We start from the raw sequence: 977787 nt of genomic DNA on the forward strand, positions 1-977787 counted from the left end.
AATCTGAGGAAGGACATTATAGCCATAGAGGGAGTGCAGAGAAGGTTCACCAGACTGATTCCTGGGATGTCAGGACTTTCATATGAAGAAAGACTGGATAGACTTGGCTTATACTCGCTAGAATTTAGGAGATTGAGAGGGGATCTTATAGAAACGTACAAAATTCTTAAGGGGTTGGACAGGCTAGATGCAGGAAGATTGTTCCCGATGTTGGGGAAGTCCAGGACAAGGGGTCACAGCTTAAGGATAAGGGGGAAATCCTTTAGGATCGAGATGAGAAGAAACTTTTTCACACAGAGAGTGGTGAATCTCTGGAACTCTCTGCCACAGAGGGTAGTTGAGGCCAGTTCATTGGCTATATTTAAGAGGGAGTTAGATGTGGCCCTTGTGGCTAAAGGGATCAGGGGGTATGGAGAGAAGGCAGGTACGGGATACTGAGTTGGATGATCAGCCATGATCATATTGAATGGCGGTGCAGGCTCGAAGGGCCGAATGGCCTACTCCTGCACCTATTTTCTATGTATCTATGTAAGTGCTGGAGTAATTCATTGAATCTGTGGAGGACATGGTTAGGTGACGTTAGGGGTCGGACTCCAGACTGAAAGGTGATGTTTTGGGTAAATCATCTATCCTCCAGAAGGACACAAAATGCTAGTGGATAGATGACGTATTGGGTCAAGACCCTTCTTTAGTTTGTGCCCTTTTGTGTATTAACCAGCATCTGCAGTTCTTTGTTTCTACATTTCCTCTGGAAGTTTGCATTTTGCTCAAGATTCCAGCATCTGTGGTGCTTTGTATCTAGGTTGGAGAAATACTTGGAATAGAGAGAGAGAGGTTGGATCGGATCGGATCGGAGGGGGGAAGTCATTGGAGTTGGGATGGGATTGATGCAATGAGATTGGTGGAGAAGGTGGAATTGGCGGAGGGGTCAGATTAGCGCGATGAGATTGGCAGAGGAGTCAGATTAACGCGATGAGATTGGCGGAGAGGTTGGATTAGCACGATGAGATTGGCGGAGAGGTTGGATTGCAGCGATGAGATTGGCGGAGAGGTTGGATTAGCGTGATGAGATTGGCGGAGAGGTTGGATTAGCACGATGAGATTGGCGGAGAGGTTGGATTAGCGCGATGAGATTGGTGGAGAGGTTGGATTAGCGCGATGAAATTGGTGGAGAGGTTGGAATAGCGTGATGAGATTGGCGGAGAGGTTGGATTAGCACGATGAGATTGGCGGAGAGGTTGGATTAGCGCGATGAGATTGGCGGAGAGGTTGGATTAGCACGATGAGATTGGCGGAGAGGTTGGATTAGCGTGATGAGATTGGTGGAGAGGTTGGATTAGCGCGATGAGATTGGTGGAGAGGTTGGATTAGTGCGATGAGATTGGTGGAGAGGTTGGATTAGCGCGATGAGATTGGCGGAGAGGTTGGATTAGCGCGATGAGATTGGCGGAGAGGTTGGATTAGCGCGATGAGATTGGTGGAGAGGTTGGATTGCAGCGATGGGATTGGCGGAGAGGTTGGATTAGCGCGATGAGATTGGCGGAGAGGTTGGATTAGCGCGATGAGATTGGCGGAGAGGTTGGATTAGCGTGATGAGATTGGTGGAGAGGTTGGATTAGCGCGATGAGATTGGCGGAGAGGTTGGATTAGCGTGATGAGATTGGTGGAGAGGTTGGATTAGCGCGATGAGATTGGCGGAGAGGTTGGATTAGCGTGATGAGATTGGTGGAGAGGTTGGATTAGCGCGATGAGATTGGTGGAGAGGTTGCATTAGCGCGATGAGATTGGCGGAGAGGTTGGATTAGCGCGATGAGATTGGCGGAGAGGTTGGATTAGCGCGATGAGATTGGCGGAGAGGTTGGATTAGCGCGATGAGATTGGCGGAGAGGTTGGATTAGCGCGATGAGATTGGCGGAGAGGTTGGATTAGCGCGATGAGATTGGCGGAGAGGTTGGATTAGCGCGATGAGATTGGCGGAGAGGTTGGATTAGCGCGATGAGATTGGCGGAGAGGTTGGATTAGCGCGATGAGATTGGCGGAGAGGTTGGATTAGCGCGATGAGATTGGCGGAGAGGTTGGATTAGCGCGATGAGATTGGCGGAGAGGTTGGATTAGCGCGATGAGATTGGCGGAGAGGTTGGATTAGCGCGATGAGATTGGCGGAGAGGTTGGATTAGCGCGATGAGATTGGCGGAGAGGTTGGATTAGCGCGATGAGATTGGCGGAGAGGTTGGATTAGCGCGATGAGATTGGCGGAGAGGTTGGATTAGCGCGATGAGATTGGCGGAGAGGTTGGATTAGCGCGATGAGATTGGCGGAGAGGTTGGATTAGCGCGATGAGATTGGCGGAGAGGTTGGATTAGCGCGATGAGATTGGCGGAGAGGTTGGATTAGCGCGATGAGATTGGCGGAGAGGTTGGATTAGCGCGATGAGATTGGCGGAGAGGTTGGATTAGCGCGATGAGATTGGCGGAGAGGTTGGATTAGCGCGATGAGATTGGCGGAGAGGTTGGATTAGCGCGATGAGATTGGCGGAGAGGTTGGATTAGCGCGATGAGATTGGCGGAGAGGTTGGATTAGCGCGATGAGATTGGCGGAGAGGTTGGATTAGCGCGATGAGATTGGCGGAGAGGTTGGATTAGCGTGATGAGATTGGCGGAGAGGTTGGATTAGCGCGATGAGATTGGCGGAGAGGTTGGATTAGCGCGATGAGATTGGCGGAGAGGTTGGATTAGCGCGATGAGATTGGCGGAGAGGTTGGATTAGCGCGATGAGATTGGTGGAGAGGTTGGATTAGCGTGATGAGATTGGCGGAGAGGTTGGATTAGCGCGATGAGATTGGCGGAGAGGTTGGATTAGCGCGATGAGATTGGGGGAGAGGTTGGATTAGCGTGATGAGATTGGTGGAGAGGTTGGATTAGCGCGATGAGATTGGCGGAGAGGTTGGATTAGCGCGATGGGATTGGCGGGGAGGTTGGATTAGCGTGATGAGATTGGCGGAGAGGTTGGATTAGCGCGATGAGATTGGTGGAGAGGTTGGATTAGCGCGATGAGATTGGTGGAGAGGTTGGATTAGCGCGATGGGATTGGACATGGGGAATATTTTCGAGCTGGGCCAGTTGAAGGAAGAGAGTGGATTGGCCGAGGGGGTGCGATTGACGTGACGGGGGCGGGGCGAGTGCGCGCACGCTTGCCACGCGGGGACGTGGATGGGCGGGACCGCGCACGCTTGATCCGCGGGGACGTGGAAGGGCGGGAGCGCGTACGCGGGGACCTGGCCTGCGCAGGGAGGGCGGGAGCGCGCACGCTTGCTACGCGGGGACGTGGCCTGCGCAGGGAGGGCGGGAGCGCGCACGCTTGCTACGCGGGGACGTGGCCTGCGGAGGGAGGGCGGGAGCGCGCACGCTTGCTACGCGGGGACGTGGCCTGCGGAGGGAGGGCGGGAGCGCGCACGCTTGCTACGCGGGGACGTGGCCTGCGCAGGGAGGGAGGGCGGGCGCCGGCTGCCGCCGCCGAAGCTGTGGCGTTCGGTGTTCATGTGGATCGCAGGCCGAGCTCGAGCCCGAGGGAGAGAGCGAGCGACAGCCGAGGCCACAACCGCAACTACCACCGTCTCCCCCTCCTCCTCCTCCTCCTCCTCCTCCCTCCTTCACTCCAATAGCAGCTGGGAAAGCTCGGCGGATCCCGGAGCCTGGGGCTCGCCGGTGGATGGGTGGCGCATCGCGGCCGGAGCACGAGTGGCGAAGGTGAGGGGAACGGCGACGGCGACGGGCCGGCGGGGCGAACATGGCGGCTGAACCCAGCCGCTGCAGCCTCGCCACTCGGGTCACTGTTGAGCGGGGCAGGGGGTTGGAATAGAGGAGTGGGGGGTGTGGGAGGGAGAGGCCCTCGTCGCTAAACTAGGCCTCCCCCCCCCCCCCCTCTCTCTCCCCTTTTGTTTTATTTATTTCACTTTAGTAGCTGTGGGGCGGATTATTTTTTTTCTCTCTCTCCTTCTTGCATCATTTCAACTCACAGACTCCCCCCCCCCCCCCCCCCCCTCCTCGTCTCTGCCGGCGAAGAGCCGAAGTTGACGGGCAACGAGTGGTGGGGAGAGGGAGGGCGGTTGTCGCCGTCCGCACTCCGCAGTGAGTGAGTCCTTTTCTGGGGGGGAATGTGGGGTAGTCACGGTGAGCCGGGGCTGGGAGCAGAGAGGGGACATCGGACAAGTGGCCACTGAACCTTGATGATAGAGTTTAAGGGCTGAGATCGATAGCTCCAACCCGGAATTTGTTTCAGTGGGAGTTTTGGGGGAGCTGGGCACCGAGGTTGCGTTTGCAATCTTCTCCACACGAGTTTATGTTACTTTTCATTTACCAGGGGGGGTGTCAATAATTTCGGTTTGCAATCTCGAGCACAAAAAATAAAAGTTAAAAGGTATATTCTGAGTTGTGTGAACATCTGCCTTTTTTTCTGGCGAGTGGGGGTAAATCCTTTTATGTGCGTTTGGAAAAAAAACTTTCACATGTGTTGCATTTACAACTGTATTTAATGCTGTCAGGCATGTATTCAAGGACTAAAATACAACCTGCTGTGTGTAGTGGTCCCATAAATTAAATGGAATATGTCATGCCTGGAGCGTTGAAGCCTTGGCTACTGTTTTACTTGTTGCTAATAGTTATTCCAAAGTGCTTATTTTGGTTTCCTTGTTCCTTGGCTTTTTAGCTTGCTCAGGCCATATCTATCCTTGCATCTATCATTGTCCTTCTCTTTCTAATCTCCACAATGCCCTTTGGCAATAGCTTCTGAAAACATGTATGCATGTACAAGACGCCCAACTCTTGACCCCTTCCTGGCTGTGTGTAATCAGACTGAGTCAGCTATGTCTTGACACATTTCTTCCTCATCTCTACTCAGCTCTGCGATGTCAAGTTGCTAGTCAACCTGGATAAAATCACAATTTTCTTAAAATTGGATAGTTCAGCTGCCACAAACTCTTCCTGTACTGTTGATTCCATCTGCTTTGACCACTTTCTTGTTGAACCAAACTCTGTAACTATGGACCCTGAGTTATGCTCACCAATCTGCAGCGAGTTTCTATTGTGCTGTTTTCTGTGCCAGTCTTGGCTCTTGTCTGTTTGTTGTTTCGCAGCAGTGACGATCTCAGGTGATACCTGCTCTAATGTGTTTTAATCCACACCATTCTACTATTATGTGTTGCTTCGAAATCCACAAGTTTCTCCTCCTTTAGTCGACTCCTTCAATGACTTTAGTTGTTACATTAACTCTACAGTCCTTCAAAAACATAATTCTGCATTTCTATCATATTGTATTTCTCCTGCCCCTTTTACCCTACTATTGACTAGCATCCAGATCTCTTGGGTCTTAATTCTGAAATGTCTGTGTTAACCCTTTCAATCCCTTAGGTTTGTGGCACAATTGATCCTCTAGCCAACTTTTGGGTAATTAACATGTGTCCTTTATTTGGCCTGGCATTAGTATTCATGTAATTACACTGTTGTTTAAATATAGGTGGTTGTTGGTGTTTAGTTTTTGAATTGGCGACAGCTTGTTCTGGGTACAATGTAATCCAGTCCCTCAGGTGGTTGCCATTTTCTGGTAGAATTTCCACTCTTGTATATTGGCAATTTATCAAAACTGTTTTACCCATTGAATTACTCACCCTGGATTGTAAACTGCCATCTGGCATTATTTTTCACAAGAAATTGCCAAGCATCAATGTTGACATGTTTGGATAATCTTTTGCTGTGAGGCAGGTCTGCCGAGAGCCTCAGTACAATAGTTCCCAACCTGGGTTGTGTGACATTTTCAGGTTCATGGAGAATGGTAAAAATTGCTATGTATCTGTGCCTGAATTATGTTGATTCTTGGTATTTCTTTAAAAAAACAAGCACAAAATTTATGGATGGGGGTAGGATTGCGGAGTCTGTTTCAGACTGTGAACTGAGTTTGATTCAAATGGTTGGGCACTTTTGGTATAGTACAATAGGTGGTGTGCAAATCCAGCATGTTTGTCCTACCACTTGTGTAACACATCTGAGCTTGGAATATTTAAGGATAATATTTAGAATTATTAGGTGCAGGTGAGCCTATTTAAAAAATCACACCTATGCCAGATCTTACCATCTATTTATTCAAGGGTTATCGATTCAATCCCCAATATTTTGCTACAACTTCGAAGCATTCTCTGCTTCAAGTATGTAATCCAATTACCTCCTGATTGTTGCTATTGTACTTTATTTTGCCATAAATGTTGAGAACTGCTTGTTTGAGGCCCAGCTAGTTTGCATTTATCACCCTGGTACCAACAATAATTATTGAATAAGCACAGCAATTAATCTATCAATTGGTCCATAACAGGCCCAGGCATGATACAAGTCAATCCTTGAAGAGAATATATGGGAACCATTTCAAAATTGCCTATTTTGACCCCCAAATATGCTATACTTGTGCCAATACTTGTCAAACAATTTGTTTAATTTGTGGAGTTTTATCTCTCTCCATGCCCTATATTTTGTAGTAATATCTAAATTATTTGACTATAATAAAAAAAATATGTCGTAGTTAGGTAGAGCTCTAGGGGCTAACGGAATCTAGGTATATGGGGAGAAGGCAGGCACGGGTTACTGATTGTGGATGATCAGCCATGATCACAATGAATGGTGGTGCAGGCTCGAAGGGCCAAATGGCCTCCTCCTGCACCTGTTTTCTATGTTTCATGAATGGTCTTATTTGCCCAGCAATTGCCTTGCTGGAGAATCATGCTTACCAAGAGCACAAAACACAAATCTTAAGCAAAAGAGTAATCAAATGCTGAATTTCTTTAAGCAAAGCAGTGTCTTTCATTTAACTTCACAAGAAAAGTGTATATCGAAGTAAAATGCGATGGCACAGGATAAAAATGTATGTTTTATTACCTTAATGCATCAGCATTCAAAACTTGTGGTGATATGGTACCCATGGTATATAAGCACCATTGTATTAATTCAATTTTAAATTTTGAAACCTTGGCTTTGACTTTCACGTTAGGCATTGTTTTAAATTTTTGTCAAAATATGGAGTGAGTTTTGTTAATGCAAATTGTAAATATTCCATGCATGCCAGAGTATGAAACATGATTGGGCATTTTGAAGTTGGTGTGGGTTATGCTGTCTAATCTACTAGTGACGTACTATGCTTAGGGTAAATTTTCTGAAAGTAACAGGCTTCTGCTGTAACCCATTTGAGTGCATTTGTAATACTTTTTAATGGAAACTTCTGTATGCTTAAACTGTAAGGCAGATATTTGCTCAAGTTTAAAATAATGGCTATGGTTGGGAGATGGTTGAGTTGGAACTGTACACAGCAGGGACATTGAGTTTATTTTTCAAATGTACCCAGTTGTAAGTAAATACGGCTGTTTTAGTTATGGAGAACTATGTTGTTTATTATGTCCAAATGGGTATGTTGCTGGAAGATGGGCGGCCATGCATTTTGCAATTTCCACCCATAAATCCAATTGTATTAGGCACTGGTGTTTAAACATACTTTTTGTTTGTCTTGTTAACTGCTTCAAAACAGTTATTACAAGCACATTCGCATTATGGAGAAAATAGACATAAGAAATTAAAGAATTGTATATGCGAACTGAGAGCTGATATCTTTCAAAATAACATGAGTCTTTTGAAGGCTATCTAAACTGATCTACCTTGACCTTTCCAATTAAAACCTCATCCCACCCTCTCCATTATTGTCACCTTCCTGTCGTGATTCAAACTCAGTTGGTCATGATCACAGCATTTGTGTGATGTAATTAAACATCCAAAATAAAAGGTCCAAATGCAGATCCTAGAAATTACTTTCTGTATGAATTGAAATGGATGGGAATAATACTTTGTTACTTCATTTTTTTCCTATCTTGTTTGAGTTTATTGTTTTTATGAACCATCCAACAGATACTTCACGAGGCACTGCTTTGTACCTTTCCATCTTTGTGCTAGCTGGACTCCACAGTTGTTCACTTGTACGTGTTTTAGGGTGCTTGGAACTGCTTGGGGACTGAACTACTGGTGGGAGTGTGGGGCGAGAAGTATTGTATTCCTAAGTGGATTAAGAGCATTGAGGTATCTGGCAACTACTGAGGGAGTTTAGTTTATAAAGACTTGTTTAATGTAATAAGAATAAATAATTGGAATGAAAATGGGCTCTGGTGCAACTTGCCCATGTTAACCAAGATGCCCCATCAAGCTGGTACCATTTGCCTCCATTTGTCTGTATCCCTCTAAACCTTTCCAATCCATGTACCTGTCCAAGTTCTTATAAATGTTGTTTTTTGACCTGTCTCAACTTCGTCCCCAAGCAGCTCATTCCATGCACCCACCACCCACTGAGAAAAAGCTGCCCGCGGGTTCCTATTAAATCTTGCCCCACTCACCTTCAACATATGTCCTCTGATACTTGATTCCCCTACCCTGGGTGAAAGACTTTGTGCATTCACCTGATCACTTCCCCTCATGATTTTATACACATTATATTAGCTGCTTAATGTGTATAATGTTCATCAGCTGGCCAAATTAACTATCCTTGCTTTAATTTTTATTTTGATTATCCTTCATGTCAGCGATTTATAATTTTGAAGTGGGCCATTCCTATCTGTTTATAATTACATATCACTCCTGTGTAAACTACATGTGTTGATCTACCATTTTATTTTGTTTTTCTATAAAAAGCATTGCTGCCTTGGTTGTGGTTTAGCAACCTTTGGAGTAGCAGACTATCGTGCTTCCCTAATTTGGGGTACCTGATGCAGACTTCAAGACACTACCTTTGCCCTGAGCTGTCTGGCCTTTTCTGTATTAATTCAGTGGCCTTGGGGGGTGGCTAAGACTAACCTGCTTGGCCCCGATCAAAATGCTAGATTTGTGTTACGATTCTTTTCTGGACTGCATAACCTGCTGACCCAATTCTGTTTACTTGAACCCAGTACTTTGTGAGCTTGCAGTCAGTAAACTCTCTGTTGTTCTGGATGCTGGATATCGTTTGTAACTTGAGATTGAACTTTCAACTAAACTTTATTTTCCTACCTTCATTTTCTGCACATCGCCAACCTCAACCACCATCCTCCCAGACCCATCCAACTTTTGACATTTTTTCTATATTTGTCAGTGTAGAATGGAAAATTGCACTGTTATGGTTGAGGTGATATTCTGATTTTAAACTGTCGTCTTGCTGAAATGTGCTTTCATTTTTTCCCCCTGAATTTGCTTACCAAGTATTTGTCATCATTTACTGTTTTGCACTTTCACGGGTCATCTGTTTTGTTCTCTCTGTCCTTGCACTCATTTAAGCCTGACAGATCTAAGGCAAAACATGCCCTTCCATGTCTGATTTCCAGAGAGGGCGTCTGATAAGCTGCAGCTTTTGCTACTGTGTATAGGAGACTCTTGAAATGTCAGCTGGAAAAAAAGGCCCCCTAATTATGTTAAAATCATTGTTAGCATGTGAAGGTGGGGGAATGCAAATGATTCTAATGGGTATAGCTAAGATGAACTTGTGAGAGGCCATGGAACTAAAGTAAGATTTATTTTATTCAGCAATGAAACTTGGATCACAAGCACATAATTAATGGGAGGCCCTTAATAGGTACTGATTTACAGCACAGCAGGGAGTGGAAAAAAACGCTGGCTCCTAAGGACAACAGTGGTTTACACTAGAGGTTTTATTACCCCGTCTATGTTCACTCTGGAATAAAGTTTCCACTGTAAACAATTGGCAAAGTGCTAAAGTTGTGACGGTATTCAAAACAAAGTGAATTAAGGTAAAATTGAGCATCATAGAAAAATAGGTGCAGGCGTAGGCCATTTGGCCCTTCGAGCCAGCTGATCATGGCTGATTACCTAAAATCAGTACCCCGTTCCTGCTTTTTCCCCATATCCCTTGATTCCTTTAGCCCTAAGAGCATCAGCCCTAATGTTTCAATTAAAAAAAAAAATGAGGATCTTAATCCAATTTTTATTTGGAATTAAATGTTTTCAAGACAAGCCATTTAACTTTTCCCGAGAAGATGAATGGGAGGGGACTGGGGAGAATTGTGAAAAGGTTAAAAAGACTCGGAATGCTGACCATCATCATTTGGGACAAATGAAGACAAAAGTTAGGATGTTACTGTAGTTGTAGTAGACAGAGATTGCATTTAATAGTAATATGATCAGTATTAGGCAGAGATGCTGGGCAGAGTGCAGAAAAGATTTGAAGATGTTGCTCGGACTCAAGAGACTGAGGTATTAGGGAGAGGTTTAGCTGGCTAGGATTTTATCCCTTGGAACATGAGAGATTGAGGGGTGACCTTAGAGGTATGTAAAATCATGAACGGCATAGATGGCGTGAATCCCAGGGTTGGGGAATTGAGGAGTTTAGGGGAAAGATTTAATAGTAATCCGAGCGCAAAAGTTGCCGTGTCTTCGCTTTGACTAAGCGTAGACTCGTTGACTGTTTAGCCAAACACTTGTGCTCGGTCTGCCCAGGCCTACTGGGTCTCGTGGTTGCTAACAATTTTAACTCCTCTTCCCTTTCCCGTACTGACCTTTCTGTCCTGAGCCACCTCCATTGTCAGAGTGAGGCAACATGCAAACATGAGGAACAGCATCTCGTATGTCGCTTGGGTAACTTAACCCAATGGTATGACCATTGAATTCTACAATTTTAGGTAACTTGAACCCCTTCTGTCCCCCTCTCTCCCCCATGCCCCACTTCGACTTGCACCTATTTCTCCTCTTTCCTTTCCCATCACAATTTGCAACTCTTCAATCCTTTTGTCTCACACCTATCTTTTCATCTTTGTCCAACCATCTAACTACCAACCCCCTCCAACCCTCGCCTGTATCCATCTATTATTTGCCAGGTCTTTTATTGCCCCGCTTTGGCAGCTTTCTTCCCCATCCCCTCCCCCACAATCAGTCTGAAGAAGGGTACTGACCCAAAACATTGCCCATGTTATCCAGAGATACTGAGTTACTCCAGCACTTTAAAAAATAAAGATTAAGATAAGAATGTTGCCAATACAATCTAAGTTCCCCTTCAGCAAAACTAAAGTGCCCAGTTAAAATCAATCGTACCTTTGTTGCTTTGAGAAATGTTGAAAGCAAAGTGATGTCTGATTAGAAAATTACAAATTATATCTGATTAGAAAATTACAAATATAACACAAACCTTTTTTTAAATCGGGGTCTTATGGTTGGGCCATGAAACTATATGCCAGTGAGTTGAATGTCTACTTTGAGGTACTACAACGTGCTGTGGAGAGAGATTTACCCAGTAAATGTTTTGAGGCAATAATGCTTTCCCCACACAACCTCCATTTTCCAAATCTGGCCTCTTGTAACCTGATAGCTCTTCACGAGTCCCAACCCAAAACATCTGTCTGTCCATTTCCCAAGACAGATGCTGCCCGACCTGCTGAGCTCCTCCAGCACTTTGCTGTCTGACAAGATTACAACATCTGCATTCTCTCATCTCTAAAGAAACTTCCCAAAGTTTATAAATGTCTACTTCACTTTAAATGTAATTTGACATTTACCCTTGTCCATTGGGACCACATTGTATTTTTTATTTTGTTCGATGTACACATACCACAATTTAGTTATTTGCAAGCTTGTCTTTGCTAAGTGTAGCTATGTTTCCAAAAGACATGCATTTAGTAACAACTAACATGGTGAACCATTCTTCAGTACAGTTAAGTTAATTGGATGTGTCTCATGAAGAAATGAATACTTGGTGTCCAGCTGAAGATAGACACAAACTGCTGGAGTACCTCAGCGGGGCAGGCCAGGCTTTAGACTTGGTAATGCAGGTGTACCCCTATGTGGCCTCTTCTATCTCCCTTAAATTTGGTTTGATAGACTATTTTTCTAGCCTCCATTCAAAGGCTTTCACTTTCTCTTATTGGTAGAAAGAAGACTTTCATTCTGCTGTACGTTTCGTGATCTCTACATGTTTTATAGCCTTTTCTTCGTCAATAAAATACGTTCAAAATGTAGACATAAAGGTGCAGATGCTGGAATCTTGAACAAAAACTGTCAGTTGGAGGTATTCGGAGGATCGGGCAGCAAGTCCTTCAGTCCAAAGAAGGGTCCCAACCAGAAACATCTTCTGTCGGTTTACCTCCACAGATGTTCTCTGGCCCGCTGAGTTCCTCCAGCTGTCTGATTTATTTTATAATTTTGGTTGTTGTGACATTATTTATACTAACAGCAATGGGATAATGACCAGATTAACACTTTAGATATCAGTTGATAAATGGTGATTGAGGCAATGTGCAGATCAGCCATATTCTTTGAAATACAATAGGTGGATTTCATGTCAGCTCGAAAGGAACATGAACAACTCATACAAATGATGACATGATTCATAGTACTCAGGAATAATTAGTGAGTTTTAGCTTGGTTTCATCATCCTAGTGTTACTATCTTGTACATATATCACATCATTTGTGTGTCTGGTCATTGTTGAACTTGAATGACAACCTGAAATAGAAATGTGGGAATGTTTGGATTGGGCAGCATCTGTGGAGTCAAAGACACATTATGTTTTTATTTCCAGTTACCAGCATCTGCAATATTTTACTTTTGAACTAGAACCTCCTAGACACAAATGATACTGCAGAGTTACGACGAGTCTTGTCCAGTATGTGATTATTGGCAGCAGAACTGGAGTGGATACGTTTATTCTGTTTAAATTGAGTGTGCAGAGTAAGGAATTTCCTCTATTGGCCAAGACTCGGGATAAATCTGAATCTGAAATTGTGCCCATACAGCTGAAGCAGTGCTGGAATTTTCCTGCCAATCTCACTGAAGTCCAAAAAAACAGACATAAGTCGTTCAGTAGAGTTGGGAATCGAGGATGGTGTTGAATTGCACCACGTATAAAGATTACAATGTCAACCTTTCTGTGTATATTAGACATGCATGCTGAAGAACCTTATCAAGAAAGTTTTTGGATGTTAATGTAGCAATGTTACAAAATGTTGAGATTTTAAAAATCAAGTCAGCAATTTATCCCATCGGATAAAGCATAAAAAGAAGTTTAATTTGACACAATTCACTTTCATATCTTCAGTATTAAAAAAGTTATGGCCATTTTCATACTCGGAAATTAGCACCTTGTTCCCGTTTGCTTTTCCATTGACCAAATATTAAATTGTCCAGCGAATTAAAAAAAAAAAATACCGCGAACGGATGTCCGATCGATCTTTCATCAGCTAGCAGCCCGAGGGAGTATGCCTCGAACAGGCGGTACAAAACGGCATTTTAATCCTGCCCCCCCACTCAAAGGCGCCAAAGTCGCGCACGCGGCCAGTGGCAGAACTGCAGCGCCGCTGAAGATAAGTATTGTAACATCGCTAGTTAATGTGCTTTGTACTCTTGCCACAAAGTCATTCTTGAAGAAATAATACTGATTTCACCAAGCATAGCTTTTTTTTTAAAGCAATAAAACATCAGAAAAATGACTGCTTCCTGCTGTGCCTGGAAATCTGGTTGTAATTTTAAGAGCTCTGATCAACTAGAATTGCAATGAATTATGTCAGAAGGTGGCTTTATTGATTGTATATTTTGTAGTTGCTAGCGTAATCCATTTTATGACCAAAATATTTAAATAATTGACTTGTGCCAGATTTTCTTTGCCTCTGGGTGCAAACATGAAGGAAATTTTGGGGCCTTGTACTCATTGTAGCGTTAGGATTAAGTTTGATTAAAAATGTAAATATCTGTTTTCATTTATCCGACATATAAAATACAAATGATTATAGGTCATAGTAATATCAAGCTGTTATATTGTGAGATTTTTCATAAATTCTGCTCTATTTTAATATAGCCATTTTCATGCCATACGGTAAATGCTTCAAAGATTTTACACTAGTTTGAATTAAAATAAATAATAGTATGGCCAGAGCAGAACAATGACATTTTTAGTCAAAGCAAAAAAATGCTAGAAATATTCGATGAAGGTCAGCATCTCTTTAAAGGAATCATTGTTTTGAGTTGATGATCTTTTATCATAATTGAGTTGGAAATCAAACGCCATTTGAGCTGCAGCGAAGGAAAAAGGATGGATAGAACATCCCCTTGCTCTCGAACTAAAGAAGGCAGCATTCCCCATTAACGATCCCCACCATCCCAGCCATGTCCTCTTCTCAGTACCATCATCACGCTGGAGGTGCAGAAGCCTGACGTACTACACAACTACTTTCAGCAACAACTACTTTCCTTAACTCTCAGGGTCTTGAACCAACCCACACAATTTTTAATTCGACCTTGGCAGTGGTACAGCACAGCCCATGTCTTGCACTACTGCGGGTCTGTTTTTTAATGTTTTTGCACTAATGTCTTTTTGTACTTTTTTTTAGAAATTCAATGTAATTTATCTTTTTGTCTAAGTCAGCATTTGTGCTTCTGCACTGTACCTGACCATACTTGTGCTTATGGCAATGGACTTGACTCTACCGACCATGCATGTCAGCAACTTAAGTTAGAAATCGAATGTTTTCTTAGTTCTGATGAATCAGTAACCTGGTATATTAACTGAATCCATAGTTGCGGCCTGGCCTGCTGAGCTTTTAAAGCATCGTGTTCTTATTTCAAGTTTCTGTCATCTGCAGTTTCTTGCTTTTCATTAATTTTAGATACCAACCACCATGTGTTTTTCTAAACTATTGTTTAGTTTTGCTGGATAGCTTTTTCTAAACTATTGTTTTAGTGTTGCTGGATAGCTTTTTGCCTGCTTGGGGGGCAAATAATGCAGTTTGTTTTGTTGAAAACTTAACCAGTTAATAAATGTATTTAAAATTAATTAGACTTGAAAGTGAAAACCATGGGTATGCAGCAAAAGACACGTGTGAAGTTTATTATTCAGAAGAGCCATTGAGTAGAAATCATGTTTTAAATTAATATTTTGTGATAATTAAGTTAAAGTTTGAACATGGTGTTAAAGTTTGGGCTTTAATACTTCTGGATTGTGGAAGAAGGCAAGACATTGTCTTTCAGTATCTATCACTTTCAAACAAAACATTGGTTCCTCGTGTTAAGTGTAGGCCATTAAAATCTAACAAGTGCTCTTGGGTGATAAATAATATCCTTTATGTAAAATGTCTGCTAGCATCCACAGCTGGTTATTCCAACTGACAAGAAAAATATAGAATCTGGAAAAACAATTTTCTCCAGAGTTCACAATGTCAGTAAACCAGCAGGAGGCTACAGGACAAGAGCTATAATTGCAAATGACCTTGTGATTGACAGCTTTATTGTTTTTATTTTCCACTGTCTGTAAAAGCTGTACGGTCATTGAGTAGTGGAAATTAACCAAGGCAACAGATGTGAACAAATCTATAGTTAATAATTAAACCTAATGATATGATCACTGTGTTGGCAGCATGGTGATTTGCCAGTGAAGTAACACAAGACTCCACATGGTTTTAAACCTATTTTAAGTCAATAATTTAAATACAATTTAAACTTTCTTGCTATTTTATTTTTGGCTCGAAATGATGTTTTAGTACAGGCGGAATATCTGTTTCAACATAAACTCCAAATGAGAATTTTCATATTTGAGACTTGAGTAACTAAACAGTAGAATACTAAAGAATAATTTAAAAACGTGCTTAAAATGCTAATGGAGCCGATGCCACAGAAAAAAATCGGAAATGGCAGGCAGTGCACACTGAGCTGAAGACAGCTGTAAAGCTGCTTGTGGCAATAAGTCCTGTGAGATGCAGCTCTTTAAGTAGTGTGTCACTGCTGTAACTCGCTGTTGCTGACAAGGTGACCATTATGCCCAAATGTTACCAAGTTTACATCACTTTGGTTTTGACTCTGCTATTGAAACTGCCTTAAGTGAGTTTGGCACTAATACATTTTAACTCTCTGACCTTAATGGCAGGTCGCACAACTGGACACTGGGTGAGATTGCAAAGCATAGTCAACCGTTGATCAAAATATGCTAAACAGAACTGAATTTGAGGCTAACACAACAAGAAGGGGGATTGTTGTATTTTGGCGCATATTATCTGGTAGTTGCGTTGTTGTTGGTGGGAACATGCAATTCCCAATTTAGCTGCTTTCCATGTAATAACAGTATCTATGCTTTAACTTTAAATTAATTGATTGTAAATTGATTTGACACTTGAGGCAACCAAAGACTATTTATAGATCCTGTTCTTGCTTCTTTATAGATAGCACCAATTCAGTATTACCATTGTTGATAGAAGTATTAAGCCCTTATGGTTTCTATGGAAATTTATTTGGAAAAGACATTAAATAATTTTCAATTAAAGGGATTTTCCATTGTGACCTGACATTTCACAGCAATTAAAAGAGCATTGTTGGTTTTATATGGATATCCTAATTCATTGCATTTACAGGTCCACACTGAATAGTGTGTACAGTATAACCACTCCTGTGTCTGGGAATGATGTGAAACTCTTGGTAATTACTGGGAGTGATTGAAATGGGGGGGGGAAAGATGGGAGCTGTCTATTTTCTTGCAAAATCCTTTTCCATACTGCAACTTTAAGGTTCTTGAGTTTGCATAATTTCTGGGAATGAAGGTGCTGTATGAAAAATGGGTGAGTGATTGTAAGTGGTTTGCTGAGAATATCAATCTCTGGACTCGCTGGATCCAAATTGGCATCTTTGCTGTGCATATCTGAGCTTTTATGCACTCTTACGTTCTTTGGTTTTATTTTTGGGAATTGTCCATATTCAAATTTGCAGTTTGGGGGGCTATATTTGAAATGTATTACTTTGATTCTAAAGCAATTTGAAGTAACCTGAAAGATCTGTATCAATGCAGTTATTTAAAAAAAAAAATTTAACCAGTAGATTATTAAAGAATGCCCTTTGTTAACTCTTGATGATCTAAAACAGTGCAATCCAAGCTGGTGGCCTGGTCACAATATTATTGTATTTGTTGCCTACTGTTGGGGCTGAGTTAAGTCATGCCTCAATTTTAAATGTATCTTCCTCTGTTCCAGATCCTTCCATGGGTTTGCTATTCCAAGTCTATTAACATTTGTGCACTGTTTTAATTCTTGCCTCTCCACCATCCCAGATTTTGATCATTATTTTATGGCTGGTCATGAAACAATCAACTGTCAAGATCCTGGAATTTCTTCCCTGATTGAGGATGGTAGATTGTTGAAGGTACTGAGATGATATAGCTTTAAACATTGTGGAATTAAAGATAATGGTAGGCTGGCAGAGGATTGTGGGCCTGAGACAGATCATAGTGAACTGGGTGGCAAGCTTGGGAAGTAGAGACCCATAAGCCTACCTGGTGACAGTATTGTTTTTATTTGGTTCTTGTGTCCAACCTGAAATGTGAACTCTGCCTTTCTTTTGCGCATCTGCTATTGGTTAATTTTCTTGTCTTTGTGTGACTCTATTTCACATTTTGTAGTGTTATTATTTTAGTTTTATCATGTTAAATGTAGTGTTGGTGTTTTTTAATATTGGTTTTAAATGTGTATATGTGGGGGGCGGGGAGGGGGAAACTGTTTCAAATCTCTTCCCTGTCCGGGAGACCCGACCTTTTCCCTGTCGGGTCTCCGTTGTCGTTGGGGCCTAGCACCGTGGAGCGGCCTCCAACCTGAACGACCCGGGGGCTCGGGAGACTGCGGAGCTGCGGACTTACCATCGTGGGCCTGGCCGGCCTCGGAACGTGGGGAGCGGTGGTGACTCGCTGCTGCGACTCGACTCCTGGGGCTCGGAGGCTCCAGCAACGCAGCCGCAGGTCCGGTGGACTGGGACATCGGGAGCTCGCGGGTCCGGGGGGAGAGAGAGACCGCTTCCCGGAGCTCCCGCAACGCGACTTCTCTAGCCCGTGTCGCGGGGTCTTGCATCGCCCGGCACGGCTTCATGGCCGTGGGACATTACAGCGCCCGCCGGGGGCTCCAACTTTGTGACATTTGGACCAGGAGCGGGGCCGTAAATCGCCCGGCACGGCCTAAAATGGCCGTGGGACTTATCATCGCCCGCCTGGGGCTTGGACATCGGGAGAGACATGGAGAACAGGGGAGAGAAAAGACTTTGCCTTCCATCACAGTAGGTTCACTGTGATGGATGTTTGTGTGAACTAAATTGTGTGTACGTCTAGGAATTGTCTTTGTTTGTATGGCTGTGGAAACAGAATTTCGTTTGAGCCTCACTGAGGCTCAAATGACAATAAATTGTATTGTATTGTATTGTTAAAATGTATTTATAATACAATTTATAATGATAGTTTATAACGATAGTTTGTTTGACCTCTGTTCCTTTATTATGCACCCAGTTATGTGGTGTCCCAAAATATTGAATAACCAATTTTACATGTACTTTGCTGATTTAAAAAAAATTGTATGGCGGACAGATGTTGCAAGAAGAAAAGTGCCACATGAAAGCGCAGAGTTGTGAATGTAGCCCAGTCACCACACCGACTAGAAACCACACCTACACTTCATGCTCCCTCGGGAATGCATCCAATGTAATCAAATAACTTTCCTACCCAGTCATTTCGTCTCCCCACTTCCTTCAGATGCAAAAGCTTGAAAGCGTGCACCACCAAACGCAGAAACAGCATTTACCTTCTGATTTGATCTGATCTTCCATAAGCTAGGGCTCAGTCCTGATTTGCATCTCTTTGTGGACATTCACTTTTATCTCTGGAAATGTTGCACAATAATGCTGAGAACTATATTCTGCTTGCTCTTTCCCTTCGCTACCTGTTGTACTTGAGTTTGGCTTGGTTGTATCCAGGTATAGTATCTGATTTGATTGGCTAGTATGCAAAATAAAGTTTTACACTGTGCCTCTGTGCGTGTGATAATACCCCTAAACCTCAAGAGAAAAGGAAAGAGAAAGTGAAAAGACACGTTTGGAGAAGGGTTGTGAAGACAGTAGAACTGCATGGAATGTGAATGGGTCAATATTTGACGGACTAGTTGTACATGTGAAGGGAATTCCTGTGTCCAGCTGGCAAAGATCTTCAGTCAACTTCAATCCTGTCAACACAGTAAAAATACTGACACCCTGCTTTCTAGTTGCATAAATTCTAGGTGAAGCCAGCAATGAGGCAGATATTTATCTGGCTGTTTCATTGCCCTTATTTGAGAATGAAAGTAGTTGCCAATTTTAGCCTTTTATTCATTGTAAATTTAAGGATATTTAATGTATTTTTGTTTTGTTGACCCTGAAATGCAGCATTCCATTTTTTGAGACTACTGCCTCTTTTCAATACTGCAGATAACAGCACAGAACTGATCCTGCAGCAAAAATTGTAATATGCTTTCATTTTTCAACTTTTTGAGATTTAAAAAAAATATTTTGTGGATTTTGGTTACATTCAGCATTGAAACGGATCTTGCTCCTACCCTAGTATGAATATTCTGCAATGTTCAATGCATCCTTCCCACTTAACCTGTTCCTTTGCTGTTCTTGCTTAATTTTGCTGCAGCTTTAAATGTGCTGCTGACAGTCTTTGTTAACAAATTCCACATTCTTAAAAGCTCATCGGTCACAAAATATTTATGTGACATAGTTTGTGTTCATAATTGAGACACCAATTCAGAGCGACTTTAGGCTTTTTGGAAACATCACAGAGGCACACTGCAGATGTTGTAAAGTTGGGCAAAAAATCCAAAGGCAGGAGAGACTATGGGTTAGACAGCAATTGTGGAGAGAATGGGCAGATGATATTTTGGGTCACAACCCTTCTCAGACTTTTTTAAATGATGTGACTTTGCAAGTGGAGAATTAGCAGGGGGTGGAAGGTAGGTGTGTGATGTGCTGGAAAATGATGGAAGGAAAGTGGAGTTGAATCTAAAAGCACAATATTGCTGTGGTGATTGATACAAGTAAGTTTCAGATTTGGCTTTTGCACTGCAAATAAAATGGTATAAAGGAAAATAAATGCCAATATTCATAGTTTAAAAGTGTGGATATAAAATCTATTCTACTGAATTGCTCAGTTAAATGACTAACCATTGAATTTTGTGATGCAGTACAAATGGTGTTTTATCGTACTGAACATTTGACCATTCACTGGCACCCTATGGTATCATTCAATGGGAATGAAGTGGTGGTAGCCATCGTTCTTCAACATCAATATAATTGAAGTTTTCTAGGCAGTGCAGATGACTTCTTAATTTCTGCCACATACCCAGTTGAGATGAAATGAATTTTATTCATTAATTACCATAATCTTAGAAATAAAGCCTTTGACTATATGGACCTAGCATAGATGTGGTTCTAATGCTGAATTCATTAATGTCCTGTATTCTAGCAATATTTGTGTTTAATGCCAAGTATGAATGTCACAATTTTCAGAGTTTGATTATAAATTATAGACCATACTGCTTATACATTTCCATGACGTGTAGTCTTGCAGTGTAGTGTGAATTTTGAGGGGGAGGAGCTAATCGTCATGGTACATGCACTAATAGGAATATGGTTCTACATTGTCATAATGAGACAATGTACTATTATAAGAAGCAAATCTCCAAAGTACTGACTTAAAAAAAAAGTTGAATAAGATTAATGTGTGTTTCAGACTTGTGAATGGCAACCCAAAAGCCGTACCATTTTCCTCAACTTGGCAAGCACCCGGGACACTTGCCGTTCAACTCTGAGCAGGGCCCCCCTCTCTATTTCTCTAGCTGTCACTCTCCGTCTCCGCCCGCCATCCATGTCCGGGCCGCCAGTTCTCTGCTCTCCGCCCGCTCATCATCCGCCTTGCACATGCGCACTGCCACGACCTGCGCATCCTCTCCCTGCACATGCGCACAACCACGGCCAGCGCATCACCGGCCGTGGGTTGTGCGCATGTGCCGCTCTACACGTGCGCACTGCCACGGCAACTGGTCGGCGCCGGGCACTTTCTCCCTCCCTTTGCATTGTGGGAGATCTGGCCGCCATTGTTGTCCGGTCGCCGCCCCGCCACGATCGCTGAAAACCAACGCAGAATCACTTCCTGGAGCTGGAGTAAGTCCCTGGAGTAACTCTTGCTTCTTGGTTTCCTGGTCCTCCAAAAATATTCCAAATGGAATTTAAACTAGAGTGGACCCTCCACCACCAAATTCCAAACTCTGAAAAATAACAGCCTATTGCACTTTATCTGTTTATTTATTGTGTGTGTGTATATATATATATATCTCTTGCTCTTGACTTGGACTTAAGCAAAAAAGGGTTCTTGGGGGAAAAAAGAACTATCTTAAATTTGGTTGGGTAACTATGGTAGGGTGAAGACGATTCCATGCCTTAATTGTGCGGGGGAACTCCATGGAGCATCCAGCATCTCTGGATAGAAGAAATTGGGTGACGTTTAGGATAGAGACCCTTCTTTAGATTTCCTCTTGTTTTAGTGTTTTTAGTTTAATTTAAAGATACAGTGTGGAAACAGGCACTTCGGCCCACCGAGTCCACGCTGACCAGCCATCACCAGTAAACTAGTTCTATCCCACACCTTAGTGACGCGAGTCAAGAGATTTTTGTTCTCTCCCGTCCCAGTTAGAACAATGAAATCGTTACTTGCAGCAGCACAACAGAATATGTAAACATAGTACTCTGTAAACAATGTTATAAACGAGAAAACAAAACAGTATATATATGTGTTTGTATATAATACGCACACACAGGCACGCCTGGGATTAATAAAGTTCTATCGTATAGTATTGTGTGAGTAGGAAGGAACTGCAGATGCTGGTTTAAACCAAAGATAGACACAAAAAGCTGGAGTAACTCAACAGGTCAGACAGAATCTCTGGACAAAAGGAAAATATTACGTTTTGAGTTGGGTCTGAAAAAGGTGCCTGCACACCTTTGCATTATGGAAGGAAACAATAACACCCGGAGAAAACACATGCGATCAAAGGGAATAGGAGCAAACTCCATACAGACAACACCCATATTCAGGATCAATTATGGGTCTCTTGCACTTTTAGGCAGCAACTTTATGGCCAATGTACTGCCCCATAGTCTTGAACTGAATTAAAATGTACAGTAGCTGTAAAGGGGGACATTGCATCACTTAGAGATTTAAGACTGAAAATGGACAGTTTCTTTTTTTTAATAACCAAAGTTATCAATGTATAATTTTTTGTGGGTTGGAAAACAAAATATAGTGGCACAGCTGGTGGACTTGCTGCCTCACACACCAGAGATCTGTGTTCGATGCTGTCTTCGGGCACTGTCTGTGTTGAATTTGAACATTCTCCCTGCGTGTGGGTTTCCTCCCATATCCCATAGACGCATTGGCTTTGTAGGTTAGCTTGTCTCTGTAAAATTGCCCCTAATGTGTAGGGAGTGGGTGAGGAAAGTGGGATAACAGAACTTGTGTGAATGGGTAGACAAATGTTGGAGAAACTCAGCGAGTGAGGCAGCATCTATGGAGCGAAGGAAATGGGCGACGTTTCAGGTCGAGACCCTTCTTCAGACTGATGTGAGAAGGGAAGCAGAAAGGAAGAGGCGGAGACAGTGGGCTGAGAGAGAGCTGGGAAGGGGAGGAGAAAGCAGGGAGAGCTGGGAAGGGGAGGAGAAAGCAGGGACTACCTGAAATTGGAGAATTCAATGTTCATACTGTAGGTATGTTGCAAAGCCTACCTGAAGCGTCGCTGAAAATCTGTTGCTGCGGGTGTGCGCGATTTTGGCGCTGTTTAGAGGGGGGCGGGTTTAAAACGCGATTTTCTCTAGGCTGTTCAAATCGAAGATGTTCAGCCTTGTTAATTATTAACGAAAAATCGCTGGAAGACCCCGTCGCAAAAGCTATTATTAGTTTTAAAAGCCTTGGATAATAGTTATAGTAGTTTAAAAATCAATCTCTAAACCCGCGACCACCGACAGCCGTCAGGGTCCCATAGAGCAAACCACAGAAGGTATGTAGCTTATTTTTACATTAAAAAGGGCTTCTTAAGATGCCTTTATACAAAGTTTAATATTGCGAGTAGCTCATTTTGGGCCCATTATATCCCGCAGTATTTTTCTGGGCATTTGAGGGTACAAATCTACGGCAATGTGAACGTTCTAAACCAGCGCGTTCACAGGATCCCACTAGAAAGCTGATTTAAAATGGACTTTAATTTACAGCAATTGAACACTAAATTCCTTCCATTTGGCCTATAAATTAATGTAAATGAGATTTAAAAATCATGTTTTATTGTGAATTATTTATGAATATTATTTGCACACTTAGGCTATTTAAAAATGTTAATCATTTATTAAGAAATGGATAGATGTTTAGATCTAGTAATTGAAGTTTGAAATTAGCTACACTTGGGTAACTAACTAATTATATGCTTTAATTTCAGGTCATCCAAGTAAGATTATTTTATATTTGTTTCAGAATGGTTCAATCTATGATAACTGAAAATTTCATTCAGTTCTCTTAATTTTTAAGAAAGTTATGGGCTTTTGACTGTCCACGATCACAGCTTTTTTGTTACGTCCATAGAAAATCAATAGGGAACAAGATGCTAATTTCCGAGTATGAAAATGGCCATAACTTTTTAAATACATGAGATATGAAAGTGAATTAGGTGTCAAATTAAACTTCTTTTTATGCTTTATCTGATGGGATAAATTACAGACTTGATTTTTTAAATCTCAAAATTTTGTAACATTGCTACATACTGCTGGGATGTAAACTGCCCAAGCAAAATATGAGGTGCTGCTCCTCCAATTTGCAGTGGCCCTCACTCTGACCCAGGACAAAAAGGTCGGATTCGGAATGGGAGGGGGAGTTGAAGTGCTGAGCCACCGGGAGATCAGGTTGGTTATTGCGAATTGAGTGGAGGTTTTGTGCGAAGTGATCGCCAAGCCTGTGCTTGGTCTCACCGAGGTTGATCATACGCTGAATAATCCAACCACATTTTTGTTTGGAAGTGGAAAGAAATAATAGAAATTGCATTAATTGCAACATGTAAAAAGAGTTGAGATACTGTATATACTGTATTATAATTTTGCTGCATGTCTTTATGGTATATATCATGTCTTGATTGGTGAATATGTTTAGTTTGACTTTATTTGAAGCAGAAATAATATGTGAATGCTTCATTGAGCATAATTCCGACTGGTAACTACGCACTCCGTCCGAGCACATTATCGGACGCGTCATGCAAGCCGTCTTAAATAACCATCTAAACTATCATTTGGCAACCTAAAAAGCTGCCTAGGTTGCCAAATGACAGAAAAGTTAAGTGAGAGCCCTCTATACTTAAACCATACTGGAGTTGGTGTTCTAGCAAAATGCATGATTAGGGCTTGCTAATTGAAGACAGATGAGATCTGCTGGAAGTGTGTTATTCAGGCTGGACGTCTGATCGGTGACATTCTTCAGGGAGACACAAAATGCTGGAGTAACTCAGCGGGTGAGGCAGCATCTCTGGAGAGAAGGAATGGGCGCTGTTTCGGGTCGAGGCCCTTCTTTGACCTTACGCATTCTTCAGGGATCTGTGCTGGGACCACTGACCTATAAATGACAGTGTTTAGATATGCTAAAGAAATGACAGATGGAGTTGTGAACAAGTGAGTTGCTGCATTTCGAGAGGTTAAATGTAAGGGGAAAGTAATGCTATAACGTGTCTTTCCATTAATTGTATAATGTAGAGTGATCTTGGGGTCCAAATCCATATCTCGCTGAAAGTGGCAACACAAAGGGAAGAGTGGTAAATTAAGTGTATGGTATAAGGTACACAAAATTGCTGGGGAAACTCAGCGGGTGCAGCAGCATCTATGGAGCGAAGGAAATAGGCGACGTTTCGGGCCGAAACCCTTCTTCAGACCTTCTTACTTGCCTTCATAGGTCAGGGCATTGAGTACGAGTTGGGAGGTCATGATGCAACTTTATTGGACTTTGGTTAGGTCACATTTTTGAGTATTGTGTACTGTCCTGGTTGTCCCATTAAAGGAAGGATGTTGAGGCTTTGGGGAGGGTGCAGAAGAGATTTACCAGAATGAGGCCTGGATTAGAGGGTATTGTTATAAAGAGAGATTGGACAAATTTGAATTATTTTCTCTGGAGCATCGGAGGCTGAGGGGAGACCTAGGAATGTAGGTAGATACATAGATGGGGTATAGGTCAGAACAGTTTCTCCATAATATCAAAGAGTAGAGGTTATAACTTTAAGGTAAAAAGGGGCCAAGGTTAAAGGAGATGTGTGGGGCAAGTTGATTTGAGGTTGATGGGTGCTTGGGCAGTACAGCTGGGGGTGTGTTGCAGGCAGATATGATAGTGGCATTTAAGAAGCTTTTAGATGGGCACGTGGATGTGCAGGGAATGGAAAGGTATGGATCATGTGCTAGCAGGTGAGATTAGTTGAGCTTGACATTATGTTCAGGACAAATATTGTGGGCTGAAGGGCCTGTTCCTGTTCTGTATTTTTATTTTATGTTCAAGGGAAGCAGATAATTTTAAACTAAGTACAGGCAATGGATTGAAACAGGAAAGATGCAGTAACCTGTGGAGAAAGACTGTGAATACATGAGTATGGGAAATAAACTTGACAGGAACTGATGGGGGACCCAAGTCCAAGAGAAAGGCAGTAGATAAAGGTGGGCGTGATGATGATTAAAGGGGTGGGAAAAAGACCTGACCTTTTCTGAATGCATGTAGCATGATATCTATTAGACTTATTGCAGGATGATCCACATTGGCAGCTGAATATTGAAGGGTACATTTGGAAAGATGAGAAGCGAAGGATTACTTTGAGGAGTGGCTCTGTTCATTAGTGAGGGAGATTAGCTAAATTCAGGAAATGGTGATATAGATGTGGTTTGTGTGGAGTTGAGAAGCCATAAAAGCTGTGATTTGTTTATGGGACTGCTGAGCCCACTGACAATTTCTATACATTGAACTGATTAACAAAAACAGTGAGGAGTGGTGCTCCATTTTAATTTAAACTTTTAGTTGGTGAAAGCAGATGTATGCTCCACGCAATCTCTTGGCTCTGTCCCAAACAAGTTCAGCCGCTGGTTGGATGGAAGTGCATTTCTGGGTTCAAATGACATTCTTGGCTCTGGAGTACAGAAACAAGGCTGTCATTCAGTACAGTGCTCTGTAATACATAAAAAATGCATCTTCTGATGAAATGTTTGTAGAGGCTGCCTCCCATGATGGTAAGGAACATGGTAGTAATTTGAAAGAGCGTAGTTGTGATGGATTCTCTTATGCCTTGAGCACTATCCAAAATGCACGTCACTAGATGGTTATCACTTTGCAATTTGTGGAGCTTGCTGTGCATGAAATTGGCTCCCATGTTCTCATTGCTTTGATTCCACTTAAAGAAAACACTTTGTTGACAATAAAGCATTGTTGGACCATTGAGCTTACGAAAGAGTTCTAAAACCTTATTTAAAGCGGTTGTGGTTGTTCCAAATATACAACACCATCAGTTCAGGCAACACAGGAACTAGCTAGAAAGATGATCTCCATTCAAGCTCATTTTAGTCATCAAATGACAAGCAGATAAAGTATTTAATTGAGAAGTTTCAGTTAACTTAAGAGTGAATCAGTTAAATATTTGTACAGGTAGAATATGAAAAGGCACAGAAGGCTAGAAAATGGATTTATGACTTAAGATAAATTGATTACCTGCTGTACTGCAATTTCAGTAACTAAATATTGTTTTATGTCCATGTTGATCTCAAAGGTCTTTTGATTGTACCGTACGCCTTGTAATTGTTGGAGACACGTCACTCTTGGACTCTTATACCTAACTCGTCCACACTGACGAAGTTGTCTGAGCTAGTCCGAATTGCCTGCACCTTGTGCATGTCCCTCAACCTTTCCTATCCACGTACCTATACAAGTGTTTTTGAGTATTGCAAGTGAAACCACTTTTATCATTTACATAGAAACATAGAAAATATGTGCAGGAGGAGGCTATTCGGCCCTTCGAGCCAGCACCGCCATTCATTGTGATCATGGCTGATTGTCCCCTATCAATAACCCGTGCTTGCCTTCTCCCCGTATCCCTTGACTCCACTAGCCCCTAGAGCTCTATCTAACTCTCTTAAATCCATCCAGTGACTTGGCCTCCACTGCCCTCTGTGGCAGGTAATTCCATAAATTCACAACTCTCTGGGTGAAAAAGTTTTTTCTCACCTCAATCTTAAATGACCTCCCCTTTATTCTTTAAGCAGCTCATTCCATATATCCACCAACCACTGTGTGTGGAAAATTACCCCCCCAGAGTCCCTTTTAAATGTCTCTCGCCTTTAATCTGTTGTCTCTAATACTAGACTCCCTTAGGGGCCTGTCCCACTTGGCCATCATTCGCACGCCATTTACGTGACCTGCTAGCATGTGGGTAGCGCGGGATGGGCGCATGGAGTGGCGTGGAGGAGTGTGAACTTCGTCCTGCACGAAATCTTCGTGCGTCACTGGCCTGTCGCGTAACTGACTGCCAAAGTGGGACAGGCCCAAGACCCTGGCATCATCCATTCCTTCTCTCCAGAGATGCTGCCGGTCCCGCTGAGTTACTCCTATATTTTGTGTCTATCTTCAAACGATGTCACGCGCTCCAGATGGCTGTGCAGACGCATGATGACGCCCGCGACCATCGCGTATCAGTCACTACTGGTCTGTCGCGTTAGTGACGGCCAAGTGGGACAGGCCCTTTACCCACTGGAAGAGGCTGGCTCGAGCCATGTGATTTTGTTATCTTCATGGTCACCGAAAGAATGGATGATGTTTTGGGTCGAGACCCTTCTTCTGAAAGAAGTCTGAAAAAGTGTCTTGATCTGAACAGTCACCCATTCCTTCTCTCCAGAGATCCTGCCTGTCCCGCAGAGCTACTACAGTATTTTGTCCTCTGCTTCTGTTGTAGCTTTAATATCCCAGTTCCATGTACAAGCCCATGGTCTGAGTTCATCTGCCTTGCCTGTCTTGCATTTTGCAGTTGGTGGGGTGGTGTGATAGCTGAAGAAAGGAATTGTTAATGTCTCGGGTCAGGACTCTGCCAACACTGATGTAGAATGTCGACAATTCTCTCTCCTCCCGATGCTGTTCGATCTACTGATTCCCCCCAGCTACTGTGTTCTGCCTGCCTTAATCAACAGCAACAAGGCAAAACAAGGTGCTTTGATTTTTAGCTGTTGGTCAATGTCTCTTAGGTTGAGGAACTTTGAAAGCTTAAATTGGAAGGGAAAATCAAAAGTCCAGGGAAGTATAAATGGAAATATAGGAGAATTGTTAACTGCCCTTGTCTTGCTCAGTCTATAGTGGGACTTTTTGTGGAACAATTCATATAAAATATATATGAAACTCTGAACCCATTAACGTATTGTGCAATCAAAACCACGCCTATGTACCACTCAACAATCGCGCAACATTCCACAGATGTTAATGCTTAATGCCGATTCATTGTCTAACCAAAGAGAACTGATCAATTGCTGTAGATATTCAACCAAATTGTTCTTTGACCGTAACTATGGTTTTTACAAACCATGAACAGCTGAAGAAAACATCTGTAATATCCGTTACACTTTTAAAAGTAGTTTAATGATCCATACTAAAACTTTGCTCTATTAAAACACAGCTCTGTCTGATGTTATCTTTCTTCTGAGTACACATTGACCATATCTTCATAACTGATAGCCATCTCCAGTGGAGGTATGCTGGCAGAGAGCTCAGTTAATCTGAAGATGTGGATCCTTCAGATGGTTGTTTGATCTAGCTGCAGAGTTATGGGCCTGTCCCACTTAGGCGATTCTTTTCGGCGACTGTCATAGTCATAGCAGGTCGTCGAAAAAACGGCGACTGGACCCCCCCATACGACAATATGTACAACAACCTGCCACCCAGTTGACGGCAAGCTACCGACAACCACCGACCCATTAGGACATCCACCTACCACAACCTACGTCCACCCGCGACAAGCTACGACAAGGTAAGACAATTCAGTCGCCAGTTGACGTAGGTAGTCGCCAATGGAATTCACTGAAGTCAGCACCGGCGACAACCTACGTCATGCTGGCAACGACCTACGACAGCACCTACGTCAGGAGAAGTCAAGCTACGCCCATTGGCGTCAAACCCACTCGCCGAAATGATTTGAACATTTCAAAATCCAGCGGCGACTTGAAAAAGCTACGATTCTTTGGGTGAATGAGGAGACTACTCACGACCATACAGGCTACTCCCCGGCGACCATGTGGCGACAGCCTAGTCGCCTTTAATCGACTAAGTGGTACAGGGGCCATAACTATTTGTAGAAAAAGATAAATAGACATTGCTGTTGCTGTTTCATGCCAATTCAGTTATTTAATATGGGAGTGGTGGGGCTCTCATTTCGAGCAGATCTATCCTGTCATCTATCCTGTCTATAATATAAATTCCGCCCAGTGAGTGTTTGGTTATTTTAGATTAACTAGGTATTGTTAATTGCTCCATGATATTTATTTCATGCTCTGATTCACATTTGTCTGGCATGATTTCTCAAATGGTGAGTAAAGGGCCTGTCCCACGAGCATGCGACCTGCATGCGGCAAGCGCGACCAAACCGGAAGCGGGGGCCGCGTGGAGGTCGAGTGACCCCGTACAGGGCCGGTCCCACCAGCATGCGCCTGCATGTGGCGAGCGCGACCAACCCGGAAACGGGGGCAGCGCGGAGGTCGAGTGAGTGACGTGACGTTCGAGCGAAGTTCGCGAGTGACGTACGGCGTCAAGACGCTGCACACGCCCGTCGAGGCGGCTGCGGGCTGGCAGGCTGTTGCCGCGCGGAATTTTTGAACGGTCAGTTTTTCGGAGCCCCGCATGATGTCGGGACCAGCTCCGCACAACTCCATACGGCTCCGACGATCGAAGTGGGACCGGCCCCGCGAGGTCGTACGGCTCAAGCGACCGCGTTGGGTAGCGTTTGCCGCATGGAGTCGCATGCTCGTGGGACAGGCCCTTTAAGCCTTAAAAACTTGTCATTTGTATTTCTTCCTTTGGCTGTTTTGTGGTTAGTTACACGCCAAAGAAGAAAGTTTAGAAGTTTATGTTGGATTGGCAACTTTAAAAGAGTAAAGTAGGAATCAGCGTCTTTGAAATATCCTCCATTGTTTAAAGTGGAATGTCTGAATTTATAAACTTAACAATTCAAAAAACAATGAATTAGGAAAGAAATAAAGACGTACATATCCTGGGAGTGATTGTTCACTTAATCTTTACTCTCTTCTCCAGTGTTGCTTTTTTTGAATATGCCTTTATGGGCATGAACAAACCTGCAACATTCATCAGGTGTACTTAACAAAAAAAAAGTGAAACTAAACGGCTTTAGGAAGCTAATAGGTTTAATCTGATAGTTGGGCTTAACCCCTTGCTTTTTAACAATCTTTGCTGAGCTCTGTTCAGCAGTCCAGTTTACTTAGATTCAGTGCTCCGCTGGCCTTGTGCACCGGAGATCACATGATTGACTCCAGACCCCTTTTCTTCCAACTCCCCCCCACCAGGAGATAGAGTTGAGGGATGATGCCAGTGTACACCTAGAACAAGGGCATAACCAAAAAAAGTCGGGCATCGCTGGGGTCCATGCGAGTGCCCATGGGTACACCTTTACCATGCGAGTGCCCATGTACATCTTTAACTTGAAGTATTTTCTAAATCTTGAGCCATTGGGATTGCGTGTATAATCACAGCATTTGCTGACACCAAAAATAATGTGCTTCAGATCCCATAGCCTGGAGAAAAAAAGCTCGATGAGGAGGAGTATATTGCAGAAAACATGCCACCTCTCATCTCATCACAAAAGCATTGCCAGGCCAGGCTGACACCTACATCGCTGATCTAGTGCTGCCACCAGCACAACAGGGCTTTAAGGCCAGATAAGACTATTTTTGAAATGTAATACTTGTAAGCTATAGGATGGTGCCAGACATGTGGCAACTCCTTGTGTACTGCCTCAGAAGAAATGTACTTGATCATTGCACTTGTTTACCAATCTGTGATTGTGCTTGTGTTTAGTACGATTTTACTGAATTGCTTGCAAAACACAGCATTTCAATGTATTTAGGTACATGTGAAAAAGTTAATAGTCAAATCTAAAATGGAGTTGTTCCTCTACAAAAGCATGATCTAGTAAAACAAAAGAATGGCTCGGTGCCAAGTCTGAATGACTTTGTAAATTATATGGAACACAATATGAGGGACATGTTGGCTTTACAATAAAAAAATTAAGATGGAATCCTGCAGTAATAACATGTGCTTCATTCAAGACCATAAAGAAGCCAAGATTGGAAAAAATAACTGACGCTCCAGAGATAAGTAACAACTTGTTATTGGATGAGCTTGATTTGGACCCAACTTGTATTCTGAAAGGCTACAGAATCTTTCAGTCATGCCATATTCAGACTTGGTAGGAGTGTTTTACTGATAAGGAAAATGTATATTTGTGCAAACTCTTCTTTATTCTGTGAGTGGGAGCCCGAGAAGCACTGAGCAAAGTTTGTGCTCATTGTAATCTCGCCACTCAGGTCTGACAAATCAATTAAAGATTACTACAGTTTATCTTTAACAATTTTTGTTGCTATCTGCTTTTTAAGAAACTAACTTTGTCACATGTAACAATAAAGTAACTTCTATGTGTCCGATCTCTTTCCCTAAGTGGACGTCCAGTGTTCTACCTTCCTTAGAAAGGCCACCAATATATTGATCATGGAAGCTTTCTTGGACACAACAAATTCCAGCTGGTCTGAGCCCTTTACGCCAGTCCATATTGGGGGAAGTTGAAATCTCCCACTAAAATGAACTTATTTTTACAGCTTGCCGCCATCTCCTTTCACATTTGCTCCTCTAACTCATGCTGACTATTAGCAGGCCTGTAATGCAGTCCCATCAAAGTAATCATTCTCTTTATGTTTCTAAATTTAATGCATATAACCTCACTGGACAATTCTTTCCTCTCTTTGCTGTGCACCTGCCTGTCCTGTCTGCTAATCTTGCTCTTTGTCTACTGTAAATGCCACAACTTTTCATCTACCTCCTTTCTATGCACCTGGCCTGTCCTACTCCAACCCCCACCAGCATTTGGTATCATGATTACCCACTGAAGATCCTGCTTACTTTCCTCTTTCCTAAATCCCTACATTCACTTTGCATCACCTCGCTCCTTTTTCCTCCTATGTCATTGGTACCAATGTATGAAGATGATACTTTATTGTACTTGGCACAGTTAAATCTTTGTTTTGCATACAATACAGTAAAATCATACTAAAGATGAGCACAATAGTAGGTAAGTACGAATGTGCAGTGATTGTAGTGCAATAGTATACTTCACCAAGACCACAGATTGTCACGTTTCTAGCGCCAACACAGTTTTAAAGTTCTTTAAAGTGTAGTCTTATCATTGCCTTAAAGGCCAGAGTCCTGGCAGCACTGATCTTCTCTTCTGTTTGCTGCCACCTTGAAAGCGGCCCTTCGTCCAGGAACTACAGCTGTCGCAGTCCTCTCCACTGGTTCCCAGTCTTCTGGGTTGTGCAAGAGACTAGCCTTGGGCGACCTGACTGGTGCTACAGACCTGACTGTTGCTGTTTTCTCGTAGTCATTTGCTCCTCCCCAGCAGTATCCAAAAAGGTATTTTCATTGGGAATGTCCACAGGAGATTCCTGCATGAGGAGATTCCTGCATGTGGGAGATTCCGCATTTAGATGAAGCGATTAAAAGTAACATTAGCAAATTTGCAGATGACACAAAGCTGGGTGGCAGTGTGAATTGTGAGGAGGATGCTATGAGGATGCAGGGTGACTTGGACATGTTGGGTGAGTGGGCAGATGCATGGCAGATGAAGTTTAATGTGATAAATGTGAGGTTACTTGGTGACAAGAACAGGAAGGCATGTTATCTGAATGGTGTCAAGTTAGGAAAAGGGGAAGTACAACGAGATTTGGGTGTCCTTGTTCATCAGTCACTGAAAGTAAGCATGCAGGTACAGCAGGCAGTGAAGAAAGCTAATGGCATGTTGGCCTTCATAACAAGGAGTTGAATATAGGAGCAAAGAGGCCTTTCTGCAATTGTACAAGGCCCTAGTGAAACCACACCTGGAGTATTGTGTAAAGTTTTGATCTCCAAATTTGAGGAAGGACATTCTTGCTATTGAGGGAGTGCAGCGCAGGTTCACAAGGTTAATTCCCAGGATAGCGGGACTGTCATATGTTGAAAGAATGGAACGACTGGGCTTGTATACACTGGAATTTAGGATGAGAAGGGATCTTATTGAAACATATAAGATTATTAAGGAATTGGACATGCTAGAGGCAGGAAACATGTTTCCCTATGTTGGGGGAGTCCAGAACCAGGGGCCACAGTTTAAGAATAAGGGGTAGGCCATTTAGAACTGAGGTGAGGAAAAACTTTTTCACCCAGAGAGTTGTGAATCTGTGGAATTCTCTGCCTCAGAAGGCAGTGGAGGCCAATTCTCTGGATGCTTTCAAGAGAGAGTTAGATAGAGCTCTTAAAGATAGCAGATTCACGGAATATGGGGAGAAGGCAGGAACGGGGTACTGGTTGTGGATGATCAGCCATGATCACAGTGAATGGCGGTGCTGGCTCGAAGGACCGAATGGCCTACTCCTGCACCTATTGTCTACCTGCATACTCCCCTTACAATTGCTGGTGGTCACCCATCTGACTTCTGCCTACACGCCTGGACCTTGCGTGTGACCACTTCACTACTTCTCCTATCTCTGGCCCCCTCGCTCTCCTGGGGTCTTCTAGCTGCAGCACCATTTCCCCCCTGCAGTCAGTTGGGAGCTGCAGCTGGATGCATTTCCCACAGGTATTGTCCTTGGATAATGGAATTTTCTCTACCATCCCACATCCTGGAGGGGGAGCATACCAGTGCCTCAAGTCCAGGACTCATCGGAACTGCCCGACACTCGAGTGGAGCTCAGTGATATTGCCACGGACAAATTTGCTGGGGATCTAGCAGCTTTGCGATCAGGGCACCTGATATCGTGAGCCAGCATTAATTGTTGGTTAGCCAGTAATATATTTTTGCCAATTTGAGTAAGTATGGCATTACAGCCAAGTTCTGCTAATCATATCTGCACCTGATTGACTTGAATACTCTGTAGTGTTCCAGCTGCTGTATTACTTGAGATCAATTGACTCTCAATGGATCAGCACTGGAACATGCAACATGTGAGATTCTTTACCAAATTAGCCAATCTGACCAGCTTTCTACATTTAACATGCTCCTTGTTTCAGAAGTGGATGCCATGTCTAATGGCTGCTAAGCTGCATCTGTTGAAAATTTCTGAATGTTAAAGCAGTGACAACTTGCCTTTCTACTTATTGGCATTTTCAAAATGTACAAGTTCCATATCACTGCATTCTATTTTCATGCTGTAGGTGAGTTTTTGCTTGGATATAACTCAGTTGTTCATTAATAGAATTCTGAACTGCAAGGACATTGTATGACCTTTTTAACCAAGAAATGACCATTCCAGCACCAGTACACTCCATTCTGACGTTTATATATGCAAGTTTCAAACCATGATTACATTGAATGGTGGTGCTGGCTCGAAGGGTCTATTGTCAAGTCATTTTATAAAATAGCAGCTAATCATAGCAATAGCAGTAAAAACAGCTTGTTCATCTCTTCCTGTTGTTGCAGTTAATCCTGACAAATGTAGTGTTTTTCCATCCAGTGGTGTGAACTAACCACAGCATTCGATAGTCTCCTCCAAACCTCTGACTTCCTATTACACTTCATGGTGTCTTTTGCATTTCTGAAAGCTTTCCAAGTGGACAAATGTTTTCATTCCTCCTTGTATTGCTGTTTAGTCAAAGCTGAGCCTCACTTATGCATACTGATCTGCTTACCAAGCTGCTTCCGATGATCTTTCTTTAATGATTGAATTATGAAGATATTGTAGCACGCTGTAGATTGCTTTTAAAACCACGTGTTAGATACAGTACTACACTTTTGAAAGGATATGAATATTTGGCCATTCTTGAATTGTCTCCATGTCTGAATTGAGTATTTGCCATGTATTAAATTTATGCCCTTGGATGTGGTAACTGGTGTGGCCAGGCGGATTGTGAATGCATGATTATAATGCTGTTAAATAATTTGGGTTGAACTGCAGGGCAAGAATCTCTGCAGGGCAAGGACTGAGTTAGTAATTAGTTGGCTTCCAATTATTGTAATTTGATTGATGTGCAGATTAATGAAAGTAAAGCCCATGCTGGAAATCCGGAACAAACAAATTGTTGGAAAATCTTAGGGTATTGGGCAGCATGTGTGGAAAAATAATTGGTTAACACCTCTGATCCTTTGCCTGATAAAAAATAAATTAACTTTAAGGCTTTAACAAAGCTTTTGCTTTCACAATGAATGTAAAACATGTTGAACCACATGGACTGTATGCAAAATTGTATTTGGATCATCTTGTCTTTGAAAGTGAGCATTTACTGCCAGCTACTGGACTTTTATAGATTTTGCTAAAAGGCCTGCTCAAACTGCTGCAATGCTTACAGCGGTAGAATTCCCACAATGGCCTTTTTCTGTAGAGAATTCCAGGGTAATGTATTAACAATTCTGAAAGAATGATGCTTCACTAAACGGTCTGTCCCACTTGGCCATTTTTTTTCAGCGACTGCCGGTATCATATCAGGGTCGCCCAAAGATTTTGAACATTTCAAAATCCAGCGGCGACAAAAATAATGTTGCGACACTTGAAAAAACACCGCGCGTCATACGTCATCACGCCGCGTTACCGCCGCATCATATGTCATCACGCCGCATATTTTTTGGTGACCTGATATGTCGGTCAATGATGCCGGAAAAATCGCCAAGTGGGACTGGGCCCTTAAGGATGGTGTGTAACTAGGACAAGCATTGACTCAAATCTGTAAGGTTATGTCCATGACATTGTTGCTTTTATCCTTTGCTTGGTAAATAATGCATTGGAAGTCACTGCTAAAGAATCCTCGGCAAGTTGCGGAAATGTTTGTTGAAGTTTGTACATACGACGGATTGGTAGTGGAGCAGGTTGATACTGATGTCAGTAATAGGACATAAATTTCACTCTCCAACACTTGGAATTAGGAACTCTACTTACTCTATATTACCCTGAAAAGTAGTTTGACAGCAGATTTTCTAATTTTGTGTTTTGACTGGAACAACTTGCACCAGAATTAAAGCCAAATTTGAACAAATCCCCATGTATCATTGACTTGTTTCATCGTTAAATCTTAATGCAGGGTTTTCTGTATCCAGGCCCATTAACGTGCTGTATCACTGTTGGTTCAATTAGTCTGCATTGACCAAATGTCCATTTTAAACCATACTTCTCCCCATATTCTCGTCTTCCCCCGTTCTAGATTTTACCACTCCCCCCCCCCCCCCGACGCGCGCGCACACGGATGCAAAATTGACACATTGTTGCATACGCAGAGAGGCTTTGGCGACACATGATGTCTGCAGACCTAAAAAGAGTTCTAGACGAAGCAGTGAAAATTATAAATTATATTAAAGGACGTCCGTTAAATGCCCGACTTTTCTCACAACTGTGCGATGAAATGGGTAGTAATCATACCCAACTTTTCCATACCGAGGTTCGTTGGCTTTCTCGTGGAAAAGTGATGACTTGTTTATTTGAACTCCGGAATGAACTACTGATTTTTCATAATGAAAGCTTTGAAATTACAAGACTGGAGATGGCTCTATCAATTAACATATCTGGCAGAAGACATTTATTGTTTTAAATCTTAATTTGTAGTTAAGGCAAGGAAATTTCTATATTTCATGTTCAAGATAAGTTGAGCACCACAGTGGCTAAGTTGAAGTTTTGGCAAAAGCGAGTTGTTAATGGAGAAGTGGACACTTTTCCATCTCTTCATGAATTACAGAAAAGTTCGAGCAAACAAATTGAAGACGGTGTGATGATTATTATAATACAGCATTTATGGAGTTTACAGATGAATCCAGAGAAGTATTTCCCTGAATTGGACATGGATATTGAGTGGATAAAATACCCATTCAACATCAATCATTCAGTGCCAAAAGGTCTGTCACAAACAGAAGAAGAGCAACTTTTGGAACTAGCTTCTGATGGATTCTTAAAAAAACAAATATAAAGAGAACACATTATCTACATTTTGGTTACAAACACAAAATGAATTTCCAGAATTGTCAGATAAAGCCCTAAAGTTCATTTTTCCATTTCCAAGCTCATACCTGTGTGAAGTTGGATTTTTGGCCCTTGTGGACATTAAGACGAAGAAGAGGAACCGCATATTAGATGTCGAACCGCAACGGAGGTTGAAATTAACAACTACAGAGCCAAATTTTGCAATTTTACAATAAATGCGTTTGTTTTTAACGAGGGGTACAAGATGCTTACGAAAATCTACGAAGGGGTACACGGGTATCAAAACTTTGGGAATCACTGGGCTAAAGGAATCAAGGGATATGGGGAAAAAACAGGAACGGGGTACTGATTTTGGATGATCAAAGGGCCGAATGGCCGACTCCTGCACCTATTTTCTATGTTTCCTCTGACATGGGCTTTTAATTTATGCAACAGCTTCCCATGTGGCACCCTCAGTGCCCTTTAGAAATCTAAATACACAAAATCCACAGGTTCCTGTCCAGCAATTCTCCCTGGTAGTTTGAGCGGGTTTCCTAATAAACATATTCGATAGATTTACTTTTATTCGGCTTTCTGAAATGATTAACCATTTCCTCCTTGATTAAGTTTTTTATAGTGGATATGTTGGAGATATATCTGAATTCATTCATATTTTATACAATAAATATCAAAACTGCTAATGAGCAAAGAGCCCACAGATGTGGAATTAAAGTGGATCCAGGGAGGCAATGAAGAGAAACCTTATTGGTGACACGAGATTGCAGGTGCTGAAATTTAGCTATTTTATGTTTAGCAATTTGCTTTCATCCAGAATGCATCATCCAAGAGTGATACCAATTTAGTTACAACCTTAAGTGGATAAAGGTTTGAAGGTAAAAATGTGACTGTCTTGAGATGTAGAATAGGACCAATGGGATGGTTGTACAATAAATGACAGACTCAATGGGTTGAATGGTTGCCGGCCTTTGAAAATCTCAAACCAGTTTTAGAATTGTGCATTGAGCCTGCAAACATCTTGTGCAAAAAGTGATAGCATTACTCATTTCCACCTTCAATGATCGTATTGTACTTATCCTGTTTGTGTTAGTTCAAAGGGATTTTGCGTACACATCAACTTGCTTCATTTCAAAATATAGCCATGCACACAACTTTAATGAGATCCTTAAAAAGCAATTTCATTCTAGCATCGGTTCTGAAAATGTGCAGCATAACTCTAGCATTTTGTTGTTGAACTCTGCAGTACTCTAAATGCACTGCTATTATAATGAGGCTCGGCATATTCCATCCAGAGAATGCACTATTGGTTCACAATGATTACACCAGCACTTTTATGCTCCGGAAGCATCACCAAAAAGGGGCAAAATTAGCAATATCCTGATTACCATAAGCAATCTAGCACTGTTTTCGTATTGGTTTGATATAGTTTCATTCCTCTCACGTATTGTTATTATAAGTACAGCCACCTCTGGTTTATGCGTGTTTGATTTATGCATTTTTGGAATAATGCGCTTGGGTAATTAATACCAAAGCCTAATTTACATGCTCGTATTTTTGAAATAACGCACTCAAATTTGTGGCTGGCAGTGTAGTCGCATGCAATGCCTGGCAAGGGCAGTTCTATTCCCTCGCCAGACTGGTATTGAAAATGTTATGAATTTGTTGATTTGATTATTGGAGTGGTGGAAATGGGGCACTTAAAAAAAATTACATTAGCCAGAAGCAACACTATCTTAAGAAGAAAATCATTGGCAAACCGATTAAGGTTTTTGAAGGAGAAATTAGCAGGGTAAATGACGAGGAAGATTAATTGTATTGGATTTTTCAGGAGACATTTGATAAAGCACTGCAAAAGTGTATGTTGACCAAGATTAGGACCATTGCAGTTGAGTAATATATTAGTGAGTGTTGACTAATGGACAGAAAACAATGGGTATACATTTTTTTTCCCTTCAGATTGGCAGGTAATAACTAATAGATTGCTGTTCAGATCAATACTAAGGCTTCAACTGGTTACACCCAATTATAATAAAAAGGCAACCACGCAGAAGATAACCCAAAAGTGAACTGCTACAGGTGTGAAAAAAACAAAGTAAAAAATAATGTTGGAGATGCAAATCAGGACAGTGAAGAGATATAGTTAATGTTTCAGGTCTTTGACCTTGTATCAAATAGTTTGTATACATGTTTGATATGATAAAGCAAGAAGGGAAGTGTGCTATGAAGAGAGAGTGAAATTATTTAGGCCATTTATTAATAGTATCTTTGTTGTGAATGAACACAGTGCTGTTGTATTCAGCAGATCAGGAAGCATCTTTGGAGGACATGGATAGGCAACATTTTTCCAGCTTTCTCCCCCATAGTACAATACATTTGAAGAAAGGTCCCAATCCGAAACGTCTCTTATCCATGTGCTCCAACTCAGCTGCCTGACCTGTTGAGTTACTCCAGCACTGTGTGTTCTCAGCAAAATTCCTACATCTGCCATTTCTTTTGTTTCGGTCTGTGGTGAATGATGTGGACATGTATAATAATCCATATTGGAGGAGGAATGACAGAACAATTTTTAAATTTGATATTAAGTGAATTGTATTTGAGAATATAGACAAATCTATGTTAGAGTAAAATCAGTGTTCCATCGCACTGAAATGGCCTTTCAGCCCACCAGGTCCATGCCAACCTAATCCCATTTACCCACGTTAAGATCACATCCATCTCTGCCTTGACTTTTTATGTATCTGTGTGATGTCTATTAATTGTAGTACTTGCATCTGATTCCACTACCACCTCTAGCATCGCATGCCTGATATCAACTTCTGTTTGAAAAGAGAATTTGCCCCTCAAATCCCCTTTAAAACTCCTACCCCTCACCTTAAACGTAATATTGGGAAGGCAAGTGTCGAGTGTCAAGTGGGAGGGGAGAGAACACAGTTCACAACTATGTATCCTCGGGCTCATCTCTAGCCTATGGCCAACAATCTGCCTATCTGGGAACCCCCTCGCCTGAGTTCATCTGTTGCCGGCTGTGATTTGTCTGGCCCCATCTTTCTAAATCTGCTTTTTTTTACCGCTCCCCTCAGCAATCAGTCTGAAGAAGGGTCCTGACTCTAAACATCACCTATCCATGTCCTCCATAGATGTACCCGCCCTGCTCCATTGTCTTTTATTAGGAAGGCAAGGGTTTTTGCAATGTAAGGTTGAATACTGGGGATGTCTTGTAATTATGCAGGGCTTTATACCTGGAATTCTGAGTACAGTTTTGTTCAAAATGTATCTGACCCTTCATTTCGTCCAATTTTGCAGTACTGATTTTGTTCTCTTAGTAACCCCAGTTTTAATTCCTCCATCACTGGATTGGGCGGCAGCGTGGCGCAGCGGTAGACTTGCTGCCTTATAGCACCAGAGACCCAGGTTTGATCCTGACTACGGGTGTTGTTGGTATGGTTTGTACGTTCTCCCTGTGACCTTGTGAGTTTCCTCCGGATGCCCTGGTTTCCTCCCACACTTCAAAGACGTACAGTTTGTAAGCCAATTGGCTTCTGTAAATTGTCCTATGTGTATGATGGTGCTAGTGTATGGCGTAATCGCAGGTTGGCATGGACTTGGTGGGCGAAAGGCCTGTTTCCATCCACGCTGTGTCTCTAAAGGCTGGCAGTGTCTTGGCTTCCATGGTTAAAGCTGTAGAATTTCTTTTGTTAATTCCCTTTCTACTGCTTTTATTCTCCTTTCTGGTACACCTCAAAACTTGATCAGGTAGGTTTCCGGGCATCTACTCTAACCTTTCTTTATGTGATGTTGAATATTGCAACATTTAAAAGCTGTGGTATATATTTGTTACATTTCAGACACTTGTTCAGATGGGCTTTCCTGTTGGCCAGAGGCTAAATAGTATGAGGAAAAAAACTTGAATGATAGGGGAAAAATTCCAATTGCAACCAATTATTCAGACACCTTTATGAGCCATGTTGTGACAATATATTATTTTGCTTCAAGGAAGCTGCAATTATAAATCATTAGCTTACAGCAGAGGCCTGTGCAGGAATTTAGATTTACCAGCTTTTTGCAAAGGCTGCATACAAGCCCTTAAATGCTAAGGGGCAACATCTGCATGCACGTCTAAAACTCATTATGATTTTCTTTTCAAAGCTTACCTACCCTTGGTTTCCTAATTGTTACTTTTTTAGAACAAAAATTGTTGACAAAATTTGCATCCAAATTTATTATTTATTAAAAAATACAAGGAAATCCGCTGACCACGGTCATAATCTGAATTTTAGCTTTCTGCAACTGAATAAATGAGCAGGGTTTTAGCTCAATGCCACTACTCTTGACTAACCCTGTTGTTTTTATTCTTTTGATGCAGCTCACTGACTAGATAAGACCATGGCTCGTCTAACAAAACGGAGGCTGTCAGACTCGCAAGTTGTCCAGCGACTCTGGAACGCTATTGAAGTCGTCAGAAATCAGAAACAAATTGCAAATTTGGACAGGATAACAAAGTATGTCTTTAATTAAAACCTTTTTATTTAAATAGTTACTGGAAAGTGTGAGCTGCAAAATGCAGGGACTAAGACTGACTTTTAAATGCTATTTCTACTACCTCCCAATTACTACATTTCCAGCTACTAAATTTGGCGAACTAATGGCACATGCCCATGCCTGCCCATTTTTAGATATTGAATTGAAAATGCTTCAACTCATTTAAAAACCCTTCCACGAATGTTTCCAATTTCTTGCTGCACTCACCACATTGATCTCCATTACCAACATGTTACAAGTCTTGCCTTTTAACTCTCCACCCTTCAGACCACATGTCACTGTTCTCTGGGACTCATTTCCTAAACCCATCAATCCTAATCATGCTCCTTACCTTTATTAACGTGAGATCTTTTACGAGGCGAATGTACATGTGAGCGTAGCTGAGCTTACAGACCAAGTACGGGGATCAGGGATGTGGTGCAATTGGTGGAGTTTTGAGAGGATAGAGTGTAACTGTAAACTGAGCTTTGTAGCTGGGTAGTTCTCGTCAAGTTAGGCAGCTGATTTTGAAAGGTCAGAAAAATAACAAAGTAGCGCACAAAGAATAGAGTAATATTCATGTCTGAAGCTAAGGATCATACGACGCAAATGCAGGAGATATTAGAATTTTCTAGCCTGCAATTTAATGCATACCGAAGCGTGAAATATATTAACTTGAAAACACCAGTCTGAATGCAAATAAAAAGAATGCTTAATCCAACAGAGTTAAAACTTCTTGGGAATTAATGTTGCCAGGACAAATAACATTGCAAGTATCGGTTAGTTCCCTGTGTTTAAATAGTTAGACCCTATGGGTCAGTTTCCAAAAATATATTATGCACTTAAAAAGCTCCATTGTTAATACCTCATTCTTTTACCCAAAGCAAAAGAGCTAAAGAACTTGAAATTTCACGAAAAAATGGAAAAAGGGATATTTCAACTTGCTGCTATTAACATTAAGAATGAGGAAGCACATCAATATTCCATTATTACAATATGTGGTACTCTTCCTGGCCTCGCTTAAATTCTTCCTGTTCTGACCAGGAGTTCAAATTTGTATTAAATAACATGATAACATGATACCTGGATGACGTACCTCAAATAACATCTAACTTTTAACTTCATAATTTTAATGTGTTTTAATTAAAAGCACAAACATTTCCAAGACAGACTGTAAGCCAAAACACTCTCATTTGCATAATTGCTTTAGCACCTCGTCACTTTATAACATTCAAAACGTATCTTTCGCAATCCCAAAAGTATGTCAAGGAATCCATTTTGCTAGATTTATATTGACTAATCACAACAAAGTATTGTCATGCTGCAATGAAGAAGGTGGATATTCAGGGGAGGGGAATAAACTCAAGTTGGCTTTGACACAAAATGCTGGAATAACTCAGCGGGAAGGAATGGGTGATGTTTCAGGGTCGAGATCCTTCTTCACACTGGAGTTTTGCCACACTGACCTTTCTGTCCTAGGCCTCCTCCATTGTCAGAGTGAGGGTAAACGCAAATTGGAGGAACAGCATCTCATATTTCGCTTGAGCAGCTGGTATGAATATTGATTTCTTTAACTTCAAGAAACCCCTTCATTCCCTCTCTCCCCAACCCTCCCCACCCAAGTCGCACCAGCTTCTCTTACTTATCTAGCAAACAGCTAACAATGGCCTGTTTCCTTTATCATCGTTACTTTTTTGCATATCTTTCATTCATTTGTTCTAGATCTCTCTACATCACCGTCTATATCTCTCGTTTCCATTTCCCCTGACTAGTCTGAAGAACCGAAATGTCACCCATTCCTTCTCTCAAGAGATGCTGCCTGTCCCGCTGAGTTACTCCAGCATTTTGTCTGTCTTCGGTTTAAATCGGCATCTGCAGTTCCCTCCTACACTAAGTTGGCTTTGTGTTGCTTTCATGATGCGTGCATAAACCACAATTCAGCCAATTTTAAATGGAGCTCATTATGTAGGAAATAATGAATATTTACATACTGCAAGTCCTCAGAAACGGTAATGTGATCAATACAAAATACTATTTTTAAGCCTTTTGAAGGGATAAATATCAGCCAGGGCATTGGGAACTTTTTTTCAACATAATACCATGGAATTTCTACATCCATGTAATGATCTCAGCTAAAGGTTTCTTTGAAAGAGAATACTTGCTGTGTAGCAGTTTGTCAATGTACCACTGGTGTGTTAAGTACAAGATTCTGTATTGGAATTGGAATCTATAGTCTTCTGACTCCCGAGGTGGAGGCACCACTAAACTAAGAACTGAAAACATCAAATGGATCATTGTACATGTGACAGACACCATTTTCTGCTAATACGATGTCAGTATATTATTTAGTTCCACTTTAAATGTTACAACTGAATTATTTTCTCTCTATCCTTCGGCCAATTCATTCTAGATCAGTTTAAAAAAGCACTCCCTTTCCTTCAACTAATTATCTGAAATTCGTATTCTGTATGCTGCCCTACTTAAACACTTTCACATTATTGACTGTCAAGACCTTTCATGATTTACTGTTAAAACTGAATTTGCCCTTTAAAAGTCTCTGCTCAGAGGATAGCACTAAATTCCCTAGTTTTCTCATGAAACGTAAGCTGCTACATTCCTCGTATAACGAGCAAATCTTCTATACTCTCTTGACTATCTTGATATTTTTCTTTAAATGCAATGCTCAGTAACAATACTGCAGCTGGGGCCCAATACTTTGATTTATAACGGTTCTTGTATGCTTTAAACAGCTGTGACAATCTATATTTCCACCTTAAATTCTGTGTAGGTACAGCTCAGAATTCCCCTCAAATATTGTCACTTTTTATTTGCTATTTGATTCTAGACAAGATCACCATTGAAAACAACTTGCAGAGCAGGCCTTTGTGCTAATCTAATCATGGTACATGTTGCAATTTCCGTTTCTTTATTTCGATTGGAGTAATCGGAGATGAGGATCATCCATAAAATTAAATGTCATCTACAATTAATGGTGACCAACATTTACAACATTCAATTTCACCAGATAGTTTTTAAAATCTTTAACCATTAAGTATTCTTGTAAAATGAAGTTTGAAAAAGGTAAGCCCACATGTGAGAGTTAGAAATAGAAGTGGGCAAAAATGCAAAAGTTGCACTAATTCCTCCAGGTTTTTTTTCTTACTCATTTCAACCCAATTTATTTACTGAACAGGTTCATTTGCCTTTTTGCAAATTCAAAGTGTGAAATGAAAATTCTGCACTCAAGGTTCATCCCGACAGACAAGGTAGAAAGGATTTAGAGAGAGCTGGATTGCACATTACATTGAAATGCTGTTGTGCAGTTTAAGAAAAGTAGCTTTACTCAGAGGTGTGTTTCATAGCAGAGGTAGATCTAATGTAAAATTCAAATCTCATTTTGGGATTAACCTGCAGACCGAAATTCTACAGTGAGTTCACTCTGAGCAATAAGTGAAGATGAGGATTGAAGAAAGAATATGGTCCAAATGTGAAAGAAGAGCTGTATTCGATGGCTTCCGACTTACTAGATGGTGACTTGCAGTCGTGAATTCGGGCTAATGATGGTAAACCTAGATGTCTTGCGAACGCGAGGAGCCAGCGATGGAAAAGACACTATATTAAAACAAGATTTTTGTTATCAAACTGTTAAATTGCAGAATCGTATCAGATCAGGAACACTCAATAAATGGTCGGTACCAGTGGTTCATAGCATTCTTTTGTATTTTCAGATACTAGAAACCCAAATGAATATAAAGTGGGTCCATCAATTAATATGCTAATTAAAATATCTGATGCCATTTTGCTTGAATCTTCAATTTGGAAAAATCGCGTCATCAAGGAACCAGAATCTCAATATTCCAGTTCTGTTTCTGATGTATGTTATCTTCTGACATGGCTAACCAACTGAATGTGCACCGTTTTGGAAATAACCTTTTATTTCCACAACTGCCAGAAATTATTTTAATGTAGCCTTCATTTTCCATTTGTATTTGATACATAGAACCCGTATTTGATGAATTAATTTTGTCTGTTGGAACTATCAGTTATATTTTAGGATGTGTCTCTGTGACTCTTCCAGTAAATATGCTGACTCAAAATAGTTACAATTATTAAATCATGTAGCATTGTCTTCGCTTAAGCACAATTATGTCCTCTTGTGGTTTAGGTTTATTGTTACGTTTACCACAGCACAGTGAAAAGCTTTATTTTACTTGCTATCCAAACAGATCAGATATACTATATGTGAATACATTCAAGTCAAACTCAAGTACAATAGATGGAGCAAAGGGGAAGATAGAGTACAGATATAGTTGTTGGCATTGAAGCGTACCAATACCATAGACAAAGCCCAATGTCCACAATGGGGTAGAGGTGACAGTACCACCAGAGGACCATTCAGAAGTCTGATAACAGAGGGGCAGGAGCTGTCCTTGAGTCTGGTGGTGTGCCTATTCGGCCTTCAATACTATCTGCTAGATGGGAACAGGGAGAACTGGGAATGATCGGGGTGGGACAAATCTTTGACTACGTTGGCTGCTTTTCAGACGCAGTGTGGTATGGTTGAAGGGGATGGTGGGGTCTAGTCTGTGCGATGGACTGGGCTACATCTATAACTCTGCTCAACACCTCTACTTCCTCAGGAGGAAACTTGGCATGTCCCCAGTGACTCTTACAAACCTGTACAGATGCACCATAGAAAGCATACTAGTGGGTTGTATCACAGCTTGGTTTGGAAACAGCTGTATGAGTCATGGATAGAGCTGTTTCCAAACCAAGCTGTGATACAACCCACTAATATGCTTTCTATGGTGCATCTGTACAGGTTTGTAAGAGTCACCGGGGGCATGCCAAATTTCCTCCTGAGGAAGTAGAGGTGTTGAGGTGCCTTGGCTGTTACATCAACGTGCTTGGTCCTCAGCAGATCATTGACAATATTAATGTCAAGGATCTTGAAACTCTCCATCATTTCCACTTTGGCACTATTGCCGCTGGTTGGGGCATTTACTCCACTCTGTTTCTTGAAGTTGATAACTAGCTCCAGAGAAAATCAAATTTATTTGGCACAGAACAAAGAAATGAGATTCAGATTTCTGTGACTTTCCTAGAAAAGCACTCTTTTGCTATTTACCCGTAGTCCTGCAAATTATTCATGGTGCTGCTGACTATTTATTTCCATCGGCCTCGGTTTTACAAAGCAGCCTTTTTGAGTGGGGTGTATCAAACACTACCTAAATATCTTGGTGATACAACATGGAAACAAGCCATTCTGCTCATCAAGCCCAGGCTGGCCATCAAGAATCCATTTATCCTATTCACATTTTATTTTCCTTGCATTCCCAACAATTCATTAAGATTCTGCCACTCGCTTTGCACAAAGGTACAATTTATGGTGGGAAAATTCAATGGTTTAATGGCACTTTATTGTCACCTGTACCTTGGTGCAGTGAAATTATTTTCTTGCATACAGTTCAGTAAATATCTTAATATATATGGCACAATCATACTTAAGTGCAATATGTAAGAATAGTAGATTTCACTGAGGCAGTACGCAATAATTGCCATGTTTCTGGTGCCATCTTGCATCCTTCGTTCAATATTGTTAAAAATGTAGAATCTTAACTTGGTTATAAAGGTCATTCATCCTGGTGGCAGTACTTGGTCAAAGTTTCAGTGGTCGGCCTTTTCCGGTGATGATATCAGAGTCCTCCTGTCACTGGTCTGCCGTTCTTTGCTGCTGAAGGACGTCGCCGGTCCGCATGCTTGGCCTCTTGGAGTGGCACCTGATCCATTCGAGCCCCAGGCTGCTGGAGGTCCTCCAGCAACCCACTCCTCGGTCATGGCGACCTGGACTCGTCAACCTGCAATCGCACCATCCCTTGCCGCACATGGCCACCGCTTAGCCTCTGTCCCCTGGGGCACCTCTTGCAGCCAACCAAACCACATGGGATGTGGGAGGGAAATGAAGCACCTGAACGAAACCTACACAAGTATATCATTACTGTTTCCCAAAAGGAAAGTGATGCAAGCAACTCCATTCAGTGTTTCTGGGTTGTGTCAATGCTAAACGATTAGACATGAAAACAACATTTAACTAAAAGAGCAAGTCAACTTTGAATTGCTATCATATTGCATGACAGCAATGTATCTTAAGCAACAGCACACCCGTGTTTATATAGCATTATTTCAAGATTTCTAATGGGCATTTCTTATAAATAGCCACGCTTGCAGAAATTCTTATTTTCATTAAAATATTGTGCATTCTAAAATCCAGAGATTTAAACGGCAAAGGATTGGAGGGGACTGGGTTAAGAGTGGCAACAATGGTATTGAGGCCCTGATTAGATCAGTTGCGATCTTATCAAATGATGCAGATGACCCGAGGGGCCGATTGGATCAGTCCAGCTCCTCTATCTTATGAACTGATGACTATAATTCAGGTTTACACATTCCATTACCTGCAGATAGCCGATTCAAACTGAATTGTTGGATGTATCCCTTCAATGTTGCCAGATTCTTGCTGGCTTGCCTTCAATATCCCTTTTTTTAGTTTAGAGATACAGTGTGGAAACAGGCCCTTCGGCCCACCGGGTCCGTGCCGACCAACATTAACACTATCCTACACACACTAGGGACAAATTCTACATTTATCAAGCCAATTAACCTACAAGCCTGTACGTATTTGGAGTGTGGGAGAAAACCGAAGATATCGGAGAAAACCCACGCAGGTCACGGGGAGAACCCGTAGCAGGGTCTCTGGCGCTGCATTCGCTGTAAGGCAGCAATTCTATCGATGTGTCACCGTGCCGCCCAAATTTATTGAAATTAAGTATAAAGTGAAAAATTTGTATGGTGCTTTTCTTTTGTCAGATGACATCCCAAAGCACTTCACCCTCTGAATTTTTACTGAAATGTGTTTGGAGTTATGTATTTAAATATGGCGATGTTTTTGATATAACATATTTTAAATATCAAGTGAATGAATGACAGAATTTTTCATAATGATAACACAAAGAGCAATGTTAACCAGAGACCAAATCTCCATTTTTCAATTAAACATCTTTGTATTCTTTGTATTTGCCTCAATGGGAACTGTTTTTTATATTAGTTAACTTCAGTATTTCTGGCAATTGTTCAGAGTACTTGCATATGATCAAAACATAAAGAGAATCAAGGGTTATGGCGATAGTGCCGGATAAATGTGGCTGAAATCGATCAGCCAGGAATGGCAGAATAAGCTCGAAGGGCCAGATGGCCTATCTTCATTCCCAAATTCTTGTTCTTAGCAGCTAATGAAGTAACTCTCGAACATGTTGATGGGATGTAAATTATGACAAAGTAAAATAAAAATAGGTTGCAGAGATTAAATCTAATTCATCAAGTTTATTCTGATGCAGCAAAAGAAAGTTTAAATGTGTTGTACTTTAACTTTGCAACCAATGTATCTTTTGTCTGTTTTTGATTGAGGACTATTCCTTAATGAAGATCATAAGCAAAAAGAGCAGGAAAGGTCATTCAACCATTTGACTTTGCTCAGCCTTTTACTAAGGGCATGGCTGGACTTCTACTGCAACTTCATCTTCCATTATTCTCGTAAAATTTTATGTGGAGAGAGAAGTATGAGGTGATGAATCTCGGTACGAAAAATAAAGGCAATAAACTAAATTGGACCATTTCAAAGAGGGTATGCAACTATGAGGCACACAATTCTTTGAAGTGGCTGTAATTGTCTTTAATAAGCTAGTGGCTTTAATGAAACCAAATGTACTGAGGTGAGTTCAATGCCAGCCTAAATGCTAAAAAATTTGGCACTGATGACTTAAAATGAATGTCTATAATGTTTCCGTTGGTGCCAGGGTCAGTAATCTGAGGAAATGCATAATTGACAAAGAGTTTGAAGTACACAGGGAATACCCTTGTAAACCTAGTGACGACTACAATCTGGAATGTAATGGCTGAGAAGGTGTGGATGTAAATTAACACAGTGACACTCAAAGTGGTAAAATATGAAAGGAAAAAGATTTTTAGGATGATGAGGCGGTGGGTAGTGGTGGGGTGAAGGATGGTAAGCAGTGATTGTAATTCATCGGATTGTTCCTTTTGAGACCAAAGGACTCGCCTGTTTTATTCAGCGAAGCCTATTGCTAAATGTTAGAGAAGCAAGTCGTGAGTTTGGAATCCGAGCAAATGGATCTTATTTTTTTTTAAATTTTGCTCTTGATATTTTATCCCATAAGTGCATAACATTGAACAATATAGCACAGGAAGAGGCCCTTTGCCCACAATGTCCGTGCTGAATATAATGTCAAATTAAACTAATTTCCCCTGCCTGCACATGATCCATATCCCTCCATTTCCTGCACATTCATGTGTCTATCTAAAAACCATTTGAATGCCATAATCGTATCTGCCTCCACTACCACCCCGGCAGTGTTGACGTCAGGGCAGCATTTAATTGAATATGGCATGAAGGCAGGGCTGCCAACATTGGGTGAGAGTTGGGAGTGAGAAATTGTCCCCCCTCACATTGGTATGGAGCTTTTGCATTTTTCAACTTAAAATTATGCAATCTGGTGCATACTGTAGCGAGTCATTTAACTTACACTTGAATGCAATATTTATGCTTTAAATTGGATTAGCTATGAATAATGTTAGGCTAAATTACATTCCTAATTACATTTCACAGTAGAGCCATGCTCTGATCAACAGGTGCAGCACATGAATAATCTTAGTATGGAATCAGATTATAATCAATCACTTGGCCCATGTTGACCAACCTGGGTCTCACTGCACACCTGGTGCTACTCCTGACCCAGTTGCATACCTTTTCTCATTCCTGACCCCGAGTCCAGCCTTACACGTGGCCCCCTATTCTACCCTGATCATAGCTGCTTACCTGCTTAGTTTCCCAGTGCTGAACACTCCCATTGTCCCAGCTTTGACTGCATAGCAAGTACTATTCCAGACCTTGACTCTGGATGCACACTTGGCCTTGCTCCTAACCCCTCTGCAATGACAATACATCTGGCCCACACATAAAGCCCCATATCTGACCCCCTGGACTATTACGTTCAAGTCCACAGGTGCTTATTTAATGCGGTAATCTTTTATGGGGCACTTCACAGACCAAATTTTGTATAACAAAATTTGCTACATCCATAGGCTTCCTTGTTATCTAACATGATAGTTACTTTGTCAAAGAAGTCATCAATTGGTTGAACACAATTTTTCATCCATAAAATTATACTCGCTCAGCTGTATAAGTATTCTGTTACCATTTCCTTCATTTTCATAACAAACTATTCTGAAGTCATTTTCACCCCCAATATTTTTAGTATTTTGCTGTCTTCCTCTCAGCTGGGACTTTTCCCGAAATGCAAAGTCCAATAACTATATATTTACGCAATATTATTCTATTAAATGTGATCTTGAGAGTACATAATATTTTCTGTAGTATTCATAACACAACAATGATAAAAAGATCTTTGTTTTGATTGCACCAACCAACATGCATACATTATTATATTACAGTTAACATGTACCGAGGGCAAATTTTTGTTCCAATGCTCCCCATTCCCAATTACATTTACATTGTAGTTATTGAAATCCAAGTGAAGTTTAAATGGCATCAGAAAAATAAAACCTCCGGAATGGATGATATTCATTATGTGTTTGGTTGGAGTCGGTATCAGCACAATTACTATATTAAACTTTGAATCTTCAGATGTCCTGATTCAAGCTAAAACTAAAGACAAATAATAACCTCCTCACACATTCCCCTGCAAGTATCTCTGTCACTCCTTTAAAATATGCTCCTTCTTTGAACAAGCTCTTAAACATCGCATCTGAATCAGTTTCCATCTGATTACGCTCCTTGAGGATGTTCATCTACGTGTTCAATTAATAAAACAACGAGGAATTTGGGGGGGGGGGGGGGAAGGAGGGTTAGAAATAGTCATTGAGGAAAACAAACATAATAGTTGAGTGGCAAATGACAATAGTGCTACCTTACCAATATTTAACTGAAGGAAATAATGGGTTATCGGGTCTGTATGTTGGGACAGCCTAATATTACACTTATCCCATCCCCCTGGATATTCCGGATGAATAATTTAAGGTTTTGTCAGCTAATTACAAATCAGGCTAATTACAAATCAATAACATTAGCCAACTCCGAAACACGAAGTGCTGAGCATTGGGATCCAGACATCACAGCCAACTGGCCTCAGTTCCACGCTCACATCTGGCAGTGCTCTCTGAACCAGGGGTCACGGAGCTTGTTTGAAAGTGGGGAGGCAGAGTGATCACTGGCCTTGGGGGTACTCGGTGAGGGAGTGGAGCAACTGAGTGGGGGGAGGCTGTGGGAGGGGGGTGTCTCCACTCCCATGGTAGGGACTTTTTGAAATTTGATGTCTTCAAATCATGTTTTAGTGCATTGTAGAAGTATGATTTCAATGTTTTTTGTTTGAAGTATTTTTAAGAGGTAACTTTTTAAGGGGTAAATGTTTCCACACAAAGGATGGTGGGTGTATGGAACAAGCTGCCAGAGGAAGTAGTTGAGGCAGGGACTATCCCAACATTTAAGAAACAGTTAGACTGATATATGGATAAGACAGGTTTGGAGGGATATGGACCAAAAGCAGGTAGAGTAGCTGGGTGATGGTGGGTGTGGACAAGTTGGGCCGAAGGGCCTGTTTTCACACTGTATCACTCTATGACTACATTATACCTCCACCATGCATGAATGCTTCAAAATCAAGTGGTCGAGTTTTATTGCCATATACTCAAGCATCGAAACATAGAAAATAGGTGCAGGAATAGGCCATTCGGCTAGCACTGCCAGCCAATATGATCATGGCTTTTCATCTAAAATCAGTACCACTTTCCTGTTTTTTCCCCATATCTCTTGATTTTGCTAGCCCCAAGAGCTAAATGTAACTCTCTCTTGAAAACATCTGGTGAATTGGCTTCTACTGCCTTCTGTGGCAGAGAATTCCCCATTCACAACTCTCTGGGTGAAGAAAGTTTGTCCTCAGTCCTAACTGGCCTACCCTTTATTCTTAAACTGTGACCCCTGGTTCTGAACTCCCCCAACATCAGGAACATTTTTCCTGCAGTTTTACAGTAAGTGAAAATCTAGGAGGCAAGCAGGATACTTTCTCCAACCACCCCAATTTGAAGGCCAGTATCTTCCACCATTTCTACCCAATGCTGGGTACTTACTTCCAGCAGCCTCTGGTTGTCCTCCAGGACGCACCGAGCCGCAGCCTGATCCATGCCGGTCACCTGGGCGAATTCGGCACAGAGTCTCTCACTGCAGCAGCTCAACGCCTCCGACGCCCCGGGACTCTTGCACTGAGGCTGCTCCATGGCTGGAGCTGCAGCGAGCGACTCGCCAGCCCCGCAAACATTCGCCAGCCCGGCAGACACTCGCCAGCCCCGGCTCCCCATCCGCATCTGTCCCCGCCGCTGCTTCTGCTTCCATCCCTCCCTCAGCCCCGGCTCTGCAACACCCGCGGCCCATGCATTTGATATGAGTTTTGAAATTTTCGTTGATCACAGAATTTCTCACGACAGAGCGTGAGAAATTTGTGATCAGTGTGAGAGAGTGAGAATTTGGCGAAATGCGTGATTCTCATGCTCAATGCGTGAGAGTTGTCAGCCCTGTGAAGGAGCCCTGCCTAATTGGGGTCGGTGGTAATCGGGGATAAACACTGGTTGGAATCGTACCTAGTACAAAGGAAGATGGTTGGTCAAAGGTCTATAGGAGTTCTTCAGGGTAGTATCTGAGGCCCAGTCATCTTCAGCAGCTCCATCAATGACTATCCTTCAGCTGTAACGTCAGAAGTAAGAATGTCTTTTTGGGCTTGCACAATGTCCAGCAGCATTTATGATTCTTCCATTAATGAAGCAGATCACGTCCAAATGCAGCAAGACATGAACCCTGGGCTGATCGGTGCCAAGTAACATTTGCAGCACATAGGTGCCAGGCAATGATAATATCCAACGAGAGAAGATCCAGCTGTCGCCCTCTGACATTCAATGGCTATATCATCCCTGAATCCCCCACTATCAGTATATTGGGGATTACAGTTCATTAGAAACTAAAGTGGAGCAGGCTTGAGCCCAATGTGGCTATAAGAGTAGGTCAGGGGCTAGGAATCCTGCGGGGAGTAACTTGTCTCCTAATTTCCCCAAACCATCTCCAAAGCTGAAGTCAGGAGTGCGATGGAATGCACTTGACTAGATGAGTGCAGATTCAACAACAGTGAGAAAGCTCAACACTACAGGAAATAGCATGCTGCTTGATAGGCACCCGATTGGCAACCATTCTCTCACTCCACCAATGCACAATAGCAGCAGTTTGCACCATCTGCAGGTTGCACTGCAGGAACTTATTCAGATTTCTTAGAGAGCACCTTCCAAATCGATGATCTCTACCAGCTAGAAAGACAAGAGTAGCAAAAACATGGGAAGATCCATATAGAAGTTGTCCTCTAAGCTATACATCGCCTGACTTGGAAATGTTCACTGTTTCTTCACCATCTTTGGGCTGAAATCTCGGCACACCTTCCCTAAAAGCATTGCAGGAATGCCCACACTTCAAGAACTACAGCGATTCATAAAGGCAGCACACCATCGCCTTTTCCAGTCATGGTCAAACAGCACGAAAACAGGCTCCTTGGCCCGACTCATCCATGCTGTGACGAAGATACCTATCTAACCTATTCCTGTTTGGCCCTTGTTCCCTTAAACCTTTCCTATCCATGTATCTGTTTAAATGTCTTAAATATTGTTATTGTACCTGCAAATATTATTATACCTTCTTGAGGCCAATTAGGAATAGGCAATTAAATGTTGGCTCAACCTGTGAAATCCATTTCCCCTGATCGAATACAAAAAACAGTGGGAAAAATTGCATTCTCTCGCCATTTTAGAAAATACTGAGCTCTGTGATTATGTGGATTCTTTGTTCTAACGCATGATTTGCAATAGGGTACTACGCGTGTATTAAAAGTAATTCGGAAAGCTAATAGAAATTATTATTGCTAATCGTGAGAAGAATTGACTACCAAACTTTGAAAGATTTATGCTTCAGTGGCATTACTGAGCCCACATCATTGCCGTGTTGGTCAACTTATTCGCAGTTCAAAGTGTTTATGGAACGGTCTACTGATATGAGCTCATTGTCTACGAAGAAAGTTTGCTTTCACTGAGGTTTTTAAAAAATTAGATGATATTGGGTTGAAACAAGATTGTCGAGATCATCACAGGGTGAAAATGGAGGAGATGATTCCTCTTGGTTTAAAGTGTAGAAGTTGGAGTAACTGTTTGAAAATGAGGGGTTGCCCATTTAAGGTAGATGACATATTGTTTTTGTTCAAAGATTTGAATCTTTATAGTGGTGGGACCAAGGCCTATGTCAGAGGTAGATTCTTGATAAGTTAGACATAAAATGTTGCTGCAGATAGGCAGGAATGTGTATTGGGAGACTGTATTCTTATTAAATAGCTGAAAAGATCTGAGTGGTCTATTCATTTATTTGTTCACTATAAACAGATGCTAGTCTAACATGTTTTTATATTTGGAGACACAAGAAGTTGCAGATGCTGGAATCTTGAGCAAAAAACAAAGTGCTAAAGGAACTCAGTGGGTCAGGTGACATTTGACAACTTACAATCTCCTAATACCTTGATGCACCTTAAAGCAGGTTTCAGACAATTATGTACTTCATGTGGTCATTCCTATAAAGAAAGAAACACAGCAGTTAATTTCCTACAATGCAGTAAGATAAAATTTAATGTCATTGACATTGGTGAAGGCTGGTATCGATCGGGATATATAAGAAGGCAAACTCTCAATGTAACATCTCAGTGGGGAGTGTTTCCAATCTTGCAGCACTCCTCAACACTCCAGAGTCAATTCTGCTTAAGTCCCCGTAGAAAACCTTCAGATTCAGGATGGATAGAAAAAGTAAAATTTAGCAAAATCTCATTATGGTATGTGGAATGAGACATCATAAATATTTAAGTTGTTGTAATCTGCCTGAACTAACAAGTTTGAAATGGGTTTACTTTATTATACTAGTGTTCAATTATTTTTATACTATGTGCTGCACATTTAAATGGAACATTCCAGTTTGTATTGGTTATACAGAAAACATCAAGAATCTAGCATCTGATTCACTCGTTTTGGAATGCAAGCAGGGTGCAGCATGCAAGCAGGATGTGTGGGGTGGGTGTTCTTCCACTACTGGATTTGGTGTTTTCTGACTGAGAGTCAGGGACAAGAGTACGTTTGCAGCTGGGACCTGGGTCCTTTCATACTCGGTGTTTCACTGGAATATTTAATATTACAGTCCAACATCTTTTTTTTAAAAGAAGTGAGTTTGAAACCTAATAGGAATAACTTCCAAACGTGTGGAAAAGCATCTAATTTGGTGCAACTAATATCCCAACATTGCTGAATTATTGAGCTTTACTGTTTTAACTTTTCAACTTTGTATCGTGCCCTGTAACTCAATATTGACAGACAAAACGTATTCTAAATACAAGCAACTGATTCTCTGGGGAAATGCAAACCATTAACTTTATTCTGTTTAAAACATAAAACATAGAATGTTCACATTTGAAAATCAACTGAGGAGTACTAATTAATCGTAAATGGCAGCACCCTTGTGAATGTTATAGGTCCGAGATCAAGGAGTGCAGGTATTTGGTTCTGCGAAAGTGGCTCTGTCTGTCTGTCTCCCTCTCACCCCTCCCTCTCTCTCCCCCCTTTTTCTTTTCCTCCCTCCCTCCCTCTCTGCCTCCCCTCTCTCGCTCCCCATCTCCCTCCTTCCTCTCTCCCTCCCTCTCGGCCCCTTGCGCCCACCCACCTTTCTGTAAAATCAAGGCAATCCCAATGTAACTGCAATCCCACCGCCCACTGGTAACTTTTCACCACTAGGCTTATCCAGAATTCTACCATGGCCTGAACAATAATCAAAGGCTCAACTTCCACTGAGAAAGAGAATCCCAAAGTCTCATTGTTAGAGAATTTTCCCGAACAGTCTGTGACCCATAGTGCTGTGGCCATAGCGCTATGTTTAAAGCCCACAGCACTGCAGCCGATAGCGCTATAATTAGAACCCAATAGCGCTGCAGCCGTCAGCTCATTGTCTAAATTCCCACACATTAAACTGACAGCGCTCTGTTTAACCTTTGAGTGCCAAACCGGCAGTGCTGTGTGTATTACCTTTCCGCCCCTTCACGGGCCGAATGCAGAAATTTCTCAAAATTATTCAATTTCCTTAAAATTACCCGAAGACAACCAGAATTTCCCGAATTTCAGGTAATTTCCTTCAAAGTGGAAACACTGCTAAAGGGTGATTTTTTTTGAAGTGCATGGATAAAGTGAGCATTTGTGTAGAGGATTCTAAAATGAGACCGCATAGGGTTAATGTAAGAGGGGAGAGATTTAAGAGGGACCTCGAGCAAATTTTTCACTCGTGATAGTCTGTATCTAGTACGAGCTGCCAGAGTAAACTATAGAAGTGGATACAATTAGGACTTTCAAAAGGCATAATCATATATGTTTAGGAAATAGTCAGAGGGATATGGGCCAAACACAGACTTCTAGTTCTGAATGAAAACTTTGTCGGCATAGTCAAGTTGGGCCACAGGGCCTGTTGCCATGCGATATAACTCCATGCTTCAATGACCTAAATTTCAATTAGAGCTCTGGAAATTAATTTTATTTTGCAATACAATATGCTGGTGTATATATTTGCGAGGTGGACTCTACAATAATAATGCAAAAGACTGAAAAATTGCATCTAAATAATATAAGCAACTGAAAGTTGAATTAATTCTGACTTTATCATCTTAAATTGGCTTTGCTTTAAGGCAATACTCTATTTTAGTTTAGCAGTGATGATTGATTATAGTGGTGTTTGTGGTTTCTCCCATAGGTTCATGTCTCGCCTTCACAGTATGCATCCAAAGGACGCCAATCGGCAGTTGGGACTTGCGGTAAAAGACGGACTGATTGTTGAAACGTTGACTGTGGGCTGTAAGGGTTCAAAGGCAGGCATCGAACAGGAAGGATATTGGCTACCTGGGGATGAGATTGTAAGCATTTTTTTATCCAGCATTGGCCACTTGTAGTGGCTTATAGAACCTGAAAAGAATTTGCTCCCAAGAAAAAGAACGCAGTTACTTGCAAGGATGTAAAATCATAGTTTTAGAACAGTAAAGCTGCATTATATTACGGCATAATTGTGTGAATTTAAAAATCCTCTTTTGAAGGAGCATGATTTATGAAACCGTGATCTGGTGTAAAAATGGGCAAGTACAATGACACAGAGAAAATGGTTCTGAATGTTTACTTAGATTGTGCCTACTCTCTTTAGGTCATCTGAAGTGCATCATCCTGTGCAGTCGTATGTGATTTTACAACCCAAGTAAGCCTGCAAGATTGGTCACTAGTGCTGTAGGCACATCCTTGAAAATTCACGGTTTTCAGTGTTCAAGACAACTTCTATAATACTGATCACGCAATAAATGATCATTTAGGAAACATGACTGAAATTTATCATTCTATGAAACTTGATAGAATGTTTATATCTTTAATAAATGCATTTTTGGTGTATTTAAAAAGAAACACCTTTTTGCAGAAATATTTCTTGTAGTATACTGCAGCTTTCAATATTGTGTAACTATAGTTACAGTTGTCTCCAAATCAGAAGTTGTTTGACACTGATAGGGCCTACAAATTGCATGTTGCATATCAATGACATTACAAGTCCATTTTGTTGGCTTTCAGCTTTAAAATAAAATAATCTAGAAAAGGCCAATGAATCTATGATATAATGTTTGTTTCAGTAAGTTTTAGGAAGCTGTTTATTTGCTGATGATAACCCAATTTTCCTTAATGAGTAACTGCTGCTGGGCAAGTTGAGAACAGGACTTTAAAGAGGTTGCAGGCCAAGTTGATGCAATTCAGACAAATTGGTAATCATAATTGTTTAATTATTGGAGGCAAGACTGGGTCAAATTCATTGTTTTGCATAAGTTGTTTAAAAAATGCTTTGGATTATATATATAATATTATATATTATATAATTATATTATATATATATATTTATTATAGTGAGAGAGAGAGATAGATAGAGTAATGGCTTCATAACTCATTCCAAATTTATACATGCTACTGTTAACTCAATATAATTTTCACCATTGGCCACAGTTATTTGCTTAGCAAATAGTTTTATATTTTTCCCCTCTTCCAGCAGTATGGCTTTAAAAATGGATCGAAACCAATATGTTTCACAAACATCAAAAGTCAGTCAAGTAACTTAAGTGCAAATTGTATCAAGGCAAAGCATGATTGTGGTGTGGGGGGTGGATTTGACGTTAAAATGTTTGCTACTTGCAGCCTGTAAATCTAAATGTGTTTCCCATCATATAAAAATAAAAATGAATGAATGGATACTCAATTATTCACCATTTTCAATGAAAAAAATATTTTCTTGTCTCTTAAAATCAGTTAAAGTTTGAACAGTTGCACCGCTCAGAAACGGGCACTTTAGCCCAACTTGTCCATGCGAACCAAGGTGCCTATATGAGCTAGTACCATTTGTTTGCATTTGGCCCACATCTCAATAACTTTTTCCATCCATGTACCTGTCCAAATTGTCTTTTAGACATTGTAATTGTACCCATCTTTACTACTTCATTTTGGCAGCTCAGGAATGCCACCCTCTGTGTGGAAAACCTGCTCTTTTGGTTCCCTTCATATATTTCTCCTCCAACTTAAACCTACGCCCTACTCTTCTGGACTTCTCTAACCTAGGAAAAAGACCGTGACCAATCACTTCATGCTCCTCATGCTTTTGTATACCAGCATATGGGTCACCCTTTGGCTCCTTTTGCTCCAGGAAAAACAGCCCCAGTCTCTCATAATTTAAACCCTCCAGTTCCGACATCATCCTTGTGAATCTTTTCTGCTCCCTCTAGCCTCAGATCTTTCCTATAGCATGGCAACCTGTACTACACCCTATACTCCCAAGTGTGGTCTCAACAAGTCCTAACTCTTCTCAGTGCCCTGATGGACGATGGAACCATGCCATATACCATTTTCACCACCCTTTGTCAACTCTACAATATTTCCCACGGCCCTACCATTCACTGTGTACATCCTGCCTTGGTTTAACTTCCCAAAATGCATCACTTGACATTTGTCCAAGTTAAATTCCATCTGCCATTCATCTGCCCACTTTCCCAATTAATCTTGATCCTGGTGTAAACATAAACAACCATCTTCACTGTCCACCACACTACCAGTTGAGGTGTCATCCGCATACTTGTTAACCATGTTAACAACATTGTCATCTACAATAATAATTTGGATGACAAACAAAGGTGAACTCGGCACCAATCCTTGCGCAACAGCACTTGTGGTCCTCCAATCTAAATTACAACCCTGCATTATCACCCTCTGACTCCTTCCACCAATCCAATTCGGCCTTTCGGTCTGTAGAAGGGTTTCGGCCCGAAAAGTTGCTTATTTCCTTCACTCCATAGATGCTGCTGCACCCGCTGAGTTTCTCCAGCATTTTTGTGTACCTTCGGCCTTTCCATTGTCCAGCTCATTATGGATCCCATGTGCCCTTGCAGACCAATCTGCCATGTGGGTCTTTGCCCGCCAAATTTCCTTTTGAAGGGTACTCTCGTATCTTATAGTCGAAGGATCCCAGCTGCCTATATCTGACATATGCCTCTGTTTTCTTGACCAGAGACTCAATTTTCTTCCTCAGCCAGGATTCCTTATTGATGCCAGCTTTGTATTTCATTCTAAAAGAACATATTAGCCTTATCTCACTTTACCTATCTCACTTTTTCAAAGCTTTCCACTTATCCCGGTTGATTAACAGCCTCTCCTAATCAACTTTTGCATGATCTTTTTATGTTTTTGCCAAGTGTCTCCAAAGTTGATCTGAAAGCAAGGAATATGATCCACCTTCAGGAAGTTGTTATATGCTGCTTGGATTTTGCGCTTGGATTCATTGGAACATTTGTGGTATTGATGTTAAAGAGAAGAGTTGTTCAGCTGACATTGTTTGAGGGCAAAGGGAATTTAGCTAGTGTGATCAGAAGTGTCAGCTTCGGGTGAGGCCAGCAGCCCTGCGAAACACAGACAGTTTGTGCTTGTTAAAATTGAACTATTTAGCTCCCTGCTGCATACATTGAGGATTTTTACCACCACTCGGGCATCGAGCTCAAGGCCCCATACCACTTTGCCCTGATCCCTCATAATTTGTACATCTATGTTAAATCCCCCTTTAGCAACCTTTTTGTTTCAAAATAAACAACCACATCATCGCTGTCTCACCTCATAACTATAATTCTCCCTGAAACATTCTTGCCTCTCCCTTGCCCATTCTCTGGTGCTGTACATTCCTGAGTGTGGTGACTAGCTCTAGCATTACTCTAGCTGGGCTGTATGCCATTTCAGAGTAACCTCCTGGTTCTGTGTTCAATGTCTCTGCCAGCATCACCAAGCATCTGAAATGCTTCTTCCATCAGCAATCTATCATGTCCTACTATCTTCAATGATTTGCACCAGTTTCCCTCATTTCCTTTATCCCTTAAGTTTTTTTTCATTTGGAATTTTGTCAAACACTTCCTAAAAACCACACAGGTTAAAATTACGCCCTCGTCAAAACCAGGCTTCTTAAAGCTCCCTTTCTCTGCATTGAACCTTTTGGGAACATTATAAACTTGAAGCTGATGATCGCACACTAGCAGAACCATTCATTTGTAGAAAATGATTAACGGAGGAAAATGGCTGATGTATACTGGTAATATGCGGCTTGTTCAAAAAGCTGCCAATTCTGAAAATCTGAAATAAAAACAGAATTCTCGAAATCCTCACCAGGTTAGACAGTATATTATTTGATATTAGTGGCACAGATGTTTAATAAGGTTTTAAAATGTGTGTCCACAATGGTTTTAGGAAAACCTATTTTTTTGCTGCATGTGATGAAAGAAGTCAGAACTGCTCTTGTTGAATTTTCATGTTAGATTGCCCAGCTTATTTGCAATAAAAGCCCTAGCAAAACTGAAGTATGTTTGATCAAGCGGTAAACTAAGGAATAGAATTTTAATTTTAGAGCTAATATAATTTTAGTGACAGTTAGTGACATTTATACTTGCATAGTGACGTGAATTATATTTGGTGTCCAGGGGCTGTTGCTTAATACAAAATTTAAAGTGACATCAATGCTGTTTTGCAACCAATGTTATAATATTTTAATGCTACATCTGATTTCCATCCTTCTCCCCATATCTGTGTCTGTTCACTTAAAACTACTTTGAATTGGATTAATTCTAGCTTGGTCTAAAGTAAAATGCACTTTCCATTGCAGGACTGGAATGCAGAAAACCATGACTGGTATTGTATGGAGTGTCACATGGCAGGAGAGGTCTTAACTTGTGATTCCTGCTTCCGAGTGTATCATCCAAAATGTCTACCTGATGAATTCCGGCCACAGGATAGCAGTTCACATTGGCAGTGCCAAGTGTGCAGGGTGAGTATCATCTGTTTACAATATTATTTTTTTAAAATAAAGCAAGCGCAGCATTTTTGTAAGTCTGCATATTTTTTCCCCGATTCTCATGACATTTATGAAAATACAAGTTGTATGATTTTGTTTCAATTACATTTAATAGCCTGAAAAGATTATAAATTCTGCATTAGACACAAAAAGACAGGCAGCATCTCCTGAGAGAAGGAATGGGCGACGTTTCAGGTCGAGACCCTTCAGGCTAGTCCGGGGAAAGGGAAACGAGAGATATAGACGATGATGTAGAGAGATCTAGAACAATGAATGAAAGATATACAAATAAGTAACGATGATAAAGGAAACGGCCATTGTTAACTGTTTGCAGCTTATAAAATAAGAACTATGACTCGCCCAGAAATTAGGTTTAGGACAAGTAGCTGAGGTTAATAGGATGGGATGCAAACCCATTTTTAAGTTTCCCATTTTAAGACTACTTCGTACAATGATATAATCAGAGATGCTCATTATCTAGAGAGCCAGAGTGATAATTGTTTGAATTTTGTGAGTGTCTATCGTAATTTTGTAAATGGTGTAATTTATCTTGACAGGAAATTTTATTTCTGTACTTCATACATTTGAAATAGTTGGCATTCTGTTCTCCAATGGTACAAAATTAGATTGTTATCATATATGGGATGATTATTTAATCTGGAAGGAGTATCCCCAAGGAAAGCTTGGTTGAGTATTTTAGGGGAAGTTCATATTAAATTGGCTGAGCGAGGCACAGTAAGGTAATATTGAATAGGGTTCAATAAGATAGAGAAAGGGCTGGCAAATATTTCTCATGTCAGAGCAAGTAATAGGGAGGTTTTAGATAGAACGAAGCAAAGAGCACAAGACAGTCAAAGGACGTTTACAATGTGGATGCATGACTTCACAAAGCAGATTAAATAAAGTTGGTGAACTGCAGGGAGAATTAATCATATGACATTTCAAGGTTGTAGCAATGTCAGAGATCTGGCTTAAAACAAAGGGAGGGAATAGCTGTTAAATATTTTGGGTACCAAGTGCTCCGGAAATAACAATACTGGGAGGAAGTAGATGCAGTAACAGTATAAACTGAAAGGAATATTACAGAGCAGAAGAGGGAATGCATTGAAGTGATCAAGGACAAAATCTCATGGTTTAGTGTTTTGGAACAATAGATTTGTGGTTAAACCTCTGGAAAAAGTATAAATCACCAATTTTTCAATGAAATTGCAGAATTGTTTAAGAATCAAGATTAATGATGACATTAGGCCTTGGCAGTCTAAATATAGATTGGGATTACGTGCATTAGAGGAGCAAATATGTTGGGGAATTGCATTGCCATGTAGGTATATTTCAGCTAGGGTTGTAGTTAGTGATTTTTAACTTCCCTAAGAATTTGTTAAGTGCCTCCAGGAACATGTGACAGTAAGGGAGCACTTTGGACAAGTGATCATGATTCTATTAGTTTTTAAATAGTTGTGGAATTAGATAGGATTGGTCCGCAAGATTACATCCTCAATAGGACATTGGCTAATTTTGATGGCATCAGGCAGGGACTTACAAAGGTTGAGTGGGAGAAGACATTGGCAAGCAAAGGGACATCTGGGAAGTAGGCGGCTTTTAAAAGTGAGATTGGATGAGTTCGGAGCCAGCATGTTTGTGTTAGAGTGAAGAGTAAGGCTGGCAAGATTAGGGAATCCGAGTTGACATGGATCCCCTGGTCAGTAAAACACAGGAGGCGCATGTAAGGCTGAGACAGCTGGGATCAAGTGAACTCTTTTAGTATAAGGAATATAAGAGAAGACTTAAGAAGGATATTATAAAGGCAAACAGGAGACGTGGCAGATAAACGGAGGTGAAACCTAAAACATTCTACGTTTATTGAGACTGAAAGTTAACTAGGGAGATAATAGGGAGGATCAATATGGACATTTATTGTGGAGCTCGGAGAAATGGGCGAGGCCCAAAATGAATGCCTTTCAGATGTATTTACTGAAACATGAAAAGGACATGAAAGCTGGTGAGTTCATGGCCGTAAACATGATCCATATCCCTCCATGCCCTGAATATTCATGTGCCTACCTAAAAGCCTCTTAAACGCCATTATAGTTTGTGCTTCCGGCACCATCCGTGACATCACCTTGCAGGCTCCCTCTATCCTTTGCATTAAAGCAAAAGTTGCCCTACAAGTCTCCTTTAAATATTGCCCCTCTTATATTAAAGCTATGTCCTCTAATATTTAATATTTCCACCCTGGGGAAAAGGTACTGAATGTACCCTCCGTATGCCTCTCATAATTAAAAAAAAAAAAATTCTGTCCCCCCTCAGCATAGAATATCGAGGGAAACAAGGGATAAAATTGCTGGGGCCCTGACAGACATTTTTGTACCTTCAATAGAGACGGGTAAAGTACCAGAAGTTTGGCGGATAGCTAATTTTGTGGCTTTATTTAATAAGGGCTACAATGACAAGCCTGTGAGTCTCATATCAGTTGTGTGAAAGTTATTGGAAGGGATTCTGAGAGACAATACATATTTGCATTCCAAAGACAAGGGTTGATTAGGCGTTATCAGCATGGTTTTGTACGTGGGAAATTGTCTCATTAGTTTCATTCAGTTTTTAGTAGGCAAGTAGGAAGATTGACAAAGGTGGGACTATAAATGTTTTAAGATGTATACATTTTCAGGTAGTTATGAAAAAAGATAAGATCTTGGGAGGGGGGTAAAGTAATAAATGCTGATTAAAGTTCAGGTCTGGCACGTTCCAGTAAGGATGACAAAATAAGGGATATTTGGATGACTAGGGAGGTTGTAAATTTGGTGGAAAAGGAAAAATAAGCCTATGTAAGGTTTAGGAAGATGAAATAAGACGGGGCCTTTTGAGGAATATAAAGCAAGCAGGAAGGAACTCAAGCAGACAATCAGAAGGGCCATAAAGGGCCAGGGATGTTGTCTATATGGACTTCAAGGTATTTGATGATATCATGGTAGGCTGATCCACAAGATTAAGATGCATCGGGGTCACTATGATTCAGAAATGGCTTACTCATAGACGATAGTGGTAGTGTTGGAAGGGTGTTGCTATGGCTGGAGGCTGTGACTAGTGGAGTTCCACTGAGATCTATGGTGAAAATTTCTGTTTGGGATGTATATAAACGACTTGGATGTAAATGTAGATGGGTTGGTTGGTAGGTTTGTGGATGGCACTAAAATTGGTGGAGTTACAGACATTGAGGAAGACTGTGTCAAAGGATACAGCAGGATAGCAGGTCATTTACAGATATGGGCGGAGAAATGGCAGATGGAGATTAATCCGAGCAAGTGTGAGATGTTGAATTTTGGGAGGTCAAAACATATGGGATGATGAGACAGAACGCAGGAGGGAAATGGAGAGCTTAGTAATATGCTTAGTAATGAGAACAATTTCTCCCCCAATTTCAGCAAGAGAAAAGAGCTAGTTAGTGACTTCAGGAAGCGAGGTGGCGTACAAGCCCCAGTCAGCATCAATGATGCCGAAGTGGAAATGGTGTAGATATCATTAACAATTTATCCTGGACCAACCACATTGAAGCTATGGCCAAGAAAGCATTACAACGCCTCTACTTCCTCAGAAGACCAAAGATGTTTAGCATGTCTTCAACTACTCTTACGTCTACAGATGCGTCGTAGAAAGCACCTGATCGGGATGCATCACAACTATCACAATTTGACATCATGACATTGCAGATTGTTGTGGACACCAGCCAGTCGATCACACAAAATAACCTCTTTCCCCCCCACCCCCATTTCACCTCCATCTACTATTCACGCTACCTTGGGGAAAGCAGCCAACATAATCAAGGAGCTTTTTCACTCCAGTCATTCCCTTTTCCCCCCCTCCCCTATTGGGCAGAAGATACAAAACCTTGAAAACGCATACCTCTAAATTAGGAACAGCTTCTTCCCGTACGTTATCAGACCACTGAACGGACCTGCCACTAATTGGGGTGTAGTTCCGATCTTACAACTTGTCTCATTGCAGACTTGCACTCTTTTTTAATCTGCACTTTCTTTGTAACTGTAATGCTACAATGCTGTAACACTATATTCTGACCTCCCAAAATTCAACACTTTACACTTGCTTGGATTAAAATGATGGTATGCTTGCCTTCATCATTTGGGGCATTGAGTAAACGAGAGTCATGGAGTCATGTTTGCAGTTATATATAACTTTAGTGAGCTGCATTTGGAGTATGCAGCCTCGTTTGGAGGAAATTGGAGATTGTTAGAAGGGAACTTCCTCAGTGTTCAAACAAAATGGTTGTTCACTTTCCTGCAAAAATGTTGAATGAGGGGAAAGAATATTGTGTGCAATTCTGGTTGCCCCTCTAATGGAAGGATGTGGATGGTTTGGAGAGGGTGCAGAAGAGCTTTATCAGAATGCTGCCTAGATGCCTAGAGGGTATGAGCTACAAGAGAGGTTGAAAAAACGTGGATTGCTTTCTCTGTAAAATCATTGGTGGTGGAGAGACCTGATAAGTATATCAAATTATGAGAGTCAGAATTTATGCTCAAAGTGGAAATGCCAAAGACTAGATGGCATAGCTTTGAGTTTAAAGGAGATGTGTGGGGCAAGTTTTTACAGAGAGTGGTTGCCTAAAAGGTGCTACCAGTGGTGATGGTGAATGCAGATACGATAGTGTAGTTTAACAAATTTTAAACAGATAAAGGTTAAATGGATTGGTGGGAATGGAGGGATATAGATCACACATAGCCAGAGGAGATTAGTTAATCTGGGCATCTTATTTGGCACATTCTTTGGCTGGAGGGCTGATTCCTATACTGTACTGTTCGATGTTTTATGTTGTCAACGAAGCCTTCGATACAGTTCCTCATAATAGGATGGGATCCAGGGTGCGCTAGCCAATCGGGTACAAAAGTAGTATGGCAGTAGCCAAAGACAGTAGAGGGGAGTTTTTTTCCAATTGGAGGCTTGCGACCAATGGTGAGCTGCAGAAATCTGAGGTGCATCTAGTTTGTCATTTACATTAATTTTTTGGATGAGCATATAGGTGGCATGATGAATAAGTTTGCAGATGACATCAAAATTAACGGTGCAGAGGTCAGTGAAAAAAGGTGTCGTATCATTACGACAGGATATTAATCACCAGGAAAGTGGGCAAAGGAATGGCAGATGGGGCGTAACTCATAACAAGTGCAAAGTGATGCGTTTTGGGGAGTTACATTAGGAGTGGACTAAGTGAATGGCAGGGCCCCGGGGAGCAGACGGACCTTGGGGTACAAGTATTCAGTCCCCAGAAAGTGGTATGACAGGTAGATAGGATGATGAAGAAGAAACCATTATAGCATGCATACCATCATCTTCCATTGTATTGAGTAGAATAGTTGGGATGTCGTATTACAGTTAAACAAAACGTTGCTTAGACTTCACCTGGAGAGCTGTGTGTAGTTCTGATCACAACACTTTTGGAATAATGTTTGTAGAGAGGGTACAGAAGTGATTTACAAAGATGTTGTCTGAACCAGAGTGCTTGATTTACAGGGAGATTGGATAAGCTGGGACTGTTTTCCCTGGAGCGAAAGAGGCTGACAGGTGATCTCTTCGAGGTTTATAACATTGTGGGGGATAGACGGGGTAGGTTATCACAGCCTTTTTCCCTGGTTAAGGTATTCTAAAAGTAGAGAGCGTAGGATTAATTGAATTGAATTGAATTGAATCCTTTATTTGTCATTCAGACCTTTCGGTCTGAACGAAATGTCGTTGCCTGCAGCCATACATGTAATAATAAACAACACACAATAAACACAAATTAACATCCACCACAGTGAGTTCACCAAGCACCTCCTCACTGTGATGGAGGCAAAAGTCTTAGGGTTGCTGTCTCTTCCCTCCTCTTCTCCCTCTGCGCTGAGGCGATACCCCACCGGGCGATGGTAAGTCAGTCCCGCGGTTCAAGCTCCGCAGCCCGGGGGTGGTCGAAGCTGCCGCCCTCCAGTCCAGCGGACGCAGTTGTTGTCACGGGAGCTCCGGAAAACAGGCATCAACCTGTGACCCGCGAGCTCCCGACGATGTTATCCACTGGCCCGCGGCCGAGCCCCGGATTCAGGTCGCCGCCACCAGACGCCGCCTCAGCCACCAGAGCACCGTCTCCGCCCCGCACCGGGCCGCCCACACGGGAGCGTCTCAGCCCCGCACCGGGCCGCCCTCACGGGAGCGCCTTCCAGCCGGGAGCCGGGCCGCCCACACGGGAGCGCCTTCCAGCCCCGCACCGGGCCGCCCACTTGGGAACGCCTTCCAGCCGGGAGCCGGGCCACCCTCACAGGAGTGTCTCAGCCCCGTGCCGTCCACCCTCACCGGAGCGCCGCCGCAGCTCGAAGACGGCCAGCCTCGCGTTGGTGAGTCCTGGCTGGCTCTACCTCCGGATCCTCGAGGTCGGTCGCAGGTTGGAGGCCGCCAGCTCCGCCATTAGGCCTCAGCACAGACGGGGAAGAGAAGGGGGATACGACAAAAAAGTCGCATTCCCCCGAAGGGAGAGACAGAAAGCCCTTTTGCACCCCCCGCCCCCCCCACACATAACACAACCTAATAACCAAAAGTTTAACTGAACAAGACAAAAAAAAACAACACAAAAAAGTAAAAACAGACAGACTGCAGGCGAGCCGCAGCCGTTTCACAGCGCCGCCACTTCCGGATTAAGTTGAGAGGAAGAAATATTTAAATGAGGACGTGATGGAGGCAGATGATATTATCATGCTTCAATAAACATTTGGACATCTACTTTAACAGAAAAGAATGAAAGTGATATGGGACAATTGCTGGCAAGTGTTAGATAGATATCTTGGTCATATGGACGAGTTAAACCAAGGGGCCCATTTGTTTAACTCTGACTCTGCTAACTACCAGGAACAGGCTATTTTAGATTTGGTCATGAGTTAGAAGAAAAGATTAATAACAGATTTTGTGGTTAAAGAACACTTAGTGACCAATTCCAAATGCAGATTGAGGGTGAACAATGCAGACCAAAATTATTGTCATAGGTCGTAAATTCAAACAATACGGGGATTGGGTTCTTTGGCCTAACTCAATCTTACAAACTCAATCTTGTTTGGTCCAAATCCCTCAACTTTTCCTGTCCATGTAACTGTCTAAAATTATTTTAACCGTCTTCATTTTGCCTACCTCTACAGCTTCCTCTGGTAGCTTATTCCATATAAAAGCCACTTTTTGCGTGAAGAAATTGCTCCTTGGGTCTCTTGAATCTTTCCCCTCTCACCAATGCCCTCTAGTTCTGAACTCCACTACTCTTGGAAAGACTGTGACCATTCACCTTATCTGTGCCTCTCACGGTTGTGTGTAAGATCACCCCTCTGCCTCTTCTGCTCAAGGAAAGATGTCCCAACCTATCTAACCTCCTAACTCAAGCTCTCGAGACCTGGTATCATGTTGGTGAAACATTGTTTTATCATTTCCAGTTTAATGACACCCTTCCTATAGCAGGGTGATACTCCATACACAACACTCCAAATCTGGCCTCACTGTAGTCTTGAACATCTGTAATTTGATGTCCCAACTCCTGTACTTATTGCCCTGACCACTCTGTCAACCTGTGTCACCACTTTCAGGGAACTGCGTATCTGTAGGTCATGCTCTCTCAGCTCAACAAGATTCTCCAGGGCCCTACCATTTGCTATGAAAACCCTACCTTGGTTTGACTTACCAATATGCACCACCTCACATTTGACAGTTAAATTCAATTTTCCTTGGCTTAATTCCCTCTTTTAACCATATCCTTTAATAAATTTAGATAAGCTTCCTCACTGTCGACTATACCACCTATTTTGGTGTCATTGAAATGGTTAATATAGATGACAAACAATAATGGACCCAGCATAGATCCCTGTGGCACACTGGTGGTTAGAGGCCTTCAATTGAAAAATAATTATCAGCTACCACTCTCTGACCTTTTTCGCCAAGCTAATTTTGAAGTTGGTGGGGTAGCTCATCCTGGGTACCATGTGATCTAGCCACCCGTCTCCATTGCCATGCAAGAATTTGTCAAAGGCCTTGCTGAAGTCCATATAAATGACGTCCATTGTTTTGCAGATCAGTGCTCTTAGTGAACTCTTCAAAAAGAACTGTATCAAATTTGTGAGGCGTCATTTCCCATGCATTTTAGCTTAAGTAAGGGAGATCATAACGCTATGATAGTTAATTTGTCAAAGTTGAACTGCAGAAATAAGTAACGACCGATTATAGGATAAACAGTGGCAGGTATTCAAACAGATGGTCCAAAACGCTCAAATAATTTATCTAAATTGGAAAGAGGGATTCCATGAGAAAGCCACAATCTATGGCTAACAAAGGAGGTTGAGGATAATATTAAATTAAAAAAGCAGGGTATACAGAGTGGCAAAAGCAAGTGGTAGGCCAGAAGATTGGGAAGTTTTTAGAATTCAAAAGACAAAAAAGCACAAGAAGGGAGAAAATTGATTTTGAGAGAAATTTTGTGTACAATTTCAAATCCCGCATAAAGGGCCTGTCCCACTTGCCGATTTTTTTTCAGCGACTGTCAGCATCATTGACTGACGTATCAGGTCACCGAAAAAGTTGTGGCGTGATAGAGTATTGACTCATGGTGTTTCCTCAAGTGTCGCAACATTTTTCTTGTCGCCGCTGGATTTTAAAATGTATAGTTTGTGACTTTATTCGAAGCAGAATAATATGTGAATGCTTCATTGAGCATAATTCCAACTGGTAACTACACACTTCGTCCGAGCACATTATCGCACACATCATGCAAGCCATCTTAAATGACCACCTAAACTGTCACTTGGCAACCTATAAAGCTGCCTAGGTTGCCTAGATTGCCGGCTGGCAACAGAGAAAAAAAGTTAAGTGAGAGCTTGTGAGTTACTCCAGCATTTTACATAGAAACATAGAAAATAATAATAATAATAAATTTATTTTTATAGGCGCCTTTCAAGAGTCTCAAGGACACCTTACAAAATTTAGCAAGTAGAGGAAAAACATGTAAGCGGAATGAAATAAATAGTAGAGACATGACTAGTACACAAATTAAAGACAGAATTCAATTCAAAACACAATATGAGGCAATTCAAGCACAGATGAAAAGGGACGGGGACGTGGGGCTAAGGATAGGCAGAGGTGAAGAGATGGGTCTTGAGGCGGGACTGGAAGATGGTGGACACGGAATTGCAGATCAGTTGGGGGAGGGAGTTCCAGAGCCTGGGAGCTGCCCTGGAGAAGGCCCTGTCCCCAAAACTGCAGAGGTTGGACTTGTGGATGGAGAGGAGACCGGCTGATGTTGATCTGAGGGACCGTGAGGGTTGGTAGGGGGAGAGGAGGTCAGTGAGATATGGGGGGGCCAGATGGTGGAGGGCTTTGTAGGTGAGGACCAGGATTTTGTAGGTGATCCGGTGGGAGATGGGAAGCCAGTGAAGTTGTTTGAGGACTGGAGTGATGTGATGCCAGGATTTGGTGTGGGTGATGAGTCGGGCGGCTGCGTTCTGGACCAGTTGGAGTCGGTTGATGTAGGTGGAGCTGATGCCAAGGAGAAGTGAGTTGCAGTAGTCCAGTCGGGAGGAGATGAAGGCATGGATGAGTCTTTCAGCAGCGGGAGGTGTGAGGAGGGTCTGATTTTGGCGATGTTGCGGAGGTGAAAGAAGGAGGTTTTAATGACATGGCGGATGTGAGGCTCAAGGGAGAGGGTGGAATCAAAGATCACGCCAAGGTTGCGGGCCTGGGGAGATGGGGAGACTGTTGTGCTGTCGATGGTGAGAGTGGGGTTATTGATTTTGCTGAGTGTGGATTTGGAGCCTATGAGGAGGAATTCTGTTTTATCGCTGTTGAGTTTGAGGAAGTTATGTTGCATCCAGGTTTTTATAGCTGACAAACAGGAGTTGATATGGGAGAGGGGGGTGTTGTGGGGGGATTTGGTGCCGAGGTAGATCTGGGTGTCATCGGCGTAACAGTGGAAGTCCAGGTTGAAGTGGCGGAGTATCTGACCAAGGGGGAGGATGTAGATGATGAAGAGGAGGGGGCCGAGTACGGAGCCTTGGGGAACGCCTTGAGTGACTGTGGCTGTAGCAGAGGTGTGGTTATGGAGAGAGATGAAGTGGGATCTGTTGGAAAGGTAGGAACGGAGCCAGCTGAGTGCAGAACCTTCAATGCCAAGGTCTTTGAGTCTGGTGAACAGGATGTTATGGTTCACTGTATCGAAGGCTGCGCTCAGGTCGAGGAGGATGAGGATGTTGAGGGAACCAGTGTCAGCAGAGGTGAGGAGGTCGTTGAGGACTTTGAGGAGAGCAGTTTCTGTGCTATGGAGGGGGCGAAAGCCAGATTGGAGGGGTTCAAATAGGTTATACGCAAGGAGGTGGGAATTAAGTTGTGACGCAACGATACGCTCCAGGGTTTTTGAAAGAAAGGGGAGGTTTGAGATTGGTGCAGTAGGAGGCCATTCGGCCCTTCGAGCCAGCACCACCATTCATTGTAATCATTGCTGATCATCCCCAATCAATAACCCATACCTGCCTTCTCCCCATATCCCATGATTCCACTAGCCCCTAGAGTATCTAACTCTCTCTTAAATCCATCCAATGATTTGGCCTCCACTGCCCTCTGTGGTAGGGAAGTCCACAAATTCACAACTCTCTGGGTGAAAATTTTTTTTCTCACCTCAGTCTTAAATGGCCTCCCCTTTATTCTAAGACTGTGACCCCTGGTTCTGGACTCGCCCAACATTGGGAACATTTTTCCTGCATCTAGCTTGTCCAGTCCTTTTATAATTTTATATGTTTCTATAAGATACCCCCTCATCCTTCTAAACTCCAGTGAATACAAGCCCAGTCTTTTCAATCTTTCCTCATATGACAGTCCCGCCATCCCAGGGATCAATCTTGTGAACCTACGCTGCACTGCCTCAATCACAAGGATGTCCTTCCTCAAATTAGGAGACCAAAACTGTTCGCAATACTCCAGATGTGGTCTTACCATAGCCCTATACAACTGCAGAAGAACCTCTTCTATACTGAAAGCCTCTTGTTATGAAGGCCAACATTCCATTAGCTTTCTTCACTGCCTGCTGTACCTGTAAGCCAACTTTCAGTGACCGGTGTACAAGGACACCCAAGTCTCGCTGTACCTCCCCCTTACCTAACCTAACCCCATTGAGATAATAATCTGCCCCCTTGTTTTTGCCACCAAAGTGGATAACCTCACATTTATATTATACTGCATCTGCCACGCATCTGCCCACTCACTCAACCTGTCCAGGTCACCCTGCAACCTCATAACATCCTCGTCACAGTTCACACTGCCACCCAGCTTGCTAGTATTTCTCCTAATTTCCTCTTCCAATTCATTAATATATATGGTAAACAGTTGCGGCCCCAAAACCGAGCCTTGCGGCACTCCACTCGCCACTGCCTGCCATTCTGAAAAGGACCCGTTCACTCCTACTCTTTGCTTCCTCTCTGCCAACCAATTTTCACGTCAACACCCTACCTCCATACCATGTGCTCTAATTTTAGTCACCAGTCTACTTTCAATTTTAACCAGCATCTGCAGTTCTTCCTTACACATGTTGCCTGACCTGTTGAGCTACTTCCAACATTTTGTCTTTTTTATGCATGAATTTAAAAGTGACTCATGCAGATAACAAAGAGTTGGTATAATCGGGTTGTTTTCAGCCTAGAGGGATGTAACTAGTGGAGTCTTATAGGCATTTTTCTTGGCACTCAATTCATGTTAATGACCCAGAGGAAGGAATGAAATGTAAGGTTTCCAAGTTGCTGATGGTAGGAAAATTGGTAGCAGGGCATGTTGTGGTGAGGACAGTGTGGTTCTGGAACAGGATACAGATACATTTTGTGATTGGGTGGCAATCTGGCCAATAGATACTAAGGGGAAGTATGGGGTCGTGCACAGGAGTAAAATAAATCAAAAATCCGATCATTATCTAAATGGTCCAATTGCAAAGTTAGCAGACAAGTCCAAAAAGTAGTTCAGAAGGCAAATGATATACAGGTGCACAACCTTTTATCCGAAGATCCAAATAACGAAAACCTCCGAATAGCGGCCATTTTTTTGGTCCTTGAAGAAAGGTCCTTGAAAACGTTCACCGAGGGCGGCCCGCAGAGGTGACAGCGGAACCTCCGGTCGGTCCTCGAAGAAAGGGGAACTAAATCCCCATTCATAAAAGAGAAGGTGAGGATATATTGTGCGGGAAGGTTAATAATTGACAATATGCTGCTGCCTGCCCGCTGAGTTAAAAAGTTCCCACGGTAGCACGATACACAGTGTATCGTGAGTCTTGCGTGGGAACTTTTTAACTCAGCGGGCAGGCAGCAGCAGATTGTCAATTATTAACCTTCCCGCACAATATACCCTCACCTTCTCTTTTATGAATGGGGATTTAGTTCCCCTTTCTTCGAGGGCCGACCGGAGGTTCCGCTGTCACCTCTGCGGGCCGCCCTCGGTGAACGTTTTCAAGCGCAAGCACGGAGATCCCAGAGACCCACAGCCAACAGCAGCCCAGCCCAGCCCCGCTCCAACTACAGAGGAAAACTGCAAACTGGCCGGAGACGTCAGGACCACCAGAAGCCGTTCGCCGAGCTGCGCCCCCTCATCAGGACACCGACCCCCAGGCCCACTGCAAGCACGGAGATCCCAGAGACCCACAGCCAGCAGCAGCCCAGCCCCGTTCCAACCAAAGATCTTTGGTTCCAACTACAGAGGAACCTGGGTTGCGGATGACGGGGCGCAGCTCGGGGCGTCGTAGGGGCCCATCGGGGAGCGGGTTCCTGTTGGTCCTGACGTCTCCGGCCACCTGCCATCCTCCGGGAACTGTACCGCCCTTGCAGGAGAGTGGGGTTGTTTGCAGTTGCAGAGGGAGGGGGCAAGGGCGGTACAGTTCCCAGTCTCAGATCCAGTCCAGGGGGGTGGCCGGAGACGTCAGGACCAACGGGACACCGACCCCCAGGCCCACTGCAAGCACGGAGATCCCAGAGACCCACAGCCAGCAGCAACTCCAGCCCAGCCCCGCTCCAACTCCAGAGGAACACGTAGGGGAAGAAGCTGATGGTGTGCAAGGTACGTCTTGTTCTTGGAGTGGCGGATGAGGGGGCGCAGCTCGGGCTGTGGGCAAACTGCCACTTGTCGCCATAGCGGCCCATCGGGGAGCGGATTCCTCTGGAGTTGGAGGGGGAGGGGGGTATTGTGCTGTTTGATCGCCCCCTGCTATCCCAGGGACAGGGAGACACAGCGGCTTTTTAGACTGGTGGGCAATCACTTCCAAAGTTCTGCCCACACAGTCAGTACACCTCTCCTACACTGCATTTCATACAAACATTTATTCTGCAAGAAAAAACTACATTGAAGACACAAACTCGCGACCGTGTAACTGCCAGGATCGAGGCGCAAACTCGCGACCTAGCTCGGGGATTCAAGAATCCCCGAGCTAGGCCGCCTAAGGGCATGTAGCTCCGCTAGGGTGACATGAGTGCGAGAGGTGATTCAATGCTGCGGGCACATTTACAAATTCAGGAATTCATTCAACACACTGCATTTCATACAGACATTTATTCTGCAAGAAAAAACTACATTGAAGACTCAAACTCGCGACCGAGTAACTGCCGGGATCAAGGCGCAAACTCGCGACCTTGCGGATATGAGCCGAGCACTCTACCACTGAGCCAGCCGTTAAAATCTACGCAAAAAAATTTCCATTCCGAAGACCGACAAATTCTGAATTACGAAAAGTGTCTGGTCCCAAGGCTTTCGGATAAAAGGTTGTGCACCTGTACTAGCAAAGAGGTTTAAGAGGAGGGAGATTTTTGAGACAGTTGTACTGGGTGTTGATGTGGCACATCTGGGATACTGTAAAGTATAAAGTAATCCCATTTTACTATTGTCTCTATCCCAGTTTTCATGATACGTATGAATGCCCCTGAAACATCGCTATCATATCTGCTTCTGCAATTTTCTCTGGCAGAGCCTTCAAGGGACCTACCGCACTGTGTTTAAACCAAAACGCCTCGCACATCTCCTCTTAACATTCCTCTTCTCACGTTAAACCTATGCTCTCTAGAATTTTACATATCCACTTTGGGCAATAGGACTGACTTTATCCCTTATCTATGCAATCTTATATTTCATAAACTTCTACCCGGTCGCCCCTCAGCCTCTGATGCACCGATGAAAACAATCCAAGTTTGTCCAACCTCTGCTTATACCTAATGCACTCCAATCCAGGCAGCATCTTGGTAAGCCTTTTCTGCACCATCTCCAAAGCCTCCATGTCCTTATAATGTGGTGACTCGAACTAACTGCACACAATATTTCAGATGTGGCCTAATCAAAGTTTTATATCGCTGCAACATGATATGCTAATTTTTATACAATGTAGAGGGAGACAGGATAGTGAAGAAGGCGCTTGATACGCTTGCTTTTATTGGTCAGAGTATTGATACAAGAGTTGGGACATCATGTAACATCTATATAGAATGCTGATTAAAGCCACATTTGGAGTACTGTGTACAGTTCTGGTTGTCCTGCTATCCATGTTCACCAGAGATGCTGTCTGACCTGCTGAGTTACTGCCCCACTTTGCCTTTCTTCTGTCCACTGAGCCTTATGCTTTGACTATATTTGCTTCGACACACTCATCAGTTACACTACTAAGTGAGCCTACTTCAGTGTGGACGCAGCAGTGGGAGATATCGAAAGGCAGCCGTTTGATTGGTTTAGTGAGGGGCCAATGCATTTCCTAATTGAGCAGCCAATAAAAGGAGGGAAATGTGTCGGGAAGCGGTCTATTGGCAGCGGCCGTGTTGGGAGAGAAGCTATGTAGAGGTGAAGTGTTGTGTGGAGGGTAATTGAGAGGCCTTGGCTCAAGAGGCTTTGGCGAGGTGGCTGAGAAAAAGGCTGAACAGAGAGTCACAGTGTATTGTGCTTTTTTTCCCCTCATGGTTTTAGTGCAATAGGGATGGCAGGTAATATAGCATGATGTTCCTCCTGCAGGATGTGGGAAGTCGGGGAAATTACTGGTGTCCCCGATGTTTATACCTGTGTGAATTGTGTCCAGGTCCAGCTCCTTAAAGACTATGCTGGAGAATTAGAGCTGTCGCTGGATGACCTCTGTATCCATGAGAATGCGAGCTTCATAGATAGGAGTTACAGCAAGATGGTCATGCCAGAGGTACAGGAAGAGAGTAGATGAGTGACCATGAGGAAAGGGAGTAGGCTGGGAGTGCACTTGAACCCAGTGGCCATTGCCCGACAAAACAGTTATATCCTTTTGGATACTGTTGAGTGGGACAACCTGTTTGGGGTGAGCAGCAGTCACAGAAAGGTCTATGGCACTGAGCCTGGCTTTAAGGCACAGTGGGGAAGGGTAATGTTAGGCAGAGCCATAGTGGTAGGAGACTTGTGTAAGAAAGAAGTACAGATGTTGGTTTAAATCGAAGGTAGACACAAAATGCTGGAGTAACTCAACGGGTGAGGCAGCATCTCTGGAGAGAAGGAATGGGCAACGTTTCGGGTCGAGCCTTCTTCAGACTGTGGTAGGAGACTTGTTAGTTAGGGGGACAGACAGGAGGTTCTGTGGCAGCAATTGAGACTCCAGGATGGTGTGTTGCCTTCCTGGTGCCAGGTCCAAGTTATCTTGGAGCAGATGTATGACATTCTCGTGGAGGCGGGTGAGCTTCCTGATCATTGTGCACATTGGCACAAATCGGTAGGAAAAAGGCCGAGGTCCTGCAAAATAAATATAGGGAGGTAGGCAAAAGGTTAAAAAGCAGGCTCCAGATTACTCCCTGGTCCACTAGCTAATGGGGGTAGGAATAAGAATATGAGACCGATAAATGCGATGGTTGAGGAGTTGGTGCGGAGGGCAGGGATTCAAATTTTTGGATAATTTGAGATCTCTTTTGGGGCAGAGGTGAATATACAAGAGAGATGGCTACACCTGAAGTGGAAGGGAATCCTGGCAAGAAGGTTTGCTAGAGCTACTCTGATGGGTTTAAACTAGATTGGCAGGGGGAAGTGGCACAATGCAGGAGTGAGGCAGGTGAGAAGTCTGTATGGAAGATGATGAAAGAAAGTTCAATGGATAAGATAGGCAGGAGCACAGCAGAGAGCGAGGAAGGACTTTTTGGATTGAATTGCATTTATTTTATTGCAAGAGGCCTGACGAGTAAAGCAGATAAAGTCGGGGCACGGATAGGTTTGTGCAAGTGGGACATTGTAGCCATTACTGAAACCTCACTCTGGAATGGACAGGACTGGGAGCTTAATGTTGCAGGGTACAGATGCTACAGGAGAGATGGAGGTGGGGGTAAAAGAGGCAGCGGTCTGCTTTATTGATTAAGGAGAAGGTCACAGCAGAGGTCTGAGATTACATTACTGATGGTTTGTCCAGTGAGCCTATATGAGTGGAGCTGTGGAATAAAAATGAGATGATCAACTTGTTCGGAGTGTACTATAGGGCCCCCAGATATTAGATGGGAATTAGGTCAAATATGCTAGGAGACCGCAAGATTAATATGGTTGTCATAGTTGGGGATTTTAACTTTCCCAATATAGCCCGGACTGCCATAGTGTCAAAAGGTTGAAACGAGATGGAATTTATCAAATGTGTTCAGGAAAGCTTCCTCAGGCAATACGTAGAGCCCACTACCAGGGAGAGGGCAAACCTTGATCTACTCTTAGGAAATCAGGAAGGGTGAAAGTGTCAATGGACGAGCCTTTTGGGACCAGTGACCTCTGTTCTATTAGCTTTAAAATAGTTATAGATAAAGACAGGGTGGGCCCACCAATTAAAATTCTGAATAGGGACAGGGCCAACTTTGGTGGTGTTAGGTGGGAAACTACTGAAGTTAATTGGAGTAGGTGTTAGCGGGCAAAATAACATCCAGAAAGTGGGATGCTTTTAAAAGTGTGATGATAAGAGTTCAGGGCATGCTGTCCCTGTAGAGCGAAGGTCAAGGCAAGTAAGAGTAAAGGAGCAGGTAGAAGGTGAAGCTTGGATAATGAGAGAAATTGAGGCTCTGGTCAGGAAAAAAGTAGCATAGGACAGGGTTGGGCAAGTGTATCCCTGGAGGAATTTCGGAAACTGAGGAGCATACTTAAGAAACAAATCAATAGGATAAAAGGCAGGATATGGCTCTAGCATAAAAATCTAGAGAATTTATGTACATTGAGGGGAAAAAGGATAAATAGGGAGAAAATAGGGCCCCTCAAACCAAAGTTTTTGTCTCTGTTAGGAGCTGCATGTGATTGGCACGGTCGTCATTGAATATTTCTCTGATTTTCATCTTTCATTTCTATTTATTTATTTATTTATTTATTAGAAGTACAATAAGTTACAGTAATACACACCACATATATCTTATTACATTTGTTGTACCCCTTCATTTTTTGAGCTTTAAGAAAGATAGAAATAAAGGAAGTAAGGAAAGTGAGAAAGAGTCGTGATAGTGCAAGAAAGTGTTGGGGAAAAAAGCCCATTAGAGAGAGAGTTAGAGAAGAAAGTTAAGAAATAGACCCTAGAAAAGGGAGAAAGTAAGAGAAACAATTGCTCTATTATAAAAAAACTCTGCAAAAAGGGATCTACCAACCATATTTTTCATCCCCCGTTACCAGATCCTGGCACCATTTATTTTTTAAATTACTATTGCACCTTATACTTGTAGTAAGTCCATAAATGCAGACCACATCTTTTGGAAGTGGTCTGCTTTGCCTGCAAGGAGGAGTCTCATATCTTCCAGGTGTAATGTTTGGAACATATTTGAAATCCACATTTTTATTGTTGGTATAGGAACGTTTTTCCAGAATTTAAGTATAAGCTTTTTTCCCGTTATTAGCCTGTAATTAAATAAATTCTTTTGGAACACGTTTAGTTCCGGGCTACCTTCCATTATTCCAAAGATAATCCATTCTGCTTTTGGTATCAGTTTTATTTTAAATAATTTTGTGAAGATTTCAAAGATTTCGGTCTGATTTTACCGATGAGAAAACTTGAAGAGTGGGGAATTTGAGACAATTAATGGAGATGTTTTGAGAACAGTCCATATTACGGTCAAGATGGTGCTGGACATCCAACATAATGAAATGAATCTGAATTTGATCAGTCTGAAGAAGGGTCCCAACCCAAAATGTCACCTATTCATGTTCTCCAAGGATGCTGCCTGAGCCGCTGAGTTACTCCAACATTTGTGTATTTCTCTGGTAAACCAGCATCTGTAGTTCCTTGTTTCTACAGGGAAAATTCTGTTGTCTGAGTCCAGAATGTCAAAGGCTTGATAGTATCCCTGAGACCAAGTTGAAAGTTGGGATTATAAATCTATTTGTCTCTTTTAGTTCTTTGGTGTGTTCTTGTATCTCCTCCAAACCATTAACCTTCTATTAACTGTGGGCAATTTAGTTCCTGGACTTCTACCTCTTCCCTTCCTGCCATCCAGGGACCTGAAATAATTATTTCTGTTGAAGCAGCAAATTTACTTCCACTTTTTTCTATTCTAGTGCATTTCTTTCGCCATTCAATGCTCATAATGTGATCCCTACATTGGAGAAACCAAACTGATCACGTGTCAACCTTCTCACTCGTACCTCTCTCCCCACTAATGTGGCTATTCCATTCTTCCTGTTAAATAAGGATTCCTTCACAACTTTGATCTGTAGATCATCATGGATGTTCGCTCATTTTCTTGTCTTTACAGTTCTGATAAAGATCCTTGACATTACATTTAAACTCTGTTTGTCTCCCCAACCACGCTGTTTAACATGTTCAAAGCTCTGCTTCCTGTTTCACAAGTGATGGGTTAACATCGGGATGAATATAAATCTAGCATTGGATTTTCTGTGAAAAAGCTGTGAACAAAATTCTTGCTTTTTAGATACATAGATAGATACATAGACAATACGTGCAGGAGTAGGCCATTCGGCCCTTAGAGCCAGCATCACCATTCAATGTGATCACGGCTGATCATCCACAATCAGTACCCTATTCCTGCCTTCTCCCCATATCCCTTGCTTCTGCTAGCCCTGAGCTCTATCTAACTCTCTTTTGAATGCATCTAGTGAATCGGCCTCCACTGAGGCAGAAAATTCCACAAATTTTCAACTCTCTGTGTGAAAAAGTTTTTCCTCATCGTAGTTCTAAATGGCCTACCCCTTATTCTTAAATTGTGGCCCCTGGTTCTGGACTCCTCCAACATCAGTAACATCTCCTACATCTAGCGTGTCCAGTCCCATAATAATTTTACATGTTTCTGTAAGATGCCCTCTCATCCTTCTAAATTCCAGTGAATACAAGCCCAGTGGCTTCATTCTTTCATCATATGACAGTCCCGCCATCCCAGGAATTAAACTCGTGAACCTACGCTGCACTCCCTCAATAGCAAGAATGTCCTTCCTCAAATTAGGAGACCAAAACTTTACACAATACTCCAGGTGTGGTCTCACCAGGGCCTGTACAACTACAGAAGGACATCTTTGATCCTATACTCAACTACCCTCGTTATGAAGGCCAACATGCCATTAACTTTCTTCACTGCCTGCTGTACCTGTATGCTTACTTTCAGTGACTGATGTACAAGAACACCCAGGTCTCATTGTACTTCCCCTTTTCCTAACCTGACACCATACAGATAATAATCTGCCTTCCCGTTGTTGCCACCAAAGTGGATAACATCGCCATGCATTTGCCCACTCACCCAACCTGTCCAAGTCACCCATCATCCTTATTTTTGATTAGTGTAAATGTTGATCTCAATCTGTGAATGGATTTGATTAGTTCTGACTATGGATATCTTTAAGTTAAACAAAGCAATGTGAGAAAGCAAAGTAGTGTAAATATTTTAATGAATCATTGCAAAAATATAAATTCTAAGGTTGAGAAAATCGTACTGTTATTCTGCGATTGACTTGCTATCAATGTGAATTCCATGTGCTATTCTTTTGGCTGCATTGTTTTTATTTGTGGCCGTGCTCCTCCAATCCTCCTCAAGGTCTCATTAGCTCAACCAACCTACAAGGCAAAGCGTATGCCTCAGGTGCAAGGAGCCTGAGGCTGCACTCTGGACTGTTTGGCTGCACTCTGGACTGTTGCTGTTGAAAGGTTTTGAACTATCTAATTAGAGATATTTCCGAAAATGTTCCAATGATTTTATAAGGCATAAAAATAGAGCATTTGCTTAGTAGAAATTTCTGTACGGTTTTAATATACAAAATTAATTAAAAGGTAAAATGGAGCCAAACAGCCAATTGTTTTCCCTGAACTTTTCATTCATTGTTCAAGTCAAGTCAAGTTTATTCGTCGCATACACATACGAGATGTGCAGTGAAATGAAAAGTGGCAATGCTCGCGGATTGTGCAAAAAAAAACCTTACAAAACAGAATGGAGCAGAAACACATATTCACATATTACATATTTGTGGGAGGAAAAAACGAAAAAAACAGCAATTTTAAAAAGACACCACACAACAGTAAAATGGTACAGTAAAGTTAGTCCCTGGTGACATAGGAGTTTACAGTCCTAATGGCCTCTGGGAAGAAACTCCTTCTCATCCTCTCCGTTTTCAAAGCATGGCAACGGAGGCGTTTGCCTGACCGTAGCAGCTGGAACAGTCCGTTGCTGGGGTGGAAGGGGTCTCCCATGATCTTGTTGGCTCTGGAGTTGCACCTTCTGATGTATAGTTCCTGCAGGGGGGGCGAGTGTAGTTCCCATAGTGCGTTCGGCCGAACGCACTACTCTCTGCAGAGCCTTCTTGTCCTGGGCAGAGCAATTCCCAAACCAAATCGTGATGTTTCCGGACAAGATGCTTTCCATAGCCGCTGAGTAGAAGCACTGGAGGATCCTCAGAGACACTCTGAATTTCCTCAATTGCCTGAGGTGGTAAAGGCGCTACCTTGCCTTACTCACCAGTGCTGCAGCGTGTGATGTCCATGTCAGATCCTCTGAGATGTGGACTCCCAGGTATTTAAAGCAGCTCACCCTATCCACAGTATCCCCATCTATCTTCAATGGTGTGTACGTCCTCGGATGATATGCCCTCCTAAAGTCCACGATCAGCTCCTTGGTTTTTTTTGATATTCAAGAGGAGGCTGTTGTCCTGACACCAGAGTGCCAGATCAGCCACCTCCTCCCGGTAGGCCTTCTCATCGTTGTCTGAGATCAGGCCCACTACCACAGTGTCATCAGCAAACTTGATTATTGAGTTGGAGCTGAACCTAGCCACACTGTCATGTGTGTACAGGGAGTACAATAGGGGGCTGAGGACGCAACCCTGGGGCGATCCTGTGCTCAGGGTGAGGGACTTCGATGTATTTCCTCCCATCTTGACTACCTGAGGCCTGGCGGTGAGAAACTCCAGGACCCAGGCACACAGTAAAGTGTTGAGCCCCAATTCCTGCAGCTTCTCGGCAAGTCTGGTGGGGCCTATCGTGTTGAAGGCTGAACTGAAGTCTATGAACAGCATCCTCACGTAGCTCCCCTTCTGGCTGTCAAGATGAGAGAGAGCGGTGTGCAGAACCTGGGTGACCGCATCGTCCGTGGATCTGTTCGGACGGTATGCGAATTGTAGCGGGTCCATGTTGCGAGGGAGGAAGGTGCAGATGTGTTTCTTGACCAGCCTCTCAAAGCATTTCATGACTACCGAGGTGAGGGCCACAGGATGGTAGTCATTCAGACAAGCTGGGGAGGCATTTTTAGGTACAGGTACAATGACAGATCTTTTGAAGGAGGCAGGGACCACGGACTTGGCCAGGGAGAGGTTGAATATTGTAGTGAGCACCGGAGCTAGTGGCGTAGCACAAGACTTAAGTACTCGCCCCGAGATGCCATCTTGGCCTACAGCTTTCTTCATGTTCACCTGTTGGTGACCATTGGTTGACATGTTGGTGACAATGTTGGTGACCATGGTCAGCATACACTGAAAGACGAGATGCATTTGGAGTTGCAGCTCATGGTGCTTATGCTAAGCTCTTGGACTCATTGCCGAGTCCAAGATCAGAGCTGGCAAGATCTCCTGCTTGTGTCCTCCTTGGCCTTCGGCCTACACTGTTTGTGCTGAACATTCACCGTTGGAATGTCAGAACTATTAGCAAAATAAGAAAACCGAGATCTGCACCCCTGCCACTTTTATTTATTTCAATCTTAAAGTACAATTCTATACCGATACATTGTATTTGTATATTGAATGTGCAAGATACAAAATCAAAATCCACTTTGTGATATAAATATATCAAAACTGAGCCGAAGGACGATATCCGAGACATATGATTAACTTTAGGCAGAGTGTTTTACAGGATTGTGTTAAACATGAGTGGAACTGATGCAGCAGTACTGGTGCATCGGAGATCCACTGACCCGGGATCAGTGCTGACCTTGATTTTTGCTTATATGTATTTTGCACCTCCTTTCTGTCACCATGTTTGTCCCTCGTGTTGTAGTTTCTGCCCACATTCTAATGGGGTTGCTGTAAATGACTCCTAATGTAGTTTGGTAGTAAGAGGAGCTGATGGTCATGTGAAAGAAAAAGGTTTGCAAGGAAATATATGAGACGTTGGAGTTGATGGGATTGCTTTGAGATGCAGCACAAACTCCACAGATCCAGTGGTTTTCTATTACAAGAAAATATATGAGAATAAAATATTAGAATTTGGGAAATGAGAGATGGCGCATCAGAGACTTTGGGAAGGATGATCCAGAGGTTCAGTTCAGAGATAAAGCATGGAAACTGGTCTTTTGGCCCACCGAGTCTGCCCGTTCATGCGAGTTTTTGCACCGATTCCACACTGACCATTGATCACCCATTCATACTAGTTCTTTGTTATCCCACTTTCTCATCTACACTAGTTCTATATTAACCCACTTTCTCATCCAATCCCTAAACATTAGGGGCAATTTTAAAGTGGCCAATTAACCTTCAACCCTGCATTTCTTTGGGATGTGGGCAGAAACCGGTGCACCTTGAGGAAATCCATGTGGTTACAGGGAGAATGTGCAAACTCCACACAGAGAGCACCTGCGGTCAGGATCGAAGCTGGGTTTCTGGCGCTGTGAGGCAGCAACCCTACGTGCTGTGCCACCTTGTAGAGTGCAGATGGTTGATGACAAAACAATGTTCAAGGAGGGTTGAATTGAGGATTGAATTGTTGGACATAGATTATGGAATCCATTCTAGAACAGTGGACAATTTGGTACAGAGAGCATTGGAATCTTGGATAATTTTGTGTCGCCAGCCAAGCTCATTGATTCAAGATATTTGTGGTTCATGTCAAAGCCAGAGGGGGGGCCTTCAAAATAATAAAATCATTGCTTTTGTTAGTAATGCCTTTCTCCATTGAATAAACCAGAAGGATTTTATTTTAATTTCAATCATACAGCTTTGGCACAATTTGGTTTCAGATTCATTAGAATAGATTTTTTGCACTAATTTGTTTCCTGAGCCTTGAATGAAATGTTTTGTGATGTTTGCTGCAAGCAACGTTTGAGAGACAAAAACAATCAGTTTCCAGAAATGGGAAGTTATTCCACTTACTGCTATTAATAGGTTAGTGAGTAATTCTTCAAATTTTTTTTCATATAGAGCATGAAAAAGAAGAACACGACCAAGCAGGCTATGGGCCGATATTTGGGTTACATTGTTTCTCGCATGAAGGAGAGGGTGAGTATCCGTTTCAAGTGAACAAGGTCCTGTGATGTATAAACCATGTTTAATAAGTTCAATATGATTTTGTTCTGAATTTGTGTCTTCCATTGATCTTGGCTACATTATAAGTTGCATCAAAAATCACACAAGATTAGTTAGTAATTTATAGAAACATAGAAATTAGGTGCAGGAGTAGGCCATTCGGCCCTTCGAGCCTGCACCGCCATTCAATATGATCATGGCTGATCATCCAACTCAGTATCCCGTACCTGCCTTCTCTCCATACCCTCTGATCCCCTTAGCCACAAGGGCCACATCTAACTCCCTCTTAAATATAGCCAATGAACTGGCCTCAACTACCCTCTGTGGCAGAGAGTTCCAGAGATTCACCACTCTCTGTGTGAAAAAAGTTTTTCTCATCTCGGTTTTAAAGGATTTCCCCCTTATCCTTAAGCTGTGACCCCTTGTCCTGGACTTCCCCAACATCGGGAACAATCTTCCTGCATCTAGCCTGTCCAACCCCTTAAGAATTTTGTAAGTTTCTATAAGATCCCCTCTCAATGTCCTAAATTCTAGAGAGTATAAACCAAGTCTATCCAGTCTTTCTTCATAAGACAGTCCTGACATCCCAGGAATCAGTCTGGTGAACCTTCTCTGCACTCCCTCTATGGCAATAATGTCCTTCCTCAGATTTGGAGACCAAAACTGTACGCAATACTCCAGGTGTGGTCTCACCAAGACCCTGTACAACTGCAGTAGAACCTCCCTGCTCCTATACTCAAATCCTTTTGCTATGAAAGCTAACATACCATTCGCTTTCTTCACTGCCTGCTGCACCTGCATGCCTACTTTCAATGACGGGTGTACCATGACACCCTAGGTCTCGCTGCATCTCCCCTTTTCCTAATCGGCCACCATTTAGATAATAGTCTGCTTTCCTGTTTTTTGCCACCAAAATGGATAACCTCACATTTATCCACATTATACTGCATCTGCCAAATATTTCCCCACTCACCCAGCCTATCCAAGTCACCTTGCAGTCTCCTAGCATTCTCCTCACAGCTAACACTGCCCCCCAGCTTAGTGTCATCCGCAAACTTGGAGATATTGCCTTCAATTCCCTCATCCAGATCATTCATATATATTGTAAATAGCTGGGGTCCCAGCACTGAGCCTTGCGGTACCCCACTAGTCACTGCCCGCCATTGTGAAAAGGACCCGTTTACTCCTACTCTTTGCTTCCTGTTTGCCAGCCAGTTCTCTATCCACATCAATACTGAACCCCCAATGCCGTGTGCTTTAAGTTTGTATACTAATCTCTTATGTGGGACCTTGTCGAAAGCCTTCTGGAAGTCCAGATACACCACATCCACTGGTTCTCCCCTATCCACGCTACTAGTTACATCCTCGAAAAATTCTATAAGATTCGTCAGACATGATTTACCTTTCGTAAATCCATGCTGACTTTGTCCAATGATTTCACCACTTTCCAAATGTGTTGCTATCCCATCTTTAATAACTGACTCTAGCAGTTTCCCCACTGCCGATGTTAGACTAACTGGTAGCAAAGCCAGTAAGAACAAAAGGCAGTATATCTCAAGGACCTGCTGATCTATATCCCAGTGGTTTGAATGAGGCTGCTGTAGAGTTACCAGATGCACTGGTTATCATCTGCCAAAGTTTGATAGATTAAACAAATGTTCCTGTGAATTGGAAGGTATAAAATGTGATTCCATTATTTAAGAGAGCTGTGGGAAAAAATGGTGATCCACTGGGTGGTAAGCCCCACATGAATAACAGGGAAAATTAGATCTCAGTTAAACTTGAATATCTGAAAATGAATAACACAACTGGAAGAATCAGAATGGATATATGAAAAGGAAATGATGTTTAACTAAAGACTTTTTTGAAGGAAATGAATAGTAGAATAGATGAGGAAAAATATGTGTATAGGGGGGTTGCACGTAAGGTCACTGGGTCATAGGGCTTGACGCATGGAGCCGCTCAATCCATCTGGAGGACATCCGTAACTTCCGGTATATGTTATTAATGCAAGAAACGCGTACTTTCCTACCTGTTAAAAACCGCCAAATTGTTGAATTTTTGCGCTGTAAAATATTGTGGAAGTCGGGGTAAGTTTGAGAGACATGTACCCAACTTTAGAATTCCAAAAGTGAAGCGAAATGAAGGTAAAGAGAAGTGAGAGCTGAAGGGACAACAACAGCTAAAGTGTTTGGCGAACATTGGCCGTGCAGATATCGGAATTGAAAATATTGGGAATTATCGCGTTTGCTCACTGCATTTCATCAACAGTAAGGCATTATTTGTGTTTTTTCTTGATTCCTTTGGTATCTAAAAAGTCTCAGAAGTGATAAATCTGGCTGTAAGTTTTTCTTCAGATGCGTTTTCATTTTGTATGTAAAAACCCACTTGAGAACCATGGGCGATTTTAAAATTTTACAGCCAGATTTATCACTTCTGAAACTTTTTAGATGCCAATGGAATCAAGAAAAAACACAAATAATGCCGTAGTTGATGAAATGCAGTGAGCAAACGGCCAATGTTCGCCAAGCACTCTGGCTGTTGTTGTCCCATCAGCTCTCGCTTCTATCTACCGTCATTTCTCCTCACTTTTGGAATTCTGAAGTAGGCTAAATGTCTCTCACGCTTATCCCGATTTCCATAATTATTTACAGCGCAAAAATTGACAATTCGGCGGGTTTTAACGGGCCCGCTATGCTGGAAACAATGGTAAGTGCCTACCTGCAGTTCATCGCGTGTACTCCACTTGGCGTAACGTAGCAACAGTACGGGTCATGGGTTGTGACCCGACTGCCGTGAAACCTCCCTATACACACTTAGATTTTCAGAAGGCTTTCAGTAAGGTTCCATTCAGGAGCACCATCACAAAGGTTGAATCACTTGGAATATGGGATATTATGTGTGCATGGAGTGAGAACTAACAAACAATAGGGTAATAATAAACACATCTTTCTCAAGCCATGCCTAAGGATTGGTGCTTGAGATCCAGCTGTTTACAATCTATATCATTAATTTGACTGAAGGGACAAAATGTCATAATTTCAAGTTTGCTGATGATATGAAATTATGAGAAGCTTTGGGGATATTGACAAGCTAAGTGGGCGAGGACATAGCAGATAAAATATCAGTTTCAAATGTCTTTCATTGTAACGTGTAACAATTAAGGTACAGTGATATGCGAATTACCATGCAGCCATACTTAAAAATAGCAACAAGACACACAACTACATAAGAATCAACATAAACATCCACCACAGCAGATTCCCCACATTCCTCCCTGTGATGGAAGTCTAATCTTCTTCCCTCATTTTTCTCTCGTGGTCTCACGTCGAGGCGGTCGAAGCCTCCGCGTCGGGGCAATCAAAGCCCTCGCGTCGGGGCTTTCGAAGCTCCTGCAGCTTGGAGTTCCCGAAGTTGATCTCTGACCAGAGATCACAAGCTCCACGATGTTAAAGTCCGCAGGCACCCACGGTTGGAGCTCCGAGGTCGATCCCTGGCAAAGGGATTGCGGGCTCCGCGATGTTAAAGTTCCGTAGGCTCTCCGCGGTGGAGCTCTCGTAGTCGGTCTCCAGCAAAGGCCACCAACTCCTCGGTGTTAGGCCGTAGTGTGGACGAAGATACAATACGGAAAAAAATCACATCTCTGTCGAGGTAAGAGATTGGAAAAAGTTTCCCCCACCCCCCACATAAAACAAGCTAAAGAACACTAAAAACATACATTTAACACATACTTAAAAAAAACAACTAAGAAGAAAGGGACAGACAGATTGTTGGCGAGGCAAACCGTAAAGGGCCTGTCCCACTTGCATGCGATTGCATGCGTTTGGCGCGACCAAACAGAAGCAGAGTTCACACGAAGTTCGCGCTAAGTACGCGCGTGACGTCATTTGCGTCATACTTACCAATCAGCTGGGCAGGAGGCGGGCCGACTGAATTTGGGCGTCGCACGGCGTCGGGCGGTGACGTCATCACGCAACTCCACGGCGGGCGGTGATGTCATCGTGCGATTTGGCGTACGCCGTCAAGACGATGCGTACGACCGCAATGCGCCTGCGTGCCGACAGTCTGTTGGCGCGCAAAGATTTCGGACACTTTCAGATTTTCGGAGCCCCGCGCGATGCCGGGACCAGCCCCGCACAATTCCGCGCTTCTAAGTGGGACCAGCCCCGCACAACTCCGTGCTTCTAAGTGGGACCGGCCCCGCGCGGCCATATGGTGCCCATACGCCTCAAGCGACCACGTTTGGTCGCGCCAAACACATGCAAGTGGGACAGTCCCTTAAGGCATTGGTGTAGAAATGCAGATTATCTCTATATGGTGACAAATTTGGAAATGTATAAAAGTTCCAGGTTGTCCTAGAATACATGGCAAATGGCATGTTGACTTTGTTACAAACTATATAGGTCTTTAATGAAAACAAAACCATGAGTGTTGTTTACAGGTTTAGGCCCCTAATTTAAAAAAGAATATACCCATGACTTGGACGGAGTACAGTGAGGATTCATTAGTGTGGTCCCTGGGTTAATGTATTTTCTAGGTGAGGAGAGAGTTAGTAGAATTGGCCTCCAATTTACAGGATTTAGAAGAATAAATGATGATTATTTTGAAGCAGATAAAATTCTTCCTGGGGCCTACAATGGATGCAGGGAGGATATTTCCCCTGGCTCAGTCTATATCCAGGGGTCAAAGTCTCAGAAATATGGGATAGGCCACTTAGAACTGAAATAATATATTTACTGGGAGGAAGGTGAATTCCTGGGGTTCTGTACTCTGATTATGGTGACTATTATTGAATTCAATCAAAGTCTAAATTGACAGATGTCCGGATATCAAGGGAATCTAGAGATATGGGGATAGTACAGAAAAGTGGAACTGAAGTTCAGCCATGACTGCATAATTAGCAGAGCAGGATTGGATATTGTGTAGGAAGGAACTGCAGATGCTGGTTTAAACTGAAGATAGTGAAGATGGTTGTGAAAGATTGCAGCAGGATCTGGATCGATTGGCCAGGTGGGCTGAGGAATGGTTGATGGAATTAATACGGAGAAGTGTGAGGTGTTGCATTTTGGGACGTCTAACAAGGGCAGGACCTACACAGTGAATGGTTGGCCTCTGGGGAGTGTTGTAGAGCAGAGGGATCTAGGAGTGCAGGTGCATGGTTCCTTGAAGATCGAGTTGCAAGTAGATATGGTGGTCAAAACGGCTTTAGGCACATTGGCCTTCATCAGTCAGAGTATTGAGGATAGAAGTTGGGAGGTCATGTTGCAGTTGTATAAGTCGCTGGTATTGTATTGTATATCTTTATTGTTATTTTCCTGAGTACTCACATACCCAGAGGAAACAAAAAAACGTTACTCAAACCAGTGTCCATTCAGTGTGCAGTAAAAAATAAATAGAAATAAAAATACATATATCATGAACAAGTTTAACACTACTCTCAACCGCATTTAGAGTATTGTGTTCAGTTCTGGGCACCATGTTGTAGGAAAGATATTGTCAAGCTTGAAAGGGTTCAGAGAGGATTTACGAGGATGTTGCCAGGACTAGAGGGTCTGAGTTGGAATACTTTATTGTCTAGACACAGGGAAATTCTTTGCTGCATACCTAATGTATACAAATAGCAGCCACCTACGGTGCTGACAAAGTTACAAAGCATGCCGGTTCCTCCTTTTGTTTTCTTTCCCACTTCCCCCCCCCTCACGCACAGAGGTTCCCCCATGTCGGGTCCCCATTGTCCTTTGTTCTCCCCCCCATCCCCAATTGTCCATTGTCCTCCCACGCCGGGTCCTCCATTGTTCTTCCCCTCCCCCCTCACGGTTGTTCTCACGCTCTCATCGACCTCCACCATAGGTTGACTCGCGAGGCATCGCCGCCGCCGCGAGGCTTCACCACGCCGAGGCCCCATGTCGCAAGGCTTCACTGCTGCTGCCGCTTCACTGCCGCCGAGGTCTCACTGCTATCTTAAGCCTCACTTCACGCCTCCTTGGTGCTGACCCGGGCCCCAGCCGCAGGCTTTGACCCGCGACTCCGACCCGCAAGGCCCTGCTCTTCCGTCCGACCCGCGAGGCCCCAGCCAGGCCCCAGGCCGGGCTTCTACGCGGCGATCCAGAAGGCATGGAGACCTCGATAAAGACCTCTGGCCGTGTCCCCAGCCGCAGCCCGTCGGGAAGCCTTCTGGCTGCGCGGCCGGCCGGGAAGAGTTATAGGGAGAGGTTGAGTCGGCTGGGTCATTATCCCTTGGAGCACAGGAGGATGAAGGGTGATCTTATAGAGGTGTATAAAATCATGAGAGGAATAGATCAGGTGAATGCACAGAATCTCTTGCCCAGAATAGGGGAATCGAGGCCATAGGTTCAATGCGAAGGGGAAAAGATTTAATAGGTATCTGAGGGATAACATTTTCACACAAAGGGTGTTGGGTGTAAGGAACAAGCTGCCAGAGGAGGTGGTTGAGGCTGGGACTATCCCAACACTTAAGAAACGGTTAGACTGGTACATGGATAGGACATGTTTGGAGGGATATGGACTAAGCGCAGGCAGGTGGAACTGGTGTAGCTGGGACATGTTGGCCGGTGTGGGCAAGTTGGGCCGAAGGGCCTTTTTCCACACTGTATCACTCTATGACTCTATGGACACAAAATGCTGGAGTAAGTAGGGACTCGACCCTAAACGTCACCCGTTCCTTCTCTCCAGCGATGCTACCTTTCCCGCTGTTACTCCAGCATTTTGTGTCTATCTTCGGCATAGATATTAGGTGGTTTACTTCTGTTAATAATTATGTTGTGTTAAGAGCACAAAAAGTGACCAGATTAAAGGCCATTTAACTAAAAGAAACATGTTTGCCTTATTGCCAAGCAAGCAACAGTACTTTGAAAGCTGCTAATTCCCTTAATTTTATTAATTCCTCTTAATAAAAATGTTAAAATGATTCGTTTTTTCCCCCAATTGTTTTCATTTTACCTTTCTTATTAATCTTGATTTAAAAAAAAAAATGTGACTATCAATTTGATGTGGACATTTTTTCAGGCCTTATACTTTAAGTTGTTAATTGGCAAATACCCCGTTTCTTTGGGATTCATGTTGCGAAGATTGCAGAATAGGAATTGTATCAATGTTTTTCATCAAGACCCGCCATCTTATTTATTGAGGTGAAAGATGAGTATTGATTATGTTTCATCAATATTTGATACCAGCCAGTGTTTTCTAGTTCATGACAAGGAAACTATGTTACTTGGTGATTATGAGAAAGCTGACCGCATGTTTCGAGATTTAGTATCAAACAGGATGAAAGACATTCAGATTGTGGATTCTTATCGAACATTAAATTAGAAAAGGATATTAATTATATTAAACTATAATATTTGATAAATACAATTTTTTAAATAATTATTTAAAAATTATCTTAGTTTTAAATTGAGGGAATGACTTTGCACATATTTGTAAAATAATTGCTTTCGGAAATTATACTTTAGAACCAAATGACTAAATGAATCTCATTCAACAATGCTGACAATTTTTACCTTTTATAAACAGCAGAGATAGATTTTGCAAACAAAAGTTGGTTCCTGATGAACCAATGGTATTGTATGTATTTGTGGACAAAGTGGATGGCAGTGGTCGCAGTCAGCTTTCCTTCAAGGTGATGGCAAGTGCTAGCAGTTTCTTTGCTACTGCAAGTACCAGGCCGATGTTTCATTAGTGATAGTGAATTTTGAATGAAGTTCAAAACTGCTGGCTCTACTTATCGAAAGTTGCCTATATGGGGTTAGCAGTGATTGTAATTGTAACTTTCTTTTCCAAGCCATACATGCAGAAGGTACAAAGTTATGTCAGCATGGGATATTAACATGGGTTAAAACCTGGTTAAAAAAATGGAGTTCCTGATTTGATTGGGTCCAAAAATTGAACCATGGGCTTTTCAGTACTTGGTTTTTAGGTAATCACCTTAAAATAGCGTTTACAACATGGCAAGTTATTTGAATGTTACACTCTATGTGACCAAGATAATTAAAGCTAATTAGCCAACTTGTAGATGCAGTAAGTGGTTAGGAAGGCAAATATAGTGCATTCAGAAAGTATTCAGACCCCTTCACTTTTTCCATATTTTGTTATGTTACAGCCTTATTCTAAAATGGATTAAATTAATTTTTGTTTATCATCAATCTACACACAACACCTCATAATAAAAAAGTGAAAACAGGTGTTTAGAAATTTTTGCAAAGTAATTAAAAAGAAATAACTGAAATATCACATTTACATAAGTATTCAGACCCTTTGCTATGACACTCAAAATTGAGCTTCGGTACATCCTGTTTCCATTGATTATCCTTGAGATGTTTCTACAACTTGATTGGAGTCCACCAGTGGTAAATTAAAGGCACACACCTGTCCATATAAGGTCCCACAGTTGACAGTGCATGTCAGAGCAAAAACCAAGCCATGAAGATGAAGGAATTGTCTGTAGACCTCAGATACAGGATTTTGTCGAGACATAGATCTGGGGAAGGGTATAAAACAATTTGCAGCATTGCAGGCCCCGAAGAGCACAGTGGCCTCCGTCATTCTTAAATGGAAGAACTTTGAAACCACCAGGACTTTTCATAGAGCTGGCCGCCCGGCTAAACTGAGCAATCGGGGAAGAAGGGCCTTGGTCAGGGAGGTGACCATTCTGTAATTCTGAATGGTCATTCTGATGGTCATTCTGACAGAGCTCCAGTGTTCCTCTGTGGAGTTGGGAGAAACTTCCAGAAGGTCAACTATATCTGCAACACTTCACTAATCAGGCCTTTATGTTTGAGGTCAAGGTCAAAGGTCAAAAACTTGATTTGCCATTTGTGCTTACACATATGAACTCTTGTGTGGTTGTTCAGAGAGTCAAGTCAAGTCGTTAAAAAGACACACAGAAAGACACATAATCTATAAAAACATATACTTCTCTAGAACTAAAAAGAAAGAAAGAAAGTGCCTAAAACCCTATATAAAGGGGAAAGTGAGAGCATTGTAAATTACACAAACCCTATATAAAAGTGTCGATTGCATTGTAAATTGCACAGGCCCAGGAGACAATATAATATGATATGATATGATATGATATGCTATGAGGTAGGTCAGGACATCAGTTCATTTTGTTTTGGCCAAGAGTCTCACTGTGGCAGGGAAGAAGCTCTTAAAAAAGCGTGTTCTGTTTGTGGCGATGCTGTCCGCTCGTCTGTGCCTGAGGTTGTATGTGCAGTTTTTGTGTTTGAGCAGGGAGTGAGCTGGATGTAGTGTGTCTCTGATGATTCTCTCTACTCTTTTTTGACAGCGCTGTGTATAGATTGTGTCCATGGAGGGGAATTCCGTTCTGATAATCCTCTCTGCAGTCTTTATGACTCTTTGCAGAGCCTTCCTCTCTGTCTGTGTGGTGTTTCCATACCACACCGTGATGCCTGTGGTGAGGATGCTCTCTATCAGTCCTTTGTAGACCTGGGTGAGAGGGCGACAGTGCAGACCAGCTTTTCTGAGCAGCCTGATGAAGTACAGTCTCTGCTGGGCTTTTTTCACTGTGGCAGCAGTGTTCAAAGTCCAGCTCAGATCTGATGTTACTTGTAATCCCAGGTATCTGTAACTGTCAGCCCTCTCCACCACAGTCCCCTTGATGATGAGGGGCTGCAGGGGGGTGGATTTTTTCTGAAGTCCATTATTATTTCTCTTGTCTTGTCTGTGTTGAGGCTTAGGTCGTTCACCTCGCCATAGGCAAGAATGTCGTTCACCAGACTCCTGTAGCCCGACTCGTCCCCCCCCCTTGATGAGGCCCAGGATGGTGGTATCATCCGCATACTTAATAATGATGGTATTTTCCTGGGTGGAGACACAGTCGTGTGTGTACAGGGTGAAAAGTTTGGGACTGAGACAGCAGCCTTGTGGTGATCCTGTGCTGACGGTGAGCTCTGCAGACACCCTCCTTCCCATCCTCACCACCTGTGGTCTTTCAGTCAGGAAATCCAAGATCCAGTTGCAGGTGGGAGTCGGGACGCCGAGGTCTTTCAGCTTCTCAGTCAGCCTGCCCGGGCGAATCGTGTTAAAAGCCGAACTGTAATCCAGGAACAGCGTTCTGACGTATGTTCCTCTGCTGTCCAGGTGTTGCAGGATGTGGTGTAGAGCAATGGCCACTGCGTCGTCCACTGAGCGGTTGGGGCGGTAGGCGAACTGGAGGTCGATCGTCCCGGGACCATGTGATTGATATGTGTGAGAACCAGTTTTTCTAGACACTTCATGGCAACTGGCGTGAGTGCCACTGGCCTGAAGTCATTCAGGGTGGATGGGTTTGTTTTTTTTGGAACTGGTACAATGGTGGAAAATTTAAAAATACGGGGGACCACTGCTTGGTTTAAAGACAGATTGAAGATGTCTACATACACTCCAGTGAGTTGTTCTGCACAGGCCTTCAGAACTTTAGGAGGGACGCCATCTGGTCCCACAGCCTTGTGGGGGTTCACCTGCCTCAGAGCTTTCAGGACCTGTGTGGGTGTCACCTGAAAGACAGTGTCCGTGGGGTTGCAGGGGGCTTTTGAGGGGGTGTCTGTGTTCAGTCTGTCAAACCTGGTGTAGAAGGTATTAAGGCTGTCTGGGAGAGTGACATCCTGGGGGTCTGTGGTTGGTACTGTTTTCTGGTAGTTTGTGACTGCTTGGATTCCCTGCCACATACTGCGTGTGTTGTTACTTAGGTAAAAGCTTTCAAGTTTTTGGGAATAAGCCCTCTTTGCAGGTCTGATGGACTTCTGTAGCTCGTACCGGGCTTTCTTGTACTCCCTTTGATCTCCTGACTTAAAAGCTTCCTGCCTTTTCCTGATCTTCTGTTTTATGTTTCCATTGAACCAAGGTTTCTGGTTTGGAAACACACGCACAGTTCTGGGAGGGGCACATATAGATGTGCACCAGCTAATGTAGTCACTCACAGCCTCTGTGTATTCATGAATGTCATCTGTGGCCACCTTAAAGATGTTCCAGTCTGTAGCCTCTAAACATCCCTGCAGGCTAGCCTGTGCACTGTCCGTCCAGGTGTTAAAAGTTCTGACTGTGACTGGCTGTGCCTTAAGCCTCTTGGTGTAGGTGGGCTTAAGCCGAATTGCCAGGTGGTCAGACTTGCCGAAGTGGGGTATTGGTTCAGCTATAAAAGCATTTCTGATATTACTGTAGCAGTGGTCCAGTAGAGTGGTCAGACGGAAGCCACTCCTCAGTAAAAGGCACATGACAGCCCGCTTGGAATTTGCCAAAAGGCACCTAAACAGAATTCTCTGGTCTGATGAAACCAAGATTGAACTCTGGCCTGAATGCCAAGTGTCACGTCTGGAGGAAATCAGGCTCATCACCTGGCCAATACCATATCTACGGTGAAGCGTGGTGGCAGCATCATGCTGTGGGGATGTTTTTCAGCAGCAGGAACTGGGAGACCAGTCAAGATCGAGGGAAAGATGAACGGAGCAAAGTACAGAGAGATCCTTGATGAAAACCTGCTGAACAGCGTTCAGGACCTCAGACTGGGGCAGAGGTTCATCTTCCAACAGGACAACGACCCCAAGCACACAGCCAAGACAACGCAGGAGTGGCTTGGTGACAAGTCTGTGAAATACCTTGAGTGGCCCAGCATGACCAGGATGAAAAGGGTAATTGAAATTAGCTATTTTCTGGAAGCAGCATTTCATGTAGATGCCTTCGATGATGGGATGATACTACCTTCTGCCACCTCCTTTTTTCTTGGGAGTGATGTGAACAGTTTTGATCTTGTCTGGAATGGATATGCTTGTTTTAAGGGAATGCAATGAAGGGTTATTGGGAGTAGTTCCTGGATTAATGGATTTACCATGTGGGGAGAGAGTGAGTAGATTTTCTGGGGTTTAGAAGAGTGGGAGATGATCTCATTGAAACTTTTAAAATTCTTAGAAGAGTCAACTGTGGATGCAGCAAAGTCATTTCACCTGGCTGAGTCTTCAGGGGTTACAGACTCAGAATAAAGAGTAGCTATTTATAGCTGAAATAAAAGAAATGTCATCAAGTAAATGGTGAATCCCTGGGATTCTCTACCATGGAGGGTTGTGGGTGACTATTATCGAATTCATTCCAAACCAAGATTAACAGATGTCTGGTTATCATGGGAATCAAGAGATATGGGGATAGGGCAGGAAAATAGAACAGGTGAAAAAAGTTCAGCAACGGTCTGCTAAATCAAAGAGCAGGCTTAAAGGACTTAGTCTGCCAGGTGGTTTGTTTCTGTTCATAATTATGATCTTGTGTTAATAGCACATAAAATAGTGGCCAGATGAAAGGCCATTTAACTAAAGGAAGTTTGTTTGTCATTTTGCCAAGCACTAAAAGTATTTTGGATGCTGCTAATGCCTTTAATTCCAACGACCTCTATTTGGTTATTTTAAAATTATTTTTTCATGTTTTAATTTTTTTTAAATGTTTATTTTTATAAATCGTGCAACAGTATAATCAGTTAGTTATGGAAAGGTCTTTGGGATATATATTGAATACTTAATTGGCAAATATCAATCAATCAATCAATCAATTGATTGATCTTGTTACTTTGACATTCTGAAGACAAATGTTACAAAAATATAATTGTATCAATAGTTTATTTTTTTCCCAAGACCCAAGGACTGATTTTCTTTTGCCTAACTCCTAACTTACATGACTTTTTTATGCTCTGTGAGAAAACACTTTATTGATGATTTGGGATAAACTGATCAAAATGTTTAGGAAAATAATATTTGTTTGAACCAGTGGTATCGTGTGTATTTGTGATAAAAGTGTGGATTGCAGGGGATTACACTCAGCTTTCCCTCGTGATGACGGCAAGTGTTGACTGATTATATTACTGAAAATATCAGGGCACTGTTTGTGTAATAGTGAATCTCTAAATGAAGTACAAGCAATCTGAGTTACCTAAGAGTTCCATTCCCAAGAACTCCATAAACTAATTTCTTTGCAAGTCAAACTAATTACTTTGCAAGTCTGTTTCTAGTAAAAATCCATATCATATTCTACATATATTTGCTAAAATTCTCTAATTGAATATCCACCCTAACAGTACCCATAATTTAATTTAATGGAATATACGGTATCTAGCCATTAATAGGTATAAAAAACATTATTATTATTATTATGTGAAAAACATACATCTTCTAGATGTGCTGGGACACACATCCTCAGTGATGTGTTCTGGGGTAATCGGGGTCATCGGGTTTCACAACATCAGACACCCTCGCCCAGATGACCCAGCCGGGGTTGATCAGGCCCCGACTTGCGTCCCAGCAGCAACTGCCCACGGATCAGCCATCTTAATAATGACTCTGCAGGGGTTGGGAGATTCTAGTGCGTGGAGGGACTGGGCTCTGTGGGGTGAGTCGTGGTCAGGCTCCTCCTGCGTCTCACCAGGTTCAAGGGCTGTGCGCTGCACCTCTTTCTCCTTCTCTGAGCATTTCATTCTCGCCTGATGGATTTTTCGGCCACGGTGGTTCATTAGGCCTTTCCGTAGCTTTATTGGGTGACTTTCTCACGAAAGACAGACTGGGGTGCTAACCTAGCCTCTCCCGGGTACCGTCTTTCCGTGCCGTCAACTGTCTCCAGGAGATGCATCCTCAGTGATGTGATTTATTATTATCTTGAAAAACGCTTTAAGAATGTTTGCGAGCAGTTACATAAAGTTTGATTTCCGTAAGTCAGATCATCCATAACCTGCGAGGCCAATGTAATTGAATGTTTAGAACTTAGGAATATTCACTTTCTCATCACTTTGCAGATCTCTTTTCAAATCTTGGTCATGATGGCACTCATTGGAAGCTAATTAATAAGTGTCTTCCACTGCATTCTGAATGTACATCCACTGTATTCTGAAGTTACATACGGGGAAAAAAATATCTTTAAATTAGACTAAACATAATGTGACTGCTTCACTAACTAATTCAGTTTCTGGAACAATCTGTCTTGCTTTGAGAAGGATTGTTAGAAATTCTTATCATTTTATTGGCATAAAGTAGCTGGAGCATGGGAAAAATTAGATCAGCAGATGTTTCATCATGTCACCCCATCACAGGAAGGATGTGGAGGCTTTGGAGAGGATGCAGAAGAGGTTTATCAGAATGCTGCCTGCGATAGAGGGTATTAGCTAGTGTTGACTATTGCACTTTGGGATGTTGAAAGTTGTTAATGTCAAGACCCTTAATATCATTGATGCACAGAAGGATCATGGGGTCCAAGTCCATAGTTTACTGAAAGTGGCAACATGAGTGGAGTGGTTAAAAAACGACATATGTTATGCTTGCCTTCATCAGTCAAATCTTTGACTACAAGAGTTAAGTCTCATTGCAGCTTTACAAAACTTTGCTTAGGATGCATTTGGATTATTGTCAACAGTTCTGGTCAGCTCTATTACAGGAAGGGTATGGAAGCTCTGTAGAGGGCGCAGAAGAGATTTAGCAGAATGCTGCCTACATTTGAGGGTATTGGCTATAAGAAGAGGGCGGACAAACTTGGATTGTTTGCTCTGGAGCGTCGGAGGCTGAGAGGATAGAAGTGTATACAATTATGAGAGGCATAGATAGGGTGGAAATATCATTGACTAGATAGTATGGCTTTAAGTTGAGAGGAGAAATGTTTAAAGGAGGTGCGTAGGCATTTTTTTTTTACACAGAGAGTGACGCGTTCCTAGAACCTGTTGCTGGAGTTGGTGATGGAAGCAAATACGATAGTGGCATTTAGAGTCTTTATGATAGGCAGGGAATGGAGTGATATGGAAGACATGCGGTCATAGGAGATTAGTGTAACTTGTCATCGTGTTGGGAATGGACATTGTAAACCGCAGGGCCTGTTCCTGTTCTGCACTGTTCTATGTAGAGCACTAGATTGAAGTAGCGATATGAAATCGTGCTCTGGAGATTCGTATTTTTAATGTGTGGGAAAGAACGGCAGATGCTGGTTGAAATCGAAGATAGACACAAAATACTGGAGTAACTCAGCAGGACAGGCAGCATCTCTGGAGGGAAGGAATGCCACCCGCTCCTTCTCTCCTGAGATGCTGCCTGTCCTGCTGAGTTACTCCAACATTTTGTGTCTATTTTAGTATTTTTAATCTTTGATTATTTGAATGTTGTATTGAAGGGAAATCTCAACGATATGCTTTATTGTGTCTAAGTGGCAATGATCGAATTGCTTGGCGCTCATAGTTAAGAGAGATGCTGGATGTAATATGGTGAGAACTTTGTTTATCAGGGAAAAAATTAGGTTGCCTTTTCGGTGACATGCTATTGTAATGAATATTATGTCATTGATATTAAGATTAATATGTGGCTCAACGAAACTTTGTAAAACAGTTTTTCTCAATTCTAGAGATTGTTGAATCGTTCTTTGAATCCACTGTCCTTGATTTGTTTTGGGAATTACAATGAATCTGTTTGAATAGCTAACAGTTTAAAAATCAGGGAAAAATCAAGATAATCTTCCTGCAGGTGCTATTTAATCTAGACAAGTCTGAGGTAATGCACTTTGGGAGGTTAAATATTTAGTGGGAATAATGAGTGAATGGCAACAACTCCTGATGTGCAGAATGAACTAGGGGTGCAAGTGTATAGCTCCCTGAAGGTGGATAAGGTAGTAAAAATGGTCATTTGTGGTTTTGAATATAATCAGGAAGTCATGCTGCAGTTTAATAAAGCTTTGGTCCGGCAACATTTGCAGTATTGTGTTCAGTTCAGGTTAGCCAATACAGAAAGGATGCAGAGGCTTTAAAGGTGGTGCAGAAGAGCTTTATCATGGTCCTGCCTGGTGTAAGGATATTAGGAATATGTTAGATGTTGGACCAGCTGGGATTGTTTTATCTGGAGTGGTGACAGCTGATGGGAGACCTAATACAAGTTTACAAAATTGAGTGACAGATAAAGTAGACTGTCAGAACCATTTCCCCAGGGTGTTAATGTCATATACGAGACGGTATAGCATTCAGGTCAGAGGGAGAAAGTTTAAAGGAGGTATGTGGGGCAAGTTTTTTTTTTTACATAGTAGTAGATGCCTAGAATATTGCCAGCGGTAGTTGTGGAAGCAGGTACAATGATGGCATCACAAGAGGCTTTTAGGCATTTGAATATTGATATTGGTTTATTATTGTCATGTAGAGAAACATGCATTGAGAAACTTCATTTTGCATGTTATCCAGGCAAATCATATACATGAGTACATCAGGTAGTGCGAAAAAGAGCAACCTAGAAAATGCAGATGGAAAAGTGCAAGGGCCACCACAAGGTAGATTGGAAGTTCCAGAAATTTGTCTCTGGCACATGTGGTCTGTTCAAAAGTCTTACGTGCAGAAGAAGTTGTTTTTGAATCTAGTGGTATGTGCGTTCAAGCTTTTGTATCCGACATTTTTTAATTTTTGAAATTTTCTCAAAATTATTAAAAACAAAACTGGACCCCCATACAGAATTGATTATTTTCAAAATAGCAGGAGCTTGCTCTGAGCTATCAATATTTCAATTACGGCCTGATAATGGCAAAAAAACGTATACTTACATTTTGGAAAAATGCTTCTACCCCAACTCTTAAAATGTGGATTACAAGCATGTCTGAGACGCTACATCTTGAAGATATGAGACTCGTCTTAGCAGGAAAATCAGAGCAATTTTCAAAGATATGGTCTCCTTTCATTGATTTATTACAATATGGTGCAACACAATTTTGGAATTAAACCGATTTACGGACAGGGTGATGGGTGTGGTGAGAAATGAAGCAGGTATATCAACACGTTTTGGTCCTTTTAAAAAAAATCATTTTTCGTTTTTGTCTTCTTATTCTTCTTTAGGTTTTTACTTATTCACTCTTTGACTACACTATTTGGTAGTTTAGGCATTTACACATTCACTATTTCTTTCACTTTCTTTCTTGCTCTTTCTCTCTTTTTCTATTTCTTCTTTGTCAAAATTAAAATGGAAGATGTACAATAAATGTATTTTGTCATATGCCGCGGTTTATACTACTGTACACTGCTTCTAATAAAAAATATCAATTAAATAAATAAATAAATAAGTAGAAAGAACGAGGCGGACACAAAGTTTGTCTGAAATACTGGTTCTTTATTACAACACTAATTCTCCTCGCTCACCAACCTTGTGCGCGCGCGATTAACCCTTAAATACTCCCCAGGGGCACCCGTGACCAAATGGAGACCCCTACCTCTCGTCAACGGGACACATGACTCCCCAAACAACCGAAGGTTATGTACAGTGCGTGGACCATCACCCATTGCCGCCACATTATCCCCCCCCCCCCCCCTGAACCGGAGTCACAAAAAATGATGGGCCGGACCTCATACGTACGTTCCCATGCAAAGGTTTATTTTCTGGTAAGGACGAACTAGGTGGGACCCGAGATGGCGAACGTTGGCGACCTTGGGCACCATGTGCAAAGGGGAGGCCCATGGGCTGTTTGATCGCCGGTCAATTCTCATTGCTTCCATCTTTTGGAACTCTGCCTTCACAAGCGGAGTTTGTCGAGGGCCAGTCTGCGGGCACGGGCGTGAAGCGGTGGGCCCGAAGTCAGAATGTGATGTTGGACCCCATACTTCGAGTTGATCAAGTCGAAATCGGGGGTCAGGATAGCCGGGTACTCTGCCAAAATTCCACCGCTGCCACCGGGTTGCGAATTGGCACAGCAGATGCAGCAGGGCGCAAGGAGATTGCCTCCAGCGTAGAAGCGTGGACAAGGCACTGTCCCCTCACGTCCACCAGCAGAGATTGCGCCCGGAGAAAATCTGCACCCAACAATGGCTGGGTCACGTCTGCCAAGAAAAATGGCAGGTGCCAAATATTACAGGTATGGTGCGGACCCCATACGTCCTTATGGGGCTGCCATTCGCAGCAGTCAACAAGGGCTCCCGCTTACCAGCACACGTGTCCATCCCGGACGGGGGCACCACGCTTACCTCTGCCCCCATATCAACCAAAAATCTTCACCCGAACGCAAAGGCGGTGAACTTTGCCGACCGCTGCGGTGATTACCGGCGGCCGGCCTCGCAGTTTCCCAGAAACGCACAGGGTGGACGGCATTTGCGGGCTGCCGTGCCCCAACGCTGGTGGTAAAAGTACCACTCCCCTTTAAGGACTTCCCCTTTAAGGACTTCCCCTTGAAGTGCAGGCTGCAGATGGTCGTGGAGCCCCTGGTGGGCGTGGCTCTAGGTTGCTGCATCTTCCAGGGCACTGTGGACACTCGATCCAGCTGGCCCACTTCCTACCGTCTGGACAGCCACAGCTCGTCAGCACATTCCGCTAGAGCCCGGGGGTTTTCAAAACTTACCCCTGTGAGGAGCGAGCGGGTGTCGTCTGGAAGCTGCTGCAGGTAGGCATATTCAAAAAGCATGCAGTGGTGTTGGCCATCCATGAGCGAGAGCATCTCGCTCATTAGGACCGATGTTTTATGGTTGTCGAGCCCGGCCATGTTGTAAATGTGGGCACCTCGCTCCATCCGACTGAGGCCGAAGGTATGGAGCAGCAGCGCCTTCAGACCACCATACTTATCGGCCGCTGGTGGATCCTGTAGGGAGGAGATGATTCGCCCGGCCGTTTTTTGGTCGACCACATAATGGTAGCGGGTCTCAACGTTTGTTATCCCGCGGATGAAGAATTGAGATTCGGCCTGTTGGAACCATACCTGCGGCTGGGTGGTCCAGAAGGTCGGCAGCTTCAGGGCGATGGCGCTGAGTTGGGCCTGGTCGTCGTCGGTGGTGAAGGGTTAGGTTTTTGCGGGGCGCATTTTTCTTCCAGAATATATATTCTGGACGTCGACCAAATGTAGCGGATGCAGAGTTGTCCGTTAAAGAATGAGGCAGACACGAAGTTTGTCCGAAATACTGGTTCTTTATTACTACACTAATTCTCCTCACTCACCAACCCTGTGCGCTCGCGATTAACCCTTAAATACTCCCCAGGGGCACCCGTGACCCCTATCTTTCGTCACCGGGACAGGTGACCCCCCCAAAGAGCCGAAGGTTATGTACAGTGCATGGCCCATCACATAGTGCCACCACACCATGTTTGTTCAGCCTCTCCTTATAGCTAACAGCCTCTCATCCGGGCAGCATTTTCTGAATTATCTTCTGCACCCTCTCTGAAGTCTTCACATTCTTCCTGTATTGAGGCCACCAGAACTGCACACAATTTTCCAAATGCAGCCCAACCAAAGTCCTTTAAAGCTGCAGCATGACTTCCTGACTCTTATACTCAATACCCTGAACGATGAAAGCAAGCATACCATTTGCTGCCATTATCACGCAGTCTACAAGTGTCGCTACTATTAGGGAGCTAAGGATTTAGACATTAATATAATTAAAGATCCTGTCATAAACTGTGTTCAGTGCCAGCAAAAGACCTATATTCATCAGTACTATAACTTTGTTATGCCTTTTCCCTCTGAGATGCAATCTGTTCCAGGGTTCTCATTCCCAAGCATCCAGTGTCGACTAAGTGGGTTGACAAGTTCAGGAGAAGTTACAATAGAGGAGAATCACTGTAAAGTTTTGCAGTCAATATTACATATTACATTGTAATAAGGGTTTTTAAAAAAAACACAAGTAAAAAGAAATACTGGAATCTCTCACCAGATCAGGTAGCATCTGTCGGAAAAGGAACAGTTAACATCGCAAGTCAAAGATGTTGTACAACCTGCTTAGTGTTTTCTGCATTTTCTGTTTTTATTTCACAATTCCAGCATCATCAAGATTTTTTTTTGGGGGGGGGGGGGGGGATCTAATCGTCGGTCTTTAATTTTAGCCAGTCTCTTCCTTATCACTCCTATGGTCCCTGTGGTGTGGGGCTTTTGAATTCATAATGAACTATGTGATGTTAGTGCCTGTTTTAGGGAGTTACAGAATCCTTAGCTCTCGTGTTGTCTTTAAGTGAAAGTTTGCACCCAGTATTAAAGTCATTTGGGGCAGCTAATGTATTTATTTATTTTTTGTGGTGGGATGTTGCATACTGTAATAAACTGTTGGCATCCTAACTTTATTATTTCAACATGCTTCTCATTGTGAAGACTAAAACTGGTTTTGATAATGTGTTCACTGTTACTTGGCTTTTATATTCTATACCTCCAGTAGTTGAATAGTGAGTTTTCTGCACTATCAAACTGGCAGGATTGTGTTTTGAGTTTTTATTTTGTTACTGATTATTTTTGCAGGCCTCAGAACTTGGTAAAAAGGGAAAAGAAAGTAAGCATCCAATGTTCAGAAGATTGGTGCATACACCTATAGATGTTGCCACCATACAGGAGGTGAGTAAAGAAAGACTATAGTTGGAAGCATTGTATCTTTGGAAATATCTGTCCAATAGAAATGTGGTTCAAAGGCATTATTAGCTTGGAGAGATTGGAGAAACTATGTTCATGTTCCTTTAAGTGAAGAAGATTGAAGGGAAGGTAGACGCAAAATGCTGGCAAAATAACTCAGTGGGTCAGGCAGCATCTCTGGAGAGAAGGAATGGGTGACGTTTCGGGTCGAGACCCTTCTTCAGATTGAAGGGCAGTTTGGTATGCGATAACATTTGTGACGGTGTGATAAATAAGGAAGTGCTGATTCCAGTGGCAGAGGTCATCAAAGTGGGAAAAGATCTATAGTAATTGTCACAAAAAAAGTTGGCGGTAATATGAGATTTAAAAAAACAATAGGTTATCACAGTGGTACACAAAATTGCTGGAGAAACTCAGCGGGTGCAGCAGCATCTATGGAGCGAAGGAAATAGGCGACGTTTCGGGCCGAAACCCTTCTTCAGAGTCTGAAGAAGGGTTTCGGCCCGAAACGTCGCCTATTTCCTTCGCTCCATAGATGCTGCTGCACCCACTGAGTTTCTCCTGCAATTTTGTGTACCTTCGATATTCCAGCATCTGCAGTTCCTTTTTGAACAGGTTATCACAGTGTATTGTTTAATAGATGAAGGAGACATATGCACTGAAAACTTTCAAAATAACTCAAAACAAATTTGCAGATGCTGGAAATCTAAAATTAAAAACAAACTGGATGACTCAGCAGGGTACGTCACATCTGTGGGAAGAAAACAGTAAAACAAGTTCTTCAATTTGATCAGTCTGATGAAGGGTTTCGGCCCGAAACGTCGCCTATTTCCTTCGCTCCATAGATGCTGCTGCACCCGCTGAGTTTCTCCAGCAATTTTGTGTACCTTCGATATTTCAGCATCTGCAGTTCCTTTTTGAACAGGTTATCACAGTGTATTGTTTAATAGATGAAGGAGACATATGCACTGAAAACTTTCAAAATAACTCAAAACAAATTTGCAGATGCTGGAAATCTAAAATTAAAAACAAACTGGATGACTCAGCAGGGTACGTCACATCTGTGGGAAGAAAACAGTAAAACAAGTTCTTCAATTTGATCAGTCTGAAGAAGGGTTTCGGCCCGAAACGTCGCCTATTTCCTTCGCTCCATGGATGCTGCTGCACCCGCTGAGTTTCTCCAGCAATTTTGTGTACCTTCGATATTCCAGCATCTGCAGTTCCTTTTTGAACAGGTTATCACAGTGTATTGTTTAATAGATGAAGGAGACATATGCACTGAAAACTTTCAAAATAACTCAAAACAAATTTGCAGATGCTGGAAATCTAAAATTAAAAACAAACTGGATGACTCAGCAGGGTACGTCACATCTGTGGGAAGAAAACAGTAAAACAAGTTCTTCAATTTGATCAGTCTGAAGAAGGGTTTCGGCCCGAAACGTCGCCTATTTCCTTCGCTCCATGGATGCTGCTGCACCCGCTGAGTTTCTCCAGCAATTTTGTGTACCTTCGATATTCCAGCATCTGCAGTTCCTTTTTGAACAGGTTATCACAGTGTATTGTTTAATAGATGAAGGAGACATATGCACTGAAAACTTTCAAAATAACTCAAAACAAATTTGCAGATGCTGGAAATCTAAAATTAAAAACAAACTGGATGACTCAGCAGGGTACGTCACATCTGTGGGAAGAAAACAGTAAAACAAGTTCTTCAATTTGATCAGTCTGAAGAAGGGTTTCGGCCCGAAACGTCGCCTATTTCCTTCGCTCCATAGATGCTGCTGCACCCGCTGAGTTTCCCCAGCAATTTTGTGTACCTTCAATTTGATATATTGGCCATTTCTCTTCTCACTGATGTGACCTGACATATTGAATATTTCCAGCGTTTTCTGTTTTCACTTTCTGATGGGGAAAATATTTAAGGTTATACAGAAGTGAAAGTAAATGAATAATTCTCGAAGGGCCACCATAGGAATAATGTGCCAGATTACACACACTTGTATTAAGTCATTTGATCGTGAGCAGCTGTCACCAGAATTCCTCATCTGTATAGTCTACCAATACAGGAAACTAAACTGAATTTTTCAAACTGTAATAGCAGGCAAAGCTCAATGCCTATTACTATAAAGTTTACAATTTAGACTGGAATGTGTGTTCCCAAAACATCAATTAAAATACAAAAATATTGTAATAAATTTTCTTTGTAATAATACAGGATATGAATGACTTAGTAATGCGAAATTAGCAGCTTACTAGCTAGCAGTGTTCAATGATGTCTTTAAAATTGTTCGTTTTTTTTCTTTTCCAGAAATTAAATGAAAACAAATACAAAAGTTTTGATGAGTTTAAAGCTGATGCCCAGTTGCTTCTTCACAATACCATACTTTTCTATGGAGGTAAGATTTTTTTAAATTTCTATAATACTACCAGTTGTTCATTGACTGTGCTGATGTGCCATACCACTGGACAGTTAATACCACTAGAATTGATCAATACTGAAAACCAAGTTAAGTTAGATGAACTGAGAATTTCAGTTCTTCTGAGCTATGACATAAGTGGAGAGAGTTTTCCATGTTTGCTCTCTTATCAGGAAAGGATAGATGCTAGTGAGGGAAGGGGGAAATCAACTTGAGCTAATTATGTTCCCTCCAGCAGCTGTTTCGATTGTGAGAAAGGAACATTTGGGCTGTCATTTGGCTGCTACCCCATGTGGAGGAATCTGAATTAGTTGAACATTTTATTTTGATTTTAGCTATGCTATACTGGAAAATGTTGTATTTGTCCAGTTTTGGGATCATTCTTTTCCTTTGTTATGATTGTTACATTTTAGTAAAGAATAAATGAGTCAATACAATATAGAGCTTTTGGTATTGAAAGCAGAATTGAAACAAATAGCTCCAGGAAACTACTGTTGAGCAAAGAAACAACCTCCGAGAGAAACATTGCAGGACGAGCAGCATTTGTTGAGTCAAAGGCATGGTCGGTGTTTTGGGTTGAGAACTCACATCGGCACATGGCCCAGATGTCGACAATCCCTTTGCCCCCACAGATGTTATTTGATGCACTGAGTACCTCCAGCAGTTTGTTTCTTGCTCCAGATTCCAGCATCTGAAGTCTCTTGTGTCTCCTTTGTGTTGTGATATTTTGTTTATATAGTTAAAATGTGGGATTGTTGGGGATTAAAAATATATCTCTTGATCTGTATCCCTGAAATGTTTCTCTGTCTTGAATTAGATTAATTAATTTTCTTAAACCCTGAAATCCTGTATTTGATAAAATCAAGTAATTTCATCATCCAATAAGTTTTTTCCATAATTGCAGGGAGAACCAAATCTGAATTAATTTATATTTAGCAATCCAGTAAGAGGAAGGTTAGACAGAAATGTAACTCGGTAAGCTTCCAGGACAAGACAGTATTCAGACCTTGGAGGGAAGAATAAAAGTTTCAATCTTTGTTAGCAGAAGCATATCATTTAATTGTTACTTATTAACTCTTCCAGTCATTTTTAAATGTTGGAAGTTTCTATTTTCAGTTTTCTGTGGTCTATCTGGAAATGTATTCCATATTGATCATTCTTTGTGATAACAAGCATTTTGCAATATTCTTCATTAATTGTTTTACTGTTTTGAATCGTAACCTCCTTTAGTATATTTTAAATTTATTTCCTGGTATACACCATTTTCACCGTGCCTCCATAAATTCTATCTCAAAATTGTTTTATAGTTTTTAAAAAGAATCCTGTATTTTCCATTATCAATTTAATCCTTAAATAAGGTGGTTATTGTTATTTTCTACTTTTATTATTTGGCAATTCAAAAGGACCAGAGCTTAAATGTCTTCTGATTAGAGGAATATATTGCATTATTATCACCTCTATTCATTTGGCTTTATTTAATGTTTTATTAATTGGTGCTGTTCGCTTGTCTGGTAAAATTAATATTGTGTACGAAAAGTTCTCGGTCTTTCGGCTTCAGTTGTAAATGTTCACAACTCTGTCAATCAATCTGCTTCCTTTTCATTTTTCTTAGTGCTCAAATTGTACTCAAATTAATGCAAGTGATCGCTTGCTATTTCTGTACTACATCAAACAAAATTCTATTTGGGCTATGACTTTCCTGTAAAAATCTTTAATTAATACCCCATTTTCTCCATAATCTGTTTAATATCGCTGTGTTCTAATGCTAAACAGTCTATATACAATCATTTCTTTGTTGCTTTGATGTCCATTCATTTTCTAGTTTGGAAAGTATTTTCAGTTCCTTGAAATTTTTGTTCCAAATTTCTGTCCTTCTATCTCCTTTAGTATCCATGCATCTTAATTTAGATTCTCTGTTTTTCCAAATGCCCATTAAAGGAAGGAAAAATACTCTAATGTGCTTCACAGGTGATTAGCGCTTTAATGTTTAGTCACTGCAATAATGTGAGGAATCATGATAGTTAATTCATGATGTTTTCAAACGAGAATTGGATTTAGCTCTTAGGGCTAACGGAGTCAAGGGATATGGGGAGAAAGTAGGAACGGGGTACTGATTGTGGATGATCAGCCATGATCATATTGAATGGTGGTGCTGGCTCGAAGGGCCGAATGGCCTACTCCTGCACCTATTTTCTATGTTTCTATTAATTTGCTTATAATTCTTGGTATTGCTCCTTAAGGAGAAATGATAGTCAGGCCACCACGATGTGTCCATTCTAACAAATGGAATATTTCGCCTACTCTGAGAGCAGACATGGGTGACAACTGCATACCACTTCAGGGCAACAATTAATGTCAGTTTACACTTTGTGCTCGAATCTCTGTCTCTTGAGGCAAGAATGCTGTTCTCTTTTTTTCTGACTGATTTCTTTCAATCATTTGACTTACATCTCCGTTGCAATAAGTGTTGTAGCATGTTACTGTAAGCAGTATAATTTTTCAATTACATCCTTTTTTTTGCTTGGCAGCTGATAGTGACCAGGCAGAAGTAGCCAGGGCTCTGTTCAAAGACACTTGCCATGAGGTAAGCTGTAAAATATGAAACCAATACATTAAAATTCTTGGCCAAACTCAGTAGCTCAATTGGTCCAATTTCTGCAATGTTTATGATACACAGCCACAAAACCTAGGATTCATTGGTGCAATGTAAAAACAGTTCGGAACTGATTTTTGCCAAAGCTCCCATTCTGCACTTCATTTCCATCTGCATGCTGTGGGGGCAGGGTTTTGATTCTACAACAAACATTTTAACTTGTATGCAGCACACATTGAATTTGGATGAGTGTCTATTTGCAGCTTCTCTAATGCCCATCTCTGTACATTAACTTGTATGATTTTAAAATCATTACAAGATCACTTGGAGTCACTTGGATTCCAACTGAGCCCTACACAGCCAGTCTGAAGAAGGGTCTCGACCCAAAACGTCGCCCATTACTTCTCTCCAGAGATGCTGCATGTCCCGCCGAGATTCTCCCTACAGAGCTGAAGCTGGAAATTGGAATGGTGCGACTTAATGTTATCATCAAGTGGTATCATTGTGGACTGGGATCACATGCACCTGTAGTCCAAGATGTTGTTTCATATTCTAAGTTTTATCCCATTGAATAATTGGGAGCTTGTGAAGTGAGCATAATAGTAAAGGTTGGATGATATATGCCATCTTATTCTGGAGTTCAAGGCTGAGTAATTAGGATAAACGTTACAAAGATAGTTTGGGGGTAGACACAAAATGCTGGAGTAACTCAGTGGGACCGGCAGCATCTCTAGAAAGAAGGAATGGGTGACGTTTTGGATCAAGACCCTTCTTCAGACTGATATCAGGGGAGTGGGCGGTACAGATATAAAATGTAGTCGGAGACAGTAAGGCTGGTGGGAGAAGTGGGAAGGGGGAGGGGTGGAGAGATAGGGAAAGCAGGGGCTACTTGAAGTTAGAGAAGTCAATGTTCATACCGCCGAGGTGTAAGATAACCAAGCGAAATATGAGGTGCTGTTCCTCCAATTTGTGCTGGGCCTCACTTGACAATGGAGGAGGCCCAGGACAGAAAGGTCAGATTAGGAATGGCAGGAGGGGGAGTTAAAGTGCTGAGTAACCAGGAGATCAGGTAGGTTTAGGCGGACTGAGCGGAGGTGTTCAGCGAAACGATCGCCGAGCCTGCGCTTGGTCTCGCCGCTCTACAGGAGTCAACACCTAGAACAGCGGATACAATAGATGAAGTATCTTTCAGGTTACTTCAAATTGCTTTATATTCAAAGTAGTACATTTCAAATATGGACTCCGAACTCCAAATTTGAATATGGACCATTCCCAAAAATAAAACCAAACAACGTGAGTGCATAAAAGCTCAGATATTCACAGCAAAGATGACAATTTGGATCCCGCGAGTTCCGATAATTATATTCTTAGCAAACCACTTACAATCACTCACCCATTTTTCATATTGTACCTTTATTCCCAGAAATTATGTCAAGTAATCAGTTTATACAAACTCAAGATCCTTAAAAGGTTTTGCATCCCCTTTCCCCTACGACCGCAGGAGATGCAAAACCTTTACCTCTCCCCTCGACTCCGTCTAAGGACCCCGACAGTCTTTGGGCATTAGTTTATAGCACAATATTCTGATGCACTGACTGGTTCATAATGTATTTATACCTGACATGGTTTGTATATTGATCAGACCGAAGCTTATGGAAAATAAAATTTGAAACAATTTCTATTTATGTAGAAAAAATGTCACTTAAGAATTATCATAACTGGGTAGTTTACCTTGTTGATTTAACATATTGATGCGTTTTGCTCTTTGTTTAATAATATTGAATTATCTTGCATGAATACTTTTCCGAATGACTATTAAATTGCATTCAACGTCGATTTTCTGTTTGTTTACCTTGTAATTGCAATTGCAGATATTGTGGTTTGCACAGTCTGCTGTTAGACTTTATAACCAGCCTTTCCATGATTTTCCCAGAGCTTAATTTTATATTTGATTATATTTTTCAATCATCTTACAGTTCCTCTCTTGCTTCCCAAGGTGGGCATAATTACACTTTGGTTAATCTGAGTAGTAGATGGAATAATGAAATGCACAACTTTAATAAAAGTTATCAAGTTTTCATATGTTTTGACAGAATTTTCAAAGTTCATGTGAAAAGTAATAAATTCTTACCTCAGTACTATACATTTTCAGTCTCCCTACCTTAAAACCATTTTGTATTCCTCTGACTAGCTTGTCCTCGATCCCATTTGATCCAACGTTCCAGACCTTCTGTCTGAAGAAGGCTCTCGACCCGAAACATCATCTATTCCTTCGCTCCATAGATGCCGCATCACCCACTGAGTTTCTCCAGCATTTTTGTCTACCTTCGATTTTTCCAGCATCTGCAGTTTTTTCTTAAACATTAGCAAACCTTCGATTCTTCCAGTAACTATCAATGACACAAATATCTCTGCCAAGGGCCTACAATTTCTTCTCAAGCTTCCCACAATGTCTTGGCCTCACTTGATCAGAATTTATCTGCCATTTATTTTGTTTTAGGCCTCCATGCTTCTGTTATATGGTCTTTCCTGGGGAGGTCACTAGTAATTTCCTCTGGTTCCCCTTCATCCATGTCTTTACTTATTAGGCCTATGCCTTCATCAGCCCTCTTTTTCACTTGCCAGAGATGCTACCTAACCTGCTGAGTATTTGAAGCTTTTGTTTTATTTTAAATGTTCAAAATATGATATTTCTGCATTCCAATAATGTTTTTCATTATAACTGATAACATTTAAATAAATAGTCCGTTCAATTTATTAATTTACAAATATGATGAGGAAATGTTATATGAATTGCAAGTCCAAGTTACCTGGTGCTAAAATATTAATTTATTTTTCCAGTTAGCAGAACTGCAACTCTGCAAGAACTGTTTCTACTTATCAAATGCACGACCAGAGAACTGGTTCTGTTATCCTTGTGTGAGTTGATTAATACATTTTTGATTTTATATTATGTTCCTTACACCATGAGCTATGAATATTGGAGAATGAGTAATATTTCTAATTTTGTAATTTTTAACCATGTAGGTACATTGATCACAATTTTGTGTGGTTTATCCTGCCCTGCTGTAAAATCTGATTCCAATCCAAAGATACTAAAAGCTGCTTCAGTAATATGGGATCTTCAATTCTTACAATTGTCAGAGAGTAATCAACCTTGTATTAATTGAATTGTGACAGAATAAATTACAGGAAAATGCCTAATACTCTTGCCGATATCTTGAAGTAAATTTTTACCCAATGAGTTATGTCATACTATCACAGAGAATTTACAGCATGGAAGGACATCAATTGAACCCATGTCTGTCCTGGCCAATAAAGTCTGTGCCCCTAATCACAGTGAGTCACAAGTTTGCGTACAAGCATCTTTTAACTTAGCTCCGGTTTTCTGGCTCGATCTCCTTCTCAGTTAGTTCCAGAATGCTACCACTTTATGTGTGAAAAGGTCTTTCCTCATTTCTTTCTCTCATCACCATCCCCTCTCCACATTAAACCCTCAGTTCTTTGCCAATTAGTTTATCCAATGTTTTATATCTCAATTCTCACCCCTCAGCCACCTCTTCCGAAGAAATTAACCCAGGCTCATACAATCTTCCTTCATGGCTATAATTTCCAATCATGGCAGCATCTTTGAAAAGGGCCTGTCCCACTTACGCAATTTTTTTGGCGACTTGCCAGCACCCGTCATAGTCGCAGCAGGTTGCCGAAAATTTTCAAAATATTGAAAATCCAGCGGCGACCAAAAAAAGTGCGACATTTGGGCGACTACTCACAACCATTCAGGCGTCACCCCGCAACATATCTTGCTACCTTAAAGATCACACTCCAATTTTCCTCTATGCTTTCACCTTACTTGATATCCTGCCATTTATTGTATATTCCTTTGTTGCACTTCTGAACATGTGTGGTAGAATCAAGGGAATGTTGATGAGAAAATGGGAGAATAAAAATGAGGATTAATGTATGATGAGTGCAAATGGGTGTTTGATGATTGGCATGGATTCGGTAGTCCGTGAGGTCTGTTTCATGGTCAAAATGACTCTCCATGACTAAACGCATATCTTGCAGTTCCCTGATTTAAATTCCAATTGCCATTATTCTACCCAGACAACCTCCAGTCATTTGGCACTACGGTAGTGAAACAGATTTTTTTTTAATGTAGGTCCCAATAATTCATTAATTTCCTCCCAACTACCCTCCTTTAACAGCCTCGGATATATTTCATCTAGGTCTGGTAATTTTTCTGATTTTAGAAATGATAAATGTAAATTCTTATAATTGCGTAACAGATTCTCAGATCTTTGCTTTTATTTTTTTCATTCTGATCATTCACTACCTGAACAATGTGTGACATTCACATTCTGCTAAATTTAATGAAATGTGAAACGGTGTTGGGCTGTTGCACACAACACAGGAATTACTTGTTCTCTACAGTTTTATTTTGTTAAACAGTTTCACATTTCCTTATAACGCAGGAGGCCATTCGGCACATTGAGTCGAAACAGGCTCAAAGCAAAGCAATCCCATTTTCCCACTTATTTCCTTGTAACGTATTTCCCCTCAAATGCCCATTCCCATTCTTTAATTCTCTCATTGGGGTAATATTACACTTTTTTTAGTTGTTGAAAGCTAATTAAAAGCTGATTCCCTACTCATGTGAAAATGGGTATTGCAAAGACTTGGCTGGTCTGATCTTTGTATAAGGCAGAAATCTTTTTTCTTGTTTTAATATAGGTTCCCAATCATGAGTTGGTGTGGGCACGGATGAAGGGGTTTGGTTTTTGGCCTGCCAAAGTTATGCAACGTCAAGACAATCAGGTAGACGTGCGCTTCTTTGGACATCATCATCAAAGGTACCATTTTATTTCCTTTATTATAGTTTGCGTTTGTTCTGGAAAAATATAATCAAAGCTAAGTAAATTAATTTTGTTCTGGTTGTTTCACCCAAGGACAAGGCAATTTATTTCTAAAGTATTTTTTAAAAATATTTATTTTGTAATGATCTTTGTATTGAACATTTTCAGGTTTCCACACCTGAGTCTATTCTTGCAGCTGATGCAAGTCCCTACGTTAGAACTCAACCAGTAGCTCGTAGTGAGACTAAATGTTAACCAATACGTCTATATCAACGTGAAAATCGGAAAAGAAAACTGCAGATGCTGGATTAACATGAACATTTAAATAAACTGCAGTTGCCGGAACTGATATAAAACCAGAAAATAGCACAATTACTTAGCAGGCCAGAAGGGTCCTTAACCTGAAATGTAGTTCTCATTCTCTTCCCACAGCTGCTGCCTGCCTGGCTGAGTATTCCAGAATTTTCACTACCATTTTCAGCATGTAGTAATCTTGTGTAGTCCCCTGGATTCAGGGATGACTTGCTTCTGCTCCAGTTCTGAGGTGGCTGATGGATCCTTTGTAGACTCAGTGGATGGGTGGTTAAGCATGTTATATACTCCTTTCTTATTACATATGGTCCCTGGATATTCTCAGAGAGCTCCAGTTTTCTAGATGCTGATTTGTCATTTTGAGTGATCACATTTTGCATGTTCATGTATGTATAAATTTGTTCCCTGATAAGTTTTCTTGGCTCTAAAACATATTAAGAACACTGTCAGATCCTACTCAATTTTATTGAGTTACAGCAAGAATAAGCAATATACTTAAGGGTTCTTGCTTAGTTACCAGATACAGAAAATTACAGTTCATATATTTAAATTTATAATACAACATTGACCACATTTCAATCCTCCGGGATCTTTCTTGGAGCTGAGGGTACAAAGGCCCAAGCAATCTCCTCTCTTGCCTCTCACAATAACCTGGGATAGATTCCATAATGCCCTGGGGACATCCATCTTAATGCTCTTCAAGAGACTTAAAACCACCACCCTTGTGGTATGATGGTATGGTACTTCATTTGTTACATGTATCGAGGTACAGTGAAATTCAATTTTGTATACAGTTCAGTACAAGTATCACTAGACATAAGCACTTAGATAAATATTAGATAAGCATCCCAGAAACAGTTCAAATATATAGCAGTAATACAGTATACAGCGTCACCAATTTGGCACCGTTTTCAAGTCCCATTTGTTGTAAGTGCGGGGATCTTGGCCTGACGGCATCCCTGGGCGCATCCTCAGGGCCTGTGCTGCGCAGCTGACAGACATCTGGACTGACATCTTCAACCTGTCACTTGCCCAAGCAGTTGTCCCCACGTGCCTTAAAACCACCTCCATCGTGCCGGTGCCAAAACACTCCACTGCGGCAAGTCTCAACGACTTCCGCCCAGTTGCACTTACCCCCATCTTCACCAAGTGCTTTGAGAGGCTGGTCCTGGCACACCTCAAAGGCTGCCTACCCCCCACATTGGATCCCTATCAGTTTGCCTACCGTAAGAATAGGAGTACGAAGGATGCCATCTCAACGGCACTTCACTCCGCCCTCTCCCACCTCGACAACAGAGACACTTCCGTAAGAATGCTGTTCATCGATTACAGCTCAGCATTCAACACCATTATATCCTCTAAACTGATCACCAAACTCGGTAACCTGGGCATCTACCCCTCCCTCTGCAACTGGATACTGGACTTTCTAACCAACAGACCCCAGTCTGTTAGGTTAGACACGCACACCTCTTGAACCCTCACCCTGAACACCGGCGTTCCACAGGGCTGTGTGCTGAGCCCCCTCCTCTACTCCCTCTTCACCTACGACTGCACACCTGTACATGGTACTAACACCATCATCAAGTATGCAGATGATACAACGGTGATTGGCCTCATCAGCAACAGCGATGAGTCGGCCTATAGGGAGGAGGTCCAGCTCCTAGCAGCATGGTGCGCTGACAACAACCTGGCCCTTAACTCCAACAAGACCAAGGAGCTCATTGTAGACTTCAGGAAGTCTAGGGGCGGCACGCACACCCCCATCCACATTAATGGGACGGAGGAGGAACGTATTTCGAGCTTCAGGTTCCTGGGGGTCAACATCTCCGATGACCTCTCTTGGACCCACAATACCTCAACTCTGGTCAAGAAGGCTCACCAGCGTCTCTTCTTCCTGAGGAGACTGAAGAAGGTCCATCTGTATCCTCAGATCCTGGTGAACTTCTACTGCCGCACCATCGAGAGCATCCTTACCAATTGTATCACAGTATGGTATGGCAACTGCTCTGTCTCCGACCGGAAAGCACTGCAGAGGGTGGTGAAAATTGCCCAACGCATCACCAGTTCCTCGCTCCCCTCCATTGAGTCTGTCCAAAGCAAGCGTTGTCTGCGTAGGGCACTCAGCATCGCCAAGGACTGCTCTCACCCCAACTATGGACTGTTTACCCTCCTACCATCCGGGAGGTGCTACAGGTCTCTCCGTTGCCGGACCAGCAGGTCCAGGAACAGCTTCTTCCCTGCGGCTGTCACACTACTCAACAATGTACCTCGGTGACTGCCAATTACCCCCCCCCCCCCCCAGACACTCCTCCCACAGGAGAAACACTATGTCTGTATACATGTAAATAGATTTATTTATTGAAATCATATTCTATGTCGCTCTTCCAGGGAGATGCTAACTGCATTTTGTTGTCTCTGTACAGTACACTGACAATGACAATTAAAGTTGAATCTGAATCTGAATCTGACCATGAAGGCCTGTTGTCTTGGCCGTGTTGCAGGGTCGGCCTGGCCAATCATAGCCGTTGGCGCCCTCCGTTGCTGCTCCACCGCTGTAGACTGCGTCTGGTCCACGTGCTTGGACTCTGGGAGCTGCGACCGGTCCAGCCGTGCCCCAGGATGCTGTAGAGCCCCCAGCCATCGAGGCCACGCACTGCCTCCCGCAGCCGGACTGCTTACTGGCCTTCCAGGCGGGTTGCCATGGGCCCTTGATCCTTGGCGGGTGAGTCGGGGCAACCGGGCGGGTTCCGGTCTCCGACGCCGGTCGTGGCTCCACCATCCAGGGTGGGCGGGTCGAGCCCACTGGGCGGGTTCCGGTTCGCGACGCGGGTCTTCGGCGGGTGAGTCGGGCCCACCTTGCGGACGAGTCCTCAGTCTCCAGGGGGCAACCTGGACCTTCCGACGGGTCTCGGGTTTATGGGCTGCGGCTCCCCGGGATACAGATCCCTGAGATCTCAGAATGTCCTTGTCTATTAGTATAACCTATGCTGATCTCACTATCCTCCATGTCTTCTTGGTCGATGCCGAAGCAAAAATACCCTCTCACTAGCTCATTGTATAAAATGCCTTGGGATTCTCTTTAATTCAACTTGCCAAACATTTTATGACTCCTTCAAGCTCTTTTCATTCCCTGTTTGAGTACTTCCTACTTGTTTTAATGTTCCTAAAAGGCCCGTACCTGGAAGAGTAAGATACCGTGCCTTAATAGCTACTGACAGGTGGCACTAACATCTGTGATGAATATGTGGTTTGAGAGATTGGTTATGGCGCATATCAACTCCTTCCTTAGAAAGAACTTGAACCCACTACAATTTGTGTACCATCACAATGGATCAATGGGGATGCCATCTCGCTGGCTCTGCACTGGACCACTTGGGCAATAAGAACTCATACACCAGGCTGTTGTTGATCGACTACAGCTCGGCGTTCAACACCATCATCCCCTCCAAACTGGGTTATCAAGCCTTGGAAATTGGATCTCTATGGATCACTCTGCAACCGGAGCCTTGATTTCCTAGTCAACAGAACACAGTTGGTATGAATTGGCAACAACTCTTCCTCTGTGATAACCATCAGCAAAGGGACAGCTCAAGGCTGTGTGTTCAGTCCCCTGCTCTACCCAGTCTATACACATTACTGTGTAGCGCCACACAGTTGCAACTCCATCTTTAAACTCACCAATGATATCACCATTGTGGGACGTATTACAAGTGGAGATGAGTCGGAGTGTAGGAGGGAGGTCAATTGTCTGAATGATGTCAGAACAACAACCTTGCTCTCAACACCACAGACTGCGAGCCCTTGATGTTCATTCCGCGGTGTGAGCGATCCCAGGCAAGGGATCAGCTCCAATGTTAAGTCCACACCCTGCTGTGGGGCTCACGACAGTCCGAGGAGGCTTTCAGCTCCATCGATGGAAGGCCGCAGAGCCCGAAGAATGTGATCCGAACATTGATCACATCTCCGGGAAGGTAAGAGCTTGAAAAAAAGTATCCCCCGATCCCCTCCCCCTTCCCCCCACATAAAACAAACCGAAGAACATTAAAACAAACTTGTAACGGAAGAGAGGAAGGGAAAGGGGAAAGGGGGAGGGAGAGGGAGGGAGGGAGAGAGGTAGGGAGGGAGGGAGAGGGAGGGAAAGAGAGGAAGGAGGGAGGGAGGGGGAGGCTTCCAAAATGGCTTCTACATCATCATTGGTGCTAAAAGCAGGAAGCATTTGTGCAAACAAAAGTATACAAAGAGATGGCAATGAATGCACTGTCAAGTAAGGTGCGTAGAAGACATGTCAATTGGTAGCAAAGTTATCCATCCTTATAGCCCTGTCCAATTGTACGAGTTCATTCAAGAGTTCTCCCGAGTTTGCCCCGATTTGAACTCAGAGATTTACGGTAATGGCTGCTCGTCGGTACTCGGGGCTCTCGTGGACATTTTTCAACATGTTGAAAAATCTTCACTAGTCTTCCCGAGCTTACCAGCCGTTAGCGTTACGAGCCGCTAAGAGACGTCCCCGAGCTCCGACGTACCCACTATGTTCATTCTACGTGCTTCCATGAGTGTTTTTTTTTAAACTCGGGAGAGCTCTTGAATGAACTTGTACAGTGGGACAGGGCTCTCCCATGGGTATGACCGCACATGAAAAACAACATTTTTGCAGCAAAATGGCACCGCGTAAAAATACTGATTTCCTCAGCAAAATACTGATTTTCAGGTACTAGAATACTGAAGTGCTCTGACAAAACTTGGCAGCTCTGATTTTATCTAATAACTTTGGTTCACCTCTATCGTTGTTTTTAGAATTAAATACTTGCCATCAGTCATTGTGTTTAGAATTAGGTACTGTGCCCTATCTTCAGGTTTGGGAGCAATGCACATACACACCTATGATGCAGGCTAAATATATATTTATTTTCCCAAAAATGCCTGTTATGCCTGTTTCCACTTTGCAGCACTGACTGATAGAAATGTTATGAATATTGACTCAAATCAGCTACTTAAATAATTTAATAAAACCTGCTTTCACAAATGATCTGAAGCTCCAAATTCATTGATTACACTGCTGGCTAGCTAACTAGCTGGCTAACTTCCCCAATTGGCACTGTCTCCTACTTTGACTCATTCCCTCCCTTCTTTTGCAAAAAACTTTTACTGTGTAGTTTGGCCTGCATCTGGAATCTTATAAAGTAAAATTCACATTTACACAGCCGCGTGTGTGTGAATATTTTGTGGCATTGTCCCGATGGCATTTCTAATGACTAAGAATGACATCAAGGCAAAGTATTTCCCAGCTCCCCTCATTATTAATCTCGAGCGATCGGTTTGAGCGCCCATCAATGGCCAGGAGGTGGTATCTGTGGCAAGTGACCTGTGTTCATGGATCTCGACCCGAAACGTCACCCATTCCTTCTCTCCATAGATGCTGCCTGTCCCTCTGAGTTACTCCAGCATTTTGTGTCTATCTTTGTGTTTGTGACAATGCGATGCAATTCTATTGATTCCGAGTTAAGACTTTGGTATGGAGCTGGTAGATTTTCCGGACTGTTAGCTTGTTTTAATACTTTTGACACTTTGAATTATCTTTTTTAGGTGTGGCACACATTGCAGTACTATAATAAATATTCTAGGGAACCTGGCATATGAACCTGGCCATGGGGGGGATTAAGTGCTCTGACGTGTTAACGGAAACGGGCCTCGTGTCCCCGTGCCAAACTACTGACATTTCCCTACAATGGAAAATAAATTATCTTAATATTCCTGTAAGCGCCAGTGTGCATCTTACAGTTTCCCATAGTCAGTGTATTGATGAACACCATCCCAAATCTATATGACTAGGACCTCGGCAACCCCAGGATCTTGTTTTATGTCAAGCCCGAATTGCAAAAACATACTGAAACAACTAATCAATTAATCAATTTATTTTCTCACTTGACATTTTGAAGATTGAATGGCATTTCAAACTGTTCAAAAATATGAAAATGATCAAAATTTAGATTGTGTAATGCTTATCTCGGTCTCTTCTGGCATCTGTTCTCCATTTGAGATAGTTTGTCTAACAGTTTCTGTGCCAAGTCTAACTTGCTGCAGATTCAGCAGGCGGATTGCCCAGTGTTTGTGCTCGAGAATTGTGGTAAATTCACACACTGCCAACAGACTCCATGATGAATCCAACATCTGAATAAAATTGGAGAATCACCAGTGAAGATTAGCCAGTAACATCAAAACTTTTGTTTTATAGGAATCCTGAATTCCTTGGCACTCAGTTGGCTATCATTTATCTGTAGTTGTGCAGATTCAGCTCATTGTTCCAGTGTTTTACTTCAAGGTCAAGAGTGTTTATTTGTCAAATGCACTGAATATGAACCAAAACAATGAAATAAATATACCATAAATTATCAGTTATTCCAAATAAACCAGACCACGAGAGTGCAGAAAGCAAGGTAGATTATGATAATGCAAAGTCCAAATGGTTTGGTGCTGAGGTACAATTGTGACTAGGATAGTGAGGTGGTCAGTACCCCAGATAGACCAGGCAATATTCACCAGAGCAATTATGCCACTCTTTGACTATATATTGAATTTAACTAATGTTTAATGATTTGACTAGGTTCTCCAGTTCAATTTCAGCATTCAAAGCATTAGATACTCATGTAGACATTACATTACCTGCACAAAACAGAGCATTTCCCAAATGTAATTTGTAGCACAAGGTCATTTCAAAGTGGTGAAAGCCTGATAGAATTTGATTACTTTGAAAATATGAATTCAAGTGCATGAACTGATATATTTAATATTATGAAGACTGTAGAACAATGTTGACTGTGGTGATACCATTACTTGCCTTCTGGGTGTACTAAGTTCCTTCCACTTAGTATGTTAATTATGGATTGTTAATTATATTTAAAGTACACAAACAGGCAGGTGGCAACGATAAATGGAAAATAGAGAGGAGAGTCAATTCTGTTTTTTAAAATGCTCAGTCTTGCATGTTGCAACTATTATCATTATTGTTTTATAAATTCCACATTGGCTTTGTGCTGTTTGTTCATGATCCTTATTTAATAGATATGTGTTAAATCCTGTGTTCGACAGTGTTGGACTTTCATCATGAAATTATCATTGAGTTATTTATCTTGCACAAAAGTCTGCGAGCATTGCCACTTTTCATTTCACTGCACTTCATTTCATTTCACTGACGAATAAACTTGACTTGACTTGACTTGACTATCTTAATGTACAAAGTTTTAATGTTACTTATCAGTGAGGTCTGTTAATGCTTGGAGACGTTTTTGCTGCTCTGACTGATGAAGCTATGCTAGCCCACCTCTTAACTTTATTCTGCTGTCTTTTATTATCCTTTCTCAATCACATTTGTTGGGAAATTCATTGAGGTAACTTGAACATTTTGACCCGGCCTCATGGTAAAATAAATATTTTCATTTGCATTTTACCTTTTGCATCTGCTGCATATCTAAAACACTTTACTGTCAAATGGATACTTGTACAATGTAGACACTTATTTTGTGAACATACACATGGGGAGCTCCCACAAATAAAGATATATAGTATCAATAACCCTAGTGTTGTTTATGGAGAGATAAATGCTGCCTAGGACAATGGACATCATTCAGAATAATAACTCTTCAGAATAATAACTTGCAATCTTTTGGGTCCTTTCAGGAGATCATAGTTTAATGCACCCCGACAGTGCAGTACTCTTGCAGTGGAACGATTGCCTAGATTTTTGCATTTGGAGTGTGGCTTGAACCTACAAATTCCCGTGTCATGCAAACTAGTGCTGAATTTTTAGTTTTAGATTCTTGGTATAGATCTGGTATAGATTATTTCTCCTCCATTCTCATTTACTGCCATCTGCTTCCATCTCCAGACATTTGCAATCAGCAAACCTTCATCGTCCTCTTTCAGATGGCATTACCACAGGGCAACCATGTGTGAAATTTTGATCTCTCTTGCTCTCTTTACTCTCACAGACATTAGCAGTAAAACAGAAATTGTTCGAAACATTTAGCAGCATTTGTAGAAGTTAACATTTCAAGTCAATTACCCTTCATGAGCTCTGAAATGTTAACTATTTTTCTCTCCATAGATGCTGTCTGACCTGAGAATTACAGTGAGACTCAGATAATCTGGCACACTTGAAGATTTTTTTACCGCACTTGCAGATTTTCCAAGCTATTGGGCGTTATTTGAAATTAATGCCATACAAACTTTAAATTCATTTTGTTACAAGTTAAACGGTGTTATAATAACATTTCCACTGAACCTGGTCATTTTAAACAAAGCATAGGAAACAGTGTCCTGGTCAGTTTAAACAAAACAGGGACCTTGGTGACTGAAAGGGAGCACAGAAATTGGGCCTCGTGTGAATTGGTGAGCCAAATACCTCACAATGGGGATTTCTGAATAGTTGGATTGCAGATTTTATTCTTTCACTTGAAGTTTTACTCTTGGAGTCAGAGTTGTATAACACAGCAACAGACCTTTCTGCCCAACCTGCCCATGCCAAGCAAGATGCCTTCCTAAGCTAGCCCAATCGGCCTGCATTTGGCACATATCTTTGATAACCTTTTGCATCCATGTACTTGTTCAAATGTCTATTAAACGTTATAATTGTACCTGCGTCTACAATTTCCACTGCCAACCTGCAACCCTATTTATGGAAAAGTTTGCTCCTCAGACGCCTATTAAATCTTTCCCTTCTCGCCATAAACTTATAATCTCAAGTTTAAACTTCATAGATCTGGGGAAAAAGAACTTATTCACCATATCTATGCCCCTCGTGACTTTACAAATCATTAAGGACTGGATCAGAATTTTGTTTCTTTTTTGATTTGCAGCCTTTGCAGTTTTTAATTTTCACAATTTTGTTTTCTGTATCCCTCCTCCACTGCAAATATGAAAATATGTTTGATTTCTAACATTGCCTCATTCTGATGAAAGATTATTTAACGCTGTTTCCATTCTCTGCAGATGCTGACCTGAGTGTTCCAACATTTAAATTTGTTTTGGCTTTTGATTGAAATGAAATTCTGATAGTTTTGAAGTCTAATATGTCAATTCTTTATTTAAGCAGTCATTTTGAAACAAAATTCTACCAATTTTTAGTTTCTTCAATTAATAAATGGGCAATTTACAATCAGGGGCAGCACAATGGTGCAGCGGTAGAGTTGTTGCTTTACAGCTGCCAAATACCTGGAGTTGATCTAGGTCAGGGGTACTGTCTGTATGGAGTTTGTACGTTCACCCTGTGACTGGGTGAATGTACAGGGGAAGTACAACGGGATCCGGGGGTCCTTGTTCATCAGTCTATGAAAGTAAGCATGCAGGTACAGCAGGCAGTGAAGAAAGCGATTAGCATGTTGGCCTTTATAACGAGGAGTCAAGTTTAGGAGCAAAGAGGTCCTTCTGCAGTTGTACAGAGCCCTAGTGAGACCACACCTGGAGTATTGTGTGCAGTTTTGGTCCCCTAATTTCAGGAAGGACATTCTTGCTATTGACGGAGTGCAGCGTAGGTTTACAAGGTTAATTCCCGGGATGGCGGGACTGTCATATGCTGAGAGAATGGAGCGGCTGGGATTGTATACTCTGGAGTTTAGAAGGACGAGAGGAGATCTTATTGAAGCATATAAGATTGTTACGGGTTTGGACACGCTAGAGGCAGGAAACATGTTCCCGATGTTGGGGGAGTCCAGAACCAGGGGCCACAGTTTAAGAATAAGGGGTAAGCCATTTAGAACGGAGACGAGGAAACACCTTTTCTCCCAGAGAGTTGTGAGTCTGTGGAATTCTCTGCCTCAGAGGGCAGTGGAGGCCAGTTCTCTGGATACTTTCAAGAGAGAGCTAGATAGGGCTCTTAAAGATAGTGGGATCAGGGGATATGGGGAGAAGGCAAGAACAGGGTACTGATTGGGGATGATCAGCCATGATAAACATTGAATGGCGGTGCTGGCTTGAAGGGCCGAATGGCCTACTCCTGCACCTATTGTCTATTGACTGCGTGGGTTTTCTGTGGGTGCTCTGGTTTCCTTCCACATTACAAAGACATGCTGGTTTGTAGGTTATTTGGTTTCTGTAAATTGTGCGTAGTGTGCAGGGCATTGATAAGATGGATAGAACCAGCATACGGGTGATCATTGGTTAGTGCGGACTTCGGTGGGCCGATGGGCCTGTTTCCATGTCGTAGCTCTAAACTTAACTAAACGACAATCTAGGTAAAGCTGAATTCATTCATCTTCATCTTTCCAAATTTAAACATTCCTACAGAAAAAATATATATCTAGTCTGTAATCCAAATTTCTGTTGTCTTCAAGCATTTCTAGGGTTGTTGCCCTCTGCTAAGTGCAAAAGCTGTAGAGTTAGAATCACAACTTGAGTTTGGCTATTTGGGGTTGTAAATTTGTCACAATACTTCCAAGTAACATGAGATGAGTAAATAAAGAAAATATTATTTATTTTAAAATTCAAATCAACATTTGGGCTATTTACAATTTTCCCAAGTTCATTCATTCAACTGTTCATTCTAAAATTCCACTGGCAATTGTAATTTAATGGTGCCTTAGCCTACATATTATTTATTATCCATCTACTGAATGAATGTGTCTATCACCTTTTTAATTGTCTCCTCAAAGGCCCATGATGAAGCTGGGTGAATTTTGATTCATTTCCCTGTGAATTAATTAACTATGACCTAAAAGAACTACTTTGTGATCAGATGCTGGCCTCTGGAATAAATATTGCTTTGGCATATGAGCAGTAGCAGAAAGGTTCCTTCACTTAAATAAATGTACGCTTTGTGGCAGCTAAAAACTTAGTTTAATGCTGTACTTGTTAAATTGCTAGCCTTGTAGATTAATTGAGAGATGGACTTTTTGGCTACAGGGCATGGATTCCATCAGAGAATATCCAGGATATTTGTGTTAATGTTCATCAGCTGGCAGTAAAACGAAGTCTTGGTTGGAAGAAAGCCTGCGATGAGCTTGAATTGCACCAGCGCTTTGTCCGCGAAGGGAGGTTCTGGAAGAGTAAAGCGGAAGACAAAATGGATGAAGAAGCAGAGTCTAGCATCTCTTCCACGAGTAATGAACAGGTACGTTTAGCGTGTAAGGGCACATTTGTCCTTTTAATATGGTTGGTTTTATTTACGAGCAATCTGAAGGGTATAAGTTTGTCTTTAAATATACATTGTTTCTTGTTGCCTGAGCAAATAGAAGTTTGGAGACAAACTGAAAAACTAGGTTTGATTCATGAGGATGTTTTCATCTAATAGTTTAGAGCATCATTACTGGCCTGTTTTTTTCTGGATAAAGAAAGGGAAATTTAGAGTAGGTTTTTTTGTACCAAGGTAAGTAGGCATCAGTGTCAGGTGATACTGGGAATGGTTATAATGAATAACTTGCTAGAATTGGTTACACACACTAAATATTGTACCCTCTATCTGCACACTTTGGATGGCTTGCTGTAATCATATGTAGTCTTTTCGTTGACTGGATGGCAAGTAACAGAAGCTTTTCGCTGTACCTCAGTACACGTGGCAAAACTAACAAAACGTTGTACTGTTAGTGGCTGTTGTACTGCACTCCAATTTTGTCAGAAGAGGACAAATAAAGGTTTATAGCCATGGTGGGATTATAGCATTTTACAGGATCTTGAGATTTTAGATTCAAATGTTGCCAGTGCAAGTTTTAAATTAATGTTAAATTGGAAGTAGAGAAACAGCCAAAAGACTTGCCAGACATATCAAAATAACTGGCTCACTAATGCCCTACAGGCATTTGCTAGCTACTTAATCCTATACCAGTTCATCTTAAAATAAGAGCATAGTCACTTCCTTTGTACTGTTTCATTTATATGTGGAGTTTTAACAATAAGTTGAAATAATTTTAAATATTACTCTGCATTGTTCTATAGTCTTCTTAGGCCCCCTTCGGTCATGGTTGACCATAGGGTGCTATTCCCTATATGGAGGACACCTGTGCGTGACGTTGTTTAACGTGGGGAGACTGGTGCACAATTGCACCAAACATCTTACTGATCTTTACATTCTCAAAGAAATAAGAAAGTCTAGCACTAGAATGTTTTTTCCTGTTGGAGATTAGTATTGCCATATCTATTTTCTCCTGCATTGCTTAGTACTGTGGGTTTGCATTAGGGTTCATTATTGCCATCATGACCAGAGTACAGACATCAGGTACTTCACTTCCTGCTCCCACTTCTCTCACATTCTCTCTCAGCTTGGAAAAGACCAATGTTACCTCAAATCCATAACAGCCATAATGCTGTAAATGTATAATAAAATCTTTAATAACAATGCTGTCAATCTTATGTATGCTAATACCACTCACGTCATGTGTTGTTGGTTCTACTTTTAATTTTGTTCAAAGATACAGCATGGAAACAGGCCCTTTGGCCCACTGATTCCACACTAACTGTTTACCATTCACAGTAGTTCTATATTATCCCCATTTTCCATCCACTTCCTAGAAACTAGAAGCAATTTACAGAGGCCAGTTAATCTACAACCCACACATCTTTGGGATGTTTGGGGAAACCGGAGCACTCAGAGGAAACCCACGCGGTCACAAAGAGAATGTGCAAACTCCATACAGACAGCACCTGTGGTCAGGATCAAACCTGGGTCTCTGGCGCTGTGATGCAGCAGCTCTACCAGCTGCGCCACTGTACCACTTGCATGGAAATGGGAAAATCTGTGGTGCAGGCATAAAATGTAAGCTTCCAGCACAAACATACAAATAAATGATAAAGATGGAAAACATTTGTGTATAACCAGCATCAGAGAAATATAGTATATTTGTATTGAAATGACTGACCCCAATGACAGGATGCTGAACCCAAAATCATAACTTGCAATCTCTGGCTTGTCAGAGTAATTTTGAAATGGTAATATGGCATTATTAATAATGCTATGTTTGTAGTCTTTTTAATATGCGTTTATTTGTATGATCATAAGCATGTAGAATTTTACTTCAAAGAATGTGTGATATGCTTTTGCAACAAGAAATTGACTGACTAATTATAAGACTAAATGTTTATTTTAAATGTTGCTTCACTGTGATCAGGGTAGGTTAATAAAAAGGTATTGCAGAATGTTTTCATTACCTTGACAGCTTTTTCACATCTAGTCCAAGGGGACATTGCAGCTGATCTGAGGTCAACATCTATAAGCATCAAATAATATTTGTTGTACTTACAGCAGAAGAGCACACAAGAACCCAAGAGCAAGAAGTCCAGACGGAGTCAGCATTCAGACGCCAAAGATGAAGTAAGCTTAACCAAAACTATGTTGGTCTGGGATGCTGTAATTGCATCTTTTCTTCGTCAGAAATATCTTGGAACTGTTTGTTGGTAAATGCGGTTGTTTGCATTTATGTTCGCAGTTGCAGACATAATACCAAAACTTACAATAAATTGAGAAAATCAATTGCTTAGAATTGCATGAAAATTACAGCCAGACTATTTAGTTAAACTCTCCTGTGTTGGTGGTTGTCTTTAAGGCAAACAATGATTTTAGCTTTATCTACCCATTTCCCACCCCACGCCTTCATACAGTGCACTCTGCCAGCCCCTGCAGTCGTTTACTTCCCAACAGCTCCTTCCATCTTTCTAATTTAATAGCAATGTGATCTTTGCTTCATTCAGTAACTTTAGATAGCATTCCACAAGCTTCTGAATAGTAATTTCCTTTGCTTCCTGTCCTAAATCTCTCACATTTAATTATGTAGGAGTTGTAGCCTTGTTTAGATTCTTTCACTGGAAATGGTCTGTTTCTATCTTCACTCATTCCTAATCTGCTTAGCAAAATGCTCTTAATCTTTTCGTTACTAAAACAACAGTCACAATTTAAAATCTTTTTTTGATGGCAAATTGCACTGTATCTGTTTATTTTCTTCAATATTTGACCCTGAGTACATGACTGGATGGAGTATTCCAGTTGTGGGCTTATAAATGAAGATCTTGTGCACTCTATATATTATGACCATATTTTGTATACTTCTGATTAAAACTCTATTGTTCCATGTGCAAGCTTCTTAAAGTGCAACTCTGAGCTTGTGTTAACTAAAATGTATGGATATCCCCACATCTCTGGATGTTCATACTGGTAAGCTACTTAGCACTAACCCACAAAGTGCTGGTAAATTTGTAGTATTCTTGGCCCAAGGGAGCTAAGTGAATGGGCGAGAACTTTGCTGATGAAATAGAGGAAAAAAATGTTAGGTTATCCATGATGCTAGAAAATGGAGAAGCAGTGTGTTTATAAATGGTGATTGATTACATGGTTGAATGAGTCCCTGGTATCCATGTACAAGAATCAAAATTGATATGTAGTTTCAGCAACTATTTAAGGAATCAAATGGCATGTTAATATTTATTGCAAGAGGGTTTGAATACAAGGGTGAAGGCATCAACTGTAATTATGCAGGTGAAACTGCACCTGGAAGATTGTGCCAGGTCTCTCCTATTTCAGGAAGGATTTACTTGTGATAGAATAAGCACAAAAAAAGCACCATCAAGCTTATTCCTAGGATGCAGATCTCTCCAATAAGAGATGAGCAGACTGGCCCATTCTCTGTCTTGAGAGGAATGAATACAGAAGCAAACAGTGGCGCAGTGGTAGAGTCGCTGCCTTACTGCGCCAGAGACCTGGGTTCGATCCTGATTATGGGTAATGTCTGTATGGAGTTTGTACATTCTTCCTGAGACCGCGTGGGTTTTCTACAGGTGCTCTGGTTTCTTCCCACACTCCGAAGACATGCAGGTTTATAGATGAATTGGCTTTGGTAAAATTGTAATTGTCCCAAGTGTGTAGGAGAGTGCTAGTGTACTGGGATCGCTTGTCGGCACGGACTTGGTGGCCAAAGTCCTGTTTCCGCACTGTATCTCAAGTCTAAAGCGTTTAAATAGGTAGGAGGCCACTTGTCCCTCAAGCTCGCATCACCATTTGATAAGATGATATAAATCTAAACCTATCTAAGAGTTTGAATTATTGAATTATTTCAAGATGGATGAATAGAATTAATTATTCATGAGGTTCGTGCAGGAAATTGGCATTGAGGTTGGGATTTGAACTTAACTCTGTTGATTATCGATCCAGATCTCTGGATTACAGATCCAGTCATTTAACCATTAAACTACAAACATCCCGAACAAAACCTGTTTTGTTTTTTTGTTTTCTCTCTCCTCTCATGGTATATGTGCGCACTAAGAATTTTATCTGCAAAAATAGAACTGGATATGGGAAAGCATAATTGAAATATTTTTAATATGGTTTCTTCCTGTTTTAGGAGCCAGAACCTGAAATTGAGGCTGTTAGTTCCAGCCAGGAAATACCTACAGTGCCACCCCAACCAGAGAAAGTTTCAATCGCAACGCAAACAAAGAAGACAAGTGCCTCCTCACCAAGAATGTTGCATCGGAGCACCCAGACTAATAATGACATCCCCTGTCAAAACATGTGCCACGAAAAGTACACCAAAATATTTAATGATTTTAAAGATCGTATGAAAGCGGAGCACAAAAGGGAGACCGAGCGAGTTGTGAGAGAAGCACTAGAAAAGGTACTGGCAATTTTTGTCTCAAATCTATTTAATTTGAAAATTGAAGAAACATTTAGAAATATTCCTAATGTTTTGTATAGGATGAACTAACCCTCAGACATTTGAGACATTCAGCATCAAAGCAAAAGGATTTGAGTATAGGAGCAGGGAGGTTCTACTGCAGTTGTACAGGGTCTTGGTGAGACCACACCTGGAGTATTGCGTACAGTTTTGGTCTCCAAATCTGAGGAAGGACATTATTGCCATAGAGGGAGTGCAGAGAAGGTTCACCAGACTGATTCCTGGGATGTCAGGACTGTCTTATGAAGAAAGACTGGATAGACTTGGTTTATACTCTCTAGAATTTAGGAGATTGAGAGGGGATCTTATAGAAACTTACAAAATTCTTAAGGGGTTGGACAGGCTAGATGCAGGAAGATTGCTCCCGATGTTGGGGAAGTCCAGGACAAGGGGTCACAGCTTAGGATAAGGGGGAAATCCTTTAAAACCGAGATGAGAAGAACTTTTTTCACACAGAGAGTGGTGAATCTCTGGAACTCCCTGCCACAGAGGGTAGTCGAGGCCAGTTCATTGGCTATATTTAAGAGGGAGTTAGATGTGGCCCTTGTGGCTAAGGGGATCAGAGGGTATGGAGAGAAGGCAGGTGCGGGATACTGAGTTGGATGATCAGCCATGATCATATTGAATGGCGGTGCGGGCTCGAAGGGCCGAATGGCCTACTCCTGCACCTAATTTCTATGTTTCTATGTGCCATTAGTTTGATTAATTATATCCGTAGTGTTTGACGTTTGAACATCATAGGAGAATTGCTCGGGAGAGGGAGGGGGGTGGGAGATAAATGTTTTTACGCACAGCGCACCACACATTTTTCTATTTAGTGAGGCATCAAAAGCTTGAATATTTTTGTCTTTATTTGGAGAGGGGGAGAAGATATCTTTTACCTTTGTACAATTTAAACTATTATAAAATGCAACCATTTCGCTTGTCAGGAACGCAATAAGCTCTTTGGTCCAAATATAGGCGTCCCATTCCAAAATACTGAGTTTCAGTATTTAAGAAATGTTCCTACGTGGAATAGCAAGTCACATTGGAGTCTTACAGCTGGATATTTCAAATGAATGTACCATTTACAGAAATAAGCTCAAGAAATAGTGGGTCTTTGAAGCCTCATTTTCTGTTCTTGTAATGGTCTTAATTTGAAGCAATAGAAAAGCTTGTGGTTAAAAACAGGGAATGCTGGAAATAGACAGTAGCCCTCTGTTTCCGAGAATTTAAAATGATGCATAATCTGTTGACCACACAGAAGTCACTCACTTCAGACAGCTTCAAAGACAATCTGTCAACTCTCAGCCAACAGAGCATGTGTTCACAACTGATTGGCTGCCTTGAATTTTGCCATGTGGTTTCTGTAAAACGTGGCATCTTCACAAAGAGTCGGGTTTCCCTACCGAGAAGGACCAGCATTGATTTGATGAGAGTGATCAGTAAACTGAGCAGCCATTTAACGCAAACCTCTGCTGTTACTGAATGGAAACTCCAATCTTCCACAAGGGAAAATAAACTGCTGTACGGGCACCTGAAGGTAGAAGTCTACCGGAAGACCTGTGGCCTACAGAATAGATGGTGGATGAAAAGAGCACATGGGACTGATGTCAGTCACATGCGCAGATTGTTCAGTGCTGTACATGCTGTCCAGGGCGCTGCCCACTGAGAACCAAGAATGGGGGCAAACATCTGGGTCTGTTACCCAGGGTAAGGGAATTAAAAACCAGCGGGTGTAGGTTTCAGATTAGAGGGGTAAGATTTAATAGGAATCTGAGGGGCAACTTTATCCACAAAGAGGACAGTGGGTATATGGAATGAGCTGCCAGAGGAAGTAGTTGAGGCAGGTACAATAATAAAATTTAAAAGACATTTGCACAGGAACATGGCCAGTAAAGGTTTAACGGGAAAGTAGACACAAAATGCTGGAGTAACTCAGCGGGTCAGGCAGCATCTCTGGAGAGAAGGAATGGGTGACGAATGAATGAGTATCTCCAGCATTTTGTGTCGACCTTCGATTTAAACCAGCATCTGCAGTTCTTTCCCACACCTAAGGTTTAAAGGGATATGGACCAAATACATATGCGGGTGTGACAGGTGTAGATGGGGCAGTTTGGTGGATATGGGCAAGTTGGGCAGAGGGGCCTCTTTCCCTGCCATATGACTATGATTACGTTGGCTGGAAGGAACATTTTGCCGACCTCCTCAACCTCAACTATACCTGCCAAGATGGTGCCAAAAACCCGTCGACCATTTGTATGCTAGCCACAGAAGCAGATCTGCAATCACATATTACAATTGCTCCACACTTTTAAATTTCTATCTGTGAGTGGCTCGATAGTAATCATGTATTGTCTTTCCGCTGACTGGTTCGTATGCAACAACAGCTTTTCACTGTACCTCGCTAACTTGACAATAAACTAAAACTGAAACTATGTAGTAACTATAGAGTGGTCTGCCTACTGTTGTTGTAGGGAATGTCATTGACTGGGTCCTTCTCAACAACTGTCTCTCAGTGGCTGCTAAGGTGCTCCCCAACTCAGTATGCATACAGAGACATGGTAGACATGATCTTCAGCAGGCAAGTGAGTGTCAGAAAGGGAGTGGTATTAGCCATGATTTTGACGTCACTAAAGTCCATAAATCCATTTATGAAGGACTGTGGAACACGCTCATATTTAGCTGCCCTCTTCTCCCTTCTCCCATCAGCCAAGAAGTGTGAAAATGCATACCTCCAGATTCAGAAACAGTTTCTTCCCAGCTGTTACCAGACAACTGAGCCATCCTATCACCAACAAGAGAGCGGTCCTGATCTACTATCTACCTCATTGGAGACCCTTGGACTATCTTTAATTGGTCGTTATTGGACTTCACCCTGCCGTATGCAGGCGGCACTTGTGCTCAGAGGTCGTTGCAATTTTGGCTTGTCTACTGTGCCACATTGTCCTCTGACAATAAAGAGGAACCCGGGAAATATGTCACCTCTGTCAAATATGTCATTTTTGGAGCCATCTATGGCCAAAGACAGACTTTGATATCTTTTTTTCCCCACCACCTTCAATATACCATTATGGTCTTTGGTCAGTTGAGGAGTCAGAATTAACAGAAACTCCTGGTCTACTGGGCAACAGTGATTCCTGCCCTCTTGTACATTTGTCTGACACCTCGATTACATATGTCGGTACTTTAGAAGCACTTATGTGTGCCACGGTGGCGGTATAGTTGCTGCCTTAGTGCCAGAAACCTGGGTTCGATCCTGACCACGGGTGCTGTCTGTATGGAGTTTGTATTTTCTCCCCGTGATCTGTGTGGGTTTTCTCCGGTTTCCTCCCACACTCCAAAGATGTACAGGCTTGTAGGCTAATTGGCTTGGTAAAACTGAATTGTGCCTAGTGTGTAGGGAAGTGCCTGTGTATGGGGATTGCTAGTCAGCGTGGACTTGGTGAGCCAAAGTTTCTGCGCTGTATCTCTAATCTAAACTAAATGAGACCCTGGCAAGATATTACTGTCCAGCAAACTCCTGCAAATGAACTGGAAGCATAAGTGAACTAACATCAATTCCTGATACACTGATTCCAGCTCCAGCACAGGAAGAAATTTCTAAGCAGACAGAAAAAAATTTGACTATTTGTTCAAACTCTGTAAAGAAATGCATCGTCCCGCCTGTGTCCTGGGAATATGTGACCTACAATTGATTGAAGTGAAGGAGGAATGGAGAGGGTGATATTGAGAATCTGTAGTTCAAGCATTGAAAGCACAGTCCCCCTGTGTAAATGGTGGAACCACAACATCACAAATCACCTACTGCCCTCTGCATCGTGTTCCAGCTGTGGAAGTCTGTGGTTCCCACAATGGCCACTTTAAGCACCTCTGAGCTCGCAGAAGTGGAGTGGAAGCAAATCTTCGTTGGCCCCACGATTCTGTCCTCAGCATTCAGGTTAATTGGAAGAGTCCTTTTATCAAATGAATGAACAAAAAGGGCAGCATAGATAAAACTGAATGTTAGGTTAGCTGAATCCTTGACCATCTGCTTCTGTTTTTTTTTGGCCTTACTTGCCCTCCCCCCCCCAAAAGAAAATTCTGCTTTCTCCTTGAATGGATATCACGAGATCGACTCTTTTTTTCAGTTGCTTTTATTTGATTTACAACTTTGACAGGTTTATTTATTCTTTCAATGGGTTTGTTTGAATACAAACGAGCAAGGGGCTTGTTACTTTAGGTACACAAAATGCTGGAGAAACTCAGCGGGTGCAGCAGCATCTATGGAGCGAAGGAAATAGGCAACGTTTCGGGCCGAAACCCTTCTTCAGACTGAATGTTACTTTAACTGTAAATAAAAATAAATAAGAATTAGTGAAAGTTCAGATTGTTGGATTTTTTGGAAACTTGGATTGTTTTCTCTGGAGTGTTGAAGGCTGAACCTTTCTCCCAGGGTGGAAATGTCTAATACTAGAGGGCATAACTAAGATCAGAGGCGCAAAGTTTAAAGGAGATGTGTGGGGCATGTTTTTCACACTGAGAATGGTGGGTGCTTGGAATGCACTGCCAGGGGTGGCGGTGGAGGCAGATATGATAGTGATATTTAAGAGGTTTTATGAAAGGCACATGTATATGCAGGGAATGGGGGGGATATGGAGCATGTGGGGGCAGAAGGAGTTAGTTTAAGTAGGCATCGCATTCGGCACAGACATCGTGGGTCAAATGATCTGTTCCTTTGTTGTACCGTTCTATGTTCGGATCTTGTTTATTCAGTTTAGACGATTGACAATAGAACTGTTTGGAGAATTGAGCAAAAGTGGTCCTAGTTGAAAATAATTATTGGATGAGTTTAAAATAGAATGTGATGCTTAGATAAATAACTGAATGGGTCCAATTTGTATGTGTGTTTTCCCTTCTTTGCATTTTCTTATGGAGATAATTGTAAATGTATGCAAAATATTGCATTAAGTGGTGAGAACTGTTTTTATATCAGAGATGTCATTGAAACAGTGGAGCTTCAAATTAACCATGATTGTTCAACACTGACTTTCAGCAACAATAATTCAGTAATTTTAAGTTTTTATGTTAATTTAACTTTCTAAAATACTGTTACTACCTCCAAAGAATTCTGAAGTAGCTATAATTGTTTTATTTTGCACATCTTCCTACTAAAAAATGTTGAAGATAATATTTCAAACATGATTAGCTCACTACAAAATAAATATTTAAATCCTGATGTACACCAAAGAGCCTTTAGCATTAAAAAAAATCTCATTCTTATCATTCCTATTCTGATTTTTGTTTAAGTTGTTATTTTGTTTTTTTGACTTGGTTGTTTTTCAATGTTCCTAGAAGTCTACTTTTGACGAAACATTTCTTGTCTTTTAACTCTGATCTTTAGTTTGCTGAAAGCCAATTCCAAAGGCTGGCCTCCCAGTCAATTTAGGAATTGAAGATCAAAGTTTGAGATTAAGGTGTGAACTGGCCAGTCTCTGGTGTCTAGTAAGGTGCTTCATGGTGGAACAGTACTTTTAAAAGATTAACACGTGTAAAATAATGCTTCTTAAAATGTCTGCAGCTGCGTGGTGAAATGGAGGAGGAGAAGCGTCAGGCAGTGAACAAAGCTGTTGTCAACATGCAGGCCGAAATGGACAGAAAATGTAAGCAAGTGAAGGAAAAGTGTAAAGAGGAATTCATGGAAGAGATCAAAAAATTGGCTACACAGCATAAGCAGTTCATCTCCCAGACCAAAAAGAAGCAGTGGGTAAGTAAACTGATATATTTGCATCTTTCATGACCTGGGTGCTTTACAGGCAAAGAACTGTAACTGTGACTACTCTTGAATGAAATGATCAGAAATGCAGCAGCCAAATTTGAATATAGCAAGTTCTTACAAGGAGCATTCTGATAATGGTTAACTCGTTTTTTTATTATTTGTTGGATAGTAAATAGTGACCCTGTCAATGGGATAATGGTTCTGCTCCTTTTTGAAATATTGCCATAGAGTATTGTATGTCCACCTGAGAGAGAAATGCAAACTTGTCTTAAACTGCACAGAGGTTAAATCTCTGATAGTGCAGCGGTACATAAGTGTTAATTTTGATTCTTTTTTTCCCCCTCCTAAAATCTGGAGTGATACATGAATACACAAATCTTTGATCCAGATGAATATAGAACAGTACCGCACAGAAAAAAGTTTATACGGCCCTCAATGTCTGGACATGATGCCAAGTTAAACTAATCTCTGCCTGCATGTGATTCATGACCCTGTTTCTTCCACTACCTGTCTCCAAATAAAATAAAAAGCAAACTTACCGTACAACTTTCCCCCTCTGACCTTAAAGGTATGCATTGTAGTCTTTAACATTTCCATTCTGAGGGGGAGAGGGAAGATTCAGGATAAAGATGCTACCAAAATTCTAAAGATGTGATTAAAGAATGGATAATTCAGGCACCTATATTGATGTGCAGATTGTCGCACAAGCATTCTTTTGTTTTCATTGGCAGAACGATCTTTGATGTTACTTGGTCTATGTTTTGCACAAGGGATAGTTATAGATGGTATTTATAAACTAGGTCCCATAATTGAGACATTGCAGAAGCTGGATGCTGAAATATAACCTGCTGAAGGTCACTGGGTGGTTCAGACAGCATCAGTGGAGGGAAGTGGACAGATGATGTTTCAGATCGAGACAACTTCAAGACTTGAGTAGAGGGGTTGAAAGATGTGAGGGAAAAGGGTGGAGAAGGAGATGGCATGTGATGGGTGGATCCAGGTAAGGAGGGTTTATTGGCAGCTATGAAAAGTGGGAGAGAAGGAAGGAGATGGTCACAGAGCCTGGAGGTGATAAGTGGAAGACAAAAGGCTGGAGATGGTATCTGCACTTCTCAACCCAATTGCCTCTTGCAAGTTCCCAACCATGTCATGTAGACCATTTAGACTTGGACATACACCACCCCATTATGGTCATTAGATGAGGTATTCTAAGCTTATTTTAAACAAAATCATCACCACATTTACCACTTCTCAAAGGGCACATAATGGAATACTTTACTTTTAGGCACAATGAAATTCTTTGCTTGTTTCCCCATGTATACAAATAGCAGCCACCTACGGCGCTGACAAAGTTACAAAGCATGCTGGCTCCCCCTTTTGTTCTCAGCCCCCCACAGCGGTTCCCCTACGCCAGGCCCCCATTGTCTTTTGTCCCCAACCCCCCCGCCCCATTGTCCATTGTTCTCCCCCCCACCTCCCTCACGGTGGTCCCCCCACGACGGGTCCTCCATTGTTCTTCCCCTCCCCCCCCTCACGGCGGTCCTCCATGCTCTCATCAACCATGGGTCGAACCGCAAGGCTTCACCACTGGCAAGGCCCCATCATCACGAGGCTTCACTGCTGTCGACGCCCCACTTCACATCTCCGTGGTACCGACCCGGGCCCCAACCGTGGGCTCCGCCGGCCGCTCCGCCGACCCGGACTCCGACCCACGAGGCGGGCTCCTTCTTCCGACCCACGAGGCCCCTGGCCGGGCCCTGACCCGGGCTTCTAGGCATCGATAAAGGCCTCTGGCCGCGTTCCCAGTTCACAACAAAATGCCTGCAATGCAGAGATCTGCAAATTTCAATACTTAAATATGAAGGGTAGATGCATGTCCTTGGTTATCCTGTTAATCATTTCATGGAATGTCAAGTTTTTGTCGATTATGGTCACAGTAAAATGTAATATATTCTGTCCCTCATTTTGTATTTACTGAAAACTGCTAAAGTTAGATTAAAAACTGTCCTGAAAGAAAATGCATCTTTAGCAAACTTTTGATTATACAAATAATACATTAAATGCGTTTAATAATACATTAAACTGCCTGTCAGCAGATCACTTTTTTGGGGGAAACAGAGGGGGTAGACAGGAAGTATGAGATCCAAAATTATTCCTGTCTGACAGCATAATTATAGCTATATATCTGTAGAACTATGGCTGCTCTGAACACAAGTATTTGGCATAAAACATGTGGCAAATTTAATCACAGAACTACATCCATATATTTTGTTAATGTAAGATGCCTATTAAAGCATGCCAAAAATATATGGTGTGAAATCAAGGAAGTTAAGCAGTTACATTTTATAATTCATTGTTTTGGTCTCAGTTGGAGTATTGTAGCCAACTGAATGCTTCATAGATCTTCAATTACAGGGAGAAAATAGAGAAGTGTTATTTCTTAGTAGATAGATAGCTAAGGATAATAGGAATTATTCAATATTATAAAGGATTTGATGAAACAGATTCCAGTTTCCAAAGTGACAATAAACAGCAGATATGGAGTTGAAATTATAGGTAAGAAGACTTAAGATAACATAGCAAGATTCAATCAAGATGCATTATCTGAAAGGATGGTCGCTACAAATTAAATAATAACATTGAAAATTGATTAAGTGCTTGAATGGGAGACATTTAGAGAATTGAGATAAAGGGCAAAGTGGTTAGTTTAAAAGGACCAGCACAGGGCAAGTGTGAAATATTTTTGTGCTGTTATTCTATGATTCATGGGTGTGCAGGTAAACTTGTCTTGAAGTATCCTATGCTCAAATATTTATTTGAGTAAGAATTAAGATGGTATTACATTTCTCAGAAAACAAGATCCCCTTTGCACCATAAGTGCAAGGAATACATTGATGTAGTATGCACCAGGCTCTGTGAGAGCTCCCCAACCACATAAACCAGCCTACTTTAGATTCAGGGCCCATTTTGGCAATCAAACTGTCATCTAGGTTAAATGTTGTTGTTTTGATTTTAGTGAGTGCAACATTTGTGGGATGCCTCCCTTCATATGCTGGGTTAGAATGGATCATGTTGAAGAAGCAGCAAACATAATCAGGCCACCTCGGTCATTCCCTCTTCTCCCCTCCTCCTGTTGGGCAGAAATGGTAGGGCGGTGGATGTCCACATGGATTTGCGTAAGGCAGTTGATAAAATCTCCCTTGGTAGGCTGATCCAAAAGGTTATTTAAAATGTATGGATTAACAGCTGCTTGAAGAATAGCTATATTGGAATTTGAATATTAATAATACTGTATTAGTGAATGAGCTGAAGATAGAGTGTTTTGCTCGTTCAACTAAGTACATTTTGTGGACAACTCTATGCTGAGTCAGGAGACCAGATGGACTATTGAGCAATGTACAAAAGTCAGTTTACTCACATGTATTTAAAGAGTGTGGTAAAATACCACAATCATCTGTAAGAAACCAGATGACTACAGAAAAAGGCAGTAAATGGAGGACAGTTACTTTAAAAGAAAGTGCATGATGTTAACTTCGCTCACCTGCAACACTGGTGACCTGCAACACTGGATTTATAGGTACACAAAATTGCTGGAGAAACTCAGCGGGTGCAGCAGCATCTATGGAGCGAAGGAAATAGGCGACGTTTCGGGCCGAAACCCTTCTTCAGACTGATGGGGGGTGGGGGGGAGAAGGAAGGAAAAAGGGGAGGAGGAGGAGCCCGAGGGCGGGCGGATGGGAGGGTGGGAGGAGACAGCTAGAGGGTTAAGGAAGGGGAGGAGACAGCAAGGGCTAGCAAAATTGGGAGAATTCAATGTTAATGCCATTCGGACGCAAGGTCCCCAGGCGGAATATGAGGTGCTGTTCCTCCAATTTCCGCTGTTGCTCACTCTGGCAATGGAGGAGACCCAGGACAGAGAGGTCGGATTGGGATTGGGAATGGGAGGGGGAGTTGAAGTGCTGAGCCACCGGGAGGTCAGGTTGGTTATTGCGGACTGAGCGGAGGTGTTCGGCGAAACGATCGCCCAACCGCTCAGCACTTCAACTCCCCCTCCCATTCCCAATCCGACCTCTCTGTCCTGGGTCTCCTCCATTGCCAGAGTGAGCAACAGCGGAAATTGGAGGAACAGCACCTCATATTCCGCCTGGGGACCTTGCGTCCGGATGGCATTAACATTGAATTCTCCCAATTTTGCTAGCCCTTGCTGTCTCCTCCCCTTCCTTAACCCTCTAGCTGTCTCCTCCCACCATCCCATCCGCCCCCCCTCGGGCTCCTCCTCCTCCCCTTTTTCTTTCCTTCTCCCCCCCACCCCCCATCAGTCTGAAGAAGGGTTTTGGCCCGAAACGTTGCCTATTTCCTTCGCTCCATAGATGCTGCTGCACCCGCTGAGTTTCTCCAGCAATTTTGTGTACCTTCGATCTTCCAGCATCTGCAGTTCCTTCTTGAACACTGGATTTATAACTTGGCCATCAGTGTACTTTCGTAGACAAAACGTGCTGGAGTAACTCAGCAGGTCAGGCATCATCTCTGGAGAAAAAGGATAGGTGCTATTTCGGGTTGGGGCCCTACTTCAGACTGAACGTGGAGGATGGGGGGTGGGGGTGCTGAGATGAGAAAAGACCAGGACAAATCAGGACTGGCCGCAAATGACCTCAGGCAGGGTGGTGCCCTGGGTGGCCCATTGTTGGCTGAGGAATGTGTGATCTCAAGAGTGAACTGGTAAAACAACGCGGGTGGAGGAAGAGGGCAAGGAGGATATGGGGGGGGGGGGGGAAGGGGTGGTGGAGTGTAGGTAGAAGTTACTTCAAATTAGATAATTCAACGTTCGTGCCATTGGGTTGTAAACTGCAGTGCACTTGCCTTCTGTGGATTTATAACTTGGCCACCAGCGCCCTCTAGAGGCAATATTGTGGCTTGCATCCTGGCATTTTTTGACAGCTCCATTGAAGTATTTATATTTAATCACATAAGGGCAGGCAACCCCAGTCTTATAGCTATTCGAGTTACTGAAATATGCCCTTGCAGAATTCATTAATTACTCGCCAAAAATACAAGATACTAATTAAAATGTTCTCATAGAATTTACTGGGGGCATAAATACCAACGATGAATAAGAAATACAATGCAAAAGAAACAATAAATTTAGTTTCCTTTTTAAACTTAAGCAAAATTTCTTGACACCTGTGCAGAATTTTTTTTTTAGCATGGTAGCTTCATTTTGCTGTCTAGCAGGGTTTACTACATGTGTTGTCCATATTATTTATCTTCAAGATATCTGAAAGAGGCCAACAAGTGTGAGTGAAAGTTGTAAACCTAAACGACCACAAAAATAAATTTCACCGGATACAAGTAGTGGTATTTTGCAAAGGTTTGATGCTGGAGAAAGAATTTGGGCAAGAGCAACAGCTGTGGGGTTTGTGCTTCAATCACAACTGCTGGCCACCTAAGAGTCTGAAGAAGGGTCTCGACCCAAAGCATCGCTTATCCATGTTATCCAGAGATGCTGCTTGATCTGCTGAGCTACTCCAGCACCTTATAAGAGATTGTCTTGTCAGTTTCCAAAGCAAAATTTGTAACTTTCCCCCAGAAGTTATAGGACTGTTGAGGGGAAAACAAACATCCCTTTGGAGTGCATTTTCACATATGACATGGGATTCAGTGGGAAAAGGTTTTTGTGTGAAAAACGTGATGCCTGTGGTTTGCCGGGCATGCAACCCATCCATACCAGGGGGGCAGGGGTCTCATGTACGATACCATCACATTGTTTGCATTGGTTTCATTTTTAAATGTCCATTCTCATCACTACACCATCATAATGCATGGCCTGTCAGAATGGGATATAAATTCCTGTTCTTTAAAATTGATCAAACTACTTGACATCACAGCGTAAAATTATACTTTGCACTTTGTAAAGCAAGGTGAAATATGTTAGAAGAGATTTGGGCCATTTCTTGTAACTATTTTTCATCTGAAAATCTGGTGTTGGGAATACATTGTAAGTGATATTTTATTTTGCTTCCCTCTAGTGCTACAACTGTGAGGAAGAAGCCATGTACCACTGCTGCTGGAACACCTCTTACTGCTCAATCAAATGTCAGCAGGAGCATTGGCATGCCGAGCACAAACGAACCTGTCGTCGGAAAAGATGAAAGTTTTCCTTCCTCAAGAGCCATACTAAGAAACAGTTCCCTTTTCACAGACAGTGCTGGTTTTATTTCAGAACCATGTTTCTGTGAATCTTGCTTTCCATTTGCACCAGCATTTTAATCTACAAGCTTAGTTTCCCCCACCCCACCCACTATAATCAGAGAGCCGAACCAAGATGGCCTGTTTCAATTGTAACCAGATACCTTTTTGTGTGTGTTTTTAAATTCTTTTACATCAGTGGTCATGTGATCAGTACTTCGGGACAGGGTTGACATAGCAGGTAATAAACCTGCTTTAAAAAAAATAACTGTTAATATTTCCCAACTCTGCTTTTTTATATTTTTCTTACGTATGCTACTTTTATTAATAAAAAAATGAATGTTGATCATGTATTAAAGCAGGGAAATGGGATTTCTAATGAGCTGGACCTTAGAGATGGAATGAACATTTAGTTCTGGTTTTGTAATTTGCACATTTCTTTTATTTCCTAACCCAAAAGAGTCCACACGCATGTAAAATTGCCAAATACTACCTTTATGTACCAGTAGGTATGAACAGAAAGATTACAGTAAATTTTGCTTTCTGCACCAGTGTTCACTGAATATCTGTGCGGCCGTCTGTCTTGCAGTTAAATTGTATAAAATAAAATGAAGCACTTAGTTTTCTCAGCAGCTATTAGATTTTTGGATCGTATTTAGCTATTGCTGCCTGTTTGCTTACAGTCCTTGTCACCTTAGACAATTACGTAACTGCATGTCAGTCCATTTATAAAAGGCATTGTGATTGTGGTGGGTCTGTACCTTGCTGAGTGTCTGGTACAAAACATATACAAGTAAATGTTTTGTGGTATTGCAGAAAATGGAAAATAATTTAAATATAGAATCATTCCAAAGGCTGTTTAAACCTTTTACTAGTAGCTGCATGAAAGTACGACACGTGTAACTTTGACTGTTCTGTTTTCATGTCTTGGTGACACCATTGCACCTTCAAGTTATGTAGTATAAACACTCTGTTAAACATGACTGTGGCCTGATTTTGTTTTAAATTATCACTAAATTTACCTGCTCTGGATTGTTTTAGATGCGTTAAAATCAATTCATGGCTAAATATAGTTGTCATTTGTAACTCCATCATGTACGGTTTAGCCACTCTGCACATTTATTCATTTTAGTGTGGCATCACATGGCAGTTCAATTAGGACATGGCAAATTTTGGGCTTTTTTGTAAGTTTTTCTTACTGGCAATATATTAAATCATCTGTGTTTACATTGGGCAATAAATGTATTTCAGAGATGTACTTTGAATGTTTAACTTTTGGTGTTTATTTATATATAAATATATAAAATAAAAATAATTGGCAAGGACTGATGCAATGTCGTCTTCCCATCTGGAGAGGTGGGTCTACTTCAGTTAATAATTATTTAGGTGCATTATAAATATATGATTTAAATCCATACAAGTAGAAATATTGTCCTGTAAATCTTTCAATGCCGGGTGCGAAGATCTAACCATCTAAATTTTTAATTTGTTTCATGAATTTCTGCAAAGCAGATTTTAGTTGCTGTGGCATTTCAAAGCAGCACATTAACAGAGTTAATTAGTTTTATTTGTGCCAACCCAATGCAAAAAAAATCTTCTTTACATTTTTTTTGTAATGTTCCCCCGTCCTCACTCGTCCATTTATACTACACCGTGAATTCTATTTGTAATACTTTTAGGCAAGTTGCATTTTCTTCTGGACCACAACCTGTAATTTCATAGAGACATAGATATTTATGGCTCTGGACACTCGTGACCCTTCTAATGCTTTTCAAACTATTGAATATAGTTGATGCACTTTAAATAAAGTGTTTAAGAAGGAACTGCAGATGCTGGAAAATCGAAGGTACACAAGAAAGCTGGAGAAACTCAGCGGGTGCAGCAGCATCTATGGAGCGAAGGAAATGGGCAACGTTTCGGCCCGAAACTTTGACTATTTCCTTCGCTCCATAGATGCTGCTGCACCCGCTGAGTTTCTCCAGCTTTTTTGTGTAGCTTCCACTTTAAATAAAGATTTGGTTAGAGTGAATCAGAATTATTCAGAACTGAACCAGGTTTTTGATTTGAAATATTAACTTTTTTCTGTCACTACATATCCCAATTTCCTCAGTATTTCCAGCGTTTTTTTATGTTTTCATTGCTTTGAATATTTGGCAAGTCAGAGCCACCAAAATAAATAAATGTGAGGTGTTGCATTTTGGAAAGTCTAACATGGGCAAGACCTACACAGTGATTGGTAGGGCTCTGGGGAGTGTTGTCGAGCAGAGGGATCTAGGAGTGCAGGAACATAGTTCCTTGAAGACGGAGTTGCCAGTAGTCAGGAAGCCAGTAGGCTTTTGGCACATTGACCATCATTCAGAGTATTGAGTATAGAAGTTGAAAGGTCATGTTGCAGTTATATGAGACGTTGGTGAGGCCGCACTTAGAGTATTGTGTTCAGTTCTTGGCAACATGTTATAGGAAAGATCTTGTGAAACTGGAAAGGGTACAGAGAAGATTTACGAGGATGTTGTCAGGACCTGAAGGTCTGAGCTATAGGGATTGCTTGTGGAGGCTAGGACTATTCCTTGGAGCGCAGGAGGATGAGGGGTGATCTTATGGAGGTATATAAAATCATGAGGGGAATAGATCATGTAGATGCACAGAGTTGCCCAGAGCTGGGGAATCAAGGACTAGGGGACATAGGTTTAAGGTGAAGGGGAAAAAAATTAATAGGAATCCAAGTGGTAACTTTTTCACACAAAGGATGGTGGGTGTATGGAACGAGCTGCCAGAGGAGGTTGTTGAGGCAGGGTCTATCGCAACGTTTAAGAAACAGACAAGTACACGGATAGGCCAGGTTTAGAGGGATATGGGCCAAATGCAGGCAGGTGGACTAATGTAGCTTGGGCAGGTTGGGCCGAAGGGCCTCTTTCCACACTGTATCACTCAATGGCTCTAGAAACCTATGACAGTCTAGCAGTAAAGGTTTCCATTGACGTTTATTTTTTAAAGTTCTTAAGCATCGAGAATGGTTGTCAATCAAAGATTCTACCTAAATTTGTTGAATTTAAATTTGTAAATTTTTAGGATATTTTAACACACCTATTTGAAGTTTTGCAGTTTTTCAATTTTTGCAACACATTCTCTTACAGATATAGAATTGTACATGAATGTTAATTGTAAGACCTGTTGCTGGTAACTTATTCTTCAGTGATCCATCCTGAATTCATCATTCCAAAGTCAGATGCAATGTAGTATTTTTGTCTTCACATTCAACCATAGCTGCTTTATCTTTTTCTTTTGAGACTCTCCAATTTTATTTTCTGTATCCGTCCCCATAGCATTCGGGCAGCACAGTAGTGCAGCGGTAGAGCTGCTGCCTTACAGACCTGGGTTTGATCTTGACTACAGGTGCTGTCTGTACAGTGTTTGTACGTTCTCCCTCTTACCGTGTGGGTTTTCTCCGGGTGCTCCAGTTTCCTCCCACACTCCAAAGACATACAGGTTTGTAGGTTAATTGGTTTGGTAAAATTGTAAATTGTCCGTAGTGTGTAGGATAGTGTTAGTTTACGGGGTTATCATTGGTCGGCACGGACTTGGTGGCCTGAAGGGCCTGTTTCCACACTGTACCTCTAAAGTCCAAAGTTCTGTTTTACAGTCTCATTAGATTTGTTAACTGCAACACTTATAGACTGAAGATACTTTCTGCCAGACATATACCTCTTTTATTTTAAACTTTGCTTGTTATTTTATTTCCCTGGGAGGTAGACAAGCAGTTCTTTCTTAAACATTTTATTTCCCTGGGATGTCGTCACTGAACATTCACATGTAAATTAGCGAGCAGCTCCACAGCAGTTGCAGTATTTTAGTTACCAATAATGAAACCCGAGTAAAATACCCATTGTTCTATTTTTATTTACGATTGAAAAGCCTAAAGAGAATGGCAATAAACTCTGGGTTTGGGAGTTCCACACTCCCTAGTATAGAGCAATGGCTGGACAGCACCTAAACCGCATTTACCAATGTAAAGTGCCTAAATTATTGATAACATTTTCACACTTACTTTGGCACCCTGCTGAGATGGAATGTTCTATCCCTGACGTCTGGTAGTTATCATTAACCTAAAATGTTTTTAAGAAATCCGTACCCTAGCTATAGGCCACTTTTATCTATTGTTCATCCCTTCTCCCCCTGGAAAAACTAGGAGCTTCTTTAAGGCAGTTGTTTGGCATTTAAGTGACAATAAGAATCAACTTAGCAGTAATCCTGGTTTGACATAATCCTGACCATCAGCTTGTCAAGAGCAGCAAGTTTACGAATTTATTGTAGATAGAATTTCTTATTGTTTATAAACTCATGAGGGGGCATTAATTGGGCAAATAGCCACAGTCTTATCTTTTGGGTAGGGGAGTCTAAAATGAGAGGCATTGAAGACAAGGCAGGGATGGGATACTGAGTTGGATGATCAGCCATGATCATATTGAATGGCGGTGCAGGCTCGAAGGGCCAAATGGCCTACTCCTGCACCTATTTTCTATGTTTCTATAATGTTTTTCTCTAGAACTGTAAAGCTACAATGCTGTAAAACTATTCTGCACAATGAAACTATTCTGCACTCTATTTTTCCATTTGCACTGCCTGTTATACTTGTGTATGGTATGATTGCACTCATATAGTATAGTCTGATTTAATTGGATACCACACAAACAAAAGCTTTTTACTGTACCTTAGTGCACACAACAATAATATAGCAAGACCAATTTAAGGTGAGAGGGGGAAGATTTAAGAGACCCGAGGGGGAACTTTTTAATCACAGACCATGGTGGCCGCGTTAAACACGCTGCCAGAGAAGTTGGTAGAGATGTGTACAATTACAACTTTCAATTTACTAGACCGGATGTGGATGAGAAGGTTTTGAAGGGATATGGGCCAGGCAAGGGAAGTGGGACATGCTCAGTTAAGCAACTTGGTCGGCATGGATGAGTTGGCCCAGAGGGTTTTTTCCCTGCTGTGTAGGTCTATGATTCTATATGTAGTTTTATTGAATAAATAAAAGCACACGACTTTATGATACTTGCATTTGAAACTATTCTGTACCACCTGTGCTGTCCGTGTATCCCTTAATTACTACTGTAATCAGGAATTATTGTAATATTCAGGAATATATAAATCTCTGAATGAACTCTGATCACTGGGTTGGAGGATTCTGAAGTCTCAAGATCTCTCAGTGCCGAGGTTTTTTCTTCCTTCCGTCTATTTAATTGCAGTAGATCACCTCAAAGCCGCCTTGTATTCAAGACCAACATACGATATGCTTTCCTAACTCCTTGCTCATTACATGGATTACAAGGACACGTGAACATTTGAATATTTCCCAGTTTGTCGCCATTTAAAAAATACAGTACTCCAGTTTTATGTTATTTTAATTGTTTACGGTTGGCTGAATAATATGTATCCTTTTACAGGTTTCTGGTCAACGAACTGAAGGAAGCTATTGCCGTGACAAAACAAAAACCAGAGAGGTGAAAGAAACCAAGTGAACTGAAAGCTGAGAAAAATCAGGTAGTGTGCAGTGATAATAGAATAAGGTGAAACTTATCATTGCAATCAATATTAGACACAACTGAAACCAAGACGAGGCAAAATGTCTTGTCATTCAAAATTGAATCTTTCATTGCTGTCTGGGAAAGACCCACGACTTGACAGTTGAGGGCAGTAGTGATCTAGACAACAACTGTCAGAGTCACATCAGTGCTACAGTTTACTGGAGGTAAATCTCTGTCTCCAGCAGACCCCAGACAGTGGAATAGAATCACCCTTGAAGAAACTCTATTCCAAGCATTATTTCCAAGGGGCACAACAATTTTGAAATATGAGATGAAAAGTAATAAAAATACAGGGAAAATGTCGCCTTATAGCGTTTATATTTTTGCAATTTGAGAATCTTATTGCCCAAGGAGTTTCACTTCCATTACAAGACACTGAACCAGGAAAGCAAAATAAATTTGGATCGGATCCTAAATGGTAGGCAGGGTGATCAAATCTAAGGTCTTCTGACTCTGGAAGTGAGGTGTTCAAGCAGACTTACACATATTTAGAGAGAATTTTGGATAAGCATATGGATATCAGGGAATGGATGGGATATGGATTATATGCAGGCAGGTAATAGTTAGTAATAAAAAGTAACTGCTGATGTTAATTTATACCGAAGATCCGCATTCAATGCCTGAGTAACTCAGCGGGTCAAGCAGCATCTCTGGGGAAAATGGTTGTTTCGGGTTGGGACTCTTCTTCAGACTCGGTTAGAAGTTGGCCTTGGCATCCTGTTCAGCACGGACATTGTAGGCCGAAGGGTCTGTTGTGCTGTACTGCTTTATGTTCCATATATAATGCAACAGAATAAACAATTGTATGATCCAAATAGATATATATACAGTGCCCTCCATAATGTTTGGGACAAAGACCCATCATTTATTTATTTGCCTCTGTACTCCACAATTTGAGATTTGTGATTAAAAATAAATCACATGTGGTTAAAGTGCACATTGTCAGATTTTATTTTCCTCATCTCAGTCCTAAAAGATTTCTCCCTTATCCTTAAACTGTGACCCCTTGTTCTGGACTTCCCCAACATCGGGAACAATCTTCCTGCATCTAGCCTGTCCAATCCCTTAAGAATTTTGTAAGTTTCTATAAGATCCCCCCTCAATCTCCTAAATTCTAGCGAGTACAAACCGAGTCTATCCAGTCTTTCTTCATATGAAAGTCCTGACATCCCAGGAATCAGTCTGGTGAACCTTCTCTGTACTCCCTCTATGGCAAGAATGTCTTTCCTCAGATTTACAGTATGGCTGCTGAGGGTACTGGCTCACTTATCTTCATTTATGACACAACTACTGATGGTAGTAGCTTAATGAATTCTGAAGTGTATAGACACATCCTATCTGCTCAAGTTCAAACAAATGTCTCAAAACTCATTGGCCGGCGGTTCATTCTACAGCAAGACAATGATCCCAAACATACTGCTAAAGCAACAAAAGAGTTTTTCAAAGATAAAAAATGGTCAATTCTTGAATGTCCAATCGCCTAATCTGAACCAAATTGAGCATGCCTTTTATAATGTTAAAGAGAAAATTGAAGGGGACTAGCCCCCAAAACAAGCATAAGCTAAAGATGGCTGCAATACAGGCCTGGCAGAACGTCACCAGAGAAGACATCCCAGCAACTGGTAATGTCTATGAATCTCAGACTTCAAGCATGCACAGAATATGCAACAAAATACTAAGCATGACTTCTTTCATTTACATTACATTGCTGTGTCCAAACATTATGGTGCCCTGAAATCTGGGGACTATGTATAAACGCTGCTGTAATTTCTACATGGTGAAACCAAAATGTATAAAAATGGCCTTTGTTAAAATCTGACAATGTGCACTTTAAACATATGTGATTTTTTCTTTTACAAATGTCAAATTGTGGAGAACAGAGGCAAATAAATAAATGATGGGTCTTTGTCCCAAACATTATGGAGGGTACTGTAGCTGCGATATTGTTGTCACGTAGACATAGTATGACTGTAATGGGCCATTATTCAACACAAGTAGACATTCAGACTCTTGGTAAAACCTCCTGTGAGAATCTTTCGATAGAATCTGTCAAATTGAGTTTTTATCATCTAAACAAAGAAAACAGCAGGTGGTTGAATACAATTTCTATAGTTAGAATTGCAAATTTTACTTCAGTATTTTAAGTGCAGTCAAATAGTTCCACAGGGCTGCTTATTTACAGTGGGAGCATGCCTTAACGAACAAGACCATGAAACATCTTTGTTGGGATAAAGTCCTTATTGATGAGGAAACTGTATTTGAACACATTTTTATCTAATACTGCGTTAAAGACAATGGAATTAGAGTATCATGTAATGGGTTGTAATTGGGCTAATAGAAAGTAATCTAACATACAGCAAAATCCATTTCCTGTCTGTTTAAGGAACAAAAACGGCAAATTTAACACAACAAAGCGAGGGTAACTCCTCTAGAACAAAGTGGTAAGTGCATGCAATTTAACGTCTTATTTTGTTTGTGGACAAATCCAACATTAATTACCCAACCTTAAATGCCCTTGAAAAGCTGGTGAAGAGCCACAGTGATCCCTGTGGTGCCATTCCCTCAGTGTTGCTGAGTTGCACCTTTACAGTGCGAGCACACCTTAGCAAGATCATGAAACACCTATGTGAGGATAAAGTCCTTAATTTGGATGGTCTATAAGAACCGCAGACACTCAAAATTAGCATTGTGAAGGCTGACCCTCCATCTAGTTTTTGCTATAAGTTGATGTCAGTCTTATTGCCTTGATCTCAGTCCCAATGTTGCAAAATATCTTTGTTGAAACTGTTTGATACCTGGTTTGCTGTAAGTCATATACATCGCTCTATTGCCCTCGTGTTTGGTAGATGTATGCGAGAAAGTGTTATGGTCATGTCGGTTTCCAAACCATATCTCTTTAGTGGCCCCTCACTGTGAGCCACAAGTGGCCTGCTCTCTTCAGTGTTGTTTGTTTATGCAGCTATCCTGGTGATTTCAAAACCAACCATTGTGAAGGTTAGTTTGGAGGTTGGATTCTTGGTTCTTGGTTACTTGGTCCTCCAAAACATTCCAACTGGAATCTAAACTGGAGGTGGTGAAGGGAGGGATTAAGCCAGAAAGGGTTATTGGGAAGAAAGTGCTACTTTAAATTTAGTTGCATCTGATTGGGTAACTATAGTTTGGTGGAGATTATTCCATGCTTTAATTGTGCGTGGGAAGAACGAATTGCTGTACACATCTGTCTTTGTAGCTGGGATCACAAATTGGATCGAATGCCCTCGTCTGCTCCTAATTGGTTTGGGGTTGGTGTAGGTCTTGTGATCTATGTCTAGCTGACCATTTCTAGGTTGTATCAGCGGTTGCTGCCTTCAAATGTCGATTAGAATTGTTTTCTCCCTAGCAGCAACCAAAGACAGGAACTGGCCATTTAGGATGTTCAATCTTATGGAAGGATGGGTAAAAAAGAGGAAGGAAGTGGGCTTGGATTGTCAGTACAGAAGCGATCAATGTGATGAGGAAGCCTTGGAAAAATCATGATGTGGAACCGAAAGGGACTGGAATTAGTCAGGAAGTTAGAGGTGCATGCAAGGAAGGTGCACCTGTAACGGGTGTTGTTAATCTCCATCTAGGTTGGCCAGACCAATTTAACAATAATGCCACAAAAGTCAGCATTAGTAAAGTAATTGTGCTAGGGATGTAAAAATGGAAATGCTGGAAGAACTCAGCCAGTCAAGCAGCATTTGTGGGGGGGAAAAGGCCAGTCAACATTTTGATTCATGGATCCTTCCTCCCTCAGAACTGGGGGAAGAGAGGAGGGCTTGCAGCTTAAATTAAAGCCTCTGGAATGGTGTTGATAAACTGGCATGGATTAAGAATTGGTTGACCGTCAGTAAACACAGAGTAAGAGTAAATGTGAGTGTCAGTGGAATGCAGCAAGGATCAGCACTTGAAACCTAGCTATTCTCAATATATATTACTGATTTGTATGAGATACTGATATAACATACCTACATTGTAGATGAGGCAAAGTGGGTGGTATGGGGTGGGGGGGAAGCGGTGAATCCTTGTATAAGTTGAGTATTGGTTATTGTTTCCTGTCCTGGGGAAAGTGAGAGGTGGAAAAGAGATACTTAGTATTTTGGAATGTCCTCAACTAGTACTAAATAGACTTATATTTTTTAACAATGTACAACCTATCAGTCAAATATCATAGGCAGATCATTTTACTAGTCCTCATGGTGTCCTTGTGATGGTCAATCTGAAGAAGGGTCTCGACCCGAAACAATAGACAATAGGTGCAGGAGTAGGCCATCCGGCCCTTCGAGCCAGCACCGCCATTCAATGTGATCATGGCTGATCATCCGCAATCAGTACCCCGTTCCTGCCTTCTACCCATATCCACTGACTCCGCTATCTTTAAGAGCCCTATCTAGCTCTCTCTTGAAAGCATCCAGAGAACCGGCCTCCACCGCCCTCTGAGGCAGACAATTCCACAGACTCACAACTCTCTGTGAGAAAAAGTGTTTCCTCGTCTCCGTTCTAAATGGCTTACCCCTTATTCTTAAACTGTGGCCCCAGGTTCTGGACTCCCCCAACATCGAGAACATGTTTCATTGCCTCTAGTCTGTCCAAACCCTTAATAATCTTATTTTTCAATAGGATCCCCTCTCATCTCCTGAGTATACAAGCCCAGCCACTCCATTCTCTTACCACATGAGAGTCCCGCCATCCCGGGAACTAACCTTATAAACCTACGCTGCACTCCCTCAACTGCACACAATTCTCCAGGTGTGGTCTCACTAGGGCCCTATACAACTGCAGAAGGACCTCTTTGCTCCTATACTCAACTCCTCTTGTTATAAAGGCCAACATGCCATTTGCTTTCTTCACTGCCTGCTGTACCTGCATGCTTACTTTCATTCACTGATGAACAAGGACCCCCAGATCCCGTTGTACTTCCCCTTTTGCCAACTTGACACCGTTTAGATAATAATCTGCCTTCCTGTTTTTGCTACCAAAGTGGATAACCTCACATTTATCCACATTAAACTGCATCTGCCCCATGCATCTGCCCACTCATCCAACCTGTCCAAGTCACCCTGCATTCTCATAGCATCCTCCTCACAGTTCACACTGATACCCAGCTTTGTGTTATCTGCAAATTTGCTAATGTTACTTTGAATCCCTTCATCTAAATCATTGATGTATATTGTAAATAGCTGCGGTCCCAGCACCGAGCTTTGCGGTACCCCACTAGTCACTGCCTGCCATTCTGAAAGGGACCCGTTAATCCCTACTCTTCGTTTCCTGTCTGCCAACCACTTCTCTATCCATGTCAGCACTCTACCCCCAATACCATGTGCACTAATTATGCCCACTAATCGCCTATGTGGGACCTTATCAAATGCTTTCTGAAAGACCAGGTACACTACATCCACTGGCTCTCCCTTGCTATTTTCCTAGTTACATCTATAGATAGTTACATCTTCAAAACATTCCAGAAGATTAGTCAAGCATGATTTCCCCTTCGTAAATCCATGCTGACTCGGACCGTTCCTGTTACTGCTATCCAAATGTTCGGCTATCTCATCTTTTATAATTGACTCCAGCATTTTGCCAACCACCGATGTCAGGCTAACTGGTCTACAATTCCCTGTTTTCTCTCTCCCGCCTTTCTTAAAAAGTGGGATAACATTAGCTATCCTCCAATCCACAGGAACTGATCCTGAGTCTATAGAACATTGGAAAATTAGCACCAATGCATCCATGGTTTCTAGAGCCACTTCCTTAAGTACCCTGGGATGCAGACCATCAGGCCCTGGGGATTTATCAGCCTTCAGTCCCATCAGTCTATCCAACACCATTTACTGCCTAATGTGGATTTCCTTCAGTTCCTCTGTCACCTCAGATCCTCTGGCCACTACTATGTCAGGAAGATTGTTTGTGTCGTCCTTAGTGAAGACAGATCCAAAGTACCTGTCTCCAAACTCCCTCCACCGCCTCCAGTTTAAATTCCAATTGGAATATTTTGGAGAACCAAGAAACCAAGAACCAAGAACCTGTTCAACTCATCTGCCATTTCCTTATTTCCCATAATAAATTCACCTTTTTCAGTCGTCAAGGGTCCAACTTTGGTCTTAACTAATTGTTTTCCTCTTCACATACCTAAAGAAGCTTTTACCATCCTGCTTTATATTCTTGGCTAGCTTACCTTCGTACCTCATCTTTTCTTCCCATATTGTCTTCGTGCCTCATCTTTTCTCCCCGTATTGCCTTTCTGTTGTTCTTTAAACGTTACCCAATTCTCTTGCTTCCCACTCATCTTTGCTACGTTGTACTTCTCTTTTATTTTTATACTGTCCCTGACGTCCCTTGTCAGCCACAGTCACCACTTACTCCCCTTGGAATCTTTCTTCCTCTTTGGAATGAACTGATCCTGCACCTTCTGTATTATTTCCAGAAATACCTGCCATTGTTGTTTCACTGTCATCCCTGCTAGTGTATCTTTCCAGTCAACTTTAGTCAGTTCCTCCATCATGGCTCCATAGTCCCCTTTATTCAACTGTAACACTGACATCTCTGATTTACACTTCCCCCTCTCCAATTGTAGATTAAACTTGATCATATTATGGTCACTACCTCCTAATGGCTCCTTAACCTCAAGTTCCTTTATCAAATCCGGTTCATTACATAACACTAAATCCTTAATTGCCTTCTCCCTGGTAGGCTCCAATACAAGCTGCTCTAAGATTCCATCACAGAGGCACTCCACAAATTCCCTTTCTTGGGGTCCAGTACCAACCTGATTTTCCCAGTCTACCTGCATGTTGAAATCTCCCATAACAACTGTAGCATTACCTTTACTGCATGCCAATTTTAACTCTTGATTCAACTTGCACCCTATATCCAAGCTACTGTTTGGGGGCCTGAAGATAAGTCCCATTAGGGTTTTTTTACCCTTACAATTCCTTAGTTCTATCCATACTAACTCCACATCTCCTGTTTCAATGTCACCCCTTGCAAGGTACTGAATTTCATTCCTCACCAACAGAGCTACCCCACCTCCTCTGCCCACCTGTCTGTATTTTCGATAGGAGGTATACCCTTGAATATTCAGTTCCCAGCCCTGGCCCTCTTGCAGCCATGTCTCTAATTCCCACAACATCTTACTTGCCAATTTCTAACTGAGCCACAAGCTCATCCACTTTATTTCTTATACTTCGCGCATTCATATACAACACTTTGACCTCGATATTCACCTCCCCTCTCGCACCGCTCACAATTGGCCCTGACCTTACTCTCTTATCCCTTCTCGAACTTTCCTTCCCACTAATTCGAGAGTCTTTTGTAACTTTTCCTGTACTCACTTCCCCTTCAACTCCATCTTTTTACTCCAAATTTGTCAATCCCTCCCCCCACTATTTAGTTTAAACCCACACGTGTTGCCCTAGCAAACCTGCCTGCCAGAACGTCGGTCCCCCTCCAGTTAAGGTGTAACCCGTCCCTTTTGTACAGGTCACCCCTACATCACCCATTCCTTCTCTCCAGAGATGCTGCCTGTCCTACTGAGTTACTTAAGCATTTAGTGTCCAACTTCATTTTACTAGTCATTCTTTAACCTAATAATATGATGCAATGGGATTATTTTTTCATTATTAGAACATAGAAGAGTACAGCACAGAAACAGGCCATTGGCCCCCAAAACTGTGCCTAACATGATGCCAATATAAACTAATCTCATCAGTCTGTACTGAATCCATATCCCTCCACTCCTAGCATATCCATATGCCTCTATCGTATCTGCCTCAACCACCACCCATGGCAGCATGTTCCAGGCACCCACTGCCCTCTGTACAAAAAAAAATACTTGCCCTGTATATCGCCTTTATTCTGAACATGTTGAGAATGCTGACACAAAAAGACATGCACAAGTGAAGGACATTCTGTTTAACTGCTTCGAAATTCCAAAGCCACAGGTTAATTGCAACCATTGTCAATCACTTGAAAAAAATCAATCATGCTAATTTATTTTAAAAATACAAAATTAAGTTAAAGGTTTCACAGTTGATGATAATAAACCTCGATTCCATCAGCATTTACCGGCATTGACAGCAGAAAGCCGAGAACAGTTCCTGCAATCTCGAGTTCCTGCCAAATATTCAGCTTGATTGAACAACATCCATTCCGAAAAGAGACACAAGAGACTGCAGCCACTAATCTGGAGCAAAAAAAGCAAACTGCTGGGGGAATGAAGTTCCTCCAGCTGTTTGTTTCATGCATTCTTAATATATCAGGTGCAGCAACAACCAACAGCAGCTATGTGTACAATTGCCTTTGTACTGTGGCACAGCTACAAGCCAAAACATCGCACTTCACATTTACATCCGTAAAAAAAAAAGAGAATACAGATGCAGGCAATTTGCAAAATAGGGATTATAACTAAAAAAAGATACAGGAGCAACTCAGCTGGTCAGGCGACATCTCTAGAGTATATGGATACGTGAGGTTTTAAGGCATGGCCTTCCTTCAGACTGCCGGAAACGTCACCTATCCATGTTCTCCAGGGGTACTGCCTGACCCGGTGAGCTACTCCAGCACTTTGTGTCCTTTTGTGTAAACCAGCATTCGCAGTTCCTTGTTTCTACAGTGATTGTAATAAATTTTCTTCTAACAAATAATAGTTAATGTTTCATTTGATGATCGACGTAGAAACTGTATTTGTTCACAGTTTTGTCTAGTGCTGAATTACATACATTGAAATGAGAGCACCAGGCAACGAGTTGAAATTGGGCTAACAGTAAGCAATCTAATGTACAACAACAATACCAACTTGTTGTTTAAGAAATGGAGATGGAAAATTTAACGCAAAAGGCGGATAATTCCTAAAGAATTAGGCAGCGAGTGCATAAAAATCAATGTTTTGCTCATTCTAATGCCATTTCCTCAGTGCTGTTGAGTAAGATAACAGGATTTAGAGACACCAACAAGGGGCAAGGGACAATGGTGTGTCCAAGTTAGGACTGCATCACGATGGTTGGGGGGAGGACCAAGGAGAGGGGGAACTGGCACGGGAGGAACTTGCAGGTGATCATATTCCTTTGCATCTGCCTCCTTTGTTCTAGGTGGTGGAGGTTGCAGAGTTAGGAACTGCCGTTTGAGTGTTCATTGAGATGCTGGTGGGGATGGTGCATCCATTGTGTGCTGGAGTTGGAACATCATATTGTAGCTGTGCATGTGTTAGTAGGACCACAGCTGAAGTGTTGGGTGCTGTTCTAGTCGCCATGCAGTGGATAGGTTGCAATGGGCTAGAGGTGGCACAGGTGAGATTCATGGGGTGTTGGTGGTATTGGAAAGCATGGGTTGTGGGGAGAGGCTGCATGGGCTCAGGCGGTTTTCCCTGGATTGAAGAGGCTGAGGGGTAACCTTGTGGGTCTGTGTGGAATCATGAGGATTATCGTGGTCTTTTTCCCAGGGTGAGGAGAGTCTAGAGCTAGAGGGTATGGGTTTGGTGTGGGAGCAGAGCGATTTAGTTTAGTTTAGAGATACAGTGCGGAAACAGGCCCTTTGGCTAACTGTGTCCGCGCCCACCAGTGATGCCCTCACACTGATACTATCCTACACACTAGGGACAATTTACAATTTTACTGAAGCCAATTAACCTACACACCTGTGTGGCTTTGGAATGTGGTGGGAAACCGGAGCACCCGGAGAAAACCCACGCAGGTGTCATGGGGAGAACATACAAACTCCGTACAGACAGCACCCATAGTCAGGATCGAGCTCGGGTCATTGGCGCTGTAAGGCAGCAACTCTACCGCTGCACCACCGTGCCGCACATCTGAGTGGGGCCGCAGGGATGGGTTTTATCATACAGAGGGTAGTGTGTGTGTATGGAGGAAGATACTGGAGAAAGGGGTGTAGGCAGGTGCAATTGCAATGTCTGAAGGACATTTGGGCTGAGGGGTTAGCAGGGATGTGAGCTGGCAAATTTAACACGACAAAAGGAGGATAATACCACCACAACAAAATAGGGAGTGCATAAAAATGAAGGTCTTATTCTTTGTGTGGGCAAATCCAACATGTGTGATTAGCTTCGGAAATGCCTTGGTCAGCATGGATTGTATTGTGCCAAAGGGCTGCTTCTCTGCTGTGCTCAGTAGGATGGGGCAAGATAGTTGGGATTGTGTGGGATAAAAGACCAGTAAATTCAATCAAGTTTATAAAAATATGCATGAAGATTTGAGGAGACACAAGAGAAGACTTTTATTGGAGGCAGGAGCCTGTGACTTATATCACAAAGGAGCAGGACAAAGATAGACAACCAGACCATGGGTACTTCTGGAGTTGGCGGTGATTGATGAGAGGCAATGATGCTGGAGCAGATGATGTTTGCAAATGAGCAGGAAGCGTGGAAATGGCACATTAAGTACATCAAGTGCAGCTTGAGAGAAATAGATGGGGTGAATGCACAGAGTCTTTTACCCAGGTTTGGAGAATCAAGAGATAATCGGAAGCTGCAGGGCAACTTTTTCACGCAGAGGGTGGTGGGTATGTGGAACAAGTTGCCAGAGGAAATATTTGAACCATGTACAATGACAACATTTATAACACATTTACACAGGTACATGATTGGAAAGGTTTAAAGGGATATGGGCCAAACGCAGATAAATGGGACTAGCTTAGATGGGGCATCTTAGTTGGCATGGACAAGTTGTGTCGAAGGGTCTGTTTCAGTCCTATATGACTCTAGGTATGAATGACAATGAAAGCCAGCACACTAAGCTTCCAATTATACAGTATGTATTCTTAATGTGTCTTGTAGTTTTGCAACACCTGAGCATGGAAGGCACTGACATGTTTAAGGTAAAGAATGGATTTGTGATCCAGAAGTGAAGTCAGTGAGTGAATGAATGATCAAGTGGATGGGCTAAGAATGGGTTTTGATGAGCAGAGCAATGCTAGTTCTGAATTGGTGCTTGAGGAAACTAATCCATGCTAATGAAGAGTTAATACCAGTGCTAGGAAAGTTGGGCAACGTTTTATAAGATAAAGACGCACAAAACCCAAATATGTTGCAACAACGCTTTTATTTATTGAAAAAAACATTGTTTTTCAAAAATTGTACAATTCCAGTTTTTAAAATCTACATTACAAATGCAGAATAAACTGACTTCACTTCAGTGTTGCTTACACTTAAACAACACTATGGAGTTTACGTTAGTGGACCAGCATCCGGAGCTTGGCTGATTAAATGAATGACAGGTTGTGAAATAGAATTCAACTATTCGTGTGTTTGCTCAAATAATATGAATTGCAAGCTGCTCTTTATAGTCAAAGTCAAACTGGATCATTCCTCTTGAGTGAAGGGGCCCTTCTGCCATTACTCAGTGTAACCTACTCAGGCAAAAAGTCACATTTTGGTGTACGTGTAGATCATAAAAGGTAAATTATTGAAAGAATAACAAATATGCTGAAGTACAACTGTGTTCATGGGATCATCTCTCTCTGCAGTGTGTTGAAGGGATGAAGTATTGAAATATGAATCAGATTTGATGGCCAATGATAGGAAATGAAGCAGCAAATAAAACACTTTACCAGATTAAATTCAGAAAGGGACGTAAGAGGTTTAGTAGCAAGATCCTTTAATGATTAGTAATGAACCATTACAAAATGGTGTCAGGGATAGCCAGCCTAATAACAAACTTTAAAATTTAATGGCTGCAGGGGCAATGCGGGAAACCATAGGACTCTGATTTAGATTCAAAATGAACTGAATTGAAGGATAGTTTATCTGAATGAACCTGTCTGTACGGTAGCTGCCATTTGCAGTGGAAACAAGTTTGCCTACACCCTGGACAAAGTCGTATTTATAGAAGGACATGTTATTAATATTTAACCTGGCTCAAACGAATTAAAGGGATTCCAGAGAGATGGGACAATGGGTGACATGTGCACCGAACAGAAATGATACAAGATCAGAGGAAAGGAATAAAACCAAATGAGCAACATAGAACGGATCTGAGAACTCCTTCCTCAGACCCTTCCCCTGGTTCATTCATTGGCATCCACAATGGAAGGGCTAGGATGCAAACACCAGATGTCTGTGCAAGTCTGGAAGAGGATGTAGGTTTGATTGTACTTTGGAATAATGAGCAATCTTTCTCACTGTCCTCCAGCAAGAATATTTAGCCATTATCATATGTTCTGTAAATGGCAAGGAGATTCATAAATGTCTTAAAATGTGCAAGCCAGGAAAAAATATATTAACTTATGCTCTCTTAAGGTGATAACTCTAAGGAGATATTAGGAGCAAGATTTAAGCTTCTTAAAGGAATAGATAGATGGTGCAACAACCATTTCCATTAATATGACCTTTTGATAGTGTCCCCATAAAACAAAATTTGATGATAATATACACATTACTTTGATAAATGGTCAAATGCCATAAAGTCCTGAATCAGAACAGAAATAGGCTTGCAAGAGGAAATTTTAACTGCATTATATATAAATCAACTGCCAAAAGACAAAATCTGAAGAAAAATAATAGTGGCTTGGATAAATGTTTGGAAGATTGGATAATTTCGTTTTTAGAACCAATTTGAGATTTTCCCTTGTACCAGGCTATTAGTACATTGTGCCAATTCTTATTTTGTGGTACATATTTTCTAAATATAATAATTCTCCTCTTACATTCAGCCAAAAATAAGTAAGAACTCTGCTGGCAAAGGATCGTTTCTAATCTTGAGAAAGCAAATTGAAGGGTACAAGAGTATGCGCTAATTAAGCCCATTATGAGGAAATGTTGTCTGTTGAATGAAGACAGATGAATTGTTTTCAGAGCAACAAAAATAAAAGCTTTTATTTATTCATTTGAATATAAAACAGGCGTTATCACAGATGTACAAAGCGTACTGGTGGTTTAACATACAAGAAAGATTGCTGTCCTTTGCACAGTAAAATCCATTGTGATTGGTTGAGTACACAACATTCTCTACCAGTCACTGGACTATATGACTGAACGCTGCTAACATTCAACTGATAAAAGGGACAGTCTTCCCTTGGGTAAAGTGTCAAGCAGGATAATAATAACAAGCACCGTGAGGAATCTGATCCTGTTTTTGATATTATATGCTCTTCATGTACCTTCCATTTTGTGCATGTGCATCATTTGATTACATGGTTTTCTTTTACTTCAAAGCACTAGATCACAAGACAAACAGTTTTTATACATTCTAATGCATGGTTTAACTATAGTAAGTTTTCCTAATACGGGACAAGCCTTCTTTATTGCTGAGTCTGTGAGGACTCTGGATGGTTGCTTCTTCCATTCTCACAACAAAACAAGAAATCTACTTTACTACAAATAGTAAATGTTAGACTCTCTTTACAAATGGCAGGTAGCACAGGACGCAACAGACCTGGCATAAAAAATATGATAAACCTTGCTAAGGCAATATTACCCAATGTGTTGGATTTGGTTCTCAGGACCTGGGAGCAGTATTACCATCCCTACTATTTATTCTTCTTTATTTCCTCAAAAATGGCAAACACCATTTTGATGCACCAGAGGATATTCAATATCCTTGGGCTTGGTCACTAATTAAGGCAGTATTCTGTGTTTCATATCCAATCAGGCAACTCGGGGAGCCAGCTACTAAACAGGTGTATCTTCTGTCAAGTTTCTGCAGTACTGCTGTCAAAACACAATTGGAATTATTTTTTTAACTGTTGTCAATCTCTCTCTCTGTTTATCTAGCATCTCTTACCAATTAATCATAAACCAGCAATATTTGAAGAGCTCTAAGAAATTTACTGTAGACCAGACCCGGTCTGTCTCGAAGCACATGGGAGAATGTTTAGCTTGACAAACGGCAAATGACTAACAATGGAACATGGGCTTGTCACAAAATGGAGTAAGGGAAAAGTTACCAGCCACCATTTTGTGTGCATATTGCATCTTTTAGAGCAAAAATTAAAACTCACATTGCAAAATATTGTTGTAAAAGATTATAAAAAATTAACACTGTTTCTTGTACATTAGTTTCTTAACCTATAATTAAAAAGGTTTACTGGAAAAATGGCTCTTTTGCAGTTAGTTATTTTTGTAATTTTCTTAGAACCCAAAACAGGTTAAGAAAAAGTCTTACCATAAATACAATTAGCAGCAGTAAGTAAAAAGTTTGAAAGTATAGCTGTCAGTTTGGAGTTTAAAGCACATGGGGATGTTAAAGTATGTGCACATCCTGAAAACCACACAACCTGCTCTGTTTAACCTGCCACATGTGGAGAGTCTAACAACAGTCAGTGTATGTGTGCACATGCGAACACAAAGTTATTAATGAACACCAGCCAATCTGGCACAATACAATTTTTTTATTGATTTTTTAAAATATTTTTAGTGCACTTTAAACTTCAGTTAATTCACAAGCATAAAGATGTCCACAGATCTTTTCACAAACTTTTATCTTCTGATGGAAGGTGCTTGCGTACATCACATCATGTGCTAGGATACTGCACCTCTGAGGTGGACCGAGTGAATAACACAACCTTACGTTCATCTTAAAAAACTGGGACACCATGCAAGTAAGAATTACTGCATTTTCAATATTTCTTCCATTGGTAAAACCAAAGATCTGATGAATTACCTCGAATATAGTGTGCAGATGTGAAGCTATCCACATAAAATGTAACACTTTGCCTTTTAATAGCAAACATTTAAAAGAGTAAAACATTCTCAAATGTCTCTCTCTTAATATACTTCTAAAGAACAAAATAAATTAAAACTGTTTTGTACATAATTACACAATATGAAGTTACTCAGTGTTTTTTCTCCTTTTTTTGTAGTACAATGGTAATCATCACACATGAAAACTTATCTGAACCCTATTACTGGATGGACCTGCAATCTACACCCCCATTGTTAGGTGGCAGACAGCTCCTAATTGTCCTTGCGTGTTTTTCCCCAAGCCCTGCTTTGAGAGGGAACCCATAACTTAGTTGCAACTCTAAAGGTGCAGACATGGTAGATGTTACTCTTGTACCTCTTAATATCAAATACCAGACCTACAAGAAAATAAAAGGAGGAACAAAATATCTTCGGTCAGTCATTTCTAGGTAGAAGGTTTCTTGTTTACAACTTTTGAACGAATTTTGACCAAATCTCAAGAATCGACAACCTAAAATACTTGCTTTTTTTGCCACAGTATGTGAATACATAAACAGCACCCCCTTAGAGGGCAGATTAAAAAACGTTTAGCAACTTCAGCTGACATAACTTAAAAATACAGAGCGCAGATAGTACACTTACTTTAAAAGCAGTTAATCAACCAACAAGCAAGAAATCGATTCCATGATGGGATTTTGACCTTCAAAGGGCTGTGTACTAATCATTGTCTTTGTGGTACAAAGGAATAGTTTCACATCTTTGTGACGAGTCACTAGTGCTTGCAAGTGCAGAAAGTCCCCCTCTGGAGCAACCATTTGTCTTTCGGTTTCTGCACATTTGTGGTGAACACCAAAGAGTAATTTTTACATATGTACATACACATAGTCAATGGAAGCCTTGAACAAGAGGCTACATGTTGTAGGCCACATAGATCGGATCGAGTTGGTCTCCCAAAAATCCATCCCTTAGATGCATGCGTTGCTTTTCTCCACGAGAGTTTATTGGGATCACTCCGACATCTACCACAACTACAACTCCTACAATCAGGTAATGTTCCTCCAGAACCACATTAGTAACCAGGGGAACAAGGTCCAAAGCCTCCTGTTCTGATCCATCCAGTTCCACAACCACCACCAAAAGATTAGTCCAGGTAAACACCGCACTGAAGAAAAAGATAAAGAGAGAAATAAGTAAATGGTAATGCTAGGCTTTATTTAAAAGTTAACACTTTGATTCAGTGAATATTTTCAGTAGTTATTTGATTTGTATTAATTATCGAACTACACCAGGAACTGTCGAAGACACAAAGTGTTGGAGTAACTCAGCGGGTCAGGCACCATGTCCCGAGAACACAGATAGGTGATGTATGTGCAGATGCTAGTTTATACCGAAGACAGGTACAAAATGCTGGAGTAACTCAGCGGGTCAGGCTGCATCTCTGGAGAAAAGGAATAAATTAAGTTTTGGGTCGGAACTCTTCTTGAGGCTGATTGAGGTGGGGGAGGGGGGAGAGAGAAAACTGAAAGAAATGAAACCTGGCCAGTGATAAGTGGATACAGGTGAGATTTTTTTGGCTAGGTGGATGGTTGGATAGAGGCCAGAGATGAAAAGACAAAAGATGTGAGATAAGGATTAGAGATTTGCAAATAATGAAGCTCGTAGAGGGAATGTCGGTGGAAGGAGGAGGGGAGAAATGGGTGCAGGTCCAGGTTGGGCACAGGGAGGAAAGGGCACTCACATGGGCCCCAGCTATTCCTGCTGTTCTGTTGGTTACGTTGAACAGTCCTTGTTTCAAACGTACACCGCCACCATCCCCCAACTTTCGCTGCTACATTGATGGCTGCATCAGGGCTGCCTCCTGCACCCGTGCTGAACTCATTGATTTAATTAACTTTACCACAAACTTCCATCCTGCCCTGACATCTATCTTCTCTTTTTGACTCTCTGTCGCCATCATAGGGGACAGACTATCAACTGGTGTCTACTACAAGGCCACCAACTCCCAGGGTTATCTGGACTACACCTCCTCCCAACCTGCCTGTTGCATAGATGCTTCAATGTTTCTATCTCTGCTGCATCTGCTCCCAAGATGAGGCTTTCTGTTCTAGGATATCCAAGAAGCCCTCGTGAATAAATCTGGTTCCCTCTGCTGTCATATGGAGAGCGCTGTACCTCCTCTGAGTATTTTATTGTTCTCGCTTCCCCACCCCCAAGATAGAATAGAGATCCCCTGGTCCTTTCACCTCACCAGTCTCCACATCCAACACATCATTCTCCGACATTTCCACCACCACCAACGTGATCCCACCACCAGTCACATCTTCACCAACCCCACCCTTTTCAGCCATCTGAAGGGACCGCGCTCTCCATGACTCCCGGATTCTATTGCATCTATTCCTCCCCTTCCATCTACATTCTTTCCTGGATTTCACAACTTGCAACTCTTCAATCTTTATCTCACACCTTTTGTCATCGTCTCTGGCCTTTGTCCAGCCATCTGCCTATCAATAACCCCCTTCACCTGTATCCACCTATCACTTGCCAGGCTTTATCCTGACCCCCCTCCACAACACATATCCATGATCTCCAGTGATGCTTCCTGACCCACTGCGTTACTCAAGCACTTTGTCTCTTTTTGTAAAGCAGCATCTGCAGTTCTCTTCAGGGATTAACATTACCTGAACCTGCATTTCTTCTTTAATTGCACTGTGACCTGCACTATAATAATTCCCTACATTTCACCCACTTCTGATTCTGATCATAACCTGGTTTGCTGAAATCATCCCACCCAATCACATTTCTATACATTTGCCAATTTATAGCCCTGTCCCACGGTGCGAGTTCATTCCAAGAGTTCTCCCGAGTTTGCCCTGATTCGAATTCGGAGATTTACAGTAATGGCCACTAGTCGGTACTCGGGGCTCTCGTGGACATTTTTCAACATGTTGAAAAATCTTCACGAGTCTTCCCGAGTACCTGCCGTTAGCGTTACGAGTTGCTAAGTGACGTCCCCAAGCTCCGACGTACCCGCTACGTTCATTCTCCGTGCTTACCATGAGTCCGATTTTTTTTAAACTCGGGAGAGCTCTTGAATGAACTCGCACCGTGGGACAGGGCTTTAATTTCTGTTGCAAAATTTCATTTAATCTGCTCTTTCCCCATTTGACCAAATTCTTTATTAAGTGACTCAACCAAGTCTCTAGTGGCTAATTGCGTTGCCTAATAACCCTCTGGATATCAGGAAGACTTGGATTTATGTGCATGTGCAAATTCAGGAAATCCGCACTATATAAGTTAGTGTGGGGGAAAAAAGGAAAAATTAACATTTTCATGGCACGGAAACTAATTGCCAGACTGAGAAAGACCTACCATTCAGTGATACTCTTGTGAGAACGAATCACAGATGTTTCAATGTCAATGGGATGATACCTCATTCCTCGCAATTCCATTGCTTCATCCAAAGCACCCACAACATACAACGCATCGTGGCGTTCTAACAAAACACAAATCATGGACTACATTAAACCCATGTTGAAACATAATTATGGCAGCTTTGTTTTGTACACAGAGAATTAAATCTCTACAGTTGCCCAAAATAAAGCTATAGCAAGAATAAAGAACAGTGAAATACGTTTTAAATGCATTTCCTTCACACAGAAGGTGTTACAGTTCCACCACCTATTTTCCAGCAACTGGTGGCCACGCCGTACTTTAATCCGGACAAAATTAGGGGAGCACACTTGAATTACCCCCTGGAAGTCCCCCCGAAAATGTGGCAGCTAAGCTGGGTGAGGCGGCCAATCTCCACCTCATCGGGACTTCCACGCCGATCGGCGGGTCGAATTTGCCCCCGGCGGCCGGGGCTGTGGAACTCTGGCCCGGCCAAAGCTGGCAGATCTGTTATAGCCGTGGCCAACATTGCAGGCTGGTATCTCTGCCCCTCGGTGGCCTAGGCAGACTGTCCCAGTACCGTTGGACCCCTCTCAGAGGCTGTGACCTCTGTTGGTCTGGAAAAATAGATAATCTGGCAACCAATAAACTGCCAGAGGAAGCGGTTGAGGCAGGTACTATAACAATGTTTAAATGTTATCTGAACGGATACATGGATAGGAAAGGTTTGGAAGGATGAGGGTCAAATGCAGGCAAATGGGACTCGCATGGATAGACACTTGGTCGGCATGGGTTGAGTCGGACTGAAGAGCCTGTTTCCAGAATCTCCCCTTGAATCACTAGTCATAAATGTAACTGAACCAGCCACAAACAAATGTGGCTTCATGATTGAATGCAGTCCTGATTGTTACACAAGAGGAAGGGTGTGGTTAGGCTAGAGGGAGTGCAGAGGAGATTCACCAGGATGTTGCCTGGGTTGAAGGACTCTAGTTAGGGGGAGAGATTGGAAGGTGTTACTGATGAGAGATTGGATAGGCTGGGCTATTCCCCAGGGTGAATGAATCTGATGATTGGACCTGGCAGAGGTGCAGAAAATTAAATGAGGCACAGATAGGATATAAGAGGAAAAAGTATGGAGTTTTATAGCAAATTTGAGGGGGATGGTTTCTTTATACACACAAAGTGGTCATTATCTGGATCTCTGGTGAAGTCAGCTGCAATGACTATTTAAGATACATTTATGACAATTGCTTGAATACTTAAGACAGGTGTAGTGCAGGTAGATGGGCATAATGGTTAGCATAGACAAGATGGGCCAAAGGGCCCTTGCTGTGCTATATGACTATAAGATAACAAACAAAAAATGCAGAATTTCTCTTAAAATCAGGTTGTTCTTCCTAGCCCTTACCTCCACTGGCGTCAGTAAGATCCGTCCGTCTAAGAAATCCTAAGTAACCAGTTCGAGCCCATACTGTTTGTGTATCTCCAAAGCTTAGGCGGGAGTTAAAATGATCTGATTGAAGTGATTCATCTCCATAAACGGTGAAATATCCACTCGCATTATGAGCACTGTGAACCCAAATCTGTTCAATGGGGAGAAACAGATGTGAATCATTGTCTTTGTCTCAGTCCAGCAACATATTGCGTTAGCAATCTGTCGCAAAATCTCCCCATAATGCATTCAATATCATAAATAACACGCATACTAATACTTAAAAAAATACAGAATGTGGAAAGAACCATCGGGGAGAAATTAAAACAAATAAAAGGATGAAAAATAAGAAAGCACATTGGAGAAAAATAGAGATTGTTAAAAAGGAAACTTCCTCGGTCTTCAAATAAAATTGTGCAACAAATTCCACCACAAGGAAAATAATATTTTGTGCCGTTCTGGTCTCCCCATCACAGGGAGGATGTGGAGACCTTGGAGAAGGACCAGGAGAGGTTAACTAGGATGCTGCTTGGATTAGAGGGTATTAGCTGTAAAGACTTGGATTGTTTTCTCTGGAGTATCGAAGGCTGAGGGGGCAACCTGACAAGTATACACAATTATGAAAGGTTTAGATAGGGTAAACAGTCGGAATCTTTTTCCAAGGGTCAAATACGAGAGAGCATAGTCTAAAGGCCAGAGAGGGAGAGTTTAAAGGAGATGTCCGGGGCATGTATTTTACATGATGAATGGTGGGTGCCTGCTCCATGTTACCAGGTGGTGGGTGAAGCAGGTACAATTGTGACATTTAAGAATCTTTTAGATAGGCACCAGAATATGGAGGGATATTGATCAGAGGAGATTAGTTTAACTTGGCATCATGTGCTCCACAGGCATTGTGGGCTGAAGGGCCTGTATGAAGTACTATACACTGTTCTATGTACTTTGTTATTATATGTTTGAGGTCAATGCCTTGACACAATCACACAATGTCCATTTGTCCACTGACATTAACCCCCAAACTGAAACAGAAATCCCTATTTACAGAAATGCTAAGAACCAAAAAAGATCCAAGAAATATCAGTTAATCCAACTGAAGGAAGACCAGAAATTAGTGCAAGTATAAAGGGAGTACTTCATTTAGAGACTGAATTAATTTTATTAACACTGCCTTGGGTTCAGGTGTGTGTGGGGGGGGGGGGGGGGAGGAAGGGGCATTCTAGTTCAAATCCTTCTCCAGAGACTTCATCTGAAGCTGACACTACAACGGGACAAGGTGGGAAGATGCACTAATTTGAACGAGATGGTAGGCAGGCCCTCACTGCACACACTTTTGGGTTAAAAAACATCCACAGCCCTCTCCACAAGCACAGCATGATCGCAGGACAATCTCCTGGACAATACAGAAACTTGAAAGCGTGCACCACCAGACTCAGGACACAGTTTCTTCCCCTCTTATCAGGCATCTGAAGAGTCCTGCCATAATCTAGGGTACTGTCCGATTCATTTCCGTACGCCATTGTGGACATTGGACTTTGTCTACATGCACTACAATGCTGAGAGCTATATTCTGCATTCTGTATATTGGACTTGAGTTTGACTGGATTGTATTTATGTGATTATCCGATCTGTTTGGATAGCATGCAAAATAAAGCTTTTCACTGTACCTCAGTACATTTTACAATAATAAACCTAAGCCAAAACAGCAAAAACAGAACATTTTGCTTACATTATAATGAGTGCTCACTTGCTGGGCACAAATCTATTGCCACTTTACAACAGGGATCTATCGGTGTAAACTCCATGGTGGTTCACGAAATGGGGAGAATGGGGAGAAGGCAGGAACGGGGTACTGATTGGGGATGATCAGCCATGACCACATTGAATGGCGGTGCTGGTTCGATAGGCCTACTCCTGCACCTGTTGTCTATTGTCTATTGACAGGTGCTTTGGAAGTGAAGCTTTCCTTTCGTTATTCCAAAGTAATTAAAATAAGCGGAATACTTTTGAGGACCGCAAGCAGAAGTGAAATTAGAAAATCGAACTCAATCTTGAGAATTCAAAAGGCCAGTAAGTGAGGGAACCAATGGAACCGAAAAGTGAAATTAATTGAGCTCGATACAAAAAAAGACTCCAGATAGCATTACAACGTTAAATAAAATGTGCTGCCGAGATGAACAAACTCTAATGAACAAGTGAGCTATTCTTGCTGCTGATATTAGCCTGACCTGAAACACTGATTGCCAAGAGCAGAGAAAAACATGATGTCACACACATGAAATCCACCAAAACACAGCTAATCCCTCACAGCTGCTGAACCTGCTTTCTCAGAAGTTTGCTGAATGTTAACTCATTCAGAGCGGGTGCATGAGGTGATGGCAAACAGCCCAATAATTAAATCATAATATACATTTATCGTATCACAAAGAAAAAACTGTAGGAAGGACAGTGCCAAAGACCCAGGGTTTGATCCTGACTACGTGGGTCAGGGTGCTGTCTGTTCGGAGTTTGTAGGTTCTCCCCGGGAGTTTCGTTCCTCCCACAATCCAAAGCCATACAGGTTTGTAGGTTAATTAGCTTGGTCAAATTGTAAATTATCCCTAGTGTGTGTAGGGTAGTGTTAGTGTGCGGGGATCCCTGGGCGGGGCACACTCGATGGGCCGAAGGGCCCATTTCCGCGCTATATCTCTAAACTAAACTAAAGGAACTGCAGATGCTGGTTTACACTGAATATAGACACAAAATGCTGGAGAGACTTAGCAGGTCAGACAGCATCTCTGGGGAACAGGAATTGGTGACGTTTCAGGTTCGAAACCTTTCTTCAGACTTAGAATTCACAATGAAAAAACTGTTCAATTGAAATAAAATGATGGACAGTTCACCTCGCCAAGGTGAGAATCCCCCAGCGGTCCTTTTGTTTCAGGGTTGGCAATGATTATTCTCACTCCAGGTAGTATCTGTAAGACAGTTTACAAACACAAGACCAGTCAGCACAACACACGATTTTTCTGTCTGAAAGCACATATTCACAGTGGGCAACATTGTACGTCACATGCTTGATTCTGAGCACAGCTTCCTGAACCAAACTTGCACAACTAACCATTACCACCACAGTAAATTCCTAAAACACACTTTTCAAAACCTGACAGCCAGTGATAATTAATGATTGCAACCATAAAGGTCCAGTGCAGGTCTCTCAACCTCGTGATCTCAAATGAAAATAATAAAAATATGAATTCTCGAGAATCTATTCATTACTGCAATCACAACCCATGCCTTGCCTCCCCCAATTCCTGACAATCTACTGTGGACTTTTTTCATTACTTTATATCCTTCTCCTGGTGACAGATGATACTCTATAAACAGAGGAATTGGCTGATCGTTTAGTTCAGGGGAAAAATGCACAGCTTGATTGTACAGAAAATCTCCTCACCGGCACAAATAATTTATTTTACAATGGGGAAGAATAGTAATAGGTATTGAAGATTAAGTACTGATATAGCCTGAGACAAGATGTCATTGGTTGTACTCACACCAATGTTTTAGCTTCAAGGGAAATAGCATATTCTGACCTTTTTATTTATTCTCGGGTGTATTGAGTTCTCCTTGAGAACTCCAACATCTCTCAGTTCCTCTACATCTCACCTTTTGTGTTTTGTTCATTGTCCTTTGTTTGTAGAAACATAGAAAATAGGTGCAGGAGTAGGTCATTCGGCCCTTTGAGCCAGCACCGCCATTCAATATGATCATGGGTGATCACACAAAATCAGTACCCACTTCCTGCTTTTTCCCCATACCCTTTGATTCCGTTAGTCCTAAGAGCTAAATCTAACTCTCTCTTGAAAACATCCAGTGAATTGGCCTCCACCGCCTTCTGTGGCAGGGAATGCCACAGATTCACAACTCTGGGTGAAAAGGTTTTATCTCATCTCAGTCCTAAATGGCCTACCATTTTTCGACTGTGACCCCTGGTACTGGACTCCCCCAACATCGGGAACATTTTTCTTGCATCTAGCCTGTCCAATCCTTTTGAATTTTATATGTTTCCATAAGATTCCCTCTCATCCTTCTAAATTCCAGTGAATACAAGCCCAGTCGAACCATTCTTTCATCATATGTCAGTCCTGCCATCCCGGGAATTAACCTGGTGAATTCCCTCAATGGTAACCCGCTGCACTCCCTCAATGGTAATAATGTCCTTCCTCAAATTAGGAGACCAAAACTGCACACAATACTCCGGGTGCAGTCTCACCAGGGCCCTGTTCAACTGCAGTAGGAGCTCCTTGCTCCTAAACTCAAATCCTCTCGCAATAGAATTGATTTTCTACTGCACTTCATCCAAGGGCCTTTCTTCCTCAGGCACACACATTGCCACCAGGGCTGAACCTTCCCTGACCTGCTTTATCCTTCCACTTCATGGCATCGGCCTTTTTCTTTTGTTTTGGCCATTTTTATTTGGTTATAAGCATCACTATGGTCTGCAGTAGAATAATTTGAAAATAACCAAATAGATGACCAGTTTCCCTTCACCAATAGTGTGGTATATAATCATACACAACACTGTACACAATTTTGTCCACAAGATGCATATTTTGCTGTTCAATTATTTTGTTTATTGAAGATCTTTTTGAGCAACATCGGGCAGTTCTGAAACATGAACTTGGAAGGTATTGTAGTTGAGATATTGTAGTTCAATGTCTAGCAGCTCAAGTTTCAAAATGAGTTAGCATTTGTTGGAATCTTGGCTCCGAGTGTCCTTCCTTACCATATACAGGTGCACAACCTTTTATCCGAAATTCCAAATAACGAAAAGCTCTGAATAGCGGACATTTTTTCGGTCCTTGAAGAAAGGTCCATGAAGACGTTCACCGAGGGCGGCCCGCAGATGTGACAGCGGAACCTCCGGTCGGTCCTCGAAGAAAGGGGAACTAAATCCCCATTCATAAAAGAGAAGGTGAGGGTATATTGCGCGGGAGGGTTAATAATTGACAATCTGCTGCTGCCTGCCCGCTGAGTTAAAAAGTTCCCACGGTAGACTCACGATATACAGTGTATCGTGAGTCTTGCGTGGGAACTTTTTAACTCAGCGGGCAGGCAGCAGCAGATTGTCGCTCCCTTCAGTTTCACCCCACCTACACCCCTCTGCTTCCCGGCCATGTGTGTGACCCCTTCCCTCCCCTCTCCAGCTCCCCGCTCATTGCACCGGCGCGGGGGCTTACACTGTCTTCACGTCGGCGATGCCAGCAGGTCAGTGCCAGTCACCGGAGACGTCAGGACCAACGGGACACCGACCCCCAGGCCCACTGCAAGCACGGAGATCCCAGAGACCCACAGCCAGCAGCAGCCCAGCCCCGTTCCAACTCCAGAGGAACACGCTCTCCATAGGGACAGAAGCTGATGGTGTGCAAGGTACGTCTTGCTCTTGGGGTTGCGGATGAGGGGGCGCAGCTCGGGCTGTGATGTCTCCGGCCACCCCCCTGTACAGGAGCTGAGACTGGGAACTGTACCGCCCTTGCAGGTGAGCAGGAGAGTGGGGTTGTTTGCAGTTGCAGAGGGAGGGGGCAAGGGCGGTACAGTTCCCAGTCTCAGCTCCTGTCCAGGGGGGTGGCCGGAGACGTCAGGACCAACGGGACACCGACTGCAAGCACGGAGATCCCAGAGACTCACAGCCAGCAGCAACTCTAGTCCAGCCCCGTTCCAACTCCAGAGGAACCCGGGTTACGGATGAGGGGGCGCAGCTTGGGCTGTGGGCGAACTGCCACTTGTCGCTGTAGCGGCACAACGGGGAGCGGGTTCCTGTTGGTCCTGACGTCTCCGGCCACCCCCCAGGACAGGAGCTGAGACTGGGAACTGTACCACCCTTGCCCCCTCCCTCTGCAACTGCAAACAACCCCACTCTCCTGCTCACCTGCAAGGTACGTCTTGTTCTTGGGGTGGCGCAGCTCGGGCTGTGGGCAAACTGCCACTTGTCGCCGTAGCGGCCCATCGGGGAGCGGATTCCTCTGGAGTTGGAGGGGGAGGGGGGTATTGTGCTGTTTGATCGCCCCCTGCTATCCCAGGGACAGGGAGACACAACGGCTTTTGAGAATGGTGGGCAATCACTTCCAAAGTTCTGCCCACACAGTCAGTACACCTCTCCTACACTTGTCTCCCGCACTAAGATCATCTCGCAGAGAATGATCCCAGCCTAACCCTCCCTATTCTCTCCTATTCTGCAAGAAAAACTACATTGTAGACTCAAACTCGCGATCGAGTAACTGCCGGGATCGAGGCGCAAACTCGCGACCTTGCGGATATGAGCCGAGCACTCTACCACTGAGCCAGCCGTTAAAATCTACGCTAAAAATCTTCCATTCCGAAAGCCGAAAAATTCCGAATTACGAAAAGTGTCTGATCTCAAGGTTTTCGGATAAAAGGTTGTGCACCTGTACTCAAATTGGAACCAAAATGTAGCAGGGCCTTTTCTCCTTTACTCAGAGCCAGGAGTGCTTTGGCCCACCCTTGGATAACTTCTCTAACTCCTACTTTAAAGTCAAAGGCTTTGTTGCCTTTTTCTTCTTTGAACCAGAAGCAACATTTGAGTCAAACGCAGTCAATTCTGAATCAGAAAAAAATATAGGGAAGATTTACGAGGATGTTGTCAGGACTTGAGGGCCTGAATATAGGGAGAGGCTGGGTAGGGTAGGACTTCAGTCCTTGGAGTGCAGGAAGCTGAGGCGTGATTTTATAGTGACCCTGGGATATGGAGGTGGTCGGGTGAGGAGAGGGATGCCAGTTCAAGGGCAACGGAGGAAGATCCTGCAGCAGCCTGGAGCTCACCTGGATCGGGAGCCACTACAGTACATCGAGCGCATGAACCAGACTTTGGACTTTTTGGAAATGGTGCCAGAATATGGTGACTCGTGCATGTGTGATCTATGCAAAAAGAATGTCTCTGTGCAGTGCACACATGACAATAAAGCACCATAGAACCATCGCAACTACAAGGCCCAAGTCAGGAGATCGATAGTATGCTCTCCGTCTCTCTGGACAAGTGTAACTCCAACAATCCTTAAGAAGCTCAGCACCATCCAGGTCAAAATATAGTGCTTTATTAAGCAGAGTAAAGATAACATTAGTCAGTGCCAACTATCAGACAGGTAATCACCTCCAGCCTGTTCATCACTCTCATCTGTTCAACAATCGAGAGCAGTTGGGGACATTGTATAATTACTAAAAGGCTGTACATAAAGCACGGATTTTATAGGCAAGGGAAGAGAGTGTAATTCCTATCTTTTGGATCCTGTCTCCCAGTGGGCATCAACCAATATGTTGTCTCTGCCACTGCGTACAATGGCTGCACTGCTGCATCCTCCACAAAACTTACCAAGGTAACTCCAATGGTCACACCTCTGCCACCAAGAAGGACAAAAGTTTGAGACGCAGAGGAACGCCACCACTTGCAGGTTCCTCTCCGAGTCGCACCCCTTGCTGACTTGGAAATATATCATCAGTCCCTCGCTGACCTTGAAAGTCCTTACTTAAATGCATCAAGACTTGGGATGCAGTGATTTAAGAAAGTTGCCCACCAGTTGTGTGTGGCACAGTGACACAGCAGAGGAGTAGCTATCTTGCAACACCCGTGGCCCAGGTTCGATCCTGACTACGGGTGCTGTTTGCACGATCGCCCTGTGGCCACGTGGGTTTTCTCCGGGTGCTCCGGTTTCCTCCCGCACTCCAAAGACGTGCTGGCTTGTAGGTTAATTGCCTTCAGTAATTGTAAAATTGTACCTCGTGTGTAGGATAGTGCTAGTGTACGGGGTGATCTCTGGTTGCTGCACACTTGGTGGGCTGAAGGACCAGTTTCTGCACTGTATCTCAAAAACTAAACTAAAACCACTACCACCTGTTATGGATGGTGATAAATGTGACCTCAGCAAAGGATGGCCACATCCCACTAAAATAGTACATTTTAAAAAGCTGTCCAGATCATTTGCCTGAGTCACCAGCCGGGAGTCATGATATCGGGCTCCAGAAATGGCTATCATTGCCTTCTCTGCCCCTTTGTGATGAACACACCATCACAACCCCACCTATGTCCATTTGATTGTGGATGGTGAGCACTTCAATAGAGGACAGCACTGCTCTCAGTGGAGAAATTCCAATGAAGGAAGCTCATCATTGACGTGAATAAATAACCAGCATGTTTTCATGAAACATCGAGGGAAGAAGCTGCCAAAATACACTACTTTCCTCTTTAGCTGACCCAGAACAGGCAATGCCAACTTCACGAGTCTCCCATGACGTCAGTTTTTGCTGCTTTTCATTGAGGTCCTCACGGACAAGAACGAACTTCACGAACTAAACTCAGTTATTAAATCTCTAGAACGGAATTGGCCGGTGCTCCAAATGAGATAGTAATGCAGTAGTGCATGTTTATCTGAAGTTAATGCAGAATTAGTCGCCATCGTTTTAGGTTTCCTTTCTTTTCAATTTAACCCTTTCAGCACACACACACTCCAACTTGCATGAGCATAACATTTAGAATCTGGAAATTACAGCATACACTCAATTTAATATTTTCTTCTTTTTAAATCCTTTGCAAAAGCAGAATCAGTTACTCACTTTTCCGGACTCCATGAGAGGCAGACTGTGAGGAGATCCTCTTTCCACTAAACGGACCCTGTAAACAACAAAGGGCATGTCTTGTGGGCATTGCTAATAGCTTGTCTAGGTTGTACAAGAGACTAAATTCCCACAAATTATCCTAAAGTAGTTTTGAAAAGTTTTTCTCAATATATGCTTATATAATCTGCTGTTTAATATTAAGAGCAACGAAAGCAACTAACGGAAGGAAAATGCAGTAATGGCAGCTTAGAAACATATCATCAGTCACTTTGTGCAGCAGGGTGGCGCAGCTGGTAGAACTGCTGCCTTACAGTGCCAGAGACCTGGTTCGATCCTGACATCTGGTGCTGTCTGTGTGGAGTTTGCATGTGGAGTTCTCCCTGTGACCACGTGTGTTTCCTCCTCGTACACCACATTCATCCCACATCCCAAAGCCGTGCGGGTTTTTAGGCTAATTGTAAATTGCCCTTTGTGTGTCAACGTTGGATAACATAGAACTAATGTGAATGGGTGATCGATGGTTGTCGTGGATTCGGTGGGCTGAATGTCCCGGTTCCATGCTATATCTTTAAACCAAACATAAACCAAGCTGTGCTCAACCCTGGAGTCTCCCTTTAAGACCTTCGGTTTATTCTTATAATATTTTTTATTATAAGATTAACTGACAATTTCCAACAATTTTAGAATCAATAACTCTTTACACAACCTGCCAATAATAATCTATAACCTGACAATTTCCAGATCCCATATTCTGATAATAATGGAAGCTTCATTTATCAACTATGAGGAGTAATTTGTAAGTCCTCACCAGTTACCATTTGATTTCCCATTATTTTTAATGCAGATGTTTGCACTCAATTACAATTCACATTTGTGCTATACATGCCTAAAATTTAAATGCGATTCCCTTTGGATCTGAAGTTATAATTTTCAAAGCATGTTTTTTTTGTTGCTTGTTAAATGTACTATACAATTGTAGGCCCTCAAATAAGCATTAGGCTAATCAATAGACATACCATTTCCACAGATACTCTGTACAGGAATATACATCAATGACGGTGCTTTGTCTTTCAGTGATCTATGCAATGTAACAGCAGAAATCATTTAAAACCTTGCCTCCCAGACTATAGTTAATTGATTTGTTCCTCGAGGACTGACTTTGCCAACAACTTGTCTGTCTGGGCTTTTTTGATGATATTGATCTCTAAAGTAACAAACTATAGTTTGGTTAAAGTTTATCAAAAACAGTACTATAATTAATTCCCTTTCGCCTTTCGAAAGGTGAGTCCTACGACACTCACCCCACCTACAGAACAATATTAAAACAGGCTGTTTCTCTCCAAATCTGTCCATCTTTAGGTGCCGGTTCACTGCATAACATGCACATAAACCATTCTCGAACATTTTCTAAAAGTCCAAGTAAAATCCACTTATCAAGTTCTGACAAGGGTCTTGAAAACTGAAACACAAACTGCCTGACCCAATGAGAGTTCCTACTATTTTGTGTATTTATTTCACATTTCTAGCACCTACAGTTTTTATTGAATTTCCCCTTATCTACTCTTCTGGTTACTTAAAAAAACCCAGAGATTTGTCAAACATTACGCCTCTTTCATAGATATGAGCTGACCCTACACAATCCTCTTATTATTTTCCAAATGCCCTGTTACTGTTCCTTAATAATAATTTTGAACCTATTTCCTGCTATTTCGTTCAGACCAAAAGGTCTGAATGACAATAGAGGATCTATCTATCTATCTATCGATGAAAGGCTAACCCCCCTCTCTTAAACAGGAAGGTCACATTAAAAAGGCATATCCAATGTGCTTTATCTAGAGAATCCAAAACCAACTAGTGGTGCCTATCAACTCACCCCCCCCCCCCCCCCCCCCCCACCCTCAAATAGTCTGAAGAAGAGTCCTGAAACATCACCCACCATGTTCTCCAGAGATGCTGCCTGACCGGCTGAGTTACTCCAACACTTTGTGTCTTCATTGTGTAAATCAGCATCTGCAGTTAAAATGTAGATACGAGGAACTGCAGATGCTGGTTCCATGAAAGGACACAAAGTGCTGGAGTAACTCAACGGATCAGGCAGCCTCTCTGGAGAACATGGATAGGGACCCTGGAGAAGGAAACCTCCAGCACTTTGTGTTCTTTTTGTGTAAACCAGCAGCTGCAGTTCCTCGTTTATACAGTCAACTCGTGGCACCATTTTGAAAAGCAGCACCGGAGCTGTCCGTGTTTAAAGGGCTAATGTTCTTCCTCAAATGCATCATTGAAAGATATTATCCGATCATTATTCTCACAGTTATGGGAGTTTGCCTATTCCAATTGGTAGCTGCTTTTCCAACATTATAACAAGCTAATGTTTCAGACACATCACTACTTTGAAAAATTCCAACCATATGAAGCACACGCTCATTATGCCTCGCATTTTCACTATGGTCCACGAGTGGGTTGATTCACTATACACATTGCTCGAGTCCCTTGTTAAGTCACTTCACCCTCTGCCCGGATCCATCTTCATTCACTGCACCCACTACCAACTCTCTCTGATTCACAGACCAGGTCGTTCATAGCTCACTGCACCCATGCACAGAGACTGCAGAAATGCTTTTATAAATTAAGCAGTAAAAGATGCGAGTAAACCAAAAAATAAATACATTGTTGGGAAAGTTTACTGGAAAGCCAGTTGAATATGTCATGCAAAATGGCACACCAGGGTGGCACAGTATTGCAGCAGTAGAGTTGCTGCCTCACAGCCAGTGGCGGACTGGCCAGGGTGTCAGCTTGCCCGATGGCAAGTGGGCCCCTGATGAAGTGGGCCCCCTTTGTCTCCTGGCAACCAATATTTTGAGACCCAGTCCGCCACTGCTCACAGCGCCAGAGACCCAGATCATTCCTGAATCCGGGTGCTGTCTGTAAGGAGTTTGTACGTTCTCCCTGGGAACGTGTACGTTTTTCCCAGTTGCTCTGGTGTCCTCCCACATTCCAAAGACTTGCAGGTTTGCAGGATGCAAAAGTGGGAGAGTACAGGGTGATCGATGGTCGGCACGGACTCGGTGCGATGAAGAGCGTGTTACTACGCAGTTTCTCTAAACTAAACTGAAACTGATTGACCAATAATGTGGAAAAAAAATTGTTTATGAAAGATGGGCTAGTGTGAAAGGACAAGGAGAAATTATATAAATATAAACCTGGGAATGAACAACTTTTCTTTCCGACCTTTACCCTAATCACTCCTTGCAAACTGCGGTTTCAATGGCTGGTCTAAGGTTGAACAGCAGGCTTGTTCTGTACTAACTCTGAATACCTTTGCTTTGTGTTTTCTCCTTCCCTCTACTGTGACATGCTTTATTATAAATGAGTGCAGCCATTGTCGATGGCAAATGAATGAATTAGCAGGGCGTTAGGTAGATGGCAATATACATCAACCAGTAGGTGTACTAAATGTCTAAATGCATCTCTGGGAACGGAGTTATGCTTAATCTGAACACTCCCCCCTTTAGACCAATGATGTTTATTGAGATTAAAAAATGTCATGTCTGATGCTGATTCTAGTGATATCAAGCACATTATAAAAAGTGCCGACTTGGAAAGGTAATATAAAACGTTTGGCTGCTTGGTTACTGCAGGCTATTAAATGTCAGTCGGTCATAAGGTTTGCAGATAAAAATTGATACACATGAAGGATAATTTCTGTCAACCACTGGCAAGTTGACAGGAACTGCGGTTCACAAAGAGATTTGTTTTATTTTTGGCTTGAACAGTTTCAAATACTTTACATTTACATTTCCTGGAATCCTCATTTGTGTTATAGCAAATGTGGACTACCGCTGAGAGAACTAGCAATTAAAAAACACAAAGTGCTGGAGGAATTCAGTGGGTCAGGCAGCATCCGTGGAGAGAATGGACAGGTGACGTACCGGGTTGGGACCCTCTAGACTGATGCTAGTTGGTGGGGGGAGAAAGCTAAAAAAGTGAGGTGGGTGAGGGACAAAGCCTGGCAAGTGATGTGAATACAGATAAGCTGGGTTCGATTGGAAGATGGGTGGAGCAAGAAACAAAGGAGACAAAAGGGTAGCAGTGGAGAGAAGAGGAGTGAAAGGTAAAGTACGAGGGAGGGATAGAGGTGGAAGGGGACAGGGGGTAGGGGAGGGAGAGGGGGGATAAAAGGGAAATGGTGGAAAACAATTCGCTGCAGTGCCAAGAGAAATAGCACAAGGTATTGAAACAGCCATCACAACAGCATTGTAGGTGCCTGTAGCTGAAGACTGAATATGAAACATTAATACCTCAAATCTTACCAAGTCATTGCTACCAACTAGTAATGAGAATATACATGCAAGAAGAGAGGATGATGTTGGTATTTGCACAATGGTCACCAGGTAAATATATGGTATATGCTCTCCAAAGTGAGTGTAATCTTTCCCAAAATGTGGAGCCCAAACCTGCTTGGAATCGTCTGGATGAGGTCTTTGATTTGCCTGCTCAACCCCTTTGTAATCCTCGATATATAAGGGCCAGCATTCATTTGACATTACCTATTTCATGTCTAGAATATGTCAATGATTTATATAAGCTTACAATCCAATGGTATGAACATTGATTTATCCAATTTTAGGTAACTTCTAAACACGGGTCTCTGGCGCAGTTAAGGGCCTGTCCCACTTTCACGATCTAATTCACGACCTTTTTTACTCGTGGACATTTTTCATCAGGCTAGAAAAACGGCCCAACCTACTTGATGCCACGAGTACCTACGACTAGCATCATGACCTGCTACGACCTCCTACGACCTTGTGACGACCATACTGCGAGTACGAGTCAAGGGCAAACTCGGCAGAGGTCGTGAATTAGGTCGTGAAAGTGGGACAGGCCCTTAAGGCAGTATCTCTACCGCTCTGTCACCGTGCCACTCTAATAGTGTCTCATTACTGCAGGGAAATTACTCATAAACAGGTTTTTTCTCAAGACTTTCTTATCCCAAGACAGCTTTTTCTCAGCTTGTCAATTTCCAAAGTAATTTTTCAGTGGTTCTCCAGTTCCTGATCAAAATCACATTATAACTAACTCAGTCCACATGATATAAATAGTGTTCTCAAAATGCAACACCTCACATTTATTTGAATGAAACTCCATTCACCATTCCACTAACTCACTTGCCCAGCTTATATCCCCTTGTCAATATCCCCTTGTCATTCTTGATAACCATGTTCACTATCTATGACACCACCTACTTTTAGTGTCAAAATACCTCACCTCCGGAAACAATTTATTAATAAGCCAAAATGCAAGAAAAACTTCAAATGCTGGGAATTTGAAATTAAAACGGAAAGTTCAGTTCCGACAAAGGGTCATGGAGCTGAATATTAACATTGTTTATCTTTCTGCCAATGCCCCACCCCATCTAATTCAGGGCAGCACAGTGGTCAGCTGTAGTTGCTGCCTCACAGCGCCAGAGACTCGGGTTTGATGCTGTCGGTGTGGAGTTTGCACATTCTCCCTGTGACCGCCTGCAGTTCCCCCGGCGCTCCAGTTTCTTCCCGTGTCCCAAAGACAGGTGGGTTTGTAGGTAAATTGGTCTCTGTAAATTACCCCTAATGTGGAGGGAGGGGATAACACAGAACTAGTGTGAACGGGTGATCAATGGTCAGCATGGACTCGGTGGGCCAAAGGGCCTGTTTCCATGCTGTAACTGTAAACTAAACTAATGAGTGTTTCCAGCATTTTCATCCTTTATCCAGACTAAGGGAGTAAATAAATTGTTTTCGAAGTTAATACATTATTGAATTTCGCACTGATTCCTCTGCTGTACATATTGAAGACCTCAATTTTAACCAAATTTCAAATGATTGCTTTAGCTCATTTCACCTGTCCTCTCCTAATAGTCTACTTGTCATTGAATCAATGCTAATCTAATCGGTGGACCATATTCTGTACTGTAAGCTATTTCAACCAAACTGTGCTGTTTTTATTAATCTCCCAAATCAATAATGAAATACAAGAACAAAGATGTTGCATTCCAAGCGAGGGCATTGGTTGTGGTTTCTAATGACAGGAGCATCCAACCGTCCCATAATGAATAATATTTTCTGGCAGACCTTTCCTGTCAAAAATGCTTATTACAAATAGGCATCACTAGTGACAGCTTCTTAAGGTGACCCTTTGCAAATAAACAGTGTTGTCAATTCTGGCACAATTGGCTATCCGGCCAAAAATAGTGTTCTAAAGGATATTTTTCTGATTTGTGATTTGTGGGTTCAAATGATTACTCATACTGTTTGTGTAATGAACTGCAAAACCGTCCATGAACCAGTGGCAGCCAAGCAGTCATACACTCATGTGATAGGAGCAGAATGAGGCCATTCGGCCCATCAAGTCTTTTCCACCATTCAACCATGGCTAATCTATCTTTCTCTGCTAACCCCATTCTCCTGCCTTCTCCCCTGAATCCTTGACCCCCGTACTAATCAATAATCCATCTATCTCTGCCTTCAATATATCCTCTGACTTGGCCTCCACAACCTTCTGTGGCCACAAATTCCACAGATTCACCACCCTCTGACTAAAGAAATTCCTCCTCCTCTCCTTCCTAAAGGAACATCTGATTCTGAGGCTATGTGTGTGATGAAACCCTCCTTAATGTATCGAAGAGTGGTAACCTGATAAAGTTTTATAAGTAACACTCTAAAAGCATTTTATGAACAGTATGTAATCCATAACTTGTGACTAATCAGATTTGTAATACAGGTAATTCTGCTGTTAATCCTGGCTAAATTGGACCAGTCAGGACTTCAAAAGACTGTGAAATCGACAGAAGGATGTAGGGCTGGGTGTTTATGCGTGCTATTTTTATGATATTTATTTTAGTTGTTTATCTTTTTTTTTATATTTTACCTTGTATGTATCGTTAGCTTTTTAGAAATGTTTGAATGGTGCACTGACTGGCTGACATTTTACAATTTCGTTGTACATGGTTCATGTTACAATGACAATAAAGAAACTATTCTATATTCTATTCTAAAATGGGGTTAAGTTTCAGAGTTTGCTGGGAGATTTGGTCAAATTGGGATTGCTCTCTACAGAGCTGGGACAGGCTGAGAGAGGTGCCAGGGAGTCTGGAACTTAGTTACAATTCACAAGCAAAGAATGGGAAGCCTTGCAAGCCCTGTCAATCAGGTACTAAATGCATGGAATGGATTGGGTGGCTGCAAACCAGACCAGGGCTTTGTAAATAGCTTGTAAATAATTTTGCAGAGTCTGACTCTGCCTAATGTTTATGGATGGGGTGCTAAGCCTTGTCTGAGAGTTCTGTTAATCAGGGTAAATGTTTCCAAGTTGACTTCATCTCGAAGTCCGTTGTGAATACAATGTATTGAACTGTTGTATTATTGGGTTTGGGGAATGCCTGTTATGTATGGGGTTAATCGATATTTGTAATTGGGTGATTAAGAGACCACACCTGTGTGGTTCAGCCCTCGAGTACGCAGGGCATATAAAAGTCCGTGGTCACGAGGCTCAGGGTCGATCTTCTAGAGGAACGCTCGAGACTGTGAACCCTTCTGGAGTGCCTCTGTCCGTGCGAGGCCTAGGGGGCTTTAACAGATAGACACAGGATCGAACCTGCAGTGGGGATAGGTACAGTGTGTGATCTGTGACTCGCTTTTGGTAAAATAAAGTTTAATTGATTCGTGCTTGATTCAGTGTTTTACTGAAACTAAACTGGGGTGGGAAGCTTAGAAACGAGCAATTATCGCTGCTATAATGTGTCCTCCTATAATTTAAATTGGATATAATGTGATCGATGAATTATGGAACACAATTTACATTACATGGGTCTAAGTGGTTGCAACCAAAATCCTGATTTTCATCGGGAATGAGAAAACTACTTAAGATTACTTTAGAAATGGACTAGCAGAAAAAAAGCTGGATTATAAAAAGACAAAAACAACAGTTTTATAGTGGAAAAATAAACTGTTTCCATGTAACCTTTCAGACAACTTTGTCTCTTTAACTTCACCTCAGTTGGATTTGACAGGCGATTGCTTCTATTGACACTTTGAGTCTTAGAGTTGTATAGTGCGGAAACAGGCCTTTCGGCCCAATATGCCCAAGCCGACCAACCTGCCCTATCTAAACTAGTTCCACCTGTGTGCATTTGGCCCATATCCTTCTAAACCTATCCCATCCATGCACCTGTCCAAATATATTTTAAACATGGTGATAGTACCTGCCTCAGTACCTCCTCTGGCAGCTTGTTCCAAAAAAAAATTCCCCTCGGGTTTCTATTTTCTATTTAATCTTTCCCCACTCACCTTAAATGAATATGTTCTGGTTCTAGATTCCCCTTATTTGGGTAAAAGACTGCATATATCCTCTCTGTATTGAATAAACTGACTGGGTGTCCACAGTTCTTCTGTTTGCAGAACTCCACCGACTGAAGCATTTTATTTCTCATTTCAGTCCTGAGGAACCAACACTTTTTTTTGAGATTGTAACCCCATTATTTAGAACCCGGGCTTGTGGAAACATCAACTCCACATTTACTCTGGCAAATCTCATTAGGTTTCAATGAGTTCCCCTCTCATACTGAGAAAGTTTAAAGATTTAAAAGTTACAAAATGGATTCAGCTGTAGATTTAGAAGCAATAAAATGGATGCTTAACCTTTCTCCTACTACAGTAGTGAGAGTTCTGCACAATAACATAAATGTTTTGCCTTTCTTCTATAACCCAAGCGAGATTTCAGCACAATAACACAATATTCTTGTTCTATGATATAAACAATCAGAAAAATGTTCAAACAACTTTTCTTTCCCTCTACTCTACAGATTGCAATGTACAAACAATAGATCAACAAGGTCAAAAAACAAGAGTGCTTGAATCTGTAAAAAGTAGCTCCTTCAGCATAACCATATGTGGGCTAACCTTTCCTCTATCAGAAGAACCTGTCAATCCTAACAGGCAAGAGGCTGTACAATGCTCTGTAAGATAAAGAATTGTTGAATTGCTGATTATTGGGGTATAAATATATCTGATTGAACATTACCTCTGTGTGTGGGGATAGAGTGACTCTATAGTCTGTATTTTACATACTGTGAGAGTTGACTGCCACACCCACCTGGGCGAAATAAAGATTTTACTGCTGTGTTACTAACTTTTGTGTTGTTATCTGTTTGAAGTAAAAACAAACCTTTATAATACATTCAGACTCAAGAGTGCAGTTCTATCATTTAATAGGACATCAACCTTTCCCAAGGATCAATTTTGTGAACTTTTGCTGCACTCATTCTATCACAAATATATCTTTCCTTAGGTAGGGAGACGACCCAGATACCATATTACAGGTATCTCTCGTAATTGGGGTAAGATGACCACTCAGTTTCCCACGTCACAACAATGAAGGGCAAGCTTCTGTTTAGTTTCCCAACTGCTTGCTGAACCTGCAAGTTAACTTTTAACCAGCATCTGCAGTTCTTTCTTGAAAACTTTTAATGATCGTTTATCAAGGGCACTCAGATCCTTTGAATATTAAAATTAATTTTTCTGCAGTTTCTACCAACGTGAATGCTCATTATATTCCATCTGCCATGTTTTTGCCTGTCCACAGGGATCTCACTAGATCCCTGTGAAGCTTCTCTGCATCCTCTTCACAGCCGTCATGTGCACCCAGCTTTGTATCGTCAGCAAACTTGAAGATATTACGCATGGTTCCCTTATTCAAATCATTGATAAAGATCATGAACACGATCATGATCAAAGATCAATCATGACCAATTGTTACAGTACCCGAACACAAAAACAAATCATATTTATTTCTATAGGGAGGTTTCACGGCAGTCGGGTCACGACCCATGACCCGTACTGTTGTTACGCCACGCCAAGTGGAGTACACGCGATGAACTGCAGGTAGGCACTTACCATTGTTTCCAGCATAGCGGGCCCGTTAAAACCCGCCAAAATTGTCAATTTATGCGCTGTAAATAATTATGGAAATCGGGATAAGCGTGAGAGACATTTAGCCTACTTCAGAATTCCAAAAGTGAGGAGAAATGATGGTAGATAGAAGTGAGAGCTGAAGGGACAACAACAGCCAGAGTGCTTGGTGAACACTGGCCGTTTGCTCACTGCATTTCATCAACTAAGGCATTATTTGTGTTTTTTCTTGATTCCTTTGGCATCTAAAAAGTTTCAGAAGTGATAAATCTGGCTGTAACTTTTTTTAATCGCCCATGGTTCTCAAGTGGGTTTTTACATACAAAATGAAAACGCATCTGAAGAAAAATTTACAGCCAGATTTATCACTTCTGAGACTTTTTAGATACCAAAGGAATCAAGAAAAAACACAAATAATGCCTTACTGTTGGTGAAATGCAGAGCAAACGCGATAATTCCCAATATTTTCAATTCCGATATGTTCGCCAAGCACTTTAGCTGCTGTTCTCCCTTCAGCTCTCGCTTCTCTTTACCTTAATTTCGCTTCACTTTTGGAATTTTAAAGTTGGGTACATGTCTCTCACACCAACCCCGACTTCCACAATTTTTTTCAGCGCAAAAATTCAACATTTTGGCGGTTTTTAACAGGTAGGAAAGTACGCGTTTCTTGCATTAATAACATATACGGATGTCCTCCAGAAGGATTGAGTGGCTCCGTGCGTTAAGCCCTATGACGCAGTGACCTTACGTGCAACCCCCCTATTCCATTTTCTGTTCTTTAAACAATCCATACTCCAAATTATTCCCCATTTTTACATGGTTTTTTTCTCCCTCATTATCTCAGACATGGCCTGACTCTCAGTCTGAAGAAGGGTCTCGACCCGAAATGTCATCTATTCCTTCAATCCAGAGATGCTGCCTGTCCCACTGAGTTACTCCAGCATTTTGTGTCTATCTTCCATGTAAACCAGCATCTGCATTTCCTTCCTGCACTCCTTAACAAAGGCATTCTTAGTCTAAATACAGTACATCTACTGGTTTACTCTATCTAAATCTGAAAAAAGCTAACATTGTAATCTCCCTTTCATAAATTCATATTGATTCTTGCCAAATCCTATTGCAATTTTCAAGTGCCATGCTACCTTATAATAATGGTTGCATTTTTCCTGCCTGCATTGTTCAACTAAATGATCGAGTGCGCCCTGGTAATTTTGATGGAGGTGCCAGACCACCAGCTTCAGGAAAATCGGCTTTGGAATCTCTACCCCACTAAAGTTCCCTTCATCACAATTCCATTTCACCTCTTGCACACTTCAATAAAGAAAAGCACAAATACACAGAGCATTGCAACAGAGCCGACAATATCATAGCATCCGTTACCCAGCCGGAGAAGCAAGCGACTACCCATTCGCCAATGTTTTACAGAAAAAAATGTCATATCTTTAAATTCCCATGCAAGTATGTAGGCGGACATAGATGATAAAATGTCCACCTTAAATTAATTTACTTTGCAGTGTTACACTGTGCTGGTTATGTCATTTTGGAATTGACGTAACACTCAGCTGCCTTAACATGTCTGTACAACTTTCTCCTGGCAGCTGGATATGAGCATACATACTGCAGGCCTGTCCAATGCTATTGCGTACCTGTGGGAAAAAGTTAATGCCCCATGAAAATATGTGGTTACGATTGCTTCAGTTACCTGTCGTGCCTCAGTGCTCTCATATCCACATAAACAGTTGTAGGATCAGGTCCCGAAGTACCCTGTAATCAACAGCATGAAACAGTTAGAAAAAGATGACTGTAAAAGAGCAGAGTATTTCTTCACAATGAAGCCAACTTAGATTAAACCTTCAATGCAACAGTTTTATCAATAAATATTGTTTTTACTTATTCATTAATGCAAGTGTAGAAAAGGCACAATTTGCATAATTTTGTTTTACAGGTTGAAATATAGGTTTGATGTTTTTAAACTATCCTCAATTAACATACTAATTGTCAATTCATGCATAGTTAATGTGAATGCAACGGTTTTAATTTCTCAATTGCCCACAAAACCTGCAAACACAAACTATGCAAACAATGCCAAGATTACACTCTGACAAAAGCAATTAACTAAATTCATGCAGGAAAATGACGTAATAAATATCAAGACAAATGTATGGCACTTGGCGCAAGCGGTAACCTGCACGACGGCCAATTCAGAGAACATGCTTAATGTGCAACGGCAGCAATGAAAAGCACTCTGTGCAAGCTCAATTATTAATTGCATCAAAACAGTGTAAGGATGGGGTAAAGGATAAACTTCCCATACTCCTTAAGCCAACTTAATGTCTTTATTAGAGCAAGAATAAGTTACATCACAACAGGATCTTTGGAAATCCATTTGCTAAAAGTAAATGCATTTTGTTTGCCATTTCAAAACTGTTCTAAAGCCACTCGTAATCAAATGCAAGATAATAAACTGTTTATTGTACAATGTAACAACGCACGGCATCTTATAAAACATTTGGTCCAAGCCAGATGTCATGGACATCTGGTTCATTCATGAAATGAAAAAACAAAGTAGCCAAAATGGTCAAATATTAACTGAGCAGAATAGTCATAGAGTGATACAATGTGGAAACAGGCCCTTTCGGCCAACATGTCCCAGCTACACTTGTCCCACCTGCCCAGAATTGGTCCATATCCCTCCAAACCTGTCCTATCCATGTACCTGTCTAACTGTTTGTTAAATGTTGGGATAGTCCCAGTCTCAACTACCTCCTCTGGCAGCTTGTTCCATATGCCCACCTCTCCTTTTTTTGTGGAAAAGGTTAACCCTCAGATTCCTATTAAATCTTTTCCCCTTTCACCTTAAACCTATGTCCTCTGGTCCTCGATTCACCTACTCTGGGCAAGAGACTCTGTGCATCTACCCGATCTATTCCTCTCATGATTTTATACACCTTAATAAGATCATCCCTCATCCTCCAACGAATAACGTCCATGCCTGCTCAACCTCTCCCTATAGCTCAGACCCTCTAGACGTGGCAACATCCTTGTAAATCTCTGTACCCTCTCCAGCTTGACAACATTGGCAGATACATGATTGATTACATGATGGATACAGATACAAGACTTGACTAATGTCACTTTACCTGTGAGAATGAGGGAACATATGAGAACATACAACTGTCCACATGTGAGAGCTTGAACCAAATTCAAAAACACTTGTCTGGGGGAACTCCATCCACAAGTAATTTTATGACTGTTAATAACATTCTCTGCTTTTGTTTAGGAAACAAAAAATCCAATAAATGGAAGCAAATTTTAATATAGTAGCATTTGCTCATTACTTTATTGGGAACAACTTCATGTTCATAGGTCTAGGAGCAGATACAGGCCATTCAGCAATTGAGACTACTCCACCATTGAAACATGGCTGATCTATCTTTCCCTCTCAACCCAATTCTCCTGCCTTCTCCCCATAACCCTTACCAATTATGTATCTGTTATTCTCCACCTTAAAAATACTCAAAGATAGCCTCCACAGCCATCGGCGGCAATGAATTGCACAGATTCACCGCCCTCTAACTAAAGAAACTTCTCCTCATCTCCTTTCTAATGGTACATCCTTTTATTCTGAGGTTATGCCCTCTGGTACTACACTCTCCCACCAGTAGAAATATTCTCTCCACATCCACTCTATCCAGGCCTTTCACTATTCGGTAAGTTTTAATAAGGTACCCCTTCATCCTTCTAAACTCCAGCGAGTACAGGCTGAGCACCGTTAAACTTAATAAAGGCCACAATGAAATCTGAAACTAACATTCACAGATGGATTGGATGGAATTTAATGCCCAGTTGTGTTGCGGTAGCTGTTTTAATTGCCAGGAGCTTTGCTTGATTTCTTATTCACTTCTCCATGGCATCCGTGGGACTATGATTCAGCTCCTCAGCCTTTCCTATCTCCAATGACCCTTCTGACACGAGGCGACAGCACCTTGAGTAAAGGGCCTGTCCCACTTTCACGACCTAATTCACGACCTCTGCCGAGTTTGCCCTTGACTCATACTCGCAGCATGGTCGTCACGAGGTCGTAGGTAGGTCGTGATGCTAGTCGTAGGTACTCGTGGCATCAAATAGGTCGCAGCATTTTTCTAGACTGATGGAAAATGTCCACGAGTAGAAAAGGTCGTGAATTAGGTTGTGAAAGTGGGACAGGCCCTTAACTTGGGCATCCAAATAATTTTGTTTCATCTTCACAGCATCAGCTTGATCAGATAGAGTGAGGATGTTCCTATTTTACCTAAGATAGACACAAAATGAGTCTGAAACATCATCTATTCCTTCTCTCCAGAGATGCTGCCTGTCCCACTGAGTTACTCCAACATTTTGCGTCCAGTCTGCGATATAAACCAGCATCTGCAGTTCCTTCCTACACATTTCCTATTATACCCGGCTGTGCAGTGAGACTCAAAATGATGAGAACATGTAATAATGGACAGGGTTGTGGTTAAACCACTCGTGAAAGAGTCTGGAGAGCAAGACATTAAATCTGCAGTTATTAGAAAACTAGCTTCAATAATGGGAACCACAAACCTACCAGATCATCTTGAAACCCCATCTAGTTACTGATATTCTCATGAAAGGAAATCAGCCAGTTTTGGGAAGTCTGCCCTACATAGAAACATAGAAATTAGGTGCAGGAGTAGGCCATTCGGCCCTTCGAGCCTGCACCGCCATTCGATATGATCATGGCTGATCATCCAACTCAGTATCCCATCCCTGCCTTCTCTCCATATCCTCTGATCCCTTTAGCCACAAGAGCCACATCTAACTCCCTCTTAAATATAGCCAATGAACTGGCCTCAACTACCTTCTGTGGCAGAGAATTCCACAGATTCACCACTCTCTGTGTAAAAAATGATTTTCTCTTCTCGGTCCTAAAAGACTTCCCTCTTATCCTTAAACTGTGACCCCTAGTTCTGGACTTCCCCAACATCGGGAATAATCTTCCTGCATCTAGCCTGTCCAACCCCTTAAGAATTTTGTAAATTTCTATAAGATCCCCCCTCAATCTTCTAAATTCTAGCGTGTACAAGCCGAGTCTATCCAGTCTTTCTTCATATGAAAGTCCTGCCATCCCAGGAATCAGTCTGGTGAACCTTCTCTGTACTCCCTCTATGGCAAGAATGTCTTTCCTCGGATTAGGAGACCAAAACTGTACGCAATACTCCAGGTGTGGTCTCACCAAGACCCTGTACAACTGCAGTAGAACCTCCCTGCTCCTATACTCAAATCCTTTTGCTATGAATGCTAACATACCATTTGCTTTCTTCACTGCCTGCTGCACCTGCATTCCTACTTTATGGGACTCTAGAACCACTCATAGTTTCAGAGACATGATAGGCTTGCTATAATCCTCAGGTCCAGACAACAAAACTAAAGTGGACAACTTACAAGTGTTCAATATTTAAATAGCATTAAAGTCACAAACATGCTGTTATCACCTTCCCAACATCTTATTTGCTCTTAAATTAAAAACTAAAAGTTACATTCATATCCCAGGTTTAAAATATATACTAATCAGCTTTTTGAAGATGCGACCAAAAAGGTTGATGACGGCAGAGCTATAAACGTATACATGTGGATTTCAGCAAGGCCTTTGACAAGGCTCTGCATGGTAGGCTGCTCTGGAAGGTTAGATGGCATGGGATCCAAGGAGAGCTACATAGAGATAGGGCAGCACAGTGATTCAGTGGTAGAGTTGCTGCCTTACAGTGCCAGAGACCTATGTTCGATTCTGACGACGGTTGCTTATCTGTATGTAGCTTGTACATTCTCCCCATGACCTGCATTGGTTTTCTCCAGGATATCCGGTTTCCTCCCTCACTCTAAAAAGGTCCAGGTTTTATAGGCTAAATAGCTTGGTATAATTGTAAATTGCCCCTAGTGTGTGTAGGATAATGTTAGCGTGCGGGGATCGCTGGTCAGCGCAGATTCGGTGGGCCTAAGGGCTTATTTCTGCACTGATTCTTTAAACAAAATTGAAAAAAAGATAGCTGAATGGATAGAAAATTGGCTTCATGGAAGGAAGCAGAGGGTGATGGTGGAAGGTTGTTTTTTTTGGTCTGGAGGCATGTAACTACTGGTGTGCCTCAGGATTCACTGCTGGGCCCATTGCTGTTTGTCATCTATATCAATGATTTGGATGAGAACGTACAAGGCATGATTAGCAAGTCTGCAGATGTCACAAAAGTGGCTGGCATTGTAGATAGTGAAGATGGATGTCAACATTTCCAGCAGGATCTTGATCGGTTGGTCAGGTGGGCTGAGGAATGGTTGATGGAATTTAATACAGAGAAATGTGAGGTATTGCATTTTGGGAAGTCTAACAAGGGAGGGACATACACGGTGAATGGTAGGCCTCTGGGGGAGTGTTGTAGACCAGAGGAATCTAGGAGTGTAGGTACATCATTCCATGAAAGTGGCATCATAGGTAGAAAGGGTGGTTAAATAGGCTTCTGGCACATTTGCCTTCATCAGTCAGAGTATTGAGTATAGAAGTTGGAGGTCATGTTAGAAACATAGAAAATAGGGGCAGGAGTAGGCCATTCGGCCCTTCGAGTCAGCACCGCCATTCACTATGATCATGGCTTATCATCCAAAATCAGTACCTGTTCTGGCTTTTCCCCCATATCCCTTGATTTCCTTAGCCCTAAGAGCTAAATCTAACTCTCTTGAAAACATCCAGTGAATTGGCCTCCACTGCCTTCTGTGGCAGAGAATTCCACAGATTCACAACTGTTACGGTTGTATAAGACATTGGTGAGGCCACATTGTATTGTGTTCAGTTCTGGGCACCGTGTTATAGAAAACTGGAAAGGGTGCAGAGATGATTTACGAGGATGTTGCCAGGACTCGAGTGCCTGAGCTATGGGGATTGGTTGAGCAGGGTAGGACTTTATTCCTTGGAGCGCAGTTGGGTGAGGGGTAATCTTATGGAAGTGTACAAAATCATGAGAGGAATAGATCAGGTGGACACACAGAGTCTCTTGTCCAGAGTAAGGGTATCGAGAACAAGAGGAACACTTTTTTCAAGAGGTCACTTTTTTTACACAAAAGATGGTGGGTATATGGAACAAACTGCCGGAGGAGGTAGTTAAGGCAGTATCATAACATTTAAGAGACATTTGGACAGGTTCATGGATAGCATAGGTTTAGCGGATTATGTGCTGGTGGGAGTAGCGTAGATGGGACATGTTGGTTGGCGTGGGCAGGTTGGGCTGAAGGGCCTGTTTCCATGCTGTATGACTCTATGACCTGCATATATAATAAAGTTTTAATCTGCTTCTACATCACATATCTACAAGATGAACAATTCAGTCACTCCATGATTTATATGTGTTTTTTTTTTTAAATGGACTTGTTCAAGGAAGCAACTTGTCATAGTGCATATCAAGGTTGCCAGTGTGATTCTTTTGAGGGAAATATGCCATTCAGCTTGAAAAAGTGCAGAGAAGATTTACGAGGACGATGCCAGGACTGAAGGGCCTGAGCTAGAGGGAGAGGTTGGGCAAGCAGGAGGCTGAGGGGTGATCTCATTGAAGTGTATGCACAGGGTCTTGTCCGCTGGGAACCAAGAACGAGAGGGCATATGATTCAAGTGAGAAGACAAAGATTTAATAGGAACCTGAGAGGCAACTTTTTTTTATACACTGTGGTGTGTATTTGGAACGAGTTGCCAGAGAAAGTAGACCCCAGGAAGTACCGATGTTACTTTTCAAATAAAGACACAGAGTGCTGGAGTGACTCAGACAGCATATCTAGAGAACATCTAAAGATAATGTTTCGGGTCGGGACTCTTCTTCAGACAGATCTGCAGCACATTGTGTCTTTTTTTCCCCCAGAGGAAGTAATTGAGGCAGGTCCAATAATGACATTTAAAAGATATTTAGACAGGTACATGGATACTAAAGGTCGAGGGGGATATGGTCCAGGCATGGACAAATGGGACTAGTATTGCTGGGGCACCTTGGTGGGCATGAATGAGTTGGGCCGAATGGCCTGTTTATGTGCTGTATCACTCCACTACTGTGTCTGGTTAGTAAACCTGGACCTCACAAAACATTTCTAAAGGGTCCCGATCTGAAACATCGTCTCTACGTGCTGCCTGACCCACTGACGTATTTTGTCTTGCTCATGTATCCAACATGCGCAGTTCTTCATTTATACGTCTCATTTCTGACCCAGGTTGGCAAAATTACAAACTCGCTGCTTTCTGCATATTTGTGAATAATTTTCAAATGGTTTAAGTTCCCTTGCAATAGGCAGTAAAATGTGCTCCGATTTCAGCACCAATTGACAATTCTATTCAAAATTATGATGGCGAAAAACTGTCGAAAATGGGAACATTCACAAGTAGAAAGAGGAGCCTTCAGAGTTTAGGGCTGAGGTGGTTTGTTCAGGAGGTTTTAGTTCAGAGATACTTTCAACAAACTGTGCAGCGACTCTTCAACTCAAACTTTGCTGGTGAATGCCAACGTAAGCGTTTAAATGCCAACATGCCAACTGTGATTAAATATGCGTCCTGAATTCACTCACATAGATGGCACTGTACCTAGGTATGTTACAATACTTACCTTCAGCGGCGCTGCAATTCTGCCACTGGCCGTGTGCGCGATTTTGACGCGTTTGAGGGGGGGGGGTGGGGGGTGGGGTTAAAACGGGGTTTTTTTCAGACCTGGTCCTGGATTATATTTGTTGGAGTGCAAAATGTTGCTAAAGAATCGTTTCGACGGCCGTTCTGTGTGTTTTTAAAAAATTCGCCCGACAAGTTAATCGCTGGAGTGATTTTAAAATCAGCTTCTGAAGCCGTCAACGCCGATAACGGGGCCGGATTTTATGTAGGGGACAGGTAAAAGAAAGTAGTTTATTTTTATGTATTTCTTTATGTGTTTCTTAAGATGTATTTAATTCCCATTTTAAGTTGCGAAACGGTGATCTTTTTCCCCGAAGAACCGGCAGTGTATTTGCTGCCGATATGGGGGACTAAATTCACCACAACCTCAACGTACCAAATGGTCTCGTTACAGAAAATCCCACTCGCAAGCTGATTTAAATGGCCATTTATTTACAGGTATTAAACATTAAATTCCTTCCATTTGGCCTATAAATCCATGACAATGAGATTTAAAAATTATGTTATATTCTGAATTCTTGTGTGAATGTTATTTGGACACTTAGGCTATTTAAAAATGTTAATCTATTCTTAAGAAATGGATAGATGTTTAGATCTAGTAATTGAATTTTGTAATTAGCTACAATTAGGTAACTAACTAACTATATGCTTTAATTTCAAGTAATCTAAGTAAGATTGTTTCATATTTGTTTCAGAATGCTTCAATCTATAATAACTGAAAATTTCTTTCCGTTCTCTTAATTTTTAAGAAAGTTATGGGCTTTTGACTGTTCTCGATCACAGCTTTTGTGTTGAGTCAATGGAAAAGCAATAGGGAACAATATGCCAATTTCCGAGTATGAAAATGGCCATAACTTTTTTTAATATGAAAGTGAATTATGTGTCAAACTAAACTTATTTTTATGCTTTATCTGATGGGTTAAATTAAAGACTTGATTTTTTAAATCTCATAATTTTGTAACATTGCTACTGTACTTTTCATTCTGCTCAATTGCTGCACTCCCACTGAGTTCAGCGGCACAATTTAATCATGTCCAGGATTTACTCTGAAGAAAGGTCTCGATCCAAAACTTCACCTATTCCTTTTCTCCAGAGATGCTGTCTGACCCGCTGAGTTACTCCAGTTTTTTTTGTCTATCTGTGGTTTAAATTAGCACCTGCAGTTTCTTCCTACACTTTATTCAGGGCATGATGCTCTTAGATTCCTGCCTCGGTAAAGAAGAGGTGCAAGGACTTTGAGCAATTCACTTCATGGGGGGTTTGTTAGGTTGAGGGAAGAACAAGTAAATTGTTCACTTACAGAAAAATAAATTGTGGTTAGTTCAATTGCTTTAATATTTCAAAAGTATGTGTTTAATTTGTTATTGAAAGGGTATGTTTTAAAGATACAGCGGGCAAACAGCCCACTAATTCCACGCCAACCAACGATGATCTCCCATTCACTTCACTATGTCAGTCCAGTTTCACATCACACACAATTTACAGAAGCCAATTAAACTACAAATTTGCCTGTCTTTGAAATGTGGGAGGAAAGCGGGGCACCTGCAGAAAGCAACGCACGGTCCCAGGGAGAATGTGCAAACAGCACCTATAGTCAGTATAGAACCCGGGTCTCTGGCGCTGTGTGGCAGCAATTCTACCGCTGCACCACCCCTTACTGAAAATGTTCAAGCCACCAGTAGTTTTTGGAGAACCAATAGTGAAAGCTGCCCCCAAATGTTCAAGAATTGGTAACAAGGAGGGAAATTAAAAGTTCCTTGGTCACAAAGGGTTTTACGAACATTCACTTCAACTCTGTCTTCAAGTGGACTTTGAGACAGAGATGATGTATCATTTAGTGGGGGTCTGTAATAAAAGTTTTTAAAGCCCCTGGGGTCATGGGGCAAAGGTCCAAGCAGGTTGTGAGGACACGGCTGGGGACCCGCCAGCTTTCTGTGGGTTCACTCCCTGGAAAGCCGATATGATGTCCGTGACAGTGGCTGTGGGTACAGGTGCACCCAAGGCTGTTGGGGCAGGTACGTCATTACACTGGCCATCTATTCAAAGCAAGCATAGAATGCATTGAGCTCATCAGGGAGGGATGCATTGTAGCCAGCAATTCTGCCCGACTTCCCATGGTAACCCATTATCGCATGCAAGCCTTGCCGCACCAGGTGCCTGCCTCGTACAAAGTGAATTTACAGAAAACTCTGCTGAAAGTGTCGAATAGGTCAGGAGGACACATTATTGGCAACAATGCTGAATACAAGATTCAACTGTCAGCTCCTTGTGCCAGTTTACCCACTAAACAAAAATCGGATTCATTTCTGGTTTCTGGAGGGAGAGACAGATTGCATTTTGCAATGACCTTTGGCAAAGATTCGCCTGGAGCATCATCCCTACATTGGGAGAATCAAAGGCTTTGCAAAGGTCACACCTAGATTTCCTGTACAGGTGACCACACGACTTGAACACCACAGAATTGGTCTTCACTTGGGAGTGTATCTCATGGTTCATTCATGTTTTCCAGTTGGGGAACAGTCTTTGACACACAGTCCTCTACACATCTACAAACAAAGTTGCTGCCTTACAGATCCAGAGAGCTAGGTTTGATCCTAACTGCGGGTGCTGCCCGTGCTGCGTTTGCACGCTCTCCCTATGACCGCGTGGGTTTCCACCAGGTGCTCCGGTTTCTTCCCACGCTCCAAAGATGTACAGGCTTGTACGTTAATTGGCTTCGGTAAAATTGTAAATTTGCCTAGTATGTAGGATGGTACTAGAGTAGGGGGTGATTGCTGGTCGCACGGGCTCAGTGGGTCGAAGGGCCTGTTTCCGCGTGGTATCTCTAAAGTGAAAGTAAAGTGTTGTACTGCTGACTTCTTGAATATAGACCAGTCCACTGACTCAACGCAGCTATGTTTCATTGATAACGTTGCAGTTTATCTGTTTCCTCAGAACAACACTGTATGACTTCCTGCACCTCATACCTCTCGCCTACGAGTTGGCACAATGCCAGGTGAGTCTTCCCCTGATGCTGAAGCTCTTCAGGGAGTTTCAGAGGTTGGATTTCTCCACTGCAATGTTCACCGCCCTCGTCTGTCCTGTTTGGGGCCAGCAAGATAGATTCACCTATTTGGGTCAAGCAAGTTCAGGTGATGTGCGATTGTGGCCGGTGAATAGTGGCACAGGAGCCGAACCAGCTACGTACAGGGCTGAGAGTTCCAATCCCTGCAGTGATGCCGTGCTTGTAAAAAGTACCAGACCAGAAGTACAAACCATGTACTGCACTGGATCTGAAATGTTGGTTCAAATCCTGTCCTTGACTGAAATTCACTGCGGGAGGTTTCTCATCGAATACTCCTCAATTCCATTTTCCTCATAGGATACTGAATGTACTCCAACTACACAAGGGACCACCTTAATCCAACAACGTGGAGAAAGGAGAGACAATATTGCCGGGAAAACATTTAAACCCATTTAAAAAAGCGTCACGTTAAGATTCGCTTAACATTTCTGCCTGATAGATTCTTCATAACATTTGTTGTCGTTGTTTGATTTTTTTTGGCGGAACGAAGGAGATAAGATGCAGCCCACTAATAATGGTGATCAAATTGCAACCAGTGTTGAACTTCCCTATTGACACGTTGCAAACATCTTTTGTTACAAATAGTCCAATATTTGATTGCTCCAACACATAAGACAGCAACATGACCAGGACACGTGGGTTAGTCCCAGTCTCACAAAGGTTCAGGTAGAGAGTTCACCACACTATTCTGGATGGAGTTAGTCGGATATTTTTCCCATTTAACATTTGGTGAAATATTCAGCAGCAAACAGACTAGTGCTGAGCAGGGAGATAGATTATCCATCTCGTTTTCCTTCATTGTCATCGACAGAATATGAAAATTAACACATTTGCAAAAGAAAAGTTGGACATGCCCAAAAATAAGTTACAAGGAAACTTACCATGGTTTAACCTGTCGTTTTAAAATTTCAATATTTCTATGCCAAATGGACATTCATCATCAAGTGGTGTCCTTAAAACTCACTGACAAACCCCGGCGGTTGTTGGTAGGTAATGAATTGGAGGGGTAGGAAGACTTTAAACAGCAATCCCCGCATCCGAGATCTCAACACTCAGCCCTAGTCTGACCTACTGCTGGAAGGTGATTGCTGGGTGAATAGGGAACATGGTGACCCCCCTACCTGCTCGCTCAGCTTCCCCAGCCTGTGAGGCTTCAGCAGCAGGGAGTGTAGGATGACGAGAGGTCGGAGACAAACAAAACCAGACCAAAAAATATATATAAAGTGACATGGGTGGGGATGATGGAAACAAATTTATTAAGCAAGGGATTGAAAGGAGGGAAAGAAACACAAGTGTCAACATACACCAACCTCTGCAAAAGTTAACTACAATCTTAACATTACACACTCAACACAAAAAATTGTAAACACCACGCATTAACATATAAGCAAGATAAACCAAAGAACAATTTAAGGAGACAGGTCATGTTAAAACACAGAGCTAAAGACAAAGTTAGTTCAAATTCTGGAAAAATAATGTGACTTTTAGATTTAAATGCCTATAAACAATGTGGCATCACTTGGCATCTATAAAGTGAATGGAAACAGTGAATGCTTTTTGTCTTCACTTTAGGGATTTGCCTGCATTTGCAGGTTTTGTGCATCTGCTCCTGGGCTTTGTTTTGACTGTGAGGAAGACCATAAGTCCACAGCCAATTCCAATCAGAGTATGGTTTGTTCTCAAGTAATTTCACCACTTGTTCAACATTCATATAACAGTTAAAGAGCACCTTATATTAAATTATAGAGAATTCAAATCCAGGCCAGTTCCTCAGAAGTCCAAATTTAGAAGTGAACACATGACGGAGAGATAGTTGATGGTTTCAATCAATGAACAATGAAATGATTTTCTTCCTGCTGGATATTATGATTTGGTGGAAAATTTATGACAATGTTATAGTGATTCCCTGAAGATTTTAATAATAAGAGTCGCCCTGAGGAAAGACTACTCCAAACAAAAGCAACACCCTTTTACCATCAAGAAGGCCAAGGGCAAGAGGGATCTGCCCTCCAAGTCACAGAAATATATCATTTTTCCTATATCTATGTCAAATCAAAATCTTGGAAATTCGTGCCCAGGCACACTGTCAAGACCCCTCATCAAAAGACACCAATGGTCAAGGAGGTGTTTTAACAACCACCTTCTCAAGAGCAGTTAGGGATAGACCATTAATGCTGACCTTGCGAAAAATGTCTACATCTCCCCAAAAGTGAAGAACCTACGCACAACTTCCCTTTCCTGACTGTATACATTTGCCCTATCAATTTGTGTTGTCTACTACATCAAAGCACCTTTGTTATAAGCAGATAAGCTGACATCCCTGATCCATCAGACGGTTGGACATAAGCACAAGACGGCACAATGGCAGCGGTGGAGTTGCTGCCTTACAGCACCAGAGACCCAGGTTCGATCCTGACCACGGATGCTGTCGGTACAGAGTTTGTACGTTCTCCCTGTGACCACGTGGGTTTTCTCCTGTTTCCCCCACATTGCAAAGAAGTGCAAGTTTGCAGGTTAATTGGCATCTGTAAATTGTCCCTAGTGTATAGAATAGAACCAGTGTACGGGTGATCGCTGGTCGGCACGAACTCAGTGGACCAGAAGGGCCTGTCTCCACGCTGTATCTCTAAACTAAACTAAAACCAAAAGCAAAGTGAAAGCAGATTTATAGAGGTGCAAATTTGAAAATGGTAAAATGTGATAATGCTTCTTTGAGATAATTCTCTTTCAGGAGCATTTCTTTAACCAATAGTCCTCCACAAGATGTAAATATGAAGGATTGCTGGAAATTATTTTGCAGTATTGCATCTGGCAGCTTCAGTGCTTTACAAAGGCACTCTCTGATGAAGATTTGTGATCAGGGCTCATAGTCCCATCTATGTATTGCAAGGTGCGGGAACATGAGGAGGAGCAACTGTTGCAGGAAGAGGCAGATTCTGCATCTTGTTTGTTCTTAGTGAGCACGGAAACATATTGCTAAACAACATATCAATTTTTACATACAGAAAAATATGCTAATGTCCTCTTATTAAGTGCTTTTTACAGTATTAACATGACAGAGCAGTACCATGAGAGTCACTGCAAAGAATATGCAGCCTAAGGGAGAACCTATATCATGGTATATTAATCCCATCTGCAGTTGCTTTTCCAGAAATACGGTGATGGGGGGAGATGCAATGGATTGTAATAATAAAGCACAAACAAGGTAACTATGAAGCTGGTAAGCCACAGGGCTGTACAAATACACCGAGCTGCTGCACATTTCAGAAATGACCGCTGCCTTTCATTTACTTGAACTCACACAGTTGCTCCTCAGCGTTGAAAAGCTAAACCTGTAGAGCTGAGTAAAGCACATGATGCCGACAATTCCTTCAGAGGCAACCGCCACAGGACATTGCAAGCGGCTCATGCTGATGTCCAAATGAAATACTCTTGAAAAGAAAAGTTTCAGAAACTTTTTAAATTAGCATCTATGTCTGGAATAAACCTCTCTCTCGTATTTTGGCTGTTGTTTTTGAAGGCACAATCGGTGCCTTTCAGTTGCTTCTGCATGGAAATAAATACCGAGATTGCCCTTGAAGGTTCTACCTTTTTTTTAAAAAAGGTGTTGTATCAATGCAAATTGATGTTTAATTGTCTGTTAGGACATCCTCCCAGGAGAGAGGCAGTCTAGACTCAGATCATTATGTCCTCTTTAGTTACAAGTGAGTTCCCAGACAATTGGAGAGACTGAATAGGTGACTTTTTGGGTCGAGACCATTCGTCAGACTTGAAAATTGAATTACTCCAGCAATTTGCGCCAAAACAGTTACTCCAACATTTCGTGTCAAAAAAGAGTTACTCCAGCATTTTGTGTCTTATCTTCGGCATGGACCAGCATCTGCAGTTCCTCCCTACACACTACAGACAATGCTGTTCCTTTGTTTCAGAGGGACGCCAGGGATAAACCAGGAAAGTATAGGCCAGTGAGTCCTACACCAGTGATAGGGAAATTACCGGAGAAGAATCTTCGGGATATACTCACTTCTAGAAAATCTCAGAGACTTATTCGGGAGTCAGCTTGACTTTGTGTGGGGGCGTCATATCCGACAAACTCAACTCAATTTTTTGAGGAGGTGACAAAGCTAATTGATGAGGGCTGGGTAGTGAATGCTGCCGACATGGACTTTAGTAATGCAAGGTCCATAGAAACTAGATGCAGGAGGAGGCCATTCGGCCGTTCGAGCCAGCACCGCCATTCATTGTGATCATGGCTGATCGTCCCCTATCAATAACCCGTGCCTGCCTTCTCCCCATATCCCTTGACTCTACTAGCCCTTAGAGCTCTATCTAACTCTCTCTTAAATCCATCCAGTGACTTGGCCTCCACTGCCCTCTGTGGCAGGGAATTCCATAAATTCACACCTCTCTGGGTGAAAAAGTTTTTTCTCACCTCAGTCTTAAATGTTCTCCCCTTTATTCTAAGACTGTGGCCCCTGGTTCTGGACTCGCCCAACATTGGGAACATTTTTCCTGCATCTAGCTTGTCCAGTCCTTTTATAATGTTATATGTTTCTATAAGATCCCACCTCATCCTTCTAAACAAGCCCAGTCTTTTCAATCGTTCCTCATATGATAGACCCGCCATCCCAGGGATCAATCTCGTGAACCTACGCTGCACTGCCTCAATCACAAGGATGTCCTTCCTCAAATTAGGTCCCTCATGGTAAGTTGATGTAGAAGATAATGGCACGTGGTCCAAAATTGGCTAGACCATAAAAGACTGAAGGTGCTGGTGGCATGTGTTGTTCAGTGAACAGTGGTGTTCTGCAGTGATAGGTGCTGTGACCTTCATTGTTTGTAACTAGACTTTACTTTAGACAGGCTCTTTGTTCCACGGGTCCACGCCGACCAGCAATCACCGCATACACGAGCATTATCCTACACACTGGCTGATCACTGGCCCAATCCCATTCTCCTACCTTCTCCCTATAACATTTGATGAATAGAAAGGAGTAGAAGGATGAAGCCTAATGTGGGAAAATGAAGAACCACATCAGAATACATTTTTTTAGAGATACAGAGTGGAAACAGACCCTTCGGCACACCGACTCCGCACCAACCAACGATCATTAGTACACTAGTTCAATCCTGCACACATTACAGACAAGTTACAAAAGCCAATTTACTGACAAAACCTGCATGTCTTGAGAGTGTGGGAGTACACGGAAAAAACACACAGAGTCACAGGGAGAACGTATAAACTCTGTAGAGCAGAACCCATAGATCAGGATCGAACCCAGGTCCCCGGCGCTGCAAGGCAACAACTTTACCACAGTGCTGCCCATTTATATATATATAAATGATTTGGATGAAAATGTAGATGGGATCGTTAGTAAGATTGCAGATTATATTAAAATTGGTGGAGTTGGGGATAGGGAGGAGGATTGATGCACAGCAGGATGTAGGAAAAATGGACAGAGTAATAGCAGATGGGGTTTAATCTGCACGTGAGAGGTTCTGCACTTTGGCAGGTCAAAGGTCTATTGTTAATGGCTGGACCTTTCGAAGCATTGATGTACAGAGGAATCTTGGGCTGCATGGCTCATTGAATGTGGCCCATACAAGTAGAGAGAATGGTGAAGAAGGCATCTGTGATGCTGCCTTCATGGCTCCTGCATTCAGTATAAAAGTCAGGAAATCATGTTGCAACTTAATAAAACTTCACTGAGGTGACATTTGCAATATTGTGCAAACTTCTGGGTGTCTTGTTATTGGAAGTATATGGATTATTTTTAAACTTAAGTAATATTTATGAGGCAATTTAGGCAGGGAGTGTTAAGGGTCTGTCCCACTTGCCGATTTTTTCAGCGACTGCCGGCGTCATTGACTGACGTGTCATGTCACCGAAAAATACGTGGCATGATGCAGCGTGATGACATATGACGTGGCGGTAACGCGGCGTGATGACGTATGACGTGGCGGTGACGCGGCGTGATGACGTGTGACGCGGCGTGATGACGTATGACGTGGCGGTGACACGGCGTGATGACATATGATGTGGCGGTGACACGGCGTGATGACGTATGACGTGGCGGTGACGCGGCGTGAAGACGTATGACGCGCGGTGTTTTTTCAAGTGTCGCAACATTTTTTTTGTCGCCGCTGGATTTTGAAATGTTCAAAATCTTTTGGTGACACTGATATGACGCCGGCAAAATCACCAAGTAGGACAGGCCCTTTAGATCCCTGGTACACACTGCCGTGATTGGGGAGAGATGGGAAGGGATGGTTGAAACTGAGACGATAGCAACATTTAAGAGGCATTTTGACAGGCAAATGCATAGGCAGGGAACGGAGGGATACAAACCATGTGCAGGCAGGAGGGTTTGAGTTTAAATTGCCATTATGGTCAGCGCCAATATCTTAGTGCATGGTGGCACAGCGGTAGAGTTGCTGCTTTACAGCGCCAGAGACCCGGGTTCGATCCTGACTACGGGTGCTGTCTGTACGGAGTTTGTATGTTCTCCCCGTAACCGCGTGGACTTTCTGCGGGATCTCTAAACTAAACTAAACTTGTTGGACCTTTTCCTGTGCGGTGCTGCTCTATGTTTAGGACTGGTTCCACAGGAGTCAGCATTTTCAAACAAAAATAAATCCATCCCTTAATACCTCCTGTGGAATGGTACAAAGCTGGTATTTACAACACAGGAACAAATCACCTGCTCAGCTGTGTTAATACTCAGTGGACCTTACTTCAGCCTTGCAACCGATTCTTTCACTCATTTCTCCCCAGTAGCAAGCAATAACACATGATAGAAAGAGAAATGGATTATTCAAATAGTGGCTTCCATTCCTTTTGTACTCGTGTTGCATTTAGATTCAATCTAACCTTGAGCTCTAAAGCTTCATCGCACTGCCACTCACGTTCCCAAATGTGCACCAACATTAAAGTGGACTATCCGCATTATTGATCACTTTACTTAAAATTAGTAGTAAGCTAAACCGTAAACACACCCATTCCAGAAGAATTGATTCCAAGAGATGTTAAAGATATAGATTTGATGCACTTATTTTGTGCTGTAGTTATTTCCAGATAGACTGTATAACAGCCCAAAGGCACAGAAGTAAACACACTCTTTCCCACTATGAATTCAATGCACTGAAGTGCCTTTGTTCTCTGCTTTGGTTACAACGTGGGGGCAAAGGTTTACCTGGTAAAATATCAAGTACAAATATTATTCCCAGAGCCTTAATACTTTCTTACAGCCGCTCAGGGCGATAAGACAAATATATTGTTAAATTAAGGTCAATTGTTTTTCAATAAAATGAATATATTTTTAATTATTTTTCTAAGCAGGAAGAAATTTACTCAATGTTTTCAGTTTGCTGATGCAGAGAAATATTTGAAGGAGTAGGGTTATTACAGAGAATCATACTTCCCCCATGTTTTGCTTTCTTGCTTCTGGGCAAGGGGATAATCTCACTCTCTGTCAGGAAATCATCTTGTTCATTCTTGTCCATCACTGCAGAATATCGTACATCACTCACCCAGGTACTCCCAAAATTTCACTTCACTCCCAAAATAAATCTCTTCTCCAGAGCCCTCCTATTAACTCAGACAAAACCATTCTTTATTTGCTAACAGCGATTTCCTTTGCTTGCTTCATTCGGCAGGAGGAGATTTTGTGGCTGAGCTTAATTTGGGTTGAGTGCACTTTTGGTAATATCTGCGACAGTGCAGTGACACTTTAGAGCCACAGGTCACGGAGAATCAAAAGGCGGGCGGGACGTGTATTGCAAAACTATACAAAACTATGCAAAACTAAACAAAAGGGCACAATCTCTTCATACATTCTTTGTGCCTCAATAGTGTTATACTCAACAGTGTTAACACCAGTCTTTACAAAAACACCCTTGCCACTCATGTGGCCCCCTGGGGAGATATCCCTCTCCTTGTTTGAAGGGTGCACCGCATTGCACTCCCCCGCAATTGGCTGCTGAGCTGGCGTTACGATATCACTGCCCCTTGCTAAACACTTTAACTCCCCGTTTCATTTTCACACGGACCTTTCTGTCCTGGGCCTCCTCCACCGTCAGAGTGAGGCAACACGCAAATTGGAGGAACAGCACCTCATATTTCGCTTGGCAGCTTGCAACCCAGCAGCATGAACATGGATTTCTCTAATTTCAAGTTACCCCTGCATTCCCTCTCTCCGCCCCTCCCCCACCCTAGTCATCCTACTAGTTCCACTGTTTACAGCCCTGTATCCCTTCGTTATCATCTCTTCCCCAGCCAACAATGGGCCATCATGGACTCCACTCTTCCTTGGTCACTGTTTCAGCCCCTAATCTGTTCTGGCCTTTTCATACCTTTGGTTGCCAACCACCCCACTAATTGCAGTCTGAAGAAGGGTTTCGACCCGAAATGTCACCCATCCTTTTTCTCTTGAGATGCTGTCTGGCCCGTCGAGTTACGCCAGCACTTTGTGTCTATCTTTGGCATAAACCAGCATCTGCTGCTCCTTCCTACACATGGCATTACTGCTGCTGGACTCCAAATCTATCATGCTTTGACATCAGGATAGAAGCTCACACCACAGTGCTGGTTGAGTCACCCTGGCCATTCTCTCTTCTCCACTCTCACATTGGGCAAAAGGTATAGAAGTGTGAAAACACACACACCTGCAGATGCAGGGACAGTTTCTTCCCAGCTGTTATCAGGCAACGGAATCATCCTATCACAACCAGAGAGCAGTGCTGACCTACTATCTACCTCTTGGATGACCCTCTGACCATCCTTGATCGGACTTTGCTGCCTTTACCTTGCACTAAACATCATTCTCTTATCATGGTACAACTACACGGTAAATAGTTCGCTTGTAATCGTGTATTGTCTTTCTGCTGACTGGATAGCCCGCAACAAAAGCTTTTCACTGTACCTCGGTACACGTGACAGATGTAAACAAATAACTATCGGGATGGAAGGAAACGCCTGGGACGAGCGTGCGCCACACACAGCGCCATCTGTGGCCACCCAGGGAATTTCAAGTGCGCTCTCGTAATTTTGTCCAGATTAAAGGAGGCCCGGAAAATCAGAGGAAAATCTGTCATACTACTCCTTCAAATATTTCTCTGAATCAGCATATTGAAAATACTGAGTCAATTATTTTCTGCTGAGGAAAATAATTAAAAATATAAGTCGGAAGAAGGGTCCTGACCCAAAACGTCACCCATCCATGTTCTCATAAGATGCTGCCTGACCAGCTGAGTTACTTCAGCACTTTGTGTCCTTTTATTGTAAACCTGCAACTGCACTTCATTCCTCGTTTCCACATACTGAAAATCCACACTGGTGTGAGCAATGTTACTACCAGACCCAGGGACAAATTGTGTAAGAAGAAACTGAAGATGCTGGTGTACACCAATGATCCCTCACCCACCCTAGTCATCCTGCTTCGTTTCACTGTTTGCATCTATTCGCTACCACCTTTTCCACAGCCAACAATGGATCATTGTGGGCTCTACCTTTCCTTGCTCATCATTGCTGGCCTCGATTTGTTCTTTTCTTACCTTTCATTCATGTGTTCTTTGTACCTTTTCATACCTCTAGTTTCCCTCTCCCCTGACACTCAGTCTGAAGAAGGGTCTTGATCCAAAACATCACCCTTTCCTTTTCTCCAGAGATGCTGCCTGACCTGCTGAGTTACTCCAGCATTTTGTGTCCATCTCCAGGGACAAATTAATTGCTGAAAAGCAGAAAATTCCCACCCAAAACTCTGTTATTTCAATGACTTCATTCAGTTATTACCACGTCACAGCCGATCGTCAACTTCAACCATTTTGCTGGCTCAGCTGCCACAGTTAGATCTAAAATACATTGGACATGCGACTAGAAACAGCTAGATATTTCTCTGAAATTCAATGGAAACATTTTTGTGGAACATCCTCAGAATCTAGGCCTGTTACCTGTGATGTGCGGGGGTGTGGTGCTAATTTATCTGCCTCCAATGCATTGGCAACATTGCCAACCTCTTACAAACTGCATAGAAATTGCTACACCTGTACTGAGTGGAAAAACCCCACAGACAGACTCAGCAGTGCCATGAAATTATAAACGCCAAATTCTGCAAACGTCATTCATTTTAAAAGCTGCACTTTTACAGAGAAGCACAAAGCATGCTATTGCTGGATGTGGCAGAGAGAGAGGAAGAGAGAGATGGAGAGAGAGAGAGAGAGGGGGGGAAGAGAGAGACACACACAGAGCAGGAGCAGAGAAACTTAAAGATCTGAAAAGCCAACTAAAATATTAAAATGTCCATCGTTTTATTCACAAGTAACAGTTTTTTATAGTGGGTAATGGATTCACAACTATAGGTGCATAAATCCCTACCTGAAGGCAGATAGCAAGATTCACTCTGCAGCCAAAGGATGTGCTCACAGCTCTTGGGTTAAGGTTCAGGTCTTTAAATAACTTAGAAAAAGACTGGGTGAGTGCTATTCTGGGACGCTCTTCTGCGACGACAACGCACGTCCGAACACGAGATAGATCCAATCCCCTGCTCTAAACACAAAAAAAAATTATAAGCAATCAAAGGATCATAAAATAAAAAAGTAATCTAACCATATTTGAATGAAAGACACAAAGTGCTGGAGTAACTCAGTGGGTCAGGCAGCATCTCTCTCTGGACAACATGTCTAGGTGACACATCTTCAGACTGGTTGAGTCACCTATCCATGTTCTCCAGAGATGCTGACTGACCCACTGAGTCACTCCAGCACCGTGAATCAGCCTCTGCAATTCTTTGATTCTATATCTAACCATATCATGATTTTCAAAATCACAGTGCAAATCCTTGCCAATGATATTCTGGTTGGTTTGGTGCCTCCCAAAATAAGAAGTATTAGCTTTACAGTGGAGGCTGAGGAAAGATATGAATATATTGAGACATATAAACTCATGAGTTGGCGAGGCAGCATAAATTGGATAGACCTATTTCCCCTTGGGTGAAGGCTCAAACGCCAGTGAGTACTGATACTAAGTAGAGGGATCAGAAGATGATGGGAGACTAGAAGGCACTGCCCGAAATGGAGGTAGGAACTTTTAAATGCTACTTGGATCTACACGTTAATAAGTGTACACCCTGTGCTGGAAGTTAGGCTCTCGATGAGCAGGTCCTTTTTGACTAGCGGAGATTCTAACGGCCTCCTTCCGTGTCATAAATTTGCTTGGATCAATCGTTTGGACCTTGAATCCAGACTGGCTCCAACACATTGAATAGGCTGGTGCAAAGGAGGCTGAGGGGTGACCTCTTAGAGGTATATAGAATTTAAAGACTTTGATGGGGTGGTTAGTCGGATTCTTTTCCCAAGATTTAGATGGCTATGGACCAAACACCGGCAAATGGGATTAGCATTGACTGGACATCTTGGTCAGCATGGACGAGTTGGGCCAAAGAGTCTGTTTCCATCCTATATGACTCTGTGACTCTTGGCATGTCTCAGTCTAACCCTAATCTCTGATAATTTTGCTCCACAGAGCAAGGAATTATTCCTTAATCCCAGTTGGAATAACTTTCAGAATATACATTTTACTACAACTGCCCCTTAAAATGTATATATTTAAAATTATTATTTCTGTCAACGTGGCATGTTTTTTTGCCTCGCCATTCTTTCCAGAAATAATTTCAAAAGGCAGATGGAGAAAATGAAAAGCCCAACGTCATAAGAAATTTACAAAATTGCTAAGAGTTCTCCTGCCCCTTTTATAGTTCCTGGTGATGTTTAACACAACAATTTCTAAAAAAAAACACTCCTTGGAATTGTCATTCCTCACATTATTTGAACAGTATTTCCCTTATAATATAAGATTTAATTCTATTTAAAAGAAACTTGATAGCACGCCATCATCTCAGTAAACAGCTGATGACACCAAAGATTCCCAAGTGCATTCAGGCAATGAGATTGAATAATTGGGAATTAAACAGAGGGGCAATGAAACAGGGAGGGGTGGCATAGATAGGGGGTCATTCAGTCTTTTTCTGAGGAAGGAAATGTCAAAGACAAAGAGGAATAGCTTTAATGTCCGAGGGAGAAAACTGAAATCTGTGGGAAATGTTTTTGTCTGTGTGAGTTGTGGATTCCTGGAATACACTGCCAGGGCTGGTGGTGGAAGCAGGTATGATAGCTGTGTTTAAAATAGGAATAACAATAGGAATGGAGGGTTGAGGATCACATGCATACAGAGGACATTTGCTTAACTAAACGTGATGTGCGGCACAGACATTGTAGGCTGAAGGCCAATATTCCTGTGCTGTACTGAGCAATGTTCCATGAAACTGGTGGATTGAGCCAGTATGGATCCACTAGATAGAATGCCGCTTCCCTAGTCTGACATAATGAATAAGTAAGTGTATGACCTCCAGAGGAAACAAGGAATTCTGATTTGGGGAATTTGCACAATGATCCAAAAGGCAGAAGTGGTCATCAGTGGAAGTGTGTACTAGTGCATTTGCTTCCAGTTGTGTCCATTCAGAAGCTTCCATTCACATATTATTGCTCAAGGCAATGGCTTTCGTTCCTCAAAGTCTTCAACCTGAATTTAGCTCTGTTTCTCTTGCAGTGCTGCTCCACTAGAGTCACAATGGTTTCATGAAACCTTGTTATTTCAGGATGTGGCATTACTGGAAGTACCAGCATTTATTGCTTATGGAAAAAATAGCTTTGGTAACTTCCTCAGCTATTTGAAAGCCCTCCCAAACTCAGATGACTTTTGAGTTCATTTTTACACCGTTTCCAGATATAAAGGAATATACCTCCAAAGCAAGCTCAAACATTGAAGATTAGCAGACACAGAAATATAACAAATATTGACCTTGAGTGAGTCGGTTTGCGAGCCTAGCCCCTTGGTGCAGAGTTCCATGACACAATAGGAGCAGAAAGTGTCTCGCACTTTATACTGACTAACGGCAAGAAGCCAGAGTGAGGGGTTTATCTCCAATTCTGAAGGCGGGATGAGAATGGACTGATGCCCTGAGTAGACACTGTAAAAAGAAAAGAAACCTGGACATTAACACGGTCAAAATTAAGTACCACAGCTTACATTATGCTTAAAGATGCTGGTGCTCAAAGCTGTTGTTCTTACATTTCTATGGTTACTGCTTCAAATAACAAGTTTATAGGTGGAAGGCACTTTGGGACACTTGTGGGATAAATGTCTTTGGGACCACTGACAGGATAAATGTCAGCCCTTCTTTTCTGTTCAGTCACGTTTTATGAAATTAAATTAATTTAGCATTTGAGAAAAATCAGAGTGCATGTATGTAGGGAAATGTGTAAGGGTGAGTTCTCAATCCTCATCGTCTGCACGAAACGGAGCCAAGGATAATAATAAATAAATGCTGCACAGCAGCGCAGTTGGCAGAGTTCGAGAGCTCGTGACTTTTGCACACAGCAAATCAGTGGATGGCAAGGACTTTGTAAATTTTAGTTTAGTTTAGAGATACGAAACAGGCCCTTCGTCCCTCCGAGAACAGTGCTGACCAGCGATCCCTGGACATGAACACTATCCTACACACTAGGGACAATTTACAGAAGCCAATTAACCTACAAACTTGTACGTCTTTGGAATGTGGGAGGAAACCGGAGCACCCGGAGAAGACCCACACAGGTCACGGGGAAAACATCCGTAATCAGGATCGAACCCAGTTCTCTGGCGCTGTAAGGCAGCAACACTATAGCTGCGTCACCGTGTTGCCCAACATACCACCTTGCTGCCCACTGCATCACCGTACCACCCTATGCACCATCGTGCTGCCCTATGCGCCACATATATCTCTAACCTAAAACTTTTTCTCATGAATTAAAAAAAATATTTCAGATTTCGGCCCATCAAGTCTACTCCGCCATTCAATCATGGGCTGATCTCTGCCTCCTAATCCCATTTTCCTGCCTTCTCCCCATAACCCTTGACAGCCGTTCTAATCAAGAATTTGTCTATCTCTGCTTTAAAAACAATTTACAGAAGCCAATTAACCTACAAACATGCACTTCTTTGTAGTGTGGGAGGAAACCAGAGCATCTGGAGAAAACCCATGTGGTCCCAGGGAGAATGTACAAACTCCGAACAGACACCACTCATAGTCAGGATCAAACCCGGATCTCTGGTGCTGTAAGGCAGCAACTCTACCGCTGCACTACCATTCCGCCCCTTTCCGAAAACATTCAAGCTTCGAGAAGTTTTGGGAGAGCCAATAGTGAAGGCTGTCCCTAAATGCTGAAGAAGTGGTAACAAGGAGGGAAATTAAAACCGCTCCTTGCTCACAAAGGATTTTAAGAATATTCACTTTTTTTTCCACAAGTTTACGTTGTGACAGAGATGATGTATCATTTAGTAGGGAATTGTACAAAATATTTTTAAAGTCTACGGAGTCATGGGACAAAGGTAAGTTACTACTTTAATTATCAGAGCTTCAGAAATATCAGCAATTCAATATCCTACACCAGAAGTAATATTTCCCTGGCCACTCAGATTTTAATTATCACCGGAGCTTAACCTGAAGTCAAGCTGAATGTTGCAAGTATAGAGGCAGCAGCAATAGTTCTGGGCTCCCTTTTCTAATTCCGTGCAATGTCGTCTTAACAATAGAAACAATAAGTTTTAGAAACTTAACAATCATACTGGTTATATAATGCTTAATTAGGTAATTACAATATTTTTGTACTTGAGCAAGTGTTGGAGTCAGGTACTATCACAATGTTTAATACGTATCTGAATGAGGATTTGAACCACCAAGGCACAGTAGACTGCAGATGAAGTGTTTGTAAATTAAATTAGAATCGATGGGTACTGATGAGGAAAAGCAAAGTGGAATATGAGAACTGGCCAGAGGGAAACATAAACAGACTGCATGAGCTTCAAACGATAGATAAAATCGGAAGAGCTTAGCAAAAGTCAATGCGAGTCCTTAACAGCTTGAGTCAGGAGGAATTATATTGGGGAATGAGGAAATTCATGTCAATTAAACAAATATCTGGGACAGGTCATAGTAAATCTCTCATAAATAGTGAAGAGCCTCAGAATAAGAGTAAACGAGAAGCTCAAAGAAGTCAAATTGTGTTGTGTCTTGGGTCTTTTTCTTGTTTGTCAGCGGCCTCTGCAGTCCGTCTGTCTTTTTGTTATTTTTTGTCCCGTTTTAATGTAGTTTTTATTTATTTTTTTGATGGGGTATGTGTGTGTGTGTGTGTGTGGGGGGGGGGGGGGGGGCGGGGGACTTTTAAAATCTTTCCCCTGCACGGAGAACCCGACCTTTTCCCTGTCGGGTCTCCGTTGTCATTGGGGCTGCAACGTGGAGCGGCCTCCAGCAGGAACGTCCTGGGGCTCCAGTCATGGAGCTGCGGAGCTACTCACCATCATGGAGCTGGCCGAGTCCGGAGCGGGTGGAGCTGTGGTGGCGCTCGGCTGCGACCCGACCCCGGGGATTCGGAGGCTTACCGCAGGTCCGGTGGTTAGTGACACCTGGAGCCCGCGGGTCCCTGCTGGGAGACCGTTTTTCGGGGCTTCCGCAATGGCGACTTCACCCGCCCGAGTTGCGGGGTTGAAGAGTACCTGGAGCGGGGCCTTACATCATCGCCCGGCGCGGCTTCAACGGCTGCGGGACTTTGCTAGAGCCCGCCGGGGGCTCCAACAACAAGACCCGGAGCGCGGCCTTGCATCACCCGGCGCGGCATTAATGGCCGCGGGACAATTGCCATCGCCCGCCGGGGACTTTGACTCTGACATCGGGAGGGGAATGGGGAGTGCAGCGGAGAGATAATTTTTTTTGCCTTCCATCACAGCGAGGAGGAGATGCGCTGTGATGGATGTCTGTGTAAATTGTGTTGTGTCTTGGGTCTTTTTTTCTTGTGTGTATGACTGCAGAAACAACATTTCATTTGAGCCTCTATGAGGTTCAAGTGGCAAATAAATTGTATTGTGTGTTTGTATGACTGCAGAAACAACATTTCATTTGAACCTCAATGAGGTTGTATTGTATTGTATTAGCGAAAAATGAGTGTTGTGGGGAAATGAATGGCATGAATAGCAATGCACCCCCAGGACATGATCTTAGAGTTTTGAAACAAATGGAGACAATTGGTGATAGACATAAAAAGCTGGAGTTAACTCAGCGAGACAGGCAGCATCTCTGGAGAGAAGGAACGGGTGATATTTCAGGTGGAGACCCTTCTTCAGACTGGTCAAGACATGACAATGGATGGACTGGTTGTCAATTTCCAAATTTCCACACAGCATAGAATAGTTCCTACATTTATGAAATGAGGGCGAGAGAAGATAAGTAACCAAGGAGCAATTATACTGACATCAGTGCCAAGAAAAATACCAGAATCTCTATATAAGGAAGAGGTAATATGGCCACTGTGATAATAGGATTGGGCAGCGTCAACATGAACATATGAAACGGATATGCCGTTTAGCTAATCTGATGTCTCACCATGTAAGAACAGGTAAGTGTGGTGCATCTGGTCTTTGAGAGGTGCACAAAGAGAATATTGAATCAAATAAGTTGCACAATAATTGGGTTCATCTAGCATGGACTAAGAATTCATTAACGGACAGAAAGCAGCAATGTTTAGTGCTATAGTCTAGTAAAGTCTGATCAAATATAGTTCGAGGGTCTCCAAGGAGGCGGATAGTAGCTCAGGACTGCTCTCTACTTGTGGGTAGGATGCTCACAGGGAAATCACGCAAATTCCATGCAGACAGCATCCGGGGTCAGGATCCAATCTACCTGTTGCCCCACACTATCACCCACGTAGCCCATGAAACCCAGGAAGTACCAGATCCTAAAGGAATCCAAGCATATGGTACGAGTGCAGCAAAGTTGTGGTGAGGTAAAGGAGCTCCAAAAACCTAACTGAATGGCAGTGCAGGCACAAGGGATCAAATAGCCGGCTGCTGTTTCTATTTCTAATCTTCTATTATACATTCCATAAACACTCATTTTGCTTCGTAGACAAGAAGCATTTTCATCCTAACTCTAAATCACCATACACAATACAGTAAGCCCTCTTTATAATGGACCATGGGGAGGTGTTAATGGAGTTCACTATTGCAGATTGTCCGATATAACAGAATAAGAGATTACCTAGCAACAGAGTATCATTGCACTAAGTGGTAGAAACAAAGAACTGCAGATGGTAGTTAATGCACAGAAGGACACAGAGTGTTGGAGTAACTCAGCTGATCAGGCAGCATCTCCGGAGAACATGAATAGGTAACGTTTTGGGTTGAGACCCTTCTTCAGACTCTTGGTTTGGATTCCAGGTGAGTTGACGCCCCAGTAGTCAGGGGAGAGGCGAGGCATTACCTGCGTGCGGAGTGCAGGTAAAGGCCAGTGGTGATGGTGGCAGGTGCTGCCTGAAGGTGGCCGTGGAAGCTGTGTGGGCCCGCGGTTGCCGCAGTAGGTCCAGCCTGGAAGCAGCCGGGGTGGTGGTGCGGGTCTGCAGCAGCTTCGGTGGTCCCGGCTTCAGAGAGAACGGGGAGGCGGTGAACGTTGGCGCTACGTCTCCTGGCACCACTGTGAGTCTCGGCCTCGTGGCAGTCAGATGTACGGGGAGATCCAGCAGTGGGTCCCAACTGAACCGCCACCTGTCCATGGTCTCCAGAGATGTTGCCTGACCTGTTGAGTTACTCCAACACTTTGACTGAGGCTATGACCTCTAGCTCTGGACTCTCCCACTAATGGAAACATCCTCTCTACATCCACTATATCCATGCCTTTCAGTATTCTGCATGTTTCAATGAGGTCCCCCCTCATTCTTCTAAACTCCAGGCCCATTGCCAACAAAGGCTCATCATAGGTTAACCTTCATAGTTCAGTTTGGCATCACGGTCAGCATGAACAATGTGGGCTGAAGGGCCTGTTCCTGTGCTGTACCATTCTATGTTCTAGATGGAGATCACTTATAAGCAGCTACAGTCGGTGTTGTCCCAATCGACATATCGTTTTAATATGCTGACAAGTTTTCTGTTTACTATGACTATTACCTCTGTTTTTGATTTTAGAAACCCAGTGGGAACAATTTATTTATTACAAACATATACTTGGCAACCTTAACAATGCCAGCGTATAATACGTGTTTGCTTATACATTTAAGGAAATTCAAAAACATCGTCCCCAGATTAACTAGAACTTGATTCCGGAAAACATTAGTCATTAGTTTATTGGCTTTGCATATGTACCAGAATGAGCCAACTCCATATCTGCAAATAAAACTGATGCCATGGGCCAATTGAAGCGGCATTGCTTTAAAAAATAAATCCAATAAGAAAATCGATAAATATTCCATTAATATTGCAAGATGCTGGAGTATCCCAGCAGGTCAGACAGCATCTCTGGAGAACATGGATAGGTGGACCTGAAACCTCACTTATCCATGTTCTCCAGAGATGCTGCCTGACCCGCTGAGTTACTCCAGCACTTTGTGTCTTTTTTTGTAAACCGGCATCTGTTCCTTGTATTTGCATAAATATATATTATACTAGTCAGAATTAAAATATGAAAGCTAGACTCTGCATATATTGTTGTTGTGCATCACGGATAGTCGTTGGCGAGATCAATAATGCATAAGAACTCTCTCAACAGTTTACAGATGACACGTAAGAATTCTCTCAACAGATGGTTCGGACGTGAATGGTTTGCATACAAGTAACTTGTAACAGACTTCCTTAATGTAACTTGGCCATTTGTTACTTTCTAAGCATTTCCACTCTGTCTGGGAAAGTCAGGAAATGTCAGTTTTTGGAGATGAATTAAATATTGCATTCCTTTGGGTCTGTCCTTTTGATCTGCTGGATTTAAAAGTCATCGAAAAGATGATTACAATGGGCAGTTTTTTTCCCAGCTATTTCAATGCTTTCAATTTAATACCTAATTAGGCCAAACGACACGATACAGAATATTACTCATGAGTTTGTGCAAGTTAAAAGGAGCATAACATTTTGCTTGCTGCACTGAAAAACAACGAGCATGGAAAGGAAACATTTTAAAGTTACAAAAGTTGGATCCTTGCTTTTGGGGGAAGGTCTGGAAACGACAGATTACAGTTTAAAAAGTCAGGTAATCAATAACGTACATTTTAAATGGTGCTGATTAAATACTTAATAGCACCAGGGATAAATTGATCAGACCTATTACAGGCAGGAAAACAAGGGACCTGCAAACTGTATGCATCAATGCCGATATGTTCCCACAGGTCATGGAACAAAATATTCAGGGCGGCACAGTGGGAGAGTTACTACTTCACAGCGCCAGGGACCCCGGTTCGATTCTGACTATGGGTGCTTTCTGCGTGGAGTTTGTACGTTCTCCCTGTGACTGCGTGGGCTTTCTCCGGGTGCTCTGGTTTCCTCACACATGCAGGTCTGTAGGTCGACTGGCTTCTGTAAACATTTGCCCTAGTGTGTAGGACATAGAGTAATGCCCCTGTCCCACTTAGGAAACCTGAACGGAAACATATGGAGACTTTGCGCCCCACCCAAGGTTTCCGTGCGGTTCCCGGAAGTTGCAGGTGGTTGCCGGAGGTTGCAGGTAGTGGAAGCAGGTAAGGAGACTGACAAAAACCTCCGGGAACCTCCTTTGGTTTATACCAAAGATAGACACAAAGTGCTGGAGTAACTCAGCGGGTCAGGCAGCATCTCTGGAGAAAAAGAATGGGTGCATTTTGGGTTGGTACACTACTTCAGACTCAATTTGAATTAACTAAATGGAGATAATTGAATTAATTTGAATTCAATTAAGAATTTATAGTTTGCTTTCAATGATTTTGGGTAGGTCAAGTTAATAGAGAATCGGATATAGAATATTGAACAGTGCAGCATTGGAATAGGCCCTTCAGCCCACATTGTCCAGGCTGCAAATGATGCAACGGAGTAAGTGTGGAAGACACAAAAGCAATTAAATTAAATTGAACCCTTGGAAACCATTTGTTACACCAGAAATGGAGTCCTACACCCAATCCTATGTTACTGCATTTGGGAATGATGCAAAGACCATTGAGCATTTGCAGAAAGGATTTATTGGAACAATTGGGCAGCACAGTGGCACAGCAGTAGAGTTGCTGCTTTACAGCACTTGCAGCGCCAGGGGTTCGTTCCCGACTACGGGCGCTTGTCTGTACGGACTTTGTACATTCTCCCCGTAACCTGTGTGGGTTTTCTCCGAGATCTTTGGTTTCCTCCCACACTCCAAAGACATACGGGTTTGTAGATTAATTGATTTGGTATAAATGTAATATTGGCCCTAGCGTGTGTAGGATAGTGTTAATGTGTGGGGATCGCTGGTCGTTGCAGACTCGGTGGGCCGATGGGCCTGTTTCTGCACTGTATCTCTAAACTAAACTAAACTAAAATTGAATGAATGAATGACTTCATTTCTGGAGGAGGATTGGAGAAACTGGTTCTCTTCTCCTTAGAGCAAAGAAAATAAAGAGAGTATTGGATAAAGGTGTACAAAACTTTGACAGCGTTAGAAAGGATAAATAGAAGCAAAGGAAATTAATTATGAATGATCGGTAAAATAAAACCACAGTTACACGGCCCAACACTTTGATATTTACACGACGAGTGGTTATAACCAGCAATTCAATGCCCTTCAAACAGCAACTGGATAAATGATTGAAAGAAAGATAAACTGCAGACTCTAAGGAAGGGGGTAAATTTGATTGCTCTGTGACGGACTGATATTGTTATTGGTTTATTATTGTCATGTGTACTGAGATACAATCATACACTTTTTTTTTGCATGCTCTCCAGGCAAATCATACCATACTTGGGAAGATCAGGTTGTACAAAAGGAAAAATAAACAGAGTGCAGAATATAGTGTTACAGCTTGAGCGAAAGTGCAGATAGAAAAAAGTGCAATGGGGCGGCACTGTGGCGCAGCGGTAAAATTGCTGCTTTACAGCACCATATACCCAGGTTCAATCCTGACAATGGGGGCTGCCTGTATGGAGTTTGCTTGCACCTTCTCTCTGTGACCACGTGGATTTACTCCGGGTACTCCGGTTTCCTCCCACTCTCCAAAGACGTACAGGTTTGCAGGTGAATTGGCTTTGATAAAATTGTATATTATCTCTAAAGTGTAGGATAGTGCTAGTGCTTGCTGGTCGGCACGGACTCGTTGGGCCAAAGTGCCCGTTTCTGGGCTGTATCTGTACAATCTAAAGTCTAAAAGTCAATGGCTGCTTCAAAGTAGATTGGAAATTCATCCCAAACCCATGAGAGGTCAGTATAAGTGTCGGATAACAGCGGGGAAGAAGTTATTCTTGAATCTGCTGGTATGTGCTTGATGGACTAAATGGCTCCTCCTGTTCGCTACTAATTCTGCAATTCAGTGGCTTGCCAATGGAACTACGAGTTAATTGCTCTCAACCAAAACACAGAACAGAAATCAGGAGGATCAACAGTGGCTGACATGGTGCCATCATGAACTGTATATCCTGGGGATTTCTCTGGGATCATTAATTCACTTCCCAAGAGTGTTGTAGAACTTGTCTGAACGTGCCAGCCAGCAAAGACCAAGGTTTATTAATGATCCCGTCTGGTTGCCAGTTGCATATCAGATCAAGTGTGGCTTGCGCTGAGAAATGTGACCGAGATTGGTCGATTACACATCCATGTGGAGACTCGTGGATGTCAAAAAAGGTAGAAAAGTAACAGAGCTTTGATAGCTACACTTTTATTCAGCGTGGTCCTGGTGAAGTGTTTGCTTGGAAGCCTGGCTTTCAACAATTTATGGTGCCAAGGAATAACTGGAGGGTTGTATTGGATGAAAACATTTAACTGTCTCACAAGATGGACTTGACAGCCAGTGAGGCTCTACCCTCGATTCACATTTTCATTCTACCTGGACTTCATCTTACATGACACTTGATTGGTAAGTGTGTCAGGGGTTATGGGAGAAGGCAGGAGAATGGGGTTGAGAGGGAAAGATAGATCGACCATGATAGAATGGCGGAATAGACTCAATGGGTCAAATGGCCTACTTCTGCTCCTATAATTGATGAACATAAGCTTGTGCAGATGACAATAAAGTCGACTTGACTTTCTTTAGAAGAAAAGCTTGTGCAATAGGGAGGAGTTCTCATTTTTTTACCAATCAACTTAAATCTATAATAGACATAAAATGCTGGTAACAGTGGGACAGGCAGTGCGCATGTGCAAGGCGGCCTGCTGTGCTGTGGCGGATGGAGCGAGCACAGCAATTTAAATCTATAGATAGACCCAAAATTCTGGAGTAACTCAGCGGGTCAGGCAGCCTGTCCCACTGAGTTACTCCAGCATTTTGTGTTTATCTTTGGTGCAAACTACCATCTGCAGTTCCTTCCTACACATCTTAAATCTACACATCAGTTGCGATCCCTTCCACTGAGGGAAATACATTTCTCCTCTTCACTCTATATGTAGGCCTCTCGAAATTCTGTACACAAATGGTGACTAACCAGTGAGGTTCATTGTGCCCTTGGTTCAGGGCCGGATTTACCTATAAGCTAAACAAGCTTAAGCTTAGGGCCTCGAGGTCTAGGGGGACCTCGCAGGGCCGGATTTACCACTAGGCTTCATAGGCTGAGGCCTAGGGCCTCGAAATCTAGGGGGCCTCCGGCCAAGGCAGGACACCTGCCGTTCAACTCTGGGTGGGCCCCCCTCTCTATCGCTCTCTCTCCATCTCCCCCCGCTATCCGTGTCCGGGCCGCCGGGCTCCAGCTCGCTCCATCCGCCGGCACGGCAGGCCGCCTTGCACATGCGCACTGCTGCGGCCTGCACGTCCTCCCCCCTGCACATGCGCACAACCACGGCCCGCACATCATCGGCCGTCCTGCGCATGCGCACTGCAACGGCAACTGGTCGGCGCTGGGCACTTTCTCCCTCGCTTTGAATTGCGGGAGATTTGGCCGCCATGGCTGTCCGGTTGCTGCCTCGCCGCCAGCGCTGAAAACCAACGCGGAGGGAGGGGGCCTCACAAGTGGAACAGCTTAGGGCCTCTCTTCATCTAAATCCGGCCCTGCCTTGGATCTGAATTTTACCACTGGGGGTAACTGGGAACATTGACTGAATGGTTGGCTTCTCACCTGCAGAGGCACCAAAGAACAAATCCAAGTCCACAATAAGGGTCCAAGCAGATTGCTACTTCTCGAGACGGATAGAGCTCACACTGCAGCTTAATTGATCGACACAAGGCACTGGTTGCTGCATGGGACATCTGCCAGGCAAAAGAAAGGTCTCATTAGAAGTCCCAACATCTCCATAATAACATTTCCTCTACAACTGGCAACTTCCCTCAACAATGCATTAGTGTAAGATAAATACTATGCTTCCATACAGCATATTTTACTAATTAAAATAAATAATGCACTTAGACATATTTACAATGACTAATATTTTAATGCTCTTACAAAACTGTTTTTCTCCCTCTGGACTGACTGATTTACAAATTACATATTTACTGTTACATAAACGGGTTGAGGCCAGCAGAAACCTGGCGTCATCTATAATTTTTAGAAAAAAATATTATCCTCCAACATAGAGTCATAGAGTGATACAGCGTGGAAATAGGCCCTTCGGCCCAACTTGCCCACACCGGCCAACATGTCCCAGCTATACTAGTCCCACGTGCCTGTTTTTGGTCCATATCCCTCTATCCATGTACCTGTCTGTTTCTTAAATGTTGGGATAGTCCCAGCCTCAACTACCTCTTCTGGCAGCTTGTTCCATACACCCACCACCCTCTGTGTGAAAAAGTTACCCCTTAGATTCCTATTGAATATTTTCCCCTTCATCTTGAACCTATGTCCTCTGGTCCTCGATTCTCCTACTCTGGGCAAGCGACTGTGCATCTACCCGATCTATTCCTCTCATAATTTTATACACCTCTACAAGATCACCCCTCATCCTCCTGCACTCCAAGGAATAGAGACCCAGCCCACTCAACCTGTACCGATAGCTCACACCCTCTAGTCCTGGCAGCATCTGCGCAAATCTTCGTTGTACCCCTTCAAGCTTGACAATATCTTTCCTATAACACGGTGCCCAGAACTGAACATAATATTATAAATGCGGTCTCACCAACGTCTTATACAATGTCGTGACATTTTACTTTTAAGGTTGACCATCATGTGTGTTATGATTAAACATGTACACTAAGTGGCCCAAGGTCTCAGTCAATCCCACCTGCAGAATGCTATCATCCACCAGCTAACCTTGCTGTGTCCACATCCCAATTGGGACAGTGACTCTGTTTGGGCTCACTCTCACATCTTGCACAAGTACTCATGGAACAAAAGCTTACCAGTAATGGGCCTGTCCCACATGCAACTTTTTCGACGACTGTCGGCACCCGTCATAGGTTGTTGCAGGTCGCCGAAAATGTTCAACGTGTTGAAAATCCAGCGGCGACCAGAAAGACGCTACGACTCTTTGGGCGACTGAGGAGACCACTCACGACCATACAGGCGACACCTTGGCAACATGTCGCGGGGTGAAGCCTGCATGGTCATGAGTCATCGCCCAAAGAGTCGTACCTTGTTCTGGTCGCCGCTGGATTTTCAACATGTTGAAATTTTTCGACGACCTGCAACGACATATGACGGGTGCCAGCAGTCGCCGAAAAAGTCTCATAGGTGCGACTGGCCCATAAGGGCTTCTAAAAGCTCTTCTTGTAAATTAAAGCATTCTAGTAAATGTTTAAGTTGACTTCTGATCTCTCTTAAGCATGCAAAGTTGTGCTGTATTTAAATTACAATTTATAGATAGTGCTACAAAGTACTGTAAGTATTTGCAATTTTCATGATAGAAATGTATCATGTGTACAAATACAGGTATGCATTCTGAAAAATAAATAAACCAGCATTAAAAAAAAATGCACATAGAAAGAAAATTTAGCTATAAATGCTACGTAACAATAATACTGAGTAGAATCAAATAACAAAATTATAGGATATATTCAAAAATATTCATATTTAGAAACCTCTGATGTAATGAAATTTTAATTTCAAAATGATTCAACCTGTTAATTGGACAATGTGTTTCAAATATAGATCAGATATTACCAGGTTTGGTAATTATTTTCTGAGTTTTCATTTATCTGGAATCTTTTAATATTTTAAGATCTACCATTAGCTGTGTTACAACCAGAGAAAATGATTAACTACACATATTTAATAAAAAAACAGCTAAACCAGTTTATCAACTAGCTTGAAGAATAACACAATTTTCTATTAGTTTAATGTTAACAATAGAAAATACATTAAATTCACAAAATCCAAATAATATAAAATCATAATCATCCAAAAATAGTTTTTAGGGATTCAAACATTTCTTTGAAGGTTGACTAACAATCATATAGCAGGAGAGATGGTTTTCATGAATAAAAATAGCAATAGTCTATCAAAGGACTCACATTATGAGTGAACTGATTGATGGAAATAGAGGGCAAGGCTTGTGCATATATGCCAGGTGCTCCTGTGTAAGAGTCTTCAACCTCCCAGCAGTAGTTTTTCTACATTTAATTCAAACTAAGAATTCTTAGTAGTCTGCACATAAGAAAGCCATTACATTTTACACAATGGAACTGTTTCAGCTGCAACGCAAAAGGTTAAGAATCTCAAATGGGAAAATTCAATTCTAATACCAGATTTCTTTATCAACATTCATACTTTGGTTTTCCCCTAGGAGAGAAAGAACTGTTAAGTACAGTGAAGTCATTTTTACTTTGATTGAGAGGGGTATATTTCCCACACTGCTGAAGTGCGTCTTCATATCAATGCACGACACTGCAATTGTCTGTGGAGATCTACACAGGCCAAATAATTCCATCCTCTCATTTGAGAACAGGCTGTTTCATTTTGAGATCAAAGGAGTGGAATCATTTCCATTCTCCTCCTCAGTGCAAACACACTGTACAATCTTCTTCCAATTGCTTTGTGATGCAAATTAATTTTTCAGGGACCTTGGACAAACTGTAGAAAAAAAGACTGTTGTCTCAATGCTAACAAATATCGTGGAGATTTTTATGGTCAATTAAGATAAACACGCTTTTAATTATTAGTCATGCAGAGATCCGTGCACAAAATGTAAAATAACAGTGCAAAACGACCTCTCCACTCTGCAAGCCTCAGCATGAATCCAGACCAATGATGAGTAATGAAAGTCACACGAGCACGGTGATGACAAAGTCATCAGAGAATTCAGTCGTAGTCTAATCTAGGGAGTGCAAAATGGAAGTGTATTTGACTGCAGTGGACTTGCTGCTGCAACTGGGCAACTGGCATTGAACAGTGTCCTCAATGTCTGCCACTGGCTACTCTCATGCACCAAGATTAATTTCAAGGGCCGCAATAAAGATTAAAAACCAGAACAGCTCCGGCTGTCGTTCTGCACACAGTTTCTTGGATCATTGGCATACTTAATGCAAAATAACAATCGTTTCAAGAATTTTGTGCATTACCAAATTGAAACAAGTGATACCTACACTTTGGACTGTTAATATGTGCTCTGAACTCACTGAGAATTTAAATAACATTTGCCTAAGATTTAAGCTTGAGCTGGAACGATTCTGCAAGATGAAGATAACAGACTTGTAGAAGCAAATCCAGTTACTTTACTCATTCAAATCTTTATAATGCCTTACCTAAAAGAATGACATTATCTTGCATTGTAACGCTATAACTCAAGTAAATGCCATTGTTCAGCCAGTGAGGAAAAACATCCAAACCTGGGCTCTTTATACGTTACATGAATGTTCAGGATTCCACTTATACAGAAAAGTATGTTTTGCAAATGTTATCAAAACAGCTCACAACTAAATTACACAGCCTTAAATTTGCAAATTCTTTTTTTTGCAAGTCAATATAATAATCTAATTTGCCATTATTTGAATCTCAGCTTTTGTCTAGGGAAATATTGTTGATATGAACAGCCAAGTCAATGGATATTTTTAAGACAGAGATAAGGATTTTTGATTAGTACAGGTGACAGGGGTTATGGGGAGAAGGCATGAGAATGGAGTTAGCAGGGAGAATTTCTTTTCTTCGGTATTCACCAAGGAGAAGGATATTGAATTATGTGAGGTAAGGGAAACAAGTAGTGTAGCTATGGAAACTATGAGATTCAAAGAAGAGGAAGTACTGGCACTTTTGAAAAATATAAAAGTGGATAAGTCTCCAGGTCCGGACAGGATATTCTTAGGACATTGAGGGAAGTTAGTGTAGAAATAGCAGGGGCTATGACAGAAATATTTCAAATGTCATTAGAAACGGGAATAGTGCCGGAGGATTGACGTACTGCGCATGTTGTTCCATTGTTTAAAAAGGGTTCTAAGAGTAAACCTAGCAATTATAGACCTGTTAGTTTGACGTCAGTGGTGGGCAAATTAATGGAAAGGATACTTAAAGATAATATATATAAGCATCTGGATAAACAGGGTCTGATTAGGAACAGTCGACATGGATTTGTACCTGGTAGGTCATGTTTGACTAATCTTCTTGAATTTTTTGAAGAGGTTACTCGGGAAATTGATGAGGGTAAAGCAGTGGATGTTGTATATATGGACTTCAGTAAGGCCTTTGACAAGGTTCCTCATGGAAGGTTGGTTAAGAAGGTTCAATTGTTGGGTATTAATGGTGGAGTAGCAAGATGGATTCAACAGTGGCTGAATGGGAGATGCCAGAGAGTAATGGTGGATGGCTGTTTGTCAGGTTGGAGGCCAGTGACTAGTGGGGTGCCACAGGGATCTGTGTTGGGTCCACTGTTGTTTGTCATGTACATCAATGATCTGGATGATGGTGTGGTAAATTGGATTAGTAAGTATGCAGATGATACTAAGATAGGTGGTGTTGTGGATAATGAAGTAGATTTTCAAAGTCTACAGAAAGATTTAGGACATTTGGAAGAGTGGGCTGATAGATGGCAGATGGAGTTTAATGCTGATAAGTGTGAGGTGCTACATCTAGGCAGGACAAATCAAAATAGGACGTGCATGGTAAATGGTAGTGAATTGAGGAATGCAGTTGAACAGAGGGATCTAGGAATAACTGTGCACAGTTCCCTGAAGGTGGAATCTCATGTAGACAGGGTGGAAAAGAAAGCTTTTGGTGTGCTGGCCTTTATAAATCAGAGCATTGAGTATAGAAGTTGGGATGTAATGTTAAAATTGTACAAAGCATTGGTGAGGCCAATTCTGGAGTATGGTGTACAAGTTTGGTCGCCTAATTATAGGAAGGATGTCAATAAAATAGAGAGAGTACAGAGGAGATTTATTAGAATGTTGCCTGGGTTTCAGCAACTAAGTTACAGAGAAAGGTTGAACAAGTTAGGTCTTTATTCTTTGGAGCGCAGAAGGTTAAGGGGGGACTTGATAGAGGTCTTTAAAATGATGAGAGGGATAGACAGAGTTGACGTGGATAAGCTTTTCCCATTGAGAGTAAGGAAGATTCAAACAAGGGGACATGATTTGAGAATTAAGGGACAGAAGTTTAGGGGTAACATGAGGGGGAACTTCTTTACTCAGAGAGTGGTAGCTGTGTGGAATGAGCTTCCAGTGGAGGTGGTGGAGGCAGGTTCGATTTTATCATTTAAAAATAAATTGGATAGTTATATGGACGGGAAAGGAATGGAGGGTTATGGTCTGAGAGCAGGTATATGGGACTAGGGGAGAATACGTGTTCGGCACGGACTAGAAGGGCCGAGATGGCCTGTTTCCATGCTGTAATTGTTATATGATTATATATGAGAGATAGATCAGCCATGATTGAATGGCGGAGTAGGCTTGATGGGACGAATGGCCTAATTCTGCTCCTATCACTTATGAATTTATTAACAAACAACTATCTGGGGATTATACACGACAAATTGTGCATGAAGGTAATAAAAATGTTTTTTTTCTCATGGGTGCGAATCTTCTGTGCATATCTAAATGGATGACCTTTCTTCACGAGCATCCAGTGACAGCAGGAAATATTTGTATTTGGTTAATATACTCTGTAACCTGCTGAAATGGTATCCCCTGGCCCAAACACTGGGACGTTTAAGCAGCCTTTAATCTGACTGGTCCAGTACCCATTCTAAGACAGAATGCCAATTTAATACCAAATTGTGATGTTGGCTCATGTATGTCAGGCCAGATCTTGCTGTCAGAGGTGGCTTTCAGTTCATCAGTCTGCTCTGGATTGGAGGCAAAACCATAAACATGAAGAAATATTCGCTAATCCACTGAGACATTAGCATACATCAAGCAATTTACATATACACGGTAAAACTAATAAAAGGGACTTCTATATATGAATAACATGTTGCAGATTTCATAATTTTTACTATTTTACTTGTTATTCAAGAAAGCTTGCAAGGTACTGCGTTACACAGACAAAACCCCACCGACATAAGGTTTAAGCATACAGATGAGTAATATTATTTTGCAATAAAACGCTTCAATTTATCCAAACACAAAAATAGCAATAAACATTGATTTATAGCCAGTTAAAGAATACAGTATCTTGTTGCAAGAACAATGTCACGGTCAAACTATTTAGCTGATCTAGACAAACTATAGTGTGTCCGATTCCACATCCTGTGGACATCAAAATTACTCAGATGTGTTTTTTGTTTTCTTTTAAGCTAGTTTGATTAATGGATGCTGTGACATTGTTCCATCTTCATACGATCCTTGCCAAGAAGCTGTTGCAACAGTTTGCTCAAAAATACATCCCCCACAAACCCCATCCACTCCACTGCTCCTTCTCTCTTACCAAAGGAGACAGCTGATGCTGGGCATGCACAAATACATCATAGATATTCTTTAAAATGAACACAGATTGTAAATATTAACAGAATATTGAACTGAGGGGTGCATTCCAACTGATCCGAACCAGGCTTTGACCTGTATCAACCACAAACTTTACAGCAGAAGTCACTGGGCAAGCTATCGGGGCCAGAAACCACAATTACAATTTCACTGTCATCATCTTGAAAACTCGCAGTTACAGCTTTTTACGGATGGAAGCAACTCAGTACAGAACAAGGAGAACAGTGAGACATTCCTGAGCTGCGTGGTTTCAATCCACACCAGGCAATACATTGACCGACCGAACAATTAAAGGAACATTGCGTTTCATGAGATTTTTAAATGTGAATTTATTCCACTTCAAAAATAAATTGGGAAAACATTTAACAGTTGCAGATATGCTTATGAGTACCTTAGCACAAACATTGAAAAATGACAACGAAATGTCAAGGAAATACAGTGTTTACAGTGTTACGTAGACTTTTCAGCGTGACAACTAAATTCTACATTTGCCTATATTGCCTATAGTTTGGGACAAAAGAATAATTGATTGTGGATTTTTAAGCTTAATATTATCACTGGTAAAATTTTAAGATTAAACACTTCATTTAAAATTATTTTGGCAAGTTTACCAAGTTAAATCTTGACTATGATGTTTTAATTTGAATGATTGTAAAAATAATTGATATTTCCGATATGTCTCAGGCAGTATCAACATCTTAAGCAATGTTTAGAGAAATGCACATTGTATGTTTTTTTTTAAAAAGCTCTTGTTTCTCAATGTAATTGCATAGGAAAATAGGAGATGGCTATTAGGCTCTTTAAGCATGTGATGGTATTATCATAAGATCATAAGACATAGGTGGATTCTGCGCCACCATTCGATCTGTTTTTCCCTCTCAACCCTATTTGATTAGTACGGGTGTCAGGGGTTATAGGGAGAAGGCAGGAGAATGGGATTGAGAGGGAAAGATAGATCAGGCACGATTGAATGGCAGAGTAGACTTGATGAGCCGAATGGGCTAATTCTGCTCCCATAACTTATGAACCAATGAACTTATTCTCCTGCCTTCTCCACATAACCTTTGACACCTTTACTAATCAAGAACCTATCAATCTTTAAAAATACACCCTCTGGCTAAAGAAATTCCGCTTCATATCCATTCTAAAGGTACGTTCTTTAATTCTGAGGCTGTGCCCTCTGGTCCTTGACTCTCCCACTAGTGGAAGCATCCTCTCCACATCCACACTATCTCGGCCTTTCATTATTCCGTAGTTTTCAATGTGGTGGTAACTGATTTTCTATCTCTTTGTTTTATTCCTCCTCTCCTTCCACATCCCCTGAGAACCTGCATTGCAGTTGATGTAAAATCCTTTACACAATATAATATTTTATTCTGCATATTATCAAGGTCACTATGCCAATGCTTGACTTGGTAATTGTCTTATTAGCACTTAATGGCTCAAACCACTTAAATTGTAAAATGATTGAGTTATCAGCAAAATGTTAGGATTTCCTTCTGCTCTAGTTGGGAATGAATGGTAATTTGGAGAGCAAAATTAAAAAAATTTTAGAACTGATTTTTTAAAATAGGGATTAATCTTAGCATCTATCTTTAACTTGTATTTCACCAAGTTTAAAATTGTCTACGTAGACAGAGCAATCATCAGAACTGCTGATATAATTAATTTCCTCCCTGATTTCTACACTCTGACTTGTCTGATTTTGGTTTCATAGTGACAACCCCAAAAGCACATTTTACAGAGTCATGGTGATTAAGGCTAAGGAAATAATTCCGATAGAACCCCTTTTTCAATAAATGCTACTTAAAGAAAGCAAACAACCAACAATAACAGGCAGAAAAAATAACATCATCCAATGATAAATGATGACGTCTCAAAATGGCTCATCAAATGAGTAAAAAAGAATCACAATGTGAAGAAAGCAAATCTTGTTCACTTCAAAGAGGTTGATGAATGACACAATATGGTTTGTGTATTTTAATTTAATTCATGTAAACACTAAAACATGCTCAATATATTTCTACTTAGCTACTCAAATCCAAGTCAGGACAGATATCTGGCAATAACAGCAAGGGAGATATTAAACGTAAATATTTTCTGACCTTCCACTTCATTCAGTGTCATTAGTTCCCAAATGAGCCATGGGATAAAGGTCAATTGAATGTCAAGCATGCAGAAGCTTCACTCTATAAAATAATGCCGAGAGTTTGCTTCCATCTCAGTGGGGAATGGCCTGGGTTTGGCAATGTCTCTGTCTGAGACTGCTGAGTCAGGTTGGCAATTTATCAACTAACAGGGTCGAGCCCTGTGGGTTACCACTCCATAGTGCAGAAGGTCACGGCCAAATAAGCCCAGCCACCCAATTCCTGCAGATAAATGCCCTTAAATGGACAGAAGTGTCAAAGTTACCCTATTTCTACATCTACTGTTGCAAACGTAATTCCTAATTTGGGATGGAAACAAGATGTGCAATATAAAAGCAGGGCGAGTTTTCATATAGACATGAGACAGGAGACATGAGACAGGAGACAAAAAACTTTGCTGTTATCTTACCTTCACCCCTGCCAGCATTCCTGTCGTAGATACACTAAAATCAAGGTAGGCCAAAGTGTCGGGGTTTGAGGGTTTGTAAATTTGGGAAGGCCGTCTCTTTGGCAAATCATCTGAAAGGAAATTAATGCACTTAAGGATCTGAATGAACCTTTGTATAAATGTAGATCATGGGTAAGCTTACCAATGAGCATTTGAACATTTGAAGATCCCACAATTTAGTTTCTCACTGTCACTTCAAAATCACCCTCTCTAAATTACAACGCACCTCCTTGTTAATTCTCTCCACAACAACATGTAGATCCTGAGCCACCAAAGCCATCAAGTCAACATCTATCTCTATGGCATTAAGGCTGGGAGTGTTGATAGGAACATAGACATAAAAAGGGATTGATTGGTTGATGGAGAGATACAGCATGAAAACAGGCCCTTCAACCCACCGAATCCATGGCGACCATCGGACACCCGTTCACACTAAATCCATGTTATCCCATACCACTCCCGACACAAAGGGGCCAATTAACCTTCAAACCTGCACATCGTGGCAATGTGGGAGGAAACCGGAGAACCCGAAGGAAATGCACGTGGTCACATGGAGTGCATGAAAACTTCACATAGACAGCAGAAGTCAGGGTCAAACCTGGGTCTCTGGCGCTGTGAGACTGCAGCTCTTCCAGCTGCGCCACTCTGCTGCCCAAGGACTAAGCTCTGCAGTGCAAACATTGCTGATTCTCTCTCTCATCACGTTATCCCTACTATCTCCACTCACCCACTGATGCCTTTTCTGTCTATACACCTATCTATCACCGTCATGAGCGGAGTAGATCGGGTAGATGCACAGAGTCTCTTGCCCAGAGTAGGTGAATCGAGAACCAGAGGACATAGGTTGAGATGAAGGGGAAACGATTTAATAGGAATCTGGGTGGTAACTTTTTCACACAAAGGTGGTGGTGTATGGAACAAGCTGCCAGAGGATGTAGTTGAGGCTGGAGCTATCCCAACGTTTAAGAAACAGTTAGGCAGGTACATGGATAGGACGGGTTTGGAGGGATATGGACCAAATGCGGGCAGGTGGGACTAGTGTAGCTGGGACATGTTGGCCGGTGTGGGCAAGTTGGGCTGAAGTGCCTGTTTCCACATTCTGCTACTCTATGACTATGACTCTATAAGTGACATGGCTTCCAACATCTTATGGGATAAAGAATTCCACAATTCTCCACCTCCTGAATGAAGACATTTTTCCTCCACATTCCTCCAAACTGAACCATCCCATGTCCTGGAGGTTATGACCCCTCTAGCTGGATATTTCCGCCTGAGGAAATATTTTCTTTGCATCTAGGCTGATTAACCCCGTCAGAATTTTGTATTGGTCCATATCTATCTAAACCCTTCCTATCCATGTATCTCTCCAAATACCTTTTAAACACTCATTCAAAATACCCACTACCTTCTCAGTGAAAAATAATTGCTGTTCAGGTCCCATTTAAATCTTTAGCCTCTCACCTTTAACGTTGCCCCAAATGATTTAATAAATTATTGTAAGGTCACCCCTCAGCTTCCTTCACTCCAGGGAAAACAGTCCCAGGATATTCAGACTCTCCTTATACTCAAGTCCCCTAGTCTAGTTAAGTTAAGTTAAGTTTAGTTTAGTTTAGTTTAGACAATAGACAATAGACAATAGGTGCAGGAGTAGGCCATTTGGCCCTTCGAGCCAGCACCGACATTCAATGTGATCATGGCTGTTCATCCCCAATCAGTACCCCGTTCCTGCCTTCTCCCCATATCCCCTGACTCCACTATTTTTAAGAGCCCTATCTAGCTCTCTCTTGAAAGCATCCAGAGAACCTGCCTCCACCGCCCTCTGAGGCAGAGAATTCCACAGACTCACCGCTCTGTGAGAAAAAGTTTCCTCATCTCCGTTCTAAATGGCTTACTCCTTATTCTTAAACTGTGGCTCCTGGTTCTGGACTCCCCCAACATCGGGAACATGTTTCCTGTCTCTAGTGTGTCCAAGCCCTTAACAATCTTATATGTTTAAATGAAATCACCTCTCATCCTTCTAAACTCCAGAGTGTACAAGCCCAGCTGCTCCATTCTCTCAGCATATGACAGAGTCGCCATCCCGGGAATTAACCTTGTAAACCTACGCTGCACTCCCTCAATAGCAAGAATGTCCTTCCTCAAATTAGGGGACCAAAACTGCACACAATACTCCAGGTGTGGTCCCACTAGGACGCTGTACAACTGTACAAGGACCTCTTTGCTCCTATATTCGATTCCTCTTGTTATAAAGGCCAACATGCCATTCACTTTCTTCACTGCCTGCTGTACCTGCATGCTTACTTTTATAGAGTGATGAACAAGGACCCCCCAGATCCCGTTGTACTTCCCCTTTTCCCAACTTGACGCCATTTAGATAGTAATCTGCCTTCCTGTTTTTGCTACTAAAGTGGATAACCTCACATTTATCCGCATTAAACTTAATCTGCCATGCATCTGCCCACTCCCCCAATCTGTCCAAGTCACCCTGCATTCTCATAGTATCCTCCTCACAGTTCACACTGCCACCCAGCTTTGTGTCATCTGCAAATTTGCTAATGTTACTTTGAATTCCTTCATCCAAATCATTGATGTATATTGTAAATAGCTGCGGTCCCATCACCGAGCCTTGCAGTACCCCACTAGTCACTGCCTGCCATTCTGAAAGGGACCCGTTAATCCATACTCTTTGTTTCCTGTCTGCCAACCACTTCTCTATCCATGTCAGCACTCTACCTTCAATACCATGTGCCCTAATTTTGCCCACTAATCTCCTATGTGGGACCTTATCAAATGCTTTCTGAAAGACCAGGTACACTACATCCACTGGCTCTCCCTTGTCCATTTTCCCAGTTACATCTTCAAAAAATTTCATAAGATTAGTCAAGCATGATTTCCCCTTCGTAAATCCATGCTGACTCGGACCGATCCTGTTACTGCTATCTCATCTTTTATAATTGACTCCAGCATCTTCCCCACCACCGATGTCAGGCTAACAGGTCTATAATTCCCCGTTTTCCCTCTCCCGCCTTTCTTAAAAAGTGGGATAACATTAGCTACCCTCCGATCCACAGTCTATAGAACATTGGAAAATTATCACCAATGCATCCACGATTTCTAGAGCCACTTCCTTAAGTACCCTGGGATGCAGACCATCAGGCCCTGGGGATTTATCAGCCTTCAGTCCCATCAGTCTATCCAACACCATTTCCTGCCTAATGTGGATTTCCTTCAGTTCCTCCGTCACCCCAGATCCTCCGGCCACTACTATGTCGGGAAGATTGTTTGTGTCGTCCTTAGTGAAGACAGATCCAAAGTAGCTGTTCAACTCATCTGCCATTTCCTTGTTCCCCATAATAAATTCACCTTTTTCGGTCTTCAATGGTCCAACTTTGGTCTTAACTAATATTTTCTTCTTCACATACCTAACGAAGCTTTTACTATCCTGCTTTATATTCTTGACTAGCTTACCTTCGTACCTCATCTTTTCTCCCCGTATTGTCTTTTTGGTTATCTTCTGTTGTTCTTTAAACATTACCCAATCCTCTTGCTTCCCGCTCATCTTTGCTACGTTGTACTTCTTCGCTTTAATTTTTATACTGTCCCTGACGTCCCTTGTCAGCCACCCTGCTAGTGTATCTTTCCAGTCAACTTTGGCCAGCTCCTCCCTCGTGGCCTCATAGTCCCCTTTACTCAACTGCAACACTGACACCTCCAATCTACTCTTCTCCTTCTCCAATTGTAGATTAAACCTGACCATGTTATGGTCACTGCCTCCTAATGGCTCATTAACCTCAAGTTCCTTTATCAAATCCGGTTCATTACATAGAGATATAGTGTTTAGAGATATAGTGTGGAGACAGGCTCTTCAGCCCACCGACTCCGCACTGACCAACAATCACCCATACACTAGTTCTATACTACATGGATGGTGATGAATAAAATTGACCTTGAGTTTGACTTTGGTAGGGACAATTAACAGAAGTAAATTAACCTACAGACTTGCACGTCTTTGGAATGGGAGAGGAAACCGGAGCACCTGGAGAAAACCCACACGGCCACAGGGACAATGTGCAAACTCCATACAGACAACGCCCAGTCAGCATCACACCCAGGTCTCTGGCGCTGTAAGGCAGCAACTCTACTGCTACACCACATGTGTCACGAATAGTCCTGATAACAAACCTAGTACATCTTTTCTGAACCACTTTACTGTCAATTTTGCATTCAATTGGCTACGTCACCCATTTGATCCAACCATCCAGACTTCCCCACCATACAAAACCTTGCCAAAGTCCTTACTGAATTCCATGTAGAGAATACCTACCACCTTGCCCTCGTCAATCCTCATGGTCATCTCTTTAAAACATGCAATCAAGTTTGTGTGACTTGATTTCTCATGCCCAGAGCCAGTCTGTTCATCTCTAATAAGCCTGGTCAATAAGACAGGGCTGAACACCTTCTCTCAGTCTGCCTGGGCTTACATGATCTCCCGGTTGGCAAACACTTTAACTCCCCCTCCCATTCCCACACTGACCTTTCTGTCCTGGGTGCCCTCCATTGTCAGAGTGAGGTCAAACACAAAGTGGAGGAACAGCACCTCATATTTCGCTTGGGCAACTTACAACCCAGCGGTATGTATATTGATTTCTCTAACTTCAAGTAACCGTTGCTTTTCCTCTCACTCGGTCCATCCACCGCCCAAGTCATCCTACCAGTTTCACTGTCCTCCTGTTGAGTTTCACAGTCTGCATAACTCACTATCACCTACCCCACAGCCAACAATGGACCATTGTGGGCTCCAGATTTCCTTTGATCACCTTTGATCACCTTTGCTTTTTGCATATCTTTCATTCATTTGTTCTATTTACCTTCAATTGCTCTCCTTTCCTTTTCCCCAGACTCTCAGTGTGAAGTAGGGTTTGGACCCGAAACGTCGCCTATTCCTCTATCTCCAGCTTTTTGTGTCTACCTTTAGTGTAAACCAACGTCTGGAGTTCCTTCCTACATATCTAATCAGTCACCTGTCCAATTGCAATTAAATCCTTTCTCTTATAACTCCCTCCTGTAACTTCTCCCCCCCTAATGAAATGGAATTTCAATCATGCACTGAGGGCATTAAGTCTAGAAAGGACATAAAGTGCTGGAGTAACTCAACAGGTTAGGCAGCATCTGTGGAGAACACGGACAGGTGACTTTTCAAGTTGAGACCCTTCTTCAGTAGGGTCTGAAGAAAGGTCTATGACCTGACATGTCAACTATCCATGTTCTCCAGAGATGCCGCCTAACCTGCTGAATTACTCCAGCACTTTGTGTCCTTTTGTGTAATAACCAGCATCTGCAGTTCTTTCTTTCTACAGTAGTTGGTGAGCCTGCGCTTGGAGTATTGTGTTCAGTTTGATCACATTGCTATGGGAAATATATAATTAAGCTGGACAGAGTGCAGAAGAGATTTACGAGGATGGTGCCAAGATTCGAGGGACTGACTTATTGGGAGAGGTTGGGCAGGCTAGGACTTTATTCCTTGGAGAGTAGGAGACTAAGGGGTGGTCTCATAAAGGTATAATGATCATGAATGCACACAATCTTTTTTTTTTCTCTGGGGAATCAAAAACTAGATGGTATACTGTAGGTTAATTGTGAGAGGGGAAAAAATTAATGGAAACCTGACGGGTAACCTATTCACCCAGAGAGTGGTAAGTACATGGAACGCATGGCCAGACAAAGTAGTAGAGGCAGATAAAATAGCAACATTTAAAAGGTACATGAATAGGAAGGGTTCAGAGGTAAATGGGTTAAATGTGTGCAATTGGGACCAGCCTAGATTGGCATCTTGGTCAGCATGGACGAGTGAAGCTGAAGAGCCTGTTTCCATGCTGTATGATTCTGAGCCTCGATTAAAGAAATAACTAATTAAAATAAAATGACTTTGCGTCTCCTAAGGCCTAGGAATGCAACTCCTCCTGACATTCGTCTGAAAGCCTGAAGGGCTTTAGAATTTCTCTTGCATGTAAATAAACCCTCTCCTCTTCCATTTCATTAGCTTAGTGGAAACAAATTAGAAAAATATCAAAATTAAAACTTTCCTGCTGAGTTATGAAAACAGCAAACTGCATAAATCCCAATGATTGCACTATTTTAATCTTGACTTGCCGTTTCAATCCCCTGTCGATATATTAAGAGATAAAATAGATTTACTTGTCCTTATTATTGGAGATGCCAAGATAGAAAGGTTATAAATATAAACACGTTCCAATCCTCTCTGGCTATCCGTCCAATCTCACTATCAAGCCTTTAAACTCTTTACATAATGAACCTTGAAATAACATCTTCAGACAGTTGAAAATTCCCATTATCCTTTTAGAGTCAACAGATAATGGTAGCATTCACTATCAATGAGGATGATGCATTATTAGGCTGCAAGGTAAACTGTATATGCAATTTCATTTAAAGCCAGTCATAACAAAGTAGATAAATAAATTGTCAGGGAACACTGTTCTCTTAAAATGAAATACACACGGCAATGATTTACAAATTTGAAATCTGTGATAATAAGCTGCTGATTTTTCAATTTGTGCAAATAATGGGAAGGTTTCCTTTGTCGATTTGCATTTTGCCAAATGGATCAGGGAAAATGATCTTGGCCTCTACTCTCCGATTGGCACCGTATAAGCTCTGGCGACTCTCCACATCTTTAGTTCAAACTCACTCTATTTACTCTGCATAGGGAAATTACTTACTAGATCAACCAACCTGGCTGGTCTTGTCCAACCCACCATACATTTGAGTCATAGAGTCACACAATGTGGAAACAGACCAATCGGCCCAACTTGCCCATACCGACCAATATGCCCCATCAACATTAGTCCCACCTGCCTGCGTTTGCCCCATATCCCTCTAAACCTATCCTATCCATGTACCTGTCTAAATGTTTTTTAAACCTTGCAATACCTCCTCTGGCAGCTCGTTTCATATACCATTTTACACCATTCTTTGTGTAAAACAAGTTACCCTTCATGTTCCTATTAAATCTTTCCCCCCTTCACCTTAAACCTATGTCCTCTGGTTCTCAATTCTGCTACTGTGGGCAAAAGACTCTGCTTATATCCAATCTATTCCTTGCATGATTTTGTACACTTCTATAAGATCACCCCTCATTTTCCTGCACTCCAAGGAGTAAAACCCTAGCCTGCGCAACCTCTCCCTATAGCTCAATCCCTTGAGTCCTGGCAACCTGGTAAATCTTCTCTGAATCCTTTCAAGCTTGACCACATCTTTCCTATTACATGGAGACCAAAACTGAACACAAAACATGTGGCCTCACCACTGGTCAGAGTATTGAGTTTAGAAATTGGGAAGTAACATGGCCTCCCAACTTCTAAACTAAATACTCTGACCAATAAAGACCAATGTGCCAAAAGATTTTTTGACCTGTGATGCCACTTTCAAGAAACCATGCCCCATACACTCCTAGATCCATCTGCTCTACAACACTCCCCAGAGCCCTACGATCTATTGTGTAGGTCCTGCCCGTGTTAGGCTTCCAAAAATGCAACGCCCCACTTTGTTCTGTATTCAATTCCATCAACCATTCCTCAGCCCACATGCCCTAATTATCAAGATAGATCCTGCTGTAATTTCTGACAACTCTCTACACAATCTGCAATATCACCCACAGTTCGTACCTGCAAGGTGCTTTGCACTGGGGTACCTCTAACTTGTGGAGGCACAAGGACACGTGTATAATAAACATGATGAGCAAACTATGGAATAATTAAAACGTGTCTCAATCCATACTATCCAGGAACCAGCCTGCTCCTTTGAGTTTCTTTCCCAGATTCCCAAATACAATGGACAGAACACTTCTCATCCAAGAGGCAGTCCATGGTTGACTGGGCTCTGAGCCATAGCTCGGGCAGTGTTTGTTCGGGCCTTGCTCCTGGTAATTCCATTGGCTTTTGGCATGACTCGTATGGACATTTACAAAAACACATTGTACTGATTATAAACATCTTAAAACACTAACAATTATGAAAACATGAAGGTTAAGTAACCCAAACCACCTACCATTTCCACAGAACAGGAAACCTATTTAGTTTAGTTTGGTTTAGAGATAAAGAGTGGAAACTCCCTTCGGCCACCGAGTCCGCACCGAACAGCGATCACCCCTCAGCCTAGCACTATCCTACATTCAAGGGACAATTTACAATCTTTACCGAAGCCAAATAACCTACAAACCTGCACGTCTTTGGAGTGTGGAAGGAAATCGGGGGACCTGGAGAAAACCCATGTGGTCACAGAGAGAATGTACAATCTCTGTGTAGAGAGGCCCCCAAGGTCAGGATCGAACCCGGGTCTCTGGCTCTGTAAGTCAGCATCACTAGCGCTGGGCCACCGTGCCACCGTTATTGGAATAAATGGAGCCATGGGACCCCCATCCTTGGTGAAATCTCCCTCCTCAACACAGTGGTGTTCAGTTGTGTGTCCAGCAGCAGAGTGAACGGAGGGAGTGAGAGGGGGCATCTCACTACCCGCCTGCATCAGCCTTGCTCTGCTGCCCATGCCTGCCGCTGGTCTTAGATGTGCTGAAGCCCACGCCGCCAACAGCCGGCTGGTCGTTCCCTTCGGAACATCCTGATGTCAGTCAGCACGATTCATGCCAACATTTAGCCTTTGAGAACAGAACTCTGGCTCCACCACTCAGCGCCGTCTCTGGAAAACAAAGCGCTGGAGTAACTCAATGGGTCAGGCAGCATCTCAATTCCATGGGCGTCACCTATCCCACGTCTTTCAGAGATGCTGCCTGACCCACTGAGTTACTCCAGCACTTTGTGCAATTTTTTGTGTGTAAAACAGCATCTGCGGTTCCTCGCATCTCTATTACTGGTTCTGCGTTCAGCTTAATGTTGGTTTCTTACTTTTCAACCTTGGGGATGGGCTGAAATTATATTTCCTTACCATTTAGGTGAAGGCCATTTGGCCCATTGAATCTATGGCAATCCTAGGAGAATTCCCATCAATCGCATTCCCCAATCTTTGTTATTGTTCCCACAATCCCATCACCGTCACCTGATCTCCTGCCGCCTCTCTATACTGCGGTTGATTCCAAGTGACCAATTGATTGACTAACACATCTTTGGGATATGGGAGAAAACACAGAGAAGCACAGAGAGGCCTGTGCAAACTCCACACAGGTGGCACTGGACTGAATCTGGGTCACTAAAACTGGGAGGCAGCAGTTCTAGTAGCAGCACCACTGAACAAACCTTCTTTACACTGTTCTAAATTGCCATCAGAGATCCGAAGACGTCATAAATACCTTGAACATTGAACACAACTGATGATAAATCTTCATACACTGAATTCATAGCCATATATATTTAATGAAAATTAAATTATATATATTTTAACACAGCCTGTCCCGCTGAGTTACTCCAGCTTTTTGTGTCTATCTCCTACATATTTAATGAAAAGGTCGAAATTTAATCGAAATAAGATGAGGATTCATTAACCAAGTCCCTTCGTTTAATTGCAATTTAAACTCTGCAGCCTCTGCATTTACCTAGAAGTGTTGGCATGCATCACTGAATGCCTATGCAACATTAATTAGAGTTTCCAAGATCAAAGCTGATAAAAACCAGTTGAAAGTGACCTACTAAACATGGAACAGTGCATTTCTCCCCTTTGCACTTAGTTTCTGAAGTCCCATTTCCTACCTGTGTCTAAAACAGGAGGCCACGTTCTTACATCAACAGCAGCCCCAGCTTCTCTCGACCTTAGGAGTTTTACAATGAATTGGGATGTCATAATGCATGCTGACCGACTGACCTGTAAAACAATGACTCTGTTTAGTAAGCAACGTAGAGAGAATATCAAGCACAAGCAATGCGGTTCATTGAGGGTGCTTTGACATGCAAAGAAGATTTGTATCCAAAAATAATACCTTTCATTGTTACAACAAATTAATTTTGCTTGCTTTAGATTAGGGGTACAGTATAGAAACAGGCCCATCGAATCGACACTGACCGTGCCTAATCCGTTCTAACCATTTCCATGTTACCCCACTTTCTCACCCATTCTCCCTACACAATTTTGCAGAGGCCAATTAGCCGACAAGCCCTAAGAGGCCGACAAAGGTACAGAAGAACAAGAGAACATTCGTATCGAATGTACAGGGTTTTGAGGGGAGAAAAGATACTGGGAAGATGTTTTTTCTCTCCACAAGAGAATCTGGAACCTGGGGTCAAAGACACAGAGGAACAAACTCCACACAGATATATCCACACACACTCCACATAGATAGCAGTCGAGGTCTGGATCGAACCCGGGTCTGACACTGTGAGACAGCCGCTCTGTCAGTTGCGACGCCGACCCTCCCTAAATTAACATGATTTAATTTAACTGCACAGGAAAGATTTAGTGTTAAAGGAAGCAAATGCAGCCAACTGGGTCGAACCAAGAGGGGCAACTTGGTTGGCATGGATGAACTGGGCTGACGGGAGTGTTTCCATGTGGCATGACGCTATACTAAATAGCCTACTAGTTATTCTGAGACTGGAACCCCCATAGCTTTGAATAAGATGTTCTTGCACTTAAAACAGGGATGAGGAGAAATTTGTTTAAGAAGGAACTGCAGATGCTGGAAAATCGAAGGTAGACAAAAGTGCTGGAGAAACTACAGCGGGTGCAGCAGCATCTACGGAGCGAAGGAAATAGGCAACGTTTTGGGCCAAAACCCTTCTTCAGACTGATGTAGGGTGGGGGGGTGGGGAGAAGAAAGGAGAAAGGAAGAGGAGGAGCCCGAGGGCTGAGGGAGAGCTGAGAAGGGGAGGAGACAGCAAGGGCTACCGGAAATTGGAGAATTCAATGTTTATGCCGCTGGGGTGCAGACTGCCCAAGCGGAATATGAAGTGCTGCTCCTCCAATTTCCGATGGTGCTCACTCAGGCCATGGAGGAGGCCCAGGACAGAGAGGTCTGACTCGGAATGGGAGGGGGAGTTGAAGTGCTGAGCCACCGGGAGGTCAGGATGGTTAATGCGGACTTCTCTCAAAGAGTTGCAGCCATTGGAATTTTTACCCCAGAGAGCTGTGGACGCAGCAACATGAGCACACTCAAAGTTGAGATAATAATAGATTTTTGGACTATAGAAGAAGTAAGGCTTATAAGAAATAGGAAGGAAAGCGGAGTTTAGGCCAGTATCAGATCAATCAAAATCATACTGAGTAAAAGATGGGGCTTCAGGAGCAGGGTGCCTCTATTTTTAAAGAGTTCAAAGGATTTTAAGAACTCACACCATGCAAATATTTTTCATTTCAATGATTAATCTAAGAATGAGTCATTTCTTCTTTAGCCTGGGTGTAAACAAAAGTGATGAAACAGCTGAAACATAATCCCAAGCAATCTGTCTCCGACAAATTCATTAGACAAGCTTTCACCTCGGACTAATGCATTGTGATGGCAAAACTGCCCACCCAAAGCTGAGGGAGTATTTTGATGTTTATTTAAGTTTTCTCATCAATATACATGAGGGTGGAGGGAAATTTCATTGATGCTTTATATAATCCATCCTGAATCATTACACAGTCAATTCCAAACCCCAATTAATTCAAAGGTTCGGCAGTAACTGCGTTGCATCGTGCGGCATGGTGCAGCAGGTAGTGCTGCTGCAACACAGTTCCGGCCATTCGGATTAGACCCTGACCATCACGCCTCACCGTGCAGTTTGTGACAATTGGGTAGCTCGGAATCCTTGCACATCCAAAAGACATGCTGGTGTGTACAGTGGCCATTGTGAATTAAACCTGAAATTGATGCATGGTGGAAGAATCAGGGTGAAGCTAACAGGCATAAGAGAGAGAGAGTAGGTTACAGGGCATAGGCGTAGAGTAATGGAGTCATACAGCGTGGAAATAGGCCTGACCGCCCAACTTGCTCACACTGGCCAACATGTCCAAGCTACACTTGTCCCACCTGCCTGCATTTGGCCCATACCTAAACATGTCCGTTCCATCTACCTGTCTAAATGTTTTTTAAATTTTACGATAGTACCGTCACAACTACCTCCTCCAGCAGCTCGCTCCATACACCCACCACTCTTTGTGTGAAAAGGATACCCCTCATGTTCCTATTAATTTTTTCCCCCCTCACCTTAAAACTATGTCCTCTGGTTCTCGATTCCCCTACTTTAGTTTTAGAGACACTGCAAGGAAACAGCCCCTTCGCCCCACTGAGTCCGTGCCGACCAGCGATCCCCGCACATTAACACTATCCTGCACACACTAGGGACAATTTACACATGCACCAAGCCAATTAACCTACAATCCTGAACATCTTTGGATTGTGGGAGGTAATCGAAGTTCTCGGGGGAAAACCCACGCGGTCACAGGGAGAACGTACAAACTACGTACAGACAGCACCTGTAGTCAGGATCGAACCCGGGTCTCCGGTGCTGTGGATAAGAGACTCTGTATCCACCCGATCTATTCCTCTCATGATTTTATCTATTGCTCACATGAGAGACAGAAATTGATAACATTGGGTCCTGACCCAAAACGTCACCTGTCCACTCCATTGGAAGACTAGTTAATGGGAGAGATTAGATAGGCTGGGATTGTTATCCATTGAGTGGTGGCTGAGGTGTTACTTGATGGAAGTTCTGAGATCAGGAGAAGAATAGATAGGGTAGATAGTCCTTGTTTTTTCCATGTTAGGGGTATCAAAAACAAGAGGGCATAGGTTTATGGTGAGAGGAAGAACTTTAAAGAAAATCTGAGGCGTATGTTTTTTTAAAAACTCAGAAAGAGGTGGATATTTGGAACGCACTGCCAGAGGAGGAGGTGGAATCAAATACAATCACTAGGCATATAGATAGACACTTGAACAGGTAAAGCATAGAAGGATACTATCCTAATGTGGGCAAATCAGATAAATGTAGATGGGCCATGATATTGGCATGGATATGGTGGGCTGAGGATCTTGTTTCTGTGCTGAAAATCCCTATGACTATTTAGAATCCATTCCTGAACTGATCTTCCAGGTATCCTGGAGTTTTTTTTTTGCGTGCTGTGAAGAACAAGCTTTATATAAAAATGCATACTGCATGACCTAATTATTTAAAGTAGTATAATGCCACACCTAGATTTTGATGCACAATTAATTATCAAATAGATTTTTGAAATAACAAAACATGTAACTAATAATTTAAAATTTCTTTACACATTATTCCTTGCAAATACGACTTCAAGGTCGTACTACTTTATGTAAAAAAAGTTAAAATATTGCTGTCTCATAATCGACAGAGCATATTGTCATCTTAATTGCACAGTACAAAATTTAACAAAGGATTCAGCTTTGCCAGTGTTAAAGTAATGGAAACACTCTGTATTCTGGATCTGCCAGTTAGAAGCTGTATTTTGAGGGGAAAAAAACACACACATCCCACCCCTTCTCGGCTGACTCAGCTCACCTGCTGTGTGAATGAACACCCATGCTGTGAAATTCATCCATTAACATCACAACAGACAAAGCAAGGAAATCGAACCTTGTGCGAACACGATTGTTTCAAAGCCCCCTGATGTGGGGGGGGGGGTCCAGATCCACAATCCAGAAGCTGGGGAATCAGCAACAGAAAACCACCTGCTGCTTTATATTCACGGGCCTGGAACTCAAACTGACTGCAAAACAGCTTTCCCCAACCAAACTGATGAAGTTGACGTCTCAAGATTATGATATTGCTGAATGTGGTGTGGTGCGTTGCATTAAGTGAAAGATTGCTCTGTTAGTAATAGATCATTAAAAGCACCCCGAAGGTTAGGGATTTGAATTCTACTCAACAGACTTGATAATAAAAGCTGGGCTGACACTGTGAGGCAGCCGTTCTATCAGTTGCACCACCGACTGTTATTTTGAAAAATAGCCGGGCAGAATTGGCAGATATTGCATAGGAAGGACTGCAGATGCTGGTTTATACTGAAGATAAACACAAACATGCGAGAGTAACTCAGCGGGTCAGGCAGCGTCTCTGCAAAAAAGGAAAAGGTGACTTTTTGGGTCGGAACCCTTCTTCAGACTGAAAGGTAGAGGTGTGGTGGGGGGGGGGGGGGGGGCTGGAGGTGAGTAAAGGCCAGAACAAATCAGGGCTGGTAACAGATGACCTCAGGAACGGTGGAGTCCATAATGACATATTGTTAACTGGGGAGGATGTGTTAACAAAAGGGATACATGGAGGCAAACAGTGGAACTAGTAGGATGACGGGTGGGGAGGGGGGAGAGGTGGGGAGAGGTGGGGAGGAGGGAGGGAATGCAAGAATTGCTTGAAATGAGAGAAATCAATGTCAATAATGCTGGATTGTAAGCTGCCCAAGTGAAATATGAGGTGCTGTTCCTCCAATTTGTGTGTGGCCTCACCCTGACAGTGGAGGACTATAGTTACCCAACCAGATGCAACTAAATTTAAAGTAGCTCTTTCTTCCCAATAACCCTTTCTGGCTTAAGCCCTCCCTTCACCACCTCCAGTTTAAATTCCATTTGGAATATTTTGGAGGACCAAGAAACCAAGAACCAAGAGGAGGCCCAGGACAAAAAGGTCAGTGTGGAAATGGGAAGGCGAGTTAAAATGTTTGATGGCTATGGTGGGTATTTATTTATCACCAAACATCTCTTTAGTTCAGTTTACACAGTATGGCAAAATGTCTCAAGGGCCTCGACCCGAAACGTCGCCCATTCCTTCTCTCCAGAGATGCTGCCTGGCCCGCTGAGTCACTCCAGCATTTTGTGTCTACCTTGCAAATTGTCTCGGCAAGTCTCTTTGGGAGATGATTGCACTAAGTTTGACAAGTGGCCACATGGAGGAGATGTTAGTGCAACACCATAGGGTATGAAGGGGTGTGAGAAGAAGATGTATAACATGGAGTCAGGTCTAACCTCATTAAAATGGTGGAGAGGACTCATGAGGCTAACTGCACACTCTTGGTCCCACCTGCTGTTCACAAATTGGCCTGCATGCTTCCTGTAGTATGACAGTGACTCCACAGTGTGGGTGCTCTATTGGCTGCAACATCCTTGGGGATATCTCAATGTAATGGGAGGTGCAATATAATTGGAATTATTTGCTTAAATAATGGCAGCAGACAGCACACACGCTGTGGAGCCAGTGCTTAGCTCGAAAACCTTTTGAAGGCAGCTTCCCAGGTTAATTCTCCACTTCAGCAGAACCAGCAGCATGCCCTCCTTTACATTAGAAGGGAGCATGAAAGACATGGCTTTCATTAATAGCATTGCTGTAGAATTAATGAACCATAGAGCGGAGCCTTGAAGCAAAGGAAGGATATTGCACTGTCTAAGGCTCCCTTCAAAAATAAAGCAGAGGGTTTGATGGACAAGAATTAATATAACCTCATAATCTGAAGGTCAGAGATAAATAATGAGATTTTTTTTACAAATTATATATATCGCCATGGTCGATTAAGCAGATTTCCAGTAACAACACTTCCAAACACTGAACAAACCGGGATCATCATTATTCATTCAAATCACTGGATCCATTTCTCAGTAATTAAAATTGTCTTCCGTTGGGTCACCAGTGTGTGCATTTTGAACAGGCAAACAGATCCACGAGCTTCCAGCTACCGACAGAACATTTGCCTCAAGGCTGGAGCTTGTTAATGGTGACTGTAGTTTTGTTTTGTAAATATTTCACCATCAGTATTCACAAACTTACAGACAGTTGGTAGGTAAATGTATGTGAGCATTTGTGGTCACTTGAAGGTTATGGTGCTACATTGGCAAGCCAAAGGCACAAGATCAAATTGCCTTGTTGGAAAAATGAAACTGATTTCAATAAATCTCATCATTTGTGAACTAAGCCCAGAAAATAAACTAATCACGACAGGTACATTGATAACACTTCAGGGTAGAGATTCCGTGTTCTGGGCAACTCTATATTCACATTACATGGTTCATTCCTAACTGACAGTAAATAATGCGTTGCTTCTATTCTGGGGTCAAATAACAAACTGCAGCATCTTGCAACGCATCCCAAAAGAGTGCGGCACAAACAAAAAGACAAATAAAGTGCAGGGAATTATTCGAGAATGTAGGCATAGTGAAAGGCACGCAGGCAAAACAACCAATAAAATTACTAAAAGCAAAAAAATAAAATTGCCGATGATGGAAATAAAAACAAAAAATGCTGGAAATGTTAGGCTGGTTGGAAACATCTGTGGAGAAAGCAACAAAGTTAATAGAAGTTGACCAAGGCATTGCATCTTTACCCTGGTGGACATTAATAAACCTAATGCTGAAACATGGATCCAGTGATTTGGATGAATAATGATGATCAAGTTAGTGATTTGGAAGGTGCTAGTTTCTCTCTTTCTCCAAGCACGCCTCTCAAGCACTTCTCGCAGTGGCAATTTATAAGAGTATCCCAGTTAGTTCTCACAAACAATTCTGCCATCTCTAACTGCACGTACGTTAATAATAGTCGCAGTGTATATCAGAACCATTCAAAACAAGAACATTTACCGCTGAAGCTAATTCGCCAGTCAAGCTTAATTAGCATTAATAAGGACTCCAGAGAAAAATCTTGCATTCAATTTTACTGAATTGAAACTTAATTGTATAAGAAATTATCATAATATTGCACCTTAAATGCGGTTTGATAAAACATTGAACAGTGAATTCTCCAAGTTTAGGTTACACGTCGTACATTTCCCCCTCCCCCCCCCCCCCCCCCCCCCCCCCCACTCTCTTTCCTGACCCCATTGCACACTAATTCTCCCACTATCCTCCCACTCCCCAGCCCCTTCTCCTTCCCTCTGGATTTACATTTCACTCCTCTTCTCTGCTTATCAGCATCCTATTGTTTCTTTTTCTTCTTCAGTTCTCTTTTATCATCCTTTTGTCTCCTTTTCATCTTTGTCCACCCCACCCATCTACCAATCGGGAAAAAAAGTCCCTTACCTGCATCTACCTATCATTTGGCAGTCCTTGTCTTGCTCACCCTCTCCCCATTTTTAAAATCTTACTCTTCCCCCACCACAATCAGTCTGAAGAAGGTGTCCTGACTCGAGATGTTGCCTATCCATGTCCTCCACAGATGCTGCCTGGCCTGCTGAATTACTCTAGCACTTTGTGTTCTACGTAAGATTCCCACATCTGATACATTCCTTGTGACTGCATGATAACGCATGGATTATCTGTAACCCGAGTCAGAGCTAAATTGGCAGGAATAATTATAGGAGGAAGAATTGAGTGAAAATACGTCCCAGAAAGTAAAACCTGCACCTACCTCTACTATCATCTTCACTGTGGGTAACGTGGTAGCAATATTCTGTGGATGTGGAGGTCGAACAGTTATTGGCACACAACCTGCATACAGGCATCCATAAAATGCCGCAATTAAGTCTATTCCTGCATGAGGGACAAAATATTTTTCACCTCAGTATCTGCATTTTAAATTATAAAAAAACGCCATGTTAGCGCAGCATAGACTAGTTGTAAGGTTGTCTCTAAAAGCCACCTAAACCATTTTAAAAAATGTTTAAATTAATGACGCTCAGCTGGTCGAAATATACACTTCCATTAAGTCAGACAGTAGATTTTTACCACATTTACCATATTTACCACAAGGCAGGCTGAAGAGCGGAAGGATGCATTAAAGGCAAAAAATATAGTCTCTCTCTACCTGGTGGATAAACCAAAGCCACGTGATCTCCATCCTGTAGGTGTCCCCTCTCCATCAGCATTACTGCTATTTTCTCTGCTCGTTTATGCAGCTGAAGGCATGTTAAAGAATTGGCTATTGTTCCCTGATTAACAAAATATAAGAGGTGAATTGTGATTACTTCATTCACGATTCAATGATCCTTAATGGAAATTTTGGAAGGTTCAAGAATTAGGAGCCGTATTCGCACCCAGTATCGGGATCCACATTGGGTATTAACTTTTGAAAATGTGTTCATCAATCAGTTTCTACTTCCCTTTTGTATACTCAAGTAAAGATCATGGCTACATTATAGTGTTGTTCCAATCCCTGCCATCAGTGGCGCTATAGACCAGCAAACTGCTGCGCGCGCGACTCGAGAGGCTGTGGGGGTGAGGAAAATGCAGGTTTTTTTATTGGTTGTTAGGGAGGGATTTCCTCGTACGACAAGCTTATGACGTAGAGGAAATCTCGTTCTGTCATCCCGTTCGTGTTCTTTTTTCAACACGACATTGCTGGTCCATTGAATTGCTGGATTTGAAAGTCGGGCTCAACTTCAACGCATTCAAAATCACGGATCGCAAATGCAGGACAAAACAAAAGGTTATGTAGGATGTTTATTGAACATCTTATCTAGTTTTTGGTGTAATTTCATTTTAATATGATGATGCGAAATAAGCTAATTAGGCCCCGATATCAGCAACATGATCATTGTCCGTATTTTGTGCAATTGTCTATCAATAATCAATATTTTCATACTAAATATCTGACTAAAAACTTTCACTGTACATACAGAGCGGATTGTGGCCGCCGCATGTTGAACTGTACGCATCTGTATGTATGTCTGTGTAAAACGGCCCTTGCCTCGAACACAGCTTTTGTGTTAAGTTAATGAAAAAACAATAGGGAACAAGACGCTAATTTCCGAGTATGAAAATTACCATAATTTTTTTAATACTGAAGATATGAAAGTGAATTAGGTGTCAAATTAAAGTTTGTTTTATGCTGGGATAAATTACAGGCTTGATTTTTAACAATTTTGTGACATCCTAATACATTATATGTATAGAAATAGCCAAAGATGTTGGAATTAATATTTTCTGTCAGAAACCTTTTCACCTATTGCTTTCTCCCTCATGTCCACCTCTATCATCCCCATATATACCTGCACTTTTCACTTCAATGCCTTACTAGAGTGAGTTCCACAAGCTCTTGGTCAAGAATTCTCTTCCTGGATTGTTCTTCCATCTTATATTATTATATATTATATATAAACCTCCTTCTTTCATCTCTGCAACATCGCCAAACTCAGACCATCTCTCACACCTCCCGCTGCTGAAAGACTCATCCATGCCTTCATCTCCTCCCGACTGGACTACTGCAACTCACTTCTCCTTGGCATCAGCTCCACCTTGACTCCAACTGGTCCAGAACGCAGCCGCCCGACTCATCACCCACACCAAATCCTGGCATCACATCACTCCAGTCCTCAAACAACTTCACTGGCCTCCCATCTCCCACCGGATCACCTACAAAATCCTGGTCCTCACCTACAAAGCCCTCCACCATCTGGCCCCCCCATATCTCACTGACCTCCTCTCCCCCTACCAACCCTCACGGTCCCTCAGATCCACATCAGCCGGTCTCCTCTCCATCCACAAGTCCAACCTCCGCAGTTTTGGGGACAGAGCCTTCTCCAGGGCAGCTCCCAGGCTCTGGAACTCCCTCCCCCAACTGATCCGCAATTCCGTGTCCCTCACCATCTTCCAGTCCCGCCTCAAGACCCATCTCTTCACCTCTGCCTATCCTTAGCCCCACGTCCCCCTCCCTTTTCATCTGTGCATGAATTGCCTCATATTGTGTTTTGAATTGAATTTTGTCTTTAATTTGTGTACTAGTCATATCTCTACTATTTATTTCATTCCCCTTACATATTTTTCCTCTACCTGCTAAATTTTTGTACGGTGTCCTTGAGACGCTTGAAAGGCGCCCATAAATAAAATGTATTATTATTATTATTATTATTATTATTATTGGCCTCTAGTTCTGGTTTTATCCCATTTTTAAATCTCTTCTCTAAATCACAACCATTCATATCCTGAAAAGCTTGGTCAACCATTAGACTTCAGACTTTTACTTTAGACAAACAGTATGGGAACAGGCCCTTCGGCCCACCGAGTCCGCGCTGAACAGCGATCACTTGCACTATCCTACACACTGGGGACAATCTACAATTTACGGAAGCCAATTAACTTGCAGACCTGCATGTCTTTGGGAAGTGTGGGAAGAAACTGGAGCACCCGGGGAAAACCCATGCACACAGGGAGAACGTACAAACTCTGTACAGACAGCACCCGGTTCGAACCGGAGAGGTTGAGAAGGAGTTTCTTCCCAGAGGCCATTAGGGCTGTAAACTCCTATTTCACCAGGGACTAACTTTTACTGGACCACTCTACTGGTTTTTTTTTTAAATTGCTGTTTTTTTTCCTTTTTTCCTTCTGCCCACAATATTTAATATGTAAACGAATAAGTGATTGTTCCATTCTGTTTGTGGTTTGTTTGGTTTTGTTTGTTTGTCTTTTTGCACAAAGTCCGCGAGCATTGCCACTTTTCATTTCACTGCACATCTCGTTTGTGTATGTGACAAATAGACTTGACTTGACTTGACTTGAACCCAAGTCTCCTGCGCTGCAAGGCAGCAACTCTACCAACTACACCAATCTTTGCAGGCAAAAATTACCTCTCCGCTCCATTTATATTTGTTTTGTAATTTCTCAAGTGAGTTCATGGTCATTTAATAGCACGTGGACCAAGACTGTCCACAATACACCAGGCAGCCTAGCCATGCTTAACGTTTTATCTCTGCTTTTCAATTGTCCACAAAAGAAATAAAGTATTTTTGTTTATTTACTTTGCCATCAGTGGTCTCTTCAAGCTGTGACCAGAGATCATTGGGAGAGAGATAAGTTGCTTTATTCCACTGACAATGCAAAACTTACCCTAGAATTCAGTAGTGTGAAAAGCACATGGTCAGGAGTAGTTTGCGCACGCCATTGAAGAACTTCAGCCAGAAACATAAACTAAAACAAGAACATAGCAATAACAGGTTTTTAAAAAAAAGCAGAAGTTTTAGTTTAATTTAGTTTACAGATACAGCACGGAAACTGGCCCTTCGGTCCACCGCGTCCACACCAAAGACCGATCGCCAGTCCACACTAGTTCCTTGTTATCCGACTTTTACAAGAAATCCCCAATTTACTATGGCCAATTCATCTGCAAACCCGCAGGTCGGTCTTTGGGATGAGGGTGGAGACCAGAGAACCTGGAGGAAACCCACGCGGTTGCAGGGAGAAGGCACAAACCCCCTACAGACAGCACCCGAGGCCAGGACTGAACCTGGGTCTCTGGCGCTCTGAGGCAGCGGGTCTATGAGAGCACTGTGAGGTTATGGATAGCGTGTAACAAGATGCTACGCTTGGTGTTGAAATCCAACTTGATTCATTGATCTAATTTATAAATAACCATGGGGGGGGGGGGGGAAAGGAAGCTGTACAGATAATGTAATATGTTAAAATAATTTTTGTACCAATGTATTGTACTTACTTCTAATAAATAAATTAAAAAAAAAAAAAGAAAAACTTTGGACAGATAGAGGTCACAAGCTCTGATGGTCCATCGCCCCTTTAAATCTAATCTAGCAAATGGGAATGTGCTTTACAATCATCTTGAAGACAAAAAAGTCAACCTCGTAATAGTTGCAACCTCATGAGAAATACTGGTGTGAGACTATTTTAAACAGATGTACCTGAAGATTCAGCACGACAATAGCAAGTGCCAGAGAAGATAAAGTAAGAAACACAATGTATCAGAGCTCCACACAACATTAGTTAGTCTCTGGATTCTGGTCTTGAGTCGACTTTAGACGTGAAATGGCTGGTACAGATCAGCTCTATTACTGCAATCTATGAAGGAACCCAAGCTTAAAAAATAAATACATGACCAGCTAGCAGTCGCACAGACAGCTGTGGGAAATTCACCCATTACAATGGTCAGTTAGCTTTGTTTTGGCCATTCTAATGTACCTCCTTGAAACCCACCAGCAACGGTCCACAAATGGAGATTATAATCTAGTAGAAATTAACCTCTGAGTGGCAGAATTGACAGAAGGCACAAGGAATAGTGTTTAGAAATATCGTTTTGGCCGACTTGAGTGAGAAGAATCAAGAAAAAGAAAAGAAAACTTAAAGAGCAGAGAGTAAAGCTTCGTAATGAAAGTCAAAGACAAGAATTGGACAGGAAACATCTTTTCACCCTGCAATCTAATTAAGCAAATCATTCCCTTCAACCCATTTGTCATACATGTCTCTCCTTTACATCCTATACAATTGTCCACATGCATCATGTTGCTCCCTACCCTCTGGACAAGTAATTCATTATAATTTCAGTATTAACACATTTCAAATTTGAATATGTGTTTATTTTGTCTGTATAATCATAATATTGCAATTCATGTTTGTTTAAATGCTTTTTAAAGAGGAAAAAAACATACGGTAAAAAATTAGTTTGATTTTAAAAACATTCTTGGACATTAAGGCCAAACATGTTAATTATTAGAAATGTCAAATGCAATTTAAAGTATTTTTCTAAACTGACTGGAATTGCTAAAAGTTGGCTGATGAACTTTATTCAGTGAAGTCTAGTGCAACATCCCGAGTGCCAGTACTGGTGATTTCTAAGGTACACAAAAATGCTGGAGAAACTCAGCGGGTGCAGCAGCATCTATGGAGCGAAGGAAATAGGCAACGTTTCGGCCCGAAACGTTGCCTATTTCCTTCGCTCCATAGATGCTGCTGCACCCGCTGAGTTTCTCCAGCATTTTTGTGTACCTTCGATTTTCCAGTACCTGCACCTGCAGTTCCTTCTTAAACACTGGCTATTTCTAAGACTGAATAGCTGTGATCATTATCTCATTTTGCACTATTTTGTGTGTTTTTTTTAAGTTTATTGCACTTGTTGTTGTTTATGATGGTATCTACTGTGTACTGTGTTTACATACCCGTTGTGCTGCTGCAAATAAGAATATCATTGTTCCATTTTGGGACATAAGACAGTAAAACACTCTTGACTCTAATACTGGAAGAGAGTGATGCAGCTTGCCCTATTCCGACCAACATCACTCCTCTAACCAGCTCAGCACAGCACCTACTGCCAACACCCACCAAGCCCTTAACCCTACCATCTACTCATCACCATCCAACCCCACATAAAACCATCATCCCCAATCACCTCACCCCACCGCACATTCCCACAACACTGACCTACGGCAGGCCTGAAAGTTTCATCAATGTTAAAATATGTAATTTTGTCAATTTGCCTGGACTGCATGCAATCTTTCACTGCATCTCAGTACACATGACAATAATAATCCAATATCACTTTCATTTTTGTGTAAATTGAAGTCAAAGGCTGGAGGATACCAGCGGGTCAGTCAGCATCTGTGGAGGGTATGGGCGTACGGCGAAGGGTCCCGACCAGAAACGTTGCCAACCCATTCCTCCCCAGATGCTGACTGCCCCTCCAGAACGTTGTGTTTTGCTCTAAGATTTCCGCATCTGCAGTTCCTTGTGTGACCTTTCCACAGGACATAGATCTGTCAAAATTCAGTCCGACTCACCTTTCTGCCTTGGTCGTTATCTTCAATCTGCCCTAGATCCCTTCCACTGGCCTGGGCGATTCTCTTTCCTGATACCAGATTTCCCACCATTACGGAAGCAGGGCCGATCTCTGCAGTGAACGTAAATATTGCAGGCAAACCATTTCAGCAAAAAGTAACCATCAAAGGATTAGCTGTATCTGCATCCTTAACGCCAATACTTTATAGGTGGCATACTTTGTCAAAATATCTAGCGCACAATCATGGTAAGAATTGCACCTCCTAACAATATTTCATTTATTTTAATTTAAGCATTCCCATTACAATGTATTTTGCGCACTCAAATACAAAACTGTATTAAAAGGAAAGAAAGGATATTCTACCCTATGTTACAGAGGGATCCCTTCAAGTATACTCATTATCCCTTCAAATATTTGTCATAGCATATAATTTTACACTGAGCTTATGAAAGCAAAGAACATTACCTGGTTGTTTCTGCCTTGGTTTGGGCAGATTTATTACGCAAGTGTGTGGACACATTAACACATTGCAAGGATGGAGAGAACCTTCTAAAAAGCACTGTTTGGTTTCAGAGAGGTGTATGCCACCCAGAGGAGTTTTTGGAAGAGTATTAGCTGGTACCAGGGCCAAGCAGTAAACCCCTACTTGATGGATACCATCGATTGCCTTTAAAAAAATAATTGTTAAAATAAGTCCCAATACACATGCACTCTCGTCAATCATTGTCCTTATTGCTGTATCATGCATGTTCAAATATTAAAGTATATTATCAGCATTACCAACATAATTTAAAGAAAATAAGACACAAAATGCTGGAGTAACTTGGAAGGACAGGCAGCATCTCTGGAGAGAAACGTCAGAGACCCGCGTTCGATCCCGCCTACGGGTGCTTGTCTGTACGGAGTTTGTACGTTCTCCCCGCGTGGGTTTTCGCCGAGATCTTTGGTTTCCTCCCACACTCCAAAGACGTACAGGTTTGTAGGTTAATTGGCTTGGTATAAATGTAAAATTGTCCCTAGTGTGTGTAAGGTAGTGTCAATGTGCGGAGATCGCTGGCCGGTGTGGTTCGGTAGGTCGAAGGGCCTGTTTCCACGCTGTATCTCTATCAGAAGAAGGATCTCGCCCCGAAACATCACCTATTCCTTCTCTCCACATATGCTGCCTGTCCCGTTGAGTTACTCCAGCATTCTGTGTCTTTCTTCGGTGTAAACCAGCATCTGCAGTTCCTTCCTACACCTACTTGAATGAAATCTATGCTGATGAAGGGTGACGAGGAGAGCATGTTTGGTTTACTTTCATATAAATTGATTGCTATCGTTGTTGCTATCATGGTCTATTTACACACGAACATTTCTTTCATTAAAGTTTGCAATCTTAAAGTTAGGATTGAAGTATCCCTTTGCAAAGATTGTGCAAACCACACCTCGGTTTCTCAACCAGCCACAAAGAACACTATGGCATTTGGATGACACTATAGTTGTAAATCTCAGGAATGGTGGTCAATATTGGATATGTGATCAATATATTTGAAGAAGTCCTGGTTTCCAAGATAACCACTGGCCAATCCAGGTTAATGAAATAAAAATGACATCCATACAAAAAAAAAGATTAACTTGTTGTAAATTAAACACTTGACAGAACAAGTGCAAGGGGAAAATATCCTTTCGAAGTCAAAGTAAGTTAAGGAAATGCCCGATGAGCAACAATGTCTAAGTCTCGCCAGCATCATTTGAAAGGATACCACTCAACAAGATCCAACAGATGAGCAACATTGGCAAAAAACATAACTGCAACAAAGGAAACATTTATGTGAAAACATTACTTGCATTTATTTCCCCCCTTTATCTCTCCTTATCCGAAAGCCGTGAATCATGCTGGTGTGTAACTCCATGTGCACTTCCTTTGCAGGTGCAGCTTTACTAAAAGCCCAATTGCAAGTCATGCATCTGATTACTGGGTTTCATTGGACAATGTATTGATGGGGCCATCAAAAGCAAGTCCAATCCTGCCCTGATCCAATTTCCCACCATCTCATTCACAGAAATGACCACTGGACACATTTACAAACATAGAAACATAGAAAATAGGTGTAGGAGTAGGCCATTTGGCCCTTCGAGTCAGCACCGCCATTCAATATGATCATGGCTGATCATCCAAAATCAGTAACCCGTTCCTGCTTTCTCCCCATATCCCTTGATTCTGTTAGCCCTAAGAGCTAAATCTAACTCTCTCTCTTGAAAACATCCCATGAATTGGCCTCCACTCTCTTCTGTGGCAGAGAACTCCATCTGTGAATCTCCAACTTCTCCATCACAGAATCTGTGGATGAAGAAGTTTTTTTTCATCTCAGTCCTAAATGGCCTACCCCTTATTCTTAAACTGTGAGTTCAACGAGTATTAAAGGAGTATTTTTGAACAGATGCATGATCTCCAACTCAATGAATGGATTCTCATTTGGCCATTCACGAGGCTTAATGTCCCACCATATACCCTGCCTCAAACATGCCACTTGATGAATCATTTCACATTTATTTACAATTATCGTTCTCCCTTTACCAGAGGCTATTAAATGTCAGCAATGTGTATGCCGAGCTTCAATCAAAAACAATTTTGGCGATGATCTTTACCTGAAGGACTCTACTCATCCATTGAAAGCTATCCTCCTCAGTAGAATCTGGTCTCTGTTCAGCAATGATTATGATCCTCTCGTCATGCAAAACAGTTATAGAAAACACAGCTATTCTGTTAACAGACAAAGATCAGAATCAAATTAAATGACCAGTACTGAAAGATTACAATGTGTAATCCAACAACAGTTATTTAATTAAAAAAATCACTTCTAATTCATTTTGTATTATTAGTCCAATTATTAGTCCAACCTTAAACGGGGACCGTGCCTTTGTTGTGTCGGCACCCAAATTATGGAACGATCTGCCTCTCCACATTAAACAGGCCTCTTCTCTGTCTGTTTTTAAATCACTTCTTAAAACCCATCTCTTCTCCGTGGCCTTTGATACCCAGTAAGATGTCGACTTTATTTACTTGATTTAATTTCTTATTTTGATTGCTTTCATTGCGTGGCTATTATTTTTACTCATGTTTTATGTCTTTTAATTTATTGTTGTATTTCATATGTAATTTTTGCGCCTTATGTGAGCTGTTATGTTATGTTCTGTTATGTTGTCTGTTTATGATGTCTTGTTTATTCTTCTGTACAGCACTTTGGTCAACATTGGTTGTTTTAAAGTGCTTAACAAATAAAGTTGGATTGGATTGGGTTGGATAATTCCTTCATTTCTGGTCATAATTCATCTCTTCATTTAATTGACCATAATTTAACTCGTATGAATCAACGTGCAATTATGGCTTTTCACAAGGCTTAATGTACCACCATAAAGCCTGTTCCAAGCAGTACTGACATCTATTGTAATAAATTACTTCCAAGCTATTTATAATGATAGTTTTTATCATAGGCTAATATGACTGCAATTTCCTTTCTTAGGGAATTTTTATACACGTAACTAAAATGTGACTCGTGTAGATGGGACATGTTGTGGGTGTGGGCAAGCTGGGCCAAAGGACCTGTTTCCATGCTGTAACATATATATTTTTGAACCTTTTCAGTTAATAATAAAAGTTTAATAAATGCCTAAAAGATTTTATATCCATTTCCTGAATAACATGGATATAATGATTAAAAGAACAAATAAACATTAATTTAGAATTATAATATATTCAATTTTATCATACAGTGTTTTTTGTTCTATCAAGATAAAGCCAAAGCTATGTTTTGATCAAATTGATTGAGGTGTTTTGAAGAGGAGACAAAGAGGATTGATCAGGTAGATGTTGTCTACATAGGCTATTGCAAGGTGCCGCATGGTAGGACAATCCTGAAAGTTGGAATACATGGGATCCATGGCAAATCAGAGACACCATTGAGTTAGTGACGGAGAGTAGTGGTGGATTTGTGCTTTTCAGATTGGATGAATTACTGGTCCTTTGTGCTAATTAGTGGCGTAGTGGTGTACCACAGGGATCAGTACTGGGTCCTTTACTATTCTTCACACATTTACAGGTGGGCAGACATGAAGAAGGTATAAGGCTGCGGCTTTGTCTATAGGAGTTGGGACATCATGTGACAGATGTACAAATCATTGGTTAGGCCGCACTTGGAGTATGGTATGTAGTTCTGGTCACCACAATCTTGGAAGGACGAGATGCTCCATATCCCTCCATTTCCAATGGATTGGAAAAGTTCATAGGTATATGGACCAAATATAAGCAGGAGGGACTAATGTATATGGGGCATCTTGGTTAGCATGGACAAGTTGGGCCAAAGGGCCTGTTTTAGCACAGTATGACTGTAAGAACCAAGCCAGCAAACACTCAGTGGAATGCAAGATGACCCTGAGATGGTTGTTATCCCATCTCATTTCAGGAAAGATACCTGCAGTTATATTCTGTTAAAACAAGTTGACAGACACCTTATTGAATTTATAGACATTTGATTTTTCTCAGCCAAGGTTTTTTTTCCCAAATCGATAATTAAACTTACGACATGCAACAGTTAAATCTAACACCAATTTTTCATACTTAGTTCATCACCAAATACCCACAAAATCAAAATGTTTCCAATGCGAAATGTACAATTTGTGCCATCACTCATTATTTGGTCTCAACGCGGAACAACTTGAAGGATCAACTCCTGATACGTTGTGCAAGCCAGGCACAGACACAGACCTTCCTCTATAGACGAACTTCATTGGTTCCACTGCCAGTGCCGTTGCCACGATGTCATCTGCATTGTGCCGCCGCCCACTGACCACCATAAGACCGTCCATCTTCCCCACCACAAAGACCATTCCTCCAGGGCCAACAAAGCCCAAGAGTCCACTTCGGACAAACGGATATTCACTGACTGGAGCACCGGAGCTTAGAATGGGGAACATCTGGAGCAGGAGATAAATGGAGAGGAATCAATGAAACAGGTAGCAGACATTGAGAAACTGCAAATGACAAGAAAATCACACAAAATAAGACATAATGAGAACTAGAATAATTCAGGCACAACTTCAGGTCCAAAAGTGGAATCTGCCCTTTATGAAATTCATTACTTCATGCATCATGTGCACAGCTATCTAAAATACTGTTACAGTATTTTCAAATTGGTTTCAAAAATTGAAACAAGATTAAGATTTGGTTTAATCTCATAATGTTGACGTTTTATATTATTTTTAACCACAGAATAACTGGCGGAATAGTGAGTTAAAGCTAAAGGCACAAGGAATTGCTGATGCTAGTTTACAAAAGAAAACACAAAGAGCTGTGGTCATGCAGCACCTCTGGAGAACCCGGATAGGCAACGTTACGGTGTGGGACCTTTCCTCAGTCTGAACAGTGAGTTAAAGCTGCTGCATTCATGGTGTTTAATGTACCCCTACAGAATTTTACTGACGGACTTGTTTGTTTGTAACAGACCATCACCATTTGCGATCAGTTGTGGAGGACATAATGGGCAGGAAATCCATCTCCAGCCAGTGGCATTAAATACGCCATATAGCTTATTAAAGTGATTTCACTGAAGACAAGGCAATTAAGTTTGCAGGCAGAGTGCAATATGACTACAAACTGCAATTAATACCACCAACTGAGATGAAATTCTGGTGGAATGCATTGAGGACAGAATGACTTGACATCTATCTTCCACTTCACTTCACAATTTATAGAGAAGATTTTAGTTTAGTTTAATTTTATTTTAGTGGGGTACAGTGAAAAGTGTTTTGGTGCATGCTAACCAGTAGCAAAAAGACTATAGATGATTACAATCAAGCCATCCACAGTGTACAGGTGCATGATAAAGGGAATAACATTTCGTGAAAAAACACTCCAAAGTCCAATTAAAGATAGATCAATGTTTTTCAATGAGGTAGATGATAGCTCAGGGCTGCTCTCTAGATGTTGGTTCAGTTGCCTGATAACAGCTGGGAAGAAACTGTCTCAGAGTCTGGAGGTATTCGTTTTCACGCTTCTGTACCTCTTGCCTGAGAGGAGAGAAGAGGGAGTGACCGGGGTGAGACTAGTTCTTGATCATGCCGTTAGCCTTGCTGAGGCAGTGTGAAGTGTAAATGGAGTCAATGGAAGGGACATTGGTTTGTGTGATGGTCTGGACTATGCCCACAATTCTCTGCAATTTCTTGTGGTCTTGGATGGAGCTGTTCAAAAAACATGCTGTGATGCATCCCGATAAAATGCTTTCCACGGCACATGTGTAGAAGTTGGTGAGAGTTGTCGGGGACGTGCCAAACTTCCTAAGCCTTCTAAGTTCACCAGACTGATTCCTGGGATGTCAGGACTGTCTTATGAAGAAAGACTGGATAGACTTGGTTTATACTCTCTAGAATTTAGGAGATTGAGAGGGGATCTTATAAAAACTTATAAAATTCTTAAAGGGTTGGACAGGCTAGATGCAGGAAGATTGCTCCCGATGTTGGGGAAGTCCAGGACAAGGGGTCACAGCTTAAGGATAAGGGGTAAATCCTTTAAAACCGAGATGAGAAGAACTTTTTTCACACAGAGAGTGGTGAATCTCTGGAACTCTCTGCCACAGAGTGTAGTCGAGGCCAGTTCATTGGCTATATTTAAGAGGGAGTTAGATGTGGCCCTTGTGGCTAAGGGGATCAGAGGGTATGGAGAGAAGGCAGGTACGGGATACTGAGTTGGATGATCAGCCATGATCATATTGAATGGCGGTGCAGGCTCGAAGGGCCGAATGGCCTACTCCTGCACCTAATTTCTATGTTTCTATGTTTCTATGTAAGGAAGTAGAGGCATTAGTGTGCTTTCTTGTCAATTGATAAGAAGAACTTCAATCGTTATGTCACCATCTAGAAGAAAGGTGTGGTTGTTATGGTTTATTTTCTCTGCTTGATGACGACACAGAGGAACAGAAGACATCAAAGACCAAGTTGGCCTCAGTCAATGTTTTAAGCAGCAAACTATTTATGGTGTTATGTTTCAATTATTTTTCAGGAAGCAAGACGTGCAGGCAAGATTTTTTTTATGTAGAGAGTGGGGGCAGCCTGAAACACGTTGCCAGGGGAGGTAGTGGAAGCAGATGTAGTATTGGCATTTAAGAGGCTTTTAGAAAGGCATATGGATATGCAGGGAATGGAGGGATATGGATCATAGAAACATGGAAAATAGGTGCAGGATTAGGACAATCGGCCCTTTGAGCCAGCAACGCCATTCAATATGATCATGGCCGATCATGCAAAATCAGTACCCCGTTCCTGCTTTTCCCCAGACATTGAGGATGAAGAGCCTGGTCATGAGCTGTACTGTTTGGGGATGGTGGCATTGGGCGAGTATCATGACCTATCATGAGCAGGCTGAGGGGATCAGTTTAACATGGCATCATGATTTGTTCAGACATTGTGAATCAAATGGCCTGTTCATGTGCTGTACTGTTCATTGTTCTCCAAAGCAAGAGCAAGAGAGGGAGAAAACTGCAAAGCAGCCGCATTTTCAGACTTATTTTCTTCTGATGGTTAATCTTCTGCAACACTAAAATTATTATTCACTCCAAATCTACTTTCCAATCTACTTAGCCGGTGGTCCCTCTCGTCCTCCCAGGCCAATGCCGCCATCCCCAAACAGGACAGCTCGTGAAGAGGCCCTTCAGCCCGGCAATGTCTGTACCTAACATGATGTCAAGTTAAACTGATCTCCTCCGCCTTCACATGATGCACCCCTCAACTGAATGGAACTGGCCCAATCAATGGGCCTCTGACCTGCTGGGCCAGCAACCTTCATGCAAACATAGACCAGCAGACAGGAAAAGGTGGGATGACCCATTGACACTGCCCACGATTGCCAGACCAATGACAAATCTCTTTCCACTGTCCACAACAGTATAATCTTCCAAAGAAGTTTAAAAAAAGGAGACACATTTTTGTACCTCAAAAGTGTTCTTCGTCATCCCTGATAGACCATAGTAGGAAGTACCCGCAGCGATGGAGCAGACACAGAGTTCACCGATTTCATCAGTTCTGCAGAGCAACGGGATTCCTTCCGGTCTTACCACACACATCACGGCTGCAGGAAAACAGATGTAACATTAATTCAACAAAACTTTCAATAGAGGGCCTGTCCCACTTGCCGATTTTTTCAGCGACTGCTGGCGTCATTGACTGACGTATCAGTGTCGCCGAAAGATGTCGAACATTTCAAAATCCAAAATGTTGCGACACTTGAGGAGACACCGCACGTCAATACGTCATCACGATGCATCGCGCCGCGTCACCGCACCGTCATGCCGCATCACGCTGCACCTTGTTCGGTGACCTGACTCGTCAGTCAATGATGCCGACAGTCGCCGAAAAATTTGCCAAGTGGGACAGGCCCTTAACTTACTATTGAGTATGTGGCTCATATCAATTACTTCAAATCCGAAACAAGGAATTGGGAATTGTATTTAATTTGTAAATTCAATCCAGCAGAAGTACTCACACCCCAACCATATGAACATTGAATTTTCCAATTGTAAGTAATACCACTTCGCTCACCCCACCACTCCCTCTCTCGTTCTTGTTTCTCTCCCCACTCTGGTGTGCACCCATTTCTCACACTGTCCTTGTTCAGTAACTCTGCTCCTTTCCCCTCCTTCGTACACTCATCTCCCATCCCCAAGTCCCTTATCCCCCCCCACGTCCCCCCTTTCCACTTCCCCCAATCTTCTTCCATGCACATTCCTCTCTCTGGCTTTACATTTCACTCCTCCTATTGTGTCCTTTTCTGACAGCCTTTTGTTTCCTTTTCATCTCGAGCCTTTGTTACTTACACCATCTATCTGCCAATCAAACGCTCTCCTACCTGTTTCCACCTGCAAGACTTTATCACCCCGCCCTCCCCCGACTGCAATCAGTCTGAAGAAGTGTCCTGACCCAAACCGTCGCTTGTCCATTCCCTCCCCAGATGCTGCCTGACCCGTTAAGTTCCTCCTGCATCTGCAGTTTCTTTTGTCTCCAGAGGTATTCATTTGCCACGTGCAGAGATCACACTCCATTCAGATCTAATACAATCCTTTACTTATTTAAGCTTGATAATATGAACAATATCTAAAGTCGACAAAATAACAATACTCCTTCTGGCCTTACAAGACAGATCATATCTGAACAAAGATCGTTCCTTATTTCGGCAACAGAACTGTCAAAAGTAAGGTATACCTAAAACCACATTATTTCAGATTAATAAATGTACTTAATTGTTCCTTTGATTGTTAATGTATGATATGTTACTGCATATTCAAACCATAAATACAATAGAATCCATACGGTTTCCTTGACTTTATTTTCTTTTAGTAAGTATACAACTGACAGAACATGAGACAACTGCAGAATGAGGTAACACTGCTGCGTATACAAATCAATTTGAGAAAATGTCACCACTACAACAAAGAGTTTTGTAATCATAAACAGAAAAGCTGCAGGTCGGGCAGCATCCATGAATCGAGGGAAACTCTTCTCTTAGTGAATCAGTCAAAGATCAGAGCCAGGCTTTTCATCAGATTTTGAAGTTTGACGGCTTTTTAGTTTGGTTTATTTTAGAGATACAGTGCCGAAACAGGCCCTTCGGACAACGACCAGTGATCACCCCGTACACTAACACTGTCCTACACACTAGGGACAATTTACAATCTTTACCAAAGCCAATTGACCGACAAACCTGTACGTCTTTGGAATGTGGGAGGAAACCGGAGAAATCAGGGAAAGCCCATGGGGAGAACGTACAAACACTGTACGGACAGCACCCATAGTCAGGATGTAACCCAGGTCTCTGGCACTGTAAAGGGCCTGTCCCACTTGGCGATTTTTTCGGCAACTAATGAGGGTCGCCAAAAGATTTTGAACATTTCAAAATCCAGCGGCGACAAAAAAAATGTTGCAACACTTGAAAAAACACCACGCGTCATAAGTCATCACGCTGTAAATCTTTCGGTGACCTGATACGTCAGTCAATGATGCCGGCAGTTGCCGAAAAAATCGGCAAGTGGGACAGGCCCTTTAGGCAGCAACTCTACCACTACTACACCATGCTGCCCTTCTCTTTTTATTCATTCTGGAATTCAAGCACCGCTGTCAATGGCTGCATTTACCGGTAACCCATGCATTACAGCTGTCGTGTTACGGGAATTCACCCTTACAGTCTACACAAGTCACTGTTGAATAGTTAAGATGTGGGGGGAAAAAATTTGGCTCTCCTAGAATTTTTGTGGGAAAATAAACGTAAATAAATAATTTCTCGAGGCCTGCGCAGATGAAGAGGTTTTGTTTTATGGAGAATTCCAATTTGCATGAATACAACACCCTGTAATGCAGGGGACATCTCTTTCATCCTTTGCAATTGTTATTGGGAAGGCAATAATGATTTATCTTTTTGAACTGCTCCAATCCTCCTGTACAGCCCCCTGAGGCTTTATATGGCACTGGTCAGACTACATTTGCAGTATTGTAAGCAGCTTTGGGCCACATATCTGAGGAAGGACGTGTGGCATTGGAGAGGCACCAGAGGAGGTTTACGACAATGATCCCAGGAATAATTGGGTTAACATATGATGAACATTTGACGACACTGGGCCTGTACTCACTGGAGTTTAGAAGGATAAGGAGGGACCCCATTGAAACTTACTGAACAGTGAAAGGCCTGGATAGAGTTGATGTGGAGAGGATGCTTCCACTAGTGGGAGAATCTAGGACCAGAGCCCATAGCCTCAGAATAAAAGGACGTACCTTTAGAAAGGAGATGAGGAGGAACATATTTCGTCAGCGGGTGGTGAATCTGTGGAATTGATTGCCACAGACGGCTGCGGAGGCCAAGTCAATGAATATTTTTAAGGCAGACATTGAGATATTCTTGATTAGTAAAGGGCCTGTCCCATGGGCATGCGACTCCATGCGGCAAGCGCGACCTAAAGGGCCGGTCCCACCAGCATGCGCCTGCATGCGGCAAGCGCGACCTAACGCGGTCGCTTGAGTCGTACGGCCTCGCGGGGCCGTTCCCACTTCGATCGCCGGAGCCGTATGGAGTTGTGCGGAGCTGGTCCCGACATCGCGCGGGGCTCCGAAAAACTGACCGTGTTCAAAAATTCTGCGCTGCAACGGCCTGCCGGCCCGCAGCCGCATCGACGCCGTACGTCACGTGCGAACTTCCCGTGGACTTCGCTCGAACTTCATGTCACTCACTCGACCTCCGCGCGGCCCCCGATTCTGGTTTGGTCGTGCTTGCCGCATGCAGGCACATGCTGGTGGGACTGGCCCTTTAGGTTGCGCTCGCCGCATGGAGTCGCATGCTCGTGGGACAGGCCCTTAAGATTGTCAGGGATTATGGGGAGAAGGCAGGAGAATGGGCTGAAACGGAAAGATAGATCAGTCATGATTGAATTGCAGAGTAGACTTGATGGGTCAATTGGCCTAATCCTGCTCCGATAACATGAACATATTAACTTATTTAGCAGCTAATTGTGCCCTTTCTGTGTGTCTATTTCTGATAATATTGGCCAAATAAATATGTCACAAAATGGAGGATCTCTGCATATGCAAAGCCTGCTTGTCCTCTTTCTGTGAAAAGCTGCAAAGTCATGACCAAGTCATGAGTTTCATGGCTCCAGGGTGTCTGGACCCTGGGATGAAGTCAAGCACAGGGTGATGTCCAGATGTCCCCTCTATTGTTAATATGTATGAGGGTTTTGCAGAAAGAGCTGAGCTGGGTTGCAAATGCATGATTAGGATTGGTTATAGAATGGGGTGTTGTAAAACTATTGTTAATTATGTTGCAGAGTGTTTGCACTGTTATCTTGTGATTGGCCAAAGTATGGGGCCTTGTTCAAATTGTTTATACTACCTGGGGAAATGTTTCTTTACTTTGGTGAACTGTCTTTCAACTAGAACCTTCTGTGGAAACAATGTAATGGGGTACTTTGTGATTGGGTTAGGGAACTGTCAGTAAATGTATTAGATTATCTTTATTTGTGATTGGCTTGTAGGGGTTGCCCCCCCCCCCCCCCCCCCCCCCCCCATGTATATTCGCGCCACGGGTCCGATACAGTATAAAAGAGGGGACACCACATGGATCGAGGTCGATCGTCTGGAGGTGCACTTGGGACTGTGTTGACTGTCTGGAGGTGCCTATTCACATGAGGCTGAAGGGCTTGGATGAGTAGAGACAAGGATCGGACCCACGGTGTTGGTTAAGTATCGTAAAGGAAGTTCGTTTGTGAGTTAGTTGACCAAGTGCTTAACTCAGTGTTTTACTGAACTAGATTAACGGGGTGAGCTTTAGGAGCATAATTACATTTCCACAAAAGCACATTTAAACCAAGTTTAAAACCCAGGGTTGTGTTTAAACCAATATCCCTTTCATTCCCTAGCCCTATTATGTTAGTGGGGCTTAGTACCCCCTGACGGTTATCAATAGTGTCTATATATGGCAAAAGAAATGTACTCTTTACATTGTACGTATGCAAATGTATTACACGGGGAATTTCACCCCTTCGGAATAGTTACACAGTTAATCAGTTGTAACTCTCAGCAATTTGGTTGATGTAATAGCAAGAAGTGCGTAAGGAATATTATATAGGATTGTATCAGGGTGTGAGAAATAGACAATAGGTGCAGGAGTAGGCCATTCGGCCCTTCGAGCCAGCACCGCCATTCAATGTGATCATGGCTGATCATCCACAATGAGTACCCCGTTCCTGCCTTCTCCCCATATCCCCTGACTCCGCTATCTTTAAGAGCCCTATCTAGCTCTCTTTAAATTATCCAGAGAACCTGCCTCCACCGCCCTCTGAGGCAGAGAATTCCACAGACTCACAACTCTCTGTGTGAAAAAGTGTTTCCTCATCTCCGTTCTAAATGGCTTACCCCTTATTCTTAAACTGTGGCCCCTGGTTCTGGACTCCCCCAACATCGGGAACATGTTTCCTGCCTCTAGCGTGTCCAAACCCTTAATAATCTTATATGTTTCAATAAGATCACCTCTCATCCTTCTAAATTCCAGAGTGTACAAGCCCAGCTGCTCCATTCTCTCAACATATGACAGTCCCGCCATCCCGGGAATTAATCTTGTGAACCTACATTACACTCCCTCAATAGCAAGAATGTCCTTCCTCAAATTTGGAGATCAAAACTGCACACAATACTCCAGGTGTGGTCTCACTGGGGCCCTGTACAACTGCAGAATGACCTCTTTGCTCCTATACTCAACTCCTCTTGTTATGAAGGCCACCAACTTTCATTGACTGCTGAACAATGATCCCATTGTACTTCCCCTTTTCCCAACGACACCATTTAGATAATAATCTGCCTTTCTATTTTTGCTACTAAAGTGGATAACCTCACATTTATCCACATTAAACTGCATCTGTCATGCATCTGCCCACTCACCCAACCTGCCCAAGTCACCCTGCATCCTCATAGCATCCTCCTCACAGTTCACACTGCCACCCAGCTTTGTGTCATCTGCAAATTTGCTGATGTTCCTTGTAATCCCTTCATCTAAATCATTAATATATATTGTAAATAGCTGCGGCCCCAGCACCGAGCCTTGCGCTACTTGAATCACTTTCTGAAAGGATTTCAGAAGATTAGGTTTGCATTTTAGCTTGTGGGGTACCCCACTAGCGTTGGTTTGCTAAAATGCAAACCTAATCTTCTGAAATCCTTTCAGAAAGTGATTCAAGTAGCAGATCAAAGCCATCTGATTTTCAGAATGCATTGAGAGGGAATGCCCCCTTGTCATTGCGAAATAGGATTATTACAAAATTAACATCAAAGTAAATATTGATAAATAATTAATAAATACACAAATAAGGAAGAGATTTATCTTAGGAAGGCAGTGACTAACAATCCATCTCATGTCTGAAGTACTAACTAAAGCAGCAAACTGTGTAACTGGGACAGCTAGACTTGAACAAGAGCACACAAATTTAAACAAACGAGCAACTAAGTTGATTTCAGATCCGGACAAGTGTGATCTAGTAAACACTGAAACAGTGGCAACCGAGGAATAGGAAAAAGGAGCTGTAAGTGATTATCACTCTGCCGACATGAAGCTGTTATTAGTGTAAATGGGTTAATTAAAAACTCCTCGACAAATTGAAACCTTTTCAAACTAACTCAAAACGGTTATTTTAACACTACAAATTATGGCTGGATAAACTAATTGAAGCAGTGTATCTTTGAACAGATACTAATAAACGGGAAGACACCCATAGAATTGGATCCACTAAGACTCCGTCACAAATAGGGCCATGTCTGAGCCCATTCAAGAATCTGAGCATTAAATGGAGCAATGTTAGGAGAGAGGCCATATGGTGCAGTTGAATCTGATGCTGCATAAGGAGAATCTATCTACTAACTCTGGAGTAAAAGAGAGTGCTTGTGGGCTATGTCTTTCTTTAGGGTCTGTCCCACTTTCACGATCTTTTTTACTTCATCATGCTAGAAAAACGCCCCGACCTACTTGATGCCACGAATACCTACGACTAGCATCACGGCCTGCTACGACCCCGTGACGACCATGCTGCGAGTATGAGTCAAGGGCAAACTCGGCAGAGGTCGTGAATTAGGTCGTGAAAGTGGGACAGGCCCTTTTGTAGCGGTAATATTTTCACAAATTGGTTTGCAAAATAAGTTGTGTTGCACTACAAGAATTCTATTCTGCACTCTGTATCTTCCCCATTGCTCCATCTGTCGTACCTGAGTTTGAACTCATTGTATCAATGGACGGTATATCTGATCTGATTGGATAGCATGCAAAACAAAGCTTTTCATTGTACCTTGGCACATGCGGCAATAATAAACCTAAACTTAAAACCAAAATCTCTGTTTATTTTGTCAGTATTCAGTACAAAATAAAGAGCAAAACAATAGCCCACAGCTTTGATGGCTATCTGGCATTGATCTCAAGTGAATATTCAATAGTCCCCATAGAATTCATTGTCACTGACGGCTGTGGAGACCAAGATGTCAGATATATTTAATGCGGAGATTGATAGGTCCTTGTTGAGTAAGTTTGTCAAAGGTTACGGGGAGAAGGAAGGAGAATGGGGTTGAGAGGTGTTGTGTTCAGTTCTGGACACCGTTTTAGAGGAAAGATGCTGACAAGCTGGAAAGAATCCAGAGAAGATTTACGAGGATGTTGCCAGAACTAGAGGGTCTGTCTGACCTATAGGGTGATTTCACGAAAGGTCACTGGAGCGTAGATCCGCACCCACGTGACCGAAAATTTAAACTGGGGGACAAGCGTCACTTCCGGTACATGTTAGTGAATGGGAAAACACGCACTTTCACACCCGTTAAAAACATCGAAAACGGCCAGGTTTTGAGCTGCAATTTACTGAGCCAGTCGGGGTGACCGTGAGGAACAGCTACCTAAATTTACAGTTAAAAAAAAGATAGAAACTAAGGTAAATACAAGAGGGAGCTGAAGGGGCAAAATAAGCGGAAGTTGTTAGCGGACATTTGCCGTGGAGATTTAAAGATCCAAAATATCGGGAATTATCGCGTTTGCTCGCTGCATTTCATCAAAAGTAAGGCATTATTGACTTTGTTATCTTTATTCATTTGTTAGATGAAAAGTATTAAAAGTTAGAAATCCTTCAGTAAAATTGCAAAATCGCCCATGGTTCTCGGGTGGGTTTTAACATGCAAAATGAACACGCTTCTGAAGCTCCATTCACCATTTAAATAATCGTAAACTATCAATGCGTCTTGAAATAAATTTTACTCAGATGCAAGCTAAGGAATGGGATAATTGTCAGCTGTTCATTTGACAAAATCAGGACATTTTTTGGCTAATAATAAAATGTCCTGATTTTGTCAAATGAACAGCTGACAATTATACCATTCCTTAGCTTGCATCTGAGTAAAATTTATTTCAAGACGCATTTATGATTCACGGATATTTAAATGGTGAATGGAGCTTCAGAAGCGTTTTCATTTTGCATGTTAAAACCCACCCGAGAATCATGGGCGATTTTGCAATTTTACTGAAGGATTTCTAACTTTTAATACTTTTCATCTAACAAATGAATAAAGATAACAAAGCCAATAATGCCTTACTTTTGATGAAATGCAGCGAGCAAACGCGATAATTCCCGATATTTTGGATCTTTAAACCTCCACGGCAAATGTCCGCTATCAACTTCCGCTTATTTTGCCCCTTCAGCTCCCTCTTGTATTTACCTTAGTTTCTATCTTTTTTTTTTACTGTAAATTTAGGTAGCTGTTCCTCACGGTCACCCCGACTGGCTCAGTAAATTGCAGCTCAAAACCTGGCCGTTTTCAATTTTTTAACGGGTGTGAAAGTGCGTGTTTTCCCATTCACTAACATGTACCGGAAGTGACGCTTGTCCCCCAGTTAAAATTTTCGGTCACGTGGGTGCGGATCTACGCTCCAGTGACCTTTCGTGAAATCACCCTATAGGCAGGAGTTGAGTAGGCTGGGGCTCTATTCCTTAGAGCGCAGGAGGATGATGGGTGATCTTATAGAGGTGTATAAGATCATGACAGAAATAGATCGGGTAGATGCTCAGAGTCTCTTCCCCAGAGTAAGTGAATCAAGGACCAGAGGACATAGGTTTAAGGTGAAGGGAAAATATTTAATAGGATTCTGAGGGGTAACTTTTTCACACAAAGTATGGAACCAGTTGCCAGAGGAGGTACTTGAGGCTGGGATTATCCCAACATTTAAGAATAAGTTAGACAGGTACAAGGATAGGACAAGTTTGGAGGGATGTTGGCCAAGCGCAGGCAGGTATGACTAGTGAGGCTGGGACATGTTGGGCCAAAAGGGCCCGTTTCCACACTGTATCACTCTATGACTCTCAGGAAAAATAGATCAGCCATGATCAAATGGCAGAGCAGAATTGATGGGCCGATAGCTGGAGTGGAGTTGGAATGTGGGTGATGCATTCAATAAGTATAAGAAGGGCATTGAAGATTGTGAAGTTAAGGAGGTAGAGAGAGTGTGCCTTTTGGAGTGACAGGTCTTCCAAGTAAAAGGAATAGCTTGTTGCTGAATATCATGATCTTCTCAGCTGGATGAGCATCCTAAATTGTTCAATTACAGATATTATTGAAATACAATAGCACATTTGACAGTGCACTGCAGCAGGGTTGCACAAGCTAAAAATCTCCTGGACGTGAACTGCTGATTGAGGCAAGGGAATAGAGAGGCCATGAGAGATGGCAAGTTTGCTTCTCATAAAAAATGTACCCATTGTGCAGAAGGTAACATATGAGCAGGTTAAATGGGGAGGGAAAAGGTCACTTCAGTTGACGTGTTTCTCACCAGTAGGCAGTGGTTTGAGGTGAGGGATAGGAGGTTTAGAGAAGATTTGGGGAAGAATTGTTTTCCACCAGAGGGTGATTGATACCAGGAGTGCACTGCCTGTGAGATGCTGAAGAAGATCGTCTCACATAATTGAGACGTATTTAGGTGAATACTTGAAACGCCATGGCATAGCTTTACTTTTAGACATTAGACTTTAGAGATGGTGCGAGGAAACAGGCCCTTCAGCCTGTTAATCCTGGCTAAATTGGAGCAGCCATGGTATTAAAATTGAGTAAGGGCTTGTGTGCTGCTGGCCATTTTGGTCAAGTTAAATGTGCCTTTGCAGAACTGAGACAAGCTGCTGAATGGCGCCAGCTTGCCTGTGGCCCAGATAAGAGCTGCAGAGAAAGAATAGGACATCTGCAGAGGTCTGACAATGAGGTGTAAAATGCATGGAACTGATTGGGTCAATGCAAACCAGGTATACATACTGTAAATAATGTTGTAAAGCTTCACTGTGTTAGTTGTTGATTGGTTGAAATGTTAAGCTTTGTCTGGGTTGTCTGAATCCCAAGGCACATGTTGCATTATTCATCTACATTAGCTTCTGTCTAGAAGCTCCTTTCGAATACAATGTATTAGTTATTATGTTATTAGGTTGGGGAACTGTCTATCATGTACTGTTGTAATCGATATATGTTATTGGACTGTACAGAGACCACCTCCATGTGGTTCGGCCCCTCAAGGTTCTGGGACCTATAAAAGGTAGCCCTCATGAGGTCCGATGTCGATCTTCTGGAAGGACGCTTGGGACTGCATGACCTTTTGGAGTGTCTCTGCTTGCATAAGGCTAGAAGAGGTTGGCCAAGCAGATACAAGGATCGAACCCGCGGTGGTTAGGTATTGTATAGGGAGGTTTCACAGCAGTCGAGTAACGACCCATGACCCGTGCTGTTGCTACGCTACTCCAAGTGGAGTACACGCGATGAACTGCAGGTAGGCACTTACCATTGTTTCCAGCATAGCGGGCCCATTAAAACCCGCTGAAATTGTCAATTTTTGCACTGTAAATAATTATGGAAATCGGAATAAGCATGTGAGACATTTAGCCTACTTCAGAATTCCAAAAGTGAGGAGAAATGACGGTAGATAGAAGCGAGAGCTGAAGGGACAACAGCCAAAGTGCTTAGCGAATATTGGCCGTTTGCTCACTGCATTTCATCAACTAAGGCATTATTTGTGTTTTTTCTTGATTTCTTTGGCATCTAAAAAGTTTCAGAAGAGATAAATCTGGCTGTAAATTTTTTAAATCGCCCATGGTTCTCAAGTGGGTTTTTACATACAAAATGAAAACGCCTGAAAAAAAAATTACAGCCAGATTTATCACTTTCGAGACTTTATAGATACCACAGGAATCAAGAAAAAACACAAATAATGCCTTACTGTTGGTGAAATGCAGTGAGCAAACGCGATAATTCCCAATATTTTCAATTCCGATATCTGCCCAGCCAATGTTCACCAAGCACTTTAGCTGTTGTTGTCCCTTTAGCTCTCGTTTCTCTTTACCTTCATGTTGCTTCACTTTTGGAATTCTAAAGTTGGGTACATGTCTCTCACACTTACCCTGACTTCCACAATTTTTTTCAGCGCAAAATTTCAACATTTTGGCGGTTTTTAACAGGTAGGAAAGTACGCGTTTCTTGCATTAATAACATATACCGGAAGTTACGGATGTCCTCCAGATGGATTGAGCGGCTCCGTGCGTCAAGCCCTATGACCCAGTGACCTTACGTGCAACCCCCCTATAGGGGATTTGTGTTGTGTTATCCAAAATAAAGTTTAGTTGCTCAAGTGCTTGATTCAGTATTTTATTGACTGAAACAAGGCTGGAGGGAGCTTAGAATGAGCTATTTACAAATGCAATGTGTCCGCACCGGCCAGCGATCACCCCGTACACTAGCACGATCCGACACACACTGGGGACTGTTTTAACCAAAGCCAATTAAACTACAAACATGAGTGTTTTTGGAATGTGGGAGGAAACCCATATGGTCACAGGGAGAACATATAAACTCCGTACAGACAGCACCTGTTGTCAGGATTGGATCCAGGTCTCTGATGCTGTTACCACTGCGTCATTGTGCCGCCCCTGCACACAGCTACTGATTTAGCAACCGGCTAAGTGCTGGAAAATGAGATTATGCGCTTGATGACTGCTGCTGGGGTCTGTTTCCGTGCTATGTGAGTCTAATGGGTTTTGTGACTCTAATGTCCCGATTTTTCAGCGGACTGTCAAATTGCCTACAGTGGCCTGAAAAACCAGAAACTGGAATGGTGACTGTCAGAGTGGAACACACACACGCACGCACGCACGCACACACACACTCCTTCACCAGCCCATTATGCAGGCGGGGTCAGGACAAGCGGGGGGAGCGCTGTCTAAAAATTTCACACAGTGCAAAGCCAAGGTGAAACAGACACACACCGTCATGGGCAGGAAGGTTGGCGTGGTAAAAAAACGGCTAAACACAGTGTACGGTAAGTCCTTTAAAAGAGGTGGAGAGGGGGGAGAATGAGTGGAGCCAACTTTTAAGAAGCCAGAGATACACGGCTGTGAAGCTCGGCGGACATTTAACATTTTACCGGTTGGTTCCTTGGTTCTGAAAACTACTGCTTACCTTTTTTCCCCCTATGAGCCAATGAAATTCACCGGTCCATCATGGGATACAACCTCCGAGAACCTTCGACCTCCTGGCAACCCACTAGGACCTCCTGGCGACCCACCTCCGGCTCGAGAATTCTCGCTACTCTCCATGGCGGCTTTATTCTAGTCGCCGCTAATTTTTCAACATGTTGAAAAATTCAGGACGACCATAATGAGGCCGCGACTAGTTCCCAGAATGCGGGACCTGCTCACGACCATGAAGGCGACTCCCTGGCAACCACCTGCGACCATGTGGCGACCATGAGGCGACTGCATAGTCTCCTGCACTCGCCTAAAAAGCCGCCTAAGTGGGGCAGGCCCATTAGACCAGTAACAGGGACTGGCTAGATAAAGTGGCCACTCTCAGTGTTGCCATTTTCACAGACTGCTTTCTGATATCAGGTGTTCACTTAGAAATTTGTAAGATAATTATGCATTAAAAGAAATTAAGTCTGTAAGTAGCAGTCAAGGGCGCACAACGAGAAAATTAACCTCACACCAAACATAATGTAATAATTAATTAAACTATTCATTTAAACATCTCTATTCACCGGCTAACTGTTAAAACACAATTAACATGGAAATGTATTCTACAGGCACCATCTTCCTAAACATTGCTGTTGTATTTGTTGTGTGCACACCAGTTTATTTTAAAATATGCCTTTAATAATTCACTGATATTTTAATAATTTAGTGAAATATTTTTGAAAAACATAGCGCAAGCCACAATCCATTTAAAGCTGATTAGCTTAATCTCCATGTTGAGTTGATAAAGCAATAAAATAAATGTATTCCATCAAGCCATACCTCCGGGCATCACCATTCCAACGTCTTGCACAGTCAGAACAGACAGCTTCTCTTCAGAGTCCACTCTTATCACCCCATAACTCAGGCCATGCATAGAGAGGACGCCTCGACCAGGAGGCTGGTTGGTATCATCTGTCGGCCTAAAATACATTCACACGCTTAAAACTGAATGGAAAATATATTTTCTACAGAGTGATTTACAAAATTGGAGCAGAGCACGCGGATCTGAGGCAGCCTGCAGCGGCACGGAGCGGCGGTGGAGGACGTCAACAGCCTTGTTGTGGCCAGGCTGACCATTGCAACGGTTCGGTATACATTTCAAGACCCTCCTCCATGTCTACAAAGCCCTCAATGGGCTTGCCCCCTCCTACATTAAAAGTCTTCTCATCTAAAATACCCACCAGGTCCCTCAGATCGGCCGACTTGGGGCTGCTGAATATCCCGCGGTCTAGGCATAGGCTTAGGGGCGACCACGCCTTTGCGGTTGCAGCCCCTAGACTGTGGAACAGCATCCCCCTTCCCATCAGAACTGCCCCCTCCATCGACTCCTTTAAGTTAAGACTAAAGACATATCTATACTCCCAAGCCTTTCCTGACGTCCACTGAGCGAGGGCTATATGTATATATGTATGTAGTTTGTTTATACTATTCTTATAACAAATGTAAAGCACTTTGGCCAACGAGAGTTGTTTTTTAAATGTGCTATATAAATAAATGTGACTTGACTTGACTTGACTAACTACAACCGTGGTGTGACCAGGACAACGGACCTTTATGGCCAAGTTAAGACTACATCTCTAACAACTTTGAACTTCAAGGTCACAAGCTGGCGCCAGGAGCGAGGCAACTCTTGTGCACTTGGGTAGTAAACACTGCCCAGTCCATCATCGGCTCTGACCTTCCTTCCATCGAGGGGATTTATCGCAGTCGCTGGCTCAAAAAGGCTGGCAGTATCATCAAAGACCCACACCATCCTGGCCACACACTCATCTCCCTGCTACCTTCAGGTAGAAGGTACAGGAGCCTGAAGACTGCAACAACCAGGTTCAGGAATAGTTACTTCCCCTCAGCCATCAGGCTATTAAACCTGGCTCGGACAAAACTCTGATTATTACCAACCACTTTCTGTTATTTGCACTATCAGTTTATTTATTCATGTGTGTATATATTTATATCATGGTATATGGACACATTTATCTGTTTTGTAGTAAATGCCTACTATTTTCTGTGTGCTTAAGCAAAGCAAGAATTTCATTGTCCTATACAGGGACACATGACAATAAACTCACTTGAACTTGAACTTGAACTTGAACTTGCTTCAGTGTAATCTACTATTCTTGCAGATAGACACAAAAAGCTGGAGTAACTCAGCGGGTCAGGCAGCATCTCAGGAGAACAGGAATAGGTGATGTTTCGGGTCGAGACCCTTCTTCAGACTGAGATTCAGGGGTAAAGGGAAACGAGAAATTTAGATGGTGATATGGAGAGATATAGTTCTAATCAATGAAAGATATGTAAAAGGAAACGATGATCAAGGAACGGTGGAGCCCACAATGGTCCATTGTTGGCGGTGGGCTAGATCACCATCTATATCTCTCGTTTCCCTCTCTCCTGACTCTCAGTCTGAAGAAGGGTATCGGCCCAAAACGTCGCCTTTTCTCCAGAGATGCTGGCTGACCCGCTGAGTTACTCCAGCCTTTTGTGTCTATCTTTGGTTTAAATCAGCTTCTGCAGTTGATTGCTGTTATTCTTCAACTCTTGTACATAAGTGTGGTTGTGTCTATGTACAGTAAGATCTTGACTGAACTGCATGCAAAAAAGAAATGTCACTGTACCTAGGTACTTGTGACAATAAAGGACCATTGAAACATAGAGCATGTTGTGAAGAATGACGTGGGTCAACAATGCAACAATTGTTCAAGTGTGTTTAATTCCTCAATGGTGAGACAGATCTTTTTAGTTCAGTTTAGGCTAGTTTAGTGATACAGTGCGGAAACAGACCCTTCGACCCACTGAGTCTGCACCAACCAGCGATCCCCGCACATTAACACTACCCGATACACACTAGGGACAATTTTACATTTATACCAAGCAAATTAGCCTACAAAAACCTGTACGTCCTTGAAGTGTGGGAGGAAACCAAAGATCTCGGAGAAAACCCATGCAGGTCATGGGGAGAATGTACAAACTGTACACACAAGCACCTGTGGCCAGGATCGAACCTGGGTCTCTGGCATTGTAAGACAGAAATGCTGGAGAAACTCAGTGGGTGAGGCAGCATCTATGGAGCGAAGGAAAATATGACGTTTCGGGTCGAGACTCTTCTTCAGACCTGAAGAAGGGTCTCAACCCGAAACATCACCTTTTACTTTGCTCCATAGATGCTGCCTCACCCACTGAGTTTCTCCAACATTTTTATCTACCTTCAATTTTTCCAGCATCTGCAGTTCCTTCTTAAACACTTGGCATTGTAAGACAGTAGCTTTACCGCTACATCGCCATGCCGCCCGACCTGTTAATTTGGTGGATATACAGAAGTCTGGAATTCAAGACCGAATCCAAACGGATATTTCTATTTTCCCACTGCAAACATCAGCAAGTTAAAACGCTTCTGATTTCTAAGGAAAAGAAGGCAGAGATTTTCACTTTATCCTGCACCACACTGATTTTTCCTCAGTTAATGATGGGAAGCATTTTGTTTGCTTAAGGGCCTGTCCCACTTGGCCATCATTTGCACGACACACAGATGGCACGCGAAGATTTTGTACATCACAAAATCCTGTGATGCCTCACACGGCCGCGAGTCACTGCCTATGTCATCGCGCACCATGCATGCGTAATGTGCACCATGGGCGCATCACGTGCGTGTCACGATGTGCGTCGTGACGCGTAAATGATGTCGCGTAAACTAAGTGCAAAAGACAGCCAAGTGGAACAGGCCCTGTAGTCTTAATAGTGGTTAATAGCGTGAAGCCATTTACTGTGTATACCTGTAGTCAGAAAGACTATGTAGAGCAAGGCAGGATGAGTATTAGTGAATGATGAATAATGTACCACAATTGTTAATATCTGAATTAGTTTGTCAATTGAAAGCTGCACATTTAATAAACAATGGCCAGTCGCCAAAACATTTTGTGAGATGCTAAAACTTACTCCATCTACTTAAAACATTCCATAAATCAATGACATACCTGCGGATAGCTGCAGTAAGCGCTTCAGGTGAACTGGCACAAGGGCAGATTACTTCAGGACGCAATCCTTTGCTTTGGAAAACATTCAGGAATGCATCACAAGAAGAAATGGACCCTAAGGAGCCAAAACAATCACAACATTTTAGAATAACTTTGAACAATTTACGTACCAATCTAGATCGCACATTGCAAGGCACATTGTTTTTTTCCTTATTGCTACGTGAAAATTAAATGCAGGCTTACAACTAACTTACATGTATGATGAGGCCATTTGAATTTGGGAACAAAACTGACTGTTCACTTTCAAAAAAGGAAATAACTCTGACAATGAGTCCTTTTTGGGTTTTTTGACCCAAGTGTCCTTAAACTATTCAACATACAATCACCATGGAAAAAGGCATGAAAATAATGGTGATAAAACAAGCTATGAAAATGGACAAGGAATGCTGGCCTTTATTTCACAAAATCCTGTAATACAAAAGAGATGAGTTATGCTTTATTGAGCAGGGTCTTGTTCAGATCCTCTCTGAAACAGCGTATTTGCTTTTAGGAACAGAAGTTAAAGAAAATTACCTGACCTTGAAACAAATGCAACAACGATCCACCAGAATGTTGAAACAAGGAACTGCAGATGCTGGTTAATATACTAAAAGATACAAAATGCTAGGCAGCAACTCAGCAGGCCAGGTAGTCTTCAGACTAAAGAAGAGTCTCGACCTGAAATGTCACCTATCCAGATGCTGCCTGACCTGTTGAGTTACTCAGCACACACTGTCCTTTTGTCCACCAGAATGTCACCAGAATGGTAAAATCACAAGCAATGGTAAAATTGGGAACAGTTCCATCCTAGACGGCAAGAAATTGCAGATCGTTGCCCAGACCATCACACAAACCTGCCTTCCTTCCATTGAACCTATCTACACTTCATGGTGCCTCAGCAAGGCCGCCAGCATATTCAAGGACTAGTCACATGCAGTCACTCCCTCTTCTCCCCATTCCCATCAGGCAAGATGTACAGAAGTTTGAAAACATTTACATCCAGATTAAGGAACAGTTTATTCCCAGCTGTTATCAGGCAACTCTCATCAGCTAGAGTGTAGTCTTGACCTCCCATCTAACTCATTCACGACCTTTCAACTATCTTTAATCGGACATTATCGGACTTCAATATTACATCTTTGCACTAAAAGTTGTAGCCTTTTATCCTTTTCTCTGTGCAATATGAACGGCTTGCTTGTATTCCTGTATAGTCGTTTCTTTGACTGGATCGCACGCAAACAAAAGCTTGTCACTATACAAGTGACAATAATAAATGAAACCAAAGTAAATTAAATAACCTTAGTTAATACTCAAAACCATAGTCTCACTGAACAATTGCAGACTAGTACTGTAAGGGAGCAAGTTCTGGCCTTTACCCCCAATTGTGATCAAGGAATAATGAAAAGTTGCCAAGTCTGCACAAAAGTTTTCAAGAGAGAGTTAGATTTAGCTCTTAGGGCTAAAGGAATCAAGGGATATGAGGAAAAAGCAGGAACGGGGGTACTGATTTTCGATGATCAGCCATGATCATATTGAATGGCGGTGCTGGCTCGATGAGCTGAATGCCCGACTCCTGCACCTATTTTACTATGTTTCTAACAGGCAATTTGAAGGAAAAATTGGAGGCTGTGGCACTCCTAAATCTCCACTGATTTTTTTCCTTCCCAGTAGAAGCAGTCGAGGGTGCAGAGAAAATTTACGAGGATGTTGTCAGGACTCGAGGGCCACAGGTGTAGGGAGAAGTAGAGGCAGGCTGGGACTTTATTCCCTCGAGTATAGGAAGATGAGGGGTGATCTTATAGAGGTGTACAAAATCATGAGAGAAATAGATCAGGTACACGCACAGTGCCTTTTACCCAGAGTAGAGGAATCAAGAACCAGCAGACATAGGTTTAAGGTGAGGGGGGAAAGATTTAATAAGAACCTGAGGTGCAACATATTTTTTACACAAGGGGTAGTAGGCATATGGAACGAGCTGCTGATGGAGGTAATTGAGGCAGACACTATCGCAAGGTTTAATAAACATTTGAACAGGCACATGGATAGGATAGGTTTAGATGCATGTTGTTCTCCAGATCAACTTAGTGGTAATCATTGTTATTTATTATCAACGTTATAAAATAACACTTAGCATGGTAATCCCACATCAAAAATAATGTCCCTTGCATTATTCTGCAAAGCCACTGATGTCTGCTGTCAATTACAGTACTCTGCTGCCACTTTTTATTTTCTCAGAGGGTGAGAGCATTGAAAACCATGGGGGTTGATTGTTCCAAAATTGCATTTGAAAGCATTTTTCACAGTCTATAAATACTACATTGGGCTTGAACCATTGAAAGCTGCATTTTCAAGCCATGTGAAATGTGATTTGCTTTACACTAGAGGGCATTTTTTGAGAAAGGTGGCTACTTACAAGGATTGGCTCCATCTGCAACTATGAGCATCCGCAGTGAGGTGAGGTTGATGTCTCGCTGATCCCTGTGTGCCACCAAGGCCCAATGCATATCCCTGGACTTCACGCAAGCCACTTTGGCTGGAAAGACAGGGAATGGAATGCATCATTCTCACCAAAATCAGTCTTCTTAACAAAGTGAAACTCAAATCTTACCATTAATCTGCACAGATTTTTACGTTCACAATCAAATCTTGCCATAGAGGAAGCACAGAGAAGGTTCACCAGACTGATTCCTGGGATGTCAGGACTTTCATATGAAGAAAGACTGGATAGACTCGGCTTGTACTCGCTAGAATTTAGAAGATTGAGGGGGGATCTTATAGAAACTTACAAAATTCTTAAGGGGTTGGACAGGCTAGATGCAGGAAGATTGTTCCCGATGTTGGGGAAGTCCAGAACAAGGGGTCACAGTTTAAGGATAAGGGGGAAATCTTTTAGGACCGAGATGAGAAAAAGAAATTCATACAGAGAGTGGTGAATCTCTGGAATTCTCTGCCACAGAATGTAGTTGAGGCCAGTTCATTGGCTATATTTAAGAGGGAGTTAGATGTGGCCCTTGTGGCTAACGGTTCAGGGGGTATGGAGAGAAGGCAGGTACAGGATACTGAGTTGGATGATCAGCCATGATCATATTGAATGGCGGTGCAGGTTCGAAGGGCCGAATGGCCTACTCCTGCACCTATTTTCTATGTTTCCATAGAAGGCTATTTCAATGTGAAATCAAGAATCTGGTATTATCTTTAAATAATTCCTTGAGCACGATTGTGGTTAAACTTACCCTTATATGCATAGACTTTCTGTATCCATGACAGGGGGTTCACCTTCATTAATGAATATGGGATACTGATTACATGCATCATGTTCATAACACTCTGAGGGGCACAGTAAAACATGGTAAGAAAATATTACACTCAGAAATAGTACTTCATGGGTGAGCATCGCAGAATCATTAAACATTCTTTCATTGTCAAACCACCCGCCGATACAAGAAAATGAAGTACTTGAAGCTTCATCAGTGCCGGAATGTTTAAGCAGACCAAACCAGTTGTAGGTTGTAGTGGAAGTGCGTCTATTTTTATTGGATGCCATTTGACACATTTGCCAATTAAATAACCTGCATAAACATTTCATGACAGGCTCCCAAATCACAACCTCAATCCAACTCAAATCCAATATTCTTCCTATTTTCTTACATCGATTAGATTCAAATACCTCAATCTACTTATATTGAAAATTAAAGGAAACCCCCACTAATGTCCATCAAGTGAAGATCTCACACCAACTTGCTTTGAGCAGGGTGAAGCCACGTAATAACTAAGCTCGTCATTTTCCACGATAAAACCAGACATTTCTGGAAATACTTTGCAAGGTCAGGCACTATCTCTGGAAAAGAGACAATCAGTAAATGCTTCAGCTCACTGATCTATCACCAGAACTGGAAAAAGTTAGAAAACAAACCAGTTTCAAGAAGTGGAGAAAGGGGAGGGGGTGGAGGGAACGTCTGTGATTGGTGGAGATCAAGAAAGACAATATGAGTAAAAAGGAACTGCAGATGCTAGTTTACACCGAAGACAGACGCAAAATGCTGGAGTAACTCAGCGGGTCAGGAAACATCTCCGGAGCTAAGGAATGGGTGACGTTTTGGGTCAAGAAACTTCATCAGACTAAGAAACCCTACTACAGACCAGATAACATCAGGCCATTATCTCCCACTCACTGGCCTTACTTCCTCGAGACATAGTCTTTCAATCTGCCCTGTCCACTTCTACCTCCTCGCCAAGGCAGTCCTGATATCGTTTATAACTGCTCTTGCCCCACAGAATTTGCAGTAAAACTCTGTTAATCTGGCATGCTCGGGACATTGGTGGTGCTGGGTTAGCAATCTTTGCAGACTATTATATTTTGATTTATTAATGGTGCAACACACTTCCAATTCACTTATTTGTGAGATGTTACACGGGTACAATTCCATGAATCCAATAGATTTAAAGGCAACAAGGGAACTCAGGGCTGCGGAGATTTTTCAGAGATTATGGGTACTGAGGGCTCAGTCAGTGGACAGCGAGTGTGTGAGAACCAAGGATGGGAAGAGCGTGAATCAGTGCCCCGAGGAGTGGAGCAGTGTGCAGGAGATGGAGCACTGGAGGAGGGAACTGGAGCCCCAGTGACTAGTGGGTGGGGAGCGTGGGGACCCGGACTCCAGTGAGTGACGTGGAACGGGACCCCAGTGATGGGGAGTGTGGGGAACGGGATCCCAGTGTGGGGAGTGTGGGGAACGGGATCCCAGTGTGGGGAGTGTGGGGAACTGGAGCCCAGTGTGGGGACTGTGGAGAACTGGAGCCAAGTGAGTGGATAGGGGAGTGTAGAGTTTGGGACCCCAATGAGTGGATGGGAGCATGGGGACCTGGACCCCAGTGTGTGGGGTGTGGGATTTGGGACTCCAGTGAGTGGATGGGGAGTGTGGGGTCCCGGACCCCAGTGTGTGTGCAGACAGGATGGAAACTGAGGGTCTGATGAGCGGACGGATGAGTGCGGGAAGCAAGGCCCCAGCGAGCAGACGGGCAGTGAAGTAAAGGCCACCTGTTGAGCCAAATGCTGATCCATTGGGATTTCTGAATGGTCCGACAGTGGATTATTGGAGGTAATGCCTCAGAGGGCGGTGGAGGCCGGTTCTCTGGATACATTCACGAGAGAGCTAGATAGGGCTCTTAACGATAGCGGAGTCAGGGGATATGGGGAGAAGGCAGGAACGGGGTACTGATTGTGGATGATCAACCATGATCACATTGAATGGCGGTGCTGGCTCGAAGGGCCGAATGGCCTACTCCTGCACCTATTGTCTATTTACTGCATTTATCCAACTTGTTGCTCTTCGTTCTTCCCTTGTCCAGTTTCCACTGACTTGTACACATGGCACACTGTGCCCTTTGCCACGCTGGCTGCTTCCTGGTTCCAAACACGTTATTTTTACTCTGGATATCGATTCTTGTTGTGCCTCCACCCCACATAGGGACAGTGTGAGGTCTTCTCACTTCTTCCTCCAGGCCCCACCAGTACCCATCAACTCCAACCCTCCTGTGCCTGGCTAAACTCATTCCCTCAAATTACCTTCGAACACTACACTCCCCTGCAAATCAGCGGTCTGCCCATGGAGCAGGCATTCAGGCTCCATGACATCGAGGTCAGTTCACCAAAGAATGACAGCGCTGCCTTTGTCAGGTGCTTTGATGAAAATATTTGTCGTCAGTGGGTCATGTTAACTCTTCTCCCTTCACAGATGTTGCCAGTTGCACCATTTTGTGTTCTCTCTGTATGGTGCAGCAGTGATAGATAGGCTTTCACTATCTCTCTCAGCTGGTATCCTCCCTGAGAAGAGACTTGACCCAAAACATCACCCATTCCTTCTCTCCAGAGCTGCTGCCTGTCCGCTGAGTTCTTCCAGCATTTTGTGTCAATCCTCACCCACACCTCCCCTTTATCTTATTCTGTCTACCTTGGTCTCCATCTGTCATAGATCTGCTATTTGCTCTCTCTATTCTATGAAACAAACATTTAACTTCCAACTATACAAATTCCAATGAATTATGAATCTAAAATGTTTGCTGTTTTTTTATTTTCTCTCCACAGCTGCTGCCTGACTTGCTGAGTAGCTCCAGCAATTTGACTTTTTGTTTGCGATGTCGGGCATCTCCGTTTTTAATTTGTTTTTCCATAATTTTTCCAACCACAGCTCATTCTTACAGAAGTCAATCTACAATTTTCTTCACAAAGTCTGCATTAAATTCTATGCACAATTTGAGAATAAAAAAAGTCTAGTGTGGGGTGGAACTGTAGGCAGTAAAGGACCCGCCAGCGCCTGACAAGCCTTCACTCTGTGCATTACTCTGCAATGGTTCAAATATGGATATAATTATCAAGCACATCACAAGTGGGTTCACTTAACATTTGTCGACTTCGACATTAGCATTTCTGCTCCTAGTTTGAAAAAACCCAAAACAAATCTGCATAATATTTATATGTATAGAGAATTCTTTATCACGTCAAAGTGGTATGAAACCCACATATTGCACGGTGCTTCATCATTATGCGTCATGTCATGAATCTTCTAAATCTTACCCCTGGTTTTCAGACTAATCATGTCCTGAGGCCTCATTGTGGAAACCACCCACTCAGAGCTCTCCTTAGTTATCTTTTCATTCATGTCATTTTTAAATTGCTGCTGCCTACAACTCAACACAAATTCACTACCAGACTGAAGCATAGATTCTTCCCTACTGGAATCAGACACTTGAATGGATCACTGATAAGCTCAGGATGTATTCCCGAACTTCCAATCTACCTCATTGCAGCTATTGGACTTTTTTTTTAATATCCACACAGCAGCAGTAACAGTGCTGCGATTGGTTTATTTTCTCTTTTGCATTACCTCATGTAATCATGTATCTGTATATTGGGGATGGTTCGATTGTAATCGTGTATAATCATTCCGTTTGCTGGATAGCACGCAACAAAAAACAAAAAGCTTTTCACTGTACCTCGGTCGATACATGTCACAATAAACTAAACTGAACTATGGTATGATTGGTCTGGATAGTACTAAAAAACAACCATTTTTAATGTATCTCAGTACGCCTTACAATAATAAACAAATACCAATACCACTAGTTTCTTGATTAAAAGATAAAATCCAATGCATTAATCTTATACTGATGATTTTGATCGTCAGAGCATAGCAGGTGCTGGTTTACAACTGAGCTTGTTTACAATGGATTAAAAATAACTGATAGTGTTTTATACTGTCAAAAATAAAATCCATGATTATTCAAGGCTGTTGGAATATAATCTGCACAGAAAAAAAAGGAACTTTGGTCCACTGAGCCCACCTCGCTATTTTTATTGGTGAAAATTATTTTTTCATATTTCTAAAAGTAAAATCAAAATTTCTGTTCATCTTGTACCCAGGACAAAATCATATGGAAAAAATGTTTTTTTGAGGACCATTGTCAGGCGGACATAAGATGGCAGAAATTAAAATGTATAAAGATGGTTCCAGTGTGAGGAATGTCAGCAGCATCACTCACAAACCCAAGGAAATCAACACTCATTCCAAAACCACACTGAGGTGATTCTGAAGAGGTGAGATGGAAATGGATGGCAACAAAGTCAGCAAAGTTGCATTGGTCCCCTGGTTGGGAGAAACAAAAATCATGCTGGTTGGACTGAAGACCTCCTCCTGCTCTGAAAGACCTATATTGCCACCATGCAAAATGATTCCTATCAGATGGAACCCATAACGTCAACCCAAGGATAACACTGACACATTCTGCTGTATACACGTACATGAATGTAATAAAAAGCTTACCGTAAGAATACCATGCCACAAGCCAACATCTTTCTTAAAATCCAATACATTTACAATGGTTTCCGCTGTTTAAGAAAGATAAGACTATCTCAGCTAAGGTAAAGCTTCTGAAGAGAATAAAATACAGAATATATTGCATTTCAAATTCAAATGTCACTTATTTATTACTTTCTCAAAATTTCAGCTCGTACCCATTGTTTTCTGAAGGGAGATATGCATCCGGACACTATTTAGTTTTTGTTGCGAATGTAATGGATGCTCGGAGTGACATTACTCAATGCTGGTTTCTTTACAACCAGATGTACCTCAGTTCTTGTTCCATTGCTCCATGTGCATCCATTGGCAAATACAAGCAAATGAATACTGAACAAAATATTAGCACAATTGCAATATGTTTTTACCTTGTTTCACTGGAATGAAGGCAGAGGCCATGTCTCAACCTCAGTACAAGGATGAACTGGGTCTGTGCAGCATACACATCAGTGGTGGCACAGTGATGCAGCACCAGAGACCTGGGTTCGACCCTGACTAATGGTGCTAACTGTATGGAGTTTGTACGTTCTCCCTGTGACCACGTGGGTTTTCCCCATGTGCTCCAGTTTCCTCCCACACTCCAGAGACGTGCAGGTTTGTAGGTTAATTGGCTTCTGTAAATTGTCCTGAGGATAGGTGTAGGATAGAACTAGTGTACGGGGATCGCTGGTCGGCGTGGACCTGGTGGGCCGAAGGACCTGTTTCCACGCTACATCTCGAAACTAAACTAAATTAGACACTAAGGAGAACCGTTTCTCTGTGTTTCGTTTCATGATAATCTTGCAATTATATTTTGGAACAGCTTTTATGCAAATGTTTCTCTGAGATTCTATTGTGTTTCACTTCCTGGATGAAGTTTAGTAATGTATTAAAAAGCTTCTGAATACATCCATTGAGCACTCTAAATAGTCTAGTTTTTCCTGTTGTAGCATTCTGTATTTCTGCTTGATTTCTATCATTCATTTTGAATAATTAACAATCATTTTGAAGGGTAATGATTTTAAAGAAAAAAATCAAAACATGTTCAAGGTTAGTGACTATATAACTTCCTTTCTCTATTAGAACACTATTATTTGTACAAAATCTAGACAGGAATTTGTATTAATTATCAATTATTGAGAAATAGCAATTTGGGTTTTGATTGATAAGGTGACTTGAAGGTGATAAAAATGGCTCTTTGGCCATCAATAGAATTCCAGTGGCCATTTACAGAAGCATCGACTACAAAAACAAATTTCAAATGTGACAGTGTTATTGTCAATCAATTATTCAACATTCAATTGGCAAATTGTCATTGAAAATACTGTGGCACCAGACTGCTGTAAATATTGAATCAAGTTTAACAATAGAGGTAGTTGAGGCTGGGACTATCGCAATGTTTAAGAGACAGTTAGACATGGGAAGGACAGGTTTGGAGGGATATGGATCAAATGCTGGCAGGTGGGACTAGTGTAGTTGGGACATGTTGGCCAGGATTGGGCACGTTGGGCTGAAGAGTCTACAGTTTCCACGCTGCAACACTCTATGACTCCATCTATGACTAATAGAGACTTTAAAAGAAGCTGAGCACAATGTTGCAGCAAGTAGTGCTGCTGTTCTGTACCATGTCAACAACCTCCGTTCGAACCTAACTCCAGTGCTGCGTAGAATTTGCACGTTCTCCCTCTGGCAATGTAGATTTCTCCAGTCTACTCTGGTTTCCTCCCATATTTCAAGGACATGCTGGTAGATTTGTTGGCTAGTGTAAATTGGTAAGCTATGTAAATCTATGTAGGTGGCAGAAGAAGATGTGGTTAAGCTGGAAAGGGTGCAGAGAAGATTTATGAGGATGTTGCCAGGACTTGAGGGCCAGAGGTATAGGGAGTGGTTGAGCAGGCTGGGGCTTTATTCCTTAGAGCGCAGGAGTTATAGACGTGCATAAGATCATGAGAGAAATAGATAAGGTTAATGCACAGAGTCTTTTACTCAGAGTAGGGGCATCAAGAACCCGAGGACATAGGTTTGAGGTGAGTGGGGAAAGATTGAATAAGAAACATTTTTTTACACATTGGGTGGCTGGTATATGGAACGGGTTCTGGAGAAGGTAGTTGAGGCAGATACTTTCACAACGTTTAAAAAACAATTGGACAGGTACATGGATAGGATAGGTTTAGAGGTATATGGTCCCAACGCAGTCAGGTGGGACTAGTTCAGATGAGGCTTGTTGGTCTGCGTGGACAAGTTGGGCCAAAGGGCCTGTTTCCATGCTGTTCGAGTCTAGATTATATTAGATTAGATTCCTCTATTTGTCATTCAGACCTTTCGGTCTGAACGAAATTTTGTTGCTTGCAGTCATACATGTAATAATAATAAACAACAAAACACACAATAAACACAAATTAACATCCACCACTAAGGACTAAGAATAAGGGTGTACTGTGGGAGGATAAGTTGGAATGGGACTGGTAATTATTCCGAGAGACAGTATAGGCTAGATGGGCTGAATATCCTACTTGTGTGTCATTGAAAATGAGAAATGCAAACGAGAAACCACACAATTCAGCAACAGTGAATACTTCAACAAGGAACAATATTTTGTCTAAACCAGCAGCAACATTTTCAAAAGGAGTCATACAGCAAATCCTAATACTCTCATGTAAATAGGGTGGGGATAGGGTGGGAAATAAGCTCTGATGAGAAAATATCTGGCTCAGATTTCCTATTAATTATTGACTAAAAATCAACTAGACCAGGTGCCAGTCAACAGCATATTCCCAACTTTCTAAATAGGAAGAAATTATATAATTTCCTCCAGTCCTCACCCATTTCGGGCAGCACGGTGGTGCAGCGGTAGAGTTGCTGCTTTACAGCACCAGTTCAATCCTGACCACAAATGCTGTCGGTATGGAGTTAGTACGTTCTCCCCGATGACGGTTTGGGTTTTCTCTGGGTGCTCCGGTTTCCTTCCACATTCCAAAGATGTGCAGGTCTGTGGGTTAATTGGCTTCTGTAAATCACCCTCAGTGTGCAGGAGGCAAAACTGGGATAGCATAGAACTAGGGTACGGGTGAGCAATGGTTGACATGGCATTGGAGGGCCGAAGGGCCTGTTTCAACGCTGTATCTCTAGACTTAACTAAACTAATATCCCAAAATTATCAACATACATTAAGGAATGGAAATTTTTCAATGAAAATTCACATTGGAAAAAGATAATGTGTGTATTTTAGCAATTTCAAGAGGTTAAATAGATAAGAGAATTATTATGAATATCAATGCATTTGTTAATAGTTTGCAATTTATTCAGTTCATGACATTCTACTCATTCTGGAATCAAGTGTAGGTTTCACTTGGCATTTTATTCCCACCCTTATCATGCATTCTGGTCATCCCTTTCTATATAGGTATCAACTTACACTGCGGTACATTTTAGTGCAAGGTGTGGTGTCTCACCATCTTCAGAACAAAGTGGCACTGCAGTGAATGTCTTACTTGCTTTGAGTAATCGGAAGAGGGAAATAAACGCTTACCTTCTGTGTAAGCACAAGCTTGAGTCAGGGCCTGACAATGGGTCAGGAGTGCAATCCTGGTCACGGTCACACCAAGTACACTGCCATCTTTACACGTCTTGTACTAAGAATAAAAAACAGACCAAAGATGTTGAGGGATTTGGGGATTGAGTGAGAGAGTGAGTGAGTGAGTGAGTGAGTGAGTGAGTGAGTGAGTGAGTGAGTGAGTGAGTGAGTGAGTGAGCGGGTGGGTGGGTGAGCGGGTGAGTGAGCGAGAGAGCGAGCGAGCGAGTGAGAGAGCGAGTGAGCGAGTGAGTGAGTGAGTGAGTGAGTGAGTGAGTGAGTGAGTGAGTGAGTGAGTGAGTGAGTGAGTGAGTGAGTGTGAGTGAGTGTGAGCGGGTGTGCGGGTGAGCGGGTGAGCGGGTGAGTGAGTGAGCGAGTGAGCGAGTGAGTGAGTGAGTGAGTGAGCGAGTGAGCGAGTGAGCGAGTGAGTGAGTAAGGGAGTGAATGGGTGCGTGAATGGGTGAGTAAGTGAGGGAGGGAGGGTGAGTGGGTGGATGGGTGGGTGGGTTGGCCGCTCTGAGTGAGTGTGTCCAAGTGCGCAGCTGATTATTAAATAAAATTTAACAATATAGGCACAATTGGTTTTGGCACAGACATTCCTGGATGAAGAGCCCACTCCTGTGCTGTGCTGTGTAGGAAGGAACTGCAGATGCTGGTTTAAAATGAAAATAGACACAAAATGCTGGAGTAACTCAGCATGTCAGACAGCATCTCTGGAGAAAAGGAATAGGTGACTTATCAGAGTCGGTAGAAGGGTCTCGACCCGAAACATCACCTATTCCTTTTCTCCAGAGATGCTGTCTGACCCGACGAGCTACATCAGCTTTTTGTGCCTACCTGTGCCGTACTGTTCTATATTAAACCCACTTCGCCAATAAGTCCACTGAAACATTTCAATCCACTGCTATACTTAAGCACTTTCTTGCTCCATTTAAATATTTATTGTTAATATCTCGCTTAAAGAGAGAGAGATTTTGACTAAATTTACTTTTGCTGTATAAATCAAACTGATTTTTTTTTTCCAAATGAATCCAAGAACACTTAATAAAATTGCCCGCTACATTACAAGGTGAATTAAACAAAATGACAATTTCTGTGCTCTTACATATTTATAGTGCATTATCAGTCATATCCATACAAAGACAGATAACCAACAAAACACTCCTAATCCATGGCACAATTTCCTCTGCACCTCTATGAAGCTCTGCAGAATGTTTTTACATTTTAAAAATGCTTTATAAGTCAAGGTTGCTGTCACAGAAATATCAAGTGCGAATAGAGCAAAATACAGTAGATTTAAAAGACTCAACACTAGTAATCACCCATATCTTGACTCCAAACCTATGGTATCTATGGTTCCAAAGGTGCAACAATTCGAAAAATAAAGAAGTCTGGCATATATTTGCTACTTCCCTATAAATGAGAATAAAAGTGTACACCACTGCCTGTGAATGCTGACATTTAAATGAGCCCCTGCTGATCACTACATCTATTTTTTTCTCCTAATAACATCTCATGATCTTTCCACTGTGATACAATTTAGAACTGGACTCTTATCTGCCTGATGCAATTTCAATCTCCTGATTACAAAGCTATTTCAGACCTGGAAATCAACCTAACTAATTATTCTACATAAAACTTGCAAGAGCGAAATAATATAGGTAGCAGGATTAAACCATCAAGCACTTCAATCCTGCCCCACCATTTATCCCTCCATTCAGTCTATGTAATATTCTATCTATTATACTAGTCTATCTAATAACCATTTGCATGTACTCCAGCCTCATCTATGGTATTCACTGGTCCAGGCGAGGACTCCCATATATCGGTGAGATCAGAGACTCGGCGACCATTTTGCTGAACACCTCCGCTAAGTCCGCGTAAACCTACATAATCTCCCGGTTGCTAAACACTTTAACTCCTCCTCGCATGCTGACCTTTCTGTCCTGGGCCTCCTCTCTGTCAGAATGAGGCCCAGTGCAAATTGGAGGAACAGCACCTCATATATTCACTTGGGCAGCTTACAACCCTGCAGTATGAATATTGACTTCTCTAACTTCAAGTAACCCATGCTTTCTCTCTCTCCCTCCTTCCCTCCCTATCCTAATTCTATGACCAGTCTGACTGTCCTCCTGATAACATTTCATCTGTGTATGCTTCGTTGCAGCTACCAATGATCTATTGCCCATTTACCCCAGCTACCAATGATCTATTGCCCATTTACCCCAGCTACCAATGATCTATTCTACATTTTCCATGAGCTTCGTCCCCTTTGATATCTCGTTTTCACACCTTACCCTTCCACATCTCTGTGTCTCCCTCTCCCTTGACTGTGTGAATGTTACCCATTCCTTCTATCCAGAGATGCTGTCCGTCCCGCTGAGTTACTCCAGCATTTTGTGTCCATCTTCTATCTAATATTCACCGACCTCCACTTTAAATAATATCTATGATCCAGTTTCCCTCACCCACCAGGGCTGCCTTCGGATCGTACGTGCTTGAATAAGGTCACACCTCATTCTTCAGAACTCCACAGTACACAGGCCCAAATTGTTTAGTCTCTCCTGGTAGGACAACACTCTCATCCCAGGAATTACGCCGGTGAATCTCCTTAGTAGTGGCTCTAATGTTACCATATCAATTTTTAGGTAATGGGAATAAAAATGTATTCAATAGACAATAGACAATAGGTGGAGTAAGCCAGCACCGCCATTCAATGTGATCATGGCTGATCATCCCCAATCAGTACCCCGTTCCTGCCTTCTCCCCATATCCCCTGACTTCACTATCTTTAAGAGCCCTATCTAGCTCTCTCTTGAAAGTATCCAGGGAATCGGTCACCACCGCCCTCTGAGGCAGAGAATTCCACAGACTCACAACTCACACTCAATACTTGAGGTTCGACCTCACCACTAGGCCTCACCTATTTTTAAACTTCAACCTCTTTGTAAAGAAGGCCAAAATGTTGTTTGCCTTCTTGTTGGACCTTCCTGTTACAGTACTTCTTGCGATTCATGCTAAAACTCCTCGATCCTTCTTTATTTCATTACTTGCAATTTCTCTATCCTTTTAGATAATAATCTGCCTTTTGTTTTCTCTTATCAAAGTGCAAGACCTCACACTCCCCATGTTAAACTCCATTTGGCAGTCTTTTGCCAAACCCTATTGTGTCTTGGCTGTTAAATGTTAGTAGAAATTCTAGTTGCACATTTGGATACTCAATGCGCTGCAGAATCACAGTATCCTTATCACAACATGCACTTCCACCTATTTTCAAATCATCAGCAAATTTAGAAACCTAGCATTCTGTTCCTCCACCAGACCCTTCATGTAAATAGTGAACAATAGCAGGCCCAGTACTGATCCCTGCATTATTCCACAAGTTATCTTCTTCCAGTTTGAAAAGGACCCCTTCATTGCTACTCTCTGTTTCATAGAAACATAGATATATAAACATAGGAAATAGTTACAAGAGTAGGCCATTCGGCTCTTCAAGCCAGCACCGCCATTCAATATGATCATGGCTGATCATCCAGAATCAGTACCCCGTTCCTGTTCTCTCCCCAGATCCCTTGATTCCGTTAGCCCTAAGAACTTCATCAGATTCACAACTCTCTAGCTGAAAAAGTTCCCTCTGAGACAGCCAGTTTACAATACATTCTAATACCTCTGATACCATAGGCTTTTAATTATGTACCAACCTACTAAGCGGCACTTTGTCAAATACCTCTTTGGAAATCAAAAAGCACTACCTCGACTGGTTCCCCTCTGTCAACTCTCCCTGTTACGTCCTCAAAGAATTTGAGCAAATTTGTCAAATGAGTTTTACCTTTTATAAAATCATGTCGACCAGGTTTAATTATATTTATCTTTCCTGAATAATTAGCTATTTCCTCTTTAATTATTAACTCTAGCAATTCTTTGATTATTGACGCTAGCATCTTGCCAATAATAGTTGTTAAACTGCCCGACCTGTTGTTAAACTCCCCGACTTCCACCTTTTTCTTAAACAAAGGATCCACATTGATTGTGTAGGAAAGAACTGCAGATGCTGGTTTAAATCAAAGAGACACACAAAATGCTAGAGTAACTCAGCGGGACAGGCAGCATCTCTGGAGAGAAGGTATGGGTGACGTCTCAGAAGAAGAGTCTCAATTTGAAACGTCACCCATTCCTTCTCTCCAGAGATGCAGCCTCTGCCTTTGTGTCTATCTTCAATTCATATTGATTGTTGGCCAATCCTCTGGTTCTGAGTTTAGCAAATCTTGATAAATTTAAACCAATGAGTCCATTATCTCTGCAGCTACTTCCTTTAAGACCCTGGTGTGTAGTACATTGGGTCATGGTGGCTTGTCTGCCTGTAGTCCTCTGAGTGCCTCCAATACATTTTACAACCCAGCTTACAACCCAATGGTATGTATATCGACCTCTCTAACTTCAAGTAACCCTTGTTTTCCCTCTCTCTCCATCCCTCCCCTATCCTAGTTCTCAGACCAGTCTGACTGTCTTCCCATTAAATTTCCTTTGTTGTCATCTTCACCCTAGCTAACAATGATTTATTCTGCATGTTCCTGGAGCTACTTCTCCCTTGATGTCTCATTTTCACACCTTAACATTCCATACCTCTGTGTCTCCCTCTCCCTTCACTCTCAGTCTGAAGAAGGTTCTCGACCCAAAACGTCACCCATTCTTTCCATCCAGAGATGCTGCCTGTCCCGTTGAATTACTTCAGCATTTTGTTTCTCAGTGGAAACCAGCATCTGTAGTTCCTTCCTACACATACTTTATCCCTTATAATAGATTATTTTTGTAAATTCTACCATGTTACTTAAAATTAGCCCCATATGATATCTTAGAGATATTAGCAATGCCTTCCAGAGTGAGGAAAGATACAAAAGTTGTATTCAACATATCTGCTGTTTCATTGCTTGCTGTTATATAAAAACCGTCCTGCTAAATTCTGTTTGAAGGAAACACGGCAGGAATCTACCCTTCCCAAACCAAGTCTCGTCTGAATGGACAAAAGACACAAATTAAATCTCGGCCTGTAAAAATGCAATGCTTATCAATATTCCTGCCTGGCTGCCATAGTTCTATGCAAATTCTCGCACAAAATATTTTCAGAAGTTTTCAAGGTAGGAAGTTGGCCACGGAAATGTAAACATCTTCAGAGGTATGAAATAGCAGCTACTTCATTCAGAAGAAACCAGTCTTCAAACAATTCAGAAATCAAACAAGCACCATTGTCTTTAAGAATACAGGCTGGCAGGTCAGAGCAGGAGGCTACTTCAGAGAATTGCTTTGGAAACTGTCTTGCTGATCTTTTTTATTGAAAAGCACTTTAAAGCACTTTATCAAACAATTTTAACATCCATTGATACTTTAAGGTCATGGAAACGAGCCTTTGGATGTGGGACATATTGATTCTGTACCGCTGTAACTAAACAGGAAAAGATTCATGTTAATCGATCCTTATTGAAATTGCTCGTTTCAGAGTTAAGGGCCTGTCCCACTTGCACGTCATTTGCGTATCACGCAGATGGCGCGCGAAGATTTTGTACATCCCAAAATCCTGGGGCGCCGTGCGCAACCACGCATCACTGCCCACGTCAACACGCACCATGCATGCATAATGCATACCACACGCGTGTCGTGCATCGTGACGCGTAAATGATGTCGCGTAAATGATGCGCAAATGACTCCCAAGTGGGGCAGGCCCTTTAGGGATTGGAATCCTTACGTAACCTGGAGACTGCCTGTGTTGATGTTGCAAACCCACCAAATATCATGCAAAATACAGTGCTGGAGGAAATCAGCAGCCCAGGCGGCATCGCTGGAGCGAATAGATAAACGGTGATTCGGGTCGGCACCTTTCCTCAGACTGATTCAGTCCAACTGATGAAGGCTCCCAACGCGAAACAATCCACCTGAACAAGGGTCCTGACCCAAATCATTGTCTGCACATTTCCTCCACAGATGCTACCCGACCCACTGAGTTCCTGTAGTGCTTCATGTTTTGCACAAGATGCCAACATTACAGTTTTCCTCGGGTCAACAATGTCATGCAAGGAGAATTTTCTCTGTGGCTTTCTCATACTGGCAGGAGTGTCTTATTGGGCTCTGGTAAAGTTATAGAAGCAAAGTAGAAGAAGCCTGTGAAATGTTGCCATGTACCATTCATGCAAAGACTCCCAATTATAATACCATATGATGTAAGAGCAGAATTAGGCCATTCGGCCCATCGAGTCTTCTCCGCCATTCGATCATAGCTGATTAGTTTTTCCCTCTCAACCCCATTCTCCTGCCTTCTCCCCGTAACTTTTGATGTCCTCATTAATCAAGAACCAATCAAGAACCTATCAATCTCCAGTTTGAAAATACCCAATAACTTGGCCTGTGGTGATGAATTCCACAGATTCACCACCTTCTGGCTAAAGAAATTCCTCCTCATCTCCATTCTAAAGGTATGTCCTTTTATTCTGAGGCTGTGCCCTCTGGTCCTAGACTCTCAGTTTTCTATCTGGGACATATGACAATACGTCATATTCCAGACAATGATTCTTGGCTGGAAACATCCTCTCCACATCCACTCCATCGAACCCTCTGATTATGTGGTAGGTCTCAACAAGATTCCCCCTCATACTTTTGCACTCCAGCAAGTGCTGGCCCAGAGCCTACAAACGCTCTTCATACATTACACAAACATCCAATTTGGAGTGCAGCTGCCCTCATGGAATTATATTGAGATATTATCTATTGAACGCCTTGTATTCCAATCAAAAAGAAGAGCTTTATTTCAAGTCTCAAAATCCAGTCTAAAAATCTAAGGAAAACACAATTAAAAAAGGTCAGCAATAATATAAATTTGACTGGTCCTTTTTTCACCCTAGATATATTTTTGTCGAAAGGTAATTGAAATAATTGAATTACAATTCTGAGCGACAACGTTAATTTATATCAGTGGGTAATTTAGACTGTGTGGCTACTACATTCATTCAACCAATCAACTTTGAAGCCTGAGCCTTATAAGTGCATCCTCATCATTAAGCATGGGTTGCAAAATAAAACATAAATTAGACCACCAGCAAATGGAGAAAAAATGCAATTAATCTTTTCATTAATGTGTATTTTTGAACATCTTAAAAGATAACAGTACTTACAAATGGAAATTTATGAATGGGATTCATTAATTTATTGGTCACACACCATTTTGCTCTGAATTTCAGTCGGCCTCACCTCAATGTATGCAGTGTCATTGTTTGCATCCTTGATGTGAGGGAACCAGTCCCGTGGAGGCTTTGACAGGTGCTTCGATTCTGTGACAAACCACAGCAAACGTGGCCAACCTGAAAACAAATGACAAAATGCAGAATCAGTCAATCCTTTTTTGAAATGATCTTTACCAGGTGAAGTGCTTTAGCAATTCTCTGATCAACTCAAATCATTGCTGAGATTTAGATTATGATCCTTGTTGGTGTCAGGGCATTATGGAAACATACAAAATAGGTGCAGGAGTAGACCATTCGGCCCCTTCGAGCCAGCACCGCCATTCAATATGATCATGGCTGATCATCCAAAATCAGTACCCTGTTCCTGCTTTCTCCCCATATCCCTTGATTCCGTTAGCCTAATGGTTCTGATTCAGCTAGAATTCGCTTATCGAGACATGAGACTGCAGGTGCTGCAATGCGAAGCAAAATCAAACTGCTGGAAGAGCTCAGTGGGTCCTGCTGCATCTGCAGAGAAAAGAGGATAGTTGATGTTTCCAGTCGAGAACATGGATAGGTGACGTTTCGGATCGGGACATTGGAACTCAGTCTGAAGAAAGGACTTGACCTCAAACGTCACCTATTCCTTTTCTCCAGAGATGCTGCCTGTCCGGCTGTGTTACTCCAGTAGTTTGTGTAAGAAAGGCAATGCAAGGTTATATTGTGAGGAATGTGCTGTGAGACACCAAAGAAAATAGGGCAGCACAGTCGCACAGCTAGTAGAGCTGCTGCATCACAGCGCTAGAGACCCGGGCACAATCCTGACTGGGTGTTCTCTGTGTAGAGTTTGCACGCTCTCCCTTTAACCATGTGGGTTTCTTCCGGGTGCTTCAGTTTCCACCGACATCCCAAAAATGTGCGTGTTTGTAGGTTAATTGGCCTCTGTAAAATATAGACCCTAATGCGTGGAGAGTAGATGAGAAGGTGGGATAACAGAATCTTTGTGAATGGATGATCGATAGTCAGTGTAGACTCAGTGGGCCGATGAGCCTGTTTCCATGTTGTAACTCTAAAACTAAAATACACTTCACTAGTCATGAAATTACAGGTGTTAGCTGGGAATAGTTGAAATCAGATTTGCCCAATAAGTTAATCACAACATATTGCAACCGACTTAGAAGGAGTAAAGAGGGAGTTAAAAGACATAAACATCAATTACCTTTAAACTGTAGGATCTCGCCTGTTGGAGTTTTCGGCAAGCCTTTATGACAAGCATCGCTCGTTAGTGCAACGGTAGAACCACAACTTCCCAAAAGAAAACCGATTTGTTGGCTTCCGGCATCCTGGTTGGAAACAAGGAAAAATCAAGTTTACCCTGTGCAGCGTTTCAAATTTCAGAACTAAAAATGTTAAAAGGCCTCAGGCTGACGTGGGAGAGGAAGGACATGATTTAAGAGGAAGATGGACACTTTTTAAACCAGAAGCACTATCATTTAACTTGTTACTCCCAATTGTAAGAGGTATAAAACCAATGTTATGGACACTTCTAACCATCTTTAACTAAACACGTACATTGACAGGAGTTGATTAATGATATCCTTGAGCTGAAGAATATTAGTGTGGGAATTCACCACTGTAATTTTCACAATAGTCCTTGTTTACATTACAAGGCCAATCTGGAGCAACAATGTTGCTTTTGATAGATTTATTACCAATTTTCAAAATCAAAGTTTGTTAGCTGGAAGTGCTATAGCTTGAACTATTGGTTAGACAAGACAGTCTGCTGAATGCAAAGAATGGCCAGTATAAATCCACAGCACTGAGGATTGCAATGATATGACTGATAATGCACTATAAATATGTAAGGGCGCAGAAATGAGCATCCATAGCACTAAGGATTGCAAAGTGTCAATAGACAATAAGCAATAGGTGCAGGAGTAGGCCATTCGGCCCTTCGAGCCAGCATCGCCATTCAATGTGATCATGGCTGATCATCCACAATCAGTACCCCATTCCTGCCTTCTCCCCATATCCCCTGACTCCGCTATCTTTAAGAGCCCTATCTAGCTCTCTCTTGAAAGTATCCAGAGAACTGGCCTCCACTGCCCTCTCAGGCAGATAATTCCATAGACTCACAACTCACTGTGTGAAAAAGTGTTTCCTCAACTCCGTTCTAAATGCCTTACCCCTTATTCTTAAACTGTGGCCCCTGGTTCTGGACTCCCCCAACATCAGGAACATGTTTCCTGCCTCTAGCGTGTCCAAACCCTTAATTATCTTATATGTTTCAATAAGATCCCCTGTCATCCTTCTAAATTCCAGAGTGTACAAGCCCAGCCGCTCCATTCTCTCAGCAGATGACAGTCCCGCCATCCCGGGAATTAACCTTGTAAACCTTCGTTGCACTCCCTCAATAGCAAGAATGTCCTTCCTCAAATTAGGGGACCAAAACTGCACACAATACTCCAGGTGTAGTCTCACTAGGGCCCTGTACAACTGCAGAAGGACCTCTTTGCTCCTATACTCAACTCCTCTTGTTATGAAGGCTAACATGCCATTTGCTTTCTTCACTGCTTGCTGTACCTACATGCTTACTTTCATTGACTAATGAACAAGGACCCCTAGATCCCTTTGTACTTCTCCTTTTCCCAACTTGACACCATTTAGATAATAATCTTCCTTCCTGTTTTTGCTTACCTTAAACCTATGTTCTCCTACTCTAGGTAAAAGTCCTCTGAGTCAATCAACCAACCCCTACAAAGATATATTTGACCCATCAGCAATATAACATTTTCATAAAGGGCTGGAGTAACTCAGAGGGCCAGGCAGCATCGCTGGAGAACAGGTGACATTTTGGGTCCGGATGTCACCATCCATGTCCTTCAGAAAGAGAAAGCTTCTGGTCACTCAAGCGGATTCAATTTTCTTTGCCAGTGCCAAAATCCCCAAACATTCAAAGCCTTATCTGCAGATCTTATTTTCTTCACAGCATCAGTGATCAGACATACTCAGCTCTGCATTGGAAGTCCTTGGTAAATGCTCAAGTTCTGTATTTGTGAACCCACTGCAATGATTCACTGTGTCTGTTACAGCTGGTCTTCAAGGACACTTGTTTCTCGAGGGCCAAGCAGTATCTCATCTAATCATATCTTTATATTGCTTTCTCTTGTTCCAGGCAAAAAGGATACCCTGAACAAACGCATCTAGGATTCTCCTCATGCAGAACGCCCAGCTGATAAGGGCCAACCATAATAATGATCAAACAGCATTCCCACTCCCAATACAGGTCCACCATCGATTTTCCGGCGATTCCATTAATCCGGATAAAATCACGAGAGAGATTTGAATTCCCTCTGGAAGGCCCACTGAAAATGCTGCGCCTAAGACGGGTGAGGTAGTTGATCTCAACCTCATCGGAACTTCTGTGCAGATCGGCAGGGGCGAATTTGCACCCTGCGTCCGGGGCTCTGGAACTCAGGCCCAGCCAGAGCCGGCAGATCCGTTCCTGTAGCCGACTTCCAAGGTCGACATTGCCGGCCCTTATCCTGGCCCCTCGGTGGCCGACACTGTCCATCCCGGTACCGTTTGGCTCCTCTCGGAGGCCGTGACCTCTGTTGATCTGGCAAAATCCAGAAAGGCTCGGGAACCAAGGGTGTCGGTTAACAGTGGAACTGTACCTCAACTTCATCTGCTGGCCTACGAGATGCAGAACCAAACCATGCACAGGAATGCAACAGATAATTGGAATTTCTGGATTTCTTGGAAGGCTGGGAATCTCCGGTAAACCCTGCAGGTTGATGCAGAGGAAACTGGTCCTTTGTACTTGCTCAGGAGTTAGACCTTAGGGCCAGGATAGATATCACATCAACACTACTTTGAACACTTGGCCACTACGATCTTCTGGACTGTTTCTGAATTCATAAAGAGGGAGAGAGCATGTTTAGAGGATTTTTTATTTCATCAGTCTAATGTAACTGCATGGTACACTTCACTACTTTGGATAGCAGTGAACTATGCTGTGGTATAGGGATTAAAGTGACATCCAGTGAAGTCATACAAGGGCAAAGAAATCTGATTGCAAGTGACTATAGATGCAGGAAATTAAAAATAATATCAGTCAGTCAATATAACCCAACCAGCTCCTCCACCACTTTGTGCTTTGCTCAAGATTCCAGCATCTGCAGTTCCTTGTGTCTCTCTGCCAGTCAAGCAACAATAGCGGAGGAAAATACAGTTCGTTTTTCAGGTCATTTGGATCAGTTCCGCTGCTGACCAACCTGCTGAGTAGTTCCAGCATTTTCTGTTTTCATTAATTGAAGCAGAATACCTCCCCGAAAAGGCATAAAGTGAACTTGTTAGGCCTTTTTATAACCAAGCAACGTCTTGCCATTGAAGATAGACACAAAATGCTGGAGTAACTCAGCGGGACAGGCAGCATCCATGGAGAGAAGGAATGGGTGACGTTTCGGGTCGAAACCCTTCTTCCGACTGAGTTGGGAGGAAACACAGAGATATGGAAGGATAAGGTGCGAAAACGAGGAATCAAAGGGGAAAGAGATCAAGGAAAATGTAGAATTGTCAGCTAGGGGAAGATAAAAACGAGGCATATAAAGATAGAATTTGATCAGGAAGACAATCAGACTGGTCGGAGAAATAGGATGGGGGGGATGGAGAGAGAGGGAAAGCAAGGGTTACTTGGTCCCCTTTCATCTCGCATTTTCACACCCGACCCTTCCTTATCTCTGAGTCTCCTTCTCCCCCGACTCTCAGTCTGAAGAAGGGTCTCGACTGGAAACGTCACCCATTCCCTCTATCCAGAGATGCTGCCTGTCCCGCTGAGTTACTCCAGCATTTTGGGTCTAACATCTTGCCATTATAAGAGGAAAGATGAAGATAGCAGCTTTGCTGAGATGAGCACTTTCCCTAGGTTGAAAGTCATATCCACACTCCAGGGACCGTCCTTGTAATCCATCACAAACACTTCTCACTATGGGAGGACCTTGTGGGTGTGCAAGATCAAATCGTGATCTAGTATGTTGCCTGACACAAGGAGCTTTATGCAGTTCTCAATGAGATTAATGGAAAGTTCAGTACTTTCTGTCCGGTAATCAAAATGTGGATTGTGAGCAGAGTTTCCAGGTGATTTATGTTTTGGAGTACCTTGACAGTGCCTTCTGATAATGAGGGGAGAAGAACAACCGATCACTTTATCTGAATGTGTGATCTGATTCAGGGGCGGAAAACCCAGGGGGGCCAGAGGGGACACGTCCCCCCCATGTTTGAGAGGTGGGGGACATACCACCCAAGTTTTGGTAATCTGGATTTTAAAATCTCCGCCTTCCGCGAGACAGTGGGGGTGGGACTGATGATCGAGGGCGCCGATTGGACAAGAGAGACGTCGGTCAGCAGGCAATGGGGGCAGGATATGATGTTTCAGCGCGATGATTGGAGGAGGGAGGATTGGGTGGGGTGGGGCTGAGGAAAGAGTGCGGTGATTGGAGGAGGGAGACATGACACCGATCTACGCCTCATCCGCAGCCAGGATCGATCCCGGCCTGCTCTCCAGCACTGTCCCGTCCCCACCCGAGTGCCCCCCCCCCCGCCCCCCCACGGGTGGCCAGAGAGGTCGGGAGTCAGACGGGAGCTGTAACCCCAGGCCCACAGCCAGCGCAGAGAAGCAGCGCTAAACCCAGCTCAACTCTGCCTGTCCCGCCAGGTGAACCTACAGCCCTCCCTGGACTTGCGGGAAATATGGCCAGCACGGAGAAGCAGCGCTGGTGTCCCATCAGTCCAGGCAGGGCTGTAGTTAACCTGGCGAGACAGGCAGAGTTGAGCTGCATTTAGCGCTGGATTGAGCCTCCGAAGCCTCGCGCTTGTGTGTGTGCACATGCGCGCGTGGCCGCCAAAAAATTGTGTCCCCCGTCCCCTCCATGTTTTGATAGCGAGTTCTGCTCTTGATCTGATTAATTGTTGACTGACGTACTGCAGCATTAGTTGACTGGCAGGCATATAAGAGCCCATGGCTCTTCAGCCTAAGATGTCTGTACCGTACATGATGCCACAATATTTTAAAACTGAACATCTCCCTGCAGTGGTTGATATCCCACTTCTCCCAGCCTGTTCACGTGCCTGTCTAAATGGCTTTTAAACTTTGCTATCTTACCTGCTTCCACTATGTCCCCTGGCAGCACGCTCCACACACCGACCACTCTGTGTAAAAAGCTTGTCCATAAATCTCCTTCAAACTCTTCACACTTTCTCAACTTCTCACTTTAAAATCATGCCCTCTGGTGTTTGATATTTTCACCAAGGGATAAAGAACTAGGCATTGTGGCACGGCGGTAGAGTTGCTGCCTTACAGCGCTTGCAGCGCGAGAGACCCGGATTTGATCCGACTACGGGTGCTGCCTGTATATTCTCCCCGTGACAGCGTGATTTTTCTCTGAGATCTTTGGTTTCCTCACACAATCCAAAGAGGGACAGGATTGTGGGTTCATTGGTCTATTATAAGTGTAAATTGTCCCAAGTATGTGCGAGGATCGCTGGTCAGTACGGACTCGGTGGGCTGAAGGGCCTGTTTCCGCGCTGTATCTCTAAACTAAACTACCCTATCTACGCTTCTCATCATTTCTTTTCATCAGGTCTCCCCTCAGCCTCCAAAGTTCCAGAGGAAAAAAAAAATCAGGTTTATCCAACCTCACATAGCTAATACTCTTAAATCCAGGCAACATCCTCGTGAACTTGTTCTGCACCCGTCTCCAAAGCCTCCACATCCTTCCTGTAATATCGTAACCAGAACTTTATACAATTCTCCAAATGTAACCAAATCTAAAGTTGGACACAGCTGCAGCAAGACTTTTATACTCAATTGTCTTTTATACTCAATGCCGCAAGCAATGAAGGCAAGCATATGATTTGTCTTTTTTTAATCCATTTATCTACTTTCAGTGAGCTATGGACTAGCACTCCAAGATCCTTCTGCACATCAATGCTCCTGCCATTCATTATATACTTTCCTCTTACATCTGATCTCCCAAAGTGCATGTCCAAAGGGATGTAATGCCGAGGTACTATAAGGCCGCATTTGGAGTATTGTGAACAATTTTAGGCTCCATGTCTGAGGAAGGATGTGCTGGGTCTGGAGATGGTCCAGAGGAGGTTTACAAGAATTATCCCAGGAATTAGTGGGTTAACGTATGATGAGCATTTGCCGGCACTGGGCCTGTAGTCACTGGAGTTTAGACGGATGAGGGGGGGACCTCATTGAAACTTACCGAATAATGAAAGGCTTGTATAGAGTGGAGAGGATGTTTCTGTTAATGGAAGAATATAGGGTCAGAGGTCATAGCCTCAGAAATAAAAGACGTTCCTTTAGGAAGGAGATGAGGAGGAATTTATTTGGTCAGCGTGTGGTGAATCTGTGGAATTCTTTGCCACAGAAGGCTGTGGAGGCAAAGTCAATTAATATTTTAAAGGCAGAGATAAATAGAGTCTTGATTGGTATGGTTGTCAGGGGTTATGGGGAGAAGGCAGGAGAATGGAATTGGGAGGGAGAGATAGATCAGCCATGATTGAATGGTGAAGTAGACTTGATGGGCCGAATGGCCTAATTCTGCTTCTATTACTCATGACCTCATGACCTTAAGTATTCACAATTGTCCATCATTAAATTTCATCCGTGTTTTCACCACGCATATTTCCAACTAGTCTATACCCTGCTGAACCCTTTGATAACATTTTTTAGTACCAAATGTCAAGGGCAAGCTTATCATGAGCCCATCTACATTTTCATCCAATCATTTATACATAATCACAAACAATAAAGGTCCCAGCACTGATCCCTGCAGAACTCCACTGGCTACAAATCTCCATTCAGAATAACATGCGATGACCATTATCCTATCCCATCTATGGCCAAGCCAACTTTGAATCCAATCTACCAAGTCTCTATAGACCTTTTGGATCAGCCTACCACGAGGTACCTTGTTGAAGGCTTTCCTATTGTGCATGTAGACAACATCTGCTGCCCCACCTTCATCAATTATCTCCGCCACCTCCTTAAAAACGTAATTATTTGTAAGATATGATGCGACCCACATAAAACCATGTTGACTATGTTTTCCTAGATGTGAGTAGACCCTATACTTAAGAATCACCTTCAGTAGTTACAGAGTCATAAGACATAGAGCATAGAAGAAACAGGTCCTTTAGCGCAACTTGTCCATGTCGAACAAGATGCCCCATCTCCACTAGTCCCACCTGCCCCACTGTTACTCCAGCACTTTATGTCTATCTTTGGTATGAACCAGCAATGACAGTTCTTTATTTTCTACAGAAAGAACAGCCTTCTGACTTCAGAAGTTCCATCATGAAGAAGTATGTTTTTAATTTCATTCCTTACTAGACTTTGGCCTCCAGGATTAGACTGTAAGCATTGTGGCTCTTCATTCAGTTGTAATTCTGCAGATGCCAGTCTATTCCACAAACAAGGAGCTAATTCTTACATTGAGCGTTACTATCACCAACTCACTTCAATGCTGAAAAATCTACGTCTGCCCAATGTTCAACGTGGTCATTTTTGTTTTGCTTGCAATCGCATGGAAACATTGTGAAATCCTCATCCTCATCCAAATCAGTAGACAGCGTTTACATTGGGGCAAAACCATATAAACGATGAGAATTAGACAATGAGTGGAGGGGTTAACCACAGCCTAAAGGGCCTGTCCCACCAGCATGCGATTGCATGCGCCCAAACGTGGTCAGCGGAGGCGTATGGAGTTGTGCTGGGCTGGTCCCGACATCGTGCAGGGCTCCAAAAATCTTGCACTGTTCGAAAATTCCGCACGCTAACGGTCTGTCGGCCCGCAGGCGCATTGAGGGCGTACGCAGCGTCTCGACGGCGTACGCAGCGTCTTGACGTCGTACGCAGCGTCTTGAAGGCGTACGCCTAGCGCGTGGCATTGCGCGGTGACGTCACCGCCCGGCGCCGTGCGACGTCCAAATTCAGTCGGCCCGCCTCCTGCCCAGCTGATATGTGAGTTTGACGTAAAGTACTTCACGCGCGAACTTTGCGCGTACTTAGCGCGAACTCCGCTTCCGTTTGGTCGCGCTAGACACATGCAATCGCATGCTGGTGGGACAGGCCCTTCAGTGTCCAATTACAAAAGGCGCAATTCATTGAGGTATCGTTTATTAGGAGGTAGACAGAACCCGAGAACCTATTTCATTCCCTAACATAATCAGTAAATTGGGTTAACTTCAACCCAAAACAAATAAGAAATGTTAAAACAAAATCAGATAACTTCATGGCTACTTTGGTTGTGCAGTCTCATGACTCAACATTAAGATGATGTTCCTAATAGAATTACAAATAGTAGAAAACTCCCTCAGCTATAATCATTTTCTAGCATGGAAAAGAATCCAACAATGTAGGGATGTTTGATTGAATCAGATGGATAAAGTAATGAATTATCCCAATGCAATCAATGTCTTCATTAGACATTTTTAGATTTGGGAGCAGATTTCACAAACCATTGCTCACGATGAGTCAAATTGTATAATTCTCTTTCGGACCAGAAATATTACACCATGTAGCCCATTAACGTTGCTTTCTGCTACTAATTTGGACATGATTAAAATGGTTTGTCCCTTTAAAACCACAAGGCGAATGAATACACCCCGAGGTAAATTTTCATGAATATTATTCCAACTTTTTAAAAAGGAAACAATTGTTCACTTTACATGCCCAGGCTGTTAAGCTGGAAATTGTTGTTGTTCTGTCTAGAAAAGTAAGCCAAGCAGTTCAAGTAAAATGCACCGTGCATATGTGGTCATTTACAACTTGATTCTTTCATTTGGCAGAAAAAGTCACTTATATATTAAACCACCCAGGCCAGGTTTGAGAATATATTACTTAATTTTGTCATGAAGAATTTACCAGGAAACATGGAGATGGAAGAGACACAAAACAGAAAAGATGCATCTTTACCCCATCGCAAAGACGTGCAAGTTTGTAGGTTAATTGGCCTCTGTAAATTGCTCCTGGTGTGCTGGGAGTGGGTGAGAAAGCGGGCTAACACAGAACTCGTGCAAACTGTGTTGAATTATGTGTATTATGTCCTTTTTTAATTGTAACGCTGCATGGTAAATTACATTTCACTGCACCTTATGGTGCATGTGACAAATACATTTGAACTTGGACTTGAACAAATTGATGGTGGGTGGGAAGTCAGTGGGCTGAAGGGCCTGTTTTCATGCTTTATCTCTAAACTAAATTAAACTGTGAATTTGTGAGCCTACTTTGCTGTAATGTGTCCTGGCACCTCATTCTTTCACTGCATATATTGATAATTTGGAAAATAAGTTGCATATCCCAAATTATAGGTGTTTAAAATGTTAAAAAATATTCTATAGGTTAAATATTATTTCCTCTCCTAGAGTGGTTCAATATTGCCTTTAAGGAATATATAGCAAACATAACCTACTAAAGCAAAGAAAGCAATAACGTAGGAGAGATCGCATTATTCACAGAGCCATACAGCACAGAAGCCCTGCGACCCAACACGTTCATGCCAACCAAGGTTCCTCATCTTAGTTTAGTTTTAGTTTAGAGATAAAGCCTTCAGCCTTCCGAGTCCACACCGACCAGTGATCCCCACATATCCTACACACACAAGGGACAATTTATACACTTACACCAGCCAATTAACCTACCAACCTGTATATCTTTGGAGTGTGGGAGGAAACTGAAGATCTCGGAGAAAACCCACGCAGTCACGGGGAGAACGTACAAAATTCGGACAGACAAGCACCCGTGGTCGGGATCTAACCCGGGACTCCAGAGCTGCAAGCGCTGCAAGGCAGCAACTATACCGCTACACCGCCTGATGTATCTACACTAGTCTAATTTGCCTGCATTTGGACAATATCCCTATGTCCTCTAGTTCCTCATTCCCCTATCTCAGGAAAAAAAAACTAGAAAAAGACCCTATCTATACCCCTCATGTTTTAATAGACCACTATGAAGTCACCGCTCAGCCTCCTGCGTTCCATGGAATAATGCTCTAGTCCACCCAACCTTTCCCAATCGCGGGCTCTCATGTCCTAAAAAGTGAAAAAAGTTCCTAAACTGTCCACAATACTTCAAGTGCAGTCTCACCAACGTCTTGCACAAAAGCAGCATAACTCCCAACCTGCCACAGGCAATGATGGTCCAATTCTACACAGCCATCGTAGAGTCTCTCCTCACCTTCTCCACCATGGTCTGGTTTGGCTCAGCCACCAAGCACGACACCTGGAGGCTGCAGCGAATCGTCCGATCAGCAGGGAATATTATTGGCTGCAACCTTCCCTCCATTGATGAACTGTACACTGCAAGGGCCAGGAAGCGAGCGGGTAAGATCATCTTTGACCCCTCTCACCCTGGCCACAAACTCTTTGAATCACTTCTCTCTGGAAGGCAACTCCGGATTGTCAAAGCTGCCACAGCCAGACATAAAAACTGTTTTTATCCACGAGTAGTTGCTCTACTCAACAGCCAAAAATCTGTAGCCTCCCTTTGATCTGGTATTTTGTTGGTTCACATGCTTGATCAATGGTGTTTTATCATTAATGTTTTATTATTATTAATGTTTAGTGTTTTCTGAGTCATTCGTAACTGTCACTGTATGTCATGTTGTTACTTGTGGGCGGAGCACCAAGACAAATTCCTTGTATGTGAATACTTGGCCAATAAACTTACTTACTTACTTACTATATACTCAATCACTGATTGTTGAAAACCAGCATACCAAAAGCCTTCTTCACTACCCCACCTCTCTGTGGTGCCTCTTTTAGTGAACTATGTACGTATACTCCTGAAAAACAATCTAGCTTCCACCGCCACCCTCTGCTTCCTCCCACTCTACCAATTCTGTATCCATTTAGCCAGCTGTCCCTGGGTACCATGCAATCTAATCTTCCAGAGCAGCCAAGCATGTAGAATCTTAATCAAAGGTCTGCTGTCTGCTCCCTTCTGGACAAATTAAAAACTGATTCTACCATCTTTTTATCCAAACTAATCTGAAAATGTTGCTGCTCCAAATATTGATCCAGGTTTCCTTCGAGGAATGCATTGATCTTCTTGAACTACTTCCTGGCTCAAAGAAGCGCATCTTCCAACACACGGGCATTGCACATTGTAACCTAAGTTAAATCTCACCATAGAGCAGTTCAGCACATGAACAGCTCCTTCAGTCAGCAATGTCTGTGCCGAACATGATATCATATGGATTAGGTGCCACGTTTATTATTCAATAATTCATAATACAATTCAAATCATTCTATTCCCTATGCATATCTATATGCTCCAAAAGTCTCCTAAATGCCACGATTGCATCTGCCCCCACCACCACACCTGGCAGCACACTCTAAGCAACCGCCTGCATTCCAGATAAAACTATTCAAGTTGGTCCAACCTCTTCCTGTAGCTACGACCCACTAATCCTGGTAAACTCCTCTGCCACAGAGAGTTATGGACATGGCCCCCAAGTTCCCTCTGTACATCAATGCTGTTTTTTGGGTCTTGCAATCAACCATATACCTTCCCCATTTATTCTACATCCCAAAGTGCAACACCTCACACTTGTCAGCTTAAACTTTAGCTGCCATTTCTCTGCCCATTGCTGTAGCTGATCTATATCCAGCTCTAAAAATCCTTCCTCGCCATCTATGACCCCAGCAATTGTCTGCAAATCTACTAACCGACCCATCTACAAATATATCTACATATATATCACAAACATCAGATGTCCCATCACAGGTCCCTGTGGAACACTGCTGGTCATAGATTTCCAGCTAAAATATTGTCCTTCCAACATAACCCTCTGTCTAAGATAGACACAAAATGCTGGAGTAACTCAGCGGGACAGGCAGCATCTCTGTAGAGAAGTAATGTGTAACGTTTCGGCTCAAGACCCTTGTTCAGACTGATGTCTGGGGAGTGGGCGGTACAGAGATAAAATGTAGTCGGAGACAGTAAGACTGTTAGGAGAACTGGGAAGGGGGAGGGGATGGAGAGAGAGAGAAAGCAAGGGCTACTCGAAGTTAGATAAGTCAATGTTCATACTGCTGGGGTTTAAGCCACCCAAGCGAAATATGAGGTGCTGTTCCTCCAATTTGTGCTGGGCCTCACTCTGACAATGGAGAAGGCCCAGGAGAGAAAGGGCAGTGTGGGAATGGGAGGGGGAGTTAAAGTATTGAGCAACCAGGAGATCAGGTAGGTTTAGGCAGACTGAGCAGAGGTGTTCAGCAAAATGATCACCAAGCCTGCGCTTGGTCTCGCCAATAAACAGGAGTCCACACCTGGATCAGGGGATACAGTTTCCAATGAGATTGGAGAAGTCTAAGTGAACCTCTGCCTCACCTGAAAAGAGCGTTGGGGTCCTTGGACGGAGTCGAGGGGGGAGGTATAGGGACAGGTGTTGCATCTCCTGCGGTTGCAGGGGACAGTACCTGGGGAGTTGATCAGGGTGTTTCAGAGGGAATGGTCTCTGGGGAAAGCAGAAAGGGGTGGAGATGAGAAGATCTCCTACCAGTCTTACTGTCTCCGACTACATTTTATCTCTGTACCGCCTACTCCCCTGATATCAGTCTGAAGAAGGGTCTCGACCCAAAACGTCACCCATTCCTTCTCTCCAGAGATGCTGCCTGGCCCGCTGAGTTACTCCACCACTTTGCGTCTATCTTCGATTTAAACCAGTTCTTTCCAACATATTTCTTCTATCATTAAGCCAATTCTGATCTGAAAATAAATGACCAAGTCACTGTAAATCCCACTAAACTTTATCTTCTGGATCAGCCTACCATGAGTGACTTTGCTACTAAAAACTATGTAGACGACATCCAACATTCAACATCCAGCCCTCATCAAATATTTTTGTCACCTTTCTCAAAGTTCGTAGGACAAAATCTGCCGCGTGCAAAGGTATGCCGACTGTCCCTAATCGATCCTCTTCCTAATGGAATAATACATGGGAGATGTTACTACTAGAATGTTGCCTGGGTTTCAGCAACTAAGTTACAGAGAAAGGTTGAACAAGTTGGGGCTTTATTCTTTGGAGCGCAGAAGGTTAAGGGGGGACTTGATAGAGGTCTTTAAAATGATGAGAGGGATAGACAGAGTTGACGTAGATAAGCTTTTCCCACTGAGAGTAGGGAAGATTCAAACAAGGGGACATGACTTGAGAATTAAGGGACAGAAGTTTAGGGGTAACATGAGGGGGAACTTCTTTACTCAGAGAGGGGTGGCTGTGTGGAATGAGCTTCCAGTGAAGGTGGTGGAGGCAGGTTCGTTTTTATCATTTAAAAATAAATTGGATAATTATATGGACGGGAAAGGAATGGAGGGTTATGGTCTGAGCGCAGGTATATGGGACTAGGGGAGAATACGTGTTCGGCACGGACTAGAAGGGTCGAGATGGCCTGTTTCCGTGCTGTAATTGTTATATGGTTATATCTTTTGTCATGCCTCTTGTTTGGAACGGCTGTCATCTTGTGGAACCTGTATTCTGGGTTCTCCATAGCTTCATTGTCCTCTTGTTAAAGGTTTCCAGAACATCAAAGTGTATTTTAATTCTGGCTTCCTTGAATACTTTAATCAAAAGTGTGAACAAATTTATCACTACATTTTTTTCTAATGGACTGAAGTCAGATGTTCATGAAAAACACAAAGATTTGGAAATGGTTCAAACTCACAAGATATTTAAATCAGCACAGCGAATGTTTAAATCCATCAATTGAAACTATTGTGCCATCAGGGGGAAACGAGGCAAGTATAACATTGTAATTTATTAATCCACATATCAACTAAGATTGGAGCATTCTGTGCAGTTCTAATCTCAGGAAAGGGGATATGAATGCAAGTGAACCACCTAAGATGACTTGATGTACTCAGTTCTGCTACTTAATGTGAGAATGGCTGCCTTCAATAAATGGTGTTTTGTGAGGACAGATACAAAATGCTGGAGAAACTCAGTGGAGACATCACCTATTCCTTTTCTCCCCAGAGATGCTGCCTGTCCCGCTGAGTTACTCCAGAATGTTGTGCCTATCCTCGGTGTGAACCAGCATCTGCAGTTCCTTCCTATACAATGGTGTTTTGGGGTTAGTTCTGCCTCATCTGAGTAATAGTCCTTACAGCAATACCAACGACATTGATACATTGGAGGTAGGGATAGGACATTGCTGCTTGTGAGAGTAACAGGACCGGCAGCCAGCCGACTTGCAGTCCCACAGGCAAAGCAATGTTACAAATGGAACAAGCTGCCAGAGGAGATAGTTGAGGCTGGGACTATCCCAACGTTTAAGAAACAGTTAGGCAGGTACATGGATAGGACAGGTTTGGAGGGGTATGGACCAAGCGCAGGCAGGTGGGACTAGTGTAGCTGGGACATGTTGGCGGGTGTGGGCAAGTTGGGCCGAAGGGCCTGTTTCCACACTGGCTAAAGGGATCAGGGGGTATGGAGAGAAGGCAGGTGCAGGATACTGAGTTGGATGGTCAGCCATGATCATATTGAATGGCGGTGCAGGCTCGAAGGGCCGAATGGCCTACTCCTGCACCTATTTTCTATGTTTCTATCACTATGACTCTAAATGCATTGTTAACTAATTTAATCTCATGAGCAAGGGATGGTGAGGAGGTTTATCCCTCCACATACATCCTTCCAATTGAATGGAAGTCCTAAGAACTCCTTGCTTTGTTCCATTTATCCTGGGGCAGTTCAGAATCTGCGCCTTGATAAATTGAGGGGGTATTGAGGGCACCGCAAGGAGAGCACTGAGGGCCAGACAGGGAAAAGCATAAAGAGTCTATTGAAGTCAGTGTCATGCTCAGCAAACAGCACCAATAAAAAAACACAAAGATGAGAGGCCTTCATCGCAATTAGTAAACACACACTCCCAGCAACTAAAAACAGTTTCAGTTCAGGGAGTAACACTTAGGACAGACGTGTGACAGTTAAATGGGTTCCATGCTACATTAAAAAATAAACTCTTCAAATCATCTTATATTAAATGAGTCAATAATGCATTTGTAACATAGCAATGCCTGTGGGACATTAGCAATATGTGGATAGCAGATGGTGTGTAGTTGTGGTCCAATCTTTTATAGATCAGTTGGTTTGACAAGTGGGAGAATTGTTTTTTTTTTCACAAATAACAAGGAGTGCAGCAATAATATTGCTAAGCAAAAGACTCACACGACAGCAGGCACTTTCCTTCCACATTTTCACAACAAGTGCACGCCAGTACTATCTGTTATTATTGTCCTCAAATAACTTGCCTAAAATCAAGAAAGACAAGCACCTGCTTCAAATGAAAAACAATATTCAGAGAATGAGTGTGCTGACTTTGATTGTATCAACTTGGAATAAAAAATGTTACAAAAGTAAGAAGACCTGCAGTAAAAACGGGGAGCCCGGGATTCTTGTACTTTGTTCAAATTCATTGCCGGAGTCAATATTGAGATTCAAAACACTACTCGTACGATGTTATTTAGTTTTCCAGCATTAATCAGCCACGGTAGAATACCAAGTCCCAAGATACGTGTTCTTGATCTCCCTTAATACTCCCCCGTTTTTTTGTCAATCGTTGCATAATTCACAGGCTAATGTCCTTGGCCACCCGGAAACGCCCACTTGTTGCAGTTAATTACAGAGTCAAAGCGTCAAGATCGTGATGAGCACTGAGAGAAGTTTCTCTCTGCCTAAAACGATGCACAAAATGAGAAAAGTACTCCCCCACACCAGCATTCCCCCCTCCACTGCCTGCCTCAAAGAAGGGCAAATATTGATGTAATTATATACTCGGTTTGGTGGTTCTTGAATGTATCGGCCTCTGCCAACCTTCCTTAGTCTCACACAATAAACGTACAAAATTCTTAAGGGGTTGGACAGGCTAGATGCAGGCAGATTGTTCCCGATGTTGGGGAAGTCCAGAACAAGGGGTCACAGTTTAAGTATAGAGGGGAAATCTTTTAGGACTGAGATGAGAAAAACATATTTTCACACAGAGAGTGGTGAATCTCTAGAATTCTCTGCCACAGAATGTAGTTGAGGCCAGTTCATTGGCTATATTTAAGAGGGAGTTAGATGTGGCCCTTGTGGCTAAAGGGATCAGGGGGTATGGAGAGAAGGCAGGTACAGGATACTGAGTTGGATGATCAGCCATGATCATATTGAATGGCGGTGCAGGCTCGAAGGGCCGAATGGCCTACTCCTGCACCTATTTTCTATGCTTCTATGTTAATAAGGATGACTAATTTTGGGTACCATATCTGAGGTAGGATGTGCTGGTTCTGGAGAGGATCCAGAGGATGTTGATAAGAATGATCCCAGGAATAAGTAGGTTAACCTATGATGAGCGCTAATTGGTGTATGTGGCAATAAATGTGAACTTGAACTTGAACTTGTTTGTCGACACTGGGCCTGTATTCGCTGGAGTTTAGAAGAATGAGGGAGGACCTCATTGAAACATACAGAATAGTGAAAGGCTTGGATAAAGTGGATGTGAAGGGGATCAATCAATCAATCAATCAATCAGATTTATTTATCACATACACAATAAAGTGCAGTGAAATGAACTTGCCAGCAGCGGTACAATCACAAAAGAACACTAAATACACAGTAAAAATTGAACACAAACATCCACCACAGCATTCTTCACTGTGTTGGAAGGCACAAAGTACAGTCAGTCCTTCTCCATTGTTCCCCCGTGGTCGGGGCCATAAACCTCCGCAGTCGCCGCTGCGGGTGGCCAGATGTACAGGCCCTCTCGTCAGGAAGCTTCCTTACTGGAGACCGCGGCTTCAGGATGTTGTAGGCCACAGACTGGCGATCGAAGTTATCCCTCCTGGCGAGGGATCCCGCTCCGGATGTTAAGTCCACCCCGCGCCCGCGGCTAAAAGCTCCGCAGACCGTGGCTTCAGGATGTTATTGGCCACGGGCCGGCAGTCAGAGCTCTTCTCCAGCGATCTCCATCAATTCCTAGCGAGAGTCCCAGGCTCCGCACGCCGCGCCCGCGGCTAGAAGCTCCGCAGACCTCAGCTTCAGGCTGTAACAGACCACGGGCCAGCGATCGGAGCACTCCCTTCTGGCGACGCCGGCAAGGGCTCGCCCGCTCCGCGATAAAAAGTCCACGCTGCCCCCGCTGTGGAAACTCCGGGCCCGACTCCGGGAAAGGCAGCACCAATCCATGGTGTTAGGCTGCGAGGGAGGCGACATGGAAAAAGTCGCCTCTCCATGGAGGAGGCGACCGAAAGCGGTTCTCCCCTTACCCCCCCTCAACATCCCCCACACAAGACACACCAATGATGAACACGCTGCTGGCAGGGCAACCGTCTCGCAGTGCCCCCACTGACCAAGTTTCCACTAGTGGGAGAGTCTAGGACTAGAGGTCATAGCCTCTTGGAGGAGGAGCCATCTTGGGGAACGGCTGCTATCCAGCAGCCGTCCGTTTAATTCATTTAAAAAAAAAGTTTTTAGTAAGTCTTGTTCTTCTTGTTGGAGAAATGGACTCCTTAATGTGGGGGGTAGGGGGTAATTATACTTCTAGGTCCCTACCTAGAAGTATAATTTTTTTTTTTTGTTTGTAGGGGATATGGTCTTTTAATGTGGGGGGGTAGGTGTTACTTTATTTATAGGTCCCTACCTGGTCGGTGTGGCAGCCTTTTTTCCGGGCTGCCCGTCGACCCGTCCTCGTGGCCTACCAGCGGGCTTGGAGCGCCGTTTCTTGGCGGGAACCACCCAGCACCTCGGCCTGGGTGGCGGCACAGCATTGGAGCGCTGGAGCGGAGCGGAGTGGAGCGGGCGATGCCTTGCCTGGGTCGCCGCGCTGGAGCTCTGACGAGCTGGACCGCCGTGAGCAACATCTCCGGGCTGCGGGTTTGCGGAGCGGAGAGGCGGCAGTGCGGAGAGCGGGCGCCGACTTTTTCATCGGGAGCCTGGGAGCTCCAAACCGGCGCGGCCTTGTCGGCTTCGGCAGCCGCGGGCTCCAATCAAGAAGCGGCCGTTCCAAGTGGCCCAGCCGCCGAAAGGACTCTCCCGACGCCGGGGCAAGACCACCCGGTGAGAACGGCCAGGGACATCGGGCCTCCGTACAGGCAATTGCGGTGGCCTCAATAGGCCTGACTGGGGTGAACATGGGGTGGGGACTGGACATTGTGCCTTCCCCCACAGTGCTATCCACTGTGGGGGGATGATTTTTTTTTTGTCAAATTGTAGTCCTGTAGGTCTGTGTCCAAGATGGCTGCCGTGAAGAGAGAGTGGACGCTGGCGCGCTTTGGCTGCCGCTGCTCTCTTTTCACACTGTGTTTTTGATTTTCTGTTTTTGGATTGAATTCTGTTTTTAATTTGTGTCACTGTGATGTCTTTAATTACTTGTTTTATTACGATTATATGTTTTTATTCCGATTACTATGTAAGGTGTCCTTGAGATGTATGAAAGGCGCCCATTAAATAAAATTTATTATTATTATTATTACCTGGTCGGTGAGGCAGCTTTTTTCTCCGGGCTGCCCGTCGACCCGTCCTCGTGGCCTACCAGCGGGCGTGGAGCGCCATTTCCTGGCGGGGACCGCCCAGCACCTCGGCTTCGGTGGCAGCACAGCGCTGGAGCGCTATCGCGGAGCGGAGCGGGCGATGCCTTGCCTGGGTCGCCGCGCTGGATCGACGCGCTGGAGCTCCGGTGAGATGTGACCGCCGAGATCAACACCTCCGGGCTGCGGGTCTGCGGAGCGGAGCGGGCGGCGCCGACATTAACATCGGGAGCCTGGGAGCTCCAACCCGACGCGGCCCTGTCGGCTTCGGAAGCCGACAATCCCCTGCTAGGAAGCGGCCGTTCCAGGTGGCCCAGCCGCTGTGAGGACTCTCCCGACGCCGGGGCAAGACCACCCGGCTAGAACGGCCAGGAACATCGGGCCTCCGTTGAGGCAACAGCGGTGGCCTCAATAGGCCTGACTTTGGATGAACTGGGGATGGGGACTGGACTTTGTGCCTTCCCCCACAGTGGTATCCACTGTGGGGGGATGATATTTTGTGTGTAAGTTAACATGTTAGTCTGTGTCCAAGATGGCTGTCGGAAGGGAGAGTGGACGCTGGCGCGCTTTAGCTGCCGCTGCTCTCACTTCACATTGTGTTTTTTGATTTTTTGATTTTGTGTCTTTGGAACGATTTCTATCTTTAATTTGTGTATTGATGATGTCTTTATTATTTATTTTTCTCCGACTATATGTTTTTTTTCTCTTCTGTTAACTTTTGTAAGGTGTTCTTGAGACTTTGAAAGGCGCCCGAAAATAAAATTTATTATTATTATTATTATAGCCTCAGAATTAAAGGGCATTCTTTTCGGAAGAAGTTGAGGACAAACATTATCTTCCTTATTACCTAGTTCAAATTAATCCAGATAAGATGGGTGTTTGCAAATGATGGATGATTTAATTCTTCAGGAATAGACAGACCCTTGGTGAGGTAGTTGACCCAATGAAGAATCCAAACGAAGTAATTTAATCTGCCCATTCTTTCTGCAAAATCAGACTGACCTTCCGTTTCATGCCATTTACATGTTTGCTTTAGACGAGCAGCAGCTGCAATATTTTACTGGAGGTTTAAGCAAGCTGTGTTACTGATAGGTATGGCGCTGGGACAAGTTATTTTCATGAATCTTAACTGGAAGTGAAGAACGTCATCCTCAGAGTAAAGGGAATTAATATTTTAGATGGATGATAAACCTGTCAGAGGTGTTAAAACATTTGCGCTCCGTCCACTAAGACCGGCTAGATCTCCCGATTGCTAGCTATTTTAACACCCCTTCCCATTCCCATACTGACCTTTCAATCCTTGGCCTCCCCGTGCGGCCTTAGTGAGGCCACATGCAAAAATGGGAGAACAGCACCTCATATTCCACTTGGTTAGCCTACAACCCAGCGGTGTGAACGGTGAATTCTCCAATCTCAATAAAACCCCTCCACGTACCCTCTCTCTTCCCCAGCCAGTCCCTTCCCCACACTGTGCTCACAATTCCCCACCACCCCATCACTTCCCCACCCCATTGTTCCATTCCCCACCTCATAATGCCCCTGTCCCACGTAGGAAACCTGAACGGAAACCTCTGGAGACTTTGTGCCCCACCCAAGGTTTCCGTGCGGTTCCCGGAGGTTTTTGTAAGTCTCCCTACCTGCTTCCACTACCTACAACCTCCGGCAACCACCTGCAACATTTTTTACACAGAGAGTAGTGAATCTCTGGAATTCTCTGCCACAGAAGGTAGTTGAGGCCAGTTCATTGGCTATATTTAAGAGGGAGTTAGATGTGGCCCTTGTGGCTAAAGGGATCAGGGGGTATGGAGAGAAGGCAGGTACAGGATACTGAGTTGGATGATCAGTCATGATCATATTGAATGGCGGTGCAGGCTCGAAGGGCCGAATGGCCTACTCCTGCACCTATTTTCTATGTTTCTATGTTTCTATATCCCTCGCAACTGGCTTTACATTTCACTCTTCCTCATCTTACCTTATCCGACACTATTTTGCCTATTATTCACCTCTATATCACGATCTCCACCAAGCTGCCTATCGACCACCCTCCCCTCACCTGCATCCACCTATCGCTTACCAGGCTTTGCCGCCATCACCAGCTCCTCTTTTCCAGCTGCACCCCTCTCTTGCCTCATCAACCTGAAGAAGGGTCCTGACCTGAAACGCCATCTGTTCATTTCCCCCCCACAGATGCTGCCTGATCTTTCTTCATCGTGAGTTTCTTCATCAATTTGTTTTTGCTCAAGATTCCAACATGTAGGTTCTCTAGTGACCCAATGTCACTTGATCTGGTGGAACTAATCTGAACTCAACGTGTGGGCCTATCTTGTTTCAAACTCTGAAAAGTTGTAACTTTCCAGCACTTTTGTTTTCATTTAGTATTGCACGCTTTACCAGTTTCCCTTCATCAGCCTTCATCCTGATTTCATGCCTAGCTGATTTTCATACATCTTCCATCCATTGTCATTACTTCCAGCTTTTCAGCAGACTCTCTTAGACTGTACACTGATGAATCATCTATTCGTTCTTTCCTCTCAATTCCCCAACTACCACCCACACCTATGTCTTTTTGTACAATTCAATTTAATAGACGCTTCACTTTTTCTCATCTCTAATTCAGGCAAAGAATCGATACTCAGTTTTTTCTGCCTTGCAATCATTTTTACTGCACTTTCTCGGTAGCTGTGACACTAACTCTTTAACACTGCACTTTTCCCTTTTTTCCCCTGTGCCCTACCTGTTGTACCTGTGCGTGGCTTGACCGTACGCATATATGGCATGCCATGTTCATCATGCCATCATACTCGCTAGAATTTAGAAGATTGAGGGGGGATCTTATAGAAACTTACAAAATTCTTAAGGGGTTGGACAGGCTAGATGCAGGAAGATTTTTCCCGATGTTGGGGAAGTCCAGAACAAGGGGTCACAGTTTAAGGATAAAGGGGAAATCCTTTAGGACCGAGATGAGAAAAACATTTTTCACACAGAGAGTGGTGAATCTCTGGAACTCTCTACCACAGAAGGTAGTTGAGGCCAGTTCATTGGCTATATTTAAGAGGGAGTTAGATGTGGCCCTTGTGGCTAAAGGGATCAGGGGAAATGGAGAGAAGGCAGGTACAGGATACTGAGTTGGATGGTCAGCCATGATCATATTGAATGGCGGTGCAGGCTCGAAGAGCCGAATGGCCTACTCCTGCACCTATTTTCTATGTTTCTATGTTTCTATCATTGAGATAGATGTGTGCCATCGACTAGATGGCACATATCTCAAATGCACATGACAATCATAAACCAATACTAAACTAACACCTTTACCAATACTATTCACATACCCGCCGTGCCTTTAGTAAATAAAAGGGAAAAGGAAAATTATGGTTTTATATGTGACCTGGTCAGGGCTCTCGCTTAACTTTTTTTCCCTGTTGCCAGCCGGGCAACCTTGGCAGCTTTTTAGGTTGCCAAATGACATTTTAGGTGGTCATTTAAGATGGCTTGCATGACGCGTGCTTGGACGAAGTGCGTAGTTACCAGTCGGAATTATGCTCAATGAAGCATTCACATATTATTTCTGCTTCAAATAAAGTCACAAACTAACATATTCACCAAACAAGACATTATATATACCACAATGACATGCAGCAAAATTATAATACGGTATCTCAACTCTTTTTACACATTGCAATTAATGCAATTTTTATTATTTCTTTCCACTTCCAAACAAAAATGTGGTTGGATTATTCAGCGTATGATCAATCTGTGTCAATAAATCCTGGACCTTGATAACATATATGCTTAACCATGCACACTACAGATTGATGCAAGCATGTTTTCTGTGAAGGACCGAAAATTATCATGACATGGCCATAGCATGGGTCGTTATTACTATTGGTACAGAAACACTCTCGCTTCCCACATAATTTATCCACAACAAAATATACAGGTTGCAAGGAATATTCTAAAGGCATTTGATGATAACAGCTGACAAAACTGACTATACCCATCTGACAGGTTAAACATTACACTAACTAACAAGAGATGGCCAAAGGACATAAATGCAGCAAATGTTTGGTAATATATTTAAAGGTGTCAAGACGCCACATTACCAGACATTCAGATTAGATGTATGTGGCAATGAAGATACCCACTTTGTAAGCACCATTTATTTTTTTTTATGTCGATAAATGCTTTTTCCATCATTCCCACTTCAGAATTAACGTTAAAATTTCAACTGAAATATCTCCTGACCAAATATGTGATGTATATGACTGACTGTAGAAGTAAAACCTGGATAAATCCAACGTATAGTTGTGAACGTTGCTCATTAAATAACTACAGTACTGATACTCCATATTAACAGCATTGATTTGCCATTAAAATGAATTCTGTAATAACGTGTCAGTGACAATCGAACACTGCGGTTTTAATGTTTCACATGTTCAAAATTTAATTAATCCATCTTTATGGATTGAAACAAATAATAACATTGGGAATTAAAACATATTTAATTGCATTCCGTTATCAAACATAGTCAATGTTAGCTCTGAAGACATTTCCAGCACAATAGGGTTGGGATGGGGGGATGTATGAATCAGTGCAGGATGGATAGATGGTGGCGGGGGGGGGGGGGGGGGGGGGGGGGGGGTGGCTTGAGAAGGCAATCGGTGTGGATTAGATGGATTGAGGCAGGGGAATTAGTGAGTGTTGGTTGGAGTAGGTAAAATTATGAGGGGAGAGAGCGGGGGATGTCAGTGGAGTTGAATGGGGGGGGGATCTGTGCAGGATGGAAGGGGGGTGCAGTGCAGGATGAAGGGGTGAGCAGTGCAGGATGGATGGGAAGGGGGGTCAGTACAGGATGAATTGGGGGACCAGTGTAGGATTGATGGGGAGTGGCAGGAGAATCAATGTGAGGTGGCTAGGGAGATCAGTGCAGGATGAATAGATGGGGGGGGGGGGAGAGAGAGAGAGAGAGGAAGGGGCAGAGGAGGTGGGAAGGAAGGCCAGCGCTCCTCGGACAACACCTGTCAGGCAGGGAAATCGCAACCAAATTATGGAGGGGACCGGGACAGAATATCTTGGCGGCCGCGCGCGCATGCGCACACTCACACACGCGCGAGGCTTCTGTGAACGGTAATTTCAGCTCAATCCAGCGCTAAATGCAGCTCAGCTGCCTGTCTAACCTACAGCCCTGTCTCAATCCAGACAGGGCTGTTGGTTAACCTGGCGGGACAGGCAGAGTGAGCTGGGTTTAGCGCTGCTTCTCTGCGCTGGCTCTGGGCCTGGGGGCGCCGCGCCCGTCTGACTCCCGACGCCTCTGGCCATCCCCGGGCGTGTGGAGGCTCTCGGGTGGGGACGGGGATGGTCCAGTGTTGGTTCGGCAGCGATTGCAGCACCGGAGCCCGGGATCGATCCTGGCTGCGGTGCAGGGCTGCCGAGAGTGTTTTGGCTCGTCTCCCTCCTCCAATCACTCCCCCCTACTCTACTTCCGCCGCTGACCGACATCTCCCTCCTCCAAGGGTTTGTTTTAAAAGCACCCTTGGCGGAGTGGCAGCAGCTGCCGCTAACAGGCCGGGCGGGGCGGGGTGCGGGAGGAGATGGAGCCGTCGCCGTCGCTGCTGTTGTGCGGGGCCCCACATTCGCTCCGACCCTCCGTCACGCCACACTTTCCCACAACCGTCGCCGACACAAAACGTCACGTTCCTTTTCTCCGGGAATGCTGCCGGACCCGCGGAGTTACTCCAGTTTTTTGTGTCTATCTTAGGTATAAACCAAGTTGCCAAGCGAGGCAAAATGACTCGCCGTTTAGGTTGCCCGGCGGCACTTTGAGTGGTCATTGGCACCCGGGCAACCGTGAATTTCGAGCCCTGCCTGGTCCAGATTAGCTGATTGTGGCCCACTGCTGCTAATGAGCAGTGACTGGGATAATTGAAAGTAACTTTTAACAGTGCTACTACTGTTCGGATTGTAGAATTAGTTAGAGCCACAGCGCTGTACAAGAAAAAGATGTCTTACCTTCCTTGTAAGGGGCACTTCAATTGGAACAGGAACAACCTCCGCCAATAAGCAACCATAAAAAGCCACCATAAATGCAGCAGGATCGTTGTTTGGAAAAACAAGAGCTACCTAAAGGCAAACAATACGGACATCTTTAAAGTGCTGCACAAGAGGAGGACTCACAATGAAGAAGCTCTTGGCCCAAAATCATCCAGTGTGTTTGTTATCAACTTTCCCCAGATTATCTACGCATGCTTGAACACATTTGTGTGGAGAAAATCAATTACAATGCATTTGTGTGGCATCTTTCACATCCTCAAGATATTCCAAAATAGCAGAGTTGAACTGAAATTATTCTGAGTTGTACTGCTGTGTTCGAGGGATATATATGATCAATGCTTAGATGGTTCAGTTTACAGATACAGCGCGGAAACAGGACCTTTGGCCCACTGAGTCCGTGCCGACCAGTGATCCCCATTACACTAGCACATCATTATACAGTAGGGAACAATTTACAATTTTTACCAAAGCCAATAAACCTACACCCTTGTGTAGGGAGAAACTGCAGATGTTGGTCTAAACCAAAGACACACACAAACAGCTGGAGTAACTCAGCGGGTCAAGCAGCATCTCTTGTTAAAAAGAATAGGTGATGTTTCTGAAGAAGGGTCTCGACCCGAAACGTTACCTAATCCTTTTCTCCAGAGATGCTGCCTGGCCCGCTGAGTTACTTCAACTTTTTGTGTCTGTCTTCGATTTAAATCAGCATCTGTAGTTCCTTGCTACACATAAAATATATATCCTTTGATTTTGACCTTGCTTTCTTCAGGTGCTTTTCTTACCAATTTGCTGATAAAATCAACCGTCCTCACGTGCATTTTCAGTCTCTCATCTGTTCTTTCATCACCATCTGTGTGAAGTAGCTAAACCTTAGATGTAATACCCCCTCCCTCTTCTAAGTTTAAGACTACATTGCATGAACATGATGATGTTATTCTACGAACATGAAAATTCAAAGGTCTTTTCCTTTGCTGGATCCAAAAATATAACATTAAAAAGCGAATGAAAAATTGAAAGACGTGACTAATTAAACCTTGAAACCACCCTTTAAGATCTGGGGTTACACTGGAGCAGTGGGTACAGCGTTCTTACCCTATCTCCAGGCCTGACGATCGGTTCCTGCTTGGTGCCCAGTTTGTGCAGAATGTTGTAGGCCACTTTCATACTCCTTGTCCACAGCTTCCCTGATGGTAAGAAGCAAAAGCAATTCATTACTATCTGGAAAAGCCACAAATAAGCATTATCCGTCAACACGAAAGGGATCAAATCCTTGCCGCTCCATGTAGAAAACTTCCAAAGGTATTTATAGTTCACATCAAGAAATCAACACAAAACAGAGGCATGAACACTCCATAGATCATGCAAAAAGAGTGAAGAGAGAGGATCTCCCATACAAATCAAAACACCACACGCGCAAATTACGAGATTTACCAACAAGCCAAGAAAATATGGGCAGCAATAAGAAACCAGGCCTCCCAATACTGCCCCAATGCTCAACATGATCATGCTAATCTATGTTGGCCTCAACACCTCTTCTGTGCCAGTTCCTCGATCTAGCAAATATTTATCCATCTCCACATCTGAGTGATGACATTTCCACACACTACAGTTTTAAATAACTGGCCCCAGAGCTTGTAGCAGTGTTCTCTTTATTGTGATTCCCCAGGTGGTAATAAACACCCAACATCTTCCATGGCAATCCTACTTAGGATCTAATATGCTTGAATAAGTTTGCCCATCATTCTTCTAAACTCCAAGAATGAAGTTAGAGTAGCAGACACAATTTGAACTGTCAAAAATTAAAACGCCAAAACCTAATTGAAAATAATTAAATAAATCAAATTAAGGGAACTAAAAGGAAACGTGCCCTACTAAATGCAGCAATATCCACCACATATGTCTACAGAGCTGCTGGAGTTTGCAAGCTCTGTGGGTATCAGCTAAAGTACTGGCAAATCTGTGCATGTTTGCTCTTCTCTCACTCCTTCGACTCTATGATCCAGAGAACAGTCCAGATGCCTCACCACTGGCAACAGCTGGAGGTTCCTGAATATCCAGCCAGCAAAGTAGACACAAAATGCTGGAGAAATTCAGCGGGTGAGGCAGCAACTATGGAGAGAAGTAATTGGTGCTGTTTTGGGTCGAGACCCTTCTTCAGACTGATGTCAGGGGAGGGGGCAGGACAAAGAAAGAATGTAGGTGGAGACAGTGGGACTAGTGGTAGAACTGGGAAGAGGGGGGTGGGGGGAATGAAGAGAGAGAGCAAGGGCTACCTGAAGTTAGAGAAGTCAACGTTCATGCCGCTGGGGTGTAAACTACCCAAGCGAAATATGAGTTGCTGTTCGTCCAATTTGCGCTGGGCCTCACTCTGACAATGGTGGAGGCCCAGGACAGAAAGGTCAGATTGGGGATGGGAGGGGGAGTTGAAGTGCTTGGCCACCGGGAGATCAGATAGGTTAATACGGACTGAGCGGAGGTGTTCAGCAAAACGATCGCCAAGCCTGCGCTTGGTCTCACAGATGTAGAGAAGTTGACACCTGGAACAGCGGATGCAGTAGATGAGGTTGGAGGAGGTGTAAGTGAACCTCTGCCTCACCTGGAAAGACTGTTTGGGTCCTTGGATGGAGTCGAGGGGGGAGGTAAAGGAACAGGTGTTGCATCTCCTGCTGTTGCAGGGGAAAGTACCTGGGGAGGGAGGGGGTGGTTTGGGTGGGAAGGGACGAGTTGACCAGGGAGTTGCGGAGGGAATGGTCTCTGTGGAAAGCAGAAAGGGGTGGAGATGGGAAGATATGGCCAGTAGTGGGATCCCTTTGGAGGTGGCGAAAATGAAAATGATAATATCCAGCCAGCAATGTGGGTAAGAGTCAGCAGCTTGTCATAAAGTGAAACAGTGTGGAAACAGGCCATTCAGCCAAACTTGCCCTCACCAGCCAATATGTCCCAGCTACACTAGTCTCACCTGCCTGCGCCTGGTCCATATCCCTCCAAACGTGTCCTATCCATGTACCTGTCTAACAGTTTATTAAACATTAGGATAGTCCCAGCCTCAACTGCCTCCTCTGGCAGCTTGTTCCATACACCCACCACCCTTAGTGTGGAAAAGGTACCACTCAGATTCTTATTAAATCTTTTCCCCTTCACCTTGAACGTATGTCCTCTGGTCCTCGATTCCCCTACTCTGGGCAAGATATTCTTTAAATCTACCCGATCTATTACTCTCATGATTTTATATACCTCTGTAAGATCACCCCCTCATCCTCCTGCGCTCCATGGAATAGAGACCCAGCCCACTCACCCTCTCCCTATAGCTCACACCCTCTAGTCCTGAAAACATCCTCGTAAATCTTCGCCGAACCCTTTCAAGCTTAACTATATCTTTCCTGTAACATGGTGCCCAGAACTGCACACAATACTCTGTGAACACAATACAGCTATGTACGAAAGTGTCAGCCTTCAGTGGCTCACCCAATGGACACTTCTTCTGTTTCCTTGGCGTGTTTGTGGTTAAAGTTTTGCATTGAAAGCTAATAAATAATTTGCAAAGGAGCTTTCTTTGCAGCTCAAAGAAAGCAAAATGAACAAATCAATTAACCTGGTCAATAATGCACTTCTAATGCGTTAGAAGTGACCTTTGAAACCAATAATATTTTGGCCATCATCTGCCCCGCGTTCAGAATAGATGCAATTTCACGACAATTATCAAATTTCACCGATGCAAACAGATTGCAAACAAAATAGAAGTTAAGTGTTCGGTGAAACTGATTAGCCTAGAAATTCAATCATTTAGTGTACTTATTTGTGTGAAGTGCAATTGAATTGAAGTATAAAATCGATCACAGCCACTTCCAGGTGCAAATACTGTACTGGGTGAAATTGAACTGCTCCCCTCCATCTACTGGATTATGATCTGAAGCAAAATACGTCGGCGCAGTTTAACCCTATTTACCATAGGAGCTCCGTGGTAATTTAAACAAATCTTCTGTCACACAAGCCAATTCCAGTAAAGCTAAGAACTAACCTCATCCATGTTGTTCAGGTTCTTTGTTCCCTAAATATTTCAATTAATTACAGGAGTCCGGCAAAATTGAGTGTTACTATTGTGAAAATGCTGCAGGTCCACCTCTGATTTTCCAGTACCTTTGATTCCAGAGCCATTCTGGATTTTCCGTTTTGCCGGGTCACAGCCTCCAAGAGAAGTCCACGCAGCCGAGGGGCACAGATATCATACCACAAAGTCGGCATCACATGTCGGCTGTGAGAACGGATCTTCAGAGTTTCAGAGACTTTGTCTATCTACAGATAGACTAGAGTATAATATCCTTCTAGCTTGCCCACTTCAAAGCAAATACTAGTATCAATCCATGAGCTGTAACAAAAATGATCTGTTTCTAGTCTTTCATTCTAAAGAAATCTTGGATTCCATATGAGCTTTCAGCGTTTCACCTTTTTCCCCTCCTGATGTGAGCTGCTTAATGCTGTGATAAATATGTGTCTGATAATACCATGCACTGTCCCTGGAAGGCAGGCTAATGCAACGACTTTACAAGAAAGCTGGACAGATTCCAAAACAACATCCTAACAAGTGATCTTTGCCTTCCTTGCATACTTGTCACTGAAGCACATTTGTTATTTGCAAGGTTATCAGAGATTGGAATGAATCACGCTGCATGTAATACACCACATTAGATTCTTAAAATGGAAGTCAATTACTACATGTCACTTAAATGACATTAACAGGATAATGTTGTACAATTAGCTCCTTGTACTGATTCACAAAAACACTGATTTTTAGCATATTTTTCTTGCACTGAATCTCAACATTCCAAACCTTGCAATGGGATTTGATCAATTCCGCAAAGCCTGAAATTTCCAAGAGTGACGAAAAGGCATGCGTTTTACTTTGTTTCTCCTAATGCATAGTTCAAAATAAGGAGACAAATTTGGATTTTCTTTTAAAATGTAATTCATTATCTGTGTGCATATTTGAATAGAACCACCAACAAGCTAGAAAGTTTTAAATTAACGTCACTATAGATTTGCAGTCATTTTGATTTAATTGACCATTAAATCGATGTATGACGCAATGCAACAAAAATAGACACAGATCCACCACCAATTTTCTGGCACCCTTGTTTCATGAGCCTTTCAGGATTATCCGTTCTGCCGGACCAACAGAGGTCAAGGCCTCCGAGCGGAGTTAAACGGTACAATGATGGTCCGCCGAGGCCGCCGATGGGCCGAGATACCAACCCTCAAAGTCGACCTTGGCAAGTCGGCCATGGGACCGGATCTGCCGGCTCCGGCAGGGCCAGAGTTCGAGAGCACCAGCCGCAGGGGCTACACATATGACCCACCGATCGGCGCGGAAGTCCCGATGAGGTCGACCGCCACTCCCAGCCTAGTCGTCACATTTTCGGGGGGGGGACGTCCGAAGGAAATTTCAAGTGCACTCTCGTAATCTTGTTTGGATGAAATGAGGTGCCGGACCACCAGTTGCCAGAAAATCGGTGGTGGACCTGTACATTTTTCAGTAAAATATGGAAACTATTCTGGAAGAAGATGCGAAAAGATAGCTCACTCAGGAGATCAATGTCACAAAAACCAGGATCACAACTAATTTAAAATCTCAACCTCATATCAGCTGTGTACCCTTCTGTTGATATTCTCTTACCATAACACAGTAATTGCTTCATCCAAGGTGAAGTCTAGAAATAGTTGTAAACAATTTGATGTCAATTGTACACCCCAACAAAGAAGTCAAATTTACCCACATTCTACAGAAATAGAACTGAGAATTCAAAAGGAAATAAAGATTTCATTGATAGCTAAAACCAGTCCTTCTAATCCAATATCAAATGAAACTAATTATTTCAGGGATCACCTCTCTGCTGAAAGTGACTGATATGCAAAATCTCATCCGTAAACAAAAATCACCACCACTACAAAATGGAGCTGAAATTAATATGCAGTAGCTTTAGTTTAACTGTACCACAAAAACAAAAATGGTGTCAGGATTATTATTCCTTGATTAATTTTAAATGTCATCTGAAAGTGATGAATGGCAATGCACTTAATTAGACTAATAATGACATTTATTGTGGACACTTTACATCCTAGGAAATGGATCAGGTTACTATGGTGTCAGAGATCCATAACATTGCAGTAACTCAGACCCTAACTCCATTTTAAACAGTTAACATCAGGCTTAGAAATAGAACATTTTCATTATACCTCACCCCCCCCCCCCCCCCACTAACCCCAAGTGGAATTTGTTCCTTTCACTCTGAATCACCCCATCCCCTCTTCATGGTTTAGAGTGGCCCCTCACAAACCCCGCTAACCCACATCCCACAAAGATGGCGGCAGACGAGGAAATTCCGGAAGTGGCGGCGCTGCCTGGCAGCTGTGGCTCGCCTGCAGTCCGTCAGTTTTTTCTTTTTGTTGTTGTTTTCTTTTGTCTGTTTCAGTTAAATTTCGTTTATTTAGGTCTTGTATGTGTGTGTGTGTGTGTGTGTGGGGGGTGGGGGGGGAGGGAGAAACATGGTTTTAGTCTCTCCCTTCGGGGGGGATGCGACTTTTTCTTGTCGTGTCCCCTGTCTCCATCTCCGTCTGCACTGAAGCCTAATGGCGGAGCTGGCGGCATCGGGGCTGTGGCGTCATTCCGGCAGCGGCAGCGGACCCGACTCCAGAGCTGTGGCGGCGTTCCAGCGGCGGCGGCCCAACTTCGGAGGCTCGGCCACGGGCCCAGTGGGCGACAACATCGGAGGCCTGGATCGCCTCAGCGCAGAGGGAGACCAAGGAGGGAAGAGACAAAGACTTTAAGACTTTTGCCTTCCATCGCAGTGAGGAGGTGCCTGGTGAACTCACTGTGGTGGATGTTAAATTTGTGTTTATTGTGTGTTTTGTTTTTTATCACATGTATGACTGCAAGGCAACAAAATTTCTGAATGACAATAAAGGATACTTTGACTTTGAAATTGATCGGTGCCGCCAGGACAACAGGCCTTTAAGGCTAAGATAACCCTGCTCTCTTTAGAACATTGAAACTTTGCTGGCGTCAGAAACGTGGCGACTCTTTGTGTACTGTCTCGGTCTTATTCCAATACAATCATTGGAATTTTGCACTTATCTATGGTTGTGCTTATCAATACTATGATTTTACTGGATTGTATGGAAAACAAAGAATTTCACTGTACCTAGGTACATGGGTACATGCGACAAAGTATCATCGCCATCATCATCTGTCAAACTTCCTGTTTCAAAATGGTTGCTGTGGGAATAAAATAAGCTTCCCCCCTCTACCCACCTAAAAATGTTCTATTCTTCAACTCCGTAGGGGATTCCACCAGAAGAATTAGTGAGGTACATCGTGCGTGAAGCTAAGTGATGAATGAATGGCAGCCTCCAGCAGACCACACACCCACACTGCACTGGAGGTAAGAGCTTGCTACTACATTGCACTATGCACGGCTGGAATTGTACACGCCCACTGCACAGCAACACTGACGCACTTGAAGTCTTATCCACATGCAGAAAATAATCCGACATCAACCTTACAAAAGTCAGACTGACTGCACAATCATTCCTGTTGCATGTGTAGGAAGGTGCTGGTTTAAACCGATGATAAGACACACAAAGCTGGAGTAACTCAGCGGGACAGGCAGCATCTCTGGAGAGAAGGAATGGGTGACTTTTCTGGGTTGCATGCAACCAAAAGAGCTGGACTACACATATCTAAGTACCGTATGTAAGAATGTAGAGTGGTTTCCCATTCGTGTCCATGGTTGTCAGGCAAGGTGCTTTTGGAGAGATGGTGCCCCAGCGTTGAAGAGCTGCCTCTAGCGAAGGTGGCCAGTTAGTCACTACACCCAGCTGCTCTCCCCGGATGGCCAACATCTGGGCTCCTTCTGGCCGCGGCTGGTTAGGGTCTGGCTGTTGAACTGCAAGAGAAGTTACAGTTTAGAGTTTCGTCCAAGTCCCTGAACTTCAGTTCAGTTCAGTTTAGTTTATTGTCACGTGTACCGAAGTACAGTGAAAAGCTTTTGTTGTGAGCTAACCAGTCAGCAGAAAGACTATACATTATTGCATTCAAGCCATTCCTAGTGCACAGATACATGATAAGGGAATAATGTTTAGTGCAAGGTACAGGCAGCAAAGCACGATCGAAGATACTCAGAGGGTCACCAGATCCACCGTGGGGGGGGGGGGGGGGGGGAGAACAAAGGGGACCCGGTGTTGGAAGGCCGCCCGACAATAGACAATAGACAATATGTGCAGGAGTAGGCCATTCGGCCCTTCGAGCCAGCACCCCAATTAAAGGTGATCATAGATGATCATCCCCAATCAGTACCCCGTTCCTGCCTTCTCCCCATATCCTCTGACTCCACTATCTTTAAGAGCCCTATCTAGCTCTCTCTTGAAACCTGCCTCCACCACCCTCTGAGGCAGACAATTCCACAGACTCACAACTCTCTGTGTGAAAAAGCGTTTCCTCATCTCCGTTCTAAATGGCTTACCCCTTATTCTTAAATGGAGGGGGGGGGGCAGGGGAGAAGAACAAAGGGGGGCCTGGCGCAGATACTCTGTAAATCTGTCAGTGCCGTATGTGACATCTATTTACATATCTTGGGTATGCAAGCAAAGAATTTCACTGTGACAATAAGGTATTCAATTCAATTCAAATTCTGAAAAATTGATCAGCACGAACAGTGCCACCGCGGTCTCGAGAGCCCTGTGAAGCAGAATAAGAACATATATCATTCCCCAGCAATTACACCAGGAATTCTGCCTATTGAACCTGGCAAGTGCAAGCCCAGCATTATAGATGGTTACTGGTCTAACACTGGTTAAATAAGGAGGAAAGAAAGAGATCACAAAGGAAGAAAAACTCAAAATCGTGTGGCTTGAAGCCATCAGGAGACTGAGAGCTGAAGATGGTCACGGAACTGAAGGGTAACAGACCCTGGCATGGATTGGGACTGGGACGAATGCCTTCCAATATATTTTAACATCACTCAGTCTTTGCACATGAACTCCAGAACCATCAGCTTTTTAGGCGCTTGTGCCTTTATAGTGATTCCAAAACTAAGTATGAAGCACTAATCAGACTGCGCTTACCTTCCAGTAGTTCTTCAAAATCATCGACGAAGAATTCCCGTAATGGCGGCCGCTTTGGCCGCTTCAAGGTGTTGACAAGCTGTTGGATCTTCGCAGAGACGCGGCTGCTGACTGGGACTCCTACACAGGAGGATTCAATTAATCAATTGGGTTGGTGAGGTACAGGGTCTGTCAGGTGGTGGTCAGTGTTGCAGAGCTGGTACAATTATTCCAGCGCGTTTTCACCATGTTTACAATTTTAAATATATACTTCATTCATAAACAAATATACAGTGAAATTAGTTCACCTCTTTCCTTTCATTCACGGAGTCATCAAACTAATGTGTGCTGTTACAATACATCGATAGCACGCGGGTCTCCTCTTTAAGCAATACCATCGATAAGGTATTTACACTTGCAGCTCTGCAGGACCCAGCGTCTCGATGACCATTGTGGCAGAACCTTAGATGGAAGTCCTTTCCCACAAACGCTTTGTGGTAGCTACAGCAAGCTTCAGTGCATCCCTCAGCACGCAGCTCGCTAACCTTGAATGTGCCAGTTATCTGCGTTCTTTACCAATCTGGACAGAATCTAGAAACATTGTGGCAAAATGTGCTGTTCGTCAGTGACTCTACTGAATAGTTATAATCTTGAATCAGGCTCTTGCAATAAAGGATGGCCCGACTGAAGAAAGCTGGCCTTCGTGCTTCAAAAGAGCATAGAGTCATACAGCATGGAAACAGGCCCTTCGACCCAACTTGTCCACACCGGCCAACATGTCCCAGTTACAATAGTCCCACCTGCCCGCATTTGGTCCATATCCCTACAAACCTGTCCTATCCGTATACCTCTGAAGTCTGAAGGGTCAGTCTGAAGAAGGGTATCAACCTGAAAGTCACTCATTGATCAGTCTGAAGAAGGGTCTCGACCCTAAACGTCACCCATTCCTTCTCTCCAGAGATGCTGCCTGACCCGCTGAGTTACTCCTGCATTTTGTGTCTATCTTTGATTGAAACCAGCATCTGCAGTTCCTTCCTACACTATCCATTTACTTCTCTAACTGTTTCTTAATCATTGGGATAGTCCCAGCATCAACTACCTCCTCTGGCAGCTTGTTCCATTCATCCACCACCCTTTGTGTGAAAAAGGTTACCCCTCAGATTCTTATTAAATCTTCTCCCCTTCACCTTAAACCTAGTAAATCAAAGTTAAACATATGCTGATACCAGTGGACAGAAAGCACTGGAGTAACGCAGCGGGTCAGGCAGCATGTCTGTAGAACATGGATGTGTGACATTTTGGGTCGGGACCCTTCTTCTTCTTCTGCACCAGGCCATTGGATGCACTGCTATTGTTGCTTTTTCTATCTTCAGAAGGAATGGATGGGAAAGGTTGTGAGGGATATGGTCCAAACACGGCCAGGTGGGTCAAGTATGGCTGGCTCAGTGAGGCAGCGGTAGAGTTGCTGCCTTACAGCGCCAGAGTCCCAGTTTGAATGTGTGCTGAGCCCCCTCCTCTACTCCCTCTTCACCTATGACTGCACACCTGTACATGGTACTAACACCATCATCAAGTGTGCAGATGATACAACGATGATTGGCCTCATCAGCAACAACGATGAGTCGGCCTATAGGGAGGAGGTCCAGCACTTAGCAGCATGGTGCGCTGACAACAACCTGGCCCTTAACTTCAAGAAGACCAAGGAGCTCATTGTAGACTTCAGGGAGTCCAGGGGTGGCACGCACACCCCCATCCACATTAACGGGACGGAGGTGGAACGTGTTTCTAGCTTCAGGTTCCTGGGAGTCAACATTTCCGATTACCTCTCTTGGACCCACAATACCTCAACTCTGATCAAGAAGGCTCACCAGCATCTCTTCTTCCTGAGGAGACTGAAGAAGGTCCATCTGTCTCCTCAGATCCTGGTGAACTTCTACCGCTGCACCATCGAGAGCATCCTTACCAACTGTATCACAGTATGGTATGGCAACTGCTCTGTCTCCGACCGGAAGGCATTGCAGAGGGTGGTGAAAATTGCCCAACGCATCACCGGTTCCTCGCTCCCCTCCATTGAGTCTGTCCAAAGCAAGCGTTGTCTGCGTAGGGCGCTCAGCATCGCCAAGGACTGCTCTCATCCCAACCATGGACTGTTTACCCTCCTACCATCCGGGAGGCGCTACAGGTCTCTCCGTTGCCGAACCAGCAAATCCAGGAACAGCTTCTTCCCGGCGGCTGTCACTCTACTCAACAACGTACCTCGGTGACTGCCAATCACCCCCCCCCCCCCCCCCGGACACTTATTATTATTTATTCAAATCATTTGCTATGTCGTTCTTCCAGGGAGATGCTAAATGCATTTCGTTGCCTCTGTACTGTACACTGACAATGACAATTAAAATTGAATCTGAATCTGAATCTGAATCTGAATCCTGACTATGGGTGCTGTCTTTAGGGAGTTTGGACATTGTGTGTTTTCCTCCGGGTGCTCCGGTTTCTTCCCACACTCCAAAGATGTACAGATTTGTAGGTTAATTGGCTTCAGTAAAAATTGTAAATTGTCCCTAGTGGGTAGTGTACGGGGTGATCGGTGGTCGGCGTGGACTCGGTGGGCCGCGTGACACTGGAGAAGTGGGAATGGAGAACAAAGAAACAGCAGATGAACTGAACAAATTTTTTTACGTCAGTCTTAACAGTGGAAGACACCAACAATGTGCCAAACATTGAAAGCCAGGGGGCATAAGTGAGTGCAGTCGCTATTATTCAGGAGAAGGTGCTTGGGAAGCTGAAAGTTCTGAAGGTGGAAAGGTCACCTGGGCCTGATGGACTATGCCCCAGGGTTCAGAGAGAGAGATAGCTGGAGAGATTGTGGAGGCATTAGTACTGATCTTTCAAGCATCACTAGTCAGGAATGGTTGCAGAGGACTAGAAAATGAAAAAAATGGAACCACAGATTAAGAAGGAAGTGAGGCATAAGAAAGGAAATAATAGCGCTGTGTGTCTGATTTCTGCGGTGGGTAAAATTTTAGAGTCCATTATTAAGGATGAGGTTTCTGAGTCGCTGCCTCAAAAGGCTGCCAACATCATCAAGGACCCACACCATCCTGGCCACACACTCATCTCACCGCTGCCATCAGGTAGAAGGTACAGGAGCCTGAAATCTGCAACATCCAGGTTCAGGAACAGCTACTTCCCCACAGCCATCAAACTATTAAACACAACTCAAACAAACTGAACTATAAAACTATGTATCTGTTTATTTATGTGTATATATATATATTCAATGGTATATGGACACACTGATCTGTTCTGTATTTATGCCTACAATATTCTGTTGTGCTGCAGCAAGCAAGAATTTCATTGTCTTATCTGGGACACATGACAATAAACTCTCTGGACTTGACTTGACACAATGATAAAATAGGCCAGTCAGCAAGGTCCTCTCAAGAGAATGGGGTTGAGAGAGAAAAATAGGTCAGCATGGAATGAATAGTGGGATAGACTCATTGGGCTGAATGGCCTAATTCTGCTCCTATGTCTTCTGGTGTGTAGGTTGATTGTGCTCATGTAGAATATGATTTGCCTGGAAGGCACGCAAACCAAGATTTTCACTGTAACTCAATATCCGTGACAATAATTAACTAATACCAATACCTCTCCAGTGAAATCTCAGGGTATACCTGCACCCACAATGACAGTAAATCAACATCAAGGAGCAACAGGATCTGCACATTCAACCTGATCCATTCAGACCTAATGCTTGTGGGATATCAGTTTCTCTGCCACACAGGTAAATTGCAAGTTATTTATGTCATAACTGATCATCTTCAGTGCATGGATAATCCACCCATCATCCTTCACCTCTCCTTGGTTCATCTGCCACTTCCTGGCCCATGTCTCATTTCTCCCTCTCTTCTATATTCAGGCTGTCTTCCCTCTCAGCCCTGATGCATGGTTCTGATTCATAACATCAATAGTTACTCTTTCTCCTCTCCTCAGACCCCCCCCCCCCCCCCCCGGTCTCCCTCTGCCCTCACAGATGCTGTTCAACCCATGGACTTCCTTCAGCAGTTTGTTTGTTTTCTGACATGGGTAATAATTGTGGCCACTTTGCAGAGAAACCCAAGGACTGAAGGATTGCTCCAAAGCAGAAATGTAATTGTGCTGAGCAACTAACGATTGGGAATTCTAGCATTGAAATACCTTCCTGCTGGTTAGAAGGATCGGCTCAACAATAAAAATCAGCATCTAACATATTGGAAGAACGCGATGGCCACATTTGGAATATTGTGAGCAATTTTGGGCACCACATCTGAGGAAGGATGTGCTGGCTCTGGAGAGGGTCCGGAGGAGGTTTACAAGAATGATTCCAGGAATGAGTAGGTTAACCTATGATGAGCATTTGTCAGCACTGGGCCTGTACTCACTGGAGTTTAGAAGAATGGGGGGGGGGGGGGGGGGACTTCGTTGAAACATACATAGTGAAAGGCTTGGATAAAGTGGATGTGGAGATGGTGTTTCCACTTGTGGGAGAGTCTCGGACTAGAGGTCATAGCCTCAGAATTAAAGGCCGTTCATTTAGGAAGACGAGGAGAAATATCTTTGGTCAGAGGGTGGTGAATCTGTGGAATTCTTTGCCGTAGAAGGCTGTACAGCCAAGACAGTGGATATTTTTAAGGCAGAGATAGATAGATTTTTGACTGGTACAGGTCTCTGAGGTTATGGGGAGATCGCCGGAGAAAGGGGTTCGGAGGGAAAGATAGATCAGCCATGATTGAATGACGGAGTAGACTTGATGGGCCGAATGGCTAATTCTATGCCTTCACAAGACGTTATGATAGCTGTCAATACTTGGCAAAGTGGCTTTGCATCTTTCTTGTAGTGTCTGCTTTACGCTAAACTGTATTAATAGTAACCAACCAATCTCCTGGCTATTTTCTATGTAAAGGCATATTTGAAAATTCTTGATATGGAAAGTAATGCAAGGAAGCCAAACAATAATTCCATTGCTGTTTAAAAAAAAGAACCATTGTTGGCTAAGCATAACAAAATATTGGCAATGAGATGCTGGCTGTTGTGGTTTTGCACTAAAATTAAACACAGCTGGCAATTGTGACAAATGCTTTTTTAAAAACTCTGATGTAAAACCTTAAAGGATCCAAATGATTCATGTGGAAGTGGACAATATCATTAGAAATGGCAATTCAGTTTGCACTGCTGATGATTTTAGTTTAGTTTAGTTTAGAGATACAGCAGGGAGACGGGTCCTTCAGTCCACGCCAACCAACGATCCTCGCACACTGACACTATCCTACACACATTAGGGACAATTTACAAATATACCAAGCCAATTAACCTTCAAACCTGTACGTCTTTGGAGGAAACCGGAGCACCCGGAGAAAACACACGCAGGTCACGGGGAAAATGTACAAACTCCATACAGACACACCCGTGGTCAGGATCGAACCTGGGTCTCTGGCGCTGTAAGGCAGCAACTGTGCTGTTGCGCCGTGCCACCCGTGAGCGTTTTCTTGTGATCTCACTGCTCTCGGTGCATGCCAATTAGATTATTATGCAAAACTTTAACCGTCTTGGGAACAGATAAAAGAAGTGTTCTCAGTTACTTTTTTGTTTGGGGAAAGCAAAGGGAACACAATTTCCTGGAGCAGTTCAACAAACTAGTACAAGATGCAGCTTCCATCTCACAATCGTCAATGGCTATTGTTCTGCAATCTTAAGATTAATTTCAGGCCATGTTAATCTTCATAAATGGCAAGAGTGTAACTGGGCATGAACTATTTCTGTTGCAATTATAAAAGGTATTTTTACAGCTATTGTGCAAAAGAAGTTAGAACTATCAATGGAACTTAGACAATTATAGTCTTAGTTTTAGTTTCAGGGATACAGCATAGAAAAAGACCCTTCCGCCCTCTGAGTTCATGCTGACCAAAGATCATCCATACGCCAGTTCTATGTTAGGCCATTTTCTCATCCTACGCAGTAGGGATAATTTACAGAAGCCAATTAACCTACAAACCTGCACGTCTTTGAAATATGCAAGGAAATCAGAGCACCCAGTAAAACCCACACAGTCCCAAGGAAAATGTACAAATTCAGTACAGACAGCACCCGTAGTCAGGATCGAACCCAGTTCTCTGATGCTGTAAGGCAGAAACTCTACCGTTGTGCCACCGTGCCAAACCAATGGAAACTGAATGAATAAAATTCAAATGTTGTCCTCCAAGTCACACACCATTCTAACCTGGAAATATATCCCTTCATTGTGGCTGGGTCAATTAGTTATTTCCCCATGAGTTGTTATGGAGCAAATCATGATTTCACTTTCCTGTCTGCTGCGGTGTCTTCTCTCTGGTAGGCAGGAACAAACTCCAAAACATACAAGGCTTGTAACTTACCAATAACTCGGCCGCATTATGAGGCTCTAAAGTTCTTGATCAAGAAGTGAGCTAAGCAATGATTTATACTTAAACCTATCCAATCATGGACATCTCGCCCCTTTGATGCTTCCAAAAGAAACCACACAGAACTTTCAGCTGCACCATTAGAGGCTCAATGGTGTTGGTGGATTCATGATCAAGGCCACTGCATCTCACAAAACCTCCAAGGAGAAATGGCATGAATTCAGAACCATTATCTCAGCTCAACATGTGTTTCAAAAACACAAATTAAACTCGGGAGAGGTGGCACCATGGCGCAGCAGTAGAGCTGCTGTCTTACAGCGCCAGAGACCCAGGTTCAATCCTGACTAATGCCCCTGTCCCACTTAGGAAACCTGAACGGAAACCTCTGGAGACTTTGCGTCCCACCCAAGGTTTCCGTGCGGTTCCCGGAGGTTACAGGTGGTTGCCGGAGGTTGCAGGTAGGGAATGACAAATTGACAAAATGACAAATAAAAGGTATTGTATTGTATTGTATTGTAGTGGAAGCAGGTAGGGAGGCTGACAAAAACCTCCGGGAACCGCACGGAAACCTTGGGTGGGGCGCAAAGTCTTCAGAGGTTTCCATTCAGGTTTCCTAAGTGGGACAGGGGCATTAGGGTGCTGTCTGTACATTTTCCCAGTGACCGAATGGGTTTCCTCTGGGTGCTGCGGTTTCCTCCCACATTCCAAAGACATGCAGGTATGTAGGTTAATTGGCTTCTGTAAACTGTCCCTAGTGTGTAAGATCGAACCAGCATACAGGTGATCGCTGGTCGGTGAGGACTCGGTGGGCCGAAGGGCCTGTTTCCACCTGGAATCTCTAAACTAAACTCTTCAAATATACATTCTGCCATCACACATAATCCCATCAACCCTACATTGTCCATTTGAAGTGACTATCAATAAAGATGAGAAAGCTGCTGTAATGTTTCTGGCAAAAACTAATGTTGTTAGTGATTTGGTACTGCCCTTTACACAGAATGTTAGATAATTAATTGGTTGTCAATACCTGGCCAATATATGAAGCTTCTGACAACAGTTTTCAAGTTTACTATGTTGAGTTTACTCCATCAGTTGCTCATCTTCTCAGGACCTAAGGGCTGACAATCCAATACCTTACTGAGGACATCCTTGATCAGTAGGCAGCTTGAAATTTCTCTTGAAGATCTTCAAAAGGCATTTGGACCAACATATGGATAGGACGGTTTAGAGGCATATGGACCAAAATAGGAGGCAAACGGAACTCACCCAGAATGGCAATAAGACACAAAGTGATGGGGTACCTTAGTGGGTCAGGCGGCATCTCTGGAGAACATGGATAAATAACATTTCAGGTCGGGGCTCTTCTGCCAGTCTGAAGAAGTGTCGTCAGCTACAAAATGTGGCAAATTGACCACAGTGCATTACATTTGACATGCATCTTCAGCAGAATATTTATATTGCAATAACATGTTCACTTCCACCTCTAGGGGAATCAAGAACCAGAGGACAAAGGTTTAAGGTGAGAGGGGAAAGATTTAGTAGGAACATGAGGGGCAACTTTTTCACACAGAAGATGGTGGGTGTATGGAACGTGCTGCCAATGTAGGAAGTTGAGGCAGATACTATAACGACGTTCAAAAGACATTTGGACAGGTACATGGATAGGATGCGTTTGGAGGGATATGGGCCACCTTGGTCAGCATGGACAAATTGGGCAGAAGGAATATGAAGGAAGGATCCGCAGATGCTGGTAAACACCGCAGATCGACCACTTTGATCTGTGTCGTGTTTTCAAAATTTACACTTCCATGTCTCCCTCTCCCCTAACTCTCAGCCTTAAGAATGGTCTCCACACGAAACGTCACCCATTTCTTCTATCCAGAGATGCTGCCTGTCCCACTGAGTTACTCCATCATTTTGTGTCTATCTTCAGTGCAAACCAGGACCTGCAGTTCCTTCCCACACATCTTGAAATCTTGCTGCTTCACTCTATTTCCAATGTCTGTGAAGATACCCTGCAATTCACTTCAGTCCTATTGACATCAGCTTTGATATTATGCAAGGTAGACAAAAGTGCTGGAGAAACTCAGCGGGTGAGGCAGCATCTATGGAGCGAAGGAAATAGGCAACGTTTCAGGCCGAAACCCTTCTTCAGATATTATGCAAACTCCTAGTCTGTAATTTCCCCTTGGATACACTGTCTCTCCATGTAGAGGCCATGTCTTTACTGCTGATCCCATTTGTTATTCTGAATTTACATGTCATTTCTGTTTCTCCTTTCTGCTGATGCATCATGCTTTTGCTGCCCTTCATGAAACTGATGTTTGGTGATTGTCTGCCATTTTAAGTGCACCCATATTTTTGTTAAACTACTGTCTGTTTTCTGAAATCACAATGCGTTGTTTGTTGTGACCAGTTTAGTTTAGTTTAGAGATACAATGCCCTTCGACCCGTCAAGTCTGCACTGACCATCAGTGGTCAGTGGTCTAACATTAATCCCATTCTGTTTGCCTCCAGATTCTATCCACCCACACACTAGGGGCAATTTACTGTGGCCAATCAACCTACCAACTCACACGTATGTGGGATGTGGAAATAAGCCAAAGCACTCAGGGGAAAGTTCATGCAGTCGCAGGGAGAACTTGCGAACTCCACACAGACAGCACCCGGAGTTAGGAACAAAGCCGGGTATCTGGTGCTGTGAGGTAGCACCTCTGCCAGCTGTATTACTTTGCCACCCTAATCGATCATGATCTCCACATGAATCCAGGAACATCAGAGCATGAATTGTCTCCAATGACTCTTACAAACTTCTACAGATGCACCATGGAAAGCGTACAGTCGGGCTGCATCACAGCTTGGTTGGGAACTGCTCTGCCCAACACACCAAGGAACTGGAGAGAGATGTGAATGGAGTCCAGTCCATCACACAAACCAAACTCACCACCATCCACTCCATCTACACTTTGTGCTGCATGAGAAAAACAGCCAACATAATTGAAGACTTAGCCCTCCCTGTTCACTCCTTCTTCTCCCTGCTCCCATCATGTAGAAGATACAGAAAGCATGTACCATTAGACTCAGGAACAGCTTTCCCCCCTTTGTTATCAGGTTTCTGAACAGTCCTTCCATAACTAGGGTACTGTCTGATTCAAATTTACCCCATTGTGGACATTGGACTTTGTCTCTGGAACTGTCGGGCCACAGTGTTGGGAACTATATTCTGCACTCTGTATCTTTCCATTTGCTCTACCTATTGTACTTGAGTTTTGCTTTATTGTATTTATGTGTAGTATATCTGATTTGATTGCATGGCATGCAAAACAATGTTTTTCACTGAATTTTGGTACATGACAATAATAAACATAGACTAAACCTACATTTACACGTGTGTTAATGGCGCAGGACATTAAACAATGTGTTCACACAAATCATTTAAAAACAAAGATACCACAGGAATCGGGGGGAAAAGAATTAGACTGAGCTGTTCCTGATCTCCAACATTTGTACAGTTTACTCAAATTAATATTCTGTACTCTGCCATTTGTTTAAATTTAACTATAAACAATGAACCTTCTGAATGTTGTAGTCGGCAGGGCAGTACTCTGCATATCGCCAACTTGGACAATTTTACATTTTTTGTTAATCAAGCCAATTAACCTACAAACCTGTACGTCTTTGGAGTGTGGGAGGAAACCGAAGTTCTCGGAGAAAACCCACGCAGATTACGGGGAGAACGTACAAACTCCATACAGACAGCACCCATAGTCGGGATCGAACCCGGGTCTCTGGTGTTGCATTTTGCTGTAAGGCAGCAACTCTACCGCTGTGCCACCGTGACTGCCACCGTGACATTGACAAGTATTTGAGCTCTATATTCTCCAAAACATGGCGACACATCATTCCTAGCTTCACTTTACATGCTCAAAACAACCAAAAACAACCCAAAAGTTCCAGCTGCTGGAAACAATGGAAACATTAATAGTCTTTTTTATCTTTGAAGGATATGATTGTCTTGCAGAATGGAAAAAACAACAGGAAAAGACCATGTAACCCCTGAATCACTCTCCTCCATTCAATTAGGTCTTGGCTCATTTGTATCATTTATCAATGTTGGCGTCACATACTGTTTATTGAGTGCAAATCACTGATTTACATTTTTGTTTCATTTTCTCCATCAAAATGACCATAGTTACAATTGCCTCTTCCCTGTAGAAAAGATAAACTATTACACACTGAAACAAATGCATAGCTCTTTCTTAGTTACGCATGGTTTGTGCTGCAATGGTTTATTAAGTAATCATTCTCAAAATTGAATTAAGGTAACCATAATACAGCAAGTTGTTGTCAGACAGTTTTGCGAGCTCTAAACCCTTAGCAAAGCAGCCTGTTTGTTGCAGGTCACGTTTTTGTCCTTATTGATTTTGGTCTAATTCAGAGAAGCAGTGAGAGCTCTATTAGTTCCTCAAGAGGTGAAACTGGTCTGCTCCCATTAAGGCAAATTGGCTTTTCCCATCTCTCTCTCTCTCTCTCTCTCACACACACACAGTCAAACAAGACACACAAACACACACGCACAAACACACACGCACACACACACACACACACAACCGAACAAGACACACACACACACACACAGCCAAACAAGACACACACACACACACACAGCCGAACAAGACACACACACACACAGCCAAACAAGACACACACACACACACACACAGCCGAACAAGACACACACACACACACACACAGCCAAACAAGACACACACACACACAGAGTCAAAGACACACACACACATACAAACAAGACACACACACACAGCCAAAGAAAACACACACACAGAGCCAAACAAGACACACAGAGAGAGACACATCTACAGACACACACACATAAGCAGACAGACAGACAAAATCAATTGTTTGCTAACTTGCCATTTTAGACAATCAACTGCGTGTCCAAGGTGGAGCCTCTGAATTTTAATCCACAGTTTTATTTATATACGTAACAGGTTGATAAACTGAACTTTTTCTTTTTAGAAGTGCCTTCAATTTAAATTGCTTCAGATGTGAAATAAGAGCGCCGTTGAGTTGTGAAGTTTCTCTAGGTTTCGCCTCAGAGGTACTATTACACTCAACAAGAGGCAATACTAATAACATGCCTTGCAATTCTGGCCAGGTTTGCGATCTCCCTCCTTGTTGTGAACACGGTTCTCCAAGTGTGGAGTTGCTGTGTCAGGTTAAAGGATCAACCACTTAAGACAGAGGAGCAGGAATTTCTTCTCCCAGAGGGCAAATCAATGGAATTCTCTACACCCCCTCCCCAGGGCACGAATGTCCAGTTATTAGACACAATCATGTTAGAGATAGAGTTGGGACCACAAGGGACTCGAGAATTATGGGGAGCAGGCTGGCAAATGATGGGGAGGGCAAAATAATCAGATCAGCCTTGACCTTACTGTATGGCAGAACAAGCTCAAGGCAGTGTTTGGCCAAATTCCTATCGTGTTTCATATTTTTTAAAGCAAAATGTTTTGATTTGATTTGAGATGAAGCAGCAGAGCATTGGGGCCCACAGATGATGCATGAGATTAGACCCAGCCTTTCCAAATACCTGGGGTCCTCTTCCAATTGAACAGATATGGAATCCAATATCGAAAATCTCAGAGACAGAACGGATTGTTAAGATTTAAATTTATTTATTTAAACTTCTATTTTGATGCCTATTTTCCTGGATTAAACTCCTCCTCAGCAGCATTAATGTAATTTTCATGCAATACTCCAATTGGGACCGGAGACTTGAAGTAGGACCAGCAGCACTGTGCCGCTGTGGTAGAGTTGCTGCCTTACAGCGCTCGAGGCCCGGGTTCGATCCTGACTGCGGGTGCTGTCTGAACGGAGTTTGTACGTAGTATGTGTAGGATAGTATTAGTGTGCAAGGATCGCTGGTCGGTGGGGACTCGGTGGGCTGAAGGCCCTGTTTCTGCGTTGTATCTCTAAACTAAACTAAACATATGGCTGATATCGCCGTTATTGCCCAGAGCAACAAACATTGCTCAATTAAAAGCTAGTTTCTAAGGTCAGGGCAGATTATCTGGAAGAAAGGAACTCATAGAACTGATACCATGGTGGGGAGTTTCAGGGCATTAGCATCCAGAGACTTTTGCAATCAGGATTTCAAAGAAATTGCAACACAAAGGAATAAGAAAACTCATGTGCAAGCGTGTTGCATATTTATGCTATACTAATTTCTTAGATTGTTTGAATAAAAACGAGATAATATGTGAAGCCAAATAAAAGTGTATAAAACGGTGAAAATCATAGATAGGATGGATATTTCGTATCTTTTTCCCATGGTGGGAATGTTCAAACAATAGAGGACATAGTTTAAGATGAAAAGGGAAAAGTTTAAAGGAGATTTCCTTTAAGACTTTAGAGATTCAGTGTGGAAACAGGCCCTTTGGTTCACCGGGTCCGCGCTGACCAGCGATCGCCCCACCCCGTACACTAACACCATCCTACACACTTGGGACAATTTACAATTTTACCACAGCCAATCAGCCTACAAACCTGTACTTTTTTGGAGTGTGGGAGGAAACCGGAGAAAACCCACGCGGTCACGGGGTAGAACGTCTAAATTCCGTACAGTCAGCACCCGTAGTCAGGTCTCTGACGCTGTAAGGCAGCAGCTCTACTGCTGTGCCACTGTGCTGCCCCACGTCACTCTGCCACCCAGGACATGGGAAATGTTTTAAACTCAGTGGTAGGTGCCAGGAATGCCCTGCCCATGGAGGTGGTGTAAGGCAAGCAGATACAATAATGGCATAATTTAAGCGGCGTTCAGAGGGGCATATGAACAGGCATGGAATGGAGCGATAGAGTCCGTGTGTAGATAATTAGATTAGTTTAAATTGTCGTCAATGTCATCACAGACATCACGGGCTAAAGCGCTGTTCCAATGCTTTCCTGTTCTATGTTCCATATTTACACTTCTATTCTATTAAATCCCCCACCAGACCATATAACAGGAAATAACAACTGAGTGTTTACACTACTTAACATAATCCATTTAGTTATATTAAATAAACATTAAATAAAAATGAGAAATTTAATAAAAACTCAACTGAACACAAGAAGATAGGAGGACAGACTGGAGTAACGTAGTGGGTCAGACAGTATCTCCGGAGAAAATTAATAGGTTTCGGATCGGAACCCTTCTTTCAGATAAGAAGATATGAGCAGAGCAGGTCAATAGGCCCTTCACGCCTACCCCACAATTTAAAATGATATATAGCTGGTCTATGTCACCCTCAACTTATGCCATTTTTCCATGCCCCTCTCTTCCCAAATTTATCAAATCTTGATCCACCTCCACTTTAAATACTTCTCATGGTCCAGATTTTACCACTCGCTGGGAAAGATTCACACCCTCTGTGAGAAGAAATTTCTATGTTACTTGTACAATTATGCCCCTGTCCCACTTAGGAAACCTGAACGGAAACCTCTGGAGACATTGCACCCCACCCAAGGTTTCCGTGCGGTTCCCGGAGGTTGCAGGTGGTTGCCGGAGGTTGCAGATAGTGGAAGCAGATAGGGAGACTGACAAAAACCTCCGGGAACCGCACAGAAACCTTGGGTGGGAGCGCAAAGTCTCCAGAGGTTTCCGTTCAGGTTACTTAAGTGGGACAGGGGCATTATGCTACACTTGAATCTCCTAGGTTGTCTGAAGGTTCATATGTGAAGCCAAATAGAAGTGTATGAAATTGTGCAAGGGGATAAAAAGGTGGATAGTCCTCATCTTTATGCCAGGGTGGTAACGTTCAAACAATAGAGGGCACAGTTTACCGTGAGAAGAGGCAAGTTTAAACGAGATTTACATGGGAAATTTTGTTTTTACACAGAGAGGTAGGTGTCATGAACGCAGAATTATTTCAACAGTTTTAAATGACCAAGCCCGTATTTTGTAGTTTGTTCAATACTCTAGCACTAGTGAAAACATCACAACATCTCGCCTGCCAAGCCCCCTCAGGATCTTAAACATTTGAATATGGTCATCTCTCGATCATCTGAACTCCTAGGAATGCAGGATCAAATTATTTAGTCTTTCTTGGTAGGACAACCCTCTCATCCTCGGAATTAGTCGAGTGAATCTCCTTTGTGTTGCATCCAATTTCACCAGAATCATTTGAAGGATAGATCAAAACTCTGCGCAGTATTCCAAACACTCACTAACACTCTATACTTGCTGTCAAACCTTTCTATTTTTAAACACCAGCCCCTCATCTAAGCCAGTCCCATTTAAGGTCATAAGGAATAGAAGTAGAATTCAGCTCATCAAGTCTACTCCGCCATTCAATCATGGCTGATCTATCTCCCCCTCCTAACCCCATTCCCCTGCCTTCTCGCCATAACCACTGACACCTGTACTAATCAAGAATCTATCTCTGCCTTAAAAATATCCACTGACGGCCTCCACAGCCTTCTGTGACAAAGAATTCCACAGAATTCCCTCTATCCTATCCATGTACCTGTCCAAATGTCTCTTTGACGTTATGATAGTCCCTGCCCCAACTACGTCCACCAGCAGCTCGTTCCATACACCTACCACCCTTTATGTAAAAATGTTACACCTCGGATTCCTATTAAATCTCTCTTCCCCTATCCTGGGCAAACGACTCTGTGCATTTACCCATTCTATTTCTCTCATGATCTTGTACAACTCTATAAGATCACCCCTCATCCTCATACGCTCCAAGGAATAAAGTCCTAGCCTGCTCAACCTTTCCCATTAGCTCAGACCCTCGAGTCCTGGCAACATTCTCATAAAAGCAGTGGCCCAGTATGTCAACTGCATTAAGGATCTGATGATGATAAAGTTTTTTGTGGTTAGTAAATGAAAAACATAGAACACAGAACAGTACAGCACAGGAATAGCCCTTTGGCAGCAAGTATGTGCCAAACTAATCTCTTCTACCTGCACATGATCCCTATCCCTCCATCCCCTGCATATTTCCATGTGTCTATCTGAAAGCCTCTTAAACCCCATCACTATCTTCTTCCACACCAGTGCTGGCAGCCCCAGAATATTTACTCTCTCAGAAGGACAACCCTCGCTTGCCCGGGATTAGCCGTGTGCATCACCTTTGTGGTGCCTGCAATGTAACTGTATCTATTTTTCAGGCGACCAAAACTGTGCACAGTAATCCAGGTGAGAATGTGCTATTGCGATTCCAGAATTACTCAGGAAAGGCTGCAAAAATACACTGCGCACAGTCATTTTCATAAACTCCAAGCAGCGATCAGTAATGCCAACCGGCAAGGATTGGTTGTTTAAATGCCCATTCCATAAGTGTCACACCAAGAACCAGCCTCTACTGATCCACCACATCATGTCGGAATGGATCCAGATTCATTGCAACTCCTTGTATTCATTTTTTTGACATAAGCATTTTTCTAGGACATCATTTTTCACAATGAGAATTTCTAATGATGGATGACCACTTAATCAAAAGATCAATTTATTAAAACGGTCTTGATCATCACATAAATAAATTAATCATTAACATTAATGGACACTTGAAGTTATGACCATTAATTATGCTGGTTCAAGCACATTCACAAATTTTACTTGAAATTCAGAATCACATTTGCAAAACATTAATACCCATTAAATGATGAGAAATAGCCCGTGTAGAGGATGGAAAAGTCACAGAGTCATAGAGTGATACAGTGTGGAAACATGTCCTTCAGCCCAACTTGCCCACAGCGTCCAACATGTCCCAGCTGCACTCGTCCCACCTGCCTGCGCTTGGTCCATATCCCTTCAAACCTGTCCTATCCATGTACCTGTCCAACTGTTTCTTAAACGTTGGGATAGTCCCAGCCTCAACTACCTCCTCTGGCAGTTTGTTCCATAAACCCACCACCCTTTGTGTGAAAATGTTATCCCTCAGATTCCTATTAAATTTTTTCTCCTTCACCTTGAACCAATGTCCTCTGGGCAAGAGACTCTGTGCATCTACCCGATCTATTCCTCTCATGCTTTTATACACCTCAATAAGATCACCCTTCATCCTCCAGTGTTACAAGGAATAGAGTCCCAGCCTACTCAAGCTCTCCCTATAGCTCAGACCCTCTAGTACTGGCAACATCCTCGTAAATATTCTCTGAACCCTGTCAAGCTTGACTATATCTTTCCTATAACACGGTGCCCAGAAATGAACACAATACTCTAAATGCGGTCTCACCAACGTTAGTAGAGCAGAACTTACCATCACCAGTTTCCATTAGCTCAGCATTGCCATATTTTGGGACAGTTCTTGTTGTTGATCCTTGTGGCCGTTCAACTTGTATTGAGTGCTCTGTTGTGTAAGTGGTGATATCTGGAGGTGCAGAGTGGTTTTCTAATAGAGGAAAAGGTTATACATTATGATTCAAAGAAAAAAAAAAACACATTTTTAAATCACTGACTTCAGAGCAGTGATTTACTCTTTCTTAAAAACCATTTGTTTAAACACATATACAAGATGTCGTAGATGAAAAAGTACAATTTGCTTAGCATTGTCAATATGTCAAACAATATGTCAATATGTCAATGGACCATCAGCCCACAAAGTCTGGGCCGAACATGATGCCAAGCTAATCTATCCAAGCCTTTCACTATTCTGTATGTTTCAATGAGGTCCCCATTCACTCTTCTAAACTCCAGCGAGTACAGGCCCAGTGCCGACAAACGCTCATCATAGGTTAATCTACTCTTTCCTGGGATCATTCTTGTACCCTCTCCAGAGCCAGCACATCCTTCCAAAATTGCTCACAATATTCAAAATGTGGCCTTATTGGCGCCTTAAAGAGCCTCAGCATTACATCCCAGTTTTATTATGCAAGCCCTCTTGAAATAAATGCGAGCATTGGGTTTGCTTTCTTTACTACCGAATATCCCTTTATATCCCTCCATATCCATGTGGCTACCTAAAAACCTCTTAAACGCCATTATCACAGCTGTTTCCACCACCACCCCTAGCAGCACTATGAGCACTATTTATTTAATATATTAATTTCCCTTGAAGACAATGGAACCAACTTTTGGAATTGAGCACAGCATACAGTTTCTATTAAATTGTATGTTTTATAACAACAACTTAAGATGAATTTGCCGCAAATAGTTTGAATATAGAAAAGACCTCTCTTTGACAATGCATTCCAGGCACCCACCACTCTCTCTATAAAAATATGGCCCCTCGCTTCTCCTTTAAACATTCTCCTTCTCACCTTAAAGATTTGTCCTCTAGTCATTAACATTTTCACCACTGTCTACTTTGTCTATGCTTCTCATAATTTTATATGCTTTTATCAGGTCTCCCCTCAACCTCCAAAAAAAGAGTTTTTCCAACCTCTTCTTATACCCAATGTTCTCTAATCTGGGCAGCATTCTGGTAAACCACTTCTGCACCCTCCCCATAGACTCCACATCCTTCCTGTAATGGGATGACCATAGAAACATAGAAAATAAGTGCAGGAGGAGGCCGTTCGGCCTTTCGAGCCAGAACGGCCTTTCATTGTGATCATGGCTGATCATCCCCAATCAATAACCTGTGCCTGCCTTCTCCCCATATCCCTTGATTCCACTAGCCCCTAGAGCTCTGTCTAACTCTCTCTTAAATCCATCCAGTGATTTGGTCTCCACTGCCGGGAATTCCATAAATTCACAACTCTCTGGGTGAAAAAACATTTTCTCACCTCAGTCTTAAATGACCTTCCCTTTATTCTAAGACTGTGGCCCCTGGTTCTGGACTGGCCCAATATTGGGAACATTTTCCCTGCATCTAGCTTGTCCAGTCCTTTTATAATTTTATATGTTTCTATAAGATCCACCTTCATCCTTCTAAACTCTTTGACTCTTATACTCAATGCCCCAACCGATGAAGGCAAGCATACTGTACACCTTCTTTACCACTCTAACTACTGGTGCTGTCACTTTCAGGGAGCTATGGACTTGGACCCTCAGACACCTTTGCATATCAATGACGTTAAGGATTTACCATTAACTGCATATTTCTCCTTTCATTCGACCTCCAAAAGTGCAACATCTCACACTTGCTCGGACTAAACTCCATCTGCCATTTCTCCGCCCATATCTGGAACTGATCTACATCCCACTGAATCCTCTAACACTGTCTCCAACTCCAGCAATGTTGGTGTTTCTCTTCAACTTAATAACAGAACTGTCTACATTTATAACCAGAGGCGCAAGGAACGGCAGATAGTGGAACATTGCATAGAACACAAAGTACTGGTGTAATTCAACGGGTCAGGTAGCGTCTCTGGAGGGCATGGACAGATACTATTTCAAGTTGTGACTCTAAAGTTTCAAGTTCCGACGTCTAAAGAAGAGTTTCAACCCGAAACATATCCATATCCTCCAGAGATGCTGCCTGATCCGCTGAGTTACTCCAGCTGTTTTGTGTTCTGTACATTTACTTCCAAGTGGTTTGTATGCGAGGAAATCAGTGTTCAGATTTATTTGTGTTCAAGAAGGAACTGCAGATGCTGGAAAATCGAAGGTACACAAAATTCTGGAGAAACTCAGTGGGTGCAGCAGCATCTATGGAGCGAAGCTGCTGCACCCGCTGAGTTTCTCCAGCATTTTTGTGTACCTTCAGATTTATTTGGTTCTCTTCTTGCTTTTTGGTCTTAAACATTGACCAGATTGATGACCACATCACCATGCCAACATTTGACAACTAATCTAGCCCAGTCTTTAGGTGTAGTATATTTTGACCCCTATATTTTGACCCCATTTTCTCTGCTCTGAAAAATCTGCCTTGGCAGCTCACTTTACAGTAGTAATGTCACCAAAAGATAAGCACTTTGAAATATTGCTATGTTTGGTGTATTTTAAACATACAATCCTTTTAAAAACTCTTTGCTTTAATTCTGCACTTGACAGGCACATCTCTCTAATGAAAAATTACATTCACTAGAAGTGTTTCGCATGACCTTGCTCAGAAAATATGTTTACATATTTGCACTTTCATCTTGATTTACGTACATCAAAAACTAGCAGGTGAATGAGTTTTAATCAGGTAAGTGATTCTGGAGCATGATGCTGGCCTCTTATAAGTCACTTCAAGCTCACTTGCAATTTGGGCAAAGCAACGACATGCCCCTAACATGGAGAAATATCCCAAGGTGCTTCGTAGCACCATTACCCATCAAAATGTGAAACCAACTGACATAAGGAGATATTAAGAGAGATGTGGGCATCAAGGCACTTCTTAAAAACTGAGAGATGTGTATGGAAGCACCATTTTCCATTGAAAGAATTCCAGAGATAGACACAAAAAGCTGGAGTAACTCCGCGGGTCGGGCAGCATCTCTTGGCAAAAGAGATAGGTGACGCTTTGGGTTGTGACCCTACTTCAGACTGAGAGTTTGGGGAAAGGGAAATTAAAGATATAGATGGTGATGTAGAGAGATATAGAACAAATGAATGAAAGATATGCAAAAAAGTAATGATGATAAAGGAAACGGGCCATTGTTAGCTGTATTTTAGGTGAAAACGAGTTACGGACATTGAGACTCAACAAGACGACTTTGAAGCAGGTACGACTTGGGTGAGTGGCGATCGAGAGAGAAGGGGGGTGCAATATCATTTACTCTTGATGCTTTTATAAACGGCCTCAGCCTGTTATGTTTCCTCAAGAAATATCCCTGAGTTCTTCCAACAGGTTTTATGTTAACGATCTTCTAACTTCTCCATCTTAAAAATCTGCACACTTTCATCTGTTACATTCCCTTTAAACAGTCAACTGGAACATTAATTATTACTCATGCGATAGATAGAACATGTGTTAGCTCTCTCTGATTTATCAATATATCACTACATACTTAGTAAATCCATTTTGATGGATTTGTTCGCAAATTACATTAATCAACCTGGAATTCTTTTTAAAAACAGCAGATACCAGAAATCTGAAATAGTCTGGCATATAACAAAAACAGAAATCACCTAGATTTGATGTAAAGGCATTAACCTGAATCATAGGGTGGCACAGTGGCACAGCAGGTAGAGCTCTGCTGCCTCACAGTGCCAGGGACCTGGGTTCAATCCTGACCTCAGGTGCTGCCTATGTATGCTGTATGTCTGAGGCTTGCACGTATTCCCTGCAACCAAGTGGTATTCCTCTGGGCGCCCTGCTTTCCTCCATCATCCCAAAGACGTGTGAGATTGCAGGTTAGTTGACCTCTGTAAAATTGCCCGTAATGTGTTGGAAGTGGATGGAAAAGTGGGATAATGTAGAACTGGTGTGAACAAGTGATAGTTGGTCAGGGGGATTGAGGGGCTGAAAGGGATGTATCCACACTGTATCCCTAAACTAAACAAAATTGGGCCAGAGACACGTCCTGGTTCACCACTGTGTGATGCCACTGCGGCCACCCCATCCCTAATGTAGTCTTGTGGTCTCCAGTGAACTTGGGGCTTTGCTGCCATAGCAACCAGGCCTCAGGAAGTGCAAAACATGCTCCCTCCTCGTCAAGGCAATGACGATGACCCCCTATCATCTTGGGCTGACTAAAGACTCTTCTCACTGTTTCTAAATGTCCCTGCAGATCAGTGAAATTTAGGGACATTTGAAAAACAATAAAATAATGCAAAAAAAAAAACTTAGAAATACCGAAAAAAGGAACTGCAGATACTGGTTTACACAAAAGGACACAAAGTGCTGGAGTAACTCAGCGGGTCAGGCAGCATCCCTGCAGAACGTGGATAGATGACGCTTCAAGTCGGGACCCTTCTTCAGTCTTTCAATCAGTCTGAAGAAGGGTCCCGTCCCAAAACGTCACCTATCCATGTTCTCCAGGGATGCTGCCTGATCCGCTGAGTTACTTCAGCACTTTGTGTCGTAAAAAGAATACAACCACATGTAAAAACAAAAAATGTTGTTAATTAGTTAATAAGCACATTACTATTAAAGTGGGTGAAAAGTATTTAACGAATATTCAGTGTAAGTGAATGGGGCTGCATCATCAATGACCATTATAGGGCTGAGAGACAAAAAAAGGATATCGCAGTCAATTACAAAATCCCCTAGACTCAGTGATGTTTACTAGGGTTGGAGCATGTGACCTCCACTGTCTTCCACAATCCAGTCTTCAGGTCCAGACTGCAATGACACAATCAGTGTGGTGAGCTGGAGATTTTCAGTGGACCCATCAGCTAACCATCTATACAATTCAACCTATTAACTCTGTGGCACATGCACTCCATGGCATTCTGAATATTTCCAGCATTGTATGCTTTCTCTTTAGAGTTTTAAACTTTCTGGGAAGGAGTGAAACAAATCATCCTCTCTCCTTTCCTGAATAAGACGGCGGAACTGTCAACTCTCCTTTTGTTTGTTGTTTGAATATTTGTGGTCAGATCCTGACCAATCCTCCCTCTGTTATCTTTCAAAGCCCAATATATCTGTCATCAGGGCATAGACACATAGAAACATAGAAAATAGGTGCAGGAGGAGGCCATTCGGCCCTTCAAGCCAGCACCGCCATTCATTGTGATCATGGCTGATCGTCCCCTATCAATAACCCGTGCCTGCCTTCTCCCCATATCCCTTGACACCACTAGCCCCGAGAGCTCTATCTAACTCTCTCTTAAATCCATCCAGTGATTTGGCCTCCACTGTCCTCTGTGGCAGGGAATTCCATAAATTCACAACTCTCTGGGTGAAAAGATTTTTTCTCACCTCAGTCTTAAATGACCTCCCCTTTATTCTAAGACTGTGGCCCCTGGTTCTGGACTCGCCCAACATTGGAGCCATTTTTTCTGCATCTAGCTACTCGAGGTGCTCGAGGTATTCGAGAATTCGAGGTACTCACTGAGAATTCTGCTTGTCAGGGTGACACAGTGGCGCAGCAGCAGAATTGTTGCCTTATAGTGCTAGAAACCGGGTTTGATCCTGACTACAGGTGCTGTCTGTACTTAGATTGTACGTTCTCCCTGTAACCGCGTGGGGTTACTCCAGGTGTTCTGGTTTCCTCCCACACTCCAAAGGTGTACAGGTTAGTAAGTTAATTGGCTTTGGTTAAAAACATTGTAAATTGTCCCCAGTTTGTAGGATTGTGTTAGTGTACAGTGTGATCGCTGGTTGGCATGGACTCGGTGGGCCAAAGGGCCTGTTCCTGTGCTGTATCTCTAAAGTATCTCCAAAACATTATGTATGTGCTCATTCTCACTCCAACCATGTCATTATCTCCAGATGAATGTGAACATTGTTCTCAAGTGTGTCTGTTTTTTTTTTACATTAGTAGCTGAGAAAATAAAAGGTGGCAATATCTTGTTTAAGGAAACGATTTGAGAGTGGTTTGATATAAAAATCAAAATGGGTCCAGACAGTTTAAATACGGAAAAGAGATTCACATGTTCTCATAACATAAGGACAAAGAAATGCTGATTAAAAGTAAGGGTCACGGATGTGAGAGTGGGGGGAATCATAATGTGAAGAATTTCTCCCTTCCCCGAATGTAGTCTGGAACCCAAATCCAAGAGCAGTGGAAATAGCCGTAGTCAAGAATTTCAAAAAGTAATTGAATAAGACTGGAAAGATAATAAATGATAGGGTTCTGGATTGATATACGGAGTCCCCTGTGCTGAAGCAATGATATTATAGAAACATAGAAAGTAGGTGCAGGAGGGGGCAATTTGGCCCTTTGAGCCTGCACCACCATTCATTGTGATCATGGCTGATTATATTCGGATATATGTCATAAAACCAACCAAAACTCATGAAATCAACTTCGAAAAAACAATGTGAATTCTCTAAAGATGGGAATCAGTTTAAAAACATTTTTTTCAACCCCAGCTCCCTACGTGCTCTATTACTTGCAAATAAAGTTCTGTTCTTGGTATTTAAAATCAATTGTAAAGCAAACTTTAAGGTGGATACTGTAATAGTGCCAATTATATACACTATTAAAGGCATAGTGAACAATTTCAACTTAACAAGAAATCCATCACTATTCAGTGTTTACATAGCATGACAGTGCTTAGAAACACAAGTTAAAATTTTCATTTAAACTAGCAAACAAGTGCATCCATATCTTACAGTGAAATGTTATGCTCTGGAAAACACAGCACTATTGCCATCTGTTCATGTTCCTGCAATAAGGAGTTGCAGCCTTTTTTTTTTTGCCAATAACCAAACAGATCATCTCCACGACCTTTTCACTCAATTTCACTGGTTGGAATTGTTTCAGTGTGGAATATATTAAACCCAATTGATCAAATTGGCACTGGGGTATTCAAATTATGCATTTCTGGCCTTGCACAGGAATCCATAATACGGCTTTTGCAAGCGATTTTTGCAATCGTATGCAGAACAAAATAGCTGGCTGTCTGCGGCTGACTCCTTTAATCTTACTCATTGGATTACAAGGTGTTGTACTAAGGAATTATGTTCACACTTTAAGGGCCAGATCTGGTTTTTACTTAACTGTTAATGAGATCTATTTTAACTAATCAAATTTCATCAAACAAATAATATCTACATTTGGTAGAGATTTGCAAAAATATAATTATATATTAGGCACTAACTATAAATCAAACTTCATTCTCTGTCAGAATATTCAGATTATTTAATTCTCACTCCAATATGTAACCCTTCTGAAAAATACATCAGTTTTTTGTTTTTTTTAACTCAGTTTTTCATGAGAAAATTGCAAATTTTTTCATTCCATTCAAATGTTTTCATTTTCCATGAGAACAATTGCTTTGTCGTTATTTGATTTTCTTACACCCCAGATGCAAAATTTTGGAACAGCAACAATTTCCTTTTAACTCAGCGGGACATGCAGCATCTCCGGAGAGAACGAATGGGTGAAAACTTCTTATTCCAACATTTTGTTACTTCAGCATTTTGTCCTGCTGAGTTACTCCAGCATTTAGTGTCTATCTTTGGTTTAACCAGCATCTGCACTTCCTTCTGAAACAACTTCCTTTTAATGGGGTAAAGTGTCCGAAGGTGTTTCGCAGATTGTTGTCAACTAAATCAAGCTATGCCACTGGATAACAATCACTATATTATTGATGAGGAAAGTCATTGGTGCACCTTATTATGCTCTTGTATAGATACCCCACAAAGCCTCCATAGCAGCATCAAATAGTTCCTGAAATTATTTTGCAGCACAGCAAGTCTTCTTCAGATTTACCTTTTCCATTCCCGCCAGCTATTTATGCAACACCACTTGCTTGAAAATGATAGATATCTACAAAACCTCCCTGGTAATTTAAACATTGTTTTCACCTTTGTATTCCCAGTGCAATTTCCAAAATATATCACAGTACTCAAATTTGTAATAAAATGTAAAAGGAAAAAATGCTCTCAATGTTCATCAGCTCAGGCCTGGCCACATCTGCGTGAAGATAAACAGAATGAACATTTCAGGTCGAAGACCTTTCGTTCGAACTGGAAAAGAGACAAAAGAAGCTACAGGGAAGATGGGGGATAGATGTAAATAAGGTTATTAATTCAATGAGTTAACAATCAAGTGAGCAAGAACACAAACAGCAAGAGCAAGAACAAGAATATAGGAGTTGTAAGATGCAGTGCAGGAGGGCATGTTGGCAGGTCAGGTTGAGCATGTGTTCCACTTCCAGAGAAGGAAGGAAAATAAACAAACCAAGCCAAACAAACCAAGCCAATATCACGGATGAATGAGAGAGAACTCAAGTTACTACAGATTGTCGAATGCAACAATGAATCCAGGAGGCTGCAATCTGCTTATCTTCCATCTGGGCACATTGCTGGCTCCTGGACTCAATCCTCCAATTCTACAATTGCAACTCACTTGATTGCTTTGTATCAGGACTTTTTCTCTCTCTTTTTCTTTCTCTTTCCCTTCTCCGGGAGAGGAGGGCATGCCCTGTCTGACCTGCTGGCCAAGTTCTCCCACTCAGTGGTGGACTGGCCAGGGTGTCAGCTTGCCCGATGGCAAGTGGGCCCCTGATGAAGTGTGCCCCCTATATCAAGTGGGCCCCTGATGAAGTGGGCCCCTTTGCCACCTGGCAACCAATATTTTTAGACCCAGTCCGCTACTGCTCCCACTCTGCATTTCACATTCTTTCTCTATATAATTTGTCCATGTTCTCCCTCTTTATCAGCTTCCTTTACCTGGTAACCTTGTCTACAGCTTATCCCCAGGGTCACCCCAGTTTTTACTCTATCGGAGAAATTCCCTTCCACCACAACCGAAGAAGCATCTCGACCTGAAACATCACATATTCCTTTTCTCCAGAGATGCTTTCTGACACTCTGAGTTACTCCAGCATTTTCTATCTTCGGTTTAAATCAGCATCAGCAGTTCCTTCCTACACACTTTCCGTTCACCACTTCCTGCAGCTCCTTTCAACTTATTTTCAGTTGTGAGGAAGGGTCTCCGACCGGATTCAGTAACTCTGTGTCTCTTCCCACAGATGCAGCCTGTCTGGCTGAGTATTTCCACCATTTGCAGTTTTTATTTTCGATTTCTAGCATCACTTTTTTTTATTTTTGCACTTTCGTTATATTCTTCCGTGCAGCAGAGTATTTGTGTTTTTGAATGTTCCAAAATAAAAAAATCAGCATCCAAAAATTGAACTGCAGCCTCGTTACCTTGAAATATTCATCAATATTCACTTATTAGTCACGTGACATACAGAGGATTAGAGGGTGAATAGTGGTGGCCTTTATATAAGGGTAACATGGATAAGCCAAAGAACTGCTGAGCTTTATGTCAGCAGTGGGAAAAGTACTGAAAGGGTTTCTGAGAGACAGAATTTATTTACATTGAGAAAGGCAAGGACTGATTAGGGATAGGCAGTGTGCCTTTGTGCATTGGAGATAACATCAACATTGGATCGACTGGGCTTATATTCACTGGAGTTTAGAACGATGAGAGGGGATCTTATAGAAACATATAACATTTGAAAAACCTTTCCCTGATTGAAATATGCTTACCATGCAAATGAAAAGATCATGCAAACTGCTGGTTACCTGAGATTTAGAAAAGTCAGGACGCAAAGGATTGTGGTTTATATGTGGCAGAAAAGGGATACAATGAGGAATAATTGTGGAGATCCACAGATATTGTACCCACCGATGCGTGTTTGTGCCATGACATCAGCCAGTGCGTTAGCAGCCCCACTTCCCCCACTCTGTGTGGATGAGGAAGAGTTGGTGGATGATGTTGTGGAGCCATGGATCGCTCGACTGATCCAGTGTTCCATGTTCAGACTGCCTTGGCTGGAGGAAGGGGTTCCCTGCGAGTCACCTTGCCCTGATCCCTCATCTTCTGACCCAGAAGAGGTATCTGGAGGAAGGCAAAAAACCCCACAAGGTCAATACGTTGGGTTAAGATGGAGGCAAGAGAGATTGCAGATACCGAGTCTGGAAACATCAAAGCAGAACAAACAGAACACTTGAAGAACTCAATGGGTCGATCAGCATCCGCGGAGGCAAACGGTGCAATTTGATGTTTCGGGTCGAGACCCTGCATCAGGACTGAGATGAAGAAACAAGAGAGTCAGTTTATAATGCGTGAGGGGTGGTGGGGGGCTGGTGATGGTGGGATAGAGGCTGGTAAGTCATAGCTGGGACCAGATGCAAAGGGAATGATGCGCCAATGAAACCAGATGGGGGGAGTGAGCGGGATGGAGGCTGGGGGGAGATACGTAGGACCAGAGGTTGGTAGGTGAAAGGTGGAACCAGATGGGGGATGCCGGGCAGATGGAACCACACGAAGGAGTGGAGAGAGGGATAGAGACTGCGAGGGAAGAGGTGGAATCGGGTGGGGAAGTGATGATGGGCAGATGGGACCCCAGGCAGGAGGACCGATGGGAGAGGTGAACAAAAAGGGGAAGAAAATTAGATGAAAGGTGAGTGTGGGAGGAAGTCACCGGGAACGTGGGTTAAATAGTTCCCCTCTAAAGTGCTCACATTTTATAATCAGTTCAGTATTTAGCCTTCTTGTTCCTCTGACCAACCCTTGAGGGCTGTGCATCACTATAATTAAAACCAAATAAGAAATAGTTATAAGAGAAAATACAGAACCTAGTGTAATGAAACACAATTTTTACTTTTCAAATGTATTTTTCCTTCCAATAAAATGTCTTTTCCTTCAAATGTTACAAAATAATTATCAGAACTAATAGCATTTAAATGTTAATAATACCAAAAAGATTTTTTTTTCCTGAAGTAATAAGAACACAAATATCTTCTTTCATTGCCAGATTATGAATTGATGTTCAGAGTGGTACGTGTATTTTAAGTTATTAGTAAAGTGTCAAGTTCACATCTTATATCGAAGGTAGACACAAAATGCTGGAGTAAGTCAGCGGGACAGGCAGCATTTCTGGAGAGAAGGAATGGGTGACATTTTCGGGTCGAGACCCTTCTTCAGACTCTATCCCTGCATTTGACAATTTCCTTATAACTTAAAAATTCACGTACCTTTGGACACTCTGAGCATCAATCTCGAATCAACTCTGCCATCCTTTTGCACTGGAATTCATAACAATTACAATTCCAAGTTTAATCAACACAGGCAAAGTGTAACGCTGTTGTTCCCAGGTCTGAAACTGGCACACTTGAACACACGGCGAGGAAGTCAACTTAGTTTCAGGTAAATTTGATAATGTTGTCGTTATATTAACTAAAATTGTTTTAAAGAGTAATGTACACACACGCTGTGTGATCATAGCAAGTTTCTCAAATGATTGGATGCTCATCAGAAAATAATTTTTCAGCAATGCTGTGTTTTTGAATTCATGCATATGTGCATTCTTCCTCTTTAAACTGTTAGTACAGAATAGAATACACTTGATCCATTGAATTGTCATTCCTTTGCACTGAAAAGTCATCGAGTCCTACAGCACAGCAACAGGCCGACCAAGATGTCACATCTAAGCTCGTCCCATTTGCCCGGATTTGGCCCATATCCCTCTAAACCTTTCCTATCCATGAACCTGTCCAAGTGTCTTTTAAATGTGATTACAGTACCTACCTCAACGACCTCGTCTGGCAGCTTGTTCGAGATACTCACCACCCTCCGAGTGAAAATGTTGCCGCTCAGGTTCCTATTAAACTTTTCCCTTCCCACCTTAAATCTCTATCCACTGTTTTTTTAAATTCCTGAACAAGGGCAAAAGTCTCTGTGCATTCACCCAATCTAGTTCCCTCGTGATTCTCTACACCTCTAGAAGATCAGCCCTCAGCCTCCTGTGCTCCAAGGAATACAATCCAGACCCACCAAACCCCTCCTTGCAGCTCAGCCTCTCAAGTCCTGCCAACATCCTGATAAATCTTCACTGCACTCTCTCCAGCTTAATGACATCCTTCCTATAGCAGAGTGACACACACAGTTCTCCAGATGTGGCCACACCGACATCTTGTACAACTGTGACATAATGTCTCAACATTGAAACTCCAAACCCTGACTGATGAAAACCAATGTACCACCCTATCTACCTGTGACTACACCTTCAGACAAACTATGTCCCTATGCTCCTCGATCCCTCTGTTCCATAACACTCCCCAGAGCCGTGATATTTTCTGTAAAGGTCCAGCCCTGGTTTGGCTTTACAGAATGCAACACCTCACTCTTATCTAAATTAAACTCCATTAGCTATTAACCCCAACCCGCTTGCCGAGCTGGTCAAGAGCTCAGCCTGTGGATCGGAGAGGAGAAGGTGGGGGACGCTGGACAAAGGGCCCGGTGAGAGGAACCGGGGCTCTTACCTTCCACGCCCTTGAGGTCGGCCGCGGGAGGCGCCCTGAGGAACGAGGGGTGGAGAGGGCCAGGCACGGAGAAGGGGAGACGGTTCGCGGGATGACAGGAATGGAGGAGAAGACAGCAGCAGCTAGGACTGTAAAATGCGGCAAATGGCATCTCTGGCCTGGATTTGGTGGGCTGTTGTGTAGGGGATAGTCTTGTTGATCTGTATGTAAAAAATGTATTTCATTGTACCTGGTACATGTGGCAATACAGTGACCATTGACCCTTCCATTGACTCCATTTACACCTCAGGCCGAGAGGATAGGAATACTTTGTCCTGGCAGAAGCTGCATCAATGGAATTATTTAAACTGGAGGTGGATAAATATTTGATTGATCAAGGAATTTGGGGGATTGACGAAATGGCACAGAAGAACTGAGGCCAGCGTAAATCTGCCATGATCAGATGCTACATTGGCCTGGCAGGCAGGAATGACAGGATGGCTGCCTGCTCCTATTTTCCTATGTTCTTGAGGTGGGGCTGAGTGTTTCCATGCCGTAGGACTCCCTGATCAGGGAATTCAAACCATGGGGAACGAGCACAGAAATTGAAACGAGGCCTGAACGTTTGGTACAGGGGTCGAGATCCCCGGTGGTTTCATCCTCTTTGTTCTGTGTTCCTTGCTTTCTTACACAAAGTGTGACGTTCCTGAGTTCCCACACTTTGGTGGGAACATCAAAAAAGCTGCCGCATCATTCTGCGCTACACTCTTAGTCCCTTAGCTGCCTGTCTAAGCCATCGGCGTGATGATCGGTATCGGCGGATTCATTGTGCATTCAGCAAATGTTGACCCTCAGCGCAGGGAGCAGTCCAACCTATGGCTTTGTTGCCAATGGCTGCAAATGATGATGGGCCGTCGCCATTATGTGAAAATTATCTACCAATTTACAGAGCTCAGTTGGTATTGGTCACAGTCAGTTAGATATTTTGCTTTATTCATGACTGAAGAAGAAACTATTACATAATTTTAAGATTAAACTGTGCCCTTCAAGGCCTGGAATACTAATTGCCATAACATTTCTGCTTCGGGCTACTCTGCAAAGTTTAATTTCATCAGCTAATAATGAGTAATCAGCCACTACAAGAATTAATTGCCTTTGTTTCTTTTTTTTTTACCCTTTTGGAGTGTGATGCATGTTCTCAGAACTTATTTTCTTAATAGAAACATATCTGTAATGGATAAGTCACGGGCTATGTAATGCTGTAAGGATTATTGCAATGGAGAGCGCGAGTTACTATTCTGCTACCACAATGGACTTCCATGCTGGGTCCCTATAGGATGCAGAATTCTAAGTTGAGAATGGACTACAGTTCAGCTTTTTTATCACCACATTCTGCTGGCAACATTATAGTGAAATAATGTAGTTGTTGATTTAATAATTTCAATCAATCTGTCCGCTGTACAGGAAAACCGCAAAGATGGGCAACTGTGGAGGGAAGTGGTCAAAGTCACCTTTAGTTTAGTTTAGTTTATTGTCACGTGTACCAAGGTAGAGTGAAAAGTTATTGTTGCGTGCTAACCAGTCAGCAGAAAGACAATACGTGATTGCAATCGAGCCATCCACGGCGTAGAGGTACAGGATAAAGGGAATAACGTTTAATGATAAAGTCCAGTAAAGTTAAATTAAAGATAGTCTGAGGGTCTCCATTGAGGTTGATAGTAGTTCAGGACTGGATCATAAGCCTTTCTGAAATTACATCCTCTGCCTGACTTCTAAAGGTTTCTCCAAAAACAATAAGGTAAAACAGCAAGACTTATCTTTCTTAAACTCAGATGTGCGATCTTAGTTCTCCATGATCTTATCTTGACGAAAATGCTTCCATTAACTCTAGCCATAATGAACACATATTCTAGATCACTTTTGCTACCCTTTAAAATAGGAGTAATGTTTGCCTTTCTAGTCCTCAGGCATTCCTCTGCTAATCAATAATGTCCAGAAGGTCATTTTGCTAAATTTGGTACTGCTAGGGACAATGCAGGCTTAAGTCATAATACAAAGATAGATACAAAATGCAGGTGTAGCCCAGCGGGTCAGGCAGCATCTCTGGAGAACATGTATAAGTGACGTTTCGGGTCGGTACACTTCTTCAGACTGATTGCAGCGGGGGGAGCGGGTAAAAAAAAGGGAGACTAGAGGGTGCGGGACAAATCACGACTGGCAACAGATGACATCAAGTGCGGGGGGTCCCGGATAGGCAGATTGTTGGCTAGAAGCAAGTGTGAACCCAAACGAAAAACATAGTTGTGAACTGCAAAGCTTGTTAAAGGGTTTTTGATGGGAGGGGGGGGGGAAGAAACCAATACAAGATTGGCCAGGTTTCAGTGGAAGGGAGGGGAGAGGGGGAGGGGAGTGGGGTGGATGGGTGGGGAGTGTTGGGGGAGAGAAAGGGGAGTGGGAAGGATGGCATTTGTAGAAGTCACCAAAAAATTGGAGAGTTCAATGTTCATACCGTTGGGCTGTCAGCTACCCAAGTGGAACATGAGGTGCTGTTCCTCCAGTTTGCTTGTGGATTTGCGCATCATAATTCAATGGATAAGAGCCATTTTGCTTTACCTGGAGGTGTGTAGGCATCCATGGATGTTTGGACCACCAATGAGCGTCGCTTAGACGGCATGGGAACAGCCATCTTTCTCTCTTTGTGTTTGGCAAGGGCAGCTTGCACTGCCTCTGTGTGTACGTCTGAAATAAGAAGGGCGCAAGTATTAAAACTTACAAAAAATTAAATCCACATTACACCCACTTCTGAACCAAAAATCACATGAGATGTACATTTGCTGAAGGCATAAGGCTCAGTTATAAATCATTAATGGCTACTTCTGCAACTTCCGTTAATTAAGTAGAGTCTTCATGCAGTCAGACCCCAATGCAAACATGCAGTTTAAATAATTGCATTATAAAAAAAGTAACCTAAAGTCACTCTTTGACACTCCACAAAGATGCAGATACTCTGCTGATAATGTCGACGGGTGAAATGTACTGAACCTTCCTTTATTCCTCATTAAGCCTAGTTATTTCTCCATTTCACTAGTCTGGTCACAATAACACTAATTGAAGGATTGGTAATGTTATGGTAAAACTGAGATGATGCATTGGTTACAATCTTCAACTCCAACAGGTTCTTCTGGTTGAGAAGTGATTTTGCACTCAATGTTGTTACCATGAGTCATCAAGTCCACCCCGCTTCCTCCAACTATATCTAAAGTGATATCGTTCATCGTGGCACCAACCGCAAGATGCATTCATCAACCGAAACCTCAAAACAACCCAGCAACCCAGCCCCGGATAATGGGCCATCACCTATTTGATTCTCCCCAAGGGAATCAAACAGAAAAGCAGAGGCATCCAAGTGTAGCAACCTGACATTTAGTCTTGATTTGCAAAGGCATGTTTGGAACAGCTCAATGATATTAATCAAACACTGCTCACTCTGCTCACACATTGTTTTCATTCCCATGGTTCCAAAAGGATTTTGCTTTCTCAGCTTAGATCAGTGAAAACAATTCTCAATTCAAAGTCCGTGGGCCATGAGTTCAAATCCCAGTACAATATCTGAGAACTGACAGTGTTGATCAAGAGGACACAATGATCCCAAAGGAGGGCACCATTGGGAATAGCTCATTCAACAATGACAATATATTAAAACTAATTAACCATGCTCATTAACCAAAGGGAAACAACGGCAGCAGATTAATCTTCCTGCTTCCCCTCCACTGAAAATATTTTAAACAACATACATTCTATTGCACTTTTTTCCCATCAATAGAAATGTCAGCATTTGTTACCCATCTCCAGAGTTTATATATCACATATATGCAAGATTGAGAGAGATTGAGAGAGAGAAAGAGAGAGAAAGAGAGAGAAAGAGAGAGAGAGAGAGAGAGAGAAAGAGAGAGAGAGAGAGAGAGAGAGAGAGAGAGAGAGAGAGAGATATATATATATATATATATATATATATATATATATATATATATATATATATATATATATATATATAAATGGGCGGCAATATCCAAGGGATATGTTATACACACACACACACACACACACATATATAATATCCCTTGGATATCTTCGCCCATTTCTGTGGCTGATATGGGTTTGTTAGTAAGTTTGCAGATGTCAACAAATTTGCTGAAGGGCCTGTTCCTGTGCTGTACTATTCTTTGTTCTAACTGTAGAGAAGCAGTCACAAGCTTAACCTGCAGAGGATGCTACACCTGCCATGGAGTCATAGAGTCATACAGCATGGAAACAGGCCCTTTGACCCAACTTGCCCACACTGACCTACATGTCCCACCTACAGGCATTTGGCCCATATTCCTCTAAACCTGTCCAATCCATGTACCTATCTCAATGTTTCTTAAACGTTACGATATTTCCTGTGAATAGTACCTGCCCTTTCACTTGTTTCCCTCCCACAATCCATGGTCAAACATGCCTGTGTTCAAGAAGGAACTGCAGATGCTGGAAAATCGAAGGTAGACAAAAATTCTGGAGAAACTCAGCGGGTGCGGCAGCATCTATGGAGCGAAGGAAATAGGCAACTTTTCAGGCCGAAACCCTTCTTCAGTCTGACTATTTCCTTCGCTCCATAGATGTTGCCGTACCCGCTGAGTTTCTCCAGCATTTTCGTCTACATTCAAACATGCCTTCCAGGTGGAGCAGCAATTCACTTGCACCTTTTTCCAATCCAATGTGCTGAATTCAGTGTTCACAATGAGTTATCTCCTGTTTTGGAGAAACAAAAGGCAAAACTTTGTAGATCACCTCCACTCAGCCTGAAAAGGTGACTCTGAGCTACCAGTTCCCCATTCATTATTCATTTCCAATTCATCATTCCAGGTCCACTATCATTGCCCCTTGGACTAATCCAACAAAGCCCATTGCAAGATCAAGCAGTACCTCAACTTTCGACTTGCCATGTTACATTCCTCGGGACTCACTAAATTCAACAATCTCAGATAACCAGCCTTCCAGTTCGGTAATAATGTCATCGTCTCTCCATCATTCTCTATTCACAGATGCCGTCTGGCCAACTGTGAATCTCTTTTATTTCAGGTTACCAGCCACATTGCTCTGTCTCGCAGCTCCAGCAGTTCCCCTCCCCCCCTCTTTTTCCCTCTGTTCTTATTCATCTCCTACTTTTTTTTAGTTTTAGTTTTTTAGATTCAAGATACAGAGTGGAAACAGGCCGTTCGGCCGACCAAGTCCACGCTGGCCAGCAATCCCTGCACACTTACACTATCCTGCACACACTAGGGACAATTTACAATTTTAACTAATCTGTCTGTCTTTGGAGTGCAGGAGGAAATGTGCGCAGGTCACGGGGAAGAACAAACAAACTCCATACAGATGGCACCTATAGTCTGGATCAAACCCGGGTCTCTGGCGCTGTAAGACAGCAACTCCACTTCTGCGCCACCGCATTGAAGCAACAACCATGAGGTACACCCACGCCTCTATTTCCTGAGGAGGCATTGAGTCATTTCTCAGGACACTGAGGGAATTCAGCATGTCTACAATGACTCTTACAAACCTCCACAGATGCATCACAAAAACCATACTGTCGGGATTCATCACAGCATGATTTGGGAACAGCTCTACCCAAGACCGCAAGAAGTTGCAGAGTTGTGGATGCAGCCCAGTCCATCACACAGTCCAGAACCCCACCATCTATACATCACGCTGCCTCAGGGGAAAGCAGCCAACTGAATCAAAGACCTTTCCCACTGCAGACATTCCATCTCCTACCTGAGAGACTGGGGTTGAGAAGTAAAAATAGATCATCCATACCAATCTAGAATCTATCAATCTCCACCTTAAAAATATCCATTGACTTGGCCTCCACAGTCCTCTGTGGCAATGAATTCCACAGATAGACCACCATCTGACTTAAGAAATTCCTCCTTCCTCCTTTCTAAATGTACATCCTTTTATTTTGAGGCTATGGACTCTGGTGCTGGACTCTCCCACTACTTGAAACATCCTCTCCACATCCCTCTATCCAGACCTTTCAAAACCAGGGAGGGCCTCGTTGAGACTATATTGGGATCATAGAATACAACTTTGGTTTCCTTTCCTTGCCCTTGAGGGAGTCCAATGAAGATTCACCAGATTGGTTCATGGGCAGAGATGGAATAGTCTAGGTCTGGATTGTCTGAGTTTAGTTTGGAAGAATGAGAAATGATCTCATTGTAACCTATGCCATTGTTCACAAGAGCTGGATGCAGGGAGATGTAGGGAGATTGTTGAGGTGTCTGAGATCAGGGGACGCCGTGGCAGAACAAAGGGTGGGACCAAGGTGGGGAGATGAATTTTCACATAGATGAGGAATTTTTCTCGACCATGGAAACACAATCAATGATAGCAGTTGATGAACTTCAGGGTGTTAAAGGAATCAAGGGATCAAGGCAGACAAATGGTGCATGTGGTAGATAGAACGCCCTTGAATACAAGTCTAGCATACTCCCGTTTTTTTACTTCTTACGGACTTTAGCTCTGTAATTTGTCCCATGTTATGTCATTATGGCAGGAATTAACTTTTATTTCTTGATTAGTAATCTGCCACTCAGAGCTTGGAGTAGAAAAAGAGTCACGTATTTAGCAGAAAAGAAAATATAATTTAAACAAGATTTATACCACTAATTAATATCATAACAAGCATTCATATTGGTAGGAAATTGGAGTGCTCAGATCTACATTAACTGCGTTTTACTTTATTTACAATAAAACTTTAAGATGAATTATGAATTAGAATGTTTTCCTTTCTCATGGGACAGCCAAATGGGAAACATAATTTCATCACGCACACTACTGTTTGTGTGGAGCACTAATTATAGTGAGTGTGCAGTCGTCATTGTTTCTAAATCACAAATCCTAATTATGAAGCCTGCATAAGCAGTCTTTTGTTTCTATAAAGCGACCATTCATTACCAGCCATATTTATGTGGGGTTAATTGCAATATTAGTGATGAGATATGAAGTGAAGAAATAATAAACCACGCAAGTGTTCCACTTTACAGGAGGTGGAAGGAAAATCTAAAGGAACGATATCATCCGAGGCACAAAGGCAAGGGGATGAGACCGGGACGCAGGATTGTTAAGGGAAAAAAAGCATGAAAAAGGTTTAGTTTGGTTTAGAGATATTATGCGGAAACCCTTTGGCCCACTGAGTCCGTGCCGACCAGCGATCACTTGGGCTGGAAGTTTGGAACCTTCACGTGGTCCGCCCTGTTTCGACTAATGCAATCAACTCGACGTGCACAAACGGAAAATCAAATAGAACAAGTTGTCCAACAACTTTAGGCCACACGAAAGAAGAAGAAGAAGAAGAAGCAATCACCTGTACACTAGTTCTATCCTACACATCATGGGCCAATTTACAGAAGCCAATTAACCGACAAATCTGCTCGTCTTTAAAATGTGGGAGGAAACCGGAGCACCCGGAGAAAATCTACACGGTCACGGGGAATGCATACAAACTCCGTACAGGCAGCACCCGTGGTCAGGATCGAACCCTGGACTCTGGTGCAATAATGCATCAACTCTACCGCTGCGCCACCGTGCCGCCCCTACAGGTCTTGGCGTTTAAGCTCTGGGTAGGGGGGGAGTGACTAGTGAATGGGAGGTGGGAGATGATGCTGGTAAGAGGCTTGCTCTAACATAACGTAAGATTGTTGACAAAGTTTGTCACAAATGACATCTTTGGTCTCATAATTTGTTGTACATCTGATTTAGCTCCAATGTCTTGAGACACGAGGCTCTAACATCACGCAATGGCAAATAAATGGAGTTATTAGCATAGCAACGATACTCATGTCAATCACTGATGGATAAAAATCAATTATATTAAAAGGTGTATATTTAGTTCAAGGGAGGGAGAAGGACAAGAATCTTTTCTACGGGCTTAGTAACATCATGACAGCCCCAACCTATGTCATCGATTCCACACCTGTAAAGGAAATGTTCATGCAGAGGGACTAATCGGGTGGCTTGTGTTGGAAGGGAGACACCTGAGGTAATTGCTGACCTGATCGGTACCGCTCATCTCGGGATCCCGATGACCGGCGGCGATGGTACCTGGAGGAGGAGGATGGGGTAACGGGTGTTCGCCGCTCTTGAGGCAGGGACGGTTCCACTCCTGTCAAGGCAGAAAATCCACAGTCACTACAATTCTTCGTTAACCCATGCAAACTTCAGTCTGATCATCTCCTCTTCTTGCGTATCCTTCCTCCATGTTTCAAATGTTAACATTGCTGTAATGATGATGATGATTCAGATCCTAATTAACCTTAAACTTTAGTCAAATTTACAAACTTTTACATAGAACCACAGAGTTGTACAGAATGGAAACAGGCCCTTTGGCCCAACTTGCCCATGCCCCATCTACACTTGGCCCACCTGCCAGCATATGGCCCACATCCCTTTAAACCTATCCTAACCATCAGGTGGCGCCCGCAATGACTGCCTCGCCAACAATCTGTCTCGTCCCTTCCTTCTTTGATGTTTTATAGTATGTTAAATGTATGTTTTAGTGTACTTTAGCTTGTTTTATGCGGGGGATGGAGGGTTGGGGGGGAACTTTTTTTAATCTCTTACCTCGATGGGGATACAATTTTTTTCCCCAAATCGTATCACCGTCCGCACTGCGGCCTAACATCAAGGAGCTAGCGGACTCTTGCTTTAGATCAACTTCAGGAGCCCCAGCCACGGGAGCCTGCAGAACAACATCGTGGAGCTGGCGATCCCTGTCGGGGATGGACCTTGGAGCTCCAACCGTGGGAGCCTGCGGACTTTAACACCGTGGAGCTCGCGGTCCCTGGTTAGAGACCGACTTCGGGAGCTCCAAGCCGCAGGAGCATCGATCGCCCCGAAGCGGGAACTTCGAGCGCCCTGACGTAGGGGCTTCAATCGCCCCGATGAGGGGGCTTTGATCGCCGGCTGTGAGAGCTTCGATCGCCCCGATTGCGATGGTTCGACGGCCCAGACCGCGAGAGAATAAAGAGTAAGGTTAGACTTTATTGCCTTCCATCGCAGTGAGCAATGTGGAGAATCCACTGTGGTGGATGTTTATGTTGACTTTTATGTAGTTGCCTGTCTTGTTGCTTCTTCTTTAGTATGGCTGTGTGGTAATTCGAGTTTCATTGTACCTTTCTTTCTTTCTTTTAAAATGTTTATTAATTTTTTCAAAAAAAAAAAAAATGATGAAGATAACAGTGATATTAATACATAGGGATCAGGATTACATTAACAACAAATGTAATCTAGGTATGAATCCAGTGTCAAAATACACATTGGGTTTAGACCTCCCGGTCTCTATGTACATATAGTTAAATGTTTAAAAGAGAACTTGTATATATAAAAACAAAAAAATAAAAAGAAGGAAAAAAAGGAGAAAGAAAAAGAAAAGCAAAATAGCAAAACAAGCTAAAATAAGCAAAACAAAATCTGGGCTGCAAAGAGTTTCAACAATTTAGATCATTGTTTGTCGTGAAGTCCGTTCCACCGTATAAAGATAAGAGAATTGTCATTACAGTTGGAGAGGGATCAATTTATATCGTGTGAAAATATTGAATAAAGCTTCCCCAAGTCCTATCAAATTTAACCAAGGGTTCAACAATGTCACTCCTAATTTTTTCTAAATTTAGACATGATATCGTTTCAGAGTACCAATGGAGTGTGGTCGGAGGATTAGAGTCTTTCCATTTAAATAAAATAGTACCTTAATTGGTACATGTGACAACACACAGACCTTTGAACCTTTATCCTTGCACCTGTCCAATAGTCTTTTAAATGATATTATAGTACCTGCCTCAACTACCTCCTCTAGCAGCTCATTCCATTTAACCACCACTCTCTGTGAAAAAGTTCGCCCTCAGGTTCATCTTTCCCCTCTCACCTTTAACCTATATCCTCTGGTTCTTGAATTCCACATCTCTGTGCATAATCTATTCCCCTCATGATCTTACACATCTCGATAAGATCACCCATCAGCCTCCTGCACTCGAAGGAACAAAGTTCCAGCCAACTTCAGCAAGATCCTCATAATCACTCTGCACTCTTTCCACTTCTTGGAAGTTACATTATTATATTTTCAAAAATATCGAAAACTGAGTGGGAGATTTCCCCACAGTAACAGAGAACGCTGCACCCCTAGGAAGAGACGTGGCATGGTCGACCTGGTGCTGATGCATCAGGGTGAGTGAGCAGCTCTCTGTTGGGCCAGAGTTCAAGGCATTCAAAGGTGGACACAAAATGCTGGAGTAACTCAGCATCTCTGTAGAAAAGGATTAGTTTCAGGTCGAGCCTGACCCGCTGAGCTACTCCAGCATTTTGTGTCTATCTTTGGTGTAAACCAGCGTCTGCAGTTCCTTCCGACACATTCACAGGCGACTTCAAGCAAGAGTCCAACTCATTGGTTAGACCACATGTGTGTATAGTTCTAGTCCCCACACTACAGAATGGATAAGGTAGCAATAATACTTTGTGGTTGCACCAAGGACTTCATTTTTCTTTAGCACTAGTATCATGATTATTAGTTTATTGATTTTTAAATATTATATATTACCTGTGTGCATTGCATTTATAACCCGTTATGCTGCTGCAAATAAGAATTGCATTGCTCCATTGTTGTGTACATGTGAAAATTAAGCACTCTTGATATGCTGAGGTTCTATAAGGCACTGGTCAGGCCGCATTTAGAATACTGTGAACAAATTGTGGCTCCATATCTGAGGAAGGATATGCTGGCTGTGCCGAGGGTCCAGAGGAGGTTTACAAGAATGATTCTAGGATTGAGTGGGTTATGATATGATGAGCGTTTGACAGCACTGGGCCTGTACTCGCTGGGGTTTAGAAAGTTGCGGGGGGACCTCATTGAAACTTACAGAATAACAAAAGGCGCAGATAGAGTAGATGTGGAAAGGATGTTTCCACAGGTGGGAGAGTCTAGGACCAGAGGTCATAGCCTCAGAATTAAAGGGCACTCTTTTAGAATGAGATGAGGGGGAACTGCTTTAGTCAGAGGGTAGTTAATCTGTGGAACTCAAAGGGCTGTGGAGGCCAAATCAGTGGATATTTTTAAGGCAGAGATGAACAAATTCTTGATTAGAATGGGTTATGGGCAGAAGGCAGGAAAATGTGATTTAGGCTGTGGGCCGAGGAGCTTTATTCTGCAGTTTCGTGACCCAAGTCACCAAACTACATGAAATTTTCACATATTGTGTAAACTTTTTTATATAAATCACCCCTGAAACTCGATATGAAGAAGACTTGCACATTTTTTTATTAAATTAGAGAAAAACGGGAAAAATGTCAGGAATTTTTTAGTCAAATCAAAGCACGTTTAACATTGAGTTGTCTGCCAGTTGGCCAATCACATGCTTTGTTTCAGGCTAGCACACAAAATGGCTGAGGGGGCTCACAGATGCCTGTTTTACTGGAGATTCCGATTTGTTGTTCTTTGGAATAAATGTCGTGGAAACTTGCAGCAGGTTAATTGTATTTAGTGGGAAAAGCATTAAAAAGGCTGAAGAAAGTGCTGCAGTGGATTAAAGTGCAAGAAAGCCTTCAAAGTCCCTGCTGATGTGCTGGAACACAAAGAAGGACCCCATGAATCAACTAACTGAAAGGTAAGATTAAAGTCTGAATTTATGAAAATCTATCTGTATGGACTTTAATTAATTTAATTGCACCCTTTATAATGTGAATAAATTCATTCATTCATTCATTCATCCGGGGATCGCTGGTCTGTGGGCGAAGGGCCTGTTTCCGCGCTGTATCTCTACACTAAATTAAACTAAACATAGATAATGTGGGACCGAGATGAGAAAAACTTTTTTCACACAGAGGGTGGTGAATCTCTGGAACTCTCTGCCACAGAAGATAGTTGAGGCCAGTTCATTGGCTATATTTAAGAGGGAGTTAGATGTGGCCCTTGTGGCTAAAGGGATCAGGGGTATGGAGAGAAGGCAGGTACAGGATACTGAGTTGGATGATCAGCCATGATCATATTGAATGGCGGTGCTGGCTCGAAGGGCCGAATGGCCTACTCCTGCACCTATTTTCTATGTCTATGTTTCTATGTTTCTATAATTTGAATTGAATTTGAATTGAATTGAATTGAATTTGAATTTGAATTGAATTTATTTGCCACGCAACCAGGGTCGGTGGTATTTGGGTTGTCAGCAGCGGTACAATAATAAAGAACACACAACTACAATAAATACAGCAAAACGGAGCGCTCCCCTCCAGCGAGCCCCAGCGAAGGCTCGCCCGCTCCACGCCGAGAGTCCACGCTGCGCCCGCCGCTGAAGCCCCGGGCGCGTCTCCGGAAAAGGCCGCGCCGATCCTCGTTGTTAGGCCACGGGGAGGCGACCTGGAAAAAGTCGCCTCTCCGTGGAGGAGTTGGCCGAAGCGGTTTCCCCCTTACCCCCCCACACCACCCCCCACACAAAACACACAAAGGAACATTAAACACATACTTTGAAACATACTTTAAAACATACTAAAAATTGAAAAGACTAATGCGCTGCTGACAGGCGCAGTCACTGCAGCGCCCCCACCTATAAGCTTCACAGTCAGTGTGGACGAGGTGAGCTGCAAAAGCCCTAACTCAAACAGCAACGTCCACAGATGAGAGGGCATCACTGTCCTCTGATGATAAGAATATACATCCACATCACACTTACGTCATTATGTCTGAAGGAAACACACATAAACACTTTTCCGAGTTTAACTGAGTCACTACAGGCTCAGTTTGTTGGCTGGCTCAATACTGTCACTTTAGTCTTACTTCATTTTGATGTATTCATTTTCATTTGTACTTCATTTTGATGTATTCCTTGTCGGAAATGAGGATGTCATTATCTCTTGACTCACTCCACATTGTAAACTCTGTGATGATGCCAGGACTGGATTCATTGTACGGTGCCTCAGTGCCTAAGGGGTGACTCTTACTGTAGTCATTAGTTCGACATGGACATTTCTGACGTACTGTAACTCTGGATACAGACACAATTCCTTTGCAGACTAATTCACTGAGATGCCATGACTCAATTATAAAATTGTTCAAGGGTCTGATGACTCCAACACTCAGATGAAAGTGCTTGCCTCTTCCTCAAAAACCTCACCCTCTGCTTCCATTGACACTCCTTTACTCTCTCCTCCAAATTAGGCTGCGCCCTTCAATAGTGTGTCAAGACAATAATGTAGTGACTTCTCTACCAGGGTAAAAGAAATGCTGGATGTGTTCAGCCACATAGTAGATATTACATAAAATCAGTCCATCGATGATTCATTGTGGTGAAGGTTACCTTCAAATAGCTTCTGCTAATATAGTATCGGTCTCTCCGCCACCTTACAAGATGATGTGATGGAATCAAAAAGACACTTGAAGCCGTTTTAATGCGTAACATTTCCAATCACATGTTAAGTGAACCTTAGTCCAATGGTAATTCTCTCACTATTGTAGCCAGAACAAAAATCTATCTCTTCCCTTTGATGGTACACTCTGTTGCCCTCACAACGAAGTACATGTCGGACGTCAATCTGGTTTGAGGACTCATTGACGACAACAAGGAACTGTTTGATCTCTTTGTGACAAAAACCAACACACACTGACTGGAATGTAGAAACAAATAACTGCAGTTGCTGGTTTATACCAAGGATAGACACAAAGTGCTGGAGTAACTCAGCGAGTCAGGCAGCATCTCTGGAGGAAAAGGGTAGGTGACGTTTCGGGTCTCTTTCCTCCAGAGATGCTGCCTGACCCGCTGAGATACTCCAGCACTTTGTGTCTATCATCAGACTGGAATGGATGGATCAGTCGTTTCAATGTTTGAGGTGGTATCTTAAGTGGAATTCCTCTACATTGCTGTCAACTTAGACAAATGGTTATGAATTCCTTCAACTCTATCACTTCTTGACCAATATAACCATTGCAACTAAGAACAGTAGTCGGCCACTCGGCCCCTCATGATTGCTCTATCATTGAACAAGATGATGCCTGATCGAATAGTGACCACATCTCCACATTCCTGCAGCACAGCAGTGACCTTTCACCCGCTTGTTTATCAAGTCACTTCTCTGCCTTAAAAATATTCAAAAATCGCTTCTACTGTGGAGGAAGGGAGTTCAAGAAACCAACGATCCTCAGAGCGAAAAAAACAACCTCCTTCTGCAAGCACAGCAGTAGAGCTACTGCCTTACAGCACAAGAGACCCACATTACAATCCTGACCATGGGTGCTGTCTGTACAGAGTTTGTACGTTCTCCCTGTGACCTGCGTGGGTTTTCTCCAAGATCTTCGGTTTCCTCCCACACTCCAAAGATGTACAGGTTTAGAGGTTAATTGGCTTGGTATAAATGTAAACAGAATTGACCCTGGTGTGTGTAGGGTAGTGTTAATGTGCGGGGATCGCCGGTCGGTGCAGACTCAGTGGGTCGAAGGGCCTGTTTCTGCACTGTATCTCTAAACTAAACTAAACTAAACATATCAGTGCACAGCCAAGAAAGTGCACCAACACCAATTCAGAGAGATGCAAGGTGTTGGCAAGTGGGTCTTTCTCTGTGAACTGTACGGCCACACAGAGTGTTGTAGAACGGAGAAGATAAGGACTACAAGTGCACACTTTCTTGAAAGCACAATCACAGGTGGATAAGGTGGTGGAGAAGACTTTTGGACATGCTGGTCTTCATCAGTCAGAGACTTGAGCACAGAATTGGGAATGCTACGTAGCAAATGTACAAATGTTGGTTAAGCTGTAATTGGACTACGGTCATCAGTTTTACTCATCCTGTTATACTAAAGATGCCAACTCGCTGAAAAGGATATAAAAAAATATTAACAAGGATGTTGCCAGGACTCAAGGGACTGAGCTACATGGAGAGGTGGGCAGGCTGGCACTCCATTCCTTGAAGCATAGAACGCTGATTTATAGAGATATAGAAAAATGTGAGTGCATAGATAGGATGAATGTACAGAGTATTTTTCCTACAATTGTAGAATCAAGAAATAGAGGGCATATGTTTAAGTCCAGCAGGGAAAGATTTAACAGGAACCCGAGAAACAACTTTTTCATACAAAGGGCGTATGAATAAGTTCATGTTCATAAGTGATAGGAGCCGAATTAGGCCATTTGGCCCATAAAGTCTTCTCCACCATTCAATCATGGCTGATCTATCTTTCCCTCTTAACCCCATTCTGCTGCCTTCTCCACATAACCCCTAACACCCGTACTAACCAAGAACCTATCCATCGCTGCCTTAAAAATATCCATTGACTTAGCCTCCACAGCCTTCTGTGCCAATGAATTCCAGATTCACCACCCTCTAGCTAAAGGAATTCCTACTCATTTCCTTCCTAAAGGAACGTCCATTAATTCTGAGGCTGTGACCTCTGGTCCTAGACTCTCCCACTAGTGGAAACATTCTCTCCACATCCGCTATCTACTGTAGGCCTTTCATTATTCGGTAAGTTTTAAAGAGGTCCTCCCTCATTCTTCTAAACACCAGTGAGTTGAGGCCCAGTGCCATCAAACGCTCATCATACGTAAACCCATTCATTCCTGACATCATTCTTGTAAACCTCCTCTGGTCCCTCTAGCAGTGCCAGCACATCCTTCCTCAGATGTGGTGCCCAAAATTTCTCACTATACTCCAAATGATGTCTGACCAGTGTTTTTGTATTCTAGTCCTCTCTAAATAAATGCTAGCATTGCATTTGCCTTCCTTACCATCAATTCAACTTGCAAATTATTTTTTGGGGAATCCTGCGCCAGCAGTCCCAGGCCCCTTCACACCTCTGATTTCGGAATTCTCTTCCCATTTAGAAAATAGTCTATACCTTTATTCCTACTACCAAACTGCACAACTTCACATTTGTCTCGAGCTGTTGAGTAAGTGGTTGAAACAGATTAAAAAAACAACTAAAAAAGTATTGGATAGGAAATGTTTAGAAGGATTTGGGTCAACCATGCACAGCTGAGATGGGCATCTTGGTTAGTGTGGATGAGTTAGGCCTAAGGGCCTGCTTCTGGTATGATCTGGTGTGGTATGATCCTATGACCCTGACTCTCTGGGAGAAATTTAAAGGTGCATGGTGAATATTTCTAACAAGTTGCCAGAGGTGGGCGTGGAGGCATATACTAGTACACCATTTAAAAGTCATTGGGACAGGTTCTGGGATGGGAGAAGAGAAGAGGGATGGGGCCTAATAGGAGAAAACAGGCATATACAACCACATCACACCATATTGAAAGAATGGGTCGACTGGGCTTGTATTCACTGGAATTTAGAAGGGTAAGAGGGGATCTGATAGAAACATAACATTCTTAAAGGATTGGACAGGAGAGATGCAGGAAAAATGTTCCTGATGTTGGGGGAGTCCAGAAGCAGGGGTCAAGCAGTTTAAGAATAAGGGGTAAGCCATTTAGGACTGAGATGAAGAAAAACTTTTTCACCCAGAGTGTTGTGAACCTGCGGAATTCTATGCCACAGAAGGCAGTGGAGGCCAATTCACTGGATGTTTTCAAGACAGTTAGATTCAGCTCTTAGGGTTAATGGAATCAAGGGATATGAGGAAAAAGCAGGAACTGATTTTAGCGGATTAGCCCTAATCATGTGGAATGGCGGTGCTGGCTCGAAGGGCCAAATGGCCTACTACTGCACTTATTTTTCTATGTTTCTACGTTTCATTTCCTCTGAAGGTAACATGCATCAATATTTTTCAGTGATACTGAGTCATTACGGATTTAGTCACGTGACTGGGTAACTTTATCACTTTAGTCTCAATTGTGTACTTAATTTTGATATATTCCTTGTCGGAACTGGGATAACTCATCTCCTCTGAGCTCACTCATTCTAAACTCTGAGCTAATGCCAGGACTGGATTAATTGTAAGTTAGTTACCTCAGTGTCTACGGGGATGACTCTTGTTGTATTCATTAGATCTACATGGGCATTTCTGCCAGAACTTTAGCTTTTAGTTTCAGAGATACAGCGTGGAAACAGGCCCTTCAGCCCACCAAGTCTGCACCGACCAGCAATCGCTGCACGCTAACACTATCCGACACACACTAGGGACAATTTACATTTATACCAAGCCAATTAACCTACAAACATGGTGGAAACTGAAGAATTCTGAGAAAACCCATGCAGGTCACGAGTAGAACGTGCAAACTCCATATAGACAGCACCCGTGGTCAGGGTCGAACCCAGAGACAGGTCTCTGGCGCTATAAGGCAGTAAGCTCTACTGCTACATCACCGTGCCACCCCAACTCTTCAGCCAAACCCGTTCTATTACAGACTATTTCACAGAGGGCTCATCATAGAATTACATTTGTGCTCATAGAAACATAGAAAATAGGTGCAGGAGTAGGCCGTTCGGCCCTTCTGCCACCATTCAATATGATCATGGCTGATCATCCAACTCAGTATCCTGTACCTGCCTTCTCTCCATACCCCCTGATCCCTTTAGCCACAAGGGCCACATCTAACTCCCTCTTAAATATAGCCAATGAACTGGCCTCAACTACCTTCTGTGGCAGAGAATTCTACAGATTCACCACTCTCTGTGTGAAAAATGTTTTTCTCATGTCGGTCCTAAAAGATTTCCCCCTTATCCTTAAACTGTGACCCCTTGTTCTGGACTTCCCCAACATCGGGATCATGTGTCTGATGACTAACTCCAGCACTTGCCTCTTCCTCAATATCCTCACCTTTTCCTTCAGCTGATGCCCCTTTGTTCTCCCCTCAAAGTTAGGCTGCACCAAGCTCAATTGTGGGTAAAGACAATGAAGCAGCCCAGCTCTAGCAGGGTAAACCCAATGCCGCAGTGTGCAGCCACATAGTAGATATTACACAAAATCAGTCCATCGATAACATTTCCAATCACATGTTAAGTGAACCTTAGTCCAATGGCAATTCTCTCACTATTGCAGCCAGAGCAAAATCCATCCGTTGTCTTTGATGGTACACTATGTTGCCCTCACAAAGTCGTACATGTTGGACTTGAATCCATTTGAAACATATTGAAGAGAACTAGGAAATCATTGACTCCTTTGTGGCCAAAACCACAAGGGTTGATTGGAATGGCTGGATCCACAGTTTTCATGCTTTAGTTTAGTTTAGTTTATTTTATTTTGGAGATACAGCGAGAAAACAGGCCCTTCGGCCCACCGAGTCCGCGCCGACCAGCGATCCCCGCACATTAACACTATCCTACACACACGAGGGACAATTTACAGTTAACCCAAGCCAATTAACCTAAAAAACTGTGTTTCTTTGGAGTGTAGGAGGAAACTAGAGATCCTGGAGAAAACCCACGCGGCTCCCAGGGAGAATGTACAAACTCCGTACAGACAACGCCAGTAGTCAGGTTGGATCCCAGGTCATTGGCGCTGTAAGGCAGCAACTCTACTGCTGCGCCACCGTGCCGCCCGTAGTGAGGTGGTATTTAATGTGGAATTGCTTTGTTGGCAAACCTTAACTCCACATGTAACCTCAGAAAGCCTTTGAAAAGGTGCCACATGGGAGGCTGCAAAGGAAGATGAGAGCCCACGGTATCAAAGGGCAGATACTAACTTGGATATCAGGTTGGCCGGATGGCAGAAGGCAAAGAGTGTCAATAAAGGTTTTTTTTTCTGCTTGGCTGCCAATGACTAGTGGAGTTCCACAGGGCTCGGTGCTGGGCCCGCTGCTCTTCACGTTGTATATGAATGATTTGGACGAGGGGATTGAAGACTTTATGGCCAAGTTGGCGGATGATACATAAATAGGTGGAGGGGCAGGTAGTGTAGAGAAAGCAGGGACTCTGCAGAAGGACTTGGATAGGTTGGGAGAGTGGGCTGAGAAGTGTCAGCTGGAATATAGTGTAGCAAAGTGTGGAGCCATGCATTTTGCTAGTGGGAATAAAGGCATAGATTATTTTCTAAATGGGGAGAGAATTCAGAAATCAGAAGTGCAAAGGGACTTGGGAGTGTTGGTGCAGGGTTCCCAAAAAGTTAATCTGCAAGTCGAATCAGTAGTAAAGAAAGCAAACGCAATGCGAGCGTTTATTTCGAGAGGGCTTGTATACAAAAACAGGGATGTAATGCTTAGGCTCTATATAGCACTGGTCAGGCTGCATTTGGAATATTGTGAGCAATTTTGGGTGCCATATCTGGGGAAGGATGTGCTGGCTCTGGAGAGGGTCCAGAGGAGGTTTACAAGAATGATCCCAGGAATGAGTAGATTAACAGTTGATGAGCATTTGACGGCACTGGGCCTGTAGTCGCTGGAGTTTAGAAGAATGAGGGGGGGACCTCATTGAAACATACAGAATAGTGAAAGACTTGGATAGAGTTGATGTGGAGAGGATGTTTCCACCAGTTAGGAGAGTCTAGGACTAAAGGTCATAGCCTTAGAATTAAAGGACGTTCTTTTAGGATCAAGCGGATGGTGAATCTATGGAATTCTGCCACCGAAGGCTCTCGAGGCAAAGTTAGTGGATATATTTAAGGCAGAGATAGATAGATTCTTGATTAGTACGGGTGTCATAGGTTATGGGGAGAAGGCAGGAGAATTGGGGTTGGGAGGGAGAGATAGATCAGCCATGATTGAATGGCGGAGTAGACTTGATGGGCCGAATGTCCTAATTCTACTCCTATCACCCAAGTCCCTATGATCCACATCCCTGCACTGCAGCAGTAACCTTTCATCCACTTGCTTATCCAGTCTACTTCTGCCTCAAACATATTTCAGTTTAGTTTAGAGATACAGCATGGAGACAGGCCCTTCAGCCCACCAAGTCTGCAACCATCACCTGTACACTAGCACTATCCTACACACTAGGGGCAATTTACAGAAGCCAATTGACCTGCAAACCCACATGTCTTTGGAACGTGGGATGAATTTGGAACATCCGGAGGAAATCCACAGTCACAGGGAGAATGTACAAACTTATTTTGTACATTCTCCCTGTGACACTAATAAACTTACTAAATGACAATTAGTATCTTCATCTAAGTAATTAGTATGGACTGTAAATACTTAGGCTGCAGCACTCATCCCAAAGCACTCAAGTGGTTACATCTTGCCAACGCGCATGTATAACTTTCTGTTTGTTCTCTATAACCCATCCTCAGTAGTACAGTATCCACAATCCCAGGAGCCCTTTTTCTGTGCAGTGACCTTTCCTGTGGCACCTTAGCAAATGCTTTTTAAAAATGAGAAGCAAAAACTCGAAGGGGGAAAAAACAGGTTCACTAAATCAGTGCAGTTTTGGTTGCAGTTTGCACGTTAATAATTGATTCCACCCAGACAGGGACCTCTATGCCACTATATCACCCCCTGCCATTGGCTTATAGGAAATTAATTTATGGCATTGCATTAACACCATACCCGCTTATTTTTCATTGGGTATTTAATCTAATATCCCCAACTGGTTTGTTGTTCAAATAATTGTATGCACTTGCCCTAAATCATGGCATAAGAATAATGTGCTCTGTTTATTTGTTGCCCTGTCCTTGGTTATCAGTTAAATAAATCAATGTGCAATTGTGTCTGTGATGCACCTGGTCATAAATTAAAATACTACTCGTGGAGCCGCAGAAATAATATTCAGCCTACACTGATGAACGAAATGTATGAGCAAAACTGAGAATTATTGCAGTGAATACAAAATGTTATCTTTCTACTCTGCTGCAAAATATTGATTAGATTCAACGATTCGCATTAACAACATTGCCTTTGGCCAGACAAATACATATTCTAAGCTTTTGGGAGACTTCAGTGCAGTAGATCATTGTTGCAATGTACTTTTGGAGGTTATACAATGTGCCTGTCAAAGACTAGGAGTCTTCATGTGTGATTTAAATCCATGGACCGAATACTCAATATATCTTAGTATTGTAATGATTACCCATTTCTTTGCTTTGAATTGTTGTGACCTTAAACGAAAGCAATCCGTGATGCATAGAAGTTAAAATGCTCTGCTTAGCACAAGGAAATCTATTCCCTGTCTGTCGAATCCCAGAGTCATAGAGCTAAACACCACAGAAACAGGCACTTCGGCCCACCTTGTCCAGATACTGGGCTGGTCCCATGTGCCTGCATTGGCCCACAGCGCTCTAAATCCTTCCTATGCATATATTTGACCAAACGTATTTTAAAAGTCACAAATGTACACACTTCTATGCATTTCTCTGGCAACTCATTCCAGATATGGACTACCCATCGAGTGAAAGCGTTGCCCGAAAGTCTCTCTTAAATCTCTCCCTCTCACTGTATTTTTTTTAAATTAGAGGGCATGGGTTTAAACATTAAACTCAGCATACAGTGGCACAGAAGCATGATAGTAAATAATTAAAATCATTCTCCTGACTGCAGTGGAAGCAGAGAGGATGATGGTGGCACTTTTAGCATTACCAGTTGGGGATAAATATTTGATATTTGTGGAAACTTTCCATGTTGAGTTCAGAGGCTCAGTGAAGCTAATGGCAGCCTTTCCGCCAGATTGTCTGCTTATGCAGAAACATAGAATGCAAGTGTGGTCTAAACTGTGTTCGGTCAAGGAACGATACAAAATGCTGGAGTAACTCAGTGGGTCAGGCAGCATCCCTGGAGAACATGGATATGTGACGTTTCAGGTTGAGAATGTTTCAGGTTGAGAACCTTCTTCTGGCTCCAGTGTTCGGTCGGTCTGTCTGTCTTTAGTTCTGACATTGTCTCGGTGTACAAACTGGTTCTACTTCATTCTCACCTAGGTCCTCATTTCAGATTTTCTCAATTATCTTTCAACGTTATGGTAATTCTGCTTCCTATACCATCCCTGGTGCATTTCAGACACACAACCACTCAATAACCAAAGTATCTTCTCCTTATGTGTTCAAGAAGGAACTGCAGATGCGGGAAAATCGAAGGTACACAAAAATGCTGGAGAAACTCAGCTGGGTGCAGCAGCATCTATGGAGCGAAGGAGATAGGTAACGTTTCGGGCCGAAACCCTTCTTCAGACTGATAGGGGGTGGCGGGGAGTAGGAAGGAAAAAGGGAGGAGGAGGAGCCCGAGGGCTGGGGGATGGGAGGAGACAACTCGAGGGCTAAGGAAGGGGAGGAGACATCAAGGGCTAACAAAATTGGGAGAATTCAATGTTCATGCCCGCCGGATGCAGGCTCCCCAAACGGAATATGAGGTGCTATTCCTCCAATTTCCGGTGTTGCTCACTCTGGCAATGGAGGAGACCCAGGACAGAGAGGTCGGATTGGGAATGGGAGGGGGAGTTGAAGTGCTGAGCCACCGGGAGGTCAGGTAGGTTCTTGCGGACCGTGCGGAGGTGTTCGGCGAAACGATCGCCCAACCTCCGCTTAGTCTCACCGATGTAGATCAGCTGACATCTAGAGCAGCGGATGCAGTAGATGAGATTGGAGATACAGGTGAACCTCTGTCGCACCTGGAACGACTGCTTGGGTCCTTGAATGGAGTCGAGGGGGGAGGTAAAGGGACAGGTGTTGCATTTCTTGCGGTTGCAACGGAAAGTGCCCGGGGAGGGGGTGGTGTGGGAGGGAAGGGAAGAATTGACAAGGGAGTTGTGGAGGGAGCGGTCTTTGCGGAAGGCAGACATAGGGGGAGATGGGAAGATGTGGCGAGTGGTGGGGTCACGTTGGAGGTGGCGAAACTGACGGAGGATTATTTGTTGTATGTGACGGCTGGTGGGGTGAAAGGTGAGGACTAGGGGGACTCTGCCCTTGTTGCGAGTGCGGGGATGGGGAGAGAGAGCAGTGTTGCGGGGTATGGAAGAGACCTTGGTGTGAGCCTCATCTATGGTGGAGGAGGGGAATCCCCGTTCCCTGAAGAATGAGGACATTTCAGATGTCCTGGTGTGGAACGCCTCATCCTGGGAGCAGATGCGGCGTAGGCGGAGGAATTGGGAGTAAGGGATGGAGTCCTTACAGGAGGCAGGGTGGGAAGAAGTGTAGTCCAGATAGCCATGGGAGTCAGTGGGTTTCTAGTGGATGTCGGTCAGGAGTCTATCACCTGCGATGGAGATGGTGAGGTCAAGGAATGGTAGGGAAGTGTCAGAAATAGTCCAGGTGTATTTCAGTGCCGGATGGAAGTTGATGGTGAAGTGGATGAAGTCAGTCAGTTGTGTGTGGGTGCAGGAGGTGGTCCCAAAGCAGTCGTCAATGTAACGGAGGTAGAGGTCGGGGATGGGTCCCTGGTACGTATTGAACAAGGATATCTCCTCCAACCTCATCTACTGCATCCGCTGCTCTAGATGTCAGCTGATCTACATCGGTCAGACTAAGCGGAGGTTGGGCGATCGTTTCGCCGAACACCTCCGCTCGGTCCGCAAGAACCTACCTGACCTCCCGGTGGCTCAGCACTTCAACTCCCCCTCCCATTCCCAATCCAACCTCTCTGTCCTGGGTCTCCTCCATTGCCAGAGTGAGCAACACCGGATATTGGAGGAACAGCACCTCATATCCCGCTTGGGGAGCCTGCATCCGGTGGGCATGAACATTGAATTCTCCCAGTTTTGTTAGCCCTTGATGTCTCCTCCTCTTCCTTAGCCCTCGAGCTGTCTCCTCCCATCCCCAGCCCTCGGGCTCCTCCTCCTCCCTTTTTCCTTCCTACTCCCCGCCACCCCCTATCAGTCTGAAGAAGGGTTTCGGCCCGAAACGTTACCTATCTCCTTCGCTCCATAAATGCTGCTGCACCCGCTGAGTTTCTCCAGCATTTTTCTGTACCTTATCTTCCCCTTATGCCAGTTTTAGATCACTTACCAATCACCTTCAATTAATGACTGTGAGTTCTCTTAGTTTAGTTTAGAGATACAGCAAGGCAACAGGCCATTCGGCCCACTGAGTCCGTGCCAACCAGTGATCCCTACAAACTAGGGACAATTTACAACTTTTACTGAGGCAATTAACCTACCAACCTGTCCGTCTTTGGAGTGTGGGAGGAAACTGGAGCACACGGAGAAAACCCATGGGGTCACAGGGAGAACGTACAAACTCCGTACAGACAGCATCAATGGTCAGGTAGACAAAAGTACTGGAGAAACTCAGCGGGTGCGGCAGCATCTATGGAGCGAAGGAAAAAGGCAATGTTTCGGGCCGAAACCCTCTGAAGAAGGGGTTCGGCCCGAAACGTTGCCTTTTTCCTTCGCTCCATAGATGCTGCCGCACCCGCTGAGTTTCTCCAGCACTTTTGTCTACCTTCGATTTTCCAGCATCTGCAGTTCCTTCTTAAGCACCAATGGTCAGGATCGAACCTTGGTCTCTGGCGCTGTAAGCCTACAAGGGCTTGACTCGTGCAAAAATAGGAACTCGCTTCTCCTCTCGCCACTCATGTTGATGATTTTATGTTTGTGAATATCTCTAGCAGTTTTCCCCACAACTTCCTTCGTTCCAATGAGAACAACCTCAGTTTCTCCAGTCCTCCCTTCTCCTTAAGATCTTGATAAATCTCTTCTGCCGCTTCTCTGAAGGAACAGGACACAATACTCCAGTGATGGCCAGATCAGCTTTCATATAGATTTGTCATGATATATTTGTTCCTCTTTCAAGTAGCTCCCTCCTTCACCTGGAGTACTTCAACAATATTCAATAATAACAGATTAGAGTGCAGATGGTTTCACTGGCTATTGTCTGGCTTGAATGATTCCCTAGACTGAACCAACGTCCTGAGTGCGTATGAGCAGCACGGCTGCATCATTTGAAAAGATCAGAAATCTTTTAGTTGCTGCCACTTCTGAAAGCAGCGAAGAAGAATAAAAGACCAGCAAAGTATGTCATATTTTACACCTATCTATAGGCGAAAATTCACATCCTACAGCAAAATAAAAGTTAAGTAATAAAAAAAATAACAGGCTGGAGATGTGAAGTTAGAAATTCGTAACAGAAAGAAAGATGTAAATTTTGAAATTAACCTACATTTAAGGAGTTCAGATAAGGGTCTAAACTAAGTAGACAATCAGGTGCAGGAAAGAACTGCAGATGCTGGTTTAAATCGAAGGTTGACACAAAATGCTGGAGTAACTCAGCGGGACAGGCAGCATCTCTGGAGAGAAGGAATGGGTGGCGTTTCGGGTCGAGACCCTTCTTCTGATGATCAGGTGCTATTAGTTTAGGACGACTTACTGTAATATTTGATGTAATTGTAAACTTGGAACTGCTAACAATCCAGCAAATAACAGTGCTAAACAAAGCATGCAGAGATCGATTGTAACCTGAAATCTGCTGTAATATTACAAAAATCTATATGGAGATCTCTGCAGTGATCATTAAAAATAATTGTTGTCATCTTAAAAATAATTTGGTTTATTAATAGGATGAGCTAACCGTGCCCAATTATTCACAAACTTGAATTTTATAAAGAAAGAAGTATTGCTGTTAACTATTTATAACACCTGATCTTATTGCCTTCAAAACTCCATACCCCGTCAAAGCCTTCCCCCGCCAGACTTTCTTCAATACACAATAATCCCAAGTGTGCAGGGTAAAGGTTGGACTTGTCAGGAACACATCCCATAAGTAAGATCCATCACTGCCAAATTTACCATCTCCAAAAGCCAACAGAGTTCAGACAAAAATAGTTTTCATTGTTTAATGTTCATAACTGACACTGGAGCAGGAAATCAGGAGAAATATTTGTAAAGTGGAATAGTTGAGGCAAACAGTGTATATGTTCCCGGAGTTAGGTTCCCGGAGGTTTTTGTCAGTCTCCCTACCTGCTTCCACTACCTGCAACCTCCGGCAACCACGTGCAACCTCCGGGAACCGCACGGAAACCTTGGGTGGGGCGCAAAGTCCCCAGAGGTTTCCGTTCAGGTTTCCTAAGTGGGACAGGGGGCAAATGTCCCCAACTTATATTTGGAACATGTAGCAAGTTGACTGGTTCATTTTGGCTTAGATAAATGTTGTGCTGGCATTGATAATGGAGCAGTTGACAATGTGGATGTCTTTGAATGCTTTAGGAAGTTAGCAGAAGTCTAATTTTTCTGGTATCCATCACTTTATAGATACAAAGGAGTACGTGTCATCCTTATCTTGGCATCAACTGAGCCATGCAACGAACATTAAACATTGGAGACTTATTATTTCTGTTATTTTAAAATCCCTACAAAACGTCTGTAAAATATCACAGCCACATAATTGAGCCAGTGAAGGCTCGTCTTGTGTCTTTACTATGATGCTCTTAGATTTTCAGACATAAAAGGAACTAACAGACCTAGGGTTCATCCGGGATAGTGTCACTAAGGTAAAGATTCAGCTACCGTCTCATTGAATGACAGAGCATGCACGGGTGGCAAATGAACAAATGCAGTTCCTTTTTCTTATACTGTCCCCTTCTGCTCATATAATAAATGGCCTTGCTGTAGGTTGCTCATCACTCAGCATCTCCTACTTATTAACAATGCTCAACGTTTTTGAAGATTAGATGAAAACGTATATTTGTATAAAACGTAAAATTGTTAAGGGTTTGGACACGCTAGAGGCAGGAAACATGTTCCCGATGTTGGGGGAGTCCAGAACTCGGGGCCACAGTTTAAGAATATAGAGCAAGCCATTTAGAATGGAGACAAGGAAACACGTTTTCTCACAGAGAGTTGTGAGTCCGTGGAATTCTCTGCCTCAGAGGGCGGTGGAGGCGGGTTCTCTGGATGCTTTTAAGAGAGAGCTAGATAGGGCTCTTAAAAATAGCAGAGTCAGGGTATATGGGGAGAAGGCAGGAACGGGGTACTGATTGGGGATGATCAGCCATGATCACATTGAATGGCGGTGCTGGCTCGAAGGGCCGAATGGCCTACTCCTGCACCTATTGTCTATTGTCTATTGTAGGTGGGCTGATGAAGTAAGTACGCCGACAATGCAAAAATTGGCAGAGTTTGGGAAAGTAGGGATGGTTGTTAACGTATTCAGCAGGATGAGAGCCGTTAGAAATGTGGGCAGAGAAATAGCAGATGGGGTTTAATACTGACAAGTATGTGGGGTTGCACTTTGGAGAAGCAAATGTAAGAGGGAAGTTTATAGTAAATGGAAGATAGACACAAAATGCTGGAGTAACTCAGCGGGACAGGCTGCATCTCTGGAAAGAAGGAATGGGTGACGTTTCGGGTTGAGACCCTTCTTCAGAGTTCTCCTGAGATGCAGCCTGTCCTGCTGAGTTACTCCAGCATTTTGTGTCTATCTTCCATCTACTGTAAACTTCCCTCTTACATTTGCCTCTCCAAAGTGCAACCCCACATACTTGTCGGTATTAAACCCTATGAGCTGTTTGTGTCTATCTTCGGTTTAAACCGGCATCTGCAGTTCCTTCCTACACTTTACTGTAAATGGGAAGGCCCTTAAGAGCATAGGTGTGCAGAGGGATCTTGGGGATCAAGTCCATCGCTCCCTGAATGTGGCAACACAACTGGAATGGGTGGTGAAGAAGGCATGCAGCATGCTTGCCTCCATTGGTCGTGGTGTTAAGTATAAAAGTCAGGAAGTCATGTTCGTCAGAGAACTTCTCATGTTCAGTGCCTGGAACGCACTGTTGGTGGATGCGAGGGGGAAGCAAATACGACAGCAATGTTTAAGAGGTATCTAAACAGGCACAATAACAGGCAGGGGATGAAGGGATATGGACTGCTGAGATGCATATTAACATCAGCAATTAGCATCATGGTCGGCTTGTTAATCCTGGCTAAATTGGACCAGCTAGGGCGTCAAAATGGGGTTATGTTTCAGGGTTGCTGGGAGATTTGGTCAAATTGGAATTGCTCTCTGCAGAGCTGGGACAGGCTGCGAGAGGTGCCAGGGAGTCTGGAACTTAGATACAATTTGCAAGCAAAGAATGGGAAGCCTTGCAAACCCTGTCAATCTGGTGCTAAATGCAGAATTGGATGGCTGCGAACCAGACATACGCTTTGTAAATAGTTTGTAAATAATGTTGCAGAGTCTGACTCTGCTAAGTGTTGATTGGATGAGGTATTGAGCCTTGTCTGGGAGTTCCGTTAATCAGGGTAAATGTTTCCAAGTTAACTTCACCTCGAAGTCTGTAGTGAATACAATGTATTGAATTGTTGTATCATTGGGTTAGGGGAATGCCTGTTATGTATGGGGTTAATCGATATTTGTAATTGGGTGATTAAGAGGCAACGCCCGTGCTGTTCGGCCCTCGAGTACGCAGGGAATATAAAAGTCCGTGATCACGAGGCTCAGGGTCGATCTTCTGGAAGAGCGCTCAGTACCGTGTACACTTCTGGAGTGCCTCTGTCGGCACGAGGCCTAGAGGGCTTGAACAGATAGACGCAAGGATCGAACCCGCGGTGGGATATGTACAGGGTGTGATCTGTGACGCTCTTTTGGTCAAATAAAATTTAGTTCAGTGTTTTTACTGAAACTAGACGGGGGGGACGGGGGGACGGGGGGGGGGGGACTTAGAAACTAGCAATTATCAGGCTCAGACATCATAGGCCATGGCCTCTTCCTATGCTTGTGAATGAAAACCACTCATATACACAGTATAACAACCTACAGTTATTACATTCTTATTATAATGCAAATAAACTTAAAACCCACTTTTAAAATAACAGCATACATATTTACCATTTCAACTGAGTAGCAAATTCAAACTAATGTTCATTCGGCAAGCTACCATTTACTTCACATTTCTTTTTTACATAGAAACATAGAAATGAGGTGCAGGAGTAGGCCATTCGGCCCTTCGAGCCTGCACCGCCATTCAATATGATCATGGCTGATCATCCAACTCAGTATCCCGTACCTGCGTTCTCTCCGTACCCCCTGATCCCTTTAGCCACAAGGACCACATCCAACTCCCTCTTAAATATAGCTAATGAACTGGCCTCAACTACCCTCTGTGGCAGAGAATTCCACAGATTCACCACTCTCTGTGTGAAAAATGTTTTTCTCATCTCGGTCCTAAAAGATTTCCCCCTTATCCTTAAACTATGACCCCTTGTTCTGGATTTCCCCAACATCGGGAACAATCTTCCTGCATCTAGCCTGTCCAACCCCTTAAGAATTTTGTAAGTTTCTATAAGATCCCCCCTCAATCTTCTAAATTCTAACGAGTACAAACCGAGTCTATCCAGTCTTTCTTCATATGAAAGTCCTGACATCCCAGGAATCAGTCTGGTGAACCTTCTCTGTACTCCCTCTATGGTAAGAATGTTTTTCCTCAGATTAGGAGACCAAAACTGTACGCAATACTCCAGGTGTGGTCTCACCAAGACCCTGTACAACTGCAGTAGAACCTCCCTGCTCCTATACTCAAATCCTTTTGGGTTTTTGGGTTTGATGTTTTAAATGGCTGTGCTTTTTCTGCAGGTGACTTAACATACCTGGAGGTTGCGGCAGGTAAGCCCCGAGCAGTTTGGATTTCTTCTTTTCATACCCTTTCTGCGTGATGTCCCCTGCAAATGAGAGGAAACAAGCCGTCATTAAATGGAAGCACACAGAATAAATGTCTGCATTTTGAGGCTGGATCAGTTGCCATCACGACAGCTGTGCTGGCACTAAATCAGGGCACGCTGGGTCACAGACTCCTGAAATCCTCAGCCTCGTAAGTGATCACTTTGCTGGATAAAACCTGCTGCAATTTGTTTCAGTGGGACTGGTCGAGGATAAACCCAAGCTGGCTGCGCACCAGCAGCCTAACACAGGCACTTTCATCCAAGCAATCAACAATGAATTATGCATTGGCTCTGGGCTTGTAATTGCTGTCAAAATGAATTATCTACCAAGTCCAATCATTTCAATTTAATAAAGATGGAAGCTCTATAAATAGGAGGCACTTCCATCATCATCAGAAAAGGTAAGAGAGAGTAAGAACGGTCAGACAACAATGCGAGTGAAGTCCGAATTGCCAAACACTTTAATTCCCCTTCCCATTCCCACACTGACCTTCCTGTCCTAGGCCCCCTCCATTGTGTAGGAAGGAACTGCAGATGCTGGTTTAAACCGAAGATAGACAAAAAAAAAGCTGGAGTAACTCAGTGGGACAGGCATCACTGGAGAGAAGGAATGTGTGAGGTCTCGAACCTAAACATCACTCATTCCTTCTCTCCAGATTTGCTGCCTGTCCTGCTGAATTACTCCAGCTTTTTGTGTGTGTCTATCAAAAGGGCCTGTCCCACTTTCACGACCTAATTCACGGCCTTTTTTACTCATGGACATTTTTCATCAGGCTAGAAAAACGCTCCAACCTAATTGATGCCATGAGTACCTACGACTAGCATCACGACCTACCTACGACCTCGTGACGACCATGCTGCGAGTATGGGTCAAGGGAAAACTCGGCAGAGGTCGTGAATTAGGTCGTGAAAGTGGGACAAGCCCTTAGGGCCCCGTCCAATGTTAGAGTGAAGCTAATCGAACATTGGAGGAACAGCATCTCATATTTCACTTGGACAACTTAGACCGCAGTGGTATGAATATTAATTTCTCTAACTTCAAGTAACCCCGGCATTCCCTCTTTCCTTATCCCTCCCCCACCCAAATTGCACCAGGTTCCCGTTCTCATCCAACACGATTCCCTTAACATGGTTACTTTTTTGGTACTTGCACACCTTTCATTCATTTGTTCTATATCTCTCCACATCACCATCTATATCTCTGGTTATCTGCTCCAAATATGAACTTACCTACTCTTATAACCATCTTATAACAAGGGCTTTGCTTTAATGTTAGTTTACAGCAACATAGAGATCGCAACAAGTTCACATTCTTTATTAGTACGGGTGTCAGGGGTTCTGGGGAGAAGGCAGGAGAATGGGCTCGAGAGGGAGAGATAGATCAGCCAATGGTGGAGTAGTCCTGATGGGCCAAATGGTCTAATTCTGCTCCTATAACCTTTGAACTAATGAAGGTATTACAAGTTATAAAGTTAAAACCGTCCAGTGCACAAAATGGCCCACACTCACCCCACTTATTTCCTTTAACCATGGCCGCCCTCAAATGTTATGGTTCCGTGAGGTTACATTGCCACAAGATGTGAAAACCCACAGAACGAAGAGGTTTTTGAATTTAATAATTACATTTTGCAAACTAAAATGGAAACAAAATATTGGAAGGTCACGATAGTAGCTATAGGAGGAAAAAAAAGACACAAAACGCTGGAGTAACTCAGCAGGTCATGCAGCAGGTCTCTAGAGTATGTCGATAAGTGATGCTGCTTCACCTGATATTCCCGCACTTGGTGTATTTTTCCGTGTAAACTAGCATCTGCGGTTCCATGCGGCTGCAGCCATTAAAGAAGACAAGCTAACATTTTCAGGCAGATATCCTTTGTGAAGCCGGGATACTACACCCATCTGACAAAGCACACAGTGGTGCAGAGATAGAACTGCTGCTTCAAAGTGCCAGAGATCCGGGTTCGATCCCAACTACCGGTGTTGGCTGAGTGGAGTTTGCACATTCTCCCTGTGACCGCGTGGAATCTCTCCAGGCACTCTGGTTTCCTCCCACACTCCAAAATGTGTATGTAGTTTAATTGACTACTGTAAATTGCCCCCAGTGTGTAGGGAGTGGAAGTGAAACTAGGATAATATAGAATCCCGGGATGGTGGTTCTTGGTTCTTGGTTTTTTGGTCCTCCAAAATATTCCAAATGGAATTTAAACTGGAGGTGGTGAAGGGAGGACTTAAGCCAGAAGGGGTTTTGGGAAGAAAGAGCTACTTTAAATTTAGTTGCATCTGACGGGACTGACATATGATGAAAAGACTGGACTGACTGTGCTTATAATCACTAGAATTTAGAAGGGGATCTTATGGAAACATATAAAATTCTTAAGAGATTGGACAGGCTAGATGTTGGGGGAGTCCAGAACCAGGGGTCACAGTTTAAGAATAAGGGGTAGGCCATTTAGGACTATGAGGAAAATCTTTTTCACCCAGAGAGTCATGAATCTGTGGAATTCTCTGCCATAGAAGGCAATGGAGGCCAAATCACTGGATGTTTTCAAGATAGTTAGATATAGCTCTTAGGGCTAATGGAACCAAGGGATATGGGGAGAAAGCAGTAACGGGGTACTGATTTTGGATGATCAGCCATGATCATATTGAATGGCCTACTCCTGCACCTGTTTTCTATGTTTCTATGTAACTAATGAACAGGTGATCGACGGTTGGCATGAACTCGGTGGGACGAAAAGCCTGTTTCCATGCTGTCTATATAAACCAGCTACGAATGACGAATGGCCCACAGGTGATGGGCCCTGAGGTCCCAGCTCCAGATCAACACTCTCTGAACCATTTCAAGCTATTTCCAATGATTAAAGACATTTTTAAAAGTACAAGTAAACGTAACTAAGAAAATTAAAAAATTACGAACAAATAATATATTTACACAGTGGACCTGGTCAACTCAGCATGCTTATGTGTCACCTCTGGATTTAGCAGTTGGTTTCGTTGACCTCTAATTTCAACATTTCAATGCACAGATGCAGAAGGCAGAGACAAATGAAAAATGCATTGCAGTTCGTTGGGGGTCTCCTGAGAATCACGAGCTAAAGGTCGCCACTATCCAGTCCATCCTTGCATTAAAATTTGATGCACACATATTTCATCACAGTCAATTATTTACTACATTCAAGCACTTCCCATAGCTTTCTGTTTAGTCATACAATCATGGAGTCATAGAGCTACACAGCGTGGACACAGGCCCTTCGGCCCAATTTGCCCACACCGACCAACATGTCCCATCTACACTAGTCCCACCTGCCTGCATTTGGCCCATATATCTCTCTAAACCTGGCCTAGCCATGTACCTGTCTAAATGTTTCGCAAACGTTATGATAGTATCTCCCTCAACTACTTCCTCCAGCAGCTCAGTCCATTTACCTACCAGTATTAGTGAAAAGGTTACCCCTCAGGCTCTGATCACTCCCCTCTCACCTTAAACCTATGTCCTCTGGTTCTCGATTCCCCTACTCTGGTCAAGAGATTCTGTGCGTTTGCCCAAACTATTCCTCTCATGATTTTGCACACTTCTATAAGATCACCCCTCATCTTCCTCCACTCCAAGGAATAGAGTCCCAGCTGGCTCAACCTCTCCCTATAGCTCAGGCCCACGAGTCCTGGCAACATCCTCGTAAATCTTCTCCGCACCCTTTCCAGCTTAGTCCTGTGACTTGCTCTCACTTTCTCCACATGAAACCAGATGAATTTTGCAGGGACTGTACAATGGCACATTGTACAGGGTGGCACCATGGTAAAAGGTGGCATATTGGCACATCTGCTGCCTCACAGCGCCAGTGATCTGGGTCAAATCCCGACCTCGGATGGTGTCTGTGTGAAGTTTGCACGTTCACCTTGTGACCACCTGGGTTTTCTCCGGGTGTCCTGGTTTCCTTCCACATTCCAAATATGTGCAGGTTTGTAGGTTAATTGGCTTCTGTGAATTGCCCCTAATGTGTAGAACACAGAACTAGTGTATGGGCGATCGAATAGCTGCCGTGGACTCGGTGGGCCGAAGGGCCTGTTTCCATGCTGCAACGCTACAATAACCATATTCCATACAGCTCGGTGGAAAATATCAGACATGCTATAAAGTCTAGCATTCGAGCCATACCTCAATGTGTTGGTCAGGCTAAACTCAGTTGCTATAATTTGTAATGTAATTATGCACCTCACGGAGCATCAAGTTTCATATGATTTACGCAACGCAAAACGACATTATAGGCTTAATATTTCTTACCCTAAACTAAAAAAAAAGCAGAGCAAATTACTTTTCCAGAGCCAGAATTCTGGGGAGGAAATGGAATGCCATTTATTTGTTGTCAAATAATCCACGATTACTTAGATGAAGAATTCTATTGGGATTTGCAGCTGACATTTATTGCTCCATCAGCACTTTTACCATATCTAGGAAAAGTAGCATCTAATATTTTAGATTGCATTGTACTGCGTAGATGCAAGAGTTTAATAAAAAAGAAGCCCGAAGCTGAAATAGATCAAAAATAAAGCTATGGAATAAAAGGCACTTCTTTCTTATCAGTTTTTAATAAATCATCTTTTTCTAAAAAGAACCTAAATCAATATAAGGGGATAAGTTACAATTTGCATTATGGCTCATCATGTATACCTTAAACCCAATTGATAGTATTAAGAAGATTTTTAACTTGGAAGAATAGTCTCCAGAATACTATTGTGGTAATTCCAGCATTACCACAATTCAGTGCTAGTAAGGGATGTGGCACACCAGAGGTCAATTACTTCTTCAACTTTTTCACCCATACAGTTGTGAATCTGTGAAATTCTCTGCCACAGAAGGCAATGGAGGTCAATTCACTGGATGTTTTCAAGAGAGAGTTAGATTTAGCTCTTAGGGCTAAAGGAATCAAGGGATATGGGGAAAAAGCAGGAATGGGGTACTGATTTTAGATGATCAGCCATGATCATATTGAATGGCTAGCTCGAAGGGCCAAATGACCTACTCCTGCACCTATTTTTCTATGTTTCTATGGACTGGTATCCATCGTCCTACACTGGTGGTTCTCTGGTGCATTTCAGAGAGAAGTGTTGCTCTCTGCTCCTGGACCCACAGCATTGAGAGTGATCCTCAATTAACTGATCTGTCATCAGTTCAGAGGCAATTGGTTATGGCAATAAATGCTGATCTAACCAACAGCATCCATGAGGCATGAACAAATGCACAAATGAAGCCACTTTCAGGTGTCACGAGCTGCGTGCAGAACTCAGGCCCACCCCGAGGAATGACACTTGTTTCAGTCTTCATGCAGTACACTCGTTTGATCTGAACCTTTGAATTTACTCTTTTAAATCGTTAATGCACAAGGATAGGAATTGTTGTATTTTTAAATGGCATAAATCCTTTTAAGCAATTTTTCTGTCAACCAAAATGCATTATCCAAAACAGCCCAGAAATATCAACACACTCGATGCAAATTGGAATGTTTCAGCTTGAATTATGTGGCTTGATACATTATCAAATTACTGAAAGTAGACCATAAAGTGAAAATTATCGTTTCATCTCTTGGGAGGAAGAGAAAAAACACTCATGTACAGTTTAAAAAGCAGTGCTTTTTTTTTGTTTCTATTGGATCATATACAGATGCAGTACAGGGACAGGCTCTTAGGTACACTGTGCCAGGGCTGATGTGGATCTTTTCCAAACAAATGCTCCCAAATTCTGTAATTCATCCGGTTTCAGTAGTGTCTGCTATAATAAAACTCATTCAAATAGCACTTTGCATGAAAACACTTCTGCTGACCTTTCTAACCCAGAGAACTCCTTGGAAGGAAAGGTTTTACAGAGGTATGTAATGAGGGAAGGGGAGCTGGACAAGGTGGATTGCACCTCCAAAGAGTCATAATGGTTCTCAATGGGCCAAAATGCCTCTTCCTGGAGGTTCATGTCTCTGTATAAAGGCCTGATTAAAAACTGCAATTGAGGGTTCAATTACTCATTTAGTTCCATGGTGATCTGCTCACTGACCCTTCTTCCAAAAGCACTTGACCATTCTCAGAACTAGACATTGCAGACACATTTCACCTCACTCAGGAAAACCATTCATATCAAAAATGGTGAAACAGGGAACTGCAGATGTTGGTTTACAAAAAAAGACACAAAATGCCAGAGTAACTCAGCAGGTCAAGCAGCATCCCTGGAGAACATGGATAAAAGAACGAAGAAGAAGAATTCTGACCCAAACGTCACCTATCCATGTTCGCCAGAGATGCTGCCAGACCCACTGAGTTACTGAGTTACTGAGTCACTGTGTGCCCTTTATTCCATTCAAATCAAATTAGTTAAAAGGGCATTTATTTTACAAATACTTTGAAAACCTGAAAAACAAACATTACCTAAATGTTGTATCTACCCTGGTTTCGTATCTTCACAGTTTTGACTGTAGACATCAAGCAAATGACTTCGTACATATTCTGCTAAAAAAAACACTATTCTGCTTTTCCTCGATTTGTAAGTAATAGGCAGACAGAAATGTATATTTAGCATCTTCCCTTGAGACCAAGCTCCCCCATTGTTACCTAGACCAATGTGGGAGCAGACTAGAGCAGGCAATACAATCACAGTACTGCCTCAGCCAGCCTTGGCTTCAGTCACCCAGCAGCAAGGCGTGTTCGAATGTCTGAAACAACAGGCAAACCATCTCCTGATACAAAAATAACAGCCTGGGTGCTTTATGAGGAAAGAAAACTGGCCAGTGAAAAATTGGGACTTTGTGAATTAAAAGTGATAGGAGAAATTTAATAAGAGTGTAAATAGGTGGATGATGGGTGCTCAGCGAGGGCTCGGGGGAAGGGGGGGGTGGGATAGAGCTGTTTCCATGCTGAATCCCTGTTTTTCTTAACTGTAAATTAAGAAGGGATGGAGGGTTTAGAATATACATAACATAACACGAGACAAATTTAGGATTAACCACAGATAAATCAACCAAGAATTCAGAACGGTCAATGTTCATCTGCCTAGGGGCATCTGCTACACACACAAGAACGCAAGAACAGTGCAACAGTAGGCCATCTGACTCTTCATGCCTGCCTCACCATTCAAGAATCATGGCTGATCTATGCCATGCCCTAACTCCTCCTCTGTGTTAGAACCCTCATAGCTCTCAATTCCCTGACCATTTAAAATATATCTACCCCCACATTAAATACTTCTAATGATCAAGCCTTTGTGGATCTCCAAGGGAGAGAATTCCAGAGATACGCCATGCTCTGTGAGAAGAAATCTCTACCTACCTCGGTTTTAAATGACTGCCCCCGTATGTGGAAACCACGTCTCCCATCAGTGAAAACGGCCAGCTATCTTGCTACGCCCACTTAGGATCTGTTATCTATCAATAAGATTGCTGCTCATTCTTCTAAACTCAAAAGAATACAGGTTCAACCCATTTAGCCTCTCTTTTCAATCTTCTTATCTCATGAAATTAGCCTGGAGAATATCTTTTGGACAGCCTCCAATGCTACAAAAGAACTCTTCCACTTCGAGACTTTCCTAGACGTGACCTATATTTTTCCAACATTTCAATTTGCGTTGTCCTTCCTCTCTTACCCCATCAAAACAATGTTGTTCCTGTCTGCATCTCTCCCACATTATAATATTCTCTTTTTAAGTCAAAATAAATAGCGTCTACTGGATGGTCCTATCCATGCAGTCGGTAACTATTTAAAATAAACCTGAAACTGGTTGTATGACATCTGTTTCCTTACGTAAAAACAAGGCACAAAATGTTGGAGTAAGTCAGCGGGCAGCATCTCTGGAGGACATAGCTAGGTTTATCAGATCCAATTGATTTAGCCAAGAATTTACAAATGCATCATTAAATAGCTTCCCAGATATAGATAAAGAGAAAGACATAGACAACATAGATAGAGAACGATGAGATAGAGAACAGAGGGAACAAGGAAGGGAGACAAAGTGGAGTGTCTCCCTGCTATCTGTGTGCCCCTGTTGCAGGAAGACTAAGCCATTGGGCTTAGTGGTCAAGATTGGACTGCCAGGAAAGACGCCTTAGACAGCCAGTGCCTTTACCCGAGGCTACGACTGAGTGGATTGGGCACGTCAGAGATGGCAGGACCTCTTCCTGCCCACAGACAAAGATCAAAGAACACACACACACACGTAAATACTGTCCGCCATGATAATCCAAAGACCGCCAGTCTCCTCTTCAAGCCCAAAGCTGAGCCGCCAAGAAGAAACCTGTACCATCAGCATCTCCTCTCCAATCAAGGGAGAACTGCAGGAAGAAGTTCATGTCATAAGTGAAAGGGGAAGAATCAGGCCATTCGGCCCATCAAATCTGCTCCACCATTCAATTATTGCTGATCAATCCCTCTCTCTCCCAACTCCATTCTCCTGCCTTCTCCCCATAACCCCTGACACCCGCACTAATCAACAATCTGTCCATCTCTCTCTTAAAAATATCCATTCATTTGGCCTCCACAGCCCTCTGGGCCAATGGATTCCTTAGATTCACCACCCTCTGATTAAATAAATTCCTCCTTGTCTCCTTCCTAAGGGAACGTTCTTTTATTCTGAGGCAGTGACCGAGGAAGCCTGAGATCATCATGCCTTGTCATTTGAAGACCAGGACTAAGCTGCCGGGACAACTCCAAGATCGCCAGCATCATCTCGTGGGCAGCCACAGTGGTGCAGCGGTAGAGTTGCTGCCTTAAAATGATGGCGACCCGTGTTCGATCCCGGCTATGGGTGCTGTCTGTACAGAGTTTTACGTTCTCCCCGTGACCCCGTGAGTTTTCTCTGAGGTCTTCGGTTTCCTCCCACACTCCAAAGACTTACAGGTTTGTAGGTTAATTGGCTTGATATTGTAGTGTAAATTGTCCTTAGTAGTGTAGGATAGTGTTAATGTGCAGGTATCGCTGGTCGGCGTGGACTCGGTGGGCCGAAGGGCCTGTTTCCGTGCTGTATCTCTAAACTAAAAATCTCACATGCGTTCTGACAGTGAGGGACAGCACCCCCGGGCAGTACTGGACTTTCTTACGATTGTAAATAAAAGATATCACGCGAGTGCACCCGACTGTGAGTGTCGATGTGTTCACTGCCAATCCCGGCAACGTCCCCGACGCCACAAGGTGTGTACAAGATCACAACTGGTTTGGATGAAGCAAATAGAGGGGCGTGTTCCCTTTTAACAGATGGCCCAAGGAGCAGGAGAAATGTGTTTAAAATTTTGCGTAAAAGATACAAAAGGGATGGATGCAGTGAAAACATTTCACGCAGACTTGGTGTGATTTGGAAATTGCAGCCTGCAGGAGTGACAGAAGCAGAATTAGAGTTATCAAAGGGGAATTGGACGGGCTGCAGAGAGAGTGATTCGTAGGACCTTGAAGAAAGAATAGGGGCATGCACTCATGCAACTGCACTATTGGGAGTGCAGTTGCACTGCTGGGAGCCAAAATACTGGGAGCCACTGTGTTAAATGACCTTCTGCATCGTGCAATGCCATACCCTTCAGCCACAATATGCATTCTATTGGTAGATTTGAGCACTTTGTTTTAACAGAGAGAAATACTACCGGGAAAAGAGTAAAGCAGATTCATGGAAACAGGTGAAATAAGAGGTTATTGTCCTGATAAAATCACAAATTTCAGCGGCTAGATTTTATTGGGGGGGGGGGAAATGACAATTTAAAGCTGTTTTAACATTGATTTGCGATTACAAATGGTGTTCATACAATGAACAGATAAAATTTGGTTTGCTGCTTTGATAACAAAATTAAAAAAGATTAAGGATTAATGATTTATTTTTTGGAAGAAGCTGATTAGAATTTGGAATACTGAATTTTTTAACACCGTAATTATTTTTTTGGCATATCATTAGCAAGGCCAGCATGCATTCCTGCCCCTAAACACTGCATCGCCATCATCTAAACGGGAACTGGATAAATAATTGAAAAGCTACTGAGAACGGGCAAGGAAATGAGTTTACAGTAGGCAGCTCCAGATGAAGTGCAACAGGATAAAAAACACAGATGGGTCAAAAGGTTTCCCTTCGTGCGATTCAAAATGGCATTTTATGTACGTTGCCTTCAGCACAGATTCAATGACATCCAGTTAAAGACCAGACAGCCCCAATTTGTCAAGCCATCAGAAACAAATGACATTTTTCTTAGAGAAAGGTCACATCCACCGAGTGTCTGTGCCTTTACTTGCTTCCGAGGACTGTATCTTTCGCTGCTCAGACTGTTTCACATGCAGCGCGTCAGAATTTGCTGACGGATGATCCCACGGGATCAGGCACAGACAGAGAGCCTTGGCTTGTGCTTTTGTACATGCTGACGGCAGGACTAGAAACCCTCTTCTGAAAGAGATCAGAATTTTGCAAAGGTATTTTTCTAAATTTTAACTTATTCTTCAGGGTGTCAACGTCCTGGGCAAAACCAACATTTAAAGATGGTCTTTAATTGCCTCTTGACCTGACTGGAAAGCCAGGCCATTTCAAAGAAGAGGAAAGAGTAAACGGCGTTAACAGACGAGACTGGATATCACCACTGACTTGGGTTTCACCAGAGACATGACGACCATCACTGAAACTGATTTTTTATTCCAATACATATAACTAATTGAATTTAGACTTTTTTGCTGCTTGCCAGGCTCATATCTTTGGCCTAGAAGTCCATGCCCCTGTTTATTAGTCCAGTGATTTAACCACCATGCTTCCAAGGGTTACTATTTTACATGCTGATTAAGTGCGGCAGAAGGCATAAGGGACTGCAGATGCTGGAATCTTGAGCAAAACACAACGGGAAGGAGAACAGGAACCTGGTGCGAAGTTCCGTTCTCACCTTGCAAACAGCTAACAATGGCCTGCTTCCTTCACAATCGTTACTTTTTGGCATATCATTCATTCATTTGTTCTACATCTCTCTACATCACTATCTGTATCTCTCATTTCCCTTTACCCCGACTAGTCTGAAGAAGGGTCGCGACCCGAAACACCACCCATTCCTTCTCTCCAGAGATGCTGCCTGTCGCGCTGAGTTACTCCAGCATCTATCTTCGGTATAAGCCAGCATCTTCAGTTCCTTCCTACACATCGGTCTGGTAGACCACTTCTTTCCAAAGCCTTCAAATCCTTTCTGTAATGGGGTGACCAGAACTGCTCTTTATACACTAAATGCTGCCTAACCAATAAAGCTGCACCATGACTTCCTCACTCTTATACTCAATGCCCCGATCTATGAAAGCAAGCAAACTATTTTCCTCTTTACCACCCTATCTAATTGCATTGGCACTCTCAGGGAGTTATGGACTTGGACCCTCTGTACATCAGTGCTGTTAAGGGTCATGACATAAATTGTATATTTTCCCCTTACATTCGACCACCTCACACGTGCAAGTTTTTCCAGCATTCTATTTCTGTCTCAATTATATTATAATTTACATTGAAATTTGGTTTTATATCATAGAAGTCTTGGATGGTAATGGAATCTTGAGCAAATTCTTTCCCAGTCAGGCCCAGAGCTTCAGCAGCGGGGACTTTAACATCGCGGACCCCCTTGCCGGGGAAGCGCCTCGACCACTGGCCAGCGGCCTACAACATCTTGGAGCCATGGTCTCTGGTAAGGAGGTGGCTGATTTGGGAGCTCCGGGCCGCGGGATGTGCTCGACCTGTCCTGACGTCGGCGCTCCGACCATCCCGACCAGAGGGCTTGAACATCGGGCCGTCTGTAGCGGCGACTACGGAGGGTAAGGGGCATGACCACGGGTGAACAAGGAAGGAGGAGGAGGACTGTCTGAACTGTGTTGCCTTCCACCACAGTGAAGAATGCTGTGTTGGACGTCTGTGTTGAATTATGTTGTATATTATGTCCTTTTATATTTGTAGCCCTGCATGGTAAATTCATATCACTGCAGCTTACAAAAAAAACGAATTCTATTTTATATTTTGCAATGCTCTCTAAATTGTTAGCAGAAAAACTGTAATAAATATTACATTTTTTTAAAAACAAATTCAAGATCTGAATTGTGGCCGCAGTAAGATGATTAACTTGTTCAGACAGCAGACAACTTCCGGCACCTTTATTCCTGGTTGCTTCACAGAATTAACTGAGTGTCTCCCCCGACTTCAGCCCCTTCATCAATCTGTTTTTATCCCAAAGGATCCCTCACTCCACACTATGGCTGCTCTTTGCTGCCAGTCACCTCACAGAGATTATTGTTCCCTTATCTCATGGACCAAATTCAATATCTCTTGGCTGCAGATGATTTAGAGAGGAGAAAGCCCCTTCAGTGAAATAGCATGATACAGTCTTTGCTAGATACAGTACAATGATAAAGTCGCAAGGCTTTTGCACGCTATTTACCATATCTCCAGTATTTTTGGCAGCAGCCTGCAGGAACATTTTTCATCGGGTCCCAAGTGGTTCTTGGTTGACTAGACCATTCACAACCCTGTCTTGGCAAATGAAATGCAGAAGAGACACCTGTTTGACAATGCTGGCAGCAACAGTGGGTTCAGTGAAGCACTCTCAGCCTGTTGGCTCGACAACTCATCACACACAAATGTTATAAACAAGGCCAGGACTGTCCTCCGCCACAACCAAATCATTTCAGTGTTCACGAGAAATACTATATTGTCTGCAGAAAATCCGCGAATCGACATTTCCATCACAGGCCTGATTCATATTTACTGCCCTCTGGTTCAACTGAACAGAGAATGTAAATCTGCCTCAGGCTCAATTAAGTTATACTGCTTACCAGACAAATTTGTTAGGATGTGTGAACACTTTGCGCAGGTCATTGTGTTTTCAAAAAGTGAAGCCGTTTATTTATAACCCCCCCACATACATAGAATTCAATCTGGCATCATTTACAGCAACACCTGGGTGCCAGCTCTGTATATTGCAATGGTGCATATCTTCCCCTTTGTACAAAAGCAGCCTTTTGCAGGTATTCCTAAGTTCATAAGTTCTAGGAGCCGAATTAGGCTATTCAGCGCTTCAAGTCTACTCCGCCATTCAATCATGGCTGATCTATCTTTCCCTCTCAACTCCTTTCTTCTGCCTTCTCTTCATAACCCCTGACATCCTTACTAATCAAGAATCGGTCAAATTCCGCCTTAAAAATATCCTCATCCGTCTATGGCGATGAATTTCACAGATTCATCACCCTCTGAATAAAGAAATTCATTTTCATCGCCTTTCTAAAGGTACATCCTTTTATTCTGAGGCTAAGGCCTCTGGTCCTAGACTCTCCCACTAGTGGAAACATCCTCGCCATATCCACCCTATCGAGGCCTTTCACTATTTGGTAAGTTTCAATGAGGACCCCCCTTCATTCTTAGAGTATTCTTACGGGATGATGTTTCATTTAATTATCTACCTTGAGCAAGGGAGTAGAAATTCTTCCACATGGTGAAAGAGGCATTAGGCAGAGATTTTTATGCATGTACTCTCAGATAAACCTGCAGCCTTAAAGATCCATCACGCAAGACATCCAGAGCATGATAAGCAGAGACAAATTTGTGAAGGAACAACACCTCATTTTTTAGTTACTATGCAACAAATAGCTGGAATAAACTTCCTGAAGATTTAAGACTTGCCTCAACTTTGACCACTTTTAAAACAAGACTGAAAACTTTTATGTTTACTTTAGCTTTCAGCTAAATCTTAACTACATTGCACTTTTAACTTTTGCATTTTTTATAATGCATTTTTAATTTTGCTTTTCTTTTCTTTTAATTCTTCTATTTTATTATTTCATTTTATTGTATGACATGTTTTTATGTGAAGTACTTTGAGTCTGCCTCGTGTATGAAATGTGCTATATAAATAAAGTTGCCTTGCCTTGCCTCATTTTTTGCTTGGATAGCTTACAACCTAGTGGTATGAACTTAGAATTCTCTATCATCATCATCTACCATCTCGTCACACCAGGAGTTCACCCTTCCACAGCATCCAACATGATAGTGCCCCAACCCTCACTTCTCACTGCTCTCTCTCAACCAAAATCCACAAATGTTCATAATATTAAGAGCAATTGATGAGGTGGATGAAGGGAAACTAATTCCATTGATTGCAGAAAAGCAAAATCTTCAACTAATTTACTGAAATACACTTAAAAATAGCATTATTTGGATGGTAAACTGAAGTTCAAACACAGAACATTTGCTGAATAATATTGTTGTATTGCAAAAGATAGCGAGAATGAAGAATGAAAATCATTTCTTTGGTATAATGAAAATCTCATGCCATGCGAGTTATGAGTTAATAGTATGGGTCTTGGCAATATACGAGCCACACACACAATCAGTTTGAAGTGTACTCATTACAAACTGAAAACGAAAATATGATGGGGCAGCTGTCACTGGTGAAAATCATATACAAGACCATAAGACATTAGTTTATTAATTTAGTTTATTATTGTCATATGCACCGCAGTACAGTGAAAAGCATTATTGTTGCATGCTATCCAGTCAGTGAAAAGACTATACATGAATTACAATCAAGCCATCTACACAGTGTACTGACACAGGATAAAAAATGCAAGCGTATAAGTGCAAGAGAAAATCCTGTAAAGTCCGATTAAAGATAGTTCAAAGGTCTCTAATGAGGCAAGTGGGAGGTCAGGAATGCTCTCAAATTGGTGAGAGGACGGTTCGATTGCCCGATATGAAGAATTAGGTCATTTGGCCCATCTAGTCTGTTCCACCATTCGATCATGGCAGATCTATTCTTCCCTCTCAACCCCATTCCTCTGCTTTACTCGGTAACCTTTGACACCCTTACTAATCAAGAATCTCTGCTTTAAAAATACCAAATGACTTGGCCTCCACAGCTATCTGTGGCAATGAATTCCATAAATTCACCATCCTCTGGCTAAAGAAATTCCTTTTCATCTCCATTTTAAATGTACACCCTTTTATTCTGAGGCTGTGCCCTCTGGACCTTGGGTCTCCCACTACTGGAAACATCCTCTCCACATCACTCGATCTAGGCCTTCACATATCTTCCTCTTTGAGGGTGGGAGCGTTGCAAAAGCAAGAGCACAAAGAGATTCTATTTGCATCAATCCCTCTCAGTCCCCCAACTCCACCAACAAATGCAAGCCCTCAACAAGGGTAAAGGTCTAAATGTTAGAATATAACTGAAATGAGAAGCGAAGAGGATGATAAAGAGACCACACAAAATTCCAGGAATTAGATCAAAATCTCTACACGTTTCTCACCAGTTCCCCTTTATAAGTTTTCAATGTAATCTCTGCTTGACTTCACAAATACTAAGGAACACAAACCTATAACAACTTAAAGAACCGCAATTGATGCAATTCTGAAAAGAAAGGCACAAAATATCTGGGCTCATTCACATCAGGATAAATAGAAATATTTCAGCATCGACTTCCTGTTTCTAGTGTAATTTTTGCAACCTGATTTCTAATGTAATACGTAAGTTTCATGAACTGAACTGGTCTATGTTTTCCTGCAGTGAGAAAAGAAGCCAAACACTTGAGTTGATTTAAATTAGCTGATTAGAGTAATGAAGTCTTGTGTGTGTTATTGCACATTAAGAAAATTCAACAAGGTCTTTAAATAGCATCTCACATCTTGGAACACTCTGGGGAACAAAGTGACAGCATCACTCACGAGATCCCATATTGAGAAGAAAAAGGTGGGTCAAATCTTCCGAACAGAACTACAGACAAAATGTGTAGGAAGCAACTGCAGATGCTGGATTAAACCGAAGATAGACACCAAAAGTTGGAGTAACTCAGCGGGTCAGGCAGCATCTGAGGGTTTTGGGTTGAGACCCTTCTACAGAATGTCTGAAGAAGGGTCTCAACTCGAAACATCACCTATTCCTTTTCTCCAGAGATGCTGCCTGACCCGCTGAGTTACTTCAGCTTTTTGTGTCTGTCTTTGTGTCAGAAGTATCAAGAATATGGCCCTTATTTAAATTTGAATATTGTACTTACTAGTGTATTTCATAAGTCATACAGCTTTCTTTCCTAAAGTCATAAAGGTATTTCATAATGTCATACGACACAGAAATATGCCCATATGCCGCACCATTTCTGTGCCGACCATCAAGTAGTGAGCTATAGCGATCCCTTTTCCCAGCACCAGCCTGTGGCCTTCTGTGCTACGACGTTTCCATTGCCCATCTAAATCCTCCTGTCTTATCAAGGTTGAGAAAAAGACTGGATCATACATCTGCAGTGTGACAGTTAACCATAATAGGTGTACTTGCAGTGATTCCAATTTGCATCTGCACCCATGCAATCATAACAAAATGCCAATGTAAACTTGATGCATCCTTCATCTTCCAATGGGGCACATTGCAAACTCTAGAGTTAACATTGTTAGAGTTAACATTTAGCACTTGGAATACTTTAATTTCATATTTCCTACATTCACAGAATTTTGCTGTGGTCATTTTAGATAATGTTTCAATTTCTTCCACATCCTTTTTCTCTATATTTCCCATCACTGCCTTCTTTCACCTTGCATCCTTACACCATTCCATCACTTACTCTTTCCTGCAATTTTATCTATTGCAGACCTTCCTATTTCTCTCTCTTCATTTCCACTCTTATCTTCCCCAGTATCTTCTTACCGTTAAGGTTTCTCAGATTTGGCAAGAAATCAGAGATATTTTGACAATTGGCCAGCGAGTCCTGTGGAAGTAGCTGGCTTAATGCAGAGTTTGCATTTGCACCTGCTGGACTTAGGAGCTAATGTGCTCCAGTATAGAAGCAGGAAATGCACCAGAGGCCACAGACCTCACCTTTGGACCCACCACAAAACCCAGGGCATTCATTAATGGCCTTACTGCATTGAGGAGTCAGATACACATTGTCTGTGTGTCCTCTCTCCACCCAGCTGTACACCAGCCAGAGCAGCCACATCTGACTTGGCTCATTGAAAAGGCATGTGATTTGGGAGAAGGTATTTGACAACAAGTGTCAGAAGGCCATCAGGGTTGCCGATGTGTGGGCCTTGGTCTCCTGCATCAGTGGTCCAGTCACCACTCAGAGAACGACTACAGCTGAGATCTTGAGCACACACTAAGGTGCAATAGTACAATGATAGGGTCTGTGCAGAGAGTGCTTATACAGGGAAGGAGGGAGTAGTTACGATCCGTCGAATGCTTTTTATCACGTAATTATCCGGGCAAAATAAAATCAATCAAGGGTGGAACATTATAGGACATTCTGATTGCACCAGCTAAGCTTCTCAAGAGAAACATATAATGTCAAACTAATCACACTGGAGAAAAGGTTAGTATACAAGTAACATTTCACTTAGAGCAAAGACTTCAGAAGTAAATGTAACGTTTCCAAATGAAGTTACAAAGCATCAAAAGAAACACAGAAACATAGAAACATAGAAAATAGGTGCAGGAGTAGGCCATTCGGCCCTTCGAGCCTGCACCACCATTCAATATGATCATGGTTGATCATCCAACTCAGTATCCTGTACCTGCCTTCTCTCCATACCCCCTGATCCCTTTAGCCACAAGGGCCACAGCTAACTCCCTCTTAAATATAGCCAATGAACTGGCCTCAACTACCTTCTGTGGCAGAGAGTTCCAGAGATTCACCACTCTCTGTGTGAAAAATGTTTTTCTCATCTCGGTCCTAAAGGATTTCTCCTTTATCCTTAAACTGTGACCCCTTGTCCTGGACTTCCCCAACATTGGGAACAATCTTCCTGCATCTAACCTATCCAACCCCTTAAGAATTTTGTAAGTTTCTATAAGATCCCCCCTCAATCTTCTAAATTCTAGCGAGTACAAGCTGAGTCTATCCAGTCTTTCTTCATATGAAAGTCCTGACATCCCAGGAATCAGTCTGGTGAACCTACTCTGTACTCCCTCTATGGCAAGAATGTCTTTCCTCAGATTTGGAGACCAAAACATGCAGCCTACACAAACAGGTTGAGCAGACTCCAAAAGTACACAAAGTGCTGGAGTAACTCAGCAGGTCTGGCAGCATTCTTGGAGAACATGGATAGGTGATGTTTCGATTTGGGACAAAGGAGGTAACTGCAGGATTTTCAGTGTCACCCAAGCTAATGGCAGGAGATGTCAAAGAGGCAATTGGCACTTCAATAGAAAGAACTAGAGTGCATATCATATTACACATATCTTATACACATCCAAATATCAAGCTCAGAAGTAACAATGACAATGGCATAGAAATGCATCAGACAAACACGGCAGGGAAGAAAATGAATTTCAGATGAAATTAATATTCTGCAGAGGTCCAGAAAAGTACTTATCGCAGATCAAGACGAAGCAATAATGATACTCCACCAAAACACCAAGAAAGAAACTTGAAGACTGAAAGGCAAAGTGGTACAGACAGTGGTACAGGCAAAGACAAGTGCATGAAGGGGTAGGATTAGGTTCAGCATAAGAAGCAACAAAGGTAGAATAGATAAGGAAAACTGAAAGCAAGCACATAATCTGAATTCAAAGTTCCAACAACCCAGAACACGATTGATACCATAGTCTGTCAGATGCTTCTCTGCATTACATGAAGAGTCAGCTGAATTTTTGATGAAGCAGACAAAACCTCAAATCGGCACTCAGTGAATCAAGATTAAAGTGAACTCTGCAGCTAATTGCAGGTGATCAATAACACTGATCAACAGCAAAAGGAAAATGGATTTTGGTTTAAGAATCCTCAACTAGAAAGCAATCAAAACCCTTCGTCATCTCTTGCCTGCAACCAAATACATAGCAACAAAGAGTGCCGCTTATGATTTGATCTTGGCAGTTATTTATACTTTATAAAGTGCTGACCTAATAAATCATCATAAATTTGAAAGACCATAAGAAAAGAAAACAGGCTAATATGTCCACATCACGTATCAAAAGATAAACCTTATCTGCACTCAAGAAGAGGATATGTCAAATAAAGATGAGATCTCCAGAGTACCTCCATCAAGGACCGAACAATGTGACATTACTGGAACATAGAAGACATCATGAGCTGAGTTCCACAGGGAACATTGCTGGGGCCCCTGTGTTTCACCATTTATAGAAATAACTTGGATGAAGACATTGAAGATATGATTTCTAAATTTGCTAATGATATGATAGGCAGGAAGGGAGGGTGTGAAGAGGACATAAGGAGCTGCAAAGGGATATGGACAGGTTTGGTGAATGGGCAATGATCCTCATTAGTGTGGCGAGCTAAGCTTATATCCACTGGAGTTCAGAAGACTGGGAGGTGATCTAATTGAAATAAACATAACTCTTAAGAGGGTCTTAATAGGGCAGGCGTGGAGAAGGTGCCTTCTCCTGTGTGAGAATCCAGAAGAAACATAGAAAATAGGTGCAGGAGTAGGCCATTCGGCCATTCGAGCCTGCACCGCCATTCAATATGATCATGGCTGATCATCCAACTCAGTATCCTGTACCTGCCTTCTCTCCATACCCCCTGATCCCTTTAGCCACAAGGGCCACATCTAACTCCCTCTTAAATATAGCCAATGAACTGGCCTCAACTACCTTCTGTGGCAGAGAATTCCAGAGATTCACCACTCTCTGTGTGAAAAATGTTTTCCTCATCTCGGTCCTAAAAGAAGGGGTCATTGTTTAAAAAGGAGTTGCCTGTTTAGACGAAGATGAGGTGAAATGTTCTCTTTCAGATATCAAGATATTTTGAATATTTTGTTAAGATATATTGATAATCAAGGGATGAAAGGTTAATCTTCAGTGAAGGAAATTCAGACGAGTTTAAGACCTGATGCTATTGAATGGACAGGTGAGCCTTGAGGGGCCAACTACTATTTTCGAGGTTGCAAAAAATCTTTAGACTTGTTGTGGGAATTCTAAACTCTTTGCACACTGGTGTTGAACAAGAGGCTCCAGTCTGCTACTGTTCTTTTCAGTCATACAATAGCTTTAGAGATTGCATGCTTACAGTACATTCACCAAGCCACACAAATGGGGCAAATCATTGCCATCCTTGTTCTGGCATAACATTTAGCAAAGGCAAAGTGTGAACAAGGAGTGGAGAATAAACAAGCCATCCCAGTTTCTACATCCACACCTGTTACCAACTATCCACAGATGGACAGAAGAGACACTGACAAATGTCAGTGGCTGCTTGCCAGCTCCTCAAATGGAGTGTTTCAGGGTGACAAAAAGACATTGAAACATGTGCTGAAAACAATATTATATCGCATAGTTAACGACAGCTCTGGCTTAATTCAAAGACAGGAGGAAAAACAGAACAGGATTATTCGTTACTAGCTTTTGTTTTAGTAAAAAGACAGTGGTTTTTCTGGCGAAGTATCATAGTCACATCATCCCTCCTACTGCAGTCCAAAGGCATACTTTTGCAGACATAGGCAACCTTCATTGCAAGTAAAAGTTAAGAGTTGTCAGCAATGTTCACTGAATAATGTTCAATGCTGAATGTCACAGCATCATAGAGATTTTTTTTTAACACTATTGCTGACTTGTGTGCATCATGTTTTTCCACATCTGTTCTGGGCAATTTCACAATGTTTGAATGAAATAAGCACACACTAAGTTAGTTACATTTTTTTATTGCATGTACGTTTACAACTGGCCCAAAGGGAACAATCCCACAGTCCAGCAGATACATCGACTGCAAATTTCACTTTCTCACTTCCATCCCTTTTAATAATCATCTTGAAGAACAAAATAATTTCTGAGGCCACCATATTGAGCAATTTCATTTTAATTCTAACAACTGACATGGTCTAAAATTGCAGAAGCAAATTTGCAAAATTAACTTGTCGGTTTGTTGTTTTATTCATCCCTGTGAACTGATTAGATTAGATTAGATTCGTTTATTGTCATTCAGACCTTTCGGTCTGAACGAAATGTTGTTTCCCTGCAGTCATACATACAATTTAAAAAATGACAAAAACACACAATCAACACAAATTTAACATCCACCACAGTTAGTTCACCAAACACCTCCTCACTGTGGTGGAAGGCAAAATCTTAAAGTCTCTGTCTCTTCCCTCTTTGTTCTCCCTCTGCGCCGAGGCGACGGTACAAACTCCGCGGGTTGTCGCTGCCTCCGCCACAGCTCCGAGGCCGAGTCGGGTCTCTGCTGCCGCTACCTCCGCCAAAGCTTCGGGGCCGAGTCGGGTCTCCGCTACCGCTGCTGCCGCCAAAGCTCCGAGGCCGAGTCGGGTCTCCGCTGCCGCTACCTCCGCCAAAGCTCCGAGGCCGAGTCGGGTCTCCGCTGCCGCTACCTCCGCCACAGCTTCGGGGCCGAGTCGGGTCTCCGCTACCGCTGCTGCCACCAAAGCTCCGAGTCGGGTCTCCGCTGCCGCTGCCTCCGCCACAGCTTCAGGGCTGAGTCGGGTCTCCGCTGCCGCTGCCTCCGCCACAGCTTCAGGGCCGAGTCGGGTCTCCGCTGCCGCTGCCGCCGCCACAGCTCCAGGGCCGAGTCGGGTCTCCGCTGCTGCTGCCGCCACCGCCACAGCTTCGGGGCCGAGTCGGGTCTCCGCTGCTGCTGCCGCCGCTACAGCTTTGGGGCCGAGTTGGGTCTCCGCTGCCGCTGCTGCTGCCGCCACCGCCACAGCTTCGGGGCCGAGTCGGGTCTCCGCCGCTGCTGCCGCTGCTACAGCTCCGATGCCGCCAGCTCCGCCATTAGGCCTCGGCGCAGACGGAGACGGGGACGGGGAATACGACCGAAGAAAAAGTCGCATCCCCGAAGGAAGAGACCAAAGCATGTTTCTCCCACCCCACCCCACCCACACACATACACAACTTAATAAAACAAAATTAACTAAAACATGACAAGGAACAAAACGAAAGAAAAAAAACAGACGGACTGCAGGTGGGCCGCAGCTGTTAAGCCAGCGCCGCCATCTTGATCCCCGCACACTGGGCATTGCTGGCGAGGCCAGAATTTATTACCCATCACTAATTGTCCTTGGGCAATTTGGTATAATTGGATGGGCTGCTAGACATTTCATGGGCCAGTTAAGAGTTAACCTCATTGCAGTGGGGAGGATATGAATTTGCTAAAAGGCATGAACAGCTTAAGGACTGCCTCATCTCTAGAGAACATTAATGATCCAGATGTGTTTTTATGATAATTCAAAGGTTTTGTTTTCATTATAATGGATATTTCAGGTCCAGGCCTTTTTCGTATTTCATTAACTGCATTTAAATTTCCCAGGTGCCAAGGTGATGTTTGAATGTATGTCTCAAGATCATTACTCATGATAATCCATCCGTTATGTTAGCACAAATGATAAAACTTAATTACAATGGATATACAAGAAATACTCCATTTACCGTAGACGATTTAGCCATTCTTGACATGTAAAGGAAGCAAATTGACTATGGAGAAGCAATCTGTACGAACTGACTCTTAAATCCTTTCATAGCTAGATTATGCGGAAAAATTAGGAACTAGATGTGCAATACATAGACACATTTTTGACTCAATTCATTCTATTTTTTCATTTCCATTTGTCAGCTATGCAACAAGAGTCCCAACAGAAATAATGCTTTGAAGAGAACAAGGGCCTCTCTTGAAAGAGAACCTCAACATCTCTCCACCCTATGTCATTGGCCTTAGTTTGTGATGGGGTTGGGTAAAATGGCCAGGATCAAAATAATTTGTGGTACTGACCAGTGTAGAGTGGGATCATTAACTCGTAAAAGAAGGGTACGGATGTGGAAGAAAGGAATAATTGATTACACTTTTGCCTCCCTCTCTGCAATTTTCCAAAGACCTGCCACACTCTGGAGTCAGATTTGTGTTTCACCTCTAAACCACATTTTCTGCTTGGAGCTTAAAAACTGAATTCCAATAGAATGAGTAATTTTCAAGATTGAAATTTCACCTAAACTCTCTTCTTGTTCCCAAAACAATTTCCCAACATTCAGTGCTTAGATCATTCACTAAATTAAAAATGTTACTTATATTTTTATTTTAAAGTGTTATTTCTGTAACATGTGTTGCAAAAGCAATAATACAACCAATACTTACAGTCAGCTTCCTAATTAACCCTACTGTGAAACTGTATTGTAGCCAGGAAAGAACGGTGCTACTGCAGACAAGCCTTGCCAATGCATTCAACTATTTGTATTCTCAACCATCTCAGCTTACAAAGAATGTAGATAATGTACAAAAGAAGAATAGTTTTCCAGAGACATCCAGACTAAAATGTTAATTCAATTTAGTTGTTACAACAGTACCACAAAAATAATGATTGTGACTTTGGTTCACAATTACAGAAGGACATCAGAAAAAATCATGATCTACATAATTTTAGCTATTTCTTAATAGGTACTATAGGTCTCTTATGCTCTAATAGTGACCATGTTCAAGAAGGGGGACAAGGCTGCATGTGGAAACTACAGGGGCATCTCTCTCGCTCCTGTCAACAACAGGCAAAGTCCTTCTCGTGTCCTCGCAAACCGACTTCTACCACTGTCTGCGGAGGTATTTCCCAGAATTACAGTGTGGTTTCCGCCTATCCAGAGGTACAGCAGACATGATATTCACAGCACGCCAACTCCAGGAAAAATGCCGTGAACAAAGGCAGCTTTTGTACACGGCCTTCATAGACCTGACAAAGGCTGTTGGCTCTTTGGAGCATACCATCAAGGTACAGTTATCACGACAAGTACATCAGAATATTGAGGCTTCTACATGATGGCATGTCAGTCACAGTGCTCAGCAACTGCGGCTCTGAGTCCGAGCCCTTCACTGTGGAAACGGGAGTCAAACAGGGATGCATAATCGCACCCACCCTGTTTGTCGTCTTCATTGCTGCCATACTTCACCTCTTTGGTGAAGAGCTTCCACAGGAGATCCCAATCCTCTACAGAACTGACAGTGGGCTCTTCAACCTTGATAGGTTGAAGGCCAAGAGCAAAGTCAGTAACACCGCCATCATGGAGCTTCAGTATGCCTTCGCCAAGGCATACAGAGCAATGGGCCTAGCCTTAAATATCAAGAAGACCCAGGTCCTACTTCAACCTCCACCCAACCAGCCGCCTACACAGCCCACTATAAAAGTGGACGACATCACTCTTGAAAACGTTGACCATTCTTGTCTCAAAAGCTGACATTGACTCTGAGGTCAACCATCGCCTGAGTTGTGCCAGCAGAGCCTATGTCAGGCTCAGGAAAAGAGTCTTTGACGACTAAAGGCTCAAACAAAACTGCTGGTCTACAGAGCCGTTGTCCTCTCCACCCTGTTGTATGGAGCCGAGTCATGAACCACCTACAGCAGGCACCTGAGAGCCCTGGAACAATACCATCAAAGATCCTTATGAAAGATTCGGAGGATCAGCTGGGAGGACAAACACACCAACATCAACATTTTAGATGAAGCCAACATGACCAGCATCACCACCACAATAATGCAGCACCAACTTCGATGGACTGGCCATGTCATCCACATGTCCAACACACGTCTCCCTAAACAGATCCTGTACTCTAATTGAATGAAGGTCGGTGAGCCCCCGGTGGGCCAAAGAAACGCTTCAAGGACAACATCAAGAACAGTCTGAAGAAATTCCACATCACATCGAGCAACTGGGAGCACATTGCACAGGACAGGCGCTCCTGGAGGAAATCCATGCAGGAAGGAGCTGCACGTCACAAAACGGAACTATGCCGTGTCGCAGAGACTAAGTGACAGCACCGCAAGGAGAGAGAGAGAAAGGGGGCTCAACGACTATGAACCACCGCCAGTCTCCACTGTCCACATTGCACCAAGGTGTGTAGATCAAGGATCGGCCCCTACAGACATCTGCAGACCCACAAGTAGACGACCCTATGGAGAGGAGTGGACAGTCATACTCATTTCGAGTGACAGCCGATGATGATGACTGTAGATCTTAATAGTAAAATAGAGCCTCCTTCACTATAAGGTTCTCCAAATGAACAGGTGCTATTCCAGACACAGTCTCTAGGTGTTTTAGCATTGATCTTCATTATACAAAATCCCTAATCCATACAAAAATCAAACCACACTTAAAAACAGGTGACAAGGGTTTATTATTTGTTAATAAATCAGCTGTTCAGGATTTAAGCTGAAGTCTCGTTCCAACCTTTGGCGACATAGCATGGAAATGGGCCGTTCGGCATGCCGAGTCCGTGCTGACCGGCGATCACCCTGTACACTAGCACTATCCTACACACTAGGGACAATTTACAATTTTACCAAAGACAATTTCAGTGGCACAGCGGTCGCCAGAGACCCGGATTTGATCCTGACTACGGGTGCTTGTCTATACGGAGATTTAAGTTCTCCCCGTGACCTGCGTGGGTTTTCTCTGGGATCTCTGGTGTGTAGAGAATGGATGCAAAAGTAGGATAACATAAAACTGATGTGAACTGGGTGGTCACTGTTTAGCATGGATTCTGTTATCCAAAGGGCCGGTTTCCACGCTGTATCAACCATGTTGCACTGAAGAAGCTCGCCACAGTCCTGGACAAAGCAAAGTGCTTGATTAACAACCCAGCCACAAACTGAAAGATTCATTCCCTCCAACACTGGCACACAATAACCACAGTGTACCATCTACAAGGCATTCCAGAGTGAATCAATTAGACTATTGTGGTAGCATTTCCTAACATGCATCCTTCTACAAGATGCTCCACAGTGAGTCAATGAGAATATTCTGGTAGCACTTGTTAACTTGCCTCCTCTTCCTCCAGCAAGCAACTAGGCACACATGAATACCACTACCCGCCAGTCACCCTCCATTGCCACACAGCATCCTGGCTTAGAAATACATTGCTGTTCTTTTCTCATCACTGGCTAAAGTCATGGGACTCCCTCCCTCCCTATCCAACAGCACTGTGGAACTGCAGCAATTCAAGATAGCGGCCCATCACCAGCTTCTCAAAAGCAATATTGCTTGGGACAGAACATTTCAGTTATGAGGAGAGACCAGATAGAATGAAGTTGGACACAAAATGCTGGAGTAACTCAGCGGGACAGAGTGAGTTTGGTTTCTTTGGAGCAGAGGAGACTGAGAGGAGCCCTTAGTGAAGGATACAACACTATGTGGGCATAGTGCAAAACGTTTTCACACAGAACCTGAGAAGGTGGAGATGAGTTTTCTCACAATATTTTAGAAAATATAGATAAGCATTTGAAATCACCAAGCATAGGTTTCAAATCAAGTGCTGGGTAAATGGGATTATAATAGATGGCTATTTAATGGTCAACATAGGTATTTTTATCCAAAGAGCCTATTTCTGTACTATTATTCGAAAAATAATCACTCCCATTGTTGGTCCTTAAATTCCCTTTTCCAAATCAGGTTTTGTTTCAGTATTGCCAACAAGGACCCCACCTGAAAAATTGCTTTTAACAAAGAACTAATAACATACACAGAAGTGTGCATGAAATAGCTACATATTAATGAAAAAAGAGAACTGAATTCACAATGTTCATAAGCTGCAAGATTCCAGTAGCCGATTAATACAAGCAGGAATTCCCAAAAATTGGAAAGCTGCCATGCATTCGTTTATGGACTCTGCATTGATTTGCTTTCTCATTCTAAAATGTTAATTCAATTTAAATGCACTAATACTAAATATACTAAATGCACTGATCTTTTCCATGGAAAGCTTTCATTACTTTCGTTCCCTAATTACTATTGATCAGCGACTTACCATCACCTCCAGGGCAATTTGGAATTGTCCTGCAGATGCTGCCCATACCAATAAGGACCACGATGCATATCAGAACACCATCCCTATTGAATCATAGAATTGTACCACGCAGAAATAAGTATATGTCTATGCCAAATGTAATGCCAATCTAGGCTAATCCCATTCATCCCATATCTCTGTATGCCGTTCCTATCCAAGTACCTGCCTAATTGCACTTTAAATGTTGTGATTGTTACCCACATCTAACACATCCTCTGACATCCTCGATCCGTACACCTAACACCCTCTATGTGAACATCATGGTCTTTGGATCACCTTGGATCGCCCAGTCCATCATCGGCTCTGACCTTCCTTCCATCGAGGGGATTTATCGCAGTCGCTGCCTCAAAAAGGCTGGCAGTATCATCAAAGACCCACACCATCCCGGCCACACACTCATCTCCCTGCTACCTTCAGGTAGAAGGTACAGGAGCCTGAAGACTGCAACAACCAGGTTCAGGAATAGCTACTTCCCCACAGCCATCAGGCTATTAAACCTGGCTCGGACAAAGCTCTGATTATCAATAACCCATTATCTGTTATTTGCACTTTATCAGTTTATTTATTCATTCCTGTGTGTATATAGTTATATTATGGTATATGGACACACTGATCTGTTTTGTAGTCAATGCCTACTATGTTTTGTTGTGCTGAAGCAAAGCAAGAATTTCATTGTCCTATCAGGGACACATGACAATAAACTCACTTGACTTGACTTGACTTGACATCTCTCTCCTTTCTCCTAAAACCTGTGCCGTCTAGTTCTAGGTTTCCATGCTCTGGGAAAAGAACAGTGACCATCCGCATTGTTTATCCCCTCATGGTTTTGTAAACCTCTATAACTGCACTTTCGACCTGCTGTATTCCAGTGTGACTAAACGGAGCTGTATTTGTCACATGTGCAACTGCACAATGAAATTCCTTTCGCATATTTACACATGCAGGTGCCGCCATGTTTTGGCACAATTTCCAAAATCCGGTCCACCCCCACGCTCGGTCTACTGGAGCAGTTCCCGATCCAGGTAAGCATCAGGCTCCTGTAGGGCCTTCCTCCGTCACCTTCAACTGGATCAGTTGAATAAAGTCTGCCTGTACAATTTCTCATCGTAACCACATCCCTCCATTCCAAGCAAGGTCTTGATCGATCATTATCAATTCTTCCCAAAATCGACATAGAGAACAACTCGTCAATAAGTTACAAAAATTCACAGGAAACTCCTAAAGAGCCAACATAGTGACCGAATGATTCAGATCAATGATCCATAACTCTCAGTACAATTCAGTCCAATTTCCTGTTCAGTCATCTAATTATTTCGATTGATTTTTTTTCTAAATACCAATGAGTGTGCTTGTTTCTGTAATTTATTTTGCAATTCGAGCTTCAACTTTACTCCCAGAAAAAAAACACTTTTGTCCATGCTTGTCTCCTGGAGGACATGAGTCATGTTGCCATACAGGAGCATAGGTGAGGCTTGCCTCATAGGATTATGACCAGCAGCCACTCGACATGCACGAGCTGGACAATGAGGCTGGCTACTTTGATTGTGTGAGCCATTACAGAGTAGGCATTGGTCCCATCCTTACTAGCTTTAACTAATGCCAATATTTACAACAAGACAGTAAACCAATTCTTTCTCACAAAGGCCGGGATAGAGTGGATGTGTGAAAGGATGTTTCCACCAGTGGGAGAGTCTAGGACCAGGGGTCATAAATTCAGAATAAAAGGATGTTCCTTTAGGGAGAAGATGAGGAGGAACATCTCTAGTCAGAAGGTAGGGAATCTGTGGAATTCATTGTGACAGGAGGCTGTGGAGGACAAGTCAATGGATATTTTTACGTCAGAGATAGATAGATTTTGATGAGTCTGGGTGTCAGGGGTTATGGCGAGAAGGCAGGAGAAAGGGGTTAAGAGGGAAAGATAGATCAGGCATGATTGAATGGCAGAGTAGACTTGATGGGCCGAATGGCCTAATCCTGCTCCTATAACTTATGACCTTATGAGCAGGGTGAGTGCAACAAATAAACATCAGCTAAATAAAACTCAGCAGGTCAGGCACAATCATCCAGTTAACATTTCTGGTGGAAACCCCTTCAGAATTTTTGATATGCATCGCTTGCTAAATGTTCATTGAAACCTTTCAGCATCAAAACATTATTTTAATACTTTTAGATTTTTTTTTTACAGATACAAATGTCTCAATGTTGTACGCTTGGTTAAATATTTAGTTATAACTTGCCTGGCAACTCCCCTGATAAGTATTTTAATGCATTGTCACTGCATGAAATCGGGCTATCTAAGAATTTAAACTGTTGTTGTTCCCCTAATGCGGGTAACATTTCCATTTATTAATCAGCCTGAATTTATTAATCAGCCTGAAAAGCAGGAATAAACAGGAAATTTTCAGGTTAGGACATGCCACAGGAATCAGTACTGGAGCACTTCAATATAATATATTCCAAGATATATGAATATATTCCAAGAAAATGATTGAAGGTTTTTGGATATTAAGGTGAATCGAGGGTCTTTGGCGCTGTAAGGCAGCAATCCTACTGCTGCGCCATCGTGGCACCCTAAAAAAGGGCATCCATTAACTGAAACTTTGCCTATCCATGTTCTCCAGAGATGTTGCCTGGCCCGCTGAGTTACTCCATCACTTTTTTTAGTTTAGTTTAGAGATATAGCGTGGAAACAGGCCCTTCAGCCCACCAAGTCCGTGCCGACCAGTGATCCCCGCACATTAATGCTACCCTACAAATACTAGGGACAATTTACACCAAGCCAATTAACCTACAAACCTGTACGTCTTTGGAGTGTGGGAGGAAACCGAAGATCTCAGAGAAAACCCACGCAGTCACGGGGAGAACGTACAGACAGCACCCATAGTCGGGATCAAACCCGGGTCTCCAGGGCAGCAACTCTACCACTGCGCCACCCTCTTTGTGTACATTTTTGTAAACCAGCATCTGCAGTTCCCTGTTTCTGCAACTATTATCTATTAGTTACTTGTAAACAATGATTTCTAATTGTCATACTTGCAATTACACAAAACGGACAATGATTCTCTTCAGTAAAGAGCTTAACCATCCCATAGTTTATTTCCTTACCATCACCATCATCACTGCTGATCAGAAATGTAACTATCATGGTTACAAAATCAAGTTGGTATCTTGACGCAATGACTTGCCTCCAAACACTCCAGACTCTTCCCACCATAAAACAACATAACACTCAGCCATGACAAAAAAACTATTCTGGTTGAACGCACCCATTCTGAGTACTTATTTGCACCCAAGAAGCAATCCAGTATGCTCACCCTCAGGTAGTCAATATTTGAAAACAACAACACCTCCAGGTTCCCAGAGTTGTACAACACAGAACCAAGCCCTCTGTCCCTCATGTCCATGCCAACCTGCTTGCCCCCTTTAGGTCCATATCCTATACCAACCTAAATGTCTCTTAAACATAATGATTCCACCTGGTTCCACATCTGCTCAGTCCAGATGTTAACTCTGAACTCTGAAGAAGGGTCTCGACCCAAAACTTTGCCTCAAATCATTTTATGAACCTCAATCAGCTCACCCATCAGCCTCCTTTGCTCCAATGAACACACGCCTGTGCCGCCATCCCCACCTGCACCTATTTCTCCTCTCCCCCTCTCCCTATATTTCTTCCTCTGACTTCACACTTGCATGTGCCTCACACCTTCTGTATTTTCATCACTGGACTTTGCCTAACCATCTGCCTATCAACCCCCCCACCCCACCCCCCCCCTTGCCTGTGTTCACCTATTATCTGTCATGCTTAGTCCTGCCCCTCCAGCTTTCCTCCCCACCCCACACAATCAGTTTAAAGAAGAGTCTCAACCCAAAATGTCGCCTATCTATGTTCTCCAGGGATGCTGGCTAACCAGCTGAGTCACTCCAGCACTTAGAGTCATGGAGCTATAGAGTGGTACAGTGGGGAAACAGGCCCTTCAGCCCAACTTGTCAACAATGGCCAACATGTCCCAGCTACATTAGTCCCGCGTTTGGTCCGTACCTCTCCAAACTTGTCCTATCCATAGAAACATAGAAACATAGAAATTAGGTGCAGGAGTAGGCCATTCGGCCCTTCGAGCCTGCACCACCATTCAATATGATCATGGCTGATCATCCAACTCAGTATCCTGTACCTGCCTTCTCTCCATACCCCCTGATCCCTTTAGCCACAAGGGCCACATCTAACTCCCTCTTACATATAGCCAATTAACTGGCCTCAACTACCTTCTGTGGCAGAGAATTCCAGAGATTCACCACTCTCTGTGTGAATCCATGTACCTGTCTAACTGTTTCTTAAATGTTGGGATAGTCAATTACCTCCTCTGGCAGATTAGAAACACAGAAACAAAGAAAATAGGTGCAGGAGTAGGCCATTCGGCCCTTCGAGCCAGCACCGCCATTCAATATGATCAGGACTGAGCAGCCAAAATCAGTACCCCGTTCCAGTTTTGTCCCCATATCCCTTGGCTCCGTTAGTCCTAAGTGCTAAATTTAACACACTCTTTTCTGTGAAAGACTTTGTCCTTTTTTTTGTAAACCAGTACCTGCAGTTTTTTTTGTAAACCAGTACCTGCAGTTCCTTGTTTGTACATTTCCTGTGCTATCCAACCTCGCACCATAATGAAAGCCCTCCAGTCCAAGCAACATCTGCAGGTGACAAACCCTTAATTTAGAAATGTTATCATTCTTTCACTGTTGTTGCATCAAATCCTTGCAATTCCTAACAGTGACTCTTTTCTCTGCTGCTAACTCAAGAGGCTGGAGGGCAAAGTAAAAATTCCAGATTTTTCCTATTGATCAAATGTCTTTACCCCATGATCTAGAAAATGATTGACTAAATCTGATTTATTTTTTTCGTCAGTCGGATTTTTGGATTTATCACAGAGAATCTTGAAGTCACAACCAATGGTTTGTCGGTCTTGACCACAAATTTATACCAGAACATCCATAGATTTATTGCTCTTGCAAAAAGGTATCATTGGCTTCTTTTCATGACTGTGAAAACACTGGGTGGTCAGGAAGGATCGTGCGTGAGTGACGGTGGACGGGAGGATGCAACAATATTGGTAATAGAGTTCTATACTTGGCTTTGGCTTCTAGAGTTTAATATTCACCAGTGAACTTAGAAAACGGCTCTGCTTTACCTAGCCAGTGGGTTAGTGCTGGTGCTTTGCCGTTTTCTAATTCAATCCACTAGTGTAGCGTTCACCTTCAATTGTTGTAATATAGCACACATGTTAAAGCAACTGTACTCTATGCTCAATTCTAAAATTTGGTTCCACTGACTTCATGGAATTGAATTTATTACACCTATAGTGCTCATAGCTCAAGATGGCGGTGCTGCCTTAGCAGCTGCGGCTCGCCTGCAGCCCGTCTGCTTTTTTTCTTTTTTTTGTTGTTCTTTTGTCCTGTTTTAGTTAATTTTTGGTTTATTAGGTTGTGTATGTGTGTGGGTGGGGGAGGAGAAACATGTTTTTGGTCTCTTCCATTGGGGGGATGCGACTTCTCTTGTCGTATCCCCCGTCTCCGCCTGCGCCGAGGCCTAATAGCGGAGCTGGCGGCCTCGGAGCTGGGGCAGCGGCAGCGGCGACCCGGCCTCGGAGCTGGGGTAGCGGCAGCGGCCACCTGGCCTCAGAGCTGGGGCAGTGTTCCGGCAGGAGTGGCCACCCGATCCGACCGCGGGCCCAGTGGACGACATCGTCGGGAGCTCGCAGGTCCCAGTTTGGTGACCTGTTCTCCGGAGCCTCCGCAACAACAGCTGCGTTCGCTGGACTGGGGGGCCGCAGCTTCGGCAGCTTCGACCACCCCGGGCCGCGGAGCTGAACTGGCCCGTTCGTGGAGCTCGGATTCAGCCGTGGGACTGACATTACTTACCATCGCCCGGCGGGGTCACAACATCTGAAGCCTGGATTGCCTCGGCGCAGAGGGAGAATAAGAAGGGATGAGACAAAGACTTAAGACTTTTGCCTTCCATCACAGTGAGGAGGTGCCTGGTGAACTCACTGTGGTGGATGTTAATTTGTGTTTATTGTGTGTTTTTGTCATTTTTACTATATGTAGGACTGCAAGGCAACAACATTTCGTTCAGACCGCAAGGTCTAAATGACAATAAAGGCGACTTTGACTTTGACTTTGACATAGTGCCGCCAGGGGTGGAACCAGGTATAATAATGACATTTCAGAGGCGTTTAGATCGGCACATGAAAATGCAGGGAATGGAAGGATATGGATCATGTGCAGGCAGAGGTGGCTGGTTCAACTGTTCGACACAGACATTGTAGGCCAAAGGGCCTGTTTCCACGCTGTTCTGTTCTATGATCTATATCACAATCACAAATATCAGTGCTGGCATCAAAAGACACAGACGTTTTGGATGGGCTGATCTACAAAATCTAACAGGCATTTGTAATTTACATGCAATCTGTGAGGTGAGAACAAAAGGTGAAATTGGTATATTAATATTTTAATGCATTTTGAATTGTTGTTCTGGTAGTTACGAAGCAAAAAGCCTATAATCAAATCACGTGGTAAATATGTTTCATAAAGATATGAAGTTTCACTCTTCCAAGTCATTCATTGGTACAATTCAGGGACAACATCATTAATAGCCTCTTACAAGATAAAGGTTCAAAAGGTTCAAAGGTTCAAAGGTTATTTATTGGTCACATACACCTAGGTGTAGTGAAATGCTTCTTGCCAATGCAGCACATAAGGAAAGAATACAGACATAACATTAATAAGAGATTTAAACATAAAGAACATCCCCCCACAATGGTTCCCATTATGAGGGAAGGCACAATGTCCAGTCCCCAACCCCTGTTCACCCATAGTCAGGCCTATTGAGGCCTCCACAGTTGCCTCCACGGAGGCCCGATGTTCCAGGCCATTCTCGCCGGGTGATGGTGCTCTGGCGTCAGGAGAATCCTCACAGCGGCATGGGAACCCTAGAACGGCCGCCTCCGTACTGGAGGCCGCGGTTTCCGAGGCCAACAGGGCCGCGCCGGATGGAGCTCCACTACTGGCGATCTCATCGAGAGATCCCAGGCTCCCGATGTAAAGTACAGCGCCGCTGCCCGCGGCCGGCCGCTCAACAGTCCCGCAGCTCCAGGGACCGCCGCATGTTTTTCTCGGCGGTCTTCAGCTAACCGGAGCTCCAGCGCGGCGACCCGGGCAAGGCATCGCCCGCTCCGCTCCGCATTAGCGCTCCAGCGCTGTGCCGCTGCTGAAGCCGTGGTTCTGGGCGGTCCCCGACAGGAAACGCCGCTCCAGGCCCGCTGGTAGGCCGCGAGGACGGGTCAAAACTGCAGCCCGGAGAAAAGCCGCCTCTCCGACCAGGTAGGGACCCTGAAAGGTAGTTTCCCCCTTTCCCCCCCCCCCCCCCCCCCCCCCCCCCCCCCCACACAAAACAGTCTAGAACTCCAGAAACAAAAACACTTTAACTAACTAAAAATGAAAAAAAGAGATGAAAAGACGGACAGGGAATGTCAGGGAAGTTCTTGGAAAAGTCCTGAGGGACAGGATTAATCTATGCTTGGTAAGGCAGTAGGCGATCAAGGCTAATCAGTATGGGATTGTCGGTAGATCATGTCTAAGTAATTTAACTTACATTTTTGAAGAAACTTCAAAATATATTGATGAGGAAAATGAAGTTTGATATAATCTATATGGAGTTCAGTAAGGCCGTTTCCAAGGTCGCACATGAAAGGCTGATCCAAAATATTTGTAGCCCTTGGGATCAAAGGTAATCAAGTGTCGCCTTTAATCAGTGGACTACCACAGGGATCAGTGCAAGGAAGATACACACAAGATGCTGGAGTAACTCAGTGGGTCAGGCAGCATATCTGGAGAAAAGGAATAGATGACATTTCAGGTTGAGATCCTTCTTCAGTGCAAGGATCCTTGCTATTAGTCATTAACATTAATGATAATTATCATATGAAGGTAGGAGGTATAACGAGTACATTTGTAGGTAGCACAAAACATTGGTGGTGTGTTTGATAGTGAAGAGATGGCTATAGATCTCTGAAACTGGCAGTGGAGGTAGATAAGGTGTTATTTGAAGGCATATGGGACACCAGTCTTCATTAGCAAGACATAAATACAGAGCAGGGAGATCATGGAACAACTTTGTTTAGTTGGGGTAATACCAATACATAATGGTAAGGACATAAATCCACTGGATATGGTTCAGAGGAGATTTAATCTGAAAGTACAGTGGCGCAGTGGTAGAGTTGCTGCCTTGCAGCACTTACAGCACCAGAGACACAGGTTCGAACCAGGCTACAGGTGTTTAACTGTACGGAATATGTATGTTCTCCCCATGACCGTGTGGGTTTTCTCCGAGAACTTCGGTTTCCTCCCACACTCCAAAGACGTACAGGTTTGTGGGTTAATTGGCTTGGTATAAAATGTTTAAAAATTTGTCCCTAGCGTAGGACAATGTTAATGGGTGGGGATCACTGGCTGGTCATAAGGGATGGGAGTAGAATTAGGCTATTCAGCCCATCAAGTCTACTACACCATTCACTCATGGCTTATCTGTCTCTGCCTCCTAAACCCATTCTCCTACCTTCTCCCCATAACTTCTGACACCTGTACTAATCATGGCCAGTGCGGACTCAGTTGGCCGAAGGGCCTGTTTCCGTACTGTATCTCTAAACTAAACTAAACTAAAGTGTTTACTGGGATAGAACTTTTCAGTTATGAGGACAGTCTGGATAGAACACGTTTGTTTTCTTTGGAGCAGATGAGGCTGAGAGGCCCCGAGAGAAGTATACAACATTATGACAGCATATGGTGAAGTGTTTTCACTTAGAACCTGAGAAGGTGGTGGAGATGAATTTTCTCACAATATTTGTTTAAACTATGGATAAGCACTCGAATCACCAATGCATAGGTTTCAGATCAAGTGCCCATAAATGGGATTATAATAGATGGCTATTTATTGGTCAGCATGGGCTTTTTTTTAATCTAAAAGGCCTATTTTTGTGCTATTATTTTGTTTTAATTACTCCCTTTGTTTGTACTTAAATCACTTCCTCCAAAATAAGTTTTGTTTCAGCATTGTAAAAGAAACACTATTTCATTTTTCTTATCGAGAGAAACGCGTACATATAATTAATAACAGTTGACAATGGGTTTCAGAAAACCAAATATATTTTGTTACTTGTTATCCACTGAAATACTTGGTGCAGAGGTTTAACTTGGCTGGTGATTAGATTGCCTTCTAAAACCAGATGGATCCAATAATAATCAACCAAATTATTTTCTTCATTGCACTCTGCAAAAAAATATAATTCAGAAGTCTCAAGAAAAGCACTTTTGCAATTCAAAGCTGTGGCATGAGTCACACTATAATTAAATGTCCATGAGTTTTTCATATTCCCGTTTTATTGTAGTTGCTGTTGTCATTGAAACAGAACAGGCAATTTGTCTTGTATATTTGCTATAAAAGGCAATAATATGCAGTGTAAGATTCAAGCAAGCATCGTGCTTGTTGCCCGTGCATTTGAAACATTTGAGTAATTTGAAGTTACTCACGCAGGGAGCACTCAGTGCACTTAGTGGAAGCAATGCCCATGCAGCTTATTTCCTTCATTAATGTGGAAAACAACTGAAAGGCATCTGCTTCTCATCCAAATAATCTGAGATTTCAATTTTATAATGTAGTGCACATTGGAAATATGATGCTTGAAACAAAGGCTACCGCCACTCCATTGTACGCCAACCTGAACAACCGCCGCACACAACAGACAAATGAGGTAAACAGATATATGTTTGTACGATGTCATTGATTTGGCTAAGCTTCTAATGGATGATTGCTGGCTTCCTGTAGAGAATTCCATCGAATGTGAATCCAGCCAGAATTCCATAATAGCATTCACCTGGTCAAAGGGCATGCCCGGAGGGCAACAAAACAGGAGAATTGCATATTCCAGAGAGACATCCACTAAATAGCCAATTTCAACCATATTTGTTTGGATTTTTGTGATCATCTGTTGACCAAGTACAGATAATGTTTGTTTGCGTACCTACTCACAGCTATGAATGTCCTCCAGAATTCAAGGCTGCCATGATGCTTGTGAAGGTAAGCCAACTCATGGCGGCATGAAAAATCATCGCATTAAACATATTCACTTCCACAAAATAGACGATGCCGCTCTGAAATTTGCCGCACAGCCGAGAAACACTGCGGTTTCGCAAATGCTGCCGCCGCCAAATCCTGATTTTTTTGACATTTATTTGATGGAAATGCAGAAAGAGCTCATCTGGAATGATTTTTTTTCCAGAGAGCATGATGGCGAAAACATTAATGAGGAAGAACTTGGCGGAAAATGCAAGAGATTAATTATCCCTGGACATCTCTGCCCTCTAGAGAACCACAGTCACGCACAAGTCTGGTAACCCATCATGAAGAGTATATCGAAGGCAGCCATCAATATATATTCAGCAGTGCTGATTGACCTTGGGTCATCCTGGGTTGAATTAAACTGCAGAGGTCAGACCGTATTAATCAAGTTCTGCCAGTATATAACACAACTGAACAAAATTGGTTTGCTAATTTTTAAAGAAATTTTCCAAGAAAAGCCGCCAAATTCTTTTAAACTCTTTTAAAATACTTATTTATTATTTTACTAATAAGTGTACATATGTGTTAATGGTTGTCGTGTTTGTATTTTTTTAACCGGAGGAGATGTAATGGAATTTCGTTGCACAGTTTGTGCAATGACAATAAACGTATTCATTCATTCATTAATGTGAATATACAAGTTTCTTAAACAAAAGAGTTTAGAAACCAACCCTCTGACCAGGCACATTCTACTCAGTGAATACACGGGTATGATTTAACAGGTGCCTGGTGATGCAGAGCAGAACCCTGCCAATCTTAACCCAGCTACGTAACTCTGCTTAAATCTAATTAACAGAGCTTGAGACCTTACTTGTTCAGCACTATGGAAAGACTGAAAGGATATTTACTGAATAAGTCATTAGAGGAACATGCTGAAGCAGTTTTTACAGACATGCTCTCTGTGATTGCACAGTGTTTAACAAGTTTGAGGGTTATCAACCGTACAGCCAGAGATTCCAGATTCTCGTAGATAAAGACTTCTAACTTTGGTAATGAGTTTGCAAATGATTTCAAACTGATCATTTTATCACGTCCAAGATGAATAGGCTGAATGCAAATGAATAATGAGAATATAATCCTTTGAATATGACCTACAATAAAGAGAAAAATGAGTAATGTACAAAATCAGATTGTGGATGTTGATGTTAAAATGCCTTTTGCAATCTTACAAACCAATTATTACTTTTTAATTCATGTTGACATGCATGCTGATGTGAATTGATAATTCACCTGAATGCCATACACTGTAAAGTTTTTTAACAGATAAATTATCTGCCTCATTATAAACCTCTACATCCCACAGTCAACCCTGCTGAAAGATTTAGAAAGTCAGTCAAGTAAATGTAAAGCCATTTTTCACAGGCAAGTTGAATATTCAGTTGCACAGATAAAAGAACTACCAGTCATTTAAAAAAATCTTTTGACTATTACAAGACAAATACAAAATAAAATCTGCATTATAAATCCAGCTGCCATTTAAACTAGTTACCATTTAATTACCCAGTGCATCAGTTTTTATTCTGCCAATTTGCTCTACTGGAAGCACAAAATTATAGTCCTTATTCTCCTATTCTATTGTGGTCTGTGGTGGGCATCTGGCTTTAATGGTTGACAATTTGGAAGTTCATAGGATGAATCAACTCAGCAGTGATGGGAAATTAACAGCCTAGATATATACCCTCATCTTCTGCAGTTAGAACACCATGCCAAAACTCGCATTAGCCCATCTTCAGGCAACTCCATTTCCTCCACACGATAATAGAAAATGGCAGAGTACATTGGATACAGCGAAGGCTCTGGTCATCATAAAGCCTCAGCTGCAGTATGGAAGACGTGCCCGCAATTGGCAGCAGCCACAGAACTGGTTGAACTGGTCCAACTACAAATCATGCGCTGCTATACCAACTAAACAGGAAGGGAGAAACCGACACGCATTCAGCGGGTCAAGCAACATCTCTGGAGAACATGGATAGGTGACGCTTTGGGTCGGGACCCTTCTTCAGAAGGGAGCAATGGAATCTGACCCATCTCTGCACACATCTTAAACAGTGATGAGGAGCCTCATTGAAACTATGATCAAGCTGTTCTTACTCACTGGTAATCTGCTCATCGGTCCTCAGACTGTATCCTATCAGGCCAACAACTCTAAGCGCCATGGGCAAAAGAGCTGAAATCTCGGATAAAGTCGTTGATGATAATTCAATTCAGCCCCAGAGCAGATTTCATAAATTCTAGGAGCAGTTTAGGTTTTCAGCTTATAAAGTTTACTCCCCCAGTCAAGCATGACTGATCTATCTTCCTTTTCAACCGCATTCTCCTGCCTTCTCCCCATAACCCATGAAAACCCATACTAAACAAGAGTCTGTCAATCTCTGCCTAAAAAAGATCAATTTACTTTGCCTCACAGCCATCTATGGCAATGAATTCTACAGATTCCCCACCATCTGACTAAAGAAATTCCTCCTCATCTATGTTGTAAAGGTACATCCTTTTATTCTGAGGCCATGGCCTCTGGTCCCACTAGTGGAAACATCCTCTCCGCATTCACTCCATCCAGGCCTATCACGGTTCGGTAGGTTTAAATGTGGTCCCCCCTCAAACTTCTAAACTCCAGACCAAAGAACTCGTCATTTATCATCAGCAGTGCGAACATTCACCACTGTCAACTTACCTCCCAGCTCCTCAGATAAGCAGGAACTCTGTGCCCATATGTAACATGGCCTGAACAACATTCAGGTTTGGGTGATAAGTTGCAAATAGTAATGAATGAGTCTGACCTCAACTCCATGAATCATGAGTCTTATTGACATATACCAAATTGTCAACAGCTTCTGAGTGAACGTTGATCAGGAACGTAATCAGCCAGTCACACAAATCCAAGTCGCAGTGTTTCACGCAGCATCTCACCACCATCACATTGAGGAATTAAAGAAAGGCCAACAATCGTCTGCCTCCTGAATGACCCCTATATTCCATGGATAAAAAAAGCAATATTTTCCATAATTCATGCCAAATTCTCATGTTGAAGATACATTTTGGTGGCAGTAATTTTGTGTGATAGGTAATTGCTTTTTCTGCAAATTACACGTTTTAATTTGTCAACAGGCAATTGAATATTTAATTCTCATCATAAGATCATGTCGGACACAAAAAGCTGGAGTAACTCAGCGGGACAGGCAGCATCTCTGGAGAGAAGGAATGGGTGACGTTTCGGGTCGAGACCCTTCTTCAGACCAGCATCAGCTGCAGTTCCTTCCAACACATACGATCATGTTATGTTGTAACTGGCCAGGATATTGCCATATTACAACATCAGTCCAGTCTGTCCCATTGCCCTGCTCTTAACCTGTAGCCCTGCATATTATTTTCTATCATGCCTACACAGTTCTTTACTGAAAGCCCTGAATGACTCTGCCTACATCGCACTGACAGGCAGCAAGCAGGTTCTAGATAATTGCCACTTCCATCTCTCTTACAGCTTTTACCCATCACTTTGTATCAGTGTCCCCTGGTCCCAGAGCCATCTGCTAATGGGAATAGCCACTCAATCCGAATCTATCACAAGAGACCACAAATACTGGAATCTTGAGCAAAAGATAAAATGCTGGAGGAACTGAATGGGTCAGGCAGCATCTGTGGAGGGAAATGGGCAAACAACATTTCGGGTCAGAAGCCTTCTTCAGACTGACCTAAAATATTGACTGCCCATTTGCCTCTACAGATGCTGCCGGACCAGCTGAGCGCCCGCAGCACTTGGGTTTTTGTCCTTTCATGATCCGGCACTACTTTCTCAAATCGCCTCTCAATCTCCTTTGTTCCTCGTAGAGGAAATGCCACCTTCTTCAGTCATGCAGCTGAAATCATTCCAAAATCTTTTTGCATCCTTACAAGGATCTTCACATCCTCCCTAAAGCGAGGTGAACAGAATAAGAATAGTCCAGCTAGATGTGAGAACCAGTATTTTATGATGCTTCAACAAAACCTCCCATGGTTTTCTGTAATGCCTTTATGAATCCCCGGATTCCCTATGCTTCACCATCCATCATCTTTCTGCCTTCACAGATTCATGAACATATGCCAAGGCTTGCTTTCCGACCGATGTTAGTCGGTCTGCTCCTGCCCTTTAACGCCTGCGTTCATTGTGCTGCAAGGCTGCAACTATTTTTCCTCTTTTGAATCTTCCAATTCAAAGCAAAAGTGATAGAATTTGGGGAGCCCAGAACCAGGGGCCACAGTCTAAGAATTAAGGGGAGGCCATTTAAAACTGAGATAAGAAAAAACTTTTTCACACAGAGAGTTGTGAATTTGTGGAATTCTCTGCCACAGAAGGCAGTGGAGGCCAATTCACTGAATGAATTTAAAAGAGAGTTAGATAGAGCTCTTGGGGCTAGCGGAATCAAGGGATATGGAGAGAAGGCAGGCACGGGTTACTGATTGTGGATGATCAGCAATGATCACAATGAATGGCGGTGCGGGTTCATAGAAACATAGAAAATAGGTGCAGGAGTAGGCCATTCGGCCCTTCAAGCCTGCACCGCCTTTCAATATGACCATGGCTGATCATCCAACTCAGTATCCTGTACCTGCCTTCTCTCCATACCCCCTGATCCCTTTAGCCACAAGGGCCACATCTAACTCCCTCTTAAATATAGCCAATGAACTGGCCTCAACTACCTTCTGTGGCAGAGAATTCCAGAGATTCACCACTCTCTGTGTGAAAAATGTTTTTCTCATCTCGGTCCTAAAAGGTTTCCCCCCTATCCTTAAACTGTGACCCTTTGTTCTGGACTTCCCCAACATTGGAAACAATCTTCCTGCATCTAGCCTGTCCAACCCCTTAAGAATTTTGTACGTTTCTATAAGATCCCCCCTCAATCTTCTAAATTCTAGCGAGTACAAGCCGAGTCTATCCAGTCTTTCTTGATATGAAAGTCCAGACATCCCAGGAATCAGTTTCGAAGGGTCAAATGGCCTCCTCCTGCACCAATTTTCTATGTTTCTATGTTCATTAAAATGTCTTGTGAATTATATGTTCACAATTTGGCAACGCATTACTGGCAATCATTTTGTTAATCTAATCCTACATTTTTTTTAATCAACTACTTATTTAAGGTAGGCCTATAGACATATCAAACTATTAATAAATTGAGTGCATACTTGAAACTGTTGTGTAAATTCTGCCAGGATTTATATACCAATGCAAATTCCTTACCCAGGAGCCACATTCATTGTATATGTATTAACTGTTTATTACACTATGATTCATATTATTACAATCCTGTTTCCAGCCAACATCTGCTAGCCTGACATTTCCCTTTATAGTAACACTTGCACACCTTTCAATTTCAGCCCGTCTCCTCCTTTCCAGATGGGGTTCTTTACTCAACAGTGACTCTGCCCTTAGAAGTCAGATTTGTAACATGTTTCGCACTCCATTTCATGGGAAGCATTCAATTCCAATAAAACTGTTAGCATAAAGTATTGTAGGTTCGGTACTTCATGAGAAGCACGAGGTCTTCATTCTAAATAAAAGATTGTTCTGTGATAAGCAGCAGATATGATGAGCCTGTTGGGGATCATGACGGAAGCCTCCCCGTGGCGATCCTCGGAAACGACGACACGATGCACTCAGTGACGTGCCGGGTGACCAATTCTGTCAACGAACGTTGGACGACGATGGAAGCCAACAGCGAGCCTTGCGTTGTCTGACACACGAGCAAACAATGAGCCTGTTGTCAAGACCTTCCTCATGTGATCAAGCTCAGCAAATTGCTGTGCCATCTAAATATTCATACAGGTTGAACACCATCAGTTCCAGAACATTCCTGGATTATCCGTGTTACTGGACCAACAGATAATGAAATGCCAAACATCCCTGACCCGCTAATGACACCTCCCCTCCCGTGTCTCGAGAGCACCATGGAGTGCCACAAATGTAAATAAAACAAATACAAGAAGCAAACTGAATGTGAATGGAATAATGACCTGCTGACCCACCCCGGCTCCAACCATCTCCTCGGCCGTTTAGAGCCTCGGCTTCCGACTCCACTCCCCACTCGCACGGTACTTCTTCACCCACCAAGAGGACATAAAGTGCTGGAGTAATTCAGCGGGCCAAAGGATCTTACCCCTCAGTTTCTTATTAAATCATTCCCCCCTCACCTTAAGTTGATGTCCTCTGATTCTCGATTCCCCTACTCTGGGCAAGAGCATTTACCCGATCTCTTCCACTCATGATTTTATACACCTCTCTCTATAAGATTAAGTGAAATGGCTGGCATTTAACTTTGGAAAAGACAGCCATATGCCCATCCGTTCCCCTTGATTGGATGTCTTGAGACACCAAATCCCCTGAAGCCGACTCACTGCTTTGAATCTCCCACCATTTATACCGGAACAAACACTTGTCCTGGTGTTCTCCGATTGAATGCTAGCCTGACATTTCTTCACCCATACAAACCTTTGGCATTCATTCACTTCGAAACTTAACTCTGGCCCACAGATAGCATCGCTCAAAACAAAGGAAATAGTTACCAGCTGTTATAATAAATATTGACGTAAAAAAATGAAGTTTTCCACCAGAGTAATCTCAAATGTGGTCAATCATTGCTTAATTAGGTACAGAATTGAATTCTGATGGCAATCAACATGCTGATTTGTTGACTGACTATTATAAGTTACCCCTTAATGCAATTAACAGGCAAAACAATGTTGATAGACATGTAGATATGTGAGAGAGAATAAGATGAAGGGCAAGAGAGTATAAGTAAGGTTGATGGGATCGCTCCACTGGGAGCTGGCTTTGACTTGATGGGCTGAATGGCTTCCTTCCGCACCATAATAACAATAAAATCTATAGGCTTTTATTGTTTCAGCTTATAACCCGAGTTTAAAAAATCCTGTTATCTCCAAGGGTAATAACATGACAATCTGGGGGCTGTGCTGCCATAGTGACATCAGCTGAGGAAGTGTTAGTCATCTTCTCCAGAGAAAACAATTAATGAGACAACTTCAGGATCATTGCTTTGATTTCCAGTGCTGTGACTCATCAGCAAGTGTACGGGACAGCAGCTATGCAATCTAACATTGCCACAAGGAACTGTTAGTAAGAGATAGCAAAGAGTTGCAGGTCATCTTAACTTTTAATACTCTAAAACAACATTCTGATGAGGACTATATGGGAAAGAAAACTGGCAACATGTAGCCAGTGATCGGCAGGGAGCTTGTTTTCTAAGAGCTACAGCTCTGTTAGGACTTTCCCACAAAAGATTAGATGACAGCACTTACAAAACATAAAGGATGGATGGTGGCCAGGGAACTAGATACTTCAAGTGAGGGGTTTCATCATTTTATATTTCTGAAGTGTCATTGCATGTATTCCTAAAGATCAATTGAGCTGTGGGTACATCAGACAAGTTGTAAAGATGTATATGCTAATTTAGAAAATAACATAAGCCTATTCTATTGAATAAAAAAACCTTTGATTTTTGCATTACTGTCTTAGTGAGTAAATGAGCAACTGTGTTGCACAAAAATATTAAAAGCCGTAAATATTTATAAACATATATCTGATAGGCAGAAAGTTGAACATAACACTCGGCCCCTATGTGCTGAAAGCAAGCTTTAAGTTTAAATTAAACATTATTGAAGAATGATGGATAACTATTGGAAACAGATCTCAATAGCTTGTGATTGTATTAACACGTGTAGTCTTCATAATGATGACTACACGCTAATGGGCCTGTCCCACTTACGCAACTTTTTCGGCGACTGCCGGCACCCATCCTAGGTCGTTACAGGTCGCCGAAAATTTTCAACATGTTGAAAATCCAGCGGCAACCAGAACAAGGTACGACTCTTTGGGTGACTACTCACGACCATACAGGCTTCACCCCGCGACATGTCGCCAGGGTGTCGCCTGTATGGTCATGAGTAGTCTCCTCGGTCGCCCAAAGAGTCGTAGCGTCATTCTGGTCACCGCTGAATTTTCAACATGTTGAACATTTTCACCGACCTGCAACGACAGGTGCCGGCAGTCGCAGAAAAAGCCGCGTAAGTGTGACAGGCCCATAAGGCTATCAGATTGTCATAAACCTGCTCACTTATGTTCCAGGCAAGGAAATCTTCCATCCCGAGTTGGTCTGGCCTATATGTGGCTCTGAAATGAACCAGCCAGCAATTCGGTTCAAGGGCAAATTGGGACAGGAAATAAATGCTGGCCTTGCCATCAAACACTTACATGCCAAAAAAAAATTATAAAGAAATTAATCAAAGGCTGTGACGAATGTAAATGCAGTGCCTCATCAGTCATCTGAAGATCTATTTGAAATAGCCAACTCTTAGTAAATACCCATCCCAGAAACATGGATCAAAAATAATAACTTTCAAAATAGTAAGCAGTATTAGAATGAGAGAGTGTCACTGTTCCACAACTTAAAACTGTTTTGTATTTCTTGAGAGTCATGCTCCATCTTCTCTCTACCTCAAGGTAAATGAAGATGCCGCACCAGACATTGATAAAACCTGAGGCAGCCACCAGCTTCGTTAGAGACACAAGGAACTGCAGATTCTGGTTTATGGAAAAAGACACAAAGTGCAGGAGTAACTCAGCAGGTCTGGCAGCATCTCTGAAGAACATGGACAGGTGATATTTTGGTTGGGATCCTTCTTCGTACTTGGTCAGTGTTTGTTTAAGAAGGAACTGCAGATGCGAAGGAAATAGGCAACGTTTCGGGCCGAAACCCTTCTTCAGACTCCTTCGCTCCATAGATGCTGTTGTACCCGCTGAGTTTCTCCAGCATTTTTGTGTGCCTTAGAGAGTTTGTTTCATGTAAACATTTGACTTCAAAAGGTTTCTGGGCTTTTGGAATTGAGAAGCATACAAGCCAGAACATTAATTATTGGAGTTGAAACTTATACCTCAGAATGAGAACACACAGCCAAACCTGGCCATAGCAACCATGCATGGATCTATTTGTATTTATTGTATTACCTGGCACTTAGTCTATCGTCTTGCAGATTACAGCACCATTTCTACACATTTACTTATTACTAGTTTACTTCCGTCCACATAGTCCACCCCGACCAGCGATCCCCGCACACTTACACTATCTTACACACACTAGGGACCATTTACAATGTTACCAAAGCCAATTAGCCTACAACCTGTACGTCTTTGGAGTGTAGGAGGAAACGTGAGCACCCGGAGAAAACCCATGCAGGTCACTGGGAAAAAGTACAAACTCCATACAAACAGCACCTGCAGTCAGGATCAAACCTGGGTCTCTGGTAAGGCAGCAGCTCAACCGCTGTGCCACCACTTGTGTGAAGGTTTCTCGCTTCACTATGCTTTCAGGCAGTAAATTGCAGACACCCATTCTTCTTTGGATGGAAAAAAAATGTGTGTTCAACTTCCCCCCACCCCCCCGATCAATCTAACAATTATCTTAAATCTCGAGTTATTATCCCCTCTGCCAGGAAAAGTGGACCTCCCTGCTCACGCAGCTCAATTAAATTTATGTGTACCTTTTCCCTGTCGGATCTCCGTTGTCGTTGGGGCCTAGCACCGTGGAGCGGCCTCCAACCGGGACGATCTAGGGCTCCAGTCGCGGAGCCTGCGGACTACTCACCATCGCTGAGCTGGCCGAGTTCGGAGCGTGGAGAGCTGTGGTGGCGCGCTGCTGCGGCCCGACCCCGGAGATTTGGAGGCTCCAGCCGCAGGTCTGGTGGACAGTAACACCGGGAGCCCGCGGGTCCCTGGTGGGAGACCGCTTTTCGGCGCTTCCGCAACGGAGACTTCTCCCGCCCGAGTTGCGGGGTTGAAAATGACCTGGAGCGGGGCCTTACATCATCGCCCGGCGCGGCTTTAACGGCCGCGGGACTTGCTAGCGCCCGCCGGGGGGGCTCCAACATCAAGACCCGGAGCGCGGCCTTGCATCGCCCGGCGCAGCTTTAATGGCCGCGGGACTTACTTACCATCGCCCGCCGGGGGCTTTGACTCGGACATCGGGAGGAGAATGAGGAGTGCAGGGGAGAGATAAGACTTTGCCTTCCATCACAGCGAGGAGGAGATTCGCTGTGATGGATGTTTGTGTAAATTGTGTTGGGTCTTGGTTGTTTTTCTTGTTTGTATGACTGCAGAAACAACATTTCGTTTGAACCTCAATGAGGTTCAAATGACAACAAATAAATTGTATCATTGTATCATTGTATTGTACATCTCTCCGCAACATTAGCTCTGAAGAATCCTCATTGGTCTCAGCGAGATCTGAAATTCTCCTCTTCTGGTAAAGTTGAAATAAATCATCTCTGCATTCACTGAGGAGCTTTCCCATCCTTCCTGAAGAAGGGTTTCGGCCCGATACGTTGCCTATTTCCTTTGCTCCATAGATGCTGCCTCACCCGCTGAGTTTCTCCAGCATTTTTGTCTACCTTCGATTTTCCAGCATCTGCAGTTCCTTCTTACACATATAGTACTCTACCTGGAGCCTGATTCATGTTTGAAGAGTCTGAAGAAGGGTCTCGACCCAAAACATCACCTATTCCTTCTATCCAGAGATGCGGCTAGTCCACATTTTGTGTCCATCTTTGATGTTTTATACGACTCTAGCAAGCTAACATTCGAAACTGCAGTCAATAAAAGGCAGTGTTGCATGGGCAATACCTTCAGGGAATGACTGCGATTTAACTCAAAGATTGATGAGTGATTCTTTACTTCTCAACATTAACAATACTTGACCATCTAGTGTACATTCCATGACTTTTTTTCTTCACACCCTCCAAATGTTTTACTTCATGCATCTCTGGATTGTATTTCATTTGCAATATTTTTGTTCAAACAACCAGCTTGTCAAATGCCTTCACACGTCTTGACCTTTTCCTCCTGAGTGTAAACCACACTGGCCAATGTTGGCACCAACTCAACACTTCTTAATCATGGCACCAGCATGAAATTCCAAGGCATTGATATATTCTTGAGAAGGTAAAATTCCAAATAGTACCTGAACTAATGTCAGTTTTTTAAGGTGCTTTACATTTTATGACTATAAAAGGAGAATGGTTTGTTGCATGACATTTCTTTGGGGAAACCAGACAAATTATACCCCAATTTGAGCAATGTTTGCATTTAAATCTTTTTACCTCAAATGTAAGTGCAAAATCATTTTGCAACGTTTTGTTCCAAAAAGCTGCATTATAGAACTAGAATGTCTCAAACAAGCAGTTATAAGAAATGCTGCCCTTGTAAGGCTGCAAACACAACAGCTAACATCACTGGTACACAAAAATGCTGGAGAAACTCAGCGGGTGCAGCAGCATCTATGGAGCGAAGGAAATAGGCAACGTTTCGCGCCGAAACCCTTCTTCAAAAACGGCCCGAAACGTTGCCTATTTCCTTCGCTCCATAGATGCTGCTGCACCCGCTGAGTTTCTCCAGCATTTTTGTGTACCTTCGATTTTCCAGCATCTGCAGTTCCTTCTTAAACAGCTAACATCATTGATCGTACTGACAAAATTGCAAAAATAATGTTTCATGCATTATAAAAAAAAGGTAAATACATTTCAAGCTTCAGGGATTACACACATTGAAGCAGACATCTCCAGAGTTACTAACCAAGTTTTTTTCCCGTGAGCTGGTACAAGATTTTGTTGAGTCGGATCGTCTACTGACATCAAGGTCACATGTCAGCTGTCCTTGGGCAACATTATTTCCCCCCCCACCCCCCCACCATAGTTCATCATAGCATTCAGGCTGATTAGAGAAGTGTGGTAAAGGGAAGAAGGACCCTGCTCCTGCTAAGATAATAAAGTGAAGCAATGGGCGGTCATTCAGAATCATGTGCCTGCTGAGTTATTTAATATCACCATAGATCGTTTACCTCAATACGCTTACGTGTACTGACTTTGGGCGGCACAGAGGCCTGCCCAGAGATAGATTTGCCGTCTTACAGTGCCAGAGACCTGGGTTCGATCCAGACTACGAGTGCTGCCTGTATGGAGTTTGTACGTTCTCCCTCTGATGAGTTTTCCCAGGGTGCTCCGGTTTCCTTACACACTCCAAAGATGTACAGATTTGTAGGTTGATTGGCTTTCGGTAAAATTGTAAATTGTTTCTTGTGTGTAGGATAGGATAGTGCTAGTGAACCGGGTGGTTGCTGGTCGGCGCGGACCCAGTGGGCCGAAGGGCCCGTTTCTGCACTGTATCTCCAAAGACCACAGGACCTGAGATTCCCTTCATATCTCCCAAATATCCTTGGCAATTGAGTCTTCACAGGCCTCCAGGATAGACAATTCCATGGATTCCCTACCATCCAGGTGCAGATGACAAATGTGTTAAAAAGTCAACCTGTTATTTAGAGACCAGAACTGTTGGATCTTAATTTCTCTCCTCGAAGAAAATTCATCGGCCCAATTAAATTGTGTAAAGATATTTCTTTGCTAAAATGAGATAACTTCTCATCGCTCTAAGCTCCACCTACTCTTTTTTGATAGGCCCAGACTTCCATTCCCAGTGCAAATTGGAGCTCAGCACTTCCCCTCCCATTCCTAACCTGACCTTTCTGTCCTGGGCCTCCTCCATTGTCAGAGTGAGGCCCAGTGCAAATTGAAGGAACAGCACCTCATATTTTGCTTGGGTAGTTTACACCCCAGCGGTATAAACATTGACTTCTCTAACTTCAGATAGCCCTTGCTTTCTCTCTCCATCCCCTTCCCCTTCTTAGTTCTCCCACTAGTCTTACTGTCTCCGACTACATTCTATCTTTGTCCCGCCCCCACCGCTGACATCAGTCTGAAGAAGGGTCTCGACCCGAAACATCGCCCAGAGATGCTGCCTCACCCACTGAGTTACTCCAGCATTTTGTGTCTTCCTTCCATTCTCAGTAATCAGTTTGTTGAAACTTTGTTGTACTCCGTCTTTCACATGTTTAGTCTTCTTTAGGTGAGGGGGCCAGAACTGTCACAATATTCCATGTACAGTCTCAGGAGAATCTGACATACGGTAATTTCAGTGGGACATCTTCACTTTTGCATTCAAATACTCTCAGAATGAAATCCAGCACACTGTTGCTCTTAAAGTGCTGGAGAGACTCAGCGGGTTAGGCAGAATCGATGGAGAACATGGATAGGCAACGTTCCGGGTTGGGACTCTTCATCAGACTCTGAAGAATAAAGCAAATAAAAAGGCTGAAGGGTCCCGATCCAAATCATTACCAACCCCATATCCACTGGAAATTCTGCCTGACCCGCTCAGATGCTTCAGCATTTTGTGTTTTACTCAAGATGTCTACACCGCTTCCTAGTAGTGCTGGGTTGGCAGAATGACTTTGCCATCTCCAGAAGCTCTCTCTCTCCAAGGCTGTCACATCCGTCACTGATTTTCAATGTTTGCGAATGTCTGTTGCATTCAAACATTCTAAAAGACTCAGGAACCATTAAAAACCACAGCCTAATTATTATAAACGTATAACATTAAAAAACACTTCCACATTCTAAAAACAATTAGGTGCGTATAGTCTCAGCGCCTTAAATCATACAATGGATTGCCGTTGAGTTCTATGGACAGGGGTTTATTCATTTCCATTTCAATGGGGCCATTGTACTTGTGCCAGGCCCCATTTGAGTGGTGCAGGCTCATTAAGCAGTGGAGAGCCACAATCTGTACGTTTGCACTGTCAAGTTGTCCTACGCACAAGTACGGTGAGGTACAGGTGCAATGGAAAACGTTTTTGCAGCAGCATCCAGATTTCAGATTTAATGTAGCAGAAGACTGTGTCCCAACACACTCACGATAGGTCTGCCAGGATGGACTGGCGGAGTAGCCTCGATGGGCCGAGTGGCCTAATTCTACTCCTATGTCTTATGGTCTTATAGCCAGAAAACCTAAGGTTGGGAAGTTAAATATGGATTTACTCCTTAATTTAATAATGAATAGTAATGGCCATCATTTTAAAAAGGTCGGAGTGAGGATTGTGATCGGGAAAAATGTCAATGGGGAAGTGCTCAGAGTAGAGAATTCTTTACAAGGTACACTAATGACTGAGATCATTTGTACCTTTTAAGGAAAAAGTAGATAATTGTTTTAAGAAAGGTTTCCAGCGTCAGGGCAGAGTTCAGTTTGTGTGATGCTTGCAGGGAGTACTCACTTTGCATAAACAATTCTTCAAGCCCACTGACACCCACATGTCTCCGCCCCCGAGCTTTACTTTAGACTTTGGAGATACAGGGGGGAAACAGGCCCATTGGCCCACCAAGCCCGCACTGAATGAGCTTGGTGGGCCGATGGACGACATCACTCGGGACGACAGATGGCACAATGGGCTAAGTGTTCGGCTGGCAACCGGAAGGTAGCCGGTTCGAATCCCGCTTGGAGTGCGTACTGTCGTTGTGTCCTTGGGCAAGACACTTCACCCACCTTTGCCTGTGTGTGAATGTGTGTGAGTGATTGGTGGTGGTTGGAGGGGCCGTAGGCGCAGATTGGCAGCCACGCTTCCGTCAGTCTGCCCCAGGGCAGCTGTGGCTACAGAAGTAGCTTACCACCACCGAGTGTGACTGAGGAGTGAATGAATAATGCGATGTAAAGCGCCTTGAGTATTAGAAAGGCGCTATATAAATCCCATCCATCATTATTATTATTAATGAGCGATCGCCCTGCAGCATTATCCTACACACTAGGGACAATTTACAATTTTACCCAAGAAAATTAATCTACAAACTAGTACGTCTTTAGAGTGTGGGAGGAAACTGGAGCACTCGGTGAAAACTCACGCAGTCACAGGGAGAACGAATAAACTCCGTACAGGTAGCACCCATAGTCAGGATCGAACCCGAGTCCCTGGCGCTGTAAAGAGCCGGCCCCACTTCGGCCATTTTTCAGTCGACCGCCGCCAACTGTCAAGTCGTAGCAGGTTGCTGAAAAACCGGCGACTGGAACGACGACTGTCAGAGTGGAACACTCACACACACACGTCGCTTCCTTCACCAGCCCGTTGTGCAGGCAGGGGGAGCGCTGTCTGAGTGCAATTCACACGGTGCAAAGCCAATGTGACACAGACACACACCGCGATGAACAGGAAGGTTGGCGCTGTTCCCGATGTTGGGGATCACAGTTTGAGGATAAGGGGGAAATCTTTTAGGACCGAGATGAGAAAAACATTTTTCACAGTTTTCACATGGATTTGTGAAATAGTCATTTGACAGCATTCGGCAATTGGGAATGCTTCTAAACACAAATGTTATTTGATCAAATTCACTCACAATGCACATGAATGATAGACCAACAACCTGAAGGGAGGAAGAGTGGTGAATCTGTGGAATTCTCTGCCACAGAAGGTAGTTGAGGTCAGTTCATTGGCTATATTTAAGAGGGAGTTAGATGTGGCCCTTGTGGCTAAAGGTATCAGGGGGTATGGAGAGAAGGCAGGTACAGGATACTGAGTTGGATGATCAGCCATGATCATATTGAATGGCGGTGCAGGCTCGAAGGGCCGAATGGCCTACTCCTGCACCTAATTTTTATGTTTCTAATTAAGACGGTGAAAGCACAGTGTGTGGGAAAGGTCACGTAAGTCCTTTAAAAGAGAGAGGGGGGGGGGAGAGGGTGGGGGGGAGAGGGGAGAGAAGGGGAGAGAGGGGGAGACAACTATTAAGAGGCCAGAAATACACGGCTGTGAAGCTCGGCGGACATTAACATTACCATTCGGTTATCCTTGGTTCTGAAAACTACTGCTTACATTTTTTTTTCCCAATGAGCCAACAAAATTCCCCGGTCAACACCGGCTACAACTTATGAGAACCTTCCACCTCCAGGCAATCCACTAGTACTTCCTGGCGACCCACCTATGGCACGTGAAATCTCGCTACTCTCCATGGTGGCTTAATTCTGGTCACTGCTAATCTTTCAACATGTTGAAAAATTTGCGGCGACCATAATGAGGCCACGACTAGTTCCCATAATGCGGGAAGTCCTCACAACCATGAAGGCGACTACCCGGCAACCACCCGCGAACGTGTGGTGACCGCAGAGTCTCCTGCAGTTGCCTAAAAAGTCGCCTAAGTGGGACAGGCCCATAAGTCAGCAACTCTACTGCTGTGCCACTGTGCTCCATCTCGGAGCTCCCACACGGTCTCAGCCTCGGAGCTCCCACAAGATCTCCGCCTTGGAGCTTCCCCACGGTCTCCACCTCCGAGCTCTGAGCTACCCCGCGGTTTCCACCTCGGAGCTCCCACTTAGTCACCGCGTTGAATAGTAAATTTACAGTCGCACTTCCGTTTCAACTTGTGGAACATTTGACTTACGCAAGGGTCCATGGGATGCAAGTCAGGGAATGTTTGTACTGTCCAAACCAAAGCCAGAATAAACAGAAAAAAATTAAAAATAATGTTGCCGGCAGCATGTCATGGAACACTGGAACAAGGAAATAAATTTAACATGAGGTACATTTTGCAGAATTTTTCTTAAGAGGGACAAGATGTATTTGCATGCCTGAAGCAGCAGCCTAACAATATAGCATTAAGCAAAATGGATTTGTGAAATAGTCATTTGACAGCAATTGGGAATGCTTCTAAACACAAATGTTATTTGATCAAATTCACTCATAATGCACATTAATGATAGACCAACAACCTGAAGGGAGGAAGTGAAGCACAGTTCATCAATAATAGAGATATAGCAAATCATCCACCAATACTTGCACAGTTTGAAACTCGGATTTTCAAAGATTAATATCGGACTGCAAATCATTCATCATTTCCCTAATACGAAAGTTGAATTGAGACACAGGTGGCGGAAAATCGTTTTACAAACTACTACACAGGAGAGATATAAATTCTTCTGAGAATTTTGCACAGCAAATCTTTTGATGGATCTTAAGATGCTCTAGCATTTTTTAAGCACAATATTTGTCAAACAAGTGCTCAAATCAAACAACTCTAATCTTTAAAGAACATTTAAATGCATCAATATTTTTGGTTCAGATTGAAATCTGTTATTTGTACAACTGATGTAAACGGTGATGACCAGACGCTATCCACCAACTTGATGTACAACAGAATCAAGTGACATTTTCATCCGAAATTCAACCTCATGTGTTCGAAGTGCATTTTCACTGATGATATCCACTATTTTCACAACAGGAAAAGTATTCCTAGTTTTATCAATACTACAGTTGTCAGAGAAATAGTTGCTGACATCCTCGCATTTAACAAATATCATAGCATAAGTCGGCAGTGGGCGGCACCGTGGTTTAAGTGGGTGGCACTGTGGCGCTTGCAGCACCAGAGGCCCGGGTTCCATCTCGACCACAGGTGCTGCCTGTGCGGAGTTTGAATTGAATTGAATTGAATTTATTTGTCATTCAGACCTTTCGGTCTGAATGAAATTTCGTTTCCCTGCAGTCATACATATAATATAAAATGACAAAAACACACAATCAACACAAATTTAACATCCACCACAGTGAGTTCACCAAACACCTCCTCACTGTGGTGGAAGGCAAAATCTTAAAGTCTCTGTCTCTTCCCTCTTTGTTCTCCCTCTGCGCCGAGGCGATCCAGGCTCCAGATGTTGTGACCCCACCGGGTGATGGTAAGTCCTGCGGCTCAACCGTGCTCCGCGAACGGGCAGGTTCAAACTCCGCGGGTGGTCGCTGCCGCCGCCACAGCTCCGAGGCCGAGTCGGGTCGCCGCTGCCGCCGCCAGGGTTCCGGGTCCGAGTCGGGTCTCCGCTGCCGCTGCTGCCGCCGCCACAGCTCCGAGGCCGAGTCGGGACATCGCCGCTGCTGCTGCTGCTACCGCCGCCACAGCTCTGAGGCAGCCAGCTCCGCCATTAGGCCTCGGCGCAGACGGAGACGGGGACGGGGAATACGACAGAAAAAAAGTTGCATCCCCCGCAGGTGTATGCTCTCCCCCAGGGCCGGCCTTAAGCCTAATATTTGTTGCGCCTAAGGGGCCCCGCGCTAGAGTCATCTACTCTTGGCTCGGGTAGATCTGCCTCAGGTGGAGGGGGGAGAGAGGGGTGGTGAGAGAGTAGAGGGGTGGAGGGGGAAGAAAGGGGTAAACGGGGAGGGGGGTGTGAGGGGGAATGGAGGGGGAGAGGGGGAGTTGGGTCGTTCCCTCTCGGTCCCAGGGCAGCGCTCCCACCCCTCCAGTCACCGTGCTTCACGCACACAGCCCCGGCTCCACCCCTCTCTCTCCCTGGGAAGATGCGGTGAACAATACAGGGAGGGCCGGGCCGGGGATTGGAGCAACGTTTTTAAAACCTCGGCCTCAGCTCACACACGTCCGCCCGGACCCCGGCATCCGCTCCCGCCGCCGGCCCTCTCCCTCCCTTTCTCTCCTTCCCTTCCCTCCCTCCCTTCCCTCCCTTCCCTTCTTCCCTCCCTCCCTCCTTCCTCTCTTTTCTCTTATCTCTTCCCTCACTCCCTTTTTTCTCTCCTTCCCTCCCTCCCTTCTTTCTCTACTTCCCTCCCTCCATTCTCTCCTTCCCTCCCACACACATCACACTCAGACAACTAACACACACACACACAACTAAGTTAGGATGGGGCTGAAGCTCAAAATTTAATGCCTGGACAGGTTTTTCTCCAATGGTTATTGGTTTTCCAGGATCTAGTCAATTAAATTACTCAAATTATTTGTTTTCATTTCAGTCACTAAAACAAGTGGTATTGTACTTGTAATAATGTAGTTTTCAGAGGTAATCTACACATTTTGTTTGCTACTTGTAGGCTTACATGTATGGAATTTTATATTAAATTGTAGCTTAGATCTGTTTGGTCCATTAACTCGCAGGCACTTTTTAAGTGCATATTTTGATTATTTTCCATTCTACCATAGAGATATAAAATCTATAATAGACTTTATTTATATTTCTATGATTCCACAGACCTTGGCTGGGAACCTGGGGCTCACCAAAATTGTTTCCAATTGGTCCCCGCACCTCCTAAGGCCGGCCCTGCTCTCCCCGTGACCTGCGTAGGTTTTCTCCAATATCTTTGGTTTCCTCCCACACCCCAAAGACGTACGGGTTTGTGGGTTAATTGGCTTGGTGTATGTGTAAATTGTCCCTAGTGTTTGTAGGATAGTGTTAATGAGCGGGGATCGCTGGTTGGCACGGACTTGGTGGGCCGAAGGGCCTGTTTCCGTGCTGTATCTCTAAACTAAAAAATCTCTCACCTAAACTAAGTCACAATCCACAGACATCAAACTGGGCCAACATCCCTATAAAGTACCGAGGCAGTGCTGCACTGCTGGAGGAGTTGGGACAGTAAAACAACACCCTGTCTGAAGTTTACGTTAAATATATGCAAGTCTGAAGAAGGGTTTCTTTTCTCCAGAGATGCTGTCTGACCCGCTGAGTTACTCCAGCTTTTTGTGTCTACTTTCCATTTAAACCAGCATCTGCAGTTCCTTCCTACACAGATGCAAGGTATATACAGAGCTTTATTCAGATGAATATGAGGCATTGCATTTTGGTAAGAAAATCCAGGGCAGGACTTGCACAGTGGGTGGCTGGGCCCCAGGGATTATTGTAGGAAAGAGAGGCGAAGGGATCCAAGTGCATAGTTCCAGGTCACGTATTCAGGGAAGGGGGATGGTGTGGTGGGGGGGGGGGGCGAGATACTGAGCCGCAAAGTCGACCTCGGATGTCGGCTGTGGGAAGGGATATGACCTCAGACTCCAGACCACCCCCCCCCCGGCCGTAGGTGCAAATGCGATCCGCCGATCAGCCGAGGAAGTCCCGGCGAGGTCGAGATCTGCTGCCTTGGCGCCACGTTTTTTTGGAGGTGGGGGGGGGGGGGACTTTCAGGGAGGATTTCAAGTGCGCTCTCGTAATTTTGTCCGGAGTAAAGGAGGTGCCAGACCACCAGTTGCCGGAAAATTGATGGTGGACCTACACTGTAAAAGGGCTGTAAAGAGATCCAGCTTGCTGTTGGTGGTTAAGAAGGAACTGCAGATGCTGGAAAATCGAAGGTAGACAAAGGTTGCTGTTGGTGGTGTCAGCTCTTACAAAAAAAATCTCTTGTCTTTGATCAATCCGTGACAATAGTGCTTTTGAAAAGAACAGTGCCAATCCCTATCCAGTGACATAATACAAATCCTGTACTCCAGCACTGTACTGAGGGAGTGTTGCATTTCTGGACTGCATCCCTCAGGAGAAACCGTGAACCAGGTTCCTTTCAGGTGAGCGTAAAAGAACCTGTGATGTTATTTCAAAAAAGAGCAGTGGAGTCATTTCCATGTCTTGACCAACACCTGATACAAAATCAACACCAAAAAATATATTTAAAAAAAATAGCTGGCAAGGCTCAGCAGGTCAGCCAGAAAAGTAAACAGACTTGCAAACTTGACCTGGTTTCCCATTTAATGGGTGCTGCCAGAACCTGCTGAGTGTTTCCATAAAATGTTTTGTTCCTATTTCAGATTTTATGCATCTCCCAGCTTTGATTTTTGAACACCTGAAAGAAGTTTGGTCGTTATACTTTAAACATGCTGCACACCATCCGGCACTCATTGAGAACCCCGGGCAGGTCAGGGTCAGATCAACAAAAACACTCCAAGCCTTTCCAATTCATGCACCTGTCTCAGTGAATTTAGAATGTTGCCATTAAACTCACCTCTACCACTTCCTCGTAGCTCACTCCACGTATGCACCAACCCCACTGTGAAAAAGTTGCCCCTCTCTCTGATCATTTCTAAATCATTCCCCTTTCACTTTATTGAGAAGCAAACGCCTCTTGTTTTAGGGATACCTTCGGGAGATGGATATAGATGGAGGGAGACAGAGTGGCAGGATAGTGGGTGAAATGGGTACACTCCAGGATCGAGGGGCGGGTAGGTTGAGTGGAACAGGTCTTGCCCTACCCCTTCTCCTCATCTCTCTTTACCACCTTTTTCCCCTCCACTCCAACAATCTGAAGAAGAGTCCCGACCCAAAATGGCACCAACCCATTTTCTCCAGAGATAAACATAGAAACATAGAAATTAGGTGCAGGAGTAGGCCATTCGGCCCTTCGAGCCTGCACCGCCATTCAATATAATCGTGGCTGATCATCCAACTCAGTATCCCGTACCTGCCTTCTCTCCATACCCTCTGATCCCCTTAGCCACAAGGGCCACATCTAACTCCCTCTTAAATATAGCCAATGAACTGGCCTTGACTACCCTCTGTGGCAGAGAGTTCCAGAGATTCACCACTCTCTGTGTGAAAAAAGTTTTTCTCATCTCGGTTTTAAAGGATTTCCCCCTTATCCTTAAGCTGTGACCCCTTGTCCTGGAAAAAAAATCTGATGCTGCCTGACCTGCTGAGTTACTCCAGCATTTTGATAGATTACCATTTATCTTTGGTATAAACCAGCATCTGCAATTCCCCTTTAATGATATGAAACGAGATCTGTTCATTTCCATCCTCAGATGCTACCTGGCCCATTGAGTTCCTCCAGCAGGTTGCTTTTGCTCAAGATTCCAACATCTGTATTCTTTTACTGAGATACAGCATGGAAAGAGGTCCTTCCGCCCACCGAGTCCGCACCAACCAGCGATCACCCCGTACACTACCACTATCCTACACACTGGGGACAATTTGCAATTTGCAGAAGCCAATTAACCTACAAACCCGTGCATCTTTGGACTGTGGGAGGAAACCGGAGAAGGCCCACGTGGTCACAGGGAGAACATACAAACTCCATACAGGCAGCACCCGCAGTCAAGTCTCTAGCGCTGTGATTCTCTGCATCTGTATTCTCGTGCCATGAGACTGACAAAGCTGGTGAGCAACCAGCATCTAAAGTCACACCAATGGCAATCTACCTTAACAATGAAATGACCAGTTGGAATCATAGAACAACTTTCTCCAAATGGAAGTTGAACAGGAAATTACATTACACATTTGAGGTAGTGGCAGGGGGGGGTGTAAGGGGCAGGTGCAGGCTGGCAAGAATGTTGAGATTATAGAGACACTATATTAGATTTTATGTATGGAGCAGACAGGAGGACACAAACAGGGACCAATTTAACATTACATGAAGCAAAACTGAGTATCTGAGCTAACACTGTGTGACTAATACAGATTCTAATTAATCCAGAACAGCAAAGTTGCCATTGGCCTTATTTACATTATGCATTTCTGTCTCTAAGTATTATAGGAGAATTTCTGATCGTGGATAACTCTGCTTTTCATTAATCAAATTAATCTCAAGACAAGATGCCATAAAATTATAGGTTTTCTGAATTAATTGATAATCCACTATTTATAAAGATAACTTTCTGTTCCAAAAACAGACTCTTATTTTGAACAAGGATCCAGAACAGACATTCAAAAACCACCATTTCTTTGATCGGTTCAATGTAGTTAATTTATAGAATAGAAACAGCTCATAATTAACCACCAACAATTCTAACAAGTGGTTTAATTCATGGTTCTTCAGAATTCTTAACAGATTTTTTCTGAAGCTGCTCTTTTGTCATTTATTATTGAATCAATCAATGATAGCTATATTATAGTAATATAGCATGCATTTGAGATGAGGCTTCATTAAAAAAACATTGACGGAAGCTATTTGGGATATACCAGTGAGACGTTCCCATTATATCTGCAGGAGCAGATGACAGAATTACAACCTCACAGCAGGTTCCACTGATTGTCCTTGACAACTAATAGATTTGGTCAGAATAATCTTCTTTCTTTGGAAACCTTTTTGCAATGTTTATCATATCACATTGCCAGCTAAGTCGTACCATTGGTTGTCAGGTGATCATAGTAGGTTTCAAAGTCAACGGTTCAATGGTTCTATATTGTCACAAACGCACCGCACAGTCAAACTCATGCATACTTCGCCATTTTATGGCGCCATTTAGAAAAGAAAAGGTCCAAAGTCCAGTCCAATCTCATCTACTAATTCCGCTGTTACAGGTGCCAACTTCTCTACATCGGCGAGACCAAGCACAGGCTCGGCGATCGTTTCGCTGAACACCTCCGCTCAGTCCGTCTTAACCAAGCTGATTTCCCGGTATCTCAGCACTTCAACTCCCCCTCCCATTCCCAATCTGACCTTTCTGTCCTGGGCCTTCTCCATTGTCAGAGTGAGGCCCAGAGCAAATTGGAGGAACAGCACCTCATATTTTGTTTGGGTAGTTTACACCCCAGCGGTATGAACATTGACTTCTTTAACATCATTCAGGTAGCCCTTGCTCTCTCTCATTAGTTCCCCCCACCTTCCCAATTCTCCCACTAGTCCCACTCTCTCCGCCTACATTATTTCTTTGTCCTGACCCCTCCCCTTACCAGTCTGAAGAAGGGTCTCGACCCGAAACGTCGCCTACTCCTTCTCTCCATAGACGCTGCCTCACCCGCTGAGTTTCTCCAGCATTTTGTGTCTATCATTATTACAAATGATATATCTTACAGAGAAGAATTATTTTATTGTTTTATCTTGAGCAAAAATCAAACTGCCAGAGGAACACAGTGGGACGGGCAGCATCTGTGGAGGGAAATGGACAGGCAGCACTGTGGATCAGGACCCTTCTTCAGAACTGCTTTAACTCTTTAATAGGGGAAAGCCAAGGGGTTCCTCCAACAGTTTATCTTTATGTGAAATTCCTATCTGTTAAGATGGGGTCAAGAAAAGAACGTTCATGTCGCGGCCCCGTTTTCACCAATCTTTCCACCACCACACACAAGAAGCACGAGAAGCGTAAGACAAGACAGACACCATTACATGCAGATGCCGAAACGTGTGTTCAGCTCTGGCTGAACAATTTGTAATCTTGTGTGTGGACTCAAAGAAGAAGAAGCTCTGTTAAGATCCCTCAACAGGGAAGATACTGAGTTTTTTCTGGTGAAGAAATCTAAAATTAGACATCAATGTTAAGGAAAAGAGTTACTATTCACGTGACGATGGGAGAGGAGATTTCTTCTCTTGGAAGTTAGTGAATCTTTGGAATTCTCCACCCCAGAGCACCGCAGAGTCATTAGATGTAGTCAATTCTGAGAGAGAAAGATATTTAACTGTGGGGAACAAATGGTAATGGGAGACATGTATAAAAGCACGGCTGAAGCTAAGGTGAGATCAGCCGCAATCTTACTGAATGGAAGAGCAGGTTCAAGGGACCAACTGATCTAAACCTCCTCTTCCTTCTGTAGCAAGGCAAGTAAATGTTGCCTCGTAAGACCAAAAACCTCCGTTTATTCTTTCAGTGAGCTGACCGAAAGATCCACAGCTACGTTGTGGCCTAAACATGGAGGTGGGAGGGAGGGAGAAAGCAAATGTAACATTGGAGTGGGTATTGCTCAATGAGCTTGGCAGGGGTGGAAGTTTGCAACCTTCACGTGGTCCGCCCTGTTTTGACTAATGCAATCAACCCGGCGTGCACAATCAAATAAGATCAAATAGAAGAAGTTGTCCAACAACTTTAGGCTGTGCATGCCATACGCAAGAAGAAGAGAAGAATGAGCTTGGAAAAGATTATCAGCAGTTGTGTAGCGTGAATTACTGTAGCGGCCCAATAAATCAGTTAGTACACAAGTGCATTTATAGTGCAATGGGGACTTTTCTGTCATATATATCTGCCTATCATTCTTCCCATTTGCAATCATCTCTGGAGTTCCTACTTACACCTGCAATATATGACAAAGATTAATGTTATGGACTGGGAAGCATAAAATGATTAGCCATCTGTATGAGGTTATTCCCGTATGAACCTGTAAAACAGGTCTATCCGAAGGGTCCTGACCTGAAATGTCACCCATCCTTTTTCTCCACAGATGCTGCCCAACCCGCTGAGTAACCCCAGGACTTTTCCCCTACCTGTACTCTCAGTCCTGAAGCAGGATGATGATCCGAAACTATCCTTTTTACCTCCAGAGATAAGGTTAGAATTTCTCCAGAGAGTTTGCTTTAAGGCACCAGCAGCTTAATTGGCTGACCAGCTGGCAAACTGACATGGAAGGGGGGGCGTGCACGGTGATTTATAGAGAATTTATACAAATAGTGAAACCACAACTACCTGCACACTCCATTAAATACAAAACTAAACAAGGACCAGTTTCCACAAGGAAATGCCAAAAATGTGAATCGGCACAGAGACGTTATTCTGAGTTTGCAATGGCATTTTCCTACAATCTACCCAATTCAGAGGCCATGCACTACCCAGCCAATAGCTATTTTTTCCTGGCAAGAAGGCCTTCAGTTAGACATCTGGACTATTTGTTTTCGTCACTCAAAGCTGTGTATTAGATTTTGCTTTATTTGAACGACTTCAGGTGTGACCAACAACATCATCTACAAACAATCAAACGATTTAGATTTTTTTTTAAACATTCTGGCCAAAATGGAAGGCTTGTTTTTGTTGTTCATTCGATCGTGCCATGCAGCAGAATATAAGCTACTTATTTCAATTTATAAAGTTATTACTGAGATTTCTGATTTGTGGCAGTCATGGAAAAATAAATGGAATCTCAGAATATAATCCCCAAAGTACTTGTAAAAATCCCAGGAAAACCCAAGTAATAAAAAAATCACTATGATTAGTTCAGTAGCCATAAACCATGGCACTCATTATAAATGAAATGCAAACCTCTCACTGCTGATAAAAATTATATATCCACGTTTAATAAAGATGATATTCAAAGTATTCAGTCATCAGAAAATAATGTCACTGATTTTGAGCAACAAATAAGTTAATCAGAAGAGATGTCAGAGGTTGTGGTCACACCACATTCAAGCCTGAAGTCCAACAACATTGTTTGTCAGATTTAGTTCCAAACTATATATTTTTATAGGATAGTTGGGGTGGGGGGGTAGCTGGGGTGGGGGGTGTAGTTGGGGTGGGAGGGGTAGTTGGGGGGGGGGGGGTAGAAGGGGGGGGTAGCTGGGGTGGGCGGGGTAGTTGGAGTGGGGGAGGGTAGATGGGGTGGGGGGGTGGGGCAGTTGGGGTGGGGGGAGGGTTGGGGAGGGGATTGGCATGATCCATGGCAGTGGAAAGTTTTATCCAAAATTATTACATCAAAGGCACAAGCGGGGTTTTCCGACATTAGAGCAAAGTTAACACTTAAAAAGTTGAAAATCCTTAAAAATTTTGTTTAGATATATATATATGTGTTTCTTGAACGTTGGATGTTACAACTATCTATGCCTCCGGAGAAAGTGAGGCAAAACGCTTTAATTAGATAAAATTGTGATTGAAAAAGCACATACCAGTGGGAAATTATTAATGTTTCCAATACGACCATGCACTATTAAATGATATTACAATTAAAATGTAGTTTAGTTTAGAGACACATTGTGGAAATAGGCCCTTCGGCCCACCAAGTCCGTGCCGACCAACGATTATCTATGCGCTTGTTCTATCCTGTGCACTAGGGACAATTTAGAGGTCAATTAAAGGTACACTAACATTGTCCTGCACACTCGGGTCAATTTACAACTTTTTAGCAAAACCAATTAACCTATAAACCTGTACGTCTTTGGAGTGTGGGAGGAAACTGGATAAAAATCTTAAACACCATCCATAAGCATCTGGAAATCCCCAAGACCATAGCCAGACTTTTGTTTGCAGACTTCTCATCAGCATTCAACACCATGCAGCCACATATTTTGGCTGAGAAGCTCATCACCCGCTTTCACCTCAACCACCAACTCACTCTGTGGATTATAGACTTCCTCACCAACAGATCACAGAGGGTGTTGGTGAACCACACCTTGTCCGACACCCTCTTCACCTTCACTGGCTCTCCACAAGGCTGTGTCCTCTCCCCACTTCTCTTCATTCTCTACACTGATGACTGCAGATCCACCCAGCCAAACTGCCACTTTGTAAAATTTGCCGATGACACAGTCCTCCTGTCTGCTTCCCAGCCATACACAACATCACAGCTCAGTCCTGCAGGACTTTATAGTATGGTGTGAAAAGTCTTGTCTTGAGCTAAATATAAGCAAAACCAAGGACATGATTGTGACCTTTCCCCCCCCAACAGAGACAGATGGCTGAGGCAGCCACCACTATCATCCAGCAGGAGCCAGTGGAGATAGTGGAGGTATACAAATACCTGGGAACAGCCTTCGACAACCTGCTAAGGTTTTCCTCTAACACAGAGGAAATCCTTAAAAAATGCCATCAGAGACAGTACCTACTCAGGAAGCTGAAGTCATTTGGGATTAACAAAGACATTCTCACCACATTCTACTACGCATTCATTGAAAATGTAATAACCTTCTCTTTCACTAGCTGGTTCCACTCCATCACCCTGCAAAACAGAAACCGCCTGTTGAATGTGGTCAAGGTCTGCTCAAAAATCATTGATCAGCCCGTCCGAACTCTCATTGCCCTATGCGACCAACAGTCTGTAAAGCTAACACGCAGGATTCTTCAGGACCCCTTTCACATCCTGTTTCCTGAGTTTGAGTGGCTCCCCTCAGGACGCAGACTCCGCTGTCCGGGTTGCCGGACACAGAGGAGGAAGGCAACCTTCATCCCCAGGGCTGTCCAGCTTCTTAATGCTGATCACTGACTCATGAACATATGAAATGAAATAACCTTTTATATGTACTTTTTAATTGAAGTACTAAGGAAGCATTTTAAAACTATTACTATGTGTTGAATGTTGATGTGCGGTGTGTGTTGTGTGATTGTGCAGTGTGTCTGTGAAATGTGTGTGTTGGTTGATTGTGCAGTATGCGTGTGTGCAGTATGCGTGTGTGCAGTATGCGTGTGTGCAGTATGCGTGTGTGCAGTATGCGTGTGTGCAGTATGCGTGTGTGCAGTATGCGTGTGTGCAGTATGCGTGTGTGCAGTATGCGTGTGTGCAGTATGCGTGTGTGCAGTATGCGTGCTGCTTATGTTTGTTGATTGTGTCCCTCTTTTTTTTTTAAAAGCTACTGTAATGCGCCTTTTTAAATTGCCCCTCGGGGACGAATAAAGTGCTTTGAATTGAATTGAATTGAATTGAATAAAGTGCACGCGGCCATGGGGAGAATGTTCAAACTCCGTACAGACAGCACCAGTAGTCAGGATTGAACCCAGGTCTCTGGAGTTGCTGTAAGGCAACTCCACTGTTACGCCACTGAGCCACACTATATTTCAAATGTTAAATGTTAAGAAAGTGTTTCCCAATTATTTGGAATGTATCCTCAGTGGAATAGTGGAGCCATAAAGATGAAGAAGTTGGCAGGTTGATATAAAATATATAGGAGGCAGAGATTAGAGGGCCTGCCCCCCTTAGGTTATTTTTAGGCGACTGCCGCCGACTGTCAGAGTCGCAGCAGGTCGCCGAAAAACTGGCAGCTTGACCCCACTTCGACAAAAAATTTGAAATGTCTTTTTATGATGATTCTATGTCACCTGGCGACAAGTTACGTTAAACCTGGTGACAACTACGACAGCACCTACGTCAGGAGAAGTCAAGCTACGCTTATTGGTGTCAAACCCACTATCGCCGACTGTCTCCGAAAATTTTTCAACATGTTGAAAATCCAGCGGTGACCAGAAAGGCGCTACGACTCTTTGGCCGACTGAGGAGACTTCTCACGACCATACAGGCAACACCCCGGCGACCATGTGGCGACAGCCTAGTCACCTAAAAATTAGCCTAAGTGGGGACATGCTCTTAACTGATATTTGCACTGGAGTGGAATCAAGGGGCATGGGCTGACAGCACATTGAAGTGTGGGAAGTCCAAGACAGGATCAGCCATGATCTTGTTGAACAGTGAGAGAGAGACAAGGGACAATTGACCCACTCCTCCTGCCTTGTATCAACTTGCCTATTGCATTTTGAATTTCCAGAACTATAGGTCCATTTAAGGAGCTGACTATTAAGAGCCTGTCCCACTTTGCGATTTTATGGGCGACGACGGGCGTCAATGACTGACACCCGATGTTGCCTAAAAACCGTCAAGTGGTACGACACAGCCGCCCGCGTCAAGGTACGACACTCTGCATCACCATGTGTCACCAATTTCCACGTGTCACCATGCGTCGCCATAGAACAGTATGCGACAGCATACGACAGCAAAGAACAGCACCTGTGACGTCACAGCTATCAATCCACCCGCGACACGATACGGCAAGACACGACAGGTTGCATTATCTGGGGCAGCATTGCGACGCATCATGATGCATCGTTGTCGCATAGTGACGTATGACGACGCACGATGACATTATTACAATAAATTAGCGTGGGCAATGACCGTACATCACCATGCGTCACCCGTACATCATTGTGCAAAAGAGCGCACAAAATGATAAGACCTGCAGGTGTCGCGCGAAGATTTTGAACATTCCAAAATCCTGGGGCGGCAGGGAGACAACGCGAGTCACGACCCAACCAAGACTCGACAACCTCTTTTCAGGCTGTCGCCTAAAATGTCGCCCAAGTGGGACAGGCCCATTAGATGTTTAAAATAAAGTTTTTCTCACAGTGGATGTTATCTTATCTTATTGCAAGGGCATTAAATCCATATCTCATAATAAAGTAAAAAAAAGTGCTGGAGTAACTCTGTGGGTCTGTCAGCATCTCTGGAGATCATCGACGATGTGTCAGGTTGGGACCCTTCCTCAGACTGATGTCCCGACCCAAAGTGTCACTTATCCATGTTTACTGGAGATGCTGCTTGGCTCACTGAGTTACGCCAGCACCTTGTGTCTTTCTATTAAAATGGGCATCTGCAGTTCCTCTTGTCTTTATATCAAAGGAACCTATTTGAGATGTGTCAGATGCTAAATATATATAGCAATGTTACAAAATTTTGAGATTTTAAAAATCAAGTCTGTAATTTATCCCATCAGATAAAGCATAAAAATAAGTTTAATTTGACACCTAATTCACTTTCATATCTCAAGTATTTAAAAAGTTATGGCCATTTTCATACTCGGAAATGAGCATCTTGTTCCCTATTGATTTTCTATGGACATAACAAAAAAGTTGTGATCGTGAACAGTCAAAAGCCCATAACTTTCTTAAAAATTAAGAGAACTGAATGAAATTTTCAGTTATCATAGATTGAAGCATTCTGAAACAAATATAAAATAATCTTACTTGGATGACCTGAAATTAAAGCATATAATTAGTTAGTTACCTAATTGTAGCTAATTTCAGACTTCAATTACTAGATCTAAACATCTATCCATTTCTTAATAAATGATTAACATTTTTACATAGCCTAAATGTCCAAATAATATTCACAAATAATTCACAATAAAACATGATTTTTAAATCTCATTTACATTAATTTATAGGCCAAATGGAAGGAATTCAGTGTTCAATTGCTGTAAATAAATGCCCATTTAAATCAGCTTTCCAGTGGGTCCCTGTGGAACGCGCTGGTTTAGAACGTTCACATTGCGGTAGATTTGTGCCCCAAATGCCCAGAAAAATACTGCGCGATATAATGGGGCCAAAATGAGCTACTCGCAATAGTAAACTTTGTATAACGGGATCTTTAGAAGCCCTTTTTAATGTAAAAATATACAACCTTCCTTCTGCTATCTGCTTTATGAGACCCTGCGGTTGCTGGCGGTCGCGGGTTTAGAGATTGATTTTTAAACTACTATAACTATTATTCAAGGCCTTTAAACCTAATAATAGCTTTTGCGACGGGGTCTTCCAGCGATTTTTCGTTAATAATTAACTAGGCTGAACATCTTCGATTTGAACAGCCTAGCGAAAATCGCGTTTTAAACCCGCCCCCTCTAAACGGCGCCAAAATCGCGCACACCCGTAGCGGCAGATTTTCAAAGACGCTTCAGGTAGGCTTTGCAACATACCTAATATATATGCATAATATTATGATATTATGTTCTATTAGACTGGTGACGACATAATCAGTGGATTCAATGTAATTCATTGGTTTTGCTTTATGAACTTGTTAAGAAAACATGCTTAAATATTAGCATTTAATATCCGTTCTTTATTCTTCCTGAACCGAGCAGACAGTGAGTGGAGAGGCACCTTCCAGTGAGCTCACAGTTATAGGTGCGCCTAATCAGGCAAGGATAGTGGATTTATAAATCCCATGAAAATAGCAATTACTGCACTGCCATTCAACATGATCATAGCTGGACATCCAAATTCCACATGTAGAAAGGAACTGGAGATGCTGGTTTTACACCGAAGCTAGACACAAAAAGCTGGAGTAAATGGCCTGTCCCACTTGGGCCGTCATTTACAAGACAGGCCTGTAGTGACGGTCGCGCGTGTCATCATGCGCCCGCACAGCCGTCTGGAGCGCGTGACGTCATTCGAGATAGACACAAAATGCTGGAGTAACTCAGCGGGACCGGCAGCATATCTGGAGAGAAGGAATGGATGATGTTTCGGGTCGAGACTCTTCTTCAGTATGAAGACCCGAAACGTCACCGATTGCTTCTCTCCAGAGATGTTGCCGGTCCCGCTGAGTTACTCCTGCATTTTGTGTCTATCTCCAATCGTCTTGGCCCCGCTCTGGGAGTAGGAGTGGGGGCGGATTCGGATCCGCAACGACCGTGAGCCCCAGGCCGAGCTCGGCGATCGCTTACCTGCTTCTGCTGCTGTTGGAGGTGAGACGTTGCGCCGCGCCAGGGTGTACCATTTGGCCGTCATTTACGCGACAGGCCGGTGGCGTGCGAAGATTTTGTACAGAACAAAATCCTAGAGCGCTGCGCTATACCGCGCGCAACTCCACACTCCTCCACGCCACTCCATGTGCCCATCCCATGCTACCAGGTCGCGTAAATGGCGTGCAAATGACGGACAAGTGGGACAGGCCCTTAACTCAGCGGTTCAGGCAGCATCTCTGGAAAAAAGGAATGGGTGACAAGACACAAAATGCCACCTATTCCCTTCTCTCCAGAGAGGCTGCCTGACCCGCTGAGTTACTCCAGCACTCTGCGAAACGTCACCTATTCCCTTCTCTCCAGAGATGCTGCTGGACCCGCTGAACTACTATATCCAAAATTCCACATCTTGTTCCAGCTTTCCCCCCCATATCCCTCAAGGGTATCCCCAAAGGACATAAGTGACCCAGATGAGTATTCAACAATGGCCTGCTTGTTCCATTGCCAGTGTTCCCGAGACTAAGACAAAAATAGATAAGAGAGATGTGAGAAAAACAATGAAACCCTTTGAAACCACAGCCAGTAAGTAGCATTTCTTGTTTTTCTTCAGCCACCCTATCGGCACGAGATATCAAACTGCCTGTGCATTTTTTACATTCTTATTTAATAAACAATACGTTTTCCGACCTTTCACCTCATTACCCGCCGTGAAATGCTTACGTTACCATGGAGACTAAACTCCAAGGGAGCTTCATTAACAATTGAGCACATCTTTACATGCGATAAAAGAAAAGGGCGATGTAAATACAAATGCATTCATTTACACAAAAGACAAACAACAAAATATAGCAACACATTAGAGGGCAACATGATCCTGGTAATAAGTTATAGCGTGAAAGTACTGGTTTAGATAGCTTAAAAGTTGGCTTCATTAATTCCAATAGCAAGTATTTAGTTGATATCTGAAGCTCTGGCCAATAGTTATGATTTTTTAAATCATATCTATGCTTTGAAATGGATGTTTTTTATAGGTCTGTGTAGGAAGGAACTGCAGAAGCTGGTCTAAACTGAAGATAAACACAAAAATGTTGGAGTAACTCAGTGAGTCAGACAGCATCAGACTGGAGAAAGGAATAGGTGATGTTTCGGGTCGAGACTCTTCTTCAGAATCTGAGGAAGGGTCTTAACCTGAAGCGTCACCTATTCCGTTTCTCCAGATCTGCAAGCTGACACGTTGAGTTACTCCAGCTCCCAGTCCCAATATTGACTCAAAACATTTTCATTGTTTTTATCAAGACAACATACATTAGATAGAACGCAGAATGCTGGAGTAACTCAGTGGATCAGACAGCACCTATACAGTACGTGGTTAGGTGCCATTTTGGGTCGAGACCTTTCTCCAGTCTGAAAAGGAATCCCAACCTAAAACATCACCTATCCACATCCTCCAGAGATGCTGCCTGACCCGCTGAGTTACTCTGTCTGCTAGCAACTTGTGTTCTAGGCAAGATTCCAGCATCTGCAGTCTAGTATGTCAATATATATTAGATGTGTGGGAAGGAACTGCAGATGCTGGTTTAAACCAAAGATAAACACAAAAAGCTGGGTTAACTCAGCGGGGCTGGCAGCATCTCTGGAGAGAAGGAATGGGTGACGTTTCGGGTCGAGACCCTTCTTCAGACTCTGAAGGGTCCTGCCCGAAACGTCGCCTATTCCTTCTCTCCAGAGATGCTGCCTGTCCCACTAAGTTACTCCAGCTTAATATATATTAGATGCCTGTTATACGTTTTTTTTAATTCACATTGTTTGAAGAATCCAGCTTGTAACTACAATGTGGAAACAGACGATACACATATGTACTAAATGAATGCACTAAATAAACCTTGCACTGAAACAAATAAACCTCTAAAATAGCTTCATCTTTTGCTGAATCTCAAATATATAAACAAAGCCCTCATCTTACATTTATTGTTGGTTGCTGCAGCTATAAATATCTTCCACAGAAACCACCAGATTTCCCCAAAAATGCTGGAGACACTCAGCTGATCATGGTGCAGAAATAGAGATCTGTACTCCAGATTGGAGGCATTTCAGCTCTGCCTTTTAATACAAGAAAACGATTCGCGATCCAACATATAAATTAACAAGTGTCTGGAGCAAATCCCTTGCATTGCTGCAGCTATTTCCCTGTGGCCCAAGAGATACTGTAGAAAGGTCACAGATGCAGCAGGGAGCAGCATTGCGAGCTGCAGCAAGCAGCAAGCAGCAAGCCAGCAGAGGTCAAGCTACAATTCTTGGTTGCAGAGAAGAAAATGGAGCAACGTCAGGCGTCATTGAGTTAGAAAGATTTGGAGAAAACTGCGGAGCGCAGAACGAGATTCAGCAGCGAAAAACCGGCTCCTCAGCCCACCAAGCCCACGCCGACCATCAACCACCCATCTTATAGTATCAATCTAAGATTAATCTCATTTTATTTTCCCCCAGATTCTATCCATTGCCCGCAAATATACTTCAGAGTTTAGAGATACAGCGCGGAAACAAGCCCTTCAGCCCAACGAGTCTGCACCGACCAGCGATCCCCCCTCACACTAGCACTAGTACTATCCTGCACACTAGGAACAATTTACAATTTTACCGAAGCCAATTAACCTACAAGCCTGTCTTTGGAGTGTGGGAGAAAACCGAAGCACCCGGAGAAAACCCACAAGGTCACAGGGAGATCGTACAAATGCCATACAGACAGCAACCATAGTCAGGATCGAACCCGGGTCTCTGGCACTGGAAGGTAGCAACTCTACCGCTGCGCCACTGTGTTACTGGTCGGGGTCGCATAACAGCACCTAATTAGCCTACCAATATGCACGCCGTTGGGATGCGAGAGAAGACTAAGCACCCGAGGGAAACTTGCGGTCTCAGGGTGAACGTGCAAACTCCACACAGGCAGCACCTAGTGTCGGGATTGAACCCGGGTCTCTGGCGCTGTGAGGCAGCAACTCTACCAGCTGTATCACTGCGCAAGCGCAAATGATCCAGATGTCCTTTCCTTTTCCCCTCACACGCAAGGAGGCCATTCTGGCCATCATGCAATGCTAGCCCCTAGGGGAGCAATCCATTGCTCCAATGCTCTCTCTACTGATTTCACTTTACTGCTGTAACTCATTCTCTCTCATACATGCCCAACACCATGTAGAACTGCTGCCTCAAAGCACCAGAGACCAAGGTTCGTTCTTGACCTCAGGTGCTGCCTGTGTTGCGTTTACTCCCGTTTCCTCCCGTTTCCTCCCACATCACAAAGACATGCGGATTTGTACGTTAATTGCCCCTAGTATGTAGGGAGTGGATGAGAAAGTGGTTAACATAGAACTCATGTGAATGAGTGATCAATGGTTGGTGTGATCTCAATGGGCCAAAGAGCCGGTTTCCAGGCTGTCTTTCTATCAATAAATCAAGTGAAAACACCTCTTTTTACCATTGATCTTCACCGAGGTCATTCACAGTGACCAGTTAATAACCAGCAAACCTTTGGATGTAAGAATAAACGGTGCCCCTGGACCTGTGAGTCAGCAGCACTACCAGCTGCAACACCATGCTACCCCGAACATGGTCCTTCCTAGTTTGTGATTCTGTGGATGCTGCAAGTTCTGAGGCACTGGGTCTACCTGCAACCCACCTGATACCCGAGCTATCAGTATCAGTACTGCCTCCAACTGCGATCTCCCGGATGCTAAATACTTTAACTCTCCCATCCATTCCCACACTGACCTTTCTGTCCTGGGCCTCCTCCACTGTCAGAGCGAGGCCAAACGCAAATTGGAGGAACAGCACCTCATATTTCACGGGCAGCTTACACCCCAGCAGGGTGAATATTGATTTCACTAATTTCAAGTAACCTTTGCTGTCCCTCGCTCTCCGACCCTCCCCCACCCTCGTTCTCTGACTAGTTTCACTGTCCTCCTGATTAATTTTACTGTTTGTATGCCTCGTTGTCAACTTCCCCTCAGCCAACAATGATCCATTCTACATTTCCTTAACCATTGTCTGCTTTGATCTGTCGATTTCACACCTTACCCTTCCATGTCTCTAGTTTCCCTCTCCCATGAATCTCAGTCTGAGGAAGGGTGTCGACCCGAAATGTCACCTATTCCTTCTCTCCAGAGATGCCGCCTGTCCCGCTGAGTTACTCCAGCATTTTGTGTCTACCTTCGGTGTAAACCAGCATCTGCAGTTCCTTCTACACTGACTCTTACTGTATGTCCAGAGGGGGAAGCACTCTTCTTCCCTGTCCTGCCTGTAGGATGTGATGATGGAGAACTGGCTCACGACATGGCTGAGCAGTATGGCTGCAGTCAAATGGTTATATATGGTCAGCTGTGACTCAGTGGTTGTACTTTGCAGCTCTGAGTCAGATTGCCACGGGCTTTAAGATACACTCTAGCCACTCATAAACACGAAGACCGCACTGTAGAAACAAAGAACTGCAGATGCCAGTTAATACACAAAAGAACACAAAGTGCTGGAGTAACTCAGCAGGTCAGGAAGCAACTCTGGAGAACATGGATGGATGACGTTTCTGGTCGGGACCCTTCTTCAAAGTCAGCACTGATGTTTCAGTGGAGTTCTGCGCATTATCATCCGTATTGCAGATGAACAATTAAACTTTCTTCCCATCTAGATAGATACAAGGTGCTAGAGTAACTCAGTGGGTCACGCAGCATCCCTGGAGAAAAGTAATAGGTGACGTTTCAGGTCAGAATCTTTCTTCAAGCTGAAAGTGGGGTGATGGTGGGGAGGGCAAGGGGGGACTAGAGGTAGAAAAAAACAGGGCCGGCAACATTTTGTTCTGGCCTATTCCTACATCCAGTTCCCCCCACCTACTTTCAGTCTGATGAAGGGTTCTGACCCGAAACATCACCTTTTCCTTTCCTCCAGAGATGCTGCCTGTCCCGCTGAGTTACTCCAGCATTTTGTGTCTGTCTACCTTCGGTATAAACCAGCATCCTTCCCACACATTTCCTCCCATCAGCTCTCATGTGGAATCCGTAAACACCTTCAGAGCCTGACAGCGGGTTACTCTCAATGACCCCCAGCTAAAGTTTCTCTCTCAATCAAAATCACGTCATTATTTCAACACTGCAGCAGAAGCTTACTGCATGCTCCATGCCAATGTTCCTCTAAATCAGTGGCTACATTTCCAAGGATATTTTAGTGACCTCAAAGATCTTGTCACGTCTTGAATTCAAGAAAAGCTCAAGCTAAATGCCAGTCCATTTTTTATTAAATGTCCTTTGAACATTTATAATGCTTCAATACTTCGTATAGTATTAATGTCACAAAGGTGTAAAGCAATGTTCAAGTTCAAGTTCAAATGTATTTGTCACAAGCACCATAAGCTGCAGTGTAATGTAATTTACCATGCAGCGCTACAATTAAAAAAGGACATAATATACAACATAATTCAACACAGACATCCACCACAGCATTCTTCACTGTGGTGGAAGGCAATACAGTTCAGACAGTCCTCCTCCCTTGTTCACCCGTGGTCGGGGCCCTGACCCTCCGTAGTCGCCGCTACGGATAGCCCGATGGTCAAGCCCTCTGGTCGGGATGGTCGGAGCGCCGACGTCGGGACAGGTCGAGTATACCCGCGGCCCGGAGCTCCCAAATCGGCTTCCAGATGCTGTAGGCCGCAGAGCTCTTCTCCGGCGACCCCTAACGAGGGATCGCCCGCTCCACGTTGGGAAGTAAAGTCCACGCCTGCCGCCAGAAGACTGAGGCTCCAAGATACTGTAGGCCACAGGCCAGCGGTCGGAGCGCTTCTACGGCAACCCCCGGCAAGGGGGTGAGCGATATTCCAGTCCCCGCTGCACCACCGCTGATGCTCTGGGCCCGATCATCCCCAGCAAGAATCTAACCACCTAATCTTGAGTTTCGACGGGTTACCATTATCGATTCATCCTCAACACTCTGAGGAGGGGTGGCGTGGCGTGGGGTGGGGGGGGGGGGGGGGGGGCGATGAGAGAGGAAGGGGAGGGGAAGGGGGGGAGCAGCATCAACCAGACCCTCTAGAACTCTACGCATTTAATTACTGCGCTACAAGGGTAAAACAAGTGACTTACACACTAATGTGTGGGGAGGAACTGCAGATGCTAGTTTAAATCGAAGGTGGACACAAAATGCTGGAGCAACTCAGCGGGACAGGCAGCATCTCCTGGAGAAAATTAATGGGTGCCGTTTCGGGTCAAGATCCTTCAGTCTGAAGATGGGTCTCGGCCCGAGACCTCACCCATTCCTTCTCTCCAGAGATGCTGCCTGTCCCGCTGAGTTACTCACACACTGATGTTCCAAATTCTTTCCACCATCAACAAGGAACTAGTCAGGAGTGGGATGGAGTACCCTCCACCAACCTGGATGAGTCGAGCACCAACAACACCCAAGTAGTCCATCGCTATTTAAGACATCATGGCCCATTTGATTGTCACCCACCAAGCAAAACATCGAGTACAAGAATCGTGAAACAATAGAAAAGTGAATGAATTCCACATTAAGTAAAATTGAAGTAAAAAGAAACACTCTTAGCTGAGAATGCAGAGATATTGTTGAAAATGCAGCGTTTGAACCCAACCCTAAAATGACCAAATGATGCTACAAAGGCAAAAAGTTTTATTGCCTTTTCCCCCGTCACAATACTTTAATAATTCATCACTAACAATTATAAATCATCTTTATGCTGCTGACTTCCAAGGTGTTGAATTGTGATCGTAGGTACGTGATGAGTCAGGGCAGCTGGAGGAGCAGGTGGAGGGAACACTGGCAACGGGCCGTGGCTATTCGTTTACGTCTCTAGAGTTGCGGCCTTACAGCGCCAGAGACCCGGGTTCGATCCTGACCACAAGTGCCGTCTGTACGTAGTTTGTACATTTTCCCTGTGACCACGTGGGTTTCCTCCAGGTGCTCCGGTTTCCTCTCACACCCCAAAGACGTACAGGTTTATACGTAACCCCGGCATTCCCTCTCTCTCTCTATCTATTCCTCCCCCACCCAAGTCGCACCAGCTTCTCATTTTCATCCTACAAACAGCTTACAATGGCCTGCTTCTTTTATCATCGTTACTTTTTTGCATGTCTTTTATTCATTGTTCTTTATATCTCCGCATCATCGTCTATATCTCTCATGGAACAGGTAGAGGATGATGGCTGGCTTTAGTGGGGCATCACAATGGCTGGGAAGGCGGATGAAGGCTTCAGCAGAAAAGGGTCCCTGGTCATCTTGGATTCCATGCCACTGGATCCTGACCCAGATCTGTCTAGGACCATGTGGTGGCTGTCTGTGCACCAGTCTCCCCACGTTAAACAAAGTCACGCACAGGCATCCTCAGGATGGGACAGTGATACTCGTGTTGAGTTACCGCCAATGAAGGCAGCAACTCTACGTCACTATGCTGCCACAGTCGGCCAATACTTTCTGCTTGCTGATCTTCACCTGGTCCTGGTTGTACAACAGCCAATTTTAAAACGAGCAGCATCGTTTTCAAAATACCCCGAAGAAACTGCCCCTCCCCCTTTGCAATTCCTTCCAACCCTATTGCATTTTCGGAATGATGAAGTGTCTCCTGAGACCATTCACGTGTTCTCAGAGTGCTGCGTGGAAGCTTCAGGATCTAATGTGAAATATGTAGAGATCTTCATCAAAAATTGATAACTTTATCATTTTATCATCAAGGTGCCCAGGAAACATTGAAGAGTTCAAAGCTCGTGTCAAGGTTGCTTGAAGTAACAACAAAACATGAGAGAGAGAGAGAGAGAGAGAGAGAGAAGCCATGAAAGGTGATTGGTTCTGAATGGATAAGAGATATCAGTAAAACCACAGTGCTCAATACTACAGAGACTGTCCTCTATCACAGCTCCCAGCAGACTCAGTTCCCAGTCCTGAGCTTGTTCTTCACAGCTTCATAGTCACCTTAACACATTTCTGGCAATGTTTTACATATGCTCCAGCAAAAAGTGGCAAGAGATAAAGCTGTGCAAGTTTTGATAGACGATATCTGAATATTTCACATTATTAATGCCCTAAGACTTCCGCTCAACTCTCTATGGTCTCAAATACAACAAAGGCAGTTACAAATGTTATTTTTGTTAAATATTCATTTTACTGTTTAAAGTGTCACCATCGAGCCCAACATTTACTCTCCACGTAGAAACATGGAACCGCAAATGCTGGTTAATACCTAATAGGACACAAAGTGCTGGAGTAACTCAGCGGGTCAGGCAGCAAGGATTAGTGACAATTCTGGCCGAGACCGGCTTCAGACTGATTGTAGCGAGTGGGGGAGAAGAATGGGGGAAGAACAAAGCGTGGCAGGTTGACATAGTCAATGCTGATTTTAGACAGGTGGATGGTTGGAACAAAGGCCAGAGATAATTAAGGAAGGTGTGAGACAGATTTAAGAAGACGAGGAAGATTTAAGAAGATTTGAGGAAGATGACTGCACTTTCTTGCCTTCCCTCACAGTGGGAAACGTTGATTCCGCTGTGTGGGGATGTTTATGTTAAATCCTATCGTGTATTGTGTTCTTTTTAATCGTATGGCTCTATGGTAACTCAAATCTCACTGTACCAATTGGTGCATGTGACAATAAATGTAACTTGAACTTGAACTTAAGAAATTGTGGATTGTAAAGCCAGGGGGAGGAAAGCAGAGGGGGAGTAGTGGGGCTGGGTGGGAGATGGAAATATGTGGGAATCTAGGGGGGGCACGGGGGGGGGGGGGGTGGAGAGAGATAGGGGTGGGGTCTGTTAACTAAAATTTGGAGAATTCAATGCTTAACACGGCATCCCTAATTGCCCTAGAGAAAGGGGTGGTGAGCCTCCCTTTTGAATCAGTGCTGCTCTTACGGTAACTTACTCCCACAAAGCAGTTGGACAGGAAGTTTCAGGACTACCCAGAAAACAATGCGCTATATTTCCAAGTCAAGATGATACGCCACTTGGAAAGGAACCTCCATGGGGATGGTGTTACCCCTACACTTATCGTTCTTGGCAGGAGAAATTACAGGTTTAGGTCATAAGATCCTAAGTGATAGGAGCAGAATTAGACCATTCGTACCATCACGTCTACTCCACCATTCAATCATGGCTGATCTATCTCTCCCCCATAACCCCATTCTCATGCCTTCTCCCCATAACCTCTGACACCCGTATTAATCAAGAATCTATCTATCTCTGCCTTAAAAATATCCATTGACTTGACCTCCACAGACCTTCTGTGCAAAGATTACCATCCTTTTGAGAGAGTTGTCAGATTATCCTTGACTAATGGCTGAAGTGATGGCATGCACCATATCCGTTTTGTGTTGGTTTTGGAGAGAATGTATGCTGAGGAAAGCGGATGAAACACTGATCAAGTGGGCACATTCCTCAGAATCTGGGTGGGAAGTAACTGCAGATGCTGCAGCACCCATTCCTTCTCTCTTCAGATATGCTGCCTGTCCAGCTGAGTCACTCCAGCATTTTGTGTCTATCTCAGAATCTGGGGTTAGTTGCTGCTGTACTCATGCTGACATGCAGAGAGTATTCTATCACAGTGGTAATTGGTGCCCTGCAGATTATGTGTCACAGTGCGAGTCATCCATCATGGAACACCGAGCCACAGACCAACGCTGTCGAATGATATCTATGCAGTTGCTCCAATTATACTTCTCATCAACAGGGACAAGAAAAGTTGATGAACGGGGACCCAGTGATGGCGATGCTTCCGAATGGCAAGCATAGGGATTAGACTTCTTGTTGAAGATGGTCTTGCCTGGCACCTCTGAGGCACCAATGTTATTTTATAAGTTTATGTTCATAAGTGATAGGAGCAAAATTAGTCAAGTCGACTGCACCACTCAATCATGGCCGATCAATCCTTCCCTCTGCCCCTCATTTTTTCTGCCTTCTCCAGATAACCCCTGACATCTGTACTAATCAAGAATCTATCTATCTCAGCCTTAAAAATATCCATTGACTTGGCTTACACCGCCTTCTGTGGCAATTAATTCCAGTGATGGCGATGCTTTTGAGTGCCAAGCATTGATGATTAGACTTCTTGTTGAAGATGGTGGTCTTGCCTGGCACCTCTGAGGCACCAATGTTATTTGTCACCTATCAGCCCATTCTTGAAGAAGGGTCTTTCTATTTTTTGTTTTTTTAAAAAGCAACTAAGCCATGAAACATTTGCTGTAAACTACATATATTCAGGAAATAATAAAACATTTGCATCCCAACAGTGAGGCATGATGCTACAATTTTTAAGGCAGGCAGCCCACGGGCAGAATGTTGGGCAGGAACCTGGCTTGCAACTAAAAACCAGTAAGTCAACTGTACAATAAGGTACTGTTCAGAACAACCTGCACAACACTGGCACATTATAACATTTCACACTGACAGACAGGGTGATAAAACACCACCTCAATTAAGAAACCACCAAGATATGTTAAAAACCATTGGGCTGGGCAATTCTCCAAGCTGCTGTCAAGCTAACAAACTAAATCTGTTTTGGTGTCATTTGACATCCATTTTATGTCAAGCATTTTTCCCCCCACACCATTTTTAATCTCCCCCACACTGCATATCATTGTAGAATTCCCTCTGCTTTGCTCAGTTGCTAAGTGGCAATCATCAAGTGGCTCGCTACTTCGTTTTGTTTCTGTCCACTTTGGGCCACCCTATACATTGTGTGTGTAATGGAGGGTGAGAGGGAGTGGGTGAGAGGGTAGGTGAGAGAGATTGTATATGGGAGAGTGTGAGAGAGAGTGTGGAAGAAAGTGTGGGAGAGTGTTGGAGAGAGAGTGAGAAAGAGAGAGTGAGAAAGAGAGAGTGAGAAAGAGAGAGTGAGAAAGAGAGAGACAGAGTTTGAGAGTGAGAGGGAGTGTATAAGAGTGTGAGAGTGTGTGAGAGAGAGAGTGATAATGAGAGAGTGAGAGAGAGCGTAAGAGTGAAAAAGAGAGTGAAATAACAAAAGTGTAAGAGAGAGAGGGAGAGTGTGAGAGTGATAATGAGAGTGTGAGGGTGTCAGACAGAGTGTGAGAGAGAGTGTGAGAGAGAGTGTGAGAGGGAGTGTGAGAGGGAGTGTGAGAGAGTGAGAGAGAGTGAGAGAGAGTGTGAGAGAGAGTGAGAGAGAGTGTGCAAGAGTGTGAGAGGGAGAGTGTGAGAGGGAGTGTGAAAAAGAGAGTGTGATAATGAGAGAGTGTGAGTGTGAGAGTGTATGAGTGAGAGTGTGAGAGAGTGTGAGAGAGAGTGTGAGAGTGAGAGTGCGTGAGAGTGTGGGAGAGAGTGAGAGAGAGTGAGAGAGAGTGAGAGAGAGTGTGGGAGAGTGGGAGAGAGAGTGAGAGAGAGTGGGAGAGAGAGTGGGAGAGAGTGAGAGAGAGTGGGAGAGAGTGGGAGAGTGTGGGAGAGAGAGAGTGAGAGAGAGTGAGAGAGTGTGAGAGAGAGAGTGTGGGAGAGAGGGAGAGAGAGTGAGAGAGAGTGAGGAGAGAGAGAGAGTGAGAGTGGGAGAGAGAGTGAGAGAGAGTGGGAGAGAGTGGGAGAGTGGGCGAGAGAGTGAGAGAGAGTGGGAGAGAGAGTGGGAGAGAGAGTGGGAGAGAGAGTGGGAGAGAGTGGGAGAGAGAGAGTGTGGGAGAGGGTGGGAGAGAGAGTGAGAGAGAGTGTGTGAGAGTGTGGGAGAGTGAGTGAGAGAGAGTGGGAGAGAGTGGGAGAGAGTGTGAGAGAGAGTGTGTAAGAGAGTGTGTGTGCACCCATGTACATGTGGTAATGACAACTATCTTTCTTGCTCCCTTGTTGCAGGGAGCATTAATTTTTAGACTACCTAACCAAAATGCTAGCAAGGAGATCTTACTCTTGGCCAGAATGTCATTGCTCAAGTCCAACACCACAATCTGCAAATCCCTTCCCAATCGCACACCGGCCACCCTGACTCAGATCACGTCAGCCTTCCGACGTTCCTGCCATCGTTCCAGCTGCACCCTGGGAAGTACACAGACACAACATGCCAACTCCCCGCAGCTTCCCAACAGTCACCCACTGCCACAGCCCCCATTCATTTCCACCGATGGGGGAAGGAAGAGAGAGAGGCATGTTTCAGCCAGTTGTGTTTTAAAACAAAATTGCATTGACTTTAATGAAATTATTTGCTTTGTGCATTTATAATAGAGATCCCCGCACACAAACTCCATCCCACACAGGGGACAATTTTACATTCATACCAAGCCTATTAACCTGCAAACCTGTATGTCTTTGGAGTGTAGGAGGAAACCGAAGATCTCGGAGAACATACGAACTTCATACTAACAGTGTCCATAGTCAGGATCAAACCCAGGCGTCTGGTGGTGTAAGGCAGTAGCTCTACTGCTGCACCACCGTGCCCCCTTGTACCAATTGGTAGTTCTGTATTAAGAGCACAAAATACAAAAAAGTATAGGTCATAAGTGATAGGAGTAGAATTAGGCCATTCGGCCCATCGTCTACTCCACCATTTAATCATAGCTGATCTATCTCTCCCTCCTAACCCCATTCTCCTGCCTTCACCCTGTAACCTCTGACATCCGTACTAATCAAGAATCTATCTATCTCTGCCTTAAAAATATCCACTGACTTGACCCCCACAGCTTTGTGGGGCAAAGAATTCCACAGATTTACCACCCAATGACTAAATAAATTTCTCATCCGTCCTAAAAGTATAGCCTTTTTGGAATTTTGGAATTCACAGAGAGCAACCCAAAGGTACAAGCTGCTGAACACCATGGCCATCATTAACAAAGTGTTTAACTGATTGGGGAACAAACAGTACCGTTCAAGTGACACTACCGGCCTTTCTCAGTATGTTGGTTAGCTAATATGCAGCTGGAAATGTGCAGAAACCTAACCTTTATGACTTTTGCAATCATTTCTTGATAAAAATGAAATGAAGACAAGATATATTTGGCCATTTCGGAACTGAGCAGTATTCTTGGAGGCACACGAGACTGCAGATGCTGGAATCTTGAGCAGATGTGAACTTAGCTAGCCAAGCAGCATCTGTGGAGGCAAAGGGATGGATGGTGTCTCGGGTCGGGACTGAGATCCTGGAGAGAAGTAGCTAGTATATGGAGGTGAGAGTGTGGAGTGATGCAGGGGATGATAACAGCAGAGGTAAGGTGGTGAAGATACAAAAGGCTGCAGATGTTGGAATCTTGAGCAAAAAATGAACGGCTAGGGACAAAATGGGGGAACTCAGCAGATCAGGCAGCATCTGTGGAGGGAAAAGGACAGACAACTTTTCTAGTCAGGTCCCTTCTTCATACCAATTGTGCAGGAAGGAACTGCAGATGCTGGTTTACACCGAAGATAGACACAAAATGCTGGAGTCACTCAGCGGGCCAGGCAGCATCTCAATATCTGGCCATCAGTCAGAAGAAGGGCCAGGCAGCATCTCTAGAGAGAAGGAATGGGTGACGTTTCGGGTCGGGACCCTTCTTCAGACCTTGATATCTGGCCATTAGTCTGAAGAAGGATCTCAACTCAAAAGTCACCCATCCCTTCTCTCCAGAGATGCTGCCTGTCCCTTATTCAGACTAATGGCCGGATGGATCGAGAAGTACCTTTCAAGCAACGCTGTTGGCCTTTCACAGCAGGTCAGTTAGTTAACATGCAAGGAGGGATAGGATGAATAATACTCACGAGGAACACAGATCACAATAAGTAAACCCAAGAAATTTTCTGAAGGAACAAAAGGATTCCATACCCAGTCAATGAAGTGCAAGTGAATAGAGATACTTTGCCAAATATTACAACATACTAACTAGTGTGCTTAAACTTTCACTCGTGCAGCATAGTGGAAAAGCAAATCCAACCGTTGCTTCACAGCACCAGAGACCTGGGTTCAATGGTGACCTCCAGTCCTTCTGTGTAACATTTCATGTTCCCCCAGTGATTGTGTAAAATTTCCCCTGCTATATCGAAAACATGCTGACTGGTGAGTTCATTGGCCACTGTAAACTGCCCCTGTTCAATAGGTGAGCAGTAACATTTGGCAGGAGTTTATGATACTTGGGGGAAAATAAAAAAATATTTAATGTAGGATTAGCGTAATAATGACAGTCAGCATGGGCACAGTGGGCTGAAGGGCCTGTTTCCATGATGTATCATTCCATGGCTCAAAGCCTATCCACGATGTATCTTTCTCTGATTACTGGGATCTTTTTGCTGCATTACATTGTGCTGTGACACTGCCTGCTTGGGCAAAATGCATAAAATGTTTTTACATTATTATGGCGGCTTTTTCTCCGAATCATGCATTAAAATGTATCCGAGTGGCAATTATGCCTGCAGGAGTCACATCTGCAGCGTCACGACCACTATGAAGCATGAAAATGAGTCACAGTCTTATTAAGAATGCTCCCTGTGGAAGATTTGTGAAGTTGCTCTGCATGGAAACCGGACCTTTGGCCCAACACGCCCGTCCGTGCCACACAAGCAGCTGCAGGAAGGGACACCTCGGTGTGCAGGGAATCTCAAGGATTGGGTTCACAAGTCTTGAATGGGTCTGGACAAAACCAGCCTCCTCACTTAAGATTGTCTGCATTGATTGAGTCCCCACACTGATAGCATTTATCTGTGCTGTGAATCAGCTGGAAGTTATGGAGCTGGAAGTTATGCAGCACTCAGCACCACTTCTGGAAATACACCGTTGAGTGAAAACAGCGGCATTAGATTAGTAAAAGAGTGGAATGTCAAAACCTTCCACATCCGCACTCGTGTTTGCTCCTTTGAACGATAATGAGGTTAGCGGCCAATTTCTGTGGGTAAATGTGGAAACATTTATTGCACATGTGCTGGACTTGTGGAAAGTTTTTGATGAGGTCCGACACTGGTCAACATGTTTGGAGCATGTGGAATTGGGAGCAATGTTTGACATGGATTGTCAATTGGTGCTTTGGCAGAAAACAAGGAGTGGGGTTAAACAGATTGTTGTCAGGTGGTAAGGTGTGAAAAGCGGAGAACGTCTGAGATTTGTGCTTGAGTTACGTTAGGGTTAGCCGTTTGTGCTTTGCCCTTCAAAGATATAAATCCCTTCCTTTCTGAGCCTCAGTTTAGCCTTTAGAGATACAGACCCTTTGGCCCACTGAGTCCGCCTTGACCAGCGATCACACCGTACACTGACCTAAATACAGGGATAATTTTACAATTTACCAAAGCCAATTAACCTGCCGATCCGCATTTCTTTGGAGTGTGGGAAGAAACTGGAGCACCCGGAGAAAACCCACACGGTCACAGAGAGAACGAACAAACTCCGCACAGACAGGATTGACTTTGATTTCCTAATATATTTAATTGCACCATTCCGTCCCCCTAAACTGAACATCTTCTCTGTAATTTCTTCCCCTCTCAAATAAGTTAAACCCTCCCTGCATAGATGTTGGATCATTCTAATTCAGGAGCAACCCAAATAGCTAGTATGTCCACTTCTCCAAAAACGATGCAAGGTGATCCAGGAGTCTAAAGCCCTCTCTCCTACATCACAATAATACTTTATTAGTCAAGTATGTTTTGCAACATAGGAGGAATTTCATTTTCCAAGTCAGTCATACAAATAAAAAGCAAAGGAACACACAAAACACATTTTAACATTTACATCCATCACAGAGACCTCCACGTTCCTCTCTGTGATGGAAGGCGAAACAAAGTTCAATCTCTTCCTTTTGCTCTCCCGCAGTCGGGGGGCCTCGAGCCCTCTGTTGACGGGACGATCTTGAGTTCCGTTGCCAGCGGCGGGAGCAGTTGGAGCGATCCCAGGCAAGGGATCAACTCCGATGCAAGTCCAAACCCCGCGGTGGGGTCCAAGGTCAGTCCGAGGAGGCCTCCAGCTCCATCGATGGTAGGCCGCAGAGCAACCAGAGAATGCGATCCAAAAAGTAATCGCATCTCCGGCAAGGTAAGAAGCTGAGAAACAAGTTTCCCCCGACCCCTCCCCCTCCCCCCACATAAAACAAACCGGAGGAAGTTTGCACAAACTTTTAACACACATCAAAAAAATTTAAAAAGACGAAAAAAGAAACAGACTGTTGGCGGGGCTGCCAATCGTACGGCGCCCCTAGTTGTAGATCCGTGTGGTACATCATCTTAATATTCACACATTCTTGTCACAACACCTTTTCATCAGCCATAGAGTCATACAGCGTGGAGACAGGCCGTTCAGCTCAACTTGCCCACACCAGCCAACATGCCCCCTCTACACTAGTTCCACACCTGCATTTGACCCATACCCTTCTTAACCTGTCCCATCTACATACTTAAATGGTTCTTAAACATTGCAATAGTACCAGCCTCAATTACCTCTCCCGGCAGCTCATTGAAAAGACCCACCACCCTTTGCTTGAAAATATTACCCCTCAGGTTCCGATTAAATCTTTCCCCACCCACCTTAAACCTGGGTCCTCGATCCCCCTACTCTGGGCAAAAGACTCTGTTTGTCTACCCGATCTATTCCTCTCATGACTTTGTACACCCCTCATCCTCCTTCGGTCCCAGCCTGCTCAACCTCTCCCTATAGCTCAGACCCTTGAGTTCTGGCAACATCCAGTTCCTAGACATTAGCAGACTGCACTGTATTCCAGAGGTTTCAACCTGAGAGCTCCCATTTGAATATTCTCCCCACCTCCCTAAATTCATGCAGCAGGAGATCCTCACTCTTTTTTACCCAAGTTGCACTGGCAACGTGAAGCATGAGCTCTGTCTACCCTCCCCTTGTAAGAATGCCCTCCGACCATGTTATGACTCTGATTACCCCCCCCCCCCCCCCCTTGGGTACTCCGACCATGTTATGACACGCTTGACCCTGGCACCAAGAAGGCAACACGCAGGTTTTCGGCGTGTTCGGCTAGAATTTAGAAGATTGAGGGGGGATCTTATAGAAACTTACAAAATTCTTAAGGGGTTGGACAGGCTAGATGCAGGAAGATTGTTCCCGATGTTGGGGAAGTCCAGAACAAGGGGTCACAGTTTAAGGATAAGGGGGAAGTCTTTTAGGACCGTGATGAGAAAAACATTTTTCACACAGAGAGTGGTGAATCTGTGGAATTCTCTGCCACAGAGGGTAGTTGAGGCCAGTTCATTGGCTATATTTAAGAGGGAGCTAGATGTGGCCCTTGTGGCTAAAGGGATCAGGGGGTATGGAGAGAAGGCAGGTACAGGATACTGAGTTGGATGATCAGCCATGATCATATTGAATGGCGGTGCAGGGTTCGAAGGGCCGAATGGCCTACTCCTGCACCTATATTCTATGTTTCTATGTTTTAAATATACAAGGCACATATTGAAGAGTACAGCACCCAGGTGTGAGATTCATCACCAAATAAATATTGTTTACACAGGCTGGTTACAGAAAACATTACCGAACCTCAGCGTGAATTATTGCAATAGAGTGTAACATTCTACTGTTGGACTTTAACTTCTCCACGGTGACTTATCCTGTAAGTATAACAGGAACAGCACTTAAAATCTAATGGTAACTGCGGTTAATGGGGCACTACAAGTTACTCAGATTTACCAGAAACAACAATGATATTCTGCCACGATCCGTTTTCCCTTTATAGTAAGTGGAAAATTTTAATGGATTATATATCTATGTTGCCATTGAAATTGTCTTATTAACAACAGATCCTAACTGTAAATATCTCAACATACAACAGACTTAAGCTAGTGCACATCCAAATGTATGAATTAGGATCAGGAGTAGGTCTCTTGACTCTTCCAGTCTGCTCTGTCATTTAATATAATATTGGCTGATGTGATTTAGGAGGCACAGCAATATGCAGGGAATGGAGGGATGTGGTTTATGTGCAGGCAGAGGAGATCTTAGTTTAATTTAGAGATAATGCAGGGAAACAGGCCATTCTGCCCACCGGGTCCGCGCCGACCAACGATCCCCGCACATTAACACCATACTACACCCACTAGGGACAATTTTTACATTAACCAAGCCAATTGACCTATAAATCTGTACGTCTTTGGAATGTGGGAGGAAACAGAAGATCTCTGAGAAAGCCTACGCAGGTCACGGGGAGAACATACAAACTCCATACAAATAATAATAATGGATGGGATTTATATAGCGCCTTTCTAATACTCAAGGCGCTTTACATCGCATTATTCATTCACTCCTCAGTCACACTCGGTGGTGGTAAGCTACTTCTGTAGCCACAGCTGCCCTGGGGCAGACTGACGGAAGCGTGGCTGCCATTCTGCGCCTACGGCCCCTCCGACCACCACCAATCACTCACACACATTCACACACAGGCAAAGGTGGGTGAAGTGTCTTGCCCAAGGACACAACGACAGTATGCACGCCAGGCGGGATTCGAACCGGCCACCTTCCGGTCGCCAGCCGAACACTTAGCCCATTGTGCCATCTGCCGTCCCATACAGACAGCACCCGTAATCGGGATCGAACCCAGGTCTCTGGTGCTGCATTCGCTGTAGGGTAGCCACTCTACCGCTGCTCCACCGTGACTGCCCTAACTTGGCATCATGTTAGGCACAGATATTTGTTGCCCAAAGGGTGTGTTCCTGTGCTGTGCTGTTACATGTTCCATAGTTTATGATTACATGGTGGCACAGTGGCGTAACGGTAGAGTTGCTGCCTTACAGCGCCAGAGACCCAGGTTCGATCCTAACTACAGGCACTGTCTGTACGGAGTTTGTACGTTCTTCCCGTGACCGTGTGGGTTTTCTCCGTGTGCTCCGGTTTCCTCCCACACTCCAAAGACATACAGGTTTGTAGGTTAATTGGCTTGGTATAATTGTAAATTGTCCCTTGCGTGTGTAGGATAGTGCTGGTGTGCAGGGAACGCTGGTCGGCACGGACCCGGTGGGCAGAAGGGCCTGTTTCCGCGCTGTATTGCTAAACTTACTAAACTAAACAAAACTATACTATAACCACGGCTTTCCTGCCCGCCTGAGAACCCTTCATCCTCTTTCTTATCAAATATCTAACACCCTCTACCTTAAAAATATTCAGACTACGTCCACTTCCCTTTGAGGAACCAAATTCCAGAGACTCATGACCCTCTGATAAATATTTTCAGCTTGACTTTAAATTTACAACCTCGTGTTTTGAAGCAGTGACTTCTGGTTCTAGATTCTTCCACAAAAGGAAACATTCTCTCTGCACTCGCCCTGTCTAAACTCATCAGGATCACATTCAAACCAGTCACTGCTAGTTATTCTAAACAGAACCACATACAAGCCGAGAATTTCCAATCTTTCCTCATGAGACGACTCCCGATGAGAATGTAACGACAGACTCTCCCTGACGTACGCAATAGGGGACTTATATAAACTCACACTTACGTAAGTGATTCTGTACTCAGTCCCTCGTGCAATCAAGGCAGTTTGGAATATACACAACATTGTACGATCACTAAAGTTTACATCGGAAACAAGCCAGCAATGGTGGCATTGCTTACCCAGAAAAGCTTTTCACTCTACCTTGGTACACACGACAATAAACTAAACAGAAGGCCGCACACCGCAGGAAGTTCCCCAATGGTGAGACCCAACCAAAGCCAGCAATGGCGGCCTGCTTGCCTCAGAAGGCTGCACATCGCAGGAAGTTCCCCTGTGGCAAGACACAACTGAAGCCGGCAATGGCGGCAGGCTTACCCAGAATGCCGCGCACCACAGGAAGTGCCCCAGACACAGCTGGACGCCGCTGAGACAGCTAATACTCGCAATGAGTTGTGTTGGACAGAGAATGGGGACGGTGATTCCGACTTACGTAAGTGGTCACGGAACGTAACCCTTACGCAAGTCGGACATTACCTGTATATAATTGAAAGGAAAGGACCAAAAAAAAAGTTATCACATTACTCTGACTATGCAACTGAATTTTCTTTTTCATATAACTCACTTGGAGTTACAATTGTAAATCCAATTCACTTACCACTAATACCACAATAAAAAAACACACATCAATAACAAGCCTCAAGGCCTCTCTGCATTCAATGAGATGATCGTTGAACTGTGACCAAACCTTTACCTGACGTTGTCCCTTGTTTCTTAACACCTATCATTGCCCCCAGGGTATCAGGGTAACTTATGAAGCAGACATGAAGGAAGGGAGGAGCCCACAGATGCCAGGGAACATCCGCAATATTGAGCTGGCACCGAAGTGGCAATTGAAAATGGTGCAAACCTGTTCAGAAAAGGATGTAACTGTAGTGCTTATCCTCAGTGGTGGGAAAAACTTTAGAATGGTTGGTCAAAGGCCAGATATGAAGAAAAGAAGGTGTGACAAAAGGATGAAATTGTTGCAAATGGTGAAGCCAGAGGAAGAAACGTAGGAGGAGGGGGGGCAGGTGACATAGGCGCTTAAGGACCTGTCCCACTTGGCCGTCATTTGCGCGTCACGTAGATGGCGCACGAAGATTATGTACATCACAAAATCCTGGGCCACCGCGCGTCACTGCCTATGTCACCACGCACCATGCGCGCATCACGTGCTTGTCATGACGCGCGCGCCGTGCGTCGTGACGCGTAAATGATCCCGCGTAAATTAAGCGCAAATGACGGCCAAGTGGGACAGGCCCTTTACAGTCTGGAGAAGGGTTCCAACCCGAAATGTCACCTGTTCCTTTTCTCCAGAGATACAGCATTTTGTGGTTATCTCAGGTGCCTACATGCTTAGCTGAAATAATTTGCAGGGATATGGGCAGAGGAGAGGGAAGTGAGACGGGTCGAAATACTCTGGCATTGAGCCAGCACAGACTTAATGAATTGATTGGTTTCCTTCTGTAAACGTACTCTGACACTGTATACCAACCGGCTCAAGAGTCTGGAGGTTGTAATTTCCTTTGCCAATGCCTCACTTAGGAGTTAATGCAATTGCCAAAGTGATAAAGGTCTCCAAAGCACTTTATTTTCTCGGTGCAAATAGCATTCTGCCGAATGAATTTTAATAGCTGCACATGGACTCTGTCTACAGGTTTGTCTTTTGATGCTCCTTCCCATTCCTGCTCTCCTCCTGCCGTCTTCCTCACCCCCCCAGCCCCACTCCTGACTCTGCATGTCTAATCTCCACAAGAGTTCCCCCCTCTGATTTTACAAAGAAAATTCTTCCCCTTAACATTCTCCTTGATATTTTGTGTCTCCCCCTCAGTCCCATTCTCCAGCTGCAGTCAGTGCAGCCACAGTTAGCAGCATTCTTACCCCTGCATTGTTCCATGATAAGTGTTGACAATTCAGCCCAAGGCTGAAGGAACCTGATGCCACCGCTGTCATTTAAAGCAGTGCTTCTTAAACTGGTGAATGGTTCGCCCAAGAGAACATTAAATTATTTTAAGAAATGAGTTAATTTATGTTGTTTGCTCATGTGACAAAATAAATTATATATAAAATTATACACAAGAGAGAATAAGATGAATATTACCCAAAAACATAAGAAAATTTAGTCGAGTGTGGATGAAATTTTGTGATAAAGACTCAAGGGTGAATGACTGCAATATTTTACGAAGTACTGATTTAAAGCATTCTTTTAATGAAGCCTCTGTATCAGAAAAACATAGAAAGTAGGTGCAGGGGTAGGCCATTCAGCCCTTCGAGCCAACATCGCCATGCAATATGATCATGGCTGATCAGTACCCTGTTCTGGCTTTTTCCCCATATCCCTTGATTCCGTTAGCCACAAGAGCCAAATCTAACTCTCTCTTGAATACATCCAGCGAATTGGCCTCCGCTGCCTTATGTGGCGGAGAATTCCACAGATTGACAACTCTCTGGTTGAAAATGTTTTTCCTCATCTCAGTCCTAAATGGCCCACCCCTTATTCTTAAGCTGTGACCCCTGGGTCTGGACTCCCTCAATGGGGAACATTTTTGCCTGCATCTTGCCTGTCCAATTCCTTAAGAATCCTTGCTCAGATGCCCATAAAATGTCTCAGGGCATTGTTCCAAGACATGCAGTCAGTCCTTTCAGCTTTAGCCAATATTTTTTCTCGACCAAACACACTTGTTGTTTCCGAGCCCTTGCTGTGTTGAAATTGACTGCATGTTTGCCCAGAAAAGTCTTCATGTGAAACCAATTTGCATTTAAGGTTTGCAATTGTAATCTAAATTATAATGAGCCCGAGTTCAAAATCACAAACCTGGCCCCTAATTTAGCATTAAATGGAATTAAATGGAAATCAACATGAAGAAAGTAGGATGGGAAGTATTGGAAATGGAGCAATCTCACAGCAGTACTTCTTGTATACGGGGACAGAGATGCATAGTAATGACAATTAACCTACAATTAGCATGCTGCTTATGATTTGATCTAAGGCACCTCTCGCTGACTGGGTGTAAACATTTCCAAGCCTGTGACATCCTGTTGCACTGATGAGTGTAATATTCATTAAAAAAGACCCATGGAAAGCATTTAAGAAGGAACTGCAGATACTGGAAAAATCGAAGGTACACAAAAATGCTGGAGAAACTCAGCGGGTGCAGCAGCAGCGTCTGAAGAAGGGTTTTGGCCCGAAACTTTGCCTATTTCCTTCGCTCCTGGATGCTGCTGCACCCACTGAGTTTCTCCAGCATTTTTGTGTACCTCCTCCCATGGAAAGCACTTGGTTTATCTCTCTTTTCCCACTCCCCCGACGCTCAGTCTGAAGAAGGGTCTTGACCCAAAACGTCACCTGTTCCTTTTCTTCAGAGATGCTGCCTGTCCAGCTGAGTTACTCCAACATTTTATGTCTAACTTCCGTGTAAACCAGCATCTGCAGTTCCTTCCTACGCATATTGTCATGGAATGAAACATTTTAAGACTGCAATTCAACTTTTTTTCCCCTTCTGACTTCACAACATAACCAGCAGTCCAGTGCTTTTACATATTTGTGATCAGAGTACACATTTTGAAAATCTGTTTTATTAAATTAGAAACACTAGTTTGCCAAATCTCATAAATTTGGATCAACTATAAACAAAGTTGGCCTTAGCAAAAGATAGAAGATAGACACAAAAAGCTGGAGTATCTCAGCGGGACAGGCAGCATCTCTGGAGAGAAGGGATGGGAGACGTTTCGGGTCGAGACCCTTCTTCAGACTGGTTAAGGATGAGGGAAATGAGAGAAAAAGACAGTGATGTGGAGAGAACAAGCACAATGACAAAATCAATAACCCCACTCTCACCATCGACGGCACCACTGTCTCCCCATCTCCCCAGGCCCGCAACCTTGGCGTAATCTTTGATTCCACCCTCTCCCTTGAGCCTCACATCCGCCATGTCATTAAAACCTCCTTCTTTCACCTCCACAACATCGCCAAAATCAGACCCTCTCTCACACCTCCCACTGCTGAAAGACTCATCCATGCCTTCATCTCCTCCCGATTGGACTACTGCAACTCACTTCTCCTTGGCATCAGCTCCACCTACATCAACCGACTCCAACAGGTCCAGAACGCAGCCGCCCGACTCATCGCCCACACCAAACCCTGGCATCACATCACTCCAGTCCCCAAACAACTTCACTGGCTTCCCATCTCCCACCGGATCAACTACAAAATCCTGGTCCTTACCTACAAAGCCCTCCACCATCTGGCCCCCCCATATCTCACTGACCTCCTCTCCCCCTACCAACCCTCACAGTCCCTCAGATCCACATCAGCCGGTCTCCTCTCCATCCACAAATCCAACCTCCGCAGTTTTGGGGACAGAGCCTTCTCCAGGGCAGCTCCCAGGCTCTGGAACTCCCTCCCCCAACTGATCCGCAATTCCGTGTCCCTCACCATCTTCCAGTCCCGCCTCAAGACCCATCTCTTCACCTCTGCCTATCCTTAGCCCCACGAGAGAAATCAATATCCATACCACTGGGCTGAAAACTGCCCAAGCGAAATATGAGATGCTGTTCCTCCAATTTGCATTTTAGCCTCACTCTGACAATGGAGGAGACCGAGGACAAAAAGGTCTGTGTAGGAATGGGAAGGAGAATTAAAGTGTCCAGCAACCGGGAGATCACGTTGGTTCACGCGGGCTGAGCGAAGGTGTTCCACGAAACGATCGATCAGTCTGCGTTTGGACTCACCGATGTATAAGAGTCCACATCTTGAACAACGGATACAGTAGATAAGGTTGGAGGAGGTGCAAGTGAACCTCTGCCTAACCTGAAAGGACTGTCGGGGTCCACTAGACAGAGTGGAGGGAGGAGGTATAGTGACAGATGTTGCATCTTCTGGGGTTGCAGGGGAAGGTACCTGGGGAGGGGGTGGTTTGGGTGGGAAGGGATGAGTTAACCAGGGAGTTGCGGAGGGAACAATCTCCGCGGAATGCGGAAAGGATGGAGATGGAAAAATGTGGCTAGTGGTGGGATTCCGTTCGAGGTGACGGAAATCTCGGAGGATTATGTGTTGTATGCGACGGCTGATGGGGTGAAAGGTAAGGACTAGGGGGACGGTCTGTTGTGAATAGGGGGGGGAGGGGGGGGGAGGGGGAGGGGGAGGGGGAGCAAGGGCGGAGCTGTGGGGTACCGAGGAGACACGAGTGAGGGCCTCACCTATGATAGGAGAGGGGAACCTCTGTTCTCTAAAGAATGAGGACATCTCGGATGTTCTAGTACGGAACACCTCATCTTGGGCGCAGATGCAGCGTAGATGGAGGAATTGGGAGTAGGGGATAGAGTCTTTGCAGGAAACAGGGTGGGAAGAAGTGTTGTCGAGATACTTGTGGGAGTCAGTGGTTTTGTAATAGATGTCAGCCAACAGTCTATAGCTCTGCATTCAATACGGTCATCCCCACCAAGCTCACCACCAAACTCCACCAGCTAGGCCTCAGCTCGCCGATATGCGATTGGATCCTGAACTTTCTGACGGAGCGACCGCAGGCAGTGAGACTGGGCCCGCACCTGTCCTCCACTATCACCCTGAGCACCGGCACACCACAGGGCTGTGTACTGAGCCCCATGTTCTACTCCCTCTTCACTCACGACTGTGTTCCTGCATTCGACACCAACACCATCGTGAAGTTTGCAGACGACACAACAGTGATTGGGCTGATCACCAACGGTGATGAAACAAAATACAGAGCGGAGGTGCAGAACCTGGCGGACTGGTGCACACGTAACAACTTGTCACTAAACACCTCCAAGACCAAGGAGCTGATTATTGACTTCAGGAGGTCCCATAATGGAGAATACGCCCCAATCTCCATTCACGGGGAAAGTGTGGAGAGAGTGTCCAGCTTTAAGTTTCTGGGCACTCACATTTCAGAGGACCTCACATGGTCCACCAACACCGTTGCACTGGTCAAGAAGGCACAGCAACAACTGTTCTTCCTGAGAACATTAAAAAAGACTGGTCTGCCCCAACAGCTGCTGACAACGTTCTACCGCTGCACCACAGAGAGCATATTAACGTATGGCATCTCTGTGTGGTATCTCAGCTGCACGGAGGCGGAGAGGAGAGCTCTTCAGCGCGTCGTCAACAGAGCGCAGCGGATCATTGGGACACAGCTACCAGCCTTGGAGGGCATCTACCACACACGGTGCCTCAGGAAGGCCGTCAGCATCCATAAAGACTCCTCACACCCTTGTAATGGACTGTTCGAACTACTTCCCTCCGGCAGACGTTATAAGGCCTTCTACGCCCGAACCTCCAGACTCAGAAACAGTTTTATTCCCAGAGCTATAGCAGCTCTGAACCGGCCCTGCTGAGTGCCCCCCATCCCCCCCGGACTGTCTCCCTCGGATGGTCACGTCACACAGCTTATTTATTTATTTTACTTTTCTTTTACATCGGTTGGAAGCTGCATACTAAATCTCGTTGCACTGACGTGCAATGACAATAAAAGATATTATTATTATTATTATGGAGACTGTGAGATCAAGAAATGGGAGGGAGGTGTCGGAGATGGTCCAAGTAAATTTGAGTGCTGGATGAAAATTGATGGTAAAGTTGACGAAGTCCATGAGTTCTGCATGGGTGCAGGAGGTAGCACCGATGCAGTCATCAATGTAATGGAGATAGAGTTTGGGGATAGGGCCAGTGTCCGCCTGGAACGGATTGTTCAACGTACCCTACAAAGAGGCAGGCATAGCTGGGGCCCATGCGAGTGCCCATAGCTACGTCTTGGACTTGGAGGAAGTGGGAGGAGTTAAAGGAGAAGTTGTTGAAGGTGAGAACCAGCTCAGCTAGGCGGATTAATGTTAGTAGAGGGAAATTGGATGGTTCTGCAGTCGAGGAAGAAATGGAGGGCTTTAAGGACTTCCTGGTGGGGGATGGAGGTGTAGAATGACTGAATGTCCATAGTAAAGATGATGGAGTGGGGGCTCGGAAAGCGGAAGTCATTAAAGAGACAAAGGGCATGTGAGGTTTCTTGGACATACTGTAGGTCGGGAGAGATTGGACCGGGGGATAGGATGGAGTCGAGGTACGTGGAAATCATTTCCGTGGGACAGGAGCAAGCAGGAACAATGAGTCTGCCAGGGCAGTTGTGTTTGTGGATTTTGGGGAGAAGGTAAAAACAGGCTGTGCGGGGCTGAGAAACGATAAGGTTGGAGGCAGTGGAAGGCAGACAGCCAGAAGTGATGAAATCAGTGATGGGGTTTGAGATTAAGGCGTGGTGTTCAACTGTAGGATCATGGTCCAATGATAAGTAGGAGGAGGTGTCTGAGAGTTGTCGCCTGGCCTCAGCCTGGTAGAGGTCAGTGTGCCAGACTACCACGGCACCTCCCTTGTTGCAGGTTTGATTATAATGTCAGGGTTGCTGCAGAGGGAGCGATGGGCTGTACGTTCAGAGAGGGTTAGGGTTAAGTAATGGGAGTGGAAAAGTTATGACGATTGATGTCACATCGGCAGTTAGAAATAAAGAGGTCCAGAGAGGGTAGAGGGCCGTTCTGTGGAGTCCAAGAGGAGGGGAACCGGTGGAGACGGGAGAAGGGGTCGTCACTGGGTGGTGAGGACTCCTTCCCATAGAAAAAGGCACAGAGGCGACGGAAGAAAAGCTCCACACCTGAACTCGGTGAGGCGGGGGCACGAGGGGGACGAAGGTGAGGCCTCTGTTGAGGACAGACCATCCCGTATCAGAAAGGGGGAGGTCAGAGGGGATGGTGAAGGCACGGCAAGGCTGGGGGTTGGTGTCAGAGGAGGGCCGGGGGGTGGACAAAGGCAGAGGCGAGATCTGGTCGGGGGATGGTGGGCGTCCTGAACGGAGGGGGGTGTGGGGACTATTGTATGGGTGGGGTGTGGTCGGGGTAACCTGGTTAAAAGAGGGGGAAGGGGAAGACCCATCACTACCGAGGTCCCCTGTAGGAGAGGGGGAGCAGTAGGATCCAGCAGAGTCAGGCCACCTGCTGTCGGAGTCTGCACCGTGGAGATTGTGGGTCTGGTGCTGAGCCTAGCACTCAGATATCTCTCTTTAGAATCTGAAGGCTGTGTCGAGTCTTGCTCAACGCTGTTGGAAATCCCTTCTTTTTGAATGAAATGCTAAGCTGATGTTTGCTGCCTGAGGTGGGCTTAACAGAATTGGAAACACAGGTATGGCCTCTCTTGCCTGGTCAATAGTTATCTCTCAGTGAACACAGGCTATTTATTTTCAGACTGCGGGGCCCTGCGGAGTACAAATTGGTGCAGCTGTATTGGAAGTTCTGAGTTTGCTCTCAAGTGCTGTGGGATTTCCCAAGATGATGTGAGGTGTAATTGATCTAAAGCCATTTTCTTGCTCGCAACCAATTTGAACAGACTGACCAGCAAAACAGGATGTGCCAAGCAACACACTCGCAAAGTTAAAGGTAGAATTAAATAATAATTAAATACATTAAAAGCGACTAAATATGTTTCCTACTCCACTTAACAAGTAGTTTGGGGCGGCACGGTGGTGCAGCGGTAGAGTTGCTGCCTTGCAGCGTCAGACACCCGTGTTTGATTCCCACTGCGGATGCTGTCTGTACGGAGTTTGTACAGTCCCCGTGACCGCGTGGGTTTTCCCCGAGTGGTCCAGTTTCCTCCCACACTCCAAACACGTACAGGTTTGTTGGTTAATCGGCTTTGGTAAATATTCTACATTGTCCCTAGTCTGTAGGATAGTGTTAGTGTACGGGGATCGCTGGTTAGCGTGGACTCGATGGGCCGAAGGGCCTGTTTCCACACTGTATCTCTAAAAAACTAAAACAATATTGTCTACGGACCTGCAGAAAAAGTGAATATAAATGACAAAAACATCAAGCAAATGATAGCACTGAGGCATGAGCATTATACCATTGGAGGGAGCTCTTACATGTACAACTTCCTTGATCCAAATTTAGCTCAGTGGCAGAACCTGCCCTGGGGCCAATGATCACAGGCCTTTATGCTTCAGTTCAGGGTCTGAGCATTTCATCATGTCTGGCAGACAGGCATGTATCAGTTTAAAAAAAGCTTCCATTGCCAACTTAGAAATTTAACGTGATCAATGATTAAAAAGCCAAGTGCGGGGGGAGGGGGGGGGACATTCAGGAATGTGCTTGGTGGTTCTCAGGCCTCTCCTTGCCTGTCGCCTGCAGCCCTGGGGTGGAAGATTGCAACCTTCACGTGGTCCTCCCTGTTTCGACGAATGCAATCACCCCGGCGTGCACAATGAAATAAGATCAAATAGAACAAGTTGTCCAACAACTTTAGGCTGTGCACGCCGTAGAAGAAGAGGAAGCCTGCAATTTATTTTCCTTCCAGTAATAACCCAATTTTCTTTAGAGGAGTCATTCTTGGGCTGATATATTTTGTTACAGGATAGGCTATCTTCTGAAGCTTGCCACCATTGGCAGTGTCATGAAGTATTGACAAATATCACGGTGATTGCATCCATTTTCAGTCGGTTGACAGGACAGGGCAGGTTTGCGGAAACAGAGTCCTGGTTGTTCGACTTGGTGGGCAGTGAGCTGAACTTGAGGGAAAATTTACAAATCAATTCAAAGAACTTCAACTCTCCCTCCCATTTCAAATCCGACCTTTCTGTCCTGGGCCTCCTCCATGGCCAGAGTGAGTCCCACTGTAAATTGGAGGAGCAGCACTTCATATTTTGCGTGGGTAGTTTATAACCCAGTGATATGAACATTGACTTCTCCAATTTCAGGTAGTCCTTGCTTTCTCCCTCTTTCCCCTCCCCTTCCCAGCTCTCCCACAGCCTACTGTCTCCGCCTCTTCCTTTCTTCTTCCCGCCCCCCCGGAAACAATGGATCCTTATTTTGGTAACCCTGATGGCGAGTGAGGAAATAAGACAAGACAAAGCTTGAGGGACATTGACCAAGTCTTCTCATGCCCGAATGATCAAATGGCAGATGGGAAATGGAAGATCAACTGACAGCATTAAAGCAAAACCAAGAACCTAGAACTCCTTGTGGTTTATTACAGAAGAACTCATAATCCAAAAAGAGTCACAACTTCAAATCCCAGGACTGCCAACACCAATCTGTCAGCATTAACTGAGTTGATTTTAACTATTTTACTAGACAAGTGCAGACCCGTTGGGTCTGTACCCCCAACGTGCAGTTGTGGGGGGGAGGCGGCATGCAGCGTCACACACACTAACTATCCCCCCCCCCCCGCACTCACGCTAATCACCCCCCTTGATATTATATTAATATTATTAATTTGCTCCTTTTACCCCACAACCACCCTATCTACTGACGCATAGCCCCCAACTTGCAGTCACATCTAGAGGGGGGGGGGGGGGTAGAGAGTGAGGGCAGAGAGAGAAGGGGCAGAGACACAGAGAGATGGGCAAGAGGGAGAGGGGGGTGGCGAGGAGGAGAAGAGGGAGGGTGGGTGAGAGGGGAAATGTGGGGGTGGAGGGGAGGAGAGAGCGAGGGTGAGAGTGAGGGGGAGAGGTGAGGGGAGGGGGAGAGGTGAGGGGAGGTGGGTAGAGGGGAGGGGGAGAGGTGAGGGGAGGTGGAGAGGTGGGGAGCAGGGAGGGTGGAGGGAAGGGGGTAGGGGTGTGTGGAGGGGAGGGGGGTTTAGGGGAGGGACGGTGGGGGAGGGGATGGAGGGGAGAAAGAGAGAGGGTGGGAGAAGAGGGGTGGAGAGGATGGGGTTGAGGAGAGGGGGTTGAGGATGGGGTTGAGGAGAGGGGGTTGAGGAGAGGGGGTTGAGGAGAGGGGGTTGAGGAGAGGGGGGGAGAGGGGGGGGAGAGGAGAGGGGGGGGAGAGGAGGGGGGGGAGAGGAGAGGGGGGAGAGGAGAGGGGGGGGGAGGGGGGGAAGAGGGGGGGGGGGAGAGGAGAGGGGGGGGGGGGAGACGAGAAGGGGGAGAGAGAGTGCCTTTTTATTTCAACCCAAACCCCCCAAACAACCATTTGCAGGCAGAGCTGTTTTACTTTAACCATATTTTCATTTTCAAACCACATTAAGGGTACTTACTCACAGTTGTGCGGACACGTGATCAGTGTTATTCACAGCTCAGAGAAACGTGACCCTCTGCCTTCCTCCAACTTGCAGACTAATTGAGGCACACCACTTCCTGGTTTTATAGTCCATCCCCCCTGCCGCCAGCAGGGGCAGCAGAGAGAATGGGGAATTTTGTAAAATCATTAATATCTCTGTCATTTTTCATCGACTGAAAAAATCCTCGGCACACATGTGGCGGAGAGGGGCTCTGAGCGAGGTGGCCAAAAATGACGGCCGTAGGTGGCGGCGTTCTCTCGGAAATTGCAGCACAGATCGCCAAAACCGGTCAAGAACAGACAGACAGACAGACAGACAGACAGACAGACAGACAGGCAGACAGGCAGACAGACAGACAGACAGACAGGCAGACAGATGGCCATCACATTCATTGGAACAGCAATATTCAGTCAAGGAAAATGGATCAGGGTAGGTATTTAACAACCAATCCCAATTGCAATGAATACATATTCAATTCCAACAAATCTGCCAGCCCTTAGTTTACACATAGATTACACATTTTCAACAGATTCAATGCAATGGTCCACAATGATGCAGAACTCAGGATACAGGACGTGTTTAGAACCAGGCTTGCAATGTATAGACACGAAAAGTATATTATTTTTAAAACAGGAGGCTGATGCCAAAATGTAGCTGCAATGCAACTTGAGCAACCATATTACGACCATGTAACAGACGTGTAAACATCCTCGGTTACCAATAACAGGGAAGTCAACTGACATTTCTGCCCGGCATCCTCAGCTAATGATACTGGATCCAAATCCTCATGGACTCCATAAATACAAGCTGCAGACTCCTCTCTGTGAAAGCCTGGCTTCTTGTTACCCAGACTACTGCTTGATAAAATTATTTAACATAAGGAAAGGAAAGGCAGGTGGGAGGATCAATTGAGGCAGCTGATGGGTTAGAATTGTTCTATTTAATTGTTCTATTCATTTAACTTCTATATCTCTCGTTTCCCTTTCCCCTGACTCTCTGTCTGAAGAAGGGTCTTGACCCGAAACCGAAATGTAATCTTTTCCTTTTCACCAGAGATGTTGCCTGACCCGCTGAGTAACTTCAGCTTTTTATCTCTATCTAAAGATATATATATGTTTGGGCTGGCACAAGTTTGGTAACCAGAGAACTCCACATTAACATATTCATTCATTCATCATCGTTGAAAACATTAGCGACGCAGTGGTGCTGATTTCCAACAGGAACGGTGACGGACGGACCACACATCTCTGTCCTCCAGTTCCGGCGGACTTCCACCACTGGAAGTATAGGATTATGGTGTGTGTGCTTTATCATCATTCCTAATGCCCCTGTCCCACTTAGGAAACCTGAACGGAAACCTCTGGAGACTTTGCGCCCCACCCAAGGTTTCCATGCGGTTCCCAGAGGTTGCAGGTGGTTGCCGGAGGTTGCAGGTAGAGGAAGCTGGTAGGGAGACTGACAAAAACCTCGGGGAACCTCCAGGAACCACACGGAAACCTTGGGTGGGGCGCAAAGTCTCCAGAGGTTTCCGTTCAGGTTTCCTAAGTGGGACAGGGGCATAACAATGCTATGTACGACAGTGATCGCAACTTCTACTGAAGTGTGGATGGCTTTAGGCTCGCTAGAAGCTTATCCGCCCTTTAACAAAACTAACCAAATGCTCAGAGGAAAGTTTAGAAATCTTTGTTTTTCAAAAGTATGCCATTTATCATCAGGAATATAACGTCATTATAATATCTAAGCATTACTAATAGCAAATCTCAATAGAGAAATTGATAAATGCCCAAAAAGGAAGTGGTAGGACACAAAAGGAAGAATATGAGCTCACTTTCAAGGTGCTTTCACTGGCAGAGCACTAGAGCCCAAATGCCTGCCCTTATATCTATGTGATTCCATGAATTGCAAACTGCTATCCATTTCCTCCTGAAACATTTCTGTCCCAGTCTCATCTCAATCCATTAAATGGTGCACCAGGCATATACTAATATGTTACAGCAGTTAAAAAAAACTAAACTACTGTAAATATAGATGGAGATTGCTGTATCATTCAGAAATGGCATCGTCACAAATGGACACACATGACGTACTGGGAACAGACTTTAATAGATGTACAATATCTGCACATCGCTTATAAATCCGTGGAGCCTCTCATACAGGCAGCCAAGTCATTATCCAATCTGTAACAATTTTCTTCATATAAAGCAACTGCGATGGATTCTTTAAATTCTCTACTGTTATGAGTCATTCGGTGTTCACCAACCCTTGCCTTCCCATCTTGCTAAGCCCAGGATTACTCAGGTTTTAGTATTTTGGTTTTAGTTTTAGATATACAGCGTGGAAACAGGCACTTCAGCCCACCGTGTCTGCGCTGACCAGCGAGCACCCCATATCTAGCACAATCCTACACATTAGGGGGCAATCTACAATATTTACCGAAGCCGATAAACCTACACACCCATAAGTCGAGAAGAAACCAGAGCACCCAGAGAAAACCTACGTGGCCACGGAGAGAATGCACGAACATCCCAGACAGAGAGTACCCATAATTAGGATCAAACCTGGATCTCTGGCACTGTAATTATGCCCCTGTCCCACTTAGGAAACCTGAACGGAAACCTCTGGAGACTTTGCGCCCCACCCAAGGTTTCCGTGAGGTTCCCGGAGGTTTTTGTCAGTCTCCCTTCCTGCTTCCACTACCTGCAACCTCCGGCAACCATCTGCAACCTCCGGGAACCTTGGGTGGGGCGCAAAGTCTCCAGAGGTTTCCGTTCAGGTTTCCTAAGTGGGACAGGAGCATAAGGCAGCAACTCTACTGCTGTGCCACTGTGCCACACCCATTGCTCCAATTCTTTTAATAGAATCTTATCCTTGACAACATTTAGCTGGTAAAATTAGAAAATCCAGAAGAATATTTTCTTCCTCTAAACACAAGGTGACAATGTTAGGTGGAGGAAACACAGTTCCTCTAAATTTACTGACAGACACTGGAGAACTAGCACAAATAAGTAATATGTAAAAATATTGTTGGTGCCTTTAACTTCAATCAAACCAACTTATTTTTAAACTGTGTAAAGATCCTTATATCTCTATAAATGACCCATTCTACAGTAGTAATACAACTGTGGGAAAATACATCTTCTGGTGTGAGAGTATAAACAGTATCCTGCTTTGTCTCTCAGATAGTTGCTGACTAACATTTCACACTTTTCGATTCCTAGATTTTGCAGTTTTCTTTTTTCAACCTTTAATTAGTAACGTGCTACTCTTTCCCAGGCACCCGTCTTCATCTAGAGTTTCTGCCAGTTACATCACAAAGAAAATCTGTGAAACGGGAACGCCAGTAAACATTGGATTACTAACGTCTTAGTTTTTGTTACATGGAGTAATTCCATCTGAGGTTTGAGGAAATGTTTCCTCCCTTGTGGAAAACATATCTCATTCTATCTTCCCATGGACATAAACTGAGGTACGTCTGCTTAGAAGTTGAACGTCATCCTTTCTTTTGGAGATACAGGGAACTGCAGATGCTGGAATCTGGAGCAAAAGATGAAGCGCTGGAGGAGCTCAATGGGTTAGCATCGGGCGGGGGGGGGAATGGACAGATGATGTTTCGGGTCAGGACCTTTCTTCAGACTGACTCTTCTTGGTGGTTGCCACACACAACTAGGCAGAGCTTTCGCTGCAGATGCAAGGAGCTGTGGATGCTGGTTCACAAAAAAAGAGAAAGTGCTGGAGTAACTCCGTAGGCCAGACAGTATCTCTGGAGAGATCTCTGGATATGTGACATTTCTGGTCGGGACTATTCTTCAGACAGACTTTCTGGGTCGGGACTCTTGTCGCTGTTCCGGGGCTTAGGTATCCCCCCCTGCTGTGGTTTTTCCAAAAGTTATCTTGGTGTGATCAGCCTGAAGCCAGCTTTAAAGGGACTTTCCTGGACTTTATCTTGCACTAAACATTTTCACCCTGTACACTGCAGATGGCCCAATTGTAATCATGGACAGTCTTTCCGCTGACTGAAGCTTTTCACCGTACCTCGGTACAAGTGACAATAAACTAAACTGAACTAAGATGTGTCCCGAGCCACATCATTGCCTGTTTGTTCCGTCCAAAGATGGTGCCTGTCCTGCTGAGTTCCTCCAGCACTTTGTGTTTCACCCTATTTTTGGTGAGCTAAAAATGTGCTTCATTCACCCAACTGGATCCTGGAAGGTTAAACAAAAGGTAAATTGGTAAAAGGGCTGGTGTGGGCGTTGTGGACTGTGTGACTCTATGGCAGAAAGATCTCTTGGCTGGTTTGCCCCCTTGTTCCTTCATCAAACTGGTGTTGGCTTATTCACAGCTGGCAGCAGAGTGTAGGGCCTGCAGCTGGCTGCATCATGGCCAGACTGATGGCTGGGAGTGACTCAGTGCCCTAACGTACGTGCTCCATGGAACCCAGAGCACACTCACACAGGTCTACCATGGAAACCAGGAAAGGGGCCTGTGGCCACACCCTCGGCTGCCCATCACCATCGATGCTGGCAGCTGTGAGTGGCCTCACGTGGCAGAGATCATCCCAGTACGTTCTGATGCTGTGATTAAATTCTCTGAACACTTGCAGGAGCCGGCAATGATGACAGTGACGGAGCGAGCAGCAGTCAAACACATCGGAGATTAACACATCAGTGTCAGGGCACTAATTGTGGTCTTCTTAAAGACAAGCTGCGGGGGCAACTTCCAGGTCTGGCTAAGTGAAAAACAAAAGGGCCAAGCATCTTTAAACAATGAAAGGCCTAGATAAAGTGGACGTGGAAAAGATGTTTCCACTTGTGGCAGAGTCTAGAACCAGAGGGCACCGCCTCAGAATAAAAGGATGTATATTTAGTATGGAGATGAGGAAGGATTTCTTTAGCCAGACGGCGGTGAATCTGTGGAATTCATTGCCACAGACGGCTGTGGAGGCCAAGTCATTGGATATTTTTAAAGCACTGATAGATAGGTTCTTGATTAGTGAGGGCGTGTCAAAGGTTACAGGTGAATGGGATTGAGAGGGAACAATTGATCAGCCATGATCGAATGGTGGAGCCGACTCGATGGGCCAAATTGCCTAATTCTGTGGTCAAGTTTCTGTGGGTAACTGTTGCCATAAGGGACAAAAGATAGAAAACAGAGATAGAAATGTTTAGGGTCGTAAAACCATTGATTACCTTGGCAGGTGAAGGCAGAATGTTGCATGCATTAATTTAATGTCAATTTATCTCGATTTTGCAATGCTCTGTCGGGGGGGATAGAACTGGAGTAGCAGTGATACTGCAGGTGTCATGGTCACCGAGAGTGCCAGCCCATGTCAAGATTTGAGAACAAAAATGATTTTTTTTCAGCGAGAAACAAGGAAGTGCAGATGCTAGTTAACAAAAAAAAAAGCGCTGGCTTATGCTGGTTCAGGCAGCATGTCAGGCAGCACGCTCAGCAGGTCAGGCAGCATGTCAGGCAGCACGCTCAGCAGGTCAGGCAGCATGCGTGGAGGACACAGTCACGCAACGTTTGAGTCAGGATCCTTCGACATAATGTGTATGAAAGAACTTCAGATGTTGGTTTAAATAGAAGATAGACACAAAATGCTGGAGTAACTCAGCGGGACAGGCAGCATCTCTGGAGAGAAGGAGGAGGGGTCCCGACCAAAAACGTCACCCATTCCTTCTCTCCAGAGATGCTGCCTGCCCGCTGAGTTCCTCCAGCATTTTGTGTCTATCTTCCTTAGACTGCATTTTGTTCAGCTGTCAGTTCCAAACCTATCTAGAATTAGAAAAACCTAATGTAAGATGGTAGTTTAAGAGTGGCCTTAAGTGTATGTTACATTGTCAAAGATGCCTTTTTTTTTTCAGTGAAGTCCCGTATTTTGTTTTTGTTTTGAGGAATCACTCTGGTGAATGTCAAGGAGTTTATTGCTCTATTTGATCAGCAGTGCTCTCATGTCAGCAGAGGGCCTTCCCCCCCCCCAATGGCCACTGTTCCTCCTTCAATAGCTTTTGCCCTGGAGCTACAACTGCACTGAATCAGTATGCTAAGCGCCCCCCATAATCTGTCATTGCCCCCATAATCAACTGGCACAACTGACTGATCTCAACACAATGACAGCTGCTGTAATTTTTAACCTCAGTGTACATGGACCCATTTGTACTTTTACCTTATTTATTTAGTTTATAGCATCGATACGGAGGTTGCAATCTTAATCTCGTTGTTCTTGTACAATGACAATAAAGATATTATTATTATTATTATTATTATTATTAATTAAAACTGTCCACATCTTTGTGCATCCCAAGACATTGCTGCCACTTGTAGCTGAAGAAAGGGGACTACACACAACCACACACTAACTAATCCATTGTTCAGATAGGGCTTTGGGTGGCAAGTATATATGAAAAGGAGATATATACGTTCAAACAAATTTGCTCTTTCTTGGACTTCATTGGTAATTTTCGATACGATACGATAGAACTTTATTTCTATCATATTGTATCATATCGAAAATTAACAATGGCGTTCAAGAAAAAGAACATTTTCTTGCGCACTTGTGTTGTGATCAGCACAATACAGTCCAGCCCTCTCTGAGATGATCTGTCAAGTGAGGAACTATCACCCGACTCATTAAATTAATCCTGTGCGTATTTAAAAAAAATTATCATTGTTGAAAGTTAGGAAATGTTGAGTTTTCCTCAACTCAAGTAGAACGTATGTGAAACATAAGCGTGACTGGATCACAGTGTAATATCCTTTATCCCAGTGTATTATCACCAGCACTCCTCTGCACCTGGATCCTCGACTTCCTGATCAAGACCCCAACCAGTGAGGATAGGGGACAAATCATCCTCTATGATAATCCTCAACACTGGTGTTCCATAAGGATGCGTTCTCAGCTCCCTTCTTTACACCTTGTACACCCACGACTGCGCAGCCATGTACAACTCTACTTCAATTTTCAAATTTGCAGTCGACACCAACATTGTGGGCCATATTTCAAATAATGGTGAGTCGGAGTAGAGGACGGAGATCAAGAACCTCGTGTCCTGGTGTTGAGGCAACCACCTTCCCCCAATGTCAGCAAGACAAAGGAGATAGTGATTGACTTCAGGCTGCGAAGTGGTCCACATGCCCCAGTTTGCATTGATGGTGCCGATGTAGAGATGGTTGAAAACTTCAATTTTCTAAGAGTCAATATCATCAACAACTTCTCCAGCACTACCCATATTGAAGGAATGACCAAGAAAGCAAACCAACGCACCTACTTCCTTAGAAGGCATAGGAAGTTCAGCATGTCCCCTCCAACTCTCACCAACTTCTACAGATGCACCATAGAAAACATTTTATCAGGATGCATTTCAGCTTAGGTAGACACAAAATGCTGGAGACACTCAGCGGGTGAGGCAGCATCTATGGAGAGAAGGAATTGGCGACGTTTCAGGTCGAGACCCTTCTTCAGACTGATGTGACTAGTGCCTCACAGCTTGGTTTGGGAACAGCTCCATCCAAGACCACAAGAAATTGCAGTGAACTATAGACGCAGCCCAGACCATCACACAAACCAACCTCCCTTCTATTGGCTCAATTTATACCTCACGCTGCCTCGGCAAAGCCAGCAGCATAATCAAGGACTAGTCGCACCCTGGTCACTGCCTCTATCCCTTCTCCCATCAGGCAAAAGGTATAGAAATGTGAAAACGCACACCTCTAGATTCAGGGACAGTTTCTTCCCAGCTATTATCAGGCTTGGTACACGTGACAATAAACTAAATTGTGTAATCTTCAGCAGAACTGTGGAAAGATGTTGAAGAAGGGTCTCAACCAGAAACGTCACCTATTCCGTCTCTCCAGAGATGCTGCCTGTCCTACTGAGTAACTCTAGCATTTTGTGTCTGAGGAAAGATGTTGCTTTTTATTTTTTCTGAATTCCACATCAGTGCATATTAAATTAAATTTCATAACCAAAGTACATAACTGAAAGGTAATAATATTTAGAATTTTGGGCGCATTGTTAAAAAAGTTGAGTGTTGCAATGTATTCATTTCAACTCATTAAACATAAACAGGAACTACATCGGTTTTCCTGCTGACCCATAGCCAAATTTCTTTCATTGTAGCGGAGTACTTAATGCAACTGGACATGTATTGTTTGAAAATATAATCAGGAACCAATTATTAACTGTATATCCGCACAGACTGTGAATACAACTTTCCGACAAGGACATTCACTGCCACGGTAGTTCACATAGAAAATTGGTGAACACAGAAACTACAAGACAAAAAACAATGAGAAACTAAGTGCCCAACACTTGAAAATGACAATTATGCAGGAAAGGTTGCATACAAGACTTACACCAAGCATTGAATGTATTGCACGTAGCTCCTTAAAACAAATGAGAAGTAACTTAAATCTGTCCAACAGAATCTCGACTCATCACTCTTAATTGGAAATGTCACAGAGAGGTGATCAGTGCAGCCTGAATCATTTGAAGGGTCAGGTAACAAGCGCTTGTGGATGAGCTACGTTGGGCAATCAGGGAGTATGGCGGAGGTAATAACAAGGAACTGTTGGTGCTGGTTTATACAAAAGATAGACACAAAATGCTAGTGTAACTCAACGGGTCCGGCAGCATCTCTGGAGAAAATGGGTAGGTGACGTTTCGCGCCGGGACACTTCTTCAGACTAATTATAACAGGGTTGGGGTGGGGGGGAGGGGGGGGGGGGGGGGGGGAGGGGGGAGGGGGGAGGAGGGGACTGGAAGGAAGAAAAAACACACATGACATAGAGGCTGGTGAAAGATTACCTCAGGAAGGGAGGTTCCCTGATAGACTGATTGTTGGCTAGGGATGGTGTGATCTCAAGAGGGATACATCGTTACGAACTGTGGAACTGGTTGACCGACTTTTAGTGGGGGAAGGGGAGCAAGGGGGAAAGAGGGAGGGGAGGGGATAAGGAGTGTTTGCAGCAGTGACTGAAAGTTAGAGAATGCAATGGTCATTCCGCTGGGTTGTAATACAATAGACAAGAGGTGCAGGAGTAATAATAATAATGGATGGGATTTATATAGCGCCTTTCTAATACTCAAGGCACTTTACATCGCATTATTCATTCACTCCTCAGTCACACTCGGTGGTGGTAAGCTACTTCTGTAGCCACAGCTGCCCTGGGGCAGACTGACGGAAGCGTGGCTGCCAATCTGCGCCTACGGCCCCTCCGACCACCACCAATCACTCACACACATTCACACACGCCCTTCGAGCCAGCACCACCATTCAATGTGATCATGGCTGATCATCCCCAATCAGTACCCCGTTCCTGCCTTCTCCCCATATCCCATGACTCCGCTATTTTTTAAGAGCCCTATCTAGCTCTCTCTTGAAAGTATCCAGAGAACCGGCCTCCACCGCCCTCTGAGGCAGAGAATTCCACAGACTCACCACTCTCTGTGTGAAAAAGTGTTTCCTTATCAGAATCAGAATCACACTTTATTCGCCAAGTATGTTTTGCAACATACGAGGAATTTCATTGGTCAGGTCAGTCATACAATTAAAAGCAACAGATCAGTCAAAAACACATTTTAACATGAACATCCACCACAGTGACCCCTACACATTCCTCACTGTGATGGAAGGCAAAATATCTCCATTCTAAATGGCTTACCCCTTATTCTTAAATACAGAGGTGGTAGGATGTGGTCTTGGTAGTGCCCAAAGCTGTCAAAATACGAACTTATTTTCAGTAAGGTGCCAGGGAGCAGTGTTTATCAGGGAATGAAGACAGTGACTACGATGAATATCATGCTATAAATCACCAAATATCCCCAAGTCCAACATGATGAATGGAGAGAGGATCAAGTGACTGAAGATCATGGGGCCTGGGACATTGGCTTCATAAGCTGCTGGTCAAGTTGTTCCGCCTCAAATTTGTGCCAGAGGAGATTTCCCATCAATTTCATTTCCCCCAGGGGGATTTTTGAGGACAGGGACAGGCCGGGAGTAAACGTTCCCATTGAGCCAAGGACAATTTCCCTGGCTGAGTCAAAAAGGGAAAGTTCATGACAGATGTTGAAAGCTCAGTGCACGTGGTAAGTCTGGAAGAGAATACTAAATTTGGAAAGCAGGTGGTTGCAATAAAAGATATTATTATGTAAAGATAAAGCAACAGTTAAGATACTCTTAAGTATAATTGTGTGGTAATCACCAATTAGATGGACCAAGAATAGTTCCAACAAAGAAAGCATAATGGCAATCGACAAATGAAAGTTAAGGAGCCCATCTGAAATTCAAAGTAGGCTCCCGTCTGTGCAGAATCAGGGAATGATAAACATGGTGATATTGAGGAGGAAGAATGCAAATTAACAGAAATTATAAACAGAGAATAAAATTGTGACAAACAAAATTGACTTTGACTTTGAGAAGAAGAGAAAGAGTTGAAACAGTACGAGTTCTACCTTCATTATAGCAACCAACATAAATCACTGGGTCAGGATCAAATACATCCCAAACACTTTACAAGAAACCAGGGTGGAAATAATAGACATTGTGGCCATATTTTCCTGTTGTTTTTGGCAATTGGTTACCAGAACTATTGTTTTAAGAACAGACTGCTAAGCCTGGGTTGTTTCCTTTCAACAAAGAAGACAGAGGAAAGACTTAACTGAAAATTATTAATGGCCTTTGAAAGGTGAACAATACGAACTCACTTATTGTGAATGAGATACCAATAACTTGGGCCGCATCAAGTTAAGTGAATTGTTAAACTCTGGATTTAAGTGAATTGATAAGACTCTGGATCACTAGCGACAGCTCACTCAGAGAGGATTGGAGACCATAGACAATAGGTGCAGGAGTAGGCCATTCGGCCCTTTGAGCCAGCACCGCCATTCAATGTGTTCATGGCTGATCATCCCCAATCAGTACCCCGTTCCTGCCTTCTCCCCATATCCCCGACTCCACTATTTTTAAGAGCCCTATCTAGCTCTCTCTTGAAAGCATCCCGAGATCCTGCCTTCACCGCCCTCTGAGGCAGAGAATTCCACAGACTCACCACTCTCTGTTAGAAAAAGTGTTTCCTCGTCTCCGTTCTAAATGGCTTACCCCTTATTCTTAAACTGTGGCCCCTGGTTCTGGTCTCTCCCAACATCGGGAACATGTTTCTTGCCTCTAGTGTGTTCAAGCCCTTAACACTCTTATATGTTTCAATGAGATTCCCTCTCATCCTCCTGAACTCCAGAGTGTACAAGCCCAGCTGCTCCATTCTCTCAGCATATGATAGTCCCGCCTTCCCGGGAATTAACCTTGTAAACCTATGCTGCACTCCCTCAATAGCAAGAATGTCCTTCCTCAAATTAGGGGACCAAAACTGCACACAATACTCCAGGTGTGGTCTCACTAGGGCTCTGTACAACTGCAGAAGGACCTCTTCGCTCCTATATTCGATTCCTCGTGTTATAAAGGCCACATGCCGTTGGCTTTATTCACTGCCTGCTGTACCTGCATGCTTACTTTCATAGACTGATGTACAAGGACCTCCAGATCCCGTTGTACTTCCTCTTTTCCCAACTTGACGCCATTTAGATAGTAATCTGCCTTCCTGTTTTTGCTACCAAAGTGGATAACCTCACATTTGTCCGCATTAAACTTCATCTGCCATGCATCTGCCCACTCCCCCAACCTGTCCAAGTCACCCTGCATTCTCATAGCATCCTCCTCACAGTTCACACTGCCACCCAGTTTTGTGTCATCTGCAAATTTGCTAATGTTACTTTAAAGGAGTCCAGAACTCGTTACCTGATGGGGTGGTGAAGATTTTCTTTGGTCTCCAACTTAATTTGATCAACGCTCCTGGAAGCAAGTGCGGATAGGGCCACACTTGCAGGGTACTGAGGTTACTGACTGAAGCTTCAACTCTTTTGGAAACTCAGTGGCATAATTATTTGTGAATACATTCACCTGCATCGCTGTGTTTTTGCAAGAAACACAGTGTGATGTGCAGGCCTGGATAATTGCAAAGAAAGACACAAAGTGCTGGGGTGACTCAGAGAGTCAGGCAGCATCTCTGGAGTACTTGGATAGCTGACAGTATGGGAAGGGGCCCTTCTTCAGACTTATTGTTGTGGTGGGGTGCCCGTGGGAGGGAGGGGGGGTGCAGGGTGAAAGCTGGAAGAGGAGTGGCAGGGCAAAGCCTGGCAAATAGGAATCTGAGAAATATCTTTTTAACGGAAAGGGTGGTGGGTGTATGGAACGAGTGCCAGAGGAGGTAGTTGAGGCTGGGACTATCCCAACATTTAAGATTCCGTCAGACAGGTACATGGATAGGACAGATTTGGAGGGATTTGGGCCAAAAGCAGCCATGTGGGACTAGTGTAGCTGGGACATGTTGGCCGGTGTGGGCAAGTTGGGCCAAAGGGCCTGTTTCCATGCTGTATGACTCTAAGACTCTTATTGATAGGTGGATACAGGTGAGGGAGGTATTTTGATTGGCAATTCAGATCATCGAGTAATATGTAGAGGATGTACTTGACCAGAGCCTGTATTTTATTTAAAAACAAAAAATGTATCTGAAACAAATAATCCATTAAGTCGCCAGAATGGGTCCACAAGGCTAAACACTGAAACTCTGTATTCAATTCTCATTTCCTCCTATAGATTTCGATAATCTATAACGAGTTGTTAGTGCATTGGGAGTTGTGTGGTAGATTGAGTTCCGGGTATGGTCCAATTTGAAAATTCCACTCCAACTCTATTACAATAACCAAAGGGGTTGGGAAATATTTACAGCATCATAAATGTTCTTAGTGCTACTAAATAAAAGTGCATACACAAGTTCCAAAATGTGTTGCCAATGATGCAATGGAATGAAATCACGGCGGGGTCCAGATTTGGAAACGGTTCCTGAAACAATATTTCCTTAAATCAGAGGTTTACAATTTTTTTTCTGCACGGAAAGGTTCCTATGAATACAGACACACACCCTGGGACCACCTGCTGATAACTGGTACACTCCTGGGACTAAATATCTATCCTTCCAAACAGCAGTGTGCAAACCACTGTGCTGTGATTTCCATGTTTTATTTAACTCAGCCACATTATAACGGTTACCAACAAACAGCAAAATGTTAAAGCAGGCCCGGCAATGATTTAACCACCAATCTTAGATATGTCCTTTCAAAACAAAGAAAATAACGTGAATTTTTTTAATATAGAGGTATAGAAAATAAAATGCGTAGGAAGGAACTACAGATGCCGGTTTACACCGAAGATAGACTCAAAATGCTGGAGTAACTCAGCGGGTCAGACAGCACCTCTGGAGAGAAGGAATAGGTGACGCTTCAGGTCAAGGTCCTTCTTCAGACTGATAGTCAGGGGAGAGGGAATCGAGAGGTTTGAAGAGGTATAAAGAACAAATAATGAAAGCTAGGCAGGAGGACATTTCAAAGCCAGCAACAATGATCAAAGAAAGGGGGGTCTTGACCCGAAACATCACCTATTCCATTTCTCCAGAGATGCTGCCTGACCCGCTGAATTACTCCAGCATTTTGTGTCTATTCTTCTTTATAGAAGATAAAATCCTTTATTTCCTTTCCCCTGATCAGTCCTTACTTGAAACTAACTAAAATCTTCTCACACTTGTTGAATAGAGAGCTGCTAGGCAGTTTTTCCAAGGATTAATTGGCTATTCTACCAGTAAATACCAGTAATTTTATGTCCATTATATTTATTATCCTTTTCAAGTATTAATTGGGTCATTCGTGGGGCCTTGGGCATCCCTGGCAATGTATTTATCAGCCACCTCTGACTGGGGAAGCTGTTACGTCCAGCACACTGTTGACTACAGTCACATTCGTACCAGATGTGTAAAGAGGGCAGATCCATTAGAACAATGAGACCGAATAAGAACATTAGTGAATCAGATGGTCTTTCACTCCATCTGGTAGTTTTATGATCGTGGTTAGTAAATATACTCGCACCCCTAATCTTGTGCAGAGTTTGCTATTTCCACAATATTGGATGTTTTGGTCTCGCACCGCAGTGGCAGAGAGAGATGGAACGTGAGAGAGGTGGGAGAGAGAGAGGGAAAGAGGTGGAGGGAGAAAGGGAGTGAGAAGAGGAGTGAACAAGATGGAGCAAGAGAGAGGGGGTGGGAGAGGGATGTAACAAGAGAAGGTCAGAGCTGGAGAAAGAGAGGTGAGGAGGGAGTGGGAGTGGGAGAGGGAGAGGGAGAGGGAGAGGGAGAGGGAGAGGGAGAGGGAGAGGGAGAGGGAGAGAGGGAAAAAGAAGGAAAATAAATAGAGTGAGAAGGAGATTGAAAGGGGAGAGAGTTGGAGAGAGCAAGTGTAAAGGGGAAAGTGGGAGTGAGGATGTGAAAAAACAAGTTTTATAGACATGAGCGATTAAATTTCTCTGTACTTTCCCTGATGACAAAGGCTGGAAAGTTCCAAGGTGGGGCTCTAAAGCTACTACGATTATGTTTTCCGATTGTCGCCAGGAATGGTGAGGATAAATCCCTAGGATTTTAATTTGGCAGATCCATAACTGGGTGACAGTAATGGGTTTAGTTTAGATTAGAGATAGTGGATGAAAGCAGGCCCTTTGTCCCACCGAGTCCACGCCGACCATCGATCACCCGTATACTAGTTTAGTTTTGAGATACAGCGCGGAAATAAGCCCTTCGGCCCACCGATACTGCGCGGGCCAGTGAACACCACACATTAATACTACCCTACACACATTAGGGTCAATTTACATTTATACCAAGCCAATGAACCTTCAAGCCTTGGGAGTATGGGAAAAAATCGAGGATCTCGGAGAAAAGCCACGCAGGTCACGTGAAGAACGTACAAACTCCGTACAGACAGCAACCGTAGTCAGGATCGAACCCGGGCCTTTGGCGCGGTAAGGCAGCAACTCTACCGCTGCCCCACCGTGCCGTTCCATCCTACACACGAGGGACAATTTACCGAAGCCAATTAACCTACAAACCTGCACGTCTTTGGAGTGTGGAAGGAAAGTGGGGCACCTAGGAGAAAACCCACGCGGTCACGGGGAGAATGTACAGACTCCGTACTGGCAGAGGCCGGAGCCAGGATCAAACCCGGGTCTCTGGCGCTGCAAGGCAGCAACTCTACCGCTGCCCCCCCCTCTTGTGTATTATTCCACAACATTTTAACTAAAAGATGCTGCCTGCTGTAGATTTCTTTTTTTTCTAAATCTAATGCTGTCAGAGAGACGATGAGATGGCAGCTCCAGGATACTGACCTCATGCTCCAGGGCAAGAATGATTCATTTCCTTTATTCAATAACACCTCATCCCGTCTCTTTGCTCATACTTCCAATAACAAATGCTAAGATTTCACGCATTTCCTTGCCCCAAAGTTTGTAACCGAGGAAGCAAGCTACTTCAGGTGCCAAACAACAAGCTGCTGGAGCTACTCAGCAGCAAGGTGGACACAAAATGCTGGAGTAACTCAGCGGTTGAGGCAGCATCTCTGGAGAGAAGGAATGGGCGACATTTCATGTCGAGACACTTCTTCAGAAATGCTTTGTGCCAATTACTCCAAATCAGCTCCCTTTTCCTCCCCCTTAGTTATTTTAGCTTTACTTTCTAAATACTGATTATTACATTCCCTTTCATTGCATCTTTTCTCACTTCAGTCAAGGACAGCTGGAGGTTAAATATTACCCAGAGAGAGCATACAAAAGGCACCACTAAATGTGATAGCTGAGTAACTGCTTGAACACAAAGAATCTGAATGACATATCATCATAACATGCAAAGAGATAACAGGCTGAACTAAAGAGAGAAAGGCAAATTTGAAGATGAAAACCAAAAGCAGGGAATGATAACATTCGTACCATGAGACGTTACACAATTTTGCAGCGCTTTCTCAATGTCAATCCCAATTTGCCATCTTACTTTTAGAATGGAGTTTGCTCCGAAACATCTTAAATTAATTTCTTGTTTTATTATTCCATGTTGTACCCACGTAAACTTTCTCAATTCTCCTTGCAGCATTTAAATTTTCAAATGGAACCCATACGAAGATGATTCACATTCAACCTATGGCCCTCAATTACAGCACAGCTGGTTGGCATTGGTCTCACTCTCTGCTCACCATCACTGTGCCTGTGCTGAACACAACAAACCCCACTACCTCATTTCCCCCGTGGCTGTGCAACACTTACTGGTTCAATTATTTATCACGTCTTCTTCTGATATTGCATGCAATATTCCCAACAACTAGTTTACCAAATCTTTCCCGACCTTCCTTTGCATTTGCTTTGTCAGCATTTTTTAATTGCCAAATTTCTATATACATATCCCATTACAGTGGAAACATAGAAAATAGGTGCAGGAGTAGGCCATTCGGCCATTCAATATGATCATGGCTGATCATCCAACTCAGTATCCTGTACCTGCCTTCTCTCCATACCCCCTGATCCCTTTAGCCACAAGGGCCACATCTAACTCCCTCTTAAATATAGCCAATGAACTGGCCTCAACTACCTTCTGTGGCAGAGAATTCCAGAGATTCACCACTCTCTGTGTAAAAAATGATTTTCTCATCTCGGTATTGTGTGGAGTTCATACAGACTTCTCAGTTTTGTTGTTATTTTATATCCTACTTTCTGAATCAGAGAAATAATATTACAATTACAATTAAAACACAAAGTACTTGTGCTATAACACCAGGATAAGCGCTCAAACTGCTAAGGACAATAACTTACTCCATATGCATATAATCAGCTACCTACCTGTTAACATACTGTAAAAACTGATTATGTAGATGCAAGTAGATTATTGGGGTTATCCAGTGGGTGCCTCCCTTCATTGGAGTTATGTTGAGTTAGGCCCACAATACCTCAGGAAGGCTGAACAGTTAGTTCTGATGTCCCAGAAACAACCCCCTTCAATACCTGCTCTCAACGAAACAAAAGTATTCACAAGATCAATAAAAATCTTCCAATATATCTTCTACAACCCTTTGTATTACAGTCGATATCATCCAGGTTCCACATCTCTGACACTCTCCAGCTGAATAGGACACTAAGTGTTGGAGTACCGGGTGGCTCTGTGAGCGGCAGCCTCGCCAGCAGCTCGTGGGTTTTTCAACTTTTTTTGTTATTTTTAGTGCGTCTAAATGTATGTTTTAATGTTTTTCAGTATGTCTGATGTGTGTGGATGGGGGGGGGGGGGGGGGAGAATAGGGGGAAACTGTTTTCAGTCACTTACCTCGGCGGAGATGCAACTTTTTTCCATGTCACATCTTCGCCCCCCCTCACGGCCTAACAACTGGTTTGGTATGGCCTTTCCAGACCGGAGATGAGCCCAGAGCTTCAGCAGCAGGCGCATCAAACTTACCATCGAGGAGCCCGAGATCCTTTGCCAAGGATCGCCAATGTTGGATCTCCGACCGCGGGGCCCGAGGACTTTAACATCGTGAAGCCGCGGTCTCCGGTTAGAAGCGGGCACTCCAAGCCGCGGATTGGTCCGATCCGTCCCGACGCCGGAGTTTCGATCATCCCGACGAGAGGGCCTGAACATCTGTAGCGGTGACCGCGGAGGGTTCAAGGCCCCGACCACGGGAGAACAAGGGAGGAAGATGACTGAACTTTATTGCCTTCCATCACAGTGAAGAATGTTGATTCCACTGTGGTGGATGTTTATGTTAAATTCTATTGTGTATTGTGTTCTCTTTACTTGTATGGTAACTAAAATATCACTGTACCTTAATTGGTGCATGTGACACTAAATGTGAACTTGGACTCAACAGGTCAAGCAGCATATCCGGAGGACATGGATAGGTGACATTTCAGATCAGGACCCTTCTTCAAACTAAGACCTGTCTGAAGATGGTCCGACCAACTTCATATTCTCCAGAGATGCTATTTGACTCACTAAGATATTCCAGCACTTTGTATCCTTTTGTGTAAACCAGTATCTGGAGTTCCTTGTTTCGAATCTCCTGCTGAATCTATTCAAAAATATTCTCCATGCTTTCATGCCCATTCTATGAACCGGTGAACAAAAAAAAAAATCCATCTTTAAATTGTGCGGGTGACCTATGCTGTGTAAAATTAATTGCAAAGCCCACTTCATTCTCATTGATGTAAATTTATCCGTTACCATTTCCAAGGAATGATCAACTTGCATTTCCATATTCATTGTTTCACCATGATCGTCAATGCTTTCCTCACAATATGTATCCTTTCTTAATTCTCCCTATTGAATTATACCTGTCTAATTGGCATCTGTCACTTAGTATTTTAGAGATGCAGCATGGAAAATAGGGCCTTCGGCCCACCGAGCCCACGCTGACCATTGCACACCTGTTCACACTAGTTCTATGTTTTACCACTTTCTCATCCACTCCATACACACTTTTACAATTTACAGAGACCAGCGAACCTAGGGAGCACCCGGAAAAAAAAACCCTGAAGAAGGGTCTCGACCCAAACTCACCCTATTCCTTTTCTCCAGAGATGCTGCCTGACCCGCTGAGTTACTCCAGCACTTTGTGTCTATCTTGGGTTTCTTTACTTCAGTAGCAGCATCAACTGCTGAAATCCTTTATGCCAAAGTTCAAATCACAAAAGAGACCCATTTGCTGAGCCAAGGCACACACATCTTTGCTTCTTGTCTCGAAACCAACATTCTGTCAAGCTCCTAATTGTGCAAAGAAGCAACAATCTCAGGTCATAAATGTAACAAAGTTCTGAGCAATGAACACCATAATCAAAGAGTCAATAGATTATGCAATAGTAATCAGTTGTTATGAGAAACCATGGATGTAAGCTTCATGGTTGCCGATTAGCTCATTAATACCCCAGGCAAATGTTTGGAATTATTTGTTTGACAAGAATTGTCACAGGAGAAGGAACATGACAGATGTTGACAAAATATTACATTGCTTATGGCTGAGCTAAGCTGTAGTTTGCACAGTGGCAAAAAATATGCACCGTATTAATCAACCTTTAACAATGACTTTACAATTGCTTGTGCTATGTCGGTGAATTTGACACAATTTGAATGCTCAAACCTTTTGCCAGGTCCCTGTATGCTTCAAGTTTTCTTCTTCAGATCTACACCCAACCTAAATCTCCCAAAACATCAGAAAAAGCCATTGGTGGAATTGTGCATGTGCTCAGAATCAAAGGTGGAACACAAGTTGCGACTTCACTTTGAGCCAGACCGAAAGGACCAGTGGCGAGGGGGAAAATGTCATCTGTTTATGTTCTAAACTATTAAAGTAAAGAACCTAAGTAACAGGTCAATTTTTTCCCCCAATTGTGAATAAGAGACCAAAAGAAGCTTTAAAACAGTAGCCGAATTCTAAAATCCGAATGATAGAGGATGGAATTACTTGACCTTCATATAAAAACAATCCTTGCTTTCCCACTCTAGCTGTCCTGATATATTGGATGAAGTAGTAAAAGTCTCAATTGGATACATATAATGACTATTTACATTTTTGGTGTGAGATTTATACGCGCAATTTCTCATAATTGGTAATCATGTCAGATGTAGAAACAAGGAACTGCAGATGCTGGTTTATACCAAAGATGGACACAAAGTGCTGTAGTAACTCAGCGGGTCAGGCGGCATCTCTGGTGAAAAAGGACAGGTGATGTTTCGAGTTGGGTCTGAAGAAGAACACCATCTCCGGCCACAAGCCGGAAACAAGGGGTGATCTCTGGCAGCGACGCGTCTCTAACAGATGTGCTCCATGCACGCCAAAGGATGCAACAACAGGATAAATGGATGCCAAAGGCAAAAGGCATCTGCCGAGGAGTTTGAGAAACACATAATACTCATGTTACTCATTTAGTATGGGTATGGAAGGTGGACTCCCCAACAGCTTTATGCATTGCATAATTTTAATAAACAACAAATATTATGCTTTTGTCTCATGTTTCAAGCTTAGTAAATAAAGTGTTCAAGTTAAATGTGTGTCATTCAACTGCAAGGTCTCTCAAAATGTTGAATTGTTAACTGGAGTGTATTTACGATTGTCCCGTGCCAGGAATGCAAATGCCAAATCAACATCAGTCAAACCCATGAATGAGTGTTGTGGGTGTTTTTCAAACGGATTTGAGTGCAGTTGGAATGATCTAGCCAAAGACATTTTGCAAGTTATAACCAAGCTAACAACACTGACATACTGGTCCACCGCCAATTTTACAGCAACCGATGGTCCGACACCACCTTTAAATTACGAGAGCTCATTTGAAATCCACCCCCACCCCCCGGAAGTCCCCCCGAAAATGTGGCGCCTGGGCCGAGTGAGAAAGAAAGAAAGAAAGAAAGAAAGAAATAATTTAATTGCCACACAACCAAGGCAGCTGATCTCTACCTCATCGGGACTTCGGTAGCCGGACTTCCGATTGGCGGGTCGAATTTGCCACCTACGGCCGGGTCTCTGGAACTCCGGCCCAGCCAGAAGTGACAGATCTGTTCCCATGGCCAACTTGAGATCCCTGGCAGCCTAGGAAGACCATTCCAGCACCGTTCAACTCCTCACAGTGGCCGTGACCTCTGCTGGTTTGGCAAAACGGATTATCCGGGCAGGCTCTGGAACCAAGGGTGTCGGAAAATCGATGGTGGTGGACCTGTATTGCAAGTCAGCTGATCATTCTTAGATCTGATCACTTGGGCAACGAATAAATCTCACATTGGTGATGAATCAGTCTTTGAAAAGAGACACAATGGTCAAACAAGTTTCACTTTATCTAGTTTAGAGATACAGCATAGAAACTGTGTAGGACGGAACTACAGATGCTGGTTTACACCAACGATAGACACAAAAAGCTGGAGTAACTCAGCGGGTCAGACAGCATCTCTGGAGATAATGAATAGGTGACATTTTGGGTCAAGACCCTTCTTCATACCCGTCTCATCCTCTATTACTCCAGTGTCTATCTTCAGCATAGAAGCAGGCCCTTTGGCCCACTGAGTCCACACCACCTAGCACTATCATACATGCCAGGGACAATTTACAATTTATACTGAAGCCAATTAGCCTATGAACCTGCATGTCTTTAGGGTGTGGGAAGAAACCAGAGCAGCCGGAGAAAACCCACATGGTCATGGGGACAATATACAAACTCCATACAGGCACCATGCATAGTTAGGATCGAATCCTAGTGTCTGACGCTGTATGGCAGCAACTCTACCCCTGCGCTACTGTGCTGCCCTTTAATAAGTACTTGACCTGGAATATGCTGAGACAGACAATTGCTCAGTATTGCTGCCCTTGGTCATCTATTTCCTCATTGCTTGCCCTGGGTGGGTGGGCATCACCACCGTCTGTACCTGGGAATTGGGGAACGGGACATTAAGAGAGAATAGACCTGAGATGGTGAACTGCTTGGGGCCTGCCCTAGAACATCCTGATCACCTTTGATAGGAGGTTGAGGCAACTCCTGCCAAGGTGTGGTAGGATTTACAAGGTATTACAATTTTACTGTGTGTTTGATATTTCAGGGGGAGTTAAAGCTGTACCAATTTAAATACTTAGTTCGTAGGAAGGAACTGCAGCTGCTGGTTATACACCAAAGATAGACACAAAATTCTGGAGTGACTCAGCGGGACAGGCAGCATCTCTGGAGAGGGAGAATGGGTAACTTTCAGGTCGAGACCCCTCTTCAGTCTGAGGAAGGGTCTCTACCCGAAATATCAACCATTCACTCTCTACAAAGATGCTGCCTGTCCCGCTGAGTTACTCCAGTATTTTCACTCCACCTTCAATTTATTAAATACTTATATTTTTTAGAAAAAGTTTTTAATGAATTGCAATAAAGCAAAGCAAATCCAATTAAAGGAAAGCAAAAAAAACAGCATGTGCTTAAAACCTGAAATAAAAACAGTAAATGCTGAAAATGCTCAGAGGTCAACCATGTCTTCTGCAACATCCATGCAGAAGCAAACAGAATTGATACTTCAAGGCCAATGGCACTTCATTGGATATACACAATATGCTGGAGTAACTCAGCGGGTCAGGCAGCATTTCTGGATAGAAAGAATGGGTGATGTTTCGGGTCGAGATCTTTCTTCAGACTGAGTCAGGGGAGAGGAAAACATCAAAGGGGGTGAGGCTCAAGGAAAATGTAGATTAGATCATTGTTAGCTAAAAGAGACAACAAATCTAAAACTCTCATCTTGTCTGTTACTAAGTGTATGTGTGTGTGTCTGCCTGTGTGTGCACATGTGATCCCAGACATAGGCCAAAACGGTACACGATATCACTACAATTTTTGCACCACCTTACTCACAATTGTCCTGTGGTCTGGTGCATCAAGTTTCATTCAGATTGATGTTATATTTTACAAGTTACTCACATTTTTAACAAAAAAAATGAAAACAGAGCCCCCACTAGCCACGCTCCCTCTTGCCATCTTTATTTTGACTGGACATAGGACATTGCCTTGACAAAGGACATCCCACGGGTCCTCAGCCTTTGCACAATTTCAGACCGCAATCTTTTTTTCCCTCGGACACGATGGTGTTGCTCCGGCCTGCGCAGTTGGGGACTAAGGGCGAGTGGTGGAATATTGTGTTCAGGGATCAGTCCTCCCGTGTGAAAGGGACCCAACGGGTCCTGCTTGGTCTAGTCTAGAGATAAAATTTAATCAGCTGGACAGTCAGGCTGTTCGGTGAACTAGGAAAGGAGAGGGATGGAGAGAGAGGAAAAGCAAGGGTTACGAAGTTAGAACCCTTCATTAGAACCAGTTAACAAAAATCATACACATTATTTTATTCTCTTCACCCATGGCCCTCTGGGCAACATGAAACAGGCATTTTTACGCAATTTTCCAATTCTGGTAATTGGTCGTCAACTTGAAATGTCAACAGCCTTCTCTCCACAGACATTGTCCACCCCGCTCAATATTTCCAACACGTTGTTTCTATGAAATGAAATATCCCCGCAGCTAGCTGAAGAATTGAAATTATAAAGAGGTTTCTGATCCGACACCAGACTGACTGACATATGATCAGAGAGACAATTCCCCACAACACTGGAATTCCAGCAGGGCTGGGCACAGTAGTATGGAATCCGCAGAATGAGTGGAGTGGCAGGCTCAGAAACTCAATACATCCTTGGCTTGCAGCGAGTCTGTGCATGTCTAGGGATTAATAATTAGTCATGCAGGATTCATCAAACCCTCATCCCTGGGGGAATGGGGTGTGGATGGACTTCTCCTTGGGACTGGTGGTTTGAATTAGCACAATCATGCTCAGTGCTTCAGACCAGTAACCACTTGACCTGATTTAATGAAAAGGTGCTAACCAAAACTAAATGTATGGCATTACGCTGAAAAGTAGGAGATCTATATATTCACAGGAACCAGGGGGTCACAGTTCAAGAATAAGTGGTAGGCCATTTAGAACTGAGATGAGGAAAAACTTTTTCACCCAGAGAGTTGTGAATCTGTGGAATTCGCTGCCACAGAAGGCAGTGGAGGCCAATTCACAGGGTGTTTTCAAAAGAGAGTTAGATTTTGCTCTCAGGGCTAACGGAATCAAGGGATATGGGGAAAAAGCAGGAACAGGATACTGATTTTGGATGATCAGCCATGATCACAGTGAATGGCGGTGCTGGCTCGAAGGATCGAATGGCCTACTCCTGCACCTATTTTCTATGTTTATATAATATGTGCGTGTGAGTATGTGTATATATATATACACGCACATATACACATCACACACACACACACATATATATATATATATCACACACGCACATACACACAAACACATATAGTACAAGAGCAGAATTTAAATGTCACTACAAAGTCTGATAATTTTACTTTAAAACTGTCCTCATGCCAACAATATGAAATTTTCCAATCAGTACAACATGCTGAAATGTGCAATTTTTCCTTCCCACAGCGATTTGTTTAATAACCACTGCAACAAAATGATAGAAACATAGAAAATAGGTGGAGTAGGCCATTCGGCCCTTCGAGCCTGCACCACCATTCAACATGATCATGGCTGATCATCCAACTCAGTATCCTGTACAGGATCAAAGTTAAAACATCTCATGTCTTGAGGACATGCAGAACCATCCACATACTACATGAGGTTGAGATCACTTTAATAACCTAGAACAATATTTACAGTTACAACACAGTGGGGAAACTTTTGCAGAGAAGTATGTCCCTTTCCTGCAGATAAACTATAATGTAATCAGCAAACCTCATTCTTTCTAATGTTTTTACTGGAAACCGGCTCAGACTGAATAAGGGGCTGCATAATCGACAATAAGAAATGGTATGGAGTATATATAGAGTGTTAAAAGACAGTACATTCATTCCTCTTTAAAACAAAAGACTTCTGTGCCCAGCCTTCCCCATGGGGTTGAGAACGTCTACTTTCTGATTCCTATCGACACTTATTTTGTCAAAGTGCCTTTAAAGTGCATTCTCCTGCTTGGCCAGGAAACCTGCCTTCTTTTGGCACCGCATCAGCCAACAGTACTTCATATATTCATGCATTATGTATAAAATGCATAGCATTTAATGCAAGACTCATACAGTCACTTAATTTCTCTTTAGGATGGCACTTATCTCAGTAAACCCACCCACGCTACATTCCATGGCCAAATTCTCTCGGGTCAATAGCTCTGACGTTAGAGTCTGCTGATTATTTCCCCTGCAAAAATGTCAAAATCTAAGTAACTTACAGTGGCCTCCATAATGTTTGGGACAAAGACCCATCATTTATTTATTTGCCTCTGTACTCCACAATGTGAGATTTGGAATAGAAAAAAATCACATGTGGTTAAAGTGCACATTGTCAGATTTGAATAAAGGCCATTTTTATACATTTTGGTTTCTACATGTTGAAAATACAGCAGTGTTCATACATAGTCCTCCCCCCATTTCACGGCACCATAATGTTTGGGACACAGCAATGTCACGTAATTGTCATGTTTAGTATTTTGTTGCATATCCTCTGCATGCAATGACTACTTGAAGTCTGCGATTCATGGACATTACCAGTTGCTGGGTGTCTTCTCTGGTGATGCTCTGCCAGGCCTGTATTGCAGCCATCTTTAGCTTATGCTTGTTTTGGGGGGGGGCTAGTCCCCTTCAGTTTTCTCTTCAGCATATAAAAGGCATGCTCAATTGGGTTCAGATCAGGTGATTGCTTCAGCAGTATGTTTGGGATTATTGTCTTGCTGTTGAATGAACCGCCGGCCAATGAGTTTTGAGGCATTTGTTTGAACTTGAGCAGATAGGATGTGTCTATACACTTCAGAATTCATTATGCTACTACCATCAGCAGTTGTATCATCAATGAAGATAAGTGAGCCAGTACCTTCAGCAGCCATACATGCCCAGGCTATAACACCCCCACCACCGTGTATCACAAATGAGGTGGTATGCTTTGGATCTTGGGAAGTTCCTTCTCTCCTCCATACTTTGCTCTTGCCATCACTCTGATATCAGTTAATCTTCGTCTCATCTGTTCGCAAGGGCTTTTTCCAGAACTGTGGTTGCTCCTTTAAGTACTTCTTGGCAAACTGTAACCCATCTTATTTTTGCAGCTAACCAGTGGTTTGAGTCTTGCAGTGTAGCCCCTGTATTTCTGTTCATGAAGTCTTCTGTGGACGGTGGTCATTGACAAATCCACACCTGACTCCTGAAGAGCGTTTCTGATCTGTCGGACAGGTGTTTGCGTTTTTTTCTTTATTACAGAGATAATTCTTCTGTCATCAGCTGTGGAGGCTTCATTGGCCTGCCAGTCCCCTTGCGATTAGTAAGTTCACCAGAGCTCTCTTTCTTCATAATGATGTTCCAAACAGTTGATTTTGGTAAGCCTAAGGTTTGCAGACGTCTCTAACAGTTTTATTCTTGGTTCTCAGTCTCATAATGGCTTTTTGACTTTCATTGGCACAACTTCGGACCTCATGTTGATAAACAGCAATAAAAGTTTCCAAAGGTGATGGAAAGACTGGAGGAAAGACTAGGTGCTGAGAGCTCTCTTATACCTGCATTAAGGAGGCAATTAAATGCACCTGGGCAATTACAAACACCTGTGAAGCCATGTGTCCCAAACATTATGGTGCCCTGAAATGGGGGGGACTATGTATAAACACAGCTGTAATTTCTACATGGTGAAACCAAAATGTATAAAAATGGCCTTTAATAAAATCTGACAATGTGCACTTTAACCACATGTGATTTTTTTCTATTACAAATCTCAAATTGTGGAGGACAGAGGCAAATAAATAAATGATGGGTCTTTGTCCCAAACGTTATGGTGGGCACTGTATCTTGACAATTAAATAGGAACTCCAGATTATGACCAGTTTGACTGTTCCGAAATGTAGCAAACTTATTCCTCGCTAAACACTTGATGCCCATTGCCTAACTTCCCTTGAGAAGGAGACCGTGGTCACTGCTTGAACCACCGCTGTGTGCATGAAGGGAGCCTCAAGGGTCTACTGCGGCTGAGCAACTTGCTTGGCCATTTCAAGTATTGTTTACATAGAAACCACAGCACTTCGATCGGAGATTACACATAGATTGAACCCCGTAAGAATGGTGGAGTTCTCTCCCTGAACAGCATGAGTGAATCAGTTAGGTTTTTGCAATAATCGAACAGTATCATGGTCAGTAAATCCAATACCGTATAAAATTCTAGATTTAGTGATCCGATTTTAACTTTCCAAGTGACTGCTCGTGATTTGATAATCATGCTTGACCAGATTACCAGTACAGTTACTATTGTATTACGCAAAGTTAATTTTTGACAAACCCAAGTTCGTTCAGCACCTTCCTTGTGGTTGCGTAGACAGACATACAGTGATTCATTGAGTTGGAAGGAACGGCAGGTGCTGGTTTATACCGAAGAGAGACAAAGAAATGCTGGAGTAACTCAAGAGGGTCAGGCAGGGTTGCTGGAGAGAAGGAATAGGTGACATTTTGAGTCGGCACTCTTCTTCATCTGAAGAAGGGTTCCCGCCTGAAATGACACCTAGTGCTTTTTGTGAATTAGGTGAGAATTTAATGAATGAATAAATGAATGATATCTTTATTTCGAACGATTTTTAAAAAAAGAAGAAGAAAAGAAAAGATGAAAATGAATAAATAAAATGAAAATTATATATATACATACATATATACATAAATACATACACGCATAATAATAATAATGGATGGGATTTATATAGCGCCTTTCTAATACTCAAGGCGCTTTACATCGCATTATTCATTCACTCCTCAGTCACACTCGGTGGTGGTAAGCTACTTCTGTAGCCACAGCTGCCCTGGGGCAGACTGACGGAAGCGTGGCTGCCATTCTGCGCCTACGGCCCCTCCGACCACCACCAATCACTCACACACATTCACACACATTCACACACAGGCAAAGGTGGGTGAAGTGTCTTGCCCAAGGACACAACGACAGTATGCACTCCAAGCGGGATTCGAACCGGCTACCTTCCGGTTGCCAGCCGAACACTTAGCCCATTGTGCCATCTGTCATACATACATATATACATACATACATATACACATACACATAACATATATGTACATACATAAATTAAAAAATCAAAAGCCAATTTCAACATAATACATTAGACTCGTTCGAAAAGGGATAGGAAGAAGCCTATGCTTGTCAAGTCCTACCCCCATTCTTCACCATTAACAAATGCAAAATTCAATAAAATAAACTAAACAGACAATTCAAATAAAACTACTCCAATCAAGCTATTAAGAAAAAAAGAACAAATAAAGGATTTGAGAATGAGGTGAGAGCAGGAATTAGGTGAGAGCAGCAGAGCGGGAAGGGGCTGCTGATTTTTGGCTCCAAGTGACGTGGGGCTCCAAATATGTATGCTTGAGGCAGTGAATACTTTAAGTTTATTTAATGCTACCGTAGTAGCATTCAAGATAAAGCGTTCTAAAAGATTACTAGACCAAGCAGATCAATGAACTGAGATGCGAGTTGGATTGACTTAACAAACAGGTGGATAAATTCTGACGTTTTTTTGTAAATATAACCAAATCTCAATGCGTAGGATCAGAAGATCTGGCAGTGTAAAAACTAATGTGATAACCAAGTGAAATAGAAAACAAAGACCTGGAGAAGCTGATTACCCATGGTAATGGAAATGCATGGTAATAATGGGTGGAAGGTGGGTCGATGAGGACAAATTAAAAATTGAAGTAGTTAGACTTGAAACAGGGGGAGGCAAAAATGATGATCTTTATGACTCAGAATGTTTTCCTCCAGCTGAAATATGGACTTTGTTTTTTGCAATTCCTACTGTTACACCATTATTCTCTGTTTTATTCCACAATTCTAATTCTCCTGTTTTTATTTCTGAGAAAAGACGTCACACATTTATTTTACTGCACACATTTTACCGGACACCTGGAAGGAATAATTTTGTAAACGTCATCCAAAATGTGCATCAAATCGGAACAAAAAACAGGCATGATTCATGTTCCTTAACCGACTTTACAAAATGCATCAGTACACATTCTTAAGCTAGGAAAAGATCCAATAGAGGCCATCCTGCTGCAAGCAATTAGGGTGATATGATTGAACAAGGCAACGTAAAATCTATATTTAAGCATTCCCCATGACCACTGCGCCATTGGAAATAGAACCCAGATACAATCAATGATGACATCTTCTATGATATCTTTTACTTTATCTTTTCAATTCAATGTGAAATGCTAGGAAGTCAGAAGTGGATTGCTTATTCAAGAAATGTAATACTCTTATGCACTAAATATGCATAAACTCAAAAGATAAATTAGATGTGCTTCCTGGTGATAGTTACTGGAGACATAGGAGGAACAAAGAGAAATGGCAAGGATACATCCAGATTGGATCTGATTCAATGAAAGACTGCCTCCACAATGGATATACAATGATGTCTTTACAAATAACAGGGTTTGTGCAAGACTAAAACAAGAACAAACAAAAGCTGCAAGTCCTTAATACACTCCAGATTATGTACATAATAAATAATCACAACAAATAATCCTCCGCCATTTCCGCCACCTCCAACGTGACCCCACCACTCGCCACATCTTCCCATCTCCCCCTATGTCTGCCTTTCGCAAAGACCGCTCCCTTGTCAATTCTTCCCTTCCCTCCCGTACCACCCCCTCCCCGGGCACTTTCCGTTGCAACCGCAAGAAATGCAACACCTGTCCCTTCACCTCCCCCCTTGACTCCATTCAAGGACCCAAGCAGTCGTTCCAGGTGCGACAAAGGTTCACCTGTATCTCCTCCAACCTCATCTACTGCATCCGCTGCTCTAGATGTCAGCTGATTTACATCGGGGAGACTAGCGGAGGTTGGGCGATCGTTTCGCCGAACACCTCCGCTCAGTCCGCAATAACCTACCTGAACTCCCGGTGGCTCAGCACTTCAACTCCCCCTCCCATTCCCAATCCGACCTCTCTGTCCTGGGTCTCCTCTATTGCCAGAGTGAGCAACACCGGAAATTGGAGGAACAGCACCTCTCCGCCTGGGTTGCTTGCGTCCGGATGGCATGAACGTTGAATTCTCCCAGTTTTGCTAGCCCTTGCTGTCTCCTCCCCTTCCTTAACCCTCGAGCTGCCTCCTCCCATCCCCCCGCCCTCGGGCTCCTCCTCCTCCCTTTTTCCTTCCTTCTCCCCCCCACCCCCATCAGTCTGAAGAAGGGTTTCGGCCCGAAACGTCGCCTATTTCCTTCGCTCCATAGATGCTGCTGCACCCGCTGAGTTTCTCCAGCATTTTTGTGTACCCCAGATTATGCACAGTTCACTTAAGTTCAAGAAATAGCATGCCACAAATTTACTAAATCAGCACAGCAGTATTTAACAAAGGTGCTGGTAATCTTGCATGGATCTAAATAGATTTTAACTTATTTTATTTTACAATCATTAATTCAAATCAAGTGATTTCCCCCAGTCAGGAAGATCGACTGATATGCATCATTCTCATAACATTATTTTAAATGATCTATCACTGTTTGAAGATGTATTGCATTACTTCAATAACAAATCACAAAAACATCACCCTCCCTTCCCTATAAACCAACACGCAGTTGTTCACTGTTCTAAAACACTTACAACCATTAGCTGGAATACTGGAATAAGCAATTAATGCATCTCCAGATGGGAACAATTGCAAAAGATGGGTATTCAGATTAAAGAGACTTGTTGTATACTTGTGTCAATGATAAAACATAGAACAGTGCAGCACAGGTCCGTCAGCCCATAATGTCCATGTAGTACATGGTCCCAAATCACAAAATAGGTCATCAGTCAACTGGGATAATTAAGAAGTATTTGTAAAAAACAAGTTGGTACTAAATAGTGACTCAGGGAACTGCAGATGCTGGAAACTTGAGCAAAATACAAAATCCTGGAGTAACTCAGCAGGTCAAGCAGCATCTGTGGAGGGAATGGAAAAAACAATGTTTGAGGTCGGAACCCTTCCTCAGACTGATCGTAGTAGGGGAGTAGAATCTTTAAAAGTGAGGTAGGGACAGGACAAGTGATGGGTGGATACTAATTAGTTTCTCTATCAGGAATTCTCATTACAAAGAGTGCAATGAAAAAGGATCTGCCAATTGTAATGTAGTATTCACAGAAAACACAGACAAAAGAGATGAATTCCAGAACTGAGGTGAATGACTGCTCTTGATATCATGGCAGCATTGGTTCAATGGCATCAAGAAATCTAAAGTTAATGGGAATCTGGGCACAATTCCCCACCGTCCAACATTTCCCTTCACACGGGAAGATGTCTGTTAGAGGCCGATGTCAGCCTCAGGAGATCATTGCTGCAGTTGCTCAGGGAAATGTTCTTATCTCCACAAGCATCCGCTGCCTGTTGCTTTATTCACGGGGCAGAAGTGGGAATGTTGACACAACAAGACACAAGCAGGAGGAGTCCACATACCCTCTAGTCAGTCTGCTATTCGATATGACCATGACCCAATGCACCCTGGAGTTAACTATTCTGTATCTACACTCTCAGCTGAGAAAGCACCTCTCTCTCAAAAATAACCTTCTGGTTTTGCCAGGAGAATTGAAGGGAAAGTGTATTTATGGATTGGCAAAAGCAGATAGAAACATAGAAAATAGGTGGAGTAGGCCATTGGGCCCTTCGAGCCTGCACCGCCATTCAATATGATCATGGCTGATCATACAACACAGTATCCTGTACCTGCTTTCCCTCCATACCCCTGGAACCCTTTAGCCACAAGGGCCACATCTAACTCCCTCTCGTTGCATCTCCCCTTTTCCTAATCAGCCACCATTCAGATAATATTCTACTTTCCTGTTTTTGCCACCAAAATGGATAACATCACATTTATCCACATTATACTGCATCTGCCATGCATTTGCCCACTCACCCAACCTATCCAAGTCACCTTGCAACCTCCTAGCATCCTCCACATAGCTAACACTGTCCCCCAACTTCGTGTCATCCGCAAACTTGGAGATGTTGCATTCAATTCCCTCGTCCAAATTATTAATATATGTTATAAATAGCTGGGGTTCCAGCACTGAACCTTGCGGTACCCCACTAATCACTGACTGCCATTGTGAAAAGGACCCGTTTACTCGTACTCTTTGCTTCCTGTCTGCCAGCCAGTTCTCTATCCACATCAATACCGAACCCCCAATACCGTGTGCTTTAAGCTTGCATATTATTTCTCTTATGTGGGACCTTGTCGAAAGCCTTCTGAAAGTCCAGATATAGAAACATAGAAACAATGAAATTAGGTGCAGGAGTAGGCCATTCGGCCCTTCGAGCCTGCACCGCCATTCAATATGATCATGGCTGATCATCCAACTCAGTATCCCGTACCTGCCTTCTCTCCATACCCCCTGATCCCTTTAACCACAAGGGCCACATCTAACTCCCTCTTAAATATAGCCAATGAACTGGCCTCAACTACCCTCTGTGGCAGAGAGTTCCAGAGATTCACCACTCTCTGTGTGAAAAAAGTTCTTCTCATCCCGGTTTTAAAGGATTTCCCCCTTATCCTTAAGCTGTGACCCCTTGTCCTGGACTTCCCCAACATCGGGAACAATCTTCCTGCATCTAGCCTGTCCAACCCCTTAAGAATTTTGTAAGTTTCTATAAGATCCCCTCTCAATCTCCTAAATTCTAGAGAGTATAAACCAAGTCTATCCAGTCTTTCTTCATAAGACAGTCCTGACATCCCAGGAATCAGTCTGGTGAACCTTCTCTGCACTCCCTCTATGGCAATAATGTCCTTCCTCATATTTGGAGACCAAAACTGTACGCAATACTCCTGGTGTGGTCTCACCAAGACCCTGTACAACTGCAGTAGAACCTCCCTGCTCCTATACTCAAATCCTTTTGCTATGAAAGCTAACATACCATTCGCTTTCTTCACTGCCTGCTGCACCTGCATGCCTACTTTCAATAACTGGTGTACCATGACACCCAGGTCTCGCTGCATCTCCCCTTTTCCTAATTGGCCACCATTTAGATAATAGTCTGCTTTCCTGTTTTTGCCACCAAAATGGATAACACATCCACTGGTTCTCCCTTATCCACTCTACTAGTTACATCCTCGAAAAATTCTATAAGATTCGTCAGACATGATTTACCTTTCATAAATCCATGCTGACTTTGTCCAATGAATTCACCACTTTCCAAATGTGCTGCTATCCCATCTTTAATAACTGACTCTAGCATTTTCCCCACTACCGATGTTAGACAAACTGGTCTGTAATTCCCCGTTTTCTCTCTCCCTCCCTTTTTAAAAAGTGGGGTTACATTAGCTACCCTCCAATCCTCAGGAACTACTCCAGAATCTAAAGAGTTTTGAAAAATTATCACTAATGCATCCACTATTTCTGGGGCTACTTCCTTAAGTACTCTGGGATGCAGCCTATCTGCAGATCATTGTAAATGATTAGCTACTTCCAGCACTGCAGACAAAACACCCTGTATTCCTGTTTTCATGCATTTTGCTTCAACAGGAAGGAGTAAACTCCTCGTTAATTACTATGAATGAGGAAACTATAAAGTTGCTCACATGTCAGATAAAACACTGTACCTCGGTACACGTGACAATAAACTAAAGTCAACTAAAATAAATTAAAACGCATGGTTCTTATTTAACATTTTAACCAGCATCTAAGAATTTTTTGAACGTTATTTTCTAACTGATTTGATGACAATTTTATATGGGCAAAAGGCTCCATAAATGTCTAAGATTTTACGTGAAGGAACAAAACTGAAATTTATTCGCAAACTTGATCAGTTCAGCGAAAACATGAAGTGTGTTCATAATGGGAAAACAATCAGAAAAGTCGTTTTGTTTCAGGTACAAAAGTTTAGTTCTAATTGTTATCTTTTTTCCAACTTTTTGTTACTTCCGTATTGAATTTGGTTGTTGGAGATCAGCAGTAGAATAAGTTTAGACTTTAGAGATACAGCACGGAAACAAGCCCTTCGGCTCACCAAGTCAACGCTGACCAGCGATTCCCATACACTGGCACTATCCTACACACTGGGGACAATTTACAATTTTTTACCAAAGATAATTAACTTACAAACCTGTACGTCTTTGAAATGTGGGAGAAAAGCGGAGCACCTGGAGAAAACCCACGAGGTCAGGTACAAACTTCATATAGACAGCACTCGTGGTAAGGATCGAACGTAGAAACTAGCACCCGTGGTAAGGATCGAACGTACAAACTCCGTACAGACAGCACCCGTGGTAAGGATCGAACGTAGAAACTCCGTACAGACAGCACCCGTGGTAAGGATCGAACGTACAAACTTGTAAAGACAGCACCCGTGGTAAGGATCGAACCTACAAACTCCGTACAGACAGCACCCGTGGTAAGGATCGAACCCCTTCCAGTGCCGTAAAGCAGCAACTCTACCGCTGCACCACCGTGCCACCCCGTGGCAACAAATAAAGATTGCATTAGAATAACATCAATAAAAATGGAGGGGAGTAAAGAAACATCAGTCTGTTGTCTTCCCATGAAAAATGACAAATCTCCTTCATGATGCAATATCAATGCTGGACGATGACTAGTCGAGCCACCTCCACCATTCACCTCGCCCATCTTAAAGGGTGAGAGAGTCCAGAGTATTCACCTTGCCTCCAACCAATGAAGAGTGACATCTGCAAGGATTCACAACAACTGTAAAAAAGACACAAAGTCCTTGAGTAACTCAGTGGATCAGGCAGCACCTCTGGCGAACATGGCTAGGTGACGTTTCAGGTAGACACCCTTCTTCAGGCTGGCATTTGACGGTTCGGGTCCGGACATTTCAACAAATGTTTCGGCTGGAGATGTGGAAAGGGAGAGGAGATGGGAAATGCAAGTGCCATTCACAGAATACAGGACCTAGTCATGATGAGGTGTTTTATTAAACCAGTAATGCAACTGATTTCCATGTCATTTGAATCACCGTTTTTATGGAGCCGTCTGTCGAAGGAAAAATAAACTTTACCAAACAGACGGCTAAAGATGAGAAACCAAAATAGTGTAGGTGCTGGAAAGGCCAAACTAAAAGCAGAAAAGGCACAAAATGTTCAGCAGGTAGACAGCAGCTATGGAAAAAAACTGAAATCACCATTTCAGTTTCCAAATCTTTGATGCTGGCATTGCACGAGTTTATTATTGTCATGACGACCAAGATAGAGGGACAAACCTTTGTTTTGCACAACATGCAGGCAAATCAGACCGGGCATGGACATATTCAAAGCATGCATGAGTGCAACAAATTGTGCAAAAACAAAAATGAAATAGATTGTACAGTTTAGTGTTATGGCTGCAGAGAAAATGCAAATAAAACATTTTCCAAGGGCCGCAACAGGATTCAATGGTGCCTTTATTGTCACACGTGCAAAGTGCAAACGCACGGTGAAATTAGTTTCTTACAAGCAGTCCAATAGACAATAGACAATAGGTGCAGGAGTAGGCCATCCGGACCTTCGAGCCAGCACCGCCATTCAATGTGATCATGGCTGATCATCCCCAATCAGTACCCCGTTCCTGCCTCCTCCCCATATCTCCTGACTCCACTATTTTTAAGAGCCCTATTTAGCTCTCTCTTGAAAGCATCCAGAGAACCTGCCTCCACTGCCCTCTGAGGCAGAGAATTCCACAGACTCACCACTCTCTGAGGAAAAGTGTTTCCTCGTCTCCGTTCTAAATGGCTTACTCCTTATTCTTAAACTGTGGCCCCTGGTTCTGGTCTCCCCCAACATCGGGAACATGTTTCCTGCCACTAGCGTGTCCAAGCCCTTAACAATCCTATATGTTTCAATGAGATACCCTCTCATCCTTCTAAACTCCGGAGTGTGCAAGCCCAGCTCCTCCATTCTCTCAGCATATGACAATCCTGCCATCCTGGGAATTAACCTTGTAAACCTACGCTGCACTCCCTCAATAGCAAGAATGTCCTTCCTCAAATTAGGGGACCAAAACTGCACACAATACTCCAGGTGTGGTCTCACTAGGACTCTGTACTACTGCAGAATACTCCAGTTGAGTATTGCCATAACTTAGCAAATTGTACAGAAAGAGTCCACTGATCCTGTCTGCAAAGGCACCATGTTATGGCGCCATTTTCAGAGTCCAGCCTATGCTCTTGGTATTATGAGCGCTGACCGTTCCAGGCGCGCCACAGGCTACTGCGGGCCTCCATCCGTCGACCTGTGAACCAACGCTCCTCTCCTCGCCCTTCCACCTTTGTGCCCCGGTGGAGCCTCCTGCAGCCGACCTCGAGGGCGCGGTTGGCCAGATATCGGTTCCCTCGCCTAACGGCCTCACTCCTCGCCGATCGCATCCGTCATAGTTGCCGGCTCCATCCTCCTGGTTTGTGGTGTTTGGGAGAGGAGCACGGGTTGGTTCGACGGGCTCCCCCTTCCAGCCCACGGTACGCTGGGTAACTCTGAGAAGGGGCCGGCTCAGTGGCTACCGCCAGTAGGCTGCAGTCCACTGGGTCTTGTGTTCGGCCGCAGGGAACCGGCTCGGCAGCTACCCCACTGTAGGCCGTGGGCCACCAGGTCTTGCGCTCAGCTGCGGGGAACTGGATCGGCACTCCCCCCCCCCCCCCCCCCCCCCGCGGTGCTCTGTGAGATTCTGCCGTAGTGCATGGCGCTATGGGTGCTTAGAAGATTGGGAGTGCATCATCTGTTTATCAGGGATCTGTACAATAGTCTGGTAGCAGCGGGCAAGAAGCTTTTCTTGAATCCGGACATACGTGCTTTCAATCTTCCACCCCAAAGGAGATGGGAGAAGAGGGTGTGAGTGGTCTTTGATTATGTAGGCCACTTTTCAGAAGCAATGTGAAATGTGGATGGAATCGAATAGGAGGGGGGAGGTTGGTTTGCATGATGGACTGGGCTGCATCCACAACTCTCTGCAAAATCTTGCGATCTTGGGTGCAAGAGTCGCCATAACCAACGTGATGCATTCCCGGTACAATACTTTCCCTGTGCAAATGTAGAAATTGGTGATGCATGCTGAACTTCCTTCGTCTTCTGAAGAAGTCGAAGTGTTGATTTGCGTTTTTGGCCGTAGTGCCAAGTTGGGACGTAGTTTTGAAAAGAGCAAGGGAAAGTGAGGTCAGGCGGTGGAGGTGGGAGGGCAATATTCACAAACTTCGGAAAATATTTATCAGGATCTTTGAAGTGATTGGGTGGGAAACGGGAAAAAATTGTAAAAAGCAGTAGGGAGTAAAATGAGAGGAATACGGGACGAAGGAACAATTGAATCTCTGGGTGGGAGAAAAGGCAAACAACAGAAAACTAAAGTCCAGGGGAATGGCCCGGCCATTAGGGTGGGGTCTCATTTTAGAACACCGTTGCTCAGACCCTCATCCCATACGACACATGGGCCACTGGAGAAACATTGCCTAACTAGTTTACTTTGTGCAGCAGAGCCTTGAAACATCCGAATAAATCAAAGGACTAAACTTCCAAGCTATGCTTTGCTTTATATTTAGAGTCAAGGCAATTTGGCCACTCTAGAACGAGTGATGAAGCAGATATTTGCCTTTCGGGAGCTGGGGGAATTTACTCAGCGTCTGGAAGTGGAAGCACGGTGGTGCAGCGGTAGAGTTGCAGCTGACAACACCAGAGACCCGAGTTCAATCCTGACTACGGGTGCTGTCTGTACGGAGTTTGTACGTTCTCCATGACCGCGTGGGATTTCTTCAGGTGCTCTGGTTTCCTCCCACACTCCAAAGGCGTGTAGGTTTGTCGGTTAATTGTTTTCTGTAAATTGTCCCTCATGTGTAGGATAGAACTAGTGTATGGGTGATTGCTGGTCGGCGTGGACTCAGTGGGTCGAAGGAGCTGTTCCACGCTGTAACTAATCTAAAGTTCTGGAAGTGGGAATTTTTCCACATTTGCACTTCGTACGGTGTCCAAATACCCAAATAATAATCCCAACAGTTGGGGGAAATAGGGTGAGATTTAGCATAGCTGGATTTGAACTGATCTGAAGGCTGCGAATGCAGTTACAAGGTGATGCAGCGACTTCAACCGACCTAAATTGGTGATGGTCTTGATCTGAAGCTCCGATTATGCCATTGGCAATATTTGACTTGTAGACAACAATCTGGCTTGGGTTGGTGCCAGGAGGAGATGGCATTTGCAGTTCACCGCCACGAGCAATAACACAGTCTGGGGACATCAGGTTTTATTGAGAAACCACAACAAACCATTCAGGTGTGAAGAAGGGTCTCGAGCCAAAACATCACCCATTCCTTCGCTCCAGAGATGCTGACTGCCCTGCTGAGTTACTCCAGCATGTTGTGTCTACATTCAGCTGAAGTCATGGAGTCATACAGCATGGAAACAGGCTATTCAGCCCCACTAGGTCAACACCAACCACAGGCACCCTTCCGCATTAATCCATCTTGCAACACTAGGCCCATAGCCTTCAATGCCAAGGCAACTGAGGTGCTCGCCTAAACTCTTCATAAATGCTGTCAACAACTTAAATCCAGCACCGTCTCAGGCAGTGTATTGCAGGTACAAGTCCCACTTAGATCCCCATTAAATCTCTTACATCTTATCCTAAACCTTTGCCCTCTGTTTTTATCTCCCTCTGATATGGGGGAAAGGTTTTCTGATGTAAACCCTATCGAAACTCACTTAATTTTTATTTACCTACGAAAGGTTGTTATTTGACAATTACCATGTTCGCTTATACCTGCTCTTTGACTTGCTATTTCCAGCATTTTAACATTTTTATTTAATCAATGTTTATTTAGTTTATTTATTTAGTTTATACATTGTCACGTGTACAGAGGTATAGTGAAAAGCTTTTGTAGCATGCTAACCAATCAATGGAAAGACAATACATGGTTACAATCGAGTGTACAGATACATGATAAGGGATTTTGCTAGCCCTTGCTGTCTCCTCCCCTTCCTTAACCCTCTAGCTGTCTCCTCCCACCCTCCCATCCGCCTGCCCTCGGGCTCCTCCCCCTCCTCCCCTTTTCCTTCTTTCTCCCACCCCCCATCAGTCTGAAGAAGGGTTTCGGCCCGAAACGTCGCCTATTTCCTTCGCTCCATAGATGCTGCTGCACCCGCTGAGTTTCCCCAGCAATTTTGTGTACCCATGATAAGGGAATAACGCTTAGTGCAAGATAAAGCCAGCACAGTCCGACCAATGATAGTCCAAGGGTCTCCAATGACAAAGATAGTAGTTCAGGACTGCCCTTTAGTTGTGGTACCTTTAGTTGTGGTAGGATGGTTCAGTTGCCTGATAACAGCTGAGAAGAAAATGTCCCTGAATTCAGAGGTGTGCGTTTTCATACGATTTGCCCGAAGAAGAAGAGGGAGTGGCCGGGGTGAAACTCGTCCTTGATTATGCTGCTGGCCTCGCCGAGGAAACGTGAGGTATGAATGGAGTCAATGGAACGGGGGTTATTTTGTGTGATGGTCTGGGCTGCGTCCACAATTCTCTGTCACAGTTCTCAATGTGTCAACACCTTGGCTCCGTTTTATGTGGTACGTTATTGGCACTAATGTACACCGAGCTGCTGACAGTCTGCTATTGATGGACTGTTACAGGAACCACAATCTCCACAATCCAATCTCCACTCTGCAAAAGCTAAACCCTGTCTGCTTTAGCTCAGATGAAAGGTAATTTTGCTGAAAGTCAGGGAACCCGAGGTCACTATATATTCGGTGTGTAAATAAAAAGCGAATTATTAATCTCATCAGCACCCGTGCAGAATAGCTGTATTGTTAAACTAACAACATGAAGTCGACAATATTCAAAGTACGTGGTCTTTGAGAGATTAGTAACAGCAAGTACCGCTAGCTACTGATATTATTATTTCCAACCATACAAATCAAACTGAATTTCAACTGACATTCAAATCTTCTGAACATGGAAATAGAAGCTATGTGCAAGTGGCTTACAAATTAAAATAACGAATCCTATTTCTCAGGTAAAGTACTACATCCTTATTTAAAAGCTCCTTTTTTAAATAAATTTTGAAGAGATTTTGCAGTGAAGCAGTAATATGGGACAATGAAGAGAGAACAGTAAAGCACAGGAACAGGCCCTTCTGCCCACAATATCGGTTCTGAACATGATGCCTACTTTAACTAATCTCCTCTGCCGGCATGTACTCCATATCTAGTCTGCAGTGTGGCTATCAAACTGTACAACTCCTCCCCCTTCTGTCGTGGGATAGACTGAGACCGACTCCCCCCCCTCCCCCTCCTCCCCCCCCCCCCCCCCCCCCCCCCCCCCCTTTGCACATCCCCCAATCCTTTCCACTGGTCACTTTAATTTCATGTTTCATGTACTTTGTGTTTTTTGACAGTTGGCAGATCAATTTCCCTTCTGGGATAAATAAAGTTCTATTGTATCATATACCCATTCCCTGCATATCTATGTGCCTATCCAAAAACCTATTGAACACCACTTTCATATCAGTTTCCACCAACACCCCTGGCAGTGTGTTCCAGCACACAATGTTCTCCGTGTAAAAAAAAACAAACTTGCCACACACATCTTTAAACTTTGCCTCTCTCCCCTGAAAGTTATGGTTTCTCATCTTAGACGATTCCACTCTGGGAAAATGCTTCTGTCTGTCGACCTTTCTGCACCTCTTCTGCACCCTCTCCAAAGCCTCCACATCTTTCCTGCAATGGCTTGACTCGAACTGCACACAATCCCCCAAATGCGGCCTCACCAAAGTCCTATAAAGTTGCAGCATGATTTCTTGGCTCTTATGCTGTTAAATGTCCACATCCAAGTCATTCATCTGTATTATAAGTAACAAAGTCTCGACATCCATCCTTGTGATGCACCACTAGTTATCCAATCACAAAAACAATCCACTACCATCAACAAAAGGACATACAGTACTGTAGTAACTTTGCAGGCCAGGCAATATTTCTGGATAAGTGATGTTTTAGGTCGAGACCTTTCTTCAGATTCAAGAAGGGTCTCAACTTGAAACATTACCCATCCACATTCTCCAGAGATGCTGCCTGACCTGCAGAGTTACTCCAGCATTTTGTGTCCTCAACCATCAACCTATATTCTGTACCATAAAGCCAATTAGATCCAGTTTGCCAAATCATCAGCGATCCCATGGCAACAAAACTTCTGAAACAGTCTCCTAACTGGGACCTTCTCAAAGCCCTTACTAAAGTCCATGCAAATCACATCTACTACCCTGCCCACATTGGTACACTTTCATCATCCCCTCATCAATGCAGTTCAATCAGCTGAGATCATTCAAATTTAAACCAATACTCAAAATTAGAATCAGACTTAATGATTTTAAGAGTGTAATCTGACAGTCTACCTCCACTAAAACAAAGGTAAAAACAGAAACATTTTCTCCAAAACATTGTGGATGTTGCAATAATTGGAATGATCTAGAATATAATTGTAAATTGGAATCTTCATCTGTGCCCTTCCAACCTCTGACAAATAATCCCATTCCAGAACTGCCATTGCCAAATTTATTATTCCAATCCCACTTTTCATGCTCTGCCTCTCCCGCTAGCTCATATTCTGCAGCCACTCCTTCAGCCATTTGGATCCTACAAATATTTCACCATCAACTCCCTGAAGATGAAACGTCACCCATTCCTTCACTCCAGAGATGCTGCCCGTCCCGCTGAGTTACTCCAGCTTTGTGCGTCTATCTTCACTATCCTCGAACCCAGGTCTCTGTGCACAAAGGCCCATTTCCTCTCAATCTCCTTCAAGACCATTTTAAAACACACTCCGAGCAAGCTTTCAATCATCTAAGTCCCTAAACACCTATTTTATTTAGTTCAGAGGCCATGTTGCTTAATCGCACCTCTGGGAAGGATCTGGAACAACTTTCCATATTAAGTTGCAAGCAATTCTGGTGTGCAAGTGCACAGATGAGAGCTCATTAAACTGAAACACCAAATGTGTTTCTCATTGAGCACAGACCAAGTCCTTCGGCCCACCATGTTTTACACAGATCATCAAATACTCCTTTATACTAATCCCACGTACCAGCGCCTCGTCTACAGCCAAATATACTTTGATTTTTCAAGTGCTTGCCCCGATGTTGTGAGAACATCTGCCTCAATGATTTCACAAGCAGTCAGCTTCAGCTTGCAACCACCCTCTGGGTGAAATATTTCTTGCACAGATCCCCCCTAATCCTTACCTTAAACTTATATTCTCCGGACTTTGTTAGACAAAAGCATGCAACAAAAGCTTTTCACTGTACCTCGATACTCGTGATAATAAACTAAACCTTAGGACAGCACGGTCGGGTTCGATCCTGGTCAGCGTGGACTTGTTGGGCCGAAGGGCCTATTTCTATGTTGTATCTTTCAATTAATAGGGGAAGTTTTTTTCACTATCTACGGCCCTTAACATTTTACCAACCTCCATCAGGTTCAAAATCGACCTCCTCTGTTCCGAGGAAATCAAACTCCTTCCCAGTTTCTCCTCATAATTGAAATATTTTATCCCTGGAGCATCCTAGTGAATCTCCTTTCTCCACAGATGCTACCCGACCCAGTGACACGCAGCTTTTTCTAGTATTAATTCTTCTAAAAAGTCAGCTCAACCAGAAAGAACCCATTAACTCGTCTCAAGAAGCTTGACCAATACATCAACATACCAATTTTTTGAATTACATTTCAGATTAAAAAGTTATTTTTGAAGTGCAGAGAATTTCCAAATGTTCGAAATAGGTGATGAGGCTTTCCAAATAAATCAGAGCTTCTGACCGATCATAAAGCATTTATTTGATTAATGTTGAAGGTATCCAGTATGTTCGGCTTATATTTCAGATGTCCAACATTTGCAGTTTTTGATTTACAGTCATGTACTGGAGATTATTAATGCCAATTTTGAGATATAGCAGTGAATTAGTCACTGACGTGAGCAAATTTCACTAACGAGGTTTACTCAATACTTTCTTAATCCTGTCTCATATGTATGACACAGAAGGAAGTCATTTGGAGAGTTAGGTCCATGTTGGTCCCCAGCAGCGCAAATCCATTGGTCCCAATCCCCATCTATTTGGTACAGCTTGAGGAGCTGCTGCCTCTCAGCACCAGAGAACCAGGTTTGATCCCGACCTCGGGTGCTGTCTGCATGGTGCTTACACATTCTCCCCGCGACCTAGTGGGTTTTCATAGCGTTCTCTGGCTTCCCCCCCCCCGGGGTGTAGGGAGTGTGAGAAAGTAAGATATCATAGAACTGGTGGGCACGGATGAGCAATGGTCATCTCGGTGGGATGAAGGGCTGTGTCTCGAAACTACATTTATTTTATTCTACCTTTCCAACGTACTCTCCCTAACGCATACCAATCAACTCCCCTCGGATCCTTCTTGCCATTAAACTGTACTAAAAGTGTAACCTAAAGCAGGCAATTAATCTACCAGCTTGTCATCAGAATACTGGAGGAAACTGGAGCACCTGAGGGAAACCAAAGTAGGCAAAGTGAGTACGTGCAAATTCCCCACCATCGAGATCAGGATCAAGTCCAGGTCCTGGAGCTGTGAGGCAGCTGCATTAACCGCTCCTCCACTATACCGCCCCCAACTCTGCTTTAGAAAACATAATTTACAATTGACAGGCCCTCTCCTCTTTCACTCCACGACAGAATTCCAATCAATTTAACACTTAGAAGGACCTGTGATGGCAATGGGGAACAGATTTCATTTGTATACGTATCCTATAAACAACTGCTTCTACAAATCTAATTGCTTAATATCTTGAAAGAAGAAAATCCTCACATTTCACTTACACAAAGCCTGCTAGTTTTGAAAATGAAGCCAACTCACTAATCATATCACCCTGTGCAAATTAAAATATTGGTATTGATTTTAATATAATGGAAATCAATGGTCGTATATCTTTCACCAGAAACATTTGAAAAAAAAAAAGTCATCCTCATGTCCTTATTCAGTCTTTTTCCCAACAATTGCAATGTCTCCCAAATCACTTTGGCTTCATCCACATTTGCTGCTCATGAGGTTAATTCATACAAGTATTTTTTTTTCTCTATACAAAATAGAGAAATATAGTCAAAGTGGCAAAGGTGAAGTGATGTTTTTCTTTAGTTATAAAATGCGCACCTTTTCATACGAGCGCAGTGCTGCTGCTGGCACAGAATGCCACATTAGAGTGACGGAACAGATGCTTTCCAGCACAATGAATTCCTACAACCGACAGAGCTTCATCAGAGTGAACAAGATGGGATGTCACGTTGGGCAGTAATGCATTTCCAACTCCATTAAATGCTAAATTTATCACTTAAGTGCAGTATCCAGAAATTGGAATTCACGGGCACACCGCTTGTTTATAACCTCAGAGCCTTTCTTGAATTTTACAGCCTCACGCACAGGTGTTCCTCAAAGTCCCATCTCCTGTGCCTCCTTAATATTCAGCCTCCACCTTTGACATCCACACCTTCCATTATCACGAATGGATCAACGAGAATTATATTCACTGGAATTTAGAAGGATGAGAGGATATCTTGTAGAAACATATAAAATTCTTAAGGGATTGGACAGGGTAGATGCAGGAAAAATGTTCCCAATGTTGGGGGAGTCCAGAACCAGGGGTCACAGTTTAAGAATAAGGGGTAGGCCATTTAGGACTGAGATGAGATGAATTTTAAGCCAAAGAGTTGTGAATCTATGGAATTCTTTGCCACAAAAGGCAGTGGAAGCCAATTCACTGGATGTTTTCAAGAGAGAGTTGGATTTAGCTCTTAGGGCTAACGGAATCAAGGGATATGGGGAAAAGCAGGATCAGGGTACTGACTCTGGTTAATCATCCATGATCATATTGAATAACGGTGCTGGCTCGAAGGGCCGAATGGCCTACTTCTGCACCTATTTTCTATGTTTCTATGATTCGATCAAAACACTGGACATCTTCCTTACACCTCCTCAGGGACATTTCTTAAGATGCTATGTTTTGCGCTCCCTTTTATATAAGACGTCCTGATGCGCCTTTTGATGACTTTCTTCATCTTGTGGGGTCTGTCCGAAAGGGGTGGCTGCACTTGTGGTTTTGTTGCACTTTATATAAAATCACCGTGCAATTTGTCCTAATTTTAAATGTTGTTCTATTTAACATCATTCCCACGATGAATATTATTAAAACATCAAGTAAAATAAAACGTTGCATATGTATATCATTAATGTTGTACCATGCTGCTCTGCTCAGGAGGCAATGTATCCATATTATCATCGAATATATTTTTAATTCTTTCTCAAACATCAAAAATTAAACAGATTTTTTTTTTCCAATTGACTATATGTTGGGCTTCCTTATGCAGCTCAAATGCCTCTGATGTGGATAGAAAATATTGCATTACAGACCACGCTCATTATTACAGACCTCTATATAACGGATTTCAGTTATGATGGACTAAGGTGTCTGCTCATGGTGGTTGGCGGTCCGCACGCAGTGCTGCGATGGGCAGCAGGGGGGAGAAGGCGAGCAGCAAAACACTCTTGAAGAGCGATGCATTAGACACGGGCTAGCAGCGGATGCAACAAAGCGCAGTCCCGGGGCGTTGGATGCAGTTGCAGCCCCCGCCACTGTACCTGCGCCACCCTGGCAAGGCGTGCATCGGTCACCTGGTAATGGCGTAAGGCTCCCATTGCACCAGCCCCCGCTTCCAAACGTCTACCCAATGCACTGGTGTGGGAGTGGAGAGAGCGAGCAGCATGATGGCGGCGCAAGTACTGGGTCTGTCACCGGTGCACCGCATGTGTGACACGGGGGCTGTGCTGTTCCCTGGCCTGTCAATTCCCCCTGGATTAGCCACCCTCCCCCCACTTTCGCACTCCACGTTCTTCCCACCCAGATTGGGTTGAACTAATTGAGGTTTACTCCCCTCTCTCGTCTATACCGGACAACTGGCAATGACAACATTGTACTGGATGTTTGTGGTTGTAAGCATTACATATACCAAATATAGAAACAAGGAACTGCAGATGAAAAAAGTTCCAAGGAAAAACACAAACTGCTGGAGTGACTCAATGGGTCAGGCAGCATCCCCTGGAGAGCATGGATTAGTGACGTTTGAGGTCAGGACACTTCTTCAGTCTGATCATAGTAGTGGGGAGAGATAGCTTTTAGAGTGGGGAAGGGGGGGGGGGGGGGCTCAGAACAAATATTCCTTCCTCAGGAAACCTGAATGCACCTCCACAAGAAATAGATTTTGTTTCTGAAGAGGGGTCCCCATCCTGAAACATTGCCTGTCCATTTCAGTCTGAAGAAGGGTCATGATTAGAAATATAGCCTGGTCTGTCTCATTGAGTTCCTCCAGCAATCTATTTTTTGCTCAAGATTCAGCATCTGCTGTCTCGTTTGTTCCTATTTCTTGCATTTTGCGAGGAATTCGCACAAAAAAAATAAATCAAAAGCACCACTTAAGATGACTATAAATATATTGTCAAGGTTTATGATCACTATGTGTGGAACAAAATTGTCAGATGCAAAATGTGAAGTCTTTCAACTGAAGAGCCGAGCCGCTCTACTGAAGATATTTCATTTTAAAATGCTTCAGAAAGGGTTGTTTTTGACTTGAGCTGTTTTCCTATATAAATAACTTTTTCTTGTGACATATTGGATGAAATATGTAGACTCAATGAAAAGGTCATTTTTTTCCTCCTTTATGCAATTACCACAAGTTATGAAAAAAAGAGGCTTTTGTGAATTGGCCTTGGGAAAAACGGTGTCAAAATCTCATGACACAAAGAAGTGTACTATTTAGGTCAAAGTCAAAAGTCTGCCTTAGAGTCACTCAATGAACCCCATCAGTTGATTTCTTGTGCAGAGTAACATAACCAGTTAGACATTTTTAATTTACACAATGGAAATAATTTAATGCATGCAGACAAAAAAGTATTGCACACAAAGTAATGGTTATGAACCACCGATAAAAATAGCTGAATGTTCAGTCGCATGAAAACATGAACATTTACAACTTGAAGAATAATAACCATTAAAAATTAAATCAATTTCTTCTGGCAACAAACATCTTACAGGCTACACTGGCAGCAAATGGCTTGTCAAGTTGAATGAGTACTCATCCACTCTGAGCTACGAAGAAAATAGAGGCCCATCCTTATTCAGTTTCTTCATGAACTTAAAGAATGAACAGCAATCTAACTTGACAAGTAGAGACATATAGTGTTACAAGTGCAGCACTTAAGAGTTTTCCCAGCACAAATTGACGTACAGTAGCAGAATCGCCCAGTAATGTACGTCGCATTCAATGATGAATGCAAGTTTTGGGAGCTGCTGATACAGGATGATTTGCAAGTTTATTTACACTTTTGGGAAAACTATAGTTTTCTCCCAACAACCAGGAGTATGCTAGTAATCAGAAGTAGATGAGAACAAAGGACAGTACAACACAGGAACAACGTTCCAGTCTGAAGAAGGGTTCTGACCTGAAATGTCGCCTATTCTATTTCTTCAGAGATGCTGCCTGACCTGCTGAGTTACTCCAACATGTTTTGCCTATCTTCAACACAGGAACAAGCCTACTCACCCACTAAGTGTGCTAAACATGATGCCAAATTCTACTAATCTTTTCTGCCTGCATTTGATCCCCATCCCCCCCATTCTCTGTATTTTAATTTGCCTTTCTAGAAGCCTCTTAAATGCTAGTATCGTATCTGCTTTCACAAATCACCTGTGGTAGTACATTCCAGGCATCTTCCAGGTTTCTGTATGTAAAAAAGACCCGCACATCTCCTTTAAACTTTCCACCTCTGACCTTAAAAATATGCCCTGTAGTCTTTGACATTTCCACCCTGGGGAAAAAAGATTCTGATCGTCTATCCTCTCTGTGGCTCTCACAATTTTATATGCTTCGATTAGGTCGGCCCTCTGTCTCTGATGCTCCAGAAGAAATAATTCAAGTTTATCCAATTTCTAATCCACTCTGATCCAAGCAGCAATTTGGTAAACTTTTTCTGAACTCTCCAAAGCCTCCACATCCTTCATATAATGGAATTGACCAGAACTGCACGCGATACCCCATAATGCGGCCTACCAAAGTTTTAAAAGGCCGCAACACGACTTCCTGACTTTTCTACTCCATGCCCCGACCGATGAAGGCCAGCATTCCATACGCATGCTTTAGCACTCAATCTACTTACATTGCCATTTTTTGTGCAATCTCACCTAACAACTTGTCTACTTTTTGCCCATGCATCAGAGGTCCCAGCACTGATCCCCATGGAACATCACCAGCCACAGACACACTCTTCCACCCCACTACTCTCTGTCTTCTATGGGTAAGCCAGCTACAGTTACAGTAGATCCCATGTATCATAATCCTCAGGATCAGTCGACCATGAAGAACCTTGTTAAATGCTTTACTAAACTCCATGTAGTAAAGTCCACTGGCCTACCCTCATCAATCACGTTGTCATACGCAAGATATCACCTGTCCCACACTCAGCCATGTTGGCTGCCCCGAATTGACATGTCCTTTTCCAAATGCAAGTAAAACTTATCCCTAAGCATCATCTCCAGCAGAAGGTATTTTGAAGGTAGAAACATAGAGTAAATAAAATATGCAGCACAGAAACAGGCCCACAAAGTCCACACTGACCATCAGGTACCCATTTACATTAATCCTATATTAATCCACGTTTTATTCTCCCCACATTGACATCAACTCTCCCCAGAATCTACTATCCGCTTACTCACTCAGGGCAAGTAACAGAGGCCAAATAGTCTGTCGATCCCCACGATTTTGGGAAGTGGGAGGAAAACAAACACCCCACTCAGTCACAGGAAGAACATGCACACTCCACAAAGACAGCAGTCTCCACAAGACTACAAACTCCACAAAGACAGCAAACTCCACAAGGTCAAAACTGAGCCTGGGTATCTGATGCTATAAGAAGAATATCATTTTTTGAAAACCCTGTTGCTATTTAAGTTGGGTTACCGGGACAGAAAAGTCAGCTCAATAAAAAAATTCTCTCCAAAATGGTCTTTTCAAATTCAATTTTTCAGATGCAGCAGGCATCATTGGTCAGGCAGCATTGATTGCCATTTGTTAGTGATCTTGAAAAGGCATCTTCAACTCATGCAGTCCTAGTGGTGAATACACTCCCACACTGCACCAGGATAAGGTGATATTCCATGGTTTATGCCAGTAACAATAAAGAGCATGCAATATATTCACAAGTCAGGATGTAATACTACTTGAAGGAGAAACTGCAGGCTATAGTATTTCCATGTGCCCAGTGCACTTACATTTTGTGGCATCATCTATTATTTAGGAAATTGTTCCAGTGCACATTAAAAAAATAATTGAATTGGACAGAATCAACATGAAAATGTGAAAGTGAATAATGCTCAACAAATCTATGAAGAGAATTGAGATTAGTATTAGCAGAATGAAACAGGGAGTGCTTCTGGTAATGGCAAGTTCTGATTTTCAGAAAGCCTTCACTAAGCTGCCAAATAAATAGGCCATTGAGCAAGATAAAAAAGAATCACGTTGATTCAGATAATTGACTGTGGATTGAAGTGAGAATCGGTCAATGTTCAGGAAACACCATTATCTTGTGGGGGTGAGAAGACTGTGACCAATGTGTAGTCACAGGAACCCATGCTGGATCTACAACTTCTGCATCCACCATCCAAAGCAATGATGTGGATGAGCAGACCAAGTGTAACATTTTGACGATGATACAAGGCTGTGTGGCACTTCAGGGCGTGAAAGGGTTGCAGAGAGGCTTCAAATGGAATTTTGACAGATTAAGTGAATGGGAGAAGACATTGCAGGTGGGAAAAACGTGAGGTTATCAACTTTGATAAAAATAAATAGAAAAGCCATTGATCTTTCCAAATAGTGAGGGAGAAATGTGTCGGCATTCAGAGAGACCGAGGTGTTTGTCCCTTTACAAAAATGACACCGTAAATGTGAAGGTTCACAGGCGATTAGGAAGGCAAATGGTAGCATTCAATGCAGGAGGATTTGAGTACAGGAATGCACCTCACTGCAATTATTCAGGGTTCTGATGAGTTTATACCCAGAATATTGTATAAAGGGTCCGTTTAGTTTAGTTTAGAGATACAGCGCGGAAAAAGGCCCACCGAGTCCGCACTGACCAGCGATCCCTGCACATTAACACAATCCTACACATACGAGGAACAATTTTACATTTTATACCAAGCCAATTAGCCTACAAATTGTACGTCTTTGGAGCGTGGGAGGAAATCGAAAATCTCGGAGAATACCCATGCAGGTGTTGGGGAGACCGTATAAACTCTATACAGACAGCAGCCGTAGTCATGGTCGCACCTGGGTCTCTACTCTACCGCTGCGCCACCGTGCCGCTCAGAATCTCCCTCCTCAAGGAAAATCACCACCAAACACTAGCACTAATAATAATAATAATAATGTCTTTATTTATATAGCACATTTTTAGTCAACTTGCATTGACCCCAAAGTGCTTCACACAATTACTTCCATACAGACAGGCAAAGGTGGGTGAAGTGTCTTGCCCAAGGACACACACAGGCAAAGGTGGGTGAAGTGTCTTGCCCAAGGACACAACGACAGTATGCACTCCAAGCGGGATTCGAACCAGCTACCTTCCGGTTGCCAGCCGAACACTTAGCCCATTGTGCCATCTGTCGTCCACTATCCTACACACTAGGCACAATTCACAATTTCTTTTACCAAAGCTAGTTAATGCTACCCTAAACCCACTAGGGACAATTTTTACATCTACCAAGTAACTTACATTTATACCAAATTAATTAACCTACAAACCCGTACATCTTTGGAATGTGGAAGGAAATCGGAGCACCCGGAGAAAACCCACGCAGTCACAGGAAGAACGTACAAACTCCATACAGACAGCACCAGTAGTCAGGATCAAATCCAGGACTCTGGCGCTATAAGGCAGAAACTCTACCGCTGGGCCGCCCACCACGTTTGTACGTTCTACTGTGTTCTCCGTATACTCTGGTTTCCTCCAACGCCGCAAAGACATGCGAGTTTGTAGGTTAAGTGGCCTCTGTCAGTTGTGTAGGGAGAGGATGCAAAAGTGGGATAGCATAGGATTAGTGTGAATGGGTGATCAATGGTTGGCGTGGACTCATTGAGCCGAAGAGCTATTTTTCATGGTGAATCTTCAAATCAATCAATACCATGTAAAGTTTCATGGCCACGCACCCCACCAGATATAGTACAGGAATGCACTTTGGCCCAGAAGAATGATACATGAATGGAACCAGCGAATGAACCAGTCAAAATAGTTTGCATGTCCCAAATTCAGCAGCAGAATTCAATGCAATTACATTAAAATCTGAGCAACAGACCAAGAGAACCAAAGACAGGCACAAAATGCTGGGGTAACTCAGCGGGTCAGGCAGCATCTCTGGAGAAAAGGAATAGGTGACATTTCGGGTCACCAGAGTCTGAAGAAGGGTCTCGACCCAAAACGTCACCTATTTCTCTTCTCCAGAGATGCTGCCTGACCCGCTGAGTTACCCCAGCATTTTGTGTCTTTCTTCAGTGCAAACCAGCATCTGCAGTTCCTTCCCACACAAGAGAACCAGTGGTCAGGTATTCCAGAATTCCCCTGCGAATGCCAGAGAAGTTCAGGAATTAGACATTAGAAGTAGTCTACAAAAGACTACAAAAAGTAGTAAACACTGCCCAGTCCATCATCGGCTCTGACCTTCCTTCCATCGAGGGGATTTATCGCAGTCGCTGCCTCAAAAAGGCTGGCAGTATCATCAAAGACCCACACCATCCTGGCCACACACTCATCTCCCTGCTACCTTCAGGTAGAAGGTACAGGAGCCTGAAGACTGCAACAACCAGGTTCAGGAATAGCTACTTCCCCTCAGCCATCAGGCTGTTAAACCTGGCTCGGACAAAACTCTGATTATTAGCAACCACTTTCTGTTATTTGCACTATCAGTTTATTTATTCATGTGTGTATATATATTTATATCATGGTATATGGACACATTTATCTGTTTTGTAGTAAATGCCTACTATTTTCTGTGTGCTTAAGCAAAGCAAGAATTTCATTGTCCTATACAGGGACACATGACAATAAACTCACTTGAACTTGACTTGAACTTGAACTTGATTAGAACTTAAGAGAAGATATGATTCTCGCAGAAAGACAGAAAAAAGCTGGAGTAACTCTGCGGGACAAGCCGCATCTCTGGAGAGAAGGAATGGATGGCGTTTTGGGTAGAGACCCTTCTTATGATTCCTGCACGACTTGTAGCTGAGCAAAGTCACTGCAGCAAAGGCTTTGTTACATCGTTCAGCCATGAGGTGCCAGGAATCGAGCAGCGTGGGAACCCACATCTCAGCAGAGATACTGCAGATGAAAGAATCACACTCGAAACAACCAAACCGCAGGATTGTAGGTTGGACAACAGCTCTGTACTTGTAACGTTAAACTTGCACTTGTAAGTAGATTGAACTGTGAAAGCCACCAGATCAAGAGATCTGATATACAAGTCAGCCAACAATAGTTTACTCCAACTGATGACTACCCACATTAACAAGAGTACATAGCATCACTGGGGATTTTACAAATCTGGCTAGAGACATCCCTTTGCCTCATTACTTAAGCTGAATAACATTGATGGGAAAGGCACTTGGTGAAGTGTTGTAAACCTTGTGTTTAAACACATTTGCGGCTCTCCAAGTCTTGGGTCAACCATCATTACTTAAATTCTCTGGCCTCCTGTCTAAGTATGTTCTTGGAAGAGAAACAGCAAAGTTGATTTTGCAAGGAGCTTTTCACATTGCAACTGTGCGAAACTGAAATAAGAACAGAAAATACTCTGCAAGTCAGGGACCGTTGTGGAATCAGGGACCGTTTGTGGAAAGAAAAACAGAGTTTCAGGTTCACGACCTTTTGTCACACTATAAACACTTTTAAAAACGGTATCACTCAAGATGACTTCTAAAAATAGTTTCTACACTCAGCCAACTTTCATCTCAGTTTATTGCTAACAATTCCTACCAAGACCTTTCCTACAAAAAAAAAATGGCCATTTAGCCTACAAAGCTATCCATGGCTGTTACTTGAAACGCTCTTCCACTGCATGTCTTACAAGCACTGTATCACTATCTGTTTCAAACATTTTCTTCCCAGTCAGGAACAGCACAGTGGCGCAGCTAGTAGACCTGCTGCATCAGTGCCAGAAACCCAGTTCGATCCGGATCTCGGGAGCTATCCGTGTGGCATTTTCACATTCTCCCTGTGGCCATGTGGGTTTTCTCCAGGTATTCTGGTTTCCTCCCATGTCGCAAAGATGTGATGATTCGTAGGTTAATTGGCCTCTGAAGATTGCTCCCTGCATGTGAAGGGAGTTGATGGGTAAGCATGAACAAGTGAGAACGGGTGAGGGATGGTCGGCGTGGAATCAGTGGGCCGAAAGACCAGTTTCCACGCTGTATCTTTCAACCAATGTATATATCACACACAACAGACCTCTAATTCATTACTGATCCCTGTGGAACTCCACTAGACACAGACCTCCAACCAATGACACCCTTCCACCAATTACTTCAACGAGTAGGCCAGTGTTGAATCCAAACTATCAGGTCCCTGTGGTTCCCATGCATATCAGTTTTCTGGATTTAACTTCTGACCTGCCACCTAGATGTACGGGGCAGGGCCAGCATGGAATAGGGGATGGATACACGAAGAATTGCTGATGCTCACTTATACCGAACTACTGATGCTCACTTATAAAGTCCTGGAGTAACTCAGTGGACCAGGCAGCATCTCTGGAGAAAATAGATGGATGTTTCGGGTCGAGAGCCTTATTTCAATTCAGCAGGTAAGGCAGCAACTCTGGAGATAAAAGATGGGGGATGTTTCGGTTCCGGACCATTCTTCAGACTGACGAGGGGTCCCAACCCGGAACGTCACCCATCCTTTTTTCTCCAGTGATGCTGCCTGACCCGCTGAGTTACTCCAGCACTTTGTGTCCATTGGGGGAATAGGGGATGGCGTGGTTTGGCAAAACTTTGTTTGCCTGTTCAAAATAGGCATAAAGGTCATGGAGCTCATCTGGTAGAGATGCATTGCTGCCAGAAATCACCCCCATGATCTCTGCCTGTAGCTGGAGGTGGTATTCAGGCCCTGCCACAGTCCACTAGCATCTGTTTGATTGAACTGAGCCTCCAGGTTGTTTTGGAATTTTCCCTCTTAACCTTTAGACTTTCGAGATACAGCGCAGAAACGGCCCTTGAGCCCACACCAGCCAGAGATCATTCCGTACACTAGCACTATCCCACACACTGGGGACAATTTACAAGTTTACTGAAGCCAATTAGCCTACAAACCTGTATGGCTTTGTAGTGTAGGAGGAAACCGGAGCACCTGGAGAAAACGTACCCGGTCACAGGGATAAACATAGAAACATAGAAAATAGGTGCAGGAGTAGGCCATTCGACCCTTCGAGCCTGCATCGCCATTCAATATGATCATGGCTGATCATCCAACTCAGTATCCCATCCCTGCCTTCTCTCCATACCCCCTGGTCCCTTTAGCCACAAGGGCCACAATAACGTACAGACAGCACCCGTTGTCAGGATCAAACTAGAGTTTCTGGCGCTGTTAGGCAGCAGCTCTACCGCTACGCCACTGGGCTGCCCTATGCCTGTTCAATGGTGCATAAAGAGTGAAGCACAATCTATGTAACGCTGCAGTAGACCTTGGCAAAATAACAGTGTTGGAACTTGCTGAGAATCACCAGCCAAACTGTGGCCATTAAAACCCAGTAGCATCAGCGAATCCAAGACTCCCACATACACATGGAAAGCCTGCACTTGCTAGTTCAGCTCCATCTGCAGCTTCCCAGCTGCCTTCTAATACTGGACTCTTTGTGGCTTGGTAGCGTTGCCGGGACTTGCCAAATTCCTAGTCATTAATGTTGAGGGGTTTGCCAACAGAAGCAGTAGATCAGTGATTTGGTGACATAATAAATGCCCATTGCTCAATGATCTGCATAAATTAAAAAATTCATAATCACCAACAAAAGTAAACTAACAATCTAACATAAAAAGATCTGTGTTCGAAGAAATCCTTTCAATGACCTTGGCTGGATGAATCAAGTGTAAAATCAATTCCGTCCTCTTCAGGTAACAAGTCAGACTTTCATAGACTCTGTAAACTGTTCCTAGAAAACTAGTGTATGGGTGATCAATGGTCGACCCAGTGGGCCGAAGGGCCTGTTTACTAGCTGTATCTCTAAAACTAAAAATAAATTCCACAGTACACAAAAATGCTGGATAAACTCAGTGGGTGCAGCAGCATCTATGGAGCGAAGGAAATAGGCAACGTTTCGGGCCGAAACCCTTCTTTAGACTGATGAAGTGTTATCAGAATTCAGCACCATCAGATCCAGAAAGAGCTTCTTCCTCGCTGTAATCAGAAGTTAGATCATCTGAAATGTTAAAGCCCTGAAATTTGAAGCTGCCAACTCCGCACATGTTGCCTGACCTGTTGAGTTACTCCAGCACTTTGTGGTTTGCTCAAGATTGCGGAATTTGCAGTTCCTTGTAGAACATAGAACAGTACAGCACACAAACTGGCTGTTTGGCCCAAAATAATGAACCATGGAACCATGTTTAGTGTGGAACATGATGTCAAGTTCAACTAATCTCATCTCCCTCTATTCCCTGCACTTCCAGGTGCCTATCTGAAACCCTCTAAAAAGCCACTATCGACTAAGTGGGCTGAATTCCATTCTGTATCTGTCTCGATGTACATGGATATGTCCATGGATACTTATTTTTCTGCTGATCCACTGTCTTTAGAGAAACGTCTAAAGTTCACCAGCCATATTCAGTAAAATGTATAATGTAGAAGGAGTGTGTATGAAGGAACTGCAGATGCTGGTTTATACCGAAGGGAGACACAAAATGCTGGAGTCCCTCAGCGGATCAGGCAGCATCTGAAGAGAAAAGGAATAGGTGACATTTCAGGTCAGGGCCCTTCATCGGACTGAGAGCCAGGGGGAGGGGAAACTGGGACGTTTTGGGCAGCTGGGGCTCTAAATGGCCAGAGCCAGGCCGGTTCATCCATTAAACCAAAATACATTATAAAGAGGTCTGTTAAAACAAGATTTTACAGTATTCCGTATTATCCTTTGCATTCTCCAAGCTTCTGAGGTATCTGTGGAAATGCTTCTTCCAGTTCCTTGGATGATCAAAAGACAAATATACGTTCAGCTTCCTCATCAAAGACCAGGTAATTGTGCCAAACCCAATCTTTCATTTATCCAAAGCAAGACACAAAATGCTGGAGTAACTCAACAAGTCAGGCAGCATTGCTGGGGATAGACACAGAATGCTTGAGTAACTCAGCGGGACAGGCAGCATCTCTGGATAGAAGGAATGGGTGACGTTTTGGGTCGAGACCCTTCTTCAGACAGAGGGAGATAGAGATAAGGAGAAGGGTCTCGCACCGAAACTTTACCCATTCCTTCTCTCCAGAGATGCTGCCTGTCCCGCTGAGTTGCTGCAGCATTTTGTGTCTATCTCCGGTCTAAACCAGCATCCTAAGCATTTCTGAGGAAAAGGATTGGTGACGTTCCTGGTTGAGACCCATCTTCAGACTGAGATTCGTCACCTACTCCTTTCCCCCTCCAGAGATGCTGATTGACCCATACAGTTGCTGCAGCATTGTGTGTGTATCCCCCGTGTAAACCAGCATCTGCTGTTCCTTTCTACACCTTCCATTTACACGCTGCCTTGGGATAGGCATTTCCTCTGATATTTTACAGAGGACGAGGAACATACCGCAATTAGGAACACCAGCATCACAAAGGAAACAAAAAAGTTAACAACCTTTTGTAAAGGACTGCTCTATTAAGAAATTATTAGGAATGGTCTATGTTCTTCCCTCCCTTCAAAGCCACGTTACAAATGCCAAATATCTGGCAACATTTTCACAAGGATACAAACTGGCTGCAGCTCTGATCTGCCAATTGTATGTGAAGAGTGGTGGTGCCTGCTAATTATCTTGCAACAAATATACACATCAGCTCGTTTTGTGCTTGCCAATAAATGCTGCCCAAATTTTAAGAATAAATTTTTAATAAGAAAAATCTACCATGGGATAGGCTGTTGAGAAGGCAGCTACAAACTCAGTTCATCTTTGACAAAGAAATACACTTTCACGCGAAGAAAAGTGAATTTTAAAATAAATAATCCAGAATCTTGTCCGTTTCTTATACCCATAAATTGTTATTTCAGCCATGAATGATGGTGGTGAAGAGTAAATCAGAATAAACGACTTCAACTTTATTGCAGCTTAGAGGGCATTTTGTTATTTTATTAATTTGCAGAATGTACATGTCACCAGCAGGGTCAACATTTATTGCCCAAGCTTAATTGCCCCCCCCCCCCCCCCTGAATTTATAAACCATATCAGAGGGTAGTTGAGAGTCAACCAATTTGGTGTGAAACCTGAATCACATACAGACCAGGCAAGGATGTAGGATAAGATCATTCATGAACTGGATGCGTTTTAAAGCCCACATTTTAAGTGTGACATTAGTCTTTTGTCTCCAAGTGCCACTGAAGGTTAAATCCCCCGCTGCGTTCTTCAACATTTGTATTCAGTAACTTCACTATGCCTACTATCCATTGAATTATCAGACACATTACACGAATCCGATCGAACACAGAATGTATTTTTCAAAATCCTACAGTTCTACGGTGCGAGATTAGGGTGAAGGTCAGTAATAAAAAGAGTGGGACATGAGCAGCTAAAGCCTCGGACACCAGCTTAACCTCACCGTTGCCCGACACTTCAAGATCACACTATAGGTTTCTTATGTTTCCCCCTTCTCAGCAGCTCACTGATGGAACATGGAACAGAACAAAGTACATTTTATCCAAGACAAGATGAGAAAGCACAACACCATTGCTCCGTTTCACAACATAAGACAATAAAACACTCTTGATTCTTCCACCCTGAGGCCGATTATGAATGGGAGTCACAAACATTGGAGATAGATTGGAAGCGCTGGCTCAAAGGACGAGGAGCATCTGAGCAAGGAGGGGCAATGCGGAGAATTCTCCCGCCTGCCAATCATAAAATAAATTGAGAACCACCAATGTTTTATTCATTCTTTTCAAGCACGACATGTCCGAGATTGTGGTGTGATTTTGAAGCTGTATGATACTGCCGACTTACCCCACACGCATCCGAAGCATGCAATTTCCAGCATTTGCATAAGATGGATGGATTACTGCAAAGATCACTTTAAAGTGATAAAGAGTATCTTTTATTCATTTTATGGAATCTGGGCATTACCCTTGCAACAGTGCTAGCGAGACATCTTATTAGACCACTGCAGTGCCTTTGATAAAAAGTAACCACACATGGGTTGTTCGGGAGGGAGTTCCAAAGTTTTGGCCGTCTGCTGATTTATTTCCAAATAAGGATGGTGTGGGGGAAAGGGGAACCAGCAGGTGACGGTGTTTCCATGCCATCTTGCAGTCGAGGGTAGGCACATAATGCGGGTCAGGCAGCACAGTTGAGCAGCTGTAGAGTTGCTGCCTTACAGCGCCAGTCACCCAGATTTGATCCTGACCATGGGTGCTATCTGTACAGAATATGTACGTTCTCCCCGGTACCTGCATGGGTTTTCTCCAGGAGTTCTAAAGACGTACAGATTTGTAGGCTAATTGGCTTGGTAAAATTGTAAATTGTCCCTAGCATGTGTAGGATGGTGTTATCATGCGGGGATCACTGGTCGGAATGGACTCGGTGGGCCGAAGGGCCTGTTTCCACGCTGCATCTCTAAACTAAATCTGTGGAGAAAATAGATGGGTGACATTTCATATCGGGACCTTCTTGGTAGCAGAGGGTACAGATTTGGGGGGGTTGCTGCCAAATGAGAGGATTACCCACATTATATCCACAGTGTGTTTGTGCGAACAGCTGTTCTGTGCTGACCAGTGATCGTCCACTTCCCAGGATGTGTTTGATTGTCTATCACCATTAAGAGCAGAACTTTGAACTGCTTCATCAGTTGCATGACAGCTTGACGGCGTCTATTGCATGTGTTATGCTCTTTACCACACATAGTTCTAAGTTGAAGCTTCACCAGGTTGGCATCTCAGGTTCTGGTGCAATTGGTTTCCACTTTTCTGCTCTCATCAAGCCCTACTCCATTCTTCACTGTTCCACTAATGCTGATCCTTTATCTTGACTGGAATGGAACTGTGCCAGTGCCAGGTAACAGCATGCAGTGGAATTTGCCTGGTGGATGTTCAGGTTTAATTTGGCCGATCTGGTGCATGTCCATTCCATTCAGCACAATAGTAGCACCATTCAAATCCATGGATGGTCTCCAGAAGGACAAAAAGGAATGTGGTCATTCCCACCAAATCATTGATGCAAGCCAGCTGAATAACTGGCCAACAGTAAACGGTAAACAGCGGGCAACAGGTCTCGGTGTTTCCAATTGTTTTCTTCACAGCAGGTCTAGGGTTCAATTTCATCTTACCAACATGTGCATGAGAACAAAAACAGAGCATGCTGTTTGGAAATGATGTATGTGAGACAATGAAGAATATGGAGATGGATTTCAAATTATGAACTTGAATGCAAGAACCATACAAAGACTAAGATGGAGACAACAAAGCTACTGGGGGGTGGTACGTTTCAAGCAAATGCTACAGACCACAATTAACACACAGAAAGGAAATGAAGTACACAAGCACGCCCTGAAGGACGTCTACCCTACTTATTACTGTGGGATGGGGGTGAAGGGCTACTCACCATTATAGTTAGGTTTTGTATCGCGTTGAAGAAAGGTGCTGTCAGTAATTAGGTGCAGCTCACTGGGATGCTTGGATACTAGTGCGATGCCATTGTGTCTTTCTTCTTCGTAGCCATGCCTAGGAAATTCCATTGCATCACTTCCTGCAGTGGACATAAAGTTCTGTTGCAACCATTTCTTCCGATTATTGCTTTAATAGTAAACGTAGTCAATCACACATGAACAAAGAACAACAAGTTCAAATGCTTTTGTCAATCCAAGTTCAATTTGCCAGTCCACCCTGTGCTGCACCCCCTCTCCTTTGCTAAAACAAAAATGAAGTGATGCATAGGAACTTCCAGAGCACAATTCTCAATACTAAATCCACGATGCTATCACCCCGATGTCTGGATGAAACCACTTGCAACATTGGACAGTGACAATTTTGCACAGTTTTACGAGATCTGCGGAAATCATGCAACAATATGCCCCTGTCCCACTTAGGAAACCTGAACGGAAACCTCTGGAGACTTTGCGCCCCCACCCAAGGTTTCCGTGCTGTTCCCGGAGGTTTTTGTCAGTCTCTCTACCTGCTTCCACTACCTGCAACCTCCGGCAACCACCTGCAACCTCCAGGAACCGCACGGAAACATTGGGTGGGGCGCAAAGTCTCCAGAGGTTTCCGTTCAGGTTTCCTAAGTGGGACAGGGGCATTACACCATGTTCGCAACTATTACTTTTGATGAAATTATCCTTTGTGAAGATAAATTTGTTGTTAATCTTTAAGGAAATAAGATTCTAACAAAAAATAATTGTCTTTCAGGTAAAACTTAGAAAAATACAGTATCCTTCCTGAAGCACAACACTACCAACCTGATAAACGCTGAACTGTGCACTGAGTTTATGACAGCATTTAAGTATAGGAAGACAAACCATGAACACGTACAAATTTGAAGACCTGATCTTGCAAGAAAGCTAATGTTTAAAATTATATTCGTCATTTTAAAAAAAAGTTATGGTCAGAGAATGCCATACTTGGGAGGATTTAAACACGAGTTACAACAATTATACTAACTACTTGCTTATAGTACTTAAATTTCAGCTCAAATGTTCAATAAAACAGACCTCAATAAATGTCAGAACCCAAACCATGTAATATGATTTACAAATACAAAGCATTTACAAAAGTATCTGTAAATATTGCACTTTACACTGGCTGATACTTCACTGCATTGGTTGGCGGAGCGAGACTTTCCCACTAATGATCAGTGGATTCCATACATAGAAAATAGGTGCAGGAGTAGGCCATTCGGCCCTTCGAGCCAGCATCACCATTCAGTGGCAGAGAATTCCACAAATTCACAACTCTCTGGGTGAAAAGGTTTATCCTCATCTCAGTCCCAAATGGCCTATCCTTTATTCTTAAACTGTGACCCCTGTTCTGGACTCCCCCAACATGGGGAACATTTTTCCTGCAACTAGCCTGTCCAATCCCTTAAGAATTTATATGTTTCTATAAGATTCCCTCTCATCCTTCTAAACTCCAGTGAATACAAGCCCAGTCGATCCAGACATTGAGATTCAACAGTTCTGATTCCAGTTGGATGCCACAAGGCAGAGAAAAACTGACCACGCCAGCTATTAGCTAGCACCCTTCATTCTATCGACATAACCCGAGATCAAATCTAAGAAAATCACTGATAAAATATAGAAAAGCAGTACATTTCTCAAATCACAAGCAGCAAGTAAATGGTAATCGGCAGACTGGCTATTTGTGAATACAAATCGCCTTGAGTCTGTGTACAGCTAGCAAATAAGGAATGCAATTGTACACTGACATTTATCACAGTCGAGTGCACCAGAGGCAGTTTCGGCACAATTGCAAATGAATGGTTTTGTTGAAGCAACAACTACAGTGTCAAGTTTTGATCTCATTACACTATCGTAGAGTAGGTAGACTGAGGTTTCACCAAATGGAACTCAAGAGGACAGTCCTAAAAAGAAAAATTATAGTTGGGCCATGTTCTCTGGAATTATAGAGAATAAGAGGAGGCCTAATTGAAATATGTAGAAATCTTAGAAGGCAACAAGGTGCTGGACGTCGGATTCCTTTGGTCAGATCATCCTGCACCTGTTTCCATGCAATATGACTATGATTCTATCTCCCCTAACTTCCATCCCATTACTGAACATGCCTTTGATCTCTCGCTCCTCCCATTCACATTGAAATATGTTAATCACTGGCTTTTCCCGGTTCCAACAGAAGGCCATTTACCCGAGTCCTAGTTGCTACTTGGCCTGACTATTTCCCCCAGTTAAGGCAGTGATTCCTTTATTCCAATTTAACAAGCTGAAGTCGATGCTCACAATGTGCACCATATCGGTGAAAATAAACGCAGATCAGGTGAATAAATCGGGTGACCAGAGCTTTTGTTGCATGCTCTCCAGCCAGCAGAAAGACAATACATCATTACAATCGAGCCATTCATAGTGTACAGATACATGATAAATAGATTCATGTTTATTGCAAGATAAAGTCCAGTAAAGTCTGATTCAAGATATTCTGAGGGTTTCCAATGAGGTACATAGTAGCTCCGGACTGCTCCCTAGTTGTTGTTAGATGGTTCAGTTGCCTGATAAGTTGTCCCCATTCACTCCGTAAAAATAACTCTGTGCTTGCAGATTCCTGTTGCTTGAATTCCCCATCCACTTTGCCCTCTTCCACTGCTCAAATGAAACCATCGTAAGCTCACAAAACATATTCTTGCCATAGAGGGAGTACAGAGAAGGTTCACCAGACTGATTCCTGGGATGTCAGGACCTTCATATGAAGAAAGACTGGATAGGCTCGGCTTGTACTCGCTAGAATTTAGAAGATTGAGGGGGGATCTTATAGAAACATACAAAATTCTTAAGGGGTTGGACAGGCTAGATGCAGGAAGATTGTTCCCGATGTTGGGGAAGTCCAGCACAAGGAGTCACAGTTTAAGGATAAGGGGGAAATCTTTTAGAACTGAGATGAGAAAAACATTTTTCACACAGAGATTGGTGAATCTCTGGAACTCTCTGTCACAGAAGGTAGTTGAGGCCAGTTCATTGGCTATATTTAAGAGGGAGTTAGATGTGGCCCTTGTGGCAAAAGGGATCAGGGGGTATGGAGAGAAGGCAGGGATGGGATACTGTGTTGGATGATCAGCCATGATCATATTGAATGGCGGTGCAGGCTCGAAGGGCCGAATGGCCTACTCCTGCACCTAATTTCTATGTCTATGTTTCTATCACCATGTCTTCCCATTAATGATATAGCCCTCAGGAAACAACATTTCAGATAACCTATCATTCCAGTACTGGCCAGCTCTGATGTAATCTCAACAACTATAGTGTTAACTCAATTTTCTCTCTCCACTGATGCTGCCTGATCGGTTGAGTATTTCCAGGAATTTTTTTTATATCAGCTTTCCAGCAGTTGCAGTTATTTGATTCTGAAACCAGCTAGCCATACTGGTTCGAACCATCTCCAAATTCCATAAGTACTTCAATTCAATTCAATTCAACTTTATTGTCATTGCACAGATACAAGTATGGGGACAACGAAATGCAGTTTAGCGTCTGTTCGTAGTAATAGTGCAATATAGAAATAAAAATACAGAATAAGCAAACAATGTGGACGGAGAGACTGGAGAAATCTATCGGCGGGACTCCGAGTTCAGCAATGTGATAGTGTTCTTGAAGAAGCTGTTCCTCATCCTACTTGTACGAGACCCGAGGCTCCTGTACCGCCTCCTTGATGGGAGGAGGGCAAACAGTCCATGGTTAGGGTGGGAGGGGTCCTTGATGATCTTCCCGGCCTGTCTCAGACACCGTTTTCGGTGGAGGGCATCCATGGCAGGGAGCGGGGCACCGATGATGTACTGAGCGGTTTTCACCACCCGTTGTAGTGCCTTCCTGTCAGCTACGGTGCAACTGCTGTACCATACCGTGAAGCAGGTGGTCAGGATGCTTTCGATGGTACAGCGGTAAAAGTTGGTCAGGATCTGGGGGGGACAGGTGAGCTTTCTTGAGCCTCCTCAGGAAGTAAAGGCGCTGCTGCGCCTTTTTGATCAGTTTGGAGGTATTGCTTTTGGTTTAAATTTGCATTCTATTAATTAATTAATTAATTACAGCTGGTCATTAAAAGAACACCGTGTAACAATCTACTTATAAGGCAACGAGGGAATCCATAACAAAAAGCACTTTAAAACAATTTCACAAGAAGCAAGAACATATATTTACTGATTTGCTGTTGCACCAAACTATTTTCTCAAATGAGTTAATGCCAACAAATCCTTCCTTAGCAAAGAGAACTTTAAAACCTGTTGAAGCAAAACAAAAGCATTTGCACTAATCTTTCTGCAATGTTTCTTGCACAAAAGTCACAAGTATCAGAGCTGATAAGACAAAGGAATTTTTTCCATCAGCTATACTTTACAAAAATGAGATTAAAACAGAAAATGCAGTAAATACCTAAAGGGCCCGTCCCACTTGGGCGTCATTTGCGCGTCATTTACGTGACATCATTTACACGTCACGACGCACGACACGCACGTCGTGACGCACACGTGACGTGCGCATGGCGTGTGGTGATTTTGGGATTCACAAAATTTTCGCGTGCCACCTGCGTGACGCGCAAATGACGCTCAAGTGGGACAGGCCCTTAACAGGCCGGGCAGCACCTGAGTAAATAAAAACTACACCAGCACATAAATTCAATGACCTTCCATCAGATACTTTTATCTCTCCACAGATGTTACTTGAATGCAGTGTGGTTCCAACATTATCAATTTCTATTTTACATTTCCAGCATCCACAGTATTTTACTTTCTGACATACATGCATGGATTGCTGTGATTAATTAATTAATTAATCAGCTCACCTTTCGATTCTGGACATGTTACTTCAAGTCCTAGTCATTGTAATCATGCCTAATTCGACTTTTAGGGCTTTATGGGTTGTGTAGGCAAATAACATAGAACTTCTTCAGTCCAAAGAAGGGTCTTGACCCGAAATGTCACCTATTCCTTCGCTCCATAGATGCTGCCTCATCCGCTGAGTTTCTCCAGCATTTTTATCTACCTTAGAACATCTGCCAAATCACTTTAATCGAAAAATATTGAATCAAAACCTATGTTGAATTATCTTTGGAGATCCCCTGATTGCAACAGCTTGGCTTGGATGATAAGAAATTTCTGCATTTTCCTGATTTAACAGGATACTTCTGCCCAACAGCCATCAGGCTATTGAACACTATGAACACCAACTAACTCCAACTATGAACTGCATTGACTGTACTATGGACTTGGGGCTTTGTTTATGATTTTCCACTACATTGTTTCTTGGTTTTATATATTGAACTTATTTTTGTTTATTATTATGGTGTCTGAGTACTCCGTTAAATATCTTTTGTGCTGCTGCAAATAAGAATTAAATTGGTCCGTTATGGGACATCTGCCAATAAAATACTCTTGACTAGATGACAAAATGCACACTGCAGACCAACTCTTAATAACAATGGAGAACTAGCCTTAATATTAATAATCAGCCTTAATACCATATAATATAACCATATAACAATTACAGCACGGAAACAGGCCATCTCGACCCTTCTAGTCCGTGCCGAACACATAATCTCCCCTAGTCCCATATACCTGCGCTCAGACCATAACCCTCCATTCCTTTCCCATCCATATAACTATCCAATTTATTTTTAAATGATAAAAACGAACCTGCCTCCACCACCTTCACTGGAAGCTCATTCCACACAGCTATTCAGCTATTCAGACCCTTTAGAAGAAGCAATGAATATTAAGGCTGATTCACAAAAACTAATATCATACTTTTATAATAATATATTAAATAGAGAATTACCCTCAACAGAAGCACTAAGAGAAGATTGGGAACATGAGCTAATGATAAAGATCTCGAAGGATAGATGGGAAAAGTATCTGATGAACACACATGATTGTTCTATTAATGCAAGACATAATTTAATTCAATTCAAATTATTACATAGACTATATTATTCAAAAACGAGATTGAATAAATTTTATCCAAACGTCTCTCCCAGATGCGATAAATGTTTGTTTCAAAATGCTAATATAACACATTCATTTATAGGGTGTACAAAGTTGAATAAATTTTGGAGCGATATATTTGATATATTTACAAAGCTTTTTAAGTCCACAATAGAACCTAAAACAGAATGGATTATATTTGGAATAATAGGAGAAGATACCAATTTAAATAAAGACCAAAACGTGTTTTTTAATTATGGGTTAATAATTGGAAAGAAATTGATACTTAAATTTTGGAAAAATACAACCATACCAACTGTTAAAATGTGGATTAGGAATATGATGGACATAGCACGCCTTGAAGAAATGAGACTCCGACTAATAGATGAATATGACCAATTCTTAAGGAGTTGGTCTCCTTTCATCGACTTTTTGGAATCATGTGATGCAGCGGTACCGTAAAGTTTGCTGATTTCAGTTCATGACGTGGATAGATCTACATCTCCGAATATAGATTTGAAAATTTCTCTTTTAAGGGGCCTTCTCTCCTATTTCTACTTTCTACTTTTTCTTTTTCTTTTTTTTTTAATATACACACCACGTTTTTCTATTCTCTACCATCTATTTTTCCTCTTTTTCCCCTTTCTATTGTTTTCTTTTCCTTGTCTTACTTCCCTTCTCAAAACATAAAAGTAGAGGTAAAATAAAAAAAATAAAAAAAAATGGAGACCTAATAGGCCTTTCTCACGGGGCGACTTGACGCAAGAGTTAACCAGAGTTGAACATCGTGGGAACCTCGTACGATAACCGTACAGCATTCGTGGACCACCGTGGACCACCGTGGCGCTAACGGCAGGTAATCGTGTAACTTGTTGACTCGGGAGAAAATTCAAGCAAGCTTGAATTTCTCCAAGAGTGACTTGTACACTTGTGGTTGAACATTGCAACATTATATGCACGTAGTGGCCAGTGCGATATCCGTAATAACTCTTGCGTTTACCGTGGGAACTCCTGCGAACGGTGAACCCGGAAGCTGGACAGAGGGGACAGAAGGTGAGTATAAAATTGTCTTCTGTGGGATTGAATTAAAAAAATAAAGATTTACATCCGCATATGGACATCAACTTATTCATGAGTTATGTTAATGAGATTCAAGAAAATAACTATAATCTTTAAAAGGGACTTTACTGAAAGGTCCCGGACTTTTATGGTCCGTGAGAAATTTTTCACATGTACTTCTTTGAGAGATACAGCTCGGAGTCCTCGCCGACTAGCGATCGATGCCTTTCCGAAGCAGGGTCCGGAACGCTACCAATCAGTGTTCTCCAGAGACCCGTGTAAGGAGTGAACTGCACATGCTGGTTTAAACCGAAGACAGACACAAAAAGCTGGAGTAACTCAGCGAGTCAAGCAGCATCTCTGGAGAAAAATAGCTGATGTTTCGGGACGAGACACATCTTCACTCAATTCCGATTAGGATGTCTGAAGAAGGGTTCCGATTCGAATCGCCACCTATTCTTTTTCTCCAGAGATGCTGCCTGACCCGCTGACTTACTCCAGCTTTTTATGTTTTTCTTCCCAGATCTGACTTACCTGCTGAGTTACACCAACATTTTGTGTCCTTTTGTGCGTATTAACCAGCATCTGCAGTTCCTTTAGACATTACCTAACTTCAGATTTTAGAGATATAGCGCGGAAACAGGCCCTTCGGCCCACCGAGTCCGTGCCGACAACCTATTCTTATACACTCCAGGGACAATTTTACAATGTTACCGAAGCCGATTAACTTACAAACCTGTAATCTCTGGAGTGTGAGAGGAAACCGGTGCACTCAGAGAAAACCCACGCGGTCACAGGGAGAACATACAAACTCCATACAGACTGCACCCATGGTCAGGATCAAACCCTGGGGCTGTGAGGCAGCAACTCTACCACTGTGCCGCATGTAGTCAGATTTAATAAATTGCTGGTGTTGCTTCCAAAGACAGAGGCATTGATAATATTAGATCAGAATTGCATCTTTCCGCTAATAGTCAATTATTAGTCAATTAATAATAGAATCAATTATTGTTGGTGACATTTCACCTACGAATATCAGACTATTTTCGCAGAGGTAAGGGCCAATTAGGCATAGCAAAAGGTATGAACACTTTTAAACATTTTTTTCCGACTATTTTGTCAAATGCAAATACAGGGAGAATGATCAAAGTGCTCACATGGCTCACTCTGTTAGAAGCGTTCTGAGTTTAAATGTTCCGTGTATTCCTTCTTAAAGTATAAATTTTTGTGTGGCCAGGGGTGCGATTGAGAACAGCTGGGAAAGGGCGGAGGGGGCGTCACGAATAACAGCGTTTCCCTGGCCATATTATGGCCCATTCCCCAACCGTAATATTAATCAAGCTCTGTCTAACTCCGCCTTCACACCATCCCCTGTGACATGGGTTAGTCATCGCTGGGCGGGCTGTGGGCCGAATGGCCTGCCAACGGGAGTCAGAGACTTGACACTGAGATCCATTGTGCAGGAAGGAACTGCGGATGCTGGTTTTTACCGAAGATAGACACAAACGCCACCTGTTCATTTTCTCCAGATATGTTGCCTGACCCATTGAGTTACTCCAACATTGTGTCTGTGTTCACTATGAACATTGAATTATTTAATTTTAGGTAACTACACTTCTCTCTCTCTCCCCCGCCCACCCCCTCCTGCCCCCCCCCCCCCCCCCCCCCCTCCCCCATACAGTAAATGTCAGTTAACCAGTCCAAGGTTTGCAACGATGGTTCCCTCTTGGGATCACACTATCCCTAGCCAACAATTGGCCTATCAGGGAACCAAATATAGACATAAAGTGCTGGAGTGACTCAGTGGGTCAGGCAGCATCTCTGGAGGAAAGGGTTAGGCGACATTTCGGGTCGGGACCCCTCTTCAAAATACCCTGCTGAGGTCATCTGTTGTTGGCCCTGATTTGTCCCAGTCTTTTCTTGCTTCCAGTTCCCCCCTACAATCATCCCGAAGAAGGGTCCCGACCAAAAATGGAATCTATTCCTTTTCTCCAGAGATGCTGCTTGGCCCGCTGAGTTACTCCAGCATTTTGTGTCTAACTTGCTGATTCAGACAGTTTTTGATTATCAAGGATTCTGCGCTGACTCTTTACTCTGAAACACACGTTGGAAATTTAAACTTGGGCGCAACTAACATCGTCTAAGTAATGTGGCATCTTCCTGCAGTAAAGTCACGGCATTAGTACAGGCATGTCTCCAAATGAGCCAATTCAACCAAGGGAGGATATTTATAGTGTGTGGAAAAAAAAAAAGTGACATTATTTGTGCCATGTGATGATTTAACAACACTTCACAGTTCACAATGTTCATTCAAAATTTAACGGGAAAGCTCGGGAGACGGACAAGTCACTCGCACAAATAACAGAAATGCCGAGTACCCGTGGGAACTCTTTATCTACCCCCCGTTATATCGTGTGATATCGTGCTAGACCACGACCACTTCACTCTGGTTACCTCTTGCGACAAGTCGCCCCGTGAGAAAGGCCTATAACTCTCCTGGCATTTACACCAGGTTATCAACTTTGATTATGTGATCAAGTTTCTAGAGTGATGTTTGGACCAACTGTTCAAGATCGGCAGGCACACAACATTCAAAGTTGAAGCCAGAAGTAAATGTGACCCATGAAGATGATTTCAGCACTGTCAATGTAGAAACATGAAAAAATGTTGCTAATCCTCCAATTATCCCACTGAGTCCGCACCGACCAGCGATCCCCGCATACGATCACTGTCCCACACACACAAGGAACAATTTGCACTTCCAGCCAGCCTGTACTTTTTTGGAGTGTGGGAGGAGATCGAAGATCTCGGAGAAAACCCACGCAGTCACAGGGAGCACGTACAAACTCCGTACACACAGTACGTGTAGTCAGGAATGAACCCGGGTCTCTGCTACTGCAAGCGCTGTAAGGCAGTAACTCTACCACTGTGCCACTGTAGTTCTGCACCTATAACCTTTACTGTACCACTCTACTGCTTTCTTTTAAAATTGCTGGTTTTTTTCCCTTTTTCCTTCCGCCCACAATGTTTAATATGTAAAAGAGTATGCGATTCTGTTCCATTCTGTTTGTAGTTTGTTTGGTTGTTTGTTTGTTTGTCTTTTTGCACAAAGTCCGCGAGCATTGCCACTTTTCATTTCACTTCACATCTCGTATGTGTATGTGACGAATAAACTTGACTTGATGCTGTCCGTCCATAATAATATTGAAATAAAGATATTGATAGACTACTGAGAGGAAGAACACAAATTATATTCTTTCAATGTCATTGAATTCGGCAACAAGGTTGAATAAGAATAACTACAAAATTGTGATTAATGTTTGAAATTTCCAACCAAGATATATTAGGTAGTATGCCACCATTTTTCAATCACGAGGCCAGATTAGTCACGATTCATGATGTTGTACTTAAAGTAATAATCTGAAACACGGCTCAGAATTAGAAGTTTCGAACCCCAATGTGTTACTTAACTGAAGTGAGAGATTAGACAGAGTTAGTAAAACTTGTATGAACACAAATTCAAATATTACTCTGGAAACTTAATCACATAATCAATGTTGATAACCTTGTGCAGTGCCAGGTGAATTGTGCATTGTTATCAAGAGTCAGTCTGCATGTTAGATTTAGCCACAGCATAACCTGTTCACTCAAGTGGCAGTAATAGATCACGTAACACTATACATAAAAGCCCACACCTACTTCCGAAGACAAAACCTTAGAAAAGACCATCTGGCTATTTCCCTAATTGCTTTATGTGGAACCTTGCTGCACGCAAACTACCTGAATGGTTTTTCCACATCACAAGAAGTGATAACATTTCACAATGTACCTCAATGATTATTTAGTGTATAATTTCAAGCTGCAGTCTGGAAAATGAATATGTAAGTTTTGTTTATCTTGCAGTTGTGCTGAAAATAGAGAACAGGGGGACACGAAAAGATGACGAACTGATGAACAAAATAGGGATCAAAAGACAGGTGCTGACTTGTGGTTGTGAGCAAGCGTCTGAGGACTGGTATCAGATTTAGAAGAGGAAGGTTGAAATGTCCACATCAATAAGGGATATTCATGACTATTACGGGCCAGAAAGGAAAATAACCAACCAATCCAGTTTAAACTACAGTCTACTAAACCTCTCGTACTTTACTGGATCATAAATTAAACCTTTACAAAAGATTTATGGGCCCAGTGATGTGATCACTATAGTTAAAATGGCCACTGAAGTAATGAGGTTCACTATGTTTACATGACAAGCCTTGTGGAGTTTGAAGCATTTTCACCTGCACTGAGGGGGTACAGATGAAGACAAGAGAAAACTGAACACAATTAACTGAATCCATTTGATCTACACCACATTAATCAGCCACACACAGAGGAGAATGTACCAGAGTATTAGACATTATTTCAAGGTTGTTGAACCGGAAAATCATATAGTTTGATTAAAACAGGTTCCATTCCCCTTTTTAGTTTAGAGATACAGCGCAGAAACAGGCCCTTCGGCCCACTGGGTCCACGCCGACCAGCGACCCCCGCACATTAACACTATCTTGCATCCACTAGGGACAATTTTTACATCTACCAAGCAATTTACATTTATACCAAACCAATTAACCTACAAACCTGTACGTTTGGAGTATGGGAGGATACCGAAGATCTCGGAGAAAACCCACGCATGTCACGATGCTGCAGGATTGGTTAAGGGATGAAGAGGTCTACCTAGTATATACATCAAGATTAAATGGAGAGGAATAGAGTCATAGAGCCTGGCAACAGGCCCTTTGGCCCAACTAACATGCCCCATCTATATAGTCCCACCAGCCTGCATTTGGCCCACATCCCTCTAAACCTATCCCATCCATACACCTGTCCAAATGTTTCTTTAAAGATTTAATAATATGTCTCAACGACCGCCTACAGTAGCTCATTCCATACCTACTATCTTTTGTGTAAAATACCTGCCCCTCCGGTTCCTATTAAATCTTTCCCTCTCTCCTTAAACCTATATCCTCTGGTTCTCAATTCCCCAACACTGGGGAAAAAAAAACCCTGCAGATGCTGGAAAATCGAAGGTAAGACAAAAGTGCTGGAGAAACTCAGCAGGGGAGACTGCATCTATGGAGCGAAGGAAATTGGCAATGTTTCGGGCCGAAACCCTTCTTCAGACTGATGTGAGGGGGGAGAAGAAAGGAAGAGGTGGAGCCAGTGGGCTGAGGGAGAGCTGAGAAGGGGGGGAGACAGCAAGGACTACCTGAAATTAGAGAAGTCAATGTTCATACCACTGGGGTGCAAACTGCCCAAGCAAAATATGAGGTGCTGCTCCTCCAATTTACGGTGGTCCTCACTCTGGCCATGGAGGAGGGCGAGGACAGAAAGGTCGGATACGGAATGGGAAGGGTTGAAATGCTGAGCCATCAGGAGATCAGGTTGGTTATTGCGAACCGAGCGGAGAGATGTTCGGCGAAGCGATTGCCAAGCCTACGCTTGGTCTCACTGATGTAGAGCAGCTGACGTCTAGTGCAGCGGATGCAATAGATGAGGTTGGAGGAGGTGCAGGTGAACCTCTGCCGCACCTGGAAAGACTGCTTGGGTCCTTGAATGGAGTCAAGGGGGGAGGTAAATCGACAAGTGTCGCATTTCTTGCGGTTGCAAGGGAAAGTGTCCGGAGAGGGGGTGGTTCGGGTGGGAAGGGACGAATTGACCAGTGAGCCGAAGGGCCTGTTTCCACGCTGTCCCTCTAAACCAAAAAACGAAACAAAGACATACAGGTATGTAGGTTAATTGGCTTGGCGTATGTGTAAAAAAATTGTCCCATGTGTGCGTAGGATAGTGTTAATGTGTGGGGATCGCTGGTCGGAGCGGACCCGGTGGGCCGAAGGGCCTGTTTCTGCACTGAACTACCAATTGCTAGTTTTGTCTCACACTCTTTCCCCTCACCTCCCTCGACGAGATGTCTCCCCTCTACTCCATTAGTCTAAAGAGTCCGGATCTGAAAAATCTTTGGTCCATTTCCCTTGGCAGATGCTACTTGACCGCTGAGTTCCTCCAGCAGTTATTGTCTTTTACGCTAAATTCAACCAGAGAGAACAAAAATACTTTGCTTCCTCACTGCGATCAATCTGTTAAAAAAGAGTTTCAAATACTTAGCAATTCTCTTCACTGACTTTCAATCACGTGTCTGTAATGAAAATCATTATATGATTTAATAATTCTAGTGTGAGCCCTATTCCATTTGGCAAAATAGGAAGCTGGGGAAGCTATGCTGTGCGACCCACATCACACCGGCTTCTTATTTTCTAAAATGGTCAACTGCTGATAAAGTCTGAAGAAGGGTTCAATCCCAAAAAGTCACCTATTTATTTTCTCCAGAAATGCTGCCTGATCCGCTGAGTTACTCCAGCATTGTGTCTAGCTGGTGACAAAGCGTGGACCTTTGTGAGAAAAACAAAGAAGAAAAACTATCTGCAACAAAGGAAATCAAAGATTAAAAGACTCAACGAGGGGAAAACATTGGATCCCTCTCGAGCTTTCAATAAGGCAACAACAACTTCTGCAAGTCTGCATCCTTAGACACAACGTCTGATGAAAATACACAAGCTGAAGCATTCTTCGTGACCCACTCCACATTCCACACTCCACAAGGACAGAAATAACTTCCAAAGGGAATCACTGGGCAAAGTCTGCTTTAAATATCCCAGCAAAATGACCTTGTTAAAATCTCAAATAGGAATGTCTGTGAATATCACTCGAACTTCCTGTCAAAGGCAATCCAACATTTACTGCCGCAAATGACATTGAAAATCGGTGAGCCCATCATCTTGTGATACTGTACTTAAACAAGTTATCATGACCATAAGGAAACACACAAAATAACGAGCAGGCCACGGAAAATGAGCCCTGAAATAGATCATGTCCGAACTGACCAGGACCCAACTTCTCCTGCCCCAGTTCCTCATAGCTCTCAATTCTTCAATCGTTCAACAACCTATCTGACTCCAGATAAAATTAATTCTCAGATATTGTCAGGTCCATAATGTCTTTTCTACAAAATTACAGCAATATACAGCTCTGGCTCATTCCATGGCTTGTGTGTTAGATACAGCAGTAAGGTGTATGAAATGTGATTATCTGATTAATAGAAATGGTCAGAAGTGATTATATTGCCAGAAGACGCAGTCAGCATAGAAACATAGAAACATAGAAAGTAGGTGCGAGAGTAGACCACCAGGTCCGTCGAGCCCGCACCGCCACTCGCTCATGGCTGAACACTAAACAGACACACTTACCCACAAACAGTAGACACAAGACACAGAACACAAGACACTACCCTCCCCTTTATACCGCTATCACCCCTCTCCACCCCAAAAACCTCGTGATCTCCTGGGGGAGGCAAAAAAACGGATAAAAACCCAGGTCCAATTCGGGAAAAAAATCCGGGAAATTCCTCTCCGACCCCAATCTAGGCGATCGACACTTGTCCAGGAGATCACTCAGGTCTTACTATACTAACCATACCTAGGTCCATATCCCTGCCCTCTCCCCGTAGCCCCTTATCCCCTTGGCAGCTAAAAAAACATCTATTTTAGTCTTAAATATATTTAAAGTTTCTGCTTCCACTGCTCCCTGGGGCAGTGAATTCCATAAATTAACCACCCTCTGGGTGAAGAAGTTCTTCCTCATCTCAGTTTTAAAAGAGCCCCCCCTTATTCTGCAACTATGTCCCCTAGTTCTAGTTTCCCCGATCATTGGGAACATCCTCGGTGCATCCACCCGATCAAGGCCCCTCACGATCTTATATGTTTCAATGAGATCGCCTCTCATTCTTCTAAACTCCAAAGAGTAGAGTTCCAGCCTACTTAACCTTTCCTCATATGTCAATCCCCTCATTGCAGGAATTAATCTTGTAAACCTTCGCTGCACTGCCTCCAGGGCTAGTACATCCTTTCTTAAGTATGGACCCCAGAACTGTACACAGTATTCCAAATGTGGTCTCACTAATACTGTGTACAGCTGCAGCAAGACCTCCGTGTTTTTATACTCAATCCCCCTAGCAATAAAGGCCAAAACTCCATTGGCCTTCCTGATTGCTTGCTGCACCTGCATACTAACTTTTAGTGATTCATGTACTAATACCCCTAGATCCCTTTGCGTTGCATTACAACGCAGCTCCTCCTCATTTAGAAAATAACTTGCCCTATCATTTTTTTTCCCAAAGTGAATGACTTCACATTTATTAGTATTAAACTTCATCTGCCAAGTTGTTGCCCACTCACCTAGCTTATCTATATCCTTTTGCAGACTCTTCCTATCCTCCTCATCCCCTACTTTTCCTCCCATTTTTGTATCGTCCGCAAATTTTGATATATTACACTTGGTTCCCTCCTCCAAATCATTTATATAAATTGTGAACAACTGGGGTCCCAGCACCGACCCTTGCGGAACCCCGCTAGTTACCGGTTGCCATCCCGAGTATGAACCATTTATCCCCACTCTCTGCTTCCTATTTGTTAGCCAATCCTCTACCCATGCTAATATATTACCCCCAATTCCATAATTTTTTATTTTTAGCAATAGTCTCTTATGTGGCACCTTGTCAAAAGCCTTTTGGAAGTCCAAGTATACCACATCCACCGGTTCCCCTTTATCCACCCGGGTTGTTACTTCCTCAAAGAATTTGAGCAAATTCGTTAAACAGGACTTCCCCTTCACAAAACCATGCTGGTTCTGTCCGATGAAGTCATGTTTATCCAAGTGCCCCGTTAGTGTTTCTTTAATAATTGTCTCTAACATTTTACCCACCACCGATGTTAGACTAACCGGTCTATAGTTACCCGCTTTCTGTTTACTTCCTTTTTTAAATATAGGTGTTACATTGGCCATTTTCCAATCCACTGGGACCGTTCCTGCCTCCAGGGAGTTTTGGAAAATTATCACCAATGCATCCACAATCCCCACCGCTATCTCCCTCAAGACCCTTGGATGTAATCCATCAGGCCCAGGGGATTTATCCTCCTTCAGTCTCATTAATTTCCCTAATACCACCTCCTTGGTGATCTTAATAGTATTTAGCTCCTCCATTCCTACCGCCCCCTGTTTATCCAACGTTGGAATATTTTTTGTGTCTTCTATGGTGAAGACCGATACAAAATACTCGTTTAATGCCTTTGCCATTTCCATGTTCCCCACCAACAACTCTCCAGTCTCACCCTCCAATGGACCAACGTTCACCTTAGCCACCCTTTTTCTTTTATATAGCTATAAAAACTCTTACTATTAGTTTTTATGTTGTTTGCTAAATTCCTTTCATAGTCTATTTTCCCCGTCTTAATTAATCTCTTAGTTATTTTTTGCTGACCTTTAAATGCTTCCCAATCCTCTACCCTCCCACTATCTCTGGCTACCTTATATGCCCTTGCCTTCAGCCGAATACTATCCTTTATAGTTTTACTGAGCCATGGCTGACTGTTCTTACCCTTACCCCTTTTTTTCTTCATAGGAATAAATTTTTCTTGAAGGTTATACAGTAGACCCTTAAACGTACACCACTGCTCATGTACCGTCTTATTCTTGAGTCTGCTATCCCAGTCAACTTTGATCAGCTCAGTCCTCATACCTTCATAATCCCCCTTATTTAGACTAAGCACCCTAGCCTGAGTTTCAACCTGCTCCCCTTCTATTTGAATATGGAATTCGACCATATTGTGGTCACTTGTTCCCAACGAGTCCCTAACTATGACATTTTTAATTAATCCTGCTTCATTACACAGGACCAGATCCAAGATTGCCTCCCCCCTTGTCGGTTCTGTGACATACTGTTCTAGGAACCCGTCTCTAATACATTCTATAAATTCTTCCTCTAGTCTACCCTGCCCAGTTTGGTTTGCCCAATTAATATGAAAATTGAAGTCCCCCATGATTACAGCAGTTCCCTTTTTACATGCGTCAACTATTTGCAGATTTATGTTCTGACTAACAGCGTCACAGCTATTTGGAGGTCTATAAATTACACCCACTAGTGTTTTTTTCCCCTTGTTATTCTCTATCTGTACCCAAGCTGTTTCACTATCCTGATCCTTCAACGCAATATCCTTCCTCTCTATTGCCGTTATTCCCTCCCTTATTAAAAGGGCCACCCCTCCTCCCTTTCTTTCCTGTCTATCTTTCCTAATTGTCGAGTACCCCTCTATATTTAACTCCCAGTCCTGATCCCCTTGCAGCCATGTCTCCGTAATGGCCACGATATCATAACTATATATACTTAATTGCACCGTTAATTCATTTATCTTATTACGAATACTCCGTGCATTTAGATAAAGCACTTTCAGATGATTTTTACTACCCTTCCTTTCCGTTTTTGCCCCTTTTACATCTAGAGCTTTATCTTCACCCATTATGTCTCCTGTCACATTTTGACTTTCCGCTTCCCCACTGATACCCTGCTCTATTTCCTCTACCCCTGCCGTTATTACCCCCCTTGATACCTCCCCCCCGCTACTTAGTTTAAAGACCTCTCTACTGCCCTAGTTATATGATTTGCCAGGACCCCAGTCCCAGCACCGTTCAGGTGAAGTCCGTCCTTACAGAACAGATCCCCCCTGTCCCAGTACTGGTGCCAGTGGCCCAAGAAACCAAACCCATTATTCCCACACCAGTCTTTGAGCCACGCATTCAGCTTTTTAATTTTACGTACCCTCGCCGATTTGGCCCGTGGCTCAGGTAGCAATCCGGAGATCAGTACCCTCGAGGTTCTGCTTTTTAATTTATTCCCTAACTGCTCAAACTCCTTCAGCAGATCCTCCTTCCTCGTCCTTCCTATGTCATTGGTCCCCACATGGACCACGACCACTGGATCCTCCCCCTCCCACTGCAAATTTCTCTCCAGCATCGCAGAGATATCCTTAACCCTAGCACCGGGTAGGCAACACAGCCTTCTGCAGTTCTTCACTGTACTGTTCTATCGCACTTAACATCTTGGATTGAAAATTTGTCATGTTATAGAAATTAAACTTCAGATAGCCTCACTTACTAAAAATATAATCACATGAGGTTTGTTTAATAAGGAGGGTCAGAAGAAGGGTATGGTTCCTCATTCTAGTGTGATTATAATGAATCTTTGCCACAGAAAATTGTGGGCATTCAGATGGACTGGGCTGGGTTCACAATTCTTTGCAGTCGTGGTCAGAACAGTTGCCATACCTTACTATGATACTGGTTAGGGTCTGATTCTATGAAATTGGTTAGGGTCATTGGACACATCCCAAACTTCCTTAGCCTTACGAGGAAGTAACAGTATTGATGTGCTTTGTTGGCTGCAGTGCCAATGGGGTTGGAGCAGGACAAATTGTTTGTGATATCTACACTTCAATGGACTGCCCTCATGAGAGAAGCTTGAAAAGCACGCAGTGAGATTTACTCTTTCACCCAATAGCTGCTGATCAATAATATATTTTTATAATTTAATGGAGAAAACCAAAGGTGTTTCTATGAAGAAACAGAGTGGAAGGAGTTTTCCATGGCTAGTAGGGTCTCATTCTGGGTACCAAGTTACAAGATTAGCTGGGCACAAATTATGATCGATTACAAGTTGAACAGGGGTGGAACAATAAACAATGCTCAATTGAACATAGGATACAGAATAGTACAGAAACAGGCCCTTTGGCCCGCAATGTCTCTGCTGAACCACGACACCAATTTAAACTAATCTCATTTGTCTGCACGTGAAGCGCATCCTTCCAGTCCCTACATATCCATGTATCTATTCAAAAGTGTTTTAAATGCCTCCGTCATATCTGCTTCCACCACCAAACCTGGCAGCTTTCCAAGCATCCACCACTGTAAAATATTTATCCTATACATCTCTTTTAAACTTTGCCCCTCTTTGACATTTCCACCCCGACAAAAAGGTTGTAAATGTCTACCCTAGATTTGCCTCTCATAATTATATATACTTCTATTAATTCTCCCGTCAACCTCCCACGTTCCAGAGTAAACCGTCCAAGTTTGTCTAACCTCTCCTTGCATCCGATTGCCCCTGGCAGGTTTTGATTATCGATTTTTTGGCATCATGTTTAGGGATCATGGAATAACTCCAGTGTACTGTAGGCAGGATGAAACACAATGTAGATGTGACTCTTCAGAGAACACAAAGGAAAGAGGGGAAAATGAAAGAAGACAGCTGCAGTTCTAAGTGTTGGCTTATCGCCATTTTCTCAAGGGCAATTGGGTATGAGCAGTAAATGCTGGCTTTGCCAGACCAGACATGGAAAAATAGTCTCATAAAATAATACATAAATCCAAGTGTATGAATACAACTTAAAGGATAATTGCATGCAAGAACTAATATATTCTCCCTGAATAAAGCTTCAGTGAGACCTCACTTGGAGAACAGTGCACAGTTTATCCTTCTTTACATGATAGGTGATGGTGGCTTCACATTATGAATAAAGGGTCACAAGGCAATTCCTATTCAAGTGACTTGCTCAACTTGGAAAGGCAGCGAAAGTTGGGGTTTTGTACACATTACAGAAGCTTAGGAATGATCTAGTCAAGGTTGACAATTTATTCCAATGAAATATGTGATAAGAGCAGAGAGGCTACATTCTAACTGTACTCAACAATACCCAACGAGTCCGCACCGACCAGCAATCCCTGCACATTAACACTACCCTACACACACACACACACTAGGGACAATTTTACATTTATACCAAGCCAATTAACATACAATCCTACATGTCTTTGGAGTATGGGAGGAAACCAAAGATCTCAGAGAAAACCACTGCAGTTCACGGGAAGAACATTAAAAACTCCATACAGACAAGGACCCGTAGTCAGGATCGAACCCGGGTCTCTGGCGCTGCAAGACAGCAACCCTACTGCCACGCCACCGTGCCGCCCTGTGGCCAACATATTACGGAGATGTGATTGCACTGGGAGGGTCCAATGGAGAGGAGATTTACAAAAATATTGCCAAGACAAGAAGCAGTTACGAGGAAAAAGTGGATGAACCAGAGTGGTTTGCTTTGGAGCAGACAGGGCTGATAGGAAAAAAAAACGATGGTGGCATAAAATTACTAGGACCTTTGATGAGAGTAAATGGAAAGGACCTGTACCCCATGCCAAAGGTGTCAAACGCCTGAGGGCATAGATGTAAATGGTGGAAGACTTGGCACAGGTGGGCTTATTGTCAAGGTGATCCAGGACCTCAACCCACATAGTTCAGGTCGGTGTTAGAACTAATGGACAATAGTCATTGAGACAGGTTGGTTTATTATCTTGGGGACTCAAATGATAGGTGGTTTCCTTGAAGCAGATGGGGAAACTGGACTGTTGAAGTGAGAGGTTGGAGATGTCGGCAAAGACTGCGGACAATTGATAGGGACAATTTATCAGAATCAGTCCGGGGACTCCATTCAGGCGTCCTGCTGAATGAGAGTTTACTCTCGTGAAAGCAGACCCGATTTCTGCTGCCGAAATATATGTGGGGGGGGGGGGGGGGGGGGGGGGGGGGGGGGGGGAAGGGGGGAGAATGCGCCTGGGTGGAACTTTGTTTGTCTGCACAAAATGACTGTAACAGGCATCCTGCAGAGTTACATCGTTGCCAGAGTTAGCCTCTAATTGAACCTTGTAGCCAATGATGGTATTCAGGCCTGGGTGCCTGTTTGACTAAATTGAGCCTCTAGCCTGGCCATCTTATACAACACAGAGTCATCCAAACTGAAAGTCTCTCATCTGGACCCGCATGTGAATCTGCCTGTTCATCCAAGGTTTTTGGTTAGGACAGACCCCAATAGTCTTTGTTGGAATGCAGTCGTTAACACATTTCTTGTTGAAACTTGTGACGACCAAAGTATACCGATTCTGGCTGGATGCAGTAGTATATGATCCAAACCACCAACCCAAGGCCGTCAGCCTCCCCTGACCACTGTGGTATCACTCTCTTTGCTGGTACCTCAATACATTATTGTCACGTGTACCAAGGTGCATAGAGAAGCTTTGTTTTGCAACATATACACACACACACACACACATATATATACACATGGGGTGTATACATGGGGTATATACCACGGTGCATAGAAAAGCTTTGTTTTGCAACATATATACACACACACACACATATACATATACATATCCTTTTTTTTTTAATTATTTGAGAGGATGGGAGTTTTGGACGATTGTCAAGCAAGCCCTCTATTTATCTCCAAAATAAACATAAAATTGCATTGGTTTCTAAAAATGGATTTTGTAGTCATTCAAGAACTGCCCAATTTTCAATGGTTTACATGAACAAACTTTTACCGCAAATGCTCTAATTTTAAGCAAGTTCTGGGAACATAACAGACAAAATACCGGCAGAAAATATTGCAAATTTGAGAATCAACTTCAGGAATACCTTCGATGCTGAAAATCACATGGACTCCCTCCTGGAAAGAAAACTCTGTCGTTTAATAGGGGAGGGGTGACAATATTCTGGCCTACCCTTCCTTAAAAGCACTTAATGGATGATAATTTACATATCATAAGGCTTGATTACATTTGCAATCATGAATATAATGAAACTGTTCATGTTAAGCAATCCTACACGAGCTCTTTCTTCTAGTCTTATTCACCCTGTGCATGCAGAATACATTTACAAAGCACCTCAGTGTAACCACTGTTCTTGGATGTTCTTGCCAAAGATTAGGGAGCATATCAAGGCATGGTGATAGGGAATAGGTGATTTACTGAAATGGCAGCTGGGACAAAGGGCTTCAGTTCTGTCTATACATCGACGTATTGTGATTGTTCTTCCAGCGACTTCAGGTGAAGTTTGATACAGATGTTAAGAATCACATGCGTTTCAGTGTAGCGAATAAGAAGCTCTAACAGCAACAAAAGGGTTACAAACCAAGAGTTGTTGGCAAAAGAAATGGAGATCACACGAGAAAATTATGTTTTTACACAGAGTTCTTACGATCTGGAACACAATGCCTCAAGGATTGTGGAATCAGATAACATCAAGTTTAAAAAAGAACTGCATAAAAAGATGAAGGGAGAATATTTACAGGTCCACAGGGAACGAACCGAGAGGTGGGACTAATTGGACAGCCCAACAAAACAATCAGAGCAATTCTTTAGGCCAAGTGGTCCCTTTCAGTGATGTACCACTTACAATCCAATGGACTCTCCAACATGTGTCCTGAGGAGATCGGAGAATGGGATAGCCAAGACATTGGACAGAACAATTACATGTAAAAAATACACCTCCTCTCTTCCTTTCAAAACGCTGAGAAAACAGCAACAAAACATATAACTCAGTGGCATTATAGATAAGAGTAGTCTCCGCTTTCATTCTTTTTGTCCCGCACCCTCCCGACATCAGTCTGAAGGGTCTCGACCCGAAATGTCGCCAATTCCTTCTCTCCATAGATGCTGCCTCACCCGCTGAGTTACTCCAGCATTTTGTGTCTACCTTCGATTTAACCAGCTTCTGCAGTTCTCTCTTACACAGAATATTCTTTCTAATCTGAAGAAGGGTCACGACCCGAAAGCTCACCTATTAATTTTCCCCAGAGATGCTTCTTGCCTTGTTGAGTTGCTCCAGCATTCTGTGTCTATCTTTGTCTAAACATGCAGTTCCTTTTATTATATTCTTTCTATGTCTGCTTTTTAAAAATGACAAGCAATATTCACGAGCCCAAGACTGTAATTATACATGCAGACATGATTTTGCATTTATAGTTGGCTACTTTTAACATCTGCACTTGTGAAGGGTCACCTTAGCTTTCTCAACCCAAGACATACTTGAACAGATAAACCTGTTAGCTACACTGATGCAGTCTGCCCAACATATTAATTATAGGTCTAGTCTAGGAATTAGTACCTTAGCGACCATCAGTATTGAACATGGAGCACTGCAGCTACTAATAACATACTTCTTTCTGAAGTTAAATGGCAGTAATGTAATTGTTTTTGTCAGAACCTTTGTTTTAGATTTGGATTCCATTAATTTCCCTAGAAAAACTGACACTATCCACACTGTTTGGCAGTGACAGCAACATCAGTCTCTTTCCATGCAGTACACTTGCCAAATCTCAACACATTTGACTTGTGACAGCAAGTGTCTTTCTGCGAAAAGCCAACATGGCTTTCACTACCACACAGAAAAAATACATTTAATTTAATGCCCATCTTCCACCTCAGTTTCTTTCATCTGTATGTTTAACAAAGTACGCACATGGAATAGTGAACCAAAAGCAAATAATAGCATCTAAATATCCATTAGAAGATTTTGGAATCTGAAGCTTTGCTGCTACAGTTCCTCTTACATGTTGAATGCATGGACTGCGGCTGTCAGCTTCACCATTGTTCAGCAAATCTACCAAAGGTTTGGTTTTAACTGATGAATCAAGGACATGTCTGGGTTCAATCGCTGGTTATCTGACAGTGACCACTCCTAGATAAGTGACAGGGAAGACTGGTCACAGATATAACTCTAACCAAATGGAATTGTACATTTAATTGTTAGACAAAAACAGCTTGCGTCCTGGGACAAGAAGATTGTTCTATGAAGCCAGATGAAATAAGATTGGCTCCTACTCATCGGAGGTTAGAAGAATGAGATGTGGTCTCACTAAGTATTCAAAGTTCTGGGAGGGAGAGGAAGGGTAGATGCCGATATATGAAGAATCTCAAGTCTGAAGAAGCATCCAGACCTGAAACGTCACAAGTCTTTTTTTCTCCAGACATGCTGCCTGACCCGCTGAGTTACTCCAGCACTTTGTGTCCATTTTAGATATTGAGAGGCTGTAGAATTCCTGTAGCTCGTGAATTCTGAACAACAGGACACATTCTTGTGATAAATGGTCTCCATTTGGAAGAACAAAGAGACTTAAATGCTGGAGTCTACAAAAACAGAACACTGAAGGAACCCAGCGGGTCACGCTTAACTCACTGAATTCTTCCAGTGTCTGGTTTTTGGTCTCCATTTATGACTAAGATGAGGAAAAAATCATTTTGCACCATATGTTGCAAATATTGAACTTGTATCTCAGAGAGCTATAGATAATTAGTAGTTAAGTAAATGAAGGCAGAGATTAACAGTGGTTTAAACACTAAAGGATTCAGAGGACAATGGGAATGGTTGGCAAAATGGACACATCATATGATAATTGAATCGTGGAACAGGGTCTGTATCTACTTCTGCTCCCGTTTCTTAATACATGGCTTGGGTATGATGCATCCTTAATGCCCACTGCCTGTTGATATTTACATGTGAACATTAACACATAGTAGGTATAGCCACGTGAGCATGTTATAACAGCTTATTAGTCTAATAAACTGATAAACATGAAAGGGATAAACCTAATCAATACCAGAATGGGAAAGAAGCCAGAGGAGTTAACCCCCTGTAGTCAGAGGCAAAGCTTCTTATGTTTAAGTGTTTCCTCCTGAAATATGTAATTCATTTCTCCCCACATTTCCTTGTCTCCCACTTACAACCAAGTATCCAATTTAACCATGTTCCTGCAGACTTAACGTCTTATCTGACTGGCAAAGATCTGTCAAATGATTTACATCTAGTGTTGCTATGGCAATATGATTCCTAAAGCGCAGGAGAAAATTGCCGCCAATAGTTGAGGCAGCTCTCAGGCTAATGGCTTCAGTTCTAAACATAATGAAATCAAGTAGCATTACATCAGAGAAATAAGCCATCTAGCCAGACAAATTTGCACTGATGCTTCTTCCCCTTGAACCAATTAGTTCAGTCACACTTATCTACTACCTTTGGTCCTTAAATTCCTTACTCAAGCAACTATTCAAAAAACATGAAAGAATTTATGGGCTGTGCATCGGCGATGCTTTCTTACAAAGATTTGCATGCGCTGAACTTGTTAATCCTTTCTCTAATCACTTAAAACTTGTGCCTTTGATGACCATCTCACCGATCTACAATTCACCAACCATGACCTTCACAAGAGCAAAGACCTCACAAGATCTGCTGAATGGCAAAGGGCATGGTGACCGGTGATAATTCAGAGCTGGTGCACGCATGAAAATGTTGATGGCAATGGAGAGTATGGGCGGAAAACACAGGGGGGGGGGCCTGGCCCCCCCCCCCCCCCATGTTATGAGAGGTGGGGGACAATCCCCCCCCCCCATGTTTTGTTAAACATGTTGCAGCAAACCGCGCAGGAATGAATGTAGCGCCCAGGTCGGCTCGCCTGCCCCAGGACCGGCTGTAGCGCCCAGGTCGTCTGGCAAGTCTGGCTGTAGCGCCAGGTCGCCTGCGTGCCCTGGGACTGGCTGCCGTTCCCAGGTCGCGGAAACAAATTGAAAACAAATACGCCTGCGGGCTGGATGATTTCGGGTTAAGGGCTGGATCCGGCCCGTGGACCGCAGGTTGCCGACCCCTGTCCTAGATGTTAGGCCTCATTGTGTCCCCCCCCCCCCCCATGTTTTAAAAAGTGATCTCCGCCCATTCTATTTTCCATCTTCAACACTGGAAGTGTCTTGGGTATTCTTCAGCCAGTAAATATTTAAAACCTGCTCTTATATTTTAGTGCAAATCAATGTAAAAAAACTAAATAGCAACAGACTAAAATGTAGGTATAAATAATATATGTGGCAGAACAGCTTTCATATCTGGATGCAATATGTTTATGTGTGTGCATGCAAGAACCCATCTGTGGTAGGTGGCTCTGACAAAACCTCTCCAGCTCATGAGAATATAAATGGAAGACATTAAGGCATGTAAAAGAGGGAGTGGAGTATCTTGATGGTTTCCACAATATCTTGGTCATACCCCAGAAAAATGTAGTACAAGATGAAACTGATAAATCTCATGTAAAGAGTGAATAAGGAGCCAGTGAGGTAGAGACAGAGCACCACAAAAAGTGATCCTACTCAACAGACACAATGCATTCAAAAGTGACTAATAAATGGGATGGAGAAGCTTAGTGTGATACTTGGAGGGGATTTGGCAAATACATGGATCAATAGTGTCCTTTTTAAACAGGATGCTCCCACTCCCTGTATATCATTAAGCAGGATGCTCCCACCTGGTATGTTGGCCAACCAGTGGCACATCTCACGCCAGAATATCGGTGAACGAATATTGAAGTGGCAGAGTGAAGAATTATAAAAACAAGTATTTATGATCGATGGTTGGCACCATCAAGCCTTGTTCTCAAAATCCAGATGATAGGAACTTAAAACTTAAAAGAACTGGACCTCTGCATAACAGTGGCCTCGGTTGTTACCTCAGAAACCACAGAACATCCTCAATCCCCTGAAAGAGATTACAGAACCAGCTCAAAGAAATATTACATCCAGGACAGAAACGGAAAGTCATAAAACATCTAATGGGTTCAAGGCTTTTTACCGAGAGGACTCAAATCAAGGAAGAAACCACTTGGACAACAAAGCTGGAATATTGTGGGCTGTTTTGTCCATTGTTTTAGGGAGGGTATAGAGTATACTGCAGTGAATGATGCCTAAACTCAGAGGTTGGAGTTTACAAGCAGAGGTTCTACAAACTAAAATCACAAAGGCCAAGAGGCATTTTAATCAAAATTTTCCGAGTACTAAGGATAGATACTACCCTTCTGGGACTAAGGGATTGTGTCTAAAAGATTAAAGCCAGGTGATTCGGGAGTGAAGTTAAAATACATCGTTTCCGCAATAGAAGTTTGAAACTTTTCTATAAACAGCGACTACGTCGAATGCTGGTTTTACAATTAATGGCATTCGCAGTCAACACAGAAATGTCAAAGGATGGTTAAACGAGAATTAAATGGGGGGGCATTCCAATTAAAACAAACTATGACGCATCCAACAAATAAGATTGAGCCCCCAAACCAGTAGATGTCACATACTTTTTCAACAGACCTTCAACAACTTTGTCAATTCTATGCTGGAAATTATCTCAACCAGTGAAAAGAAGCTCTGATCAGTGAGGAACCTACTGAAAAAAAAGTGCAAATTCAATATCTGACGAGAGAAAAAACAATTTATCTGCAAGTTACAGTTCTGATCAGATACGGCTACTTGCTGTTTGAATGGTACCTGGAGGACAGGATTGTCTCAATTGTGAAGTCCACCACAAATTACTATTCAATGCTTAGATTAAGAATGGATGATTGGGCAGGATAATGCGTGCTGCACATCACAATGTTTTCAGGTCGGGAGAGATCGATAATCTATAGTTTATCTAATAAAGATCAATACCATGATAACTTTGGTTATAGATCCTTCATGTGTACTGCCGTCAATAATCTACTGCACTACAGCTTTCAACTACAGCCGCTTCTTTTCACAGCTTAGTCGGCGCCCAATTCTTATCTGTGTGCAAAGCAAGACAAATCATGCATAGTCAATTGGATATAATAAAGCTTTTAAGTATTTGATAACGATCATTTTTAAAACCATTAACATAAAATTTGTTCCAATTTTCCAAACTAATTTTATTGTTAATTCTTCCTGTATCAGCAGATCCATTAGTGAAGATACTGTATGCAATAGCGCCCACTCATCAATTACATGCTTCCTGCTCTGCAAATTTAAATTTTTCAGAATTAATTTAACTTAGAATCCAAAAGTGCATAATTTGATGGCAATAGCTTTAAGATTAGTTTAGTTTAGAGATACAGTGAGAAAGCAGGTCCTTCTGCCCACCGAGTCCGCGCCGACCAGCGATCACTCATTCGCACTAGTTCTATCCTACACACTTGGGACAATTATCACAAGCCAATTAACTTGCAACCCCGCACGTCTTGGGATGCGGAAGGAAACCGGAGCAAACCCATGCAGTCACAGGGAGAATGTGCAAACTCCATATAGACAACACCTGTAGTCAGGATCGAACCTAGGTTCATGGCACTGCAAGGCAGCAACTCTACTGCTGCACCACTGTGCCGTGAATATGCATTTCCCATCTTCGCCAAGATGAGCAAAGCAAAAAAAATAGGATTGAGCATGGGACCCGCTGTGGCTTATTTCCACGATGGGTGGTATGGCTTGTAGTACACAGAAATCTAACAACGGTTTATTTGGAAATGAAAAACCAATGGTTCACCAGTACTTCTTTTACATAAAAATGCACAGGAGTAAACTATTCCATTATAAATCCTTGCCTGCTATATAAAAATAAAAAAATCAAGAGAGCCGATGGCTTAAAATAAAACAATAATGAAATGGCAAATTATAATCAAGCACAATGAGATTGTAAGTGAACAGCATAATATTTTGACCTGAATTCTAAGAAAAGGCTTTAGTTATGAATACTAAGATCAATCAACTCTTACAAGGGGAATTTATCACAAAACAATTCAAAAAGACAAAAGAGCTAAATTTACCACAGGTGGCCACACATCCCAAAAAAAACAAGCCAAGAAGGGTTTCGGCCCGAAACGTCGCCCATTTCCTTCGCTCCATAGATGCTGAGTTTCTCCAGCATTTTTGTGTACCAACAATGTAAAATGGGTCGAAACAGATTTATGCCGGTGATAGAATTCGAGGTATATATTAAAACCAGGGCTAAGGAAACACTTTTCATTGGATAAATCCCAGCAAAAGCAAAGGCAAAGAAATACTGGTGAAGCTTTGAAAATTTTTGAATTTTTTTAAAGCTTTGCATTTCAAAATAATTAGAGTTGTCATATTTCTATATATTTCACATGCTGAATATATCATTCAGAGTGGAACAACTCAAAAGATCACATGCTCAATTCAGATTTTTAATTTGTCGGGCATCTTGGTGAAAGTAGTAAACAAAAAGGCAATATATTCTCTTCAGTCAGATTGTAGTGGCCTAGTCAGTGGAAGTAAAAATGAAATCAGTCAGAAGTGCCAATACTATAGCTACCACTCAGCTCTGCTGGAAACCTTTGATGCGTGTCGAACTGGTCTCCACCCTGCTCCCTTCCAACAAGCTATTTCACGTTGGTTAATGTGCATTCACAGAATTACCAAATCTCCCTGCCCCCAGCCTCCAAAAGATTGTCCCAGAATCTCCAGATATTAAAGAAAATGCCTGCAGAAAACCCAAGTAAAAAAAACCAAAAAAAACCCATAGAAATGCTTCACAAAATATTTTGTGCAATTTTTGCTGTTATGGGCTGCGCAATAGCACAGCAGTAGAGTTGCTGCCTTACAGCACCAAAGACCCGGGTTTGATCTTAACTTCTGGTGCTGTCTGCATGAAGTTTGCACGTTCTGCCCGTGACTGCCAGGGTTTTTTTTTTCGGGTGCTCCAGCTTCCACCCGCTCCAAAGACATTCAGGTTTGTAGGTTAGCGGGACAGGCAGCATCTCTGGAAAGGTGCCGTTTCGGGTAGAGTCTTCTGAAAAAGGGTCTCGACCCACAATCTCACCTACTCCTTCTATCCAGAGGTGCTGCCTGTTCCGCTGAGTTACTCCAGCATTTTGTGTCTATCTTCGGTTTAAACCAGCATCTGCAGTTCCTTCCCACTCAGGTTTGTTGGTTAATTGGCTTTAGTAAGTTGTCAAAAATTATCCCGAGTGTGTGGGATAGTGCTAGAGTACGGGGTGATCGCTTCTTGGCGTAGACTCAGTGGTCCAAAGGGTCTGTTTCCTCAATGTATCTCTAGAGTCCAACACTCACAATTGTTATAAAAAGTACAGAAAATGGGAGAAGTGTCTAATTGGCTCCTTAACAGACTTCATACTGGAGTTGCCCGTTTCAATGCCAGCATGTGGAGATGGGGGCTCCGCCAGAGCCCAGCCAGTGAATGCGGAGCAGAACAACAGACAGCCAACCATGTCATCTCTAGGTGCCTGCTCTACCACCCACCAAATGGAGCTCAGAGCCTGGCAGACATTGACGCAGAGACAACAACCTGGCTCCTCAACACCCAAAGAGATCTAACTATCCCTTTGGTTTATGTTTCATTCAGAAGAAGAAGAAGAAGAAGAAGAAGAAGAAGAAGAAGGCTGCTTAGAATCATCCAATCAATTTAATGAATCTGTTCATTGATCAATGTGTAGGAAGGAACTGCAGACACTGGTCTAAACTGAAGATAGATACAAAGTGCTGGCGTCACTCAGCGGAACAGGCAGCATCTCTGGAGAGAAGGAATGGGGGACGTTTCGGGTCGAGACCCTTCTTCAGCATTCCTTCTCTCCAGAGATGCTTTCGGTCCCGCTGAGTTACTCCAGCACTTTGTGTCTATCTTTTGTTCATTGATCAATAAGGGTGAGCATTGTGCAGGGAGGACAGAGGTGACCAATGCTGGGGTGAATGGATTCAGGAGGTCATGTGATGAATCCGTCGCTTAGAGGGATTTGTTTTGGCCTCAGCATCATCAGGTTCAGGAATGGCCATTCGGAGCAAATAGAAGAATATCGGTGAGGCCAAGACATACCTCAAATGCAACACCCACCTTCGATCAAATAATCAGTACCAAAGGACAAAAAGCGCTGGAGTAACTCAGCAAGTCAGGCAGCATCTCTGGAGAACCTGGATAGATATCTATGTTACCAACCTATGTTCCCCAGAGTTGCTCTCTGTCCTGGAGGAAAGAACTGGAAATGCTGGTTTAAATCAAAGGTAGACACAAATTGCTGGAGTCACTCAGCGGGACTGGCAGCATCTCTGGAGAGAAGGAATGGGTGATATTTCGAGTCAAGACCCTTCTTCAGACTGAGGAATTGAGTCTGAAGAAGGGTCTCGACCTGACACGTCACCCAATCCATCTCTCCAGAGACGTTGCCTGTCCCGCTGAGTTACTCCAGCATTTTGTGTCTACCTTCTGTTGTCTGTCCTGCTGAGTTACCCCAGCACTTTATGTCCCTTTGTGTATTAACCAGCGCCTGCAGTTCTTTGAAGGGTCTCGACCTGAAAGGTCACCCATTCCTTTTCTCCAGACCTGCTGCTTGTCCTACTGTTTTACTCCAGTATTTATTGCAGATGGTGCCAATGGAACAACCACTCAAGGAGTCAATAGCTGCAGGAAAGTGAGAAGCAGATAAACTGACATTTATTTGTTTATGTGTATATATATTTATATTGTGGTATATGGACACACTGATCTGTTTTGTAGTAAATGCTTACTATGTTCTGTGTGCTAAGCAAAGCAAGAATGTCATTGTCCTATCAGGGACACATGACAATAAACTCACTTGAACTTGAACTTGACCAAGAAAATCTAATCTCAGTAGATAATTATTTTACATAACAACGCACTGGAGTAAGCTGCTCAGTTATAAATCTTTGGCTTGCAGAGGTTCCACCTGCGATGAAAAGTCAAAAGCTGATGCCTTGAGACAAAATAACTATAAAATGGCAACTTACAATCATGCCAGATGTGTCAGCGTTTGCTACAGGCTGCACAGCACTAAATCATTGCTCATCACCCTCTCTCCATTCCTTCCAGGTTATAATGGAACATTGGCAGTATGAAGACATAGAAGGTGTAAAACAAATCACCCCTCAGGATGTCTAGTGGACTGATCACGACTCAGGAATGCCAACGGGAAAACTTGACTAAATAAAAATGAGGTTTGCTGGCACCTCCAAGACGTTATTTCTTCCAGCCAGCTGCCTAATACTTAATACTAATAAAAGCTAACTGAAAGCAACTCAGACCATCCCAACAGTGACATCTTTTAAATGCTGCGTAGAGCGCTGGTTGCCACTTTGTGCAAGACGAGTGCTGACAAGCCAGAAGATGAAGTTGCATCATTTATTTATGCTTTCATTCGGGGGCTGCTTGCCTTGGCACCATCTATCTGCCCAGCTGCTGGGCAGGAACAGCGTGATGCTAAATGTCAGTGAATCGAGAGAAACCAAATACAAATCAAAGCTGAATTTTCACTGAACCTTAATTGGGTTGCAGTGTTGCACCAGTATGGTCGTAAGCATGAACAAAGGTACAGAAAATAATGCAGGCGTTTCTTAAAAGCACTTCTCTTTGCTTGTGGAGTCTGCTGCCTTGACCACCCACGAGCTGCCTAGGGAAGGTGTTGGCATCCACAGTCCACGGACATCTGAAGAAGGGTCTCGACCCGAAACGTCACACATTCCTTCTCTCCAGAGATGCTGCCTGTCCCGCTGAGTTACTCCAGCTTTTTGTGTCTCTTCCGTTTAAATCATCATCTGCAGTTCCTTCCAACACATTTGTGTCAATCCACTAACATGGTGTTCCCTCAGTTGTGTTAACCAACGTAATTCCAGTATAACGATTAAACAATAAAGCACTGCACAACCCGGTTTGAATAATGCAAGATTGAAACGTGTTTCCAGCACTATTCCGTTCTTATCCTACACATAGGCACAAAGTGCTGGAGTAACTCAGCAGGTCAGGCAGCAATTCAGGAGAAATCGGATAGGTGATGATTCGGGTCGGGACTCTTCTTCAGACTGAAGGGTCCAGACCTGAAATGTCCCTTTTCCTTTCTCTCCAGGGATGCTGTCTGAACTGCTGAGTTACACCAGCACTTTGTGTCTATCTTTGGTATAAACCAGCATCTGCAATTCTTTGCTCCTACTCAGTTCTTATTCCTGATGGAGCACAACTAAGGGAGCCACCATCAAAATAACACTGGTAATTTATTGCAGTGTCCTTTAGATCTAAACTATTCCCAGCAATATATTCCAGGGATCAAGAGATACTGAATCCAGTAAAATAGGGGCACCAGTCAAGTAGACTGCTGTGGCATTGGGCAGCACAGTGGCACAACAGAGACCCAGGCTCAATCCTTACTACGGGTGCTGTCTGTGTGAAGTTTGCACTTTATTTTTATTTTATTTTATTTTATTTTTTGTCGTTATTTTTTGTTCTGATTCATTCCGCTTACATGTTTTGTATTCTGTTTACTAAATTTTGTAAGGTGTCCTTGAGAGTCTTGAAAGGCCCCCATAAATAAAATGTATTATTATTATTATTATTATTCTCCCTGTGACCATGTGGGTTTCCTCCAGGTGCACCGGTTTCCTTCCACATCCCAAAGACATGCGGGTTCGTATGTTACCTGGCTGCAGAAATGATATTTCGTTCAAACCTAGGTTTGAATGACAATAAATTGCATTCTATTCTATTCTATTCTATTCTATTCAATACCACAGTAAAAATTGTCCCTAGTATATGTAGGATAATGTTAGTGTACGGGGATTGCTGGCCGGTGCAGACTATCTCTAAACTCTAAAGATAGACAACAGTTAGATCAGTGGAACTATCCTGGCTTGGTTGCTGTTCAGTCGTAGCTGAATTATCACTACCAATGGCTTCTCTTTTCACCCAGACACTCTCAAGATGAAACAACACATTCTTGGCTCATTCCTCTTCTTCACCAATGCAGTCCATCTGCACTATGCCACGGAAATTCCTCTACATTATCAAAGCCAATTACTCAGCTTAACAACACCAATGTACACTCTAAATGATTGAATCAATCATTCCAGATCCCTGCTGTGACATACGTATTTATCACAAATGAGCCACAACCTCCAGTTGAACAGTACAAACATAGCTCCGGCAGACCAATATGTATTTGCAAGGTACAATTAGCAAAGTAAAACATCCACTGGCACAACTCAAAACTGGCCAGTATCCCACTGAAAGTGGTATCACAACTAATGATGGCAAGCTGGAAAGTTTCAAGGAGCATCCTAAAAAGGCAAGGGTTGAAGATGTTTCAGGAGGGAATTCCCAAGGCTGGAGCCTTTGCTGTCAATGGGATATTGATTAATACTGAGAGGACCCTGGAGAGTAGTTACCATAGATGTTTACGGGGCAGAAATATTCAGGAAAGGATATTTAGGGCAAATGCAAGGGTGTAGGTGAGAACAAGGTTCACTGTGGATGTTTAAGAAGGAACTGCAGATGCTGGGGAAACTCAACGGGCGAGGCAGCATCTATGGAGCGAAGGAAAAGGTGATGTTTCGGGTCGACACCGTTCTTCACTCTGAAGAAGGGTCTCGACCCGAAACGTCATATTTTCCTTCGCTCCATAGATGCTGCCTCGCCCGTTGAGTTTCTCCAGCATTTTTATCTACCCTCACTGTGGATGTGATGCCCATCTTGTATCAAATAACCTGTCTCACAGAGCCAGAGACCTGGATTCGATCCTGACTACGGGCGCTGTCTTTATGGAGTTTGAACGTTCTCCGTTTGACTGTGTGGGATTTCTCCGATTTTTCCTCCCACACTCCAAAGACGTGCAGGTCTGTAGTTTAAGATAGACACAAAGTGCTGGAGTAACTAGGGCGGGTCTGGCAGCAACTCTGCCCGACCTGTTGAGTTATTCCAGCACTCTGTGTCTAGTTTTCGGTATAATCCAGCATCTACAGTTCTGTGTTTCTAGGTTTGGAAGTAAATTGGCTTTTGTAAAAATTGTCTATAGTGTATTGGATAGAACTAGTGTATGGGTGATCACTGGTTGGTGCAGACAGGTGGGCCGAGAGGGTCTGTTTCCACACTATCACTCAAAACAAAACTCGAACAAGTTGCAAAAAGTTATGTCAAAAGATATATCAATGCAAGTTGTGAGATTTGTCTCAGCAACAAATGACTCGCTATAATAATTAACTGGCATCTTATTGTCAGGATCACTTTTGACAAAATTGGAACAAAAAGTAGTTAATCGTCACACAAAAAGTATTATTTTCACAAGCATTTCTAAAAGCCTAAACCAAGCATTGCCCTCACTGCGTGAAGGTGTTAGCATCCACAAATCCAGGTTAAAGGGCCTGTCCCACTTGGCGATTTTTTTCTGCGACTGCCCGCGTCATATCAGGGTTGCCAAAAGATTTCAAAACCCAGCGGCGACAAAAAAAGCTGCGACACTTGAGGAAACATTGTGCGTCAATACGTAATCACGCCGTGTCACGCCGCGGCTCTTTCAGTGACCTGATACGTCAGTCAATGATGACAACAGTCGCCAAAACAAAAAATTGCCAAGTGGGACAGACATAGAAACATAGAAACATAGAAACATAGAAATTAGGTGCAGGAGTAGGCCATTCGGCCCTTCGAGCCTGCACCGCCATTCAATATGATCATGGCTGATCATCCAACTCAGTATCCCGTACCTGCCTTCTCTCCATACCCTCTGATCCCCTTAGCCACAAGGGCCACATCTAACTCCCTCTTAAATATAGCCAATGAACTGGCCTCGACTACCCTTTGTGGCAGGGAGTTCCAGAGATTCACCACTCTCTGTGTGAAAAAAGTTCTTCTCATCTCGGTTTTAAAGGATTTCCCCCTTATCCTTAAGCTGTGACCCCTTGTCCTGGACTTCCCCAACATCGGGAGCAATCTTCCTGCATCTAGCCTGTCCAACCCCTTAAGAATTTTGTAAGTTCCTTTAGACTGCCCTGGAGCTGGAACGACACAGTTCATGCATGGCTGGTTTCACTCCCATTGCAGGAAATAAGTGAATGCATCAATTCTGGTGACATCTAATGTGCTGCAAGTTGCTAGATGTGATAGCCCGTTGGATGCAGTACATAATTGTTACTGCCCAGGGACAACCTCTCAGACATGCACCATGAACCGACTTCATAAATGTGCATATGCGGGGTCTGAAGCACATACCAAGTACATTCTACACTTGGATTATGCAGTTGAATTTCTACACGGGCAAACTCAAGGGCTGGCTGAGTCGCAGTAAGCTCGTGGAAGGGAACATGACAAATAAAATAAAATCAAAAAACATAAAGCAATGGAAACAATGGCAAGAGCAAGATTTTATTCCAGAGGCAATTCATTCCTAGCAAAGCACAAAGTGCTGCAGGAACTCAGCAGGTCAAGCAGCATCTGTGAGGGAAATGGACAGGAGATGCCAGAAACGTATTCGCTGGGTGGAAATATCAAAGAGTAGAGCGCATATCTTTAAGGACAGAGGGGGAAAGTTTAAAGGAGATGCGCTTGGACCTTGTATTGCACAGAGTGGTGGATGCCTGGAACACAGCCAGGAATAGTGATGGAAGCGGATATAATAGAGGTGTTTAAGAGGCTTAGATAAGCATATGGATGGAGCCATAGAGTCATACAGTGTGGAAACAAGCCCTTCAATACATCGTCCCAGCTACACTAGTCCCACCTGCCTGTGTTTGGCCCATATCCTTCCAAACCAGTCCTATCCATGTGCAAGTGTAACTGTTTCTTAAACGTTGGGAAAGTCCCTGCCTCAACTACCTCCTTTGGCAGCTCATTCCATACACCCATCACCCTTTGTGTGAAAACGTTACTCCTTAGATTCCTATTAAATCTTTTCCCCTTCACCTTAAACCAAGGGTTCCCAGCCTGGGGTAAATGTACCCCCAAGGGGGTAAATTTGTTGATTCTGGATTTGTACATATTTTTTCGCATTGACTGCGTTCGGTTCTGGTATACCGGTTCATCATTAGTTGTTCATAAATAAGTGAAATAACATTATTATGTGCTATTAAAGTTGCCAGGGGTAAACGGGACGAAAAAGGTTGGGAACCCCTGCCTTAAACCCATGTCCTCTGCTCCTCGATTCCTCTGTGACGCTATGCATCTACCCAATCTATTCCTCTCATGATTTTATACACCTCGACAAGATCACCCCTCATCCTCCTGTGCTCCAAGGAATAGAGTCCCAGCCTACACAACCTCGCCCTATAGCTCAAACGTTCAAGTCCTGACAACATCCTCGTAAATCTTCTCTGTACCCTGATGCAGGGAATTGAGAGATATTGATTACATGCAAGCAAAGGAGATTAGTTTTACATGGCATCATATTCAGCAGACATTGTAGGCCAAAGGGTCAGTTCCTCTGCTGTACTGTTCTATCTTCCACCCTTTGTTAATGTACATTATGCCTCTACATTCTGTATGTAAAGGAATTGTTAATCATTTCCATCTTAATAACAAGATGCTTAAGTGAACAAATTCAAGATGTCAAGCAATTGTTAACGTGATTCAATTATCAGGCTTACAGTGTACAGACCCACTGACAGAACCAAATTCCACTGTATAGGTAGCATGGGAATCTCCTAGTAATGTAAATTTGCATGTGATATTGTATTTTGCATATCTCTAATTCCAACCAGGGATAGGTGTCTTCATCCCGAACACCTCCCACATTTCATTGTATCAAATTTGTTGAACGGTGTTGCTTATCAGATATGCTTTGAGTGTAATTTACATAGCAGTCACAGTATAACCATATAACCATATAACCATATAACAATTACAGCACGGAAACAGGCCATCTCGACCCTTCTAGTCCGTGCCGAACACATAATCTCCCCTAGTCCCATATACCTGCGCTCAGACCATAACCCTCCATTCCTTTGTATAAAATTGCAAACATATCTGAAAAAACGTCTAAAGTCTATGTCAATTGTTAGAAATGTATTCTTAATTACTGCAGCACTAAAAGGCACAACACTGATAGTGTGCAAACACCGAAGTTATTTTGAAGAAGATGACAGAAGTCCATTATATTTATGAAATTGATACAACTCCATTGCACATTTATCATCAACCACACACTGTAAGAGATAGTGTCAGATCATCAAATGCATGGAGCAACTCAGCAAATTTTACTGTATCATCCACAGCACAAATTTAGAAACATAGAAAATGGGTGCAGGAGCAGGCCATTCGGCCCCTCAAGCCAGCACCGCCATTCAATATGAATCATGGCTGATCATCCAAAATCTGTACCCCATTCCTGCTTGCTCCCATATCCACAGATTCACAACTCTCTGGGTACAAAAAGCTTTTCCTCATCTCAGTCCCAAATGGCCTACCCCTTATTCTTAACCTGTGATCCCTGGTTCTGGACTTCCCCCAACATCGGGAACATGTTTCCTGCTTCTAGCCTGTCCAAACCCTTAAGAATTTTATATGTTTCTATAAGGTGGCCGGCCTCTCATCCTTCTAAATTCCAGTGAATACAGGCATATTTAAGCCAGCGACAGAGAGCCAGACATACTCCGAACATCATCGTTGCAAGATCTTAGCTTCAAGTTGGTCTAGCGTTTAGACAAGATTTTAGTGTGATTTGAAGATCAAATAGATTTTGCAATCCTGCCTGATATTTTGTTTCAAGTCAATGCGGACATTGCAATGATTTTTTTCCAAATCTTAGCATTAGAACAATCATCCCCATACTTTTTGCTAAACCATTTTTGATAAAGCATTGAAGGATTGTTCATAAACGCTGGATGAATGCACCGTTTAGGTTTGTAATAACTGGTTGGACCAGACCAGGACAGGCAGCAATCTGAATTATTTGACAGGTGAAGCACACTCGAAAAATAAATCAACCGGAATCTTTTGGAGCCACAGATTCAAAACCTCACATTATACGGGTTACAGCCAATCATCCCAGCACCAGGCACAATTTGAAATCTAGTTGGGTTCATTACAAGCCTTCAACTGGTTCTAATTTACATTATAAACAAATAACATCTGACTGCACAGTGCAACGCAGCTGTCAACACTGCCAGGGACAAGCAAACTGAAAATTATCTACAACCAATTAAGCTTTACAGTCAATTCAGAGTATTCCCTTAATGGGACCAACATTATTTTGTCCAAAGAACAGGTTGGAGGTTGTAAAATACATCATAAAATAGAAGAGGTTCAGCGAGTTAGATCAAAATAAAAGAGCTACCATGTTGTGTAACTAGGCATGATTTAGAATTAAGGGCCTGTCCCACTTACGCTATTTTTTCGGCGACATGCCGGCACCCGTCAGTCGCAGCAGGGCACCGAAATGTTTCAAAATGTTGATAATCCAGCGGCGACCAGAAAAAGGTACGACTCTTTAGGCGACTACTCACGACCATACAGGTGTTACCTCGCAAGAGTCGTACCTTTATCTGGTCGCGGCTGGATGTTCAACATTTTTTTAATTTTGGGTGACCTGCTGCAACTATGACGGGTGCCAGCAAGTTGCCGAAAAAATTGCATAAGTGGGACAGGCCCTTTACATTCCTTGATTGATGAGGACTGAACAGAGAGTTTATTTTGGGGCCAAGGCGTGAAATAAAGGAACATAAACCTTTTTGTTCTATTCCTATGAATACCTTGAGAAATTATTTTTTTTTTAAAATCTGGCCAGAAAGCAACTGGATAGTTATGATGTGCGCAACAATCCCACAGCCCAACCCATTGCAGACATGCGGATCAACTGAATACCGCTATTTTCCATCTGCCTTCAAAGCGGAAGACACCAGCAATGTGCCAGAAATGCAAGAGAGCTAGGGGGGCAGAAGTGAGTGCAGTCGCTATTACAGAGGAAGCTGAAAGGTCCAAAGGTGGATAAGTCACCTGGACCTGATGGACTGCGTCCCCGGGTTTTGAAAGAGGCAGCTGTATACATTGTGCAGGCATTAATGGCGATCTTTCAAGAATCACTGGAATCAGGAATGGTTTCAGAGGACTGGGAAATCGTACATTTGACTCCACTATTTAAGAAAGGATCGGGGCAAAAGAAAGGAAATTATGGGCCAGCTAGTCTGCCGTCTGTGGTTGGTAACATTTTAGTCTATTATTTAGGATGAGGTTTCGGGGTGGGGTACCTGGAAGCACATAGTAAAATAGGCCAAAGTCAGCATGGTTTTGTTGAGGGGAAATCTTGCTTGACAAATCTGTTGGACTTTTGTTTGAGGAGATAACAAGCAGGATAGAGAAGGGAGAGTCAGTGGATGTTGTTTTTCAGAAGGTCTTTGATAATGTGCCACAGGTGAAGCTGCAAAACAAGACAGGAGCCCATGGCATTAGAGGAAAGATACGAGCATGGATAGAAGATTGTCTGACTGGCAGAAGGCAAAGCATGGGAATAAAGGGGGCCATTGCTGACCGGCGGCCATGACTAATGATGTTTCGCAGGGGTCAGAGTCCACGATTCTATTCAGCTGCTCTCACCCCAACCACAGACTGTTTACCCTCCTACCATCCGGGAGGCGCTACAGGTCTCTCCGTTGCCGGACCAACAGGTCCAGGAACAGCTTCTTCCCTGTGGCCGTTACATTACTCAACACTGTACCTCGGTGATTGCCAATCACCCCCCCCCCCCCCCCCCGGACACTCCTTCCACCAGGAAAAAATAATAATAATTGCACTACTATGACTATGCACGTAAATATATTTATTTATTGCTCATATTCTATGTCGCTCTTCTAGGGAGATGCTAACTGCATTTCGTTGTCTCTGTACTGTACAATGACAATAAAGTTTGGATCTGAATCTGAATCATCCTACCACAACCAGAGAGCAGAGCTGAACTACTATCTACCTCATTGGTGACCCTCAGGCTATCCTTGATCAGACTTTGCTGGCTTTATCTGGCACTAAACGTTATTCCCTTACCCTGTACAGTATCTATACACTGTAAATGGATCGATTGTCTTTCTGCTGGCTGGTTAGCATGCAAAAAAAGCTTTTCACTGTACCTCGGTGCATGTGACAATAAACTAAATCAAACTGTTTCACTGACATTTTTATTAAAAAAGGATCATTTTTAATATTCATCAATTCTAATGACAATTGGCTCTCTTCATACATTTTTTTTTTTCTAAGCATCAATATTTGAATTCACATATAGTCAAGAGCAAAATAAAATTTCAGGAGAATCTTGAATTAAATGCAAGAGCTTATGCAGTTATTACCACTGGTTGAGATGGATAGGTTTTTTTTTTATCATTGGGCAAGATGGATAGGATAGAAGGTATATGGTTGATAAAACCCTGAACAGCATTGATGTGCAGAAGGATCTTGGGGCTCACGTTTATAGCTCCCAGAAAGTGGCAACACCAGTAGTTAGAGTGGTAAAGAAGGTGTAAGGTGTGCTTGCCTTCATCATTCAAGACATTGAGCATAAGATCAGGTAGTCATGTTGGAGCTTCATTGGACATTGGCAAGTCAAGTCAAGTCAATTTGTCACATACACATACAAGATGTACAGTGCAAAACAACAGAACAGAACCAGAGCCTTCCTGTCCTGGGCAGAGCTGTATTTGTAGCAGTGTGTGCAGATTTGGATGCTCCATTACAGGAGGGATGTAGAGACTGGAAGGTGCAGAAAAGGTTTACCAAAATGCTGCCTGGTTTAGAGGGTATTAGCTATAAGGAGGAGTTGGACTGACAGTGTTCTCCGGGGTGTGGGAGGTTGAGGAGAGTTCTGATAGAAGCATATAAAATTGAGAGCCAGAACGTTTTCCCAGGATGGAACAGTCAAAGATTAGAGAGAATAACGTTAAGTGTGAGAGGCAAAGTTTAAGGGAGAAGTGCAGGGTAATGTGTTTACACAGGGAGTGAACACGCTGCCAGAGCTGATGGTGGAGGCAAGTACAATAATAGCATTGAAGGAACTTTTAGTAAGACACATCGATAGGGAGGGAATGGAAAGGTATGGATCACGTGAAACCAGAGATTAGTTTAACTTGGCATTATGTTTGGCATGGACATTGTAGGCCGTAACCTCTGCACAAGTGCTGTTCTGTTCTATGTTGCACTGAACACTCTGCATTACATTTATAATATTATTGACTCCTGGCCTTCTCCAATGTGAATGTCAGCTTGTTAGCAACCTGTCAGTTTGTTAGTGCAACATCTGCTGGACTCGAAGTTTCCTAATAAATAGATATCTTGAAGAACTCAAAGTGGAAAAGAGGAAATTCTCGCCTGGGAGATTGGCAGCTCTTAGTGGAAAGAATTTGTCGAGTCTATAAAAGCACTGATGCATTTCCACATTAAATGCAGGTTTGACTGATTTTTTTAGGTCTGAATTCGTGACAAAGTTGAAGAAAATTACAAGAAAGTAAAAAGGCAATGGCAGAACAAATGTTCATACCAATCTTGAAATGAGCATGCACTCAATTTTATTAACTTCCTGTTTAGAATCAGTCATACAGCACACAAACAAGCCCTTCGATCTAACTCATCCACGCTGTCCAAGATACCCCATCTAAGCCAATCCCATTTGCCTGTCTGGCCCATAATTCCTCAAAATCTTTCCTATCCATGTACCTGTCCAAACTACTTTTAAATATTGTTATTGTACCAGCCTCAATGACTTCCTCTGGCAACTCATTCCATATACCCTCTGTATGAAACAGTTGCTCCAATTCTATTAAATCTTTCCCCTTTCACCTAAAACCTATGCCTTCTAGTTCTCGATTCCCATATCCTTGAAAATGAGTGTGTACATTCACCCTAACTTTCCCTCATAATTTTATGCACTATGAGATCACCCCTCCTTCAGTCCAAGGAGTAAGGTCTTACCCCAAATCGTCCTAAATCTCTGCAATCATTCTTCTCTTCCATAATCAAAGGAAACACAAGAAATCTCAACATGCATTCCAATTAAGGATGTAAAAGAAAACACACAAATTGCTTTTTGATCTTGGGCGACAAAAAAAGTGGTCAGGTTTGTTTCCTCATCTGTGCTAAGTTATGAACATCAGAAAAGTCCCAACCCAAAACATCACTATCCATGTTCTCCAGTGATGCTACCTGACCCAATGAGTTACTCCAGCACTAGGATTAAGCATCATGGCGGCACTGTGGCGCAGCTGTAAAGTTGCTGTCTTACAGCACCAGAGACCCAAATTCAATCCTCACTTTGCCTGTACGTAGTTTGTACGTTCTCCTTCTCCATGATTAATGGAGTGCCACAACAACGCATGCTTCTTTTTCATAACTTATTTCAATTTAATTCTACCCCCCCATATTTCTACTCAACATTTTGGAATACTGAGAATGAACAGGATGAGGTGAGATTTACTCAGTTGTGGCAACACGGGCAAACTAAATTATTAGCTGAGACACTTCTGTTGAAGTGGCACTTGTATTGCAGATTTTAATTTCCATACATTAATTTTCATTCACACTCCAAGTTGGCTCCTTGGATGGGGAAATAAACATCTTAACACTAACAGCGTGAAGAATATTTTTGTGAAAATAACATTTTTTTTTTGCCGGAGTTTAGCAAAAGTACGACCCAAGACAGAAGGGGATGGATCACCGGTAATCTTACTGAAGTGAGGAACAGGTCCAAGGAGCAGAACGGCGCACTCCAGTTCCTGCTTTTCATTGCCTTAAGGCCATTCTGTTAATGTCCACGAGAAAATAAAAGGTTTTCAGGTAGGCTCATGGGTATGTAGTTAATAAGTGAATATGGATCATATACAAGTGTAGATTAGTTTAATTTGGCAACATGACAAGATTTTTTTAATTTATTTTTATTATTATTATTTTATTTTTAACGACACAGAGTGGTGGGTGCCTGGAACGCACTCCCATGGATGGCAGATACGATAGACGGACTTAAAGGGTTTTAGGGTAGGCACAAGGGTATGCAGTTATTAGGGGAATATGGATCAGATACAGGTGTAGATTAGTTTAATTTGGCATAATGCTTGGGACGGACATTGAGGGCCTGTTCCTGTGCTATGTAAACCCAAGGAACAGGGCTAACAGGAGATCACTGGGCTAAGGTCTCCATCCATTCTCCCATTATGTCATTTCATTCACTCTGAGTGTTGCCATTGTTGTTTACATAGAAAATAGGTGCAGGAGTAGGCCATTTGGTCCTTCGACCCATTCAATGTGATCATGGCTGATCATCCACAATCAGTTCCTGCCTTCTCCCCATATCCCTCCATTCCGCTAGCCCCGAGAGCTCTATCTAACTCTCTTTTGAACGCATCCAGTGAGTTGGCCTCTACTGCCTTCTGAGGCAGAGAATCCACAAATTCACAACTTTATGGGTGAAAAAGTTTTTCCTCATCTCAGTTCTAAATGGCCTACCCCATATTCTTCAACTGTGGCCCCTGGTTCTGGACACTCCCCAACATCAGGAACACGTTTCCTGCATCTGGTGTGTCCAATCACTTAATAATTTTATATGTTGTGCTGGTACAATAAACCAAGATTTGATCATCGCCATTTACTCATTCCCAACATAGGGTGTTTTGTTTGCCCAGCAGATACCATTTGCAGCTGTTTAATGTGTGGTGAACTAGTCAGCATCTTGAAGTCCTATCTTCATCCATATTAAATCAACTTGTGCAGTGGACTATTGTCCTTATCAGCCAAATTTATTCTCACCCAAAGAATGGAAGATCAATGACACTGCATGAAAGAAACTTGTGTATTTTGTAGAAAAAAACAAAAAAACATTTTAACTCTGAAACACCGATCAGCTATAGGCCTGGAATACAAATGTCCTTCACCCATCCAATTATCATATCTTCACGATTCGGACCAATGATATCTATGCTTTAATAGTTTACTTGGAGACACAGCATGAAAACAAGCACTTCAGCCCACCAAGTCCACGCCAGCCACCGATTACCCGTACACTAGTTCTATGTTATCTCACTTTCGCATCCTATACACTAGGTTTTTTTAACAATTCCCAAAGCCAATTACTCTACAAACCTGTACATCTTTGAAATGTAAGAGGAAACGGGAGCAACCAGAGAAAACCCACGTGGTCACGGAGAGAACCTACAAACTCCGTATAGACAGCACCCAAGGTCAGGATCGAGCCCTGGTGTCAGGCTGCTTGAATCTTTGTTGTGCCACTGCACAATATTTTAAACACTATTACCTTTTGTACCATTTTTTAAGTAAGCCTAAGGTAGGATGAATAAACTCAATTAACTTTTGAAAACAAATAGCTGACCCAGACTGACAGCCAGAAAACATCCGATATATTTGTACAATTCTATTCATAAGGTTTATGCATCATGATTGTCACAAATCTAATTAACTCACCCTAGCTTTCAAATCCAGAAATTGACTCGCATTAATACAAATTGTAAGATACTTCGATTGAGACATAAACTGAAGAGCTGAGCAGGTGATGGGAGAGTGGAGATAGTTATCTAAGAGAAGTGAAAAAGGGTTTCTCAACTAAATGAGACATAGAAAAAACAGAATAAGAATTTTGATTACTAAGGATAATAATTTATTCAACTATTAAGATCTATTGCACATTATTTAACATAAACTGTATGCTAATGTCAAAACTTCCAATAACCATCTTTCAAAAGGTTTATATTTCACATTAATCATCTTCAAAAACTACTGAATATTGTTGTTTATTTTTCCCATTCATCTAAATCTACCTTCTAGGTAGTTCCAATAACCAGATGTGTGCCATGTGGCGACACGAACATCAAGATAAAAAATAATTGAAAGAGATATTAAATAAAATTACAGATGGAGTTTATCATTAAAAATATCATATTAGCATTGCCATTAACTCAGCACTGTCACTTAGATATTACAAATGTCAGAGTATAAAACTTTATTATGGTAATATTTATGGGAACAGGTTGGAGGAAAAGTGGTAGTTTGCAGTTTAAACTCAATAACAAACAAGCTGTCATGACACCTGGCACACGAAACAAAAAAATGATTTGATTTCACTTACAAAACAAAATATATCAACAACTCAGCAAATACATATTTCAGATGAAGATAGACATAAAATGCTGGAGTAACTCAGCAGGTCAGACAGCACCTCTGGAGAGAATGAATCAGGTTGAGACCCTTCTTCAGACGAGAGTTTATATATAAATATAATATATTTAAAAACATAAATGCTTTTTAAGCAAAATAACTGCTTAATGGGAAATGGCAACTAATCTCAAGGAACCAGTTCTTTGGCTAAATATTAGCCTAACCTTATTGTGCAAACAGTTGTATCTTGAGCCATCTTTCATGCTGATATCCCAGTGTCAAAAATTGCACTCAACTAGTCTTCTGACTCGACACCACTTTTCTTTTCAGTTGCGCCTAACCATTTGTTCCAGTCCCAACAGGCGCCAATGATGAAAATGGTGATTGATGATGAAGATTAAATAAAATGATGAATTGCAACAAAACCTTTAGCACTGAAAAGGTGGGCAATAGATGTAGTCATAGAAGATACCAGCCATCTATTTTCAGCATTAGGGCTGCAACCCGTGTATTGGAAGCATGCAAGGGTACACACGATCCTTAAACCATCCAACACCCATCCCGAGCTATTTAAACTCATTCCAAGGATTCTATTGGATCGATTCTGGCAACTCTCATCAAATCCTGAAAACAATCCAACAGAGGGCAGCACAGTGATGCAGCGGTCGACAGCGCCAGAGACTAGTGTTCGATCCCGACTACAGGTGCTGACTGTACAGAGTTTGTACGTTCCCCCCCCCCGGTGAACGCGTGGGTTTTCTTCGGGTGCTCCAGTTTCCTCCCACATTCCAAAGACTTGAGTGTTAAATTGGCATGTGTAAATTGTCCCGAGTATGCAGGATAGAACTTGTGTGCAGTGCAGGTGATCATTGGTCGGCGTAGACTTGATGGGCTGAAGGGCCTGTTTTTCCACTATCTTGAACCTAAACTAATTTTCTCATTTTCAGAGAGGGGAAGCCAACCCTTCTTCATGACTAAAATGACTGATTACCAAAAATACCATTAAGTGCCTGTTCATGTCTAGAGCTATACAGCATGGAAGCAGGCCCTTTGGCCCAACTCTTCCATGTCAACTGAGTTGCCTAACCAAGCTGGTCCCACATGCCTGCGTCTGGCATGTGGATCAGCAATATGGTTCCAAGTCAGGAGAGCGTGAGATATGAAGGGGAATTTGCAGGTGGAATCCTCCACCTGGTGGAATCCTCCACCTGGTGGAATCCTCCACCTGGTGGAATCCTCCACCTGGTGGAATCCTCCACCTGGTGGAATCCTCCACCTGGTGGAATCCTCCACCTGGTGGAATCCTCCACCTGGTGGAATCCTCCACCTGGTGGAATCCTCCACCTGGTGGAATCCTCCACCTGGTGGAATCCTCCACCTGGTGGAATCCTCCACCTGGTGGAATCCTCCACCTGGTGGAAAGTCATAGGAGCAGAATTAGACCATTCGGCCCATAGAAACAACTCCACCATTCAATCATGGCTGATCTTTCTCTCCATCTCAACTCCATTCTCCTGCCTTCTCCCCAGAGCCTTTGGCATCCTTATGCCCCTGTCCCACTTAGGAAACCTGAACGGAAACATCTGGAGACTTTGCACCCCACCCCACCCAAGGAAGGCAAGACCTTCCACTACCTGCAACCTCCAGCAACCACCTTCAACTAGCATCACAAGCGGCTTCGACTAAAAAATTACAGATTTTTAAAACGGCAACCTAGTTTTAGTCGCGGCCGATTTTTAATTTTTTGAAATAATCGTCCGAACATAGAAGAAGTGGAAACTCACTTTCGACCATTAGGGAGACTGACAAAAGCCTCCGGGAACCGCACGGAAACCTTGGGTGGGGCGCAAAGTCTCCAGAGGTTTCCGTTCAGGTTTCCTAAGTGGGACAGGGGCATTACTAATCAAGAACCCGTCAACCTCCTACATGGGTCTTCTGCATGGCAAGGCAGGAACGAGATTGGAAGGAATTGCTGAAAATACCAGGCAAATTTGAGGAGCATGGTGTAGAAGGAGCAATATTATGTATTGGTTCTCTGGAGAAAAACAATTTATCCAATTCTGAAATTCACAAAACCATCTCTCAGATACATGTCATATCTTATGTTTTTAACTGTATGGTTGTCACTACACACCATACTTTTAGCAATGATCAGATAATTGGTGTTATTGTAGGAGTCAATCGTAAAGCCACCACTTATAGCGGGTTAAATGTACATATGATTGTGCAGATCATTAAGTACTTACCCTGCACGGACCAAAGTAAAAGGCTCTGCTGATTTAATCCAAATTCAAGGATCAGAGCAGTTCCAATCAACTCCTCATACTTTGTTAAAGTGCAAAGAGCTTAGTAATTGAAATACAGCTAATTATTGAAAAGGCAATTGCTAAGTGATGATTTAAAAAAAATATATTGATAAATATACCATTTTCGTTTCATAACATCAACTGTATATCTGAGGCAATTAGTGTGAACATGCAACTTTTAAAAATTAATTTCATAGGTTGCCGGCGTTTAATTTCTATCTCCCATCCCTCTCGAAAAGTGTTTTCAATTTTAAGAGTGCATTTTAAAGAGTTAACCACATTTCCCCCCCCTCCCTCCACCCCTCTAACAGAACAAGAATAGAACCCCCTGGTCCTTACCATTCACCCCTCCAGCCTTCTTATCCAACACGTCATTCACCGACATTACCACGACCTTCAACATGATTCATAGAAACTAGGTGCAGGAGTAGGCCATTCGGCCCTTCAAGCCATTCAGCCCATTCAATATGATCAAGGCTGATCATCCAAAATCAGTACCCCGTTCCTGCTTTCTCCCCATATCCCTTGATTCCATTAGCCCTTAGAGCTATATCGTACTCTCTCTTGAAAACATCCAGTGAATAGGCCTCCACTGCCTTCTGTGGCAGAGAATTTCACAGATTCACAACTCTCTGGGTGAAAAAGGTCTTCCTCATCTCAGACCTAAATGGCCTACCCCTTATTCGTAAACTGTGACCCCTGGTTCTGGACTCCACCATCAAGAACATTTTTCCTGCATCTAGCCTGTCCAATCCCTTAAGAATGTTATATGTTTCTATAAGATCCCCTCTCATCCTAAATTCCACCACCAGTCACATCTCCCATCTCCACGCCTTTCCATATTCTACGGAGATCACTCCCACCGCAACTCGTTGATTCACTCATCTCTTCACCCCCAGATGGATGTACAGGGAATAGAGCAGGGGACTGAGCATTAACCTGAGGAGCTCCTGTGTTGAGGGTCAGGGTGCAGGAAACATGATGACCAATTCCAACAGAGAATCGTCTGTCAGTCAGCAAGCCCAGAAGCCAATTACAGATAGAAGCCCCAAGACCAAGGAACAGACGTTTAGAAATGAGCTTCTTCAGTATTATTGTGTTGAAGGCCGGGCTGGAATCAATGGTTTGCATCTTGACATTGATGTTCTTAATGTCGAGATGATCCAGAACGTATCCAGTCCAAGCGAGATGGCATCCTCGCTCCTATTTCTTTTGCATGCAAATTGCAAGGAGTCAGGATTATCTGGTAGAGTGCCACTGATGTGGACCATTACCAATTATTCAATGCACTGTAATATGGTCATGGTTAGAGCTACTGGTCAGGACGTGGCTGAGAATAGTTTACAGGGAAGTTAGGGATGGTATTAATGGGATCATTCAGAGCTGGCACAGATCCAATGGACTGAATGGCCTTCTACCTTTAGACGTCAGAGACACAGCGCGGAAACAGGCCTTTCGGCCCACCGATTCCACGCCGATCAGTAGGAAGGAAACCGGACCACCTGGAGAAAACCCACGCAGTCACAGGGGGAACGGCAATGTACAAACTGCATAGAGACAGCACCTGCAGTTAGGATTGAACCTGGGTCTTTGGCACTAAGGCAGCAACTCCACCACTGTAGCACCATGCCGCCCCCTTCTTACATGTTGTAAGGAGAAACAAGAACAATAATGAAGGCAAATGAGATTAGTTTAAATGGGCAAGAGGATCAGCACAGATGTCATGGCCAAGGGCCCATTGCGCTGTATATCTCTACGAGTCCATATGAAAAATCCCCACCCATGTCCTTTAAAGTAACAGATTCAAATACAAGCTCCTGGTTCATATACTCCTGAAGAACTTTTACATCTCGAATAATACCATCGCCTTATCATTTACTTAATGTTCATTTCACAGAATCTTGCATACAAAGTAGTTGCCGCATTTAACTCCGGGGAAAGGAAAATATTCATTGGCACCAGACTGCTTTGGAATGTCAATATGAGAGCTGATGTTTTATAGCTTTATGAGAATACATTGGTTCAGGAATTGCTTTTTAAATGATCTTAATTAAGAAACTCTATTGCTGATGGATCAGCACGATTAATTTAAATGTTGCTGCTTTCCCAGAAATTTACAGGCAAAGCACCACGTCCTTCAGCTGCGGATTTTTGAGCAGATACACACACACACACACACACAACTGTCACGAGTGGTAAAGAATGTCCTGATGAAAACACTGCAGGCTGCACGCTGGCTTTTCATTATGTACACTGCCAGTGAGTGAGTGACGTGATGTTTAGATGCTCAGCACAGATGATACAGACTGACAAATACAATCTAGTGAAGTTTAACAACAACCTAAAGAATCTTAATTGGCATACAATCAAATGGAAAAAAATGCGCTTGCATAATCAATATTTTAATGTTACTAGTCTAAAAACTGATATATTATATACATATTTATATAGAGATAGATAGATATAAATATATATTTATATATTTGTGTATATGTATGTATATGAACTTTTTCTTTCCTTTATTATATCGTTTACAGTGTATTATCTGAGCAAATGTTAAAAAGATTAAGTTTTTTTGCAAAGTAAAAAACCAGCCTAACCATTTTCCCTTCCTGTATTTGGTGGACTGGGAACACGGCTGGCAGCGTTTATCGAGGCACCGCAGTCTCGATGCCCAACAGATCGCCACGTTGAAGCCCGGGCCAGGCAAGGCGGCCTACAGAGCCCGCGGCTAGGGCCTGGGTCGGCACCACGGAGGCGTGAAGTGGGGCGTCGACAACGGTGAGGCCTCGGCAGCAGTGAAGCCTTATAACGATGGAGCATCAGCGGTGGTGAAGCAGGATCGACCCAAGGTCAATGAGAGCGTGGAGGACCACCGTGAGGGGGGGGAAATGGAGCACCCGGCGTAGGGGGGGGACCGCCGTGAGGGAGGTGGGGGGGGGGGGAAAGCACAATGGACAATGGGGGGGGGGGGGAAACAAGAGGGGGAGCCGGCGTGCTTTGTAACTTTGTCAGCGCCGTAGGTGGCTGCTATTTGTATACATTGTGTACGCAAGCAAAGACTCTCACTGTGCATAGTCACATGTGACAATAAAATATTCCTATTCCTATTTATTGAACAGTAAAAGTAGCATGTACTTTCTACAGGTCTTGCTTGCATCTCTATTATCTGTCCTTGGAGCCTGAGCTCTGCAGATTTCTCCATGACTCAAGCCTGAATCATGCAGAGGTTTCAGAAACAACAGCAGTAAAATATCTCAGCTGAAGTCAGGGTGTCCCACTTGTTAAGTTACTAGTACTTGGCTTTCTGCACATTTACCATGACTTCAAGGTAATCAAGAGATAGAAACCTAGCGAGAGATTACAAAGGCACAAGTCTAAGCTCTGTTCTCGGTATAGTCAAAACCTCTTAGAGATATTGATTGAAAGATACAGCGTGGTAATGTCCTTCGGCCCACCGAGTCGATGTCGACCATCGATCACCTGTTCACACTAGTTCTATGTAACCTTGCTTTTGTATCCTGTTCCAACACATTAGGGGCAATTTACCAAGGTCAATTAACCTACAACCCCACACGTCTTTGGGACGTGGGAGGAAACCCAAGCACCCAGAGGAAACCCAAACAGTCACTGGGAGAAGGTGCAAACTCCACACAGACAGCACCCGAGGTCAGGATCGAACCTGGCTCTGCCAGCCGTGTCCCTGCGTTGCCCTCCATGCCAACAGCTAATAAGATATAACAAAATTATATTCTCTGTATCTGTACACTATGGGCGCCTTGATTGTAATCATGTATAGTCCGCTGCCTGGATAGCACACAACGAAAAGCCTTTTCACTGTACCTCGGTACAGGTGACAATAAACAAAACCAAGAGATTAAAGCACGCACCTTTCATTAAATCCAGCGCAGATTTACAGGAGTGCTGCACAATTCTAGCTGCCATTTTTCAAATAAGACATTACATCGAGTCCTTCCTCCCTCCCTCCACTTTCCCAGCTGAATGCAAAGGATCGCATTTTACCACTTGGATGAACACGTGGGAGATATACTTTGGGTCTGGCTAATATTTACCACAATTTAATACCTGAAAACAAATGATTTAATCAAGATCGCATTCCAGTTTTTAGGAGCTTGCTATGCATCTTGTTTTGCACATTTCAACCAATGAAGTAATGTGCTTGGGAGCATCTTTATGTTGTGCCAAGAAGTTTCTCTTTCATTCCATCCTCTTCCCCCCTTTGTGTGCTTTCTTGAAGAGTAAATGTTCCCAAGCATACAATGAAAAAGGACAAAACTCGCATTAACTGGCTGTTGGTCTCTGACTGAATTTCAACCATAAATAACAGAAAAATTCAAACAATTGACTTGCATAAGTGAACTAGCTTTCAATTCACTATCTAGACTGGACAACGTCTAGACTCCTCTTTGTTCCCATTCTCCGCTTGACTGGTTATGCAAGGTATAATTATGAAGAACCTTTATTGTTCAGTTGAATGCCAGTAATACTGTGCTAAAAGCATAGGTGCACAAGTGCTTCTTAAATGTTTAGAATCATATTTGGTGACAAATTGCATGTCTCGTTGCCACACCGCCCCTCTTTGTTAACATAGGAACAAGCCCTTCGGCGCACACTGTCTGTACACAACTGATGCCAAATTAAATGAATCTCCTGCTTGCAGGTAATCCATATCCCTCCATTTCTTGCAGATCCACGTGCTTCTCCAAAAGCCTCTTGAATGCCACTATCATATCTGTCTACACCACCACCACTGGCAGTGTTTTTACAGGTACCCACTACTAGAGTCATAAGAGTTATACAGCGTGGAAACAACTTGCCCACACCGGCCAACATGTCCCAGCTACACTAGTCCCACTTCTTGCGCTTGGTCCATATCCCTCCAAACCCATCCTATCCGTGTACCTGCCTAACTGTTTCTTAAATGTTGGGATAGTCCCAGCCTCAACTACATCCTCTGGCAGCTTGTTCCATGCACCCACCACCCTTTGTGAGAAAAGTTTTCTCAGATTCCTATTAAATCGTTTCCCCTTCACCCTGAACCTATGTCCTCTGATCCTCGATTCCCCTACTCTGGGTAAAAGACTGTGCATCTATCCGATCTTTTCCTCTCATGATTTTATACACCTCTATAAGATCACCCCTCACCCTCCTGCGCTGCAAGAAATAGAGTCTCAGCCCACTCATCCTCTCTCTATAGCTCAGACCTCTAGTCCTGGCAACATCCTCGTAAATCTTCTCTGAACCCTTTCAAGCTTGCCAATATCTTTCCTACAAGTGTGTAAAATAAGAACATGCTCCGAACATCGCCTTTAAACTTTCCTCCTTTCACCTTAAAGCCACACCCTCTAACCTTTGACATGTCCACCTTCAGGGAAAAGGTTCTAACCGTCTCCCTTACCTACGCCTCTAATAATTATTTATATTTCTGTCAGGTCTTCCCTCAGCCTCCAAAGCTGGAGAGAAAACTATCCAAGTCTCACACTCAGAACAAGTCACCTCTACCTCTACATGTAGCACGAATGGAACCAAAAGGTTCCCATTGAAAAAAATTAAAATAAGGAAAACTGGCAGCACAGTTGCGCAGTAGTAGAGTTGCTGCCTTACAGTAGCAGAGACCCGGGTTCGATCCCGACTACGGGTGCTGTCTGTACGGAATTTGTACGTTCTCCCTGTGACCACGTGGGTTTTCTCCAGGTGCTCTGGTTTCCTCCAATATCCTAAAGATGTGCAAGTTTGTAGGTTAATTGGCTTTAGTATTAAAACAAGTTATAAATTGTCCCTAGTGTGTGGAATAGTGCTAGCATATGGGGTGAAGACTGGTCGGCATGGACTCAGTGGGCTGAAGGATCCGTTTCAGTGCTGAATTTCTAAACTATGAAGGCTAAAGCCAAACTTGAGCAGGAAAAAAACGTGCATTTTTTTAAATTAAATATATATATTAAAGCCACTACATGAAGAAGCTCACTTAATTTTGTTTACGACTCATTTGGGTCACACAAAATCCAAGAAAATAAAACATCTTGATGGTTTTTAATCCATGTTCTCCGCCACCTGGGAGCAGAGCATATTGTGAGCATGGATGATGAAATAATGTGATAAAGCCTGGTGCCAAGGGTTCCAGAATGGATGCCAAAAGGGTCTGCAATTGTCTTATCTCTCCAAGCCAACAATTCAGAAGTGCAGGCTGCTGGAGCCAAAATGTAATCAGAGGTTGCGGGTTAAATTATTTCCGTCGCTGAACTCTTTCTATTAAGTCACTGTGCCAAACCCAGACCAAACAAAGCATTAATCCACATTTCAGTTCTGCCAAATAGTGATTTTCTTAAATAATCCTGTTTATTCGCTGCACAATGAATAGAGAGTGTCAAAAGCACTTTTAACCTGGCTCTTTGATGGCAAACAGAGCCAGTAACGTATCTTTCTGGTTTCTTATTGGAGATTCCAAGCTTTTAAGCAGAAGTCTAGGGGTCTTATTCTAGCATTTTTGCTTTTTTATTTCCATGCAAATTGAAAATCAGAGTGCTCGGCCAAGAGATCCTGAACATCTGGCAGGAATACACAATGCCAAAGTATGCATATTTCTTCAGCTAGCTACAGCATGTGAATGGCTCTACAGATGAGGTTGGTGCTGCTGATTTCTACCACTATATCAACGTGTTTGTCCTCAGTCTCTGTGCTAGTAAACTCTCTATGGCAATCTCATTCCACCTGTCCTAAAGACGCAGCGGTTACCACTGCCCACTACAATTGCAGACTATCATATTGTCTTTTAATGTCATAGCCTGAAACGTGTTATTTGCTGTAGATCTGCTTTGACGACATAGCCTTTGTGCAGACAGCACTATCCCAACATGAAGTTTCATTGATATAAGGAGACAATGAACGAGTCTGAAAACCTAAACTCCTATCCATGTTTTCTAGAGATGCTGCCTGACCCGCTGAGTTACTCCAGCAATCTGAATACAGGTAGTTCTGCTAAAATGAGTGACCCCTTTACCCGTGAATTGCATACGGTATGATCGATGAATTAGGGGACATTAGTAGTATTACGTGGCCCAAGTTGGTAATAACATGATTTCAATTGGGAATTGGAGAACTACTTAGAAGTTGCTTTGGAAATTGAAAAACAGAAAAAAAACTGTCCTACAAAAAAAGTCCAAAGAAAATAACTCCCACATAAAGCAGCCACTTTGCCTCTTAAGAATACAATCCGTCAGTTTCACCGCAAGTGGCCATTGAAGTTTGACACATTGTTATTCCTATTGGCACTTGTGCAAATACACTCTGTTAAACAATGTAACATGCAGACTACTAACACAAATAAACTTAAAGCTATTAAAAAGGTCTTAATTTTTTTAAATCCTGCAGTTGCTAAAACGTAAATTGAGAGTCTGAAATTCTCTAGCTGCCGATTCCAAATAAAACCTTCCAATTAGCTTCATTCCCAATCAGTAAGTGAAGAACTTTAAGTTATGCCTAGAAAAAGAAAATACTATGTTGACAGGACCAGAGGAGATTGCACCTGTGTGCTAATCTCAAGGGGTTAATGAGAACTATTGTCCACCAAAGCTTCAAATTCAGCAATAAAGCACTGTCACGTACTTGAGAAATCAAACAGGGTTTAGTTTAGTTTATTGTCATGTGGACTGAGGTACAGTGATAATCTTTTGTAACGTGTTAACCAGCCAGTGGAAAGACAATACATGATTACAATTGAGCCACAGTGTACAGATACGTGATAAGAAAATAATGTTTGGTGCAAGGTAAAGCCCGATCAAAGATCGTCCGAGGGTCCCTGATGAGGTAGATAGTAGTTCAGGACTGCTCTCTGCTTGTGGTAGAGGTAACCTTAATTATAATCCTGAGCAAGTACAAAATTAGTGAATACATGGGCACCCATTCCAGGAGGACATTTTAACCTGGAATGCAATTATCTATTCCTGAAGCTATGCCGAGTAGTTTACAGCTGTTGTAGCAACAAACCAAATTCTTTTGTACAGTAAATACTATTTCACATGGCCAGAAGCATGAACGCCAGCAATGCAATTGGCATGAAGAGTCACACTAAACAGCTGAATTTATATATAGCCGTGCAAGCAGACATAAAACAAATGCATTCAGGCATTTGCGACATTGCTGAAATGGCAAATATGTGTATACTGGTCAGGGGTGACCCAACCAAAATGCACCTTATATTTAGGATTCTGCAAAAACATTTGCATGCAGTTTTAAGCATGATTATAATTTACTTGTGACACATTAAATCAGATACTATTGGAACTATACGAGAGGTCTGTGGCTATCTGAAGGGAAGAAGATGTACGAATACCTGATCTAAAAATCAGATCTCAGCCAAAACCCATCACACTCTCTCTAGATCTCTCCTTTAGTTTAGCAGTCAACAACCCGACATCTACAATAGGCTAATGATCTAATAATCCATTGCCTACAATTTTGAGGCAGATTTGAAAAATTTAGAGAAAATGGAAACTAATGGCATACAGTTGACAGGCATCCATACTAGCTTTCTTCAAGTCAAAGCAATGAAGTATACTTAACTATAGAATCAAAGAGTCAAACAGTTCCTTTGGCCCAACTCATCCATACCAACCAAGATGGTCAGCTAAGTGAGGTCAATTTACCCACTTTAATATCCTTCTAAACCTTTCCTCTCAATGATCCTGTCCAAAAGTATTTTAAATGATTATTTAGCACACCTGTCGCAATCACTTCCTCCGGCAAATCGTTCCATATATACACAACCGGCTGGGTGGAAAAGTTGTCCCTCATTCCTTTCAAATCTTTCCACACTCACCTTGAACCTATGCCCTTCAGTACTTGATTCCCCAACCTTGGGACCAAAAAAAAACTGCTTTCACCCGATTTATGCCCCTCAAGTTTTGATGCACTGCTTTTTGCCCACCCCTCAGACACTTGCACAACTGCAGCATAACATGCCGACCACTGCACTCAATGCCCTTACTGATGAAGACCAACATGTCCAAAAGCCTTCCTGACCTCTTGGACGACATGTAATGAAACTTCCAGGGAACTGCGTACTTGTACTCTTGCGTCCCTCCGGTCTACACCACTCCCCAACTCCAAAAGTCCTGCTCTGGTTTGACTTCCAAAAAGCAAACACCCCACACATATTTGAATTAAATTTATTTGCCGTTCCTCAGCCCACTTACCCAGCTGATAAAGATCCCAATGGAACTGTTGATAGCTTTCCACACTGTCTATGATACCACCTATTTTATTATCATCTGCAAGCTTACTAACCACAAGAGGCCCCTCCAACTGCGTCTTGTCAAGTCACGCTGCTACCCTCCAGACTTAAGGCCCTGTCCCACTTACGTGTCCTTGGCACGCAAATTATGCGACCTCATCGTCATGTTGAGGCGCACGGGCATCGTGTGGCCTTGCGGGGCCAGTCCCTCTGAGACGCGCGGAGGGGTATAGAGTTGTGCGCGGTATCGCACAGCGCTCGGAAATTCTGTAGCGAACGAAATATTCGCGCGCCACTGGCCTGTGGCGTAACTGACGGTCAAAGTGGGACAGGCCCAAGACCCTGACGCGACGCAACGTCTCACCTTCAACAGCAGCAGAAGCAGGCAAACAATCGCCGAACTCGGCCTGGGGCTCACGGCCGTTGTCGTCCGGATCCGCCCCCACTTCTACTCCCAGAGCAGGGCCAAGAAAATTGAAGTTAGACACAAAATGCTGGTGTAACTCAGCGGGACCGGCAGCATCTCTGGAGAGAAGGAATGGATGACGTTTCGGGTCAAGACCCTTCTTTCAGACTGGAGTCTCGACCCGAAACATCACCCATTCCTTCTCTCCAGAGATGCTGCCCATCCCGCTGAGTTACTCTTGTATTTTGTGTCTATCTTCAAATGACGTCACGCGCTCCAGACGGCTGTGTGGACGCATGAAGTCGCGCGCAACCTTCGCGGGACCGTCACGCCTCAACGCGACCGCGAGGCCGTGTAATTAGCATGCCAAGGACACACAAGTGGGACAGGGGCTTTAATAAGCAGCAAATACTCCCATGAGGACTGGAAATACCCAATACAGGTCCAGTTCTTCTTTAACATGCTGCAACAAGGCAAAAAATCTTATACTTAAATTCTGGAAAAATGCACCCACACCGACGCTCAAAATGTGGATTTCAAACATGTCGGAAATGTTACACCTTGAAGATATGAGATTCGTCCTATCAGGCAAATCAGACCAATTCTTAAAGATTTGGTCTCCATTTATCGACTTATTACAAGCATCTGGTGCAACACAACCTTAGAAATTAAGTGTTTCAGAACCGGGTGAGAGGTGGGTAAAGATATGAAGGAGGCATATCCCTTTCAATTTCTCTCTTTTTTTTTTCTTCTCTCTTTTCTCTCTCCTATTCTTTGTCCTTAGTTCACATCACCTTCTTTTCTTTTTCGAGCTATATATTCTCTTTCTATATTTCTTGCTTTTCTTACCTTTTCTTTCTACTATTACATCTAAAATAAGAAGTAATATGGCATTTATGTCTTATATTATTGTAATAAAAAAAAAAAAAATCATGCTGCAACATTATTCCTCATCCACAACATTAGAGTGCACATGGAGCCAGCCAGGAGTAATATTCTAGGTACACAAAATTGCTGGGGAAACTCAGCGGGTGCAGCAGCATCTATGGAGCGAAGGAAATAGGCGATGTTTCGGCCCGAAACATCGCCTATTTCCTTCGCTCCATAGATGCTGCTGCACCCGCTGAGTTTCCCCAGCAATTTTGTGTACCTTCGCTATTCCAGCATCTGCAGTTCCCTTTTGAACACAGGAGTAATATTCTGCTGGAGATAGACAAAATGTTGGAGTAATTAAGCAGATTTAGAGATACAGCACAGAAACAGGGCCTTCGGCCCACCGAGTCCGTTCTGCCCAGCGAACCCCGCACATTAACGTTATCCGACACACACTAGGAACAAATTACCCCTACACCAAGCCAATTAACCTACAAACCTGTACGGCTTTAGAAAGTAGGAGGAAACGGAGATCTCAGAGAAAACCCACGCGGTCACAGGAAGAACGTAAAACTCCACACAGACAGCACTCACAGTCAGTATCGAACCCGGAGTGCTGCAAGCACTTTAAGGCAGCTACTCTACCACTGCGCCACCATGCAGTCTTAAAATACATTCTAAACCAACAACTTCACGAAGGAATGGGTGGTGTTACAGGTCAGAACCCTTTATTATGGACTCCACCCTTCCCGAGGTCACATATTGTGCCGCGCCGCCTTCGGAGTGGCGGCGCGGCTCTGGCTGCAGCGGCTCACCGGCAGTCCCGTTTGTTTGTGTTTTTTGTGTTGTTTATTTTGTTTTGGTTAGTCTAGTTTTTGGTTTTTAGTTTGCGTTTTGGGGGGGGGTGGCGGGTTGAAACGGGGTTTGCAGTCTCTCCCTGCGGGGGAATGCGACTTTTTTGTCGTATTCCCCTTCTCTGTCTCCGTCTGCGCTGAGGCCTAATGGAGCTGATGACCTCGAGGCTCCGGAGGCAGAGCCCGTCAGGACTCGCCCTGAGCTCGTTCCCGTGAGGGTGGTCCGGCTCAGGGCTGGAACGGTGCTCCCGTGAGAGGCTGTGGCGCTCTCGTGAGGGCGGCCAGCCCAAGGGTGGAACGAGGCTCCCGTCGGAGCGGCCGAGCTCGGGGAGGTGCGGCGCTCGCAGCCCGAGGGAGGTTCGGCACCCATGTCGGGGCGGACCGGCCTGAGGGAGAAGCGACGCCCAAGTCGGGGCGGCCCGGCTGGAGGGAGAAGCGACACCCAAGTCGGGGCAGCACGGCCCGGGGGAGGTAGGGCGCCCATGTCGGGGACGGCCCAGCCCGAGGCTGAAGACGGCACGATACTCACGTGAGGGTGGCTAGGACGGTGTTCTGGCGGTGGTGGCCTGAGTCCGGGGTTCGGCCATGGGCCAGCGGCTGCGTCTGCAGGACTGGTGGGCGGCAACTTCGACCACCCCGGGCCGCGGTGTTTGAGCCGCGGGACTGATTTATAACATCGCCCGGGGGGTATCGCCTCAGCGCAGAGGGAGAAGAGGAGGGAAGAGACTGCAGACCTAAGACTTTTGCCTCCATCACAGTGAGGAGATGCTGGGTGGACTCACTGTGGTGGATGTTAATATGTGTTTATTGTTGTTGTTTTTATTGTATTATATGTATGACTGCTGCAATTTCGTTCAGACTTCGGTGTGAATGACAATAAAGGCTATCTATCTATCTATCTATCTATCTATCTATCTATCTATCTATCTATATTGCCAGCTCCAATTTGTTCGGGCCTTTTCTCACCACCATGGTCCACCTCCCACTGACACCTCTATCTTCCGACCTAAAATATCAGCTATTCCTTCTCTCCTGAGATGTCGCCTCACCCGTTGAGTTACTCCAGCAATTTGTGTCTCTCTTCGGTATAAACCAGCATTTGAAGTTCCTTCCTACACATAATATTTTGCTGATATTAAGTAGGTGATTTTACAGAGCATCTAAATGGAAGAGTAGATTCAGACATTTTTCATATGCATCATACTATGAACTATTTAATGCTGCATAAAATCACGACTAAGATATCAATCGCTCAGAGATATTAGTGCAACGCTCTTATTGACAAAATGGCAAACCGTCAGTATTTGGTTATTCTTCAGAATGACCAACTCACTTACATTTGTTTCACCCAAGATGAATCATTACATAGGGAACGCATCGATTTCTAATATCTACTATCTTATACAACATTAAACGTTGCATTACTACGTGATGGAACTCTTCCTAGACAGTCCCTCGGCATTGAAGATGACTTGCCTCCACTCCCGAGTTTCAAGATGGCCGATGTTGGCTTATTTGGATGCTGCTACAAGAGCCTCAAGTGATGCCTGAAAGGGCGAGTAAATACCTCGGAAGTTGGTGAACGCCTTTCGCCATTTTTGTCAGACATCTCTGTATTCCTAATGAATGGATTCTGGCTTCTCCTTGTATATTTTAAATCCTTCCCCATTTCTAGCATCTATGGGCCAGGTATCACACCAGGTTGGTGAGTATGTTACACTATTTTTCCCTGAGGAAACATGGGAACTCGCTTGAATAGTTTCCCTTGTGCATCTGGTAATCTTCCATCGTGACAGGGCTCAGAAAAGATCGCCTATTTCAGGAGTACATTGTCAGGCCTGCCAGGCAGAATTGACAGAGTTTAATTAGGGACTTAATCTTGGGACCATGCTAGGACGTGGGAGCATATCCTGCCAGTGGATTTGAAGGATTTTTGCGGAGATACCGTTGATGAAAACATTCGGGAGCCTTGCGGTCCCAGCTGTACACGGTCCAGGTCACAGAAACAAGGATCATTGCTGTCTGGCAGACCACGAGCTGAATATTAGATTTAAGGTCCTGATCTTCAAACATTCTTTGCTTCAGACAGCTTGACAGAATGATTAGTCACTCACTCCATGGCAAATGTTTCAATGCTGCTTTGAACATTTATTGTATGTCCCCATGAATAAGCGATTCAAAGGGCTGTGTGTAAATTAAATCTCTCAACAGAAGATGTTCCGGTCAACATACCCCAATCAATGTAGGCTGCCTATACAAGAATAATGCTGTGCATTGCTTTTAACTGCTCGTTAAATCCCTGCTGCAATCAAAAACTAGTAATGTTGATTAACATTAAGACCTGAACTCTTTTGTCTTTTAACCGAATAGAGAGCCTTAAAATACATTCCAAACTAACAAGCTCACAGTGGTTAAAAAAAAACATTGACTGTTCAATTCAAGGGTGAACAATTTTATCACAGGAAGGGTGGCCAGAAACATTGACCTGAAAGACAGCACCTCCAGTAGTGGATATTGATTAAAGTTTTCTGTTTGACTATTTACAGTGCGCTATATATCACTGGCAATCAAAAAAATGGGCCAAGATAAATCATGAGCAGTTGAGGAAGAGATGAAATTTAATGTGAGGCATCAATCCATCTTGCAGTCATCATTGCAGCAAGGCAAATATTACAACAGATGGACGCGCATCAAATGGATTGACATTAGCAAAGAGCAAAAAAAAAGGGAAAAAATAAAAATCGTAAACCAAAAGGCATGGGGAGCAGATAATCAACTTTTTTTATGCTTAATCATCATCTAACACCAGGGAACATGAATAAGAATCAAACTTAGATGAGCAACTCGAGAGATTTGCATTAATAGCGTATGTATCCTGTGTGTAGGAAAGAAGTACAGATGCTGGTTTAAATCGAAGGTTGACACAAAATGCTGGAGTAACTCAGAGGGACAGGCGGCACCTTTAGAGAGAAGGAACGGGTGACATTTCGGTTCGAGACCCTTCTTCAGACTTATGCATCCCATATAGAAGTGGCAATTCTGAAATTGTACCAAGTTACTTGGAATATGAAGCAAGCTTCTATATGATATCTTCTTACAAATATTTTTTTTGGAAATATATGGTAGAGAGCAATTAAAGTATCATTATTTACCGTTTCAGGTGGAATATTTTCATAAACTTTCGTTATGTACACCCTTACAGCCAGAGGGAAATAAATCCTTTTCAACAATCCCACAGGAACTGGTGCTGGTTAGATAACATTGGTTGGTTTAATTTCTTGTCACGTGTACCGAGGTATAGTGAAAAGCTTTTGTTGCGTGCTAACCAATCAGCAGAAAGTCTATACATGATTACATTGAAATCGTCCACAGTGTACGTGATAAAAAGGGAATAAATGGTTAGTGCAAGAAAAAGTCCAGTAAAGACCGATTAAAGATAGTGTCGAACTGCAGATGCTGGTTTAAACTGAAGAGAGACACAAAATGCTGGAGTAACTCAGCGGGACAGGCAGCATCTCTGGAGAGAAGGAATGGGTGACGTTTCGGGCCAAGACCCTTCTTCAGACCAAATTAAAGATAGTCTGATGATCTCCAACAAGGTGGATTGTAGCTCAGAACTGCTCTCTAGTTGTTGGTAGGATGATTCAGTTGCCTGATAACAGCTGGGAAGTAACCGTCCCTGAATCTGAAGGAGTGCGTTTTCACACTTCTGTACCTCTTGCCTGATGAGGGAGGAGAGAAGTGGGAGTGAGCAGGGCGAGACTCATCCTAGATTTTGCTGTTGGTCTTACCGAGGCAGCGTTAAGTGTAAATAGACTCAATGGAAGGGAGGTTGGTTTGTGTGATGGTCTGGGCTGCGTCCACAATTCGCTGTAATTTCTGGCAGTGGCGGGCTGTAGAGTAGTTTCCAGGCAAATAAGTGGAGGAAGGGGATTGATGGAAATGTACTGAGGGTCAGCATAAACCCAATGGTTTGAATGGCCTCCTCGTGCGCCATAATCCAAAATCTAAATACAGAGAAAGCACGAATTTGAAATTACGTGACGAAATTTCCATTGCCCTGGACTGGCTTTTCCACCTGCATTTTATGCTCGGGACTCTGAAGTGAGAAGGTCCCCCAACAAAAACATTTTTAGCCAAACATTCAACAAGAGATTAAGTGTGGTTGAGCAGGAATTCCCAAACACACCAATTCTTTTAAAAAAACAAAACGGTGTGCGACTTGGCCAAGATAGCATCGATTGGTGCCAGTAATGTTTTAAATTAGTTCCTGATTTTGATTAACTAGATTGGCTTGTTAAGTCAGAGAGTCATTAATCTCCCTGCATTGTCCTTTATCTTGGAGGGGGGAGGGGCTGAGAGAATGAAATCCATGGTTAGTTGTTAATGGTTGAAAACGGCGGGTCCAGCAAAGGATTCTAATGAGAGCAGATTATAACAAATGTAACTTTATTTACCCCCTTGCTCTCCCACCTCAACATGTTTGAAACATTTTAATTTTACACATGTCATCAGAACAAATAAGCTCGAAGCCGGAGCATATTAAATAATTAGCTGTAAATACACCAAGTAGTGTGCTTTCAGCCAAAGGTTTCAAGTGTGCATTGAACACAATGCAACTCACTGAGTCTAAGCTAACCAAATGTCCATTTACACTTTCTGCTTGTAAAAACAAGAAAATGCAGATGCTGGTTGATAAAATAAAAGTACCCAAAGTACTGGACACTAAATGCTGGATAAATTCAGCGGGTTACTCGAGCACTGGTCTAGCATGTCATATTATGGAGGGAAATACTCCAGCACTTTTGTAAACCAGCATCTGCAGTTCCTTGTTTCTGCACAATGTCCTGGAGTAACTCAGTGGGTCGGGCAGCATCTCTGGAGAACATGGATAGGTGACGTTTTGGGACAACACCCTTTTTCAGACTGATTATTTTGGGGGGGGGGGGGGGGGGGGAGGGCAAGAGAGAAGAGAAAGCCAAAAGAATAAGGGCAGACAAAGCTTGGTAGGTAATGGGTGGATACTGGTGAAAGGAGGGGGGGGGGGGGGGGGGGGGTTGATATGCAGATGGTTGGACAAAGGCGTGGGTTGAGATGGCAGTGGCTGTAAGACAAAAGGATTGAAGAGTTTTGAATTGTGAAGCTAGAGGAAGGAATGTAGGTGGAACAGAGGGATAGATATAGATGAGAGTCCATGTACACCACAGGGGAGGGGGGGAAATGGAAAGAAAAGGTAGGTGGGGGGGGGGGGGGGGGGGGGTGAGGGAAAATGTTTACCTGTGTCTCAAAGTGTTTAATACTTTGAAATAAAACTGCAGATGCTGGAATTCTGAAATACCAATGCAAATGGCTGGAAACATCCCTCAAGTCAGGCAGCATTTGTAAGGAGAAGGGCGGACTTAATATTTCAGATTAAAAACACTTTGCCAGAACAGAGTCAGAACATTGGCGGGAGGTTGGAAGACAGGATATAAGAAAATGTGGAAAATGCCAAACGATGTGGAAAAATGTGAAGTCATTCTTTTTGGGTAAAATAAAAAAGTGGAGTGTGTTTTAAATGACGAGAGGTGGCTCTTGCATGCACTGAATCTAGACTCAGAGTAGGATGGAGAAGTCAGTATAAAGGAGGAGAGAGGAGGGGTGGGGGTCAGACATTGCAGCCCGTCCAACAGCATTGAATTCTCCAGTTTGAGATAACATGCACCCTCTGTTCCTTTCTCTCCTATTTATCCAAACTCCTACCCCAACATGGTCACCACACTTCCTCCTCCCCCCGCCCCCAACATCCCTCAAGATCCCCTATCAGCCATTTTATTTCCTCACTCCCCCACCTATTCCATCTGCCCATCACCCATTTACTGATCCCACTGGAACCCCTCCCCCCATCATCACTATTTACTATCAAGTAAACCCTTTCTTGTTCCCAACATCCCTTCTTATCCAGTTCCACGAGTCACCTTCCTTTTCCTAGATTCCAGGATCTGCCGCCTTTTGTTCTCTGCTTATCACCTCCTTGCCTCTATCACCATCTCCACCATTCCCTCCCTCACCTGGCTCCAAGCTGCCAATGAATCCCTCCTCACCCGTGTCAACCTTCCGCTTGCAAAAACAAGGAACTGCAGATGCTGGTTTACCAAGGAAAGACACAAAATGCAGGAATAACTTAGTGGGTCAGGCAGCACATCTGGAGAACATGGGTGGGTGACGTTTCAGGTAGGGAAAGGTCTTCTCTAGTCTGAAGATGCGTCCCAACCCGAAACGTCACCTGTCCATGTTCTCCAGGGTGGCTGCCTGATCCGCTGAGTTACTCCAAAATGTTGTATCTTTCCACCTAGAGCTTGCTAGTTCTTGCCCCACCCATCCCCCTTCACACTGGCAACTCCCCATCTACTCTTTCAGCCTAGATGAAGGGTCTCAACCCTAAACGTCCCCTGCCCATTTCCCTTCGCAGGTGCTGGCTGACCCGCTGAGTTCCTCCAGCTGCTCTCTTCCCGTTTTAAATGACCATGACTATTGTTTTGAAAGGATCACATTCGGGTCTGCACGAGGTGATACAGGATACTCACAAATTAATTTAACAGCAATTTGTTTTATTACGTTAAATGGCTGCAAAATCATGGAGGGCGAGAGAAAGCGCCGAGCGAATAGATGATCTGTAATTAGATTCTCAGGATTCAAACAAAATAAAACTACAAAAGAAGCTTTAATGGTTGATAAAGGTCATCCAAACAAAAATTAAAATTGTGGCCTTTGGCTCACACTCCTTCAATCCGTTCCTAAATCTGATATATTACGCTCTCAAAGATGATAATGGCAGGTAATAGTGCCAAAATGATTTGACCAAATTCCACAAGGGGCAGCCATTACAGAATACAACTAGCACTTGATGTACAAGGAGAGTTTAATAAAGGAACAGCATTTACATAGCTCCATTCTTGACTACAAATTTGCAAGTACCTGTACTTTAATCCAATTTAAATCTGGTTTATAATGCAATAGATTACTACCTTTTACATGTCCCGTTTCACTGAAGATTAACTACAGATACTAGAACGGCAGAGTGCCACAGTGGTCGAGTTGCTGCCTCTCAGCCAGGGACCTGGGATTGATCCCGAATATGGGTACTGTCTGTACGGAGTTTGCATGTGCTCCATATGACTGCGTGGGTTTTCTCCGGGTGTTCCGGTTTCCTCCCACATTCCAGAAACATGCAGGTTTGTTGGTTATTGGCTTCTGTAAATTGTCCCTAATGTCCCCAGGATACAACTAGTGTAAAGGTGATTGCTGGTGGACCCAGACTCGTTTAGGCCAGAAGGCCCGTTTCCAATCTGTATCCCCAATGCTTAAAAATTAAATATGTGAGTGCAACAGCATAGCATCGACCCTAGATTGTATGTACAAGAATGATTTTCAAGTTAGCTTTCACATACCCATTAATGTCACTAAGATTTGTTATACTGACCTCGGGAATGCATGTCAGGATGCATGTCATATTTTGCATCAACAAGATGCCATTGACAATTCACCATACATAGAGTATTGGTTGAACATCCACCTTACTAACTTCTGATGTCAAATGTAAAGTGTTTCATTTTATGATTTCCACAGTTCTAATTCCAGGAGCAGAGAATTGTTGGGGGAGGAAACACAAAAAGCAGAGTTGAGTAAAACAAGGATAAATTGAAGAAAATGAGTCAAGACTTAAGTTTAAACATTTAACTCCTGTAGGAAATGGAGGCATATGGATCCTGGGCAAGCAGATGAGATTAGTTTATCTTGGCCTCATGTTTGGCACACATTGTGGGGTGAATGACCTGTTCCTGTTCTGCTGTACTGTTCTATGTTTTACGTTGCTGAGATTTTGTTGGGTACACAGCAAATGACTCGAGGGAAAGCGCGTCACAATAGCGCGGCACAGCCAGAGAGCTGACAGTCATAACAAACTGAAAGGACCTACAATGCTGTGATGGAGAGAAAGTTTAGCTGCATCATAGATAACTTCCTAATTATATAGTTATCGAAAACAGACCTTTGTTAAAATGCTCCATGAACCATTTGTTCCCGTTACATAATGAATTAAACAACGATTTTTTAATTTGCATTCTAAAGCAGTGAGGAGTTTAAAGCTCTCTAACCATGGTGGCCTGATACTGTAGATTCAGAAATGACCCATCCATGGAAGACAGAGGGTCCTTCTGGTGTTCCACAGAGATCTGTGCTGCGATTTCTGTTGTCATATACATTAATGACTTGGGACAAGAGTACATGGGTTGGCAAGTAATTATGCAGATGACAAAAAAAAGTCAGAGTTGTGTACAGTGAAGTGACTACAGTACAAAGCACACAGTAGAATACAGCTCCATATATGGTAGTTGGAGGAAGAGTCAGGAAGTCTTAATGTAGCTTAATACAATTTGGTCAAGAAGGATGTGTAGGCTTTGAGAGAGGATGCAGAAGAGGTTCACCAGAATGCTGCCTGCATTAGTTGGTAATAGCAATGAGGCGAGTTTGGACAAACTTGGATTGTTTTCTCAGGAGCAGAGATTGAGGGGAGACCTTTAGTTTAGTTTTGAGATACAGCATGGAAACAGGCCCTTCGGCCCACCAAGTCAGCGCAGGCCAGCGACTCCCACACTATCCTACACACACGAAGGACAATTTACAATTATACCAAGCCAATTAGCCTACAAACCTGTTGGTTTTGAGTGTGGGAGGAAACCAGAGCTCCCGGAGAAAACCCATGCGGTCACAGGGAGAACTTACAGACAGCACCTGTGGTCAGCATCGAACCTGGGACTCTGGGTTCAAATGACCTCACTGCATTCTTATTTTAGGGATTTTATGATTTCTCAATCTAATGGCAGTGACATTAAAGATTACATAGTAATTCAAGTTGCAACCAAGTACTGACCATCAATAATCCCTCAAATCATAATGGAAAGAAAAAATAATGACTTTCACAGTTGCTCGTTGAATCCTTTGGCACAAAAACGGACTGGGTGATTTTTTTTCTGCAGTTCAAAACTAATTAATTAACTGGCAGGTCCTTAGGGATAGCTGAAGCAATGAAAACTGCTCTACAAATGAATGTTCAAAGTCACATGCTGTTACAAGTGAGAAGAAAATCACAAATGATTGATTAGCTTTATGCAAGATTCTTTGTCCTAACCTGCTTGATATTGCAGCATTGGTAATTTAACAATTTGTAGCAAACCAAGAAAAACAGAGTCCAATCTGCCCTACAACCATGTAAAATACAATTTAGTTTGTAATAGGTTAATTACAGATACAATGAACAATGAAAGTTTTTTTTTTAATAATCAAAGTATCGTAAATTGGTTTAAATATCAAAGGTGCACAGGTCAACATTTAAAGTGACCGAAAGCCTCAGCCGTCTCACAGATAATGACAATGAAATCAGTCGCACAAATTGCAAGTCCTCAAAGCACAAAGAAGTAATCAGACCGAAAAAATGGCTGGTGAATCCTGTATACTTCAGACAAAAAGAACAAGCAAGTTTTGACTTCAGCTTCATAAGTTTATGTTAAAGGAGCGGAATTAGTCCTTTCAGCCCATCAGTCTACTCTGCCATTCAATCATGACTGATCTATCTTTCCTTCACAACCTCAACCTCCGGTCTTCTTCCCATAACCCCCGACACCCTTACCAATCAAGAATCTGTCAATTTCCACCTTAAAAATATCCATTAACTTGGCCCCCACAGCAGTCTGTGGCAATGACTTCCAGATTCACCACCCTCCAACTAAAAAAAATAAAAAAAATCCCTCCTCATCTCCTTTCGAAAGGTACATCCTTTTATTCTGAGGCTGTGCCCTCTGGTCCTCGACTCTCCCACTGGTGGACACATCCTCTCCACATTCACTCTATCAAGGCCTTTCACTATTTGGTAAGTCTCAACGACCATTCCCCCTCATTCTAAACTCCAGTGAGTACAGGCCCAGTGCCTTCAAATGTTCATGATATGTTAACCCAATAATTCCCAAGATCATTCGCATAAACCACCTCTGTACTCTCTCCAATACCAGCAAATCCTTCCTCAGATATGGGGCCCAAACCTGCTCACAATACGTCAAATGCAGACTGACCAATGCCTTATGAAGCCTCAGCATTATTACATCCCTGTTTTTATATTCTAGACCTGTCAAAATAAATGCTAGCATTGCATTCATTTCCTTACTACCAACTCGTCTTGCAAATTAACTTTAGGGAATCCTGCACCCGTTCTCCCAAGTCCCTTTGCAGCTCAAATTTCCAAATCCTCTCCCCATTTAGAAAATAGTCTACACCTTTATTCCTATGATCAAAATGCATGGCTTCGCTACGCTGTATTCCATCTGCCACTTCTTTGCCCACTCTCCCAACCTGTCCCAGTCCCTCAGCAGAGTCCCTGCTTTCTTTAAACAATCTGCCCCTACAACTATCTTCATGTCGTCTGCAAACTTGACACAACAAAGACTTCAATTCTGCCAGCCACATCTTGCAGGGAAATAACATTGTGCAGATTTATAGGAATGCATAGGCCGACACAATAGGAGACTGTTTTAAACTTGCACTAGCGTAAACAATTCTGCACTCAGTCCCTAATGCAACCTTGGCAATTAGTAATTAAAACACTGTACATTTGCTGAAGTTTACATCTGAAACAAGCCGGTAATGGCAGTGATGCTAACCAAGAAGGCCATGCATCACAGTAAGTGCCCCAATGACAAGATCGAACACAATAGTTCAATCATGGTTTATTTGCCACATATGCAACTGCACATTGAAATTCATTTTGTATACGTTTAACAAATGCAGGAGCTACCATTTTTGCCGCCATTATTCAAAGTCCGATCAGCCCGCACGCTTGATGTACTGGAGCAGTTTCCGCAAACAGACGACCCTCCCCTGGCCATCGTTGTGTCCCGGGGGCGCCTCCTGCAGCCTACCTTCAAGTCGATGAAGGCATTACTCGGTTCACCCTCTTACCAGCCCACGCCCCTCACATCCGACATCTCAGCTCAATTCCTTTCCGACAAGCCTTCGGGCGGCACATTGACCACTGAGCCTTCGTATGCCGTTGTTGACCCTTCTGGGCAGCCGGAACTCGAAGGCGACAATGGCGGCCGCACTTACCCAGAAGGCCACGTGCTGCAGAAAGTGCCCTGGATGCAGCCGAGTCAGTGAATTATTTCGGGGATGGGATGGCGATACAGACTTGCTTAAAATCTGATTTACATAAGGGTTCACGGAATGCAAACCCTACTGTTGAACAGAACAAGTCCTGAAAATGCATTCCTTATTCAAGAAAAGTGCTTCGATCATTTCCTTAACTGTGCCATAAACTTAGCTTGCAAGACATTGCATCAAAAGGCTCTCACAAGGAGACCTGCATGGAATAACTTGGCTCTCTTCAAAAACCGAACTTCAATTGCTGTAAAAACGTGTGTGATTTATATTTAGTAATCGGTTTCTGAGCAAAATATCCGATAATGACAAAATATCCTATAATGAGTACAAATCAAATAGCACAAGAATACAAGTTCAAAGCCTTTCTATTACCTGTCATTGATGTTGCCAGGTTTAACATTTTTGCATGTGGTGATTAGAAATAAAAAATGAATGCTGTGGAATTTGACATATAGTGAACAATAGCTGTCAGTTTACCCATATTAATGGTTGCTCATGATGTTGCTGCTTTTGGAAGCATTATTTCTGAATGTTTAAGTGGGTGGTTGTTGCTTATTGCAGGAAGACTCTTACTGCTGCCACACGCAGCCCTTCTGTACCACAATTGCCAGTCTGAAGGGTCTCGACCCGAAACGTCACTCATTCCTTCTCTCCAGAGATGCTGCCTTTCCCACTGAGTTACTCCAGCATTTTGTGTCTATCTGCCTGTGGAAGGGTCTGGAGAAGGGTCTCGACCCGAAAACATCACTCTTTCCTTTGCTCCAGAGATGCTGTCTGACCCGCTGAGTGACTCCAGCAGTTCGTGACTATCATTGGTGTAAACCAGCATCTGCAGTTCCTCCCTACACACTTTAAATCTGTGCACTTTGTTACAGAGCCATTGACCTGGCATGTAATTCCAGCACAATTTGTTTTTGACTCGTAGAGTCAGTCGATTTACTGTGACCGGGCCAGTCCTGGTTATGCACACCACTATCGTATCTTCTCCCAACCTTGCCTATGGTCTGGAGAACATTCACAGATTCTGTTATTTAAACCTACAGCTGCAATACCTGATCCCTGGCTGGAACCATTTTAGGTGAAAATCAATTTCAGTTAAAGTCTGCATAAATGAAACGATGCACTATCTATCTGACCTCGGCAGGATTCCATTTGCTTGCATTTTGTGTTATCTTTGAGTGTGAATACACCAGCTGTGACTAAATTGGACATTTCGCCACCATGCTGAAGAAACTATCAAATGATGTTCCATATCTTTTTCCTGCCTAGTTGAACCCAAGTGATACGCCAGGACCTGGATCTTGGGCCTCTGCATAAATTCCTGAATATCATGACAGAAGCGGTGTTGAAAGGCTTATCAAAGGCTATACAGGCAATCTCCGACTTACATAGATACGTAGACAATAGGTGCAGGAGTAGGCCATTCGGCCCATTGAGCCAGAACCGCTATTCAATGTGATCATCCACAATCAGTACCCCATTCCTGCCTTCTTCCCATATCCCTAGATTCCGCTAGCCCCAAGAGCTCTATTTAACTATTTGAATGCATCCAGTGAATCGGTCACCACTGCCTTCCGAGACAGAATTCCACAACTTCGCAACTTAAGTTTTTCCTCATCCCAGTTGTAAATGGCCTGCTCCTTCTTCTTAAACCGTGGCCCCTGGTTCTGGACCCTTGTATTTCTACAGTGAAGATTGACAGGTTTGTGATTAGTAAGGGTATCAAGGATTATGGGGAGAAGGCAGGAGAATGGGATTGAGCGGGAAAGATAGATCGAATGGCAGGATGGACTTGATGGGCCGAATGGCCTAATTCTGCTATCACTATGATCTTACTTATGATTGGTGGCTATTCTTTTTTCCATTGAATCTACACAACTAGTTAGCAAATCATCATTCCATCATGTTGACGCACGTGCCTGCAACATTGCCAACAAATGTTCCCGTAAAATGATTCTCGACTGCTGCGGTTCATCACAAAATATGAGGCGTTCCCATTATTTCATCTGTTTCTCAAGGCCAAAGAGAAACGTTCATAACGGGGCATGCAAATGTGACGAAAGTGATCGATGATCCAGCGTGGTCATTTGACCTGCTGTTCTTCACAGCACAAGTCAAATGCAAACATATCCTGAAGATAGACACAGGCAGCATCTCTGGAAAAAAAACAAAAAAACCGTCCTGACTCACCGAGTTACTCCAGCACTTTGTGTCTATCTTAAGCATAAACCAGTGTCTGCAGTTCTTTGTTTCTGCAGACATATTCTGGACCAGATGCATTAAGCGACGCCAAACGCGAAGTGGCACATTGTCAGAAAATACAAAGTGAGACAATGCAGCACAACATAAATATAAGAGATGTAAAAATGAAACCAGGATCCTGGACATCCAATAAGAGCTTCAGGTTCTGTGGTGTATAAATCACCAATAATCTATGCTGAACCATCCACATTGAAGCGCCAGCCAAGAAATCATTTCCCCAGGAGACTGAGGAAATTCGGCATGTCTCCAAACCTCTACAGATGCACGTGGAAAGCATACTGTCAAGTTGCATCACAGCTTGGTTCGGGTTCAACTCTACCCAAGAGCACAAGAAATTACAGAGAGCTGTGGATGTAACTCAGTCCATTACACAAACCAGACTTCCCACCATTGGCTCCATCTACACTCCATGCTGCCTCAGGAAAGCAGCCAACATAATTAAGGACCTTTCCCTCGGGTCATTCCCTCTTCTCCCCCTTCCCGTCGGGCAGAAGATGCAGATGCTTGAAATCGCATGCAGCACCCTCGTGGCCAGCTGTGGGAGGTGCCCCGGGACATAAAGGCTGAACTGTTGGCTGGGCAAGGAGAGGGATGGCGGTTCGCTGGCCGACTCAGGAGACCGCTGGAGGCCCTACAGCAGCCTGGGGTTCGACTGGATCAGACGCCGCTCCAAGAGACAGTACATACACACAGATGCAGCCTACAGTGGCACAGAGCGGTGGAGCAGCAGAGGGCGATGCCTACAGCTTCTCTTGGCCAGACCGACCCTGCAACGTTGCCAGAACTACAGGCCTTTATTGCCATGAGGTCACAAGCGACAGGAATAGAATTGGGCTATTCGGCCCATCAAGTCTACTCCCCCATTCAGTCACGGCTGATCTATCTCTCCCTCCTAACCCCATTCTTCTGCCTTCTCCCCATAACCTCCAACACCCGTACTAATCAAAAAATCTATCTCTGCCAACTGCACTTAAAGCAACTTTGACTTTGCAAATGGTGCCAAAACCTGCAGACTCTTGTATATAGTCTCAGTGGACCATTCCTTTATAAATTGTACTTAATCTAAGATTGTGCTACCATACAGTAATACTTTCCTGAACTGTATGCAAAAAATGGATTTCACTGTACCTATAATCACTGTACACGAGACAACTAAAGGACCATTGACCAAATAGATTCAGAGACAGCCTCTTCTTCTGTTATCAGACTTCTGAACAGTCCTGCCACGAATTAGGATACAGTCTGGCTTTTCCAAGGTACCTCACTGTGGAATTTAGACTTTTTTTCTTTAAAACTGCTACACGACAATGCTGAGAAACCACTGTATAGTCTGCACTCTGCTATTTTCTTCCCTCTACAATTTTACTTGCGTTTAGCTTAATAGCATTAACTGATTTGATTGGATAGCATGCAAGCAAATCATTTTCACTGAATGTCAATACGTGACAATAAACCCAAATCTGAACCAAAATCACTGAAATGGTAGATCATGTTGAAAGAATCATTAGAGGATCTTCGACCTAAAAAAAATACAACAATTCCAAAGTTGGGAGTCGTGTTGAATATGCAAAATACTGGTTAGGCCAAAACTAGAGTACTACATCCAATTTAGGTTGTAAAGGGCCTAGCGTGCATCCAGAAGAGACTTCGAGGATGGTTCCAGGAATAAGGGGTTTCAGCTTTAAGGTTAGACACAAGCTGGGGCTGTTCTCCTTGATGCTAAAGTTAATTCAGAGGAGATTTCACAGAGATGTACAAGATCATGACTTGTTTAGAAGGAGTAAGCCGATGTTAATGTATCCTTCAGCAGATGGTTCAAGGGTTAAGGGGCACAGACTTCCAATTCTAACCAAAAGATTTTAGAAGATTTGAGGAGAAACTTTTATTAAAAATGCACAGAGATAATAATGATCTCAGCTCACTGCCTGTGAGGGTGTTGGAAGCAGAATGAATCGGGTCTAGCAAGAGGTAAATTAATGGGCAACAGATGGAGAATAATTTGAAGAGCTAAGTGGAATGAATGTAGAATGGGATTTTATTACATTGTTTGTTAGATGGAAAGATCCAGCAGGGAAGCAAACCCACAAATCCATGCCAACCATTGATCACCCGTTCACACACTAGTTTTATGTTATCCCACTTTCCCATCCACTCCCTACACTGTAGGGACATCTTACAGAGGCCAATTAACCTACAAACCCACATGTCTTTGGGATGTGGGAGGAAACCGGAGCACCCGGAGGAAACCCACAAGAAAAAAGTGCAAACTGCACACAGGCAACACCCAAGGACTGGATCGAACCAAGGTGTCTGGTGCTATAATTTGAGCCATTCCACCAGCTGTACTAATATGTGCCGGCCTCGGTAGGCTGTTTACTTGGACCCAACAGAGTTGGGGAAAATGGCCATCTCCAGTGCCTGAACACTGCCAAGATTCCGGACATAATTGATGATTGGTTCAGCCTTTTTCCCCCCCACTGTACACTGCGGAAATTAGAACCAATTAATCTCTTTCTTCCACTCACTCTTTCCAATTCTGATCCTGAAAGTTATTCAAGACAAAACATTAACTCTGTTGTGTAAGAAGGAACTGCAGATGCTGGTTTAAACTGTAGACACAAAAAGCTGGAGTAACTCAGCAGGACAGTCAGCATCTCTGGAGAGAAGCAATGGGTGACATTTTGGATCGAGACCCTTCTTGTGCCCAACATTAACTCTTTTCCTTTCCAGAGACATCACCTGACTTGATGAGTATTTTCAACTTTTTCTACTTCCATCTCTTTAGCCGAGTCACCTGTGCATGTTTCTGGGCTGATGGACAGCTGATACGTTGAAATAGTATCCCTATTTAAGTCCAGATCTCAAATTGAACTTCGACCTCCGAAGATCATTACAAAATGCAACAATTTTTTTAAATCTATACGAGCTTCTGCTCTCCCTTTTTCCCCCCCACTCCTCTGCCATTAAATTCATTGTAGGAAGGTCAAGCATTTCTCTAAAAAGCAAAGAAAATTAGAGGTGGCGCTGCCCTTTGGTGAGGCAACATGCCTTTTGCCAGCTGCCACAAAGGATCATTAATGGGGTCCTTGCCGTAGGTCACTTAGTCTCTCAATTGAAGTTAATGCTTGACTAATGGAGAGAGATTCAATACCATTGTAAATAAGTGACAGCAGACCCATTTAAGCAAACGGTCCTTATTTCGGTTAAAGATTCAAGTCATTAACTTCTCATTTTTAACCGCAGAATGTCCTGATGAAATCCATCACAAACGACTCTTTCAAAGAACAAAAATACCTATATATGCAATGTTTCGCACCCCAAAAAAAGTGTTAGAATTAAGCCCTTGTCCCACTTAGGAGACCTAAACAGCAACCTCTGGTGACCATGCTCGCCACCTAAGGTTTCCATGAGGTCACCGGAGGTTTTGGTCACACTCCCTAATGGTCGAAAGTGGTTTCTGTGTGGTCGAAGCTTCATCTAGGTTGCTGCTATTTTTCATCATGATTAAAACCGGCCTCGACTAAAAATAGGTTGCCGTTTTAAAAATCAGTAATTTTTTAATCGCGGGTCTAGTCGAAGCCGGTTTTCTTCATAGTCGAGGAAGGTTTTCAACATATGCGTGGGAGGTGGTAGGAGGTTGCAGGTCACCTCGACCTTGATTTTTTTTTTGGGTGGCGGGCAAGGTCACCAGAGGTTGCTGTTTAGGTCTCCTAAGTGGGACAGGGGCTTTATCAATCTGCTGCTGCCTTCACTGCTTCCGTCTCAAAACGTTGGCATCCTGACCTAACAACATGGTTAGGTATGTTCAGCTCCAGGACTTTAAAGCTCACCACTACATTATCAAGGACAACCAAGTATGAGCTGTAAATGCTTCCATGGCCATATCCCTAATGAATTTTTCTTTTTTTGTTTTAAAACTCCCCAGCTACACTTTTATTATTTTGTGGTGCAGGGATTGAGGAAACAATTCTGCACGAGCAGAGAAGTATTACATTAACTTTGCTTTACGTCAGATCAATGGAGGAAGTCACCTTGGGGTCCTCACATGCATGTCTGATTGCCCTTTTTGACAGCAGGACTGGCAGAAGCTCAGGATCACAAGCTCTGGCTGTCTTAGATATAATTCTGGACGAGGGATCAAAGAGGAAAAATATATTTTTTTAAAACACTTAAACCGAAACAAAATCAATACACTATAGAAGTGACACCTTTAACCTTATGCCGTCTGAACCACGATGCGGCAACTAACAAAGTCAGCACTTTTTCAAAGCAAAATGCAAATGCATTACAGACTGAACATCAATCATTTGTGCATGGTGGTTTCAAAAACCAGCATCATCAACTGCAAAAAAAAATACATCAAATCATGCACGAATACCTTCTGAACTGTCTACTCATCAACTTTCTACCCAATTAACATTACTCCTTTGTTAAAATCTCCACTGCTTGAATTTTACTGCTGTTACACTATTGCAAATAGCACTTAATGTTTTTTTATTGGCCACCCTTCATAAAATGAAATTGCCATTCCACTTTGGAACACAAAATGATAAATCTTCTTAAGGCCATTAGGTTATCACTAACTTAAATAATGTGAAAAGGTAAATTTAAATAAGAGGATCATTCAAGATGGAGTAGTACTGTATCAAAAGAATATTTTAATTGTTGATAATACTCTTTTTCTTTTACCCCGCCTTATGCAAATTATTACAAATCTGCAGCATTTAGAAAGATCTCCCAACTTAAATAGGACTTGCACAATAAAGCAAAATGATGGTCACTCATCCCCAATATGAATGCTAATCAGGAGCTATTGAAGCACAAATAGTATGCACATCAGACTTTTCAATTAAATTGAAGGATCAAATGGAGTGACAATTTGCAACCAAAGGATTCTCGCCCAGCTCTTGCGTGGCTCAGTAGCTCTTCAATTGTCCTTCCGTACTGTCAGCAGAAACAGCACGATATTTACTGTCACCACAGCTGTTTTCCCTTGGTTCGACCGCACAGTTCAAGACAAACCTTGTCACTTAATTTTAAGCCTAATAGTAACCTATTGCTATCAGAACTGGACAGCCTCATGGCACCAGAGACCTGGGTTCAATCATGTCTACGGGTGCTGTCTGCGCGGAGTTTGTATCTTCTCCCTGTGACCGTGCGAGATATATAATAAACACCCGGTTGTGCAATAGTGATGAAGGACCATATGATATTTATGAAATATTATCACCTGCAACCAATAATTATATGGCACCAAAAACTTACCATTTTTCCGGAATGCTAGGTAATTGTTTTAGTACACCATGCAAAAACAACTCATCAATACTACTTATAAAGTACTTTATAAGTAATAGACAATAGATGCAGGAGTAGGCCATTCGGCTCTTCGAACCAGCACCACCATTCAATGTGATCATGGCTGATCATCCACAATCAGTACCCCGTTCCTGCCTTCTCCCCATATCCCCTGACTCCGCTAACATAAACATTACCTTTTTATTTATTTATTTTTTTTTAAATCATGAGAGTGCTGAAAATGCAGTTCACGAAGGATACACAAGTCTGTAAGCCATAGGAGCAGATGTAGGCCATTCAACCCATCGAGTCTACTCCACCATTCAATTATGGTGGGTCTACCTTTCGCTCTCCCCATTCTCCTGCCTTCTCCCCGTAACCCTCGATACCTTTACTAATCAAGTACCTGTCAATCTCTGCTTTAAAAATACCCAAAGACTTGGCCTCCACAGCCGTCAGTGGCAATGATTTCCATAGATTCACCGCACATTGGCTAAAGAAATTCCTCCTCGCCTCCTTTCTAAAGGTACGTCCTTTTATTTTGAGATCGTGACCTCAGGTCCAAGAATCTCCCACTGGTGAAAACATCCTGTCCACATCCACTCTATCCAGGCCTTTCATTGTATGGCAAGATTCTATGAGATTCACCCCCCCCCATCCTTCTAATGTTGAATGTCACTCTAGTTTAGTATAGTTTATCAGCGGAAAGACTATACAAGATTACAATGGAGCCGTCCACAGTGTACAGTCACAGGATAAAGGGAATAACATATAGTGTAGTGCAAGATAAAATCCAGTAAAGTGAAGCTACTGTCATGGGAAGATCTTTCAGATTATTCCAACAAGCAGCTTGAGCAAGCGCGATTGCTGCTCCCTTCAGCAACAGCCAAGGCCCGGTAGCAAGTGGGACTATCTTAGTCAGTATGGATTAGTTGGCTGAAGGGTCGGTTTCCATGCTGTATGACTAATAGAGCTGTTGAATTTTAGGTTAGAAATTCAGCGCGGAAACGGGCCCTTCGGCACAACGAGTGCACACCGACCAGCGATCCCTGCATATTAACACTTGATACACTAGGGACAATTTACACTTATACCAAGCCAATTAACCTACAAACCTGTAGGTCTTTGGAGTGAGGGAGGAAACCGAATATCTCGGAGAAAACCCACGCGGTCACGGGGAGAACGTACAAACTCCGTACAGACAGCACCCCGGTCGGGATCGAACCCAGATCTCCGGCGCTGCAAGGCAGCAACTCTACTGCTGTACAATGGTACTAAATACTATTGTGAATAGAATCAAGAGGAACAGATAAAATACCATGGCACTGAAAACAATCACCAGCATCAACATGATGATTAGAACTGTGCTATTATTGTGGAGGCAGCTGCCTCCAAAAAGTAAAATGACTTGCAGACACATACAGTGCAAGTTGTATCCAAAAACCAACCATTCTGTGTAAACGGAACCTTGAGCAAACCCAGAATATCAGAACTCAGACCATGAAGCAAATGTTGAAGCTATTGCAGATGGCATCAACAATTCATTTAACTGTGGATACAATTTGCTATTAAACATAATTGTCAAATTACTCGGTAATAATAGAAGTTAATATCTGCAACTTGCATATCTATGCAAGATTTCCTACGGGCAGATATATTAATCTGATGATTCAACAACCTTTAGCAATCTTCACCTTCATCGTACACTAACAATGCAGTGAGGAAATGTCAGGGGATTTTTCATTTCAACAGCATTTACAGTTTGGGAAAGGTTTTTATTGCAATGACATTCAAAACCAAAACATTATACTCTATGTGATCTTACGCGTTTAATACTGAGTTTTTACAATGTCAGCCAATTACATTTGCAACATCTATAACCGACCCCACCGTTTGGATTATAGACAGCATCAGTGTAAATATAATGGCGACAACTGTGATCACGGGCAAGGCTAAAGCAGCAATGAAACAAGATGTTGTTCTGCCATTTGCACTCAAATATTCCAACATTTACACAATGAATGTACTTCTCAGACCATTACCCTCCCCACCCGTTTCACCACTTTCTGAGAACTATGGACTTGTACCCCAAGGTCCCTCTGCAAACAAACATTACCGAGGTCCCTGTTATTTACTCTGTCCTAGTAGACTTTGATCTCTTGAAGTGCACTATCTCTCACTTATCTGGATAAAATTCCATCTCCATCGCTCCACCAAACATACCAGCTGATTTATACACTGCTGAACCTTTTGTTGATGATAACTCCACCATTGGTATGTCACCTGTAAACTTACAAATCATACCAGCTACTTTCTCATCCAAGTCACTTATATATATATATATAGGATAAATGTCCCAGCACTGATCCATGCGGTACACACCCGGTTACAGATTTCCAGTCAGTAAATAACCTTCACCCTCTGCACCCATCACCCAGTACATTTTGGATCCCGTTCACCAACATTCCCTGACCACCTGGTGCCGAACCCTTCTGGATCAGCCTTCCAAGTTGGACTTTACCTGTGTGTCATGATGCAATACAGGGTGAAAAGATGAAATACAAAGGTAAGCTCGCCAAGAATATAAAGGATTGTAAAATCTTCTTTCGGTATGTTAAAAGAAAAAGATTAGTAAAGACAAGGTAGACACAGGTGAAATTATCATGGGGAACAAGAAAATGGCAGAAGAGTTGAACAGGTACTGTACTAAGGAAGACACAATCTCCCAGATGTACTAGAGGACAGAGGATTTCGGGAGACAGAGGAACTGAAAGAAATATGCATTTGGCGAAAAATAGTATTGGGTAGACCGATGGGACTTAAGGCTGATAAATCCCCAGGGCCTGATGATCTGCATCTCAGGGAGGTGGTTCTAGAAATCGTGGACACATAGGTGATCATTTCCCAATGTTTTATAGATTCAGGATCAGTTCCTGTGCATTGGACGGTAGCTAATGTTATCCCACTTTTCAAGAAACGAGCTAGAGAGAAAACAGGGAATTATAGACCAGTTAGCCTGACATTGATGTGTTCAAAAGGGAACTGCAGATGCTGGAATATCGAAGGTACACAAAATTGCTGGGGAAACTCAGCGGGTGCAGCAGCATCTATGGAGCGAAGGAAATAGGCGACGTTTCGGGCCGAAACCTGTCTGAAGAAGGGTTTCGGCCCGAAACGTCGCCTATTTCCTTCGCTCCATAGATGCTGCTGCACCCGCTGAGTTTCCCCAGCAATTTTGTGTAGCCTGACATTGATGGTGGGGAAGATGCTGGAGTCAATTATTAAAGAGGTAATAATGGCGTATTTGGAAAGCAGTAAAAGGATTGGTCCAAGTGCGCACTAATTTATGAAGGGGAAATCCTGCTTGACTAATCTTCTGGAATTTTTTTGAGGCTGTGACAAGTAAAATGGATGAAGGAGAGCCAGTGGATGGAGTGTATCTGGACTTCCAGAAAGCCTTTGATAAGGTTCCACACAAGAGATTAGTGGGCAAAATTAGAGTACACGGTATTGGGGGTAGGGTATTGACAGGGATAGAGAATTGGTTGGCAGACAGGAAACAAAGAGTAGGAATAAATGGGTCCCCGTCAGAATGGCAGGCAGTGGCGAGTGGAGTGCCGCAAGGCTCGGTGCTGGGGCCGCAGCTATTTACAATATATATTAATGATTTAGATGATTGAATTAAAAGTAACGCTTGCAAATTTGCAGATGACACAAAGCTGAGTGACAGTGAGAACTGCGAAGAGGATGCTAAGAGGTTGCAGGGCGACTTGGACAGGTTGAGTGAGTGGGCAGATGAAGTATAATGTAGATCAATGTGAGGTTATCCACTTGGCGGCAGGAACAAGGAGGCAGATTATCTCAATGGTATCAGATTAGGAAAAAGGTAAGTGCAACGAGACCTGGGTGTCCTTGTTCACCAGTCAATGAGAGTAAACCTGCAGGTACAGCAGGCAGTGAAGAAAGTAGTGGCATGTTGGCCTTCATAACGAGAGGATTTGAGAATAGGAGTAAAGAGGTCCTTCTGTAGTTGTACAGGGCCCTGGTGAGACCACATCTGGAGTATTGTGTGCCGTTTTCATCTCCTAATTTGAGGAAGGACATCCTTGCTATTGAGGGAGTGCAGATTAGGTTCACGAGATTAATCCCTGGGATAGCGGGACTGTCACTTGAGGAAAGACTGGGCTTGTGTTCACTAGAGTTTAGAAGGATGAGACGGGATCTTATAGAAACATAAAATTATTAAAAAGGACTGGACAAGCTAGATGCAGGAAAAATGTTTCAAATGTTGGGAGAGTCCAGAACCAGGGGCCACAGTCTACGAATAAAGGGGAGGCCATTTAAAATTGAGATGAGAAAAAAAGTTTTCACCCAGTGAGTTGTGAATTTGTAAAATTCTCTGCCACAGAAAGCAATGTAGGCCAATTCACTGGATGAATTTAAAAGAGAGTTAGATAGAGCTCTTGGGGCCAGCAGAATCAATGGGGTATGGGGAGAAGGCAGGCACGGGTTACTGATTGTGGATGATCAGCCATGATGACAATGAATGGCGGTGCTGGCTCGAATGGCCGAATGGCTTCCTCCTGCACCTATTTTCTAGGTTTCGATGTAACTTTCCAATCTTCTACATGTTTACAGCAGGGAGCATGTTGGCTGGTTGCATCACGGAGCGGTTCGGGAAGTTGAACATCGAGGGATGAAGTAGATTACAAAAGGTGATGGTCAATGCCCAGTGCATCATGGGTATCGATTTCCCCACCATCAAAGGGATGTCGAGCAGGCACTACCTCAAAATGGCAGCCAGCATCAAAGACCCACTCCATTCTGGCCATGTTCTTATTTCACCTACCATCGGGAAGATGACAACGGACTCAGAAAAAAAGTGACCTCCAGGGACAAGAACAGCATTTTCCATCGGGTTCGTGAACACTGCAAAATACTAACTAAACTATGAAATATGAACTGTCTTTGTTGCATGAAGGGCTGTGGGCTTTTTTGCACTGGTATTGGGTTATTAATGTTTTATTTATTATACGAATATTATGTTCACAGGTAGTTCTGTCACTGCAGGTAAGAATGTCATTGTTAAATAAACATAGACAACATCTACTGCCTGGTGTTCATCAGTCTTGTTGGTTTCCTCCTCCGAACACTCAAGATAATGATCTTCCCAGCACATTGTGCTGTGTTGTTCTTTCCACAGAACTGTTTGATCTAACAAATGGTTTTAATAACTCCAACATCATGTCCCAACTCTTGTAGTCAGTGACTGAGCTCTTGAAGGCAAGCCTACCAAATGTCTTGATAGACACGAAATGCTGGAGTAACAATAGGCAGCATCTCGCGAGAGAAGAAATGGGTGATGTTTCGGGTCGAGACCCTTCAGACTAAAAAAGTCTAAATAAAAATAAGTCCCAATCCTATTCACTGGTGTCGCCACTCTAGGAACCCTGACATCCCGAGAGTTTCGGCCCTTTTTATTTCAGATTTTAGCATCTGGAGATGTTTTGGGGATTTGCATTCACCATTGACACTGATGATTGAGAGATTTGCAGCTTACACAACTTGCACGGGTCACAAAACACACCTGCTGATCATGAACCATTGGTGAACTGGAGAGATTTATGTAAACAGTAAAAGCAATCTGTACTGCTTGCGCCAAAGGAAAACCATGGAGGCAAGAACTTCATCCCTTTTTGAAAGAAATCTCGAATATAATGCCACCGTCAATAAAAACATCCACATTTACAACCAATCATCGTGTCGTCCAGAGATACCCTGTGAAACTGATGATCAACATTTACTCAAGGATGGCAAAAATCAGGAAAAAAAACTGCATGAAATCAAATGCAGAGAAATATGATTCATATCTATGTCATTGGAGGATGTGGTTCTTATGAAATGCATAGTGCAAGCTAACAACTCCATATGACATGCAGCTATTATAAGTGACCGCTGCAAAATAATTAATGATCATCGCACCACATGGTCCATGATTCTTCATACGAAATGTGGCCTACTTCAAAGCATTCAATACACCATCAGTGAATCTGAAATCAATAACTTCAAGATCAAAGCAATGCCAGATGACCCAAGAGCCAAGTCTCTTGCATCTGGAAATCACTGAGTGTTACCCAACACTTGAGTGGAAACTTTCTTTATGCTGGAGATAGACTGAAGTGAAGCATTATCAAGAATAAAATTGGACGCCTCCTTTAGAAACATAGAAAATAGGTGCAGGAGTAGGCCATTCGGCCCTTCGAGCCTGCACCGCCATTCAATATGATCATGGCTGATCATCCAACTCAGTATCCTGTACCTGCCTTCTCTCCATACCCCGATACCTTTAGCCACAAGGGCCACATCTAACGCCATCTTAAATATAGCCAATGAACTGGCCTCAACTACCTTCTGTGGCAAAAAATTCCAGAAAATGTGTGAAAAATGTTTTTCTCATCTTGGTCCTAAAAGATTTCCCCCTTATCCTTAAACTGTGACCCCTTGTCCTGGACTTCCCCAACATCGGGAACAATCTTCCTGCATCTAGCCTGTCCAACCCCTTAAGAATTTTGTAAGTTTCTATAAGATTCCCCCCTCAATCTTCTAAATTCTAGTGAGTACAAGCCGAGTCTATCCAGTCGTTCTTCATATGAAAGTCCTGACATCCCAGGAATCAGTCTGGTGAACCTTCTCTGTACTCCCTCTATGGCAAGAGGGAGTTGGCTGGTATCTTTCCTTCAAGAACACTATGTATTTCTGCTTTAAGATTATTAGTTTGCCCAGTACCTCAAATGTGGCAAGAAAGCAGCCATTGTTTATGTTGTAGTTCATTTCAATTACATATGCTTAACAATCATTGTTTACAGACGTGGCTCTCTATTCATTTAATTATTGCTCAATGTGACCAAGCACTATTATGGTAGCACATAGAATCATGAAGCTACAGGACACAGATACAGGCCCTTCGGTTCAACTCTTTCATATTGACCAAGTTGCCAAAACAAGCTTTCTCCCAGCCCAGATCCCTCCAAACCTTTCTTAATCTTCCAGTGAAATTATAAGAATGCTGGAGTAGCTCAGCGGGTTGGGCAGAATCTCAGGAGAACATGGATTAGGTGACATTTCAGGTCAGGACTCTTCTTTAGACTGATGGGTTAAAACCCAATACTTCACTATCCATGTTTTCCTGACCCACTGAGCTACTCCAGCACTGTCTTTTGTAAACCAGCATCTGCAATTCTTTGTTCCCAATTTAGTTGACTTTAGTTTAGATACAGCTCTTCAGCCCACCGAGTCCATGATGACTAATGATCCCCATACGTTATTGCCCTACACACACTAGGGATAATTTACATTTGTACAGAGCCAATTAACCTACAAACTTATACGTCTTTGGACTGCGAGAGGAAACCGAAGATCTTGGAGAAAACCAACACGGTCATGGGGAGAACGTACAAACTCCGTACAGACAGCACCTGTAGTTGGGATCGAACCCGGGTCTCTGGCGCTGTAAGGCAGCAACTCTACCGCTGCACAACCGTTCCTAATTTTCCAGTGATGTTGTGTAGGGGGTTAACATTCCTGCTTTTCTTTGAAATGGTGCCTTGAAAACTTGAGTGCTCTTTAACTTGCAGTTATTTTGGGTGGTTGCAGTTATGACTCTGCCTCAGTAGCCCTTCATGAGAGAACATGCACTAAAGGAGTATGAAACAATCCATTTGTTAACAGTTTTAGCTGTTTTTTCTTCAAACATCTCCGATACAGCAGCTTGGTTAACATTCAGTCGTCGTTACCCCGAGCACCAGTGGAAGAACATATGGGTTGTTGTTGAATATTTGGTGGAACCTTAATTTAATTGAAAAACAGGGAGCTTTTTTGAAAAATTTACAAAATCTGGAAATGATCTAAATGATCTAAAATGATAGAATGGGTCGACTGGGCTTGTATTCACTGGAATTTAGAAGGATGGGAGGGTATCTTATAGAAACATAACATTCTTAAAGGATTGGACAGGCTAGATGGAGGAAAAAGGATTTTCAATGTCAGGAGAGTCCAGAGCCAGGGTCAGAGTTTAAGAATAAGGTGTAGGCCATTTAGAACGGAGATGAGGAAAAACTTCTTCACCCAGAGTTGTGAATCTGTGGAATTCTCTGCCACAGAAAGCAGTGGAGGCCAATTCACTGGATGTTTAAGAGTGAGTTAGATTTAGCTCTTAGGGCTAAAGGAATCCAGGGATATGGGGAACAGGGTACTGATTTTGGATGATCGGCCATGATCATATTGAATGGTGGTGCTGCCTCGAAGGGCCAAATGGTCTACTCCTGCACCTATTTTTCTATGTTTTTATGTTCTATGTTTCCACCAGTTTCAAATTATCTGGCAATTTTCACAGTGCCTCCATCATCACTCAAATTAAATGGTGGTGGTAATAAGCTTGCAATGTATGTAGGGGAGTAAATGGAAAGGTTTAAAATTGTGCACAAACACAGTTTAATGGGAATTCACAGACCTCTAGTCCCCTGTCTTACATCAGCCACGAGCAGGGGGGAAAAAATGCTAATACAGATCAAGTTTGTGAATATGCATCATGTTGTGTGCAGCAAGCAGTTTTAATTTTTTTTAAAGTACGAAGCACATGCCATCATTCAAGAATAAAAAGGCTTTTCATTAGGCTTCAGCTCAGACTGCTAATTCATAAAAATAAACTGGGCACATTGTCTTGAAGAATGCAGTTACAAAGTGGACCAATTGTTGCATAATATCAGTGACAAAGAACAGATTGCTGAATTTGAGAGAGCTCTTGGGGTCACCGATAAAGGAGACGGATTATTCAAAGTTCCAATCTCTGCTTCGTGTAATTCACTCATTTGAGAATGGGCCACCAATGCAGTATAAAGATGTGCTTAGGGTAAAACATGCAAAGATCATTCTCAAAGCCCTTTATGTACAGTACACCATTGACATTAATCTCACATCTATCAAACGTAAAACAAAATAGATGCTTATCGAAACTAATGCTCGAAATAATGTAAACACAGGAATAGACTGAATTTTATATTGTAGGCCCCCCTCGGTCATGACTGACCATGGGTGATGCATCCTGGTCGGATGCCAGCCTGGGCGATGTCATATGGAGGACAGGCTGTTGCCGACATAGCACATCCCCCCCTCTCCACGTCGCTGATCGATCCAAAGGAACAGCAGGGCCATTACAGTTCAGCACCAGCGCCATCGCAGGAGCTGCCAGAGCGAGGTTGTAGACAACGACGAACTGCCTTGGGGGCTCCGACTATGGATTTTCTTGAGGTTTACTCCGGGAGCCTTTTCCATGACTGGATATGGCCACAAGGCAGTGGAGATTTTAAATCAGAGTTTTCCCTCTCCTAGATGGACTGCCTACCCAGGCTGACAAGCCCCATCTGCCCGAGACTCGTGGGGGCAGGACGTCTACCTTCCCGTGCAAGTCTATAGCGCCTGCCTACTGCCCTACGATCAGAATAAAATGCACCATGATGCACACCATTTATCTTCAAAAGGGTGAACTCACAAATAACCATCAAAAGCACGGTAATGCAATCAAAACCATTGTCCAAGAACAAAACGGAAAGCAAGTCAATTTTTGAAATCTGCATTAATTAATTTTAATAATTCGCATCATGCAAAATGACATCTTTCCAGAGTGAAACCACCAATTCCTAAATAGTTATATCCCACCAAATATTTGCTCTAGTTGTGTTAAGCCAACGTTAAATGTAGATCTAAAAATGCCAGCCCATAGATAGATTGGAATATGTGCTGTCAGCAATCATCTGTACTTATCGAACATGAATGGTGAGAGCAAATTGATAAACAGTTAGGAACTAAACGATAATCCACTCTTGACAGCAAAATGATAAATCAACTCATTATTTCATCCCACCCACAAAACACACCAAAGCTCCTCCAGAGCGGACTGATGATTAGTGTGGATTGGTCTTTAGAGGTACAAATACCATACAGAAACAGGCCATTCGACGAACTGAGTCCACGCCGACCAGCAATCACCCTGTGCACTAACCGACACACATGAGGGACAATTTTACAACTTCCCGAATTAACCAAAGTTATGTTTTGGGTTTCTGAAGAAGGGTCCGGACCAGAAACATCACCTATCAGTGTTATCCCAAAATACTGCCCAACCTGCAGAGTTGTTGCAGCACTTGATTTTGTTTTGGTGAGCAGATTGGGCTTCTACCCCCCCAGTTTAGAAGAATGCAAGGTGATCTCATTAAAACCTACGTATTCTTACAGGGCATGACAGCTTAGATGGTGAGGCAATGTTAACCCTGGCAGAGATTTCCAGCACTGGAGGTCAAAGTCTCAAAATAAGGGGCCAGCCATTCAGAATTAAGAGCAATTACCTTACCGAGAGGGCAATGAACCGGCCCAGGAGCAAAACACTGTAGATAAGTTCATAAGTTCTAGGAGCAGAATAAGGACATTTGGCCCATCAAGTCTACTCCATCGTATAATCATGGCTGATCTATCTTTCCCTCTCATTCCCATTCCACTGCCTTCGCCCCATAACCCCCAACACCCTATTCCAAAACCTGTCAATTTCCACCTTAACAATATCTATTGACAGCCTCCACAGCCGTCTATGGGAATGAATTCCACAGATTCACAAGTTCATGTTCATAAGTGATACGAGCAGAACTTGGTCATTCGGCCCTTCAAGTCTACTCCGCCATTCAATCATGACTGATCTATCTCTCCTTCCTAACCGCATCCTCCTACCTTTTTCCCATAACCTCTGGCAATGGTGCTAATCAAGAATCTATCCATCTCTGCCTTAGAAATAGCCATTGACTTGGCCCCCACAGCCTTCTGTGGCAAATAAGATGCTGCAAAGACAAAATACAAACTGAAAATTATGGAAGTACCCAAGTGTGGAGAAACAGTGTCTAATGAAAGATCATTGACTTGAAACGTTAACCGTTTCTCTCTCCCAGCGCTAACAAGCAGAGTATTTTTTCCGCAATTTCTGCATACATTTCAAGTATATTTCCATTCTGCTAACTCAGCTTTGCTGGAGAGTACATTGATTAAAAAAAAAAACAGAACAAGAGGACCATATGTGTTCGCCTACTTCACCAGCATGAAATATCACCCTCGGGACAGTCAACCAAAGATAGACAAATCACATTTACCCCAATATTCATAAAGAGTCTGGGATCATCTGCCTTGTTTTTGCTTCAGTTCCACTAAAATACAGCTTCTGTGCCCATGGGTTGATATCTCCCTCTCTCCCCAATTTTAAAGGAAATATATATTTTGGGGCAGTGCCTTGATCACTGTCCGACCGATCCAGAGTCCTTCTGCTGGCAGATGGCACATTTACCACCAGGCAAAGACAAAGCATGGACGTGCACCACTAATGAGATCCTGTCACAGACTCTATTGTGAATCACCCTGTGGCTACACAGCCCGATCTGTCTGCATTTCCTTCATGTACTCAGCAAGGCATTTCCAATAAAACCAAAATCCACTGACCCAGCAGGCTGGGCTGACCCAGAGATTCCCCTGCAATGACTTACTGTCCACCCAAATGGATTCATTGCTCCAGGCTTCAAAATAAAAATGCTTGCAAGGAATTAACTATTAAAAAAAATATTGATTTAAACATTCTTTAAAAGAGATACGGCAAGCCACTGCTAATTGCAAATGATTTGTACAATACATTTCCGCAATAAGGGCAGCACAGTGGCGCAGCAGTACAGTTGCTGCCTTCCAGTACCAGAGACCCAGGACTGCTCTCTGGTTGCAGTAGAATGGGTTCAGTTGGCTGATAAACCACTGTTTGTCAGCACTGGGCCTGCACTCACTGGAGTTTGGAAGAATGAGGGGGGGGGGGGGAAGACCTCATTGAAGCATACAGAATAATGAAATTGTTGAGAGGATGTTTGCAGTAGTGGGAGAGTCTAGGATTAGAGGTCATTGCCTCTGAATTAAATAACTTTCTTTGGTTAGAAGATGAGGAGGAATTTTAGTCAAAGGGTGGTGAATCTATGGAATTCTGCCACAGAAGGACGTGGAGGACAAGTCAGTAGATATTTTTAAGGCAGAGAGATAGACAGATATTTGATTTGTACAGGTGTCAGGGGTGAAGGCAGGAGAATGGGGTTAGGAGGGAGAGATAGATCATCCATGATTGAATGGCGGAGTAGACTTGATGGGCCAAATGGCCTAATGCCATTCCTATTCCTTATGACCTTAATAACTGGGGAAAAAACTGTCCCTGAAACTGGGAGTGTGCGGTTTCACACTTCTATACCTTTTGCCCGATGGGAGAGGAGAGAAGAGGGAGGGGCCAGGGTGCAACATCCTCAATTATGCTGTTGGCCTTGCCGAGGCAGCATGAGGTACAAGTCAATGGAAGGTAGATACACAAAATGCTGGAGTAACTAACTCAGTGGGACAGGCAGTATCTTTGGAGAGAAGGAATGGGCGGCGTTTTGTGTCGAGACCCTTCTTCAGACTGAAAGTCACGGGAAAGGGAAAGATTTAGAGAGTTATAGAACAAATGAATGAAATAATTGCAAAAAAGTAATAATGGGAAAGGAACCAGGCCATTGTTGGCTGCAGCTTGGAGAGAACAAAAGCTGGTGTGACTTGGATGGGGGAGGAATAGAGAGAGAGAAGGGATGCCGGGGTTACTTGAAGTTAGGAATAGAGATTGGTTTGCATGATGGTCTAGGCTGCATCCACAATTTGCAGCGATTTCTTGCAGAAAGCAAGCGGCGAGTGCTCTGGGAGAGCACTGCTGTTATAACTGAAATTCTATACCCCCTATCCAATTACATTCAGCTTCAACTCACTGCTGACAGGATGAGGACCTCTCCAGCACTCATGGGCACTCACAAATGTCATTCTTCATATGGTGAAAACACTTTATTTTTTTGGCTGAGCCCAATTCCCTGCCAGATGTGGGAAAGTAACAACCATGAATCAGAACATGTAATGTGTAGATGACACCAAGATTTGGAAGATTACCAAAAAGGTGGAGAGCTCAAGAGAGTTGCATCATCCTTTCACCCAAAGTCTACGCAGGTGGGAGGCCAAAGGCACAACATTCCTGTTGGCAATCACTACTGGTCCAGAACAGCTCCTTGTGCCTCATTCTTATTTCCATGACTCACAATTTTCTACCATCTCAGTTCCATCTCAGTTCACCCACACAAAGATGTAGACTAGTGCTAACTAAAACTAAGTGGAAATATGCTATTCTCTAAAATGTATATGCCTATTTTGCCTTTAAAACAAATTCTATACAAAAACAATTGTACGATTACCTTTCTTCCTGACATCAGAGTCTATAGCAAATGCACAGGACAATTGGCTCAACTGATTTATCATCATCATCATTGAAAACCAGGTGTGGGAGACGGTTTAGTTGCTGATTATCTGTCCATGGAGCAGGTAGCACAGGATTACATGGAAAACTCCCCCTGACCTGTTATTTTATTGTCTTCCCAAGTCACCTAGCTCTTCCTATTCTATCTTCAAAATGCTCCATTGCTTTCCAATTGTTAAGGTGACCACTCACAGGGTGAGAAATAATGTAGGATTATTCATTGGGCCCCACCAAGTCTACTCATTCAGCCTTGGCTACATTCATTCGGCTTTTTATTCTCCCCAAATTCTACCCCTCATCTCTACATGGGGCAATTTACAGTGGCCATTTAAGCTACCAACCCACATGATTTCAGGACGTGGGAAGAAACTAGAGCAATCCATTCAGTCGCAGGGAGAACATGCAAACTCCACACAGGCAACACTTGAGGTCAGGATTGATTACAGGTCTCTGGCACTGTGGGAGAGTAGTTCCATTCGCTGCAACTTTTCAGATTTCAACTATAAAGTGGCAAACCTCTGCTTTATGTTTTTAGTTTAACATTTCAAATGTAGTTTAAAACATTACAGAAATTGAGTGTTTGTGAAATTTTTACTGCAACAAAGGCACAGAATTACAAAATTATTTCACATGGAAAGAAATAACTCGAGGTGGCATAGCGGTAGAGTTGTTGCGTTACCCGCGCCAGAAACCCTGGTTCGATCTTGACGATAGATACTGTCTGTATGTTCTTCCTATGACCGTGTGGGTTTTCTCTTAGTGCTTTGGTTTCCTCCTGCACTCCAAAGACGTACAGGTTTGTAGGTTAATTGGCTTCTGTAAAAATGTTAAATTGTCCCTCGTGTGTAGGATAGTGTTAGCGTACAGGGATTGTGGTTTGGTGTGGACTAGGTAGGCCGAAGGCCCTTTTCAGCGCTAAACTAAAGTAATAGAATAACAAATTTCCTTTGTACCTGAACACTTTCCCATTACTCCCAACCTTTGCAACTTCGAAAACATAAACCTGTATATCATATAGTTCCAGGTTCCCACTCCACCTAGTGAACAGCTGAACCTTCTGCACTTCTTCCAGTAATTTATACTATTGCAGGAAAACTGGGCAATGTTTTAGGTGAACGAGAAATCACAGCTGCAATTTTCCCAGCACGTACATGTGTAAAATGACAGCATTGATAGGGCAATAATTATGTTTTATTTTAATACATTTGATAGACCACTACTGCTATTAATCATAATAGTAAATTACGACCTTAAATCATAATACCAAGCTAAAAAGGGTACAGAAAATATGTTACCAGGGCTGGCAGGCTTGAGTTTAGTTTAGAGACACAGCTCGGAAACAAGCCTTCGGCCCACCGGGTCTGCGCCAACCAGCGATCCCCACATATTAACACTATCCTACACATACTAGGGACAATTTTTACATTTACCAAGCCAATTTATCTACATACCAGTAAGTCTCGAGTGTGGGAGGAAACCAAAGCTCTCAGAGATCCCACACAGAGATCCCACTCAAAAACCCACACAGGCCACGGGGAGAATGTACAAACTCCGCCCAGGCAGCACCCGTAGCCGGGATCGAACCTGGGTCTCGGATGCTGCAAGCGCTGAAAGGCAGCAACTCTACCGTTGTGCCACTGTGCCGCCAAAGGAGAGATTGGGTTGGCTGGGGCTCCATTCCGCTGGAGTATTGGAGATGGAGGGGCGACTTCGTAGAAAGTATATAAAATCACAAGGGTCATGGATAAAGTGAGCAGCCAGTCATTTCCTCAGGTTTGGGGAGTGGAGCAATGGGAATAGGTTAAAGGTGGGGGGGTGGGGGGGGGGGGGGGGGTGATTTAAAAAGGAGCACTAGGCAACATTTTCCACACAAAGTGTGGTAGCTACATGCAATGAACTGCCAGAGGAAGTGGCAGATCCAATTACAACATTTAAAATACTTAGACAAGTACATGGATAGGAACGGTTTAGAGGGCAATGGGCCAAATGAAGGGAAATGGATCAAAATCAGGAAGGCAACTTGGTCTGCATGGATTAGTTGGGTCGAAGGGTTCGTTCCCCTGCTGAAAAACTAATCTACAATATTATGGCCAGTGGAAATGGTATAGTCTCTTCAATCTAACTCTATAAATGTGTCAGCCTTAATTAGGCAGCGTCTTTTAAACCTGACAAATGACCAGAGTGCTACCTTTGATCCACATAAAAATCCACAAGCCAAGCAGTAAAGTATGCCACTTAGTAGCTCGGTTTCCAAGACTACAAATGGAAACACAATTTTTTACCCTTGATGACTGAACACTAAATCGGATACACAGGGATTTTTTTTCATTCAGAAATTATCCAAATTGAGGCAGAAACCCCAGATAACTGAAGTCAAAACTTATAAAGCCACAGTTTAATACAGGTATGAATTGTAATTCTCTTCCTCCAAGCCGACTGCAAATACGAGGTTCGGTTAAATTACTAATCAATCGAACCTAGACCTCAAATTATGACCATTTATTGCAGAGATTTATTTCTGTTTATTGGTGACATTCAGCAGAGAAATTAGCCCATCAGTCCATTATGTTCATGCTAAAAATTCAAACAACCATTTACATTTCTCATTTTATTCGCCCCACGTTCTTATCAACTTGCTCCAGATGCCACCACTCACCTACACTATTTATGGTTGCGAATTAACCTACACACCTTTGAGAAATAAGAGTAAGCAAAGCACCTTGGGGATATGGTTACAAGGATGGCATGCAAACTACACACAGAATAGCATCAGAGTTGAGGAGTGAACATACTGTAGACCACTGGAGCTGTGATGTGGCAGTCTTTTAGCTGCACCAAGTGTCATCTGTTTAATCGGCAAGTCTATCTGCGAGTATCTGAATTACTAATGTCAATAATGTTCATTTGATTACAACTAACAAGATGCAGTTTTAAAAAGCTCATCAATAAGGCGAGGGGAAAAAGATTTAAGAGTCCTAAAGTGCAACTATTCCCACAAGGAGAGTGGTGGGTAAATGGAAAGAGCTGTCAGCCAAATTGGTGGATGTGGGTACAGTCACAATATTTAAAAGATGCTTGGACGGGTACATGAAATAAGAAATGTTGGGAAGGATATGGGCCAGGGACAGGCAAGTGGAACTTGCTCAGTTAGACAACCTGGCCATGGTGGATGACATATGGCCCTGTGATACTCATAGCATAGATAGCCGTCAGCAGACCAATGCAAGATATGATCTCTGCAGTCTCAGAGAGTAAAGTTCCAAGTCAAGAATTAAGTGGTTGATTTGATCCTCTGGATGTTGACAAAGTGGTCAAGACCACATTCATTCTTTGTTGCGATCATTGGGGGAATTTCAAAACGCTGCAATGAAGACGTCCATTTCAGGCTAGTTCACAAGTTGGAGGAGGATTTCACACATGCTTGCCCACACTGAGAGGAACAGATCTTCAGGACAGTGGCAGCTGCTGAAGATTGGATTTGGAAAAGCTTAACTATTTTGAAACAATACACAAAATGCACACTGCAAAACCCAGGAGAGATTTACATAACCGTTTGAAGTATTAAACTGCTTCCCTGACGTCTCTTTTGACTTGCGTGAACATCCAGATTATAATTAGTGAGGGGTGGTGGAGCAAGAGATGAAGAGCAATGAAAGGCAAAGTAGATAGTAGGGAAAAGATAAATAGCAAACTTGACTTGAAAAAGGCTACCCTACAACGATCCAAATCACTTTGACATCAATTAAATACTTCTGAAAACTAATCATTATGGTTTTGCAGAAAATAATTCGCAATTGCCACAAATAGCAACTAAACTGCCCGCTGTTTTAGATTTTGTTACTGGGTAAACTCTAACCAAGAGAATTCCAGTTAGGATTGGAACTGGTTTGTAGGTATCACCAAGCATCTCAATCCCCTTCAGACTGCCATTAAGCGATATTTTTTGTTTACCTGAGATGGTGGATGTGGTGATACTGCAAAGCTGAGTGAAGTAAATGTTGTTACAGGATCTGCCTCAACTACCTCCTTTGACGGCTCATGTACCTACCACCCTCTGTGTGAGTTGTCCCTCACTGGAACCCATGTCCTCTGGTTCTTGATTCCCCAACTCCGAGTGAAAGACTGTGCATTCATTCAATCTATTCTCATCGTGATTTTATACATCTCTGCAAGATCAACACTCAGCCTCCTGTGCTCCAACAAATAAACTCCCAACCTGCCCAACTTCTTTCTCTAGTTCAGGCTCTTGAATCCTGGCAACATCCTCAAATATTCTCTGCCCTCTTTCAAGCTTAATGTCATTCTTCCTATAACAAGATGACCAAAACCAAACACAATACTCCAAATGTGGCCTCGCTAATGCGTTGCATAACAATAACACAACATCACAACCTCCACACTCAATACCCTGACTGATGAAGGCCAATGTATCAAAAGACAATTTCAGGAAACTATGAACCTGCACTCTGTATCCCTCTGCTCTGAAACAATCCCCAGTCCCCTACCATTCAACGTGAAGGTCCTGCTCCATTTTGACTTCCCAAAACACAACTCCTCTAATTTCTGCTTCACACTCCATTAACCATTCCTCAGCCCACTTGCCCTGTTGATAAAGCCAGGTATCCTTCAAGTTTCAAAGTTGTTAAACATGTAAAGTTTTATCTTGGCTGCCGTAATAAGCCCATTGCCCTGGTGGCAGCACTGGGTCCTTCTTACTTTAACCCAATGTTTTACCTCAGAGTTTCAAACAGTCCGTACAGCTGCTGGAAAAGCATTTGGTGGTGGGGAGAAAAAGTATGTTCCCCAGACAGAATGGGGCATGATCCCATCCAATATACTTGTGGGTGAGCACAAAAGGTAACCTAGCTACAACGACCCCAATAATTATGGGTGGCACAGTGATGCAGCTAGTAGAGCTGCTGCCGCACACTCAGACACAGGTTCGATCCTGACCTCGGGTGCTGCCTGGGCAGAGCTTGCACTCGTGGATTTCCTTCGGGTGCTCCAGTTTCCTCCCACATCCCAAAGATGTGCGGTTTTGTAGGTCAATTGGCCTCCATGTGTGAATGGAGTGGGTGAGAAAGTGGAATAACATAGAACTAGTGTGAATAAGTGATCGATGTTCGGCGTATTGTATCACAGAAGTAAGTTCTACCCTGAATAAGAGCACCACTTAAACTGCAGACCATATCAGCTTTAATAGTTTCTTCCCAAATTCACACATTAGCAAAGGTGTGCTTTGGCCAATAGCTATTGAAACTTCAGATAAATCCACAACGAACTCAAAAAATAAATAAGCTAACATTCAAAGATTCAGCAATGTGAAAACATCGCTCTTCAAACCGTTGCCAACTGGCCTCTGCTTTAAGAGGAGAGAATGAAGAAGTCCAATGCATCATTTTTATCATCTCATTACCAAGCACAGCTTGCATAACAATGTGCTTTGGCATGTTTTACATCAGGTTTGTGAAAGGGAGAATGGTCTGCCAGATACTTTGTGAAGGCAACATTTTTCTCAAACCTATTTCTAAAACGTTGCTTTGACTTAACAAAGTGAATGTCCTTGAATGTTGGCAATGCCTACTTAAACTGTTCAATTAACTGACAAGATACAATAAGAGACTGAATAAACTTGGAGTTCATTCTAACCATTAATTAAATTCTGTGTGCAAGAACCTTTTTTTCTGCAATTACATTTTGCCTAATTTTTCTTTAGATTCTTCACAGAATTTGCCAAGGATTAGACCAAAGATTGGCTCATGATTGTATAAGGCTCGTAAGATCGAGTTACCAAAAGACATTGCTGGAGACATTGGACATGAGGATTGGGCCAGGAGGAGGATGAACCAGGGTAATGACCCCAGAGCCTTCAAATTCAGCTGGAGGAGACGCCCCCAGGACACAAAGATGGCCGGGCAAGGAGAGGGACGTTGGTTCGCGGGACAAGCCGTTCAAGGGCGATGCAGGAGGCCCTACAGGAGCCTGGGTCCTAGATCAGGAACTGCTCCAATAGACTTTGGAAATGATGCCAAAACATGACGGTGCCAGCCTGTGTAAATACTCAAGAAGTTCAAGTTCAAGTTCAAGTTCAAGTGAGTTTATTGTCATGTGTCCCTGTATAGGACAATGAAATTCTTGCTTTGCTTAAGCACACAGAAAATAGTAGGCATTTACTACAAAACAGATAAATGTGTCCATATACCATGATATAAATATATACACACATGAATAAATAAACTGGTAGTGCAAATAACAGAAAGTGGTTGCTAATAATCAGAGTTTTGTCCGAGCCAGGTTTAATAACCTGATGGCTGAGGGGAAGTAGCTATTCCTGAACCTGGTTGTTGCAGTCTTCAGGCTCCTGTACCTTCTACCTGAAGGTAGCAGGGAGATCAGTGTGTGGCCAGGATGGTGTGGGTCTTTGATGATACTGCCAGCCTTTTTGAGGCAGCGACTGCGATAAATCCCCTCGATGGAAGGAAGGTCAGAGCCGATGATGGACTGGGCAGTGTTTACTACTTTTTGTAATCTTTTCCTCTCCAGGGCGCTCAAATTTCCAAACCAAGCCACGATGCAACCGGTCAGTATGCTCTCGACTGTGCACCTGTAGAAGTTAGAGAGAGTCTTCCTTGACAATCCGACTCTCCGTAATCTTCTCAGGAAGTAGAGGCGCTGATGAGCTTTTTTGATAATTGCGTTCGTGTTCTCGGACCAGGAAAGATCTTCAGAGATGTGCACCCCCAGGAATTTGAAGTTCTTGACCCTTTCAACCATCGACCCGTTGATATAAATGGGGCTGTGGGTCCCCCTCCTACTTCTTCCAAAGTCCACAATCAGTTCCTTGGTTTTGCTGGTGTTCAGGGCCAGGTTATTGCGCTGGCACCATATGGACAGTTGCTCGATCTCTCTTCTGTACTCTGACTCATCCCCATCAGTGATACGCCCCACAATAGTGGTGTCATCAGCGAACTTGATGATGGAGTTCGCACTGTGGTTCGCTACGCAGTCATGGGTATAGAGTGAGTACAGCAGGGGGCTGAGCACGCAGCCTTGAGGTGCTCCCGTGCTGATTGTTATTGAGGCTGACACATTTCCACCAATACGAACAGACTGTGGTCTGTGGACGAGGAAGTCGAGGATCCAGTTGCAGAGGGATGCGCAGAGACCCAGTTCTGCGAGTTTGGTAACCAGTTTGGAGGGGATGATTGTGTTAAATGCCGAGCTGTAATCAATGAATAACAGCCTGACATATGAGTTTTTTTTGTCCAAGTGGTCCAGTGCGGAGTGGAGGGCCAGCGAGATCGCATCCACCGTTGATCTGTTGTGGCGGTATGCGAACTGCAGTGGGTCCAGGTTTTTGTCGATGTAGGAGTTGATTTGCTCCATGATCAACCTCTCAAAGCACTTCATCACCACAGGCGTTAGTGCCACTGGTCGATAGTCATTGAGGCACGTCACCTTACTCTTCTTGGGCACCGGTATAATTGATGCCCTTTTAAAGCAGGTGGGGACCTCAGACCTCAGAAGTGAGAGGTTGAAAATGTCCGTAAAAACTCCCGCCAGTTGGTCCGCACAGGTTTTTAGAACACGGCCGGGTATACCATCAGGTCCAGGTGCTTTTCGGGGGTTCACCCCTCTGAAGGATTTCCTGACATCGGCCTCTGTGACTGAGACTGAAATGCCATCACAGCGAATGGGGGATCGAGAAGTCACATCAGTATTCTCCCTGTCAAAGCGTGCGTAAAACGCATTGAGCTCGTCAGGGAGTGATGTTACACCGGCATTCGAGCTGCCTCCTGGTTTTGCCTTGTAGGAGGTGATTGCATTCAGACCCTGCCACAGCTGCCGAACATCTGTCTCGTCCTGTGCACTGTGCAGTTGCGACAAATAAACCACCATTGATGCTGGAATCTTGAGCAAAAATCAGACCGCTACATAACTCAGTAGGTCAGGCAGCATCTGTGGAGGGAAATTGACTGATGACATTTTGGATCGGGGCCCTTCAAACTGGTGGAGAAGAGGGGAGATAGCTGGTAGAGAGAAGTGAGGCTAAGGGGTGGGGGTAAGAGCTTGCAAGTGATAGGTGGATCTAGGAAAGGAGAGGTTAGTTTGCCGAAGAGCAAACTGAAATACAGAAATGGTAACCAAGGCTGGAGATAAGGGGAGTAGACAAAGGGTACACATGGTGGAATCTGATGAGAAAGGAAGGGAGTGAAATATAGAACCAAGAGGGATGAGTGATCAACGGGAAATAGGAGAGAGTGAGAAAAAGCTGGAACCTGCGGCCTTAAGGACACATGCGGCCTTCTAAGCCATTCAGTTTGGCCTTTTGAATGAATCCAAATTTTGTAGAACAAAACTTATTATTATTATTAATATTTTATGTTCATCTTCTATTATTTTAAATTTAATCTTAAAATGAACGTATTTAAAATACCAAAGAAAATTCAACAAAATAATCCTCCCCGACTAACGGCCACAATTAAAACATTAGTAAGTCACGAGGGCTATGTGGGGGCGCTGCAGTGGCAGCAGCCCTGTCAGCAGCACGTTAGTTTTTTCAACTTTTTTTTTTTTTTTAATGTTTTTAGTATGTTTTAAAATTTGTTTTAATGTTCCTTTGTGTGTTTTGTGTGGAGGGTGGTGTGGGGGGGGGGGAGAAGCACTCCGTTTCACTGGCCCGCGGCAGCCGGCAGCCTGAAGCCGCGGTCTGCAGAGCTCCAGATGGCGCGGCGTCTACAGCCCGGGATCCCTCGTGGGGGACCAGTGGGAAGAAGAAGCTCCGATTGCCGGCCCGCGGCCAACTTCTACCTCGGGCCCGGCATGGACTTAACATCACCCCTGGAGGGGAGATTCGACCGCCGGCCCTGCGGTCTGCGGTGCTTCTGGCTGCGGCGCGGACTTTAAATCTTCGACCGCTGGCCTGCGGCCTACACCAGCCGGAAGCCGCGGTCTCCGGTGGGGAAGAGCCGATCCTGGACTTGCCTTGACTTTGACTTTGTCCCTTACCATCTGGACGCCTGCAGCAACGTCTGCGGAGGGTGGAGGTCCCGACCACGGGGGGAAATGGAGGAGGGCTGGCCAAGTTCTGTGCCTTCCACCACAGTGATGAATGCTGTGGAGGATGTTTGTGTTACATTTTTATTGTGGTTGTGTGTTCTTTATTATTGTACCGCTGCTGACAACCCAAATACCACCGACCCTGGTTGCGTGGCAAATAAATTCTATCTATCTATCTATCTATCTATCTATCTATTTTAACAAAATAATGTTCATTTTGAAGTATATCTAATTGATGTTTCTTGGATGCGGCCTTATTAGATTACAGCTAACTTAATGCTGCATTCCACCATGAAAAGGTTCCCCTCCCCTGGTTTAGAGATACAGCATGGAAGCACTCAGCCATCGACTCTACGCCAACCAGCAATCACTGAACGCTAGTTCTATCCTATCCCACACTCGGGGTTGCCCGAAATTGGGGGGATTCAATTTTCATGCCATTAGGGTGTAAACTACCTAAGCAAAGTTTGTACATATCTTCACACAGCCAGTGGTAGAGGCCAGGTTCAGACAGCTCAGAGTGGCATTTGGGAAGGGGAAAGGAAGTGGACAGCAACCAAACACTCCAGATGGCCCAGGTGAACAGAGTACAAGTGGTTGTCCAAGCAGTAGCCGAGTCTACACTTAGTCTCACCAATATAGAGGAGGCCACGTCAAGAGCATTAAATGGAATAATATTCGCAGGCATTAATAAAACACAGAAGTAGGTGTAAATAAGGTAGGATAATCGGGGCATCGTCCCTATAAAAAAAAATAGTGGAGCCCAGTCAGTTTCCAAGTGACTCTTGAATCAGCCGAGAAGGTTTGCCACTCCTAACAATAGGTGCAGGAGTAGGCCATTCAGCCCTTCAAGCCAGCACCGCCATTCAATGTGATCGCGGCTGATCATCCACAATCAGTACCCCGTTCCTGCCTTCTCCCCATATCCCCCGACTCCGCTATCTTCAAGAGCCCCATCTAGTTTCTCTTGAAAGTATCCAGAGAACCGGCCTCCACTGCCCTCTGAGGCAGAGAATTCCACAGACTCACAACTCTGTGTGAAAAAGTGTCTCCTCATCTCTGTTCTAAATGGCTTACCCCTTATTCTTAAACTGTGGCCCCTGGTTCTGGACTCCAACATCAGGAACATGTTTCTTGTCTCTAGCATGTCCAAAACCTTATCAATAAGATACCCTCTCATCCTTATAAATTCCAGAGTGTACAAGCCCAGTTGCTCCATTCTCTCAGCATGTGACAGTCCCGCCATCCCGGCAATTAACCTTGTGAACTTACGCTGCACTCCCTCAATAGCAAGAATGTCCTTCCTCAAACTGTGAGGCCAAAACTGCACACAATACTCCAGGTGTGGTCTTACTAGGGCCCTCTACAACTGCAGAAGGACCTCTTTACTCCTATACTCAACTCCTCTTGTTATGAAGGCCAACATGCCATTCGCATTCTTCACTGCCTGCTGTGCCTGCATGCTTACTTTCATTGACTGATGAACAAGGACACCCAGATCCCCTTGTACTTCCCCTTTTCCCAACTTGACACCATTTAGGTAATAATCTTCCTTCCTGTTTTTGCCACCAAAGTGCATAACCTCACATTTATCCACATTAAACTGCATCTGCCATGCATCTGCCCACTCACTCCACCTGGCCAAGTCACCCTGCATCCTCATAGCATCCTCCTCACAGTTCACACTGCGACCCAGCTTTGTGTCATCTGCAAATTTGCTAATGTTACTTGTACTCGCTTCATCTAAATCATTGATGTATATTGTAAATAGCTGCGGTCCCAGCACCGAGCCTTACGGTACCCCACTAGTCACTGCCTGTCATTCTGAAAGTGACCATGTAATCCCTACTCTGTTTACTGTCTGCCAAACAATTTTCTATCCATTTCAGCACTCTACCCCCAATACCATGTGCCCTAATTTTGCCCACTCATCTCCTATGTGGGATCTTATCAAATGCTTTCTGAAAGTCCAGGTACACTACATTCACCTTGTCCATTTTCCTAGTTACATCCTCAAAAAATTCCAGATTAGTCAAACATGATTTCCCCTTCGTAAAGCCATGCTGACTAACTGATCCTGTTACTGCTATCCAAATGTGCCGCTATTTCATCTTTTATGATCGACTCCATCATCTTCCCCACCACCGATGTCAGGCTAACTGGTTTATAATACCCTGTTTTCTCTCTCCCACCTTTCTTAAAAAGTAGGATAATATTAGCTACCCTCCAATCCACAGGAACTGATCCTGAATCTATAGAACATTGGAAAATTATCACCAATGCGTCCACGATTTCGAGAGCCACTTCCTTAAGTACCCAGGGATGTAGACCATCAGGCCCTGGGGATTTATCTGCCTTCAGTCCCATCAGTCCATCCAACACCATTTCCTGCCTAATGTGGATTTCCTTCAGTTCCTTAGTCACCCCAGAACCTCTGGCTAGGACATCAGGAAGATTGTTTGTGTCCTCCTTAGTGAAGACAGGCCCAAAGTACCTGTTCAACTCATCTGACACTACCTTGTTCCCCATAATAAAATCACCATTTTCAGTCTCGAGTCCTATTTGCCAAGAAAGCAATTCTAGGTGATAATCAATTTTGTATGGTCATTTTCTAATGTTAGTTAAAAGAGTCCATTTAGTAAGTTTAGATAGAAATCGTCTTTAATTTGTTCTTGTGGTTTAATGCAAAAATGATGTTCACAATTAACACATAAAAATGAACAAAGAACCAAAGGCAGAGTAACAATGGCAAGCCATATCTAACAAATTGGCATGTGTTTCTAATTACATCACTCATTGGTGAGGTGATTCAAGCTTTGATTGTATACCAGATTCAATGATGTGCCAAAGTTACAAATACCTATGGGGCAGAGCATTTAATTAGTGTAAACTTGTTTGATGGAATTGATATTATTTGCCAAATTTCCTTTCAAGTTGCTTTCAGCCTGATAATGTAAGACCTTCAGAATCCTCACTACTTTGATTATGGTTCAATGGTTCTTTATTGTCATGTGTGCACAGCACAGTGAAGTTCTTTTGCACAACCCACAAATCCAGTCGCCATATTTTGGCACCATTTACTAAGAAAAAGTCCAAAGTCAGGTCCACATGTTGGAAGCCAAGGTAAGCCCCAGGCTGCTGCAGCCCCACAATCCGGTGTCCCTCTCCACACCCGACTGCCATTGTGTCCCAGGAGGAGCCTCAAGCAGCCGAATTTGAAGACGCTGGAGGCAATACCCAGGTCCCTCCTACTGGTCTGCTCCTCACGTCTGTAGCATATTACTTTTTTTTTAAATTCCACATTACTTTGGAATTCAGTATTTTCCCTAAAATTTAATGATATGAATGACTTGCTAATACTGAACACAAAAAAAAAAGCACAGGCTACAACTGCAATATGTCCATTGAGAAGGGAAACATCAGTGAGGAATATTTGAATCTCCTTAATAACATGATAGCTTTTATTGCAAAGTTTGTCACTGATATGAGCAACAACAAAAAAAAAAAAAAATGTTTTTAATGAACAATGAAGTGCTTTCAATGCTGAAATTGAGGCTGATGTACCTCATGTAATAAATAGCTCAGGCTCCCCATTCCACTGCAAAACAATGGAACATTCATTAGCAGTTGGCCAGGGGGAAGAAAGGCTAATTTGGTTAACAGTCTTCCTTTATATTACTTTTGATCATCTAGATTTACTTTCAGAGTATGCATTTTTGACACAAGTAAATAACTATTCGACTGACCTCATTGATAAAGTGCAGTTAATCTGCTAACTACCACCTTAAAGTACGATGAATTACAGCATTTGTGAGAAGCCATGGATAACCACAATCACCTACAGCCCGAGTAGAACTACTTAGCTTGTCAAAGGCAACTAACTGACATTTCTAGTGGTGAATAACATCTGGCACTTGCCCCATGATTTGATTAACAATTATCAAATGGTTGGTAAAAATGTGTTTTTTCCCCCCAATGGAGAATCATGGGCTCACAACTCTTGAACTTTGTTTTCCCAAGAGTCATGGAACTGTAGTTCATGGAAACAAGTCCTTCATAGTCATTGGAGTAGAACTGGGCCATTCAGCCCATTGAGTCTATTCCGTCATTCAGTCATGGGAGATCTATCTTTACCTCTCAACCTCATTCACTTGCCTTCTCCCTATAACCCTTGACACCCGTATTAATCAAGAATCTGCCAATCTCCACTTTAAAAATACCTAATGACTTGGCATCGACTGCCATGTCTGACAAAGAATTCCACAGATTCACCACCCTCTGGCTAAAGAAATTCCTCCTCATCTCCTTTCTAAAGGTCTGTCCTTTTATTCTGATGCTGTTACTTCTGGTCTGAGACTCTCCCATTGGTGGGAAACATCCTCTCCACATCCACTCAACCCAGACCTTTCACTATCCAGTAAATTTCAATGACCTTTAGTCCTTTTAAACTCAGCGAGTAGATGCGCAGGGCCATCAAACGCTCATCATATGTTAACCCAGTCATCCCCAGGATCATTTCCGTAAATCTAATCTAGAGCTTCTGGAACACCAGCACATCCTTCCTCAGGTACAGAGTTTATACCTTCTCCCTGTGACCGTGTGGGTTTCATCCAGGTGCTCCAGTTTCCACCCTTACTCCACAGACATGCAGGTTTGTAGGTTAATTGGCTTAAAAAAAAAAGAGAAATGTATCCCTTTTGTGTAGGATAATGTTAGTGTATGGGGGTGATTGCTGGTTGGTGTGGACTCAGTGGGCCGAATGGCCTGTTTCCTTGCTGTATCTCAAAAGCCGAAAGCCAAGTAATCTTGAACTAGAGATCACAGCCTCAATATAAAGGGCACTGAAATGTGAAAAAAAAATGTGTACATTCAATGGCTGGTAGATCTTTGAATGCCTCTGTTATATGTCTTTGGACACAGTTACTGACTGCTTTCAGCACTGAAATGGATACATTCCTGGACATTAAAGAAGTCAAAGGGTTTGGATATAGGGCAGGAAACTGGGGTTAAGATAGAATATCACCCGTGACCTTAATAGATTGCAGAGTAGGCTTGAAGGGCTAAATATTCCCCTCTTTAATTCTTTGGATGACAACATTTTTTTAATAAATCATACATTTCAGTAATTTATATGGTCATTCAATACCCCTGGAAATGGTCTTTGAAAGTCACAGCCCTCAACCAAATATTCTGGTTAACCCACAAACTCCCCATCATCCACGCACCACTCTCGTCAATGGCATTCTACCACTGGAAATCCATCAGACACAAAAACCGAGCCAAATAAAGCTTTATTAGGTGGCTTGGGATCAGCACATTTTAAAGGAACCTTAAAAGGATGACTGAGAAAGTGACGATATAGATATTGAGGGCAAGGATTCGGAGGAGACTCTGCAGGCCGTAGACACAGCTGGCAATGGTGGGACAGGAGATTAACAGGAAGCCAGACTTCTTCTACACTTCTATTTACTCACCGTCTGCCATCTTTCAACATTCTCCAAGAATGTTCCATCCCACCCAACACATCTTCCTTTGGCTCAGAAGATAACAAAATGCTGGAGTAACTCAGCGGGTCAGGCAGAATCTCTGGAGAGAAGGAATGGGGTGATGTTTCGGGTAGAGACCCTTCTAGAGGGTCTCCACCCGAAACGTCTCTGTCATGTAGAGACCCTTCTTCAGAAGAAGGTCTCGACCTGAAATGTCACCCCATTCGTTCTCTCCAGAGATGCTGCCTGACCCGCTGAGTTACTCCAGCATTTTGTGTCTATCTTCGGTGTAAGCCAGCATCTGCAGTCCCTTCCTACACATTTTTTTTGGCTCAGTTTTCCTTCTGCCTGCTGGAGTTTTCTGACAGACGTTTACACTGTTCACATGATTGTCAGTGATCATGAGAGTCGGGCATCATAACAAGCTTCAAATACAAAGATGAACATTTTAAATTTGATGATGGCAAAGTATAGGTCCTGCAGCAGATACGAGACGTTAAAGGAATATGCTTCAGGACCCTCACTCAATTTTTATTTCAATTACATTTCTGATGCATCAGTCAGGTTTCCTGCATTTACATGAAACTAAATTTCATGACATTTGCTGCCAATTTCCTCCCTACCCTTACTCTCATTGCCCAAGCTCGACTTTACCCTTCGCTATCTATCTCCATTTCAGGGTACAGGTTGGCTGCATCTATCTATTGTAAGCCTACATAACCCCACAAACATCACGACATCACCTCCTCCCACTCTGCCTCTGCTTCCAAAGACCCAGGTTTGTTCCCAACCACGGCCGTGCTGTCAGTACGGAATTCGTACGTTCTCCCCATAACCATGTGGGATTTCTCCGGGTGCTCCGTTGTCCTCCGACATTCCAAAGACATGCAGGTTTGTAGATTAACTGACCTCCGTAAAATTGTTCCTGTGTGTGTGTGTAGGATTGAACTAATGTACAGGCGATTGCCGGTTGGTGCGGACTCGGTTGGCCGAAGGGCGCTTTTCCACGTTGCATCTCTAAAACTAAACTATTCCATTCTACAAGACCTCCTGTGGACCCGTTATGACGATGATTCCTTCCACACTGTTGCCTTCACTTTCCTCAGCCATAGTTGACAGGATTCCAACCCTTTTACTTTGCCCACCAACACTCCCTGGCCTGCTGAGTGCATCAGTGTTCTCTGTTTAGCTATAAAGGACTAAAGATAGGTTGAATGCATGCATACAATACAGACACTGTTGCAACATGCAATAATGTCTGTATTAGCAGAGAAAAGACAATAAAGAACCCTATGCAGAGCTATGGAATCATCTAATCATATAGCAGAGAAACAGGCCCATCAGCCCACCTTGTCTATGTTGACCATTGAACATATCTATACCAATCATATTTACCCACTTTTGGGCTGTAGCTTTCTATGCTTCCAGGTCGGGGGGGGAAGTTTCCCCCGCCACGGGTACCATGTAATCCTGTGCTACCTACGCCATGGTCGGATAGTCGGCGACTAAACCGTCTCCCCCACCTAGTTTGACAGGTGAGGAGGGGGCTGTGGACCCCCAGCAGGACCAAAAACCAAAACTTGTCAAAGGGCGGATGAGCTCCTCTGGAGCCAACGGCCATCCACACTTCAATAGAAGTTGCGATCACTGTCGTACATAGCGTTGTAAGACACCGTGCCCATTGATATGTTCAATGATGATTTCTATGCTTGGCACCCTTCCCAGATTATCACTTATCCATTTCAAAACCATATTCCTGTGTTCTCCACACGCATCTTGATTCCCTGGCTACCCTTGCAGATCTGAGATGCACTGGGCTCTGAATGTCTTAATGCATGATTTGCAAGAGGCCAATATGCAAGTACAGCAATTGCAGGGACAACCTTTTGCCAAGACCAGCGCTAGTAAGCTTTTTCCAGTACTACATGAGGTTATCTGCATTTCCCAAAGCAAAATCATGCAGATGCCAAACAGCTGAGATGAAGCATAGTTCTGAAAAACACTAGCAGCAGCTATGTATAGAGAAACCGATTTAATATTTCAAAACAAGTGACTTGCCCATCTGCTCAGACAAATATCTTGACTAATCTGTGGAATTCTCTGCCTCAGAGGGCAGTGGAGGCCTGTTCTCTGGAAACTTGAGAGAGCTAGATAGGTCTGTTGAAGATAGCAGAGTCAGGGGGTATGGGGAGAAGGCAGGAACGGGGTACTGATTGTGGATGATCAGCCATGATAACATTGAATGGTGGTGCTAGCTTGAAGTGACGTATGGTCCATAATATTGTCTATAATAAGGGTGTCAGGAGTTATGGGGAGAAGGGAGGAGAATGGGGTTGAGAGGGAAAAATAGATCAGTCAGAGTAGACTTGAAGGGTCAAATGGCCCAATTCTGCTCCTATGAACTTATAAAGGCCACTGATCTGATATGTTCTCTTTTCTACTCTCTACATAGAATTTACACCTGGTTCCATTTTAGTTTGCTTTTATACGCTGCCCATTATTTCTACCTTATGACGGGAAGAAAGCCATACATCCCAGCAAGTCTCTGCGTGCTTCCAATTCTCCACTTATTTCCTTGTAACCCATTGCTTATGACCCCCCCCTCCCCAATTCTCCTGCCATCCAACTGCACCATTGACAGTAGATAGAGAAACAGCAGAGAGCTGCAATTTAAAAAAAATTGACCAAGCTTAATTTTATCATAGGCTCAATGAACCAAATAGCCTAATCCCATCACCAAAAGGGCACAGTTATCACTGTAGAACTCCAGCAACACCACTGGATGTGAGATTAATATTCATACCAAAGCAAAAGTATAGTTTCAACTGTTGTGAAACATTCTACTGTGTTCCAATTCCAAAAACAATGTACACGTGGAAAACTTTCCCAAATAAATGTCTGGAACTTCCTTCCTTATAGGGAGAAAATTCTGAGCCAAGCTCATGTAATCATGCAGTGTGACATGCAGATTGCTCCTCACCACAAATTGTTCTGGTATTGTTTGTGTTTTTTCTGTTGGGCATACCAAACCAACTTTAAAAAAAAAAAACAATGAAAATACCGTTATTCAGATCACAACGCCCTACACTTAGTACTGACATGACATTTGAACCCACAGCTGAAGGACCAAACCACGTGCAAAATGTTTAGAAACAAGGATCTGCAGATGCTGGTTTACACAAAAGGACACAAAATGCTGGAGTAAATCAGCGTGTCAGATAGCATCACTGGAGAACATAGATAGGTGTCTATCCAGACTGAAGAGTGTCCCAACACAAAAAGTCACCAATCCATGTTCTCCAGAGATGCTGGCTGGCCCACCGAGTTACTCCAGCACTGGTCCTAAACATTTGTCCTAAATGTTTAATTTATGAAAGGGACTAAAAAATGAATGTAAAGCTTGCACATTGGGTCATATTTTGCCAGCCTGCAGTGGAATCGGGGGGGGTTTTGGTGGGTGGGGGGTTAAATTCCCCATCTTAGACAACATTTGAAACAATATCATATTTAACACCAATCAGAGTTGTGTTGTCCCAATTGAAGCAGTTAACTTAATGGTGCATCCACAATATCACATCAACTTGAATAAATTGAACAGTGGCCATGGGAGGTTTTCAGAAATAAGGGGTGGACCATTTTAATTCAATAAAAGAACCCACATGAAATTAACAGTGCAATTATCTTAGTTTGCACATAAATGAGGTGGTTAGATTATTGTTGTGAATTAGCTTTTCAGTAGCGGATTGGTGACAGCAGGAAGCAATGGGTTTTTATATTTGAGCAGTAATGATTGCCTTTCAGGAGAGTAGGGTGGTGGGGACCTCTCTTTCCAAACCAGGTTAATTAAATTTAGAGACTTAAATCAATAGGAGGAGCAATGACACTAGCAAAGACCAGCTCTGAAATTGCAGTTACTTTGGCATCTCCTCCCAACACACACTCGCCATCTAGAAGGCAAGGGGGCAATAAGAACATAGGAAGACCATCACCTCCTACTTCTCCCACTCAGAAATCAATCCATCCCTTCACAGTTGCATGGTCAAAATCATTGTTTCCTTTATAATTACAGTGTATGTGGACCTTTAGTGTAATGACTACAGAAATTTAAAAAAACTTTTGTCAGAGAACAGCAATTAACTCTGGATTTTCTAGCTACATCCCACGAAACAATTAATGGACAAAGCCAATGTGAACAGAACAGTGGAACAGTTGCAGGCCAATTGTGATTATATTGGAACTTACAAAAAGTTGATTGGAAGGGGAGAGTGTATGCAGGTAAAGGGACAGCTGGTATTTGGGAGACCTTTAAATGTGAGATGGAGAGAGTTGAGAGCCATCATGTTCCTGTTAGAGTGAAGGGCAGCTGGGATCAAGTGAATCCCTAGCAGACAATAGATGGTATTGGAATAGAGTTAAGAGGGCAAAAAGGGGACATGAGAGATCTATGACAAAGAAGGTAACGTCTTTTAAGGACATAAGAATATCTGGGGAGAGAGTTGGACTCCTAGTCATCTGCCTGTGGAGCCAACACTCCAACCCCTTTGTAATAAGCCATTGTGCCATTTGCTCTTTGAACGACATACTGTAGGCTACCTTTAGCTGATGCATGCACAAGGGGATCACTCTGAACTTGACTTGAACAGCCTCTTTCGATTTAGATAATAATGTGCCTTTTAACTCCTCTCACTACAGTGCATAATTTCATACTTTCCTGCATTAAAGACCATTTGCAAAGTTCTTGCCCACTCCATCTATTTATAACATAATGCAGATATCACAAATATCGTCATTGCAACATGCCCTTCCACCTATTTCTGTGTGAATGTAAAACTTGGAAACCTTACAAACTGCCTCCTCCTCCACGTCATCAATATAAATAGAAAACAATTGAGGGCCAAGAAACGATCTATAGTGCACGTCACTCGTCACCCTGTTCAGTTTTTCATTGAGGAAGAAATGCAAGAGGTTAGAAAGGCTGCAGAGAGGAGCTTACCATTTCCTTTCCAAATTTAACAAATCTTTTCAACAATAGTACCACACGTGAAAACATTTGAGAAATTTCCCTTCATGCAAATCATTTGACAGTGGAGGGCTTGACATACAAAGCAAAAGCAAATTAATGAGGCAAACTCAGCAATTAGAACCACTTTCCTCATATGCAAGCAGATTCAAAGCAAAACCAATTAATCATCCTTAAAAGAGAGCTTGACAAAAAAAAAAAATAGGAATTGGATTCAAGATTGGAAATTCCGACCTAGATGAGAAAATGCAATGTAAAAGATGGTTTGTCAGCCACAGTTAAGGCAGAAATGTCAGACCAAAAAAAGCAATTAGTTGAGGTTGAATCGTGAAGTTTGAGATTAGAGAGATCCGAAGATGTTTCGCTGCAGTAGACGAGGAAAAAGTCAAGGGTTTAGGGTGGTTATTAAACAAATTCCTCACACACTGGTCAGGATATATTCATCCCAAATGTGCTTGCTTTGTTTCATGCTTCACACAATTCATGCTGATAACACAAACAAAAACCAATCATAAAGCACGCCAAAGAAATGTCAACATCATCATGGTCATCAAAATCAAAGCAAAAGGTCTCCATCTGCCACAACACCCAATATTTCCTATTTTAGAGAGTGGCATCCAATCTTAAAGAGGAAACACACAAAGAATTATACCAACAGAGTTGGGGAATAGCAGAGGTGCTGGAGTGGACACCCAGATTCATACTCTCCTAGAAGTAGCAGGGTTTATTCTTAATATTAACAGTGCACAGAGCCAACTGCTTAATGAAGTCTAAACTACCAAAGGCAACCCAAAAGCTAATTTCACTCCATTACAATTGCCTGTCAATTAAAATTAGTTACATTAGATTGAGATTCCCAGTATTTAAGGTTCTAGTTGAAAATTCTAAAGATTAAGCCGTCCCATGGGAATGAGCCCGTGTAATTGTTTACTTTGATTTAGACAAAGAGCATTAATTCATTAGCAGATGGCAGGCAAGTCTTTCACAAAAGTGCATCATTGCAGCCAGTGTGTGTGTGGAGTGCCTAATGAGGATGCTCCACCTCAGCCTCATGCCTTCATTTAATTCTCTGTCATTCTTCAACTGACCCCTTCTTACAATCCCCTTATTAGACTGAAGGGATCAACAGGAGTCACTGCCTCAAAAATGCAGCCAACATCGGAGACCCACGGCACCCTGGCCACATACTCATTTCACTCCTGCTATCAAGAAGGTGGTATTAGAGCCTAAAAACTAGCATCCAGGTTCAACAGCAGCTTCTCTCCTACAGACATCAGGCTATTAAACACTACAACCTCCAAATAAGCTCCAAACTATATTGACTTGGGGCATGTTTTTGCTCTATTTATTTACATATAAAACAAACATTAATAAAGTTCTTGACTCCCCATTTCCTTTCACATGTCCCTTCTGGTGCTCAACATAACGCTGTTTTGGTTAATGTCTCTGGTAGCAAATAACTAATAGATGATTGATGGTTGGCATGTACCCAGACGGCCAAATGGCTTGTTTCCATTTGTATCTTCAAATCAATTACGCACGGAGGGTGGTGAGTGGATGGAATGAGATTCCAGAGAGGGTAGTTGAGGCAGGTATTAGATCACCATTTTTAAAATATTTGGACAGATACTTGGATCAGAGAGGTTTAGAGAGATATTGGCCAAACACGGGCAGATGGGGCTAGTTTAATTGGAGAACCTTGATTGGCATGGACAAGTTGGGTCAAATATGTCCAGGCCGTCTCATCACCCCCTTTTCACTTCTCAAACAAGGGGTTTTGCATTTACAAGGTCATAAGTGATAGGAGTAGAATTAGACCATTTGGCCCATCGTCTCCTCCCCCATTGAATCATGGTTGATCTCTCTCCCGCTCCTAACCCCATTCTCCAACCTTCCCCCCCACATATTCACCGACACCTGTACTAATCAAGAATCAATCTATCTATCTCCGCTTTAAAAATATCCACTGCCTTGGCCTCCACAGCCTTCTGCGGCAAAGAATTCCAGAGATTAACCAAGAAATTTCTCCTCATCTTCTTCCTAAAACAACATCCTTTAATTCTGAGTAGTTGTCTTATACCAACATGGAAATTAAAGGACAATTCAGAAAGATAGATATGTCAATCTGCAATATTTTTGATATTAATTAATTAGCCAAGGCATTTTAAAATATTGGCCGTTCCTGTCCATGGTCGATTTTACATTCTCAAGTCCTCTTCATGCCAGTTTCCTCAAATCTTGGATTCCCTGATCTTTTTAACAAACTCCGCCTTGAATCTATCTAAAGAACCAGCTTCCAAATCCCTCTGGGGCCAAGAATTCCATCAATTCACCACTCTGAGAAAAAAAAGTGCAGCACATCTTAGTTTTAAATGACAGGTCCATTATATCTGACATTGGACGTTCGTTCATTCTTTATTGAACTAGTTTTCATGGCTGGTAATGCATTGCCACTTCCCTTTACAATATTGGAGATGACAAGTTCAAGGCTCGAAATTAGCGGTTGCCCGGGTGCCACTGACCACCCAAAGTGCAACCGGGATAGTCAGTGGCCCCCTTCCGCCGTCTGAAGCATCTGCACCACTCGGCCCCGCACCTTGCTGTTGGCTGGCGGAGGGAAGGCGGTGGCAAAGAGATCCCAACTGCCTCCCCCTTTGGCGGCGGCACTTGGCGATGGACAGCAACGGCCAAGGCAGCGATGATGCCGGTGTTGTCCGAGGAGCGCTGACTTTCCTTCCCACCTCCTCTGCCCCTTCCTCTCTCTCGTACGCCCCCCTCCACCCCCCTTATCCTGAGACCCCTCTTCTCCATCCCGCACTGATCCCCATTCCTGCCTCTATTCAGTCCTCACTGACATCCCGTGTGCTCCCCTCCTCATCTATCCCCCCCCCCCCCCCCATCTAATCATCCTGCACTGATCTCCCTATCCACCTCGCATTGATTCTCCTGCCACTCCCCATCAATCCTACACTGGTCCCCCAATTCATCCTGTATTGACCCCCATTCCCATCCATCCTGCACTGCTCCTCCCCTTCCCCCTACCCTGCACTCCCCATCCATCCTGCACAGACCCCCCCCCAATTCAACCCCACCCTCATCTCCCCTCACAATTTTACCTACTCCAACCAACACGCACTAATTCCCCTGCATCAATCCATCCATTCCGCACCGATTGCCTTCTCAACACCCCCCCCCCCCCCCCCCATCTATCAATCTTGCACTGATTCACACCCCCCCCCCCTCCCAACCCTATTGTGCTAGAAATATCTTCAGAGCGAACATTGACTATGTTTGATAATGGAATGCAATCAAATACGTTTTAATTCCCAATGTTATTATTTGTTTTAACCCAAAAAGATGTATTAATTAAATTGTGAACACGTGAAACATTAAAACCGCAGTGTTCTATTGTCACTGCTACCGTTGACACGTTATTACAGAATTCATTTTAACAGCAAATCAATGCTCTTAATATGGAGTATCAGCAGTTATTTTGGTGAGCAACATTCACAACTATACGTTGGATTTATCCAGGTTTTACTTCTACAGTCGGTCATATACATCACAAATTTGGTCAGGAGATATTTCAGTTGAAATTTTAATGTTAATTCTGAAGTGGGAATGATGGGTATGTTCATTGCTGTTTACAACACATACATCTAATCTGAATGTCCGGTAATGTGGCATTTTGACACCTTTAAACATATTACCAAAAGAACATTTGCTGCATTTATGTCCTTTGGCCATCTCTTGTTAGTTAGGGTAATGTTTAACCTGTCAGATGGGTATAGTCAGTTTTAACACCTATTATCATAAAATGCCTTTAGAAAATTCCTTGCAACCTGTTTATTTTGTTGTGGATAAATTATGTGGGAAGCGAGAGTGTTTCTGTACCAATAGCAATAATGACCCATGCTATGGCCATGTCATGATAATTTTCTGCCCTTCACAGAAAACATGCTTGCATCAATCTGTAGTGTGCATGGTTAAGCATATATGTTATCATGGTCCAGGATTTATTGACACAAGTTGATCATACGCTGAATAATCCAACCACATTTTGTTTGGAAGTGGAAAGAAATATTAGAAATTGCATTAATTGCAATGTGGAAAAAGAGTTGAGATACTGTATTATAATTTTGCTGCGTCATTGTGGTATATATCATGTAATGATTGGTGAGTATGTTTAGTGTGTGACTTTATTTGAAGCAGAAATAATATGTGAATGCTTCATTGAGCATAATTCCGACTGGTAACTACGCACTTCATCCAAGCACATTATCGCATGCGTCATGCAAGCCATCGTAAATGACCACCTAAACTGTCATTTGGCAACCTAAAAAGCTGCCAAGGTTGCCCGGCTGGCAACAGGGGAAAAAAGTTAAGCGAGAGCCCTGAAAAGTCTTATATATTTGTGACTTATGCATCATTGTACAGTTGCTTGCAAGAAATTCCATCGAAATGTTTATCCAACTCCAGGGGGCCACAAGAAGGCGAGAGAAAAACAAAAAGGAAAAAAAAACAAAAACAAAAACACACCGTTAAGAAGTCTCACAATAAGCTGAACTAAACTCCATGAACAAACTCTGTCAGAAATATTGCAGTCTCTTGTTTTTCCACAATAGAACAATGCCAGATATTTGCTATACACATCATCCAGTATTGCCACAAAAAGCTGGAGTGACTCAGCGGTTCAGGAAACATCGCTGGAGAAAAGGAATGGGTGACGTTTCGGGTCGAGACCCTTTTTCAGTTTGAAGAAGGATCTCAACCCGAAACATCACGTACTCCTTTTCTCCAGAGGTCCTGCCTCACCCGCCGAGTCACTCCAGCTTTGTGTCTACCTACGGTTTAAACCAGCATCTAAAGTGCCTTCCTACTCATCCAGTATTGTCACCCGTTCTGACAAAGCCCCAAATGGCACCAGTATTGTCCCAGAGCATACTCTGAGTGATTCTCTCAACCCTTTACACATTCTAAGCCCATTCAATGAGGCCCCAGCCATGGCCTGAGATTACGCTTTTTTCATACAACAGCTGGTCTTGGCCAGTTTCTAATTTAAGAACAGAATGCAACTCAAAACGTATGTGGTTTTCGAAGTTGGGCATCTCCAGGGAAACAGGATTCACAGACTTGCAGAGACCCATGTTCCAGTTTAAATAGATGACAGCATACCATTACTGAACTTAAAGTTCTATTTTAAACCATGCAAACGAGGCTGTCCATGTTTGCATTGGATCTTGAATGAATTTGCTCATTCTGTCAGACTACAAGAATGATCATTTTCCCATTTAGTTCCACCATGCCTTTCCGTCAATAATGAATGGGCCTGTGCATAGCTCAGCAAAATACATGGAAATGGCCTTGGAATGACAATAGAAGAAAGAATGAATGTTTGCAGCAAACCATTAAAGAGCAAAATATGAATCAAACAACCATTTCAAAAAAGACCAGACTGGATGATCTGGCACAGATGGTCAATGGTGGAGGTTGAGACATATTGATGCACAAAATTACTGGAAATCTAAAATAGATTTGAACAGAAACAAAAAATCCAGTAGACAGAAAACTCGACTCCAGCTCATCTTTTTCCTGCTCCTCTGCCCTTGCTGCCTCTCCTCCTGGACAAAGCAGGGATAGAATTCCCCCCCCCCCCCTGTCCTCACCTTCAGCCTACCAACCTCTGCAGCCAACTGCACAGTGTCTGCCAGCTCCACCAAAATTCAAAGTGCTGGAGTAACTCAGCGGGTCAGGCAGCATCTGTGGAGGGCATGGACAAATGACCCTTCTTCAGACCCCAGTGTCTTGCTGCCGGTCACTTTGTTTCTTCATTCTACTTGCACTCAAACCCGATTCTGTCCTCGTATAATCTCACAATGAAGCCCAACAAGAGCTTATGGAACAACACACCTTCCACCTGGGCCACGTTGCAATCTCCAAGGCTCAACATCAAATTCTCCAATTTTAGGTAACCTGCTTTATCTGCATCAGAACTGACTATTTCTGTTGCAGGTCTGTGCATCCATCTGTGATACTGGGTCAGTTCTCTCTCCATTAGTGCAGGCCTGAGCTCCTGGCAACGCCCCCACAGGCCTGCTATTGGCAACACATAACATATGAAGCATAATCACCCCACTATTGGTCGTGTTTATTATTGTCACGTCTACCAGGATACTGGAGAAAGCATTGTTTGCATGCTGTATAGTCAAATCATACTATGCATGAATAATATCAAACTATACCGATGTAGAACAGCAAAGTTCAAACATGTTCAAAGAGAAAAACCTCACAATGTACAACTTAGTGTTAGAGCATACGAGCATTACAGTTACAATGAAAGTGCAGAATTAAAAAAAAATTGCAAGCCTTGCAATGAGGTAGGTTGAGATCAGGGCTACACCTTTAGCTTTTAAGAGGACCTGATACAGGTGGATAAGCCGTCCATGAATCTGGTGGTATATGCAGCCATTTACTAGTATCTTCTGCCCAATGGGAGAGGGGAGAAGATGACCATTAACTCATTGATCTAGTCTCATTCTATTACAGATGTTTTCATTGTCCCATCTATCCCTCGCTGCCTCCTTCTCTAACATTTATTTGTGGTCCCAGACTGGTGCCTCACTATGACCAGCATCTTCTACCTGAATTAAGTGCCAAGCTAAAACAGCGGGGCAATTAACTCACCACCGGAAATATTCACTTCAAAATGATACGGTGCCCTACCCATAGCAGGCTGCAGAAAGTCCATTAGAATAATGACAACATCTGGTGGGAAACACATGTGGCAGTGAGGGCTGGAATCAGGGGGGTGGCTGACAGAGGAACGACAGCTGAGGGGGGGGGGGGGGGGGGGGGGGGTCGGGGGGATAAAAAAACTGATGGTGGAGATCACATAATGGAAGACAGAACTCACTATTCCTAATAAGACACAAAGGGGAAATTGCAAGTCGAATCTGAAATTCCAATGAAACTGCTTCACCATCACATTCAGTGACAAAGAGCAGCAATAACCATCGACAATTTCCCCACAAGAAATAAAGCAAAGTGGAATTTTTTCAGCCATAGTCATTTGCAACTGAGCTTTAAGGGCTTCTCAGTGTTCCAGGTACAGCTAGGCATCTTGCAGCGTAGGCAGGCATGACTCATTATTTTATTTTATTATTATTTTTAAAAGCTTCCATCCAGCAAGCAGGGAAAGAGCAATTTAAAGACAGGTAATTGTGAAGAAAGCAAAACGTCAGAGGCTCCTGGAAGCTTCTAATTGCCACTGTAGCAATTAAATCCAGTGTTCACATAACACATCGGGTCAGGCAGCAAGGAATAGATGATGTTTCGGATCGAGACCCTTCTTCTGAAGTGTGAAGGATCTCAACCCAAAACATTACCTATTCCTTTTCTCCAGAGATGCTGCCTGACCTGCTGAGTTACTAAAACATTTTGTGTCCATCTTCGGTGTAAAACAGCATCTACAGTTCCTTCCTACACATATTACATGTGTGAAAAGATGGATACAAAAACCTGGAGTAACTCAGCGGGTCACACAGCATCTGTGGAGAAAAGGAATAGGTGACTTTTGGGGTCGAGACCCCCCTTCAGACTTCAGCTTTGTGTCTATCTATGGTGTAAACCAGGATCTGCAGTTCCTTCCTATACATGATCTGACACATTTTGTTAAATGAGAGGGGTTTTCTTAAAAGGCTCTTTTTCTAAATATTCGTTTGTAAATCAAATGTCATGTATTTAAACAAAACTACCAGCATTTCCTATTGCAGAATTCCACAAGATGATCAGTTATTTCATGCAAGGTAATCTCAATTTAAAGACAAATGGACTAAGTTCCTTCATAAACCTGCCACATTGACAAAACTGCATATCCCTTTGTTCATCTATACATATCACACTCAATTTAGATCAAGAAGAATTGAAACAAATACGACTGTCGGGCTAACAGCAGAAACCTTTTCAAGTGAGTTTACATGCAAAGATAAATAACCCACCTGAGAATATGTCAATCTGCTGGCCAAACTATCCTGACATTTACATTCTGGTTTAGTCCCACACAATGCAGAATGGAAAAGATGGGAGCTTTATATCACAAACTAAAACTGATGCAATAACATCCCATTCATCCTATACCCTGGGTAAATCCAGGATTCAGATTAATTTATTCATATCCATACAAACAGCCATATAGCACAAAAAACAGCCCCATCTGTCCCTCCCAACCAACCAACTCGATCCCTACATGCCCTCCAAGATGTCCCATCTAAGCTAGTCCCATTTGCCCACTCATATTCCTAAACCTTTCCTATCCATGTACCTGTCCAAGTGTTTTTTAAATGCTGGTATAATACCTGCTTCAACTACCTCCTCTGGCAGCTTGTTCAATGCACCCACCACTCTCTGAGTGAAATAAAATCACCCTTCAGTTATCTATGAAATCTTTCCCCTCTCACCTTAAACCCATTTCCTCCTGTTCTTAATTCCCCTACCCAAACTAAAGACATTTTTCATTTAGCTTATCAACTCCCCTCATACACTGAGTATTAGAATGCAAATCCTCTCGATACGAACTTCTTAGACGAGAAAGATATTGTATACAGAATAGCATAGAAAATGCCATTTGGTATTTTCACCCCATTTGTGCCTCATCCCAACCTCCTTCCATCCAAACACCTCTAACTCTGCCTCTGCTATTATCACTTATATGTATTTCATATTCAATGCCATGCATGTAGACTAGTCACCCAAGCTTAATGTTTATTGTAGCAAGTTTCCCATTTTCACTAGCTAAAGACATTTCTCCTGAATACCGATTTGACTTTGGTGTGATAATCTTACATAAATCATACCAGCATTGCTCTTGCCCAAACACACCATCAAAACCTCCCTTAATTTTAAACACCTCTAATTACCTCCAATGCCTCTCTCCCCTTTCTCTCTGCCTCCATCTCTATCCACTAACTATCCACTGATAACTACCACAAACCCACTGACTCTCGCAAATAACTGGACTACACTCACCACCTCTCAATAAGGACAAGACCCCTTTCTCACTGTATCTGCACCTGTATCATTCTCAAGATGATTCTTTCCACTTCATGACATCTGAAATGTCCTTCTTTTTCAATAAATGAGCCCAGCCCCTCCCCATCATCAAACAAGCCCTCACCATATCTCCTCTCCAGCCAACAATTCCATACTTATCCCACCTTTCTCCCACCCCCCCTGCCCCGCAAACAGAAAAGGGCAGAGTTACCCGAGTCCTTACCTTTCAGCCTCTGCATTTAGCTCATTAACTGTAATTTCTGCCAGCTGCAACTTGATCCCACCCCAACAGTGACATCAATGGAACAGGAATATAGGTATTTAAACAGAGATCAATTAGTGATGCCAGGATCTCAATAAGGAATAATTAGCCAATGAACCAAATCATTGAAAATGTGAGTTATTTCAGCAAGACCACCTTCAGTATCAATTCTTATTTGCACTGACTTGTGATTCCAGTTCAAAGTGCAACTGATAATGAAAGTGTAAGAGGGTCCAAATGAGTCAGTACACTCAAAATAAATACAGGCAGGTGTTTATAATTACAGCTCTCACCACCATTAAATCACTTTGGAATCGGCAATCAAGGGATATGGGGAGAAAGCAGGAACATGGTACTGATTGGGGGTGATCAGCCCCGATCATATTGAATGACGGTGCAGGCTCGAAGGCCAAATGGCCTACTCCTGCACCTATTGTCTATGTTTCTATGTTTGCAATGAAGCAAGTGTAATCACAATGGTAGGTGAAGAAAATGCAGCAGCCAGTTTATGAGCAGTCAGCTCCTTGGAAGAGCAAGGTGGCAGATAGCAAGTACTATGTTGTAAGTCATTTTGAGCAAGGGATTAACTTGCAGCTGGGACCCCTACAACACCGGCCTGGTGCCGCCGCCAGGACAACGGGCCATAAAGACATTTTTTTTAGACTTCGGACTTGAAGGGTACAAGATGGCGCCTCAAATGTTGCAACTCCTGAGTACTGGCTCAGTGCAGTCTACTATCCTACACACCTATACTTAGTATGATCGTGCCTAGTGTATAGTGGGATTGTCGCTGTATGCAAAAAAAAAAAAATTATCACTGTGACAATAAAGTACCATTGAACCATAGTAATCAGCTACATAACAAGAGATTGAAGTGTGAGAAACACGGGCTGATTCTTTGGAATTTCAGTAGCACCTGCATCATTTTGTTATTTCTTCAGACACAAATTAGATTTGTCAAAGTCCATTTCCTCACTTGCACTGGAGCTAATATTTGCTATTGGACATTGTTGCATTAATTGCCAGCATCATCAGCCTACAATATGTTGTGCTAGGTCTATGGCATCGGTTTCCCCTCCAAAATCAGACTGGGGCAACACAGACGGCACAGACACACACTACTCTTTAAATAAAACAGTTCTTCTGTCATGGGAGTTTCGTGCATTTTGTGTTTCAGTGGCAATGAGTGATGGCAATTAACACGGGACGTGTTCTAGGGTCTAGTATGCCTTTATTTGAGAGATGAGCATCACTAGCAAGGTTGTATTTGATGCCCACCCATCGAATAATGACCTTGAAGATGGGCCTGCATTGTAGTTACAATCCATATGGTTCCCATTCTCCCCTCCCCCCTTGACCCAGCAATGATGAATGAAGGGGCCCTAAGTATTATTTGCTGAGAAACTGGCCCATGATGGTCTCCTGGGCTCAGGCAGTGAAAGTCATTGATTTGGGAGTTGCTGTCATAGAAAAAATGCATTATTAATTTCAGGGCTGAAATTAAAAATTGATAATCACATAAGATTTGATATTTATTTTTGTATGCAGACATTAAGATCTTTGTATTTTTATAATTATATTTCTGTATAATGCAAAAAAAATCAATTAATACATGCACGTTACAATACGATAGAACTTTATTTAACCCAGGATCTTTGTATGTGTGTGTGTGTGTGCGTATTTGTGTGTGTGTGTGTGTGTGCGTATTTGTGTCTGTGTGTGTGTGTGTGTGTGTGTGTGTGCGCGTATTTGTGTGTGTGTGTGTGTGTATTTGTGTGTGTGTGCGTATTTGTGTGTGCGTATGTGTGTGTGTGTGTGTGTGTGTGTGTGTGTGTGTGCGCGTATTTGTGTGTGTGTGTGTGTGTATTTGTGTGTGTGTGCGTATTTGTGTGTGCGTATGTGTGTGTGTGTGTGTGTGTGTGCGCGCGCGCGCCCATGTGTGCGCGTATGCGTGTGCGTGTGAGAGAGAGAATCACGTGTGGGTTCCAGTCAACTCTGCAGCAGCTTTCTGGACATTGATAACACAATGGCCGGCCAGCATAAAGGACGTCACACACAGATACCTTCAGCTCCTCAGAACTAAAATGGAAGCAAGTCGTTTTGCATCCCAGGGATCTGCCCAGGAAGAAGACAATAGACAATACACAATAGGTGCAGGAGTTGACCATTCGGCCCTTCGAGCCAGCACCACCATTCAATGTGATCATGGCTGATCATCCCCAATCACTACCCTGTTCCTACCTTCTCCCCATATCCCGACTCCCCAATTTTTAAGAGCCCTATCTAGCTCTCTCTTGAAAGCATCCAGAGAACCTGCCTCCACCGCCCTCTGAGGCAGAGAATTCCACAGACTCACCACTCTCTGTGAGAAAAAGTGTTTCCTCGTCTCCGTTCTAAATGGCTTACTCCTTTTTCTTAAACTGTGGCCTCTGGTTCTGAACTCCCCCAACATCGAGAACATGTTTCCTGCCTCTAGCATGTCCAAGCCCTTAACAATCTTATATGTTTCAATGATATTCCCTCTCATCCTTCTAAACTCCAGAGCGTACAAGCCCAGCTGCTCCATTCTCTCAGCATATGACAGTCCCACCATCCTGGGAATTAACCTTGTAAACCTACGCTGCACTCCCTCAATAGCAAGAATGTCGGGGACCAAAACTGCACACAATACTCCAGGTGTGGTCTCACTAGGGCTCTGTACAACTGCAGAAATACCTCTTTGCTCCTATATTCGATTCCTCGTGTTATAAAGGCCAACATGCCATTCGCTTTCTCCACTGCCTGTTGTACCTGCATGCTTACTTTCATAGACTGATGTACAAAGACGACAGCCAACAGGAGCTGCAAATCATACTTAAGTCCAAGTTCCATAACTTACCAGACCATTAAGAATGAAAACAGGCACTTGGGTTATATCACTGGATTGTTGAAGTATTGAATGAAGAATGCTACAATCTAAAATTTTCAAGAGATGTAACCAGAACATCACGTCCAGACCGTAATCAAATGCATGGAGAAAGACCAACTGAACCCACTCTTGAAACGCAAAGTGCTGGAGTAACTCAGCGGGCAGGCACCATCTCTGGAGAGAAGGAATGGGTGATGTTTTGTGTTGAGACCCTTCTTCTGAAATGGCACCCATTCCTTCTCCAGGGCTCGAAATTAGCGGTTGCCCGGGTGCCATTGGCGACCTAAAGTGCCGCCGGGCAACCTAAATGCCGTGTCATTTTACCCGGCTTGGCGCTGCAGATACTGGTTTATATCAAAGATAGACACAAAAAACTGGAGTAACAGCGGGACAGGCAGCATCTCTGGAGAAATCGAACTTGACGTTTCGTGTCAGCGGCGGCGGCGAGTGTAGTGCGGGGCAAAGATACTAAGTGCGGGGTGACAGAGGGTCAGAGCGAATGACGCAGTGACATTGACTATGTTTGATAACGGAATGCAATCAAATGTGTTTTAATTCCCAATGGTATTATTTGTTTTAATCCATAAAGATGGATTAATTAAATTGTGAACACGTGAAACATTAAAACCGCAGTGTTCAATTGTCACTGATTGACACGTTATTACAGAATTCATTTTAATGGCAAATCAATGCTCTTAATATGGAGTATCAGTACTGTAGTTATTTAAGGAGCAACATTCACAACTATACGTTGGATTTATCCAGGTTTTAGTTCTACAGCCAGTCATATACATCACAAATTTGGTCAGGAGATATTTCAGTTGAAATTTAACGTCAATTCTGGTGGGAATTATGGAAACAGCATTTATCAATAATTTATTTTTAATCTGGTGCGTACAAACTGGGTATCTTTATTGCTGTTCACAACACATACATCTAATCTGAATGTCCGGTAATGTGGCGTCTTGACACCTTTAAATATATTACCAAGTGAACATTTGCTGCAGTTATATCCTTTGGCCATCTCTTGTTAGTTAGTGTAATGTTTAACCAGTCAGATGGGTATAGTCGGTTTTAGCAGCTATTATCATAAAATGCCTTTAGAAATGTCCTTGCAACCTGTATATTTTGTTGTGGATAAATTATGTGGGAAGTGAGAGTGTTTCTGTACCAATAGCAATAACGACCCATGCTTTGACCATGTCATGATAATTTTCGGTCCTTAACAGAAAACATGCTTGCATCAATCTGTAGTGTGCATGGTTAAGCATATATGTTACCATGGGCCAGGATTTATTGACACAGGTTGATCATATGTTGAATAATCCAACCACATTTTTGTTTGGAAGTGGAAAGAACTATTAGAAATTGCATTAATTGCAACGTGTAAAAAGAGTTGAGATACTGTATTATAATTTTGCTGCATGTCATTGTGGAATATATCCTGTCTTGTTTGGTGAATATATTTAGTTTGTGACTTTATTTGAAGCAGAAATAATATGTGAATGCTTCATTGAGCATAATTCCGACTGGTAATTAAGCACTTCGTCCGAGCACATTTTCGCACACGTCATGCAAGCCGTCTTAAATAACCACCTAAACTGTCATTTGGCAACCTAAAAAGATGTCTAGGTTGCCCGGCTGGCAACAGGGGGGAAAAGTTAAGTGAGAGCCCCGTTCCCTCCAGAAATGAGTTACTCCAGCATTTTGTGTCTCTCTTCGGTTTAAACCAGCACTTGCAGTTCCTTCCTCCACCACTCTTGAATTTCTTGGCTATCAAGATGGGCTGCAGGATGTGAGGCAGTTTTCATTACAGAGCAGAGGCTCAGAGAGACGATGACTAAACCTACAAATTAATTTGATTCTGTCTATTTGAGTCATTTATTTGAATTCCAGCATGATGGTGGTAGATTCAAGGACCATATTACAAAAACAAAAAGCAAGAACGTAGCTTCTCAGCTAAGAAGAATTTCATTTCATACAGCAACATCTAATAGGTTATTTACTTGTGTGGTGAGTGCAGAGCCCCTTCAAACAATAAGTACTGCAATTCCTTGGAGAGGAGAGGACATGCTACAGAACAGAAGGTAGTTTGACAAAGAGCTGAAATTAGGAGGAGTCAATGCAATGTGCTGCCACTTTTTTGATTGCTCTTGGAGTTTTAATTCCATGTTTTGGCTACAGTACATTTCTTTCTTTCCCAAGAAGTGCAGGTTGCAGGGAAACAGTGTGCATAATGTGTGGCTGCATAATGTCTGGGCTGCTGGATATGCGTGCTGAAAAATTCTGTTCCGGATTTGCTTTTTTTAAATGTTCAACACTTATTATTTTCTATTATTTGACTATAAGCCTTTTGTGAATGCTGGTTCCATTGTTTCATTCTGACCATGAAGAGTTCAATAATTCAGAATGACAATGTAATATATACATTCTGTTCATTCTTTGTTCCCAGGGGTGGTCATCTGCTGAATTGCAAACATTACTTCAAACTAATTGCAATTACGTGCAAGTAATTATTGTGTTTAGTTTTGGGCACCATGTTATAGAAAAGATGTTGTCTAGCTGGGAAGGGAACAGAGAAGATTTACAAGGGTGTTGCCAGGGCTAGTGGGTCTGAGCTACAGGGAGAGGTTGAGTAGGCTGGGGCTCTATTCCTTGGAGAGCAGGAGGATGAGGGGTGATCTTATTGAGGTGAAAAAAATCATGAGAGGAATAGATCGTGCAGATGCACAGTCTCTTGCCCAGAGTAGGTGAATCGAGGATCAGAGGACATAGTTTTATGGTGAAGCTGAAAAGATTTAATAGGAATCTGAAGGGTAACTTTTTCACACAAAGGGTGGCGGGTGTATAGAACAAGCTGCCAGAGGAGATAGTTGAGGCAGGGACTATCCCAACATTTAAGAAACATGATATGATAAACCGATGGCAAGAATTTTAACTAATAACATGTTATCTCAAAAATTTCAACTATCAAGGGGTAATAGGCAGGGATGTGCACTATCACCCCTGCTATTTGCCCTTATGATAGAACCCCTGGCTGAAAGTATAAGAATTCATCCGAATATTCAGGGCTATAATACCAGAGACTCAAAGAATAAAATCTCATTATATGCAGACGATATACTTTTATATATTACAAAGTCACAAACGAGCATACCAAATTTATTAAACTTAATAGAGGAATTTGGGTCTTTTTCTGGATATAGAATAAACTGGAATAAAAGTGAAATCATGACATTAAAACCTCAAGAACCTACACACTTACTGAAGTTCCCCTTTAAAATTGCAACAGAAAAATTTAAATATTTGGGTATTCAGATTACTAGAAAATATAAAGCATTATTCAATGCTAATTTCATGCCTTTATTAAATAAACTTAATACGTCGATTAAATTTTGGAAAACACTTCCCTTATCATTATTAGGTAGAATAAATGCAATAAAAATGATCTTCCTACCACAATTACTATACCTATTTCAATCTATACCGGTATATATACCAAAATACTTTTTTAAAAAATTAGACTCTAATATTACTAATTATATTTGGGACTATAGATCACATAGAATCACAAAAAAACACTTATGTAAACCAAAAGAGGTCGGGGGACTTTCACTTCCGAATTTTATGTATTATTACTGGGCAGTGCATATTAAGAATATGATTTATTGGTTGGATAGTGCTACCCAACAGATAGAATGGATAAAAATGGAGAAGGAGGATTGCCATCCTAGTAATATAGGAACGATCCTCTTCTCCCCAAAAAAACTGAATAACACAATATATAAGAAGAACCCAATTATATATGGTACAATAAGAATTTGGAAACAAATAAAATTATCTTTAAAATTAAGAAATCTATCACTGTTAATGCCAATAGCGAATAACCCTTTATTTAAACCATCTCTTATTGATAAGACATATAACCAATGGGAAAGTCTCGGAATTAGAAGGATCGGGGATATGTATGAAATGGGAAACTTACTATCATTCCAACAATTACAATTAAAATTTAAATTGAAAAACAACCAATATTTTAAATATCTTCAGATTTGCGATTTCGTGAAAAAATATATACAAGGATATCAAAAAGTAACTCCTGACTTATTGGAAGAGGCAATGAATATTGAAGCTGACTCACAAAAATTAATATCATATTTATATAATAGTATTCTAAATATAGACCTACCATCGACAGAGGTACTTAGAGAAGAGTGGGAACGGGAACTAATGATAAAAATTACGAAGGTTAAATGGGAAAAATACCTGATATATATTCACAAATGTTCAATTAATGTAAGACATAATTTAATTCAATTTAAAATTGTACATAGATTATATTACTCAAAAACAAGATTGAACAAATTTTATCCAAATATATCCGCCACCTGTGATAAATGTCTAGCCCAAAAGGCAACTATAACACACTCCTTAGTCTCCTGCATAAAACTTTATAGATTTTGGAATGATATTTTTGAAATATTTACAAAATTATTCAAGACAAGAATGGAACCTAATACTGAAATGATTATATTTGGCGTAATGGAAGATGGGAATAAATTGAACACATCTCAAAATCTATTCCTTAACTATGGTTTAATAATAGCAAAAAAATTAATTCTTAAATTTTGGAAAGGTACATCAATACCAACGCTTAAAATGTGGATTGCAAGTATGTTGGACACCGCTCATCTTGAGGAAATGCGATTCCTCCTAATGGATAAATCAGACCAATTCATAACGAGTTGGTCTCCATTCGTCGTTTTTTTGGAATCATATGGTGCAACACAACTGTAAAAAATAACTGTTTCAGGACTGGACGAGGGTTGGTCAAGACTATAAATAATGATCTCCTCTTTTTTTTTTTTTTTTTTTTTTTTTCTTTCTTTTCTTCTCTCTATTCTCTCTCTCAACTTTTTTCATTTACTCGTTTTCTTTTTTCACACACTATATATTTCACATCTTTCTATCCTTTACTATCTAACTTCTTTTTCTTATTCTAATCTTTTTTCAGTGTAACAAAAAAAAAAAAAGAAGTTGTACATAAAATGTATTATGAAAATATATATTAGGCACTTTGGTGCCATATGACTGTACTTACTTCTAATAAAATAAAATATTAAAAAAAAAAAAAAAAGAAATTGCATTAATTGCAACGTGTAAAAAGAGTTGAGATACTGTATTATAATTTTGCTGCATGTCATTGTGGAATATATCCTGTCTTGTTTGGTGAATATATTTAGTTTGTGACTTTATTTGAAGCAGAAATAATATGTGAATGCTTCATTGAGCATAATTCCGACTGGTAATTAAGCACTTCGTCCGAGCACATTTTCGCACACGTCATGCAAGCCGTCTTAAATAACCACCTAAACTGTCATTTGGCAACCTAAAAAGATGTCTAGGTTGCCCGGCTGGCAACAGGGGGGAAAAGTTAAGTGAGAGCCCCGTTCCCTCCAGAAATGAGTTACTCCAGCATTTTGTGTCTCTCTTCGGTTTAAACCAGCACTTGCAGTTCCTTCCTCCACCACTCTTGAATTTCTTGGCTATCAAGATGGGCTGCAGGATGTGAGGCAGTTTTCATTACAGAGCAGAGGCTCAGAGAGACGATGACTAAACCTACAAATTAATTTGATTCTGTCTATTTGAGTCATTTATTTGAATTCCAGCATGATGGTGGTAGATTCAAGGACCATATTACAAAAACAAAAAGCAAGAACGTAGCTTCTCAGCTAAGAAGAATTTCATTTCATACAGCAACATCTAATAGGTTATTTACTTGTGTGGTGAGTGCAGAGCCCCTTCAAACAATAAGTACTGCAATTCCTTGGAGAGGAGAGGACATGCTACAGAACAGAAGGTAGTTTGACAAAGAGCTGAAATTAGGAGGAGTCAATGCAATGTGCTGCCACTTTTTTGATTGCTCTTGGAGTTTTAATTCCATGTTTTGGCTACAGTACATTTCTTTCTTTCCCAAGAAGTGCAGGTTGCAGGGAAACAGTGTGCATAATGTGTGGCTGCATAATGTCTGGGCTGCTGGATATGCGTGCTGAAAAATTCTGTTCCGGATTTGCTTTTTTTAAATGTTCAACACTTATTATTTTCTATTATTTGACTATAAGCCTTTTGTGAATGCTGGTTCCATTGTTTCATTCTGACCATGAAGAGTTCAATAATTCAGAATGACAATGTAATATATACATTCTGTTCATTCTTTGTTCCCAGGGGTGGTCATCTGCTGAATTGCAAACATTACTTCAAACTAATTGCAATTACGTGCAAGTAATTATTGTGTTTAGTTTTGGGCACCATGTTATAGAAAAGATGTTGTCTAGCTGGGAAGGGAACAGAGAAGATTTACAAGGGTGTTGCCAGGGCTAGTGGGTCTGAGCTACAGGGAGAGGTTGAGTAGGCTGGGGCTCTATTCCTTGGAGAGCAGGAGGATGAGGGGTGATCTTATTGAGGTGAAAAAAATCATGAGAGGAATAGATCGTGCAGATGCACAGTCTCTTGCCCAGAGTAGGTGAATCGAGGATGGCATAGTTTTATGGTGAAGCTGAAAAGATTTAATAGGAATCTGAAGGGTAACTTTTTCACACAAAGGGTGGCGGGTGTATAGAACAAGCTGCCAGAGGAGATAGTTGAGGCAGGGACTATCCCAACATTTAAGAAACAGATACATGGATAGGACAGATTTGGAGTGATATGGACCAAACTGGGACTAGTGTAGTTGGGACATGTTGGCTGGTGTGTGCAAGTTGGACCGAAGGGCCTGTTTCCACACTGTATCACTCCATGACTATGTCTCTATTAAAAGCCATGCTATGTACACGGACACGCATGAGATATGTTAATCCATCAAAATTATTATATAACCATATAAAACCATTATAAGACATTGGAGCAGAATTAGGCCATTAGGCCCATTGAGGCTACTCCACCATTCGATCATGGCTGATCTATTTTCTCTCTCAACCCCATTCTCTTGCCTTCTCCCCGTAACGTTTGACACCTGTACTCCTCAAGAACCTATCAATCTCCGTTTTAAAAATACCAAATGACTTAGCCTCCATAGCTGTCTATGGCAGTGAAATCCATAGACTGACCACCCTCTGACTAAAGAAATTCCTCCTCATCTCCTTTCTAAAGGTACGTCCTTTAATTTTGAGCCTGTGCCCTCGGGGTTTAGGCTCTGCCTTTACTGGAAACATCATTTTCATGTTCACTCTGGCATCTTGTTATTCTATATGATGCTCTTTTCATGCAAAGCCTTGGGATTGAGGATGCTGATTTTTGTTGGTTCTGAGGTGGCTTATGAGGCCAAGGCAGAAACTACAGGCACTCGCACAGGACATCCGGTAGAGGCATGGTTATTAACCTTCCACCATGTATACAGGACTTCACTGTGAACCCAGTGCATGAATTTGAAGTTCCACATACCAGCCCAAACGCACTTTCCCCACAAGACCATTTAGAACGGAGATGAGGAAAAACTTTTTCACCCAGAGAGTTGTGAATCTGTGGAATTCTCTGCCTCAGGCAGTGGAGGCCAATTCTCTGGATGCTTTCAAGAGAGTTAGATCGAGCTCTTAAAGATAGCAGAGTCGAGGGATATGGGGAGAAGGCAGGAACGGGGTACTGATTGTGGATGATCAGCCATGATCACAGTGAATGGCGGTGCTGGCTCAAAAGGCCTACTCCTGCGCATATTTTCTATTGTCTACTGTCTGTTGTCTATTGAGCATAAAGCAGCCAGTGATTCCCAGGACCTCAACCTTTTCAGAACATGCAAATACAAAATATTTTCTGCAAAACGCTGCTCGACTACTGAGCTTGGGGTGACCTTGGTGCTGAAACACTGTCACCAGAAGTTGAACAGTTTCCTATTAGTTCTGAAGATTAGCTCCATAAATAGAATTAATCCACTCTATAATTTAGTTTGCCGATGACGGGAAGAATGCATTTCCACTATTAGCAACACCGTATCAGTGATGTTGGAAGAGGTAGATTGTGCTAAATGAAGGTTTTCACCTTTCCACGCCAATGGCAAAGGATAACCAACAGTAAATGCGTGTGCCCAACTTTGTGAAATAGGTCTAAGAAGTCATGAAAGGTCACTTGCATCGGACCTTTCATGACTTCTTAGACCTATTTCACAAAGTCCCATTAAGATTCCTGCCCTGTATGCAACCTTACTCTCTCTATCCAGCTGAGGGAGTGATGTTGAAAGATTTACAGATATACATGTTGGTTTTCTCACCCCTTTGTTGTCAAGTTTGTCTCCAGATAAAGTGAACAATTTGACACCAATGAAGCCAACATTTGATGGGAAATGGAAGGCTGCCACAATAGAAATGTATCTATTTATGACATTTATGAATAGATATTCATCACTTAATTCACCCAGACATTAGCAAAACAATCAGCATGTTGTCCCTTAATGTTAATCAATTAGGAATGTTTAAGGCTGAACTTTGAGCAATGAAGGCTCCATTCATTCAAATATAAAGATAGGACGAGAAGGAGAAAGGATTTCACTTCAAGAATTTTGTGTCTTAATAATAATTCCTCAACAGGAACTAGAGTATACTTATGGGAACATAATTTATCAAATTCTGTGCTAGAATATGTTTGAAACACAACTTTGATTACAAAACATCTCCTCACACTTCCATACCTGGCACCAATATGGTTCAGTGCATCTATTTTAAATTGGAAGTACATAAATACAGCCTATATTTTTCCAGGTACACATTTGAAAATCACTACGTGCAGAGAATTATGGGGTTAACAGTGAAGGGAGGAGGCAAAAGAACAGAAGATAAAAATTAATTAAAAATGCAAGTGCTAAAAATCTTGAACAAAATCAATACATGCTGCCTGATCTACTGTACGACATGTTCTGTTTCTGTTCAAGACCAAAAGAAATGGTCATGAACAGAAAAAAAAATCCATAAATATGGAGCAGTAATAAAATTTAAATGGTATAATTTTGAAATAGATGCAGGAGAGAGACATTTGCATTATTGCAAATCTTACAAATGTGTCATTTCAAATTGATAAAATTGTTAAAGTGCAAATAGATCTTGGCTTTATTAACAAGTGCATGCAATACAAAAGCAGGGAAAGTATTTTAAATCTTTATAAGTTCTCCTGATGTTGAGCATTGTATGAAATTCGCACGGATGAAAGGTCTTAGAATAAATTATTAGTTTGTACCTGGAAATTGTGTTGCTCTATTTACAACAGATAAGTTTAAAAGGAGACTTGGTAACAATATTCATGATGAAGATAGACATAAAATGCTGGAGTAACCCAGCGGGTCAGGCAGCATCACTGGAGAAGGATTCTGACGCGAAACATTACCTATTCCTTTTCTCCATAGATGCTGCCTGGCCTGCTGAGTTACACCAGCGTGCTGTGTCTATCTTCGGTATAAACCAGCATCTGCAGTTCATTCCTACACAGGAATGTTCATGAAATAGATAAGAAAGATAGATAAGGCCCGGTGGACGACAGCGTCGGGAGCTCACAGGTCGCCTCGGAGCAGAGGGAGAACAAGGAGGGAAGAGACAAGGACTTTAAGATTTTTGCCTTCCATCACAGTGAGGAGGTGCCTGGTGAACTCACTGTGGTGGATTTTAAATTTGTGTTTATTGTGTGTTTTTGTCGTTTTTATTATATGTATGTCTGCAAGGCAACAAAATTTCGTTCAGACCGAAAGGTCTGAATGACAATAAAGGCTACTTTGTCTTTGACTTTGAAGAAACTGTTTGGAAAGAATTGGTGAGCAGATGATGCAATTTATGGCAACTGGCAAAAGATCCGGAGAAGAAAACATTTATGCAGAGTTTATTGTTGCATGTAGGTAAGCAGCAACTAAATGAGTATGTGAGCAAATACAAATGAAGAAGGGTTTCGGCCCGAAACGTTGCCTATCTCCTTCGCTGGTCTGAAGAAGGGTTTCGGTCCGAAACGTTGCCTATCTCCTTCGCTCTATAGATGCTACTGCACCTGCTGAGTTTCTCCAGCATTTTTGTGTACCTTCGATTTTCCAGCATCTGCAGTTCCTTCTTAAACAAATACAAATGTAAACTGGATATAGAGTTGAAAGATGACAGAGCAGTGCAAGGGCAAACTAGCTCTACAAAATAATCAACGTAGATCAGGTTGCCTATTCGCACACCTTCCTCCTCTACGCTATTATTTGATAATCAAGATGTAAAAAATTAAACAAACATTTCACATATGACACCTTGCTGTCCAAAACAAATTCACTGTCAATTAGTTTCGATCCACTCATTATCACATTGATAAACACCCGTGTAATCTATACCCACAGGTAAGCCAGTTGTCTAGCACTCTCATTTCCAAAGTCTCTAGCTGTTAGAATTTCATCTTAATAACGAAACAGTCCACGTCTATATACAATAAGAATCTTTGACGGTCATAAGTGTATCCACTTCTATAGATTCCTCTGGCATCTCATTCTAGATATGGACCACCTTCTGAGTGAAAAGGTTGCTTCTGAGGCCCCTCTTAAATCTCTCCCCTCTCACCTTAAACCTATGCCATCTGGTTTTAGAATCCTCTACCTAACAAAGACTATCCAGCTTTTCTCTGTAACTCAAGCTCCACAAAACCAGGGAACATCCTGATGCATCTCTTCTGTGCCCTTTCCAATTTAATTACGCCTTTCCTGTAGCTTTTTCCTGTAGCTTGAAAACTATTCAATTATTAAAAATAATATTTACAATACAATAAAACAAAATAGAACCCGCCCACCGTAATACAAGACAAACAAATATACTAAATTAATTACTATACAACTATGTTACAGTCCTTGTCAAGGATTGTAGCTGGGTGAGCAGAACAGCACACAGTACCCCAAATGTGGTCTCACCAACAACTTATACAATTGCAACCTGATATCCCAACTTTTGTATTCAATACTCTTTCCAATGAAGACAACCGTGCCAATTGCCTTCTTCACCACCCTGTCCACTTGACTCACCATCGTAGGATGGAAGACTTAGCTGAACCATCCAAAGATATCTTCAGAACAGGTCAAGAGGTTGAGTATTCAAGAAGGAACTGCAGGTGCTGGAAGATCGAAGGTAGACAAAATTACTGGAGAAACTCAGCGGGTGCAGCAGCATCTATGGAGCGAAGGAAATAGGCGACGTTTCGGGCGGAAACCCATCAGTCTGAAGAAGGGTTTCGGCCCGAAACGTCGCCTATTTCCTTCGCCCCATAGATGCTGCTGCACCCGCTGAGTTTCTCCAGTAATTTTGTGTACCTAAGAGGTTGAGTATCCTGTATCATATGGCAATCAATGCTGGTTCTGCCAGCACCGCCTACATCCTGTGAAATTAATGATAAAACTTCCACCGCGTTTTAAAAAGGCGGAACATATTAACACTATTTAGTTATTGAGTCCACTATCAGAAACATACACCTGTTCATGAAACGTTAACTCCATAATCTTCATGGGAAAATGGTCTGCTAATTATTTGCATGCTAATTTCAGTTCTTAAATTAAGTTTCAATTATATTTGCAAGTTTTCATTCTTTCTATGAACAGTTCAGTTCATCCATTCTTTCATGTTAAACTTCCAGGTTACCACGTTGAAATACTCACTGAAATATTGTTTACTGTTAAGTTTCATTTCTTTAAAATGTATTGACATCATTTGAAGATTTTTATTTGGAGGGGTAGTGATTTAACAAAAAGTTAACTAGCCAAAAATGCAATTCCTGTACGACATTTCTTTTCTATTTATTCACATAGTGCCAAAGAAATTCTGAACAGGAATCCAAATGTAATACTTAAATAGTAACATATGAAAGTTGTTTGTTGTGTAGAACAATATAGCACAAGAATTGGCCCTTCTGCCCACTATTTCCATGCCGAACATGATGCCAAGAAAAATTAATCTCCTCTGCCTGAACATCATCTATATCCCTTCATTTCCTGCATATTCAGATGACCATCTAAAAGCCTCTTAAATGCCAATCTAATGCCTGCCACGACCACCATCCCTCATTGAACTTTACAGGCACCAACTATTTGCTGTGTCAAAAAATTGCCCCGCATATATCCTTTAAATTTTATCTCTTTATGTTATTGAAAGTCACATATGAAAGTGTATTTCCAGCACCAGAAAGTTAGAAACAGCCAATATTAAACAGACAATATTAAACCTAGTGTAAACCCATATTAAACACTCTACAACATCCTGAGAGCACCAGCTCATTAAATATAATTTTATTTTAAGTCAATTTACACTTCAATCCTGCATGCAAAATGTGCTGTTTCAAAATAAGCTATTTAGAATATAATTCTCTTGAAATAAACTTCCTGGGTAGAATTCTGTAACAAAGAAGGAAATATTAGACAGTCACTTATCTCATATTAATAAGGGTTTTACAAATGTTACATTGGTATCTTCTTTCTCCCCAAAGGGTAACTTGCTGCAGAAGAAAGTGCAGTCAGAAATTTTATGACTTGGCATAATTAGGTAATAGTTTCCATTATTTATACTTTTAATAAAGCACAATTAATAAAGGCTTTATTCTACAGGATCTTCATGTCTATCAGAAACATTTTCTTAGTACAGGTGTCAGAGATTATGGAGAGAAGGCAGGAGAATGGGGTTAGGAGGGAGAGATACATCAGCAGAGTGGTCTTGAAGGGCCAAATGGCCTAATTCTGCTCCTATTCCTTATGGGCATGAGCTGGTAGAGTTGCTGCCTCACAGCGCCAGAGCCAGTGTTCAATCTTGACATTGGGTGCTGCCTGTGTGGAAATTGTCTGTTCATCGTGTGACCATGTGGGTTTCCCCGGATGCTTCAGTTTTCTCCCACATCCCAAACAAATATGGGTTTGTAGATTAATTGGCCTCTGTAAATAACCCCTAGTGTGTAGGGTGTAGATACGAAGGAGGGACAACATTGAACCAGACTGAGTGGGATAGACACGATATGCTAGATTAACTCAGCGGGACGGGCAGCATCTCTAGATAGGAGGAATGGGTGATGCTTTGGGTCTCGATCTTTCTGCAGACTTCTTGAGTCTGAAGAAGAGTCTCGACCCGAAACGTTACCCATTCCTTCTCTCCAGAGATGCTGCCCGTCCCGTTGAGTTACTCCAGCATTTTGTGGCTATCTTCAGTTTAAAACAACATCTGCAGTTCCTTCCTACACATTTAGACTGCCTGGAAGATGGGTGGTCAGTGTGGACTCCAGGGACCAAAGGACCTGTTTGCATTCTGAATCTTTCAATAAATCATTCATTTAAAAAATAGACAGCTTGTGTATATAGGTAACTACAGCAGCGTGCAAGTAAGTAAGTACGTTTTTATTTATATAGCACGTTTTAAGTCAACTCGCATTGACACCAAAGTGCTTTACATAAAATAGATAATAAGTTTCCATACCATAGAAAAAGGTTAAAAGAAATAAAGAAAATGGACACACATTATAGAGTTCAACACAAACGTCCCCCCACAGCAGAATCAAAAATTTCCACTGTGGGGAAAGGCACCAGAAAGTTAAGTCCTCTTCCTCTGAAACACCCGAGGTCGGGGCCCATTTGTAGCCTTGCAGCCAGACCGATGATTTTCAGGGCCCTCTTGCCGTGAAGATGGAACTCTGGCATCGGGTGAAACAATTCCTCAAGCGTGTGTTCTTTAAACTCTTTCAATTTTTTTCTAGATTCTGCTGTTATGAACAGGACTTGATCTGGGCTGGTTGTTTCTTTACAATTATATATAATTTTTAAGAATACCAAGTTATTGAGCCCTTTTCAGAGTAAATCCCCCACAAGGACAATTCCTAGCAGTTGTATTCTTAATATTGAGGAATAATTGTAAAAAGCAAAATACCCTATTTTTCTTGGGAGGAACCTCCACGCATGGTTATCTAGATTTATACAGCATTCGACAACAAAATATACTATTTATGCCTCCACACGAACTTGCTATTCTTCAAATCTGCACATGCTCTATACAATCCAAAGTGAGGAAGAGTGATTAATTTGCAGAAGATTTAAGAGAAGCAAATTAGTCCAACTATATTTCATATTGACATGATTAAAACTAAAGGGAAGAAATTATTCCAATTATGAATTTACAATTGTATGAGTTTCTATTGTATGAATTTTGTAAATTTGTTCTTGCATTACACAGGTTCTTCTTCCAGCAACAACTTCAATACATTCTCTTTGAAGTTCAGAGAGCGGAAGTATAAGGGTGGGAAAAGATTATCACAAAACATTGCTTTGTAACGGAACGAATGGCATTTTCGCGACATTTAATCTCTGTGAAACACCTCGTCTGAAAAACTCTGAGAATTGGCAAGTGAATTCAAGTGCAGAAATGATAGAGAGCAAAAGTTGTTTTTATTGAAATGTTAAAGAATGCCGGCTTTATGATCAATGACTCATCAGTCAAATCATGAGGATGTGCAGCTTTGAAACGTGTTTTCCAGAAATGGTTTTTATTAGCAAATTTAAAATCTTTTAACTCACAATTAAGATTCAATTTCTAAAGGTAATGGCATAGGCTTGGCCAAATATAACATCAATATAAGTAACGTATTCAAAGTGCAATCAATACTGATTACCAAAGTTGAACGATTACTTACAATTAATACATGCAGATTTCTTCACACTAACTGACAACTGACACGCTACAATAGACTACAATGCTGAGAGCTATATTCTAAACTCTGTATCTTCCCCTTTGTTCTATCTATTGTGATACATGCAATACAAAGCATTTTACTGTACCTTAGTACGCGTGACAATAATAAACCTATTGTCTAGGTTTAGCCAATATACTAACTGGCTGCACTTTGATGCTTTATTTGGGATCAGGACAGGGTCAATATTGCTTCATATTTATGGTCTGCCACAGGAGCAGTTAACCACCATCGACCCAGAAGCAATGACGTTGTGGTAAACGTATATCGCACCATATTTAAGACCATTGGGTTAACAGCACGATTCAAGTCACCTTTATATATTTTGGATACATAGTCACAGGGAAGAACGCAAAACAAAAATTGAACAGGGCTGATCTGAGAAATCCATGGTTACTGATTCAGGAATATACGTGAATCAATTGGATCGTTTATTTCCATTGAAAATGCCGTGATGTGACCAGTGGCGGACTGGCCAGGGTGTCAGCTTGCCCGATGGCAAGTGGGCCCCTGATGAAGTGGGCCCCCTTTGTCTCCTGGCAACCAATATTTTTAGACCCAGTCCGCCACTGGACGTGACCACGAAAGCTCCTTAAAACTCAACAAAAGTGACGGAGTGAGCGTTCCTTCTGCTGAGGAAGAGAAATACTAGCGGCTTGAAATTAAATCAGGGATTCAGCAGAATTATCCCAGTTGAGAGAGTGGCTTTTGAAGAAGTTAAATGATTAGAAGGGCTAAGGCATAGAGAGCAATGTTGAGAGTCGATGAGAAAGGGCTGGAGGAAGGAATTAGCGATATTTATGGACTGACCAGCCAAATGGCTTTCTTCAAAGCTCTGCAACTCTGTGCAAAAAGACTGCAAAGCTAATTGTATGTATAAAACCCTTTCAATCAATGGAAATAATTCAACAGCCTGATACAGATAATGGCTCAAACATATTGTGCAATTTGTAGTTAGAAAGGAAACTGCATTTGTATCATAGCCACTTCAGTCCAATTAGCAGTTACACTTAATTTTGTGCATTAAACAGTCATATTTTAAATTGCTCAAGGCAACCATCACAAAGCAACAGCAGACTCTGTTTTACTCCATTTTATTCAGTTCGTTTACGGGCCTTGAGGCTTTTGTTTGAGTGCATCTTTTCTTATGCTGTCCATTTTATTGCCATCTTCAGAGTAAACAAGGTTCACTATACATCAGTCTGAGTATACACTCTACATCAGTCTGAAGAAGGGTCTCGACCCGAAACATCACCCATTCCTTCCCTCCAGAGATGCTGCCTGTCCCGCTGAGTTACTCCAGCATTTTGTGTCCACCTTCACTATACATGATGCCAGGACTGATTCCGTGGTTTATGGTCATACTCGAGTGTATGAGGAACATATAAAAGTCAAATAGAGTTGATACAGGGAATATGAAAGGTCGCACATATTCAGCAGGTCAGGCAGCATCTGCAGATAGAGCACCAGAGTTAACATTTCAAACTGATGATGACCTTCCAACAAACCTGCAGCATGTATTACACCAGAATGTCATTAATATGAGACATTCGCTGGTGTTTTATTTTCTCCACAAATGCTGCAAGGCCTGCTGAATTTATCCAACGCTGGGAATAAATATTGAATTTAACCAACAATGTGATTGCCACCCCGTTCACTATTCATTAATTCATTCATTCCCCCTGCCATCACTGTGCATTGTGGCTGCTGTGTGCCTCACCAAGTGCACTGCAGTAACTCACCCAGACACCATTGCCTGCATCACCAAGAAGCACAATGGAACATCACTACTGCAAGTCACACAACACCCAGACTAATCAATTCACCCCTGCACTCCTTCATCGTCATTGGGTCTAAATACTGCAACTTCCCACACAACATCACCCTTTTAAAAAAAATTATAATCCAAAACGCTTTTATTCAATTATACACAAGTACAAAGTAGTAAAAAATCAAGACTGCCATCGGCCGTTCACAAACAAACAGATATCAGATTAAAATATTGTCAACTTTATCTGCAATACGCTCCACCCCTTGTGGCGACCAGCGTTCACGGAAGGCCTCCAGAGTCCCCGTGGACACTGCGTGTTCCCTCTCCAGGGACACACGGGCATGGACGTAGGCCTGGTAGAAGGGGCAGACAGTCGACTCGGGCAGAACCCTTGACCTCCCGCTGCCTGGACCCACGAATGGCCATCTTGGCCAGGCCCAGGAGCAAACTGACAGGGAGACCACCCCCACCCGCTCCCTCCCGACCCTCACTCTTTTTTACCGGGTAACCAAAGATCAGGAGCGTGGGGCTAAAGTGTAGCCAAAAACTTGAGGAGCAGCTCCTTCAGATAGTCGTACAGAGGGCAGCAACCTCTCGCCCTTCATATACTGTACATGTGGAACACGGTCTCTTCCACGCCGCAGAAGTGACAGGCGGCTGACGTCCGTGATCTGATTTAAATATCTATTACTTGCCACAGCTCTGTGCAACAATCTCCGCCCCAGGTCCCCGATGTAAATGGGGAAGACTCCCTTATAGAGAGACCTCCACTGGGCCCAACATCTCCTTGGGAGCATCTTCATCAAAAGGACTGCAGCTGTAAAAGGACAACTCAGGGATATGCAAGAAAACACTGCCTTTACAAAATTCAGCCATATCCTAAAACATGAGTACAAATAATTCAGATTTACTGTATACTATTCACAGTATTTCGTTTTCACATCAATCCAGGAAGTAGTGACTGTGTCAATTTTCCAAATTTAGTGGCCACTTATGATAATTTGCCCAGACTTGGCATATTAATAATATATCCAAAATGAGTAGAACGCAATGTAAAGAAGCCACATCTCAGCTGTTCCAACGGAGGTGCATTTTTGTGAACACAAAAAAAATTAAGAAATAATAAATCTGAATGAGCACAAGGAGAGTAAATGAGAAAAAGGTTCTAAATTGCCACCGTTACATTCAATGAACTTCTTCTGAAATGCAGTGATTGCTGTGTCACAAAAGACAAAGGAGGCAATTTACCAGCTTTGCTTTGCAGATATTCAATGCAGATGAAAGCAAATATACAATCACTGAGGATATTTTTGCCCTCTTCAGTAGCTCAAAGGGAAGCAGTAATTAGATCATTCTGTCATTTAGGAAAACCACTAGTTTGACACATTGCATTATTCGCCAAAGAGTCTGTGTGTACGAAACACACACACACACAAACACCTAAATATTTGAGCAATCTGTGTCACTTCAGCCACAGTAAAATGCTACATGGATTAAGGGGGAAAGACTTGCAGTTTGGATTTGAGCTATCTCATTCGACAATAAATATTCAGCTTCATTTTCATTTGACCTTCGCACCTTCAAAGGCAGATTAAGGTGAGGGCTTATAGTGTTCTCTCATAACCAAATCAATCCAACAAGGTGCCCAACTGAGGCATCACATTTCAAACTGCTCTTCTGGCAAGATGTACTGAGAAAAGTGTACATATGCTTCGTCCATGCCTTCAGGTTCACATACATCAGCACTGCACTGAGCAGAAGTCAAATCTAAGGCAGAATCCAAACAACAAGCACAGACTGAAAGATGTTCCCTTCCACTAAATTAAAAGCTTAAGTCCCTGTCTGTTTCCACATTGGGAGAACCATGAGGGCCAATACCCCACAATTCTAGCAGATGTTGCCAGACACTTACTCAGCAGGCCTTTCAGACACAGTGACTAATATGCATGATAAACAAGACAGCCATATGGAACACACAAACATATGACTTCTTCCTCCATCCCTTTAAAGACTCTAGAGAAACAGATCTTTTGGTCTACCGAGCCCGCGCCGACCGGTGATCCCGTACACTAACACAATCCTACACACTCGGGACAATTTTACAATTTTTACCAAAGCCAATTAACCTACAAACCTGTACGTCTTTGTAGTGTGGGAGGCAATCGGAGCACCCGGAGGAAATCCACGCGATCACAGAGAGAACGCACCAACTCCACACAGACAGCACTCGTAGTCAGGATCATAGACCCGGGTCTCTGGTGCTGTAAGGCAGCAACTCAACCACTGCGCCACTGTGCTGCCCAACTAATCAAATAGACACAGGTATGCAGATTATTTATGAGTATTCCAGTTACGAACTTTATCCAAATTCATCTAGTTTGTGAACTGAAAGTGCCAGTAGATTGTTTAACAATATACTCTGGTCTATTTTGTAAGGTATGTTGTCAACTATGGCCTCCAAGGGAATTTCAATGCACTTTGCTTCAGAAGGTTTATCATAACTAATTGCTAACCCGTTACAATTGAAAGACCGGGCATCCTGGCACCAAATCGGAAATTAAGGAAATTCTTCACAGGAAGAAAATTTGAATAAATGAGATGGAGATGAGGAGGAAGTTCTTTTGTCAGAGGGAGGTGAATCTGTGGAATTCATTGTCACAGACGGCTGCGGAACATGAATACCACAACAAGGACTGTTTAAATTTAGTCCTGTCTTCGGAGTTACAACATAGAATATGCAGGCAGCACACAGGACAATTAGGAAGCAAGTAATTCACAATGAGGTGAATCCTTTTTCACAACTTGTTGAAGGATATCCATGCACTACTGCAATGTATTTGTTCTTGAGATTCCTTTAACCAGAGGCAGCTTCACTTTCAGCTGTATCGCTCTGTCAATGCATCTGTTCGATGCCAGAGGACAAACTGGGTTGAATTGCAGCATGGAGTTGTTTTTACTGTTTTCTATAATACCACAAAATATGACTGAAAAAGTGTTAGATGCTTATTCTGTGGAATTCTCTGTGGAATTCGTCTGTGGAATTCTCTGCCTCAGAGGGCAGTGGAGGCAGGTTCTCTGGATGCTTTCAAGAGAGAGCTAGATAGGGATCTTAAAGATAGCGGAGTCAGGGGATATGGGGGTAAAGGCAGGAACGGGGTACAGATTGGGGATGATCAGCCATGATCACATTGAATGCCGGCGCTGGCTAGAAGGGCCGAATGGCCTACTCCTGCACCTATTGTCTATTGTCTATTTAATGATCTCAAAATACAAACTCTAAATATGTCTGCAGAAATGGGGTTTTTTTGTATGTCATTAATTCGACCTCATCTTTTATAATTCATCCAGAAAATGGCAGACGATAAAGAACAAAAAATCTATATTATTGCAAACAACTCAATGCTCTTTGCTCTGGAAGAAAGTGCAACTTCTATCACCATGAAGATATCCATTCCAAGATCCGATAAAACACATGGCTCAACCTGTCGCTGAGGTCAAGAAGAAAAGCATGTATCTTCCAGTCATGAAACAAAGTATCTTCTTCCAAACTCCATAATTCCAACCAAACTCATCTCCAACTCCTGGACCTAAAATTCAGTTCCCTTCGGCAACTGTATACTTGATTCTTGACAACGTTGGTGCCCCGTCAAGGCTGCGTTCTCATCCACTTACTATATTCTCTGTACACTCATGACTGTGCGGCCAAATTATGTTGGAGCACCATTCATAGGTTTGCAGTTGACACTGCTGTATTGGGCTGGATCTCAAAAAATGATGAGACAGAGTAGAGGAAGGAGATAGTGAACTTAGTAGCACAATGTCATGACAGTAGCCTCTCCCTCAATGTCAACAAAATGAAGGAGGTGGTCATTAACATCAGGAAGGAAGCAGAGTGAAGTGTACACGGCCCTGTCTGGATCAATGGAGCTGAAGAGTTGATGGTTGGGATCTTCAAGTTCCCAGGTGAAAATATCACCAACAATTTTTCTTGGTCCAACCACAATGACACTACGACCAGGGAAGCACACCTCCGTACAAGGCCACAAGAAATTGCAGAGTTGTAAATGCATCCCAATCCATCATGCAAACCATCCCCCCACCCCCCCCCCCCCCCCCACCCCCACCTCCAATCTCCCAATCTCCAATTTGGCTTGTTGCAAACTTGTACTTTTTTTTTAATCTGCACTTTGTAGATCTGTGGCTGTAATATTATATTCTGCACTCTGCTTATTTTCTCTTTTGAAATACCTGATGTACTGACATACTGAATATATATATATAGCTCAGACTGAAGAAGGCTCTCGACCCGAAACGTCACCCATTCCTGCTATCCAGTGATGCTGTCTGTTCCGCTGAATTTCTCCAGCATTTTGTGTCTATCTTCAGTTTAAACCAGCATCTGCAGTTCCCTCAGAAACATACTCATATATAGTATGATTAGCCTGGTTATGACACTATATCGTGCTACAATTGACGTTAATACACCAATATTCCAGCTAACTTTAACCTTATTTTATTTTGGTATCTTGTAAATGGTCAGAAAAACACGCTCATATATGCTTAAAAATGTCTTGTTAAATGACATTACAGCGCCAGAGACCCGGGTTCGATGCTGACTACAGGTTTAGTTTAGTTTGCTTTATAGTCACACGTATCGAGGTACAGTAAAATGCTTGTTTGTTGCGTGCTATCCAGTCAACAGAAAGGCTATACATGATTGCAATTAAGCTGACCACAGTGTACAGATACAGGATAAAGGGAATAAAGTTATAAAGAATAACTCCAGAAAAGTCCAATTAAAGATATAATCCGAGGGTCTCTTGTTGTCTATATGGAGTTTGTACATTCTCTCTGTGACGACGTGGGTTTTCTCCGGGTGCTCCGGTTTCCCCCCACTCTCGAAAGACGTGCAGGTTTGTAGGTTAATTGGTTTCTGTAAATTGTGAATTGTCCCTAGTGTGTGAAGGATAGTGCTAGTGTATGGTGTGATTGATGGTCGGCACGGATTGGGTGGGCCAAAGTGCCTGTTTCCACTCTAGGGTCTCTCTAACGTCTAAAGCTGTGTTGAAAATATAGTTCATAATGCCAACCATTGTTCTTTCTTTAAGAATGTAGCTACTGAAAGTTAGTGCACAGACATCACCCATCAACGACGACATTTATTTGTAAACACAGAATACCAAATCACATCTTTGACGATTGTAGCTCAGGGGATGAGAGGAGGGAATGAGATGTAGTAGTAAATCCCAGATTTATAAAAAATATTGAGAGTAATGGACGACTTTGAACATGCAAGTGTTATTAATACGGTTATAAATTTAGTTTCTAGTTTAGAGAAACAGAATGGAAGCAGACACTTCAGCCCACCAAGTCCACGCTGACCCTTGCTCACCCATTCACACGAGTTCTATGTTATCCCACTTTCTCACCCACTCCCTATACACTAGGGTCAATTTTACAGAGGCCAATTAACCTGCCAACCCGCATGAAGTTATTATGTGGGAGGACACCAGAGCACCCAGAGGAAACCAACGCAGTCACAGAAAGAACGTGCAAACTCCACACAGACAGCACTTGAGGTCAGGACCAAACCCAGATCTCTGGCGCTGTGAGGCAGCAGCTCTACCAGCAGTGCCACTGTGCCACTCTGTATCAATTATTTATAGAAAATCAAACGTGGCACATTTACTCGATTTTTAAAAAATAATCAGAAATATCAGGTTTTGCCAAATTATCACAGTAAATGGAAAAAAAAATCCCGAACTGAACCAAACATCTCAAACAAACCAAAAAAAATGTCAGCTCCAAGTTGCACACAATGTGGTGGTCCACATTTTTATTCAATTGCTATATTAGGAACTTGAATAACTGCAAAACACACTGTGCAGAAAAAGTGAGCTAAAAGTATTATTGAGTGAATGATGCTGAAGTCTGCCTGCTTTCATGCCTCTTGCAATGGATTCTCTCCCTCCCACCCCCACTACTGCACCTCATCGCCAACATCAAGAATCAAAAAATTCTGCAGCTTCCTGTTTCTGCTCAGGAAATGAGGAAAACCAATTCCATGTGTTCAATTTCTCCGATGACTTTGAGAGTGATACTCCACTGATCCAGAATTAAAACTGACTACCGCACAAGAAATAAAATCCTCACTGCAAATGCCGAGGCAACCTATATCTTTTGCTTCTTTATCCAAGGTTTAGTTGTTCAGCAAAGCAAGCTGAACTGGGATAAGATGAAGGGAATGATGAGGAAGATCATACATACCCGTATGAAGTTATTTTTAAAATGTGTTTTTGTGCACCCAGGGAACAACTTATTTCTACAATCCTTCAAATAGCTTAGGACAAAATGGACAGATGACAGATTATTTATAAATTGCCAGATTTGTGGAAATACAAAACACACCTAGTATTGGACAATATTTAAGAATGGATACACAGACTGCCTGATAGAAAATATAATTAGCATGCTTGTTTACAGCTCAAAGCAGCACAACTGAACTCAATTCAAATACATATTTTCAGAATTTAAATTCCATCATTGTTTCAAGATACTTTAAGAGACATCTTCATAAAGGTGTTGGAGAAATGTCCTCACTGAAATCTAGTTAAAAAATTATGGAAATATTATTCCATTCGTATAGAACTGCCATAAATCTTGATCAATCAAATCTCTGGCAAATGCAATGCATGAAAAGGTCAATGTGTAATAAAAAGGAGTCAGCCCTCTGACTAAAGCACCCTCTTTAATCTAAAGTGAGCATGTGATTACATTTCTAATCATTGGCAAGAGATTAGACATCATTTTTACACTTGCCCATGATCTGAGGTGAACTTACAAACATTTCCAGCAGCCCTTTGTATAGAAGTAATCGAATTCTACAGGAATATATGGAATATGCAAACAAAAGAAGCCCTTCACAGTAAGTATGCAGATCCTTTCCATGTTACAAACTGCACAGAAGCTATTTTGAAGATCCCCATTTAAGCTTTCACCAACAACCTTTGGTTCTGACAAAAAGATACATCCTGAGTTTAACTTCGACACCACAGTAACAGGAGCTCAGTCAGCCACAGAATGCTTGGTCTTAACCAATGGGATCTCGTTGGCTCATGACACATCTGTCAGTCTCCACAGTCCAGGCTGCAATGTGCAAAAAAACAGCTCAAATTTAAAAACTGAATATACAAATTAGGAGCTGGGACAGGCCAGTTTCACCCATGTCAATGAGATCATAGGGTCATTGAATAATTCAGCATTGAAACAGGTCATTCGGCCCAACTTGTTTAGGACAACCATGTTGGCATTCTGGGCGAGTCCCATTTGCATGCATTTGGCCCATACCCCTCTAAACCCTAGATAGATACAAAAAGGTAGAGTAACTCAGCAGGTCAGGCAGCATCTCTGGAGAAAAGGAATAGGTGACGTTTTGGGTTGAAACCTTCTTAAGACTCTCAAGTCTGAAGGGTTCTGACCTGGTACGATCGAGTGTGAAGAAGGGTCTGACCTGCTGCGTTACTCCAGCAATTTGTGTCTATCTTCGATGTAAACCAGAATCTGCAGGTTTTTTCTGCATATTCCTTCTAAATCATTCCTCTCCATATATCAGTCCAAATGTCTTCTGAAAATCATAATGCAGGCTCCTATAGCATCCTCCAGCAGCTCAATCAAGATATGACTAACCAATGAGTGAAATAATTGTCCTCGTGGTCCCTATTAAATCTCATTTAAGCTTATGCCCTTTATCCATGCCCCTCCTGATCTTATACATTATTAGGCAACAGCTAGGTAGACGTCAATGAGTAAATCCAACCCGATGTGGGAGTCGTTTAAAAACCAGCTGATCAAAGTTCTGAACCTGCATGTTCCAGTAATGAGGAAGGACGTGGCAAGGGAAGGGAACATTGGATGATGAGAGAGGTTGTAAACTGGGTCAAAAAGAAAAATGGAAACATATGTAAGGTTTAGCAGGATTAAATAAGACAGGTCCTTTGAGGAGAGGTTGAACAAACTTGGTAGAAACAAAATGCTGGAGTACCTCAGTGGGTGAGGCAGCACCTCTGGAGAAAAGGAATGGGCGACATTTCGGGCCGAGACCCTTCTTCAGCCTGATGTCAGGGAAGGGGGCGGGACAAAGATAAAATGTAATCGGAGACAGTAAGACTAGTGGGAGAACTGGGAAGGGGATGGAGAGAGAATGCAAGGGCTATCTGAAGTTAGAGAAGTAAATGTTCATACCACTGGGGTGTAAACTACCCAAGTGAAATATGAGGTGCTGTTCCTCCAATTTGCGCTGGGCCTCACTCTGACAATGGAGGAGGCCCAGGACGGAAAGGTCAGATTGGGAATAGGAGGGGGAGTTGAAGTGCTGAGCCCCCGGGAGATCAGGTCGGTTAAGACAGACTGAGCGAAGGTGTTCAGTGAAACGATCGCCGAGCTTGTGCTTGATCTCGCCGATGTAGAGAAGTTGACACCTGGAACAGCAGATGCAGTACATGAGGTTGGAGGAGGTGCAAGTGAACCTCTGCCTCACCTGGAAAGACTGTTTGGGTCCTTGGATGGAGTCGAGGGGGGGAGGTAAAGGGGCAGGTGTTGCATCTGCCGCAGTTGTAGGGGAAAGTAACTGGGGAGGGGGTGGGTTTGGGTGGGAAGGGACGAATTGACCAGGGAGTTTCGGGCAGAATGGTCTCTGCAGAAAGCAGAAAGGGGTGGAGATGGGAAGGTGTGACCAGTAGTGGAATCCAGTTGGAGGTTGCAAAAATGTTGGGAGGATTATATACCTCCTTCCCTCCGACACTTTGAACAAACTTGAATTGTTTTCCCTGGAGTGTCAGAGGCTGTGGGGAGAACTGATCCGTTTATAAAATTGAGAAGCATGGATAGGGGAGGCAGTGTGAAATATTTTTCAAGGGTGAAAATGTCAAGTACCTGTGCTTGATCTTTAAAGTCTCATGGGGAAACTTTAAAGATGTGCGAGGCAGGTTTTTTTAATTTATACACAGAGGGTGGTGGGTGTCTAGATCACACTGCCAGTGATGGTGATGGAAGCAAATATGATTGTGGCATTTAAGAGACCTTTAGATAGTTTTGTGAATATGTAGTGAATGGAGGGATACTACAGGCAGAAGGAATTACAGATGTACAGGCAGAGAGATGTACAGGCAGAAGGAATTAATTTAATTTGACATCAAGTTTGGCAGAGACATGGTGGACCAAACTGTCGATTCCTTGCTGTACTGTTCTTTGTTCTATGTATTGGCTCCTTTTCGCTTGCTAAGATAGCTCAACCACTTTTCTCCCACCTAGCAGAGTTGACTACCAGACAGGCAGTTCCTGAATAACAAAATAGTGAATATCTAATATTTTCACTCCTCCTGACCTTGTGTGAACAGCATTGAATTCATTTGAAGTGAGATTAATTCCAGGAATGTGTATTAATAACTAAAATGAAGATCTTCCTTTAGATTGTTTATTTATAGAGAATTATTCAATATTACAGTGAAAAATAGTTCACAAAGTTTAGCAACTCACATAAATTATTGGGTTAACATAATCTTTATGCATAAGTGTATTTGTTCTGAGGGGTATGGATTTACTGATGCATTTATGTCTTTCTCTTCCCTTCCCTCAGATGGAGTTGCTTAGAGGGTCAAGAGGGGTTATTCATGCATTAACCTGAACTGCTAGCAAACAAACTAAAATTTAAGAATGTTGCTTAATTAAATTAAAATCGTGATCCAGGATTGAACTTTAATGAACTTTAAATTGCAACAATGTCAATGTCAAAATTAGTGATCTGAACTGTTTTGTCAAGAGGCATCTTGGTTGGATTAATAGATTTATTCTCTCTATTAATTTCCCAAACCAAAAGAGTTCAGGGGAGCCTGTCACAGTTAACCAGCCAGTAAACAATTGTAAAAACAGCATTGCAAATGATGAATCCCCAGAAAGCTGCGGCCAGGAAAAGAACGAGTTCTAATGTTCTAATGTAATATGTTCTATGTTCTAATGTAACATGACACCGCTGCTTGCACATCTCTTCCTTGGATGTATTCAGCTCCATTCTTATCTCCTCTGGTGATGACAATGGGCAACGATGAGTTTTGATTCCGTAACCTTGGTCAACTCTTTGGTATCTAGAACGAGTGGATGTTTGACATTTGTTGCATCACGATCAAATCACTACTCCGTTCTGATCGGGAATCCATAAACAGCAACTACATAGGGATTTAGAGGATGGCTGTAACAGGCACGTGGATCAAGGCTCGCCACAGACATGAAGCGACAATTTCTTAGGATAGTGCACACCTTCGGCTAGTCCAAATATCAAGCCTTGTTTTTTATTTTCTTCTGCGTTCTTGTGCCAAGATGATCCCTGACTTTGAAAGTAATAACACCTAGCGCTGAACGCTGTTCCACCTTCACCTTTGCCCCTGACTAAGCTGTCAAGGGTCCACTCATTTCCTTCAGTCGCCCTAAAGTTGACCATCAACTCTGTTCTGACAGAACTGTTCGCTTATTAATGTTATCTTTCGCGGTTTTTTTTTAAACGCGGATGAGGAGGGGTTAAATTTCCCTCAAATCTGGAGTTGATAGTAAATAACTTTAGTACAAAATCTGAATAGAGGAAGAAAAATCAATGTCCACTAACCGCGCAGTTGAATGTGAAGCGACCAGGCTATGTGGAACCACTATGGCATAAACTCCCTAGCTATATAACATACTAAATATTCTGAGTCAGTGTGGAGATCACATATAGGCAGTTTCAAACTGCCAGCTAATCACACTGCAGAATAGCCGTCACTAGTAACCACTTCGTGTCACGAGATTGCTGCCTTTTCTCAGCGTTTGCGATATACATTTAAAAACACTGCATTTGGTATCCGTTCACTTCCTACTTGCGCGAAAATCCCAACCGTGTCATAAGTGTTTAATTTGTAACGGTAAACAAAAAATTGGGTCGGATCCAACCAATGCGTTGTCAAAAACCTCACCGCCCATAAAAGGATTGAAGCGAAGTGTTGCTTCCCGATCGCCGTTTCTACGAGTTATCGAAAGTGTCACGGTGGAAGCTCACACACACACACACACACACACACACACACACACACACACACATACACACACATACACACACACACACACACATATACACACATACACACACACGTTGCAAACACATGAGCGTAAAGTTTCCAGGAAAAAAATCACAACGTTACACTTTGATTTGAACGTCGCGTCGTTTAAAGAATCAGATTTCAATTAGACAAAACCCCATCCGGAGCGCTCACACTGGTGCGGAAATTATTAACAGCCCGGACTGTCTTTCCCTGGATCTCCAATGTTACAAAACACACGGAATGTAGTTGACACTACAAGTGGGTAAAAAGAACGTTTTCTTTTTTTAAAAAACTTTTTAAAAAAAGAAGCGCGATGTTGTGCTCAAAAACGAGCGGCCGAGGACTGTGTTAGATTTGAATGCACGAATGACAGCTCCTGGTCCACATCTTGATCAATACACAAGGGGTTAAACTAGAGCTGCAAATGTGATCCCTTAACCATTCACCAGAGATTCCCAGACGCCGGATGCTGGTTCCTATTAATTCCTGATTCGGCAGATTGTACAAAGGCACCGAACGCGGCGAAATATCCAGCTCTTTCCGAAAGATGAGCCCGCCTTCAGCGAGCCGTCTGTCCAGCACAGAGCACATTCAAAGCAGCACAGCGAGGAGGAGAAACTCGAAGTCTATACGAAGTCGTTCACGAGCAGACACTGCTGGAAACCGCCGATTGGGAACCGATCTGAAGAAGGGTCTCGACCCGAAACATCACCCATTCCTTCTCTCCAGATGCTGCTGCCTGTCCCGCTGAGTTACTCCAGCATTTTCCATTGGGAACCGAGCTCTCGCAACATTTATTTTCTAGTGGAGGGCGAATAGGGGTTTCGCCCCAATGTGTTATGGGCACCTTCCAACCAACACGGACCACAAGGCAAGAAAGCCTGCCTTTAATCTTAAACTCAAAGCTGCGCTCGTTATTTGCAGTGTCTTGTTGAGATCACAAGCCGACAAGCGTCACACCCAACACAATGCCACCTCGGCCTCAAAGTACGCTGGCTGGCACGTTAATGATCCCCACACTTGCAGCCCTTTCCATCTTGTAGGTGTAGGGTTAAGTATAAGGGACTGTGCCAACTCCTGCTATTACAGTCGAATTATACCGTCTGCAATCTGTGTACGAGTTGGAATATATCCCTAAACCGAACATCTCTTTGTTGTGCATTACACAACACACACACACACACTTGATTAACACGCCTCTCCAATCAAATGATTTTTTTTGATGCTGCGATTTTAAGTTTGGCGGATAAATGGATGCATGTTAATCGTTACACCTCATGAAAACAATCTGAATTGACGCCACGGGTTGCATTTTTTTAGAATGACAATTTAGACCTCCTTATTTCCACAAAAAAAAATCTGAAATCACAGCCTCGACAACAGGAAATCAGAGGACAGAAATCTTGCTGTAAAACCGTTAGCCGAGGAACACAGCAAAGCCCAGCCCCAGTAATATTTTTTCACCTCCTTCGCATTCAATGAAATGTCACAGATTGAGCTGAAAGGCAACGCGTTATCATTAATATATCGCTGAGCAACAAGAGGGAGAGAGGGAGAGAGAAGGTGTGGAGGATTCACAAGGCAGAATAGGACACAGGAGGAGGGGGGGGGGGGGGGGAGCAAGGCAGCAAATGAGAGGAACCCCGTGAAGAGAGAAGGAGTGAGGGGAAAAAATCGGCTTTTACCTTCGGATAATTCCAAATCCAGCTCGGCCAGCTTGGCCCTCACCTCGAGAGGAAGAGCCAGACTATCAATGCTGCGATCCGCCATTCTCCCTCTTTGTGTCCGAGTGTCGAAAAAGCCACACTTCAGCACTTTGCACCGAGGTGTAGGAGATGCATGATGTTATGCAGAAGGGGAGGGGTGCTAGTGTTTGGTAAAGGGGAGGGAAGGAGGGAGAGAGAGAGAGGGGAGGGGGGGGGGGTGTCTCCGGCACTTCACACCACGGCCATGTCTGCTCCGGCTCTGTCTTGTGTGTGTGTGTGTGTGTGTGAGAGAGAGAGAGAGAGAGAGAGAGAGAGGATGATGATGAGGGGGGGGGGGGGGGTGCGTGCACGCGCAAGGTAAGGCGCCCGCGCGCTCCCGGGGCCAGCGCAAGGCGCGACTGCAGGAGGCCGGGCGCGTTCACGCGAGAGAGCGCGTCCACGGGGGGAGCGGCGCCGCCACCAGAGGGGGCGAGTGAGCGCAGAGTGCGGGGACATTGAAGAGAAACAGTACAAATAATACATATATATATTATATATAAGGGCACAGTGTAGGAAATAAACTGCAGATGCTGGTTTAAATGTAGACACTAATGCCCCTGTCCCACTTAGGAAACATGAACGGAAACCTCTGGAGACTTTGCGCCCCACCCAAGGTTTCCGTGCGGTTCCCGGAGGTCGCAGGTGGTTGCCGGAGGTTGCAGGTAGTGGAAGCAGGTAGGGAGACTGACAAAAACCCCGGGAACCGCACGGAAACCTTGGGTGGGGGCGCAAAGTCTCCAGAGGTTTCCGTTCAGGTTTCCGAAGTGGGACAGGGGCTTAACTAAAGGTAGACACAACATGCTGGAGTAACTCAGCGGGACAGGCAGCATCTCTGGAGAGAAGGAATGGGCGATGCTTCGGGTGGAGATACATCCATTCCTTCTCTCCAGAGATGCTGCCCGTCCCGCTGAGTTACTCCAGCATGTTGTGTGTGTAAAGGTGCAGTGGTTGAGTGGGGGAGGCGAGATACAATGCATGCAACGCCACAATGTATCTGTGTGAGAGTGATACCCTTTATCTGTCTGCGAGAACGATACCATGTGTCCGCCTGAGTGAGAGAATGATACATTGGTAGCTGTGAGAGACAGATACTTCATCTGAGAGATACAATGTGTCTGCGGGAGAGTGTGGCACGCGAAAGAGGATACTTATATGTCTATGAGGGGAAACAAACTCCAATGTGTCCATTTGCAAAAGGCGACATGATCAATGCACCCGAGAAAGAAAGTTCATTTGAATAAAGCAGAAAATCGATGGGAGAATGTGGGAAAATTGTGTCCAAGTTAAGAAATATGCCACGATATGGGAGCAGACATTTGTAGGAACGTAAGTAACAATACATCTCAGACAAAGGAAGGCACGGTGGCCCCTGAAAGAGACAAAGGTTTAAAATATCGGGCTCATTGCATCAGCAGAAGTAGTAACCTTATATTTAAGTCGCCACCAAGGTTTTCGAGTGAGTGTCCGTGTACGAGTGTCCTGCAGATGGTGATGAATAATAACGTGTGCACGTGTAGAGTGCTGAGAAAGAAACAGGATATTTTACCCTCTCTGTGAAATGAAATGTTTTAAAAAGGCATTTGTGTGACATAGAAACAATAAGAGATAAGGTGTCTGAATGGTAGAGCAAACCACATACTCGATGAAGGGGCGTCAACGGGAAGCAGGCATGACTCTTGAAATGCGAAGAAACTCTGTGTGGGAGAGGGGGCTGTCCCACTTGGGCGACCTAATCTGCGAGTTTAAAAGAGTGCCTTCCACCGTCAAACTCGCAGCACGGTCGACACGTGGTCCTAGGAGGTCATATGTGGTCGCTGGAACTCTCCTTCAAGCTCGAGGGAAGTTCCCGAATACTAGTGGCCTCAGCTAGGGCTCGGAAATTTTTTCAGCATGTTGAAAATTTTCCGCAAGTAAAATTAGGTCGGCATGGTTCTTTTTAACTCGTAGTGCAGTGGAGTGGGGTCGTTATGTAGTTACTGGCAGTTGACAGCAGCCGTAGCAATCTCCTTCGCTGACCGGGCATTTTAATTGGCTCATTGGAGTTTTCAGGACCTATGTAAACTCCATAGGTAAAATGTCCGCTAAACTTTATTATACTTCTTAAAAGTGTCTCTACTCCTTCTTTCTTATCGACAACTTTCTTATTGAATCATCGACAACTGTTGGCTCCTCGGTCCATTGGTCGGTTGGTTTTACTCTCTCACAAAAGTCCACTTTTTTTTTTGTCACATGCACCAATTAAGGTACAGTGATATTTAAGTTACCATAGAGCCATACAAGTACAGAGAACACAATACACAATAGAATTTAACATAAACATCCACCACAGTGGAATCAACATTCTTCACTGTGATGGAAGGCAATAAAGTTCAGTCATCTTCCTCCTTTGTTCACCGTGGTCAGGACCTTGAACCCTCCTCAGTCGCTGCTACAGATGTTCAGGCCCTCTCATCGGGATGATCGAAACTCTAACAGATCGGAACACAATCCACGGCTTGGAGTGCGCGAATCGGCCACTTCTGGAACCAAAGGAATAAAATTGTGATGTAAACAAGTAGCAGGGCCATGTTGAGATTCCCCAAATATGTTAATTTAACGTCAACCATATTGTTTTGTTTACTATGGAGTTTTAAAGCCTTCTTTTAGCCATTTGGAAAGTTGTCCTTTATTCTGTTTGCTGACTTTCGTCTGTGTCTCTGCGGATGAGGATGAACATTGAGCCAGTCAGAGCAACAATTTTGGCCCCACGCGTTCCCGGGTTAAAACAATATATAATTTCCACACAGAGCTAGGTGGAAATGGAGCAGTGTGTTGGATCTGGGATTAAACCCGCGGGCAGTCTCCAACCAGTGTCGCCTGTTGCATCGGCCCAACACCGCCTCGGTCCTGCGACTCCCGCTCAGGAGGGAACATCTGAGAGACTGCCGAGCAGGCGCCCACCCAGCTGGCCAAAACGTGACCTTGTCACGATGAGGCTGCAACGCTTCTTTTCCCAGAGAGGCCGATCTGAGGATGAATGAATGTGGCTTTTCATGGTACCATACAGCATGGGGAATGGCCCTTCAGCCCATCGCTGGCCATGAAACACCCATTGACACGGATCCTGCATGAATCCTATTTGATTTCCCCCCCCCCCCCCCTCTCCCTCTCTCTCTATTCCCAATATGCTCCCCGGATTCTACCACTTTAAAAAAGCAAACTGCTGGAGGAATTTAGCGGGTCAAGCAGCAGCGGGTCAGGAAGTCCAGAACCAGGGGACACAGTCTAAGAATAAGTGGTAACATTTAAGACTGAGACGATGAACAACTTTTGCACCCAGAGAGTTGTGAATCTGTGATATTCTCTGCCACAGAAGGCAGCGGAGGCCAATTCACTGGATGTTTTCAAGAGTTAGATTTAGCTCTTAGGGCTAAGGGAATCACGGGATATGGGGAGAAAAGCCAGAACGGGGTACTGATTTTGTATGATCAGCAATGATTATATTGAATGGCAGTGCTGGCTCGAAGGGCCGAATGACCTACTCCTGCACCTATTTCCTATGTTTCTATATGGAGGACCCTTCTTATGTTGAGAGTGCTTTTGGATCAAATTTCCAGAATCAAATCCAGTCTCATCACAGTTTGGTTTTTTGAACTTCCTTGATTAACGTCGATAGCGTGTCATAACTAGAGTGGCCATCTTTGCCATTCCAACAGAGAAATCAAATGCATGAAATTCTGTTGTTGGTTTCAACATACCCATTATTCCAAACTGAATTTACTCATCAACAACTACAAATGGGCGTGTCAGATGTGGCTGTTGCCTCTGCTTCAGTAGAGAAGCAATTTCTACCATAGACACAGTAATTGAGTCACCGAGTCATGCAGTTCAGAAACAGGCCCTTCGGCCCAACTAGTCCATGCCCAGCAAGATGCCCCATCCAAACCAGTTCCATTTGTCTGTGCTGGCCCATATCCCTCTGAACATTTCCTATCCATGGTGTCTTTCTTGAAAAGTTGTTGTTGTACCTGCCTCAACTACTTCACCTAGCCACTCATTGCATATACTCACCACCTCGTCAAAATGTTGACAAGGAGAGTCTTGAACTGGAGGGCACAGGTTTAAGGTGAGGGGAGAGAAATGTAAAGGAGATCTGAGGGTTAAGCTTTTCACACAGAGGTTGGTGAAAGCCTGGAAGGGGCAGGTCAGAGGAAGTGGTGGAGACAGATACAATTACATTTTAAAGGCTTTAGAAGCCACTTGAATAACTCCTCGCGTTATATTAACATCGAAGATACATTTCTTGCACTACTTGTAATCGTTTACTTGAATGCTGCGAACGTGGATCACCTGGGAGTGAACCTCATGGTTTATCCATGGTTTCTGGTTGAGGAACGCACGTACCATCTTCTTTGGTACACAGTCCTCTGCACATTTGCTGGTGAAGTCAGTGTCAGCAGATTAGGCACAGTGTCCTTGAATATGGATCAAATCCTGCAAATACTCAACAGGTCAGGCAACATCTGTGCAGGAAGAAACAGGACTGATGTTTTGGGTCAGATAACCTTTCATCAGAAGAAAGAAAATCTTGAAAGCTATAGACAAGTTGAATGAGATTGATCCCATAAGGCTCCACATTAAGCTTAAGGAGCAGCACATCTTCTGCATGGTGAAATTATACATTTTTAGACTCAGCAATTAGCTTCAGATAATTTAAAATGTTAAACTTTTTTGCATCTCGCATTTTCAGTTTTCATTGGGGGTTTTTCTGATGAAAGGTCTAGCCTGAAATATTAGTCCCTTTTTTTCTTATAGGTGCAGGAGCAGGCCATATGGCCCTTCATGCCAGCACCGCCATTCAATGTGATCATAGCTGATCATCCACAATCAGTACCTGCCTTCTCCCCATATCGCCTGACTCCAATATCTTCAAGAGCCCTATCTAGCTTTCTTGAAAGTTTCCAGTGTACCGGCCTCCACTGCCCTCTGAGTCAGAGAATTCCACAGACTCACAACTCTGTGCGAAAAAGTGTTTCCCCATCTCCGTTCTAGAGATTGCTGACCTATTGAATATCTGCAGCATTTTCTGCATTTATTTTTTAGACCAGCACATTCTCTTTGATAATTGGATTTAACAGACACTGTCTAGGCAGACACATAAACCAGAAAAAAAAATCCCATCTGCACAAGAGTCTCAGAACAACTGCTGGTAGCAGACAATAGTGGATGAAATATATATATATATATATATATATATATACACACACACATACATATATACACACACATACATATATACATACATATATACACACACATATACGCACACATATACACACACATATACACACACATATACACACACATATACACACACATATACACACACATATACACACACATATATACATACATACATATATACATACATACATATTTTTTTTAATTAATTTTTAAAAATATTTTTAAATTAACATCAGCAATTCACAAAAATATTAACATACTGACATTAAATAGGGTGAGAATGTATTCAAAATGTGTTGAAGAGTTAACTACAGTGGTGTGAGTCTAGTGGTGTGCAGGCCAGACAAGAGGAGGACTGAAATTTCTTACCCACAAAAATGTCAGTGAATCAGTCAGATTTTCAGACCAGTCCTACAGCTTCAAATTCACTAATGCTGCATGAAATGTTTTTTAACTGAGTTCAAGTTCCACAATTATCATGGACGAGATTCTCCAAAATAATGGCAAATGTGTCATCAAAAACTATAGTCGTCTGGGCATTATCACATTACCATGTGAAGGGGAAAACAAAATCCACCACCCATTGGTGTTCTCCTCCACCTCCACTGATACCCACTAATCTTCGTACAGCACCATTCTATGCAAATAGAGCGGATAGGGGATTAGAGGGGAATTTCTTTTCACCCAGAAAGAGATGAGTACCTGGAATATACCCCCAGAGAAAATGGTGGACACAGAATAACTGATAGCTTTTAAGAAGTCTTGATGTGCACTTAAATCACCAAGGCATAGGAGGCTATGGACCAACGGCTAGACGATGGGATTAATACAGATGGTTGCCGTGAACATGGCGGGCTGAATGGCCTGTTTCCATGCCTTATGACTCTATGAAACATAATACCTTCATTTTAACCTCCTCCCATCCCACCCAATAGCAGCTTGATCACTTTTCCCAGGTGAAACAGTAATTTGTACTTCTTTCGATTTAATATTCAGCATTCGGTGCTCAGGATAAGGTCCTCAACAGGAGGTCGTCAAACATAAATTGCATGTCCACTTGGCAGAATACCACAAGCATGACCCTGATCCAAGGCTCTAATTCTAAAAGTCAAAGGTGCGGTGAAATGAATGCAGTGAACTGTAGTGAACCCGAAGGTGCAGTGAAATGAATTTGCCAGCAGCGATACACTTAAAAAGAACACACAATACACGATAGAATTTAACACAAACATCCGCCACAGCATTCTTCACTGTGGTGGAAGGCAACAAAGTTCAGTCAGTCCTCCTCCTTTGTCCTCCCAGTCAATTCTCCATCCCACACCCACTCAAATCTTTCTGGTTTTGGCCCAATAAAGTTATCGAGAATAATATCTTCCAAGTGAGCACAAGAGAACTCAGCAATAACTACAGCCTTTTATATTTCATAATTCATGTGTTTTTATTTTTGAGCACATTTCAGATATTATTCACTTTCTCCCACTTGTACCCTGTCCAGATGTACTTTATTATTCTGGAAGCACAGCATCTGTGGAAAGAGAAGCAGTTCTGAAATGTCATCTGTCCATTTCCCCCCCACAATGCTTCCTGACCTGCTGAGTTCCTCCAGCACTTTATTGTTTAAACAAAATGCTAAACACTGGCAAAGTTAAGTGTGGAGATTATTTTTAAAAAAGGAATATAAACAGCCGGGCAGCACGGTGGTGCAGCGGTAGAGTTTCTTCCTTACAGCGCCAGAGACGTTGTCAGTGTTCGGTCCTGACTATGGGTGCTCTCTGTCTAGATTGCACATTCTCACTGTGACCGCGTGGGTTTTCTCCGGGTGTTCCGATTTCCTCCCACACTCCAAATATATGCAAGTTTGTAGGTTAATTGGCTTTTGAAAATTGTCCCTAGTGTGTAGGATAGAACTAGTGTATGGGTGTTCATTGGTTGGCACGGCCCCATTGGGCCAAAGGGCCCGTTTCCATGCTGTATCTCTAAATTAAACCTAACATGAACATTAATGTATTGTCTTCGTGTGGTTACAACGATACAATATCAGAATGGTTAGTTTTGATGGCCTTAAAGTATCAGACGATTTTAAATTAATTGATAAATTAGTTTACAAATATCAATAGAAGAGATTGGCTTGTCCGTTTCCAAAGAAAATGCTTTAAGTGCCCCATTGCTGCGAATTGCCAGCCTGTGTTCTGTTTGATTATTGCAGGGTTAAATGTAAACAATTTTATTTTGAAGCTGGTTGCCCTTTGAAATAAATAGCTGCTACCCCTACTCCATAAATCCTGAAGATGTTTGCATTTCTGTAACTAACGTTGTTATTTTGAAAAGTTCATAAAAATTATGGGGGAAATCTGTGAATTATGGATTTCCATAGGTCAGGATTTCCGTATCCCAGGGAGACCCATATAGATTCATGTTTTAAGTGATGCCTTTAACAAATACAAGGCATCCTAAAGCACTTCGCAGCCAAGGCACTACTTCAGCAATGTAGCCTCCAATGCAAAATAGTAAAAGTGACCACTGCCAGAATTGTTGCCATCACCGAATCCATCCTGCTGCCAGTCAGTTCACTCCCTAAGGCATCAGAAAATGGCTAATTATATTGAATGTGGGAAGACATGATCTCAACATTGTCATAACAACATAAGATGTGGAAGCAGAAGTAGTCCAGGTGATCTCTCGAATCAGCTCAATAAAATCACGCCAGATTTGTACTCGAGTGCCACTTTTCTTCATCAACCCCATTTTCCTTAATTCACTTAAATTCCTCTGAATTGCATTAACAAATTTATTTTTAACTGTCCTTAACAACCAAATCCTTTACTTTGACATCCAAGCCAGAGGAAACATCATTGCACCATTAATGTTGTCAAGCCCCTTAAGAATATATCTGTTTTAATGTTTACTTTGGTTGAGTTTAGTTTAGAGATACAAAGCGGAAACAGGCCCTTTGGCCCATTGTGCATGCGCCAACCAACAATCCCCGCATATTAACATTATCCTACACACACTAGGAACATTTTTTTAATTTTTTTTACATTTACCAAGCCAATTTACCTACATACCTGTATGTCTTTGGAGTGTGGGAGAAAATCTTGGAGAAAACCCACGCGGTCACGGGGAGAACGTACAAACTCTGTACAGACAGCCCCCTTTGTCGGGTCGAACCCGGGTCTGAGGTGCTGCAAGCGCTGCAAGGCAGCAACTCTACCACTGCGCAACCGTGCCGCCCTAATGAGATGACCTCTAATTCTTCTAAACACTAGGGAGCACAAATCCTATCTTCTAACCCCTGCAGGAAGGCAACACCATGCACCCACAACAACCGCCATCCCAGTAATCAATTGGTCAACCTTCATTGAATTTGCTGCAGAGTATACAAAGGAATGAAGGGAACAAAACGTGCATGGTGCATGATAACTTTAAGTAATTTGATAACATGGTAATGAAGGTCCCTCTGAAGAGCAACACCTGGGAAACTTTTGCTATTAATAAAGAAACATTTTTACTTTTTCAGTAAGAGATGGCTTCCTCTTCATATTTCATTCCACATGCCACATGCTCACCCATTCTCACGCCACCTATATCACCCCAAATTCTCTCTGCATCCTTCTTACAATGTCTATTGCCATCTAGCTTTGTAACATCAGTGATTGTGGATATGCAATAAAACTCCAATAGTTTGGGATCCAAATGTTAGGTGTCTCAGTCTCTGGGGCTCAGTTTTGATGCTCTCTTTAAATTTACCGAGTCTTGTTTCAGAAGCTTCCTTTACACACACTGCGGCACCATTTCCCTTATTTCCTTTAAATTCATTTGGGCCTCATTTCTCATGCTCCCTTCAAATACACCTAGCCTCGTTCCCTGCCCTCCATTTAAACTCGCCAGGGCTCTGTTTCCAATGACATCTTTTAACTAACCAATGCCCTCTTTGAAGTATCCCCACAGGGACCCGGCTGGGGGGCCGTCGAGAAGGAAAGGGGGACCATTTGGGAGGGTGGGGTGGGAGGTGGGGCTGCTGCCACATGCAGCGGCAGGCAGAAGATGGGACTGTTAGGTGAACCTTTGTCGGTGCCAAAATGTGGCGACACTTGTGTGCTGCCTAGGTGAGGTCTGCTATATATTTTTACCAGGTTGTATGTAAAACAAAGCATTTAATTGTACCTAGGTACTTGTGACAATAAAGTATCACTGAATTGTAATCACACCAGCTTTACTGGTCAATTTATTATAATATCTATAAAAAAAGATGTAACATGATGTTAGCTCATTAACAGCAGTATTATCCACCACCTTGGAATTTTTTCCCATCCTGTAGCAGCAAAGTCCCAAGGTTGCCAGATTAGTCAAGTCTTACTGCATTACACTTGCACCTTTCATTTAAATAATTAATGTAGATTATGAAAGACTGATGATGCACCCTTGATTATTCTTGCATCTCACTTGTCACAGAATCCGTATATAAAAGTGACCCATTTATCCCTGTACTGATTCATGCCTATCACCGAGTCCCCTATCCACATAATATACTCCACATCCACTCATTCTCTCTCATCTCCCCTGCTGATTCATGTTCATGTTATCGGAGCAGAATTAGGCCATTCGGCCCATCAAGTCTACTCAGTCATTCAATCATGGCTGATCTCTTTCCCTCTCAACTTCATACTCCCGCCTTCTCCTCATAACACTTGACACCCTTACTAATCAATAATCTGTCAGTCTCCACCCTAAAATACCCAACCACAGCCTCCACAGCCGTCTGTGGTAATGAATTGCTCAGATTCACCACCGTCTGACTAAAGAAATTCCTCCTCATCTCCTTTCTAAAGGTACGTTCTCATATTCTGCGGTTGTACCCTCTGGTCCTAGACCCTCTCACTAGTGGAAACATCCTCTCCACCTCCATTCTATTCAGGCCAGATTATAAATTAAAAAACTTTCAAACATGATAAATCTCTTTCAATTATCCGCCTTCACCTCTGCTCAGCCCTATTTTTTCAAAGCCATTTCCTTAACAATATATTCCAGCGATTTCTTACCACTGATGTAAAAGTGGAATGAGTTCCTCTTCTATTGTCTCTCTCCTTCCCTAAACGGTGGGGTTACATTTACTACCACCCAGACAATAGGAACCATTTTAGAATCCGTAGTAGTTTAATCCAGAATGACTCATGCCAATTGTCGTGTACAACACCAATAGTGTGATCTGCATAAATAAATGGAAATTTGCAATGATCCTTCTGCCTTTGTAAAACTAAGTAGATGAAATCAGCGTTCACCATTCTGATTTACAAAATGTTTTTTAATTGTTGGTGATAACCGAGGTTCTCCCCATTTTCAGGGAATAAACTGACCGAAGGATCATATGGGAGCCGGGTCTAAGTCATTTGCCAAAGATTTATTACATTTAAAAAAATTTTTTTTTTAAAGAATGTTCATATATCATTGGTGGAGAGAAGCTGTGTGTTCCAGACAACTTCTCTGCAGAACAAAGGAAACGTATGTTAAAATATCCTTTTACTAGTTCTTCCCCAGCTGCCCGAAGACCAACAATATTGACAATTCATAACATACTTTACATGTACACCCAACCATATGTCATATAATGTACAGGGAGTTCCTGTAACCATATCATGGACAAACAATAGTTCTGGATCATCTCAAAACATCTCCCAGACACCGTGTTCACTGTGTCTGAGCCAAACAATGATCCTAGTATTCAATGATCTTCTGTATCCAGCTCAAACCGCCTCAGTGCGAAGAAGAGTCCTGAGCAACCAGCTCTGTGATAAAATGGAAGGCAGTAAAGTCCATGGTATCTATTTAGTTCTCCATTTTGTCACATAATGTGTGACTATTCTCCATTTTGTAACGTCGACTTATGCTTGTCTACATGTCTAACTGTTATACATCTGTTTTTTGCCTTGGCCACCTCTAACACCCTGCCTCATAACCCTGTGAGAGCAACTTCCCCATACAGACAGCAAGCGACTGAACAAGAAGAATGCATATTTTCGAAGATCTTTCCTGGACCCAGCACACTGATGCAATTATAAAGAAGGCACATCAGCGACTCTACTTCCTGAGAAGATTACGGAGATTCGGCATGTCGAAGAGGATTCTCCTAAACCTCTACAGGTGCACGGTAGAGAGCATTCTGACTGGTTGCATCGTGGCCTGGTTCAGCAACTTGAACGCCCAGAAGCGAAAAAGACTAGTTGTGACCACTGCCCAGAAAAAGTTGTGACCACTGCCCAGTCCTTCACCGGCTTTGACCTCCCCACTGTCGAAGGGATCTATCATAGTCGCTGCTGCAAAAAGGCAGCCAACATCATCAAAGACCCACACCATCCTGGCCACACACTCATTTCACCATTGCCATTGGGAAGGTTCAGGTTCTGGAACAGCTTCTTCCCTACAGCCATCAGGCTATTAAACACAACAACAAATAAGCTCTGAGCTCTGAACTGCAAAAGACTATATTATTACTGCACTATATTTGTTATTTATTGAACTTTTGTTTCTCTTCCCCCATTATGTACAATGTTTACATATTTGCATATTCTGTTGTGCTGCAGCAAGTAAGAATTTAATTGTCCCATCCGGGACATATGATAATAAAACACTCTTGACTCTTGATTTGACCATTAACCTCCTCACAAGGAATTACAGGAGGGGGAATAATTATTATATCTGCTAAACAAACTTTAAAAAAAATCAATATATGCACCTTTCTTTCAATCTTAAATTTTATAATCTTGTCCATTCATTCCAGTCCCAGAGAATCTTTGAATCATTTCAGAATCCTAAATCCTATTTTTTTTCATTTTTATTTCTCAGTAATAATTGTTCTTTTCTTTGAGCCTCCCGTTGCAGAATACAGCCGCAAATCCTGGAGTCATCCATCATGTTTTCATCAAGCTTCACCAATTTATCAAACACTCTTTCAAAGATAGATTGTCCAATATTGTATCAAACATTCTCATGGACAATCTGAGTAAGATCAGAGTTATTGTTAAATACAGTTTTAATACCAACCCATTAAATTGACTTCTTCATTTCAATAGATGCGGAATAACTTCTGCAAATCATTCTCATTTGGAGATCTTTTGCTGATGTGTGCATATTAATGTTTCTTCAAACAATAGGCTACTGTTAGTTTGTAATGGCCACTACAGGCGCAGCATTGATGGCAGCCTCTGCCTACAGTCTGTCTGTTTTTCTGTCTTTTTTTTAATTTTTATCAGTTTAAAAAGTTTGCTTTGGAGATTTCTTTAGCTTTTCTATGTGTGTGTGTGTGTGGGGGGGGGGGGGGGGGTAGGGTAAGGGGGAAACCGTTTCCCAATCACTTCCTGGCGAGGACACGACTATTCTCCGAGTCGCGTCCTCGTCCCCCTCCTCTCGGCCTACCACCTGGATTGGAGCGGCCTTTCCTGCCGGGAACCTGGACCAGAGCTTTAGCAGCGGCGGCGCAGCGCTGGATACATCGCGGAGCGGGCGATTGCTTACCTGGATCGCCATTGAAGCTCCGGTGTGTTGGGCCCGCTGCTTCAATATCGGAGCTGTGGTTTGTAGAGCTTCCAGCGCGGGTGGCGCTGACTTCAACATCGCGGAGTCCTGGGACTCTTTGCCGAGGGCCGCCAGCGATGAATCTCCGCCCAGCGCGGCCTGTGGACTCCGGTAGGAGGTGGCCGATTCGGTTGGCCAAGCCGCTGAGGATGTCCTCCAGTCCCGACATCAGATTTGCATCACCCCGGCCAGCGCGCCTGAACATCGGGACGCGGGGGGTTCGGGAGCCCCCCGACCACGGGAGGACAACAGTGGAGGATGACTGGATTTTGGAGCCTTCTCTCGAAGTGGGAAACTTCTCTCACAGTGGTAAACTGTGTGAGGATGTCTGTGTTAAGACTATCGTGTTCTGTGCTCTTTATTATTCAGGTGGCTGTATGGCGACCACACATTTCACTGTACCAATTGGTAATGTGACAAATAAATGTATCTTGTATCTTGTTTCAGAGGTTTCTGAAAATCCCTACCATATTTTGGCTCTGTTTTATTCTAATTCTTGTATTCCACTTGACTACCAAACTTAGGCATTGTCAATAAAACTTGCTACGTAAAAATACCTTTATCTATTAGAAAGCAGTGACAAGATCGGTCAAAGTCAGCATGGATTTATGAAGGAGAAATCATGCTCGACTATTCTTCTGGAATTTTTTGAGGAAGTAACAAGTAGAATGGATAAGGGAGAGCCAGTGCACGTGGTGTATCTGGACTTTCAAAAAGCCTTTCACAAGGTAGTGACATGGATAGAGAACTGGTTGGCAGACAGGAGGCAAAGAGTAGGAATTAACGGGTTATTTCCAGAATGACAGGCAGTGACTAGTGGGGTAGCGCAAGGCTCGGTGCTGGGACCCCAGTTATTTACAATATATATTAACGATTTAGGAATTAAATGTGACATCTGCAAATTTGTGGATGACACAAAGCTGGGTGGCAGTATGAGCTGATATGAGAATGCTATGAGGCTGCAGGGTGACTTGGATAGGTTGAGTGAGTGGGCAGATGCAGTATAATGTGGATAAATGTGAGGTTATCTACTTTGGTGGCTAGAACAGGAAGGCAGATTATTATCTGAATGGTGTCAGATTAGGAAAAGGGGAGGTGCAACGAGACCTGGGTGTGCTTGTACATCAGTCACTGAAAGTAAGTATGCAGGTACAACAGGCAGTGAAGAAGGCTAATGGCATGTTGGCCTTCATTGTGAGAGGATTTGAGTTTAGGAGCAAGGAGGTCCTACTGCAGTGGTACAGAGCTCTGGTGAGACCCCACCTGGAGTACTGTGTGCAATTTTGGTCCTTTGGTAATTTGAGGAAGGACATTATTGCTATTGAGGGAGTACAGCGTAGGTTCACCAGGTTAATTCCCGGGATGGCGGGACTGACATATGATGAAAAAATGGGTCGACTGGGCTTGTATTCACTGGACTAGAAGGATGAGAGCGGATCTCATAGAAACATATAAAGTTCTTAAAGTATTAGACAGGCTAGATGCAGGAAAAATGTTCCCGGTGTATGGGGAGTCCAAAACCAGTGGTCACAGTTTAAGAATAAGTGGTAGGCCATTGAGGACTGAGATGAGGAAAAACTACTTCACCCAGAGTTGTGAATCTGTGGAATTCTCTGCCACAGAAGGCAGTGGAGGCCAATTCAATGGATGTTTTCAAGAGAGAGTTAGATTTAGCTCTTCGGGCTAAAGGAATCAAGGAATATGGAGAAAAAGCAGGAACGGGTTACTGATTTAAGATGATCAGCTATGATCATATTGAGTGGCAGTGCTGGCTCGAAGGGCCGAATGGCCTACTCCTGAAACTATTTTTCTATGTTTCTATTACTGATTAATTATGAGGAACGAAAGATGTAAAAAATCTCTGCCGGTGATCTCTGCCTTTCTTCACCCATTTTATTACCATATTTTATTCTCTATATCTGCCTCAGTTCTCAACTAAATGTCAAATGAATTTTAAAATTATATGTCTTACATTATATGATGCAAGACTTACATGATGTTATAGAATTTTTGGTCATTTGATATATGGAAATTAGGTTTGCATACCTTCCAAAATTGTTCTTTGTTTCCGATCCATGATAGAAAAATAGAACCGTGGTGGAGGGAAGGATCCTAAAAAAATAAAATTTCATCTGTGTTGGTTAGTTTTTGACATTGAATGAGATTGGCTTTGATGCAAGGGTCAGTTAAACTATTCCAGAGCTTTTCCGAGCATTGCCTGTGTCTGTGCTGACCCTAATAAAGTTTTATTTAAGAAAGAACTGCAGATGCTGGAAAGATCAAAGGTAGACAAAAATGGTGGAGTAATTCAGCGGGTGAGGCAGCAGCAATGGAGAGAAGGAATAGGCGACGTTTCGGTTCGAGACCCTTCTCCAGAGTATCGACCCGAAACGTCACCTATTTCTTCTCTCCATAGATGCTGCCTCACCCGCTGAGTTTCTTCAGCATTTTTGTCTACCCAAGTAAAGTTTTAAGTTTTAAGTCATTCAGAATCAAGAATATTCCTCCGGACAAACTGGTAACATGAGAAAATGATAGAGACATAGTCATAGAGGGATACTGTGTGGAAACAGGCCATTTGGCAACATGTCCCAGCTACACTAGTCCCACCTGCCTGCGCTTGGTCCATATCCCTCCAACCTGTCCTATCCATGTACCTGTCTAACTGTTTTTTAAATGTTGGGATAGTCCCAGCTTCAACTACCTCCTCTGGCAACTTGTTCCATACACCCGCCACCCTTTGTGTGAAAAAGTTGCCCCTTGGATTCCAATTAAACCTTTTCCCCTTCCCCTTGAATCTATGTCCTCTGGTCCTCGATTCCCCTACACTGGGCAAAATACTCTGTGCAGCTACCTGATCTATTCCACTCATGATTTTGTATACCTCTATAAGATCTCCCCTCATCCTCCTGAGCTCCATAGAATAGAGACCCAGCCTACTCAACCTCGCCCTGCAGCTCACACCCTCAAATCCTGGCAACATCCTCAAATCTTTTCTGAACCCTTTAAATGTTGGGATAGTCCCAGCCTCAACTACCTCCTCTGGCAGCTTGTTCCACATACCCACCACCCTTTGTATGAAGGATCCTATTTGCAGCCATGTTCACTCTTTCCTGATTCTCCCATTAGTGGAAATGTCTCAGCATCTACCCTGTCAAACCTTGTTAGGACCTGATATGTTTCAATAAGGTTATCTCTCATCTGGTAAACTCTAAGGAATACAGGCCCACACAATCCAGCTTCCTCTGGTGGGACAATCCTCTCATCCCAGGAATTAGCCTGGCAAATCTTCTTTTGACTGCCTCCAATTCTACTCGAAGGTAGACACAAAATGCTGGAGTAACTCAGCGGGTGAGGCAGCATCTTTGGAGAGAAGGAATGGGCGACGTTTCGGGTCGACACCCTGCTTCAGATTCCTCCAATCCTACTCCATTCTTTGATAGGCAAGGGGAACAAAACTGTGCACAGTTGTCCAGTTTAGACCTCACCAACTGAAACAAAACCTTCCTATTGTTAAACATCAACCACTTCACAATGAAGGCCAACATGCCAATTACCTTTGAAATTGCCTGTTGTACCTCCCCACCTACCTTTTGTGATTTGCGCACTAGAATATGTAGATCCCTCTGTATGTCACTCACAGTCTCTGAACATTTACATAATAATCCATCGCTTGGATCGCTATTAACAGAGTGCTTGACCTCACAGTTTCCCACATTAAACTCCAATGACTAAATCTATCCAAACCCAATGTCTTCATCGCACCATGATCTTCCACCTATTTTAGTATCAGTAAACCTGGAAACCTTGCATTTTGATAACCAGTTGAGGTCAAGAACCTATCCCTGCAATAATCCACCAGTCAAATGCGTCCCGCTGCAAAGAACCCATTTAATCCAACATGGAGAGGCAAAAGACTGCAGATGCTGGAATCTGGAGTAAAAAAGCAGATTGCTGGAAGAACTCAACAGGTCAAGCAGCCAGAGATATGGACAAATATCCACTTGCCTCCTCAGATGTTGCTTGACGCACTGATTTCTTCCAGCAGGTTATGTTTGCGTATTTATTCCAACTCTTTGTTTTCTATCTGACAGTTTTCAATCCATGCTCATACATTTACTTCAATAGCTTGTGTTCTTAATTTATTCACTGGTCTGTTATGTGGCAATTTGTCAAAAGCCTTTGGAAATCTAAATGCATCTAGATCTACAGGTTGTGTAGTAAAGAACTTCAGGTGCTGGTTTAAATCGAAGGTGGACACAAAATGCTGGAGTAGCTCAGCGGGACAGGCAGCATCTCTGGGGAGAAGGAATGGGTGACATTTCGGTTCTTCAGTCTGAAGAAGGGTCTCGACCCGAAACGTCACCCATTCCTTCTCCAGAGATACTGCCTGTCCCGCTGAGCTACTCCAGCATTTTGTGTCTACCTTAGATTTACAGGATCCTACCACCAACCCTCTCTGTTACATCTATAGAGAATTTGTAAAACATTACCATCTTTCTGAAAACCACTTTTGATTATATTCAGTTTTACTAAACAATTATCCTTTCTCACTTCCAGTTTTCCCAGCCCGCACCCCCACCACTATCTTTCAGTCTAAAGAAGGGTTCTGACCCAAAACGTAACCTGTTTGTTTTGTCCAGAGATGCTGCCTGACCCGCGTAGTTACTCTAGCATTGTGTGTCTATCTTCCTTTGCTAAACAATTATTTGTCTCCTCTTATTGACTTGAGCATCTTGTCAAAAGTAGATGTTAAACAAGTTTGCCCATAGTTCCCATATTCCTCTCTTTTTGACCAGGAAGTCACAGTGGCCATTTCCCAATCTTCTGGTATTCGCCTAGAATTTAGCAAGCTTTGTAAAACTTCGACCAAGTGTCCATCTCTTTGAAGCCACTTCCTTTCGGTGTGCTGAATGGCCTGTTTCAATGCTGAAAGACGCTAGGATTCTAACATTCTGAAATATATTGTACTTAATGAATGATAGATGAAATATAGATACATTTAATGTAGGAAATCGTGGCGGGTAGTCTGTGAGCATTGTTCCCCAAATGACAGAAAGATAATCGATGAAATAATGCATTTTAATGAGGGGAATACCATAATCCATACAACAGGAATCTATGATAGACACAAAAATCTGGAGTAACTGGAGAGTATAAATGAGTGACGTTTCAAGTTGAGACCCTTCCCACAGAAATCTATGTTGGGACCTCAACATTTTACAATTTATTTGAATGAACTGTTTGACGCTGCTTGTTAAGTTCTAGGATTTTGACCCAATTATTTTTTTAATTCGGATTTTACTGGACTTTATCTTGCACTAAACGTTATTCCCTTTATCCTATATCTGTACACTGTGGATGATTTGATTGTAATCATGTATAGTATTTTTGCTGACTGGCAAGCAGGCAACAAAAAAGATTTTCACTGTACGTCAATACATATGATAATATTAAACTAAGCTAAAGATTATAAAGTACTATGTCCAACTCAAAAGGTAGTATGAGTTGGGGGTAGCTTGAGATTTCAGGCGGCGTTGCAATGTAATTTATATTTTGCTTTTACACAAAAGTGAGTGAAAAGTAGTGCCCTAGTGAGACCACACCTGGAGTATTGTGTGCAGTTTTGGTCTCCAAATTTGAGGAAGGACATTCTTGCCATTGAGGGAGTGCAGCGTAGGTTCACAAGGTTAATTCCCGGAATGGTGGGACTGTCATATGCTGAAAGAATGGAGCGGCTGGGCTTGTATACTCTGCAATTTAGAAGGATGAGATGCAATCTTATTGAAACATTTAAGATTATTAAGGGTTTGGACACGCTAGAGGCAGGAAACATGTTCCCGATGTTGGGGGAGTCCAGAACCAGGGGCCACAGTTTAAGAATAAGGGGTAAGCCATTTAGAACAGAGAAGAGGAAACACTTATTCACACAGAGAGTTGTGAGTCTGTGGAATTCTCTGCCTCAGAGGGCAGTGGAGGCCGGTTTTCTGGAAACTTTCAAGAGAGAGCTAGATAGGGCTCTTAAAGATATCGGAGTCAGGGGATATGGGGAGAAGGCAGGAACGGGTACTGATTGTGGATGATCAGCCACGATCACATTGAATGGAGGTGCTGGCTCGAAGGGCTGAATGGCCTACTCCTGCACCTGTTGTCTGTAAGGCCTGAGTCCAGGCAAACTGGGTAAATGAAAAGTTTCTGAATCATTGGTAGGTACAGAGATAGGTTGAATAAGTTAGGTCTTTATTCTCTGGAGCGCAGAAGGTTAAGGGGGGACTTGATAGAGGTCTTTAAAATGATGAGAGGGATAGACAGAGTTGATGTGATCAAGCTTTTCCCTTTGAGAATAGGGAAGATTCAAACCAGAGGACATGACTTCAGAATTAAGGGACAGAAGTTTAGGGGTAACATGAGGGGGAACTTCTTTACTCAGAGAGTGGTAGCGGTGTGGAATGAGCTTCCAGTGGAAGTGGTGGCGGCAGGTTCGTTGGTATCATTTAAGAATAAATTGGATAGGCATATGGATGAGAAGGGAATGGAGGGTTATGGTATGAGTGCAGGCAGGTGGGACTAAGGGAAAAAAAAAATTTGTTCGGCGCGGACTTGTAGGGCCGAGATGGCCTGTTTCCGTGCTGTAATTGTTATATGGTTATATGGTTATTGGGTTTTGGGAACTGGGATTTGGAGTGGGAGCAGACAATTTTCTTAAACTGGAAGTTGGTGGGCAATTGGTCTTAGAACAAAACACAGCCATTCTACGATTTGCAAAAGAAATACATTCCTAAAAAATGTTTTGTTTGGTGAAATATTCCAAATCAAAAATACATTATGTGTATTTTGTTACAGTGTACACTGTAAGAGGAGCATGCTCTTCATTAGACTGAAAAAATTGAATCGTAAATCAAACGCACCAAGCTCAGAAAGTCAACGGAGTTTTAGAGTAAATGCGTAAATCAGGCGTTTGTAAATTGAAGCTTTTCTGTTGGCACCAGTTACTCAGCAGCTGGGTTCCCACAATTAGGAAAATTGGAAACCAAACTCAGACAAGTAGACACGAACAAGCCATTGGTCATAGACAAGGATGAACAAGGTTTAACGTTTATACTGTAGTTATCGTTGTTACTTTTTGCCTCATATTGCTTTAAATTGGAAGAATTTGAAAGAAAATATTAAATCTGACAGTGAGATCAGTGTTCTAATTTGGGGCCAGCAATCTCGCCATTTGAATTTTATTTGGTTCAATAACTTGCCCGGGGAAACCTCCTGATTATTCTGACATTCATAATCCAAGCCAACCCAATATCGGGAAAATAAAGATTCAATATGATCCTAATTCCATAATTTTTATAATGGGGTCACCGCTGTGATCATGGTAGCACCCAGGGAAACATAAAATATTGCTGATGTTTCATTGTACTGATGAATAGTTTTGAATCTTACAGACAATCAAAATCATGAGGAAGCAGCACTTCTTTTGTAACATCAGCAGATACAGAAACCGTACCTTTGATGCCTTCATTAAGGGATGCACAGTGACGCAGCTGGTGGAGCTGCTGCCTCCCCAGTGCCAGAGACCTGGGTTTGATACTGACCTCGGGTGCTCTCTGGGTGGTGTTTGTTCCTTCTCCCTATGACCTGATGGGTTTTCCCCGGGTGCTCCGGTTTCCTCCCACACTCCAAAGATGTACAGGTTTGTAGGTTCCTTGGCTTCTGTAAAATTGTCCCCAGTGTTTAGGATTGTGCTAGTGTATGGGGTCATCAGTGGTCAGCGGGGACTCAGTAGGTCAAAGGGCCTGTTTCCATGTTTCCTCAAGGCCTGTTTCCATGCTGTGTCTCTAGAGTCTAAAGTCATTTCTATGTTGTAAACAGTTGAGAACCCAATTCTGATGATCTCTGTCACACACCACTTGCCAAACAGAAAAAGACTCAAGTTTAGTTTAGAGACATAGCATGGAAACAGGCCCTTCGGCCCATCAAGTCCACACTGACCATCAAACTTGTTCTATCTTATACCACTGTTGCATCCACTCCCTACACACTAGGGGCAATTTTACAGCCACCACTTAACCTCCAAACTCACACATCTTTGGGATGTGGGCGGAAACTGGAGCACTCAGAGGAAACCCATGCAGTCGCAGGGAGACCGTGCAAACTCTGCACGGACAGCACACGAGGTCAGGATCGAACCCAGGTCTCTGGTGCTGTGGGGCAGCAGCTCTACCTCTGCGCCAGCCTTCTATTTTCAGTCTATTTCCTGTAAGCCTGCTAATCTTCTGTTTCGATCAATACATTACCTCCTGCATCAAGAGCCTTTAGTTTCCAGAATAAATTTGGTCAGCTAATAACCAAATTCCATCTGGAAATCAAAGTAATGTATAAACATCAGTTTCTTTTTATCCTTCACACAAGTTGCTTCCTTAATCACCTTTTCCCTTTCACAAACACATGTTGACTTTTTCCTGATTACCGTGATAATTTCCAAGTGCCCTGTTAAATCGTCTTTAACAATACCTTCTAACATTTCCCTTTGACAGGGGTTAAACTAACGGATCTGCAGTTTCCTGCTCTCTGTCTCCCTTACAATTTTTCAACAAAGGAGTTACTTTCCCTGAATCTTGGGAATTTTGAAAAATTAAAAACAATGCATCAACCATTTCACAAGTCATTGCTTTTAAGATCTCAAGAGGAAATCTGTCAGCAACCGGAAGATTGCAGCACACAGCTCCAAAACATTGCTCAGTAACATCTCCCTGATGAACGTGGGTGGAGATCCAATGTGTCTGCTGTCCAAGTTCTCCTAGTTGCAGAGGTTGCTATTGTGGGTCTTTCATTTCTAACTCTGTCTCTCATCATTCTGCTCTCACTCCCCCCCCCCCCCCCCCCCCCCCCCCCCCCCCGATAGATCAAGGATAGAATTCTCATGGTCCTCACCTTTCATCCTTTAGCTTCACAATTAGCAACTCTTCAATCCATCTGGCTCACTTTTGTATTTTCATCTCTGGCCCTTATCCAACCATCTGCCTATCAACCACCCCCCTCCACCTATATCGACCTATTGCAAGGCTTTATCCTGCCCTCCTCTCTTCTGGCTCACCCCCCCCACCCCCCACAAACATTTGATGGGTCCCAACCGAGAATACCACCTATCCATGTTCTCCAGAGATGCAGACTAGGCCGTTGAATTGCTCCAGCTCTTTGTGTGTTTTTTAGTCTAGTTTGGGATGTGTTGTCAGAGGATTTTGGGTGAGTATTTGCAGAGCCTTTTTGTAGACCATGCACACTAGAATCACCGTGCCATGGTGCAGGAGTGGATGAATTGATGGTTAAATCGAGTGGCCCGCTTTGTCCTGAATGGTGCGGAGGTCCTTCAGTTTATCAGATGTGCACGCCCAAATAAATGGAGATGATTCAATCATGCTGCCTTGTAGATGCTTGAGAGGCTTTGCGATATCAAGAGATAAGTCAGCCAACCGAATCCCTGACCCACTCTTGTAGCCACAGTATTTACATAGCTGGTCCAGTTGAGATCACTGATAGAAACATAGAAAATAGGTGCAGGAGTAGGCCATTCGGCCCTTCGAGCCTGCATCGCCATTCAATATGATCATGGCTGATCATCCAACTCAGTATCCTGTACCTGCCTTCTCTCCATACCCCCTGATCTCTTTAGCCACAAGGGCCACATCTAACTCCCTCTTAAATATAGCCAATGAACTGGCCTCAACTACCTTCTGTGGCAGAGAATTCCAGAGATTCACCACTCTGTGAAAAATGACTTCCCCCTTATCCTTAAGCTGTGGCCCCTTGTTCTGGACTTCCCCAACATCTGGAACAATCTTCCTGCATCTAGCCTGTCCAACCCCTTAAGAATTTTGTAAGTTTCTGTAAGATCCCCCCTCAATCTTCTAAATTCTAGCGAGTACAAGCCGAGTCTATCCAGTCTTTCTTCATATGAAAGTCTTGACATCCCAGGAATCAGTCTGGTGAACCTTCCCTGTACTCCCTCTATGGCTGATGATGGATAGAATTGATGTCAAGGGACTTGTGCTGTTGTAATTACTTATCAAGAGTAGTGTAGTCTTCACATTTATGCGGCACAAATATATCCTTTCTGTTCACTACGCCCATGTCACCCAATATTTTATATGTCTCAATTAAATGTCTCATCAGTTTCTTTTATTCCAGAGGAAACAACAAGAGCCTAAAAAGTCTCCCTTTGTAACTCTAAAGGGCGTGTCCCACTTCGGCAACTTTTTAGGCGAGTGCAGGAGACTCTATGCTCACCACATGTTCGCTGGTGGTCTCTGATGAGTCTCCTTCATGGTTGCGAGGAGTTCCCGCGTTCTGGGAACTAGAGGCGGCCTCAGTATGGTCGCAGCAAATTTTTCAACAAAAAATTGGTCGCCATGGAGAAAATCAATACTTTTGTAGTCGTAGGTGCAGTTGTAGTGGGGTCACCATATAGTTATGGGTCGTCAAGGTAGTAGTAGGTAGTTTTAGTTAATCGCCATTTTCATTGGCTCAATGGGGAGAACTGACCAGTAATGTTAAATGTCCGCCGAACTTCACAGCTGTGTCTCTCTGGCTTATTAAAAGTTGAAAGGTTCCCATGCCACTGAGAGGACTCTCCCGACGCCGGAACATCATCACCCGGCGAGGACGGCCTGGAACATCGAGCCTCCGTAGAGGCAACTGTGGAGGCCTCAATAGGCCCGACTATGGGTGGACATTGGGGATGGGACTGGACTTTGTGCCTTCCCCCATAATGGGAACCATTATGTTAAATGTCCGCCGAACTTCACAGCTGTGTCTCTCTGGCTTATTAAAAGTTGTCTGGCTTCTTAAAAGTGTCTCCACTCCTTCTCCCCCCCGTTCACTTCTCCCCCCCCTCTTTTAAAGAACTTACCGTACACTGTGCTAGCCGTCTTAACCTTCCTGTTCATCACAATATGTGTCTGTATCACCTTGGCTTTGCACCGTGTGAATTGCAGACAGCGCTCCCCCTTTCCCTGGCCCCCACTCTGTGTCCGTGTTACACTCTGACAGTCGCGTTCCAGTTGCCGGTTTTTCAGGCGAGTGCCACGAGCTTGACACTCGCCGGCTGTCCGCTGAAATATCACCCAAGTGGGACAGACCCTTGATTTTTACCTTTGATTATCCTTTGGACTCTTTGGTGCTTTCACTGCCTACATGCTGGAACTGGCCACCAGAACTACACAATTAGTTTGAATCCTAATTAAGGTCATAAGTGATAGGAATAGAATTAGGCCATCCGGCCCATTCAATCATGGCTGATCTATCTCTCCCTCCTGTGTTCTTTTAATTGTATGGCTACATGGTAACTCAAATAGCACTGTACCTTAACTGGTGCATGTGACAACAAAATGTGAATCTGAATCTGAAACCCATTCTCCTGCCTTCTCCCGATAACCTCTGACACACGTACTAATCAAAAAATCTATCTGTCTCTGCCTTAAAAATATCCGCTGACTTGGCCTCCACTGCCTTCTGTGGCAAAGAATTCCACAGTTCCACCACCCTCTGACTACAGAGATTTCTCCTCATCTCTTTCGTAAAAGAAAGTCCTTTAATTCTGAGGCTATGACCTCTAGTCCTAGACTCTCCCACTAGTGGAAACATCCTCTCCACATCCGCTCTATACAAGCCTTTCACTATTCTGTATGTTTCATTCTTCTAAACTCTAGCGAGTACAGGCCCAGTGCTGACAAATGCTCATCATAGGTTAATCCACTCATTCCTAGGATCATTCTTGTAAACCTCCTCTGGACCCTCTCCAAAGCCTGCACATCCATCCTCACATATGGTGCCCAAAATTGCTCACAATATTCCGAATGCGGTCTGACCAGTGCTTTAAAGAGCCTCAGCATTACATTCATGTTATTGTATGCAAGCCCTTTTGAAATAAATGCTAGCATTGAGTTTGCTTTCTTTACTACCGATAATTATTGTTTCATACAGTATCACCTATGCACCCTTATATCCTGTGCCTCAGCAAGAACCCTACTGATCTTCTTAGCTAACTTATCGGACTCTCTTGGTGTCTTCACAGTTCACTGCCAATAGGCTCCAAGATCCCTATGTTCCTCAGCAAGGTCTGTACCCAACCTTTTGTCGTGGAGGAAGGAACTGCGGATGCCGGTTTATACTGAAAAAACGCTGAAGTAACTCAGCAGGTCAGGCAGAATCTCTGGAGAATAGGAATAGGTGACGTTTCGGGATGAAACTTTATTCATCAAATGATTTGCCTGCAAATAAACATGCACGAACCAACATTTCTGGAGCAAATTCTATTCGTCACTTCTGTGCTCACCTAATTGAGCATAATATTTTGCTCCTCCCCTTTTGAGTGATAGAGACAACCACATTTCAATTTTGGAATCAATTTTGTTCAAGGGAAAACAACTATTATCTACTGCAATGTAAAAAAGACCAGTTATTTGGCTTTTAGTGATATTGAATAGTAGCCAGGACACAAAGTTGGCCATTTCTCTTCTTTGTAATAGCGTCTTTAGATCAAATAATTCTTTCGTTTTAACATCTCACCAAAGGCAGGGCATCAAAATTGACAAAGGGTCTTTGACTTGAAACATTAACCTGCTTCTCTCTCCATGGATGCTGCCCGATCTACCGAGTGTTTCCAGCATGTTTTCATTCTCGTAGCATTACACTGAGCTGCCATCCTAAATGTTTGAAAACCAAATTTTCAAGTCCTAGGACGGCATGGTGGAGCAGCGATACCGTTGCTGCCTTACAGCGCCAGAGACCCGGATTCGATCCTGACTGCGGGTGCTGTCTGTAAGGAATTTTGTACGGTTCTCTCCGTGACCTGCATGGGTTTTCTCCAGGCGCTCCGGTTTCCTCCCACACTCTAAACACATACAGGCTGATAGGCAAATTGGCTTGGTAAAATTATAAATTGTCCCTTGAGTGTGGAGGATACTGCTAATGTGTGGGGATCGCTGGTCAGCGCTGACTCGGTGGGCCGAAGGGCCTGTTTCTGCGTTGTCTCTAAACTAAACTAAAACTAAGACTGGAACTTCAAAGCGCATTCTTAGCGCAATCCCACTGACCAATAAATCTCAAAGAGTCACAAAATGAAAATTCAACGCTTTTATTTTCTGATATTTGTCAGTTCTCCTTAAATACTGTGACAGTCCAAAACTGGAACCCTCAAATAAGTCATTACATCTCAAAAGCTAATAATATAGCTTAAATGTTTAGAAAAAGTTGGAGTGCATAAATGTGATTGCTACAGATCGCTTCACAGGATGCAGAGTGAAGAAAATGCTTGAAGGCATTCTGCAAGGTCTAATAAATGAACATCCAGAGTGGACAGCTACCAGAGAGTGCAGTCGGCGCAGTTTCAGAAATAATAAATCACATCCTGAGACATTAATGGAATTAATTCAGGAATTAAATCATCCTGATAAGGTAAACGCAGTAAGTGGTAGCTAACTTAGATTTTCAGAGGACATTCGATCTAATTTTTGTACAAGGCATTGGTAAGGCCACATTTGGAGTATATTGTGTGCAGTTCTGGTTGCCCTGATCTGGGAACATTGTCATTATATGGGAAATGGTACAACATAGATTTATGGATATGTTACTGGGTCTGGAGGGTTTGAATTATAAGGAGAGGCTGGATAGAGTCATGGGCATACAGTGTGGAAACAGACCCTTTGGCCCAATTTGCCCACACCAACCAAAACGTTCCATCCAAACTAGTCTCACCCATGTGGGGACGTGGCATCGAAGGACGAGAACCCGAAGAGATGGCAGATGTTAAAATGAGTTATTTTGCCAGTCTAATTCAAGAAAACTTGATTCAAACCATTGCTGCTAAAATCAATTCTTTATTTTGACAGCGCTGGATAATTCTTTAAACCTTCCAACACAGAGTTAGAAACTGAAGCAGGTCGAAAGAACTACTGACTTTGGCATAAATGTAACATATTGTATAGGTAAAAGACAAGGATGGTACAAAAGGAGTAGCAAACTATTAACCAATCATTATGGTTTACCATACATTTAACTTATTTGCATTAAGCAATCAACTAAATCCTTTCCATTGATTGACAACACATGTAGTCACATGATTTTCCCTTTTCCGGCCCCTTTACAATCTTCTTCCCCTCTGTGGTTTCTTCAACCTCTTTGCTCAAAATCATTTTATTTCAAGAAAGTAAAACCACAGATATAAAACTAATTCTCAGAATATACACATAATACAGCAATCACTCAACACATACACACAAAACATATTTTCACTTTTGGAAAAGAAAGTTATTTCTAAAACTTCAGATTTAAACAAAGTCTAATACTTACAATCGTCCATATCATGAACTACTCCAACAGCATATTGGGAGTCCGTGTAAATATTTGCAGTAAGTCCTTTGGCCAGGGTGCAGGTTCTAGTCAGCGCAAATAGTTTGGCTTGCTCACATATCCGGTTTTTTTCTAACCTTTACCTGGGCTTCTCTGTCTCCAATAGGACAGTTTTTCCAAAAGGCTTTCACAGCTCTTGACATGCAGGCCGGTGAAGACTGACCAATCCATATTATTGGTTTAAAAGCCATTGCGACGCTGGAAGGCAAACAGTTCATAACCATAGCACAAAACTGTGGAGAGTCATTTCCTTGCTGATACTGAATGTCACCCGATTGGTTACCGTAGATGGTTTTAAACCTTTCCTTGAAAATCTTCTGCAGCTTCTCCTTCCTCTGGTTTCATATCCAAAACCTTTGATATATCGATTGGCTGCTGGAGAGAGTGAGGCCCACGGCTGCCAACATAAGCTGTAATCGATCCTCATTGTTACCTGCCACTGGGTGCGCCGCCTCTAGGGCTGCGTGGTTGTTATAGGTTAAATGAACCAAGAATCTGGTATACTCAATCGCTGTTAAGACTTGCTGAACTAGTGCCCATAAATCTCGGGAATCAGCATGATATACAGATATCGTTGTTCTTCAAAATTCAATGAAAGCTTGTGGATTCCATTTCTTAGGCACTCCCAACAAAATTGCCATCATCTAATTTGGCTCCCACGGCAGCCATACATTATTCATGCCTGTTTTGCCATAATCTTGTTGGTTGGGTGGAGGAGGTATAAGGGCCCTGGGGTTAGGGACCGTTCTGACAGAATATTGGCGCCTGGAAGATGCTTTCTTATTCCGTCTATTTCAGCACCTTCCCTTGTTGCTGCTGGAGTGTGGCTTTCTCAGCCAAGTGCCCCCTTTTATAGTCCCAACTGTGTGACCTCCTTTCCTCTCGTCCTTCTTGCTCCTGGTCTCTAGACTGTGACCTGGTACGCCATGCTACAGAGTCTAAACTGGGGCTTCTCCTTTTTTTTGGTGCCTGGGCTGAATGCACTATCGGTTCCTGATTCTGTCCAAGGTAGATTTGGGTAAATTCCTGTCACCACTGACTGGGGCACAGACTTTTCTGATTTTCCCATGCCTCCCTTTCGTCTCCCTCTGCTAATTGAAGGCCAACCATTTAAACTGCAGTCCCTTTTTTTTTTTTTAAACCTTTTTCCTTCTCTCTCTCTCCTGTCGTTTATTCCTTTTGTGTGCACACTCTCGTCTCAATACCTCAACATTAAATTTATATCTAATTCCTCCTCATGCCACTTTCGCCATAATTCAATCAATTTATTACTACTATATTCACAACCACTTATTCCATACACAGTATTAATATTCTTATACTTTATTCTCACAACAATATAATAATGACGTTAACGTTTTACTATTTCTTATTTAGCATCCATGGCTTTTCACTGGATCCGAATTCAATTGTTTTTAATTACTTTGAACCATTCCAAATGGTCGAGATTAATTTAGCACTGTCAGTGTTTAGCCGACCCTGTTTCCAAATCTTTAACTATCTCCTGCCATTCCAAATGGTCAGGATAAATTTATCCAGTTCAGCCGTCATTTCTCTTTGATCATTCCCAATGACCAAGTCTCTCCATTCCAAATGGCAGAGTCTTTCCATTCCCAATGGACCAGTCTGTTTAAAAGTCTATCTTACCAATCAACAAGGTTTGTTAGACTGACCCGATTCTGTCAGGATCCCGTTCAACACAAGAACGAAGGGTCGACTACGCAGCGATATACGGAGAAGAGGAAAACAGAGTGGTGTTTAACTACTCACTTCTGCTTGGCCAATTCCTCTGGTCCAATCAGTGCGCAGTTTGACGCTTATTTTCGTTCCTCGTGTTGTCGGTGAACCGTCAAGACCCTCATCCTCGTCGCCAAATGTTAAAATGAGTTATTTTGCCAGTCTAATTCAAGAAAACTTGATTCAAACCATTGCTGCTAAAATCAATTCTTTATTATGACAGCGCTGGATAATTCTTTAAACCTTCCAACACAGAGTTAGAAACTCTGGAGCAGGTCAAAAGAACTATTGACTTTGGCATAAATGTAACATATTGTATAGGTAAAAGACAAGGATGGTACAAAAGGAGCAGCAAACTATTAACCAATCATTATGGTTTACCATACATTTAACTTATTTGCATTAAGCAATCAACTAAATCCTTTCCATTGATTGACAACACATATAGTCACTTGATTTTCCATTTTTCGGCCCCTTTACAATCTTCTTCCCCTCTGTGGTTTCTTCAACCTCTTTGCTCAAAATCATTTTATTTCAATAAAGTAAAACCACAGATATAAAACTAATTCTCAGAATATACACATAATACAGCAATCACACAACACATACACACAAAACATATATTTTCACTTTTGGAAAAGAAAGTTATTTCTAAAACTTCAGATTTAAACAAAGTCTAATACTTACAATCGTAATTAAACACAATACACTTAACAATTAAATTCCTTACAACTACATAGTTAAAATACAGTTACTTATGGATTACAAAGATTAAATATGAGTTTTGCCTCATTCTTACAAAGTGGTAAAGATAAAGTTCTAATCACACAATTCCCAACTACGGACACATAAAGGCCATTAATTGTCACACTTGATTGCTTCTTCCCAAGCTCGGGTCTAATTTCATTTTGTATTACAACCTCCCCCTTCTATCTCTGGAGGAAAGGGATGTAAGGCCTCTTAACTAAAAGCAATTCACACAACAAATGAAAGATTATCAGAACAGAGTTACTTTCTCAGTTTTCGATAACCATAAGAAATCCTTTTGCAAAGGTCACACAACCATCACCTATGCCTTATCTCTTATCCCAACATAAATACAATTAAACAGCACAAACCATCTCACAGACTAGTATCTACCCTTGGTGCCTACAATCCTCTACCATAAATCCCCTTCATGGCACAGCCAAGCTTGGAAGATGTGTCACAAAAGAAGAAGGATGGTGCCCATGTCATGGAGAAAGATCCCATTAACAACCTCCATTATCAATGCCAAACTAAACCAAATACAACTTCTGACTGCATGATTATTGCTTCAAAGCAATAAATAAAGATATGCCTATTCAGATCAACATTTCCATGTTATGATAAGCCATCTGTTCTCCTGTGTGTGCTCTTTGTTCGTTATTTCTTTGTGGAGGCATGTATTTCTGAAAGCCCCAACACCAAGCTCTTCTCTTGCAACTTAACACAAGTTCCTTAAGAACTTATTATTTGAGCAATTTTATCGTGTAATATTTCCTCAGAGGCAGAGGACGATTATGGCTGCTTATTATGCTATCAAATCTTCTTCACCACATTTGGACAGATACATGATTGGGAAATGTTCTGAGGAATATGGGCCTAACATGAGCAAATGGGACTAACTTAGTTCGGGCACCTTTGTTGGCACGATAAGTTGGGCCAAAGGGCCTGTTTTCATGCTGTATGACTGAATCCATCACACACAGGTTTCCAATCTGTCCCACATTCTGGCCCGAAAAGCTGCTAATTTTATCAATGTGCATAGCAATCCCCTCATATAAACACTTTCCCCATACAGTGGACCTCCAAAGGGTACATGTGCGTCTATAATTAATCTTTTTCTGTCATTTCACTTGTATTTTCCAATCTATATTTGCCGCTCCAATATGTTTACAAATTAAATGTTGTGCTTCTCTTTGTGGGAACCTTTCCTGCAATCACAATCGTTTCGCTGACTGGAATATCAGGACCAATGCATTTCCTAACTAATTGCCAGTTAGTACCTAAAAATGCTTTTCAACAATGCTGAAAAATATGGGAGTAGAAGAATAGATTTTGTAGTCTCAGCTGAAGAAGATTTTAGTTCTGCCCACCAGCAATAATATACTGTAGATAGTAGACAGTTTACCAAAAAATCTATTGTTCTTCAATCCCTCTGATACCTCCTGAGTCCCAGATTGTGATTTTTTCAAAAAGCATTTCCCCTTCTGGGTGAGAAATCATTGGAATTTAAACAAGACTAAATGATCTCGCCCTCAGTCTCTAGCTGAGATGTTAATTCACCAGCACATGGTTTCTCATCAGAAACCCACTGGTAGTTAAAATCCAGGCCAATAAATGTCCAAATCGTGCCCACCTCAAAGGCTCTTTGCTCAGTCCCAGCCTCACTCTAAATGATCCCAGCAGTTTGGCCAAAAAATGCATTGATATTGCCTGCAACATCTCTCCAATAAGGAGGGAGTAAAAGTAAACAAAGCCTGCATGCAGTTATAGGTGAGATCACACCGGGAGTGTTGCCTCCAGTTTTGGGGCCCTTCTTTATGGCCTTTCTCTGCCAGCTCAATAAACCGCAGATCCGTGTTGGCTGCATGCTACTTGATGCCTCCTGGCACTTTGTTTATGTACAGGTCTTGGCACAGAGTTAAACACCACAGTCAAGCCTTCTCCAAGCCTTGGCCGCTGTCCACCCATGCCTGGTCTCCTGAGTGAAGGTCTGAAACTCCCAAACATACCAAGGTGCCAGGAACCATTTCTGGCCTCCTGCCGTCAGCCTTACTGAGACCATCCGGCAGCACAGATTGACGCCTTGAACTGGCTGCATTCTGGCCGTGCTGATTCTGGGAACTATCACGCATCTTTGAAATGAAGTTTATGCCTGGCCGACATACAAAAGAAAATACAACTGACTAAAGGAACAGAAAAATGATGACATTAATTACCTTTGGACCCCAGATATATGTAGCTGCGTTGCAATGCGTTTATGACCATGATATGGTTCCAGTCACAGTGGGATGTTAAAGTTTTAGCATTTATTGAACTGACTATTCAATAATATTTTAAGCTCAATGATCATTAAGTACCAAGCTCTGGAATAGTCCATCAGAAACGCTGTCAAAGGCAAGAGGTGCAGAATATTCCTGCCCTAGCCTGCTGACGAACATACATAGAAGATGCAGATGACGGACACAGCTACTTAACTTGGCCCCAACCCCCACTTGCCCAGTTCCCCAGAACCCTCAAAATCCCCTGTAGACCAAAAACCTGTCCATCGCAATGTTGAATATATTTAATGCTAGCTCTTCGATGTAGTGAATTTCAGCAATTCATAATCTGCACAGAAAAAAAATCCTCTCTGTTTTAAATGGATGCCCCCTTATCGGGAATCACGTCTCACAGTTCCGCAAACCCTTATGAAAGGAAACATCCTCTCAACGTCTGCTTGTTCCATCCACATTAAAATCCTATGATTCAATAAAAAGATATTGCATTCCACTCAACTCTAATTAGATTGGCCCAATCTACTCAACCTTCCTTCATCATACAACCTCTCCATCCTGGGAATTAAACTCATGAACCATCTCTGAACTGCTCAAATCCAAGTGTACTTCTTAGTTGTGGAGAGAAAAACTGTATGAAGTACACCAGGTGTAACCTTACCAACCTGCGCAGTGGTAGCAAGACATTGCTATTTTTGCCTTCCATTCAACTTGCTAATTACATTACGTAATTACACGTGGAGTTTCATGTTTCTGGGCACCCAAATCTCTTTGTACCATAACATGCTGCCACCTCTCCATTTAAATTGAATGCCACTTTTCCAAAGTGGATTACCTCTCATTTCCCCAGCATAAATTGGCATGGAGCAAACCGCAACGAGTCAAATGCCTCGACAGAGTGTTTAAACTAGGAATTTGCTATGCAGGGAAAATCTTTAGTGTTGATCCCTTCCTTATTTAATTCTGCATTGTGTCACCCCAGCCCTGGTCAGTGATAACTAGTTGCCTGCTTGTACCAGTTGCTGAGTTAGAATCGCCCACATGGCAATTATTATCAGCAGGCATTGACTCCGGTCTTCAGCACTTGTGCCAATATATGCAGGGGGTGTTTTGGCTAAAACCATAGAATCTGGCTGCACTGAGTAATGTTTCTACAGAGAATGAAACTCAGGACATGAAGAATCGGAGCAGTTGGGGAATTTGGTGCAGTGCTTGCATTTGAAAGAAAAATCAGAGTTGGATTTATAAATGCCACCAGTGACAGAAATTTAAAGGTTTAAGAAAGAGGGCAAAATAATTAAAACATGACAACCCAAGTGCCTTAATCATTGCTCCAATCAGTTCAGTCATCTCATCAGCCCAGACAAAGAATCGGACTTGGAACCTTTTGCTCTATGTCCTCCAGACCACACCTGCTATGGAAACTGATCTGTCAACAGTAACAAAAAAAACAAAAAGTATACTTATGTTTATGTTCCAAAGATGTAGTCATTGCACAGGCAACTGCTGCTTTTTGACAGCCCAAAGATGCCATTCTTCATGCATGAATGTTGTCAAAATGTGCTCAAAATTAGTAATGGTTGTTTGAAAACATCTTCAAACTATGCACATTGGCAAGTGTGTTGATAACCGGGAAAGACCAATTTAAGACATCCCAATTTATGGGCAGCAGTGGTAGAGTTGCTGCCTTGCAGCGCCAGAGACCCGGGTTTGATCCTGACTACGGGTGCTGTCCGTACGGAGCTTGTACGTTCTCCCCGTGACCGCATGGATTTTCTCCGAGATCTTCGGTTTCCCCCCCAACACTCCAAAGGATGTACAAGTTTGTAGGTTAATTGGCTTGGTATAAGTGTATATTGTCCAGTGTGTAGAATGGTGTAAGTGTGCAGGGGTCGCAGTTTGGTGTGGACTCGGTGGCCCGAAAACCCTGATTACATGCAGTATCTCTATCTAAACTAAGCTCAAGATAATTGGCAAAAAAAAAATAGATTTAAATTTCTTACACACAGCAAATAAATAAACCCAAGTCCATCAAATCAGATTATTCCATGTCATCAGCCCAGTGAAGGAAGGTGTTGTTGACAGAGTCTTCAAGCAGCACAACTCAATAACCTGTACACCTGTTCACCATTACCACTTGCCAGGCTTTGTTCCACCATCACCTCTTTTCCAGCTTTCTCCTCCCCACTGCAATCAGTCTGAAGAAGAGTCCTGACCCAAAATAAGTTCATAAATCACAGGAGCAGAATTAGGCCATTTGGCCCATCAAGTCTACTCCGCCATCAATCATGGATGATCTATCTTTCTCATTAATCCCATTCTCCTGCCTTCTCCCCATAACCCATGACACCGTACAAATCATAAATCTATCAACCTCCGCTTTAAATATATTCATTGACTAGCCCTCCACAGTCTTCCGTAGAAACGAATTCCACAGATTCACCATCCTCTGACTAAAGAAATTCCTCATCTCCTTTCTAAAGGTACGTCCATTTATTCGGAGGCTGTGGCCTCTGGTCCTAGAAATGCTGCTCATCCATGTCCTCCAGATAGACTGCCTGAATTACTCCAGTATTTTGCGTTCTACACAAGATTTCAGAATCTGCAGTTCCTTGTGACTTTCTGCTCATTGATGCTTTGTTTTGGTTTCACCAGGACCACTCAGCTCCATCACATCCTTGGTCCAAACATGAACCCAAGAGCTTCATTCTGGAGATGAGGTGTGAGTGAGTCAAGAAAGTCTGATAGTATTGAAGTCAATGTGAACAAACTCCAGAGGTTAATGTCATATCTCACCCAATGGAAAGATGTTTTTGGCATATTTGGATGATGAGAATGTACAAGGCACTACTGGTAAGTTTGCAAATTACACTAAAACAGATGATAGCATGGACGGTAAAGGTTATCAAAGACTTTGCATGTAGACTGCTTTAGAGGATTAGATCACATGAGATCCAGGGATCAAATATCACCTACATAATTCCCTGAAAGTGGCAATATGAGTAGACAAAATGGCAAATAAACCTTTTGCATCCTATCCTTTATTGGTAAGGTCATTGAGTATAGAAATTGAAACATTAGTCTGTCGCAGTTGTACAATACATTGGTGAGGCTACACTTCAGTTTATTATATTGCCACATGTACTGAGGTACTGCGAAAAGCTTATGTTTGCGTGCTGTCCAGTCAGAGAAAAGACTATAAATGATTGCAAATGATCAAGCCATGCACAGATGTCATTATGCTGGAAAGTGGGCAGAAAATATTTATTTAGTTCTTGTCTACTTAGTTTAGTTTATTGTCACATGTAAAGAGGTACAGTGAAAAGCTCTTTTGGTGCTTGTGATGCAGTTCGTGGAAAGACTGTACATGATTGAGGGAGTTAGATGTGCCCCTTGTGGCTACAGGGATCAGGGGGTATGGAGAGAAGGCAGGTACAGGATACTGAGTTGGATGATCAGCCATGATCATATTGAATGGCGGTGCAGGCTCGAAGGGCCGAATGGCCTACTCCTGCACCTATTTTCTATGTTTCTATGATTACAATCAAGCCGTCCACAGTGTACAGATACAGAATTAAGGAAATAATGTTTATTGTAGGATAAAGTCCAGTTAATTCTGATTAACGATAGTCCAAGGATCTCCAATGAGATAGATGGTAGATCAGGACTGATCTCTAGTTGGTGATAGGGTGATTCAGTGGCCTGATAACAGCGGGGAAGAAACTGTCTCTGAATCTGTAGATGTGCATTTCTACACTTAATGCACTTTCACATTTCCATCCTGATGGGACAGGACTCAAGGGACTGAGTTGGAGAGTGAGGTAGGGACTTTATTTCTTGTGGAAGACTCAGGTATGATTTTATAAAAGGTATATAATATGAGGAGCTTGTATAAGGCACATTATGATTTTCTCAGTGCTGGAGAATCAAGAACTAGAGAGCAGAGGGTGAAGGAGAGAGAGAAAAGATTTAATAGGAACCTGAAAGGCAACTTTTTTTCACACAAAAAGTTGTGTGAAAAAACTTTTTCACACAAAAAGTTCACACAAAAAGTGGGTATATGAAGGAGCTGCCAGATGAAGTGAAATGTCGAATAGGGTTGAGAAGGCTACAACAACATTTAAGGACGGGTACAACATGGATAGGAAAGCTTTGGAGAGATATGGGTCAAATGTAAAGAACATAGACAAGTTTTGATGGACACTTGGTCAGCATGGACAAGTTGTGCTGAAGGGCCTGTTTCTGTGCCGTATGTCTCTCATCATAACATTTTTCTGTCTCCTTATCCAAGAAAGGATATAGATGCCATAGAGGGACTATTCTACCAGTTATATCGTCAGAAATTATCCAGCAAATGAATGAAAGGACTTAGGAGAGGATATTAGGGCAACGACAGTAGGTCTATATTTAGTAGAATTTGAAAGAAAGACAGGAGATCTTATTGAACCACAAAGTTCTGGTAAGGCTAAATAGATTGAACGTGGGAAGGATACATCCCCAAACTGGCAGGTCTACAATGTGGGATCAGTTTCAGGACAATGCAATGAGGTGCGTCGGGCTGCGATGATGCAACATTTCATCACTCAGAGGATGGTGAACCTGCAGAATACTCTAATACAGAAGAGGTTTTGGCCAAGATGTGAATGCATTTCGGGCAGTAGATAGATCTCCAGACACAAGGATTGATTATCACTGGGAGAATGTAGGTCCAGAGATAAAGCCAAGATTATGCTGCGTGACAGAGAATAAATGAAGGGCAGAATGGCCTACTCCTGTTCCTATTTTACGCATAGGAAGGAATTGCAGATGCTGGTTTGCACAGAAAATAGACACAAAATGCTGGAGTAACTCGGCGGGACAAACAGCATTGATGCTGACTGTAGGTGTCACAGGTGATAGCGAGGTCTCATGGCAGCATCATTCTTGCAAAGAGCCAAGAGAGACACGGTGGATCTATTGTGGCACATTCTGTGCTGCACTCCACTGTGCTCCTTAAAACATGAAGGTTATCAGAGCCAAAGCTAAGGCTGCATTTTCAAACAGAAGTGACAAGGTAGTAACCAGGTGGGGACCCTTGGCTGCTTTCCCCCTTTGCACCTCAGGAGACCACGGGCTATTTTTAGAACATGCCAAGCACTCTGCCTGCAAATGTGTTAATTCATCTGAGTGGGGCTCAGTCACTTCCAGGGGGATTCAACACAATGGGAGTATCTTCTCAAAATAGAAGCACTATTCATGTGCCGTCTGATTTTAATGCTTTGCTGCTGCCAACTAATTGTATTTCATCAGAGCATTGAAGATGGTGTGCACCAGTTTCATCTTTGCTATCTTACATGGCAAATTTAACTGGATCCGTGGGACGAGAGTACAAATAGCAGTGCATCTTTAGTCATGAATACTTCATGTATTTTCCATAGTGACGTTCCCTAGGTCAGTAAGCATTTGACTTCAAGGTCAGTGCAAACGGTTTTCCCTTAACACCAGTGTAGAAGGTGGAGTAAATCCACATTCCAAATAGGCTGTGTGTTGACATCATCTCTTCCTCCAAAAGCTCAGTAAAACTGTAGTGTAAATGCCACAATGTCTGATGGCTTACCGCTGTGTTGCATAGTGCAGTGCAAATTGCCATAGCAACTGATGATCATGGCTATATTTGAAGATACAGTATAAGGCGGGTTGAGCAGTGTAACATTGTGTGCACCGACACGTTGTTTGGATCAGTGACAGCCACTGCAAACATTGCAACTGGCAGTAGAAATTTGGCAACCGTAAAACCGCATCACTCGTGCCATTGCACGAAGATGCTCGTGTTGATGCAAGTTTCCAGAAGGCAGAATTCTGCAAAGTCCTTGCAGCAGCAGCAGCAGCAGCAGGGTGTTAGCGAGAAGATATGCAAGAGGGCAACATATGGTGAGGCAGGCAAAGGATGATGGCGTCAGTAGTCATGCGTGGACAGCACCTCACGGCCCAGGTTCTCCCTGAGACTGTATACACTTTGCCCCAAGGATATGCAGAATGATTTGAAAGTTGAAGAGTGGTTGACTGGCAGAATCTGTGGAAAACATGAGGGTAATGTGGAGAGAGATAATAGGGAACATTATGCACCAATCTCCCAATGTTGCTTACCAGTAATCTATTCATATCTTAGAGCAGCACAGTGGTGCAGCGGTAGAGTTGCTGCCTTACAGCCCCAGATAACCGGATCGATTCAGTCTGAAGAAGGGTTTCGGCCCGAAACGTTACCTATCTCCTTCGCTCCATAGATGCTGCTGCACCCGCTGAGTTTCTCCAGCATTTTTGTGTACCGTAGGATCGATTCTTACAACAGGTGCTGTCTGTACGGAGTTTGAACATTCTTCCTGTGACTGCATGGATTTTCTCTGGGTGCACTAGTTTCCTCCCACACTCCAAAGTAGTACAGGTTTGTAGTTTAATTTGTTTAGGTAAAATTGTCTCTAATGTGTAAGATGGTGTTCGTGTACGTGGTAGACTGAAGGACCCGTTTCTGCGCTCTCAAAAGTCTAAAAATCTTAACCTCCAAATTTACCCCATTATTTCCATTCTGTTAGGTAGTTCTTCAGCTAATCAACATCACCCCTCCAAACTTGAACATAATAGTTGCTCTTTAACACAATGTACCTTATTTCTGGATATTATTTTTTTGAGGACTTCCCAAGGACATTAAAAGAAAAGGAAAAGTTTAAGGCGAATTTGTGAATAGACATATGTGCATGCAGCCTGTTGGAGATATTACTGAAGTGTACAAGAAACAAGATTCCCAAATATAAAATGCAATGGGTTCAGTTCGTTCTTTCAAAACATGTAGAGAAGATAAGCAGTCTCATCTAGAGGAATGAGTAATTGGGTGTGGCTCAATATCTTTATAAATATATATATAAAGACAAGTTTTGCCAACTGAATCTGATCCCAATATTTATTCATGTTTAGTCATTTCTCTCTGGTCTCAGAAGGTATGGATGCCAGCTACCTCAATGGACCAATGTCACAGACAAACCGAGACCAACATACCTGTGGCTTCTTTGCACTGCTTATCCACTTCATTCCATGGCCTCTTTTCCTTCACCTTCGCCCAGCAAAAGTTTTCTTCCAACCTAATTGCTAACGTGAGACATGCTGTGAATATCGTATCATAGTGTGACCATCGCTTAAATGTTGAGGGTGAAGCAGTTTGGATGAAGCACCAGCTGATCAAATGCTCACAGTTCGGCAACACCTTATTTTTGAGATGCAAAATTAACATAAATGGGGGGGAAAAGGCTGAAGGTGGTGTGGAACAAATCACTGACCCACTCTAGTTCATTTTGCTGAAATTATTTGTCTTTTCACAGCTCACATACACGTTGTTCATAGAATCACATAGCATAGAGACAGACCCTGTAGACCCACTGGTACTTCCTGACCAAAATGGCCCATCTGAGCTAGTCCCATTTGCTTGCATTTGGCCTACATCCCATTAAATCTTCCCTATCCAAGTATATGTCCAAATGTCTTGTAAATGCAGTTATAGTACGTACCATAAATATTTCCTACAGCATATACCAGCTGCCCCTCAGTCACCTTAAACAGTCCGTCTGTTTTTTCGTCTTTTTTTTTAATTTTTAGTGGGTGTTTGTGTAAATATTCTCCGGTTTGTTTTATGTGGGGGGAGGGGGAGGAGGTCGGGGGAAACAATTTTTTCCATTTCTTACCTTGCCGGAGATGCGATTACTTTCCGGATCGTGTCTCCAGTTGTTCTGCGGCCTCCTATTGATGGAGCTGGAGGCTTCTCGGACTGACCTTGGGCCCCACCGCGTGGCATGGATTTTACATCGGAGTCGATCCCTCGCCTTGGATCGCTCCAACCGCGACCTGCAGACTTTACATCGGGAGCTTGCAGTCTCGGTAGAGGCTAGTCGGGAAGCTCCAACGGAACGTTCGACCAGGGGTTTGATCGCCCGGCGTGGGGGAGCTGACATCCTCCCGATGCAGGTTCGACCCGGCGTTGGGGATCTGACATCCCCCCCCCCCCCCGATCCAGGAGCTGATCGCCCCAATGTGGAGGCCCGACCATCGGTCACGGGAGTCAAGATCGTCCCGTCAACGGAAGGCCTCGAGGCCCCCGACCATGGGAGAGCAAGGAAGGAAAGAGATTGAACTTCTTTTTGCCTTCCACTGTGTCAGAGTCACTGTGGTGGATGTTTATTTTAAAATGTAATTTATGTTCCATTGCTTGACTTGGCAAAATGAAATTCATCACATGTTGCAAAACATACTTGGCTAATAAAGTATTATTGTGATTGTAAACTTTTGTTCTTGAATTCCCCCAGGGAAAAAAAACTATTTATCCTATCTATTCTCCCTATGATTTTATATACCTCCATAATATTACCCAGCAGTCTCCTGCGCTCCAAGGAATAAAGTCCTAGCCTATCCACTATTTCCTTATAGCCCAGGCCCTCGAGTCTTGGCAATATCATTTAAAATCCTCTCTGCCCTTTTTCAAGTTTAATGGGATCTTTCCTATAACAGGGGGACCAAAATGAAGACGGGTCCCAACCCGAAATGTCACCTATGCATATTCCCCAGAGATGCTGCCTGACCAGCTGAGTTACATCAGCACTAGAAAATAAATAAAAACTTATAAGGAAATGCAGTTCAGAACACAGTCAACAATGTGGAAACAAAGCAGTGGTTAAGGATAAAAGATGACATCTCAAAGGGCACTGGTGTGGAAAGCTGATGTGAATATTGAAGTAGGCAGCCACATGACAGATAACATTTTAATGCAGAGTACTAATAAAATACTATGTTTAAGAAGAGAAAGCAGGAAGACAAAGTAAATGGCACGATTTGAAAGCAACTGCAGAAGTAGACCTGCGGGGTGCATGGTAGAACAAATTAAGCCTGTGGATAAAAATAATCGTTGCTTTCATTAATAGAGGAAGTGAATACAAAAGCAAGTCACACTAAAGCCACATAAAACATTAGCTAGACTGCAGCTGGAGTATTGTGTCCAATTCTGGGCACCATGTTTTCAGAAGGATGCCAAGACCTCGGGGAGAGAAAGACTCAAGAACGAGGGGCCTTGAAGGAAGAGACTGGAAACACAGGCTCCAAACTCTCTCAAGTTAACAATACAGGAACCTACACAATTGTTGTCAAAAAGACAAAGGATATGGCTTGTTAACTCAAATTGCCATCAAATGTTGGAACCAAGCATTGCACCCACATCTGCTTCGAGTCAACGTTCGTCTTTCATCTCAAGAATGGTTACGTTTTGCTGGTCACTCATACTTAAGCAGAAAGGCACAGGGTCGCACGGTGGAGCAGCGGTAGAGTTGCTGCCTTAGAGCACCTGACTACGCATGCTGTCTGTACGTTCTCCCTGTGACCCCGTGGGTTTTCTCCGGGTGCTCAGATTTCCCTCCTGCACTCCAAGACGTACAGGTTTGTAGGTTAATTGGCTTCTGTAAATTGTCCCAAATGCGTAGGATAGTGCGAGTGCTAGTCGCTGGTCAGGGTGGATTCGTGGGCACAAGGGCCTGTTTCCACAATGTATCTCTAAATTAGAGTGAAAAATAAATTGCAAAAATCGATTTGCCAAGACACAATACATTTAACCTTTGGCCGTTTTAATCAAGCTGTTCTCAAACAGCAGAAATGCATCCAGCATCAGGTCGTGCAGAGAAAATAAATGCTTTTGCACAATCCCCATTTCATTCTTTAAGATTTCCACTTGTATTATACCTTCAAAAGAAACCCTCCGCCATACATGATAAACTTACCTTCCCCACTTTAGCTACAACCCCTAACATCAAAGGTGTCCATCTAGCTTGAATCCCCTTTATGAATGTGATTAATACTTTATCATCACAACATATCACAGTGAAATTTTGTGTTTTACACAAGGTATGCAGAGTTGTCATGTATATGGCCCAACAAAGTTTCAAAAAGTGTTCAATGTAGTCCCAATGGTGAGTCTTCATTCTCGATGCCCCCCCCCCCCCCCCCCCCCCCCCCCCCTCCCTTCCTATGCAGGGTCCCTCTTTATTCTCTTGGCAGCAGGACCAAGACCCACCTCTGGTACTCATGCAGCCAATCCGACCTCCGATACCCAGCATAGGCCAATATGACCTCCAGCACTCACTGCGGGTCCATCCAACCTCCAGCACCCGTCTTTAAGTCAGTGATGGCTTGGCACACACTCCACACGGCAACTCACACCTTTGAAAGAAAGAGTCACTTGGAACCAAGAGTTTGTGAACAGCAAGACCTTTGCGAGAATGGGCCTACAGGTCGATGTGGATTATATTCAGCACTCACAGGCTTCATTTGCTGAGCCATAACACGCATCCTCAGGACGATCTGTAAAAGACTAGCCCATGACCAACAGAATATACCTCCCTTCCATTGGCTCAGTCTACACTTCATGCTGCCTCAGCAAGGCCATCAGCATAATCAAGGACCAGTCTCACCCCGATCACTCCCTCTTCTCCCCTCTCCCATCAGGCAAGTGGTACTAAGTTTGAAAACACATAATTCCAGATTCTGGGACAGTTTCTTCCCAGCTGTTAACAGGCAACTGAACCATCCTATCACAAACTAGAGAGCTGTCCTGACCTCCTACCTACCTCTTGAGATCCTTGGAGCTATCTTTAATTGCACTTTATCTTGCACTAAACGTGATATCCTTTCTCCTGTATCTATACACTGTGGACGACCTGATTGAAATCATCTATAGTCTTTTCACTGTACCTCAGTACAAGTTACCATAATAATCTAAACTAAACTAAAGAAAGCAAGAGCAAGGCCAAGAGACAACAATAAGCATAAGTATAGTCTCATGAAACCCCTTATTCCTAGAAAAAAATTTGGGAAGATGCCGTCTGAAAAAAATTAGGAGTAGCTCACCCTGTGATCAAACCTTCCTCAAACAGGAGCTCGTGGATTCTAATCAATTTCAGGACCCAAGACTGCCATATTATAGGCATGGTCTTTATAGAGAAACAGGATGAACATTGAATTCTCCAATTTTAAGTAATAGTTCCCATCCCTTTTCCCCTTCCTGTGCCAATCCCCCCCCCCCCCACACCAGTGCATACCCATTTCTCCCACTACCCTGCCCCAAGTTACCCACACCCCCCCGCCCCATCATCTCCTTCGCTTTAGCTTTACAATTCACTGCAATTCTCTCCGCATCTGACAACCTTTTGGCTCCTCCACATATCTCGCATTTGCCGCTTACTCCACCCAATTAATCCCCTCAACTGTATCCACCTATCACTTGCCAGCCTTTGTCCCACCCCTACCTCTCTTTTCCAGCTTTCTCCCTCCACTATAATCAGTCTGAAGTGTCGACCCAAAACGCCACCTGTCCATTCCCCACATGTTCTGCCTGACCCACCTAGTTAGTCTAGCATTGTATTTTGCACGAGAATCCAGCATCTGCAGTCATTGCATCGCAACAGTTAACTTTTCCCTCCACAGATGCTGCCAGACAAGCTGAGTTCCTCCCAGCAGTTTGTCTTTTGCTCAAGATTCCAGCAGCTGCAGTTCCTTGTGTCTCATGTGTAACATTTCAGATATTTCGTTAGCAAACCACACATTGCCATTTATTAGCACGGATATTCCATTGGGATTTCCTTTGCTTTTATCGTCCAATGTAGGCACTCCATAATTTAGCAGCTGATATATAGAAAGTGGCAAGCTGTAAGAATAATGGCTTAAAGAATAATTTTAAAATCCACGATTCATAAAAAACGAGTGATTTCTTTTTGTATGCATCTGTCATTTTTAACAAAAAAAAATGTGCTTAATGTTCATTCAAATAATTGAAACATTTCAAATTATTGGAAGATGTATTCATTCAGAGAGGTAAAATAAATGTTAAGTCATGGGAAAATGTTTCAGTGATAAAAAGAAATAACACCTGGTACTTTACACCATCCATTAGTATTGGCACAGCCAGGAGTGAGTGGTGCTGCATAGTAAAAGTGGGGGGGGGGGGGGGGGGGGGGGGTAATCTAAATTTTATCAGATCAAACATTTTAACATTAAATCTGCATGAGCACAACATCACCCTTCAAAGATTTATTTTAAAAAGTGTTGTAAATTTCAATAGAATCCTTCTGTGATTCTGTGAATGTGAAAATTAATCTTGAACAGTACCAACTTTAGAACATAGAATGGTACAGCGCAAGAAGAGGCCCTTCGGCCCACAAGGTCTTTGCCAAACATGATGCCAAGAGCATCTTTTGCCGACCTGTGCATATAAACACTATCCCACCTATGCCCTACATATTCATGTATATCCCAAAGTCTCTTAAATGCCACTATCATATCAGCCTCAACTACAGGTCTCGGCAGCATGTACCAGGCACTGACCACCCCCTGTGTAAAAAAGTTGGCCTGCTCATCTCCTTTAAACTTTGCGTTTCTCACCTTAAAGCTATGGCCTCTAGTGTTTGATATTTTACAGATGGAATCTATCCCTTTCAAAATTTAATATACTCATATCAGGTCGCCCCACAATATCCGGTAATCCAGAGAAAACAATTCTCTCCATGCATCTTATACCCCGTAATCCAAACAACATTCTGGTAAACCTCCTCTGCTTATTTCAAAGCTCCAACCAGAGGCTCCTCAGCAGATGAACCCTCTAGTATGTCCTCCCGTCCCTGCCAGTCCTTTTTCTGAGTCTTACTGATCCTGACCTCCACCTTCCTTCCATTTTCTGACTTACCACTCTGGTTCCCAACACCCTGCCTCTCTAGTTTAAACCCTCTTTTGTCGCACAAGTGAACCTCCCTGCAAGGAAATTGGTCCTTCTCAAGTTCAGGGGCAACCCATCCCAATGTACAGGTCACATCTGCCCCAAGAGATCCCAATGGAAATTCAGTGCTCTAACCCCAGATCCTGAGCCACACATACACCAGTCCGATCTTTTTACACTCACCAACATGTGGCCTTGGATGTAATTCAGAGATTACTACCCTCCGAGTCCTGCTTTTGAATCTTCTGCCTAATCACGTAGTCTTTCCGCTGACTGGATAGCATGCAACATAAAAAGCCTTTCACTGTACCTTGGCGCACGTGACTATAAACTTAACTCCCGATATTAACTTTGCAGGACCTCATCCCTTTTCCTGCCTGTGTCGTTTGTGCCAATGCGCATAACGACTTCAGGCTGCTTGCCATCCCCTTGGGAATGTTCTGCAACTGTTTGGAGGCATCTTAGACCCTGGCACCAGGGAGGGAACGCACCAACCTTGAGTCCCGTTTGCAGCCACAGGATTGCCAAACACTAAGGCTGTGTCTGGCTTTTTGCTTCACGGCTGTGGCTCAGAGCCAGGCCTGACATTACAGACTGGACCGTTGCTCCTCCTTGACCGATCCACCCCCACAAGTTTCCAAAGAAGCATACTCGTTGTTGGCAGGATTGTCCTTGAGGGATTCCTGCCCTCTGCCTTCTCCCTTTCCTGCTGCTCAGCCATCTCCTTCCTGCCTGTATCTTGGGCATGACCACCTCACTGTAACTCTCATCTCATATTCCCCCTGGATAATCCCAAAGTCATCCTTTTACAACTCAAATTCCTTAACACGGTCCTCTCAAGGGTCTGCAGCTGAACACACTTATGTAGGAAGGGACTGCAGATGCTAGTTTATACCGAAGATAGACACAAAGTGCTGGAGTAACTCAGTGGGTCAGGCAGCATCTCTGGAGAAAAGGAATAGGTGACGTTTCGGTTGCAACCCTTCTTCAGAATGTGCTGAATGCACTTAATGGTGGTGCGGTCCTCAGGGGCACTGGAAATCCACCCGACCTCCAATACCCTGCAGGAGGAGCATTCCAACATCGCACACCATCTCAACAACACACAAAGAATTTCACAGAATAACACTCTATAACTTAACTCTACTTACACTTCCCTCAACCCTTCTCCCCAAAGCCCCTTCAGCCAAAGCCTCAGTTCTGCACTTAGCCTCAAGACAGTATTTCACCTCAATGCAGCCTCTCCCCAACACGACTACTCCACTAAACCTCCGCCTCCTCTTATTGACTGTTCTGTCCCCAAACAACAGCAAATCAAACACCTGTTTGTTTAAATATCCCCCCCTCTGGCACAAGAACACTTTATTCGATCAAACCGTTCTCCCTCTACTCACCTGCCGATTTTTCAAAGTAGGTTTCTCTCCTCTCAAAATGGCTGCTCACCCACTCTCTCCTCGACTCTTACACTTTACTTTAGACTTTATGGAGATACAGTGTGGGAACAGGCCCTTTGGCCCACTGACCAGTGATCACCCCGTATATTAGCACTATCCTACACACTAGGGACAATTCACAGAAACCAATTAACCTACAAATCTTTGGAGTGTGGGAGGAAATCGGAGCTCCCAGGGAAAACCTACAGAGTCACAGAGAGAACATACAGTCAACACCCGTTGTCAGGATAGAACCTGGGTCTCTGGCGTTGTAAGGCAGCAACTCCACCGCTTCGCCACCCTGTTGGAAGGTTAAAAAAAATCTCACAATTATGTACTTTCAATGGTCAACAAACCATGCTCACACCTTCCAGCAATTGGTTAAATGAAAAATGGGAGCCGTCTGCAACCAGGAACACTAATAAAAAATCTCATCTGTCCACCAATGGGAAACATAGTGCACTCTCTTGAGGTTTGCATGAGCTTTATTTGTAAAGCGATATGAAAAGAACTGTTGTGGATCTCATACCAGTGACCTTACGTGGATGATAAATAAAGGAAATGCGGATGTTAAATAAGGAAATACTATCAGCAGAAAGGCAGACACCACCCAGGCTGGACAAATAACCATTTTTCTCATTACTGGATCAGTGCCATGGAATGCACACCTCAACGGCTGGTGCAGCAACACTCCATGACATATGGTCGTACGAGAGGTCATATCACATTCACATGACAATCTGGCATGGTCCATAAATGTAACACTGTCTGCGTCAACTTTAACTGTGCAATTAAAGAACCGTGTGTTTATTTTGCAAAATAAAACACTTCTTAATAGGTATGTTTTTTGTGCATATTTAACATTGTCGAAAGCTGCATAAAGTAGAAACAAGGAACTGCACATTAGAGTTTAGAGATAAGAGCATGGAATAACACTTCCCCATCCTACAAACTAAGGGCAAATGACAGAAGCCAATTAACTTACAAACCTGAGGGTAGACAAAAATGCTGGAGAAACTCAGCGGGTGAGGCAGCATGTTTAAGAAGGAACTGCAGATGCTGGAAAATCGAAGGTAACAAAAATGCTGGAGAAACTCAGCGGGTGCAGCAGCATCTATGGTGCGAAGGAAATAGGCAACGTTTCGGGCCACAACCCTTCTTCAGACTGATGTGGGGAGGGGGGGGGGGGGTTGGAAGAATAAGGGAAGAGGTGGTGACTCTACTCTCACTCCCTATCCCCCCCCCACTCGTAACAAGGGCAGAGTCCCCCTTGTCCTCACCTTCCACCCTTCACGTACAACAAATAATACTCCGTCATTTACTTGCCACATCTTCATGTCATATGCTAAGAAAATGGAGAAGCTGGGCTTGTACACTCTGGAGTTTAGAAGGATGAGAGGTGATCTCATTGAAACATACAAGATTGTTAAGGACTTGGACACGCTAGAGGCAGGAAACATGTTCCCGATGTTGGGGGAGTCCAGAACCAGGGGCCACAGTTTAAGAATATAGAGTAAGCCATTTAGAACGGAGACGAGGAAACACTTTCTCACAGAGCGGTGAGTCTGTGGAATTCTCTGCCTCAGAGGGCGGTGGAGGCAGGTTCTCTGGATGCTTTCAAGAAAGAGCTAGATAGGGATCACATTGAATGGCGGTGCTGGCTCGAACGGCCTACTCCTGCACCTATTATCTATTGTCTTTTCTATGCCCCCACTGATTTTATAAATCTCTATAAGATCACCCCCAAGTCTCCTACACACCATGGAAAAGAGACCAGACAATCCTATCCAACCTCTTCTTATAACTCAATCTTACAGACCCAGTAACATACTCGTAAATGTTTTTTGCACCATTTCCAATTTAATGCCGTCCTTCCTAAAGCAGGGCAACCAGAACACTACAGTACTCCAAATGTGGCCATGTATTTACTCCTTTATCAGTCAATGAGGTCCCTTCAAAAGCAGAATGGAACTGAACCAAAATGCAAAACATCAGCTTATCCAAAATCTTTCCATTATCCGCAGAGCTGCTACTTTTTTAAAATATAAAAATACTGCCCATTTCACTAAGAACAAGGGCATCAAAGTTGTTGTCCATGCCGGGCTCAACAACTTACCAGTCCTCCAGTCCCCATAAAGTCCAGCTCACTTGACATTGGCCTTACACACTGGAATTTAAGGCCACAGCTTCAATAATTTTGCACTATCATCATTGCAACAGGTTAAGCCCTGTTTTCTGATCCCTCTTGTTATTCTTCTAGTTTATTTTGCAACTCTGCCCGTTCAATCTGCTCTCTGGAACAGCATCCTTAAATTGCCGTACCTTTTTTAACAGTGAAGTGATCTAAACAAGCTCCCTTAAATCTTCCATTTTCTTTAAACTACTGTAAAGTATCTTGGGATATTCCTTGCAATGAGTACTTTTACAAAAGAGCTGCCATCATAAAGCAATTAAGTATTTTATTGGGTTTTGTTTCCGTTGCAACATAGGAAACATTGCTTAGATACAGGGTCCCTTAAACAGAATTGAAATAAAGTACCAAATAGTCTATTGCAGATGATCAAATATTGGCAGGGCAAATAATACAATTAATACAATGTATTACATCCACCTGAATGGCAGCAGGATCTGTGTTTGATTTCAAACATAAAATGTCAAAGAACACTCCCTCAGCACTGAATTAAAATGCTTAGGTTGTACGGCAACTTGTACAATCTAACTTGGAACCCAGGATGCTAACGCCAACTTAGACTAACAAAATAGGAATTGTACGCTGAGGTCCACAGGGAAGGATGCCATGTACCAACTTTAGCAAAGATTTGACAAGGTCCCAGATAGTTGGCTGGGCTGGAAGGTTAAATCACCGGGATATAGATTACATGGGATCAAGGTGAGGGAGCAAAGAGGATAGAAAATTGGCTTGGTGGAATAAATCAGAGGGGGTAATGGAGGGTTGTTTTTCACATTGGAGCCTTGTAATCAGTGATGTGCACAGGGATTGATGCTGGGCCCACTGTTGCTTGTCATCTACATTAACAATTTGGATAATATTGTTGGTAACATGGTTAGTAGGTTTGTGGATATACTAAAAGTGGTGGTAGAGTGGACAGTCTAAGGCCATTGAAAAACACAGGATCTAGATGAACTGGAGGGTGGCCCAAGAAATGGCAGAATGAATTCAACTCCGACAAGTGCAAAGTGTTGCATTTTGGCAAGTTAACCTAGGGCAGGACTTGCACAGTAAATCGTAGAGGCCAGGAGAACAGAGGAAGACACATAGAAAAGCAGCAGACAAGTTAACCATCTGCATGGAGTTACAACTAATTCCTAAGTGGACTTAGCATTCATCACCTTATCTCAAGCTGCTAAAATTCTAGAACAAGCCAAGAGTTTACTTCAGACTTCAGAGACACAGCGTGGGCGCAGGCCCTTCAGCCCACCAAGTCCGTACTGACCAGCGAGGACCCTCGTACACAAGCTACTATCGTACACATGCAGGACAATTTACAATGAGCCAATTAACCTACAAACATGCACGACTTGAGTGTGGGAGGAAAGCAGAGCACCTGGAGAAAACCCAAGCCATTACGGGGAGAATATACAAACTCCCAAGAAACAACACCCAATGTCAGGATCAAACCCGGGTTTCTGACGCTGCAAGGCAGCAAATCCACCGCTGCGCCACTATGGCGCCAGAACAAGTTTATTTCTGAATGAATAGCGGAAATATTACTTCCCTTTTACAAATGAACCATACATCAATTTCTCTAATTTTACATCTGGGATGACATTCATTTTTCAGCCCACCAAGAACATCTGAAAAAAGGATGAATGTGCACCAAGAAAATACTAAAAACTATGAAGAACCAGCAAACCTTCAGCTGAAAGGTGAAGTAAAGCACACTTGTGCCAGGACCGCGGGCCTTTATGGCTAGGGTTTAAGACCAACATTTTTTAAAATCCTGACTTGAAGGATACAGGATGGCATGTATACTCTTGTATACTAACTCAGTGTGGTCTACACTCTTGTACTTCGTATGATTGTGCGTAGTGCAGAGTGGGATTTGTCACTGGAATGTGTGCAAAAAGCAAACTTGACTGCTCACTCGAGTACATGTGACAATAAAGTACCATTGAACCATTGCACAGATGCAGGCAGCAACAGCAAGAAACAGAGCTGGGGAGTGGTACTGGAGAAAGTTTGGAATAGGGAATGTTACCACGACACCAATGATAAGACAGGCCCTCAGCTAAGACTAGAGCCCTTGGTACACGTTTGATATGTAGGAAGTGAGACGAGTCAAAAGAAAAGTTGCTCAGTGTAAGGAGGAACTGCAGATGCTGGTTATACACCGAAGATAGACAAAATGCTGGAGTAACTCCGTGGGACAGGCAACATCTCTGGAGAGAAGAAATGGGTGATGTTTCGGGTCGAGACCTTTCTTCAGACTGTAAGATCAAGTTCAGCCAGGCAGATGCCAGCGTTAGTAGAGGGGAGTTGGCTGGTTGCAGAAAGATGGAGTACTTTAAAGACTTCCAGATTGGGGGTTGGAGATATGTATATACCGATGGAGGCCGGTAGAATCAGTGGTTGTCAAAATGACAGAGAACATACTTGGCACTCCGGATATCGATTGTAAGGGACTAGACAAGGGGAGACAGGATGGAGTTGAGGCAATTGCAGATTGGGGGAGGAGCAGACAAACACTGCGCCTACATCAGTCCTGAATGCTGTTCAACCCGAAAAGTCAACCATTCTTTTCTACCCAAGGAGGCTGCTCCACCTGCTGAGTTACTCCAGGAGATTGGAGGCGCAAGGAGCTTCAGAAGCTGCTTTACCATGGGAAACTCCTAGAGATCGTTATGGAATCATAGTGCTATGCAGAAAAGAAACTTCGGCCCACCTTGTCCATGCCAAGAAAGTTGGCACACTGGCCTAGTCCCATTTGTCTGCATTAAGCCCATAACCATTGAAACCCTTCCTATCCATATATCAGTTCAATTGTCTTTAAAGTCATAATTGCACCAGCTATTAATAGCTTTGTCTGGCAGCTCATTCCAGCTACTGAGTGGAAAGGTTGCCCGAGGTCCCACTTAACACAAGAGAGGATTTAAGTCTATTCCCTCATTTTAGAATCGTGTACCAGGAAAAAAAAACCCCGTGGTGTTCACTTTATATTTGCCCCTCAATCTTTTGCAGATCAGGACATCTTTCCTCCAAAAACAGTCGCAGTCTATCCAACCTCTTTGTATAACTCAAGCCTGCAAGTCCAGATGAATCTCTTCTGCACTTAAAAAAAAAGTAATGACTTGCTTCCTATAGCAGGCTGATCAGAACTGTACGCAGTTCCTTTGCTTCAGATCCCAACGACTGCAGTCTCTTGTGTTTCCATTTATTATTAATAATTGCTTTACTTCAGGTGATATCCATTTGGTTCAGTGGCTGCACAAACCAATCCATTTCAAAATCTATATGAGATCTAATCCAGTGACAGAACTGCTGCCTCAAAGCTCCAGCAAGCCAGACTTAAACCTGACCTCAGGTACTGTCAGGGAGGAGTTTGCATGTTCTTCCTACGTCTGCATGGGTTGAGGTAAATTGTCTGCTGGTGAAAGGCAAATCTGGCGGGATCTCATTGAAACTTACAGAATAATGAAAGGCATAGATAGAATGGATATGGAAAGGATGTTTCCACTGGTGGGAGGGTCACGGACTAGAGGTCAAAGCGGGGCTTGTTTCAGCAGAGGCCCAGGAGCCGTTGGTGAGGGAGGAGCGACCTCCGTGCGGTGAGTTAAAAACCCCATTGCGGGGCTTGTTTCAGCAGAGGCCCAGGAGCCGTTGGTGAGGGAGGAGCGACGTCCGTGCGGTGAGTGTAAAACCCATCGCGGGGCTTGTCTCAACAGAGGCCCAGGAGCCATTACAGAGGGAGGAGCAAAAATCTGCAACGTTCCATTCGCAGATCACACTTCAAATGAAGGGGGCTGGTGGAAGCCTCTGATTGGTCGAACGGACTAGAGGAAGCAGCCGTTACAGGACTAGAGGAAGCAGCTGATTGGCTTGTATCCCGGGTAAGGCTTTATTGTATTGGGTTAAGGGGGAGAATGAGGGCCAGGGCAGTTTACTGTTCTGGATGTCAGATGTGGGAGGTCATGGAGTCTGAGTGCCCTCCAGACGTCCACATCTGTGCCAGGTGTGTCGAGATGGGGCTCCTAAGGGACCGTGTTAGGAACCTGGAACAGCAACTCGATGACCTGTCTGCTCAGGGAGAGCGAGGAGGTCATAGAAAGGAGTTACAGGGAGGTGGTCACTCCAAGACCACGGGAGACAGAAAACTGGGTCACAGTTAGGAAGGGCAACGGGCAGAGGCAGGGACTGGTGAGTACCCCGGTGCCTGTACACCTTGAAAATAAGTACTCATGTTTGAGTAAGGGTGGGGGAGACAGCCTACCTGGGGGCAGCGACAGCAGCCGGGCCTCTGGCACAAAGACCGGTCCTGTTGCTCAGAAGGGTAAGGAAAAGAAGAGGAAGGCAATTGTAATAGGGGACTATAGTCAGGGGGTCGGATAGGCAATTCTGTGGACGCAGACAGGAGACCCGGATGGTAGTTTGCCTCCCTGGTGCCAGGGTCAGGGATGTGTCTGAACGTGTCCAAGAAATCCTGAAATGGGAGGGAGAGGAGCCTGAGGTTGTGGTACATATAGGCACCAACGACATAGGTAAAAAAAGAGAAGAGGTCCTGAAAGAAGAATTTAGGGAGTTAGGTAGAGAGTTAAGGAGAAGGACTGCAAAGGTAACAATCTCAGGATTACTGCCTGTGCCACGCGACAGTGAGAGTAGGAATGGAGCGAGGTGGAGGATAAATGAGTGGATGAGGGACTGGTGCAGTGGGTATGGATTCAAGTTTCTGGATCATTGGGACCTCTTTTGGGGAAGGTGCGACCTGTACAGAAAGGACGGGTTGCACTTGAACTCGAGGGGGACCAATATCCTGGCGGGGAGATTTGCAAAGGCTACTGGGGAGACTTTAAACTAGTATGGTTGGGGGGAGGGACTCAAATTGGGAAAGCTAGCAGTCAGTGTGTGAGGCAGGAGGCAGAGAATGGTAGCACACTGACCCAAAATGTAGGGGAGAGAGAAGAAAAAGACAATAAACAGAGAATAAGAGAGGGTGAGTTTCTTAAATGTGTATATTTTAATGCTAGGAGCATTGTAAGAAAGGTGAATGAACTTAGAGCCTGGATTGACACCTGGAAGTATGATGTTGTGGCGATCAGTGAAACATGGTTGCAGGAGGGCTGTGATTGGAAACTAAATATTCCAGGATTTCGTTGCTTCAGGTGTGATAGAATTGGAGGGGCAAGAGGTGGAGGTGTTACATTGCTTATCAGGGAAGATATTACAGCAGTGCTTTGGCAGGATAGATTAGAGGGCTCGTCTAGGGAGGCTATTTGGGTGGAACTGAGAAATGGGAAAGGGGTAGCAACACTTATAGGGTTGTATTATAGACCGCCAAATGGGGAGCGAGAATTGGAAGAGCAAATATGTAAGGAGATTGCAGATATTAGTAGTAAGCACAAGGTAGTGATTGTGGGAGATTTCGATTTTCCACACATAGACTGGGAAACACATTCTGTAAATGGGCTGGATGGGTTGGAGTTTGTAAAATGTGTGCAGGATAGTGTTTTGCAGCAATACATAGAAGTACCTACTAGAGAAGGGGCGGTGCTGGACCTCCTGTTAGGAAATGAGACGGGTCAGGTGGCAGAGGTATGCGTTGGGGAACAGTTCGGGACCAGTGATCACAATACCATTAGTTTCAATATAATTATGGAGAGGGTCAGAACTGGACCTGGGGTTGAGATTTTTGATTGGAGAAAGGCTAACTTTGAGGAGATGCGAAAGGATTTAAAGGGAGTAAATTGGGACAGTTTGTTTTATAGGAAAGATGTGGAAGAGAAATGGAGTACATTTAAAGGTGAAATTTTAAGAGTACAGAATCTTTATGTCCCTGTTCGGTTGAAAGGAAATAGTAAAAATTGGAAAGAACCATGGTTTTCAAGGGAAATTGGATACTTGGCTCAGAAAAAGAGAGATCTACAATAATTATAGGCAGCATGGAGTAAATGAGGTGCCCAAGTATAAAGAATGTAAAAAGAATCTTAAGAAAGAAATTAGAAAATCTAAAAGAAGATATGAGGTTGCTTTGGCAAGTAAGGTGAAAGTAAATCCAAAGGGTTTCTACAGCTATATTAATAGCAAAAGGATAACGAGGGATAAAATTGGTCCATTAGAGAGTCAGAGTGGACAGCTATCTGCAGAGCCAAAAGAGATGGGGGAGATATTGAACAGTTTATTTTCTTTGGTATTCACCAAGGAGAAGGATATTGAATTATGTGAGGTAAGGGAAACAAGTAGAGTAGCTATGGAAACTATGAGATTCAAAGAAGAGGAAGTACTGACACTTTTGAGAAATATAAAAGTGGATAAGTCTCCAGGTCCGGACAGGATATTCCCTAGGACATTGAGGGAAGTTAGTGTAGAAATAGCAGGGGCTATGACAGATATATTTCAAATGTCATTAGAAACGGGAATAGTACCGGAGGATTGGCGTACTGCGCATGTTGTTCCATTGTTTAAAAAGGGGTCTAAGAGTAAACCTAGCAATTATAGACCTGTTAGTTTGACGTTAGTGGTGGGCAAATTAATGGAAAGGATATATAAGCATCTGGATAAACAGGGTCTGATTAGGAACAGTCAACATGGATTTGTGCCTGGAAGGTCATGTTTCACTAATCTTCTTAAATTTTTTGAAGAGGTTACTCGGGAAATTGATGAGGGTAAAGCAGTGGATGTTGTATATATGGATTTCAGTAAGGCCTTTGACAAGGTTCCTCATGGAAGGTTGGTTAAGAAGGTTCAATTGTTGGGTATTAATGGTGGAGTAGCAAGATGAATTCAACAGTGGCTGAATGGGAGATGCCAAAGAGTAATGGTGGATGGTTGCTTGTCAGGTTGGAGGCCAGTGACTAGTGGGGTGCCACAGGGATCTGTGTTGGGTCCACTGTTGTTGTCATGTACATCAAAGATCTGGATGATGGTGTGGTAAATTGGATTAGTAAGTATGCAGATGATACTAAGATAGGTGGGGTTGTGGATAATGAAGTAGATTTTCAAAGTCTACAGAGAGATTTATGCCAGTTGGAAGAGTGGGCTGAAAGATGGCAGATGGAGTTTAATGCTGATAAGTGTGAGGTGCTACATCTTGGCAGGACAAATCAATAGGACGTACATGGTAAATGGTAGGGAATTGAAGAATGCAGGTGAACAGAGGGATCTGGGAATAACTGTGCACAGTTCCCTGAAAGTAGAATCTCATGTAGATAGGGTGGTAAAGAAAGCTTTTGGTGTGCTGGCCTTTATAAATCAGAGCATTGAGTATAGAAGTTGGGATGTAATGTTAAAATTGTACAAGGCATTGGTGAGGCCAATTCTGGAGTATGGTGTACAATTTTGGTCGCCTAATTATAGGAAGGATGTCAACAAAATAGAGAGAGTACAGAGATTTACTAGAATGTTGCCTGGGTTTCAGCAACTAAGTTACAGAGAAAGGTTGAACAAGTTAGGGCGTTATTCTTTGGAGTGCAGAAGGTTAAGGGGGGACTTGATAGAGGTCTTTAAAATGATGAGAGGGATAGACAGAGTTGACGTGGATAAGCTTTTCCCACTGAGAGTAGGGAAGATTCAAACAAGGGGACATGACTTGAGAATTAAGGGACTGAAGTTTAGGGGTAACATGAGGGGGAACTTCTTTACTCAGAGAGTGGTGGCTGTGTGGAATGAGCTTCCAGTGAAGGTGGTGGAGGCAGGTTCGTTTTTATTAATTCTATTTAATTTTAATTAATTCTAAAAGTGTTGACGGTGGATATGCAATGGAAGACATTTAAAGACTGCATGGATGAACTACAAAAATTGTTCATCCCAGTTTGGCAAAAGAATAAATCAGGGAAGGTGGTACATCCGTGGATAACAAGGGAAATCAGGGATAGTATCAAAGCGAAGGATGATGCGTACAAATCAGCCAGAAAAAGCAGCATACCGGAGGACTGGGAGAAATTCAGAGACCAGCAGTGGAGGACAAAGTGCTTAATTAGGAAAGGAAAAATAGATTATGAAAGAAAACTGGCAGGGAACATAAAAACTGACTGCAAAAGTTTTTATAGATATGTGACAAGAAAGAGTAGTTAAAACAAATGTAGGTCCCTTGCAGTCAGAAACAGGTGAGATGATCATGGGGAACAAGGATATGGCGGACCAATTGAATAACTACTTTGGTTCCGTCTTCACTAAGGAAGACATAAATAATCTGCCGGAAATAGCAGGGGACCGCGGGTCAAAGGAGTTGGAGGAATTGAGTGAAATCCAGGTTAGCCGGGAAGTGGTGTTGGGTAAATTGAATGGATTAAAGGCCGATAAATCCCCAGGGCCAGATAGGCTGCATCCCAGAGTACTTAAGGAAGTAGCTCCAGAAATAGTGGATGCATTAGTAATAATCTTTCAAAACTCTTTAGATTCTGGAGTAGTTCCTGAGGATTGGCGGGTAGCAAACGTAACCCCACTTTTTAAGAAGGGAGGGAGAAAGAAAACGGGGAATTACAGACCAGTTAGTCTAACATCGGTAGTGGGGAAACTGCTAGAGTCAGTTATTAAAGATGGGATGGCAGCACATTTGGAAAGTGGTAAAATCATTGGACAAAGTCAGCATGGATTTACAAAAGGTAAATCATGTCTGACGAATCTTATAGAATTTTTCGAGGATGTAACTAGTAGCGTGGATAGGGGAGAACCAGTGGATGTGGTGTATCTGGACTTCCAGAAGGCTTTCGACAAGGTCCCACATAAGAGATTAGTATACAAACTTAAGGCACACGGCATTGGGGGTTCAGTATTGATGTGGATAGAGAACTGGCTGGCAAACAGGAAGCAAAGAGTAGGAGTAAACGGGTCCTTTTCACAATGGCAGGCAGTGACTAGTGGGGTACCGCAAGGCTCCGTGCTGGGACCCCAGCTATTTACAATATATATTAATGATCTGGATGAGGGAATTGAAGGCAATATCTCCATGTTTGCGGATGACACTAAGCTGGGGGGCAGTGTTAGCTGTGAGGAGGATGCTAGGAGACTGCAAGGTGACTTGGATAGGCTGGGTGAGTGGGCAAATGTTTGGCAGATGCAGTATAATGTGGATAAATGTGAGGTTATCAGTTTTGGTGGCAAAAATAGGAAAGCAGACTATTATCTAAATGGTGGCCGACTAGGAAAAGGGGAGATGCAGGGAGACCTGGGTGTCATGGTACACCAGTCATTGAAAGTAGGCATGCAGGTGCAGCAGGCAGTGAAGAAAGCGAATGGTATGTTAGCTTTCATAGCAAAAGGATTTGAGTATAGGAGCAGGGAGGTTCTACTGCAGTTGTACAGGGTCTTGGTGAGACCACACCTGGAGTATTGCGTACAGTTTTGGTCTCCAAATCTGAGGAAGGACATTATTGCCATACAGGGAGTGCAGAGGTTCACCAGACTGATTCCTGGGATGTCAGGACTGTCTTATGAAGAAAGACTGTATAGACTTGGTTTATACTCTCTAGAATTTAGGAGATTGAGAGGGGATCTTATAGAAACTTACAAAATTCTTAAGTGGTTGGACAGGCTAGATGCAGGAAGATTGCTCCCGATGTTGGGGAAGTCCAGGACAAGGGGTCACAGCTTAAGGATAAGGGGGAAATCCTTTAAAACCGAGATAAGAACTTTTTTCACACAGAGTGGTGAATCTCTGGAACTCTCTGCCACAGAGGGTAGTCGAGGCCAGTTCATTGGCTATATTTAAGAGGGAGTTAGATGTGGCCCTTGTGGCTAAGGGGATCAGGGGGTATGGAGAGAAGGCAGGTACAGGATACTGAGTTGGATGATCAGCCATGATCATATTGAATGGCGGTGCAGGCTCGAAGGGCCGAATGGCCTACTCCTGCACCTAATTTCTATGTTTCTATCATTTAAAAATAAATTGGATAGTTATATGGACGGGAAAGGAATGGAGGGTTATGGTCTGAGCGCAGGTATATGGGACTAGTGGAGAATACGTGTTCGGCACGGACTAGAAGGGTCGAGATGGCCTGTTTCCGTGCTGTAATTGTTATATGGTTATATGGTTAAAGGCTCAGAATTAAAGGGTGCTATTTTAGAAAGGTGGTGATGAGGATCTTCTTTAGTCAGAGGGTAGTTAATCTGTGGAACTCATTACCACAGAGAGCTGTGGAAGGCAAGTCAGTCGATATTTTTAAGGCAGAGATAGACAAATTCTTGATTAGAATGGGTGTCAAGGGTTACGGGGAAATGGCAGGAAAATTGGATCAGGAGGCCGAGATCAGCCATGATTGAATGGTGGAGTAGACTCGATGGGCCGAATTACCTAATTCTACTCCTGTAACTTGTGATCGGAGTTGATGGGAAGGTGGCAAGGAGTAAATAAAATGGAATGTGTGCTTGATAATCAGTATGGCCTAAATGGGCTGAAGGACCTGTGTGGCTGTGACTGAAACCAATAGTTGAAGCGACTTTAATGAGAAGAATGTTGATCAAAAAAGTGACGCAGCTGAGATTACCCATTGGCAACAGTAGGGGTGCGCTAATCCTCCCCTGAACTTTCCTGATCCCTATCCAAAGGGTTTGGCTGAAAAACATGGTTAATAAGAATATGAGCCATGCTGGCATTGACTATTGTGTCGCTCCTAAGCTCAGTGATTTGGCAGCCTGCCATCACTCATTGTTGAGGGTCCTGAAAAGTAAAGGAACACAAAAGGAGAGAAAAAATAATAATAATAATCAAAGGATTGGTCAGAACTTATTTCAACCTGCAAGTGGATGTCAAGGGTCGAATTGATTAAAAAAAAATGTTCAGTAAAGTATGAAATGGAAATGATTGTTGAAAAGCCACTTGTATTTTTTATTTTTTTTTAATGGATAGGCGATAAATGCAGCTTCTTGGAAATTAGTTATTTCTCGAGCTCTTGGCTGATAAACATTCACATTTCCCATCAAGCAGGTTCCGAGCACCCCCTACTGGCTCTTCACGGGAAACATCTGTGCAAAGCATTGTACAATTATCCAGGAATTCTGACCCAGAAGCATATCAATTCATAACTGCAAAACGGTAAAACTGACAAACATTATGATGATCACATAGCCTGTGCCAAAATAGGAAATAGTGACTTTAAAAAAAAATAATTCTAAGAACATGGAATACAGCACAGGAAAAGGCCTAACATGATATTAAGTTAAACTAATCTCCTCTGCCTGTGTGTGATCCTTATTCCTCCATTCCCTGCATACCCATTTGCCTATTCAATACTCAAATACCACTACCACCCATGGAAGTGTGTTCCAGTCATCCACCATTCTGTATTAAAAAAACCCATATCTTTAAACTTTGACAGTCTCACTTTAAAGCTATGCCCTCTACTCTTTGCCAGTCATGCCCACTTCAAAGCTTTGAAAATTAAACTGAGGGAAGTTAATAAAGCATCCAAGAGATTTCAATTTAACTGGCTACGATAGCTCAGGTAGCATATCTGAAAAGAAAACCTCCCACAGACACTCAGGCAATTAGAGAGCACTTTCGAGGGATGGATGATCAGATTAGCATTTCATATCATGACCTGGGAGATGTTACAGATGAACAAGTTCGGGAACAGAGCCAAGAATATGGAGAAAGATGAAATGGGACTGGCGCAAAACAAGGAACAATGACAGAATGGGCAAAATGAAACAGCAATGCGAAATAAAGGGAACACACTCATTTGTACTTTGAATGAAAAGCAAAGCACAAAATATAGGGGCAGGAACATGGTGAAGGGAGGGAAATGACAGAGCTTGAAGATAAAATTGCCAACTCCCAAGTTGTCCAGTTATCTCTTGGAATGATAGCATTATGTTCCCCTCACGCCGCTACCCTTAGACTTTAGAGATACAGCGCGGAAACATGCATTCGGCCCACCGAGTCTGCGCCAACCAATGATCTCTCCATACACTAGCACTATTCTATACATGAGGGCAATTTACAATTTTACCAGTGCCAATGAACCTACAAAAGTCTTAAGTGTGAGAGGAAACCAGAGCACCCAGAGAAAACCCAGTTACAGGGAGAACATGCAAACTCCATACAGATAACACTCGTAGTTAGGATCAAACTTGGGTCTTTTGCACTGTAAGGCAGCAACTCTACCACTGTGCCATTTTGCCACCCCATACCCTTTGAATTTCCCATTGCCCCAGCCAGTGTCCGCTCACTGGGATCTCAACTGCCACCATAGAAGTCTCGGGCTAGTTTTAACAGAGAATCCCAGCTACGTGATGTTAATTTCATATCGATCATCAGTTTAAGCATAGAAAAATATATTTTAAAATACATTGATTGTGATTGTAGATGACTGCAATGGATCAGTGCATGGCTGTTGGGTTGCAGCTTCAGGGTTTATAAGATTGTTCCAGATTTTATGATTACTGATTTGGACATAGGATACACATGACTCACTTAAACACATCATTGATTTCCTGTTAATGTTTACAAATGCAAGCTGAAAACCTAGCTATTGAAAGTAGTTTCTTCCACACTGGGGTTCCTCCCATACCTTTGGTTCCCAATCATCTGTGTGAATGGATTCCTGGATATCTTTCACTGTAAGCAGCACAGCTAGTGCCCTCCATAATGTTTGGGACAAAGATCCATCATTCATTTATTTTCCTGTGTACTCCACGATTTGAGATTTGTAATAGGAAAAAAAACACATTGCCAGATTTTAATAACAGCAATTTTTATACTTTTTGGCTTCATGTAGAAATTACAGCAGTGTTTATACATGACTTGGCCCCTCAAGACATTTTTTTAGCTTTGAAAATCTTCTTTGTTGCTTTAGAAGTATGTTTGGGATCATTGTCTCGCTGTAGAATGAACCACCGGCCAATGAGTTTTGAGGCATTTGTTTGAACTTGAGCAGATAGGATGTGTCTATACGCTTCAGGATTCATTATGCTACTACCATCAGCAGCTGTATCATCAATGAAGATAAGTGAGCCAGTACCTTCAGCAGCCATACATGCCCAGGCCATAACACCCCCGCCACCGTGTTTTACAGATGAGGTGGTATGCTTTGGATCTTGGGCAGTTCGTGTTCTCCTCCATACTTTTCTCTTGCCTTCACTCTGATAAGTTAATCGTCGTCTCATCTGTCCACAAGACCTTTTTCCAGAACTGTGGTTGCACTTTTAAGTTCTTCATAGCAAACTGTAACATGGCCATCCTATTTTTGGGGCTAATCAGTGGTTTGCATCTTGCAGTGTAGCCTCGGTATTTCTGTTCATGAAGTCTTCTGCGGACAGTGGTCATTGACAAATCCACACCCGACTCCTGAAGAGTGTTTCTGATCAGTCAGACAGGTGTTTGGGGATTTTTTAAATTATAGAGAGAATTCTTCTGTCATTAGCTGTGGAGGTCTTCCTTGGCCTGCCAGCCCCTTTGTGATTAGTAAGCTCACCAGTGCTCTCTTTCTTCTTAATGTTCCAAACAGTTGATTTTGGAAAGCCTAAGGTTTGGCTGATGTCTCTAAGTTTTATTCTGGTTTCTCAGTCTCATAATGGCTTCTTTGACTTTCATTGGCACAACTTCGGTCCTCGTGTTGAGTAACAGTAATAAAAGTTTCCAAAGGTGATGGAAAGACTAGGTGCTGAGCTCTCTTATACCTGCATTAAGGAGGCAATTATTACACATTTTAGCAATTACAAACACCTGTGAACCCATGTGTCCTAAACATTATGGTGCCATAAAATTTGGGGGGTGAGGGGTGGGGGGGGTGACTGTGTATAAACAGTTGTAATTTCTACATGCTGAAACCAAAATGTATAAAAATACCCTTTATTAAAATCTGACAATGTGCACTTTAACCACGTGATTTTTTTTCTATTACAAACCTCAAATTGTGTAGTGCAGAGGCAAATAAATAAATGATGGGTCTTTGTCACAAACATTATGGAGGGCACCGTAATAAACGTACTGCCTCACAGCTCCCGTGATCTTCTGCATGAGGTCCATGGAGTTTAAGTGATTGCATACCTGCCCTCCTGATACCTCTCTTCCTCCCACATTACCGAAGAAGCATTGGATCAGTAGGTTAATTGGCTGCCCTAAATTGTTTGTGTGCGTCAAGTTGATGGAACATGGGGAAAATACTTATACGGACAATTAGTGGAAATGGATTGTTCTGTGAGCCACTATCGGCTTGATGGGCTAAAACGGCCTTGTTGTATGTTGAGGAAATATGTTGATCTTAGCATGAAACTACGCAACACTTAAACATGGGGATCAAATCTCCATATGGCGATAATAGTAATAGTTGCAAAGAACAATAAATCCGACCTCGTCAATTATGCACATCCCACAAATAAATCATCTTGTCATGCTGCTAGTAGGGGGAAAAGAAAGAAAATCTGCTCATTGGCCAGTCTGTGCCAGCCATCAAGTAGATTTTGCTGTCCCTACATACCTATAAACTGCATGAAAAATTGCCTCTGCTCTCTTCAATCTTTCCCCTACAACTATATGCCAATTTAAAAATGCACGTCTTCAATGACCAGATTTAAAATGCGGATGTTCATGGACAAATCTATTTGTACCTATATTGTTCACAGTTGAACTAGATGCTTAAATGGTAAGAGATGCAGTCACTGTGGCGCAGCGGTTGCTGCCTTACAGCAAAAATGCAGTATTGGAGCCCCGGTACGGGCGCTGTCTGCACGGAGTTTCTACGTTCTCCCCGTGACCTGCGTGGGTTTTCTCCGAGATCTTCGGTTTCCTCCCACATTCCAAAGACGTAAGGGTTTGCAGGTTAATTGGCTTGATCAATGTAAAAAAAAAAAAAAAAATTGTCCAGTATAAAATTGTCCAACTTCCAGTATTGCACCTTCTGAAGAGTCCACCATGGGCAAGGTACAAGATGAAAAGGTAGTTTAAAAAGAATCTTCAACCAATTATTCGGGCCATTTCTACATTCAGTCTGCAAATGAGCATGCAAAAAAAACAGTGATGTGATGCTGTGCATGCGGACATACAAATGGCTGATCTTAAAAGTACTATTTTAAAACCTTACGCTTACATAAAGCAAGCTAGTCCCATGGTCAATTCCCTGCTATGGTTGCCTGGAAACCCATTTATATGTATTTTACATATACTCGCGTGCACATTTTAAATTGAATTGGGTACAAAGCGCTGGAATAACTCAGCGGGTCAGACAACATTTTTGGGGGACATGGGCAGGACCCTTCTTGAGACAGTAGGGGGAGAAAAATACAAAAGAGGTGGAGATGGGTTGGAGGGGCTGTTGTACTATAGCGGAGGAAGCTGGAAGAGAGGTGGTGGCAGGACAAGGTCTGGAAAGTGTTAGGTGGAGGGGGTTGATTGGCAGATGGGTGGACAAAGGATGGAGAAAAAGAGACAAAAGGAGCAAAGTGAAAGCAGCAAAACGTAAAGCCAGAGGGCAGGATATAGGTGGAAGGGGACAGGATTGATTGGTGCAGAATGAATGTATAGTGATGACCAAGGTTTCTGATATTTAATGACATACCAGATGAAGCTCCAATATGGCCAATTGAATCTCTGCCTGTAACTATAAATGTTTTTGCATGTACTGATGACTCCGTTTAACAAATCTTTACCATATGGAAAATTTAGTTCGCAGAGCAAGTTCTTCCATTACATTAGGTTTGGGGAAAAATGATTAAGTGGGAGAAAGATTGAGCTGGGGCTGAAGACAAGATGGATGGTATGAGGAGGCTACACGGGTGGGTATACGTTTTGATAAGTTATGTAAGTGATTGTGTCCAGATTGCCCTGATAAGTTCCTGATTGTGTCAGAAGGAAATTTTGGTTTTGTATTTCTATCAAAGGTGTTGATTCCTTTGGGACTTGGTCTTCTTCTTCGTAGGTAGACAAAAGTGCTGGAGAAACTCAGCAGGTGCGGCAGCATCTATGGAGCAAAGGAAATAGGCTTCTTCTTCGTAGTCATTTACATTTTTAATTAACCAATCTTACTGTTCATTTCAGCTCAGCCAGTTAAAGTCCCAACTAAAATGGGCACGTGGCACTCATGATGACTGAGTTTGCAACCAAAAACATAGTTTTTCTGGGTGGTGGGAGAGAATGTCAATGAGTCTAAAGTGGAAAGCGCAATATATAGGCAAAAACATTTGTTTGTATTTTTACGTTATCGTGCAAAAAAAAAAAAAAAACATCGAAGCCCCAATTTGTAAAAGTTGCAAGAAACAAGATTAAATCAAAGCCTGACCCGTCGATTATTCCTGGGAACACAAATCAATAAGTGGAGGATGAATGAGACCATTTGAGTCATATATTAAACGTTTAATTATTTAGTACAACATATGTGCCAGTCTAAGCGCACCATATTTAGTTGGACCATTGAACAAAAAGTCAACTCATTTCCAAGTTTATAAATATCGTCAATGCAAAACAGCATTCAAGAAACCAGTTTGAATTTGATATTGGGAAAAGAACACCATACACTGACAATCTTCCCTATATAATAAAATGGAAAAATGATCTCTAGAATAACTTCTCAATTTGCTGAAATGATTCTTACTTCAAACATTAATCTTGTGATTGAAGTGTTAATTAGTAAAAAAAATATGAATTTACATCAACATTCCAAAATTTGCCTTAAGGTTTTTCATTTGTCCTCGGCTGTTTACCTTGACGTAGTGGTCCAAATTTATCTTTTATCACCATTTGTTATCAACTACGGCAGAAATTCCATTATTTAATACAGTCAATTTTAAAGCTCAAGAACTTTCGTGCACATTTCGTGCTCACAACTCAAGTGTTCTTTGGGTGCTGAATTACCACAGTCCATTTTGCTCTAATGTAAACCTAAAGTAGCAGAAACACCTAAAATTGCATATCTTTTTACAACATCATATTTATACTGTTGTAAGATAGCATGAAATAGAACAGTTGCAGTGTAGGGATCAATATCATTCATATTGCAGAGAACACTAACACAGGAAATTGATTTTACAATTGCTAACTCAATTTATTTTCAGAAGCTACATTTTCAAAATGAGACAATTTTGCATTGTATGACACAAAGAAAAATTAAATTACCAATAGTTTACATGTAAGCTTGATTCCAGTTTGTATTGCAGCATTTTAAGACAAAACAAAAAACCCTCAATGCTTCCAATATATTTCTCCTCCAAAGCAGGTTCTGTCATTACCTCCCCTCGAATTCTTCAATTGTCCACTGTTAGTGTAATTGGTTACAGTACACAAAATTGCAACAAGCTGAAGTAAATACAGCAACAGGCATCATCATGGCCATCTCCTGCATTTATAAATTGCACTACATGCAGACAGACTAAAGGGGTCGTTATGAATGGCTGCAACAAATAATTGTTCCCAGCTCAGTGACATATCAATTGAACAGTACTATTGTGGCATTCACAATACATTGTGTGGTTTTGATATCTTTATCTATCTTTAATGAGGTGCAACATAAACAGGTAGCTGTTTCATGTTGGTGGACTACCAAATTTTAGTGCTTTATTATCCACTGTTTCCATCATCCTGCCTCAATCACGTTTATGCCAGTGTGCTTTACACAGCAAGCCTCCACAGCCGTGACAGTTAAGCAATTTCAATTTCAGCTGCTGTTATGAAAATAACAGTACCCACACAACTGTCTAATCCGATACAATCAAAATTCCATGCTCTGGTAACAGAAATCAAGTAATTGTGTGCCCTTCACTAAAAAAAAACAGCAAATAATTAATAGTGCACTCACACTTATAGCAGGATGCTGAACATCACAATAAAAATGTACCAGTTGGCTACAAGATAATGAATTGTTTGTTATTAGCAGTTCTCACTGGATGCAGCTGTTGATCACCATACTTTCAGCAGCCAAGTAAATTAACCCACAGTTTACTTTAACCTAATACAAGCCGTCAAACTGCTGCACACACTGGCCCCAGGGGAAAAGAGCGAGCTTAGCAAAAAAAAAAAAAAAAAAAATGCAATGGCACAATTGTTTTGAATTATTTTCAATTATATATATTTTAAATTCAAACATAATTTCATCTTGTTTGGCGTGTGCATTTTTAAACAGTTACCTGAGATGTTAATTATGATTTAAAATAATGATGCAAATTACCAGGCCAAGTCTTAGAACCTGCTTAATTAGTTGTTTATGGGGATGGGCAGAGGAAAGTGAAAGAGGAAAGATAATTAAATGGAAAAAGGCCATTTACCCCTATTGCTGATTTCCCCAACTTCCCCTTTTGCAGTGAGCACAGGATCAGTTTAGCACACCAGAAAAAAAAATCCAGACTACAACACTTAATTTTTTTTGCTACATCCAGCTCAACAGCAACATTGAGGATATGCTAACAATATCAATATTTTATATCAGTTTTTAAAGGTACCTTTTATATGTTCTGATTATTTACAACTGTACAAGCAAAGCACACACTTCCAAGTGCACAAGTTTAATACAGTATTGACTATCTTTGCATTTACAGGGTTTTTAACAATCTGAAAAAAGGATCCCAACTTAAGATCTTTCATAAATTATATTACAAAAAAATGCTATTTACTGCTAGTTTGCACACATCTGATTTACCCAGTCAGACTAGTGACAGTAGATGTAACTGAGTAACCTTATCTTGCCCTTTCCAACCCTCTGGGTCAGTTGAAGCAACATCTAAATCTGTCTCATACAAAAGTTAAGGCAAAGTCATTTTCAAGTTTAAAATGAAATTCAAGTTTCTCATTTTGACACTGGATGGAAATTAACTTATCGCATGAAAAGAACAGTTGTTGAAATAATAATAACCTTTATGGAATAACTTACCCATTTTCTCCTATGACTAGCAAGTTTGTGCCTAGTGCTGTACTGCTTTGTGGAAGCAGTTAAGTTAGTCTGGATTACTATGACCACTAGCCATAGGAATTTGAAAAGCCAATACTCCTGTGTAGCAAAACAAGAAGCATCCACATATCACCTGCAACATTAGTAGAAGGCAGTAGACTCAGTGCACTCGTCCTTCAAAATTATATTTTCTTTTTTTTAAAAATCAGCAACTAATCTAACATTTTACACACAGCAGAGATGAATCGCTATTAGAAAAAAAACTGGCAAGACATAAACATGACAATTCAGGGGAATTCCACTCCAAACTTTAATTCACACCCCATTTCAAGTACTCTGCAAGTACCAAATTAGAAAGGTGCCAGTGTTTTGACTGGGAGTTTTTTATTTAAAAAATCACTTGGAAAAGAGCGTTAAAAATAAACAATTGTCACCACCTATGTTAGAGCACAGAGGTACACAAACCAGTCTTTTGCAGTGATTCATAATCACTATGTGTTACATATTAGACAGTAGCCTGCCCTTAACCAAAAATCAACTGCCCACTCACAGTGCAAAAGTAAACTCACACTTCAAGAACAATGGAAACCGAGCCATAACAGAAAAGAAAAACTCGACAGCATTTTATTCCCTGTTAAATCTACCATCCAGGTTATTACTCCAATTAATTCCCACAAATTCCTAATGGGTTTGAGATTTTTTTTTTGTACTTCAAGCCACTAGCTTCTATATAGAAACAAAAAAATATTTTTTTTTCTATGTCAGCACTTGCACACTGATCACATTCTGCGCTAAATAGATTTGTGGAATAGAAAAACCACCTGCAACACTGCTTAACACCATGAAAGCAGACCCAACGTCTACTGCTCCCCATTTTATCCCTGTGTAATTACAGAAAACAAACCACACTTAACATAAAAGACCACATTCTGGCCCACGGCATAATGTTCAAGCCAGTTTGCCGATCATGGTTCCATTTACTCCCCCCCTGCCTTCAACTGGTAAAAAAATCTTTTCCCAATCTATTACTGAGCAAGAGATTAAGTTACAGTAGACATTACACCATGTTTCACCACATGTTGAAAAGTGGCACCCTAAGGCAAATAGTATTACACTCTCACTCCCAATACAAAAGTGCTTTTTGTTGCCATCAACCACTTTTCCAGCAACCCATTATTTCAACAACCTCTGTGCTCTGATTGGGAGACTTGGGGAGGGGAGGGGGAATTACACTTGAACAGACCAGACCCTTTAATTAATGCACAATTTCTGCACCTTCAGTTGGGTGATTTGGGGGGAGTATGTTGCTCTTTATTGGTACGTTTGTTGATGCCGTGAGGGGGTGTTCTTCGACCCGATTGTCTTCGCTGGTCTCTGGGCTTCCCTGGATTTGTTTTCCCAACAGGTAGGTCTTTGTGTTTAGACTCTTTGTCAACTGGTTCCTCAGGGGCTTTTTTGTCTTCTTTGTTGCTGACTGCAGTGTTGGGTTTCTGCTCCTTCTGTGGCTGTAGTGTTAAAGATTCTTTAGCACTCCTCTGGCATATCTCTGCATAACTCGGCTTTCGAAGTTCCTGCAGAATTGCAAAGCAGAAATTAATTATCTCATGAATGTATTATTTTTGTGCAATTTAAATGCATTAACTAGCAGTATATTCCTTTGAAGCTATTTCCCCCCCCCCCCATCTCCAAATGACTCTCTGATTCTGGGCCAAGGAGAGTCGGCTTGGAGTTCACGGTGGGCTATTTAAGCAAAATTTAGCCATACAGCAGTGAGCCAATCGCTGTTATAACTTTTTCCATGAGATCCATTTAATGCCTTCTGCACTGACAACGCTTACTGACACCCAAGACAGCAAAAATCATTTTAGTAAATAAGAGTCAATAACATTCGATCATAACTTCGCTTATTTATTGTGCCTTGTGCACCAAAATACTTGCTTTATTCATTCTCCATGTACACATCCATCTCCATTTTCCCCCATTTTCTACTTGTTAATTATTTTATTTTGAACTTGTATTGTTCTTATTTTAATGTTATTCATGTGATGCATTCCTAAATTCTCCTAAATACCACTTAAATACACATATGCAGCCAGGTCTTTTCGTAAACCAGGACAAATATTTTATTAGAGTGTATTTTTCAATAAACATTTCACATTGCACGCACTACGTAACTCTTATCAAAAAAGCTTAAACGGCTATGCTAGATACCATGCCGACTCCTCCTATGAGTTTAAGAATGTACTGTTTGGAATCCAGTGATGTGGTGTTTGCCCAAGTAGCTTTAGAGAAACCTATAACGGCTTGGAACTTTCTCTCAACTAGTAGCAATGTTACAAAATTTTGAGAGTTTAAAAATCAAGTCTGTAATTTATCCCATCAGATAAAGCATAAAAATAAGTTTAATTTGACACCTAATTCACTTTCATATCTCAAGTATTTAAAAAGTTATGGCCATTTTCATACTCGGAAATGAGCATCTTGTTCCCTATTGATTTTCTATGGACATAACAAAAAAGTTGTGATCGTGAACAGTCAAAAGCCCATAACTTTCTTAAAAATTAAGAGAACTGAATGACATTTTCAGTTATCATAGATTGAAGCATTCTGAAACAAATATAAAATAATCTTACTTGGATGACCTGAAATTAAAGCATATAATTAGTTAGTTACCTAATTGTAGCTAATTTCAGACTTCAATTACTAGATCTAAACATCTATCCATTTCTTAATAAATGATTAACATTTTTAAATAGCCTAAATGTCCAAATAATATTCACAAATAATTCACAATAAAACATGATTTTTAAATCTCATTTACATTAATTTATAGGCCAAATGGAAGGAATTCAGTGTTCAATTGCTGTAAATAAATGCCCATTTAAATCAGCTTTCCAGTGGGACCCTGTGGAACGCGCTGGTTTAGAACGTTCACATTGTGGTAGATTTGTGCCCCAAATGCCCAGAAAAATACTGCGCGATATAATGGGCCCAAAATGAGCTACTCGCAATATTAAACTTTGTATAAAGGGATCTTTAGAAGCCCTTTTTAATGTAAAAATATACAACCTACCTTCAGTTGACTGCTTTATGAGACCCTGCGGTTGCTGGCGGTCGCGGGTTTAGAGATTGATTTTTAAACTACTATAACTATTATTCAAGGCCTTTAAACCTAATAATAGCTTTTGCGACGGGGTCTTCCAGCGATTTTTCGTTAATAATTAACTAGGCTGAACATCTTCGATTTGAACAGACTAGAGAAAATCGCGTTTTAAACCCGCCCCCTCTAAACGGCGCCAAAATCGCGCACACCCGCAGTGGCAGATTTTCAAAGACGCTTCAGGTAGGCTTTGCAACATACCTACAACTAGTCAAGGACGAAATAAACTAATTTGTGCTTGAACGATGTTAACTTATTTTCTGTTGTCCCAAAAAATCCAATCAGCTCTCCATGCAAGTTTACTGATATACAGTGCCCTCCATTATTATTTATTATTAATTTTATTAAATCGGTGAAAACAGTGGTGCTGGTTTCCGACGGGCATGGTGACGGACGCACCACAAATCTCTGGCCTCCATGCAGCTGGTAAACAAGCTCCTCTTTTGTCTCCACACATGCGTCTTCCATCAACGTCTTCAGCATCGTCTTGACTGGCCGTCCCAGGTCACGTCTACCATGGGTGGGTTCCCACACCATAACCTTGTTAGAGGCATTTCTGGGTGGCGGTGGCAGTGACCAGCGAGCCTCATCTTTCTCAACCTGATCTTCTCGGTCAGAGGTGGAATCTCCCCATCGGGCTGGGTGTTGGTGATGTGGTCCCTCCAACCGGCATTTTGAACTTTTCTGAGCATTCAGGTGCAAGTACCATCGAGAGACCTGGACAGCGCTCGAGTGAGAGACCATGCCTCACACCCGTACAATAATATGGTCTCTACAGTTGCATGGAAGAATCTCAGTTTGGTATTGAGGGCTTTCCATGCGTGCGCTTTCCGGACCTTGATGTCATTCTCCGAGCTCTGTATCCTCACTCCCAGGTACTTGAAGTCCTCCACTTTCTTGAGAGATGCACTGCCACCGGTCTTGGGAGGCTTATGATCACCAATGTTGAACGCCATGTACTCCGTCTTCTTGGCATTGAGGTGGAGGCTCATTTTCTCCCACTCCGTCTCGACTCTGCCGAGCAGCTCCTGTGCTTCCCTAATCTGGTCTGACAGGACAATGTCATCAGCGAAGTCGAGGTCTGACAAGTGGACTAGCCCGATTCTTCTCGAACGCCTTGGGGTGATTGTGAAGCCGAGGTTCCTTGAGCGCATGCCTCTTGACATAATCAAGGACAATGATGAAGAAAAAGGGTGCTAGCGTGTTTCCCTGTAAAAACTCCCCACGAGGATCTCAAACACTTTGCTCTCACCATCCGGGGTGACAACCTTGGCCGTGGTGCCCAAGTGCATATCCTCAATGGCTCTTAGGAGACGAGGAGGGATACCGTAAGCCTTCAAAATCCTCATCATTTAGCATCAATGAATCGAGACAAACGCCTTCTTGAAGTTTATGAAGATTAGGATGGCCGGTAGGTTGTTATTCCTCTCCTCCTCAATGATTCTTTGCAGGGCAAGGACCTGTGTGACCGTGTTCCTCTTCTTTCCGAAGCCGTTCTGATTACACCGTAGCTTTGCGTCGATAGCAGCCCTAATCCAGTTGAGAATCAAGCGGGTGTAGACATTGGCCAAGACACATGTCAGGCTGAAACCACGATAGTTCTCAGTCTTATTCAGGCTCCCAGATTTGAGGATGGGGATGATGTTGGATTGTGACCACTGTGTTGGCTTGTCATTCGTCATTAGCGCTGTGTTGCAAAACTTGAGCATGATGTCGTCAAGCTCACAGTTTTTCAACACCTCTGGAAGGATGTTATCAGGGCCTGGACTCTTCCCTTGCTTCAGCGGGGTCTTCGCTTTTCGCAGCTCCTCCATGGTGAAGGGGCCGTCATGAATCTGTACATCCATGAGGACAGTCTCGATCTCCTCATCTTCCTCAGTGGCAGTTGGAGGTGATCCAAGCAGGTTCTTGAAGTGGGTGAACCATGTGGTGGTTCGATCCTCTGGAGAGTTCCCGTTGATGACCTGACTTGGCCTTCTTCCTGCCCTTGATCTCGTTCACGACACTCCATATCTCGCTAAACCCGCTTGCCATCGTTGGCTGCCTCTACTCCCTCTATCATTCTCGCAACCTCTTTCAGTTTGTCGTACACCTCAAAGAGTTTGGAATTGGCTGCCTTCAGGACCCCTTGAGCTGTTCCATCCTGATCCTAGTGTAGGCCACTTGGCATTCAACAATTACTTTCCGTGCTGCAAAAACTTCCGGGTGCTCAGAGCTGCGACTTCACTTCACACGCTTCACTTTGGGTAGACGCTTCATTGCTTCAGAGTTGGCCTCTATGAACTGTTCGTAGCGAGCCCTCGCCTCAGCTCCTCCCCTTTCCTCTTAAAAAACATAGAAAATAGGTGCAGGAGTAGGCTATTCGGCCCTTCGAGCCTGCACCGCCATTCAATACAATCATGGCTGATCATCCAACTCGGTATCCTGTACCTGCCTTCTCTCCATACCCCGATCCCTTTAGCCACAAGGGCCACATCTAACTCCCTCTTAAATATAGCCAATGAACTTGCCTCAACTACCTTCTGTGGCAGAGAATTCCACAGATTCACCACTGTGTGAAAAATGTTTTTCTCATCTCGGTCCTAAAAGACTCCACCCTTATCCTTAAACTGTGACCCCTTGTTCTGGACTTCCCCAACATCGGGAACAATCTTCCTGCATCTAGCCTGTCCAACCCCTTAAGAATTTTGTAAGTTTCAATAAGATCCCCCCTCAATCTTCTAAATTCTAGCGAGTACAAGCCGAGTCTATCCAGTCTTCCCTCTCCTCTTCGCGTTTCTCCTCCTCCAGCTTTTGGAAGTGGTTCACCCACTCTACTGTGTATTGGGCCTGTAGATCTAGTCGAGAGGAAAACAACTTCTAGTCCACTTTATTATTATGGTTACGGCATTTGCACATATTTGGGGTAGACAAGGCACAGAAAGAAGTGGCTTTTAGGAGTTTCATATAGATGGGCAAAGGAGGTTGGCATGGATGTAATGGGACAAAGGACTAATTTCTGTACTGTATAACTATGACTATATTCTGGAAAAGCACAAATTCTTAACTTTAATGTGGTAACAGCAAATGCCTTTTGGATTGCTAAACATTTGGCATCTACTAGTTTGCCTTTATCCACATATTTTCAAAGAATTATTGCTTAAAAATATTATCGTTCATAAAATAATTGGTCCTACGAAATTTGCCCATGCAATTGAAAATCATTCCAGCATTTTTTCCCCCAAGGTGTTAGAATAACTTGCCAAACACTTGCCACCTATTGAACAGAGCTACTAAATAAATATCAGTCACTTAAAACCAAGGCATGCAGAAATTTCTGTAGAGGGAGTGAATCTCTGGATTTCTCTGCCCCAGAGAAGGTGGAGGCCAGATCATTAAGATATAGTCAAGGTGGAAATAGATGAATATTTGAAAACATCAAGGAATTGAGGGTTATGAGGTACCGTCATAGAAGAACTGAGGCCAGCATAGATCAGCCATTACCACAGTGAAGGATGGGGCAGGCTTAAGGGATCTGGTGGCCTACTCCTATTTTTTTTTTTTTTTTTTTTTTTGAGTAACCATCAGCTTAGTTTCCCTCTTCTTTTGCAGTCACTTCTTTTTAAAGAAGGGTTCTTTGAGTTAGACCTAATTTTCCAGCAGTGATCATGCTGAAGGGCCCCTTTCTGTGCAACGTGATTCGCCGACAGACAAGATAGCTCAGCCTGAAAGGAAGACACTTGGACTACTTTGAAACATCTAAAATATCAACTGGAATCCCAACATTTAAAAAGGTAGCATTTTAAATTCCATTTATACAATATGGTTGCAATGCCAGTTTTTAAAGCCAAAACCTATCAAAATTTAAAAATTAAGGAAACACTACATTTCCTGGTTTTGTTTAACACTGCCGTGTGTTTTAATGTGGATTTTGGTCTTGACAGATCACATGCACTACACAATGTTACATCATAAGATGTTGCTTCATTTTACCCACATTGCAAACATTAACATAACAGAAAAATAGGGTGCAAGTTTTAAATCATTTTTGTTTAAGATATAATGATGCAAAATAATAACAATTTCCTCTCTCCAAGACACTTACTGTGGCTGCTCCATTGACTTGTACTGATTTACTTGCAGTAGAAAGAGGTGTGGTCAATCTTTCTAGTGGAGTCTGTGTTTCTCTCTGCTTGGTTTCTTGATTCTTTGTTTCACTACAAAAATAACAGTTTCTGTAATAATCAATCATAAATGTTCTGCAAAAAATAAAAAATTTGCACCATCTGCAGCTAACATCCGAGCCAAAAGAGTCCACTTCCGTATACACAAAACAAATCATAGGGCGGCACGGTGGCGCAGAGGTAGAGTTGCTGCCTTACAGCGCCAGAGATTCGGGTGCAATCCCGACTTCGGGTGCTGTCTGTACAGAGTCCGTACTTTCGCGCCATAACCGTGTGGGTTTTCTCCTAAATATTCGGTTTCTTCCCACACTCCAAAGATATACAGGTTTGTAGGGTAATTGGCTTGGGTTTGTATACTTGGTATAAGTGTAAATTGTCCCTAGTATGTGTAGGCTTGTGTTAATGTGCGGACTTGGTGGGCCAAAGGGCCTGTTTCCGCACTGTATCTCTAAACTGAACTAAAAATATGGAATTCAATAAAACAAGATGCACGAGCGTGTGCAAGATACCAACCATTATGGCTACAAAAATTCAGTGCCACCTTGTACTCAAATTCTACGTTCAAGTCTACACCATAGATTAAACAAAAATTCTGATCATTTGGGCAGATGGTCCATATAGCTCCAGGGGGCAAAAGATAAATGGGGCAATGGCAAATCAGAACGGAGCTGGAATTATCAACAGTGAAAACAGTATAACTTTCAGTGTTCAGACAAATGAAAGTGGCAACAGCAATGCGAGTGCATTGGAAGTTGAGAGTGGATCTGTCCGGGAACAAGGTGTTTTACATTTAGTCATGTGTGCAGAGGTAGGGTTAATGAGAGATCTTGTTTTGGATCAATTCCAGGTACCATGAGAATCTGTGGTATAAAAATCGATGTAAATCAAGGCAATAACAAAGTTATGAAGGACAAGTGTTCTCCAATGGATTAAGAAAATAGGCAGAGGAAAGATCAACATATGAACCATTGCAGCTACTTGATATACTCAGCACTAATTAAGCCCCTCTGATTGAGATTTTAAAAAATCATGTGCGATTAACAAGATAAAATACTATTAAAATCAAAAACTGATGGATGCAAAGTGACTAAACCTAGCGCTACACCAGTAAATAAAGAATTATTTAAGAACTATCAACAAGAGACTAAAAAGTTTGAGATAAATGATAAACACCAAAGCTTCTATAGATTTTGAAAATGATGATTAATACTGGGGAAAGGAATGGCAGACAATTTAATACAATAATTTTTATGTTTTTTCAATGGATGACAAATTATTTTCAAATAGGAGAAAATATCTTGTAACAAACCGTCATAATTGAAGTATAAGAAATACGAAAGCAAAGTATTTATTTTTATACACTTTTATATCTAAAAACAGGCTAAAACACAAGTCTGATGAAGGATCCAGACTAAAAATGTCACATCTCTATTTTCTCTGGAGATGCTGCCTGACCTGTTGAGTTACTATGACCATTGTGTCTATCTCTTACATTAAAAAAAAATAGGATTCAGCAAACCGGTTGCCGGCACCAACTCGTTTGTACTCAATTGCTCTTTCAAGGAAGTGGCAACAGAGAGTATAGGTGCTGGTTGAAGTTTTCAAAACTCACCATGTTCTGGGAATGTACCAGCTGATTAGAAAACGATAAATGCCAGGCTCTTGCTCAGCAGGAGAGGAAGTCAAGAAGTGGCAAAACTATAGGCTAGTTAGCTTCGAATTGTTTGACGCGATAAGCAGAAGGCATTCAATAAGGTGTACACAAATTGTACATTTGATCTTTTATTTAAAAACATGGATTGAAAACATGTTACCATGTAGCAAACAGAGTTAGAATAAATTGGTAATTTGTAGATGGAATAGACACCAACAAGAGTCAGAATCTGTAAACAATAGACGGGCAAGAGCTGCCTATATTAAGTGAAATTGAGTAGGCAGACTGAATTTGCTGATGATATGAAAAGAGATGGGAGGGCAGTTGCTTTCAATTAGAGCCTGCAACAGGTTGTGTGAATGGGCAAATGTTTGGCAAATGGGCAGAAATGCAATGGACTTCTGTGTAAGTCGTCAAAAATGTCAGCTTTTGCCTAAATGGAGTAGATTGTGGAGGCTACCTTATTGGAAAAGTACTTAAAGGGGGAAAATAAGTAAAACATTTTAAAGCAGGGGCAGGGAACCTTTTCATGGTGGAAGGCCTCATTAAGTTAGCTGTAATCTAATAAAGCCGCATCCAAGAAACTTCTATCAGATATACTTCAAAATGTACATTCTTTTGTTAAAATAGCCCTCATCACTTACTAATGTTTTAATTGTGGCTGTCAGTCGGGGAGGATTGTTTCGTTGAATCTTCTTTTACTCTTTGGTATTTTAAATACGTTCATTTTAAGATTAAAATTAAAATTAAAATAATTAAAGACGAACAAATACATATTAATAAAAATAAAAAGGATTTGTTCTACAAAATTTGGATTCATTAAAAAGGCCGCACTTAATGGCTGAGAAGGCCGCAGGTTCCCCACCCCCGTTTTAAACCTTAGTGAATTGAGGACAATGAGGAAATAACATGGAAAATGTTGTGGTCTGGAGTGGATCAGCCATGATCAACAGGACAGATTAGTGAGATCTGCTCACATTTCTTGCATGCTTGTAAAAGGAGGGTGAAAACAATGGAAGAATGGGAGACCAACAGAGGTAGGAAGGATTGTAAGTAATAGGTCAATGGGAAAGGACACAGATATGCAGGATCATGCATGTGTACACATCATACTGCTCTTAAATAGCTCTGGTTTCCCTCCACACTCCAAAAAAGTATATGTTTGTAGGCTAATTGGCTTAGTATAATTCTAAATTGTTTCTAATTATAGCATTGGTGCAAAAATCACTGGTCGGCGCTGACTCGGTGAGTCGGGCCTGTTTCCACGCTCTCTCTCTCTCTAAACTAAACCACCCACTTATTAGCAGACTGTTTAAGGCACACATGTAACTCTGTAAAAAAAATACCGAGCAGGAATCATTAATTTGTGGCAAATTAGGCTTTTGTGTTGAAGACCATCCACTTGAAAAGTACTGAAAAGCACTGCTTTAAGTGTTGTATCACTATTTTGAACATAAGGAATTATCAAATGTCCGGTTTAATTTTTTTTGTCCTCAATATTCCCATAAAACATGGATTACCTGTTCATTATTACAATGTTGTGAAAGGCAGTTTGTGAAGTGGAAATTGGCTGCTGTTCTCTCAAACTGACCCTCAAAGCAGTGAGACCAAGATGTGCCAGTACACATATCGCTCTTTGCTGTTGGTATTCATGGTAGATTGTCATCCTAAAAGCTGCTTAAAAGCCTGACAGCTAAATTTAATTGATATTCTTAAAATTTTAGTAATTCATGTAATATTAAAAATTCCAAAAATTTGAACATCTAGTTTTTTTAAATTTTAGAACGTACTCGTATCCCATACTGGTCACAAAAAAGCACCACTTTAAAGGCGCATAATTAGCTGTAGGCCACTCAGGACAACTCAAGCCCAATACAAACCTGCAAAATATATATATTTCAATTTTCATATTCTACATGAGAACCTCAGGAAAGATAATGGCAGGGGTGAACGATAATTTAAATTTCTTAGTGGAAAGATCATGTTGTTAGCTTTGCTGATTCAATCCATCCATATTTATTGCACAGGATATTTTCTTACCAATATCTTGGGCAGGCCTGTACAAACTTTCTTTCACCATACTTTGTTACTTTAGTAACTATGTTACTTGGCCATACATCAGAGTTGCAGCAATAATCCTTTTAGAACACAACTGGTCACAGACCTCCAGTCAAAGAAACACCCCTCCACCATACAGTCTTCTATGACCAAGCCAACTTTGGATCCAATTTACCAACTCACCGTGTGACTTAATCTGTACTAGACAATGTCAAATTCTTTCAATGCTTGCGGACAATATTCACTGCCCTAACCTCGACAATCGTTTTACTTGCCAAGGACATGCCATGGCCCATTTTAAAACAATTTTAATGGTCTTCATGACTTTTATGGACATGGCTTCAGAATGAGTTTGCCCATTTAACAGGAGATAATTGCTCTCAGGGAATTGTAAGTCCTTGCAATTCTCTACCCCAGACAGTATGGAAGTGAAATCAGGATGGAAATTAGCAGGTATTTGAACCACAAGTCAATTTTACTATTGTGTGAGAAAGGTAAAGAATAGATCCACCATGACCTCTTTGAATGGCTCAAGGTGTCGAATAGCATACTCGGACTTATTTTCTTCAATTGTGGGTGGGGGGGGGGGGGGGGGTACCATCACCTCAAGGAGTGCAGTGGCACAAAATTACTTGCCATGTTTAAGGTCAATTAAGGATGGGCAATAAATGTTGGAATAAACCTACACATTTAGAATATTTTTTAGTACATCGTTAACAGATTATTGCTCAAGCACACTTAACTGATTATAAAAGAATAAAACAACAACTTACTTGATTTCTGGAGAATGAGGTGGCGAAGGGGAGGCCTCAGAACTAACTGGCAGTGCAGTTGGAGATACGGATGGTAACGTCTCCCGTGGTATTCCCGAAGGTATAGTGTTAGTACTTGCATCCACGTTTACGCTCTTTAAAAAAAAAAACACATTCCCATTTAGGCCCAAATACAATGCAATACCATTTATTGTCATTTGAACCTCAAATGAAGTTCAAATGAAATTTGGTTTCTGCAGTCATACAACATGAAGAAACAATTATACAAGACACACAGCCAACACAATTCACACAAACATCCATCACAGTGAATCTCCTCCTCACTGTGATGGAAGGCAAAGTCTTGTCTCTCCCCTGCTCTCCATTCTTCTCCCGATGTTAAAGCCACCGGCGGGCGATGGCATGTCCCATGGCTGTTAAGGCCGCGTAGGGCGAGGCAAGGCCCAGCTCCGGGTCGATGTTGGAGCCCCCTGGCGGGCGATGGCAAGTCCCGCGGCCGTTAAAGCCACGCCGGGCGATGCAAGGCCCCGCTCCGTGTCGTTTTTAACCCCACAATTCGGGTGAGAGAAGTTGCCGTTGCGGGAGCTCCGAAAAACGGTCTCCCACCAGGGACCCGCGAGCTCCCGATGTTACCGTCCACCGGACCTGCGGCTGGAGCCTCCGAAGCTCTGAAGTCAGGTCGCAGCCGCCACCACAACTCTCCACGGCCAGCTCCACGATGGTAAGTCTGCAGGCGACGTGACTGGAGCCCTGCCGGTCGTTCCGGTTGGAGGCCGCTCCACGGTGCTAGGCCCCAACGACAAGAGACCCGACAGGGAAAAGGTCGGGTCCCCCGTACAGGGAAGAGATTTAAAAGTCCCCCCACCCCCAGCAAGATTCTTTCTTTCTTTTCCTCAAGGTCTTAGATGCTGTCAAGTCTATCTAATATAACTTATCATAAGAACAAAAAATATTCAGTTCCTGACTAACAGTAATCAACTCCCAACATGACCCCAAAGCTTTAAGTTGTTATGGACTTTTCATAAGGCGCAGTCCTGCTTTCAATTCTTGCTTAACCTACCCTATCTTCATTTATCTCACATTACAAAAACATCTGTTTTTAGACAATGCCAAACTTTGCTCTTGCGCACCGAGTTCATCTAATGGCAGATGCTTATTTAGCCACAATGCCTTTTGAAACTGTTTCTATTCTCCTGCATTATCATCTCTCCACTTATAAAACCTCTTCAGACCATTTACCATGGCGTTGCCTTTGATGTTTTACAATACTGCTGACACTCATTAACCTCAAATGTCTCTGCAATAGCTACATGTATTAAAAAGCCCATGAATTGACAGCCCCCTCCATAAGATATCAGAAGATTCTGCACTTCAAATCTGTTCTCTTAAACAATATTTATAACTCATCCAGCTATAACTTTCTTGAAAAACAATCACTTTACCTGTAATATTTGAGGCTTCTCTTTCGGGATTATTTTCACATTAGCAAGCCTGTTCTCAAGAACTTCTTCACTCTTCAGATTGCCAGCAGCTCCAGGCAAGGGTGGAAAGTTGGACAATCCTAGTTCAAAGTTGGGCGATGGTGGCTTTGGTGGAGGAGGGGACTGTGTCTGGGATCTCTGCCAAAGATAAAATATTAAGTGTAATTATCTTCTGGTCGAAGTTAAAACCAATCCTGCTTTAAACACCGTCCAAGAAAGGAAACTATTAAGCTTTAACATGGGATCAATAAGAGAAACAAACACAGGGAATGGGTGCCATTTGCCCTGAGGATGTATAATGTCAAGAATCTTCCCAAATCTTGCATCACAGCAGGAACCCAAAGATGACCTGATACAATACGAGGGGCACAAATAAGCAAGATAATAGAATACTATACTCTTTCGGTGAGTAATCCAAAACTAGAAGGCATTGGGTTAGGATAAGGGAGAAGAGAGGTTCATGGGGTATTTTTTTCCACTGAGAATGGTTGTAATTTGGAACGTAATGCCAGAGTTAAAACTGGTAGCAAGCACTGTCACAACATTTAAGTACAGGTGCACAACCTTTTATCCGAAGATCCAAATAACGAAAACCTCCGAATAGCGGCCATTTTTTCGGTCCTTGAAGAAAGGTCCTTGAAAACGTTCACCGAGGGCGGCCCGCAGAGGTGACAGCGGAACCTCCGGTCGGTCCTCGAAGAAAGGGGAACTAAATCCCCATTCATAAAAGAGAAGGTGAGGGTATATTGCGCGGGAGGGTTAATAATTGACAATATGCTGCTGCCTGCCCGCTGAGTTAAAAAGTTCCCACGGTAGACTCACGATACACAGTGTTTCGTGAGTCTTGCGTGGGAACTTTTTAACTCAGCGGGGCAGGCAGCAGCAGATTGTCGCTCGCTTCAGTTTCACCCCACCTACACCCCTCTGCTTCCCGGCCATGTGTGTGACCCCCTTCCCTCCCCTCTCCAGCTCCCTGCCCATTGCACCGGCGCGGGGGCTTTGCACTGTCTTCAAGTCGGCGATTGCAGCAGGACAGTGCCAGTCACCGGAGACGTCAGGACCAACGGGACACCGACCCCCAGGCCCACTGCAAGCACGGAGATCCCAGAGACCCACAGCCAGCAGCAGCCCAGCCCCGTTCCAACTCCAGAGGAAAACTGCAAACTGGCCGGAGACGTCAGGACCACCAGAAGCCGTTCCCCGAGCTGCGCCCCCTCATCGGGACACCGACCCCCAGGCCCACTGCAAGCACGGAGATCCCAGAGACCCACAGCCAACAGCAGCCCAGCCCAGCCCCGCTCCAACTACAGAGGAACCTGGGTTGCGGATGACGGGGCGCAGCTCGGGGCGTCGTAGGGGCCCATCGGGGAGCGGGTTCCTGTTGGTCCTGACGTCTCCGGCCACCTGCCATCCTCTGGGAACTGTACCGCCCTTGCAGGAGAGTGGGGTTGTTTGCAGTTGCAGAGGGAGGGGGCAAGGGCGGTACAGTTTCCAGTCTCAGCTCCAGTCCAGGGGGGTGGCCGGAGACGTCAGGACCAACGGGACACCGACCCCCAGGCCCACTGCAAGCACGGAGATCCCAGAGACCCACAGCCAGTAGCAACTCCAGCCCAGCCCCACTCCAACTACAGAGGAACACGTAGGGGCAGAAGCTGATGGTGTGCAAGGTACGTCTTGTTCTTGGGGTGGCGGATGAGGGGGCGCAGCTCGAGCTGTGGGCAAACTGCCACTTGTCGCCGTAGCGGCCCATCGGGGAGCGGATTCCTCTGGAGTTGGAGGGGGAGGGGGGTATTGTGCTGTTTGATCGCCCCCTGCTATCCCAGGGACAGGGAGACACAGCGGCTTTTTAGACTGGTGGGCAATCACTTCCAAAGTTCTGCCCACACAGTCAGTACACCTCTCCTACACTGCATTTCATACAAACATTTATTCTGCAAGAAAAAACTACATTGAAGACTCAAACTCGCGACTGAGTTTACTGCCGGGATCAAGGCGCAAACTCGCGACCTTGCGGATATGAGCCGAGCACTCTACCACTGAGCCAGCCATTAAAATCTACGCTAAAAAAATTCCATTCCGAAGACCGACAAATTCTGAATTACGAAAAGTGTCTGGTCCCAAGGCTTTCGGATAAAAGGTTGTGCACCTGTATTTAGATGCGCACTTACACTGCCAAGAAAGATAAGGCGATGGACCAAATGCTGGTACATGACCTTTATATAGATAGCTTCCTGGTCAGCATGGGCAAAAGCCAAAGGGGCTGTTTTATGCTGCATTATTGTGAATAACATTATGTACAAAATTCAGACAGGAAGAATGAACACATCTGAACGCCAAATCTGTTTAAATGTTACTCGAGAGGTGTTATGTAATTTTATAGTCAACCTCTAGACATGCCAAAGTTCTATTGAGCTTTGGAAATACAAGTGTAGTCACAGTGACAAGATAGGAAATGGACACCAACTTAAACATTGGCATCTCAGATAATCTGTTCGGCTATGCATTTCTGAGAAATAATGTTAGAGTGAGAAATAATGTTAGAGCCTTTACACAACAACAGCTCAAAAGGTGTTATCTTCCCTCTGCATCACCCTTGCAATGTTATATTTATCTAGGAATGCAGCAAAATATTCCAGACCATCCCTTGACATTTTTGGTGATATAAAGCTCGTAAAAATGAATGGAATAAAATTGATACAAGGGAACAGGATGAGGATATTCAAGAAATCCTGTTTGCATTTCTGTCCAAAGCAACAGGCAGCTTGCAACCAGAAAGGAAATCGTCCTATTACTGCAGATGCATTTTGTTAACCTCCTCAATGAGGTTTCAACTAATTAAATAATAAAGTTAAAATACAAAACATCAATTCCAGGTTAATGTAAATTCTTCATTATCACACATATCTTTAATTATTTTCCCCCCGTGCTTTTGTCCCAAGATATCAACAGCTTAAATGTGCTTTTGCACTGGAACATTGAAGGAAATGTACATTAAGCACAGGGAGAGTGAAATTGTTTTGATGCAATCTAGCTAAATACTGCATGAAAACAAGGATTGAATGATTTCTATGCTACAAGTTTGTCACGCCTGTGGGACAATGTTCCTGTGCATCTCTTGTATTTTCACTGCATTCTTTTATTTTTATAAATGTCCAGAATGCAAACAAAATATTGGAGGAATGTTCTGCAAAACTAACAGGCTTGTAAACTTAATTTGCTGTTTTTACTACTGGTACCTGCAATGAAATTAATTGAGATGAAACAAATTTAATCTTGGTTCATATCATCTGGATATTATTTTATACTTCAAACATGTCCAATATGTTTCAACAGGTTCCAGTCAGCCCATAAAAATAGAGTGGCTAAATCTATGGGCTCCCCAGGATTTAATTGAGAATTTTGGCTAATTCAATTAACATTAAGCCTACATTGAATCTGATCAGAAAAACCTCAATGTTAATTGTGCATACCAAATAATGCAAAACCTGTTAAGCACTTGAGAGAAGACATGCCATGAAACCATCCAACATGTTCAATTTTAAATACAACCTTATTATACAAAGTGCAAGTAGACGGCAGGTAGATTAAAAAAGAAAAGAAAATTCTTCATGCAGTTACCCAAGCTAATTGCTTGTAACGACATAATGAAACATCCCAGATTGAGTTAATTAAAAAATACAACATACGTCTGAACTTTAAACTATTTCTGGGGAAAAAAGGGAAAGATGAAGTTATGAAAGGACCATGGCTTATGTTGATACAGTGGAAAATTAGAAATCTGGGGAAATTAGAAGTCAGCAATTTCTCATCAATAGCACACAAGATTAATGAAAGCGAATGAAGAAAAAACATCATTCTTAAAAGCTGTAGCACAATAAATTGATACGTTTAAAAAAAAAAGCAATGTTAAACCAAAGACTGGAATGTGGTGTAAAATGATGTTTATATTGCACCTTGTCTATTTTCCTTGTAAATGGTGTAATGACAAATGTATATTCTCTACTTAACTAGAAGGTGCAGGGCAAGTTGCTGGGGAGGAGATGGCAGAAATCACCGGTGTTGCCCTCATGTTTTAAGATATTAGCTGAAATGTGCTGAATAAGTTTCATTAACCTTGGATTCCTCTCCCACATTATGTTTTGAAATGAAAAAGAATGTGCTGACTAGAATGATGTGTACTTTATCATTAAACTGGATTACGAATCTCTTTCACAACATATTGTGAAACATCCAGAAGTCATTCACAATAAAGTAGTTGACTAATTGAAAATGTGCCTGAAAAATGGTTAAAGGGATGAGTAAATGTTTTGGTTAATTTATTTTAAAGGTGCATGTCAAATAGGAGTTTAAATAAAGGGACCAGAGTGTGGAGCCAGTTGCTAGCATAGCTGTGGACAACTGGATCAAATGATGTTGAGTGAAGAGAATGTAAAGCGATTCAAAGACAAGGGCATCTTTTGCCCTGAAGTGGATTCAATATCTAGCCACTATTATCTACCCAGCAATTAACCTACAAGCTGCACGTCTTTGAAAATGTGGTAGGAAACCGGACATCCTGAAGGAAACCCACACAATCACCCAGGGATAAAGTGCAAACTCCACATAGATAATACCTGTAACAATAGGATTGTTTATTTAAGTACTGTTGTACGGGGGACTGGTTTAGAGGTGACACCGGGGGCGCGGCCCAGTTCGGATGATGACTGCACAAAGACAATAAAGTTCAAGTAAGCAAGACTGCTTTAATAGTCCATTATGTATAGTCCAGATAGAGACAGAACATAATGAAACAATACCCAAGGTCAGAATCGAACCCGGGTATCTGGCACTGAGAGGCACTAGCTCCACCAGCTGCCACTTTAGGCTTTTCTCCCTCATCAGACCAAGCACAAATGTAAAGTAGTACTCAATTGCATAGTCTGCCACTTTATAACACAAATAGTTATTTAAATGAAGGCAGGGCTTCTGTCTGAATATTTTGTATAGCAAATTAGAGATAACAGAATTCAATACTCTCAAACCAGTTCCACTCCTCGTAATTGAACATGTTGGATGGGACAGGCAAGTTAAACTGGAATGATTCCGAACTGCCATGAATAAGCACCCTGCTTCAATAAAAATGAAAGCAATAAATTTCAAGACTGCAAAATATCATACCGTAAACTTGTCTTCCCTTTTCTTCCTGTATCCATATGAATTCTTCCTGGAAAAAACAATACAATGAAAATTTAATTAATCGGAGAAAAAGCTAGTTTCCATCATATGCTTTGACATGCCAGTTCATACGGTCTAAGTTTATAGCTTGCTTTGTATAAAACAATGCAAAATAAATTGAGACGCTGTTGGGTTTCTATAACTGTTTCCATTGTAATCATGCTTAAAATCCTTCAAACATCTGTGGAGTCCACTTTGCTATGAATACAAATTGCAATGTGCGTGGAGCATAGTCATTATCAGCTGCACAATTACAGGGTGGGAATGAAAAGGAGGTGGTGGCACTAAATGCTGACCTGGAGGATTTTCAGCATTCCTGCTTCATGATTATCTGCATTTTATTTGTCTGACTATAAACAGATAATGTTTGAAACAAAAGGGAAGTCAATTTGAAATTTATGCTTCCTTATTTTGGTTAATCCAACTCACCTTCCTCGACCCATGCTGGGTGATGAATCAGCATTGATTTGCTCCGCTGACCTGGCAATCCCAAAATCTCTCTTATTATAAGCTGCATTGCTATGGATCCGTGTCCTATTGGGTCCAGCTGGTCGCATCTGAGGACTTCGAACACCATTCAACAGACGATCCGTCGAAAAATTAAATATCGTTGGGCTCTCTAAAAGTCCTGGTCCACGATCTGCGTTCGGCAATGTGGGGCGTAGATGAGATTTGCTGTGGTTCCTGATCACAAATTCAATGTATGGTGATTTATTAGAATGTGATCTTACTGGTTTTAAGACCACATAACCAAAGGCAGAATATTTAATAAGTAATCATTCTTCCCAAGCGACATTTTTTCCCCCCCCCCAAAATTACAAAAATAAAAATTAGGTCAAACAACACAGGGTGACCAGGAGTGTTTGCCACAGAAAATTTCATGTTTGGCGAGTACTGGAGATGGTACAAGTAAACTAACATGCTCCTAACTGTTCTGGCTCCTGATCAATTATCAACCACTCCAGACGTATAATTGCCTATGATGGACATGATCAGCAATGTGATGACCATCTGTTAATATTTATTGTTAGCAACAGGCTGAAACAACCATCTGCAGCAACAGAACACAACGTATATCATCACAATTGAGCCCAAGTCTGCAACTGGCAGAAGAGGCTGAACTGTAAGGCTCCACCCAAAAGTATTCAGTTTCCAAACAAAATTGGGTCTTTTATGTAGTGGAATATACAAACTCAAGGCCTTCAGCTGAATCACAAATCTGCAGCTTAGCCGCATATCAAAACCACTTTATCTACTTAAGGTTCAAGGATATAACAACCAAGATTGTATAGAGGGGTGTTTAAGAAGGAACTGCAGATGCTGGAAAGGTTGAAGAAGGGTTTCGGCCTGAAACGTTGCCTGTTTCCTTCGCTCCATAGATGCTGCTGCACCCACTGAGTTTCTCCAGCATTTTTGTGTACCATTGTATAGAGGCATTGGTTAGCAAATCTGATACCCTCCTCAATCAGAATATGAAGTTAGGAGAATTAATAAATTACAAATAGATTTGTGAAATTCTCCAAAACGTCAAGACTTCTTCCACTTGAATACCCCATATTACAGGTCAAGCAAATTGCACTACTCAATTTTCTTCGACTTGACATGTGCAATAAAATGCACCCTTTAAAAAAAGTTACATATTCATTATAAAGATCAAGTTGGGGTATCATTGATTGATCGATTGGCCAGTGCACCCAGTTTAAGATCTGATGGCTGAAAGTCACATGGCTGCCCATCTATCCAACTTGCTTCCCCAAGCTCATTTTCAATCCATGCTGAAAGGAGATCCATTCATTTCCTTTCAGAAGGCAATCTGCACACTAAATCAGTTTCTGCTCATTACATTTCTAAATTAGAGAACAGACACCGGAGTCCCTTACAAACCAGTTTTGTGGAGCTGAGACGGGACAATCTACTATCACTGGATAGTTTCGTGCCACGTCTTACACATTCTAATCTTTCAATACTTTTGAAAAGATAAAATGATCGTCTCTTCCCGTCCCTGCCTCAATATTTATACTGTAGGCGACTGAATCTCCTTAGAATCAATTGGCTTCCTATCATTGGCAATATCTCATACAAATAAAAGCACAAATGAAGAATCCTAAACAAAATGTTGGTAGCCAATAATTGTGATATGTATTAGGAGGTTGTGTGAACATTCTCACTACCGCAATGCTAAGATGCATTGCAAGTTTTGTTAAGTAATTAATAATGTAAATACATTGGTGTGCTTTTATTTTACATGCTGTTGTTACTCAATGTTTGGGCCAAACACCCATCATTTATTTATTTGCCTCTGTACTCCATAATTTGGGAAATGTCATAAAACAAATCACGTGGTTAAAGTGCACAGTGTCAGATTTTAATAACGGCCATTTTTATACATTTTGGTTTCACCAAGTAGAAATTACAGCAGTGTTTATACATAATCCCCCCATTTCAGGGCACCATAACGTGTGGGACACAGCAATGTCATGTAAATGAAAGTAGTCATGTTTAGTATTTTGTTGCATATCCTTTGCATGCAATGACTGCTTGAAGTCTGCAATTCATGGCCATCACCAGTTGCTGGGTGTCTTCTCTGGTGATGCTCTGCCAGGCCTGTATTGCAGCCATCTTTAGGTTACGCTGCTTGTTGTGAGGGCTTATCTTCTTCAGTTTCCTCTTCAGCATATAAAAGACTTGCTCAATTGGGTTCAGATCAGGTGATTGACTTGGCCACTCAAGAATTTACAATTTTTTAGCTTTGACAAACTCCTTTGTTGCTTTAGCAGTGTTTGGGATCATTGTCTTATTTTAGAATGAACCGCCGGCCAATGAGTTTTGAGGCATTTGTTTGAACTTAAGCAGATAAGAATGTGTCTATACACTTCAGAATTCATTATGCTACTACCATCAGTGGTTGTATCATCAATGAAGAGGTGAGCCAGTATCTTCAGCAGCTACAAATGCCCAGGCCATAACACCCCCACCACCATGTTTCACAGATGAGGTAGTGTGCTTTAGATCTTGGGCAGTTCCTTCTCTCCTCCATACTCTGATATAACTTAATCTTTGTCTCATACATACACAAGACCTTTTTCCAGAAATGTGGGTGCTCTTTTAAGTACTTCTTGGCAAACTAACTTGGCCATCCTATTTTTAAGGCTAACCAGTGGTTAGCACCTTGCAGTGTAACCTCTGTATTTCTGTTCATGCAGTCTTCTGCGGACATTGGTCATTGACTAATCCACACCCGACTCCTGAAGAGAGTTTCTGATCTGTCAGACAGGTGTTTGGGGATTTTTCGTTATTATAGAGAGAATTCTTCTGTCATCAACTGTGGAGGTGTTCCTTTGCCTGTCAGTCCCTTTGCGATTAGTAAGCTCTCTCTTTCATAAGTAAGTGCTCTCTTTCTTCTTAATGATGTTCCCAAATCCGTTTATTTTGGTAATCCTAAGGTTTGGCTGATGTCTCTAACAGTTTTATTCTTGGTTCTCAATCATGGCAGAGCATCACCAGAGAAGACACCCAGCAACTGGCGATGTCCATAAATCGCAGACTTCAAGCAGTCATTGCATGCAAAGGATATTGGTAAGCCCAAGGTTGATTTCGGTAAGCCTAAGGTTTGGCTGATGTCGCTAAGTTTTATTCTTGTTTCTCAGTCTCAAGATGGCTTCTTTGACTTTCATTGGCACAACTTTTGGTCCCCATGTTGATAATTGATAAACAGCAATAAAAGTTTCCAAAGGTGATGGAAAGGCTGGAGGAAAGTCTAGGTGCTGAGAGCTCTCTTTTACCTGCATGAAGGAGGCAATTAAACACACCTGACCAATTATAAACACCTGTGAAGCCATGTGTCCCAAACATTATGGTGCCCTGAAATGGAGGGACTATGTATAAACACTGCTGTAATTTCTACAAGGTGAAACCAAAATGTATAACAATGGCCTTTATTAAAATCTGACAATGTGTACTTTAACCACATGTGATTTTTTTCTATTACAAATCTCAAATTGTGGAGGACAGAGGCAAATGAATAAATGACGGGCTTTTGTCCCAAACATTATGGAGGGCACTGTTGATGGTCTTACTTTTCACTCACAAATTTAAAAAAAAGTAAACACGAGAGCCTATTACCAAGTTAACATCTAGCAGGAAAATTGACCCAGAAAGCTCCAGATTTTAGGATACGACTTGAAGCTTAGTGACATCTACAAATTTTTTAAATTGCATTATATACCCAATTTGATGTCCTTATATATTAGAGATCAAATTACACCTGGAGCCGTGTAGCCATAATGAGCATATTACACGCACATTACTTTGAAATATCAAAATGCATATACAGTGGTCACTATTGCTTTAATTATTTTTTGATTCTATCAAACACCAACCTAAGATTCCAAACTTTAAGAGAAGAGAACATATAAAATCATAGGAACTTTGAATAAAGTTTCAACGGATTTATCCTTTGATCTTTATATTCTTTCACATAAATTATTCTGGTAATGCAAACTCCAGAATGACAGCAAGACTTGACAGAAGATTTTTTAAATAGTTACTTATTTGGCAAAACAAAAATCATACACTTCAGACATTTTCAAAGTATGCAGTCTGGTTAAAAGAAATTTGAAGTTTAAGAAACTTAAATAGTTGAGAACACATTTAATAACAACCAAAACATAGGTTTTTGAAGTTTTGAAATCAATGCAACTACATACTCATGAATTCTGTGAGGAAATATATCTTAATCAAAATATGAAGTTCGAAAGCAGGAAATGTTAGGCTGGTTAATTTAATGTGTGTCACTGTGAACGATTACAAGGATTATGGCGTGGCACCTGCGAGTTCAGTATTCCCAAAAAACGCAAGGAATCATGGGATTTGTCAAAGGTCACTGGCTATAAAGAAAAAGCGAACAAAGCGCTGACTGTTAAAACTGTGCATAAATTCTTATCTTTATTCATGAAATATGTGTAATATATTTAATCTGGAATAGCGAGATATGGGGGGGGGGGGGGGGGGGGGGGGGGGGGGGAAGATGTGAGTGGGAGCGGGGGGACTGGACAGGCGGAGAGACATTCCCGGCAGCTGCATGCACACAGACGCCTCATCCAACCCAGCTGGACAGCCCCCCCCCCACCCCCCGCCAGCTGTAAGTCCGGGGCCGCCCGGACAGGGATAGGACATCCGGGAGGGGACGGGGACAGCCCAGCAGCAACTCAACAGCGCCCGGAGACCCGGGCCCGACCCCGGACAAAAAACAAGCCTGCACGCAAATGCAGCTGCCGAGAATGTTTATAGCGAGTGACCTATGACCTGGGCATGCGCAGTCGGAATACCAAACTCGCTTATAGAGGCACTTCCTTGCAACCCCAGGTTTAATCTTAACCTGCTATTGATTTTGCATGCTCACCCTACGACTGTGGAGTTTCCTCCTATAAGATCTTTAAGTAAATTTATTAGCCACAGCGTAATACCCCCCCAAATGTGAATGAGTGCCAGAATCTAGAGGTTGTTAGCAATGTAGGGAGAATAATTTTAGTGCAAATGGGCGCATGACAGCAAGTGCAGAGTCAGTACACCAGATGGCCTGTTTTTGTCTGCGGATGTACAATACTTAAGATTTCCAATAGACATTTGAGAAGGTGCGGTATTACACATTATCCTGAATTAAAATCAGAATTGTTGGAATAAATGAGAGATCATTTTCTGTTAGCAAGCCAGAATAGTCATAAATTGGTATTTTTCTGGCAGGCAAGATGCAAACAAGGATGCCATGCAAATAGATACTGGGCCTGAATATTACACAAACTGTGACAATGACACCAAAGACAAGATTACAAATTTGCTGATGAAATGAATTCGCCGGATATTTTTACAGTAGATAGATTCTAGATTAGTACAGGTGTCAGAGGTTATGGGGGGCAGGAGAATGGGGTTAGGAGGGAGATATAGATCAGCCTACATTGAATGGTTGAACGGTAGACGATGGGCCAAATGGCCTAATTCTCCTCCTATTCCTTATGAAATAAAGGTCGGAACCAATTAATATATGCTGAGAGATTGCAAAATGTGGTAATTAGATCTAACTGGGCAAATAATATGAGCATGGTGATGACCAGTAATTAAGAGAGTAACAGAATGTTAAACTAGAATAGACATCTCTTACAATGTATAAGAAAGAAATGCAGATGCTGGAAAAATCGAAGGTAGACAAAAATACTGGAGCAACTCAGCGGGTGGGGCAGCATCTATAGAGCGAAGGAATGGGTGACGTTTAGGGTCGATACTCTTCTTCAGACTGATGTGGGGGTGGTGGGGGGCGGGAAGAAAAAAGGAAGAGGCAGAGACAATAGTATGTGGGAGAGCTGGGAAGGGGAGGGGAAGGAGGGCAAGGTCTACCTGAAATTGGAGGTCAAAGTTCATACCACTGGGGTGTAAACTACTCAAGCGAAATATGAAGTGCTGTTCCTTCAATTTGGGGTGGGCCTCACTCTGGCCATAGAGGAGGCCCAGGACAGAAAGGTAGGATTCGGTATGGGAGGGGGAATTGAAGTGCTGAGCCACCGGGAGATCAGGTTGGTTAATGCGAACTGAGCTGAGGTGTTGGGCGAAGCGATCGCAAAGCCTGCGCTTGGTCTCACCGATGTAGAGCAGTTGACACCTAGAACAGCGGATGCAATAGGTGAGGTTGGAGGAGATGCAGGTGAACCTCTGCCTCACCTGGAAAGACTGCTTGGGTCCTTGGATGGTGTTGAGGGGAGTAGGTAAAGCAACAAGTGCAGCATTTCCTGCAGTTGCAAGGGAAAGTACCAGGGCAGGGAGTGGTTTGCATGAGAAAGGACGAATTGACCAAGGAGCTGTCTCTGCGGAAAGGGGAGGAGATGGGAAGATGAGGCCAGTGGTGGGATCCCGTTGGCGAAAATATCGGAGGATTTTCTGTTGTATGACGGCTGGTAGGATGGAAGGCGAGGACAAGGGGGACTCTGTCCTTGTTATGAGTGGGGGGGACTGGGAGTGAGAGCGGAGCTACGGGATATAAAGGAGACCCTGGTGAGAGCCTCATCTATAGTCGAAGAGGGGAAACCCCATTCCCTAAAGAATGAGGAAACCTCCGATGCCCTGGTTTGGAACACCTCATCCTGGGTGCAGATGCGGCATAGACAGAGGAACTGGGAGATGGGGATAGAATCTTTACAGGAAGCAGGTGGGAAGAAGTGTAGTCCAGTAATATCTTACAATGTAGATCAGGTTAGGATTGTATGTGCTGTAATTTACATGTGAACTGAATGAAACAAAATCCAGAGGAGAGTCTACACAGGGTGGATGTGCAGATGTTTATTTCATGGAACATCTAGAATGAGAGTTCACTGGAGTAATAAGGTGCACTCAATTTGAGACAGACAATTTTCTGCATCATGTCTTCAAGATGTTCTCCCTCCAAGGCACTGCAAACAGTCTAATAGTTTGAGGCAGAAAAAAAAATGGACGTGCAAGGGAGTGAAAGGTTACAATCCGATCAGCTGCTGTCTTATTAAATTGCAGAGCAAGCCTGGGTTAAGTGGGCAACCGATACTCATATTTCAAAAGCACTCCAGCTTATGAAAAATAAAGATCTTAAATCCACTGGTAACCCTGTATCACCCGTTAAATTACTGCAAAAACATAAATTGGCAGACTGCTTCCAAACAAAACAGAGCACTGTCTTTATATCTCCCTTCATTTTTGTCTCATTGTCCATCTGTAATTCTCTCGATTACTGTATGGCTACAGTGAGCCCTTTTCTATTGTAATGGCACGGGATGCTGTACTTGCTACCAAATTAGTTTTGCAAATATCGTTCGAAAAATCTTTTAAATCTTACCTGTTTCTAGGATTATATTGTCTGAGTGAGGTCAAAGGGGCTGTTGCAGATTTGAAGTTTGGGGCTGCAGTAAATCCATTGATGAAGCCAGCATTTGGAAATGGAGACACCTAACCAACAAGTTAGAAAAAAAGCTTAGTAAATTGAATACCCAGTACATTTAAAGATTGTTCAAGAACACATGATTCATAACCGAGGCACTGAACTTAACGTGCTGCACGTTTCACTTTAAGAATGAACCATCAGTCAAGTCGAAGATTTTAATCTAGAAAAAAAATTATTTAACTCTGAAGACCAAACTCTTCCCGATGTCCAGTAATGGCAGAGATTATAAAGTTATAGTCAGGAAAATGCTGAGACGCTTATGCATGACATCCGCCATCGTGATCTAAAACAAGCCTGCATTTCGTTGTCTCAACTGCATTTCGTTGTCTCTGTACTGTACACTGACAATGACAATTAAAGTTGAATCTGAATCTGAAGCCACAAAACAAACTTATGTTGCTTTGTAAACATTGGATAGGTTGCAAAATTCCACTGAAAATCTTGAACGGCAAGCTTCCAAGCAATGTGAATAAATTTAGTTGTATTTTCCAATTCTTACAAGATCTGAGATGACTGTCTTTGTGGGCCACCATTTACTAGCCGAGTACCGATTGTAACACCAGATTGGAGCAAGTTATCCCTCCCCTCTGCGCTCTCATTCTGCCCCCCCCCCCACCCCCCATCCCATCTGCACATTGGCATTCTACAACCAAACACCAAGCAGAGATGGTTTATCCCACTTGCATTTCCATCCAATTGCAATCCTAAACAATTTAGTCAATTTTCTTAAAGAATACTACCGTTGCTGACTGACAGATGGAATTAAATCCGAGCATGGTGAGGTGTGGCATTTTGGGAAGTTGAATGCAAGGGGAAAGTATACATTTAATGGCAAGACTATTTAAAGCATTGATGTAGAGGGATGCAACTGCATGTAAGTGGCGATACAAATAGATAGAACAGTAAAAATGGCATATTATCTCTGTTGGTCGAGGCATTGAGTATAAGAGTCAGAAAGTCAAGATGCAGCTTTAGAGGACTTTGGTTAAGCTGCATGGAGTACTGTGTGAAGCTCTGGTCAGCACATTGTAAGCAGGTTTTAGAGAGGGTGCAGAAGAGGTTTACCAGAATGCTGCCTGTATTGGACAGTATTGACTGTCAGGAGGGGTTGGACAGACTTGGATTGTTTTCTCTGGAGCACCAGATGCTGAGGGAAGTCTTGATGGAAATAAAATTAAGAGGTAGACAGTCAAAACCTTTATGCCTGGGTGGGAATTTCAAGAAGAATGGGGCAAAGTTTACAGTAGATGTGCGGGGCAAATGTTTTTTTGTTGTTGATTTTTTTAACATGGGGGGGGGGGGGGGGGGGGGGGGTGTGATGGGTGCCTGGAACGCACTGCCAGGGTGGATAGTCGAGGCAGGTGCAATAGTGTTTATGAGGCTTTTAGATATACAAATAGTCTTTACAAATACCTCTTTATTCACTCTTAACCGTGCAAGGATTAGTTGTGAAATACTCATTTTGGACAGCTCATACTCAAATGCATATTATGCTGCAGATCATAAACAGATGCAGATAAACAGGTCCAATTTCAAATGGAGAATCCATAGAACATATGATTAAGATATTCCAAGCCTTGAATAATTGGATAAACTGTAGACCCAAGTTCACAAGTATCAAGATTGGTAATTTAGCGTAGGTGATTTATGGAATTAGGCCTGATTCTTTGACCTTCCAAGAAATTATAGTTATGAGACCTCAGATAAAGACACTAAGGAATTAAATGGACACTTTTCAAAATCAATGCTGCTTTTGGGCATTATTAAGTGCCTCTGGCGAGTAGTTTATTAGATTTATTTTTTGTCTGGATTCTGGAATTTAACAATTTCATTAAATATACAAGATTTGATTTGCTCCTATATATCAAAAGCTTCTTATATGGTTTAACCAAAATGACTAATTGCATCACTTGCAGTTAATGTTTAACTTCTGAAACTCTTTCCAAAGTAATAGTGGTATTTCCAATAGCAAGTTTTCCCATCTCAGTGGATTCTAATTTTGGCTGAGCATTAGCCGAGAAGCAAAACAACTGCAATTCAACCCTGAAATTAAGGAATTGCACCATTACGCAACTTGTCCTTTGGATACTGCTGACACAAGTTAAAATTCCCAGATTTCTACCAACAAATCATTGATTCACATAATTCATCTAAAACCTATATTTAAAAAAAAGCTTATTTTCAGAAAACACATGACTTCAATCGAGTCTCCTATCAAACCACACGGCAAACCAAAACTAGCATGATGGACTTGCAAAAAAACATCTGCAGAAGGAGTTTAAGAACCAAGTAAAACCAGCACTTGCCACAAGTTCTAGCAGACCTTGAGATAAAGGTTACAGGCCAGTCATTTCAGGCATTTGAAATAACGAATTAATCTAGTACATGAGCAACTTTTTTTTTTTGCAGGAAACTATTTTGTTAATCCTACTGTCAATGCAAGATATAAAAATTAGCCAATTTGAAATGGAGTTTAAAAACCCCCAGAATAGATGTTGATGAGGTGGGGCATGCTCCTAATGCCCCCATCTCACTTAGGAAACCTGAACGGAAACCTCTGGAGACTTTGCGCCCCACCCAAGGTTTCCGTGCAGTTCCCGGAGGTTGCAGGTAGGGAGACTGACAAAAACCTCCGGGAAGTGCACGGAAACCTTGGGTGGGGCGCAAAGTCTCCAGAGGTTTCCGTTCAGGTTTCCTAAGTCGGGCAGGGGCATTAGAGTCCTTGTACGCAAGCCACTGAGTTTACGTGCAACTGGCAACAAGTAATTAAGGCAACAAATAATACAATGAAATAGTAAAGACGTCATGCTGCCTTGGTGAGACTGCATCCAGGGAATGGAATACAAGGTCAAAAGGAATAAGAGTAGAAATAGGCCATTTGTCCCATCAAGTCTACTCCAGTAAATCATGACTGAACTATCTCCCTCTCCTACATTTACCCTGGATGAGCACTATTCCTAGGGGGTCGCAGTCTCAATGGGGCAGACCAATCTGGACTGAGATGATAGACAATAGACAATAGACGCAGGAGTAGGCCATTTGGCCCTTCGTGATCATGTGAGCATGGCTGATCATCCCCAATCAGTACCCCATTCCTGCCTTCTCCCCATATCCCCCGACTCTGGTCTCTTTAAGAGCCCTATCTAGCCCTCTCTTAGAAAATATCCATAGAACCCGCCTCCACTGTGCTCTGAGGCAGAGAATTCCACAGACTCACCACTGTGTGAAAAAATGTTTCCTCGTCTCCTTTCAAACATACTTTGAAGAACAGCACAAAATTATTTTGCTGAAAAAGAAATGAGGAACCAAACCATTTTTCAAAAAAAAAGGAAGTTAAAAAGCACCACAACACTCTCCATAGGCAAGTTACCCAACCAGGTGCAACTAAATTTGAAGTAGCTCTTTCTTCCCAATAACCCTTTCTGGCTTAAGCCCTCCCTTCACCACCTCCAGTTTAAATTCCATTTGGAATATTTTGGAGGACCAAGAAACCAAGAACCAAGATTAGTTTGCCCCACAACAAAATATTAATTCCCAAACTTTTGCTTCCAATGGAAATTCTAAGGGATCTAAGTAGTTTCTCTAGGATATTCAAGATTTGTCAAAGAAATGAAAGGTCGCACTTAGCAAGGAGGTAATATATTTATAATGTGTTATTAAGGAAAATGCTATTCAGGGCAATTCCAAAAGATTCATAATTAAAATACACCAAGCATGCACACACATCAAATATTCACAACATACAAATGCATAATGCTTACCAATGTTGGATCCAGGTAGCTGTGGGTTGTAGACCAAGACTGAGGAGTAAGAAGGCTGTAAAGTGGAAACTGCTGCTGGGGGCTGTAGATGGGAGGCACATAAAATGACGTGTACCTCTGCTGAGTGTATAGGTTCATGTCAAGAGGTCTGTAACCATTCTTTGGTAGAAAAGTGTTGATAGCCATTGGCTTTGCTTTTATCCTTGCCTACAAAAAGGCCCAGGTTCAAGTTAATAATTTCATACCACAGAAAGAATTAAACATTTAAGCAAATATAAAACAGCTACCTTTATAGGCTTCCCTTGAAAGGTCTTTACTTCTTCTCGAAGGTATCTGTATGCCTGAACAAAATAAGTGAGTCAGAACACTTTTTTAACTCCATTTAACAGAATGACACTCAAGGTGAAGAAATAAAATTTACGGAAAACTTGCCAGTTATTATGTCTTCAAGAAAACTATTCCCTTTGATAAGTTAAGTAATTTGCCATTTACAATTGAAGCTGACATTGCAATACAAGATATAAAGAAATGCTTAGGCAAACGCAACACAGTTGAGATCAGTGCTATCATTAATTTGTTAAATGGTCAAGGGCTGGCTGAATAAATAATGATTGTCATAACATATAATCCTCGATATCATCGGGCACAAAATCTAATATGTACATATTCTTTAGATTTTTCCTATGTTTAAGTCTTCATAAAACCACAAGTTGCTCATCTTGAGCATTAATAATAGAAACAATTTTGTAGGAAAATTGTCAACCTCAATAAACGCAGTTGAATGTTTTTTGCTCCAAAGATTAATTTGATTTTCAATTGCAAAAGTTTTAAATGATTGGTTTAATGACAAGAGTGGGGGCATTTAAACGTAGTTCTCTTCTCATCATGATTAATTCCATGTAATTGAAGATTTTCAATTTCAACCACGCTATACCAACTAAAATTAGTCAGCCACACTAAAGTGATGGCGAGCAATGCTCTTCAACCCCAGGCTCAAGACGCCCTCTCCTGCATCAATATGGCACTGCCTTGCCCAGCTTGTCACTGCAGTAGAAATCTTGCTTATGGAACTATATCAAACTGAATTAGACACCGTCGTCGTATTCTGAAAACGATATTTACAAAGTTACCAGTAAGACATCCAATCTGGACTCAATTTAAACAAAGTCAAGAAATAAAGGCTATGTGTTACTCACTGCACTTTGAACACAGAACTATTTCAAGACTGTGTATGAAGGAATTGCAGATGCTGGTTTAAACCGAAGATAAATACAAAAAGCTGGAGTAATTCAGCGGGTCAGACAGCATCTCTGGAGATATGGAATAGGGGAAGATTGGTCTCAACCAGAGACATCACCTATTCAGTTTCTCCAGATGCTATCTGACCCATTGAGTTACTCCAGCCTTTTGTGTCTATCTACTATTTTAAGACTATTCCAGTTCCCATTCTTTATTATGAGAGCATTGCTCGCCAATTAATTAATATTAATTATTCGCTCAGAATAATGAGCATTGTACTGGTTGTCAAAATTCCCCAAATACCCCCAGAAACAATTCACTTTACCTGCTGTGCATCAGCCTCCGATTCAAAGGTGATAAACCAATTATCATTGTAGGCAAATTCACAACTCATGAATTTTGGGAAATTTTCTCCTTTAAAAAGCGCTTCTACTTCCTAGAGAGAGAAAAAAAGATAACTAGTCATTGAACAGAAATATCCCATGCTGGATATTTGCAAGTCAAAAAAATTAAATTCTAAAATGCAAATGAGCAGTACTTATTGTACAAGAATTTATCAAAACATACCACCACCCCCATTTAATGACCCTTGGAAGAAGCATATTTACAGTAATTGATAGGCTTTCCTGGAAGTTATAATGGCAGTAAGAAACTAGTAAAAAACTTGTCACTGCTTCAGTTTGTTGATTATTCTATCGACTAAAAATGACAAATAGCTTTAGTATTGCTCAATAACAGAGGAAACGAAAAATATGCAAATCAACTGAAAAGCCTTATCATAGCCAACTTGAAGAGCAAATTAAATTAATGAAGGACCTTTAACTTGAAATGTGAACCTTTCTTCTCACATATGCCACCGGAGATGCTGAGTATCCCCAACATTGAGTTTTAATGTCACCTGACCGACAGTTCGCAAAACAAAACATTTACTTGTGTGTGGGTGGGCGGCACGACCGACGTCGCAGCTGCCTCTGCAGTCCGTCTGTCTTTTTTTTTTTGTCCCGCTGAGGGTATAGTGGGTTTTTAAATGTGAATGTGTGGGGGGGCGGGGGAAACTTTTAAATCTCTTCCCTGTACGGGGACCCGACCTTTCCCTGTCGGGTCTCCGTTGCCGTTGGGGCCTAGCGCCGTGGAGCGGCCTCCTGCCGGAACGACAGCTCAAGTCACGGAGCCGGCGGAGCTGCGGACCTACCATTGTGGAGCAGGCCGGCTTCGGAGTGCGGAGAGCTGTGATGGCGCGCTGCTGCGACCCGGCTCCGGTGGATGGTGACACCGGGAGCTCGTGGGTCCCCGGTGGGAGACTGCTTCACGGAGCACCAGCAATGGTAACTTCTCCCGCCCGAATTGCGTGGTTGAAAGTGGCCTGGAGCGGTGCCTTACATCGCCCTGCGCGGCTTTTACAGCCGCGGGACTTGCTAGTGCCCGCCGGGGGCTCCAACATCAAGACCCGGAGCAGGGCCTTACATCGCCCGGTGCGGCTTTAAATGGCCGCGGACTTGCTAGCGCCCGCCGGGGGCTTTGACTTTGGAAGAAGAATGGAGAGCAGGGGAGACAAGACTTTGCCTTCCATCACAGTGAGGAGGAGATTCACTGTGATGGATGTTTGTGTAAATTGTGTTGGTGTGTGTGTTGGTTCTTTTCTTGTATGACTGCAGAAACCAAATTTCGTTTGAACCTCATGTGAGGTTCAAATGACAAATAAATTGTATTGTATTGTGGAGGAGGAGGAGCCATCTTGGTGAACGGCTGCTAGCCAGCAGCCGTCCGTTTTAAATTCGTTTTTTTAATAGTTTTTAGTGAGTCCTGTTTTTTGTTTGTAGGGGATATGGTCTTTTTAATGTGGGGGTAGGTGTAAACTTTATTTCTAGGTCCCTACCTGGTCGGTGTGGCAGCCTTTTCTCCGGGCTGCCCATCGACCCGTCCTCGTGGCCTACCTGCGGGCTTGGAGCGCCGTTTCCTGGCGGGGACCGCCCAGCACCTCGGCCTCGGCGGCGGCACAGCATTGAAGCGCTGGAGCGGAGCGGGCAACGCCTTGCCTGGGTCGCCGCGCTGGACCACCGAGAGCAACATCTCCGGGTCTGCGGAGCGGAGAGGCGGCAGTGCGGAGAGGCGGCAGTGCGGCGCCGACTTTTTCATCGGGAGCCTGGGAGCTCCAAACCGGCGCAGCCATGTCGGCTTCGGCAGCCGCGGGCTCCAACCAAGAAGCGGCCGTTCCAGGTGGCCCAGCCGCCGAGAGGACTCTCCCGACGCCGGGGCAAGGCCACCCGGTGACAACGGCCAGGGACATCGGGCCTCCGTAGAGGCAATTGCGGTGGCCTCAATAGGCCTGACTTTGGGGTGAACATGGGGTGGGGACTGGACATTGTGCCTTCCTCCACAGTGCTATCCACTGTGGGGGGATGATTTTTTTGTCTAATTGTAGTCCTGTAGGTCTGTGTCCAAGGCTGCCGTGAAGAGAGAGTGGACGCTGGCGCGCTTTGGCTGCCGCTGCTCTCTCTTCACACTGTGTTTTTGATTTTCTGTTTTTGGATTGAATTCTGTTTTTAATTTGTGTCTCTGTGATGTCTTTATTACTTGTTATATTCCGATTATATGTTATTCCGATTACTATGTAAGGTGTCCTTGAGATGTCTGAAAGGCGCCCATTAAATAAAATGTATTATTATTATTATTATTGTATTACTTCATTTCACTGCAGCAGTAGCTGTGCAGTTTTGGCAAGATCCCATCTGGACAGGCACACAATTTTAGTCCACATCAAATGGGAGTGCAAAGGTTTTACCAGACTGATCCCTAGGATGGCAGGATTGAAGTATGAATAGAGATTAGATCAGCTAGGCTTATATTCTCTGAGCACATTACAAGATATTATGAAGTCAATGAAACCGTAAATAATGACACAGACTAGATGCAGGAAAGACGCTCCGCGTTGCGTGAGTCTTGAATCAGTTGTCATAGTTTGTAGGAAGGGACTGCAAATGGTGGTTTATATCGAGGATAGACACAAAGTACTGGGGTAACTCAGCGGGTCAGGCAGCAACTCTGGAGAAAAACAATGGGTGACATTTTGGGTAGGAATCCTTCTTCAGACCCAAGGGTTCATTCTGAAGAACGGTTCTGACCAGAAACATCATCTATCCCGTTTTTCCAGAGATGCTGCCTGACCCTCTGAATTACTCCAGTACTTTGTACCTATCAGATGTCATAGTCACAGGTGGTTTGCTATAGGGAACAGAGTTCAATGCATTCACAGGATGTAAATCTATTTTTTAATGCTAAAGGGATCAAGAAATGTGGGGACTAACCGGTAACCAGGGTACTAAAATGGACGGAGTCAGTCCACAAGGCCAAATGGCTTGCATTTCTTGGTTGAGGGATTTAAATTAGATCTCGCATGCATTCTGGTACTGATATCAATATTCCTAACATCTGTAACAAACTGAAGTAGTCACCACTTATTCCAGTAAAACCAGTCAAATTCCCTCCTAGCATTTTTCATGTTAATATTTATAGTGTGACAATTCATTAATTTAAAACCTTTGTACAATGCCACTTTTATAATTTACTGCTCATTTTCGAATTAATCTCCAAAATCCGCAAGCGGTCAAAATTAAAAGGTTGAGATCCTCATTTGGCCTGGGCATTAGCTTTATTGCTAATGTTTCTGAAGACCTTGAGAATAATTGGACCAGTTTACCATCCCTTACACCACATCATTCTGCGGCTTTTATTTTATAAGACTCAAAACTTTGAAATCCGATGTAACACTATTGATGTAACACTATTCTTACCTCAATAGGTGTTGACTCCGGTACTTCTCTTAGAATAACTATGCAGCGATTTTGATTTGGCCTGACCTTCTCTCCTTTCTCGTCGACTTGGACCAAAGGCAAAGCTAAATGAATTACAGATATCTTCAGTGACAATTCTTTTCAAAATAGAGTCATAGTCATACAGAATGGAAGCTGGCCCTTCGGCCTAACTTGTCCACATCGACCAACATGCCCCATCTATGCGAGTCCCACATATGTTTGGCACATATCTCTAAATCTACCCTATGTAGAAACATAGAAAAGAGATGCAGGAGTAGGCCATTCGGCCCTTCGAGCCTGCACCGCCATTCAATATGATCATGGCTGATCATCCAACTCAGTATCCTGTACCTGCTTTTTCTCCATACCCCCTGATCTCTTTAGCCACAAGGGCTACATCTAACTCCCTCTTAAATATAGCCAATGAACTGGCCTCAACTACATTCTGTGGCAGAGAATTCCAGAGATTCAACACTCTCTGTGTAAAAAATGTTTTTCTCATCTCAGTCCTAAAAGATTTCCCCCTTATCCTTAAACTGTGACCCCCTTGTTCTGGACTTCCCCAACATCGGAAACAATCTTCCTGCATCTAGCCTGTCCAACCCCTTAAGAATTTTGTAAGTTTCTATAAGAAATTTGGACATATGTACATGTCCAAATATTCCTAAAACATTGCGATAGTACCTGTCGCATCTACTTCCTCCAGCAACTTGTTCAATACACATACCACCCTTCATGTAAAAAAAAAAAAAAAGTGCCCCTAAGGTTCCGATTAAATCTCTCTCTCTCTCCCCCCCCCCCCCCCCCCCCCCCCCACCCTCTCACCTTAGACCGAGGTCCTCTGTTTTTTGATTCCCATACTCTGGATAAGAGACTGCATTTACTCAATCTTTTCCTCTCATGATTTTATACACCTCTATAAGATCGCCCCTCATTCTCCTGCGCTCCGAGGAATAAAGTCTTGGCCGACTCATCCTCTTCCCTATAGCTCAGGACCAAGTCCTGGCAACATCCTTGTAAATCTTCTCTGCACTCTTTCCAGCTTAACAACTTTCTCATAACAGGGTGACCAAAACTGAACACAATACTCTAAATGTGGCCACCAATGTCTTGTACAACTGCAACATGACTTACCAACTACTAAACTCAATACTGAGTGATAAAGGCCAATGTGCTGAAAGCCTTCTTGACCACCCCATCAACCCATGATGCCACTTTCAACGAACCATGAACCTGCACACCTCGATCCCCGTCTACAACATTTCCCAGAACCCTGCCATTCACTATGTAGGTCTTGCCCTAGTTTGACTTACCAAAGTGCAACACTCTGCACTTCTCTGTATTGAACTCTATTAGCCATTCCTCAACCCACCTGCCCAACTGATCACGATCCTGCGGCAATTTTTGACAACCATCTTTGCCATCTACACCGCTCACTTTAGTGTCAGCTACAAACTTAACCATGCCTTGTCCATTCTCATCCAAATCATTTATATCATTACTCTTTAAAACTTTTATTATAGCGCACCATACTTACATCTCAAAACGTCAATAATCAAGTCCACATCTGTGCTCAGTTTCTTCACATGGTCAAGATTTGCTACAGTCAGTATTGGTACATATTGATCACTATCCATTTGGGAGACTAGGTACATGTCAGTGGCTAGATTTTCTCTGCAAAAAAAAAAAAAAATTGAGAGCAAGATGAATTTTAGTTAAATTTGTTGCCCTTCCACGCTGCATTAATGTCGTTCACAAATTAAGGAAGTTCTGTGCACTTAAGGACCCGTTCAGAGTCGTAAAATCAGCATGAAAGCTAACGGTCCCACCAAGTTTGTGCTGGCTTCATACAAGGATAGTCCATTAATCCACTCAAAGCACTACATATTCTTTTCTTTCAGAAAGTTATTCGCTCTTCTTTGAATATTGTACTTGGGGCCCACCTCCACCATATCCCAATTATTGTGGAGAAAATAAATTGCCACATTGCTTTAATTACCATGACTTTACTGGTCCCTTTAGCTAATCAATGGTGCCCTTCATTGCAGTCTTAATACTTTTTCACAGACATTTCAAACTGGAAAACATGGTTATCATTTAAATAGCCATTAGCACACAATATGGGTAAGAGCAAATTTAAGCAAACAGATCTGCGATAGAAATGTTTGTTGATTCAACTATATTAACTCCTAATTTGCATTGTCCTCAATCAATGGAAGACATTGAACATATCTAGGAGTCAGATGGAGTTGATTTGAGTTCAAAATATATAAATAAAGCTTTGAATGCAAAATTTAGGTAGACCATTGAGGATACTGAAGGCTGTGGGAGTGCTTTGCAAATGTTCTAAATTTGGTATCCCCATCAAAAAGTATTTTACATTGGCTGCAGTTCAGAGTGTCATCCAACTGGTTCTAGCTGCACTGGGACGCACCCAGATCTAAAAGAAGGAACATAACATTCTCCCGTGGACAAAGCAACATTAAAAAGCACCATCAAGGACTCACCGAGACAAGCAGAACTCCAGTGTCTTTTTCAGCAATTCCCTAAGGTCTTCTTGACCAACAGTCTGGCCTTCCAATAGAGATTGATCTCCTCCCCCTACAAAGCAATTATGTTAGTACATTACAAGGCATGTACATCAACTTACACCTAGTGCACGTTAATAGCGCCATACAGCGTGGAAACCTGCCTACACCGACTAACGCGTCTCATCTACTCTAGCCCCACCTGCCTGCATTTGGCCCATATCACTCTAAACCTGTCCCATCCATGTACGTGTAATAGTCTCTTAAACGCTGCAATAGTCTCCGTCTCAACTATCTCCTCTGGCAGCTTGTTCCATACACTCAACTGTGTGAAAAAGTTACCCCCTAGATTCCTATTAAATTTTTCCCCCTTCATAATAAACCCATGTCCTTTGGTTCTTGACTCCTGTACTCTGGGCGAGAGGCTCTGCGTCTACCCGATCTATCCCTCTCATGATTTTGTATAACTCTATATAATCACCCCTCATCCTCCTGTGCTCCAAGGAATAGAGTCCCAGCCCACTCGACTTCTCCCGATAACTCAGGCCTTCGAGTCCTGGCAACTTCATAAATCTTCTTTGTACCCTTTCTAACTTGACATCTTTCCTGTAACATGGTGCTCCGAACTGAACACAATACTCTAATGCGGCCTCACCAATGTCTAATATAACTCCAACATGACCTCCAAACCTCTACACTCAATACTTTGACTGATGAAGGCTAATGTGCCAAAAGCCTTCTGGACCATCCTGTCCAGCTGTGATGCCACTTTCCATGAATTATGTACCTGCACTCCTAGATCCCTCCACTTTACAACACTCCCCAGAGCCATACCATTCACTTGGTAGGTCGTGCCCATGTTAACTTTCCAAAATGCAACACCTCACATTTTTCTGTATTAAATTCCATCAACCATTCCTCAGCCCACCTGGCCAACCAATTAACATCCTGTGACAATTTTTTGGCAATCATCTTCACTATCTGCAATACAATCCATTTTTGTTTTATCTGCAATCTTGCGAAGCTTGCCATGTACATTCTTCATCCAATTATTAATATAGATGACTAACAGTAAATGGGTCCAGTGCCGAACCGTTTAGGCACATAACTAATCACAGCCCTCCAGTCTGAGAAGCAACCTTCCACCATTACCCTCTGCTTCTTTCCATAAAATCAATTTTCTATCCATTCCACCATCTCTCCTTGGATCCCATGCGATCTAATCTTCCATAGCAGCCTACCATGTGGAAACGTTGAATCCTTTGCTGAAGTACTTGTATACTACATCAACAGCTCTGCTCTCAAACATTTTAGTCACATCTTCGGGAAAGAAGGCGCACGTTCACCACCCTCCAGTTTTCCAGCACCACTCCTGTATTTATTGATGATGCTTACATTTCAGCCAGGGCTCCTGCAATTTCCTCTCTAGTTTCCCCAATGTCCTCAGATATATCGGATTTGGCCCAAGAGATTTGTCTCCCTTCATACGCATCAGGACCTTCAGCGCCTCTTCGACCACAATACTAATGATTTTTTTTTGGCATGTCCAAAGCCTACCAGTTAGAGCTAATACTCATTAGCAGACCAGTGCACAATATTTTGCAATGGTCTTTGGAGGAAATAAAACAAATTGCACACGCCAACAGCAAGCAAGTACTATAGGCAAACTCTATATACCAAGTTAAGATGCCTTGTTTCAATTAACCAAGGTCCTGCTAAGAGTGCATCTAGAATATTGTGTACAATCAATATGGTTTAGCTCCCCCCAGGTACCCAATCAATATGGTATGGTCTCGCTACCCAAGGATGGATATTCTCAAAATAGACAGAGTGCAAAGATTCACCGGAATAATTTCTCAGGTTGCATGCTTGGTGAACAAGGAGAGGTTAAACAGAATAGGGCATAAACACTTGAGTTTTGAACAATGAGGATTTTGCTTAAATTCTAACTTCTGGTGGGGCAAAAATGTTAGGTGAAGAATTAATGATTTCCCTGGCTCTGATGCCGAGAAGCAGTCAATAAGATTCAATACAATGGTCAGCTATTCAGGCCCAAGATAGAAAATGCATTTCTTCACCTAGGAAGGTAGCAGATCTCTACCCAAGGCAGCTGTGATGGGCCGGGTTACTAACTATATCTTGGCTGAAATATGCAGGTTTTCAGATATTAAGAGAATGAAGAGATATGGCTGGAGCAGTCTCGCGGTGGTTAAAAGATCACTGATTTTGCTGAATGGCAGAGCAGGCACAAAGGGCCTAATAGCCTACTCCTGCTTATAATTCTTATTTATATCGTATCTAACACAATCACATTATATGGGCATCAATTACCTCATATTATGTACTAAATGTGCAAATAATCCCAAACATTGTAAAACAGCTGCATTTCACAGATCCCAAGGTTACAAAAACCTGCAAGCTTCAATTTGGATTGCAATCTGGCAAGAATGAAATGTAAGCACAACTACATTGTGCAAATAAATAGCTTTCGCTTATAGATTCAAAATTAAAACAAACTAAGACAGGCTTATAAAATCATTAAAATCCATAGCCCAATAAAATGGACACAAATAAAAACTGAAGTCAGATGACAGTTTTACCGAATGAGGATGAGATTCATAAAGCAAAACCATGGACATTTACTTGTGTGAAATGAACCAAAGAGAATGAAATAAATCGCAGTGTTCTTCATTACCTGTTTGTCTGGTTCCATGCATTGTTTCATACTCCGGGTAATAAGATTCGGTGCACTGCAGTGTGACAGCATCCAGATCGGGCTGCTCAGCAGAAGGAACTGTCAGAGTGGGCTCCTGTGATGGGCTCTGAAATGATTTGCCAGCATCACCATTGGTCTCAAAACCTGCCAAATAGAATTTAAGAGTGGATGACATTTTCATCACATACAAATTACAATTCATCGCCTACTTTCTCCAAAGCACAAGACTTTACTGGATGATGCAGCAGGGGAGGAGGCCCTCTGCTACATTGGCCGAAGGATGATCTCAACCAGAATCGCCACCTAACCATGTTCTCCAGAGACGTAGCCTGACCTTCTGAGTTACTCCAGTGTCCTTTTAGCTCATTGAATAGTTTTACATTTAATTGCACGACTCTGCAAACCTCTAAACGGAGAAAGATTAGATCTGAAGTATACAGAGGGATCAGGGTACGCTCGTGTACAATTTGCTGAAGGCTAGCACGCAAATAAATGAGAAAGCAAACAACATTATCATTTATTTCCAAAGGCGTGTAAAGGGAGATTAGATTTATCTAGGGCACTGTTGAGACACCTGAAGGACTCGTACAGGGTTGGCCTACAAATTTAAAGGATGCTAACACCTTGTAAGCAATTCAATTTTTTTTTTATTTGACTGACCCAGGGGATTCATTATAAGGAAAATGGTGAAAAGGACATTGTTGTATCCAAAGAAATGAAGGGTTTGTTTGAAATATACATAATCCCAAGAAGCATGAAGAGGATGCTTTTCCTTGTGGAATAAATTAGAATTTGGTTAGATTATAAATAATGGGATGCCAATTTAAGACATTAAGACCCTCAGTGGGTCATAATTCTTTTGGAACTTTCTTCCTCCAAGAATAATAGATGCAGTCTGAATATTTTTAAGGCAGAAGATCCTTCATACAACTAACTGGTTCAACTTGTAGTTTGTACATTCAATAGATTTTTCAGATTGTGCACACTGCAGCCTATATATGTAATTGATGGAGAAATCAATGGTCCATTGGGGTACATAGAACAGAAATGGATCCTTTGGCTCAACTTTTCCAAACAACTAAGTTGCCTAATTTGGTACTAATCAAGCAGGCAGCTTTGTGATGAACGGTATCAAACTCCAATGTTGCTGGAGCTCTGCTTATCCAGCCAATGGAAGATATATTGCATCACGCTCTCGACTTGTGCCTTGCAGGTGAATTTAAGGTGAAAATTAAATTTCTTCTCCACCAAAGTTAGCTACATAGCTATCAGCATAACAAATAGAAAATAGATTTACTGCTAAAAGATATATACATTTTTTTAAGTAGAGGTCAGAATGGAGATTTTCATACCTTCTGGGCAAGCTTCAGGAGCCCCCAGTTGTTCTTCCCAAACTTCACAGGCATTGTTTGCAGCAGCATCCAGATCTAGCACATGATTTCCCCACACTTTGGCATTAGGATTCAACTCTGAAACCTTCACAGACTCCTGTTAAAACAAGCAACTTATTTTATATTCCATACTTGAAGTAGAAAATATCTCCACAGAAATGTAACGGTTAGAAGCCGACAAATTGAGACACCACAGACCTAGGTTGAAGAAACAATATTTCACAAGTTCAGAGAATTTGTTGGGGAGAAGCACAGCATGGAAAGTATAGAAAGCAACTTCAAGTAGCAGACGTAGTCCAGGACGTCCAATAAACTGTTGAATTAAATTTAAGCACAATTTGACAAAAACAAACTTTAAAATGATTTTCTATAAATAAAAAACTAAATTTTAATAAATCAAAAACTGGAAAGCTGGGAAACAAATTTACAGAAAGCACAGTTGTACAAAAGTAAGCATATTTGTCAACAGAAGATACTGGCAGGAGATTCAGATACAGAAAATACAGAATATACTATATTCCCAGAAGATACTTGGGATTCCTACAGTGAACAGTTTTTAATCTTGTTCTACTTCTGCAGAATCATTGGGTCAGATCTGCAAGCAATTCAGCTATTATAGACAAGGTATATTGTTTCAACCTAAAAAGCTAGCATGAGCACTTGACCTCGTCGAGCTTGACCCACCCTCAATTGTACATGACCAGCTGCTAATCTTACAACCACATCCCCTTGTTCCAGGTTTTCCCACCAGTGGAAAAATCAATAACTACTTCATCATGCCTCCTTAGGATCTTATGTTCAATATTACCCCTCATTCTTCTGAAATCTAAATAATAAAGCTAATTTCTTCAGCTGTTCATGATAGAACCGTTTCCTCTCAGGAACCAATCGCTTTAATATACCTTGAATTAACTCAATTTTCAGTATATCCCTTCTCAATATTGATATTGGCATTGGTTTATCCTTGGCATGTGCCAAGATACTGTGAAAAGCTTTTGCATTCTATCCAGGCTTATCATATCATATATGTACACAACAGGTAATCCATAAGAGAAAATAAACAATGCACAACATTATGTTACAGCGGGAGAAAATGTAGAATTTATAAAGTGCAAGGACCAAATGAGGTAGATTGGAAGATCAGGAAGTGCATCCCCAGCATACGAGACATCTGTTCAAATCTGATAACAGTGGGGAGGAAGCTGTGCGTGAATCTTGTGGTACGTGTTTTTAAATCATCTGCCCGATGGGAGCCAAAGAGAAGAACAGAGAGAAAGATCGGGATGAGAGTACTGATTATGTTGGCTTATTTATTTGATGCAGTCTTTGGGAAGATAGACAAAATGTTGGAGTAACTCAGCGGGTCAGGCAGCATCTTTAAAGAAAAGGAATAGGTGACGTTTTGTGTTGAGCTTCGAGCCGAAACATCACTAATTTTCTCCAGAGATGCTGCCTGACTGCTGAGTTACTCTAGCATTGTGTGTCTATCTTCAAAGCATCTGCAGTTCCTTCCTACACATTGGGTTTGTGGGAGCTGGTTTATGCGATGCACTTGGCTGCATTCACATCTTGCCATCTTGCACAAACCTGTTGCGATACCAAGCTGCAAAGCATCCATAGAAATTGGCACATCGTCTGAGACATTTCCCAGAGGCTCTCAGAGGAAGTCGAGGCATTGATGTCATTCCTTAGCTGCAGCATCAATGTGGTTAGATCAGGGCAGCTTGAAGCTCTCATCGACTCCACTTCAGCACCACTAATACAGACTGGGACATGTACGCCTCCCTGATTCCTGAAGTTGATAACCAGTTCCTTCACTTTGCTAACATTGAGGGAGAGGATGCTGTCTTGACACCAGGACACCATTATTAAATGTACAATTATGGAAAGTCCGAGTAAGTTGGCCACTGTAGTCAATTTTATAAACATTTATTATAACAAGACTATTTGGCCTTTATATGCATACCAGCTGATTCTGAAAAATAATTTAAAATCAGAAATGAAAACTCTTTTCACATACAGACTGTCTGACTGTGAAGTGCTTCCAGCATTTTCTGTTAATATTTTAAAATAATCCAACTGCCTAGCTGTGCACATTCTATTCAGCCACAGCATCCCCGGTGCTCCTTCAAGTCATTTTAAAATGCAAAATGCACTTCTATCTCCTATCCAGTCAATTTAAAACATACAATTTAAAACATATGTGCCTACATGTCCCTTCAATCTCAACTCCCTTCTTACTGGTCTTTCTTCCCTCTATTTGCCCTTACCAGAAATAATTAATGTAAACCTTTCAATTTTATGTGTTGATTAAATCTCAACTCTAAGAAAACACTAACGTGGGATAACCTTTAACTAAGCCTCTTTGTTTCAGCATCATCGTCACATCTCCCCCGAATCCTCTATTATATTCTTGTATACTCATCAGAATTCAGCTACTGCTGGGTACAATTGGCCTTCCATATAATGCTTCAGCAAATGCTCATTTTTTGGCATTGAACAATGTAAAAAATAGGATTAAATATCTGAAGAATATGTACAGTCTTGTCGCACCGTAAAATGAAGAGGAATTGGCTGCCTCAAATTCTTTCTAGAGCTGTGCGGGGAACAGTCAATATGAAATGAGGCTGCAATATGTCAATTGATTTTAGTTTTCCTTTGCTTTGTTCACATCATCCTCCATTTATCTGCTTCGCACTGGTCAAATTATGGTTATAAACCCAAGTAGCTAATTTCAGACAAACCTCAACTTTAATCTTTCCTTCCTCTGTCATACTCTCAAACCTTTTTCTGACAGAAAGTATTGGTAACAAATATTAATCCAAACAATCTGTTTAAGGTCACATACACACACACATTTCCATTACCTACATTAGCATCTCAATTATGCTGCAATTCTGTCTCATTCTTTGGATTGTTATACTAATCAAAAATGGCCAAAAGCCAGCTGACCTTGTAAGCACTGACAACAGGCTGACACTGACAAATTGTATGTTTTATTATGTTCATTATAGCCACGTGTGCCAAAATCATGAAAAACAGTGTGCGCTATGCATGGACATCATCCCATGTAAAAACATCAGGTAATGCTAAAGGATAAAATAAACAGTGCAGAATAGTGTTACAGCTGCAAAGAATGTGCAAGGGCAGCAACAAGGTAGTTTGCAAGTTTGGGATATTCATTAGTAAACGAGGAATCCTTTCAACAGCCTACTAACAGCAAGGAAGCCACCATTGCTGAATTGGGCGATACTTGCTTTTAAGCTTCTGTACCTTCAGCCTGATGGGAGACGAAAAAGGAAGATGAAATGTGAGTGGTCCTTGATCAAGTTACAGATTTAAACAAATGCCCCCAAACTAATTCACCTCAGTCAATATCTTAATGAATACTGTCGGAAGGAACTGCAGATGCTGGTTTAAACTGAAGATAAAACACAAAAAGCTGGAGTAAATCAGCGGGTTAGAGGGCATATCTGGAGAAACGGAATAGGTTATTGGAATTATTAATGGGAGATTGGACGTTCCATGAGCTTGGTAGACTCTGGGTCAAAATAGCTTAAGGGCCTGTCCCACTGTACGAGCTAATTCAAGAGTACTCCCGAGTTTCCCCCGATTCGAACTCGGAGAATTACGGTAATAGCCGCTCGTAGGTACTCGGGGCTCTCGTGGACATTTTTCAACGGTCGAGACCCTTCTTAAGACTCAACCCGAAATGTCACCTATTTTTTTTCTCCGGAGATGCTGTCTGACATGCTGAGTTACTTCAGCTTTTTGTGTCTATCTTAATGAATACGGTATTTTGATTACAAAAGGATCACGTTGCTGCAAAAGGCATGGTTACAAGATTTAGTAAATCAAAATTGGGTCAGATGTATCACATGGATTATAGCTCATCCGCTTCCAATAGAGCAGCATACTATTCGTATAGTATAAAATAGAATAAAATTGAAGATTTATATCCTAGAGCCACTACCGTTAATTCCGAAGCTTCCTTATAACATTAAAGGGCCTGTCCCACGATACGAGGTAATTCAAGAGCTCTCCCGAGTTTAAAAAAAATAAATCAAACTCGTGGTAAGCACGTAGATTGTATGTAGCGGGTACGTCGGAGCTCGGGGCGTCTCTTAGCAGCTCGTAACTCTAATGGCAGGTACTTGGGAAACAAAGTAAGCTCGTGAAGATTTATCAACATGGTGAAAAATGTCCACGAGAGCCCGGAGTACCTACGAGCGGCTATTACCGTAATTCTCCGAGTTCGAATCGGGGGAAACTCGGGAGTACTCTTGAATTAGCTCGTACAGTGGGACAGGCCCTTAAGCTATTTTAACCCAGTCTACCAAGCTCATGGAACGTCCAAAATCCCATTAATAATTCCAGTAACCTATTCCTTTCATTTCCATCAGCTTCCCCCCCCCACCCCATCCAGATTTGATCCATCAATGACAAACTGACAGTTTTTCACAGTGGCCAATTAACCTGCCAACCAATATATCTAGGAATTTGCAAGGGAACCGGAGCACCCAGGGAAGCCACAACACCACAGGGAGAACAGCCGAGACAACACGGAAGTTCAGAATTAAGCTGTAAGTCAGCGTCTCTATTACTGGTGCTGCCGTGCCACTTAATGAATTTAAGAATTAATACATAAAACACTTAAATGAACAAACTCTATTCTACATTTAGGGACTGTACATCATGTTTTAAAATCATTTTTGCCATTTCTGCAAACAATACCACAGAAACCAACAAAAAAGCAATTTCTACACTTCAGTCAGGGAACCACACAGCTTAATGATTCAAAATTCCACTATCATAATGCTAATTACTTCTCACAGCTGCTCCATGTAGAGAAGAGCTTCTTTTAAATGTCGACGGGATCATCAACAGACCATGTTAGGCTTGGCTTTCAGTTAGATGAGAAGCCCAAATGTGAAGCAGATGGATTATAAAGGGAAACTGGTGCTCATTATTATCCACATCCACCAGATCTACTGCACAAATAGTTTGATATAGATTTGATATCTATATCAGTTATCGAAAAAAACATCCTCATTTTTATTTTGCAACTCCCAAAACATATGCAATTCAATTTTTCCATGTAGAAATTAGCATGAACGATGTGGGAGCAACACAACGTCTCACTGCTACAAAGGACAATCCCCAATAGCATCTGCCATGCAAAAAAATACATTTGCCATTCAAAATTATCCTTTTCAGGGAGAAAAAAAAATTACAATTTTTCTCCAGCACAGACCATCTACAAGGTTTTCACCTCTCCCTACATTTATCTTATCAACACTTCAAATTTCTCGGCTCTTCTCTGACCTGTTTACCAGCCTGTTTTTCCCCCCCCATGGACCAATAGTTCCCTGGGTTCTATGTCGTTCATCAAATTAGAATCATTTCTCAGGGAATCTTCACTAGCATTTCTTGGCAGCGTTTTGAGCTTACATCTATTGACTCATCATGATCTTTGCAACTATCCATTATCTGGAACCATACCTACATTTGCAGTCTGTGCAGTGTTCAGGGTCACTGTTTTGTGCGTTTACTAATTTGTATTGTATCCCTACTTTCAATTACTTCAAGTGCAGCCCAGGATTCAGCTTGCAGTATTAATTTCGCTTTTGAATTATCATTTCAACTTTGATTCTTTAAACTCTTTCCACATTGCTAACTGAAGCAGAAATCCATGTTTTGCAGTCACTGAAAATTCCTGCACTGTAAAGTTGTGCTCTATGAAACAAACTCCCAATAGAACACCACACTAATCAACACCCATGTGTTAACATTATCGCTTCTGAGGCAGTTTAAGATACATGTGCTACTGCCACTCAAATCTTTGTAGCACAGCTCAGTATTTCAAAATTAATGTCACCAATTTTCAGTTTGCTAAGACTTTGTAATATAGATTCTAGTAAATATACCATTTAAGATTGTAAAAGTCTAAATTAAATTAAATAGCTAGATTCCAGATTTAAATAAACATTAATTCATCGTTTCTTGAGTCAATTGTTGGAAATGCAACCATTGGTTGGTTCACTTGGAACTTAACCGTAGGAAGTGGTTACAGGTTCTTACAATTGCTACCTTCAAATGTTATTATTACAGCATGATGCTTGAGCAGTCAAAATGTCGGTTGTTCCCACAAGATCGTATATCTAATAATGGAAATTCACAGGAACCGCTATTTCAAGTTCCATTAAACACTTACAGTGCCCTCCATAATGTTTGGGACAAAGACCCATCATTTATTTATTTGCCTCCGTTCTACACAATTTGAGATTTGTAATAGAAAAAAAAAAATCACATATTGTTAAAGAGCATATTGTCAGATTTTATTAAAGGCAATTTTTATACATTTTAGTTTCTCCATGAAGAAATTACTGCAATGTTTATACATGGACACCCCCCATTTCTGGGCACCATAATATTTGGGACACATGGCTTCACAGGCGTTTAATTGCTCGGGTGTGTTTAATTGCCTCCTTAATGTAGGTATAAGAGAGCTCTCAGCACCTAGTCTTTCCTCCAGTCTTTCCATCACCTTTGGGAACTTTTATTGCTGCTTATCAACACGAGGACCAAAGTCGTGCCAATGAAAGTCAAAGAAGCCATTATGAGACTGAGAAAACAGAATAAGACTGTTAAGAGACATCAGCCAAATCCTAGGTTTACCAAAATTAACTGTTTGGAACGTCATTAAGAAGAAAGCGAGCACTGGTGAGCTTACTAATCGCAAAGGGACTGGCAGGCCAAGGAAGACCTCCACAACTGCTGACAGAAGATTTCTGTCTATAATAAAGAAAAATCCCCAAATACCTGTCCAACAGATCAGAAACACTCTTCAGGATTCAGGTGTGGATTTGTCAATGACCACTTTTCGCAGAAGAACAGAAATACAGGGGCTACACTGCAAGATGCAAACCACTGGTTAGCTGCAAAAATAGGATGGCCAGGTTACAGTTTGCCAAGAAGGACTTAAAAGAGCAACCACAGTTCTGAAAAAGGTCTTGTGGACAGATGAGACGAAGATGAACTTATATCAGAGTGATGGCAAGAGCAAAGTATGGAGGAGAACACAAACTGCCCAAGATCCAAAGCATACCACCTCATCTGTGAAACACGGCGGTGGGGGTGTTATGGCCTGGGCATGTATGGCTGCTGAAGGTACTGGCTCACTTATCTTCATTGATGATACAACTGCTGATGGTAGTAGCATAATGAATTCTGAAGTGTATAGACACATCCTATCTGCTCAAGTTCAAACAAATGCCTCAAAATACATTGGCCGCCAGTACATTCTACAGCAAGATAATGATCCCAAACATACTGCTAAAGCAACAAAGGAGTTTTTCAAAGCTAAAAAAGTCGATTCTTGAGTAGCTAAGTTAATCACTGGATCTGAACCCAATTGAGCATGCCTTTTATATGCTGAAGAGAAAACTGAAGGTGACTAGCCAGAGAAGACACTCAGCAACTGGTGATGTCCATGAATCGCAGACTTCAAGCATGCAAAGGGTATGCAACAAAATATTAAACATGACTACTTTCATTTACATGACATTGCTGTGTCCCAAACATTATGGTGCCCTGAAATGGTGGGACTATGTGTGAACACTGCTGTAATTTCCACATGATGAAACCAAAATGTAGAAAAATGGCCTATATTTATCAATGTGCACTTTTACCACAGTAAAAAAATGTTTTTTAATTACAAATCTCAAATCGTGGAGTACATATGCAAATAAATAAATAATGACGCGTCTTTGTCCCAAACATTATGGAGGGCACTGTGAGTGAAAGTGGGCCCATTAGACAAATACTTCAAACGCTCCAATAGTCGACGTGCATTATTGAAATTTAGGTAACATTATCAATCACCATAAAATTATACACACATTTTTAATTTTTAATGCAGCTATCAAGATTTTTATATTTTTTAGTAGTCGGAGTTATTCATATATCAAAGGCAACTGATCACAACCTTACTTCAACAGGCAATTCGTTTTAAAGGGAAAAATATAATTTGAGGGGAAAACAGGAAACAGACTTTAATCTACAAATGCTCTTTTTTGGAGTGAGGACGGGTTGCAGAAGACTAGAAAGCTTTGTGTTAAATACTATATCGATCTGATATAGTTTCACGTTGGAAAACTTGCAAGAGATAATATGTACCCTCCCAAGACACAAAATAATGCATTTCGCTTCTAAAGATATGCATGTGATTTTTCTAGTCCTCGGAAACTAGCACCAATAGATTCAAAATATTTCCATATAGAATGTATGTTATTTGAAACTTGCATCAGTTCAACTCAATTGTCACACTCAATTTAGGTACTCCGTCCAAGTTTATCCAAGGCACACGTGGACATCCAGATCTCACATTTGAATACAGTACTGAAATGGCTCTGAATGCTCTAATTTATTTCAGTGTAGAGATATCGCAAAGAAACAGGCCCTACAGGCTGCTGAATCCACGCCACACCCATTCACCCTATGTTATCCCGTTTCTCACTCGCCTCCAACACATAAGGGGCAATTTGCAGAGGCCAATTAATCTGTAAACGCACAAGTTTTTGGAATTTAGGTGGAAACCGTAACACCCAGAAGAAACCGATTCAAGAGGGAGAACATTGAAACTCCACAGTTCATAGCATCCGCAGCGCTCAAGGTCATGATCGACCCTGGGTCTCTGACGCGATGAGGCAGCAGCTCTACTAGCTGGGCCGCCGTGTCACCCTAACTGCATATTTTTCCATGAGACTTTATACTAATGCCCCACCTGTTATCAATATTAAGGACACAGCAATATTTAAACAGCAAGGGAATTGCCGATTAACTGACATGGTCTTGTAACAAAGTAAAGAGTCCTTCAATTCAAAGCGGTTGAAGGTCTGAGCATACACTGCCTATTAAAACAGCATTACTTTAAAGCTCAATAATGTGAAAGCTTCCATACAAATTGAAAAAAAAAAATCATATGCAAATGCAGCGACTATTCAAAAAAGTGTAATCCTGCATTAATGTAGTGCCTAACACAACATTAGGGCTCAAAACATGCTATTGGATAGGTTAGTATCAGAAATAAGTGGTCTACCTCCTCACTTTCTCACTCTGCAAAGTTTATTTAAAAACATTTGTATCGCCATACATGTGACAATAATACACCAATTATATTGTTGATGGTCAAAACATTTAACTAAACCAACAAGCTTTCTGATCCAAACTAACAGCATAACTAATAGGTAACAGTTGCAACTTACCAGTGGGGTACTGTCGACAACCTCTTGGACTTGCTGCACCTGCGGTTCAGCCACAACTTTAGTGTCCTGATCAGAAGTCATGAGCCGTCTCCTTTCTGGCTCCGTAGAGGGAATTTTATTTGTCAAAGAATCTGTGAACCAAAATATCCATGAGCAATTCATATTTACGTCCATTCAAAGCAAGAATGAATCCCATTTTGTTTTCATTTGTGCAACAAAAGAGAAACAATAGATTCCAATGTTATCAGTTACAAAAAAAACTGCTGAAATTAAATCTGGAGAACACAAGATTCCTCCCCCATACAGTAGATTATTAGATTGCAACGGGTTAAGGCAAGGCAAATTGTTTATTTGCCAATAAGTTAGCACAATAAATGTTAAGTATTCAAAATTTATGGAGTTTCGAGCACGATTCAATGTGGAATTAATTCTCAGCCACAAACTACTAAAGCAGACCCCATACATTTTGAACAATCGTCAGACAGCACAGAATTCTACTGGCGCAAGAAACAATACCCAGAAGGATGCTTACCACCTTAAATGGCGTTATACTACAACAGTGTAGGATTTATAAACGAGTTCCTCAAAAAGCAAATGGTTCAAATAGAACCATGCAACTTTGATGCTGTACTTTCTACCTTTCTATCTTTAGTAACCCTTCCTGCTTGAAAAAACTCTTTTGAAGTGCAGAACTGCAAAGTACTGCTAACAGAACACATCACTTGGTGTTCACTCACAAAATCCTCTTATCATGATCAGTTTTGCATCAAGGAATAAAAAAAGTTCACAACTGTAATGATCCACAGAGCCCTGAAGAGAAACGTTAATCTTTTTTCATCTGCAGCAATTGCAGAATATGCTCTCTTCAAATACACATAGCTTTACAACATTAAATTTGAAATATGGGCATCACGACCAACATTACTTCCCCACCCTTTATCATTGTCAAGAAAAGAAACCTACTTACATTTGTACAGGCATATTGGACAAATTACAATGATGCAAACTACAGACAGTTCTGCTATAATGTGCATTTCCCCAAGGTGAATCTGATATAAAACAAGTGATGAATAAAGTTAAAGCATCCTATAACGCAGGTCGAATTGTTTATAACTCCATCTCAATCTGGAACTAGAGAATCACATGTAACTTTGGAAATTGACAAGCAGAGAATTGCTATTTTGGATTTCGACACCATGGGAAGGGGAGAGAAACCCTGTTCCCCGCAGTAATAAGACATAATTCTCCCTCAAAATCAAACTGGCTGCTTTAACTGTGGGTGGCCAATGAAATTGACAAGCAGCCTGTTCTGTTGACACTTGTGCAAGTAAACGCCATTAAACAACGTAACATACAGCCTTTAGTAATTTTCGCTTGCAGTGACAAAGATAAATGCATTGTTATTGTATTGAACTTTTTATTGCAAGTCTAAAAAAAACAATAACCGTGGAAACCAAGAGTTACTTTTTCAGGTTGAAAACCCCTCAGAACTATTCGTGAAGTTACATATATCAGTGTCCTCCGTTTTTCAGAAGTCCTAATTAAACACAGATAGGTAAAAAATGTATTGGATTCACTCAAGTATGGTTTTATTAGCAGTAAATATTTGATTAAGGTGTCAGAAGATAAAGGGGCTCCCCAGGTTTGGAAGGACCTGACATATGGATATTTGGCTTTACACTAATTGTCACATACATTAAGCATTTTTCAAAATAGTAACTATGGATTAGGTATATATTCCATTAATTTAATTATGCGTAGTGCTTGGGCGAAAATTTGCTGAAATGAAAAAATGAAGCCAATGTCTGTGGAGGAATAGAGCGAGGGTAGCTACAGTAATACAAACATTTCTGATTTATGAAGAAATCAGTTAACAGGCACTTCTCAGGAACAGTATCCCAGCACAGCGAATGCCAGTATGTTTCTTTAGAAATTGTAGATGAAATGAAAAAATAAATAAAAGACTCACCGCAACAGATCTGGTGAAATGGCCAGATATGGCAGAACAAATTCAATGTAAAAAAAAAAGATAGATTTTAGCAGCAGGAAGTCACTCAATTTATGGAGAGAGAAAAAAAAGCTGGGCATGTTGTATCCAGAGGATGGCAGCCCAAAGTCTCAAAGCAATTCATAAAGTAAATGGGAGTTTGGCACTGCACAAAAGCAAGCAAGTTATGCTAAACCTGCATTAAAAAATGGCTTAGCTGCAGATTACTTGTCGTCCCCAATTCTGAGCACCACTCCAAAAAGGACTGACAGTTGCAAAAGTTAATTTATGAACAAAAGGTAGCAATAAATTAAAAGGAAGATGGCAATGCAGGAAGGCACAGTTGATGTAGAAGGTCAGCCCGTGTCCTACATTGTAAGTGTTCAATTACTATACATAACTACTGCAGATCCTCCACAAACCTGTTGCAGACTTTAGAACAGATCCTTATGGCAAACGTTGACTACGCCAACCATTACGTTAAATTAAACATAAAGGAGGATGGATGGCTGTTGGGGGCAACTTCCAAGCTCTAGCGCCATCTTGCAACTTCCACTGAAATAGCTGAACATTTATGCAAGTTTTTATATTTCTTACTTCAAGGCCTGGTGTCCTGGTAGCACTGTTTCAAAGAAGTAAGGATCGGCCTGCTTTAGTGCGATGCCATCCCGTACACCTGCAGATCATCGTATTTGTAGTCAGCCACGAGGGGCACTCCAGCAGCTAGTCACGAGTGGCTTGAGCACAGCCTGCGGCAGCTATCTGGTGCAGTGGTGGGATAAGCCAAAGGTGTCGAGGTAGGCCATGTTAACCCCTACGAACCTCTATTCATCCAGTGCTGCCAGGCCATAAAGTGAGAAATAAGAACCTGCAGACCAGTTCAGACCAAAATCAGGCGTTGCAAAATAATTCCAGAACATGGGACTCTGTGCTGTGCCATCAAATCTATTGTGCTCGTATGGTAATGATTTGACTGGGTAGCATGCAGAACAAGCATTTCACTCTGCATATGGCAATAAATAAAGGAAACCTAAACAATATGTTTATGAGAAAGAGTATTGTGCAGAGTTCTGGTTGCCTAGTTATAGTGAGGGAGGATGTCATTAAGATAGAAAGGGTACTGAAAAGATTTACAAGGATGTTGCCAGTACATGAGGTTTTGAGTTATAAGAGTAGTGGATAGATTAAAAAGAGTCTGCTGCCCCCAGCGAGCATCTTTTTGTGCTATAAAACTCTACATTCTGACCTTCCATGGTAATGTGTTCAAAGTGCCTGTCATTCTCTATATTGGACACTTGCTTCACAAATCGCCTTTAAGCTTTTCCCCTCTCACCTTAAGCACATTACTGTGCTGGTAGAAAGACCCAGAATTTACCCTAGGCTCTCCAATCCCAGCAACCCACTGGTGAACCTCTGCTGTTCTCTCCAAAGACTCACATCTTTCCTGTAATGCAGTTATCAGATAGGCACAACCCAATTTCAATTCCCCTTTTAAAAACCACTTGCCCCAATAAATTGAGACACATTGTCACAGGAAGCAACTAAATCGGCACAATTTACATTTGATATTAGTTATTTCTGGTTATTCATGGGATGACCACTCACTTTAATTACGTGGCAGTACTAAGAATTTTGCAGCACACCAACAATGTTGTATTTCACATGTTCTTCTAAGCACAACTTGCTTAATGCAATCCCAGAGACCACATTGGTAGTGCTATTAGTAGTATTTCATCAATAACCAACTAGTAGTATTTTTAGTAGTAATTAGTAGTAGTAATTAGTAGTATTTCAACAATAACCAAATAATGCAGAAGAATGGGCTCCCGCAAGGGTCAGTTTTAGCCCCAACCTTGTTCAACCTTTACACAAATGACCTACCCACCACCAAATCCCGCAAATTCATCTATGCAGATGACATCTGTTTGGCCTTCCAAGCACCAGATTTTGGTACATTGGAACAGGTGCTCAATGAAGACCTTGCTAAACTGGACGAGTACTGCAAAACCTGGCGCCTAAAACCAAGCCCAGCAAAAACGGTCTCCAGTGTGTTCCACCTCCATAATGCAGAAGCCACAAGAGAACCAAACATCTATCTGAGCAGGACCAAACTGAAGTATGCCCCCACTCCAACCTACCTCGGAGTGACCCTTGACAGGACCCTATCCTTCAAGGAACATCTTAAAAGAACAGCAGCTAAGGTGAAGTCCAGAAACAATCTCCTCAGTAAGCTTGCTGGCTCAAAGTGGGGGGCAGCAGCCCCCACACTGCGCATTTCAGCACTAGCCCTTGCATTTTCTTCAGCCGAATATTGTGCCCCTGTTTGGTCCAGGTCATCCCACACACACCATGTGGATACCCAATTGAACTCAACAATGAGGATCATCACAGGAACAATCCGCTCAACACCAATCCCCTGGCTCCCTGTCCTATCCAACATAGCCCCTCCACACATCCAGCGAGTAGTCCTCACTCAAAGGATGCTCCAAAAGACCAAAAACTCCCCTCATCTGCCAATTCACATGGACATCTTCAACCCACCCACTGCTCGACTTCCATCTAGACGACCAATTTGGAAGAGCCCACCACCAGCTGATTTCACCATCCAATCAGCTTGGAAAAGGGAATGGGAGTCCAAGGACGTCCCAAATAAACATCTGGTGTCAGACCCCACCCTACCGGTCCCTGGCACCAATCTCCCAAGGAAGCAGTGGACGACGCTGAATAGATTCAGGACTGGACATGGCCCCTGCTTGGCCAGCCTTCACAAATGGGGCAGCAGTCCAACCCCATGGTGTGCTTGTGGAGAGCAGCAAACAATGCAACACATCATTGAAGCATGCCCTCAACAAAGACTCAAAGGAGGACTTGTCACCCTTCATACAGCAGATCAAGAGGCAACAGCTTGGCTAAAGGACTTTGCATTCGCTAAATAAATAATAACCAACTCACCAGTGCTTAATTTGGGTTTTGTAAGGCCCATTCTCAACCCCAGCACACCCTTTTTCCAAATATGGGTCGGAACTGAATTCCAGCAATTAACAATTATGACAACTAGGTAGTTTTGACTTTCTCGGTCATAGAGCCATACAGTGTGGAAACAGGCCCACCGACAGACCTTGTCCATGATAACCAAATTGAGATACTGAGATCCCATTTGCCTGCATTTGGCCTATAGCCCTCTGAACCCTTCCTATTCATATATCTATCCAACTAGAAAGTCATAATTGTGCCCACTTCTTTAGATTCCAGATAAGTACTACCCCTTGGAAAAAAAGTAACTCTTCCTCTTCACATAAAGCATATCCGCTCTCATTTTAGAATCCTCTACCCTGGGACAAACACTGAGCATTCACTTTATCTATGCCCCTCATGATCTTGTACATTCCAAAAAGGTCAGCCATCAGCCTCCTGCACCAAAGAAAAAAGTCCCAGCATATCAGCCTCACCCCACAACTCAAGCTCACAAGCTAAGGTAACAGCCTGGTGAATCTCTTCTGCGCCTTTTCTAACGATGTCCTTCCTTATAGCTGAGCAACCAGAACTGCATTAAGTGTGGTCTTGCCAACAACTGCAGGAGGTCCAAATATTGTACTCAATACCCTTCCCAAAGGAGGCAATCGTGCCAAATGCTTCTTCATCACCCCGTCCATCGGACTTGACGCTTAAGGAACCATGCACCTGTACTCCCAGATCTTTGTTCGACTCTAGGTCTATACCATTTACTGTGCAAGCCCTGCCACGATCACTATAAAAATGGATGGGAACTATTTATTTACTATCTCCATCTCTTATAGATTCAGATAAAGATGACCATTGTGTTCTTTAAGGAGAACAAGTCTTTCCCTAGCCACCCCTTTATTCTTGGGATTTTCAATTACCTTGCCTGCCAGCACCATTTAGTGGCTTCTTTTCCCCCCCACCTATTTGACCTGTGTCCTCCCGCAGTTCTTTTTCGCAGAGGAATTTGCTGGATCCTGACTGCCTAAAGCTAACACACGCCCCCCACACCCCACCATTTATTACCCAATCTCAAAAGCTCTCACGAACGTGGTTGCAAACTGCGATCGTTAACCACAGTGATGAATGTAGTGAAGTCCCCCTACAGTTGTTAGAGACAGGATTCACAGTATTTTATCAAATTGCATCCTGACTTGATAATAAGGGCTCTAGTCCATCAACATGCAGGCTGCAGTTAGTGATCTGCAGCACTGTCAAGTAACACAAGTATTGGCTGGTCAGTCAGTAATTGGGCAGGATGTTTTCATCCTGGTTTAGGACAGGATATGGACTGGGCAGTCATCCATTTGGTTGTGTATATGCCAATGTCAGAAGCATTGAAGCAATTCCATTAGAGGAGTGGCTTGGTCTGAAGCACAACAGCAGGGCCTAATGGCTTCACTCTAACCAGTGATGCCATTTCTTGACAGAGTACAAATTGGTCAAGACTGGCTTCTACAAGAGCTCAAAACAAGTTCAAGATGGCTCCCACACTTAGTCCTTCTGGTTGAAAATATTTAAACTTTTTGTCTTCAGTGTCCTGGAATTTGCCACTGATGGGAATACTCTTGCAGCACTCTACTGTTGTTGAAGGGTAGGAGCAGGAAGATCTGGCAAATTTATTGTAGGAAAGAATTAACACGAAAACAATGAATACAATGGATGATTTAGCAAACCATCAGCCTTGTATGCAAGACTGGATCCAAAGGGACTTCATTGGGGTCCAATATCACAATCCTTCAATGGAATGTTCTGTCCGTGCTGAACTGGCATCCAAAACTACTCACCCAATTTCAGAAAATGTCAACGAGGGGGAATTACAAGATTGACCAGGCTGTTCCTTTGTTATATAAAGGACCAAGATAAATGCCAAATGCTCCCTCTGGTTTCCTGACTTAAGGTCAACCAAATCGGACAGACTCTGATAATACACAAGCCAGATCTGACAAGAAGAGATCCCTTTGGGTACAAGTAAACTATCCACATTTTTTCAACAATCTGGCACAATCACGGCCACCATGCTATTACCAATCCTTTACATTTCTACACCAGGCTCCAAGGAACTTGAAATACACCAAAGAGGTACCTTTGTTAAATCTTCAAACTTCACAGGAAGGAACATATTATTATATTCAGCAAGTTGTTGGACAGACCACATTATTTGTATGTCTGACAATTCATGACTCTCAACACCACAAAGTGGGGAGCATTCAGGATGATAGAAAATCTTGAGTCCATACGTCAACAGCACACAAGCTAGCAGAAGCAGAAGCAGGCAAGTCATTTGTAATCCCATCATTTTTTACAAAATTGTGGCTAAAGGGATTTTGACAATTCAAAATTCTCGATATAGTTACAGGCACCACGACTAAGATATTGACCCTAAAAACTGCTGGAAGATGCAGCAGTGCAGATTAAAATTAAATTTCAGTATATTCTGTGCTGTACAACCAAGTATTTTTACACGAAGCAACTTACAGAGATAAAACCTTTTTGGTCCAATATCGAATTAGCTTCTCAACTTCACTATGGTTTTAAAGGATGTCTTCTGCAATCCTCTCGTTCCAGATAAATACCACCATCGGTTTACTTTCATTAATACGAGTTTTTTCTCAACTGAGTTTTGCAGTTAGTGAACAATAGTTTTGACTTTGTTAACTTCTGCAAATACTTAGAGCCCAGTGTGATGCAATACTGAGTTCAATGTGCCCGCCAAAAGAGATAGAATCAAACACAATGGCACAGAGTACATGCTGTTCTTAAAAAATATCTACATTGAACTTTGCAGGTGGTTAGTGAAATTTCTGCGTAAGCATTTTTAGTTTTAAACATTTTTGGTGAAGGAAATTTACAGTAAACCCTTGTAATAATGGACAGGGAGGGGGAGGAGAAATTGTCTCAGTTATTGCCGATTGTCTGCTGTAACGGAGTACAGAATTATCATTGTATGTACTGCAGATGATGGTTAATATACAAAAGGCCATCAAGTGCTGGAGTAACTCAGCTGGTCAGTCAGCGTCTCTGGAGAGCATGGACCTAATTCAGTCTGCTGAGTGGCTCCGGCACTTGTCATTTCACATTAAAACTAAGTTCCGATGCTGCTGGTCTTCACCGGTCCTGTTGAAGCAGCTGTTGTTGCGGATCTTGTTATAGCCCCTGGCCAGCAGCTCTTTCTTCAGGCTGCTGTCAACAACAGGACATGCTCAGTCGTGAGATTCCCTCCCCTTTCACCATCAGCCTCTTCTTCCTTCACTTTGCCCCGCACGGCAGCACCTCCTCCCTCGCAGTCGCCGTGGTGGAGCATGTCGGCCACTCTGGTAGAAAGGCCAAGTGGACAGTGTGACCAGAGGAGGAAGAGGCAGTGGTGGAGCAGGGAGCGGACAAAGCGAAGGCCAACGGGAAACAGCAGCAACTGGTGAGATGTAAGGGAGCCTCATGGTGACCAAGTTAATCCTGTCGAGCCAGGGCTCTTAGCAGAGGGGAGTCGTCGGTAAGTCAGCCCAATATAACCAAAATCTGTGATAAAGGGGTCCATTAGAATAAGAGTATATGGTGCTTCCTATTGCTACCCGACCTGGAGCCCAGTGCAAGTTTAGAAAGCCTTAGGAACAGAATAATCAGATTTTAATTTGGTAATGTCAGCAATTGGAGAATGCAAAATTGGTATTGGTTTATCACATGCTTGGAGATAGTAAGAAACCTGGTTTTGCTTGCTACGCGGGCAGTTTGAACCATACATTAGTACATCAAGCAGGGTCATGCAGGGCAAGAGAAAATAAACAGTGCACAATGTTACAGCTGCAGAGAAAGTGCAGGTTAAAAAATGCAAGGACCTCAGTGAGGTGGATTGGACAAATCAGGAATCCCAATGGAGCAAACAAAGTCCAAATCTGATACCAAGAAGAAAGCAGCTGTTTTGCATCTTCTGCCTGACCAGAGGGGAGAAGAGAGAATGATTGGGGTGTCAGCGATCCTTGATGATGCTGGACGATTTTTTGAGACAGCGTGAAGTAGAGATGGAATTGATGGGAGTAGTGGAGCAGAAAAGGGGAGGGGGGGGGGGGGGGGGGGGGGTTGTGCGTGTTGGATTCCCTGCAATTTCTAGCGGTCTTGGCTAGGGCAGCTGTCATAATCACTCATGTAACCAAATAGAATGCTTTCTGTGGTGCATCTTTAGAAAATGGTAAGAATTATTGGAGACACCTCAAATTTCTTTAGTCTTCTGTGAAAGTAGACTTTAGTGTAGTTTCAAGGCCATAGCATCAATGTAGTGGGACCAGAACAACATTGTTGGTAATATTTGCATCTGGAAACCTGAACCGCCTGGCTTTCTCCACTTTGGCACCAACAATACAGACTGAGGCAGGTACTCCTGTTTCCTTAAGTCAAATGATCTGCTCCTTCCTTTTGCTGACATTGAGAGACGTGGCTTTCTTGACACTATGTTATTAAGCTCCATCTCCTTCCGGTACTCAGTTTCATAATTGTTTGAGATCCAGCCTATCAGTGGTGTCATCCACAAAAGCATTATAACAGAATATAGTCATGTCATTGAAAGTGTATAGCAAGTAAGTGGCCAAGGACATCTTGTGGGATACCAGCGTTTATAATTATCTGGGAGGATGACAGGAAATCTTCAGCATAACTAGATATTTGGGCCCCATATCGGAGAATGGATGTGCTGGCTTTGGAGAGAGTCCAGAGGAGGTCTACAGGAATTATTCCAGGAATGAGTGGGTTAGCACATGATGAGCATTTGCCAGCACTGGGCCTGTACTCGCTGGAGTATAGAAGGTTGAAGGGGACCTCATTGAAACTTACAGGAATATGAAAGGCACAGATAGAGTGGATGTGGAAAGGATGTTTCCACTGGTGGGAGAGTCTAGGACCAGAAGTCATAGCCTCTGAATTAAAGCCACTCTTTTAGAAAGGAGGCGAGGAAGAACTTCTTTAGTCAGAGGGTAGTTAATCTGTGCAACTCATTGCCACAGAGGGCTGTGGAGGGGAAGTCAGTGGATATTTTTACTGCAGAGATGCACAAATTCCTGATTAGAACAGGTGTCAATGGTTATGGGGAGAAGGCAGGAAAATAGGATTAAGAGACAGATCTGCCATGATTGAACAGCGGAGCAGACTCGATGGGCCGAATCACCGGATTATACTCGTATAACGTGAACTAAATGCAATTTAGATTATTATGGACGGTATTACAAAGTGGCCAGATTATCAGTTTTCGATCTTGACATTTCAATTAATTTGTGAACACAATTATTCCAATATGATTTTTTTTTTTTTTAAATCAATTCCCGTCAAATATCAAGTAAATTCCCTCCTAGTATTCCTGCTGCTATACACACAGCTCTGGATGAACTATCAACCCAATAATATTTAATCCCTTTAATATCCCGTTCAAAGGATAGCATTTCCAACAATGCAGCACTTTACATGTCATAGAGGCCAAGCAATTGCTCATGTCGAGTGCAATAGATGTCGACAATTATCTGCACTGACCTTAAAATGTCTGTTTGTGAAAATTTGGGGTTTTGTTAATTGCCAAACCATTGGAGGAAACTAGAAACCTCAAACTGTACGGTTGTTAAATTCTATATTTGCTTCATCTTTCTAAGTAATGCAAATATTTTGATTACTAAACTGCAGTATAATTCTAGTTATGTTTTAAGGCAATGCAGGAAAAGTAACCAAAAGCTGGAGTCAGCAATAAAACAAAGACGTTTCCCCTCCAAAAAGCAAGCGATCGCAGTGGTTCACAACCTCCCCAACTTGGACAACTGCTGCCATTAGCTTTATCAACTTACATAAGCAGTTCACTTAGCCTCTTTCACCTGCTCTACAGTTCTATAAGAGAATGCCAGTCTGATCAATATCACCCGCCCAGATCACCTTTCAGCCTTTAATCAAAGATCTATCTAACTCTACTATTAAAATATACAATAATTATTCTTCCACAGTTCTATTGAAGAGCTCCAAGACTTTAAAAATTGAATCTGTCTTCAAATGGACAATACCTTATTTTTTAAGTGTCTTCTAATTCTAGTGTTTCCCACAAGAGGAAACAATTCTCCATACCCAACTTGGCAAGACCCCTCAGGATCTTAAACACACAGACAGAACATTGAACAGCACAAGGTAGACAAAAGTGCTGGAGAAACTCAGCGGGTGCAGCAGCATCGATGGAGCGAAGGAAATAGGCAACGTAGCCTATTTCCTTCGCTCCATAGATGCTGCTGCACCCGCTGAGTTTCTCCAGCACTTTTGTCTACCTTCGATTTTCCAGCATCTGCAGTTCCTTCTTAAACACACTGAACAGCACAACACAGGAACTGGCACTACAGCCCACAAAAACCACGCCAAAAATGACGACAAATTGAACTAGCCATTTCTGCCTGTATACGAGCCACTTCCTTCCATTCCATGCATAAACATCTGCCTATTTAAAAACCTCTTAAATACCACCATCACATCTGCTTCCAACACCACCTTAGCCGGGTGCTGCAGATACAGTGCCCTCCATAATGTTTTGGACACATGGCTTCATAGGTGTTTGTAATTGCTCAGGTGTGTTTAATTGCCTCCTTCATGCAGCTATAAGAGAGCTCTCAGCACCTAGTCTTTCCTCCAGTCTTTCTATCACCGTTGGAAACTTTTATTGCTGTTTATCAACATGAGGACCAAATTGTGCCAATGAAAGTCAAAGAAGCCATTATGAGACTGAGAACTAAGAATAAAACTGTTAGAGACATCAGACAAACCAAGATGGCTGCAATACACGCCTGGCAGAGCATCGCCAGAGAAAACACCCAGCAACTGGTGATGTCCATGAATTGCAGACTTCAAGCAGTCATTGTATGCGAAGGATATGCAACAAAATACTAAACAAGACTACTTTCATTTACATGACATTGCTGTGCCCTGAAATGGGGGGGAACTACGTATAAACACAGCTGTAATCTCTACATGGTGAAACCAAAATGTATTAAAAATAGCCTTTAATAAAATCTGACAATGTGCACTTTAACCACATTTGATTTTTTCTATTACAAATCTCAAATTGTGAAGTACAGAGGCAAATAAATAAATGATGGGTCTTTGTCCCAAACATTATGGAGGGCACTGTAGTTACCACTGGGTGAATTAACATATTGTGCACATTCCCTTTAAACTTTCTCACTTTCACCTTAAAGTTACACCCTCCAATATTTGACATTTCCACTGGGAAAAAAAAATTACTGACTGTCCACCCCATCTAAGTATTTCATAGTTTTATACACTTCTATCAGGACTCCCCTCAGCCTCCAATGCGCCAGAGAAAACAACCCAAGTTTGTCCCTTGTACTCTCTAATCCTGGCAGCATCGTGGTGAACCTCTTATGCACCGTCTCCAAAGCCTCTACATTCTTCCTGTAATGGGGCAACCAGAACCACACACAATAACCCCAATGTGACTTAACCAAAGTTCTATAAAGCTGCAACATAACATCCCACTCTCATACTCAATGCCCTGAATACTAAGGCAATGAAGCCATATTCCTTCTTTATCAAGGAGCAGTGTACCAGAATCCCAAGATCCCTCGGTAGGTCAATGCTGTTAAAGATCTTGCCATTTACAGTATACTATCCCCCTGCATTCAAAATTTCACCTATATCTATAACTGATCTGTATCTTGGTGTGTCCTTCAATAGCTGCCTTCTGTCTGCAACTATGCCAATTTTTGCATTGTTGACAAACCTGGTTGCAAGCCGAAGTTTTTGTCCAGCCAGAATGACAGCCTTCCACCACTATCCTCGGCCCTGCATGGGTTAATTTCAATCAATTATTTTCAAATTTTCCCTCAATTTCAGCCTAGCTTGTCTGACACCATCTGCTTGCTGGTTTTGTTCACTCCAATAAGGGTTAGCACTGCCCCCATTTTGCAAGCAGGCACGGACTGCTTCATTTGGCGAGTTGCAAATGGAATTGAACCTTGTGCATTCAGCAAACGTCTTCACACAACACAAGTCACTGAAGCAACTGAAGATACTTGGGCCTAGGACACTGCCTCAAGTGGATTTTAACTAATTGCACATAACCTTTTCTCAATTCACAGCCTTCAAACTATTTCCAATCTCCTTACGTTTGCCTCAAGAGCTTTCCCTCTTGCTTTAGAGTATCACATCTTACATTTGAAAATCCTACAAATGGAACAGCCTGAAGATGAACAGCAACTATGACACTTACTAATTAATCTAGACACTGCAGCATGACCTTGGGCAAACAGTTCTGGATGTTCCATCAATTTGAAAAGATTAAATAGACCAAATAACACATGCAAAAGCATGAATGTCCCTAGTATCCCAGCCAAACCACCAGCTGAAAAACAAAACATTTAGCATTGTGCTAAAAGTTAACAGTTCAGGTTGAAGACTCAGAGGAGAAATCAAGTTGGATTAAAGTTGTGAAGAAGTTGCAGTGAAGGTAAAGAGGGATGAATAGTATAAAGGGAATAGTGACAGGTAAGAACAAGGTTGGAGTGGGGGCGGGAAGAGATAAACTAGAGGTCAGTGTTCAATTTCAGTGGGCAATTACACAGCAATAATAGTGTGAAACATTGCAAAATACAGGTCTTTGCAGCACACCCAGAAGGTCAGGCTGTGCTAATGAAGGAAAAAAAGAGCCAATATCTTATGACGGCGGCTTACAACTGGACAGTTCTGATATGAAGCATGTGATTAATCTGTAGTTGGAAAATTCCCGAAGAGACCAGAAGGTTAAATATGGCCAGAAGGGAAACAAGGTACTGCTCCTTAACCCTTTAGAATTTATTGTGACAGTGCAGTGTGTCAATGAAATAAGAGCATTAAATACAACTGGAAGCTCCTATCAAATTAACTTAGCTGCTTTGCAAGGCAATTCTTTGGTTTCGCCAATATAAACAAAACTGAAATTATTGTTAAATGCAATCAGTACAGGTAATGGTTGACAGGGCCAAATGCAGTCGACCCCCAAAGTCACACCATCATTTGAAGGACAGGTCCCTATGACTGTTCTTCACCAACTTTCTTTCCAAGGCCACTTCCCCTTCCAACCATTCAGTGACTCAGACTTCCCACGTGAACAATTCAGTTGCGTATTTTCCAATCTACTGTTCCATATTAAGCATTAGCAATACCGTCACCTTTATATCAGAAGAGCCAAACATTGGGTGACAGCTTTTCAGAGCATTGCACTTCAACCCATCTCACTGTAACCGTATGCACTGAAAGGACTGAGATTATTAAATTGGATGCTAAATTGCTTTACATCACAGTGTCCATGCAAAAATTGCTTGCACATGTTGGAATATTGCGCACAATGGCTTTGCAAGTTGCGTTTTTGGATTTTGCTGAAAGTGCATATTTACTCACTCAAATCCACTAAATTCCTACCACAAAATTAAATTTCCAGTGATGTTTAAACATTCAGAAAAGTAACAATTGCAGATTTAAATTGACAATTTGCACTGAAAATTACAGTGGTGGCTCTTCAAGCCATTTGTATTTAAACCAACTCCTCCGGCGCAGTGGCTTAAAACCATCATAAAAGCTATAATTCTAACTCATTCAGCTGTAGAGCTACTAATTCTTTCAGAACTGGTTCTGATCTATAAATAAATCTAGTTTCCCCCCAAAATCCAATTTAGGTTTCATTTAGATTCTACTACATCCATGATAACCGAATCGATCACCTTCTACTCAAGACCACTGACTGAATTACCTACTGAGTAAAGCTGAAATGACTCAAGAATAACATGGAAGTAAAAGTAATGCTATGGCTAACAAGAGGATTGACAATGTTTTCCACTGCAACAATGGTTTTAAGAAAATGGTTCATCAAATCAAATGCATGCAAGAGTGATTGCTGGCATGTTAATAATCACCACTTTGCAAGTAGAAGGGAAACCTATATTACATATAACACAACGCATTATAATATAATGGCATTCAAATATATTAATCTTAAACTGTGAAAACAAGCCGGTTAAAGGTAAGAATTAAATACTGAACTTTAGTAGGAATGCACAATTTTACCCATTGACACAAAAAATACAAACTTTGCAAATAATACACTTTAGATGAAGATCACGCAGTACTTTAAAATGAGGGGAACCATTTTATTTTTATTTTAATCATTCCTTTAAAATGCAATCTTTTGGCACATGAGATTTTTTTCTAGTAAAGAATAATCCGTAGCGATGTTACAATACTCGGGGGGGGGGATTAAAATGCCGTTTTCACCTGCCTATCGGAGGCGGACTTCCTCGGGCTGCTAGCTGCTGAAGGATAATCGACCGGACTTCCGTTGCCTATACATATATATATATATTTTTTTTTTTAAATCGCGACAATTTAATAATTTGATTAAAACAAAAAGCGACTTCTAACGCCCGCAACGTGACGGATCGCAAGAACGGGACAAAACAAAGGGTAAGTCGTCTACTTTACATATAAATTTGCTTCTTGGGATGGTTTTAATCAAATTTTACGTTGCGGAAATGCGAGTTGGGCCCCATACAAACTGGCAGTGTTTTTCCTGCCGATATGGTGTTCAAATTCACCACAAATGCAACGTTCCAATCAACCACGTTCCAGAAAAACCCACTCGCAAGATGATTTAAAAGCTCGTTTTTTTTTTTTTGGACAATCATGTCATAAGAGCATCTAAATCGTCTATATTTTGTGTTATTGTCTACCTATAGTCAATATTTTTACACTAAATATCAGTTTTAGTCCCATGTATTGTGTAAAAAAATTTAAATGTTGATTATATTGAGTGGATGTTTCTAAATTTATGGGAATTAAACATCAAATTCCTTCCATCTGGCATATGAATTCATGACAGAGATTTTAAAAATCATGTTATATTGTGAATTCTTGTGGGTTATTTGGATACTTAGGCTATTTAAAAAAAATTATCTTTTTCTTAAGAAATGGAATCAACAGGACATTCTTAATGGGAAAGTAATGGGCAGAAAGGCATGTCATGCGTGGTTTGAAGAGCAAAAACTTACAATACCAAACTTACAATAGTTTACAATACCAAAATTGAAAAGTTGAGGAAAACCAAGGTGTACAGAGTTGCTTATTGGTTACAATCTGAGGAGTATGATGATGCTACTGATTATGATATGCCAATGTACCAGCTAGCAACTGATCTTCTCCATAAAGACTTGGTCTATTGCTAGATATTGTAATTTACCTATCTGTGACGGACTTACAGCATATTATACAATAATATTAAAGTTCTGATCTTGAGAATATCACATTTTTGAATTTTCAAGGCAGGCTGGGTGTCTATTACAATTTCCATCACAACGGTCAATTTTGTAATTGATTACAATTAGGTAATTAACTAATTATATGCTTTAATTTCAGATCATCCAAGTAAGATGTTTTATATTCGTTTCAGAATGTTTCAATCTATAAAAATTTCATTCAGTTCTCTTAATTTTTAAGAACGTTATGGGCTTTAGACGGTGTTCGATCACAGCTTTTGCAAAAGCAATAGGGAACAAGATGTTAATTTCCAAGTATGAACATGGCCATAACTGTTTTAATACTGAAAGTGAATTAGGTGTCAAATTAACCTTCTTTTTATGCTTTATCTGATGGGATAAATTGCAGACTTGATTTTTCAAATCTCAAAATTTTGTGACATTGCTATAATCTGTAGGAGAAACTCAGCAGGTCAAGCAGCATCAGCAGGTGGAAAATAACTGGTGTCAAGGGACAAATCCCGCACCAGGGTTCCTCCAGGACATTGGTTTGTTGGTCAAGATTCCAGCAACTGCGGTCTCTCCAGAGATTTTCATTTTCCGGACTATCCATAGGTAGATGTAAACACAGAACTAAAGTAGTTATTGCATTAGATAACGTCATTGGAAAGCATGGTTAGAGGTCACAGGAATAGTTGTGGTATTTACTACTTGTGGCTTTATGGGTATTCTCTGGATTTAATAATGTAAGCAAACATTATTGCACTTTATTTTGCACAAATGCATTAAAAGTTGTAAATACAAGTTAGTTGTAGCAAAATCAAGTTATTGTTCAGGCATGTAATTACTTTTACAAGAATATTTTTAGTCAAGTATGTTTTGCAACATACAAGGAATTTCATTTTCCAAGTCAGTCATACAAATTAAAAGCAACAGAACACACAAAATACATTTTAACATAAACATCCACCACAGTGACTCCTCCACATTCCTCACTGTGATGGAAGACAAAAAAAGGTTCAATCTCTTCCTTTCTTTGTCGGGGGAGTCGAGCCTTCCGTTGACAGGGCGATCACTCCCGCATCGGGGGGAAATCTCAGCTATCTCACGCCAAGCGATCGGACCCCGGCATCTTTGGAATTCCCGACATCCATATTCTCTCCCGAGACTGCGAGCTCTCAACGGTAAAGTCCGCAAATTGGAGCATCGATCCCAGGCAAGGGATTGGCTCTGATGGTACGTCCACGCCCCGTGGTGGGGCTCAAAGTCAGTCCCGAGCAAGGCCTCCAGCTCCATGATGTTAGGCCCCCGACCCTTTCCCCTTCGCCACATAAAACAAACCAGAGAACATTAAAACAAGCTTTCGAAACACACTAAAAATAACAAAAAAGACAGACAGGCTGTTGGCGAGGCTTCCAATCGTACAGTGCCCCGGGGTGGTGATGGTAAAATAAGTTTGCAGGACCTATGTTTAAAAAGGAAAATTTAAGAAAGATACCTTTGGCCTTACCAATGTAAAAATTGAGACAAAGTAACAGAAACCTGGAGGAATAACAAAATTGAGGGCTGCAATTCAGTTTGCAGCATCTTATCTTTATACAGAAAGTGTACATTAGCCCTCAGTTATTACCAAAGTAGATTGACAAACCCAAATAAAATATGCAGATTCTCAAAATCTGAGGTTCCAGCACATAACCGCTGTTGTTCACATTGCTCACACATGACTGTGCTGCCAGATTCAGGAACAATAAGATCATAAAATTCGCGGATGACACAACAGTGGTGGGACTCATCAGCGGAGATGACGAATCAATGTACAGGGAGGAAGTAAAATAGCAATGTTACAAAATTTTGAGATTTTAAAAATCAAGTCTGTAATTTATCCCATCAGATAAAGCATAAAAATAAGTTTAATTTGACACCTAATTCACTTTCATATCTCAAGTATTTAAAAAGTTATGGCCATTTTCATACTGGGAAATTAGCATCTTGTTCCCTATTGATTTTCTATGGACATAACAAAAAAGCTGTGATCGTGAACAGTCAAAAGCCCATAACTTTCTTAAAAATTAAGAGAACTGAATGAAATTTTCAGTTATCATAGATTGAAGCATTCTGAAACAAATATAAAATAATCTTACTTGGATGACCTGAAATTAAAGCATATAATTAGTTAGTTACCTAATTGTAGCTAATTTCAGACTTCAATTACTAGATCTAAACATCTATCCATTTCTTAATAAATGATTAACATTTTTAAATAGCCTAAATGTCCAAATAATATTCACAAATAATTCACAATAAAACATGATTTTTAAATCTCATTTACATTAATTTATAGGCCAAATGGAAGGAATTTAGTGTTTAATTGCTGTAAATAAATGCCCATTTAAATCAGCTTTCCAGTGGGTCTCTGTGGAACGCGCTGGTTTAGAACGTTCACATTGCGCTAGATTTGTGCCCCAAATGCCCAGAAAAATACTGCGGGATATAATGGGCCCAAATTGAGCTACTCGCAATATTAAACTTTGTATAAAGGGATCTTTAGAAGCCCTTTTTAATGTAAAAATATACAACCTAACTTCTGCTATTTGCTTTATGAGACCCTGCGGTTGCTGACGGTCGCGGGTTTAGAGATTGATTTTTAAACTACTATAACTATTATTCAAGGCCTTTAAACCTAATAATAGCTTTTGCGACGGGGTCTTCCAGCGATTTTTCGTTAATAATTAACTAGGCTGAACATTTTCGATTGGAACAGCTTAGAGAAAATCGCGTTTTAAACCCGCCCCCCTCTAAACGGCGCCAAAATCGCGCACACCCGCAACGGAAGATTTTCAAGGACGCTTCAGGTAGGCTTTGCAACATACCTAAGTAAAACAACTAGTGGACTGGTGCGGCAAAAATAATCTAGAATTAAATGTCGACAAAACGAAGGAGATGGTTGTCGACTTCAGGAGGGCGCAGTCAAAGCATACACCCCTCAACATCAGCGGCACTACAGTGGAGAGAGCGGAGAGCATAAAGTTCCTCGGTGTGCAAATTACAGACAGCCTCACCTGGTCCAGGAACACCACTGGGACCATCAAACGGGCCCATCAGCGACTGCACTTCCTGAGGAAACTAAAACAGGCCTCACTCCCCACCAACATCCTCAGGACTTTCTACAGGGGTACGGTGGAGTCTGTACTCACGTACTGCATAAACACGTGGTACTCCACCTGCAATTGCTCGGACAGGAAGGCTCCGCAGAGGGTAGTGAGGGGAGCAGAGAGGATCATTGGCGTCTCCCTACCCCCGGTACAAGAACTGTTCCAGAGCCGCTGTCTGAAAAAAGCTCAGAGAATTGCTAAGGACAAACTGCACCCCCTCCACATACACCTGGATCTCCTGCCATCAGGCAAGAGATATCGAAGCATCAAAGCCAGGACTACAAGACTGTTAAACAGCTTCCTACCACAGGCTGTGAGGCTGCTAAACAGTCACTCTGTACTCAGTCACTTGATTCTGCGGCTGGCACTGGCCACTTTAATAACTGGCACTGGCCACTCAAATCAGCTGCCCCGGACATTTTATGATTGGTTTATTGTATTTTAACGTTGTGTTTTACCTGCTTTTAACTATTTATACTGTTCCATCAGGGACTGGATTGTTTTTAGTATTATGTGTGAAATGTTTTAAATTTCATGTGCAATGCTCCGCTATTCCCTGGGAAACGTCTTTTCATTTTGCACTGTACAACTGTTGCTTGCAAGATGACAATAAAGTACGATAAGTACAGGGAAAAATAAACAAATCAATTTAGGATGAACACAATCAACAGAACCGGAGCTACAGAGTTCCATTTCAAAAGTAGATTCACCATAGCTGGTATGTCTCAGTATTCAAAATGGCAAGCTGATAATTGAAGGGCAACTGATGGCAATGAAGACATTGAAAACAGCACACAGAATGCAATTAGTTTGGTCTTGTGCATATGAAACCAATTAACCAAAAATGAAGTCTATCTTTGTTTTCAGGAGACATGCACATGTGCCAACTCCACCTGTTAAATTTACGCCCCCTCCCAAACAGCTGATTCAATAATAGACTGACTAACATTGCAGGATTTTGCACAAATTTTTCAATTGAGAAAAAAAACTTCAGAATTGCCTATGGCCACTTGCACCCACCCATGCAAAGTATGCCAGTCACTTGTGATCAAGCATTGAATCCACTTCCATCACTTCCACATTGAAGTGACACCTTCGTGATATTAGAACCAATCACATGCCTGGCTCTGCCCACGCCTACCTCTTATACTGCTTTCTTCCACCTTCCTTCCCCCCTCCCTCCCCCAGTCTGCAAAGGGATTCCTACCTGGAGCTGTCTGTCCATTTCACTCCAAAGACACCACCTGACTCACTAACCTTCCAGCACTTTGTTTTTTTAATCAAGATTCCAATACCAGCCGTCACTTGTCTCCAATGCATCAGATCCTTCATTCAAGGTCCTACTACACCATTGCCACAAACATTTGGTACTCATTTTGCAGGGTCAGTAATTTCCAGCAAGCTACAGTAACTGTCACTCCCATTTTCTCCAAATATTTGCATTAGGCTACCAATAGAAATTGTACAAGACACCATGTCATCCATTTTCAATCTTCATGATGCAATCATTACTCATTTCAGTTTCCAGTCTCTGCTGCTGGCATCTTATACCTCTAATGTGTTCCACACTACATAGAAATGTACAGCATGGAAACAGCCCCTACAGCCCACAATGTCTATACCAAACATGATTCCAGTTAAACTAATCTCCTCTGCATGTGACCCGTGTCCCTCCATTCCCTGGTTCTTCTTCTTCTACTTCTTCTTCTTGTAGGATTCCGGCAGTGTAGACGCTGCTAAGCGTATTACTGCCCTCCACAGGTCAAAGTTTGAACTAAATTCTTACATACAGTCCTGTAACTTGCAGGAATTGAAGAACAGCCCTGGATATCAGTTGATGTTTCTCACTGTCCAAACAAAGATGAAACAGAAAAAGCCTCAACTCCAAGTCCTGTCAGTCTAACAAACAATACTTTTCTTTCTACCCTGTACTTTTTACATTCTAGGAAAACATGCTTAACTGTCTCATTACTCCCACATTCACACAAGCCAGAAACATGTTTCCCTACAATGCACAAATAGTAATTTAACCCACAGTGTCCCAACCTCAATCTACACAGTTTAACCGAGTCCCTACGGGACAGAGATGTACAGAAACATATTTTCCTAACTTCAGATTGTATAGAAAAGTAGTGTCTACCCCTGACTTCCATTTCCCATTCATTCCCTGGTTGGTCAAAATGTAAAATGTCATTCTGCTCTGAGCCTCTAATCTGACTCATTTCATGCTGTTCTCTGCTATCTGGAAGGAGATTAGTCAGAAATGAACTCAAATGCAGAAATTGGAAATAATTTTTAGAAATGAAAACCTGAATTACATTCCTGCAGGGAGCCAGAGGAAGTAGCAATGGGAAAACAATTACTTTTCTGTAGCACCCAGCAGATAAAACGACCTTCCAAAGCACAACCAGAATATAAAAGTCGGAAAATAGCCAATTAGAACATTAATTAACTTCAAGCTAATATTTTCAAAAAGCTCCTGAAAAATGTTGGTGCCAATGGATTGGCGTGCACTGAGAAAATAAGACATTTTCATATGGAGAGAAAATAGACATTCAAATTAACTAATCTGAGAAATTACAATATTGTAGCTACCATACAGCACAGTCACAAAATATGTAAATATTTAAATATGTAACTGCTACATCAAAAAACAACTGAAAGATAATGAACTGGCATGTTATTTTCTACAAATTAGCATTTAATTCAGGGAATTGAAAGCTGAACCCAGAGTTCAGTCTTCAGTTCAGTCTTAATATAGATATGTCTGTTGCTTTCCTTGAAATAATTTATGATTATTGGAAATATTTTTGCTTGATTTTAATAAGTACAAAATTCACTTCTCATACTGCCATGAACTTTAAGTGTGTAACATTTAAATAAGTCAGCCTCCCATTGGCCACCAGGCTTCATGGGGAACAAGTATCCAGACTGTGTTTCCTTGTGCACCATCGCTTACTTCTTACAGGAGATCAGTTTTAAACCCGCAAGCATTCAAAGGTTATCTTGTTTAAGAAAGACCTGCAGATGCTGGAAAAACCAAAGGTAGACAAAATTCTCCAGCATTTTTGTCTACCTAAAGATTATCTTGTGCACTACATGATTGCAAGGACTTCCAAGTGTATACAGTGCATTCAGAAAGTATTCAGACCTCTTCACTTTTTCCACATTTTGTTACGTTACAGCCTTATTCTAAAATTAATTAAAACATTTTTTTATCATCAATCTACACACAATACCCCATAATAAAACAGTGAAAACAGGTATTTAGAAATGTTTGCAAAGTAATTAAAAATAACTAACTGAGAGGTCACATTCACATAAGTACTCAGTACTTTTTGTTGAGGCACCTTTGGCAGCGATTACAGCCTCAAGTCTTCTTGGGTATGACGCTACAAACTTGGCACACCTGTATTTGGTTAATTTCCCCAATTCTTCTCTGCAGATCCTCTCTAGCTCTGTCAGGTTGGATGGGGAGCGTCGATGCACAGCTATTTTCAGGTTCCACCAGAGATGTTCGATCAGGTTCAGGTCCGGCTCTGGCTGGGCCACTCAAGGACATTCACAGGCTTGTCACGAAGCCACTCCACGTTGTATTGGCTGTGTGCTGTTGGAAGGTTAACCTCCACCCCAGTCTGAGGTACAGAATGCTCTGGAGCAGGTTTTCATCAAGGATCTCTCTGTACTTTGCTCCGTTCATCTTTCCCTCGATCCAGACTAGTCTCCCAGTTCCTGCCGCTGAAAAACGTCCCCACAGCATTATGCTGCCACCACCATGCTTCACCGTAGGTATGGTATTGGCCAGGTGATGAGCGGTGCCTGGTTTCCTCCAGACGTGACACTTGGCTTTCAGGCCAAAGAGTTCAATCTTGGTTTCACCAGACCAGAGAATCTGGTTTCTCATGGTATGAGAGTCCTTTAGGTGCCTTTTGGCAAACTCCAAGTGAGCTGTCTTGTGCCTTTTACTGAGGAGTGGCTTCCATCTGGCCACTCTACCATAAAGGCCTGATTGGTGGAGTGTTGCAGATATAGTCCTTCTGGAAGTTCCTCCCATCTCCACAGAGGAACTCTGGAGCTCTGCCAGAGTGACCACAGGGCTCTTGGTCACCTCCCTGACCAAGGCCCTTCTCCCCCAATTGTTCAGTTTGGCCAGGCGGCCAGGTCTACGAAGAGTCTTGGTGGTTCCAAAGTTCTGCCATTGAAGAATGACGGAGGCCACTGTGGTCTTCGGGACCTGCAGAAATACCCTTCCCCAGATCTTTCTTATTGCGTATGTAGAAACATCTCAAGGATAATCAATGGAAACTGGGTGCACCCAATCTCAATTTTGAGTGTATTAGCAAAGGATCCGAATACTTATGTAAATGTGATATTTCAGTTATTCTTTTTTAATTACTTTGCAAAAATTTCTTAATACCTGTTTTCGCTTCTTCATTCTGGGGTATTGTGTGTAGATTGATGATTAAGAAATGAATTTAATCCATTTAAAAATAAGGCTGTAACGCAACAAAATGTGGATAAAGTGAAGGGGTCTGAAAACTTTCTGAATGTACTGTATGTCAGGAACATGTTATCAATCATTTGCAACAATGATTGGCTCAGGATACAATCCCCCAAAGGATCCTTAAAAGAAAGATGGTACCGGTGGAGTGGGTTAGAGGAAATGACATGGTTTTTTTGGGGTTTTTAAAAAATATATATAATAGTTATGGCATTACTATTACGTATCTACACCTGTAATTGTAGAAACTATTGTAATCAATATCTTAAGATTTGTATTAATCTAAGACGGTTAGCATAATTTCCAATTCTGGTTTACCCTGCAAAATGTAGATATACAAAATTAAAATATTACTCAACTAAAACGGGGGGGGGGGGGGGCAAAATGTGTCTTCCTTCAGTAGCATTTAACTAAGCCATCTGCATCTGTCATTATTCAAGACGTCAATAGAAGCCAAAGTTAAATACAATTGGTAGGCAATACTCCTGTACCTACGATTATGAGAATCAAGAATTTCCATTTCTTCCCCATTTCTTCCATCACATTTTATCAAAGAATTTCCAATTATTGATACAGCAATTTTCATTTTTAAAACCTAGAAAAATTCAATAAGGCGGGGTTTGTTGAATCACCATGGAACTCTGGACCAAGGCACTTATAAGACGGAAATGGTGCTCCTTTGATTTGCTTTGCGGCTTTGTTGCATTGAAATCAAAATTTCAGATATGTAGCAATTTGCAGTATTCTGTGACGACATAATGCCACCAATTGGCCACTCAGGCGACTCTTTAAGCGACTGCCAGGGACTAGTTTTAATGGAATTCACCTACGACACTTGGTGACAACCTACGACAAAACCCATGTCATAGAAACATAGAAAGTAGGTGCGAGAGTAGACCACCAGGTCCGTCGAGCCCGCACCGCCATTCGCTCATGGCTGAACACTAAACAGACACACTTACCCACAAACAGTAGACACAAGACACAGAACACAAGACACTACCCTCCCCTTTATACCGCTATCACCCCTCTCCACCCCAAGAACCGCGTGATCTCCTGGGGGAGGCAAAAAAACGGATAAAAACCCAGGTCCAATTCGGGAAAAAAATCCGGGAAATTCCTCTCCGACCCCAATCCAGGCGATCGACACTTGTCCAGGAGATCACTCAGGTCTTACTATACTAACCATACCTAGGTCCATATCCCTGCCCTCTCCCCGTAGCCCCTTATCCCCTCGGCAGCTAAAAAACCATCTATTTTAGACTTAAATATATTTAACGTTTCTGCTTCCACTGCTCCCTGGGGCAGTGAATTCCATAAATTAACCACCCTCTTGGTGAAGAAGTTCTTCCTCATCTCAGTTTTAAAAGAGCCCCCCCTTATTCTGCAACTATGTCCCCTAGTTCTAGTTTCCCCGATCATTGGGAACATCCTCGGTGCATCCACCCGATCAAGGCCCCTCACGATCTTATATGTTTCAATGAGATCGCCTCTCATTCTCCTAAACTCCAAAGAGTAGAGTTCCAGCTTACTTAACCTTTCCTCATATGTCAATCCCCTCATTGCAGGAATTAATCTTGTAAACCTTCGCTGCACTGCCTCCAGGGCTAGTACATCCTTCCTTAAGTATGGACCCCAGAACTGTACACAGTATTCCAAATGTGGTCTCACTAATACTGTGTACAGCTGCAGCAAGACCTCCGTGTTTTTATACTCAATCCCCCTAGCAATAAAGGCCAAAACTCCATTGGCCTTCCTGATTGCTTGCTGCACCTGCATACTGACTTTTATTGAAAACCTATGACCGCAAAACCTATGTCAACCTATGACCGCAAAAATTGTCGCTGCTGTCGTCGAAAAAGTGCTGCAGTCGCCCAAAAGGAAGAAGAAAAAAAATCGCCAAGTGGGATAGGTCCATAAAGTGGCTGTACAGGCAATGAGAAAAATCAGAGTTGCGATTGGGGCTACCTGATACCAATGTATAATGCAGATTGCCCTGCAATCAGCTTCCAGATACCCAACTAGTACTTGACGCAACATAGCTAAATATTACGTTTAGACTATACACTATATAGTAAAAGTTCGAGGGTACAACAACCTGAGACCCACAGGCCTGGGCACACAGACCCAGACAATGCAACACCTACTGCAATGCCCATTGCTGGATAATCCATGTACTACTGCAGATCTTGCACTTAACACTCCAATAGCGCAGCGATGTGTACAGCAGTGGCGAGCCACTACATACCATAAGGACACAAAATAAGTAAAAGCTATCTAAAAGATCCATTCGAAATACGTTTTTACATGGAGACTGGGTGACTGTGTAAGTAAATGATCCTTTGTCAAGTATAGACAGATCAGGACAATGGAGGCTCATGTTTGTTATCTTGATGTCAAGAGCATTGGACATTAAATATAGCTCCCGGAAGGTAAATTTGCCACTACTAATTTGGCAATGTTAACAGTCAAAAGTAAATGGAAAATGTCATGTTCACAACATATAGTATGCACTTCTATGAAACTTTTAGCAACACTGAGCATTTTGCTGTTGAGCAAAGCTTGTGATGTGTCACTGGAGATTTGAATTAAGAATGATCTTTTATCAGTGAACTGTTCAAAGACTTAATACGTAAATACATTTGCATATAGTTGAACCATCACACGTCATGCTTGATTATATATGTTTATATGCAAAATATTCCAAGAGATGCATTTCTCTCCTTCCCATCTATCTTAATAATATGCAACATTGTGACCAGACTACATTTGATTTATTAATTATCCACAGGCCATTGAAGCAGATGTGCAGTGTTCATTATCTTGCTGCCTTGACAACAATATCTGGGACCGTAAGTATTCAGGAAAAAGCACAATGTCTGAAGTATGAACATGAGCAGTATAATTAATATTTTGCTGTGAATTAAATGATTAGTCTCTTCAGTAGCACTCTGATTGAAGTTACTGTACATCATGACATTTATCAATGTTTCTTTTAATGAAACAGTCCCATGTTAATTATCCAAGGATCCTAAAACATCCCACAGTAATATTAACTAAAGAGTTCACCAGTTTAGCTACAGTTTTATCAGCAAACCATTAAAGCCTTGCGGAAGTCTTTAAATATGAAAACAAGCTAAATAAATTGCAGCATATCGTTGCCAGCGCCCACTCACCATTATCCTTGGGCGGTTTTGATCCGACCTTCGCCCATTTGATGCTCTAGCCAAAAGCAACGAGTGCTTCAAAACACATACAGTGCCGTCCATAATGCTTGGGACAAAGGCACATCATTTATTTATTTGCCTTTGTACTCCACAATTTGGGATTTGTAACAGAAAAATCACATGTGGTTAAAATCCATAATAAAGGCCATTTTTATACATTTTGGTTTCACCATGTAGAAATTACAGCAGTGTTTATACATAGTCTCCCCATTTCAGGGCACCATAATGTTTGGGACACATGGCTTCACATGTGTTTGTAATTGCTCAGCTATGTTTAATTGCCTCCTTCATGTAGGTATAAGAGAGGTCTCAACATCTCGTCTTTCCTCCAGTCTTTCCACACCTTTGGAAACTTTTACTGCTGTTTATCAACATGAGGACCAAAGTTGTGCCAATGAAAGTCAAAGAAGCCATCATGAGACTGAGAAACAAGACTAAAACTGTTAGATACATCAGCCAAACCTTCGGCTTAACAAAATCAATTGCATGGAACATCATTATGAAGAATTAGAGCACTAGTGAGCTTACTAATCACAAAGGGACTGGCAGGTCAAGGAAGACCTCCACAGCAGATGATAGAAGAAGTCTCTATATAATTTTTAAAAATCCCCAAACACAGATCAGAAACATTCTTCAGGAGTCACGGGGTGGATTTGTCAATGACCACTGTCCGCAGAAAACTTCATGAACAGAAATACAGAGGCTACACTGCAAGATGCAAACTACTGGTTAGCCGCAAAAATAGAATGGCCAGGTTAGTTTGCCAAGAAGTACTTAAAAGAGCAACCACAGTTCTGGAATGAGGTCTTGTGGGCAGATGAGACAAAGATTAACTCATATCAGAGTGATGGCAAGAGCAAAGTATGGAGGAGAGAAGGAACTGCCCAAGATCCAAAGAATACCGCCTCATCTGTGAAACACGATAGCGGGGGTATTATGACCTGGGCATGTATGGCTGCTGAAGGTACTGGCTCACGTATCTTCATTGATGATACAACTGCTGATGGTGGTAGCATAATGAATTCTGAAATGTATAGACACATCCTATCTGCTCAAGTTCAAACAAAAATGCCTTAAAATGCATTGGCCTTCAGCTCATTCTACAGCAAGACAATTATCCCAAAATACAGCTAAAGCAATAAAGGAGTTTTTCAGAGCTAACAAGCGGTAATTTCTTGAGTGGCCAAGTCAATCACCCAATCTGAACCCAATTGAGCATGCCTTTTATATGCTGAAGAGAAAAATGAAGGGGATTAGCCCCCTAAACAAGCATGCTAAAGATGGCTGCAATACACGCCTGGCAGAGCTTCCCCAGAGAAGACACCCAACATCTGATAATGTCCATGAATCGCAAACTTCAGGCAGTCATTGGCTGCAAAGGATATACAACAAAATGCTAAACATGACTTTCATTTACATGACATTGCGTCGCAAACATTATGCAGCCCTGAAACGGGGGGACTATTTACAATCACTGCCGTAATCTCTACATGGTTAAACCAAATTGTATAAAAAATAGCCTTACTAAAATATGACAATGTGCACGTTTAACCACATGTGATTTTTTCTATTACAAATCTCAAATTATGGAGTACAGAGGCAAATAAATAAATGATGGGTCTTTATCCCAAACATCATAAAGGGCACTGTAGCTCTTCTACCTACCAAGCTACGAACTGCTGCCTTGTGCTGTTGATTCCGCAAGATTCAATGCAGTAACAATTTCTTCTAGTTTAACTCCAACTAGAAATCTTCCAAGCTAAGTTCTAATTATCAAGATATTTGATTAAGTTGAACTAAACTGTTCACAACCTTGTGAAACTTTGGCATCTTACTCGATTGAATCAATTTCCACAACTTATAACACACCATTATAACCGTTTCAATATTAGTCTTGAAATATTATTTAACGTTCTCTTATTTTTATAAGCAAACGGTTATTATAAACTCTAACCTGACAACTTTCATGCTCTATAAACTGCAGCTCAAAGGCTCTATCTGTATTGTACTATCTTGAAGAAAGACACAAAATGCTGCAGCATCTCAGGACAGGCAGCATCGTGGAATGGAAGGAATGGGTGGCATTAAGGGTCTCGATTCGAAAGGTCATCCACTCTTTCTATCCAAAGATGCTGCCTGTCCCGCTGAGTTACCCCAGCATTTTGTGTCCATCTTTGGTGTAAACCAGCATCCGCTGTCCCTTCCTACGTATCAAGTATCTCCCTTGGGCTAAATCCACGTGCAAGCTATCCAATTTGCTTAAAAACTCAAATGTTACAATATCCATATCCTACATTCCATCTGACCTTTGCAGAGCTCCTAGAATTGTACCACAGTACGTTGATCCTTATTAAATCTACCCAAATGCAGTAGCTGGGAACTATACATCAGTGGAAGAAAAGGTCTATTTCACCAGAAAGTAAATGTCTGCAAACTAGTGCCCCAGGACACTGTTGCAACCTTCAGAACGTGCATGGGAAATGGGTCACACTTCAGGGAAATTATATATTTCCAATATTTTAAATACAGCCAAACTCCACAACTTCTTCATTTATAAACAATTGCCTGCTCAGCTACACAAATACAAGATGCTGCAGCTCATGTGCGAGATGTAATGATCTAAGTTTCCATGGGGAAAGGTTTCACTGCAACACCTGTCCCTTCAACAACTCCAATATTTAGCTCTGCCACCCTGGGATATGTGTTCTCATATCTATCCTGACATAAGTAATACAAAAAAAGCAGTAAGCCATTCAGCTCCTAATGCATTCCCTCCATGGCTGATCAGAGCTCCATGCGATTTTCCCCCACCATACCATTAGCAAAGTTTACCTTAACACCAATTTTTTTCCTGAATCTACTACATGAGCGAATCTCCACAGTTGGGTGAAGAAAAACATTTACAACTGTTCGAATGGCCAATCTTGTCACTGTGACATGCAAAAATGGCATTATTTACATGGAGGTATGGCAAGACCACATGTGGAATATCGTGTGCAGATCTGGTCTCTACATCCCAGGGAGGATATACTTGCAATACAGCAGGGGCAATAACACTTGACCAGATCAATTCCTGGGGTGGTGGATTTGTCTTTCAAGACATTATTGGGCGTAGAATAAGAGGGGATCTTACCAAAGCATATACAATTCTGATGGGCAAACAGAGTATATGCAGGAATTATGGTTTCCCCAGACTAAAACAAGAGCTTCAGTCTCAAATTGAGGATCAGCCATTCAGGGATAAGATGGGAATAGAATGGGAGGCTCAGTTGCTGAGTATGTTCAAGCTATATCAATAAGTTTCGGGATGTTTCACAATCAACGTAGGGTTTGTGCAACAAACTCACGTTAAGATGAACCATGACCTTATTGAAAAGCAAAGTAGGCTCAAAAGATTTTAATGACTTAGACATAAAAAACACAGAAAAATAGGTCAGGAGTAGGCCCTTCAATATGATCATGGCTGATCATAAAAAATCTGTACCCAGTTCCTGCTTTTCCCCCCCATATCCCTTGATTCATTTAGCTCCAAGAACTAAATCTAACTCTTGAAAACATCCAGTGAATTGGCCTCCACTGCCTTGTGTGGCAGAGAATTCCACAAAGATTCACAACTCCCTGGTTTTCCTCATCTCAGTCCTAAATGGCCTACCGTTTATTCTTAAACAGTGACCCTTTCTTAAATTATTCCGGTCTATTTATTATCTGTTAAATATGGGTACATACACCTTTGCAGTAAGTAACATTCTAAACTTGGGAACTGAAACCAACCAAGACTTCTGTCAACCAATTAAATGTAAAAGACAGCTATAAGCATGTAGAATAAAAAATACATTTCAAAGTAGTAACATCTCAGGGCTGCTGCAAATACTCTTAGAATTAGTTCAACCACAAAATAAAAAGCAGCAACACTGCTAGCAATTTATTTGAAAAAAATGCAAATTAAGGAGTGTTGGCATTGAGATATTTCTATCTATCTACAATCTCAGAGTGATGCAATATTTCCAGCTTTGTTTTTTTTTAATTTTAAGTTTTTCAAAATATGTAGGCAAAGTGCAACACTAAGAGAGTAGGATTGTAGTCCTAGGCAATTTTAACTTTTCCAATACTGACTGGGATTGTCTTAGCTTAAATGTATGGGGTGGCATCTTTAAAATGCATTGAAGGGGTTTTGTTTTAAAACAATACAGAGGGTCCTAGTCAGGAAGGGGCTGTACTCAAGCTTATAAGGAATGAGAAATAACAAGTCAAAGAACAGTTTGTGGATGAACCTTTGGAAACCATAATTCTGTAGATTTCAAGGTAGTCATGAAAAAAGGATGAGATTGGTCCTTCAAAGTTAAGTTCTTCAATTGGGGACAGCCAATTTCAACCATATAAGATAGGACCAGCAAAGTAGATCATGAGCAGCGCTAGAGAGAAAATCAACATAGATAAACAGAGGTGGGGGCAGGAGAGGTGGTGACGATCATTTAAAGCTGAGACAGTAATAGCAGAACCTGCATGTCTCCACTAACATGAGTAAAGACACTAACATTAGAGAATGCTAGTTTACAAATGAAGTTGAAGGTTTGATCAGAAATAACGAGGAAGTGCCAGCATCTTGGCTTCAGGCGAGTTATTTGTGAAGTTTGCAGTGGATGCAGAAGAGAACTTAATTTGGGGGGGGGGGGGGCGGCAAAAGGAGGACATGAAATGGCATGGGAACGTAACATTAAGGTGACTTACAAAAACTTTTAGCTATATCAGAAGAAAGCAGCTCTTAAGAATAGGTCCCTTCAGGGAGCAAAAGTGGGTTTTTTTGTGTGGAGCCAGGGGATGCGAGTGAGATCCAAAATGAATATTTCCCATTGGTATTCACCTGGTAGGTCAGATGAAGTCCCAGAAGGCTGATGTATATTCACTTCAAAGGCAGAGACTGATCAGAAGTCCGTTTTGTGCAGGCTAAATCCTGCCCCACGAATTCAAGTTTCTGTTGAGGTGATAACTAAGAAGATTGATGCATGTTGGGCGGTTAACATGTTTTACGTGGATTTTACCAAGGCCTTCGACAAAATCCACTGCTTCCAAAGGCACACGATTCAACATGCGTTAGCAAACTGGATCTAAAATTGGGTTAGAAGCAGAGTAGCGCGGAGGGATGATTTTCTGAATGAAAGCTGATAACCGGAGGTGCACTGCAAAATTTGGTGCTGGGACAATTTTTGTTTAACATATTTTTATACTGTATATATAAATGACTTGGTTGTCCAGTCTTTTTCCAAGGGTAGGGAGTCTAAAACTAGACGGGTGAAGTTTTACGGCAAGAAAGGACAAATTTAAGGAGATCCAAGGGGTGAGTTTTCCCACACTAAGGTGGCTGTTATATTTAAAACATTGCCAAAGGATGTGGGTAGAGACAAATACCATTAGCATTAAAAAGACATTTGAACTTGTATAGGAAAGAAGCATATTTATACTACCAAATGCAAGTAGTATAGGTATGCATCGCGATTGGCATGGACACTTCGGCACAAATGGCTAATTTCTGTGTTGTATAACTAAAACAAATGATTGTTTAGATCTTAAGCAGTCAATAATGCTCATCATTCACCAAGCAGTTGCTCCCAAATTCTACTATGACCCAATGGGAATATCATCAACCTGATCAGGCAATGGCAAATATGCTGGAATGGATGAAAACATTGGGGGCCCAAACATGAAACAAGCTCCATAATCATACTTTCAAACCTTGTTTAAAAACAGAGTCCACAAAGCTATTCTATTGAGAGCACTGACACGTACGTGCACTAACGGAGCAAATTCAATCAATACAAACACCTCATTGCACTCAGCAGTATCTGCCAGTCTGTCTATGCATTGGAAGATGCAGAGCCATAATGTAACTAGCAGAGTTACAGCAGTCCAGTCATTGAATCTTATTCAAAGAATCCAGTGAATAGTATCACGACTCACCTTGTCCTCATATGACATCAGCATATACATGCAAACAACTGGTTATGAAACTAACGGGCGTTCCTCTACTGACCCAAAAGTTTTGAAACAAATTTCAATATCACAACTTAGAATTTGGTTCATTAAGCCAGTGTATTTCAGCTTGAACAGGAACTGTGCCAGGAACATTTTGGCATTGAACCCAGAGCAAGAGAATGTTTTTAATTCAAGAATTCATACATTTTGTACCTCACAAGTACATTACTATCTTGTAACTATCAATTTTCTTGTATAATTGTTAGTTAAGATTGATCAATTAGAGCAAACTAATGTCAATATAAATGTATATAGCTATGAATATATTTGCAGGTTATTGATGAATAGCTAACTGCACAATGAACCCCAACAGATTACACTACTGCAAAGTAAAAGCAGAAAATGCTGGAATTCTTCAGCAGATTGCGTAAAATCTATGGAGATTGTTTCAGATCGACCAGTTTTTATCTTTCCTGTGATCAAAGGTCAACCAGAAACATTAACGTTGTTTCTTCTCTCCATAAATGTTACTTGACCCGAATATTTCCAAAATGTATTTTTCACAAATCTAACATTGCAGTTTTGTGCATACTTTTGAAATACTTCACACTTTTCTAGCACAGCTGAAAAAAGAGGAAATAGCTAATTTTACATGGGTCCCTCCAACCCCACCATCTACATTCACCTTTAAAATTGCCATAAACAACATCTTAATTCACATCCTTTATCTGATCTGCCTTAACCTTACTCTACCTGAAAAAAAAAAAAATTATCATCATTAGATTGAATCAGAATGGTCCCTCAAAATACTCCCAGCACATTTAGCATTTCCTCTTTCCACAATCAGAATCTTTGCTTGAATACTTAGCAACTGAGCCTCCACAGATCTCTAGGGTAGTTAAAATTCAGTTCTTTGATCGAACTTCAAGGCAGGGACCCATGACTTCCCTAACTCCTTCTTAGCTATAACATCCTCTAGTATTACAAACTGCAGTGACATATGCTCTTCTGAATTCCAACTCTGAATTTCACTCCCCAAAAATCCCAGATACACAATAACCATCCTCACACCAAGATAACATCTACTATACCAGGTGCCCACTGATGGTGGTTTGTCTTTGGTTGATTAACATGACTTCATAGATATTTTACTACAGGAAGGTGCTTGTATAAATGCAGCTTTTATTCTATTCTTTAATGCATCTTTGAACTTCTTGTCACCTAAATCTCTAACTTTATCCCAACATATTTCATGCTTCTAACCTGTGGTGTCCTTTTTTTGGTCCCGTCTTTTTGGATATTTTGAAATTAAGCTGTCAGCCTGTTACTTTATCACACTCCTTGCCCCCCTTATTCATTCACCATATAATCCGATTGTCCCTAAAATATGTATATAACGACTATTTTCTCATTTCATTCTCCATTTTACAACAGTGGTATCTTGTGTGATTTACACTTCAGTCTTTCAATTTATCGTTTCTTCCCAAAAGGATAATTGATGGGGTCTTTACGTCCACAGAAAACAGCCAATTTAATAATTCTACGGTATTACACAAATTACAAACGTTTTGATTATAGATGATTTATACACAAATTGAACCACAGGAAAACAATCTAAGCTGTATACCTTACAACTTTTCTGTAAAATAATAAGATTCTCATTTTCAATTATTACACTGCAGGGCCACTTTACAGGAGCAATCAAATTGAGTTTCCAGTTATTCATATGCAATGAGTGAAAAGAGTTTGCCGTACACACAAATAAACGAATTTAAATGACTCCTAATTAGAAATATTCAGCCACAATCAGAATGGCTCAAAGTGCAACGGTTCAACTTTACACAGCTCTAAAACAAAACTCATCAAAAGTCATTCCGACAACATGAAAAGTTGCAATTTAATTCTGACATCGTACATTTAACAGAGAGACATTAGTGCAACGCAGAAAACAATTTTAGTGCAAGTCTGCCTGGTTGACGGCAAAAGCAATTATTTCGGGTGCATAACTAAAATGTTGATTGGGGGCGATCAAAACAGGAAAACAAAATTCTAGTCGAGTAGATTACATATTTAGCGCAAAGCTTAAGACACTTTTGGCGTTCGATGTTTTAAAATAAATGACGAGCATACGCTCTTGTTAGGCCAAGGCCTACATAACATCCCTAGAAAAGTTTTTTTGCAGCAAACCTCGCGGCAACAGACGCAGTGCGGTCCGGTAGTTAGCTGACACAGCTACGAGACTCGCTGACATTTTTTAAAGTGGGTACGAGGGCAATCTTTATCCCTGCGAGTTGACAAGCACCTTTTTTACAGACACATTGAACATTAGCTAAATATTACACAACAAGCGGCGTCGCTAGTTGAATCCACCATCCGGACATAAAGGACTAAGGGGGGGGGGGGGGGGGGGGGGGGGGGTGTAAACTGACAATAAGTGTTGCCCCAAAACTAGAATCAGGGTCACAACGCTCACAAAAGTACAGAGGAAGCCTCCGGGCTATTAACGAGGCACCTCGGCTGATTTGCAAACTCGCATAGGGAGGGGGAGGGAAGGGGAACACTCGTGTCACGCACACGAGCAGAAATCCCCCGGAAAAAAAGTAAATTTCTTTTTCTTTTTTAAGCGCACATGGCGAGCATTTCTTCTGCTTTTTTTTTTTTTTTTAATTTGCGGGACCGAGCTCTCGCCATTCATTAGAGGGAAGCACATGTTCTTCATCTTAACCAGCGCTGGGTGCGCACACACCCCAACCCCCCCCCCCGTCCAGTCCAGGCCGGGCCTGTGCCAGCCTCGGGCCTAACCACAGCCCGGGCCTGGCGTATGCTGCCCTGGCCCAAGTCAGGCCCGTCGGCGGCGACCGAGCCAGCAACAACATGGCGACCGCCGTGTCTCCCGCTCTCCCCTTTGGTGCACTTGCACAACCTCCTTCACAGTCTCCCCGCCTCCCCCTCCCCCCATAACCAGCGGCCTCTCACCTCACCTAGTTGCCCCACCGCACCGCCCGTCGCAACTCGGGGCGTCGAAGGGCCCTTGATGCCCCCCTCCCCCTCCTTCATTTGCAAATCTCCTTCACAGTCAGCCATTCCCTCCCTCCCTCCCCGCACACACTGGGCCTCATAGGCCTTTGGTTCTCCCTCCCTCCCCGCACACACACACTGGGCCTCATAGGCCTTTGGTTCTCCCCCCCGTTTGCAAACCACACACACTGGGCCTCATAGGCCTTTGGTTCTCCCCCCCCGTTTGCAAACCACACACACTGGGCTCCGCTATAGGATCTTTGCACTGGGCCTCATAGGCCTTTGGTTCTCCCCCCCCCCCCCCCGTCCCCCCGTTTGCAAACCTCCTTCAGTCTCCCCACACACACACTGGGGCCTCAAAGGCCTCTACGTGCCCCCCGCCTCCCTACATTTGCGAACCTCCTCCCTCCCTCCCTCCCCTCCACCCCACAACCAGCGACCTCTCACCTACCCGCCGGCCGGCCGGTCGGTCCGTCTCGCCTGTACTTCCAGAGGCCGATGCAGTGCGATGTCGATGTCTTTCCCTTTCTCTCTCCCCCCCCTCCCCCCTGCAAGCAGGCGGGGAGACAACAAGCAGCAGCGGTAGTGGAGGGAAGAAGAGAAGGAGGAGGAGGAGGAGGAGAAAGAGAACAAGGCCCTGGATACGACTCGCAACAACTCTTCTTCCCCCACAGCCGCCACCAGCCGCCGCCAGGCAACACGACCCGGGCCACCCGGAGCTGCGCTGCTATCGATTTCGGGAAAGGGGGGTGAGGGTGGGGGGGGAGGAGGCGAGGATGGGTTTATAACAACAAATTTAAAAAAATCATACACAAAAACAGATGCAAACAAAATAAAAGAAGAAAAGACATCGACGATAAGGTCCGGGAAGGAAAGGGGAGGGAGAAAGGAAGGAAGGAAGAAAGAGAGAAAGAAAGGGGGAGAGAGAAAGACAGAGAGAGAGAGAAAGGCCTCGACAAGCGGGGCTTTGCCGTGTTAATCCCACTCGGGTCCGGTTAAAAGCACTCGTCGTCCGATCGCTCTCCTCGGCAGGGAGGGAGGAGGAGGAGGGGCGGCGACAAACTTCACGCCGGATGTCTCTCCTCGCCCAGCCCGCCCGCCGCCGCCTACCATTGCCGGCCCCGACTGTCTGTCATCCACTATTCCCACCCACTCCCTCTCTCTCTCTCTCTCTCTCCCAAAGATCATAGAGCGGAGATGATCTTTGCCCCCTCCCTCACTCATCTACCCCCCCCTCCCCCTCACTCTCCCCCCTTCACTATTCCCCTCCCCCACACTCTACCCCACTCTCCCCCCTTCACTATTCCCCTCCCCCACACTCTACCCCACTCCCTCACTCTCCCCCCTTCACTCTACCCCACTCCCTCACTCTCCCCCCTTCACTATTCCCCTCCCCCACACTCTACCCCACTCTCCCCCCTTCACTATTCCCCTCCCCCACACTCTACCCCACTCTCCCCCCTTCACTATTCCCCTCCCCCACACTCTACCCCACTCCCTCACTCTCCCAAAGATCACAGAGCGGAGATGATCTTTGCCCCCTCCCTCACTCTCTCCCCATCACTCATTTTTCTACCCCCTCCTCACTCTCCCCCCTTCACTATTCCTCTTCCCCACACTTTACCCCACTCCCCTCACTCCCCCCCCCCTCCCTCATCACCCCACCCCCTCACTCTCCCCCAACCTCTCCTCCTCACTCTACCACACCCTCACTCTACCCCCACTCTCCCCCAACCCCCTCCTCACTCTCCCCCACCCCTCACTCTCTCTCTACCCCATCCCCTCACTCTCCATCCCCTCACTCCCACCCCTCGCCCACTCTTCCCCCCCTCACCCTCCTGTCTACTTTAATTGATAGCGACCTAGCGGATTCGAATGTAGCGCTGTCAGGATTCTCCCCCACCCCCCTAAAGTGGCTTTAACCTTTCTTCATGTTTGCAAAACGCCAAGTGATTTGGGTCCTTCTGCCTGTTACATTTGTTTCACTTTGCTATCAATAGAATAATGCATATATATATATATTGTTTTAAATGCGACCGTAAGATGAATGATGGTCTTGGCAGAGCTGATGGGAGGTTGTGCGCATGTCTTCCCTCGCAGTTTGTGGAACTCCAGTGTCCCAGTTTCAAAGGCACTCGAGTTATAATTATAATTAATAACCGCGTAAATAATAACTGAAGTGTGCAAAGGCAAATAAAACAAAAGCAATTTGTCATTCAGCCTCACATGATGCAAAGCAGAAGAACCGAAACAATTATTCCTATCGCTTCTGCAAGGAATCTACTTCTCAGCTTTAAACATATTGATGTCGGACACGGGGACAAATGAGCTTTCGGACATTTCTTTCTTTCTTTCTTTCTCTCTCTCTCTCCCTCCCTCACTCTCTCTCTCTGAGACCTGCACATAGTTTTCCCGCCTTCTTCTCGTGTGCCGCAGTGCGTAAATGACGCTTGAGTGCACCTGGAAATGAAATCAGCTCTTTTCAGCCATCATTGCATGAGGCTGCATTCCTCTGACCTATTACTAATCCACGCAAGTACAAATGAATTTTAACCAGGGTTTCGATTTGCGTCACGGGCATGGCGCGCTCAGCACGTGTGTATTTGGTCGCTCCGACTCCAGAGATTGCACCGCGTCTGGTGGTAGGAAAAGTGCTGCCTGCAAATCTTATCTCAGCCAGGAAACAGTGCACAGTTAAACGCGTCGCTGTTTCAACTTAAACGATTGCGGATACAATTGTATCCATGCAATACGTTAACTTTTACAGTGCAAGGGGAGGGATAAAATTATTGACCCCCCGCCCCCTAATGTATCAGGATAACACTTCCTTTATATTTAGCACTACTTTTAACGCGTTCTGGCCACACGAATGAATAATGAGAGGAAATGGTACATTCACTTCAATGGAGTTGGTTGAAAGAATATTTTGCAGGGCATTAAAAAATAAGAGTAGAGTTAGGCCATTTTGCCCTGTGAGCCTGTTCTGCTGTTCATGACTGGCATAGCTCAACATCATGTTTTGTGCTCATATTTCATTATTCCTTCAATAAAAAAATCAGACTGTTTTGAATGTCGTTAATGACTGAGCTTCCATAGCTCTCTTGGGTCATGAATTCCAAAGATTTACTGCCCTGTGAAGGAAGACATTTCTCCTCACTTTTAGTTCTTAAATAGTACACTAGTCTTTTGTGTCTGACCCTTAATGACTGGGAGAACTTTGCTCTTCTGGCTAATAGCCCTGTCCCACGGTACGAGTTCATTCCAAGATCTCTCCCCAGTTTGCCCTGATTCGAACTCGGAGATTTACGGTAATGGCGACTCGTCAGTACTCGAGGCGCTCGAGGACATTTTTCAAAGTGTTGAAAAATCTTCACCAGTCTTCCCGTGCTTACCTACCGTTAGCGAGTCTTCCCAAGTACCTGCCGTTAGCGTTACGAGCCGCTAAGTGACGTCCCCGAGCTCCGACGTACCCACTAAGTTCATTCTTCGTGTTTACCACGAGTTTGATTTTTTTTTTAAACTCGGGAGAGCTCTTGGAATGAACTCGTACCGTGGGACAGGGCTTTCAGTCATGGAATAAACTGCATTTGATATTGTTAGTTGAATGCATCTGAATTGGTGCTTCTATAAATGCACCATGTTTCATAGGACTACTATGGGGGCTACTATGAATCATCATCGGTGGTCACTTGAAATGAGTATGACTGTCCTCTCTTCTCCAAAGGGTAGTCTACTTGTGGGTCTGCAGATGGCTGTAGAGGCCGATACGAGATCCACACACCTTGGTGCAATGTGGGCAGTGGAGACTGGCGGTTGGCAGTCGTCGAGCCCCCTTCTCTCTCTCCCTGCTGTGCTGTCGCTTTGTCTCTGCGACACGGCATAGTTCCATTTTGTGACGTGCAGCTCCTTCCTGCATGGATTTCCTCCAGGAGCGCCTGTCCAGTGCAATGTGCTCCCAGTTGCTCGATGTGATGTGGAATTTCTTCAGACTGTTCTTGATGTTGTCCTTGAAGCGTTTCTTTGGTCGGCCGGGGGCTCACCAACCTTCCTTCAATTAAGAGTACAGGATCTGTTTAGGGAGACATGTGTTGGACATGCGAATGACATTGTCAGTCCATCGAAGTTGGTGCTGCATTATTGTGGTGGTGATGCTGATCATGTTGGTTTCCTCCAAAACGCTGATGTTGGTGCGTTTGTCCTCCCAGCTGATCCTCAGAATTTTTCATAAGGATCTGTGATGGTATTGTTCTAGGGCACTCGCGTGCCTGCTGTAGGTGGTTCATGACTCGGCTCCATACAACAGGTTGGAGAGGACAATGGCTCTGTAGACCAGCAATTTTGTTTGAGCCTTTATGTCTCGGTCTTCAAATAATCTTTTCCTGAGTCTGGAGTAGGCTCTGCTGGCACAACTCAGGCGATGGTTGACCTCGGAGTTGATGTCAGCTTTTGAGGAAAGAATGCTGCCAAGGTAGGGGAAGTGGTCAAGGTTGGGGGCTACTATGAATAGATCTCAAAATACCTGCTCATGGTAAAATAAAATGATGATAATTGTGCCTCAGTCTGCCTTTGACAAATACATTTTATCTTTACAAGTCAATTATTTTGGATTTTAAGATGGAAAGTTTGTGCGAAGTCCTTTCAAATACATAAAAATCCCTTTTCTCTCAAACAAGAAAGCCCATCAAAGTTGCCTGTCAATGTTTTAAAATCTGCTTTTGCTATATTTAGAAAAAAAACATATCAAGGAATCACAAAAGCCTTCAGACTAATGGTTAAATTTCTGCCATCCTTAATTTAGTTACATAATTGGGGAACTTATTCCACCCACTATATAAATGGATGGATATTTTATATGTGATTTCTGACCTTGCACCAGATACTTGGGAAGCATGCCCATGTTCAGGAAAGGGAACAAATATTCGCAATAGAATAAAAGTTGTTACTGTGTCTGTTGTGACTTTTCACAAAACACAAACTCTTTAATATACGGACCAGGGGTTTTGATGGGGCAGAATTTGTTAGGTGCATCCAGGAAGGTTTCTTGGAACAAGAGGTGGATAGTGCAAATGGCTGTACCAGATGTTGAACTGGGGATCGAGTGTGGACAGATGATCAAAGTTTTAGTTAGGGTGCATTTTGGGAATAATGAGCATGGTTAATTATAACAGTGTTAAGCAGCAACTAGGAAAAGTAGATTGGGAGTGGCTTGTTGATGGTAAATCAACACCAGATGTGTGGTAGTCTTTGAAAGGCCTGCTCATTCCAGTTCAGGACCAGAATATTAATGTGAAGATAAGGATGCAAGGCTTGGGAGCATAGGATGATCTTGGATTTGGGTGGTGCAGCTGGCAGAGCGAGAGCTTCACAATGCCAGTGACCCAGGTTCAATCCTGACCTCGGGTGCTTTGTGTGGGGTTTGCACATTCTCCCTGTGATTTCCTCCAGGTGCTCTGGTTTCCTCCCACATACCAAAGCTATGTGCGTTTGTAGATTAATCAGCCTCTGTAAATTGCCCCTAGTGTGGAGGGAGTGGATGCAAAAGTGGATTAATCTAGAACTAGTGTGAAGGAGTTGGTCAGCATGGACTTGGTGAGCTGAAGGGCCTGTTTCCAGGCTGCTGTGAGTTTATTTTGGCTTATTATTGTCACATGTACCGAGTTATAGTGAAAAGCTTTTGTTTGCCTGCTATCCAGTCAACGAAAAGACCACATGATTATATTCAAGCTGTCTACAGTGTACAGATAAAGGATAAATGGTACAACATTTATTGCAAGATAAAGTCCAATAGAAGATGGTTCAAAGTTCTTCAATGAGGTGGATAGGTTAGGGCCGCATTGCAGCTGATGAGAGAACCGTTCAGCTGCCTGATTACAGCAAGGGAAAAAGTAAGTGTGCTCAAGAACAAAGGAAGGAATTTGTATATGGAGTCAGAGGAGCTCGCAACAAAAGTTTTTCACTGTACCTCAGTACACGTGACAATGAACTAAACTGAACTGAGAGGAAGTGGGCAAGTACTTTGCATTGGTATTAAAGAAGCGGTATGATTATTTTTTTTGGGGGGGGGGAGGGAGGGTAGGGATACATGTTGATGTTAAGAAGGAGTAGTTGTTGAGTGTTTTGGAAAACATTAAGGTGGATATGTCCCCAGAACCTGATGGAATCTATCTCAGGATATTGATAGAGGCAAGGGTGGCGATTGATGTGTCCTTAACAGCGATTGTAGCATTCTCTTTAGTCATAGACAAGGTCCCAGAAGACTGGAGAATCGGCAATATTGTTCCTTAGTTTGAGAAGAGCAACTGGGATAATCCAGGAAATTCTAGGTTAGTGAGCCTGACATCAGGAGGAAATGTTTAAGGGCAGCATTTGTGAAGGTGCAGCTCGGGGCTATTTGAATATTTAATCAGAAAGATCTCTTATTTTACCACACCCAATCAAGAGTAATGCTGAACGATAAAGTCAATAACAGAATTAATATAGGCTCCATTAACATCTCTGTCCTCCACAGTGATGGAACATATTGTGTGAATGCAAGTCTTGATGTTCTTTTTTTTTTTTTTATAAATACATTTTCTATTAGAGGCATCTGCATATCATAGTCCAAACCAATACAAACTGTTTAATGATTACATATTAAATATCCAGGATTCCAGGGACACAGTTACCAAAGTAGCTGAGGTCCTCCTTTATCAGTTACATATTAACATTGCCTCTAATTATTTATTTATATTTATAGATAGGAAAAATAAAGAAAGAAAGAAAAGAAATTAGAAAAGTTGGATAAACTATCAATAATACAACTTAGGAGATAGGTCCGTAGGTCATAGAACATAACTATTCATGTAGTCCTGGGTTCAGGTTTCAGTCAGGCTTCCGCGCCGGACCAATCTACCCCTTCAAATAATCTATAAATGGAGACCATATTCTAATGAATAATTCTGGTTTGTCAATTAAGACAAATCTAAATTTTTCCAAATGTAAGGTCTCCGACATCTCCATAATCCACATCTTGATTGTGGGGGTTGCTGGGTTTTTCCAAAATTTTAATATTTCCGGTATTCTTCATCAAAAGAATAGTAGGTAATTGTATCTACTTTACCAGATGCCTGCACCCACCAACTCCTCATCTCATCGTCATTACTAGAGCCAGGATTTTGCCATAAATGCCATGTGCCTTTTTATGCCTTTTTTGATGAATTCACCAGGATAATGCCTTTTTCACGATCGAGTGCCTAAATCAGTCTTTTTTGTAGTTTTGCTAAAAGGTCGTGCTATTTTCTCTAATTGTACCGTGATTACAATGACATTTTCTATGTTAATACGTTAATATTAATGTTATTATTAACATGTTAACATAGTATAACTTACAAGAAAACTTCTACCACTGGGCCAAAACCGGGGGCGCCACAATCGGTCATTCATTCGTTCGTGCTGCTGCCCGCTGGTTCAGCCTTCTCCAAGATCTATTTAAGAAAGAACTGCAGATGGTGGAAAAATCGAAGGTAGACAAAAAATACTGGAGAAACTCAACGCATCTCAAGAGGCAACATCTATGGAGAGAAGGAATAGGTGACGTTTTGGGTTGAGACTCTTCTTCAGACTGATGTGGGGAGGGGGGGGGGGATGGGAAAAAGAAAGGAAGAGGCGAAGACAGTCGGACTAGAAGGAGAGCTGGAAGGGGATGGGGAGCAGGGAGAAGACAAGGGCTATCTAAAATTTGAGAAATCAATGTTGATACCGCTGATGATTAGACTACCCAAGCAAAATACCCAAGCTTGTCTCCTCATTACATTTATTGCTGGCTCCAGTCGCAAATCTGAGTTTACGAGTGATTTGTGCAAGGCATTCATTGATGCTGGAATTCCACTGTGGAAATTGGAAAACAAATCTCTCAGAGGTTTTTTAGAGAAATACACAGAGGAACCAAGCGAGTCATCATTATGGAAAAATTATGTTGACAGCAACTTCAACATTGTTGTGCAGAAAATTAGAGATGAAGTTGCATGCAACAAAATATGGATCCCAATAGTCGAGACAATTGATGCTGTGGGGAGCTATGTTGCCAATATGGTCATCAGTACACTGGAGGCAGGTCAACCATCAAAGGAGTATTTGTTGACATCGGGAGTATTGGGGAAGTCAAACAGCTCAACTATTGCTCAGTTGTTTACATTTCATTTGGGGTACTTTGGCCAGAAAGTATAAAACACAAGAATGTACTTCTGTATATGACTTAAAGTTTTATTCCCAAAAATGTTGCATTTGACATGCTTAGCTCAAGGACTTCATACAATTGCCAAGCACAAACGTAGCTTGTTTCCAAATCTCGATCGCCTAGGCAATGTCAAGAAAATCTTCCTCAAAGTACCGTCACGAGTGCAGTTATTCAAGGAAATGGCACCCGAGATTCCGCTACCTCCTCAGCCCGTTTTGACTAGGTGGGGTACATGGCTCTCTGCTGTACTCTACTATGCTGCAAATTTTGAAAAGATAAAATAAATCATCAACTGTTTTTAAGAAGAAGAATTTGCTGCAGTCAGAATCGTCAGTAAAATCATGCAGAAAAAGTCCCTCTTGTGTGTATTGCTTCCAATTTTGCAAACTTCCCACAAGCTACCACTTCCCTTGAGAAACGTGGTGAAACGTTAGTGAATAACTTGCATGTTTTCAACAAAGTAACTGACGATATTTGTAAAGTTCTTGACGATGTAGGTAAAGACATACAAGGAAAATGTAAGAGAGTGATTTTAGCTAACAAAGATCTTGAAGAAACACAAAACATAGCTAAAGTTCTCAAAGGTAGTTGTAATGCACAAGGTATAGACATGAATATAGAATCTGTAGCTTGTTTAGGGTATGCACCAGTGATCTCAGTTGGGGTGAAAGACGTTTTTCACAACTGAAGCATATTCTGTCAGACAGATGGCATAGTTCACCACCAGATAATTTGAAAAAAATGCTAGTAAATATGTGCAACCAGGCAACTTTGGTCATTTAATATAGTATACCTTTATATTATTATTTTTAACCATATTTTGGTGGTGGAAATAAATGCCCTTTATGCCTTTTTCTGTCAATAAATGCCTTTTTCCGTGCCTTTAAAAAAAACAAAAACTTTTTCAGAGTTTTTTTATTGCCTAAACATCCTGGCTCTAGTCATTACCAATATTTGGCAAATCTGTATCTAAAACGGTGTCTAACTTTACATTTAAACTGTACACCAGGGAGAAGATAGGACCGTTCAGGGATTAAGGAGGGAATTTGGGCTTGGAGTGGGTATGTGTAGGGGTGGGGTGTGTAGGGGAAGGGGTGAGGTGTGGGTGAGGTGTGGGGGGGTTGTGGGGGAGAGGGGGTTGTAGGGGAGGGGGGGAAGTGGGTATGGAAGGGGGTGTGTGGGGAAGGGGGGTCGTGGGAGGGCGGTGTGTGAGCTCACCGGTTCCCGTCCCCATCACCTGTCGCGCTCCCAGCCCCCGCCCGCGAACAGAGCCGGCCCCCTCCCTCGAACACAGCCAGCCCCCGCCCGTGGAACACAGCCCACACTCCCTCCTTCAGCTTTTATCTTGACAGCGGGTGCCGGAAGGGGTGTCGCCGTACCGACGAATAACAGACCAGTAACCTTTGTAATATTTCACCGATCGGAACAAAACTTGGTGCGCTTGGAGCAGAGGAGAACGGTGAGTAAGGTGGTGAAAAAATCCTAGGGATATAGGGCACTGTTTTGGTGCAAATTTAAAAACAACGCAAACCGGAAGAGGACAAGATGAGAGTTTTAGTAATAGTATAGATAGATGAGTTGGTTTGTAGATTTGCAGATGACACCAAAATTGATTGAGTTGTGGACAGTGAGGAAGGCTACCAAAGTATTCCGCAGGATACAGATGAGGTAGAGCAATGGGCAAAGAAATGGCAGATGATATTTAATCCCAGCATGTATGAGGAGTTGCTCTTTGGAAAATCAAATGTTGGGGAAAACTAGAGGTTGAAGTGAGACCAGATAGAAGTAAATAAAGTTATGTGAGACATAGATAGGAAGCGTTTTCCCAGGACGAGAGGGTATAACTTTAAGGTGAGAGGGCAAAGATTAATGCACAGACAGGTTTTTTTTTACACAGGATGGTAGGTGCCTAGAATGCTCTGCCATGGGTGGTGGTGGAGGCAGATAACATAGTCGTGTTTAAGAGGCTTTTAGATAGGCACATGGATATGCTGGGAATAGATGGAGATGGATCGTGTGCAGGCAGATGAGGTTAGTTTATCTTGGCATCATGTTCATCACAGACATTGTGCGCTGAAGGACCTGTTCCTGTACTGTTGTGGAGCAGAGGAGATGTTACAATCACTGAATGCAGTGCAGAGGTATTGAGCGGTGACAAAATCCCAGCTCAATTGCTGAACACCCGTGCAGCTTATTCCCCCCCCCCCCCCCCCACCACCATTTGATAATTCCCAATCACTAGTAAAACAGTGGTAGGGTTTTAGCTTGACAAGGAGCAGATAATTGTCATAACCACAAAATAATTTTTATGGGCAAACATTCTCAGTCGCCGATATGGAAACAGGCCTTTCAGCCAAACTCACCATGCTGACCAAGATTTCTTCCTCAGCTGGTCAAATTATCCTGGATTTGCCCATATCCCACTGAACCTCTCCTATCCATGACCCTGTCCAAATAACATTTAAGTGTTGCAATTGTACTCGCCTTGACTGCTTTCTCTGGCAGTTTGTTCCATATACTCAACACCATGTGTGTGGAAAATGTGTCATCACTGTCTCCCTTTAATCGTTCTCCTGTCTCCTCAAAGCTTTGCCTTCTAGTTTTGGACTCTATCTCCCTGGAGAAAAAAATATTTTTTTCTCTTCCTCTATGACGTTCCTCTATGACGGTCAGCCCAACCTTTTATTTCTTTATCATCCTTTTCCACCTTGTACTATCACTTATTTTTGTTATTTCATTTTGTCGCACATTCCTTTCAATACACTTTACCTTAAAGCCTGTTCATCTTTAACTTTTCCCAATTCTCACGAAAGGTGATTAACCTGAAAAGCTAACTCTGTTTCTCTCTCCACGGATTTTGCATCATCAGCATTCTTTGTTTTTATTTCAGAACTTCAGGATCTTGAATATTTTGCTTCTTATACCTTGCCTTTTGTAATAAAAAGTAAAGTAAACTTTTGTTTGAAGTTAAATTGTCTCTGTGGAATCTAAAAATCATATAAAAATAACATGATATGCCCTCTCATATACAGTGCATTGAGAAAGTATTCAGACCCCTTCACTTTTTCCACATTTTGTTACATTAAAGCCTTATTCTAAAATTGATTACAGTCATTTTTTTATCATCAATCTACGCACAATACCTCATAATATAAAAGCAAAAACAGGTGTTTAGTAATTTTTGCAAAATAATTAAAAATAAATAACTGAAATATCACATTTACGTAAGTATTCAGACCCTTTGCTGTGACTCTCAAAATTGAGCTTCGGTGCATCCAGTTTCCATTGATTATCCTTGAGATGTTTCTACAACTTGATTGGAGTCCACAAGTGGTAAATTAAATTGATTGTACATGATTTGGAAAGGCACACACCTGTCTATATAAGGTCCCACCGTTGACAGTGCATGTCAGAGCAAAAAACAAGCCATGAGGACAAAGGAATTGTCTGTAGACCTCCGAGACAGGATTGTGTTGAGACACAGATTTGGGGAAGGGTATAAAACATTTTTTGCAGCATTGCAGATCCTGAAGAGCACAGTGGCCTCCGTCATTCTTAAATAGAACTTTGAAACCACCAGGACTCTTCATAGAGCTGGTCGCCTGGCCAAACTGAGCAATCGGGGAAGAAGGGCCTTGGTCAGGATGGTGACCAAGAACCCGATGGTCACTCTGACAGAGCTCCAGAGTTCCTCTGTGGAGATGGGAGAAACTTCCAAAAGGCCAACTATATCTGCAGCACTCCACCAATCAGGCCTTTATTGTAGAGTGGCCAGACAGAAGCCACTCCTCAGTTAAAGGCACATGACAGCCCGCTTGGAGTTTGCCAAAAGGCACCTAAACAAGATTCCCTGGCCTGATGAAACCAAAATTGAACTCTTTGGCCTGAATGCCAAGTGTCACGTCTGGAGGAAATCAGGCACCACTCATCACCTGGCCAATACCATATCTATGGTGAAGTATGGTGGTGGCAGCATCATGCTGTAGGAATGTTTTTCAGCAGCAGGAACTGGGAGACTAGTCAGGATCAAGGGAAAGATGAACGGAGCAAATTATAGAGAGATCCTTGATGAAAATCTGCTCCAGAGCATTCTGGACCTCAGACTGAGGCAGACGTTCACCTTCCAACAGGACAACGACCTAAAGCTCACGTCCAAGACAACGCAAGAGTGGCTTTGTGACAAGTCTGTGAATGTCCGTAAGTGGCCCAGCCAGAGCCCGGACTTGAACCCGATCGAATATCTCTGGAGGGATCTGAAAATAGCTGTGTATCAACACTCCCCATCCAACCTGACAGAGCTTGAGAGGATCTGCAGAGAAGAATGGGAGAAATTATCCAAATACAGGTGTACCAAATTTGTAGCATCATACCCAAGAAGATTTGAGGTTGTAATCACTGCCAAAGGTGCCTCAATAAAGTACTGAGTAAAGGGTCTGAATACTTATGTAAATGTGATATTTCAGTTATTTATTTTTAATTATTTTGCAAAAATTTCTAAACACCTGTTTTCGCTTTTTTAATTGTGGGCTACTGTGTGTAGATTGCTGATTAAAAAAATGAATTTAATCCATTTTAGAATAAGGCTGTAACGTAACAAAATGTGGAAAAAGTGAAGGGGTCTGAATACTTTCTGAATGCACTGTATATGTCCTCTCGTTCTCTCTTCAACAAATGCCTTGATATCATCCAGCACAAAGCAATCTGCTTGACCAGAACCTCATCCATACACAGTACATCTACACAGTAAATTCGAGCTGTAGTTTATGTAATTTATAAGTGCACTGCAACAGTTTGCCAAGGCTATTTGCCAACAACCAGACATGTAGCAGGTGCATGGGAACGCCATCACTGACTGACTTGGAAGTATTGTACATTCTTCACATTGATGGCTCAAAACCCTGGAATTCTCCATTTAACTAATGTTTTCACAAAAGGACTGCAGCGAGCAGAAAATAGCTCACCGCCACCTTCTCAAGGACAATCGCGTTTGAATATTGAATGCAGGCCAAAGATGCCCACAACACACAGATGAGTAACAAAATCATACGTTTCAATGGTTTGCATTCCAGATGTCATATTAGGTTGCGATTACTTCCTCTGGAAATACTGAAATCTACTCCACCTTAGGTTACATTTAATAACAACTCCAAATTATTTTTCCAATTAAATATTTTAAACAATTTTTTTTTCATTTTAAACATCACTTTGAGACAAGTCTGAAGAAGGGTTTCGGCCCGAAACGTCGCCTATTTCCTTCGCTCCATAGATGCTGCTGCACCCGCTGAGTTTCCCCAGCAATTGTGTGTACCATCACTTTGAGACATATTGAAGCACTTCATACGACTACTTTTCCAAGTGAAATGACGTTTACTGCAAACCTTAATCTTTCAATAACATGCTAAATTAGGTTCTAGACTTGTTCAAAGCACTCTTCAGCCTCTCAACCTCTGCAATATGCTCCTGACTCCTGTTTGTTGGGAACCTTACACACGGCTGGTTAGTCTGCTGACAAATCGTGCATGCTTGGCATATGCCTCGGTCTACTTTGTTCAATTTCAGAGCAGGGTTGTAGAGTCAGACATAAGTCTCCTCATTAAAATTCAGCAAGGAGACTAATGCCAGTTCGAAGTCACTATCCGGGTGTCGAAATATTGCCAGTCTGCTGTGGCATAGAAGGCACATGTCTAATAACATTTTAGTGCAAGACATAGTTGCTTAAACTTGGTGCTTTCAAAGTCCTTCCTCATTTAGCTATCAAAAATTATGTGCCACTTTTGTCGCAAGCATGAGATAAGGTCGATACGGAAAGAAGAGTGAATGGAGTCCATCAGCTTCCGTCTCCGAATTCGTATTGATGCGAACCGTGCATTAGGAATGCTAAATCTGAAAGTTCATTCCGTTCTGAAAGTTGTTGCTGTTCGGAATTGGACTGACTGAACACTTTCATTTATAGATGAGAAAGTAGGCACATCAATTTCAGTCAGATTGGAACAACCTTCCAGCAATAACTGGTGAATATATATTGTACTGCATTACTCATGTTTTCAAGGCTCACAAACTCAAGGCTCAGAATTATAATTTTTGAGAACATAACGGTTTCTTTAGAACATTTTTGTTAAATATGGAAGCAGTGAACTAAATAGTACTTTCATCTTGAGCAATTTCCCCAGAGAAGTATTGATTCAAATTATACCCAGTTACTGAGGGAATCACAATAAAGAAGAAGAATCACCAGTCCAGAATGTTACATCCAAACTTAAATTTCTATCTCACACTTCCACAAAATACAATTAAATTATCAATTTGATGTGGTTTGATGTTGAAGCACTTATTAGAACTGAAGCAATTCTTCCGGTGAAGTTAAGGGAGGGTGGAGAATGGATGGATGTTACGTTCCTAGGGAAAGATATCTATCATGATTTTCCATAGCACGAATATCAAGGTGGTTGACTTTTCATTGCCTGACATTTGTTCAAAGTGCGTTTTATTTTTGTCGATTCTCAACACGTGCTAGGTCTTACCACACACAAGCTTCACTCTCTGAGGAATTATTATTATTTGTTTTCATATTTATTTTATTAATATGAAAACAATATTCATTAATAATCAACAATAATATTATTCAACAATGATATTAATAAACGCTAAACTGCATTTCGTTGTACCTATACTTGTATCTGTGCAATGACAATAAAGTTGAATTGAATTGAATTATTTTATTAGAAGCAATTGTACAAGGAGAAAGTAATCGACATAACAATTATACAATTTTCATACAGCTTCAATTGTAACATTTTATAAATTAATAACTAAATCGGAAAAAAGGGAAAGGAAGAAGAAAATAAAAGGAAGATAAATAATTTCGAAAAAGACACGAAAGAGAAAAAATAAACCCTGAACAAACGAAGAAGTGAAAAAAGCGGAGATATATCCCACTACCCTTCCCTACTCTGAGGAATTATTAATGGAATTGAATATTGCATATTAGTGAACATCACACCCTGATCTTATTATGGAAGAAAGTTGTTGCCATTAAGAATTCCTGTAGTAATGTCACATGGCTGGAATTATTGACTTTTTTAGGCTTTTAGAGATACAGTATGGAAACGGGCCTTTCGGTTCACCGAGTCCTCACCGACAAGCGATCACTCGTTACATCACCACTATCCTACACACCAGGGACAAATTACAATGTTTTACTGAAGCCAATCAACCTGTACGTCTTTGGAGTTTGGGAAGAAACTGGAGCACCTGGAGAAAACCTATGCAGTCGCAGGCAAAACGTACAAATTCTCTACAGACAGCACCCGAGGTTAGGATTGAACCCGGGTCTCTGACGCTGTCAGGCAGCAGCCCTACTGCTGCACCGCCGTGCTGCCACTGTGCTATTACAACCACAACCATCTTCCTTTGTGCAAGATATGACACCAACCATTTGAGTTTTCATCTCAATTCCCATTAACTTCCTTTTCACCAGTGGAACCTAGTTCCTTACTTAGTCATATCGAAGGCAATGAATATAAGAAGAAGTCATGTTGCAGCTTTATGACATTTTGGTTAGGCTACATTTGGAGTATTGTGTGCAGTTTTGGCCACCCCATTACAAGAATGATGTGGAGGCGAGGGCTGGTGCTGAAGGCACATATGATAGTGGTATTTAAGAGACTATTAGATACGCACATGGATATGCAGGGAATGGAGGGATGTGGATTGTGTGCAAGCAGAGGAGATTAACTTGACATCATCTTCAGCACAGTCATTGTAGCCCAAAGGGTCTGTTCCTATGCTGTACTGTTCTATGTTCAGTCATCTCTGGAATTATGCTCTTTAGTCCATATTCAAACAAAGACAGCAATGAGATTTGATGCCAAATGGTTCTGGCAAAGCTAAAACTAGGCATTGATGAGTAGATAGTTAGTAAATAAATGCTGATTGATAACACAGTCAAATACATCAACCATTACACTCCTGATGATTGAGAGTACACTGATTGACTGATTGGTAGATTAGATTTGCTTCATGAACAGGATGTACCTTGGCACTTATCCATACCAGTGTTGGTATCAACGCTGGAAGAGTTTGGCAAGTGGCATAGCTAGTTCTGGAATGCAGGTCTTGAGTACAAGAGCCCGGATATTGCCTGTTTCCATGGCCTTTGCTGTTTCCAGTTCTCTCAGCCATTCCTTGATATCAAGAGGAATGAATTTAATGGGAATACAATCCCTTCTGTGACATTGGAATTTTTTTAAGAAGAAGCCAAAATGTTTCATTTGTTTCTTTTAGCCGGACATGGTTACAATAGCTTCAGCCTTGTCTCTATTTCCACCAAAATGGGAATACCAGCAGCAGAGTGCCTATCACCAGGTGCTGATGAACACTGGCTGAACTGGAGATGTCTCAACCGACTGCGAACTGGGGTCGGGCGGTCATGGGTGACAATGGACAAATGGGGCTACATCGAGGGTACAACAACCTGTGGCTGTGGCACACAGACCCAGACAATGCAACACCTACTACAATGCCCATTGCTGGATAATCCATGTACTACCGCAGACCTTGCATTCCAATAGCGCAACGATGTGTCCAGCAGTGGCGAGCCACTATATAGCATAAGGACACGAAAGAAGAAGCCTTGTCTTTTGTACTCAGATATTGAGCCTCGTCTCCTCCTCCTACTTTTGTTGGCTATTTATTTTTCCACTACCGTTCACAACTAGCTGTGATTAGTTTAGTTTAGAGATACAGCGTGGAAACAGGCCCTTTGGCCCACCGAATCCACACTGACTAGCGATGACCCGTACACTAATTCTATCCTACACACTGGGGACAATTTACAGAAGCCAATTAACCTACAAACCTGCAGGAAACCCACGTGGTCGCAGGAAGAACGTAAAACTCCATACAACAGCACCTGCAGTCAGGATCGAACTCGAGTCTTTGGTGCTGTAAAGCAACATCTCTACTACTGTGGCACTGTGCTGCCCTACATCATGGTCATTTGAAAATCTAATACCAAGCTTTTAGAGTCATCAAGTCATACTCTTCAGAAATGGGCCATTCAGCCCAATTTATCTATGCTGACTAAAAAGCCTATCTAAGCAGGCCCCGTTTGCCCACATTTGCCTCGTATCCCTCTGAACCTTTCCTAGCTATATTCCTGGCCTAGTGTCTTTTAAATGTTGTAATTGTTTCTGCCATAACTGCCCCTTCTGGCAGCTCGTTCCATATATGGATCACCCTCTGCATGAGGAGGTTGCCCCTCAGGTCCCTTTTAAATCTTTTCCCATCTACCCAAAACCTATGCCCAATAGTTTTTCATTTCTTTTCCCTTGGAATAAGATTGTGCATTCACCTTATTCTTGCCCCTCAAGACCTTCTACATCTCTTTCAGTTCACCCTTCAGTCTCGTATATGCTCCTAACCTGCCCAACTTCTCCTTATAACTCAGACTTCCGAGTCCTGGTAACATTCTCATAAATCCTCTTTGCATTCTTCCCAGCTTAATGATGCCTTTACCGCAGCAGGGCAACTAAATATGTATACAGTTCTCCAAGTGTGACCTCACCAACATCTTGTACAACTGCAACATAACGTCCCACTTCCTATAATCAGAGCTCTAACTGATGAAGGACAATAGACCAAATACCTTCTTCACCAAAGATAGACACAAAATGCTGGAGAAACTAAGCGGGAGAGGCAGCTTCTCTGGAGAGAAGGAATGGGTGACGTTTCGGGTCAAGACCCTTCTTCAGACTGATGTCAGAGGAGCGGGAAATACATAGATATACATAGATATATAGAGCGGGAAGTACATAGATAGAGGGGAGGAGCCATCTTGGTGAACGGCTGCTAGCCAGCAGCCGTCTGTATTAAATTCGTTTTTTTAATAGTTTTTAGTGAGTCCTGTTTATTTGTTTGTAGGGGATATGGTCTTTTTTAATGTGGGGGGGTAGGTGTAACTATATTTTTCGGTCCCTACCTGGTCGGTGTGGCAGCCTTTTCTCCGGGCTGCCCGTCGACCCGTCCTCGTGGCCTACCTGTGGGCTTGGAGCGCCGTTTCCTGGCGGGGACCGCCCAGCACCTCGGCCTTGGCGGCGGCACAGTGTTGGAGCGCTGGAGCGGAGCGGAGTGGAGCGGGCGATGCCTTGCCTGGGTCGCCGCGCTGGAGCTCTGGCGAGCTGGACCGCCGAGAGCAACATCTCCGGGCTGCGGGTCTGCGGAGCGGAGAGGCAGCGTGCGGAGAGGCGGCGTGCGGAGAGGCGGCAGTGCGGAGAGGCGGTAGTGCGGCGAGGCGGCGCCGACTTTTTCATCGGGAGCCTGGGAGCTCCAAACCGGCGTGGCCTTGTCGGCTTCGGCAGCCGCGGGCTCCAACCAGGAAGCGGCCGTTCCAGGTGGCCCAGCCGCCGAAAGGACTCTCCCGACGCCGGGGCAAGACCACCCAGTGAGAACGGCCAGGGACATCGGGTCTCCGTAGAGGCAATTGCGGTGGCCTCAATAGGCCTGACTTTGGGGTGAACTTGGGGTGGGCACTGGACATTGTGCCTTCCTCCACAGTGCTACCCACTGTGGGGGGATGATTTTTTTGTCTAATTGTAGTCCTGTAGGTCTGTGTCCAAGATGGCTGCCGTGAAGGGAGAGTGGACGCTGGCGCGCTTTGGCTGCCGCTGCTCTCTCTTCACACTGTTTTTGATTTTCTGTTTTTGGATTGAATTCTGTTTTTAATTTGTGTCTCTGTGATGTCTTTATAACTTGTTATATTCCGATTATATGTTATTCCGATTACTATGTAAGGTGTCCTTGAGATGTCTGAAAGGCGCCCATTAAATAAAATTTATTATTATTATTATTATAGATAAGGAAGTGTGAGGTGTGAAAATAGGACAAGGGGATGGAGATCAAGGAACATGTAGAATAGATCATTGTTAGCTGGGAGAAGATGACAACAACAAAGCAAACAGAGATAAAATGTAATTGATGACAGTCAGACTGGTCGGAGAACTGGGAACGGGGCCGGGTGGAGAGAGAGGAAAAGCAAGGGTTACTTGAGGTTAGAGAAGTCAATGTTCATACCACTGGGGTGTAAGCTGCCCAAGTGAAAATATAAGGTGCTATTCTTCCAATTTGCACTGGGCCTCACTCTGACTATGGAGGAGGCCCAGGACAGAAAGGTCAGTGTGGGAATGGGAGGGGGAGTTAAAGTGTTTTGCATCCGAGAGATCAGTTAGGTTTAGGCAGACTGAGCGGAGGTGCTCAGCGGAACGATCGCTGAGCCTGCACTTGAATCCACACCTGGAACAATGGATACAGTAGACGAGGTTGGAGGAGATGCAAGTGAACCTTTGCCTCACCTGAAAAGACTGTCGGGATCCTTGAACGGAGTCGAGGGGGGAGGGAGAGGGATAGGTGTTGCATCTCCTGTAGTAAAGATGAGGACGTGGGGGTCTGGAAAACAGAAGTCATTGAAGTGGCGAAGGGCATGTGAGGTGTCTTGGACATAGGTAGGGAGCGATTGGACCAGTGGGGATAGGATGTGGAAATTAATTCAGTGGGACAGGAGCAGGCAGAAACAATGGGTCTGCAGTAAAGATGAGGGAGTGGGGGCTTTCACCACTCTATTTACTTGTGGTGTGATTTTCAGGAAGCTATGCACCTCCCAGACTCTCTGTTCTACAGCATTCCCCAGGGCCCTCCCATTTACTGTGAAAGTCCTACCTTGCTTTGACTTCCAACCGATGTGTTATGGAAATACACTTGTTCCATATTTTATTCATTGTGGCAAATCTGGTAACATTCTTGCATCTGAGTCAGTAGTTATGGTTCAAACTTAAGCACAGAGGTCCACACAGGCACTGTAGTGAAGCTGTATTGTACAACTGTAAGCTCAACTGTATTGAGGCCTCATCTGTCTCGTCAGATTAACATAAAAGAGTTGATAACATTTATTTTCGAGAAGTGTAGTGAAGTCATTTCCTCGGTAAATAATTTTTCCTTAATCTTCACCACAGTTTTTTGTGGAAATTTGTACAGTTTGATTGCTATGTTTTCTACAATACAGCAGTGATCACATTTCAAATATCCTTCAATGGCTGGATTGCTGAAAGTAATGAAAAGCTTGATCCTTTTTAGCAACATAATGTGTCCGTGGCAAGCTGCAATGTGAATGGTATTTATCACTGTGCGGTGAACTGAGGACTTTGTGTCAGTTGAATGAATTAAACTCTGACCTTGTCAACGTATTCACTGTAGATGCCAGAACTACAATGTATCTTTGTTTATTGCTTTGTATTTTCGTATAATTACTCAAAGCACAGGCCTTTGGTTGTTCCAATGGTATCTTTTTTGCAAGGCTATTTTAAGTGAATGGCAATGTAAAAACAGAAGGGCAAAAAATAAACTGCTGGAAGAACTCAGCGGGTTAAGCAACATCCATTGAGGCAAAGGGAATGCTGGTGTTTCGGGTCGAGACTCTGCATAAGGATTGGCAGAAGACATAGGAGCAGAATTAGGTCACTGGGCCCATCGATTCTGCTCCGACATTCAATCATGAAGTACGAAGGTACAAAGATGAATTACTTAGGTAGGATAGACAAGAATATAAAGGAGAATAGTAAAAGCTTCTTTAGGAATGTGAAGAGGAAAAAATTAGTTATGCCAAATATTGGTCCTTTGAAAACAGAAACAGGTGAATTTATTATGGGGAACAAGGAAATGGCAGACGCGTTGAACAGGTACTTTGGTTCTGTCTTCACTCAGGAAGACACAAACAATCTCCCAGATGTACCGGGGACAGAGGACCTAGGGTGATGGAGGAACTGAAGGAAGTTCATATTAGGCAGGAAATGGTGTTGGGTAGACTGATGGGACTGAAGGCTGATAAATCCCCAGGGCCTAATGGTCTGCATCCCAGGGTTCTCAAGGAGGTGGCTCTAGAAATCATGAATGCATTGGTGATAAATTTTCAAATGTTCCATGGATTCTAGATCAGTTCCTGTGGATTGGAGGGTAGCCAATGTTATCCCACTTTTTAAGAAATGAGGGAGAGAGAAAACAGGGAATTATAGACCAGTTAGCCTGACATCAGTGGTGGGGAAGATGCTGGAGTCGATTATTAAAGATATACAGTAATGGCGACACATTTGGATAGCAGTCCAAGTCAGCATAGATTTACGAAGGCAGGACTGTCATATGATGAAAGAATGGAGCGACTGGGCTTGTATTCACTGGAATTTAGAAGGATGAGAGGGAATCTTATAGAAACATATCAAATTATTAAGGGATTGGACACACTAGATGCAGGGAACATGTTCCCGATATTGGTGGTCCAGAACCAGGGGCCACAGTTTAAAAATAAGGGGTAGGCCATTTAGAACTGAGATGAGGAAAAACGTTTTCACACAGAGAGTTGTGAATTTGTGGAATTCTCTGCCTCAGAAGGCAGTGGAGGCTGATTCACTGGATCCATTCAAAAGAGAGTTAGATAGAGCTCTCAGGGCTAGAGGAATCAAGGGATATGGGGAGCCATCACCACCCAGTTACATCGACCTCTTTTCACGTGTCCCCCTTTATCTATTTCTACTCATCACTTTCAGCCTCTATCTCAACACTAAACGTTATTCCTTGGAGTGTAGGGGGATAAGGGTTGATATTTTGGAGATGTATAAAATCATGAGGGAATAGATAGGGTGAATGCATAATTGTTTTACCCAAAATAGGGAATCAAGAACACAGGTTTAAGGTGAGAGGGATAAAACTTTATAGGAACCTGAGGGGCAACATTTTCACACAGAAGGTGGTGAGTACATGGAACGAGCTGCCAGAGGAGGTAGTTAAGGCAGGTACCATAACAACATTTAAAAGACATTTGGACAGGTAGATGGATAGGAATTGTTTAGAAGGATATGGGCCAAACGCAAGCAGGTGGGACTAATGGGGCATCACAATTGGCTTGGACATGTTGGCCTGACGGACCTGTTTCCATGCTCTATGACTCAGAGTGCCCCCCCCCCCCCTCCCCCAACAGACTCCATCTGTCCATCATCCACTTATACCTGGTTTCACCAATTGCCTAGCAGTCCCTATTTAATCCCTCCCTTTAACTTAAAATGTTGGCCATCTCTCCCTCCAGATGCAGGGCCCCGACGTGAAACGTCAACCATTCCTTTGCCTCTACAGGTGCTACTTGACCATTTCAGTGCTTCAAGAAATCTATTCTTTGCTCCAGATTTCTGCATTTGCAATCTCCCGTTTCTCAAAAAACACAAGGGCATGTTTAGACCTGGTTGTCTTTACTTTAGACTTTAGAGATACAGCGCAGAAACAGGCCCTTCGGCCCACCTAATCTGCGCCGACAAACGATCACCCCATACACTAGCACTATCCTACGCACTAGTGACAATTTACAATTTACATCAGCTAGTTTACCTAAAAACCTGTATGTCTTTGGAGAGTAGGAAGAAACCTGTGCACCCGGAGAAAACCCACGCGGTCACAGGGAGAATGTGCAAACTCCGTACAGACAGCAGCCGTAGTCAGGATTGAACTCTTGTCTCTAGCGCTGTAAGGCAGCAGCTCTACTGCAGCCCCACTGTGGCACCCCATGCTGTCCTTGGGAATTTGTGAAGAGGGCAGACTATTACAATAGATGGAGGATTCATCGCTGAGGTTCTCGGCTCTTCCAGCACTTCCTGATATTTAATTTGCTTTTTAGAGCACGTGGGATAAACAACGGCTGGAAACCAACAGGTTCTTCTTTAAACACGCTGATTTGACTTTTGTTGACATTGCTGAGACCTAACTATTATTTTAACTGGAGGCCTGCCCAGACACACATTGTTGTGGCTTTGCTGCAGGCCAACCAACTGGAAGAGGCATGTGAACCAGGAGAGATCTCAAATCTGATGGTTTGTGCAGCCAGGAGGAGTAGGAAAAGCATCCAGGTTCCAAGGGAAGGTTTGGCTTCAGCCCACTGACTAGCTGTCGTCTCTCACTACGTTCATATTGGAGCCTAACACGGTCTATAAGGGTTTCGGCCCGAAACGTTGCCTATTTCCTTCGCTCCATAGATGCTGCTGCACCCGCTGAGTTTCTCCAGCATTTTTGTGTACCTACAGTCTATACAAATATGATCTGGACAGGAATCCTTCTGGTTGCTGTAGCTGAGCACATTTTCTTATCTACTCGACTTCCACTCACACAGACACTCAGCTGGAATTGAGACCATAACTTTCAACCTTCATGTCGGGGCAATATGTTATATGAGAATAATTGAAAAAAGGCAAATTCTAATTAGAGGAGAAATTTTCATGATCCCCAAATTTATTAGGACTATCCGTCTTTTCAAATGTTTTCTGTTGTGTTTTGGAGATTTCAGAGAGTGCAGATGCTGGAATCTGGAGCAATCTGCTGGAGGAACTCAGTGGGTCAGGCAGTATCTGTGCAGAGGGAAAGGGATTGATGTTTAGGGTGGAACCTCTGAATTAGTTTCTATTTGTTTGCTTTGAGAATTAATTACATAGAATTCCTATTAGTACTCTGAGCAATGGTTAGCTCCCAAAGCAAGCGCACAACATGTTGTCCAAATCCAATTAACTCTTGTGCATTGTGTAGAATGCATGCAACATGTCAACTTTATGCTGGCTGCCACTTATAATAGCTCAGAACTAAATCAGTGGTGAGTTGCCCATACTTGCTCGGTTTTTTCCCCAGTGGGCCTTCCACGACATAATGTGGTCACAAGACCTGGCCCTGAATTATCCAACTACCAATATTGTGAATGTGCCTCACTTCCAAAAACTCTTACGTGGGCACAGCAGTAGAGTTGATGTCTTACAGCGCTAGAGATCCAGGTTTGATCCTGAGCATGGGTGCTGTCTGTACGGAGTTTGTACATTCTCCCTGTGACCTGCATGTGTTATCCCTTGGCGAACCGGTTTCCTCCCAGGCTCCAAAGATGTACAGGTTTGTAGGTTACTTGGCTTCAGTAAAATTGTAAATTGTCTCTTGTGTGTTGGATAGTGTTAGTGTGCCATGATTGCTGGTCAGCATGGACTAGGTGGGCCGAAGGGCCTGTTTCAGCGCTGTACCTCTAAAACTAAAAACTAAAATACATAGCTACCATAGTCTTTTTCCTCCCTCGTATCTGGGCTAAGGATGTCTCAGAGCAAGCACAGGTGTTCTGATGGGATGGGCTCCACCTGAACCAAGCCAACACCAGGGTCCTGGTGATCCGATAACTGGGGCCATAGATAGGGTTTAAACTAAATAGTTGGGGGGGTTCAACAAATTGGAAATCAATGGATAATATTAAAAGGAAGGAGAGTGCAGAAGTCTCCAGTAGAAATAATAGGCAGAATATTTTTAAGAAGGATAAGAGTCTAAGGTCAGGCAAAATGGGGACCAATTTGAGAAGTGAGGTGGTGAAAACGGAATTATAGGTGTTTTATTTGAATGCACACAATTTTTGGTACAAGGTAGATGACCTTATTGCGCAGTTAGAAACTGGTAGGTATGACATTGTGGGCATTACGGAGATGTAACTGAAAGAGGATCAGAGCTGGGAGCTGAACATCTAAGCATACACATCCTATTGAAAAGACAGGCAGGTGGGAAGAGGGGGTGGGCTGGCTCTGCTGGTAACGAATGAAGTTCAATCCTGAGCAAGATATGACATAGGATTGGAAGGTTTCGAATCCTTGTGGCTAGAGTTAATAAACTGCACTGATAAAAAGACCCTGAGGGGAGTTAAATTCAGGATCCAAATGTAGCCAGGATATACGATACAAATCAAATCAGGATCTACAATTGACCTTTCAGTCTTTGGTCTCCTCCATTGTCAGAGTGAGGCTAAATGCAAATTGGAGGAACAGCATCTGATATTTCGCTTGGGGGGCTTACAGCCCAGTGGTATAAATATTGATTTCTCTAACTTCAAGTAACCCCGACATTCCCACTCTCTCTATCCCTCCCCCACCCAAGTCACACCAGCTTCTCGTTTTCACCCAACAAACAGCTAACAATGGCCTGTTTCCTTTAGCATCGTCACTTTTTTGCCTGCAGTATATTTTATTCATTGTTCTATATCTCTCTACATCATCGCCTATAGCTCTCGTTTCCCTTTCACGTGACTTTCGGTCTGAAGAAGGGTCTCGACCCGAAACGTCACCCATTCCTTCTCTCCAGAGATGCTGCCTGGTACTCCAAGCTGGGTTACTCCAGCTTTTTGTATTCCAAGCTGAGTTACTCCAGCTTTTACTCCACCCCTACCCCTGGCAATGCGTTCCAAGCCCACATCACTCTGTTAAATAAAACTTGCTCCGCACATCTCCATTAAACTTTCTCCCTCTCACCTTACAGCTATGCCAACTAAGGATGGACATTTCCATCCTCGGAAAAAGGTTCTGACCGTCTACCTTATCTATGCCTCTCATCATTTTATATATTTCTATTGCCTCCCCTTATACTCCAAGTTGTGGCAAATAGAGTAGCAACTCAATGCTAGCCATGTGCAACGGGATTTGAGGATGCATCAATTGACTTTGCCTGCATATGAGGGCTCATTTCACTTATTCTTGTACTCACATGGTAATTTGTGGGGTTATATTTCTAACATTGACCTCCGTGGCTCCATGGAGGCAGAGACGGTAGTGCTGTTTAAAAAGCTTCTAAATGGACACATGGATATGCAGGGATCAGAGAGATATGGATGGTAGACAAAAATGCTGAAGAAGGGTTTCGACCCGAAACGTTGCCTATTTCCTTCGCTCCATAGGTGCTGCCTCACCCGCTGAGTTTCTCCAGCATTTTTGTCTACCTTCGATTTTCCAGCATCTCCAGTTCCTTCTTAAACAGAGAGATATGGATCATGTGCAAGCAGATGCGATTCTTTTATCTTGGCCTCGTGTTTGGCATAGAAATTGTGGGCTGGATGGCCTGTTCCTGTACTGTACTTTTCTATTTTCTATGACTCTCAAGATGCCTCCAGAGCATCCTCTGTATATAATATAATAACCCTGTGCTTCAACTACGGTCTCTAACACAAGATCTCCCAAGATCATTCAATTTTAATAGTTTCAAAACACATTGTCCTCAACAATTTTCGATCCAGCAGCAGACATGTTACACTTCAAGTTTGAAAAGTCCAGATTAGCTTTAATTTGTATTACATAGGAATGATGTTGTTGAAAGAGACAGCTAATGAACCACATGGGAGGTGTAGTTTACACAAGGGCATCTTGTGTAAGCAGAATAAATTAAGAGTTCAGCCTAATTTCAGTCAGTAGGTGTATTAATTATGTATTATGATTCTGTTCACATTTTGGACGATAAACTTTATGATATATAATGACACAGAAGGAGGCCATTCCATCCATCAGGTCCATGTCTGCTCTCAGGGGAGCAAACTCATTAGTACCATTCCCCTCATCTCATTGTACCCCGGCAATTTTTATTCTTTGAACATATGCCCATTGAACTCCTCTTTCATTATTTTTGCCTTTAACCAACATTAAAGGGTAATTTACAGTAGCCAATTAACTTCCCAGTACAGCCTTGGGATGTGGCCGGAAAACAGAGTAGCTTGGTAAAACCATGTGTGGTCGCACAGAGTACGTGCAAACTCCGCACGGACAGTACCCGAGGTCAGGATCGAACCCATGTCCCTGGAGTTCTGATTTGAATTCTAACTTGTGGATTGGATGTTGTGCAGTAATCATGCAGACAACAGGTTTGCAAGTGTACTGGTGATTATGCAAACACAGTGGTTACATAAATGATCTTTAGATAATAGCTTGGATATTAGACAAATGTAATGTTCTCTTTTGATGCATCACACATTTCAGTTAAAAATTATTTCCAAGTGAGGAACCCTCAAACATGTCATTCATCAGTCCATTGCCCAAAGCAGCACCAGCCAATTTCTTATTCAATAGATTTGGAATTTTAATAAACACTAGACCAAGTGGGACCAGTTGGGTCCCGTCCCCTCAACCTGCGGCGTCACAAACACACTAACCACCCCCCACACACACACACAAACCACCCTCCTTGATATTATATTAACATTATTCATTCGCTCCTTTTACCCCTTCCCTGCCCTATCCACTCACGCGTACCCCCAACTCGCAGGCGTGGCTAGAGAGGGAGAAGGAGGGGGGCAGAGAGAGAGAGGGGGAGGGCAGAGAGAGGGAGGGCAGAGAGAGGGGGGCAGAGAGAGGGGGAGGGCGGAGAGAGAGTACTCGACCCAAGGACCTGACCCGACCAGAGGACCCGACAGCTCGGTCCCGTCCCCTCAACAAGGGCAGAGAGGGGAGGACGTGGACTCGGCGAGCGTGGAGGGCCCGACTTGCTCTTTCTTTCTGCGTCTTTTGGAGCGGTCGGGCGGGCAGAGTCTTGAATAACGGGGGGGGAGAGGGAGAGGTCGGGGGGGTGACGTCACTCACAGCGCGAGGAAGAAGGGCACGCAGACTCATTGTGACATCATCAGCAAATGACATTCGTTTTTTAAATTCAAAGTTTTGTCAGATTTTTGAACATTTTAAGTAATAACTCGATAAATAAAGCATGACATTTTCAGATAAGGCGATTTATGACTCCATGGGGAAAATGTCTACCGGAATATGTAAATATTTTATCGTTACCGTGTTGTTTTTTCGTGAAGATGTGACAACACACAAACAAATAAACACAAACACACACAAACATCCACATACAAGATCAGACTTTCAATAGTTACTAGACCAAGTCAGGTCTCGTCCCCTCAAAGCGCGGTTGCGGGAGGGAGTGGGTGGCCTGCGGCGACACACGCACACTAACATTTTTTATATGCAATGTATTTTTATGTAATGTTGTCCTTTGTCTGGACCTTGAGTCCGAGATGAAGTTAATATTATTATTATTATAATAATAATAATAATAATTATTATTATTATAATTATTATTATTATTATTATTATTATTATTATTATTATTATTATTATTACCACCATCTATCTGCGCTATGATTGTGGCAACACAAGAAACTATAGGTGCAGGAACCTTGATATATCTTGGGTTAGGATTGTGCTGGGTGTTGATGATCTCAAGGCGCTGCTAAAAGACTGGAAGAGTTTTCTCCTGGTACCCTGCTCAAAATATCTATTAGCAACAAAAACGGAACTGTCTTTGTGATGTCGGTGGTGCAATGATCCGCTGCAGCGTTTACTTGCACATATGGATTATTTTGTTCAAAGCTTTTCAGAAATCTTAAATGTGAGAAGGTGGTGTATATCTATTAACTTCACATTCTCCTGTTTTGCTTCTACAGCTTTTCATTGAATTGGGAGTTCAAAAGTGAGTGTTTTAAACTTATTCTGTTGGTTCACAACATAATGAATTGACACCATTTTTAATTTTTGTTTTATGGTTAAATCATGGATAGAATCTATATATACGGCACTATCTTCAGCATAAAAAATTGCATGGAATAAATTCATAATTTATAGGAGCAGAATTAGGCCATTCGGCCCATCAAGTGTACTCCGCCATTTAATCATGGCTGATCTAACTTCTTTCAACCCCATTCTCCTGCCTTTTCCCCATAACCCCTGATACCTGTACTGATCAAGTATCTATCAACCCGCACCTTAAAAATATCCACTGACTTGGCCTCCACAGCCTTCTGTAACAATGAATTTCACGCAATGAATTGAAGTTCTAGGATAGTACATTCTAATTAAAAAATGAATTCGCTTTTTACCATTTTACTGTACTTAAGAAGATCCATGATTTAAGTTACACTGGATGAATCAAACATTGAAAGTTTAAAATTAACATTTCTGTCGAGAAGCCTGCATATGGTGAAATATGACAAATAAACAGTCAGTTGTCAAGAATGAGATCAAATTAGGTAAAATAAATAAAGATGAGATCTTCTTAATCTTTACATTCAAAGCTTAGAATAAAAGAATTAGTCTTTAAAGAGAGAAAGTTTGCATACAAATTAGACAATGGGAGGCCATGTTACTGTGTGGTGATTTCACTGATAAATTATTTCCAAGTGGAGGGCCTTCAAACATATCACTCATTGGTCTACTGCCCCCAAAGCAAGCACCATTTAATTGGTTGCCACAATGTGCCAGAGTAACTCAGCGAGTCAGGCAACATCACTGGAAAAAAGGATGGGTGACGTTTTGACACGTGACTCTTGTTCCGACTGAAAGAATGGGGTGGGTGTGTGGGTGAGGGGAGGGGGGACCATTTAATTGGTGTTTAGGAAAGTTTTCTGAAGTAATAAGGAGATGGTCCCACCAGAGAAGGGACTATGCTCAACCTCCCCTTGGAAAATTAGACTGGCAAATGGCTGATGGGGAACAATTTGGGATCAGTGATCATAATATTTTTTGTTTTAATATAATCATGGGAAAAGGTAGGACTGGTCCTCGGGTTTAAGTCCTAAATTGGGGCAAGGCTCATTTTCAGACAGGAACTTGGAAAGGTTGATACGGAGAGGCTGTTAACAGGTAAAGGAATGTTGTGAAAGTGGGAGGCTTTTGAAAGTGAGATACAAAGTGTTCATGTTCCTGTTAGAGTGGGGGGCAAGCTTGGCAGGATTGGAGAACCCTGCCTGACGATAGATATTGAAGTTCTTGTCAAGGAAGAAAGAAAGGAAGGAAGCAAAGTACCTAGATCCCTCCATAAGAAGGAGAAGTCTTGATCAGCTGAGCAAGTTGGCCGAGAAATGGCAATTGGAGTTCAATTCAGATAAGTGTGATGTGTGGAAGCCAAACCTGGGCAGGACCGACACAGTTGATGGTCGTGCCATGAGGAATGATGTCGGTCAAAGGGATATAAGAGTACCTGAAAGTGGTGTTCCAGGGAGATAAGCTGGTGAAGAAGGTATTTGGCAGGCTGGCCTTCATCAGTCAGGGAAATAAGTCTAGATGATTGGAGGTTATGTTGCAGCTGTGCAAGATGTTGAAGAGGGCACACTTGGAATATTCTGCTCAGTTTTGGTCACCCTGCTACAGGCAACATGCCATTAATCTGAAAAGAATGCAGAGAGTATTAACAAGGATGTTGCAGCATTCAGGGCCTGAGCTGCAGGGAGAGGTTGGGCAGACTTGGACAATACTCCTTAGAGCGCTGGATGCGGAAGGGTGTTCTCGTGGAAGTATATCTTCTCCATGGATTTGTCACCTTGCCGTGGTGGAGAAGCTTGTGTGGACCTGAGATCCTGAGAGCGATGCCGTCTGGAGCTATGCTCCTGGTAGGGCCACCCATGGCGGTAAGGTCGAGGGGGAGATCCCTGACAAAGAGCAATCCAACCAAGACCTCAATGGTGGAACAGGTGGAGGACGATGGCTGATCTTAGCGGAGCATCACAACGGCTGGGAAGGCGGATGAAGGCTGCAGCAGAATAGGGTCTCCGGTCGTTTTTGACTCCATGCCACCAGATCCTGACCCAGATCTGTCAAGGACCGTGGGGCGGCTGTCTGTGCATCAATCTCCCCACGTTAAACAAAGTCACGCACAGGCGTTCTCCATATAAGGAATAGCACCCTGGAGACACCCATGGTCAGACATGACCGAAGGGGGCCTAAGATATAAAATCACGAGAGGTTAGATAGGGTGAATGCACGTAGTCTTTTTCACTGGGGTATACGGTCAATGGAACAAGGTGCCAGAGGAAGTAGTTGAGGTAAGTCCAATAACACTTAAAAGATATTTGGACAGGTGAATGGATAGGTAAGATCTAAAGGGATATGGTTCAACTTAGATAGGACATTTCAGTCAGATAACTCATCCCAGAAGGACCAAAGGGCCTGTTGGACCAAAGGGCCTGTATCCATGCTCTCTGATTCGAGTCTAACGGCTGCAGTGGTACATTGATGAAGGAAATTAAAATGGGCTGAAAGGGAGATAAAATATACAGTGCAGATAAAGTAGAGGAGGTCCTTAAAGATTCTGTAAGTATATTAAGGGCAAAAAGGGTGACGCGGGAGAAAGTAGGCCCCTTAAGGATCAATGTGGTAATTTCTCTCTCGAGCCAAGTTTGATGAATAATCGAGTGCTAATTGTCTGTATGTATTATCGTGCAGGACATGGAAGGTGGTGAGTTCAGGGAAGAGAACAGTGATATCCTGAAACATATCCATGTCATGAAAGAGGAAGTGTTGTTGGTCTTGAAGCATAAAAAGGAGGGTAAACCCCTGGGGCCTGACCAGGTATGGCTGAGCACATTGCAGGAAACCATACCTGCTTCGACCACCTCTCCTGGGAGTGCGTTCCAGACACTTAGTACCCTGTGTTTCAAATAAATCTCCTATAACATTACTGCCTCTCATCTTAAATCTATGGCCTTTAATATTTGACCTTTTCACCTTGTGAAAAAAGAATTTGAACATCCACCCTATCCACTTACTTCTACAGATCACCCCTCAGCCTCCAACAATCCAAGTATGTACATCCTTGGGACATCTTGTTACAGTTGTACAAAACACTGATTGGACTGCACTTAGAGTATTGTGTGCACTTCTGATCACCACGCTAAAGGAATGACGCGATTTCAATTGAAAGGGTGCAGAAAATATTCAAGTTCAAGTTCAAGTGAGTTTATTGTCATGTGTCCCTGTATAGGACAATGAAATTCTTGCTTTGCTTAAGCACACAGAAAATAGTAGGCATTTACTACAAAACAGATAAATGTGTCCATATACCATGATATAAATATATACACACATGAATAAATAAACTGGTAAAGTGCAAATAACAGAAAGTGGTTGCTAATAATCAGTTTTGTCCGAGCCAGGTTTAATAGCCTGATGGCTGAGGGGAAGTAGCTATTCCTGAACCTGGTTGTTGCAGTCTTCAGGCTACTGTACCTTCTACCTGAAGGTAGCAGGGAGATGAGTGTGTGGCCAGGATGGTGTGGGTCTTTGATGATACTGCCAGCCTTTGTGAGGCAGCGACTGCGATAAATCCCCTCGATGGAAGGAAGGTCAGAGCCGATGATGGACTGGGCAGTGTTTACTATTTTTTGTAGTCTTTTCCTCTCCAGGGCGCTCAAATTGCCGAACCAAGCCACGATGCAACCGGTCAGCATGCTCTCGACTGTGCACCTGTAGAAGTTAGAGAGAGTCTTCCTTGACAATCCGACTCTCCGTAATCTTCTCAGGAAGTAGAGGCGCTGATGAGCTTTTTTGATAATTGCGTTAGTGTTCTCGGACCAGGAAAGATCTTCAAAGATGTGCACGCCCAGGAATTTGAAGTTCTTGACCCTTTCAAACATCGACCCGTTGATATAAATGGGGCTGTGGGTCCCTCTCCTACTCCTTCCAAAGTCCACAATCAGTTCCTTGGTTTTGCTGGTGTTGAGGGCCAGGTTATTGCGCTGGCACCATATGGACAGTTGCTCGATCTCTCTTCTGTACTCTGACTCATCCCCATCAGTGATACGCCCCACAATAGTGGTGTCGTCAGCGAACTTGATGATGGAGTTCGCACTGTGGTTCGCTACGCAGTCATGGGTATAGAGTGAGTACAGCAGAGGGCTGATGCACGCAGCCTTGAGGTGCTCCCGTGCTGATTGTTATCGAGGCTGACACATTTCCACCAATACGAACAGACTGTGGTCTGTGGACGAGGAAGTCGAGGATCCAGTTGCAGAGGGATGCGCAGAGACCCAGTTCTGCGAGTTTGGTAACTAGTTTGGAGGGGATGATTGTGTTAAATGCCGAGCTGTAATCAATGAATAACAGCCTGACATATGAGTTTTTGTTGTCCAAGTGGTCCAGTGCGGAGTGGAGGGCCAGCGAGATCGCTTCCACCGTTGATCTGTTGTGGCGGTACGCGAACTGCAGTGGGTCCAGGTTTTTGTCGAGGTAGGAGTTGATTTGCTCCATGATCAACCTCTCAAAGCACTTCATCACCACCGGCGTTAGTGCCACTGGTCGATAGTCATTGAGGCACGTCACCTTACTCTTCTTGGGCACCGGTATAATTGATGCCCTTTTAAAGCAGGTGGGGACCTCAGACCTCAGAAGTGAGAGGTTGAAAATGTCCGTAAAAACTCTCGCCAGTTGGTCCGCCAGGTTTTTAGAACACGACCGGGTATACCATCAGGACCAGGTGCTTTTCGGGGGTTCACCCCTCTGAAGGATTTCCTGACATCGGCCTCTGTGACTGAGACTGAAATGCCATCACAGCGAATGGGGGATCGGGAAGGCACATCAGTATTCTCCCTGTCAAAGCGCGCGTAAAACGCATTGAGCTCATCAGGGAGTGATGTTACACCGGCATTCGAGCTGCCTCCTGGTTTTGCCTTGTAGGAGGTGATTGCATTCAGACCCTGCCACAGCTGCCGAACATCTGTCTCGTCCTCCAGTTTGGAGCAGAAGTCCTCTTTTGGCCTTTTTGATGGCCTTACCAAGGTCGTATCTGGTCTTCATGTAGGCCACTGTATCATTGGAGGTGAATGCCCTGTGTCTGGACTTCAGGAGAGTGCGGATCTCAAAGTTCATCCAAGGTTTCTGATTGGGAAACACTCGGAAGGTTTTTGTAGGGATGCAGTCCTCCACACATTTCTTTATGAAGTCTGTAACAACATTCACAAGAATGTTCCTTGGACATGGAGGGGTTGAGTTACATGGATAGATTTGGTTTATTCTCACTGGGATGTGGGTGGTGATGAGTACCCTTTTTGAGGTTTGTAAACAGTGAATGGTAGGGCCCTGGGAATGTGTGGAACGGAGAGACCTTGGGATACAGTTCCTTGAAGGTAGCGACGCAGGTGGGCACCCATTCCTTCTCTCCAGAGATGTTGCCTGTCCCACTGAGTGACTCCAGATTTTTGTGTCTATCATAGAGTGTAAACCAGGTGTTTGGCACACACACAATCGGACATTGCGTATAGGAGTAGGGACATTATATTACAACTATACAAGAAATTGGTTTGCCTCCTTCCAGATGGTCCAGCGGACCATCGTCCCTCTCCTCACCTGGCCACCGTCAGCCTTTGTGTTTCCCGCAGACAACCTTGAGGGTGCGGAAGGTCAGACCCTGGTTCACTCCCTTACCGGCCCTGGCTCTTGCGTCTGCTATTACTATTGGTACCTTAGACCGGCAGGGAGGGTGACATTCCACCACAAACAATCAATTCAAAGTGAGCGTGGAATGCATTGAGTTTATCAGGGAGTGGCCCATTTCTGACAGCGATACTGCCTGCTTTCACTTTGTAGCCAGCCTTGCCACAATGTACTGGTATCCATGTCATTGCCCTGAGCTTCCAGCTTAGGCCAGATTTCCTCTTGGCATTCTTGAAGGCTCGGCAAAGGTTGCAGATGGATTTCTTGCACTGCTCATGGATGCTGCAGACTTGGACTTCACCTGGTAGTGGAACTCGCGGTTCCTTCACTGTTTCCGATTGGGGGGCACACAGAAGTTCATACATTCATCAGTGATAAGAGCAGAATTAGGCCATTCAGCCCATCAAGTCTACTCTGCCATTCAATCATGGCTGATCTATCTCTCCCTCCTAACCCCATAACCCCTGATATCTTTGTATTACCTTCTTTGATGCACGGTCCTCTGCACACTTGCTGATGAAGTCTGTGACAGCAGTGTCATATCCACCAAGGTTGGCTGCAGATTCATTTGAATACGGACCAGTCCAACGACTGAAAGCAGTAACGAAGGGTGTCATCTGTTTCCTCCGACCAACATTGCACAGCCTTCTGTACCAGATCCTCCCACTTCAGTTTCTGTTTGTAAGCAGGGAGTCGAAACACAGCAACCTGAGATTGTTTTAAATGAGCACTCGTGATGGAATTTAGGTGGTGGTGGATAATGTTGAGTTTTTGGGTGGACCTTACTTTCATTTGCTCTTGCCCTTTGTGGCCTGCCTGGCTGCTAATGCTTTGGATGGAGGAGGAGCAAGGCATCATAGTTTATCCTGGGATACCAGAGCGTGCACCTTATTATTAACGTGCACAACACACACACACACACACACACACACACACACCCCTGGAGGAACTCGACGGATCAGGCAGCATCCGTGAACTGAAACGGACAGGCGACGTTTCGGGTCCAGACCCCCCCTTCAGTCTGAAGAAGGCTCCCGGCCTATAAAGCCGTCTGCTGTTTCCCTCTGTGGATGCCTCCCGACCTGCTGAGTTTCTCCAGCACTTTGCATTTTATTCAGGATTCTGGCATCTGCAGTCTCCTGTGTTGCCAGAAGAGATGTGAAGATAGCAGACACACCCTCTCTGGCTTCCAGCAGCAGAGCTGCTAAACTGGAATTTCTGGCCTCTTGTCTCCATACTTTGCATGCTGACTTTAAAAATGACCATCCTTCTGAACCTTCTGAATTTGTGGTCGGCAGGGCAGTACTCTGCATATCGCCAACTTGGATGTGTTGTGCATACAAACGTGCTGTTAGTGCGTGCCCCCTTAAAACTATCTAGTGAAGGTGATTTGACTATATTGTTGTCTAGTTTATTCCGTCCCCTTAAGGTCTTACAAAGAATGAGTTCTTATAAATATCTGTCCTGGCGAATGGGGTTTCTATTTGCATATCATTACTCTTTCTTGTTCTCCTTTCTATTGAGTATGTTATGAATCTATCTGCAGTTCTGCCCACAATCCCCTTTTGAATCTTGGACAACATGGCTAGTCTGTTCCTTGCCCTTCTTGTTTCCAGCGTTTCACACTCCAGGTCAGACAGCATCTAACCTCTCTTCTCAATATGACAACATAAGACTGCTCAGCAAATATAGAGGCAGCTATGAACTGGGACAAATAAAACTTGCTGGAGGAACTCCAAAAACATACAAGTTTATTTATTTATTTATTTATATTTATATTTTTATTAGAAGCCGTGTACAAAAGTATAAACCGCGGCATATGACATAATACATTTATTGTACATCTTCCATTTTAATTTTAACAAAGATGAAATAGAAAAAGCGAGAAAGAGAAAGACAGAAAGAAAGTGAATATGTAAGAATAGAACCCCTAAACTACCAAATGAGTGTAATCAAAGAGTGAGTGAGTAAAAACATTAAAAATAAATAAAAAGACAAAAACGAAAAAAAAGGGGGGAAAAAAAAAAAAGTGTTGTTATACCTGCTTCATTTCTCACCACACTCATCACCCAGTCCGTAATTCGGTTTAATTCCGAAGTTGTGTTGCACCATACTATCCTTGTAGTGAATCAATGAAAGGAGACCATATCTTTGAAAATTGCTCTGATTTTCCTGCTAAGACAAATCTCATATCTTCAAGATGTAGCGTCTCAGACATGTTTGTAATCCACATTTTAAGAGTTGGGGGAGATGTATTTTTCCAAAATTTAAGTATACCTTTTTTCGCCATTAACAGGCCATAATTAAGGAAACGTCTTTGAAATATTGATAGCTCAGAGCAGGCTCCTGCTGTTCTGAAAATAATCAGTTCTATATGGGGGTCCAGTTTTGTTTTTAATAATTTTGAGAACATTTCAAAGATTTCTTTCCAAAAGTTATGGAGTTTTATGCAAGAGGCAAAGGAGTATGTTGGAGTTGCTTCTTGAGAGAGACATTTGTCGCAAATAGGAGATACATTTGAAAAAATCTTATTCAGTTTAGTTTTTGAATAGTAGAGTCGTTGGAGTATTTTGAATTGGATTAAAATGTGTCTAATATTAATCGAACAATTATGTATATATAAGAGATATTTTTCCCATCTGTCATTGGAGATTTTTAGGCCTAATTCCTCTTCCCATTCTTTTCTAATTACGTCTGACGATGGGATTTCTATATTTAGAAGGATATTGTCCAAGTATGATATTAGATTGTTTGTGACAGAATTTCTATTCATACCTTCGTCTAATATATCTGGCAGCAGAGTTTGATAATCGTGGGTATATGTTTTCAAATAATCTCGAATTTGAAGATATCTAAAATATTGATTACCTTTCAGATTGTATTTCGATTGTAATTTCTGGAATGATAGGAGGTTTCCCATCTCGTACAAATCTCCAACATTTTAAATTCCTAGTCTTTCCCAATAAATAAACGTTTTATCTATAATAGATCGCTTGAACCATGAGTTATTAACTATTGGTGAAAGAAGAGATAGATTTCTTAGTTTAAAAGTAGATTTTACGTTTCCTAATTCGTAGTGCTGTGAATAATCGGATTTTTCTCATATATTGTGTTCTTCTACTTTATTGGGTAGAGAAGGATCGCACCTATATTAAAAGGCAAGCAATCCTCTCTCTCCATTACTAACCAGTCTACCTGATGGCATGCGTTAACATACAAGTTTGTAGGTTAATTGACTTTGGTAAAAATTGCTAGTGTACGAGGTGATAGCTGGTCGGCACAGACTCGGTGGGACAAAGGGCCTGTTTCTGCACTCTATCTCTAAACCAAACTAAACTAAACTAAACTAAAATCAGAAGGCCAGGCAGCATCTGTGCAGAGAAATGGAAAGATGATGTTTCAGGTTGGGGCCCTTCTTCGGACTGAATTCCTCCACAGATGCTGCCTGGCCCACTAGGTTCTTCCAACACTTGGTTTTATGCTCAAGATACCAGCATCTGTGGTCTCTTGTGCCTCCATTTAACTGGGGGAAATTGTGGATAACTGGTGAAGACTGTGTTCTCTCTGTTTGCTTTGTCTTTGTAATCAACAACAAAAAAGTCCAGTCCCAAATGGGAAAGCGGCAGAATACAGGTGAGCATTTGTATGGCACCTTTCATGTCTTTAGGGTTTCTGAAAGCACTTTACAGCCATGAAATACCTTTAAAATGTAATAGATAGATAGATAGAATTTATTTGCCACACAACCAGGGTCGGTGGAATTTGGGTTGTCTGCAGCAGTACAATAATAAAGAACACACAACCACAATAAGAATGTAACACAAACATCCACCACAGCATTCATCACTGTGGTGGAAGGCACAAAATTTGGCCAGACCTCCTCCATTTCCCCCCCATGGACAGGACCAGAGTCAGTCCAGGATCGGCTCTTCCTCACCGGAGACCGCGGCTTTAAGTTGGTGTAGGCCGCAGGCCGGCGGTCGAGATTTAAAGTCTCCGCCGCAGCCAGAAGCACCGCAGACCGCAGGGCCGGCGGTCGAAGCTCCCCTCCAGGGGTGATAATAATAATAATAATGGATGGGATTTATATAGCGCCTTTCTAATACTCAAGGCACTTTACATCGCATTATTCATTCACTCCTCAGTCACACTCGGTGGTGGTAAGCAACTTCTGTAGCCACAGTTGCCCTGGGGCAGACTGACGGAAGCGTGGCTGCCAATCTGCGCCTACGGCCCCTCCGACCACCACCAATCACTCACACACATTCACACACAGGCAAAGGTGGGTGAAGTGTCTTGCCCAAGGACACAACGACAGTATGCACTCCAAGCGGGATTCGAACCGGCTACCTTCCGGTTGCCAGCCGAACACTTAGCCCATTGTGCCATCTGTCGTCCCTGCCGGATCTGTCGTCCATGCCGGATCCGCGGTAGAAGTTGGCCGTGGGCCAGCAGTGGTGGTTTCTTCTTCCCCCCCCGGGTCCCCCACGAGGGATCCCGGGCTGTAGGCGCCGCACCAACTGGAGCTCTGCAGACCGCGCGGGGCTTCAGGCTGCCGGCTGCCCCGGGCCAGCGAAACGGAGCGCTCCCCTCCAGCGAGCCCCAGCGAGGGCTCACCCGCTCCACGCCGAGAATCCACGCTGCGCCCGCCGCTGAAGCCCCGAGCGCGTCTCCGGGAAAGGCCGCGCCGATCCTTGATGTTAGGCCACGGGGGAGGCGACCTGGAAAAAGTCGCCTCTCCATGGAGGAGGTGACCAAAACGGTTTTCCCCTCACCCCCCCCCCACACAAAACACACTGAGAAACACCAAACACATACTTTAAAACATACTAAAAAAATTAAAAAAGTTGAAAAAACTAACGCGCTGCTGACATGGCTGCTGCCAGGGCAGCGCCCCCTACACGTCATGGTAATCACTGTGGTAATGTAGAAACTTGACAGGCAATTGTGCAAACAGCAAGATCTCACAAACTGCAGCAAAAATAAATGTTCAGCCAATTGCTCCAGCTGACACAGACTGGTGGGTTAAATACAGCTCAGAACCTCTGAGCAAACTCGACTGTTCATTTTCAAAACACTGCCATGGGCCGATCACTTACCAAGCTTTGTCCTGTTCCACCTCTCTTCCAGCTTTCTTTCTCTCGGGTCAGGACCCTTCTTCAGATTATTCTCCAGCGATGCTGCCGGACCTGCTGAGTTCCTCCTGCACTTTGTGTCTTTTTTTGTAAACCAACTTCTGCAATTCCTTGTGTCTGCAGAAAGCATCCAATCGGGATGCATCACCGCTTGGTTTTGGCAACAACTCTGCCCATGACCGCAGGAGTTGTTGATGTAGCCCACACCATCACAAAGAACAGACTTCCCCCATCGACTCCATCTACACTTCGCACTGCCTCAGGAAAGAAGCCAAGATAATAAAGGACTCATTCCCACTTCTCCCTTCTACCATTGGGCAGAAGATACAAAAGTTTGAAAGCATGTACCATCAGATTCAGGAACAGATTCTTCGTCAGTGATATCAGATTGAATTGTATTAGCTAGGATGTTGCCCCGATCTTCCAGCCTACCTCACTGTGGAATTTTTTTTAACCTGCACTTTCTCTGCAGCTGTTACATTCTGTTGTAGTACTATATTCTGCACTCTGGCATTTTTCTCTTTGCACTACCTGTTTTACTTGTGCATGGCTTGATTGTACTCATGTTTTGTATTATTTGACTGGCTAACATGCAAACAGACCTCTGATACAGTACACATGACAATAATAAACCAACACCACCAATTTTGTCCTACTTCAGATTGTATACCAATCTTTACACTATAGCATAGTTTTCCATTAGTTGTTGTATATGTAGTTGCCTCTATCTTTGCCATGTGTACTGATCATGAGCTTCTTGCCAGCAAGCAATTTCATTGCAACCTTGTGTACTTGGCAAAAACCTAATTTAATCTCGTCTAATCTAGCGCAAAATAACAATCTGTGCCTGGAGCTGGGTGACATAAGTAATATATTAAACTAATGATTCAGTAGGACATTGTAGTTGGAGAATTCAGGGAGTGTGACGGTGAAATTTTAAAATAAATTTCCATAAGAAAGGAGTGATATTGGGTGTTCTGGTGGATTTCAAGGTGGATAAAATCCCAAGGCATGTCAGGGGGTGTCCTAATTTTTGTGGGAGGCAAGAAAGAAGATTGTTAGATTTCAAGGCGGAAATTTTCTAATTCTGCTGACCAAATTACTGGAAGGAAGCAAATGTGGTACCTTATTCAAGAAGAGCCACAGAGCCTGGTGTTACATGCCAGGAAGTCTAATGCTAGTTATGTGGTAATTATTGAAAGAAATTAAGAGGGTTGAGATTAATCTTAATTTGCAGAGACAGAGATTAATCAAGGAAGTCTTCATGGCTTTGTTGAGGGGAGATTCCTGTTTGACTCATTTGAATGTTTTTTTGCAAAGGAGGTAAGTAAGTATATCATTGAAGGATGAACGTGCGATATAGGCCAGATGGACTTTAGTAATGTTTTGACAACTTTCCACGTAGGAGACTGGTTCAAAAGAATAGAGCTAGTGGGATCCAAGGCAACTTGGCAAGCTAGATCCAAAATTGGTTGGTGATAGAAGGTAGAGTGTGTTGTTGAAGGTAGCTTCTGCAAATCCGTGTGAGATCCTTATGGGGCTTTTTCACGGGGCGACTTGACGCAAGAGTTAACCAGAGTTTAACATCGTGGGAACCTCGTGCGATAACAGTATGGCATTCGTGGACCACCGTGGGGCTAACCGCAGGTAATCATGTAACTTGGTGACTCGGGAGAAAATTCAAGCAAGTTTGAATTTACCAAGAGTGACTTGTACACTTGTGGTTGAGCATTGCAACATTATATGAACGTAGTGGCCAGTGCGATATCCGTGCAATATCCGTAATAACTCTTGCGGTTACCGTGGGAACTCCTGCGAACGGTGAACCCGGAAGCTGGACAGAGGGGACAGAAGGTGAGTAAAAATTGTCTTCTGTGGGATTGAATTTAAAAAATAAAGATTTGCATCCGCATATGGACATCAACTTATTCATGAGTTATGTTAATGAGATTCAAGAAAATAACTATAATCTTTAAAAGGGACTTTAAAAGGGACTTTACTGAAAGGTCCCGCATTTTTATGGTCCGTGAGAAATTTTTCACATGTACTTCTTTGAGAGATACAGCTCGGAGTCCTCGCCGACTAGCGATCGATGCCTTTCCGAAGCAGGGTCCAGAACGCTACCAATCAATGTTCTCCAGAGACCCGTGTAAGGAGTGAACTATACATGCTGGTTTAAACCGAAGACAGACACAAAAAGCTGGAATAACTCAGCGAGTCAAGCAGCATCTCTGGAGAAAAATAGGTGATGTTTCGGGACGAGACACATCTTCAGACTCAATTCCGATTAGGATGTCTGAAGAAGGGCTCCGATCCAGAGATGCTGCCTGACCCGCTGACTTACTCCAGCTTTTTATGTTTTTCTTCCCAGATCTGACTTACCTGCTGAGTTACACCAACATTTTGTGTCCTTTTGTGCGTATTAACCAGCATCTGCAGTTCCTTTAGACATTACCTAACTTCAGATTTTAGAGATATAGCGCGGAAACAGGCCCTTCGGCCCACCGAGTCCGCGCCGACCACCTATTCTTATCCGGCTTCAGAACGGTTCTTCCTTCCATTCGTTTGGGCACTGACCCGACCTACCAACCTACCTCAATGCGGACATTGGACTTTTTCCCCCTGGAACTGTCCTGAAAACATATATTCTGAACTCTGGTATTTTCCTCTTCGCGATTTTTTCGGCGACTAGCCAGCACCCGTCATAGTCGCAGCAGGTCACTCAACATATTGAAAATCCAATGGTACGAATCTTTGGGCAACTACTCACGACCATACAGGAGTTACCCCTCGACCATACAGGCAACATGTCGCGGGGTGACGCCTGTATGGCCGTGAGTAGTCGCCCAAAGAGTGTTACCTTTTTCTGGTCGCCGCTGGATTTTCAACATGTTGAAATTTTTCGGCGACCTGCTGCGACTATGACGGGTGCTGGCAAGACGCCGAAAAAATTGCATAAGTGGGACAGGCCCTTTACATGCACATGTTTCTCCTATGCTGGTTGTAATTTGCAGTAATTAATTAACCTCCCTTGTCTCAGCATTTCTTTGGGATGTGGGAGGAAACCAGAGCACTCTCTGGAACCCATGTGGTCACAGCATTGGAGGTCAGGATTGAACTGGTGTTGCTGGAGCACCTGCAACATCTGCTGCCCCAAGTGTGCCGCCTCATTACAGAGGAAATTGTTCTATTGACAGAGTCAGTATCTAGTTTTAACAAACTTCCAAATCAGTGAGGATAAGATAGGGTGGCAGTGATAGTGTTGCTGCCTTAACGGTGCTGTCTGTTCTGAGTTTGTACGTTCTTCCCGTGACCGCGTGGGTTTTCTCCAGGTACTCCGGTTTCCTCCCACACTCCAAAGACGAGCAGGTTTGTAGGTTGATTGGTTTTGGTAAAATTGTAAATTGTCCCTAGTTTGTAGGGTAGTGCTAGTGTATGGAGTGGTCATTGGTCAGCACGGATTTGGTGGGCCGAAAGGCCTGTCTCCACGCTGTACCTCGAAACTAAACTAAACTAAACTAAACTAAAAAGAGAAATTATGGGATGTATTCAAAACTTTTAATGTCACTTCAAAAATTAAACTGGAGAGGTCGGGAATGAGCTGGAAGATAGTATGGTTACCAATATAAATGATCATGTCAGTATTTTGAACAAGAGATGATCATTCAGTCTTTCAAGCCTGTTTTTCCATTCATTCTAAACATAGATTACTTTTCATCTCCACACCATTTCCTTGTCCTAAAACCGTATTGATTATACTACTATCCAAAAATCTATTAATCTCATTTTTTAATGCAGTCCATGACTCGGACTCCATAACCCTCAGGGGTAGAGCATTCCAATCATTCACCACCTTAGACTGAAGAATTTCTCCTATTTTCACTTCTATACGTGAAAGCCAAGTCAAATCGAGTTTATTGTCATATGCACAGGATATGTCGAGATACAGGTTCAATGAAAAATCTTGCAGAAACATCGTTGCCAATTTTTTTTTGGACTGCAACCCTTCTGAAATTTAGAAGACTAAGAAAGTTTGGCATGTCTCCAACAACTCTTACAAACTTCTGTAGATGCACTTAGAAAACATCCAATTGGGATGCATTGCAACTTGGTTTGGCGATAGCTCTCCTCAAGACCACGAGAAATGGCCGAGACTTGTGGACGTAGCCTGGTCCATTACACAAGCTGGCCTCACCTCCCACCAACACCGACAGCAACTGCACTTTCAGCTGCTTCGGGTAAGCAGCCAACATAATTTAGCATCATTTATACCTCTGTTCATTCCCTCTTTTCCTCTCTCCTGTCAGGCAGAAAATACAAAAGCTGCAAAGCACGTCCAACCAGATTCAGGAACAGCTCCTTCCCTGCTGTTATCAGACGACTGATAGAAACTTATAGAAACGTACTAAATTCTGAAGGGGTTGGACAGGCTAGATGCAGGAAGATTATTCCCGATGTTGGGGAAGTCCAGAACAAGGGGTCACACTTTAAGGATAAGAGGGTAGTCTTTTAGGACCGAGATGAGAAAATCATTTTTTACACAGAGAGTGGTGAATCTGTGGAATTCTCTGCCACAGAAGGAAGTTGAGGCCAGTTCATTGGCTATATTTAAGAGGGAGTTAGATGTGGCCCTTGTGGCTAAAGGGATCAGGGGGTATGGAGAGAAGGCAGGTATGGGATACTGAGTTGGATGATCAGCCATGATCATATTGAATGGCGGTGCAGGCTCGAAGGGCTGAATGGCCTACTCCTGCACCTATTTTCTATGTTTCTATGACTGAACGATCGCGTAATCTAAGCTCAACAAGTGAGGCATGTCTTTATCCTTGGGAGCCATATTTACTACCGCCAGAAGACATCTTTACTCCTGCATTCAAATCCTCTCGCAATTAAAGTCCATGTACCTTTTGTCTTCCTAACTGTCTGATCCACCGAAGATAGACACAAAATGCTGGAGTAACGTGTCAGCCATGATCACAGTGAATGGCGGTGCTGGCTCGAATGGCCTACTCGTGCACCTATTGTCTATTGTCTATTGTCTAACTCAGCGGGGTAGGCAGCATCTCTGGAGAGGAGGAATGGGTGATGTTTTGGGTCGTGACTGAAGAAGAGTCTCAATCCGAAACATCACCCATTCCTCCTCTCCAGAGATGTTGCTTGTCCCGCTGAGTTACTCCAGCATTTTGTGTCTATCTTTGGTGTAAACCAGCATCTGCAGTTCCTTCCTACGCATTTTACCTGCTTCACCTGCATGTTAGGTTTCAGTGTCTTATGTGCAAGCATACCTGCCACCCTGTGACAACCAATTCTCAACATCTCACCATTAAAATTAATTGATTTTATAGATACAGCATGGAAATTGGCCCTTCGGCCCACTGAGTATGTGCTGACCAGCCCGTACACTAAAACTATCCTCCACACTAGGGACAATTTAACGATTTTTGCCGAAGCATTCAGTATTTTTTCTACCAAAGTGTTAACTTACAGCTTTCTCATTGTACCTCATTGTATCACCATTTTATTTGTATACTGACTCATATTTACAGGCCAATGAAACCTCTCATCATTTACTTGTACTCCGATTTAATGTTGTGTCATCGGCCAACTTGGATATGTCTCATTTGATTCCCCACAGCCAAGTCATTGATATAATTACGAATAGTGGGGACCAAGCACCAATCCTTGTGATACCCACTTGTCACAACCCGCAAAGCTAAAAAAAAACGTATTTATTTGCACTCTGTGCTTTTTGTCTGCTCATCCTTTCTTAATCTACTCTGCTATATTATCCCAAATACCGTGCACTCTGAATTTGTTTAGCAGTCTCGTATACAGAGGTTGATTGAAAGCTGTTGAAAAATCCAAATACACCACACCCACTGGTTCCTCCTCATTTACTCTACTCAATGTATCGTCATTGAATGTAATAGATCATTTTCAAATATGAATTCCTTTTCACAAATTCATATTGATTGTGTTCAATCATGTTATTGTCTAACACTTTAGGTCAAATTTCCTTTTTCAGAACTGAGAAAGAGAAGTTGGACATTTTCAAATAACTTTATTTCTGTTTAGGTTTGATATTGTCAGGTACATCAAGATACAGTGAAAAGCTATGTTTTGCATGTTCATATGAGGACTGGGCATTTGTGCTTACCGTTCCTCTCTTCCATTTTTGTTTATTTCATTTGTATATTTTCGCCTGCTCGGCCTGCCCCAGCTGGACTGTCTGTGTAACAATATTCAGACATGACAGCATTACCAACACATTACACGGCCAAAGCTGCCAAACTGCCTGTTCAACGGCTGCATCATTCCACCCTGGTACAGACAACTTTTTGTTCTCCCCCACTTTCACTGCTTTTTAGATTAACTTTCTTTCTCTTTCCCAGTTCTGATGAAGAATTTTTGATCTGAAACATTATCTTTTTTTCCCATTCTGTAGATGCTCTCTGATTTGCTGAGTTTTTCCAGCATGTTCTGCTTTTATTTTTCAGATTTCCACAATCTGCAATCAAGCATTTTTCATACTACCTATCTAAGGCTACTCAAGTCAAATGTTTCCTGTTTTTTTCCATTACTGACTTAAATATTGGGGTTACATTTGCTGCCTTCCAGTCCTCAAAAAATGGTTCTGCAAAGTTTATTGAACTTTAGAAGAAAATAACCGGGCCATAACCATTTCTTTCAAAATTCCAAGATGTAGATCATTTGTGATTTTGTTCAGTATTCATAAGATCGTCAGAATAGAGCCAAAGGCAATAAAAATCATAGAAGGAAACACAGCTTAATCATTTTCCTTATTTTTGCCAACTATTCAAAATGGAAAACTGGTCATTTGCTTTCATGTGACCGATTACAAGTAGTAAAATTTCTCAAGGCATTTCACGGGGTGTTATAAAAAGCATTTGACACCCGCTCAAAGGAACTTTAAAATGAAAAACAATGCTAAAAATACTCAATAGTTTAGCGGGTTATCTGTGGAGTGAGAAACACAGATATTTCAGGTTAATGGTCTTTCAGCACCTCCGGAATTTGTCTTATTCCATCAGTCAATAATTAATCATGACCATACTCTCATTGTTCAGTTGCCATCAGGAAGAAGGTACAGGAGCCTAAGAACTGTGAGTTAAATGGAGCTCTTGGGGCTAGGTATGGGGAGAAGGCAGGCACAGGTTACTGATTGTGGATGATCAGCCATGATCTCAAGGAATGGCAGTGCTGGCTCGAAGGGCAGAATGGCCTCCTCCTGCACCTATTTTCTATGTAACCGTGGCCTCCAGTTTCAAGAACAGGTTCTTCCCATCAATCATCAGGCTCTTGGACCACTCTGCACAAACCGATCTCAGCACTGAAATACTGTGGACTTTTTAATAGGTTGCACTGTGTATTTTGCATTGAAATATTATTACCTGGTTATCCAGTATAATTAATAATTTATTGTATTATATATTTATTTTATTGTGTTGGTGCGTTAGTGTGTTGTAAAGCTGCAGCAAGTAATAATTTAATTGTTCTCTTCCCGCTGCACATTACAATCAAACTCTCTTGACTCGTGTGTCGGAAGGAACTGCAGAATCTGGTTTACACCAAAGACAGACACAAAATGCTAGAGTAACTCAGCAGGTCGGACGGCATCTCTGGAGAAAAGGAATAGGTGACGTTTCGGGTTGGAACCCCTTCTTCAGACTGAATTTGGAATCATCTTGTTTTCCACACAATACCTAGATTCACGTCGCAGAACACATGATTTCAGGAATGTGTGGGCTAGCATATGATGAGCGTTTGACAGCACTGGGCCTGTACTCGCTGGAGTTTAGAAGGTTGAGGGGGGGGGACCAAATTGAAACTTACAGAATAATTAAAGGCATAGAGTGGATGTGGAAAGGATGTTTCCACTGATGGGAGAGTCGAAGACCAGAAGTCATAGCCTCAGAATTAAAGAGCGCTCTTTTAGAAAGGAGGTGATGAGGAACTTCTTTAGTCAGACGGTAGTTAATCTGTGGAACTCAATGCCACAGAGGGCTGTGGAGGCCAAGTCAGTGGAAATTTTTAAGGCAGAGATAGACAAATTCTTGATTAGAACGGGTGTCAAGAGTTATGGGGAGAAGGCAGGAAATTTGGGATTAGAAAATGGCAGAGATCAGCCATGATTGAATGGCGGAGTAGACTCGATGGGTTGAATGGTCTGCTTGTACTCCTAGAACTTGTGAACAAAGTGCTGGAACAGCTCGTTGTTCAAGAAGGAACTGCAAATGCTGGAAAATCGAAGGTACACAAAAATGCTGGAGAAACTCAGCGGGTGCAGCAGCATCTATGGAGCGAAGGAAATAGGCAACGTTTCGGGCTGAAACCCTTCGGCCCGAAACGTTGCCGATTTCCTTCGCTCCATAGATACTGCTGCACCCGCTGAGTTTCTCCAGCATTTTTGTATGCTGGAACAATTCAGCCGGTCATGCGGCATCTCTGGAGAAAAGGAATAGGTGACGTTTCGGGTTGGAACACCTTCTTCAGACTGAATTTTGAATCATCTTTTTTTCCACACAATCCCTAGATTCACTTCGCAGAACACATGGGTCCCGAAACGTTGCCTATTTCCTTCGCTCCATAGATGCTGCTGTACCTGCTGGGACAACTCAGCGGGTCAGGCTGCACTTCCAACATCGGCCGCGGGGCAGGACCGCGGCGCTAGTTTTCCGGAGTCTGGGAGGACCAGCGGGTGTCGCTCGCCTTCCCGGCGGCCCCGGCGGGTTGAGGGAGCGGACGCGTGGAGCTGAGTGGAGCGGAGCGGCCATGGCGTTGTACAACTTCAAGAAGATCACGGTGGTGCCGAGTGCCAAGGTGCGGCTCCGCGGGCAGGGGAAGGGAAGGTGGGGTGGGTGAGGCGCGGAGTGGCCTGGCATGGCCTGGCATGGCAACGGGACGGGGGAGAGCGGCGGCGGCTCTGTCTGTCTGTCTGTCTGTCCCGGGGGCGCCGGGCCTGAGCTGCCAGGCTCCGCACACGTGTGTCTTCCCCGAGGTCCGGGCGGCCCCGTTCAGCAGCAACAACACGTTGCATATATTCCATTGTAATTTGAATCAGATCTTAGATAGATATAATATAAGATAGACACAACATGCTGGAGTAACTCGGGTTCTCGATCCGAAACGTCACCCATTCCTTCTCTTCACAGATGCTGCCTGAGTTACATGCATTTCGATGTAAACCAGCATCTGCAGTTCCTTCCTACACAGACATATAATATAGATATATACATATAATATATATATACATATAATATAGATAGATGTTTTTTAATGGTCGGCGAGGATATGGTGAGCATTTTTATCATTAAAAAAAAATCGCAAACCATACCTGGGTTTTGACTTATAACCATATAACCATATAACAATTACAGCACGGAAACAGGCCATCTCGGCCCTACAAGTCCGTGCCGAACAACTTTTTTCCCTTAGTCCCACCTGCCTGCACTCATACCATAACCCTCCATTCCCTTCTCATCCATATGCCTATCCAATTTATTTTTAAATGATACCAACTAACCTGCCGGCACCACTTCCACTGGAAGCTCATTCCACACCGCTACCACTCTCTGAGTAAACATAAAAACATAGAAATTAGGTGCAGGAGTAGGCCATTCGGCCCTTCGAGCCTGCACCGCCATTCAATATAATCGTGGCTGATCATCCAACTCAGTATCCCGTACCTGCCTTCTCTCCATACCCTCTGATCCCCTTAGCCACAAGGCCCACATCTAACTCCCTCTTAAATATAGCCAATGAACTGGCCTCGACTACCCTCTGTGGCAGGGAGTTCCAGAGATTCACCACTCTCTGTAAAGAAGTTCCCCCTCATGTTACCCCTAAACTTCTGTCCCTTAATTCTGAAGTCATGTCCTCTTGTTTGAATCTTCCCTATTCTCAAAGGGAAAAGCTTGATCACTTCAACTCTGTCTATCCCTCTCATCATTTTAAAGACCTCTATCAAGTCCCCCCCTTAACCTTCTGCGCTCCAGAGAATAAAGACCTAACTTATTCAACCTATCTCTGTAACTTAGTTGTTGAAACCCAGGCAACATTCTAGTAAATCTCCTCTGTACTCTCTATTTTGTTGACATCCTTCCTATAATTGGGCGACCAAAATTGTACACCATGCTCCAGATTTGGTCTCACCAATGCCTTGTACAATTTTAACATTACATCCCAGCTTCTATACTCAATTAGACTTAGATTTTACTCAGATGCAAGCCAAGGAATGGCATAATTATCTGTTAATTGGACATAATCAACCTCAGCAAATTGACAATATCTTTGAAAGGGAGTGGGTGTTTAAGCTGTCAGGTCATTTTATTATTTGCCAAAATGTACACCTCAATAGCATAATGATAGAAAACTTACTTTTCCACACACCACTTGTAAGTCTGGAGATTTTTTAAATGAAAAATTTAGCTTCAGACCTTTTTTTGTATTCGCATGTAAAAACCCACCTGAGAACCACGGGAGATTTTAAAATTTTACAGCCAGATTTATCATTTCTGAAACTTTTTAGATACCAAAGGAATCAAGAAAAAACACAAATAATGCCTTACTGTTGATGAAATGCAGTGAGCAAACGTGATAATTCCCAATATTTTCAATTTTGATATCTGCCAATGTTCGCCAACCACTTTAGCTGTTGTTGTCCCTTCAGCTGTCGCTTCTCTCTACCATCATTTCACCTCACTTTTGGAATTCTGAATTCACAGTTACCCTGATTTCCACAATTATTTACAGCGCAAAAATCGACCATTACGGTGGTTTTTAACAGGTAAGAAAGTATGCGTATAACAGTGTATACCGGAGGCTGTCATGCCCTCCAGATGGATTGGGCTACTCCGTGCGTTACGCCCTTTGACCCGATGACCTTACGTGCAACCCCCCTATAAGTGAGTTCGGTATTCCGACTGCGCATGCGCAGGTCATAGGTCACTTGCGATAAACATTCCCCACAGCTGTGCTGCTGTGTGTGTGCATGCCTGCGTTTCGTCCGTGGTTGGGGCCGGGCCCGTGTCTCCGGAGCTGCGGGCGCTGTTAAATTGTTGCTGGGACGTCCCCGTCCCCTCCTGGGTATCCTGTCCATGTCCAGGGGTGTCGGGGATGACCCTGGGCTGCGGGGCGCCGGCCCGGAGCAGTGGCGGCCCTGGGCTTGCAGCCAGCGCGGAGGGAGTCGCAGGCTCCGACTCGGCTGTGCTCCAGCTCCTGGGCGGGTCGGGGACCATCGGCTGCGCCTCTCGGCTTGTCCAGTGGCTGTCGGTTTGCCCCCTCGGTGCTGGGAGGGGCCGAGCGCTGGTCATCGGCGGGGACGCACACGGGGTGTTGCGGTGGCTTGGCGGGTCAGGCAACATCTTCTGAGAATGGTCTCGACCTGAAACGTCACCCATTCCTTTTCTCCGGGGATGCTGCCTGTCCCGCTGAGTTGATGCAGCATTTTGTGTGTGCCCCCGTTGATGGCCAGTGGTCGGCTTTCGCCGGCATCGGGTGGGTGGGTGGGGGGGGGGGGGGTGCGACTGGTGGCCCCCGGCCCTTCGGGGAGTGGGTTCCTCGGGAGTTGGAGCGGGGTTGGGCTGGAGTTGCCGTTTCTTCTCTGCGCTGGCTGTGGGCCTGTGGCCGCTGCTGCTCCAGAACGGTGTCCCGTCGGTCCGGGGCTGTCGGTTGGTCCGGCGGGGCAGGTGGAGTTGAGCTGGGGTTGGCACTTCTCCGCGCTGGCTGTTGGCCTGGGGCGTTGCTGCTCTGGGCCCGTGTCCCGTCGGTCTGGGATCGCCCCGGACATCTCTCGGGATGGGACACTCGGAGAGGGAGGGGGGAGACGGTCCAGTGGCAGTTCGGCAGCGCTTGCGGCGCCGGAGACCCGGGTTCGATCCTGGCTGCTGATGAGGCACCGGTCTGTGTGCGCGCAGCTGGTCCAGTCTCTCCCCCTGTCTCCCACTCGCATCTGCCCCCTCGCTCTCACTGTTACACCCTGCTCTCCCGCTACCTGGCACCTCCGTCCCTCAGATTAAATATATTTTTACACATAAATTATGATTAAGATAAGAATTTATACACAGTTTATACAGCTAGCTCTTCGTTCGCTTTTTCTTTATCGCGAATGTCCTTTGACAAATCCCATGAATGATTTTAATCTTTTTATTTGAATTTCACAGCAATTTGCATACATATAATGATAACAGACAGTGACAGTCAAGGCATAATTGTGCAACAGTATGTAGGCGACCCTCAAAGCCCTTACCCGTACCCACCTTCAACCCACCCGAATCAGGTCGGAACCAAACGGGGACAAACAACACTCACACACATACACATCCACACAAATATGGTAAGATAAACAAAACAAAAAGTACTTTAAAAAAGGAAAAAAAAAAGAGGGTCACTAATAACAGTAAATAAGTAAGTAATTAAATAAATAAGTGGGGGGGGGGGGGGGGTTAAGGGGAGAGCAGCTGCAGTAGAGCAGAACAATGGTGGAGAGCACTCAGTCCTCTTCCGAGTCCGGGGACAAGTTGAGAGAGTTAACAAGTTCCAAGAAAGGGTTCCATGTATCTAGGAATGTCTTGGTAGAGCCTTTGAGAGAGAACCTAAGTTTTTCAAGCTTTAAATTGTAAAGCACCTCCTTAATCCAGCGGGCGTGTGTCGGGGGACAGGTGAGCCTCCAGTTAAGCAAGATCAGTCTCCGGGCTAACAAGGTTGTAAAAGCTAGAACCCGTTTCATCGCAACAGAGAGGTTGGTGTTGGGAGGGGTACCGAAAATGGCTGACAGTGGGTTTGGAGGAATAGTCTGGCCGTAGGCTCTGCTTATCAAGTCGAAAGCACTCCTCCAAAAGGCTGCTAGCTTAGGGCAAGACCAAAACATATGGCTATGGTTGGCAGGGACAAATCCCATGATTCATTGCGTTTTTCGGAATACCGAACTTGCTTATTGCACAATGACTTTTAATGGATCAGACATTTTAATAATTTCATGGCGCAGTGGTAGAGTTGCTGCCTCACAGAGCTAGAGACCCGGGTTCCATCCTAACTACTAGTGCTGTTTGTATGGGGTTTGTACATTCACCCTGTGACCCCGTGGGCTTTCTCGCACACTCTAAAGCCGTACAGATTTGTAGGTTGTAGGTAGGAAGGAATTGCAGATGTTGGTTTAAATTGAAGATAGACACAAAATGCTGGTGTAACTCAGTGAGACAGGCAGCATCGACTGGATAGATGAAATGGGTGACGAGACTCTTAAGGTCGAGACTCTTCTGAATAGTGTTAGTGTGTGGGGTACGCTGGTCGGTGTGGACTCGGTGGACCTAGGGGCCTGTTTTTGTGCTGTATCTCTAAACTAGTATAAAATGTTGCAAAATACCTGCCTCCTAGAGATCACAGCTGCACACAATACTTCAGCTGCGGTTGAACCAACATTCATAAGGTTGTATCATGACTTTGTTTATTGCCATGAATGCCAGCATTCTAAAAACGTTATTCACCGTTGTACTTACCCGTGCTATTGCTACCATTACATTCCTATGGACATGCACAACAAGATTTCCCACTTGGGATGCTGAAACGATATTAACCTGCATCGCCTGATGGCTACAAGAACTGGAACATTGTTGCTCTGCGGAAAGATTGGATGAGTTGGTGTCTTTTTTAAATTAAAGTGTCTACAAACGTGAATTAATAGGGAAGGCCTATTTCCATTAGCAGAGCATTCAGAAAGCATGAGCATAGATTTAAAGTACTCGGTAGATGTATTTTGGGGGTGGGGAGTGTCTACGTTTTCTTTCCACCTGGAAGGACCAATAGGATTTGCTGCCAGAAGGGGAGGCAGAGAGAAATTTGATGGGTGAAATGGCAGCCTCCAATTTTGTAAATTCCCTTCCACTGATTTGAATTTTATTCCGCTCTGATTTGAAGCAGATGATGTCCCATGGGAGAAGTTCTTGAATATAATATTTAGAACGTGAGGCAGCGTACAATTTGCTTTAATCATTCAAAATATATTCCTACTTAGTCCTGCGCTGTTGAAAATATAATGATGTAGTGGATCCATTTGAAAAGTCAAAAAATGTTGTAAATAAAACATCTGATAATGTTAATGTGACATTCAAGTACCACATGGATTAAATTTAACACTGCTATAATCTATCAAAGGAGCTTCTCAGCATGTTATTACAAGTAGATTTATGGCTCAAACATGTAGAATATTGTCTTTTGGATTGGAATAGCGGCTGTTTGTCAAACTTTCTTTTCTTTCCTCGCATCAGGATTTCATTGACCTGACATTGTCAAAAACCCAACGCAAGACTCCAACTGTGATTCACAAAAATTATCAAATCAACAGAATTCGTCACTTTTACATGCGAAAGATCAAGTTCACACAGCAAAATTATCATGATCGTCTTTCCGAGATTCTAACTGAATTTCCAAAACTTGACGTAAGTCATTCATTGTGGGAAGTGTTAAATTTGGCATATTTGTGCTATATGTTATTGTCTGCAGATACAAATACATTTCAATTAATTCTGAATAAATTGTAAGCACTTATTTTCTTACATATGCAGCTATGGAATTTAGTATGTTATAGTCATGACGTAATTTAGTGGTTGGAGCCTAAACCACAGTATGTTAAATATTTGCTGGTTGTCAAGTAGAATAATTGGTTGTTCTTGATTAGATGACCTAATTTTGGGAGCTCTGAGGATGAAATATTTCTGAACATTCCTAACAATGTTGCATATAGTTAAGTAGTTATTAAGTACATATTTATGTGGTAAATTAAAGATAATTATATGAGTATTGAGATCTTTTTTTTCTTCTGAAGTTTTCCTTTCAAACTGTTGGGAGGGTGAATACTGGATGCACAAAATTCTGTGTTTAGTTCCTGCAAGTCAAGAAAAACAGCACAGGATAATTCCGCATACTCAGACATAGGGATATTTGCTCCTTTATCTAATTTATGTAATATTTGATTAGGGGCAGGTATCTAAACTCTACAGTCCCTTTTTGAGAGGGAAGTTGTTAATTGCTTGAAGAGGAAATGGTTACAGACCCATGGGGGGAGACCATAGGACCACTGTTTGAAAGAGTGGTTGATGTGCCAAATGGCTTCTGTGCTCTGTCACAGGAGACCAAGCAGAGAGCACATAAGCAGCACCAGAGCAATTCCAATCCCATGTAAATGTAGCCCGTCATTCCAGGAGCGAAACAGGTATATTTTTCTGGACCCTTAACCCAAACTTAAGGATTTGTCCCAAAATTGGAGCAGAAGGCCGTTTCTGTGTCAGGCGTAATGTTTGAAGTGCAATGTTTTATGCATATGGAGCCTGTGTGAAAACAGCACAGATGGAGGCCATTTACATAGTTTTGATGGTTCATGGTTACAAGCTTTAATTAATATTACGTATGTTTCAACTTTGCAGTAGCCTGCCTCACTGTCACACTACATAATGGTAACTCTCCACATTTCTATGCTGTGAACCTATTTGAGACCTCTGCCTTCCACTGGCACTCTCACAACAATGAAACATTCCACAGTTCGGTGTTGAGAGGCTGCCGGAGAGGGTGGGTTAGAGAAAGTGCTACGGTTGCACAATGCTGCCATGGAGCTTGTGATTGCACCTTAAGCAGATTGTTGGATACTGTGAGCTCTATATGTTGACAGACTGCTCCGGGCCTATGGTGTCTATATCACATTCTCTTGAATGTGGCGGAGCTTGCAATCGCCATTTCTGCTGTTTGTAAGGGCCTGTCCCACTTGGGCGATTTTTTAGGTGACTACAGGCGACTAGGCTGTTGCCACATGGTCGCCAGGGTGTCTCCTGTATTGTCGTGAGTAGTCTCCTCAGTCGCTCAAAGAATCGTAGCGTTTTTCTGGTCGCCGCTGGATTTTGAAATGTTCAAAACTTTTCAGCCACTGTTGGCTTGATGCCATTGACGCAGGTGCTGTCATAGGTTGTCGCCGGGATGATGTTGGTTGTCACCAAGATGACGTAGGTTGTCGCCAGGTGACATAGGTTGTTGCCGGAGCTGACTTCCGTGAATCCCATTGGCGACTACTTAAGTCAACCAGCGACAGGTACCAGCGACTGAATTGTCTTACCTTGTCGTAGGTGGACGTATGAATGGGTCGCCGGTTGTGTGTAGCTTGACGTCGACTTGGTGGTAGGTTGTTGTAGACATTGTCGCAGACAATGACGTTGGGGGTTCAGTTGCCGGTTTTTTGGTGACCTGTTATGACTATGGCAGTCGCCGAAAAAAATCACCTTAGTGGGACAGGCCCATTACCCTCTTTGTTTGACTGCCCATCTCTCCCTGTCCCAGAGATTTCTCTGAGGCAACAATGGGTTTTGGTGATTCATTGCTATGGGACCGTCAGTGAAGACAGGAACGTTCGCTGAGATCCTTGCGCACAGTGAGAGAGGCAGGGGTTCATGTCAGAATATAAGCAATAGTGTGGAGAGCAGAGATTGGTATCGCGTTCCCACTACTTAGGTACACAACCTGTGGGTGGATTAAAATATGACGGGATTAGCTATCTTGTTCAGACTGTGGTGCCAGAAACACTATGATGAGTCAATACTCTGTGAGGTTAACACAAAGTGGGATAGCAGTGCAAAGATTTTTAATCAGACTATAAATGGCATAATATTGTGTTTTAGCCATCATTATGAAATAAGGCCAATATCCTGGCAGCAGGTCCTTATTTCCCCCCTCTACTCATCCCCCGCCCTCTTCCCACCCGTTTTAGTTTTCAAAAGATTTAATGCTCGAGTTGCATTGTGTCCATTTTTTCAGGGATCTGTTCCCTGCATTATTCAATATCTCAATATACATTTTTAGTTTGTCTTCTCTTAAAATAAGGACATGCATTTACATTCGCTGTGATGGCATTTCAGTCTCAGTCACAGAGGCCGATGTCAGGAAATCCTTCAGAGGGGTGAACCCCCGAAAAGCACCTGGTCCTGATGGTATACCCGGTCGTGTTCTAAAAACCTGTGCGGACCAACTGGCGGGAGTTTTAACGGACATTTTCAACCTCTCACTTCTGAGGTCTGAGGTCCCCACCTGCTTTAAAAGGGCATCAATTATACCGGTGCCCAAGAAGAGTAAGGTGACGTGCCTCAATGACTATCGACCAGTGGCACTAACGGTGATGAAGTGCTTTGAGAGGTTGATCATGGAGCAAATCAACTCCTACCTCGACAAAAACCTGGACCCACTGCAGTTCGCGTACCGCCACAACAGATCAACGGTGGATGCGATCTCGCTGGCCCTCCACTCCGCACTGGACCACTTGGACAACAAAAACTCATATGTCAGGCTGTTATTCATTGATTACAGCTCGGCATTTAACACAATCATCCCCTCCAAACTGGTTACCAAACTCGCAGAACTGGGTCTCTGCGCATCCCTCTGCAACTGGATCCTCGACTTCCTCATCCACAGACCACAGTCTGTTCGTATTGGTGGAAATGTGTCAGCCTCGATAACAATCAGCACGGGAGCACCTCAAGGCTGCGTGCTCAGCCCTCTGCTGTACTCACTCTATACCCATGACTGCGTAGCGAACCACAGTGCGAACTCCATCATCAAGTTCGCTGACGACACCACTATTGTGGGGCGTATCACTGATGGGGATGAGTCAGAATATAGAAGAGAGATCGAGCAACTGTCCATATGGTGCCAGCGCAATAACCTGGCCCTCAACACCAGCAAAACCAAGGAACTGATTGTGGACTTTGGAAGAAGTAGGAGGGGGACCCACAGCCCCATTTATATCAACGGGTCGATGGTTGAAAGCGTCAAGAACTTCAAATTCCTGGGCGTGCACATCTCTGAAGATCTTTCCTGGTCCGAGAACACTAACGCAATTATCAAAAAAGCTCATCAGCGCCTCTACTTCCTGAGAAGATTACGGAGAGTCGGATTGTCAAGGAAGACTCTCTCTAACTTCTACAGGTGCACAGTCGAGAGCATACTGACCGGTTGCATCGTGGCTTGGTTCGGCAATTTGAGCGCCCTGGAGAGGAAAAGACTACAAAAAGTAGTAAACACTACCCAGTCCATCATCGGCTCTGACCTTCCTTCCATCGAGGGGATTTATCGCAGTCGCTGCCTCAAAAAGGCTGGCAGTATCATCAAAGACCCACACCATCCTGGCCACACACTCATCTCCCTGCTACCTTCAGGTAGAAGGTACAGGAGCCTGAAGACTGCAACAACCAGATTCAGGAATAGCTACTTCCCCTCAGCCATCAGGCTATTAACCCTGGCTCGGACAAAACTCTGATTATTAATAACCACTTTCTGTTATTTGCACTTTACCAGTTTATTTATTCATGTGTGTATATATTTATATCATGGTATATGGACACATTTATCTGTTTTGTAGTAAATGCCTACTATTTTCTGTGTGCTTAAGCAAAGCAAGAATTTCATTGTCCTATACAGGGACACATGACAATAAACTCACTTGAACTTGAACTTGAATCATTACTGTTAATGCTATTTTAATCCTGTAGTTAATTGGAGATTACTTTTGATAATGCTAATGAAGTAAAATGTCAAAATAAATTTATTTTTGTTACCAATTGATTTTTTTATGCAGCCAATACAATGATACAATTGGCTTAATAAAGGTGCTAAAATTCAAGAATTTAATTTTCAACCTGAAAAATTCACTGTTAAAAATGTGATCAATAGCATGAAATGTCTGTATATCAAATAACTTAAAATATGTGAATCATTTATAGCAGCTATTTCAAAGAACGCGTCAGGAATTGTAATAAAAAATAATCTTTCCCTGTAGGATGTACACCCTTTCTATGCTGACTTGATGAACGTGTTGTATGACAAAGATCACTACAAGCTGGCACTGGGGCAGATAAACATCGCAAAGAACCTTATTGACAAGTAAGATCTATATCTATATCCTTCCATCATGCAAGATGAATTGCAATGGTTTTAAATTTCATATACTCGATAATTGGAAACTGAAGTACTTGGATATGCAGTGGAACAGTGCTGTCTTGCAATTTGAGTGTTGAGCAAAGATTCATTCCCTAATTCAACTGACTTTGCATTATTGCATTGCGGGGCTTTGCACCTTAATAAATACACAATTGTCTGTCTTTCCTATTCAAGCAACTAAATTGAGGTTAAGTAGCTTTCCATATGGTCTAATAGTTGTGACAGAGTTGATCATGGTTATTTTAAAAGGAAGTTAAAATCAAATGTATTCTTTAAAGTAATTCTTCCATTGATTAACGTAATATTTGATTAAATGACATGTCAGGAGTTAACTTTGCTGCATGCCACATTTATCTATTTTGGGAATGAGTTTTCCAAGCAGGACAATTAAAACCTGGTTAATGCAACCTTTTGTGGTTGGTAAAGGGTGGGCTATTGTAGGTTAATTGGAGGGGAAAGTATGTAAAAAGCATAATGAGTAAGTTAACCCAAGTACTGCAAACATAATTAACAAAATTACAGCCTGGATGTTTTTGTGGTGTATATAGAACTAAAACTGCTTTTCAGTTGCGATGATGGTTTTGTTACTATTACAGTCTGCAAAACATTTAAGAAAAAGCAACAGTATGATGGTGATTTACTTATTCTAAGCTTGTGATTCTGTGTATATTTAGCTGTTTAATCTGCCTGTTTGTGGGATGTTGACATCACTGGCAGCACTTCCATTTATTATCATTCTGGCCATTCCCAGAACTAAGTGTTCTCCCAGGCTGTTTTAAGGGACAATTAAAAGTAATCATGATGATCATTATTGGCACATTTTTAAAATTACAAACTTTATTTAATTTCTGGATGTCAGTTGCCATTGTGAAATTTTATTTTGTGTCTCGGTATCAATAATACAATCCACTGGGTGCTGCTCCAGTAACTGAACTGTTATGCCACACCACACAAGGCTTTTGGAGTAGTGCAGATTATTTTTTGTTATTTTTCCCTCTTTATCAAATGTGTGTTTGATAATTAAAATTGATACTAGTTCTGTCAAAAAAAAATTCTTCTAATTCAGGAATTCTGCCGATTAGTTTTTGATTATACTATACACATTTAACTGAGCCTAAACTACAAATCTGTTTTTCAACTAGTGTCGCTAAGGACTATTTACGTTTGATGAAATATGGTGACTCACTGTATCGTTGTAAACAGCTGAAGCGTGCGGCACTAGGCCGTATGTGCACTATCATCAAACGACAGAAACAAAGTTTGGAGTATTTAGAACAGGGTAAGTGCCAGACCTTCAGGTACTTGTTTATTACTGTTTATGATCTTTTTGTGTAGATGTTTTTGTGATGACATTAAGTTTTCTACCATATGTACTTCAACATTTTTGGAATAAATATAAGCTGACTTTATTGGTTTAATGCCTTGGAGAAATTTCCTTGCCATCACTTTGTCCCAGTTGTTAATATGTACTGTAGTTCTTTGTCCCAGTTATTAATATGTACCGTAGTTAATATGGACACCCAACCAGCAGTAGTTGTCTATAATGTTCACGTCAGTTTGAATCTCCTGTTCATGGTGTTTGGTACAGATAACTCTTTGTCATCTAAGGCGAGCTCCACCTTAACATTCTCCTCCATTTTGCATGAGATGCAAATTTCTTTTATCCTGTTTGCCTGTTGACATCGTTTTCAAGTATCCTGCGGCAATGTTTGAAGAGCAGAAGAGAGTTGCTTTTCTCTTAACCGCATATTGAAATTCATCAACTCTTGCTCTTGAAAATAATTATTGTAAAAAGCTCAAACTCGCATCAAATATGATATTTGATATGATATTATTAAAACTATATTTTTCTGTGAACTCCATTGTTTCAAAAAACATTCACAAAAGCAACCCATTGTTGATTCACTTGCTCATTATAATTATAATAGTGTAACAGAGGTTTTTGAAGTGAAGTAAATGAATAAAGTCTACAACCCCCAGACATGCAGTTGAAATTATCTTGATGCGGTGCCCACATTTTGAAGATTAATGTCAATAAATGTATTGACATCTTTCATTAAATATACTTAAATTTCATATGTTAAAAAGTAATTGCTTCTGATCCAGATTCTCGTCATTAATAGGATGGGTTTGTTTGCTTTTCTGAGCGTTTGTGCGTACTTTTGTGATAAGAATGTTCAGTACTTCAGTTTCTGTAAAGTGCATTAATATTTATTTCAGTGCGACAGCATCTTTCTCGCCTTCCATCCATTGATCCTAACACAAGAACTCTGTTACTCTGCGGGTACCCGAATGTAGGAAAATCCAGCTTTATCAATAAGGTGTGTGCTTTAAAAGTGAATTCATCATTTATTAAACATGTTTGTATTGGCAACAAAGTACAATTACATTAGCAAATTGTTAACTTAAAATGTAGAATGTCCATGGTGCTAATTGGTAAATGCTTTGTAGTATTTGAAAAGCTGCTTAAATTTGATGATTATTAATTTGTCTATTGTTCAAAGCAATAGTTAAATTATTCCCAAGGTAACTCTGTCCCTCTAAGTTTGACCTCCACTTTTATCCTAAGTGGGAGCAGTTAAAGACATTTTCGAAGGTTAAGTGAAGATATTTGTACCCCAGCCAGATTTATTTTAACGTTGGATCTCATTGGATAGGAATGACTGCTCCTTATTGTTCACACCTGCTACATGCAGCCACATGCTAGCAGGTGTGAACTCTGCATTCCTCTCCAGCCTTGTATCCCAGCAGAAAATCCTCTTCTATTCTTGCGACATGAAAAAAAAAAAAAAGCAATTTAGTTTGGTCGGTTGGTAGATTTCCAACAAGTTAGAAAATAGCATTCACAAATTTCACTTTTAGCTGAGCATATTCATTTGCTGTTTTGCTTCATTGTGGACGAGAAAATATAGCACTATAGAAACATGGAAAAATAGAAAATAGGTTCAGGAGGAGGCCATTCGGCCCTTCGAACCAGCACCGCCATTCATTGTGATCATGGCTGATCGTCCACTATCAATAACCCGTGCCTGCCTTCTCCCCATATCCCTTGACTCCACTAGCCCCTAGAGCTCTATCTAACTCTCTCTTAAATCCATCCAGTGACTTGGCCTCCACTGCCCTCTGTGGCAGGGAATTCCATAAATTCACAACTCTCTGGGTGAAAACGTTTTTTCTCACCTCAGTCTTAAATGATCTCCCCTTTATTCTAAGACTGTGGCCCCTGTTTCTGGACTCACCCAACATTGGGAACATTTTTCCTGCATCTAGCTTGTCCAGTCCTTTTATAATTTTATATGTTTCTATAAGATATCCCCTCATCCTTCTAAACTCCAGTGAATACAAGCCTAGTCTTTTCACTCCAATGAATACAAGCCTAGTCTTTTCTATGCACCTGTAATTCTTGTAGATGCAACATTAAACAAATGTTCCTTTTGCCTCTGCTAGATTAAAAAAAAAGATTCTGTGAGGAAGAACAGAGATCTCATCGATGTATTTCTGCTGGGAAATAAAGTTTAGTTTAGAGGTACAGCATGGAAACAGGCTCATCGGCCCACCGAGTCCACGTTGACTATCGATCATTCATTCATACTAGTCCAATGTTACCATGTATTTACACCTATTTCTTGCACATTGGGAATAATTTACAGCTCCAATTAACCCGTAAACCCATATGTGGTTGGTATGTGGGAGGAAACCGGAGCACCCTGGAGAGAACATAGATGACAGACAAGACATAGAACATATGAATGTAATTGAATATGCATCTTTTTTGCTTTTTGTGGAACAAAGGTGCTTTTCAATTGATAACCGTGTTTTGTTTACTGAACATTCTGTTTTCATTTTTTCAATTTTTAAAGAGTTTTCTAAAATTCACTGCAGCTCAAGTCATAGTAATGTAAAACGTGTTTCATAAATATGTTTTTTAATAACACGCACCTCATTTCTCAATTCTTGATCAAGCAAATTAGTAAGTAAAATAGTAAAGAATGTCAACGTAAATAAAAGTTACATAAATGGTTTGCATGTGGAGAAAGAGCAAGGTTACACGATGCCAATGTTTATTATAACAGCATTTGAACCATTATAAATAACATTGTCATAAGTTCAAAGCTACTTCTAATCAATGGCATTTTGGTAATGATGTATTTATAAGGTTTCTTATCTTTCTTTTAATCTCTTTTGATGTAAAGGAAGGCAGAATTTTGATAATGCCCATTTAGACTACTGTGACGCAGGGAATTGACATGGGACTGACTGCTTTCCAGGAAACAAGTTTATCCTGAAAGTTATATTCCCAATTTAAAAAAAACTTGTTTTGAGATCCCTCTTTAATTGGTATGTGGTTAAAAATTTGGTTCTTTCAATGAAAAATTGGTTAAGCTAACAATTTAAACTATTTTGAAGCAGATCTGAATTTTATTTTGATGCAATAAATGTATTCTCATTCTCATAAATTTTTTTTTTTTTTAATTCTGTTTTGTTTCAAAATTTGTATCCACGAGTCAACTAACTTAAAATGTACTTGCAGATTACCCGAGCGGATGTTGATGTACAACCATATGCTTTCACCACAAAGTCATTGTTTGTGGGGCACATGGATTACAAGTATCTGCGTTGGCAGGTTAGTGTTCATAAACATGTATTTCTGGATTTTTGGTGTAAATCTAGTCCTGGCCTAGTACTAGTGGTCATCAGAAATATATCATTAAAGTTCACATATCCACATATTCCTTGAATTATTTCATTCAACTGCAATGAATTAGGAATGATGGATCTTTTCTATTGGTTTTCTAAGTCAAGAAATCAACAATTTCAACAGCTGTATGTAGAGAAATTATCACTTTTTAATTGATTTTGGATTGCAGCTATTTACTGCTCTTAGATGTGATCTTGGAGGGACACCTTCATCGAGTGATGAATGTAGTAGATTTGATTGATACGGTACAGTTCTTATTAAATAACATCATGTTAATAGAACTGGGTGAAAGGGTTTTTTCCCCAACCCGTTTAGAATCAAAAATTGGTAATTACTTGGTAAATAAGTGGTGGGAAGTTTTCAGAAGCAATAATCTGGATATAAAAATAAGCACATTTTGGAAAGGGAGGTCATTCAGAGCTACCCTCCTTCTTGACCAAAGATTAGAGATTAAATTTTAAATATTAAAAGCTTAGTGGTAACAGAGATAATCAAGCCAAATACAGAAAAGGGGTGAGAATGGGAGACTGTAAATTGCCGTTTCATAAAAGAGACGGCAGAAACCTTTTCTAAAGAAAAAGAGTAAGAGGAAAACGGTCTGATTAAGCTTGTTATACATCTAGCTTGTAAAGTAATAGAGGCGCTGGATAGAATATTAGAAACAAGGAACTGCAGATTCTGGCTAATAAAAAAGACACAAGGTGCTGGAGAAACTCAGCGGTTCAGGCAGCATCTCTGGAGAACATGGATAGTTGGCATTTCAGGTCAAAACCCTTCTTCAGACTGGGTTTTTCTTTTTGGATAGAATATACATGAATCTGAGAGAGATACTTAGTGGTGACTGTTTAATTTAGAAAGTAACCCAGTTGTACTACTAGGAATGCAATATTAGATACAATTATCTGGAGAGTTACAAAATGGGAAAAGAGTTGTGGTCTTTTGGCCTAGTGGTAGGACATTTAAAGCACACCTGAGACAAAATTAATTGTTGCTTTAACAGTGTATCTAATTATTGCAGTTTTTGCTAGGCAAGTTGTGTTCAACCAAGTTATTTTTCATAATAGTGATATTGATGAATGTTGATATTTATATGAACTTAGAAAACTCAAATGATTCAGTGCTTCGGTACCATATATTTCATAAGCATTGAAGTCCATTGGATTAATGCCTCAGTGGTCACATGGATATGAAATAAAGAGGCAGAGGGTTGTAACAAATGGCTGCCTTTTTTAAGACTGAATGGAAGTATACATTTTGATTTGCCAGAATCAGTATCATGATTACAACTGTTTTACGTTTAGCAATGACTGATCTGCAACAGCTTCTTTGGATGTTGTGCTACGATGTTGTCATGTATCATGTTGCCATTAGTTTTTAAATGAAGAATGAATGAATGGGAGATCAGGCCAGTACTAAGTGATAGTCCTTCTGGTTCAGGTGGTTGATACTCCAGGCATATTGGATCATCCATTGGAGGAGCGGAATACCATAGAGATGCAGGCAATCACTGCCCTGGCTCATCTCCGTGCTGCTGTACTGTATGTGATGGACGTGTCTGAACAGTGTGGCCATACTGTCGAAGAGCAACTGGATCTCTTCAAAAACATCAGACCCCTCTTTGCCAACAAGGTAAAGCTTTCATTTTGAATGTAACATTTTATTGGAAATTTTAATTGTGAACGGCAAGTTGATGTTTTGGGTCAAGTGCTTGCATCAGAACTGAAAAAGTTGAGAAAGCAAGTGTATTTGTTTGCAAAGAAGAATGGCAGGGAAAGCGAGGGAGGTGGAGAAAATGCAACAAATGTCTTAAATGCAGCAGACCAAATTTGTCAGGGCAACAGTATTAAAAGAAATACTGTATTTCACGGCAATGAAGACGCACCTGCGTCGAAGACGCACCTCCATTTTGAGTTGCTAAATTTTGAAAAATGGTTGGTGGGACAGGATCAAGGGGTTGGTTTAGTCCAGTGGTCGGCAACCTTTTTAGCATAGGGGCCAGAACCCATGTTTGTGAGCAGATGGCGGGCCACATCTATCGCCATAGTTAATAAATGGAGGTAATAATACATACTAACTAAATTAGTAATAATACTGAATTTCTCTATGCAGTTAGTTGAATATGTGACAAATAAAGCACCACTGAACCATTAACTAAAGATTTATAAAGCTACACCTGTGAATTCTTGACTCTTCCACCTAATGTCGCAACCGATGAAGGCAAGCATATTCTGTCTTTACCACTCTACCTACTTGTGATGGAACTTTCAGGTAGCTATGACGGACCCCAAGATCCCTCTGTCATCAGTCATTACCTGAACTTGATAAATTCTATTTTAAGTCCTGAGAAATGTTATATCTTCAAGGAATGTCTATTTTTGTACATAATGCAAGGCTTCCTCACTCTTCCTGGTATTTCTTATCCCAGTTACCTCTGATACACATAGAATTGCAACTATTATTAAAGTGGAATTGTTTTCAGTGTTTGAGATATGTGATACATGATATGATGGTAAAAGCAGAAGGATAGCAGAAGGATTGAGGCTTTAAAATCGCACATGCATATGCAGGTAATGAATGGAGGGATATGGATGATGTGTAAGCAGAGGAGGTTAGTTTAATTTGTCATCATGTTCTGAACCGTGTGGTCCAAAGGGGCTATTCCTGTGGTGCACTATAGATACACTGTATTTAACAATTGAAAATATTTAATTTTGATTAAATATTTAATTCATGAAAATCAAATCCACCAGGTGGTGTGAAATCGTGAATATTTCTTATAGCTTCTGATAGTTAAACGAAGAGGAGAGAACTGAATGAAGATATTTGCAGATTAGAAATTGCCTTGGCAATAAGGCTGTTGCTTCAGTGGCCGATTATATTGTTTCTGTAGCTTAATGTGCTGTGTCGGCTGGTACTTGGGCAAAAAGAATTCATATTAATTTATTATCATATACACCAGGATGCAATGACATACCTCGTATACATGCCAGGAGTTTGCCCTTGTGAGAGCATATCCAATTTCTGTCTCAGATGTCTTTATAAAGCTGCACCTGTGATTTCTTGAATCTTCCACTCAATGCCCCAACCGATGATGGCATGTTTCTGCTGCCTTTCCCACTCTACCTAATTGTGATGGAACTTTCAGGTAGCTATGTAATTGGACCCTAAGATCCGTCTGTCATCAGTCAGTACCTGAACTTGCTAAATTTAGTCCTGAGATGTCTATGACTGAGCCAACGGGATGGGGAGACGGGATGAGATTAAACTTAGTATGCCTGTTCAAAATCGTATAAAAGGCATTGAGGTCATCGGCAGAGATGCGTCGTTGTCAGAGATCGTCCACAATTTCAGCTCATCATGGATCCTTCCTCAGAATGGTATAGGCGGGCACTTCATCGACATGGACATGGTGTTTCTGCGCTACATGCATCTTAAATGTCTCCCCACGGGTTTGGGTACTTTTATCTTGATCTAATATTTTCAGTTTTAATAACAATGGGAGGCAGATGGAATGAGGAAATCTTGAGCATCTACATTCGGATGGTTATGTGTATCATGAGGACATTGTATTGGCAAGAATGTGCCTTTTAATGCAGTGGATACTTGGAGGCTTTGTTGAAATGAATTGCCCATTTATGTTGATCTCTTGAAATTTTATATGTGAAGTTGCAATCAGTTTTTCTTTGAGAAGCAAAATTTTCATACTTAATTTTATTAATGACCTTTGTTTCAGCCCCTGATTATTATTGCAAATAAATCTGATGTGAAGAGGATCGATGAACTTTCTGAAGAACAGAAGGTTAGTAGTTTTGAGTATCGTATTGCAGCATCGTGCCACATAGCTTGACAGATACCTATTTTAGGAGATATTTTTCTTGCCATTTATGAAGCTGTCATCTCTCTTTGTATTCAATTTTAATTTAAATCAAATGCTACTTGACACTATCCATTTCATGAAGACAGTTAAGAACACAATGGCGCTAGTATTTCATTGTTCAGTTTGAACTATGACAATTTAACCACAGTTATAATTTATCCTTTCTTACAGAAAGTCTTTGTAGATTTGATAGCAGAAGGGATCACTGTCACAGAAACGAGTACTTTGACAGAAGAAGGTGTCATTAAAGTTAAAACTGAGGTGAATCTGCATTTGAATTTCTAATTTCAATTTAGGCATAGTTTACAGTTGATTCCTTTTGGTGTAAAAAAAATTTCTGCATCATTCTTATTATTAATTGATGTAATAATTAAAATTTGGAAACTTCCATTCAGTCGAAATTTAATTCTGAGATTTTCTTTTTGATTTGCTGTATTGTAATCTTGTATTATGTCAACTGTTCAACACCTCTACAAACTCTTTCGAAGAAGGGTTTAGTTAGTCAACCTGCACTAGTTAATCTTGAAAGGGGCTTGAAGGTGCCACGAAGTTTCAAAAGTTCTGCAGTAAATTATTTTGTTTTCAGTTAAGTTTTCTAAAACTGGAATATGCTACCTCCCGCAACCATTGCGGTATCGTACAGCAGTGAAATGGACCATTTGGTCCCCTGAATCTGTACCGACCATAAAGCACCCAGTTACAATAATCCCATTTTATTCTCTTCCCTATTCCCATCAACTCCCCCCAGATTCTACTATTTGGCGAACCTGGGGGCAATTTGGAATCTACCAACCCAAAAGTGGGGGGGAAACTAGAGCACACAGGGGGTACATGCAAACTTGACACATTGAGCACCCACGGTCGGGATTGAACCAAACCTGTGAGCCAGCATGTTGCCTTACTTGTCCAGGGTAATTTAAAGTAGTCCACAGGATTAATCAACATTTGGTTTTGCTCTGTTGACATTTGTGATTTTTATTATTTACATTGGTTTTTTTTTTGCCTTGGTAAATGCTATTATTAATTTATTAAAATTGGTCTACAAATTGTCAGGCTTGTGATAGACTGCTTGCTCACCGTGTTGAGACGAAAATGAAAGGTAGAAAGGTGAACGATTTACTAAACAGGCTACATCTGGCTGTCCCATCAAAAAGGGATCAGAAGGTGAGTTCAAGCACTTTACTGACATCACTCTAATATACGTATTGAACATGTGTTGAGGTACAATCTATAATACATTTCTTATAAAATTCCAAGTATACGTTTATAGACTCGGTGACTGCAGTTGATCTTTTAATTTCATCTTACCACCCACCCTTTGTGTTTGCGTTAATTAGGCTCTATTGTTTGACTGTTGGAATAGATGTTATTAATGTTGTTAAAGTTTGGGAGGAGATTTAAACATTTATGAAACAAGTATTTTACACAGAGTAGGTGGCTAGAGCACTCTGCCAGGGGAGGTGGTGGAAGCTGATTTGTTAACAACGTCTAATTGGCTTTTAGACAGTGCCATGAACAGGAATTGTGGATTGTATTAAACATTTACAGGCAGGAGGGATTGTTTTAAATCATTGTGGTCAGACCCTCACGCTCCCCACTCTCATCCTCACCATCTCCCCCACTCCCCAACTCATCCTCCCCTCTTTCATCCTCTCCCAAGACCTGCTACTCAGTTGACATGTTCTGTGTTCAATTGTAACTTCTGTCATAAAACTAATTTCTATCTCACAAGTTTTATCTTTCATATAATTTGCCCAGTTGGTCAGCCTTCCTTACGGAGCCCTGATTGAGAGTAAGCTGTTTGAGTGTATTGCATTCATTTGGAAATTTCACAAATAATTTTTCAGCAGAATCACTGTAGGGAGAACTGTAGGAAGTACATGAATTTGGAATCTAAAGAAGAATCCTGACTCGAAACATTGCCTTTTCATTTATTTTTCAATTGGTGCCTGACCCACTGAGCTACTTCAGCACTTTGTGTTCTGCAAGATTCAGTAATTTGTTGTGTCTCCCTGTAGGAAGTATCCTTGTGTTATATTTTCTCTCCTGCCTGCCTTTTTCTGGTACCATGACTAATTGAGATCTTTGTCCAGACTGAATTATTGCAGATGAAGGTTTGAACCAGTGCATAAATCTAGTGTTTTATGACATCTTGTGTTAAACTGGTATGAGAAAATATGACATTTCTCTTGTACTCTTTAAGGAGAGACCTGCCTGGATACCCGAAGGAGCTACCACACGCAGAAAAATGGAGGTGGATGTGCCAAAACGTAAATCGGTGGGTGTGATTTTTAGGTTGTAAACTGTTGATTCAATTTCTGCAGCAACGTTTTCATGTTAACTTTCTCTTCTGACAGGAACGGGACTTGGAGCTGGAGATGGGTGATGAGTATGTTCTGGATCTCCAGAGTAAGTGTTTTTCTGGAATAATTGCTATTTTCTGATAATCTGTAACATGTGGAAATCATAATTTAAAGACTTTAATTCTGATATACAATTCATATAAATATTTTATTTAGAGGAGATCTAGAACAGGTAACAATAGTTTAAATTAGAAGCAGATATGAACATTCTTATTCTATGACGAGCATGGTAATTTGTAGAGGAGTCGGGGGGGGAATAGCACAACAGCGGCTTTTGCATCTTGTAAGTCTACCTATGATTAATAATCCCAGCAAAATTTAGTCAGAGGTACATTACCTTGGTCAGATCTGGCAATGAGTTCCTTTCGTGTGGAAATTTTGGGATGTTTTCATATGCAAAACATGTTTGGGAGTTCTTTGTTAATATTCTTATCCACTAAATTGCAATCATGAGTAGCGCTGCCTCTTCTGCAAAATTTTACGGTTCTGCTTTTACGGACAAACCTGAAAGCTTGGCACTTCCACAACATTTGTGTGAATGGCAAACATTTTACGAGATTCGTGCAAATTTTATAATGTGGCATACAGTTCTGATGGCCCAATACGTCAAAGGAAAGCCAGTTTGAGATCATCCTTTCCAGAGGTTTCCAGCAGCAATGACAAAATGTAGTCAGACACAGAATGTCCACTGGAAACTGAGCTTTGTTTATCTTTTTGTTGGTGGTAGCTATACTGTTACTGATGTATCGAGGTACCTTTTTGTTTCATTTAGAATACTGGGATTTGATGAATGAGAGTGAGAAGCAAGATCTTGTACCTGAATTATGGGAAGGTCATAATGTGGCTGATTACATTGACCCTGAAATTATGAAGGTGAGTTCAAATCTTGCATTTTAATTTAGTTTAGTTTTCTTGTCAAGATCATTTTGTAGGCCGGCTAAAATTCCCAAACAAAACCTCAACGTTGTCGTTTTATTTTGGTGTAAAATGATGTGTACAATTTTGACATAAAAAACAGTCAGTATCTTTTGCCCAGGATGAATAAAATCAAATGCTGCAGGGCATAGCATTAAGGTGAGAGGTACAAAATGTAAAGAATATGTGCAGGACAAGGATGAAGGGTGCCTGGACGACACTGTGGGTGCAGTGGTTAAAGAAGATACGTTAATGACATTAAAAATATTTGGACATGGAAATGGAGGGGGATGGGTTATGTGGTAGAAAAGTGATGGTCTTGCCACCATGTTCAACACAGAAATTGTGGGCTGAAGGGCCTGTTGTGCTCTATGTACAATAACATTGTAGTTAATTTCATGACCCAGAGGCTTGATGGATTGGTCTAAACACACGTCTGAATCATACCATGGAAGTTAAACATTGAGTCATTGCATAAATCTACAATTCAAAAAAGCTAGTCGATTGTATTGCAATTATAATTGTGAATCGGGTCTCATCCTGATGAAAGGAGAATTCTTATTGGTGCTTATAGGAATTTAAACAAAGGTTAAACACTGAAAAAAATGTGTTTCTAAAGGTTTTACAGATAAAGAATATATTTCAATTGTTAATTCTACTGGCCCCTGTTGGGTGAATGAAAAATATTCTCATCTCCTCGGGTTCTTTGGTCAGTTTCTTAAATTTGTGGCTTTGGACTACGGCCCAATCAGCCAAAGGAACCAATTTGTTTTAATTGTGGCCGATCGGATCAATAAATAATTGATACTACCATTGGTCCAAACCCATGGCTCTTCCCATTCCTTAAATGTTCATGCAGTAGCTATCACTAGATTATTGTTCTACACTTCACTACTTATAAACATGGGTTGTACTTTCCACCTTGATGCTGATAGATTATATTTATCTGAATCAAATAGCCTATGTTATTATTTGTGAGCTGTTGTCTTCATGTATATGTTTACATGGAATAGAATGCCAAGTTTTTTTTAAGTTCTTTAGTTCTTATGAAAATATCGTCAATGTTGAAAGTTTATTTTAGTGTACATCTTTGTGTGTCATTCTTCAACTACTTCAGATCTGAAGTTCAGTTTTAAAATAATAGCATGAATGCGTCTTTTCAGAAACTTGAAAACTTGGAAAAAGAAGAAGATTTGAAACAATTGGCAGGAGAATATGATTCAGATTCTGAGAGCGATGATGAAGAAATGAGAGACATTAGAAAGTTGGCTGCTCAGATCCGAGAGAAGAAAAAGATGCGAATATTATTGTCCAGAGAAAAACAAACCAAAAAAGGTCCCAAAATGCCCAGGACTGCTAAAAAGGCAAGTTCTTTTTTGTCTTTATATGACATTTCTAACATGTTTTCTTACAGTAGGTCATATGGTGCCTATTTTTCCAGTTCCTGTGCAACTGTGCTTGAGGGCAGCACGGTGGTGCAGCGGTAGAGTTGCTGCCATACAGCGCCAGAGACCCAGGTTCGATCCTGACTGCAGATGCTGTCTGTACGGTGTTTGTACGTTCTCCCTGCGACTGCGTGGGTTTTGTCCGGATGCTCCAGTTTACTCCCACATTCCAGAGACATACAGGTTTGCAGGTTAATCGGCTTCGGTTTAAATTGTCCCTGGTGTGTAGAATAGTGCTAGTGTACGAAGTGATCACTAGTTGGAGTGGACTCGGTGGACCGTATGGCCTATTTCCGTGCTATATATCTGAAGGCCAAAAGTATAATATCTTAAGAGTATTGGGGGTCACTTCCAGTTTTCCAACCTTGACGTTAAGTCTGAGTTTACAGAACTAGTAGGGTTGCCATTGCAAGTGTTTACCTTGTGCGAGACAATGGGTGTTGTTACAAAATGAATTGGACTAACTCCTGATCTCTACATGTGCACAGTTAAATGTAACATTGTTACAAACCTAACATCAGCGGCGCTCCAGATCAGCCCACTGCCTGTGCGTGCGATTCCGGAGACTGCGGGGGTGGGGGGGGGCAGGATTAAAATGCAGGGTTGTATTGGTTGTCGGAGAGGTTTTTGCTCAGACTACAAGTTGATGAAAAAAATCGTTCCGTTCCCGTTTAAAAAAAAAAAATTGCTGGTCGATTGCATCGCTGGATTGAAGGTAAATGCGACTTCTAACGCCTTCAACATCACGGATCAAAATCAACATCAAGGACTTCCACATCATGACAAAACAAAAGTTATCTCGTTTATTTAACATCTTACCTTGCTTTTTGGTGTGGTTTCATTTTAATCTGATGATCCGAAATATATTATATACGCCCCGATATCGGCCGTGTCTTGTCTGCCGATATCGCGGGGCTTAAATAATGGCAGCGGCCACATTCCGATCTATCACAATCCACTCTCAAGATAATCAAATTAATTATTTTTTTGCACATTCATGTCATAAGAACATCTAACTCATCTATATTTTGTGTTATTGTCCATGATCAATATTTTCATACTAAATATCTGATTGAAAACTTCCACAATACATAGTTTTTAGTATGGATTTAGTATGAAAATATTGATCATGGATAGACAATAACATAAAATATAGATAATTTAGATGTTCTTATGACATGATTGTGTAAGAAATAATGATTTTGATTATTTTGAGAGTGGATGTTTGTGGATTTTGAATAGATGTCTGTGTAAAACGACCCTTGCCTCCAGCAGTGTTATAAACCAACAGAGTAAAATTTATGGGAATTAAACATTCAATTCCTTCCATTAGAAAATCATGTATTGTGAATTCTTGTGTGAATGGGATCAGTTTGTTATTTGGATACTTTGGCTATTAAAAAAAATATTTTTAGCCTTTTCTTAAGAATGGGATAGATGTTTAGATCTAGTAATTGAATTTAGATGAATTTAATTGATTTGATGACACTGATCAATATAAATTTTTTTGATGGGTATTTACTATCTAACGTTACAATAATAAAGTTCTGATCTTGAGAATATCACATTTTTGAATTTTCAAGGCAGTCTGGGTGTTTATTACTATTTCCGTCACAACGGTTAATTTTGTAATTATCTACAATTAGGTAACTAACTAATTATATGCTTTAATTACAGGTCATCCAAGTAAGATGTATCATTTTTTCAGAATGCTTCAATCTATAATAACTGAAAATTTCATTCAGTTCTCTTATTTTTTAAGAAAGTTACGGGCTTTTATTTCAATTGACTGTCCTCGAACAAGGTTTTTGTGTTAAGTTAATGGAAAAGCAGTAGGGAACAAGATGCTAATTTCCGAGTATGAAAATGACCATAACTTGTTTAATACTGAAGATATGAAAGTGAATTAGGTATCAAATTAAACTTCTTTTTATGCTTTATCTGATGGGATAAATTACTGGCTTGATTTTTAAAATCTCAGAATTTTGTAACATTCCGATTAAATGCAAAGTCAGAGTTGGCAGTGAACATACTGCTCCGTTGCAATCCTCACAGTCGAACTCTGTGTTTAAAAATAATTGCACGCACTTTAATTCCCTGTGCTCGTTCATCAATTTGTTTTCAATAACATGATGATTATTGCCCAAAATCTTCTACCATTGAAAAGTTGTACAGTTGTGGAGTATTTCTCTTTCAGATTCATGTTAAGGTTTTTATTAAAAAAATTAGGATAGGACTTTTTTCCCCATCACTTCTCCCCGTGCAGTTTATGCTTTTGGTGTATGTCCTAGAATATGCAACAGAGTAAAGTACAGTGCAATGTATGTGCTAAAGATAACCTGCACACTAATGGTACCATGTAGGAAGGAACTGCATATTATTAAACCGAAGATAGATACAAAAAGCTGGAGTACCTCCTGCTCTGTCATTTGAGGTCTATGATTCAATGTGAATTTTTCATCTTCAACAGTTCTCATTTCCTTGCTTGTCGCAAATGTGGTTTAATTGTCATTCAGAACAAAATCCTTATTTATTACATTGTTTTTAAAAAAAATTTAAACTCTTGACATTGCTGTATAATAGCGATGGGGTTTAATGGTCAAATATTTTGTAATTCTGTGTTTAACAATATTTTACAGGTTGAACAAAAAACATTGGAAAAGGAGATGGGATCGCTTGGTTTGGATATGACCAACAATGATGAAGTAAAGTTGATCAATTAATATTATTTAAAATTGAATGGTTTATTACAAATTTTGATTCTGTAGCCAGTTATTTATCAATATCTCCTTTGGTATTGGTGAGGTTTATATGTCAGAAATCCGTTTTATTTAGTTCCCTAATTCAATTTATAATCTGACTGCATTTATCCAGATTATACGGATAATTTAGTTTGATTTCAGAATGCTTGTTTTAGCAGGTCTTGTGGTAAAGATACCCCCTTGATTAATGCGTAACTTCTGGCACATGCCTAACACTTGCATTTGAAATTATTAGCTATTGCATTAAATTTAGTTAATGCATTATGGCATTTTTATATTATGTGTTTGAAAGCTACTTAAATGTGGATTCAATCCATTTTTGTTTGCACTGTTTAGACGCACTATGCACAGCAAGCTCGACGATCTAGAAGTATCACCAGGAAGCGCAAGCGTGAGGAATCTCAACCACCAACATCTAAAATACGCAGCCGCAGCACTTCCCGTACTCCCCGTGATGTTTCTGGTGTGCGTGATGAAAAGGTTTGTTCCAATTCGCACCCAAACTGATAGTAGAGTATAGAGAATCAAAATGCTTGGTCGTACATTTTAGTTCGGCAGAAATTAGAGCATCATTGATTGAGCTGGAAACCGATCATTTAAGGGATGTGCCAGAGAACTACAAGGCAGCGGTGACTAATTCGGTGACTAATTTCTCAAGTGGGATATGATCACCTTTGGAATCATGATTTAGGCGCCTTTTATATCCTTGAACAGAGAGTGGGATGATTGACGTGTCTGCTGAAGATTTGGGTATTGTTTTACCTTGTTTCATTTGAGGAAGTTTCGGGTGCTTTTGCCTACGTGATAATTGCTCAAACAACCTCCACCTTGTTTCAGTGGGTGGGGTAAAGAATGATAGGGCTCTGTCATTAAGATAGCTTATCTACATTAGGTGTTGTTGACACTGTGTGGGCATTGATGGTATGAACTGTGCCATGCTTTCTGCTTCACTTCAGCATCTGTTCTGTGGGCTTTAGAATAGACTATTCAACCGCTTGAGCTCATGCCATGCAGCAACATTATGGCTGATCTACTTCAACACAAATTTCTTGTCCTTTTCCCATAACCTTTGATTTGTCGAATATCCAGAATTTATCAATTTCAATTTTGAATGCAATCAGTAACTAAATCAGCAGGGAATACATTTCAAAAGTTCACCTCCTTATAAGTGCAAATTTCTCAGCACATTTTGGTGTTAAAGGGTATACCCAATATTTTACTCCCTGGTACTTTACAAAGAAAAATTGCTGCCGATTAATTGTGTTTAAATTCCATGGCTGTAATTGAAAAACTTTGAAATCAATCATTGGATTGTTAACTTGGGTATCACTCTGGTCAGTTAGATTAGATTAGATTAGATATAATTTATTGCCACACAGCCAGACTGGTGGAAATTTGGGTTGTCTGCAGCGATACAATAATAAAGAACACACAACCACAATAAAACTAACACAAACATCCACCACAGCATTCATCACTGTGGTGGAAGGCACAAAATTTGGCCAGTCCTCCTCCATTTCCCCCCCCGTGGTCAGGACCAGAGTCCAGAGTCAGTCCAGGATCGGCTCTTCCTCACCGGAGACCGCGGCTTTAAGTTGTAGGCCGCAGGCCGGTGGTCAAGATTTAAAGTCCCCGCCGCAGCCAGAAGCACCGTAGACTGCAGGGCCGGCGGTCGAAGCTCCCCTCCAGGGGTGATGGTAAGTCCATGCTGGACCCGCGGTAGAAGTTGGCCGCGGGCCGGCAGTGATGGCTTCTTCTTCCCCCGGGTCCCCAACGTGAGATCCCGGGCTGTAGACGCCGCACCAGCTGGAGCTCTGCAGGCCGCGACTTCAGGCTGCCGGCTGCCCCGGGCCAGCGAAACGGAGCGCTCCCCTCCAGCGAGGGCTCACCCGCTCCACGCCGAGAGTCCACGCTGCGCCCGCCGCTGAAGCCCCGGGCGCGTTTCCGGGAAAGGCCGCGTCGATCCTTGATGTTAGGCCACGGGGGAGGCGACCTGGAAAAACTCGCCTCTCCGTGGAGGAGGCGACCGAAGCGGTTTCCCCCTTACCCCCCCACACCACCCCCCACATAAAACACACAAAGAAACATTAAATACAGACTTTAAAACATACTAAAAAAATAAAAAAAGGTTGAAAAACTGACGAGCTGCATGACATGGCTGCTGCCGGAGCAGCGCCCCCAACTGTTGACCGCTGTATATAAAGACTGCATCTTGTGCCATGTACCTGTACTTCACTCCCTTTCAACAGTGCATTGATGTGTAAGTTAACTACGTTTTCATCTACCCTGCACATGAAACTTGAGGCATTCCTCAAACCCAAATTCTCTCAATTGCTGCAGGTTTCAAAACCACTATCTTTCAAGGGTACAATATTGTGAATTGGTAGCATTTAAATTTGAACAATGTAAACAATGGATGCTTCAGGTATTAAAACCCACACAGGTCAACCTTTTGGAAATCTTATAGCTACAACAATATTGTTTATTCCATTTGTTTTCTCCCCTTTTTTTTGACATGAATGTCTTTGTTCCTTGCTTAGATGATGAATAAGGCTAGGAAGATGATGAAGAACTCCCAACAGGATATGAATCGCATGGGCAAGAAAGGAGAGGCTGATCGACACGTCTTTGATCTTAAACCCAAACATCTTTTCGTTGGCAAGCGGAAAATGGGCAAAGCGGACCATAGATAAAGTAGCGTTGTGTACCAGATTGCAGGCCTTTTACATATGGTCACAATTAATCCGAATAGGGGCTTCTCAAATAATGCATGATAACATGGTGAAATGCTACATCATTAGGGAATCTTTGAAATCAAGATTGTTCAACAGAGCTAACTGTGCCTTTTTTTAATTTACATTTAAAAAGAACTTGAGTGTAAAATTCAAAAGTTTGTATTAAATGATGTATGTTTCATGAACTTGCATAAGAAATATGTATAAGAAACATTAGGACAAACAGTTTTCAGTTTTGAAACTTATAATTAAGGAAGAACTGGCAGAACCCTGAAGTGTACCAAGTGATATAAAGTGATTACTTTTGATGGGATTTTAATTTACAGCATACAATATTTTTTATGTAAATTGTAAACATGACTATAAATTCTGGCATTGGTAAACAACAAAATGTTGACTGACGAACCAACGTTTGAAATGGATTTGTTTATTAATCAAAAAGTCGAGGTATTAAATAGTTTTGCCGATTCCGCAGATTACAATATATTCACGAAGTACATTTTTACTTTGTTTCAGTTAAGCTTATTTTCACATGTACCGAGGTACATACAATAGTGTTTGTTGTTCTGATTATTTTGGGAGATTTTCGCTGATTTTTGAAGTTGCAGATGTGGGTGATTTGGAGAAATTCCTCCACTTGCGCAGGCGTTCACGCACGCACGCACGCCCACGCACACAAACACGCTATTTCATTGTACTCCTAATTAATTTTCCTGCTACAGATTCAGATTCAAACTTTATTGTCATTGTGCAGTACAGTACAGAGACAACGAAAAGCAGTTAGCATCTCCCCAGAAGAGCGCCATAGAATATGAGCAATAAATAAATATATTTACGTGCATCCAGTCATAGTAGTGCAATTATTTATTTTTTCCTGGTGGAAGGATTCCATGTCATCACAGAAGGCTGCTTATTCTTTTTCATTTAAAAGGGAATGAATAGAAATAGAGTTTATTCTATTTTACTTCGGAGTCACGTGAGTGACTACGTGAAGAGCCCGCATGCGCGTCATTACGTCTAACGCATGGCGCTCTGATTGGCTGGTAGGCGCGTCGCTCCACCAGCGGTAAGTTTTAAAAGACCTCCAGGTAAGTTCTTGAACTTAGTCTGCGGTTGTTTGTCTTCCGTTCTTGTTGCAGCTTCAAGAACGGACAAGCCTGGATAAGGCAACGGTGAAGTCTCGACGGGCCGCAGGGATAACCGCTTCGGAAGACCGCGGGAGTGCAGTCAGCGGGCGGCAGTCCGTTTCCACATCGCGGTCGCTGACAGCACAGCCAGCGACTTCGGGCTCGGTGCCCATGGAGAGTACTGTGGCTACCCCGCGGGTCGGGAAGGCCAAGTGCAAGTCCAACAGGCCGGTTGACTCGGATGAGTCCGGCCGGGTGGGTTCGCCTCCTCCCGCTGGGAGCGTTGTCGGACGCCTTTCCCGAGTGGAGCATCTTATGGAGAAGATGCTCCAACATGATATGCTCCTCGGTCGGGAGTCATATCAGAGCGGGTCTCGGGGGCCCACAGCAGCGCCTGGTGCAGGGCTGCATTATGTCTCCCCATCCGAGAATGGGAGTGTAGACCACCAGTCCTGGGCGGAGGAACATTCGATACGGGACCCGCGAGAAGCAGAGGTGCCCACCATGGTCTCCAAGTTCGCAATGCCGTCGCTGGTTGGGGAGCCGCTGGACGAAGAGCTGGCGGCCAGCATTAATTACCTTGCTTTCCACCAGCTTCAAGAGCAGGTGATTATGGAGACAGCCATGAGGTACCACGCGCTCAGCAACTTCGCCTCCCACAAGGTACCGGCGGTGAATAGTTCCATCTGGAGCTACATTGGTGGTGGCATTAAGACCCAAGAGGTCAAAATACAGAGAATCCTGAATCTGCTGGCGTCGGGGTTGACAGCATTCGCCAGGTCTGTGGACGGCAGTGCATTATCTGAGGCTCAACGGGACGCAATGGCATTGTTGTGCAATGCACACTTTGAAATTAATTGCTTTCGCAAGAATGCCATTCGTCCTGTTCTCAACCCCATGTTTGCGGGGTTATGCAAGTCCTATAATGTGCAGCCGCCCAATTTACTGTTTGGAGAAGACCTGTCCAGGCAGGTGAAAGACCTGGACGACGAGTCGAAGGCTGTGGGGCTACTTCGGGCTCCACCAGCAAGCAGACAGTCGTCGTTTCGACGCCAGCACCCCTATGCCTCGACCAGCACTAGACTGTCTGCGGGAACCACCTCCAGCTCGAGGACCGAAATAACCGGCCGGAAGTATTTTTTAGGACATGGCCCAAACCGGCCGACATCCAAGATGCGCAGCTGGCGCACTCCAGCACCTCAAATCCCCAAACATCGGGGAAGGAAATAAACATCCAGAATCCACCAACAACCATGGAGGTATGTGGGTCTGGTTCACTATGTAACATACGGGGTGTGGGTCTATCGCATGTTGGTGGTAGGTTACGTTTCTCAGTGCTCTGGGATGGGGTGCCACTGACACCGTTTCTAGCTGCGGTGGCAGATGGAATGTGCATGAGCTCTCTTTTCTGCAGGTGCACGGTGTTAACTATTTGGAGTTGCTCGCAGCTCTCTATGGTCTGAAGGCTTATTGTGGGCATATGCACCATCTGCATGTTCAATTACAGATAGATAACACCACAGCGGTGGCATACATAAATCACATGGATGGAATCAAGTCAGTATCCTGTGATAAATTGGCTAACCTCATTTGGCACTGGTGCATCATTCGAAATATTTGGGTTTCAGCTACCTACCTCCCAGGTAGGCTCAACACGGTGGCGGACACCAGGTCACGTAAATTCAATGACAACACAGAATGGGTGTTGAATCAAAGAGTGTTTAAGGATATTGTTTCTAGGTATGGAACACCAGATATGGATTTGTTCGCTTCAAGATTAAATCATCAGTTACCGAAGTATGTTGCATGGGAACCAGACCCAGGGGCAGTAGCGGTAGATGCGTTCTCACTATATTGGGGTGGAATGATTTTCTATGCATTCCCCCCATTCTGCCTTGTCAGTCGATGTCTGCAAAAAAATTCAGCAGGACTCTGCCTCCGGCATTCTGGTAGTCCCTGACTGGCCCACTCAGCCATGGTATCCTCTCATCCTGGGCATGGTTGTAGAACCTGTCATGACGGTTCCCAAAAGCAGGTCTCTGCTAACTAATACCATTTCTGGTGAAGTACATCCTCTGCATGATTGGCTGAACTTATTGATTTGCAGGTTTTGAGAAGACCTTTCCTCGGACTGGGACTAGCTGATCGTACGGTGGATGTGCTAACTGCGGCCTGGAGAAACAGTACCCAAAAACAATATGCCTCATACATAAGGAAATGGGAAGTGTTCTGTGCGCAGTCCGATATCTCGTATGACGCAGCGCACATTACGGATGTTTTAGAGTTCCTCTCGAAATTGCATTTCGATGAGAAATTTAGCCACAATGCTCTAAATTGTGCCAGAAGTGCGCTGTCGTCATACTTGCTGCCGAGTTCAGAACACCAGTCTGTGGGGTCTCACCCTTTAGTATCAAGGTTCATGAGGGGAGTCTTCAATTCGAACCCTCCTAGGCCCAGATACACTGAAATTTGGGATGTAGGGGTGGTCCTAACTCTACTTCGCTCATGGTCTCCAGCAACATCCCTGTCTCTACTCCGGCTTACGCACAAGGTGGCCATGCTCATGGCTTTAGTGTCAGCTCAACGGGTCCAGTCATTGCAGAAGCTACGTCTGGACAGGATGCTCACCTCTGCCAGTGGTATCACCTTTTTTGTGTACGATCCTATCAAACAGAGTAGACCAGGTACCTCGGGTCTTAAATTACAGTTCATGGCATACCCTTTGGATCCCAAAATATGTGTAGTTGCTCACCTCCAGCAATACATCAAGGTCACCAAGGGACTTAGGGGGTCTGAGTTAGCATTATTGGTCAACCACAAGAAACCGCATAAGAGGGTCTCAGCTCAGACCATTTCCAGGTGGCTGAAACAGGTTCTGGCAGATGCTGGGGTTGATACTGAAATGTTTAAATCTCATTCCACCAGGGCTGCAGCTACGTCCGCAGCGAGGGTCATGGACGTCCCGCTAGACCAGATTTTATTGGCTGGTCCTCAGCACGCACGTTTCAGACGTTCTATAACAAACCCTTAGCCAGACCGAGCGTGTTTGCGAACTCAGTTTTAAGTTCGGGTTCATAGTCCCTCTCGGGTAGAGAGGTGACTATTATTGTTGTTTTTTCTTTTGTACATTAAATTGTCAATTTGTTCATTTATGTCATGACTGAACAGTTTTTGTCCACTCTTCATTGGTCAACTATACAGTGTGTGATGCATAGATTCGTTCCACGGCATGGAGTCACAGAGCTTTAAAATGTTCACGTAATCACTCACGTGACTCCGAAGTAAAATAGTTAGATTAAACGAGAACTTACCAGTTTGAAGTTTGATCTTTATTTTATGCGGAGTTACGATGAGGGATTACGTTCCCTCCGCTCCCAACCCCTCATAAAAATCATTCTTACTATTCTCAGGTCAATGTTTGTTGTCTGTGACTCCACACTGCTGCTTTGAAGATTGACGCGCACGCGGGCTGACGGGCTCTTCACGTAATCCCTCATCGTAACTCCTCATAAAATAAAGATCAAACTTCAAACTGGTAAGTTCTCGTTTAATCTTACTATTAGTCTTTACACATAATAAAATATTTATTAAAAATATATCAATTTCAGGAGCCTTTCAGAACTTAAATGTGCTATATTCTGTTAAAAGCGGAAACTCAGTCGATTGTCATCAAACAGTCAGTATGTGGCACGAGTCGCCAGAGGAAACAAATGAAGCGGATATAATTGCGACTTTTAAAAGACAATCTGATATAGATGGGAAGGGTTGAGAGACCTGTGGACCAAATGGGACTAGCCCAGAATGCCAACTTGGTCGGCATGGACATGGTGGGCCGAAGTGCCTGTTTCTATGTTATATATCTTAGACGCTATTCAGAAAGTGCATTTATATCTGCATGTCAGTAGATATCCGCTGTGGGCAAGTTGCTTTCTTACCAGTTCTGACTTTGGTGCTTTGAAATGATGGATTTTGTTTTAACCCTGGTGGGTTTCTTCTCTCCTCCCCTCTTTACGGTCTTCTCCATTTTTAAACTAAATAGTTTTTAAAACTAGCTCTGTTTCAAATTATGACGAAGCTGGAGTAACTCAGTGGGTCAGGCACTATCTCTAGAATCTGAACATCTAGAGATTTAGGCGTTGACTACTTAGATCAGATTCAGATCAGATTCAACTTTAATTGTCATTGTCGGTGTACAGTACAGAGACAACGAAATGCAGTTAGCATCTCCCTGGAAGAGCGACATAGAATATGATTTCAATAAATAAATCTATTTACATGCATACAGTCATAGTGTTTTTCATGTGGGAGGAGTGTCCGAGGGGGGGGGGGGGGGGGGGGGGGGGGCGATTGGCAGTCACCGAGGTACATTGTTCAGTAGTGTGACAGCCGCAGGGAAGAAGCTGTTCCTGGACCTGCTGGTCCGGCAACGGAGAGACCTGTAGCACCTCCCGGATCGTAGGAGGGTAAACAGTCCATGGTTGGGGTGAGAGCAGTCCTTGGCGATGCTGAGCGCCCTTCGCAGACAACGCTTGCTTTGGACAGACTCAATGGAGGGGAGTGAGGAGCCGGTGATGCGTTGGGCAATTTTCACCACCCTCTGCAGTGCTTTCCGTTCGGAGACAGAGCAGTTGCCATACCATACTGTGATACAATTGGTAAGGATGCTCTCGATGGTGCAGCGGTAGAAGTTCACCAGAATCTGAGGAGACAGATGGACCTTCTTCAGTCTCCTCAGGAAGAAGAGACGCTGGTGAGCCTTCTTGACCAGAGTTGAGGTATTTGGCCAAAGCTGACCATTGTGCATTTACTTTATCCATGCCCCTCACGATTTTTTCTACTTCAATAAGGTCATCGTCACCTTTTAGTCCCACAGAAAAAAATTGCAGCCTGTCCAGTGTCTATGTATAACTCGAGCGTGCAAGTCCAGATAACATCCTGTGTGAATCTCTCTGCGTTAAGATGAATAAGACTTCAGGGCCTGATGGTATCTCAAGTTATTGAGAGAAGTAAGAGAGGGTATTGATTGGCACTTGACAAAGATCTTTATATCCTCTTTAGCCACAGGCAAGGTCACAGAGGACGAGAAAAATCAACATTGTTCCTCTATTTAAAAAGGGCAGTAGAGACAAACCAGGAAAGTGTAGGCCTGAGAGCTGAATATCAATGGTAAGAACGCTGTTCAAAAGGATTTTTAGGGATAGGAAATACTCCCACCTGGAAATGTATCCACTCATTACGTCTGAAGAAGGGTTTCGGCCCGAAACGTTGCCTATTTCCTTCGCTCCATAGATGCTGCCTCACCCGCTGAGTTTCTCCAGCACTTTTGTCTACACTCATTAAGGATGATCAGCATGGCCCAGTGTAGGGGAGGTCTTGCCTTACAAAACTGAGCTTTCCGTCGAGATGAAGGAAGATTGAAGAGTGGGCAGTGGATGTGATACACATTAGTAAAGCTTTTGACAAGGTATCCCATGGTGGGCTGATCTAGATGATTAAGGCACGTATCCATGGAAATGGAAGAAAAGGTCCACCGCAAAACTTCACCTAACCTCTCCAGAGACCACCCTAGTTTACGTCACCTATTCCTTTGCTACTCGACCCGAAACGTCACCTAATCCTTCGCTCCATAGATGCTGCCTCACCCACTGAGTTTCTCCAGCATTTTTGTCTACCTTCGATTTTTCCAGCATCTGCAGTTCTTTCTTAAACACCCGAGTTTACTCCATTACTTTGTGATTTACTCAAGATTCCAGCATCTGCAATTCCTTGTGTTTCCAAGGATTTCAAAGTTGGCTTTGGCCATGGTAGGAAGAGCATAGCTGTTACTTCAAAAGGAAGTCTGTGATTGGAGATGTTCTGCGCGGATTAGCGCTGTGACCAGTGTTTGTGATATATACCAGCATTTTGTGTCTTTTGTATAAGTCAGCGTGTGTGTGTGTGTGTGTGTGTGTGTGTGTGTATATATACACATAGTGGTTCATCTGGACAAGTGTGAGGTGGCACATTTTGGAAGGGGAAATGAAAGGAAAGTATACAGTAAATGGCAGGATCCTTGAGCATGTGGGAAATGTTTCAATTGGCATAAGACACCTTCATAGTTGAACAGTGCAGAACTCCAGGGAGTGGACAGTTGCCAGGAGTTTCAGAGTTTGGAATGGTTTGAAACCTAGGTTCTGTCAGGCACCCTGACAAGTCTCGCAATTTTTCACGTCTGATCTGGCATTTGATCCTCCAGGATAGGTGAGCACAGAGCTTTGTCTGATTAGTAGTTAACATGGAGTTCTGCAAGTGGTAATCAGCTGGTTTCCTTGTCTGTTTGACACAATGCAATGTGTCCTCGGGGATCTTGGGTTAATGTTGAGGGTATCATAGGTTACTCTTTCCTAATTATCTTGCACTGTAATCTCAATTCTGGTATCTTGTTGGTGATTATGAAGGAGTTGGAAAATGGCTAGGAGGTGTAAGACTGTAAGACATAGGAGGGGAATTATGCCATTTGTCCCATCAAGTCCGCTCTGCCATTTGATCATGGCTGGTCTATTTTTCCCTCTCGGCTCCATTCTCCTGCTTTCTTCATAGCAAAAGGATTTGAGTATAGGAGCAGGGAGGTTCTACTGCAGTTGTACAGAGTATTGGAGAGACCACACCTGGAGTATTGTGTAGTTTTGGTCTCCAAATCTGAGGAAATACATTCTTGCCATAGAGGGAGTACAGAGAAGGTTCACCAGACTGATTCCTGGGATGTCAGGACTTTCATATGAAGAAAGACTGGATAGACTTGGCTTGTACTCGCTAGAATTTAGAAGATTGAGGGGGGATCTTATAGAAACTTACAAAATTCTTAAGGGGTTGGGCATGCTAGATGCAGGAAGATTGTTCCCGATGTTGGGGAAGTCCAGGACAAGGGGTCACAGTTTAAGGATAAAGGGGAAATCCTTTAGGACCGAGATGAGAAAAATATTTTTCACAGAGAGAGTGGTGAATCTCTGGAACTCTGCCACAGAGGTAGTTGAGGCCAGTTCATTGGCTATATTTAAGAGTGAGTTAGATGTGGCCCTTGTAGCTAAAGGAATCAGGGGGTATGGAGAGAAGGCAGGTACAGGATACTGAGTTGGATGATCAGCCATGATATTAATTAATTTAATTTTTTTTAAATTTTGCTTTTCTTTTCTTTTAATTCTTCTATTTTATTTCATTTTATTGTATGACATGTTTTTATGTGAAGCACTTTGAGTGCCTCGTGTATGAAATGTGCTATAAATAAAGTTGCCTAGCCTTGCCTTGCTTATTGAATGGCGGTGCAGGCTCGAAGGGCTGAATGGCCTACTCCTGCACCTATTTTCTATGTTTCTATGTATGTTTCTCCCTGTAACCTTTGATGCCCTTATTAATCAATATCCTATCAATCTTTGCTTTAAATTGATCCCAATGATTTGATGCTTGTCCAGCACATTGTTGCTTGACATCTATGTGATAGTGGCTGGACCAATACAGGATGATCAATGTTTTTTTAAATATAAGCATAGGACAATTAAGAACAGCAGGAATTGTCAAAGGGGATGATAGGGGGCTAACAGAATCACGTTTTTAACACCATCTCAAATTTCAGACAGTAGCAACATGAGAAAACCAATGAAAACATATGTACCATCTAGCTGAATGACTCATAGCAGTAGGGGACACGATTTGTACCAGAGGGCTAATTAAATGTGAATTGAAGACAGTAAACAACAGTTCACAGTAGCAGTCATCGTGGCAACCTGAGTATGGGAATGGAGACAAATGTGTAGCGGGTGGGTCTCATAAGTTAGGCTATTTAGTCAAAAGCCAGTTCATATTCAATTAGACTGGTTTAAGCAAACTTGGTGTTTAATTAAACAGGATTTAGTATTTCATGCTTACAGATCCTATTCTGTGCTACATCTCTGCGAGGGCAGCATTAGATCCTCAACTTTCACCACTACCATATGGCTTTAAGTTTCATCACTGAATTTTTGTTTTAAAAAGTCCTTTGATGGTACTTTCCGTTTAGTAGAACTCGTATATCTTGAAGTCTTGATTTTCCCGGAACCACCAGAAATGTATAAAGTGCACTATTTTAATAATGGTTTGCTTGGTATTTGCAAATTCTTACAAAATTAACATTTGTTCTAAGTTTGCATTATACGTGGAACGTGCTGTTTCTGTACAAATAAGTAAGCTATTTGCTATTTGGCTCAAGTCTCTGCTATTTCTTCTCGTATTTATAAAGAGCCATTCTGATTGTGTTGTGATAAGATGTATGCTGTATAATAACCCCCCTCATCACCTTGCTGTATTTCCTGTCGTAGTTTTGTCTCACATGCTGGTTTCCGATGCTTTGCTTTCTGTCTATAACTTAGATTTAAAGGGATAATTAACTGTAGGCAGTTAGCCTGCCAGAATGTCTTTGGTGTGAGAGGAAACACACCTCACAAAAACACCAGGAACGTGCAAACTCCACTGATAGTACTCAAGAGCAGGATTACATCCTGGACATGAAGAAGTAGTACTAACTACTATACATGCTACCACCTATTTAATAAAGTACCAGCTAATTTGATCGTGAACTCCCCTATAGGGTGATTTCACAAAAGGTCACTGGATCATAGATCCTCACCCATGTGGACGCAAAATTTAATTGGGGTACAAACGTCACTGATGCTTATTGATACGTTATTGATGCTGGAAACGCGTACTTTCACACCCGTTAAAAACCGCGAAAACGGCCTGTTTTTGAGCTGTAAATAACTGTGCCAGTCGGGGTGACCGCGAGGCACAGTTATCTTACTTTAGAGTCCAGAAGATAAAGAAAAACGAAGGTAAAGACAAGAGAGCGCTGAAGGGGCAACAACAGTGATTAGCGGACATTCGCCGTGGAGATATAAAGATAGAAAATATCGGGAATTATCGCGTTTGCTCCACTGCATTTCACCAAAAGTATGGCATTATGTTTTATCTTTATTAATTTGTTATATAAAAAGTTTTAAAAGTGAAAAATCCATCATTAAAATTGCAAAATCTTCCATGGTTCTCAGGTGGGTTTTCTCAGGATAATTGTCAGCTGTTAATTGGACAAAATCAGGACATTTTATTATTATTATCCAATTAACAGCTGACAATTATCACATTCCTTAGTATGCATCTGAGTAAAATTCATTTCAAAACGCATTTATGGTTTACGATTATTTAAATGGTAAATGTAGCTTCAGAATCATTTTCTTTTTGCATGTTAAAACCCACCTGAGAACCATGGAAGATTTTGCAATTTTAATGATGGATTTTTCACTTTTAAAACTTTTTATATAACAAATTAATAAAGATAAAACATTTTTCGATAAAGATAAAGCCGTTTTCGCGGTTTTTAACGGGTGTGAAAGTACGCGTTTCCAGGATCAATAACATGTACCGGAAGTGACGTTTGTACCCCCGTTAAATTTTGTGTCCACGTGGTTGAGGATCTATGATCCAGTGACCTTCCGTGAAATCACCCTATACATACAATAACCTTAATGTACTTAAAGTACATTTAACTTTTAACAGTCAGCAAATGGAGTGACTGGTCGTGTGGAATAAAAGGAAGAGACACAAGTGGAGAAGGCACTTATTGGGAATGGCCGTGTGTCCTGAGGCTATATTGAGGGTGAGTGTTGTGTGGAAGGTAAGTGCAGGGCTTTGGCATAAGGGTGTCAGCAGGGTAAGGTACATTGGTCGTGGATCTTCCTTGGTCGAGTGCAGTGGAGATGGCAGGTAGGGCGGTTATATGTTCCTCTTGCAGCGCATGGGAAGTCAAGTGGACTTCCAGTGTCCCTGAACACTGCATCTGTGGGAGGCGGGTCCAGCTGCAGTTCCTTATAGACAGGGAACTCGAGCAACAGCCGGACATTCTCAGGATTGTCCGCGAGACTGAGGATGCCGCAGATTGGAGTTATAACGTGGTCACATCCGGTACGGGCCGAAGGTAGTCCACCAGCAACGGGAGCAGGCCAAGAGCGCTGGAATACTCCTGGGGCCCTTTCCCTCAACAACAGGTATGACCCCTTTGGATACTGTTGAGTGTATGATTGATTGGGGGGGGGGGGGGGGGGGGGAGTAGCAACAGTCAGGTCTGTGGCAGACTGGAGATTCTGTGGCAGCAAAAGAGACTCCATGATGGTGTGTTGCCTTCAGTATGTTGGATTCAGGATATCTTGGAGAAGCTGCATAACATTCTCAAGGGAAGAGTGAGCAGCCAGAAGTCGTGCACATTGGCGTAAATGACGTAGGTAGGAAAAAGGCCAAGATCCCGCAGAGTGAATACAGGGAGTGAGGCAAATAAGTTAAAAAGCAGGGCCACGAGGTCAAGGATCTCTGCATGGCTCCAGAGATACATGCTAGTGAGGAATAAGAACAGGAAGATAGGTGCGGTGAATTTGTAGCTGAGTTGGTGCAGGGGACAAAGGATTCAGATTTGTGGACAATTGGGGTCTCTTCTGGGGCAGAGGTCAGCTGTATAAGAGGAATAGACCCTTTGAGCCTGCACCGCCATTCAATATGATCATGGCTGATCATCCAACTCAGTATCCTGTACCTGCCTTCTCTCCATACCCCCTGATCCCTTTAGCCACAAGGGCCACATCTAACTCCCTCTTAAATATAGCCAATGAACTGGCCTCCACTACCTTCTGTGGCAGAGAATTCCAGAGATTCACCACTCTCTGTGTGAAAAATGTTTTCCTCATCTCGGTCCTAAAAGATTTCCCCCTTATCCTTAAACTGTGAGCAATTTCAATTTTCTTACTATTTTGTTTAAGAGCCTTGGACCTTTATTAATTCACTTTCAGCAGTTAAAGTAATTTTAAAACACCAACTTGTTTAAAACACATTTTTTACATATCAATATTGTTTATGAAGACAACACCCAGTATTATCTTGTGTTGTACATCAACTCAATAAATTTCATTTCAGAGCTAAAAAAATGTTTAAACAGTTTATGTAGCATTTAAATTGTAAGCAAATGATGTTAATACCTTGCAGTTATGAAATCACTTTTCAAATTAGCAGTTCTTTTTCTTCCACGAACTGTAGAAACCCTGTCATTTCCCTGCCAGTTACAGCCAGCCATTCCACTGATACATCAGTCGAAGAATCTTCACTTAAATTGCAGCAGATTCAGAATACTTACTGTAGGTAGTCATTGCACATTTTTGTAAAAATTACCCCAGTTTGGTCATATTTGCACACTGAGTAAACACCAGTTGTGCTCAACAAACACAATTTCAATGATCTACAAAGATTCTCAAGTCTACACTTTGATTAGCAACTCTCTTTGCAAGGCAATTTAATAGAAAGTAAAATGCATTCTACATTCGGTGGATTTCCTCATGATTTACGAACTGCTTCAGGTTATGCAGACTGTCCCACCATGTGTAGAGAAACTTCTCAGCAATAAGTTTGAACCATGGTGTGATTTTCACTTCCTTGTTTTCTGCTTTTTCCAACAGTTCCTTCAATTCCTCTTGTGTCACGTAGCAATGACTTTTGATCTCATTAGGATCCGGTTGCAGCGTTACATCCTTCTGCATAAATATTATGTAGTCAATTTCATGTTCTCCCCAGATCCCATCAGACTGAGCCTTGTAATGAATGCGGGTCAAGTAATTCATCTCTTCTAAAGGGACCTGGGGTTAAATACAGGAAAGATTATTAAGTCGGGTTGCATTTTAAGCCAGAGGTTTTCACACTGATCTGATGATTTAGTGAACCTTGTTCATGACAAAAAGCTAGTTCAAATAGCAAATGTTATACAGTAAACTCTCGTTATAACACCATGGGGAAGGGGGAAGGGGGAGTGGTGTCCGTTATTACCAATTGTCCATTATAACCTCCTGGTATTATAGCATAAGTACTTGGTGTTTTAACAGTAATTTAAATTTACCATTGCATGTAGTTGAAACAAAAACGCAGATCATGGTTAATACAAAGCGCTGGAGGAACTGAATAGGTCGGGCAACATCGCTGGAGAACATAGGTGATATAGGGGCACTTCTCCAGACTGTTTCAGTCTGCCGAGTTACTCGGGCACTTTGTGTCATTTCATAGAAACATAGAAAATAGGTGCAGTGGTGGGCCATTCGGCCCTTCGAACCAGCACCGCCATTCAATATCATCATGGCTGATCATCCAAAATCAGCAAACCGTTCCTGCTTTCACCTTAAACCTAGGCTCTGGTGCCGCTGGTCTGCAGCTGTGAACCTTTCTACAAGGTTCCTTTGTGGCAAAGACACAAAGACAAAGACATGACAGAAAGGTGGTGTCAGGCCTCTGCAAGGTAAAGGTTGGCGTGCCAGACTAAAGTGGCACCTCTCTTATCCGTCGTCACCACTTCTATTGAAACATGTCATACCCAAAATATTAATGGTTTCTCTCCTGACTTAAGTTTTAGTATTTTTAGTAATTTCAGATATCTTTTTTTTTTTTAATGTATAGATTATTTGCAATCTCTGACACAGTAAGTTCTGCAGCATCTCACCTGTTGCATAGGTATGCCAAACTCCTCTTTTAATCTGCGCTGGGCTGCTCGTCTCACACCAAGTGCATCCTTCTCTTCCGTTTCTGCTGCAGTGCTAAGAGGATGGCTGCAACAAGTGTTTGTAAAACAGCCTGGAAATAAATCAACAATTTATTGAACAAATTTCAAAATTTATTGTTAACCAAAGATCCAAAACTGTATGATTGGCTTGTAACCCAACCTCGAAAATTACTCCAACCCCAAATTAATTCCAAGCTGTAAATGTACCCCAAAGAGGCACTGGTGGGATATGGAAAATGTAATCCAAATCCAAAAGGAAAAAATTTGGATTGGCAATAACTGTTGATCAACTACAAAGATGTCAGACAGACACAAAATGCTGGAGTAACTCAGCGGGACAGGCAGCATCTCTGGAGAGAAGGAATGGATGCTGCCTGTCCCGCTAAGTTACTCCAACATTTTGTATCTACTTTCATTTGAAACCGGCAGCTGCAGTTCCTTCCTACAAAGATGCCAGCCCTGGTCGTTGATTGTGACTTTTGGCTTCATTTAGAAAGGACCAATTAGAGGGGGAAAGTTTAATGGAGATGAGCAGGGGAAGTTGTTTTGTTTTAACAGAGTGGTGAGGGCCTGGAATGCAATGGCTGGGGATGGTGATGGAGGAAGATGCAATAGTGGTGTTTAAGAGGCTTTCAGATAGGCACATGGAAATACAGGGAATGGAGGGATATGGATCATGTACAGGCAGAATTTAACTAGGCTTCATGGCACAAACATTGTGGGCCAAAGGAACCGATCACCCGCTGTACTCCTCAATGTCCTATGAATTAACTCTAAGTAAATGTTCAAGGCAATTTTTAGCTGTTCTGTACATCTGTACATCCTGGAAGTTAGCCAATTAATACACTCCTTATTTCAGTTAGACTATTTTCCTTCACTATCAAAAAACTACAGAGAATTTCAATTTTTAAACAATTTCTGTCCATGAATTAAATACTATTAACATTTAATAGGATTTAAGGTGCTGATCGTATGTTGTGCATCTTCAAAATTAGAATGATACAATGCAGAAGATAACCTAACTAGTCTCATCCTTAAATCTTGCGTGACCATTCATCCAATCCTCTTTTAGACCGCATTATCGATGGGTTCCACCATCCCTCAGATCAGAAGTTATTTTTCTTCTCCAAATACCTTCACCCTTGAATATTTACTTTGCAAATTCCTCACTTCTAAACTGTTTTCCATTCTGTGCTTTTGGTCAGAATGCACCATTTAGCAAATGCTTAAGGTGGATGCAGTCGCATCATCTGGCCGCATCCAGTCATGGTCAGATGGCCTGATGAAGGGTCTTGATTCAAAACGTCACCCATTCCTTTTCTCCAGAGACGCTGTCTGACCCGCTGAGTTACTCCAGCTTTTTGTGTCTATCTTTGGTTTAAACAAGCATCTACAGTACCTTCCCACACAGAAGCACAGCTTTTAGTGTCCTCCTCTGGGGCAGAATAAGGATCTAATCCTCCTACCCCACCAGCCTCCATTCAAGAGATAATTCTCTGCAATTTCTGGCAACCAAGTTCTGTCTGTATCATTTGCAGGCATTATCCTAGCTGGTTTAGTTTTATCCCCCTTTTTTCCCCTCTTCTCCCCCCCCCACCCCCCTCCCGTTCTGGAAATGGAGGGCACATCCAACACCAACCCGCCAGGCATGTCTTCCTGCTCTCCATTGACCTTCTGTCAATATTCTTGTTCTCTAGCTGCTCCCACTCACTCATTGACCAGATAACCTCATCACCCTGGTTTCACCCAACCAAGACATCCTCTCCCCTGCAGCTTAACAAGCTTCTTTTATCCCTTTCTCGGTGCTGGGGAACAGATTCTGACCTGAAACATGAACGCTCTTTTTCTTCCCACGGATGTAGCCTGACTTGCCAAATATGTCCTGCATTTTCTGCTTTTATTTCAGGAATTTCTGAATCCTTCGAATTTCTATCCAAGTCTCTGGATGACTAGTCTAAGGATCTATTCACTATACAATTGTTCCATGGCCCTAATGCTGGAGACTCCAGGCAAAAGAACGTGCGTTTCAGCGTCTGCCTTCTCATTGTCTCCTTTTTCTGAATGACAGCCAATACAGGCCAGTATAGGTCCACCGCTGATCTTCTGGCACCATTGGTTCCAGAGCCTTGTGGATTATCCGCTTTGCCAGACCAACAGAGGTCACAGCCTCACGGGCCGTGACACCGGCACGCAAAGTCAGCCTCGTTTGTTGTCTGTGGGGATGGATCTGCCGGCTCTGGCTCGGCCGGAGTTCCAGAGACCTGGCCGCAGGGGACAAATTTGAGCTGCTGTTGAGATCAACCACCTCACCTGGCCTGGGTGCCATATTTTCCGGGGGATGGGGGGGGGGGGGGGGGGGGGGGGAGAATGATTTAAAATGTGCTCTCGTAATTTTGTCCGGATTAAAGGAGGTGGCGGAGCACCAGTTGCCAGAAAATCGTTGGTGGGACTGTACAAAAAAAAATGTTTCTTGGAAAAATGAAAATTGCTTGCATACCTGGGAAAGTGATCTTTGCATCAGACCTCTGTTGCAGCAAAAGCTTCCCCTCATTGTTGAAGATAAAAACGCTGAAGGCTCTGTGAAGCAAACCTAAAAAATCAAAAGATTGGTAATCCCGAGCAAGGTTCACTTCTGTCTTAACAAAGCCTAGTTCTCAACCGTCTGAAACAAATTACTACTGACATTTCCAGCAAATGTGCTGAAAATAAATTACGATTATAACACACAGAGAGGTGGGAAAGGAGTGAACCAACAAGATGAAAATAACCTCAATTTTCAGTATCTGTTTAGGAACCATTTTGGAGAGAGAGCCAAAGCATCAGGTCCAATGTGGATCTCACAAATAAACATCACAATTCCTCAAGTGAATACAGAATGGTCTTAAAGGATAGCTTTTGGCCATGTGAACTGTGCTCACGTTTTCCTCCAATTTAGCCAATTTCTCCATTCACCTGATTAGTGAAGGCGCTTTGAGACAATATTTTACTGCAAAATGCTGGTTTAAATTTCATGGTCCCTCAATGGTCTCTGTTGCAAACACACACAATTATGCTTGGCAGCAAGAATAAAAGATACAATATAAACTAAAAGATAAAGTAATAATAGACATACAAGAACAAAGTACCTGGATGTAAACAAACAGATTTCAGTAACATTTAGGAAAGAACTGCAGATGCTGCATTAAATCAAAGGTAGACACAAAATGCTGGAGTAACTCAACGGGACAGTCAGCATCTCTGGAGAAGGAAAGAGTGAATTTTTGAGTCGAGACCCTTGTTCAGATTTCAGTAACAATAGGCTGCCCAGTATAGGTCCACCGCTTTCACCCCTCCCAGCAGCAAAGATCATAAAGGATCTTTGCCCAGCAGTGCCACAAGGTTAGTCTCCACAAATAGCAATGCTAAAGGGCCTGTCCCACTTACGTGTCCTTGGCATGCAAATTACGCGACCTCGTCGTCGCGATGAGGCGCATGGGCATCGTGTGGCCGCGCGGGGCCAGTCCCACTGAGAAGCGCGGAGGGGTATGTAGTTGTGCGCAACATCGCACAGGGCTCCAAAATTTTTGTAGTGAACAAAATCTTCGCACGCCAACGGCCTGTCGTGGAACTGACGGCCAAAGTGGGACAGGCCCAAGACCCTGGCGCGACGCAACGTCTCACCTCCAACAGCAGCAGAAGCAGGCAAACGATCGCCGAACTCGGCCTGGGGCTCACGGCCGTTGCGGTCCGGATCCACCACCACTTCTACTCTCAGAGCGGGGCCAAGAAAATTGAAGATGGAAACAAAATGCAGGAGTAACTCAGCGGGACCGGCAGCATCTCTGGAGAGAAGCAATGGGTGACGTTTCTGGTCAAGACCCTTCTTTTCAGACTGAAGAAGAGTCTCGAAACGAAACATCACCCATTGCTTCTCTCCAGAGATGCTGCCGGTCCCGCTGAGTTACTCCAGCTTTGTGTCCATCTTCAAATGAAGTCACGCGCTCCAGACGGCTGTGCGTACGCAAGTAATCGCGCTCGACCTTCGCGGGACCGTTGCGGCTCAACGCGACCACGAGGTCGCATAATTTGCGTGCCAAGGACAGGCCCTTAAATCTTTCCAAACATATGAAAATATACATATTGACTGACTCCTCAAGTTCCATTCATTCATACAGCTAATGGACATTAAAACTCATTCACCTTTATTAATGTTTTCATTAAGATGACAATTTCTCTTTGTGTCTGCTCCGGTTTTTACATCATTCTCATCAATGAGGATGCACATTTCAGCCAAGAGCTGGACCTGTTTGGCATCCAGGTTGTCCATGTTTATTTCTGGCATGGTTGCTGTGCTCCTCTTTCCAATATACCTGAAGGTCAGAGAAAGAAACAGAACTAAGGAAGAATTTCCTTCATGTCACACATTAATCCAATGATATGCAATTGTAATGTCTACTCTACGCATAATTGTTCAAGGGTTTCTTCAAAGTACAATTTGATAGGTGATATTGTGCCGAGGATCAACAATTGTCTCACTGAAATTATTTCTCACACGATATTTATCCCAGGAAGACTTATCCCAGGTCCAACAATTGATCTTACGGATGGTTAAAGATTACATTTGCCCTCCCAACAAGGGAGCAAGTTCAAGATAGCCTGAATTACAACCAAATTTATTCACATGAAGATTTTCCCACAATTTGGGAGAGTACCACCAATGAGCTAGCTCCCATTCCCTGGCAGTGGCAATCGTGGATTTAGGTTTTATAGATCCCATTTCCAATCTGACTAGAATTATACGAGATGTGCAGTGAAATGAAAAGTGGCAATGCTCGCAGACTTTGTGCAAAAAGACAAACAAACAAACAACCAAACAAACTACAAACAGAATGTAACAGAATCACATCTTCTTTTCCATATTAAATATTGTGGGTGGAAGGAAAAAGGGAAAAAAACAGCAATTTAAAATTTTAAATTGCCGTTCCTCCAATTTGTGTTTGGCCTCACTCTGTCCCCCGATGAGTTTCATTGTCTATAATTGGTTATCACCTAGCCCACAGCCAACAATGGACCGTTTCCTTCAACATAGTTACTTTTTTGCATATCATTCATTCAATTTGCTCCATATCTCTCTCCATATCACCGTATCTGCATTTGCCCATTTAAATAATGAAGAGGGGAAAACAAATAAAAACATCAAAGGCTTGAAAATATGTTGCAGGGATAAAAAGCAAAAACAATAAAAGGTTGAAAATATGTTGCGGAAGTAAAAAAACAAAAGGCTTGAAAATAGGGTTCATGCTACAATTGCGCGTTGCAGGTCTACGTGACAAGTCGGTCCGAAACGAATACATACCAGGAAGGCTGGTGTGCCAGCGAGCTGCATGCACGGTGTTGGGGTGGTTGTGTAGCCCGGGCGGCTGCTGCTGCTGCGCCCAGTGTCCGGGAAGTTGCAGCCCAGCGCTGGCTCAGACCCAGGCAGCCGGTGGCCCCACGGCACGAGCCAGTCAGCAGCGCCCGCATCATCGCCGCGCGCCCGCCTCGTCCAACCGCCTCGCGCGGCCCGGGCAGATCTTCCGATCGCGCGGCCCTCGCTCACGTCACTAGCACCGCCCCCCTCCCCTCCTCCTCACCGGGTCGAGACGTCCGGGGACGCTCCACCGCCCGCAGAGCAACCGGCTGCAGGGTCGCTGCAAGTCGGCTCACTGGGCGCGCGCTGCGGAATGGAACGCGGGCCCCGAATGCAACAATGGCCGCGTTCCGACAGTGTATCGAATTGCAGCAGCACTAAAAGCAACAACAGCACGGGTGCATTGTCCGGGGACGGACTCTCCCTGACCCAACCCACTCCACCTTCCTCTCCTCCTGCTCAATTTATTCCGCGCTCACGTCCCATCCTTCATGCAGCGGCTGGCCCAACGAATGCACGAATCTCTCGTCACTTCCTCCAGCTGAGTGAGGATGCCGCCGCCAAGAACCTCCTCCTCTTCCCTTTTTTTCTGTGCGTAGGATTTTATTTATTTAGCGAATGCAAAGTCCTTTAGCCAAGCAGTTGCCTCTTGATCTGCTGTATGAAGGGTGACAAGTCCTCCTTTGAGTCTTTGTTGAGGGCATGCTTCAATGATGTGTTGCATTGTTTGCTGCTCTCCACAAGCACACCATGGGGTTGGACTGCTGCCCCATTTGTGAAGGCTGGCCAAGCAGGGGCCATGTCCAGTCCTGAATCTATTCAGCGTCGTCCACTGCTTCCTTGGGAGATTGGTGCCAGGGACCGGTAGGGTGGGGTCTGACACCAGATGTTTATTTGGGACGTCCTTGGACTCCCATTCCCTTTTCCAAGCTGATTGGATGGTGAAATCAGCTGGTGGTGGGTTCTTCCAAATTGGTCGTCTAGATGGAAGTCGAGCAGTGGGTGGGTTGAAGATGTCCATGTGAATTGGCAGATGAGGGGAGTTTTTGGTCTTTTGGAGCATCCTTTGAGTGAGGACTACTCGCCGGATGTGTGGAGGGGCTATGTTGGATAGGACGGAGCCAGGGGAGTGGTGTTGAGCGGATTGTTCCTGTGATGATCCTCATTGTTGAGTTCAATTGGGTATCCACATGGTGTGTGTGGGATGACCTGGACCAAACAGGGGCACAATATTCGGCTGAAGAAAATGCAAGGGCTAGTGCTGAAATGCGCAGTGTGGGGGCTGCTGCCCCCCACTTTGAGCCAGCAAGCTTACTGAGGAGATTGTTTCTGGACTTCACCTTAGCTGCTGTTCTTTTAAGATGTTCCTTGAAGGATAGGGTCCTGTCAAGGGTCACTCCGAGGTAGGTTGGAGTGGGGGCATACTTCAGTTTGGTCCTGCTCAGATAGATGTTTGGTTCTCTTGTGGCTTCTGCATTATGGAGGTGGAACACACTAGAGACCGTTTTTGCTGGGCTTGGTTTTAGGCGCCAGGTGGGTGGTTGCAGGGTCGCTGCAAGTCCGCTCACTGTGCGTAGGAAAGAACTGCAGATGCAGGTTTAAACCGAAGATAGGCACAAATTGATACAGAGTAACGCAGCGGGATGGACAGCATCTCACTGAGTTACTCCAGCGTTTTGTGTCCATCTTCCTTTTTTCCTGCTTTCCGTTCGAACCCTGGGTCGCTCGTCACTCCCCGTCCCCGGGCTATTTTCCTGGCTTTCCTTACCTATTACCACACCTTCCTCACCGCCGTCAAGGCAGGGACCAAAACAACCCTCCCAAGTGAGACAGAGATTCACACGCACGCGATTCGCTGCATTTGGAGCTCTCGATGTGGCCTCTTCTCCACTGGGCAGGCCAAGCGCACACCAAGTGAACGTTTTGCCGAACACTTGGATTCTGTCTGCTGTGGGCATCAAAGATTGGTGGGCATCTGGATCCGTGGATTACATGCGATTTGAAATCCCATTTCTATTCTCACATCCACCTGTCTGTCTTTCACCTTCCCCGCTGTCAAAGAGAAGCCAAACGCAAATTGGAAGACAAATACCGCATATTCTGCCTTGGTCGTCTACAGCCTTCCACAGATGCTGCCTGACCGGCTGAGTCACGACAGCACCTTGTGTTTTATCCAAAATCAAAAGTTTGTTTTGGATAATGTACCTGCATCTGTGAAACATAGAACACTAGACCAAGTGGGACCCATTGGTCCCGTCCCCCTCAACGCGTGGTTTGGGGGGGGGGGCGGCCTGCGGCGTCACACACAAACTAACCACCCCCCTTGATAATATTATTCATTCTCTCCTTTTACCCATCCCCTCCCTATCCACTCATACATAGCCCCCAACTCACACGCGCATCTAGAGAGGGGGGGGGGGGGGGGGGGGGTTGTGAGGGTGGGCAGAGACAGAGAGGGGCAGAGCAAGAGAGAGAGGGGCATTAAAACACCCGTCTTTGAAATTAAATGTTAAACTTGGAAGTCCTTAAAGCAATGTTAATGCAATAAAATATTCGAATTTAAAGCTAAAAAATGAAGTTCAATCGGACTCTTATCTTTAAAGATATGGAAGTCAGCATGAAGCTTTGTTCACATTTGGTTCACAAAGTGAGAATGACCGTTGCGAATGTTCTGGAAAGATGAGCCGGGAGGCTCGCGGGAGTCGGGGGTGACGTCACTCGCAGCGTGTGGAACACAGTGAAAAACCAGGGTGGGGGGGGGTTAGAGGGGTCGGACGGTGACATCACTCGCAGCGCGTGGAATACAGTGGAGCAGTGCCATCGCGACATCCCCATCTCGTTTCTTTTCAAAGATTTGTGAACATTTTCATAAATAACTCACAAAATAAAGCTCGAAATTTTCAGGTAAGCCGTCTTTTGACTTCACCGGATAAATCCCTACAGGAATATGTAACATTTTTACCGTCATGGCTTTTTCGAGCAGTATGATTATATACACACACACACACCCAAGATCATAGTTTTATAAGTATAGAGATAGGTGCAGGAGTAGGCCATTTGCATTTCGTGCCAGCACTGCCATTCAATATGATCATAGCTGATCATCCAAAATCAGTACCCCGTTCCTGCTTTTTCCCCCTTATCCCTTGATTCCGTTAGACCTAAGAGCTATATCTAACTCTCTTGAAAACATGCAGTGAATTGGCCCCCGCTGCCTTCTGCGGCAGGAAATTCCACAGATTCACAAATCTCTGGGTGCAAAAGTTTTTCCTCATCTCAGTCCTAAATGGCCTACCCCTCATTCTTAAACTGTGACCCTAATTCTGGACTCCCCAACATTGGGAAAAATTTTCCTGCATCTTGCCTGTCCAATCCCTTAAGAATTTTATGTTCCTCTAAGAATTCTATATGTTCCTCTAAGAATTCTATATGTTCCTCTAAGAAACCTTCTAATCCTTCTAAATTCCAGTGAATACAGGCCCAGTTGACTCATTCCTGGTACCAGTGCCCTGGTATGACATTACAGTTGTGTCCCTCGCTGCAGAAATTATTAGCAATGGGTAGGAGGACAGGGGAGAAACTCTTAACAATGCCAACTTTGAACAATAACTTCAGTTTAGTTTAGAGATAGAGCGCGGAAACAGGCCCTTCGGCCCACCAGGTCTGCGCCGACCAGCGATTCCCGCACATTAACACTATCCTACACCTACTAGGGACAATTTTTACATTTACCAAGCCAATTAACCTACAAACCTGTACGTCTTTGGAGTGGGAAGAAACCGAAGATCTCGGAGAAAACCCATGCAGGTCATGGGGAGAACGTACAAACTCCGTGCAGACAGCACCTGTAATCTGGATCGAACATGGGTGTCCGGCGCTGCATTCGCTGTAAGGCAGCAACTCTACTACTGCGCCACCGTGACTGCCCTTTCCTGGTTAAAACTCTTCAATCCTTTTGCATCACATGGCTCTGTGGCCATGTCAGGTTCTGCAACACAAGTCTGAAAGAAATCCCACGGGCGGATTTTCCCGCGGGTTATAATTCCCCAGGAGTGGAGTTGGCTCTAGTTCACAGTAAAACGGACTCAATCATAGTTAATGTGACTCTGAGCCTGAGCACCAACATTTTTTTTCTCTGAGCCATTTGGCCTAATTTACCCATGCCGACCAAGATGACTTATTTACACTGGTCCCACCTACCCGAGTTTGGCCCATATCCTTCTAAACTCCTTGTTCATGTACTTGTAAAAACAAAACTATGCCAGGTCCAATGCCAATAATATTAAGCCAATTATTCTCACCATGATGGCCTCGCCAGTCAGCAATGTAAAAAATGTCTGCTCCACTGAAAATAATTCCATCTTCCTATGTCTCTCCATATAACCTGACCCTCATTCGCAATATAAATATGGTATTCAATTTTGGAAATCACAGTTTAGAATTGCAGATAATTTTGTAAATATATGTCATTACATATTCATGCTGTTCTATCTCATTTGTAGTTGATCGGATCTGTTTAAAATATTGTTTTTCTCTATCACTGTACAATGGGAACCAAAGTCTTTAAGAAGCATTGTGCCTATGCTGATCATGTAGTTTGCTGGTTGCGGATTCTGAGCCTCGCTGACAGTTTTATCCATTGGCAAGGTACGTGTATGCACTTCTCTTACCCCTACTGAATAATGGCACACACTGTTTTTAAGGACCACAGTGCTTCCCTTTGCTAGTTGCTGATTATTTTTTTTTTTTTTTTTAATTTATTTTTTTAGAAGTACAGTAAATTACAGTAATACACATCACATATATCTTATTACATTTGTTGTACCACTTCATTTTTCGAGCTTTAAAAAAGGTAGAAATAAAAGAAGTAATGAAAGTGAGCAAGAGTCGTGAAGGTGCAGGAAAGTGTTGGGAAAAGAAAGCCCCTTAGAGGAGAAGTTAGAGAAGGAAGTAAAGAAAGGAAATAGACCCTAGAAAGAAAAGAAAAAAAAGGAGAAACAATCGCTCTATTATAACACAACACTCCGCAAAAAAGGATATACCAACCGTGTTTTTTTTTTTTTTACCCCCCGTTACCAGATCCTGGAACCATTTATTTTTAAAATTACTATTGCACCTTATGCTTGTAATAGTTCCATAAATGCAGACCACGTCTTTTGGAAGTTGTCTGCTTTGCCTGCTAGGAGGAGTCTCATCTCTTCCAGGTGTAATGTTTCGAACATGTTTGAAATCCACATATTTATTGTTGGTATTGGAGCGTTTTTCCAGAATTTGAGTATAAGCTTTTTTCCCATTATTAGCCCGTAATTAAGTAAGTTCTTTTGAAACACGTTTAGTTCGGGGTTACCTTCCGATATTCCAAAAATGATCCATTCTGCTTTTGGTACAAGTTTTATTTTAATTAATTTTGTGAAGATTTCAAATATTTTGTTCCAGAATTTTTGGATTTTTATACAAAAAACAAAAGAGTGCGCTATGGTAGCTTCTTGTGACTGACATTTATCACAAGTGGGTGAGACATTGGGGAAAAGATTATTTATTTGGTTTTTGAATAATATAGTCTATGTAATGTTTTGAATTGAATTAGAGTATGTCGTACGTTGATCGAGCATTTATGTTTATCCCAGCTCTCTTTTGAAATTTTTATAGCTAGTTCTTGTTCCCAGTCTCTTCTAATACCATCAGTTGTAGGTATTTCTATATTTAAAATAATGTTGTATAAGTATGATATTAGATTTGCTGATTCAGCCTTTGTCTTCATGGCTTCATCCAATAAGTCTGGAGGCATGTTATGATAGTCTTTTGTGTATTTTTTCAGATAGTCACGGATTTGAAGATATTTAAAATATTGATTATTTTTCAAATTATATTTCAGTTGTAATTGTTGAAATGATAATAATTTTCCCAATTCATACAAGTCTCCGAGCGTTTTGATTCCCATTCTTTCCCATTGTGTAAATGATTTATCTATAATTGAAGGTTTAAACGACGGATTATTGACTTTTGGCATTAAAAGAGATAATTTCTTGATTTTAGATTCTGTTTTATTTGTTTCCAAGTTCTAATTGTGCTATGTATCATTGGATTTTTATTGTAATTTTTGTTATTCAGATTCATTGGTGAGAGGAGAGTCGCTCCCGTATTACACGGAGAGCAGTCTTCTCTCTCCATTACAATCCAGTCCACCTGCTGGGCAGAGTTGGCCAGCAGGTGAATCATATTTTTAATATTTACTGCCCAATTATAGTACATAAAGTTAGGGAGCGCTAGACCACCCATCTCTTTTGGTTTACTAAGGTCTGCTCTTTGTATTCTGTGGGATTTATAATCCCATATAAAATTTGTAATGTCTGAGTCTAGTTTTTTGAAAAACTTTATTGGAAGATATATAGGTATTGATTGAAATAAATATAGGATTTGTGGTTAAAATATTGTGGTTAAAAAGATCATTTTTATAGCATTTATTCGACCTATTAAAGACACCGGGAGCGTTTTCCAGAATTTGATTAGATTATTTAGTTTCTTAAGTAAGGGACTATAATTGGCATTAAACATAGCGTGATAGTTTCTAGTAATTTCAATTCCCAAATATTTGAATTTTTCTTTGGCTATTTTAAAGGGGAATTTCAAGAGATGTGTTGAGTCTTTCGGTTTTATCGACATCATTTCACTTTTGTTCCAGTTTATTCTGTATCCTGAGAAAGATCCAAAGTCCTCAATTAGATTTAATATGTTTGGTATACTGATTTGGGGTTTTGTGATATACAGTAGTACATCGTCTGCATATGAAGATATTTTGTTATTTGAATATTTTGTATTATAACCGTAAATATCCGGGTGTGTTCTGATTTTTTCAGCTAAAGGTTCAATTACCAAAGCAAATAACAGCGGTGATAATGAACATCCTTGTCTATTGCCCCTTGATAATTGGAATTTCGTAGATAGTATATTATTAGTTAATATTCTAGCCGTGGGTTTGTTATATAATAATTTTATCCATGCGATGAAGTTCTCTCCCATTTGAAATTTTTGCAATACTTTAATCATATAATCCCATTCTACTTGATCAAACGCTTTTTCTGCGTCCAATGAAATGATAGATAACTCTTGTTCTTGAGGTTTGTGAGAGTGCATTATGTTAAGCAGACGTCTCAGGTTATTAAATGAATGTCTCTTAGGTATAAATCCCGTTTGATCCTCATTTATTAATTTGCTAACATATTTACTTAGTCTTCGAGCTAGTGTTTTCGCTAATATTTTTTGATCCGTATTTAACAAAGCAATAGCTCTATATGAGCCTGGTTCTTCTATATCTTTATCTTTTTTAAGTATTAATGTGATCGTTGCTTCTGCTAGTGTTTCAGGTAAGATTTGTTCTTTAAAAGCGTATGTATACATTTTCTATAGATGTGGTGTAACTATGTCGTAAAAATATTTATAAAATTCATTAGAGTCCGTCTGGTCCTGGTGTTTTTCCATTCTTAAGTGTGTTTATTGTGTCCTCTATTTCCTTAGATGTAATTTGTGCTCCCAGGTCCTCTTGTTCCTTCAGTTCTAGTTTTGGAAGGTTACAATTGTCCAGAAATTCTGAAACTTTATTATTGTCTATTAGCATTTTAGATGTGTATAAATTCTTGTAAAATTGAGCAAATCTTTTATTGATATCATTAGGTAGTGTTAATAATTCCCCTCTATCTGATTTAATCTTTAAAATTGCATGATCTTTTTCCCATTTTTTCAGTTGGCGTGCCAAAAGTTTATGGGGTTTATCCCCAAATTCGAAATGTTCTTGTTTTGTAATTTGGAATAGTCTTATAACTTTCTCTGACAATAATTTATTTAGCTTAAATTTCAGTATTAAAATTTTATTATGTTTATCCATAGTTGGATCTTTAGCATTATCTATATCTAGTTGTCTGATTTGTTCTTCTAATTGTCTTTGTTCATTCTTATTCTTTTTGTTTTGAAAAGCTTGATACGAGATAATGACCTCTAATAAATGCTTTGAAGGATTCCCATAGTAAAGTGGGCGATATATCTGGTGTATCGTTTGTCTCAAAAAATAGGTCCATCTGTTTTTTTAGATATATACTCCCTTGTGGGTCTTTCAGAATTTGCGAGTCAAACCTCCAGAACGATTTGTTCATAGACATTCCTTCTAATTTTAAAACGAAAGTTAGCGGGGAGTGATCTGAAATCGTATTGGTGTGATATTTAGGGTTCATAGTATAAGGGATTAGTTTTGTATCCACTAGGAAATAATCTATACGTGAGTATGTTTTGTGTACCATTGAATAAAACGAATATTCCCTTCCAGTCGGATTCGCGATCCTCCAAACGTCTGCTATATTTGTATTTTTTATATATGCTGCTTCCTCTCCACCTCCCCTCCCTCCCTCTCTCCAACACTCCTGAGATGTCACCTGTACGGAGTCCCCTCTTTCCACCTCCCACTCCACCAGCAGCCCCACCTATGACTCTTCATACTGCACAGGTCAAGATGATGCTGGACAGACTGAAGCCAGGGAAAGCAGTGGGGCCCGATGACACCAGCCCAAGGCTACTGAAGACCTGCTCTTCAGAGCTGTGTGGTATTCTAACACACCTGTTCAACCTGAGCTTGCGTCTACAGAAGGTTCCAAGGCTGTGGAAAACATCTTGCCTGGTACCTGTCCCAAAGAAGACCCATCCCACTCACCACAATGACTACAGACCAGTAGCGCTCACTTCACATATTATGAAGACATTTGAGAGACTTGTCCTTTCCTACATCAGGACTAGTGTGTCAATTCAAATGGATCCTTTACAGTTTGCATATCAGCCCAACATCAGTGTCGATGATGCCCTCATTTACATGCTGCAGAGGGTGTACACACATTTGGACACTACTGATGCATCTGTAAGGATTAAATTTTTTGACTTCTCAAGCGCCTTTAACACAATTCAGCCCCGACTGCTAGGGGAGAAGATGGAGAAGATGAAAGTGGATCCATCACTGGTACTGTGGTGTTTGGATTACCTTTCCCTCAGACCACAGTACGTGCGCCTACAGAACAATGTCTCAAGCACCATCTTGAGCAGCACAGGGGCTCCACAAGGAACTGTGCTGGCTCCATTCCTGTTTACCATCTACACCGCGGATCTCCAATATAACACCAACAGCTGCTTTTTGCAGATATTTTCGGATGACACAGCTGTTGTCGGCCTCATCAAAGGGGGCAATGAGGAGGAGTATAGAGACATAATAAGCAACTTTGTGGAGTGGAGTGCACACAATAACCTCCATCTTAACACCACAAAAACCAAGGAGATAGTTGTGGACTTCAGGAGGGGGAGGAGGAGGACTCAACCAACACCAATCACCATTAAGGGCACTGAGGTAGAGGTGGTCGCTAACCACAGGTACCTTGGTGTGCAGCTTGACAGTGAGCTGGACTGGAAGGGTCATATGGAGGCGGTGTACAGGAGGGGACAAAGTCGACTGTATTTTTTAAGGAGGCTGAGGCCATTTAACATCTGCCAACCCCTGCTGTGCACTGTCTACCATTCAGTGGTGGCCAGTGCTCTGTTTTTTGCTGTGGCCTGTTGGGGAGATGGCGCCCGCATAGCGGACAAAAACAGACTGGACAAGCTGATCAGGAAGGCCGGCTCAGTGGTCGGGGCTGAGCAACGAACGGTCCAGCAGGTGGCAGAGGCCAGAACTCTGAACAAACTGGGTTCAATAATGACCAACCCCACTCACCCACTCCATACCCTGAAGGTGATCAAGAGCAGCATCTTCAGTCAGAGACTGATTGCACCAATGTGCAAAACTGAGAGACATAGGAAGTCTTGTATACCAGCTGCTATAAGGTTATATAATGCGCATAAATAACTGCACTTTTTTTCATTCATTGTATTTTAACTTGTATTTTATCTTGTTAAGTATGGAAGCTATTTGAGGAAATGTGTGGTGTTATGTCTGTCTTGAAGCTGTCGTGCACTATAATTTCCTGTAAAGGATTATTAAAGGTATAATCAATCAATCAATATGTATTTAAGAGTTCACTAGTTTTAGATTTCATATTACCTCTTTGTTTTTGCCACGATTTATCTAAGTACGGATCTAAAACACAGTTGAAGTCTCCTCCAATTATAACATTTTGGTAGTTAAATTCTGCGATTGTATTCAGGATTTTATTGAAAAATTGAGGATTATCAAAATTGGGCGCATATATATTTACCAAAGTGATTGGCGTAGCATGGATCTCTCCTGTAACTATAAGATATCTCCCTTCCTTATCTGATATAATGTTCTTTGATTTGAATGGCATTCCTTTGCGAATAATAATTGTGGTGCCTCTGGATTTGGAAGTATGTGAGGAGTGAAATGTTTGGCCTATCCAATTCGCCCTCAATCTCATCTGATCTTGATGTTTAAGATGCGTTTCTTGTAGAAAAGTAATGTCCGTGTTGTATGATTTCAACTTTGCTAGTATTTTGCCCCTTTTAATTGGTTCATTAATACCCCTTATATTCCAGCTACACAGTGTGATTCCTCCCATTTTCTTTTGTTTATCATCTTGCATTTTCTCTGATTTTAATGACCTTATTTATTACGGTGCATCCATACCTCAGGACTCTGGATATTTGGGGGGCGTTTATATTATTAACTTCCTTGGTAGATCCCTTTTGCGATTGTCCTTGAAAAACAAACACATAGTTGTGACATATTGTGATTAAAAAAAAAATTAAACAAGTAAAATTACAGTGTCTGGAGTATTCGACACTGTAGTGAGTGTTCCACCCGTCTGTGGAATTCGACATCTATTCGACTTCCGAAGTTGATGTTGTACAATTAGCTCCGCTCCCTTTATTACTCTAAACCTAGGAGGGCGGTATCATTTCAAAATCAGTTATATTTCACCCAATTACACTATATATATGTATATATTTCATTCAGACTTATCAGATCTTGTGTTCAGCTACTGTGAAATTTATATATCCAACACTTTTATCTACTAATTACTTATAATTAGTTATACCTTTGATAATAGTAAGCTGTTGGCTGAAAGGGTTAACCAGAATCAGGCTCCTGGAATTATGCCAGGTGCCTGAGTCTCCTCCCTTCCCCACACGAACTACATAGCACTTAAACCTTCAGTATTATCTACGTTAGTTCTAAAATGTGTTATTTATTATTTCTTTATCCCTGCTTAACTGTCTCGCTCTATATACGAGCTAGTCAGTCTTTTTAACACATTATTACATTTTGCCCATTATATAGTTATATATTATTATTGTTAATTCTCTATTTGTAAAGCTATTTTAAGATCTTAAACCGCCATTTGTCCTTGTGATGTTTTCCACATTCGGCTCTGCTGTTCGTCTCTGCGTTGCTTATCAGTCTTTCCTTCATTTTGAACAAAGAATGTCCTTGAGTTGAATTCCAAAGCGTCCAAAGGAGATAAGGTGTCTAGACCAGCGCACGTGGAAATGCTCTTCCATTTTAAACTTTTAGAAAATGGTGTTTCTTCCCTTATCTTCAGGTGTTCTCTGTGAAGAAATAAAAGGAAATAATTTGTCCATATCGTCCCGCTGCCTTGATTAATCTTCTGTTTCTGCCACAATCTCTTGGGCATATTTATAAGTTGCGTCCGAATTAGTGAAAGTTTTCTCTTTTCCCTTGAAAGTAATGCGCATCCTGGCCGGATAAAAAACGCCACATCTGACATCTTTAACTCCATGGAGAATCTGTCTTGTCTGTGAGAACTTTCTTCTCTTTTGCACGATCTCATAGGGATAATCCCGGAGGAGTTTGATAGAGTCGTTTCCAAACGTCATCTTCACTCTGTATTTAATTTTTTTCATCAGCTCTTCAAGTGCTGAAATGTCCCGAAGTTTGACTATGATCTGTCGTGGGTGGGCTGGATCTGCTTGTGATCTTGGCTTAAATCTGGGTATTCGATGTGCCACTTCAATTTCCAGTTCCACAGGTAAATTGAGTACCTGTTTGATTAAGTTAGCAGTGAACTCACGGGCGTTGTTTCCCTCTGCCCCTTCTGTTACTCTCAGTATTCGTAAATTTTGGCGTCTTGAGCGAGCTTCGAGATCAAGACATTTATCTGAGACTTTCGCCAGTTGACTCTTGAGGCTGTCTAGTTCTAGCTTAATTCTCTGCATATCTTCAGCCATTTGTTCAACAACTGTTTCCATGTCTTTTATTGCAGTTACATGTGAAGAAACAATTACATGCACAGCCTCAAACTTCTTCGTAGACTCTTCTTCCCCTTTATTAATTCTCCCCGTTAGCTCTTTTTGCACATCCTCAATTCGTTTTTGTATAATGCCAATGCACTCAATAACTTTTTGATTACCAGCATTGATGTTCGACATATTTTCCATCAATTTAACATTAATATTTTCCATCATTTTTGAGTTTCCAGGCTCAATATCCTTTCTCAGTTCTCTTACCGAGTTCTTTATCTCCTCCATTTCATTTTTCTCCTTAGAACCATCTCAGTCTTGGATCTTGTAGCCATTCCTGAATCCACTTCAGAGGTCTGTTCTTCAGGTTTCTGGGTTTTCAGCAGTTGTTTTGAGATTGTTCTCTGAGGGCTCTGAGCTGGAGACGTTTTTTTCATTTAAAAGCCTTTATCCTCCGTTTAAATCACAGCGCTTACTGATGACATCATCAGCTGGACGTCCCGGGGCTCCGGTAAGTTTTTTTGAATCGATCCCGACCTCCAGACCCGATTTTATTGCGAAAAATCGCGAATTTACAGCAGCGGAGCTAAGTGTTGCGACTGCTAGTCCAGCATGGCGCCACCGGAAGCTGTGTAGTTGATTAGAGAAAAAACATATTTTTCTCTTATCCCTACTGAATAATGGCACACACTGTTTTTAAGGACCACAGTGCTGTCCTTTGCTAGTTGCTGATTATGAGTGACTAACAACAATCTTGTCATAGAAACATAGAAAATAGGTGCAGGAGGAGGCCATTCGGCCCTTCGAGCCAGCACCACCATTCATTGTGATCATGGCTGATCGTCCCCTATCAATAACCCGTCCCTGCCTTCTCCCCATATCCCTTGACTCCACTAGCTCTATCTAACTCTCTCTTAAATCCATCCAGTGACTTGACCTCCACTGCCCTCTGTGGCAGGGAATTCCATAAATTCACAACTCTCTGTGAGAAAAAGTTTTTTCTCACCTCAGTCTTAAATGACCTCCCCTTTATTCTAAGACTGTGGCCCCTGGTTCTGGACTTGCCCAACATTGGGAACATTTTTCCTGCATCTAGCTTGTCCAATCCTTTTATAATTTTATATGTTTCTATAAGAATCCCCCTCATCCTTCTAAACTCCAGTGAATACTAGCCTAGACTTTTCAATCTTTCCTCTAAGGCACAACCATGCACCAGTTATAGTTTGAAATTGATCAGCAAATATTTTCCTCTGGTGGGGGAAATGATCCAATCCAATTCAGAGAGCATCACACCATCAGCAAGCTGAGTTCCTTTTAAATCATTAATGGGGATACAAAGTCCACTTTGCAAGCACTGTGAAGTTGTGCAACAGTCTGTGGTCATCTCCAGACTCTTTGTGGAATACGCATAGCAAATCTTTCTTCAGAATCTTGTAGTTAAATTCAAGTTTACATTTATTGTCACATGCACTAATTGGTACAGTGAAATTTGCGTTACCATACAGCCATACGAAAAAAAAGAACACAACACACAATAGAACTTAACATGAACATCCCCACACAGCGGAATCAACGTTTCCCACTGTGAGGGAAGGCAATAAAGTTCAGTCGTCTTCGCCTTTGTTCACGCATGGTCGGGGCTTTTTGAAACCTCCGCAGTCGTGGCCTTCTCGCCGGGATGATCGAAACTCCGACGCCGGCACGGAAGAACATTCTCAGCGGCTTGGAGTTTCCGAATCGGCCAGGCCGGGCTGGGCGGAGATTTAACACTGGTGATCCCCGTCAAAAGATCCCAGGACTCCGAGATGTTAAAGTCAGTGCTGCCCGGGGCTAGAAGCTCCGCAACCACCGCTCCACGATGTCAAAGCAGCAGGCCCAACACTCCGGAGCTTCAACACGGCGATCGCCCGCTCCGCCATGGTAAATCAGTGCTGCGTCGCTGCTGAAGCTCTGGTCGGTCTCCGGCAGGAAAGGCCGCGCCAATCCAGATGGTAGGCCGTGAGAGTGGGGGCGAAGACGCGACTCAGAGAATAGCCGCATCCTCGACCAGGAAGTGACTGAGAAACGGTTTTCCCCTTACCCTCCCCACCTCCCCCACATAAAAAGACTAAGAAACCTCCAAACACATACTTTTAAACAGACTAAAAATAACAAAAAGACGAAAAAACAGACAGACTGTTGGCAGAGGCTGCCAATCGTACGGCGCCCCTGGTGTTCAATGTGGGTTGACAGGGCCAAGTGACCCATGTTTTTCATACCAATGAACATTCCCATAAATAATTTCAGCGTAATTGACAATTTCACTGTTTGTCAGCCAACTTATTCGAAAAATTATAACACAAAAGCTTTTTATTCTTGAGCAGGAAGAACTGCAAATGCTGGTTTGCACCAAAGATAGGCACAAATTGCTGGAGTAACTCAGCGTGACAGGTAGCATCTTTGGATAGAAGGAATGGGTGACATTTTGGGTCGAGACTGAAGAAGAGTCTGAAGAAGGGTCTCGACCCGAAACGTCACCCATTCCTTCTGTCCAGAGATGCCGCCTGTCCCACTGGAGTTACTCCAGCATTTTGTGTCTAGCTTTTTATTTTGGTATTTGGACCAAATTGTGGACAAAACAGAAGCAGATTGGGGTTATCCTTTACAGAGCATGTCCATCTAATTTGAAAGTGTGACTGAGTTTCTAGTCACCTGTCACTTTAATTCACCATCCCACTCCCAATGACACCTGTGCTTAAAACTACTATATTAGTCCAAGTGCTTCCAATGCAAGTTCAAGGAACAACACCCCTTCTTCCTTCTTAAAACGTTGCAGGGTTGAGAATTTACTATTGAATTTAGCAATTTAAAATTACGACTGTTTTTATTGTTCCCCATGGATATATCACTGCAACTCTTTGTTTCTGCCTTGTTTTTTTATTCTTTTCATTTTTAACTGCTGGCTTTTAAAGTAATTTTTGACTTCGCAGCTTTCAACTGTGCCATTTCAGACATTCCCTCTGTTTTCTGCACCTTTTCTGAAACATGCTTGTTTTCACGCTTTTCTGGTCTCTCCGTCCACATTGTTTGATTATTCTGTATTTTTATTTCTATATTGCACTATTACTACGGACTGACGTTAAACTGCATTTCGTTGTACCCATACTTGTATTTGTGCAATGACATTGAAGTTGAATTGAATTGAATTAAGAGTCCTTGTTCAAAAACATGAACAGCTGAATTCCTCACAATGCTGCTTGACCTGCCAGTATCTGCAACATATTTTTGTTCTTTTTAATCTTTTTGGTATGCCACAGAAAGTAAGAGTTGTAGAGTACAGAAGTGGGTACTTTAAGTCACCAAGTACAAGAGTTATTGCCACAATAGGTCCCCATTCTTTATCTTTTGCCGATTTAAGTGTCTATATAAATAAATCTTAAACATATTAACCCTCTTGATTCCCCAACTTAGTTTTAGAGATATAGCATAGAAAGAGCCCACCGAATCCACACCGACCAGTAATTCGCATACACTAGATTTACCCTACACACTAGGGATAATTTACAGAAGCCAATTAACCAACAAATCTGCACATCTTTGGAATGTGGGAGGAAAGTGGAGCACTGTGAAAATTCACACGGTCACTGGGAGAATGTACAAACTCTGTACAGACAGCACATGTAGTTAGAATCGAACCCGAGTCTCTGGCGCTGGAAGGCAGCAACTCTAGCGCTGAGCTACTCTGCCACCTCCTGGTCGTGTGTGCCAGATATCAATCACTCTCTGTGTATTGTTGCCATGGGTTATTCATATTTCTGAGTCACTTAGAAGAGATTATAAATGAGAAGTCCCATACATTTCAGTTGGTCTTTTGTAATACTAGAATTGAAATGGTGCAATTAATCTAACATGGTGACTATTTTTTTTTTCTGGTACAGGAAAACATTATTTTTTACGCATCAAAATATTAATAGGAATTTTCTTTGATCGGTGTCAAAACATCTAATAGTTGGAATGCTCTATTATAACATTGACTAATTCATGTTTAAATATTTATGCACGATTTTTTCTCATATTATTTATAATAAACCATGATGCCATTTGACCAATCGAGTCTATGTTGTTTCGCAGAGCATTTCCATTAATTCAGTTCCCCTAAATTTTATTCCATAACCCGTCCACTCTCATATACCCATACTTGTCTTATTTTCCAAGAACTATTCAATTTGCTTATTGTATTTTATAGTATCCATGCCATTTTTACTTACATTGCTGGCTACAGGGCCGTTATTAGTTATATAAGCTATGCGACCATTCAGATTGTTTTTCCTCTGTACCGAGTTACTACTTCACACAAAATTACAATGGCGGTGATTGGTGTTAAGATTAGACAAATGTTATTTGGGTTATAGTAGGAAAATGCTGGTTTCAGTTTGTATCAGAACTGGCTGGTTCTGATGAAAGGTCATATCTACCTGCTTTCCCTCTCAATAAATGCTGCATTATCTACTCTATTATTTGTATTTTCTGTTTTACTTCAGATATCTAACATTTGTAGGGTTTGTTGTCCTCTTTACCCTGTTTTCATTTGTCTTTTATTTACATTTCATCCAGACATAGAGTTGCAAGCCCTCACCACTCCCTTACTCTGATGTCACCACAACCCGTGTCGTTCAATCACTTACAGTATCCACGCCATTAAAAATATTTCCTATGTTTTCTGCACCTCTCACACATTCTCCGTACCTTAAAACATATTCATTTTCAAACTTTCCATTTCTGATGAAATGTGATGGATTTGATTTTTTGCTTCGGTTTCTTTGTCTGGTATAATGAGTGTTCATGTTCTCTGGTTTTATTTCACAATTCCAATGTCTGCCATCCTTTGCTCTTAGAAAAAATCTTCCTTTTGATCATATCTGAATTCAATCAATTATTGGTTGACTATTGTGGGGAAATAGGATTACTGCCAGCCAGAACGCACATAAGTCGTCGAAAAATCCTCACGTTGACTCTCTTTCCTCACAACGAGACGTGGTTCGGTTCTGAGGAGGTTTGTAATCAGAGGGAAATAGCTTATACTGCGTATAGAGCATTCTTAAAGGTGGTGTCATACAACATACAGTTTCCCTCCTGGGATAAATAAAGTTCTATCGTATACAGATTGAGCAGCGGGTAAAATTTGCTGGCATCGCTGGAAATTCGAAGCAAGAGCGAAACAAACGCGGGAGAAAAAACAAAGTCGATCTTTCAAGGGCGGGAAATCTTCATCAGAAGTGATGCTAAGTGTTCATAAAATGCACGCGTCGTTTTGCCGTGGACGCAAATCCAGCGTTGCGATAACTATTTGGTCTGGAAAAAAGATGTGTTTCGCCACCAAAATGCAACCCGGCCCCGGGTGCAGGCGCGGAGTGAGGTGGAGCGCACGTGGGCCCGCCCGCCCGGGGCGTTCCCTTTTGTTTTGATGACGCGGCGGCGGTAGCTGGGCGACGGGTTCGGGAAACAAAGGGGCCGCGCAGGCGCAGTGCGCGTGCGGCCCGGAGGACGGGGAGCGGGCGGCAGCCGCGGTCACCATGGCAACGGCCGCGGCTCCACTCATCCAGCGGCAGCGATAGCCAGCGATCGCGGTCCGGTGGGGGTGGGGGGAGAAAGAGAAAACAACATTACATCAAAAAAACAAAAAAGAGAGGGAAGACGTCGAGCCGCCCCGCCCCACCCCAAAAGGGGGACCCCCGGGGATCTCTTAAATGTTTTATTTCAGTGACGGGCGGGTGGAAGAAAGCGATGAGAAGTGAGTAAGATGGCGGGCGGCTTTGGCCTAATGATCCTGGCTTCGTGCCTCTTGGCCATGTCGGGCTGCACCGAGTCCAAGAAGACGATTGTCGTGTTGCACCACAACGAGTCGACCGAGGCCGAGGAGCAGGCCGTCTGCCCGACCATGTGCCGCTGCTACGTTAACATCCTCTCCTGCCACCCGGAGAAGCCGCTGGGCTCTCACGCCCACGACGATGCCTCCGCCAACTTCGGCTCGGCCACGAGCACCAAGGCGCCGCACGACGGCTCCCACACCAACACCAACACCACCGAGAGCACCGTGGTCAACACCCTCACGCAAGTGCCCAAAGGAATCAGAGGCACCATGTCTGGCAATGTCCTGACGCCGTTCACCGTATTGTAGGTGTTAATATTGCAACAACAAAACAAACAAAATAAGAATGTTCCAGTTTAAGAATAAGTTTCTTTTAAAACCTAACAGCAAATTTTATTTTTGCCCGGGACGACATGAGAAATAAAAGGCTACGCCTCCCATACATTCCTTCATCAACGAGTTCCACCCCGTTTCTTACGTTCTAACCTCTGAAATATGGATCCACATCATGGTTAGCTGGTAAATACCCGGTCTAACGAGTCCAATTGCAGTTGCACCAAACTGCAAGGCTCGGGCCAACGGCACCGTGAGATTGCTTTAATCTCAAGGACTCCCACTGTTTCAAAGTGATTACCCATCACTATAATGAAGCTAATTCAGGGATACACACCGGACAACGTACTGCCCTTGTCAGTGATTCCCTCGTCCCATAAAGATTTATAGTAAGCAAATATAATAAGAAATAGTAGGAAGATTGGGCCAAACAGCCCATCAAGCCCGGATCCATCACTAAGACCATTACATGAAGAAATATCCAGGGCCGAAACGTTGCCTGTCCATCGCCTCCACAGGTGTTACTAACCCGTTGAGTTACACCAGCACTTTGTATTTTACTCGAAATTCCATCATCTGCAGTTTCTAGTTCTTCCAGATCTGATGTTGTGCCTGAGACCATTTTAATGGTTGCAATCATCGCACACCCAAATTTGAATGCAAGTACCATATTGGTCAAATTGTCACTTTTTTGACAGTGAAGAATGGCTTTACGTAGAATGCAAAAGTGACAGTGCAGCACAGAAGATTACGAAGTCTACTAAAACCCTGAAGTATAAGTCTTTTCCCCAGTGGATAGTTTGAATTGATGATGAATTTTCTGGTTTATGGAACGTGGTGATTTATGGCATGCCAGCAGCATCTTAAAGTTAGGCATTGAGCATTCATATCTTTAATGTTTTAAAAGATTTAAAAAATGTTAATATTTCCAAACTTTACATATAATCCATGCAAGAATCTCAGTGTGTATCAAGATGCCCAGTGTTGGTTTGCTTGTACAAACCAACACGTGGTGATAGGATGCTGGCTAATTAAACGGATGAGAAAGCAGAGGAGGAGGAGGATGAAGGATTGTTCTGTTAGAGCTGCTGATACAGCCTTCTTCAGAACTTGTCCAAGGAGGACTGCATGCTGGACTTTTCTTAATCATATAGCAAAATTAAGTTAATCAGGCATATTTCTGGACTTTGGTGGTGTTGGATTGGCAAATTTTCTGGACTATTGGTTGTTACCCTATTAATACCATAGCTTTTAATCATTTTTAAATTTTATGCAGTAATATAATAATTTTTCCTGTACACCTAGTAAGTTCAAGGAGAGTGCAGATAAGAAGACCTTGATGAGTCACTGTATCTCGGAAGGCGTGGCAATACTAAACCAATATCAATACCAAATATTCCCAGAAAACGCTTGCATAATTTTATTCTGAATCCCATTCATATTTATCTCTGCCGGAATGGATCTTGATGACCTTGTTGATATTGTACCTCTTCCAAATTTCTTCAATGTTTTCCCATTCTCCCCATCGATAAATGGATACCTCGGTTACTCGACAAGTAAAATACCTTGGAGGTTGCAATAACTTCTTGATCATTTGGTTACAACCGTCAAATTCATTTAATGGCACATACATAACGGTAATATTTCGGGGAAATTCAGGCAATGCAAATGCAATGTTAGCATTGATTTTGACAGAACCAGAATATAAAAGTAAGGATGTAATGCTGAGGCTATATAAGATGCGGGTCAGGCATCATTTGGAATATTGTGAGCAGTTTTGAGTCACATATCTTAGGAAGCAAGCATTTGCTGACATAGGAGAGGATCCAGAGGAGATTTACGGGACTGTTCCCAAGGAGGATTGGGTTGACGTATAAGAAGTGTTTGATGACTCCAGGCCTGTACTTGTGGAGGTGGGGATCTTATTGAAACTTACTGAATATTGAAAGGCCTAGATGGAATAGATGTGGCGAGGATGTTTCTAGCAGTGGGGGAGTCTAAGACCAGAGAGCATAGCCTCAGACGTACCTTTAGAATGTAGATGAGGAGGAATTGTTTTTGCCAGATTGTGGTGAATCTGTGGAAATCATTGCCAGACGGGGCTGTGGAGGCCAAGTCATTGGCTATTTTAAAAGCAGAGCTTGATAGGTTCTTGATTAGTAAGGGCATCAAAAAGGTTACAGGGACAAGGCAGGAGAATGGGGTTGAGAGGGAAAATATCGATCAGCCATTATTGAATGTAATTGCAGTTGGAGATTGAGAGGGAATGGTGAAATTGAAGAAAATTAAAAAGGAAAATAAATTAAATGTCATAGCAGGCCTAAAGCTGGATATATGCTTGGAGCCTGATGAGATGTATGCCAGGCTGCAATGGGAAGCAAAGGAGGAAATTGCTGGGAACCTTACAGAAATGTTATATTCTTTTTTGGGGCCAGGCAACTGAGGACAACAAATGTGTAACTTTTATTTGAGATGTACAACAGGGATGAGACAGGTAATTAGAGACCGGTGGATCTATAATGTCAATCATATGGAAGTTATTGGAATACTTTTGAGGGACAGGATTAATATATACTTTGCTTTGTCAAAGATTGTCGGCATAACCATATAACCATATAACAATTACAGCACGGAAACAGGCCATCTCGGCCCTTCTAGTCCGTGCCGAACACTTATTCTCCCCTAGTCCCATCTAGCTGCACTCAGACCATAACCCTCCATTTCTTTCCCGTCCATATACCTATCCAATTTATTTTAAAATCGAACCTGCCTCCACCACTTCCACTGGAAGCTCACCACACAGCAAGGGAATAGTTTTGTCAAGGGAAGATTCTGTCTGAACCGTTCGAGTAAAATTTTGAAGAGGTACATTTTGTGGTCAATGTACTCCATGTGGACTTTGTGTGATTGATATACAGTAATCTATGTTGACAGACCTTTGACAAGGTCAACGTGGGAAACTAGTCCAAAGGTTTAGAGCTCATGATTGTGAGTAATTCGGCAAATTGGATCCAAAGCTGGTTTGGTAAAGGTCACCTCTTTATTTGGAATCTGTAGCAGCGATGTATACAGAGATTGCTGCTGGGATCCTTACTGTATCTTACGTACATTAATGATTCAGAAGTGAATTTAGGAGATATAGTTAGTAAGTTTGCATATGTGAGCCTGTAGACCCATTAGTTGTTTGGTACCTTTTCTTTAGTGATAGTGATTGTTGTAAGTTTCCCCTGCCCCTTTGCACATGAATTTTAAACTACTATTGGAATTATTTTAATCTTTTTCAAGGCTGATACAAAATATTTATTTAAAGTTTTTGCCATTTCCTATTATTAATTCCCATGTCTTATCAGCTGAGGGTTAACATTTACGTTGTTATTCTCTTGTATACTCGTAGAAACATCGAGTAACTTTTTACATTTCTGGCTAATTTATACTTATAATCTATATTATCCTTTGCTGGTTTATAAGATTGTTTTTTTACCATTTTTAAATTATTAGAGGCATAGATAGGGTAGACAGTCAGAAACCGTTTCCCCAGGATGCGAATATCAAATATTGGAAGGTATAGCTTTATGGCAAGAGGGGTAAAGTTTAAAGGAGATGTGTCTTGCAAGCGTTTTGCACAGGGGGTGGTGAGTGCCTGGAGTGTAATGCTGGGAGTGGCAATGGAGGCAGATATGATAATGGCATTCAAGAGTTTTTTGGATAGGTATTTGTATATGCAAGGAATGGAGGGAAAAGGGTTATGTGCAGGCAGATAAGAATTGATCTTGGCATCATGTTCAGCACAGACATTGTGAGCCTAAAGGCCTGTTCAAGTGAAGGAAAGAACTGCAGATGCTGATTTAAATCGAGGATAGACACAAAAAGCTGGAGTAACTCAGTGGATCATATAGCATCTCTGGAGAAAAGGAATAGGTGACGTTTTGGGTCTGAAGAAGGGTCTTGAACGAAATGCCACCTATTCCTTTTCTCCGGAGATGCTGTCTAACCCACTGAGTTACTCCATCTTTTTGTGTCTAGGCCTGTTCCTGTGTTGTACTGTTGTTGTTCTAATCTTATGGTGTATAGCTAATCTTGCAATCATGCAATGGTGCATATCTTTTCTTTCAATTGGATGCCAACATTAATTTCCTTATTTAGTTGCATATGGACCATTTGTGTCAGCAAAAGGGTTCTATTTCTCAAATAAATATTTATTTGGCGAAATTATAAACTACCTCTTTAAATGTCAGGACAGCAACCCCTCTCTCAAAGTCAGCAAGATGAAGGAGCTAGTTAATGACTAGGAAGCGTGGGGAAGTACTTGCCCCAATTAACATCAATTAAGTGGATATGGTGGAGAACTACAAGTTCCTTGGCATTAATATTACCAACAATCTTTAATGAACCAACTACGTTGATGCAACATCCAAGAAAGCACACTTCTACTTCCCAAGGAGACTGAGGAAATTTGTGATATCTACAGATGCACTATAGAAAGCAAACTGTCCGATTGAATCACAGCTTAGTTTGGGAACCGCTCTGCTCTAGGACTCAAGATATTGTAGAGCATTATAGATTTAGCTCAGCTCATTACACAGACCAGACTTCCCACCATTGACTGCGTCTAGACTTAACGCTGCTTTGAAAAAACAGCTAACATAATCAAAACTTATTCCACCCAGTCATTTCTTCTTCTCCCGATGCGATACTTCACCTCTTCATGTTCTATAAAAATGTTACTTGAGCACTTTGTGTCCTATCATCCTTTATTCCATTTGTTTCCTTTCTACATAATATTTTGAAATGTCAATTTACCCCGTATATTTATTTCCATGCTCATGTATCTCTAATAACAGTCAAGTAATTTGTTTCCATTGTGCAATTAATCCACCTATTTTGTTTGTATTCAGCTGAAGTGCCTTTAATTTTATAATTTTCCTATGTTTCTTTTTCTTGCTAATGGCGTGCACAGCCTAAAGTTGTAGGACAACTTGTTCTATTTGGTCTTATTTGATTGTGCACGCCAGGTTGATTGCATTCGTCAAAACAGGGCGGACAACGTGAAGGATGCAATCTCCCATCCCCCTATGTTTGCTTACTCACGTACCTGTCCACATGTTTTCGAAATGTTATTATAGCTGTCTCAATTAGTACCTCTGGCAGTTTGATTCATGTATCCATCACCCTCTGTATTAAAAAGTTGCCCCTCAAGTTCCTATTTAAATCTTTCCCCTCTCACCTTAAACCTATGCCTTCTTATTCTTCATTCCTCTACCCTGGGAAAAAAGACTGCACATTTACCCTATTTATTCCTCTCAAGATTTTATACATCTCTCTATCACATAATGTGGCCTTTAGCTCCAAGGAATAAAGTCCTAGCCTGTCCAGCTGCTCCCTCTAGCTCAGGCCCCTGAATTTTGGCACCATCCTCATAAACCATTTTCTTGCTTCATGGCATATTTCCTATAGCAGGGTGATCAAAACTGAACATAGTACTTCGAATGCAGCCTAACCAATGTTTTGTACTACTGTAACATAACGTCCCAACATTTGTATTCAATTCCCTGACTGATGAAGGCCAGCATGTCAAAGGCCTTCTTCACCACTCTATCTACCTGCGACTCTGCTTTCTGGAAACTACATACTTGTAGTCCTAGATTCTTTTGCTCCACAATACTCCCCTGGGCCATACTATGAAGTTTCTATTCTGATTTGACTCCCCCAAAAGCAACATCACATATTTATCTGAATTATATTCAATTTACCATTTCTCAGCCCACTTGCCAAGCTGATCAAGATATCACTGTAATTCTTGATAACCATTTTTTCCCACACCTATTTTAGTGATTTCTGCAAACTTACTAATCATGCCTTAAACATTCTCATCTAAATCGTTGTTATACATGACAAATAGCAATGTGCCCAGCACTGTTTCATGAGGCACACCACTAGTCACAGGCCGCCAGACTGAAAAACAACCTCTGTTTCCTTGCATTAAGTCAATTCTGTATCCATTGAGCTAGTTCTCTCTTGATCCCATGCAATCTAACCTTCCAGAGCAGCCTTACCATATGGAATCTTATCAAAGGCCTTGCTGAACTTCACGTAGACTACGCTACCTATTGCCCTGCATCTTCCTAACTGCCACAAAAATATTTTACAACCTGCACAATATTTGTGTCTCCCCTATCATCTTTTAGTTGTTCTCCTTACTCATTTCTCTCTGCAATTTAAAATAGCTGGGTTTTTTTCTGTATTTCAGCTCTGATAAAGGATAATTAATTCAAAATTATAATTCTGCTTCTTTTTCTACAGATGCTGGTTGATCTGAATATTCCCAGCATTTTCTGTCTTTATTATTGTATATAATGAGGAACAATGAGTAATAATAATGGGAAACAATGAGTAATAATATGAATCATGTTGGGAGAAATTCACAGGTTAATTGAATAAATGGCTTGGTACCAGATGCTTTTGGAAATAGATAAAAGCGATAATTGTTTGAGAAAACATAAGGAATTAAAGTGTGCACTTGCTACTGGTAGTGTTTGAGATTAATATACCTTATGAGTGAATTGAATAAATATTTTAAGCAGAGGAAGATATGTAGTAAGGGAGAGAGCAAGGGAAAAACAAACATTTTGACTAACTTTGGAGGCATTGACAACACAGATGGTTGGACTAAACATCCTGTATTATAATATCCCATAGTTCTTGACTCTAATAACCTGAAAATAATATGTATCTTCAATGGATGAAGTTTATTCAGTGTGTGCTGATACAAATTTATTTATTGACATGCAATGAAAACTAAAAGAACAATAATAGACAGTGTTAATCATGAAAACTATGTAGTTAACAGGAGAAAAAGTTAATCATGAACATTATTTCAAGTTAAGCCACAACTTTTGGCAAAGGAAATAAGACTAATGTCAGTCTGATATCAGCCATTTCAAGTGTGATTAAAGCTGGAATGGTTTTTAGGTAAGAGTGGACGGGAAAACCTGACTCACTCCAAACTCAGATCGTTGTGTTGTCTTTTATATAAATTACATGAATAATA

General features: G+C 42.8%; 5 protein-coding genes and 1 long non-coding RNA gene across 21 annotated transcripts; 2 read left to right on the forward strand and 4 right to left on the reverse strand.

Annotated features, from left to right (window-relative positions):
- The first annotated feature begins 3471 nt into the window (after window positions 1–3471).
- On the forward strand, window positions 3472–144751 carry zmynd11 (zinc finger MYND-type containing 11). 5 transcript variants are annotated; one of them, XM_033044665.1, is made up of 15 exons: window positions 3472–3746; window positions 41434–41569; window positions 57538–57697; window positions 61996–62157; window positions 85774–85851; window positions 106081–106173; window positions 108497–108584; window positions 111134–111189; window positions 114040–114117; window positions 115933–116051; window positions 127260–127467; window positions 129595–129660; window positions 131681–131953; window positions 137553–137738; window positions 143777–144050. In XM_033044665.1, exons 2-15 carry the CDS (start codon window positions 41454–41456, stop codon window positions 143897–143899), a joined length of 1806 nt encoding a protein of 601 aa, XP_032900556.1. In that variant the 5' UTR covers window positions 3472–3746; window positions 41434–41453; the 3' UTR covers window positions 143900–144050. The 5 variants fall into 5 exon arrangements, with proteins under 5 accessions (XP_032900556.1, XP_032900547.1, XP_032900567.1 ...); XM_033044656.1 differs by having other exon boundaries at window positions 3473–3746; window positions 129592–129660; window positions 143777–144751; XM_033044676.1 differs by lacking the exon at window positions 41434–41569 and having other exon boundaries at window positions 3473–3746; window positions 129592–129660.
- A 17583-nt stretch (window positions 144752–162334) lies between these two features.
- On the reverse strand, window positions 162335–701901 carry dip2c (disco interacting protein 2 homolog C). Of its 6 annotated transcripts, XM_033044709.1 has the most exons (40): window positions 701596–701899; window positions 549217–549360; window positions 391053–391124; window positions 369748–369858; window positions 364272–364397; window positions 359880–359945; window positions 359041–359253; window positions 349179–349310; window positions 332510–332629; window positions 331135–331332; window positions 324485–324576; window positions 323351–323461; window positions 298994–299117; window positions 297803–297912; window positions 290525–290627; window positions 286984–287048; window positions 282400–282493; window positions 281580–281699; window positions 279128–279242; window positions 275937–276076; window positions 263049–263185; window positions 259832–260040; window positions 257716–257830; window positions 255553–255754; window positions 255089–255198; window positions 252414–252494; window positions 249397–249520; window positions 249001–249122; window positions 241426–241537; window positions 231674–231783; window positions 224720–224818; window positions 222393–222523; window positions 212139–212307; window positions 209658–209828; window positions 189238–189299; window positions 177592–177649; window positions 171870–171944; window positions 168967–169141; window positions 167538–167661; window positions 162335–165330 (listed from the first exon to the last, which is right to left on the reverse strand). In XM_033044709.1, exons 1-40 carry the CDS (start codon window positions 701678–701680, stop codon window positions 165078–165080), a joined length of 4980 nt encoding a protein of 1659 aa, XP_032900600.1. In that variant the 5' UTR covers window positions 701681–701899; the 3' UTR covers window positions 162335–165077. The 6 variants fall into 6 exon arrangements, with proteins under 6 accessions (XP_032900600.1, XP_032900626.1, XP_032900609.1 ...); XM_033044735.1 differs by lacking the exon at window positions 549217–549360; XM_033044718.1 differs by lacking the exon at window positions 359880–359945.
- Window positions 701902–750744: 48843 nt separating this feature from the next.
- On the reverse strand, window positions 750745–762418 carry LOC116988227. The gene is made up of 3 exons (XR_004415887.1): window positions 762404–762418; window positions 753391–753392; window positions 750745–750839 (listed from the first exon to the last, which is right to left on the reverse strand). It is a non-coding gene; the product is annotated as an uncharacterized LOC116988227 (long non-coding RNA).
- A 3834-nt stretch (window positions 762419–766252) lies between these two features.
- On the reverse strand, window positions 766253–872079 carry larp4b (La ribonucleoprotein 4B). 5 transcript variants are annotated; one of them, XM_033044760.1, is made up of 18 exons: window positions 872064–872079; window positions 856526–856558; window positions 819971–820101; window positions 810666–810801; window positions 809293–809457; window positions 806577–806670; window positions 805607–805743; window positions 804049–804152; window positions 800583–800693; window positions 799306–799359; window positions 799019–799225; window positions 795153–795262; window positions 787730–787984; window positions 787244–787289; window positions 782048–782224; window positions 780606–780739; window positions 776042–776153; window positions 766253–770368 (listed from the first exon to the last, which is right to left on the reverse strand). In XM_033044760.1, exons 3-18 carry the CDS (start codon window positions 820049–820051, stop codon window positions 770075–770077), a joined length of 2217 nt encoding a protein of 738 aa, XP_032900651.1. In that variant the 5' UTR covers window positions 820052–820101; window positions 856526–856558; window positions 872064–872079; the 3' UTR covers window positions 766253–770074. The 5 variants fall into 5 exon arrangements, with proteins under 5 accessions (XP_032900651.1, XP_032900638.1, XP_032900643.1 ...); XM_033044747.1 differs by lacking the exon at window positions 872064–872079 and having other exon boundaries at window positions 856526–857122; XM_033044752.1 differs by lacking the exon at window positions 872064–872079 and having other exon boundaries at window positions 856522–857122.
- A 32115-nt stretch (window positions 872080–904194) lies between these two features.
- On the forward strand, window positions 904195–933770 carry gtpbp4 (GTP binding protein 4). The gene is made up of 17 exons (XM_033044785.1): window positions 904195–904322; window positions 909767–909937; window positions 914311–914414; window positions 915614–915750; window positions 916692–916792; window positions 919003–919095; window positions 920608–920799; window positions 922904–922969; window positions 923219–923308; window positions 924101–924211; window positions 925251–925325; window positions 925405–925456; window positions 926183–926283; window positions 927489–927689; window positions 930410–930475; window positions 930869–931012; window positions 933073–933770. The coding sequence occupies exons 1-17, from the start codon at window positions 904275–904277 to the stop codon at window positions 933223–933225; spliced, it is 1905 nt and encodes a 634-aa protein (XP_032900676.1). The 5' UTR covers window positions 904195–904274; the 3' UTR covers window positions 933226–933770.
- An 11422-nt stretch (window positions 933771–945192) lies between these two features.
- Window positions 945193–954162, reverse strand: idi1 (isopentenyl-diphosphate delta isomerase 1). Of its 3 annotated transcripts, XM_033044792.1 has the most exons (6): window positions 952417–952909; window positions 952319–952386; window positions 951163–951332; window positions 949481–949573; window positions 946924–947054; window positions 945193–946072 (listed from the first exon to the last, which is right to left on the reverse strand). In XM_033044792.1, exons 1-6 carry the CDS (start codon window positions 952486–952488, stop codon window positions 945755–945757), a joined length of 852 nt encoding a protein of 283 aa, XP_032900683.1. In that variant the 5' UTR covers window positions 952489–952909; the 3' UTR covers window positions 945193–945754. The 3 variants fall into 3 exon arrangements, with proteins under 3 accessions (XP_032900683.1, XP_032900692.1, XP_032900680.1); XM_033044801.1 differs by lacking the exons at window positions 952319–952386; window positions 952417–952909 and adding an exon at window positions 954141–954162; XM_033044789.1 differs by having other exon boundaries at window positions 952319–952909.
- Window positions 954163–977787: the final 23625 nt, after the last annotated feature.

This window comes from Amblyraja radiata, chromosome 2 (assembly GCF_010909765.2).
Source record: "Amblyraja radiata isolate CabotCenter1 chromosome 2, sAmbRad1.1.pri, whole genome shotgun sequence".
In the NCBI taxonomy this organism is placed as follows: Eukaryota; Metazoa; Chordata; class Chondrichthyes; order Rajiformes; family Rajidae; genus Amblyraja; species Amblyraja radiata.

Excerpts from the sequence above, each read along its gene's own strand:
- dip2c (XM_033044709.1), bottom strand. The coding sequence starts at position 701,680 with ATGGCGGATCGCAGCATTGATAGTCTGGCTCTTCCTCTCGAGGTGAGG. Across the intron at positions 290,628-297,802 it reads ATGACACTGCATACATTGAG|TACAAGACGTGTAAAGATGG; the intron begins GTGAGGCCGACT and ends TTTTATTCTTAG. Across the intron at positions 249,521-252,413 it reads TCACACTACTGAATTCTAGG|GGAACAATAGCCAATTCTTT; the intron begins GTAAGTTTTGCA and ends TTTGTTAATCAG.
- idi1 (XM_033044789.1), bottom strand. The coding sequence starts at position 952,488 with ATGATGCGGGCGCTGCTGACTGGCTCGTGCCGTGGGGCCACCGGCTGC. Across the intron at positions 947,055-949,480 it reads TGCAAAGATCACTTTCCCAG|GCTGTTTTACAAACACTTGT; the intron begins GTATGCAAGCAA and ends ATTTATTTCCAG. Across the intron at positions 946,073-946,923 it reads TTGGCATACCTATGCAACAG|GTCCCTTTAGAAGAGATGAA; the intron begins GTGAGATGCTGC and ends ATTTAACCCCAG.
- gtpbp4 (XM_033044785.1), top strand. The coding sequence starts at position 904,275 with ATGGCGTTGTACAACTTCAAGAAGATCACGGTGGTGCCGAGTGCCAAG. Across the intron at positions 909,938-914,310 it reads CTGAATTTCCAAAACTTGAC|GATGTACACCCTTTCTATGC; the intron begins GTAAGTCATTCA and ends CTTTCCCTGTAG. Across the intron at positions 931,013-933,072 it reads CTGGTGTGCGTGATGAAAAG|ATGATGAATAAGGCTAGGAA; the intron begins GTTTGTTCCAAT and ends TTCCTTGCTTAG.
- larp4b (XM_033044760.1), bottom strand. The coding sequence starts at position 820,051 with ATGACTTCTGATCAGGACACTAAAGTTGTGGCTGAACCGCAGGTGCAG. Across the intron at positions 809,458-810,665 it reads TCCTGAAGCTTGCCCAGAAG|GTTTTGAGACCAATGGTGAT; the intron begins GTATGAAAATCT and ends TCTATTTGGCAG. Across the intron at positions 787,290-787,729 it reads CCCAGCATGGGTCGAGGAAG|GAAGAATTCATATGGATACA; the intron begins GTGAGTTGGATT and ends TGTTTTTTCCAG.
- zmynd11 (XM_033044656.1), top strand. The coding sequence starts at position 41,454 with ATGGCTCGTCTAACAAAACGGAGGCTGTCAGACTCGCAAGTTGTCCAG. Across the intron at positions 129,661-131,680 it reads ATTCAGACGCCAAAGATGAA|GAGCCAGAACCTGAAATTGA; the intron begins GTAAGCTTAACC and ends TTCCTGTTTTAG. Across the intron at positions 131,954-137,552 it reads TGAGAGAAGCACTAGAAAAG|CTGCGTGGTGAAATGGAGGA; the intron begins GTACTGGCAATT and ends AAATGTCTGCAG.